This window comes from Leucopleurus acutus (genome assembly GCF_964270905.1).
Source record: "Leucopleurus acutus genome assembly, chromosome: 9".
Classification (NCBI taxonomy): domain Eukaryota; kingdom Metazoa; phylum Chordata; class Mammalia; order Artiodactyla; family Delphinidae; genus Leucopleurus; species Leucopleurus acutus.
The window spans coordinates 70,545,010-71,611,639 of NC_139144.1; the positions used below are offsets into that span (position 1 = coordinate 70,545,010).

The 1,066,630-nt window shown below is 37.6% G+C and overlaps 3 protein-coding genes and 1 pseudogene across 4 annotated transcripts; 3 read left to right on the top strand and 1 right to left on the bottom strand.

Moving 5' to 3' along the window:
• Positions 1 to 15,707: 15,707 nt before the first annotated feature.
• Positions 15,708 to 928,247, bottom strand: IMMP2L (inner mitochondrial membrane peptidase subunit 2). The gene is made up of 7 exons (XM_082846685.1): positions 928,219 to 928,247; positions 927,615 to 927,687; positions 885,098 to 885,234; positions 843,852 to 843,955; positions 289,908 to 289,973; positions 214,082 to 214,184; positions 15,708 to 16,357 (listed from the first exon to the last, which is right to left on the bottom strand). The coding sequence occupies exons 3-7, from the start codon at positions 885,230 to 885,232 to the stop codon at positions 16,220 to 16,222; spliced, it is 546 nt and encodes a 181-aa protein (XP_082702811.1). The 5' UTR covers positions 885,233 to 885,234; positions 927,615 to 927,687; positions 928,219 to 928,247; the 3' UTR covers positions 15,708 to 16,219.
• On the top strand, positions 487,297 to 490,056 carry LRRN3 (leucine rich repeat neuronal 3). The gene has a single exon (XM_082846684.1). It carries the CDS (start codon positions 487,834 to 487,836, stop codon positions 489,958 to 489,960), a length of 2,127 nt encoding a protein of 708 aa, XP_082702810.1. The 5' UTR covers positions 487,297 to 487,833; the 3' UTR covers positions 489,961 to 490,056.
• LOC309966266 (mitochondrial import inner membrane translocase subunit TIM14-like) lies at positions 606,563 to 607,236 on the top strand (annotated as a pseudogene). The gene has a single exon. The product of its transcript is annotated as a mitochondrial import inner membrane translocase subunit TIM14-like (transcript).
• On the top strand, positions 847,469 to 848,846 carry RAB9A (RAB9A, member RAS oncogene family). The gene is given in 3 exon segments (XM_082845921.1): positions 847,469 to 847,720; positions 847,724 to 848,092; positions 848,096 to 848,846. Coding segments are annotated over 3 exon segments (615 nt in total). The 5' UTR covers positions 847,469 to 847,504; the 3' UTR covers positions 848,126 to 848,846.
• Positions 928,248 to 1,066,630: the final 138,383 nt, after the last annotated feature.

A 1,066,630-nucleotide genomic window follows, 5' to 3' on the forward strand; every position in this document is an offset into this window, starting at 1 on the left:
AGATTTTTTGATGATGGACATTCTGACTAGTGTGAGGTGATACCTCATTGTAGTTTTGATTTGTATTTCTCTAATTATCAGTGATGTTGAGCATTTTTTCATGTGTTTGTTGGCAACGTGTATATCCTCTTTGGACAAATGTCTATTTAGATCTTCTACCCATTTTTGGATTGTGTTGTTTTTTTGATATTGAGCTACATGAGCTGCTTGTATATTTTGGAGATTAATCCTTGTCTGTTGGTTCATTTACAAATATTTTCTCCCATTCTGAAAGTTGTCTTTGTCTTGTTTATGGTTTCCTTTGCTATGCAAAATCCTTGAAGTTTCATTAGGTCCCATTTGTTTATTTTTGTTTTTATTTCCATTTCTCTAGGAGGTAGGTCAAAAAAGATCTTGCTGTGATTTATGTCATAGAATATTCTGCCTTTGTTTTCCTCTAAGAGTTTTATAGTAAATGGCCTTACATTTAGGTCTTTAATCCATGTTGAGTTTATTTTTGTGTGTGGTGTTAGGGAGTGTTCTAATTTCATTCTTTTACATGCAGCTGTCCAGTTTTCCCAGCACCACTTATTGAAGAGGCTGTCTTTTCTCCATTGTATATTTTTGCCTCCTTTTTCAAAGATAAGACAACCATATGTGCATGGGTTTATATTTGGGGTTTCTGTCCTGTTCCATTGATCTATATTTCTGTTTTTGTGCCAGTACTATACTGTCTTGATTACTGTAGATTTTTAGTATAGTCTGAAGTCAGGGAGCCTGATTCCTGCAGCTCCATTTTTCTTTCTCAAGATGGCTTTGGCTATTCGGGGTCTTTTGTTTTTCCATAGAAATTGTGATTTTTTTGGTTGTAATTCTGTGAAAAATGACATTGGTAGTTTGATAGGGATTGCATTGAATCTGTAAATTGCTTTGGGTAGTATAGTCATTTTCACAATGTTGATTCTTCCAATCCAAGAGTGTGGCATATCTCTCCATCTGTTGCTATCATCTTTAATTTCGATCATCAGTGTCTTATGGTTTTCTGCATACAGGTGTTATGTCTCCTTAGGTAGGTTTATTCCCAGGTATTTTATTCTTTTTGTTGCAACGGGAAATGGGAGTGTTTCCGTAATTTCTCTTTCAGATTTTTCATCATCAGTGTATAGGAATGCAAGAGATTTCTGGGCATTAATTATGTATCCTGCTACTCTACCTAATTCATTGATTAGCCCTCATGGTTTTCTGGTGGCATCTTTAGGATTCTCTATGTATAGTATCATGTCATCTGCAAACAGTGACACTTTTACTTCTTCTTTTCCAGTTTGGATTCCTTTTATTTCTTTTTCTTTTCTGATTGCTGTGGCTAAAGCTTCCAAAATTATGTTGGATAATAGTGGTAAATGGACAACCTTGTCTTATTCCTGAACTTAGAGGAAATGGTTTCAGATTTTCACCATTGAGAATGATGTTGGCTGTGGGTTTGTCATATATGGCCTTTATTATGTTGAGATAAGTTCACTCTATGCCTACTTTCTGGACAGTTGTTATCATAAATGGGTGTTGAATTTTGTCAAAACCTTTTTCTGCATCTTTTGAGATGATCATACGGTTTTTCTTCTTCAAGTTGTTAATATGGTTTATCACATTGATTGATTTGCATATATTGAAGAATCCTTGCATTCCTGGGATAAACCCGACTTGATCATGGTGTATGATGCTTTTAATGTGCTGTTGGATTCTGTTTGCTAGTATTTTGTTGAGGATATTTGCATCTATGTTCATCAGAGATATTGGCCTGTAGTTTTCTTTTTTTGTGATATCTCTTTCTGATTTTGCTATCAGGGTGATGGTGGCCTCGTAGAATGAGTTGCAGAGTGTTCCAATCTCTGCTATATTTGTAAGAGTTTGAGAAGGGTAGGTGTTAGCTCTTCTCTAAATGTCTGATAGAATTCGCCTGTGAAGCCATCTGGTCCTGGGCTTTTGTTTGTTGGAAGATTTTTAATCACACTCTCAATTTCAGTGCTGTGATTGGTCTGTTTATATTTTCTATTTCTTACTGGGTCAGTGTCAGAAGGTTGTGCTTTTCTAAGAATTTGTCTATTTCTTCCAGGTTGTCCATTTTATTGGCATACAATTGCTTGTAGTAATCTCTCATGATCCTTTGTATTTCTGCACTGTCAGTTGTTACTTCTCGTCTTTCATTTCTAATTCTGTTGATTTGAGTCTTCTCCCTTTTTTTCTTGATGAGTCTGGCTAATGATTTATCAATTTTGTTTATCTTCTCAAAGAACCAGCTTTTAGTTTTATTGATCTTTGCTATAGTTTCCTTCATTTCTTTTTCACTTATTTCTGATCTTTATGATTTCTTTCCTTCTGCTAACTTTGGGTTTTTTTGTTCTTCTTTCTCTAATTGCTTTAGGTGTAAGGGTAGGTTGTTTATTTGAGGTGTTTCTTGTTTCTTGAGGTAGGATTGTATTGCTATAAACTCCCTCTTAGAACTGATTTTGCTGCATCCCATAGTTTTTGGGTCATCGTGTTTTCATTGTCATTTGTTTCTAGGTATTTTTTTATTTCCTCTTTGATTTCTTCAGTGATCTCTTGGTTATTTAGTAATGTACTGTTTAGCCTCCATTTGTTTGTATTTTTTACAGTTTTTCTCCTGTACTTGATATCTAGTCTCATAGCATTGTAGTTGGAAAAGTTACCTCATATGATTTCAGTTTTATTAAATTTACCAAGGCTTGAATTGTGACCCAAGATATGATCTATCCTGGAGAATGTTCCATGAGCACTTGACTAGAATGTGTATTCTGTTGTTTACGGATGGAATGTCCTATAAATATCAATTAAGTCTATCCTGTTTAATGTGTCATTTAAAGCTTGTGTTTCCTTATTTATTTTCATTTTCGATGATCTGTCCATTGGTGAAAGTGGGTGTTAAAATCCGCTACTCTTATTATTGTATTTGCTTTCCATTTCCCGTTTTATGGATGTTAGCATTTGCCTTATGTATTGCAGTGCTCCTACGTTGGGTACATAAATATTTACAATTGTTATATCTTCTTCTTGGATTGATCTCTAGATCATTATATACTGTCCTTTGTCTTTCATAATAGTCTTTATTTTAAAGTCTATTTTGTCTGATATGAGAATTGCTACTCCAGCTTTCTTTTGATTTCCATTTGCATGGAATATCTTTATCCATCCCCTCACTTTCAGTCTGTATGTGTCCCTAGGTCTGAAGTGGGTCTCTTGTAGACAGCCTATAGATGGGTCTTGTTTTTGTATCCATTCAGCCAGTCTGTGTCTTTTGTTTTGAACATTCAATCCATTTACATTTAAGGTCATTATTGACATGTATGTTCCTATTACCATTTTCTTAATTGTTCTGGGTTTATTTTTGTAGGTCTTTTCCTTCTCTTGTGTTTCCTGCCTAGAGAAGTTCATTTAGCATTTGCTGTAAAGCTGGTTTGATAGTGCTGAATTCTCTTAAGTTTTGCTTATCTGTAAAGGTTTTAATTTCTCCATCAAATCTGAATGAGATCCTTGCTGGGTAGGGTAATCTTTTTTGTAGGGTTTTCCCTTTCATCACTTTATATATGTTCTGCTACTCCCTTCTGGCTTGCAGGGTTTCTGCTGAGAAATCAGCTGTTTACCTCATGGGGATTTCCTTATATGTTATTTGTTGCTCTTCCCTTGCTACTTTTAATATTTTTTCTTTGTATTTAATTTTCATAGTTTGATTAATATGTGTCTCAGTGTGTTCCTCTTTGGGTTTATCCTTTATGGTACTCTCTGTGCTTCCTGGAGTGGATTGACTATATCCTTTCCCATGTTAGGGAAGTTTTCAACTATAATGTCTTCAAATATTTTCTCAGACCCTTTGTTTTTCTGTTCTTCTTCTGGGACCCCTATAATTTGAATGTTGGTATGTTTAATGTAGTTCCAGTGGTATCTGAGACTGTCCTTAATTCTTTTCATTCTTTTTTCTTTATTCTGCTCTGTGGTAGTTATTTCCACGATTTTATCTTCCAGGTCACTTATCTGTTCTTCTGCCTCAGTTATTCTGCTATTGATTCCTTCTAGAGTCTTTTTAATTTCAGTAATTGTGTTGTTCATCACTGTTTGTTTGCTCTTTAATTCTTCTAGATTCTTGTTAAACGTTTCTTGTATTTTCTCCATTCTGTCTCCAAGACTTTGGATCATCTTTACTGTCATTACTCTGAATTCTTTTTCAGGTATATTGCCTATTTTGTCTTCATTTATTTGGTATTGTAGGTTTTTACCTTTCTCCTTCAATTGTAACGTAGATTTTTGTCGTTTCTTTTTTTTTTTTTTTTAATGGGTGGTGCTGTATTCCTGTCTTACTCGTTGTTTGGCCTGAGAGGTCAAGCCGTGACGTTTCCAGGCAGTTGGATACAGCTGGGTCTTGGTGCTGAGATGAGGACTTCTGGGGGCCCTCACTCCAGTTGACATTCCCTGGTGTCTGAGGTTCTCTGTTAGCCCAGCGGTTTGGACTTGGAGCTCCCACCACAGGAGCTTGGGCCCTACCTCCCTGCTGGGAACCAAGGTCCTGCAAGCTTCGTTTTGTGGTTAAAAAAAAAAAAAAAGGAGGAAAGAAAATAAAATGGAGCAGTAAAATATCGAAGAATAAAAAACAAAATAAAATTGGAAAGATAAAAAATATATTAGGATAAATAAAACTGTAATTGGAAAAAGTGCAACAAAGTAAAATAAAACCACAACTGAAAAAGGAAAAAAAAAGGAAAGAGGGAACAAGCCAAAAGGAGAGATCACTAACAAGGTATAAAGAATAAAATAAAATTAGAAAAATAAAGATTAATTAGGAAAAATAAAAATATAAAAGTATCAACAACAATGAATCAAGAAGGTAAAACAGAACCCCAATCTGAAAGAGGAGAAAGGAAAAGAAAAAGAAAAAAAAAAAAACCTTGGCTATGGGGCCGGAGTTTAGGTGGGGGTGGAACTTAGGCAGGGGTGGGGTTTATGGTGGTGTGGGACCTAGGCGGGTGGGGTGGTGACATTTGAGTGTGGTGCGGGGCCTTTTCTTAGGACCTGCACAGAATGGGAGATCAGCACATGGAAAGGAGGGCCTCTAGAGTGTGGGGTTCCAGAGTTTGGAGGTAGGACCGTGAGTGACGGTGTGTGGGTGGGGTTTAGGCCCAGTGCGTTGGAGGGAGTCTCCAAATGTAGAGGTAGTGCCCTGGGTGGGGATGTAGGGCAGGTGCTTGGGCTCTAAGCTGCAGGAGGGAGGCTCCGAGGGCAGAGGATGAGGCCCGGGAGCCCAACAGGCTTCCCTGTGCCTAAGTGGACAGGGAAAACACTGGCCCTGTTCCCTTCTGTTCCTTTGCACCCCTCCCCACTGTATCCCCAGGGTCTTCCCCATCGCCGCTGGACCCCTAACCATGGGTGGGTCCCTCTGAGTGTGGGAACTCCTTCCCTTCTGCAGTCATTCCTCAGGGGTCCTGGTCCCAGAGGTCCAGCCTTTACTTTTGCTCCCCCTTCCATCCCTCCCACTCCCTCAGGACCCGAGTGGGTGGAGGGGGCCTAGATGGTCAGAGGATCAGGCCTGGGATCTCTACAGGTTCCTGGGAGTGCAAGTGGGCAGGAGAAACCTGGCCATGCTCCCTTTTGATCCTCTGCCCTCCCAATGGCTCTCCAATTTCCCCCTTCGGGTGTGGGGTCCCTTCCCTTCCCTCAGCTGCCCCTCAGGGATGCCAGTCCCATCCCACCTCCACTTCTCCTCCCCCTTCACTCCCCCCATGCCCCTCGTCCTACCCCATCGCTGGGGGTTCCTCCTGTCCCCTTAGGTGTCCATGGTCCCCCACCGGTGCCTGGTAGGTGCCATTGTTGTGAGGAGACGCAAATTCCACGTCCTCCTAGTATGCCGTCTTGACTCAGCCTTTTCTTCTCTCATTTTTAAAATGTTGAAAACTTTCAAACCTGTAGAAAAATTGGAAGAAAAATGCAATGGGTCTGTATATGCCCCTCATTTATATTCAAGAATTTAAACATTTTTGTAGAATACTTTAACCTGATATATTTCCACATATATTTCCTAAAAATAATTACATCCTCCTACATAGCCGGAATATGTCTATCACCATTGTCATTATATTGATGGTTGTGGGAGTGGGTGTAGAATTAGTCTCATTTTTCTATTCTACAAAAAAGATACCTCACTAAAGAAATAAGTGGTGCTTGGTGCTTTACATTTAATTAAAATAAAAAATATAATAGGAAATTCAGGTTTCTTCACTCAATGAATATTTTGGAGTGATCTTTTCTCTGGACATAAGATTTGAGAAGATTTTTCCAGGTGATTTTGGATGCACAGGCTCAGCGGCCATGGCTCACGGGCCCAGCCACTCCGTGGCATGTGGGATCTTCCCAGACCGGGGCACGAACCCACGTCCCCTGCATCAGCAGGTGGACTCTCAACCACTGCGCCACCAGGGAAGCCCTTCTAGGTGATTTTGATACTCACATTTAGTTTTGAAAAGTGAAAACTGTATTTTCCTCTTCATTTATTTCCAGCTTCATTAAGGTATGATTGACAAATAAAAATTGTATATATTTAAGGTGCACAATGTGATGATTTGATATACATTGTGAAAAGATTACCATAATTAAGCTAAAAACATGTAGGACTACATCAAACTAAAAAGTTTCTGGGGCTTCCCTGGCGGCGCAGTGGTTAAGAGTCCGCCTGCTGATGCAGGGGACGCGGGTTCGCGCTGCGGTCTGGGAAGATCCCCATGCCGCGGAGCAGCTGGGCCTGTGAGCCATGGCCTCTGAGCCTGCATGTCCGGAGCCTGTGCTCCACAACGGGAGAGGCCACAGCAGTGAGAGGCCCGCGTACCTCAAAAAAAAAAAAAAAAAGTTTCTGCAGAGCAAAGGAAGCAATCAACAAAATGAAAAAGTAATCAGTGGAATGGGAGAAAATACTTGCAATGCAGTATTTTTCTAGTTGTGATTCTCAGATGGCTACAGGGCTCACAGCAGCCTGGGCAGAAAGCTTTTTCTCTCCAAGGCTCAGGGATCGTCAGTAGAATGATCATAGACAGAAGAGGTTGAAAGATCCCTAGAGGATGCTAATAGTTAGAAGTTGACAAGGTGAGAAGGAACCTACCAAGGCTACTGAGTAGGAATTGTTAGTGAACTGTAGAGATACCAAGAGATAGTCAATCCCCAGGAGGCAAGTGAATAAAATATATAAGGGTGGGAGTGGAAAGCAATATCAAATGTTGTTGAAAGGTCAAGTTAAATGAAGGCTGTGAATTGTCTTTGGCATATTGGAGGTCTCTGGTGACCTTAACACAAAAAGTTCTAGTTGAGTGGTAGGGGTCAAAGCTTGAATGGATTTGGTTTCAAAGGGAATCAGAAAGGAAGAAATAGAGACAGAGAGTGTGGACAACTCTTTTGAGGAGTTGTTTTATAAAAGGAGAAGGGATTGAAGAGAATGAGTAGAGTACAAGGGGGCATGTGTCAAGGGAAAGAGTTGTCAGGTGGGAGAAATTACAGCATATTTATATGCTGATGGGAATGCTGTGGAGAAAGGAAAAATTGGTAATGTAGAGAGGGGGGTCAATTACAAGAGTAATTTCCTTGACTAGGTAGAAGGGCTTGGATCTAATACAAAGTGGACAAAAGAGAATTCTTATAGATACATTTTTAAAGTAATTTGTACTGTAGTCTGAATATATTTTCAGATTTATCTTCCTAGTCATGGATTCAATTTTCTGAAATGGAAAGCTGCATTTTAATTAGTTTATCAGTCAGGAAGCAGAATACATGGATACAGGTACACATAGGCTGTTAGACATGGTTATGGCAGACTGATGAAGTCCTCTTCTTATTCCTTATATATTCTCATTAAATTGGAAGCAAGATCTTTAGTTCAGGGAGAGCATTAGGAGAAGGTGTAAAAGTGGAGAGGGTATGAAGTAATCTTCGAAGAAGGTGAATAGATGAATTAGATAAATATACTGGGAGAGGGATAGAGACATGCTTGTTGTTTTGAGTCTGGGCAGCGTTTTTATCTATGACATCGCCCAGAGAGAGTAAAGCTCTGTATAAAGACCACAGAAACTGCAACAATATGAGAAAATTGGTGAGAAGTATTTTGTTCTTTCAAAAAGGAGGAATGGGGTTCCAAAAGGATGATCTGAGGGGAAAATATGTATGCTCAGGGCTCCCATTCTCCTTGAAGAAGTAATGTTTCACCCAAAATAGAGGATGTATGTTTTGTGAGAAGACTGAAAAGAGTAGAACTAGAGGCCTGCATTGGAGAATGTCAGTGGGACCTCACTTCTTGTCAGCCCTTGGATGCTATGTTCGGATATGAAACCTCTTACTAGGGTCCTCAGGTTCTTTGTATGTACTCCCATCTCGCTAGTGGGTGGATCTGGACTCTTTGCAGCTGAGGATTGGATACCACCCTGTTAGTAGGACTGATTAAAGACTTGCTAATCTTGTGATTTAAAATATATAAAGTAATGAAAAACTTACTGTACCTTCAACTTAAATGTCAATAAGATCAAACTAATGTAAAAGCCCAAATTGAATCTCTGTCATCGTGTAAACTATTTAACATAATAAATTCCTCCTGGATTTGATATATTTTCCCAGGTGAATTTGATACCCTTCCCATTTTGCCCTGCCAGGTGAAAGTTTCCATTCGATAATCTTTCCAACTGTCAATATACTAGAATGGTTCGTAATGTTGTCTTTCCTATTTGAAGATCAAAAATTAAGTAATCAGCTGATTTTGAGACTGAAATGCATATGAAATTTGTTATCAAATTTTGGAGATAGAGACCTTAACCTTTGAAAGAGAGGCATGATAGTCTTGACTCAAAGAAGAGCTAACTCAGAGACAGTCCTTTAAGCTATACTAGGAATCCTTCACTATAGGAATCTCTATTAATTAACCTATGTTAGTTAAGGGAGACGTGGTTGTGTTAACAGACTTCAACATCTCAGTGACTTTACAGAATAGAAATGTGTTTCTTGCTCACTTAATAGTCCAGGGAAAATGTTTCAGTTGTGTTGGCCTTTTTTCAGATAGTCACTCAGGGACCCAGATATTTTCCATCATGTGCTTCTGTTACCCTTAAGGTCTTATAAGCCTCCCACCGGAAAACATGGGAAGAGGCTGGAGGAGCCCATGAAAGGTTTTATGCGCCAGATACATTAATCATTTTTAATCATAATCTGAGTTGGCAAGAACTCAGAAACATGGTCATAACTAACTGCAGGGGAACCTGGAGAACATAACTTGGTGGTATTTCTAGGAAGAAGAGGTAAATTATTTTGGTGAACTGCTTAAAGCCTCTGCCATACTAATGAAGGAAAGAGTGACTGTGGCAAAATAAGGACATTGCTGAGGATTTTGTTTATTGGAAGTCGGTTGTAAGAGAGATGCTCGAGAGATTTCTGACTTTTAAAATATAAATTTTTAAGAGCTTTATTCTCATGTGTTTAAGAAGGAAAACTGGTAGTGTAGGAAGGCAGCTCTTGGTGAGAAATTTATAGTTTGGATCACTTTCACTTCTTAAATTTAGCAGGAGAGGAGAGAATTTAAAAGATAACAAGAAATCAAAACCCAAATTGGAGAAATGGGTGTCTCCAAATTTTTTTTAATTGAGGTGTAATTGACATATAGCATTATATTGGTATCAGGTATGCAACATGATGACTCAATATTTCCATGTATTATCAAATGATCAACACAATAACTTAACATCCACCACCATACATAGTTATAATTTTTTTCTTGTGATAAGAACTTTTAAGATCTATTCTCTGAATCAACTTTTATATATGCCATACAGTATCATTAGCTGTAGTCACCATGCTGTACATTGCATCTCCATGACTTATAACTGAAAGTTTGTACTTCTGACACCCTGTATCCATTTCACACCTCACCACTGCCTGCCTGCCCCCACCTCTGGCAACTGCCAATCTGTTCTCTGAATCTATGACCTTGTTTTTTCCTTTTTTTCTTTTTTTGGTTTTCACATATAAGTGAAATCATACAATATTTGTCTTTTTCTGTCTGAATTATTTCACTTAGTATAATGTCCTCAAGGTTTATGTTGCCATAAATGACAAGATTTCCTTTTTCAAAATGGTTGAATAATATTCCATTGGATATATATACCACATTTTCTCTATCTATTCATCTGTTAGTGGATACTTAGGTTGTATCCAAGTCTTGGCTATTGTAATAATACTGCAATAAAAATAGGGGTGCCTATATCTTTTTGAGTTAGTATTTTTGTTTCCTTCAGATTAAATACCCAGAAGCGGAATTGCTGGATCATATGGTAGTTGTAATTTTCTGAGGAATGTACATATTGTTTTCCATAGCAGCTGCACCAATTTACATTCCCACCAACAGTGCATAAGAGTTCCCTTTTTTCTGCATCCTTGCCAACATTTATTTCTTTTCTTTTTGGTAGACATTTTAACTGGTGGTAGGTGATATCTCATTGTGGTTTTGATTTTCATTTCCCTGATGATTGTGATGTTGAGCCCCTTTATATGTGCTTGTACCTGTTGTTCATCTGTATGTCTTCTTTGGAAAAATGTCTATTCAGAGCCTTTGCCCATTTTTTAATTGGATTTTTTTGCTGTTGAGTTTTTAAAAAAATATATTCTGGATATTAAGCCCTTATCAGATATATGATTTGCAAATATTTTCTCCCATTCGGTAGGTTGACTTTCTCTTTTGTTGATGGTTCCTTTGCTGTGCAGAGCTTTTAGTTTGATGTAGTCCCACTTGTTTATTTTTGCTTTGGTTGTCTTTGCTTTTGGTGTCAAATCCAAAAAATCATCACCAAGACCAATGTCAAGGAACTTACCACCTATGTTTTCTTTTAATGGTTTCAGATATTACATTTAAGTTTTTAATCCGTGTTGAGGCAACTTTTGTGTATGGTGTAAGATGGTGGTCCAGTTTCATTCTTTTGTGTGTGGCTGTCCAGTTTTCCCAACACCATTTATTGAAAAACTGTCCTGGAAACTACTGTATATTCTTAGCTCCTTTAGTCATAAACTAATTGACCATATATGTACGGGTTTATTTTTGGGCTGTCTATTCTGTTCCATTGATCTATGTGTCTTTTTTATGTTAGTACCATACTGTTTTGATTACTATAGCTTTGATATATAGTTTGAAGTCAAGAAGGATGATGGCTCAAGCTTTGTACTTTCTCAAGATTGCTTTTGAATATTCAGGGTCTTTTGTGGTTCTTTATAAATTTTAGGATTTTTTGATCTATTTCTGTGAAAAATGCCATTGAAAGTTTGATAGGAGAAATGTTCTAATCTCATTTTTTTACATGTAACTGTCCAGTTTTTCCAGTACCACCTATTGAAGAGACTGTCTTTTCTCCATTGATTAACTGACCATAAGTGAATAGGTTTATTTCTGGGATTTCTATTATGTTCCACTGATCTATGTGTCTCTTTTTGTGCCAGTACTGTACTGTTTTGATGACTGTAGTTTTGAGTATAGTGTGAAGTCAGGAAGTGTGAAACCTCCAGCTTTGTTCTTTTTTCTCAAGGTTGCTTTCGCAATTCAGGCTCTTTTATGGTTCCATATGAATTTTGGGAATATTTGTTCTAGTTCTGTGAAAAATGCCATGCATCTTTTGATAGGGATTGCATTAAATCTATAGATTGCTTTGGGTAGTATAGACATTTTAACAATATTAATGTTTCCAATCCATAAGCACTGGATATCTTTTCATTTGTGTCTTCATCAATTTTTCCCATCAATGTCTTATAATTTTCAGTGTGTCTTACGTCTCAAGTTAGTATCTTGTAGGAAGCCTATAGATGGGTCTTTTTTTCTTTTTTTAATCCATTCAGCCACTCTATGGACTAAATTCTCCAATCAAAAGACATTTACATTTAAAATAATTATTGATAGGTTTGTACTTATTCCCATTTTGTTAATTGTTTTCTGGATGTTTCATAGTTCCTCTGTGTCTTTCTTCTTCTCTTGCTCTCTTCCTTTGTGACTTGATGATTTTCTGTAGTGGTGTGCTTAGTTTCTTTTCTATTTTCCTTTTATGTGTCTAGGTTTTTGCTTTGTGGTTATCATGAGGTTTACATAAAACAAGTTAAGTTTGAATGCAATCTACAGCTTTTTATATTTTTATTCCCCCCCCCATGTTTTATAGTTTTGATGTCACATTTTACATCTTTTTATCTTGTGTATCCTTTAACTAATTGTTGTAGCTATAGTTATTTTTATTACCATTGTCTTTTAACCTTCATACTAGCTTTATAAGTGATTCAGCCACCACCTTTACATTATTCTGAATTTTACTATATATTTAACTTCTCCCATGAGATTTATACTTTCATATGTTTTCCTGTTACTAATTAGCACCATTTCATTTCAGCTTAAAGAAGTCTCCTTAACTTTTCTTGTAAGGCTGGTTTAGTGACAATGAACTCCTTTATCTTTTGCTTGTCTGGAAAACTCTTTATCTCTCCTTCAACAACTTTGCCAGGTGGAGTATTCTTGATTGGAAGTTGTTCTTTTTTTTTTTGTTTTTTTTCCAGCATTTTGAGTATACTGTGTCACTCCCTTCTAGCCTACAAAGTTTCTGCTGAAAAATCTGCTGATGATCTTATGGGGGTTGCCTTGTGCATAACATAAGTTATTTGTCTCTTGCTGCTTGGATTCTCTTCTTGTCTTTAACTTTCGACAGTTTAATTATAATGTGTCTTGATGTGGGTCTATTTGAGTTCATCTTTTTTGGAACTTTCTGGGTTTTCTCGATCTGGATATCTGTTTCCTTCCCCAGGTTAGGAAAGTTTTCAGGCATTATTCAAATGAGTTTTCGCCTCTCTCTTCTCCTTCTGGGACCCTTATAATGAAAATGTTGGTCTTCTTGATGTTGTCCCATAAGCCCCTTCAACTATCTCTACTTTTTTTCATTCTTTATTCTTTTTGCTGCTCCTATTGTGTGAGTTCCACCACTCTGTCTTCAATTCCATTGATCCTTTCTTTCGTTTTATCTAGTCTGCTGTTAAATCCCTCTAGTGTATTTTTCAGTTCAGTTATTATATTCTTCAGCTCTGTGACTTCTCTTTGGCACTTTTGTATATTTTCTGTCTCTTTGTTGGGTTCATTCTTTCTTCTCCCAAGTTTGGTGACCATCTTTATTACCACTATTTTGAAATTTTTTTCAGGTAAATCACTCATCTGTTTCATTATTGACTTTTTCTGAGGTTTTATCTTGTTCTTTCATTTGGAATATATTCCTATTTCTTCATTTTCCTCGACTCTCTGTGTCGGTTTCTATGCACTAAATAAAACAACCATCTCTCCCAGTCTTAAAGGAGTGGCCTTGTGTAGGAGATGAAACTTATTGTTCTACTTTGCCTTAGCTCTTGGTTGTCTGTCAATCCTTTGTGATTGTTCATGCAGCCTGTTTTATTTTTAGTGGCTCCTTGTAGTTGAGGGTGTGCCAAGACCTGTCAGTGGAGGGGAGGATCTGTCAGTACCTAGATTCAAGTGGTTTGGAAGCCAGGCCCTCAGGCAGCAGCTTTTAAAGTACGTAAATACATGTAGTCCTGTGGGGTCACAAGCATAAATCTCACTGGCCACCAGGGCCAGGAAATCTAGAGGAGTCTTCTGGGTGGCAATTACAAAAATCAGGGTGCCAGACAAGCTGTCTTCCGGGACATGCTGGTAACCTGGAATGAGGCAGAAGGAGAGCACAAATATGGCATCCACCCACCTCTGTCCATGCTGTTCTTAACTCAGTAGGCCCCTAGATGTGTGCTAAACCAGATCCCTGCCCTCAGAATAAAGTTCCATGTCAAGCAAATAGGCCTCTGTCACAGAAAGACTGGGTGCAGGTTTCAGTCTCCTGACTGTGCAGTGCCCTGGGGTTGGTAGCCAGCCAAGAAGTGACTCTCCAATTATTGTAGTCCCATGGGACACATGAATGCCAGCCCTGCTGGCCACCAGAGGCGGTGATCAAAGGGTGTCCCATGGGTGGCAGTCACAAAAACCAGGGCACCAGACATGCATAGGGCTCTTCTCTGAGAGATACTGGTGCTCTGCAACATGACAGAGGGAGAGTGCAAAGATAGTGCCGGCCCTCTGAGGTCTCTGGAAAGGATTCCAGTCAGCCCTTCTATGTGTGTTTAATTAGAATCTTGTCCCTCAGGTCATAACTATGAATATAAGCTAATAGGCCTTTTTCACAGAAAGACTGGGCTCCTGGGTTTGTTGCCTCTTGCTGGCCCTGGGAGTGTTGACAATTAAGAAGTCTTTCTTGGTTGGTTAATAGTGACAGTGATTGAGGCACTCATGAAAGTACATACTAGGGAACACAGTTATAAACTCTACCTGTAGTTTCATCTTTGAGGAGGTAGCTTATGAGCTGAGTTGTTCAACAAGCATCAAGAATTAACTCTGCTGGTGATATACTAGATGGCCTGAGAATACAAAATTAAATAGAAGGAGCATTTGTCTCCTGTCTGAAGATTTACAATCTTGAATTAATCGTTTGAATAGGAAGACACAAATAGTCAATAAGGTAGTAAGGCTGATAGCCAATTTGCTGAACTGTTAAAATACCAAATTCTTCCATACCAGGGTAAGTAGCAGCTAATCCAGGTACCCCTTTATTTGTTCTGTACTCTGTCCTGCCTCATTATCACCCCCAATCCTGTCTTCCATAGTCCCCGAACTTTCCTGTGTTCTAGTAACTAAAGGTTTAATACTTTTATGCACGCAACATTTTACATATAATCCCAGGGGATGCACTTCACCAAGGGGAAAAAAGTTTCAAGCCTTGAAATAGCAATGAGAATTTGGTAATCTGCAGTTAAAGGCCAAAGTGTGAAGTTCAAGTTGGGGAAGAGAGGGAAATGGAAATGAAGAACTCATAAGGATAATATAGACCCATGGAGAGATATTAAGCGGTTATTTTTTATAAAATGATAATTTTGACCAACCTTAGTATATAAGCACTCATTGATGTGTGTTGAGCTATTATGATGCTAATGAATTATTATTAGTAACATATACTCTTACTTTGTGTATGTTTTTTGCTGTTGCTCTTTCTGTTCCTGCCAGCTAATGAGTTTGCATCCACATTTGCAAGATGGCTAATCCTTGTCTGGGATCTTATCTGCTGATGAAACAAAAGAAAATGAGACGAGGCACACAGAGGAGATTGAGCTAGAGATGTAGTTTCCATAAGCACAAACCTCCAACCAATGGGAGGAAAGAAAGAAAGGCTTCATACATATAGACTTGCATGCAGGGAATTTACCTCCTTAGCTATACAATTATAAAATCTATTATGCCACTATTACTCCACTTTTCAATAGGTGATTTCAGAATTATAGACATGAGCACTGAGAAATCACTGGGAGGGGAAAAAAATCAAACTTGATCTGGAGTGATTTTTCCATTTCACTCAGAACATTTTACCAAACAGTATCTGACTATTGACAAATAGGTTTACTCATCAATGTGCATAGGCATGAGATCACTAAGAAGTTCTGGATTAAAAAAGGGCCAGTAAGAAAGACTGGCTATATGAAAATATTGAGAGAATTGATTCCCCATTGCTTCCTTCCTTCCCAAAGAGAGAATGTATTCCCTATTAATGGATGATTATTACAGGTCAAATAATAAACACCCAAAACAGTACCTGAGCAAATCAGTGTTTTATTGTTACATCATAGTTTACTGTTCTTCCTGACAGTCACTGCATTGTAGATACTGTCAATTATAATTCCTAACACTATGTGTATGTTTCTTCATCTTCCATCTTCAGAGTAACTGAGTAATGTTATTTACTTCCATCACATATTAGTCTTCAAATTCTTCCAGCAGTAAGCTCCAAAATCAAAATCTATCAATAGAATATGTATGCATAAAAAAATCCAAAATTTATCCCCTTTGAGACATATGGGAATAAAATTTTCATATTCCCAAAGGTCTGCATTTTTTTGGCATTGAACAGGGTATTACAATTTAACACAAAATCAGGTGACATTTAATACTATTTAATATTTTACAACTCTTTCTCTACTAATACAGATCATCTTAATGTGATAAAAATGTTTCTTGCACAGCATCATCTTGGGGGAAGCGTTGCCCCTATGGTGTTCCTCTTCTCCATCCCTCTTCCTGGGGTTGGTGGTGGTGCCTCCCCATCGTAGCAGCTCAGGGAGATCCATGCAGGCAGTCCTCTTCACTCTGAATAGGCAAGCGCTCTGGAGGAAGAACAGATTCCAATTTCTGCCAGCGCTCTGGAGGCCACAGGATGTGAGTAGCATGACCATGCAGGAGTCCCAGGGAAACCTGAACTCGTGAGAGACACAAAGTGAGAAAGATGTTCTTTTATACAGGATCATCATTAATATCTTGAAAACAGAATTTGATCCAGGTCTGGTGTTCCATGGAAAGATAACGATGATGATTAAGAGAGTAAACCCTTAGTGGCATTTTTTCTAGGTGCTTTATATATGTAAGTTCCTTTAATACAACCTTTTGAGGTAGGTACTGATATGCCCTTTTTGCATAAGAGAAAACTATGTTCAGGGAGGTTAAAGCACTAGCCAGAGGTCACATAGCTCTCAAGCCACAGAGGCTGGCTTCAAGGCTGAGTAGTCCAAGTTCAGGGGCTGCACCCTTAACCTCTATCGTCAGTAGACTGGTTGCTTAACCCCCGGAGGCATGAATCTGGTTTACATTCTCAGAATTTCCTCCAGCGTTCCCAGTATCTCAGAGAGACTTTTTCTTTTTTCTTTTTTTTGGTGGAAAATCAGAGATACCTTAAAAATATCTATATGTTGTAAAAAATCCTGTCCCACATACTGGATGAGCAGCAGAAGTTAGGTGTGAGGCTGGGTAGGGTGCCTCCACTGAAAGTACACTGAGCAATTTGGATCTGCTGCTCACGAGGAGACGCGGGAAACCAAGGGAGAAAAATCCAGTGTATGGTCTTCTACTGATAATGGTTTGACTTATGACTTTTGACTTTATGATGGTGTGAAAGCAAGACGCACTCAGTAGAAACTGTACCTCCAATTTTGATCTTTTCCCAGGTTAGCAATATACGGTATGATACTGATACTTTCTTGTGATGCTGGGCAGTGTCTTTGAGCTGCACAATTACAAGGGTAAACAATTGATACACTTACAACCATTTTGTTTTTCACTTTCAGTACAGTATTCAATACCTTACATGAGATAGTCAGTACTTTATTATAAAATAGGCTTTGTGTTAGCTAATTTTGCCCAACCGTAGGCTAATGTTAAATGTTCTGAGCACGTTTAAGGTAGGCTAGACGAAGCCATGATGCTTGGTAAGTTAAGTTTATTAAATGCATTTTTTACTTAAGATATTTTCAACCTTCAGTGGGTTTATCAGGATGTAACCCTATCATAAGTGGAGGAAAATCTATATGAAAATCACTGCAGATGGTAAAAGACATACCGGGATGGAAGAGGAGGCAAGGGAAGGGAACTTCTCCTGGAGGATATAAGACTGAGTCCTGAGAGGGAGGGAGCCCTTAAAGACATGTCAGGGCTCCCTAGGGACATGAACTGCAGTGCTCGAAAAAATGTAGCAAACCGGTTTAAAATGCAGATCAAGGCCCTATACTCAGAGATTTCCAGGCCCTCCCTCAGACCTGTGAAGGGTAATCTGTGCCTTTTGTTGGTGCTATCAGGTAATATTTTAATGGTATGCAGAAGCTTACAAAACACACTCATATTGAGTGCCATCTATAAACCAGATACTATGTGTCCATTTTATTTCAAATGTTTTTCCTATAAATTGGTGCTCCATAGTAATTAACATGACACTGCTTTCATTAAAGTTCTTCTATTTATATGCATTTGAAAAAACACACTGCCCAGAGACTCAGAGCTGGATGTCAAGGGAGACACTTCCAAATAGATAACCAGAAACATTAAGTAAACATTCACAACATCTTTAAATACAAACAAAATAAGCCCAAAGGGTACCAAGAAGCCCATGGGCCCAATAAAGGAATTTTTCTTCAACTTGTTACTGTAAAAATCAAACCTACAGAAAATTTGAAAATGTTGTATAAAAAAGAGCTCTATTCACCAAAATTCACCAGTTATTTACATTTTGCTGCATTCATTCCCCTCTCATTTGTGCATATATGTATTTCTACACATATACTTTTTCCTGAAACATTTGAAAGTTGTCATTATGCTGAATTTATCCCCAAATACTTCAGTGTGTATCACCTAAGACACTTTCCTACATGAACACAATACATTATATGCAAGACATTTAATATTGATACAATATTACTTAATGTACAGCCCATATACAAACGTTTTCAATTGTCCAAATGTGTTTCAGAGCGATTTTTTAAAAAAATTTTCAACTGAGGATCACAAATTGCATCATGATTGTCACTATGATGCTTCAGTTTCCATTTGGCTTAATCTAGAGGTTCTACATCTGTAATTGCCCGATTTTTTTCCCCCTCCTGATTAGAGTCAAGTGTTCTTGGCAAGAATACCATATAGTTGATACTATATTCTTACCATTTTATCACATCAGGAGGCACAAAATATCAGTTCATCTCATGTGAAGTTTGATCATTCGATTAAGGTGATGTTGACCAGGTTTCTCTTGCAAACCAATCATTTTCCTTTTGTAATAAGTAATCAGGGGGATGATATTTTGAAATGTAAATATCCTGTATGTCAACAACATATCATCTCACTGCTCTCTGAAGGAAGCTGGTTTCTAAAGCAGCTAATAATTTTAAAATCTATTGATTATCCTGCCTGAAACAGGATAATCAATTATCCTTTCTAAATTTGTTATTTCTTTTATGTTTATTAGCTTCCCTTCTTCTCTTAAGAAGTGCTGTCCCCTCCAACCTCAAATGCCTATATATATATATACATATATATGTATGTGTATATATATATACATACATACATATATATATATAGTTTTTTTTTTTTAATTGTGGCACACAGGATCTTTTAGTTGTGGCTTGTGGGATCTAGGTCCCTGAACAGGGATCAAACCCAGGCCCCCTGCATTGGGAGCACGGAGTCTTAGCCTCTGAACCACCAGGGAAGTCCCCAAATGCCTATTATTTTAACATAAAAGATTCCTTTTTAAATTGAAAATCTTACTATCATTTGTTTTTTTTGATACTCAGATGTCCTACATTGGGCCAGTGGGAGTCCTTTGTTCATTTTTGGATATGTCTCCATGAATCTTTGAGCACTTCCTAACTTTATGGTACCATTAGGTATTGTGGGCTTACCTTGTTCTTTATACCTGTTCCCTCTGAAATTAGACATCTCTTTAAAAAGCCTTGGTTTCTTTTATCAAGGAATGCTATTTAGAAATCAAGATCTGGTACTAGATGTGCTCATTGCTCCTGGGGGTGTCAATCTTCTATGCCATTTCAGGGGATAAACATAAAACCACAGGATTCTCTCTTACCTTCCTACATTCCCTATTTCTATCTCCCTTCTTCCAGAGTGAGCACTCTGTCTCCCCATAACAACACATTTACACTATCCTAAAATACACAAAAAATAGTTTTGAGATCACTATACTATAAATATTACCAACAACAAATTTCCTGAGTAAAAATCGAGATTTCTTTGCAATTACTTTGGTCCTTAAAATAGATCTCATTTTAAGGGTGTATTGGCAGAGTCCTGTATTCAAAACTTAGTTGAATTCAGTCTTTTTTTCTTCCCAATATACAGTTATATTTCCATTCGATATATAGTTAGGCCCATTTGTTTCTATTTGTATTCAATTTTAGAGTTCGCTTTTGTTATCCTTTTTGATTCAATTTAACTTTTGAATAAATATTAAAATGGTTTAAGAGTAAAATTATTCTTAAAAGGTATGGCATGCAGAATAATGTCCCCACACAAACTCCCAAGGTGCATATCCTGATCCCCAGAAGGTGTGAATATGTAATGTTCCAGGGCAAAAGGGGAATTAAGGTTACAGATGGATTTAAGGTTGCTGATCAGTTGGTCTTAAGATAAGGAGACTATCCTGTAGGATCCCATGGATACAAATGTTATCACAAGGGTCTTAAATGTAGACCAGCTAGGCAGAAGGGTCAGATTCAGAGAGCTATTTGAAGATGCTGATGCAGAACAGGGCCATGAGCCAAGGAATGCAGGTGGGCTCTGAAAGCTGGCAAGGAAACAAATTATCTCCTAAAGCTTCCAGAATAAAGGCAGCCCCGCTGATACCTTAATTTTAGCCTAGTGCCCATTTTGGACTTTTGGCCTCCAGAACTGTAAAATAATAAACTTACGTTGTCTTAAGCCACTAAACTTGTGCTGATTTATTACAGCAGCAATAGGAAATAATAAACTAATAAAAAATATATGGAAGTTCCACTCCCATCTGCTACCTTACCTAATAGGCTAACTATATTAGTTTCTGGTTTATCCATTTTTTTTCCAAAAAAGAAACCCAAATACATATTTTTATCAGTTTTTATCTATTACATTCTTATTTCCCTTTTTTCTCATACTGAAGGTATACATTCACTTTTGCATGGTACCTTTATTCTTAACAGCATATCCTGGAAACCACTTCCTATCACTTCATAAAGATGGAGCCTGTGGCTTTTACAAAAGCCCTATCCCACATCCAAGCGATTCTGACTAACCCCACTAGAAATCTAGATCTGGACTTTCCACTTGGCTTCACACCAAGAAAAAAGGTAAACCTAACCAACTTTAAAAACTCTCTTGAATATATCTGGAACTCCTGAGTAACCATTCTAACCATATTAACTGCAGAAGCCTAGATCTAAATGGTCTGTCGTGCTGCCGTTTTTTTTAATCTATTTTTGTTCTTGTCTGGGCTCAGCTGAGCTAGAGAACAGCTGGTCTCCATCCCCTCCACAATAACCCTTTTTAGATTTGATAGCTGCTACTCAGTTGTTCCTCAAGCCTCTATTTGCTTTTCCAAGTTGTTTAACTTTTTTCATAAGGTTGATCTGCCAATCTTTTAAGTTGGCTGAACTCTTGCCAATATTTTTGCCTGATTTCCTAGTTTCGGAGATCAATTTTTACAGAGTGATTCAATTTTTTTAAATCAACATTCAGTTGACCAAAACCTATTATAATTTTATTCCAAACATTTATTAGAGATGCTACTCTAACTTCCTGAAAAAAATGATTCATCTTCATAATTATAAATAATGGTGAAAATTCCCACAGATGGATAATGTCAGTATCATTTTAAAATATGGTATGGGAATGCAAAATATAACTGTTTTTTAAAGACTGAGATTAAGATAGAGAGTGCCTAGTCACTCTCTTAGCTATCTTGTCACGGATCTTTATTTTTTTTGGTTGGTATGTACATAGACATGCAAAGAACACAGTGAATTTAAAAGGGCATAAAAATCCAGAAATATTTTAAACTTTAAACAAATTAAAAGTTCTCTTCAGGTACAGCTTTGGTGTCCACACATACTGTGTTAGGCATGGTCTTCCAGAGAAACAGAACCAATAAGATGTGTGTATATAGTGGAAGAGATTTATTTTAAGGAATTAGCTCACACAATTATGGAGACTTGGTGAGTCCAAAACTCTGATGCAGAGGGCCAGTAGGCTAGAGACTCAGGAAAGAGCTGTAGTTTAAGCAAGTTCAAAGGCAATCTGCTGGTAAATTCCTCCCTGGTTGGGGGAATGTCAGCCTTTTGTTCTTTTCAGGCCTTCAACTGACAGAGCTGCAGTATGTGGGTGTGACTTACCCAACCTGCTTTCAAAGTCCACCCATCTAAATGTAAATCTCATCCAAAACCACTCTCGCTGAATGATGTTTGACCAAATATCTAGGCATCTTGGCCCAGCCAAGTTGACCGACAAAAGTAACCATCATACCTACAAATATAATCACCTCTGACAAACATATTTCCTCTGTGCTTACTCAGTGTCACACACAGTGTTCACTATTTTCGGGGTGATGTTCCAAACGACTTACTTATACATACTGACTCATTTAATTCTCACAACAACCCTGATGCAGGTACTATTATTGTCTCTACTTCATAGTTGAGGAAACTCAGGTATAACAATACATTTTTTGAGCTGAGGCTTTAATACATGCCCTCTGGCTCTCGAATATCTATATCAGGATCATCACCATATAATTTATTATACAAATGAGACACTTCTGACAGTCACTGGGGGCACTTTTTAAATTAAGTCAGGATAGTAATTTGTCCGAGACTGTCCTGGACAAATTAAGATATGGTCACCCTAATCATACTACTTCTTGATATTCCTAGGTCCCACATACTTTCCTGAAACAAGTAGATTTATCAAAAGGAAATGCACATTATGGGCAGAATTGTGTTCCCGCCAAATTCATATACTGAAGCCCTAACGCCTAGTACCTCAGAATGTGACTGTGTTTGGAGATAGGGCCTTTAAAGAAGGGACTAAGATAAAATGAGGTCATTAGGGGAGGCCCTAACCCAATCTGATGGTATGCTTGTAAGAAGAGGAGATTAAGGCACACAAAGAGGTAACAGGGTTGCATGTAGACAGGTGAAAGACCATGTAGGCACACAGCAAAAGGACAGTCACTTGCACGCCAATTAGAGTGGCCTTGGAAGAAACCGAACTCACCAACACAGTGATCTTGGACTTCTAGGCTCCAGAACTGTGAGAAAATTTGTTTAAGCCATGCAGTCTGTAGTATTTTGTTATGACAGCCCTAGTAGACCAATACAGACATAAATAAAAAGGAACACTGTGCTGGAAGCCAGCTCCTGAGATGTCCCAATATTCACACAAAATAGGGGAACAAAGGAAGAGGATGAGAAAAAAAAGGAAAAAAATCTGTTATTAAAGAGCGAGAGAGAAAGAGAGATGCTTACGCATGTATTGAATACAATTATTTTCAATAGCTTAAATACTCTGACCAACCAACCTAATATTTTATTGGGACTCAACGCTCCCCTCTCTTTGCGCGTTTGTGTTCCCTGTGTAGATGTGTCTCCTCCAATGGATTCACAGTATTTTTAGGCTTGAGGAATTCACTTTTACAGTAAATTTTAAAACACAGCACCAAAAACACATTAAACATTATAAACCCTTAGCAGATCATTGTAATTTTAGTATCTACTGAATGAGAAAATAGGTCCATTTACATGTATTAATGAGCCTCTTACAATAACTCTTTTGCCCAAAGATGGGGAATCAAGGATCTAGAATATTTGTCACCAAACTATTTTGATTGTGTACCCCACTAGCAAAAATACTTGAGAATTCACCTTTGTATTTATATATTTAAAATTGTATATATAATATATAAATATAAAATTATATAATTATATAAAAATATATTAAAATTATATATACATATTAGTATTAACACTCTATAAAACCAAATGTTAGTAAAGCTCAAATTCTTATTTTTCAGATCCAAAGTTCTAATTATTTATTTATTTATTTTGCATCCAAGGGATCACTATAAACACCCCCTATATATTCCTGCTCCCTCTTTAGAAATCCCTTCTCTGGCAAACACCCAAATTACTGTCTGGAAAGTGATCAGTGCTATCAGTCAACTGGTTTGTTTTGTCCACATGCTGCCAAGGGACCACATGGACTAAATTTACAGTGAACTACCTGTCTTTGATCGAATTGGCTCCACTAAGAAGTTATTTTGGCATCTGGCAGACACAGCCTTCATGGGCCCAGCCTTTGCTTCATGTGCCAGGGGCACAGGTGTGTGTTACTCTGGTTCCCTCCACCCATTTCCACAGGGCTACAGTCTACAGAACACTCTTCTGATTCTTGGCTTCAGGGCACCCTCTGTTGAAGGAAGAGCTTGCAAGGACAGTCTGTGAGTACTGTGGTAAAATAAAAATAAAACCAGTTACTTTGTACTGGTCATTGCTGAGCAAGGACAAACATAAGCACATGAGTCTAGAGATAGGACAGAGGGGAAAACACAGAAAAGAAGTTAAGGAAGAAAGAAGATGACTGTTAATGTGAGCAAACTCCTTTTTAAAAAGATGTTCAGAACTAGAGCCAGGGTCAGAAGAGGACCAATATGAAAAATCAGGTGAAGCATAAAACTTCCAAGTTTATGTGATTAAAATGTTTTCTGAAAAGGACAATGTTTCATCCAAGATTAGGAATTACTTTTCAGCAACAAATATTTGTTGAATGAGTGAATGTTCATTTAAGAGGAAAGCTAAAATCTGGAAATGCTATATTTTCTGATCTGGGCATCAAGGAAATTCCCTAACTTATCTTAAGAGAAACATCCATAGTTTGCTGGAAAACAATATTAAGTGACATAAGAGCTTTACAGATGATGTGCCACCGTGGATTGACCACAAACTAGTGATACAGTTCTTGATACAGTTCTTTGGTCCAGTCTCAAAAGAATTTTTTAAAGTTACAGTATGGAATTTAAAACATGAAATACATAGATTTAAAATTGTTATATTTACTGCCTCTTAAGAATTTTTAAATATATTACACAGGCAAAGAAAATTGGTTTGGATTGCCTCTGTGACCACCATTTACCTCCAAAACAAATGAACAATATTAGGGAGGAGAGAAATGTATAATGACTGGTCCTCAGTCTCCTGGGATGAGTACCATTGGTTTTTGAGTAACAGACCAAAATTCTGGCTACTTGTCCTCTTCCACACATTAAACTTTTCCTGAATACAACATCCACATCAGTCTGCTCACAGTGGCAGCCAGGGAACACTGCTCACTGCTGTATTGACAAACTCTTTCTGAACTGGAGTACCACAAAAGAGGATGTTGTCTTGATAACTACTGATAAGACCAGAGATGCGAGTGGTACCTGGAGAGCAGGACACAGGAAAGAAACATGGGACTTCACTCAGGGCCCGTGCTTTGGTACTGTGCATTCAATATGATGCTGCAAGTGGAGAGTGCAGGGAAGGTTCTGTGCACTGGTGATTAATCCCGAGGGAGCAGAGCACTGTACACCAGTTACTAATCCCGTGGAAGGACTCCAACTAAATGGAGGACAGCATAGATCATCACAGTGCCAGCCACAAGGAATAGACGTCTAACATCTCACCCACTGCATCTTGGTGTGCGTCACCAAGGAAAACACAACGCCATCAATCGCTGGATGGAACAGTGCACGCTCACACAGAGAAGAGACAGAGCAACATCGGCTTCTACTGTGGGTGTTGCTGGTACTCAGCTCCACAGAGAAGGATGCCCTGATAGTGCAGAGATTTGCCTTCCTGGCCCTGCCTCTGTGGTCACCATTTTCTGGGAATGTCAGTGTTACACAACAACAACACTCAAGGCAGGTACTTAAAAACAACCTAAAAGACTAAGAGAAAGAGGTTGAGGAGAACAAAATAATTCCTTTATCAGAGAGCATAAAAGTGAGCTCTCTTGCAATTATGAACAAAAGCAGATGCGTGGTCTAAGTGAATCAAAAAGAATTAGAAATAAAGACAGGCAAAAACATACCATATGGAAAAATAAGCAACGGCACTGTTTTAAAATATTATGAAAAGGATTTTTTTGTAAGTCTGAAGGATAGAAATGATAGCACCTACTTTATTTTTACACATGGATTAACATATACAAATCTGAGGTTTTCATTAACATTGTTTGATACAGTAGACAAGGGTCAGAAAGAGAGTAGTAGTGGCTTGTCAACCAGCACACATTCCCAAGATGCTTATCTACACAGTGTTGAGCAGATAAACATAGTCCCCTAAACAAAAACATGTAGGGAGACTGCTTGAAGTCTAAGCAAGCACTGACTGGCATCTACTCAAACACAAACTAGTAATGGCAAAGCTTTGGTTGTAGAGGTGAATGAGAGGCAGGAGGGTCATGTACTAAAGAATTATGCAGAAGACAAACAAGGAAAGTATCAACACTCCTAAGACCTAAGCTGGTGAGCAAAAGAATATATAGGAAGAAAGGAGGGGAGAAGGAAGGCTCTAGAAAAATGGGGAAATAAGTTAGAACAGAGGGGAAGCAGCAGCAGGTAAGGTAAAAGGCACAGAGGCAGCGGTGGCACACTGAGAAAACTTTATTTGTGGGGAATGGACCACTTCCATTGCTCCCCTCCCACAGGGACCCAAGTAGCAGCACCAGTTATGAGAACACATCACCATCCAGAAAATCCCAGCGCTGTTCTCTTTCTCCTCCCTGAAGTGACAAGAGGAAGGGTCCTTGTACCTGGGAATATTTCCCTTGGATGAGAACGCTTTCCTTCCTAAAGATGTATAATACAGGCTCACAATACCTTATCTACAATTCCAAAATCCAAAGAGCTCCGAAAGTTCAATTGTTTTGTAACTCTCTGGTAGCAAAACCAGACATGACCTAAACTGTTAGGAAATCATACCCTTTATTTATCCCCTGCAGTGTGCCTATTCATAATTTTTGCTGCAGAAGTATTAACGTGCTTGATTATAGAAGTTGCCCCAGACTCTGCTGGGAACGTTATGTTACATGGCATAGATACTGTTTAGATGCTGTGTGTAGACACTGATACCACCTTTCCAACATCCAAACAGTCTGATTTCTGAAACACATTTGCCCTCCAAGTTTTAGATATAGTATTACTATCTTTAAGTATCTGCAAAGATGAATATTTACCAAAGAGGATAAATGTAACCAGAGTTTTGGGCTCAGTCCTAGGTGGGATGGGACCCCGTCTAGGACCTCACCAACTGGCGGGAAAGACAGATGTTTTAACAGAGCATCAAAATACAATCCAATACGACAGACATATAAAGGAGCCAAGTGCCCTGGGAGCAGAGACTGCAGTCAGGCCTTGGGAAGGTTCCACTGAGCCGATGCATCTAAGCTGGCTCCCAGGGATGATGGAGACTTCCCTCTCCTGAGGGTAGACCTTTACCCAATGACATCCCCTGCCAGATTTCTGTCTAGAGCATTCTCCTAATCCTCCTTGCCCCCCAGCACTGAGTTGCAAAATTGAGACAATGTGATAGGTTGATACAACCCAGTACTTTGCCATCGAAAAGGAAAGTCATATGCTTTACAAAAGATTCAAAATGAGATTCTCTCTTCTAAAGACCTCATTCTAGGACAAGTGTTTTCCTTCATTATCAACAATTTTCACTTTAATCATTTCAAAGCAATTTTCCTGTTCAAGACTGAGCTTTAATCAGAATGCACCTTCAGGTCACTTCATGGCCTCTTCAGGATTCTCTCTAGATAACTACAGAATCATGCATAATCATTCCCGTCCCCCCCAACCCCGGCACCTTCAGTAAATAGTTAGTTCAACATTTTATGCAGAAATAGAAACAAAACAGGCCTCTAGGGGTATCTCCAGCTAATTTTCATGAATTAATTTCCCAGGATTAATGTTTATGCACCAGTCTCTTCACCACATAATCAAATCACTGAAGTTGAAGTGGTCTAACTCCTTATTTTGCAGCTTGATTAAGCAGGTGATGAAATACTTGAATATAATTTGGATAGTTAGAAACTCACAGTATCAACAATAAACCACAGTGGAGGATGACATTACTGATGATGTCTCATTGCTTACTTCTGTTCTCTCTAGTAGCTCGTGTCCCACATGCTATTTTTACGTAGGAGATAAAACAGTTCATATAAATACATGAGGGGAGAGGCGTAAAAGTCTTTATTGTTGTTGACATTTTTTAAAACCATATTTAGGCCACTGGGCAGACAGCTGCTGAGACAAACCAGACTGCTATTGGTAGGAGAGGATTTGGGACAACAAGGTATCCAGTAGCCGTTGCCAGATCTGCTGCTATGGTGGGTGCAGTCACATCCCTACCATGGTTACCTCTGTTCATTTGGGTGGTTACCTGGCATCCAGTCTCTATCTTACTATCTCTCCCTACTTCCCATCCCTCTTTTTTCAAAAAAAAAAAAAAAAAAAGAAATTGAGGAGGCTTACAAAACAACCAACCAGGAACAAAAGAAGATGAATAACAGTGACAACTACAAGAGCCAAGATAGTTGCTGTGGAGAGCACACTTGGTACATAGCATGTTTTCTTCCTCATGGTGGCTCTCAGATAGCTAGCTTACACAGCTCTCATAGGAGAGGGGGAACTGTCCCAATTTGTAAGGGAAGCTAAGTTTTTATCTGATTAAATTTCTGCAAGCTATTTCTCACATGGGCTCTGTCACAGGATACTGGAAGCATCAAAATGGACAATGTCCATGGAAGTATGTTCCACCTAAAAGACAGTAGGACAGTTCCGCTTACTGGCAATTAGCTGTTCTGCCAAATGATTAAGGCGATGTCGTCTTGTATGTAATCTAGAGACCTAACTTATTCCAATGATAAGTACTTAGATTACCTGGCAGCACAGATAGATAGAATGCCCTTTAAATGATCTTTTCTAAATATTTCTTTCACCTGTGTTTTTGATATACAAGATCTGTTCTGTGTTGTTTGTGGCTGGAGATAATTCCTGATCCAAAAATCTGGCTGTGTATCTACAAATGAAGGATGAGTTGGAATTGATGATCTACTGCACTCAGCCCTTTTCCTCATCCCAGAACAATATCTTAGTGGTCAGCGCTATAACTACTGTTCTTAAATTTAAGCTTACCAAAATCCAAAGAATTGTGTTGATAAGGAAAAAAGAAATTATGCAGTATAATAAAAGGTAATTGAAAGAATGGTCTAAACCCTAGCAAAACTGGCTTCTCTAGAAGAAATATCCACCAGGTATCTGAAGTGATAAAGGTACACATGGTGAAGCAGGATCTTAAGGATCACTGAGATCATTATAGGTATGGGTGTGGCGTGCGTGGGTACTGCCCATCTCAACCACCTTTTTGTGTCTGTACAAGTCTTGGTGAGAAGAAATGCCTTCATCCACTGCCTAACACCCCAAGCTGGATGGTCCAGATATTCCTTCTCTCCATTGCCAATAGCTGAGGGTAGGCACATGACCAGGGCTCAACCAATTGGATACTCACATCCAGGGCTATGAATGTGGAGGGAGCGATGCAAAGACACAGGAATAGTCAGAGATTACTGGCAGAGACGAGAGTGCCAGGAAGTGTGCAGGGACACCAATTGCCAAACCCATCATCCTGCTCCTATGTGTGACATAAGGGTGTCCTATGTTGCTAACTGTCTAATTCCCAAGCCTTGTTTTCATCCCATCCATTCAGTGATATCCAATATCGATATCCTTCCAATGACATCTTTTCTACTTAAATTAGTCAGGGTGAGTTTGTGTTATTTGCAACCAAGGTACCTGATGAATACACTGCCATGGAAATCCTTCCACATGAATAATGTTTATAAGGATATTTAGAAATTAGGTCTAATCCCCAGTCCCACAGGTGAGGAAATCGAGGCTCAGAAATGCTGCCCAGTCAGTTAGCACTGGGACTCAGCACTGGCTCCTAGTTCAAAGCCGTTTTTACCATACCTGTTAGCGATACAAAGTGTAGAGCCCTGGAACTTGTAATGTTTGGCATGGGGCCCTGCATTGATGCTTTCTAAACCTGCTTTCTCCCCAGGGAATAGTGAGGCCTTTCATTTTCTGCAGGAAAAACACAAACATTGCACATTTAAGGTTTGTACACATCCATGCCACTTTGGGAACTGTTGCTGATTTGTAGCAGCAGAACACATTACAAGTCACTGGGCTGTAAGGAATGCTTGCTGGCAGTGACAAGAAAGGCAGTGCTTACTACAGCAATGCGGTTATGTGCATGTGCATAAAAGAGCCTGGAAAACGAAGAAGCGGGGAAATCAACACCATAGATACATGAAAGCCTACAAAAAAAAACTTAATCATAACTATTATTCTTAATATATTTACTCTTCAAATTAATAAAGGACTTAAATATTTTTTAAAAAGCCTACTATGTGCAGAGCACAGGGCATGATGTTCTAAATGTACCAAGATGTATGAGCCATAGACTCTGGCCTTGAGGAGCTTACAACTCAGATGGGAAGATGGTTGTCACAAGCTTGATCCACAGGATGTGTTTGGCAGAAGCAGAGGTTGCAGGAGATGAGAGTGATCTGGTGAGCAACACAGGCCATTGAAGGATTAGGAGGAGATATATGTCCAACCCTGTAACAGGGGACGCCACCTCTGCCCACAGTCGAAGGAAAGAAAAAGAAAGCCAAGAAAGTGGAGAGCAAGAGAACAGTCAGGAGATTTTTTGCAGTCGTGCTGCCAAGAGATATGATTGTGTATAAGAGAAAAGAAACGAAAGGAGCCTTCGGGAATGAAATCCACATTTCCTGGCACGGTATGTCTGGTCCTTCATTAATGGACCTCCGCTTTATGTCTCAGTGCTCCTCAACTTGTACCAGAATCCCTCCCACACCTCTGCACATTTGCACATACTGCTTTCTCTGCCTCCTGAAAGGCTTTCTTTCTCTGTTTACCTGGATAAGTCCCATTCATCCTCCCAGACATAGCTTACATGGTACTTCCTCCTAGAAGGCTTCCAAGCCCTCTTGCCATTCTCTGCAGTCTGGGCTTACTTATGATAACTAGTAATTACCACCCTGTACAGTGAGGGTCTATTTAGTTCTTTGTATCTTACTAAAGTATGAGCTTCTTGAAGCAGGCACTGTCATGTTCTAAATCAAGGGAATGAAAGTAGAAAGCTCAAAAAATGTTGACTGATTAAATTAATGAAACAGGAGATGATGTGGATTTAGACTAGATATAATTTAGCAACTGATTGGACCTGGGAGCTGAGAAAAGAACAAGGTGTAGAGATAGCTCATGTCTCACCTGCCTGGAAAGATGGTAATGCTATTAATAATAGAGGGATCACAGTAGAAGGAGCAGATATGGGAAATGATGAGTTCAGTTTTGGATTATCAATCTGAGGATCCTGTTGAATGTCACGGGAAGACATCCCGAGTGCAACTGAAAATTCTGTGCAAGAGTCCAGACAATGGTGGCAAGTAGAACTTAGACATTCAGGAATCACCCAACTGTACCCACAGGAATTAATGTGCTCACCTAGAGAAGAAAGTAAGAGTGCTAAGGACACAGACCTGGGGGGACATTGCATTTCAAACGTAATGCTAGGAAGCTGTCAGCTACATGCAAGAATCAACACATTTTGCTGAGCAGTAACACACCCACCTCCAAGGCTTGTGAGACTTTTGCACAAGTAGAGACATACTGCTCTCAGCTTGTAAAAAGGTAACCATTGACAATAGAGCAGAGATTAGGGGAGGAAATAGTTGTAAGTCACCTTTAAAACTGTAGTTGCTATTTTTTTTTTTGACTGTGCCTAGAGAACATGTAAAGATCCAGAAAAGACCTATTAAAATTCTGAAAATGATGTTCACCTAGTGTGGTTATACACTTGTATATATGTATGTAACTTGTGGACTAAATATATAATATAAAAACAAATCAGCAGACTGATCAAAATCTCTAATGGAAAGAAATGTTTTGTTACTTTTAAACATTTTTCTTTCAGAACGGTAAGCAAAATGCTTTCTAAGATTTTTAGCTGAGTTTTAAATTAATTTCACACTCTTAATACCACTTTGGTCAGAAATAAATTGTGTGAACCAAAAATGCTACTTAAATGGCTGTATTATTTATGAGGAATAATACTATTTATGGAGGGTAATTATAAATCTTTTAGTTTAAATATTATGATCTATTTATTTTTAATCAGGTTCACTACTAAGTAAATAAAAACAAAAGAAATGTAAACTATTGAATAGATTTTTGCTACTTTTATTAGTTGTAAAGGATCTTGTTGCCTTCTTGAGAAGTCATCTTGTTAGTATAGTTTGAAGCAACAAAGAAATAATGGTGCTGTGATCATGTTAAAAGCACACACACAAAGAAAAAGTTAACTATGTGAGGTGATGGGTGTGTTAATTATCTGGATCTTGGTAATCATCCCATAGTGTACACGCATATCAAACCATCCCTTTCTACATTTTAAATATATACAATTATATCTGTCAGTTATTCCTCAATAAAGTTGGGAGGGGGAAGCATATTGCCCAATGTCAATTCTAATACTGATATTAAGTTCCTGAATTGCCTCTATGGTTTTTTTGGTTAGATTTTAAGCTCCTGCAAATAACAGTTTTCTTGCTTTTGTACTTTGATTACAGTAGTTAATTCAGAGAAATCTCTCGAGGGTTATCCGACATTCAATCAATGAACATGCTAGCACAATGCCAGGAGCTGGGATGCTCTGTATGAGATAGCAATTGCAGTATATTGAAATTAGGGTAAATTTAGTCTTTTGACTTTGACTATGCACAGTTATTGTCTGAAAGTTAATTATTGACGGTGTTTAAAGTTCAAGTTTATGTAATGATAGATGATCCATGTCAAAGATGGCATAGCAACAATAAGAAAAATACTGGTCGGATTACTAAGAAACAAAAAGAATTCCTGAGAGCTAACTATGGACCGTGTGTGGCTTATTTACAGAAAATTTCTATATTCCAAACTATTTGCTCAATTAGATTGAATGATTCGAAGTCATATCTCTTCTCTCTATATTGGCTGTATACACACACACACACACACACACTCGCACACACCTTGGAAAAGGTTGATAAGTTCAGTAGTAGCCTAAGGAAAATATAACAAGGGCAAATTTATTTTTCCAGCGCAAAGTTACAAATTATCTTTGATCTGACACTATGGATTATACATGACTTTACTCCACTGACTCAGATAACTGAATGCTGGCTCTAATTTATAAATTCTTAGTGTTGTACCAAACAATTATGTTGTTTAACATATAGGTTAATGTTGAGAGTACAACAGGCTGATATGTACTATTAAAACTCTTGGTACTTTATAAATTCAGAGATAATGTTAAATTGTCAGGACTTCAGCCCGAAGAGAGACTGGGCTTAGCCTTGTGGCCCCACTGCTGGAGACACACACTGCCCTGGGGAGAGGAACAGAGACTTGGCTGCTGATGAAGGTTTCCACATATCTGGTGCTCTGTCTTCATCTCTGTGCCAGCTTCCCAGTATTAAGGAAGTGTCATCAATCATTTTCCTTACCAAAGTGGGGGTGGAGTGCACAAAGCACCAGGAGTAGAACCTGCCCTGCCTTTGGATGAAGCCTTTCATGAGGATTCCTGGCCATATTTAGCCCACTGTAGCCAGTACTAACAGTATTTGAAGCAACAGTTCCAATTAGCTTTCCCTTTCCTTTTAGCACTTCCCCCCACCGCCCCGGCTGGCTTTTCCATACCTTCTTAAACCTGAAAAGACAACTGCTTCATTACTTTAAAAATTTTTTTAACACAAGAAGTTGGAGGGGCTATCTCAACCCAAACAAATTTGTTAAAGACAGAGTCAAAAGAGATGCTCTCTAATCATCAAAAATCCTGATGATTCAGTATCAGTAGCACACTGTCCATGTTCCTGGAATAACATGATACACAGATGGTCCAAGGGTAGAGGAGAGAGTAAGTAAGCATCAGTAGCAGAGTGCTGAGAACATAAGCTTTGGAGTCAAGAAGTCACAGTGGGATCCGTACTGGAAAAATGAATAGCTGCACCACCTTTGGTTAAGTGACTCCACGTCTTTCAGCCTTATTTTTCTCAGTGTCGAAATGGGAACAAAAATATCAACTTTGCAAGGTTGCCACAAGAATGAAAGGGTGCAAAGTGCACAGCTCTAGGGCAGAGCCTTGATACATACTAATTACTATGTTACCCCATAGTAAATCAGGTGCAGGGGAAGCCTGAAGTATAATAAAATAACACCAAAAGAGAAGAAAATGAGGTGTTGAAAATAGCTACCTTATATTGTATCCCATTGTTAACCATGAATAGTGTCCAATTAGGGGTTATGCCTTTGAGAAAAAATGTTTTTGGTTAGCTGATGATGTCAGTTTATAAGCACAAAAATGATTGCAAGAATTCTTGTTCCAATACAGTTCCTTCTTAGGAGCTCTATCAACAATGGCAATAAAACACGGGTGCTGTTATGTTTCATTTTTTGATACAAGGCTAAACTTTGAAGGAGCTTTTCTATATACTGAGATGAGCTCAATAAAAACAAAATCCTCTGGATTAAGGTAACATCCCTAAGAGACTTCTAGCTCTGGTAAAGACATTTGCAGTAATGAAAAACAGAGGATCAGAGGACTCCATTGTTGCTTTAAATTACATGTGTGACAGATCACAAAGAATTGCTTTTAGGTAAATGAGCAATATTTTCTTGATTTTCTCCCACTCTTTAACAGCAGTTAAAAGCTCCCCGGGAAGTATGAATTTTCTTAACAAAATAACACTGCACTGTAAATGGTGCCAGTTCTGACCACTGACTCATTCCTTAACGTTTGCTGACTTCTGTTTACACGATTCTGTTAAATAGTGCCCTTAAACATCAGTGGCCTGTCTTCAGTCTCCATCTTCCTCTGTAATTTTCAACCTGCTGATCATTCCCTGCTAGAAAGTCACCTTCCTAGTGCTCTAAAGGTGCTCCAGTTTTGCTGGCTTATCATCATCCCAATTTCCTGAATCTAGGTATTCCCTGTGGTTATATGTTTTCTCTTTATATGCACTCCCTTGGTAAGCTCACCCATTGCCGTATCTTGAACTCCCACCACTTTGCCAATAACCCTCAAATCCCTATTTCCAGCCTTGCCCTTTTTCCTGACATCCAGACTTGATTCTCAGTGGCCTGTTGGACACTCCCAACAGGGAGTCCTCCTCATTATGCAAATATGATGTACACAACACACCAGCTCATCAGCACTTCCCCCCAAGTGAGTGTCTTACCCTGTTTTTTTTTTTTTTCTGTGGTACGCGGGCCTCTCACTGTTGTGGCCTCTCCCGCCGCGGAGCACAGGGTCCGGACGCGCAGGCTCAGCGGCCATGGCTCACAGGCCCAGCTGCTCCGCGGCATGTGGGATCTTCCCGAACTGGGGCACGAACCCGTGTCCCCTGCATCGGCAGGCGGACTCTCAACCACTGCGCCACCAGGGAAGCCCTCTTACCCTGGTTTTTTGATTTGGGGATCTCCCTGTTGCCCAGTCTTAACTGCAGTCTTAGAGCCATAATTAGACTTCTGGCTTTGCTTCACCACCATCTTATTAAAATTCGTTGCCAGATTCTTCCTTGCTTGAATCCCTCTGCTCCTTCCCATTCTCACTGCCGTCATCCAGGGACAGGTTCTGATTTCCTCTTCCCTGAATGAACACAGTAACCTCTATTCCAAACTCCCCAGTTCCAACCTTGTTTTGCTCCAGCTGCTATACATACTGGGACCAGATTAATTTTCTTAAGCTTGGCTTCAATCAGATAATTCCCAGGATTATCACACTTCAGTGGTTCTTCACTGCCTACTCGTGTAAGTAAAAGAGGAACGGCCTAGCATGCAAGACAGTAAGAGGCCCACTTACCTACCTTTCCAATCTTTTCTCTCACTATTCCCTTATCATGTACCCTACACAAGCTCCGTACAGGTTCTCCAGGGTGACTTCAGTGTCCATCAAAGCTTGAGAACTAATGCCCTAAACTACCAAAGTGAAATGGTCACAACAATTTCCTGGCTCCTCTGCACCTATGGCTTTACTCTTGCCACTCCTCTAAGCATCCTTCCTCACCACCTCCACATCCTCATTCTACCCCTCCCTTGACTTCCAGCAACATTTTCTTTCTTTTTTTTTAAAAAAATTTATTTATTTATTTTTGGCGGCGTTGGGTCTTCATTGCTGCGCGAGGGCTTTTCTCTAGTTGTGGCGAGCAGGGGCTACTCTTCGTTGCAGTGCATGGGCTTCTCATTGCGGTGGCTTCTCTTGGTGCAGAGCACAGGCCCTAAGCACATGAGCTTCAGTAGTTGTGGCACGTGGGCTCAGTAGTTGTGGCTCACAGGCTCTAGAGCACATGCTCAATAGTTGTGGTGCATGGGCTTAGTTGCTCCGCAGCATGTGGGATCTTCCCGGACCAGGGCTCAAACCCGTGTCCCCTGCATTGGCAGGCGGATTCTTAACCACTGCTCCACCAAGGAAGCCCTCCAGCAACATTTTCCATACAGCTTTTTAAAAACGACTCTCTTCCATCCTCAATGCTATAGATTTCTCTCTTGTTACCTTATTTGTAATTACATATTATGCCCTATCTTCCCTAGCTGACTATGTGGTCCTCTAAGGCAGACCCCTGTCTAATGTCTTTTTATTCCTTACTCAGTGTAGCATTTTATCCATGATGGGCACTCAACGAACACCTTCTTCATAAACAATACAATGTCAAAAATAACCACATTCCCTTAGACAAGACCAGTTTAGGAAAGAATCATTAACTGTGTGGCTGACAACATGGACCTGTTTTTTAATTGTAGCATGACGTATATTTCACAACACTGATTACTTCAGAATATAGATCTTTTTTTGAGCAAAGAACTATATCTTTAAAAATCAGTTTTTAAGATTTTATACTTCTTGGCAAAATAGTCAAAGCTTGTGTACGTAAACGGGTCTAATTATTTCTTTATGTAAACAAACTACCTATGGCACATTGTATTTTTCAAAGATGACCACAAAAGTACCTCACAACTCAAATGCTCCTCTGCAATGTAACCTTTCCACCCCACTCTCCCTTTAAAAGGTAAAGTCTATTTCTTCATCTGGTCGGGAGCGGGTACCTGTGACTGCTTTGATCAATTCTGGGCATAGCCCTTAAGTGGTCTGGCAGCTTGTGCTTCTTAGAAACTATCCATCATATGAGAATTGTGACTCTGTGAGATCACCATGCTGTGAGAAGCCTCGGAGAATGAAATGTCACATGGAGAGAGAGTGAGAGAAAGAACAAAGAACACCGAGGCACCAAACATCTCAGGGAAAATGTTGAATGTGGGTCCTCCAGCCCTTCCCACTACAGTTGATGCCACGCGAGTCAAACACAAACCACCTAGCTGAGTCCTTCCCAAATTCCTGATGCATAAAATTGTGGGTAAAATAAAATGGTTGTTTTATACCAGTAATTTTGGTGCAGTTTGTTACACAGCAATATATAAACACTACTATCACCACTTTGGACATGTAGAACTGTGTCCATGCAAATACAAACTTAAAATGGTATGCTGACAAAGCAGACAGCTAATCTTACAAACAGTAAACTTATATGTTATACAACCTAAGTGCTGAAGAAAACCTAATACTGACCAATTTATGAATTCCCCTTTAATTATGTCCTTAGCAAAAAATTAATATGAAAAATGGATTACATATCTCTAATATTTTCCAAGTCAAGCCTCCATTATGGAAGGTACACTAAAGAGTACGTTAAAAAATAAGCTGAAGACTATCAAAGAAACATAGGATATAAGTAAATAATTGGAAAAGTTTGCAAACATGTATTCTGGTAAGTACATTATTAGTTCATATGAATTATGATGTATCCCAACACTAAAATTCTACATAGCCATTAAAAACGGTGATATAGCTATACTGACAGTAAAAATGTTCATAATATGTTAAATGGAAAAAGCCAAGTACAAAACTGTGAATAACACAATCTCATTTGGGGCTATTTAAAAAAAAAAAGTTATGTATTTGTCCCCTCTTCCCTCAACCCCCAACACACATACAGATCTTTTTTCCTGTGGGGAAAAAAAGATTAAAAACGATGCATACTGGGCTCCCCTGGTGGCACAGTGGTTAAGAATCTGCCTGCCAATGCAGGGGGCATGGGTTCGAGCCCTGGTCCAGGAAGATCCCACATGCCACAGAGCAACTAAGCCCGTGCGCCACAACTACTGAGCCTGTGCTCTAGAGCCCATGAGCCACAACTACTGAGCCTACGTGCCGCAACTACTGAAGCGTGCGTGCCTAGGCCCCGTGCTCCGCAACAAGAGAAGCCACTGCAACAAGAAGCCCACACACCACAACGAAGAGAGTAGTCCCTGCTTGCTGCAACTAGAGAAAGCCTGCACGCAGCAATGAAGACCCAATGCAGCCAAAAATAAATTAAAAATTTTAAAAAAGAAAGATGCCTCTCAATGTCATTATCCTTAGGGGGTTATATTACAGTTCATCCCTATTTTCTTCTCTTATTTTAAGGCAGTAATTCTTAAACTATGCTCTCCAACCACAGAATCAGTATCACTTGCGAACTTGTCAGAAATGCATATTTGTAGCCCCTACCTTGGTCCTACCAATCAGAAAGTCTAGTGTGGGGTTCAGCATTCTGTGTTTCTGTACCCCTACTGGTAATTCTGATGTATGTGAAAACATGGGAACTACAGCTTTACTTCTATTTTCTAATTTTAAAAAAGTGAATGTGTTTCCTTTATAAAAAATTTAAAAGGCCATTTTTAAAAAAAGAACTTAGGTCCCATTTGTTTATTTTTGTTTTTATTCTCATTATTCTAGGAGGTGGGTCAATAAAGATCTTGCTGAGATTTAAGTCAAAGAGTGTTCTAAGTTTTCCTCTAAGACTTTTATAGTGTCTGACCTTACATTTAGGCCTTTAATCCATTTTGAGTTTATTTTTGTGTATGGTGTTAGGGAGTGTTCTAATTTCATTCTTTTACATGTAGCTGTCCAGTTTTCCCAGCACCACTTATTGAAAAGGCTGTCTTTGCTCCATTGTATATTCTGGCTTCCTCTCTCATAGATTAGGTGAACATAGGTGCATGGGTTTATCTCTGGGCTTTCTATCCTGTTCCACTGATCTAAATTTCTGATTTTGTGCCAGTACCATATTGTCTTGATTATTGTAGCCCTGTAGTATAGTCTGAAGTCAGGGAGCCTGAATCCTCCAGCTCTGTTTTCTTTTTCCTCAAGATTGCTTTTGCTATTCAAGGTCTTTTGTGTTTCCATACAACTTGTAAAATTTTTTTGTTCCAGTTCTGTGAAAAATGCCATTGATAATTTGGTAGGGATTGCACTGAATCTATAGGTTGCTTTGGATAGTATTGTCATTTTCACAATATTGATTCTTCCAATCCAAGAACATGGTATATCTCTCTATCTGTTTGTGTCTTCTTTGATTTCTTTCACCAGCATCTTACAGTTTTCTGTGTATGGGTCTTTTGCCTCCTTAGGTAGGATAGACATTTCTCCAAAGAAGACATACAGATGGCCAACAAACACATGAAAAAATGCTCAACATCACTAATTATCAGAGAAATGCAAATCAAAACTACAATGAGATATCACCTCACACCAGTCAGAATGGTCACCATAACAAAATCTACAAACAATAAATGCTGGAGAGGGTGTGGAGAAAAGGGAACCCTCTTGCACTGTTGGTGGGAATGTAAATTGATACAGCCACTATGGAGAACAGTATGGAGGTTCCTTAAAAAACTAAAATAGAACTACTATACGACCCAGCAATCCCACTACTGGGCATATACCCAGAGACAACCATAATTCAAAAAGACACATGCACCCCAATGTTCATTGCAGCACTATTTACAATAGCCAGGTCATGGAAGCAACCTAAATGCCCATCCACAGACGAATGGATAAAGATGTGGTATATGTATACAATGGAATATTACTCAGCCATAAAAAGGAATGAAATTGGGTCATTTGTAGAGATGTGGATGGATCTAAAGACTATCATACAGAGTGACGTAAGTCAGAAAGAGAAAAATAAATAGCGTATATTAACGCATATATGTGGAATCTGAAACAGTTGGTATAGATGATTTACAAAGCAGAAATAGAGACAAAGACATAAAGAACATATGTATGGATACCAAGGGGGAAAAGGGGGGTGTGGTATGAATTGGGAGATTGACATATATACACTATTTTTCTTTTGAATTTTATTTTTTATACAGCAGGTTCTTATTAGTTATCCATTTTATACATATTAGTGTTAACACATATACACTTGATACTCTGTATAAAATAGATAACTAATGAGAACCTACTGTATAGCACAGAGTGCTCTGTGGTGACCTGAATAAGAAAATCCAGAAAAGAGGGGATATATGTATATGTATAGCTGATTCACTTTGCTATACAGTAGAAACTAACACAACATTGTAAAGCAACTATACTCCAATAAAAATTTTTTTTAGAAACTTAGTAAAAGAAAGTTAAAGATGGTATGTACATTAAGTTTTTCTCTCCTTTATATTCTATTTATTTCTTTTATTCTCCTTTTCACAAATTTTAGCTTTTCTTATTTATTTTTAACTCATTTCCCTGTACTTAGTTCCCAGTTCACTGATTATTTTTTTTTTTTTGTGGTACGCGGGCCTCTCACTGTTGTGGCCTCTCCCGTTGCGCAGCACAGGCCCTGGATGCGCAGGCTCAGCGGCCATGGCTCACGGGCCCAGACGCTCTGCAGCATGTGGGATCTTCCCAGACCGGGGCACGAACCTGTGTCCCCTGCATCGGCAGGCGGACTCTCAACTACTGCGCCACCAGGGAAGCCTGATTTTCTTTTTAGCTTTGTCAAATCAGCCGCTTTTACCTATCCATTAAGTTTTAATTTCAAACTGCTGTATTTTTCATTTCTAATGGTTCTATTTTGTTCTCTTTCAAATCTATCTACTTTCTCTCATAGTGATCTCATTTTCCTTTCAGGATGTATCCCTTCTTTTACGTCTTTAATTCTTATAAGCATACATTTTTATTAGTCTCTTTGAGATCATTCACGTGGTCTATAACTTTTGATTTTGACTTGATCTTTAGAGAATTGTTTCATCTGTACATGTCTCAGGAGATAGGTTGTACAAGTGTTTCAACATGGATTTGCATTTATTTTTGCCAGGTACCTGAGGAGTTTCTCTAGTCTAAACCACTTTGTTCCCTAATTTCTAAGTATAGAATTTCATGCACCATGCATGCAGTGTAAATTTAGACTATACACTCTCCACAGTGAGAGCCTAGGCCTTCTTTTTTTTTTTTGGTGGTTTCTGTTTTTTATTTAATTGTCATTCAGAGTCCTGAGACAAAACAAACTACCCAAAGTATAAGGAAACAACTAACTAAAGTTTGCTTGTTAGACTTTCCGTGAAGGGGTCAGGCCTTTAAAGGCCAGGCCTTCTGCAGAGGTTTCTGTCTCAACTCTCATGCACACCTCAGCTCACACAAATCCACATCTCCTGTCATAGGATGCTAGGATCTGCATCTGGTTTGGTAACTGCCCAAACTCCAACAGCTTCACATCCTGAGTTCACTTCTCTTTGTTTTCTCTACAATTTTTTTTCTCAAGGTCAACTTTGTATTATATTTGGCATTTTTTAAGTGTTTGTAGGAGGGAATTTAACATTCAGTCTGCCATATTGATGGAAGCTCCACATTTTCTTTAATTTTGTTACTATATTGCTCTTGCAATTAATTTTTAAAAACCTCAGTTATTGAAAATGTGCTCCACTTAATATAGTACCTTTGATTCTAAGCTATAAATTATTAAATAGAACCATTGTGTTGATTTTAGGAACTGAAAATAGTCTTTTATTAAAGAAAATAAGTCTCAAAACTTGATGATTATATAAGATTTAAAAATTTTAATTTTCTTGGTATAGATTATCACTGGAGGTATAAATAGCTCTTTCTAGGAAGAAAACTCTGAGGAATTTGAACCAGTGTGAAAACAGCTAGAAGCAAGAAATTAAAATATTGCTTAAGGGCTTTCCTGGTGGTGGCGCAGTGGTTGAGAGTCCGCCTGCCGATGCAGGGGACACGGGTTCGTGCCCCGGTCCGGGAAGATCCCACGTGCCATGGAGCAGCTGGGCCCGTGAGCCATGGCCGCTGAGCCTGCACGTCCGGAGCCTGTGCTCCAAAACGGGCGAGGCCACAACAGTGAGAGGCCCGCGTACCGCAAAAATATATATATATATATATATATATTGCTTATTCCTATGAAAGGCAGGAGATTCCATTAGATAATGTAAGTGCCAGTGTAATCAGTTAGTGATTTATTAGTTGCTAGCAGTATGACAATCTATTAGTTTAGCAATATAGTACAGAGGAACCAGCAGAGTTCAAGAAATAGGACAGAGTAGGTTTGAATCCTATATCTGCCTGTTTCTAGCCATGTAAATTCAGACAAAACTTTTAAGCTAATATTAAGCTAATATTTTAAGCTAATATTAATAATACATTCTTTTAAAGTTGTGATGATCAGAAGGCAGAATAATAACTTATTTTATTGCTTTTGTTATTGATAGCAGTCTGGGCCTTAGGAGAGACTGAGGCTAAAAGCAGTGTTTCTCAAAGTGCAGCCAAGACATTGGCATAAAACTCTCCCAGAGTGCATATTTGAAGGTCCATTTTAAACAATTCTTACTGGTGATCCTTCTCCACACTCAAGCTTGAGATCAACTGGTTAAGTATGTAAAAGAATTTTTGTGAGGAAATACAAGGCATGTCAAAAAGAACTGAAGTTCCATTTGAGACAAAGAAGAATGAAAAGCAAAGGTACATTTTATGAACTATAGGATATGCACTAAATGGTCTGCTTCTCAGGAAGGGCAGGGGTTTAGTGTGCTCTAATGCAAAGTGATCTCCCAGAAGAGAACACAAAAGAAGAAAAATTACAGCTATCCCAACCACTCTAGTCCGAGACACCATCATCTTTTACTAGGACTATTTCATTAGTCCCCTTTGGTTTCAAAGGTCACCTTGTCAGAAAAGCTTTCTATGACTTCCATATTTAAAATAGGATCATCTGGTTCTCCTTATCCTGTGCTACTTTTCTTCAGAGCATTTATCAATTATCACATGAGATTGATATATATCCACTCACTAGACTATAAAACTATGAAAACAAGGACTTAATTTTGTTAACTGCTGTATCCCTCGTGCCTAGAAGACTGCCTGGCACACGTCAAGGGTCAAGAAATGCTTACTGAATAAATAAATGAATGGGCTTAAGGAAGTCCTCTCTTCCTTTTCGCTTATTAGAGAGGATAGGGGATTCCTAGAGAGAACAGGAAAATAATCCAGAGAAGGACCAGAAAGGAAGATGTCTTGTGGATGTTGGGCAAACCCAACCAGGGTCATGAGTTTGATGTGGAGAGGAATCTCACACCAAAGGGAGAGAAAGGAAGAACTTCTGTGCTCCTGGAACTCTTTGACAGAAATCAGTTTCTTGTAATATTAGGTCAAACCAGTCCTTCTGGAATAACAGCAGTAGCAATGATGCAAGGGAAGCTATAGAGACCCTAGCAAGTGGGAGGTCATGTGCTCATTATGGATGCTTCCCTTCTGAGGGACCATGGGTGGGCCATCATCGCAATCAGGTGCTATGTTTCCTACCTGGGATGAGTATCCCAAATATAGAAGAATGCAGGCATCACCATTTCTGATGTCTAACCCTGGAAGCAAAAAAATATATAAAACCATTTCCCTACAGATTTGTGAAACCCTGGGATACATAAGAATTAAGTTTTTTTCTTTCTTTTTCCAGTTCAAGCTCTGGCCTTTGATAAAAAATCACATGTAAGTGAACAGCTGGGTGAAAAAGAGGAATAGAGTAGAATTTGTTTCTCTGGATGGTGACTTCTAATTTTGGAATGATTGGCTCCTGGCAGGGACAGAACACAATCACAAGAAGACAAGGAAGAAAGAGTTTGGCAGCCTTGCCCACTGGATAAAGATGTTCTAAACCCAGATAAAATCAGATACAAAAGAGAACAATAGATGTGATACAGAAAAAAGAACCACATGGCAGAGAGTCTAGTAAGTCTCAGGGGAATATTAAGGGGAAGGGAAATTAAGTCTAGTATTTAGGTCCTTATTCGTCTGTGAATCAGACAATAAATTCTGACACAGAGGAGTAAATGTGATCTCTTAGATATTATTAAGGCTTTATGAGAAAGGTACTCAGGACTGAACACACCACTGATTAAGAGAGAGAGTGCGTGTGTTTGGTAGTTCCTCAAAAAGTTAAACATAGAATTGCCATATGACCCGGCAGTTCCCCTCCTAGGTATATATCCAAAGGAACTGAAAACAGGTACTCAAACAAATACCTGTGCATGCATGTTCACGTCAGCACTATTCACAATAGTCCAAAGTGGAAGCAACCACTAATCCACTAATGAATGAATGGATAACCAAAATGTGATATATGCATACAACGGATTATTCGTTATAAAAAAGAATGAAGGACTGATACATGAACACGGATGAACCTAGAAAGCATTGTGCTAAGTACAAGAAGCCGGACACAAAAGGTCGTATATTATATGGTTCCATTTATATGAAATATCCAGAATAGGTAAATCCAGAGATAGAAAGTAGACAGATCATGTTGCCAGGGGCTTGGTGGAGGGGAAAATGGGGATTAGTTCCTTAATGGGTGAGTTTCCTTTCAAGCTGATGAAAATGTTTTGGAATTAGCTAGATGGGCTGATTGCACAGCATTGTAAATGTACTAAATGCTATAAAATTGTTCATTTTAAAATAATTTCAAGTTATGTGAATTTTATCTCAGTAAAAAAAATAGTCTCAAAGGTGAAATTTCTTAAATAAAATTTTTAAAAGACAGTGAGGGGTGGGGAGGGGAGGAGAGGGAGTGGCAGGTGGTACATGATAGAAAGGGATATGCTTATAGGAATAGCCCAGACTTAAGAGTAGCAGCATAACGTGGGGTACTTCACAAGGCTAACAGCGTAGAGACACGCAGAAGCCACCAGATGATCAAAGGAAGACACAGACAACCCAGCCAGACAGACCATTAAGAACAATGCTTTCTAATTAAGAATGCAAAATATAGAGACAAAAGATGAATGATGTATTCCGATGGCGACCTATACCCTGGACACTGCAAAGGTTAACTAGGGGAGCAGATCCAGATGGATTCAGAGTGGACTGAGTAATCGTGCCTGAAACACATCTATTATGACATGACCGCAAACACAGGAGAACCTAAAAACGCATAAACTTTACACTAAAATGTTCATTACCTTAAAGGAATGTCTTATTTATCTCATTTAGTGGTTGAAAGGGAACTCCAGTAGAACCCTACCAAAATATTTTTTTGGCTTAAAGTGCTATTCCATGGTCTGGAATTTTAACTAAAACTGAACACAGAAAGATTTCTAAGAAATCATCTCGAATAAGATACTTGTTACTTGTGAATATTATTTGGAAGGAAACTGCTAAACACAGCATGTTGTCTTTGTACAGTATATACATGTAAGCTTTCCTGTTTAATAATTTGGAAGGCTTAAATTTTTTTTTTTTTTTTTTTGCTAAAATACCATGGCTAAATGTACATGTCACTATATCTTTTTTTTTTTTTTTTTGGCAGTACGCAGGCCTCTCACTGTTGTGGCCTCTCCTGCTGTGGAGCACAGGCACCGGACGCGCAGGCTCAGCGGCCATGGCTCACGGGCCCAGCCGCTCCGCGGCATGTGGGACCCTCCCGGACCAGGGCACGAACCCGTGTCCCCTGCATCGGAAGGCGGACTCTCAACCACTGCGCTACCAGGGAAGCCCCTATATGTTAATCTTTGTCAAAATATTTGTTATAAAAATGTTGCCTCTCAGTATTCTGCCTCTCAGAACCATCAGCAATTTCCATTTGAAGAATTTATCAGTAAAATTCCATGAGGAGTCAGCAGGGTCTGGGAATTAAGCACAAGGGAAGATGCAGAGATTGAGTTCCTACCCAAACTCTCCACCATAAAGTCACTGACTATGTACTGGCAGAAAGAGCCAATATATAATTTGCAAAATACACTGAAAATAAAGTATTAGAAAAGTGCCTAACAAAGACAACATGTTCTCTGCAAAGAGAAATCCATCATCCCTAACTGCTGCCTGATGGAATAAACAGGTTTAGTCATTGAGATATTAATGTTATGTCTCAATAGAAAACATAAGTTACATCATCCCTTACTATTGGCACTTACAAAGTAGTTACCCCTAAATATATGAGTCATATTATATCATTAGAACTCTACCTTTAGAATCCAGAATTGTAAAGGATAAACGGATGGATAGATAAGTAACCTTCTCCCCAGTTTAGACACCACTACAAGATCAGAGTTTACAGTATGTGGCAGAGACTGCTACTTGCAAAATCAACGCGCTTCCTCTCCTTATTACAATAACACTGATTTTCTCCCTGTGGCAATATACCAGTAAAGACTGCGTTTCCCAGCCTCCTTCATTACCAAGTTTGGTCAAGGAGATGAAAATGGAAGTTAATGGGTAAAATTTTCACTAAGGCTTTTTAAAAGGGGGCTGAGAGGATACAGTCTCTCTTACCCTCTATTGCCTTCCTCTTTCATCCTTCCTAGAATTCAGAAGTGACGGCTGGCATCAGAAACTCAGCAGCCAGAGAAATGGACATAGAAATTTCAGTTACCTGCCATTAGGACTAAAAGTTGTGCTCTAACGATGGCAGGGCTGGAAGACAGATGGAGTTCTGGACTTCTTAAGAGTGGGAGAAAGCCACATGGATTTTTCTTATACACAGTTAACTTTAACCACAACTAATACACACATTATGTATCCAGTATTCACCTCCTCACCTTTTCACTCCACCATTCTAGGCCTAAGATGCTGCGTAATTCAAAGCTATAATGTTTGCAATTTATTTGAAGGTTTTCACAAATATCCAAGTACGGAAAGACACCAGCACGTGCCTGGATAGTCTGTGACCTTGTGTCCATCTAAGCTACTTCAAGAAATACCTTGAATTCCTGTTTTTTTAAGTAATGACATAGTAATTGTTCTTACATATTTGCAATGAAGGGTGAAGTGCTTTGACAGCTGTCAGTAAAGTGTTGAATAGATTGTGGCAGTGAAAGGTGAGGAGATTTAAAAGCCCTTATTCTGGGCTACCCTGGCGGTGCAGTGGTTGAGAGTCCGCCTGCCGATGCAGGGGACACGGGTTCATGCCCCAGTCCGGGAGGGTCCCACCTGCCGCGGAGTGGCTGGGCCCGTGAGCCATGGCCACTGAGCCTGCGCGTCCGGAGCCTGTGCTCCGCAGCGGGAGAGGCCACAACAGTGAGAGGCCACAACAGTGAGAGGCCCGCATACCGCAAAACAAACAAACAAACAAAAAAAATAGAGGAGGAAACATTAGTGAGAACTGTTTTTTGTAAGTTGGGGGAGATCTGAGAAGGTGTACGTGCTGGGAAATAAGCCAAAAGGAGGAAGAATGGAAAAGGCCAAAAAGGGCATAATTGATGAAGTATGGTCGCTGGGACATGGAGGAGATAAATTCTACAGCAGAGATGGAAGAATCAGTCTAAGACCAGAGGCACGTCCTCTCTATCCATGTAGCAATTAAAAGTCGAGAGTGAGGGAAAAGAAGAGTCAAAGATCACTCCCAGGCTTCTGGTATACGGCGGTGGTCTATACCTCTTACCTCAAACCTCCATCAATAGGTAAGAATAGGGGCAACTACAGGCATGTTTATTGGTATAAAAATAGGAAGTTTGAGGGCACTTATTCCTCAGATTTCTCAGTGAAGCAGCAATGAAGCCATCTTTTTAGAAGGGTTAAGGGTAAAGTAGGGATTTTGAAGGTATTTGGGGCAAACTCTGACACCGGATTAGGGAAGTTAACAGGGATACATGGAAAGGGCTGCCACTATGCAGCTGAAGAGGAGACGATAAATTTGGGTTGACAGCACCAATTGGATTCAACAGTCTAGTTTTCTCCACCGGCATTCAGCAGTCCTGGTATAGGGACCAAAAGGTGAAGGGCAGGTTTAATCCAAGGCTGGACATCGGCAGAGAAGTACGATAGGATGGGTAGGAACTGGGGAGATGACAGTGCTGAAATCGACACACTTGGAAGTTAGGCTGCGTGGTGAGAGAGAAAGGTGTTAGCATTTTAGGTTTAAAAGGAGGGGGTGGAAGTGATGAAAGGACTTCAAGAGTATGAAGGGCAAGAGGAATTAGAGGGAATAAGGGCGTGTGGAAGCCTCAAGGATAAGAAAGAATTATGTTTCTGAATCCTTCCCTTAGGGAGGGAGAGAAAGAAAGGCAGCCTTATCTGGATGTGGTTCCAGACTGAGACGGGCTCTTCAGTGCAGACAGTAGGTCAGCTCAGGGCTTAAATGAAAAAGGCAGAAGTTGCAAGAACAGGACGATGGGTGTAAGCACCTAAGGGCAGTCAGGACACACATTAAAAATGCCAGTATTTGTCTGGCACCCCCGAATAAAAGAACGAGGCTGCCTGAAGCTGTCAGTGACTGCTGACAATGTGTCCTACTCCGTGACACACATCCCAGACACCTGTCACTCATTCCAATCTATTCACTGCCTGGGCAACAGAACACACTTGATTTAGGAAAACTCTGCCTTAGGAAACATTGAAGGTCAAATCAGGGAAATCAAATTACTACTGACATAGCTCAGAAAGGTAATGATGAGAGGTTCAAAACAAAGATAATAGGATCTAAATCCAAGCAAACACTGAAGTAGACCTAGAAGAAAAAAGCAAGGATAGGATATAATGTAAGAATCTATGACTGTTGTACTGATGGCCTTGTGTGCCACCTGACGTGGGCCTCGTGGTGCAGGAATGAGTCAGCACAGAAGTGAGCCCAACATGAAGGTGACAGTTAGAGTCCTTGAATTCAGGAATGAGTATTTCAAGGTGGTAAGAAGTAAGGCTTTCTCCTACTAATTTAGATTACTCATATAATACACAACCAAGTATTACAGGCGATCAGGAATTTTTTTTAAGATAAGTAATTTAAAAGCTGTAGAGTTTTTACAAATGAAATAATAGGGCTCTGGAAAAAAAATCCAACCCCTTGTTTAAATACAAAAGTTCACTTCTCAGAATATATCCTAACGTTTTTCTCTTTGGCAATTGCACAAACTAACAGAAAGTTCTTTTAAGTCTGGGATGCTTGTAAGAATAACACTTTTTTGGGGCTTCCCTGGTGGCACAGTGGTTGGGAGTCCGCCTGCAGATGCGGGGGACGCAGGTTCGTGCCCCGGTCCGGGAAGATCCCACATGCCGCGGAGCGGCTGGGCCCGTGAGCCATGGCCGCTGAGCCTGTGTGTCCGGAACCTGTGCGTCCAGAGCCTGTGCTCTGCAACGGGAGAGGCCACAACAGTGAGAGGCCTGCGTACTGCAAGAAAAAAAAAAAAAAAAGAATAACCTTTTTTGTGTGTCGGTAGAATATAAGATGCTTTATTCTGCTTGAACATCTTTGAAGGAACGATCAAAGAAGCAGAATTGTATTTGTATTGTCAAATGACCTTGGTCTGTGATCTTCATAGAAAACAAACAGCTTTAAATGAGAAAAAGCTGTCAATTTGGCCATATTACAATACAAGAGCTCATCACATGCTCCATCCTGTGGTTCGGAATTATAGCACTCTTTTATGCAGTTACCCTGTAAATCACTACCCACTATTTATGGTATTTTGGCACCTGTGGCCAAAATATCCAGTAAATCAAATTGAGGATGAAATATTTTTGGCATAAACCAATTCAATATGTTCTTGCTCCTGACAGCTGTAAAACCAGAGAGTTATTTTACATTTCAGGGTTTGAAGTGTAAAAAATCACAATTTTGGATGACCAGATACATTCCAACTGAAATCCTGGAAACTTCATGATGTCTGGGAAATTAGCTAAAAGGGCCATAAGCAGATCACTGTTACTGGATGAAACCCACAGGACAATCATAGTAAGGGGCCATTGACTAAGAAACCAAAAGTAAGAGATTATAAAAAACAAAATTTTAAGAGATACCCAAACTGGAATGAAGGCTATTACAGGATGATAAAATACAGATATATTGGTTTATTCTAGAAAGTCAGCTAAGGTGAAAGAGTCAGAGTCCCAGGTGAGTCTGGTAATTATACTAACAAAACATTTATGTAGAAAGTAATCACTCTTATTTAAGCCTGTTGTAACAATTAGTAAAAGAAATAAAACAGGACAAAAGGGATGTGCTAAAGCAAGAATATAAACACTAATGAAACAGTTCAGCACCACAGGGGAATACTGTTATAATTGTATGAGGTTTTGTAAGTAAAAGTGACTCTGTCAGTATTATTATCTGAAAATAATTTAATGAAGCCACAGGATGATCTACACACATGCTCTAAAACAATTTAAATTCTGGAAAATAAGATGTAATGTAGTCTTTGCTCTACTACTAATGGCTGAGAAATATACTGACAGCAACCAGAGGTGGGGAGCTGGGCCTGTGGCCCTTCTGTTTTTATGTGAGCTGTCTTGTACTGATGGGAACATAACCCTTGGAAACTCAAAATTTATGCTGAATATTTCTGAAATCTTTTAAGTGCATTTCTCTTAGTGGTTGTGACTACTACTTTAAAACAACACAGAAATATTTTTTGATTCATGCCACCCTGGTTTTCCAGAATTGGTGGCATCCAAAGGTGAACTTGCGTTAAGTACCTAGGAACCCAGATTTCTACTTTTGACTCTGGATTGGCCGCAACCGTAGAACCAACTGGTGCTTTGGGAGGGCTTAGCCCTCCCTCTTTCTCCCAGCTGTCCCACTGCCCCCCCACACCCAACATTAATCAAGATTAATACATGGGGGCTTCCCTGGTGGTGCAGTGATTGAGAGTCTGCCTGCTGATGCAGGGGACATGGGTTTGTGGCCTGGTCTGGGAAGATCCCACATGCCACAGAGCGGCTAGGCCCGTGAGCCATGGCTGCTGAACCTGTGCGTCTGGAGCATGTACTCCACAACGGGAGAGGCCACAACAGTGAGAGGCCCGCGTACCGGAAAAAAAAAAAAAAAAAGATTAATACACGATACATAAAAATAGTGTCTGTTACGCAAAATCAGTTTCAGGAAGAGTCCTCTTGCTTCCCGTCCAATGAAATCACTATCCTAGACCCTTCCTATATCTGGTGTCATCACTGAGTGGCAGTTGTAGTATACTGGTCAAATACATGGACCTGGGCATCAGACAGACTCTGGCCTATACCAGAGACAAGCTAAAAGGGACCGACACCATCTCTTTCTATATGTGTGTGACCTTGGGAAACTTTTAACCTCCCTAAGTCTCAGATTGTTTAGGGTAGTTGCAAGGACTAAATGAAATAATGCTCTGTGAAGTGCTTGGGCAAGTAGGAAGTACTCAATCAAAGCCAGTCATTTTTAATATTACTGTTACCAGTATTATTTATGTTTCTTGCAATTTTCCCCTGCAAATTGTTTATCTAATGAAAAATTGACAATAATAACCATGAAAAATTATAGGAAATGAAGATATAAGGTTTTTTCTTACTAATAAGCAGTACATAGTACCCCACAGGTACTCTTATTCTATTACTCACTTTGAAAATTTCATGTGTGAGGAATCATAGGACCATAAGTTATATTGTGATGAGAGGGACTAATTATTAGGAAATGAGGTTTTCTGGAAAACAAAAAATTCTGATTAGAAAATGAGTTGTCATCTGTTACGGACTGAATTGTGTTCTCCCCAAATGCATATGTTGAAGTCCTAACACCCAATACCTCAGAATGTGACTATATTTAGATGTAGAGTCTTTCAAGAAGGCATTTACTTAAAATGAGGCCCTCAGGATGAGCCCTAATCCAATCTGACTGATGTCATTTTAAGAAGAGATTAGGAGAGACAGAGAGATCCCAGGGGTACATGAGCCCAGAGGGACAGCCACGTGAAGAAGCAGCAAGAGGGCGGTCATCTCTGAGTCAAGGAGAGAGGCTTCAGAGGAAACCAACCCTGCAAGAACCTTGATCTTGGACTTCCAGCCTCCAGAAGGATGAGAAAATAACTTCTGTTTAAGCCACCCAGTCAGTGGTATTTTGTTAGAGCAGCCCTAGTAAATTGATACACCATCTATGGGTAACCAACTAACAAAATAACAGTATGACAAAAATCCCCCCACAATTCTAAAACATGTTGAAGGTCATTTGATTATTTAGAGAGTATTTCGGTCTCTTATATTGTCTTAGAGTTATCTGTATGACCATCAATTTTCATTCTACCAGCAAAGAATGGAAATCCTTGCTATTAGAGAATTCTGGATAACAATTTATTTTAACAAGTATTGATTGAGTTGTAACCAAACAGAAAAGCCTTGTACTCACTGGTGAGGACTGTATGTAGCGGGAGAGAATAAAGATAAGTAAGAAAGTATTCAAATACTTTACAATATAATGAGAGAGAGAGAGAGGTGTAAACAACCATAAGATAAGAATAAAAATGCTATAATAAATGTGAAGACCTAGGGATTTGAAAGCACAGCTGTGTGAAGGATTGATTTTTACCTCGGTACACTGATAAAGATTTAGTTGAGAAGACACATTTCAGCTGGTACTTAAAAGATGAATAGGATCTCAACAGGTGGGAAGGAAGAGAGCATTCCAAGGATAAACAACAGGATAAAATTATTTTGGGATATTGGGAAAACATAGGTAAGGGCAATGGTCAGATAAATAGAATAGGGTGAGGATGGAGCAATGGAAAGCCTGAAGAGTTTTGAGTAGCATGGTGGAAGAATAACAAATATTAATAGAGGGTGGGTCCTTCAAGATGGCAGAGGAGTAAGATGTGGAGATCACCTTCCTCCCCACAAATACATCAAAGATACATCTACATGTGGAACAACTCCTACAGAACACCTACTGAACGCTGGCAGAAGACATCAGACTTCCCAAAAGGCAAGAAAGTCCCCACGTACCTGGGTAGGGAAAAAGAAAAGAGAAAAAACAGAGACAAAATAATAGAGATGGGACCTGCACCTCTGGGAGGGAGCTGGGAAAGGGGAAAGGTTTCCACACACTAGGAAGACCCTTCACTGGTGGAGATGGGGGGTGAGCATCAGGGAAGCTTTGGAGCCACGGAGGAGAGCGCAGAAACAGTGGTGCGGAGGGCAAAGTGGAGAGATTTCCGCACAGAGAATTGGTGCTGACCAGCACTCACCAGCCTGAGAGGCTTGTCTGCTCACCCGCTGGGGCAGGTGGGGGCTGGGAGCTGAGGCTTGGGCTTCGGAGGTCGGATCCCAGGGAGAGGACTGGGGTTGACTGTGTGAACACAGCATGAAGGGGGCTACTGTGCCACAGCTAGCCGGGAGGGAGTCTGGACCTAAGAGGCAAGAGACCATTGTTTTGGGGTGTGCGAGGAGAGGGGATTCCTTTCCTGTTTTCCCACAGAAGGCAGAGCACCATCTAAACAAGCTCCAGAGACAGGCATGAGCCATGGCTATCAGCTTGGACACCAGAGATGGGCCTGAAACGCTAACGCTGCTGCAGCCATCAAGAATCCTGTGTGCAAAGCACAGGCCACTATCTACACCCCCCTGGGAGCCTGTGCAGCCCGCCACTGCCAGGGTCCTCTGATCCAGGGACAACTTCCCCAGGACAACACACGGTGCACCTCAGGCTGTTGCAACATCACGCTGGCCTCTGCCACTGCAGGCTCACCCTGCATTCCAATTATAACTACCATACCCCTCCCTCCCCCTGGCCTGAATGAGCAAGAGCCCCCTAATAAGCTGCTGCTTTAATCCCATCCTGCCTGGGTGGGAAGAGGTGCCTGAGAGTGACCTACACACAGAGGTGGGGCCAAAACCAAAGGTGAACCCCAGGAGCTGTGTGAACAAAGAAGAGAAAGGGAAATTTTTCTGTGCAGCTACAGAAGCACTGGATTAAATCCCCACAATCAATCTGATGTACCCTGCATCTGTGGAATACCTGAATAGACAATGAATCATCCCAAAACTGAAGCAGTAGACTTTGGGAGCTACTGCAGACTTTGGGTTTGCTGTCTGCAACTGATTTGTTCTGATTTTTATGTTTATCTTAGTTTAGCTTTTAACGCTTGTTATCATCGGTGGATTTGTTTATTGGTTGGGTTGCTTTCTTCTCTTTATTATTATTTTTTTAATTTATTTTCATACTTTTTTTAATTTATTTTTTTTCTTTTTTTCTCCTTTTTACTCTGAGCCATGTGGCTGACAGGGTCTAGGTGCTCTGGCCTGGTGTCAGGCCTGAGCCTCTGAGGTGAGAGAGCTCAGTTCAGGACACTGGAACACCAGAGACCTCCTGGCCCCACATAATATCAGTCAGCAAGAACTCTCCCAGAGATCTCCATCTCAACACTAAGAGCCAGGTCCACCCAATGGCCAGCAAGATCCAGTGCTGGACAGACCATGCCAAACAACTAGCACCAGGAACACAACCCCACCCATTAGCAGAGAGGTTGCCTAAAATCATACTAAGTTCACAGACACCCCAAAAAACACCACCAGATGCAGCCCTGCCCACCAGAAAGACAAGATCCAGCCCCACCCACCAGAACACAGGCACCAGTCCACTCCACCAGGAAGCCTACACAAGCCACAGAACCAACCTCACCCACTGGAGGAAGACACCAAATACAACGGGAACTACAAACCTGCAGGCTGCGAAAAGAAGACCCAAATCACAGTAAGTTAAACAAAATGAGAAGACAGGGAAGCACATGGCAGATGAAGGAGCAAGGTAAAAAACCACCAGACCAAACAAATGAAGAGGAAATAGGCAGTCTACCTGAAAAAGAATTCAGAATAATGATAGTAAAGATGATCCAAAATCTTGGAAATAAAATGGAGAAAATACAAGAAAGGTTTAACAAGGACCTAGAAGAACTAAAGAGCAAACAAACAATGATGAACAACACAGTAAATGAAATTAAAAATTCTCTAGAAGGAATCAATAGCAGAATTACTGAGGCAGAAGAAGAGATAAGTGACCTGGAAGATAAAATAGTGGAAATAACTACTGCAGAGCAGAATGAAGAGAATTGAGGACAGTCTCAGAGACCTCTAGGACAACATTAAACACACCAACATTCGAATTATAGGGGTCCCAGAAGAAGAAGAGAAAAAAGAAAGGGTCTGAGAAAAAAATTGTAGAGACTATATTTGAAAACTTCCCTAACATGGGAAAGGAAATAGTCAAGTCCAGGAAGCAAAGAGAATCCCATACAGGATAAATCCAAGGAGAAACACCCCAAGATACATATTAATCAAACTATCAAAAATTAAATACAAAGAAAAAATATTAAAAGCAGCAAGGGAAAAGTAACAAATAACATACAAGGGAATCCCCATAAGGTTAACAGCTGATCTTTCAGCAGAAACTCTGCAAGCCAGAAGGGAGTGGCAGGACATATTTAAAGTGATGAAAGGGAAAAACCTACAACTAAGATTACTCTACCTAGCAAGGATCTCATTCAGATTCGATGGAGAAATTAAAACCTTTACAGACAAAAGTTAAGAGAATTCAGCACCACCAAACCAGCTTTACAACAAACGCTAAAGGAACTTCTCTAGGCAGGAAACACAAGAGAAGGAAAAGACCTACAGTAACAATCCAAAACAATTTAGAAAATGGGAATAGGAACATACATATTGATAACTACCTTAAATGTAAATGGATTAAATGCTGCAACCTAAAGACATAGACGGGCTGAATGGATACAAAAACAAGACCCGTATATATGTAGTCTACAAGAGACCCACTTCAGACCTAGGGACACATACGGACTAAAGTGAGGGGCTGGAAAAAGATACTCCATGCAAATGGAAATCAAAAGAAACCTGGAGTAGCAATTCTCATATCAGACAAAATAGACTTTAAAATAAAGACTATTACAAGAGACAAAGAAGGACATGACATAATGATCATGGGATCGATCCAAGATGAAGATATAACAATTGTAAATATTTATGCACCCAAAATAGGAGCACCTCAATATATATAAGGCAAATACTAACAGCCATAAAAGGGGAAATCGACAGTAACAGAGTAAGAGTAGCGGACTTTAACACCTCACTTTCACCAATGGACAGATCATCCAAAATGAAAATGAATAAGGAAACACAAGCTTTAAATGATACATTAAACAAGATGGACTTAATTGATATTTATAGCACATTCCGTCCAAAAACAACAGACTTCTCTTTCTTCTTCTGACATACATACAGTAATATGTATAAAATGGATAACTAATAAGAACCTGCTGTAAAAAAAAAAAATTCTAAAATTCAAAAAAAAAGAAGAAACAAGAAATATCTCAAATAAACAACCTAACTTTACACCTAAAGCAATTAGAGAAAGAAGAACCAAAAAAACCCAAAGTCAGCAGAAGGAAAGAAATCATAAAGATCAGATCAGAAATAAATGAAAAAGAAATGAAGGAAACAATAGCAAAGATTAATCAATTAATTAAGTGTCCATTGACAGATGAATGGATAAAGAAGATGTGGCACATATATACAATGGAATACTACTCAGCCATAAAAAGAAATGAAATTGAGTTACTTGTAGTGAGGTGGATGGACCTAGAGTCTCTCATACAGAGTGAAGTAAGTCAGAAAGAGAAAGACAAATACCGTAGGCTAACACATATATGGAGTCTAAAAAAAAACAAAACCTAGGGGCAGGACAGGAATAAAGATGCAGATGTAGAGAATGGACTTGAGGTCACAGGGAGGAGGAAAGGTAAGCTGGGATGAAGTGAGAGAGTGGCATGGACATATATACACTACCAAATGTGAAATAGCTAGCTAGTGGGAAGCAGCCGCATAGCACAGAGATATCAGCTCGGTGCTTTATGACCACCTAGAGGGGTGGGATAGGGAGGGTGGGAGGGAGATGCAAGAGGGAGGGGATATGGGGATATATGTATACATATAGCTGATTCACTTTGTTATACAGCAGAAACTAACACAGCATTGTAAAGCAATTATACTCCAATAAAGATGTTAAAAAAATATTAATAGAAACAGCAGTGGGAGAAGCAGCAGAAATTTGTCAGGAATAGTAGGACTAGTTAAGTAGCTAATGCTTATTTAGTATTCACTACATGCCAGGCACTTAATAAGAGTTTCATGTTCCTGATCTCACTTATTGCTTAAAAACCACTCTTTAAGATAGGTACTGTCTCTGATTTTTAAAATGAGAAACCAGGTTCAAGGGAGTTAAGAAACTTGCCAGAAGTGATACAGGTAATAAATGGTAAGTTGGGGTTCAAACAGATCTCACTGACTCCAAAACCCATTTACTTAATTCACATGAATATTTTCTCTTTGATATGAAAACTAGGACATCACATAATCCATCTTCTCCACATAGTTGTATCTACTATTTTTTTTCTCTTTTTTTTTTGCAAATTACAACGCTACACATTGTAATCAGTCTGAAAATATATTCCAACTTTTGTTTTTATGAAAAAATGTTATTAAAAATTTAAAAGGCAAACTTAAAATATATCATTCTTTCTGGTAAGGAAATAAAGGCCTATCTTCTAGGTCCTTGCTACAATGAGAAGAGAATAGATCCTAACTCAGCCAGTTTTTCCTAAAATTACCACCTGGGATGGTTTGAAGATATAAATGGTAGGAGGTTGGGTTAGCGTGTTGGAGCACAGAAATGTGTGGGCAAAACAATTTTCTGAAAATAAAAGCTTTTCATTCTTCACTATTGTGCTTCTCATGCCATTAAAATCTGGAATTTGGTACAACCTGAGCAGAAAATACTCAAGCTGGGGTGCTGGCAACCTTGGCAAACCTGTCAAAGCTCTCTTTAGCTCTGTCCTACTCATCAAGTCCTCCTTAAAAGGAAGATTTCCTGGTATGTAGTATATCGCAGTGCTTTTCTAAAATAGACATGCCAACTGAAAGCTGAAAAAACACTTTTATAAGTAATAAATAATAAAATGGCCGATACACTATAGTCTGAAACTTTAGTCATTGGACCATAAATGGGGATGCCAAACTGAATTACGGTGAGGATTTTGAGGTATTCACAAATAGGGAAACAAGTTATGCATGTGTGTAAACATTCCCCTCCAAGCAGGGAGGATGGCTGGAAGTCACTGTCACACCAGCTAATGGAATAAGCCACCAGCAGTCTGATGCAAAACCCTGACCCAAGACTTTGATCCTATAGTTGGTATGTACCTGCCACAGGACAATCCTACTCACAAGCAAACTGAAATCCACATGTGTATGAGTGTCAGGTTTTTAATTTTTTGAGATTGATATTTTCACTGACCAAAGGGAATAAAAAGGAACAGGTAGTGACTCATCCTTTGGGGTTATTATTCTTTTTTATGCTCTTAATGAATCTCTGTTGATTAGCAATTGAAGCAGTTCTTAAAAATGACTGAGATTTTGGAGAAAGACACAGCCCATACGTCTGACAATATGTTTTAAAAAAATGCTTTCTGTCAAAAACATATTAAAAAACACCCAGAGCATTGAGATATACTTACTGGAACCTTCATTTTATAGTCTCTGGTTATGGCCATGGAGACAAATGAATTAGAAAACAGAGGTAATTATAGAGATAAACCGTGGAACCCTCAGCTTCAATCTTGAATGATTCCCACATCCAGGAATAGATATTCTGGATTAGTAACAACAAGGAATTTAGGAGGGAAACACTACTTTGCAAATATTTAGCGCACACACTTGCAAATGCTTAGTAGAAAGGACTTATAAATAATTTATAGAATTATAATAGTAACTGAAGTGTTTATGCTAAATTTTGATATCTTTGACTAATATCATTTCTAGTTATTTTCTGTTCCTTATGCAATTCTTATTAACAACCCTCAAAATACTGTAGAACACATGATATTTGAACTGATTTGTGGTTGTCAAAATATCTTTTCATATGTTAAGCATGCATAGTATTTTGAGATTTATAACTATAAAACAGATTTCAAACGGTCACTGTTTATTTGGTTCGAAGTTTTTGTTGGTGCGCTATTCCATGTGAGATAGAATTATGCTTCAGTAGTTTAAGAAGAACTATTAGCTAGATCCTTCCCATATCCAATTCTCCCAAACTAAGCTTAATGGGGAGGCTGGGGGAGGAACTACTGTCAGACTCAACCCCGTAACTTCCAAACTGATTCCTGTCAATGACATCTTTGGCAAAGCATTCCTATCAAAAAATTTTACTGAGTTGCACTCAGGAATATTCTGGAAACAAATGTCTGTTTGTTGCAGTGAAGGAAAGCAATTGTCAGGGACACTGATATACAATAGTATAATAGTACACTGGTAAAACTTCTTTTAGAGTAATACTGTAGATTCCCTGAGGAATAGTGGTGCGGACTCTTCAAGGTTGCTAAGGATGAGGGGAAAATGTCCTCATCCTTTTTTTGTGTGTGTCAAAAGAGGTATTTTAAAAATTAGATTCAGAAAAGAAAAAAGGCATTCCAATAATCTCAATAGTTTCTCGTAAATGTGTTTTCAGAAATAGAGTTCTTGCCCCTCAGGTTCTTTTTTAATGACTACCAAATTTACAAGAACTAAGCCTCTTCCTAATCAATAATTGTCTGACCCCTCCCTTTTCACCCCCAAATTACTAACATTAAGGGCATCTATACCTGTGAGTGGCTGATCATGACTTGGCTGTGAGATGTTAAAACCTTCACGACCTTGACTCAAGTGAAAGCATTTCCAAGTACAGTGCATTTAAGTAGACCATTATACTGGATGACAGGGCCGAGACTGAGGGAGTTTGAGAATAGTAAAGCTCCAAGCCCCTTGGGGTAGACAGATAAAATGAGGCAGAACCTGGGGGTTCCCTGGTGGCACAGTGGTTGAGAGTCCGCCTGCCGATGCAGGGGACACGGGTTCGTGCCCCGGTCCGGGAAGATCCCACATGCCGCGGAGCGGCTGGGCCCGTGAGCCATGGCCGCTGAGCCTGCGCGTCCGGAGCCTGTGCTCCGCGGTGGGAGAGGCCACAACAGTGAGAGGCCCGAGTATTGCAAAAAAAAAAAAAAAAAAAAAAAAAAGAAAAAAAAATGAGGCAGAACCTATTTAAACAACACATTTGTTATAACTAGTTGTGGTGTTTTCAAAGTGTTTGCTCTGGAAACTATGCTGATTATGCCAGGGTTCACCTTATCACTGCTGCCACAAAAGCATTCCAGACAGAGATCAGACTTGCCCATCTCTGCTTTATACAGAGAAAACCAAAGGTGACAATATGTATGAACAACTGAATCCAGGCTCACATTTTTCATTAACATGTGCTCAGTTACTAAACACATTCTTGTTCTAAATATTTTGCTTTTCTACTTTCTTTAAGAAGCCAATATTTTGGTAAATGTTGGCTTTTGTTACTATATGTACAAAACAGAATGTTTTCTTGGTCTAATATCGGTTGCAAATATTTGGCAGACTTTATTAATAATTAGAAAATTATTTTCTTTTAACTTACATGGTATTTGCCTTCTGCACACATTTTTAAAAGAATATTCCTATTTTATAATATTCTTTAAATATTATAAATTAATTTTTAGATCTTAAGAGTTAGATTAAACTATTCAACAATAATGAGAGGGGAAAGAAATTATCGTTTGTTGACCATGTCTGCTATGTTTAAGCACTGTGCCCAGAAAGAGATACAATGACCTTGAAATGAACACTGGCTAGTGGAGAAGGCAATATGCTAGCACTAACCTGGGTACCTTGTGACAAGGGTGGCAGCAAAGCAAAGACAGTGCTGTGAGACCACAGATTAAAAGCTAGCCTATTCTGATTGGGATGATCCCCCAAGAATTCAGAAAGCAGGAGATATTTAAACTGAATCTTAAAAGATGAATAGTAATAGTACTGGTAATAACAATAATTACAACTACTGCTACTACCCCTTACATAGTTCTTGCTATAGGCCAAGCATTGCTCTAAGAGCCCTATGTATATTATGTCATTTAATTCTCACAATAATGCTATAAAGCAAGTATTATTATCCCTATTCTTCAGATGAGGAAACTGAGGTTCAAAGATATTAAATGACTTGCCCAAGGACACAAAACTAATAAGTGGTGGGGCTGGGATTTGATCCAGATGATCTAACCCCAGAGTCTGTAGTTCACAACTTGTATAGTAAACTGCCCCTCCTATAAAAAGTCACCAAGGAAGAGAGTCAACAAGCCAACCTCAACACAGGGAATAGTAACAGAGGATGAGTTATGAAATAAATGATGGTGCTATCTTCAACCACTGGGCTGCTTGAACATCTCCCTCCCCGTGTGAGTGAAATATACAGCACTCCCTTATTCTTCCCACCATATGCCTCCAATTCAGTTCTCTTGAGAGGAGAGAGAGAGAGAAAGGGAAGAAAATGGTTGAAGAAAAGAAAGCACACAATGGAAATCCAGTTTATCTGAAAGTAATTATTATATACACAGTAGAATATTAAAATAGCAGTTTTGGGCTGAAGCACCAACACAATAATTAACACATTCCAAAGGAGGAGTTAGACCATATGCTGAATTCCCAAAGGAGGATTCTAAGAACCAATGATGCAATTCTTAAATGCCACATCCCCATTCAACTTCTAGAGCTGGAAATTAGGTAGGAGAATTTTTTTGGAGAAAGTTATTGGTAAGCTGTGAATTCAACTCTGGAAGATAGGAGATGTCTACCCCTTACCTCAGACTGGGGAGAGACTTCAACAGGACCTCATGGAGACCTCAATATTTGCCCCCTGCAGTTTGATGGGCATGTGGATTGGTATCTGACTCATGCACAAGATACCTAAATGCCAAGTGATTGGTTAGTTCCATTTATGGTAGAGCAAAAGGAAGATTGCTCAGTTAAGAATTACCAATTCCCAGCATACACTGGGGTTCCTAATGTGTGAGTCGTTTCTTTGGACTAGATGTGGGCATTTTGGAAGAGGGAATCAGAATGGGTCATATCCAAGACGACCACCTGGATGGGATCAACAGATCTCAAAAACTGGACAGACCACTGCCTTTCTTAGCCAGAAGAGAGATGTTTTGCCCCATTAAAACAACTGCAGCAGGGCGAGTCTACACAGAACCAAGGGAAGCTTTCACAATCAAGTCGCTTTAATCCCACTTCCCCAAGTTCAGAGAGCAGGAATGCTAGACTAACACTATGGTATTTATTAAGGAAGAACTTTCCTATCCTTCCCTCCATCCCAGTGATCCAAACCCAGAGGAGTCAGAACCCGATATTACCAAACAGGATGGAGAAGCAGAAAGCCAGGTGGTGAAACAGACAGGAGACCATGGCAGGGAAAGGGATAGTTCCTGTCTCTTGGAGCCCTGAGCTTGGAGCTTGAGGGGAGAAACTTTAAATAAAGTTTAGAATATTAAATATTACATGGCTTGGAGATTTAAATTATTAGATTGAATCTGTGATTTTGCCTAAAATGTACTATAGCACATATTATTATCCAAGAGTGTCCAGAAAAGTCATGAGGCCTGCCTGAACATGTATCAACGGGCAAGGAAAAAACTTGCTGCATAGAGTGGATGTAAGGGGATTTAAAGAAAATTTGTTTTATAATTACATTTAACAAATTGCGCTTAGTCAACAAGGCAGCTACACATGTGACCATCTCTGCACTGAGCACATGTACACATGGAATTCTGCTCACTTCTATTTACAATGTAAAAGGTGGCGCAAACAGCTTCAGGGTCTGAGCTCTGGAGCCAATTGGCCCGAGTGTGCCTCACTTTCTTTATCTGTAAAACAGAAGTAATAACACTGTATACTTCTTAGTGTTGCTGGGAGGATTACATGAAGCAATAAGCGGAAGCATTTAATGTAGTGCCTAGTAAGCACTCCACAAATGATACCTGCCATGCTAGTTGTCATTATCATTATTAACAGTAAAAGGTTCTTTTGGACCCACCTTACCTGCAAAGAACAGCCAGAGCAGGAAGCTCACCAGTATCATGTTTTATCTAAACTTCTAACCACTTGCGAATCAACAGACCCAAATACTGCCACTGCCGCCCCTCCCAACCAAGACCAAGGTAGTAAATCCAGCCACAAAAAAACAAAAATAAGAATACTAACTGCTAATGTTTATTGCGTGCCTGCTGTCACCACACATTGTACTCTGGGCTCTGCACACATTCTCTCATTCATTCCTTCCCACACCCCTGGAGGTGGCTACTCTTATTATTGCATTTTCTTCTTGAGAAACGAAGACTTAGAAAGGTTAAGAACCTTGTCCACAGTAACAACTGTGTGTGGTTGATCCAGGATAAATGGTTATTGTCAACATTTTCGTCAATTTATGGTAATCAAAAAATTATTTTGCTAATGAAAACTAGTTTCTTTTGGGGGCCAGATATGTAATATGCTACACGTTCATAGGGATTTCACTAAAGACTACGAGTAACTCAAAATAAAGCAATGCAACTTTGATGAAGAAGCAATCCTTCTTTAGTCATATCAAAGAAGTATCTTTAGAATATATTGGACATGATGAAGCAAAATCAAACAGACTGCCCTTTCATTTCAAGTGAAAGGTTTTCATGTTAGAGCACGTACAAAGCCAAACAGTAATTAAACACATATTGTAACTGATCGGTTCACTCTTTAATGGGTGTGAATAAGAAGAGGTAGCAATTTAAATGAAGTTAAAGCACAATATCCAATCAGGTAAACCCTTCTAAAAAGTCAGTTTTTCCTTCATGCCTTCTTTTAACTTCTCTTAGCCTCAGGTCCCTGCTATTTAAAATGGGGATTATTTAAATGAAAGTATATATATACATATAAAAGGAAAGTATTATGTACATATAGAGGAATTAAAGTATGTATATACATATAAGAACGACGTTTTTAGCTGTAAAAGGCTGCAAAATGTTAGCATTTGTTTGTTATGAGATACTACTGTATTTTAATATACAAAATATCATCAAAAATTTAAATATAAATATTTAGCTGCCCAAATGTATACAGTGCTTGAGATACAGAAGGTGCTTCAAAATGTTAATTAATAGAGGCAGATGCTCTTAGTTCCTTACTAACGGCAGGAACGCATCTAGCATTCAGAAATGAGGTGAACAGTGACCTCATACGTTTGTTATTATGATAATGAACTCTACCTAGAGCCTCTGTAGTTTAAGGAAACACAGGAGAGAGAAGCTTACAAAGACACACAGTATATACAACGGTTCTGAATCTGGAATTCAAACTCGTGTTACTGTTTTTGTAGCTTTTATCTTCTGTGAGCACACTGGCAAATGTACAACTACAACCATGAAAAGTGACATTAAAAATAATACCTTGCAATAATTAGGTGAAGGATTATTGACATGCTCAAATATTATGGTGTTTATGTCTTGAGTATGAGATGGAGAAACCTATTCATTAGAATGAGATAGATAAAAGTGCCATCACTAATAATGTATAATGTATTCATCATTCCATTGTTATTAAGTATCTACTATGTGCCAGGTACTTAAATTAAGTGCTGGATAAAAGAGTGGCCCCTCTGAGGAGTTCTCAATGAGTTAGGAACACACACGATCAACCAGCACTTAGGAAAGAGTATGATATCTGCTGGGAATGCGTAAGTTCTGAAGGCCATAGGAACCCATGAGAGGGATTTTTTGGAAGCGGTCCCTGTGCAAAGTGATGTCAAAGCTGAGCCTTGGATGGTGGGGGAGGGGCGCTGTACTGGGAGAACATGTACGATGGCGAATGTTCAGGGAGCTGGACAGCATGAAGAATTCAGTGACCTGGGCGAGTACGAGTGGGAAGGGGCAGGCAGAAGAGGTAACCAGGGATAGATTATAAAATGCCTTAGGAGCTATGACTCCTCAGGAAACACTTTAAGAATCCTGAATAAAAGTATTTCCCTGTTCGTCAAACATATTCCTTTCTTGCCTGCTATTATTATTAACAATAGCTAGTTGCTTTTTTAAAAACTTCAAAATTTAATCAAAAAGCAAGAGTGTAAGACCTAAAAGAAGCCATTCTAAATCCTTTTCTAATCAACAATAAAGAGATCTTTAAAACTGCACCTCGGGCTTCCCTGGTGGTGCAGTGGTTGAGAGTCCGCCTGCTGATGCAGGGGACACGGTTTCGTGCCCCGGTCCGGGAAGATCCCACATGCCGCGGAGCGGCTGGGCCCGTGAGCCATGGCCGCTGAGCCTGCGTGTCCGGAGCCTGTGCTCCGCAACGGGAGAGGCCACAAAAAACTGCATCTCTCCACTTTTGGCAATGTACATTATGATTTGCGAGCTTGGAAAATGGTACTGATTTCACCTTCTCTTAGAAAGAATAGACAGATAGCAGAAAGGAGCCTTTTCCTTTGGCCTTATACTAGTGTGCCTTTATAAAGATTTTATACTCTGTCCATGAACACCAGGAACTCATGGAAAAATTAATGTTCCTGAAGCCAAATCATGGACTTTTAGAAACATCTCAACAGTTTCAATTTATTGATAGACGAGGATTTCCTAAGTGCAGAACAAGCACCTACATTCTCCCTGCCTAATAAATGGCTCAGGCATCTGGTATAAGAGTTGCTAAATGGAAAGGAGAAACACTCAAGTACAATGGACTCCAAATCTTTGATACATTATCAATTAAGATTGGATTTGCATGCAAGAAACAGAGCCCCCAGCCCCCAAAACAGTGGTTTAAACAAGATACAAGTTGTAATTATGCTGGTGGGTGCTAGTATGACAGCTCTACAGGGTTATCAGGGTTTAATCTCCTTCCATCTTATTTTCTACTACGGTAGGTGTTATTCCCCTCATAGTCACCTCATAGTCCAAACTAGCTGCTGAGATGCCAGGCATCACATCTGGAGTTTAAGATGTAAGAGGGAGGAAGAAGGTGAGGAATGGCATGTCTTTTCCCTTTCAAGGCACCCTCTGGGAAGTTGTACACAGTTCTGCTGAAATTTTATTTGCCAAAATTTAGTCATGAGGCTCCAGCTAACTACAAAGAGAGTCCAGGGAGTGCAATTTTTTAGACATGTGGCAAAGTGCCGAACCGAAAAAGTGTGTTTTTCTAAGTAAGGAAGAAGGAAGGAAGGATAGATGGATTTTGGAAGGCAATTTTCAATCTCTGCCATAAGTACACACTCATGAGTTTAAAAATGTGAGCATTTAACCCCAATATATGTTTATTTATAAATTATATACACACTCTATTATACTATTAGTTTATAGAATTTATAAAATCTGGACAAAGAATTTTGTTAAAAACTAAAATTAAAAATATAAATAAAATTTCCTATACTGTCTTTTTAAACCTCAAGGGATTGTAATGTATACATCACTTTAAAGACTACTGCTCTACAAAGTAATCAGTAAAAACACTTAGATTCTACTTCTTCAGATTGTCAAGGAAATAGTCACGGAATCTAGAAAGTCTAAATGGGTATGAGCTATTCCCCAGTTTATTGAGGAAAAGCCTATCTCCCCTGAGAAAAGTGACCACTCAGACAGCTGGGCTAATTCTGAGCATTGGCAAGACTAGAAAAAAGCCTCAGCATCACTGCAAGAATCAGACCGTTAGCATGCAAAAACGCCAGTCCTATAGAACAATGTGGAAAGCAGAAACAATATAAATTACTAGGTGTTAGTACATGAAGACTTTCAGGTTATCTTTGTATATTTCTCTAAATGGGGACTTGTTTCTAAAAATGAAATTATACCAATGCTTTTGGAAAGTACAATGGCAGTATGTATCCAAAAGCCTTACAAATGTTTTTATTTCATGAATAAAATTCTAAAAGTTAATCCTAGGGAAAGAATCTGAGATGTGGTGATATATTTATAATGCATTTATAAATAAAGATGTGCATTGTAAACCAATGTATAATACAATATAGTAATTAGAAACAGCTTATAAACCCCAAAATAGGCAAAAATAGTTAAGTGAATTATGATATAGCCATACAATCAAACATTCTGCAAGTACTAAAAATTGTACTTTCAAAGACTATTTTATGACATAAAAAATACACGATATAACAATAACTGGGGAGAGAAAGGTATCTTGAAAGAAAATGTAAGCATGTAGATTCTCATAGTTAATAAATATTAAAAAGAAACCTATAGGTTTATAGTGCTAGGCAATGGAGAGACACATGGCTTCTGGATCGGAGAAAGGGTAGTTTAAAGGACATTTAGAGAGTCAATTTTACTTCACGTGGCAGGAAATGTCTAAATTATAATTTAGATAGTAATTATTCATATTGTAGTAACAGTGTATTATCAAATAATGCATTTGAATCTGAATATGCAGAAGCCATACCTATATTATTTCAAGGTAACTTTCGGAGTATTAAGTAAAAGTTCATCAAAATAAGGTATGCTATTTATTTAAACTGTTATATTACACAACAGCCATTATGCTAAACTTCAGATCAGAGCAAACCTTTTGCAGCTAAGATTCAGCTCCAAGAAAGTAATTGTTTTACTTAGAAAAACTGCTAGGACCAAACTATAACAGCATAAATATATCATTAATATAAAAACTTTTCAATAGCTAAACACTACAAGGATTACCTGGTTTAAGTTTCCAAGTGCAAATTCAGTCTGAAATGATATTGCCAAAAATCTCTGTGGTCTAAAGGATTTTTGTTTTTTCTAACATCTACAAAGAGAGTGTACAGTTATAGCTTCTACTCACTGATCTGGGCCTTCAGAAACACATCAATACATGCAGTACATAAGAAGCAGCTGTAAGAGATATTTTTGTCAATACAAAGCAAGGTCACTGCATTATAGGAAGACTCAGCACTGTTTATTTCACTTCCAAAAGGGATTGTTCAAGGGCAGATTCTAAAAGAATGATTCTGAAGAACACTGAAACCCCTGGAAGAACAGACAACTTTGGAGAAAACTCAGAATATCTATTGGGATATTTTTGGATTATGTTACAAATAAAAGCAAAGAGTGTATTTTAAAATATATATTTTTTGCATATATCTTCACATAACTAAAAGCCCTTATTTCACAATAGAAAGAAATATAAATACCATAAAGAAAATAATAAATCAGTGGCAATTATAGTGATTCATTCTGGAAAATTTAAGATAACACAAAATAAGGAAAACTTGCAACTAAATGCTGACCAAAACGTCAATTCAATTTAATGAGGTTCTGCCCCACATTAGATACCTCACTGGTTGCTGAGATACACTGTTAATGCTTCTTTAATACTGTGCTTTCTCTCTACAGAGCATATTACTAATAGGGAATAGGGCCGGTCTAGGGTAAGGCCACTTAGGCATTTACCTCGGGAACCAAATTTAAGGGTCATAAAAAAACCCTTATTAATCAAGATACACGATACTTTAATGAAATATTAAAAAATAAAACTAATGCAAGAAATGCATGATAAAACTATCCAAATTTTAATATAGATAAGACCTGTCAGAAAGCATGTACCAAACACTACTTATTTCAAATGGAAATGATTAAAAAAAAAATTACATGTCAAAAAATGCTTATAGGGGGCTTCCCTGGTGGCGCAGTGGTTGAGAGTCCGCCTGCCGATGCGGGGGGCGCGGGTTTGTGCCCCGGTCCGGGACGATCCCACGTGCCGCGGAGCGGCTGGGCCCGTGAGCCATGGCCGCTGAGCCTGCGCGTCCGGAGCCTGTGCTCAGCAATGGGAGAGGCCACAGCAGTGAGAGGCCCGCATACCGCAAAAAAAAAAAAAAAAAAAAAAAAAAAAAAAAAATGCTTTTAGGTACTAACTTCCAGTTATAAAATAAATGTCATGGGGACATAATATATAGCAAGATGACTATGTTATTAATAGTGTAATTCATATTTGAAAGTTGATAGGACAGTAGACCTTAAAAGTTCTCATCACAAGAAAAACATTGCACCTATGTATGGTGACAAATGTTAGCTAGACTTACTGTGGTGATCATTTTACAATATACACAAATGTAAACATTGTGTATACTGTTGTGTATACACAATAGCATACACGATGTAAACATCAAGTCAGTATGTTGTATACTTGAAACTAATATATGTAATATAATGTTATATGTCAACTATATTGCAATTAAAAAAGAATTTAAAATTATAGGAAAAACGTTCTTAAAATGAAGAGAAGATAAACCTTTTCCATAGAATGTCTTTAAGACTTTAGGATCTTCACATAATTCTCTCTGAAGAACATCAAGATAAAACACCATCCAGAATATTTCAGCTTTGTCTCTCATTAAGAGACAGAAAGGAAACCATGTGTAAGATAAGGCGGGTCTTCAGAAGAAAGCCATTATGGAACAATAACACATTGGTATTTACAAAGCAAATCTCATTCTTTATGATGGATGGTTACAGAAAGAGAACATTTTTTTAGAAATCATTATGATACTCCTTTAGAAACATGCATTTAATATTTGGTTAACCTCCTTTTTTTCATTGTCTAGACATTTCAACTTATTTCCCCACACTTTTCACAAGCAATCTTTTTGAAAGCCAACATTCAAGCCACTCTGAGAGGCCTTGAGGAAATAAGATGAAATATACACAAGAAACAAAAGTAAGAACACTGACTAGAAAAAAGAATAGCCCTGATAACCAGCCAGTGCTCCAGGAAATTTTCTCTGGAACACTGAAACAAGATCTAGCTGTAACATAATATGTTATAATAAGGTAAAGAACGTAACTGCAGAGTTGTGACATATCAAATTAAAAACTAGGAAACTCTGATATTTAGTGAACTAAAGACTATTTCGTTTAAACCTGTACTATATTCTTTGAATGAAAATGGTCACTTCCAAATAATTCAGTGATTACATGTAACATTTAAATACTTCATTTATATTAAATGTTGGAAGATTTTTTTTTAAAGTAAATTAATACTATTTTAAAATAAATGAATATATGAATATGACTTCAGAAGATTATACGTATCCAAAAAATTGATTAACCTCTGAGTTGCTCTATTCCACTCTAGATTCTCATCTGATAAATTCTCATCTCCTTGATGAGGTAAGATTATTGAAATTGCTAATTCCTAATTCCCACATCAAATTTTCTCAATCAGTATCTCTAGGGTTAGGACACGAGAAACTACACTTTTAAACAGCACCCCTGGCAATGCTTATAAATCCACGTTTGAGAACCATTGCTGAGGGTAGAGTTTTAATTTGGATTTTTAAAAATAGGCATGATGGAAATAGTTCATGGGCCAAATTCTGAGGTTTAGTACTATAGAAAGAGTCAGCTATAAAGCATTTTATAGGATTTAAGATCTCTTCCTCTGATTCAGTCGAACTGAGGTTGACTGATGGTAATTACAATAGCTTGCTTAGGTAATTACAATAACATAATTGGCCATTATCGCAGGGAAGAAAAACAACCTTAAAAAGTGTGTTCCAATGCTTCACTGTCTCAGTCTTGGAATGTCTAAGTAAAGATTACAGTGTTTTGGTGGGTTTTTTTTTTAATGTGTCAGTGTCATACATCATGAAAGCTTATGATTACTAACTTGTTCACTATTTATATATAAAATAATTTATATTTTTAAATCTTGGTTTCAATTCTGTTAAAAAACAGAAAATGACTGAGACACTCACTGTTAATGTTGCTATTGTTTTCAAATCTAATATTTCAAGATCTTTGGACCCTCAGTCCTCCACTGACATGGCAGCATGGTTGTTTTAGCAGCATGAAGATCCTCTGATACACACTTTGCCAACACTTGAGGGAGGCAGTGGTGGAGGCAGGCGGGTCCACCTTTAGGCAGTCAAGGAGGAAAGCCCCACTGCGAATAGATGTGTAGGAGAGAAGGGACAGCTTGTCTGAAGAGCCGGGTAGTGCATATATGTCCATGCCACTCTCTCACTTCGTCCCAGCTGACCCTTCCCCCTCCCCATGTCCTCAAGTCCATTCTCTACGTCTGCGTCTTTATTCCTGTCCTGCCCCTAGGTTTTTCAGAAACATTTTTTTTTTTTAGATTCTATATGTGAAAAAAAAAAAAAAGAATTAACAAGATATCCTGAATAAACAATGTAAAAAAAAAAAAAAAAAAAGAAGAGGTTGGGCTGAGAATACATCCCCATCCATCAGTGGGAAACAGAAGGAGAACCGAATCTGAAGCAAATCAAGCATCATAGATTATAGACTACTAATGCTAGAACAGATTTAAGGGAATATATAAATAAGGCCCTTCATTTTACCAATGAGAAAGTAAAAGCAGGGAGCAGTTAAGTAAATTGTTAGATCTTTAAAAGAGAAGATCTTATGGATCACCACAGTAACACTGTTTATTATGGTCTCCATGAAGTCTCTTTAACCCATAATGGAATATGTAAGCTTTCCCTCCATAGTAATTATACTCTATGGGCAATGCTTGATCAATCTTGGGAAAGTTGAAGGTAAAGGGATGAAAGAAAATACTGCAAATGTTCCCTAAACGGATCACTTTTTTTGTAAATCAAGTTACGTTTTAAATCTCCGCGAATATTTCTACCTCAAATAGTCTACTTAAGGAGTCAAATTAGCTTTCAAACTACCTACTCAAATAAAAGACTACTCAAAAAGATCTAGATGTTAGGGCTTCCCTGGTGGTGCAGTGGTTGAGAGTCCGCCTGCCGATGCAGGGGACACGGGTTCGTGCTCCGGTCTGGGAAGATCCCACATGCCGCGGAGCGGCTGGGCCCATGAGCCATGGCCGCTGAGCCTGTGCGTCCGGAGCCTGTGCTCCACAACGGAAGAGGCCACAACAGTGAGAGGCCCGCGTACGGCAAAAAAAAAAAAAAAAAAAAAAAAAAAAGATCTAGATGTTAGAAAAGGAATAGGAGGAATTATAAGTGATCCATGGTGACTTCCCTCAATCAGAATACTTTTTTTCATTTTCTAATTCATAACCAAAAAGCTGAGATTCAGTTTATTTTCATTACTGACCCCTGCAAATGGGCACTTGCCATCTGACATTTAGCTCTTATGACAAGATCCCACACAATGTTATAATGGAACTATATATGAAGAAGCCCATGCTTCAGTGAAATGTGGAATCCTAAACTATCAGAGCAACGTCAAGATATCTTAATTTTCTAACAACCATACACAGGAATCATAACTTATTCATGACTGATGGCCCTTAAATGGACATGCATACTGGGACATAACAAGGACATGTGATAGCACATCATGTCTGATTTTTCAAAGAACAGCCAAAGGGAAATGGCCGTAGAGGTGAGAACCTTTTGTTTGAAAGTTTATTTATGTGTGTCAGTGTGTGTGTGTGTGTGTGTGTGTGTGTGTGTGTGTGTGTGTAGTTAGGGAAACAAGAAGAGAGATGAAATAGAAGAGAATGTGAGCAATAGAAGAAAATCGTGTCTGAACATCACTATAATGAATAGTCCTTATTCAGGAGAGTTGGGTCACTTTACAATGAATGTGGATGGACAGATGGAGGCCCAGCCATCCCTACTTCCTGTCATAAAGGCTCTGGAGTGCCAGCCAAGCTTCCCAGTAGACTGGTATTGAGTTTCTTTCTACAAAATTTGGTGCACAGAATAAAACCACCATCACATGTATTACAGTATCAGGGAAATTTTTCCAGCTACCATTTTTCCAAACTTTCTCCAAGCTTACACATCCCTGTCAAGTAATGTCTCTCTTTTTGAAGCCAGTCTTTAAAAATGGAGTCAAAGGGTAAAAGATATCAACATTCAATTTACAGTGCCAGAGAAGAAAAATAATGTAATGATTTTCCAGTTCTTTTTGTATATTTTACTATGTTTTAAATAATCATAATTCAGTTAATATAATCAGTGAATATCACTGCTACTCTAAGATGAATAATATCTTATTTCAGAGATGACTAGGGTTAGCTACACTGTGTTTGTTCAGAAAGTTCAGATTTAATAGCCTGTACATACAGTTTTTCCATCTACGAACTGCACTTTTTGTACAAATCTGTCAGCTTTACTCAGCAGCTATCTCTACCCGAAGGCATATCTATTCTGGATTAAATGTCAGTCCTCCCTTCTCTTCTCCCTGCTTTTCTATGGGTACAGAAATAGTTTATAGAAAGTGAAAAGTTATTTTTGGATCTAGTGATATTAACTTGGATTTTGAATTTTGTAAATTCAGTTTAAGATTCTTTTCAGTGTACACATCTGCTACTGCTCAGTATAAAGCTAATAATAATCAAGCTCTTAAAATAATACGTTATAAAAACTAATATATCTCTAAAAAACACTAATATACAAAAGGAAATTTTCATGGTACCATAACATATTTGCAATAAGAGCCTTTTGCTGGTAATTGGAAGATTCGGCTTCATTTCACTGTTTAATTACCCACAAAACTGTTTATTGCCCTATATATTCCTCCAACAAGAATATAATCCTTTTAATGTGCCCCTCAGAAAACCAGGGAACATGGCATGGTTATAGCACATGCTACTCTTTTCAAATATTAGAGCCAAATTTTAATCTGACCTTTAGGCTCTGACAATACATTCTAAAATTAGTATATATCTGAACTAAAAGGAGTTATTATTTGAAGCAGAATGACATAGCTATGGGGTTAAGACATAAATAATAATTGCAACATAAACTATGTGTCTAAAATATTAACTTTTAATTAAATATGACTGATACTCAGTTTAGTCTATACAATTATAGTTTTTTAAACTCTTGAAATATTTTGTTCCTAAGTGTGATTAAGTGTTGTGTACTTGTGTATATACATTTGAAGAGATACTGTATTTTCTTTTTGAAGCTTATAAATAAATTTGACAGTTATAAACTACTAATTTTTTGTTTAAAAGGTAACTTTTTCACAGTCATTAAGAAAAAAATAAAATTAGCTTCCTTTAGTACTTTCTAGGCAAAAATCATTAGAGAGTAGTTAATAGTTACTTCGAATATTGTTTAAAAGACTTTAAGACTTAAGTATTTCAAATTATGATTGTGTAGTTCTAGACCTGTGGTTTAAATTTATGCACACATGCACACATATGAACATTGTGTAATAGCCAAAATGGAAATGTAGCATCTGTTCGTCTCATTTATTTAGCACCTACTGTGTGCTGGTCACTGTGCTAGACATGGGGCTACAAATATAAAAAGATGTCTCTTCTCCAAAGGAACCTAGAATCTAGTGGAGAGCCAGATATCTAAACCAACTGTCACAATGTGAGATGCAAAGCTGTAATGGGCTCATTACAATGTGCAGGGGGCACAGAGGAAAAGAGGTGGGTTTAAAGGAGAAGCAGAAATTTGCTGGGTTGGATATACTGGGGAAAGCATTCTCTGTAGGAGGAACAACACTGGGTGCTAAGGCAGGGAGAGGCATTAGAGACCATGGAAAAGATTTGGCTGGATAAGTACAAGTCACTCATTAAAGTATCATACATTGGCAAGACACTGAGGGAGATAATACATTGGAGGATTCTCCTCACCATCTAAAGCAGCTCAGGTTTTACGTTATAGGTGAAGAGAAGCTACTGAAAAAATAACAGAAGAGACATGGTAAGATCTACATGTAAGAAGCCTGCATTAGCAGCATGGTGAATGACAGATTTAACAGCATGGTTAAAGGCAAGAAGGCTACTTAGGGGACCGCTGTCAAAATGAATTAGGGTAACAGATGTGAAGATGAGAAGGAGACTCAGATATGAGAGGTATTTAGGAGGTGAAAAACAATAGGCTGTTGGGCTAATTAGATGGTAAATGAGGAAGAGGGAGAAGTCACCAGAGACTCCTAGGTTTCTGGCAGGGATCATGAGGGATGAAGATGCTGTTCTCAGAGGCAAAGCAGGAAGAGCAGGCTGGTGGCTGGAGTGGGAGAAGGGGGATACAGCGACATCCGTTCTGAGTGGGTTTGCTATCCCTATGAGACTTACAAGTAATGATACGTAGTAGGCAGTTGGACTGTAGCATACACATTTTGAAGCCCAGGTGGAAGATATAGGCTGGAGATCGTGTTTGTGCCTCATCTACTTTAACTGCTATTTTGATTCTCTGGCTGCAGATGAGTTTGCTGCGAAGTGTGTATAATGAGAGAAGACGTAGGCCAAGCACAGAACTCTGAGAAACAATCATTCTAGGATAGGCAGACCACAAAGAATAAATATTAGCTAAGTTCATAACATGGAAATAATCCTTAGAAAACTTAAAAATTATACTCATGCACACATTTCTATTCTAAATGCCAACTGTTAATTTAAGTTAGAGGTCTTGTTTTGATTACTTCCTCTATATAAGAAATTATTAAGGCAGATGATCTTAAATACTGAGAATTTTAAAAATTACCCTTTCCAGTGAGAGATACTGGCCTGCACTCAGCTTTGGGTTTTGGCTTATGAAGAGAAGGGCTATGGAAAGGGAACCAAGCTAAATCAATAAGTGTGATGATCCCTTTCTGTGGCCTTTCTTCTTCCCTTTTCCAGGAGAATTGCATATATTTACACATATTTGTTGCATTTACTATGTACCAGGGAGTGTTTAAGACATTATATGCAGCATGTAACAAAAGATATTAAAATCTCTGCCTGGGGGGCTCAAATTCAAGTGCGGCAGAGGGATAATAAACTAAACAAATCAGTTAAATTATATAGCATGTGAGACTGAGACAGGTGTAGTGGAGAAAACAAAGTAGAGAAGAGGAATAGGGAATTCAGTGCTGGGGAAAGGGCTGAAATCAAGGCTGGCTTCATGGGTGCACAGCCTATGCAGTCACACAGGGCCCCAAGATCAGAAGGGCTCCACGTTGGGTGCAATGCTTCACTCCCACTGTCTAGAACTTCTTAATTTTTAAACAAGTGGCCCCTTAAATGGTACACTTGGTCCTGGTTGTAATTTTCAATATGGTGGATGAGGAAGCCCCTTGTGAGTGTTATCTTTCCTCTGGCTCATCAGATATATTCTCCACCTTTCTCTGAACTCTTCTGTCCCAGGAGGCTGACCACATGGACTGTGTCAGGGACCTCCTTTGCCCTCTGGCTGAAGATTTGGTCCCAATAATAGGGCACCCAAGCAGGAGTTCAAGAAGTCACGGCTTCTCTCAAGATATCCTGGCTACCCACTTCTCTTGTCCTATAGGTGCTACAACTGCTTCTACTCCTTATCCATCTAAGGCCCATCTGCTTACCAGGCCTGGCACATACATACGCCTCCTGGTCTCCCTACTCCCTGCCCATACCTTCATTAGACCTTTCTTAAACTTTTCTCATTTGAGTATGCCATGTGTGTCCTGCCAGTACTCAGGTTGAAAAACACCTCGTTAAGAAGGTGACACTTGAGTAGATTCTGGTGAGAGGTGAGGGGGAAGCAACGTGGCTATCCGGAGAAGACAACCCTAAGCATTGGAAACAGCCAGGATTCTAAGGGAGGGGTTACCTGGTGAATCAGAAAGGGTCTGCAAACCACAGCCTGTAGACAAATCCAGCTGCTGCCTGTTACTATAAACAAAGTGTAATTGGAACAAAGCCACATCCATTCATGTGTGAATTGTTTATGGCTATCTTCACGTTACAATGTCAGAGTTCAGTAGTTGTGACAGAAACCACATACCCACAAAGCCTGAATTATGTACTATATTTTCCGTTACAGATAGTTTGCTAATCCCTAGATCAGGGGAACAGGAAGGAGGCTGGAGAGTCTGGAGTTTAGTGGGTGAGGGGGAGAGTTACAGAAGACAATGCCACAGAGGAAATAGGAGGACAGGTGATATGGGGCCTTATGAGCCTATGGAATGTTTTGAGGCAAGAACTTAAATTTTACCAAGATAACTATGGTTATTGCCTTAAAAGTAGTCTTAAGCAAGGATAAAAGCTGAGAGATGGGGTAGGGGTAGGGGACACCACTGCAATAAGCCAGGAATCAAGTGATGATAGCTTAGTAGCAGCAGAGCTGCTGAGAAGTGGTCAGAGTCCACCACAGTCATGACAGGGCCAAATTAATTTGCTGATGGATTGAATGTAAAGTGTGAGAAAAAGGAGCTGAGCCACAATTTTCTCTCATGAGGAACTGCAAGTGTGGAGCTGTCGTGAACTGAGGTGGGGAAGTTGGTGGAAGGGGAGAGGGATATAGCGTTAGGGGTGGGAGTCAGAGTGGCTTAGCTCATGAGGTCAGACATTATGCGCTTTCAAGTTTGATTAGACATCCAAGGAGCTATGAGATAGGAGGAAAGTGTGTTGTCCTCCTATCTCATAGGAGAGGTAAGGAAGAAAATGTTTCAAGAAGGAAGGAAGGTGGCTCTACTAGAGCAGGAGAAGGCTCTACTGCATTGGCCTTTTTACTGCCCAGTGCAGCTGCAGGTCCATGACGATGAGGCTGAAGAAGGGACCACTGAAGTCAACAACTTGGAGGTCACCGATGAGCTTCACAGGAGCAGTTTCTGTGGAGTGCTGTGGGTGAAAAGCCTGATGGGAGCGGGCTTAAGAGAGAATAGGAGGAGAGGAAACACAGACCAGGAGTACAGACCACTCTGAGTTTGGCAGTGACGAAAATGAGAAAAATTGCTAGAGTTAATCTCTGTACTCAGCCTTTTTTTCTTTTTAATGATGGAATAAAAACCAGCACGTTGGTATGCTGTTAGGAAAGATCTTATAGACAGGAAAATATTGGTGATGCAGGAAGAGGGGGAAAGAATTGCTCAAGCTATGTCCTTGTAGGTGAAAGGGGATGAGATCTAGTAAGTAAGCACCAGCCTTAGCGACCTGCAGGGAGACATCTCAGGGCATGTGACACTGTGCTATTTAGTAAATACTCAGTCAATCAATATTGACTTTCAGTCTTCCTACAGTGAAACCTTCTAATACTTTGTGAACAGTTAGGGCATTAGTACATAACCCAGAGCTTCAAGTTCAATTCACGGTTTTGTCACTGATGAGCTCTGAAACCGCCCTCCCCGCCCAAACAAGCCATCCAACCTTTCTCCTTGACTTAGTTTGCTTTTAATTATGAAATACAGTACCTACTGGTCATTGTAGTGCCTGGCAAATTAATAAGTTATCTAAGTAAGCCTAGCCAGGCACCAAATCTCTCTGATTCTTGCTCCTGTAGAACTCCAGATAGAGGGGAAAAAAAAAAAGAAAGGTACTTGTAGACTCCAGTGTCTACCTAGCAATAGCCACGTACAGATCTTTTCATAGTGTATTATTCCCGCTTGTATATCTTAAATTTCCTCCAAATGAAAGATATTTACTCTCCATGTCTTAACACCCTCTACAATTAAGTTTAATTTCTGAGAAGACTTACCTTTTATATAAACAACATACGTTTATAACCTTCTAGTTGCCATTATTTCCACAAGGTTCTCACATGCTGAGCTTGACTACAGATTCTAAACATACCCTGTTCATCCTTGGAGATACAGCTTAAGTATCACCCCACTGGGAGGCATTCCTGGGTCCCCTTGCGGAGAATATCTCCTTCTCTGTGTGTGTCCCCACCGCACTCTGTTTACACCTGTGCTGTGACACTGACCAGGGTGTAATCTGTTGACATTTCTGTCTCCTCTTCCAGTTTATAAGCACCTTATCCTATTCTTCCCTGAGTTGTCAGTGTAGACACAGACACAGAGTAGATAGAAGATAAATATTTGCTGAATGAATGAATTTCAATGTATACATTTCCGAATGGAGGCTGATCAAATAACATGGCATGATACGCAAGGAAGGAAATGGAGTAAATGGGTCCTAAGATAGGAGGCTTGTGTAAATGTTCACAAGAAAGGGAGACTCGTGGTACATATACTTACCAGTTCAGAGTGTGTTATGAAAAGACTCTAGTTTTCAAGGACTGCTTTGGTAAAGAGTCAGGAGACATTTTCTTGACTCAATATTAAAAACAGATTTCTGACCTGTTCTACTTCCTCTCTTGGTAACTATGTTAAACAGACTTAGGGGTTTATTTCCTTAAGAAAATACACAAATGCCTTTGACCACCTTTTATTTTAGGAGAATACTGACAGCAAGGAACTATTGAAGCCATAGCTCTAATACTCTCAAATAAGAAAGGAGATAAATAAATCGAGTTTATATAATGTGAATTTTCAGCATTGAACTTCCTGGCAGAAGGAAAGTCGACTTATCACTATTAGATTCACTCTTTCCCAGCCTAGTTGCTCTCTTGGCCTTGCTGTGAGGTTTCTGTCTTCAAATTCTGCATTAGGCTTTTTAATAGACAATCTGCTTCAGCATTTTCTGAGGGGGGAAAAAAAAAGCTTCATTTCCCCCCCAGAATGGCAGTTAAACCTTCCATTTAATATGAAATCAAGTGGAGACATCTGTGCTTTGTCAACAAATAAGCAAATAGTTTTATTTTTCTCATTATTATCTATTTATCAGCCTTGGGGTAAGAATTCACTTGCCTTTGTGCCACCTTGAGAATTCAGTCTTAATTCCCCCACGTCCAGGCCTAAGATAGATTCATTACCTTTCTGTTAGTGTTTATCTGCATCTGCCTCAGACGCATGCTGTTTATATCCAGTATTGAACCATCCTCCACATTAAGTTTAAATTGGAAACATTTTTTTTCCCAGTGAAGATAATCTATATCCCACTAGTCTCCAGGAAATATAATCATTCAGCAATACATGAAAATGTTTCAGAGCCATGAAGGGCTTTGAAGCCAATGTCTTCCATTTACAGAGGCTTGTGGAGGTAAATACACTGAAGGTCAGAAATGAAATGCCCACACTGATCACTATGAAGTCGGAGGCTCTCATCTACTACTTACTGCTTTCAACTTATTAAAAAAAAAAAAATAGAGCTTTTGTTGTCCCCATCTCCCAGGAGGGCAACTCCTGGGAAGGAATTAAGTGTCTAGAAGATACCAGACCACAAGGAAAGGGAGAAAAGAAAGCTCTGGTTTTGTTTTCCTCTGAACACACCACAGAATTGGTTTTCTGTGTGTATTTTATTTTTGTTCTGTGACATGATTATTTGAAAATCTCTCACAGCACTCCGTACCTTGGAAATCTGCAAAGGTCTGTTGACTCCTGTAACAGCTCTGACTAAACACCCATTTCTTAGGACAAGTGTAGAACACTGCATATGGTAATCGCAATCAGTGCCTCACAAGCGTCGTGCAGACCGCAGAGGAATTCTGGGCCCAACAAACCATAGCAGCTAGACCGTACGTCAAACCAGATTTCTATGTTACATAAATAGGCCTACTGGGGTGGAGGAAAAAGAGAGCAAATATTGCAGTGCAGTAATAGCAAGGAAATTAGTGAATTAAGAGCATTTGCTGGTGGATCACTGAGAAGGGGAGCTGTTGGTTGCATCAGAATAGCTCTCTCTGGACAGCTGAGATTCTAAGGTAGTCCACTGTTCAGCCAACCAGATTTTAAATTGTTGGTCTCTGCGAATACCTCTAACAATGTGAGACTCCAGATTAAGTGGTTTCTCCATCCGTGCAATACTAGCACTCCACCAGAGAAACAAGAGACTGCTTAATAGAAATCATGATATCTGGAGGATGGAGATGGTTAAAAATATATACATATATAGAAAGAAAGGAAAAAGAAATAAAGGAAAGTATAGCCATTCCTCTTTATCTACCTCACATCAAGCCCTGCTGAATAAGTACAGCATGAAGCTTTCCATTGATCAGTGATGCCGTTTCCATGACAGAAAAATTTTGAACTCTCCACCTAGATTGAGATATAGGATTAGACCCATCTACACTAGTTATAAGAAATCAAGAACAATATAATAGAATCCTTCAAAATGATCTCCAAAATTCAACATATTCTACTGGGAGATCCGTTATCACCGTAAAGCTGAAGTAGATATGCATCCACTAAGTACCTCTCAAGAGATTGTGGATTTTTACAAAAGTAACTTTCATATTTAGCAGATGCTTACTCTATGCTGGAATATACTATGTGTAAATGGCTAACCTAATTTACACATATTGTCTGATTCCATCATTACAACCACCTTATGAGGTAAATACAATTATGAATCCGTTTCACAGATGAGAAGCCTGAGGCTTAAAGAGTTTAAACAAACACTTAACCATTAATTGGAAGGCTGAGCTCTTAACCTCTATTCCATGCTACCAGTCACAACCTGTTCATTTCTCTAACTTCTGATCCCTGGTGTCACAAGGACAATTGTCAGGTCTGTCTAGCGTACCTCGTGTTGTTTGTGCCAAAGCTAATACTGCTCCTGGCCAACAATGGGTCCACACCCCATCTCCTAGCACCTGACACACTCCTGAATATCTATCTAGACCAAGGTCCTAGAAGCAGAGAATGTTTTGAATTCTGTCTCCAACAAAGCTATTGTTCCCTACTTTCCAAAGAATCAGGAAACTTGACAACTATCTTAACAGCTATTTTAAGACATTTTGAAAGATTTAATTGCAACTCATTTTGTTTGCTCCTAATGCATTTCTAAATTTCATTTCTCCTAAAAGTTGTAAAAAAATAATAATAATAATAACTTTTCAGAGGTTTTACCAGGAAAAGAGACTTTTGGTAAACATACCATTTTTTCTTCCATAATTAATGTGCTTCCAAGTGCTACAAAATGGACAAAATACTTGAAATAGAGTACAGCTGAAAAACTCCGAACTGTTAAACTTGTGGGTTTACAAAAACAATAAATCCTGATCACTCAATCCATGTAAGAAAAAAGATCACGACCATCACAGTAGGATCATTACTGGCTGCAAAGTGACAGGGTCTGGGGCTGATGCATACTTCACTTGAATAGCTTATCGCATTGCCTCAACATCAAGTCCCCTTCAGACTTGCCTCAGTGTCAGGGTTACCCTCATTCTCAAAGTCACCTCTGCTTCAAAATCTGGTATTTATCTTTCACTCTTTTGTATCCTTTTTGACCTCTACACAAGCACTGAATCTTATTATTTTTTCTTTAAGTAGCTTTGTCTGGGAGGGCACAGGTCAGAGGCAGGTTGGTAGGAATGGACTAGTGGAGTCTTCTGGAGGTCTCTACGGAAATCTGAACTGCTGAATTGAGTTAATGTCCAAGTGTATTTTGGACATATGCCCAGAAGCTAGTAGACAGCAGGGTCTTTTAAAAACAACACAACACAGTTACCACAAACACAAAGCAAAAAATAAGGGCAATGTTTTGCCCTTATTTTTTGCCCAATGTTTTGCCCTTAGGAGAGAAAGGGAGACCATAAAAATGCATTGTACTTCACCATGTATTTGATTTTAAAAACATTTTCCCCATTTCCATTATTAATAAGGATTTTTTTTTAAGTTTAATTTTTATCATTCTCTTTTCCTATAACACTGTATGCAATAAAACCATCCTTTGAGCTGGGGAATAGCTCCATGGTAACAGATTCTCAAACACCAGCTCAGGATGGAGCTTTCAGTGTGTGATCACAGTTCAGAAAAGGAGGATAAGGAAATGATGAGTTTCTTTCCTTCCTTGGGATAATATCCTGAGAAAGAAATCTGCAGTCTCAGGAGGTAACTGGGAGGCGGGGAAGGAAAATATGGTCAAGTGACAGATCACGCTTAAAATGTTATTAAACTAGTTATGGAATTTCAAGGTTTGAAATAAATCCTTTATTTTAGTTCCCTAGAGAGATGAAAAAAGCATTTCCTACTCAAGAGAGCAGAAAAGAACCCTCTACCATGATGCCACACTTTCCAGCGCATACAGAAATAGACTAATTCATTCACTCGCTCAAAATTCACATGCCTAGTATTTGCAAGCAAAGCCCCGTGGTAGGTAGTGTGCTAGGGTCCAAGGCTATGGGTTTTTTTGTTTTTTGTTTTTCGCTGTACGCGGGCCTTTCACTGTTGTGGCCTCTCCCGTTGCGGAGCACAGGCTCCGGACGCGCAGGCTCAGCGGCCATGGCTCACGGGTCCAGCCGCTCCGCGGCGTGTGGGATCCTCCCGGACCGGGGCACGAACCCATGTCCCCTGCATCGGCAGGCGGACTCTCAACCACCGCGCCACCAGGGAAGCCCCGATTACAACTCTTTGACATTCTGGAAAAGGCAAAACTATGGAGACTATAAAAAAGATCAGTGGTTGCTGGGGCAGTGGAGAGCAATGAATAGGTAGAGCACAAAAGATTTTTAGGGCAGTAAAAATACTTTGCATGATATTATAATGATGGATACATGTTCTTATAACATTTGTCCAAACCCATAGAATGTACTGCATCAACAGTGAACCCTGAGTTAAACTAGAGACTCTGGCTGATTATAATGTAGTAATGTAGGTTCATTCTTGGTAAAAAATGTAGCATTCTGGTGAGTGATATTGATAACGGGGGAGGCTTTGCACGTGTGGAGACAGGGAGCATACGGGAGACTTCTGTACCTCCTTAATTTTGTTGTAAACTTAAAACTCCTCTAAAAAAACTGAAGTCTTTAAAATTTGTTTAAAACCTTTAAAAAGTATTATACGCAGAATGATTTGAATGTTCTCATCTCTGACTGTTCTAGAAGCTGGACACCAGAAGTCCACCTGAACATTGCTCACTGGGAAGGATGGTCTCCACTTTGGGATCACTTTGTAACACTGACAAGCAACCTAGTCTTTACACAGACTTAATAACTTGTTTGTCAAGTTCAACCTAGCCTCAGGGATTTGGAATAACCGGGTTGAAAGCAGGGTAATAGTGAATTAGGGGACTGTTCCAAATAAGGGACATTTAAAATCCTCATCATTGTTGCTGGACAGTGATCCTGCTTTAAGAAACTCTGGGAATATTTTATATTTTGAGATAGGCCTTAAGTATATGGGTGCTTCTAAAGTGCTTTAGGGTGTTTAATACCATTTGTTCTTCCAATCTTGTTTGCACTATTAATTTCGTTAATGGGTTAGTAATCCTTTCTTTATAGATACCAGGAAAGTAAACTTCAGCCCAGCACTTTTCTAAATTATTACATCCTCTGAACAGATGGGGTACAGATTAATGAGGTTTTCCTCAAAGCTTTGAATTCACAGGAGGCTTAAATGAAGCCACACATCCTCGTTTCCATTTAATGAAAATAACAATCAGGAAATGTAAATCTGACTTGATCGCAGGGTAACAGAGCTGGATAACTACGTGCCAACATTGAAATCACCTTCAAAGTCTAACCCCTGGCAAAATGAGAGGGCTCTGACCATCCACCGACAGTGCAACTACACAACCGTTTGAAGGGGAACAGAAAGTGACGTATTCTCCTTTCTCATGTGCAGTCAGGCTCACACTATTACATAAGTACTTATAACCTTACTGCATATTAACTAAAGACAGTTTCTGATTGTCAGGACTTTAATTCGTTTAGTCATAAAACAGCATAAGAACCTCTCCTCCTCCAAAATGCCAAAAATTCCTATTTATATGATTTCACCAAAAAGAAAATGAGTAGATGAGATAATATAGTTACACAAAATATTTTCTACCGCATCAGCATAACATGTTTAAACTTTTCAATAATGCATTGGTACTGGGAACCCTCATTACAAGGCACAGTTAATTTCATTTCAATAAAACTTGTGTAAAAAAATGTGAACTTACCAAATCAACAAACATCTATTTTGAAATGATTGCTCATAAAGTAGCACTTAATTACAATAATAAAAAATTCAAATGTAGGAGAAGTGAGTATGTCAGTGAAAGAGAGTTATGACTCCAAAGAGGGAAAACAGATATCCAGCTTCTTTTCTGTGTTACTAAATCACTTGGGGAGAAAATGTTAGTATTTAAACATAGCATCACTACCCCCGAATGTGATACTCATAAATCCATCAAACTCAAAACAAATGCTACTATTATTTTACTTCTAATCTTCCAGCCAAACAAGATATGATTAAAAACATTAAAAAAAATGACATAATATCTTTGTGATTTCTTGTAAGGATCCAAGGTGACAACAGGAAAAGACTGAAAACTACACCATTTCAGTAAAGGCTCAAATCCGAATCCCAAACCTCAATGTCTTCACCTGTAAAATGAAGAAATACTGCTGACCTAGACATTCTACTGGTATAATCTTAGTCAGCAATCTGAAGGGAAAAGACTTAATGTCTGTACTATAGTGCAAGATCAAGGTGCCAGATATTCTGTAGATTTGAAGGGTGCATAATTGCTATGCAAAACTGGGTAGAAGAAGAGGAACAGTTTCCTCTTCCCTTCATAAAATATTATATGCCTACAGTAAGTCAAATCACTAAGGTTAATGATGAACAGAAGTTTCTGACCATAAACATTATCATAGGAAATTAAATACTTATAGAGGAAAGTGACAGACCTGTTTATACCCCAGAAGAGAAGGCAAGATTTCCAATGAGATTCCAAGTTTACAAAAATTGTTGGGTAGGCTGAAACAGTTATCATGACTCTCAATATATGCCCATTAAAAATGATGTTGGAGGGAGGCAGTATGGACAGAAGAGAATGCCAAATATTTTTCAAATGACTTTCCCCAACCTGACATTACCATGATTACTTAAGAGTATAAATTCAGTATTCAGTACTTTGCCTATAATTAGGGTATGCTGTCACTAGATGGCAGTAATGGTTAGGTCATTACTACTGGGGATAAAATTCATTCATTCAAGAAATCTCTAAAGTACCTACTAAAAATTCTGTTTATATTATATAAAGCTTACGTTTATATAAATCTTTACATGTCAACTAAGCTGTATTAAGACAACAAATTCCATAGTCATGGAGAACACATTTTTTTAAAAAATCTGAATAATGAGATTTACCTTATTTCTGATTTAATCCCTAATCATTCTTATACGTTAATCAGAATATCCTTAATAACTTTTTTGAAATCTTTTTTGGATTTTGGCCCTTCCTATGGTTGATTCTCAAATCTGGGAACAGCGTATTTTGGTGTCATAAGCAGTTTCTATCAATAATATTCTATTTCTTTGAAGTATTCTTCCATTTTACCTACAGGATTCTTATACTGCTAAACTTGTTATATTAATTTGAAATGAAGGGGTTAGTTTATATTTTAAGGCTTCTTAGGAAGTTTAAATATATATACTTTAATTTTGTAATACTTGATATATAGTTTTTGATATACTTGATATACTTATTTTTATAGTATTTGGTATAGAGCATACCAATAAAAAGAATACCCAAGGCCTCATCAATATATATCAGAATTAGATAATGACAAATATTGTTTAGGCTATCTATACTTCATCCCGATTCCATTCTTCGCTGCCCCACCAAGAGGCAATCCCTATCCAGCCTTTTGTGTTTATCATTTTTTGATTTATTTTTTTAAATGTTGGTTTTTAACTGATTTTAGCTCAATTTCATTTACTTCCATTGCTGATACATGCAGATTTTTTTCCAGCATCTTCGTGTGCATATGTGTGTATATGTGCGTGCACACACTTTAAATCCATTCCACCTTTCCTATTTTTCTACGTTTCTCCCTCTTGGTTCTTTTGCACTGATTATGTTGTACAATTTCACTTTTTTCTTTTACTGGCTTGGCAGTTTACATCTACATGTACTCCTTTAGTGATTTGCATAGAAATGTAACTATGCATATTTTATTGATTTCTTCCTTTCCAATTCTTTTATTTCATTTCCTTTTTCTTGCCTAAGAGGTCTTGCCTAAGACGTCACTAAGAAGTGATGGCAACGGATATCGTTTTCTTCCTGATTTTAAAGGGAATGTTTCTAAACTTTTACCTCAGAGTAGTATTTGTCGTTGGCTTTTGGTAGATACATTTTATTAGGACAACAGGGCCCCCCCTTCTATTCTTAGTTTGCTTGGAGAATTTTTACAATAATGAATCAAGGTAAAATATTAGCAAACATTTTCTTCATCTAATGAGAAGATCACGTCCTTTTCTCCATTAATCTGCTAATAAAGGTGAACTACATTTTATATTTTCTAATGTTAAATCCTTTGTTTATGTAATAAACCCACGTGGTCATGAGAGATTACTTTTTATTTAGTGTTGGACTTGGTCTACACTATTTAAAGAATTTTAAAATTCTTTAATAATTAAAGAATCTTAAATATGTTTATGAATGAGATTTAATCTGTGGAAATTTCTTATTTTCTTCTAAGTCTAGAAGGCATTAAAAAATAATTTTTGGCGCACTTTTTCCACATCTAGTTGTAGTGCTATAAACGTGCTTCAGAACTTACAGTTTCCTACACTTCCAGAAGCAAAACTCATCAGGGAGATTTTTGTTTTTTTAATTTCTGGCTTTTCTGCTCTTCCTACAAAGTTCATGGCAGAGCAATTAATGTCATAAGACTGTACAGTAAAACTCCATCATTATTACTTGGTAAAAAAGAAATATTCCATTCGGTATGCTACCCTTTCAGAAGTAGAGACCAAAAGAATCCCAAAGATCATTTCCTAAGATTCTTTTATGGGGGCTGGAGAAAAGTCTGTATTATAAATATCTCAAAACAAATCTAAATTTACTACAAAAAGGAAAGTTTATCAATTAAATCTAGACTTTTTTTCCCCCTAATTGCTCTGATTCACTGTGAGGAAATGCCCCAAGGGGATCCATCATTTAGGGATAGAACTAGGACTCATTTGGATGCTTTTGGAGACCTAACCTGCTCCTTTGAAAAAAGCCTTTGGCGCAAGGTTGACCAGGATGACATCCTCTGGCTGAAAATGGGGATATTCTCTAAGGAAAGGCCTTCTTGGTAAGGAGTGAATGTAGCCAGTTTGGAGGGCTGACTATCAAAAGGAGTTTCACTTAATCATAACAACATAATTTATGGAGCACTTTCTGTGGGTTGGCTACTGTGGCAGTGTCTTCTCCACGTTATCTTTTCTAACCTTCACAACAACGTAGGAGACAACTGATGCTACTTGCTCTGTTTTAAGGATAAGCAACAGACAGTGGGTTACAGAAGTTGTGCAACTTGCCCCAAACAACCCAAACGGGAGGAGAACAACCCTGGACTTGAAATCAGGTAATTTGTCTCCAAAGGTGATGCTGTTCCTCTCTCAGATATCAGAAATTATAAACTTACTATTTATAATTTATTATAAATTATAAATGATCTTACCCAGAGATCATTAGGGTAAGAACTTTACAGCTTTAGCTCTATTTTTACGTATCAATTTGAGCCTCCATTATATGTTATATATATATGGTCTATATTATACCAGTTACTCAAATGCAGGTATAGTTTCTTCTGCTATGGAATGAAGTCAGAAAAACATGGATGTAACGTTGTTTCATATGCAATTTTCTAACATTTTCCCCAGCAAGAACTAGCAGCTAAACATATCTGAATACAATACTGTGCATGACACCCAATCATCTCATTCAATCCTTCCTAACTCAGGTTGGCTACACTACCTATGGGAAGGGCTCGCGGTTTACTTCTCCCACACACTGCTTCATTTTGTCTTTTTTCATAGTTGAACAGCCTCAATCCTTCCTTCTGCCTCTTTCATCAAGATACCTTCCATATTTCTTCAACAGCAAGTCCTGGATAAACTATAATACTCATCTATTTATGAAACTGGACTTGAACATGCCTTTTCAACTGGGCTGGTATTTTTACTAGATTTTTTTAAAATTGTTTTTGGTAGTGTTCTGGTTGCAAAGTTTTCAGTGGTCTATCTTAAGTCTATTTTTCCCTATAAACTTGGCTATTTTTGGTGTGTGGTCTTACAGATTGTGGGTATTTTCAAGCCTACATATATCATGCTATGTCAGAAATTCTGTATTGCTTGGTTATAATTTATTTGATATATAATTATTGGTTCTGATAATTTTATTAAATGATAGAATTTGTTGTGACTGTATTGGCTATTGAGTTATCTACAAATAGAATAAATTAAATGAATTAATTGGTGAAATGCAAGCTAAAGATAGGCTATTTCCAACTATTTTCTGACTCTTAATAAACATATTTGACGCCAATCCTGAAGGGCTTTATTTGCGAAGTATTAGTGAAACAATATAAACGTATGTGACCTAGAAAAGTAGTTTTTCATTTCTTATTTGGGAATAGGAGATTTTATGGTGGGGATGGAGATAGGGAATAAAAATCACACTCATTTTTAAATCCCGTTAAACTATGTTTCCCTTATGAAAATTGAGAATTTACACGTGGTTGTTTAGTTCTTCAAGAGAACATGCTTAATATCTTGATTTCTAGTCTCCTATAAAGAAAACACAATCATAACTAATTAGAAATTCTGATGAACTTGGCGAGTTGTAATCAGAAACTTCAGGCAATAAGTATTCAGAGGGTAGGACCTGGTGTTTATGAGTTCCCGGTGCTCATGATGAAACTTCTGGCAGTTTTCATGCTTAATTGGGCCACTGGATCCTGTCTGTATGAGGGGAGGAAACAAGGTCTTGCTTGTTTGGCATTTAAAATGATTTGATTAATGATTACCTGGAAGCATTAGAGTATTATGATGCCATCAGTATTTCCTGTTTTTCTTGTGCTAATATTTATTTTGCAAGATGCAAAACTGGCGTTTCAGTCTGTCACATAATTTATTTATCCTATTAAGCCATACTGCTGTTGCTTATGAGTCAGGGAGACTTACCTCAATGTAACCTTACCTACTAGAGAACAGGTTACCTATTTTAGCGAAGTTGACGATTGACCAGAGACACAAGCAGGTGGAACTAGAAAGAGACTTCACACAAAGGAGAAATTTCTCAAACGTAAATTTTAAAAATGCTTTTGATATGGGCTTAAATTTTTTTTTTCAATTTGATTTTGAACTTACATGGGTACCTCAGGATTTCAGCCTTAACCCTCTCAGTCTCATTCATGCCACCCTCTCCCTCAGAATGATCTCATCCATTTTCATCTCTTTGCTGATAACTCTCAAATCCAGACCTCTTGTTACATCTCTCTCTCTCCCTCTACTCAGTTATAGGAGAAAAACACCTAAATATCATCTTGACTCCTCTTCCCTCCTATGCTTATCCAATTAATCAAGTACAATGTAAAGCTGACCTTTGAACAATGGAGGGGTAGGACTGCTAACCCTCCATACAGTGGAAAATCTAAAGAGGAGTTTACAGTTGGCCCTCCATATCCATTGTTCTGCATCCACAGATTCAATCAACTACAGATGGTGTAGTACTATAGTACATATTTGTTTTAAAAAAAAGTCCACATATAAGTGGACTCATGCAGTTCAAATTCATGTTGTTCAAGGGTCAACTGTATTTTGTTTCTACCCCACTCTACTTCCAATGCCATTCCCTTGGTTCAAGTCAGCAGTTAGAGTGGGGAGAGGACTGGAACAATCTCGGCACTCTCCTAACCAGTCTTTCTACTTTCATCCAGCCCCACATTCGTGCTTTATGATACTGCCAGGATGATTTTTCTAAGACACGCACTTGTGATAATGCCCCTACTCTGCTTAAAAACCTAGCATTTTTGGTGTAAAGCCCTAAGCATGGTGTATAAGGCACTTTATGGAGTTGTTCTATGTTTACTCTCCTATCAGTGCTTGAGGAGAATTTTATTGAATACATATTATGTGCCAAACACTGTTCCAGATACTGAGAATACAGCAGTAAATTGGTATATAGTCTCTGCCCACCAAGTCTCACTGTTAGTGAAGGAAGGTAGAAAACAAATATATGAACATGTATTTTCCAATTTTAGGATTGATAGGTGCTATGAAAAAATAAGACATTATAGAGAGTGGGTTAGAATGCTGGTTTATTATACACTGCTTGGGGAAGGCATCAAAGAAGGGGTGGTATGTGAGTGGCGTCTTGAATAATAAGCAGAAACATGTGAAAACCAGAGAAAATCCTGATATAAAGACGCTGGGACTGACATGAGCTTGATATATTTAAGGGACAGGAAAAAAAAAAAAGCCAAAACAAAAAATATGAAGCCAGAGTGTTAAAAGGGGGCCAGATGCACAGGATTTTGAAGGTCATGATGCAGAGTTTGAATTCTATTCTACTTGCAATGTAAAACCACTGGAGGGTTTTAATTAGAGAGAGGGGTGACCTGATTTACAAGATTAAAAGTTTCCCTTATCTGTATGCCAAAAACTGTAAGACACTGATGAAAGAAATTGAAGATAATGTAAATATATGAAAAGACACCCTGTATTCATGGGTTGGAAGAGTTAATATTGTTAAAATGTCCATACTACTCAAAGTCATCTATAGATTCAATGGAATCCCTATCAAAATTCCAATGGCATTTTTCACAGAAATAGAACAAACAATCCTGAAATTTTTATGGAACCACAAAAGACCTCAAATAGTCAAAGAAATCTTGAAAAAGAAGAACAAAGCTGGAGGTATCATGCTTCCTGATTTTAAACTATATTACAAAGCTACGGTAATCAAAATAGTATGGTACTGGCATAAAAACAGACACATCAACAGAACAGACTCAAGAGCCCAGAAATAAACCCATGCATATATGGTCAACTAATATTTGACAAGGGAGCCAAGATACTCAATGGGAAAGGACAGTCTCTTTAATAAATGTTGTTGGAAAAATTGGACAACCACATGCAAAACAATGAAACTGGACCCATAACTTACACTATTCACAAAAATTAACCCAAAATGGATTAAGAACGTAAACGTAAGACCCCAAACCATAAAACTTCTAGAAGAAAACAGAGAAAAGCTCCTAGACATCAATCTTGGTAATGATGCTTTGGATATGACACCCAAAGCATAAGTAACAAAACCAAAATCAACAAGCGGGACTACATCAAACTAAAAACCTTCTGAACAGCAAAAGACACCATCAACAAAATGAAAAGACAATCTATAGAATATGAGAAAGTATTTACAAACCATATATCTGATAAGAGGTTAAAATCCCAAATATATGAGGGACTCACATAGCACAATAGCAAAAAACAAACAAAAACAAATCTGATTAAGAAATGGACAGAGGAATTAAATATATCTCTAATAAGTTTTTCCAGAGAAGATACACAGATTGCCAATGGGTACATGAAAAGATTCTCAACATCACTAATCATCAGAGAAATGCATATCAAGAAAGTCAAAACCACAATGAGATCACCTCACACCTGTTAAAATGGCTATTATCAAAAAGACAAGAGATAAGAAGTGCTGGTGAGGATGTGAAAGAAAAAAAAATTTTTTTTGCACTGTTGGTGGGAATATAAATTGGTACAGCCACTATGGGCAAAGTATGGAGGTTCCTAGAGGTTCCTAAAAAACTAGAAATAGAATTAACATTTGATTCAACAATCCCACTTCTGGGTTTATATCTGAAGGAGGTGAAATCACTATTTTGAGGAGATATCTGCACTCCCATGTTCTTTGCAGCATTATTAACAATACCCAAGATGTGGGCACGACCTAAGTATCCATTGTCAGATATTGAATGGATAAAGAAAATGTGTATGTGATCTTTATATGTTAAATATAAATATGACATATAATGATCTATATGTGAAATATAGTGATATATATACATATATATTTAAAAATGGAATAAATATAAAAGAATATTATTCATTCACAAAAAAGAAAATCCCCCATTTATGACAACATGGATGGAACTTGAGAGCATTATGCTAAGTGAAATACATCAGACAAATACTGTATGATCTCATATGTGAAATCTAAAACATCGAACTCATAGAAACAAAACAGAATGGTGGCTTTCAGGGGCTAGAGGGTGAGGGAAATGGGGAGACATTGGTCAAAGGGTACAAACTTTCAATAATAAGATGAATAAATCCCGGGGATCTAATATACAGCATGGTGACCATGGTAGTTAACAATAGTGAATTGTACACTCGAAAGTTGCTCTGAGATTAGAGCTTTAATGTTCTCACCTTAACAATGACAAAATGATAATTATGTGAGGTGAAGAATGTGCTAACATCAGGTGGTAAACATTTCACAATATAAATGTGTATCAAATAATCACATTGTGTACCTTAAACTTACACAATGTTCTATGTCAATTATGTCTCTATAAAGCTGGGGAAAAAATTTTAAAAAATATCCCTTCCGCCTTTTCTACTTCCTCCTCTCTCCTCATATGATGCTGTAGCCATGCTGAACTACTTTTGTTCCCACAAAGCTCCAATGCTCTCTCTCCAGGCTTGTGTGCATGCGGCTCCCTCTGCCTAGAATACTTCATCCGCACCTGCCTTCCTCTGTCTCTTCCTGCCGGCTTCCATTTATCCTTTGGACCTCTCAGTGCAGACATTACTGCCTGGAGGAAGTCTCTGCTCCCTCCCAGAATGAGACACGTATCCCTTCTCTACGCTTTCAAGCTTCAGTTTCATAGCAGTTATTCCAACACGTTGAGATTCCTTAGCTGTCTACTCCCTCACTAGCTCATCAACTTCTTGAAAACACACATTGCCTAGGCAATTCCTGTTTATTCTGCACCAGCACAGAGCCCTGATGTAGAGCAGGCATTCAAAACATTTTCTGAATGAATATAGTGACTTTTTAAAGTAATAGTGGCTATTGAGTGCTTACAGGTAAAGATGGCTTTATGGAAACAAGCATAGAAGTAGGTATGCTTAAAATGTTTCAAAGAAAATAAACAGAGTATGCTCCAAAACTCCTTGTAAATGTCCTGGTTCCTCTTTGTCTCATAGCACAGTTTCTTAAGTATGTCAGTATCTTTGGTCCAACCTTTTGAATGCATTTTCATTTTCTCAGCACACATTTCTAAAGTGCAACTGTATTCTCCAACTCTTCTTTACTATTTTTCTAAATTATTTCCTTGATTGCCAGTGCTCTCTCCTTGTTATTTCCTTTACCTTCCTAGACTAGTACTCACTCTTTCCTAGTTGCACCTCTCATTTTACGCCCAGCCTCTTAAGCTCATGAGCTGCCACACTCCTGAGCCATTCCGTCTCATCCGGTGTGGCAGGAATGACCTCCAGCACAGGGAACCCTCGCTTGCTCCCTATCACCCTTTGTTTGCATACAGGCTTGTAATTCAGTAGTCAGCTAATTCCTACGTAAGGTCTCCTCCTTCATTTCCCCACTTCATTCTCCATCTTCCGGCCACAGCATGTTTGTATTTTCACTAGATAATATGAGGTGAAGAGAGGCAGTGAAATGCAAGTGAATCCATTTTGAGCAGCCCTCATAAAAGGATTTGATGGAAAACAAGGATGAAATAATTGGTTTAATGGAGAATTATAAACTGTCAGTGGATGTCATCTATCCATGTTATTTCTGGCCATCATTTAACATGGATAATTGGAAAGAAAATGGACAGAAGGGGGAAAAATTCAGAGATAAATGAAAAGAGAGAGCAAGAAGTGAGAGAGAAGTTATAGTCCAATACAGCTCAACCAAAGATTGGGTGGAGACCGCCCTGGATTTGAAGCAGTTTCCACTGTGTTTCTGGATGGGGAAACAGTGCAAATCTGTGGATAAACATCCATCTGATGTTGTATTTATCTGCTGTACTGATTATCTAGTGTACTATAGACTAAAGAGCCAACAGGTTGACTGTCTGAACCATTCTGCTCTATAGCGGTCTTGTTTGTTCAAGTAGATATGAGCCACTGAAGAGTCCCCAGCCCCCAAATGCTCACACAAACAGACGCACACACATACACACACAACTATATGGCATATACGTAGTGTTTTCCTAATCCCAAAGGGACCTAGAGACTTGAATTTTTTTCTTAAGAAAATCTACAAGAAAAATCTAATAGTGCTATGAAGTCTTAGGCACGAGGATGGAGGGTCTCATCCTTAATTCCCTTATAGCTAATATGAAGCCATCTGTATTTATGCAGGGTCATTCCTGCATTAATGCAATCCTCTGTGTGCAATGTGCCCCTCAATATAATGGTACTCATTAGCAAACGTACACTTCTGTGAATATATTAAAAGATTTAAAAAATTAGCCTTTGTTTATAAGTAGAAAACATCAGTGAAAATGTATTTTATTTCATGGACTTTTATGAATACATTGATTAACAATGAAGTATGCCCTCTCCCACCTCCCCGTCAAACCTCATAGAAGTTCAAGTCCTTACACTGTCAAGCGTTGTCTTGTTCCTGTCAAAATCTTTTTGATGTGTTTGGTGGTAGTAGATGTTTCCTGAGTTATTTTTATATATACAATATGGCAAATGTTCCTTTTGAACTGCTCTGAATCTTCAAAGGAAGGTATTGAAAGCTGTGCTTATTTGGGTAATTACTACCTTAGGGATATATAGAAAACGGCCATTGTTGGGTGAAGGAGGTTTACCTGAAGGCATTGTGTTATCAGGTAGATAGAGCATTCCTGGAATATCTGACCCTATAGAAGATATTCCAGGAAGATCTGGGGCTCCTGTGCAGGACACATCACTTTATGGTGAAAAGAATATCCCTCTGGCAAAATCACCATGTAATTAATATGACTCCACAGAGCCGATTTGTCCTTGGTAATATTTACACACTTGCTCCGTGGGCCTGTGCTATACTCCTAGGGTCCATCAGGGACACCTCAAGTTGGTTTAACCATTGAGACCTGGGCAGGAGACTGAAATGCTGATAGTAAGAAGGGGAAGAAAACATGACAAGGCCCAGGGAAACTTCATCTCTGGAGGATCCCAATGGTAAATAACTTGAATTGCCCTAAAGAAGGGATTGCTGTTTATGTGATTTTATGGCAGAATTACTTCAAGTTGGGAGGTGAGATTAGGTCAAGAAAGCCACTGTGGGATTGAGATACTGGAAGAGAATCTCATGCGTAGGATCCAGTGGAGCATAATTATTGATGCTGTTATTAAGTAGGATGAGGGAGTTGCCCCGGGCCTCCTTGCTAGGGAGCAATACCTCCAACCTATTAGGCTATCTATACCTTTGAGAAAAATAGAAAAGACCTTGGAAGTGGAGATTTAGAATGGCAGAATGGTGAGGAACAGGGCCCACCAGACTGCCTGACAGCCAGCTCTGCCACTTAGCTGTGTGCCCTCGGGCGAGTTACTGAACTTACCCGGATCCCAGTTTCCTCATCTGAAACAAGGACTAACACTGGCAGCCACCTGCTTCCTTAACCCACAGCTGTTCCTCACATGGCCAGCTTGGCTGGGTGTCCATCAATGAATGTGATGCTGAGGGGTCAGCAAATTCTCTCTCAAAAGGAAAGATGCTGCTTCAACATTTGTGGTTTCTGCTGGAGGGGGCATTCTGTTCAGGATTCTTGGCTTTGGACAAAGCTCACCAAGGTTCTATTCAATAGCCAGGGCCTCTTGACTACTGTGAGATAGGACCAAGTCAGTCTTGACTCCCTTGCTCCTGTCGTTTGAAGCACCACACAACCCCTAGGGTGTAGATCGGTGGGAGGGGAAAACTCAGACTTCCAGTCTTCACACTCTTACTGGTAGGAGGTCTCAAAGCACAGCATTCTAGGGACTAACTGCAGTACGTTACTTGCATTGAATTGTGTTGAGGGAAACCCTAGAACTAGAACTATCTGCCGTTCTCATTTCTTTCTTCCTTTGTCCTTTCAAATGTGTGTTACTCCTGAAATAATTACAAACATAGAATCTTAGGAAGTAATTCTACTAACATGTGTGAATATACATATATACACACACATAAATGTGAACACATACACATATGTACACATATGTGTGTGTGTGTGTGTGTGTGTGTGTATATGTACATGTACATAGATAGTCCCAAGGCAATATATATTTTTCAAATAACAAGACCTAAAAAGGTTTCTGGTCATCTTGGAGCAAGGTTTCATATGAGACTGCCAAGCAGAAAAAGTGGCATTATTAGTTTAGTAGGTGTATGCTAGAAAACCAAGGATTTTCAACTGTATAAACAAATGAAAGTTTGAACCTTTCCATATTTCAAGGTCTCTATACTGACAAAATGTTCACAAGCTGCCTGAGGCTATAATCTTGGAACTGCTTTAAGCAAACAGCGCTAAATCTATCTCTTAATTGGCTGAGACACACAGAAAATTCTGGTTATTTCAGAAAACAGTTAAAATGATTCATTAGATCACTCTTTTCTGAAGGTAGCCTGAACCAGCATATCAATTGAATATTATGGAATACTTTACATCAGGGGTCTTGTCTATAAGGTTAAAAAAATCAGTCATTAAGTGTCAGGTGCAGAAATAGATTAAATTTGGAAATCTGGCCAAAGGCTGTCTTCTAATATATTGCTGTACAATTTTCCTTCGACTCTATTTTCAAAGAGCTATAAACATAAAAACAACCACCACAACAAAAAAGCTATGCTAATATTATTACACAATCTAACCTGGTTGTCCAGAAATGTATCTAGCCATCCAGCCATCCAAACTAAGAGTTGTACGTGAGAAGGGCCAGCATATTCAATCATCCATTTCACCTGGGAGTTCGATCTTCCTGGAGGCCAATCAGGCAATCTCAATGGCAACTGACCAGCCTGCTATTTTTTTCAATTTTTAAATTTTCTAAAGATTCTGCACTTGTAATTTTAAAACTATTTTTCACTAGAGTTCCAAATCATGACATTGGGGAAAATAATTTAAAAATTTCTATGAGTAGTCATTTAAAAAAGGGTAGTATTGGAAACATTTATTTTCTGTATCTTTTGAAATGAAATTACTTCCTTTTTGTCTTTGATAACTGTTGCTGTTTGAGATGGTTTGTATTTAAATGACACGTGAGCCCCGTAAAAATATTGTCTAGCAATTTGTAGTTTCACCAAGTTTAAAGACAACTAGTCTACAGAATAGTGGAAAGTGCTTTGCAAGGAAAAAGAAAGTGGAATCAGGGATTGGTAAACCCTCAGTTACCCAAAATTCGATCATGCTCTTTGGTTAGCTAGAAGTCGAAACTGATAAGGACAGAGTAAAGGGACAAAGTAGATGACTAAATAGTTAATCCCACTAAGGGATCATAAGTAAAGAAAAAAATATGGAAGACCCCTGTAAGTTAATGATCACTTAAGAAAGCAGGCTTGCCTAACAACAAAACCATGCAACAGAAGCATTAGACATGCCCCCAAACAATAAAATAATTGTAAAATGAGACCCACATCCTGTCAGCGAGGTCAGTAAGTTGATGATTCCCAGGACATACTCCTCTGCCCACACTAAAAACAAAAATATAGGGAAAAGATGGCATTAGACTAACACCTGAGACGATTTACCATTTTTAGCATATGTTACCGCCTTTTTGCTCATTTCCATTGCGCTACGACAGTCCCGGATTGACCATGTAGGGACAAGAAAACTTGCCCATCTGCTGTGGAGGAGGAGCTGATGGTGGAAGCTTGCTGTCTACTCAAAATTGAGGAAGGAGGTGGTCTTCTCCCCCTTCCCATTCTTCCTTTGATTATGAAACTGTAGCCCACTAAGTTCTCAGGGCAGCATCCTCTTGCCCACCCACTTGTAAGCCTCACAAGCATCCTGTTCTAATAAATCACTTCCTGTCTATCGCTTTGTCTCTCTCCTAATTCTTACCACACTGAGACATAAAGGACTGGAGCTCCTCAGAGCCCCCTGAGACACATTTCTGTGGTTTCAAAACTGCTTTTCAGCACTGTAAATCTCACCAAGCAAGGATGGAAAGGGCAAAATTCCTATGTAAATATGGCACTAAGTGAATACTCCCAGCTGCCTTTCCACATCCCAAAGCAAATGATCACCTATAAAAATATTATTTTATCTCTAAAGATAATTTTTATTACTTTTACTTAGATGTAAACAAATTAACCATCATTGTATGATAAAATAATTTAAATCTGTTTTAAAACCTTTTTTTTACATTTAAACACATATGTATATGTATGCCCATGTCTTTAGAGACTAAATTTTAAATTGTAAACAAAAATTCTAAGTGTCAAGAAAAATAGCAAAAGAGCTAAATAAATCATGGAAAATCCATAGGATAGAATATTATGCAGCCAATAAATATCATACCTCCTTCACTGATTATTTCATGATATAGGAAGATGCCCACAGCGGGTCAAATGGAAGACATAAAACTTTATATGTTGTATTGCAATTTTAAAATAATGCATGCATATAAAAAATACTAGGACATTAGTGTTAACCATTTCTTGATAGTGAGATTATGCATGTTTTCTTACACTTTTCTGAATTTTCCAAATTTTTTACTGTGAACATGTAAAGCTTAAGTCAATCATGTGTATGTGTGGTTCTGATCTAACATTAGCTTGTATTTGTTGCTTAAGTGTGAACAGTTTCAAATATAGTAATGACAGAGGGTCAAGTTCATTGTTAAGGTTAATGTCACCTGAAATAGAAATATTCTATTTAAATTCCAAGTAAATACCTGAGAGAATTGGAAACCTAAAGAAGGACGCAATTGTATGAAATGTTTTCTAGACCTAAACTGGATAGAGAAACCATTACTAGAGAAAAGGCCATGCAGGTTTCATTGTCATTCCACCATATAAAAATGTATGTTGAATTTAAACTCTCAAACACATTTGTCTTTAGTTCAAAGCCACTCCTAGAGGAACCCTCAAATACTTTCCATCTTGTTCAAGTGCTATTCTTTCATAAGTGAAAGTGCTGAAGAAAAAGATATTCTGTTTTTGCTGTACCTAATGTTATTCTTCTTTACTTGAAAACAAAACATTAAGTGTAAAGTAAATGTACAGTTAAAGTAAAGCAGCTATCAGAGATGAAAAGAACTCAGTTTTTTCCTACAGGAAAAAAAAAAAAAAAAAGGAAGCTGCCCTTGAGAAGGAAAGCTAGCTCTCCTTTAGAATACCATGCCCACACATCAACCTGGTTTTGCACAAGCCCAGAGCAACAAAGTCAACTTGCTGTTGAAAAACAAAGTACACACACACAAACAACAACAACAAAACACCCACGAAAAAATAACTTCTTGAGGAAAGAACTTATAAACCTCAAAACAGAGTTAAAAGTCAAACTCTGGCCAATAATAAATTGTCTGCAATTTACAAAAAAAATAATAAAATCAATAATAAACAGTGACTGTGCACGTGTAAATTATCTTTAACCGATACCATGTGTAAGTTTAATGAACACCTAAGTACTCTAATCAGAATTCACACTCCGTAGTTAGCATCTGAATATCAGTTTCAAGAGTTCACAGTCTAGGGATGGCTGTGTCATACACTTCAAATATCACCAGTATATCTGTACCACAGGGTCAGAGTAATGTTAAAAGTAACTATTCTAATAAAATGAGTGGTATTTGAGAGGTGGGTTCCTAGAAAAATTATACAGATATCTCTGCCCTTCCATGTACGAAATTGAAGAACTCAGCGGGACAAGTAGCGCTCAAGGTGTAACATCTCTTGTAGCTGTGTGCCCCTTTAATGGAGGACCCCATCATCTATCTGAGAAAACAGAGGACCTGTGGTCTTGCCACCTTTAATATCTTGCATCTTCTTCCGAGGGAAGTTTGCATTAAAGCTAATTGTCAGGAGTTCCTAAGTGGGCAAGGAGTGGACTGTTTTTATGCCTGCATGCTAATAAAAGTATGGCAGGATTCAGACTAAGATTTGCTTTCATTTTAATATAGGGGGAAAAACCTGTATCTCTCATTTACCTTCAATTTCTGGAAGTTACTGGTATTTAACACAAAAGCCTGACAACTACATAACTCAGCTCAAGGGTCACCTTCTCGGCCAACATTTCCCTTTTCTCCTTTATGCTTCCCACGGTACAGGGTACTGTATTTATTATATCATATTGCAGAGCATTGACTTTTTTTCTTTTTTTTTGGCATGTATGTCTTTACTGATTGTGTGTTTCTTTACACTTAAAAGTTTAGAGTAGGGACCATTTTAACTTCATCCCAGAATGGTGCACTTCAATATTTGTAGTTATAAATTTGACAGTGGCTCTATGTGAAACTTTAGTTAAAGAAAAAATAGTGAGGGCACACATATGGTCATCTTATCTTTGATAAAGGAGGCAGGAATGTACAGTGGAGAAAGGACAGCCTCTTCAATAAGTGGTGCTGGGAAAACTGGACAGGTACAGGTAAAAGTATGAAATTAGATCACTCCCTAATACCATAAACAAAAATAAGCTCAAAATGGATTAAAGACCTAAATGTAAGGCCAGAAACTATCAAACTCTTAGAGGAAAACATAGGCAGAACACTCTATGACATCAATCACAGCAATATCCTTTTTGACCCACCTCCCAGAGAAATGGAAATAAAAACAAAAATAAACAAATGGGACCTAATAAAACTTCAAAGCTTTTGCACAGCCAAGGAAACCATAAACAAGACCAAAAGACAACCCTCAGAATGGGAGAAAATATTTGCAAATGAAGCAACTGGCAAAGGATTAATTTCCAAAATTTACAAGCAGCTCATGCAGCTCAATAACAAAAAAACAAACCACCCAATCCAAAAATGGGCAGAAGACCTAAACAGACATTTCTCCAAAGAAGATATACAGACTGCCAACAAACACATGAAAGAATGCTCAACATCATTAATCATTAGAGAAATGCAAATCAAAACTACAATGAGATATCATCTCACACCAGTCAGAATGGCCATCATCAAAAAATCTAGAAACAATAAATGCTGGAGAGGGTGTGGAGAAAAGGGAACACTCTTGCACTGCTGGTGGGAATGTGAATTGGTTCAGCCACTATGGAGAACAGTATGGAGGTTCCTTAAAAAACTACAAATAGAACTACCATATGACCCAGCAATCCCACTACTGGGCACATACCCTGAGAAAACCATAATTCAAAAAGAGTCATGTTGGGCTTCCCTGGTGGCGCAGTGGTTGAGAGTCCGCCTGCCGATGCAGGGGACACGGGTTCGTGCCCCGGTCCGGGAAGATCCCACATGCCGCAGAGCGGCTGGGCCCGTGAGCCATGGCCGCTGAGCCTGCGCGTCCGGAGCCTGTGCTCCGCAACGGGAGAGGCCACAACAGTGAGAGGCCCGCGTACCGCAAAAAAAAAAAAAAAAAAGAGTCATGTACCAAAATGTTCATTGCAGCTCTATTTACAATAGCCCGGAGATGGAAACAACCTAAGAGCCCATCATCGGATGAATGGATAAAGATGATGTGGCACATATACACAATGGAATATTACTCAGCCATAAAAAGAAACGAAATTGAGCCATTTGTAATGAGGTGGATAGACCTAGAGTCTGTCATACAGAGTGAAGTAAGTCAGAAAGAGAAAGACAAATACCCTATGCTAACACATATATATGGAATTTAAGAAAAAAAATGTCATGAAGAACCTAGGGGTAAGACAGGAATAAAGACACAGACCTACTGGAGAACGGACTTGAGGATATGGGGAGGGGGAAGGGTGAGCTGTGACAAAGCAAGAGAGAGGCATGGACATATATACACTATCAAACATAGCTAGTGGGAAGCAGCCGCATAGCACAGGGATATCAGCTCAGTGCTTTGTGACCGCCTGGAGGGGTGGGATAGGGAGGGTGGGAGACGCAAGAGGGAAGAGATATGGGAACATATGTATATGTATAACGGATTCACTTTGTTATACAGCAGAAACTGACCACCATTGTAAAGCAATTATACCCCAATAAAGATGTTAAAAAAAAAAAAAAAAAGAAAGTGAGGGCTTAGCATCGCTGAAAATTCCTGGGAATGTCTCAAATCCTTTTCCACGTGCCTTCTTTTCACCAGCACCCCATTCTGAGCTGTGGGCTTCTTGGATAAAAACTCTGTATCCCTGTGCAAATATCATAGGAGCCCACCTCATGTGCCTGACAATCACCTGGTCAGGCCATATTTGGAAGATACAGACAACAAATACATGAATGCAACCCCTCTAGGCTATTGCCACCCCACAGGCTATTGTTTCCCACGAGGTGAAAAAATGAGTTTGTAGCAATACTAATAAGCAAGACACAATTATTTTGGAGACTTTGGGAGCAATCAAACCTCCCACTCATACACATTTCCTACACTGTATTTTTTCCCTAGAAAAAATAGTTTAAATCTTGCTGCTCCAGTAAGACCCCATAAATCGAATAGTTTCTTTAGCCCGTTAATTTAGTGAGAACATTCTATACCAAAAATAATATTGAGGAATGCTGCTGAGAAAGCTGCAGAGCTAGAGAATGAACATTGCTTCTAGAATAGGATGTCTTATATTATATAAGCTTCATTCTATAAATGTGTTTGGCAGAAGTGTCATTCTGCATTATTTTTGCTACAATGTCTGTTATTCTGAGGATCTGTTATAGTGGTGGCTTGCAGATCCACTACACTAAAATTTCCATATTGACAGTTACAAGAGAGAAAATAATCTTAATACCAAATAAACTGCCAAAAAAGATACGGTTTGGTGGTTGTGGGTACAGTCTCTTATTTTAAAATGAATAGATTATTTTAATTTTAAGAAGCAGAAAATAAGTCTTTCCTGTTCTAAGAGTTTGACTTGTTTTTCATTTATTGTTCTGCTAGTCTAAAAAAGGAAACCTAACATTTTCTAACTGATGGACAGCAGTGAATTCTTTTACTGAGAACACCCACACTTAAAACTTCTTGGCAGTTTTTAAGGCAAGGCTGGGTTAGAAAGAAGATGATGAGAGTATGTCAACTTAACTAAGATGAACATCTGGCTTCTAGAGGCACCAAATGAAGGCAAAAATGTAGGATGTAAAAAATATTTTGTCATGTAAAAGTTTTTTGGTGGAAAAACCTAATGGACAGAGAATCCAAAAGCTTTTGTGGATTAAAAAAAAAATACAGAGTTAAAATTTGGTGTTTTTACATGTGAGTAAATATAGATCTTAAAGAAACTAGTTTTTTTTAAAAACAAAATTAGCAAATAGAAGACACTGAACAATTCAGAATGTTGTCTTCTATTCAAGAAACACCTACTTAGCACCTATGCCATATAATGAAAGCAGCATTGGAGATATAAAGATATAAAGATACAATCTCTTAGGATATACATGCATCATCATTTACTTCTGTTGTAAGTTAGTCAATGTTTTTATCCTCATTGCTCTGATATTATTCTTATCAGTTATCCTTTTTCAACGTAAAAATAAACGAAAACAGAGCAAAGCAAGATTATTCTTATTTCTTCCGTAATTTAGAAACCTCTAAGACAATGGTTCTCAAATTTTAGTGTAGAAAATAACTTACTTGGACAAAAGAACCCTATTGAGAGAGTCAGGGGTGGGACCAAAGAAACTACAGTTTTAAACAAGCCCAGGAGAGGGCTGTATCATAGGTGCTATAAGAACCACCACTTGAGATACCATCACTGCCCTAAGAACTGTAACAGCGTCTATTCTTTTCCAACATGTTGGAGGTTCAGACACTGAGCAGGGCACGACTTGGAATGAAGCATGGCACAGGAAATATTGTACTTCTAACTCATGGGCATTTTTGGTCATGTGCTACTCTATGTAGCTAGCTCTGAAACTCTAAACAGTTTTCCATGGGCCGTGGTAACAGCAATAATTACTATTGTTCTTTCCACAGTAAAGGAAACAGAGGAATAAATTTCCTAGGGAATTTTCTACCCAAGAAGTTAGTAGCAGATCGGAACTTTGAGGTCAATGGTTTTTTAAACCACAGGTTGGCTGTAAAGGAAATAACATGGAATGAGTATTTCCTACAAGCTTTTTAGCATGAGTACTACTAAGAGCATATCCTCTAATGCTAATTAAATAAAATTGGTAGGTCATATTTTTCTACTTTCTGTACTGTCTTTAAAGTCATCTTTGATACACGATTTATTTGTCTGGCTGGCCTAGATATGAATCTCTTTAGGAAGCTCTGAGATCTCCTTGTTCCCTTTTCTACTTCATTGTATTTTGAGTGCCTTGCACCAAAGCTTCAGAAACAAGGTTGATATAAATTAGTATTCAGAAAATTAAGTGTACTGTTTAATTCCTGTAATTGAATTAGAAGCTGACTCTCTGGATTATTTCTCTATACAGTAGATAGAAAAATGATATTGTGTTTAAAAACACCAACTGTTTACACTGTTTATGGTTTACACTGTTTATGGTTTACACTGGTGCTATAAAGAGATGTGACAATTCACTGGAAAAAAAGAAAAGTACTACTTAAAAAACCATCTTCCCAATGTCTTTCTCTGCAGATGTAGAACTAACTCCCATGTAGACATCAAAAGTATATTCAGAGGTAAACTTTCAGACATCGATCGATCCTATTATTTTGGGCACCTCCACCCTCTCATGTCACAATTCTTCAAGCCCACAACCTGCCTAACCCCTCACAATACCTCTCCCTATGGTCAGTGCCCCTTCTCCATTCTCACTGTGGTTTGTTCTTAATTAGGAGTCAGTCAATTGATTCCTGGTAAAGTGTAAGTTGATTACAAAAAAGTCTGGAAGCCTTACCTTAAACCTATCTGCATTTAAATGTGACTTTTATTTACCTAAACTCAAGTGTACCTATCTTATTTAGAGAAGGAGGCTGCCTTCACCACACGCTTCTAGTTCCTCACAGCAAAGGGGCAGGTGCCAGGCTTCTGCATGAGTCCCTACCTCTTATGATTTGGCTTCTCTGTCTCCTGAGTTTACAAGCTGCATAAGACAGTAGCTCCACTAGTGTGGGCTTATTACGTGTTAATGCAGGATTTTCGGTAGGAGACTAAAATGTTTGAAGTTAGGATTTATACGTACACACCATTTGTTAACCTTGCAGAATGTAAGGATAATTTTGATCATGATTTTATAGGAACTCACGGATCACTGAAGAGGCTTTTAGTTATATATACCAGGTTTGACATTAATACAGGGCAAACCAAAAAGTTGTACGCTTTCCTCAGTAATGTATATGATCCTGTGCTACAAAAATCATCCATTATTAAATTAGCAGTTGAAGAAATGTGCTCCTTTCTTTTCTCCAATAATGTAGAGCATCTATATTCACTACACTAAGTAAAAATTCTCAGCCTAGTGCAGCCTATGTTTTGTTCCACATATTGCAAATATAAGCTAAAAGACGTACATTTTTCAAATAATTTTAAATGAATTGAATGCATTGCTTTTCCCTTAATCTCCAGCTTCAGAATAGTAAAAAATAAATTACCAAATTTTAATTTGCCATTATGGTATTATTAGTTATCAATAACATCAAATATTAGTTCAATATATTATTTTTATTTCTAAAATAAAGATAATTTATTTCAAGAAAACCATCCACAGGATATGTTCCCAAAATGAACTGAAATACTTTTCCACATTCAAATAAAATTTAGGCAAGATATAAATGGAACTTATCTGACAACACGTTATGAATTGTCAAAAATCTTGATCCAAAATAAAACAGACCCATATAAAATATTAACAATAGCCTTTGCCTGAAATAAAACTTTAAAGAGATAATTATAAGGGAAGTCAGCCTAATTATACTTATTTTAATAACAAAAATTACACATAAAGTTTCATTATAATTATATACCTGAGGTGATCTGCTATATAGCCCTTAAACTTCTTTGAAAAATTAATAGGCAATATAAATCAAATTCTTTCTTCCAATAAAGAAGAATAATCACTTTATTCAATTAATTTAAAGGTACCTTCTTTGAATATGAAATGGGAAAAGATTAGCTTCTTATCCAAGTTTCTTTCTAACCTGGTTGTGGGTAGAAGAGATGAGACCTGAAGATTAATTTATAGGGTTGAGTCCACCCAATAAGGACCTAAATGGGGTATGGTTGAGTCCAAGGCAGAAAAATCTCCACTCCATTCAGCCTTGTTTCAGTATGACTCCTTGGCCATCTCTGGCCTTTAAATCCAGACATATACCAAAAAAAAAAAAAAGATTCTGAGACACTCACTGGACTTATAATTTATGACTGCAAACATATTTTAAGCCTGAGGTGGACAGGGTACAAACTCCAATCCTCAGGAAGATTATATATTCAAAAACAGACAAAAGACATGACTACTTTCGATTAGAATTAACAATACAGGGAAAATCAACAACAGCGTATAAGAGTCTACCTGGCCGTATGATTCTAACAGCTTCAGGAGGCTTTACCTTAGCATTTCCAATTGAGAGCTTCATTTCCTGACAATTTGCTTAAATGTGTTAATGCAACTCCGTTGGGAAAGGGGAACAGATGAGCACCAAAACCATATAGGTTATTTCCAAACTTTTTTTTAAACAGTGTTTTAATGGTCTTTAAGGCAATTTGACCAAGTAGTCCCTTTAAGCCATGTTTATTTTAACACAATGTCTCTTCAATTAAAAAATATATATGAGAAAGTTCTGTTTATATTCATATAGACTCAACACTTAAGCTAACAAAGTTATTTCCAAACTTTTTTTTAAACAGTGTTTTAATGGTCTTTAAGGCAATTTGACCAAGTAGTCCCTTTAAGCCATGTTTATTTTAACACAATGTCTCTTCAATTAAAAAATATATATGAGAAAGTTCTGTTTATATTCATATAGACTCAACACTTAAGCTAACAATAGGTACTCCGCCAGATATCTAATTTGTCTAAGAGCACCAGATCCTCCAGAAATTCTTGGTTTAGACTTGCATTAAATCTTGAGTGATGTACAAAACTCTCACTTGCCTTGGATAGATAATATGACCAGGTGGTATTTTCAGGAGTGTGGAGATTTGTTGCCTCCTGGGACTAAGAGAATAAAGAGGTTTGCAGAACAGAGGTATAGAAAGAACAGAAGAGACCCTGAAAATAAAACTTCAGAAAGGATAACAACCCAGAAGCCTTAGTGAAGATAAATAAATTTCAGTGCATAGGTTCAAGTAATAGAAGAGGAATAAATAAGGAAGAATCGTGATTTTTCCTGGAAGGATATGAGCTAGGGATGGGAGTACTGGAGTACATTGGGGTTGGCATAGGAACGGTGAATTTCAGAGGAGTATATATGCTAACATGTTTTCTTGTTCCCTATCTTGGGTCTAACTAGCTTAAACTCAGCTATCAGAGGATATACAGAACAGGGAAGACCGTAACATGCTCTAACTCTGGAACAAATAAATCTTTTCTTCACAAGGACCTAAATGAATCATGAGGCTGACAATCGAAGAATTAACCCTCCAATTTGCCTTTCCCCTGGATGACTTAGGTGACAAAAATTAAACAGGTAATATTCCTCTTCAATGATAAAATTCTTAAACTCCTACAGTGTTAATGAATAAATACTTAATAGAAAAACCTATAAGCTCCTTCAGCAATGGAAAAGTCTTATTGTACATTTTAAAGTATCTGGATACACAGACTCAAAACTCATGATATGCAAAAACGTTTATATTTGCCTTTTAAGATGCTCTCTTCATAATCTTCCTCTGAAATGGTGAACAGACAATACAAGTGTGCAGTTTTTTTCAGGTGTACAAAATGAATAAACAACTCATAAAGGATAGCACAATTTAACTATCAAAGTTTTATAATTTATTATCAGTAGCCAAGCTATTAAAGTTTCCAGTTAAAACTAACAATGCAAAAAAAGCCATGTAAAAGTCATGTAACTTTTGCATCTTTTTTTGCAGCTTCCTCCATCACACTGAACAGCATCTCTCCCCTCCCACTCCACATTCAATCTGTAATCAAGACTCTTTATCTTCTAAAAAAAACTCTTGATTCCATCTCTATCTACCATGAAGTCATTATCTCTGAACTGGGCTACTGCCAAAGCCACCTAAAGGATCAGCCAGCATTTTTATCTACTTTTTTCCCTCTCATCTGTTCTCTGTGATTTCACCAGAGTGCTCTTATAAAAATGTAAATCCAATCATGCTGTATCTCAGTTTAAAACTCTTTAAAGGTTTATCATTGTTCTTGGATAAATGCAAAAACCCCTCAACAAGGTCCCCAGTCCACACAGTGGTCCTCATACTTGACTGCACACTGGAATCGCTCAGAAAACTTAAATAAAAACTCTGATGCTTAGGTCGCACCCTCAAAGAGTCTGGTGTAATTAGTCCAGGATAGGCCTAGGCAGCCAGATTTTTACAAGTTCCACTGAGAGCTCTCCTGTTCCACCAGGGCTGAGAACCAGTGCTCTAGAGTTCAATCATCCGATGTGGTAGCCACTTACCATATGTGGCCATTATGCACTTGAAGTGTGGCTGGTCTGAATATTGACATGCTGTGACTATAAAACATATACTAGATTTTAAAGACAGTGTGAAAAACAGTAAAATATCTCAGTAATTTTTAATATCAATTGCATGTTGAGATAATATTTTGGAAATACTGAGTTAAATAAAACATTATGAAAAGTGATTCCATGTTCTTCCACTTTTTAACATGGCTAACAAATTTAAAGATTACCTATGTGGCTTGTATTCTATTTCTATCAGACATCACCACTGAAGAGCCTCATCGAGCACTACACTCCCCCTCTCCTGCTTTGCCCCTCGCCTTCTCTTAGTTTCCGGTATTTTCCTTCTTCTCACCACAAGGTCTTTGTATGCTCTCTGCCTGAGCTTTATTCTTTTCCTTCTTTTTTTTTCTAGTTAACTCCAAGTTATCCTCCAGATTTCATCTGAAGGGATAATACACCACACACCCTTAATATGGGCATCTCTCTCTCCCACACACATATTTCAGAGACTATATAATGTCCATTTCTCCAATTAGTAAGCTCTGTAAACACAGGTTAATATCTGCTTTTGCATGACTCCGATTTAAGTATCTGCTGAATAAATGATATAATACCAGAAGCAAAAGCATAGAAACTATCATATTAGAAATACTGAATCTACAAAACATTTGTCCATGTGCCAGACAGTCCGTTGCTAATATGTAAAATAAACTTTAGATAACTTTGTGGATTAGGACACGTATATTCTTCACCTCCCACAGTGATACCCTGGGAGTGTAAGCTAATTATGTACAAATATATTCATATATACATACACACATTTCTGTACATATTTACATGTATACTTGTGTTCTTAAGGTTATTTTTCATATTTTAATATTTTATTGCTAAAATCTATTCACAGGGATAAAAATCTGCTTTATCATGGCAATAGAAACTTTGTTTTTTATAAAGATACTAAAGAAAAAATACTACTTTCTATATGAACAGAAGGAAATATCTCAAAGAATGCTGCTTGATTCTTCAGAAACTCTGTCAACATTTCAGAGTGGAAAGCATATAATTCTCCAACATTTTAACAAATAATCCTCTTTGCCTGAGTAAAATTTGCTCAAGAGTAACCTCCCTCTATGTTCTTTTTTAATGTGAATCATTGTTTAGCTTTGGAGTTTACTGCCGAATAAATATGAGTTCTATTTTATTACAGTTTGAAGAGGCAATGATGATTCTCAACGCAAGAAGAGACTTGAAAAAGAGCTAACGTGACCCTCATCCCCGGTCTTACTCTACAAACCAAGCTGAGGAGTCTCCGTCAGCTCCTTGCTCTGCTAATCTGGGTCTCCCTGAGGGAGGTCAATGAGGTGTAAGCCTTCTTCATTTTCTTCCTGATTTGCCCATTACCAAGATACAATTTTTCCTATTTTAAGACTGTGTGATATAACTCCCAAGAGGGTGATCAAGGCAAAAGTATCAAACTATATGGCCACTGATCTAGTTGGAGAAATACTTTGTCCTACATAATCTCCAATAACTGAATTCAAATTCTCGTTTGAAACAGCAGAAAAATTAACCTTCTCCTCATTCTTCATTAAATGAGATTCAGCTAAACATGATGATTTAGGTCAGAAGTCAGTGAACTTTTTTCATAAAGAGCCAGATGGTAAATATTTTAGGCTTTGGGGGCCCAATGGTCTCTGTTGCACATATTCATCTCTGTTGTCATGGCATGAAAGCAGCCACATCAGGTTAACGAATGAGCACGGCTGTGTTCCAAAATAACTTTACTGCAATATAGGTGGTGGGCTGGGTTTGGCCTGTGAGCTATTGTTGGCTAATTCCAGATTTAGAAGAAAAGTAAATGGCTCTAGAAAAGTAACCATGGACTCATCAAAAGGAAACTATGCAGACAACTTCCCAGCTGAAATTTTATTACAATATTTAATTCTTAGAGATCAATGTTTTTTTCTTATAACTGCATCTTGCTTTACATATGCTTGCATATATGTTACCCGATGACTTCTAACAAGAACTCTGTAAGGCAGCTCTTACTGCTTCCCATTCAGTAATTGAGGAAATTGAGGTCAGCTATATGAAATGATTCTCTTAATATCATACAGGCATAGAAAGCAGAGCTGGAAGCCAAACACAGTTCTAACTTGAAGTTTAGTGTGTGTGTGCATGCATGTGTATTTCTCCACTGGAAATCTTAAAATTTTAATTATATTCTCCTGTTAAATAAAGTCTTAATACTTCCTAAATCGGACACTTAACCATATTTGTAATATATTTTCTAATACATGAAATTAGAAGTTATATTTTGTCAGAAATAAAGTCAATTGTAATTTGTCATTAATTCCATGATATGTTCTTTTTAGAGGATTAGATTCAGATATAATACATAAATTTTGGTATTAAAATTACAACAGGTAGCAGAAGAATTCAGAATGTTCAATTATGTCTGAGGTCCTTTTGACCCAAAAGCTATTGGTAAAAAGAGATTAAAACTGAAAGCGTGTGTTTTAACCAGACAAATATCCTCGAAACAAAACTTACCATCTTTTAAAAATCTGCATCAATGTAATCTCCCACTTATCACTTTGTTATTTTTCAATAGTATATCTTCTTATTTATATTTCTAGTTCTGTTGGTGGTGATTCAGCATTAACATGGTTGGGCTTAGAAATGGTTCCTGTAAACTTGAAAATCAGATGTTCTCACTCTCTGCAGTGGTAAAGAATCCCATGGATCTTTTCCAGAATTAGAACTATACAAGCAGTTGGGAGAGCAAAAATGAGCTCTAACACATTAGATTTTCCACGCAACTTCCCATTTTATTACTAAATAAATAATCAGAAAATAACTGACTTCTACTATATATAAAATAGATGACTAATAAGAACCTACTGTATAGCACAGGGAACTCTACTCAATACTCTGTAATGACCTATATGGGAAGAGAATCTAAAAAAGAGTGGATGTATGTATATGTATAAATGATTCACTTTGCTGTACAGCAGAAGCTAACAAAACATTGTAAATCAACTATACTCCAATAAAATTTTTTTTAAAAAAAGAAAAGAAAAGGAGTGACTTCTTCAAGGTCACATAGCACAAGTGGTGAAGCAAAGATAGAATCAATGTCTTCCATCCCCTATTAGTCTTTTCAAGATAGTATCTTGGATCACCAATGACAGAAATGCATATTTATCAATATAAAGTCACTATAAACCATATAGGCTTTATGTTATTGGGGCAATGTCTTATTGTCCAATAGTCTGTATCACTAGGTACCTATCATAAGTAAAAACCTTTAATGATGGAAAGTACTGCAACAAAATGTCTTTACTCTGATCTGTAATAATACCTGTTTGGTTCCACATAATTTGTCAATTGTACATTGATATTTCTCTTTTTCATATGTTTGTACCTAGTTTTTCAAAGATACTTTATATTCCTTGAAAGAGAGAGGCTATCAAGTTTTTTTTCACATTTTCCACAAGGCAGCCCAGACCTTGGCACATAAGTCCTTTTAGAAATGAAAATGATGAATTCAGAAAAAGGATACTTATTACAAATATTGCCATCATGCACAAAAATAAACTCAAAATGGCTTAAAGACTTAAACATAAGACATAACACCATCAAACTCCTAGAAGAGACAATAGGCAAAACATTCTCTGACACAAAACATACTAATGTTTCCTTAGGTCAGTCTCCCAAGGCAATAGAAATAAAAACAAAAATAAACAAATGGGACCTAATCGAACTTACAAGCTTTTGCACAGCAAAGGAAACCATAAAAAAAAAAAAGACAGCCAATGAGAAAATATTTGCAAATGACGGGACAGACAAGAGCTTAATCTCCAAAATATACAAACAGTTCATACAACTTAACAACAAAATAAACAACCCAATCGAAAAATGGGCAGAAGACCTTAATAGACATTTCTCCAAAGAAGACATACAGATGGCCAAGAAGCACATGAAAAGCTGCTCAACATCACTAATCATTAGAGAAATGCAAATCAAAACTACAATGAGGTGTCACCTCACACCAGTCAGAATGGGCATCATCAGAAAATCTACAAACGAAAAATGCTGGAGAGGGTGTGGAGAAAAGGGAACCCTCCTATGCTGTTGGTGGGAATCTAAGCTGGTAAAGCCACTGTTTGCATGGATGCAAAACAGTATGGAGGTTCCTCAGAAAACTAAAAATAGAATTACCATATGATCCAGTAATCCCACTCCTGGGCATATACCTGGACAAAACTATAATTCAAAAAGATACATGCGCCCCTATGTTCACAGCAGCACTGTTCACAATAGCCAAAACATGAAAACAATCTCAATGCCCATTGACAGATGAATGGATAAAGAAGATGTGGTACATATATACAATGGAATACTACTCGGCCATAAAAAAGAACAAAATAATGCCATTTGTGGCAACATGGATGCAACTAGAGATTATCACACTAAGTGAAGTCAGAAAGAAAGACAAATACCACGTGATATCACTTTTATGTGGAATCTAAAATATGGCACAAATGAACCTATATACAAAATAGAAACAGACTCATTGACATAGAGAACAGAGTTGTGGTTGCCAAGGGGGAGGGGAGTTTGGGGTTAGTAGATGCAAACTATTACCTTTGGAATGGATAAACAACAAAGTCCAAATGTATAGCACAGGGAACTATAATATCCTGTGATAAACCATATGGGAAAAGAATATTAAAATAGAATGTATATATCTGTATAACTGAGTCACTTTGCTGTACAGCCGAGATTGGCACTATACTGTAAATCAACTATACTTCAATAAAAAATAGTATTAAATAAAAACAAAACAACAAAAAGAAATAATGCTGTATTTTTTTGCACATTACCTACCAATATATATTTCTTAACTACTGTAAGTTTTTATATTTGCTCAAATATTCCATGATGGAAACAGCCACATAAAAAGAAAGTAATTATTTTAGTCTAATGTTCCTAGAGTTATTTTTCTAATAAACTGTATTGAATATAATACATGGTTACTTGAATCTAAAAGTATATCTTTCAGTAAAAAGATCAGATGGATTTTTAGTTGCAACTGGACATTTAAAAACATTTACATGCTAGCTAAACATTATAATTTGCAGGAGTATTATGACTTTGGAAACACATGAAAGTTCAAATAGGATCTGTTCTATCTTCTTCCAGAGTGAAGATGCTAAAAATAGTGTGGGCTTAAGCTGGGCCACAGTTTTGTGAAATTGCTATCACTTCACTGGAAAATGGAGGAAATGAAACAAGTCTGTTGGGTGGGCGGGGAGGGCCTGTGTAGATGATGGATTGGCACTCATACATCACCACTTCAGTGCTGTTATACCAAAGGCCTTTTACAGCTTATAGTTAAACTTAACACTAAGCGTAATCCAAATATACAACACCTCATTGTACTTGTATTACTGTATGCAAATATAAATGAAGTTACCACAAATTGGTAAACAATTAATGAGATTCATTGCAGGGATATTTCATCACTGAACACTGTTCTCCTGCCAACTGAGACATGATGTATTTAATTTAAATGACACCACCTGCTCCCACCTCTAAGTGAAATGAAAAAGCCGCCAAAGGGCATGTTGGGAATTTACTTGCAGACTTCCTTTTAATCAGGCATTTCTCCATAATACTGAAAGCCAAAAACATCATGAAAGATAACACAGCTTTGTAAGTCGATAGTTGAATTTGGAGTGCTCGCCAAATAAAAGAAACTTAGGATATACAGGATGATATTCTACAACAATATTATTCTTTTCTTGCTGTGAAATTACGTTCTTACTCTAAAGAAAAAAAGAAAAGATGTGTATGAAAATCCAGTACTGCCTGACATGACAAATCAATAAGAAGTGACTTACAAGAGAGGAAAGTGGAGTGAATGTTTTCATTTGTCATAGTTACCAAGATAACGATACTGTGAATTTACGATTGTCTGAGGAAAATGTTTCCCTAACATTAATTGGAAATGTCTCAATACTCTCTTTACCCAGTGAACTACTAACATGTTATCGTGCACATTTTCCTAGCAGGTAAGATGAGTTAGAGGATGGACAGGTACTTTTCTAAGAACCTTGCAGGACCTTCCTTATATCTTTCCTCTTGATATTCAGTTCCCTCTCCTGAGCAATTGAACTGCTATTTAACGTGAACACTGGAGGGTGTAGGAGGGTATTAAACAAGTGTATATGACAATTTCTTATCTAGGGAGTCTGTCAAATGAGGATCCATTTTCCAAAGTCATCAAGTTGCTAAGGATGAGTATTATCCTGTATAAAATCTGCCAAATTATTTTCCCATTAAGTCATGCTTTCATTCCTAGAAGTCTCAAAATGATGTCCTAATTAAAAAGTGATGTCAAAATCACATTTGAACCGCTAATGTTTATAAAATAATTTTTAAAAAGTACTAAGCCAAACAAAAAGATTCACATAGAAATACACACTCTTCCATTCATTCAGCAGTCATTCACTCAAAACATTTTTCTAAATACCCTCTACACACCAGGTTCTAGGTGCTAGGAATAGGTCAATGAACAAGACAGGCAAAATCCTTGCTCTCATAGAGCTTACATTCTGATGGGTGATAGGAAACAAATGTCTAATGGCAGAATGCCATGAACAACAGAGCAGGTTAAGAGAGAAGGGTATGGGCTTCTACATAGTAGTTAGAGCAGATTTTTCTGAGGAGGGACATTTGAGCAGGTATCTGGATGAGCTGAGGAAGGGAAACAAGCAAATATTGATTATACTGCATGCCATACCCTCTTTCCTGCTCAAGGACTTCACTCTTGCAGATGTGCCCTCTCCATTATTTATTCCACTTTCTTCCCCACTAGCATACAAATATGCACTAATATCTTCCATCCTGAGAATAAAAAGATAAATCATATTTATTTTTGACCTAATAGCTCCCTCTAAAAACCATTCCACACCATTCATCTATTTCCCTTTGCAGCTGAAATCTTCAAAATAGCTCTTTCTACTCAAAGCCTTCTTTTCCTCCAATTTGTTCTTGAACCCACCCCAACTGGTTTTGAGCTCCACCACTCAAGGAGATAGCTCTTCAGAGTCATCAATAACTGTCTTATTGCTAAAGTCAATCCACAGTCCCCATCTTCCAACAGCACTTGACACAGTGCATTCTCTTGAAATTTTTTCCTCTTTTGGTTTTGAGCACACCACCCTCTTAGCAGGACTGACTACCCATCTCAGTCTTCCTGGCTGGTTCCTTCTCATCTTCCTGACTTGGAACAATGAAGTGGTTCAGCCCTCAGTCCTGGGGACTTCTCTTCCCTATTTACACTCACTCTGCATCACCCAGGCCATGTTTTTAAGTAGATTAATGACTTCCAAATGTATCTGCAGCCCACAGACCGTCTCCAGATTCAGGTATCCAACTGCTTAATCGACGTTTCCACTTAGTTGTCTAATATGTATCACAAATAAAATGCTTCTAATCTAATTCTTAATTTTGAGATCCCACACATACTTGCTACTCTCAGTCTTCCCCATTGCAGACTGTGTATTGCAAAGATGGCTGCCACAATAACATCCACTGGATGTGCTCTTCTTGCCTTGACATGCCTTCCATTGAGTGGTAATGTGTCTGTCCCCTCTTCCTTTAATCTGGGTGGAACTTTGTGACTGCTTTGTCCAACAGAATATTGGGAAAGTAGCCTTATGTGATTTCTAAGACTAGATTATGAAAATTCCATGCACCTTCATTTGGTTTTCTTGGGTCACTCGCTCTTAGAACCTAGCTGCTTTGCTGTGTGGAAGCCCAAACTGGAGACTACCCAGAGAGGCCATGGGTAGGTGTTCCAGCTAACAACAAAGCCGAGGCCCTAACCAAAATCTAGCATCAGCTGTTACACATGTGAATGAAGACACTTCCAGATAACTCTAGTCCCCTATCAATGAGTTGTCCCAACTGAGGCTCCAGATACTGTGGAACAGAGACGAGGGCTCCCTCCCGGGCCTTGTTTGAATTCCTAACCCATTGAACCTGAGAGCAAAATAATATGGATATTTTAGGTCACTAAGTTTATTACAACAATAGTAACTAGGATGGATTTACCAACTGCTGAGGCCAAAATCCTTAGAGTTGCCTTCCATTTTTCCTTTCTCTCAATCTATCAGCAGACCCTGTGAAATCTAGGTCTTCCTTTGAAATACATCCAGGATCTATGATTTCACACCACTATCCCTCTTGTCTTGACTATTACAGACACCTCCTAACTAGTCATTTTTTGCTTCTATCTTCCCTCTCATACTGACTACTCTCAAACAGAGTAGGAAGATTACTCTTCTAAAAGTTTAAGTAAGATCATGTCACTTCAATGCTCAAAACCTTCCCATGGCTTTCTTCGTGATACAGCTTAAAAGCTAAAGTCCTTAATGGCCTACAGAACTCTTCATGATCTGGACCTCCACCACCTTGCTAATTCTTATTCTCCTACCACTCTCCCTGCCTTGCTTGTTGCATTCTAGGTACCCCAGTCTCCCTGCTCTTCTTTAAAAGCATCTAGCACTCTCATGCCTCAGGGCCTTTGTACTTGCTGTTCTGCCTGGAATACTCTTCCCCCAAATAGCCACGTGGCCACTCATTCACTCCCTCCAGGTCTTGCTCACGAGTCATCTCATCAGAGAGGTCTTCGCCAAGTAGTTTACATAAAATAGTGTGTCTTATACCTATCATTTTCTATTCTTATCCTGATTTCCGATCTCCTAAATTATTATACATTTGGTTTTTTGCTTATTGTCTGTTTTTCTCCTATTTGATGAAGGCTTTCTGAGAACAAAAATTTTGTCTTGTTGAAAGCTCTAGTTCCCAGGACTGGGGTAGTCCCTAGTATAGCAGGAACTCGGTTAGCATTGCTTGTTAAAGACTGTTCCAAGCAGAGGGACAATGAAGTGCAAAGACCCTGAAATAGGAACTAACTTGACTTCTGTGAGAAACAGTGTGACTATGACAGAATGTGTATGGGAGAGAGTGAATCAGATGAGGTAACAGAACAAATCAAAGGCCAGATCAGGCAGGTCCTTATAGGCTATGATAAAGACTAATGGGAAGAAACTGAAGGACAGTGATGCGATCTAATTGGCCTTTTAAAAATATAATTCTGAATGTCTGTAGAAAATAGCCTGTATGAAGAACAGAGGGGAAGCACTGCTAGGGAGACTAGTCCGGAGGCTTTTGCAGTAATTCAGACAAGCAAGAGATGATAGTACCTTGAACTGTGATAATAATGACAGAGGACTCCAAGGTGGTCAGATACAAGATATATTTTGAAAGTAGACGTGAACAGACTTGATAGTTTAGATACAAGATAATAAGAACAATCAAAGATTACGCCTAGATTTTTGGCCTTAGCAAGTGGTTAAACGGTGGTACTGTTTTAGGAGTAGTTTTACTTTAAACAAGGGTCCTATTTTCATAGGATGGATTCAGAGTTGGCAAGCAAGTTCCAAAGCAATGTTCAAACATATGATAGTTTAGATGAACAGAAGTTCTAAGAACTGATGGGTAAATTCTTTGATTCTCAGAGACCCCTGGACGCAATACCTAACTGGAATAAAAATATACCAAGAGATTAATAGTGACACCCACACATAACAGAGACCTGTGTGTGCCACTGTCTTGAAGAAGCACCCCTGACACCTGCACGCACAGATGGCCTAACTGGACACCCTGAAGACTGACAGGATTTATATCTGGCAGGCGAGCCATCAAGAAAATTTCATAGACAGACTTCTGTCCACAGAGACACACCTCTTCAGAACATTTACAGATACTCTGGGGGAAAAAAAAAAATCACACTAAAACCCTAACATGAAACCACTCATACAAAGAAGTACTCCCATGTCTTTCTCCCAACATGCACATAAAAGAAAACAAATTTGTAGGGCAGCTGCTGACCAGGGCTAAAAAGGAATGTAAAATATTGAAACATCATAAGAAGTACAGCTCTGTAGGGAGCAGCCATTAAAATGGCCTCTGCTGACTTGGTGTTATCCCAGCAGAAAAAGCAAGCTGACCTCAACATCCTTTCTCTGCTCTTCCTTTAACATATTAGTCATTCAATTTCCCCGAAATATTTTGGCAGTGATTTTTCCTTCTCCTTCAGAAGTAGAAATGAAAATTATTACCACATTATCTTTAGTGATAATTTTATATATAAAATTCATAAATATATGTATACATCTATATATGAATTTTTTTAAAACAACATTGATCCTCTGGACTTTGTCCTGCCTATTTTTGAGGTTTCCAGTAGCCAAAAAATAAAATAATTTTCTTTTCCCAGTTTGAAACCAGCTGAGAGATAGACGAAGAAGATCAAAATGCCAGCTTTCTTACTGACAAAGCTGATCAAAGAATGTGGCTTAAAGACGCCACCCTAGTGATCCCTCTAATACCTTCTAATCCCCCTGAATTGCAGTTTCCAGCAACGTTGGACAATTGCCAACCAGTCTCTCAGGGGAGACCCTGGACTGAAAGCTCCCCGAGAAGCAGAGAATGTCTGTATTGCCGAAAAGAGTGATTTGGGCACAATCATTTCCTTCTGCCAAACTCCACTTTAAAAAGAAGCCATTCCTCCTGTCCTGGAAGGAGTAAATAATGAGGTAGAGAGCAGAACACACCTTCCTCACAGGCACAGGCACTCTCCTGGAGAGTGGAGTGGAAATTACCTTCCTCCATGAAAACATGAGGAGTTAGGAATAAATGTTCCACCTCACCATCCAAAGTTGGAGGAGGGAACTAAATTTTATCTTCAACTGTAGAGCTGGATTTTTACTAACATCTACATAAAGCTTCCCTCTTTCATTTTTCTTCACATACATGAATGAGGCAACTGGCTGGGCAGAGACACGGAGTGGTTTGAAACTTACTCCCTCCATCTATAGCTTTATGAAGTTCAGCAAATAAACTGTCTCCCCAGTACCGTTTTTTTTTTTTTTTTAAAACCTGAAAAGTGGCTATACTATCTCCTAGGGTTTTGTTAGAATTAAATGGAAATAAATTTGAAAGGCTTGGCATATGAGTGCTGAATTAATGCCACTTTCTTCCTTTCCCTGACTGATTCAATACTAGGACAGGGATTAAAATTTGTACTGAACCAAATTCCACAACTTTATTCTAGACTGTGTCACTTGGTTGACCTCCATAGTCATCGGGACTAAACCTTAGGCTTATGTAGTCTTGTTTTCAGTGCTGATGAAAGATTACTTTAAAAAAGAATACATCTTCCTTTTTTCTCACCTAGTGCTTAAATTCTTTCAGCTATTCTTTCTTCTGTTTGTTTGTTTGTTTTTAGTTAAGACATTTAAGACGTGTCTTTAAAGAAAATGCAACAACAACAACAACAAAACAAACCACTACCACAAAACACACATCCTCAGCATCCTGATGACTCTACCACAGTAGATGACCATTGCCATTTCCATCTTGGGACACAGTACTTTCCAGGTTTACTTATACTGGGCATGTGGAAAGAAGAATGTTTTGATCATAAGAGGAAGATCCTACAGAATCATACATATCGAATTAGAAAGAACTTTATAATTCCAACCCTGTAATTTAAAAAATTACATACATATAAAGTTTAAATGACTTGATGTTACACAATTAGCAGTTAACAACAGGGCTTGGCCTTCTGACTCTCAGATCAGTGCTCTTACCTCTGGTTCAGACACAGGGAGAAAAATATGGAGGAGGGGATGCACTTGGGACTCAGGGGTGACTAGAGACAAGTGCTTTGAGAACAGAGAGAACGATAAAAGAGATGACTGCAAAAAGTGGCCAGAACATTCTGAAAACAAACCTGCCTAACTTTGTGATGGGGTCCCAAGCAAAATATGCTTTGTGATTACGTTGTGCTCCTGAGTTTGCTATTTGTACCTGGCCCTGCTTCTTATCCTGACCACAGAAGCAAGCTAGTACAGTTGCCTTGGCTGTTGACTCAACATTTGTCACAGGATTCCATATTCTTCTACTTTGTGACTAAAAACCTAAAGCAAGCACACCATTTGTAAAAATCGGTATCCTAGCATGGGTTAAATAAGAGATATTGAGCAAGTGGGCTAGAAATAGGCATGGGACTTCCTTTCCTGTATGAGTAATGATGAACACTGTCGTACAATTGTCTCCTGAGGGCAAGGTAGTGTGCTGACAGTGCTTTTTCCTAACAGCCCTGATAACCAATTCAAGCATAGGCATAGCAGCCACAGAGAAACATCTGCTGAGCTAGAAATATGGAGACACATTAAATCTATGACCAAAAGAGAAGACAGCTCTGGAAATACAGGCACTCTGGGATTCAAGTCTATATCCTGCTTTTTAGCCCCAGAGCTGATGCTCTGTGCATTGAATCAGGCGATCAGTCTAAGACCGGTTATGCATCTGGGAATTCAGTAGGAATTAACTAATATTCAGGAAGCAGCTACTAAGTTCCAGGCTCTGGGATACAGAGGATAAGGTACCTTTCTTACCCTCAAGAACAGCACTACAAAGCAATGCTTAGTCTTGCAGTGAGGCAGAAATAGATGGACTTAGAACTCATCCAATGCTCCCCCTAGAAGCCAAAGCACAGAAAGGTAATGAGTTCAAGACAGTAGCAGAAACAGAACTCCAGTCTCCTGACTCAGCGCTGTTTTTTTTGTTTGTTTTTGTTTTTTTTTGTTTTTTTCCGATACACGGGCCTCTCACCGCCGGGGCCTCTCCCGTTGCAGAGCACAGACTCCGGACGCGCAGGCTCAGTGGCCATGGCTCACGAGCCCAGCCGCTCCGCGGCACGTGGGATCTTCCCGGACCGGGGCACGAACCCGCGTCCCCTGCATCGGCAGGTGGACCCTCAACCACTGTGCCACTAGGGAAGCCCCTGAGCGCTGTTTTTAATGCACGAGCTCAAAATGAAAATACACTTTATTTGACCATCTTTTATTTTCTTCAGGGTTCAAAATCTTTTAGATTTTGATCTTTTGACTTTTAGAAGGAGGTTTGCTAGCCAAAACTTTTTCATTGAACCATGTCCTCATCCTATGATAGCTTAAAACAATTTCAATTTGAGAGATTCCCCCCAATATTAAAAATATACCCTATGCTATATCACAGAATATATTTAAAAGGAAGAGGAAACCATTGAAGCTAGATATGAAAGGACTTGAACAGATTCTGCATACCAACAGGAATCTGATGTCACAACCCACAGCTCTTGTTACCTCATAAGCAAGACCACAGATGAAAAGACAGGGTTTCTTCTTTGAATATTTGATTAAAATTACCTATTTATAGGGTGCTACCCAAGACCTCCAGAAAATATTGCATTTGCAAAATATACATAGCAGAGCTAAATGCCTTAACCCACATTAGCTGCTCTCTTAATGAGAATTGGAAGCTCAGCAAGTAATGAGTTAATTTACTACAAGCCCCTCTCCCAGAAAGGTCCCCTTCAGTATCTCATTTTCCTCACCCCCTATTAGTAAAGAACTCCTAGGTAAGTATTAAAATGCAGGGATCTAGAGAGCTTGGCTTCTCCATTTAAAAGGTAAGAGCAAGGTTATCTTTCATGATCCTTTTGCTCAGGGAATAAGTTCTGTCTTTGCTTCTGTCTCAGCTCATGCAAAAAAAAAAAATTGCTATGAAACTTAAATTACCATTATCTTTTTGCAACACACTGAAACATCTAAATGAAAAAAGCAAAAAACACCACCTCTAAATGGACCATCTCACCTAATTTGAATCCTCAGCAAAATCATATGATATGCCATATGCAAAATACCAGAAGCAGCTTGAGGGGGGAAATAGCGTTAGGTTTAAGAAACTGCCATTGTATAAGGATAAAAAGCTATGAGAAAAAAAGTTCAAATTTTTAGTGTGAATTAAAATATACTTTTTATATCTTTCTTGTCCTTGCTTTAACTAATTCAGAAAGATAAAATTCATCTTATTTTGAAACATTCAAGTAAATCAAGCCTGAAAATTAGTTAAGAGAAGAAGCAATCAGTCAGACAACACATTTCTGTTGTGCTAGAGAAAGCGCATGCCTGTAAGTGTGAGCACACTAGGTACTAGTGTAAGAATGCCTAACGTTTTACACACCTATATTACACATTAGGAACTAATTTATTCATCTGATATTTATTTGTTACTCACCATTTGGAAGACACTCTGCAAGGCCCTATGGGAGAGTCAAGTTATAAGATAATCCTTGACCTCTTAGAAGCTGAGATCTACTAACAGAAGTAAAATACACGTGTGAATGCTTACAGTGCGTGACTGTGTAAGTGTCATGTCTGCCTCAAGAAATGCCAAATCACCTAACATAGGTTATTTGTTTTGAAATGAATTCCTGCATTTGCCTATGATAAATTAAATGATCAGGAAGACAGATTTAAAGAATAACTATGATCCCTGAAGTAACAGAAGGGCAAACAATGGTTATTTAAGCAAAAGAAATATCAAAGCGCAAGGTATGCTTTGCAATTAATCACAAAGTCTTAAGAATTCTTGGACGTCTTGGAGTTTATGCGTAATTTTTATTAAGCAAAATATAAAATATTGTGTTTGATTCTAACCATACCACGACACAATACAGAAAAAAATGCACATACATTTTAAAGTTTAGGTGCTATAATTAACTATACAGACCGGTGAAAAATCATCTTATTTTGAAACACTCAAAGAAAGCAAGCCTGAAAAATAATTAAGAGAAGAGGTAAGCACATAACACAGATCTGTTGAACATTCACCCTGTGCCTACCATTATGGAAGGTACAGAGAAGAATCAGAGGGGAAGCTCCTGGAGGTAGGGAATATACCTCATTCACAAGTCTATCCATAGTGCTTAGCACTGGCCCAAAGGAGATAATCAGTACTTTTAGGAAATAAACTCAGAGGAATGAATGAATGACTGAATCCCTAACTTCTGGCATTTATGTTATTTGCAACCTATTCCTAGAAAAATAGCTTTCCAATTGCAAGTTGGTACAATAAGATCAATGCTAAAAAAGATTAGAACCCAAAGAGAAAGGAAAGAGAAAAAACACTCAGAGTTGAGGAAAGATGGTTACATAAACTGAATATCATCTCTCTGAGATACGCAGCAGTCAAGGAAAAAGGGAAATAATTTTGCAGTTCTTATTGTCTGACTAAAGGAGAACACCAGTCTTCAGAGAAAGACATTTTCTTAGAACAGTAAGAAAATTTTTTCTTGTGGAAAAGGAACTCTGGGTAACTTAATGGGCAATGATGTCAATACCTTCTTGCAGAAGATGGAGAAAAGCTCTTCCTGTGGTCAATTGTTTTAAGTGTCTTCTGATAAAAACTAAAAGAATGGTAATAAATTGTAACCCAAATAAAGCATTTTTATTGGTAGCTAAGCTTGTTGCTTTCTGGTGGTGGTTTTAACATAAAGTTGGGGAAAATGTAGAGAAATAAGTGGTGACTGTGACCCGTCTCAAACACCAGTAGTTTCCCTGTTATTCTATTGGCAGGAGCTAGACAGTAGTCACTTCAAGGTTGAGGTCTTGGTGAAGAATGCTCAGAGAATAGGCTCCTAGGCTTGTTCACTGAATAAGCTTTAAACATACATGTGGTAATAAGCAGAGTTGGGAAATAAAGGCCTGAATTTGAGGGTGTTAAAAACCAGTTTTTTTAAAAGGGAACTCTTTCACTAAAACCAAGTGAAAAGGAACTTTAAAGACAATTCAGTACATTTTAAGTGAACAACTTGCTTTTATTTCTGAAATTCAGGTCAGAACGTATCTTTGAGACTAATTTATTGAGGATATCATAAAACCAATTTACCTTACGGTTTTTTAAAAGATATTAAAATTTTTCTATTTTTCTTTGAACTTATTTTTGGAAGTACTTCATGTAAAGTATGAACTATCATCCGTGTTTAATTATCTACATAATTTCCCGAATACTTTAGTAAGGAGGAACACAGTAGAGTCACATTTACTCAAGGAATTAGAATATATAATTTCTAGAAGAAAATATTGAAGATGACAATTTGCTGTTTTTCCTTACTATCAATAATTTTATTACACCAACTAAAGATAGAAAATGTTCAGTAGTAGCATGTGCAGGCAAAGTCAGTCTCCATAGGCCTAGGAGATCGGCAGTATTGACGACTTTGTCTGAATTACCAAGTCTACTGGCTGAAGCTTTGCTGCAGTTCACCCAAGAGTCTCTAAAATAACCAACTTAACAGCAATATATGCCAGTCCAACTCCGTTGTACATCATCCAATGACAATGAGGGTGGATTCTGAAATTCATTTCCATAGAAGTTCCCTGAAATTGTGCTCTCAATTATTTTAACACGAAACTGACCTTAAAGATTTGCTAAAATATTAAATGCATAATGTTTAAAATATTTATAAATCATTTATTCTTTATTGCAAAGTCATATCTGTTCAAATAGAATTCACACACTTGAAAGAGGAATCTGATGGTTTCTTCTCTGATCGCTGTTTTCTTATAACTTCCAAGTTTCTAGTTTGTTGTGGCTGTATATTCCACAAACGAAGCATTTATCTAATAGAGATCATCAGGAAATGTGAGGAAGTATTAAGTGAGAAATCTGAGGAAACAGATACAACTGGAGTATTAGAAGCAGTTTGAGAATGAATATGACATTACAGAGAGTAAATAAGCAAGCTCCCTCCCACCCACAGCTGAACGGCATGTGCATCTGATCTAGTGACGTCTCTTTCCTGTGGAAGCTAATTTTTAGATTTTCCCATGGATCTGTAGAGAATTTTTGAATAACCAAGTAGGAATGAGAACAAAACCAGAAAACATGCAGACACATCTTAAGCAACAAAAAATATTAAATCTACAAAATTCATAAAGTGTCTCCTGTGTGTGCATACCCACCAACTCCTTGGTAAATTATAAAAAGAATGAACTATGGTTTCACCCCACAAAGTTCATATTCTTGTTTGAATGAAAATATATTTATATAAACCATTTTTCTCATAAGAAACTTTCCCTAAGATAATACTTCTAAGATTATCATAGTATTTTTACTCACTGTCACAAAGGGCATCTGTATATTTTCTTGAAAACAATGACAGGTTAGCACCATTTGGCCCCAGCCGTTGCAAGACTCGTGTAACTGGATATTAACCAATCATAATTTCTTTACATGGTGCAGTTGGTAAGGGTAGAATGCCAATGATGTAGGGTGAAGGAGCGGCTCCCAAGATGAACCTGGTCTGTTCCACAGCCTTAGACCACTATTTCATAAATGGGGGCCACCGGGCATAGGGGGGTACCTCAATAGGGAATATGGATCAAGTATTTTTTAAAATCCTAATCAAATAAAATCAAAGCACATGGCTTACAGTCCATGATTTGATAGATTCGTTTTTTATGTATGGATGGCAGCAGGCTATTATCTGTGATTCCTTTAACTCATTGACTTTGCTGTACATAGTTGAAAATGATGCCAGTCCTAGGTTTCTACCAGCTTTCTAGATCTGGCTAGAAAATCAAAACCATGCACATCTGACACAGACAGCACACACGTATTAGCATGTTCTTTGTACGGGCCATAAAGACTACCAACTATATACAAGGTTCCTTTATTCAGTAAGTATTAATGGAACATCTGCTTTCTTCAAAGTGCAGCACTAAGAACCATGAGAACATAAAGCTAAAAAACAAAAGCTTGTCCCTGAGGAGCATGTAAAGAGAATAAAGTGCAAAGATATGTAAGGAGTAGTAGTAGAGAAATTACAAGGTAGCATGAGCACACTGAGTGGCCCCGTGCAATAGGACATACTTGCCGGCCAGTTATCTGTTCATGGATAACTAAAGGTATGATCCTTGCCCTCAGGGAGTTCACTGTCTAGAAGGATAGACAAATGAATATTAAAAATGTTCATTTTTCAATACCACATAATGTTATAGAAATATGCACAAGTACAGATTATAAACATAATTACTAGGAGATTCTCAAGATCAGCTCTACAGTGCTTTAATGGGGAAGGCTTCTTGAAATAGGCAAGTTTGGATCTGAGCCTTGAAGGACACATAGGATTCGGACAGGTAAAGGGACAGCTCTGCAGAGGCATTTTGGGTGTTAAGAACAAAACAGATAAAAACCCTAAGGCAGGGGCTTCCCTGGTGGCGCAGTGGTTGAGAGTCCACCTGCCGATGCAGGGGACGCGGGTTCGTGCCCCGGATAAGACAGACAGGAGGTGGGGGTTATAAAGTGGCTGTGAGCCATGAGCTGCAGAGCTTAGGGATGGTTAGTTGAAGGTCAACCTTGAGTATCAACTCAGAGAGTGGACTCAATTTGATGGGCCACAGAGAAACACTGTGGGCTGAATCATTCCTGTTACAGACTGAGGTCTCTAGAAAGAAAGACTCTGAACAGTCTGGCGTTCAGGGTGTTTATTAGAAAGTGCCCTTGGGGTTAACACTTAGACAGGAAGGAGCAGAAAGCATTATGAAGCCCAGGGAGAAGTCAGCTGACTCCATAAGAAGCTCTGGAGCTGAAACTGGTAAAATGGGTGTTTGAAAGATGAGTGAGTCACTGAGTAAACTAAAGAAGAGTGTCTCATTTCCCAGAGTTCTACAATTAACTTCTTAGTTGTACTGCTGTGAATCTACATGTAAATGCTCTTAAAATTAATGAAATAGGAGATAACCCCCCTTTTTTATTATCCACATGCTAATAGACTTAAATATCCAGGATTTGGGTGGTAAACGCTCACTTTATGATCATGTTGTTGGAGATTTACTATTCATTTAAATGCTAGATCCTTCTTCTACCCCAATTACTATTTTCAGATGAAAAAAACATTCCGTGCAGCATTCCTAAGAGAACCTTCTTGACACCGACTATTTGCATAGCAAATGTTCATATCACAATGAACTCTGGTCCTAGGCTACTGGAGCAAAACCTAAATTCACGGAGTCTCATGTCTAGAAGAGTAATAATTCACCTATCCCCCGTAGGATTGACAAAACCCCGTCAAAAGCCCCAGTACTTTGGAACTCTCATTTCTAACGTACACTGGATCCTCCTGTGGCACACTAGCTGTCCTCCAAATGCATTCTGCTATTATTCTTCCTGGGCACATGGTGTCTCATCTGGAGACTACACGTCCCAGCCTTTCTTGTGGTGTGGTGTAGCCATGTAAGTGTAGGTCAACAGGATATAAGAAAAGTGAAGCATGAAACTTCTGCTTATCTTCAACTTAAAGACAATGAGCGTTCCCCGAAACTCCTCCCCAACTCACTCCCATCAGGGGCTGGAATGCAGATGAGGTAGCAGTCTAGCTTCAACTAGGCAGATGAGGACAATTTAGAAGATGGAAGTACAGCATGTAATGAACTGGGCCTCCAAATGACCTAAATGGGCAGAACAAAACTGTCACTCTAGGATAGAACTGTTAAGTGAGAGAGAAACAGACGTCTATTCTTTTTGTTTGACTGCCTAACCTTTATTCTAAATTGTACATTTATGGCTGTGTCAGAAAAAAGTACTTAGAATTAAATAAGGAAATAAGGTCATTGATGTCCTTCATGCTCCTTAACCGCTTGGAAAGAAGTTCAACTTAATTTCAAGTATCATCATCGATGCCATATGGAAGTATTTCCTGTTCTCGAAGAGAGTGCAAATTAAGTCAAACCAGTTTTAAGATAGGTAATTCAGATGAATAAGTAACAAAAGTATGCAGGAAGTGCTTTATCTATTACTGACATAATGTAAATTACTTAAAGTTTAACAGAAAACTTAATAGAAATTTTCTGTAAGTAGAACATTTCTAAGACCAAGCCTTACTGGCATGGTATCTGATAACTTTTGGTTAATAGTATAAATCACTACCACAAGGTAAGCTCCATGACAGTAGTGAATGCTTTGTTTGCCAAATACACAGAACCTAGAAAATATTCCTGGTACATAATGGGCAGTGTATAAGATTGCCAAATGAATGAATGTGATTTCTTTCACGGTCTAACATTTGTAAAAAACCAGAATACCTACAGAGAGAGTATTGAAAGATTTTCATCTACCCTGAAATACGTTAAACCTTCTCAAAATCAACCACAGTCTATTTGTTTAAATTACATAAAGAAAAAAAATCCCATGATTCTATAATTCACAAAACTTTTGCTATTGGACTTCCTGATTAAATTCAAGATTTATGAGCAGTTGTCACTGGAAAAATGAACTCCTAGAACTCTTAAGAAAAATGTAGTAGAATATAAAATTGTATTCCATCAAATAAACAGTGAACTCCCTTATAATAATGGACTAATACTGGCCTTACAATCCTGGCTTGTTTTAAACATGGCTTTTACTGTATAGAGCTATGGGGTTTTTTTTTGTTTTTTTTGTTTTGGTGGTACGCGGGCCTCTCACTGCTGTGGCCTCTCCCGTTGCGGAGCACAGGCTCCGGATGCGCAGGCTCGGCAGCTATGGCTCACGGGCCCAGCCGCTCCGCGGCATGTGGGATCCTCCTGGACCGGGGCACGAACCCACGTCCCCTGCATCGGCAGGCAGACTCTCAACCACTGCGCCACCAGGGAAGCCCTATAGCTATGTTTTAGAGAGAATATTTGGAAACTTTTCTTAAATCTACAAATGAATGAAGTGGTATAATGCTAAACCCAGAGCACATACTTTATACCAGGTAAAAAAGATCAAAAAGACTTTAGGTTCATCATTATCTACTCTATTTTCAGGGCTTCAGTGAACTACTCTAGTAGGATCAACCCTTGCTAAAGTGGGCAAAACCATTAATTCAATAAGTCAATTAGTGAACCAGTTACCTTTGTTCCATTTTAAGCCCAAAGAATACACTCAACTAGGAATGGTTGCTATTGATCACAGAGGGATCCTAGTGAGTAATAAGATGGATAGGTAAATCTATAAAATTATTAGGAAAAGCTCAACCCCATTGCACTGTTTAAGGTAATGAGCTCAAGTGTCAGTGTAAGTTTAAAAGAGTTAGCTCACATAGCACAGGGAGATCAGCTCGGTGCTTTGTGACCGCTCAGAGGGGTGGGATACGGAGCGTGGGAGGGAGACGCAAGAGGGAGGGGATATGGGGATATATGTATACGTATAGCTGATTCACTTTGTTATACAGCAGAAACTAACACACCATTGTAAAGCAATTATACTCCAATAAAGATGTAAAAAAAAAAAGAGTTGGCTCATGTTCTGGCTCTGAGGTTCATCATTCAGGGTGACTCGCTTTAGACTTCACTATGCCATAAGTTTTCAGTATGTTTACTGCAGACATTATTTCCCATCCCTTAACTCATAGAAACATTAACAAAATAACAGGACAAAATGCATTAAAATAGAATAGGGACTATGGAAGAAAGAGATGGTATGGATCCAAGATAGCATTAAACCTATTTTATTACTGAGAAGATTTATCCAGTTTCAAAAGTATTCCATGTCTCAGTCATTACTTCTGTGCTTTAGAAGATAATGCTCTTCATTCTAGGTTAAGCATGAAGAATTTTTAACAAATTTTAAAAAAAAAAAAAAGAAGAAAGCAAGAAAGCAAAATGGTCTCAAAAAATATGTATCCAATTCAAGGGATACTACACACTAAAATAGCAATTAATTACGATAATAAAATATTTCTGTGCTCAGATCTATGACTGCCAATGTCTGGTTAACTTCCCAATATAGAAATATGCTCCAATTCAAACACCTTTTTTTTTTTTAACCCCCCCCTTCAAATATCCTGGCATATTCAGAAAATATTAATCTTGCCAGAAAGTATAAGGGAATCTTAGAAAGTACTGGGTTGGCTAAAAAGTTTGTTCGGGTTTTCCCTTGACATCTTTTTTCATAAGATATTATGGAAAAACCCAAGCAAACTTTTTGGCCAACCCAATAAGAAGCATTCAGAAAAAAATGTTAAATATTTTCTTAGGATGAATTGCTCTGATAATCAAGTAGTCTCCATTCTCCGCATCACTTTTTGGTCACTGTTGATAAGGTTTGTTCTGGGTCTTAGTGTTAAAATTTTGCTTGTGTGTACATTAAAGCCAGGAAGGCTCTAATTTTATACACTCCTTGTAGATACTTACTTTGGTTTCCCTCTTCTCAGCACCTTTATTCTTGGAGCTGATTCTTCTGATCATCATGGAGTTCTGCCCCATTGTAATGCTGATACAGTTAGCTGCATTCTGTCTAATGCAGTATCCTTTTCCTTACTCTCAACCTAGGAGGACATTTCTCTGTTTGGCCATGGAAAAACCAATTTGAAGGGTGTATCTGAATTGTCTGTGTATTAGAAAATCCTGTGGGTTTTGTTTGTTTTGTTTGTTTTTTAGTCAAACAGAAAGTCACAAAAATTATAATCATCCTCATCAGTTCACTCAGTCCCATGTCCTGCGTTTGTTTTACCCATCCCCATCTTGAACAAAACAAAAAAGAAAACACATCCCCATCTCTTCCTAATGACTTTCCTTGTTAGTGGCACCTTCCTTCTTGTAGTCAACCAGACACAAAGTCTAATTTCTGCCAAGTAAGTATAAGAAAATTTGAAATAAATTACTTAGGACTCACATGAAAACTACTGGTATTCCCTAAACAGTTATTCAGGAAAATCATTTAAATACATGTATACTTATGTTTTTAAAATGATTAAAACTCTATGTACAGAAATCTAAATTTATCCTTTGAATACTACCTTATTAATCTTATAGTTATTAAAGGTGTCATCCTACCTAGGAAAAAGTCAATTTTTAATTTCATATGCAAGTCCTGTCATCCTCACAAAACTGACCCCCAGCTACACCACTGACTCATTCTGGACCTTCCTTCAAACCAGATATAAGTCACAAGAGATCAGTGTAACTTCTGCTCCAGTTGATGGTATGCACTAGCTTAATATCCGTGTGTTATGACTACGATGGTTTCTAAAGCTGCACAATGCCTAGAGGCTTTTGCTTAAGAAAAAGTTACAAGCGAGTTGGGTGTAATATTTTCAAAGGGTTTTAATTTTACCTTAAAAAAAAAAAAGAAGATTGCCAAGGTAAAGACGGCAAATTGTAAAATAATGAATTTTCACTATAATAATGACATTTCACTATATATTCCTCACTCAAGTCTGCTTAAAATATATATTTGGAGAGAGACAAAAGCGATCAAGATACAGTAAAGACTGTAAAATTTCATTTAAATATGTTCTGTTGAGAATAATTTCATTTTTATTTTGTGCCCATATCCTACACACACCTAGGAATTTGACATGGTGGCAGAAGGCTGTATAAGCCAGAGCATCTACCAGCAGCTGATGATCTCAGTACACTTGCTGTCATCCAACACTTCAGATCTTTAGCCTGAAATCATAATAGGGGCAGGGAATCAAGGGTTTCTTTATTTTAGGCAGCACTTTATGAAAGAGTGCAGTCACTAAAAGCCTAACTGTATCTTCTGAGCTATTAATTGACTTAGCTCCAGGATGACTGTATAAAACATATGGCGTAAGATCCAAGCAACTGTCCAGGGCTACGCACAGGGGGCATTTGGCTTCTTTTTGAAAAGTAGAACCGAAGGTAATCCCTTTGCAGCTGCAGTGCAGATGGTTTTCTTTACACCATTTCACTGAATACTAAACAGAAACTGGAAAAAGTTTGAAAACATAACAAACAAACAGCTGAGTGTTAGCTTAAATGCTCTTTGCATCTATCAGAGAGAAGCATTCAGAAACCCTGGATGTTTACCAGATAGTTTAAAAGAAAAACAGAGTTGTGAAAATGGAATAAAATGATTTTGAAATTGTACCTAAATATGGTTCTGTGTGGTTTTCTTCAAAGTAACAATATAATTAAATCTCTCTGAAACTTCAATTATGGGTGTCATGATTCATAATCCTCGACATCATCAAAAGTTTAGGTTTCCCTGAAAATATGCTGAGATGAGTAAAGCTAAAATCACCTTGCCCTAAAGGAGGTACTTGAAAATCATGGCAACAACTGTTAACCTTCATTCTTTCTCTTTGGTGCGGCAGCATAACGTACCGGCTTCCTTTTCAATAAAAATGTACCGTGAAGCTCGGTTACCATTTCAACTTCACATCGTCTATTCTACTGTGACAGAAAGAAAATACTACATTGCAGACTGGTCAGTAGGCAGGAAGAGAGCAAAGTCCTGTCAATGACTGGGTTTGGCCTGTTAACATGCTAGGAAATAATAATAGTATATTAAGTCCACTGGAAAGCACTAAGATATTAACACTAAACACAAATCTAGTTATCTGAACATACTTGATACTCTTCTAGACATCTGGGTTGCAGCAGTAAAATACTGTCATGCATATAAATACACATGCATAGTATTTCATACATAACTAGAAAGAAGAACACCAAAATACTACCACTTTTAGTTTCTAATTATGGATAGGATTACAGCGAGTATTTATGGATAATTTTTCTTAACTGACTTGTTTTTGGTCAGATGCTGTCTGGACCTTCTAAAATAAACAATTAACTTTCATAGTAAAAAGTTATTTAAAAAACTATGTCATATATTTTATTAATAATAAGCAGGTCCCAACCCAAAGGTGGTATTACTTTATGTAAAAGTAAGTTATGCATTTGGTAAATAGAATACTTTCTTTTTCTTTTGCGGTACGCGGGCCTCTCACTGTTGTGGCCTCTCCCATTGCGGAGCACAGGCTCTGGACGCGCAGGCCCAGCGGCCATGGCTCACGGGCCCAGCCGCTCCGCGGCATGTGGGATCTTCCTGGATGGGGGCACGAACCCGTGTCCCCTGCATCGGCAGGCGGACTCTCAACCACTGCGCCACCAGGGAAGCCCTAGAATACTTTCTTTGTGTTTCCAAACTTCCTCAAAGTCAAGTGTTTAAATGAAGAGCTCCTCATAACTGAAATAAACAATTGCTGCTTTTCTCTAACAGAGCAACTATGCAGTTCATCAGTTGGACAGTTCTTGAGTTGTAAACAGCAAAACGATTCAGTCAAATTATGTTCTGAAGCCCTACTATCCAATGAGATCAAACCCAAAATAACCTACATGAAAATGCACTCTTCCTCTTCTCCACTGCTCTACTCTTCCCCATATTTGTGTTTCATAAGCTTTTCACACATTTTGGCAAATAGCAATAGACTTGCATTATGGAAAAAAAGCAAAGACAAAGCACGCCAACGCCAGCTCTGAATGGTTGGTCGCTGGTGTGACGTCTTTTTTCCTAAATGTCTGCCACCTGGAGCCGGCATCCTCACTGCTCTGCCTTGCCAGCATCCATCTCATTCCCAAGTTCCAGCTAAAACTGTTTTGCTTATCCCTTGTTTACTCCTCTGAATTCCTTTCTTCTCACTTGCTTGCCTTTCGCTTAACTTGGTAAAACACTACCACGGCTGCATTTAATTATCTTACCAACGTTCAGCTAAAAAGGACTATACAGAATTCACATACGGCTGCTGCTATCAGTTGCAGCCCAATGAGTAAAAAGACGCTTCACATTTGAATCCTTCAACCAGAAAAGTTGTGCTATAACACACTGAAGAAATAATTGATTAAAATTTGATAGACTATGTTTCCAAAGAAGCTGGGAAGGTGATCTTAATACACTGGGAGGCATAGGATTCCTTTTTGGTTACATTAGTTACTAACCCGCCTAAAAAGAAATGCTGAGTTGTTGACATGGGAATTAATGCTTAAGTCTAATACACACAGCTGCTTGTCAGTCCTTTGGCCGTGAGGAGGGCTTTAATGGGCCTCAAATATCCTAAGGGTCCTAGTGCTTCTCAGCAGCAGAACTTGAAGCTGGAGGAGAAAGAGTCTACGGCCTAATTCAGCTTGAGAATGGGTTAGTCATGACGAGAGACACCTTAATTCATTACATAGTACTGGGAAATTATTTGGGTCTCAAATATGTGGTTTTCTTCAAAATAATAATACAATTAATCTCTGTGAAACTTCAATTATGGGTACCATAACTCATGATTAAAAGCTTATGTTTCCCTGAAAATGCACAGAGATGGGTAAAGTTGAAACCATTTCCATTTGTGTCAGGTCTGCAACACAGAACACCTTGTACCTACCCTAGGATGACACGAGAAGCTCAAGTGAGGGCACAGGGAACAGAGCCTGGGGTGAATGAAAGACTTTCCAGACAGGTTTCTGATGATGCCACGCCCCATATGCTTGGATACTTTTTACTTGCTTGGCAGGTAATGATGCTTAAGTAATGAGACCAGTACAATTTATTAGTTCTTTGTTGGATTGTTAGTCCTTTTTCCTAAGGAATGCTATTACTTTTTAGCAATTTTCTCTATTCCTAAAACATGGCAAAATACTTTAATTTTTGCATGAAATCCAAAAGCACCATAAGGTTTAATGAACAGAAAGACTCACTTTGCCAATTCTAGAATAACCTTAGCGACTAATAAAGACGATGTCACAGGAAATCCTAAAACTCACATCTACACGGCCTTAATGCCAAACATCAGTCTAGTGAGAAATGTGATAAAGGCTAATATATTCAGAAACAACTAAGGGGTGGTAATTTATTATAAATAGCATACTAGGCTTATTCATCAAAGCGCCTATACAGGTGAAAGGTGGGTGTACAAAAAACTTTTCCTTTTCTTTACTGTTTATGTTTACTCTTCTGATTTGTCATAAGTATTAGTTCAACTTGCATAAAAAATTTACTTCAAATTGAAAATCTTCTGTGTATTTTTTGTTTTATATATATTTTAAGATTTACCCTATGAACCTTTGATTGCTACAGTAGTACACAAATGTTATAAACAAAGCAAGAAATCCGGGGGGAGTATTATCAGGCACAGCTGCTGTATTGACTGTTCAGCACTGATTGTCCTTTCTGGAAACAGCCTCCTGGTGTTGCTCATGGAAAAGCCACCCTTCCCCAGCTGTTAATACTTGTGGTTTGGGTGGCCCACCTCCCGGCTTTAGGGTGAGCCCACCTAATAACAGTACCCTAATCCTCTGGCCAAAGAGACTGGCTCACATGTAAGCCAATGACATAAGCCATTTACCAAGATTCAATTTTGTAACTCTGCTGCTTCTTCTGCCTCTATTTCCATTCTCCAGGTATAATCATTGATATCAGTTTGGTATGTTTCCATCCAGACTTATTTCTCTGTCACATATATTTGTCAATAAAATAAGCCTATACATACATATGTATACATACTGATATTTATGTATATACACATATAAAGTTTCTAAATAGAGTGGTAAAGTATATGAAACTAATTTACTTCTTTTACTTAACATCTTTTCATTTTAGGGCAACAGAGGTAGCTTAATTTACTTAATCACAGATAATATTCTATCATATAGAAAAGACATACTTTATAACATAACCAGTAGGGTATTCTATCCCACAGTGAGCTATGATAGGACATAAACACTGGCTAAAGCAATAAGCTCATTTCTGAAGCACTATCATTACTTGGCACCTCAGGAATGCCATAAGATTTAGAAGTAGTCAATGCTGAGGGGAGAGAGTCCTGTTGAATAAATTGAGCCTGAGAAAAGGTAAAGAAACTCAGTAAAACTCAGGGGGGGAAAAAAAAGAAAAGATGTCATTTGCACCCAGTCTCACTGCTATCTTCCTCAGATTCCCACCCAAGAGAGCAGAATTTAACATCAGAAGGCTTTATTTAGCAGGAGGACAAAAAAAATCATACTTTGCTTCTAGTAAAACCAGGCTTAGGTTGGCCTTGGAATTGAGCCCCAACTCCTGAAATCAGGATTGGGAGTTTGGGATTAAGATCTCAGTTGACTCAAAGGAGATGGAAGTTGGTGGTGAATGAATGCAGGATCCAAGGAAATTACAAGTATGTAAAGACTGAGACCTAGGGGACCACTGGCTGTTCATAGGCTCATATGTAAAACATGTGAGTTGGCCTTATCAAAGTCCAAAACTGCACGTGTTCATCTAATTGATCGTTAAACAGAAAGTTTCCGTATGTGAACCATAGCAACTAGTACATCCTAAAGTATTAATTCCTTAGGTCAGGACTCATGTTTACTTAATATTCACAAAAATTATGTTTTTACGTACACACAATATATTATATGCAGAGCAGTTACTGAAGATTGATATCCCCTCACCCTTTACTTTTTCATACTTATTGAAAATTTAGTTAACTGCAATGATCTGCTTAGTCTTTAGTTTATAGGATTAAGTTCCTCTGGGACAGGAACCACATCCGTTTAATTCTGTAGTATATCCCTGGCACATATGCCATGTGATTGGCCTAACCAATACATTTGGTTCAATGTTATCTGTGAGCAATAATGAGTGGGGGAAAAAGGAGAAGAGAAAAAGGGGAGAAGAAATGAAAAAGGAAATGGAGGATAAAGAGCCTAAAGAAGAAAAGAAAAAACTCATTTCAAAATCAAGTACATTAATCCGTAATACTATCCCATGAAGATGAGATCTTTTTTGCAAAGTAGCTAAGAACGGGATGGTTTGAAGAAAGATTATAATGGCTCCATTTTGCTTTTCTTCTATTCTTGTCTAAAATTCTATATATAGACCATATTTCCTTACACATTTCTCCCTTCTCAAAAAGGCAGATCAAGCAAAATGCCAATTCTATTTTTATTATATCAAAATGCATGTATACTCATGTAAGTGGCATTTTCAAATGGTATTGAGTTTTTTGCCAGCTAGTTTACTTAATAAACCCCCCAGGAGACCTAAAGCACCATGAAACTGAGCAAGAGTTATGTAAAATCTCTCTGCAGGAAAGTGTTTCCCCTTGCTTTAGCACCATCCCCTCTTTTCAGGATTAAGTACATTGTAAAAAAGTTGTCATAAAAATCAAAGGATATTGAGTACAAAGAAGTACATGAAGAGTTTTTCTAACTTTCCCGATCATCTTATTTTTGTACCTTATTCAATAACTAATTCCCATTCTAAGTGGAAACTTCTCTCATTTGAGCAAGAGAAAACGGGTCAAACTTCCGTTCCTTTTTGATTGAACCATTTTAGCAGGAAAAATTTACCATCTTGCAGCATTTACTTCATGTCTGTACTTAGTACGGTAATTCTTAGTTGTCTGTAGATTTTGGATTATCTAAAAACATCAAGTTTAATCAAAATGGAGCTGCCAGGGAGAATGGGAGAAGAATGTATTACTGTAGCTAACTGTAGCTCTGACATAAAGAAGCTAAAGGTTTTAATTCTGCTTAGAAAGATCAGAAATTCCAAGTAAATACTCAGGAATTTAATCATTTCCATATAGATACTGCCCCAGGCTAATTTAATATTTATTAAGTCCTACTAAAGCACATTTTTAGTACTTTTTAAACTGAGTTTAAGATAAAAAAGAACACTCTAAAATTACACCCAAAGGGAAGTCATTTTACTGTGCTGTTTCCTCAGATAAAATAATTTCATCGAAACTAACTTCCTAGACAGAAAAATATTTTCTATACTTAATTCAGAACATAAACTATCTTTTATGCTTTTGAGTGTAGATTAACTAAAGGCATCAATCCCCAAGGAAACAAATAGCACAAGTATGTTCATTTGATGGGCCAGATTGGGCTCTCTGTGCTTATGCAATTAGCCAGGAAATTGCTACATTTCAATTTCACTGTATTCTTTTCAGGACCAGTTCTGGATGGAGAGTCAAGCAACATTCCAAATTCCATTCTACTTTTCCTCTAAGGGGAATTTTTCCAGTGTCACAGAAATGATGGTGTATAATGTCTTTATACACAAGTCCTATTTTTTTTTTGGTAGACAACAAAATCTTTAAGGAGGGCCCACTCGAATTTTATATTTTGATCAGAGTCTTGCATATATTGGCATCTAAATATACTTCACTATGACTAAACAAAAACTAAACAACATCTACTCTCAATTCAGTCCTCTCTAGGATTAAAACATCCATGACTTTGAGAAAACAGTTCTATGTAGCAGAAAAAAAAATTATCAGAGTATAATATTCTAAGAATTAAATCAGGTAACGCTTTTGTCTAAAAATGCTATCACAAACCAATAAACTATCTTGGTTGTTAGTATATGTCCTGTATTTACCAAAAAAAAATCCTGATTTCTTTTTCAACAAAAAAATTTGTCAAGTATTGAACTATGTATAATTAAAATATAATTTCATGTAGATTTCTAGTAATTTATTGCTCAGAAAAATTTAATCTCATTATAAACGGGTATTGTAAATATACAATGAACTCTATGATACAATGCAGTCACAGTACTTAACTTGCTAACAGGCATTTATTATGATGTTTAATCTATCTCTTCCTCACTGTGCTGGGTACTATGTAGGTTATAGAAATGAAACACATGGTCCTTTTCCTTTAGAAGCTTAAAATATAATTGAGATAATAGCAAGCCTCATAAAACCACACTGAATAATAATTGCTCAGCTGTGAGGTGCTGGTAAAAAGTGCTCTGGGAGTATGACACAGTAAATCAACGTGGACTGTAGGAGTCCACAGAGGGTTCATGCAAGAGCCGAGACTTGTGCGGGCCCTTGATGGAAAGAAGGGTGTAGGTGAGTCTAAGAAGAGAAGCAGCTTGGTGTCTGTCTGGGTAGGCTCAGAGGCCTGGGGGGTGGGGGGTGGGGTGGCGGGGAATGAGGCTGAGGTGGAACTGAGCAAGGCCTTCAAGCTGAAGCAGCTGCGGTGTGATCTGGACATTACTCTACATGCAGATGTGAGGCACACATTTTGGCTCATCTGCAAAAGTATGTCCATTTGGGAGCAGGTGAAGAGTGCTCAGGAGGTCTGGCAAAAACACGGCAAAAGCAAGGAAAGGGACTCGATAAATGTGTTGAAGGAAGGGTTGCTTTTATCCACTTGCTTTCCACTGTTTCATCCACTTGGTCAAACCCAAGGCCCCAAGATCAAAAGTAACAAAAGCAGTGACCACAGCAGGTGAGGCTGTGAGATATTCATTACAAACTTAAACTACCCAGTATATTTTTTTAATAAGCAAGGCCCCAATGATTTTACTAAATAAAATGCCCCACTGCAAAGAATCCTGTGAATTTTAGAGCTAAAGGAGCTCAGAATGAGAAAGAAATGAATGATAGTGCAAATTAAAAGGAAGAGGGCGAAACTCCTAGTTAAATAATCATAAACTCTATCATCCAAGTAAAACTGTAATCGTTCATTTTAATGGTGTGCTTAAATTAGACTGGATAAATGTGTGTTACTTAGATCAATTCCATAATATCCAATATTATGAATAGATAATTCTGACATACACACACACACAACCATAACAGTTAATGTCTAACTTGAACTAATATCCACAAAGACTGAACTTCTGACCATTAGCAAATTCATTAATAAAGAATATTTTTATTCTATTGTGTGTAACACATACTAATTATCAACTAAAATTACACATTTTCCTAACCTACTCATGAAGGCACAAGGTCCTGTTTAACAAATGGTGACAAGAAAGACACTGAGATGAGCAGTATTAGATTTTCAGGCCTGTCTTTCGCTAGGTGTTCATGCTTGAATATATCTTACCGATTGCGGGCTTCCTCTTTCTCATCTATAACACTGATATGATTACTGTATCTCCAACATCCCCCTCACTGACTAAAATCCTGCCAATTTTATGACAATAAATGATTATGATGCTGCTACTGCCTCTAATGATGTCAATTACACACTGAGGCCTTAATTATTCAGCCACTATCCTATATACTTTATATATACTCATTTAATCTTCGCAGCAACCTGTGAGGTAGATACTCCGGTTATTTCTATTTTAGAACAGAGGTTAAACAACTTGCCTAAAGTCAAGAACTAATAAGTGGCTGACACTCAAACACAGGCAGTTTGACTGGGAGCCCACACTCCTAACTGATGCTAATTTACAATATCTGATCATGCTTTTCAGTGTAACTATAGAGTTCTTATCAATGAATTTACTAATAGTTCCATTTCTGTTGAATTTAATTTAATTTAAATCTTTAAGTGCTACATCTGTAACTCTCTACTTATATATGCAACATTTTATAGGGATTTCAGTTATCAAAAAATATGTTTCTTAAAACAACCTTGTGAAGGATATTTAGTAGTTTTTTACGTTTTCATTTCATTTATGAGAATTTAGAGCTAAGACCTAGACATTTAAAGACTTCCAAATTACAAAGTTAAGCTGCGTTAAATCTCTAATCGAACAAGGAAAGGTAAAACAAACTAGTCACAAAGCCAATGGACAATGCAGCTCAGTTAGAAACTTCAGATTCCTGGCTTCTACTGTCGCCTAAATGTTTAGCCCTCTCAAATTCTTTCTGCAAGGTAGGTCTCTCTCCTGCCTAAGGTCCTGACAAATCAGAATTGATAAGATGAAATATAGTTCATCATTTTCTCCTCAAACCTACTTTTTCTCCTAAATTCCTTCTTCTGGTTAATGATATCAACAATTACTGATCCAAACCCCAAATTGGGAAGTCTATTCTTTCTCTCCATCAATCCCATGTTGTCACTCAATTCCACAAATCCTACCTTCAAAATATTGCTCACATCTGTTTATATGTCTCATTCCCATTGCTGTTGCTAAAAATCTTGAATCATTTGCAGGCTATGAAAGGTCCTCTGTGATTGAGGACCATAAACTCACCATCCTCATTCTACACCCTAGGCTATAACCTCACCGAACTATTCCTTATATTTTAGCACAAGTTCCATGCTCCTGTGCATGAAAATCTCTCTGCCTGGAATTCTTCTCTTGGTTATGAGCACCTCCTTATCTTAAACATCTCCTCCTCTAAGAAATTTTTCCTTTTCTGTCCCCATCCCCACATGAATTACTCTTTTTTTGTCCATGCCCATATTATGGTACCTTTCATATTGTAGTTTTAAGGTAATATATTCCATTTGATGAGATTTAGTTCTAGGCCTTGTGTTTTTTTTTGTTTATTTGTTTTTGCGGTATGTGGGCCTCTCACTGTTGTGTAGGTCTTGTGTTTTGAATATGTTTTCTTTAATCCATAAAACAGCCATGCAATGAAAATATTATCCCATTTTACAGATGAAATCCCTGAAATACAGAGAGATTAGAAGGCTATAGAATTCAGAAGTGAAGGCCAGGTCTAAAATTTGTTGATATTTCCAAAATCCCATGCTCTTCCTATTGTACCATAGCACGTTATTATTTGTTTATACGTCTGTCTGCTCCACTGGCCATTGAACTCTTAAAATACAAGAAATATATCTTATTCACCATGGAGGCCTCAGTACCTGGTACACAGTCTGGCACTCAACAAGTGTCTGGTGAGTAAATGAATGAGCCCATGAATTGTTTGCCTCACTATATAAAACCTTGTTTTATTAAATATCATTTAAATAGAAATGCCAGTTTCATAAATGTGACTGATGGGGAAAGAAGATTTGAACAATGTTTGAGTTTTTAATGTAATTTTTATTGAGTTTCTCATATCCTAACTCATTAATAAAAGAAATAAAGAATAATATTGGTATGCTTCATCTCCCAACATTATTCAAATTGGCTTTTTTCTTTCTATAAGATGTTTGGGATAAATTATTTATCTGTTCTTCCAGAAAGGTAAATCCATTTTTCACACAACGACCTAAGTCCTGATTTATAAAAATATATTGCATATACAGTCTATATGTGCAATCGTATTTTGACTCTTCAAAAGGCAGTACTGGCCATCACTAAGTAATTTTTAAGAAATAGAGTAAAACCTGGAATGTTCTCTATTTTAAGAAGGCAAATTGTGTCATTTTTTTTCTTACCCTCAACCTGTTGTAAAATAAGTTTATCCTAAGAATGGGGGCATTCTACTAAATAAATTCCATTTTATGGAATTGGCAATTGTGAGACAAGTATACTAAATTCTTGTCATAAGATTATAAAAAAGTGCTTCCTGCCGTGGCATAGTACAAAACTAAGAGAATATTGGCTTATTTGTCCCAGTGTGGCACCTCTATTCTTTTTTTTTTTTTTTTTGCGGTACACGGGCCTCTCACTGCTGTGGCCTCTCCCGTTGCGGAGCACAGGCTCCGGATGCGCAGGCTTAGCAGCCATGGCTCACGGGCCTAGCTGCTCCGCGGCATGTGGGATCTTCCCGGACCAGGGCACGAACCCATGTCCCCTGCATCGGCAGGCGGACTCCCAACCACTGCGCCACCAGGGAAGCCCCCCTCTATTCTTTGAGAACAAAATTGAATGGGAAACGTGAATGCTATGACAATTAATAGCCGCAAATGAAGTTCTGAAAAATTTTAAAGTTGCTCAGAGATCTGAAAGACATTTGGTATAGAACTTTCATTTTCAAATGTTACAGCTATTCTTTCATAAAAAGGCAGAATCAAAGGTAATCAGAATTCAACCCTAGAGGTCAATTAGGCAGAATTCTTTCTTTATGATATTTCTATCAAGCTATCCTTCAGTAATCGCTTGGAGAATGGTCTATTGATGGCACCACACAAGTTCATGAAGCAGTCTTTTACTTATCCAAGCAATACTTACAGAGCGATTCACTATAGGTCAGGAGATTAAACATTATCTCTACTAGTTCTCATTACAAGTATTATCACCTCAATTTTTTTTTTTTTTTTTTTTTTTTTTGCGGTACGCAGGCCTCCCACTGTTGTGGCCTCTCCCGTTGCGGACAACAGGCTTCCGGACGCGCAGGCCCAGCGGCCATGGCTCACGGGCCCAGCCGCTCCGCGGCATGTAGGATCTTCCCGGACTGGGGCACGAACCCGTGTCCCCTGCATCGGCAGGCAGACTCTCAACCACTGCGCCACCAGGGAAGCCCTCACCTCAATTTTTTATACAAAAAATTGAATGTAGTAAAAAAAAAAAAAATCAAGCTTGGAAAGGTATGAAATGAAAAACGAATGCCTCCTTCCACCCCTCTCAACCCCTAATCATTTTTTCCCCCAACAAAATTCTGGTTTCCAGTTTCTAGGCATTTGTCTCTACAGAGATCCACTAATTATTTACACATGATATCATATTCAAAATAATTTTCTGTATCTTTAAAAAAGTACTTTAATATCCTGGAAATATTTTCATAGTTCCAAAGAAGTATATGAGAATATGTTTCTCCACATCTGTTCAAGGTCTCTTCCTACTCTTAAAAGTGGAGGAACTTAGAGTTTTCATTATGAGTTGCACCTATCCAAATTTAGCATATTAGAAGTTAAAATTGAGATATTAAAAAGTTTAAAGTTATTATTCTTTTCCTTTTTAACCATTTTTAAAATTTAAGTATAGTTGATGTTAAGTGTTATATGTTACAGGTATACAATATAGTGATTCAGTTTTTAAAGGTTATATTCCATTTATGGTTATAAAATATTGGCTGTATTCATGTTGTACAATATATCCTCATAGCTTATTTTATATCTAATAGTTTGTACCTCTTAATCCACTATATTGCCCCTTTCCTTTCCCCCTCCCCACTGGTAACTTCTAGTTTGTTCTCTGTATCTGTGAGTCTGTTTCTGTTTTGTTATATTCACTAGTTTGTTGTAGTTTTTAGATTCCTCATATAAGTAGTATCGTACAGGATTTGTCTTTCTTTATCAGACTTATCTCACTTAGCATAATACCCTCCAAGTCCATCCATACTACTGCAAATAGCAAAATTTCATTTTCTTTTTTATGTCTGAGTAGTATTCCATTGTATGTGTGTGTGTGTATATATATATATATACACACACACACACACACATATATATATATATGCCACATCTTCTTTATCCATTCATCTGTTGATGGACACTTAGGTTGCTTCCGTATCTTGGCAATTGTAGATATTTTTTAAATATTTTGAATTATTTTTAAATTAAATATTTTAAATATTATAAATATTTTCAATTAAATATTTTAATTAAAATGAAGATCCCATTACATATGAACATAAATAACATTGTGATAAGTAATCATAGTCTGAACTTTGAATTGAAGTTCAAAGATTAAGTAACCTACACTAAACAAAACAAAATTAGTGAAGCTAATGGCTTTGTTTTACATTTTTTATAAATCTTTTTAATGTTTAAGAGATGAAAGCTGAATTTCCATATCTGGTTCTGCATTCACTCTCTTACAATATGTTGTTTTGCTTGAAGTATATGAAAAGAAATTGGCCTCACATAGCAGGTATGTAGTTGGAAAAGGGAGGTGCACTTTAATAGTCTTTTTACATAACTGCAGATATTCTTCTTTGATAGCACACCAAAACTTGACAGTGGTAGTTTCTTAAAGAATAACTGCAATGTAGAATCTGAAATCCCGCCAAAGATCTTAATGTAATAGCTCTCTTACATTAAAATATATTTATTGGTCTCGAGGCATCCATATTGTAATATGTACTTTGAATGATCTTTACCTATGCATGATTTTAATGCATACTTTTGTAACATCATGTACTGGTCATTTGGAAATCCCAGTTCACTATATTATGCAGATCTTCCAAATGTTTTATTTCATTATATAATATTTTAAAATAATTTATAACACCACTGATATTTTCACAGAAGTCCTTAAGAATTGAGCAGCTCTAAAGCTCATGGTGAAAGATATAAGTTTTCCAAAATTAATGCTTAGAAGCATAATTCGATCATTGGAAACAAATACTATTAGTCATTTTCCTTGAAATGATAGGTTCACTTCATCAACTTTTGGGAAGATATCTGTCAAACACCAAAGTCTGGATAACCAAACTGTAATTTATGAGTGAATCAAGTAAAAAATGTGTTACCATGTACAGTAGTGGCTAGTTCAGCTGGCAACTCAATAGCACAAGTACTTTTCCTCAAGATAGCACTGTACTTCAAACTGTAGCAAAAATGTGTACTTTTGATTTCATCACACAGAGTATTAAAAAGGACATTGTACCCAAAGGTTGAGACTTAATAAAATTAGTAATTTTACTCCTTCATCCAGGACATTCTTAAATGAAACTGGCATACTTTTCTTTTTTCTGCCAGTGTATAATGAAGAAAACATTAATACTAGTTCAACTTTGCGACTTGATTTGTGCTAAAGCACCAGTAGTTTTCCCACCATCGCTTTTGCACCATCAATGAAACTCAGCAAAAAAGGTAAATACTGCCTTAGCATTCTTATAAAAATAGTTTTGACCTCACAGACATCTTAAAAGGGTCTTTGGGATGCCCAGGGGTATGCAGACCACAGTTAGAAAACTGCTGCCTAAATCATCTCTATTTCAAAAGTAAGGAAACTGTGACATTAAGTAACCTACCTAAAGACAAACAGTAAACAGGACAGCAGAAATTCAAACCCAGGCATTCTAACCCCAAGTTCCGGTTTCTGATGACTATGCAGCACTGCTTAGGACATATTGTTGCCAAAATTGTCACAAAGTTCTTTTCACTGAAATTTCACATTGGCCCTTGCTTTGCCCTCTGATATCATAATATACATTCATTCATCAAGTATTTAGATTGCTTCTACTATGAGCCAGGGACTGAGCCCCATGATGGGGCTGCCAAAATGAATAAGGTATTGTCCTCACTTTCAAGGAGTTCACAATTGACTGGGGAGATAAATGTGTAAACAACTACCTGTAATGCGTGTGATAAATGCTATTAGTAGTACTCCGTACAAAGTATTTTGGAAGCACAGAAGAGTGATTAATTCTGTCCAAAGAAGGGAGGAGGGGGAGAGGGTGAACAGGGGCTTAAGAGCGAAAGTGCATTTGAGTCGGACTTGAAGGACAAATACATCTTCTAATCCTTTTACTCACAGGATAGTCCTTCACATACTTGAATACAGCTACTGTGTGTCCTGCATAAGTTTTCACTTCTTTGAATTAAGTATTTCCATTGCTTGAAGAATGTATTATGAGGGTGAATATAGGAAATAAATCCCCCTACTACGGGAAATGTCTTCTAAAAATATGTATCTATCATTCTTTTGCAAATATATTTTCCTTTTTTAAAAGAATATTTTATTTATTTATTTATTTATGGCTGGGTTGGGTCTTTGTTGCTGCACACAGGCTTTCTCTCGTTGCGGCGAGTGAGGGCTACCCTTCGCTGTGGTGCACGGGCTTCTCACTGTGGTGGCTTCTCTTGTTGAGGAGCATGGGCTCTAGGTGTGGGGGCCTCAGTAGCTGTGGCACGCAGGCTCAGTAGTTGTGGCTTACGGGCTTAGTTGCTCCGCAGCATGTGGGATCTTCCCAGGCCAGGGCTCAAACCCGTGTCCCCTGCATTGGCAGGCGGATTCTTAACCACTGTGTCACCAGGGAAGTCCCAAATATATTTTCACATTTGTTAACATCAGCCTTTAAATAATCATGAGAGCCCGCTGATTTTGCCTAATATCTAAATAGCTTATGCCAAACCACAATTAGGGACAGATGCACAAACTAAAGAGACTGTTCACAAAATGCCCCAACCAGACTTTTTAGCCATCTTTCCTCTAATCCAGAGGTCAGAAAACTTTTTCTGTAAAGGACCAGACAGTAAATATTCTATGCTTTGTAGGCCAGATGATCTCTGACATAACTACCCAGTTCTGCCTTACAGTGTGAAAACAGCCAGAGACAATATGTAAATGAATGGCCATGGCAGGGTTCCAATAAAACTTTATTTACAACACAGGCAGTGGACCACATATGGCCAACAGGCCATAGTTTGCTGGCTCCTGCTCTAAGCCATCTTTCCTTTTATGCCCTCCTCCTTTTCACTGTGTAATGCAAAGAACATTAGACTTGGAATCAGGAGAACTGGCTTTTAATTCTACCTCGCTCATAACCAGCTGGGTGATCTTAGGCAAATTGCTTTACTACTCTGGCCTGTGTTTCTTTTATCAAATCGAGGATCTTTAGATTATATGATCAATAATGGCCCTTCCTAAATTCCAAAGAATTACCTCAAAGTAACTCTCTTCCCCACAGTATTCCTAATTCATTCCATCATGAAATAAACAGTGTGACCTTCAATGATATAAATAGAAACGTTTACCTCAAACGAAAAGAGGGCAGGTCTACTTCACTCTATAAAGTTCAATTATGAGTAAAACACTAAAAAGACTGTCCATAAGAAAGCAACCAGGGACCTAACAAACTCTGGAAATTTTAGCAAATCAAATAGGTTTGAAAGAACCGTGTAAAGAGTAAAGCAGAAATATAGTAGGCATAACATTCTTCTTCAAATGCTTGGAATCAAACAAAGATTAGAACTTAAAACATCCTAGGTCTGAATGATATTTCTGAGTCCTTGGTTCTGACCAATTTTAAGTTCTGTGCCTTCTGAAACTCTGTAATATGTTAAGTCTGTAAAGTCATTGCTAGTAATAACATTGAAGTAATATCATTTAGAGTTTATATCCTTGTGTAGTATATCATTCGAGCTCCCTGGCCCTATGAGATTGTCAAAGATAAATACTATTGCCTTCTTACAAATAAGAAACCCAAATTCAAAAGGATTGCCCTCCACCTAGAAGACTCTTGACATATGTCATAAAAAGGGGAGGGGCTAAAGCTAAGCTCCCAAATCAGCTTAGACAGTATATACTGAACACTAAAAAACAAACACCAAAAAATATTTTGTAAAGAATCATCTTCTTTGTATTCTAGGAGGAAGGAGAGTTTGGGCGAGTGGGATTTAACAGCTTACCAGCAACAAAGCACTGTAAATTTGGAAATAGTTGCCTAGCCTTTTGCTTTAGCTCTTAGCGTTCAATTTACCTAGTTTTTCTAAGTGCTTCAACCAAATGTAGATGCTTTATGAAGATAGCTCATAAAACGTACGATGGGGAGACGGGGTGTTCTATATTAAAACAACCTCGACTAGGAAGGATTTTAAAAGCAAAGAATATTCCTTTCAATTTGATTGGCTTCATAGACAAAAGCCATATTCTTATAAAAGTAAAATACAAGCAGCTGTGAATAATTCAAATCACTAAATGGCATGAATGGATTAATATTTTAATGTTATACTTGCCTTTTATCCAGACACAACTTTGAACATAATAAATTTGGTTTCAGAACTGAAACCCTCAAAATTCTGAGTTTGGTTTCTTTTTTTTAATATGTATAATTAAATTCATCTTTGAAGACTCCTGAAGGTCATAGAGGTCAGAAGAGATGTATTTTTATTCAAATGAGTCAATCTGTGGGAGGTCTCCACAGTTTCCTTCAAAGAAAACTACAAAGAGATTTGAGAAAGCAGGAATTCGAAGCTTGGTTATCCAAAGAGAAAGGCTAATATGGATGAGGAAATTCATCTCAATGAGTTTATTTTCCCTGGGTTTAGAGGATACCAAGGGGCGAACAGCACTGGAGCAAATCATATGTATGCCTGTCTCTCTTCCCTTTCACTCACTCTCCAACTGTTCACAGATTAAATAAGGTTGTTTACCACTCATGTCCCAGGTTACCTTTTATGAGAGAAAGGTAAGAAAGGAATAATTTGTGGAATCCTTGGAAAGGAGAAAGGTACATTCCACTCTTGTGTGGAGCAAGTTGGGGGAATTCATGGGCTGACAGTGTGCACATGAGTCAAATGACTTCCTAAGCAACAGAGAGTGAGGCTACTCCACTTTCCTGCAGCCTGCCTCCCTCTAGAAGCCCAAGTTCTCCTAAGGCTGTGGCCAGGAGAGGTAGCACGCAGGACAATAGATGCATCTTACGTGGGAGTTGGTTTCTAAAATCAGCCTATTAGGCAAAAATAGCCTGAAATCAAAATACCCTTGAAAATCCCTTATATTTTCTTTAAAGTACAGTAGGTATGGTTTTCCAAACATAACCCTCTAATTATACATAAATACAATGTACTTGATAGTATTCAGTTTATAATCAAGAAGTCCATCTTGTACCCCCCCCAAAAGCCATTGAAATATTTAAAGATTAGAATCAGTCTTGTGAGAAACTAATACCGTCAGGCATGCGAGAAGCCACTTGGGGTCACAGTCTCTAGAAAAGGAATGCAGGCGGAAGTGCCTCCACTTTGTAATGTTAGACCCCTTCTCTCCTCCTTCTGCTTTCATTCTCTCTTTCCTTCATTCAGCCACCCCTCTTCCTGACTAGTTATAGTCGAATTCAAGTCACCCTGGGCACTAAGGCACTCCTAGGCATTCTGAGCCTTACGTGTATCAGTTTTTTATCGCCGCTGTAACCAATTACGCAAACTTAAAACAACCGATCATACGCAGGCTTGAAACAACACAGATAGATTACCTTACAGTTCCGAAGGTCAGAAGGTGGGTCTGGTTGCTCTGGGTTTCCCACAGCCGAAATCAAGGTGTCCGCTGCCTGGCTCTGCGGGAGCATCCACTTGGAAAATGATTCAGGTTGTAGGTTGAATTTACTTCCAGGCAACTGCAGGACGGAGGTCCTACTTCCTCGCTGGCTGTGCGCCAGGGGTTACTGTCAGCTTCTAGAGGCCGCGCTTTGTCTCCTGGACCCCTTTCTCCGTATTTAAAGCCAGCGGCAATGAACTGAGTCCATTTCACGTTCCACATCTCTAGACCTCTCCCTCCTCCGCCTCCTCCCTTCTCTGCCCCTCTCTCCAACTGCATCCCTCTGACCGACTCTCTGGTCTTCCTCCTCTGATTTTAAAGACTCATGTGATTATACTGGACCCACCTGGAAAAACCCAAGCTCCCCGCCCTCTTTTAAGATCAGCTGATTATTAACCTTAACTGTCTGTAAAGTCCTTTCACAGCAGTTCCTAGGGGAGGGTTTGATTGAAAAACGTCCTCTTGAGAGGACACCTTTAGTATTCTGCGTACCTCACTGTAATGGCAAATTCTTAGCCCCTCAAACACATTCCTTACATCCCCTAAATTATATTGCACATTTAGCCAGAACTCACAGGTGGCCAGGTTGGCAATTAAGATCTCACTGCAAAATGAAGAACCAAATGAAAACATATCAAAGAGGACTATTACAAGACATTACAAATATCTGAATAAAACTTCAAAGAGTTGAAGTAGCGAGTATGAAAATAAGCATGGACTAAAGGAAGACCGACAAAAATTCTAGAGGGAAAGAGCCTTCAGAAGTTTCATTTGCTCTTTAGACATTTGGGGCCACTGATTTATTGAGAGATGCCCAGGTGTTACTTTTTGCCAGGCGAAGCCTAAAGTGCTCAGCGCTTTGAAACAAAGACGTTTAAAGGCCCAGGTGAAAGTCCTTAACTGAATCTAAAGCTTCCAGCTGGGGTTTGAGATGCTTCCAAACTAACTTGACCACTCTGTCATTCTGATTTGAGCCAGTGTTTGCACTGTACTGTCTTTATCCTTGCATATTCTTGGGTTTCACTAAATGACCTCTGAGCAGAGTCAGCCATCCTGGAAGCCAGAGATTCCCAGGAGCTAACACTTCCTTTGTCTGGGGCCAGTGGTCAGAGGTTTCGCCACTGTCTTCAGCAGACAAGCTGGCCTCCCTTAATTCTTTCACAGTCTGAAAGGGGACTGCTGGTGGCATGTTTTGTAGCTTCTCTGTTGCTTTACCTGGTCTGGGGACCTTGGGTTGGCTCAGAACAATGTGAAACCCAAGCGTGCTCTGTACCTCCTCCCCACATCTACCAAGAACTGAGTTTATATCACCTGACCTGCCAGTTAACCTTAAACAGGCATCTTATAGGTATTTGACACAGAATGGTGAAAATAGTGAAAAGGTTCTTTTTCCCCCACAAGTACCAGCAAGCAACTTAGAATTTTTCATAGAAATTCTAGAGATCAAAAATCACTGAGTAGTAAGAAAATGGGGGAGGGGAGCAGGATTCAGTTTATTCTCCCCATCTAAGGGACATAACCACGTATGATGTAAAGATGACTTTCTGACCGGAGAAGCTGACGTTAGGAACCAAGTGAGTAGGAGAAAGGACTAGACGTGTTTTCTTTGCTCCTTCCGGTGCATTCCTGACTTGTTTTCCTCTGGGAACTCTACAGATGATGTACAATGCCTGCCTCCTCCCCGCCATCCCCTATCTCATACACAAGATGTAATCAATACACCTTGAATGGCGCTGCTCTTAAATATTTAACTGAAGGGCCGCAGAAGGTTTTTTACACTGCTCACTCAAAATCATGGGAGATATTCCCTCCAGAATTAAGGGAAAGTGGATCTCTTAGAAAAACTCTACCACTAAATTGAAGTATCCTTAATTATGTCCTTCCACCTACTGGCATTCTTAGACCATTTGGGGGCATGTCTGATTTCTAGCAACTTCATAGTATATTCATTAAGGCAAAACAATAATATTAAATCTTCAGCTTTTTCAGAGGTTCAATATTAGAAAGACCTTTTATAGCAACAGCCATTTCTGTGCTCTTTCAATAAAATAATTTATACATTATCCATTGCATTTTATATTACAGAATGCCAAATAGACAGACCTATGTGGTAAATTTCTCCTGGATTTCAATTCTAGCTCAGGAGTTATTAATTGGTATCTATCCCTATCCCCGCCTCTGGTTTTATCTGGCCAGGAAAGACTCGGTTTTGGTTTGGTTTTAGTTTGAATTTCTTTGCATGGGGCAAACACAAGCTATACCATTCTCTACGGTTCACACCAAGCCTCTTCACACCTTTACTTACCAGCCTGTGCACTGTGGACCCCTGAGACGAATATGAAAGCTCTCTTGAGTTCAACAAGGAGAACTAGGTAAACCAAAGTATTTTCTTTTTTTTACTTTAGTTGCCAGTAACTTCAGAGTTAGGTTTAGTGCTCATCCACATTAATAAATGCATTTGAAGTTGCTTCTAACTTTTCCTCCGTATAATTTCATTGCTTGTTCTGAGTTTATTTCGAACTTCCTAGTTTTTACTGCAATTTATTCATAAAGTTTCCTCAAGTTTTTATTATAAAAATGATATTTTGTAAATAGGGGCCTCCAAAGAAACATACCAGATGTAGTTACCTCTGCAGTACACTCAATTTAGTACAGCCCTGTCCCAGCCTAGCACAGCAGTCTATCATTTAAGAAATGGGCACCAGACATAAATCAGGCCTCATCTGCCATATTAACACAAAGAAGTTAAGAGGGGCTTAAGCCAATGTACACGTTACATACCTAAGGGGATCAGAATGTGCCACTTTGGCATGCTGATTATTTTGAGCTAAAGGCACTTAAGAGACAGTAGATGTAGGAAGGGCTCTCTCTTCCTCCTTTATACTTAAAAGCAGGTCATACACTTTCCCATGAGAGAGATGACCTCCCTGTACCAGGAAGAGAACATTCTTATCACTGGAAACTGGGAACCTATGCAGAAATGGATCTATACAAACAAACCCACTAAAATAACGCTTGTCTTCCATTAGTTTCCCCCATACACTTCCTAATCATTTTCCCACAATTTACTGCCCCTAACTGAAATCCCTTTGTCTTGTCATTTCTCTACAAATTTATCATTCTTTGTTAAAAAAGTATATAAACTCTCAGTCCTAACTGCTTCTTTGAGTCTTCCCTTTTCTTATGAGGACTCTCATGTGCCCATAAAGTATTTAAAAACTTTCTCTCATTAATCTGTCTTATATCAATTTAATTCTCAGGCCCAGCCACAGAACTTAAGAGGACAGAAGGAAGATTTTCCTCCCCTACAACGAAGGCATATACAAATGAGCCCAAAACAGTCCTGCAAGGATGTTTCTAATCATTGTTCTAACAACTGATCATAAGAGAAACCTGTGACAAAATAGCAGACAGTCACAGGGAGGAAGAAAGCTTTGTCTTCCTTCCTTCCAACTGTGTCACCATTATTGGAACAAAGAACTAAATATTTATGTTTACTGTTTTTGTAGTTTAGTATTCATTATATAATGAAAAACTTATCGCTGAATTCCAGTCAGGTTAAAGAAGAGAAACTTATGGCTTGTGACAGCACAGGCTATGAAAATAGACTAGGGTTGGGTTTGTCTCCTGCTACAAAGAGAATTGTAGGGGTTAATAAAACCTTAACAGAAAGCAATAGAAGAACTGATCACAGTAGGCAATGGTGAACGTTTCAGAGATCCTAACTTATTGAAGCAAACCAGAATATGGTTCCATGACACAGGTGCCTTTTGCCACCTGCCAGAAGTCCACTCCCTTACCATGTAACCAGTCAGTCTCAGAAGAACAGATGAGAGGTAAACACTGAGAGCCATCTGCAGGGTGGGCTTCAGGTGGAAACACTCATCTGGAAATTTCTTTCTGACTATGGACTAGTCATCTGTGTCATGTGAGCTCATAATGTCGCCACAAGACACCCCAGGAAGGAATAATTATGTAAAATAGGTAACTAAATCACCTCTAGTGCTCAGAGCTGAAGAAGCATTTGCTTCACCAAAGAAACAAAATAGAACGAAAAAAAACAAAAAACAAAACAAATCCTTATTGCAAAAGTCTCAAAAAAAAGTAGGGCTGAGGGACCCATTTTAGGGGTGATGCGAAAGCACTTGTCTGGATGGGGGTAGTATGACTCTATTATGGTATGCTGAGGAATAAAGGTGTTTATTACCTGAGACCAAAGATCTGATCCACCAACCAAATATGGGGTATGGCATACAGACTCTGAAATTTTTGTCCTCAAAAGTCTCAGATTATCAAGCAAAGACTCTTAGAAAGCTGCCAAAAAGTCTCCCCAAACATCCAGAGAGCCCTGGGACCAAGGAAAACCAGAAAGTGGAGAAAACAACCAGGGGTAGCTGAGCCAGGAAAATGAAGCTGTTTGGTTGTAAATTTCAAATTATTTCTCCTAACAGACATACTTGACTTTGTTCCCTAAAGATAGTTCTGAGCTGAACTTAGTAGCTATATTTTTATTCCTAAATCTTTTTTCTTTCTTTGTGAATTTAACTGGGCAATAATAAGATCTATTTTTATTGCATGTATGAAACTGCATTCAATAAATGCTAAATAATAGAAGATTTAAAATCTTTTAATAATCCTGTGAATTATTCTCATTGTCTCTCTTCTCTTGTTCTTCTCACTTAACAAATCTCTCTTTAAATATATCACATTAGGGGGGTTGCTGTCTACCCTGATGGGTCATTGACTTTGCAGAGTATGACATATGCTGAATTGAACATTGTAATTACATTTAGACCCAGGGCAACACCCAATTGTTCACTCTCATCTGTAGCTGGAAGCACCTACAAATGACATGTTTTAATGAATTACAGATCCTGTGGTAAGTTAATAGGATAACAAATCTCAGCCAGTATTGCATAAATTGGGGTGAGGAGAAGCTGAGCTCTTTGAAAACATATGACTTGGTAGGATGGAATTCCTCTAGAGACAGTGAAGAAATGATAAGGTTGAATTAATACTAGCCCTTGTATTCTCACTGTTCTGTCAGCCTACTCAATTCATATGTTCCAGTTGACTGTTTCCCAGAAGTTCTCTGAGGGTAAGACCTGAATGTACAAGTATTGTTGTAATTTGGAGGGGGGGGTACATGCATAAACACACATGGCAAAATCGTCTCATGCGTCATCAATTATTAGAGAAACCCCTTAAAAACTTCTGTGACCCTAGGCCTTCTACTTGTTGCCCTTGTACCTCAGGTAGCTGGTGTGGTATAATGAAACATAAAGCATTGATGAAATTTTATTTTATTTTTACCTATCGAATTGGAAAAAATGGAAAAGATTGATAATGTCCAGTATTAGTAAGGATGCCCAGGGATGAAGGGAAACTCACTTACTGCTAATGGCCATGTTTATTGCCACCACCTTTCTGGAAAGTAATAGGATAATATACATTACAATTTAAAGGTAAAGGTACCTTTTGAATTGGTAATCTAAATTGGGGGGATTTTTCATACACATTTAAAGGAGCATACATAAGGATTTCTGTACAAAGGTGTTTATTGCAGTATTGTCAGTAGAGGCACAAAGCTAGAAACAACCTGAACGTTCATCAATAGAGGAATGATTAAAGAAAACGTGCTACCTCAATATTATGGAATATCATACAGCTATTAAAAAGAATGAATTACATCTATAGGTACTGACATCAGGGGAATGAATGTGATACATTGTACAAAAAGGAGCAAGTGACAGAATATATGTATATAGTATCATTCCAGTTTAGTAAAGGGAGGGAGAAAAAGAGGGAGGGAGAAAGAAGAGAAAGGCAGGCAGGGGGTGGGGGGAGAGAGAAGGAAACAGGTAAGTGAAGGGAAAATGCAAAAATCTGTTTTGGTGGGTGTGTATCTATCTTTAAATGAGCATAGAGAAGGGACGCTATGCTGAAGATAACTATCTAACACTGGTTACTCAGAGGACTGAGATGAAGAAGAGAAGGTGAAGTTGTTCATTTGTCTTTACATAGGTAGTTCAGTACGGTTTTATTTGACACAGAGAACAATAACTATTGTTGCTCACCTTTGTTTAAAAAAAAAACAGTAATACAATCTAAAGAAGATAGGGTGATGTAGACCATGTAGGGACCTCCAGCTACTTTTTAGTTGGTTGAAGCTATAAGATGATTGGGGTGGAGTTGAGGGTGAAGACTAAAATGTGCTCTCCTTCCCAGCAGGAATTCCAGCATGGTTTGGACGTGAAAATGCCCAGAAGGCCTGGCAATTTGGTCTTCAATTTCTACCTGTCAATTTCAATTTATAGGTTGGGGATGACTCATGGTGACAGACCAACAGACTATGAACATACTGGCTTTGGGGCCTAGACTAGGGGGATCCATTTTGTTTTTTCCTAATAAATAAATCTCTGGAAGAGTAAATGTTACCATTCTGCCAGAAGAAGCCTTGGCTTAAGATATATACTTGGGGTCTTAGGTTGAAATAGTAGTTACAATTTTTAATAGACTAATTCTTAGCCTCCTAAATCATCAGGTTCAGTCAGTAGTTATCTGGGCCTTCAATCATATATTCCTAAAGAATCTCTGAGCATGCCCTCCTAATAAATGTAAATTTATTTATAACCAATATATACGTTCTACTGTTGATCAACATTTTGACTTAATTTTTGATGAAATTAAATAGAAGTAGATATATTATTAGTTTTTCTTAATGTATCCCAATGGATTGTTCTTTGTGCTTCTTGTGACTTGCATACTCCTCTTTGGGATCTATGGTTTTACAGGTCCTAATGATTTATCTATTAAATGCACTTATAAGTTCTATTAGAAACATGGAACAGTTAGTTTGAGCTAGAAAAAACAAAAAATCACAAGGAGAAATCTCTGTCATCAATTAATGTAGCCTTAAATGTTTTAAGATCTAGTAATTTTGTTTCCCACAAATACTTAACAGTTTAGGTCTATTAGATGTCCTTATTAATATGACTGATTTAACAACACAATCAATATCACTGCATTCTTCAGTTCAACAATTCATTTCAGTGTTGTTGTTTGTCCCTTAAATCCCTTGATTTAAGCCATTTTAATATAAGAACATACAGACGTAAACAAAAGATAAATTAGGAGATGTTGATTCACATAATGAAGGGATTATTTTGTTCAGTGAAAGATCTTGGAATATCTTTAAATAACTAACTCCATTAGTTATTTGTAAAATTATGCTATTTATAGGCATTAGTTATAGATAGACGTCAGCAGAAACATCAAATGAACAAAGTAATCATTAGGACTTGTAAACAATGCTTAGCCAATCAAACAAGAAAACAGAAGGCATATTAGACTAATACAGGCTGTGCTAAAAGGTTAATTCATTTTCAACTTAGGTTAACACAAATTTCATTCTCTGTTGACCTGGGTATAGATTTACCAAAAATCATATTTATGACAGAAAAGATCAGTCCTTAAAAGTGTATGTGGGGTATGTCTCCCTGAACTGCTGCCTTCTCTTACAGCTTTCCTCTTACCCAAGTACTCAATTATATATACACCCAGATTAATGGTTTGAGAGAGTGCAGTGAAATTTAAGCACCACAATTAAGCAAACATATTTGAGTTAAAACATGACTTCATCATTGTCCCACTCATTAACTGAGCATCTACTAAGACAGACATTCCCTGCTTGCACACAACCCTCCTTCCCTTGTTTCCATCTACTCTTTACCTTTTTCCATCTTTCTGTGTGCTTGTGGATGCAGTCTCTGATGGAGTATATTGATGGACTTCCCTAGTCCCTGGCTTTTGTTTGGGTTTAGCCAGTAATAGGCCAATGAAAAGCATTGAGAAGGAATAAGGGAATGAGGCTCTATTTCTGCTGGGTTTCACTTCTGCCATAGCCTGAACCCCTCAAAAGGCCACAGCTCTTGATAGCAGTTCTCTCCTACAGCTACAATCTCAGCCACAGCTCTTTTCAGATCCTAGTAACCTCTCCCCACTTTTGGCCCTCAGACCTAGGAGTGATAATAGCTTCCCACTATTGCTAGCCCAAGAGTGCTTCACCATCTTTGCTGTCTCTCCCTTATCCCTGCTCATATCTTTATAACTAGTCTCCTTACTAAACACTCCACAATTACACCAATGAAGTGTACCATCTCTTTCCTTATGGGATCCTGACCCACACATTGATATGCTAAGAATTTATTAAGAGCTCTATAACATATAAAAATAAATTAGAAACTGATTCTTTTCTCAAACAGTTTACAGTCTGGTACAGGAGATAACTGTGGTTCATCTGATATTAGTTAAGTTCTGTTTAGATATGATTGAGAAGGGGAAAAAAGGAAGGTAGAATATTCCATGGGATGACTTGTTATCTATATGCTGGCTTGAAATAATTTAAATTTACATGTGACAGAATGAAACTGTATTTAGAAACATTATATCAAGACTTTAAAGTGTCTGTCTTTTATAATTTGTGCGCATATAATGTGATATTTGAAAGGGCAATTAAAAATTATGTGCCCTCGCCCCAAATGATTATTTCACGTACACATTCTTTTTTTTTTTTTTTTTTTTTTTTTTGGTGGTACACGGGCCTCTCTCACTGTTGTGGCCTCTCCCGTTGCGGAGCACAGGCTCCGGACGCGCAGGCTCAGCGGCCATGGCTCACGGGCCCAGCCGCTCCACTATATGCTTTTTTTTTAAACTTCTGCATACAAGCCCACAGGCTAAACTTTCTCTCAAAGAATACTTAAAACTATCTGGTATTAATGGAACTTTTAATTACACATTTTAGCAATCTGGTGGGGATAAACTCAATTTTGGTAATATTTAATTATTACAAACAATTGGCTGGGTTCTAGCAGTGAGAAAGCACTAAGTGTTCAAGCAAAAAGGATACTATGTAATGATGTTTATTTAATTCAGGGGTCCATTCAATAAAGTAGAAAAAAGTAGCACTTTTACATGTATAATTAGCTTTAGATTTTAACGCCCTGGATTTTTTTTTTTTTTTTTTTTTTTGCGGTACGCGGGCCCTCTCACTGCTGTGGCCTCTCCCGCCGCGGAGCACAGGCTCCGGACGCGCAGGCTCATGGGCCATGGCTCACGGGCCCAGCCGCTCCGCGGCATGTGGGATCTCCCGGACCGGGGCACGAACCCGTGTCCCCTGCATTGGCAGGCGGACTCTCAACCACTGTGCCACCAGGGAAGCCCCCAAACCCCTGGATTTTAAAGTCCATACCAGATGGATTAACAAGCGTTTAATACATGCTTCTCAATAGAACATTTACTTCAAAAGTTTTGACAAAAGGGCTTCCCGGGCTTCCCTGGTGGTGTAGTGGTTGAGAGTCCGCCTGCCGGCTTTCCTTCATCATAATAGATTTGCCATTCACACTGCATTTCAAATCAAATTTTACACGACTTCAGTAGACATATTATAGAATTAACAAATATTGAAATACTATTGCTTGAAGTCTTCTTTTAAGAACTGGGGTTTAGGGGAAAATTAATTTGTAGGTAAGAGCTACTGAGTACAAGTTGGATAGTATCTGGATTGGCAAACAGAAGGTGCTTAAGCATTTGCAGAAGTAACCGGAAAGAATGAGTCCATTATCAAATTACATCTAAGAACAGATTTAAGATTTTAAAATGTGCCTCTATCCCAATGGCCTGCTTTTCAAAAGGGTACAAACATAAATATGTCTTCGTTAAAATAAACACTAGGTCAGTAAATCTCAAATTCATAAAGTACACTCAAAGCTTTCAACTGTAGAGCCTCAAGTGATACATTAACGGTACAGACATATATTAAAGCACTTAGCATGAAAACCGTCTGCTGTAAAATAGGGCAGAAACACATTAAATATTCTTATCAATCTCAAGTCCAAAAGGGTTACAATTTAGGACATATGCAGGATCAGTTATGCAAAATGGACTCAATAGCTTCTCCAATAATTTTCTCACTATTTAGAGATTTTTTTCTCCTATACTTTTGAATCTGATGAACAGGGAGAACAGAAAGGAAATATTTAAATAATTTAGTTTTGTTTATTTGGCTAGAATAGCAAATCACGAAACACTCACAGAACATAATTAGCTCCTCTGCACTGTGATTCCAAATCTCTTTGGATGCGGGGCCAGCTGACCAGATGGTGTGCCGTAGCATAATGCCTTTGAAATGGAGGCTTGAGTTCAGGTCCTCAGGCCACAGGACAACAGAGGCAGATTGTGATGGGGAAGTGACATATTCAACTAGGAAGGCCTGGGGCTGGCAAGTGCTGCTGTACTCTGCAGCCAAAGGGCAAACCACAGGCCACCTTCCTCAGCCCCTGCCTCTTAGTATGTGGCTGCTACTGTGTTTTAACCTTTAGTGGGGGTTGGAAGGACAGGTGATTTTGAGAGGTCAGAGACACAAAAGAGGTGAGGAAGAGGGGGAAGAAATAAGTTTCCAAAATACCCGTAACTGGCCATGCTGAAAAAGGATATGTGGACATTTGCGAAATGATAAGTCATTCCTCTAAATTACCTTGTATAAAAGGGAATTTCTTAAAAAATCTTCTTTTGCTCTTAATTAATGAGACTGATTGGCTAGCAGTTTGCTTTATGACTAAGTCTGACAGAGTTTAATGGAAGAGAAGCTTAATTGCAGAAAAAGCAATGGAAGAAATTCATTAGAGAAGTCTTGAAACCTGAAAATTATGGGCCAAGCAGACTACCCAAATGGAGATGGAGCAATTTAAGATGTCTTAATTAGATTTAAAACCAGAGCTTAGAAAAACTAAATTAGCTTTATCGAATCAGATAAAAAAAATCTGAGATAAAATGCATGGTTATTATTGGATTACTCACGATGGTCTGTACAGCGTTGTACTGGTGATGCTAAAAGTCAGCTTTTATGAGGAGTAACAACAATAACAAAAAGACAAAGAGGATAGTGAGGGTGAACTTTAAATAGTACCGCATTCATTCCTAACATTACAGTAAAGGTTTTAAGAAGATGATTTAGCAACTGCCTTCTGCCATATTATCTTGAAGAAATCCAAAAAAGGTAAGCAAAGAAAAGCTTAATTTCAAGTTTGTTGGGCAAAATATTAGAAGAAACACACCAATTTATTATTCATTTGAGAGCTAGAAATTTATATAACACTGTGTGATTCAAAGGTGATAATAGTATGGATAATGGAAGGGGCCAGCCAAACAGTTAACAGAATACTATAATTATTAGATAAGAATGGGGCATTAGGGTTAAAAATAAAGAGAGACTAGAGGAGGAGAAAAATATCTATAGTGAGTACAATCCTAAAGCTTGTTATTCGTTCATTCACATTTATCGGGCAAGTAATTCTCAAGCACTATGCTGGGAATACATCTTAGAACAAAATATACAAGGTCCCTGCCATAGTGGAGATTAAAGGCTAGTAAACAGGATAGACTTTAAACAAAAATGACAGAGATAAATGTAAAGTACACATTGAAATAAGCACCATAAAATGTATAAAGCACCAAAGTGAGATGATGCTAGGAAAAAAGGATTTGGATAGGGCCTCAAGGAGGAAGTGGTATCCACACTCAGACCTGAAGTTGGAGGAAGGAACAGCTAACGGGTGCCCAGGGAAGAATATCCCAGGCAGAGGGAGCCAGGACAGCTGAGGCCTGCTGACTGGTCGGGGAAGGTGAGGAGAGAGAAGCCTGGAGGAGGAGCAAGAGGAGACAGGCTAGTAAAGATTGTGGATTTCACACCAAGGCTTAGGATCTAAGTGAAGCATGAAGCCTTTGTATGGATTTAAGCAGAAAAGTGACATGATTAGATTTGCATTTTTAAAAGATTGCTGTCATTGCTGAGCCAACACTGTTTCCAGAAAGGTCTCTGGATCCCTAGAGCACACCAGTTAGTGCATTCATTTAATATTCATTTGAGAAACATTTTTCAACATCTATTGTTTGCCAGTTCCACTGAAGAGGTGGGAAATGCAAAGATCAAACGGGCTTAGATTTTGCTTTCCAGAAATATAACACATTATTAAATAAATATGATTTATTAGAGGTAAATGTGTATTTAGAGGCATGTATAAAATGCTAAGGGAGGGCTTCCCTGGTGGCGCAGTGGTTGAGAATCTGCCTGCTAATGCAGGGGACACGCGTTTGAGCCCTGGTCTGGGAAGATCCCACATGCCGCAGAGCAACTAGGCCCGTGAGCCACAACTATTGAGCCCACGCGTCTGGACTCCAGACTGGAGCCTGTGCTCCACAACAAGAAAGGCCGCAACAGTGAGAGCCCCGCGCACTGCGATAAAGAGTGGCTCCCGCTTGCCACAACTAGAGAAAGCCCTCGCACAGAAACGAAGACCCAACACAGCTAAAAGTAAATAAATAAACAAATGATGTGGTGTTTAAAAAAAAAAAAGAAAAATGAATATTATTTAAATAAAAAAATGCTAAAGGAGAGCTTCCCTGGTGGCGCAGTGGTTGAGAGTCTGCCTGCCGATGCAGGGGACATGGGTTCATGCCCCGGTCCAGGAAGATCCCAAATGCCATGGAGCGGCTGGGCCTGTGAGCCATGGCCACTGAGCCTGCACGTCCGGAACCTGTGCTCCGCAACAGGAGAGGCCACAACAGTGAGAGGCCTCTGTACAAAAAACAAACAAAAAAAAATGCTAAGGGAAACAAGGGGAAACGTTACAAAAATGATATAAACATTTTTTTAATTAATTAATTTTATTAATTTATTTTTGGCTGCATTGGGTCTTCATTGCTGTGCACGGGCTTTCTCTAGTTGCAGCGAGTGGGGGCTACTCTTCTTTGCACACATGGGCTTCTCATTGCAGTGGCTTCTCTTGTTGCAGAGAATGTACTCTAGGCATGCAGGCTTCAGTAGTTGTGGCACATGGGCTCAGTAGTTGTGGCTCGCAAGCTCTATAGCACAGGCTCAGTAGTTGTGGCGCATGGGCTTAGTTGCTCTGTGGCATGTGGGATCTTCCCAGACCAGGGCTTGAACCTGTGTCCCCTGCATTGGCAGGTGGATTCTTAACCACTCCACCACCAGGGAAGCTCAAAAGTAATAAACATTGAACTGTGTCTTATAAGGGGAAAATATTCCAGCCAGTAGCAATTGCAAAATAATGGAGGCATATAAGAGTATGGAATGGAATGGAGACAAAAGAAGTTCAGCAATGCTGAACTTAGAAAAAAAGTAAAGGCTGGGAAAGGTAAACCTGTGACAAATGGATGGGATGGATGGGGCGATTTTATGTGCTAAGGGATTTGAACCTTATCCTATGGTTCATGAGGAAACTTGGATGAATTCAAGTCAGACCAGACATTGTATTTTAGAAAGATAATTATAGACCCATGCAGAAGAGTAACGAGGAGGAAGGTACTACTATAGTAACATAGAGGATAGTTAAGAAATTTCTCCAGTAGTTCAGAGGAGAGATGTTGTTATGGACTGAATGTTTGTGTTCCCCCCACCCCCGCCACCGATTCATATGTTAAAATCTAATCCCCAGTGTGATGGCACTTAGAGGTGCCACCTGGGAGGTAATTAGGTCATGAGGGTGGAGCCCCCATGAATGGGATTAGTGCCCTTATGGGAAGAGGCAAGAGACCCGACTAGTTCTCTTTCTGCCATGTAAGGACACAAGAAGTCATCAGTCTACAACCTGGAAGGTCTTCACCAGAATATGACCATACTGGTAACCTTGATCTCAGATTTTCAGGCCTTAGAAATGTAATAAATTAATTTCTGTTATTTATAAGTCAAGAAGTCTGCGTTCGTTTTTTATAGCAGCCCAAGCTGACTAAGACAGATGGTAAAGGCATAACCTACCACAAGGGAGAGTGTGGAGACACCAAGGATGGACAGAATTGCTCTCCCAATTCCTTTATACTTCTATCTTTGCTTCTCCCACAACCACCTATGGCCAGGAATTTTACTGGAGAGCCACGGGTTTCCATTATATGCACACCAAAGACAATGTAAGAACCTCTGGAGTCAAGATGCAATGAGGAAGATTAGAAGAAGAGTCCCAGAAATGGAGGCCAGGGAGCCCCAGGCACAAATTTCCCTACTTCCTCATTTTTGTCTAGGAAATTGTATGGCTTGTGTTTCTACCTCCGAACTCTCAGCAGCTGAAATTTTAAAGTAACGTGCGCCATAATTTTAGCATTTCAGCCTAAAATCCAAGAGAGCAGCTGATTCTGCGGCAGAACATGCTCAGACCTCTCTCTCTCATCTTTCTTGCCCCTCTCTTTCATTCATTGTCTTATATTATTTATTTGCATATCTGTCTTCCTTAGCATCTAGCACAGTTCTTAGCAAGCAGTACACACTTAATATCTGTTTAATGTTCATTTATAATGATAGCAATTGATGAATGAATAGATGAATGAAAATACATGTTCATTATTTATTTTTGTTTCAGTCTGAGAGCTTTGGAAAAGTATCAGTTCCACTCCCCAAGCCCCAGATTCAGAATTATCTTGGGTGGGGTCTGATCACTGGTATTTTTAAAAAGCTCCCAGGTAATTCTCCTCTGTAACCAGGTTAAGAACTCTTGTCCTATAAACTCCTGTTATGTTGCATTCTCAAATATTGCATTTCTATATGTTTCACAACATGGGCACAAAAAATGTTGCTTATCACACATACTCAGGAAATACTTGTTGAATTATGCCAATTTTTAAGAATTAAAATACATTCTATTAAATTAAAGTTATAGGATTGTTTCAGTAAGATTTAGAAAATTTTAGCCAGTATACATTAAAAAGGTTTGCTATAGAAATAGACTCACAGACATAGAAAACAAACTCATGGTTACCAAAGGGGCAAGAGGGGAGAGAGATCAATTGGGAGTTGGGATTAAAATACACACACTACTATATATAAAACAGATAATCAACAAGGACCTACTGTATAGCACAGGAAACTATACTCAATATCTTGTAATAACCTACAATGGAAATGAATCTAAAATATATATATATATATATATATATATATATATATATATATATATATATATATCACTGAATCACTTGGCTGTATACCTGAAACTAACACAACATTGTCAATCAACTATATTTCAATAAAAAAAAAAGGTTTGTTGTAAAGCTTTTAAAAATGTACAGCATGGGTGGGGGAAAATGTAATATAATATACGTAAAGCAACTGACTTTCTGCTTGTATTTTTGCACTAGCAACATATATTTTATTTTAAATATATTTCTTTTAGCCTGATTATAATAAATGTAACACATACTTACTTGAAAAAATTTCAGATAATAGAGAAAGTACAAAGAAGAAAGTAAAGTTCATTCCTTTCTCTATTAATCACTGTAATATATTTTGGTATATATGGTTTTCCAATTTTGTTTCTCTGTAACAGGGCAATGAATGAGTCTTGACCCAGGATTAATGACCAGGGCTGAAAGTTGAGGTTAAGGAGATGCTAAGTTCCCAAGGGTATATCAACCCCACAGCAAAGGAGAAACCAAAGTGGGAAAAAAAAAAAAAAAGAGCTGAACTAACTGCAGGACTGAGAAATTGGAATGGAGTAATCTTAAATGATTATTACTACATGAAAGAAGCCCATCTGAAAAGGCTGCATACTGTGATTCTGACTAGAGTTGACCCTTGAAGAAGTAGTGTTTGTCTAAGTCTGCACATATGTTTTTCATTTCTCATTTATTTTAATTTTGTTTTTCATCTTTTATCAAACAAAGAATGAAAATCTATCAGTGTTTTGCTTTTGTTTTCTATTAAGCATTCAATCTTATATTTTATTTTTATTATATTTTCTAATTTATCATACCTGGTATATATCTTTTTTTTTCTTCCTGAATTTATTGAACTGCACAGGTCCACTTGCATGTGGATTTTTTTCACTAAATACATACTATGGTACCACATGATCCGAGATTGGTTGAATCTGTAGATGTGGAACATAGTTAAGGAGGGCCAACTGTAAAGTTATAGTAGGATTTTCCACTGAGTTGGGAGTCAGCGCTCCTAACCCCACCTCCACCCCCCAGTTGACTCTTGAACACCCCCCTCAGTTGCTCAAGAGTCAACTGTACTTTACATTCTGGAAAAGGCAAAACTATTGAGATAGTTAAAGAATCTGTGGTTGCCAGAGGTTGGGGGGAGAGAGGGACGAATAGGCAGAGCACAGGAGATGTTTAAGGATGTTTAAGGGAGTGAAGTGTTAAGGGAGTGAAGATGTTTAAGGGAGTGAAACTGTTATGAATGTACCACAATGGTGCATTCATGTTATATATTTGTCAAAACCAATAGAAAGGACACCACCAAGAATGAAGCCTAATGTAAACGATGGACTTTGGGTGATAATGATGTGCTAATGTAGGTTAATCATTTGTAACAAATACACCACTGTGGGGCAGAATATAGACTGGGGGAAGTTGTGCATGTATGGAGATAGATGGTATAAGGGCACTGTCTATACTTTCTCCTCAGTTTTGCTGTGAATCTAAAACTGCTCTAAAAATAAATGCTATTAATTTAAAAAAATCAGTATATTTATCCATCTGACCTTTTGATGAAAGAGAATTTGCAAGAACCAAAAGAAATCAGAGAGGTATAATAATAAAGAGATTTGACTTTACTAAAACAAAAAGTATATTTGTCTATGAAATTAAAATGCAAACTACTGTGTAGGAAACATACTTGCCCCCAAGTATAACTCATGATTGATTAATGTACTTATTATATAAATCAATATTTTAAAAAAATTGAAATTTTAAAATGGACTAAGTTCATGAAAGAAAAAAATCCCAGATGAAACACAAATCACGAATGAACATATGAGAAAATATTCCACTGTACTAGGAATCAAAGCAAAATGTAAATTAAAACAATAATATTTATCACTTATCAAATTAATAAAAATTAAAATAAGTGATAGAACACAGTGGTAATAAAGTACAAGTGAGATGGACATTCCCATACACTGCCACTGGAATTAAGTAGCAATAAACACTTCTGGCAAGCAATTTGACAATATAACAATATGCATTAAGAGGTGTAAAACTGGTCCTACTTTTAACCCACTAATTCTGCCTCTAGAAATTGGTTCCATGGCAATTTTCAGAAATGCAGAAAAGATTCATTTATAAAGACAGCTATTACAGCATTACTTATAAATGTTAAAAAAATACTAACAAACTGAGGGTCCAAAATTAGATTATGGTACACAGGTAGAAAATAATTCATGAATTTAAATTCATATTTTTAGTGGTCTGAGAAATTTTTCATAATGTAATAATTTTAAAATATTTTAAAAAACTGAAAATATGTACATGTAAATATATAGAGAAAATAATAGTATATAAAGATGATATAATTATCTAACTAGAAATTCAAAGAAAATCAATGGGAAAACTACTAGAAACAGATAGTATAATGTCTAATGAACAAATAAGTTCAGGGAAAAAAAAGATATATACCAGGCACGATAAATTAGAAAATATAATAAAAAATAAAATATAAGATCAAATGCTTAATAGTCAGAAAGCAAAAGGCTGATAGATTTTCATCCTTTGTTTGGTAAAAGAGATGAAAAACAAAATTAAAATAAAAGAGAAATGAGAACTGAAAAACATATGTGCAAACTTAGACAAACACTACTTCTTCATTATCCATATAGCTAAACCATCAAAAAGAAAAAGGGAATACCCTCCATGAAAAAAATTTTTAAAAATATGAAAAACAACTTACTAAAGGAAAAATGAAGATAAACCATAAGCATGGAAAAAGATGTTCATCCTCAGAAAACAAATCAGACAGAAACTAGGAAAACAAAAAAATTCTTTTTTCCGTTTAGATTGTTAGCAGTTAGGACATGGATTTAGTCTAGAATATGAGATTAAGTTCTCTGATTCCTTGGTAGAGTATAAATTGTACAGGGGGAAAATTAGTAATATTTGTCAATAGAAAGCAAAATTTAAAATGTACATGTGATAATCTTGACATTTCAATTCTGTAACTTATTTTAAGGATATAATTTGGAAAGTACACATGAATTTATGTAGATAGATGATCTTTATACCAAAATTCAGGACATGTTAAAAAAATATTCAACACCTCTTGTAAGTACTTCATATTTACTGAGTCTAAGGTACAAGTGGCAGCTCCCAAGCACACACGTGATGCACAGAGGAAAGGATGTCCCACAAGAAGATTTTGAACAGTGTGAGATGGGAGTCAGCAGATAAATTACTCTCCTTTCCTTCCTTGTCCTGAGACAATGTTTATATCGCCTCTTAGAACATGGTTCTGCAAAACTGAGTGATCAATTGTGCTGGATACTGAGCAGTGGGCAGCTCAATAAATCATCCCCAGTTTGGCTCTCCCGCCATCCTGTCTCAATCCCCTTTTCTCTCTCACTAACCCCCTACGATTGGACAAACCTATAATATTATGGCATATAAGCCTTTGCTTTACACATTACTCTCTTAGGAATCCCAAGCTAAAGGAAAAGTGGAATTTCTCAATGTCCATCAATAGGAACTTAAACTATGCAGAAGTTAAACAGGATGAGATACCTTCAGTTGTACTGATACACAACTTTTATTGATCATATCGATCCAAGTTGTATTGATATTTCCAAAAATGTCCCAGCAATATTTCTGGTCTCACATTTTCTTCCAGAATCGTACCACTCTCCTATTAAGAGTTTGTGTCTACTTCCACTAACCTTGAACCTAGACAGGCCCTTGTGGGTGATCAACCAATGAAATCCATCAAGACTGACATAGCATGGCTTCTGACGCTATGATATTCAAAGTGATACTTCTTCCACCTGGTTCTGTCTCTCTCTAGATAATTGCCTTTTGAACACAGTGACTAGTTTGTGAGGAAACTGTTGTCAGATACTGCGAAGGGAATGAGATTTAACCTTATCTGCAAGTAAATGATTTAGACTGCCACAGTATGTATGTATTTATGTAGCATGTACATACATATGTACATATAATATTTTGAGTATTATCTCTCTTTCTCTCTCTCTCTCTCTCTCTCTCTCACACACACACACACACACACACACACACACACACACACACACACACACACAGAGAGAGAGAGAGAGAGAGAAAACATGAGGCCTCAGGGTTAGAAACAAAGATAGTTTATTATTCACAGTAAAAGCAGCAACTAGAGCAACATCTTGCATGAGTTTCCCAAACCCCCGTCTCTTCAGGGTAACATGGAGGAGGCCAAATGGTACCTGCCCATGCAGTGGGGTGCACTGTAGGAGAAGAACCCGCACATTAGGAAACTCTGATCTAATATAGGGCTGCTAGTGATGTCCAGTCCTCCCCTCGGGAGAGAGACCTTATCTTGGCTCTGGAATGTAAGGAAAACTTCTGGGGAAGGGAAGGACAGGTTTTTATTTTCACTATCTTGGGCTGTCTCGAGGGAGGGAGATGTCTCTAAGCTTTACTATCCTGGAATATCTCCTTATAAAATATTCTTATAAGGAAAATATTCTCCTTATAAAATATAAAATAAAAGTTGGCTGTAAATGCCTTTGTCAGAAGACCTGGACCATGCAGAAACATGAAATATTCATGGAGAATTGTCTCCCAACAGGAAGCCAGGCCACATGGAGAGCACAAGTGGAGACATTCCAAAGGACAGGCCCAGCCAAGAGCCAGCATCCATTGCCAGATACATGAGTGAACAAGTTTTCCCATGATTGCAGCCCCCAGACTTCGAGCCATCCCAGCTGATGCCACGTGGAGCATAGATGGGCTGTCCCCAGTAAGCCCCGCCCAAGACTGGAGATGCTGCTGTTGTTTTAAGCCACTAAATTTTGAGGTGGCTTCTTATGCATTAATAGATTATCGAACAACAGGGGAAAATGTCTGTGACAACTTAAATTATACAAGCAGTTGTAGAACAAAATTATAACTTGGTTTCATTTGAAGATATATCTCTGAGTACATACATGCATACAGAGAAGTAGGAAGAAGACAAACACAAACATACACAAACACAAAAATATTCTGATGATATACCAAAATTGTTCATTCTGGTGGGATCTGAAATTTCTGTTTTATACATATATGTATTAGTTGATTTATTTTAAAAAAAACCAAAGATATGTATTAGTTTCATTAGAAAAAAATTTTTTGCTTTTATAAAATAGTGTGTATACACCTTAATCTCTGGATTATGAGTTCATGAATTTTTATTCTTCCTTATAGTTCCTTCCTTCCTCCCAAAGTTTCTATAAACAGTAGGCATTGAGTACATCTATAGTGATGTGAGGTAATCAGGATAGCAGTGGGAATGCTTTCAGACAGTAAAAGCTGGTTTCTTTTAAAGTAGAAATGTCAGGCCGTTTTCTATAGCATACGAGATGATAGGACCTTTAGGGGACTTTTAAAGAAGAAAGTGCTCTCCTATACATGAAGATAAATATGTCCTGTTCTATCATTATTTTGACACTTGATCTTGACTATCATGTTCCTATTTTTCTTTTCAGAAGTACCTTGTTAAAGACAGATTTAAGAAAACGCTAAAAATTGAAATTACAATTGTTAAAAATAAAATGGTAGACATAATTTTATCTAACTTCTATCATGAAATAAATATTCCATTAAAGAGAGTTTCAAAGCAAAATAGTCAATAATGACTAATTATGTAGGTTATCTGGCTTTAAATATGAAATAGCCAAAGAAACTATAACTTCCATAGTAAGTAATAACCACAAAAATCTATTGACTTTAATACATATTAAAAACGCTGTTCTCACATTAGGCAGAATAATTTTTCTGTTTAAAACTGTGGGCTCAATATTTACTAAGAATATTATTAAATCAACTAAAAACAAGAGTGTATTTCTTATAATCATCAATAAATAGCTCCAAGTTCTTAAAATGAATTAGTGTTACTCAGATAGTGCATATATCTTTTAAATATATGCATTCTAATATTCTACAAGTATATAAGAATAACATAAATTTAGAAAGAAATAGTAACTACCTACTTTTTTCATTTAACATATTTATATTTTCCTTTTTAAAAAAATTTTGACAATTGTTATGTATCAGCGGGAAACATAAAGGACAAATTTAATATTAAACCCACTATACTTTACTAAATCCCTCAGGAATGAATCTGGAATAGTAACAGTGAACACGTACTTACTCTGAGTAATTTTTGAAAATCCATAGGAAAGAACCATGTAGGTTTTTTTTATTATTAATATAAAATGCTGGTCTTTAAAAGTGTTCTGCATTAAAATTTATTGTGTCAAAATAATACAAATGCGTATTTTGCTCATCCGTCTTAATCATGTTGTAACTTGAAACATACACTTAAAACGTTACTGAATAGAACGCTGTATGACTAGACCTTGGGTCTCATGACAAATAGCTAATCTAGCCAAATGAAATAGCAATAAAAACTAATTGATATGTGAACACATTAAAATTTCAAGATTATCACTTTACAAAACTTATCTAACTCACACAAACTCTGAATACATTTACATAAAAATCAGCTAAAAGGAGTTTTTATCAAATGGTCAGACCTCAAATTGCATGCCACATTCTTGAAATAAAATGGTTTGCCTGAGTCTCTAGCAATTGTCTGCTTACTCATGTCTGTCCCCTACTAGACTGTAATGTTCTAGAAGACAGTGACTGTCCACATACAGCTTTGTATTCCCAGAGCTTAGACAAGGCCTGATATACGGCAAGTGTAAAACAATCTGCCCTTGAATAAAGAGAAAAGAAAGTGAGGTTTCTATTGTTGTGGGGCTTTTTCCCCTAAAGAATATTCATCATATTCCAAAATCAAATCCATGTTAACAATAAAACCTAAGAAGGGACATTTACATTTTTGAAGGCCATTTCCATCATGATTTAAGAAAACACACCAACAGGAGACAGTCCAAAAACATTCAGTCAATCTGAGAAGACACACTTAGAAGATAACAGGCAAAATATACCAGTGTGGTGGAGAATCAAGGTCAATCACAATTTAGAAAGAGATCTTAAATGAGTACCAAAGTTTCTGCCTAAGAAGAAATAAGATTGTAACAGGAAAAAAAAAAAAAGGTCAATTGAAGTTACATAACCTAAAGCCCTCTACAATAGACACTTCTATCTTCTCTATAAGACTACAATGTTTAGGATAATAGAGCTCTAACACCCAGGGGGTGATACAGTACTGCAATGCAGCATAATAAACTCTATATTAGAATTGGGCATTCTGGCTCCACCTCCACCACTGCCAGTAGTTTGGGCAGGGGGGAAGTCAGATCACTTCTCAGGGCTGTTTTATACCGTGCAATTTGCAAGATGAAAGAGACAATCTTTCAAACACCCAATTCTACACTAAAAGCCATTCTGAGCAGAAGCAGACTCTGCAAAAGAAGGAGGATAATTCTTCATGATCCTAAGGGAACATTTGGTATCCCTTGTACCCTTAGCCATCTGTCTATTCAATTTGAATGATATTTCTATTTTTCCAGTCCAAATCTGTCCCTCCTCTTTCTTTCAAAACTCTGCCAAAACTCATCTTCTCCAAGGTTCCTTGCCAAACATCTCACCTTTATTTGATCATTATAATCAGTCCCACAATAATTCAGTTAGATATGCCACTCCTTAAAGTTTAAATTAGACATGAACTTGTCAATCTATATTTTAATTTATATATGGGCACCTATCTGGGTAATCTCTTTACAACTTATACTTAATATAGGAGCATTGACTAATCAATCAACTCAAGGCTCATAAAATAATGTGACAGACCCATCAATGGAAAACAATATGCTTATAGTAAACTGTATTTTTCCTGAAGTTTTAGAAAAAGTTTTGAAAATACGTAAAGTCTCGATCTGCTTTTTTCACATAACTCTTACAGGCTTTGAGTGGCTCATCCACTACAGCAAGTATTCTTCTGACTAAATGTACTTTCTTCCAAAACGACCAAATAATTGAACTTTCAGTTAAAAAAAAAAACAGTGAGAACTGGATCAAGACTACCACTTAAAAACACTCATCATCAAGTTGGTTAACATGAGATTGTACAGAAAAGCAGGTTAAGGGACTTTATCTTTTTAAGGCAAGGGTTCCTTTTCCTGTCAAACTTTTAAAACAGTCCTCAGCTAAAAAGCGTGTACAGATTTTAAAAGGTTATAAGTCCACTTAGTTAAGGGCAGAGTGATGCCACTGCCCAGACAGGTAGACAAAATGATGTTAATTTCTAAAAGGGAAACCAATCACCTAGAACATGCCCACTTAGAAATGAAGGCAAGACAGAAGCAGCCGTCCATAAGCCTGCTGATGTATAGTGAGAGTGACATTATTTTATCTGCTACAAATTCATGAAAAGGGAAAATCAGGGCATTTTCTTATAAAAGATCAAAAATTATATGTGTCTTGAGCAGCTAGCAAGACCTGACATGTCCAATCAGTTTTCTACTTAAGAGAAATTAATTTGGAAAAGGGAGAATGTCCATTTTCTCTTTCTTTCTGGTACAAAAATAACTAAATAAAATAAAATAAAAAATAAAAAAACAGTAACGTATGTGAAATGAAGTTTTATATGAAGATATTCTTTGGAATGTTAGCAGTTAACCAACAGAGGCTGAGACCAGGGGCCTTTAATTAATAAGGAAAAAACCCCCAAAAAACCTCAGTATTTTAGGTCTCCTAAATGCTAATGAAATGGCTTGATGTTCATTAAACAGGAGTGGTCTTAAGAGGCAAGGAGTTCTGGGATCCACCAGCTGTTTGGAAGAATGACTCTTCATTAACCTTGATGTAACAAAAACTACTGTCTCTGGCAGACATTCATCTGATCGATATTAAATCACACCATGTAACAGGTCAATGTGTTCAATTGTCTGGGGAACATTTAGCAGCTCACTCATCCTGGCAAGACACATCTGGACACCTGCACAGGGTCATATTAAGGCTTTGTGGATAGCTATGGTGTGACATTGGTAACACTTTCTTCAAAGATTTCCAAATAAAAACTATCTCTGACTTGCTCTAACTTGATATTTGAATTCATCAGTGACCCAAGGTCTGGAGCAAACTCAAAACCGTTTCTTGAGGAAAATCTGGCCTTGACCAGAAGAAACCTTTGGGTGGCTGGCCTGTCTAGCCTAGGGTACTGGTCTCACTCTATAATTTTCATAATAGAATGAAAGCTCTACCATCTGTTTGATCACTCATAGTTTTGCCTTTAATCAGTACTACAGAATATCTGCCATCTAGGCTGTCTTCAGATAGTATAACATTGAGCTAATTGTTGTCCAATTCCTATAAAAAATTTAACTCACATAAAAGAAATCTGAAAAAGAGAATCCAAGACAGTGGTTCTCAAATGCCAGACCAGTTGCATTAGAATCCTACCACAGACCTGTTAAAAAATCAGATGAGGGACTTCCCTGGTGGCACAGTGGTTAAGACTCTGTGATCCCAGGGCAGGAGGCCTGGGTTCGATCCCTGGTCAGGGAACTAGATACCATGTGCATGCCACAACTAAGAGTTTGCATGCCCTAACTAAGGAAGCTGTGCGCTGCAACTAAGGAGCCAGTGAGCCACAACTAAGGAGCCCATGAGCCGTAACGAAGAGGCCCACCTGCCACAGCTAAGACCCAGCGTAACCAAATAAATAAATAAACATTAAAAAAAATCAGATGACTTGATCTCATCTTGAACTGCCTAAATCAGACATTCCAGGAATAGAGCCAAAGAACCTGTATTTTTAACAAGAACTTTATTTGATTCTTATGAATACTCAAATTGAAAATGACCAGCCTATGGGATTCAGAATCCAGTCAGTCCTCAGGGTATACAAGGCTCTTCTGTCTTTGGGTTCATTAAACCTCTGCTGAGATTAACTACAACTTCACCGTATGAAATATTAGCTTGATTTACAAGTGTTTCTTTCAATGTTACATCATAATCTTTTATTTTGATCACTATCACAAACAGCTATGTGATTTCTTCTTCTGCCTTTGCCATAAAAATGTGAAGAAGGACACTGCTAATACATCACTCAGGGTCAACTCTCTCTCTTTATAAGAAATGGTATGAATTCATTTTCCTGATTATAAAAACTATGTTATTCATAATATCTCTCTTTTCCCCTGGGCTGCCAGGAAGCTCAGAACCAAACTGATGCCTAACTATAGCAATCACACTCATCTTCACAGTAAGCATATTTGTTTCCTCCCTTCTCTTCTATCTCTTTTCCCTTTCAATGACATTTGTATTAATAGTTTTTAGGCAAAAACAAAACAAAACAAAAAACTCCCAAAGTTCTCTTGGAAAAAAGCAAGATATGAAAAAAATCTCAAATAAAAATTACAGTGGTTTTATAATTTTTGTCCTCTTTGATTTAGATTATTAATTGGTATCACTTTGGGGATGGGCTTGTTCTATTTTTCTCCATGTATTTACCTGTACAGAAATGTTGTAGATCTAGATTAGTCACAAGCCATCCTTAGTCACTAAGAACTCCAGAGAGATGATTACTGTTTCCAAACTGAAGGTTTTGGAGCATTCTAAAAGAAATAAAATTCCTTGAAATAGCAGAGGGGGAGAGAATGAAAAACAATTATTAACCAGTTTGAAACCTATGGCCCATGGCCAATCCAAAGTCATGACTCAGAATTCAGCTTTGTGTATTAGAAATACCTGGAACCCACAGGATTAACTGAAGCCTGTTAGCCTAGCTAGAAGCCTGTACCAATTTGGAAGAACTTTGAAATCACTGTTCTGCTTTCTGATCACACCTAAGATCATTAGATCAACAATTTTGGTGTATAGATAGTCCACAACACATAAACAACTGGCTCATGTTCTTTTCCTTTATTGTTTCTTTTTCATTTAACTTGAAAATGACTAGTGGGTTACCTCCTTCGATTAATGTAACAGGGGAATTTAGAATTCTTTAGGCCAAAATGACAATTTCATAATCAAACTGAGAGTGCTCATCAAAATTCTGTGGATTTCAAGGTCTCTTTAAAGGCTTTTAACTGAAATAACTGTACTATTAGAGAATTTAGAGTTTTCCAAAGTCTTTATTCAGTCTAACTATGGTAGTCTTGTATCTTTGCCACACAGTAAAACCTAAATGCAAAATTTTAGAAATTCAGGCAAAGAAAATTCTTAGAAAATATTTCAGAGCCAAAAATGAGATTAAAATGTTTAGTGCACATACTGTTTTTTGCCAATAAAATTTGATATGTCAGTAAATGGTGCTGGAACAATTGAATATCCACATGCAAAAAGGTGAATCTAGACCAGACTCTATACTATTAACAAAAATTACCTGAAAATGGATCATAGACCTACATGTAAAACACAAAACTATAAAACTCCTTGAGGAAAACACAGGAGAAAATCTAGATGGCTCTGGGTACAAAGGAGGACTTTTAGATAAAATATGAAGCCCATAATCCACAAAAGAAATCATTGAAAAGCTGAACTCCATTAAAATGAAAACTTCTGCCCTATAAAAGAAACTGTGAAGAGAATGAGAAGACAAGTCACAGATCTAGAGAAAATATTTGTAAAATACATGTCTTATAAAGGACTGTTATCCAAAATATACAAAGAACTATTAAAGCTCAACAACAAGAAAACAAACAACCCAATTTAAAAAATGGGCAAAAGACCTCTCAACAGACACTTCTCAATGAAGATACATAGATGGCAAATAAGCATATGAAAAAATTTGTACATTACTTGTTATTAGGGAATTACAAATGAAAACAATAATGAGATACCACTATACACCTAGTAGAGTGGCCAAAATCTAGAATACTGACAACACCAAGTGTTGAAGAGGATATGGAGCAACAGGAACTCTCATACATTGCTAATTGAAAAAGAAACAAAAATGGTACAGCTACTCTGGAAGACAGTCTGGCAGTTTCTTATAAAACCAAACATACATTTACCAAACAATCCAGCAATCACACTCATTGGTATTTACTCAAATTAGCTGAAGACTTGTGTCCACACAAAAACCTGCATATGGATGTTTATAGCAGCTTTATTCATAATTGCCAGAACTCAGAAGCAACCATGATGTCCTTCACCAGGGGAAAGGATAAATAAATGGTGGTACATCTAGACAATGAAATTTTATTCAGTGCTCAAAAGAAATGACCTATCAAACCATGAAAAGACATGAGAGAACTTAAATGCATATTACTAAGTGAAATAAGTCAATCTGAAAAGGCTGCACACTGTACGATTCCAACTATATAACATTCTAGAGAAGGTAAAACTACAGGGATAACAAAGAATCTGTGATTGTCAGGGATTAGGGAGGAATGAGAGATGAATTTGGTAGAGCACAAAAGATTTTTAGGGCAGTGATACTATTCTGTGTGATACTAAAATGGTAAATACATGTTATTATACATTTGTCAAAACTCACAGAATGAATGTACAACACCAGGAAGTGAACCCTAATGTAAAACATAGACTTTGGGTGATAATGACGTATCAGTGCAAGTTCATTGATTGTAGCAAATGTACTACTCTAGTGTGGGATTCTGATAGTGAGGGACATGGCACAGGGAATATAAAGGAAATTTCTGTACCTTCTGCTCAATATTGTAGTAAACCTAAAACTGCTCTAAAAATTAAAGTCTACTAAAACATATGTATTTTTTGAGTAAAATGTCATGCAAATAAAATCTTAACCATCTCCTTTCCCAGGGGTATAGTTTTTCAGTTTGAAACTTAGAATAAACAAAGTGTCCAAGTTATTAGAGACTGTTCTTCACAATCATATAGAATTCTGAATTATAAATTTATTACTTGATCTTATCTACCATGGACTTAAATGGCTGTTATATTTTTAGCCTAAAATATTAATATTAGGAATTTATGAACTAATCTGCAACATGAATCACTATTTATTTTTGCTATTGTTATAATCAACATTTAGTCTATTCCAAATCGATTAAGTAGAGATCAACATCAATGTTTAGGCTGGTCAGAATAAACAGATCAACTGCTGGGCAGCATTATGTTCTATTGTGTAGAATAAGCAAGGTAAACAAACTGGATTGGGGGAAAAAAGGAAAATACAAGAGGATTAAACCACCTAACTTATGAGTAACACATTTTCTACTTTCCCTCATATTTCTAAAATATTCCATTCATTTGAATATGCTATGACTAAAGAGGTAAGTTGATAGTAAATATTCTCTTCCATAGAGAGGCTTTGCATATATAGTGTGTTCTTGGATTCCCTGATATTAGTTAAAATAAAATGCCAAGTTGAGGGTAATATTTTTTATTGGCCAATTTAACGTTGACAGACACACTTATAGAGTTGAAAAATGTACTTCCTGGAAGCCAAAGAAAAAATTTCTTATTCCCTGAAAGCATGTCTGTCACTACTGTATAGTTAGTACAATAAAAGTATTATCAGAAGCTTGGCTTTGAGCTTGTAACTGGATTAGGAGTGGTGTCATTTTCTATACAGATGGAGAAAAATAATGTATCCTTTCACTGATGCTACAACTGTACTGACAGTTCACTAATACAGAGATTAAAGTTACAGTACCTGCCTTTACATCTGTCATCAACAGCTCCAAAATCATAATGCGCTCCCTTTTAAACGAAGTTTGTAAGTGAACTTACCTACTTCCTTTGCATTTCTTAAAGCCATTTTGGAAAAAAGAAAACCTAAGAAAACTAAAACTGAGGTTAACTAAATTTCCTTGTTTGTTTAAAAAAATCAGAGTAGTGCTTTCAATTTTGAAAGCTCAAATAGACACACTTACATGGAATTAATCAAATAATATTAAGGAATTAATCAAATAATATTAAGTCATAATTTTGGGATTCTAAGAACTATGTCAAGCAACTCCATTCTACCAAGTCTTTTTACCCTTAACTATTTTCTCTTCAATTTAATAATCCCATGTGCCTTGATCTACCGACCACATCCCTCCTTTTTAAACTGCCTATATTCCGTTCAGGGGATATTTTCTAAATTATCTAAGTGTTTAAATACCCAAATATTTAATATCTAATGTTCACCTGTTATTATGCAATTTATATAACATTATTTGGGATTTTCACTTGTTTCACTATTCTTTTTTGTTTTTATTTATTTATTTATTTATTTATTTATGGCTGCATTGGGTCTTCGTTGCTGTGTGTGGGCTTTCTCTAGTTGCAGTGAGCGGGGGCTACTCTCTGTTGTGGTGTGCGGTTCTCATTGTGGTGGCTTCTCTTGTTGCAGAGCACGGGCTCTAGGCCCGTAGTTGTGGCATACGGGCTCAGTAGTCGTGGCTCGCGGGCTCTAGAGCACAGGCTCAGTAGTTGTGGCTCACAGGCTTAGTTGCTCTGCAGCATGTGGGATCTTCCCAGACCAGGGTTCAAACCCGTGTCCCCTGCATTGGCAGGGGAATTCCCAACCACTGCGCCACCAGGGAAGTCCTGTTCCACTATTCTTATCCATGTTTAATGTAAGTGCTTTTACTTCAGTATTTGTAATTTATATATTTAAAAGTAAATGTTAGCTATATCCTGTATTACTTACATGAGACTTTAAGTACAAGAAGTGCATATTTGCATGCATGCACGCACACACACACACACACACACACCCATTCTTTATTCATTGTTGGGTCCAGTAAGTGTTAATTGAATGAATGAAAAGACAAATTAAAACAAACCCCAAATTTGAACCATCTTCTTAAAGTAAAAACTAAAACAGACTTTTCTGAAATTTTTCCAAAAAGAAATGTAAATATACTTCCTGTCCTTCAGCATTTTCACATCTTGTCTCAACTCTCCGCTGTTATCCTTCATTTCATTCTTATCAACTGCATTCAGTCGGCATTTACTCTGAGTTCTATTTCTTAATTATAAACAATTGTTTGAAGCTCTAGCTATGGCTGATGTATTTTTACCTTACAAATGCTATTCTCTTGAACTTCCTGCTGGAAGAATGTTAGTAACAGATGGTGGAGCTTCTTGAGATATAAAATGGGACTTTGCATATCAATGCAAATCTGACAAGTGACTTAATCACAAAAGACACTCTCCTTCAAAAAACAATCAGCTAGGCAGCAGGGATGAACCCAAAGAAAAAAGTCATCTTAGATACAGACTTTTCTGTATTTTTCTCTTTTCATTAATTAAGCAGGCTCACAGTTAAAGCAGGTTTCTATTTATAGGATTTAACTTGACTTCAGCTTCAGTTTCCATGGGGGAAATAAAGCAAGAGTCCTGCACTTATTCCTCAAATTAATTATTTTTCAAGGAGTGTGTGGGTATCAGTGCACTTAAGTATAGATTAAAAAATTTATACAAGGCAGAATTACTTCAGAAATCATCTAGGGGGCTTCCCTGGTGGCGCAGTGGTTGAGAGTCCGCCTGCCAATGCAGGGGACATGGGTTCGTGCCCCGGGCTGGGAGGATCCCACATGCTGCGAGCGGCCACGCCCGTGAGCCGTGGCCGCTGAGCCTGCGCGTCCGGAGCCTGTGCTCTGCAGTGGGAGAGGCCACAACAGTGAGAGGCCTGCGTACCACAAAAAAAAAAAAAAAAGAAATCATCTAGGCATGTCAAGGTGAATCTAAGTATTCAGAGCTACGAAAATAAAGGGGTAGAAAAAAGGCAAAAGTATCTCTGAAAAAAAGCCATTAAAGGATTCTGAACAGCAAAGAGATTTCTATAATTTTGCGGAAATATTTTAAGAACATAACTGACATGCTTTAAAAATTGTGGTTTCTTCCAATAGCAAAGCCTGATCACAAATCCTTATCCATGAGTATCTATTATATTTGTTGTTTTGGTTCAAACTTAAGGCTCTTTGCTATTATTGTACTTTGGGTGATTTCTTAGTGGCATAAAGAGAAGAAAAGATGAAAACCATTAATTTCATCAAGAAGCTTAAGTGACAGGAAGGGAAATGGAAGTAAGCACAGTGTTAAGAGTCATGTAAATATCTGGAAGATGAGAGCAAGGATTAAAGACACAAAGGCAGTGGTTGGAGAATATTCACAGTATAAAGTAGAGGCAGAGAGAAGAAAAACCGAGCCACAGAGCAGACAGAACAGAGCATCTACTCCTCTCGGCACAGTCCAGTCACTCTGTGCCAACGGGCTCTCCCTTTGCCATCTGAGCTCTCCCGTGGGTGCTCTTCCCTCTAACACCCCACCTTCTTTGTGAAACCTCCCTATTCTTATCTCCTCTTTATCAGAGTCTTAACCATCATTTCTAAAATAAGAACTTGCCAATCTTAAAAGATTACTCTATGCTGAGAAAAATATTAGTGAAGTATCAATACATTAGTCTTTGAGGGATATTGACATTTGACTGAGAGTTTCCCTGAGACACAAAGCCTTAAACCTAAAGCAATGAATCTCACATCTTGGGCATTTCACATCTATTGCTTGGTTCTTGGGAGATTCCAGTGTTCCCTAAATCAAATCATACATGTGCCACTGCCTGTTTTTCTGTACACTGGCCATGGATTATTTTACAAGATGTTCAAAGAACCCAAAATGAATGAAAAGGACCTCAAGCTACAATTACCAGTTGCAAATACAATGATAAATTTTCATATACCAGAAAAATTACACTCCTATGTACACTACTGGTTAAAGGAAATTTTATTTAGATGAGATCTTTTTTATTCACACCTCCTCAAAAGAAAAAAAATGTATGAGCAATAGAATAATGTATGTGTATGTGGGGAGATTTTTATTATCCCAAAAATCTTACCACTTTTTTTTTTTTTTTTTTTTTTTGCGGCACATGGGCCTCTCACTGCTATGGCCTCTCCCGTTGCGGAGCACAGGCTCCGGACGTGCAGGCTCAGCGGCCATGGCTCACGGGCCCAGCCGCTCCGCGGCATGTGGGATCTTCCCGAACTGGGGCACGAACCCGTGTCCCCTGCATCGGCAGATGGACCCTCAACCACTGCGCCACCAGGGAAGCCCCCTTACCACATATTTTTTTAAGAAGAACTTTCTGTGAGTTTAACTGTTCCTGAGTATCTTTTCTTTGCCTTCATCTCTAGATTTCACTTCGGATCAAGCTGAACAGCAAGGCCATTCCTGTGCACATGGAAGCAACCGTCAATCCAGGTTCCTCCAGGCTTTTGTTTGAAAGCTCTTTATTTTAGCAGGTGAGCCTCAAGCTCTTAAATTTCAAAAATAAGCATGACTCCACTCAAGTGCCATTCTCGGAAGCTGGTTGGTTTCTGAAATGCCTGAATTCATTATCCTCATTTTGAGGTTTCCGAGGCTGACATTTCTCAGCCCCTCACCCGCACTGCTCAGTCACAGCTCTGTCACCCTAGGAGCTCCTCCTGGGTCCTTAGGGCTCCAGATGAAAATAATCAACATACAGCGCCAGAAAACAGAGCAATTAACTAAAGGCAGCTGACCTTCCAAGAGACACAAACTCAAACTGAAAAGTTTCTATCCGGAGATCTTTTTATTTTGAATACAAGATTCTTGTGAATTAAAAAAAATGTGTAACCGACTTTAAAATTCAGTGATAGATACAGACAAACATGAGGTATTGGATGAACAACACTAAGTCAAGCTGAGAAAAAGAACACCTGGTGTATATTATGTTGGCTAAGGGTTTCTTTGTTTTTCTTATTCCCCTAGCCCATTTTTCTGTTTGAAACAAGAGACATGAAATTTGTTGATTCAGTCATTACAGCAAGAGTAGCTATGTGAGATCAAGACAACCCTCTGAGCTAGTTTCGCCACAAGAACCCCAATCAATCACCCCAAGTATAACTGTAACCTAGTAGGTTATATCGTTATAATTTTGATCATCAAAAGGGACTAGAGGGTTCAAATCATAGTACAATGATTGCATATTGTATTCCAAACTGCAGTGGTCTAATCTAGACATGCATTAAACCTGTGAGTGTTAGGATTTGGGCTGGGCAAAGAGAACAGACACAAAGGTTACTCAGGCATGTTTTATCTTCAGAAAATCTCTAACAGTAGGATATATGAACTGGCATAGGGCAGGCACTGCTCTGTTTATGCAAGCAGTCAGCCAGCCACTGTCCTTAAATGAATAATTAAATGCACAGAATAGCCACTAAGCACTGTATTTGGTGCTTCTTACACATACAATTTTCCTTGAATCAACTAGCTTATCTCCATTATCCTTTCTATAGTGTAATCAATTTTTGTTTTGGAAAATAGCCAAGTTTTAACAAGTTCTGACCTGAATATAAAAAGAAATTTTTAAAAAAGAAACAAAGGGACTTCCCTGGTGGCACAGTAGTTAAGAATCTGCCTGACACAGGAGGGGACACGGGTTCAATTCCTGGTCCGGGAAGATCCCACATGCCATGGAGCACCTGGGCCTGTGTGCCACAACTACTGAGCCTGTGCTCTAGAACCCATGAGCCACAACTACTGAAGCCTGAGAGCTTAGAACCCGTGCTCTGCAACAAGCCACCACAATGAGAAGCCCACGTGCAGCAGCAAAGACCCAACGTAGCCAAAAATAAAATAGAAATTTAAAAAAGTAAAAAAGAAACAAAATTTCTGGAAAATTTTTTTTAAAAATAAGGAAAATTCCAATTATTTTAATAGTGTCTTGATTAAGAAGCTCTAAGTTTTTCTAAGACAATTTTTTTTCTAGGGTATGCAATCATGTTTACAATTTAAATAGTTTCTTCAGTGGTCATATACAAACCACTTACATAGATACCAAATAGTGGAATTTCTGCTCCCAGAATTCAAAAAAATCATGTGGGTAGAAGCAATTGTATGTGGGGCCATTAAAACTTCTAATAAGAGAAAATATGTATTTAATTAACATACTTTCTCATTTCTCCAATCTAATTTTATAATTTAAAGTCTGACTCTATAAATTCAAATAATTTGTAAGTTATCTGAAACTCATTACATTTTTCAAAACTCAACCAAAAAAGAAAAAAGGCAGAGTATGCATAACTGTAATAAAAATGAGAACGTTTGATTTTTAGAATGAGACATGTCTTAGAGTCCCACTATATCTAAATAACCAACAATTAAAACAAAATGAAAGTTCAAGCATTCACAACATTTTTGAACTATGTCTAAATGCTATGTGACAATAGGTAAAACTATGGGCTCCTCTAAGCCACTGTTTATCAAGGCATGGCTTGACCTTACACTAGAACAGCATTAGTTTGACTTGGGGAATACTTGCCGAAATGCAGCTTGCCAAAACTCACACAAGTACTACCAAATCAGTATCTCATGGACGATGGTAAATCTCTATTTTTAATCAAGCACCACAGGTGATTTTGACACACACTAAACTTTGTAAAACGGTGCTGTAAAATTTTAGTTATGGATAACAAGGATTCGGTTTAGAGAGCTTCAGAATGGAATCAGAAACTTTGGCTCTATCCCTCTTTCTATCTTCTCAGGGAGATGTTTTCTTTTAACCCCTAGATTTCAGGTCATTCTGTACTAAACGAGACTTTGTATTCTTAACATCCCAGTAATACCTTGATAGCACCAATATCTTATAGTCCTACTTCTGGCTTTCTATATAAGGAAGGTATTTTTTGATGTCACCAAAGATTCCTACCACCCTTATTTATACTATGTCCTTCTTCCAGGTTTCAGCCAGCCTGGTCCACTTACCTATCACAAAAGCCCTGTGCTCCATCTATGAGAAACCTTGGCTGTTTCTCCTTGTCCTGTTTGCTTTGGTTAAATCACTTTTTTTTTTTTTGATCAGCTTCTTTTATTGTTAGTATTAGAGTGTGAATGTTTTAGAGCAAAAACCTACTTAGGGGCTTCCCTGGTGGCGCAGTGGTTGAAAGTCTGCCTGCCGATGCAGGGGACACGGGTTCGTGCCCCAGTCCGGGAAGATCCCGCATGCCGCGGAGCGGCTGGGCCCGTGAGCCACGGCTGCTGAGCCTGCGCCTCCGGAGCCTGGGCCCTGCAACGGGAGAGGCCACAACAGTGAGAGGCCCACGTACCGCAAAAAAAACCCCACAAACAAACAAACAAATACAAACAAACAAACAAAAAAAACTACTTAGTTGAGCTTTATTTTATTTTTCCTACCATCTTTTGAATTAAAAATTATTTTCAACTTTGAGGTATAACTGACAAATAAAATTGTAAGATATTTTAAGTGTACAATGTGATGATTTGATATTCATATTGTGAAAGGATTCCACTCATCTAGTTATCAACACGTCTGTCATTATATATACAGTTTGGGGGATGTGGGTGATGAGAACATTGAAGTTCTGCTCGCTCAGCTAATTTCAATTATACATGCAGTGTTATCACCTGTAGTTACCATGTTCTGCACTAGTTCCTCAGACCTTATTCATCTTATAGGTAAAAGTTTGTAGCCTTTTACCACCCTCTCCCTATTTCCTCCCCCTTCCAGCCCCTGGCAACCACTTTACTACTCTGTTTCTATGAATTTGACTTTTTTTCTTTAGAAGCCACATATAAGAGATACCATGCACTATCTGTCTTTCTCTGTCTGATTTATTTCAATTAGCATAATGCCCTCAAGGTCCATCATGTTGTAGCAAATGGTAAAATTTCCTTCTTTCTCACAGCTGAATAATATACTTGTGTGTGTGTGTATGTGTGTGTGTGTGTACATATATGTGCGTGTGTATATATACATGTGTGTATATATATACACACCACATTTTCTTTATTCTTCACTCATCCTTTCATGGACACTTAAGTTGTCTTCATATCTTGGCTATTATGAATAATGCTGCAGTGAACATGGGAGTACAGATACCTCTTCGAGATAATGGTTTTGTTTCCTTTGGATATATACCCAGAAGTGAGATTGCTAGATCATCATTTTGTTTTTAAGGTGGAATGCATATCACTCTCTCATGACATACTTCCTGGAAAGTGCATCATGCCATGAGCCTAATTCCAACCTCTAATAGCCACTATAAGCAGACAGTCTCTTTTTTTCAAAGATGTCCTTGTATATGTTCCACTAACTTCTTATTTCTGAACCAGGAGGCACCATTAGAGCTAAGCTCATTCACAGATCAGAAATCCACTTATCCATTTAAAAAAGATGTATTAAGTGCCTGTAATGAGCCAGGCACTGTTTCGTAGCAGTGACCGCAGAAGACATGGTCCCTGACCTCATGAAGCTTGATTTCTATTAAAGGGGATTAAAAAAAGAAAGAAAATAAAAAAGTAAAATAATACAAGATAGTGATAAGAGTTATGAAGAAAATAACAGTAATGATAGTGATTAGTGTGTGTGTGTGTTCCATTTTAGATTGGGTGCACAGAAAAATCTTCTCTGAAGTGGGAAAGATAAGGAGCCAGCTACAGAAAGCTCTAAGGGAAGAGAACTCAAGGAAAAATATCCAGCTAATACAAAAGACCTGTGGCCTATTCAAGGAACTGAAAGACCTGAGTGGTGCAAAGCATAGCAAGGACTGAGATACAAGAGCTGCATGGTGTGAGACCCCTGAAGGCCACGGTCAAGTGAGTCAGAGAAAATACTGTGGGGAAGGCTTTTAATTCTAAGATCAACAAGAGGCCACTGAAGTGTTTCATTTAGGAGAGGGACCTGGTTTGAGGGTAAGATGACCCCAGCTGCTATCTAGATACTGGAGTTTAGAAGATGAAGAAGGAAAGGCTGTGGGCCAGTTAGGGAGCTCTTGTGGTGAGACATGATGATAACTTGGGTTAGGGAAGCAGCAGCAGAGGTGGATGAAAGTGGGCAAGTTTAGGATATGATGGTGGTAGAACTACTAGGCTTTGATGGTGGGTTGCAGGTGGGAGTGATAAAAAGAGACATTAAGGATGCCTCCTAACTTTTTGGCTTGAGTAACTGGGTAGATGGTGATATCATCTACTAAAATCTGGGAAATCTGAGGAAAGAAGACGGGAGTGGGAAGGAACAAAGAATTTCTATCTAGACATGTTAAATTTGAGATGCTTATTGAATATCCAAGTGTGATAAGATCAATCTGGAGATATAATTCTGAGCACCAATGCATAAAAAACATCTTTTAAAGACATGGGCTCCATTTCTTAGGGAGAGTTTAAATAGGGATGAAAGATCAGGGTAGAGCTCAGGGGCAGACCACATTGAGAGGTCTCACAGAGAAAGACGAAAGTGACAAAGAGACTGAGAAAAAAATGGCTGGTTGTACAGGTTCAAGAAAGCTAAGAGAAAAGAATTCTCAATATGTTTTAAAGAGGAAGTGGTCAACTATATCGAATACTGCTGAAAGGCTGAATAAGAGGAATACCTCGGAAAGATCACTGGTTTTGGCAACACTAAAGTAACCCTGGCAAACCCTGAGACAAATGAGTGAATTATCTCTTCAAAGCTTAGGCATCTAGCTGGGCTGCAAAGAAAGGTAGCATGGTAAAAAGGAAGGAGATACAAAGAAAATCTTAGCACAGGTTCAGACCCTTATTAGATTTTAATCTAAAACTGTCATACAAGAACGACTAACAATAGAATTAAAAACAAAACAAATATAACATACTATCTGGCACATGCCTAAATCAGTCTGAAGATGGAGCTTAGAATTTATCAGCACAGGATAAAAATGTTATTGCTCCTAATTCAGGAGACATAAGGAGATTTTTGAAAAGGCTTCTAATTAATTATTGAACAAAGAATAGCCAAGCAAAGTCTACTAATGCACTGCATCTGTGTAAGTACTCCTAGGAGGACTTACCACTCCACTCCAAAAACCTGATGATTAATACCAATCTCCCATTTGTTAAACAGCCCAAATCACCCTTTGTCATTTAAACTGCACTGAATTTGAATCTGCATAGATTGCAAGTAAAAAAATGGAATCTTGAAGCCACATAAAATAATCACACTTCGTCTTAAAACAGAACATATTAATCTTTTCTGGCACTGCTCCCCCACTGAAACCACATATCTCAATGTTGTTCTTCGGGTGAGTCATGCTGTAAAGTTTCCAGTTGACTTATCCACAGAGAGATGGCGCTACATGAAACAGAGCCCACGGAAACTTCAGAGGGAAGTGAGCCTTCGTGTCTTCACCTTCTGCTTTGGCTCTGACTTCAGGATATATTACACCAAGACCAGGGCTGAAATCCAGAGCTCTGAAAGCCCAGCAAGTTGCAAGGATGAACCAAGGCTCTTTCATACTCAATTCTTTAAGTGATTCTCCAAATTACATCCCAAGATCTGCTTTCCTCAAAGCGTGGTTCTTTTGCCACATTCACCTGGTCGTTGGTGCTTAAAAAAAAAAAAAAAGCAAATCGCAAAGCCCCGCTTCACACTTATACACCAAAATCTGCAAGGGGGAGGCACAGGCAGCTGCATTTCTAATAAGCTCCCTTAGTGTTTTCTAGGTACTCTGAAGCCTGAGAACCCTTATCCTAATTTGTGTACTGTGAGATGATACTGCAGGATTTTTGTAGGATAAGTTTTTTCACCTTTTGCTTCATTCTCCAGATCATTTTACACCACACTGCCAGATTACTGTCCCTAACTTGCTGTTGGAATCATTTCTCTACCCTGACCAAAAGCCTTCTGGGTGCTTCATGAAGAGTAATGTCCAGACTTCTTTTTGTGATGTTCAAGGTTCTTAGTCATAGCTTCAGAATTTGCCCTTCCCACAGTTGAATTTTCACCCAAATAAAACTGCTCAGATACCCAGTACCTGTCCTACAGGATTCTACCTCCCTGCTTCTAACTTGCTCTTTACTTCTAGAAAGTTACTTTCCCATTTGCCCACAAGCCCGAATCCTGTCTTTTCTTTGAGGTTGAACTCATGGAAGCCTATCCATTTCTTTCCTGCTGGAAGTAATCATTTCTGTGAACGTCATAGTGTTTTATCTCTGTCTCTTGCTACAGGGTGTACGCTTTCTACCTTTTATTATATGATAGTGTGGATTATTCTTTGGTCTGCCCAGCACCCTGCAGAAGCTGGGAACAACAGCCCCTTTCTCTATGTTGGCATCAACAAAATAAGGTTTCCATGGGACTGTCACAATTTCTATGTAATAATGGCCACATTAGTTGATCTAGAAGTAGATGCCTGATACAGACTATGGCTCCATAGTGTTCCACCTCTTGACAATGATTGATTGTTCCAGGATGGGCACCTTGGGCCAATCATAGCCCTTTCTCATCTAGATTTTGTTCCACAGGTCATAGGTAATTGGTTCAGGATTGGCACATGACCCAAACTGAACCTCTGGATTGAGAGTTTGAGGTCAGAGTATTCTCTCCTCTGGCTCCAACGGTGCTGTGTAACACTGGGAAGCAGTCCACAGCTGTGACCATGGGATTGGGCCTCCCCCAGTTTAGAAGGCCTTGGGATGGGGGAGACAGGCATCTAGTCAGGGTGAGGCTGGAGGCCACATCGCCCTCAGGGACAAGCAAGGGGACTTTGTGACACTTTGGGGGAGCCATCACTGCACAAATAATTCCTCTGCTTGCTAGCTTATTTCTACTGCTTTATTAGTTTTTCTTTGCATGGTGATGTGGAGGTGAAAGGTTCATGCTACATTTATAAAAAGTTGAAAGTAATATTTGCAAAAGATAGTATTTACTTTCCCCAAATTTTTCCTGATGCCTCCACACTTTCTCTTTCTTTTTCTCTCTGAAAAGTTATTAGATTGCCTCCTTTGGGGAGGGGTAGGGAAGAGAATTTTGAGAGCAGGAGAGATCTGGACTGCTACGGCAGAAGGAGGGGCTTCTACTGTGGGTTAAAAGAAATAGGGGCTAAGAATATAGAATGTATAATGAGCTTTGAAGACATTATAATTTACTCTAGGCCCAGCTTATTTTCAATTGAGCAGGAAGAATATATAGAGTATATTTCCCATGCATCTGTAAATGATTCTGCTTTGCATGATTCATGATGTTTTTGGCTGGTTTATTTTTAAACCAGACTGAAGTTATAGAAAAGCACATTCAAACAGATATACTCATCAAAGGATCATGGTAATAGTCCCCATAGCCATGTTGGAGCCTTTCAGGAATTAAAAACAGAGACTATAGAAAATAACTTCATAAACAAGGCAATCTTCCTGAACCTAAAGGATAATGATATATCAATTTAGGGTAATGTCCTCATACACAGGCATATCCTATTTAAACCCTTTTCATAAAGGGGCCTTTGATTCATATTCTTCCTTAAAACCAAATACTAAATTTCCTTTGGTAAAACAAACAAAAAAAGGTGTTATGGACAACGGACTCCAAAAGAATGAGGAGTGAGACAGTTGTGGGTAGTGACAGAGTGAAGAAGAATATAATAAAAATTCACATTAATACAATATTGTTATGTGAAATACATAAAGGCTGTAGAGAGACCTCCCTGCAGTCAAATAGTAGTTTCATCTAAAGGGAAAAATACTTCAGCTAAAGCATGGGAGATTTTTGGGTTGTTTTTTTTCCAAATTAAAATGAAGTATTGTGTGACTATAATAAAATCAAATGAGAACTTACTCTTAAAAATTGTTTAAAGTTCTTATAAAGTATACTTTTGTGACTCAACAGTATACTACTATTTGAAAAGATGTAACAGTTAACCAACAATGCCCATCTGGGCAAAAAAAGGTTATTTAAATACCATGCACTTTGATGAATGACCTTTTAAATGGCCTTGCCCATTTTGTACTATTAATTTTCAGTCATTTCAGGGTAACGCACTGAATCGGAAAACAACAGCCCACGGAAACCATGCCTTTAGATGTAAAGAATTCGTTCATTTAATGGCATTACCATTCCCTATGAAGTACATAAATTTTCTTTGTTTGAAAGACTGAACAAATACCTTTTTTTTTTTTGGTTTGTTTTTTGTTTTAATGTCAAAAGAGGCACAGAATTAAGTTTGTTTTAAGAGCCTCTGGACCAAACATTTTAAGATGAGAACTCTTCCTTGACCAGAGACTAGATAATTCCATAATAACTTGGAGAAATGACATAATCTATAATCTTATTAGTTTATTTTTGAAGTGAAACTTAATTTAGTGAACAACCAAAATAAAATCATGGCTCATTTGAGAGGAATCTTTCATTTTCCTACAGCTTCTCAGCAAATACTAGGCAGATAGAGTTTAAAGCCTCTGCAGGAAATAGGCAAATACATTTCACAACGAGGGAGATTTAAGTAGCTTTGAAAATGGTTCAGTTAAAGCTCTTCAACTATAAATAAAATCACTGGAGGTCGATGTAAAACTTTAGCCTAATGTTGTTGTTAGTCTAAAGTAAATTCTAGTTAATAATTATTATCTTTCTGAAAATCAGGTTTAGTGATTAAAAAAAGACTAAGCCCACAATTCCACAACTTGACGAATGCTTATAATTTCCCCTTTCCTTACACTGATCATAATACCATTATATTTATTTTAATATTGTAATTTTATTTAAAGGGAAGATCAGTTAACGTAAATTGAAATTAGTGCAAATATTCTACATCATTCCTTCAGCGAAACTAACAATTTCTTTTTGCTTTTTAAAACTATTTAAATTTTGAACTATATCCTACATGTTTACATTTTAAATAATAATATTAAATAACAGTAGTGAAAAAGAAATTTTTAAACTTGCTTTTCTATCAGTGAGTTTAACAGTCGAAGTATTTACATCATTTATTTCCCTCTCATTAGCCTCTGCATTCTTGGATTCACCGTCACCTTTTGAAATACGTGAGAACTTTAGAAAAAGAGCAGAGAAGGCCTGTGAAATCGATGGGGATCAGCTGACATGGATGCTAAGTGTAAGAGAACAGAATTTTCATGGAATAATACCTGCCTTTAAGTTTTAATGAGCCATGAGCAAGGCTCAATTCTCTCTCCCAAGGTCAGAACAGCAAGTCTAATCAGTATGACGCAGCACAATTCTCACCAGATAGCCAGGCTGCCCGCTGCAATGTCTCTACGTGTACTTTGCAAACTAAAGAAGCTTGGAGACATCATGTTGTCACTTCTTTTGGTCTTCCACATAAAGGTGATGACAATAATATCACTGTGATTTAAGCTTACCATGCTTAATTTTAAGGTTTGATCCACCACAGGTGAGCGTGAAGGCAGCTCAGTATTTCAGCTGGGGAACTTTTCTAACAGATACGGTGAGTTAATTCCAGTCAGTGGAATCTAACATGCATCCAATCAATTCTTGGTTCCTAAGGACTCTCAAATCAACACACTTCTTCATATTTTTTATTATTGCCACCTTAGTCTAAGGACTAATCATCTCCCACTTGAACCAATAATATCATTGAGTAATTGCATTCTCTACCTGTAGTCTATTTGCAGTCTAATCTTTCATTCATAATGTTCCCAGATCAGTCTTGCTGACATGGCTCTTCGTAGTCATTACCCTCCTGAGCAAAAAATTTAAATGGCTTTTTAGTGCCTCTTAAATTTGCATGTATGTAGTTCAGGATATGATATGCATAAAGCCTTCTACAGACTCTTTCTGTGAACAACTATATGGAAACTGAATCCTCAAACTGTAAAAAGATTTACTTTTATAAAAATATGTAATAAGATTTAATTCTTTAAATATTTAAAAATTCAGTTCTATTCAAATAATTTTTATATAATTTTTATGTTCATTAGTAGTTATTTTATTTTGCCTTTTGATTTTAAAATGTACTTTAGATATTTTACAAAAAAAATTTACAAAAATTTGAAAAAATTTACTTTTCAATTTTTTTCATTTACTTTTCATTTACATTTCAATAAATATATATTCAAATTTTCTATACTCTAATTCAATTAAATATTTTAATCCTTTATATAATTATTAAAAGTAAAATGCAAATTATGTGAAAATCTTTATTATAGCAAGATAGTGATTTTGCTAAAATGGAGGTCAGAAAAATTTTATGAATAAACATATAATAATTTATGAATTACATGTGTTTTTGTATTACACTTCCAAACATCCCAAGCCTTCCAGCAGAATATACAGACTCATAAAAATTAAATTCAGTCATCTCTGATATGTTTGCTGCTTTTAGCCACGTGTAGGTATATTTATCAAGTGAAGAGAAAGGAACACATTTAACAGTTTATAAACTTGATTTACATAAAATATTTAGATATGTGGTATGTGGACCTCCATGCCCTAAGCCCCACAAATGTTAGAAAGAGACCTGCTGTGAGTAATGTGTAGTCACTGAGGCCAACTTTTAATATTTTTCTGTAGTTATTAAAAATATTCTATTACATTTCAGACATAAATGGTATGCAGAATAATATAATGAACAGCTATATACTCACCAGCCTGCTTAAGATTTGAGACGGTATCAGTAATCTGGTGTCACTGTACACCCCTCTCCAACAACATTCACTCCCATCCCTTCCAAAGGTAAGCACTATCCTGAGGGTTTTTTTTCCATATATATATATATATATATATATATATATATATATATATATATATATATATATATATGTTTATTGGAGTATAATTGCTTTACAATGGTGTGTTAGTTTCTGCTATATAACAAAGTTATTCACCATACGTATACATATATCCCCATATCCCCTCCCTCTTGCATCTATCTCCCACCCTCCTTATCCCAACCACACCTCTAGGTGGATACAAAGCACGGAGCTGATCTCACTGTGCTATACGGCTGCTTCCCACTAGCTATCTATTTTATATTTGGTACTGTATATATGTCCATGCTACTCTCTCACTTCGTCCCAGTTTACCCTTCCCCCTCCTCGTGTCCTCAAGTCCATTCTCTACATCTGTGTGTTTATTCCTGTCTGGCCTCGAGGTTCTTCAGAACCATTTTTTTTTCTTTTTTTAGATCCCATATATATGAGTTAGCATATGATATTTGTTTTTCTCTTTCTGACTTACTTCACTCCATATGACAGTCTCTAGGTCCCTCCATCTCACTACAAATAACTCAATTTCATTTCTTTTCATGGCTGAGTAATATTCCATTGTATATATGTGCCACATCTTTTTTATCCATTCATCTGTCGATGGACACTTAGGTTGTTTCCATGTGCTGGCTATTATAAACAGAGCTGCAATGAATATTGTAGGAAATGACCCTTTTTGAATTATGGTTTTATTAGGGTATATGCCCATAGTGGTATTGCTGGGTCATATGGTAGCTCTATTTTTAGTTTTTTAAGGAATCTCCGTACTGTTCTCCTTAGTGGCTGTATCAATTTACATTCCCACCAACAGGGCAAGAGGGTTCCCTTTGCTCCACACCCTCTCCAGCATTTATTGTTTGTAGATTTCTTCATGATGGCTATTATGACTGGTGTGAAGTTATACCTCATTGTAATTTTGATTTGCATTTCTCTAATGATTAGTGATGTTCAGCATCCTTTCATGTGTTTGTTGGCCATCTGTATATCTTCTTTGAAGAAATGTCTATTTAGGTCTTTTGCCCATTTTTGGATTGGGTTGTTTGTTTTTATCATATTGAGCTGCATGAGCTGTTTGTATATTATGGAGATTAACTCTTTGTCAGTTGCTTTGTTTGCAAATATTTTCTACCATTCTGAGGGTTGTCTTTTCGTCTTGTTTATGGTTTCCTTTGCTGTGCAATACCTTTTAAGTTTCATTATGTCCCACTTGTTTATTTTTGTTTTTATTTCCATTTCTCTAGGAGGTGGGTCAAAAAGGATCTTGCTGTGATTTATGTCATAGAGTGTTCTGCCTATGTTTTCCTCTAAGAGTTTTATAGTGTCTGGCCTTATTTTAAGGTTTTTAATCTATTTTGTGTTTATTTTTATGTATGGTATTAGGAAGTGTTCTAATTTTATTCTTTTACATGTAGCTGTCCAGTTTTCCCAGCACCACTTATTTAAGAGGCTGTCTTTTCTCCACTGTATATTTTTCCATCCTTTATCAAAGATAAGAGGACTGTATGTGTGTGGGTTTATCTCTGGGCTTTCTATCCTGTTCCATTGATCTATATTTCTGTTTCTGTGCCAGTACCAAACTGTCTTGATTACTGTAGCTTTGCAGTATAGTCTGAAGTCAGAGAGCCTGATTCCTCCAGCTCCGTTTTTCTTTCCAAGATTGCTTTGGCTATTCGGGGTCTTTTGTGTTTCCATATAAATTGTGAAGTTTTTTGTTCTAGCTCTGTGAAAAATGCCATCAGTAGTTTGATAGGGATTGCACTGAATGTATAGATTGCTTTGGGTAGTACAGTCATTTTCACAATGTTGATTCTTCCAATCCAAGAACATGGTATATTTCACTGTCTGTTTGTATTACCTTTAATTTCTTTCATCAGTGTCTTATAGTTTTCTGCATACAGGTCTTTTGTCTCCTTAGGTAGGTTTATTCGTAGGTATTTTATTCTTTTTGTTGCAATGGTAAATGGGAGTGTTTCCTTAATTTCTCTTTCAGATTTTTCATCATTAGTGTATAGGAATGCAAGAGATTTCTGTGCATTAATTGTGTATCCTGCTACTTTACCAAATTCATTGATTAGTCCTAGTAGTTTTCTGGTAGCATCTTTAGGATCCTCTATGTATAGTATAATGTCATCCGCAAACAGTGACAGTTTTACTTCTTCTTTTCTGATTTGGATTCGTTTTATTCCTTTTTCTTCTTTGACTGCTATGGCTAAAACTTCCAAAACTATGTTGAATAACAGCGGTGAGAGTGGGCAACCTTGTCTTGTTCCTGATCTTAGTGGAAATGGTTTCACTTTTTCACCATTGAGAACAACGTTGTCTGTGGGTTTGTCATATATGGCCTTTATTATGTTGAGGTAAGTTCCCTCTATGCCTACTTTCTGGAGGGTTTTATCATAAATAGGTGTTGAATATTGTTGAAAGCTTTTTCTGCCTCTATAGAGATGATCATATGGTTTTTCTCCTTCAATTTTTTATTGTGTGTGGTTTATCACATTGATTTGCATATATTGAAGAATCCTTGCATTCCTGGGATAAATTCCACTTTATCATGGTGTATGATCCTTTCATTATGCTGCTGGATTCTGTTTGCTAGTATTTTGTTGAGGATTTTTGCATCTATGTTCATCAGTGATATTGGCCTGTAGTTTTCTTTTTTTGTGACATCTTTGGTATTGGTATCAGGGTTATGGTGGCCTCACAGAATGAGTTCGGGAGTGTTCCTCCCTCTGCTATATTTTGGAAGAGTTTGAGAAGGATAGGTGTTAGCTATTCTCTAAATGTTTGATAGAATTCACCTGTGAAGCCATCTGGTCCTGAGGTTTTGCTTGTTGGAAGATTTTTAATCACAGTTTCAGTTTCAGTGCTTATGAGTGATCTGTTCATATTTTCTATTTCTTCCTGGTTCAGTCTTGGAAGGTTGTGCTTTTCTAAGAATTTGTCCATTTCTTCCAGGTTTTCCATTTTATTGGCATATAGTTGCTTGTAGTAATCTCTCATGATCCTTTGATTTCTGCTTGTCAGTTGTTACTTCTTTTTCATTTCTAATTCTGTTGATTTGAGTCTTCTCCCTTTTTTGCTTGATGACTCTGGCTAATGGTTTATCAATTTTGTTTATGTTCTCAAAGAACCAGCTTTCACTTTTATTGATATTTTCTATCATTTCCTTCATTTCTTTTTCATTTATTTCTGATCTGATATTTATGTTTTCTTTCCTTCTTCTAAGTTTGGGGTTCTTTTTAATTCTTTCTCTAATTGCTTTAGGTGTAAAGGTAGGTTGTTTATTTGAGACTTTTCTTGTTTCTTGAGGTAGGACTGTATTGCTATAAACTTCCGTCTTAGAAATGCTTTTGCTGCAGGTTTTGGATCATCATGTTTTGGGTCGTCGTGTTTTCATTGTCATATTTTTCTAGGTATTTTTTCATTTCCACTTTGATTTCTTCCATGATCTCTTGGTTATTTAGTAGTTTATTGTTTAGCCCCCATGTGTTTGTATTTTTTTTTTTTTGCAGTACATGAGCCTCTCACTGTTGTGGCCTCTCCCGTTGCAGAGCACAGGTTCCAGACGCGCAGGCCCAGAGGCCATGGCTCACGGGCCCAGCCGCTCCGTGGCATGTGGGATCTTCCCGGACCCGGGCACGAAGCCGTGTCCCCTGCATCGGCAGGCGGACTCACAACCACTGCGCCACCAGGGAAGCCCGTGTTTGTATTTTTTACAGTTTTTTTTCCTGTAATTGATATCTAGTCTCATAATATTGTGGTCGGAAAAGATACTTGATAGCATTTCAATTTTCTTAAATTTACCAAGGCTTGATTTGTGACCCAAGATATGGTCTATGCTGGAGAATGTTCCATGAGCACTTGAGAAGAAAGTGTATTCTGTTGTTTTTGGATGGAATGTCATATAAATATCAATTAAGTCCATCTTGTTTAATGTGTCATTCAAAGCTTGTGTTTCCTTATTTATTTTCATTTTCGATGATCTGTCCATTGGTGAAAGTGGGGTGTTAAAGTCCCCTACTATGATTGTGTTACTGTCGATTTCCCCTTTTATGGCTGTTAGCATTTGCCTTATGTGTTGAGGTGCTCCTATGTTGGTGCATAAATATTTACAATTGTTGTATCTTCTTCTTGTATTGATCCCTTGATCATTATGTAGTGTCCTTCTTTGTCCCTTGTAATAGTCTTTATTTTAAAGTCTATTTTGTCTTATATGAGAATTGCTACTCCAGCTTTCTTTTGATTTCCATTTGTATGGAATATCTTTTTCCATCCCCTCACTTTCAGTCTGTATGTGTCCCTAGGTCTGAAGTGGGTCTCTTGTAGACAGCATATATATGGGTCTTGTTTTTGTATCCATTCAGCCAGTCTATGTCTTTTGGTTGGAGCATTTAATCCATTTACATTTAAGGTAATTATCGATATGTATGTTCCTATTACCATTTTCTTAATTCTTTTGGGTTTGTTATTATAGGTCTTTTCCTTCTCTTGCATTTCCTGCCTGGAGAAGTTCCTTAAGCATTTGTTGTAAAGCTGGTTTGGTGGTGCTGAATTCTCTTAGCTTTTGCTTGTCTGTAAAAGTTTTAATTTCTCCATCAAATCTGAATGAGATCCTTGCTGGGTAGAGTAATCTTAGTTGTAGGTTTTTCCCTTTCATCACTTTATATATGTCCTGCCACTCCCTTCTGGCTTGCAGAGTTTCTGCTTAAAGATCAGCTATTAACCTTATGGGGATTCCCTTGTATGTTATTTGTTGTTTTTCCCTTGCTGCTTTTAATATTTTTTCTTTGTATTTAATTTTTGATAGTTTGATTAGTATGTGTTGTGGTGTGTTTCTCCTTGGAATTATCCTGTGTGGGACTCTCTGTGCTCCCTGGACTTGATTAACTATTTCCTTTCCCATATTAGGGAACTTTTCAACTATAATCTCTTCAAATATTTTCTCAATTCCTTTCTTTTTCTTTTCTTCTTCTGGGACCCCTATAGTTCGAATTTTGGTGCATTCAATGTTGTCCCAGACATCTCTGAGACTTTTCTCAATTCTTTTCATTCTTTTTTCTTTATTCTGCTCTGCAGTAGTTATTTCCACTATTTTATCTTCCAGGTCACTTATCTATTCTTCTGCCTCAATTATTCTGCTATCGTTTCCCTCTAGAGAATTTTATATTTCATTTATTGTGTTGTTCATCATTGTTTGTTTGAACTTTACTTTTTATAGGTCCTTGTTAAACGTTTCTTCTATTTTCTCCATTCTATTTCCAAGATTTTGGATCATCTTTACTATCATTACTCTGAATTCTTTTTCAGGTAGACTGCCTATTTCCTGTTCATTTGTTTGGTCTGGTGGGTTTTTACCTTGCTCCTTCATCTGCTGCATATTTCTCTGTCTTCTCATTTTGCTTAACTTACTGTGTTTGGGGTGCCCTGTTCACAGGCTGCAGTTCTGTAGTTCCCGTTGTTTTTGGTGTCTGCCCCCCGTGGGTGAGGTTGGTTCAATGGGCTGTGTAGGCTTCCTAGTGGAGGGGACTGTTGCCTGTGTTCTGGTGGATGAGGCTGGATCTTGTCTTTCTGGTAGGAAGGACCACATCCAGTGCTGTGTTTTGGGGTGTCTGTGACATTATGAGTTTAGGCAGTCTCTCTCCTAATGGGTGGGGTTGTGTTCCTGTGTTGCTAGTTGTTTGATATGGGTTGCCCATCACTGGAGCTTGCTGGTCATTGAGTGGAGCTGGGTCTTAGTATTGCGATGGAGATCTTTGGGAGTTGGTGGCCCAATGTCCTGAACTCTGCTCTCTCACCTCAGAGGCTCAGGACTGACAACCAGCTGGAGCACCATGACCCTGTCAGCCACATGGCTTCAGTCACTGCTCTGCAGCTTCAACTTCAATAAGTAATTTCCAATATTTTCCTTCAAATTCATCTTCTATAACATAAGAGGTATTATCTTATCTTGAGGGTCTTTTTATTTTTTTCCAGAAATGAAGAGGACACTTTACAAACTTAATCAACCCGGAGCAACTCGCTGCTCCACACACCAGCAGGCAAGGCCTCGAGTTGGAACTGGAAGCCACTACCAGCCCTATCCTGAGTTTTTTATTGCTATTTTAAATATCAAGTTCTTTAAAAGTGTGTTTTCTGTTTGTTGATGAGGTCTAGGCCTGTTTGATCACTGTATGTGATTGCTCTTATACTAATAAACTTGCAGAACTGTCTTAGTAATTCTGCAGATGCTTCTTCCATTTTTTTTTTATTATTAATTAATTTATTTATTTTTGGCTGCTTTGCGTTTTGGTTGCTGCACGCGGGCTTTCTGTAGTTGCAGCAAGCGGGTGCTACTCTTCGTTGCAGTGTGCGGGCTTCTCATTGCGGTGGATTCTCTTGTTGTGGACCACAGGCTTTAGATGCACAGGCTTCAGTAGTTGTGGCAGGCAGGCTTAGTAGTTGTGCCTCATGGGTTATAGAGAGCAGGCTCAGTAATTTTGACACACTGGCTTAGTTGCTGCACAGCATGTGGGATCTTCCCGGACCAAGGATCCAACCTGTGTCCCATGCATTGGCAGGCGGATTCTTAACCACTGCTCCACCAGGGAAGTCTGCTTCTTAGATTTTCTAATTAGACAATAACATACTTGACAAAAGAAAAAAAGAAACTCTGGAATTTTCCTTTCCTATTGCCACATCTCTTATTTCTTTCTTGCCTTAATGTGCACGGGCAATGACCTTTGGCACAATGTGGAACAGAAGTGGTAAGAGAACCTTCTTGTTTTGTCTGATTTAAAAGGGAAAGCTTCTTGTCTTGTCTGATTTAAAAGGGAAAGCTTCTAACATTTCTTCATTAAGTATGATAAGTGTTGTAGGCTGATGATATTGTTTTAAGAAGTGGAATGATGTGATCAGAATTCTTTTCAGAAAAATTCTTAGTGATAGGAGGATGAGTTGGAGCAGAAATACCTAGGAATCATGTTACAGGAATCAATGTTTTTCAGTGAAAAAGCCATGGGGCCTGTGATGCCCTATCAACAGAACACACCACATGGTTCTAATTCTGACCACTGAAATAAAGAACTGCATTTTCACTTGCTTGATTCACCAAGTTAGAAAAATTTGAACATAACACAAACCCACATGGGTCTTCCAATGGATAATATCTAAAACTGTGGTTACTGTGATTCATTACAGGCTCCATTACACAGAAAAAAGTCATCCAAGTCACTGACAATCAAACTGATCTTTTAATTCTCTTGCAAGTTTTCTTTTTCAGGAAAACAAAACAAAACAAAACCAATAAGATGCTGACACAAAGCAAAGTCATTTTTTGGATTACCCAAAAAAGCTTTAGGAAAATTAAAAATTTCTAAAGAAAGTCATCTCCCAGAAGCTCAGTCGAAATACGAAGTCATTTCCATAGTTTTGTGCTTGCATATTATGAGGAGTAGAGCCCAATTACTCAGTAAATATTTCATAAGTAAATATCTATTTAAATGAGGAAATTCAATCTCATACCTTGAATCACTGTATATTCAATAGCTCATTTTTTCTCCTTGTATTGTCTAGGCTAGGCAGTAGAAGATTTTCCTTCTCTTTTGGGCTTCTTATATCTTCCATTTTATTTTTCTATGTAGACATGTGATGTAGACACTGATTATGTCTTATAAATAATACAATAAGGATTTCAATCCCACTTAAAAAAATTTGAGAACTTATAAAATTGCTAAATTAATAATACTGAATATATTTCTCTAAATCTTGTTTCCTGACCCACTGTCAGTAAATATAACATTTCTGGTGTAATGGACATGCTTAGTTCTAAACTAAATGGCCCAAAGGAACAGTATCTGCCATAGCAATGAAGTGTAATGACAATTCTGCTGACATCTCTCCTATCTGAAAATGAAATCATGCGGAAAATGATTTCTACACTAGCAGAATAATTAAGACAGAAACAAAATTTGATTTGGTAGAAATGGAAGCTTAGTTTGTCTCTGTGTTCTCTAGTTGATATTATGTTTCCATGCTCTTTTTAAAAAATCTTATATATTTTTTGATGTTCTAACTGTATTGTAATTAGAGCCAACCAATAGCGATGCTAAACCTTAGGTACTTTTGTGGTTTCTTGTTTCCTTTTCTTTTTTTCATTTTCTTTGTTTTGAATATTGCTCCAGAGGTTGGGCTCTTTTCTGAGACTTAACTATCTTTGGATATACAGATATTTTAATTATTATGGCATTTCTTTCCATTGCCTTTGGCCTTTTTATGAAATGCATGCCTTTTTCTACACCAGCCAAATAAGAATTATACCTGAGTAAAACATATGGGGTTGCTAGGTTCTGGCGCTGTTTAAAGGAATTGTGAAAAACAGTTGAAGGAAAACCCCAAGGTAAGGTTTTATGATTTTAGGAACCAAGGGACTTTTGTCACAAATATTTTTCTATAAATAGAGCTTGCTTTAGTTCCTAACAAAATTTTTAATGAACAAAAGCATGTACCACAAGGAAACAAGAAAATACAATCAATTAAAGTCCAAGTAACATGTTTTAGAGAAAGTGTGAACAGAACACTTTCCTTGGATCCTGTCAACATAGTCTAATGACCTTTTTCTTTATTTGAAAATGGCTAATTTTAAGTAAAAGTTATTCTAGCTGCTGAAGAGAATTTACACAAGGAAAATACTACAGTTCAACAATACATAAAATGAAATGTCAATTCATTCTCATATGTCCACAAGATTATTCTGCACTGTATAAACAGAGTGTTTTCAATGCAGCTGAAACATATTAACCACTCCAGGCATAAACCACTTCATTCACAAAACATGCAGCATCCAGAGTGTTTTATGCAATACAAGATTGCACCAAATAGTTATTATTTTCACAATTTCAGAACACTGTTCTGCCAAATCCTCCCAGAAGATTTCATAGGTTTTTCTTATGAGTTTTCAGTACACAAATGTCTATTCCTCTAAGAGGCTCTGACTTACACCTCTACTTAAGACTGCTGTGTTGGTTCTGCCCTATTATTTGTCTGCCTCCTTGCAGGTAGGCCTTATATACCTCAGTCACTGTTGTATCTATTGACCATCTTATGATCTTCCTAGGCGTCAGGGCATCTCTTGATGACAGTGGCCAAAGGACTGGGAATACTCACAGGCTTAGTGCACTCCTTATTATCCACAACTTGAATCTCTGTCTTTATACTCTCTGAAGCTTTTAAACATCTCCCCAAATTCCATTCCAACTCAACCCTTTGTCAGTTGGTCTCAAAAATGTCATAATTTCGCTTCCCTTTCTCTTCCGTTCAGACTCCTTCTGTCTCCAAGAATCTTGTTTTGCTACCCTAGTTAATCTCATAGTGTATTTCTTTTTTACCAAAAATGTATAACATAGGGAGAAAATTCAAAACAGGCATGACTAATAAACCTCTTTGAAAGTTCACTTCCCACACATTACCTAATCTAGCACCATCTTTGTAGTTAACACAATCCTCATCTCTCCTGATCCACTCCGCCCATTGGAATCCCAGCCAAAATCAATTTGGATAATTGGTAGATGCTCAAAATGTGTCCTGAAGACATAAATGAAAGGCCTGCATGGTATGAACTCATAAAGCTTACTTCTGCTCTCCTTGACTTTTTCAGTACTTTTTTAAAAAGTAAAAAATGTTTTGAACCTCACTAAGTTCAAAAGGAATTCTATGGAATTTTAATCTTAATTTCAATGCTTTCTTATAGATTATCATTTTCAGATCATTAGCTCATTTAATTAACAAACAATATTTCTAATACTCATTTATTTGAAAACTATCATCTATTAGGCATATTTCCTTCAAGAAAACATTCTAGGGGTCTAGTATTTTATTTAATTAGGCATCTATGAAGTAAGAGATTAGGTTAGCTCTTTTCCAAATGATTTGGAACTAAAAAGAATTCATATTTAGTACAACTCCCAGTTTCCACTCTCAGATAGAGGCAGTATATCATGCATAGTTTCTGCACCAAATTGTTCAGTCCTGCTTCATGGTTCCTACACACAAATTGTGAACAAGGTGATACTAAGACCACAAACCTAAAAATCAAAATACTTTTATACAGTGTGGAAAGGTTATCTTCACCCTGAAATGTTGAAGCCAAAAGATTTTTTTTTTCCTTAATATACTTTGCTCAATAAAGTTAAAATAAATTATTTATTTTAGATACTAAAAACCTAGAATTTCTATTATGACATACATCAAATCATTATACAGCAAGCAGTGAACATATTTCAGTGGTTTGTGACTTAAAACTAAATTAAAAGAATAGAAAAAAATTCAAAGATAGGAAATGTACAAGATAAATGGAAGCCATGGAAAAGGTCCATCTGTGTTTTCACCAAAAGGAATGGACATCTATGAGATCATTTCCAATATAAGTAATTAAATAAATATTTATAATAAATGGAAGAAAGAACTGCTGCCTGCACTTTTAATTTATGAAGAGTCTGCTAATCTGAAATATTTAAGAATCACTATTTGAAAATTCACAGCTATAGAAGATGGTGGAGTAGAAGGACATGAGCTCACTTCCTCTTGCAAGAACACCAGAATCACAACTAACTGCTGAACAATCATCAACAGGAAGACACTGGAACTCACCAAAAAACAGACCACACATCAAAAGACAAAGGAGAAGCCACAATGGGATGGTAGGAGGGGCAAAATCACAATAAAATCAAATCCTATAACTGCTGGGTGACCGACGCACAAACTAGAGAACAAATATACCACAGAACTCCACCCAGTGGAGTGAAGGTTCTGAGCCCCAAGTCAGACTTACCAACCTGGGGGTCTGGCAATGGGAGGAGGAATTCCCAGAAAATCAGACTTTGAAGGCTAGTGGAATTTGATTGCAGGCCTTTGACAGGACTGGGGGAAACAGAGACTCCAATCTTGGAGGGCACACACTAAGTAGTGTGTGCATCAGGACCCAGGGGAAGGAGCAGGGACCTCATAGGAGACTGAACCAGACCTAACTGCTAGTGTTGGAGGGTCTCCTGCAGACGTGGGGTGTGCCTGTGGCTCACCACAGGGACAAGGACACTGAGCAAAAGTTGTGGGAAGGACTCCTTGATATGAGCCTTCCCAGAATCCACCATCAGCACCAAAAAAGAGCTGTAGCCTCCAGTGGTGGGTCACCTCATGCCAAAACAACACAGAGGGAACTCAGTCCCACCCATCAGCAGACAAGAGGATTAAAGTTTTACTGACCTTTACCCACCAGAGCAACACCCAGCTCTACCCACCACCAGTCCCTCCCATCAGGAAGCTTGCACAAGCCTCTTAGATAGCCTCATCCACCAAAGGGCAGACAGTAGAAGCAAGAAGAACTACAATTCTGCAGCCTGTGGAACAAAAACCACATTCACAGAAAGACAGACAAAATGAAAAGGCAGAGGACTATGTACCAGATGAAGGAACACGATAAAACCCCAGAAAAACAACGAAATGAAGTGGAGAAAGGCAACTTTCCAGAAAAAGAATTCAGAATAATGATAATGAAGATGATCCAGGACCTAAGAAAAACAATGGAGGCAAAGATCAAGAAGATTCAAGAAATATTTAACAGAGACAAAGAAGAATTAAAGAACAAACAAACAGAGATGAACAAACAATAACTGAAATGATAAATACACTAGAAGAAATCAACAGCAGAATAACTGAGGCAGAAGAATGGATAAGTGACCTGGAAGACAGAATGGTGGAATTCACTGCCACAGAACAATAAAGAAAAAAGAATGAAAAGAAATGAAGACAGTCTAAGAGACCTCTGGGACAACATTAAACAAAACAACATTCACATTATAGGGGTCTCAAAAGGAGAAGAGAGAGAGAAAGGACCCGAGAAAATATTTGAAGAGACTATAGTTGAAAACTTCCCTAACATGGGAAAGGAAATAGCCACCCAAGGCCAGGAAGCACAAAGAGTCCCAGGCAGGATAAAGCTAAGGAGAAAGTTGCCAAGACACATAGTAATCAAACTGAAAAAAATTAAAGACAAAAATTATGGAAAGCAACAAGGGAAAAATGACAAATAACATACAAAGGAACTCTCATAAGGTTAACAGCTGATTCCTCAGAAGAAACTCTACAAGCCAGAAGGGAGTGGCAGGACATATTTAAAGTGAGGAAAGGGAAGAAGCTACAACCAAGATTACTCTACGCGGCAAGGATCCCATTCAGATTCGATGGAGAAATTAAAACCTTTACAGACAAGCAAAAGCTAAGAGAATTCAGCACCACCAAACCAGCTTTACAACAAATGCTTAAGGAACTTCTCTAAGTGGGAAACACAAGAGAAGAAAAGGACCTACAAAAACAAACCCATAACAATTAAGAAAATGGTAATAGGAATATACATATCAATAATTACCTTAAATGTAAATGGGTTAAATGCTCCAACCAAAAGACACAGCCTCACTGAATGGATACAAAAACAAGACCCATACATATGCTGTCTACAAGAGACCCACTTCAGACCTAGGGACACCTACAGACTGAAAGTGAGGGGTAGGAAAAAGATATTCCATGCAAATGTAAATCAAAAGAAAGCTGGAGTAGCAATACTCATATCAGATAAAATGGACTTTAAAATAAAGAATGTTATAAGACACAAGGAAGGGCACTACATAATGATCAAGGGATCAATCCAAGGAGAAGATATAACAATTATAAATATATATGCACCGAACATAGGAGCACATCAATACATAAGGCAAATTCTAACAGCTATAAAAGAGGAAATCAGTGGTAACACAATAACAGTGGGGGACTCTAACACCTCACTTACACCAGTGGGCAATCATCCAGAGAGAAAATTTGTCAGGAAATACAAGCTTTAAATGACACAACAGACCACATAGATTTAATTGATATTTATAGGATATTGCATCCAAAAACAGCAGATTACACTTTCTTCTCAAGTGCACATGGAACATTTTCTAGGATAGATCATATCTTGGGTCACAAATCAAACCCTGGTAAATTTAAGAAAACTGAGATCATATCAGGCATCTTATCCAACCACAACACTATGAGATTAGAAATATATTACAGGGGAAAGAAATGTAAAAAACACAAACACATGGAGGATAAACAACGTGTTACTAAATAACCAGGGGATCACTGAAGAAATCAAAGAGGATATCAAAAATTACCTAGAGACAAATGACAACAAAAACGCGATGATCCAAAACCTATAACATGCAGCCAAAGCAGTTCTAAGACAAGTTTATAGCAATACAATCCTACCTCAAGAAACAAGAAAAATCTCAAATAAACTAACTTTATACCAAAAGGAACTAGAGAAAGAATAACAAACAAAACCCAAAGTTAGTAGAAGGAAGGAAATCATAAAGATCAGAGCAGAAATAAATGAAATAGAAACAAGGAAAACAATAGCAAAGATCAAAACAACTAAAAGCTGGTTCTTTGAGAAAATAAACAAAATTGCTAAACCTTTAGCCAGACTCATCAAGAAGAAGAGGGAGAGGACTCAAATCAATAAAGTTAGAAATGAAAAAGGAGAGTTACAATGGACACTGCAGAAATACAAAGCATCCTAAGAGACTACTACAAGCAACTCTATGCCAATAAAATGAACAACCTGGAAGAAATGGACAAATTCTTAAAAAGGTATAAACTTGGAAGACTGAATCAGGAAGATACAAAATATGAACAGACCAATCACCAGTAAAGAAATTGAAACCGTGCTAAAATCTTTCAACAAACAAAAGTCCAGGACCAGATGGCTTCACAGGTGAATTCTATCATTTAGAGAAGAGCTAACACCCATCCTTCTCAAGCTCTTCCAAAAAACTGCAGACAAAGGAACACTCCCAAACTCATTCTACAAGGCCAGCATCACCCTGATACCAAAACCAGACAAAGATAATATAAAAAGAGAAAATTGTAGATCAATAGCAGTGATGAATATAGATGCAAAAATCCACAACAAAATACTAGCAAACAGAATCCAACAGCACATTAAAAGGATTATACACCATGATCAAGTGGGATTTATCCCATGGATGCAAGGATTCTTCAATAGACACAAATCAATCAATGTGATACACCATATTAACAAATTGAAGGAAAAAACCATATGATCATCTCAATAGATGCAGAAGAAGCTGCTGACAAAATTCAACACCCATTTATGATAAAAACTCTCCAGAAAGTAGGCATAGAGGGAACCTACCTCAACATAATAAAGGCCACATACAACAAACCCACAGCAAACATCATTCTCAATGGTCAAAAACTGAAAGTATTTCCTCTAAGGTCAGGAAGCTAGACAAGGATGTACACTCTCGCCACTATTATTCAACACAGTTTTAGAAGTCGTAGCCATGGCAATCAGAGAAGAAAAAGAAATAAAATGAATACAAATTGGAAAAGAAGTAAAACTGTCACTGTTTGCAGATGACATGATACTATACATGGATAATCCTAAAGATGCCACCATAAAATTACTAGACCTAATCAATGAATCTGGTAAAGTTGCAGGATACAAAATTAATGCACAGAAATCTCTTGCATTCCTATATTCTAACAACAAAAGATCAGAAAGAGAAATTAAGGAAACAATCCCCTTCACTATTACAACAAAAAGAATAAAATACCGAGGAATAAACCTACCTAAGGAAGTCAAAGACCTGTATACAGAAAACTATAAGACACTGATGAAAGAACTCAAAGATGACACAAACAGATGGAGAGATATACCCTGTTCTTGGATTGGAAGAATCAATATTGTGAAAATGACTATACTACCCAAAGCAATCTATAGATTCAATGCAATCCCTATCAAATTACCACTGGCAGTTTTTACAGAACTAGAACAAAAGTCTTAAATTTTGAATGGAGATACAAAAGACCCCGAATAGCCAAAGCAGTCTTGAGGGAAAAAAACGGAGCTGGAGGAATGAAACTCCCTGACTTCAGACTATACTACAAAGCTACAGTAATCAAGGCAATATGGTACTGGCACAAAACCAGAAATATATATCAATGGAACAGGATAGAAAGCCCAGAGATAAACCCATGAACCTATGGTCAACTAATCTATGACAAAGGAGGCAAGGATATACAATGGAGAAAAGACAGTCTCTTCAATAAGTGGTGCTGGGAAAACTGGACAGCTACATGTAAAAGAATGAAATTAAAACACTCCCTAATACCATACACAAAAATAAACTCAAAATGGATTAAACACCTAAATGTAAGAGCAGACACTATAAAACTCTTAGAGGAAAAGATAGGAAGAACACTCTTTGACATAAATCACAGCAAGATCTTTTTTGACCCATTCCTAGATGGAAATAAAAACCAAAAAGAAACAAATGGGATCTAATGAAATGTAAAAGCTTTTGCACAGCAAAAGAAACTATAAACAAGATGAAAAGACAACCCTCAGAATGGGAGAAAATATTTGTAAACAAATCAATGGACAAAGGGTTAATCTCCAAAATATATAAACAGCTCATGCAGCACAATATTAAAAAAACAAACAACCCAATCCAAAAATGGGCAGAAGACCTAAATAAACATCTCTCCAAAGAACACATACAGATGGCCAAGAGGCATATGAAAAGCTGCTCAACATCCCTAATTACTAGAGAAATGCAAATCAAAACTACAATGAGGTATCACCTCACAGCAGTTAGTATGGGCATCATCAGAAAATCTACAAACAACAAATGCTGGAGAGGGTGTGGAGAAAAGGGAACCCTCTTGTACTGTTGGTGGGAATGTAAATTGATACAGCCACTATGGAGAACAGTATGGAGTTCCTTAAAAACTTAAAAATAGAATTACCATATGACCCAGCAATTCTACTACTGGGCATATGCCCAGAGAAAACCATAATTCAAAAAGACACATGCACCCTAATGTTCTTTGCAGCACTATTTACAATAGCCAGGTCATGGAAACAACCTAAATGCCCACTGAAAGATGAATGGATACAGAAGATGTGGTACATATATACAATGGAATATTACTCAGCCATAAAGAGGAATGAAATTGGGTCATTTGTAGAGAAGTGTATGAGCCTAGAGACTGTCATACAGAGTGAAGTAAGTCAGAAAGAGAAAAACAAATATCATATATTAACGCATATATGTGGAATCTAGAAAAATCGTACAGATGAACCTGTTTGTAAGGCAGCAATAGAGACACAGATATAGAGAACAAACATATGGATACCAACGGGGTGACAGTGTGGGGCGGTGGTGGGATGAATTGGGAGATTGGGATTGACATGTATACACTGATGTGTATAAAATAGATAACTAATAAGAACCTGCTGTATAAAAAAATAAAATTCATTAAAAAAAGAAAGAAAATTCACTGCTATGTTCACATATATAGAAATATAAAATTTGACTTTTATGTGATTTCCTTTTATAGCAAGCAGAAAATTCATCAATATTCATTGTAATCAGTTACTTTTGGGTGCTGGCAAAGAACATGGCCACAATAGAAATGTATTAATGTCATCTACGTGGAAGTAGGGATGGTAAAGGGAAAGGCTAATGTCTTTCATAGAGCAAAGGAATTACTAACAGAAGTTCCTTCTGAATTTTCTAAGCGATCATCAGATATCTTTAATACACAATCCAGTGACATCAAGTAGTAATATGCACTGAAAAACACTTCTAGACAACAATCTTAAAGGATACTAACAAAATATATTTCTCAAACTAGAAATCTGAGCTAAAGTCATACGTTAGTGAATCCATATTATGATGCGATAGGACATTTTCTATCATTGTGCAATGATGATATATTCAAGGTTTGGCACAGAGATCTTCCATGGAGACAAATTCATAAACTTAGAAGTCATTTACTTTACTCACCTTTAATCTTATTTTTTTGACCAATTTGTTTTCTTCTGATTATAAGGTAATAAAAATTTGTTGCAGACCTTTAAGAATATAGCGAAGTACAAAGGTATAAAAAAGAATTGACCATAATCATAACAACTGGCACAATTAACATAATACTGTGTATTCTCTTCTTTATTTTCATGTATTCACCTAAAACAATATCATGAACATGATGTTATTAAAATTCTTCACAAATATAGATTTTTAACAACTGCATAATAGTTCATCCTCTGGAGGAAACATACTTTAATTGTAGTCCTATTTTAGGTTGCTGAGGATGTTCATTAAAACTTTTCTAGTGCTTCCTTGGTGGCGCAGCGGTGAGAGTCTGCCTGTCAATGCAGGGGACACGGGTTCGTGGCCCGGTCAGGGAAGATCCCGCATGCCGCGGAGTGGCTAGGCCCATGAGCCATGGCTGATGGGCCTGCGTGTCCGGAGCCTGTGCTCCGCAAGGGGAGAGGCCACAACAGTGAGAGGCCCGCGTACCACAAAAAAAACCAAACTTTTCTATATACGTAATCAAAAGATTTTATATATATATATATATATTTAAATATATTATTACATTTTTAGTAAACATCCTCAGCAATGTAAAATAGGAGTACCTTAAATAAATTATATATTTATATATGTGTGTGTGTGTATATATATATATATAATATATGCTCATTTTACTAAATAATCATTTAAGATGAATTCAGAGGAGAGGAAATTCATCCTTTTATACATGAGGAAATGTAGACCCATACGGTTATGTGACTGATGAGGTCCAAAACTAAGGTTATCTAATTTCCTGTTTTACTCTATCCGTGTTCATAAAGGAGTCTACTAGTTTATTTCCATAATGTCATCCTCTACAAGTTAAAAGCACAGATGTTGGATCTCATTCTGTTGTGATGCATTCTATTACTATAACTTAACATTGGTATCTTTAAATTCATAATCCATTATTCATCTTTCACTCATAAAACTATTTAATTCCCTCTCCAGCCTACATATAGTGGCAATAAACCAAATCAGAAAAGCAAATTCAAATATTAAGAAATACATAGGAAATATTAAAACAAACTAGGAAAAAAAAGTAAGACATTCTTTTCTTATTTTTCACTAGATTACAAGTAAAAATCTATTCAAATATGGAAAAAGCTCCATTGTGATTACCCATAGGCAACAATTTAAAATAAACTGAGGAGATGCTATGATACAGTATAATTATAATTCAAAGAGTTAAAGCATATTAAACAGATTTGGATACAATTCTGAAGTTATTTGGGAGAGATATGAAGGGCTGATTTTTAGATAGGATGTTTACTTTCTGGAAAAGTGCATTCCCTGCTTCCAAGGGGAGAAGTGAATCAACAATCCAGAAAGCCTGAAACTGAACTGACCTTCCACAGACAATCTCCAAATATATTGATGGATAAGCCAAAGAATCCAACTGAGAATTATTGGAAAAATGTAACAACTTTCAAGTGTATATGCAGTGTAAGATTCAAGATTATTCTGGTTTTTTTAGAATTGTAAAACTTGAGTTTTTATTTCTGGGAATTATAAAAATATTAAAATAATTTAATTATTCAGATAACCATTAATTAATAAAAATAAGAAATCTCTATACTCAAAGATCACAACTTAGCTTTAAATAAAAATTGTAGGTCTTTAATTCAATTTTTTCCCCTCTGTCCTTTTAAAACTTATTTGGGAGCGTCATTATTAATTTTTCCTAGTCATAAATGTTATTGGAACATAAAACATGAGAGCTCACTGTAAGGGTAAAAATATATGTACTAAAACTCATCAAATACAGTAGGTTAGTATATGATGTGACAAATGTTTTCCTTCATCCTAGTACAGGTTCTTCATCTAATTTTGACAAGTAAAAACAATATGAATTAAGTGAATGGAAATTTATATTTAGTCCAACTTATGAACCAAAAGCCATTCTGCATCTATATATTTATATCCATTTTAAAAAAAAAGAAAACAACCACTAAATTTCAAAATGGTTTTGTGTCTCTGACTCATATTACTGGTTCAAGTTAAAATTAATGAGTAGATTTCTTTTAAAAACTTGATGTAAACCAATGGCATTAAAGTCCTGCACAGAATGTATTTGTCAGTGTTTTGCATATCATAGTTTCTTACTGTAATAAACACAATGAAATTGGCCTTCCCACATGGTTCTCACTTTTTATTTTTATTTTTTTAAGATATAAGTGACAGAGGATATTTCCATACGTGATATATTTTCAACTTTCATGTGTCTACTTACACTTCAGTGGTTCATAATACTATTATTAAGTACACAGCAGGAAAGACAGCCCAGAAAGAACTACACAATAGATATGATACTGAAGGTTGTGTGCAATTCCCAATATTCTGGCTATCAACCTTATCATTTTTCTCTCCCAAATAAGAAAGCATCTGGAATACAAGTGACTGACAATTATACAATTATATAGATAAGATTGCACTAGCTTTATTTACTAATAAAGAAAAAGCAAACCAATCTCAAACTTTAGTACTTTATTATTAGTAATTATTTACCCCACACCCCACAACTAATAACAAAACAACAACATTTTTAACACTTCATTTCAGAGTCACTACCCTACCAATTAAAACCCAAACTAAAGTTAACATTTTAATGTGGACTTGGACAATATGCTACATTTAATAGATTTAATCTTATTGATTAGAGAGAAATAAAACTGCTTTTAGGTGATTTATTTTCACTTTCAAGTTGCTACTAAGCTTCTTCATGACAGTCACTTCTACTATACTCTCTAAGTGATCTACAACATTTCCAATCTGTTCATTCCATCTTTGATATACCCTACAACGATTAAATTGTATTTTTATAATAAGTACTACTCAAAAGCAAGAAAGACCTTAGGTGTTTTTCTTATCATCACTGCAGCTAGAAAAAAGAAGTAGGGGTCATCACCTAAAGTTCCCTTCCACTTACGCACAACACTTATCCAACCTCAAGTCTCTTGCTATACTTTTAGCCAAAAGTGAGTCAAGTGACTGCTTCTCCTGTGACAATAATAGTGGTCCCTCATGATAGGTGAAGGAAATTGTTTTATAGAGACCACCAACATTTAGTTTTAGACAAAAGGATGTGGATAACTTTTTTTGCAAACCTATCTAAAGGTGCTCAATGTTAACTTCTACATACATACAAATATGGCTACATCTAGATGTAGGAAAATCTAATGGGTTGAAGATCCAAGTTTTTAAAGAGACATAGGTGACCAGAAATCAGGTGCAGTTTCCATTAACTAAAATATTCTTCACTTTATATAATGATTTGTTGCAGGGGTTCATAATAGAGAATTTCTGTACGTATTCAAAAATGAAAAAAATTATAATATATGAATTTAGTCACATATTTTATGGAATGTAAACATGGTATAAGGAATGTGGGCATTTCTGTTATAAATTAAAAGCTGAAAAATGTTAGTTACCAATATGATTTCTAGTATACATGAGTTTTTAACTAATTACTTAGAAAATTGATGTCTATAGGTCTTTTACACATTATTTCTGTTAAACACTAACTAAAAACATAAAGTACAAAGCATTTATGTGAGGAAAAAACAACCGTTGCCACTGGGATCAGGTAGTCAGCTGAAAGCATCTTTTGGCACTTTATTGAGTTGTCAAAGTTCTTTTCTAGATACACACACACACACACACACACACACACACACACACACACACACATTGACAGCTTACATTATCTATATGATATTTAAAAGGAAATTTTCAAATATAAACTGTTCCACTATAAAATTCACGACTACTCTTGGCTGGGCTACCTGAGCAACCTGTGTGACATACTTTTGTTCCTACATTTGAAATCCAATCATAGCAGTAATAAGAAGACTTACCGGCCCAAACGAATTACTGTCAAAACTGTGTCCATGATGATCACCTTCAACCCAGATGTGACCACGGGGGACTTTGACATAGCGGTTTTTGTGTCCCATAGTTCTAGAAATAAACAGCATAACCATTGAGAAAAGATCAGAAAAGACAGAGATCAAACAGTTAAGCATACAAATTGAGGAAAGGTAAAAATACTACTGTAAAGATGCAATGGATTATTATAGGTTACATGTAAGGCTACTCTTGAATTTTCTTTTTAAATAAGATGTGGTTAAGACCCTGTAAACCTATCCACAGTATTTTTTTTCATGTTTCTGTAGGTAGGAATTTTGTGCTTAAACAAGATGCACTAGTACCAGATAATGGTTTGCTACTTAATTCATAATATCCTATGTTTTTATAAAACTCAATAAGCCCCAACAAAATGCAGATCTATTTTATTTCTGACATCTGCTTTTACCTCAATGGTCAACTTGGCCAGCTGCAATCTTCATTTTTTTAGTCAAATAAACTTCTCAAACCAACTGAGAGAATTTTCATAACCTCTTAATACTTTAAAATTCAGAATATATAAGAAAAAAACCCCCTAGATGATCTCTTGTCAAATATAAGCTATCAAAGTCAACTGAAAATTTTTGGTTAGCACCATTCAATTTCATAAATAATTCTTTTTTTTTAAATTTTTGGCTGCGTTGGGTCTTCGTTGCTGTGTGAGGGCGTTCTCTAGCTGCAGTGAGCGGGGGCTACTCTTTGTTGTGCTACGTCGGCTTCTCATTGTGGTGGCTTCTCTTGTTGCAGAACATGGGCTCTAGGTGCGCAGGGCTCAGTAGTCGTGGCTCGTGGGCTCTAGAGCGCAGGCTCAGTAGTTGTGGTGCACAGGTTTAGTGGTTCCATGGCATGTGGGATCTTCCTGGACCAGGGATCGAACCCATATCCCTGCATTGGCAGGCATATTCTTAACCACTGAGCCACCAGGGAAATCCCGTAAGTCATTCTTGAAAATGAGAAACTTTTCAACAATTTTGAAGACAATATTTAGAGAGCAATGATCGACGATATACATTTAGTGGAACGTTCTGTCTTCTTAAGACTGACAAGGAAACCAAGTAAGGAAAGGCTCTCTCATACTGTGTTGGTGGCAATGTAAAACGATACAACTTTTTTCCTATTTTGCCACTGGGGGCCCATTTTTGTCAAATTTATTAATAGACTAAAATGTATGTGCCTTTTGACCTAGTTATTTTACTGATAGAAATCCATTCCAAAGAAATAATCAGAAATATGGACAAATATTTATTACCAGAGATGTTCAACACAGGCCTTTTGTAACAACAACAACAACGAAAATCTTTCTAAATAATCAACAAGAGATTGGTTACATAAATTATAATATAACTAATTAAATAAATGGGATGGAATTAGATTAAATAATATCCCAAGTCTATAATAATAAATTCTTTTCAGGGAAGAGACTATTTTTTTCTTCTTTCATTCCCCAAAGAATTCCAGACAATGTCTAGCTTAAAGAAGCTTCTCAATAAATAATATTTGAATGAATAAATGTCACCCCCAAGTCTATAGACTTAACCCCAGAGACTGAGCTTTATACACTGTTCTTTGAGGTGGAGTCCCAATCAGACCATTTCTGTTAGTAAGTTGTATATATGCAGAAGAATACATAAAAAAGGAAAACTGTACATAAGTTGGTGCTATAGAAACTGAAACTATTCACTGTCTAGAATGGTTTTTAATTTTCAAGATAATTTCAGTGTTGAATTGCTTTGCTTTAGATCACTAAATCATTCATGCAAGGTGTTGTGACCATTAGAAGCCCACAGTAAGTAAATGACTGCTGTTTATTTTTAATTACTACTGGGAAGAAGAGTTGCAGCTTTTTAAAGAAAAGCAGAGGGCTTCCCTGGTGGCGCAGTGGTTGAGAGTGCACCTGCCGATGCAGGGGACACGGGTTTGTGCCCCAGTCCGGGAAGATCCCACATGCCCCGGCTGGGCCCATGAGCCATGGCCACTGAGCCTGCACGTCTGGAGCCTGTGCTCCGCAACGGGAGAGGCCACAACGGTGAGAGGCCCGCGTACCGCAAAAAGAAAAAAAAGAAAAAAGAAATGCAGAAACAAGTTGAATACATCATACTGTCATATAAATGTTCCTCAATTAAAATCAGTCAATTAGTTGTTGACATCACTAGTTATTTTATCATGAGATTCCTTCTAAGAACTAATATCCCACATCAAGTATTAATGATGGGGAGAAGACCCTTTTACTTAATTGTTGGCAAGGCACATTCTCCTAAGAAGTCCAAATATTTGTTTACTTTATTAAGCTGGCTAGTTTGGCTAAGTACTTAGAAAGGAAACAATTACCTATTTTGTCTCCTCAAATAACCATTCAAGCAGAAATATGAAATAAAACCGATCATTTCTGCAATTAAATGGTAGGTTCTAAGTCAAGCATATTCTTCTGGAAAATGAATCTGATATAAAACTCAGATTCAGTTTCAATGTCATATAAACCAAGGAGTCAAGATACTTGTGATAAAAAATAACAGTATCATAAAATTACCAGTGACAATTGCACATTTTCTTGCATTGACTATCTTATTTAAAATTTTTAAATACATCCAACTTCCCAACATTTTCTAGCCCCTTGCAATGCTTTATTTTTCTTCATTGCACCCACTAACACGATATCTACTTCCTAGTTTATTGGTTTATTGCCTATCTTTCGCCCACTAGAACATAAATTTTGGAATTTTGTGTTTCATATTCACGAGAGTATTCCCAGAGCGCAAAAGAATGCACCATACAAAGTGCTCAATAAACATTTGTTAAATGAATGACCAAATGAATGTATAACTGAAGAATGAAAAACACTTTCACAAAGGTTGAATAATACAGAAGAAAGTGCATAGATTCTGGAAACAGACTAAACCAGTTTTAATCTTTATGCAGTTACAAGTAATCTTGTGCAAATTACTTAGTTTCTATCTCCATTTGTCTACCTTTGAAATGGGATGGATTAGACATGCCCTAACTGGATTGAGATGCAGGTTAGTAGTTAGATGAGAATATAATGGAGAGGTTGTTACAGAGCATGGTCTCTGCAATCAGCCTATCTTGGCTTTGATGTCTGACTTAACACTTCCAAGTTTATGTAATCTTGGACAAGTTGATAAAACTCAAGCGTCGGTTTCCTCATTTGCAGAATGGGGCAAATAATAGTACCTAAGTCAAAAAGTGGTTCTATGGATAAAAGTGGCATGTATTAAACACTTGATAAATGGATTCTCTTACAGTTGAGACTTTTTAAGTAAAGCACTCAATCTAGTTCTTATGTACAGTAAGAACTCAGTAAGCCATAGTTATTATTGCTATTATCTTCCTTTGTCCACTGTTTTCTTTCATTTTATAATTCAGAATGTGTTCAGCCTCTACTGTCTATTAGCATCAGTCTTTTAAAATTACCTGAGTTATGCTTCAATAATTTCTTTCCCTCACATTTGCACTGGGGCTATAGATTATCTTTAATGGTACAGTGAATCTTATTTTTCTTTCATTCTTATGCCCTTCTGGGATATTCTAAAACTTACATGTGAAAACACAATCTACCTGTTTGTACATATGCAAGCATGCAGAGAGTAGCAGGTGAAAGCACAATCTATTTGTTTTCATTTACTAATCACTTACATATTTGAATGTTGCTATGCTAATAGAGAATGGTTCACCTAGACACTAGACAGGGTGTGAAATAACTCTTTGAGCTGTAGAACCCTGCTAAAATTCATGCCATATACACATATTTAATTTCTCGGGCTTCAATCTAACTTTAAAAAAAATAACCCAAAGTACTTTAAAAAATATGACGTTAAAATATTGAGATGGTTCCTTTTAGGACTGCCAAAGAAATATAATACTTCTAATAGAATCTCTCTAGAGAAGGAATTTTAAATAGCTTTGTGCTCCTGAATTCACATAAAAGAAAGACAAGGTAATCTTTTAGGCGATTTAACAGTTAAGTGAGGTGTCAGCCTACAAGGTTGTATGTATCTATGGCTTGCAAATAATTTTGGTTTTGACTGTCAAAAATGAGTTCTGTATGGTATTCTAACTACCTGTCTACAAAAAGGCATTTTTAGTACTAGCTTTACCAAGTTACCTAGGTCTTATAAATGGAATGAAGAATGATTTTTTCCAATTTGATTTGACCTTGAAAACAATGGTTTATTTTTTCTTTTTTAGGTCTCAGTGTTCTGAGTGTCATCAGTTGAATACAAAAATTGTCTATGTAATCCTTGATGTCACAAGAAGGAAACAAATTCATATTTAAAGTATTTCCCAAATACACACACACACGTTCTTAATGTAGGTAATTAGTATTAATAATTCATAATTGATTAAGGTGTTTTTATTTATTTATTTTTCAAACCATTCTATTGAATTTTTTTCATTGTCCAAAGTAGTGGCTGCCTGAAGGTATTTACTGGACACTCCCTGGATCCTAGACCCCCTGGGTTTTCACTGTCCAGAAGGGATCAGGAGTATAGAGCTCAGGATTCAGTAAGATCAAGAGTTGGAACTAGATCTCTTTTATCATCATTAATAGACTGACTAGAAAAAAGTAATCTACCATCAGGAAAGGAAAATGAAAAGGCCATTTGCCTATCTAGGGTGACCTCTGGAAGGGAAAAATTCTCTCTTGAGAGTCCACATCCTGCTCTCAAGGTGAGATGGATTCAAATTCACACTGCTTATGTGGTCTGGGATAGTCAAGAATTAAGTTTAATTGGCTCCAGGAATCTGGGACAAGTTAGTTTAAACAATTAGTTTATCAATCAATAGTTCAAGGACACTTGGGTTCTTTCCAGTTTTTGGCTATTATCAATAAAGCCACCATGAACCTATAGGTATTTATGTGGATACATGTTTTCAATCTGGCAGAAGGAACTATAAATCTCTTCAGGGATAATCTCTCAATTCAGAGTTTTCAAGGTTTCTACAGATAAGTCCCAGTCAATAGGCACTCACAATCCAAAAAACAGAACTCACAAGGAAATAACCAGCATTAATGAGTCAGAACTCATTAACAAACAGAAGAATTTGACCCCCAAGGACTTAAACTGCTGGATTTCTCAAACATAGAATATAATTTATACAAATTCAAATATTTTTTAAAATTAAAAAAGGGAATTAAAAACATGAACAAGGAACAATATACATTTTTAAAAGACAGATATTTGAGAAAAAATCAAACAGCTTCTAAAAATTAAAATATACTATTAAATAGGTGAATTAAAAAGCAGATGAATATAAATGAAAGAAAGAAGAACTGGAATATATATCTAAAAGATTACTTAGACTTTAGCACAGAGAGGTAAGGAAATGAAAAGTAGGAGAGATGGAGAATATTATTAGAAAATGTAATATAAGTGTAATGAGAGTCCCAAAGGAAGAGAATAAAAAGGAACAAGGAAGAGATAATATTTGAGAGATAGTGATGGAGCATTTTCCAGAACTGATGAAAGCATGAATTACAGCTTCAGTAATCAAAGTGAATCACAAGTAAGATAAATAAATGGAAAGAAATCACACCATGATACATTGTAATGAAACTGCAGAACACTAAGGAACCCTTCTTCCCTAAAAAATTTTTGAAAAGCTGCCGGAGAAAAAAGAGATTATCTTCAAAGGAATAGCAAACTGACAGCAGAGTTCCCTTGTTAGGAGATAAATATAATCCAGCAATTTTAAGTGTACAGTCCAATGAGTTTTAAAAATCTACCCAAGCCCATAATCACTAGATCAAGATATGAAACATCTGATCACCCAGAAAAGGCCCCTCATGCCCTTCTGCAGGCAGACCTGCCTCCCTCCATCCTCATCTCCCAGCAACCACAGCTGAGCTTTTTGTCACCATAGTTGTGCCTCTTCTAGAATTTCACATAAATGGGATCATTCTATATGCATTCTTTGATTTCTGGTTTTCTTTCTTTAATGTAGTCTATTTGCTTTTGAGATTAATCTGTGTTGTTGCACATGTTAGTCATTTGTTACATTTTTCTTAATAGTATACTGCTATAGAGATACACCACAATTAGTTTATCAATCAATAGTTCAAGGACACTTGGGTTCTTTCCAGTTTTTGGTTATTATCAATAAAGCCACCATGAACCTATAGGTATTTATGTGGATACATGTTTTCATTTCTCCTGGGTAAATATCTACAAATGAAATGGCTGAGTCCTATAGTAACCGAATGTTTAGCCTTGCAACATGTCAGACTGGCTTCCGGTGCAGCTGTACCAACAATGTGTGGGTTCCAGTTGTTCCATACACCACTAACACTTGATAATCACCATTCTTTTAAATTTTAGCCATTTTAGGGGCCTACCAAGATTATAACTTATACCATGATTCAAAACATAAGCCACAAAGCAGTCTATTATATATATATAGCAGATAACAGTCTAAACTACCATAGACAAAATTTCACAAGCTGGAAACATCTGCAAGAAAATAATTGGTGAATGGAGGAATAAATAAATGAACGAATGTCAAATGTTGCTAACTGCAGAGGTGTTCAAAGGATGATATTGTTTTAGGCTGGAATAGTCAGAAAAGGCACTATGTGTATTTGAATCCAGATATGAAGAACAGATAAAACCTAAAAGGTAAGGAAGATAGTGTGGGTTTCAAATCCCATTCGCTTATAGAAGAAAAAGATTTCTTTTTCCTTAGTACATTATTTTCTGGAGATATACCACTATAAATTAAGGGAGATATTTCATAACTCACTTTCTAATGAGGACATTCAATGATTATAATTGTATAGAAAAATTAAATATATTTAAATTATTTTATTCTAAAAATGTATTATTGATTTTTCTCATATATTCTATTTGTTACTACAATACACCTAATATTAACCTAGATCATATTGAGTCAAAAAGTTTAAGGTAGGGCTTCCCTGATGGTGCAGTGGTTGAGAGTCCGCCTGCCGATGCAGGGGACATGGGTTCGTGCCCCGGTCTGGGAAGATCCCACATGCCGCGGAGCAGCTGGGCCCGTGAGCCATGGCCACTGAGCCTGCGCGTCCGGAGCCTGTGCTCCGCAACGGGAGAGGCCACAACAGTGAGAGGCCTGCGTACCACAAAAAAAAAAAAAAAAAAAAGTTTAAGGTAAATATATTATTGAATTATATATAGCATAATTATAAACATTATGTAAGCTATCTGAATATATAAAAGATAACTCCACAAAGTAAATAATGTATCTAACTTACATATATTTAAAATTAGTTTTTGCTAAAATGATCACCAATTACATGACATGTCAAAGGTGTAAATACCATAATCAGTTTACCTACTGTTAACTGGATCTTATCATGTAATATATATAGTGATTCATTCCATGCATGGCTTCCTAGCAAACAAATTTAAATAGAACAATGAACTTGTAATGCATAATTTTATTTTTCAAAAAAAATCAATATGTATTATAAATGGTATTGTTGTGCTTGTTTACAAAGTTTTCTTTCAAAATGATTTCCTGCGTGTCCACATCATTCATCGTTTAGTTCCACAGGTTTTTCCCACATGCTAGTTACAGAAGGGGGCGGGGTAAACATATTTCAGTGCTTTCTTAACGTAAGGTCCAATAATACTTAGATATTAGAGGAACTATGAACAATTTTCCATCTGTTTGCTCTGATCCCAGTCTTATAACTTTAACTTTTTAGTATTAAAAGGAATGGTTACTATTCTCTTTATTTCCTACAAACAAAATTAATGAGCCTTGGATTAATTACTAGTAAAACAAAAAATAAATGCCTCAGAGCTAAAGAGATCACCAAACAATGGCTCTTCTTTAAAAATATTTCTTTAGAATAGGAATAATAGACAATTTTGAAGCTGGAAAGCAGTGTGGTAGAGGCAAAATTAATATAGGTTTTCAAACTAGCCAGACTCTGGTTGAATTCCAGTTCTGCCACTTCCTACTTGCATGGCCTTGAGCTCATCAGTTGTAATAGAGGATAACACTATCTGCTTCATAGAGGTGTGATGACATATGAGATAAGGCATGTAACATTTTTAGAATAGTGTCTGGCAGAATAGACCCTAATAAATGGTAAACTTCATTATCAGAATTAGGGAATAAGCTTAGCTATTCTTATGATACAATAATTAAGGCAGCTAGAAAAAAAAACACTTCTCTAATTCAAATTAATTCCACAAATATTTATTACCCAGTGGTATCAAGAACTGTTAGGCACTAGAAATGTAAACATAAATATGACACAGACCTGCCCTGGAAGAATTCTTAGCTTAGCTAAGTAAATAGACTATTTTTTAAGCATACAATTTCAACTCAAAGTGGTAAGTCAATGTTACAGGTGCAAAGAGGGCAAAATAAGGAGGTGGGCAAGAGATATCCAACTCAGCTAGGGTTACAGGGTAGTCTTCAGGAAAAGGTAATACCTTTCATATATTATACCCATATTTCTGAAATTATCAACATCCATGATGGGTATCCAACATGATGGGTATAAATTATCAGCATCCCTAAACCACCAAATTTAAGCCAAGGAAAAGGTACATAATATTGCAGTTGTGGATGAAGAATGTCACCTGCCATATCAGTAAACAAAGGATTTTGCGGCCATCAAGCCATCAGCCACTATAGCCGCTCCCAGACTGTGCACCCTGAGAGGACTCAGGATGGGAAAGCAGGATACTGGCCCTAGACAGATAAGGTACATGTCAAAGGAATGATTTCAATGAGCCCAGACAGACTCTGGTATCTTCCCATACATAGAAAAGCGCTAAATTCATTAACCTGAGATGTCTGGCTTTCTTTAATTAACAGTAATCTCTTGATGTTCTGACTGCCTGGCTTTTGTTGCAAAAACTCCTATATATCCGGGCTCCTCCCTTACCTCTTGGGAGCCGTCCCCCAGCTCTATCTGAGAGGCTGCCTCCATGTTTGAGTCCTCAGAAAGTCGACCAAAGAAAACATAACTCTCAAATTTTAGGCTGTGCATTTTTTTCAACTGACACAACCAATTAAAAAAATCAGTATTTTAAAAAATAAAATAAAGAATCTGAAAGCTTCATGTACAAGCTAGGATTGAGGAAAGCCTTTTTAAGCAAGACTAAAAACCAAAAGTTATAAAATATACAAATATCTGAATATTTAAGAATTAAAAACTCTTTTGTACCATACAAAATCAAAAGATTAACACTAGATTTGGAAAAAAAAAATTGCCCAAATGCCATACAAAGGGAAAATTCTACACCATAAAAATATCCTCACAGTCACTCACATTAAAAAAAAAAAGACAAACAATCCAACAGAAAATGGGTAAAAGATATAAATAGGCAAGTTACAGATGAGACATATGAAAAACCACTCAAATTTGCTAGCATTCAGGAAAATACAAATTAAACACAAGATACTACTTTATAACCAACAGCTGAAAAGTTAAAAAGAGCTTCAATACCTACTGCTGGTAGAAGTATAGGAAAAGTATACTCTTTCACATTACTGGTAGAAATATGAAGAGTTATAATCTTTTTGGAAAGCAATCTGGCAACATCTATAAAATTTTAAAAATCCATTTGCCTTATGACCTAGCAATTCCACTCCTGGGATTCAATGCCATAAAAATAATTGTATAAGGACACAGGTACAACAATGTTTATTACAACGTTGTTTATTATGGCAAAAAAAATTGGAACCAAAGAAAATTACTAAAAACAGAGGAATGGTTTAATAAATGATGCAGGGCCCATACCATAGAATACTGTACAACCCATAAAGAGAACAATAATAAAGCCATTAACTGACTTGAGAGATTTTTCAAAAAGTACTATTGAATGATAAAAGTAGAAAAGTACATGTGATATGTTTCCACTTTTGTGAAAAAAATGTTGACAAAAAGTCAGTATATATATAAATGTGAATATAGGAAGCACTGTTTCAGAATAAAGAAAATCATATTGGGGATACACAAGAGGCTATAGACCTGAGTGAGGGATGGGGAAAGTAACACAAGAGAAAGGAGAAAGAAGGAAGAGCAAAGACAAAAAAGCAAAAAAAAAAAAAAAAAAAAAAAAGAAAAAAAGGCATTTCTAAATAACGCATTATGATATTACCATATTCATGCCTTCATGTAAATTTTAAGTGGATTCATATCAAAGCTAACTACAATAGACAAAATACAAATATATTTATATGTACATATATAAATGCAAAGCACAAAATAAACATTTAGAGAAGAGCTAAAAAGCATGGCTTCATAGCAGTTCTAGCAGAAACTAGACAAAAAATAACAATAAAGAGTAAAATAAACACTACTTTATAAAAGCCAGAAGTGTTAATTGGGTGTAATATTTCCAGGGGTCCTCCCATCTCGGGTCTTTCCTCTTAGGCTGAATGCATCAGCAGATAAATGTTGCAAGGGAGCAGGGACAATGGTATACCAGTTTATGGAAATATCCTTCATTTTGTTATACTTCAGGGTCCTCAATTAGCCACTCACTGCACTAAGTAAAGGATCTGTCAAATGTTAGTTCCAGTAGGATGCCTATTAACATAAATCATTTCTATTGAAGTAATGATTATGAAATGTCTTCATATTTAGAAGTCCAAAAAATTTGGATTCAGTCCACAGATGCCGAAGGTATAGGGCAGGCAAATTTTCACCTCTGCCCTCTTAGAATTTTCAGCTGAGCCTGAGAAGTAAACTGACAGAAACTGATTAACCGGAGAAAAGCAAATTTGGCCCCAGATGTGGAGGGCCAACTGTACTGCGCCATTGTGTATAAGGGACTTGAGCATCCCTGGATATTGGTATCTGAGGGGGGTCCTGGAACCAATTCCCCTCCGCTACTGAGGAATATACTTGTATAAATATACACAAATTTATATAAACTTTATGTTACACAGGAGCCCTCATAAGGAATGAAGACACAAAGAAAGGCAGAACCTACATAATTTTTTATAGTTGGCTGAACAAAGAGAGATAATTATGGAGAAGTAAATGAATTATGTGCAGAGGCTAAAGGAAGATAAGAATTATTATAGAAGGTCCATTTGTGTAGAATTCTCTGGGTCTCAACTTCTTGTCCTTGATGATAAGAATGTTACTTTGCTTCTATTACAGAGGACATAACTCACATGAGAATTTCATCTCCTGCTTTTAAGAAAAAAAAGGGAACAGGATTTGCTATTTTTCAAGTCCTTTTAAATCAAAATAATCCTTATGCCAAGGTGGCATATTTTGGAGTGGCATATTCTGCCACCCTTCACAGGCAAAACACAAAAACAAACGAAAAATATAAAACACAACAAAACCGTCAAACCAAATACGAACAACAATGAAAGAAACCATGTTCTCGACTTCCTGAGAGATGGCTCCCCATCTGTGATTAAAGTTAATTGAGAAAGATATAAGAGTGGGGGGTACCTAACGAAGGGCTGAGGCTGCTCTGCTCCTCCCTGACATAAAATTCATAAAGAATCAAAAGAGAGCCTCTAGCTGCAAAATCAGTTGTTTTTCCTGGGTTCACTTTAATGAAAAAACTTAGCCACCATTCAACATAGTCATTAGAATGAAACTTATTATCCTCCGTGGGGTGGAAAGCTCCGGAAACCTTCTGCCTCTGCACTCCCGTTTCAGAGTTGATGACTTAATGTTTTTAAGCCACTGTTTAGGCCTTCTAGGACAAAAAGAACAGTCTAATCAAGGCATATGAACTGACCAATTTGCTTTCTTTTCCTCTCTTCTTTGTGGAGGCCTGCAATTTTATTTTTTAAGAATCTGTTCCTCTGTTAACTCCACTCATTATTTATTGCCTACAATGGTTATGAAAATATTTGATCTTCAAAGTGTAGCAAGATGCAGTATCTTTATTTTTTAACATCTTTATTGGAGTATAATTACAGTGTTGTGTTAGTTTCTGCTGTATAACAAAGTGAATCAGCTATATGCAAATGTATACCCCCATATCCCCTCTTGCATCTCCCTCCCACCTTTCTTATCCCACCCTGCTAGGTGGTAGCAAAGCACTGAGATGATTTCTCTGTGCAATGCAGTTGCTTTCCACTAGCTATCTATTTTACACTTGGTAGTATATATATACTACTCTTGCACTTCGTCCCAGCTTCCCCTTCCCCCACCGCCTGTGTCCTCAAGTGCATTCTCTACGTCTGCGTCTTTATTCCTGTCCGGCCCCTGGGTTCATCAGAACCTTTTTTTTGAATTCCATATATGTGTATTAGCTATTTGTTTTTCCTTTCTGACTTACTTCACTGTTGGACAGACTCTAGGTCCATCCACTGCACTACAAATAACTCAATTTCATTTTTTTTATGGCTGAGTAATATTCCATTGTATATGTGTGCCACATCTTCTTTATCCATTCATTTGTCAATGGACTCAGGTTGCTTCCATGTCCTGGCTATAGGAAATAGTGCTGCAATGAACATTGTGGTACATGACTTTTTTGAATTATGGTTTTCTCAGGGTATATGCCCAGTAGTGGGAGTGCTGGGTCATATGTTAGTTCTATTTTTAGCTTTTTAAGGAACCTCCATACTGTTCTCCATAGTGGATGTATCAATTTACATTCCCACCAACAGTGCAAGAGGGTTCTCTTTTCTCCACACCCTCTCCAGCATTTGTTGTGTGTAGATTTTCTGATGATGCCCATTCTAACCAGTGTGAGGTGATACCTCATTGTAGTTTTGATTTGCATTTCTATAATGATTAATGAAGTTGAGCATTCTTTCATGTGTTTGTTGGCACTCTGTATATCTTTTTGGAGAAATGTCTATTTAGGTCTTCTGCCCATTTATGGATTGGGTTGTTTGTTTTGATATTGAGCTGCTTGAGCTGCTTGTAAAGTTTGGAGATTAATCTGTGTCAGTTGCTTCGTTTGCAAATATTTTCTCCCATCATGATGGTTGTCTTTTCATCTTGTTTATGGTTTCCTTTGCTGTGCAAAAGCTCTGAAGTTTCATTAGGTCCCATTTGTTTATTTTGGTTTTTATTTTCATTTCTCTAGGAGGTGGGTCAAAAAGGATCTTGCTGTGATTTATGTCATAGGGCGTTCTGCCTATGTTTTCCTGTAAGATTTTATAGTGTCTGGTCTTACATTTAGGTCTTTAATCCATTTTGAGTTTATTTTTGTGTATGGTGTTAGGGAGTGTTCTAAGTTCATTCTTTTACATGTAGCTGTCCAGTTTTCCCAGCACCACTTACTGAAGAGGATGTCTTTTCTCCATTTTATATTCTTACCTCCTTTATCAAAGATAAGGTGACCATTGGTGTGTGGGTTTATCTCTGGGCTTTCTATCCTATTCCATTGGTCTACATTTCTGTTTTGGTGCCAGTACCATATTGTCTTGATTACTGTAGCTTTGTAGAATAGTATGAGGTCAGGGAGCCTGATTGTTCCAGCTCCGTTTCCTTCTCAAGATTGTTTTGGCTATTCGGGGTCTTTTGTGTTTCCATACAAATTGTACACTTTTTTGTTCTAATTCTGTGAAAAATGCCATTGGTAGTTTGATAGGGATTGCACATTTGGGCTGTTAACAGGGCTGTTAACATTTGCCTTATGTGTTGAGGTGTTCTTATGCTGGGTGCATAAATATTTACAATTGTTACATCTTCTTCTTGGATTGATCCCTTGATCATTATGAAGTTGTCTCTCTTTGTCTCTTGTAATGGTCTTTATTTTAAAGTCTACTTTGTCTGATATGAGAATTGCTACTCCAGCTTTGTTTTGCTTTCCATTTGCATGGAATATCTTTTTCCATCCCCTCACTTTCAGTCTGTATGTGTCTCTAGGTCTGAAGTGGGTCTATTGTAGACAGCATATGTATGGGTCTTGTTTTTGTATCCATTCAGCCAGTCTATCTCTTTTGGTTGGAACATTCAATGCATTTACATTTAAGGTAATTATCAATATGTGTGTTCCTATTTCCATTTTCTTAATTCTTTTGGGTTTGTTATTATAGGTCTTTTCCTTCTCTTGCATTTCCTGCCTGGAGAAGTTCCTTAAGCATTTGTTGTAAAGCTGGCTTGGTGGTGCTGAATTCTCTTAGCTTTTGTTTGTCCGTAAAGGTTTTAATTTCTCCTTCAAATCTGAATGAGATCCTTGCTGGGTAGAGTAATCTTAGTTGCAGCTTTTTCCCTTTCATAACTTTAAACATGTCTTACCACTCCCTTCTGGCTTGCAGAGCTCCTGCTGAAAGATCAGCTGTTAACCTTATGGGCATTCCCTTGTATGTTATTTGTTGCTTTTCCCTTGCTGCTTTTAATATTTTTTCATTGTATTTAATTTTTGATAGTTTGATTAATATGTGTCTCAGTGTGTTTCTCTTTGGGTTTATCTTGTATGGTACTCTCTGGTCTTCCTGGGCCTGATTGCCTATTTCCTTTCCCATGTTAGGGAAGTTTTGAACTATAATCTCTTCAAATATTTTCTCAGACCCTTTCTTTTTCTCTTCTTCTGGGACGTGTATAATTCGAATGTCGGTGTGTTTAGTGTTGTCCCAGTGGTGTCTGAGACTGTCCTCAATTCTTTTCATTCTTTTTTCTTTATTCTGCCCCCTGGCAGTTATTTCCACCATTTTATCTTCCAGCTCACTTATCCGTTCTTCTACCTCAGTGATTCTCTTATTGCTTCCTTCTAGAGAATTTTAAATTTTATTTAATGTGTTGTTCATCACTGTTTGTTTGCTCTTCAGTTCTCCTAGATCCTCGTTAAATATTTCTTGTATTTTCTCCATTCTGTTTCTGAGATTTTGGATCATCTTTACTATCATTACTCTGAATTCATTTTCAGGTAGGTTGCCTATTTCATCTTCATTTATTTGGTCTTGTAGGTTTTTACCTTGTTCCTTCGTCTGTAACGTATTTTTTTTTCATTTCCTTTTTTTTTTTTTTTTTGATGGGTGGTGTTGTATTCCTGTCTTACTGGTTGTTTGGCCTGAGTTTGGCACCGGAGTTTGCAGGCAGTTGGATAGAGCTGGGTCTTGGTGCTGAGACGAGGACTTTTGGGAGGTCTCACTCTGACTGATATTCCCTGCGGTCTGAGTTTCTCTGTTAGTCCAGTGGTTTGGACTTGGAGCCCCCACCACAGGAGCTCGGGCCCAACCCCCTGCCTGGGAACCAAGATCCCACAAGCTTCGTGGTGTGGTTAAAAAAATAAAAAAAGGAAGAAAGAAAGAAAAAGGGAAGCAGTAAAATATCAAAAAATAAAATAAAAGTGGAAAGATTAAAAAATATATTAGGAAAAATAAAACTATAATTGAAACAACTGCAACAAGGAAAATTAAAACCACAACAGAAAAAAGAAAATAAAAAAGGAGTGGGAAGGGGAACAAGCCATAAAGAGAGATCATTGATAAAGTATAAAGAATAAAATAAAATTAGAAAAATAAAAGATTAGGGAAAATAAAAATGTAAAAGAATCAACAACAATGAAATAACAAGGTAAAACAGAGCCCCAATCCAAAAGAGGAAAAAAGAAAAGAAAAAAGCCTTGGCTATGGGGGCAGAGTTTAGGCAAGGGTTGTAACTTAAGCAGGGATAGGGTTTAGGGTGGGGCGGAGTTTAGGCGGGTGGGGGGGGTGACGTTTGAGCATGGGGTGGGGTCTCTGCTCAGGACCTGCTCACAGAAGGGGAGAGGCAGCACGTGGAGGTAGGGCTCTGAGTGAGGGTGTGTGGGTGGGGTTTAGGCCCAGCGCATTGGAGGGGGTCTCCCAGTGTAGAGGTGGGGCCCTGGGTAGGAATGTAGGGGAGGGGCTTGGGCTCTGCGGCAGGAGGGAGCCTCCGAGGGCAGAGGATTAGGCCCAGGAGCCCAACAGACTTCCCGGTGCCTAAGTGGACAGGGAAAGCACTGGCCCCATTCCCTTCTGTTCCTTTGCGCCCCTCCCCCTATCTCCCCCAGGGTCTCCCCATCACCATTGGATCCCTAACCATGGGTGGGTCCCGCTGGGTGTAGGAACCCCTTACCTCCCCCAGCCACCCCTCAGGGGTCCTGGTCCGGAGGGCTGGCCTTTACTTTTGCTCCCCCTTCCCTCTGTTCCACTCCCTCAGGACCCCCGCAGCTGGAGGGGGCCGAGGTGGGCAGAGGATCAGGCCCGGGATCTCAACAGGTTCCTGGGAGTCCAAGTGGGCAGGGGACACCTGGCCATGCTCCCTTTTGATCCTCTGCCCTCCCAATGGACCCCCAATTTCCCCCTTTGGGCATGGGATCCCTTCACCTCTCCCAGCTGCCCCTGAGGGGCACTAGTCCTGTCCCGCCTCCACTTCTCCTCCCCCTTCATTCCCCAGACGCCCCACATCCTACCCGGTCGCTGGGGGTTCCTCTTGTCCCCTTAGGTGTCAGTGGTCCCCTACCGGTGCCTGGTAGGTGCCCTAGTTGTCATGCAGTATCTTTTTTTTTGTTTTTGCGGTACGCTGGCCTCTCACCGTTGTGGCCTCTCCCATTGCGGAGTCCGGACGCGCAGGCTCAGCGGCCATGGTTCACAGGCCCAGCCGCTCTGCATCATGTGGGATCTTCCCAGACCGGGGCACGAACCTGTGTCCCCTGCATAGGCAGGTGGACTCTCAACCACCGCGCCACCAGGGAAGCCTCATGCAGTATCTTTTGAAGTAACTTTACATTTAGTTTTTTTTAATCACTGTTTTTTTTAAGTGTTAATTACCTACCAATAACATTTCAGTACACAACTATATCACAAGGACCAATTGGATTTTGGTTAAATTCACATTGAGATCCTTCTTTTTAGATGATGAATATTGCAAAATAGAACTAATATTGCAAAGTAGAACTAACTAATCAAAGTCAGCAGGGATTAGTTTACTCATCAGTCATTTTCCAACCAAATATTCCTTAATATGTCTTTATTTAACACTTTCATTCAAAGTACTACAGAGAGAGAATATAATGATTTCTTAAAAGAATTTCCATACTAGATTACACATTCGACAGCTATAGACTATTCTTCATAAAATATAAACATGAATAAAACAGGTTTTATGAAGTACCAAATAAGGAATCTTGCTAATTTAAGTCCCAATTGCTTCAGCCTACAAGAACCTGTATTATAAATCCACATTATAATGTTTAGAATGCCAGCATTCATATATAAATAGGTGAGTGAATCATTGGAAAGTCACAAAAGATGATGTTTTTCCTTCCCTAGTCATAGAACTATCACATGGTGGCAGGGCCCTTACCTAGCAATTCTCTGGGCTGCAAAGCATGAACGAGGTTATGGGTCGAATACCTGGAGGCCAAATGGTTTTCTGTAAACATAAAGTTTACTTAAGGCTTCCTAGGATATTCTGTTTCATAATTACCTTTGAATATTTGCTACCAATGACCTAAGTTTCAGGGAAGTAGACAGCAATTTTATCAGCTTCCAAGAAATGTGCTCTGGAGTAGAAGCCTGACTCTTCCATTGTGGAAGAGAAAATACAGGGAATGTTCAATTCAGATAGAAAGAACAGGAAATCACTTTTAATGAGGTCTTATTAAACTTCTAATGCAACCCAGAATAATATTAAACAGCATAAAATTGACTTCTATATCCACTGAGTTCGTATGGTGAAGGCTGACCTGTAAGAAACTGGATTCATGTAGATAAAGTAAATCTTAAAAAGATGTAATTATTTTCATCTTGTTGTGAAGATATAAATTGACAAGTAAATCCTCCCTTCATAGACACATCCTCTTGATGTTCTGCCATGTAGGCCAATTGCTATCCTCATAAAGTAAATTTTTAAATAATATAAATCACCTTGTGAAACTTTGAAACCAGACGGAAAAGCCACAGCTAAAAGGAAAAAAAAATCATTTTTATTTATACCTGGGGTCCAACAACTACTTGTGTCCTCCTTAGCTCCCACACTGGTCCAAACCACCAGCATCTCCTTCCTGGACTCCTGCAGTTACCTCCTCACTGGTTTTCATCTATCTACTCTCCTCTATCTTTAGTCATTCTCCATACAAGTCTAATCATGTCATATTTCTGCTGTGCTGAAAAATTTCCAGGGGCTTCCCCTCACACTTAGAATAAAGTCCAAATTTCCTACTGTAACCTACAAGCCCTTACATCCAAGATTCTGGGCCTTGGAACTACAGATATTTTGAACAAGATATTTCTTAGCCATGAGGAGCTGTCCTGTGCAATTTGGGATGCTTAGTAGTACCCCTGGCTTCCACCCACTAGATGCCAGTAGCGTCCCTTTCACAGCTGTGACAACCAAAAATGTCACCAGGCATTGCCCCCACCAGGCATTGCCAACTTGGGGGCAAAGTCTCCCCCTCCAGGAATCCCTGCTCTGCGTGATGTGGCCCCTCACTATGCCTCTGTCCGCATCTCCTCTGGCTCACTCGACTTCAGTCACAGCAGCCTCTTCCATGTGCCTCCCACAGACCAAGAGCCCACCTGACTCCGGCCCTTTTCTGCACTTCCTGTTCTCTGCATGGAATGCTCTTCGTGTTCTATGTCCCTGCTTAAATGTTCTCTCTCTTTCCCTAAAACAGCTCCGCCTGCCACCCTCTACCCCTCAGCATACTTTTCTGCATAGCACTTATCTGCTCCTTAGCTTAATAATCTATCTCACTGTTTACGTGATTTTTGTCTATCTCCCTGACTTGACAAAATTCCACAATGCCAGAGACATGAACTGTTTTGTTTAACACTGTCTTCCTAATTTCTGAAACAGCGCCTGTCTATATTTTCCATAGGTGTTCAGCAAGTATATACTGACTAAATGGGTGAATAAGTGTGAATTCTGGTAGTAGTCCTCTTTAGAATACTGTAAACAATTTGTGGTTGCTGTTTCTCTAATTTTGATAATAGCTTCATATAATATCCTAAATTGAAGAGGATTTTAGAAGTCTTCAGGTAACACAGTCATTTTACAAGTAAGAAATTTGAGGCCTGGAGAGGTTACTTTGTCAACAATGATTAGACTTAGTTTATCTTAATTGACCTTTAAAAATCAAAATGATGAAAACCAAAAGTTTTCAGGGCTTCTCTTATAATCTTCCTTTTGGGTATTTTACTCTCATTAATGGACATTTCACTTACAAACTAAACTTTTAGAAAATATGAACTGAATGTGGATATAGGCATTGAGTATAAGATCATTATTTAAGAAGGCTATTAGTTGCCATCTTATTAAGTACAGACGATTTGTCTTAGATATTTAGATAGGAAAATCACTCAGTAACATATCAGATTGTAAAAGGAATCAATGAGAGAATATCAATGGCCTATAGTTCATAGAAATTGCATTAATTTATGGTTATAAACTAAAATAATTCAGAATATGTAAAGCATAGAATTAGATACTTGGCATAAGTACTATTTGAATGAATTCATTTTATGGACTTTATAGACTGATTTGCATCAAAGTTGTAGGACTACATGGGAAATAAACATTACTGAAACAAACATACACTGTAGTTTATGATAATTTTTAACATGAGTAGTGAGATTCATTCCTATCAATTCAACTCAATTTACATTTATTAAAATGAGCATCTAAAATGTACACTATTTTGGAGGGTTCAGGAAGATTAAAAAGCTAAGAATGGCAAAGCGTCTGACCTAAAAAACCTTATAATATAATATAGTACAAGAGATGAAGTAAGTACATGGAAATCACAACACAAACAGAATCTGATAAATGCTGGATTTGAGACATAATAATGATGATAATTGACTACTATCTGTTGAGTCCTTATTATGGACCAAGTAGTAGACTAAATGATAGTAATTTAGACTTTCTCAAGCAAAGAAAATAGTAAAGGATTTGAACACTGATACACAAAAAACTGTGTACTTAACTACTACTCTGCACTCCTTTAACAAAAAGATTAATTCTGACTAGGCTGATCCTGATCTGGGATATTAGATGATGATAATTGCATATCTACTGCTAACAGCTTTCCCTCCTACAAATGATCAGCCTATAACCATAATACCTAAGAAAAATGAATAAAAAACAAAAATACACACAAGTTTTTGGAGCTGATTATTCCCAAATCAAAATTCTGCATGATTCCCTTGTCATAAGCATTCTATCCTTAGCACAATATTATTAATCTTCAAGTCATGGTCAAGTCTGTGATTGCCCTGTAGATTTATTTTGGATAGGATATTAGGATTAGAAAAGTTTCACTTATTACTTATCCTTATAATTATATTTTTTAAAACTATCCTATTACTTCTTTCCCATAAAAGAAACAAAAGTAAAAAGGATGAATACATTCATCATTTCCCCTAAATTTTCAATTACAATAAATTTTTTCTGGGTAGTTGTGTCTAATAGACATTTAGAGGAGCACACAGCTAGTCTCGGGAGATCTGGAAAGGTATTGCAGAGCAAGTAATATCTAACACTAAGAGACGAATCAAAGGTAGCAAAAAGAATGTTAGGAAAAGGCATTTCAGGCAAAAGGAAAGCATGTTCAAAGGCAGGAAATGAGAGAGCAGAAAGTGCCTCATAGGTTAATATGAGAAGAACTCTTGAGTTCTGTAGTTTGTCTGGAGCATGGGTATGATGGTACATATGGTACCATATTTCAAAGAGATTAGAAATCCTCTCATCCAACACATTCCAGATTGATAAGTGTCAGGTAATGTTTTTTAAGTTGGCAAGGCAAGGAATTATACCAAAATCTCATACATTCATTTCTTAATCATATCATTGTATTATAAAACATACAATGCCCAATTAATTCACCAGTCATTTGAGATAAGAAGTCATTCTCTTTGGGTATAAGTGCACAAGTTGAAATTCTGAGAAGTCTTTTATAAACCATACTCATACTACACTGTTTATAATTCCCAGTTTTAGTTTCTTTACATTGGAGTGAAAACTTAAAGATATTTGTGACAAAATCTGAATACAGAATCCTTCTAGACTTTTACAAATTCTCCGCAGGCTTTCACAGTTGTCTCACCACATTTGACAGCCATTTAGAAAAGAAAACTCATTACAAGTTAGTCTTTCAAAACATCTGACAGTTTTTTTTTCTTTTCCACGTTTCATCAATTTGTATAACATTTAATTAAATTAGATGTGTATGATAACAGGTATAACTAGCATAAACATGCATGGGAATAAACACAACTGATTTCTTTTAGGCATACATTTTAGCTGGTGGGAATGAAAGTACATAGTATTATAGAGTATAACCTTTTTTTTTGTTTTTCTTTTGCGGTACGCGGGCCTCTCACTGTTGTGGCCTCTCCCGTTGCGGAGCACAGGCTCCGGACACGCAGGCTCAGCGGCCATGGCTCACGGGCCCAGCCGCTCCGCGGCATGTGGGATCTTCCCGGACCGGGGCATGAACCCATGTCCCCTGCATCGGCAGGCGGACTCTCAACCACTGCGCCACCAGGGAAGCCCCTAGAGTATAACCTTTTAGCTGTGAATATTCTGGGTTACAGGGCTCAGACAAATGTTTTACAGAAGGAATAGAGAGCTTGAGTGAATCAAGCTTGTCCAGCTGAAGGCTTCATTTAAGAGAGCATCTGTTTAGTTCAGTGCGGCAGATCAGCCAGACAGGAGGATGCAACGCCAAGGAAAATGAAGGCTGGAGAGAAGAACCAGTTGAGCCTCGCTCACAGTGCTTGTGAGCAAGCCTCTAGAACTAGGGAGCTTATTAGGAAAGGCAGTAGGAGCAGTGCTTCAGAACATGGACTCAGGAGCTAGTCTGCCTGAGTGTGAATGCTATCTCTCTATTCATTAGTCATGTGACTTTGGGCAAGTTCCTTATACTATACAACTCTTAATAGTCAATCACTCCCCACAACTTAAAAAAAAGTCCTTATTCCTGAGATGTTGTTAGGATTAGAAGAGCTAATATTGTAATTATGTGCTTAAAAGAGGCACTCAATTAACATCAACTTTATTATTATTATTATTTTTTTTTTTTGCGGTACGCGGGCCTCTCACTGTTGTGGCCTCTCCCGTTGTGGAGCACAGGCTCCGGACGCGCAGGCTCAGCGGTCATGGCTCATGGGCCCAGCCGCTCCGCGGCATGTGGGATCTTCCCAGACCGGGGAACAAACCCGTGTCCCCTGCATCGGCAGGTGGACTCTCAACCACTGCGCCACCAGGGAAGCCCTCATCAACTTTATTATTATGCCAAAGTGTAGAACAATAAGTTTCTAGATATACCGTCCCAGGGCATAATCATGACTTAATATGTGCAAAGTACTTTGAATAGGGCCTGGCATGTAATAACATTTTTGTATTAATTTGTTGTTATGAGCCATTTATAAGTTTTAAATGAAAGAGTGATCAGGTTCGCACTTTAGAAGGAACAATGCCAACAGTGAGTGGGAGAGATTGGGGAGTGAGGTGGAGGTCAAATCAGGAGAGAATGCTTGGTAGGTGATAGGTGCTGAGCTAAGATACTCCCAGGGCGGACAGGTAAGAGGACAAGTAGAGGTCAGGACTTACTCATGTGACAGAACTGGGAGTGCTGGCTGCCTGACTGGAGGCAGCTTAGGAGCGAGAGGGAGGAACCGAAGACATTTATCACAGATGCTTTTTTCCATGCAGCTGCACTCAAATACTACATCTCTTTTGGTTTATGGGTAAACTCAGGAAAGTAGTAAGAAAGTCAAAGCAGGTATTTCTAAGAAATGCACAAAATCAGCTACAAAAGGAGCAAAAGCCTTATCTTTATCAACAGTCTCTCTGCATCCAGCAACCTCAGTGACCAGAATTAACTGACCCCTTTCTTATTAAGCCATCAAACTTCTCTCTCCCCTTCAAAATTATTTATACTTTAGTATCACTAAACCATGCAGGTAGTCTGAAGATCCAGACATGAGAAGTCTTGTGGAACAATTCTTTGAACATCTTTCTTTTAATATGAACTTGCTGGATAACTGATTTAGTGTTCATTCTGAGAAAACTCTGTACAACAAAGTCAAGTAGTAAAATCATTATGCTCCCTCTATGGAAATGTGAAAGCTTTTGAGGATGTTTCAGATTTTTCGGTGTACAATCATCCCTAGAATTAGGCAAATATTTATCCTTAAAGTGTAATTAAGTTTTCTAAAAGCCACACAGAGGGAGAAACATACCCTAACCTTAAAGAACTGCCAACATGCCCTATTTATTATGTATAAGACAAAAACTAATATTTGGCTAAATAGGAAACCATGTAACTACAGAAGCCCTGTTTTCAACTTTTTATGCATAGAAGCCTTTTCATATGTATTTGGATTCCTTTTTGTTTTAGAGAATTTAGATAGTAGGTAACAATTTACACAATAAAGCTGGGTTTATGGAGTAGTAAAATAACTGGATTCACAAGTGAAATTTAAGTTCTCAGCTCACTTAATTTAATAAACATTTATTGAGTACTTTGTAGGTGCCATACACTAGGATATAAAAATGAACAAAGACAGATACAGTCCATTTTTTCAAGGAACTTCAAATTTAGTGGGAAAGATGGACGTTAATCAAGTAATCATTTAAAATGTAATATCATGTGTGACTGACAAGGGATTAAGTTCCAAAATATACAAACAGCTGATATAGCTCAATATGAAAAAAACAACCCAATCAAAAAATGGGCAGAAGACATAAATAGACATTTCTCTAAAGGCATATAGATGGCCAACAGACACATGAAGAGATGCTCAACATCGCTAATTAATAGAGAAATGCAAATCAAAACCACAATGAGGTATGACCTCACACCAGTCAGAAAGGCCATCATCAAAAAGTCTACAAATAATAAATGCTGGAGAGGGTGTGGAGAAAAGGGAACCCTCCAACAGTATTTGTGGGAATGTAAATTGCTGCCGTCACTATGAAGAACAGTATGGAGGTTCCTTTAAAAAAAACTAAAAATAGAGCTACCATATGATACAGCAATCTCACTCATGGGCATATATCTGGAGAAAACTCTAATTCGAAAAGATACATACACCCCAATGTTCATAGCAGCACTATTTACAATAGCCAAGACATGGAAGCAACCTAAATCGACAGATGAATGGATAAAGAAGATACGGTGTGTGTGTGTGTGTGTGTGTGTGTGTGTGTGTGTGTGTGTGTGTGTGTGTATCGATATATAATGGAATATTACTCAGACATCAAAAAGAATGAAGTAATGGCATTTGCAGCAACATGGATGGACCTAGAGATTATCATACTAAGTGAAGTAAGTCAGATAAAGACAAATATCATATCACTTATACGTGGAATCGAAAAAAAGGATACAAATGAACTTATTTACAAAACAGAAATAGACTCACAGACATAGAAAACAAACTTATAGTTATCAAAGGCAATGGGGGTGGGGATACAGATACACGCTACTATATATAAAACAGATAAACAAGGATCTACTGTATAGCACAGGGAACTATATTCAGTATCTTGTAATAATCTATGATGGAAAAGAATCTGAAAAAGAATATATATATATATATATATATATATGTATGTATATAACTCAATTACTATGCTGTACTCCTAAAACTAACACAACATTGTAAATCAACTATACTTCAGTTTAAAAAGATGTAATATCATAGCTATGCTAAGAACTGTGAAAGAAAGAAACTTGAAGCCACAAATACTTATAATAGAGGAATCCGACCTAGTCTGGGAGAATGAAGGGAGGTGTGAAGAGAAAGTTAGCTTCAGGCAGATTGAGAGCATATGTAGAAGTCCCATGTCCAAAGGAAATCCAGGACATTTGGGAGACTGAAAGAAGGCCAGAGTAGCAGGACGGCAAAAGGAGTGGGAAAGGAGAATAAAATGATGAAAGAGTGATGAGCAGGGACCAAACTGTGCTGCACTCTGCTGGGAGAATTAAGAATTATTGTCCAATGATTTTCTTTATTCAGTTGATTAGGTGCCTAAATAGTTTAGTTAAGGTAGATGAAATAACTGCATATTTAATCACAAGGAAATGAGTTCATGTTTCATAGAAATGCAGTTTTTAATGGCCCTAAAAGAAGTACCTGAGCAGAGAGGACTGTGCAGCAGGACAGGGTGTAATGAGGTTACAGGACTTTCACCTAAAGGTACCAGAGAAAATGTCTAACGTGCTGACACCCAGAGAACAGTGCCATGAAATTACTCTACTTCTACTGCCCAGGAAACATGAGGCTAGGCTCTGTTAAGGTAAAATCCTGAAGAAGGAAACATTCACCTCTATAGCCTTTTGTTGGTGAACATTCTTCTCTTTGAGAAACCACTCTCTGGTCTAACATGAACTATCCCCACCTCCAGGCCCTCTTGAGTGCCTCTCCGTCCTGACGCAGCCCTCCAAAAAGAAACTCCCACTCCATTCATCTAGCATTCCATCCCTCTCCATCTTCCACCTGCAGACGCCTAGGGCTTATTAACTCCATCTACCATTCCCACTATTCAATCAACTATATCTGTATTTTCCAAGGAAAGGGAAGGGTGGGTTCTTAGTCTCATGAATTTGGAGAAGAAGCCTTACCTTCAAGAAAGTAGCAGTGCTAAAAAAAAGAGTGATACAGGGGCTTCCCTGGTGATACAGTGGTTGAGAGTCCGCCTGCCGATGCAGGGGACACGGGTTCTTGCCCTGCTCCGGGAAGATCCTACATGCCGCGGAGCTGATGGGCCCGTGAGCCATGGCCGCTGAGCCTGCACGTCCGGAGCCTCTGCTCCGCAATGGGAGAGGCCACAACAGTGAGAGGCCCACGTACCACCAAAAAAAGAAAAAAAAAAGAGTGATACATTAAATCAATCAGAGTGCCAAGGAAGAAAATACTAGTGTGGGCCAAAGCTAAGAGAACTTTTAAGTATGGAAACTTGAGTTAAGCCTTATGCTTAGAGAAGGAGACTGAACTCTCGGGGTCATTCTAGAGTAAGTAACCCAGGCATGAAAACACAGAATATAGGAATGATGCATGTCAGGCTTGGGATAAAGCATGAAATACTAGGGAAAATTTAAAAACTATCATGACTGCAACAGAGCATTTACAGGGAGAGTAGTGATAACAATAAAATAAGGAGAGAAAAATCTTAATGAGCCCCAAACACTACAGTGAGGAGTTTGGTCTTTTCCCCTGTTGGTATCTGAGATCCACAGGGAGTAACTTGATGAGAGCTGTATTTTAATAAACTACAACAATGAACCTTGTAGTGTTTATCCATGCATTCAACACATATTTATTCAATTCCTATAATGCCACCAAACACAGTGCTAGGAGCTAGGAGGATACACAATAAACCAGTAAGGAGGATATTCATTAATGTAAGCGTTGAAAAGTCTGATGTAGTGATAGAAAGGAGGTATCCAAGAGACTGTGAAATTTTTATCATAGATTAAATCATAGAGTCAAAAGAGGGGAATTAAAGGTGACTCCACTGTTGGAACTCTGAAATGATGAAACTATTGTATCAAGCAGAAAACTGGGTCATATTTGGGAGAAAAGTGATTAATCTCATCTATAAAAGTTGAGTTTCAGGTGATGAGTGATTTCATCAAGTGGGGAGGTCCCACTGACAAATATAGGACGTGATAATCCTCTCCTTTCACTCATTATTTTTGGTTGACAATGCATAATGCGTTTACATCAATATTCTGACTGCATGTTCATGAGAATTAATAGAGAAGGTACCTAATGGGAGGATTGCAGAATGTGTGAAAATCAAAGATATTTAGGAAAGAACATTTTAATTTACTCTTAAATATATGTGAAGTATATTTATGCGTTTATGACTATATAATCACATATATGCATATATGTAAATAAATGTGTCTGTGTACACACACACAAAATATATATATTCATGTTTGTACACATTTCTTTCAACAGAGATGTAGATGGTGGAGCTTTTCAGAATCAAGCAGTGGAAGAGACCCAAACATTTATTCAAGACTCCATCCAAATTCCATCAATAATTCCACATAGGGGGCTTCCCTGGTGGCGCAGTGGTTGAGAGTCCGCCTGCCGATGCAGGGGACACGGGTTCGTGCCCCAGTCCGGGAAGATCCCACATGCCGCCGAGTGGCTAGGCCTGTGAGCCATGGCTGCTGAGCCTGTGCATCCGGAGCCTGTGCTCCGCAATGGGAGAGGCCGCAACGGTGAGAGGCCCGCATACCGCAAAAAAAAAAAAAAAAAAAAAAAAAAATTCCACATATACTTTTAAAAGGTATTTTTACATATTTTTTTATTATTTAAGGCAAGTCATAAATATGGGTTTTTATGAGCAACTAGAAATCAAAATTATAATATACACAAAGCCACAAAAGAGGAAATGACTCAACTAAGAACTGCAGGCTTTCTAACCACCATTTACCTAAACTATCTTGCATAGCAAGATAAATCTAACATACAGAAGTTATAAAAATGAATTCAAATTCAGCCTTAAAAGTAAAATTAAAAATACCTTACAAAATGTAAATCAGACAGCATTATTTTATGCTAAAATTGCCTTTCCCTCCAAGGATTTTTAAGCACGCAAAACCCTGATTTTAGCAGTCATGCTCTAATTTCAATTGTGTGAGAATTATTCTATATTCATGAACACAAAAACAGAAGAATAAAGAATAAATGACCTGTCCCTGATTTAAACAGTACATCAGAAACTGAACAAATAAAGGGATCCATACTTGTAAATACTAAGTACTTCTAATAAACCAAACTGGCTAAAAGACACTGAAAGGGCAGTTTTGAAAAATCCTCTGGGGGCCGGGTATCAAATGGATGCCATGAAACAGAACTGCATATGCTTTTACTTACCCGTCTTGACAGCAATATCCCTATTTTCTCTTCTGGCAGTACAAACAAAATATTTTCTCTAGCTTCAGCCACATTTATCAAGGAATAAAGAGGCAAGTATTACTGCTATCTACTTTAACCTGTTTAATTCTTCAATTTCTATTCAGGACTTCCTGAAAAATTCATGTATTTATTTTCAGGTACTTGATGGAAGAGTAAATATGTATCAAAATAATTTCCTCTTCTGAAATCACAGTAAATGCACTGAGAAATTTCTTCTCCTGGAAGGTAGAAAAAGTTCCTAGAAGAAGGTAGCTTTCTATAGCACACACAACGTTTTACAAATTACAAATATTGGTTAGGCAACCACATTCTAAAACGGTAGGTCTAGCCTTTGCTGAAACCCAGTCAAAATGCAAAAGAAGAAACAAATATACAAACAAACCAAAGACAAAAACTCTCAAGCACATGGAAAATGAAAGAGGGCTGAATCATTTATTCCTCTCCTCTTTTTTTAAAATATGCAAGTTGTCTGCACCTAAAAGATTTTAACGTGTGAATCTTTTGACCCAGCAAACCTGAAATTCTATCCAGCAGAAGGAATTGCAAAACTGCATAAGGACATACGTATGAGCATGGTCACTGAAACATAATTTGTAATAGCAAAAAAAAAAAAAAATGACAGACAATGTAAGTGTTGAACAATAAATAAATGGCTTACAAATTATAATACATTTAAACTGTGGAATGCTGGGCATAGATTACAAATAATGAGTTAGATTTGTGATGCTATAGATAAAGTTCATGATGGATCTCAGATTGGAAACATGGAGTTACAGAAAACCCACGTTTTGGATTAAAAAAAACCCAAAATACACCCAGGTACATATGTATGTGTTTTCATGAGAATTAAAAATTATAGAAGGAAACACATTTAAATGTTAAGATTGTTCATCTTGTGGGAGTCGGATAACGGGACATTATTTTAGGAAGAAAACCTCTTACATTTCTTTTATACAATTCAGTATTTGAATTTTTTTGAAATGTCATGTATGAACAAGGAAGCAAAAAAATATGTTGACTAAATGCCAGAGACTGTCTGGGAAGTAGTTGCCATTTGCTCCTAGATGATAATCAAGGTCTACAACCATATCTGAAAATTGAGGTAAACACCTTGCCTACTGCCCTGGTACCCTGAGACATCAAAGCTGGGGCCCGTCCCAACCCATGCTATGAGTCTGTTATTTTGCATCCATTTACTGACTACAATTCCCAGCACGTGGCAATGGCAGGGAGAACAAACATGGATAGAGAGGGAATAGACAGGGTCATAGGACATTTTGGAAGGCTGAGATCCTCTCCTGATAAAGACATGCAAGTGAGGGGAGTCAAGAAGAACTCTGGAAGCAGTAACGTCTGGAAGTTGTAGTTTTACATGTTCTGTCACCAAAGACAATCTCAAGTCTAACTTAGGATGGCTAGGATATGTCTAGTCTTTCTCATAGTCAGATAAGAAGGAAACAGGAGCAGATGTCTTACTTCTGCCTGGGAAGGTCCTGGTAGATTAATAACCACTGGGTAATGGACAATAGGTGAGAGGCTATACACAGAGACACGAAGGAGCACAACACATAGAGAAGAGAGAAGGCAATGTAAAGAGAGTGGCAGAGATTAGAGCAATACAGCCACAAGCCCAGGAATGCTGATGACCAGCAGAAGCTGCAGGTGGCAAAGGACAGAATGTCTCCTAGAGCCTCTGGAGAGGGCATAGCGCTGTAAACACCTTGATTTCAGGCTTCTGGCTCCAGAATTGTGAGAAATAACGTTTCTATTGTTTCAAGCCACCAAGTTTGTGGTAATTTATTTGTTCTGGCAACCCTAGGGAACTAATCCAACATTTTTTTCTTTTCATGCCCTTCCTTTCATTCAAAGGTTATAAGTAATGATCATGACCCTCACCAAGTACTATTTGTATGTCAGAAACAGTGATAAATTTTTTTACAGTCTTTTTATCATTTAACCTTCCTAACAACTCCGTGAGGATGACATTATTATTAACTCATCATAGAGGAAGAAAGTGACGACCAGAATTCAGACCCAAGTCAGTCTGATTTCAGTCTATCATCCTCCACTAAAAATACTAAAGAATAAGGGGGAGTATAAAGTAAATGAATACTTCCTTACCTGCACACGCATTAATAAAGTCTCTGGAAGAAGCGGGGAGAAGGGGGAGATGGACGGCAAGGTGAGAGGGTATCTTCCATTCTATTACATTATTAAAAATTTCTGAACCCTGTTAATGTATTGTATGGATATATTAAAAAATAACCAAAGAAAATAGCAGTTACCTAGTGAACCAGTTAAATCCCCAAACGAATAACAAGAAATTAATAAAAATATAAATTTATGAGCAAAAGAAACAATTTTGAGAATAGAACTAAAATCATACTGGACTTAGAAAACAAGGAAACAGGTCCAGAAAGTATTAGGTGACTAGCGGAGTACTGCTGACTTTTTGTAGTTATTTAAATAAAGTCAACTCTTTCCTACAATATGTGCTAATTCCCTGCCTTCTGCTCCACTCAGAAGTATCCACTGACAATACGCCAAGAGTGGACAACAGTGACTAAACATCCCAGTGTTCAATGCACAGGTCTCTCCCTCAGGCATCTCTCTGCTGTCCTTTTGCTGTAATTCTTAAAAGTTTACGAACGTACCCTAAGAGACTGTAGAAATTAGGGGTCTTAAAACATAGATTATGAAATTATTATCAAGGGAGTTATAAATCTGTATTCTTTGGATGTTAATTAAGAAAATTGAAATTTTCTGTCGTAAGTGATTTTCATTTAGACTTAGAATTAGGAGAAGGGAATATTTATGATCTCTAATAGCTATTCCTGAACGTACAATTCTAAAATTTTAGTGCCTTTCACTGTAATCCTGCTATCTGAAATGCGTAAGCTACAAAAATGCCAACAAACAGGCATTCTTATTGTTATATTCCTCTTCCCAGAATTCTTCCTTACTAAGCACTTCTCTTTTCATTAAAAAAGAATTTCTCTAATAATTTTCAAAAGAACAAGAAAATAAATTTTTATCAAAATAGTGACTCAATTTTTCATTATTATCAATTAGCATTTTATCAAATCTTTACAACTACTCAATACGCCACCAATCATAGCCGGTGCTTCATCTTTTCCAGAGACACATGCAAACCCCAAAATATAATTGAGTAGATTAGAGTGTACACCAATAAAATCTAGGTCAAACTTAATAACCTTCAAACAGCAGCAACTATGGTGCATACTAAATGCACCAACCATGAACAAGACGTTTTGATGAAGCCAAAACCAATTCAGGGACTTCTGAGAATGATGTATTTCCATATGGTGACTTTTGTACGACTTTCTTTTTTCAGTATATTTACTTGCAAATGTAACACTTATTTCACTATTTTCAATACAGTATTTAAAATGACAAACTGATTACTGATCATTAATCTTTGATTGACTTGCCCTATTATGACTCACTGAAATGAAACATTAGATACAGAAACTGGCTGGGGTAGAAAATTGTGGCTAAGGTACAGTCAACAAACCTAAACCTTCAAATAACCAGGATTTTAATATTAGGAATCACAAACGGAACTCAGAAAGAGGAGAATCAGCAAATAAGTTGAGCCCATACTACCCAGGGCTTTTCTCATAGCGGCGCCAGTTGTTTTCAGGATCATTTACATCTAATTCTATGGAGCAGTGAGGGTGTGTTTTCAGCACCCTCAGCATGGCAAGGACTTCAGTGAAGTGTTTATCTCATGGCTGTTCCTCCCGTGAATTCTCGGGAGGACGCTGAACCCAAGGTGCTCTTACAAAAACGGTTTTACCATGAATACATTTTTTTCCCCACAAATTCACTCATTCTCCCGAAAAAAAATATTCTACAAGTACTTACTATGGACTAAGGTATTAGTGAAGATAAACAATTAGGTGCCTGTCTTGCAGAGTGGGTCCCCCAGTTAGGGACACTGTGGGATGTGCTAAGTGGTGGCGATGTGTGAAGCCAGGGGCCTACAGGGGACAGGGTAGCTGATTTGTTCTGGAGAGTTCAGAAATTCACAGATGTCTTAGACAGAAAGGCCATTCAAGAGCTATTCTTTTAAAGGTTTTAGAAGTAATAATGGCTTTTTGCTTTCAGATGAGGTATCCCATAATTTACCCTGTATTATTGAGGTGACTGCCAGCTATCAGGTAAATTTGAAAGTCAGAATGCTAGGAATTGATCCTATGAGTTCCTACACTTTTGAAATAGTATTTTCATATTTAATATGCTTTCCTAAGCTTCTAGCTCTCATTATACTTGTAGGTTTTAAAAAAGAAATGATCACTATAGGGTATGTCCCATTAATTATCATAGTTCTTACCCATGCCACACCTTTTCCCCAGTAACCGGTCTGAGTTTTTGTTAGAAAAAGTATTTTTACATAATTATAGACTTGCAGTTAGAAAAACAATAGAGAGAGTGCCCATATACCTTTCACCCAGATTTCCCTAATGTTAATATCTTACATAATTATCAAAATAATTGTATCAAAATAGGAAATCAACATTGGTTTAATACTATTAACTATAAACTTTATTCAGATTTCAACAGTTCTTCCACTGATGTCTTTTTTCTCCTCTGACATCTTGACGTTTTAAAAACTAATTTAGTGAATGACCAGTTATTTGAGAAAGAAAAAGGAATAGGAATTAGAATTGTCAGCTTCTTAAATGAGACATACATGATTAAAAGTATTTTTTGTTTTATGTTTGAAATATAATTGTTCAATGGGATAAGCTTTGTTCAATGTTATTTTATGTGTTACTTATTATATAACCTTGGCTGAACTCTGACATAATAAATAGATGCACAAAAATACATTTTTCACATTCTCTACTCTCCCCTGTTATTTAAAACTAAAGGTAGTTCGTTAAACTGGGGATGGAAGGCTAAGTCCTGTCTGGTAAGGTTTCACAAGAGTGTAGCATCTAGAAGTGCCCCTCCTAATAGAAGAGTGGTAGCTGCAGACACCCACATTGAGATCCACATCTGCTAAAAACACGAGCTCCTCCACTGTCTAACATCAAAGCGAGGTGATTTGCTACCAGCACCTATGCACATTTCTCTTCTAACTGTGCATTAGCTCTTATCCAATTAGCCAATAGAGGCCAATGCACTTTGCTTCAGATTACTATCCCTTTGAGGAATTTCAATGTAAAGGGTACATAAGAATTCTAGAAAACCAGGCCAGGGAGAGAACCGCCTGGGATGACACCCCCTGCTTGTTTCTTCTTCTGTTCTCCTTTTCAGACTGGCAGCACTGGCTGGGATCACATTATATTTTCATGTATTCCATAATGTGAAAGCTTGAATCTTGGAATAACAAATGTGCTTAACTACCCATGGCATACCACCAGGAACATTATTTTGACACATATATGAAAACTGGAAGTATAAATTGCTCTGGCACGAGGAGGACACCCCATCTCTCCTAGAAGTTAACAGTAGACGACTTCAGTACAACTGGTCGGGGAGTCATGTTTTAGTAATTCTCCAGAGTCCTCAGCATTAGTCAGAAATTATCTTTTCTTGTAGTGTCATATCTAAAGCACCTTCAGCTCTACTGAAACTTGGAGCCTTATTATAGATTGGGTTCATTAGGTAGAAAAAAATATTTACAGCTACAGTATTTCTTTTGGTTAAATAAGAATAAAGTTCAGTCCATTAGTATTTTCCACCACTCCCATACAATACTCACAGTGCCCAAATGCTATGAAAATAATAATTCCACTCTGCTCTGGAAATAGAAGCATTTATAAAATTGTGGAAATAATTGGTTCTTACTTAAGAGGTTGTTAGGAGGCCTAGCACTAAGGAAAGAAGGTACGTGCTCATGTTAATGAACTGTACAAAAGTATGCAAACTTCAGGATTAAATGCAGTTCTACTTCTTCCACGGATAGTTGCATATAAAAATCCTAAAATGTTTGTCAGTTGTCTATTGTCTATTTGGTCCAAAGGACCCTGGTAGTAAAAATAGATGCCAAAGTTATAAATTACGTTTAAATAAACACAGTTGAAACATATATACAAGATATAAAACACTCAATCAACTTGGAGCTTGCTATAATTTATCATATTTTAGAAGGTTATTTTAATATAATTTACGTGAACCATCTAAATCTGTTTGACATAGTCATATCCCTAGAAGAAGACTTTAAAAATTAAATGGCTTGGGGCTTCCCTGGTGGCACAGCAGTTAAGAATCTGCCTGCCAATGCAGGGGACACAGGTTTGAGCCCTGGTCCGGGAAAGTCCCACATGCCACAGAGCAACTAAGCCCATGTGCCACAACTACTGAGCCTGCGCTCTAGAGCCCGCGAGCCACAACAACTGAAGCCCAAGAACCTAGAAGCCTGTGCTCCGCAACAAGAGAAGCCACTGCAATTAGAAGCCCACACACCACAATGAAGAATAGCCCCCGCTCGCTGCAACTAGAGAAAGGCTGCGCGCAGCAACGAAGACCCAACGCATCCAAAAATAAATATTTATTTTTTTAAAAATTAAATGACTCAAAACCTGTAATAAATGTTTGAAGCTTTAAAGTGTCATTTTTCTCCTCTTCACTTACTCTGTTGTTTGGGTTGGGCTGAGGGGACCACAGAAATTAGAAAGACTCTGGTCTAAAACTGTGTCCTGTTTTATATTCTTCAAGCAGGATTTAGAATTATGAAAAATTCTACCACCCATTGTGAGAATACAAGGAGGCCCTGGTGCTTCAGATGTATAATATGAGCAAGTCATGTGATTTCTTGCTAAATTCTGGATGTAATGATTTTCTCATCAGTTTGACAGTCAAGACTTTCATTTAATGTGTAACAGGGTAGAAGCTGTAAACTGGTGGAATTGGACTGATTTTCTGATTTGCCCCATTGCATGGCACAGTCAACAGATTAATTGTGTCAGAGTTTCAGCATTCCAAATCTTCACCTGGGAAGAGGCAAGCCTGGGGCAGTTGCTATGGTGACCATGCCCATGGCTAGGCCCCCAGGCATAAACACACTGCCCCACCAGTAACCATCTCTTGAATTTTAGTTCTTTGAGTATAGTAAGGACAAAGAATACATAAATGATGAATCATTTATTGATCATGAATCAACTTTACCTGATGAAGAAACAATGAATACAACTATTATTCTAGATTTTATTCTCAGGAATAAGTAATTCTGTACTAATGGAGAAAATTTTGATTGCTTGACCATAAATACAAGAAAAAGATAAGTTCCTTTTTATTATAAAGTACCATTCTGAGAATTAATTAAAAGAAAGCATTTGATAGGGTCACTTACCAGCAAATTACCTTTCTATATGAAATCAAAGTACATGTGCATTTGGTGTCATTAATGCCATGAAAAAAGAAAAACAAATAGAAGATAAACTTTCAAAAGAAAAAGAAGATAGAAAATGAACTTATAAAAAATGAATTCTTGAATACAGATATTACCTGAAAGTAGGCTTTACTATCATTTCACTTTTAAGGAAGATTCTACCTTTTGATTACTAGTGTAACCAAGCAGGACCATATGGGGCCTTCCTGGGACAGACCCCTCCCCCATATCCTCTGTATACCTAGACAGCAGTATCGGATGCACATTTCCCGAGTTGATTTACAGAGGCTAAAACCCCCACCAAATGGAAGAATTAACTACTTGATGACTGTGAGCACATAGCCCCCAGGTCTATTAGAGCCTAAGGATTGATAATGTTAACCCCTGTGACACCGCCCTGTTACCTCACCATGAACCAATCAGAGTACTGTGCATAAGCTTATCACACACCGGGGATTCCCCTCCCTCATTTGGCCTTTAAAAATGCTTTCCTGGCTCACTGCCTCTTGCGAGAGCACCAGAATCACAACTAAGTGCTGAACAATCATCAGCAGGAAGACACTGGAACTCACTAAAAAAGATACCCCGCATCCAAAGACAAAGGAGAAGCTGCAATGAGACAGCAGGAGGGGCTCAATCACAATAAAATCAAATCCCATAACTGCTGAGTGCGTGACTCACAGACTGGAGAACACTTATACCACAGAAGCCCACCCACTGGAGTGAAGGCTCTGAGCCCCACGTCAGGCTTTCCAACCAGGGCGGCTGGCAACAGGAGGAGGAATTCCTAGAGAATCAGACTTTGAAGGCTAGTGGAATTTCATTGCAGGACTTCGACAGGACCGGGGGAAACAGATACTCCAGTCCTGGAGGGCACACACAAAGTAGTGTGCGCATCGGGACCCACGGGAAGGAGCAGTGACCGGTTAGGAGACTGAACAACCAGACCTACCTGCTAGGGTTTGGGGGTCTCCTGTAGAGGCAGGTGGTGGCTGTGGCTCACCACGGGGACAAGGACACTGGCAGCAGAAGTTCTGGGAAGTACTCCTTGGTGTGAGCCCTCCCAGAGTCCTCCATTAGGCCCAACAAAGACCTGGGTAGGCTCCACTGCTGGGTCGACTCAGGTCAAACAACCAACAGGGAGGGAATCCAGCTCCACCCATCTGAAGAGAAGAGGATTAAAGTACTACTGAGCTCTGCCCAACAGAGCAACACCCAGCTCTACTCACCACCAGTCCTGCCCATCAGGAAACTTGCACAAGCCTCTTAGATAGACTCATCCATCAGAGGGCAGAAAGCAGAAGCAAGAAGAGTTACAATTCTGCAGCCTATGGAAGGAAAACCACATTCACAGACAGGCAGACAAAATGAAAAGGCAGAGGACTTTGTCCCAGATGAAGAAACACTATAAAACCCCAGAAAAACAACAAAATGAAGTGGAGATAGGCAACCTTCCAGAAAAAGAATTCAGAATGATGATAGTGAAGATGATCCAGGACCTTGGAAAAAGAATAGAAGCAAAGATAAAGAAGATGCAAGAAATGTTTAACAAAGACCTAGAAGAATTAAAGAACAAACAAACAGAGATGAAAAATACAATAACTGAAATGAAAAATACACTAGAAGTAATCAATAGCAGAATACCTGAGGCAGAAGAAAGGATAAGTGACCTGGAAGACAGAATGGTGGAATTCACTGCCATGGAACAGAATAAAGAGAAAAGAATGAAAGAAATGAAGACACCCTAAGAAAGGTCTGGGACAACACTAAATGCAAAAAGATTCACATAGTAGGCATCCCAGAAGGAGAAGAGTGAGAGAAACGACCCAAGAAAATATTTGAAGAGATGATAGTCGAAAAGTTCCCTAACATGGGAAAGGCAATAGCCACCCAAGTCCAGGAAGCACAGAGAGTCCCATGCAGGATAAACCCAAGGAGAAACATGCAGAGACACACAGTAATCAAACTGACAACAATTAAAGACAAAGAAAAATTACTGGAAGCAAAAAGGGAAAAATGACAAATAACATACAAGGGAACTCCCATAAGGTTAACAGCTGATTTCTCAGCAGAAGCTCTACAAGCCAGAAGGGACTGGCATGATATATTTAAAGTGATGAAAGGGAAGAACCTACAACCAAGATTACTCTACCCAGCAAGGACTTCTTCACATTCGATAGAGAAATCAAAAGCTTTACAGACAATCAAAAGCTAAGAGTATTCAGCACCACCAAACCAGCTCTACAACAAATGCTAAAGGAACTTCTCTAAGTGGGAAACACAAGAGAAGAAAAGGACCTACAAAAACAAACCCATAACAATTACGAATATGATAATAGGGACATACATATCAATAATTACCCTAAACATGAATGGATTAAATGCACCAACCAAAAGACACAGGCTTGCTGAATGGATACAAAAACAAGAGCCATATATATGCTGTCTACAAGAGACCCACTTCAGACCTAGGGACACATACAGACTGAAAGTGAGGGGATGGAAAAAGATATTCCATGCAAATGGAAATCAAAAGAAAGCTGGAATAGCAATTCTTGTGTCAGATAAAATAGACTTTAAAATAAAGAATGTAACAACAGACGAGGAAGGACACTACATAATGATCAAGGGATCAATCCAAGAAGATATATGCACTCAACATAGGAGCACCTCAATACATAAGGCAACTGCTAACAGCTATAAAAGAGGAAATTGACAGTAACACAATAATAGTGGGGGACTCTAACACCTGTTACACCAATGGACAGAACATCCGAACAGAAAATTAATAAGGAAACACAAGCTTTAAATGACACAATACACCAGAGAGATTTAATTGATATTTATAAGACATTCCAACCAAAAAGAGCAGATTACACTTTCTTCTCAAGTGCGCATGGAACATTCTCCAGGATAGAGCACACCTTGGGTCACAAATCAAGCCTCAGTAAATTTAAGAAAATTGAAATCCTATCAAGCATCTTTTCTGACCACAACGCTATGAGATTAGAAATGAATTATAGGGAAAACAACGTAAAAAGCACAAACACATGGAGGATAAACAATATGTTACCAAATAACCAAGAGATCACTGAAGAAATCAAGGAGGAAATCAAAAACTACCTACAGACAAATGACAATGAAAACACAATGATATAAAACTTATGGGATGCAGTAAAAACAGTTCTAAGAGAGAAGTCTACAGCAATACAAGCCTACCTCAAGAAACAAGAAAAATCTCAAATAAACAATTTAACCTTACACCTAAAGGAACAAGAGGAAGAAGAACAAACAAAACCCAAAGTTACTAGAAGGAAAGAAATCATAAAAATCAGAGCAGAAATAAAAGAAATAGAAACAAAGAAAACAATACAAAGATCAATAAAACTAAAAGCTTGTTCTTTGAGAAGATAAACCACTAGCCAGACTCATCAAGAAAAAGAGGGAGAGGACTCAAATCAATAAAATTAGAAATGAAAAAGGAGAAGTTACAAAAGACACCGCAGATATACAAAGCATCCTAAGAGACTACTACAAGCAACCCTATGAAAATAAAATGGACAACGTGGAAGAAATGGACAAATTCTTGGAAACTTATAACCTTCCAAGACTGAACCAGGAAGAAATAGAAAATATAAACAGACCAATCACAAGGAATGAAATTGAAACTCTGATTAAAAATCTTCCAACAAACAAAAGTGCAGGACCAGATGGCTTCATAGGTGAATTCTATCAAACATTTAGAGAAGAGCTAACGCTCATCCTTTTCAAACTCTTCGAAAAACATACAGAGGAAGGAGCACTCCCAAAGTCATTCTATGAGTCCAGCATCACCTTGATACCAAAACTAGACAAAGATACTACAAAAAGAGAAAATTACTGAACAATATCACTGATGAATATAGATGCAAGAATCCTCAACAATATACTAGCAAACAGAATCCAACAACACATTAAAAAGGATCATACACCATGATCAATTGGGATTTATCCCTGGGATATAAGGAATCTTCAATATATGCAAATCAATCAATGTGATATACCATATTAACGAAGTGAACAATAAAAACTATATGATCATCTCAATAGATGCAGAAAAAGCTGTTGACAAAATTCAACACCCATTTATGATAAAAACTCTCCAGAAAGTGGGCATAGAAGGAACCTACCTTAACATAATAAAGGTCATATATGACAAACCCACAGCAAACATTCTCAATGGTGAAAAACTGAAAGTATTTCCTCTAAGATCAGGAACAAGACAAGGATGTCCACTCTCGCCACTATTATTCAACATAGTTTTGGAAGTCCAAGCCCTGGCAATCAGAGAATACAAAGAAATAAAAGGAGGGCTTCCCTGGTGGCGCAGTGGTTGAGAGTCCGCCTGCTGATGCAGGGGACACGGGTTTGTGCCCCGGTCCGGGAAGATCCCACATGCCGCCGAGCGGCTGGGCCCATGAGCCATGGCCGCTGAGCCTGTGCGTCTGGAGCCTGTGCTCTGCAATGGGAGAGGCCACAGCAGTGAGAGGCCTGTGTACCACAAAAAAAAAAAAAAGAAAAGAAATAAAAGGAATACAAATTGGAAAAGAAGAAGTAAAACTGTCACTGCTTGCAGATGACATGATACTATACATAGAGATTCCTAAAGATGCCATCAGAAAACTACTAGAGCTAATCAATGAAGTTGGTAAAGTTGCAGGATACAAAATTAATGCACAGAAATCTCTTGCATTCCTATACTCTAATGATGAAAAATATGAAAGAGAAATTAAGGAAACAGTCCCATCTACCATTGCAACAAAAAGTATAAAATACCTAGGAATAAGTCTACCTAAGCAGACAGAAGACCTGTATGCAGAAAACTATAAGACACTGATGAAAGAAATTAAAAATGATACAAACAGATGGAAAGATATACCATATTCTTGGAGTGGAAGAATCTATGTTGTGAAAATGACTATACTACCCAAATCAATCTACAGATTCAATGAAATCCCTATCAAATTACCAATGGCATTTTATTCAGAACTAGAACAAAAAGTCTTAAAATTTGTATGGAGACACAAAAGACCCTGAATAGCCAAAGCGGTCTTGAGGGAAAAAAATGGAGCTGAAGGAATCAGACTCCCTGACTTCAGACTATACTACAAAGCTACAGTAATCAAGACAATATGGTACTGGCACAAAAACAGAAATATAGATCAGTGGAACAGGATAGAAAGCCTAGAGATAAACCCACGCACCTATGGTCAACTAACTATGACAAAGGAGGTAAGGATACACAATGAAGAAAAGACAGTCTCTTCAATAAGTGGTGCTGGGAAAACTGGACAGCTACATGTAAAAGAATGAAATTAGAACACTCCCTATCACCATACGCAAAACTAAACTCAAAATGGATTAGAGACCTATATGTAAGTCAGGACACTATAAAACTCTTAGAGGAAAACATAGGAAGAACACTCTTTGACATAAATCACAGAAAGATCTTTTTTGATCCACCTCCCAAAGTAATGGAAATAACAAAAATAAACAAATGGGACCTAATCAAACTTAAAAGCATTTGCAAATCAAAGGAAACTACAAACAAGATGAAACAACAAACCTCAGAATGGGAGAAAATATTTGCAAATGAATCAACAAAGGATTAATCTCCAAAATATATAAACAGTTCATGCAGCTCAATATTAAAAAAAAAAAAAACCCAATCAAGAAATGGGTAGAAGACCTAAATAGACATTTCTCCAAAGAGGACATACAGATGGCCAAGAAGCACATGAAAAGCTGCTCAACATCACTAATTATTAGAGAAATGCAAATCAAATCTACAATGAGGTAACACCTCACACCAGTTAGAATGGGCATCAGCAGAAAATCTACAAACAACAAATGCTGGAGAGGAAGTGGAGAAAAGGGAACCCTCTTGCACTGTTGGTGGGAATGTAAATTGATACAGCCACTATGGAGAACAGTATGGAGGTTCCTTAAAAATCTAAAAATAGAATTACCATATGACCCAGCAATCCCACTACTGGGCATACACCCAAAGAAAACCATAATTCAAAAAGACACATGCACCCCAATGTTCATTGCAGCACTATTTACAATAGCCAGCCTAAATGCCCATCGACAGATGAATGGATAAAGAAAATGTAGTACATATATACAATGGAATATTAGCCATTAAGAGGAAAGAAATTGGTCATTTGTAGAGATGTGGATGGATCTAGAGACTGTCATACAGAGTGAAGTAAGTCAGAAATAGAAAAACAAATATCGTATATTAATACATATATGTGGAACCTAGAAAAATGGTACAGATGAACTGGTTTGCAGGGCAGAAATAGAGACACAGATATAGAGAACAACGTATGGACACCAAGGGGGGAAAGTGGCAGGGGGTTGGGGGGGTGGTGTGATGAATTGGGAGATTGGGATTGACATGTATACAGTGATGTGTATAAAATGGATAACTAATAAGAACCTGCTGTATAAAAAAAAATTCAATAAAATTAAAAAAAATAAAAATGCTTTCCTGAAACCCACGGGGGAGTTTAGGTTTTTTGAGCACTAGCTGCCTGGACTCCTTGTACACGGCCTTACAACCTTGTACACGGTTGTGGTTTCTTCACCACAATCCGATGTCAGTAGATTGGCTTTACTGTGTGCAGGTGAGTGGACCCAAGTTTGGTTCAGTAATACTAGGACATTTAAAAATAATTCACCAAGCCTGCTATATTTAAGCATTACTTTTTCATAAAGTAAAGTTTATCAAATAAACTACACACATAAATATTTTGGCCACAGTTAATTTTTGGCTAATAACTGAAATATACTGTTAACACATTGTTAATTTGGTCTATATTGTGACTCAAAAGATCTCATTTTTTAATTAGAACACTATTTCTTATCACTATAACATTACAGTCTTTATTTAAGCAATCCTTTGAGGAAGACTGAAACCTATTTCCCAGAACTTAGGTTAATGAGAGCTCCATATCCCAGTGCACTGCAGATTATTTCACATTGTAGCCTTCCTTCTAGTGATTGACAACAGAAGGGCAGATTCACACTTGCCTAGGAATAGTCCCCCCTGGATGGATGTACAAGGGAATTAAAAGCCTACCCTTTTCCGTGGCTTTAAGGTAGCCTTCAGTTCACCTTGTCACTTGGTGGCAAGTTTACCTAATTGATTCTTATGTGTGACAAAGTAACAGTTCACAGGATTATTTTAAATTCTGTCTTCTAAAACTTTTTTCCCCTCACTTTGTGATTTCACATGGAACACTGCTTTATTTGAATAGTCAGCCTTTATCAGCATGAAGCCAGGTTTTGTCTGATGAAGACAGGGACAGAGCTGCTTCTCTTTCTCCCCAGCGTTTCTTCAATCCACTTTATTAAAGCAAAATTGAGAAGAGGTTTCTGGTGACAACACTTGTAGTTCTTTAGGCAGATAAAAACGTGTAGGTATGGATGAGGATTTATTCAGTTTTATTTCTGCCTGAATATTTTAGAATCAATGTTAATTCTCAGGGAAAAGATCGCTGGGATGTTAGAAGGCCTCTGGAGGTTCCAATTTGGTAGAACCTTTGCCAAAGAATTCCTGCAAAAGATGCACAAGGGCACCGTCGCCTCATGTCACAGGGTACTCTGGCTGAAGGTATCACATTTATCATATGTTTCTGTCACAGTGGGAAACCAGGCGGTTTGGTTTTATTTTAAATATTCTAATAATATTAATAAACGATAGATAATAAGATCCTCACTTGGAGAACAGGATTCTCAAGTTTGAGAAAAATATAAAGATAGGTGTTGGCTGTTTCCCTTTTTTTTTTTTTTTTTTTTTTTTTGCGGTACGCGGGCCTCTCACTGCTGCGGCCTCTCCCATTGCGAGGCACAGGCTCCGGACGCGCAGCCTCAGCGGCCACGGCTCATGGGCCCAGCCACTCCACGACATGTGGGATCCTCCTGGACCGGGGCACGAACCCTGCATCGGCAGGCAGACTCTCAACCACTGCGCCACTAGGGAAGCCCCCTGATGTGGACCATTTTTAAAGTCTTTAGTGAATGTGTTACAATACTGCTTCTGTTTTATGTTTTGGTTTGTTGGTCACGAGGCATGTGGGATCTTAGCTCCCCGACCAGGGACTGAACCCACACCCCCTACATTAGAAGGAGAAGTCCTAACCACTGGACCTCCAGGGAAGTCCCTGTTTCACTTTATATCACATCTATGTGTTATAATTATTACTCCAAAATAGAACTGCTATACAGTCAATTAAACAATTTGGAGAAACGCTTTTTTTATGCCTCTGTCCCTATACTGCCCTACAGCCTTACATATATATAATTCAAGAAAAGGTTAAGGATATTTTCTTAAGAGAAGCAAAAATGAAAGGAACAGTTGAAAATTTTTAACTCCATCTAACCATTCATAACTATACACGATAGTGAAGGCAAAGAATAGAAGCTGGCAGGGAAAGAAGGTCTTGTAAAACTTGTATTGCTGGGGTAAAAAGATCATGGCACAAGATGTGGGAAAAACAATTATAAAAAATATTTTCAAGCTAAAGAGGAAGAGCAAAGGAAGACCAGCTTTTATTTTCTACACAGAGCTATTCAAACAAGTAAATTATGTTGTTTTTAGTAGGTTGAATGAACGGAAAATAAAGTTACACATAAGTTCAGATATTTGGTCTTAATCAGCAACTCTCACTTTGAGGGCATGGCCTCAAACAAGGACATCAGCCTTTATAGGCCTAAAGAGTATATGAGGAGCTATCTATAAAAAATGAAAACAAACTCCAAAGGGTCCCACCCCCAAATACTCTCATAGCTCCACTTTGCTGTAGACTTTTAGTGCAGACACTGTATTCAATTTCCATGTAGATCTACTGACCTTATATCTGTGATAAAATGGCGTTAGGTTATTTGACAGCATTCAGAAGTTCTTTGTAATTTCCTGTTTTATTAGGTAGCAGTAGGGAAAAACATAACAATAATCAAGTATGGATACTTAAATGAAAGAACATTAAAAAGCTGGTGAACTTGGCTTTCTATAAAGTATGCCATGTAATTACCTTTTATTCATTCATTTCACAGTCTGTGTCCTATATTACTTAATTGCAAAGAAAAGAGCAGACTGCTCATGTGTACACTAACTGTAAGTGATTGAATGATCCTGTTCTCAATTCTTGAGAGAAAAAAATATATTAATGAAGACAATATAAAGAAGGCAAAACAGGGGCTTCCCTGGTGGTGCAGTGGTTGAGAGTCCGCCTGCCGATGCAGGGGACACGGGTTCGTGCCCCGGTCCACGAAGATCCCACATGCCGTGGAGCGGCTGGGCCCGTGAGCCATGGCCACTGAGCCTGCGCATCCGGAGACTGTGCTCCGCAATGGGAGAGGCCACAGCAGTGAGAGGCCTGCGTACCGCAAAAAAAAAAAAAAGAAGCCAAAAATAGGACATAATCCACAAAAATATATACTGCCCTCTTATAAAAACATGATTTAAGAACAGATAGTCTAAGAACTAAGTTAGTTAACCCCCACACTTGATCTTACTCATTTTATTCATTAATTTTATTCTAAATTTAAAAAAATATTTCACATCAGATTCAAACATCTGCAAAGAAATATTAATGATGAAAAGCCAATTATTATAACCATTTTATGTGCAAGGATGGGAGCTCAAGAGTAGCAAATGGACATTTGCTAAAAGGCTGTTCCACTGAAACTTGAAAACAACCATGTTCAAGGTGATATGTTTTCATCCTCCGTATATTAAAAATGGTCTGTGCTGATTTCTGTCTGAAATTGGTGATTACATAAGGAGGAGCACAATTTATTGATTTCATCTAAGAACTCAACACCAAAGTAATTTAAAAACCTAAAGACCTGCCTTTAGCCACAAAGATTATTCTTACTTCTGGTTCTTGTCAAGAAATATAATCATGATCTCTTTGATGCCCAAGTCTTTTAAATGTTTTATCATAAAATATAATATTCATGGAGGATCAGCTGAAGGATGTATAGTCCATTAATTTTTCTGTAGCCTTTAAGATTTTGCCTGGATTCTCTTTAGTCCATTAGAGACCTTGGAATAACTTTAGAAACTTGTACAGTTTTTTTTTCCCTAAATGTATTTTGGTACTAGCACCTAGAAATGCCATAATAAATATCTCTATGAATTTTATCGTCACATTTTTTTTTGTACAGACATTGGTGAGGCCATCATCTTTTATTTCACACATAGTGTCCTTTTATGAGACCCGTGAAAATAATTTTATTTACTTGTTATCCCCCAGAAAAGCTGTTCAGGGGACACTGTAAATATTTTAACTGACTGTGGTAGTTTTAAAACATGTGTGCAATTTCTTTGACATTCCTTCAATCTAATTTCCCTCTCTCGAATATGGCCTTGCTTTAGTGTCTCAGTTGTAGTTGGCAGAAAGTGACAGAAGTGATACTGCATGATTTGGAAGGCTAGAATATAAAAAGCAACACAACTTCTACCTATCTCTTTCTCTTTCTCTCTCTCTCTCTCTCTCCCCCCGCCCCCTCCTCTCACCCTCATGCCTTGGAGACCTTAGCCAACACACAGATGTTCAGCTACCTGAGCCACCGTGCTGGAGAAACCACATGGAAGGACCATAGAGACAGACAGAGATGCTCAAGGAATGCCAACTGTTCCAGCCTCCGCTCTTTGAGTCATCCCAGTATCAAATGCCAAGTATTTGAGTAAGAAAATGCTGAGATGATTCCAGCCCCAACTTTCCACCTAAACTGGCTAATGCCAGGTAGTATAGAAATGAGCTGCCCACGTTAAGCTCTGTCCAAATTGCAGATTCACGAGCAGAATAAATGTTGTTATTCTGGTGTGATAGGAGTAGTAATGGCCCCCCAAAGATGTCCATATCCTGCACCCTGGAGTCTACAGGTATGATAAGGGGAATTAAGGTTTCAGTTGGGATTAAGTTTGCTTGAAATTAGCTGCCCTCAAGATAGGGAGATTATCCTCGATTATCCAGGTAGGCTAATGTAATCACAAGGGTCCTTAAAAGGGGAGGAGTGAGGAAGAAGAAGAGAGTCAGAGGGAGATGTGAGTACAGAAGAATGTTCAGAGAGATGAAACATCACTGGCTTTGAAGATGGAGGTAAGGAACCATAAGCCAAGGAATGAGGTAACCTATACATGTTGGAAAAGGCAAAGAAACAGATTCTCTGACAGAACTTCTAGAAAGAAATAGGGTCCTACTTGATTTTAGTCTGATAAGATCTATGTGAGACTTCTTTCATCCAGAACTTTGACAGTAAATTTGTGTTAAGTCACTAAGTTTGTGACAATTTATTATCGTAGCAATAGAAAACTATATACTCTTAAGCCTCTAAGTTTAGGGGGATTTCTTATCATTAATTCTATAATTGGGACAGGGACCTTGCTTAATTCTCAGTTTTGGCCTATAGGAAGTTCAAACCCAATCAATGAGCCATCTTGGACCACTCCACAGGATCTCATATCTCCACTCTAATTTTCCCTTTCTTTTGCTATGTTTTCTCCCTGGTACTATGCTTATTTTTTATATACTACCTCAAATCCTTTTAGAACAGGGCCAGAAATAAATAAATAAGGTTGACTAAAACAATATATTTACCATGACCTATCACAAGTAGTGAAATAGACAGAATGAAAAGTATCTTTTCTCTAGCAAAAACCAAACCAAACCTCTAAAGCAGATCAACACCTATGGAGGGCATCAACACAAGACAGAAGCAAACATTTAATTTAATTTAATATTTTCTAAAATTAGAGAAATAAAGTATTTAACTCTTCTGTTTTTCAATTTAAGAACATGAAATAAAACTTCTTATTCAAACTACAATAAAAAACTATATATGGGGCTTCCCTGGTGGCACAGTGGTTGAGAGTCCGCCTGCCGATGCAGGGGACACGGGTTCGTGCCTCGGTCTGGGAAGATCCCATATGCCGCGGAGCGGCTGTGCCCGTGAGCCATGGCCGCTGAGCCTGCGCGTCCGGAGCCTGTGCTCCACAAAGGGAGAGGCTGCAACAGTGAGAGGCCCGCGTACCGCCAAAAAAAAAAAAAAAACACTATATATGTGTATGTATATGTGTACATGTATACACACACTTGATATATATACATTTCAGCTTTGTATTATGGCTGCTTAAGAGAGTATAAAAAAAGACAAAACTCAGGAGTTGACAGAGAAAGACATAGAAACAGAAGGAAAAAGGAGATGATTAGAAAACAAAAAAAGTATGGTGGGGAGAGAGAGATCCTCACAGAGACACATAGGAGATAGTCAAACAGTAACAAAAAGAGGTACATTCAGAAAGAAGAAAAAGGCACTTTCATGACATAATTAACACTCCCAGCATATGCCTTTTTTTTGATATTCTTACTGAGGATTTCTGATATTACACTGGGTTTTAACATGATATCTCTCTCTCAACAATTACTCTATAAACCTGGTGCATCTGGCCTTTCTCTTGTCTTCTCAAAAATAAGAAAATGACCACAAAAGGAGGTGGTAGATGGGGGATGATAACTGCTATTAAATACTGGTTTGTCAAGAGAAACATTTATCAGAGTCTTGGTGATGGATTTAGTCTTAGCTCTGCAGAAGTAATCAGTTCTGGAGCTATTGAGTATACTGCTTTTAATCATTTCATTCTATTTAGGACTGAGCAAAGTAAATCAGAAACCCCATTAAGTCAATATATAGTTAGTAGGTGCTTCAACGTCGCATAACGATAAAACTTCATTAGTGTGCTGAAACCTTTACCTCCTTTTCCTCTGTGGTACAATTATTTGGAAAGATGGTGACCAACTCCTGTACCAACCAGATTCCTTCATTGTCTCCTGCTTCTTTTATCTTCTTTTACCAAGGTCACTATCCTCCCACTGTGACTTGGCCTTGGGAGATAGTAAACCTTTTGTTATCAATTGGCCCATCCTCAGGCATCCTGTACCTGAAGAAGCTTTGTTGACACCACTCATGCCAGCAAGGGATAACGGTGATATCACCAGGAGGAGGAGAACAAATGTTCATTTAGTTCTCACCACATGTCAGACAATTTTTTCACATTTTTGTCACAAAAAACATACAGTAGGTTATATTATTATTCTCTTTTTTACAGAAGAGGACAGTGAGGTTTAGAAGACTTATGAAACTTGCCAAGGGTCACAGGAAGTGACACAGTAAGGGCTTAAACTATGACTTAAAACCCAATGCACTTAGTCATCACATTAGTAATTTGCACTACTAGTAAAGTTTGAAGTCATAAGAGGAGATCCGAGTCATCACCATGTCACTCTCACCATACTGAAGCATGTAACCATACCATGCTGGATGATAAACTCAGCCCTGTGCTTTCCACATAAGCCAAATTATCTAGTATCATTACCTAGTTATTTCATATGAATGTGTTTATATCTTCAATTATATTCTAAGTTCATGAGGAGCAACAGCTATGTTTACAAGTTAAAATTTCTTCTTTAGTGTCAAACACAGTGTTCTTCATAAAAATGGTCAGTATACAATGATTGAATCAATGGTATATTGTGTAATCTCAAAATACCCTCTGACGGACTTAAAGGGATAGGTTCCTGAAATCTGACGAGTGCAATTTTTCCAGGGAGGGGAGGTGCTGAGGGACAGAAACAAGAGTTACTGTGGTCCAGGGAAGGAAGAGGGCGGGGGGATAAAAGGTGGGGCACTATGCTTAGGAAGAGCTCAGACAGACAAGCAAATGATGGAAAGTACAGTATCAAGACTAGGATGAGAGCCCTGGGTTGGAAATACATAAGAGACATAGTTTATTTCATTCTGTGTTTTACAGGAATGTTCCAAGTGTTTCCTTGGGAACAAAGAAGAGCATCAGGAATTTTTCTGGCCTGAAACATATGGAAATGAAAGGATGTCACTAACCCCGAAGACAGGATATCATTGGCAGCAGCAAAACTAACTCTTCTTAACTGAGTACAGGGTTCAGGTAATGTATACCTCATTTCCATTGACCCTTATTCCTGTCTAACTTACTCTCTTCTCCACCTTGAATATTCCTTCTCAGTAACCATTCCTACCATGTACCTAGTTGTTCAGACCAAAAGCCAAGCTAAGGAACTACCTTCCATTCCTCTTTCCCTCAGTCCCTATACCTAATCATTATCAAGTCTTTTGACTCGATTTTCAAAACATATCCAGACTCCTTCTACAGCAGTTTCTTTCCATTTCTTTTCTATCACCCTGGTTGAAGTTGCTATCATCTCTTATCCGGATTATTATAGCCCCTCACCCCCACTACCTAGCTTCCTGCTTCTATTCTAACCCTCTCCTGTTAAGTCTGATATATACCAGCCTCATGATCATTTAAACATATTAATCAGATCACATAACTCCTTTGCTTCAAACAGTCTAGGCTAGCACTGCCGTGGCCCACAGGCTTTAAGCAGTCTGACCCTATCTCCTTCTCTGGCCTCATTCCACTACTCTCCATATACTGTCATAGGACCCTGCTTTGCCTCCCTTATACATGCTGAGCTCATTAATACCTTAAGATCTTGCCTTTCCCTCTACCTTAAATACATCAACCCTGTATCTTCACAGGACTACTCCTTTCTATTAATCAGGTCTGGGCCACCTTCCCTGACTGCTTAAGTGCCCAAACACTCCTACTCTACTGAATCCAGTCAATGGATATCACCACACCCTCTTCTATATCTTCATAGCACCTACAGCTATCATTTATTTATTTATTTACTTGTGTATGGTCTGTCTGTATGTCCTATTTTTAGATCCCACTTCCTTATGTAACTGAGCTGGACCCTATGGGGCTTTCCCGGAACAGACCCCTTGCCCCAGGTCCTCCTCCTTCCTCTTGTCTGTAGAAAAACCTTAGCTTCTTAGGCTTTCCCTGAGTTCCAAAGAGTAAATTTAATCAGAGAAGTGAGAAAATGCACAAGAAAGGAAAACAGTCAAGCAAGACAAAACAAATAGTTTAGCCATTAAACAAAGTCAAGGACCTTTAGCTCCTCTTCAAGGGCTATAGATAATATTCTGAGCCATGTCCTTCAAGCTGTTTTGCTGACACTGAAACCCCCACCAGCTGGAAGAAGTTAAGTGTGTGCTGCCCACAAGCACATAGACCCCAGACCAGGTGGAATCAGAAGGTTGATGGTGTTGACTCCTGATTGCCTCACCACCAACCAATCAGAAGAATGTCCACAAGCTGATCACACACCCCACAACCCCCCTTCCTCACCCTGTCTTTAAAAATCTTTCCCTGACAGCCTTCGGGGAATTCGGGCCTTTTAAGCACTAGCTACCTGGACTCCTTGCTTGGTGCCTGCAATGAACACTGCACTTGCCTTCACCACAACCCAGTGTCAGTAGATTGGTTTCACTGCGTGTGGGCAAGCAGACCCAAGTTTGGTTTGTTAACACTTACACCATAGTTCATACAGACTCATGAGCGTAGGGACACTTACTAATTTATCCACATTACTTAGAACACCAGTTACATAGTAAGGCTCAATAACTATTTCCAGAATAAATAAATCACATGAAACGTCTTTTGTGCTTAAGCCTTCTCTGAAATTGCTGCTTAAGAATTTACTTTAAGCATGTTGAATACTTTTTTACATTCTCAGATGATAGCAGAGAAAATATCTGATATATTTGCCACAGCAAAAAAAGGGATGATATGTCACCTATATTTTTCTTACACACATATTTTGAGTACTGTGGTCCTCCCTATGGGAATCTAACTTTAGAATTATAATGTAAGGATGAAAGAGATAATTGAAATAGTGTAAAAACTTTCATGTTGCCTTTCTGGAGAATGCAATAGCATTTTCTAAAATGACATATTACTATACATGCCCTCAGTAATAAGGGGAACCTGCAAAAATGTTATTTCAGAATATTATATCAGGGAAGAGCTCTAACTCTCTTCACTTTTGCCACAGGGTTTTTAAGATTGCTGTTACCATGCTTACTTGAAACAATCACAAATAAGAAGTGTGTGGAAACGACAGCTATATTAACTTTATCATGTACAGTTAAGTATTCCACACACTTGAAAGCACTGCTCCTTCATTTTCATGTGTGCTCCCTAGAGAAACAGACTTGGAGGAAGGGCCTGGTGGAGACAGAGCTTCAGTAAACTTGAACGGTACAGCCAGATGCCCATAGACTGGAGGCAGGTAACGAGGCATTGATCAAACACTGGGTTTTCTGGCTCACACCACAGGGATCAGATGAAATATCTAGAAGTGCCCCAGGCAGATGACCCAAGGGAAGGTGTGGTTAAGTCCACAAGGTTTGTCTTTGCATAATTTCCACCTCATTTAAAGATATCCTCCACCCCACCTATTTCTCCCTCTACTCCAAGATACTTTTCTTTGCAGTAGATACAAAGGGGAGAATTCCCTGAATTAAGCCTTCTTGTGATACCAGAAGAGAGAAATTATATGATGCTTTTGTAATAAGTATGTGCTTTTTAAACACAGGACTCTTAAAGGTTTTTAAAAAGCCTTCAGCCTCACTCTGTGCTTTTCATCTTTGATGCTAAAATTCCAGCCTGTATGATTATTGGTTCAGGAGATGTTTTCAGTCTTTCCTCAAATCTTCCTCCATGGATTAGGCCCTTCAGCCTCGACTACTATAAGGCCAGCCCTGGCCCTAGAGGCTCTTTTTCAATAAGGAGAAAGAACAGATTCTCCCTCCTCAGACTTCCGTTCCTAATTAATGATGAAAACAAACAGAAAAAGCAAAGATGGAAAGAAATGGCATATATGACAAAGGTCCCCTCTCTGGCTGGACTCCAGCTGAGAGAGTTGCATATCTGAGGACAGGTTCAGAGTACTCTAAATTCCAGGAGTGACTTATAGCCCTGAGACTTAATGGCAAGAGTCTCTGTTGAATGATTCTAGTCATTCTAACCCTGAGGTCAGGCAATTGTTCATACTGGACTATTTTACTTCCAAGATGGCAGTATCATTTGGTTCAACAACATACAACTAAGTGTAAGAAGGGGAGTGGGAAGAAGGAGTTCACTTTCAGACTTGTTACACTTTGCAAAGCCAGTTCAGTTTAGCTCCTATAACCGGTCTCTCATTTGTGGAGGTACAAACTCATTTTATACTTTATCCTATGTCCTGGCAGAAGGGACCTTTGATGCTCTCATAGTAACTCAGCCTCTGGATCCTCCTACGGTGATTCTTGTCTAAGTGTCAACTGTACCAACAAGGATGAATACAAAGCCCCTGCTGGTTTCTACAAGAAACCCACATACATTTGGATTCTAAAAAGGCTTATTAAAAACCTGGGAACCCTAAGGAGTATCCTCCTGCCATCTGAGTAGCTCTCTTTCTCTCACCAGCCCCCTTGACCCTTTCCTGCTCCTTTTCCTGCTCCTGTGCCCTCCCTTCCAGGCCTACTCCAGATTTGTCTCCTTCTTTTATGGTATCAGTTCAACTCTTCCTGGCTTATGACCTCCCAATTTCCATGTTATCATCTATTAGGCAGATGGCAAAACAATTCAACAGGATCTACTCTCTCAAAATGCAGTCCGAGTTATCAGTACATGAGTCAACACACATTTATGGCCTATTAATCTACTTATCTGCAGTCAGCACTATGGTAGGTGCTAGTAGGGAGGGAATCATATTAAACAATGGCTCCAAAAAGCCTCATGGCTGAGGAATTCAGTCTGGTTGGGTAGGCAGACATTTCATTAAAAAAGCAACTCGGTCAAGGGACAGGGGATATTTTGACATTTGTGGCATCTGTGACATTTTTTGAGCCAGACTGACTGAGAAGAAATAAGACAGGAAACACATATCTTTACTGAAAAGATACATCCAATGAACACCTTACTTTAAACGAAACAACAAGAAATCCAAACAGTCCCTCTAATACATATTCATATATGTATGCCAATTACAGCTTACACATTTGAATAAAGTAAGTGTTGATGGAGTTTTGATCGAAAAAATCATTATTTTTTCTAATGGGAAAGAGGAAGAATATCCTTAAAATATAATACTTAGTTCCTACTAGAAGATGAGATAGCAGAGAGTGAGACAGAATGGAGATCTAAATGTCAGATGATTTTATATGCAAATCACTTTCCTTGAATCTATAAGGAAGTCTAAATATACCACTAAATTTGAGCTTCCGATAGTACAGATTCTGCAACTGGCATGGAGGTTACCAAACCACTTCACTCAGGAACACACAAATGATAGTCAGGGATTCTTTTATTTGCTCTTGAAGAGCAAAGCTTATACTGCTAGATCCTCTAAGCAAAAAATGCTTAAGAGATGGAAGAAAGCTTAGAGCCTTGGTTTTCAACCCTGGTTACATATGAGAATCCCTTAGGGAGAGCTTTTGAAATGCTGGATCCTGGGGCATCACCTCCATCGATTTGGATTTAAATGGCCTGGCATGGAACCCAGCCTTTTTTTTTTTTTTTAAATGTCCCAGGTAAGCTCTTAAGAATTACAGATTCCTGGGCTCCATTCCTGAGTATTTCCAATTCAGTTGATTTGAAATGACTTCCAGGAATCTTTGTTTTTAAAAGTGTCCCAAGAATCCACCAGCCAATGCAGGGGACATGGGTTCGAGCCTGGGTCCAGGAAGATCCCACATGCCACAGAGCAACTAAGCCCGTGCACCACAGCTACCGAACCTGCGCTCTAGAGCCTGCAAGCCACAACTACTGAGCCCATGCGCCACAACTACTGAAGCCCGCGTGCCTAGAGCCCATGGTCCACAACAAGAGAAGCCACCACAGTGAGAAGCCCGCACACTGTAACGAAGAATAGCCCCCGCTCAGCACGACTAGAGAAAGCCTGCATGCAGCAACGAAGACCCAATGCAGACAAAAATAAATTAATTAAATAAATTAAAAAAAAAAATAACCTTTAACAAAAAATTTTTAAAAATAAATAAATAAAAGTGTCCCAAGAGCTTCTGTGCTTAGCCAAGTTTTAAAAACCACCGATCTAATGCAGAATTGCAGAAAGTGGAGTTGGTTGGTTCCAAAAGCATAAAGCTAGTACACAGGGCTCAAAATGTAATGTACTGGGAATCCTTTTGCTATCAGACAAAGGCTGTCCTAGGGCCCCTGAAGCCCTCATGATTTCCTGGGTTACCGGGAAAGTAATGTTCACAACACCAAGAAGCAGTGAGTAAGCCTCCCCTTCTTGAACCCTCAGCTCTAAAAAGGTAGACCAAATGACTTCTCCTCTGTCCCTACTTAAGGAAGACAAATCTATCTCTCTAGAAAAGCATGCCCACAATAAGCGGCCATATAAACAGGCATCAAGGTACAGCTCAGTGATTAAATAAAGTGTGGGCATCTCACTGTACTCATTGTATCAACAGAGAATGATCTAGTGGGCTGTTACTGAATAGAAAAGCTGCCACCCCAAAAGCATAAGTGCAACAAAAGAAATTTTACACAGAAAAGACCACTGAGAGTTTTGACACCGACACTCAACAGAGGGGAATCCTCTGCTGAATTTTGTTGAAAGGTGAAACAGAACCTGGCATTATAAATTCAATCGGACAAGATAAATAGTACTACATTATGAGCCCACAATTGGCCCATAGTCTTATTTGGAAATAAAGGAGATCTAATTTCAGAAATATCACAGTGGAGTAACCATCAAAAAAGTTAAAAATAACATAAATATTGTGTAATAATATAGACAAATAAAATTTCACATGTGCATAGTTGGTGGTTATTCATTAGAAATCACATAATTACAGTATCTCAGGAATACAAGGGTCTTCAGAGATTCAACTGCCCATCAACCCAATAGAACAAAGGACAACTGTGGTGAAGTTTACAGATTTCCAACAAGTATCATCTGATCCAGCTAGACTAAGGGTTAAGGGAGTTGAATAACCTACCCACATTTAATTCATTAGCTTGCTACATAAACGTGGGCAAGTCACAAAACTTTTCAGGTTTCGATTTCCTCATCTATGATACGAGTGAAGTGAAGTTGATCTTTGAAATTCTTGGATCCAGTTATGCAAATGTATATCACTAAGTTTTAGTAATTTAGAAGACAAACATCTTTAGATGTGTTGGCCCACCCAGCAGGTGACCTATAGAAGTCTGACATCCTGGAGTAACTCTCCTGACTATCAGGAAATGCCTCAGGTGTCATGAGAAAGAAAAACCACAAAATTATATTTTAGAGTACTAGATGGCTTAAGGAAAAAAATGGAAGAACTCAGAAAGTCTTTCTGACTAATATGCTTATAAGTGGGGTTTTAATCATGACCTCATCACATGTTGACAGTGTGTTACATGAAGAAAGCAAACCTGATAAAATACTTAGGGGACCAATCAGCACTGTTGCCATTCATCCAGCATGACACAGGAAACTGCTACTATGGAGAATTACATTCAGCATAATCAGTGATAATGCTGTCTTTAAAATGGAAATCAGAACCTAGAGTAACAGCCCCCTTTTAGATTGAATGCATCTCTCAGAAGAGTGGTTTGTGCATGTCTCATCTCCAACACAAGTAAAATATTTCATTTTATCCAGAAACCTACTGGGAGAACCCATTTTCAGAGATATTCTGTTGATGACAGTATTATGGCTACATAATATATCAACTGAAGCACCACCAGACAACATGCCACACAATGTACGTTGCTCAGCATAATGTTTCTAAATCTTCGTTTATTTGCAGCTTTTGTGACTGTCTGGAAAAACTATTGATGGTCTCAAATATCTTCCTATCCTCTGGTGGTCTTTTGAATGAACAGTGCCTGTGATCCTTTTGCTCAACACAGCAGAAGAGATCTTTTCAGCTATGATTAAGTAATAGTTTGAAATTCTCATAATTATATTAATGCATTTAAGTATACAGTCAATGTTTAATTTATTGGTGATAATTCTATTTAGAGAATAAAAGAGGACACTTATCGTTCAAAGAGAAAAAAGAGCTTTCAACTTGTGAGTAACTGAAATAAATCACTATTTGGTTTTACTTACTGCATTCATTCCCCGCAGGCTTAATTTAAACACCTTTAAGCTTTGCAAGTTTTTCCTGTACGCCTTCCTCATTGAGAAGGTAAAATCTAAATCTTAAAGTGTTTCATCACAGAGTCCGTGCACAATAGAATACAAAGGAAAACATAAACTCAATTTCATAACAAGGTATCTGCCGGTTTCTTAGCGTCCAACAGTGAGGAAATAAATTCTAATTCATTAGGTTTATTTTGTTCCTCTTCCTTCACAGAATTCTGAGTGCACTGTTGAGCTCAATTTTTTTGTTAAAATGGCATAGCTACCCGTTAGTAATTTTTTCAAAAAATCATAACTTGTTGAAAAGACTTAAGAATAAGTTCAAAAACACCACTAACTGAATACTAAATCTGTTTTATCAGTCTTGTTTTGGTGCACAGAATCTGTTGGTAATCAAATAATTTTTTAAAAACCTGTGGGTTACTCTGGATTATTTTTGTGGATAACATGACAAATTCTACTTCCAAGGTATAAATTCACTGTTTATTTTTACTGATGAATTGCATGTCATTCAAGAGTTAGGTTTCTTGCAATAAATATTAACATAATTAACATAATGTTAATAAATGTTAACATAATGTGGGAAGATCTTATAATTTTTCAATGGACTAGGAATCCTTGACATCCAAATGCTGAACTGAAATTGTAGAATAACTCATTAGGAAACAAGCAATAGCAGTGTCAAGATTTACAACAAATATACTGGATGTGTTCTAAAAATTAATATTAAGCTGCAATGCTTGGCTTAATTAGTTTTCTTCTTCACTTTCAAAGCATATCTGTCTGGTTTTATGAAGTTGGTCTCCAATCCCCTCTTCTACAAACCTGTTTAATTAAAGTTTAACAGCTGTGTACACTTTAGAAACAGAATAATGATTTTTCTCCCTTGAAATACTTAATCCTTTCCTAAAATATGATCCTTCTGAATATATATTTAAAAAGCAATGGACGTGGCATAGTCTTCCAAGAGGAAAACACTGATAGTTTAGGGTATCAGCACCATGTATTCAGTGGGTAGACAAGAAAGTAATACCCAAGCCAGAAAATCCAAGGCCCGCATGGGGCACAAGCAGATCTCTTCCTTCAGAAATAAAATAAGAGCTACACAAAACAACAAATAAGTAAAAAGAAAATTAAATAAATAAGCAGAAGGTAAAAATAAAATATAATATTTAATGGGTTTTGTAAGATTTCTGGATATGACTCTACACATCCAACACCCAAATAGTATGACTAATAAGGTAACACCAGCTATTTTGATCAGCGTTACCACTTTATCACCACACATGCAAATATTTATTAAATAATTATATATGTGTGTGTATAACATAAATTTCTGAAATGATGACAAGAATTAGAGGACAAATAGATGTGGTGAATCCTTGAATAGTACACCTTTACATGTGAAATTAAAAAATAACAATACAAAAATCTGTTCAGATATCAGTAGCAAATGCATACAATTTCACACTATCAGCTTTCTCTCCTCCAAGTGTTCTTGCCAGCATACCGAAGTGACCACCGTGCAGGCAAGTATCACATGTATTTTTAGGCCCTTCTAATAGATCCTTAAAAAGAGTCTGATTTCACCTCACATCCTGCCATTGTGCTCTGTTTGTGGTGCACATTCAATTAATGTGTGTTGAAGAGGCACATTGATGCAAGAGCAAAACCTATTCATTTACAAGAGAAGAACTCTAAAAGAGGCTTTAGTAGAGCATGTTACTGTTCAAAATATTTGCTTCCCATCCCTGAGGAATGGTTGTATATACCCACCCTGCTGAAAACAGGCATGGCCATATGACTTGTTTGGCCAGTGACACGTGAATAGAAATGATACGTGCCTCTTCGAAATAGAAGTGTTAAGGTCCATCTCATGGTTGCACCATGCTTCCTCTTCCATCTCCCCTGTGACTATAAATACCCTGTCAGCCTGAGTCCCTAAGGGAAGGAATCACGGAGCAGAGCTTCACGCAGCCAAGTGAGAAAAAAGCTATTACAATAAACCATTGAGATTTGGGGGTAGTTTGTTATCAGCAAGTAAGTCAGCATAAGATGACTGACAGAGGGCCTGTGCAAGCCTTTTCAATAGTAAAGAAGCACATCCTCATCCCTCTTGCTATGCAGGGACAATCCCTGCAGCACTGATGCTGCTGGAGAGAGTAAAGGAAAACAGATGGCTGGGACTCATGTTCTTTACCACTTGCTTTCCTTAACCTTCAGCAACATGCATGAAAAACTAATGTTCAGCAATTTAGAGAGTTTACATTTTTTAAAGATAAGGAGTTGGGACTGATGCTAATTGGACTAAGTTGAAATATTTCTGGAATAAATAGAATCATTTCACAGAGTGAGAGGCAGGATTGAAGTTTTATAAATATTGCACAGGAGCCTTCTGCAGTCATTAAATATGACAAATCCTTGCAGAGCACATGTCTCAGTATGCTAGATTTCAGAAGACTGGACCCTGCTAAATGCTGGGCTCCAGAAATGAGTTGTTGCCCTTGACTTCAGGGTGCTCATAGGCAGAGAGACATATGTTCAAATGGCTGTAATACAATTAGATGCATTGTACACCTGTAAGATCAATAAAGTGCTATGGTAACAGAGAACAATCATTTCTTTTTCTTTTTTTTTTTTCTCCACAAATTGATTTATGGATTCCACGTAATCCCAATCAAAATGACAGCAGATTTTTGATAATTTTGTGCGTATGGGGTAACTGACAGATGATTTTTGGAAATGCAAAGAATTCTATGGAAAAGCAAAATAACTAGAATAGCCGAAGCAAATCTGAAGAATTAAGACAAAGCTTGAGTATTAGATACCAGATATCAAGACTTATAAAGCTATAATAATTAAGACGGTGTGGTTTACACATAAGAAGAAATGGAAAAATGGAACAGAATAGAGGGTCTAGAAACAGACCTACACATACAGATTTGCCTGATTTATGACAAAGGTGCATCTACAATTCATTGGGGAAATGGTCCTTTAAATAAATAGCACTAGGTCAACTGGATAGCCATGTGGTAAAAACCAAAAACCAAAACCCAAAGAAACCTTGAACCACCCTCGCCCCCATCTTACACCACTAACACAAATTACAGATGAATCATAGAATGAAAGTCAATATACCTTCTAGAAAGAAATATGGAGGATGAATCTTCATAACCTTAGAGTGGACAAAGATATATTAATTAGGACACAGAAAAGAACCATAAAAGATTAATAAAGTAGACTTCATTAAAATTAAGAATTTATGCTCATTAAAAGAAAGTATTAAGCAAGTCAAAAGGTAAGGCAAGATTGGGAAAAGGTATCTGCAATACATATATCTGACAAAGGACTTCTATCCAAAATGTATAAAGAATTTCTACAAAATGTAAGAAGACAATACAATTTTTTTATATATATATATATACATATGTTCCCATATCTCTTCCCGCTTGCGTCTCCCTCCCTCCCACCCTCCCTATCCCACCCCTCCAGGTGGTCACAAAGCACCGAGCTGATCTCCCTGTGCTATGCGGCTGATTCCCACTAGCTATCTACCTTACGTTTGGTAGTGTATATATGTCCATGCCTCTCTCTCGCTTTGTCACAGTTTACCCTTCCCCCTCCCCATATCCTCAAGTCCATTCTCTAGTAAGTCTGTGTCTTTATTCCTGTTTCACCCCTAGGTTTTTCATGACATTTTTTTTTCTTAGATTCCATATATATGTGTTAGCATACGGTATTTGTCTCTCTCTTTCTGACTTACTTCACTCTGTATGACAGACTCTAGGTCTATCCACCTCATTACAAATAGTTCAATTTCGTTTCTTTTTATGGCTGAGTAATATTCCATTCTATATATGTGCCACATCTTCTTTATCCATTCATCCGATGATGGACACTTAGGTTGTTTCCATCTCTGGGCTATTGTAAATAGAGCTGCAATGAACATTTTGGTACATGACTCTTTTTGAATTATGGTTTTCTCAGGGTATATGCCCAGTAGTGGGATTGCTGGGTCATATGGTAGTTCTATTTGTAGTTTTTTAAGGAACCTCCATACTGTTCTCCATAGTGGCTATATCAATTTACATTCCCACCAACAGTGTAAGAGGGTTCCCTTTTCTCCACACCCTCTCCAGCATTTATTGTTTCTAGATTTTTTGATGATGGCCATTCTGACTGGTGTGAGATGATATCTCATTGTAGTTTTGATTTGCATTTCTCTAATGATTAGTGATGTTGAGCATTCTTTCATGTGTTTGTTGGCACTCTGTATATCTTCTTTGGAGAAATGTCTATTTAGGTCTTCTGCCCATTTTTGGATTGGGTTGTTTGTTTTTTTGTTATTAAGCTGCATGAGCTGCTTATAAATTTTGGAGATTAATCCTTTGTCAGTTGCTTCATTTGCAAATATTTTCTCCCATTCTGAGGGTTGTCTTTTGGTCTTGTTTATGGTTTCCTTTGCTGCGCAAAAGCTTTTAAGTTTCATTAGGTCCCATTTGTTTATTTTTGTTTTTATTTCCATTTCTCTAGGAGGTGGGTCAAAAAGGACCTTGCTGTGATTTAGAGAACAATCATTTCTGTCAAAGAAAGGGTACAGGATTTTGTTAAATGGGTCAGGGATGGGGAGGTCTGCCAAGCACAGGATAACATGTGAGCGTATGTAGAGAAGCAGCACATTTTTTAAAAGTCTGGAATAATACAACTCTAGTACACCGTGTGTGTGTGTGTGTGTGCACGTGCGCGTGCACACATATACAGCTATCCTTTTCTTTTTAATTGTTCCAGAGTGTTTTATTTTATGACTGTACCATCATGTCCTTAACTATACTGACGCACCTTTAGAAGACTGCAGTCTTTTGCTATTATAAACAATGATGCCTTGGAAACACTCCTTTTCACTCATGTGCAAGTCCATCTCCAGATGAATTCATAGAAAGGGAATTGCTGAGTAGAAGTTACCCAGGCAAAAACAAAACAAAAGGAACAAGACAAAAGGAAGGGTCCTTCCTCCAAATGCTTCCTCCAAATGTGAAAAGGTGCATAACTGCCATGAAACTGCAAACTACCAGGGTGGCTAGAACTTACTGGAGAAAATACAGCTGGAGAGACACTCAGGGGTCATCAGATCATGAGGGGTAGTACATGCCGTGCTCCTGAGTGCGGGAGACATAATAAGACTAACATTTTAATGAAATCATTCTTGTGGAAGTGTGGGGGATGGATTGGCAAGGGTATAATAGGGTAACCAGTTAGGATACAGGCACAGTAATCTGGGAGGATATAACAAAGGCCTGGTAAATCATCTTTGGGGCACTGTGAAAGAAGGTTCTCCCTTGCTTGCCTCTTGTGCTTTCTCCTTTTGGGCACATCACATCCAAGGCCAATGTCTAAGATGCCTCAGGGTAAAGCAGCAGCTGTAGGGAATGACCCAGCGTTGGGATCCACCTTTCTACCCTGGAATTGGGAGAGATTCTTTGGGTGCTAATCCATCTACAAAAAGTTAGGTACGGACTGCTTCCTTCTTTTCTACAAAAAATTACCTATTATAGAATTTAAGAGCTGGAACACATGTCAGAAATCTTTGAATCTCATTTAGTCCAAGGGTCCTCAAATTTATTGTGAGCTGCTTTCCATTTTCCTAAACGTGTGAGATCCTAGGGAGGTCATTACAAAGAAAGTGGAAATGAATTCCTAAAACCTGACACTAATGTTGCCATCTGGAGATCACACTTTGAGAAACATTCTGCTAGAACAATGCCACCTTCCACGTGGTAGCTATGTTGCCTATAGAAAGTACATAGACATATGTATGGTCTTCTACAATACAATGTTTCTAGATTTTCATAGCTTTAAAATATTGAGAAAAACATATTGGAAACTTTATAGTGAACTCCCATTTCTCTATATTCATTAAACTCATAGATTAGCATTAACACACTAATAGCGTTAACTCATAGTAGATAAATGTATAAAAGTTATTTCAAAGAATTCAGGTTCTAAAGTTCTACATTTTGGACCTTTAATTGTCAAAAATAAGATGAAGTAACTTAAAAAAAACTTATCTCCTTAAATAACCTATGAGAATGAATTAAACTAAAAGGCAAACCACAAACTGGAAATATATTTGATCTAAATATGACAAGGAGCTAACATACATAATATATTCAAATTGAGAAGAAAACATTTACTACCCTTTTAAAATGGCCAATTCTGGAAAAGACAGTTCTTAGAAAAGGAAATGAAAGATTAATAATTGTATAAAACATTCATTCTTTTTAGCAATTATAATAATAAATGAAAACAAAAATAAGAAACTTTTTTTCACTTTTCTTATTTGCAAACACTAAAATGATGTTAATACTCATTGCTGGCTCAATGCACAGTGAAATTTTCATACCTTGCTAGCAATGTGAAAAGTAAAACTTTCACACAAATTTTCCTATATACTCCTTGATTCCCTTCACTTTATAACTAAGGATACTGCAAGTTTTAATAAAAAAGCATGATTTTTTTTGAAAGTCCTGTGAGAATACTAGAGCTCAGAAACATTATAAAGTTAGGAGTCATTTCAATTCCCATCATGCAGTGAGCATTCTCTTGATTTTAATGATAGCTGTATTAGATTTAGAATTCAGGCTTGATTTACATAATCCCCCCAAAACGGTCCCAGAAATCCATTAAAGGTCACCTTAGTTTCCCATACATATACCAAATTCTAATCCGCTCATTCGCTCCCTCTTCTATTATCATATTCCACGCTTTTGTAAAGCCTACTGCTTATTATGCTTTCATCTCAAATAGAAAATCCTTCAGTTTGGCTTTCCATCTTACTAAACTCCATTCCAGTATGTATCACTTACTCCTCTTCATGTTAGAGTAAAAGATTAAATAGCCATTTACTTTTTGATGTAAAATTACATCAATTATGTAAAATTGAAATTCAGACTGCAGAAATGTTCCTTGGAAGTATCAATACACCTGGAGGTGCAGCAGCATGGGACCCAGTGTTTATCACTTCCTGCTCCAGGCTGCATATTAAAATCAGGTATTGCATAATAGTCAGGAAGTAGAATTTATTTGTGTAATAAGCAAAGTAGAAAACCTCCTGGGTTCCCAGGTGACCAGTTGCAGAAGCCTGAATTTAATGACTTGCTATTCATCATAAACCAAACATACAAGTTTCATCACACAATTTCCCCTTCTAGAAGAAAATATCAACAACTGTCAGGCTCCTAATAATTAAGAAATTTTTAATTATTTTCACTCCGATTCTCATTTGAATCGCAACAAGGATGATCAATTTCAAAATCTTATTAGTTCTGCTAGCATGAACCATTCAGATTCTCACACAGGATCACTCCGTAGTAAAAAAACTAGGAAGACACCCCTTTTAGATTTTATTTTTTTTTGTCCACGCCACTGGGCATGTGGGGTCTTAGTTCCCTGACCAGGGGTCGAGCCCATGCCCCCTGCAGTGGAAGCTTGGAGTCTTAACCACTGGACCGCCAGGGAAGTCCAAGACACTCCCTTTTTAATGAATAATTTACAATTAATATTTCTGATAACCAAATATTTTCCAATTTTATAAAACCGCATAGACTTTAGTGTCAAAATCAACATTTTAAGTATAGGAATAATTACTGCTTGTGATTATGATGCTATTAAACACATGGGTATCTATCATAATGAGTTAAATAACATTTGAATGTTTTCCATAACACAATGAAATGAACCGAGGAACTAAATTACTTAAAGCAAATAGATCCCCTAGGTTACTAGCTCCTTCTTCTCTGGACTCTCAGTTTGGTCCAGCATAGGCACACTGAGCCAAAATAAAAGCCAAAAGATAATTGGAGTTCTATGTTGGGCTTATAAGATGAGATATAAATAGCATGAGGGTAATATTCTGATACAGAGTTTTTCCAACTGCAGGGCTGTTCCTTTTGTATTAAAAGAAACTATCTGGGCAATGAAATTTATTCTACTCTTTTATGAGCATTGGGACTGCTCTCCAGTGAAGATGTTTTGCAAGGTTCCTATAGTATAATAGCTCTTCCCAATCCAGCTCAAGATAAATTTTTTTTTTTTTTTTTTTTTTTTTTTTTGGTATGTGGGCCTCTCCCGTTGCAGTGCACAGGCTCCGGACGCTCAGGCTCAGTGGCCATGGCTCACGGGCCCAGCCGCTCCGCGGCACGTGAGATCTTCCCGGACCGGGGCACGAACCCGTGTCCCCTGCATCGGCAGGCAGACTCTCAACCACTGCGCCACCAGGGAAGCCCAAGACAAATATCTTCATTGTAGAGGTCCACCCATGTGGCTTCTAGCAATTCCGCAAAGATCTCAAAGTAGCAACTCAGTATTTTCCCTCCCACTGCCCTCTGCCTCAACCAACATATAATCAAAGAACCCATGGCTTTTAGGCTAATTCTTCTCTTCTATTTAAACTATTGGCCAGGACTAGAAATAAGTTTTGTATTTTCTATTGATTTCCAAGTTAAGGGAATAAAAGTAGATAACACAGACCAAGGATTGGCAAACTATGACCTATGGGCCAAATCTAGTCCAACATCTGCTTTTGTAAAGAGATTTTTATTACACCATTCATTTTATGTATCATTGAGAGTCGCTTTCTTGCTACAGTATCAGTGTAGAGTATTTTTGACAGAGACAGTATGGCCTGCAAAGCCAAAACGATTTCTTATGGGCCTTTTACAGAGAAAGTATACCGATCCCTGCTGTAGGTATAATAAGAAACAAATATCACAACTGTGAAATATCTTGCCAACAGGTAACAATGTGCAGGAGGACGCAGGTCAAGATCCCAAAGATATAACATAGCCAGCCTTTGAGTACTTGCATGGAAAGTTTTAAAAGTGTTCTTTCTTCCACCTCCTGGATTCACTAAATATGGAGCTATGTCTTAACCTAGCAGTACAATCAAATTATTTCAACAATGACAAAAATATGATAATCTAAAATGGGCAAGACATTCTGCTAAGCTCTGGGTTAGCTCTGTGCTAACCAAATTATATCCATTATTTCATGTAGAAAATTAAATTAAATTTCATTACATTTTGATAGTGTGTTGAAATTCACAAAGGGTTAGTACATATATTAATTTACCTCCTTTGGTCTTCAAAATAACCCTGAAAATAGAGAGATTTAAAAAAAAAATCAAAACTCAGAGAGGTCAGTAACTTTCCCAAGGTCACCTAGCTTGTAAGAAAACAGAGCTGAGATTGAATCTCCTATTACCTTAGCCCAAGTGTAACACTCTTCTACTTTGTCATGCTACCCCTTATTGTTCTTAGGCGTCTTTAAAAAAAAGATACTTTTATAAGAAAAAAATTAACAAAAATTTTAGAGCAACCACAACTAATTAAATCAATACCTCAGACACATCTGCTCCCTACATGAAAATCTTCCTTCAAACATTTTAAAGAGAAACCACAGTCAATGTTAAGTTTAAACAAGGTTAGCTGAAATTGCACAAAAATAGAAGAACTATCTGTTCCTTAATTATTAAGTAATTATTCAGCCTGAAATATTCTTGAATCTTCCTGGCATACTTCTTAAGCTTAGTTAAAAAGGTACTTAAAGACAATCTTTTTAGTTTCCTACTGAGATAATTATACTTATATGTCTTTTCAAAATATTTGACAGACTTACATTACTGTGAGCAGAGGAAAAAAATCAATATTTAGTTCAAAGAAGTGTACAAAAGTTAGTATTTGTCTATATTTTAACTTGGAGTCCACAACTTCAGAAAGTAATAATACTAAGAAATGTAATTAAGCCAGCAGCAAAGAAGGCTAATACACTAATGCAGCAGCCAGCTTCAGATGTGATGTACTTCCTGCCAGGAAGAAATCAGATTCCAAAAGAGCACTTCACATAATCTATCTGTACTAGGGGAGGGGGATGAGACTAATGGCAGAACTGAGGAGCAAAGTCCCAAAGCCAGCCCAAGAAGAGAGAAAAGGAGGTTAGTGAAAAGCATAAAGTTAGAAACTGACTACTATCTTTTAAAGAGAAACAAGGAAATGTGGACGAGGATGGAGCCAGATCACAGCATCCTGCTAAGCTTTCTGTTGCAAAGATTTTCCCTAATTAAGCTAAGCCAATGGGTTTCCTACCTGAAGCACCCCAGTTATTTCACTCCATGAACTACCTAGAGAGGCCATGACAGTGCTAATATTTCCTTTTAGATATGGCGAGTTTAGTTTGAAGAACATTAAATAATGAGGATATCAGTTAATATTTATTTTCATGTTCTCCCCTTTAATTTTCTATAAATGGTTTTGTCTAAATCATAAATCATTGCTACCCAATAATACGCCTATGGTATCTTTGTGTACGTTACTCCTAGGACTATTATTTATTATTTAGGACTTACTAAATAAGCAATTCTGGAATTGTCATGTTTACAAATAAATACCTAGTATAGACATATGAGTATACTAGTATAACATAACATACACACTGGGAAACATAAATACTTACAGATATATCTCAAGTATATATTTTTCTTTATGGAGTATTCAAGGAAAAAACTGCTGAAAGATAAATATTTGACAAATCCTTTCAATATCCTACTATGAGACACAGATTAGAAGGATATACACCAGATGTACCTCTGGGAATTCAATTAGGGCTAAGAGAAAAAGGGACCTTTCCTTTTTTCTTCATACGCTCCAGTATTGTTTGAATTTTCTGTACTAACCCTGTATTACTTTCACAATTAAGGAGGAGGCTGGAGATGTCCTCTTCATCTCAAACATCAACCTGAAAGTTGTCTCCAACACAGCCCAACTCCTCAGGTCGACCAGATGCTCCTCCTCCAATGTTCCAGGGACCTTTGGTACATCTCCATGGGGGCAGTTCTTTTATTACATTATATTTTTTTGTTTGTTTGTTTTTTGCTATTTTTGTTGTTTTCATACCAAACTGTAAGCTTTAGAAGGCAAGGACTATCTATGGCTTTTTATAATCTCAGAATTCTGCACAGTGTCTAGCATATAGTAAATACTCTAGGCACTCAATAAATGATTAAATCATAATGCCTACTAATAATAATATCTAATATTTACTGAACACATACTTCTGTGCCAAGCGCTGTGCTAACCAAATTATATTCACTATTGCATGTAATTCTCAAGAAAACTCTATGGAGTATGTACTATTATAATTTCTATTTCACAGACAGATGAGAAAAATTAAGTTTAGAGAATTAAGTAATTTGGCAAAGTAACACAATAAGAAGCAAAGCTGGGAAACGAATCAAGGAAGTCTGAATTCATAGTTTGTGCTCGTAACTTCTACATCATAGTGAATGAATAAATGAATGACTATGCATGAACGAATAAATGTGGAAGAGTTTCATATCTAAAGAAGACTCCTCTTCAAGAGACAAGACGACTAAGGTAGAAAATGAAACCAGAGAACTACCGATGGGGGTGGGGAGAATACCACATAATAGATGTTATCATTATTGGAAAAAGCAATTCAATCTAAATATTCTAGTAACTTCCAGCAAGTACTGCATCCTCCTAGGTGGAGGTATACCTACTATGTTTCCAGAGGTAGTCCCTCTGGAAATCTCCCTATATTGCTAAATTGATTACAGAAACGGTCTCAGCTTTAGAAAACCAAGATCAACATTTCTATATGTAAACTTAAGGTAACTATCACTTTGATAGTTAGAAAGAAATACCTATTGCTAGGGCATAGAGCTTTTATTAGCAATTCCATTTTTATTCATGGATATAGCAGTAGTGTGATAAATAATCATTTACAACTACATAAAAGAAAGAAATATTTCCAAAAAGGTATGGGTTACCTACCAGTCCTTAATTCTTGATTAAAGAAGAATTAAAATTCTTTAGCAAGAAGAAGGTAAAAATGTCCAGAATATATTAATAATTTTTCAGGTTCACATCAGAGGGAAGCTGATGATTTTTCACAAATGTCTCTTACTTAGTGGTAAATAAACCCTTGGACAGACTCTGGGACACTTACTTTCACAATTCAAGCCCTTACCTATTAGCTAACAGCATTGGTTAGATCCTAAGTACTAAGCAAGGATGTGCCATGCTATTTTGCTTTGGAAAAATTCAGGGCTCAAATTAAACAAGGCTAAAGGGCCTTAGAGCATTCTGAAAACTTGCTGTTCAAGTTACCAACAGCTAGGACCCAGTGTGTAAATATCCTTCCGTCCTCGGAAGCAACCATCTATCTGGCTCCCATCTGAGAATTATAAAATAAAACCATTATTTTCCATGCTCTAAAACATTGCCTTCACCAATCTTTATCAGGGTCCTGGACACAAGCTTCTTTTCAAGTTTCTTTTTCATTCTATCCTTCCTTTTAGGACAGATACATTCCTAATTACTAATCTACCAAAAATGCCATAAACCAATGCATGGTCTTCAAAGAGAGCCATATAGACACATTAGACTTCTATTATTCAGAGCTTCTGCACCAACCATAAAAAGAAGTTATTAAACAGACATCATATTTAGTTTTACTGGGGAAAACTCAATTTAGTTCTCTTTTTCTTCCTATAAAGCTTCATCATATGCTGGAACATAATATGTTCCAACCATCTGTGGTAGGTTAATATTGATTTCCCTATCTTCAATAGCGCATTTAAGATCAACAAGCTTTAAAATGTTTAATTTCTAGTGATTCAATGGATTTTTTTTTTTTTTTGCTAATAGCAGAAAGTTATTTTTAGTAAATCAGGATGTTTTGACATTTCACAGAATAGTCTCTGGACTTGAAGAGGTATTATTATTTAAATATTTTGCAGTGAGAGAAGTCTCATGATTCTCTACCTCAGACTACTTTGCACTATCAATACTTGTGAGAGAAAGTCTTGCACTGTACTTCACAGCAGAAAAATCACTGTGCTGTGAGCACAACACCATTGATCCCACCAGACTTAATTCCTCTCGAAGGCCACAAAGTGGTTGCTTTCTATGAACACTTCTTGGAATTCTCCTGAACAAGGATGGCCACAAACAAAACAAAATCAAATTATGTGGCGTGAATTAGAAAGCAGACTACAGTTACTGCTAGGGTGACCACTTGGCGCAGTTTGGGCAGTTCAGTTTATGCTGATTATTCCAATGTAATAACTAATATCATCCCCTTCCACTCGCAAAAGTGTCCTAGCTTAGGTGATGAATTATATGGGTTCCCTCTTCACTGGAGACTAAAAAGACTATTCATTTACTTCACTGAGGTTTCTAACTACATGGAAGCCCAGATTCCAGATGTCTGTAAAGTACATTTCATCAGGTACGAGGAGAAATGATGCTAGATTTCATTTCTGACGGGGCTGACAAAATCTGTGAAACAAAAATACAAGTGTCCCAATAAAAAATGCTGACGCCTTCGAAATTTCGACTGTGGTTGATTCATACTGACTTGCTGCAGTTTAGTGCTTTGTATTCATTTTATGCTTTTCTAAAACAGGGCTTCTCTGTGAGTCATAACAAATTAATGAGAAAAAGCAAATAACTATGAAAAACATTTTGGTGGAACTAATGGGTCTAAATATTACTTTCATTAGCTTTTGACTGTTCATGTTATAGATAAGCATCCCCGTTTGGGTTAACTTTATGACAATAACTAACATTCCTAGCTAAGCTGTCCAGAGAATCAAGCAATTGCCTTGTGATTTTAATCAATGTTGACATCAAGAGAGAACATTCAGACCCCTGAAAGTCTCCTCTTTTACTATATTAGAAACAGTCATCCGAATTCTTTGAACAAATATTTCAACTCTACTTTTCACCTTGCCAATATAATCATAATGACGGTGATTACAAATAATGTGACTACTTTTATGAGTCACTCCGAAAATAACAAATCAAAGTAGTCATCATTCATGTCATACACAGGACACTTAACTACTGTTAGAAGAAGCTGGATGTGATTTTTCTCAAAAGAAAAATACTTTGACCAGTTAATTGGGTCAGATTGCCTCGCTTTAACCTATTCTCACAGCAGGCAGAGTGAGTCTCTAAAAACACCAACGCAGACCTACTAGAGAATGGACTTGAGGACACGGGGAGAGGAAGGGTAAGCTGGGACAAAGTGAGACAGTGGCATGGACATATATACACTACTAAATGTAAAATAGATAGCTAGTGGGAAGCAGCCGCATAGCACAGGGAGATCAGCTCAGTGCTTTGTGACCACCTAGAGGGGTGGGATAGGGAGTGTGGGAGGGAGGGAGACGCAAGAGGGAAGAGATATGGGGATATATGTATATGTATAGCTAATTCACTTTCTTATAAAGCAGAAATTAACACAGCATTGTAAAGCAAAAACAAACAAACAAACAAAACACCAATCAGATCATACTGCTCCAGGGCTCAAAACTCTCCACTGGCCTGCCATCCCACTAGAATAAACACCTGTCATCCTTCCTATGACCCACAAGGTTCTGCAAACCTCTCAGACCTAATCTTCTACCTCCATTGTCTTCCTTCCCAAAGGTGCAACATGCTGGCTGGCGTCTTGCAATTCCTTAAACTCACCCAACCAATGTGTATCCATCTCAGAATTGCATTTGTTATTCCTTTGGGCTGAACTGTCCTTCCCCAGATTCTAGTATGGCTCTCTTTCCCCTCTCCTCCCTTAATTTAGAAGTCTGCTCAAATATCTTCTCATTAGAGAGGTTTACAGTAAATATCCTACCTAAAATAGCAATCCCAGACCCTACCATCACCCTACACATCCTTTCCTACTTTATTTTTCTTCACAGCACTTCTAGCTCATGACATTGCATTATGTGTTACATGTTCGTCTGTTTATTATTAGCTTCCAACCACTAAAATGTAAGCTCCGTGAAGGCAGAGACTTTGTCTCTTTTGTTCAACTACATCTCTCTGGTGTCTGGACTAGTGTTCTAAATGAATAGTTCTAAGGCCTACACCATCAGTGAACTGATTACATTAAATATAACCTGATCATCTAGAACTATTTCCAAATTTTGTGTTGCCATATTTTGGTTTCTGAATCTGAAGCCCACAGCTTTCCCACTGCACATGATATTTAAATCAATTTCCTCTGAAAGGGTATTTCATGCAGTGTTGGTAAGAGTATAAACATACACAAACCTCTTGGGAGGGAAATTTGGCTGTATATATATTAGAACTAAAAACAACAACAACAACAGCAACACCAAAACATATGTCGACTGAATATTTCCACTTCTAGATATCTATTCTGTAAGAATAAACACACAAGTGTATGAAGGTATGTGTGCAAGGATGTTCATTAAAGCACTCTGCATTTTTCAAGCTTGTGTTACTTCTATAATTTAAACAAACAAAATATCTTCCCTAGAGAGTAAGGTCTAAGCAACTACTAAGGAGAGCAGATTACAGTCTAATTGAAAGTGAGGTTCTGGGCTCCCCTGGTGGTGCAGTGGTTAAGAATCCGCCTGCCAACGTAGGGGACACAGGTTCGATCCCTGGTCCGGGAAGATCCCACATGCCGTGGAGCAACTAAGCCCGTGCGCCACAACTACTGAGCCCGCGTGCCACGGTTACTAAAGCCTGCGCACCTAGAGCCCGTGCTCCTCAACAAGAGAAGCCACCACAGTGAGAAGCCCGCGCACTGCAACGAAGAGCAGTCCCCACTCGCCGCAACTAGAGAAAGCCAGCGAGCAGCCATGAAGACCCAACACAGCCAAAAAAAATAAATAAATAAATTTTAAAAAAAGAAAGTGAGGTTTTGAAGGGTAGTGCTGAGTAAAGGACTGCTAATCTCACTGCCAGAATCTGGGAGGCCTCAGGGTACCTGCCATACCTACAAGCCCTTTCCAAGAGGTTCCTTATAATTACAGGGTTTGTACCAGGCAAATGGCAGGCCTAGACACAGCTGACTGGACCAGGGAAGGGCACCTGTCCCAAAGGCAACTGATCAATTGGTTGACAGTGGCCTGTCAGGTGGACAGATTCTAGATCTACATCTCAAAGGGGCACGCTCCGATTTCTCTCAGGTAGTTTAAACATGGGGCACACCCAAGGAAGTCAGCAGTTGACAATGGGGCAAAAGCCAACTGAAACACAGACAAGACAGGCAGAAGCCATGTGACAGCAGACAGGGCACAAGGGTACAGAAACCGGAAGTGCTGCACTGCCATTCCTGTTCTTTAGTGAGGCTAGGCTGCTCCTGGGCTCTATCACCCTTCCTTCCCCAGGTAGCTTTAAAATGAGTCCTCTTTAAACTATATTTTACTCTCTATTATTGTAATCTGAAGGAGTTTAACTAACAGAACATTAAATTGAGGACTGGATTAAGCCTTTCAAGGGCTTAACCTCTGAAAAGATGATGGTTCCCTTTACAGCCTCTAATTGTGTGTAATTCAAAATAAAAATAATATAAAACCCACAGTAAGTATAACCAAGTCCTGATAAGTCCAATTTGTTTTCTTTGGTCATTTAATAAAATAACAATTTTTTTCAAAAAAAATTTTTTCTACAGACCTACATTAGTGCTTAGCTTGCCTGCTAGGTAAACCAGTATTAACCAAGACAAAGGTGGGACTGGAAAGTCCTATCACAGACCAAAGCACCTTGCCTACTACAAGTCAGGACACCAGTCGACTAATGACTTCCAGTGGTAGACAGACAGCATATTAAAAAAATTTTTAATATGTTCTTATATTTTAAAAAATGGGTCACAGAGAAGAGAAGTAAGCACATGAGTAAACAGTATTTTATTCCCTAAATGTCCCTTAATGTTTTTCGATGCTGTTAGAAAATTATAGGAATATATTCAATTATTAATTGAAAGTCCAGGAAGGTTAGGATATTTAGGTACCAAAGATTCAGAGAAATGAAATTTAAAATTTTCTTTTAAAACACCGAATACAAAAGTAACTTTCTTCTAATCAATTATTTACTAGTCTTTAGAGGGCGCACAGTAGAAAAGTCTTGAGCCTTGCCACTTCCATTCTTTATATTATTCATTGCTGCATGATAGAGGCATAGTGAAGGGGCCAGAAAGGGATGCATATCCAAAGTGTCAGTTTGCAGGATGGAACAAAGAACCTAGACTTTGCACACGTGGGTTGCAGCAGCGGGGAAAAAAGGTGTAAACCTACTACCTTCCCGTATCCCCTTTTCTCACCCTTCAATCCTGTACCATTAGCCCTCTTTCTAGCTCAGCTTCTCCTCCGTGAACCCAATATTTACATTTACTGAGGAAAGCAAGAACCCATCCTTTTTTTCCGAGAGGTCTGTTGTAGGACTTCTGATTGCACAGAGGTTTCTTTTTTTTTTTATGTCTGAACAAGCTTTGCAATCTCACGTTGTTGACTGATCAGCTAAGTGAGCAATAATGATACATCTGAATGAAATTTGTGTTACCTTTGGATTATACTATAAAATGTATCTCTTGGCATTCCTAATCCTGTTAGATTACTTTAGATGAAACTTTTGCCTACTTTATTGATCTGTCGTTTTGTTTTTTAATAGCTTTACTGAGGTGTAACTCATATAACATATGATTTACCCATTTAAAAGGTAGAGCTCATTGTTTCTAATATAGTCATAAGAGTTGTGCATCCAGATCATGGAATGTAATCAATAATATAAAGGAACAAACTATAGGTGCACAACACGGAGGAACCGAAAAACACTATGCTGAGTGAAAGAAACCAGGTACAAAGGACTACATATTGTATATTACCATGTAAATAAAATTTCTAGAAAAGGCTAACCTATAGAGACAGAAAGCAGGTCCATGGTTGTGTGGCATTGGCAATGGGGAATGATGGGAACCAGCGTTAAGGGCAAATCAGGTGAGGGAATGTTTGAGGGTAATAGGAAGGCTCAAAAACTAGATTGCAGTGGGGGTTGCACAACTGCATACATTTATATTAAAGCTCACTGAACTGTATATTTAAAATGGGTGAATAATATATATGTATATAAATTATACCTCAATAAAGAATTTTTTAACATCTTTATTGGAGTATAATTGCTTTACAATGGTGTGCTTCTGCTTTATAATTGAATAAAGATTTTAGAAGAAAAAAAGACCAAACAAATACTCATGGATATAAACTAAACATACCATACCATTGATACCATGCAGGCTATTAATGATTACTTAATCTGAACATGAAAATGTTTGCCATTCATTACTGCATCAGCAAGTTCGCAAACTGTTTGGTCTGAGGATGCCCTTACACTCTTAAAAATAATTGAGGTCTCAAAGAACTTTTATGTGTATATTAGATGTCAATATTTATCATATTAGAAATTAAAAGATTTAAAAAAATCTTTAGTGATTCAATGTAAAATAACAATAATAAACTTGTATGTTAACACAAAGAACATATTTAATGAGAAGTATAGCTGTTTTCCAAAACAAGAGAAAAAGTAGTGAGAAGAGTGGCTTTTTTTTTTTTTTACATGTTTGGCAATCTTTTTAGTATCTGGCTTAATAGAAGACAGCCACATTCTCTTATCTGCTCCTGCCTTCAATCTGCTGCAATATCATACATCATGCAGCCTCTGGAAAACTCCACTGTACACTCATGAGAAATGGCAATGAAAAGGCAAATAACACCTTAGTATTACTAGGAAAGTAGTTTTGATCTCACAGAACCCCACAAAGGGTCTTGGAAACTCCTAGTGGTCTTTGGGCTATCCTTTGAGAACTGTTGGTCTAGATTCTGCTCTAGACCATTTTAATTGAGATTCATTTTAATGAGATTACTTAAACTGTATTGTCATTAATACAAGCTTTTTGGGAAAATGGGATCAAAAAACTTTCTGAATATAGTTTTCAAAGTATATTGAATCCCACATTGTACAGACTTGGCTGTAACTTAAAGTAAGCAATCAATATGAGACATATCATGCTACATCAATATTAACTTGTTGAATCTCAAACATTATTCTAGACTTATCAGCAAGTAGAATAAATAAGATGTTACTACACATTGTTAAAACACCTGATTGTTACAATGTTATTTTTTAAAACTACTGTTTTTTTCACTGATTCAGAAGCTTCTGTTTCACATTCTTTTCCATCTTCCCCCATCTCTATTATAATAAAAGCTCCCCCTTAGTTCCTGTGTTTGCTTCTAAAACAACAAAATGTTATTGAATTTTTTCTAAAACGAACCTTGACATCATAACCTAAAACAATCATACTAATTTCAATACCTGAAAAACAGTTATTTAATGGTCTTTTTATAAAATGTGGTTAATTTCAGCTTAATTAATATTTATTTCTCTTGTGCTTCCCAGTAAAGGATAACAATACCATCAGTCAGTTTATTTACGTGTTATATCCTGAAATGGCTGATGATACTCACTAAAGATGTACCAGTTCATTTGGAAAGTCTCCAAAGGTTTGAAGACTTCAAAGACATCTCTTTGGATTGAAATGTACTTTCCATGTGATGTGACTTAAAACTCAACAAAAATCTAGATATTTACAACCTAAACTCAATAAAAACAAAAAAAAACAACAACAAAAACCAGTTTAAGTTCTTACTTTACAATATCTCCTTCAAGAGCAATCACTCTCTTAATGATCTTCTGTTCTGGGTTTTTAGGAGACCTAGAAAAAGATAAGGTTACATAATCAGTTGTGTCTGTTGTTTTAAGAAAATGAGAAGAAATTTTACAAGAAAATACGCTATATTAAAGTCATTACAGGATCCTTTGCAACCATGACATGACATCAGTCCTACTTAGGTCCCAAGTGAGATAGAGCTAAGAGTGAAAGAATTCTTATTTTAAACCTCTGAGGGAAAAGGATCACACTGAAACTTTTCAAAAACTAAAAAAAAAAAAAAAAAAATTAATAAAACCCCAGAAGTATAAAGATTTTCATTATTAAATCTAAGTACCTGTAGGAAAGAGGATTCATACATAAAATAATTAGGCATTTCTTTAAAATGATAACATACTTAAGTTTCTTCATTTTATTTAAAATAAACAGAGGAGTTTGATTTAAACAAAGAAAACAATGAAGAGAGGAATTTTTTTGAAAAAAAAAAAAACCAATTAGGAAATTCTTTTTTTTTTTTTTTATGTTGGTTTATTTCTAACAAAGCACTTAGACCAGGCCCACCCAGAGGAGAGGATGTCACTTCCTCAAGGACTTGAAGTTTGGGGCTGTTCTTAACCCCTTGGTCCCTTGCCACATTTCCTACTTAAAGCTGCTTCTGACCCTTGTGCCAAAGGATCAGTTGGAGAGGGGCAGGGCCCAGCCTTGCTGGAGTCTTGTCACTTGTACTCGCATCTTTCTACAGAAGCACAGAGGACACAGTGTTTGAGGTCCCCCTAAACTCTGTGTTTTCCTTCCTCCAAGACCCTACCCTCTTTGGGGCATAATACTGGACAGTCCTGGAGAGAGAGGCAGATGCAGGGAGAATCTGGGGTTCGGGTTTTAGGGTATGGTAGAGCTTGATGAGGAGGGACAAGGGGAGGAAATTCTTTTAAAGCACAACTAGGTTTAGCCATTTAAAGATTATGTAATTCAGAATGCTAAGACAAGACTAAAAGAAATTGATAGGTTCTGATATACTTAATGCAGACATCATTTATTTTAATCTATGATTAGTAGCTTATGGTAAATGTTTACTTAAGGTAATACTATTTACTCAAATAAATACTCCCCTCCCCTTCTCTTCCCTCCTCCCCCCACTTACTCTATCTCTGGGATTCCTCACTCTAGGAGAAGCCATGTCTGTTTCTCAGCAGTCCTACTGAGAAACTCATTTAGTGAGGAACTAAGGTTGGCCAACCTTCATGTGAATGAACTTAGAAGTAGATCCTTCAACACACTCATAGATACAGAGAACAAATGGGTGGTCGCCAGGAGGGAGGGGAGTGGGAGGTTGGGTGAAATAGGCAAAAGGGATTAAGAGGTACAAACTTCCAGTTATAAGATAAATAAGCCACTGGGATGTAATATACAGCAAAAGGAACATGGCCAATAATATTTCCATACCTTTGTATGGGTACAAATGGTTACTAGACTTAGTGTGGTGATCATTTCCTAATGTATGTAAATGTCGAATCACTAGGTAGTACACCTGAAACTAACACAATATTGTACATCAACTACATTTCAATTAAAAACAAGCAAGCAAACAAACAAACAAACAAACAAAAACCAGTAGATCCTTCAGTCCCAGTCAAGTCTTCATGAAGTGCAGCTGTGGCCAATAGCTTCATGGCAACCTCATGAGAGACCCTGAGCCATACCACCCACTGAAGCTGCTTCTGGTTTCCTGATCCTTAGAAAAATGTGTGAGATAATGTTTGTTGTTTTAAGCTGCTAGAGGTTACACAGCAATGGATAACTCAATCTTAGTATGTTCAATTTCCTGCCAATAACATTTTTAGTCTTTTGATTTAACATGTGTTTCAAGAAACAGCTCACATATCACATAAATGATCACTTAAGATGTATTTAAAAATCAGAGATAGATAAAAATATTTTCAATTCAAGTCACATTTTGAATTGAATTACCTTTAAAAAGGAAGGTAAATGGACAAATACTAAAAAGATTAAATACATTCAAAATGTAATAGTTTGCCAAAGGAAATATGCAGTTTCAATAAGATTTATATTTCACATTATATCTTGCAGAGAAAACAAAATCATCTAAACCATTTGAGTCTACTTGTGAAACTTAGTGACATAACTTTCCACTAAATTAACTATTAATATTCTTTATTTTAAAAGGAAATTTGATCAGAGTTTTTGACTGAACTGTCCCCTTCACTGAATTGACTAAACATTATATTTCTATAAATTTAATATCATTTATGTACAGCTAGAGTGAGAGATCTGGGCACATTCAAGATGATAGAATTCATATCTTCTGTGCAGGGTTACTTATAGATCTTTAGAAAAACTTGCCCCCGTGTCTCTCTGTTTAGATAACCAGAAATGTATAAAAAAAATTCAACCTCAGTGATCACCAAAGAATTGTATATTAAAACAATAGGACACCACTTTCCTATTATATTGACAAAGAAATAGTAATAATACTATTAATACAGTTTGTTGTTGAGGATTTAGTACATGTCCGAAAGTACAGGATCATGTAACATACCTTTTGGTAAACAGGTTAAGATTTTATATTCTCTTTAACATATCAATTATGCTTTTAGGAACGCATCCTTATGAAATGGTTGTGGATGTATACAAAATTTTAGCTACATGGATGTTGTCTATTTTAAAAAAGAGAGAAAAAATCAACAAGAAAAGATTGGTGAAATAAATTATAGTCCATCCACATTATAAAATATTCTTCAATCATTAAAAATGACGCTATAAAAGAATTTTTAATGATGTGGAAATGTCAACAGGATACACAGATTTAACATGCGAGCTAGAAAATTTATGTGTACCATGACCTTGCTTCAGTAAGTATAAAGAGAAAACGTGCATGCAACTGTACTGGGAAAAGTTAGGAAGGATATAAAGCAAAAGGTGGGGGGCATAGTTCTGTGTTTGATAAAACACATGCCTGGATTTTTGGTTCAGATTACTGGGAAGTCCATTAGAAAATGACAAATATTTGTGTCACATGATGTTAACTGAGAAGAAACGTTCCAAGACAGGAGTGAGACCTGAACTAATTATCAAGTCTCCCCACCTAATATTGACGCGCTATTAACATTAATGAAATAACATGAAATGCAACCCTTATCAGCATAAAATAGTATTTATGCCACAACCTTTAAGCTTTTGAGATATACTTGAAAAGTATTTTATATTTTAAAATAACCTACATAGTAAGATCATGAGGCAAAATAGAATATACAAAGTGAGCTACGTATATAATTAAAGTCTTATGAATTACTACTTCAAATGTATCTATAAATTTTAATGTAATATTAATCTCATGAATCTAATCACATGATTCAAAATTTTTTAAAAAGGCTATTACTAACATTAATCCCATTACTGTTCAAAATCTATAACTATATTTTAATCATTAGGCTGCTGAATGCATTACTTGGATGTAAGTACAAGTGGTACGAGAGTTATTACAGATTTACACTGTGAAGGTCACTGAACTTCCCTTTGTCTACATTTTCTTGGCCACTTGCCTGTCTTCTAGAAGTAAGAAAAATAACAAGTGAAGGATTACGCCTTACTTTAGGGACACGATGTATGCTGCCCAATAAAATTTGCATTTAAATTTGAAATTTTAGTGTTTTCATAATAAGCATTGTTTTACAATATTTATTTCTGGAGTCTGAATTTTAAGCATTCTGTTTTATGCCAAAGATTTAATTAGGCAAGGTTCTCCAGAGGTTTGGACAAGATGCCTAGAATCGTCTCTCTACTGCGTAGGTCTCAGTAGATCAGTTTGACGTGGCAGACTTACCTCTAACAAGAATGGTTGTGGGGAAGGGTGAAGGGTTAGCACAGACATAATAAGATTCCTGTGTTATGTAATGTACCTCTCCTTGAATTTCACTTCCTATCTTGATAGAAGTGTTGCCATTTTTACCCTGTGACAAGCCAACAGAGCCATGTCTTCAGTCTCATAACCTTTGTAGCTAATTTCACGTTTGTGTATGTTCCCAAAAGGTTGTTATTTTGATCCTGTTTGGAACACTGGGAAGGTACTCTGGAAAACTCAAGAGAGACCCTCTTGTGTTCTGTGGGAATGAGGAGATTAGCAAGTGTACCACCCTCTCTGCTGGTACACTTGTGCTCATCCTGATGTCAGACATATACCTGAACCCTGTGTCTGAGCACGTTCACCCTTCTCCCATTTATAGTAAAATTCTAAAACCTCCCTCTGTGGGTTGTGTAGATTTTTATATTTATATGGTTCAGGATTGGCCCAGATTATTATAGAATTCATCTCAGGATTAGAAGTCACCTTGGCATATATCACAGAAAGGTCTAAATTTTAACTCTTCATTAATGAGGTAAAACTAAGAACTAATATTCTAGGAATGACCTATAATAGATACACTATTTTTTATACTGTCAAAAGGATGGACATGCATTAAATCAACTAATTTTACATCATCAAAATGGTAAAAAAAAAAGTATTGCTACTTTATTATCAAAATGAAAATGAAAAGTCCACACAACAGAATAAAAAGTCATGAAAAACCTTAGCAAACGATAGCTTCTCTTCTCTCTCTCTCTTTTTTTTTTTTAATTTTGGAAAATATTGCCTGGGTTTCACATGATTTTCATAGGTTAGAGCTAGAAAAGGCCTATGAGTGTACCTAGTCCTTTCCTGGCAATATTCAGTCTCACCCATTCTCCATGGCCTAAGGGTTTCTGCTTGGGCGCCTTGTGTCCTACAAATGCATGGACTGGGGGACATTGGAAATGGAATCTATGGTCACTGTTCCACCTTTGGTACAGACAGCTGCTGACTGTAGGCAAGCCCTGTAAAAAATCTGGGTCTCATTTTCGGAGAGATAAGGCTAGCTCAGAAGTCCTAAACCAGAAGTCAGACAATCAGATCTAGCTTGTAGAAATGTTTTGCTTGGTCCACACATCATTTATTTATTTATTTTTAATCTGGAGCTGGCCAAACAAACAGGAGACTTCACATAAAAATTCTAATTTCTTGTTCCTCTTAGAAAAATACAAAGATCTGGCACCCCAAGCCTACACTCTTCCATGAAAAGAGTCCACTGGATCTGAGAAGCAGATCCTGAGAAGTTGCCCCAGTGCCAACAGCTTGTTTCATGTTGGTCTCAGTGTCTGAGGACACATGAGTTTGGGAACCCCTAGAAATCTTGATGATTTCTTCCACCTCTAGCATCATATAACAACTGAGAGAACACATGAAAACTCCAGCAGAGGGTCTAACGCATAGTAGGAAATTGGTAAATCTTAGAAGCATGTCTTCCTAAAATAAATTCATAAAGGAGATCAATTAACTGGACACAAGCAAATCGTTAGGATTTTTTTTTAAGACTTACATAAGATAGAATATTTATTTCAAAAACCCTCCGATAATTTCAGAGTCTGTTGCATTAGAGGGCAAGAAAGGCATTTTTAAAGGTTTGGTCAAATTTTATTACACAATTAACTAAAGAAACATGAAAACTAAATATAGCTGTATTCATATTGGAAAGTCACATGTCAGTTTTAAATTAAATGGGTGTTATCTGTAGAATCATAATAAAAATGACTTTTTTCTATGTTAAATTCTGTATTCTTGCTTCACTATCAGTAGTAGCTCGAACTTTGTGCAAACAGCCCCTTTTATAATGATCTATTTTCTAAATTCAATGCAGTTTTATTAATTAGCACTCTAAAAGTTCTTACTTAGGTCAGCATTTCAGCTACATTTTTGCCCCTTGCAGACTTCTCTTTGTATCATGTGAATCTTTGAAACTTAAACAAAAGAAATTATCAAGACTTTTTTGTTGCTCTTTGGGTTTATTCTTGAAATCTTCACAAGTGTGAAGCTTATAACCTCAGATACAGTTTCAGAAAAGTGTATGTATGGGACTTCCCTGGTGGTGCAGTGGTTAAAAATCCACCTGCCAATGCAAGGGACATGGGTTCAATCCCTGGTCCGGGAAGATCCCACATGCCATGGAGCAACTAAGCCCATGCGCCACAACTACTGAGCCTGCGCTCTAGAGCCCGCAAGCCACAACTACTGAAGGCTGTGTGCCTAGAGCCCATGCTCTGCAACAAGAGAAGCCACCACGATGAGAAGCCCAAGCACCACAACCAAGAGAAGCCCCCACTTGCCGCAACTAGAGAAAGCCCGCTCACAGCAACGGAGACCCAATGCAGCCAAAAATTAATTAATTTAAAAAACAAACCCCAAAAACCTATATGTCATAGAATAACCTTTAAAAAAAAAGTGTATGTATGTGTGTATATATGCAATTCCTAACAAGTACTCTTGCTCAGATATCTCATAAAACGCTCCAATCCAAGGGCCTCATTGTTAGGAAAGTGAATTACAGATGAGGTGGCAAGAACCCAGGTTAATGCTTCAAATTTTTCTTCTATGACACCATGTTTTCTTACATAGGGAACAGGTCTTGGGGGAAGGGAAATCCTGGGAAAGGATCACCATCAGGCAGGGGCAGAGGGTTGTTATGTGTGTAGAAAATCCTAGTGGGAAGTGAGTAGAATTTCAGAGCACTGGGGACAGTGCTCTTGGGCAGACATTTTGTGGGTGGGGATGGGGTAAGGAACGGATGGCTTATTCTCTCAAAGCAAACCCTCGCTGAATCAGGCTCCTGAGCAGTAGCAATGTGATCCTATAGAGACCCTGAGAGGTTCCAGTCGGGGTTCTAGTGTTCCAAGAATGTAGCAGCAGGAACAATAAGCTTATGTTTCCGATTTATGGCAGATAATTCCTTATACAAATAAATATATTCTAATAGTACTTATGAAACAACAAAAGCATGAACTTTAAAGAATTAAACTGTTGTCTATTGATAAACATTTTCTTGGTTAAATTTAAGAGTTGTCTCACCGTCACTAACTACGATTAGAAGAAGTTTAATATGCAAATAGTGACAACTTGTCTTATTAGTAAATCAGCCTTGATTATACAAAATCAATTAAATGTGTATTATGACTCTAACTTCCGTAACTGAAAAAGTTGAAATGGTTTTGTAATTGACTGTTTTGATTCTGAAAAATAAATGTCTTCACTTAACTGTGAAAAATCTAAGAAATTTAGTATAATCATAACAATGAGCTAATTTCTACCAATGTTTATTAATTCAAGCATTTCAAAACACAGAACACTGCAATATTCAGTTGTGAACATAACTGCACTTACACTTCACTGTCTAGAATTGTATGTAAATGAATATATATAGTACATACATAAAATATATAGCACTTATGTAATACACACATGTGTGTATGTGTGTATATTCCACCATACAATATGGAATCATACTATTTAAAGAAACTCCTCTGAACTATAAAGAAAATTCGGGGCTGAAAAATACATTCCCTCATTTATTTATTTTATAAATTTGTGTTTTCACACATTGAATATGCTTAAAGTTGACCATATCTGTGGAAGTGGAGGAGATGAATACCTAACATAAATATAAATATTGACTATTCTTTCAGTATAGACTCTCAAAGTGCAGACATTCATATAGAAATACTACTACTCTGTCCCCAAAGTATGCACTCAGGAGTGTCTGAGCGGTTTTTGCTGTACTCAAGACAGGTTTTACCCCTCTAGCCGCACTATCTCATTGAGTATGACTTTTTTGTAGAGTACCACTTAAGGCTATGGAATAAAACAAAATTAACTGGTCTTCAAATGAATTAAAGCCATCAGTCTAGTCTCATAACCCTAATATCATGATTAAGCTAACTGGATTTATACTTTAAGCTTTAAACAGGTTGGGAAATAGTGCCACATACATGCGGTAGGCTTGAAGAATATACAAACAACAGAACTTGAAAGTGTAAGCTATTGATATTTTCCACATCAAGCCATATTTATATGCGTGAATATGGCACAGAAAAAGCAGACCAACTGAAATGCAAAATGAATAAATTCAGTTCTCTGTATCCCTGGGTTCTGCATCCACGAATTCAACCAACTACAGGTTGAAAACATTTGGATAAAAGAGAAATTCCAGAAAGTCCCAGAAAGCAAAACTTCAATTTGCCGTGCATTGAGCACTACACTAAATCCACTGAATCGCAGCTGAATGCTGCAGCCTCCTGCCATTCCACAGACACTCAGTCTCTCTCCAGCACCTAGTCGTTTGAACACTGTTCACCCCTCATCTTGTTCGTTGGCTGCTTATGCTGTAGGCACCCTTCGTTTCTGTGAAGCAAATGGCTCCTAAAAAGCCATTAAGTGGTCAAAGCATCCCTCAAAGGTTAAGAGGGAGCGTAAAGTGCTTCCTCTCGAAGAGAAAATGAAAATCCTAGATCTTTTGAAAAGTGTCATGTCGCTTGCCAAAGTGGGCAGTAAGGTCGGTAAGAACGAACTGTGCATTCACACAATAAAGGAGAAAGAAGCTAAAATTTGCGCAAGTGTTAGTGCTTCACGTACAATTGCAACAATAGTCTCTCTGGTTGATGTTAAAGTGCTTGCAAAGACCGAGAAAGCATGAAGTGTGCGGCTAGAGGACATGCCACAGGAGCGTATCCCTGTTGATGGCAAAGTTATGCGTGAAAAGCACTTCATCTCTACGAGCGTTACTGTGAAGGGGCTGGGGAGAGTGAGAGGAAGGAGATGAAGGCTGCTAAGGGATGGCTGGCGGGCTACGAGAAGATCACGGGAGAATCAGCATTGACTGATGCCAAGCGTCATCAGTGCCCCCAGAAGAGCTCAAGAAATTCATAGAAGAGAAAGGCTACCTTCCAGAGCAAGTCTTCAATAGTGATGAAATGTGATGAAAACCCCAAATCGCCTGCCTGTGTTCTGGCAACACAACAAGGAGGCTTGGGTGATGGCCATCTTGTTCTTGGGATAGTTCCACCAGGGCTTCATTCCTGAAGTGAAAAAAATACCTCAAAAAGAAGGGGCTGCCATTCAAGGGCCTCCCCATTGGCAATGTTCCCAGCCACCCCAATGTCTCTGCTTCACCGACAAGAATGCAGAAGTAATGTTCCTGCCTCCTAACACTATGTCACTGCTGCAGTCACTTGATCAAGGCATCATCGGTGCATTGAAGCAACTTACACTTGCCTCACCTTCAGGAAGACTTGTGGATTTATGGAAGAGCTTCACAATTACAGAAACTGTAGATGTCCCAATGCCCAAGACAGGAGTGCATGTTGGGAGCCATTATGGAGTGAGGTTGTCTATGATTTCAGGGGCATCCCCGCTACTGATGCAGAAGTCAGGAATGTTCCAAGGGAATTTAGTGGGGAAAGCTTCTCTAACATGATTGGGGACAATGCTGAGGAACACCTAATAGCATAGAGAAACTTTTACCAACAAGGAACTCAAAGATCTGCTGAAATCCTCTATAGATGATGACGATAGTGATGCAGAAGACTTAGAGGAGGCAGAACTATCAGTTTGGATGCTTGAAAAATCTGCAGCAGTTTTGTTTTTTCTTTGACAGTTTCATGCATTAAAAAGGACATGAGCTTCAAGTATGATTCTTTGATGGAATGAAGCCTCTGTATTACCTGAGGGATAATGATGCACCTAGAACCACTGCAAGATTTGTTTGATGATGAAAAGAAAAGAAGCAGCAGCTTCCTATAACAATGTTTCTAACTAAAGCACCTGCAATTGTGAAGCTCTGGCCTTCAAGCTTGAAGATCCTCAGCCCTCAGCCTCTACAGATCCTGACATTAGTATCACTGAGCCTCCTCCAAAGTCTCAACATCTGCAACTGAAACCCAGTTCATCCTTCTGATGTCCTGCCAGAAGGTTCAAGTTAGCCTGGTGTCTCACCATTTACCTACAGTGCCAGACATCTCATCCCCTCACCCCATCAGCGTGGTAAAATAATACAACAATCATCATTGTCGTCGTCATCACCGTCATCATTATCATCATATGAGGGTTATCAAGAGAGAATAATCAGGGTTTTGATGAGGGTTAACAAAGTGTGTGTGTGAGTGTCAGAGAGAAGTGAATTTATATTTTCTCTGTTTATAATTATATTTTCTATATGTACTTGTATTTTAAATACTCTGTGTTTTATTCTATATATTTCTCTTTCAGGTCATTAAATGAAAGCAATCTGTAAGTATTCAAAGAAAGAAAATGTTACATTGTTGCTGACATGTACTGTGCAGTTAGGCCTGCCATGGTTGCATCTCAAGTGAATGTATACAGATTTTTCTTGTCATTATTTTCTAAACAATACAGTATAACAACTATTTACATAGCATTTACATTGTATTAGGTATTAGATGTAATCTAGAGATGATTTACAGTATACAGGAGGATGTGCATAGGTTATATGCAAATACTACCCCTTTTTATGTAAGGGACTTGAACATCTGTAAATTTTGGTATCTGAAGTCCCCCTCGGATACCGAGGGACAACTGTCCTAGTATGTAAGAGCTGAAGTGAGGACATTTACACCAATGCTCATACAAGACGTTAGTGGTACCTGCAGTCACCTGAAAAAGGCTATTGGAAAATGGCACAAGGATCATCCTGTCTCTAACTTAGCTCACTCACAAGTTTGCCATGATATTGGTCATATTGTGATGTGTGAGATGCCAAGCTCAGGGCAGGGGACATCCTAGTAAAAGTGAGGAACAAAGACAGTCTCGACCATTTTACCTGCAGCCAGCACTTAGCACCCACCCACTTTTTCACCCATAATTCATTTCTAACCAGAATGAATAACCAAATATCTGGAATAAATGAGACAGAATTTTTATCCTTATAAATACAAAAATGAATACTTTACCTATGGTGCATTAAGCTTTTGAAGTTTGCCTAATTGAGCCCAACAGGTGCTTGCAATGGACAGAAGCTATTAAATTCACACGTGCCCTTCAGAGGTGTGCCCTCCAAACAACATGGCCAGAATGTCTTCAATGTAACTTTCTATGACCAGATAAAAAGGTGACATATAAACTGATGTACTAAACCCCGGCCCTTTTATCTCATGACTGTGGTTACCATGTGATACTTTTCAGGGTCAGGCAATAAATAAATAAAGAGTCGGATGGGAATGGGGGTATTTCAGTGGATGCCAGCATGAGAGCGGAGGGTGGCGGGTTGGGGGGTGGGTTTACAACTGAGAACCAGACAGGCCAACATACCTCTCAGTAGATACCAGCATGAACTGAGGTCAAGCTGTCCTTCCCCTGATGCTAAGACAATATAAACTCCCCAAAGCCAAGATACTACTCTGACAAGATGCAGAACCGTAAACAGACTTAAATTGCTCTGAATTGCCTCAGAAGGCTCTTAAGTTTACCTCAGCTTGAAAATACTAGGTTTTGTTAGCAATAAGAAACTTAAATCCAGAAACGGCAAAATAAACGTATATACTTTTGCATACTTGGTTTTTATGGCCTGAGAATTTGCACCCATTCCATTTTCTTTCTTCTACTGCATATATCTGTGGATTACCATTTCTAGTTACCGTGGTGACATGCATTATTAATGTATCTACTGTGCTGCAGATTCAAAATTTCCTAGTAAAACTGAGTTAGGTATATGCGTGAGGAGAGGTGAAATTCCACACAGTCATGGAAACTATCCTAATTTCTCTAAAATGCTCGATCTCATGGAGGAGGTTGACAACGCAGAAGTTAGAATATAAGTACAATATGAAGCTTCCTGGCTCATTTCTGTTCTAACCCTGTTGGACTTATTAATTTTTAAAATACAGTACTATTGTTTTGAGGAGGAATTCTGTTAGGTTCCAATAACTACACACAATTTGCTCCCTTGAAAGTGTGAACATTATGCCCCCAGTAGTACACTGAATAGCATTCATGAATTGTCTTCAGAAAAAAACACATGAGGTTTGGGATTCTGCGAAGTCAACTCAACTGGTCGCCTCTGAAACCAGCATTATCTTCTACTTGCTCAGCTTGATAGCCACTTATATAGCTCTAGTTTCTAAGTTATCAGAAACTCTTTCTTAGTATTTTATTTCCTGCTGTTTTTACTGCAATAACTTGTTACTATGACAGTTTATTTATGAAGCTTTAAACTAAAAAAAATGCTACCATTAAATCAGATGTTTAACTCCTATTTGTTTCTAAGCCTCCTAGTATTACCTCCTTCCTCTCTGCTGGGTGGAATACACAGAGTTACAGAAAGGGTAAGAGTTTAGTGTCTGATAAGCTAGAAGGGCTTACATTTAAAATGGGTTTTTAGTGGCTGAGAATAAATGTCTGATAAAAGGAGGCAGGTTGAGGATGGTACTTTGGAGGGGTTAAAAGAATTGTGAGAGATTGTAAGGGAATTTTGGGGACAATAGAAGGAAAAAGGGGGAGACTATTTCCAAGAACTAACAGAAGTTACCAAGTTATTAGGGTAAACCAAGCCACAGAGATACAGACCACCAGGTAAGTAAGAAGAGAGTGCAGGGCCAATAGATGCACCAGAGAAACCACTTGAAGACAGAAGACGCTTAGAGTTGCTAAATTTGGTTTCTAGCCAAATTGGTTTAACAGAGCCTCAGAATCCGACAAAGTCAGTTATGCTGTTGTTACAATCTCATGACTGTCCTTTCCCATTAGGTTATCCTGGAAAAGTTTTATCCTTTGTAAGAAAATTCAGAGGTCAAAATATCCCTAGTTGCAAGTGTTCTAGATACAGAACACCAAAGGAATCCCGTTTCAAAAATTACAACTATATCTCAATCTGTGATGCATTCTTTCACAAGGCTAAAGATCACCTTGCTATTTTTAGTTGACTGTATACAGTCAGCAATAACTATAAAATATGTTCAGGTATGTCTTTTTAAATAAAAACTGAGTATGTTGAGGCTACAATTTGCCAGATGATTTACCTTTTCTATCATTCTTTAATATAAATATATGGTAGACATGTTTTTTCTAGTCCATAAAGCTTTATTGCAAATAATGGGGACCCACTTAAAATGGAATATACAGTGTCTACCCACATTTGTTTTTCCTTACAGAAAACCACTTTGATTCTACTTTAAAAGACGTTGATTAATGTGAGAAGGCTTGCCTGCTTTTGTGAGCCTCAGTCCTCTAATTCTGTACACACACAAAATGGACTCTAATCTCTCCAGCTGTCACTTTGTTGCTCTTCGTGAGCTGTACATTTCACAGGCTCTGAAACCACTCTACAGCTCAAACATGATCAACGGCTTTCCTCAAAACCAGAACAGCAGTGAGAGATTATTAAGTCAAAATGGAAGCACACTCTCCTCTTCATGTGTGCTGGAAATCCACAGGGGGCCTGATTTCCATATGGCTCCCACAGCTGAAGCTTAATGAATATCTTCCAGACACAGGTATAACCATTAATAACTCTGAAATACTTCTACAATGGAGTAAAACAAGGCCAAATAGAATTAAGGGAAATAATCTCCAACTGGTCTTACATGCCTATCAGTTAAATGCATGAAGGAGGCTTTGATTTAAATAAGAGCAGATTCTCAGAAACATATGCTCACCACCCACCATTCTTCATCTGAATGGTAGAAATTTATGAGTTTCATTTCGCTGTAGCAGGGGAGCTTTGCCAAGAAACAAGAGCACAAACATCAGTGATTAAGAAAGATCTCCAGTATAGAATACGTTTTCAGGGGGCTAATCTTCTTTGGAGTGGGTTTATAGGCAATGGCATCATGTTTTGGACTGACCACATGAAGAGATGTTTTCACTTATGCAACATTATTAAACTTTGTTTGGGACTTTTAACTAACCTAAGTCTACGCCCTAAAATAAAATGCCTTTCTTGAAAAGATATAACAAAATCACAAAAATACTTCTCACAAAAATCCTGATTCAGCTTCCTTTAAAGATGTATAAGCCCAAAGCCTTACTGATGCACACCACCGTATCTCTCCCACCTTTTATCAGCTCTTTCTTGCCACTACCATCTGTTTGCTTGCTTTTTTCCAGCGCATTGCCCATCCCTCCAGGCTGTTCACTGGCACTCAGATGCCTCCCTCTAATTCTCCATCCCACCATCCAAGAAATGCCCCGGGCCATTTCCAATTCTTCTTCCCAAAGCTTTTCTTCATCACTACCCCTGTATACTTTGGACACTATCCTCCTCAGATATAATTTTTTCAATGAGATAATATCTAAGTTTCTTCTGGCCTTCTCTTTCAAACACAATTATTTCCTCTTACACTGTTTTGTGTTATACATAGGAGGAAAACTTTCTAAACATCTCATCTTTTACAATCACCATTCCCTAAACCCTTATCATTCCAGGCTTTAAAGATTTAAATACAATACTCAGAGGAGTTATATGATGAAGATGTAGCTAATTCAAGTGTTTCTGGAGACAGCCTCATCCACCAGAGGGCAGACAGCAGAAGCAAGAACCACAATCCTGCAGCCTGTGGAACAAAAACTACATTCACAGAAGGATAGACAAGATGAAAAAACAGAGGGCTATGTACCAGATGAAGGATAAAACCCCAGAAAACCAACTAAATGAAGTGGAGATATGCAACCTTCGAGAAAAAGAATTCAGAAAAATGATAGTGAAGATGATCCAGGACCTCGGAAAAAGAATGGAGGCAACGATTGAGAAGATGAAAGAAGTGTTTAACAAAGACCTAGAAGAATTAAAGAACAAACAGACAGAGATGAACAATACAATAACTGAACTGAAGAATACACTAGAAGGAATCAATAGCAGAATAACTGAGGTAGAAGAATGGATAAGTGACCTGGAAGACAGAATTACAGAAGTGACCTGGAAGACAGAATGGTGGAATTCACTGCCATGGAACAGAATAAAGAAAAAGGAATAAAAAGAAATGAAGACAGCCTAAGAGACCACTGGGACAACATTAAATGCAACAACATTCTCATTATAGGGGTCCCAGAAGGAGAAGAGAGAGAGAAAGGACCAGAGAAAATATTTGAAGCGATTATAGTCAAAAACTTCCCTAACATGGGAAAGGAAATAGCCACCCAAGTCCAGGAAGTGCAGAGAGTCCCATATAGGATAAACCCAGGAGAAACACGCCGAGACACATAGTTATCAAATTGGCAAAAATTAAAAACAGAGAAAAATTATTAAAAGCAGCAAGGGAAAAACGACAAATAACATACAAGGGAACTACCATTAGGTTAACAGCTGATTTCTCAGCAGAAACTCTACAAGCCAGAAGGGAGTGGCATGATATACTTAAAGTGATGAAAGGGAAGAATGTACAACCAACATTACTCTACCCAGCAAGGATCTCATTCAGATTCAATGGAGAAATCAACAGCTTTACAACAAGCAAAAGCTAAGAGAATTCAGCACCACCAAACCAGCTCTACAACAAACGCTAAAGGAACTTCTCTAACTGGGAGACATGAGAGAAGAATAGGACCTACAAAAACAAACCCAAAACAATTAAGAAAATGGTAATAGAAACACACATATCAATAATTACCCTAAATGTGAATGGATTAAATGCTCCAACCAAAAGACACAGGGTTGCTGAATGGATACAAAAACAAGACCCATATATATGCTGTCTAAAAGAGACCCACTTCAGACCTAGGGACACATTCAAACTGAAAGTGAGGAGATGGAAAAAGATATTCCATGCAAATGGAAATCAAAAGAAAGCTAGAGTAGCAATACTCATATCAGATAAAATAGAATTTAAAATAAAGAATGTTAAAGGAGACAAGGAAAGACACTACATAATGATCAGGGGATCAATCCAAGAATAAGATATAACAATTATAAATATATATGCAACCAACATAGGAGTACCTCAATATATAAGGCAACTGCTAACAGCTGTAAAAGAGGAAATCGACAGTAACACAATAATAGTGGGGGACTTTAACACCTCACTTACACCAATGGATAGATCATCCAAAATGAAAATAAATAAGGAAACAGAAGTTTTAAATGACATAACAGACGAGATAGATTTAATTGATATTTAAAGGACATTCCATCCAGAAACAGCAGAGTATGCTGTCTTCTCAAGTGCACACAGAACGTTCTCCAGGATAGGTCACATCTTGGGTCAGAAATCAAGCCTCAGTAAATTTAAGAAAATTTAAATCATATCAAGCATCTTTTCTGACCACACGCTATGAGATTAGAAATGAATTACAGGGAAAAAAACGTAAAATACACAAACACATGGAGGCTAATACGTTACTAAATTACCAAGAGGTCACTGAAGAGATCAAAGAGGAAATCAGAAAATACCTAGAGACAAATGACAATGAAAACACAATGATCCAAAACCTATATGATGCAGCAAAAGCAGTTCTAAGAGGGAAATTTATAGCTATACAAGCCTACCTCAAGAAAAAAGAAAAATCTCAAATAAACAATCTAACCTTACACCTAAAGGAACTAGAGAAAGAAGAACAAAGAAAACCCAAAGTTAGCAGAAGGAAAGAAATCATAAAAATCAGAGCAGAAATAAATGAAATAGAAACAAGGAAAACAATAGCAAAGATCAAATAACTAAAAGCTGGTTCTTGAGAAGATAAGCAAAATTGATAAACCATTAGCCAGACTCATCAAGAAAAAGAGGGAGAGGACTCAAATCAATAAAATTAGAAATGAAAAAGGAGAAGTGACAACAGACACCGCAGAAATACAAAGCATGCTAAGAGACTACTACAAGCAACCCTATGAAAATAAAATGGACAACCTGGAAGAAATGGACAAATTCTTAGAAAGGTATAACCTTCCAAGACTGAACCAGGAAGAAATAGAAAATATAAACAGACCAATCACAAGGAATGAAACTGAAACTCTGATTAAAAATCTTCCAACAAACCAAAGTCCAGGACCAGATGGCTTCACAGGTGAATTCTATCAAACATTTAGAGAAGAGCTAACACCCATCCTTCTCAAACTCTTCCAAAAAATTGCGGAGGAAGGAACACTCCCAAACTCATTCTATGAGGCCACCATCACTCTGATACCAAAACCAGACAAAGATACTACAAAAAAAGAAAACTACACAACAATATCACTGATGAATAGAGATGCAAAAATCCTCAACAAAATACTAGCAAACAGAATCCAACAACACATTAAAAGGATCATACACCATGGCCAAGTGGAATTTATCCCAAGAATGCAAGGATTCTTCAATATATGCAAATCAATCAATGCAATACACCATATTAACAAAGTGAAGAAGAAAAACCATATGATCATCTCAATAGTTGCAGAAAAAGCTTTTGACAAAATTCAACACCCATTTATGATAAAAACTCTTCAGAAAGTGGGCACAGACGGAACCTACCTCAACATAATAAAGGCCATATACGACAAACCCACAGCAAACATCACTCTCAATGGCGAAAAACGGAAAGCATTTCCTCTAAGATCAGGAACAAGACAAGGATGTCCACTCTCACCACTATCATTCAACATAGTGTTGGAAGTCCTAGCCACAACAACCAGAGAAGAAAAAGAAATATAAGGAATCCAAATCAGAAAAGAAGTAAAACGGTCATTGTTTTCAGATGACATGACACTATACATAGAGAATCCTAAAGATGCCACCAGAAAAGTACTAGAGCTAATCAATGAAGTTGGTAAAGTTGCAGGATACAAAATTAATGCACAGAAATCTCTTGCATTCCTATACACTAATGATGAAAAATCTGAAAGAGAATTTAAGGAAACACTCCCATTTACCACTGCAACAAAAAGAATAAAATACCTAGGAATAAACCTACCTAGGGAGACAAAAGACCTGTATGCAGAAAACTATAAGACACTGATGAAAGAAATTAAAGATGATACCAAAAGATGGAGAGATATACCATGTCTTTGGATAGGAAGAATCAATATTGTGAAAATGACTACACTACCCAAAGCAATCTACAGATTCAATGCAATCTCTATCAAATTACCAATGGCATTTTTTACGGAACTAGGACAGAAAATCTTAAAATTTTTATGGAGACAGAAAAGACCCCGAATAACCAAAGCAGTCTTGAGGGAAAAAAAAAGGAGCTGGAGGAATCAGACTCCCTGACTTCAGACTATACTATAAAGCTACAATCAAGACAATATGGTATTGGCACAAAAACAGAAACATAGATCAATGGAACAAGATAGAAAGCCCAGAGATAAACCCACGCACCTATGGTCAACTAATCTATGATAAAGGAGGCAAGGATATACAATGGAGAAAAGACAGTCTCTTCAATAAGTGGTGCTGGGAAAACTGGACAGCTACATGTAAACGAATGAAATTAGAACACTCCCTAACACCATACACAAAAATAAACTCAAAATGGATTAGAGACCTAAATATAAGGCCAGACACTATAAAACTCTTAAGAGGAAAACATTGGATGAACACTCTTTGACATAAATCACAGCAAGATCTTTTTTGATCCACCGCCTAGAGTAATGGAAATAAAAACAAAAATAAACAAATGGGACCTAGTGAAACTTCAAAGCTTTTGCACAGCAAAGAAAACCATAAATAAGATGAAAAGACAATGCTCAGAATGGGAGAAAATATTTGCAAACGAATCAAGAGACAAAGGATTAATCTCCAAAATATATAAACAGCTCATGCAGCTCAATATTAAAAAAAAAACAACCCAATGCAAAAATGGGCAGAAGACCTAAATAGACATTTCTCTAAAGAAGACATACAGATGGCCAAGAAGCACATGAAAAGCTGCTCAACATCACTAATTAGTAGAGAAATGCAAATCAAAACTACAGTGAGGTATCACCTCACACCAGTTAGAATGGGCAGCATCAGAAAATCTACAAACAACAAATTCTGGAGAGGGTGCGGAGAAAAGGGAACCCTCTTGCACTGTTGGTGGGAATGTAAATTGATACAGCCACTATGGAGAACAGTATGGTGGTTCCTTAAAAATCTAAAAATAGAATTACCATATGATCCAGCAATCCCAGTACTGGGTATATACCCAGAGAAATCCAGAATTCAAAAAGCCACTTGTACCCCAATGTTCACTGCAACACTATTTACAATAGCCAGGTCACGGAATCAACCTAAATGCTCATCGACAGATGAATGGATAAAGAAGATGTGGTACATATATACAGTGGAATATTACTCAGCCATAAAAAGGAACGAAATTGGGTCATTTGTTGAGACGTGGATGGATCTAGAGACTGTCATACAGAGTGAAGTAAGTCAGAAAGAGAAAAACAAATATCGTATATTAACGCATATCTGTGGAACCTAGAAAAATGGTACAGATGAACTGGTTTGCAGGGCACAAATTGAGACACAGATGTAGAGAACAAACATATGGACACCATGAAGGGAAAACGGCAGGGCATGGGGGTGGTGGTGTGATGAATTGGGTGATTGGGATTGACATGTATACAGTGATGCGTATAAAACTGATGACTAATAAGAACCTGCTGCATAAAATATATACATATCATTCAAGTAAAAAAAAATAAAATACAATGAACACATTGTTCAAAAAATAAATTAAAAAAAACTACACCTAGGCATTTCATATTCAAGCTAGAGGAAAAAAAACAACTAAAAAACAAAAGAGTGTTTCTGGAAAAGTCTTATTTCCTTTTTATTAACTTTTAATACATAAAAGTCTAACTGTTCATAGTTACACTGATCTAGTCACATAATCAATATACTAGTGTAGAACTATTAGTTACAGATTTAAAGCAAATATGTAACATAATTTAATAAAAGAAAAAGCAAGGAAATGGAACTCAAGGGTTGCAACTCTACAGAACAAATTAGAAGACAAAAAGTAAAAGATCATCTCTTACAGTATCTTTCAAACTATATTACTACCTTTCTAAGCTAAAATCTCATTTTAATGAGTTCCCAACAATGCAATCTAATCACTTGCAAGTCAAAGACACAGCTGTTTAGAATGCAGGCTGTGTGGTTGCTGTGGCCATGTGTACTTGACCTCCTGCCTGTTAACAGAGACTCAATTAATTATTTGCTGTTTTGAATGGTGATTTCATTTCACCTCCACCTTTCTTTGAGTGTTAAAAGGCTCAATTACTTTATCACCTTAACCTTAGCTTTGGAGAACGCATGCAGAATTTCTTAACTGCCAACTTGACACAGAGAGCTAATTTTCAGGACCATAGCTCCTATATGTCTTATGCTGGAGTCAGCTGAAGTAACATACTGACCTGGTGGCACACATCCCCTTCCAAGAAAGCCTCTTTGTTTTTTTTCAAAAGCATGTTTATTTGCACTGTAATGTGGAATTCACTATCACACATAGGTATTTTGAGGCCTTTACTCTCATTCATACAATAGGGGATTTTCCTGCAAAACGTCATAATAATTCACAGTAATTTTTTTCTTTTGCCTCCGAAGACTTTCTAATATATACCTTCTAGGGGTCAAACAACAAGGAGAAAAACCTAGTCAGGTACAATTGGGCAGTGCAGTGACACTCAGCCTCTTTGTTTTGAACGGCCTCTTGGTGCTAAGTTGTTTCCTGGATATAGGTGAGGTGACAAACTAGTACTGCAATGGGTTTTACTGTCACAGTTACAGTGAAACTCTGGTTTCATGAGAAATATTACCAAACACAAAAATGGAATGCTCTCAGTGTAAACGGAAGGTATGCTGATTAACAGCGTATTGGTTTTTCCTGCATACTCTTAGTTTTTCCTATATGCTTTCAGGTTACATTAAGCTCAGTTGTGTGATCTCATATTTAAATTCTGAAACACCAAACTAGAACATAACAGCTTCAAAATAATGTAAAAATGGCTTTTGCAATGTATAGATAGAGCTGATACCATTTAAATTCATTTAAATTCTAAAAGTGAAACACTACCCATAAAGCCAAAAGCTAGTCTGGAATCTATCAAGAATATTCTCGCTCCTCTTGAATTCCTTTAATATTGATACCATGAAGCATTTTAGAAGTTCTCATTTGCTACTTATTTATTTTTAGATTACTTGGTCTCCTCAAGTCGAAGGGAAGATGTGAAAGTAGTGATTGTCTGAACTTTCTCATTGTATACAGTCCCAAGTCAGTTACTAGGGCTTAAAAAAAAAAACAAGTAGTATTTCATAGTGATTAGTTTATAAGAAATATACCAAGAAATTGCTACTAGGTATCCCATATAAGTAAAATCATACAATATTCTTTTGTGTCTGGCTTATTTCAGTTAGCATAGTGTCTTCAAGGTTTATCCCAGGTTGTTGTGAATATCTGAATTCTGTACCTTACTTGTCATCTTCATGACTGATACTAGTCCTTGCTCATGAATATTCAAAATGATTTAGCAACCTAGTAGCAATATCTTGGTATATTTCTTATGATCTAATAAAAAATCGCAGCTGAAATTTTGAAAAAACTCATAATTCCTTAATTCTTTCCAAGAGAATTTATACTGACATGAAAATGAATGATTCTATATAGTCTATAGATCTTAGTCTATGGATTAGTGGTTCTGAAACTTTAAAGTCTAGGGTTGAATCCTAGGAATGTGAAATACACATTTTAAAAAGCACATAGATGATTCTGATGTAGATGTTCCTAGCCCACCTTTGACAGACACAGCTGGAAACCTTCACATGAAAACTCTATGAAATTCAGCATACTGGATCCCCACACATTCAATAAAGACATAAGCCACAAAGAAAAGCTATAAAATATTTCCAAAACGAACAGGACACAAAATATTGATTTCAAAACATGTACAAAATTGTAAACTAGTGGGAAAACAAAATCTACTAGGAAAAAAACCAACATTCTAATAATTCCATATTTAACTCCAACCTGGAATTGGACCTACAACTAGTATGGAACAACATAACTCAAGTAAGAAAGAGCAAAACGTTCCATTTCCAGGGTTCCTTAGAATATAAAAACCTCACCCAGAGTAGACATAATGATGAGAAGCTATGATGTAACAGAAAGGCTATGGTATTAGATATAGAAGAATTTATGTCCTACAATCATTAGTTCATTCAGCAAATGTTTGCTGAACTACAACCAGGTACAAGGCACCCTGCATGGCACTAGTTTACAAAACAGACCTTATTACAATTTATGGCACTCATGGTATTTTTAGGATTCAGGCCCAAATGTGAGCTGTATCACCTCGAGCAAGTCATTTACCTCTCTTAGCATCTATTGTGTCATGAATAAAAAGAGATGATGACAATTGGCACTGCTGACCCCCAAATCTTGCTTCAGAGATCAAAAGAATTACTAAACAGGGCTTCCCTGGTGGCGCAGTGGTTGAGAGTCCGCCTGCAGGGGACACGGGTTCGTGCCCCGGTCCGGGAAGATCTCACATGCCGCGGAGCGGCTAGGCCCGTGAGCCATGGCCGCTGAGCCTGCGCGTCCGGAGCCTGTGCTCCGCAACAGGAGAGGCCACAACAGTGAGAGGCCCGCGTACCCCAAAAACAAACAAACAAACAAAAAAAGAATTACTAAACAAAAGCTTGTGAGCATCTGCTTTTTATAAAATGAGCCTCAGGAGATAAGAAGTTGTATTGACAGACCCCAAGGGTCCAATTCCTACTTAAGGAAAGAAGCTATAATCTCTGAAACTGAGACCACAAAATGAACTTCTCACTGCAAAGATCAATATGAAACACTCTGTGAGGTGTGTGTTGTGGTCTATTACATGCAAGGATTCTGCCACCAAGGAGAAAGCTTGACTCAACTTCCAAATAAATGTCAAATAGCTTTTCTCTCTCAGCATCCCCAGCTCTCTTCCTGCTTTCCTCCTTCTTTCTACACTCCCTCCTTCCCTTCTTTCCCTTCCTACCTTCCTTCCTTCTTAGAACCTTCTTCATAAAACCTGTTAATAACTGAAGATGGTATAGAGAGATTAAGCCATTTTTAGGCCCAGTAAATTGTTGATTGTTTTCATTAGTTCATGAGCTGTTAAATTTGTAGCTAAATGTATTCTTACCGGGCAATTTAACTGCTCCAGTGAAATGCAAAATTTCAATCAACCAATTCTGTGCGGAAAGCGAAGGGAATCTAATTGTTCTATCTGTTGAATATTTTAATTAATTGCTCCTCACTTAAAAACTAGGTAACAAAAACAATGATATTGTATTAAAAATGCTCAGGAAATTCAGCAAATGGTTCATAAAGCATCCTTAAAACAAGCACAAATGGAGGAATCCAAGGCCTAAGAGATTCAGAATAAGCCACCAGAAAGTTGACACATGACAGGCATTTGTCCACCTTTTAGTCTCATGTTTACTGTTTCACTGTTTCCTGTCTAGGATAATGGATTAAGCCATTTATTAATATATTTTCTAGGCTTTTATCCTGAGTATTTTAAAATGTCCTAATTGACTTAATTACGGCAATATTTTTAAACTGAAATAATGGGTACCTATATTTTATAATAAGAAAGGTATGCCATAGACAAATAAATATTTTCTAAAAAGCACAAATCAGATTGTTAGAACTGAGACCAGAACCATGTGTATGAGACTCTTCATGTATTAGTGAGAACACTTAATTATAATTTCTCATGGTTGCCATTATTATTTGCAATGGGATTTCATTTTTAAGAAATCAGTATAAAGAAATGTATAAGTAACACCAAAGAGAAACTGATGGTGACAGTCTAAAATTATTTTCATTCTTTCTAAAAAGTTGTCTATTCACAATGAATTTTGATATGAAATAAATAGATCAAACTATTAATTGTTAAAAGGGACAAATCCTACTTAAAATAAGATTATCATCTATACTAAACGTTCCATATTTCCAAGTGAGAAAGATAAAAGTATTTAATCCCAGTATGAATAGATTAATGATTGATATAAAGACCCCGTAGAAGCCTCCAGTTAATTTTCTAAAGCTTTGATTTCTAAAGTATTCTTTGATAAATCTTTCTAAGGTATATATCAAAAACACTAATCCCTCTTTTAAAAAAAGAAAAATCTATAATTTTGCTAAAACATTTTACAATTTATGACTTTAAAAACATACATAACTTTAAAAAAATACATATAACTTAAAAAAATCGATACAACTTTTCTAGAATATATGTATGACATGTATATCCACATGAATCCATGTAGCATATGCTAATTTTCTCTGGGGCAGAAGGTACAATGTTGTCTGGCTATCACTACAAATTGCTCCAAAGACTTTTCTAGTACTTTCAATTTCCCACTATTTATTTTTTAAATTTTTTTCTGAAAACACTCTTTTCCCCATCACCCAGACATGACTGCTAGCAAACATTTTGGTATTCATCTTTTTCCTTTTTTTCTAACTCTATACATACTTAACTTTTAAAAAATAGAACTGTATATACTGTTTTGTAAACTTTTTTCAAAATTTCATAGTTTATAATGACAAGATTTTCCAATTCTTAACTCGCAACAGAATGAGAAGTTTCAGGTGGGACTAACACAAATTAAAAGTGATCTGTGATTATCTGATTAATTCTATCAATACTGGTGTTCAATGAGATAATAACCCAAATTAGAGCTTCGAGAGAACTGAATTATTGGGTTTGGCAGCAGTCACACTGTTAAAACTATGTGGGTAATTAACAATTCTTGCCTACAGTTAGGTTTATATTTGGCAAATCAAAACAATTGGTCATGCTTTATACAGCATTTAGGAAAACCTTGCTAAACTTACCATTAAGATCAGATCCAACAAAATAAACAATTAAAACTACTTTCCTGGGGCATGACAAAATGTTTAAAATAAAATTTGAGGACTGTCTTACTAACTTTTCACTAACTTTTTTTCCCCTGCATCTGGTCCTCTTCCACTTCTGCTGCCCTCCTTATTTTTGCTCTGTCAAGACAAGCACTGCACAAAATCAACACCTGCCACTTTCTCAGTTAGGAGAGTTGAAACAACTGTATTCAATGTCTGGAATAATAACTACCTTCTCTTAACCTTTGCTTTCTCATTTCTTGGAAAAAATGAATGCAGAAACTAAATATAAATGTATTAATTAAAAAATGATAGTAGGATGATTTAAGGTGAAACATACGTTGCGAGACCTTTTTCAAAGACTTTTCAAAATGTCCCAGTGAGGACTGCTCATGTATAAACTGGGAAAATTTATGAATACCTGCATCTGATTTCAGGTTCTATTAGAAAATCTGAGACAACATAGTGATTTCCCCTATTTAATTCTCATGTTATCAAAAATAACACAGATACATTTGAGCTACTGTCTTCCAAAGCAAGACCCTGCTGCGTCATTGAGGCAAAGGTATAAAACTGAATCAGGTCACATATCCAAGTATACACTCCATGAAGGAGCCATTGATTCAGAACTCCCTATTTAGGGCAACATTTTGACCCTGGCTAGATCACTAGTTACTCAGAGTCAAGTAGTTTTAGTTGAGCTCTTACTGCATAAGTGCTCATATTAGGAGGAAAAGGATATACAGAACATCAAAATTTGCACCTCTGTTGGCAGTCTCAGTAGAGAATCCTGGGGCTGAATAGACATGAAGACCTAGCAACTCTCTGATCCCTGGAGGAGGTCCCATTAGGTCAAAAATGAAGCAAATTGGTGGGCACCATGAAGAAGCTAACACAACAGGGTCCATGAACTACCTAAAAAGACTCTACTGTCACTGTACAAGTATGCTTTGTGAGAACTAATGGATATTTGAAAAGATATGAACAGCATATACCAATCACATTTATTTTTTCTTATAAATTAAGGTTTTCTTAATTATCATAAATTAAATAACCTGGTTTCAACTTCATCATGTAGATAAAGGTATTTTTTTAGATAGGATTTTTGCAATTCAAGTCTCTTATGGAAATGGTAGTTTGTGAATTTCCTTAAGTCACATAATTTTTCTCATCTAATTTGAAAAGTTATAAGATAGAACCATTAACTATGACCCCTTAATGACCCAAAACAGAAAGCCATAGGTGAAAGATCATTAACCTCTTAACATTAACTATAACCTCTTAACATCTTTCCCCCTCAATTTAGGACCATATCTTTAAAATTAAGCTTATTGTCATTAAACATCACACATGCATAATTTTGATTTTATTTATACTCATACAATTATCAACAAATAAATCCTCTTTGAAGTGAAAACATCTGATAAACTCCACATAAGCAATTTTCATAAAGAAATATAAATTGGTCAGCTCTGTCATTAAATAGAAGTTATTGGCAGTTACTGTATACAAAACAAAAAGTAACTAAGTATCGAAAGGAAGTAGAGAAGCAAATCATTTGACCCCAGACTTCAAGGAAGCCTAACTGTCCAGGTGATGCAGACACGAATAAAAGATCTGTCCTCCTTTCTAAAAATAATAGTCTATCTAGTCCTAATGCTAAGACTTCCTAGGTCTCTTGCAAATCCTGCCAAAGAGATTGTCCTCTACTGTCCCCAGAGTGAAGCCTGTCCCAGCTAAGAGAATTTTTAAAATATAACTAAGAAACAACATAATATAGAGGAATGAACACAACTTCAAGTAGGGAAACTTAGTTTTGATTCCTGCTCAAATCTCAGAGCCTCTCTGGGCCTCTGCTGGCCTGTTTGTAAAACACAATCTCCTCAACAACCCCTCCAGGGCTGTGACACTATGACTAGGGTAGGGTGAAACACATCTTCACACTTGATTAAAAAGAAAAAAAAAAAATCACACAATAATAAATTCCCCCCCCCCTTCAAGAAAACAACTTAGGACTTTATATAATGCTTCACATATTTTATCTTTTAATTATTTTTCCTCTTAGATTACCTATTTTCTTAAGGAGAGATAAAGTACTATATAATGTTATGATTGGGACCTCCAGTTAACTCCCAATGAAATAGTAAAAAATTCTTAACCCAAATGACAAATAGCAGAGTATGAAAAACATATATCAAACTAGTGGAAAGGGAGAATAGAAAATTTAAAGTTATCATAAATGTTTCTTTTCAAGATCATTCCATCATTTTTATATATACCTATAACGTACGGGCAGGTAACAGGTTAAAATTCAAGAAGAGACAGGTTGAAGAATGTACTTAACTGAATTAAATAATCTTTAATATTTATAAAGATGTCAAGAAAGAAAATAATATTTGAATTCTCACAAAAACAAGTGTTCTTGTTATTTTAAAACTCTTGACAGAGAAAAGGATAATCAGAGTTGACAGGTCTTCACAATGCACTGTATTTCACCCAATAAACCTGTTTTTGAAAATACAATGACAACTCTATTTGAACTGAAACAGTTATCTTTTTAAAACTACATGCAAAATTTTAAATGTTCCTTTCCATTTGCTTTTTTGTTAATCCTTTCAAAGGTTTCTTCGACTCTAATATCCTGGGATAGTACTTCCCAAGCTGTGTTTCATGGAACACTAGTTGTATTGATTCCAAGATGTTAATGGTAGAACCTTAAGGCAAGGCTTCTATGGGAAACTAAGCTTTGGAAACACTAGGTTAGAGAAGGGAGATGAGTTTCTTTACTGCAAGGTTTCTTAGAGCCTTTCAAATGCTAACATGAACTGCACGTTGCAAACAGATGGGTATAGTATGCAGGTGTCCAAAATGTCTTTAAGAATAGAATCTCTTTTTTGCCTAAAATGTGTTAACATCTCACAGATGGTATGGATGACATTGCTCTATGATTTAGCTAAGAAGCATTACATTCATTTAAAGATATTAATTAAAAATTATAGTTGTTCCTGTCAACTAAGGTCCCTAATCTCCCAGAATATTCCATTAAAACAAAAATACTCTTGAGAAAGATGGAATATTATCCCATTATCAATCTCTAACAGCTTGGTTCCAGATCAGTTTAACAGAGAATGCCAGAAAAATAAATGGGAGAAAGGAAAAAAAAGAGATACTTAAGAAGTAGGGTAAGCTGAATATGTAGGGCAAAGCAGAGCCTCAATTCTCAGTCTTTGGAGGCTTAACGAAGACGTTTTAGGGCTACTATGAAGTGTAGGCTAACTGCTCTAACAAAGTGACCCCAAAATGTGTCATGATTCAAACCTAAGCAAAGTTCATTTATGGCTCAAATAACAGTGCAAAGTGCTTCGGTTTGGTAGGAGCCATGGGGGGCGTGCACCTCAACTCTGTTTGTCGTCAATGGCTCTTCCATTTTCAACACATGGCTTCCAAGGTCACCCTTGGGATTGCCTCCGTCCCAGTCAGTGGGAAAGAATAGAAAATAGAGGTGCAAGCATGGGGGATGTTTTGAGCCAGACCTGTACTTTATGCACATCACTTCTACTCATATTTCTTTGGCTAAAATACAGTCATGTAACCACAATAACTACAGAAGAAACTGTGAAATGTGGTCCAGCTGGTGCACAGGAAGAAGAGGAAAACATACATTTTAGTGAACAAATAGTAGCCTTTGCTATATATGTGTAAGGAAAAAGAGGTTGAATGACGTACAGTAGCAAAAAGTCACAAAGCACAACAAGGACAACAAAAAAACAAATGTGGTCTACACAGTTGCCCAGTGTTAGAACTGTTTCTACCATCAAAAACAAACAAACAAAAAAGAACATAAAAAGCTATTATTGAAAAAATATAAGTTAATTCAAACATCAAAAATGGAGCAATTAAATGAAGTATAGTATTCCTGTTCCTAAAGTAGAGTATCATGTACTCAATAAACATCATGTTGTGAAATGTCATAATGTCTGAAAATCTGCAGGGGATTTCACAATATTAAGATGTACAAATAGAGTAAAATATATATGGTTATGAGCATATGGAAAAAAAGCCTGGAAAGACAGTCATTAAGATATTATTTCTGAATAGCTATATTTGGGAGTTGGAATTATAGATGTTCGATTTTTAAATTTTTATCTGCAATTTCTTCTTTTTGAAATTAAATATGTAGTATAGCTATAATAAGCAATATTTCTAAATAAAAATATCAATATGTAACTAAATATGTACCAATGACAAAATTCTGAAGCTGTTTTATAGTAAAAAGCAAAGACAAAATTAAAAAAACATATATTTGATCTCTTTCCACACACATCTGATGGGCACATTCTTTTAAGACATGAGGAAAAAATTGTAAAAGTGATTGTTGGTAGGGAAAAAATTAATAACTTCAACTTTTACTGCAATCTTTATTTTATAACTTCAACAAACAACAAATATTTCTGAGTTTTCACTATGAACCTATAGAGACAAAGACCAATGTAACTTTGTGCCACCAATTATCTGTGTTGACCGATGGACAAGCAATTACTTTCCATCCAGAGCCTTGCTCAGTAAAAACCCATACATTATTTTCTGCTTATTGATTCTGATGAGAAGCATACAGCAGCACATACGGCTTATAAACAATGATTCAAATATATACATATATATCTACATAGCCACACGAATAAGGAATTTTAGTAATATATATTGTGACAAGATCCTTAATACTTTGTAATTATAAGTTAATTTATAATTATCTCCCATAATCATGAAGAGATTAAGTTATATTTAAGTAACTATATTTGTCAACTTCTTTCAGAATACTGTAAAATTCATGGCCATTGCCTTCACAAATAATACCAGGCAAAAATTTAAATGTAAACATGCTGATACAATAGATTAATAAGAAATATGAACAGGCCATATTTAAGATCATAGGATAACTATTTTTCCACCTACATCTATCACCGGTGCTGTACTCTGTACTCCTAGTTAGCTCCATTCCTCTAAATACTTAATCTCCATTATTTTAGTTATATCCTAATTACGTGGTAAGTACCAAGAGGATAGAACTCGTACGTATTTTTCACAGGCAACCTGGAATAGCAGAAAGATCACAGGCATTGGGGACAGGAGTTTTTGCCTTGGAAAGCCTCCTTCTCCTTGCCACTTTCTAAATCCAGGCCTTTATTATCTGACACCTACATTACCGCATAAACCTCATAACCAACCTCCCTAACTCCAGTGCCGATGTTCTCTTGGCTACCATACTACCAAGAGATGGCTGTTAAAGACATAAGCCTGGGGACCCCATTTCCTACTTGAGAACCTTTGTTGGTTCTCCAGTTATGTGATATATAGAAAGTTAGATCTATTAGACCTGACCTTGCTTTCCTTGGCTATACAATCTTAACTATGGCAGATTCTGATGTGTTGCTGGACAAGAGTAGACTCATAGTCATATGTGGCACATTTTTATTAATGGCGCATTTTAAAGTTTTTTCTTTTTTCTCTCTTGGATAGGAAAATTTTCTGATTTTTATGCAATAAGATAAAAATGTGTATTTCATAATTAAAAGTAAATTTCATGAGTTACGCTGGATTAGCACAAATCCTATGAACTGTTTACATAGTACTGGTATTTCCAACCACATCACTTAGGGTGATCAAAGCAAAGTCTACAGAAGATTAATAAATGATAATGTTCTGTACATACAAGAAAATGTTATAGCCCTGACACAGCCTCTCAGCAGTTGAGAAAGGATGAGGTCACCTTCATTTTTTGAGCCTCTCAGCATATTAAAAAAAATGGGGAAGGGCCAAAACACAACTACATATAGGATGGCTTGTTCTAAGTGTTTATATTCAACAGATTAATGTGTTCAACATTTAAAAACGCAATGCCATATAACTGTGCTACTCGAAAATTAAGATTCAGTATCATTATAACGAATATTTCACAGTTTACTAAAGGTGATGTGGTTCAGTAATAGGAGCAAAGCTTCAAGTTTTTTGATGCTCATCTTTTTGCAATCTTGTCAGTGTGTCTTTATCACTACATGATAACATCAAAATCACCCACTTAGGCCTCTTCGGAATGGGAACCTGGGTCCACAGGACCATCCTGGCCCTCCCTGAGATGTTTCTGGTTCTTGTCCTCAGGCACAGACTATTAGACCCTGCTAATTGCATAGGAAATGCATGGCTCTAACAACAATAACCACCACCACAATGGCTTCCTATTATCTGTGAACTGAAATACTGCTAAGGACCTTCTTCCAGTTAACATGCTCTCCACAATCACTCCCTACTTATCACACTTCACGCTTACCTTTTGCACCTGGCCCATCTATTCAACTCCAAATTTAGACCCTGTTATCCTCTTTGTTTTTGTGAGGCTGTTCATTCTGCCCTTCCCATTTCTGCCACCAAAATCCCACTCATCAGCAATATTTGCTCTTTTATGAAACTGTCACTTTTTCTGACCTTCTGCTTTTTTCATCCTTGATTGTATTTCATATATTTTTCATTACATAAGTTATGTGATACAATTATATGCATATTTATTTTATTTCTCCAAGAGATTATAAGTCTACTGAGGGCAAGGAAAATCTTGTATGCATCTCTACATTCTCTGTGTCCCCTGGCCTAATGTATTAGACATGGTAAACATTTGATAAATATATATTAATTAGAAATTACAATAGCCACAAGACTTTGGCAACAAGCTTATTGAAGTAAATATTTCTGGTGGTTTCAGTAACTTAAATACCCAACTATGTACTTAACAGCTGCGTTATTAAATAACATGTATAATAATTATAGATTTACCACCCATTTCAAGTATATCAGGCATAAAGTATGCACTTCATAAATAGTAAACAAAGAAGAAAGTATAATGATAGTGCATCAATAATGCAATAACATTTAACAGCCCCCAAAATTTAGATGAATCATAATCACGGACTAGCTTGATTTTCCAAACAGAATCTTAGCCATACTTGAAATTCAAATAAAGATGTATTACTTTTTATTTTTAACTTAACTGAGTTCCGAAATGTCTTGGCAAGAGCTTTATAATATACAACAGATTCATTAGGATGTTTAATCAGATCACTCAAGCATTTGTTCATATGGAAAATTCATCCAAATGTATCAAAACTCTTAGCCAATATCAATATAACTATAATTAAGAATATATTCAGAAATAATGCCATAATTAATGCTTTATTCAAATTGCCAAATTCTTGGCAAATAAATTAATGTTGTCCTTGTAGGCCACTTGTATTCAGTCCCTGGAGTTAAAGCAACTTGGCTGGACTCCAACGATGAATCATTTAGGAAGGAAAAAGATCATTTCTTTAGTGAGAATTCACTGCATCAAATGGGACACACCATGTAGAAAATAATAACCTACTTATACTTACTGAGTTCTCAACCTCATCTTTTTATATAAAAACAAAAGTATATAATTTAAAATCACAAGGAGAATAATGCAATTGAGAAAGAAATGGTATTACAGTATCTTATCAAATAATTTAAAGAAAAAGGCCTGGTTTTCCTAAGACTTTCCTGCCTTTCAACCTTTCAACATACGTCGTCAGCTGCTTACAGCTCACAATCACAGACAGACACATGCCACGTGAACAGCCTAAATGAAAAGGAAAGGAAACATCATAACAGCACCCTCCTCTCCTTCCTCCCGGCTGCCAGCTCTGCAAATTAGTTAATTGCACGGCTGGGGCTCATGCTCCTGTCACTCTACTAAAACTGGTCTCTTAAAAGTTATAATGATTTCCCGATGAGTAAATCAACTGGGCTTATTTCCTTGTCCTTGTTTTCTCTAAAAATTCTACCCTGATGACTGAGCCTCTCCTTCTTGAAAATCTTATCAACATTAATGAAGATCCATGGATTTGTTGTTTTCTTTTTGAAGTTCCCTTTCCAGCCCTTCTTGCCATCCCCCAATAAACAGGTCTTCCCCAAAGCTGACCTTTTTCTCTCTTTGCCTTGGTATTCTCATGTCTTCAACTACTGTATTAGATCCATTAAAAATGACAGGAGGATCTAAAATCTCTTTCCCTCAAAGTTCTAGAGCTCTCCTTACTTCTTTCCAAAGTGTGACTTTCTTGTGAACATATAGTCACCTGGGTGTTATATTGATACCTCAGACTCAAACAGCCAAAAACAAAATACACCTCTCTATCTTCTCCCCTACTGCCACAAACCACAAACAAAACAAACCACAGAACAGAAACCCTCCTCCAGACTTCCCTATTTCTCTTGCTGAAGACGCTCTCTTTCTAGAGAACCATGCTGGACATTGCAGTCAGATTTGACTTTTCCGGTTCCTCTCTGCCCGTTTCAGGGGACCCTGCCTCGCCAATGTCTCTGCTGTCTGTCCTGTCTCTGTCCTTATCACTATATACACTCCAGAGCTAGTTCTCACTGGCTTTTACCTGGAATAAAAAGAAAACAAGTCTCTTATTTGTCCCTCTGCATTCCATCCCTAATGCCAGTCCCACGTTAATATGCTGGGGAATAGCTGTGAGTATTCATCCATTCCCTAAATATTCACTATTATCCTTGTGCCATGTCATTTTTGTGTCGAGAAACCACACACCTGGCTTTCTACTGACAGCCCCAGGTGATCTTTGTTCAGGTCCAGATCAGTTTCCTATGATCTCTCATCTTTTGCCAAAAGCCACAGGAACTCATCCTACATTTAACTCTGTTCTTGGGGTTATTTCCCCCACCTCAAGCCAAAATACAAAATAAGATAAGTTGTCCCTGAATGTCTGCTCTCACTTTTGTCTTTTTACCAATAGGAAAAGTGTAGTCTTCAGCTAAACACTACATTTCCTAGTCTCTCTTTTTGCTAAGTGTAACCATATGACTATATTTTGGCCAATGGGATATGAGCAGAAATCACACATACAACTCTCAGATCATGCCTGTAAAAGTAGCCCCCTCACTTCTTTCCCCCTTTCCACCTTTGATCATGTAGGTGCCAGAAACACCTTAGAGGCTGGGGACCAACAAGGAGTCTGGCTCCTCAACAGCCTCTTGGAGCAGTGCCATGTTCCCCCATCCTCCTTTTCTGGACCAGTTGTAATTTAGATGTTTGTTTGTGAGAGAAATAAAGTTTGCCCTTGTTTAAGCCTTTGTTATTTTGGTTTCTGTTAAGGTAGCTAATACAACAGGCTATCAAATGCATAGACACAATCTCTTCAACACCTCTCCTACTTGTGAACAACGATGACATGTGTGGTTCACGAGATATTGTATAGCAAGGAGTCAAGCAGTCACTGTCCTGAGCTTCTAATGCCAGGAGAAAGGTTTAATTGGTATTACACAGAAAGGAACATAGTGCAAGAAATAGTGAAACGTATTTTCAGTTTGGGCTAGGAAGCCATCTTCCTAGAAGAAGGTCCACAGCTACAGTACATTCGAGGCAGACAGAAAATTAGAGAGCTGCAGCAATCACACCATTTCTATTAGAAAGAAAAGGAGACATTTTGAAGAGCACAACAGAGAGAAGTAAAACTAACATGAACATTAGTCATTGGCTCATACAAAGACTCAGAACTTGGAAATGAAAATCAGGAGAAACAGAAGCTACAGTCCCAATGAAGACGAACATGGAGTTCGAACATTACCGGGTCTATTAAAGAGGAGAAATGGAATTGGAAAAGCCCAAGAAGAGGAATCTAGAGTAGATCAGAACAGATGCTAGAACCTAAGCTAAAAGTTAAGACAATTTCCGTAGAAAGGAAAAATCTTGAGTTACCTGAACTCCACTGAAACCCATTTATAGTCATCTAGTTACTGATAATACTTGTACTTACGTTAAAGAGTAGTTGTAAGTAAACTGTTTTCCCAAGATGCTGATCAGCAAGAGGCAAAAAAGTCATCAGGGACACAGTGAAATTACTTTGTTTCTTCCCTGGGATAAGGAAGTGAGTTGCTGTTACTGAGTTTGGTTCAATGACAAGGAGAGTCCAACCTCCATAAAGAGTCCTTGAAATGGACATGTCTAGTGCATAGATTTTGTATTGCAGTTCTTTCTGGTTCAAGTTTCTAAGAATTAGGTGTTTTCCCATATCTGGCAAGGCTAAATATTCTTGCATCATCACAAGGAGGCCTGAAGCCCATTAAGGATCCTGGATAAAGGAAAACCAGGCTAAGATGTGCTACATCTCCTCCCTAGTTTCTGCCAGTCTTTGTATTCTTAGCCAAATGAATCACAAGCTGCATGTGTGTGTTTTCTACCTATCTATAAGCCGCCAGAAATACTACAATAGTAAAGAAATATAATCCTACAGGTTAGGTGATTTTCAACAAACCCTTATGCAGCATTTGTAAAATCCCAAAGTAAGAAATCCCTCTAGATGTAATACATATAAGATGCCTTAGAGCATAGTGGTAAAAGCATGGGTTTCACTGTCAGACGGACCTGGGGTTAAACCCCAGCTTTATCATCTTAGTAAGTGTGTAACTCATAAAACGTCTCTAAACTTCGGTATATTCTACTGCAAAATTAAGATCAAATAACAACACAGACAAGCATACATCTGCATGTATAATAAGTGCTATGAGGGGACTTCCCTGGTGGCGCAGTGGTTAAGAATCCGACTGCCAATGCAGGGGGCACGGGTTCAAGCCCTGGTCCAGGAAGATCCCACATGCCGTGGAGCAACTAAGCCCGTGAGCCACAACTACTGAACCTGCGCTCTAGAGCCCGCACGCTGCAACTACTGAGCCCGCGAGCCACAGCTACTGAAGCCTGCGTGCCTAGAGCCCATGCTCTGAAACAAGAGAAGCCACCACAATGAGAAGCCCGCGCACCACAACGAAAAGTAGCCTGCGCTTGCTGCAACTAGAGAAAGCCCGCACACAGCAATGAAGACCCAACACAGCCAAATATAAATTAATTAAAAAAATAATAAATGCTATGAACAGTCAAAATACTGCAGGAAAATGTAACAAGACACCTGACCTAGTTTGGAGAATCTGGGAAGGCTTCTTGAAGAAGTGATATTGCAGCTAAGATCTGAAGGATGCAAAGGGTTAACCAAGGGTTGATAAAGAGTGTCCTAGGTAGGAGAACGCCAAGGGAAAATGGCTCCTGGTGGGAGAAAACACAGCTCACATTAAAAGCAAGTCTAGCTGGAGAACAGAGGGTGAGGGATAGCTCAGTATAAGGATGCTGGAGCCATGCTGTATGCAGGTGCCAGACAATACGGGACAGCATAAGCCATCGTTCAACCAAGGGTTTGAAGTAGCAGGTGACGTGCACGTACTAAGTATTCAGTAAATGTTACTTCTATCATCACTGTTGGGAGGTAACACCTGGGCTGGGGAGACACTGCCTTATGGTCATTGATTCTGGGACCAGGAGAGAGAGAATTTGTAAGCAGTCTCTTCTTAGAGAATGGTATCTTTAAAGGCTCCTTCTGTCTGAATGGGCTACAAAAACACACAGGCCTTTTTCTTATTTTTCTCAATTTAAAAATTTTGAGATAATTGTAGACTCACATGCAGTTGAAAAAATAATAAAGAGAGGTGCTGTGTAGCCTTCATTCAGTTTCCCCAATGGTAACCTCTTGCATAACTACAGTACATTATCACCACCACAATACTGCCATTAATATAATCCACTGAACTTATTCGGATCTCACCAGGTTTACATGCCTTTGTGTGTGTATGTGTGTTGGTGTGTATACTGAGTTCTATGCAATTTTACCACACATGTAGATACATGTGACTATGGCCACAGTCAAGATACAGAATAGTTCTACCACAAGGGGCCCTCATGTTAACCTGTAATAGCCATGACCACCTCCCTCTGCATCTCCCTAAACCCTGGTAACCACTAACCTGTTCTTCATCTCTATAATTTTGTAATTTCAAGAATGTAATATAAATGGAATCATATAAAACATAGCTTTTTTGGATTATTTTTACTTAGTATAATCCTTTTATGATCCATCCAAGTCATTCCACGCTTCAGTAGTTCATTACTTTCAGTGCTGAGTAGTATGTCATGGTATGGATGTACCAGAGTTTTGTTTAACCATTCACCTGATGAAGGATATATAATTTTTTCCCAGTTTTTGGCTATTACAAATAAAGTTTTGCTATACATGTTCAGGTTTTTGTGTGAACATAAATTTTCACTTCTCTGGGATAAATGCCCACGTGTACAACTGCTGGTATGTAGTTGCATACGGTAGTTGCATGTTGAGTTATATAAGAAACTGTCAAATTGTTTTCCAGAGCAGTGGTACTACCAATAATACATGAATTGTCCAGGGACTCTACGACCTTGATGACATTTGATGCTTTCACAATTATTCATTTTAGCCATTCTAACACTTGTGTAGTAATATCTCATCTTGGTTTTGATTTGCATTTCATGTGCTTATCTACCATATGCATACCCTCTTCAAGGATTTTTTCTTCACGTCTTTTGCATATTTTCTAATTGGACTGTTTGGCTTTTTTAACTGAGTTTTGAGAGTTCTTTACATATTCTAGATACAAATCTTTTGTCAGATATGTGTTTTGCCGTATTTTAGTCCAGTCTTTACCTTGTCTTATCAGTGATTATAAACAATAATCATTATGAAGGAGCAGGGAATTAAAAAGTAATATATATGTGGAACACTCAGAACTTGAAAAGTTCCTTAAATACTGGACCCCATCAATAAAACTATAGTTTCTGACATGCTCCAGAAACAGAAAATGGAAGCTTTGTTGCACTTTAACCTGTTTCCCCCACTACCACATCTGCCTATTGTTCATGTGGACTCTTCCTTCCATAATATATCATTATTCTTAATGAGTAATCAATATAGGTGACCGCATATCTCCTTGACAAAACTGATGTTTGTCAGGATATCTGCCTAGATGAGTCTCAGATCACTGGGCTTTCGCCATTTTCTCAGTATGACCAGAAAGAGACCTTGCCTTCTGCTTACCAGCTGAAAAGTCTTCAGGTGTTCCCACTGCCTACAAAAAAATACGAATTTGTAAACCTTGTGTTTAAGGGTTACCACATAATGACCCAAGGTACCTCTTTATTCTTACTTCCTCTGTCCTAAAATTTCTATCATGGTCATTACCCTGCAATTTACTTCCAAAAGTCTAATGTTTCCTTATACTAAAGACTGGACTTGCTCTACCAGGTTGGGGCTGTTACTAGAATGAAGAGCAGGTGGAGTTATATAACACAAGGCACATAATCCTCTTACTGTGAAATTGAATGTCTCTCCCATATCTACTTTCCCCAGCAATTACAAGCTAAACATTGCAAAGTAATAAATATTCATCTAAGTAAATAAAAGCTCACTTATTTGGCAATATATATTCTGCTCTAGCAAATTTCGTATGTTTAAGTTGTTTTCCATGAAAATTTGGTTAATTCAAATATGTTATCACTCACATTCCCGTGGTAGGGATGACTGGAGGGCTGGGCTCAGCTACGATTTTCAACTAGAATGCCTAAATGGGGCCACTTCAAGAAGGCAGGCACAGGATAGTTGGACCCCTTACATGGCGTTCTCAGGGGATCTCGTAAAGAGTTTTCCAAGTGATGGGAAATGAAAGCTGGTAATTTCTTAAGGTCTGAGCTAGGAAACTGGCACAGTGTCACTTCCACTGCACTCAACTGCTTAAAGTGTTCATAAAGCCCACTGAGATTCAAGGGGGAGGGAATACAGGGTCACATCTCTTGATGGGAAGAATTTACAGGGATCTTCACTTCACCACATGATTTGCTGGTGGATTAGGGGAGAAATGTTCTGAGTTTTTAGATATCTGAACATGTCTTCAGTCTGCCATTATAGAATGGATGGTAAATACCATCTAAAGTTGCAAAAGAGGTTTTCCCTCGTAACTCTGAAAACAATGCTCTGTCTTCTGATGTTCACTGCTGGGCCTGAGAAGTCAGATGCAAATCTGATCTATGATCTTTTTAAGACATTTTTTTTCTTCTCTTGAAACTTTTATGATCTCATGTTTATCTTTGGTGTTTCAAAACTTCAGTATCTTGGTGTAGATTGCTGTATGGGAGCAATCAAATGAGAAATTTCCACCTTCAGATCTAGGTTATTGTCTTCTATTTTCTTACTAATTTTTTTTTGTTTTTCATATTTTTCTGAGATTCCTATACTGTACCTCCTTTATTGGTATCTATGTCTTATAGCTTTATTTTTCATATTTTTCATCTATTTAACCTCTTGCTCTATTTTCTGCATGATTTTCTCAAAACTGTTTTCTAACTTTATTGATATATTTCCACAATCATTTTCCTCTAATTGTCCTTCACCATAGTATCCCTAATTCTTAGTTTACAGGTACAATATGCTCTCAAGTATTTCTGAATATATCAGATTAAATTTTAAAAAAAGAGATAGGCTCCCTGAATTATTACATTGTCATCTGGAATCAACTTTCTTCCTTCCTTTTTTTTTCATCTTTTACTTTCATGTTGTTGGGTCAGAAGATGGAGTTGCTAATGTAGGTTTCATCCACTGTTGTTTAAGAAGGACTTTTCCCTAAGTCTTTTCCTTGAGTGGAAACTCTGACTGGGATATTTGTGTGGGGTAGGGCAGCATCATGGGAAGGAATCAAAGGCAAAGAGAGACATTTGTCAACTTGCAGGTTAAGGTAAAAGCGCAGGGAGCCACCAGACAGATTTAGTCCAGTCCCCTAAACTGACCGAACAAGAAGACTTTACTCCCTTTAAGCTGGAGCATCAATATCCCTCTAGAAGCCTTAGCTTTCCCAAGTCGATTCCTTCAATTTCTTTAGAGAAGAACCATCGGTTTTGTTGTTGTTGTTTTAACTGAACACCTGCCACATGACTTTGTTCTAAGAACAGGAATTAGGGAAAGGGATGGAGGTTCTCTCAATTAACCTCTGTTTATAGCCACACATCTTACCAAAACCTCTGTGGACCTTGCTAACTTTCAGTCCAGAGTTCCTCTCCTCTGTTAAAGGTTTATCTTTTTAAAGATACTTCACTAGGGATGGAAGGCAAACACATATTCCTGTCTACTGCTTCTAGCTAAAAGTTCTTAATAATCAGTTACGTGTAGTCTCAATTTAGCCACGGTAACAGCTCTCGCCTTTAGAAGAACAAATTTCAAAGGATCACCAGAAGATGATATAATAGAAAATGCAATTAGGTGATAATATATTTGGATAAAGGGAGACTTCATTTTGTAAATACCTTTTATTATATACCATTTACAATGTATCTGTTATTAACAAATGCTCATTAGAAAACAGATGGGTGATTCCCCTGTGGTAGGCTGAAAATATGGAACTTCTCACCAATATTTTGAAACATTTTTGTTTGTTTGGCAAATATACAAAAAAAAAGATAATAAAAGAGCTAGAAAAGCCAAAGTTAGTAGCAAGAGCACTGAACAAGAACTACTTATAGACATTCTACGTAGACAGTGATATTGATTGGCCAATTCATCAACATGTCACAAGACGGTGGTAAGGCATGAACAAAGCATTATCAATGGAACACAAGTAACCTTATGCATGTAGAATCACAGCATAAGGATTCCAGTGTCACAGAGGATTTGCAAAGACATGATTTTTTAATTTCTAACACTGGTGCCAAAACACCTATGAGTTGTTCTTGTACAAAGGATTACTTTGCTCCTATAAAATAAAATAATGTAATGTTAATTATTTCAAACATCTTTTTAAGCCAGTCTTCTATTAGGGTCCCAATGTAATTAAAATCCATTGAAGCATAACTTCAACTTACATATTTTTCATATCTTATATGATTGTATTCAATCATGTATGAAAGTGTGATAAAGATATAAAACTATTAAATAAATATAGTGTCCTTTATAAAAGCTTTGACAGATTAGTTCCAAAGATATTAACTAAAACTTGAGAGGGCAGGTTAAAATCAGCTGCTTTTATGTCAAAAAGGAGAGCTTGTTTCATTATAACTAAGTATTTGAATAAAAACTATTATGAAATTTGGAAAGTCGTTAATTATATCTCACATAGCTCAATTAAAGAAACATTTATTAGAATTTCTCAATACTCTGACAAACTCCTTCATTGCTAAAACATAATGAAAATGATATTTAAGTGTCAGGCCAGGTTCAAATATGAACAGTGAACAGTGAGCATTAGTGGTAAACTAAAGTCAAACTATAATTCCCAATTTGTAATAGGATTAGACTCTTTCCTCACCATGAGATTTCAGTCCAACACCAGTCCCAAAATCAGTGATCAAGAAAAACAGACAGGGACTTCCCTGGTGGTCCAGTGGTGAAGACTTCACCTTCCAATGCAGGGAGTGCGGGTTCAATCCCTGGTCGGGGAGTTAAGATCCCACATGCCACGTGGCCAAAAAACCAAAAGGTAAAACAGAAGCAATATTGTAACAAATTCAACAAAGACTTTTAAAAAATGGTCCACATCAAAAAAAAAAAAAGAGAAACAGACATACAATCCATTTCGACATTTCAATGTTTGTGAGAAAGAAGTAAGCAATTAGAGGTAGAGAATTTCCAACAGCTAAGGGTTACAAAACTGACCACAACGAAGTTCCTCCAGCATGCCAGTATAATCTAAGGAATTACAATTGAACTGAGCAAACTAAAATTGAACTTCAGTACCCACTGGTACATAAAACATTAAGTGAACTTCCTAACAGGATGAGAGTGAAGTACAGGCAGAGAAGAATGAAGATGAATGAAGAGACCCTGTGAAGCACCAGCAGAATTCTGAAAATAATTTTAAGGTAATCAGCATAGAGGATATGTAAGATATAGGTAAAAGTTACCCTAAAGTGACAGAATTCTTTTCAGGCCCAAAGAGGGAGGATCAAGGCTTACTATTACCCAATAGAAGGCGTAAACATCTCAAGAGAAGGAATGCTTAACTACCAATGAGGCTGGTCAGAAAAAAGAGCAAGAAAAAAGTCAGGGAGCAACCAAATTGGCCAAGGTTTTATCCAGCAAAGTCCTCAGGGAAAGAGACGATGAATTTTGGGGGAGTTGGGCCACCTGCCACTTTCATGAAAGATACAGATCTGTTTTAAGGTAGAGATACTTCTTTATAATTCTCTAGAGTACAAATAGGTGGTTTCAAATCTTAGGCCTTGAGTTCTTGTAGCCCCTTCAGAAGCTGCAACAAGCAGGGGTGAGGTGCAGGGTATGAAGATACAAGCACAGTTCTGTGTCCATCTGTCATACATTTGACCAAGGGATCCATGTCCTTTAAAAAATGGGAAAACTCCTGGCTTAGTTCAAATTGTTTCTGCTATTCTGACTGCAGGTTCAGCACATGGTATTCCAGACAGTTTTCCAGTTTCCATGAATCCTGACTCTGGAAGTTACCCTGGACAGCAGTCTCGAGCAATTCAGGTCACTAGAAAGGAAGTCTGTTTGGAAACAACACAACTGCACTCTGATTATTTTGTTTTGTTTTCATGGACTCTTGTGAGTTTGCCGAGGGTGAGTCAGGGCCCAGGAGATTGAATACAGTAGCTCAGGAAATGGGGGTAAAACCAAGTTTCCCAAGCTGCACACTCCAGGACGGTGGTAATGACACTATGCAGGAAATGCTTCCATATATGTTCTCCTCTGAGAATCCAGAATACTCTCTTGGTGACAAAGACATTCTGTCTGGACCCCTCATACCATAAATGCCCTTTGGGAGGACTTTTCTACTACTGTATCATTATTGTTACTATTGTAATTAGTTTATGTTAGCATTTTATTATATACTGAATCAGAACATACTGGGTTTAGTCTGGCGCTAAAAATTTATTACTGATAACTTTTCTTAACTGTAAGTGGAGGTAACACTAATCCATATCCTTTCCTCTCCCATCTTAGATACCTGTATGATACAAAGGCAAATAATATATTCTTTATAAAACAATATATAAACTATAAAACTACTTATCCATTACTTAATTACATATTCACCCACTTACTTAATTGAAATACCCCTTAGATAAAGCCAGAGGTATAACAAATTCTTTTGCTTTTGTAAACTATAAAGTACTATGCAAATAAAAAAATTGTTACTGACAGAAAAAAGTTAGTGTTCTTAATTTTTTTAAATCCCACATAGATTAAAGTACAAAATATCAAAATAAACATTAAATTTAGTAAAATAAGAAAAAGATATCTGGGTGATTCACATAAAGCAGATTTTCTGAAAAATACATACTTAATATTATAAGTTGATATATACCACTTCATATATTCTCAACTAATATGTATGGATAAATTTTAGAAAGAAAGCAATAAATCACTGACAAACATCATGGATTCTCTGAATGAAAGGGCAGGAAACAGTGAGAACAGTGTACCCCAACACAGCTCAGTGGAGGCTATGAGTCTGGAAGCAGACTGCCTAGGTTTGGAAGCTTGATTTTACTGCATATTACCTTAAGGACCTTATGCAAGTTTTTCATAGGGCTGCCGTGAGGTTTAATTCTCACAAAACACTGAGGTCAGTGCTTGTCACTGAGTGAAGATCTGGTGTTAATTAATGATTGTTATTACATTACGGTCTCAAGTTTCCACTCCTACCTCCTTGCAAAAGGGGTGTTCTATGATCTTCTGAGAAACAAGTCATTATCCCCAGAATAAAAACAATCCCATGGCCCCTAAAACCTGATCAGAGCTGAATAAAATACAGAGAGTCCTCAGCCAGCTGTCCCTTTCAAGGGATGCAAAGCTCTGCACGAAACATGTGTTTCTGGTTATGTACTCAGCACCTGCTGGATCTGGGCATGGTTATTCCTTCAGCATACGCTACATGAGCAGTTTAATTTCCTTACCTTCTAGAAATAAGTCCATTAATAAAACTAGGCATTTAGGAATACAAATAAAAGTTGGATTTTGAAACCTCAGGGTAGATGTACACGGAAAACAAAAATATTCTTACTTATTACATCAAAGTTATTAAATAAGTGTAGCTCAAACTAATTCAAACTGTCCCAAGTTGCAATAAGATCCAATATACGGAACAGCTACTAAGTCATGAACAGCTTGGGAGCCCATCCTATGGGAAGTTACTTTTATCATGAGAAGGGTTGGAATATGTGAATTTAATAATCCAAGAACTTGTGCCCATATTCCTATTTATGTGGCTGTCACTTCAGCCCTTCATTCTGTTGCTTTCCCAGTCGGTAGTTACATTTAGAATCCCGCCTGCCTTACTACAGGTCTGCTATTGGTCCTCCCAGAATGACTGGCGTATATCCAGTCAAAATTGTTTCATCATGCTATCTCTCCCATAGGCTGAAAGAGAAGAAAACCAGATACAGTGTCTCTTATTAGCAATAATACTTCTACTGTTTCATAAAGTAGATCTTGGAAATTAATGTTTGGACCTATATGTCAAGCTAAGTAAGACCCAAATCACCCAGAGAGAACAAACATATGCAAACATTTGCATACCTTGCTGTGATAAAGTTTGGGGACACTATTTAAATCCAGCATATACATCACCAATGTACAAAACAACTAATCACATGCAATCGAGCCCTGAAACTGCAGTTGCCTCAATTAAGCAGATACTTAGTCTACATAGTTCATCACTTACTAATGTCCCTGTAAAGAGAGTCAAAAGTATGAATGGCCTGATTAGTTTCTGTTCTAGAAAATCTAGTCTCCTGCAATTAAAGAGTTACTAAAGGACTCCTTTATTCCTTTATTCAGATTTGATATTAAGACAACGGCTCACTAGAGTGCAACTGCAATCTTTGAAAACAAGGTCTTCCTTTCTAGTCACTAAATGCTAAAGACTGCCCTCCAGGATAATTCTTTCTAGCTTCAGGATGTACATGAACTGAACTAGCAGATGGATCACTGCTCAGTGAATGACATAATATGAGGCAGATAATGGAAACTAATTTCACCTCGGGTAGTGGTTTTCCCAATTTGTTAAAGTCATAGACCCCTTGGTCAAGTGTAACCAATGAAAATTGAGTTGCTCTTGTCCTTCCACATACCCTTTCCCTAATACCGACTCTCACGGAGATCATCTGGGCCTGGGAGGCATGCACATGTTTTAGGGTGAATTTTGCCTATAACTCACATGTGGTTTAGGAAAGACTTAATTGTTATTGTGATCTTATAAATATATACTAGTAATGATACACAGATTTGACCTTGAATGCCAACACCAATCAAAAAGTAGTGACTGACATGAAAAAGATTCTAAGGACAACTCTTGACTCAATGAGAAAAAAAAAATACAATGATTGATTTGCAAAGATCAATAAAGATATAACAAAGGAAAAATGATGACATCTGTGTGATATATTTTGTCTTTGCATTGTGTAAAGGGCTTTTTTTTTTCATATGCTCATAGACTTTTAACACTAAAAGTGATTTTAAAAAAAACAAAACCACCAACCAGTTTAATCCCCTAAAGCAAAAGCACATTTTCCCACAGTAGCTATTTACTTTAATATTTATTCATTCACAAGACATTTATTAAGCACAAATCTTTAACAGATGCCATACTTGGGGAAGCATATTTGCCTGTTTTTCTGTTTCTTTCAAGAGCAATAGTTTTATCCAGTGTGCTCACATTCCAAAGTTATCACTGTCATCAGGTGACTGTGCCACCAGTTCCTTTGAGAATCTCAACATCTGACTGTTCAGCTGCTTCCTTACGTAAAAGCACTGCCATCAGCCTCTCACATTTTGAGTCTACTTTCCTCTTTATTTCTGAAACCCCATCGTAATGAAGTAAGCTCCCTGAGATCCACCTACTATCACTGAGTCAAGGAAATCACTCTATCACCTCTATCACTTCTGCTCCATCAACTTCTCTCTCTCTGCTAGATTATTCCTATCACCACAAAAATAGGCTCTCTTGACCCCATATCTCTGCCATATTTCTGACTTCCCCAGTTTCTTGTGCTTTTCTCTTGAACTTAAGTCACTTAGACTTTGGTTCCTACCACTCCATCAAAACAGCTCTTAGAGTCAGCTCCGTTTGACACAGCTGATCACTCCTTGGAACATGTACTTCATCTGGCTTCTGAATTACAATCGTTTCTTAATTCTCCTTCTGCCTCATCAGCTGTACCTTTTTCAGTCTCCCTTGATGATGTGTCCTCCTCTCCCTGACCTCTAAATGTTAGAATTCCTCAGGACTCAGACCTCACACCTCTCTTCATCTACACTCACTTCCCAGTTAACTTCGTCCTGTCTCATGTGTCTAAATGCAAGTCATATGTATAATGTATGTGTATATATATATACATACACACATTTGTCAGTGCATACATACACATGTATGCATGCATGTATGTAATATATTCATTCCCAACTTCTCTGAATTTCAAATTCATATATCCAACTGCCTATCTATTATCTCCACTTGGATGTATCCTACGCATCGAAAACGTAGCATGCCCCTAACCAAAGCCTGACTCCTCACTTTCCGCCCTGTTCCTCAGTCTTCCCAGTCTTCCAAACTGCAGTTAATAACAACTCCAACCCTCCAAACTAAAAACCTTAAGGCATTATTGGCTATTCTCTTTCTCTATCACCAAATCAGCAAATCCTGTTCACTCTCTCTTCAACATTTATCCAGAATCCAACTACTTCTCACCATCTCTCCTACCATCGGCCCCAGCCACGATCATCTTTCTTCTGGACTACTACAACAGTCTCCTGATCCTTTTTTCTATTTTTTTCTCTTGCCCTTCTCTCTTCTCAATTCTCAACACAATGCCAGTGTGAATCTTTCACCAGGCCAGATCTGTATATTCTTCTGCTCACATCCACCAATGGCTTTTAAGGCCCTACACATCATGACTCACCTGATACTTGTCTGAAGTCATCTTCCACCTTCACCTGGTCTAATCTTGCTGTTCTTTGTGCAGAAAAAGACTGCTACTGTCTCAGGGGCTTGGCAACTGATGATTCCTCTGTCTAGACCACTCTTCCCCCAGATGTCCACACAGTTCCCTCTCTCATTTCCTGCAAGTCTCTGGTCACATGTCACCATATTAGAAAAAGTCTTCCATGACAATCATGTAAAAGACGCCCCCTTCCAGGCTTCTAGGCACTTCTTATCCCTCTTGTACCTTATTTTTCTCCATAACACTCATATATATGGAGACACACACACACGCACATGCGCCCCCCCCCCCCACGCAACACTGCTGTTACTGTTTATTTTTGTTTCCTCCCCCACCTCCACATACACACAAAACAGTGTCGGTTGCACATACACAGGGACTTGGATCAGGTGGGTTTACTGCTGTATCCTCAAGGGCTAGAATGATGCCTGGCACAAAGTCAGAACTCAAAACTATTTGTTGAAGTAGTAGTGAATAGGAAATCATACAGGAAGGTCCAGCAAAGTTACAATGAAAAGCTCCAATAATGGCCTGTAGAGTTACAAAGAGTAAGTTGGAGATTCTCAGAAATGGAATAGGATTGTCTAAGCAAAAGCAGGAATATGTGCTGATCTTGTGCCACTTTGGGTCACCAAAGTGGTCGGTTATTTATGAACACCCCTCCCCCAATGACTAGTCTCAGCTTATAGTGACTGTTCTCATACAGAAATTTCTTTTGCATGTGTGATCTATAACACAGGTTCCAGTATTTACTTCAGTATTATTTAATACTTTTTTCTGGTTGTTCTTTTAATAAAATCAGTAAGTATTTATTGTTTATCTACTATGTGCCTGCCATAACGATCTGCCAGGGAAACTTCTCTCTGAAAACAAAACAAAACTTGAATATCTGGCCTTATCAGACTGTTCTAGATAAGAAAATTGTGCCTGTAAGTAACTTTTCTGTTACAAACCATTTCTTTCGTTTAGCCAAAATGGGTGTCCTTAATTTAGTAAAAAACTGTAATTGCAATGATTTCATTAACACTGTATTAGCAAGTCAAATTAATTGCAGATTATGCAGAGCAGATATATATTTCTCAGTCTATTTTTTTATTTTAGTTTTGATCTTAACAATTCTTCTAGGACTGTAAATGCTACGAGGGCAGAGACGATGTATTGCTCAGGGCACCTAACAGAGGACCTCACACATAGAAGGCACTAAAATAATGCCAGCAATGATAAACGCTGGCATGAAGCACAGGTAAATAAAAGTACCTTGCTGATGAAACAGTTCCAACTTAAGTTGTTAGTATGTGAAACATTAACATTTTGACAAACTGAAAAGGCACACGTTATATTTGGCTTTAACCATCTTTAATTTTGTTTTTGTCCTCAGGCTGTCTCCAAAGCGAATAAAAAGAGAAAGTTGACTTTTGGCAACACTGTAAGTGCAGTCCAAAGGCTCACAAAGCCACTCGCGTTCATATTCGTATTCCATTCTGGAAAAAGGATTTAGGGTTCTTGGAACACCCTGAGTAGAAGTTATAAAACAAATGCTGTGGTTTTGAAAGTACTGCAAAAGTGCTGAAGAGAAATTAAACAAAAGCTCTGAACCTTATTTGTGTTCTGTAACACTGTTCAAGGTAACATTTTTATTTTTAAATGTATGTCCTCATTTACTCAGGAAATTAAGAAATGAACTCCCTGTGTCAGTGTCCCTGCTACTAAAACAACCTAGCCATGGGCTGATTTACAATGGAATCCTAATTGAACAGTTATGGTTTTAACTATATCAGCATATCTTCAGGTTCTTTAGATAAATATTCCAAGCATTTCCCATAGATTTCACAGGCAAAGTAAAGAGTAAAGAGAGCCTTAGAGCAGACAAGATTCTCTAGAATACTTAGCGTATCATTCTGCTTATTTTTCTTGGTTATATCTGTCCCATATTTTCTTAGTTATTTCTGACACACAATTTCAAAGACCTGCTATTCAAACTACAAATGTTTTCATTAACACCAAATGAGAGGTTTTAGAGAAATCATAGAGTCTTATGTCTTCAGTAACGTAGCAGATATTTTAGTTTACGATTATTTGTATGGAGACAGAGCTTAACTTTCTCCCTGTTATACTGGTTCTTTTTCCTTCTAGCAGCAATAGTCATCTTTAAACATTTTAGTGAGTTCCTCCATTTACATGGCAGTATATTCACTTAGATGTCTTCAGACTAGAAAAAAAATAAACAATCAAGCAGCAGGTGCTCACCGGTATAAGGGGTCAAAAACGGATACTTTATAGTAGTGCTATAAATAATTTATAATTTGACTCATAAGCATGCTTACCTCAAAAAGACTCTTACTACTGATAAAAGTTTATAAAATTTTGGAGTTGGAAGGGCGCATACAGGCTTTGGCCAGACAACTATTTGACACAGAAGGAGACTGTGGTTTTGTGGGCATCTGGTGGATTTCTTAAGGTCACAGAGCCCGCTGGGTGTTCAACCACAGGTACACTGAGAGAAATCACATGAAGCTCATTCTGGGGCATAGGGTAGGCTCAGTGAGTATAAAAGGAGGAAGTTGCAAGAATAGGCTATATTTCAGACAAAGAAAGAACACTCAGGGCTCAGGACTATAAATGCAGCACAATTTCAACTGAAGACAAATGGGAGGAATGGCTTCAAAGTTGTCTTCTTAATGAGGCTGTCAGAGTTAAAGCCAAGTTGCAGGCCCAGGTGTTGAAAGTGTCCGTAGGATGAGATGTGTCAGGTGCCCATCACCATGGAAGGCAAGAGAGTGCCCCAGAGATCAGTAGATGAGGGTGACAATTAGGAAGGGAAGTGAATGGCACTGATGAGAGGTAGAGATGGGAGGATGGGCAGTGACTGAGGAGAGAAAGAAAAGTATCCACCAAAGAGGATTTTCAAATTCACGGGTCCAGTCGCCAGTGTAAAGTGAGTCTGCAGTGTGCTGGGTTAATCATGTTGTGTTACTGAAACTAAATTTTAAATGGACTTCCACTTGCTGAGAGCAGTATTCATTAATACCTAATTCAGTCTTAACACTTAAAAAGTGTTGGCCAAACTGTATACCTGGAGAAAGGCTGCTCTTGCCCTTTTCCTGAAGCCACATGCACCCAAAATGGATAGGTATATGTGCTATCATTAAAGAATAAAATATACATAAAAACACATGTTCAAGAAACATCTTCCTTCAGGGATGCAGCACATTTGAAAAACAGTTTGCTTGCGTTGTCATCCCTCTGAAAGGAAACCTGGGAGAGGGAAGTAATAAAGGGAGAATCTGTGGGATCCTTTATTCTTCTTTTGTGGGCCAGGATCATTTCCAATGGCTCAGTAATTATACTCCAAGCCAAGACGTTTCCTTGGCACGATCTGAGAGTCTGCAACTTTGCCGCTAGACAAGGAATGAATTTTGGCACCGTGTTGTGTTGAAGACTGAAACAACTAAGAAAGAGTGTCAAGTGATTAAATTCTCCATAAAAAATGAATGCATGAATAAGCAAATGAACAAAAGAAGAAACTGTCCATTGCTTGTGTGATTTTGGTTGGTTATGGATCAATTCTCACCAGGAAGAAACTATGCCTCGCATGGGGAAGGGTACGACAAAAGCTTGGAATTGCTATGTCTTTGGTAGGAGAGTCAGAGGAAAATCTCATGGTCAGTACTCCCTTTCATGCCACATGTCCCTCTGGGACTTTGCAGCCTGGGAAGCATATAACTGGAACTTGCTTTCCTAGTCATTTCTGCTCTTGCGTAGGATGGCAAGAGAGCAAGTATGTCAATTCTTATAGCCTCCTGCTATAACTCAGGTATTGAGTGAGCTAGAGTGGGAAAAGATATGCAAGGAAAGAAGACTCTATTAAAAAAGAAGATGAAATGTGATGTAGATCCAAGGTACACAAAGAAATGTCTATGGTTATTTCAGCTAATATTCCATCTAGCTAATTCTAATACACAGCAATTCTGATGAGCTGTACAAGCAGGAGTTTTTCAATGTAAACAATGCAATTATTTCCATTATTATTTTGAATTTATATCATGTTCTTCCTCTACGGAACTTCAGTGTCTCATACAATATGGCAATTACCCTCAGAAATACCTCACTACAGTGGTAATAGTACCTCATATTATGCAGCTGGTAAAATAAAAACAAATACATTTTTCATATAGGCAGGAATATATTCATTTCCTCTATTTTATAGTTTCTCAGTTTACAATGAAGGTATTCACATATAGTAATCTTTACATGATACTAACATTGAGGCAAATCAAACATAAGTTGAAAAAGACATATTTCACACTGAAAAAGTTTAAACAAACATTAATGGAGATTAAGCTTTAGAGGTTAATAGGTATAGAACTAACACATATATAAAATATTTAATAAACTTAATTTTATAAATATTATATATACATATATATAAACATATGTGGTAGCTACTCTGGAGTTTTGGTAAAGTTAGGTGGCTATGTATATATAGGATCACAGCATTGAGTTTCACGGATGACCTGGCCCAACCCCTTTAGATTACAGATTTATCTGCCAAGGATTTAGCCTTTATCTTACAGATGAGGAAATGGAAGCTGAAAGGATTCACCGTATCTTATTTCTTGAGAACTTGTTCAAGCCTCCTCAGAAGAAAGAAACTAGTGAACACACTAAGTTACTGAAAGAAAATCTGCAATTAGGAAGAGGACGGGGGTTCCATATAGCTTACACGCACTGCTGCTTTCATTCATTCAACACACTTTCATCGCATGCCTAATGCATTGCACATTGTGCTCGGTAGGCAAGAGGGCTAAAGCGGTAGACTAGATAGACCACAAGGTTCTGGACCTCAGGGAGCACACAGTCCACTGAAAGATACAGACAAGTAGAGAGGCAGTTAGAAGACACTGAGATAAAAGCTATAAAAGGGGTAAGTAAACGACAGCAGATGAGATCGTTGGGGTAAGCATGTGCCAGACTGCAGAAGGCTTGTGAGCTAGGCTAAGAAGTTTAGTATTTGTTCTAAGAGTGAGAATCGTGTAAGAGCTTTAAGAAAGAGATAGACGTGAGCAAATTATGTATTAGAAAGTTGCCTTCTGATTAAAGAAGGCACGTCAAGGCAGGCAGATAAATGACAGAAAGGCTGCCACGGTACTTTAAGGCACAACACGACCCCCTGCACAAGGAAAGCAGCAGCTGGGATAGAAAAGTGGCCTTAGATTTCTGAAGGTAAAACTGAAATAATCTGGTGACTGACTGGATGTGATATGTGAGGGAGATGAAGACTGAGGAATGGTGTCCAGGACCTTGTTTTACTAAGTGGGTGACAGTAAGTCATTCACACATAAAAAGAGAGAGAGAAGGAGAAAGAGCAAGCTTTGAGGTTAGGATATGCCTCATTCCAAACTAACCCCTTGCACATACACACTCACGTATACACCCCTGCTGAAAAGTGGGAAATGGAATTCATTTTATAGCAAAGTAGCCTAAGTCCTGTAACTTGAGCATTATTATAGAGTTAAACCTTAATTATGCATATCTTTTATTCGAGTTTAGTTGGCAGCCTATCTCAACAGATTAAACAAACTACTCAGCTTACATTTTTTTCTTTCTTTTTAATAAAACAAATCAAGTTTACTTCTTTGTATAGTCGGCGTCCTACCAAGAAAATTCTTTGAAAGAAGGACATGTAAAACGTTCCCTCAGGGGGTCAAGCCATGAAAAACAGACATATTTCCAGCTTTTCTTGATCATATAGTCATATATTTACAATAAAGCTGCAATTACCTTTCAGAACTGTAGGACATTCATAATCAGATATAAATATAAATTGCATTTTAAATGTAAATATAAATGACTCCTGGATTAAGCTTTGTTTGAATGACTGACCTCAGTCCTTATAATCAAAAGTTGGCTATATATATATGAATTTGTAAAAGGCTTTTGGAATGACTTCTTGAATAGAGCACGAATAGCACAGGAAACAAAGCAAAAATTAACAAATGGGACTACATCAAACTTAGAAACTTGTGCATCAAAGGGCACAATCAACAGAGTGAAAAGGCAACCTAGCGAATGGGAGAAAATGTTTTCAAGTCATATATCTGATAAGTGGTTGATACCTAGAATTTAAAAAAAATTCCAACAACTCAACAACAAAAAATCAAACAATTCAATTTAAAATGGGCAAAGAACTTGAATAGATATTTCTACAAAGATTATACAAAATGGCTAACAAGTATATAAAAAGTATACAAAAAGCTCAACATCACTAATCATTAAAGGAATGCAAATCAAAAGAACAATGAAATACCATTTCACACCATTAGGATGGCTACAATAAAAACAAGCAAACAGAAAATGACAGGTGGTCATGGGGATGTAGAGAAATTGGAATCCCTGTGCACTACAGGTGGCATTGTAACATAATGCAATTGCTATGGAATAACAGTATAGCGGTTCCTCAAAAAATTAAAAGTAGAACTACTATATGATCTAGCAATGCCACTTCTAGGTATACATCCAAAATAACTGAAGGCAGGGTCTCAAAGAGATATTTGTACATCTGTTCATAGCACTATTCACAATAGCCAAGAGGTGGAGGCAACCTAAATGTTCACTGGCAGGTGAATGAATGAACAAAATGTGGTATATACATACAATGGAATATTATGAGCCTTCAAATGGAAGGAAGCCCTGTCACATGCTAATACATAGATGAACCTTGAAGACATTATGCTAAGTGAAATAAGCCAGTCGCAGAAAGGCAAATACTGTATGATTCTGCATCTCTCAAGTAGTCAAATACATAGAAACAGAAAGTAGAACAGGGGTTACCAGGGATCTAGGGGAGGAGGGCAAAAGGGAGTTGTTATTTAATGGGCATAGTTTCAGATTTGCAAAACGAGAATGTTCTGGAGAACTGTCTCACAACAGTGTAAACATACCTAACACTACTGAACTGTACACTTAAAAATGGCTTTTTTTGAAACTGTCAATGTTATATTCTGTGCTTTTTTACCACAATTAAAAAAAAAGACCACATATTGTATGATTCTATCTACATGGAATGTCCAGAATAGGCAAATATATAGAAACAGAAAATAGATTAATTGTTGCCTAGGGTTGGGGAGACTGAGGTAAGTGGAGAATGACTGCTAATGGGTATAGGGTTTCTTCTGAGGGTCATGAAAATGCACTGGAATTAAATATTGGTGATGGTTGCACAACTCTGAATATATTAAAAACTGTTGAAATGTACAATTAAAAACAGGCTTCTGATGTCTAGTGATTGACACACTTGTCTCCCTCTATACAGCCTCTTCTACCTGCCAAACAAAGGCTATTAAGCAATTTCAAACCTTTCAGCAACCCCTTCAAACACTAAGAAATATTATAAAGTAGTTCTTTCAGATACCTCAATAATTATTTTCTTTGAGTCACTGCATTCAACTCCCTAGGAATCCTAAGGCAACAAACTAGAATGCAGCATTAATAATGCTGTGCTAAAAACAATGCCATAAGCCCAGAGAATTTCAAGGATAAAAATATGAAATCCCCTTGCCTGAGATTGAGTGTGCATTTCAAAACACAACTGTATGGATCTGTCAGCTTGCATAACATGTTTTGACATCTTATCTCAGCATCTAAAATTAAAACTACATCTTCAATTTGCACTAAAATCCTTGTGTTTCATCTAGGTTAAACTCAGATAAGGATTTAGTACGAAGATGATTAGTTACAAGAATACTTATTTGTCTTCTTTCTCCCCCTCAAATTTGAAAAAATAAAAGAAAGTTCAATACTTTGTAAATCTCTCAGAGTAATATAACTGTTTTGAAGATGTATTACGTTTACACTTTTAATAACATTTTGAACAGAAAAAATAAAGTAGGAATTTCACTAAGATGACAGCATTCACTTCATCTCAATAGACATTTCATAATGATGATAATCAATAGAACTTCAAATTCTATTTTCTAAATATATTTGCGTAACTGTAACTCTATTGCTGTTACTTATTTTCCAGTATTCTCAAAAGCCCAGGATAATGTAATACCTCTTGCTTTTAACAGAAATGATTATGTGGGTCGGCAGGAAGGAGGGTTAGGTATATCCCAATCTTGTGCCTGTCATCCCAAAGACCATGGATCAGTGAGCAAAAAGCAGGAGGCTTAAACAACCCGGTCCTGGTTACAGAGATTTTCTTAGATCCTCTTACTTTTACACTGTCCTTTCTTTTTACTCCGCATTCAGTTTACTTTCAACTGGCCTTATGTTTGATACGATTCCTTCTTTACCAGTCCTACCATAGGTGGAGGTCTCTCTGGTTCTGACCTTTGATGCTGTACTCATATTCTCTCCCCCAAGAGACCCAACTCAGACCCCGGCACAAGTCCTCCACCCAGGGCTCAGGCAGCTTTAGACAAGCCCCCTAGAAGGTAGACAGACATAGCAGGAACCTCCAGGAGAATAGACCCTACAGAAACAATGCCAAAGAAAACACTCATTGAGCAGAAAGAAAGGTTCCTGACTTTACAAAAAGATGTCATTCTGAATTATACAAAGGCTTATTTTTCCAAGGCAAGAAACCCACTTAACAATATCTTCTGGAGAAACTATTATCTTGTAAAATGAAAGAGATGGGTATCTTTAGTGTACTTAGATTCATATGGAATATCGATCACATGCAAGTTACAGCTATTCTTAAACTGCCTACTTTTCTATTTTTCAAATCTAAGGCAGCATCATTATTCTACTATTATTTGAACTCAAGTTATTTCTCAGAAGTAGGAAAAATCTAATAATTGTCTACAAGCACATTATTCTGAAAGGTAGCAAGACAATTTTCATTGATGCAGAGCCAGCTTGGGTGTTCATTAAAAGTACCAGGCAGAGCGTGAGACCCAGTATTAATGGGACACAGTGTTAGCAGGTCTTCAGAAACAAGCATTGATGCTGAATGCAAATTGCACATGATAACATATATTGGAATCTCTAGATCTTTCACTGATGAAGTGTGAAATTGTGTGTAAGAGATAGGGCACTGAAACACAGGGCAGTTTCTAAAGAAAAGAAACATTTTCTCTTGTTCAAATGAGGAATTTAACTCTAGGCTGTTCCATGGTTAAGACCTTAAAAAGTAGACACACTTTCAACAGTGACTAACATTTGTATAGCACTTGGTATGCACCAGCCACTGCTCTAAGTACTTTGCATATACTCATTTAATCTTCAAACAATCACCCCAACAATCCCAAAAGGTAGGTAACATTATTGTTCCCAATTCACATTAGAAAACTGAGGCTCAGAGAGGTTCAGTGACTTGCCTGATACCACACAGCTAGCCAATGGAGAAACTAAAATTTGAATTGCATAGTTTGTCTTCAGAGTCCATGCTCTTAATCAGTAAAAAAAATCAGTGTTTTTTTTATAAATATCCATTTCACAGTGGCATTTATTTTTTTTTAAAATTACATAGGCTGCACTTACATATACATGGCTCAATCTTTCCAGTAAACGTGCTTGGTTAATTAAGATCAACTGTGTTAGTGAACCCGCTCAGACTAGCAGGGGTGTAGACAAGTCAAATGACGGAGTCACTGTGATGACTAGTTATTTTGTATCTAGATACCACACTGATAATTCTCCTCTTTCAAAGAGGAGATTACTGTCTTTGTATTCTGAGCACCTACTATCAACGCTCAATAAATGTGTTGAATGAGGATAAAAGGTAAATAAATCAACACTACATAAAAGAAATGTCTGGTAGCGCAAAGGGGCCAGCACATTGGCGCGGCGGGGAGGAAGGGGAGACAAAGGTGATGGAGAGCTCCTCCTTGCTGCCTTGGCTTCCCTACTCTCTGCAGAGCTCCACAGCCTAGGCGCTGCATCCTTGCTGTACTGGGAGGGAGTTCAGACCACAGGCCAAGGGGCCGGGGAAATGAGAGAGGGTCCCACAGCAGGGAAGCGGCAGTGGCTAGAGTCACACCCGCACCTGGGAGCATGGGCCGGGGAGGCATCCCGGAGGGGGAGTCAGGCAGCAATGGGCCCCCCATCTCTTTTTCAAAGAACCAAGAAGTAACTGAAAGAAAAAGGATTTCGCCTCCTCTTACTCAGGGTCTTCTGTCTTCCTTTGAAAATGACGTTAGAAAAGAAAAGGCAGAGTTGAAATGGAACACAGAAGGAAGTCAGATTCATGCCTAGAGAGTTAAAACATTTTCAGAGCCAGTGTAAATGAGCAGTTAATGTCTTTGGAAGGAACATGCTACCGCAGGGTACTAGAGACTGGCCTGCTGACACTGTTAATTATTTCCCGAAAAAAAATTATTGCAAGGAAGGGCATAAATAGAAACTCAATGACCTTCCTTCCCCCTGCTTTCCTGATTCATACCTTCACCTTTTTCTGAAACACTGCCACATATCTCCATTTTGTTGCCACCAAAATGCCATCTTTTCCATGAAGCCCTTCCTGATCACTGGAATGACACTTGGTCTAGAAAGCTCTTAGCTGTCACTTGTGTATCCTATTCACTTATTCAACATACATTTATTGCATGCCTGTCACGTGCTGGGCATCCTTCTAGACACTGGAGATAAAGTGATGAATAAAACAGACACAAATTCCTGCATCCAGGGAGCTTACCTTCTATTTACTACAGTATATCTTAAATTATAGTTGTTATACTTTGTATGACATATTTTATAAGCCTCTTATTGGACAGTAAGCTTATAATAAGCAACCTTTATACTGCTTACACTTTCGAATTCTCACCTTGTCTAGCAGACTGTCTTACACAGAGCAGGCATTACCTTAAAAAAAAAGAATTGAGTTCAACCTTTTTAAATCAAAAGGAAATCTATATTTCCCCATACAGTATTAGCACATGCTACCTTTGATGGACTTTCAGGAGAATATTTCACCTGTGAATTTGGTATAAATTCTCATATTTTAGGACATATTCTAGACATAAAAAAGTGGATACACATACACTTGGTCAGAGGAAAAGAATAACTTCATTTCTCTTTCCAGTGTACTAAAAATGATGTGACAAAAAAAATTATATTATTAAAACTATTTCCGAAAGGGGTGTTTATTAAAATAACTTAAAGGGAAGGGAAAGAGGAAGCTAGTTTAAAATCACTGACTGACATAATTCAAATTATTTTCAAAGGAATCTTAAAAAGTGTGTCACGAGGTGTTTCTTAAATTCCTGTTCATTTTGAGAAAGCATGACAATCTGTAATAACTAGAAGAGACGGAGTACTTCCTCATCTGACTTTAATCTCCAAAACAGTCAAGTGCATTGACGGGAACTGCAACATAATTAATACCTTTAATACATTTAACTCACTCATAAATCACTTAGTAAGTGATAACACTATTGAGAGAGATACTGTTTGATCAATAAAGATGGTGAGTCTACAACACACTATTATTTACACCAGGAAATCACCATCAAACACTTAAGTTAGGGGTCACCCAATTCCTCAGGGGAGATGAAGCTCTTTCCGTGACCCAACCCATCTTTCTTCCTTCTCTTCTCTCTCTCATGTCCTTTTCTATCCTATTTAGCAAATATTTAATTTTTCATAAGCCTTAGGAAATTCTGTCTGAAATCAAGTAGAAGTAAATAATAACTATTCTTCACAATTTGATTCCTCGGTCACCCTAATCCATCAACAGCATTTCTTAAGTAGAATGACTTGCTCTCAGCATTATGCTACCCTCCTTCCAAATGAACTAAAACTCATCCTGTTCACCCAACAAAACCCAGTCTGAAGATAAAGCCATCGTCTAAATCTCATTTCCCACCTCAGTACAGGTGAGACATGGCCTTAGCTTTAAAAATTTCTAAGGAGACTAGGGTGATAGGGATAAAGGAAGGTTGGCCACAGCAGAAACTGCAGCTCTCTGGCATCATAATTTCAGGATTTAAGTGGCATCCTTAGAATGAAGTCCCCCCACTGACCCAACAAAGGAAACAACACCTAAGCTTAAAGCTTGGTTTATGTTGCCATTCTTTTCTGACAGATTTAGTGTCACGAGTCAATCTCTACAAGTGTTTTTCCCATCTTGGGATATGGGGATGAATAGGCTCTCCAGAGCATTGGGAGGGGGTGGGACTTTTAAAACTCTTTTCCATGCAGACATTCTGAGATGCCCCGTTCCCTTAATAATTTAGGCATTAGCTGCTGTTGATGGGAAGGTGTCATGCCCCTAGTGGGTGTTGGGGGGGAAAAAAGAGAAACACAGAACTACACTCACTAAAAACCTTGGCCCTCCTCAAGGATGATCTATATCCCGTAGCTCCAGGACTAAAAACAGAAGCAGAGGGGTCACCAATTCGTATCATGACATCCAATTTCTGGGTCACCAAATCAGCTGATCCTTTCCCCAAACACCTGTGTAACAGACCTGAGATGGTCTTTAAAAACATCCTGGAACTCTGACCAAAAATAAACTTTATTCATTTCTAATGCTGAACTTCCTTTTTCTTTTTTGATGGGAAGATGTTACAAAGCTGAATGAAAAAGACAGCAAATACACAAGGCAGATCCAACTCATTTCTGAGCTCCCAACCAGACACAATACAAAAATCATCCCTGCAGCTTTGTACCAACTGCTCATGCCCTCAGTAGAAGAGAGTCATACATAATGTAGCAGTGAAGCTGGTGACAGGGCTACATGGTCACAGAAAACGCTGCATATTCGTTGCTGTGGACATGAGGATGTGATGTGGAAAGCCAGCCTGATGAGATTTCGCATCTCTTTTAACAGTGTCCTGGAGGCAAGTTCTTGTTGTTTACTTAGCATCTGCAGTAATGTAAAAGCTTACTGAAAGTAAACTTTTGAGTTCACACATTTTCTGTATCAGCTAAACACATGTGCACACAAAATGACATCATTTCCTTGTTAAATTGATAAATATTCAAGTGTTTATGGCCTTGGTAAATAATACATAGACAAATCATCTAGATTATTATATTTCAAAATGCTCTCTTTCAAACAAATATTAATTTGTAACTTCATTCAAGTCATGGGTTCTTAAAGTCCGTGACCATTATGGGTGGGGTGGTTAGTGTATGGACTTTAGAGGCTTATGAAACCATCAGGAATCACATGCGCATGTCTATGGGCCAAGAGTCCATGACTCTGATCAAATTTCCAAGAGAGTAAATGACTCCAGAAAGGTTAAGAATCACTCATTTAGAGATATGGGTGAATAGTCAAGGGTATTTTCAATTGCAGAGAAATACTGACATTTTGGTTACCTATTAATAATCCTCATCAAATTATCAGATTCTCCAAATGGGAATGAAGATAGTTCTGAAACCTCGCTATTGTCACTTCCAGATTCATCTACGGGATCCCTTCAGCTCCTTCCATCCCATCACCACTCCCACTCTCCCACCACACTCCATTTTGCATATCACTCTGAAATTTGTCAATTACACCACATGGGGCTTGTGTGATTTTGATCAAAACACTTGTCAAAAACTCATATGTCTACGGGCACCAGGCAAGTAGTGTAAATGATCCAGTTTCATTGTCTATAAGATGTAGTTAGTGATGCTATTGATACGTGAGGATTAAATGACAAAAAGGTTTCCTTTGGTAAATCTCAAAGTTTTATGCCAATACTAGTTATTTTTACCCATAAGAATTAGGAGAGTCAAACCAGCTATTTTTCATGGCATAGCCTAGAGTATTAGTGTTGTACATAACGTTTGTAATCCACAAAATTCAGAGTGTCTTGCCACAAATACTAACAAATATGTTCTTTGATTTACATTGAATTGTTGTGCTGCCATCCTTTTGACTTGATTTTCTGAACTGGTAAAAGTATGGTTAAAATAATGTTTCATCTGTTAGAAATAGGGCCAAAAATACAATTGACCCTTGAACAATACAGGTTTGAAATGTGCAGGTCCATTTATATGCAGATAAATATATCAGAAAAAGTTTGGATATCTGCGTCAATTTGAAAAAACTTGTAGATGAGCCACACCGCCTAGAAATACCCCCCAAATTAAGAAAAATATAGGTATGTCATGAATGCATAAAATATATGTAGATACTGATATATTCTTATGTAGGCTTAAGGTGAGTGATATTTAATATAAAATTAATAATGTTAGTTTTCTTACTGTTTTATAACTTTGCTTTCAAGGAATTATATTACTGTACAAATGCCTCTCTCATAATTAGAGAAACTGTGTATCAGCCTATCATCACAGGTAAGTGGTTTTAAAAAAAATGTAACAATGTTTCCACAACTATATTATGAATACGACTGTAACTCTGTATGCCATAAGCATTTTATAATGATTCATTCATTAGTGTATAGGTTAGGCTACCATGAAGCAACCACATCAATTACACTAGGCTACCATATAGCAATCATATTGCTCCTTCTTCATTATTAATGTATGAATTGTTACTCCTGTAAATAAATATAAATTTATTTTTTACATTATCTTTTCCTTTTTGATGTCTGGTGTTAATAATGCATGTAACATCTACAGTGTTTTATTTTATATAAGACAATATTGATGTAGGTACTGACAGATGATTCATCTTGTAAACAGATGACATAAATTTATAGTATCAGTAAATACAGAAGAGTACTGTAAATGTATTTTCTCTTCCTTATGATTTTCTTAATAGCATTTTCTCTAGCTTTATTGTAAGAACACAGTATATACTACATATAGCATACAAAATATGTGTTAATCAACTGCTCATGCTATTGGCAAAGTTTCTGGTCAACAGTAGGCTAGTAGTAGTTAAGTTTTGGGAGAATCGAAAGTTATACTGGGAATTTTGACTGTGCAGGGGTTGGTGCCCCTAACCCCTGCACTGTTTGAGGGTCAACAGTAAAATGAAAGACCTGTAGGCAACAAAAATAAATTTAGCAAAGAAGATGCATTTTATTTACAGGAGAAGCCATCTTACTTTATACAGTGTCTCTTATTTTGAAAATAATTGGAATAATTGTAGTAACCCTAGGGAACTTGTATCCATATCGATGAAGAATTAGAAAGAATAATGGGAGGAGCAGGGGAAGCAGAGTTCTGCTACAGAAGCGGACACACTAACTAGCAAGAAGATAGTCTTGTAGTCAAAAATGAACTACAAATCAAAATCAAATATAATAATTCAGTAATCACTAATTCTAATAATCTAGATTATTTAGGTATTGAATTCCAGGTCAGTATAATATCTAAAACCATGATCCTGAGAACATAAAGAAAGATTATATCCAATACTTTCCATTTAGGGGTCATACATTAGCAAGAGATCCAACTAAAACAGGTTGTGCTTAAATGGATAACTATTAACCATTTAGAAAAGGCAAATATTCAGAACCATGCAGTTCTTGAAAATGGGAAACACCTAAATTTTTAATGTAACTTTCATTTAACGATATACTTTGGTTTACAGTTCTAATTACAAGAAGGTGCTCTATATGAGGGCCATGTGAGTTTCCTGCTTGCTCTTGTACTCCCAGCATCCAGCCCACTGCTTAGGCCTAGTTGGGCATGATATTTACTGAAGGAATGGATGAATGGATAAATACCTGAATGGATGGCTATATGGCTGCATTGAATAATAAATCTCATTTTAACTAATTTAGTAAGAAAACTTTTTTTAAAATATTGCTTGCTCCAGAATGCAATTTGGGATTCAGGTATTTTTTCTCTCAGGGCCTTTGAAGTTTAAACATCCCATGATTTATAATAGGAATATAACAAGTTCCCATGGTATTTAACATAGTTAAATGTCCTTGTCTACGTGATCGGTCTTTTTGCTAATATTTTCCCCAATAAACACAAATTAGGAAAAGTGCAAAACCAGAAAAATTGTTTCAGTTCCATTGTCACCAAAGTCTCAAGTAGCACATATTCATAAAAATAAAATAAAATTCAATAAAACAGTCTATCACTGCCAGAACAATTGTGCAACTTTACTTTCATTGTACTACCTGAAACAAATAATTTGAATTCCTATTCCTAGTAGTTAGAAGTTAATGATATCTTTTTGCTCTCTATAAAACCTGGCAGCTCTAAGATGATGTGTCATAGAAAAATTTCACCATTTAATCCTTAAAACAAAGTTTCCCTATTCTTTCCCTTATTGCAAAAGAGAATGATGTTGACATAAGGATCAAACTGTTTGCCCTCAAATGCCATTATGAATGTATAACAGAGAGGAAAAATACATGTGCAACTTAGATTAGATTACTGGGCTTCTAGCAGGCTCTCCCTGTGCCAATTACAGAAGACTTTCCATTTACATATAAATAGCTCAGAAATTCCAACACAAATGTACTTGAAAACACTGAATCAAGTAGTTCAGAAGAACATGGACTAGGTGCATTTCAATTTAGTTTTAAGGTGTTACAGCAAGCATGTATTCAAGTAAATAAAAGAAATGGAATCAATGTTTATTACAGCAAGCAATGTCTTTTTAAATTATTGAAATTATTCCCACACTACTCTTAAGCCCTTCAGTCAAGGTTTCTTTTAGCATGCTGTTAGTTTTGTTTTTTTTTTTTTGGCTGGAAAAAGAAGAAGGATTGAATATCGTACAGAGTTGTGGTGTCATGTTTGGGAATATATACTGCTGGTTTTTTGTTTATTTTTTCTCTCTTAGGTTTTTCCTGTCTACATCAGAGATGGTTCTTGAGCTGGCTAGCACCTTACAAAAGATATAAATGAAACAAGGTGCATTTGTCCAACTTTAGATGCTTTTATCTTTCTGTATAACTTGGTTTAAATTTTCAATCCTTATCTTGTTCTCTCCCACTGGAAGACATTTTTTAATGAGTATAACCTCATTAGCAGTCTCTAACCACTAACTCACCACAGATTAACCACTCCATTTACTGATCCGGTACTTATAAAGAGCCACTTCAACTTCTACTGCAGTTTCACAGCTGGATTTGATAGATGGTATAAACAAACAACTCAGCATGGCAGAAAACAAACAACTCTGTATGTGACCAATATGTGCTGATTTCTCATTTTCTGAGTTTACTTGTGGATCTAGATAGATACATAGAGAAAAGGAGGCTACTTTTGCTATCTATTCATGCACTGAAAAAACATTGGTGATGTTTTATATTTTACAAATGAGATTACAATGATTTGTTTTGTGTAAATACCTGAAAATATTTAATTCACTGAATTTTGCAGATAAAATGACACAAGCTAAAATGGCTAAAATGTCTCCTCCTAGTAATGGGAGGTATGTGTGTGTGAGTGAAGACAGAAAGAGACAGAGAAAGAGAGAGGGAGAGAGAGATGGATAGAGAGAGAGAAAAAGAGCTGCTGAGCATTCTGTAATCGAGATGACTGAGGGTGTTTAGTGGGAAGACCTTGGTCCAGGGAGAGCTTCTGGCCAGTGCACAAGGAGGAAACACTACTGATCTACAGACACAGTTGAAGGACTTGCAAAAATGACTATTCTGATAAGTTTCATCTTCAGCGGATAAACCACATACATTATTGAGTATCTACCATGTACAGGGAAGGCTAATACTGTTCATCTATGAGGTCAACAGTATTCAGACACAAACACTTATACATGTATAGGAAGGACCGAAAAAATCTAACTTCATATTTCATTGGATAGAAATTCAGAAAAGGAAGAAATCTAAATTCACAGACTAAAGCAGGATTACTGTTATTATTTTTCTTACCACAAAAGCTTCTCGATGTAGAAAGACAGACTAGGAGAAATGATTTCTTAAAAATAAAAGGCAGGGGCTTTCCTGGTGGCACAGTGGTTGGGAGTCCGCCTGCCGATGCAGGGGACACGGGTTCATGCCCCGGTCCGGGAAGATCCCACATGCTGCCGAGCAGCTGGGCCCGTGAGCCATGGCTGCTGAGCCTGCGCGTCCGGAGCCTGTGCTCCGCAACGGGAGAGGCCACAGTGGTGAGAGGCCCGCATACCGCAAAAAAAAAAAAAAAAAGGCAAAGGCAAAATTAAACACATATTTGGCTAACAGATTTGAATACATGGGGGCAAAAATAAATCTTATGTATTTTATAGAATTAATTTTTTTTTAATTTTATCTTTTTATACAGCAGGTTCTTATTAGTTATCTATTTCATACATATTGGTGCATATATGTCAATCCCAATTGCCCAATTCATACCACCACCACCACCCCAGCCACTAAAATTAATTTCTTAAAGCTTATAGTTTAAAGGTCCATGCTCTTAAAAATTTAAGAAGCTCAAAAACACATAGCAGACATAAATTTTTAAAAAATAAAAGTACAACAATTGTTAATCAACCTCTGTCGTTTCTTTCTTTTCACATACATCTGAAAAACCCTGAGGGGTTAAATTAACCTTTATTAATGTTTGCAAATAAGTCACCAAATTCAGCATGAAAAATGAGATTTTTTTGGTAACCTTAGCCAAATCTTGGTAAAATGAATTTGCACTGTCAAGTCCAGTAATCATAAACTTGGCAGCTCTGCCATTAGCTTCCACATCAAAGAAACTCATACTGAACACCAGGGTCAGTGACAAACTGAAAATACATTGCTTGGCATGTGTTTTTCTCTTGTACTGTACCACATTCTCTGCTTCTCTTGCTCTACAAATTATACAAATTAGATTTTTCCATCAGCATAGAGAAATCTCTTTGTCTGCCATTACTGCCGAATATCCTTAATAATCACCTTCTTTCTAAACAAAGATAACAGCAAAAGGCTATGATGAGATTTTTATGCAATGGAAAAACTATGTAATTTATTTGGAATGAATATGGTACAACTGTCTATGAAACTGCTTATTAAATATACCATCAAAAAGAGATTCTCTGGGAAAAAAATAACTATGCTGTTTTTCAATATGGGCCTCATTATTTGAGAACTCATTTCTCTGATATGTACAAGATGCTGCTAACATACTAAACTTTTTGTTAGTATTCCATGGTTTTCCTTGCTCTCTCTCTCTTATTTTCTCTTAATATCACAATATGTTGCCAAGGAAAAACTACGTATTAAAAAAAGAAATGACATATATTTGTAAACTAAAATGATTGGGTTTAGAATAGGGAAAAATATCTTACGTGTAGCACTGTGGAAACTAAGTTATAATATCAGATTTTCTTCAAATGTCCCTGGAATCTGAACCTTCCTCCTAAGAAAACCTGAGATAACCTAATGGATTAGGATACACTGTACATCAATTAAAATTATCTGATCTTGACATAAAGTAACTACTACTCTTTAATATTCAAGGGGAATGTTTAAATCAATTTTTAAAGTATTTCATATAAAATTCTAGTAAACAGTTTTTATGAAACAGTCTTCTGAAAAATCACTATTTAAAATACATTAGAGAAACTATACAGAATTATTTTAAAGTAAGCAAATATGATTCTTCTAAGTAGTTAGAGCCGATCAGATGTCATTGTAAAACAATCACTTATGACAAGAGTTTTCAACAGATTAAGAACTCATGGACATTGATCCAATTTTCATACAGCAGTGGCATAATGTAGGTGCAATAATAGAGTTTAACAACTTCCATGGGACATAGTTCAGGGAAGGTCAAGCAGAGAATTACATCAGGGAGAGCTCTGGTTTCAGCTCACTGCTTCCTCAGGGCCAGCTGAGAGCAGAGGAGACGATGTCTCCACACTTTCCGAAGTGCTCTTCTGAGCACTGGGGTCCTCTGGGAAGGTACTCTCTCCATTTTAGAGGTGAAAAATGAAATACAGAGAGGTCAAGTAATACAATTAGAACAAGCTACCAGTAAGCCACCAAAGAGAAAGAGCTACCTGTCTCTCCACATCAGGTGGTTCTGGCCAGGCAGGAACGAACCTTCTAAGACTTGTTCCGTCCGAAGAACCAAAGGTTGTAATTAAAATCACTTAGCCTCAGCAGAGAACTAAATACCCCAAATTAACCTGTCATATCTGGAGTCCACTAGTAATGCTCAAATGCCTTAGGACTCTTTTGTGGTGAATCTAAAAGCATATATAAATCTGAGCCTACCAGGTTAGAAAAATAAATTAAAATGACTCTTATACTTGGAAAATAAGATATTTGGGCATTTCAATTTACTGCTCGCCACTTTCCACAGCAGCTATAACTTGAGCCACTTCAATACAACAATATATTTCTGACACAGCTGAAAGAAAGAGTGAAACTGATAGTCCCGAGTTTTAAGAAAACCCTTGTTAGTCAGAAAGAAAAACAGCTTTAAAAAAATACTGACAGCCTGAGAGTGGTTTCTGGCAAGATTCCAGATCATGTTTCACAAGCAATGTAAAAAGAGAACAAAATGGCAGTCACTCCAACGGGACAGTGACAGAATCACAGTCACAGAATTATAAAACCTAATCTGCCAGAACCGATTCTTCTCCCACATTCCCGACTCCTTCAAGGAGACCACAATCTAGCTAATTCCAGCTCATTACTAAGTTTAGATCTGGCCAGGTGAGGTTCTACCTCAAGAGCCAAATGGCAGTGAAAAAGAGGTTCAGAGTTTTGGATTGAGACTATTGCATCTAATCGCTGTAAAGAAATTAGAGTTCAGGCAATTACTTAAAAAAAAAAAATCAGCCATGTTCAACAATTTCATCACCTAAAATGAAGAAATATGTGAAAAAAAACCCATAACTGTGCTGAAAAATTTACCACTTAATTTTAAAAGATTTTTTGTTCCTTTCACTAGACAAACTCTTATTTCCCAATTTTCCCATTTACGTGTGAAAACACATAATCATATAATGAATGTCAGTAGATTACGAAATTCATTTTGTTACAAGGAAATATCTTTGCTTCTTTTCCTTTTCTTCACATGGGCTTTGTACAGTTGGAATGATCTACAGAACAAACACGGGGAAGTCAAAGACGATGCCAATTTTGACTTGGATTAAACATTTAGTTTTGCAGCTCCTAAAGAAATCACATTGAGTTGCTCTCATTAAGACTCAAGCCCAGAAACTCTCTGGAAGTGGGGATGGGCTACTGAAGTTACAACTATGAGTAGCTGTTAAGAATAATATTAACACTATCTACATTAGTAAAAAATTATTAATTACATAGTTACCCATTGTATTTACTATATTATTAAGCAAAAATATATGGTGAGAACAAAAGATGAAAGCTAAAAAAGTCATCAGTGATACTATTCTGTATAAAATGAACTTCATGCTGAATTACTGATTTGATAAAATAACAACATAGAAATATTGAGAGTATTAGTGACAACTGGATAACTACCTCATATTATCATAGAACTTCCCAAATGAAAATGCATTTTCTTGTACATTTTCTCATTTGCCCAAATAAATTTCTACTTCTCATTTGTATATTTTGTATAGTTGACCCTAGAGTAAGCTGATAAATGAAGTGTATCAACTTACAAAATGTCCAAGAACTTTGGAGACAAACCACGTCAAAATGAAGATAACAACAAAACTGAATATATACACACACACAAAGATACACACAAACTGAACAATTAATAAATGAAAGATGGTGGGAGCCAGATCTTTTTACTGTTGGAGTGGGAGGACAGAGACAAACAAGCGGGTAGTGGTGATTAGAATGATACACATGGGAAAAGCAAGAAGAACTCTGGAACAAAAAACACATTCACAGAAAGATAGACAAGATGAAAAGGCAAAGAGCTATGTACCAGATGAAGGAACAAGATAAAACCCCAGAAAAACAACTAAAGGAAATGGAGATAGGTAATCTTCCAGAAAAAGAATTTAGAATAAAGATAGTGAAGATGATCCAGGACCTCGGAAAAAGAATGGAGGCAACAATCGGGAAGATGCAAGAAATGTTTAACAAAGATCTAGAAGAATTAAAGAACAAACAAACAGAGATGAACAATACAATAACTGAACTGAAGAATACACTAGAAGAAATCAATAGCAGAAAAACTGAGGCAGAAGAACGGATAAGTTACCTGGAAGACAGAATGGTGGAATTTGCTGCCATGGAACAGGATAAAGAAAAAATAGTGAAAAGAAATGACGACAGCCTAAGAGACCTCTGGGACAACATTAAACGCAACAACATTCGCATTATAGGGGTCCCAGAAGAAGAAGAGAGAAAGGACTCAAGAAAATATTTGAAGAGATTATAGTTGAAAACTTCCCCAACATGGGAAAGGAAATAGCCACCCAAGTCCAGTAAGCACAGAGTTCCATACAGGATAAACCCAAGGAGAAACACGCTGAGACACACAGTAATCAAACTGACAAAAATTAAAGATGAAGAAAAATTATTGAAAGCAGCAAGGGAAAAATCACAAAAAACATACAAGGGAACTCCCATAAGGTTAACAGCTGATTTTTCAGCAGAAACTCTACAAGCCAGAAGGGAGTTGCATGATATACTTAAAGTGATGAAAGGGAAGAACCTACAACCAAGATTACTCTACCCAGCAAGGATCTCATTCAGATTCGATGGAGAAATCAAAAGCTTTACAGACAAGCAAAAGCTAAGAGAATTCAGCACCACCAAACCAGCTCTACAACAAATGCTAAAGGAACTTCTCTAAGTGGGAAACACAAGAGAAGAAAAGGAGCTACAAAAACAAACCCAAAACAATTAAGAAAATGGTAATAGGAACATACATATAGATAATTACCTTAAACGTGAATGGATTAAATGCTCCAACGAAAACACACAGGCTTGCTGAATGGATACCAAACCAAGACCCATATATATGCAGTCTACAAGAGACCCATGTCAGACCCAGGGACACATGCAGACTGAAAGGGAGGGGATGGAAAAAGATATTCCATGCAAATGGAAATCAAAAGAAAGCTGGAATAGCAATACTCATATCAGATAAAATAGAATTTAAAATAAAGAATGTCAGAAGAGACAAGGAAGGACACTACATAATGATCAAGGGATCAATCCAAGAAGAAAATATAACAATTATAACTATATATGCACCCAACATAGGAGGACCTCAATACATAAGGCAACTGCTAACAGCTATAAAAGGGGAAATCGACAGTAACACAGTAATAGTGGGGGACTTGAACAGCTCGCTTACACTAATGGACAGATCATCCAAATAGAAAATTAATAAGGAAACACAAGCTTTAAATGACACAATAGTCCAGGGAGATTTAATCGATATTTATAGGACATTCCATCCAAAAACAGCGGATTACAACTTCTTCTAAAGTGCACACAGAACATTCTCCAGGATAGATCACATCTTGGGTCACTAATCAAGCCTCAGTAAATTTAAGAAAATTGAAATCATATGAAGCATCTTTTCTGACCACTACGCTATGAGATTAGAAATCAATTACAGGGGAAAAAAACTTAAAATACACAAACACATGGAGGCTAAACAATTCATTACTAACTAACCAAGAGATTGCTGAAGAAATCAAAGAGGAAATCAAAAAAATACCTAGAGACTAATGACAATGAAAACACGACGATCCCGAACCTATGTGATGCAGCAAAAGCAGTTCTAAGAGGGAAGTTTATAGCTATACAACCCTACCTCAAGAAACAAGAAAAATCTCAAATAAACAATCTAAATTTACACCTAAAGGAACTAGAGAAAGAAGAACAAACACAACCCAAAGTTAGGAGGAGCTTCAAGATGGCGGAAGAGTAAGACGCGGAGATCATCTTCCTCCCCACAGATACATCAGAAATACATCTACACGTGGAACAACTCCTACAGAACACCTACTGAACGCTGGCAGAAGACCTCAGCCCTCCCAAAAGGCAAGAAACTCCCCACGTAACTGGGTAGGGCAAAAGAAAAAAGAAAAAACTGAGACAAAAGAATAGTGACGGGACCTGTCCCAGTGGGAGGGAGCTGTGAAGGAGGAAATGTTTCCACACACTTGAAAGCCCCTTCGTGGGCGGAGACTGTGGGTGGTGGAGTGGGGAAGCTTCAGGGCCACGGAGGAGAGCACAGCAACAGGGGTGCGGAGGGCAAAGTGGAGAGATTCCCGCACAGAGCATTGGTGCCAACCAACGCTCACCAGCCCGAGAGGCTTGTCTGCTCACCCACTGGGACGGGTGGTGGCTGGGAGCTGAGGCTCGGGCTTCAGAGGTCGGATCCCAGGGAGAGGACTGGGGTTGGCTGCGTGAACACAGCCTGAAAGGTGCTAGGGCACCACAGCTAGCCAAGAGAGTGTCCAGGAAAAAGTCTGGAGCTGCCGAAGAGACAAAAGACTTTTTCTTGCCTCTTTGTTTCCTGGTGCGCGAGGAGAGGGGATTAAGAGCGCTGCTTAAAGGAGCTCCAGAGATGGGCACGAGCCGCGGCTATCAGCATGGACCCCAGAGACGGGCATGAGATGCTAAGGCTGCTGCTGCAGCCACCAAGAAGCCTGCAAGCACAGGTCAGTATCCACACCTCCACTCCTGAGAGCCTGTGCAGCATGACACTGCCAGGGTCCCGTGATCCAGCGACAACTTCCCCCAGAGAATGCATGGCATGCCTCATGCTGTCCTCTGCCTCCACAGGCTCACCCTGCATCCGCACCCCTCCCTCCTCCTGGCCTGAGTGAGCCAGAGCCCCCGAATCAGCTGTTCCTTTAACCCCGTCCTGTCTGAGCAAAGAACAGACACCCTCAGGCAACCTACATGCAGAGGCGGGTCCAAATCCAAAGCTGAAACCTGGGAGCTGTGTGAACAAAGAAGAGAAAGGGAAATGTCTCCCAGCAGCCTCAGGAGCAGCGGATTAAATCTCCACAATCAACTTGATGTACCCTGCATCTGTGGAACACCTGAATAGAAAATGAATCATCCCAAATTGAGGAGGTGGACTTTGGGAGAAATGATATATATATATTTTTTTCACTTTTTCTCTTTTTGTAAGTGTGTATATGTATGCTTCTGTGTGTGATTTTGTCTGTATAGCTTTGCTTTTACCATTTGTCCTATGGTTCTGTCTGTCCGTTTCTTTTTACTTAAAATTTTTTTTTCTTAATAATTATTTTTTATTTTAATAATTTTATTTTACTTTATTTTATTTTATCTTCTTCTTTTTTTCTTTTCTCCTTTTTATTCTGAGCCATATGGAGGACAGGCACTTGGTGCTCCAGCCAAGCATCAGGGCTGTGCAACTGAGGTGGGAGAGCCAAGTTCAGAACACTGGTCCACAAGAGACCTCCCAGATCCACGTAATACCAAATGGTGAAAATCTCCCAGAGATCTCCATCTCAACGCCAAGACCCAACTCCACTCAACGACCAGCAAGCTACAATGCTGGACACCCTATGCCAAACAACTAGCAAGACAGGAACACAACCCCATCCATTAGCAGAGAGGCTGCCTACAATCATAAGGCCACAGACACCCCAAAACACACCACCAGACACGGACCTGCTCATCAGAAAGACAGGATCCAGCCTCATCCACCAGCACACAGGCAATGCTCCCCTCCAACAGGAAGCCTACACAACCCACTGAACCAACCTTGGCCCAACCAACTGGGGACAGACACCAAAAACAATGGGAACTACGAACCTGCAGCCTGCAAAAAGCAGACCCCAAACACAGTAAGTTAAGCAAAATGAGAAGACAGAGAAACACACAGCAGATGAAGGAGCAAGGCAGAAACCCACCAGACCTAACAAATGAAGAGGAAATAGGCAGTATACCTCAAAAAGAATTCAGAATAATGATAGTAAACATGATCCAAAGTCTTGTAAATACAATGGAGAAAATACAAGAAACGTTTAACAAGGATCTACAGGAACTAAAGAGCAAACCAACAGTGATGAACAACACAATAAATGAAATTAAAAATTCTCTAGAAGGGATCAATAGCAGAATAACTGAGGTAGAAGAACGGATAAGTGACCTGGAAGATAAAATAGTGGAAATAACTACCGCAGAGCTGAATAAAAAAAAGAATGAAAAAAGAATTGAGGCCCAGTCTCGGAGAACCCTAGAAACAACATTAAATGCACCAACATTCGAATTATAGGGGTCCCAGAGGAAGAAGAGAAAAAGAAAGGGATTGAGAAAATATTTGAAGAGATTATAGTCGAAAACTTCCCTAATATGGGAAAGAAAATAGTTAATCAAGTCCAGGAAGCACAGAGAGTCCCATACAGGAAAAAAAGAAGGTGAAATACTCCAAGACACATACTAATCAAACAATCAAAAATTAAATACAAAGAAAAAATATTAAACGCAGCAAGGGAAAAACAACAAATAACACACAAGGGAATCCCCATAAGGTTAACAGCTGATCTATCAGCAGAAATTCTGCAAGCCAGAAGGGAGTGGCAGGACATATTGAAAGTGATGAAGGAGAAAAACCTACAACCAAGATTACTGTACCCAGCAAGGATATCATTCAGATTTGATGGAGAAATTAAAACCTTTAAAGACAAGCAAAAGCTAAGAGAATTCAGCACCACCAAACCAGCTTTACAACAAATGCTAAAGAAACTTCTCTAGGCAGGAACACAAGAGAAGGAAAAGACCTACAGTCAGTAACAAACCCAAAACAATTAAGAAAATGGGAATAGGAACATACATATTGATAATTACTTTAAATGTAAATGTATTAAATGCTCCAACCAAAAGAGAGAGATTGGCTGAATTGATACAAAAACAAGACTCATATATGCTGTCTACAGAAGACCCAGTTCAGACCTAGGGACACATACAGACTGAAAGGGAGGGGAAGGAAAAAGATATTCCATGCAAATGAAAATCAAAAGAAAGCTGGAGGAGCAACACTCATATCAAATAAAATAGACTTTAAAACAAAGACTATTACAAGAGACAAAGTAGGACACTACATGATGAACAAGGGATCAACCCAAGAAGACATAACAATTGTAAATATTTATGCACCAACATAGGAGCACCTCAATACATAAGGCAAATACTAACAGCCATAAAAGGGGAAATTGACAGTAACACAATCATAGTAGGGGACTTTAACACCCCACTTTCAACAATGGGAAGATCATCCAAAATGAAAATAAATAAGGAAACAGAAGCTTTAAATGATACATTAAACAAGATGGACTTAATTGATATTATAGGACATTCCATCCTAAAACAACAGAAGACACATATTCTCAAGCGCTCATGGAACATTCTCCAGGATAGATCACATCTTGGGTCACAAATCAAGCCTTGGTAAATTAAAAAAAATTGAAATCGTATCAAGTATCTTTTCCAATCACAACGCTATGAGACTAAATATCAATTACAGGAAAAAATCTGTAAGAAATACAAACACATGGAGGCTAAACAACACACTACTTAATAACCAAGAGATCACTGAAGAAATCAAAAAATACCTAGAAACAAATGACAATGAAAACACGACGACCCAAAACCTATGAAAGCAGCAAAAAAGGGAAGTTTATAGCAATACAATTCTACCTCAAAAAACAAGAAACATCTCAAATAAACAACCTAACGTTACACCTAATGCAATAAGAGAAAGAACAAAAACAACCCAAAGCTAGCAGAAAAAAAAAAATCATAAATATCCGATCAGAAATAAATGAAAAGGAAATGAAGGAAACGATAGCAAAGATCAATTAAACTAAAAGCTCGTTCTTTGAGAAGATAAACAAAAATGATAAAACATTAGCCAGACTCATCAAAAGAAAAGAAAAGCAGAAGACTCAAATGAAGAGAATTAAAAATGAAAACGGAGAAGTAACAACTGACACTGCAGAAATACAAAGGATCATGAGACATTACTATAAGCAAGTATATGCCAAACAATGGACAACCTGGAAAAAATGGACAAATTCTTAGAAATGCACAACCTTCTGAGACTGAACCAGGAGGAAATGCAAAATATGAGCAGACCAATCACAAGCACTGAAATTGAAACTGTGATTTAAAATATTCCAACAGGGCTTCCCTGGTGGCGCAGTGGTTAAGAGTCCGCCTGCCGATGCAGGGGACACGGGTTCGTGCCCCGGTCCGGGAATATCCCACATGCCATGAAGCGGCTGGGTCCGTGAGCCATGGCCGCTGAGCCTGCGCATCCGGAGCCTGTGCTCCACAACGGGAGAGGCCACAAGAGTGAGAGGCCCGCTTACCGCAAAAAAAAAAAAAAAAAAAAAAAAAAAAATCTTCCAAGAAACAAAAGTCCAGGACCAGATGGCTTCACAGGTGAATTCTACAAACATTTAGAAAAGAGCTATCACCTATCCTTCTCAAACTCTTCCAAAATATAGCAGAGTGAGGAACCCTCCAAAGTCATTCTACGAGGCCACCATACCTCTGATACCAAAACCAGACAAAGATGTCACGAAGAAAGAAAACTACAGGCCAATATGACTGATGAACATAGATGCAAAAATCCTTGACATAATACTAGCAAACAGCATACAACAGCACATTAAAAGGATCATACACTACAATCAAGTGGGGTGTATCTCAGTAATGCAAGGATTCTTCAATATATGCAAATCAAACAACATGATACACCATATTAACAAATTGAAGGAGAAAAACCATATGATCATCTCAATAGATGAAGAAAAAGCTTTTAACAAAATTCAACACCCATTTATGATAAAAACTCTCCAGAAAGTGGGCATAGATGGAACCTTCTTCAACATAATAAATGCCATATATGACAAACCCACAGTAAACATCATTCACAATGGTGAAAAACTGAAAGCATTTACTTTAAGATCAGGAACAAGACAAGGATGTCCACTCTCACCACTATTATTCAACATAATTTTGGAAGTCCTAGCCACGGCAAACAGAGAAGAAAAAAAAATAAAAGGAATACAAATTGGAAAAGAAGAAGTAAAACTGTCACTGTTTGCAGATGACGTGATGCTATACATAGAGAATCCTAAAGAAGCCACCAGGAAACTACTAGAGCTAATCAATGAAGTTGGTAAAGTTGCAGGATACAAAATTAATGTACAGAAATCTCTTGCATTCCCATACACTAATGATGAAAAATCTGAAAGAGAAATTAAGGAAACATTCCCATTTACCAATGCAACAAAAAGAATAAAATACCTAGGAATAAACCTACCTAGGGAGACAAAAGACCTGTATGCAGAAAACTATAAGACACTGATGAAAGAAATTAAAGATAATACCAACAGATGGAGAGATATGCCATGTCCTTGGATAGGAAGAATCAATGTTGTGAAAATGACTATACTACCCAAAGCAATCTACAGATTCAATGCAATCCCTATCAAATGACCAATGGCATTTTTTACTGAACTGGTACAAAAAGTCTTAAAATTTGTATGGAGACACAAAAGACCTCGAATAGCCAAAGCGGTCTTGAGGGAAAAAAACGTAGCTAAAGGAATGAGACTCCCTGACTTCAGACTATACTACAAAGCTACAGTAATCAAGACAGTATGGTACTGGCACAAAAACAGAAATATAGATCAATGGAACAGGATAGAAATCCCAGCGATAAACCCATGCACTTATGGTCAACTAATCTATGACAAAGGAAGCAAGGATATACAATTAAGAAGACAGTCTCTTCAGTAAGTCGTGCTGGGAAAACTGCACAGCTACATGTAAAAGAATGCAGTTAGAACACGGCCTAACACCATACACAAAAATAAACTCAAAATGGAATAAAGACCTAAATGTAAGGCCAGGCACTATAAAACTCTTAGAGGAAAACATAGGAAGAACACGCTTTGACATAAATCACAGCAAGATCTTTTTTTTTTTTTTTTTGCGGTACGTGGGCCTCTCACTGCTGTGGCCTCTCCCGTTGCAGAGCACAGGCTCTGCACGCACAGGCCCAGTGGCTATTGCTCACAGACAGGCCCAGCCGCTCCGCGGCACGTGGGATCTTCCCAGACCGGGGCACGAACTCGTGTCCCTTGCATCGGCAGGCAGACTCTCAACCACTGCGCCACCAGGGAAGCCCCCAGCAAGATCTTTTTTGATCCACCTCCTAGAGTAATGGAAATAAAAACAAAAATAAACAAATGGGACCTAATGTAACTTAAAAGCTTTTGCACAGCAAAGGAAACCATAAACAAGATGAAAAGACAACCCTCAAAATGGGAGAAAATATTTGCAAATGAATCATCAGACAAAGAATTAATCTCCAAAATATATAAACAGCTCATGCAGCTCAATATTATAAAAACAAACAACCCAATCCAAAAATGGGCAGAAGACCTAAATAGACATTTCTCCAAACAAGACATACAGATGTCCAAGAAGCACATGAAAACTGGTCAACATCACTAATTATTAGAGAAATGCAAATCAAAACTACAATGAGGTATCACCTCACACCAGTTAGAATGGTAATTATCAGAAAATCTACAAACAACAAATGCTGGAGAGTGTGTGGAGAAAAGGGAACCCTCTTGCACTGTTGGTGGGAATGTAAATTGATACATCCACTATGGAGAACAGTACGGAGGTTCCTTAAAGAACTAAAAATAGAATTACTATATGACCCATCAATCCTACTATACCCAGAGAGAACCATAATTCAAAAAGACACATGCACTCCAATGTTCATTGAAACAGTATTTACTATAGCCAGGTCATAGAAGCAACCTAAATGCCCATCAACAGACGAATGGATAAAGAACATGTGGTACATATATACAATGGAATATTACTCAGCCATAAAAAGGAACCAAATTGGGTCATTTGTAGAGAAGTGGATGCATCCAGAGACTGTCATACACAGTGAAGTAAGTTAGAAAGAGAAAAACAAATATCGTATATTAACGCATATATGTGGAACCTAGAAAATGGTTCAGATGAACCAGTTTGCAGAGCAGAAATTGAGACACAGAAGTAGAGAAAAAACATATGGACACCAAGGGGGGAAAGCCGTGGGAGTGGGGGGTAAGAATGATCCATATGGTAATGTATTAGAGTAAGACTTAACTATGAACTCATGTTTAGCTTAAAGTAGATCCAGATAGTTATGTATAAAAATGTCTATAGTCGTGTGTACATACACAGGTAAGTAATATATAGATATATTTCTTTGCTCTTTAAGGTGACAGGTCCTATAAGCAACCATCCCTGAATAGTAATGAACCTTGTGCACAGATCTTGTTTCTATTTCTCAGGAGAACCTTGACTAATATAAGCACCACTAGGCATCCCACCCCCCTGCCAAAAAAATATGCAAAGAAAGAAATACTGAGGTAGATGTCTAACAAAATATATATAAGATCCTATATGAGGAAAACTGTAAAACCTAGATGTAAGAAATCAAAGAAGATATAAATGATCTAAATGACAGTTATTCCATATATGTAGATAGGAAGGCTCCATATTGTCAAGATGCCCCCAATGTTATATATAGATTGAGCACAATTCCAATCAAAATCACAGCAAGTTATTTTGAGGGTATCCACAAACTTACTCTAAAGTTTATATGAAAAGACAAAAGACCCGGAGTAGCCAACACAATACTGAAGGAGAAGAACAAAGTCAGAGGATTGACATTATCGGACTTCAAAACTTAGTATAAAACTATAATAATCAAGACTATGTGGTAAAGGCAAAAGAACAAACAGACCAATGAAACAGAAAAAAGAACCCAGAAATAGACCAGCACACATATAGTCAACTGATCTTTGACAAAGGCAATTCCATGGAGAAAGGGTGGCCTTTTGAACAAACGGTACTAGAATAACTGGACATCCATGTGCAAAAAAATGAATCTAGACACAGACCTTACACCCTTCACAAAAATTAACTCAAAATAGATCATAGACCTAAATGTAAAACACAAAAATATAAAACTCCTAGGAGATAACATAAGAAAAAAGATAGGTGACCTTGGGTTTGATGATGGCTTTTTAGATCTAATACCAAAAGTACAGTCCATGAAAAGAGCTGGTAACTTGGATTTCATTACAATTACAAACTTCTGCTATATGAAAAACACTGTTACAAAAATGAAAAGGTAATTCATAAACTGGGAGAAAAATTTACAAAACACATATCTGATAAATGATATAGCCAAAATATACCAAGAATTCTTAAAAGTCAATAAGAATAAAACAATTCGATTAAAAATTGGCAAAAATCTGAACAGATACCTCACCAAAGAAAATATAAAGATAGCCAATAAGTACATGAAGAGATACTCAACATGATATGTTATTAAGGAACTGCAAGTTAAAACAATCAGATACACATCTAACAGAATAGCTAAAATCCAAAACATTGACAACACCGAACACTAGCAAGGATGTGGATCAATAAGAACTCATTATTGTTGGTGGGAATGAAAAATGATAAAGTCACTTTGGAAGATAACTTGGCAGTTCCTCACAAAACTAAGCATACTCTTACAGTACAACCCAGCAATCGCTCTATTTGGTATTTATCCCGAAAAGTTGAAAAGTTACACCTATGCAAAAACTGTTAAGGGATGTTTATAGCAGCTTTGTTCATAATTGCCAAAGCTTGGAAGCAACCAAAATGTCCTTCAATAGACAAATGGATAAATAAACTGTGGTACGCCCAGAAAATGGAATATTGGCGCTAAAAAGAACTGAGCTATTGTGACCACCTAGAGGGGTGGGATAGGGAGGGTGGGAAATGCAAGAGGAAGGAGATATGGGGATATATGTATATGTATAGCTGATTTACTTTTGTATAAAGCAGAAACTAACACACCATTGTAAAGCAATTATACTCCAATAAAGATGTAAAAAAAAAAAAGAACTGAGCTATCATCTTATGAAAACACATGGCAGAATCTTAAATACATATTACTAAATGAAAGAAGGCAATGTGAGAAGGCTACCTACTGTATGATTCCAACTATATAACATTCTGAAAAGAAGCAAAACAATGGAGGCAGTAAAAATATCAGTGGTCCCAGCGACTGGGAGCAAGGGGGAAGAAGGGAGGGATAAACAGGTGGAGCATAGAGCATTTTTAGGGCAGTGAAACTCTTCTGTATGATACTGTCATGGAAGATCTAGGCCATTATATATCTGGCAAAACCCATAGAATGTACAACCCACAGAAAGAAATCTAATGTAAAGTATGAACTTTAATTAATAACAATACATCAGTATTGACTCATCAATTTTAACAAATGTACCATGTTAATAAGATGTTAATAATAGGGGAAATTGTGTGTGGGGGTGGAGGGTAATGGATATATAGGAACTCTGTACTTTCTGTTTAATTTTTATGTCAATTTAAAACTCTTTTTAAATGATTTAATGATTTAATACCAAATTAAAATGATTATATATATGGTAATATAAGTTAAAAGACAATACAATGTAAACTCTAATATGTTGAGTGGTAAGGATTATAACTCATAAGAAAATTGAGAGGTAGAAATCATTTCCAATAAGGCTGATCAGGAAGAAATTCAAGTAGCAGAAATATGAGCTGTTCTCTGATATGTGGGTGGTATTTAGATAAGAAAAGAACTCACTAATAGTTAATTATTAACATGCAATCTGCCTGAAACAAAATTAAATTACGTTTCTCTCAATATGGCTCCAATATGCTTTGAAGTCATTTATAAGATGTTGTTTTGATAGATGTGAATTATTTTATGTTGCCACACTACTACTATTTTTCATCAATAGGAAGTTTTTCAATCTTGATATAGCAATTTTTATTATATTAAAAAAGTTATTAAGAGAGTAACATTTTTTCATGAGGTTATACAAAATTATATACATAGTCTTCAGTCTAGTTACATACTTCCTTTCTTGCAAACAGCAGCCATGTCATCCACATAATCTAACTAGCCTATTATTTTACATATTAATTCCTATTCATTAGATTTACTGTGCATTATCAGGAAGTATATGTATTAGTAAGAAATGTTGACTGCCAAAGTTGATCTTCTCCAGGAGAAGACAGGGGAAAAGTATAGGTATTTACCAAGAGAGTGTAACCTTCCACAAAGCTTAGCAAAATTCTCAGTAAATATGTTTTCTCATGAAACATATTAAATAAAAGAGTGGAGCAAGACATCTTTACCCAGATTTCTAAATTTGGCCTTGACTAGGTGCTCCAGGGCAGTGCTGAACAACAGTTCAATAGAAGGTGCACAGTACAGTGTTGAACAGCAGAGTGTGAACATACTTTTACTAATCTTAAAAGGGACATGTTTATTCTTTTGCCACTAAGTATAATGTTACATGTTGATTTCTTTCATAGACTCTCTTTGAAATCTAGGCCGTAGGATTTCCCTTCTGTTCACAGTTCGATGATAGTTTTCATTATGAATGGGTATTGAATTTTACCAAATACTTTACCTGCATCTATTGAGATGCTTATACATTTCTACTCTTTTAGTTTATAAACTTGGTAGATTACATTACGTTGTTTTAATGTTACACCAACTTTGCATTCCTGGAATAAACCCTACTCAGTCATAATATATTAATCTTTTTATATGTTATGGATTTAATTCGCCAAAATTTTGTTAAGGATTTTTACACTTGCGTTTATGAAGGATATTGGTCTTATTTTTTATCTTACAACTTCCTTTTCATCTCCAGATGTGCACTAAAAGAAATGTTTAAAGAAATTCTTCAGGTAGAAGAAAAATAACACTAGTTGGAAATGTGGATAAATACAGAAGAATGAAAAGTGCCAGAAATAAAAATCCTAGCAGAAATTGGCAAGCTGATTCTAACATTTACACAGATGTGCAAAGGATTTAGAACAGTCAAAACATTTTTTAAAAAGTCTAAGCTGACCAACTTACATTACCTGATATTAAGATTTCTTGCAAAATCATTTTAATAAAGGCAGTGTGCTAGTAGCATAAAGATTAATGGAAAAAATAGTGCAGAAATAGACCATCATTTATATGGTCAATTCTTTTCTTTTTTCAAAGGTGCCAGGGTAATTAAATAGGGAAAAGATAATCTTTTTCAACAAATAGTACTAAAACAATTGGGTATACATATGGAAAAGAAAAAACATGACCTTTATTTTAACTATATGCAAAAAGTATCTCAAAATGAATCATAAACTTAAATGAAAAACCTAATACAATAACACTTTTAGAAGAAAACATAATAGAAAATTTTTGCCACATTACGTTAGATAAATATTTATTAGATAGAACACCAAATGTATGAACCATAAAAGAAACAACTGGCTAATTGTACTTTGTTAAAGTTAAAAATTTCACTCTTTGTCAATAAAAAATTAAATAAAATATTAAAACTGGTAGAAAATAATTTCAAGACATATAGCTGATAAAGGCTTGTATCCAGAAAATAAAAAGAGCTCTTACAATTCAGTAGCAAGGAGACAAAAAAAAATGAATTTTAAAAATGGTTAAAAGATTTGAATGGATGCTTCAGCAAAGAAGCTATGCAAATGAAAAATATATCAAAAGACGGTTAAAATCTTTAGTCATTAGGGAAATGCAAAATAAAACCACAGTGGGATAATGCCAAACACATAGTAGAATGACTAAAATTTCAAGTGTTGGCAAGGATACAGAGCAAGCTGAATTCTCATGCATTGCTGGTGGGAATGCAAAGTGGTACAGCCACTTTGCACAACATTTAACAATTTCTTATAAGCTTACATGTACACTTATTGTTAGATTCAGCAATTGCAATCCTAGATATTTACCTGTAGGAAATTAAAACAGATGTCAATACAAAATGTGTATGCTAATATTTACAGCAGTGTTATTTATAATAGCCCCAAACTGGAAATAACTAAATGTCCATCAACAGGTTAATGGATAAACAAATTGTGGTATATCCATATAATGGAATACTACCCAGCAATAAAATGAAACAAATTCCTGATGGAAGCCACAACAGAGATAATTCTCAAAAAGTATTATGTTAAGTCAAAGAAGTCAAACATATGCAGTTCATATGAAAAACTAGAAAAGGCAAAACTAGAGTCAGATAAAAGTACATCAGCAGCTGCCCGGGGCCAGGGTGACAGGGAGAGAGTAACTTCAAAGTGGCACAGGGGGCTTTTTGGGGTGACTGGAGTGTTTTTTATCTTGATTTTGTTACAACTTATTGAACTATATATTTAAAACTGGTGAATTTTATTGTAGGTAAGTTACATTTCAATAAAGATTATTAAAATTGGAGGGAAAGTGAATGCTCAATTCAACAATACCATATTCAGCTTGTACTCGGCACAAGGCAGTACACGGAAGCTGAAGGACAAAGACGTATTAAGGCATAATTCTTGCTCTGCTAGGAGTTCATAGTTCAGTGGCAAATACAGATATGCATACAACCAAATATAATACAACTATGGTAAGTCCAGTAATAAAGGCATAAACAGAATTTTGTAGGCACAGAGTAGAGTGATTAGTCCTACAAGATTCAGAGAAATCTTGACAAAAAGATGAGAGCTATGTTGAGCCTTAAGAGGTGATTAGGATTTTAACAGATAATGTTTCCTAACCATTCAGAAGGTATTACACAGTCATTTTCCTATATATTTACCTATCTATCCATCCATCCATCCATCCATTCATCTATTCCCTCATCTTTCAATTATCTATCACTGTATTTCGATAAACATTAATATGTTAATATGTGCCCTTTAGCTAAAAAGGTTCACACACAATATTTGTTCACTAACTACTTTAACCCTGAAATGGAGAAAATTAAATCTTCAGATTTAGATATAATTAGGGTGACCAACTATCCTGGTTTCTCAGGACTAAAGGCTTTCCTGGGATTTGGGACTTCGAGCGCTAAAACTGGAAGAGTTCCAGACAAACAGGGAAGACTTGGTCATCCCAGATATATCAACAAGGTAATTAAAGTGACAGATACAAAATTTATGAGTAAAGTGACAGATACAAAATTTATGAGTACATCAATCTCCATATGACTGGTTACTGAACTCTCATTTGATATTACCTTATAAAACATTACTCCAAACTTGAAGTATACTTAGATTGTAGGGGATTTTTAGAGTTAACTCAATATGCTCTCTACATATTACCAAATGTCCCAAATAATGGTCTGTTTTTCACTAGCTAGAACAAATAGAAAATGTGTTTAATTTATAGATCTCATTTAAAATTTTTTCTAATGATTCTGTGACAAAAAGGAGGAAAAGGAGAAAGGAGGGAGGGAGAAAAAACCCAGTTGTAGACAAAATCGTGTATTGCAGAATAGTAATACTCCAGACATAGTCTGTATCATAAGAATTTATTACCTTGTGCTTTATGTCTAATAATTTCTGTGGAACAGCTAGAATAAATGTAGGCTCTATAACACTGTGTATTTGCTTTTTCTTGGCTTCAGAATTATTTTTGCTAAATCTGATCCAAAGAGAAACTTATCTACTTCAATGTGTAACCCTGAGTAATAACAGGCTAATGAACATAGTGGCAAACTCACACTCCAGCACCCACATCAGAACCTAATGCCTAGTGGGAGCTGAGTAAATACTGTTGAATGAAAACAGAGCAGACAGATTGTTAACTAAAGCGTATCGAACGACACACAGGAAAACTCCACGTATAACCAAACTGTACTTCCAGCACAGATCCTCAACAGTTATATGTATTTTTTACCATTTTATTAGTAAAGTCAATAATAAAATGTTAAAGGACACTAGGGAACATTAAGAAATCCAATATTCCTTTGAGAGGATCAAATAAAGTCCTTCATCAAAAAGGCATCAGCAGAGACCTTCAAGATGGTGGAGGAGTAAGATGTGGAGATCATCTTCCTCCCCACAAATACTTCAGAAATACATCTACATGTGGAACAACTCCTACAGAACAACTACTGAATGCTGGCAGAAGACCTCAGACTTCCCAAAAGGCAAGAAACTCCCCACGTACCTGGGTAGGGCAAAAGAAAAAAGAAAAAATAGAGACAAAAGAATAGGGACGGGACTTGCACCTTGGGGAGGGAGCTGTGAAGGAGGAAAACTTTCCACACATTATGAAGCCTCTTCACTGGGGGAGATGGGGGTTGGAGGGGGGGAAGCATCAGAGCCACGGAGGAGAGCGCAGCAATAGGGGTGCAGAGGGCAAACCGAGAGATTCCCACACAGAGGATCGGTGCTGAACAGTGCTCACCAGCCTGAGAGGCTTGTCTACTCACCTGCCGGGATGGGTGGGGCCTGGGAGCTGAGGCTGGGGCTTCGGAGGTCAGCTCCCAGGGAGAGGACTGGGGTTGGCTGTGTGAACACAGCCTGAAGGGGACTAGAGTGAGCCATAGCTCCCTAATGAGCTGCTAATTTTACCTCCTCCTGTCTGGGTGGGAACAGATGCCCACAGGCGACCTACACGCAGAGGCAGGGCCAAATCCAAAGCTGAACCCCAGGAGCTGTGCGAACAAAGAAGAGAAAGGGAAATTTCTCCCAGCAGCCTCAGGAGCAGCAGATTAAATCTCCACAATCAATATGATGTACCCTGCATCTGTGGAATACCTGAATAGACAACAAATCATCCCAAAATTGAGGCGGTGGACTTTGGGAGCAACTGTGGACCTAAGATTTGCTTTCTACATCTAATTAGTTTCTGGTTTTATGTTTATCTTAGTTTAGCATTTAGAGTTTACTATCATTGGTAGATTTGTTTATTGATTTGGTTGCTCTCTTCCTTTTATTTATATATATATATATATATATTTTTTTTTCCTTTTTCTCTTTCTGTGAGTGTGTATGTATATGGTTATTTGTATGATTCTGTCTGTATAGCTTTGCTTTCACCATTTGTCCTAGGCGTTCTGTCTGTCCATTTTGGGTTTTTTTTTTTTTTTAGTATAGTTTTTAGCTCTTGTTATCATTGGTGGCTTTCTTTTTTGGTTTGGTTGCTCACTTCCTTCTTTCATTCCTTTTTCTAAAATTTTTAATAATTTAACAGCAAGCAACAGTGCTGGACACCCCATGCCAAACAACTAGCAAGACAGGAACACAACCCCACCCATTAGCAGAGAGGCGGCCTAAAATCACAACTGGGTCACAGACACGCCAAAACACACCACCAGGCATGGTCCTGCCCACCAGAAAGACAAGATCCAGCCTCATCCACCATAACACAGGCACCAGTCCCCTCCAGCAGGAAGCCTAAACAACCCACTGAACCAACCTTAGCCACTGGGGGCAGACAACAAAAACAACAGGAACTACAAACTTGCAGCCTGCAAAAAGGAGACTCCAAACACAGTAAGTTAAGCAAAATGAAAAGACAGAGAAACACACAGCAGATGAAGGAGCAAGGTAAAAACCCAAAAGACCAAACAAATGAAGAAGAAATAGGCAGTCTACCTGAAAAAGAATTCAGAGTAATGATAGTAAAGATGATCCAAAATCTTGGAAATAGAAAGGAGAAAATACAAGAAAAGTTTAACAAGGACCTGGAAGAACTAAAGAGCAAACAAACCATCATGAACAACACAGTAAATGAAATTAAAAATTCTCTAGAAGGAAATGATAGCAGAATAACTGAGGCAGAAGAATGGATAAGTGACCTGGAACATAATATAGTGGAAATAACTCTGCAAAGCAGAAGAAAAAAGAATGAAAAGAACTGAGGACAGTATCAGAGACCTCTGGGACAACATTAAATGCATCAACACTCAAATTATACGAGTCCCAGAAGAAGAGGAAAAGAAAGGGTCTGAGAAAATATTTGAAGAGATTATAGTTGAAAACTTCCCTAATATGGGAAAGGAAATAGTCAATCAAGTCCAGGAAGTGCAAAGAGTCCCACACAGGATAAATCCAAGGAGAAACACACAAAGACACATACTAATCAAACTATCAAAAATTAAATATAAGGGAAAAATGTTAAAAGCAGCAAGGGAAAAACAACAAATAGCATACAAGGGAATCCCCATAAGGTTAACAGCTGACATCTCAGCAGAAACTCTGCAAGCCAGAAGGGAGTGGCAGGACATATTTAAAGTGATGAAAGGGAAAAAACTACAACCAAGATTACTCTACCCAGCAAGGATCTCATTCAGATTCAACAGAGATATTAAAATCTTTAAAGAAAAGCAAAAGCTGAGAGAATTCAGCACCACCAAACCAGCTTTACAACAAATGCTAAAGAAACTTCTCTAGGCAGGAAATGCTAGAGACGGAAAAAACCTTCAATAACAAGCCCAAAACAATTAAGAAAATGGTAATAGGAACATACATATCGACAACTACCTTAAATGTAAATAGATTAAATGCTCCAGCCAAAAGACACAGACTGGCTGACTGGATACAAAAAGAAAACCCATGTATATGCTGTCCACAAGAGACCCACTAAAGACCTAGGGACACATACAGACTGAAAGTAAGGGGATGGAAAAAGATATTCCATGCAAGTGGAAATCAAAAGAAAGCTGGAGTAGCAATTCTCATATCAGAAAAAGTAGACTTTAAAATAAAAACTATTACAAGAGACCAAGAAGGACACTACATAATGATCAAGGGATCAATCCAAGAAGAAGATATAACAATTGTAAATATTTATGCACCCAACATAGGTACCTCAGTACATAAGGCAAATGTTAACAGCCATAAAAGGAGAAATCAACAGTAACAAAATCATAATAAGGAACTTTAACATCCCACTTTCACCGACGGAGAGATCACCCAAAATGAAAATAAATAAGGAAACACAAGCTTTAAATGATACATTAAACAAAATGGACTTAACTGATATTTATAGGACATTCCATCCAACAAGAACAGAATACACTTTCTTCTCAAGTGCTCATGGAACATTCTCCAGGAGAGAGCATACCTTGGGTCACAAATCAAGCCTTGGTAAATTTAAGAAAATTGAAATCGTATCAAGTGTCTTTACCAGCCACAATACTATAAGATAGATACCAAATACAGAAAACAATGTTTAAAAAATGCAAAGACATGGAAGCTAAATAATACACTACTAAATAACCAAGAGATCACTGAAGTAATCAAATAGGAAATTAAAAATACCTAGAGGGCTTCCCTGGTGGCACAGTGGTTGATAGTCCGCCTGCCGATGCAGGGGATACAGGTTCGTGCCCCAGTCTGAGAAGATCCCACATGCTGCGGAGCGGCTGGGCCCGTGGGCCATGGCTGCTGAGCCTCCGCGTCCGGAGCCTGTGTTCCACAACGGGAAAGGCCACAACAGTGAGAGGTCCGCATACCACAAAACAAAAACAAAAACAAAAACAAAACCTAGAAATAAATGTCAGTGAAAACATGAAGACCATAGGGAGGGTTAGAGGGAGGGAAATGCAAGAGGGAAGAGATATAGGGATATATGTATATGTATAACTGATTCACTTTGTTATAAAGCAGAAGCTAACACACCATTACAAAGCAGTTATACTCCAATAAAGATGTTAAAAAAAAAAAAAAAAACATGATGACCCAAAACCTATGGGATGCAGCAAAAGCAGTTCTAAGAGGGAAGTTTATAGCAATACAATCCTACCTCAGGAAACAAGAAACATCTCAAATAAACAAATTAACCTTACACCTAAAGCAATTAGAGAAAGAAGAACAAAAAACCCCAAAGTTAGCAGAAGGAAAGAGATCATAAAAATCAAATTAGAAATAAATGAAAAAGAAATGAAGGAAACAATAGCAAAGATCAATAAAACTAAAAACTGGTTCTTTGAGAAGATAAACAAAATTGGTAAACAATTAGCCAGACTCATCAAAAGAAAAGGAGAAGACTAAAATGAAGAGAATTAAAAATGAAAAAGGAGAAGTAACAACTGACACTGCAGAAATACAAAGGAACATGAGAGATTACTACAAGCAACCATATGCCAATAAAATGGACAACCTGGAAGAAATGGACAAATTCTTAGAAATGCACAACCTTCTGAGACTGAACCAGGACGAAATAGAAAATATAAACAGACCAATCATAAGCACTGAAATGGAGACTGTGATTAAAAATCTTCCAACAAGCAAAAGCCCAGTACCAGATGGCTTCACAGGCAAATTCTACCAAACATTTAGAGAAGAGCTAACACCTACCTTTCTCAAACTCTTCCAAAATATAGCAGAGGAAGGAACACCCCCAAACTCATTCTATGAGGCCACCATTACCCTGATACCAAAACCAGACCAAGATGTCACAAAGAAAGAACTACAGGCCAATATCACTGATGAACATAGATGCAAAAATCCTCAACAAAATACTAGCAAACAGAATCCAACAGCATATTGAAAAGATCATACAGCATGATCAAGTGGGGTGTATCCCAGGAATGCAAGGATTCTTCAATATACGCAAATCAATCAATGTGACACACCATATTAACAAACAGAAGGTGAATAACCATATGATCATCTCAATAGATGCAGAAAAAGCTTTTGACAAAATTCAGCACGCATTTATGATAAAAACCCTCCAGAAAGTAGGCACAGAGGGAACTTACCTCAACATAATAAAGGCCATATATGAGAAACCCATAGCCAACATCATTCTCAAGTGTGAAATACTGAAACCATCTTCTCTAAGATCAGGAACAAGACATGGTTATCCAGTTTCACCACTATTATTCAACATAGTTTTTGAAGTCAGAGCCACAGCAATCAGAGAAGAAATAAAAAGGAATCCAAATTGGAAAAGAAGAAGTAAAACTCTCACTGTTTGCAGATGACATACTATACATAGAGAATCCTAAAGATGCTACCAGAATATTACTAGAGCTAATCAATGAATCTGGTAAAGTAGCAGGATACAAAATTAATGCACAGAAATCTCTTGCATTCTTATATATTAATGATGAAAAATTTGAAAGAGAAATTAAGGAAACACTCCCATTTACCATTGCAACAAAAAGAATTAAGTACCTAGGAATAAACCTACCTAGGAAGACAAAAGACCTGTATGCAGAAAATTATAAGACACTGATGAAAGAAATTAAAGATGATACCAACAGATGGAGAGATATACCATGTTCTTGGATTGGAAGAATCAACACTGTGAAAATTACTATACTACCAAAAGCAATCTACAGATTCAATGTAATCCCTATCAAACTACCACTGGCATTTTTCACAGAACTAGAACAAAAAAAATCACAATTTGTATGGAAATACAAAAGACACCAAATAGCCAAAGCAATTTTGAGAAAGAAAAATGGAACTTCAGACTACACTACAAAGCTACAGTAATCAAGACAGTACAAAGTACAAAGCTACAGTAATCAAGACTACAGTACAACCCTGCAGTAATCAAGACAGTCTGGTACTGGCACAAAAACAGAAGTATAGATCAATGGAACAGGATAGAAAGCCCAGAGATAAACCCACAGTCATATGGTCACCTTATTTTTGATAAAGGAGGTAAGAATATACAATGGAGAAAAGAAAGACAGCCTCTTCAATAAGTGGTGCTGGGAAAACTGGACAGCTATATGTATAAGAATGAAATTAGAACACTCCCTGACACCATACACAAAAATAAACTCAAAATGGATTAAAGACCTAAATGTAATTTCATTTAGACACTAGAAAACTTCTTAGAGGAAAACATAGGTAGAACACTCTATGACATAAATCACAGCAAGAACCTTTTTGATCCACTTCCTAGAGAAACAGAAATAAAAACAAAAGTAAACAAATGGGACCTAGTGAAACTTAAAAGCTTTTGCAGGGCAAAAGAAACCATAAACAAGAAGAAAAGACAGCCCTTAGAATGGGAGAAAATACTTGCAAATGAAGCAACTGACAAAGAATTAATCTCCAAAATATACAAGCAGCTCATGCAGCTCAATATCAAAAAACAAACAACCCATTCCAAAAATGGGCAGTAGACCTAAATAGACATTTCTCCAAACAAGATATACAGATTGTCAACAACACATGAAAGAATGCTCAACATCACTAATCATCAGAGAAATGCAAATCAAAACTATAATGAGGTATTACCTCACACCAGTCAGAATGGCCATCATCAAGAAATCTACAAACAATAAATGCCGGAGAGGGTATAGAGAAAAGGGTACCTTCCTGCACTGTTGTTGGGAATGTAAATTGATACAGTCACTAGGGAGAACAGTATGGAGGTTCCTTAGAAAACTAAAAACAGAACTATCATTCGACCCAGCAATCCCATTACTGGGCATATACCCTGAGAAAACCATAATTCAAAATGAGTCATGTACCACAATGTTCACTGCAGCTCTATTTACAATAGCCGGGACATGGAAGCAACCTAAGTGTCCTTATACAGATGAATGGATAAAGAAGATGTGGCACATATATACAATGGAATATTACTCGGCCATAAAAAGAAACGAAATTGAGTTATTTGTAGTAAGGTGGATGGACCTAGAGACTGTTATACAGAATGAAGTAAGTCAGAAAGAGAAAAACAAATACCGTATGCTAACACATATATATGGAATCTTAAAAAAAAAAAAAAAACTTCAGAGGAACCTAGGGGCAGGACAGGAATAAAGATGCAGACGTAGAGAATGGACTTGAGGACACAGGGAAGGGGAAGGGGAAGCTGGGACGAAGTGATAGAGTGGCATGGACATATATACACTACCAAATGTAAAATAGCTAGCTAGTGGGAAGTAGCCGCATAGCACAGGGAGATCTGCTCGGTGCTTTGTGACCACTGCGAGGGGTGGGATAGGGTGGGTGGGAGGGAGATGCAAGAGGGAGGAGATATGTGGTATATGTATATGTATAGCTGATACACTTTATTATAAAGCAGAAACTAACACACCATTGTAAAGCAATTATACTCCAATAAAGATGTTAAGAAAAAAAAAAAGGCATGAGCTTCTCCAAGTGTAAAAAAGTGGGTATTTTACTAGAACTACTACTACTTCTTTATTCTGTATCTTTTGCATCACTTAGACCAATAATGCTAGTTGATGCCTAAAATTGGAAAGACAAGGACAAGAATAAAAAGGTATCATCAGTTAACCCTGTTCACATCTTCTCACATAAACAGCTGGCATTGAGTAAACTGAAGTGAAAAAGCTAAATAACATTTTCTAAAGCAAGCAAGGAACAGAAGAGACACACACTGGAAACAAAAATATGGAGTATTGTGTATTAGTAGTTAGCCATAAATGCTTTCGAAGATGGGATTGCTTAGTTAAAATGAGACCTTGAACCCTGGACACTCAAATTACTAACTGTTTGCAGCTACAGAAATATTGGACACCACCATTTTATGTAACAATAAGGAATTACTAGGTTGCTTTTTTTTTACCCCGTCAAAAATTTTTTTCCCTGGAGAAACCCTTATCTCTATTCCTCAGCATAGTAGTTCTTCTCCTAAACATAGTCACCTGACATTGACTGGGCTGGTCATTCCACATATACATACTCTTATAACATTCCATGTTTGATATTGGGCAAGTTACTCCTCTGGGCCTCAGTTTGCTCATCTGTAAAATGGAAATGAAAACAGCACTTACCTCATAAGGTTATTGTAAGGATTAGATGAGCTAATGAATGTAAAGTGCTTAAGGGAGAGCCTAGCACATAGGAAGTTCTGTAAATTTTAGTCCTATTGTTCTTACTACTTTTCATTGTTATTTACTCCTATTATTCCCTCTTTCATATCAATCTAAACCAAAGGTATGGAATTTTAGAACTAGAAAAACCTTAGAGAGGACACAAGAAACCCAAATCTCTAGATCTAGCTCCTGCTGTCTATAATGTTATTTCCTGTAAGCTCAAGATTTACATTTTCTAGAAAACCTTCTCCTGCATAAACCAGCCCCCTTAAGGACAGTCAGAAAACACTGTGAATTAAATTCTGGGCCCATCTTTACCAAGGACAACCAGTGAGCCCCAGGTAAATCACCTTCCGTTTGGTGGCTTCAGCTTACTCATCCCTAAAATAAAGTGTTTGCACTTGAGAATTGCTAAGGTCCCTTTCAGTGCTAATATTCTGATTCAGTAAATCCTTTAGTGTTCTTTAATGTATTTATTTGACATTTTGACACTTTAGAATTTATCTCTAGACACTTAAGTAGATTATAAGCATCAAGATCCTCTAGGGCAGGATCTTTATTCTTCTTTTCCTTTCTCTCCACAGCCCTTTGGTCATTCAGAAATTACATGATTAGCCAAAACATGTCCAGGGAGTGAAAAATAAAGGACTGATACAGCCATCAGTAGTTCCAGAAGCAATCTAGAATTTTACTGATGTTACACTTATCTTTTACTAATACTACTAGTTATCAAAAAGCTGTTCAATTCTATCGTAGAAAAGGGTATTTTTAAGGGTAATACACCCAGTTATAGGGTATATTAAGGGTATTTTACAAACCAGATAACTTTATTGTTTCTGTAGTTTTGGATAGGTAAGTAAGGGACTTAATGTGTTCAAAATCAGTAGCCACATATTTTCCTAATGCATACATTAAGACTATAAGCTTCTCCCGAATATCATAAGAAATCACCACGTGGGAGTTTTGCCAATAAAAGGAAACATTTTTGTCTATTAATGTTTTCAAGTGATATAGTATTTTGCAACAGAATAAATATGCACAGGAACTAAATGTCAAGAACCAATAATAAGCAGTCTTAACTCCTGAGTGAATCCCTTGCTCTTAGTAGCACTGTTGTGTAAGCTCAGTCAGATTGAAAATGAATCTTTTTACAAGGAAAAACTTAATTAACATTTTGTCATCATTACACTGTTTTGTTGTAAGGTGATTTACCTCATCAAGCTGTTAGGTGCTCATATACTTAAAAGGCTAAGATAACCTTAAACTACCATATCTAGTATAGAACATTAATCTTAAGAATTAAGTGCTCAAATTTGTACAGGTCTAAAGGATTTCAAGGCAGCTGTAAACACACAGTCTTTCTGAAGTAGAGGTTTCTAAAAAATCTGGAATGCAACCAGTAAGATACATTGTAAAGTCAGAGAAAAAACAGAGGAAAAGTAAGCATAGTTCAAGAGAATAACAAGATGTAATTGAGGCCAAAAGCAAGAAGTCATTAATTTCACAACTATGCCTTGGATGGTTTTAAAGCCACTTCAGATACATTAGTAGGATATCATTTTCTATTTCAGGAGGAGGAATATCAAACCGAGGCAGCTTTGTAGTACATGAATCCTACAGCTGTATTTTGTGAAAAGGGGTCATTTTAATTTCAGGGTCTTTATTACCCAGTAAGGTAACTGACTGAACTGTGAAATAACATTTACAATGTAAATAAACTCAACTGTCTTCAAAGCAGGTAGTTATTATTCAAGTATTTACTTTTTGGGTTCTCTCGTGTATCAAGAATTACATAATAGAATCTTGGCCTTTTCAATATTAGACAGAAAGTAAACTTTACAAAAGCAACTTAAGGTACTTAATTGTGTATAATTTAAAATAATAAGCGGGGGCTTCCCTGGTGGCACAGTGGTTGAGAGTCCCCCTGCCGATGCAGGGGACACGGGTTCGTGCCCCGGTCCGGGAGTGAGAGGCCTGCGTACCGCAAAATAAATAAATAAATAAATAAATAAATAATAAATAAAATAATAAGAGGGGTAATGAAAAAAGACTAATCATTTGCAGACAATACAGAAAATGAGATACAGAGGTATTCAAGTTAACTTATCTATTTCCAGACGACTGTTTAAAATGCACTGTATTTTATTCAGAAGTAAAAAGGTTGCGTTGATGTGCTCTCCCTACCTAAAGTATGTGGGCAAAAAAATCTATCACAGGGCTTCCCTGGTGGTGCACTGGTTGAGAGTCCGCCTGCCAATGCAGGCGACACGGGTTCGTGCCCCGGTCCGAGAAGATCCCACGTGCCACGGAGAGGCTGGGCCTGTGAGCCATGGCCGCTGAGCCTGCGCGTCCGGAGCCTGTGCTCCGCAACGGGAGAGGCCACAACAGCGAGACGCCCGCGTACCAAAAAAAAAAAAAAAAAAAAATCACAAAAAACTCCCATAGGTCAGCATGAGATTATTAACAAACTGGTACATCAACCACACCATAGTTATCAAGTGTTGCAATGAAGAACCCTAATTTGAAGTTAAAATATTTTCTCATGATCATCAGCATGTATTCGCACCATATCCTAAGTTAAGAGGCTAGCTCGTGTCCATCCAAAAGGACTTACAAAATTTTAAAGGCAAAGAAAGAGAGTAAGGATCCAAAGATCCTTATTTTCATAAAATCCAAAATTCCGGGCTTCCCTGGCGGCGCAGTGGTTGGTAGTCCGCCTGCCGATGCGGAGGATGCGGGTTCGTGCCCCGGTCCGGGAGGATCCCACATGCCGCGGAGCGGCTGGGCCCGTGAGCCATGGCCGCTGAGCCTGCGCGTCCTGTGCTCCGCGATGGGAGGGGCCGCAGCAGTGAGAGGCCCTCGTACCGCCAAAAAAAAAAAAAAAAAAAAAAAAAAAAAAAAGTCCGAAATTCCTTGGTGGCAGAAATGGAAAGATAGCAGCAGATTAGTAGATAGTGATCTGGAAGAGCAATAGAAAGAGAGTTAATATACAGCGCTGTCTGGTTCAATTATTTTTGAGAATTTTATCTTCAACAATAACTAAAAGTAAAAGGGAAGGAGGGGAAGGGAAGGAATGAAAATCATTCTCTTTTTCACCCTGCTAAAGCCATCTGCTGGTTGGAAACAGACACGGTAGGTTCAAAGACCCTAATCTAGGTTAGCAAGCTTACCAAATACAACTGTGATCCTGAATGGTCTGCACCAAGCAGTCGCAATGACCTAGGCACCAGCATTTAACTAAAATGGTGAGGTAAAGAGTTCTAGCTCGTTCAGTAAAATGAGTGCGTGGGCATACAACTACACTGCTTCTAGCACTCAGTGGAAATACAATGAACAGTAAAAAGGGTATACTGGTTCTTCAGTATGTACAGAAGAGAGTACCATTTCTAATACTTTTCTGGAGCCAATGTTTCATCTGAAATAAGTTGAAATGAAGCACAGTTTAAAATCAAAGGGGATCATTCTCATAGATCATGCTATTAATAGAAAACAAGTTTAAAACTCTGGGGAACAGCATATTGGTAAATTTCTCATAGTATAGGTAATAGTTAAGGTCAACCTTGGGAATGATAACTCACTAACTGAAATAAGGCTTCCACTCATGACCTAATATAAACAAGAAGGTAATAGAAATACATTTCTAAGCCTTGGAATTCAGGGAATTGTTTTCTTTTTCATCTCAGATTTAAAATATTTCGGAAACAGGTGTCATTTCCTTTTGAATGTAATTTCTATTCTGAATTCTGGTAACCGCAATATACAGAATAGGAGAGTATGCAATTAGTAACATGAAGATAATTTTGATCTCATATCTTTCATCATTTTTTTTATATATGAGGTCACTGAATCTGTTTCAACCATGAATTCAGTATTTCATTTTAAATTTGGAAAACATAAAATCTCAAATTAGAAAGCTCAAGTTTCAGAATTTATTTATTGACTCACTTTTTCATATGTCAACTGGGATGAAAAAATATAGTGGGGTGCTCCACTTCAGGAATCATAAAAATTTTCAAAACAGCTGATTTATTCTTTAATAAAAACAGAATATACTTCTCTAAACATATCATAAGCAAATCTACTAACCATTATGATTAACATAAATATTATACTTATGGCACTTTAAGGAAGGTATGTTTAGATCCTATGTTTGGCAATGCTCGTTAGAAGGCAGGTGTTACCTGCACAGTAAAACATTATATTTAGCATCAAGTATAGTGAGCCCAATTCAAAGAAATTTATGTAAGTTCAGGTCAGTCAGCTCTCTTCTTTGTATCCCCTATTTATTTAATGCCTGTATAATCAAGTATAAACATGGTAATGATTTTTTAAAATAGCAGCAAAAACTATCAAGTTTTACTGCATTAATCCAAAGTTCACAAAACTATGGAAGTCAGGAAACAATTCCGGCTGCTCTGCTGCTCACTTAATCATGTGCAAATGTCACCTAAAGCATGTTTTTCCATTTCTCCATGTATTCTACCAGCTACCATTCCACACCAACAATCTATCAGCCCAGTTCTATACGCCGAGGCCCACCTATAAAAGGATACGGTCGCCACACTAGATGGTTATTTCCAACAATGAGAATTTAAGCCAAATTCCCTAAAATGGTTTATTTGAAGAGAATTTGATACTTCCATTAAGTAACTAAACTCCTTACATAGTTACCGGAGTTACCAAAATGACCCACAACATTTCACAAACTGGGAAATGTCAGTATACATAAAGTGATAACAACAGTGGCATTGAAAACTTAATTCAAACAACTTGAGTTTTCATTCTTAACTGAAGCCAATGACCAGTTTAGGGGACTTTCCTCCCAAGTTTAAAGAAATGTATCACATTAAACGATTATAGCAAAGAATATTCAATCAAATTTACCTAACATTGGATTATACATCCTGGCATATCTTTTTTTTTTTTTGTTTTTGCGGTACGCGGGCCTCTCACTGTTGTGGCCCCTACTGTTGCGGAGCACAGGCTCCAGACGCGCAGGCTCAGTGGCCATGGCTCACGGGCCCAGCCGCTCCGCGGCATGTGGGATCTTCCCGGACCGGGGCACGAACACGTGTCCCCTGCATCGGCAGGCGGACTCTCAACCACTGCGCCACCAGGGAAGCCCCTGGCATATCTTTTAATCTGAAACTCTCTTTTCCTTTATTTTAAAAAAATCTATTACTGCTCCCAGGTTTTCGGGACATATTCTTCAAGAATGACACATAACGAAGATGTGTAAGACTTTAACCACAGCAGTAAAGCACTGTATGATAAATCAAGTTTTAGTTAAATCAGAAAATATCATAAATTAATAATGATGCCATTATTTGGCTCAAATATTGCACTGAAGGGAAATATTCAAATTGCTCACTTTAGCACGCATTCAATTACAAATGTATAATGTCATCATGTAATTCTGGCTGTTCTGAATTATGATTCACAACTAGTATTTTGGTATGATAAATATTCCAGAAGATAAGCCTGCTTAGGTATTAGTAGCTAATTCTGATGGCCATGTACCACCTAAGGAAACTTCAATTATAGTTTTCCTGAGGCTCATAAATTTTTGATATTCCTTTATTGGAGAAATATCTAAGTGCCTACAAGGTAAAGTATACTAAGCTAAGCTGGGTTGTGGTAAAAAAAAAAAAAAAAAAAAAAGCTTATTTTTTTTAAAAGCCTTGAAATCCACTGAATTTGTTTTGAAAATGAGTAATATAAAAGTGTAAGCATGTACTTATGTTTTCTTAAAATGTGTCTTTGTAGCATTTCATTTCTATCTTCTTCGCTAGAAACATCCAACTCTAGCAAAAGGCATCAGCATGTTTTTCAGCCTACATTCTTTTAACCTCTCAGGGGTATGTGGCAAAGTTAAACTCTCGTTGAAACTCTATCTTCCCTTGGCTTGCAAGATACCATTTTCCTGAAGTGCTTCATTCTCAGTCAACATTTCTGATTGTTCTTTTCTCTGTTTTTTTTTTTGTGTGTGTTTTTTTTTTTTTTTTTATTTTGTGGTACGCGGGCCTCTCACTGTTGTGGCCTCTCCCGTTGTGGAGCACAGGCTCCGGACGCGCAGGCTCAGCGGCCATGGCTCACGGGCCCAGCCGCTCCGCGGCATGTGGGATCTTCCCGGACCGGGTCACGAACCCACGTCCCCTGCATCGGCAGGCGGACTCTCAACCACTGTGCCACCAGGGAAGCCCTGATTGTTCTTCTTTCACCAGTCACTTAAATGTTGCTAGATCCCAGCACCACATACTTGAGAATCTCCTTTCCTCATTCTATCCGTCCTCTCCTAATGGGATTTTATGTACTCCCATGGCTTCGACCACCATCTTTATATATGTGAATTCTGATCTGTTCTCAGCCCAGGTCTTTCATATGAATTTCCAGTCCATACATCCTACTGGAGCATGGACATGTGGATATCCCATGCATAATTATAGAGAGATAAGGCAACCTATTTTAGTTAATGTTAAAAGCATAGATTCTGGGGCTTCCCCGGTGGTGCAGTGGTTGAGAGTCCGCCTGCCAATGCAGGGGACACGCGTTCGTGCCCTGGTCTGGGAAGATCCCACATGCCGCGGAGTGGCTGGGCCCGTAAGCCATGGCCGCCGACCCTGCGCGTCCGGAGCCTGTGCTCCGCAACGGGAGAGGCCACAACAGTGAGAGGCCCGTGTACCACAAAAAAAAAAACAAAAAAAAACAAACAAAAAAAGCATAGATTCTGGAGCCAGAATGCCTGAGTTGGAATCCCAGGTCCACTAGGTGTACGAACCTAAACAAGCCATTAATCCCTCTGTGCCTCAGTTTCCTTATCAGTAAAAAAGAGATAATAATAATAATTTACCTTATAGGGCTGCTATAAGAGTAAAATGAACTTAGAATGGAGCCTGTCATATAATAAGGGCTAAATAAAGCATTTGTTAAATAGAATAATTAATACTATAATTTAAGATTCTTAAAATATTCCCTATAATTCTCTATGTACACTTGTATCTGTAAAACCACCTGTCTTGATTTTTAATATGGCCATCATATATAACACTTAGATATTTTATCTCCTGTAAAGGTCAACCTATTGATAATATCTAAGTTTGAGGCACTTGGGAAAACAATAAACTCAAGCAGGCAGATAGATGCTGGCAAGAGTCATGTGGTCCCTGGGTAGGCAAAAAGAAACAGGGAGGTAGGGCAGGCCAGGTAAGAGAATGATCTATTTAATACTCTGACAAGGATTCTAGTGATGACCAAGACGCCCTGAACAGCATGGTTTGCCCTGCTACAATAGACAGCTAACATCTCAAGTGGGATTTCAGGGTTTGAAAGAAGCTTACAAATCTCAACTTTCCTCTATTCCCTCTAATCCATGACAACCTTATTTCTTCCCATGCATTGGTTTTCCAAGGCTAGGAAAAATAATAAAGAAATGAAAGACGGCTATAAGTTTTGAATGGGGTCCACATCTTGTTCACTATACCCCAGCACCTAGCAGAGTGCCTGGCATATAACTGGAGTTTAATGAATATATCTTGAATCAAAGAATAAAAGTCAAAAGTGAATGAGACAAAAGAAGTTAAATTTCTAGTTCTATAGCTGATTCTACTGACTATACTTTCTTCCGAAACAATCACATGCCATAGTCCTATTCCACCTCACCCCGTCCACACACATTCCTATAATTCTTTTTTTTAAGGTTTATTTATTATTTATTTATTTATTTAATTTATTTTTGGCTGTGCTGGGGCTTAGTTGCAGCACACGGGATCTTTTGTTGCGGCACGCAGGCTTCTCTCTAGTTGTGGCACGCGGGTTTTCTCTCTCTGGTTGTGGTACGCGGGCTCCAGGGCACGTGGGCTCTGTAGTTTGCAGAACGAAGGCTCTCTAGTTGAGGCACGCGAGCTCAGTTGTTGTGGCGTGCGGGCTTAGTTGCCCCGTGGCATGTGGTATCTTAGTTCCCTGCCCAGGGATCAAACCCAAGTGCCCTGCCTTGTAAGGCGGATTCTTTACCACTGGACCACCAGGGAAGTCCCTCCTATAATTCTCACTGGGAGCTGTAGTAAGTGCCAAGGGCATTCTATCATATCCTCCTTTAATTGTCAAAAGATGGTTTCTTAAAGGTCTCTCGAATTACACACAGCAAGGTGATTTTTAAAAAGCTGTGAGAAATTGACAAAAGTGTTAATATAGTACAGTAATGTGGAATTATAATTAACTCAACCAAGAAGCCTAGAATTTCATGGTTACTTAATGTCTCACCTTCTTGTTCCTCCTCCCTCCAACATTAACATCTTAACAGTTTATTTATACAGTACCCCAAAATGCCTGTAGGAAATACATGAACATTAAAGGACATACAAGTTCGATATCTGCCAGTTCAGTCTTGCAGAACTTTATATTCTCCATCTTAGTTGAATTTGAGATTCTTCTTTAGGTAGAAATTCATTCCTTTATAAATGTTATGGGTTAAAAATCAGGTTTTTAAAAAGAGAGAACAAACAGAACAGTAAAGAGCAGTGTTTCAATGCTAGAATATGCTAGTATTATTGTGTGATATAGTAGTTTTTAGTCTAAAACAAATAATTGTATCTGTGGCCTTCTTCATGCCATCTTTGCAGAGGCATAATGAAAAAGTCTAAGTTAATATGTACTAGACAAGAAAGTTGCATAGAAGGAAATGTTTGAATTGCTAAATATGAGACAAAAAACAGTTGTGGACAGGAATATTAAATAGAGATCATTACTCTACCTTCAGATATGAGAATGACTAATAATTTGTCAGCTGTTTTGTCAGTGAAGGGATTTGATAGGGATATGTAAGAAAGTTCATAGTCCAAGAGGTAGTGATCCTTTAACAAAACGAATAAAACACTGAGGCATTCACCAAGTTGATTCTTGTCATTTCAGTATCAATCAAAAGATGTTATATCAAGCAATTGTGTTCTCTGAACCATTTTTAGTAGAGTGAACCTACTGTTCCCTAGATGCCTTCTGATCTATTTGGAAGTTTCCTCACCATCATCATTAAAAGCAACATTACCATCTCATCTTTACACAGCATAGGATTGAAAGAATGGATAAAATTAAATCAACAATGCCTTTGACTTCTACAGACTTAGAATCTAATATTGTAGTCTTGGATATTATGAACAAGCTAGATCAACCCTTTGTCAGTCTATTAATGTCTTATTTCTTAACTATTCAAAATTGATTGATGAGTGACAGAACAATAATAAATTTAGATAGACAACACAGATGCAAGAAGGAAGGACTAACAAACAAAAACTTAACAATTGATCAAATCTGATACTTTTTTGTACCATCAGCAAGTTAAGGGGTGTGTGTGTGTGTGTGTGTGTGTGTGTGTGTGTGTGTGTGTGTGTGTGTGTGTGTGTTACATAAACTAATGAATGATGATCATTTTAAAGGTTACCTATGTGGACAGTTGATTACTGAAAACTCAGGATGCTGTCTGATTATGATTTATTTATATTTACTTATAATTTATTTATGATCTACCCTGATTCAAGGCAGCTTACAGAGATGTGAATAATATAATGAGAAAAGTAATTTAAAAATGAGAAAAATAAGGTAGAATATAAACAGAAAAGTAGTACGGAGATAATAGTGTGATGAACATACAAATTTCTGTAATGAAACCCTGAAGAAATTGCTAAAAGCAACTCACAAACTTCATTCTTTGCTTCCAGACACAAAGATCACAATAGCTATAGTAAAGCAAAACCTGCTTCTCTGTAGAAGCACAACTGTTTGGACGAGGAGAGAGACAAGATGGCAGAGTAGAAGGACCTTGAGCTCACCTCCTCTCATGAGCACACCAAAATCACAACTAGCTGCTGGACAGCCATTGATTAAAAAAAAAGACTGGAACCTAGAAGCACAAGTATTTGGCTTGCTCGTTAACCTACTCAGCCAAATCAACAAGAGTCAGCCTTGATCTTTCCTTTCCCCTCTCTTTCCAGATTTTTCCATTAGTAAACCCTGTAGGCTTTATTGCCAAAATATATCCTCAACATATGATCACTCTTCTCCATTTCCAATGCTGCCACTCTACTCCAACATACTACCCTCTCTTATCTAGATTATTCAAAAGACCTACTGTCTGGTCTCCTTACAACTTATTCTCCACATAGGAGCCAGGAGGGTCATTTATAAAACACAGATCAAGTCTTGTCACTCCTCTGTATACAACTATCCACGGCTTCTTAATGTACTTTCAATGAATTCCAGCCCCTTCCCATGACCTTTGTGACCTGTACCTCGACTTCCTCTTAGAACACTTCTCCTGTGACTCTCCCCCTGGCCCACCATACTCCAGCAAATTCTTTCTATTTTTCAATATATGCCACACTCATTTCTGCTTCAGAACCGTTGCACTTACCCAGAACACTCAGTCTTTGAACCTCAGCGTGACTAACATTTTGCCAGAACTCACTTGAAATATCACCTCCTTAATGAAACCTTGACTAGAAACCCAAATAAATATGTGTATGTACACACTCACACCCATACAGTCATATAACCCAATTTTATTTTCCTTATAACATTTCCTGATGAAATCATCTTATTAATTTCCTTGGCTGTTGTCTGTCTCTCCGCCCCCAAATAAAATGTATGCTTCATGTCAGGAGAGAACCTGTCAGCCCCATAACATGGAATCGTGCTCAATACAATGAAAATTCCAGATACTGGGATCAAGAACTTCTCCACAATAAATAGAATTTCCCTAAAATAGAGGCCAACATTTATGCAACAGCATATAATTCAGTAAGGTAGCTGTATAGGAGAGGTGAACACCAGTGCATTTAATCCCTGCATTCAGCTCCCTGTGGTCTGATGTAATCAATGAGTAGGTCTTAAGAGTATCTAGAAGGGGCTGTGAACTGTATACCCCCCCCCCATAAACTTCTGTTTCTCTCAGCCAAGACTCTGAAAGGAGCAGCAATGAGTTTCAGAGGCTGCTTGCTTACCAGACATGAAAAGTAGCTCCTCTAATCAGCCAGGTAATGGCAGAGATGGTGCAGTAATAATTAGTCACACTAGTGGAAATTCAGAAAAAATCTAATTTAACTTCCATTCCTAGTTGAACCAAAGGACTGACAAATATATTTCTTAGAAGGTAATTTTGGGAAAATTTCCAGCCAAGATGACACTGTGATTTACTCTTTAAGGCCATGCCTGTGTGACAAACACAAAGCCACAAAAGGTAAATATGTGAAGAAAAACTTAGAAATTTCTGCATTTAAAAAATAATCTCAGCACAAGTCAACCCTCTTAACCCTTCCACCTATACATTTTTACCACCAAAAATAATAAGCTACACAGCTTAAATGTAAACGGTGCCCCTTTGAATTGTCTAACACAGCTTCCACGAACAGAAACATCAAGTAGTCAAAGAGCCTGAGGCTCTACACTATTGGCCTCCAAACTCAGAAGCATGTAAAGGCAGCTGGGACTTACAGACTGCAAGACCCAGGAGACTGGCTAGAGGCAAATGCAAATTATTTGCAAAATAATTTGCAAAAATAGTGGTGGTTGTATAGCAGACAGGATAATGCCCCCCACCCCCCAAAGATATCCATGTCCTAATCCCTGGAACCTGTGAAAATGTGACATTTCTGGGCAAACACTTACTATGTTGCACATAGAATTAAAACTGCTAATTAGATGACCTTAAAACAGGGAGACCATTCTGGATTACCAGTCAGCCCAATATAATCATCTAGGGTCCTTAAAAGTAAAAGCAGAAGGCAGAAGAAGAGTCAGGGTCAGAGTGATGTGATGTAAGAAAGACTCATCAGGCTTTGAAGATGAAAGGAGGCCACGAGCCAAAAATGCAGGCAGCCTCCTGAGACTAGAAAAGGTGAGGAAACAAATTCTACTCTAGAGCCTCCAGAGGAATGTAGCCTTACAGACATCTGGTTTTTAGCCCAATGAAACACATGTCAGACTTCTGACCTACAGAACTGTAAAATAATAAATCTGTGTTGTTTTAAGCTACTAAGTTTGTGGTAATTTGTTATAGCAGCAATAGGAAAATAATACAGATTGTAATTAAAACCTCCCACATAAGATAAGAACACAGTCAAAAATTCCAAAATACATCTAAAAAAATAAAGGAAAGCAAATAAAATAAAATGTGGGATATTCATCAGAAAAAATAATAATATAATCTAAAATGATTTGAACATAAGAATAGCTTTAAAACTCAAAAAGATAAAAGGAATAAGTCCATAAAATAGAACATAAAAAGTTTAAAACAGGTAGAAATTAATCAACACCAAGTATGTATGAAAGAACCAATTAGAAAATTGGGGATGAAAATATATAGTTACTGAAATAACAAATAGATTGAATAATCTGTAAATTTACTGTAGTCAAAGAGAGATTTAGTAATTACTAATTCCAAAGAGTATTGAGCAGAGACTCAAAATGCATTCCAGGAAGATAATGCAATAAGAAATATAACAGAGTACTTAAGGGACACGGAGGAGAGATTGGGAAGCTCCAACATACATCCAGTAGAAGTTATAGAAGAAGACAAAGTGAGAAACGTAGAAAAAACTAGGAAAGAAGGTGGATAAGAAGTTTCCAGAACTGAAAAAAGTTGTGTGGTAAACTATACACTGAAGACCAAACAAGAAAACAAAAAATAAATCAACCTGTAAAACCACCACAGGGAAACTGTAGTACACCAAGATAAAGAGAAAAGCTTAAATGCTACCAGAAAGAAATGACTGTCTATAGAAGAGAACAATTAGACTGGTAGCAGATTTCTCATTAGCAACATTACAGAAGACTACTAAGTATTATCTTAAACATGTTGAAGGAAATAGAACTCAATACTGCCTAAACTATTAATCAAGAATGAGTCAACCTATCCCCATAAACATGTACTGTAATTCTTTGTATATATAAAAAAAAAAATTACTGTAAAGTTTAACTTTACTCTTAAAAAAAAAAAAAAAAAGAATGAGCCAGACTTAATATAAACTAATGAAACTTAAGCTGTAAACCTTCACATTTGCACAGGCCCCTACCCTATTATGCTGGGAGTTGTTGGAAGCTGAAGAGTGTTCCAGACAGAGAGGGAAAGTATATCAGTCAGGCATTTCTGGAAAACTGCCTACAGAGATTTCAAAAGGAGTCTTCAAGTATTGGGTCTTCTTTCCCTGTTTAAAAAAAAAAACACTTCCATGCCTAACTTTGTATTTTATAGGTTTGGCCAAAAAGTTCATTCAGGCTTTTCTGTAAGATGTTACTTTTTGGCCAACGCAACATTAAAAGAAGGTCTCAGAGTGTATTAGCTGCATACTGCACAAAATCAGATCTGCCCTGGACTTCAGCAATAAGAAAAGTGAACCCAGAAACAGGAGTTGAAGTAATAGTAAACATAGAAATTGGTAAAATGTTTTCAGAAGCTGAACTGATTTTAAAAATAAGTAAATTTTATGGGCTTCCCTGGTGGTGCAGTGGTTGAGAGTCCGCCTGCCGATGCAGGGGACACGGGTTCGTGCCCCGGTCCAGGAAGATCCCACATGCCGCGGAGCGGCTGGGCCCGTGAGCCATGGCCGCTGAGCCTGCGCGTCCGGAGCCTGTGCTCCGCAACGGGAGAGGCCACAGCAGTGAGAGGCCCGCGTACCGCAAAAAAAAAAAAAGTAAATTTTATAATAAACAGAATAATCAAAAATTCTAATTGAGATTAACAAGGCTAGTTATTATACTAAAGTCCTTTGTTAAGGAAAATAGTGTAAATGTATAAACTCACTGGCCTCAAAAGTCTAGGCTTACAGTTTATATAGCAGAAAATTTGACACGTCGTTAGATGGGATAGCTATTAATTGAGTCTTTTTATAATCTGGGGTAATGAAGAATCGCTCCCTTTCCAAATGAGATTCTTGGCTCTGCACCCAAGAATGCTGGGCCACACTCTTAGCGTTGGCAATGGGAAAGTAGTTAGCAAGGCTCAGCATCCACTTTTAGGACGGATCCTCAAACCCTCAAGAGGGCAAAACAGCTTCCCTTGGTGCTTGTTCTGCTTAAGATGGTAATAGCTGTAGGGTATAAAGGACCCACTCAGAATGGTCTGGAAGCCCTTCATATATTTTATGAAGGAAGCTCTACACAGAACAAAGTCTAACATTAACGACTTTTCAAAGTTTACGTCATTAAATAGAAAAGGCACTGGACTGTAAAAAAGGAAGCTGAGTTTTACCCCACATTCTTTAACATCTGCTACATTTTTTTTTAATGTAGATTCCTGCTATTCCTATCTAGAAAATGAAATGAAGATAACCACCTCAGAGGAAGTATTATAAAATAAATTAAATGAGAATCATAAACTAAAGTGAGCCTAGCCTTTCAGAGAATATACTCCATTTGCCATTTAAGAGGTACACAGAAAATGTGTGTGAACCAACATACTAATAGATAACAATGTTACCAGTGTTGGGATTATTTTTAAGTCTCTCTCCTCAGGGGACTTCTGATCGGTTTAAGGAGGAAAAGGGATACAGGAGGGTTATGCATATCTCTGCCTGAGGACAGTGAAGTAACCTGCTGAATCCAATTTCAAGAAAGGAACAAGAGAACAAGTGTTCATGGCCTGCTGAGCCACTTTCCTAGTGGTCACGTCAAAAAAAAAAATAGGTAATTGGCATCTGTATTTACCACTTTCTTAGCATTCATCATAATGAATTAGAATAGCCTGTGAGTCCCTTGAGGCCAAGGACTATGTTTTATTCATAAATTATATTCCCAGTACCTATCACAATACATGGTACATAGAAAGTGCTAACGACATTTGCAGAATTAATGAACAAAGGGAACTGAATCTCTAGGTAGCTGGAAAAATCCTTGGTAAGGAAGGGTGGTTGCTGACTACAATACATTTGGTCACAGGTGATTCTTGAGCTAATTCAAGGTGGGGGAGGATCTATAAATCTCTAGCAACATCTATAGCCACAAGTCAGTGGCACTTCAAGAGATGACAGGGAGCCCAGCAAGAGAGACAGTTGTTATAATGACTACAAGCAAGATAGCCAGCAGCCAGGAAACCCAGCTCTCATGACTTGTTGTCAATTGTTTTTATCAGGAAGTATTAGTGAGCCAACCCATACTCATCTTCTCTAGGTTACTTAGAGATAGGATGGATAACACACATTCTTAATTAATTGCATGTTTATTTAGAATGCTTAGTAAATTAAGTCATAGACCTAACTATTTAGAAACTACTCAATAATTGACCGAAGGACTAGTAAATAAATTACCGGTTTTATTGAAAGCCTCCGTTTTCAAGAAAGATGTCAACTTTTGAGTTTCCCTGAAGCAGTGGTTGGCAATCTTGGCTATACTCTAAACTTAGCCCCAATCCCAAATGTTCCAGTTTGATTGGTGTGAGCTGGGGTTTAAACATTTAGTATTCTTCAAAGCTTCCTAGATGATTCTAAGGCAGTGATCCCCCAAATTGTCTGCATATTGGAATTACTTGGGTTCTTTTTTAAAATTCCAAACCCAAGCCATACTCCCAGATAATTAAATCACCCTCTGGAAACGGGACCCAGGCATCAGGATTTCTTGAAGCTTCCCAGGGGATTCCAAGGTGGAGACAAGTTTGGGAGCCATTTATACAAAGAGCTTAAATACTGGTGAAACTTTCCAACCATTTAATCACTAAACTGGTAACTCACCAGAGACCCACTATCCCTAGAAATAGTAATGCTAAAGATAAGGACACAGAGCAACCAAAGGAAATAAAATACATAAGAAACATTTCAGTGTCATGGAGAAATATTTTTACGAGATTTTAGTAGAGGAGATGGAAAACAGGCTCAGTATAAAGAGTTATTCTAAATGTTTCTGAGAGTTGGTATCATTAGCTAGTACAGACCTGTTCAGCATTTTATTGGAATATACTATGTATAAGCAACTGTGCTTCATTTAAGTCTGAAAATCAGGACACACATCTGATGAATATTTTGCCAGTTCCTACGTGGCATTTCCTTAGAAATTTGCAAGTGGGATTCAAATGTCAATGTCCATCCAAGGAAAAGGAGAGGAGCCAGGAGAAGATGGTCAATATCACAGAAGTTGACAAAAGGAACAGGAAAATGATATGCAGGCATATTTCACTTTGCAAGTTATCTGGTTATTTCCCATAGGACAACAATGAGTTGGTATTGACAGTGATCTCATGGCGGGAGCTAAGTGACTAGTCCCTTATTAAAAGATCATAAATGATTCCTTTCTTAATTGAGGAAACCATGAGGCACAAAGTGAGTTGGAATAATGCTGACCAGAATTCCTTCCCCAGCTCTTGAGAGTGCGTTTGCAAATCAGCAGGATACCCAACCCCCAAACTCTGTAATCAGGTGAGGACTTCCCTGACGTCTGTTTAAGCTGACAGTCAGCTGCCCCACAGAATAGAATCCCAATAACTTCATCTTCTTAGTCTCACTCAGATTTAAATCTTCCACCTCTTCTATTCTATGTTGGAAAAAGAACATAGATTCTTTTTTAAAATGACTATAGTAATCTTAGAAAAAGGGTAATTGGGGCAGAGCTATGTAATGAAGTCTGTCAGTTTTTTATTAAAAATATACTTCTCTAGGCTCATGGATTTAATCAATTATAAGCTGTATAAGCTAAAAATGCTGCTACAGGCACTGAACTGATATAACAGACTGATCCCAAGAACCATTCTTGGGCAGTGAGACTCTGTAAGCTGTACCCCTCTTAGACAAGCTGGTAAATGCCACTAAAGGGGATCAGAATATTCCAATACTATATACATCAGTTTGAAATCTAAGGAAAATCGTCTACTAAGTGGACCAAGAATTGTTACATTGGCATGTTCACAACCACTAGCAGAAACCAACTTAAATATATACCGTTATATCTGATAGCCAAATACCTCCAGGGCATCTTATAAAATTACAATACTAAAGAAACTGCCCTGTTTAAAACTTAGGGTATATTGATCTTTATGATACTTTTAGAAAGTGTTATAGGATATCGTGACTTCAGCCCACAGTTAATTGACTTTTTTATCCCTTTAAAATTCTGATAACCAATCACTCTTAGTAAGAAGCTGGAACAGTTCTTCCCTTTGATCCACCTAAATTCTGTATTACTTAGTAAATTTTCTTTCTCTGTAAAATGGTATATAACAAGATGGCTCTCTTTGTCCCAGTTGACCTGAAGCCCCAAAAGGTTGAGAACAAAAGTTCTCAAAGTACTTCCAAGGTAAAGTCAATACTTTGAAAACAAACTCTAAAGCACAAGTAAAATGCTAGCTCACGTTTGCAGAACTTGCAAAGAAAAGTAGTCAAAAAATGCTTCTGCAGTTCAACACCCACCTTGAGGGTATAAAGGTTTCAACCTTTTGGAAGGACTAGATCCTTAGGGAAAGTTTACTGAAGGACTGGGAATCAAGGAACCACTGCAATACGCCATTGGGAGCACAGTGGACATAGTGGTCTGACCCCCACCTAGAAACCTAAGGGACATAACTCATCTCTCCCTGGTCAAAGGTTTGAGTGTTGAGTTTTCCTTGGACCAGGTATGAGGAAGATTGATTAGGTGGAGGTGGGGGGGATCCCCAAAACCTAAGATTTATTTTCATTCCAACCATGCTAGTAAAGTAAAATGACTGTGTTCCAAGAGTTCCATTTCTATGAATAAAGTATATAATAAGCATTCAATAAGCACTTGTTGGATAATCCTGAATTGCTCATTCACAGAAACCTTTTTCTAATTCCCCCCAAAGCTTTTACTATGGAAATTTATGCTGCTGGGGGCAATAAAAAACCTTACCTATTTTGAAGCGAAATTCACCATATTTCAAGTAGTTACTGTCATCTCTCCTTTCTAAAACTTTGGGGGAAATTAAATTAACCTCTGTGAGCTCAGTTCCCTCATCTGTAAAACAGGGATAATAAAACCTAATTGAAGGCAAGTTGTGTCAAACAAAGAAAACAACCAATGTGAGGCATCCTCATAAAATGTTAGCCCACCCTCTCTCACCTCCTTGCTATTGATATATTCATTCTTTAGGTGTGTTAATGTTATATAATCTGGATTAAAGGGAAAACCTCTGTTTTCTGCCTTTTGCCTGGCAGATTGCCAGTGTTTTTTAAGTGATTTTGCCAGATGTGTGAATTATCTACTGTGTGTGGATTTAAGTAGTTTAAGTCTACTTTGAGTTTATAGATGACTCAATGTTGGGCATAATTACTGCTTACCTGCTGATGCAAGCCTAGAAAATACACCCTTTTGGGTTCAACCACATTTTTGTCTACTATGTACCATATCCTTTCAAAAGTTTTTTTTCCCCTCTCATAAAAACATGCATCTGTGGTATCCATGGGATATGTCTAACAGATCTAAGAAGTAGGTTAGGTGAGTTGAAAAGCACAGGATATACTCAATCTGTTTTAGTCATCAGGCCTCTTGTCTGAAAAACCTCAGTGAAAGCAAAGTGAGCTGATGGCAGGAAAGGAAATTAACAAGTAAGAAAGCTGACTTAAGAGTTATGGGGAAACAATGGATAAAAGAAAACTATTCAGCATTCTACAAAGGCAGGCCATGGGGTAGTGTTTTTTTGTTTTTGTTTTTGTTGTTGTTTTTAAATGGTCTAAGTGCTTTTATGCATCTCCTCTACTCCCAAAACAAAGGCAAAGAACAGCTAGCATGTCACTGCTTATTTCTATTTTGTCAGCATTTTTACTAAAATGATGCTTTGGTTTTTCTCCTATGTCGCTATGTTATTTTGTTTCTGAGACCACTGAATATTTCCCCTGAGGAGCCTGAGAAAGCCTCCAGGAACTTTCCTGACTAAATGCTTCCAGTGAATGGAACACAGGACAAAGAAACCTGAGATCCGTCTTGGATCTGTGCATTCTGACGAGTCACATCTATTTTCATTATCATCAGGAAACATTTCTAAAGTGTTTTAGAAAGGCTTAAATACAATTTTTGCTACAAATATAAGGCTGTTGAGGTCAATATAAAAATTCTCAGAGATTCACAAGAACTCAAGCTTTCATACTTTAAAATCTCCTAGGAAAAAATATTTGAGATAGGTCTACGTTTTGACATATAAGTTGGCTATAATAAAAAAAGTGGATTCATTCTAATTGTGACTAATCACATAAGGCACCATAAAAAATCTTCAAAGCAGTTATACATTGAAACACCTTTTTTTAAAACCATAGTTTGTACCATTTTAAGAAGAATCATGATTGATTATACCACAAGTGGCCTCTTTTTCAGAACAGGTAACAAAGAGTATTGGTAACTATCAATAGCCTCCATAGAAAGGAGAAAGTTTTTATGGTCTGGTTCCCCCTTCTAAATAGGTGCTTCTCCAGCTCTAAGGTCTAAATAAATAACCAGCTTCTAAGTTTGGTCATTACCCTGCTCTTTCCCTCTCCTCCTACTGGGTTTCTGTTTTCTCCCACCAAAATTCAGCATCATAGAAGCTTACCTCTGTATCAGAGAACAGACAATAAAATGTAGTCAAGAAAGAATCCCAAGAAATACAGCTTGCAGAGAAAACTCCATTCAGTGCCAGTACACCAAATGATCTTCTGATAAATAAGTGTATCACTGTTGAATCAATTCCACAAGACTTAGCAAGAGGGAACTATATCAGACTACAGAATATTAAAACCTTTAATTGCTAAACAAATCAATAATTTTGTAATTAATCAAGGTCTTTATGGTAGTGAGGTAAGGTAAAAAAAAACAGGAAACCTTTTTAAAGAGAAGTTAGATTTATGTGAATTGTTACTAAGAGAGGAATCTGTGCAGTGGTAATTTGTACTAAAAAGAAAAGAAAAAAATGGGTCACTAGGGAAAGAAGCAAATCAGTGCACTAAAATCTTTAAAACCATCATCGTCTTGGTGAAAACACATCTTTAAGACTGCACTTAAAAATAATTCTATTTGATGTATTTTAACATATAGGCATTTAGAAATTCAACTATACATAGATACCTCAGTTTTAAAAAAAATCTATGCCCTAGAGACAAGATTTTTTAATCACTCTGTTGTTTTGACTTTTTAAATGTCCTTTTCTCTCTTTCAGCTGTTTTTTTTTAACCATAAGAGCTTCCCTATCTTGAAGATATTTAAAAATACTTCATTTTGAAGAAACTATCAAAGGGACATCAGTTGGCACGTATGCTTGGCATCAGGGCACACCAAATGGCCCAATTAAACCATTTGCAGTCTTTGCAATATGCAATTTAAATGTACCCAAGAAATGTCAAATGGTTTCTCATGCAGAATTATCTTTACCAATGAGCTATGCCTCAGGAACTGAGCACATAAATCCCTGCAGATGTTTGCCTCAGACACACACTGGGGGATGTTAGTTACCACACAAGAGAAGAGACTTTTCAAGCTGTACAGGATGGCAAGAAATGTCTTCTTCAGGAGAAGCAGTGTGGCTAGGAGAAATGGCCAACACCTGTCTCTATTATAAAGAGTATTCCCTGCATCAGGCCCTAAAAAACAACAGCAGGAAGAAAGCCTCTGGCCATTTTCCGTTCTCCACCAATTCTTCAAAAGACTTCTCAATGTGATAAATTTGAAGGAGAACATTGTAAAGGATAAAAGAGAATGATTAGTAAAATTACAGTCTCAATGTACAGGTTCTCTATTTGAAAAAAGAAAAATGGCAATAAATTAACAGAAAACAAAATTGTTGGGCTGGCTCAAAAGGGGCCACCAAGAATAGCAGAAGAGCACTGACTCCACCCTCTCTCCTTTCTCCAGTCTAGGGGTTGGCCTATCTCCGAATGTGGTTCTAAGCCAGGAAGCCCCTACCTCAGAAGGCAGGAGCTCTAATTAATACCTCACTGCCCTTACTTCCTCTTTGGAAGCTTCTTTCCGTTGCTAAGATACCTGTCAGAAACCCTACATAACTGGTTCCCAAGCTGTGCCTGGATCTATGCTCTCAGCTGTACTATCTGCCTTTCTGCTGGGGGCTGGCTCCAGTTCTGTTCAGACCCCTGCCTGCCTTAGTGAAACTCAACCACTTTATTGGGTTGGATCCCGGGAACACAGTTCTATGCCCCTCTGCCCAAGCTTAATTATTGTCCATGGTTTGGAATGTATAATAATGTCTGATGGAAAATGATCCATTAGGCTTCAAAGGACATAGTGGGCAGAGGAATGAGGGAATTCAGGGGAGGGAGAGGATGACTTGCAAGGCTCTAAGCACCAGCCTAACCCGCAGATACTGGCATTTAAACATGCCTTCTTATAACCTTGGGATATGATGGATAAATTCTAGGGGCTTATACATGCTAATATCAGACATTTATTAGATTGATTTTTGTGTGGGAATAACATGCTTAGGCTGGTGCTTTGGGAGTTGGCACGTTTAATAACTCCTGAAACAACTGTTTTTTAATATTTATACGATTTATATTTTATCAATTATTAATCTAATTGATCAACAGCAGTTATTTTTCATTCATCTCTAATTTTATCTTTAAAGATGCATTTCAGAGTGAGCTGTTTATTTTAAAAAGTAATGTATCTTTAGAGCTTATTAAGATGGCAGAGTAGAAAGACATGTGCTCACTCCCTCTTGCAAGAGCACCAGAATCACAACTATCTGCTGAATAATCATTGACAGGAAGATACTGGAACTCACCAAAAAAGAGACCCCACATCCAAAGACAAAGGAGAGGCCAAAATGAGACGGTAGGAGGGGTGCAATCAAAATAAAATCAAATCCCATATCCACTGAGTGGGTGACTCACAAACTAGAGATCAATTATACTACAGAAATCCACCCACTGGAGTGAAGGTTCTATGCCCCATGTCAGGATTCCCAACCTAGGGGTCCTGCAATGGGAGGAGGAATTCACAGAGAATCAGACTTTGAAGGCTAGCAGGATTTGATTGCAGGACTTCAACAGGACAGGGGGAAACAGAGACTCTACTCTTGGAGGGCACACACAAAAGTGTGTGTGAATCAAGACCCGGGGGAAGGAGCAGAGACCCCACTGGAGACTGAACCAGACGTACCTGCTAGTGTTGGAGGGTATCCTGCAGAGGTGGGAGGTGGCTGTGGTTCACCACGGGGACAAGGACACTGGCAGTAGAAGTTCTGGGAAGTATTCCTTGGCGAGAGCCCTCCCAGAGTCTGTCATTAGCCCCAACAAAGAGCCCAGGTAGGCTCCAGTGTTGGGTTGCCTCAGGCCAAACAACCAACAGGGAGGGAACCCAGCCCCACCCATCAACAGTCAAGTGGATTAAAGTTTTACTGAGCTCTGCCCACCCAAGCAACAGTCAGCTCTACCCACCACCAGTCCCTCCCATCAAGCCTCTTAGATAGCCTCATCCACCAGAGGGCAGACAGCAGAAGCTAGAAGAACTACAATCCTGCAGCCTGTGGAACACATTCACAGTAAGACAGACAAGATGAAAAGGCAGAGGGCTATATATCAGATGAAGGAACAAGATAAAACCCAGAAAAACAACTAAATGAAGTGGAGATAGGCAACCTTCCAGAAAAAGAATTCAGAATAATGATAGTAAAGATGATGCAGGACCTCAGAAATAGATTGGAGGCAAAATTGAGAAGATGCAAGAAATGTTTAACAAAGACCTAGAAGAATTAAAGAACAAACAAACAGAGATGAACAATACAATAACTGAAATGAAAACTACACTAGAAGGAATCAATAGCAGAATAACTGAGGCAGGACAACCGATAAGTGACCTGGAAGACAGAATGGTGGAATTCACTGCTGCGGAACAGGCTAAAGAAAAAAGAATTAAAAGAAATGAAGACAGCCTAAGAGACGTCTGGGACAAGATTAAATGCAACAACATTCACATTACAGGGGTCCCAGAAGGAGAAGAAAGACAGAAAGGACCAGAGAAAATATTTGAAGAGATTATAGTCGAAAACTTCCCCCAAATGAAAAGGAAATAGCCACCCAAGTCCAGGAAGCACAGCGAGTCCCATACAGGATACACCCATGGAGAAACATGCCAAGACACGTAGGAATCAAATTGGCAAAAATTAAAGATGAAGAAAAATTATTAAAAGCAGCAAGGGAAAATGACAAATAACACACAAGGGAACTCCCATGAGGTTAACAGCTGATTTCTCAGCAGAAACTCTAGAAGCCAGAAGGGAGTGGCATGATATATTAAAGTGATGAAAGGGAAGAACCTACAACCAAGATTACTCTACCCAGCAAGGATCTCATTCAGATTCAATGGAGAAATCAAAAGCTTTACAGACAAGCAAAAGCTAAGAGAATTCAGCACCAAACCAGCTCTACAACAAATGCTAAAGGAACTTCTCTAAGTGGGAAACACAAGAGAAGAAAAGAATCTACAAAAGCAAACCCCACAAAATTAAGAAAATGGTCAGAGGAACATACGTATCAATAATTACCTTAAACGTGAATGGATTAAGTGCTCCAACCAAGAGACACAGACTTCCTGAATGGGTACAAAAACAAGACCCATATATATGCTATCAAAAAGAGACCCACTTCAGACCTAGTGACACATTCAGACTGAAAGTGAGGGGATGGATAAAGATATTCCATGCAAATGGAAATCAAAAGAAAGCTGGAGTAGCAATACTCACATCAGATAAAATAGACTTTAAAATAAAGAATGTTACAAGAGACAAGGAAGGACACTACATAATGATCAAGGGATCAATCCAAGAAGAAGATATAACAATTGTAACTATATATGCACCCAACATAGGAGAACCTCAATATATAAGGCATCTGCTAACAGCTATAAAAGAGGAAATCGACAGTAACACAATAATAGTGGGGGACTTTAACACCTCACTTACATCAATGAACAGATCATACAAAATGAAAATAAATAAGGAAACAGAAGCTTTAAATGACACAATAGAGCAGATAAATTTAATTGATATTTTTAGGACATTCCATCTAAAAACATCACATTACACCTTCTTCTCAAGTGCCCATGGAACATCCTCCAGGATATATCACATCTTGGGTCACAAATCAAGCCTCAGTAAATTTAAGAAAATTGAAATCCTCTCAAGCACCTTTTCTGACCACAACGCTATGAGATTAGAAATGAATTACAGGGAAAAAAACCTAAAAAACACAAATACAGGGAGGCTAAACAATACGTTACTAAGTAACCAAGAGATCACTGAAGAAATCAAAGAGGAAATCAAAAAATACCTAGAGACAAATGAGGAGGAAAACACGACGATCCAAAACCCATGGGATGCAGCAAAAGCAGTTCTAAGAGGGAGGTTTATAGCTATACAAGCCTACCACAAGAAACAAGAAACACTTCAAGTAAACAATCCAACTAAACAATCACCTAAATGAACTAGAGAAAGAAGGAAAAAAACCCTCAAAGTTAGCATAGGGAAAGAAATCATAAAGATCAGAGCAGAAATAAATGAAATAGAAACAAAGAAAACAATAGCAAAGATCAATAAAACTAAAAGCTGGTTCTTTGAGAAGATAAACAAAATTTATAAACCATTAGCCAGACTCATCAAGAAAAAGAGGGAGAGGACTCAAATCAATAAAATTAGAAATGAAAAAGGAGAAGTGACAACAGACACCGCAGAAATACAAAGCATGCTAAGAGACTACTACAAGCAACTCCATGCCAATAAAATGGAAAACCTGGAAGAAATGGACAAATTCTTAGAAAGGCATAACCTTCCAAGACTGAACCAGGAAGAAAAAGAAAATATAAACAGACCAATCAAAGTAATGAAATTGAAACTCTGATTAAAAATTTTCCAACAAACAGAAGTCTAGGACCAGGTGGCTTCACAGGTGAATTCTATCAAACATTTAGAGAAGAGTTAACACCCATCCTTCCCAAACTCTTCCAAAAAACTGCAGAGGAAGGACCACCCCCCTACTCATTCTATGAGGCCACCATCACCCTGATAACAAAACCAGACAATGATACTACAAGAAAAGAAAATTAGAGACCAATATCACTCATGAATATAGATGCAAAATTGCTCAACAAAATACTAGCGAACAGAATCCAACAACACATTAAAACGATCATACACCACGATCAAGTGGGATTTATCCCAGGGATGCAAGGATTCTTCAATATACACAAATCAATCAACGTGATACACCATAGTAACAAACTGAAGAATAAAAACCATATGACCATCTCAATAGATGCAGAAAATCTTTTGACAAAATTCAACACCCATTTATAAAAACTCTCCAGAAAGTGGGCATAGAGGGAAACTACCTCAGCATAATAAAGGCCATATACGACAAACCCACAGCAAACATCACTCTCAATGGTGAAAAACTGAAAGCATTTCCTCTAAGATCACGAACAAGACAAGGATGTCCACTCTCACCACTATTATTCAACATAGTTTTGGAGTCAGAGCCACAGCAATCAGAGAAGAAAAAGAAATAAAAGGAATACAAATTGGAAAAGAAGAATTAAAACTGTTACTCTTTGCAGATGACATGATACTGTATACAGAGAATCCTAAAAATGCCACCAGAAAACTACTAGAGCTAATCAATGAATCTGGTAAAGTTGCAGGATACAAAATCAATGCACAGAAATCTCTTGCATTCCTATACACTAATGACGAAAACTCTGAAAGAGAAATTATGGAAACACTCCCATTTACCACTGCAACAAAAATAATAAAATATCTAGGCATAAACCTACCTAGGGAGACAAAAGACCTGTGTGAGGAAAACTGTAAGACACTGATGAAAGAAATTAAATATGATACCAACAGATGGAGAGATATACCATGTTCTTGGATTGGAAGAATCAATATTGTGAAAATGACTATACTACCCAAAGCAATCTACAGATTCAATGTAATCCCGATCAAATTACCAATGGCATTTTTTACAGAACTAGAAGAAATCATGTTAAAATTTGTATGGAGACAAAAAAACCCCTGAATAGCCAAAGCAGACTTGAGGGAAAAAAACTGAGCTGGAGGAATCAGACTCCCTGACTTCAGACTATACTACAAAGCTACAGTAATCAAGACAATATGGTACTGGCACAAAAACAGAAACACAGATCAATGGAACAAGATAGAAAGCCCAGAGATAAACCCATGTACCTATGGTCAACTAATCTATGACAAAGGAGGCAAATATATACAATGGAGGAAATACAGTCTCTTCAATAAGTGGTGCTGGGAAAACTAGACAGCTACATGTAAAAGAATGAAATTAGAACACTCCCTAACACCATACACAAAAATAAACTCCAAATGGATTCGAGAACTAAATGTAAGACTGGACACTATAAAACTCTTAAAGGAAAACATAGGAAGAACATGCTTTGATATAAATCACAGCAAGATCTTTTTTGATCCATCTCCTAGAGTAATGGAAATAAAACCAAAAATAAACAAACGGGACCTAATGAAAGTTCAAAGCTTTTGCACAGCAAAGGAAACCATAAACAAGACAAAAGGACAACCCTCAAAATGGGAGAAAACGTTTGCAAACAAATCATCGGACAAAGGATTAATCTCCAAAATATATAAACAGCTCATGCAGCTCAATATTTAAAAAACAAACATCCCAATCCAAAAATGGGCAGAAGACCTAAATAGACATTTCTCCAAAGAAGACATACAGATGGCCAAGAGGCAGGTGAAAAACTGCTCAACATCACTAATTATTAGAGGAATACAAGTCAAAACTACAATGAGGTATCACCTCACACCTGTTAGAATGGGCATCATCAGAAAATGTACAAACACCAAAGGCTGGAGAGGGTGGGGAGAAAAGGGAACCCAATTACACTGTTGGTGGGAATGTAAATTGATACAGCCACTGTGGAGAACACTATGGAGGTTCCTTAAAAAACTAAAAATAGAACTACCATATGACCCAGCAATCCCACTACTGGGCATATACCCAGAGAAAACCATAATTCAAAAAGAGACATGCACCCCAATATTCATTGCAGCACTATTTACAATAGCCAGGTCATGGAAACAACCTAAATGCCCATCGACAGACGAATAGAGAAAGAAGTTGTGGTACATATATACGATGGAATATTACTCAGCCATAAAAAGTAACGAAATTGAGTCATCTGTTGAGACACGGATGGATCTAGAGACTGTCATACAGAGTGAAGTAAGTCAGGAAAACAAATATCGTATATTAACGCATGTATGTGGAATCTAGAAAAATGGTACAGATGAAATGGTTTGCAAGGCAGAAACAGAGACACAGATGTGGAGAACATACGTAGGGACACCAAGGGGGGAAAGCAGGGGAGGGGTGGTGGTGGTGGGATGAATTGGGAGATTGGGAATGACATATATACACTATTATGTATAAAATAGATAAGTAATAAACTGCTGTATAAAAATAAAATAAAATTCAAAAAAATAAAAATAAATAGAAAGTAATGTGTTTTTGAGTATATTCATACCAATTTAGCATACATAACATTTAACAGAATTAATGTTATTAATAAGAGTCTTCTCGTAAAAATAAAGTGAATAACACTAATGCAGGCTTTATCATGTATAGCATACTCAATTATATAAAACACTACAGTAATGTCATTCTGCCAACCACATAAGTCTGGGCCATGGCACTAATGATTTTGCTCAGTGGTATCTTCTTCCTGCCTCTTAGACCTGGAGTCAAGATGAAGCCTGAGCTAAAAAAGTAGAAGAAAAGGAAGCTCTTATATTTGTATACTATTTTAACTATTTACTTGGAAAGACATTTGTAGGGTTAAATATCTCTAAATATGTTGATATTATCAACGTTGTTCCAAATAGCTATAAATTTTAGTTATTTAAAATGTTTAATATGAAACTCTTTTATAATCATTACAACAGAACCCCATATCTATCAATACTTAATAGAGTTTATCGTATTCAGCTGGATTTCACTGCCAGGTGTAATTACCTTGAATTCTATCATTTTTGCTCACTCACAGATACAATTTTTCCAAATTGTAAGTAACATTCTTTTTTGACTTCATAAAGGACATGACATTTTGACTTCCAGGGATAGTAACTAATTTAAGAATGTTCGCTCCTGAATCATATTTCCCCTTCTCTGCATTTTCCTGAGCCCACTTCCTAGATTTGATTCATTGATGTAGTACTTTCACCTAGTACAGACTGATGCCTTCCATGAGGTAGGCATTAGCCATCTGCCTCTTTCATCTCTCCAGAAGGTTGGAGGGACTTATATTGCTTTGAGTCAATCATCCTCAGAGCAGAAAAGGTGATACAAAGTAGACTTCAAAATAATAAACTTTTTCCATTGTAATCCTTATTCATTATAGCTAAACACTAAAACAAGTCTCACTGAAGAAAAATTTAAGAATTTTAAAAATAATATGACAAATAAAAGTGATCTCTTGGTTAATATCCTATAGGCAGTTATTTTAAAGAGGGTTTAATAATATTTACCATTCATAGGAATCTGCATACATATTAAATGTATGCAGATTCCTATGAATAACTGAATAAATGGTAACCTATAAGTCAAGATTTTTCAGTGAAATAATACTTGTCAGTGGCACCAGTACCTTTAAATCTAATAAATGTATCTTTTGGGATCATAAATCCCTCAGGATAAAACTCTCAACAACTGGATGCTCATTAAGCATTATTTGGTCCTTTCAAGACAGATGAAATGCCACATTTACTCAACAACAGAAAGAAACTAATCACTGTAAAAACTTCCTTCTTTAATATAAAACATGTGTAACTGTAAAACATTCTTATCCATGAGAAATGTCCTCAGTTCTGTACAGCATATGTGTGTATATTATATGTATTCTAAATGAAAGATTATTCAAACTACACATTCTTCAGCAGATTCTCTCACCATCACAATATACAAGCCCAAAGTAACTAACATTTCCATTTCTGCAAAAGGCAGAATTTGGTCAACTAAAAATTATAATGCCTTGAATTTCTGCAAAGGAATGTAACTCCTTTCTTCTACAAAGTCATATAAAAGTATACACAGGCACCCCAAAGGGAGAGTAAAGCCACATTCTTCCTAACTCAGGCTGTCACTTCAATCAAAGGTAACTTCCAGTTATTATGAGTTCGAATAAAAGACAATAAAAATGTATCTATAAAAATTTATACTGGGACCTCCCTGGTGGTGCAGTGGTTAAGAATCCGCCTGCCAATGCAGGCAACACAGGTTCGAGTCCTGGTCCAGGAAGATCCCACATGCCGCAGAGCAACTAATCCCGTTTGCCACAACTACTGAGCCTGTGCTCTAAAGCCTGCGAGCCACAACTACTGAGCCTGCATGACACAACTATTGAAGCCCGCAAGCTTGGAGCCCATGCTCCGCAACAAAAGAAGCCACCGCAATGAGAAGGCTGTGCACCGCAACGAAGCGTAGCCCCTCTCGCCACAACTAGAGAAAGCCCGCGTGCAGCAAGGAAGACCCAACGCAGCCAAAAATAAATAAATACATAAATTTATTTTTTAAAAAATTTATACCACGACTATATAAAATTATGTGTATTTTAGACTTCTTTCCTTTTTAAAAACTTTTAACCTGTTTTTAAAATTGAAGTATAGTTAAGTTACAATGTTGTGTTAGTTTCATATGTACAGCAAAGTGATTCAGTTATTATATATATATATTATTTCAGATTCTTTTCCATTATAGGTTATTACGAGATTTTGAATATAGTTCCCTGTGCTATACAGTAGGTCCGTGTTGTTTATCTATTTTATATACAGTATGTATATGTTAATCCCAAACTTCTAATTTATCTCCCCTTGCCACCACTATCCCCTTTCATAACCGTTAAGTTTTTTATCTGTCTGTTTTGTAAATTTCTGTTTTGTAAATAAATTCATTTATATTATTATTTTTTTTAGATTACACATGTAAGTGATATCATATGATATTTGTCTTTCTCTGTCCGACTTACTTCACTTAATATGACAATCTCTGGGTCCATCCATGTAGACTTATTTCTGAAATGTGCTGGCTAGCCTATTTGAAATAATTCAAACTTCAGATATGAAAGAACAAACAGTTCTTGTAAAGAGTAAGCTTAGGTTAAGAATAGTTCTTTGTGTTTGTAGGACAGTCTGTACCCAGTAAATATGAACTCAGAAAGGAATCATAAATAGTATTACAATTTGTTATATATTTTTTTAAATTAAGTTTTCTATATATGAAAATAGATAAACAAAAGATAGACAACTAAGGGCAGAAGAGTAAATCTACTTAGTTCAGCATGCTACACTACCTTCTAACCCATTTTTCTTAAGTGTGAAGCTTTGAGAACCCCTAAAATACATCAGCATATAGAAACCCAAGAACTATCAAAATTATTGTCATCTGGGTCTTCCCTGGTGGCGCAGTGGTTGAGAGTCCGCCTGCCGATGAAGAGGACACGGGTTCGTGCCCTGGTCTGGGAAGATCCCACATGCCGCGGAGTGGCTGGGGCCGTGAGCCATGGCCGCTGAGCCTGCACGTCCGGAGCCTGTGCTCCGCAGCGGGAGAGGCCACAACAGCGAGAGGCCCAAGTACCGCAAAAAAAAAAAAAAAAAAAAAAAAATTTATTGTCATCTTCTGTACCCTTCAGAGAAATTAGCCAAAGTCTTAGGGAGGAACGCATCTTCAACAAATGACCCAGCATATACTGACTTGAGCCCTACTACCAAATTTCTGCTTTAAAAAATCTAAACCCTTGAAAACTGAAAAATCGAAGTCATTACCTTGATTTTTCTTTTAAAGAATTATTTCTATTTTCTCACCTTGATGCTTTCTCACCATGTTTCGTGTTCCCTTTCTCACAGCTTATCAGTGGTCGTTAAACAGGCAGTACCTTAGCCTTATAAAAATAGGACCATAAAATGAAATGAAATTAACTATGCTGTTTAAAGTATTTGAATTTATATATTTAAACATACGATTATGGAAAACTTAAGCCTTCTCTAATTGTTCCAGGGAAAATTTAAGCATTTCTCCTCTACAGCCCACTATAACAGTCCATAGTACCCAGCTTCTAGTTCCCTAAAATATTTATTTACAGACCTATCTCCCCTGTTAGACTACACATTTCCTGAGGGGAAGACTCTACCTTATCATCACCTCTCTGCTCCCAGGGTCTAAAATAGTGGCTAGAACACACAGGGCACTCAATAAATGTTCAATGAATTGATTTTATATACTTTGGCCCAGATACTTGTCATTTACATATTCTGCTGACCATGTGGGATAGGCATTGAGCTATACTGCTCAAAATTTTAGCAGGAAATCACAGAACAAATTCTCCCCAAGGGTAATCAATATCCTTGCCTTTTTCATGTTGGTGACTTCAAGTATGTAAAGTTACAGCCATCTATATACCATAAGAAGGTAGAGCCTCTTAATTCAGAATATGTACACAAATATACTTTTGACTCTGTAGCATACTGTAACAGCTTTAAGATTAAATACCTAATTGTGAAGAAAAGAGCTGTTCTTGCCAGAATCCAAGTCCTCTGAAAGTAGCCAATGCTGTCTTATTAATTAGTAAGCTAATGGAAATGTTGCCAGAATTTCTTTCAGCGTCTAGAAAACGGAGTCTGCAATGTGCCAAGTCTTCAGTGATTTGTTTTTGTAAATAGCGGTGTAATAAACCCAAGGAGGCCAAAAACAAATTTTTAAAAAATAAATATTCATTTGCTATCAAGATGGATATGACCTTTTTACCCAAGCCTACTACTGACAATCCAGAAAGACTATGTGAAGTAGTCATTCATTTATCTTAATTGCATTTGCAGGTACTTCCACAACTCGAGGTTTAAAATGCCCTCAATTTTGCATCCCTGTGGCTTTTCTATAAGGACTCACATTATTTTACCCACATACTTTATTATTTTCCTGACCTTTCAATAAAATTCAATAATATAAATCTACAAAATGAAATAATACTCAAGAATTCTACTTTCCTCCCTCAGCGTGCCTGAACAAAACCTTCAGATTTACATTCATTGTATTGCATAGGGATTGTATGAAGAGGCACCATTGTGGGGTTCAGAGCTGCGCATGCTCTGAAGTCAAACTGTTTGAGTCCTGGGCTGGAGCACTGATGACTGGTTTTAAGACACTGGGTCAAGTTATCTCAATTTTCTAAGCCTCAGTCTTAAATCTACAACATGGAGATCATTTAGCATCCATCACATTGTTTTCTTCAAGTGACTAAATGTATTAATTCGTGTAAAGTGCTAGGACAATGCTTGTGACACATTAAGAACTCAATGAAAGTTAATTATTATTATTATATATCAATATGGATCACTGATTTAAAATTAAGCTGCTTGGGAAAATGAATATTGTATATATGTTCAAAGCCTGCTTTCTCTGTTTTGATTCAGATACTGTCTTAAGAGTTTAGGTATTTCACTTAGATGAATTTCACTCTCACAAAGTATAAGAAATCTATGGCATTAGGTTTCCAGGATTCAGACTAAGTCAGGACCCAATGCCCTTTTTTAAAATTCTGGAAATTTCTGTAATCTCTTATGCATGATACAAGATTAAAAACTTGAAATAGAATGGTGCTTGTTTCCATGTATCTGGTTACATTCCTGCAGTTCATGCCTACTAGTCTTTATATAAATATTTTTAGTCTAGTTCTTTAATTACACAGGGAGGGTCGGGAATGGGGTAAGAGTTTCACGCAGGAGATGGCATATCACTCAGTTTTCAAAAACAAATAAGATTTCAATGGTAAACGTGGCAGATAGTCTGAGCTAAGTCAGCTTCACAGACTGGAGAGAAGTGGGCAAGCCATTCAGAGCATAACAACTAATCAGACTGCCTAGTGAAGCATATACACTAGTGAAGAGGCAGTCAATAAAGCAGGAAAGGCCAGGACCAAACCCCAGAGGGCCCTGACTAACTGGCTGGGTCTGGAATTCATTATCCAGGTGATGATGATTGTTGGTCTTGGATAGTTGGAATTCCAGGTAGGATTGTCTATAGACACTGGAAATGATGAAGCTCTGATTCTATGAGGAATTCCCTTCTAGCACAGGGACTGGCACCAACTTCTCAAAGAGAGATGGGGTGAGTAATATGGGTGGCTGGGAGTCATGATCCATTCCTACCCCTCCTCCACGTTCCTCATCTGCTAGTCCTATCAAACCTACCTCCAAATATATCTCAAGTCCACAGGCTTAGGACTCACCATATTCACTACCATCTCAATGTCCAAGCTACTAGCATCTCTTTTACTGCCCAAATAGACTTCTAAGGGGTCTTTTGGATTCCAATTTGCCCTATTCCTTTCCACTTTCTAAGACTTATTGATTCTTCACAGTGCAACCAACATAATATTTTAAAGTGTTAACTGAAGGCCTTTTAACAATTTGCCTGTGACACTTCCATTAAAATCTATGTTCTTCATCATAGCTCTTCACTCACAATATATTCTACCCACATATATATTTTTTCACTTACTCTTCATACCGAGCTCTTTCCTGTCTCAGGAAATACTATTCCTTCTTTATGGAGTGTCCTTCGATCACCACCAAATCATTTCAGACCTGGCTCCTTTCCAGCCATAGCATCTCAACTTTAAGATTTTCTCCTTCCCCATTCAGAGGGGTTCCACTGTTATTCTCTGACATAGCACCTTTCCTTTTCTTTAAAGTACTTTCTGCAATTTAGAGCTATTCTATTTTTTGTTTACCAGTGTGTATGTTAAAGTGTATATATGTCTACGTGTGTGTGTGCATGTGCGTTTTATGTGTGTGATTGATTGATTTGGGTTTTTTGTTGTTTGTTTCCCATACTAAGCTATAAATTCTATGAGGGCAGAAACCACATCTGTACCAGAATAAAGTAGCTACTTAATAAATACTTAATGAATAAAGTAGATGAACAAAGACTAAAAAAATGAATGAGATTTTAAAATATGAGAATCATTAACAAAACAAAGGAGAAGTCATAGGAACATATGCTATTTTCAAAGTAAAAGGAGAAAAGGATCAAAGATCCTTAGGAAGATAACACTTTAAATAGATAAGGGTCATGTTCCAGGTAACACAGGAGGTGATTTACATTGGTTATTTCCTTTAATCTTTGAAGTAATTCTTAAAGGCAATGGGCCTGATAGCTCACTTTTGCCCCTCTAGATCCATTCTCCATTCATTTCACTGTGTAGTAAAATTCTAACCTTGGCCTTTGCCCTTGGCTTATGGGAAGTAATCTCTGTGCCCTGGAAAAGTTAGGAGTATCTTCAATTGCCTGGGAGCCTTGAGTCATGCTGGATAGTCTAACTGTATGATTTAGGGTAGGGGTTGACCATGATAGAGAAAAACAACAATGGGATTTAGGGTGGGCGCTTTGGGTCACATAGTGTCAGTCAACCCAGAGACTGAGACCAACCACATGGGCAATCAATCAATCTTGCCTATGTAATAGAGACTCAATAGGAATTCAGAATGCCAAGGCTCCGGTGAGCTTCCCTGGTTGGCAATACTATGTGCATACTGTCACACACTGGTGCCAGGAAAATAATGTGTCATAATGTGACTCCATAAGGACAAGATAATAGAAGCGTTGCATTTGTACTTTCTCAGACGCTGCTCTATGTGTTTCATCCATGGGCCAATTTTAATCAGTATCTGTTCCCTATAATAAACCATAACTGTGAGTATAAGAGCTTCCAGTAGGTTATGTGAGTCCTCCTAGCAGACTATCAAAGTTGAAGGTAGTTTTGAGAACCCCCTCCCCAAAATGCAGTTGGAGGCTGAGGTGCGGGCGGTTCCCTCTGACTCTGTAGTTGGCTTACACTCTTGCATCCACCATGATCTCTGACTTGGGAGCTGAACCGTATGGATTACACAAATGAGCTCAATCTTTAACTGAAGGTTGAGTACAGCCAATGAGGAGCCCAGATGAAGGCTAGAGAGAGGGAGGAGAGAGAAGCTGGTATTTATTCATGTGGTTCCCTCTCAGCAGGACTGCCTCAGATTGGCTGTGCCCCTCTTTGATAGAAAGTCACTGCTTCTCTTAAGGCAAAATGTTCTACATGATTCCATTAACTCTTCCCTCCCTTTCTCCCTTTGGCTGGAAAAGGAAGATGCAGAAGTGAAGGTGAGTGACAGTAGTTTCAATGGATTCCTGCACATCCTCCCCTCGTTACTCCTCAATATCCCACATACTTTCATAATTAGTCCTTCTATTAAAAAATCCTTCTCAATTTTTCCTAAACTGAGGAGGTCTTTTTTTTCTTACCCTGTCAGGAGCCTCACTCATACAGGAAAGCACTATAACATTTTACAGATGAAAAAAACAGAGCCTCAAAGAGGTAAAAAGAACTTGTTTAAAGTCACATACTAAGGGTAAAAGTGAGACTGGAACCTGTATTTGTCTAACAGCAGAGCATATGCTCTTTCCATGACAACAGTTGACAAAGCAGATAATGAAGGAAAAGCAAGGGAATAAGCAGAGAACCAGGAAGATGCATGGTCACAGTTTCTAACAGAATTTCAGCAAGAGATTGAGGATGGGGTGGGGAGCAGTGTGAAGATATAAAATCCTTCAAAGAAGACTGAGTGCTTAGTAAACCCTGGATTAAACCAATGTGACACCAGGACATTTGAAGAGTAAAAAAATAAATACATAAAAAATAAATAAATAAATAAATAAAATTATGTAAACATTATGCCGGTCAATTAATCGTGAAGAATAGAGTGTGTGAGTGTGTGTGTATGTGAATCAGTAAATGCATACATACTTACATACATACATACAAATGCACATACATAAAAAGACCATAGGGAATATAGAATAAGAGAAGGAAAGTGTGTGAGAAGGCAGATGGCAAAATTTGTTTCATGTATCACTAATAATTTTGCAGAAATGTCTGTGACTGATGGGCAGCATTTTTCATTGTGGAAAAGGAACATTTCATGATAAACTCTGGCAGAGAAAAATGTATTCTGTATGAAATAATTTCTCACATTTCCAAGCTGGTTTAAATTAATATGCAAAAAGCAGCAAGAAGAAAAAAGATTGATTTTCATATTCTTATGAAATCAATATCCAGCTTAAATTTGTCACTTTATTCATATTTTGTAAAACAGTACTACTTTCCAGTTCCAGGGGGTAAAGTGACAGAAACCACAAGGTATAGGCTCTAAAACTGAGCAAAGATTCTTAAATGAAACAAAAAAAATTTTAAGAAAAAACATCAAACAATAAATTATGATCTCTCCAAGTTATTATTGTTTTTATATTTTTAATAGCATATATATCAACTTCAGGCAACTGAAAGAGAAATCTCAGTGTTATCAAAAGCAATTAAAAAGATCCCTTTAATTTCCAACTAAAATTTAATATAGACAATAGCAATGTTGAAAGACACCCTATTCTTCAAACTTTAAACTTCCCAGAACAAACAGTGAGGTCATTCTAATTTTAGAAAAGACATCTCAGAAGTCTAACTCAAATCCCTTTTGTTCTTTTGTTCATTGAATGAATGGGCTAATCAGGCGGTGAAGCCAGCTATCTCTCTGCCGATAACAATAAAAGAGGAATTCCTTGAGAGAGTAGTTTTTTACTCAGCTTTCAGTCTGGTATTCAGCCATGACAGAGGCTGGGTGCATGGATACTCTGGCAAAGTAGAATGGATGCTATACCAGGAGGCAAGAGGTCTGCTCAGCAAATGATTTCTTTTGCAACCTAAGCAAAGAACCTCACTATTGTTTTTCTTTTATCTCTTCTTTAAATTGAAGGGACTGGACTAGATCTGGTAAGGCAAATAGATTCCTTACCTTTTACCAACGTCTTTTTACTGGTAATGATGGCTGAGCATGTAAGAAAGAGGCTTTGTGCTCAGTAGGAAGGAGCACTTTGATCTATTAGCAATGTCTGCGGATGGGTAAGCTGCAACAGGCATCTTGTTTAGTTCCTAGACAATTGTTAGATGTCCTTTGAACACAAACATTTGGTACAATTAGGATTAAAAATGAACTAGTCTATAACAATAGGCCATAAAGAACACTGGACTTGAGTTTTTTTGTCTATAAAATTAGAAGATTATAGTGAATAACATAACATCTAAGGTCTCTTATAACTAGAACATTCTGTGCTTCTAGGTAGAAAAGATTCTGAAATGTGTCTTAATTGCTATTTGGAGATTAATAATTATAATGAACACTGATGATTATATTGACCATTGTTAAGTAGCATTTAGATTCTAAACATATAGATATACAAAGCAGTGATTCTCCTGGGACCCTTGCTGTACTTCTCACTAATCCCTTCCCAGTTACCATTTAGGGCCCAGATGTCCAGGGGAAATGGGGCCATCTGGAACTGGTCTCCTTCCTGGAGAGATAGCTAAGGTGGAAAGACAGCCGCACCAATTTCAAAGAAACAACCTTCAAATCTGTCTAGAATGTACTATTGAACGAGTTTCCAGGGGCAAAGACAGGATGATGTCCCCCTGAAAGTTATTTTCTATTTGCAAATATATGATGAAACAAGTCACATTTCTGTCTCTAGTACAGTCGTCCTGGAAGTTTCACATCCAGCATCTCTGCCATCCCTACCCTTCTCCAAAGATAGTCCATATGTAACAGAAGAGAGGTGATAAATATTACCCAGAAGCTCACAACACAGATTTGTAGTTTGAAAGGAAAACAGTTTTTAGCAAAAGTGGTTCACATTTTTGTCTGAAATATAAAACTAGATGTAAAACTATAGTGAAAAAAACACCTGCCAATGGGTAAAGTCCAAAGAAACTTTGAATAATGAAAAGAAAGCTAAAAATTCCATTGGAAAAAATAGTGAGCAACACAAAACTGTAAAGGGTTGCAGGCTCCACCTCAAAAGGCAGCCTCTGCATCTGAAAATGACAGCATTGATATGCTACAAAACATTCCACCAAAGTTTGAAGCAGCATATCCCACGGTGGCACTGCTGATAACTGTCATGGCAAATAGTGATTAGCATTCAGTTGATGAATAATAGTTTAGGGAAGTAATTATATATGGAGGTGATGGTTAGAAAAATCTGTTTTTTGTTGTTAAATAAAAACATTATCTGACTAGAAAGGAACTGGTGATTGGAGAATTTTTATCAAGAAAATAAGAAAATTTGGTCAAAACTTAGCCAGAGCAAGTTGTTTTTGCAAACTAGACTTTAACATGTCTGCCACATTGAGCCTCACTGGGGAAATACTGAGTGTAAAGTGATTTTCCCCAATGAGTGTGGACTCCTGATTCACTGGGGATTCTAAAAGTCTGCTGCACCATCATAGCCACACTGAAGGAGCCTTGGACAACAGGCATATCATATAATATTTTAACTAAACCCCAGATAGAACAAACCTACATTTCTTGGTTGTATATATAAATAGACTTACCTTCAAATTTCAGTTAAGTAATTAAAAATGATTACCTATTTGATATTTTTCTTGACACTATTGTTAATTCAAGTCCCACAACTTAAATCTCAGATCAGAAGAAATCATGAGTTTAAAAACATTTGTACTTTTTAGTTTTTAAGTAAATGATGCTATGTATTACTAAAAGTTTATAACATATAAAGAACTCTTACAACTCAACAACAAAAAACCAAACAACTCATTTCAAAATAGGCAAAGAACTTCAATAGACATTTCTGCAAAGAAGATATACAAATGGCCAAAAAGCATACGAAAAGATGCTTAAAATAATTGGGCATTAAAGAAATACAAATCAAAACTATAAGATACTACTTCATACTTACTAGAATGTTGAGAATCAAAAAAATGAAAATAACAAGTGTTTGCAAGGATGTAGAGAAACTGTAACCCTTACATACAGCTAGTGGGAATGTAAACTAGTACAGCCACTGTGGAAAACAGTTTGGTGGTTCCTTAAAAAGTTAAACATAGAATCACCATGTAACCCAGCAATTCCACTCCTAGGTATATACCCTCCAAAACTGAAAATAGGTACTCAAACAAATACTTGTACACGAATGTTCATAGCAGCACTATTCACAACAGCCAAAAGGTAGAAACAATCCAAATGCCCATAAGTGAAGAATGAATAAAAAAAATGTAGATATGCATACAATGGAATATTATTCAGCCATAAAATGGAATGAAGTACTGATACATGCTACAATGTGGATGAGCCTATAAAAAATTACGCTAAGTGAAAGAACCCAGACACAAAAGGTCACATACTGTATGATTCCATTTATATGAAATATGCAGAGTAGGTAAATTCATAGAGATAGAAAGCAGATTGGTGGTTGTCAAGAGCTAGAGCAAAGGGAAGAACAAGAAGTGGGTACTTAATGGGTTTAGGGTTTTCTTTTGGAATAGTGAAAATGTTTTGGGACTTGATGTAGGTGGTAGCTGCACAACACCGTGAAGGCACTAAATTCTACTTACACTGGACACTACAAAATGGTTAATTTTATGTTATATGAATTTCACTTCATTTTTTTAAGTTTATAGCAGACTTCCCAAGACTTTGTCGATGATAAGTACCCATAAAAAATGATGGGGTCATTACAAATGAGTGAACGAATTTTAAAAGGAAATATTGCCCACTGCCAAACCTGGGACAATGTGAGAATCACAATGAATAATGATGGTTATGACTCACTGTGGGGAAGATGAATCTACTAGTCCCTTACTGGTACTAAACAAAAAGGGAGAAGAGAAAACTATTCCTTATAAGAGCTACGGGCCAACTAATAAATATACTGTTGGCCCTCTGTACCCACGGGTTCCACATTTAGAATCCATGGTTGGTTGAATCCCTGGATTATGGAACCTCCAGCAGCTTGAGGGCCAACAGTGCTATGCCATCTTATATAAAAGACTTGAGCATCCACGGACTTTGGTATTTGTGGGGTGGGGGAGGGAGGTCCTGGGACCAGTCCCTCATGGATACTGAAGGACAACTGTAAAAGGAATGGTAGAAATGACCGTTGTGCAACATCATAATAGTACTTGATTCAGGCAAGAATCGTCAATGAATGCTAGACCTACTGCATAAGAGTTTATAAGGAATAGAATATTTAGACAAAACATATTACTTAATACCAAAAAAAAGTTAATGTTACAGTGGATAAACATGGCAGATACTACCTTTGCTAAGGGATCAATCTTGACATCACTAAAACTGAGGCAAACTGACATTGTGTGCCTCCTGATATGAGGTACTAAAGTTGTATTACTCTCAAAATGCAAAACCTCAATCCAATCATGAGGAAACATTAGAAAAACCAAAAATAAGGGAAATGATACAAAATTCAAAACATGTCAGTGTCATGAAAAACAGTAGAAAGACACCTGACAACTAAAGGCAATGTGTGATGCTCAATTGGATTCTTAGTTAGGACAGAGAAATGGCTAACACGAACACTATTAGAACAATTGATAAAACTTGAATATGGACTATACATTAGATAATAGCATTGTGCTGTTGTCAAAAATCCTGAATCTGATAGTTGTACTATGATTATATAAGAGAAACGCTTCTTAGAAAGGACTTAGTGCTAAAGGGTCATCATATCTACAATTTACAATCATGTTGGTCAGCAATAATGATAGCAATAAAAATGACAACAATATGTGTGTGTGTGTGTGTGTGTGTGTGTGTGTGTGTGTATGTGTGTGTGTGATGTGTGTGCATATATATAGAGAGAGGGAGCAAGCCAAAATGCTATCAATTGTTGTGGGTATTTGGGAATTCATTGTACTATCCTTGCAGCTTTTCTGTAAGTTTGGAATTTTTTACTTAAGCACTAAATTTTTAAAAATTGTGTTTCTGAAATAAGTTTAATTTCGTTCAAGCCTATATGGTTACACAGATCAGAGACTATGTTCATAGCCATACTATCTCTTTTTTTTTTTTTTTTTTTATGCAGTACGCGGGCCTCTCACTGTTGTGGCCCCTCCCGTTGCGGAGCACAGGCTCCGATGCGCAGGCTCATTGGCCATGGCTCATGGGCCTAGCCGCTCCGCGACATGTGGGATCTTCCCGGACTGGGGCACGAACTCCTGTCCCCTGCATCGGCAGGCGGACTCTCAACCACTGCGCCACCAGGGAAGCCCCATACTATCTCTTAATTGCCATTTTCCCCTTAGAAGCATGGCAAACGGAAATGAGAAATCCCATTTGCTTATCAAGCCTATCTGCTTGCCAGTGCGAGATTATTCCCCATGGCATCACTTTTACTGCTATTTTGGGTCCACTTTTAGGAGGCTCAAATGTGTGGGATTCCACCATTCCCTTGAGAGGTATCTTCTCTTAACTGTCGCTTGCTGAAATAGAGGTCTTCCTTAAATGCTTCCTTAGTTGTGCCACCAATTATGTAGCAGAACTTGCTGCTCAGGAAGATAATTCTTATTTCCAATGGTCTGTACACCAACCTCCTTTAATTATTAACCTCTGGCTTCTTTGTGATTTTGACTATTGAACTATAGTCTCACAAAACATCAGAGCTGAAAGGGACCTCAGAGACAACCAGGTTTAATCCCTTCATTTTTTAGGTAAAGCACAGGGTCCAGAAAGTTTAAATGACTTACCCAAACTAAGACATTAAGTTTAGGTCAGAGTGAGAGTAAGAAACCTGGTCTATTCATTCCCTGACCTGTAATCTCTCCACCTACACGATGCCTCATCAAAGGGTTCAGGGTCTTTCTTTTAACTGATTTCCGCCTTAAATGTTTGAGAAAAATTAGAGAATACTAATTTGCTTTTCATAAACACTACACGTACAATAATCTTTCAAAGCAATGTTTATTTCTAACAAAGCTGAAAGAGCTTTATTTCTTAAGGTTCAGAGCAAAACCCAGTTAATCCTGGTCCCATGTAAAATACATGGACCCATGAAGCATATCTTTAGTTCTCTCATTTTTGAACATAGTTCTGCCTAAATGTTTGTTCCTCTGTCAGCTATCTAGAATTCTCTGAACAGCATTTATCACACTCTGGAAAGGGAAGTTGGCTCATGGAGATTTCATCTACACAGGCACTGCTGGAAACCAACATTCTAATATTCTTGCTAATGAGGCTTGATTACAAAAGAAGAGGGTAACAGAGTCCCAATTTTTCTTAAAATACAATGTTTTTTTACTTCCAGAAACATTTGAATGTTTGTTTTTCCTTCCACTTCTGATTCTGACCAAGATTGTAATCCCATATCAAATTTCAGCAATAAGGGTAGTTTTGCAGTCCTTTTTGCTACAACCAAAAAACAGAAATGCTGAAAATCTCAAGAAACCCTATTCGTATAGAATCCGTAAGAAAAAAGAAATCTGGGGGAATTCTGGGGCAACATACAGGTGACTGATAAGAAGTATTCAATGGAAGGACAAAAATCAAAGGCCAGTTAGAGTGGAATGGAAAGATCAGGGGAAGTCAGGAAGTAAAGACAATGGCTCTAAGGCAATGTTCTCAAGAATTTTGATTCTAATGGCAGCAGAAAATTCTAGCAGTTATATTTTTAAATAGCTTGCTTCCAAACTCTTAAAAGTTTTCTTGATATACATCATAAATCTCTATTAGTAGTGGCCAAATCTGATGGGCAATATTTTGCTTTCCTAATACTCAAAATCGCATGAGCATTACAACAGCTAGCCACTCCATTCTTCTTTGGGTTTCCCTAACACTGAGGTCTTCTGGCTGCCTTCTTGCTGGTTGTTCCTTCTCCTCCTCCCTTGGGAGCTGTTCCACTTTCAGTTCACATTAAATGATAGACGGCCTCAGGTCAGATCTCCGGACCTCTTTGTCTCTGTACACTCCTTCCCCAGGAAGTTTCATCTAAGGACAAGTGGATGACTTCCAAATTTGTATCTTCAACTCTGACTTCTCCTCTGGGAGCTATGTTCATACATCCAAAATGGGATGTGGCCATTATCTAGCTAAAAGGCAACCCAAGCTTAACTGGCTGTTCTGGAACGCACAGAGAAAAAAAAAAAAGAATGCTATACTTTTATTTACAGCCAGTGAAATTGTTCTCCCCAGCCTTCTACCTGCTAGCTGTAAGAAAATCACATGAACAAAACATCTTACCTAGTTTAAATTTGGCCTAGTCTGATAGTTGGAGAGATCCTTCAGATAATATTTAATTTCTCTCAAGGAGATAAAAGAACACTTGGTTCTTCAAATATCTGCCCTCATGACATTGGTGGGAGGGGTCCACTGGCTTTCATGATGATCCTTTTATGTACTAGCTCTTTGCTACTCAAATTGTGGTCTGTGACCATCGGCACTGACATCACCTGGGAGCTTGTTGGAGATGCACAGCCCCAGTCTACACTCCAGCCCTACTGGATCAGGATCTGCATTTTAACCAGATCCTTAAGTGATTCACAAGTCTGAGAAGCACAGCAGAGCTGGCATCCACTCTGGATGCCCCTGGATGCCTCTCACCCTGCTGATGTTCTGAGCTGCAATCTATGATTGTTACAATTTTTGTGGGATTTTGGTCGTTTGGCTTGGCTTTTTTTTTTTTTTTTTTTTTTGCGGTACGCGGGCCTCTCACTGCTGTGGCCTCTCCCGTTGCGGAGCACAGGCTCCAGACGCGCAGGCTCAGCGGCCATGGCTCATGGGCCCAGCCGCTCCGCGGCATGTGGGATCTTCCCCGACTGGGGCACGAACCCATGTCCCCTGCATCGGCAGACAGACTCTCAACCACTGCGCCACCAGGGAAGCCCTGGGCTTGGCATTTTTGTGGGTTTTTTTGTTTGTTTCCGTCTGTTTGCTCAGAGCCTGGCAGTTCTGAGTAGCCCAATCATCCTCACCCCAGCTCCCACTAGTAGCAAACTCTGGAATGACTGACTTGTCCTTCATTCAGTGTGTAGCTCAGGCACCAGCCCAGCCTCTGCTGCAGGGACTCTAGCCATTAGACCACTGTCGCTCAACCCAGCTCCTGTGGCTCAGGAAAGCTAATTCTTTTGGATGACTGTGTGGTGTGGTGAAATTGTTGTGGCATGGTGTAAGAGAGATGGGAGAGTAAAGAGGTGATATGTTACCAGAGACATAAACAATGATTTTATTTACTTAATTCATTCACCCATCTCCAAGAGGGCACTTTAGAAGACACCTCTGCAACCACCTAACTGTCATCTCTCTCCCCTCTTTTCTTCTTATAAAGCCTCAGACTAGACCAAATAAAAAGCTTTTCTTTTCCTTCCATGACATCTTATTTTTCTTCTTTCTGATTTACCAAACAGCAGATAGTCTCTTCCCAACTTGGGAAAACTTATGTGAGCTGAGACAGTTGAGCTCAGACGGAATCAGGGAAATCTTATCTCAAGATGAAAGCCTAGCTTGCCATAGTTGGTCTAGAAATCCACACCTTAGGGCCTTTGTACTAATTGTTTCTTCTGATCATTGCATAATTATATATTTATCTCCCTTCAGGGAAGTGAATGAGTAGAACCGATGACGGTAACGTTTTTTTGGTTTTTGCTTTATGCAGTTGAGCAAAATATGAAAGCATTTTAAGCATTTTGCAACATTATGCCTCCATTATATAGGCCAAACAACTCTGGGGGTGGGGCAGCTCATTCTTCCTGCACAATCCCACATCTCCCTTATTATCATCACCATCCATCCACCAAGATAGTTGCACCACAATGTAGGAGTCATGCTTAAATCATCTTTTTCTAAATCCTTTACATACAATCAGTTAGCAGTCCTTTTACGTCTAAATTTAAAATATCTCTAGAATCCTACCATCTCTCACCATCTATTCAGCTCCCATGGAAGTCTAGCCATTAGCTTGTTTCTCCCCTTAACGCCTATCTTTCTCTCACTAATTGTGAATGCAGCACCCTTGTGATTTTTGAAACAGTGAATAAAAACGATATATCCAATAATATCTCTCCCTTAATAAAACCATTTAATGGCCACACATTACAATGAAAATCCAACTCCTTCACATGGTTTGTAAGATCATAGATGATCTCAGCTCAGGGCACCATTTGGGTCTCATGTCCTACCATTTCCTCTTTGTTTATTACACTTAGGCGCACTGGCCTTTTTCTATCCCTAGGACACGTTAACCTCATTCTTGTCTTAGGACCTTTGCATGCTCTGTTCTTCTGCCTGGAAAACCACAGCCTAACTGACTCTCTTTTCAACACTGATGTCCGAGCTCAAATGGCACCTTCTCAGGAGGAACCACTTTAATATTGCATGTTAGACTCTTTGTTATTCACCATGCTATTATTGTTTTAACTTAAAAAAAATTCATACCAATTTCTGGAAACAACTTATTACATACTTGCATGTTTATCATTGCCTATTTATCATCCATCTCCTAAATCTCCCCAACAAGTAAAATTTCTAAAATCAGTGACTTTGTTTTTCACCTTTATATTCTCAGCACAATACTTTGGTATTCAAATACATTTCTTAAATAAATGAACGAATGGATGAATGAATGAATGAATGAATGAACGAATGCTGGCATGGGCATGGTAGGAAGGAGATTTACACATTGTTGTGTGTGGTTTCAGGAAAGTTAGCTCTAATACATAACAGGAATCTTAAAATGCCCAAATCCTTCAGTCAAAAAGTCTCTAATGGTAATCCTATCCTATGATGTTTACCATAGCATTATTTACAACATAAAACAATGAAAAAAAATTTAACAAATATCCAGTATTTGGGGAATGGGTCATCTATATGGTATTAATATATGCACTTGAAATAATAAAGATTCGGGGCTTCCCTGGTGGCGCAGTGGTTGAGAGCCCGCCTGCCGATGCAGGGGACACGGGTTTGTGCCCCGGTCCGGGAAGATCCCACATGCCGCGGAGCAGCTGGGCCCGTGAGCCATGGCCGCTGAGCCTGCGCGTCCGGAGCCTGTGCTCCGCAACGGGAGAGGCCACAGCAGTGAGAGGCCCGCGTACCGCAAAAAATAATAATAATAAAGATTCTCTTATTTTTATGATATAACTTTCTTAAATGGAATATTTTCTGATATGTAATAACAAAAATGCATACCAGGGCTTCCCTGGTGTTGGAGTGGTTGAGAGTCCACCTGCCGATGCAGGGGACACGGGTTCATGCCCCGGTCCGGGAAGATCCCACATGCCGCGGAGCGGCTAGGCCCGTGGGCCGTGGCCGCTGAGCCTGTGCATCCGGAGCCTGTGCTCCGCAACGGGAGAGGCCACAACAGTGAGAGGCCCGCGTACCGGGCAAAAAAAAAAAAAAAAGCATATCAAAGTATACACTTCCTTTGATGGCAAAGGTTTTTTCTCCCTTCTTGATCCTTTCTAAATTTTCCAAATTTTCTAAAATATACCTGAGCTATTTTGTTATAAACAATCTTAAACAGACATATATTTAGTCAAACAATGTAAAAGGAATAAAGAATCAATACAAGTCTCATTGAGTTAAAAATGGCATTAATTTTTTCTCAACTCACTGTTTCTAAGTACAATACTGCATGGATGGGTGTTTACTTATATTTAAATTCACTACATTTTAATCACCCTCACAATGTTATCTGTCCTGGGAAGTTAAGTTTTGACTTGGGTATTAACACAATGTCCTAAATCATATATGAGATAGTTCATGATTCAAAATGTATGTATGTTTGAAGATGCATGGTAAAGACTATAACTTCTCTAAAAAATTACTAAATGAGCTTCTAACTTTACCAAATCATAGATATGTACTAGTAATTTTAATAATTGTAAATTCTCCATTCCTGTTCAAATTAAAATCTCTTTGGTCTACTAACAAATTTAAGTTTTCTAAACAGGACTTTCTTCTCCAAATAAAATGATTCTTGGTGTTAATGGAAATGTATGATTGTTACAACAGACTGCAAATATATGGCTGCAGGCAGAAACAGAATTATAACGAATATCTGATGATTTGCGGTAACTGGAGACGTTCTGAGAACTCTCCCATTAAGAGAATGAAATACAAATATAACCATGCACGCTTGAAACAAAGCAAAGGGTGTATGACAGGTTTGGTTCAATACTTTCAGTGAAATTTTATCACTTTTATATACACACAAAAAATATTTCAAAAAGGGCTATAGGTGATTGAAGGGCCATGGAAAAATTAGACTTTATTAGATAAATGTTAAATCAGGTTAAACATTTGATGTTTCCATCATTTCACACTCAGTTACGCCAGGCTAAGAGTCATTAAAAATGCTGAGCTTGCTGTATTTTTCTCATATCAAATAATTCAGTTCAATCTCCTCTGCTGAACGCTTGCTTTATGTCAGGCCTCATGCTGAGTACTAAGAACAGGAAGATGCATACATCCTGATCTCTGCCAAACCTTGAGGGGATAAACTATAAGGAACCGAATGTATATTCATTTTGAAAACGAACTTCATAGTAAGTCTAAGTATTAGAATTCTCTTGTCAGCAGCCACAATAGCTAAAGTGCTAAACATACACTCTGAGTAAATACTCCATAGGCACCTCAGACTAGAAACAGCTGGCACGCTTCAGGCTGTTCGTTTCAAAATGAATTGAAGACTCGTAATCTGAACTAGTGAGGAGGTTACTGATAGGGTAAGTACTTACGTACTTTCATAAGAATAAGCTTTCTTTCAAATCTAGGGCCGTTTAAGTGGTGTTGGTATGCAACTGAATTCTAGAAAACAGTTGTTGGTATTTCTTAAACTTGGTCAGGCAGGAAATCTGTAAAAGACATCTACTTGAAATACATGTTTATTAAACATGCATGACGGGTGAAAAAGGAAAAGTTTTATAAAAACAAGACCTGACAATGCTGTTGGCTTTGTATGATTATTAAGGAAATAAAACTGTACTCGCTTTCTATGCTTGTTTCTAGGTCTTAGACTTGACAGCAGCTCTTTGTAACACTGGTATTCCGAGGAGTCCTCAGTATCCTCTGTCCACAATGCAGAGCTAAAGTGTGAGGCTACAAGTCCAATACCTCATTCAGCCACTGACTCTTGTTCAGACAAGTTATCTTACTGCTACAAGCATCAGCAAAACAGTAAAATGGCAAGGAATCTATAAATGTGTATTAATTTCTGCATTTGTGGATTAGTTGATGTATTGATATACCTCTTGTTTGATAAAAGGATTAAAGTAGCTCAAAATGAAGATAACAATGCCTTCCTTCCTTGCAGTGGTGGCTCCTGACTTTCTTTATGGGTTTAGAGGTGGCAACCTCTGCTTAGGGTGTCTGTACAGCACTTTACGTACATTTAAGAAAATGTCAATAGCCCTTATCAAAGAATGGGGAATGGGATGATAAAGATTATATTGTAATCGAAGCCCCATAAACCCTACTTTCCAGGGTGAGGAAGAAAGAAAGGTCAGCTGATTGTCCAGTAGGAGCTACTTTCTTTGCTGTGGGTTGCCAGAAGCTAGAGAAGGGGGCAGGAGGCTTTCTAGAAGCAGGGCTTTGTCACTCAGAATCTGAACTGGAGGCTCAGTAAAGAACAACAAGCACCACCTCGCAGTAGCCATTCTGAATTTAACAGTGACAATTTGGAGGCTGCAAATTCTGAGGTCTGACTTTGAACATGCGTTTGTTTATTGGCACAGAGATAGCACTATACATTTAGTTACAAAGCACAACGGAGCAATTCTAGATTAATATAAGAATCCATATTTTGTCCTTCCTATGCTGTATGTCACACGTCCGAGTGAGACCCTAACAAGAGCAAGAATTAAGAATAGGTCAGAAGAACATCTGCTTTGCTTATTTTGATTACGTGGGCAGGCAAAGGAATTTGCTTTTAAAACACCAAAATAACTTGGAATGCGGTAAAAATAAATGCACCTTCTGTCTCGTGGAATGTTATTACAGTACGACGCTTTGTGAATGCTTGGTGGCATTTTCAAACAGTTTTTGTTCCCCTCATTTCTTTCTCAGCTCCATAATTCAATCCTCATGGTTTGAGCACTAGACTTCAAATGAGACATCTATTCAGAGCATGTTCAGACAAAACGAGTGGTTTCCCTAGTAATGGGAACTATGTGAAAGCGCTCAGCACAGCCCCTCCGTCCAGGCTTCTCCCAGCCCCGCAGTCCACACATAGGCTCTCAGTGAGCATTATACAGCTGGGGAGCACCCCCAAAGTCTAAAATGGCTAAAACACTGACTATTCATTGCATTTCTAATAAAACATACCCTTTATAGAAGGTTAAGGATGTAAGAAGTACTCTTACTATGCGGGTTAATTTACTCATTTTTTGCAGCATGTCTACAGAATGGAAAGAAAGATAAGGGATTTCACAAAAGAGACACATTTTGTTCTTTCATTTGAATGCATTTTAAAACATTTTCTTACCTTAAAGCCTAAGCTTGCCTTATTCTTTTTCTGTCTATGCCTAAAGTCTGCTGCTTCTGATTTTCCAGTTTTCTGCATAGCAGTCATCTTTGATAAAGATTTGAAATTCTGTTGTTAGGAAAAGGTGAAAATTTTGCCTTTTGAAAGTCTCAAATATATTTTTAAAAATAAAACAGTAAATTAGTTTTATGTACAGCAATGTTGAAGTTTTATGTAGCTGTTTCTATTTATCCATTTACTTATCCATTTTCAGGCCAACACAACAATTAGAAAAAGAGCTGGCTTCTCTAATACAACTGTCATTAATCTTAAATATTGACTCTAAAAGGCAGCCAAATACAGACACTATCCTAGAGTAATAAAAGCCAACATGAAAACTTTAAAAAAATTATCTGAGTTGATATAATGCTTGCCTTTGAGGATACTTGTTTATAGGTATCGCCACAATACAATGAAATCATCCAGTTAGGAAGACAGGAATGCACTCAGAGATTCTGAAGTGAGAAAAGTGAGATACAGCTAAATTACTGTTAGCATTCTGCTATGAATGTGCTGTGTCAATCTGGTTACAAATAAGCAAATACAAGAAGCAAAAGCTGTTCTGTAGAGCATGCAAAGAAGAGAATGAGAGCCTCAGAAGATACCTAGAGGCAAGAAGATAGTTTTAAGAGTGTTGGCTTTGGAGTCCGACCTGTATTCCAGCCCTAGTTCCTCACTGCCTCTATGACTGCAAAAGTTTACCAACCTCAGTTTCGTCTTCTGTGAAAAAGGGCAGGTGCCTGAATGTCTCACAGCATTGTAAGAATAAAACTGAACATATGCAGAGTTAACCAGACTTCAGTGTCTTGCACATAGTTAACTCTCAATGAATATTATTAATTATTATTCTAGGTACTTTTATTATCTCAGCACACATAATTTCCACATGTGTAGAGTGAGGTATTGCAAATTCTGATCTATTCCCTTGTGTTTTGTGGATAGCTCAAGGAAAATCATTTGTATTTCCTTAACCAACAACAATAATAGATATAACAACAGGCTTCCTTGGTGGTACAGTGGTAAACAATCCGCCTGCCAATGCAGGGGACACAGGTTCGAGCCTTGGTCCAGGAAGATCCCACATGCCACAGAGCAACTAAGCCTGTGTGCCACAACTACTGAGCCCACGTGCCACAACTACTGAAGGCCACGTGCCTAGAGCCCGTGCTCTGCAACAAGAGAAGCCAACACAATGAGAAGTCTGTGCACCACAACCAAGAGTAGCCCCCGCTCACTGCAAATAGAGAAAGCCTGCGTGTGCAGCAACAAAGACCCAATGCAGCCAAAAATAAATAAATTAAATAATAATAGATATAACAACAATATTAAATTTGCTATCAAAGAGAATACTGCCTCCCTATCATTGATAGGTGTGAGCTCTTCTTTTTCTCCCCGCCCCAAGAAATTGTGACGGATTCCTCTTCTTGGTTCATATTCGCACATCGGTTCTCTATGTAATCAAGAGTAGATAACTCTGACCCATTAGCAGTGGATTATGGCTTAACCGTCTCACACAAGAACCAAAGAATAACTCTGCTCTCATTTATACATGGCTACACATCCACAATTATAGATTTAAAGACTTAACGCTGCTGTGCTTAAACACTTTGCAATTTTACTTTCTTATCCATTGAACCTCTACTCAAATTTCACTCATTCATTTATTCAATAATACATTCTGATCAATTATTTTGTACTATGGGCCCAGCGGCAGAGCACTAAACCCAGCCTCTTTTGGCAGGGGACAGATTTGTCACAAGAAGGAATATTTAAAGTGAGCGTTAAAGGTGAACAGTGGGAGAGTTCCGGGAAGATGGCGGAAGAGTAAGACGCAGAGATCACCTTCCTCTCCACAGATACACCAGAAATACATCTACGCGTGGAACAACTCCTACGGAGCACCTACTGAACGCTGGCAGAAGACCTCAGACCTCCCAAAAGGCAAGGAACCTCCCACGTACCTGGTTAGGGCAAAAGAAAAAACTAAACAGAGACAAAAGAATAGGGACGGGTCCTGCACCAGCGGGAGAGAGCTGTGAAGGAGGAAAAGTGTCCACACACTAGGAGCCCCTTCGTGGGTGGAGACTTCGGGAGGCGGAGTGGGGGAGCTTGGGAGCCGCGGAGGAGAGCACAGCAACAGGGGTGCGGAGGGCAAAGCGGAGAGATTCCAGCGCAGAGGATCGGGCCGACCGGCACTCACCAGCCGAGAGGCTTGTCTGCTCTGCAGGGCGTTGGTGCGCCGCGGCTGGCCGGGAGAGAGTCTGGGGAGGGGTCTGGACCTGCCGAAGAGGCAAGAGACTTTTACGTCCCTCTTTGTTTCCTGGTGCACGAGGAGGGGGGATTGGGAACGCTGCTTGGGAGAGCTCCGGAGACGGGCGCGAGCCGCGGCTAAGAGTGCGGAGCCCAGAGACGGACATGGGACGCTAAGGCCGCTGCTGCCGCCGCCAGGAGGCCTGTGTGCGAGCGCAGGTCACTAGCCACACGCCCTTCCGGGGAGCCTGTGCAGCCCGCCGCTGCCGGGGTCCCGGGATCCGGGGACGGCTCCCCCGGGAGAGCGCACGGCGCGCCTCAGGCTGCAGCGTCACGCCGGCCTCTGCCGCTGCAGGCCCGCCCTGCTCTCTGTGACCCTCCCTACCCCCCGGCCTGGGTGAGCCAGAGCCTCCGAATCAGCGGCTCCTTTAACCCCGTCCTGTCTGAGCAAAGAACAGGCGCCCTCCGGCGACCTACACGCACAGGCGGGGCCAAATCCAAAGCTGAGGCCCTGGGAGCTGTGAGAACAAAGAAGAGAAAGGGAAATCTCTTCCAGCAGCCTCAGAAGCAGCGGATTAAAGCTCCACAATCAACTTGATATACCCTGCATCTGTGGAATACCTGAATAGACAACGAATCATCCCAAATTAAGGAGCCCTGTGGATGAAAGGCTCTTGGTGCTGCAGCCAGGACTCAGTGCTGTGCCTCTGAGGTGGGAGAGCCAACTTCAGGACACTGGTCCACAAGAGGCCTCCCAGCTGCACATAATATCAAACAGCAAAAATCTCCAAGAGATCTCCATCTCAACGCCAGCACCCAGCTTCACTCAACGACCAGCAAGCTACAGTGCTGGACATCCTATGCCAAACAACTAGCAAGACAGGAACACAACCCCACCCATTAGCAGAGAGGCTGCCCAAAATCATAATAAGTCTACAGACACCCCAAAACACACCACCAGACGTGGACCTGCCCACCAGAAAGACAAGATCCAGCCTCATACACCAGAACACAGGCACTAGTACCCTCCACCAGGAAGCCTACACAACCCACTGAACCAACCTTAGCCACTGGGGACAGACTCAAAAAACAACAGGAACTACGAACCTTCAGCCTGCAAAAAAAAAAAAAAGGAGACCCCAAACACAGTAAGATAAGCAAAATGAAAAGACAGAAAAACACACAGCAGATGAAGGAGCAAGATAAAAACCCACCAGACCTAACAAATGAAGAGGAAATAGGCAGTCTACCTGAAAAAGAATTCAGAATAATGATAGTAAGGTTGATCCGAAATCTTGGAGATAGAATGGACAATAGAATGGACAAATTGCAAGAATCAGTTAACAAGGACCTAGAAGAACTAAAGATGAAACAAGCAACGATGAACAACACAATAAATGAAATTAAAAGTACTCTAGATGGGATCAATAGCAGAATAACTGAGGCAGAAGAACGGATAAGTGACCTGGAAGATAAAATAGTGGAAATAACTACTGCAGAGCAGAATAAAGAAAAAAGAATGAAAAGAACTGAGGACAGTCTCAGAGACCTCTGGGACAACATTAAACGCACCAACATTCGAATTATAGGGGTTCCAGAAGAAGAAGAGAAAAAGAAAGGGACTGAGAAAATATTTGAAGAGATTATAGTTGAAAACTTCCCTAATATGGGAAAGGAAATAGTTAATCAAGTCCAGGAAGCACAGAGAGTCCCATACAGGATAAATCCAAGGAGAAATACGCCAAGACACATATTAATCAAACTGTCAAAAATTAAATACAAAGAAAACATATTAAAAGCAGCAAGGGAAAAACAACAAATAACACACAAGGGAATCCCCATAAGGTTAACAGCTGATCTTTCAGCAGAAACTCTGCAAGCCAGAAGGGAGTGGCAGGACATATTGAAAGTGTTGAAGGAGAAAAACCTGCAACCAAGATTACTCTACCCAGCAAGGATCTCATTCAGATTTGATGGAGAAATTAAAACCTTTACAGACAAGCAAAAGCTGAGAGAGTTCAGCACCACCAAACCACCTCTACAACAACTGCTAAAGGAACTTCTCTAGGCAAGAAACACAAAAGAAGGAAAGGACCTACAATAACAAACCCAAAACAATGAAGAAAATGGGAATAGGAACACACATATCGATAATTACCTTAAATGTAAATGGACTAAATGCTCCCACCAAAAGACACAGATTGGCTGAATGGATACAAAAACAAGACCCATATATTTGCTGTCTACAAGAGACCCACTTCAGACCTAGAGACACATACAGACTGAAAGTAAGGGGATGGAAAAAGGTATTTCATGCAAGTGGAAACCAAAAGAAAGCTGGAGTAGCAATTCTCATATCAGACAAAATAGACTTTAAAACAAAGACTATTAGAAGAGACAAAGAAGGACACTACATAATGATCAAGGGATCAATCCAAGAGGAAGATATAACAATTGTAAATATTTATGCACCCAACATAGGTGCACCTCAATACATAAGGCAAATACTGACAACCATAAAAGGGGAAATCGACAGTAACACATTCATAGTAGGGGACTTTAACACCCCACTTTCACCAATGGACAGATCATCCAAAATGAAAATAAATAAGGAAACACAAGCTTTAAATGATACATTAAATGAGATGGAGTTAATTGATATTTATAGGACATTCCATCCAAAAACAACAGAATACACATTTTTCTCAAGTGCTCATGGAACATTCTCCAGGATAGATCATATCTTGGGTCACAAATCAAGCCTTGGTAAATTTAAGAAAATTGAAATTGTATCAAGTATCTTTTCTGACCACAACGCCATGAGACTAGATATCAATTACAGGAAAAGATCTGTAAAAAATACAAACACATGGAGGCTAAACAATACACTACTTAATAATGAAGATATCACTGAAGAAATCAAAGAGGAAATCAAAAAATACCTAGAAACAAATGACAATGGAGACACAACGACCCAAAACCTGTGGGATGCAGCAAAAGCAGTTCTAAGGGGGAAGTTTATAGCAATACAAGCCCACCTTAAGAAGCAGGAAGCATCTCGAATAAACAACCTAACCTTGCACCTCAAGCAATTAGAGAAAGAAGAACAAAAAAACCCCAAAGCTAGCAGAAGGAAAGAAATCATAAAAATCAGATCAGAAATAAATGAAAAAGAAATGAAGGAAACAATAGCAAAGATCAATAAAACTAAAAGCTGGTTCTTTGAGAAGATAAACAAAATAGATAAACCACTAGCCAGACTCATCAAGAAAAAAAGGGAGAAGACCCAAATCAATAGAATTAGAAATGAAAAAGGAGAGGTAACAACTGACACTGCAGAAATAAAAGAGATCATGAGAGATTACTACAAGCAACTCTATGCCAATAAAATGGACAATCTGGAAGAAATGGACAAATTCTTAGAGAGGCACAACCTGCCAAGACTGAATCAGGAAGAAATAGAAAATATGAACAGACCAATCACAAGCACTGAAATTGAAACTGTGATTAAAAATCTTCCAACAAAGAAAAGCCCAGGACCAGATGGCTTCACAGGCGAATTCTATCAAACATTTAGAGAAGAGCTAACACCTATCCTTCTCAAACTCTTCCAAAATATAGCAGAGGGAGGAACACTCCCAAACTCCTTCTACGAGGCCACCATCACCTTGATACCAAAACCAGACAAGGATGTCACAAAGAAAGAAAACTACAGGCCAATATCACTGATGAACATAGATGCAAAAATCCTCAACAAAATACTAGCAAACAGAATCCAACAGCACATTAAAAAGATCATACACCATGATCAAGTGGGGTTTATTCCAGGAATGCAAGGATTCTTCAATATACGCAAATCTATCAATGTGATAAACCATATTAACAAACTGAAGGAGAAAAACCATATGATCATCTCAATAGATGCAGAGAAAGCTTTTGACAAAATTCAACACCCATTTATGATAAAAACCCTGCAGAAAGTAGGCATAGAGGGAACTTTCCTCAACATAATAAAGGCCATATATGACAAGCCCACAGCAAACATCATCCTCAATGGTGAAAAACTGAAAGCATTTCCACTAAGATCAGGAACAAGACAAGGTTGCCCACTCTCACCACTCTTATTCAACATAGTTTTGGAAGTTTTAGCCACAGCAATCAGAGAAGAAAAGGAAATAAAAGGAATCCAAATCGGAAAAGAAGAAGTAAAGCTGTCACTGTTTGCAGATGACATGATCCTATACATAGAGAACCCTAAAGATGCTACCAGAAAACTACTAGAGCTAATCAATGAATTTGGTAAAGTGGCAGGATACAAAATTAATGCACAGAAATCTCTGGCATTCCTATATACTAATGATGAAAAATCTGAAAGTGAAATCAAGAAAACACTCCCATTTACCATTGCAACAAAAAGAATAAAATATCTAGGAATAAACCTACCTAAGGAGACAAAAGATCTGTATGCAGAAAATTGTAAGACACTGATGAAAGAAATTAAAGATGATACAAATAGATGGAGAGATATACCATGTTCTTGGATTGGAAGAATCAACATTGTGAAAATGACTTTACTACCGAAAGCAATCTATAGATTCAATGCAATCCCTATCAAACTACCACTGGCATTTTTCACAGAACTAGAACAAAAAATTTTGCAATTTGTATGGAAACACAAAAGACCCCGAATAGCCAAAGCAATCTTGAGAACGAAAGAAGGAACTGGAGGAATCAGGCTCCCAGACTTCAGACTATACTACAAAGCTACAGTTATCAAGACGGTATGGTACTGGCACAAAAACAGAAAGATAGATCAATGGAACAGGATAGAAAGCCCAGAGATAAACCCACGCACATATGGTCACCTTATCTTTGACAAAGGAGGCAGAAATGTACAGTGGAGAAAGGACAGCCTATTCAATAAGTGGTGCTGGGAAAACTGGACAGCTACATGTAAAAGTATGAAATTAGATCACTCCCTAACACCGTACACAAAAATAAGCTCAAAATGGATTAAAGACCTAAATGTAAGGCCAGAAACTATCAAACTCTTAGAGGAAAACATAGGCAGAACACTCTATGACATAAATCACAGCAAGGTCCTTTTTGACCCACCTCCTAGAGAAATGGAAATAAAAAGAAGAGTAAACAAATGGGACCTAATGAAACTTAAAAGCTTTTGCGCAGCAAAGGAAACCATAAAGAAGACCAAAAGACAACCCTCAGAATGGGAGAAAATATTTGCAAATGAAGCAACTGACAAAGGATTGATCTCCAAAATTTATAAGCAGCTCATGCAGCTTAATAACAAAAAAACAAACAACCCAATCCAAAAATGGGCAGAAGACCTAAATAGACATTTCTCCAAAGAAGATATACAGAGTGCCAACAAACACATGAAAGAATGCTCAACATCACTAATCATGAGAGAAATGCAAATCAAAACTACAATGAGATATCATCTCACACCAGTCAGAATGGCCATCATCAAAAAATCTAGAAACAATAAATGCTGGAGAGGGTGTGGAGAAAAGGGAACCCTCTTACACTGTTGGTGGGAATGTAAATTGATACAGCCACTGTGGAGAACAGTATGGAGGTTCCTTAAAAAGCTACAAATAGAACTACCATATGACCCAGCAATTCCACTACTGGGCATATACCCTGAGAAAACCATAATTCAAAAAGAGTCATGTACCAAAATGTTCATTGCAGCTCTATTTACAATAGCCCAGAGATGGAAACAACCTAAGTGTCCATCATCGGATGAATGGATAAAGAAGATGTGGCACATATATACAATGGAATATTACTCAGCCATAAAAAGAGACGAAATTGAGCTATTTGTAATGAGGTGGATAGACCTAGAGTCTGTCATACAGAGTGAAGTAAGTCAGAAAGAGAGAGACAAATACCGTATGCTAACACATATATATGGAATTAAAAAAAAAAAATGTCATGAAAAACCTAGGGGTGAAACAGGAATAAAGACACAGACTTACTAGAGAATGGACTTGAGGCTATGGGGAGGGGGAAGGGTAAACGGTGACAAAGCGATAAAGAGACATGGACATATATACACTACCAAACGTAAGGTAGATAGCTAGTGGGAAGCAGCCGCATAGCACAGGGAGATCAGCTCGGTGCTTTGTGACCGCCTGGAGGGGTGGGATAGGGAGGGTGGGAGGGAGGGAGACGCAAGCGGGAAGAGATATGGGAATATATGTATATATATAACTGATTCATTTTGTTGTGAAGCTGAAACTAACATACCATTGTAAAGCAATTATACTCCAATAAAGATGTTAAAAAAAAAAAAAAAAAAAGGTGAACAGTGGGAGGCAGTCTTGCTAAAGGAAGTTATGTGCCTGACTGTGTGTTACAGGTGGCAAGCACTCCAAGTGTCCTGGATGGAATCAGCAAAGACACAAAGGAGAGAAAAGCCAGCATGGTGCTTGAAGAACAACAAACGCTGTACATGACTGGAGTACAATGTGACCAGTAAGGAGTATCTGGATCCAAGAGGCAGGTTACAGAAGGACCTCAACGCTAAGGAGCTTGGAATAATATTCTGTTTGTGATGAGAAACAAATTGGTTTTTTTGCAGAATGGACTACAGGAAATGAGACTGGAAGCAGGCAAGTTTGGAATGATTGCAGTGACCAGGGCAAGAGAGGATTGAAGGCCTAGCTGATAGAGAACGTGATTTAAGAAAATTTGAGAGTAAAATTGGCAGAATTTAGCAAACTGTTGAAGGAAGGGTATAAGACAGAAGGAGGCTCAAAGACCCTGGACTCCTCCAGGTAACTGGGTACTGCTACTACAACTAAAATAAATTAAAAAAAAAAAAAGAGGGGGACTTCCCTGGTGGTGCAGTGGTTAGGAATCCACCTGCCAGTGCGGGGGACGTGGTTCGAGCCCTGGTCTGGGAAGATCCCACATGCCACAGAGCAACTAAGCCCGTGTGCCACAACTACTGAGCCTGCGCTCTAAGAGCCTGTGAGCCACAACTACTGAGCCTGTGCACCACAACTACTGAAGCCTGCATGGCTAGAGCCCATGCTTCACAACAAGAGAAGCCACCATGATGAGATGCCTGTGCACTGCAATGAAGAGTAGCCACAACTAGAGAAAGCCCATGTGCAGCATGAAGACCCAACGCAGCCATAAATAAATAAATAAATAAATAAATAAATAAATAAATAAGCAAGCAAGCAAGCAAGTAAAGTTGTTAAAAAAAAAAAAAAGGAAGAAAAACCACTTTAGAGACAAGCTTAAGACGTCAGTTTTAGACATGGAGAGTATGAAGTGCCCGTGCTCATGCAAGTAGAGACATTTATCAGACAGTCTGAGGAGCATATCTAAATGGATATGGAGGAAGAATTTTATTTGCAAGAGCAGGGATATACATTGGAGAGTAATGAATATATAAGTAGAAGAGATTATATTATCTAAGAGAATATGAAGAGCAGAGGCAAAAGACGAAACCTAGGATAAACATTTAAAAGGTAGATGAGCCCACAGTGACAGAAGAACGAATGTGTAGGCAAGCATGAGCATGACTGGGAGGCTTTGATGTACAAGAACCAAGTTGGGAGGGCACTGATGAGATTCCAAAGGGACATTTTGGTAGCATGGCTAGAGCAGAGGCCAGAAAAACATGAGCTGGAAAAGTAAGTAGAAAGTGATGATGAAGTAAGATCAAATGCTGATAGCTCTCTTGAGAAATTTCTATGAGGAGGACAGATATAGAGTGACAGAGTAGGATTAAAGGTGAAGAGAATGTTGTTATTATTTTAGTATGAGTAAGAATTAAGCGTGTCTATGAACTTCATGGCAATTTGTCAATTACAGGGTGGAATGGGGATAAAGGCTTCTAGAAATGAATTCCTGTGAACACAGAAGTAGATGAATTTGAGGGAAAAAAGGGAGGGCTGTAGAGAGAAAAAAGTCTCATCCTTTAAGACTACAAAGGAAAAGGAAAGATAATGATGAGTGTGGATAGTCATCAGTATGTTGCAAGGTTGTGAAATAAAGGGAGTTCACACCTCCAGGCCTGAGTTCAATGAAACTAAAATCAATGGCATGTTCCTAAGAATATTCAGAGAGTGACAATGGATGCTGAAGAGGCTGCAAAATTTGGAGTCCTCTCTGAAGATAACTGGATAAAGAGCTGGCTTAGGACAAATACAAGAATGGGAGGCCACTGCTGAAGACCCAGCTGAAACAGGACACTCTGCACTTACTATGATTTCCTCCACGACCAATCTACCTCTTGGAGACAAGAGCAGAGAACAATCATGGTGTTGTTCAGAGGTTCTGACTGGGCAGGTATGGTGGGAGACCAGAGCAAGAGACCCAAGGTGACTGAATGGTGAGTAGTTTAGATGATCAACCTTGGCGGGTAGGAAAGGAAGAGAGTTAAGAATGACTAGGAGAGGGCTCCCCTGGTGGCGCAGTGGTTGAGAGTCCGCCTGCCGATGCAGGGGACGTGGGTTCGTGCTCCAGTCCGGGAAGATCCCACGTGCCGTGGAGTGGCTGGGCCCGTGGGCCGTGGCCGCTGGGCCTGTGTGTCCGGAGCCTGTGCTCCACAACAGGAGGGGCCACAGCAGTGAGAGGCCCGCGTAGCGCAAGAAAAAAAGAATGACTAGGAGAGAAATGGCCTCAGAAGATCTGAGGTCTCTATGGTGTCAAAAAGCAGACATAGGAGGAGCACAGTTCTAAAAGAGCCAGATAGATAGAATGCTAATGGTAGAAAGCAGGACACTCAAGTTCAAGAGTTCCAGGGTAGAATAATTCCAGTTACCAACATCATCAATGGAGCATACCTGGCAGTGGGTTTTTGAAATGCAGTGAAAGTGAAAGTGATTTTCATTTAAGGAGACTTAAAAATTTTGTGCTGGTTTTATGCTTAAAAGTTGAAATCTCCCAGTATTTTAGCAGCAGCCTGGGTGGAAAAGCATATCATTTTCCAGATATCGAGACAGGACTCTAGGGCTTCACTGGTGGCACAGTGGTTAAGAATCCACCTGCCAATGCAGGGGACACGGGCTCGAGCCCTGGTCCGGGGCTGATGGTTCGAGCTCTGGTTTGAGCCCTGTTTGAGCCCTGATCCCACATGCTGTGGAGCAACCAAGCCTGCGAGCCACAGCTACTGAGCCCGCGTACCACAACTACTGAAGCCCGCACGCCTAGAGCCCGTGCTCTGCAACAAGAGAAGCCACTGCAATAAGATGCCCACGCACCACAATGAAGAGTAGCCCCCGCTCACCGCAACTAGAGAAAGCCCGTGTGCAGCAATGAAGACACAATGCAGCCAAAAGTAAATAAATAAATTTATTTTTTAAAAAAAAGACAGGCCTCTACTGAGAAGTAGGTAAGTGATAGCCAACTGGGCAGGTAAGGAATGGTATGCACCTTACAGAAGTTAATAATTAGTGGCTTGAACTTGGTACTGGGCAGCCAGAGGAGGTGCAGAAACATGATCCGCCATCACCATGCACACACATGCATGTGCACACATACATACACACACACAGCCCTAAGGGGTGGGAAAATGAGTGGTCTCCAAGCAGAGATGGCCACAAAAATAATCAAGTCCTGAAAGGAGATTAGATTTCAGCTGAAGCAGGAAACAGAAGAAGAGGTCTGGGATATGGCTGAAAGGGTGGGAAATCTGCTTACAAAAGAAAAATAGAAAAAGCGGAAAGAATTGGGGGGATTCGTGTAGAATGAAGCATACAGCAGCTGGATGATGGTATGCGAGAGGGTGCTGGAGCCGTGTTATCTGTGACAAGAAAAGCATGTGGAATGAGAGGCAGGGTGAGGAGAGGCCTACCTCATATAAGGATGAGTCTCAGAGAGTGACTCACTGAGAATCCAACAGATGGCGAAGGTTACAAAACTCTGATCTCAGTTAAAGGCTATTCACAGTTCAGAGGACAGGAGGGAGGACATGGTTCAGGCCAGGCAGGGGCTCCAGTGCCCACCCTGTCTGACTCTTAACACTTCCAGGGAGGATACAAGGTGGCCAGCAGGTTCTCAACAGCTGGCACTGTGGCTACTGATGGCAGGAAGCATAGCCTGACTGGCTGTCCAACACTGCTGTGCTGAGGAAAAGCGTAAACTGTGTGCTCCGTGCACACTGCTCTAAGTTTCATTTGATAACCACGTGACACTTGGCACAGTGAGTGGTTCCAAACTCAAGCTTGGGAGTCAGATTGATGTGGATTCCACCCCTGGCTGAGCCATTCACAAGCCATGTTATCGTAGGGAGTGAAGAAACCTGCTTCCTCTTTATCTGTAAAAGGAGGAAACAGTATCTGCTTACAAACTAACTCTAAGACATTAAAGAGACGCTATAAGCAAAGCGCTTATTTAGCTCAGCGTCTGGTAGACAGCACTCCATAAATAGTATCTAATATTATTAAGTCCTTATTGCTTACCTAGTGGACACCTTCCTTTTCCTGGGGAACTTCTCCTTGTCCCCTACCCTTTAATTTGGGCAGGGACGACAGAATAGTGCTTTATCCAGGAATAAGCATGTGGCCCAAGTAGGAATTCCCTCCAAATTTTTCACATTGGAACTAAGAGTGGTGGTAAAACTGCGAGATGAAGAACATGAGAGCTGTTGGTGGCCATGCTGTCAGACATGTTAAGAAAGCTGACCAGCAGTAGAAGAGAATAAACCCAATACTCCAAGAAAAGCAGACACAGGAGAACAGAAAAAGAATCTCCTGGCATCATGTGAGTTCACGGCCAATTTGTCTCTGAGGTCCACTTTCTCTCCCGCCCATATTATTGTTGCATGTAAGACTTCACTACCCTGCCCATAACCCCACCTTGTAACTTGAGCTGGTTTAAACCTAAGCTAATTTTAACCTAAGCTAGTTAAAATAGCATTTGTCTCCCTGGCAGCCAAAAGTATCCTGATTAACACACACACTTAGTATGAACAGCTACTAACAGTTTTAAAATAGAAGACACTGGCAGGGACGGTGTCCTAATTCCTAGAAGAATTATCTATACACACCCAGAGGTCAACAAATGCCACTGACAGACAAAACTCGAATTCTGCCAGGCAAAGTCTGCACATTTATCCACCTGCATTTGACTAGATTTCACTACTTATATTACTCAGAACTTATTTTACCCTCCCCAGCTCCTGAATCAGAAACCAGCTGATGAACAGGCCAAATCCAAAGAGAGCCAGGCCTGACTTAAATATACAGAGTGATAATAAATGAAGCAGTAACTGTCAAAAATAAATAAGTATGGAGTGTCCAGTGTCTGCTCAGAACTACCTTTACCTGCTCATCTTATCAACTCATTTCTGAAAGTATTCTAAAGACCAAAGGTTGGAGTAGAACCTGCCGCCCCAAATAGTTCTAGTAGAATAGAGTAGGATTATAAGATAGAGTTGAAGAAAATTTTAAGATTTAAAGCTGAAAATTCAGCAGTGGCATCAGTATAGGTAGTAAGTACAAGAATCTCCCATCTCTTCTGCCATCGTTGCTAGTTGTAGTAAATGGCTTTCATCCCTGAAAGCACCTTCCCTACCCTAAAAGGAATAACTCTGCGAACAATCACTAAAAGATCAGACAGAGAACTTTGGCTCTGGGCCTCCTGTATGTTCCATCAATGAAGAAAGAGAACCAGATGAGAATGATAAGAGTCACCTTTGTTTTCCCATTGAGTAGAAGTCAAGCAAAAGTGACATGAAATATTCATGAAAACTCAAACAACTCTTTAACCTCTATGGTGCAATATAACAAGATGCCTAAATATTTTACTGACAAAAAAAGCTTTTCTCTGGCTCAGAAATCATTGCCTTGATCTCCTGCTTAGACATAAAAAACTGATAACTTTCATTAGCCCACCTTACAAAATAACTCATGTAAAAGCAAGAAAATGCCAGCAGACTTTGCCTAAGAATATTGCACAAAGTGTTATCTCATGCTATGTTCGTTCTTAATTTTTGCCTAGAATTCTTATGAACCTACCTGCCATTTGGTTCTTGGAGTTTAATTTTTGCCTAGAACTTACATGAATCTTAGTAGTTATATGAACACAATTGCATTTAACATGTACTAATCAAAGAATAGCAAAAGAGGAAGAGGCCAAGTCAAGAGACACTCTATTCTCCCATAAATAACAGCTCTCTTATGAATAGCCTCATGTGTAACTGATCCGACAAAATCTACCACCTTGAGAGGCAGGTTTTTTATTAACTGAACAATTCTCTGATTTTACTCAAATGCTTGGAAGAAAACTAGCACACACATGAGAGTAGTAAGTTATTCCTTCAGTCACATGATGGGTTTTAATTAATCAAACGTTGACCTTTTAATATGTAAAATGCACTACTGAATATACAAAGCAAATAGGACATATTTTCTGCCTTCAAGTTGCTTACTATTTAGGCACAAATAAACCATAAAAGATAATATGTATTGGAGTGAGAGAAATACAATAATAAAAGGTAAATTTAAATTATGATAAAATAAGGAAATACTTATCTCATTGCGATGGATGGGGCCTTCTGAAAAGATGGCATTTTTGAGCAGAAGCCTTGTAGACCTGATACACTTAAGAAGAAATAAACTGTGAAGAATCCAACAGACAAGATTTGTTCAGGAAATGATAAGGCATTTGATGTAGCTGAGGGATGGGATGTGAAATAGGAATAGAATGACTGGACAGCGATATGGGAAACATGTCAGAGTCAGTGTAGCACAGTGGTTACAAGTGTTAGCCTTAGACTCAGACAGACTTTGGTTTGATTGCTGACTCCGCTAATAAGCAACTAAGTGAGTTTTTGCATACTCGGCCCTCAGTTTTCTGATCTGTAAAATGAGACTAATGGTTACCTGGTATTCTAATAAGGAGGACTGAATGATACAGTTCATGAAAAACTCGTAACAGACTACTTGGCACAGGACAAGAACTCAATAAATGGTGTCTACTATTATTACTGTTGTGTTGCAATTTAAATTATTATATCATAGATAGAATTGAATATTAAGTTAAGAAAGTTAGATGTTTTACTAAACAAAATAGCTCCAGGTATAGAAGTAAAATTTTACCCCAAAAGAAATTCATATCTTTTTTTCAAAAATAGCTATTATTTCTGATTATAAAAATAATACACAGTGACTGCAGAAAGTCTGAGAAGCATGGAAAGAAAATTTAAAACCACCCATTATCATGTGGAGAAAAGGGAACCCTCCTACACTATTGGTGGGAATGTAAATTGGTGCAGCCACTATCGAGAACAATATGGAGGTTCCTTAAAAAACTAAAAATAGAACTCCCATGTGACCCAGCAAGCCCACTCCTGGGCATATAGCCAGAAAAGATGAAAACTCTAATATGAAAAGATACATGCACTCAATGTTCATAGAAGTACTGTTAACAATAGCCAAGACATGGAAGCAAACTAAATGTCCATCAACAGATGAATGGATAAAGAAGATGTGGTGTGTGTATATATATATATATATACACACACACACAATGGAATATTACTCAGCCGTAAAAGAATGAAATAATGCCATTTGCAGCAACGTGGGTGGACCAAGAAATCCTCATACTTAGTGAAGCAGAGAAAGACAAATATCATATGATATCATTTAAATGTGGAATCTGAAAGAATGATATAAATGAATTTATTTACAAAACAGAAATAGACCCACAGACGTAGAAAACAAACTTATGGTTACCAAAGGGAAAAGGGTTGAGGAGGGATAAATTAGGAATTTGGGATTAACAGATATACACTACTATATATAAAATAAACTACAAGGTCCTACTGTATAGCACAGAAAACTATAGTCAATATCTTGTAATAATCTATAATGGAAAATAATCTGAAAAAGAATACACACACACATAACTGAATCACTTCACTTTGCTGTACACCTGAAACTAACAGCATTTCAACTATGCTTCAATTTTAAAAAATGATGTCATATACAGGTCAGCACTTTATCAAAAACAAAACCAAAAACGAAAAACAACCATTATCCCATCAAAGATAACTACTACCAATAGTTTAGAATATTTTTTCTTTCTTTTTTTTTTTTTTTTTTGCGGTACGCGGGCCTCTCACTGTTGTGGCCTCTCCCTGTTGTGGCCTCTCCCTGTTGTGGCCTCTCCCATTGCGGAGCATAGGCTCCGGACGCGCAGGCTCAGCGGCCATGGCTCACGGGCCCAGCCACTCCGCGGCGTGTGGGATCTTCCCGGACCGGGGCATGAGCCCGCGTTCCCTGCATTGGCAGGCGGACTCTCAACCACTGCACCACTAGGGAAGCCCCATATTTTCTTTTTTGATAGATTTCTTTCCAGTTATTTCTGTGCAACCTATGAACTACCTATCTGGCTACTTACCTATCTATTTACCTGTATATATTTTCTAAAAATGTACTTTACTATTTCACTATTTTTTACATGGCTAGAGAAGAAGTTAAAGTCAATCCTCTGAAAGGGAAGATGCAGAGAGATGAGGGATGAGCAGAGAGAAGCCAAGATGAGAGACAGTTTTAGACTTAGAGAAAGACAAGGAGGACGAGTGTGAAGAAGAGAGGAATCTGAGGAAGAGACAGAAAGACAGAGATTTATCTCCTTGACTTCTGACATCTTTCTCATTTTTGGTTGTGAATTTCCTTAAGAGGTTAAATTACTTTTCTCCTTCAACTGGAGTCATATCCCATATTAAAAAACAAGACCTAGGGCTTCCCTGGTGGCGCAGTGGTTGAGAATCAGCCTGCCGATGCAGGGGACGCGGGTTCGTGCCCTGGTCCAGGAAGATCCCACATGCCGCGGAGAGGCTGGGCCCGTGAGCCATGGCTGCTGGGCCTGCGCGTCCGGAGCCTGTGCTCCGTGGCGGAAGAGGCCACAGCAGTGAGAGGCCCGCGTACCGCAAAAAAAAAAAAAAAAAAAAAGACCTATAGTTAAATAAGGATCTCATTTTTTTTCCAATTCTACTTTTCAAAACTCCCTTGAAAAAGAAAATGAGAACACTACTCCAACTTGCTTTAGTTCAACATTCTAACAAACAGCCAAGTTTCCTCACTTTACATCCTGTTTCTAACTTAAGAGCAAATCTGCTATCAGAATCAGATGAGGATGGACAGTGCCACTGAAGATCTTCTCAGCTCAGTGTCAGCCCCTCTTCATCAGTGGCCATTCACATGTATTTAACTTGTCAGTTCATCTTTCCAACGAGGCACTGCATCTCTTCAGAGCTCTATTTCCCAAATGGTGCCAGCAATAAAAATTCTGTCATTAACACTGAACCAACAGTAACTATATAAAAACATCCACTGTCGAGTGCATACAATTTATTCCTTTTTTAAAATAGTATTTTTATTTTTAGCATCCCTTGGTGCTGACTACATTTAATCGGTTGACTCAGTCATCAATCAAGCATTCGCTTATTTTACAAATGAATACTGAGTGCCCTGTGCAGTAAAAAGAGCCTTGGCTCTGTAGGCAGACGAAACTGAGTTCAAATTTTAGCTCCATTATTTAACAGTTTTGGGACACTGGGCAAGTAACTTAACTTCTCTGAGCCAATGTTTCTACACTGTCAAATGGGGATAAAAATATCTACCTTATTAAAATGTTGTGAAGATCAAATAATTTTTAAAACAAACAGTATGCAAAAAACATTTTTTTCTCCATGTTTTTACATGCTATAGATGTTAAAGATGATTAAGACACAGACACCCCTCCCCCATCCAGGAGAATCTTAGAGACTAAAAAGGGTCAAACTACAGAAACAGTTGTAATATATTAAAAAAAAGTGATAAGTGATAGCAGGGATAAAGAAAGCTAGCGTGGGTCAAATGAGAGCTCCTATCTTGTTAGAGGATCAGAGAAGATTCCACAGGGGAAGCAGCATGTGAACTGAACTAACTTATTTCAGAGTAGGTAGACGAAGTGAGAGGCAGGGACTTAGAATGGAAGGTAGAAAGAGCACCCCAAACAAAGGGGATAGTTGGAACAAATGATGATATGATGACAATGACAATGATAATAATGAAAATAATGGTGATGTCAAACATTCATTCAAGCTTACTATATTCCAGGTATTTTTCTAAGCTTTTAAATATATGAACTACTTTAATCCTCAAAACAATCCTAGGAGGAAACTGAGATGCAGAGATGTTAAGTTCTTGCTGAGGGTCACAAAGGTAGAAAACGGCAAGGTAAGCGTTGAAACCCAGGTTGTCTGTCCCCAGAACCTGCACTCTGACCCACTACCCAGACTACTTCTCTAACAAAAGCACACAGGCAAACACTGCCTAGGATTCCACGAAACAGCAATAAACCTTCACAAATGAGTAGCTTAACTTCAACCATTAAATCAACAAATACATATTTATTGCACCCCTATATTTTCTTATTTGATGATCCAGGCAGAACTCTTTCAACATAATTTAAGGGCTGTAATTACTCATTTATGTTTAAAAATCATTTCAATACATTTTCATTAGAACTGAGTACTCATTCAGGAAGCCCTGCAGATATTTATTACGAGGCAGCTGACATGCACATCCATGCAATACATTGTATTTGCAATGGATTCTAAAGGAAAAAAAAAAAAAAACTTGGAAAGAAGAAAAAAAGGGAAGGAGGAAAAGAAGAAAAAGCAGAGACCTATCAATCATAAGAGGGTGATATAGCGGAAAAATCTTGGAAGACCTGTGGGGCTCTAGTCTTGCTCTCTCTGACCAGTTGTGTGCACATATCACGTTTCTTGAACTTTTAGGACTCACGGCATTAGAGTTTTAAGACTTTGTTTCTCATTTGATGACCATTCACAATTGTACTAATTCAAAAGCCCCCAAATCCTCATCCTGTCACAATTTAATGTCTTCACATGGTATTTTATTATATAGATATGATAATTAAATAAGTTTTTAACATATCTTTTTGGAGGGCTACCTTTCATTACTAACAAATGATGGACCTGATGCAAAAGTAAAAAATCACCTGAAACATATACTGCTTCTACTCAGCTGCTGGTGCTCTTGTATCAAAAGGAAACTACAGCCAAAGAACAAAACCCTCACTCTTTTTATCCAAAACCAGAGTTATTTTCTCCCTCACACTGAAATCTCATTTCTAATGTTCCATGATATTAAATTTATAAAAATGAGTATGAAATCTTTTGAATTTATCATGTGTCTACACCAAAAGGACAATTGCAAGAAAAGCTATCTCATCTCCCATATGCCAGAAAAAGGTAATCACAGGAAGTTAAAACAACTTCCTATGATAGAGCATAAGGTAGCATTTAAAATATTCCACTCTCACTGAATTAAAACTTAGATTTTTATTTGAATTCTGAAAGAGACTGAAATTTATAATATTAGTTATGACTGTTGTTTCATTTATAAACCAAGAAAGGAGTTTAATCATCTGTTTGATTATCACCACTTCCTTTCATTATGGGAGTCCATTATAATTGGTTTGATAACTGGATTTGTCAATTATACAGTCAACACCAACCACAATGAAATGCTTAAGGAACCAATGGTATAAAACTAAAATTCCTTTTTCACATAGTTATCACAATTTTAATATAATTCTTCTATATGTGGAAATAAAAATCTGCCAGTGGTGAAATTATTTGGAATAGGCAAGAAATTGGCGCTGGAGAGAGTAAGATTGGGGGAGTTACTATTATCACAAGTACATTAAAGTAAACGTAGACACAGTGCATCACAACGTCCCCGATACTGGACCGTAGGTGCCTAACATTTACAGCGTAAGCACTAGAGTGTCTAGTAAAGAAGAAACTCTTACGGTAGCATTCTGAAACAAGTGTTACTAGGTTAAACAAGACACTACTTATGTCTTGAACTTATTTTTATTCAAAAGGTTAAGAACCATTTGAATAAAGTTTTATAAAAGAAAAAAATAAAGCATTTGGGAACATTTTAAAGAAAACCACAGAGAGAAAACATTTAGTATTTAGAAACAAAACTGGTATTATGAGTGTAATAAATGTAAACTCTTGGTCTATATCATTTCAATAAATACTTAAGGAGTAATTAGATGTGAATGTTTTTTTCCCCTCCCCAAGTAAATCCAGTAACATGAAAACGCCATTTCTTTTTACTCCACTAGAGGGTAGTCTCTCAAAACCAGGGCTGGAGTCATAAATCCAACCTGTTTTGGACCTGTTGATAAATTAATCCTCATGTTCCGTCCTTTTCAACAAGATGTTTCTCTAGGATGCTAATTAAGGTTGTAAAACATGCATTTTAAAAAATTCCTGCCTATTTACTCACAGGTGTCCTTGCAGAAACATACATTGCTATGCTTTTCTGTGTTTCTTTTCAAATTTCTGATAATTCAGTGGGTGTTTTACATGTGGTGTATATAGTACATTTTCCTGGTAAATATAAATTCTGAGTTAATAGGTCTAAGAACAAAGAGAAATCATTTTCTTGAGGGTTTAATTTTATTGCAGGTGAAATTCTTCCCCAGAGTTAGTAAAGCATGCACCCTCACACACACACACAGATACCCACTAACACCCTGACACACGTACCCATTCATATGTGGCTGGCAAATTAATTTCATCACATAAGGAGAAGTGAGTGAATGTTAACTGGAAAAATGTATTTTTAAAAATACCCTCTTAATATGCCAATGTTGTGAATTATAGAGAAGCAAATATATGCTTAATTTAAAAAAACTGGTCAGTCCAGGTAAGAAATGTCATTGCTTTAAAAACAAACGAAGAAAGTGTTATTGAACAACAAGCACATATGCTAAATTAAGTAGGACCTACAGAAAACCAAATGCCACTCAAACAGTTTTAAGCCGCTCTTCTTAAATAATACAGCCCTTGGTGAACTTCACAGAGAAGGAGTCGGAAGCTCTGCATCCCTCCCTGGTGCTTTTAATATTTGGGAAATCCTTATTAGTAATGTGCCCTGCTATTTTCAGAGAGAAAACACAGTTTCTCTGAATGACTGAGAATCCAAAAATGGGAAAACTTGTCAAAAATTCCTCCCCCTCAAAAAAGAAAGGAAGAAGGGAGGGGGAAAGGAGGGAGGGAAGGAGGGAGGGAGGAAAGGAGGGAAGGAAGGGAGGAAAAAAGGGAGGAAAGAAGGAGGGAAGGAAGGGAATGATACCTAGGAAAATAAGCAAGGCTGTTCCACTTATTTGTATCCTAAGTAGCAGTGTCATAGAACAGACAGGTTGTTTCAGCCAACCAGACAGAAGCAGCTGCGAGCGCTACATCTTGGCAGTCCGAAGCGATTGGCCCCTCTCTGGGGAGTGGAGGGTGTTCAGTTATTAATGACCGCTGAGCAGGCAGCACCATGTCAGTGTGACAACTGATCGGGTGAACGATGCACCACTAACCACCATGGAAACAAGGAGAAATAAAGCCAGCTCCCAGGATCTCTCTTCACTGGATTGAGGGCTTCAGCCTGCCGACTGAGAGAAAGAGTTCCAGGAAAAAGAAGGAATCCTAGCTGTAGCCTCCCGCCTTCGTTTACATTTTAGAATACAGAGATAAGATTGCTTGCATGTGTGCATATCTATAGTACACGTTTGTGTATACTTTAGTACACACACGTATGCACCTATTTACACCCGGGCAAGAACACAACCATGTGATTATAGCAACTAAGGAACTGAGGAATCCAGCACGCAGGGACACAGAAGGTGGTGTAGCACAGAAACCGCTTTTACAGGGTAAGTTTGAAATATGCATTTCTATATAAATACGCTCTATTTCTTGTTTAGTTGATGCTCTTTTTTTTTTTTTTACACCTAAATTTGCCTCTGATGTTCTCTTCTTGTCTGAATTCTGAAAGCAGTTTTCTTTCCATTTCATTTTTGAGAGGAAATTCAAATGCAAAAGCCCTCCGGCTCTGTGTATGCCTAGCTGTGTTTGTGGGATTCTCCAACATGAATTTTACTAGCTTGAACGCCCATCAGAGGATGTGAGTGGGAGAGAAAAAGCAGTGCTGGGGTGGGGGGGAGGAGGAGAGAAAGGAGGGACAGAGAAGATAAGGGGACAGTGGGAGAGAAGACCAGAGGAGAAAAGGAGAGGGAGAGGGGGCGAGGGGATTTTGCTTTTTCTTCACAGTACTTGTAATGAAAAGCAGATCACACATCATTCTGTTTTGAAAACAACCTCCCAAATAGGGCATTTTTCTCCCTTTCACCTAGTGGTTGGAGATTTAACACAAATGCTGCTGTATGTCAAGAGCCAAAACCACTAAGCAGAGTGGCAGAATAAGCATATCACAAACAGTTATTGAATTTCTGCCAGGCTACATCTTACGGATTGGGGTAAATGACTTCCCTTTAATAACATCCCCTCGCTGGTCTGAAGGGACAGTGCAAATGTCTGATTGCTTATGCAGCTGCAACTCTAGGTAAAAGGATCCCATGAACCAGAAGACTTCTAATCTTTTTTTTTGGTAATTAACAGGATCACAGCAGGATGGCTTTAAAGTACATTTCCTATTTAAGAAGATTGTTTGTTCAAACCAAGGGCTATATTCCCTTTGCTGTTACTGAGCTAGAAGGCTTAATTCTCCTCTAATTTATTCATTTTTAACAATATGTCCTTGTTTCCCTGCGTCTAATTTTTGTGAAAGCAAGCTATGAGAATGAGTCGAACCTTCCTCATTTAGTGAAAAGGGGACCATGTGAAAAAAAAAAAGGATTCACAATATCTATCTAGAAAACAGTGTGCCCTGGCACACTTATACCCTATATTTCTCCTCTTTAGCTTCAGAAGCAATGCCTTTGAGACAGAATTACTCTCAGTAAACTATGAGCATCTATGCAGTGATGATTCATGGTATACAGTGTGGGTTAATTTATACTTCCAGTCGTGTGAAAGGAAGCTAGCTACTTAGAATATGCTTTCAAACAGACAACATCAATTGAGGATGTTCATGGCAACATTCACTACCCCCTTTAATGGATCCTGTAAAGACATCAAAACAAACCAAGTATTTACATTTCATCTTCTGCAGCTCCCTCCTCCTTTCCTTTAGGTCAACTAACCAAATAGTTAATGGAGACTGCTTCTTTCGAACTGCAGGTTATTTTTCTCTACAACTGTAATTTCAGAGTTTTTATTCGTTTTCTAGTTTATAATATGAGCCCAAACCAAGAGACAGTAACCAGCCACTTAGACCCTGCCACTTTCCCATAAATGTGTCAAAAAATGAGTCACTTTACAATATGTAATGTAAGAAGTCAATTCCAGGGACCTTTGTAAATGATGACAATAAAGCAGCTCTGACAATATGCCATGGGCTTCAATTTTCCCTCTGTAAAACGAACAAGTTTAAGAAGAGGTTTCCTGCTCAGAGTGAAAAATGAAAGGTGGTGAAGCATTAGCTCAAAATATTGGCAAGTTTGCTCGCTCTGCCTCAAACGCCACACGTAATCTATAGGAAAACAAAATGATTCACTACAAGGAGGAAAAGGTATATTTGCTTTTCTGCTATTCATTAGAAGTGTGCCTTCTGTCACAGAACAGATGTGATATTTTTGAGGTACCTCCTAAGTTCCTAGCCAAGAGAAAAAGCTTGAAGCAGATATTCAACCTCCGGATTTCAAACTCCTGTATAATGTAGCATTGCAGTATTGATTTCAGTTTTTCCTAGACCTTTTCTGGGGAAACTTTCCATACCAAACACACACACTCTTAAATCCTACCCAAGCTATTTTAAAATTGCAATCAATGACACCTAAGAACAGTGGATTCACTCTTTAACCTTGGTAAAGCTCACATACATATTTTTTGGATTACAGAGATCAATAGTGTGCCCACTTGAGTCTGAGAAATACAATCACTCCAGAACCCCGGGGTTGTCACTCAGTGGGTGCCAGGGAGTTTGGTGATCTGATCAGCATCTACCAATGCCAGATGATGGACATATGAGCGTGCCTGCAAGACTTAACTACAGTCTTCCCCAATCATGTAGCTATACCAGAAATAATAGCTTTCTGGCAAGACAAGCTTCAAAGAACCATGTTTTCAGAGTGTTGCTTTTCACAGGCAACATGCTGAGTTAGAATGCTGATTAGTAGGTGGAATTTTTTTCTTTGGTTATTGTTGCTGCTGTTAATAGCTTAAAAACAGTGATATCAGCTTTCTAGCCCAGCAATCAACTTATAATTCACTAACTGTATTTTATTATTTTTCATCTTTTTTACACCTACTCTTTTTTTTTTTTGGCCACAAGATGGGTTCGATGTTTTACTTTCTTCCCCCAACTCTGAATTTTTTCTGGTGCAAAATGCCTGTGTAAAATGCCACTGCGATATTTACTACAAAATAATTATGTTGATGAGAAAGGTTTGTAATCTGAGTTAAAAAATAACACTTATGTAAGTTAAATAGTATTACTTAATTAGCAGCCCCTGAAGATGGTCATAGATGAGATATCTGTTGGGGAATCTGAAGGAGATCATTTAAAAGGAAGGTAATATAGCATGCTAAAAAATGAGTCCCTACTTCTAACCTCAGTGAGGATGCCCCCAAAGAATGATTTAAAATAATGTAGCTCCAGCCAATCTGGAGAAACACTGGACACATCTGCTGCCACTTAAGATGTTCCATGGAGACCTGGTTCTGAGGGTGTGATCACTTAGGTATCACTCCTCGGCCCCATGCAACTAAAAAAAGCAGGTAAACATAAAGCAACAGATCAGTATATCTCATCAGGGCTGCCAAAGGTAAAGCTCTTTTATGCTGGCTGCAAGAGCAGCACTTCGGAAAGCTTCCCAGCATAGCAACTGAACACAGGTCCCACACACTGTGCAGTGCATGCCTCCCTGGCTCTCTTCTGATGAAGTGATGTCTGGTTGGACACTTAGCAAGTAGTACATGACAGCAATCATTCCCTCGGCCACAAAGTAGAAGGAAATCAAACTTCATAGAAAGAAAGTAGGTGGTGCCAGAGGATAGAAAAAGTAACAGGGAGAGATATAAATGTTTCTTTAACCTGATGGGAGGGGTAGAAATAGATCTCAGTTGGCGCTATTTAGAAGTCATTAAGTCAAGGGGAGCAGAGATGACAAAATGTTCCTCTCAAATTTTGTGAAGAAATGCAGTGCCCACTGGGCCATCTACTGTATTTGCATAATTGTCATATTTGTATATAACTATTTGCTACTATGTTAATTTATCTTTAGGTTGTGATGAGGGAGGGCTAGTTTTTAAGGTACCATTCATAAAAGCACATTACAGGGGCTTCCCTGGTGGCGCAGTGGTTGAGAGTCCGCCTGCCGATGCAGGGGACGCAGTTTCGTGCCCCGGTGCGGGAGGATCCCACATGCCGCGGAGCGGCTGGGCCCGTGGGCCGTGGCCGCTGAGCCTGCGCGTCCGGAGCCTGCGCGTCCGGAGCCTGTGCTCCACAGCGAGAGAGGCCGCAACGGTGAGAGGCCCGCGTACCACAAAAAAAAAAAAAAAAAAAAAAAGCACATTACACAACCTCAGCATGGGGAAATGAAGAAGGGGAAGAGATTTTCGTATAATAGTAGAATTTTAGGATTGAATGGGACCTTTGGTAAATGGTCTAATATGCTCGTTTTACTGGGGAAGAAACTGAGGCCCAAAGGGTTTAACATCTTTACCCCAAATCACTCAGTTCTTTATTGGAGGCCTAGGGTAGAACCCCTCAGGGTGCTCCCTCCAGCAGTCTGTTAAAGGTCTGCCTGCTCACTCTTCCAAAGATAATATTCTTTAAAAAGTAAAATAAGGGTTTCCCTGGTGGCGCTGTGGTTGAGAGTCCACCTGCCGATGCAGGAGACACGGGTTCGTGCCCCGGTCGGGGAAGATCCCACATGCCGCGGAGCGGCTGGGCCCGTGAGCCATGGCCGCTGAGCCTGCGCGTCCGGAGCCTGTGCTCCGCAACGGGAGAGGCCACAGCAGTGAGAGGCCCACGTACAGCAAAAAAAAAAAAAAAAAAAAGTAAAAGAAAAGACTCATAGATATATGCAAAAGAAAAAAAACTTAAGGAGGTGTTTATCCAGATAATCAAGCACTCTAAAAGTAAAAGCAGACATTCAACAATAGAAGCAATATGATTTGTTAAGTACCTCACAACCAAATATTTGTCTTTGGGACGTAGTCTACTATATTCTGTAATAAGTCATAAAAATTAGAGATTTGCCCTGTTTTTAAAACATTTTAATAATAATACTGCTCTCCTTCACCTATAGAAATTCAGCTATTGATCAGCCACTGTAAGTTTTCCCAGGAATTCTGAAGAGACTCTCCAATCCTTTTTTACTGGGTTTACCAGTAATATTTTAAGGCACTTACATGTGTCCTCTTTATATGCAGTGTCCATTCTCATGCTTTGCTTCTACACCTCACAGAGGAAATTCTCAGAATAGCAATCCCTACTTTCCTCTCTCCATCTCCCCCATTCTGCCTTACCTTTTCATTTCCAAAGTTAAAAGTAAGAGCCTTTGTAGACAGTGACATACCTCCTTAATTTCACAGCCTTATTTTTTTCTTTTTGGCAAATTTCTCTGTTTCTAAATGTGCTCTCCACATTTCGCTAAGATAATAGCAATGAATTGACCCAAAAACTTTGGGGAAGTAAAGGAGGATACAAAAAAATAACACAGTAATTGTGACTATTTGTTTAAGAGCTATACTGTGTACAGAGTAAACAGTATTGTTGCTCCTCCCAACAACCTGCTGAGGGAGTAATGATGATCACCTCTCTTTTAAGATTGGAGAATTAAGTTCTGTGAGGTTAGAGAATTGTGACAGTCAGGGAGCTAACGTGTGGAGGAGTTGGGTAGCCTCACTCCAAAGATGGTACAGCAATGATCATAGTACCTGGCACTTTGTGAGCCCATTAGTAAATGTTCGTTCCCTTTTCCCTGAAATCCCACTCTAGCCTAACCCTTTCAAGTTTTATGCCCTTTGTACCATACCACACTATATGAGGATAGATTTCTGCAATTAAAAATCTGTACTTCTTAATTTACATCACAGCTAATAATATGCCCAAGTTAAATTTGAAAAACAACAATAACAACAACACACAACCAACATCTACTCTTGGATAAAAAGATTCATGTCTTCTACCTACTCATCCATACGTTTGTCTGACAGCATTAGCACTCTGATAAACAGATACTTGGCAAAGGTCTCAAAAATTGGATAAAATGGGATGAGTAAATTATTCAGGCATGTTCCAGGTTGTTGGAAAATTAAGAGCAAAGTCCTCAAAGTCATTTGAAGCAACACCAATGGATAAAGTTTACTAGTAAAGCAGCTTCTTTGGCATCTCCTTTCTAGTTAATCTTGGAGAGAAAATGGCATACAAAGACCTCAAAATGCCAGTAAATTTATTCAGATTATTGAGGGCCCTTTCTAAGGGAGATTTTATCTTTCAAAAGTAATGTCATCGTCGGAATAAATGAAAATCCCTGAAACACATGTTCTAAAGGTTATCATGTAAAGCTTTACTTGCAGAAGGTGAAGCATTCTACAGATAATCAGCTACTCTGTTTAAGAAGGGGTGTAAACATCACCACTTTTTTCCATGTCTGCATTGAAAAGGCCCATGGACTCCCCAGTGACCCACTTGAAAGGCTTAGCATCAACAAGCAATATTTTCTATTTCCATAAACCTGAAACCCCTGGGATTTAATTCCCTGAGGAGTGAGAAAGGAGGCAGTGTTTCCTGACTTGTACAAAGCACTGACTCCAGGAAGGGGAGAATGTATGCCCCTGGAACTGAGCCTGCTAACGGGCCATGGCTAAGCAATGGCCTTCAACAAGTCTCCGGACTTGCAACACTTGCCAATGACATGAGTAATACTGAATATTCTGATTACAGAAAATACTTAAAGAGGCCTCATTTGCATTGTGACAGAGAGGACTGAATGCGCTTTATTACAAACGCTCTCTAAAATTAGGAAATTAAATTAATAAAATGACTATAAAGGAACAAGGGCAAATATTCTAGTAGATTCATTCCACTGGTAAAATTTGCTCCATAATATCTTACAGTCTCATAACACTGAAAGGTCAGGGCATTTAAATTACATTGTCAGAAATTTACTTTTGTTATGAAAAACTAAAAACTCAAAAAAATGCTAACAGCAGACATGTATTTTCAGAGGTACAATTCATATTGGCCTTTATGTCACTAGAGTAGTTTTCTCACCGCTATATTCATATCCCCAAGACATACTGGTCTTATCATTGTTTGCTAACAATGTCTCTGGGCTCCACGTTTAATTCTATTGTCATCAAAAAATCAGTCACTCAGAAACACCAAATACTGAATATATTCTACAGAGTATATAGGACCACAATGGACTTTTCTGAAATTTCAGTAGTTGCAGGAGGTAATTTCAGTATACATCTAGACTGATCGTATTTTGATTTCTACAAAGACCAAAGGGTTAATGGCCTTACACTGTACATGTTTAAGGCACTGACAGTAAAACAATGGAGTGGGTGAAAATGGGCCTGAGTGTAAGTTGCAATGCTGTATCACTGAAGAGAAAGTGCAGTAGAATGGAATGAGAAAAACAATGCTACAACCATATATGAAAAAGAAATATATTCTAAGCATTTAGAAAACTTGGAAGCTCTTTTCCTAATAGTTCTGGAATGAAAAACATGTAAAATGCCATTATAAGATAGAGCTTAGATTGTATTCATCCAACAAGTCAATTCTTTGTGTGAATAGCTGAACTGATTCACTCACCAAACATACAATTTATATTTGTTCCTCTTACTGTAGTCTATCACCCACGCATTTTTTACACAAACACTAAAGCGGCTCAAAGTGTGTCGTAAGGTGATGTTCAGCTAACTTTTTAAAATCAATGAGGCATTTGCCAAAGTACCATTTCCTTAATCAGTTACTTTACTTTTAACAAGCAAGCAAATTCCATGTAAATATCAAAGTCTCATTTTTCATTTACACTATAAACTGTGTCACACACTCTGCTGCTGTTGCACAAAATGATCAAAGAAATGAAGAATTACATGTTTTATGACATAAAATACTGTTAGCACAGACCTTATGAGTTCAAATCGCATTATGTCTCTTTGACAATCCCTTATTGGCTAAGGGAATGATCACAGAATTAGCAGATCTCATTTACTATATACAGGCATTTTCCGTGCCCAACACTGCTGAACACTTCATGTGAATTTTCTCATTTAACCCTCATAATAATCATATGAAGCAAGTTTTTTATTATTATTATTTTAATAGTAATTATTATTAATCCCATTTTACAAATGAGAGAAATAAGGCTTAGTGAAGAAAAGCAACTTGCCTCACCTAATTAAAGGCAGAACTAAATGAAGGAACCAGGTCAGTTTGGCTCTAAATATCATGCCTTTGTACACCAGGCAGCACTGCTTCCCTGTTGGTATTACCTAAATATAACTAGCCTGTACTGCCTTCCAGGAGTCAGATTCTCTATCCAAATACAATCAACCCACTTAGCATTTCATAGCATGCGTTCTTCTCATACTAGGATATTATCTCTTGGCAGGATTCATTCATATTTTCTTCTTTTTTTGGTTTCTGAGAAAAAAGTGATGATTTACTTAGTTGTACTTGAGTATCACTATCCATTTGATTAACTAAAATGATTTCTGCAGTTCACAGGCCAACCTCTGACTGGTGGCTTGTAGGCTTACAGACTTCTTCCTTCACCATTTTTCCGTCAAGTAGAATTCAACATGTTTCTTTAACCGAGGTCGCTCGGCACAATAACTGACACAAAGGAGAAATGCAAAACTTAGCCTGCAGGTCTCAATTTTCATTATTTATAACAATCCTTCCTGGGTCCAACTCCAATCTGTGGATCCTTCCTTTCCTCATGCAATCTCCTTTAAACAAGGAAGGTGAAAACAATCTGAATACTATTTCACTGCTAGTATGATTATCAATTGTCAATGAAATGCATCAATCCTCCTCATTATCAATAAGCTTCCAGCTCTGTAAAGATAATTGATGAAAGCCATAATCCATTTTTCAAAAGGAACATGCTGAACCAAACCTAAAACTTCAGCAGAGCTGTTCTATCACAGCTGCTTGCAAAACTTCAGCATTTCTTCTGAGTGACCTCCTCAGACAGCTGATTATCAGGGGAGTCCTTCAATCTGACTGTCCTACATAGAAAAAGCTGAATGTGAAATTAAGGCCAAAATGTTACTGAGGATTCTTCCCATGATAAGGAATAGGGTTTAGAGAGCTCATGCTCAGATGTCTTTTCTTATCAGAATGAAGTTTTTTTTTTTTAACCATTATAATTAGGCAACTGAAAAATGAATTCAAGCTGAAGGTGATAAAAGGTTAAAATATCTGTGCATCATGAATAACCTAACTCAAAGCAGGTACGAAATAAAGAAAGACTTTCAGAATTTTAAATTAAACTTTTGATTGTTTTATTCCTGCTATTTCTTACATTCATACATAACAGTGAGATGGAGAAAGAGAAAAGGGGGATGCTGGGCAACAGTTATTCAACATGTACCACAACCTGGACCCTGGTTAAGCTTTTTACACGCCTCATCTCACCTGACGTCACAGCTCTGTGAGGGAGCAGAGGCTCAGGATGGGGAAGCATTTGCCCAACTTCCCATTGTATCAGGGTCCTGATTTGAACCCTGAATGTCTGACTCCAAAGCCCATGCTATTAAAATCATGCCATTTGCCTCCCATGTCATATATATATATTAGAATAAGCATAATATATTTCTCCTTTGGGAAGCATTTTACTTTTCATACAGAAGCATCCAACAACAGCCTCTTTCTATAGTTGTAAGTTTCTCAGCAAAGTTCAGAAAGCTTATATAATAATTAATCAAACTTCAGTTTTACCACATGGGGCAACCTGATTAGTATTTCATGAATAATATAATGAACACTTAATATAACTAATCTAAAAGAAAAGTATTATTTGTGGATTTTCTACTTGAACATTGCCATTAATCTGTGTAATTTCAGAAGTGTAATGGAAAAAAAATGATCATAGTTGAATTCCAAAAGCACTTGTGAATATCTAAGATATTTACCATTTCTTAGGGAATGGATATCAGGAATAAAATGAGGAACGTTTTCCAGGCCATAAATACCTTGCAAACTGAACATGCAGAACAATGTTTTAACCCTATCCTTCCCCGCTGAATGTAGCTTACCAGATTTAGGAAATATTTGAAACTTCTTTATATTTTTCTATATTGTGTACACCTAGGAAAGATGACAAGCACCTATAAGCTCAAATCTGCTTCATAAAGAATTTTTTCATATCTAGAATAGTAACTCCTCCTCGACCACCACATCCTGACCCCATCCTTCCCACACAACACTGAAAGTCATAGTATATTCAGTTCTTAATTTCATTTAAGCATGAGGTTTTCCTTTTGAGATAACTATGTTTAATTATAAATCAATGTGCTACTCTGTACTTTACTTGATAGAGACTTCTATGAATCTTTGAAAGGAAAGATATTCTAAAATAATTTATCTTTTAGTCATTCATTTAGACATGCCCCATCATGGTTATTTAATCAATGACCATGGATACATCCAAAATCAATGAAAAGAACCTTGAGGTACTGATAAGAAATGATGTGTAACATCTATTTGCTGATGTATAATACAACAAATAGAACCATATCTATTTACCTGTCTATCTATCTAAATTTTCTCATCTTAACACGTGCTATTCTATCAAGATTTTCCAAGCCATCATATTCCAAAAGTATTGCGAAACACATTGTCTAGAGGTAATATATCGATATATATATGTTTGTACATTTTGATTCATTTTCAACATTAAACAAAGTTTATTAACCTGTAAGTACGATGACCATCGAATTCACAGTGCTTATTTTTAACACAGAATCTCAGTCTATAAGAGTGACACCTAATTATTTTTCAAAGTTTCAGAACTCGTGGTTAAAGATTCAAGTCTTTTTTCAGTGTCCATTGTCTGCCATTTTTGTTTTAGGTTTAGAAAAATTGCTTATTAGCGATGAACAATTACTTGCTTTATACAGAATATGCATACAGTAGGAATACTGTGTTGTATTCTTCCCAAGAGAAGACTGGGAATAGGGTAGGGCTAAATGAGATAGGGGTTTGACTATTTGTTAGGGATATGACGGAGATATTTAAGTGGATGTTCTTAGTTAATATACCTGTGAGACTATGGTAAGAATAGTCCCTAGTCTAAAGAGGACCACCACCTATAGTCATTCTTGGCTCTCAGATGATGTCTATATGGTGGTAGATCAGGTATCCTTAGGAGGAGTGTCTACCAGATATGGACAAAACCCTTTTTCCCACATGTTCATGAACTCCTGTTTTCAAATGCTATATCACATTCTATGTGGAACTCAACTGACGGTTACCCAGAAACCACCACTGGCATCATTAATGAATGAATTCTACACTGCCTATTGATTTGCCTTCAAATGCCACTGAATAATACAAGTCAGACCCGGTATAACAGAATTGTGAAGCTGAGAGAGATTTTACAGATATTAAGTCACCTGCTCAAAGTGACCTCACTACTTACTGCAATCCTTGCCCAGCAGTTATTGCACAGCACATTGACTGTGATGGCAGAGCTTCACAAAGATTGGACCACATGCTCCTATCAAATCATTCCTTTTCTTAAGCACCATTATGACCAAAAGTTCCCAAACTCAACCTTGTAGAGAAATTCAGCAGTGCCTTCCCTGTGAAGGGCCCATATTTGTACAAGTGTTAGCTGCTGGAGTCTGGCAGAAGCCCAACCCTCTATCATCCAGTCACTCTTCAAGATGCCTCTTCAGATTGACATTTTACTGACATTAATGTGTTGCTGCTGCTCTGCATCAAGCATGTTAATTACTTGAGACCTGGGTTTTGAATTTGTGCCCTAAAGTGGTCTTAGCTGAAGAGTTGTTTTGTTTCATTTTTAAATCAGTCAAATAAGAGAGAGAGAGACAGAGACAGAGAGAGAAATTATTAAATGGAAAACTCACAAATTAAAAAATGGCAACCATACAAAAAGCAAGTTTCATAATTATCCAAAATAGAAATAGAATGATACAGTTCTTTGTGCTATTCTATTGGAAATTTCTACGCCTCTTGGATATTCCATTCCAAATTTAAAAGCCTCTGAGATCATTCTGCCCTAATCCTCTTTGCTGGGAACATAAGAAGCCTTATAACACACAAAATAATTATAATTTTTGAAATTATAAATCTCATTTCAAACTTATTTTTTAACTTTTTATAAAAACCCTGTCATAAGTTTTCTCCCAAAAGAATGCATAATATAGAATAATGAGCACTAGAAGCTCTGAGTTGCTAAATTAAAACGTTTAAATTGCTGATGATAACATGATCTTCTTTTAGAGTGTAGAGTTTCCATTTATCAAAATAGCTTCAGAGATAGTTTTATTTTCTCTCATTTGAAAAATCCTTCTTGCAAGTTCTAATGAAAGACGTTTAAATAACATTTTAACTATCTCTTTAAGATTTATTTCCCCCCAAATGTAACCATATCTCAAGAAATAACAACTGTCCTATCCCATCATCTCAAAAAAGTTATGCTATCACTTTTGTAGATTTATATAGTTAACCATTGTACCTCTATAGCTCTATCTATTTCAAGGCCACCTTAATACAAGCATGTAGGCATACATGTATACACTTGCACACACACAAATACTGGATTTTTCTTAACACCTGTCAACTGTTAATAGTTCTTACCAGTGTATAAATATTTCAAATAAGTCTAGCCACACTGACCTGTACCTGGTTTCCAATAATTTTTCATCTCCTAAGACATGCCATAGAACTGAGATGACAAATACTGTGGTGCATTTTAAGAGTTATTCTCACAGAAATAAGCAAAAAAAGAAAAAATCTACAAGGCAAGTAAAATTCTACAACCTTTTAGGCAAATCAGTCAAATGTCATTCAAGTAGCTCTTTTTTGCTCTTCCACTTCTGTTCTCACATCACCACCTCCAAACTAAGTTACAACAAATTCTAATAAACTTGACTATTATTATGAGTATTATTAATTTGATAGTGATTAATATTTAGTAATTACTTTGTTTCCCGTTCAGTTAACATTAAGAGCTCTTTTTTTTATACTAAGAGCTTTTAATGCATTATTTAATTTTCATGCCATCCCTCTGAGGTAGGTACTATTATCAACCACCATTTAATAGATGAGAAATCAGTGACAGAGGAGGAAGAAGAACTAGAGTCTGTGTCTGATCCCTTAATCACTAGGCTGCCACTAGGCTGCCTCTACTGAGAGTACTGGAGAGCAAGAGAATACAACAAAGCATTTGCATTGGCTACTTAAGAAGTATTGGGGTTAAATGTGGGGCAAAGTGGGAACAGTAAAAAGTGACATGTCTGTAATACAGGTTTGGTGGAAAGGCTACAATTTCACTTTCACTTCCCAAGCATAACACCACTCATATCTCTGGGTTTGGGCCTATATTCAGGCAACCGTTCTGAAAACCAAATTTGCTGGAGAAATGTCTCCTGCTGTTGAAGAGTTCCATCTTTCCTTCCCTTCATGCATGCATATACACACCTCCATTTTTCACATCTTGAGCTAGTTTTGTAGAGGGGAAGTGATGAAACCCCAGGTAGAGAAGAGACAGTAGCCAAACAATTGTCTTTCTCCCGCTCCCTCTTTCCCATAAATATATAGTTCTATAAGCCTCAATTCAATATTATTCTAGAGAGTGAAACAATTTCTAATGTCATCTGCTTTAGATTTACCAAATGCCATCTTTTGTTCTAGAAATGTTTTCACATCTGTTGCTAAAGCTCCAAGTTTATGTATTTCATGTATCCTTATGTTGTCAGTGTAGCAACAAACACCATCACTTTGATTGCTGCTGATAGCAGTTTTAAAAGGAAGGAGGGGATATTATACATGAAACTACTCAGTATGGTTGTCAACAATAGTTGAAAATAGTTCTAAATACTAGAAATGTCTCATCATGAATTCCCCTACCTAGTCTTTTCAGGCTTTGGCTTTTTGGAACAAATGCTAAAGAAAGATTCTTAAATGTAGGGGAAAGGAGGGTTGTTATTAGGAATAGAAAAGGTGGAGGACTTGCCAATGGGCAGCAGGGGAAGAGATATTAGTGTATCCTAATCAGCTGTAAGCTGCACTACTCATCAAATGTAAAAATACGCACACATCCAGGCTCTCATTCCATTGGAAGCAGGGGCAAAATCTCTTCAGGAGGAGGGGATCGTGACTTCCGGAATAATGGGGAAGAAAGTAAAGGCAAGCAGAGGGAAGGGGAGAGTCTTATACACAAGAACAGAGAAAAGATAAGGGGAAGAAGAGAAGGTGCAAGTACAATAGCTGTTAGAAGTGAGTTGGGCCCAAAATGTGGGTCCACTTCCCAGGACACGGAGAGCAAAAGCATGGCCAGAGACTTCCAAAAGTTCGCAGCAGAGAGCAATTTCAATTTCCACAGCAAAGGAATCATGGAGACAAAAGTGCACTCATCTCTGTAGACTGAAACTATGTATTTACAAATAAAATAATCACAATACCTTTTAAGGTGCCCTTTAAAAATTAATTTGACTCTTTTCCATGAGATAAACCAAGGAATCCGTGTGTCAATATGCTAAAAAAATGACAAAATTGATGTCAAATAACCTTAATTTTGCAACAAAACCTTGTGATTCTGACATCTAGTTAGTCCAGTTGACATCATGTATGAAATTCAGAAATTATGCAGCCAAAGAACAGAATACTAATTCCTGACAGCATGTGGAAAGGAACAGATGAGAACAAAACACCACAAAAGTATATAAATTGACCAAATAAGACTGCATATGTTACCATCTTCTATGATAACAGAAGTGTATTGACTGACCATTTACATTTGCTTTGCTCCCTTATTCTGCAAACCACAAAAATGGGTTGCTGTGGCAACTGCTATTTAGTTTACTGGGAGGAAAACAATAACAACAACCCTCAACGTACCTTCTAAAACACAAATTCAGCATGTATTTTTATTGTTCCTCCCACCCCAAGAGAACAAATCTCATGACAGAAACTATTTTTTTCATAGTTTTAAAACTGGGCTTGCTTTCTGTCATTTGCATTTTTTAAATTATGTATACTACCAATTTATGCAAATGGTAAAGAAAAAAATCCATAGAAATATAAAAGAGATGGATACAGATTGCCTGAGTCACACGAATGTGATTGGGCCATTGTCTTTTATAGCATCCCCACTTTTATCATCGACAGCTCTTTTAACCAATTTAAGTCCGTTGATGTACCAAATCTGTGCATGATACTCCCAGGAATATACTGAGAGCTCAATGCCTAAAGCAGCAGCAAGAGCAGTCTTATTTTTCTGGACCAAAACCAAAAGCAAGGTGCAAATAGGAGGTCATTAATTTTCTGGGAAGCATATTCTTAACCTCACAATAATGCACATCAGAGTCTGTTCACAAGGAGACTGTGCAGGACCCTAGAACACATCACGTTACCAACATCTGTGCACAGTGGAGAAAGCAAATAAACATCTCTACTCTGAATAAAATGGGAAGAAGAATACTCATCCTTTACCTACTTACTTCTCCAATGGGACCTAAAAGAATGGACATAAATTAGTAGATCCTTTAAGGCCTTGAAAATAAAAACTCGAGTTATTGTTGTCCTTGTTCAGCGGCAAGTTTGATAAATTTTTAAACTTTCCTGATGCTGTTCTGACTGGGAAGGTCAACTTTTCTTCAAAGAGCTCAAATACCAGCCCTTGAAACAACACAAGTCTCTTCTTTCTGGAAGTTCACTGATTCTGAGAAAGCTCGTTTAGAAAAATGGCCTACTTAAAAAGCAAAGAAAAAAAACAAAGCAGATATGTCCTCTTCTACCACCACTACTGCCATATGAAAACCCTCTCTAGGGTTTCTCACCACCCAAGGCTTGAGTTAAGGGCTGACTATTTTGAGGCAGGGACTCAAAGAGGGTAAGGATTGGTGAGGTATGGCAGCTAAAAGATACTAGGGATTTATAATATAAATAACAAGATAACAGGAACTAAAGTCTCAGTGTGTGAAAACACTATGTATCTAAAGATGCAGATAAAAGTGTTCCTTACAGATCTTGGAGGCAAAAGTTCCTGACTGTATATATTAGTCTTCTGTCGCTCCAGTTAATCACATGAAAGAGTAAATGGAGTGAGTGAACACACAAATAGATTCTTTTTTCACTTTTCCTTTGGCAACAATAGAGAACAATCATTTTAAAAATAATTGGAGAAATCTGTGTTTTGTTCATAAGAGAAAAGGAAAACATTCATTCAACAGTACCACATAGAATCATTTGCTTAATAGCATTTCTAATATGTTATGCATTTATTCAATCTACTTCTTACTACATTAAAATGCAAAAACAATTACTCTGGATGTAAATCCTAGAAAAACAATCAAAGTTTCTATTAAATCAGAGAAGAGAAGAGACAGTTAAGCTGCAATGTGATTTGCAGAAGCTCATGAATAGACAATACTTAGAGTTTCTCACTAGAAAGTGAAAGAGTGGTACAGACCCAGATTCCTTCCCATTTTCCCTTCCCTCTTCTCTCCCTCTTTTTTCCTTCTCTCCTTCTCTTCCTTCCTTTCTTCTTGGACTCAGACCAAGGGGAGTCTTTATTTAAAGCCTAAAAATTCAAATTATGTAGGCATGTAAAATCATCTTGTATTATAATACCAGCCTTAGCAGATAGAAACTTCCTTTCACATTCGGTTATAAATAGTTTACATTCAACTGAACAGTCACAGGGGAATATGGGCAGCTTCAACCTTCTAGGTCCATTGTTACACACAAAAAAATTCTTGGTTTGTTCTTTGTATACTTATATTAAAGCCATTTCTGTTCATTAAAAACTCAAAATAAGCATGTTAAAGAAAAGGCAACTGAACATGAAGCAAAGAATAAAAAGAATCTGCATGTATAACAAGCATTGTGCATTTTACTTTGTCTGAAAGGAATTTTTTAAATCCACATGCTTTAATTGGAGCGCTTCTGGAGTAATAATCTCAAATATGAGATTCAATAAATGTGTTCATGCTCTGATTAAATGTCAAAGCCATAGATTTGTTATTTCAGATATAGTGAGCAATAATTTTGTTGGATAATAATGAACTCCCAAAGATTTATTTGTAACATTCACTGTCCATTTCAAAGCTCTGAGTTGTACTGTAGAGTACTTCCAATTCTGCTGATAATATTACAGAATCTGGTATACAGAGCTGACATTTAAGTAAATTTTACTCATTTTTACATGTGCTGCATGGATTCTAAGTACTTCTGCCAAAACTTGGTACCAACAATCTTTGCACATCTTGACTAACAGCAGATATTGTTTTGGTTTGCATCAACTTTTTTCCTTAACAGGGTATATATGAATTCCTTTACAACAAGGGTGTTTTTATGTCCCAAGGTATTTAGGGAAACACACTATTTTCTGCAAGTATCATTTTCCAGCACAGATTCTTTACTCCAATCTAGGCTTCCCTAAAGATTGTTGATGTAATGACCACTTCCCATTCGATCACTATCAGCTGGCATGAGCAAGGCCTGCCAGCCACTCCAAACCAGTTTTCTAGAGAACTTTTCTCAACACCTACATTCAATTATCTTAATGTTTATTATTATTCTTTTTTATTGTTGTTATAGCATTTTAATTTTTTTAAGTCTGTGACAAGTCGAGATATTAAGAACATACTATGACCAAATTTACATGGTTTTCTCCGTTCTCCAAGTAGAAATGCCACAAAATTTAAGAAATTAATCCATATCCCTTACACACTCATTACACTATACTACTACTACAGACATAATCTATAAAAATCAAATGAAAAACCTATCTCATTTTCACAAAACATTACCTTCATTAGTTCTCTCCAGACATATTTATTCAAGATACAATTATGAGGGTGACGATTGGATTAGAGGTATTCTCATGATTAGATTTAAGCAATCTGTATCTAACTATACTTTTATACATGCTACTATTTATAAGTGGCTTTTGCTACAGTTTCCTTAGTCGCTCAAATTATAAACACATACATATTTATTTCTCAGTTTGCCAAGTTTATGTTATTCAGTATTCCACTCATAGAAGCTATTGTTGGGAACTCAGCATTCATCAGCAAAACCGAGGTCACAAATGAGTGTCTTACACATTAAATATTTCTTATAATGCTATTTCAGGAATTTACAATTAAAGTCACCTGATATTCACTCATTCATTCAATACTTTCTTAACTAGCCAGGCACTATTCTAGCTAGACATTGGAGACATAGCCATGAACAAAACAGGAACTCTTTAATAAAGCTAACTTTCTAGTTGGAGGTGGTGGGAAACAGGCAATAAACAAAAAGTAAATAAATAAATAGGTTCTAGTGGTCCTGAATGCTATATAAGGAAAACCAAACAGGGACTCGAAGCAGTACTTTTGGTAAGGTGGTCTACAAACATCACCAAATAGGAAAATTAAAAGCCAAATTAAAGAACAAATGTCTAAAATGCCTAAAATAATTTCAGTACAATGTAACATGTTCATTGCCAACTATGTGATAAACCATTAACTTTTCCTTCCTAAGTTTTAAAAAGAACTATCATCTAATTTTATCATACAAAAAAAAGGAATATTCAGCCTTGTGTATGATGATGAAGTAAATAAGACATTGGTGTAGACCTGGAAGTACTTTATTAACAACTAATAAAGGGGCTAATCAAGCACCTATGCATCTATAACACAAAGCTTTATGCCGTACAGCCTAACAGAAAGATGACCGATAATGGAATCGGGAATCTGGGATCAAGCTCAGGAGCCATCACTTACCAGCCCTTAGACTTTGACCAACTCGTTAAATTTTTCTGAGCCTCACTTCATCACTGCTAAGCAGGTATAACAGCACAAGCTGACAGGATTATTCTGGGATATATATGAAAAATGAATTTAGCTTTTTGTTTGCAGTGTAGCATATTATGACTGCTATTACTTTCATTGTTTCTTATTTGTTGCTATTGTTATATGATAGCAAAAAATTCATGGAAATGACAAAGATCTTTAAGAAATGTTAGGATCAGAACTACAGTAAAATGTGAAATTAAAGCATCAAAGATCTTATCTGGGGATTCCCTGGTGGCACAGTGGTTGGGAGTCCGCCTGCCGATGCAGGGGACACAGGTTCGTGCCCGAGTCCGGGAAGATCCCACATGCCGCGGAGCGGCTGGGCCCGTGAGCCATGGCCGCGGAGCCTGCGCGTCCAGAGCCTGTGCTCCGCAACGGGAGAGGCCACAACAGTGAGAGGCCCGCGTCCGCCAAAAAAAAAAAAAAAAAAGACCTTATCTGTCCATGGATGTTGGAATTAAGTCTACATTAGAGAAAATTATATTCTTTAATCTATGTTTCTCCATATAATTGCTGGGGATCAGTCATTAAAGAAAATCACAAAGCTAGAATTTTCAACTCTGTATCTTTCATCATTCTGACACAGTTTAATTATTCTTCTCATACACTGAGGATAGCTTTCATTCACTGAAACAAAACTATACCTTCCAAGAAAACCTACACAACACCAGGAGTAATGACAAAGATATATCTTACTAACCAGGGTCATGTATTACAATTTTAAAACACCATGAAAAAAAAATTAGTCTACTTGAAATTTAGATCTTAAACTCCAACTCCTTAGTGGTTTAATCTAAACTTTACTACACGGCTATCTTTGAAGAAGACATCTAAAATGTAAATATGATATAAAAAATACAAGTATTAAATATAAAAATTCTTAAGCTTCAAAGAAAGTTTCTTCATAATATGAAATTAATGTTGAATAATTCTTGGCTGAACAATGTGAAATATTCCTGCGATACAAATTAATGGTAAATCAACTTCACTTCGCAAATAATTTTGTTTGGGCACACGGGAATAGTAAATTTTGGTGAATGTCCCAGATCAAATTTAAAGGATTCTAGGTTTTGAATCATGCAACTGTGTGAAGGAAAAGTTTTTTCTCCTAACTCAAATTCAGTAATCAAAAATAAAAACATATTAAATCTGACTCTGTGAAGCTGTTATAACATAATGTAAAACTATTTGCTTCTCTTACCTTAAAATGATAGTTTTAAATGTATTCCTAAATTTTCTGTAGAGAGTTTATCACTAAGAAATTCTTCCAAACAGGTGATTTGTCACCTAGTTTTTCACCTAATCCATATATTAGATGCATACCAGGCTTTTAAGTGTAAAGTGGATGCAAATTCACAACCTTGTTTTGAAAGAATCCTTTCTCCAATTAAGATTTAGAATCCTTTCCATGACTGGTCCTCTAGCTAAAGTGGAACCTCAAAAAAAAAAAAAAAAGCTTCAGTTGGCATACTGCCCAAGCTCCTCATGAGGTAGCTGTTGTAAAAGAAGTAATGTTAGCAATGGCCTCCAAGTAAAGAGCAATTGGGAGGCTACTGGAAAGTTAAGTGGCTATAAGTTGTTAAGTGACAGGAAGAAGGAAGCTCAAAGCTTTAAGTTGCATATAGTACCTTTTACTTCCACACATGAGATAAATAATAAAGCTTCACTGACTTAGGGCGCATCAAGAACTAACTCTGTCTGCCCCTTCAGACTTCCTCCAAGTACCACCAGATCATCTCACAATGATCATTTGTCAACACAAGTGTTAAAGAGCACACGACATGTCCAGTAGCGAGCTTCTTCTTACTGAGAGATGCACAAACATGCACACAGGCATGAAAACTCCCCCTATACCGTGTTTAGATGATTACTTTTGAAACTCAAAACCGTAATTTGGAAAGGTTTTCTCAAGCTTTCAAATGAGTTTTTATTATTGTTCTATTTTAAAATCTTTCTTGTAGCCCCTGGACTCAAAGATAGCACTTGTCTTAAGCAGTTTGACAAGAGTATAAGGGGGAAACCACAGAGCATGAGGGAAATCTGACACGCTTTTCAAATGAAAATATACAAGCAATTCCACGCTCACTATAAGGAACTAATAATACAGACCCTATCTGTATTATCAGCTCCCTCAGTTACAGTAACAGAAAAGCATCATCCATCACTGAACTCATTGGCAGACAAGCGCTGACCCACGGCACACCTGAAATGTAATGCTATGATTCATCCCCTTGTTCACTGCATTTGAAGAAATTATTTGACCATAGGAGCTCATTTTATGTCAATTCCTTTCAAAATGTGTTTTATTTTCACAATTCTTAGTAAAAATATCAAACTCTGGTATTCATGCTGTTTTGTTTAAGAGCAATGAAAACCAATTTTTTTTTTATATGCAGAACAGAAGCTGAAGTACCCAGAGACCCTGCACTCTGAGTTCCTGTCAGAGGAACATTCCTTTCTAAAATGTAACTTTCAGTTTTCTGTAATAATACTGCAACTAAAATATTCTTCACGCTCTATCTGCAGTACATCATTGGACTCTTGTTCAGAGGCGTCCTTATCTTCTTTACAAAACAAAGACTTTCTGTTCTGCCAAACTGAGCTAATGAAAGAACACAAGCATGATGAAAATCTCTCTCCTGTCATCCTTTTATGGCATGTCTCTGCTTCAAAAACCAACCCTCCTGAGATCAGGATGAAAGCATTTACTTGTACTTGTGACGATCAGTATAGAACACACTTTTTTTCTTTTCTTTTTTTTTGGTGGGGGTGGTATATACGCCTACCATGTCCTCCCATGTATAAGATGCCAGGGAGAGCAGTGCTTGTGATCAGAAAGCGCTGGGCAGCATACGTGTACCTGGTCAACTCAGGCTGGAATCACTCTATGTTTCTTTTAACTACACCAGGGAGATGGACAGTCTTCAGATGACTCAAAGAATGGAGACTTCAAAGACAGGTTAGGGTATCTGGCTGCCTTGTAATGAAGAAGAAAATATTTAAAAATTGTTTGAATTGTCTGGAAAATTACCCCAAATGTTTTCATCATAAATGGAGGCTAACTGAAAGTAGGTCTACATTGAGACATGCATTTCCAAACCATCATACTGCAAGGTACCATATTTCTCCTGTCACACAATCAGGGGAATTTGCTAGAGAGACTGTCTCTAAATGCAGCTGGAAATGCCTCTTAAGACAGAAGGATGGCATCACTTACAAATCGTCCCACTGCACTACCCAAATGAACTGGAACTGGACAATAAGAACAGGCTTTCAGAAAACAAAAGTATCAAGGGAAAAAGGAAAGTTTATTTAGGCAGACTTGTCCTCTTTATCCATGTGAAAGTTTTCAAATACAAATCGATGCCTAATTAAGTCAATTACCCAAAACTCTACTGATAGGAATAAATGTTGGAACAAAATGGGAAACCTTAGTACATAAGTTTAGTCAATCACATTGGGAATTTTCTGAACTAATGGATCTTACACATGTGCATGTACATGAACATTTTGCAAAGAGAATAATTATTTTTTACACATATAAAAATTGTTCCTGACATACGAGTAAAAAAAAAAGTCTCCAAACTTCCTATGAATTGTCCAGGTCCTAAGAATCCTTTTATAGACTACTTCTGATCCTAGTAAAATTCCCACCCTATCTATATGCCACAGTTGGACACACGTGTAAAACATGTGAATAAACATCATGAAAATCTGAAAATATCATGAAATATCCATGTAAATTCTGTCACTATCTGTCAGTAATATGTTATATTTGCTCAGGAAATATATTTAAACAGTTTTGAACTTATTTAAGATTATTACAAAAATTATTTAATTATAGAGCATGGAGGGATCTCTCATTTTAGAAATCAACTCACTAAAGGTCATGAGGTCTTCTCCTAATTTTGGGGTCTGCATGCTTTCACAATACCCTGCTGCTAAATTACTATTAATCACCCAAATAGAGATCTATAGTTTAATTATAACCTGAAGCAAATTTTCCATGATTCTGTTTTCTAATTTGGAAAATAAGATAATTATACTTCAATCTAAGATGAGTGAATGTTAAGGATAATGCATAAATGAGTGCTTTTCCCCACAGACACCTACACTTGGGACTATACAAATGCTAAATAACAAGAGAATGAAAAAAAGGAAGTTAAAAAGCAAATCAGACAGTCAAATTCCATTGGCTCTCACACAATACTGAATGAAGTACTGTTATGCTATGTTATAAATTACAGCTCCCCAATACATGGAATGATTCTCACAGAAGAAATACAAGCATAAATAAACAGAACAAGTTCCGGCTTAGAAATATCATTTGTTTGGCTAATTACATACAAAAATCAACTTCACAAATAACGCTATTAATGAAGTGCTCAGTTGAACAAAAACTGTAATTAAAAATAAATACAAATCAGAATTTTTTCATGATAAGAAATGACAGTATCACAACCTTTTAATTTTAGAATTTTATTTATTTTTTTATACAGCAGGTTCTTATTAGTTATCCATTTTATACACATCAGTGTATACATGTCAATCCCAATCGCCCAATTCATCCCACCCCCACCCCCACCCCCTGCCACTTTCCCCCCTTGGTGTCCATACATTTGTTCTCTACATCTGTGTCTCAATCTCTACCCTGCAAACAGGTTCATCTGTACCATTTTCTAGGTTCCACATATATGCATTAATATACGATATTTGTTTTTCTCTTTCTGACTTACTTCACTCTGTATGACAGTCTCTATAACTGTATGACAGATCCATCCACGTCTCTATAAACGACCCAATTTCATTCCTTTTTATGGCTGGGTAATATTCCATTGTATATATGTACCACATCTTCTTTACCCATTCATCTGTCGATGGGCATTTAGGTTGCTTCCATGACCTGGCTATTGTAAACAGTGCTGCAATGAACATCAGGGTGCATGTGTCTTTTTGAATTATGACAACCTGTTATTTTTAAGTATACAGAAATCACTACACCAATATGAAACACTCCTGAGACTCAGATGGCATTCCCCACTCTCTAAAAAAATATTATAAATGAGGAATTTCTGCACTGCGAATTATCCTTCCTGATTGTAGCTATGCTATAACTAGCTGCCACAAATCTGCTGCTTTGGGGTGCCATGTTTAGCATTATTTTTTAAAGAAAGCTATCTTGATCCTTTTTTATTTTATCCCTATGGATCTCCTCACATAGCACAAGCCCCAAATTTTGAAAACAGCAGAAGAAAAAGATAAAAAATCTAAAGACTACCTCACAATCTGCCCAAAGCATATTTTAAGAATCGGGAGAAAAAAAGAATTGTGCTGTTTAAGTTACTCCTGGTTTCTCTAAAAGAAATTCATTGCAAGGCCTACATTTTAATCTAAGAGAGTCAGCTGAGCCTAGTTTCATGAGGGATGAAAATAGTACATGACTTGTTTAAGATCTGCACTAATATTCTCTGTTCAAGTAGAATGTCCGGAATATGACAAGGACACAAAATAATATCAAATCTCCTCTTCTTTTTAGCTACAGCTATGCCTATCATAATGACAAAAGAGCATGTTATCCAGTTTGAGAATCTCAAAATATCTGATTTGAGATTCTCAAAATATCAGAATCTAAGGAAATCATCCTCAAAAACAGTATCCACTAAATATATGGGTAATAACATACATTTTAGTGCATAAATTCTGTACAATAACAAAAATAATTTTGTTCTAAAAAAGGAGATTTCTGTATAATGGTAACTCTATAAAAAATCTTTATGGGATTTCCCAGAACATTAACAATCAATTTGGAAATAATAGTGAAAATTTTGTCCAAACCCCACATTTTGTGGGAAACTAAGACTCAGAGAGCAATATGATTTATCTGAATCACACAGCAAAACTAGGCCTAGAAAAAAGGTTTTCTTATTCTAGTTCCCCTTCTGCAACACTCAACTGCCTTCTAAATTTCATCTGAGTAAAACTTTTCTATCAGAGAAGGAGAAACAAACAACAACAAAAGCCAGTGTACTCATCCAGTTATAGGAAATACATTTCTGAATAGTTACTAAGATGAGTGGTACTATGTTAATAAACATTTGAGAGGAAGTAGAGCTTAGTGGTAGTGAAAGATAAACTGAGGAATATTAGATTTTAAGAGTTTGAGCAAAAATCGATTCGAATAGGGTAGAGCCAAACTGGAAGTGGTTAGGAGGCTCCTTTGGCCGGAGCTCAGAGAGAGGCTTTGAGAGAGAAAATGTGGAAGCAAAAAAAGGGAGTTATTGATTGGCTATAGCTTAAAGCCTAGTAAGCTATTTGCCTGCTTGTCCTTAGCATTTTGATTTTGTAACCTTGAGGCATTTGCAGGCTTAGATTTTGGTTTGCTTACATAGGTCACCATAGAATTAGAGTCCTATCAGTTAATGGCCTCCTTGTTTAATTAATTTAACAGTGGTTCAGAGGCAAAATAAAGGGATTTGAATCTGAGGGGGTGTAAACTGGCAAGTCATTTAACCTCTTTGGCCTCATGTGAAAATTAAGGATGATATTAGCGTCTACAAAAAGAGATGACATGAGGAGTACCTGTGAGAATTTACATGAGGCATGAGACCAGTGGTACATGGGACATGCTTGCCATTGATGTATTGTTACTAACTGCTCTTACCATACCCACCCTCCTCCAGAGCACTTCCTCCTTCCTTGCCCCATCCCTTACTCAGCAAATACTTACCATGGAAGCTGAGTGCTATCATAACACACTTAGGGATTTTTCACTTGAAAGGAGAAAGACCAATTAGGATTCAGTCAAGGTCAAGGGGAGGAGACCTCACTGTGGCAGGTCTATAGATTGAGATGACAGTGGGGGAATTTGTGTCAGAAAGAATGCCTAAAGTCTCTCCAAATTTTCAACATCGTTTTAGAATGAACCACTTTGTATGAGTCATTTCACTCTGAGGGCCTCCTTTACCTCATTTTAAGAGAGGATGGGAATAAATGGATGGTTCAGAAAACTGAGGTCTTTGGAGCCTCTTCAGGATCAGATGCTATGGGCAGAAAGGCTAAGCTGGGTACCATCTAAATCTTTCCAGAAACCACACTCTCCTCCACCATCCCACGTCCCATGCTAACCAGAATAGATCTTCCTTCCTATGTTTGACTTATTCTGAATCTAGGCGAGACTTTATTTGAACAAAGGTTTTTACAACTGAGATGAGGTTGAGAATCAACAGATCTGTATGCCCAATTCCAGCTAAAAAATTTTATGACATCAAAAATATGCTAATTTTATATGATACTAAATTTACTCAGGTGGCTGGAACTTGATATTATTAAAAATCCATGTCTTTCAAATTAGCAAAAATATCATATTGAATATATTGTTCATATGTCAATATTAATAGTTACTGGCAACTCATTTTTGTCTCAGTTATTCCATCAAGGGACCTAATCCAGGCAATTTACTTACCCAGTGTAGTGTGCCTCAATATGATGACTAAAGTAACTCTCTTCCTCATTTACTACGAGCTAGATGCAAACGTAAAATGAAATAGGAATGACAGGTAATTAATCTGATAGCATTTAAGAGCCCCATAATGACTAAAATTCAGTGATCCTAATGTGTCTATGACATAGGGTTACAGCACTAAACAAATTAGTGATCAATTAAATACAAAGGTTAAAACTGATTAAGTCAGCTTACCCACAGCTATTTTTTGGTCATCTTTTAAAATATGTTTCATGTTCAGAGTAGTGTCAGTTTAGAATATGAAGAAACCTTAACGATCGTATAACCAATTTCTAAGTTTTAATGATCAATAACTTGAGGCACAGGAAAGTAAAATGTCCCGTCTACAATCACACAATCGCCGAGTAAACCTGACCCATGTTTCATAATGCAAAGCAAATTTTCTTCCCCTATATCAATTTTTTATTAACAGATAAATATTCTAAGATAATATCCATTAAACTACTCTAGTCATCATTATCCACTCCCTGAAAGTTGACACAGATATTTAAACAGTTAATTCTGAAAAACTGGAAAATAAATATTTCTCAAGGAAAAAAGAATAGCCTTTTATAGGGATGCATTTAGAATAATGTAACAATACCTTTGGGATATGGAACCTTCAATTAGAATTGAAGAAAGACTGAGTCTTACAACAAAGGAATATAAAGTCAGATAATGGGAGAATAGAATTTAAGTACTTTATACAAATGTACTTAGCTAGCAATTTGCTATAGAAGAAAAGGAAAAACTGGGCTTTAATGTAGCCATAGCAACCTCCTATCTTGAACAATTTTTTATCTTAAGCATCCAAATGTTTCTCTTCTTCAGACTCTGTAGTCTTTATAATACACATAATGAGATACGGAGAAGAAGCCACACTTTGTTCTTAAGCTTTAGGATTGTAAAAATTCACCTGAAAGGTGAATTTCAGGATTTTACATTTTCTTACCCATGTGTTTCCCCACTACTTCAGTTGATTTTTTATAAGCATCATAAAAGAACACAGAACATTCAGGTTACTTCCGTTGGATGGACAGAACTAAGCCTCTTCCTTTGTGCATCCATAGAGTAGTACACATACTACTATTACAACAAGTCAACTCTACTGTGCATCATCCTCTCATCCTATTTTCTCCTTCAGTAACTCAGAACGTGGTGAGCAGATAGTTCACCTTATTTATTGTTGACTTTGCAGTAGCTACAACAGTGCCTGCCAAAAAGGAGGTGTCTGGTCAATGTTTCATAAATGTAGAAAAACAGAATAAGCTAAAGAATTAAGATCTTTTTACCAAGAAAAAAGTAGCTTTTGCTCTCAAAAGTCGCATACATAATTATATCTAGAAATAATTTCTATTTTTATTTAAAGAAATCTAAAGTTACGAGTGTCCACAGGTATTAAAAAATATCATAAGATATGAGACTCTTAAAATTGTTTTCATTTAATGGCCTGAACTGGGAGGTTTCATGCTGCTGGTCAGAGTCTAATTATACATATATTACTTGTTTAATTTAAAACACAGAAAACACTTTAGATCTTTGACTCTCCCTTAGGCAAAATCTACGTGGGGAAGCCAACAAAAAAATTAAAGACACCGTGAGAAAAATTTAGAAAGCACAAAAGGACATATGTATTAGGAAAATTCCACATCTTAAAATGCTTTCTAAATTTAAAAAAAAAAGGTCTTTGAATTTACCACCCACGCCCCCAGAAAAAGGGCCTTAAGTTCACTGCCAATTATTCTTTGTCAAAGAAAAACCATTTTTAATCTTTCAATTCTTAAAAATCTTATAAAATGTAAAGATTAGAAATGCAAGCACAGTGACTGATGCAGTAGGCCCTCAGCAAATATTTATTGACAGATCAAAGGGAAGAATAAATGAAAAACTAGATAGATGATAAGCTCTACCTAAGGGTTGATTTTGGACTGTATGAGTCATTCATGCAAGTCATTTAAAAGAACCTTTATATAATACATTTCATTGATATGTCAGTTTTCATTCCTGGTGACATTTCATTAACATTGTCTTTTGAACTTGTATAATATTCAATTATACCTTACTTTGCTTTAATATATGATTCTGTTGCCTTTAAAACTAAAAGAAAGGGGACTTCCCTGGTAGTGCAGTGGTTAAGAATCCACCTGCCAAGGCAGGGGACACAGATTCGAGCCCTGGTCTGGGAAGATCCCACATGCCATGGAGCAACTAAGCTCATGTGCCACAGCTACTGAGCCTGTGCTCTAGAGCCCACGAGCCATAGCTACTGAGCCCGCATGCCACAACTACTGAAGCCCACATGCCTAGAGCCTGTGCTCTGCAACAAGAGAAGCCATTGCAATGAGAAGCCTGCACGCTATAACGAAGAGTAGCTCCGCTCAAGGCAACTAGAGAAAGCCCACGCATGGCAACGAAGACCCAATGCAGCCAAAAATAAATAAATAAATAAAATTTAAAAAAAAACTAAAAGAAGGTACAAAAAATAACCTTATAAACTAGTTTTAGATGAAAAAACAACTGAAAAGAACAATAGTTAATTATGAGTTGGTCCTTAGCTCCTACATATGACTACATATATGAATGTGTACCCTAACAACAAGAAATCATTTAATGAAAATTCATCCACTATTAAGATTTACTTGTATATGGCTTAATTTATTTTAAAGAGAAGCAAAATATTTTATCTACATGTTATCTATTTTACATCCATCCATCCACCCATCCATCCATAATATAATATTTATTTGAAGACTTATTACCCATCCATCCATAATATAATATTTATTTGAAGACTTATTATGTCCCAGTCCCAATGCTAGACTCCAGATCATCTATCAAGGCAACAGTCCTAAAACCTTCAAAACCTAAGTTGAAATACTGACTTTTTGAAGTATAATTTTCCTACTCTTTAGAAGAAAAAATAATCCCAGCAAATTGATGGAGTATGGGAAATTATGTAAGTATATCAATAATTACATAATACAAATTTTCTAAGTTTGAAAACATTTTTCAGAGAGTTTATTTTTTCCATTATATTCAAAAAGTAAAAGTAGAAGAGGGAAAGATGAGGGAGGATAGAAGTGAGAGGGTTTAGGGCACATGCATTAAAATTCTCAAAAAGTGAAAATGGAATTCAGCTGGCCCATCTATTTTTTAATGACATAATTAGTTTATTTTAAAATATTTTACACCAATGCACATAAAAAAACAAATGACAATATCTCCTTCTAAAATCAACATCACCATTATCACTGTTATCTAGCCCAAATCTCAAAATAGCCACCAGCAGAAACCATTTTCTCACTGATAAAGCTAAAGTGTACCTAAAGAACAGCTATGTTTTTAAATTGGTGCTGGTAAAGTGAACCACTTTCTGTTTTGCCAGTGGAAAGTTGGCAGTATACCTGTGTTATTTCCACTTTCTTTTTTTTTATATAAATTTTTATTTTATTTATTTATTTTTGGCTGTGTTGGGTCTTTGTTGCTGCACACAGGCTTTCCCTAGTTGAGGCGAGCAGGGGCTACTCTTTGTTGCAGTGCACAGGCTTCTGATTGCGGTGGCTTCTCTTGTTGTGGAGCACAGGCTCCAGGCACGTGGGCTTCAGTAGCCGTGGCTCACAGTCACTAGAGCGCAGACTCAGTAGTTGTGGCACATGGGCTTAGTGACTCCGCGTCATGTGGGATCTTCCCAAACCAGGGCTCGAACCTGTGTCCCCTGCATTGGCAGGCGGATTCTTAACCACTGAGCCACCAGGGAAGTCCCCTATTTCTACTCTCTAACCACCAAACAATAAGAAAAATATTCTGTAAAAAAACTGGGAGCATACCTTTTTCTCTTTATTTTTTTTCTATGTTGTTTATTTTAAGTTACTTAAGAAGGGCAACAGTCATTTTAATCATTATTCCATATTCTATCATCCAACACAAATTATAGAAAGACACAATTGTGAGTTAGCATGTAGCAAACATTTGTTTAATGACCTATATACTGGCCTAGGTACTAATCAACCGATCAAATGTACTAATATAATCAAAAGTAAGCTGAACACAGTTCCTAATAATAATAATAATCTCAAAATCTAGTAGGGGGCTTCCCTGGTGGCGCAGTGGTTGCGAGTCCGCCTGCCGATGCAGGGGACGCGGGTTCGTGCCCCGGTCCGGGAAGATCCCACATGCCGCGGAGCGGCTGGGCCCGTGAGCCATGGCCGCTGAGCCTGCGCGTCCGGAGCGTGTGCTCCACAACGGGAGAGGCCACAGTAGTGAGAGGCCCGCGTACCGCAAAAAAAAAAAAAAAAAAAAAAAAAAAATCTAGTAGGAAAATAATAATCTAATAATCTTATATCTAGTAAGGAAACAGTCTAATAATCTAATGTCTAGTAATAATCTACTAATAATTTTATGGCCAGTAAGGGAAAAAAGAAGTGTAAACAAATGATTATCATGACGTAGATGAGAGGTGACCAAGAATGAATCCAGGAAAAGCTTCCCAGCATAGATGTTTGGGGGCTGAGGTCATGCTAAGGGCCATGAGACTCAAGAGGTCCAGTTTCTGGCAATGATATGCTCTTTACTAAAGCAGGTATGTCAGGCTATCATTTCTGATGATGATGATAATTAAGAAGTCTAACCTAACTTCCCTGTACCTGACTCTATAATTATAAACAAATTGCATATTCATAATTTGTATTTCCAAGTAGATTTTTTAAATGGAGCAAAAGCACTGACCAGCAGATTCAAGTATTTGTACTCTCTTGACAGTCATATTTCTCATTGTAATGTATTGGCATTTGGGTTCTGTTCCTTGTGAGTTTGGTTAGTGTGAATCATACCCTGGTCACTATTAGTAGATTGATAAAATTAATTTTCTAAATTTGAAAAGCTGAAGTCAAAGGTAATGCCAGCCCTTCCTAAGAAAAACATCACTACATTACCTTCTGTTAAAATAATTTCATAGCAACTCTACATATGGATGCAAGCCTAAGGATAAAACCTGGGTTCTAATCCCACCTCATCAATTATTAGCTGTGTGATTTCAGGCAGATAGGTGTCAATATCCTTACAAACAAACAAACAAACAAATAAATAATAGTGGTTAAAATCCCTCTCCAATCTGTTTCAAGGCCATTATTAACATAAAATAATGAATAACAAAGGGCTTGGAAAACCACAAAGCTCTAAGATGTAAGATATTATTACTGCCTTACTATCCTGCAAACAATCCATGCCAAATAATCCAATAGTGAAAGTATCATAATTATTTTCAAAAACATGAGAAAAAAATCAATATTACAATAAAGGCAAAATTTACATATCCTCTGTTGTACTTCCATACTGATAATTTCTTCCTACAGACCTGGAGAAATAAAATTTGAATTTGTTCACCACTTTAAGAACTCTCCTTATTTTCAAAAGCTTGCAGAATAAATATAGTTCAAATAGGGTTGTTTCTGGCATATGGCTATTGCAAAATGATGAAATGAGGTCAGAATAGAGTTTCTAATTAAACATAAATATAAATTTAAGAAAATACAAAAATTTTAAAACAAAAAGTGGTATTAGGTTAACATCCCCCCAAAAAGAACGTTTCACCTTGAACATTTCTAATCCTCTAGTTAACATAAAGGAGAATATAGGAGTCTTTTTGCTCTGCCAGAGAAGGTGGATATAACTGGTTATTTGGCAGAAATTATGATTGCTCAGTTCTCAACCGAGTGATTTATGGCAACATGCAGAAATTTATACTTTGTACCTAGGTTTTTTTCTTCATTTTGAGAATAAAGAGGCAATAGATTTCTATTTTAAGTTTTATCCAGATGCCTCTCCTATGTGCTCCCATTTCATCACTAACACTGAATTGTAACCATCTGTTTACCTGTGTCTCCCCAGAAAGACTGAAAACTTATGAAGGGAAGAGACCATATTTAAGTCATCTTTTTATCCTCCAACTATTAACCCAATAACTGGCACACAAAAGGTGTTCATTAAATGTTGACTGGATAAATTGAGGAATAAACTAAGATATAATATTAGATTGACTTAAAAGTCTAGTTCCTTTGTATGACACTCAAATTTAATCTTTGGATTTTAGTAATAAAGGTAACACACATGCTGTGTAACTAATAGATTTACCCAAGTTAAACCAGTTGAATACTGAAATTAGGAAATCAAACAAACCGAATTGCTTAAATTGTATGTAGCAAACATGAATATGTCCATTTATTAAGTAATATAATTCATTTATCAGTTCACTGAAAACATTTCTTGAGCATCTACTATGTTCTAATTACCATGCCCAGGAGCTGGCAGGCCTCAGGCTCTCAAGGAAGTGAGTGTCTGGTGGGGCAGAGAACCAACTAAATATTCTGACAGAGGTGTGTGCTGGGGCCACTGAACGACCTCAGAGGGCAGCTAAAGTACAACTGCGGGGAGGGGTTATATGGAAGGCTTCACAGAGAGGTGATGCTTGAACTGAGGGTTGATAAAACAGCAATAATTAATGTAAAACAAAGAAACAGGCAATCCAGGCAGAGAGAAAAGGGTGAGGCACCCACAGTTCTACTGGCAGAGAGAAGGCTGCATATAGAAGAATGGCAGAAAATGACAAGAAACACAGAGAAAAAGAGGAGGGACCCCAGATTGTGTAGGGTTAAGGATTTATAAAACATCTTCAGGGAAGAAGCAGTTGTATTAAATTCTTTCCTCAAGGGGCTTAGAGCTTACTTAAAACAGATTAAGAGTAATAGGTGAACAGTATTTAAAAAAGGAATTTTGATCAACAAATAGGTGAAGTAACAAAACAAACATAAAAAGCAAAGACACTTAATTCAAGATAACTTAGGAGTTATCTGAACTTCATGATCCAGTTTTATCACATCTCTTAAAGGATAAGAGGAGAATTAGGTGTGACTTTGAACTATAAATATTCCAAAAATTTTGAAAACCAAAGAATGTTTTAAATTGAAAAGAAAGTGTTTTATCTCTCTGTAGAGACCATATCTCCAAATACATTGATCTCTGTCACTGAAGTACCTACCTTAGAGTCACTCAACAATGCCATTATAAATGTCAATATTGGCAGAGATGAAAGAAAAGAACAGTATTCACAGACTGATTATTCAGCAGACCATTACTGCTGGTAGGCAAAAAGTCTCAGAATGAACAGTCCAGCCATGCTCCAGCTGTCCTGCACACTTGCGGGGAGAGCTCACGGGCAGTCCAACGGATGGAGTGTACATGTAAAAGTAATGTGGTGTTTTACAATACAGCACATATCAAAATTGCAACTTGGTTTCAGATTGCTTATTGTTATGATAAAGACATCAGTAACCATTTAAAAGAAGGTACATCTAAGTGTCTGTATTAGTGATGTAATCAAAGTTACTTTTTCATTGTTAGTAACTAATGGAATGTAAGTTATTTTCAGGGAAAAATAAAACAGTCTAACATTAATCTGAATTTCAGTCAAGTATGACAATATACAGGTACATCTACAGCAAGTTAGACTACCTTTTCCAAATGCTGCAAAATTCAAGTCACTTTATACAAAGGAGACTATGGAGAGAAGTACGAATTAAAATGAAAAATTCAGCGAAATTCCCCAATTTCTAGTTCATTTTATAATTTTATTTCTTAATGTCATCTCCTGGGAACCTGAGGAACCACAGGCTAACTCATTTGATTGTAACTGAACGTATTATTTATTTATAAACTTTTAATTTTGCCTCTCTAAGAGAAAATTAAAAAGTCATCACTGAAAGTTTTCTTTTTTTTCCCTTATAACTAATTGTCAAAGAGAACGACAAATAATAAATTACAGGCTATAAACAAGCAAATATCTGAAAACAAAGACAAATTCTGGCAGAATAATTTTTACGTTTAATGCAACTTCAGTCTTCTAAAGATCCACTTTCACAGCCATAAAAAAGAACAAAATAATGCCATTTGCAGCAATATGGATGGACTTAGAGATTGTCATACTGAGTAAAGTAAATGAGACAGAGAAAGACAAGTATATTGCTTATATGTGGATCTAAAAAAATGGTGCAAATGAACTTATTTACAAAACAGAAATAGAGTCACAGATGTAGAAAACAAATCTATGGTTACCGGAGGGGAAAGGAGGGGAGGGATAAGTTGGGAGATTGGGATTGACATATACTGTATATAAAATAGATAACTGATAAAGACCTACTATAAAACACAGGCTAGTCTACTCAATACTCTGTAATGGCCTATATGGAAAAAGAGTGTATATATGTATATGTATAACTGATTCACTTTGATGTACACACCTGAAACTAATACAACATTGTAAATCAACTATACTCCAATAAAAAAAAAAAAATCCAGCCTATCCAATGTCTGGGCCAATAACTATTAAGGACAGTCATAACAAGGATAAAGTCATCAAAACATACTGAATTAACTGTAAACTAAGAATATTATATATAAGATAATCATAATCAGTTAATGGATATTGTGTTTTTTTCCCTTTGGACTAATTATTTTTCTCTTTTTTCTTTTATATTTTATTTTATTATAGTTAGCATCATGCTGCTATTCCTGCAAGTACTGAACAAGCATGGGATTTGAATATTACACTCTTAAATAAATGAATTGCTTAATTTCCTCTGACCATCTATACATACTCCATCTTCAAAAAGTATATCAATATTCTAACATAAAGGAGATAGGAACCTTTTCTTCAATATGCATGACATTTCTGGACAATGCAATTGTGGCACTGGCACGTTTTTCCATGAAGAAAATATTTGCAGTTCTATGGCATTCATCATTTGACAAAAGCAACTATTTTCCTTATCTATCAGCTCTTACTGATCTTACTAGCAGTGACCGTGGAATCCTTAAGGACCCATTAAATCTCTGAAGAAGAAAGCTAAGATGAAGGACCTGCCACTCCAAATTCATGTGCTACTTGGCCTAGCTATCACTACACTAGTACAAGCTGTAGATAAAAAAGCAGATTGCCCACGATTATGTACATGTGAAATCCGGCCCTGGTTTACACCTAGATCCATTTATATGGAAGCATCTACAGTGGATTGTAATGATTTAGGTCTTTCAAATTTCCCAGCCAGATTGCCTGCTGACACACAGATTCTGCTCCTACAGACTAACAATATTGCAAAAATTGAATACTCCATAGACTTTCCAGTAAATCTTACTGGCCTGGACTTATCTCAAAACAATTTATCTTCAGTTACCAATATTAATGTAAAAAAGATGCCTCAGCTTCTTTCTGTGTACCTAGAGGAAAACAAACTTACTGAGCTGCCTGAAAAATGTCTGTCTGGACTTAGTAACTTACAAGAACTCTATATTAATCACAACTTGCTTTCTACAATTTCACCTGGAGCCTTTATTGGCCTACATAATCTTCTTCGACTTCATCTCAATTCAAATAGATTGCAGATGATCAACAGTAAGTGGTTTGAGGCTCTTCCCAATCTGGAGATTCTGATGATCGGGGAAAATCCAATCATCAGAATCAAAGACATGAACTTTAAGCCTCTTATCAATCTTCGCAGCCTGGTTATAGCTGGTATAAATCTCACGGAAATACCAGATAATGCCTTGGTTGGACTTGAAAACTTAGAAAGCATCTCTTTTTATGACAACAGGCTTATTAAAGTGCCCCATGTTGCTCTTCAAAAAGTGGTAAACCTCAAATTTTTGGATCTAAATAAAAATCCCATTAATAGAATACGGAGGGGTGATTTTAGCAATATGCTACATTTAAAAGAATTGGGGATAAACAATATGCCTGAGCTGATTTCCATCGACAGTCTTGCTGTGGATAATCTGCCAGATTTAAGAAAAATAGAAGCTACTAACAACCCCAGGTTGTCTTACATTCACCCAAATGCATTTTTCAGACTACCCAAGCTGGAATCACTCATGCTTAACAGCAATGCCCTTAGTGCCCTGTACCGCAGTACCATTGAGTCTCTGCCAAACCTCAAGGAAATCAGCATACACAGCAATCCCATCAGGTGTGATTGTGTCATCCGTTGGATTAATATGAACAAAACCAACATTCGATTTATGGAGCCAGATTCACTGTTTTGCGTGGACCCACCTGAATTCCAAGGCCAGAATGTTCGGCAGGTGCATTTCAGGGAAATGATGGAAATCTGTCTCCCTCTTATAGCTCCAGAGAGTTTTCCTTCTAATCTGGATTTAGAAACTGGGAGCTATGTTTCCTTACACTGCAGAGCTACTGCAGAGCCACAGCCTGAAATCTCCTGGATCATACCTTCTGGTAAAAAACTCTTGCCTAATACTCTGACAGACAAGTTCTATGTCCATTCTGAAGGCACACTAGATATAAGTGGCATCTCCCCAACAGAAGGGGGTTTATATACCTGTATAGCAACTAACCTGGTTGGTGCTGACTTGAAGTCTATTATGATCAAAGTGGATGGCTCTTTTCCCCAGGATAACAATGGATCCTTGAATATTAAAATAAAAGATGTTCAGGCCAACTCAGTTCTGGTGTCTTGGAAAGCAAGTTCTAAAATTCTCAAATCCAGTGTTAAGTGGACAGCCTTTGTCAAGACTCAAAATTCCCATGCTGCCCAAAGTGCTCGAATACCGTCTGATGTCAAGGTATATAATCTTACTCATCTGAACCCATCAACTGAGTATAAGATTTGTATTGATATCCCCACCATCTATCAAAAAAGCAGAAAACAATGTGTAAATGTCACCACAAAAGGTTTGCACCCTGATCGAAAAGAGTATGATAAGAGTAACACCACAACATTTATGGCCTACCTTGGAGGTTTTCTGGGGATTATTGGTATGATATGTCTTTTCAGCTGCCTCTCTCAAGAAATGAACTGTGATGGTGGACATAACTATGTGAGAAATTACTTACAGAAACCAACCTTTGCATTCAGTGAGCTTTATCCTCCTCTGATCAACCTCTGGGAAGCAGGCAAAGAAAAAGGTACAGCATTGGAAGTAAAAGCAACTGTTATAGGTGTGCCAACAAACATGTCCTAAAAACAACTAACTAAATCTACTTCAAAGAAAACTCAAAACTGTGGTTGTACTTTAAAAAAAAAAAAGGCAGAGAAATAATACTTTGTAGAAGGAAGTTTAAGCTTCACCAATGCTGCTCCTGACCAATGGACATATGTACAAGTTCAGCATTTTAATTAACTGGCTTCGAAGGGTACTGTGGCAACCAAATAAAACAATTCCATTTTCTAGAACTTTCATGTAACTTTTATGTCTGGACTACAGTTAAAGTGGACAAAAACATTTCTGTATTTTTTTTAAGTATATAAGAGTAGTTGAACTGAGCAATACCTCCTCCTGTGTTGTATTACACATGTTAGCCACGAGTTTTTGCAGTGACCAGATAAACTTGAATTGACACGTGGTGTAATAAAATGGACAAATTCTGTAGAGTAGACACAGTGAATATGTGGACCTCTTTTATAAGGAAAAATACATTTTGGATTAAAATCAATTGCTTTTGTCTTGTTTTTGTTTCTAAATAAAGAATAACTTCTGGGAAATATCATTTGACCAGATATCATTTAAATGACAATGTTTTCAAAAAGTGTTTTTCTATAATGAAATTTGGAATGCTAAGAGTAAGACACTTTTACTGGGCGATGTAACTACATTTTTATAATGCACAAAAATGGATTTTAGAAGGCACTTTATCAATATTGAAAGAAAATAACATTGTACTTAACCCTTTATCGACAGAAACAAATCCTCTTGGAAATTATGTATTCACTTATAGATTTTCTTTTCTTAACAAGCAGCTTTTGGAGTGGATTTAATTATTAAGTTCATACAATATAAATCCAATATCTAAGGAAATGAAAGTCTTATTTTAATAATTGGTAGTAGCTCAACATTAGGCTGCTTGCTTTGCAGAAAATATTGCCAAATTTCAGTAGGACTTATGATCTAGGTGTAATTTTCAAATCTTGCTGTGATTGTAAACACTTAATGAGCTTCACCGCAATAACAAGCAAACAATCTAATAATCTTCTATGTTGCAAATACAGCAAGGAAACATGTTCTACATGACCCCCAAAGAAGGAGGTTTATATACTTGTATAGCAACTAACCTAGTCGGTACTGAGTTAAAGACAGTTATGATCAAAGCGGATGGTTCTTTTCCCCAGGATAACAATGGATTTTAGAACTTTAGGAGACTAGGATTTTTAAATTTTATTGTAAGATATACTGAATTCATAGTGGAAGAAGTTCCAGAGTTCAACAGAAATTTAAGAGGACAGTTTTGCTCATGAAAAGCTTCTGAGACTAAAAAATTAAGTGCAGTTTTCCATGACTGTAAGGCACCTAAATAACACAGCTTAGAAAAATTGAGAATCACTGAATTGAAGTGCTAATAACATTACTAATTATTTTAGAGTCTTATACAGAAAATACAAGAAGTTTACCTGGAAAAAACAACCAAGATTTTTAGGGCTTTAGTCATATTTACAAACAAAAACCCATAGTCCTACAAAACCAATGTATTTGTGTACAAAGAAAACATCCTGAAACACTAAAAAAAAAATTTACAGAAGGTAATAAGCCTTACTTTTTATAGGCAAATTGCTTATCTCTACAAAGCTACAAGTCTTCCATTATAACTGCTACTTAATCTGTTCATAATCAAGTGTTTAAGTTTTCTTACCATAGCTTTCTGCATATCATCAACATGTCACTGGCCTGTAAACATTTCTACCACTGAAATCATATCAGTTTATTTGTTAATACTAGACATTTGCTTTTGTGATAGCACTGACAGTTTCTAATTAAGTATTAGCTGTTTTTGACAATGGTGGAAAGTAATTGTTATGAACTCTTTAAAACGAAAGGACAACTGTGTTAATTTTAACACAACCAAAATATGAAAGTTGCTAATTAAATGTGTTTCCCTAACACAAATTTTACAACCTGATGAATCACTATCACAGAGAGGCTGACATTAGAACTTATCAGTAAGACATGCTCATACATCACAAGAGGTTTCAGCACCACGGACAGAGCTTTTTAAAAGAGCTGGGCTATTTATCAAAAATATAGGAGCTGAAATATGACCTATTAGGATGCAGGTATTGTATAGGTCAGCAAGAACTTACTCAGATTTCTTGTATGTTTCTATTTTCATGAAGAACTATATCAAACATATGGTAAAGCTGAGAATCCATTTCAAGCTAAATTCTTCTTAGAGAAATTGCAGTAAATAAGTACTCGGAATAGATACCTAACAGTGAGCACTAAAATGAAGTATTTTTGTTACAGCTGAATAAATACAGATGCTCAAAGAAAATCATGATCCTATTTACTTGCTCAAATTTTAATCTAAATTGCCAGTGAGAAAAAGAAAAAGACATTTGCTTCAACAACAGAACGGCATTTCATACTCCCTATATTACCTCCTAAACCCCACACAAAATTAACTAAGCACTGGTTAAAGTACTCAAAGCATGTAACTTACAATTTGGTGATACCAAATGGATACAAAGGCAAACTTTGCCTAAAATAAATAAAATTCTAAAGTTTATATCTCTATGAATGCCACATGATCCCCTCACATTGCATGAAGGAAAACATTTTTTTAGAAAAAAATTTTACAAGAATTATATATGTTATAATTATAGAAAAAAATAATTTTACAAGAATTATATATGTTATATATATGTTATAATTTACACTACAAAATAAATCCAAGTTTTCTATAAATAAGCATGTCTAGTTGAATACAAAAATGCATACAATGTGAAGCAAAATGTGCAATTGTCAGCAAAGCCAAGTAAAACAATATGCTGCCAGTCATATGTAACCATTTTACTTAGAAAGAAATAAAATAGATTTATGGTACATATGTCAGTCTGTTGATACTTACTGCAGTTCTTAAATTTATTCTAATTAGGTAAAAATTTCTTAAGCAACACTATATAACAGCAAGCATAATTTTAACATTATAATTCCTTAGTCTATTCATTTAACTATATTTTCTTTTGTTTATATTCAATATATATGTATTGTATGGCTATTAGTCACTGGAAAAATAGAAGTGAACAGGACAAATTCCCCACCATTAAGGGGCTTATATTCAACTGGTTTGCATTCTGGTTATGTATCACTGATTTCACAAATATGTGTTAACTATGTTACCTAGTGGAGACCCAGCTTCAATCCATACTTTCACAGAATGGTAATGTTCAGAAAATCAGATTTTTTTTCTTTGGTCTAAAATATTTTATCTATCACAACATGTTGATATAGGAACTTAATTCAAATTCATTATTGATTTTATTCACAATAGATAGATAGAAAGATAGATAGATAGATAGATACTAGCCTTTATTTAACCATCCTCAGACTGGTTAAATAAACAGGCATGTCTACTTACCATAAATTATTCCTAGGCACAAAAACATGGATAACTAATATGTTTCCCCTATTTTCAACATAGAATGATCACCCAATAAATATAAGTTAAATTCAAGAAGGTAATCTAGCACTGCTAAAATGTTTATGTATTTTATGAGGAAGACCAACTTACTCTATCCACTCTTATAAAATCTTCCAACAACTATGAAGAAAAATTCCATAGATTAGCCTTTTACATGAAAAATTAGAAGTGATAGGTCAGTAACCAATAAAGCAAACAAAACAACTAAAAGTTTAAGAGCATATATTTGCTAAAGAAAGAGAAAATTCCAATAAAATGTTCTCACAGCTGTCATAAATAGCAGGAAAAAATTCTCATTGTATATGTAAACATAAAGCAACATCTTCAGCTTCATCACAATGCTGACTTTCTAGGAGACAGGGAATTATAAATAGTAATTATATTGTGGCTACATTTTCTTGGATTCCATCTCTGTCTCTCTTGTCTCTCTTTCTCTAACTTGCCAAAACAAATGATAACAAATAAGTAAAAGTTTTTTCAAAGAATATGGTTGTTACAGGTATGTTTAGTGTATCAAGCATCCCAAATGGTCATTTGGGGATAAATCTAAACAGAAAGACTAAAATCATCTTTTCTTTCAAATGGTAGTATTTTCACCCTGAGTTCTCTAGCCCCCACCTTTATAATATCATTTTACCCTGACTAATGCATTGCTAACTAGGGTGTTGCTTGGGAGCATGGCAGTATTGTACTGGAATGAAAAAGCCATGCCTGTCATGGAGTTCTGGAAAATGAAAGAAACTGACTCCAGTTTCAACACAATAGTGGCTACTTTCATGTGTTAATTTGAAAAGTGAGGACTTTATTGTTAGGGGTGACCACCAATTTGGTTTATATTATTTCTCTGAAGCAAGGGAAAAATAAAAACACTATTTGTACACAGGAATAAAATGGCAAAATCTGAGTTAATTGTAATAGCCACATATATCCAATTCCAAGTAAAATTATTAAAATACAAGCTTTAAAGAAGAATATTCTAGTAAAATATGGATTTTTTCCAAAATCTGGCCTAAACTTTCCATTAATGATATAACAAAGGTGCTTTTGAATTGACTAGTAAGCATTCAGTATTCTCAAGTGAGAAAATACATGAAATAGAACACAATTCCTTTTTATTCCTACTGAAAATAGACAAGCCCATAGAGATTTGAATCTACCTATTCTAGTTCACTTTACATATATATCAGAGGGCTCTTAGCTTACCTTTGAATAAAGCCATATAGTCAATACCAAATAAGGGGTCATGTATATGACAGATACATCGATACAGTTTTCTCTTAAAAGCAAAGTGAGGTATTTAAATAAGTAATAAATTCAGAGCAAATTTATCACATATGATTTCAAAATCATTGTAGTGTGGTCCAGAGTAACAAAGCATAGCAAAAAGAACTGTGGTTAACCTTGGCAAGTCTTTCAACAGAGTGAACTATAATGGCATTTGAAGACCTCACAGTGCTTTGTGTCTTTATCTTTTCTAACTCTAATACATCTTCAAGAAACTAATACCATTATGTGACCATTGTAAGGAAAATCCAGCTTCTCATTAAAATATATGGTTTGGTGTCAAGTCATTGATTCAAAATCCAATTGTGATATCCATTTATAATGTTTATCAGCCTCTACAACAAACAATGGAGTAAACTTAGGACATAAATTGACCTTCCTAATCCTAGCACTGAAGGAATCAGAGTGTAATAAAATAACTTCCCTGTCAGTTGAGGTACCAGATTCAAGGTTGGTAAAGACAAACAGTTCTTAAACCATCAGAGGTGTTATAACTACAGGAATATGATCAAACACACTGAAAGAGTTCTTCAAAAGAATACTATATAAAATTGAAATTCACTATCGAAACTGGGATTAAAGACAGATACCTCTGGTAAACATCCCTTTAATAATGATTGCAGAGAGGAGTCATGTAGTCAATAAAGAACAAAAAAATCATGTCCCCAAAATAACTTTAAGGCTTCCAGGATTCCCATCCCTGTTTCCTAGTCAATCAACAAACCAACATTCCAATATATGGTTTTTACATTAAATTGTTTATTTTATTAGAGTTTAAAAACACATTTACATACAAAATGCATGAATTTATATAACTATGTGATTCTAACTACCCAATTCAAACCCTTGAGTGTAAAAGTAAGAATCCTTCAATAGAGAAAAGGTATAAAAATAGAAGGAAATAAAACATTTATTTCTTTTTTCTATCAAAATGCTTATCTACATATATTCATATAGATTTAATAGACTGCATTGAAAAAACGAGCTACATCAAAAACAACCGTGTTAGATAAGGGGAGTTAGGTTCTTCCAACCAATGGGTTACGTGCATCTCAGTCCAGGCTCAGGCCTGAAGTCACAATATGATGCTTGAGAGATTTTCTTGGCACATATAATGCATAGCAATTAATAAATATATTATCAACATTATTATATTTGAATAAATATACATTCATATTTCCTTGAGTAACAAGATAAGAACTAGAAAGGAAGGAAACAAACACTTACTGAATGCTGAATATGTGCCAGACTAAAAATTTGCTATGGTCGTAAGAAATCCACTACAGATCTAAAGGAGAAGGGGTGTGGGAAAAATGAATATTTACCATCTTTTTTTTTTTTTCTTGCGGTACACGGGCCTCTCACCACTGTGGCCTCTCCCGTTGCGGAGCACAAGCTCCGGATGCTCAGGCTCAGCGGCCATGGCTCACGGGCCCAGCCGCTATGCGGCATGTGGGATCTTCCCTGACCGGGGCACGAACCCGTGTCCCCTGCATCGGCAGGCGGACTCTCAACCACTGCGCCACCAGGGAAGCCCACAATATTTAGCATCTTACTATGTGTCAGGCATCCTGAGGAATGTGCTTGCTCACCCTCCTGGTCTCTGTTTCTCTATATGCACGCCTCTGTCTCACATGCGTGTGACACACACACACACTTCTATTAATTCAATTTTCATGAAATCCTTGTGGGTTCAGTGTTAACACTCTCATTTTATACATCAGTCTCAGAGAAGTAATTTTCTTTCCCAAGATAATAATCATAGAGCAGAGAAACCAAAAGGTACAACATCATGAAAAATAATAATACCCAGGTACTTTTCTGGCATGCCATACAAAAAATAACTAATAGGTGGTATTTTGAGGAGGGAACACTCCATCAATAATATACCAGATTCATTAATTGTGCTATTGTCTTCTAACTATCTCCATCAACATGTTCACTTATAATATTCCTATGTTGGTTCTGCATGAGGGATTGGGGTAAAGGGCTCCAGTTTGCCAACTTTCAGTTATTACTCGCCAAAGGCACAACTGTGAGCACTGGTTTAGCAAAAAAAAAAAAACCACACACACAAAACAACCTCCAAAAACCTGCATATATTATAAATTGAACTTTTAAAATAAGCATATTCACTAAGTACTCACTGGCTGCAAGGTACTTCTAGAGACTTATAAAAGGCTCTTCTGTAATTATTTCCATGCATCCATTTCACAGTCCCCATGCATAATGCTCTCCTGTTTTTCTATCCCATTACAGAAAAGTAAAGGATAGTCAATTACCTGTTTTACTTGTTTTCTGACTCTAGCTTATATTTGTCATACATGATAATTCTGACCTTAGAAGGAGGTGCATAAAGAGTAAGGACTGGGCTTCCCTGGTGGCGCAGTGGTTGAGAGTCCTCCTGCCGATGCAGGGGACACGGGTTCGTGCCCCGGTCCGGGAAGATCCCACATGCCGCGGAGCGGCTGGGCCCGTGAGCCATGGCCGCTGAGCCTGCGCGTCTGGAGCCTGTGCTCCGCAACGGGAGAGGCCACAACAGTGAGGGGCCCGCGTACCGCAAAAAAAAACCCCCAAAAAACACCAGGCTAGCTCTTGAATAAAGGATTAAAGCAAAAGATTACTTTCACACTTGGGTGGTGTATGTCAAAAAAAGAGTAAGGACTGAGGGGAAATTTTTTCCCTTCAACTTTCTGCCAACATCCCCATCCTTGCATGTATTGTGCCATAAACACTAACAGCTTAGAGGGTCATATGTCAGTGCACTCTGATAGAGTTTAGTCTGTTGGACGACTTGTAGTCTATTACAAATGGGTTCTGAAAAGTTCTAAGTTATGAATTGGAGTTTATGAATTGATTCTGAGGAGTTCTAATAAATGAATTTGTTCTAGAAGAACAAAACTAATTAATATAGGATAGATAACATGGATTATATGTTCATAAATGGGGCAGCAAAAAATATTAAATAAAAACTTGACACCATCAAACTTATCCCTGAGATTAAAACCTCCAATGCCCATATAGGAAGTTGACTATCTCTATGTCCCAGTAGAAGAAACAAGGTGATTCATTAAAACAAGCAAACATCTCCACAGATTAGTAAGCTTCTATGAAATTAAACTGGCATGCAGATTTTTTGTGTAGAGAAGTATCTCAGTATTTAATGAGTAGTAATTTTTGCTTGCTAATATTTCATAGTCACTATGCTGAACCCTGTTCTCATTCCAAAGATACCACCCCGCCTTGATTTTTTTTTTTAATGAATCATTGATATGGCAGAACTCCTTTGCTAGTATTATTTGGAAAATAATAGTAGTAAACTTCCTAAACAGAGAAGCAAGTAGTGGCCCATGTTTTCATTCATACATGATTTTTTTCCATGTGCTCTTCATTTATTGAGGACCTACTATGTGCCAGACATGGTATTAGCTGCTAGAGATGCAACATTGACTGTGATAGACAAATTCCCTGACATCATAAAGCTTAGTCTACAGGCAGATACCAACAAATGAATCTGGTAATTGCAATATAAGTTAATAGAAATATGATAGGAATGGGGATAGCTTACACATATGCTGGGGTACAGGTTATTATAAAGGAGCCCAGAAAGGGCTCTAACAACTAAGACTGCCTTTACACAATCTCCCAATTAAAAAGCTGAGACATGTTGGGAGCAGGCTAGGGATAGTGTGAAGATGACAACAAGCTGAAGAATTTGAATAGCAACAGCATGCTGAGTAACTGGGAGAAAGTTCTGAAGAAGAAAAAAGCCAGAGCTGGCTTCAAAAGATAAATGAAGATATGGGTAAAAAAATCAAACTTTACTTGGTGCTAAACATGGTGGAAACTAATGTCCCAGGGAGAATGACTAGGCCAAATTTAAAACACCAGGACTAATTTATAAGGCTACAAATATTAGTTCCATATTTCACGCCTGTCTCCCTCTATAACCAAGCCCCAGTTTCTCATCCAATCCCTAGTTCTCCATAGTTGGGAATAAGAGAAGAAGTGGAAAATAAAAGAGAAAAGGAAACAGATACAGGCACACTCTATACACTACTGCTCAGGTGTCCCCTCAATTGAAACCACATCCAACACACACACAGACTCTCAAGACCCTTAGAAGCATACACTCAGACACAAACTATTCATGTTCAGAGTAAGTATGGTCCATTATATGTAAGATATCCTATTTTCAGATATTAAAAAAATACACCGCCCATGAAATTAACAGAGGGTCAAAATGTTACTCCAAATGTTACATTATTTCCCCAAAGGGAAAATCAATGAAAGAGACCTTAGGTATTCTGACCAGTTTTGTACATTAAAACCCATGTAATGTAAAATTAGGGTCTATGTGTTTGAATTTAAGACCGATCTAGTTCTATTTCCACTGTTAATTGTATTTCTCTTTCAGAAATTTCACACATATGTTACATAGAGTTTAATAAGTATGTAAGTATAAAAACAGATTTAGGAACACCAGGAACAAATAGTGTGTCTCATTTCCTTGGATTATGTTTTCTACCATATCAGACATAGTTCTAACTGGATCTCACAGATATCACTTTCCTCAGATAATAGAAAAAAAAATTGCTCTCTTATGTTTCCAGTTGAGACCCTGAATTCAAAATAACAAAATAAGAAAGAGTAGAATACGTAGAAGTATTCACCCATGAATAGGACACTCATTCCACATTTTTTAGGTTTCTCAACACTGAGCTCTCTTAAGAAGAAAATTTTATTAAGATTGTCTAACACAAGTCTAATACAGATTACTAAGGAAGTAAATTATGTCAATAATTTAAAGTTTAATTTTGAAGATGTACTTAAAAATTAATAGAGGAGATAAGCATTAATAGACATAAACATAATAGACATAATAAACTTAACAGAAAAGATAAGCATTAGCAGAAAAAAATCAAAAATTTTTTAGCATAAAAAATCAAAATCAAAAAATTAGCAAAAAAATCAAAATCAAAAAAAATCAAAAAATCTCAAAAAGGTTTTGGGGAACTGTGATACAAAGACTATTAAATTAGTTACTTTTCAATCCTTCAAAATCTTTTGTTTGAAAGGTCTGTTTGAGGTTTTTACCTGAAACCAAGGGAGGGGAGGTGAAAGCACATCCACCTTCTCATGACATTTTAAATGCCGGGGTCTTAGTATGCCCAGAAAGACTCCTACAACACTCTGAAGTGAGCTCCTAATTGTGTAGAGGACTACAGTTCACCATGGCAAGTGTGTCTGTTCCATTTCACTCTGGTATGAATAACAGAGAAGGCTTCAGACAAAATGATACCAAGCAAATGTAAAAACAGAGTGATTTTTGTTTTATTGATATGAGTAACTCTGCCCCAGCACTAGGCTGTAGTACTTAGGTTTTTCAGTGTGACTACTCACACCAGGTAAGAACATGTATGTGGCTTAGCACAAACTCTCATCTCATTCCGGAAAAAACAAGTCAAGTTTTAGGTTCACTGAAGCCAGAATATATAAAATACTAGAAGGTCTATGAGATCAGTAGTTCTAGACGTCGAACTAAAGTTACAATCTTAAATGTCATAAACCTCTGATTACACATTTGTCAAGTACTTTCTAAGATATAAGACATTTTTACATATGTCTGACATTTGAATATATCCTCCGTAGCTACTCTGTGATTTCAGAAAAATCATGCTAACCTACTTTGATGAATTATTGGTCCTGGCAATGGAAATATCAAATAAAATTATCATCAAATATGCAAACCCACTGAATCTTTCCCCTGCTCCAAAGTGAACACTGTCAAACACCTGTGCATGCTTTCACAGGGGCAATGGGCTTACCAATAAAGATTTTTGCTATAGTGGGAAAAGCCAACCCTATGATCTTTAAATAATCTGGTTTCAGAAATGAGTTTTTATATTAAACTTCTCCTCAAGCTCTCCTTGACTTGAAATTCCAAGCTTAAAATAATGTCATATTATTCCTTTAAAATATATTATTTTAAAGTACATAATTTTATATTATTTTGCCTTAATATATGTTACTACTAAAGTAACATGTGATTATTATACAAAATCAAGAAAATACAGAAAAGAGAGCCCTACATTCTTCCTGTCTCCCTCTTACAAAGCCTGTCATTCTGTCTTCCACAAAGTTTCTATTACCTGACTCTACTACCTTCACTCTTAGTACAGACTAGAGGTGCCCAGACTGTAAAACTGGCATGAAAGACTTCCAATCTCAGGATGAAAGAAGACTTCACTGCTCACCCCATCATTTCCTCACCCAGCCCCAAAGCTCCCAATGACATGATTGACAGAGATTACCATCCTCTAGTATTATACATCAGTCCCTTATGTATCAGCCTATTACATTTTTGCAAAGCTTTAGGAGTAAAAAGGTTTCACTCTCATGTTCAGCTGAGAATTTGCTTCTTTCTATTTTTCACTAGTTTTATTTTAGGGAGCAAAAAAAGAATGAATTTAATGTATGTACTACAGGGCAGCCCTGCAAGTGGATCATGCTATCATGTCCCTATATGTTCTTTTTTTTTTTTTTTTAATTTATTTATTTTTTGTTTTTGGCTATTGGGTCTTTGTTTCTGTGCAAGGGCTTTCTCTAGTTGTGGCCTCTCTTGTTGTGGAGCACAGGCTCCAGACACGCAGGCTCAATAGTTGTGGCTCACAGGCCTAGTTGCTCCGCGGCATGTGGGATCCTCCCAGACCAGGGCTCGAACCCGTGTCCCCTGCATTGGCAGGCAGATTCTCAACCACTGAGCCACCATGGAAGCCCTGTTCTTTGCTCCACACTGAAGAAGAAGTCCATGTCCTTAAAGCTATTCAGGTCACTCTTCTCTGAAGATGATCCAAGTCATCAAAGTCTCTCTTAAAATACAGTACTGGAAACAGAATGCCACCCTGTAGGTGTGCTAAGCTCTCTATTTGGTTGGGGAGCAATGTTAACAAAATTTCTGCACTACTTTCAATCGAAAGCAGAGCCAACTCTAAGCAAACAAGGGTCTTCATACTTGATGCCAAATCTTGTGGTTAGCAACATCACCAAGACCAGCATCACCAGCACTTAGGAAATGCTAAGCCCTAGCAGACATATAACCTAATTTAACCCCTATGAGGAAGGTCTATCAGTAGCCATATTTTATATGACAGGTGAGAAAATTTAGGTTTAGAAAGTTTAAGTGACTTACCAAGATTTCGCTAGTAAGTTTTTATGGGTAAGAGGGATTTGGTCTCCGTGTAAAAGCAAATTGACAGGTTGTTAGTTTGCTAACACCTACTATAAACCTTGGAATTTCTCATATGAACTGATATGACCTCTTAGATAAAAGTCACTCAGCAGGTAGTAGGGGTGGGTATTATGATAACTCAATTAGCATCAGCAATTATCACAAGAGCAGAAAATTAAGAATCTCTATAGTTAGAAATAGTATTTCATTGATAGCATACTTTTGGAAATAAAGCCTGACACCAACTAAGAACTGGAAAACAGAAACATGAGCAATTACACCTCCATGATGCTATGGTCATTAGAGAAATTGATAGAACTACAAGGCTTTCAGTCAACAAAAGAAAGACAATCCAAAAGGGAAACTAATGAAAGGTATTCCCATACATCAAGGTTACTCCATTGCTTAACTTACTAACAGTAGTCTAATCCCATCATAAGTTAACAGGATGCTGAGGAGAAAAGTATAGATGAGAATAACTGAAGCTTGTTTTTGTTTAGCTATTGGCTTCTAAACTTGTTTTTAACTGTGCTCCACATTAAAGTAAATATAATACATTGTGACACACACATAAACAAAATTTAAGTTTCACAAAAAAAATTCTAACTGTGCAATTCCAACTCACTATATTTTCTATTCTATTCTAGTTCTTTTTAAAAAAAAATGCTGATATGATCTATTAATTGATTTTATTAACTACCAATGAGTCATAACCTGCAATTTGAAAAACATTAAACACCTACCAGTACCCATGGTCAGAAATAAACCACAAGTCAAGAAATATCTGTAGAATTGCCATTTAGCTCCTCTTTTTGTAGTTATTAGTTCAAAGCTTAATATTATTATTTTTTTATTCCAACATAATAAGGGAAAGTAGAAGAGAGGAAAAGATGGCAACAGCAGCTATTGAAGAGGGGCTTTGTGAAGGGGAAAAGGAAGGAAGAGCATGTTACATACATACTGAGGCTTAGAAGAGTTGAATAACTTGCCCAAAGAAGAGCTGGGATTAAAACCCAAATCTACATGACTCCAAAGTTTGTAATTTTTACATAGGTTAGAGAATAGTCTACAGGAATATAGTTAATATTTCTAAAATGCATCTGCCTGATGATACTACACTAAAAACCTCTCAAAGGTAGAAAAAAAATCTTAAAATAATTAAATCAGGAGACTATTAGATAAACTTTTTATAGATTTCTAAATAAGAACATACACTGAATGGTAGAGTCCCAGGCTGTCAGCTGGGAATGTTTTCTTGAGTTCCCTTTAAGGAAAGGAGGAGTCATTTCCTAGGGCTGCCATAAGAAAGTACCATACAGCCTTCTCCCCTGTGTCTATACCCAAATCTCCCACTTTCTCTTATAAAGGAACTAGTCATTGGACTAATTTGATTATGTCCACAGAGACCTTATTTCAAAATAAGGTCATTTTCACAGGTACTGGGGTTACAACTTAAATATGTCTTTTCTAGGGACACAACTCAACCCACTACAAGCAGATAGAAATGGATAAATCCAGGATGTCAACTATACAGTTCTCAAAAATTGGAAAGTTACAAAGATACACAGCAGCTCAGTTCAACTTCAAATGGCAACAGGGAATGGATGGAACAGTGTTAAACTTCCTCCATCTCAGTTCTTTGATAGCATTTACAACAGTATAACAAAAATGCAAACCAAAATAAAGTAAAATTAATTGTCAAGAAGGATTCAGTCTGTGTTCAATTTATACTATCATGCTGAAAGAGCCATTTAGATGCCTTATAAAAACTTTTTTTTGTTTGTTTGAAGGAATTTTTAAAATCAGTGTTTATTTAAGTTGCTGATGATCCGTTTCACCATTCCCTAATCACAGCAAAGAAAGATGTTAAGCCAGAATTACAGTTTTCCATCATGCAAAACAAGACTTATACAAAACACTGGCATATTCCTTTATATAGTTAGGAAGATCAATTTTTTTCTGTTTCACACTTTCAGACCACATTGCTCAAAGTAAGAAAAGGCAAATGTAATCAAGCTTGATAAGCCAAGAAGCAGACAAATGACACGAAAAAAAATAATTTGAGGAGTAAAGATATTAAATTACCACCACGATGCTCTGAATAATAAAAGCACGGAGTCAAAAGCAGTTCAGTTTCTTAAGACCAAGAGGCATTTCAACAGCTTTACTAAAGACCAGAAGTCAGTGTTTATTTTTTGTAAGAACTTTAATGTGAATAAATTAAGAAATTATACTTTTAAAAATCTCACTTCGAAATACAGTAGGAATACAGATGGATTCTCTGATACTTCGTGCCCTACATTAACTTGTGGGGCCACAGTACCAAAGTAAGAGGGAAATAGTGTGCCTCTCTCTTTAGTTGTGGTAGCTACTTTTTATTACATGGGCAATATAATTCACTGTTTCTTATGTAACTGCTAACCTATCTTAAATTTTAATAGCCATCCATAAACAAACAAATGATATCACTTGTTCCAAGTTAGGTGTAACTTACAGATGGAAAACCCTGCAAAATGACTTGCAATAAATTAAAATAATCCTTAAGGAAAAGTGAAATATAGCTAGAAAAAGATTAGAGATAAGAGATAACTTACTTGTAAAACCCTTTACGGCAAAAGAGAACTTCCTGCATCTATATTCTAGGAAGGAAAAATCTTGAAAATTAGGATGCATTCAAATGCCACAAATATATCAGAACATACCATACTGCTAAAAATGTTTCAGTTAACGTGATTTTAAAAATTTATCTCCATTGAAACCTTTATTTAAAATTGTTTGGCTTTGTGGAAAAAAACTGCAAACAAATGAATATGGTGTCCATTTGATGTCAAGTATTTCATGAACAGAGGGATAAATCTGTAATTTTTATCTTTGCCCTATATACATTGTACATTGAAGAAAATCTTTTGGAACTGAGCTAATAAAAGGCTAAATTAAGACACAATTTTAGTGCTCTGGGAACCTCAGCAGCACTACTACCCTGAGGCAAAAAGCCTAAATGATTCCATGAACAGGTAATAAACGGTAACAATGGCCAGAGACTGGACTCGGTTGATATTTCTTTATTCATTGGTATTTACTATGAAATTAAAATGTTAGAAGCTGCAGGATATACAAGGATGAACCAGATATGTACTTGCCCTGCAAGAGTTTAGAGAATTATCTATGATGGGAAAAACTACACAGGAGGAAAGAGAGTAAGAAATGCTACAGCAATTAAGTAGCTTCCAGATATATTTTGTGAAAATTCCAGATAACAGTAATTAAACTGGCCCTGATATGCAAGATAACCATCTCCCCTATCTAAAAAGTTGTTTTTGTGACAGAAGACACATAAAACAGTGCTTGTTCTCTTTATAAAAATAGGAATAAATCTTCATTTTCTAAAAGAGAAAAAGGTACATTTTCCTCTGAATTAAAAAATCCTATTTTAAGCTAGGAAAAGAGAACACCTATTAAGATATATTTCACCTGCTACAAATGTGGTTCACCTCACAATTCCCCAGCAAAAGGAAAAACTAGGATATTCTTTCTCTGACAAGACTGCCTTATGCTGCTGGCATTGCTACTTTGAAAACTGAAACTCTAATTTTATTTCTACAGCTACCTTCCAGCTTTCTATTGTCTCATCTACTAAACCCCAGTTACCATTACAGTTCAATTTCCCAGTTACCATTACAGTTCAATTTCCTAGTTTGTTATTTTCTCTGAGAAAAATGAACAGGAGCGAAAAAAAAAAGAGCAGAAAAGAAAGGAGGAGAGACAAGAACAGAACACATCAATCCTGAAAAAGTGAGACTCAAGAAACTAAAAAGCAAGTGAAGAAAAAAGGAACAGACAACGGGCAGAGTTGGGGTGAGAGAGGCAGACAGAGAGTCAGGAGGCGTTGAGAGGTCAAAGCCCTCTGTCCACTTGAATTGTTAGCTTATTTGCCCTCATTAAATATTGCCTTGTCTCTGTTATCACCTGCTCAATACTGCCCTTTAGAAAATTGGTTGGCAAAGGCAGATATGACACGAAGTGGCAATGACCTGGCTAATATGAACCTTTTGGAAAGGAACACATATTCTTGAGCCCAGATGGGTCAATACTAGATGTTTTCTGCTTGCACATTCAATCTACAGGGTTCTAAAATCTAAACAAAATTCAAAGTCATAGCTGTGTGCCTTTCAAAAATACTACACTTCACTTAATATTATAGATTTGCTGTTGAATAAACAAAAGCTTGGAACACAAATGATGAGAAAGCTAAAAAATATAATTGGGCAGGGGTGAAATAAGTTAACAAGGCCAAGGCATTTTGGCCAGATTGCATTTTGCAATTTGGGAAATATCTGAACTCTCACAAATGTCATAGGGTGTGAGAACTGAAAATATTTCCATCTGCCTAAACTAACGGAACTATTGCTCCTCATTCATGCTAATTCCATGCTGTTCTCCAAGTTATTAAGACTATTCGGCTGCTTGAGAAGAAAACTTGTCTGTTCTTCCCCTGAAAGGGTAATTTTAAAGCCACTTGGGTAAATGGCTGAGTGACAAAGCAAAGCAAAATTTAATATCATTGAGAGAGCTACTAGAAATTGTCTCTTCTTATCTACTCTACTTACAACAGAGGAAAATATCTATGACACATAGTATAGAACTTGGATGATAAAATGGTATAAGAATCATGGAACATTATGCCTTTTTCATTGAAAAATACATGGTTCATTGGTGACAGAGTAGGACTAGCACAGATCTTCTGACTGTTAATCCAACAGTCTCTGCACTGTGCATCAGTATTCATAAATTCTGGCATATTTGGGACTGAGAGAAAGCAAAAGAGAGAACATTAACTCAACTATTGTTTCTGGTAGTACTACCTACCGCATTCCAAACCTATGCCACTAATACTAAATGTTAAAGTCTTAGATACAATTTACTAACTAGAAATAATATTCTGAAGAATGAGAATTTAGTTCCCTTATATACTTCCACATTTTCCCTCTCAATCTTCTCTCAAAATATAATTTTACCACAAACTTTTTGTTAAATCAACACTCATATACACATATTATAAATTCTTAGTGCTAAACCACATAGTATACTATGACTATGATTACACTGTTTCCTGTACAGTTTTGGATTCCCTACAGATAATCATTGCCTTTTTTTTTTCACTTGCTTAATTTTCAATGTACCTAGAACATTTCATTCTCAAATTCTGTAAAGAACAGAATCTGCTAACATCTCTTGCTTAATACAGTATCCTTCCCATTCTCTTTATCATTGTGGGTTGATGTTTTCTTTTTATTCCTTATTGCTATTTTAGTGACATTTCAAGAAGAGAAGATAAATGCATGTGTTCAATCAACCATATTTAACAAGGAGCTAGAGATTGATTTTTAACGCCTGTATGCAATATTGAAACATTAACGATGTTAACAAATGCCCAAAGTCATGAAAGACAGTACCATGACAGTTAAGTAGGTGTGGAAGAATTTACAAATTGGTTTTGATTATTGAGGAAAATAACAGGTCAAAAATATAAGTCAGAATTTTCATCTTCATTTTTTCAAGAGAAGGGTTTGGATTTTAGTTTAATATAAATCTTTCTCATTATCTCCAAATTTTAGATTAACGTTTCTCAAACTTTACTGTGCTTATGACTCATCCTGGGAGCTTGTTACAGTACAGATTATGTTTAAGTCTTCATTTCTAACAAGCCCCCAGATGATACCAATGATTTTGGTCTAAGAATTACACTCTGACTAGCAAGGCTTTAGCAAGTATCATTTAACCGTGTTACAAGAAGGGTAAAAACTGGAAGAGACCTACTCAAACATGAAAAATATTCTTAGCACATACCTTAAGTTTTCCAATTCATGTTTCTAAGCACAAGTTCCCTACCAGAGAAAGCACAATGTCACCCAAAGGAAGAGGAACAGGCATTCCAGGTCAATGCTCACAACCCATGGTCAACTAGACTCTCACTTAACCAGTTTTTCTGCACCAAATCAGCTGTGAACAAAAAGATCACGTGGAGTACTGGGGAACTGCATAGCATGTATGTTTCAAGGCTTCTATTCTGACACCAACCCCAACTGGCATTTTGCAATACATTTCAAGTCTGACGCTAACCACTCAAAGTTAGTACAGACCCCACAAGTTAAGGACTTCAGGGCTCCACAAGACTGCTGTCACTTCAGAAGCCAGCCACAAGTGGCCTCCCAGGTCACCGGCATATCTGACTAAATAGCTAAATATGGGGGCTTCTAATGACCACCCTCAGGATTGATAACTCTATAGAACGATTCACAGAACTCAGAAAAGTGCTATACTTACAATTATAGTTGTATTATAAAGAATACAAACCAGACCATCCGAATGAAAGGAAGCATGGGGCAAGGTCCCGAAGGGTCCCAAACAGTTTCTGTGTTCTTTCCCCGTGAAATCCGGGCATGTTACCCTTCCAGCACATCAATGTGTTCACCAACCAGGAAGCTCCACTGAGCTCAGTGCCCAGTTGCTATTGGGATTTTGGTCATGTGATTGAACTCAGTCTCCAGGGAAGTTGGGCTGATATCATGTGGCTCAAAGCCCTAACATTCTAATCACATTGGTCTTTTCAGCTGACCAGCCCCCTCCTGATGCTATCTAGGGGCCCATCATCAGTCACTTTATTAACATAAACTTAGATGTTGTCCAAAGGGCTCATAAATAACAAAGACATTCCTATATATCCATAGCCCAGGACAAAGACCAGTCAAATTACTATACAACAGCTTCCATTCATTATATTTGGTAAATTTCACTGCATTCCCTTTTACCTTAATTAAGATATAAATACATTCTTATTAGAAATGAGTTAAGAGAGAAAGTGAGGTGATAAAGACAGACAATTTTAAAAACTGAATTCTAGTTTGTCTCCTCACTAACTGGCAAAATGTACATGACAAATCACTGTACCTCACTGAGTCTTAGTTTCCTCCCAATATCAGTAAGGGACTGAATTGAATAACCTCCCTAGCAATTTCTGACTTTAATATTCTATAATCCCATGAGTTTACAAAATCTGCTTTATTCATTTGCCCAGTTATGGAGTGATTTGCTAGCTGCCAACAATATCGCCTCCTAGGCTGGTCAAAATGAGGGCTATTAGAAATATCTTTGTGGTAATTATAGTAAAATGATATTCCAACAGTCAAGTCAAATGATGGGGGGGGCGGAAAAAGGGTTATAGTATAAGCTTGCCCTGAGCTGCATAATTTTCTAAGCCCTATTCTCTAAATTATCTTCTTCCCTAACTTTAAAAACTAAAAATTGGGCTTCCCTGGCGGCGCAGTGGTTGAGAGTCCGCCTGCCGATGCAGGGGACACGGGTTCGTGCACCAGTCTGGTAAGATCTCACATGCCAGGGAGCTGCTAGGCCCGTGAGCCATGGCCACTGAGCCTGCGCGTCCGGAGCCTGTGCTCTGCAACGTGAGAGGCCACAACAGTGAGAGGCCCGCGTACTGCAAAAAAAAAAAGCAAAAACAAACAAAAAAAAACAACTAAAAACTAAGTCTAGCAATTAATTATGCAGATTTAGGAATGCAATTATTATCATTTTCTAGGACTTTACTGCAGACATTATGGATTTGGAGTTAAAGCCAAATTCCATACCTACCTGTGTCAAGGAAGGCAAAACAATATGAAACTATTTAATCCACCATAAATTAAGAAGAACATAAAATTAGACAGAGCCCTCTAAACTTAATTATCAGTTATCCTTCATCTGTCCTTCTCATTCCAACTCTATTATTATTTGAACAGCAAATATCTTATTGTATGAAATAAGAAACTCCTGTTATCTCTAGTATCAGAAGTATGACAAAGCTGTCTGCATAATTCCAATAAATGGAATAATTTTATACACATATTGAAGAAATCAGAAAAGGTACAACAATCAGGGTTCATTTTGCTATTTCTCTTTCCTGAACAGGACAAGCAGAATACTACAATGAATATCTATTGTGAATTTACAGGGATTCAGTTGGAAAATAATTCATGTTAAACAGAGGTTCTCAACATCATTAACAGCGACTGAGAAACTGGGCCAGCGTGCATGAGAGCATACATCATAGAGGTCATGTGTGTTAATGAGAAAAAGAACATTTATTAGCTCACAATTTAAAATATAAAGCATTTCTCCCTCAATGGCTTAAAATGGAACAATATCCTGTACCTGAGGACAGGAGAAGGCAGTGCCCTCAATTAGATGAACAACTCTCCTGGTCCCCAAACTTTTATTGTTGTAGCTGAAATTTATCATTCTGATTTTATTTTTAGATTGTGACATCTTTGTTGTTGTGGACAGAGAGCAGAACATAACCCATCCTATATCACTGCCTACACAGGACAGTTGTGTACCTTTTTTTCTTTAAGTTTAAAAATGTACACATTTTCTAAGTTCTAATTACTCAGTAGCTGAAGCACCCTATTTCCTAACTGTTGTGTGAGCTCTGACCAATGTTTTATGTTTGCATGTTTGTTTTGAGATCAAAAAAGACAGAAAAATGTTTTCAAATATAATTTTAAAAATCAGTGTCTTAAGAAAGATGTCCATTAGAAACTGCTCTTTTATTATACAAATGAGAAATAAGCAAAAGCACTGATTTTAAAAAGAGGTGACATATTACATAATTATGGTGCTATATAATAAATTCGTAAGTTACCAAGAAGTAACTTACTTTTCTGATACATCCCCCACCTATTCCCCCAACCCCCTCCCAGGCTAAATAAGTGGAGTAGATAGCCATGACTCCAGACCACACAGCAGTGACTCTTAGGTCAAAAACTCCAGGAATAACTCTGTGACACCATGGGTTACCTTTAAAATACTGAGAAGCTATTCCCTGTAAAAGGGCAACAATTGTTGGATTATATTTTTTAAAAGAAAAATACAAATGCTCTATCCTGTCTACATTTTAAAAATCTCACCTTGGATCATTTTACAAATATTTATTTCTTAGAAATTTATTTCCTTTGCTTCCAAGTTTCTTGTTCCACTGATTTCAAATGAAAGCATTCTTTACAGACACTTCTTACTGAGGCTAAGAGAAGGAATAATACCTTTAATGAAAATGGCTCTCACAATTGAAGGACACCAAAGTAAACTGAAACTGCACCCAATAACTTTCAGCAGGGCCATTAGGAGACTCAGGATATCTACCTTGCTCTCCACTGTGGGAAAATACACTCTTGTTTTAAATGATAACAGTAGTAATCATGTCATGCCTTAAGAGAAACCAACTCAGATACTGTATATTCAAAACTACTCTTATGCACAAACTAATGATGTAATCAAATCTTTAAAACAGTTTTATTTTATTCATTCTTTACCCTGACTTGTTTTGTAAAACTTTTTAGAAATTATAATTTCTGTTTTAGTGTCATAACATATACTGCAACCTTGTCAAATGAGGAGATTTAATTGCTGGACTAACAAAACCTCCACACTGTAAGACAATTTTGCTTGCAAGGCAAACCCACCACGTTATGAGGTCCACAACATTTACTAGGCAAAAGGAGCCAAAACTATGAGTGCAAATAACACTTCTTTATGCATCTCCACTATTTGCCTTTAATGACAATGTGCCAGTCTCCCTGAATAACTATTTATTCCTTTTCCTACAATACTTCTAAGTCAATACACAATGCCTCCACGATCAATTTAAATTTCAAGTTAGCAATATTTATTTAGTGCCTATTTGCCAGGCACAATAGTAAGTGTAGTCTGACCTCCATATCCACGGGTTCCACATCTGCAGATTCAACCAACCACAGATCATGTAATATGTTTACGATCCATAGTTGAATCCCATGGATAAGGAGGCCAACTAAAGGACTTGGGCATCCATGAATGTTGGTATCCGGGGGTAGGCGAGGAACAGGAACCAATACCGCGCCCCTGATACCAAGGAATGACTGTACTGGGGATAGAAGCATTGAGCAAGACAGATGACAATTCTGCCCTCGTGGATCTTAGAGTTGAAAAGCCATGTAAGCCAGAAGTTGGATATATTTGGAGAGTTTGCAAAGGAAGAAATCATGCCTTCCATAGAGAAGTAGATCATAACGCTGACTGGTAGAGTAGCTTAAATACAACTTGTCCACCCCCAGAATCATCCTTTCCCTGTGCTCCCATAGTTTTCACTTCTTTTCCCCCTTTCTTACTATTCAAAATACTTACCACTGCTTATCTGAGGGTTGCTCAGGGAAATACATTAAACCCACAGAGGGTGGAAGCTCTGGAGGACTGGCTGTGTGTAAAGTAACAGCAGACAAGATTAAGAAACTGAATGGGTTGCTTGGAGAGGGTGCTTCCCAAAGGCAAACTAGCCCTCTCAAGCTAGCACTCTCAAGTGTTTATCCACTATTCATGGGCTAATACTGAATAACAACACTGAGCAAAATACAGCCCTAAAGGCACCTGTAGTCTTGCAAAGGCGAAAGAAATTAACCAAACAATCACTGCATATATAAACACAAACAGTGATAAATGCTATGAAGGCTAAATATGAGATCCTGTTTCAGAGGGGCCAGATCTGGACTGTGGGGTCATGAGGATTCCCCTGGCAAAGTACGGTTTAACTTGGAATATTAGAGCTGAGCGGGTACACTATTGCTAAATGAAGAGAAAGAAGAAGAACCTTCTGGTAGAGATGTGCACAGCGTGTGTAAAGAGTTTGGAGAAAGCCAGGCAGGGTCAACAACTAAAAGAAAGGATGAAGGTACAGTGTGGTTGGAGGCAAGGGGACTAAAGAAAGTGCTGAGAAACACAGCTATGGAAATACACTCTGGCAAGTACTTCAAGCAAGGCCTGAAAAGCCAATTTACAGATTTGGGGCTTACTCAGTAAGAAGCTGTTTTGCTAAAATATACACATGGTATGTCTGAAGGGAATATAAGTAGTGCCTCCGAAGAGAGGAACTGAGGGGCTCTGGAGGACAGAGGTCGGAAGGAGATTTACTTTTCACTGTACAGCCAGTTGTGCCTTTTGAAATTTATCTTTGCACTTTTATTACCTGTTTAAAGGAAAACAATGTGAAATATATTGACATCACTGGCTCTATTAGGAAGAATTGATGAGTGGGAGGGTGAAGGCTAAGAGAACAAACTGAAGGCTACTGGCAGTGGCGTGTGTAGGGTTGGGTGGCAATGGAGATACTAAGATCAGAATGATGACAGCTTTCCGAGAAGAGGTCAGCAATTCTTTCTCACGGATAGCAAAATGGAGGTCAGAGAGAGAATCTGTCAAAAATGAATCCTACATCTCTGACCTGAACCTGTATGGATGGCAGTATCACATTCACTCTGAGGAAACACTAAAAGACAGATTTGAACTGAAAGTCAGCTTGGCACATGCTTCCATTTGAGAGGCCTTTAAGGAATCCAAATAGAGAAGTCAAGTATGGATACTGGGAGTGCAAAGGAGAAAGCTGGGCTAAAGCCACACCTCTGAACCATTAACATATAAACGATAACTAAGCCACGGGTATAAATGATATCACCTAGAGCCATCCCCTATTGCAATTTCTTTTAACATATTAGCATTAAATTGAGAAGATCGATTTCTTTTTCCAAATAACTACACTTTAATAATATATACTGATCTTGGTAAAGTCTTATCAAAAGTAAAGGAAAAACAGATCTAGGATCTCTTGAGCAACACAAAATGGAACATGAGTCAGCATGGGACTGACTTTTTGGACATCTGGATCTAATTATAAACAAGTCACGGATGGCAAATATCCACTGTAAGTATGAACATGAAAGGAATCGCCCAGGATGGATATATATGAATCAGCTGGACCACCTAAACCAGGAACTGACAAATAAGAAGATATCACAGGAACGGTGTGTCTCCTAGATGAGTCATTAGGTGAACTCACCCATTCAGTCTGACAGTGTCAAATGAGCATCAGGGCAAATGCTTAGTCTGGTCAGCACAGACATTGAAACAATACTAATGGACTATATGGATTATGAGCCGCTTCTAATTAAGGAGCATAATTCTGTGAAGCAAAGTCCGGGGCAGTGGGAGAAACACTGTTAAAAACTCACAGGCAATTAAAAATAAATTAGTAAATAAAAACATAATCCCAAAGGATGGCTCTGGAACATGCTATTAGAGCAAATGCCAACGGGCAGCTGCTCTCTGGACTTGCTGGCTCTATTGTCATTTGAAGTCAAGTCAGAGTAGTTACTGAATAGTATGAAAGCCAGGACAGTTGAGTTGCTAGGGGAGATTAAAGGAATGCCAATCAAAAATAATTTTTTCTAAAGAATAAAAAAAAAAAAATCAGATGACTTCACCTCCCCAAAAAAGTGGCATAAGGACTGTTGGAAATGGCACAAAACGTTATTTAAATATAAAATGTTATTTACTAACATCACCTTTTCACACAAGAAAGGACATTTTACCACAAAAAGGTACAGATGAATGGATATAATCCCAGAATGAAGCACAGTCCCTTACCCAGAATAAATTTGGATTTATGAAGAATCTCTATGTCCTCTGAACAACCAGTAAAAACTTGGCAATTGACAAAAAAACAAAACTCTGGCGGTTCGGGGTTTTATCAAGTCACCTTGCTTAGGACATGGAGTATTAGAACGTGATGCATTGTGGGGCAGAATCCAGACTTAGGGGTTCTCTCATCTGTTGGAACTGGAGGAAAACTCCATTGCCAAAAAAATTGTTAACAAACAATTATACATGACAACCCAAATTCCAAGCCCTCAGTGAGCTGGAATTTACTAGACAAGCTGCAACCAAAAAGTCCTATAACTCAGAGCCTAAGAAACGCCTGAAGTTTATTCAGAGTCCAAAGGCTTCTGTGTGTCACCTAGTCTGTGTGGTGGGTAGAACCCTGGGCTTTGGACCAACCTGATTTAGATTTGAACTCTACCAGCTACTGACTTGTAGCCTCTAATTTTTACTATCACGGGGGGATCAAATGGAATAATGCAGGTAAACTACTCAGCACAGTACCTCATGTAGCTCATGGGGTGAGCGACAAAAACACCTATTGTTACTGTACTTTCACTCCTGACACCGAATTTCCAAAATTTATGATTCTTTCCCAACTGGAAAGACAGAGAGCTAACCAAGAAGGAGTGCACAGGGCCGAACACAGGTTGGCATCACGAAGCACTAGAAAGTTCCACGTAGGACCAGGTCAGGTCCCCACCTACCTGGGGGTAAGTATGGCTGCAGGTGAGGAGAGGAGACCAGCAGGGTCCGCCAGAACCCGGGAAGGAAGAAGGGCTGGGAACAAGCGTCTGGTGCCCCGCACGCGGAACGCAGACCTTCCCCTCATTGAGGCTGGAGCTTCCTCGCCCGGCAGACCCATTTCTTCCTGAGACCCCTGCCACCGAAGCTTCCGGTCTGGCTGAGACTATCAATCATGTTTCCCCGCCCACCTCTGGTGAGTGACGCAAACTACAGCCAATCAGATTCTGTTTCTCCCACTCTTGCGTCAACTGACTGGAGGACAGAAAACAGAGCCAATGTATCGTGACCTGATGGTGTCCTGAACGCCCAGAGCTGCCTGGGTCCCCATCCTGTCCAAAGAAAAAGCCCTACAGAGTTTCCTTTTAGTTTAAGAATGTCCCATAGCCCTCCAGTACATTCCTTTTATGTGTAAGTTAAACAAGATTGATTCAATAGTACAATCAATAAATAGTATTGATTCAATACTATTCGGCCATAAAAAAAGAACGAAATAGGAGCGTCTGGGCCCGTGAGCCATGGCCGCTGGGCCTGCGCGTCCGGAGCCTGTGCTCCGCAACGGGAGAGGCCACAACAGTGAGAGGCCCGCGTACCGCAAAAAAAAATAATAATAAAATAACGCCATTTGCAGCAACTGGAGATTATCATACCAAGCTGAAGCAAGTCGGAAAGAGAAAAATAAATACCATATGATATCACTTATATGTGGAATCTAAAATATGGCACGAATGAACCTACCTACAAAACAGAAACTGACTCATAGACACAGAGAACAGACTTGTGGTTGCCAAGGGGGAGGGGGAGCGGGAGGGAGAGGGATGGACGGGGAGTTTGGGGTTAGCAGATGCAAACTATTACGTTTAGAATGGATAAACCACAAGGTCCTACTGTACAGCACAGGGAACTATATTCAATATGCTGTAATAAACCGTAAAGGAAAAGAATATTAAAAAAAAAATCAGATGAATAGAAAAAAAAAATGAAGAGAGGATACAATGTGATATACCCACAAATGAGTTTAATAGCTAAAAATAGCTTTCAGGTAGCTAAAAATTTTAACCAAAACTTTTAACTAAAAACATAAAAGCCTATTAATTCAAAATGAGTGGATCTGGACCATCCTTGTTACTATAACAAACCCTTTTATGAGAACTGGGAAGCATAACATCAATGTGTATAGGAAAAGTCAGAAAACGCATCGGTAACATTTATGAATGTCCCAACAAAAAAAGATCTATCCTATGGGTCACTGCAATGCATGCTTTCCTTAGGCACAGCTCCTATCTCCTCTCTTTTCTCTCCTATTATGAGATTCAGAGACACCTCAGTCTTAATCCTGCCTTACTCTCAGGTACTGAAATCACATTAGAGGCTTTACCCCTCCCCCAGGCCCATTTTTTCCAGGAAACATTTATGGAACAACAAAGTAAGGACCTCTGAAAACGTGCTCTTCCATAAAAGCAACCAAAACATGACTGTTAAACTCTTTCACAATTCTACAAATTAACCAAAGGTTTGAAATAATCTGAGAGGCACCTACTGAACAAAAAATGGATGAATCTTGCTAAGGACTGTGAACTTAGTGGCATTTTAAATTGTCATTTTGTTAAACAATCAGGCAGTTCTTGAAAATGTTAAACACAGAGTTATCCTATGACCCAGCAATCCCACTCCTAGGTATATACCTAGAGAGTTGAAAACATAATGTCCACACAAAAACCTCGACACCAATGTTCATAGCAGCATATTCATAATAGGCAAAAGGAGAAATAACCCAAATCTCCAGCAACTGATGAATGGTTAAATAAAATATGGTGTATCTATACAACAGAATTTTATTTGACAATAAAAAGGAATGAAGTTCTGACACATGCTACAATCTCAGGAAACTTGAAAACATGCTGAGTGAAAGAAGCCAGTCATAATAGGTCAAATATTGTATGACTCCATCTATATGAAGTGACCAGAATAGGCAAATCCATAGAAAGAAAGTAAAAGTAGATTAGCGCTTGCTAGAGCTGCAGGAGAAGAGAATAGGAAACGAATCTAAAGAGCATGGGCTTCTCCTTGGGATGATGAAAATGTTCTGAAATTGCAGAGTGGTGATAACTGACCAACTTTGTGAATATACAAAAACCCACTGAATTATACACTTTAAAACACTGACATTTATAGTATAAGAACTGTATCTCAATAAAGTTCTTTTTAAAAACATTTCAGTAGATGACAGTTTTAACCTGAGGCAAAAATACCATTTAAAGAAGACATTTTAACGTGAAAATATGAAGACAATTATGTATTTTGAGTTTAGCAGAAGTCACCTGACAGATTTATTGGCTTCCAACTTTATTCATTCTACAAATTCCATCTGGGAAGATAACCTCACAATAGCAAGCATTGTGGGTGGGGGAGAGAGAGAGCGTAGAGTGGTATTATTACCAAATGCTTATATTAGTTTATTATCAAATGCTTACACTTTAGTCATCAAACACATATAGTTTTTTTAAGTGTTTCACATGGAATAACCCAATGAATTCTCAAAGTAACTCTAGCCGGTTGTTCCTGTTATTAACTCCATAGGGAAACAAAAACAGGGTTAACTAGGCCAAGGTCACAAATGTAGTAACTGATGGGGCTGAAATCTGCATCTAGGCTGACTGGCTCCAGAGCCTGTGCTTTTAACCACATGCCATGCTGCTTTTGTAATAAGAACTTTTGAGGAACATGTTAAAAGCAATACAATAAGCAATTATGTTGAAGACATCACAAATATATAACACAGGAAAAATTTTTTTAAAAAAAGAGAAACAAAAACAATTTCCTAATGTTTTCTAAATAGGTTCTCATAGCTGGGGATATAATTTCCAGTTAGAACATCATGTGTAATTCAACTTAGACAGAAAGGAAGATAATGTACTCTGAAACTCTGTCAAATGACTTGGAGAGTGGCTCTAATGATGAAAACACTGAAGATGAAGATACATGTAAAAAACTGAAACTTTCTTCATGACGGGTAACAGCAGAAAAGAGAAATAAATTTAAAATAATAAATTATATATGTGATTTTAAATAACTATTGTAACAAAATTAATAAATTGTTAAATAGACATTTGAGTCACCTACAATCGTGTCTATGAAGAAACAGGAGATCACTTTATGTTCAAGGTTACTTTTGAGAGACTATATGGTATAAATAGCTAGTCACTTTTCTATTCAAACCATCCAAACAACTCCTGGTTATTCTCATACTCCATGAAGTAATACACTGTTAGTTCACCAGTAAATTTGGATAATGTCAGAAAGCCAAACCTTAGCAGTACTTTATTTCACTTTTTATTTTTATTTTATTTTCATTACTACTTTGTTTTATTAATTTTATCACACCTGCCCTTATCAAGTGGTAACTTTCAAGAAATCTTAAAATCTCATCCATGACATGGAAACGGCACAATACAATAATCCCTTTTCAGGGTTAAATATTGCATTCAAGTTTGACAAAGGCACTGATATAAACCATCATAGATACATGCTCTCTATTTCGAATTTTTAAAAAAGGCTTCTCATCATGTCTTCAAGTAATTCTTTAAATTCTCAGTCATCTCCAAGACACACAGTGTGTTCTCATCCCTAGGCAGTCAGTCCATGGGCCCTTGTTCTGACAGGCTGACAAACCTCCCTCTGTAGCTATATGCTTTCACCACAGGCAAATGAACTTCCTGGCATTAAAGAGTACATTACCGGGCTTCCCTGGTGGCGCAGGGGTTGAGAGTCCGCCTGCCGATGCAGACGACACGGGTTCATGCCCCGGTCCGGGAAGATCCCACATGCCGCGGAGCGGCTGGGCCCGTGAGCCATGGCCGCTGAGCCTGCGTGTCCGGAGCCTGTGCTCCGCAACAGTGAGAGGCCCGCATACCGCAAAAAAAAAAAAAAAGAGTACATTACCTGCCATTACCTTTAAGATCATGTAACAAACCACGCATCTTGACAGTACCATCTTGGACCATACCTCTGACTGAGTCCTTAGGACGAAGTCTGACAGACTTTTGCTTTCATTGGCTCTGCCACTGGGCTGGCTTTGCATGTTGCAAACAGGAAACAGAACCAACTAAGGAGAAGCAAGGTTTGGATATTTTCTGTGCTTTGTTTTACTGCCAAATACTCAAAACAGTTTTCATAACTTTGCATTTGAAGTAAAAACAATACCTATATAAATATTTATGTATGTGTGACTACAGACATAGCTATGTATATATTCATTTTATGTCATAAAAGCAAGCCTTATTGCTAATCCCGTCTCAGAAAAATGATCCTATTTATTTCAATCACTCTACTAATCTTTCTGCAGTTCGCTTTTCTCCTTGTGGATGACTTGAGGTTACCTGTTCTTCTGCTTGGCTTCCATAGGACCAACTGTGCCATTTCATTAGTCACACTCCTTTCCTGATGCCTGAAGAGATTATAAACACTGATGGCTTTCATGCCTTAGGAAAGCTGTTTCCCACCAGAGAGCTGCTCTGTCTGCCTATGTTAGGGTCAGGATGTTACAGAGAAAATAGTCCCAGGGAATCTTGAGCAATCTGGCCAGCATTGCTCCTATATGACAGGGATTGATTATAAGCACTTAAAAACAGAACTTGAGTTTTATTGATGTGTACAATGCCTAGGCCACGTGTCAGAGGACCTCAGCATAGAAAAGATTCAATCAGCATTTGTTAGACTTAAATAATAATTGCGAGAGGGAAGGCCTCAGTTCTACTGACACTTAGCTGGGATAATCCAGGTGATTTTTCATTCATTTCTCCAGATCTTTAAAATGTCTAGAAAGATCTAACTACTAGTTGTATGAAATATAGGGCACTGAGAATTAGGTTCAATGACCACATAGGGATTTAATCAGCAAAATCCAACATGTGAGAAACTTTTCACAGGACAGCTAACTTGGTTTCTTCAACAATTGTAATGAGAGAGAGAGAAAAAAAACGAGAGAGAAAGAGAGAAAGAAAGAAAGAAACTGACCAATCTATGGATTTTACAATCTATGTAAAGAACATAAAAAAATTCAAAATGTGGATCTTTTTTAGGATCCTGATTTGAACAAACCAAATGTAAAAAACCAAGCTAAACAAATATTTACAAGGCAATCATGGAAATTTGAACACAATATTTGATATTAAGAAATTACAACCAACATTTTAGAAGTGACAATGGTAAGATGGCTATGTTTTGGAGACCTTATCTTTTATGGATACAGACAGAAATATTTACAAATAAAATAATGTTATGTCTGGGATTTGCTTTAAAATAATCTTAGAAGGGAGGAAGCAAGTGGAGTGATTGAAGCTGGAGTATTAAGTACTCTCTGAGTACTTAATGTTACCACCACAGTGTCTTTATTTACACCACCTGGCCTCTTATGTGTAACTTTTCTATAGGTTCCTCCTTAATTCAGCAAAGTATGGTGCTTGTTCCTCCCACTGCATCCTGCACACATTTTTACTGCATGCATCGTACTTTAGTGTGGTTTGTTTCTCACGCTGGCAACTTCTTCTGCAGAAAATATTTTGGGAAAGTCAATCTTAATTTACCATGGAATAGTAAAAACCAATAGCTACCCAGAATCATTCCTTCATCATCCTCACTAACAAAAAGAATTACCACTTCCTTAACATTATTAGCTCTGCCCATAAAACTTTCTACGAGAACACAGCAGACACTAGCAGGATGTTCTGCATATTTTATCCATAACTCAGCTCCTCCTCAGTAATAGGCCATTATTTCATCCTCTCTGGGGTTTAATTACAAAAATCATCTATCCTTATTTTACTTTCTTCTAATTCCACCTCTTCAATTTCTCTTTTTAAATTATTATCTCTACTGGATTGTGAGCTAACAAGTTAGGAACCAATTGTTAGTGTCCCATGACAAGAACAAAAAATATTTTTTAAAAAATTTGGATGGATGGATATCAAGCTCCAAAGTAATATTCTGTGTGTAACTTAGCTAAATATAAATGCATTAAAAACCTGCAGTTTTACTGTAAAGAATTCTGAAGGTCCTTACATAAGCCAAAAGAGAATATCTTATAATGAGAGAAAATAGTCATATCTCTTTAAAATAGCATTTTATGTGTTTGGGAGTACTACCTTATGACAAATAGCTAGTTTTTCAACTTTTTTTAAAAAGCTCTTATCAAAGCACTATCTAAAAGTCATGATGAATCTGGGAATTTTAAAGCAGATTAATTCACAAGTACTCAGATTTCTCTGTCATTAAAATGTCAACGTGAGGCATTATACCTATTAAAGGTAAATTATTTATTTTACAGACTGTGACATCCTCTAACGATAAACACTATGCTACTATGTAGAATTAGTGCTGCAGTTTTATTTCCAACAACACACAATAAATAGTCTTACGTTCTGATGAGTAATCTGCACTTTGTAACCTTTTCAACTGCTAAAGGATGTCTTGATTTGAAATATAAACTAAACTATAACTAGCTTCTCTTGCTAAGGATGGAAATCAGCCAGTTTATTTATAAATCCACTCATGACTAAGAGAAAAGAGTAAACTCTGGAGCCATGTTATTTCTCGTTACCTACACTCTTCTTAGAAACATAGTAAGAATATCTAAAATTGCAAAAGAAAAATGTTCGAACTTTTAACAAATATCTATCAAATACAGGAAAAAAATGTATTCACCTTTTAATGAGAACTATATATTTTCTTTATGGTACTTGCACAATAAGCACACAAATCTCCAAAAGTTACCAAGTCTAGAACACTATAAAAATCAATTTTTCATTGAATGACTGCTCATAACCATTCAGCATGAATTATTGCCTTATTAAATACCAGAGACTTTTTCTCCCTAACTGCACACCCCATTGTACCAAATCTAGTTAGATGAAGCAGAAACAAATTCATATTTCATAACACTTATTCAAATTCTTTGGACTAGAAACTACACTGCAGATAGTCTTCACATTTCATCAAATTATTCTCTCAGTCAGATCCATACTAACAAGGCTCGGATGTATCACTGCTTTTTGCTTTTTATGAAAAAGAAAAGAATCCCCACTAATTTCACAGTACAAAGATTCATTCATTACTTAATCTTGTTTCTTAGTCTATTAAAATTAAAGACGCATATGCCCTTTTGTGCCACAGTGTTATATTCAATAGTTGGCTAAAAAATATGAAAAATGAAATTAAAACTATTCTACAATATCTTTAATGGATATTTCTAAAACCCTTCTGCCTTATCTTTCCTGATTTATCCTGGACTGACTGGCTGGCTGGCTTTTTTCTCACTGAGATTTTTAAAGTTATGTTAGAAAGATAAATCACAGTAGATAGATAGGCATTAGCATTATTATCTACCATGTGTGTATATATATATATATATATATATATATATATATGTATGTATATATATAGGATTTGCCCAGTGAGGATTATAAGTACTACATTAACAAATACAATAGAATTTTGTTTTTAAAGTGCAGTAAGAAAAACAACACCAAGAAAGTCCACACTTCAACATGGGGGGGAAAATCCCTTTTTATCATTTAGGTTGTTGGATCTGACCTACAAATTAATTTCACAAAGGACAAAAATGGTGATGCTGGGCCAATACAGGTAATATTTACAAAAAGGAATTTTAACTGGAATACAGACCCTCATTCTCTGAATTCTAATTGTTGTGAACTAGGGATAATCAATAAACCCCTTAGTAGCAGCTTTAGTTTACAGTTCACTCAGGACACTGTCAGGATGTAAAAATCACTATAAATTAGTCATCATTAAAACTGTGCTGGGGGAAGAGATATATTCAGAAGTGTATGGGCAACAATTCTGCCTTCTTCTCCAGGGTCAGGATGAATATGGTCTTCTGAATTTGTTTCAAGAAACAGAAGACTCCAAAGTTTGTGATAGTTTCTTGTGCAGAAGCAGATATCAGTATATGCCCTTTCTTTGGGGTTGGTGACACAAGCCCTGAGGATAAAAGGGCAGTTGCAAAGCTGGATCATAACCTTCAACTCTGGCTAGCTCTGCCTAATGGTACAATGTCATTGGCAACTCTGTGTCCACTAAGAAACTAAGGGGCTAAGGAATATCCACTCTAAAAGAAACAGTGTTTAGACCTTTTCTAGGTAGGCATTATCTTTCTGTGAAGTCCTATAACTTCGGCTAAATAAATTGGGACTTTCTCATGATAGTGAGAAACTATCGTCTCTTCCAACCAATCACTAATTGACCTGAAGGGACAAAGTGTTCAATAAAAATTGTTTCACTAGAAAGCCTTGTGCTTATATCCTGTCTCTTGGTCTGTATGTATATAATTGTATATTATTTTCCATCACAACACATGTTTTCCACTGAACTAAAATAATATATACTTTTTAAAGCCTTTCATTGTTGCATAACATAAATACTATAAAATGCACAAATTTTAACACAGCTTGGATGGATTTTCATGAAGGGGACACATTTGCAGACACCAGGAGGTGTATGCCCCATCTCAGTCATTACCCCACTTCTAAGGTAACAAAAATTTCTACTTCTAACATCCCAAATTAACTTTGTCTTTGAACTCATGTAAATGGAAATATGTGATATATACTCTTTTTGTTTCTGACATCTTTTGCTCTGTGAAATTTACACATGTTGCTTGGGTTGTAATAGTTTATTCCTTTTCATTGATCTATAAAGTTTAAATTTATATCCCCAATTCATTTATCAATTCTATTCTTTTTTTTTTTTTTTGCGGTACGCGCGCCTCTCACTGTTGTGGCCTCTCCTGTTGTGGAGCACAGGCTCCAGACGTCCAGGCTCCGCGGCCATGGCTCACGGACCCAGCCGCTCTGCAGCATGTGGGATCTTCCCGGACCGGGGCACAAACCCGTGTCCCCTGCATCGGCAGGCGGACTCTCAACCACTGCGCCACCAGGGAAGCCCTATCAATTCTATTCTTAACAGTAAGTTCAGTTGTTTATAGCTGTGGGATATTTAAAATAACGTTGTTTATGAACACTCTCATACAGACTTTTTGGTGTGCTTACATACATTTTTCCGTTGGGCATATATCTAAGAGTGGAATAGCTTGGTCACAGGGAATGTTTTAAAACACAATACCAACAGTTTTCCAAAGCAGTTATACCAACCTACATTGCTGTCAGCAGCTTAAAAGTTCTAGTTGTTCCATAACTTCCATTTCTAACACTTGAAAACTTTCAGTTACTTTATTTTTTAATATTAGGCCATTCCGGTGGGAATTAGGGGTCTCTCTTAGCTTTAAGTTACATTTTCCTGAGAACTAAATTGCTGATTACCTTTTCATATGTTAATTGATCATTAGATTAGCTTCTTTGTAGAATGTCTACTTATTTCTCCCATTTTCATTATATTATGTTTTTCTTATGGATTAGTAGGAGTTCTTTATTCTAGATTTGAGTTCGTTTCAGATATACATAATTCTGTGGCACACATTTCCATTATTTTTCCCCACACTGTATTTCAGTGATACTTTGTCAATAAATCAGATGATCACAAATGAATGGGTCTATTTCTGGACGTTTTATTCTGCTCCACTGATCGCTTTTTTCATACTTAAACCACTATTACTTGCTATTACTACAACATTATAATAAGTTTTGGTATCTGGTAATATTAATCCACCCATTTTGTTATCTTCTTCAAGCCTGACCTAGTTATTCTTGACACTTGCATTTCCATTTGCATTGTAGAATCAGTGTGTCAGCTTCCCCATAAATCCCTACTAGATTTTAAATTGGGATTGCAGTGAATCTATAGTCAGTTTGCAGCACTGACATTGACACAATCCATAAACACATGGTATATCATTCCATTTATGTAAGTTTCCTTTCAAGCCTTTTGTTAGATTTTTTATCTTAATTCTTATAATTAAGATAATGAGAATTATCTTAATTCTCATTCAATTAAAAATATTTCATAATTTGTATTATAGCTTATTCTTTGACTGAGGGATATTGAGATTTGTATTGTTAAATTTCCAAAAAGTAGGACATATTTTAGTTACCTTTTTGTTCTAGAATTTAAGCATGATTCCACTATACTCAGTGTACATATTCTGTATAATTTCAGTTCTTTTATATTTATTGAAATTTGGTTTCTGACCCAGTATATGGTCTATGTTACTAAAAGTTCCATGTGAACTTTATAAGATATACATTCTACAGTTACCAGTTGCTGACTGTAATGTGTGTATTGATTTAATCTTGTTAATTGTATTGTTCAAATCTTCTCTATTATTGTTTAACTGTCTTACTGTGAAAGCTGTGTTTAAATCTCCCATGATTGTAGGGGTGTTTTTTAGATTTCTCATTTTAGCTCTGTAAAATTATGCTTTATCTCATTTGAGATTTTATAATTAGGTACATACAAATTTAGAATTTTTATATCTTCTTGAATTGATCTTTATTATTATGAAATATCCAGTAATACTTCCCTTAAGGGCTACATTTTTAATATTACAGCTACATCAGATATCATTTTCCATCCTTTTACTTTCAAACTCTGTGTCTTTATTATTTAAGTAATATCTCTGAGTTAGCAGCAAATAATTCTTTTAATTTTAATCTAGACAATCTCTGTCTCTGTTAGATTACTTTTAACAAATTTAATTATGAATTAAGTCAACCATTTTACTATTTCTTTCTATTTATCACTCTTTCCTTTCTCCTTCCTTATTTTCTTTGGATTATGTATTTTTAATTATATTATTTCCTACATCTACTTGCTTGTTATTAATACATTTTTTTAATCCTTTCAATATTACTTTAGGGATTACAACATACATTAGTGACACTATTAGAGTTTAATCCAAATTAGTGATTTCACCATTTCCTAGAATATTAAAAAAAAAAATTCACAACATTTTAATACTGTTAATTTTCTTTTGCCTTTAGTTGTTACAATATATTTTAAAACCCAGGACACATAATTATTGTTTTATAAACATTAATTTTGTTAATATTTTTTATGCTGTCCTTTCTTCCATATTACTGTGTTTCTTTCAGGAATGATTTCCCTTCTGCTCGCAAACTACCTTAATATTTCTTTAAGCACTGGTCTACTAGAAAAAATTTCTCACAGGTTTTATTTGCAACTATATTTTACCTAACCCTTTCACCACTATTTTCCATGGGTACAAAATATTGCATTGGCAAATATTTCCTATCAGCACATTAAACATGTCATTCCATTGTCATGGCATGGCCTCCATTTTTCTGTTGAAGTGCCAACTAACAGTCTCATTATTGCTCTACTGAAGGTAAAATATTGCTTTTTCACTATGGCTGCTTTTAAGGTGTTTTGTTTTATTTTGTTGGACTTCGAATTTCTGCAGTTTTACTAGGATGTGTCTAGGAATTAATTATTCTGTTGGCTATTCAGAAACCTTTCCTGATCTCTAGCTTGGTATCTTTCATTAGTTTGAAAAAAGGGACAGCCAGTACCTTTTCAAATATTTCTTCTGTCACATTCTCTCTTTCCTCCCCATTTGGAACTCTAAATATACAATTATTCAATCTTTTTACCATGTCCTTTATATCTTATTTGTATTTCTTATTTGTATTATCTAAACTTATTTCCCTTTGCGCTCAACGTAAATATTTCTTACTTATATTTTTTAGTTGTAAAATTTGCATTTTATGGCTTTTATAGAGTCCAGCTTTCTGGTGACATAGTCAATATTTTCATCTATTTTCTTATCACATTAACAAGAGTTATTTTAAAGTCTATGTTTGACCGTTCTAACATCAGGATCATCCTTTGCTATTGCATTATCCTTTTTCACCATATTTCCTTGGCATTACTGGTAATTTTTCAAAGAATGCTAGACAGTAAACATAAAAACTATAAAGACTCTGTGTGATATTATCTCCCTAAAAAGAAGATATGATATTTTTTCTGGCAAGTAGATAGGAGACTGAAAATTACCTTGGAGGGGTGTGATTTCAAGATGACAGAGGGGTAAGACATGGAGATCACCTTCCTCCCCACAAATACATCAAAACTACATCTACATGTGGAAAGACTCCTACAGAACACCTACTGAATGCTGGCAGAAGACCTCAGACTTCCCAAAAGGCAAGAAACTCCAGACGTACCTGGATGCCCTAACTGGATGCCCACAGGTGACCTACACACAGAGGTGGGGCGAAATCCAAAGCTGAACCCAAGGAGCTGTGCGAACAAAGAAGAGAAAGAGAAATTTCTCCCAATAGCCTCAGGAGCAACGTATTAAATCTCCATAATCAACCTGATGTACCCTGCACCTGTGGAATACCTGAATAGACAACAAATCATCCCAAAATTGAGGCGATGGACTTTGATATTAACTGTAGACTTGGGGTTTGCTTTCTGCATCTAATTTGTTTCTGGTTTTACGTTTATCTCAGTTTACTGTTTAGAGCTTATCATCATTGGTAGGTTTGTTTATTGATTTGATTGCTCTCTTCCGTTTTATATTTTATATATATATATTTTTTCTTCCTTTTTCTCTTTTTGTGAGTGTGTATGTGTATGCTTCTTTGTGATTTTGTCTGTATAGCTTTGCTTTTGCCATTAGTCCTAGAGTTCTGACTGTCCGTTTTTTGGGGTATTTTTAGTATAGTTTTTAATGCTTGTTATAATTAGTGGATTTGTTTTTTGGTTTCGCTGCTCTCTTCTTTCTCTTTTTTAATTATTCTTTTATTTTAATAATTTTTTCTATTTTAATTATTTTATCTTATTTAATTTATTTATTTTCTTTCTTTCTTTCTTTCTTTCTTTCTTTCTTTCTTTCTTTTTCTTGCTTTTCTTCTAGGTCTGTGGCTGACAGGGTCTTGGTGCCCTGGCCAGGGGTCAGGCCTAAGCCTCTGAGGTGGGAGAGCCGAGTTCAGGACATTGGTCCACCAGAGACCTCCCAGCCCCACATAATATCAAACAGTGAAAGCTCTCCCAAAGATCTCCATGTCAATGCTAAGCCCAGCTCCATTAAACGACCAGCAAGCTACAGCGCTGGACACTCTATGCCAAACAACTAGCAAGACAGAAACACAAACCCACCGATTAGCAGAGAGGCTGCCTAAAAATCATAACAAGGTCAGAGACACCCCAAAACACACCACTGGATGTGGTCCTGCACACCAGAAAGACAAGATCCAGCCTCATCCACCAGAATAAAGGCACTAGTACCCTCCACCAGGAAGCCTACACAACCCACTGAACCAACCTTAGCCACTGGGAGCAGATACCAAAAACTGGACTACGAACCTGCAGCCTGTGAAACGGAGACCTCAAACACAGTAAGTTAAGCATAATGAAAAGACAGAGAAACACAAAGCAGATGAAGGAACAAGGTAAAAACCCACCAGACCAAGCAAACGAAGAGGAAATAGGTGGTCTACCTGAAAAAAATTCAGAGTAAAGATAGTAAAGATGATCCAAAATCTTGGAAATAGAATGGAGAAAATTCAAGAAACATTTAACAAGGACCTAGAAGACCTAAAGAGTAAACAAGCAATGATGAACAACACAGTAAATGAAATTAAAAATACTCTAGAAGGGATCAATAGCAGAATAACTTGAGGCAGAAGAAAGATAAGTGACCTGGAAGATAAAATAGTGGAAATCACTACTGCAGAGCAGAATAAAGAAAAAAGAATGAAAAGAACTGAGGACAGTCTCAGAGACCTCTGGGACAACATTAAACACACCAATATTCGAATTATAGGGGTTCCAGAAGAAGAGGAGAAAAATAAAGGGACTGAGAAAATATTTGAAGAGATTATAGTTGACAACTTCCCTAATTGGGGAAAGAAATAGTCAATCAAGTACAGGAAGCGCAGAGAATCCCATACAGGATAAATCCAAGGAGAAACATGCCAAGACACATATTAATCAAACTATCAAAAATTAAATACAAAGAAAAAATATTAAAAGGAGCAAGTGAAAAGCAACAGTTAACATACAAGAGAATCCCCATAAGGTTAACAGCTGATCATTCAGCATAAACTCTGAAAGTCAGAAGGGACTGGCAGGACATATTTAAAGTGATGAAAGGGAAAAACCTACAACCAGTATCACTTTACCCAACAAGGATATCATTCAGATTTGACCAAGAAATTAAAACCTTTACAGTCAAGCAAAAGCTAAGAGAATTCAGCACCACCAAGCAAGCTCTACAACAAATGCTAAAAGAACTTCTCTAGGCAGGAAACAGAAGAGAAGGAAATTATTTGCTTTACAATAACAAACACAAAACAATTAAGAAAATGGTAATAGAAACATACATATCGATAACTACCTTAAATGTAAATGAATTAAATGGTCCAACCAAAAGACAGAGACGGGCTGAATGGATACAAAAACAAGACCTGACTATATGCTGACTACAAGAGACCCATTTCAGACCTAGGACATATACAGACTGAAAGTAAGGGGATGGAAAAAGATATTCCACGCAAACGTAAATCAAAAGAAAGCTGGAGTAGCAATTCTCATATCAGACAAAATACACTTTGAAATAACAACTATTACAAGAGACAAAAAAGGGCACTACATAATGATCAACGGATCAATCCAAAGAGAAGATATAAAAATTGTAAATACTTATGCACCCAACATAGGAGCACCTTAATACAAAGACAAGGGCTAACAATCATAAAAGAGGAAATCGACAGTAATACAACCATAGTAAGGGACTTTAACACCCCACTTTCACCAATGGACAGATCATCCAAAGTGAAAATAAATAAGGAAATAGAAGCTTAAAATGATATATAAAACACAATGGACTTAATTGATATTTACAGGACATTCCATCCAAAAACAGCAGATTACACTTTCTTCTCAAATGCTCATGGAACATTGTCCAGGATAGATCATATCTTGGGTTACAAATCAAGCCTTGGTAAAGTTAACAATATTGAAATCATTATCAAGTATCTTTTCCAACCACAACGCTATGAGATTAGAAATCAATTATAGGGAAAAAAACGTAAAAAACACAAAGACATGGAGGCTAAAGAATACACTACTAAATAACCAAGAGATCACTGAAGAAATCAAAGAGGAAGTCAAAAAATACCTAGAAACAAATGACAATGGAAACACAACGACCCAAATCCTATGGCATACAGCAAAAGCAGTTCTAAGAGGGGGAGTTTATAGCAATACAATTCTACCTCAAGAAACAAGAAACATCTCAAATAAACAACCTAACCTTACACCTAAAGCAACTAGAGAAAGAAGAACAAAAAATCCCCAAAGGTAGCAGAAGGAAAGAAATCATAAAGATCAGAACAGAAATAAATGAAAAAGAAATGAAGGAAACAATAGCAAAGATCAATAATACTAAAAGCTGGTTCTTTGAGAAGATAAACAAACTTGATAAACCATTAGCCAGACTCATCAAGAAGAAAAGGGAGTAGACTCAAATCAATAGAATTAGAAATGAAAAAGGAGAATGAACAACTGACACTGCAGATATACAAAGGATCATGAGAGATTACTACAAGCAACTATATGCCATTAAAATGGACAACCTGGAAGAAATGGACAAATTCTTAGAAAAGTACGACCTTCTGAGACTGAACCACGAAGAAACAGAAAATATAAACAGACCAATCACAGCAGTGAAAAAGAGACTGTGATTAAAAATCTTCCAACAAAGAAAAGCCCAAGACAGATGGTTTCACAGGCGAATTCTATCAAACATTTAGAGAAGAGCTAACACCTATCCTTCTCAAACTCTTCCAAAATATAGCAGAGGGAGGAACACTCCCAAACTCATTCTATGAGGCCACCATCACTCTGATACCAATACCAGACAAAGATGTCACAAAAAAAGAAAACTACAGGCCAATATCACTGACGAACATAGATGCAAAAATCCTCAACAAAATATTAGCAAACAGAATCCAACAGCACATTAAAAGGATCATACACCATGATCAAGTGGGGTTTATCACAGGAATGCAAGGATCCTTCAATATATGCAAATCAATCAATGTGATAAACCATATTAACAAGTTGAAGGAGAAAAAAAAATGATCATTTCAAAAGATGCAGAAAAAGCTTTTGACAAAATTCAACACCCATTTTTGATAAAAACCCTCCAGAAAGCACGCATAGAGGGAACTTACCTCAACACAATAAAGGCCATATATGACACAGCCAACATCGTTCTCAATGGTGAAAAACTGAAACCATTTCCACTAAGATCAGGAACTAGACAAAGTTGCCCCCTCTCACCACTATTATTCAACATAATTTTGGAAGTTTTAGTCACAGCAACCAAAGAAAAAGAAATAAAAGGAACCCAAATTGGAAAAGAAGTAAAACTGTCACTGTTTGCAGATGACATGATACTATACATAGAGAATCCTAAAGACACTACCAGAGAATTACTAGAGTTGATCAATGAATTTGGTGAAGTAACAGGATATAAAATTAATGCACAGAAATATCTTGCATTCCTATACACTAGTGAGGAAAAAATCTGAAAGAGAAATTAAGGATACACTCCCATTTACCACTGCAACAAAAAGAATAAAATACCTAGGAATAAACCTACCTAAGGAGACAAAAGACCTCTATGCAGAAAATTATAAGACACTGATGAAAGAAGATACAAACAGGTGGAGAGATATACCATGTTCTTGGATTGGAAAAACCAACATTGTGAAAACGACTATACTACCCAAAGCAATCTACAGATTCAATGCAATCCCTAACAAACTACCAATGGTATTTTTCACAGAACCTGAACAAAATATTTCACAATTTGTATGGAAACAGAAAAGACCCCGAATAGCCAAAACCATCTTGAGAACAAAAAACGGAGCTGGAGGAATCAGGCTCCTGGGCTTCTGACTATACTACAAAGCTACAGTAATCAGGACAGTATGGTACTGACACAGAAACAGAAATATAGATCAATGGAACAGGATAGAAAGCCCACAGATAAACCTACACACATATGGTCACCTTATTTTTGATAAAGGAGGCAAGAATATATAATGGAGAAAAGACAGCCTCTTCAATAAGTGGTGCTGGGAAAAATGGACAGCTACGTGTAAAAGAATGAAATTAGAACACTCCCTAAAGCCATACACAAAAATATACTCAAAATGGAATAAAGACCTAAATGTAAGGCCAGACACTATCAAACTCTTAGAGGAAAACATAGGCAGAACACTCTTTGACATAACTCACAGCAAGATCCTCTTTGACCCACCTCCTAGAGTAATGGAAATAAAAACCAAAATAAACACATGGGACCTAATGAAACCTCACACCTTTTGCACAGCAAAGGAAACCATAAACAAGACAAAAAGACAACCCTCAGAATGGGAGAACATATTTGTGAACGAAGAAACTGACAAAGAATTAATCTCCAAAATTTACAAGAAGCTCATGCAGCTCAATATCAAAAAACAAACAACCCAATCCAAAACTGGGCAGAAGATCTCAATAGACATTTCTCCAAAGAAGATATACAGATTGCCAACAAACACATGAAAGGATGTTCAACATCCCTAATCATTAGAGAAATGCAAATCAAAACTGCAATAAGGTATCACCTCACACTGGTCAGAATGGCCATCATCAAAAAATCTACAAACAATAAATGCTGGAGAGGGTTGTGGAGAAAAGGGAACGCTCTTGCACTCTTAGTGGAAATGTAAATTGATACCAACAGTATGGAGGTTCCTTAGAAAACTAAAAACAGAACTACCATATGACCCAGCAATCCCACTACTGGGCATATACCCTGAGAAAACCATAGTTCAAAAAGAGTCATGTACCACAATGTTCATTGCAGCTCTGTTTACAACAGCCAGGACATGGAAGCAACCTAAGTGTCTAGTGACAGATGAATGGATAAAGAAGATGTAGCACATATATACAATGGAATATTACTCAGCCATAAAAAGAAACAAAACTGAGTTATTTGTAGTGTGGTGAGTGGATGTAGAATCTGTCATACAGAGTGAAGTATGTCAGAAAGGGAAAAACTAATATCGTGTGTTAACACATATATATGGAATCTAAAAAAAAAAAAGCTTCTGAAGACGCTAGGGGAAGGACAGGAATAAAGATGCAGAAGCAGAGAATGGACTTGAGGACACAGGGAGGGGGAAGGGTAAGCTGGGACGAAGTGAGAGAGTGGCATGGACATATATACACTACCAAATGTAAAATGGTTAGCTAGTAGGAAGCAGCCGCATAGCACAGGGAGATCAGCATGGTGCTTTGTGCTTTGTGTCTACCTAGAGGGGTGGGATAAGGAGGGTGGGAGGGAGACGCAAGATGGAGGATATATGGGGATATATGTATATGTATATCTGATTCACTTTGTTATACAGCAGAAACTAACACACCATTGTAAAGCAATTATACTCCAATAAAGATGTTAAAAAGAAAAAAAAAGAAAATTACCTTGGATCCATTTGAAGTTAGTATATTTCTGATTTGCCTTTATTCCCAAGGAAAAGTCTTTTCAGAGGATTCCATAAAAAGTCTGAGGCATTAATCAGGACTCCTCCTTGCTCGTCCTAAAATCTACTTTTTATGTCCTATGAAGCAACATGAGCTCTACTTAGTTTCTGGGAGTCTCACTCTCCATATACGCACTAAGTAAGTAAGTACTTCAAAAAGATATTGTAAACTAAACACTGGGGTGCTTTCCCCTATCTTTGCTTTTTCTCTAGGACCAGTAGGTTCTGGCTGTTTCAGAACCCTCTACTTCAATTTTTGATCTCTAAAACCAGTGCCTTTCCTGCTACAAGCAACTGTTTTCTATTCCTCCATGCCGCCCTATGATGAGAATTTCCAAATGCCCTTGGGCAAAAAGCTGCTGAGAAGGCAGGGCTCACACATCTACCCTGCTCTTTTCTCCACAACTTTAGATGTCCTAGTTTTGCTCTAGTGCCTTTAAACAGGTTCTTCTTGTTATTTATCCTGTTATATTTTGGTTCCTTTAGGCAGGAAGGAGAGACTAGTACCAGCTCCTCCATCACAGCTGATTCTTTCACAATTGTATTTAATGAGAATAAAATCTAAACCAGGAGGACTATTAAAACTTGAAGTCTTATATGAGCACTAATTGGAGTAAATTTAGGAAAAATGTCAGATGATTCTTTGCTCAAAGCCCAGTGTAATCACTATTTACTGTGTGATTTTAGGCAAGAGACTTAACACCTTTGGAGTTGAATTCACTTACATGCAAATAAGGAATCCTCATATTTCTTCACATATTTCATGGAATTAAGTCAGCAAGTACCTTGCCTAGGTCCTGTACCCTGATGGCTCATCATTAATAATTAACCTTAGAAATATAGTCGTTTCACATCAAAAACTTTTACCTATGTGTGTCACTATTTTCTTTTGTATTATCTACAAAGAGAAAAAAAGAGATGGTAACAATTCTCTATGGTGTAGCTATAATAAATTTATCTGGAAAAGAAATATATATAGGCTGGCTATCCACTTTTATACTTTTTTGCTGTTGTTGCTTTTATATAAGAAAAGAAAAGTCTTTGGCTCAAGGGTTCTATCTTATTTTTATTTGTATCCTCCCAGGACATGACATATAGTAGGAAAATAATTAATAACTCCTAAAGAGAACAGGGCATAAATGTGTTTTATGAAATATAAAGAGGAAGCAGAGACTTACAATTCAAGATCCTAACCTTTAAGAAATTCACAGTAATATGAACTAGAATCTTGCTTTCACCATCAAGGGCTAAGGCCACCCAGTTGCCTGGTGACTGAAAATGAAATGCAGAAGCAGCACAACCTGTAAGAGCTTTTGGTTTTAGAAATAATACTTATGGTGACTGACTCTGATTATAGAAGTAACTCATAATCAATCTAAACAAAATTTCAAAAACAATCAGTCAAAACAAGAAAATATTAAGCATGCTCCTATTGCCTCAAGATAACAAATCCCATATCAAGGTTGAATAATTAGGATATATTTGGTGCAATTTTTCTCATATAAAATTGACACCATACAGGATATATTTATGGTTAACATTTTATTTCACTTAGCATTATGTACCATTTTTAAAATTATCAGGCTATCTTTAAAAGGACAGTATTAAATAACCACACAGTAATCCATTACATTAGAAGTCCTTTATGTTTTTTAAATCAATCATGACTTTTTTTCTGGAAGTTATGTTGTTTCCCAGTGCTTACCATTTATAAATAAATGAAATATAAACACTATTGTATACTAAATCTTTGTATACATCTTTGATTATTTCCATAAAATAAATTTCTAGAAGTTAATATTAATCTTAATGATATTGCTAAACTCCTGTCTAGAAAAATTGTACAATACCAATTTAGTCTGGAGAACATTTCGGGTTAAAAAGAGCAGACTTGCAGTGAAATGTTTACGGCTTTAAGTTTAAAATACCAAATTATGACAAATATTTTGCACATATAGGATGTTCTAATCACAAAAATGTCTTCTTGCCTTGAAAGGGTTTGATCTCATTGGTCACAGATACACTATGGAACAAAATATCAAATCACTGTCTTATACTAATTCAGCCCCATAGCACTAAAAATATAAAAAGACTCACATGTACAAGTAGTTTAATATTTTATAATTATTTATATAACAGATCATAGAAGCATGTAAACCACTTATTTTTCATTATAAATAATGCAACAGGTATTTTCTTCCTCTCATGCATCACTAAATACTATGCATATGATAAGACTTCTATCCTCTGACAGATTTACCCTTCTATAATCAAAATAATCCTGCAGGATATTTTAATGCCCATAGAACTTTGAATGTCAAAACTTCTTATTGATAAGAACCACAAATTGCTATCCTTAGAAATAAGTAAGAATGGTCAGAACACAATCTGTCTTATATGTGGATTCTCTGCTCTGGCTGGAGGAGTGGGCTTTGGCAGAATGCTGTGATTCTGAACAATTACTCAGAAGCATCTGTGTTGCTGAATTCTACCCAATAAATCTGTATCTCCTGGAGAAAACTGTTTTAAATTTCTCTCTATTATGAATAATCTTAAGCACTCATTACTGAAAATTGATTTTTCCCACACGGCAGAACACACTTCACACAGAGGGAGAAAAGGTAAAAGTTTATAAAGTGACAGAACTCTACCTCTATTTTTGAAACAGCATTCAATTATAGAATTTTAAGTTCCAATAAAAGAAGAAAAACATAATTTAATAGAAAGCACATCTTCTAGAAACTACTGGTTATTAAACACATAATAATTTATTCTGCTACACAGTAGGACAAGTAGGGGAAAAATCTGGCCTCAATGATGACAACATTAAAAGGCATTACTGTCAGCGCTGCTTGTCAGAATTTATATCACACTTTTCTAGCCTGTAAGTGTTCTCTGGTCCCCTGTTCTATTTACAAAATGAACATTTTATTTTAACTTTTTACTATTCAAGAAGCAAACATGCATTATGGCACATAATTAGACAATTATAAAATAAGATTGCTGCATTTTTTCATGTCAAAGAAAACACATTCCAGTTTCTACAGCTCTGCAAAGTATTCTGATGATAGATATATAGAGATAGGTAGATAGATAGATAGATAGATAGATAGATAGATAGATAGATAGAGGTATACAGAGATACACACACACACTCTCCAAACAGTGTTGCATTCAAAATAAACCCAATACCAATGACAGACAGTCAACACACAATTCATAAGGGTGAGATTTTTTAATTATGTAATATAATCCATTATAGCACTTAACAACTAAACACTGTTCGCTTCATACAGAAAGTAGTGGCAATTAAGCTTAGGGGTAATTATATGCTTTTACAATTGCTAAGTGTAATTTTAGAATGAAAAACTGCTATGAAATGCAAATTTAACTTCTATCCAAAAATGCTAATTTTTCAAATCACACTGCTTTCAGTTATTTCAGGGCATTGCCACATTCACAGATTCTATTCAACACTCTGTGATATCTTTTCTAAACAGGTAAGAAACCACCCAGTGTACACATTTTCTCAAAGATCCACACATAGCTATGTTTCTCTTGGTTAATGTAGATATTAAATAGAATTGTTTATTCCAGATTTCTTGAATTATAAAACAAAAAAACAATGAAATTGTTCTGTAGAGTAGAATCTAAGCCTCCACTTCAAACTATTCAGTTCATGGAAAACACAAAATCTAATTTGAAATCAGAAGCTAGTTTAACCTTTCTTCAAAAGATAGTTTGTGGATCCACCTAAATGTATAATGTCAATGAAATAAGCATGACCAAAATTAAATTGAGACTCTTTTATCATATATGCTTAATATCTAGACACTTAATCCGCTCAGTGTCATAATGTAACCTTACGAATTCTAAACTTGGTTGCTTAAAATTAAAACTATTTTGAAATTTAAAATATTTCTGGAAGCATTCTACTAAGAAAGACTATTTTCTGTTCATACTGTTGCTTACAATGTTTATGATTTAAAACTTTTATCTGGTTCATGTGCTTTGATGAAACAATAGCCTTTATTGTGATGTTTTATAACTTCTTCAAATTAAGCCAGCAAAAATAAACTCACTAAACAAAAAGGAAGAGAAGAAAATAAGTTACTTTTTGAAATCGTCGAAATGTTTTAGGGAATCAGTAGGTTTGTGTTTTGTTTCTAAATTCCTCACTAGTTTGCGTTGAGGTTTACATAGAGAAATAAAGTCTTAGACGAGCACTGCCCAATAGAAATTAAGATGAGCCATATATTAAGTTTTTTAATAGCCGCATTAAAAAGGTAAAAAGAAACAAAATTAATTTTGATAATATATTTCATTTGATCCAATATAAACAAAATATTGTCACTTCAACATGTAATCAATATAAAATTTATTAATGAGATATTTTATATTTTGTTCATACTAAGTTTTCAAAACTCAACATGTATTTTAAACATGAAACATCTCGATTTGGACTAGCTGTATTTCAAGTACTCCACAGCTAGAATACCATATTGCAAAATGCAGCTTTAGGCTTTTGGTTTTCATTTACTGAATAATATGATTTGAAAAGGGTATTTAAGCACTCAGTTTTCAAAATTCTAATTCTAATGATGATATGCAAAGTTCTTCCTCATCTCATAAATATGCACAAACAAAATAAATCATTATTAAATATCACCAAATATTACTTACATTCATGAAGTTATATAATTATGGTTATATTATTACAGAGTTACTCAAAAATTTTAAAAAGTTAAAAACAAAATGCTCAACAGAATTATCATATATAGGAAAAATGATAAACCTCACTAATAAATCTCTGATCAGTATTTCTGTTTAGGTTTATATATATTAGAATAGTCCATTGAAATTTCCATATTCTACCCCTGAACTTTACAAAAAGAAGTTTTTACTAACACTCAAACTTAAATCATAAGACTTTTAAGACTCCTATGGTAAGTCACTTTGCTTATAAATAAGCCAAGAAAACCAATGAAAATCCATAAACCAACTGGCTCATTATCACATATATTAAAAGTACGAAGACATTTAATTTGTTTATTAAGACAGAATAAAGGCTATAAATTCATGGGCTAAGTATGGGACTTAGGAATTTGGATGATGAAAAATACAATAAAAATAAAGTTAGTGGAAGAAAAGTAATGATAAAGATAAGAACAAAAATTAAATAGAAAAAAAGGTTAAACAGGCAATCAATAAGCCTGAAGTTAATTCTTTGAAGAAACAAAATAGCTCAGATAAATTTCTGGTGAGTGTGAAAAATTAAAATGATAAAGAGAAAGAGGGCAAATAAATATTAGAAATGAAAAAGAGAACATAATCAGAGATACAACAGAACTAAAATATATTAAAAGAATTCCATGAATAATTTTTCTTTTTATTTTTTTGGCTGTGCTGTGCGGCTTACAGGATTTTAATTCCCAGACCAGGGATTGAACCTGGACCATGGCAGTGAAAGCGTGGAGTCCTAACCGCCGGACCGCCAGGGAATCCCCTCCTTGAATTTTATGCCAGTAAATTGGAAAAATTGCATGAAATGGAAATATCTTTATAAAAATATAATCAATCTCAAGAAGGTATAAAAATGAAAATCCAGATATATTTAGAACTAAGAAATGGAATTACTAGCTTAAAAAATCTTTCCACAGTAAGTATACTAGAATCAGGGATCTTTAGATGCAAGTCTTTTCAGACTTTCAATAAACAAAGCATTTCAATCATATACTTACCAGAGAATGGGAAAAAAAGGGAGGGGAGAAAGAATGGAGTGATTTATTTCCCAACTCTATGAAGCCAACATAATCTTGACAACAAAACCAGAAAATGGCTAGAGAACAGAAATAGTACGTCCATCTCACTCACGTATGAAGTTATAGATATACTGAACAAAATACTAAAAAGCAAATCCACTGACACATACAAACATATCTACTGTTCGACTTAAGTTCAACTTTCAGGAATCTTAAGAAAATTATCACTGAAAGATCTATAAATGTCATTCATTCACCACATTAACAGGTTTAAAAGAGAAAATCATAATCATCTCAGATGCAGAAAAAGCATTTGATAAAATTCAACTCCTAGTTGTGGTAAGAACTCTTAGCAAACCAGAAAAGGGAAAAGATACCCACCAAGAAACCTTCAGGAATAATTGTTAATGATGAATTGTTAAATACCCTATCATGGCATATTCAAATTTCACAAACATTTCAGGACATATTCCTCAAGAATTCAACAATTTAAGCAATTAGTATTCTAAACAAGTGAATAGTATGGATGAACTTCAATAAATGCCAATTTGCTTAACATATGGTAGACAGACTTCAGGATATTCATTAGCTAAAAAGTTTTGGGTTTTTACTTCTTTGTAAGAAGAAACTGGAACAAAGGGAGCAGTACACATAATGGGATTGTGAATTTTGATGAGAAAATGTAAGGGGAAAGAACCAGGGCTTTATTTTCTTTGCACTGTTTTGAATTTGATTTCACATTCTGTCATAGTTGTTGTGCTTTAGAAGAACGTCTTTCAGGAACTTGCTTGTGTTTCCTTTGCTTTAATGGAGGCATCATCCCGAGGTTGTATGGCACACTGGTGTGGAGTCGGGGAGTCAGATCTATGGGTACCCTGCCTGCCTCTGCCACTCACTAGCTATGTGACTCCTGGTAAGTTACTTCCACCTCTGGAACCCACTTTCTTCATCCATTAAATGGGGATAATAAAAGTACTCATCTCATGCAGTTATTGAGACGATCCAGTGAGGTGATGCAGAAAGTCTTGGCACACAGTAGAAGCTTAATAAACATTAGACGTCAAAAAAAAAAGTTTTGGGTTTTTAATTCTATCAGATTAATTGTTTATTGTCTTTTGGTAGCAAAGAAGCAGTTCATGCATTTTACTTGTAAATACTTTCACCGACCCATCTATATTTGAGACACTTTGACAAAATAAAATGCTTCTACTTCAAGTAAAGGACACAAGCTTTTTTTTTTCAGTTTTACATTAGGATATTGCCTCAAATAGAATTCTGAGGCTGACTCTCCACAATATATGAGTATGTGTTCAACAACTGGTAGATATCTAACTTTCACCCAAAGGACTGTCTGAGGCTCTGGATCAGCATACTCAAACTGTTTGTATCAGTATCCTAAAATCAGTGATCACAAACCAAAAGAAATCAGTGATCACACACTAGTATTTTTACACTTGTTGTTTACAAATAGCAAATTGTTGATTGCTACTTTTTGTTAACAGTTATGTCTTGTACATCTCTCTAAATGCACATATGCACCTGGTTCCAAGGGGTTTTACAAATGTCCAAGACCTGAAGAACATCTGAAGAAATCTAATGAATTTTGATTTAATTATACTTGTATTGGAATTTTTCCCTAAAATCATCTCGAGAAGCAATGACCTCAAGTAACCACACACTCTTCAGAGTCATACGGGATAAGTAAGTTTGGCCTGATGAAAAAGAGAAAATGTGGCATGTTAAAATATTGGTGAGTACAGCACGAACAGATAAAACTTTGTAAAAATATGAGAGTCACCAAATGTGCTCAGCTAAAGGAGGACACAATTTCCATGGGGATTAATTTATCATCTGATTTTAAGTTTTTTTCCCTTTATAGTAGCCATGTCTGTGAAGCTCAGAAGATTCTAGATGTTGAGTTATCATACTCTTTCTTACCCATTGTGGGTGCTCTCCAAGCTCCAATGCTGGCATGCTCTTGCCCAAAACTCCCTCCTTTACCAAACTATAGTCAGGATTCTCTAAGCCCTCTTGTCAACTAGGCCTCAGCCTTGGCCTATAAAAACAGTACTTTGGGCATAAATGATTTTGTCTACCCCATGCACCCTGCCACCTGCCCCCCCCACATACACACACTGAGAGACTTGAACAAATATTAACATCATTTCTAATAGCTCAAGGGCACACTCCAGAATGACCTAGCCCCCCTCCCTTAAAATGCCTGCCTGAAAAAGTTCAACACTGCCAGGAAAATTTACTATTATTGAAAAATAAAGTTTTCTTCTTTGTAAATTCATTTAGGCATATTTAAGGAATACCTTTACGGTGAAATCTAAAACCTAATTTTCTGTTGGATACGTTTTCTGTAAAAATAGACTTAATTCTGAGTGTTAGAGAATTATTTATGAATATAGATTTACTAAAAAAAAAAAACCTTGAAAAAACTATTTGCATATGATATATGATCTAATTATCTGTGATTGGTTTTCACTTGTGGGTTTAAGTTCTTCCTTTTCTTCTTCTTTTTTTTTTTTCCATCTGAATTTGGCTTTTATTTGAACAATCCAAACTCATTTAGCTGGAAAACCAAATTCCCTGTGGTCCCATTAAGTATGTTGCTAAGCAAACTACCTAGCAGCATCTATAAACAGGAGGTCTGGATGTGAGCCAGTCTTGTAAGTTGAGAGTGGGTCAGTGCATTTTAAACCAGCACATCATTAAGGAAGAAAGGAGTTTTGATGCTTAGCCAGCTTACATTTCTTCCTGGGCCAATATACACACTTATCAACCTATGCTAAATTTACTTTGGTTTTGTACTCCTGCCTTTGAAGCATCTTCCATGTTGTTGTATAGATCTGACTTAACAGTACTTCCTTATTTTGAAAAACAGATCTAAAGATAATCTTCAAGATCTACTTGTATACCTTTCAAGCAAGGTTGTAAATGATAGTCGAGACTTCCCCTGCATTCTTTCTACAGGAAATAAATTGTCATGAGAAAATAACCTAGATTCTATACCTGACACTAAAAGTACAGTAGGTTTTTAAATGGATATTAGATCATCTGTTACTGAATTAAATCTAATTAGTCTGCTAGGGCTACTGTAACAAAGTACAACAAACTGTCTGGCTTAAACAACAGAAATTTTTTGTTTCTTTATGCATACATTCAGGATTTGTTTCAAAAAGCAGCCCAGGGTTTAACAGCGAAACTGCTGAAATGGAGTCATTGTATCTTGGCACTTATTATGAATTAGCATTAGGAAGAAAAAACTAATTCTAAGAATGTTTTCCTAAAAAAGAAACTAAGGTCTCTTTCTTTGTTAACTTGGGTCCCCCAACCCCACAGAAGATCCAACAACTAAACTAAGAAGAAATCAAGGACCTTCCACGCTGGGGAATTTGGATATGCAGCAAACAGATGGATTGGCAAGGAGATCAAGGCCAATTTAAGAACAGAGTTGTTTGTTTCTGTAGTTTCTCCAGACGATCCTGGCAGGGGCAAAAGCCCACAACAACTGTCAGGAACATAAAGGCCAGAAACACAGTTGTTTGAAAGAAGGCTAAGGCCTGAAGAGGAGCCCATGATAAAAGAGTTTAGGCGAGTACATTTTAAGAACTACAGCCTAGGGCACCCATTTCCAGAAGAAATTGATAGCACTGGAAATAGACATAAAAGTAGAGAATGTAGACAGGATAGCTCCAGGGAGGACAATCCTACAAACCTAGCCACTAACTGGCATGTCTAAATAACAAGTTCTGAACTATAGAAAACAGTATGGAGGTTCCTCAAAAAACTGAAAATAGAACTACCACTTGATCCAGCAATTCCACTCCTGGGTATATATCCAAAGAAAATGAAAACACTTAATTGGAAAAGATACATGCACCCCAATGCTCCTAGCAGCAAGACTTACAGCAGCCAAGATACGGAAGCAACCTAGGTGTCTGTCAACAGACAGATGGATAAAGGAGTTGTAAGATACATATACAATGGAATACTATTCAGCCCTATGAAGAATGAAATCTTGCATTCTGAAACAACATGGATGGACCCGGAGGGTATTATGCTTAGTGAAATAAGTTAAACAAAGAAAGACAAGTACTATATGTCATCACTTATATGTGAAATCTAAAAAATATAACAAACTAGTGAATATAACAAAACAGAAACAGACTCGCAGAAATAGAGAACAAACTAGTGGTTACCAGTGCAAAGAGGTGTAGTGGGGAGGGGCAGGATAAGGTTAGGGCATTAAGAGGTACAAGCTACTATGTATAAAAAAATAAGCTACAAGTATATCCTTGTAAAGCATAGGGAATATAGCCAATATTTTTTAATAACTTTAAATAGAATATAATCTATAAAAGTATTAAATCACTATGTTATACACCTGAAACTAATATTGTAAATCAACTCTACTTCAATCAATAAATCAACAAATAACAGGGTCTGAGGTTTCCCATCACTGCCTTCCTAGCTCCTGTTCACCAATGGTATCATTTCACCTTCATTTGTTTTCTTGTACTTGGAAAGATTCTTAAAACAGAAAAACAAAGCTTCAGACACATGATCATAATGTACTAAAAGACAGTGATTTTATCTTATAATCAGGCTATTCAGAAAAGGTCTGGTTGCTCAGAGAGCAAGAGAAAAGTTCTGAGCGTGTGTTTGATATGCATCTGTATTTCATAGGTCCATTTTTACTTCCAGGAATCAGTATAAAAATCCAAAACTTTTCTAAGTATCCAGCAGTGAATGAAATCAACTTTTTTCACAAGCACTGCAACAATCCTTTTCTGAACAGAAAAATATGCCTACAAGACAGATAGACAGACTGATGGACAGACAGAAACATACACATACACTGAGGGAGAGAGGAAGGAGCAGAGAGGCAGAGAGGGAGAGAGTGAGGGTACCATACGACATACATTTATATTTAAAATTACCATATATTAAATTTTCCCACCAGACATTTTCAATACTGTACCACCTCACAATTATTAGAAACTCATAGGGTAACATAAAATCAATGTTGGGAATCACTGATCGCAAGTGAAATACTCAACTCTCGTAATTTTATACATATCACAACAACTATTTAAATATTTGCCTTTAATGTCCAGAGAGGCAGAGAGAACCATAGACAACCTGTAGAGAATAAATAATTTCAGCCTTTCTTGCTTCCGTTCCCAAGGTTCAAGATTCTTCTGCCTCGAAAGAACATGATCAGTCAAACATTTATGATAAATACACTGCCGAACATTGAATGTTTAAAGACTACAGTCATATAGTTTATAATAAAGGAATCTGAGGGGAAAAGTGCCTAAAACCCTGAAGGAAACTTACCAATTTCCTGATCAAGCTGGGATTTGCTTAGCATATGTCTTAAGATGCTCTTTAGACAAGAAGCAACATGAACATTTTTCCTTTTACATTATAATCCTGCTGCTCCCCAAAACAATGGCAACAACAACAAACACTTCGGGTAGCTTAAACTAAAGGCAGATAGAAATGTAACTAACAAATATATTAAATCAAGAATTAAAAGATAAGGGCCAATGAATAAAGTAAGGTTAGGGGTGGGAAACAGAACAAGGAATCAGTAACTTGAAGGAAAGAATGAGTGAATACTGTGGGCTTGATGAAAAAGGGCACAGGCATTCAGTAATTTCTTTTCTGGTTTAATAGAAACCAGTATTAATCTCAATCAAGAGAGTAATGTATGCCCAGAAGAATTTCTTCAATATTCCGAACACAAGCATTGCTGAGACTGTTTTGAAGATAAAGAAATCATGTATGTCACTTGCTAAATCTGCTTGCTAAACGGTATAAAATGTAAGGGACTTTTGTAATACAAGTAGCATCATGGTGCTGGTTCCTAAGCAGAATCCGCTCAACTTCAAGCTCTCTGGAAAAAGAAGAAATGAAACTTCACAGCTTTATTTAGTACTGATATATCAGATCTGTATTAAATTTAATCTACAAATTGAAACACTCTAGGAGGCAATTTCTTACCTCTATCAACATTTCTTCAATGTGGAGTTGTATGTGGAGTATTTTTTTAAAGTAACATACCATTAAATTAATAAAAATCAACTTGAAGTTGACAAAATGGCAGAGAATGCGTGGTAAAATGTTGGAAAAACCACTGTGCGATAATCTATGTAAACAACAGAACTACTCTTCTTTATATGGCTAAGAGGGAAATGTAACCTGCTAAGGGACTGTGACTGCACCATATGCTACAGACAAATGAACAATACATGAAGTCAGTGAGAATTCCAGCAGAGAATAACTGAGAGTTTCAGTCATAAAAGCCCCAGGAGATCCTAATCTCCTGGAAGTAAAGCTTTCTCAGAGCCTTAACATCACTACCAAATTGCTGTAGTCAGAGAAAGGGAATTTTTAATAACTGAAGTTTCTTTTTCAGAATTTAACATAATTAGATAATGGCAGCTGAAAACTTCTTCTCCCTTTAGATAAAATACAAGTCTATTTGTCAAATAGTACATTTTTCTGATAAGTTTTTTACAAAATGACTTTTTGAAAGATATTTCTAAACCAGCTTTTCTACATGAATAAAAATTTTCATATCAACACACAAAATTAGTAACTGATTCGAGAAGGAAAGACAAAACAAAAAACAATCTAGTATCTAACTGAGACGCATTAGTGTTACATCAGGTAGGAATATGCTCACTTAATTTTTATTGCATTTACTCATGTTATATTTAACTGACAATTAAGAAGTATTATACATTACAAAATATGAGCAAAATAATCCCTTCATTTTATAGACCTAGAGTCTTATATCCACACAACAAATTAACTTGCCAAAGGCCACAGTGCTCACCACTAGGCTGTAAACTGCTCTGACATTGTATTAATCTCCATTATGTGTCCTATGTTCAGAGTAGTGCCTGGTACCTAGTCGAATCAAGGCAGGATTCAGCCAACTCTCTCACTCCTCAAGCTACTTAATCAGAGAAAGAATGGCAAGACTAACATCTCCACCCCCCACAAGAAATACTCCAAACAAAATTTAAACTGAGAAAATGGAAAGGTGCCATCATCTCTCTCTCCCACAGGGGCAGACACTCTACTGGCTACAAACACTCACAATTGTTGACTGGTATGCCCCCTGGTCTAATTTCCCCACTGGTGACGTGTAGGATAACTCCTATTTTCTAAGTATCATTTAACTTAATGAATGATTTGATGAATTGACCAGAAAGGAACATAGAAGAGTACTTAAGAGCTTGGACTTTAGAGAGTTTACCATGTAGCTCTGCTACCTGTGTGAAAAGTTAATACAACACCTCTTTGCCTTAGTTTCCTCATCTGTAAAATAATAATAAACACATCATATGGTTATTATGAGATTAAATGAGCTAATATTTGTACAATACATGGGACATACCTGCAATGGAAGCACTGTGGATCAAGTGCTACAACATACATACTATCAGGGGCACACTGTCATGCCTATTTTAACAATTTCTACAGAAGAGTTTGAATAATATTCTATAATAATCTACAAAGGATTGAGTACAAATGCTCACAAGGGAGAAAACATTGCTGTTACAAGAAGTAAATTGAGGTCACCTAAAGCACTGAATTACTCATCCAAACTTTGGCCTCTTACACTCATTCTCTTACACATTGATTATGACTTACTTGGTAAACTTTCTAAAGATGCTGCAAATGGTTAAGTCTGTGTCTGCACGACAGAAAAAAAGCACCACAGATAAAGTCTGTGATTTTTATACATGGCTTGAACCATCGGTGACCACAATGGTTTGGGGATACACACAGTAATTCTTTTTCTCAGGGTTGGTAAATAGTGAACTATACTCTGTATGTGCCCTATCAGAGGGCAAGAATGAATGAATTTCAGGTGTAACAGTGTAACCTTCAATCCCTAGTGGAATAGCAGATACAGTGTGCCTCCTGGGATGTTTATCGTACTATCAGAAGAACAGCCAGGATTGAAATGTAATCTTTATATTAAATGGGAGTAAGAAGAATTTAAGATTTATCAATTACAGAGAATATCTATCAAGAAAATGGAGACGAACTGTGACAAAAAGAGCTTCTAAGATTGTTTTAACTTTTAAGAGAACCACAAGCAGCAATCAGCCTTTCTCTGCTTTAGCATTTCATGATCTTCTCATCTCCACAAATAAACAAACCTAAAATTTCAAACTTTTCTAAAAACATCTAACTTACGCTGAAGTTAAATATATTAATGTAACAAAGCTTACTTGTAACTTTAAACATCTCTTAAAATGAATTCTAGGGCTTCCCTGGTGGCATAGTGGTTGAGAGTCCACCTGCCAATGCAGGGGACACGGGTTCGTGCCCCGGTCCGGGAAGATCCCACATGCCGTGGAGCGGCTGGGCCCGTGAGCCATGGCCACTGGGCCTGCGCGTCCGGAGCCTGTGCTCCGCAATGGGAGAGGCCACAACAGTGAGAAGCCCGCGTACCGAAAAAAAAAAAAAAAATGAATTCTAAACATCAACACTTCTCACAAAATGAACCTCCCCTGGGCATCCATCTGTGTGGAATATCTTCCTTCAATTTTTTCTACCTGCCTCGTATCATAAAGAAAACTTATAGACACATACACACATTCATGTAAGATTTTTTTAAAATCTTGGGACCCTGACCTCAGTCTCATTAAAATGATACTACAATCAACAGTGAACTGGCTATAAACACACGGACTTATAACAATACTATTTCACAATTTAACAACTCTACAGTTTCCAGCCCTTTCACATAGTAAATCTCATTGCACAGTTAAAAATGAGGTGAGGCAGGTATCAGGAATTAGAAAACTGAGGCAAACAGGGATTAATGGCTTCCTATAGCTGACAAGTAACAAAACGTAGTCTTCTGATTCCTGATTCAAGGCATATTACCATGCACACACACAGGTACACACACACTGCCTAGAGCCATAATCTATATTTTTATTGTACATAATATTTTTGAAGCTATTACCTCACCCAACGCAAAAACATATTGCTGGTTTCAAAGTTCACAGTGCTTACAGAAAATACACAGCCTAAATCTTCCGGCTCTTGTTTGCGTACTTTTAAATTTCACAATTACATTCTCTCTGCTTCAGAAAATTCTATTACTGTATGAAAAACTATTAACCAGCCTCATAAAGACTCTGGTAAAAGAATTATTGAAAAAAAGAACATAGCCCCATAAAGCATGTGCATGGCAACAAACATAATCCCTTCTTGGCACAGATGCACAAATTTAAATTGCTGGGAAAGAATCTGAAAGATGTTTTGGAATCAATGCAATAAATGTTCAGAGAGAAAGATGAAAAGCAGGAGAGGTATACATATATAAAGTTTAACATTAAAAGAATTCCTCTAAGTGGGCTGGACTTTCCAATAGATAATAAAAAGCCAACAAATACTAAGTATACAGTAGGCACTTAATAGCTTCTCATTGCCTTAAGGAGCCTTTACATTTCATAAAAGCAAATAATGAGCTCTATTAAACTGAAAAGTGTTTTGTTTTTTGTTTTTAATCTACCAGAAATAAAGTCAGAAGAAACTACTGCCTTAATTTCAGAGTCCTCCTGATACTATGTTTTCCAACTCTGCAGGCCAGTTAGGATTAACTAGCACACTAGTAACTTCTTGCTTCCACATACAACTCATCCACTGTGAGGGCCCGTAGAAGGTCAAGGAAAAGGTTTTACTGAAGCAGCCAACAATTCCCCCATCCTGACTTAGTCACGCTCAAGAGAAAACCCTGAAGTGTGTACCTATCCACTCCCATGCTAATTACAAACTTCCCGCACCTACTCAAAGAGAGGAGTCAGAATAGCCCAAGAAATGGCTGTAGGTCAGCTCCCAGGAAGCTGAGTTAACACTAATATGTCTGGCTTATGGCACAAAAAGCTGTGTTTGAAGCCATCACTCATATTTAAGAGCCTGAAAATTTTACCTAAGCAATAGGAATTAAAAGCTTTCACACTTTTGAATTTAAAAAGTTAAACTTAAAATCCAATTTTCATCCAGAAGAGATAAAGATTAAACAACACTCAGCCTGAATGAAAAAGATCCTGCCTTTCCCCTTAAGTTTTTCCACATTTTGATTTCTTCCTCTCTGAAATGAAGAAAATAAGATTATCTATCCTAAAGTGCTGATATGGTCTTTGTCCCCGGCTCCTGGTCAGAGCTCCTAAAATCTTTGTAATTTCCTAGATGATAAAAAGTGTCAGGAGCATCTTTCATTCTACCATTTGGCCTTTGATCCCAGTTCCTGATACAGAGCTCCCAATTCATTGGGATTTCTTGGGTAACAGGAGCATCTTTGTTCTAATGAGGTGACTCTTGGTGGGCTCAGCGATAGCTTCAGGATGGAGGCTGGGCACTGGAAAGACCAAGCCATGGTTAGAAGCTTAGAACTCTGGAGAGGGGAGAGGGCTGGAAACTGAGTTAAAAATCAGTCATGTCTATATGATGAAGCCTCCATAAAAAGCCCTGAACTATAGGGTCCAGAGGGCTTCTGAGTCAGTGAACACAGCTACATGCCAGGAGGCGGGTGGGTGGTTAGGAGGCACACCCAACTCCACAGGGACAGAAGCTCCAGCACTCAGGAACCTTCCAGACCTGGCTGTATGTAACTCTTTAATCTGGCTATTCATTTGTATCCTTTATTATATAATAAACTGGTAAACATAAGTACGTGTTTCCCTGAGTTCTGTGAGTCGTTCTAGCAAATTATCAGACCTGAGGAGGGAGTAGAGGGAAGCCCAATGTATAGCTGGTTGGCCAGAAGCACAAGTGACAACCTGGGACTTGTGACTGGCTTCTGAAGTGAGGGCAGTCTTGTGGAACTTTTAACTTGTAGGATCTGACACTAACTCCAGGTAGATAGTGTCAGAATGGAATTGAATTGTAGGACACCCAGCTGGCATCAGAGAATTGGACAGTATGAGATTAAACCCACACATCTTGTGTCAGAAGTGTTGTGAGTGTAGTAATAGTAGAGAGCAGCAGACGAAATAAGAGTTTTTCTTTACAAGATTAAATGAAAAAAATAGGTCAAACAATAGTTTTTGTTTTTACTTTATGAAGGCATAGTTTACAGAGCAAAATTTACCCTTTTCAAAAAAAAAGAAAAAGAGAGAGAAGATTCAAATTACTAGAATCAGAAATGAAAGAGGCGACATTACTACTGACCCTACAGAAATAAAGAAGATTATAAAAAAAAACTATGAACAATTGTATGGCAACATATTAGATAACTTAGATGAAATGGAAAAATTCCTAGAAAGACAAAAACTACTAAAATTGTCTCAATAAGTAATATGCAATATAAATTGTATAACAAATGAAGAAATTAGAATAGTTTTTTAAAAAAACCTCTCCACAAAGCAAAGCACAGGTCTAGAGGGCTTTTCCATTAAATTTTACAAACATATAAACAATTAATACCATGTATTCAAAAACTCTTCCAAAGTATTAAAGGAGAGAATACATCCTAACTCATTCTATGAGGCCAGTATTTCCCTGATGCCATAACCAGACAAAAATATCACAAGAAAAACACAAATGTCTCTTATGAATATAGATGCAAATATAGCAACAAAATGCCAGCAAACTAAATGCAGCAACATATAGAAATATTTATACACCATAACCAAAGGGAATTTATCTCAAGGATACTAGATTGGCTCAACATCTTGAAAATCAGTTAATGTAATAACTCAAACCAAAATAAGAAAAAACAAAAATCATGATTATCTCAGTATACACAGACAAAGCCTTTGAAAAACTCAATACCCTTTTCACGGTAAAACAACCACCACCACCACCAAACCAAAAAGCACTAGGAAGAGATGTGAACTTCCTCAACCTGATAAAGGGCATCTATGAAAACCTACAGTTAAAAATCATACCTAATGGTGAAAACTGAATGCTTTCCCTCTAAAAAGATCCCTCTAAGATCAGGAACAAGACACTGATATATGCTCTTGCTACTTCTATTCAACATTGTACTTGAGGTTCTAGCAGGACAATTAGGCATGAAAAAGAAATAAAATGCATTCAGATTAGAAAGGAAGAAGTAAAAGTAACTATTCACAGATGACATAATCTTGTATATAGAAAATCTTAAAGAATCCACTGAAAAACTTTTAGAATAAAGAAGTTCTGTAAGGTTGCAGGATACAAGATCAATATACAAAAGTCAATTGTATTTCTACACACTTGCAATGAACCATCCAAAAAGAAATTAAGAAAACAATTCCATCTACAGTAGTATCAAAAAGAACAAAATACAGAGGAATAAATTTAACAAAAGTGCAAGACATGTACTCTAAAAACTACAAATCGTTGTTGAAAGCAATCAAAGATCAAAATAAGTGGAAATATACCTATATATTGTTCAGAGGCCTTAACATTGTTAAGATGGAAATACTATCCAAAATGATACACAGATGCAATGCAATTCCCAACAGAAAACAAACATTTCTTTGTAGAAAATGAGAAGCTGATTCTAAAATTCATATGGAATCACAAGGGACCCAGAATAATCAAAACAGTATTGAAAACAAAAAACAAAGTAGGAGGACTCCTACTTCTTGATTTCAAACTTACTATAAAGCAGTGGTACTCAAGACAGTGTGGTACTTGCACAAGGACAGACATATTAATGGAATTGAGAGTACAGAAATAAACCCACATATCTGCCCATGGTCAATTGATTTTTGACAAAGGTGTCAAGACGATCCAATGGGAAAAGAACAGTCTTTTTAACAAATGGTACTAGGATAACTGGATAGTTATAGAATGAAATTGGCCCATAATATATAAATAACTTTTACAACTCTTCATTCAGAATATATAATGAATTCTTACAATTCAATAATAAAAAGACAAATAACCCAATTAAAAATTGGTTTAAGTGTTAATTGGTTTAACACTTCTCCAAGGAAGGTATACAAATGACCAATCAATACACATAAAAAAAAAATGCTCAGCACCAGTTAGTCATTAGGGAAATGTAAATCAAAACCACAATGTGGTACCACTTTATACCTACTAGGATTGCTATAATCAAGAAGATAATAACAACTGTTGACCAGAATATGGAGTGTATTAGTCAGCTTGGGTTGCCATAACAGAACACCATAGACTAAGAGGCTTAAATGAGAGAAATTTATTTCTCACAGTTCTGGAGCATGTTCTTGGAAATCCAAGAACAAGGTGAGGGCCAATTAGGCTTCCCGTGAAAGCTCTCTTCTTGCTGTGCGCTCACATGGCCTTTTCTTGGTGCATGGATCCAGAGAGAGGTAGAGCAAGCTCTCTGGCATATCTTCTTATAAGGGTACTAATCATTCCTTACCTGGTTTTCTTCTTATAAAAGTACTGGTCACTTCTTATAAGGGCACTTATGAAAACTCCACCCTCATGACCTTGTCTAACCCTAATTACCTCCCAAAGGCCCCATTTCTAAATACCATCACATGGGAAGTTAAGTCTTCATCATATGAATTTTGGGGGCATATAAACATTCAGTCCATAATATGGAGACATTGGAAGACTCATACAACGCTGGTGGGAATGTAAAATGGTGCGGCTGCTTTGGAAAACAGTTCCTCGAATAATTAAATAGAGAGTTACCATGGACCCAGGAATCCCACTGCTAGGTATATACACAAGAGAGTAGAAAACGTATGTCTGCACAAAAACTTACATACCAACATAGCAGCATTATTCATAACAGTCAAAATGTGAAAACAACCCAAATGTATGTCAACGGCTGAATGAATAAGCAAAATGTGTAAAATCCATATAATGAAATATTATTCGGTCATATAAAGGAAGGAAATTTTGACATATACTACAACATGAATGAACCTAAAGGACATTATGCTAAGTGAAATAAGCCAATCACAAAATACCACATTTATATGATTCCATACATATAGAATGTCTGAAACAGAGGATTCTACATAGAAAAAAAAGATTTGTGGTTGTTTAGGGCTGGGGTGGTAGGGATGAGGGAAAGAGGGTGGAAGTAAAAGCAAACAGGTCCTGGGTTTCTTTTCTGAAGTGATGAAAATATTCTAATACAAACTCTAGTGATGGTTGCACATACTGTGAACATACTAAAAACCACTGAATTGTACACGGTAAATAGACTGTATGGTATGTAAATTATATCTCAATTAAATCTCTTTAAAAATCATTAACAACTTAGAAAGGGAAATTTTTGTCTTAAAAATTATTGGCCATAAAAAGCTTTCTTCAAGTAAAAATTTTTTTAAAAACTGTAAAATTGTATACCAAAGAAAAATTTATATGAGAAATAAGCCCCCAAAAAGTGTAATGCAAAGGGTGGGGAATAAATAGCAAAATCAAGCACTTTCTGGTAACCTTTCCCTCACGTAATGATCACCACTGCATTATTCTCAGAATTTATGCATTTGAGTTTTATTTTTTGATGTATCTGAACTGTATTTTGTAACGGTTACTTCAAATCATTTCACAGAAGTTTCTTTCCCTGATGCACAGATTGTAAACTCACTGAAGTTTAACTAGACTGTCTACTCTTTTAATTTCTAAGTTGTACTATATATACACTTTTGAGTAATAATATAACATAGGGGTGGGTAGGAAAGAAATATGTATAGACCATCCTAGGTTCGTTGTGAAGAGGAATCTATAATTTGTTTATGCATAAGTACATACTCCATTAGGGATCACATGATTCGTAATATCAGAAATTATCTGAAGAAATGCAGTACAGATCTGCAGCATGGAACTTTAACAACAAAAATGCACAAAATAATTTAAATAAGAGGTGGAATATTTTTCAGTGTAAGAAATATATTCTTTTCTTTTATGAAAAGCAGAGTATTTTACTTTATATTGGGAAATACATTTTTACACAAGTCAACAGAAGAAATGTATTTGCCTCATTACAATCAAAAAGTACCTTTCACTGTTAAAGTGTCATATATGCGTTATATATGAAAAGAAGGATCAGAAGATTGAGTTTTCTCATATGGATGTCATTTGTTGGGTCTACAGCATACTGTAAATCTACTTACAAATGTTGATGGACAAAAAAGCATCATACTCCCACCTTTTGCTAATTCATGAAAATTAAAATATGCTGCTTAAAAATAATATAAAATCGCTTAAATCATAAAGAAAAATAAATGATCCATTGTGTGGACAATCTTATTGCCTATGGCTTCTCAGTGATTCTCTTCTAGTTATGGAATATTGTTTAATATAGTTTATTTTCTACACATAGTGAAAATTAGAGAGCAAGTAAGAATGTGTCCCCTTAATATCCTTTCCTTTATTCATACAATTCTTTTCACCCAGAATATGCACTTCATTTGATGACTATCCATCCTCAAGTTCACTGATGAATGTGGATGAAAACAATAATAGGAAAAATGCTGAATCTTCAAAGTACCCCATGAAAAGTTCATAAGAAAATGGTCAGGGAAAGTTTGTTACTACAACAAAAACCTGGTTTAATTACTGAATTTCAAACTGCCCTACTTTTTAAAAATTTATCCTCTTTTCTTCGCCCTTCTGTTAATTATTACTTTCTGTCTTTCCACATCTCCAAATTTTAAAGGTGTAGATGTCAAATAGAGTAATAGAATATAAAACTGAAGATCAGTTAATGTTGCTATGCACTAATTGTAGATCCTTTAGTCCATGAAGTAACTAAAATCATTGTTACAAGGACCTTTGGAGATGACCCATAAATTTAATTTACCTAGATTAGTTTTTGCCATAAAATATTCACTGAAAGTTAAGTACCTGTGAGATTTCTTTTATTTATATGTGGGTACATCAAATATGACAGGAAGATGGGGTTTCCTGTTACAAAGAGTGGAAAGGGCCTACAAGGTACTTGGAATCAGAGGGCAGGAAGTTGAATCCTAGCTTCCCCATTCCCTATGTGTATTTGCCTGGATCTTCACTTTCTTTTATTGTAAAAATGGGGTCCTACTGATGATCGAATGAAACAAGAAAGCACCTAATACCATGAGAGGGACATAGTATGTGATGAGTATGCTAAGTGCTCTTCATATTACTATTTCCAACTAGCGAGCAGACATCTACATACTCCCAAGAACCAGCAAGCATCTTTCCCATGAATCACAGAACCAAATAATAAAATTGTACTGAAATGAATGTACTAATTACTTTCAATTCAATTATGCACACATATTGACAAAACCTCTACTTTTCCATTCTGGCTGCTCCATTTAAGACACGTGCTTCATTTTATAAATTAGGAAGAATTTTGATATACTGTTTATTAGGTTCTTACGATGTTTACAGGATAGAAAAAATTCTATTCTTTAAATTTAAATCCAGCACACCAAAAAAACATATTATAGTGCTTAGTTGATGTTACTGAAAAAATAAAAATGATACTTAGATTTTACAACCACCAAATATACCATTATTTCTATACTATTTTTCTATCCTACGATTATGACTATATTAGCTTACCATTATTATCACTACATGTAGACCTATTTAACTATAATTAGGAGTATACATTACCTGATTTCCTTATTATCATACTATTTTCATTGCCAGTAAACAATGTGCACAGATGTTTGAGATCCACATAATAAGAATGTCTTAAAATCACTGAGCCCAATTTCCCCTGCGCTGGAGAATAAGTAAAGCAATATCTTCATGTGATTTTCCAAAGCAGGAATGGATAACAGTTCCCCTAACCACATACTATAAACATGCTTCTAACAAATAGTCTTGTACCTTTGTCACCCTATCACTATGCTGATACTTTCTTATTTATGTTTGGATAATAGAATGTAACCTCTGTGAACTGGGATCTTGCCTGTCCTGTTCATTGTTATATACATACAATCCTCTACATACTCCCTGACATATCATAAGTGATCAATAAATAGATTAGAGAAAGGAGTGAATCACGTATTTGAGCCCCTTGAATTGCTGAAATAGGTAATGGTTTGGAAAAGAGATATGGAGGAACTAATACACACATCCTATGGGTGCCCCCAGCTTGATTCATAGGCTGTGGCCCAACATACACAGCTAATATTTGGCAGCACGACAATGAATCCAAACCCAGATGATCAGTAAAAGGCACAAAGGAAGGCTCTGTTGTCCTAAAACACACTGTTGCACTTTCCAATTTTGAAAGTGGATACTGGGATAAATGCAAAGGTTTTATATAATCCTAAACAAATGACCAGCATTATTTAATCTAGTTGCATGCCACAAACAATAACAAAGAATTGCCCTTAACGCTTTTCAATAGCATGATAAAAGCTAACAGAAGAATAAAGTACACGGAGGGCTTCTTATCTTTGCCTCCATGCTGTTGATTACCTCTTACAGCTAAAACCTATAGCTATAAATTTTGTAACTAGCTAATCGTTCACTTTAGATATGCTCAAACCTTACTTACATATAGAACAAGTATTGAACACAATTCTTTGGATCCAAAAGCTTTAAGAACAAACATTTCAATACACACAGTCATTTCTTACTTCAAGAAAAGAAATAAGCATAAAAAAAGGAGATTTTTAAACTTCTTTCCCCTAAGTGGCAGAAGAGGGAATGAGTGTAGAACTGAAATATATAATACAGAATCTTATTTATTTCCTTCCGAGTCCCATTCTCAGTATAGTCAGTTCTGTTTAGGCGCCCATCACCTTTATGTTTTCAGGACTCAGAGTGTGGAACTCTGGGACAGAATTCCCATTTACCAAGCTAATAGCACTAATGGAACTAAATCCATTGTTTGTTTTCTAGTTCTACTACCACCAGGTGTTTACACATCTTTGATCCTATTAGATCAAGGAAGCCAAGGCCTCAACATGATTCAATCACAGAGGAGGCAGGCTGCACCTGAGTCCAGTCCCCCCACCCTCTGTGATAGATTCCACTGAAAGCAATCCTCACATTCTTTGAAAACTCAAGAAAGCAGTCATCTTGGATTCAATATAGTTTGTCAGTTGATTTATCAATTGAAAAGGAAAATAATAAGTTTGAAAAATTGTAATTAGGAAAGAGAGCATAAAGTATCCCCAGTGATGAAGTAGTTCAGAAAATGACTTTAAGGGGATATGAAAACTTAAAACAAAAATCAATCGTGCTCCTCAGAGAAAATAACTGGGAGTGGAGGGTAGAGGTGAGAGTGTGTTGTGAGTTGAGGACAGTCATCATTTTAAGAATGGATTTAGGCACAAATAAGAAAGGAAAAAAAAAAAACCTGATCCATTAGATATACTTAATGGACCTAGAAGCAGAGACAAGTACAAGAAAAATAAGATAACTCAGTATAGTTTCCAAATAGTTTGGATTCTCTGAAGTGCTTATGTAAATTTAAATTTGGAAGTCAGCAATTCATTAATCAAATCAACCCTAATTTGTACCATGATTTGAATGCTAAATCTTACAGACATAGATTGGCAGCTCTCTCTTAAACTGGTGCCTTGCTAGATTACATAAATTTTTATATTCACTATTATTTTATAACAGAAATTTAAATGATATTTATATTAAATGCTGACATTAAGTATTAACAAATGCATCTTAAATGTTTATTTTGTGGCTGCATCTAAACTAAAAAATGAAGAAAAGCCATTATGTTCTGCTTAACCCCATGCTGCCTGCAGATGGATGATGTGCTATTCCAAATAAGTAATAATGTATAAACACTGTGTTTTTGTGAAATGCATGTGAAAATTATGCCAATAAAATATCTCCAACCTGGAATGGAAGTAAACCGTTTTGATGCATGTTAACATAAGACTTTATAAGGGTATTAGTCATATACTCAAATTTAGTTCTGATTGCAAAACAAAAATATGCTGGAAATTCCATAAAGATCAAACTAATTAAAGTACTTAATTGCCTCTGACTAATTATGGAGATTGGCAAGCTCAGTAAGGAAACAAGTTTTTTTAAAAAGAGTTTATATTTTAGGCCATAGCTTCCTAGGCTTCACTTTACTGGGAGCCACTTCTATCATCTCACATCTGATACTGCAAACTCTGTCCACAGAGAGTTATAAAGGGAAATGACTACATATGCATTCAAAGCTTAACTGGGACAAGCAGAAGCTATATTCTGAGACTTAGCCAGAAGTTGTGTTGGCACTTTCCTCAACAGCTATATTGTGTCTTGTTTCTCATTAGCATGACCTCTCATTTCTAAGTTTTGGCTGTTGTTAAAAGAGCACTTCCTTCTATGAGGCATATTTGGAGATCATTGTGGGTCTTTTAACTCAAAAGAGCAAAGTGCCTGAATCAGGAAATTGCAAATCCCTATGAAATATTTGCCATGAAACAAAAGACAGAATTTTACACATAAAGGAAAGAAGATGGACTCTGGAGTTCAAGTGATAATGGTTTTTTAAAAGCCAGTTCTGCCTCTTAATAGCTATGCCCATGAGAATTTGAGGAGGTTACTTGATTTCTCTTGGTCTCATTTTCTGCATTTATAAAATGGAAATAATAGCACCCAGTTTGCATTGTTGTCACAATAATAGGGAAACCATAAGGGGTGTAGCTTATTTATGAAAATAGTAAGTGCCCATGAATGGACGTTCTTATATTTTATATCCAATGAAACAATTTTTCTTCATATGTTTGGTTCACTCCTTATTATAGGTATACGAGCAGCCATGAAGAATCAAAGAGTATTCTGGGGTATTCCTGAGAGAAATTATAATTCTGCCTTAGGAATCAAAGAGAAATGGGGGAAAAAAATAGTGAAAAAGGAGTCAATAAGTAAATGTTCTTCTATGTTTAATATTTACTTAAAATTATTTGCAGTGTCAATTTCCACATAAAATGACAGCCTCCATTTATAAAAAACTATATTACATAATGTGAATTATGTACAGTATTCTATAGTACATATGTATTAATTTGAAGTCAGTGACATAGTAACAAACATTCAATTTCTCCAAATTCTGTTAAACAAGGATATAATTCATTCACTCTCTCAAGCACTGAAAAAGCCTCCCCGCCCTCTCCTTCTCTAGAGCTTCTGGTCTTACTACAGAGACCACGAGACGCACTTGTCGCAAGCAGTACTGCAAAGGCAATTCTTTCCACCCTGCCTCAAGGAAGGCATAAACACACTGTGGTGAGGAAGGTTGCTGTGCTAATGGTAGAACTCAAAGAGCAGTGTGACTTTTGGTGTTACCCCAGCAGGCCCCAGACACTGCCTCTTAATGGCTATGCCACCATTCAGGACTATCCATAGATGTGTGTGTGTGTGTGTGTGTGTGTGTGTGTGTGTGTGTGTGTGTGTGTGTGTGTGTGTGTGTGTGTGTGTGTGTGTGTGTGTGTGTGTGTGACATAAAATCTGAATTTAGGAGTATTCAGTTAGTATATAGGAAACCAGTACATCTGTATCTCCCACCACCACCCCGATTACCCCACAATAGTATCTGTATAAAATTTTTAAAATGTGTCAATATGTTAAAAAAAAAGGTTTGAATCCAATAAAGACAGTGTTAACAAAGATGCTCTTTTTCAGGCACTATCAATAAGTATATATTAAAACGAGAAGTCTCTTTCTAGATGGTTGCTGGTTTGTTCTCTTTTAAGTAGCTTTATGGCCGATCTGTACATGAATGTCATCACTGAATGGAAACAGTCCAAGGGCTCATATCACTCCCACTAGAAGAAGAAGCTTCAATAAATCTCTACAGCTATGGCGGTGGTCCAGTCCCTGTGCCATATGGCATTCCACCTGCCCCAAGAAGTTTGTTAACATCCTTTAAAGCTCCAAATAAAAATACTGAGGCATAAACAATCAAGGCTGCTTTGCAGTTGGGCTTTTTGAGCTGTGTGTGGTAGCTGCAAAAATTCCCCATGCTGTGCGTGTTAATAAGACCCTCCATAGGCACTGTTAATACAAAAAAGCAATCACCCATAACTCACAGGCCTTTGCCTTCTGACTATGTCTGACTGTGTTCACTGCATTTAGCAACTGGAAATAAAATAAACCGGGAGAAGTCAGTCTGGATGTCAGGAGGCAGGAGGAATGAAGATCTAAAAGTGACAACAAAATTTCAAAAATCTAGAGCTTCTTGGCACATTACCTCCAAGGATTTATTTCTAAAAGAACTTAGCAATTAAATACAAAAATATATTAAAATCAACATGTAAGAAAAGAGCAACTAGTGAAACTGAAAACTCACTTTATGTGTATTCTTGGGGGTCAGAACAAGAATAGAAAATTTCAGTTTCTATAACCTAATGAAAAGAATAGCAAGGAAATTAGAGCCAACTGATTGCCACATCCCTTTGGATTATTGTCCAATGACTTTGCTCATTCAAATATTTATTTCAATAGTTCTAAACATTTTAGATTAAATAGCATAAGTACAAACAGAAATGAGTGATTAGCCTGCCTAGTTTTTTGAAATGTAGGGGAATACACTTTAATCTAAAAACTATAATGAGAACTACATATATATATATATATATATATATATATATACACACACACACATATATATGTGTGTCAGAATAGAAAAATACAGTCCTAAAAAAAAGAAAAATACAATCCTAAATGATCTCTTATTACAATATTACATATTCAATGTTTAAGTTAAAAAGATCATAGGGTTCTACAAATTTTACAGGTAAGTCAAGGTACTAATACAGAAAATGAAAAGGCCCTGAAGTTTGAAGAAAATCTTATTAAAAAATCATACACCTTTGATTTAAAAAAAAAAATCCAAAATGGAGGACAAGTTTCCTTTATCATAAAGCCTATCAACAAACAGAATTTTCCACTGTCTTCATAGTATTTAACGTAATACCCCTCACTCTGGCAGTACTGCCTTCCATGCTGCTTCTAAACAGGAGTTCTCAACCTTGGGCTCATGGACCCAGGGGTCCACACATAGAATTCAGGGATATTTGTAAACCTGGCCAGAAAAATATACATCTTTATTTTTGCTAACCTCACCCTCCAAGTTAGCATTTCATCCTATTGTGAATGTATGCAAAAACAAAAAAAAAACACCACTACAGTCATATTAGCAATTCCTGTGACTTGGTCACCTACATATCTTGAAGTAATTTTTTCCTTTCAATACCACCTTGAAATTATAATCATTTTTACTCTAAATGTTAGATCACATGATTTAATACATTTATGAAGAAGCACATATATAGTACATACAAATTTTAAAAATTTTTGATAAATGTATTCTATACACATAACTGGTTTCCCTTGTAATCCTGTATATTTTATTCATTTAAAAATTTATTCTGAGAAGGGGTCTATAGGCTATAGAAGATTCCCACCAAAGGAATCCATGATGCAAAGAAAGGGTACAAGTATCTTTTTTAAAGAAAACATCACACAGTGATGCCAGTGTATATGCTTCTGACACACAACTGTCACCACAGCTGAAGTCACAGCCATGGGACTGCTCATTCCCTCATGCCTACTTAGGCCTTCATTGTTCCTCTCTTCTGCCTACTATATATCCTAGTATCATTCCACTCTGTTGTTTTAAGCACCCAGGACCGTATCTCATCTTTTATCAGGCAGGTTGATGAGGAAATCAATTTCAATATATAACCTAAGAATGGTTCTTACTGCCCAGTTCTTCGAGAACCCCTGGGATTCATGTATCAAGGACTGGGTCAGACTGAGGCAACACTGGGAAGAGGCCACATATGTGTTTTGGAAATCTCCCCTTACAATTTTCTGTAATTCTACCCTTTTTTTTCAGTTTTAGTATCTTCTTGTCTCCCCAATAGAGTATAAATTAGTCCACTTATCTCTGGGAGTAGAATTAGTAGTAGGCTCTATTTTTCCCCTAAATGTGTACACTTTTACATAGGGAAAAAAAAAGACTCAAAAAGTATGGGAAAAATACAAGTAAACAATAATGTTGGAGACCACTGCACACCTGTGATGTGTGACATAAAATGATGTAGGAGAAGGGGAGTAAGGTGGGGCTGTTCCAACAGCCTGTGGGTCCCAAGGAAACTAGGTCCTTTCTTTGCTGGTTAAAGGGAGTCTTAGCCCTTAACTCATCCGCCAGTCTCTGGCAGCAGAGTAACTACGCAGACAAGGGGGAAGTTTTGCTGCCTGAGGCTACAGGGCCACCAGGCTCTCCCTATTAGGATCAGCTGAATATGATCCTGTCACTTAGCAAGAGCTCCCAGACATTCAGGCCAATACTACCCAAGCCCAAATTATGCACTTTACCTTTAAGAGTGTGAATAAGAACCATCTGCACTCTTAGATTTCAAATGCAGTATTGGGACAGAAATTCAGACTGCTATAATATAATTGGGTTCGGGTCATACTCATAGTATGAAGCCTACTGGGAATGAGACAGACTAACATGCCTAGCACGTAGTATGCTCTTAATAAATATTTGTTGAATGAGTGATTGAATACTGTATTCAATAGGACAGAAGAGAGTGCCTTAGGCTTCTTTCAGGATTATATTGAAATCATCAATGATAATAGCAAACACTTAAAAAGCGCTTATCATATGGCAGATATTGTTTTAAAGAGCTTTACAAATACTAACTCACCCAACTCTCTTTATAAGGCTCACGAGGGTTATTTACAGAAGAAGCAGCTGAAGCACAGAGATCTTAAATCATCTGTCCAAAATCACCAGTAACTACAGATCTGGGAAGCAAATGCAGGCAGAGTCTGGGGTCTTAACGACTTCACCATACTGCCAAGTCAGAATATGGTTTACCTCTATGTTGATGATATTGCATTGAAAAGAAAAAATTAAAATGTTTTTTAATATTTTAGACCAGGTTGATGTACACCTGTCAGAGAAGGAGAAGCAACATCAGGAAGGGCTGGGGCCTGCTGGGCAGGGTCCCTCTGGAGAACACAAGTCGCAGCCTGTGCTTGTCCTCCCCTGCCAGCTTCTACTACTCTTTCTCCCTCTGCTGCTCTAGTCAGCCTCGGTTAGGGGTGTGACTTAAATTCTCTGTTGCTGTTTTAATAAAGGCTTCAAATAAAGGTGGTATTCCGCATTTCAGGTCAGTTCATGGTGCTCACCAGCAGGATCTGCCTTAAGTGGCTGGTTCCTGTAGCTCAAGGGAAAAAACTATTTGGTCCTGGGAGGAGCTAGGGGTCAACCTTCTGATGTAACGGAGACTCAGGCACGTGTGAGTGATGGGAAAGGGCGCAGAGAGTGGCCACTTGACAAACTTGGCATTTCCTAAAAGAGGGAGACTTAGGGCATTATTCACACTAGCTTGTACTTTAGTTATTAATCTGTAGAATAATTGCTACTCATTTAATAGGAAGATTTCTGATTTTTAAACCTATTTTTAAGCCAAGAACCTCATTCCAACTGGTTAACTTCAAGTAAGACCAGACCTATGAAAACAGCTTACAAAACAGTTTCTCGTGTTCAAGCACCATTCTGACTTAATATTTATATAGTACCATGCTACTGACAAAGCACTTTGACACACTGACTGGGGGAGGGGTGGGCAGGTATGCACAAGATGGAAAAGAGAGATCAACAGTTCCACTGAAGAGAATCCAGTATAAACCAGTGAGAAGTCCTTCACCAGAAGACTTAAGAGTAGTGCTTCCTACAAACATCAGCCAGCTATCCTAGTCACACTAAGAGTACCATGGAGAGAAAATTGCCCTCAAGCAGCAAAGGGGAGAGAGCTCTAGTAAGTAGTCTATATGCACCATAAACTCAAGTGTGCTACTTGAAAAAACATGAGAAAATTCACATTTTATTGTGGCCATTTCTCTAATCAAAGCTCTAGAGGCTTATCTCAGAATCAAGGCTTATCTCAAGGGGGATAAAAAGAGAAGAGAGACCTGTCTCAAAAGCAGAAAATTTGCCTCTGTGGTCCCAGAGACCTGAGAGTCCTCTGCTTCGATTTTGACTATTGTAAGACATCAATGCTTTCACAGAGCCCACCTTTTTAATGAAAAAAATGAAATACTGCAAGGGCCTGCGAGAAAGGAAATTAGCTCAACATTAATGACCAGGAAAACCATGCTATTGCTTAATAAATATGGCAGAAATATTTTCTCAACAGCTTTCCTTTAATGTTGCTACACTCTATTCATGGACTCTCTAACTTTCCTATCGCTGAGAACCCACGTATAGAAAGTAATCAGAAGAAGAAAGATGTATTGGTCCACATTCTCCTAAACCCTACAAATATCAAAGAAATGATGGCATCCATCAGCACAGAACTAGGGCAAAGATAAGGTAAGAGAATAAGGATGATATTTTTAATACAGTGAAGTTTCAGAGAACTGCCATTCTTCATACCTTTTATGATCTCGCACTGACTTGGCTTAAGGTGATTTCTCCACCTCCAACCCAGCCCAGTGATGGAGAAGAGGGTGGGAAGCGAAGACTCACTATACATTTTAAGATGAAAGGATGTCTTTCCCAGTCTAAATGCTTATTCAAGCAAACTGCTATCATAGATTAGCCTTAATATATCTGTTCAAGTATAATAAGGTTTTGTTTACAGGACAACCCAGTGTGGGGCGAGGGGTGCTGATATATATGTTCATGAGATAATTTCAGTTGTATTACAAGTGCAAATTAAAGTGGCCAGTTGTCAGTATATCAAAATAAATAATGACACAAAAACTGTCTGCAGATACACGTTTTAAAGCATCATCTCACACCATTTTTTACGTAAATTAAATGTCTGGCCAATAGCTAAAATCACTGATCACTGAGCTTGTAGGTATATGCTTTATCATTTCCTTTTACTTCCAGGGCAGCATGATGGTTATTATTTTTTACTCCTCTAAGCTTTCTAACAACTTGCTCTATTTTTCATGCTCAAGGTAAACAATGACATCTAAGAAAAAACAAGGTTTTCTCTGATTCTACTAGACCTTCAGGCTCCAGTGTAAAGTTAAATCTAGCATCACCATATTACCAAATTCTAACTACAGAGCTTCTTTATTTATCATCAAATGTACTTTTAGACTCACCAAAAGTGAAAGTAATTTTTGTTTTGCATAAAATGTGACATACAGAACAGAAATATAGGATTTTAGGAAATATTTCACTCTTTCATGTACTAACAGAATAAACAGAGAAGAAGGGTAGAGAGCAGTGATTGAAAGGAGTTGTAAGAATGGGTATTGGAGTCAATCACATGCAGGTCTGAATCCTTTTAGTAGATATGTCACTAATGATATGTGACCTTGGGCAGGTGACAATCTCTGGAGCCCTGGTTTCCTCAAGTAGTCTGGCTTCAAAAGCTAAACTCTTTACCACTGAGGGAACACTACTTCTTTACACAAAACAGGATTATTAATCTACCTAGGTAGGTAGGTACATATGTATTTGTGTGTATCCTCATGTGATGTAAATAAATTTCATAACAAACTTGACTAGGCAGTTTGACTAACTAGAATTTGAAGCTGGGGAAGGAGGGCCGGTGTCACAAGTTTGACTGTCACCTTAGTAACTAAATGAAAATACATGTAAAACTTCTAATAAAAAGGCTAACACACAGTGAACATCAATCATGCTATTCCCTTTTCCTTACAGCAGGCTTTGAAGAATAGAAATGAACTGACCACAGCATACCCTGAAATGAGAGATAAGAGAACCTTGTAGAGATGGTAAGGGTAAGAAGCAACAAAGGCATATTGCCTTGCTCACAACTTTTTCTAGGGCTAGCCTGGCTTACAAGTTTTCAGTTTAATATTGTTAAATGACTTAACATAATTTACATTGTATTATTTTGCATTCTCAATGATATTCCTTTTTTAAAAAAAATTCTTTGCCATATTCCTCCCCCAAACTGCAGGTAAGAAGACTAAGGCTGGGCTTCCATGGTGGCGCAGTGATTGAGAGGCTGCCTGCCGATGCAGGGGACACGGGTTCGTGCCCCGGTCCAGGAAGATCCCACATGCCACGGAGCGGCTGGGCCCATGAGCCATGGCCGCTGAGCCTGCCTGTCCGGAGCCTGTGCTCCGCAACGGGAGAGGCCACAACAGTGAGAGGCCCGCGTACCACAAAAAAAAAAAACTTAAAAAATAAAGATGAAGGTAGAAAGAAAAAGAAAATGTGCGAGGGGAAATATGTATAAGGAATTTCCTCCTTTTTTTTTTTCTTTTCCTTTTTGAAGGATTTAGCCTGTTTCAAGACTAAAGGGAAGAAATTAAAATACAAAAGGAAGTTGGTAAGAATCAGAGAGTGACAGATGAAGAACATAGGAGGAAGCTTTGCTTTTCAATCTGAGTTTGAGTGCCTTTCTCCCACTCCAGGAATGAGGGAGGAAAGAATGAGTAAACAGATCAACAAATTTAAAGGCCTAGTAAAAATAAAATTGAGCAAAATTATGTCCAATGGTGGAAAAGTGTGATAAAGATTTGCAATGAAAGACCTAGAAATGTTCTTAAAAACAGAATAAAACCTTGAGCACACATCTGCAACCCTTTTTAAAGAAAAAAATAGTTTTTATTTCACCCAGGTTTTAGAATTCTCAAGAGTGATTATTTGAGATGAAAAAGAGGGGTGTGAAATACAGTTCTTTGCACGGGAAGTCCTCAACTACCAGAGATCTTGACTAGAGAGCTGGGGCCAGATTAGGAAAAGAACTCATTTACATGGGCAATGACTTAGAGATCAATAGGGAATCTCTTTAGTAAATATGTTGACTGGTAAACCTAGTTAAGAGATTTTAGATGAGATAAGCAATAGTATCTGTAGACAGCATAATTTTGATCCCTTTTGATAGCATGGTTTGTACCTATTACTTTGACACTTACTTTGGCCTTACTATGGGTCAGCTTCCCATTATTTAAACCATACCCTATCCATTAACTGACTTTAAGCCTTCAAGACTATGTCACATATGTTTTAAAAATACTATTAATTTCTTAAAATTTCTCTCTTCTCTCATGTCAGTCCATTTTTAACTCAGTACTCAAGAGGGCGAATTACTTACAAACTCACAGCTGCCCTTTGGGATTCAGCAGTTACGCCCTGGCCTGGTCAGACAGCAGGAAGTTCCCACAGCACCGTCACTCCACCCCTGCCCTGGGGCACAGCCCCTACACACATGCCAGACTGTGGGCTCCTTTAGAGTAGGCACCAGACCTTGGCAGCTTTGTAGCCCCTCTGGCTAACACAGGGACTCATCCCTTGTAGCTATTCAGTAAACATCTAATGAACTGACTATTGTTCTCTTTCTACCTTTAGTATTTGCTCAACCGCTGAAGTAAATATTTACCTAATTTCAGTCTACTTATGATCACCATTATCCCATTTTGCTGTTAACACTCTTATTTACCATGCTTCAAGCACAGCCGCTGGGAAGAATTCCTGAGATCCCCAACAGAATCAATTCCTCCTTTGTCCCACTACATCTGTTAACCACATTTGTTACTGTATATCATAATTATTTGCTTTTAATGCTCCACTTCCTTTTAAGCTGTCAATGCCAGAACCTCATCTTATCACTATACCCACTGCCGGCACAATGTGTAGTAAATACCAAGCACAATGTGTAGCAAATACCAAGTAGAGAATAAATGTTTGGGAATGAATAGTTCTTATCTCACAATCCAATAAAACCATATGCAGTTGATAAAAATATTACTCAGTATTTGTTTCTAAATAAAAGAGTAACACCAAAAACGCAGTATTTCCTTTATGAAAGTTCATTTACAAATTATTCTCACCAACTCTGTGAGGCAGGAGATTTACCATTATTTCCAACCTTAAATCACAAAATCACTGATACAGAACATAACTGTCTAGCTCCAGTCAGTATCAACTTATAATTAGATTTAAGCATGCAGACACCAAACTTCCAGTTTATTTTGCTATACACTTAAACTGCCCCCCCCGCAATAAAACAATTTTTTACTTATTATTTTCAGAGGTAATATTTCAAATGCAGAAATAGATTTTTGTAGGTATAAGCTTCAAATAATGCATTTTAGTGAATTGTTAAAAAAGAATAAATTATTTTAATAAAAAACTGCTGATGTTTGGTATGTTATTTACTATGTCAGTTTTTAAACATTAATTGGCACTACATAAAACTTACATTGTAAAGTGTATGAAAGATTTACCAAGTAATAGATTTTTGGCTTCCATTTATACTTATATAGAATTACAAAGATTTTTATTAAATCTGCTGAATTAACAGCATTTCTCTAATTTAAAGTAATAAGGACAGTAGAAACCTAAATCCCATTAATATCTTTGGAAGATGGAATGAGAGGCTAGAAACATTTTTTTTAACTTATCAGTTCTGTTTCAAGTGATGCCAGTTTCTGTGATCTCATTACAAACTGAGCTGACTTTATCAATTGCTTTTGAAGACTAATTTCGTCAAAGCATAAAGTTACAAGGAATAAAAGTGACACAGGCTGGAAGAACATAGAGGCAACACTAGCCAGAGGAGTCAATACGTTCAAAGTAAAGAGTCAAAAATCAGGGTAAAATTTTAATTGCATCACTTTACCAATTGCCACACTAACCTTTTACACTGTATATGATTTTTATCATGAATGAAGTTTTGTTTCTAAAAGTAGATGCATACAACTATTATTACTGAAGGTCTGTTATGTGGCCAAGTCTTTCTTCAGGGTACTTTACATATGTTATCTCACTTATTTTAATTTTAACCATCCTATGAGTACTTTTTACAAATATGTATGATTTCAAAATTCATGTTTCTTCCAGAACATTACAAACTTAAGGTTTAGAAGTTATCAGAAAAATATGAAATAAATTAAAATTAACACACTCAAAAAAGTTTGTCTGAGTTGTCTCCAAATCTATAAATTTAGTTTGGCAATGTGAATAGAATGCTGCAGTGTTCAATCAAATTTAAGTTTTTAAACCAAGCTTAATTCTGGCCTTACAAGAACTAACTAATCAAGATAATTAATATTTTAGAATGAAGTAAAAGATTACATTGCTCATTCTGAAGAACAAATTGCTTTAGGGTAGTGACCTTTCACGGGACACCTTACAAGCAGAGGCAGAGCTCTGCTCTTCATTTTCAGAATCAAACTGTAAAAGCAAACTAAGAAAATAAAAAAAGAGTTCAATAAAATGACCTACTCAACACTAGAAGTTTTAAATGAAAATCAACGTGGCATTTTTCTTAAAGCTTTCGTGACAATCATCGGAAATTAGAAGATAATCAATTTTCATTCAAAAAAGGTTATGGAAGACACCAAAAGAATAGTCTCCTATTCATTGTTTCCTAAGTAAATGGGTACATTTTAAAAAGTTTTCCTGTTTTAAAAATAAAACATGCTCATTAAAAAAAAAAAGGCATAGAAACAGAGGCTAAAGAAAAAAAAAGAAAAATCAAAGCAGTGAAGAAAAACAGGAAATTAATATGAAAATGCAAATTATTCTCATTTTTCCTAGTTTCTTTCCCCAGAGGTAACCATTGATAATGGTTCTCAGAAATCACTTAAAATTTTTCTCTGTATATACGTTTGTTATTTACATATCTGTACAGCTTTAGCTTTACATAAATGCAAACTATTTGCATTCTACATTTTACTCATTTTCACTTAATATATACCTTAGACATCTCTCTTTAACAGTACATACAGACTAGCTCATTAATTTTCATAGCTGTGTAGTATTTTATTGAACGGGTATTTCACAATTTATTTTGCCCCTATTGAGGCTGACTTCAGCTGCTTCCACTTTTTCACTATTACAAACAAAGCTACCCTAAATTTCCATGCATTCTCTAGAATTCATAAAGACTACTTAAAATAATGAGTTGTTTTTTTTTTAACATGACCTGAAGAATACTGAAAAGGTTGAGGAAATACAGCAGCCATCAATAAGTTCCAATAAGTCTATCAATTACTTTGTAAATTAAGCATTTATAGGAAAATAAATCTCAGAGCAATATAGTTAATTATCTGATGAAAAAAATCTCCATACATCTTTAAAAAGATAAAAATAATTATGGAATTGGGGTTCAACAAACCAAAGTGAAATATGTCATCAGTTAAAAATGAAAACGGTACTTCTCAAATATAAACCCCAATTCCAAGAAATTTTAAAGGAGATGTCAGCTGGAAGGATAAGAAAAATAATCATATTAAAAATTCACCAGAACTAGTACACCATATGATAGCATTCAATGTGCTTACTTAGTACTGTTACATTCTATCAAATGATAAATTGACCTAATGCTGAAATTGAAGTTTCAAAAGTTTAAAATGATTTTGCTCCCCTGAAAAATTCTCTTGCTGCCAAATCATTACTTTCAAATTAGAAGATTTCTCATATTTTGGAATTTTCACACATTAGAAGAGATTTGGAGACAAATATCTGCCTTACAGTAATAACAGCAACCAACAAGAAGGAAAAAAACACTGAATATAATTTAGAAATTCAGACAGATGACATTAAACAGAGTAATGAAGATTTTATAGATGAGCTATGGTTAAGGATATTTAGAATTTAATTAAAAACTTTCTCCAAGGATTCTAATACATTTTGGGGCAAGTACTCTTCTCTTGTTCTCCAGGACACCAGAACGCAATTACTAACGGGAGAATAAACAAGGCTTTCCTTCTACTCATTTTTTTAAAAAGATGAAAATGGGTACTTCCCTGGTGGGCCAGTGGTAAAGAATCTGCCTTACAATGCAGGGGATGCAGGTTAGATCCCTGGTCAGGGAACTAACATCCCACGTGCTGCAGGGCAACTAAGCCTGTGTGCCACAACTACTGAGCTCGCGCACCTCAAGTAAAAAGAGAAAACCCACAGGCTACAACTAGAGAGAAACCCGCGCGCTACAACCAAAGATCCCACATTCCTCAAGGAAGATCCCACGTGCTGCGACTAAGACCCAACGCAGCCAAAAATAAATAAATCTTTTTAAAAAAAGAAGAAGAGGAAGAAAATGTTCTCTCTACTCTGCATAAACTGGCTGACGGTTTGGCCTGACATGACAATTCCTCTAAATATGGCTCCAGATCTGCCCTTAGAATCAATCATATAATTAATTTATTTCCTTGTGGGATGTGTTTCAAGAAAGGAATTGGAATGAACACAGTTAAAATGTTTGCCACCATTTACCAGAAACTTTGCCTTATTTTTTGAATAAATCAATACAACCTATGCATATTAACTTAAATACTTCAATTCTCTCATTTAAACATGCAAGTATCTCTGTTTAAAGTTAGTTGATTCTAAAGCTAAGAGTAACTGGACAAGCTGGCTGTTACTTCATCATTTTTCCTTTTGGGCTTTAAAAACACCTCCATCAATATAACCATAATCAATTAAAAAATATGGAAATATGTGTATGGAATATGCAAAATAGAACCAAATATGAAATACGTAGAAGTGAAAAACAATGAAAAGCAGCCCAAGACTAAAAGAGAATGATTCTCCTGTAACACATTAAAAACAATACTGTACCTGAAGGGAAAAAAGAAAGGTCAATGGTAATCACTAGAAAGCTAATATCCTGTGACAGTGTTAATCTATATAATTTGACTTGACTAAGAATTTTGCAGGATGATAGGATGATGTAACATACCAACTAGCAGAAGCAGAAGCTTTATCTTTCACTATTGTTCTGTTTCTTCAAGGAACTTAGAGTAGTAAGTAATTTACTACTGTCATTAACCTGGTCTGGGTGTATTATTATCAGAAGCTGCAAACTCTGCTAAAGTAAAAATTCCAGTATTTTAACATGAATGGATATCCATTAGGGATCCAGTTATAACCACCAACCTCATTTCAGTAGATACCTTATCTCACAGAATGTATGTTGCTAGACATAAAGTGTCACTGGTTTACCTCTAAAGATCCAGCACCTTCAGGAAACTGGGTGTAGTTTTAATAAAATGGGACTCATAAGTTTTTATTACATTTATAATGAACACTTTTCAGTTTTATAGGCTCTTTGAAGGAGCAATTTAGTTTATTAAAAGATGACTTTACATCCTTCACAACTCTCAGGTTTTCAATTTTATGTTGCTACCCCTCTAAATATAAATGAAGATATTGAAGTTTTAATAAATGTATAAAGTTATTTTTACTGACGTGTATGGAATGCAAGTTTACAAATTACAGAGAAAAGTACAGAAGATTAAAATCTCTTTCTAGTCTGATTCTTTCAATATCCTTTCCATCATACAAAACCTCTCAAAACCAACCAATGGCTATACAAGGTATATAACATTTAGGTACTAATAAAGCAGGATTCATGACATGCCTTTTCAGAATCAAGTATAATAAAATCTTTTAAATTGACTTACTGATGCAGTGGAGAGTATAACTGTTTAACCTGGTGGATCTTTAATCAGTCTCTTTATTATATCTAACACATCCATATGAAATTTTTAGACATACTGGCTTTATTTACACCATCATAATCTAATTCAAGCCCCAAAGTAGGGATTATTACAACTGAACTAAAGGTAGACACAGGAAATTTTGTCTGTTTACTTTCCCAGCAAAAGAACTTACTATATATGGGATCCTAATTAAGAAGCTGATTAAAACAGTGACTAAGGCATCATCTCTGCCCCCAAAAAACTCACTATCTGCTGGAAAAAAGAGACATAAAAATAATTATAATACATTACGATATGGCTGTAATAGATATTATAGATATCTATATTTATAATAGACAATTCCAAGCAATAAAGGGATCACTGAGAAAGAGCTACCAACTCTGCTTTGCAGAGAGATGAAGACCTCATGGAGGTGATGTGCCACCTGGAACTTGAAAGATAACTAGGAGTTCACCAAACAGATAAAAGACACAAAGACATGGCAAACAACAGGAAGAACCCTATGTTTGCATGATTGCTAATCAAATGTAGTACCCTTGCACCAATTAATATTTTAATTCACATTTACTTTAGTCAACAACAATCTCAACAAAAATATAGTATTACAGCGGAAAAAAAACTTCCTATATATTTTCTTCCACAAGGGCAAAATCAGATCCTAATCATGCAGTCTTGATTCCCATCTTAGCTTGTTCGGATATTCAGGAACAATTCTTATCTATTCTTCTAAGAAATTCATATGAAAAATCTAGCATCACGCACATTTGCTTGGAGGGCCCAAAGACATCATTTAAACACAAACAGTTCATTAAATGAATATGCAGAGCATGCCTACGTCCTACAGCTACATAATGAAAATCAATGTGTTGTCCCCAACCAACATTTATCATGTCAAATCCACAGGCAATTGCCTCAATTTTAGGAATTCAATCTTCATGCAAGTTTTGGAGATTTACACTACCCAATCTACATGAAAAACTAGATACTAATCTCAAAGCACATCTTTAGAGAAGTAGCTTCTTTAACTTGACAAAACATGTTTCAAACGTGATAAATGTATCACTCCTAGGATAAAGCAGAATTGTCACTGAGAAAAAATCCGAAGCCAAATGAAGGATTTCTACTGACGTTTAACACCAGGTTATTAACTTCCATGATCCCCACTCTTGGCAGAAAAACTCAGTGCAATTAAAATCCATTAATGGAATTTAAATTTGTCTGGAAAAGGGAACTATCAACTGAAGTGCTGGCCCCAAAGTCCACCTGGCTGATAATTCTCTGATGACAAGTTTCAAGAATTAAAAATAACCTCATTTGTCACACACTCAGAGTTTCCCATCATGTAGAATTCATTGTTAGAGAAGTGCCTTCCTTTATCCCATGGAGACCCATCATTTAAATTGATCTACTCCAAATATACCCAACGGGGCAAAGATGAGTGTCCTCACAGTTAGTTTCACTTGCTGAACCCAGCCAGCAATTCAATTGTCGCTGCTTTGTTCTAGGTGTCTGCCCTCTAATGATCGACAGTAAAGAGGATATGTAGAATTGACTCTTCACAGACACTATGTGAAACACGGCCAAAAAAATAGCATCAAAGGAAAACATTACACGAGCAAGAAGGGAGTTTGGGGAAATGGACTATTTCTCTATAGGAACGGGATAAAGAGATAATAAGCGATTTTACTCTTGAACTCTAGTTGACCCAACACTGATCGATTAGTAGAGTAGAAACAGAGATGAGTGTGTATGGAACTTTGTGGATGCATAGACAGCTGGCCTCCTGAAATTCATTTTGGAAAATGGTGGGCAGAAACAAGTAAGCAAACAAATAAAGAAATCCATAGGTGCCCACCATTTTGGGAGATCAGGTATAGTACAGACGACTTGAGAGCTGGTCTCCTGCCCTAAACTGCAAACACTGATAATCGTGGGGAAGCAACCTAACTTTCTGCAAAAAGGCCATTTGCTATCTGGAAAATGAGAAGTAAAAATTAAAACCTCCCTAACTAGAACTACATATTCAGACAGATACCAGGAAAAGGAAATGGCTAATGTTTAAAGGTATATTTAAGATGAATTGTTCTTGAAACAAATGCTTTCATAAAAAGAACTACTCAATCATACAAAAAAGCAAGGCATAGGTTTTCTTTTGTTTGTTTGTTTTGACTTCATTCATGCAATAAATATTTATTGCCAGCATCCTATGTGTCAGGTGCTATTCTTGGGACTGGAATATAACAGTAAACAAAACAGATATATGGTCCCACTCTTGCACAGTTCTTATAATAAAGGAGACAGATAATAACAAGAAAAATATATAGTATGTCAGATGGCAATAGTGCTATGTAGAAAAATAAAAAGGCCCAGAAGGATAGGGAACACTGGGGACGGTGTTATTTTAAATAAGGTGGTCAGGGAAGGTAAGGCATATGTTTTTAAAGAAAAGAAGAAAAGTAATAATGTTTGGGGAAAAATAGGCTAGGATTACATTACTTTTTAAAAAACTATTGGTTCTTTTAAAATTAAAATTGAAAAACCAAAGAAACCCAAGAAATTAGATTTGGAGTGCTACTTGTTCTGCCTCTGTCACTGTCAAACATGAGGTAACATATTTTATCTCTGGCTTCCTCTTCTCCATTTTTTAGAAGGAGCGACATGGGTTTGACACAAAGAACCATAAAAACTAAACAAATTCTCAGGATATCACACAGTACAATCAGTAGCATAGCAATGAAATGCCCGAAAGATAGCTCCCAATTGTTTGAAAAATCACTAAAATCTAAAGCTTCTCTTGGAAATGATTTCCATGTCTTTGGAACCACATTACACGTACTACCCTTGTAAGAACTTTGTTAGAAATAAATTGTAAATGGTTGCTTTAATAATGCCAAGGATCTATACACTATAGAACTGCTGAATAGATGAGATTCACGGATCAGTCATGCTCTCAAAGTCTAACCACTCCAGTCTACACTCAGAAAGGAAATAAATCTCACTTTAGAATAGTCATCTATCATCTTTTACAGGATCTGCATTTTAAAATATTATTCTAAAATAATATCATTTCTCTAGTGGATGAGAAATTATTATGTCCTGTCCAAGAATTCTTCAATGACTGAGACAAATCCTCCTGTGAGGAGTTTTGAAAATACTTTCACAAGTCCACAGTGCTCAGTGAAGCAAATGTCTCATGAGAGATATCTGCTTTAAAATGCAATTTATAGCCCCCTTCTGTTTAAATAAATTACAATATGAACTGCAAGGCATAAAACAAAAATCTCATTCTAGTCTCTAATTAACCCCAGAGCATATAGTCACCTCTACATTACAACACATATTTTTTAAAAATCTGATTAAAATATAATATTCAGTACAACTTTCCATGCATACTAAGTATTCAATAGTGCTGATATACATTATGATTATTAGCACACAAAGTAGCTATATCTAATAATACTGTAATGATTGATAAGCTCTTTTTTCCCATGAAAATTCTATAATACTATACTTTGCTATTTAGGTTAAAAAATGACAAGTAATTAAAACACACACACACATACACAAATACACACAACTTCTTGGCCACCACCAACATTCAGGTAACATGCTGAATACTTTCATAAAGTAAGTCATTTAGTCTTCACAACAGCCTATGAGGTATGTTTTGCTACCCCTGTTTTAAACATAAAGAAACCAAGGCTCAGAGAAGTTAACTGACCTACCCAAGATCACAGAGTAAGAACCTAGTATTCCAACCCCAGTCTTTCACACAGTCAACTGCTAGAATCCCTCTAGGAAAACAAACAAGCAAACAACCTTAGATCAGAATTATATAAATTGATGCTATTTTCTCATAGAAATGAAATTATAATATGCAATTATAATCCTTACCAAAGGCCTGATGCTAAAGGAATCTGGAAACATAGAAGAACATGTTTAATTACCTACTGCATACACTATAGTTCAGAGACATCTATAAATTAACCTAAAAATAATAATCTCTCTGTTATGTGTCTTTTACCACAATAGAAAACTAAAATTTAAAGTACGTAAAAAGAAAAAGCTAATAATAATCTAGATTTAATTCTATTTACTTTTCCATTCCAAGTTTCCACCAAGCTACTACTGCCTTCTAAAAGTCCACCTGACCTATTTTTATAGAAACAAATAGAGGAAAAAAGTAAAACAAACAGACAAAAAAACTGCAAGACCACAGAATTTAGAAAGGTTTTTGCAGAGATATTTTGGGAGTCAGATATTTACTGAACAGAAGTATTCTGAGCACCTCTCTGTACCAGGTACAACGCAAGGCAGGAAAAGCAAAAAAAAGATGAAAGCAAGGCTCTTACCTTTGAAGAAGTCCTTTTTGACATTAAAAAAAAGGCAATAAAAACAAATAATCACAACATAAAATTTTAAGTGCTGTCTATAAGTGTAAGGACAGAAGGCTTTAGAGGAGATTCTGGGTGAAACAATGATCCCTGATGATTTTTCTTTTTTCTTTTTTTTTTTTTTTTTGAGAAAACCTCCTTAATAGTTTGTTGTAGCACTCTCATTTTCCCAAGTAAGTTTCTCTGGACAAATAGCTAATGTCCTGCAGTGTCCAAGCTACCAGGTCAGCAGCACTCGAACACTCAACTTGCCCTTTGCTGACATGCAAGAGCTTTATGTGTGAATCAATCCTCATTGGCACCAAACTGTCCTTGCTCTGAGCTCTCTCATTATTTCTTCACAATGTAAAAACAAACAAACAAAAAAAAACCTTTAAAGCTGTGACTTGAATAACAGCAAATACCAAAGGTACAAAACTGACACAATCAAGTCTTTCTATCCTAGCTAAAAAAATCCTTTTATTAGTGTAGTCATTATTGCTGGGAGATCTGTTTATATTTTTATTTGGACGGTAGATTGGGATGTGAGGTGTGACTATATAGTGCTGAGACTGAATTCGTTTCATAAAAACATCAAATATAATACATACATGTAAGACATCAAGACCTCACACATCAAATGAGTGCAGCCTTTCAAAGTATTTTACTGGACAGTCTATATATTTGCTTCAAGGGCATTGTCGTTGCCACTTTTAGAACTTCTCTATGGGAATTGCCACAGAGCCAATTTACCAACTCCTCTGGGAAATCAGTCCCACTGAATGTCACAGGACATTATAGGTCAAAGAGGTCTCTTCTGCTAGCCAAACACATTTTCTTCTCCTTCTAGCTTTACCTCTTTGATTTGATTTCACGAGCGAAATTTATAAACTAACCATTTTAGTACAAAACAATAAATAACATTAAGTTACAGAAAACAACAACAAAAACGCAAAGAGGTTTTGTACTAGAAAAAGAAGATCCCCTCAGGAGCCGTGTGGGGACCCTGCGATTTTGCTCCTGCTCTGCGCTCTCTCGGCTGCTGCAGCTCTGGAGCTGGGGCTAATCCTGTCCAGAGTTTCACAGAGCAGCCCATGGGAACAAACTGAGGCTGCCGATGAGGGGGCCTTATTTGATTCGCATCAGGAATCAGACTAGCTGGGGCAAGTTCATTTGTGCCCTGCTTGCATTAAGGGCCATTGCACAATAACACCGGTAAAACTGGCTGGAAGCCTTTCTGCATCGTCTAGAAGCACAATCACTCTAAGTAGAGAACTGCCTAGACAGCTCCCAACTCAAGCACGTACAATTAAAACAAGCTACAATACATAGGGTTAAATCTCCAAAGAAGCTCCGGGACACTAAATCTGTTTTCCTAATGGTACACTAAACTGCTTTAAAACTACCCCATATACTAGCTTAGTCTTACACAATTGTGATTTTTAAAAGATCAATAAACTCCTTCAGATCTCACTATTAGTAAAATCCTGAGGTTTTTCATTACCTCTACCCTAGAACACTAGATCCTGCTTGCTTTAACTTAAGCCTATTTCTTCTCTATTCATCCTGAGGAAACAAACAAGAACATGTTTCTTTTAATATCCCTTCATGCAAGCTAAGTCCCCCTTAGCTTTCCAGCTGTAAACTACATAAGCCCAGACTTGCTAGGCAATTTTCCAGTCTCTCCGTTTGTTCCCGCAAATCAGCTTCTCAAACTGCAGTAAAGGTAGGGTCTACGTTTATGTTCTTTCTGGTGTGTAGTAACACAATCAGTGACTCCGATCTTCAGATTGTTTCAAGTGAGAGCACAGCCTTAGAAGTTTATTCTCATCTCACAAGCAAGAGAACAAGAAAACAAAATAGAACAAAACAAATAAGCAGACAGTAAGCCTCATCGGGGGAGACATCTTTGCTGAGGTGTTACTCTTAGGGGCCAGATGGGCACATCAAGTAAACATTTCAAGTAAGTACATAAAAGAAGACCAGCACTTGCCATCTACCATTCTTTAATTGTTTCTGGAAAAAAATAACTTTTACAAAAAAAAAATATATATATATATATATATATATATATATTTTTTTTTTTTTTTTTTTTTTTTTTTTTTTTTTTTGCAGTACGCAGGCCTCTCACTGCTGTGGCCTCTCCCGTTGCGGAGCACAGGCTCCGGACGCGCAGGCTCAGCAGCCATGGCCCACGGGCCCAGCCGCTCCGCGGCATGTGGGATCCTCCTGGACCGGGGCACGAACCCATGTCCCCTGCATCGACAGGCGGACTCTCAGCCACTACGCCACCAGGGAAGCCCTACAAAAAATATTTTTAAGGGACTTCCCTACTGGTCCAGTGGTTAAGAATCCACCTTTCAATGCAGGGGACACGGGTTTGATCCCTGGTCGGGGAGATCCCACATGCCACAGAGCAACTAAGCCCGTGCACCACAATTACTGAACCCATGTGGCCTAGAGCCCATGCGCCACAACTAGAGAGCCCGAGTGCTGCAACTACTGAGCCCGCGCGCTCTGGAGCCCATATGCCACAACTAGAGAGCCCGCGAGGGCCACAACTAGAGAGAAGCCCACATGCCACAACGAAGAGCCTGCATGCCACAATGAAAGATCCTGCATGCTACACGAAGATCCCGCATGCTGCAACTAAGACCTAACGCAGCCAAGTAAATAAATAAATAAATATCAAAAAATATTTTTAAGATTGTCAAGAAAAATCTATTGTATGAGTTAACCTTGGCGGAGGGGGGGTGCCTCTCCCTGTTATGGGATATCTAATGTCAAACTTTCTACAAATCCCTATCTCTCCATTTAGTAATAGCCATTTAAAAACTATCATTAGGATACAGCACTGGGTTAAAATGTACTTAAAGCATCACTATCAATTAAATTTCCCTCGGAAGGGACATACAGTGGTAGCCAAACACTCGGGCTTTGGAATTGGGCTGCCTGAGTTAAACACCTCAGCTCAGCCACTAATAAAGTAACCTTTGTGCCTCAGTTTCCTCATGGGAGTCTGACTTATTTCACAGGGGTGTAAGAATTGAGTTGATAGACTAAAGCACTTACTGTAGCCCCTAGAACAAAATAAAAGCTCAATTAATGTCAGTGATAATTATGTTGAGTTCTAAGTCATTGCTCACCCTTACCATTCCCAGACTTCAAATGTAGCTTTAAAACTATACAACCAACCAATTAATTCCTAGCAAAAGACAGAGCTTTTTGTTTTGTTTGTTTGTTTTCTTTGTTTTAGGGAGTCATTTGTGGTTTTTTGGTTTGTTTTTTGGGTTTTTTTTTTTGTTTGTTTGTTTGTTTTTCAGCCAGGCTGCACAGCTTGCAGGATCTCAGTTCCTCAACCAGGGATGGAACCCGGGCCACAACAGTGGAAGTGCCAAATCCTAACCACCAGAGCACCAGGGAACTCTGGAGCTTTTCTGTTTTAGAAGACTGATTTTACTACATCACCCTTCAGTTTGCTCTGAAAACTAACCCTTTCCCAGAATGACCACTAGTTAATCCACACCTCATCATTACAGTACCCATCACTTTACACACTTGTCTTCCTCCTGCTGCTCTCAGCTCAAAGGACTCCCTATCAAACAAACTATGATTAGCCTCCAAAATTCAATTTTGCACTTTTTTTCAGTCTTCGATCAGGAAGTAACGGCTTCCAACAGAGTCCATTACAAAGTTTTATACATTGCTTGTATCACTCAGCTTTGCTTTTAAAGACTCACAGCTAAACATTTTGTCCTTATCTAATTTGTTGATATTTTAACAAGATTCTCTCAGGAGATTAATCATTCAGAAAAACAAAGTAAAAATTTTATTGACACAGTTTCATTTAATATTTTTAAATCTAAGTAATGGAAATGGTGAAAGCAAGAAAGATTTTGTCCATAAAACAGCTTGTTACTGATTAGAATTCCAAAATCAAAGCAAGTACGCAATTAATAATCCCTTTAAAATTACTTTATTTTGTGGCTGAATTACCATACTGATACTTATTTAATTATGCCCGGGCCCAGAGAACTGACATTTTTACTGGCAGGTTATGAAATGTTTCTTAAAACTGTGAAGGCCAATTACAAAAGCCTTCTTTCAGAGGTTCAACAAAAGGTAGAAAAGAGGGAGAAAATTATCTCCCTGGTGCCAAAGGAAGCGTTATAAAATAAATGAAAACAAATAGAGTGAAATCAGATGAATGAAGCATAGTGTAGGTGGTTTAGTGTCCACACGTATGAGAGGCTGGGCACAGAATACAGAGTAGAAAATGGAAAGACTGGTCTGGTGCCATTCTCTAGGTCTTTATATAAAATACTGTCAACATATTTACTTTTTTTTTTTTCTTCAGTGAGGTTGGCTGTAACTTAACTTTCATAGTTGCTACTATGTGATCATTACTCAAAAAAATTAGACTTGGGAGCAATAGATATTTTTAATTAGCTATCTCAAAGCAAGTACCATTATAATCATCTAATTATCCTTTGAGGCACTTTATGCACAGGGGTGCTGGCTCCATGTTCATAATTTAAAAATAAGAGCGTTTATGAAAATACAGTGATGAGAAGGAAAAGAGCAATCAATTTAAAGGTTAGTTTCAGAAAGTAAGCAACCACTAACTACATTTAAACTCAAAAATTAGTATGTAACTTCAGCTGTTAAAACTGGTACAACTAATACTCGCGTTCCATTTACTCGTATACCAATAAAGCCTAAAGGTATTTCTTAGCCTAAAAGCCAAAGGTTTAGCTATATTCAATCAACAAGATTGCTTATCTAGATAAATAATTACCACCTTTATCACGGTAAGATGCCCTCCAATAATAACACAAAGTATGGTTCAATCATCCTTTAAGAGCAAATGACTTTTTGGAAGACATAATTGTATTAAACAAGTCTTTAAAGATCACACCTCCTTATTACTCTAGCAATAATACAGAATGGTATTTGAGCTATAAAATAGCCTTTCTTCACTTATCTTTTTTTTTTTTTTTTTTTTTTTGCGGTACACGGGCCTCTCACTGTTGTGGCCTCTCCCGTTGTGGAGCACAGGCTCCGGACGCGCAGGCCCAGCGGCCATGGCTCACGGGCCCAGCCGCTCCGCGGCATGCGGGATCTTCCCGGACCGGGGCACGAACCCGCATCCCCTGCATCGGCAGGCGGACTCTCAACCATTGCACCACCAGGGAAGCCCCACTTATCTTTATTGTAAGCACAAGTATCTCATCCAGAACCTGCCCAGAAATAGGTAAGGAGGACACTTATATGTGGGCCTGAGAGTTTGGGTCAGGTAGAGAAAAACGACCCAGCGTTCCTGGTCTCTAGGCCCCATACTACCTGCCTATCAGCCCTGCTGTAATCTGCAGAGAGAGGCCTCATGTTCTCCCTGTCTGTTCAGATTCTAAGAGCTAACAATCAATCCCGTCTCCTTTTCCTCCCTTCCAAGTAACGCCTTTTGTCTGAGACTTTGTTTTTTACGTTCTTGACTCCCTGCCTCATCTTAATTAAAATTACCTCAGCCTCAGCAGTTCCATAGGAAGGGACCCCTGATGTGAAGATTACTAGAGATTTTGGTGGCATGTTTGCCTTAAAAATTAAAAAGTTCTTCTTTACAGATAGAGCATATTTCCAACATAATTATGTGGCTCTCTCTACTTTGTCAGTTTGAAGTTTTCAAGCTGGGTGTGTTTGTTTCACACATAAACTGCAAGCTGTAAAAACTTATAAAATTCATCTAATCTACTCTGCTGTTTCTAGATAGAAATCTCCTCAACCAGGCAGACTCTAAGGACTATCTGCAAACCTACTTGTAACCCCATTAAGGTGTCTTTTTACTGACATAGGCAAGAAATATTTGCCTTTCTCTATGCCTAATATAGTTAAGTATCACCCATTTTAATGTGTGTTTCCTTTTCTAGGCTCACCAACTGGTAAAATGTAAGAAATATTGCATCCACTTATACTCTTAATCATAGTACTGCCATTTAAGGAAAAGTCTAAAAGAAAATAAAAAATTGCCGTTGTACTATTATAGTATTGTGAGTATTGAAGGGAGAATCCCAGTTAAGAAATCTTCAAATTTACAAAGAAGAATGTTTTCTTAGAGTGAGAATTGGAACACTAGTCAAAATAGGAAATACCAAAACTTAAGAATCTTGTGATTTGTCCTCTAACTGTACAGATATGGATAGGGACTCTGGTCTTCCCTACACCTACCTTGAACGAAAGGAAAAAGACAGAATGAGAAATTTAACTTAGGCAGAAATTATATCCTTTTTTATAGGAGGAAACAAATATTCAGTTCAGTTACTCTCTCCAACAATTAATTTAACACATATTTATTAAGTGTACTCTTTATACAAGACCTTATGTAATACATGAAGGGTATAAAGAAATATAAGAAAACTACAAATACTTCAAAGCAATGACAGAGAGAATGAGTGCTTCAGAGACCATGTATGATTGGTCTGCATAAATGTGAAAGCATTTCAGATAGGCCCTACAGCATGAATTGGATTTTAACCAAAGGAGATAAGACAGAGAACATTCCAGGGACTGCTTCAATGTGGAATTACAGGAGCAAAGGTGTGCCAAGAAAATAGCAGTGGCTTGTTCATGAAAAGAAAGGAAGAAATGAAAGAAGGAAGGAAGACACTTTGAGTTTGAAGCATGGAGTAATTCAATGGGAATAGTAGAAAATGGAGCTGAATCACAGGTTGGGCCAGATCAACAAGGTGTTGAGAATTAGGCACAGTCTATGGGGAACCTGAGGCTTTTGATCAAGGGCACATCATCAGAAGCTTGGCAGAGAAATATAGTTTTAAAGCATATTATGTAACAAGGGGACAATTGGAGGGTTATTGAAACACAAATCTTAAATTGAAATTAGAAAAGAAAAATTTGGAATATTCAATGATCTGGTTCTTGGACTGGATAATGGGTTCATGAATTTTTACTGTGTTACTATGCCTCATATACACAAACACATGAAATTTATACTGTGTATATCATGTATTATTTTGTGTGTTTAAAATAATATATATATAGTGCTATTTAATTTTAGCTTAAAGTTATTTGGAACACATTTCAGAATTGACATAACTGGGAAAATAAATAAATATTAAGGGATATAGAAAAATATGATAGTGACTCCAAGGTATTGCCCTTGTGCCTGGGAGGTCATATACATTAGCTGAAATGAAATAGAAAATGTTTCGTGAGACATCAATGAGGTAGAATAAGCACAGTTTAAGAAGCTGAGAGATACCTAAAAATAAGGAAGGTATATTAGATATAGGCAGCTAAAAATAAAGAAGAGAACTCACAATAAAGATTAAGTATGGAAAAATATAGATTTAGCAAAGTTCAGCAGACTACCAGCAACTCCCACAGCTGCCTCCCCCCTTCCCTTGCAGAAATCTGATAGTGAATGGTAAGGTTGAGATATGAAGACATATTGAGATAAAGGGGAGGAATTCTGTGTATTGACTTAGAGAAAAGGAAGCAATGGAAGATATAGGAGTGAGGGGAAAATCATTTCTTAAACAAGATCAGAGAAAAAGGTGAAAGGAATAGGTTAAAAGGTCCAGGGAAATTTCTTAGGAAGAAGAGGGATGGTGAAGGATGTTAAACCAAAATGCTTCGCTGCTTTTTAGATAATTGAAGAGGCAAGATGGTCCACTAAGGAAGAGTAGAGTATTGGAGCTTAGAGAGAGTGGAAAGTGTTGGAAGTAGCCTTTGTGAGATACGGAGAATAATTTCTCTAGAGGACACATTCTAAAGAGCAAGAATTAACTAGATACATCACAGCATCCCTGGACTAATTTTTCTGTCATCCAATTTTTCTCTAAATGGGCGACCACTGTCATGTAAAAGTAGTCATTAGCCAATACGGTGAATGCAACAGGACTTAACATTCTACATTTTAGAAACTCATGCTCTTGGAGAAAGTTTTTTTGATCTTCAGGGATATTGACAGAACTTGCTTCAATCAAGTTATTGAGAGGGACAAGAACACCAGACAGATAAGTCTGGAAACAGGAAAGGAAAAGCCCAGAGTACAAACAGGTAGGTAGTCTTACAATAAAAGAGCAGTGGGAAAGCCCTGCTCACCTTCCAGGAGACATGAAAACGAAGGAGACTGAGCAAAGAGAGGTTCAAAGTTTCAAAAATCCAGACCAGAAGACTGAAATCCTGCTTAATGTTGTCCTTGTTTTTTCTTATCATCAACAGAACTGGGATAATCACTAAATCATCTTAACCATTCATACCCCCAGTCTTTATCATGCTGTATTGAACCATATTATCTCTCTCTCTTAAATTGCCAGGGAATTGTAACGATGAGTCAGGTCTGGGAACCCTTATCTAGAAGGTTCATTTCACTTTATAAAAGAATACATCACAGATTTTCCTTTAAAATGCAAGCAAATTTTGTTCCCTAATTATGTATTACTCCTGCCGTCACAACAATACAGATGCTTTAATACACTCAATGGATAAATAAAATGATGGTCAAACCCAATTATAAAAGAATATGACTACTACACATATGAAGGTTCAGGTAAAAAAGCAGAGCAATGGTGCTGAAAGTAAAAGACAATTCAATGTCAGATTTGTGAATTCCAAGGGACATCTGCTGTTTGTGTCTGCCTGGTGCCACCCCCACTTTCTGCTCTCTCCTTGGGTGGACTTCCCATTCTCAATTCACATGTTCTGGTAGGGTTCTCAATCCCTATACTTGAATTCTGCCAAGAGCTTAGCCAATTACAGATCTTTGAACCTTTATCCACAGAGTCTAAGACAACAGTTGACCAGAAGAGCAAAGCAAAGTCAATTAGAGCTGTTCCCTGGGATTTTATAAATGTTCAATGAGAGAAAAAGACTGTCTTCTTTCTGGGGAACTGAGCTAAGGCAAAGTATGTCTGAAAATAATTGCCACCATGTGTCCCTCTAAACCTTGCGTCATGTAGGAAAAAATAAATACAGAGAGGCATAGCTGAGAAAGTTGGGACAAAGAGGAAGAAGAATGTGACAACAGCATTTGAGTACCTCAACTTCTAAGGTCAGTTTTACCCCTGGACCTCCCCATTTCATACATCAATACACCATCCTCCAAATCCCTTAATCCGTCCCTTTTCACTGTTAATGTAAGCTAGACTGATTTAGAGTTCTGTCATCTGCCATCCAAAACCCCCTGAGAGACAAATATGTTATGATGGCCAACCCAGAATAGATTGGTCTGTGCCATCTAAGTATCATCTCAGCTTCTAAGAACCTTGGTGGTAGAGGGGCTGTGGTCAAGAGGGTGAGGTGAGGGGGACAAATGACATTAGATTCGCCAGAGAAGATGAAAGAAACGTGGTATCTGCTAGGGTATCCGTAGTCCCTGTTTCAGGCCACTCTCATTTTTCCAAATTCATCGAGAAATTGCATATTATTAGACATTGCCTGTATTATCTCACCGAAGGCATACCTTCGATACTTAACTACACAGACTAAAACTGACCAGTGCTTCTGTCTAGGCAAACACATTCTGCACAGCACACTTCTCAAGGGTCAACTGGAAGTCACATTTTGAAACTGAAGTGAATTCTTCAACTTGTCCTCATCTTTGCTTTTAATCTAGTCATTCAGGCAATTATTAAAAAACAGCCTGTTATTCCTGAGAAACACAATTAAGCAGACAGGCTAAACCATGATTTGGAAGGCATTCTCATTAATGGAAGTGATATAAGAGAGAAAAGACATCAAAAGCTCAAATGGAAAAAAATAAGCACAGATCTTACCTTTACTCTAAAGAGCTTGAAAATTCAGTGTTAAGAAAAAGTAGCCATCCTTACATTGAGATTTCTTTAATGAAACTCTTAAAACTCCAAAGGAAACTGTTCAAAATTAGATTAAAATGGTTCTATGGTTATTGCCTTAATACCCAAGCCCAAAATGAAGCAGAGAATGCCTTAATTTACCAATTCACTAAATCTTTACTCAATTAAATAATTTATAATGCTGGTGATGAGTCTCTCTGTTACATTTCTTTTTGTATACTTGCTCACTTACGAAAAAAATCCCTCCCATTACAATAAAATGTTTCTGACTTTGACAATCTATAACAATAACAATATTTATTAAGCACTTACTATGTGCCAGATACTATCCTATGTATTTTCCATGTATTCATTCATTCAGTCTGGTCAACGACCCTATAGGGTAGGCACTAATTATTTCCTTTTTACAGATGAGAACACTAAGGCAAAGAGAGGTTGCATAACATCTCTGAAGCCTCAGAATAAGAAGTAGAGACAGAACTGTTGGAACTCAAGCAGTTTGGCTCCAGGACCAGTGCTCTTAATCACTGTGCTTAAGAGCAGTGTAAGATTAAGCTCTATTCTATTTCCTTTTGTATGTGAGACTGTATGTGTTATGAAAAACAAAACACAAGCAAATCATGGCAGAATGGAAGAAGCAGCACCCTAAAAGACAGCTAAAAACAATTTATGGGGGTAGGGGGAGGAGGAAAGCCAGAAGATGGGCATGGAATGAAGAGCGGTACTGGGAAGGAAAACAGTTGGAAGCAGCCAGTGGTTTAATTTGGTGCCCTCTGAATCCTCACGGGTAAGTATTGGTCAGAAAAGGTACAGGAGACTAGATCCTCACTTTGGAAAGTCTGCAATATTAGGCTTAATTAAATTAGAGTTAATTAAATATCAATTAGAGATTTAGTGATAATTTTTGAGCAGGGTGATATGATTTTCTCCTTTACTTTATGAAAAAGGATCTGAAATTCTGGATAGGGAAAACTGCAGTTAGAAAGTTACTTCGAGGCTAAATCCTATGATCCAAATGAGATAATGGGGACCGAACACTGGGTCAGATGGGATGGAAAAAAGGGAAGGCTTGGAGGCTGTAAACATGTCTGACAGGGTAGAAAGAGGGGAAAACTGAGAGATCATAAGAAGGGGAGGGGCAAAAAACAGAGATGGAATCAATTCCAGGAAGGTTTAAAAACATCCCATGGTTTTGGGGGAAAAAAAAAAAAGGAGGAGGGAGTCAACAAAGGTTTCTAGAAGGAAAAGAAATCTTGAGTGAGACTTGCTGAATGAGTAAGAGCTCGGCATAAAGGGAGTGGGAGACAGTAAAGGGGTGAGGGGAAGGAGAAAATTGGATTAATTGAAGAAGAAGGACCAGTGTGAGCACCTAGGGACAAGAGAAAACTGCGATGGAAGAACCAAGAAAGAGCCTTGACACAAGAATGGATCAGATAGTGAAAGGATATAAGGGAGCTTAGAGACTTCAGCCTCGAGGGTTCATGGATCTTTGTCCTGGTTCATTGCATTAATATTGTCCAGCTATTCCTCATCTGCCTGCTCCCTGGAGTAGAAATTTTATTTTGTCTTGGATTCTTCTAGAACACTCCTGCCCCTCACATCCTGCATGTTTTCATTTCTCTCATATAATGTCTTCATCCTCATCTTACCCACAGTTTGTTTCAACATAAAGTTTAGGCTTTCCATGATCCCTCATGGCCATCTGATACTCCATGGCATTCTTTCAGCTTCCTCTCAAATGTTAACTCTTTTTCTTGATCTGTCTAACCACTACTATCTTTTAATCAGGCTGTATCACAGGACCAGTGACCTATAGCTTGATGATCTTTGTAACAGGTGCCCACTCCAAAAACAATCACCTACAAGGGTAATTTGATTCAAATCATCGCAGCTTCCTCTATTTCTAGAGTTTTCCCTAAAACCAAAAAGTTATCAAATGACCAGAATAAGTTATTATTCTTAATTTGCAATTCTATGGCTAAAAAATAGTGAGAAAAATAGAAGGATCTGAATCACACAAATAATGAAGAGTTGTAAGTATACATATTTTTCCAACATAAAATGTATCATCAATAGTTAACTTTGGTAAGCCTGAGAATAGAGACATATTTTTAAAAATATATAAGTCAATTTAATAATGAGATAATGATTTTATTTTGAAGAGACTTTTTTAAAAATAAATATTCACCATTTTTTACCTTTGAGTGTCCGTAGGACCTTCAAAACATATCTCTTCTTGCTTATTTAGAAAATTCTGTAAGAAACACTGATGACAAAGTTTATGGTAACAACGCAACAAAATTAAAGATACGAAATCAGTCACCCTTTCCTTTATAGTCCTTCCCATGCTTCAATAAAATGTGTACTATTAGGAACCTTACTTTCAATCCCATAATTTTTCTTCCAAATTTATGTAAAGGTTTAAACATTACCTAAATAAAATATAGGTTATTAGGAATTTCTTGGAATATAATTCAACATTTTAAGAGAGTCTAGTACAAAGCCATGCAACCTATCAGGATCTCAATAAACATCCATGAAAAAAGAGATTAAAGAAGAAGATCTAAACTGTAGCCATAGAGCACATCTGGCTCCAAGACTTGTTTTGTTTGACCCACACCAGTGTGGCAAAATTGTTTTTTAATTAATTGCATATGCGTGTGTGTTTGTGTGTGTGTGTGTGTGTGTGCGTGTGAAATTTCACTGAAAAAATGCAAATTTCAGGGTTCTAAAAATCAAAACAAAACAAAAACTGGAAGTTCTGGCAGAACTAGGCCTGCATTCTCACATGTCAACAATCACTTTAAGTTAAAAACTACACTCTTTAATCTGGCGTTCGGATCAGTTTGTCATGGTCCCCACCACTCTTCATAGTTTACTATTGGTTAAAAGAGTCTGTGGTTGCCTCCTCACGGAGACATTGTAAGTGTAACAGAAAAAAGAAGTACTATTTCCTCTGCACTGTAGGTACTTTCTAGATCACCTACAAGAGCCATTCCATTCCTTCGAGAGCCTCCCATCCATACTTCTGAACATATCCTTCTATTTAAAGTCATTACGTATCTCCCTCAGACTCAAAAAGCTGCTAACTAACAGACTTACCCTTTAATCTGCGTGTTCAGACCCAAAATCCAGTGCTTATCTGGCCTTGGCACAGCTAAGATGGCTAGCAATGAGTAAGACTCATTTTTTCAAACAGGAATTAGGCAGATGCTCTTATCTATATGAGTATAGCCATTTTTACATCTAAGATTAAGTTTACTACACACAATAGGCAAAATAAGAAGACATCCATTTAGTTTAACTTCAAAAACCATATATATTCTCTCCTCTCTGAATTCTCATCTTATTTCCCTCAATAGTAAAAGAAAAGTCACATACAGAAAGCATCAGACTACCCACAAATAGGCAACTATGAAAGAGAAGTATGTCAATCTTCAGAGAAGCCTCAGAAGCAAACTTTGGCAAAACATTACTTTTCTCCTCCTTTCAGAAACTTCTCTGTTCAAATTCTACTTTTATTCTTTCTAATACAAACCTAACATTGGCTCTCACACAAGTCATCCTTTTGTTCCTTCTACATTTCTCATCTGTAGATGTGCTCATCAGCTTGTCAGCCAAGGCTGTGAGAATTTATACCTAATCTTCACATTCCCTCTTGGCTGAAATTTTCTCCCAAACCCTTAATAATTTCCTATCTTGATTACTATAATTTCTTTTTTATTGTCCTCTTGAAATTGATACTCTTTAAATTATGTACAACCAGAATATGTGGCTAAAATAACATTTCCTCCCAACTGTCTCTTTTTCACTAATGTAACTTCACTCTCTCTTGGAAAATTCCAGTTTACCTCTAAATTACTCTGGAGACCTTGCTGCAATTATATTCTCTGTCACTGCAGTGCGGAGTCACACATCACTAGTTTTGTCATCTCACCTTCCTTCCAGGAAGCCCCAAGCAGATATTCTTTGAGGTATTCTCTTTTTAAGAGCATTGTTTTAAAAAGTTGTCTATCAAGATGAAGAGAAGAAAAACATGTGAAGGACTACCTATATCTGTATTTTCTTTCTTCCCTAAGAAAAAAAGGAGTGGTTCAAAGTGTATCCCACATTTTACATTTGCATTGAAATTTAATTTTAAGGATATAATTTCTAATAAATCAAAATTTGCAAGTAAATGGTTTCTCAGATTCAAACATCTTTTGGGCAAAAGATGAGAAGTCCAATTCTACCATATGAGGCACCAAAAAATGTAAATATTAGAAAACTGACTATATCATCAAAAGAACATCATTTTAGGCAATAAGCCTTTCGACTTCAGAAGGCTTGGCTTTATGACTTTATACCCAGTCAACCACATTAGCATTCTGAAATTTTTCAGTGAGAAAAATAAGCGTCTTTGAGGGGGAGCGGAACAGAAAAAAGACATTTTATCAAAAGCATGCAGATGATTTGGTTCATACAGGCCTTTAAAGTAAAACCCCAAATGGCATATTTTAGCTTTCCCTTTGTAAATTTCTGGAAAAAATTGCAAATGTACATTCTTACCAAGATGTTCCTCATCTACTGATACCTGTCTCTGTCATTCTCTCTTTTTCACACACACACACACACACTCACACACACATACACACAAACACAGTGGAGTTACAATGTTCCTGGCTGGGAATGTTTTTCTCTGCTCTTTAATCCACAATGAATGTTTATCATAAAGCTAGTTTTCCCTCTGGTATTGGGATGCAGCCAGTAGCCCAGCAGGAGAGAAAGGGAATCAGTTTTGGAAGGTGTCCAGGTGAAGATTAGGATGACTTCCAAAAAGGCGCCAGGAGCACTGCACTTAGCATCAGTAGGCTTAAGTGTTCACCTGACCTTTCTCAGACGAAACTTTTAGAGGTACAAAAGATGGTGTTTGCTTTAGACAAATCAATCCCACTCCTGGAGCTGGGATAGGGCTCAGCTTCTCCTGAAGCATTTGGCCTACAAGAGAGCAGAATAGCTGCATGAAGAAAATAGGAGTACTGTAGGGAAAGAAGCAAAGTGAAATGGATGCTAAGTACATCTAACCAAGGTCCAATGATCAGAATCAAAGTTGTAACTAAATTGTTCTACTTCCTTTACCTTTTCCATTTAAAAACAACAACAAAGCCAGCTATATCTAATTAGAATCAAACTATAATAATTTCAGGAAACCCTTCACCTCAAAATAATGAAGCTGAAAAATAACCACTATGAATGAAATTGTAATACAAGGCAGAAAAAGTATTAGAGGTGTAATTATCGACCTTCTCCATATACTCTGGAAATCATATATTTAATATAAAATTAAATATAATATTTTTGACATGCTTAGATCTCTACTATGAATTGAAGGTCTTCAGTACTTCTCTTGGGGCCGGGATCTCAGAATGCTGAGACACAACAGTATTTTTCATTTCTCACTTTCCTTTTCAAAATAATGAGCTACAGAAATGCTACTGCGTCTTTGAACTTTTTTTTTTTTTTCTTTTTTTTTTTGTTTTTGGTACGCGGGCCTCTCACTGCTGCGGCCTCTCCCGCCGCGGAGCACAGGCTCCGGACGCGCAGGCTCAGCGGCCATGGCTCACGGGCCCAGCCGCTCCGCGGCACGTGGGATCCTCCCGGACCGGGGCACGAACCCGTGTCCCCCGCATCGGCAGGCAGACTCTCTACCACTGCGCCACCAGGGGAGCCCCTTTTTGTACTTTTATAAGCAGTAAAGTTCAAAGGACTATGGTGGACAGAAAATTTGAATCATAAGCACAATAATAAGAATTTTCTCTTAGTCATCCTTTCCCTATGTGAAAATAGTTTAGCCTAGCATCTATGATCTTATAAACACCAAAATATAAACAAATGTTCCAAGCTGGGAACTAAGTCACTGCTCCTGTTCTAAAGTTGTCTTGAACAGGTCATCAACCAGGCATGGTAAACCAATGTTTTACAAGTCTTAACAATTTCTGTGCACACCTTTTAAGCTGTACAATCCTTATAAATGTCACATTTCTTATGAAAATATATGTCTTCCTCCTGAAAGAGCTGCAAATGAAGAATGCATGTACCAGTGCTATTATTATATGCTACATTTGCTACATCTAATAAAACAAAGGGGTAAACTTTCAGCATGTTTTCAGAAGTTTTATCAGTTGTTTCCATTACAGTGTTCAAGAGAACTGCAGCAATAAATCCCAGGCAACAAATAAAATGTCTCCCATACAGTCTTAAGAGAAATCACAGAACAGTCCAAGGCTTATACATTCAGTTATACCTAAAATATTTTCATTAACCCAAAAGCCATTGTGAAAGTCTCTGCTGATGGAAGATCTCCAATAAACCTACTTTATAAACTGTAAGGTTGGTATTCAGTGTTACTAAAATAGTTGTTGTTTCTGATTATTTCAGGCTGACCAGTTGTAGGCCAGAGCTATGTATGTCAAAGTCACTCACTTAGTTAGCAATGACACCAGTGGAAATTACTTTCCTATGAACAGTTCTGAAATCTTGGCCCCTGGCTAAAGCCAGTTATCGCAAAAGAGTAATAAATCTTGGAAATTGGTGGCCTGTCTCTTCTAATATAAAATAATGAATATTAAAAAACAAACAAACAAACACCTAAGGTTCTGCTTAAAAGGTGAAATAACAGGGCTTCCCTGGTGGCGCAGTGGTTGAGAGTCCACCTGCCGATGCAGGGGACATGGGTTTGTGCCCCGGTCCGGGAAGATCCCACATGCTGCGGAGCGGCTGGGCCCATGAGCCATGGCCGCTGAGCCTGTGTGTCCGGAGCCTGTGCTCCGCAACGGAAGAGGCCGCAACGGTGAGAGGCCCGCATACCGCAAAAACAAAAAAAGGTGAAATAACAAACACTTCTACAACTTGGAAAATGTACACAAGTTAAAAAGTCATGTATGTTGAGCCACTAAAACTAACGAAGTTAATAAACAAATGAAAAAATAAGGAGGTTATGAAAATACTAAGGAAGTATGGGTATTATACACACACACACAATATAGAGACAAAATGTTAAGATCTGGACAAAATGTTAACATTTTTTAATCTGTGTAAATGGTTTGTGAGCATGTTTTTGTACTATAGTTACAACTTTTCTATAAGTAAAAATTGTTTCAGCCTTCCCTGGTGGCACAGTGGTTAAGAATCCGCCTGCCAATGCAGGGGACATGGGTTCAAGCCCTGGTCCAAGAAGATCCTACATGCCGCGGAGCAACTAAGCCCATGCGCCACAACTACTGAGCCTGCACTCTAGAGCCCGCGAGCCACAACTACTGAAGCCTGCGCATCTAGAGCCCGTGCTCTGCAACAAGAGAAGCCACCACGATGAGAAGCCTGCGCACCACAACAAACAGTAGCCCCCACTCGACGCAACTAGAGAAAGCCCACATGCAGCAATGAAGACCCAACACAGCCAAAAATAAAATAATTAAAAAAAATTGTTTCAAAGTAAAATCTGATTGTTTTCAAATTAAAAAGAAAGAAAACAATTTGGCAGTAGTACTCAGTAAAGCTGAAGAAGCATACTGTCCAGACTGGGCAGTTCTACTTGTAGGTATATACCTTAAAGAAACTCTTGACCATATACACAAGGAAGTATATATAAGAATGTTTCTTGTAACTCTGTTTCATATAGGAAGAATTGGAAGCAACCTAAATTGCCATCAATCATAGAATGTATACGTGAATTACAGCATAGTCATTAATGAACACTATGCATTGAATACGTCAATCAGAGCTACACATGTTAAAATGAATAATCCCAAAAGCAATGTTGAGGGGAAAAACTATTGCCAAATGTACATAATGATACCACATTTTTAAAGTACTAAAACACGAAAAATCTTAGATATTTATCAATGCAAATACATGTGTCAAAATATAAAAAGCATTATGAAAACTGAATAGCAAATTCAAAATAACAATTAACTCTGGGGAGTGACCAGTGTAACCTAGGAGGGGTACAGACAGAGCTTCAGTTGTCTCATAACACTATTTCTGTAAGAAAAGAAGCAAACAGCAAAATGCTAAAACATGATAAAACTGGATGGTGGCTATATGGATATGTATTATTATTCTCTATCATTTGCAGTGTTTCAAAAATATTACCTAACAAATTCTTTTTTAAGACTTTAAAAGTTCTAATTAAACAAAATGAATGCTGAGAAGCTCAGTTCAACCCTCTTGGCCAAAAAGGAGGACCACAATGAAATATAATAAACCAATGTTTAATTAATTTTTACAATATGCAAACACTCTTTGCTATTGTAAACTCATCAAAACCCATTTTCATTAACTCACACCATGTACTTCAGCCTTTTGTATTACGAATCCCAGCATATGATTACAGATGAGTCAGTCAAGTTTATTTTGTAATATACTTAATTACCCAGCAAATCTCCATTCTCTGTACTGTTTTGCCTCACATTGACTGATTGTGTTCTGAGGTTTCCCTTGCAGGTGAAAATTTCATACCTGGGTTGGCTGATATTTATTAAGACTAAAGAGGCATTGACCTTCATGGTTACAGCAGAATTCTGAGCAGCATCAGGCCTCCATTGAGACCACAGTGCCTATGGCAGTCACCATTTCTTCAGCTGCACAGTATTTTTATCAAAGTCAGCCTGTGCAGACATCGTATGACATAAATGATAACAGAAATGTGCTGCATAGACCAGGGAGAAAAGTATGAAATGCCTTTTAAGTTGTTACAAGAAAAGAAACAGTGCTCTACAGTGGAGGAAACTGGAGATCGAAAACAGAGCATCTCAGTTTTGTTCTGCCACTCATTCCTTGTGGCCTTAAGCAACCCACATCCCCTCTCTCAACCTGGGATTACTCATGCGGAGATAATGACAACGTCCTGCCAACCTCCCAGGATTGGTGTTAGGCCTGAAAGAGATGACACATGCAGAAGTGCTTTGTGAAAGATAAAGCATTCAAAAACCACAAAGTGTGATTGTCATTATTCTGATCCTTTCAGAACCAAAAAATATCCTTGCAAAATGAATACAATAAAATTCTCAGAAACAGATAAGGAAAATTAATTTGGTAGTTTCAGCAAGCTATGGTTTGTATGTGAGTGAGTAGACTGCTACAAGAAAATCTCCAAGAGAAAATAAACAACTGCTAATGATATTTTAGTATGGAACTTTGTTCAAAGTTGGAGTACACAAGGAAGTTGAAGGAAGGTATCTGAAGTACTCTCTTCCAAAATTACTTAAGGACTAATTGGTGATTGTAATTTGTGTGTAAAAATTAAAATGGACACTAGTTGAAAGGGGGTGGTAAGGTGAAGAATGCCAAGAGTTGTTGCTTTCCTTAAAGCAGTGGTTCATTAAGTTTGCTCAATGGACTCCTAGGGTCCCTGAGAACCTTCCAGGAATTCATGATGGCAAAATTATTTTCATAATAATATTAAGATGTTATTTGCCTTTTTGCCGTGTGGTGCAAAAGCAATGATAGGAGAATTGCTGGTGCCTTAGCACAAGTCAATGCCATGGCAGCAAACTGTATTAGTTGTCATTATACTCTTCACTGCCACATACTTGCATGCCTTAAAAGAAACAAAAAAAGCTCGTCTCATTTAAGAATGCCCTTGATGAAGCAGTAAAAAAATTTTAATTCTGTTATATCTCAACCCTTGATTCAATTTTTTTTATTGTGTGATAAAATGGTAAATAAAAACAAAGCAATTGCTACATACTAAACTGTAAGAAGTGTTTCAAGGAGCAGCACACCTGTGTGGCTTTTTTTTAGTTGCCAGCTGAACTAGCCACTTTTTCATGCAACACCATTTTTACTTGAAGGAACAACTGACAGACAACCTACAACTTTTCAGACTTGGGTATTGGGCAGGTATTTTGCAAAAATGAGGGAGGTAAATCTTCTAGAAATCTGAAAAACTTCTAATGGCCTCTGGGAGCATAAAAGCTTCCCAGTGCAATTTTTTCTGATTAGATCTGTGGTAATATTAACAAATCGGATTTGTTTATGCTGTATAATGAAATGCATCAACATTTGGAAAATCTACAAAACTCAATGAATTAACATTTTTGAAATGACCAACAGTTGATGTTACAGTATTATGCCTGGGTAAAGTATTTGTTCAAAGTGCATGGTAGATCAATGGATTTTAAAATAACAAAATACAAAAAATTCATTAATATGTTTATAACTAACTAATCTTTAAGCAATTACCACTTGTTGAATTTTGGTATATTACTAAAGAAGAATGTCCACAGTTATCCAATAGCGCTATGAAAATACTCCTCCCTTCTCTAATCAATCAATGAAATGGGTTGCAACCAAAGAAAAGACAAGAAAAGAAAATGGTGTAGAAAGGAGCAGAGTTATGGAGTAGAAAGGAAAAGAAATTATCTAATTCTATCACAATTCTTCAACAAGACCTGTGCACATTATAATACATATTGTGCCTCTTACACTTCAGTGTAATTTTGCTTCAAAAAATAGCACTCATAAATGTTGTTCTGTCCTAAGGCTAACTAGAGCCCTTTTGTCCAACTGTGGCAAGCATCCACCTTCCCTTACCCTGTAGTCCAGTGGTCCTTAGTCAGTGGTTGACAGGTATAGAAGTATAAATGTCCAGTTCATTTAACTTGGGTTGGAACAGTGGCATAATTCATACTATAGAACTTCCATGAAATTTTAAACTTCAGCTGCACTTGGACAGACTTTGCCTGAAATTACACCCCTTCTTTCCCTTCCCAGTCCTGCCTTTCCCATTTATTACTCCCTAACTCGTTTCTCACTTTATTATTTGCAAATAAATCCTCATCTTAGCATCAGCTTCTAGGGAATCCAACATCAAACAGCTAGTTAAGAGCCATTCAGTTATTTGATCAATGCTGCTCTTTGAATTCCTGGTATATGATGATCAACTTGATTATCACAGTAACAGGAAGGTTAGGGTACAATTTCATTTTATATCAACATAATTCTAGCTAAATATAAAGTAAATGAAATGTGAAGGAAGAAATTTTAAGTCTGCCAACAAAAAAAAGCAGGCAAATTTTGGTTATGATCTTTGGTTCATTTTCCAGAAAGGGCATGATCACATGTGATATTTGAGTCCACAGCATTGTAACATTCTTTTAGAAAATAGGCTACAAGGAAAAGGAAATAATAGAGCAATACTGTGATGGGACAGAAGGAACAGGACTACACAGAACCACATGAGCAAGATATGGGTCAAGATATGTGTGAAGATAATAATCAGTGGAGAGGAAATGACTGGAAAACGCCAACTTCCAAGGGTTAGTTGACTGGTGAATTGATATCCCTGATGAAACGGGAGGGGTCAGGATAAAAAAGGAATGTAATAGATGAGAGGGCAAATGAGCACACAGAAAATGTTGACATGGAAAAAAGGGAGGGGAAGGAGAGATGAGGTGAGCAAGCAGCATTCAAAGGTTCCAGACATCTTTTCTCTGGCATTGGTAGCAAGAAAGCAGCACTCACCAGACACTACTGCCAGTTTCAAGGTAAAACAGCCACAGCACTATTCCCTTCTCAGCAGTACTCCATTTAGACCAGTGTGCATTTCCTCACACTATTCTGCATTATGCCATTAACATTGCTTCTTTATCTTCTTCCCTTTTTTCTACATTTCAGTTGCTCCCCAAATCATTATGTTAAGAGACCACAAACTTTCTGCCTCTGGTCAACATATGTTCCCAAAAATCAATGAGCAAAGAAGGAAGTGGGATATATCATACACTTTCTACCTGTTTTCTTTTAGGCTACTGTAAGAGCTAGTTTTTTTTGTTTGTTTTTTTTAGCACCCAAGAGGAAAAAATGCATATTAGAAACCTGTTATGAACAAAACCATATCTACCTACAATTTCCTTTGCCAGTCTCTAAGGACAATGGTAAAAAGGAATCCCAAAGCATATATGTGTCTATAAAGTCACTGCCTAAAAAGACAAAAACTGAATAGAAACCTTCAATAAGGCTGCTCTCATAATTCTGCATAAGTCAGGAATGAATCACTTTTAATACTGCAAGCATGTAACAGACATCTGATGATGAGTATGTATGTTTGTCAATACATATCTCTTTACATTTAAATATGTTAACAATAAAGCATTCTTATAAGCAGAATTCTAGCACATACAAGAAAAAAACATATCACATAATAGCCCATTTTAAAGTTAATCCAGATTAGTATTTATAACATTTCAAGTGAATCAATACTTTGAAAATTTCTTTCTACTATTAATCTGTTTTCTTATTAGTTGTATTTATTAGAGAGCCTAACATGACAAATTTTGGTTTCAACAGCATGTAGAGATTCCTAAGCCACTTCTATTGAAATATAACCCTAGGCCACAGAAATCTATCAGAAATAATGTGAGGATTGGCTTCTTTGGGTTAACCAGGAATCCTCTCATTAAGAGATTATCTGCTGTTGAAATAGTTTCATCTTTGTACTTTATAAAAAAAACTTTATTGAAAACAAAATAATTCTCTTCTCCTGAATTTAAGAGTAAGTACTAGCCACATGATGCCAGCATATAAATAAAAGCCACAGACCTAAACAGCTGTCAAGGTGGGAACAGGAGCATTTGGGACGTGTGCCAGGATACAACGTGTGTCTGGCATCAGAGTACTTAATACAACTAAGTCTGTTTCAATCAATTTGTATCAGGAGAACATTAGGTTATCATTTAAAAGAAAAAATCAGACTCCACAAGAAGAACTTTCCTTTTATGGGGGCAGGGGGGCGGGGGGAGGCAAAAAGCAAAAAGGTCTCTATCTGGAAATATCTTCCAAAAGCCAGGCAGCATGGAGCTTCAAGCACAAGAACCAAAGTAGCTTCCTAATGATCCTGGGGACTAAATGACCAAGACCAGCACATCCCACAGGTCAGCTCTCAAGTATGTGTTGGATGTACAGAGAACTGGGGAACAAGTTGAAGTTCACAGCTGTATCCATTCCCAGAAACTGACCATATATTGAGCGAGTCCAGTGAATTTTGTATGAGACTTCTTAACTTGAGCAAGGGCAGCTTTTCTGCCCCTGAAGCTTTGTCCAAAATGCATAAACATTCTAGAGTTATTTACAAAAGAAAGACTATGATTAAATATAGCCTCTGCTCTTACAGTTAGCTATCAATTTTTAAAAAGAAATTTAACAAAGGGCTTCAGCCATTTTAGGAAAGAGGCAATTTATTACATTGTAAAAAATATGGATATATGTAAAAACAAAAGGTAAAATAATTTATACCTTTCAAAAATGACCAAGACATAACAGTAAGCATTAAAGTACAAAACAGGTAAGTCAACAAGCACTAGCAATGCCAGTTTTTCTTTTAATTACCTACTATTAATGTCACACTAAGCCCTTATTTGTCATATATCTGAAATACTAACAACTTGCCAACACACCAACAGTACACAAACCTTCAGTTCTTCTACTCAGTCACCTTTATTATAAAATAATTTCTCTTGGGCTTCCCTGGTGGCGCAGTGGTTGAGAGTCCACGTGCTGATGCAGGGAACACGGGTTCGTGCCCCGGTCTGGGAAGATCCCACATGCCGCGGAGCGGCTGGGCCCGTGAGCCATGGCCGCTGAGCCTGCGCGTCTGGAGCCTGTGCTCCGCAACGGGAGAGGCCACGACAGTGAGAGGCTCGCGTACCGCAAATAAATAAATAAATAATAAAATAATTTCTCTCCAAATTGATGACAGATATATTCCAATGGAAACAAAATCAATTCTTAATAATTACATGTCTCATTTTTTAAAAAAACTATTGATTTAAGCAATGCTTAATTTCTGTTTCAAAGAAAATACTGAACATTATTTTTTAAGAATCCTTTCCCTTTTTATATTGAAGAATATAGTTGAGTTACAATATTATTCATTTTATACCTAGTAGTTTGTACTTCAAATACTGCAATTATTAAAAGCATCTAAACTATGGGTTAGGATAGTGATACATATGTACCAGCTATGATTTTATCAGCTCTGCCTATGAACATTATAGTCAGGCAATCAAGGAAACCACTTTTTCTTAGAGTTGAAATCCTCCCTGGTTTCTGATAGGAAAGGTCCTGCTGAATGTGCTACACGTGTTCCAAATGCTCCCGTATCACCTCACCCCAGGCCCCTCCCAGCCATCTTCCATCTTTCTAGGATAACATGTGTCATTTAAATGCTTAATTTATCACGGGAAATGACCTCAATGAGGGATAAAATAGGATTTAATGAGGAATTTCCAGGGCGCTTGACTAAAAGAGAAAAGGAATTATTGCATATATTAGAATACTCCATGCCATTAGGGTGCACTAGGCTTTTGCATTTCAAAGGCAAATGTTTGATAAGGTTCAATCAGAAGCATTTTTTCATTTACTATGTCTAAGTATACAGGAAATGTTACATTGGAGAAATGCTCAGAAAAAGCCCAAACGTAAAGAACTGAAGATTATGTAAGCTTTGGTAAAAATCTCTGTGTTACATTTTCTCAGCTCTTAGATGTAATTCCAAAAAGGACCCTGGATAGTGTAGGATGGCTAGCGTATGGTTTATTTTGAGTTTTATGAAACAGGGATTTGCATATTTTAATAAATTTCTAACCATAACCACAGAAGATCTCTTTAGATTTCGCCAAATAGAAACCAAACGATAATGAGTTGATGAAGTAACAAGGTCTTTATTTGTTTCGATGGCATAGGAAAGAGAAAGGTGTGCTGAGGGCACTGTTTTAATGATGAAAGTGGGGTACCTGGTGCTCAGTATTCTTCAACACTGGATCATTCTACAACCAATTTAATACACGTGAAGGATAGTTTCTTGTAAATAATTCACTTCTTCACTTCACAAGTACCTGCTGAGGTCTGATATCAACTCAAACATTAGCAAGGTCCTCCATACTCTAGATCACATAGGGATCTGAGGAATAAAGAGATTGAAAAGCAAAGAAATGCAGAAGAAAGATCAATGAGATCAAATACTTATTTTACCCTTATTTTTAAAATAGTTTTGATGACACTATTAATATATTATAAAAGTGTTGTATAATTTCAAGAAACCTTAAACTTCATAGCTTATCTTGAAAGAAAATGAATGTGGGACAATGCTAGCTCTGTTTTACAGGAAACTTCAGGCTGAGGTAGAGTTACGTTTACTCATTCATTTCTTCATTCTTTGCTTTTTTCACTAAGTAATTGCTGTGCACCACTCAGATGCCAAGCTCTGTGTCAAGCCCTAAAGATATTATAATGCTATGATACCCCCTCCTCAGTTTAGTGAGTGGGTGCGGGAGAGAGAAAGAGAGAGAGAGAGAGAGAGAGAGGCAGTAATCAAACACATTACCAACTATGCAATTACAAAATAAGGTACAATCTAAAGAAAGGAAATGCAGACCTAGGAATATCTGGAACAAAGGAAACTGACTTGGGCTTGCGGTTACTGAGGAAGGGGGACAAAGAAAGTTTTACTTGGAAAAGAAATGCTTGAGTTGGGAGTAAAGAATGGGCAGATGTTGGGCTTCCCTGGTGGCGCAGTGGTTGAGAGTCCACCTGCCGATGCAGGGGACGCGGGTTCGTGCCCCAGTCCGGGAAGATCCCACATGCCGCGGAGCGGCTGGGCCCGTGAGCCATGGCCGCTGAGCCGGCGAGTCCGGAGCCTGTGCTCCGCAACGGGAGAGGCCACAACAGTGAGAGGCCCGCATACCACAAGAAACAACAAACAAAAAAAAACAAAAAAAAAAGAATGGGCAGATGTTAACAGGGAGCAGGCGAGATCCGACAAAAGCAACAGTATCCCTATGATGGGCAGGGATTGGAGGAAGGGAAAAACGAGTGATCACCAAGGAACAAAAATTAACAGTCAACGAAGCTGGAATACAGACAGCTAAGTAAGCAAAGGAATCTGAAAAAGACTTTCACCTCAGGTGACATAGGGACTAACTCTTGAGGAGACCTTCAATGGTCATACAAGTAGACTCAGTAACAAAACAGTTTTAATGCACTGCTGGTAAGGGAAATCTCTAAGTAAGGAAAATCAATCTCTCACTCTCTCTCAGATCATGCTATTTGTTTTTGTAAAGCAAAGGTTTATAAAAATACAAATATCAGGATAGTGTTTACATCTCAGCAGGAAGACATAATGATAATAAAGATAACGAAGAGGCACCCACAGGGAGATGCAGTGAGTTTTAAGTTGGGGGGCAGATTCGTGGTTGTTCAGTTTTTTGTTTGGTTTGGTTTTTTGGTGTTTTTGTTTGTTTGTTTTACAACTTATAGGTTTTTTTGCATACATTATTTTATTTCAAATGTTACATGAAAATGGGGAGGGTGAGGCTAGAGAGGCAGGCAGATAACAGACTTTATGGGGACATTTAGGCTACCTTAATAACTATGGTCTTCATCTTGAAATAAGTGAAGATAATGAAGGCTATTCACATGATAGTAAACTTGAATTTTCCAAAGATCACTTTGGATCAAGTGGGACAAAAGGTTATATGAAGCTGAGTAGATGAAGAGACACAGGTTAATCAATGCTTGTAGTCGTCCTGGACTCAGATAATGTCACTGGAGATGGACGGCAGTGGATGAACAGAAGATCAATAGATCTTTGTGGTAGAAGCAATATGAGGAATGAGGTAGCAAGAGGTTTCAAGGATAAATTTGAGACATGGCGCTTACACAACTGGATGTGTTGTGGTTGTTCTTCACTAAGATAGAAAACACTGGCAGAGAACCTGGTCCAGTCTGCAATGATGCTGAGTTTGAGGTGCCTTTGAGATATACAGGTGGAGATGTCAGGCAGATAATTAGATGCAGATGTCTGGAGCTCAGACGAAGAATTCGGCACAGCAATCAGATAGGATAGCAGAATGGCAAAAATGCCATTTTTTAAGATAATATATCTAGCCTAAAACAGTACTTAAGAAACGTAAATTAAGAAAAAGTTATGAAATATATACAGATTTTAGATCGCTTACATTCAACTCACAGTAATATTCTATTGCATTTGTTATTCCTTTGGTTTTAAAATAGTGAAAGAATTAATTAAGGTACAAGACAATAGCGTTAACCAATAAACATATTCTCCTTAACCACTTTATCAGATTAGTCAACTAGTAATATATTGGAATTTGGAAGGAATAAAGAGAGAATATATTTAAATTTTGCACCGAAGCAACAAAGAATTTCAAGTCACCTTAAGGGACAAAAACAAGACAACACTTGGTACCACAAGGCAGAACTTAAGAAGAGTTAGTTTAACAAAGAATGCAACTGGAATCTTCTATAATAATAAATATCATAATAAAGGAGTTAATAGTTTTGGACGGTGACATACAAAAGGAATTATACTAGTCACAAACAAAACATATGCTCACTTCCAGCAGCTCTTTAATAAAATATTTAGGTTACATTGCTATTTCAAGGATCACACTGTCCCTGAAAGAATCACATTCATACACATCCAAAAACCCATAGGTTAGTATGTCTTATGTTTTACTTTAGTTTAAAACAGTAATCTGGAAAAAGACTTTGGGTTTTCATTTTGCAAGAAGATAACACACAAAGCAAATGAGGAAATTAACTCCACCCTGCCTTTTAAAAGATAATATGGTAGGTAAATAAAAATTTTGATAGAGATTTTCTTAAACACTTTAATAAACAATACAAGATTTCCTTAAAAGAAAAACAGCTAAATAAGTGGTGTATGGGTATACATGCAAAACCCAAGGAAAAATATTTATAAAACTAAAACCAAGAATTGTTCACAAGTCCTATAGCAATCAAATTACTTGGTCTACCTTTCCAAGTATTTAAAAACTGACATCTAACATAACACGAAGCTGTCTCCATTTTTCAAATGGTTAAGGTAAATTATTCTGATATTTACACCATCACATATTTCCTACTACTATAAACAATGCATGAAAGCTTAGCAAACTTCACTTCATGCTTGGAAATGAAAATTGTCAAATGGCAAACCCCATCTTGCATAACTTTAGCCTTTACTCTAACTACCACACAGGTTTTCTTTGGTTCTTCCAAAAAGGCCAGTTCATTCCCTCCTTAGGGTACAGTCCTCCTTCAGTATCTGTGGGGGGATTGGTTCCAGGACCACTCATGGACACTGAAATCCGCAAATCTCCGGTCCGTTATATAAAATGACACGGTACAGTCGGCCTTCCTTATCCCCAGATACAAAATCTGTGGATACAGAGGGCTAACTACATGTACATAGCCTTTCTCCCAAATCTTGATGGAGCTAAATAACTCTTCAGCATCCATCAGATCTCTGCTCAATTTTACTTCCCCAATGAAGCCTTCCCTGCTTGCTCATTCTCAGGTGGGTTGCTGCCTCTCTCATAACACACTGTTCTTTTCCTCACACCAGTTGTCAACTTAGTGTGTTTCTTTGTTTAATCTGTCTTCCCCAACACAGGATAAGTGTCATAAGGGAAATATATCCATTTCATCTGCCAAGAGCAACACATATGTTAGGGGCTTAGTAAATATTTATTAACTGAAAATGAATGAATCAACGATGACTGAGTAAATGAGCAAAATAAAGTAAGTTAGAGAATCATGAATAAATACTACTATAATGCTCATTAAAAAGTTTTTTAAGGGCTTCCCTGGTGGCGCAGTGGTTGAGAGTCCGCCTGCCGACGCAGGGGACGCGGGTTCGTGCTCCGGTCCGGGAAGATCCCACATGCCGCGGAGCGGCTGGGCCCATGAGCCATGGCCGCTGAGCCTGCATGTCCGGAGCCTGTGCTCCGCAACGGGAGAGGCCACAACAGTGAGAGGCCCACATACCACAAAAAAAAAAAAAAAAAAGTTCTTTAAGTGGAGACACTTTGAAAATAACTGAGATACTCCTCTGAGAATTTCTCACAGAATATCATATAATACAACTGTCAAGTATAGTAATTTCTTCTATAAGGAATACTGCCAAATTTCAGAGTGCCTTCTAGAAAGTCAAGTTGAATCGTAAGACAATTCAAAATGGAAAACGGAAAAAACTCCTCAAAAATAAAAACCCCGACTAAACAAAATCATTTTCACACACAAAAAGATTCAATATCACACATGATACAAAAGAAATAATAAATGTGGAATGAATGAATGCATGCCTAATATTCCTACAGCTATTTTCTTCACAGTTTTTAGTGTAGATAAAAAAAACGTGAATTTACATAACGACACTTCAATTATCCTTCTTATGAAATTTAGATAGAAGTTAGGATGTAGAATTTTTGCCAGTGTGTTTGTTTCTGTGGACCTAGAAGCAGTTTAGAATGTCAGGAACAAAGAATCTTCAATTTAAAGCATTCACAAGCACCAATAAAAATAGCTTACAAATCTCACAGAAATGCATACTTTTTTCCTAATTAATTCAGCATACTGACTCATTTGGGGGGCTTTTTTCATAAAAAAAAAAAAAAAGAAAAATCTAAAGGTGTAGAGTTGGTGGGGTGGGATGAACTATGCTCCCAGTGGAAGCAGAGGAGCCCAGGGGGAACCATGGTAGTTCCCATGGTAGCGGGAACCAGTACAGTGGTAGCAGCTGGACTGACCATTGCTGCTGCAGGATTTGCAGGCTGTTACGCTTTGCAAGCCGTGAAGCATATGGAGCCTCAAGTAAAACAAGTTTTTCAAAGTCTACCAAAATCTGCCTTCAGTGGTGTCTATTACAGAGGTGGGTTTGAACCCAAAATGACAAAACGGGAAGCAGCATTAATACTAGGTGTAAGCCCTACTGCCAATAAGGGAAAAATAAGAGATGCTCATCAATGAATTATGCTTTTAAATCACCCAGACAAGGGAGGATCTCCTTATATAGCAGCCAAAATCAATGAAGCTAAAGATTTACTAGAAGGTCAAGCTAAAAAATGAAGTAAATGTATGATGAATTTTAAGTTCTTATTTATGTATATGAGTACCAGCTTTTTATAATAAAATGCCTCAAAGCTAAAACAAAAAGAAAACAAAATCACTTAGTTGTATATGAACTCAGGAGCCATCACTTGGGAAACCTCAACTCAGTGGGAAAGTAACACAGACAGCACACCAGAGATGGACTGGTAAGCTGGCTTCTGAAGTAAACCCAATCTGTCTCTGAAATGTTCAATTTCCCAAACTATCAAATTTCTTTCTTCTTTCCTCTTCCTTTTTCTCCTTCTTCCATGATTTACTGATTTAATACTATATATGAGAGCCTTATATATGGCACACACTCAATAACTTAATATTATAAAAGCCTGGAAGATTGGAGATGCAGAAAAGCATCACTTGCAAGCTGGTAGAGACAGATAAAACAGGGCAGGGGTGATTCCAGGGTCAGTCTAGGAACAGAATCCAGCAGCTGCCTGCCTTTTAAGCCCCCACTCCAAATGACCTAAAAGAAGAATATGAGTGATAAAAGATCTGTTAGAAGGTAAAATAGTCATGTGGGAAAATAGCTTTTATGATGTAAGCTGAACTGAAAGCTGACCCAATACAGACATGTTACAGAGAAAAATTATTCTAATTTTTTTTGATAATTTGTAATAGTGGTGGTGGATGGAAAAGTCAAGGTTTTGCAATCAGACAGACCTAGTTTGAGTCTAAATTTTGCCACTTATTAGCTGAATGACCTTGATTAAGTTCTTTAAATTCTCTGAATCTTAATTCTCACATCTGTAAAAATAAGAATAACAACTGGGCTTCCCTGGTGGCGCAGTGGTTGAGCGTCCGCCTGCCGATTCAGGGGACACAGGTTCGTGCCCTGGTCCGGGAACGTCCCGCATGCCGCGGAGCGGCTAGGCCCGTGAGCCATGGCCGCTGAGCCTGCGCGTCCGGAGCCTGTGCTCCGCAACAGGAGAGGCCGCAACAGTGAGAGGCCCGCGTACCGAAAAAAAAAAAAAAAAAAAAAACTACCTTTCAGAATTATTCTGAAAATTAAGAGGGAATGCGTGTAATACTTGCCATAATTGCAATAATTGTAGCTTTCATCATCAGAGTGGAGGAGGAGGAGAGAAGATCAAGATGTACCCCCCAACCTAGCTGAAGAAGATGAATCAGGCTTGTTGTCATTACGTCCAAAGCAGCAGCAACCCTTCCAGGGCCTCTGCCTCAGAACATCTTCCTCATACGCAAATTTGGACTCATTCCAGGTCTCTGCCAATTGGAACGAAAATGACTGGCTCAAATCTCCATTAAATTCAACACTATCCCATAGCCAGTTTGCTATACAAGCTACAGCTGTGACTAAATACTACCTACTGTCCCTGAAACCACCCCCTTCATTTATTTGCCTTACACAAATAGACTTCATTATGTACAGCATTCAGTATGATCAGACCCTGAAGCCAATATTCAATATCCTAGACACTAATTTCAACAAGGCCTAATTTATGCAAATTAAACACTGTACCACTTTCCACTGTTAATTTTCACAGACTTAATACAATTAGAATCTAAGGTTCTGACACTTAATGACAAGACAAATCATGCAAGAATTATGAACACCTTCTTTGTTAAATCTACTGTATTTATCAAAATATGGAAAACAAAAATAACATTCTCTTAAGGCAAGGGTTCTAAAATTAGGTCTAGGTGATTGTAACTGAAAACAGACAATTCATAATGCAACCTATCAACCCGTTAAGACCAACTCTTTTTGTAATTTTTCCCTCTGATGACCCTCTATGAAATTCAGAAAACTTAATCTCCCACATTTTCAACTGCTTATTTTTTACTGCCAACTCCCATCAATTTGGCAAGTAGATGAGAGCAGTAATCACTGGAGAAAATGTAGGAGAAAAAAAATGAGCCAAATCAACTGATTTTGTTTCCATAGTCTATTTAATCCGCACAATGAGTCAGCCCACGTGTTCCTACTAAATGTAATTAAGTGTATTTTGTAATTTTTGCTTTAAAAAAAGAGGTCTTGTGTATAATAAAACACCTTGTGTCCTTAAATAACAGTGGTAGAAATAGTTGCTAAGGTGATAGTTTGGGATTAGCATCTTATTTTCACAATAATGAATGTTTTGACTTCAACTATGAACAGATTTCCTTATCAGTACAATCAAAATTCAATTTGAATAAAGTTTTGGTAGTGGCTTTTAAGGAGACAAAGTACATCAATAATATATAATGTTTCCTTAAGGGTACACAGTTACTGCTATGTTTCCATTTCTTCTAGTCAAAAATCAATGTCACACTAGGCCATAATGAATGGCTGCTTGCCAGCTGCACTTAACTGACTGAAACTCATCATTCCTTTAAAATCTATTCTTCTAGCAAGAGTAATTTAATAACTTAAGTTTGTGATTTGATTCAGACATATAATCTAACCATGGTATGGAAAGTAAGGGAAAAAGGCTGTCTTGATTAGTATTACAGATGTTTACAACATAGCCAATTTTTAAAGGAAGGACAGAAACTACAGTCGTTTATTAGATACAGAGTCACACCTGTTGTCTGTCATGTTTCAAACCCCTACCTGTGAGATTTAGTCAAGGCAAATGAAAATGAAGAAGGACCAGCTGCAAAACATGATTTTGTTCTCATACAGTAATTAAAAGGAAAAACTGCACAACGTGTTGTATCTATGACAATCCCATTTTTTCATGTCAAGGACAGTTCCATTTTCTTTTAACAGATTTGTGCTGCTGTCAAGTCTGTTATAAAGGCTAGTACTCACAAGTCTAAGCTATGGACCTAATTTATAGTATTGGTAGTCTCTCCAATTAGCTTTGCCAAATTTCTTTCTGAAGCATGCTAGTGGCGTGTCAGAAAAAGTAAACATCATCATTCCCATTCCAACCCCCACTCCTAAGTCTCTGCCACAATGAACTGTTTATCAACGGCACATTAGACATCAGACCTTATACCTTATGAACACTAAATGCTTTTAAAAGGTAAGCCATAGAGCACCTAAAACACATGTGGTACAATAGTAACAGCACATCAGCACAGGTCAACCCTACAGTGTTATGCGCACATTCTTGCTCGAAACACCTTAAGGTAACAATACCTTATGTTTTTATGTTTGAATTAGACAAACATTTAATTCACATTTGCATCTTATTTTCTTTTTTTTGTTTGTTTTTTTTTTTTGCGGTACGCGGGCCTCTCACTGTCGTGGCCTCTCCCGTTGCGGAGCACAGGCTCCGGACGCGCAGGTCCAGCGGCCATGGCCCACAGGCCCAGCTGCTCCGCGGCATGCGGGAACCCCCCGGACCAGGGCACAAACCCACGACCCCTGCATTGGCAGGCGGACTCTCAACTACTGCGCCACCAGGGAAGCCCTGCATCTTATTTTCTAAAACTATTAATTTAATATGATTTTGAATATTATGAATAAGAGTTTATTCATCTAAAACATGTTAATATACTCCAAGTCACCATGGGTGTGCCTCATTTGAGGAAAATAACAATTCCAATTTATAAACAGATCTTTCCAAAAAAAAAAAAGGTCGCTTTAAACACATTCACCACTGTTTTCTATCATGTATCAAATTGAAAATATGATCTGCTTTGTCAAAACTTTATCTCTATACGAGACAGTGAGTAGAAAGGAAAGGTGAAATACATAAGCTTTGGAGCTAGATAGACAGATGTAAATACTCGCTCTACAACTTACTAGCTGTGTGATTTAAGGGTAAGTCACTTAACAGTTCTAAATGTTAATTTTTTCACCTGTAAAAAAGGAGATAATATTTACTTCAAGTTAAATAACACACATAAAGTGTCTAGCAAGAAAAAAACAATGTATAAGAAAATTAATGCCAACTTAGTCTACTTACATGAAATGATTGTTACTGACAGTATAACTGACCACAGTAGCATTTATGAATCAAGGAAGCAAAGTGCTACTTATTATGGCATTTATAGTTAAGGATCAAGGTCTAAGCAAATGTATGCTCAGTTTTGACTTTTATCTTTATATGTAAGTACGAAGTACATGCCATATGCACACACATACATACATACACACATATATCTTTTCCACCAAGGAGGAAACTACCAGATTTTCCATGTCTCCAGATGATTTATGCACCAAATAACTTGAAGCACTTTAATGGACACTTTAACAAATACACTTTAATGGACAAAAAAAAAAATTTTTTTTTTTTACAGTCAATGAAAGGAGGTGCTTACAGGTATTGCTTAGGTATTTGAAGCCTGTAGCAAAAAACATATTGTTAAATTTCAAAATGTCCTAACATTGTATATGGAAAATACGATTCACCTAACCCAACCATGAAAAATGCCCTTAACCAATCTATGAAACAGGTTTTCTTTCCAGATCATGAAGAAGTATTCACTGAAAGGGCTGTGCACTGTAGAACTACTCTGGTGTTTTTTTGTTTGTTTGTTTTTTAAGTGGAGGCTAAAATGAAAAGAATAATTCAGAAAATAGAATATTTATTTCCCTTACCATAAACTTTTGCTGAATACACTAGGGAATTAGAGACAGCAAAAGAGAGCAGGATGAGGACAGGTGTAGCTCAGCTATCACTCAGATCATCAATAAATCAATCCCTTTGAGATTTTGATTTTAACATACAGCTGAAGTATATCAGCTACGAAAGAATCCAATCTCTTCCAAGATTATTTATAACAAAGCACTCCTAACTGAAGTCCAATTTGTTTGTGGAATTGCAGTCATTCTGATTCAACTAAACAATAAATGAAGCTGCCTTTAATAGCTCCAACTCTCGAGCATAAAAGAAAACAAAAGGGAACTGCATGACAACAATACTTCACAACCCAGGGGCCCAGATGATTTTCATTTCCAAGCAGTTACTGAAGTGGAGAAAAAAATCTAACAGGCCACAGAGAACAATTCATTCACCTGAACTGCCCGGCATCAGCTGTATTTCACATAGTGAGCCATTCATGTTATGCAAATGAGCTAGCTGAGGCTTTTTTTTTTTTTAACCATTTCTCTTGGTTCTGAAGGCCTCGTGCATCACCAAATTTCCAGACATGTCAGATGACCACTCTAAATGCTCCTCCAACTCAACCAAAGCCAAAAGCACAGCTAGACCATGACTACTGATTGAAGGAGAGCAAATTTGGGAGGCTAGGAACAGGAACATGCTAGAATTTTTCCAAAAAGCAAAGAGAAGTAAACGTATAAATATTCCTCAATGAATTAAGTTTGGGTTCTGACATACTATTATCTTCCATAATGATTCAATTATTTAGAAACAACCTATCATCCTGTCTTCCATAACCATTTCTTATTTTGTTATATTTAGTAAGCTGTATTTTACTAGGGAAGAAAAGAGGACTGTATATTTTTTTTGTCCTATAACAAATCTTTTTGTGCACTTTTCTTCTGACTCAAGTGTCTAAAGGTGAAAAATACTGTTACCGAAAAACCTGCCTTATTCTTTTTATGCCAAGTAAACAGCAGTTCACTTCAGGAGAAAGAGCATTTTTTAAGCTTGATGTTGCCTTGTTCACTTGCCATTCAATCATTCCAGAAATATTTATTATGCTGAATATGAAATATATATTTATTAATATGTTGAATTATGAAATACTTATGCTGAGAGTGTTCACCATCACTAGTAATTCTCCATCTAAATCTCTTATAGAATTAAAAGCTGCAATATACTGAAGCAAACTGTCAGGAACAAACACTGCACTAGCAAATTCTCAAGTTGTTAAGGTTGATATTCTTGCATGGAGAGTAGTCATTTCAACAACAGATCTTAAAGTCCTTCCTGTATTGGGCTATAATCCTATATGACAGGGAGTTTACATCCATTGCAGAAGTAAAATTTTCAACTTTAGAGAAGTAAAAGACTTAACTCCGTACATCTGCTTCTTGTTACTAAAAATTTACAAACTGCTTCTAAAGATAAAAGCTGTCCATTTGGGGGAACAGTACTATTTCTATTGAACTTCCATCTTACATCTAAAAACGTAATGCCACTCTGTCACTGCTTTCTTCATGTGTCTTATTCCCTAATACAAGATCTGCTCTGAAGGCCCACCTAGTATACTCTCTTCTAACAAAACACTTCATATCTGTGAAAGCTATGACAAGACCAGAAAAGAGAAACAGAATTTGCTTCAACAAAAGAAGAGGAGAACATATCTCAGAATCTTACCAATAATCACTGTTTTTTAAAAATTATTATTTTATTTTATTTTTGGCTGCATTGAGTCTTCGTTGCTGCACATGGGCTTTCTCTAGTTGCAGCAAGCGGGGCTACTCTTTGTTGTGGTGTGTGGGCTTCTCATTGCGATGGCTTCTCTCATTGCAGAGCATGGGCTCTAGGCACGCAAGCTTCAGTAGTTGTGGCACGCAGGCTCAGTAGTTGTGGCTCATGGGCTCTAGGGCACAGACTCAGTAGTTGTGGTGCACAGGCTTAGTTGCTCCGTGGCATGTGGGGTCTTCCTGGACCAGAGCTTGAAGTCATGTCCCCTGCATTGGCAGGCGGACTCTTAACCACTGTGCCACCAGGGAAGCCCTCATCGCTTCTTAAAGTAGGTCATTCAAGAGTATGAAGAATGATCTTCCTCTCTATCTCAAACTCACATGAAGGATTCTCTCCCTCAGGAATGGGTTCAAATGAAGCAATGGTTTATTCATCTGGTGGTAGGGATGATCATATATCATGTAAAAGGTAAGCATCATCAACCAACAAGAGAAAGTCAAAGAATGTGCGTGTGTGTGTGCATGCACATGCACACACCCGCATTTATGAATGGGTATGGGGCCATTAGAAATATGCCAATGAAAAAAATTCTGAATTGAGCAGTATCAACTCAGACTTGGCAAACATTACAGAGATACGAAAGTATTATGACAGATGAGCAAGCACCCTAAATATTGTCACAAGGGTATTTTAAATAGCTGTCGCAAGATCTGAGAAGATAAAGGTTAGTGGACATTGCCATTGCAAAAGGGATAAAGGACAGGGAATAACTTGTGATGGAGGGCAGGAGAGGAAACGAATACCAGCCTCTAAAGAATAATACGTGGCTCCAACATTGCATTAGGCTTCAGCCAACACTAAACTGGGCATTTTGAACATTTAAATTAAAATTATATTTTTGAGAACCCGTGAAGAGTCTATTTAAAATTAGTAATATTGGCACAGTATAAAGATAATTATTCAGAGATATCTTTTGATACTGTTTCAGATTTATGAACTTGTTTTTTCCAAGTCCCAATCGTTAGAAAATGGTGTTTTCTACTATTATTCTAAAACCTTAGAGTCTCGCTGGAAATATATTTAAAGAGTTACTAGTTTCTAGGATCGACAATGTCATTATTTACAAGAACGAAGATTTAGTTTGAGTCTACATAAAATGTTTTCTAAAGTAAAAATGATATGATGAGCGTTAAAAAATTTCACAAATTTTACTAATGTTGCCTAGGCTTCCTCTAATTTCTACAAATGTTTCCAACTTTATTGTAAGTGGAAAATATGGTAAGAAAGAGAATATGGAAGATAAAAGACATTGTAATCCAATAAAATTCTATGTGATAAAAGGTCTCGCCTAGAGTATTTACAGGAAGCAAGAGGAGGAGGGGTAGGGGAGGAGGTGGGGCGATGCGGTGGGACATGGTTGGGGGAGGTCTATCGTTCCTCCACTAAAATGAAACACTTCCCCAAATGTAAACTACCTAAAGGTCAATGCCAAGAGGGAACTATGGCTCATAAATGACACGAGAAAAACTTAAGAATCATTTACTAAATGAATATTCACCTGCAGTGAGTGGGTATAGAGTGCAACAAAGATGGCGTCTGTCAGGTCTCAACGTGCCGTCAGCCAGGCATGGTGGGCAGGCTAAGAAGAGGGAGTGTGAGGAAGGCTGTCCAGGGAGGAGGAGGACAATGTGAAGCCAGAGGAACGAGGGTGGGCGAGTGCTCCGGACATCAGAACACGCAAGGCTCAGAGGTAAGAAGCTAGATGTGATTCTGCTTGGTTGTGGTGACTGCCAGAAAATAAAGCCCTTTACAGAAAGGCAAAGCCAAGGTCATGAAAAGCAACATCAATGATATATGGAAGGAACCCCTCCAAGAGCTTTTGTCAGGGGAATCTAAAGATTGTGTTTCAGCAAAATCACACAAACTAATTGGGGTCAAAGTTAGTTACCAAAGAATCACAAAATATGTATCAACTTGTATTAAGGCTCTCAAAACCTGCTGCAAACAACTTTATCTAAAGTCAGACAAGTATTTAGGCCAAAGCTCATGAAGTCAAATGCTTTCAAAAGCCAGGCAAGTAATATAAGCAAGTGAACAGGCCCAGTGGCACCCTTGGTGAACTCAGGAGGACTTGCGATAACTCAGCCCCCAAAACCACTGCCAGGCAGAGTTTTAGGTGCAGCATGTCCTGATATAACATTTAAAGAAAACCAGAAATCAAGACTCTTAGGTGAAATACATTAATGTTTAAACAACATTAATCAATGTTGTTTAAACAACATTAAATCAATGTTTCTCAAAATGCTAAAGTACCACACGAAAATATTTGCAGAAATTATGTAACTCCACAGATAGCAAGATCATTTAGAACAAATTCATTAAGACACAGAGTACAGGTATCAAGTTATCTCAGATTTGAGCTAAACATTTTTTCCCCAAATACCTTCACTGGAAGAGATTTCTGAGTAAAAAATTTTGCTTTGGTGGCTATTAATGGTAGAGAAAAGTAAGTTAACCTGTTCTCATTTGGGCAGAAATCTGTTTGCCTTTGTTTGGTTTGAATTTTCTCATCTCAAAGTAAAGTGGATGGTCCTAAGCATTCCGGAATGATCCTAAAAGCCTTTGAATATATGCAAATCTGCAAAGAGGAAAGCTTACAAATATAGACCATAGCCATTATGGAACATTTTTTAATTCACCTATCAATCTCTGATCTGGTAAACAGAAATGAACAAAAGGATGCTATTTCATGGATGACACTCTGAAATGGGACATTTCACTGCCCAGTACTGTACTCACAGTACTACTTCAATCCTCATGGTGGAATGTCAGTATACCTAATACTAGGTTATTGGATAACTGATGCCCAATGTGTTAAAAAAAAAAGACAAAAAGAAAAAAAAGAAAAGAAAAATCAAGCTACATACAAATGCTTATCTAGTCTGTATACTTTGTTTCTGGAAAATAATCTTCAGCTCTTATCAATGCTAATTTACATAGTAAACTTATATGCAACTCTCAAATGAAATTCAAGTAATATGATATAAAAAATTTTAATTATCCACAATCCCATACCCAGATGTAACCACTTCCTATTTTTAATCTATATTCCAAACTAATACATCAAGTAATTCTAGACTGATGAAAACTTCTAGTTATGTAAGCAATTCCACCTGCACTCCAACAACCCCTACTATTATAATCACTAACATCAGTGCATTTTTTTCCATTTCCTCACATTTTAATTTTTAAAAACCCCCAAAATAATAACTGGATAGATTTATTTTGTAATATATGTCTACTAATGGGAACAATGGGATACTTCACTGGGAATTAATATTTTGCCTAACTTGGAATCAAAGTTTGTTTTCCTTATAATCATAGTTGACTGCAAATGTAGCAATCAAGTACCCCAGTATTTACCCAAAGTAATAAAAACTTATGTCCACACAAAAGCCTGCATGCAGATGTTTACAAGAGCTTTATGCATAATTGCCAAAACTTGGAAGCAACTAAGATATCCTTCAGTAGGTGAATGAATAAACATACTGTGGTACATCCAAACAATGGTATATTATTCAGCACCAAAAGACGTGAAGAAAACTTCAAAGCTTATTACCAATACATTTTTAAAGCATTTCTTCCCATAGTGATCAACATGGGCACCAATACTGAGAGACTAATTTCTCTTCCAAAAGTACTGCAAATATCATAATTAAAGAAAATAATTCAACCACAAATTGAATACCATATTTTCCATGAGGCTAGAATGTGTTCTGACATATTACAAGTGCAATGTTGACAGATACAATTTTAAACACAGTGTTTGAAAATTTCAGAGTATAAAATTAGTGGAACAGAGGAATGGTGGAAAGGAAGGTGTAGATCATTCATTTTACAAAAAATTCTCCACTTAAAATGACTCATTATGAGATAGCTTTATAGAGCACCTTCTAATAATAATAATAATAAATAATAACATTATTTATTTTTGGCTACATTGGGTCTTCATTGCTGCACGTGGGCTTTCTCTAGTTGCGGAGAGCGGGGGCTACTCTTCATTGCAATGCACAGGCTTCTCATTGCAGTGGCTTCTCTTGATGCGGAACAAAGGTTCTAGGTGCACAGGCTTCAGTAATTGTGGCATACGGGCTCAGTAGTTGTGGTGCACGGGCTTAGTTGCTCCGTGGCATGTGGGATCTTCCCGGACCAGGGATCAAACCTATGACCCCTGCATTGGCAGGCAGATTCTTAACACTGTGCTAACAGGGAAGTCCAATAATATTATTATAGTGTATAATTAACAAAAAATGTCACATGTATGTCAACTTTACCCTAATAAAACCCTGGGGGTTACGAATTATGAATACAAGTTTACAAGTGAAGAAAAAATCAGCCTCAAGAAAGGTAAGCACTATGTCCAGGATCTAAAAAATAAAGGAGCCACAGATAGATGAGCCAGGATTTGAAATGAAGTCTACTAATTCCAAAGCTCATGCTCTGGTTAACATGAGCATTTCTAGAACAATCAGAGTACAGAGAGCATCTGTAGTAATCATTGCCCAAACCAAAAGTTTTAACTAAACATTAAAATTCTTTTCAAGAAAAGGTTATCTATGTATATGCTGTTTCTAACCAGAAAATAACTCCCACATACTAGCTTTATCTGCTTTCTATTATTCAAAGCCACTATTACCAAGGAATGTTTCTGGAAACAATAAATGCTTTTGACCTTTTTCTTGTATTTTTTAGAGATATTCAATAGCTCTAACAGTCTAAAGCCTCGTCACTGAAAAGAATAAACCATGAAAAATTTTCTCTCTGAAAGGAAACTAAAGCATGCAGAGATTAAACAACACTGCATGTTGTTTCTTTGGAAAAGTGAGATTGTTTTTACTTAAAAGAGTTAGTTGCTTGATTTAGATAATATTCTAGCAAGCTCATAAAAAAATAGCTTCTGCTCTCCCTGTTTTAAAGTATAATGCTAATTAAGTTTTTGAATACAAAAACATTTATTTACCAAAGTTACAGAATAACAAAATGGCATTTATCAAACTTCATTTTGCCTTTAAACCAAACATCTCCAACTGATGCACAAATGAACTATAGTAATTTTTGAATTTGTAAAATAATGTTTGAATCTAATCAATATTCTCTAAAAATACCATACTTTCACAATTGTGCAGAATTCAGATATAGAAATAAGATAACATTCCTAACACTAAAGTGGTTACAAGTGTGATGTTAGGGACACATTTTGGTTCATTGTATAAGATGCTACATGTTATTTCTTCTTCTAATTCAGTTTGGAAGCCAACTCCAAATGAATAAGATGTATCAAGGAAACCTCCCATTGAAGGAGGATTAAGACAAAATGCACTTCACTTTTACAAATAAGCAGTTTCACTTTTAAAAGATACTTGCACCTTCTCATTATCACACAGATGTTCACTTTATGTCCATTGTTCACAGAGGACCAGGCTGCCTAGAGTGAAAAGTTTTTTAATTTGAGTAAAAGTGTAAAGTGTTTTTCTGTATCTGTCACGGGAAACTCATAAAACTGAGCGCCCCTCAAGTGGTGCAAAATGGCCCTTCAATAATTCAGCTCTCTGCCCTGAATTGCCCAAATTATCATACACTGAATTCACACCCTCTGAGAAAGAAGTTTTCAAAATACCTGAATTGTAATGCCTCTAAAAGACGGAAAACACAAGGGCAAGAAGCAGTTTCAGGTACTTAACTAAAAAATATCTGGGTAGATCAACAAGTCCAGAGATCTTTCTAAATATGACACGAGTCCATCATTTTAACTTAATCGTCTTAAACTACCTGTAATTTATAAAGGTAGACTAGACTCACACAATTATATTCCAGACAAATACCAAAACAAGTTTTTCCTTCAAGGGATTTATTAGATTATGATCTTAATATAATCCAACTAGAAAGAAACAAATCATTCTCAGATTCTCTGATGAAAAAAACCAACCAAGACTTAATTTGGCTGGCAGTGTTTCATGTGGAACTTAGAATATTTCCCCCGAAAGATGCCATATCTCTTACTAAAAAAGAGTAATATAAAATAGTCCATATTATATATTAATAAGGGTGGTTGTTCAGTTCCCTTGTTTTAACTGAAAATTAATCCGAAGCCTGACATTCTGTAGGACAGATTGATTCAGGTCACCCGTTACAAAATTAAACATTTTCTGCTTTCACTGCATCTCATTAAACATGCTACTTCAAGTATAAATAACTCAGTGCTTTCATTTGCAGTTACCCATTTTGCTATTGTTTACAGCAACCTAATTTGGCACATAATAATTCAGGCAGCATTGGTTTCACATTACACGGAAGTATTAATTTTTAATATAATTGCATTCTTTCGTCCAACAAAAGCTAGTTCAGTGGGGATTTTACTCAAGTGATTCTTCAATTATTATACAAGGCAAATTCTTCTAAGACTTTGCACCTCTCATTGTCCTACTGATTCATTTCTCTATAAATTGAAAACTTGTTATGAGCTTATTTAAACTAACTTATTTGCTTAAACAATACAGTGAATGATTACACTGGTACAAAGTATATGCCCTATACATCTCTAAAACACCTTTTTCCAAAGGACATTTGAATCAGTAACTAAACAAAGCATGTTTTCTTTTCCAGCACTATGATGTATTATTACTAAACCCCACAACTTTGCATGAAGGCTCATAAATAAATTGCTGGAACATCAATAAAATAATGATAAGAAGCATATAAGATGTGTTCCTATATGCTTCTTTCTATCACAAATTTGAATGAAGCAGATATTTGGAGAAATGAATTGAAGATCAGTTAACCTGTCATTCCTCAAATGTGGGGTGATCACAAAGAAGTACAATGTACATACTTGAGAAGAAAAAAGGTGAATCGATTGAAAACAAGAAGGTCAAGGGTAAAATACAAATATTTGTTAACAAATGTTCACAAAACAGCATGAAGGCCTTCAATTAATCACTAAGCACCTTCTCATGTTTGTGTATCTTCTATGTAATGGCTCATATTTATAACAATCCCCTCTGAAATAATGGCTTTACGAATAAGAGTATATTTTTAGATTAACATGTTAAAATTCCATTTTTTAATACTTATATTTATGGTTACTAGAAGATAATTGAGGAAGCAAAGTAATTGCTTACCTAAACTGTAACCTGAATTCTGCAATACTGAGATCAAGCTCTACTGGCCCCATGGCCAGTTCTCTACAGAGGAGAAACTAGTAGTAAGGTAGGTCATTTTTTGACTTGATCTAAAAAGACTGTGTTTAACTAAAGAAGCAAAAAAGACTTGATATTTTGGGGGAACACCTATAAGCCAAGTGAAGATCTATATTAATAAGAATCTTTTCATAACAATACTTTTCTATACCTTATAAGTCTATTTCTCAAAACATTTTAATCATAATGGATTGCATTACTTAAAAATATTCATAAGAATTAGTTGTTTTTATGTGAAATATATGAGGAAGGGATTGTTTTCTCTAAAGAGCTATGCAATTGCAATAGGTATTACAAATTACAGGAATATAAATTATGTTTTAAAAAATACAGTACAATATAGAAATTTTCAATTAACCCTATCAATAAGGTTTCTCTTGTGTATGAGTTTAATAAAAAACATACCAGCCTAAATTAGTGTATCAGTAGATAAAAATAGTAATTTAAAAATTATCATTTATTAATCTTTGATTTCAGCATGAACACACATGGGGATGATAAAGTGCGGTGCTGGAAATGACAAATTTGGATACTTGGAATGAAGAATAAAGATTCTAAGAAGTCAAGAGTTGTGAATCTCAGTGGAAAATGTGCCCCCTAACACTTGACTCGTAGTATAATATAACAAGATCGTGGGTCAAAAAATTCCCATTAACTTCCGTAACTTGACCTATATAATAAAATGACAAGGATTTAATTGTGGCCAATTTTTCCAGAGCCTTTAAGGATGGGGTAAAGATGAGCACGTCTCCTCCTCATTTACTTTGAAGTAAATGCACGGCATAATATTCCCTGTGCATTCACCAACTCCAGCAATGTCATTTCCCTCTCAGACTTGACCCTCGGAGGGGTACCTACTTAGTGGCTGCTCTCTGCGTATACTACCTTGTATACACCATGAGATCTGATTAAGAAGATAGTCTTCTGTGTCTTGTGTAACCAAGTCAGAACTATTTTTTAAAGCTACTACTTAATCTAAATGCCCTTTTATCTGTGGTTTAGAGCTTCACACAGTCAACACATTTTGGGGGCCTACTATGTATCAAATTACCAAATGTCTTAGAGATACAAAATGAATAGAACTCAAGAAGCTTAAAGGCTAGTTAATAAGACATACATTTAAGGACAATTATTACGTAACGTATAAATGCTACAGCAGAGACAGGCACGGTTGCTATTGGAGAAGAACATTTAATCCAGACTAAGGGGACTAAGGTGAAACATTATAGGAAAGAGCCTTGGGCTAAGTCATCAAGGAACCAGTTATTCAGATGATTCAGATAGGCATTTCAGGCACAAAACTTCAGGAACAAAATGAGGGGAAAAGCACATGAGTGAAAGAAAGACTGCAGTGAGGTTGGAGAGTTAAGCAGGGCCTTGGGTGTCATGATAAGAGATATGGAATTTATCCTGAAGTCTATGGGGAGCCACTGAAGAATTTTAAGCAGGAATAAGATATGACCACAGAGCAGCTTTGCGTTTTAGAAAGATCACGTTGGAAACAATATGCCAGAAATCTTTTAGGAGATGACAGCAGCATCTGATGAGGTCCTCAACCATAGTAGTGGTAGTAGGGAAGGAGAAACGGTAATCCATTCAACAAGCACAGAATGAGAACCCACTATTGTCAGGTCCTGTTCTAGGAACCAGGGATACAGCAATAAGCACAAATCTCAACCCTCATGGAACTTATTTTCTAATGCCACAAACGATCTATAAACGAGATGAATAAGTGAAATAATACTATTTTATACAGGAAGAAGTACAGAAGGGAAAAGGCTGGGAAAACAATGTATCTGGGAGTGGGGTTGAAATCTCACCAAGAAGGTCAGTACAGAGCTGAAGGAAGGTAAGGGGCAGGCTATGAGAATATCTGGGTCCAGAGCATTTCAGTAAGAGAGAAGATCAAGTGCAATGACCTATAGCAGGACTGTGCTTGCATGAGTGGGAGGAAAGAGTGGGGGGGTGGGATGGGAAGGGCTGGACGAAGGTAACAGAGAAGGCAGTTAGCTCTCTAAACCCTTTGCTACCTAGACTTTTGAATAAGCAGATGAATGATAGTCACCCAGTAGGAAGAGACAATCTCTGAAATGCCTGTAGCCAGAGGTCCCTAGTTCAAGATTATCTATAGTAAATAGAACCTAATATTTGTGAGATATGTCTCCTTGTATAGTATTTTATCAGCTATATATCATATCTGTATCATATACAGATACAACTCTCTAGAGGTTAAAATGGAGATGTTTCATAATTTCAATATTCCTTCTCTCTGGGCTAATCTCATGAACCCCACTTGGATATCTCATCTATTCTAAGCCAGAGGATCAGGTCGAATGTGGGAAGGACCTTGAGAGTTTCCCTTGATATCCTGGACCTCTCTCTAGTTTGCCTAAGCCCTTTGATTGCCTGTATCCTTGACATCACATAATAGAGTAACGCTGGGTAAGATTTCTGATTCACGTTTGTCTGATTTGACAGTCTAGTCCTATTTGTTTGCTCAGAGAGGAATAGCAGGGAGGCCAGTGTGCTGAACATTATGATTGGAAAGAGAGTCATAAAAAGGTGAGTTCAGAGTGGTAAATGTGGGGCTGAAATTATAGTGCCTAATAAGCCATTGTAAGGCCTTTCCCACTTACTGAGAGATAGGAAACCATTGAAGAATTTGGAGTGAAAACAATGACACAGTAATTGTGACTTGTGTTTTGAGAAAAGAATGGGGTGCCAAGGGCAAAAACAGGGACACTTGTTATTATAATAAGTAGGTGAAAGATGATGGTGGTTTGGAGAGGTAGAGGTAGTGGAAAATATTTATATTCTGGGTATATTTTGAAGATACAACCAACAAAATTTGCTGACAGATTAGGTGAGGAGTATAAGAAAAAGAGGAATTAAGCATAAACCCAAGTTTTCTAGCCTAAGAACCTGGAAGGATAAAATAGCCATTTACTGAGATGAGGAAGACTATGGGAGAAGCAGGTTTCACAGGAATAATCAGGAGTTCTGCCTTGGATTTTCCCCCCCCCCCAGTATGCGGGCCTCTCACTGTTGTGGCCTCTCCCGTTGTGGAGCACAGGCTCCAGACACGCAGGCTCAGCGGCCATGGCTCACGGGCCCAGCCGCTCCGCGGCATGTGGGATCCTCCCGGACCGGGGCACGAACACGTGTCCCCTGCATCGGCAGGCGGACTCTCAACCACTGCGCCACCAGGAAAGCCCTGCCTTGGATATTTTGGACTTGGAATCTAATCAGACATCTAAATGGAGATGAAAGTGGACCACTGAATATATGAATCTGCAGTTCAGGCGAGAAGTCTAGAATAGACATAAAAGTTTGGGCTTCATCAGCATTAGATGGTATTTAAAACCATGAGCCTGGATGAAATCACCAAGAGACAGTGTTGTTAGAGAAGAGGTGCAAACACTGAGCACCGGGGGACTCCAGTAATTAGAGATCAGAAAGAGGAAGATGAACAGGAAAGAACAACTGAGGAGTGACTAGGGAAATAGTGGGGGACACCAGGAGAGTGTGGCTTCACTGGAAGCCAAGTGAAGAAAGTTATTTCAAGGAAGAAGGAATGCTCATCTGTGTCACCTCACCTTATAGTCAAGAAAAATGAGAATTAAGATTTGTCCATTGGATTTTAGCAACATGGAAATCACTAGTGACCTTAATAGGAAGAGATATTTAAAAGGTAGAACACACAGGTTTTTATCTAAAAATGATTCCTTAGGTTCTGGCTAGGGTGATTGGGTCGGTAATAGTATATTAACAGACGGACATAGTAAATACAGTCATGATTCTCCACACTCAGCTTTGAAGTTTAATAAAAATCCCCAACTGCATCTATTACTAATAAAGTACTAACACTTAGAGTGAAATATCCACATATTAACAAAGAAAACTTGAAAAAAGGAGTTGCAAAGGCTAATAATTCATTGCTTTTTACCTGTCTCTTCTTAAAATGAGACTTCTTAAACAGATCTCATTTTAAGAAGAATGGTGCTTATCGAAGAAGGGCACTGAGTTAAGTCTATCATCAAAATTATGCAGGATTAAAAGGCCTCATTCACCTAAGAGAAGAGATCCAGATTTGGGTCTATTAGCTTGCCCAACAGTCTAATCCTTGAGGTAGGAAAGATGCTTCCAAATCATTTCTGCTGGAAACAGCAGATGGAGATTTTGTTTGTTTTGTTTTGTTTTATATGTTCCCTCTTGGCAAGTACACTTCTGGAAAACTTGCCCAGAAGAAACTAATCCTCTAAGCAGGAATTTTTTTTTAGGTTTCTGCCCAAGAGGAGTTTAGTTATGGATGGGAAATTTAGGGCTGGATACCAGCTGTAGCCATGAATTAATTACAAACCAGAAACCGAAACGGACAGAGCAGAAGTTGACCAAGTAGTTACAGAGAAGATTAGCTAGTAAGGTTAGCATCCAGGGAAAATTCATGTGGCCAACAGGGAGGCTACCCCTCCACCCTACTGCCAGGACACTGTGTATAGAAGCAACCGTCCACCCACCCCCAGACTCCATCCACTAGTGAAGCAGCTGCTCCTCAGTCGTGGTAAATGTAGATCAGGTGGAGAAAATAATAAATCTCCCAGGGGCAAGTCTTTGGTACCCATAGCTGTGCAGCATGATACTCAAGGCAGGAACCAATGGGCGAGGACACAGATATCCCGAATTGACCCCATCAACTTCCAATCTTTTGTTATCTAAGTCTTTTATACAAATAAGTAAAAGGGTTAATTGTTTAAAGCAAGCTTGTTTACAGATCATTGGAAACAATTATTAACTTGATGAGCTTCAGAGAGCTGTGAGATAATTTAGCACTAACCTAAAGATATAGACAACATTTCTCAAATCCTGCTTATTTTAACAGAAAACCATTTAAGGCAGAGTCATTTCCACATGGCTTAGCTGACAGCCTGCTTCCCACGTTAAGTTCACGGGAATTCATTCTCTCCAACTGTCCCTGAACATAGAACAGGCTATATTTCTGAAAGCCTCTTTCTGTTTAAAATATATTCTATTAAACATTTTTTTCTCCTATGTCTTGGCTACATTTTCATGAGCAGTGTATTTTCATGAGCAGCAGTGAATCCAGACTGCAATCTCAACTTTTTGTTGAGATTTCTGATTCTCAGTGGAAACTGATAAATATCATTCAACTTGATTCAACAAACCCTCATGGAGCAGTTACTATGTACCAAGAGCTGTGCTAATGAAAAGCTGATTAAGAGACCAATTCTTACCCTAAAGGAGGGAACTGGAACTCTTTTTTTTTTGGGGGGGGGGGGGAGATCAGAAGAAAACTGTCTGGAAAGGGACATCGTTTGAGGTGGACTGTGAAAGATGGTCAGAGTTTCAACTGGCAGAAGAGCATTCAATGAGCAAAAACAGAAAAGTGGCCTGTCTAAGCAGGAGGGAAGGTGGGCGGGAAGAGGAGATGCAGCCATGTCACAAAGGGCTTGGATCGCCTGGTGGCGAGGCTGTGCTTAATGAGGAATCACGGAAGACTTAAGAGGCGGGTGGGGGTGAGAGGACTCAGGTTTGATTTCTTCAGACTCAAGGCAGGATAATGGATATCTTAGAATATGAGACAGAGAGAATGTGTGGTCAAGAAAAGATGCAATGGGAGCTTTCTGTTTCTATTCAGGGAAATGGGAAGAGAAATACAGACGTTGTACGCATTAAGGAGTAGACGCTACATGATGACTGAGGAAACGACTGGATACCCAGTCAGCGAGGTCTTCCCTGACCACCCTATTCAAAATTACAGCAGTCCACTCACACACACACAACCCCACTCCTCTTTTCCATTTTATCTTTTTTCGTGGCACTTACCACCATTTAACATACACAAATTTAAACATACTTTAAATCACATCTTACTCATTTAGTTTACTGTCCGTCTTCCTCAACCATAAAGTAAGGTTCATGAGGGCAAGGACTTTGATCTGTTTTGTTCACTCTATCACTGCAGGGATTTACTAAGTATTTGTTAAATTAATGAATAAAGACCAAAATGACTGAAATCTGATGGTGTCATGAACAGAATTTGCGTGTCTAAGTTCCCAGGTAATATTAATGTTGCTGGTCTGGGGATCACACTTTGAAACCACTGGCCAGGTAACTGCATCCACCCAGATGCCTTCCATGAGTCATCCGATCTTATTATCAGGCCCATTTAACCAACTGCCCATTTGGATGTCTTGAGGTGTCCTGAGTGCACAATATCCTGCACTGAATCTCTATCCAAAACCTACATCAGAAAAAAATGGTACCACCATCTACCAAGTTGTTCAAGTGCAAAGCTTAGAAGTCATTCTTAATTATTCTCTCTCTGGCCACATCTAATCAATGGGCCAAAATATCTATTCCTACACATCTTTCCAATCTATACACTTTACTTCATTCCCACTGCCACCCTGATCAGGGCCAGCATCATCTCACGCTTGGAACAAAGTAATAGACTCCCTAATCAGACACTCCATTTCTTTTGCCCCCTTACAATCTTTTTTCCATAGTGTAGACAGAGCAATCGTCTTAAAACATAAGCATGGTGATGTTAAAACACTCCAGGGACTTCTAGGCCTTTTAAAACAAGGTCTAAAGTCCTTCCTGTGGTTTCTCATAGCCTCTAAATAAGGCCCCTAACTGTATCTCTTCAGGCTCATCCAGTGTAAACTCTCCCACTTATTATGCTGGCCTTCCGCCGCATGTCTCTTTATCCTACCTCAGGGCTTTTGCTTATGATGACACCTCTATACATCATCCACTTTACTTTTCTAGCTAACTCCCCGTTCCTTGAATCTCAGCTTAAGTGTCAAGTCTAATAATCTTCCTTGATTCACGAGAATAAATTAAATCACAACCACGTCCTCCCAAGTCACTGTGCACAGTCCCTTTGGTATGATTAATCACATTTGAAATTGCTTGTTCCTTGTACATTTACCTCACTGGTTAAGCTCCACAGGAACCATTATGTCTTGTTCACCATTTTAATCCCAAGCGTTGTTTACTGCTTATTAACAAGTAGTAAAAGTCCCAAACTAAGCACTGATAGGCTGATATGTATGCAATTGCAAAAATTTTGGTATGTTAATAGAGATGGGGAATGAGCAAAGGTAGAAAGTGGCTGGCCAAGCTCGCTGTAATGTCTGGCCTCGGCTTGCTCTCACAGAATAGCTCCAACCTTTCCAACAGGTCTCACTTAGCCCTCCTTTTTGTCCACACACGCCAGAATCCAAACCAAGCCCGGCCATTGGCAGCAAGAATATAAAGACTCCAAGAAAGCGTCTCATTTGCTCAGTAATCCTCTTGCACTGCCTAAACGTTCTAGCCCAGCTTTGCAATAGCCAAGCTTCCATACAGTTGTGACTACTTCCCTTATTCTGCAACTCTTTACCAACCCTCCAAGACTGTGTTCCAGACTGATTCCCCGGGAAGTACTTTCCTGTCTCAAAATCCAGCATACTTCTGAGTCCCAACTAAAACTAAAATCTAGGCTATCCCTTTAAGATCATCCCCAACAGCAGGCACCTGTCTCAATCTTGAAAGGTCACCTTCTCATCACTAAGTATATACCTGCCCCAAATGGACACCTATGCAGAATCAGTACAGGCCTTCCACAAGAGCTACACTACCAGTCCTTATCCCCACAGAGGCATCTCTTAAGTTGGATGCTATCAACAGAAGCTTTGCCATAAAACTCATGTCTTGACTTTGCCAAGGTTTGTACTCCTGTCTTTCATACGGCCCATGGGGTATTTTTAATCTCTGCTCTTCCATCCATTCATTCAAACACTTACTGGGAACCTACTGTGTGCCAAATACAATGCTAGACATGGAGGATACAATAATAAATAAGAAATAACCTTTGCCCTGTAAAGAGACCACTAAGATTATAATACAGAAGTATGTACTGAGATGCCATAAGAGCCCAGAGATCAGCTAACTGATCTAGATATCTTCCTGGAGGAGGTGATAATGGAGTCTTGATGGATAATCAGAAATTAACTATGTCTCAAAGAACATTACAAGCAGAAGGAGCACCTTGAGAAAAGTTCAGAATTATAAAATATCAAAGGTCTTATTGTGAAATAAAAACAGCTCAGCACTGCTGGAACGTAAGGTGTGAAGCCCCAAGTAGTGGGAACTTGGGCTGGAAGAGATGGACGGGGTCAAGTCATGGGTAGCCTTATTTGACTTGACATACTAAGGAGGTTAGACTTTGTTCTCACGGCAAATGACACCACTGTAAAGTCTCACGGAGGAGACTGGCACAGTCAGATTTGCCCTGTGATGGATACTTCTAGAGGGCCGTGTGGAGAAGAGATTCAAGGGCACAAGACCAGGGACAGGCACAAAGGGGTCACTGCAGCCATCTATGACAGACGAGGAGGAGCTCAACTAGCAAAGCAACCGTAGGAATGAAGAAGAAATGCATGGGAGGAGATGGAACTCATAGCCTAATGGGAAAGATGTGGCAAACTAAATGTACTCCAGAGTAATAAGCTCAAAATTAAAGGACATGCTAGGGGACAGAAAAACAGCTGTCTTACCATGGGAGTGGAGTCCTCATGAATAGAGCTTATGAGCTTCTGTCTTGAGGATACAGGAGGTGCAGGTACATTGTTGTGGGACTTCAGAGATAGAGGACATTCATTCTGTCTGATTAGGGGGCACTTCTTGAGGGAGCTGGGTCTGAAGGGGTCCCAAGCTTTGGTCATTTGGAAGTTAAAGTTAGGAGCATTCAAAGCTGGGGGAAAAATCACACCCAAAACCTCGAAGGTGCACTAAAGAGTGTGAGAACTAATAGTTACGCTTGGCTGGAGCACGAGTGGCATAAAGAGAAGAAGTGATAGGGTGGAACTAAAAGTAGGTTTGAACCTAATGCTGGAAGGATGCATACAGCTGAGCCATCAGTTTGATAACAAACTCCATTTTGCTTTAAGTACTATATGTACTTCTTGAAATTGTTAAACATTAGTAACTTGCCTAGAGCTTCCTCAGCCAAAACCTAATTTTGAAAGTCTTTTCGTGGGAAGAAAATGTGCTTCTCTAGCTTTTCCTTTATATACTCTGCCGATACCACCCAAAAAGTATTACTTGTGCCTGGTTTTTACCTACACCTATTTTCCCCAACAAAGAAAGAATAAATGAAAGTCAAAATATGACATGGTAGGTAGCTCTAAGATGTAAAATTAGTGAGACTAGCCAAGCAATTCCTACAGGAAAAATTTACAAGTCTCTGATCGGGTAGGACAGCCTTTTAAAGAAGCAAAATCCATCATTACGTAATATGAAACCTTGACACTTCCATTAAAAGGAAGGTTAGAATGATCCTTAAGTAAGATGCACTCATACTAAGAATTTTTTACAGTAGCTGAAAAGAATCTTAATTATTTTCCTTTCTTTACTTGAACCTCTCTAGAAACCTTATTGCCAGTAATTTAGGCTGATGAATGTCGTCAATAAAGAAGAGCCTTGATTTTAACACTCCTCCCTCAAAGCCTGTCCCTCTTGTGGTTTTCCAATAGGCTATGGTTAGATTCATTTACAGTAAAATAATTACCAGCTCCCAACGCCAGACACACTGCGGGTTATCTATCGTCCCTTAGAGGACTGTTGGACTGTTCTTAACAAGCATTCTAAATTGCAGTAGCAGCTTTACTGCAATTAACAAACACACAAATCACCAATCCAGTTATATCTCAAAAGAGAGAAGGGTTTTCTGAAGTAGACTGCCATGATTGTTTTCTCAACAACCGTTTTGCAACCCGAATTTCAAAGACCAGTCTTTAAGCAAATAGGCACATGTCCCAGCAGCAGGGAATACAGAGAGATTGGCTTTCCTTGCTATTCCCAACAGAAAGAGTAACACTACAACGGTTTAGAGAATTAACAGAGTGCAGACATGAACAGACACCAACATTCCCCATCAGTATGTAAAGCACACACGCATCAGCATTTACAGCTCTGTCCCCGGTCACCCCTCAGTCTCGGATCCAAAGCGGTAGCACCAAGACACAACTCTGCCTCTCCATTTACAACATTCTAATCTTGACATGTGTCAGAATCAAACTTGGCAAGTTTCCAGCCCATGTGAATTCCTTCGTGTTGGGGAAAAATGCAATTGCTCTGTGCATATTTATAAGAATACCATGGAGGCTCTCAGAGGATCTGCTCAGAAGGACTTGGGGACCACAGGTCAGTGCCTGCAAGTCAGTAAGCCCGCATCGCCCACTAATGGAGCAGCGCCCTCCAGTGAGACATGGATACAGCCCGAATGCCTCTTCCTCTGCAAATAACAGGAAAGCACTCTCACATAAACAGTTCTATCAACAAACTCTAATATTTCTGAGGGGCATCAGCTTGTTAAAAAGGACGGTTATATTCTGGAATGAATTCTAACCGGCTTTGGAACAGAATTCTTGTCCCTCCACCCCTAGCATTTCTAACTTGAACTACTTCCCATAACTACCCCATACTCCAAAAACACGTGTGGGAGACTGCTGAGGGAAGCAAGTAATTACACTGAAATTTTAATAATAAAGAGTCCACTTTTAACCAATCAGATAGACCTTAATTAGACTGGTGTGTGTGTGTGTGTGTCTGTTTATGTGTGTGTGTGTGTGTCCATGAGTGAGTCACAAGGCAATATAATTAAGTCTTAACATATATATTATGCACTGCTTCCCAACCTTTTCTACCCTGGGGCATATGGAAAAAAATTGTGTTCTTTGTATGGAACATGGGTAAACACACAAACATGCTTGTGCAGATAGAGGTCAGTGGCTTGGGGGCTCCAGCCACTCTCTAACTCTTTGGGTCTCTCATCACAAGCACTGTGTTTGTAAAATGACACCTTTATACTGTAAAAAAAATTCTATCAGAACTGATGATTTTAAAAATCAAAAATCACCTGAAATCCCACCAACTCAGAGATAAGCACTGTGAATACTTCAGTAAACATTATTCCACTTATCTCTTTAGGCATATACAGAAACACATGACTCACGCACATCGGGTGTGAAGCTCTGTAATAGTGCATGATTTATATGTATTTGTATTAAATCTCTAACTGAATGCTTTCTCATCTTTAGGCTATGAATTTGAACGTGAAGAAGGAAAACATAATGAAGCATATGGTCTCTTACCCGTAACACTTTTATCATTTTCTAGCTCATGTGCATTGGGCTTACTCTTTCTCACATATACCAACAATGTAGTTTTTTTGTGACCAAAACTATTTCCTTGGAATCTATGCCTAACCTGCCCCCAGCAATTAGACTTAAAACTCTACCTCCAGTCCAACTTTCAAGATGTCTCATTCTTCCTAACAGAATTAGAAACATTCATTTCTAACAGTTTCTGGGTCACTGAAACAACTTTCCCTGAGAATAAAATATTTGTCCTGAGAAGGCGGAAGATGGCGGAAGAGTAAGACGCGGAGATCACCTTCCTCCCCACAGATACACCAGAAATACATATACACGTGGAACAACTCCTACAGAACACCTACTGAAGGCTGGCAGAAGACCTCAGACCTCCCAAAAGGCAAGAAACTCCCCACGTACATGGGTAGGGCAAAAGAAAAAACAGAGACAAAAGAATAGGGATGGCACCTGCACCAGTGGGAGGGAGCTGTGAAGGAGGAAAAGTTTCCACACACTAGGAAGCCCCTTCGCGGGCGGAGACTGCGGGAGGCGGAGGGGGGAGCTTCGAAGCTGCGGAGGACTGCACAGCAACGGGTGCGGAGGGCAAAGCGGGGAGATTCCCGCACAGAGGATCGGTGCCGACCGGCACTCACCAGCCCGAGAGGCTTGTCTGCTCACCCGCCGGGGCGGGCGGGGCTGCGAGCTGAGGCCGGAGCGCAGGGAGAGGACTGGGGTTGGCGGCTTGAACATAGCCTGAAGGGGTTAGTGCACCACAGCTAGCCGGGAGGGAGTCCGGGGAAAAAGCCTGCACCTGCCGAAGAGGCAGGAGACTTTTCCTTCCCTCTTTGTTTCCTGGGGCGTGAGGAGAGGGGTTTAAGAACGCTGCTTAAAGGAACTCCAGAGACGGGCGCGAGCCGCGGCTGAAAGCGCGGAATCCAGAGACGGGCGCGAGCCGCGGCTGAAAGCGCGGAATCCAGAGACGGGCGCGAGCCGCGGCTGAAAGCGCGGAATCCAGAGACGGGCGCAAGCCGCGGCTAAAAGCGCGGACCCCAGAGGCGGGCGGGAGACGTTAAGGCTGCTGCTGCCGCCACCGAGGGGCCTGTGTGCGAGCACAGGTCACTCTCCACACCCCTCTTCCGCGGAGCCTGTGCAGCCCGCCACTGCCAGGTTCCCGGGATCCAGGGACAACTTCCCCGGGACAGCGCACAGCGCGCCTCAGGCTGGTGCAAAGTCACGCCGGCCTTTGCCACCGCAGGCCCGCCCCGCACTCTGTGCCCCTCCGTCCCCGCCGGCCTGAGTGCGCCAGAGCCCCCAATCAGCGGCTCTTTTAACCCCATCCTGTCTGAGCAAAAAACAGACGCCCTCCAGCGATCTACACGCAGTGGCAGGGCCAAATCCAAAGCTTAGCCCTGGGAGCTGTGAGAACAAAGAAGAGAAAGGGAAATCTCTCCCAGCAGCCTCAGAAGCAACGGATTAAAGCTCCACAATCAACTTGATGTACCCTGCATCTATGGAACCTGAATAGACAACCGATCATCCCAAATTAAGGAAGTGGACTTTAGGAGCAAGATCTATGATTTTTTCCCCTTTCCTCTTTTTGTGAATGTGTATGTGTATGCTTCTGTGTGAGATCTTGTCTGTATAGTCTTGCTTCCACCATTTGTCCTAGGGTTCTATCCGTCCATGTTTTTTTTTAATTTTTTTTTCTTAATAATTAATTTTAATAACAATATTATACTTTACCTTTGTTCTTTCTTTCTTTCTTTCCGTCCTTCCTTCCCTCCTTTAGACAACGAATCATCCCAAATTGAGGAGGTGGTCTCTGACAGCAAGATTTAGGATTTTTCCCCATTTACCTCTTTTAGTGAGGGTGTATGTGTATGCTTCTGTGTAAGATTTTGTCTGTATAGCTTTGCTTCCAACATTTGTCCTAAGGTTCTTTCCGTCCCTTTTTTTTTTTTTCTAAATAAGAATTTTTTAATTCAATAACTTTATTATACTTTATTTTATTTTTACTGTATCTTCTTTCTTTCTGTCTTTTTTCCTTCTTTCCCTCCTTCCTTCCTTCCTCCCTCCCTCCCTCCCTCCTTTCTTTCCTTCTTGCCTTCTTTCCTTCTTTGCTTCTTTCTTTCTTTCTTCCTTCCTTCCTACCCTCCTTTCCTTCTTTCTTTCCTCATACTTCTACTAATTCCCTCTACTTTTTCTCCCTTTCATCCTGAGCCGTGCGGATGAAAAGCTTTTGGTGCTCCAGCCAGGAGGCAGGGCTCTGCCTCTGAGGTAGGAGAGCCAACTTCAGGACACTGATCAACAAGAGACCTCCCAGCTCCACATAATATCAAACGGCGAAAATCTCCCAGAGACCTCCATCTTAACACCAGCACCCAGCTTCACTCAACGACCAGCAAGCCACCGTGCTGGAAAACCTATGCCAAACAACTAGCAAAACAGGAACACAACCTCACCCATTAGCAGAGAGGCTGCCTAAAATCATAGTAAGGCCACAGACACCCCCAAACACACCACCAGACGTGAACCTGCCCACTAGAGAGACAAGATCCAGCCTCATCCACCACAACACAGGCACTAGTCCCCTCCACCAGGAAGCCTACACAACCCACTGAACCAACCTTAGCCACTGGAGACAGACATCAAAAACAGGAGGAACTACGAACCTGCAGCCTGCAAAAAGGAGACCCCAAACACAGTAAGATAAGCAAAATGAGAAGACAGAAAAACACACAGCAGATAAAGGAGCAAGATAAAAATGCACCAGACCTAACAAATGAAGAGGAAATAGGCAGTCTACCTGAAAAAGAATTCAGAATAATGATAGTAAGGTTGATCCGAAATCTTGGAGATAGAATGGACAATAGATTGGACAAAATGCAAGAATCAGTTAACAAGGACCTAGAAGAACTAAAGATGAAACAAGCAACGATGAACAACACAATAAATGAAATTAAAAGTACTCTAGATGGGATCAATAGCAGAATAACTGAGGCAGAAGAACGGATAAGTGACCTGGAAGATAAAATAGTGGAAATAACTACTGCAGAGCAGAATAAAGAAAAAAGAATGAAAAGAACTGAGGACAGTCTCAGAGACCTCTGGGACAACATTAAACGCACCAACATTCGAATTATAGGGGTTCCAGAAGAAGAAGAGAAAAAGAAAGGGACTGAGAAAATATTTGAAGAGATTATAGTTGAAAACTTCCCTAACATGGGAAAGGAAATAGTTAATCAAGTCCAGGAAGCACAGAGAGTCCCATACAAGATAAATACAAGGAGAAATACGCCAAGACACATATTAATCAAACTGTCAAAAATTAAATACAAAGAAAGCATATTAAAAGCAGCAAGGGAAAAACAACAAATAACACATAAGGGAATCCCCATAAGGTTAACAGCTGATCTCTCAGCAGAAACCCTACAAGCCAGAAGGGAGTGGCAGGACATACTGAAAGTGATGAAGGAGAAAAACCTGCAGCCAAGACTACTCTACCCAGCAAGGATCTCATTCAGATTTGATGGAGAAATTAAAACCTTTACAGACAAGCAAAAGCTGAGAGAGTTCAGCACCACCAAACCAGCTTTACAACAAATGCTAAAGGATCTTTTCTAGGCAGGAAACACAAGAGAAGGAAAAGACCTATAATAACGAACCCAAAACAATTTAGAAAATGGGAATAGGAACATACATATCGATAATTACCTTAAATGTAAATGGACTAAATGCTCCCACCAAAAGACACAGATTAGCTGAATGGATACAAAAACAAGACCCTTATATATGCTGTCTACAAGAGACCCACTTCAGACCTAGAGACACATACAGACTGAAAGTAAGGGGATGGAAAAAGATATTCCATGCAAATGGAAGCCAAAAGAAAGCTGGAGTAGCAATTCTCATATCAGACAAAATAGACTTTAAAATAAGGACTATTAAAAGAGACAAAGAAGGACACTACATAATGATCAAGGGATCGATCCAAGAAGAAGATATAACAATTGTAAATATTTATGCACCCAACATAGGAGCACCTCAATACATAAGGCAAATACTAACAGCCATAAAAGGGGAAATCGACAGTAACACATTCATAGTAGGGGACTTAAACACCCCACTTTCACCCATGGACAGATCATCCAAAATGAAAATAAATAAGGAAACACAAGCTTTAAATGATACATTAAACAAGATGGACTTAATTGATATTTATAGGACACTCCATCCAAAAACAACAGAATACACATTTTTCTCAAGTGCTCATGGAACATTCTCCAGGATAGATCATATCTTAGGTCACAAATCAAGCCTTGGTAAATTTAAGAAAATTGAAATTGTATCAAGTATCTTTTCTGACCACAACGCCATGAGACTAGATATCAATTACAGGAAAAGATCTGTAAAAAATACAAACACATGGAGGCTAAACAATACACTACTTAATAATGAAGATATCACTGAAGAAATCAAAGAGGAAATCAAAAAATACCTAGCAACAAATGACAATGGAGACACAACGACCCAAAACCTGTGGGATGCAGCAAAAGCAGTTCTAAGGGGGAAGTTTATAGCAATACAAGCCCACCTTAAGAAGCAGGAAACATCTCGAATAAACAACCTAACCTTGCACCTCAAGCAATTAGAGAAAGAAGAACAAAAAAACGCCAAAGCTAGCAGAAGGAAAGAAATCATAAAAATCAGATCAGAAATAAATGAAAAAGAAATGAAGGAAACAATAGCAAAGATCAATAAAACTAAAAGCTGGTTCTTTGAGAAGATAAACAAAATAGATAAACCACTAGCCAGACTCATCAAGAAAAAAAGGGAGAAGACTCAAATCAATAGAATTAGAAATGAAAAAGGAGAGGTAACAACTGACACTGCAGAGATAAAAGAGATCATGAGAGATTACTACAAGCAACTCCATGCCAATAAAATGGACAATCTGGAAGAAATGGACAAATTCTTAGAAATGCACAACCTGCCAAGACTGAATCAGGAAGAAATAGAAAATATGAACAGACCAGTCACAAGCACTGAAATTGAAACTGTGATTAAAAACCTTCCAACAAAGAAAAGCCCAGGACCAGATGGCCTTACAGGCGAATTCTATCAAACATTTAGAGAAGAGCTAACACCTATCCTTCTCAAACTCTTCCAAAATATAGCAGAGGGAGGACCACTCCCAAACTCCTTCTACGAGGCCACCATCACCTTGATACCAAAACCAGACAAGGATGTCACAAAGAAAGAAAACTACAGGCCAATATCACTGATGAACATAGATGCAAAAATCCTCAACAAAATACTAGCAAACAGAATCCAACAGCACATTAAAAGGATCATACACCATGATCAAGTGGGGTTTATTCCAGGAATGCAAGGATTCTTCAATATACGCAAATCTATCAATGTGATAAACCATATTAACAAATTGAAGGAGAAAAACCATATGATCATCTCAATAGATGCAGAGAAAGCTTTTGACAAAATTCAACACCCATTTATGATAAAAACCCTGCAGAAAGTAGGCATAGAGGGAACTTTCCTCAACATAATAAAGGCCATATATGACAAGCCCACAGCAAACATCATCCTCAATGGTGAAAAACTGAAAGCATTTCCACTAAGATCAGGAACAAGACAAGGTTGCCCACTCTCACCACTATTATTCAACATTGTTTTGGAAGTTTTAGCCACAGCAATCAGAGAAGAAAAGGAAATAAAAGGAATACAAATTGGAAAAGAAGAAGTAAAGCTGTCACTGTTTGCAGATGACATGATCCTATACATAGAGAACCCTAAAGATGCTACCAGAAAACTACTAGAGCTAATCAATGAATTTGGTAAAGTGGCAGGATACAAAATTAATGCACAGAAATGTCTGGCATTCCTATATACTAATGATGAAAAATCTGAAAGTGAAATCAAGAAAACACTCCCATTTACCATTGCAACAAAAAGAATAAAATATCTAGGAATAAACCTACCTAAGGAGACAAAAGACCTGTATGCAGAAAATTATAAGACACTGATGAAAGAAATTAAAGATGATACAAATAGATGGAGAGATATACCATGTTCTTGGATTGGAAGAATCAACATTGTGAAAATGACTCTACTACCCAAAGCAATCTATAGATTCAATGCAATCCCTATCAAACTACCACTGGCATTTTTCACAGAACTAGAACAAAAAATTTTGCAATTTGTATGGAAACACAAAAGACCCCGAATAGCCAAAGCAATCTTGAGAACGAAAGAAGGAACTGGAGGAATCAGGCTCCCTGACTTCAGACTATACTACAAAGCTACAGTTATCAAGATGGTATGGTACTGGCACAAAAACAGAAAGATAGATCAATGGAACAGGATAGAAAGCCCAGAGATAAACCCATGCACATATGGACACCTTATCTTTGATAAAGGTGGCAGTAATGTACAATGGAGAAAGGACAGCCTCTTCAATAAGTGGTGCTGGGAAAACTGGACAGCTACATGTAAAAGTATGAGATTAGATCACTCCCTAACACCATACACAAAAATAAGCTCAAAATGGATTAAAGACCTAAATGTAAGGCCAGAAACTATCAAACTCTTAGAGGAAAACATAGGCAGAACACTCTATGACATCAATCACAGCAAGATCCTTTCTGACCCACCTCCTAGAGTAATGGAAATAAAAACAAAAATAAACAAATGGGACCTAATGAAACTTCAAAGCTTTTGCACAGCAAAGGAAACCATAAACAGGACCAAAAGACAACCCTCAGAATGGGAGAAAATATTTGCAAATGAAGCAACCGACAAAGGATTAATCTCCAAAATTTACAAGCAGCTCATGCAGCTCAATAACAAGAAAACAAACAACCCAATCCAAAAATGGGCAGAAGACCTAAACAGACATTTCTCCAAAGAAGATATACAGACTGCCAACAAACACATGAAAGAATGCTCAACATCATTAATCATTAGAGAAATGCAAATCAAAACTACAATGAGATATCATCTCACACCAGTCAGAATGGCCATCATCAAAAAATCTAGAAACAATAAATGCTGGAGAGGGTGTGGAGAAAAGGGAACACTCTTGCACTGCTGGTGGGAATGTGAATTGGTTCAGCCACTATGGAGAACAGTACGGAGGTTCCTTAAAAAACTACAAATAGAACTACCATATGACCCAGCAATCCCACTACTGGGCATATACCCTGAGAAAACCAAAATTCAAAAAGAGTCATATACCAAAATGTTCATTGCAGCTCTATTTACAATAGCCCGGAGATGGAAACAACCTAAGTGCCCGTCATCGGATGAATGGATAAAGAAGATGTGGCACATATATACAATGGAATATTACTCAGCCATAAAAAGAAACGAAATTGAGCTATTTGTAATGCGGTGGATAGACCTAGAGTCTGTCATACAGAGTGAAGTAAGTCAGAAAGAAAAAGACAAATACCGTATGCTAACACATATATATGGAATTTAAGAAAAAAAAATGTCATGAAGAACCTAGGGGTAAAGCAGGAATAAAGACGCAGACCTCCTAGAGAACGGACTTGAGGATATGGGGAGGGGGAAGGGTGAGCTGTGACAGGGCGAGAGAGAGTCATGGGCATATACACACTAACAAACGTAGTAAGGTAGATAGCTAGTGGGAAGCAGCCGCATGGCACAGAGATATTGGCTCGGTGCTTTGTGACAGCCTGGAGGGGTGGGATAGGGAGGGTGGGAGGGAGGGAGACGCAACAGGGAAGACATATGGGAACATATGTTTATGTATGACTGATTCACTTTGTTATAAAGCAGAAACTAACACACCATTGTAAAGCAATTATACCCCAATAAAGATGTTTAAAAAAAAAAAAATATTTGTCCTAAACATTAAGAAATAGAACGTGGAGAAGGGGACTTGAACTCCCTGAATAATCAATAAAAGGCAAGGCACATAAGTAGCCTGTTGGGAGCAAGTCACCTGTGCTGTTTTTATATTGAGTCAAAAATATTTTTGTATTTGATTTTACTTGAGGAAGAGAGCAAATCGCATAGAGTAGGAACTATTTTACAGAGGTGATTTAACCAACACAAAAAGACTTAAACCAGACTTTTACAAGTGGCTAGGTTTTACTAAACATTAGAATAGGCACAAAGGTGGTCCTATGAGTGGTCTCAGGCAACTGCAGTGAGCTGAATGGTGACCCCCTCCCAAGATGATACGTGCATGTCCCAACCCCAAGAAACTAAGTGTGACCTTATTTGCAAAAGGGGTCTTTGTGATTAAGCTAACGATGCCGAGATAAGAGCATCTTGAATTAAGATTGGCCCTAAATTCAAAGACAAATCCTCAGAAGAAAAGGGGAAACAAGCAGGGACACAAAGGGGAAGACCACGTGAAGATGGAGGCAGAGATCAGAGCTCCTTCTACAAGCCAAAGAACGCCAATGATCGCCAACAACCACCAGAAGCTAGGAGACGGGCATGGACCAAATTCTCCCTCATGGCCTCTGGCAAGAACTAATCCTGATGACACCTTGATTTCAGACTTCTGGCCTCCAGCATTACGGGAGAAAGAAGTTCTATTATTTTAAGCCACCCCATTTGCTGTAATGTCTTACAACAGCCCAAGGAAATGAATACACTAATCATCTACTGAACACTTACCGTGGCCAAGGGTTTTCCAAACACTTTACATAAACTTGTTTAATCCTAGTAACAACCCTATAAGTTAGAAATATGATTGTCTCTATTTTACAGATGAAGAAACTAAGGTACAAAGAGTGTCCGATCTGAGATCACATAGGAAGGGAAAAAGCCAGGATTTGAACCCAGAAAGTCTGATACCACAGAACATGCTTTAAACTACTATATTATACTCACTTTTACTTGAAGAATAAGTGTACCTTTGGGTATAAAGGGAAATAAACAGACATATGAAGAGGCCAGGTTACAGAGACCATGAAAAAACACAAAGGATTTTGTCCGTGATACACCATATAAACAACAAACAGGTCAGGCTTTCAGTGCATTGCCAAGTCTATTGGCTCAACCTCCAACATGTATCCTGCACCTATATGCTTTTCTCCACCTTTATAAGCCACTCCTCTAGAATAAGCTGCCACTATCACTCGCCTAGAACAGATACCAACCTCCTAAGTAGTCTCCTAGTTCTACTCTTCCCTATTTAAAGCATTCTCCACATAGAAGCCATATTTACCTCTTATAAACAAGTCATCTCACTCATCTTAAAATCATCAGTGACTTCCCAGAGCTCTTAGAATAAAAACTCCTTGCCATAACTTAGCAAGGCCCTATATAATCTGCCTCCCTCTCCAACATCATCTCATATTGTCATTCTTAACACTTGATTACACTGTAGCTACTATGCCCTGCTTTCTCTTTCATAAATGTGCCAAGCCCTCCTCTGTCTTTGGGCTTTGGCACTTGGTGTCCCCTGGAAGCCCTCTTCCTACTTCCTGCGTGGCTACCTCATCCCGATCCTTCAGGTCTCAGCTCATATGACATCTCCTCAGAGAGGTCTTCACTCACCACCTACCTCAGGTGTTCCCCGTAAGTTACCCCCTCATGATGCTCTTTACTAGCATAGCACTTATCACAATGTGAGAATCTCCTTTATTTACTTGTTTACTACCCACTGCAACACAGAACAGAATGCCTAAGAGGGAAGGGACCTAGTCTAGCTTGTTTACTACTAAAAACCACAGCACCCAGAGCAGTGAATGCCTCATAACAAATATCAGAAAACACCCGTGGTGAGCATTAAGAAAATGGTGTGATGGACTGGTACTTAAAGAAAATTGGTCTGGGTAGGAGAGTATAGGAGGGCTTCCAAAAAAGACACAAACTACAGAAAGAGACAAATTAGAAGGCTATTACTACAAACCACTGAGGAGTGTTCAAAGGTCTGGATAAGAAGTGAACCTAAGTTCTTACAGACCTCTAGAAGATAAAGGCAATAAAATTTAGTTATTGGTTAAATACACAGGATATGAGGAATAGGAATATTGAAAGTCAAGAAACTGTCCCAAGCCTTACAGCTTAGGTTACATGGAAGACTTCTATAACATTTAGAGTCTACACTTCACAATTTAGTTTTTGATTTATCCAACAGTAACCAAATGTGGACTAAGAATCCAGCAGAGATACTCAGTAGGCTTAATAAACTTCAGAGGTTTCATCCAATATGACTAATGTGGGAAAAGTTATTTTTTCCAAAACTAAGTGGACGTATTATTATATCCATGTTCAGCAGAAAGAACTATGGGCTGAACAGTGTTAAAATATGCTGGCTTTCAGTATTACATAAATAGAGATACTAAGCTACAAGTCAGGGATAGCAGTTGATGTCAAGTGGCGCTAAAAACAAACAAAACAAACAAATGAACTTGATTTCATAAGGTTATAAGGTAGGTAAGTCAAGGCAGTAAGCAACTCGTCTCTGAAAGTGACAGGTTACTAGAAGGAGACCATAAAAATGGTAGGACAACTGTGGTTCTTTTTATGGGCACTACGGGATGCCGTTAAACAACCAATACATGCTTCATAATTGCTAAGTTATTTAATGTTGTTTTGATCCTTTTAATACCTTCAAATGCACCACCAAAAATTTCAGCATTCAAAACTGTGTCCAAAATAGAAAATGTTTGAGAATCACTGACCTGCAGTATTTCAAGCATCGTGGTAGGTACTGGGCAAATAAATATGAATAAATCATTGCCTCATGAGGCTTGTAAAACTCATCAGCTATTAAGGAAAAAAAAGAACACACACACACACACACACACACACACACACACACACACAAATTCCAGAAAGAGGCATATGGATCAACTTCTGGCATAGCAGCATGAAAAGCTCTGCTGATCTGGTCTCCAGTGAAAGTGGTAAAACGTATTTTTTAAAGAACAAAAACATACAAAGTTTCAGGAAATGGTCCTAAGGGCAAGCAGCAAATGAAAACAGTATCTGTTCCAGAAAATCTATGAAAATTCAAGAAAGGCAAGAGTCTGTGGTATTTGAACCAAGACTTTTTCCCTCTGTCCTCACTCCTAGTTCAGAGATAAAGGGGACACTTTTATAATGACAAAAGGATCAATCTATCGAGGGAGCTACAGAACTTCTAAACACATATGCAGCTAACAACAAGAGAAAGAGGAGCTGCCACTGAGGAAAGAGCAAAAATGCCCAGAAAGAGAGCAAACAGCAGGGGTGAGCCTGGGGAAAATGAGAATGGAAAAAGAAATGCAAACGAAGCAGTGTTATCATAAGAGAAATCATTAACTCATTTTTCATAACAATGCTCTGGAGAGCATAATGGGTAGGGGAAAATATGACATACTCCTATTTTCATGAGGATAGGTGGGAGTAGGAGAGTCATCCACTGAAGAGTTTAGAGAGAAGTAGTCAAGGACAAATGTCAGAAGGTATAAGTCAATTATTAAAGAAGCACAGGAGAGTCCTCCTTTGTGTATTCAGAGACAATAGGCATACTTACTGAATTGGCCATGTTCCAGCGAAGACTACTAAAGGGGCATTTTGAAAAAAGAATACCACGTATTTATGCTAAAACTAGAATTCAAGTTAAGCTAGCTTCAGGAAAATGATGCAATCTAAATCAATTTCCAGATTTTAATGTTCATAGCAATCACCAGGGGATCTTGTTAAAATGTAAATTCTGATTCAATAGGTCAGGGATTGCACCTGAATGTCTGGATAGGAATAGAAAATAAGCTCCCAGATGATACTGATGTGATGGTATGTAGACTGCTAGGAGTAACAAGAACCTAGATTTCAGTACCTTCGAAATATGTGTGACGGTATGTGCACTAGAGGAACTTTTCTCAAACTCTCATGTGCACAGAAACCACTTTGGAATTTTGTGAAAATGCAGATTATGGCTAATAAGTCTAAAGTGGGACCAAATAGTCCACATTTCTGAATATCCTAGGTGTACAGATGCTGCTGGTTCACTGACTACACTATGAGCAGCAAGGAATTACAGAGCACACAGTTAAACCACAGTAGTGCTTAACATAATTCATACTGGCTGGACATATTTCCTATCATCCAAAATCAACTGGATAAAGCAATACAGATGCAGTTTTTCCTGATATTTTTCCAAAACTCAAAATGTTTGCAAGAAAATAATAATAATGTAATCATAAAAGTAAAATTATATTTGCCTAATTATACACTGCATAGGGAAAACATCATAAAATAATCTCACCATAGGGCTCTGAGTCATTGCCTACCTTTGTAAAAATATCAGGAGAGTACTAGATGTCTAACTATCAGTGAGAATTAAAGCCAAAGAACCATTTGTGGAAACCAGATGTAGGAATTAAAGAATTTGCAAATAGTCCTGCTTTCTAGCTTGCTGTAAATTCCCACAGCTTTACTAAGAATTTCTTCTGATCTGCAAAATAACTGAAGGCAAAAGACAGAACCAGATATTAGATAAATTTGCACCCAGTTTATGGTGAACACATACATAAGCAAAATACAAAAATAATTAGAATACATTTTTCCTATTGGTATGTGAATCTCAACCACAGATACCTACATACACATAAACCATGGAGGGAAAAACCTAACTTCCATAAGGAAACATGATATCTGACCAACCTACTCAAATTTCCCAAGGGGGTATCCATAGTCAGAGAAACATCACATCAAGTTTCACACTAAAAAGATTTTTTTTTAATCTGGTTAACATGAGATTGGAAGTCTTTGGCAGCATACAAATAGGTGAGGGCTTTGCCTAACATTATTGAGGGTGGCCAGGATATAGTTGTTGTCACCCAAAATCAATATGATAAAACAGGTTCAGAGTTATTTTAAAAAAACTAAAAACTAAATTTAAACCCACAATTTAAATTTAACAGTATTTTCCTAATTCTCTATTAGTCACATATAATTAATTTAGGGAGAAGAAAAAAAAGGCAGTAATGAACAGGAACTTTTCTGACAAAAGTAGTTTAAACAAGTGCTCCTTAGAGACGCTTTCTAGTACAGTGATTATTTAACATGTTTACAGATAAGTGCAGAGGGGAATCTCCAGCTCAACCATGATGATAAGCTCTGTGAGGCAATGAAAGGTCAAGAGGTTTTTCATATACCGCAAGACTGTGCATCTTTACGGTTAGACAGGAAACTGCAAATACAGAGAAACTCACTCTACCAACCATTGAAGAAAGTCAAGTAAAATGCAGCCCTGGCCTTCTAGGAGCTCAAGTCTAACAGAGAGGGAGAAATGTAAATCACTATCTGCAATCTGAGGATTGATAGAGTTGTGTGTCTAGAGTCATGAGACGCAGGGATGAAGTGACTGTGCTGAGGGATCAGGAAAGGCTTCACAGGTGAATGAGCATCATGAAGGATGGGGAGGAATTTGCATAGACAGCATGAGGCAAAAAGGGCCTCCCAGGGAGAGACAGCAGCTGAGCCTATGACATGAAACAGTATGGCTTATGAGAAGCCAGTGAAGGCACACAGGCTGAAAAGGTCATCAGGATGGAGACCATCAATGGCCTTTAATACAGTGCCATGACCTGAAGATCAACCCCTCAAATCATAGGCTCTTCTAAATAAGATGCACTGTGAGAAAAATAAAAATAGAAACAAAAATTATAAAAGAAGCAGAAATCACCATGTATAAAATCATGGCTTAGACAATGTTTCCTTGGCAAAGACCTAATAAACTTGAGAAGGTCCAGAGAAAAGCTTTTAAAATGATGAGAAAATGAAGGGAAGAGGTTAATATATCAAAACAAACTGCAAAGATTAAGGTTCTACAGTTTGGAACTAGAGAGGACTGAAGTCTGTACAATCATGGTATCAAGGGCTTATTCTCTAAATTTCAGAACACAAGCTTAAAGGAGAATCCTTGAAGCTTGAGGGAAAACGAAAGTGATTTTGGATCATATAAGAATTATGTAAATTTCCTGTACAATTCAATTTTCAATGCTAAGAATCCACTTGTCCAAGGTAGTCTCCCCTGGTAAAATCTCACTCACCCTTCCAGAACCACTTAATGTCAACTCTAGACCCACACTATTGGAACTCATTTTTTCCTCCCCAGGACTTCTACAGCATATGACAACTTTTAACACAATCTTCCTTTTTTCTCTCTAAATTGTACATAAATTTCCTAAGGCTATGGACCATAGTTAATTCATATTTGTATACTCAATAGCATCTAGATTCAATAAATGCATATTTATTTAATGCAAAAATATTCATGGAGAGCCGGTTAATTCAAAGCACTGTTCTTAATATTTCTACACAATCAAGAAGTGAGAGACACAATATCTACCCTGAAAGACCTCACATTTGGTAGGGAGATTAGGTAAGGAAGTAAGTCACTATGATACAAAATCAAGGAAGAAGGTACAATCAAAGCATACATTTGTGTAATTGTTTTAATTCATTCCCAAGCTCATTCCAAAAGCATTTTTGACCACTTACAGAAATACACCATAACATGCAAAACGATTAGTTACTGGCATAAAGGAAAAGTAATAATAATTTTTAAAAAATGAGGTCAGTGTAGTTGACGAAAATTTTAACAGAAGTTTAGTTAGAGCTGGGCAACAAAAACACTAGTCAAAGGATTCTTAGCAACAGTTGCTCCCGAGAAGTTCAGCCTCTCCTGACACTGAGAACTTCGAGAACTTTCTTCTATGAATGTTTATAAAGCAAACACTGTGTGTTGTATGGACCCTCTCCTTACCCACTCCACTGTGATGAATCCAATAATGACTTTCCTGAGGATGCTTATTAATAATGACCCTCAATCTGGCCAATAACATAACACCACATTACAACTCAGTAAAAGCAATTCTCAAGGGAGGCAAAATGTAGCTCTGTGATGGTCTGGCTTGAATTAAGGAAAAAGATCTAGTCTCTAGCAGAATGGATGGATTACATATTCTTCAGTAATATTTCACAAATACTATCGCTATTTATCACGACTGAGTTCAGATAAGAAAAAAACAGCACAGAGTTTGAAATTGTGATCTCTGAGAAGAAATGGGAATCAGTTAATGGCATACTGAACTTCCTCATCAGCTGACCAACAGTGAAGGCTGCAATCATCTCATGAAAGCTTCACAGCTGTATGTGGATATTATCCCAGTGGTAAGCAGAGGAAAACTATCACTCTCAGAAAATGGTCACAGGTCCTCATTAACACATTCATCAATGGGTGCTTGAGGTCCCAGAGACTTGGAGCCTGGCCCCAGTGATTTTAGGACACCCAATTTTCAAAGTAGGCATTCCCAATCACTTTCAAAGACTTGATAAGATGCCATCTTTAAAATAATACATGTTAGGGAGTGTTTAAAGTTATCTTTCAAAATAAACTGGCTGCAAAACATATTCTTGCGAGATGAGTGAGATAACTTGCTCTACAGGATTGTCAGCTACAAACTAATAGAATGTTAAAGGACATATGACACTGATTTTAGAGAAACTTCAATGACACCATTCTTAAACTTAATGCTGATAATTAGATATTAGAAAGTTTTCTTTAAAAACCACCACCACCCACCTGCCTCCCAGTTTGTGGTAATAAATTCAGAATACCAGCATAAGAAAAGACCTTATTTTTCTCATCTCTAGGTAGGAAGAAAACTGAGAAGGTGTATATATCCTGCTCATGTAGAAATTTACCAAGCTATTAAGATATAAAATGGAATTCCAAACATATTTCCTGTTTTACCTACTCAAAAGTATGTACAAAGCTGTCAAAAGAATATTTACAAACCCTGGATTTGACGCTGCTATTAAGCACCACAAGCATTATGTACAGGCACCCTAACTGCATGGAAGAGATGGGGGCACTCATATCACAGATACAAACGTAACTTAAGAGTCTTCTGTTCCCCAAAATCAAGCCTTCCCCACTAAAAATAATTAATAAACAAAGGCTGTATTGAGAGAGTCCCAGGCAGGATAAACCCAAGGAGAAACACGCCGAGACACACAGTAATCAAATTGAAAAAAATTAAAGACAAAGAAAAATTACTGAAAGCAAAAAGGGAAAAATGACAAATAACACACAAGCGAACTCCCATAAGGTTAACACCTGATTTCTCAGCAGAAACTCTACAAGCCAGAAGGGAGTGGCATGACATGTTTAAAGTGATGAAAGAGAACCTACAACCAAGATTACTCTACCCAGCAAGGATCTCATTCAGATTCAAAAGAGAAATCAAAAGCTGTACAGATAAGCAAAAGCTAAGAGAATTCAGCACCACCACACCAGCTCTACAACAAAGGCTAAAGGAACTTCTCTAAGTGGGAAACAAAACAGAAGAAAAGGACCTACAAAAACAAGCCCAAAACAATTAAGAAAATGGTAATAGGAACATACATATCGATAATTACCTTAAACGTGAATGGATTAAATGCTCCAACCAGAAGACACAGGCTTGCTAAATGGATACAAAAACAAGACCCATCTATATGCTGTCTACAAGAGACCCACTTCAGACCTAGGGACACATACATACTGAAAGGGAAGGGATGGAAAAAGATATTCCATGCAAATGGAAATCAAAAGAAAGCTGGAGTAGCAGTACTCATAACAGATAAAATAGACATTAAAATAAACAATGTTACAAGAGACAAGAAAGGACACTGCATAATGATCAAGGGATCAATACAAGACGAAGATATAACAATTATAAATATATATGAACCCAACGTAGGAGCACCTCAATACATAAGGCAACTGCTAACAGCTATAAAAAAGAAAATTAAAAGTAACAGTAATAGTGGGGGACTTTAACACCTCACTTACACCAATAGATAGATCATCCAAAAAGAAAATTAATAAGGAAACACAAGCTTTAAATGACACAATAGGTCAGATAGATTTAATTGATATTTATAGGACATTCCATCCAAAAACAGCAGAATACACTTTCTTCTCAAGTGCGCACAGAACATTCTCCAAGATAGATCACATCTTGGGTCACAAATCAAGCCTCAGTAAATTTAAGAAGATTGAAATCATGTCAAGCATCTTTTCTGACCACAATGCTATGAGATTAGAACTCAATTACAGGGAAAAAAACATTAAAAACACAAACACATGGAGGCTAAACAATAAGTTATTAAATAACCAAGAGATCACTGAAGAAATCAAAGAGGAAATCAAAAAATACGTAGAGACAAATGACAATGAAAACACGATATCCAAAACCTATGGGATGCAGCAAAAGCAGTTCTAAGAGGGAAGTTTATAGCAATACAATCCTACCTCAAGAAACAACAAACATCTCAAATTAACAATCTAATCTTACACCTAAAGGAACTAGAGAAAGAAGAACAAACAAAACCCACAGTTAGTAGAAGGAAAGAAATCATAAAGATAAGAGCAGAATAAATGAAATAAAAACAAAGAACACAATTGCAAAGATCAATAAAACTAAAAGCTAGTTATTTAAGAAGATAAACAAAATTGATAAAACAGACTCATCAAGAAAAAGAGGGAGAGGACTCAAATCAATAAAATTAGAAATGAAAAAGGAGTAGTTACAACAGGCACCACAGAAATACAAAGCATCCTAAGAGACTACTACAAGCAACTCTATGCCAATAAAATGGACAACCTGGAAGAAATGGACAAATTCTTAGAAAGCTATAAGCTTCCAAGACTGAACCAGGAAGAAATAGAAAATATGAACAGACCAATCACAAGGAATGAAATTGAAACTTTGATTAAAAATCTTCCAACAAACCAAAGTCCAGTACCAGATGGCTTCACAGGTGAATTCTATCAAACATTTAGAGAAGAGCTAACACCCATCCTTCTCAAACTCTTCCAAAAAATTGTGGAGGAAGGAACACTCCCAAACTCACTGTATGAGGCCACCATCACTCTGATACCAAAAACAGAAAAAGATACTACAAAAAAAGAAAACTACACAACAATATCACTGATAAATAGAGATGCAAAAATCCTCAACAAAATACTAGCAAACAGAATCCAACAACACATTAAAAGGATCATACACCATGGCCAAGTGGAATTTATCCCAAGAATGCAAGGATTCTTCAATATATGCAAATCAATCAATGCGATACACCATATTAACAAAGTGAAGAAGAAAAACCATATGATCATCTCAATAGTTGCAGAAAAAGCTTTTGACAAAATTCAACACCCATTTATGATAAAAAGTTTCCAGAAAGTGGGCAAAAAGGGAACCTACCTCAAAATAATAAAGGCCATATACAACAAAGCCACAGCAAACATCATTCTCAATGGTGAAAAACTGAAAGCATTTCCTCTAAGATCAGGAAGAAGACAAGGATGTCCACACTCACCACTATTCTTCAACAAAGTTTTGGAAGTCCTAGCCACGGCAATCAGAGAAGGAAAAGAAATAAAAGAAATACAAATTGGAAAAGAAGAAATAAAACTGTCACTGTTTGCAGATGACATGATACTATACATAGAGCATCCTAAAAATGCCACCAGAAAACTACTAGAGCTAATCAATGAATTTGGTAAAGTAGCAGGATACAAAATTAATGCACAGAAATCTCTTCCATTCCTATACACTAATGATGAAAAATCTGAAAGTGAAATTAAGGAAACACTCCCATTTACCACTGCAACAAAAAGAATAAAATACCTAGAAATAAACCTCCTTAAGGAGACAGAAGACCTGTATGAGGAAAACTGTAAGACATTGATGAAAGAAATTAAAGATGACACAAACAGATGGAGAGATATACCATGTTCTTGGATTGGAAGAATCAATATTGTGAGAATGACTATATTATGGAAAGCAATCTTCAGATTCAAGAAATCCCTATCAAATTACCAATGGCATTTTTACAGAGCTAGAACAAAAAATCTTAAAATGTGTATGGAGACACAAAAGACCCTGAATAGCCAAAGTGGTCTTGAAGCAAAAAAAAAGGACCTGGAGGAATCAGACTCCCTGACTTCAGAATATACTACAAAGCTACAGTCATCAAGACAATATGCTACTGGCACAAAAACAGAAATATGGATCAATGGAACAGGATCAAAAGCCCAGAGATAAACCACGCACCTATGGTCAACTAATCTATGACAAAAGGAGGCAAGGATTTACAATGGAGAAAAGACAGTCTCTTCAATAAGTGGTGCTGGGAAAACTGTACAGCTACATGTAAAAGAATGAAATTAGAACACTGCCTAACACCATACTCAAAAATAAACTCAAAATGGGTTAGAGACCTAAATGTAAGACCGGACACTATAAAACTCTTAGAGGAAAACATAGGAAAAACACTCTTTGACATAAATCACAGCAAGATCTTTTTTGATCCACCTCCTAGAATAATGGAAATAGAAACAAAAAATTAACAAATGGGACCTAAAGAAACTTAAAAGTTTTTGCACAGCAAAGGAAACTACAAACAAGACAAATAGACAACCCTCAGAATGGGAGAAAATATTTGCAAACGAATCAATGGACAAAGGACTAATCTCCAAAATATATAAACAGCTCATGCAGCTCAATATTTAAAAAACAAACACCCCAAACCAAAAATGGGCAGAAGACCCAAATAGACATTTCTCCAAAGAAGACATACAGATGGCCAAGAAGCAGATGAAAAGCTGCTCAACATCCCTAATTATTAGAGAAATGCAAATCAAAACTACAATGTGATATCACCTCACACCAGTTAGAATAGGCATCAACAGAAAATCTACAAACAACAAATGCTGGAGAGGGTGTGGAGAAAAGGAAACCCTCCTGCACTGTTGGTGGGAATGTAAATTGATACAGCCACTATGGAGAACACTATGGAGGTTCCTTAAAAAACTAAAAATAGAATTACCATATGACCCAGCAATCCTACCACTGGGCATATACCCAGAGAAAACCATAATTCGAAAAGACACATGCACCCCAATGTTCATTTCAACACTATTTACAAAAGCCAGGACGTGGAAGCTACCTAAATGCCCATCGAGAGCCGAATGGATAAAGAAGATGTGGTACATATATACAATGGAATATTACTCAGTCATAAAAAGCAACGGAATTGAGTCATTATTAGAGATGTGGATGGATCTAGAAACTGTCATACAGAGTGACGTAAGTCAGAAAGAGAAAAACAAATATCACATATTAATGCATATACGTGGAACCTAGAAAAATGGTACAGATTAACCAGTTTGCAGGGCAGAAACTGAGACACAATTGAGAACAAACGTATGGACACCAAGGGGGGAAAGTGGCAGGGAGGGTGGTGGTGTGATGAATTGGGAGATTGGGATTGACATATTTACACTGATATGTATAAAGTGGATAACTAATAAGAACCTGCTGTATAAAAAAAATTAAATTACATTAAAAAAAAGAAAAACAAAAAGACCAAAATTAATTAATTAATTAAGAAAAGAAATCAATTACAGGGAAAAAAACATAAAAAACACAAACACATGAAGTCTAAACAATACATTACTAAATAACCAAGAGATCACTGAGGAAATCAAAAAATATCTAGAAACAAATTACAACAAAACCACGACGATCCAAAACCTAAGCAATGCAGCAAAAGCAGTTCTAAGAGGGAAGTTTATAGCAATACAACACTACCTCAAGAAACAAGACAAATCTCCAATAAAGAATCTAAACTTATACCTAAAGGAACTAGAGAAAGAAGAACAAACAAAACCCACAGTTAGTAGAAGGAAAGAAATCATAAATATCAGAGCAGAAATAAATGAACAGAAACAAAAAAAAAATAGCAAAGATCAATAAAACTAAAAAGCTGGTTCTTTGAGAAGATAAACAAAATTGATAACCTTTAGCTGATGAGTCTTCAGCCAGACTCATCAGAAAAAGAGGGAGCGGACTCAAATCAATAAAATTAGAAATGAAAAAGGAGAAGTTACAATGGACACCGCAGAAATACAAAGCATCGTAAGAGACTAGTACAAGCAACTCTATGCCAATAAAATGGACAACCTGGAAGAAATGGACAAATTCTTAGAAAGCTATAAGCTTCCAAGACTGAACCAGGAAGGAATAGAAAATATGAACAGAGCAATCACAAGTAATGAAATTGAAAGTGTAATTAAAAATCTTCCAACAAACAAAAGTCCAGGACCAGATGGCTTCACAGGTGAAATCTATCAAACATTTAGAAAAGAGCTAACACCCATCCTTCTCAAACTCTTCCAAAATACACTAATATGTATAAAATAGATAACTAATCAGAGCCTGCTGTATAAATAAATTCAAAAATTCAAAAAAAAAAAGACAAGTGATAATGTTGGAAATAAACTGAAAAGTGAAGTGACAAAAGAAAAAAAAAAGGCTGCAATGTTCAGAAGGGATTTCCCTCAAGGTATTGAATATTAAAACTGCAAAAGCAGCTTGCCAGTTTTGTTCAAAGTTGGCATGCATTTAAAAGCTGCCATACATTCTTTTGTGTCCAGAGTTAGGAGGAAAGATGATCATTCTTTTAAAAAGTGTATAAACTTTTGTGTCCAATCACAGAGAACCAGAAATGTAGAGTCAACCAGTGTGAGCAAAGGAAGCCAGCCCTTTGAAATGGTCCTCAAGCAATTTCACAGACAGGGCAAATTCACTGGGCCACCTCCTACATGAGGGATAGTTACAAGAAAGCAAGAGAAAGAACACTCGGCATCTGTCAAGTCTGAAACATTTGATTGTGGTCCATGAAGCTGAGAAATGTAAACTATCCAAATTTCAACAAAATAGAATCTAGGTTTCCATAAGCACAATAATCAAATTCATTCCATAGGTAAACATATTGAAAACTGCTCACATTACATTTCGAAGAGTCACTTGAAGATTTCCTTGCAATTTATTTTGGATTTTTTCTTATTGCTTTTGTTGTTACTGTTGTTTCTGAGGCACTGAGATATGTATGTTAAGAAAGAGCTACAGGAGTTTCAAAGAAAGAGGACATCACTTCCAATTGCAGACAAGTAGCCATAAGTAGGAATAAAGATGTGTAGTGGGGGACACTAAATTTTGTCCAAAGTTCCTTTCAGAAAGTATTCTGAAAGAGGCAATTCCTGTTTGCCCAGACTTAGGCAATTTGTTTAGAAGTAGGGAAAAGCCTGGAAATACAAGTTTGTGACAAATTAAATAGGCTTAAATGTTGAGGGACAGTTTAAGCAATAGTGACAGTGTTGAACTGAACCTGGACATTAAATTACAACACTATGTAAGTATCCCATGTTATTCTTTTAGTGATTTCAAAAGGATATACAATTCAGAAGACCAATTATGGAAATTTTAGGAAAGAGATCAAACTATATATTTCAGAGCTCGGGAAAGAAATAGAAAATACACCCACCACCCTTATCCTTGATTGCTGTGTCTTTGAATTTAAGTGTTCTGTACCCACAGAATTCTGGTGTTGACACAGCTCCAGCTTTTACATCACTTTAAAGGCCAAATGAACTGGAATTATATTAATGAACATAGTAACTATTAGCACAGTTAAATATCTCCTAATATCCACCACCTCAAAAGTAAAGCTTTGAATTGGGTCACATCCTATTCAAACACACCTACTGCAAATTACTAATTTATACTAGAATAGCAATTACTGCAAAGCCCTAACCTATACCCTGTCTCTTACTGTCTTCCCTTCCCCAACTCACCACTATACAAAAAAGTCAAGGATATATAGTTCAGTCATTTCCTATGCTTACAGCAGTAATTCCATATCATTCTTAATTTTGTCTTACAAGGCTTCTTTTTTAATATAAAGGTTATGCTATTGACCCACCATCAGTGGATCATGTGCATTAAGTGGGCTTTCTGGGACTGGGGCTGTTGAATCCTTTCACACTCCACTGCCGAGTGACCTTTGCAAAACTCACAATTGTAAAACACAACATGAGATGAAATATAAAGCGAGGAGACACATTTCTCCCACATACTGAAAGAGATAAAAGGACTGCTTTATGACTGTTAAATTCTGGCCATATTTACAGCCATTGGGATGTTTTCAATGTCTTCAGAGGTAATTTTTAAACATAATAAGCATTTATTAAAACACGATGGACTTCTTTTGGAAAAAAACACTAAATGACTTCAATCCTTCAGGCTCTACTTGTATCAGAGGTCCGCAGTCCTGCAGAAGTGATGTGCCAAGCTTCTGATTCCTGTTTCCAGCAAGCAAGTGCAGAAAGAAGCTGAAGCCCAGAACAGGCAGCTCAAACATATCCGTGCTACCTAGATATGTGGGGCCTTCCTGACACACCTATTTCAAATTGAACTTTGGGTCCTGTATAATCCCCTTTTTGTGTTCCTTTGTTCCCCCCAATGGCATGTATCACCATTTATCACACCGTATATGTTATTTTTTATCCACCTCTCCAGAGCAGATAGTTTTGTCTGTCTTGTATCCCCAGTGCCTAGAACAGTACCTGGCACCTAGCAGGATTTCATGGGAGGGAGGAAGAAAGGAAGGAATCCAAATAAAGATCCCATAGGAGCTACTTACCTACGTTTTATACATTATGATGTCCCTTTAATTTGAAACCAACCCTCCCTTAAAACCTAGGTGAGACTAGCCACTAAGGAAAAGAATGTTTTTCCAGATATAAAGAGGCAATGAAGAGGCACAGATAATATTTTTCAATCTGGGGAGATTCAGTCAGAAAAGAGCTTTTAAGGAACAACAACAAAAACAAGACAGAGAAAGAAAATGAGGAGATCTTTGCAGGTGACCAGTGTCACAGCAGCTTACATCATCTGAAAGCCCTCTTTCTCAAAGATCAGGGTCTTCCTGGGCCTTAGCTCACAATCAGAAGGTGCCTAAGTGGTTCTACCAAACTGAACTAAAGCTTAAAATTATAACATGAACATGTCTATCATCCAGGCTTATTTTCGACAGGTGTCTCACACTTTTACAGAGCTCAGAGAGAAGGGATCTAAAAAATGTGTATTTACCTTTAAACCAGGAAAAAAGGGCAATGCAACTTTTTTCTTCCTTTCAGTCTAAAATCCATTCCCTAAATTCCAGCAGCATACACAAAAATTTAAAACTCTTCAGAAAAAAAAAAAGTCTTTACTGAAGGAATCTCCACCAGCTTCAAGGATAGTTGAAAAGGTCTCCCTAAATCACTCCTGTGGTGATTTAAGCTCTTTCTTACCTGTCTCCCTGCAGTGAAGAAAGAACAGCTGCTCATCATCACTCATATGATATCCTTTTATGCACAGTGAAAACCAAGAAAACAACCACATTCGAAAGTTCCTGTCAAAAGAGAATTCTTCTGGGAACAACTCATGGCTTCTGTGTCTATGATTTCACTGAACTTAAAGAGTGTAATTAAGTCCCTATGCAGACCTCACTTCTCTAGGCTAAATAAACCCAGTTCTTGAGACTTACAGATTTCTCAAACCTTTTAACAATTTCTGTTGGATTCCTCTAGATTCTCTCCAAATTCTATATAATAAAGAATATCATTATATTCTTTATTCATGACCAGAGCTGCAGGAGAAAAAGAGAATTGCCTGGCAGCCTCTTAATTTTTCACTCTTGCACTTGTACACTTTGTTTCCTTCCCTATGGGAATTACACTGCATGCATCTCTACTGAGCTATAGTCTGTTTACAGTTACTAGTTCTTGCCAATTCGACATTTTTTTTGAATTGTAATCCTTTTCTTGTTTTTCAGAGTACTGGAATCTTAGCCTGGTTTGGTGATATTGACATATAACATGTCATTAATGAAAGTGAAAAACACCAGGGTTAAATTAACTACTGTGATCTGGAGAGTATTATTAAGAAACCACTTCCACAAACTTCCCAAGAGGAGCCTAAAATAATGTGAAACAGACACTACTGAGTTTAAATTTCAACGCTGTCATCTTCTAGAACTATTCTGAGGATAGCAACGCCTATCATGAGAAATGACTTAATAATGGACAGACTATAGCAGAGTAGGACTTCCCTGGCAGTCCAGTGGTTAAGACTCCACGTTTCCAGTGCGGGGTGCGCGGGGCCAATCCCTGGTCTGAGAACTAAGAACCCACATGCCATGCAGCCAAAAAAAAAGGAATATGGCACAGTAGTAAGTACTCTGCCATAATACTGATACGTATTTATTATTTTACCTTCATGGAACAACCATCCAAACCATTACGAGCTACTTTCACAGCACAATGGCCAAAGTCAAGAGGACTCATTCCTCCTCAGAATGAAACGCAATGTGGAGGATGCAAGGCTTGTCAAACTAGCAAGTCAAAGGACTTAACTCTCCACATATACCTCACCATGCCCTGCTTTTCAGGTAAGACAGCAGTAATGACAAGTAGAATGGGATACAGACAATGATGCACAGGTAAGAAACACAGGGAAATTCAGAAAACAGTAACCTGATACAGGCAAAATAAACTTAGAAGCCAAATATCTCAATTAGACTATTTATCTCAGTTATTATTGAATATTAGACCAAAGGCTGCTCAGATATAAATTTAACACCTCATTTTAGACATGAAGTCAACAGCTTATTGTTTCAGTGATAATCAAAATATTAATGCTTTTTGCTTTACAAAAATAATTTTTGATTCTAATATTTCAAAAAGGCATCTATGTTTCAATGTCAAGAGGCTATAGATTATTTTAAATGCAAAACAAGATGAAAAATTTTCTAATTTTTTTTAAAGATTCAAATGAATCCTAACTAAAACAGCGCAAGAAATACCAAAATAATGTATTTTCTCTAATGACATCCCTTACATTTGACCACTTAGTGAGGAACTCAACTCAGCTGGAAAACCAAAGATTTCCCTCCCTCACAGCAGTAGTATAAAAACTTTACTATTTGACAAAGCATTTATGGATATGTTTTAAAGCTACTGATTGACAAGAATATAATTTTATCCATAATTTTAAAAGGTTTCTCAATAATGTGGCAAAAACTTTTAATCAATTATATTCTGTGTAACAGAATTTTAGAAGAGGAAAATCGTGCTTATAGTATAAATAAATAATGAGAATAACTAACACGCAGTATGTTCTTCCATTCACCAGATACTATATGAAGTGCTTTATACAGATGATCTCATTTAATCCTCACAGCATCCTTACCAGAGCTGGATGAGGAAATGGAAGTTTATGGAAGGTAAGCCACTGTTCAGGGTCACACAGCTAAGACTGACACCCGGGAATATCTGAATCAAGATATGAATCTCAACCCAACTCAGTTCTGGTCATGAAATCAAGTTAGTAGGTCATGACCAGCATTTCGTTTAATAGTATGTGATAGAACATGCTATCAATAATTACACCCAGAACATAGGCATAAACCTGAACTGTCCTGAGCAAAGCAGAAAGTATAATATATGGCTTTAGAAACAAAAATTTGTCTATCAAACACGGTGGGAAAAAAGTTATGTTCAGTGAAAGTCATTTTTTTAAACAAGGCAGAACAGTTTGAACTTACACATAAATCAAGTAATAGCCTTTATATCTATGCTGTGATTTTTTTCCCTTTTTTTCAATATTTACATAATTTAAACACTAAGCTGCCAAAGAAATAGGAGGAAAACAATATACACATTATGCATAGCAAAGAAACTATCAGGACTTTGTCAAAGGTGCACAAAGATTTCTCAGTGTTTTCCAGTTTTGACACCAAAACTGGCAAGGACAGATTCAAACTAAATTGCTGATACTGTGAAATAATGCTCACCAGATAGAAGCAACATTTAATGCAGGTGATAGTTTCTATAATTCAAAGCTAATATTAGTATTCAAAGAACTTAGCAAAGAAAACTTAAAAAAGGAATCTTTCATTTTCACATGTAATTTTTTCAGTCGTTATTTCAGAGTGGAGATTAGTCCAGGTGTTTCTGTTATGTAGCAGTGAATGAACTTTTCAATCAGAGAGAAGACAACTAATATTTTAGCCTATAAAATCATCATGTAAATTTAACTGGTTTATACTACAGCCCTTAAGACTTGAAACATCTGTTCAACACAAGTTTTTCTTAAAATCATAGTTTCAAACTGAATACTACAGCATTTTCCAGTATATTTTGAACATGGTGGTTTTGTCCTTTACTAGGTAAAAGGCTTTTAAGGTGTGACCCATGTTGAGGTCCTGAAGTTATTGCTCACATCACCATCTGCTCACAGATATTTTCACCTAACACTATATAGCCTTCCTAACTATATTACAAGTTATCTTCACACAATTTGGCACTTCATTATATGTATTAATACCTAACTTGAGAGAGGGAGAAGATGGCGGAAGAGTAAGACGCGGAGATCACCTTCCTCCCCACAGATACACCAAAAATGCATCTATCTACACGTGGAACAACTCCTATAGAACACCTACTGAACACTGACAGAAGACCTCAGACCTCCCAAAAGGCAAGCAAGTCCCCACGTACCTGTGTAGGGCAAGAGAAAAAAGAATAAACAGAGACAAAAGGATAGGGACGGGACCTGCACCAGTGGGAGGGAGCTGTGAAGGAGGAAAGGTTTCCACACACACTAGGAAGACCCTTTGCGGCGGAGACAGCGGGTGGCTGAGGGGGGGAGCTTCGCAGCCGCGGAGTAGAACACAGCAACAGGGGTGCGGAGGGCAAAGCGGAGAGATTCTCGCACAGAGGATCGGTACCGACCGGCATTCACTAGCCTGAGAGGTTTGTCTGCTCACCCACCGGGGCGAGCAGGGGCTGGGAGCTGAGGCTCGGGCTTCGGTCAGAGCGCAGGGAGAGGACTGGCGGCGTGAACACAGCATGAAGGGGTTAGTGCACCACAGCTAGCCAGGAGGGAGTCTGGGGAAAAGTCTGGACATGCCGAAGAAGCAAGAGACTTCTTCTTCCCTCTTTGTTTCCTGGTGCGCAAGGAGAGGGGATTAAGAGCGCTGCTTAAAGGAGCTGCAGAGACGGGCGCAAGCCGCGACTAACAGAGCGGACCCCAGAGACGCGCATGAGACGCTAAAGCTGCTGCTGCCGCCCAAGAAGCCTGCGTTCGAGCACAGGTCACTCTCCACACCCCCCTTCCGGGGGCCTGTGCAGCCCGCCACTGCCAGAGTCCCGCAATCCAGGGACAACTTACCCGGGAGAACGCATGGCGCGCCTCAGGCTGGTGCAACGTCATGTTGGCCCCTGCCGCCGCAGACTCGCCCAGAACTCTGTACCCCTCCCTCCCCCCAGCCTGAGTGAGCAGGGGCCCCCGAATCAGTGGTTTCTTTAACCCCGTTCTGTCTGAGCGAAGAACAGACGCCCTCCGGCGACCTACACGCAGAGGCGGGGCCAAATCCAAAGCTGAACCCCGGGAGCTCCGAGAATAAAGAAGAGAAAGGGAAATCTCTCCCAGCAGCCTCAGGAGCAGAGATTAAATCTTCACAATCAACTTGATGTACCCTGCATCTGTGGAATACCTGAATAGACAACGAATCATCCCAAATTGAGGAGGTGGACTTTGAGAGCAAGATTTATTATTTTTTCCCATTTCCCTCTTTTTCTGAGTGTGTATGTGTATGCTTGTGTGTGAGATTTTCTCTGTATAGCTTTGCTTTCACCATTTGTCCTAGGGTTCTATCTGTCCGTTTTGTTTGTTTCATATTTTTAAAAAAAATTTTTTTTCTTAATAATTATTTTTATAACTTTATTTTATTTTACCTTACTTTATTTTATTTTATCCTCTTTCTTTCTTTCTTTCTACTTTTTCTCCTTTTTATTCTAAGCCATGTGGATAAAAGGCTCTTGTTGCTGCAGCCAGGAGTCAGTGCTGTGCCTCTAAGGTGGGAGAGCCAACTTCAGGACACTGGTCCACAAGAGACCTCCCAGCTCCACGTTAATATCAAATGGCAAAAATCTCCCATAGATCTCCATCTCAACACCAAAACCCAGCTTCACTCAACGACCACCAAGCTACAGGGCTGGATATCCTATGCCAAACAACTAGCAAGACAGTAACAAAACCCCACCCATTAACAGATAGGCTGCCCCAAATCATAATAAGTCCACAGACACCTCAAAACACACCACCAGACGTGGACCTGCCCACCAGAAAAACAAGATCCAGCCTCATACACCAGAACACAGGCACTAGTCCCCTCCACCAGGAAGCCTACACAACCCACTGAACCGACCTTAGCCACTGGGGACACACACCAAAAACAACGTGAATGAACCTGCAGCCTGCAAAAAGGAGACCCCAAACACAGTAAGATAAGCAAAATGACAAGACAGAAAAACACACTGCAGATGAAGGAGCAAGATAAAAACCCGACCTAACGAATGAAGAGGAAATAGGCAGTTTACCTGAAAAAGAATTCAGAATAATGATAGTAAAGACGATCCAAAATCTTGGAAATAGAATAGACAAAATGCTAGAAACATTTAACAAGGACCTAGAAGAACTAAAGATGAAACAAGCAACGATGAACAACAGAATAAATGAAATTAAAAGTACTCTAGATGGGATCAATAGCAGAATAACTGAGGCAGAAGAACAGATAAGTGACCTGGAAGATAAAATAGTGGAAATCACTACTGCAGAGCAGAATAAAGAAAAAAGAATGAAAAGAACTGAGGACAGTCTCAGAGACCTCTGGGACAACATTAAACACACCAACATTCGAAGTATAGGGGTTCCAGAAGAAGAAGAGAAAAAGAAAGGGACTGAGAAAATATTTGAAGAGATTATAGTTGAAAACTTCCCTAATATGGGAAAGGAAATAGTTTATCAAGTCCAGGAAGCAGAGAGTCCCATAAATAATAAATCCAAGGAGAAACACGCCAAGACACATATTAATCAAACTATCAAAAATTAAATACAAAGAAAACATATTAAAAGTAGCAAGGGAAAAGCAACAAATAACACACAAGGGAATCCCCATAAGGTTAACAGCTGATTTTTCAGCAGAAACTCTGCAAGCCAGAAGGGACTGGCAGGACATATTTAAAGTGATGAAGGAGAAAAACCTACAAGCAAGATTACTCTAACCAGCAAGGATCTCATTCAGATTTGATGGAGAAATTAAAATCTTTACAGATAAGCAAAAGCTGAGAGAGTTCAGCACCACCAAACCAGCTTTACAACAAATGCTAAAGGTTCTTCTTTAGGCAAGAAACACAAGAGAAGGAAAAGACCTACAATAACAAACCCAAAACAATTAAGAAAATGGGAATAGGAACATACGTATCGATAATTACCTTAAAGGTAAATGGATTAAATGCTCCCACCAAAAGACACAGACTGGCTGAATTGATACAAAAACAAGACCCATATATATGCTGTCTACAAGAGACACACTTCAGACCTAGAGACAGATACAGACTGAAAGTGAGGGAATGGAAAAAGACATTCCATGGAAATGGAAACCAAAAGAAAGCTGGAGTAGCAATTCTCATATCAGACAAAATAGACTTTAAAATAAAGACTATTACAAGAGACAAAGAAGGACACTACATAATGATCAAGGGTTCGATCCAAGAACAAGATATAACAACTGTAAATATTTATGCACCCAACATAGGAGCACCTCAATACATAAGGCAAATACTAACAGCCATAACAGGGGAAATCAACAGTAACACATTCATAGTAGGGGACTTTAACACCCCACTTTCACCAATGGACAGATCATCCAAAATGAAAATAAATAAGGGAACACAAGCTTTAAATGATACATTAAACAAGATGGGCTTAATTGATATTTCTAGGACATTCCATCCAAAAATAATAGAATACACATTTTTCTCAAGTGCTCATGGAACATTCTCTAGGATAGATCATATCTTGGGTCACAAATCAAGCCTCGGTAAATTTAAGAAAATTGAAATTGTATCAAGTATCTTTTCCAACCACAATGCTATGAGACTAGATATCAATTACAGGAAAATATCTATAAAAAATACAAACACATGGAGGCTAAACAATACACTACTTAATAATGAAGATATCACTGAAGAAATCAAAGAGGAAATCAAAAAATACCTACGAACAAATGACAGTGGAGACACAATGACCCAAAACCTATGTGATGCAGCAAAAGCAGTTCTAACAGGGAAGTTTACAGCAATACAATCCTATCTTAAGAAACAGGAAACATCTCGACTAAACAACCTAAACTTGCACCTAAAGCAATTAGAGAAAGAAGAACAAAAAAACCCCAAAGTTAGCAGAAGGAAAGAAATCATAAAGATCAGATCAGAAATAAACGAAAAAGAAATGAAGGAAATGATAGCAAAGATCAATAAAACTAAAAGCTGGTTCTTTGAGAAGATAAACAAAATTGATAAACCCCTAGACAGACTCATTAAGAAAAAAAGGGACAAGACTCAAATAAACAGAATTAGAAATGAAAAAGGAGAAGTAACAACTGACACTGGAGAAATACAAAAGATCATGAGAGATTACTACAAGCAACTCTATGCCAATAAAATGGACAACTTGGAAGAAATGGACAAATTCTTAGAAATGCACAACCTGCCAAGACTGAATCAGGAATAGAAAATATGAACAGAACAATCACAAGCACTGAAATTGAAATGGTGATTGAAAATCTTCCAACAAACAAAAGCCCAGGACCAGATGGCTTCACAGGCGAATTCTATCAAACATTTAAAGAAGAGCTAACACTCAACCTTCTCAAACTCTTCCAAAAACTTGCAGAGGAAGGAACACTCCCAAACTCATTCTACGAGGCCACCATCACCCTGATACCAAAACCAGACAAGGATGTCACAAAGAAAGAAAACTACAGGCCAATATCACTGATGAACATAGATGCAAAAATCCTCAACAAAATACTAGCAAAAAGAATCCAACAGCACATTAAAAGGATCATACACCATGGTCAAGTGGCATGTATCCCAGGAAGGCAAGGATTCTTCAATATACGCAAATCAATCAATGTGATACACCATATTAACAAATTGAAGAAGAAAAACCATACGGTCATCTCAATAGGTACAGAGAAAGCTTTCGACAAAATTCAACACCATTTACGATAAAAACCCTCCAGAAAGTAGGCATAGAGGGAACTTTCCTCAACATAATAAAGGCCATATATGACAAACCCACAGCCAACATCGTCCTCAATGGTGAAAAACTGAAAGCATTTCCACTAATATCAGGAACAAGACAAGGTTGCCCACTCTCACCACTCTTATTCAACATAGGTGTGGAAGTTTTAGCCACAGCAATCAGAGAAGAAAAGGAAATAAAAGGAATCGAAATCAGAAAAGAAGAAGTAAAGCTGTCACTCTTTGCAGATGACATGATACTATACATAGAGAGTCCTTAAAATGCCATCAGAAAACTACTAGAGCTAATCAATATATTTGGTAAAGTAGCAGGATACAAAATTAATGCACAGAATCTCTGGCATTCCTATACACTAATGATGAAAAATCTGAAAGTGAAATCAAGAAATCACTCCCATTTACCATTGCAACAAAAAGAATAAAATATCTAGGAATAAACCTACCTAAGGAGACAAAAGACCTGTATGCAGAAAATTATAAGACACTGATGAAAGAAATTAAAGATGAAACAAATAGAGAGATATACCATGTTCTTGGATTGGAAGAATCAACACTGTGTAAATGACTCTACTACCCAAAGCAACCTACACATTCAATGCAATCCCTATCAAACTACCACTGGTATTTTTCACAGAACCAGAACAAAAAATTTCACAATTTGTATGGAAACACAAAAGACCCCGAATAGCCAAAGCAATCTTGAGAAAGAAAAACGGAGCTGGAGGAATCAGGCTCCCTGTCTTCAGACTATACTACAAAGCTACAGTAATCAAGACAGTATGGTACTGGCACAAAAACAGAAATATAGATCAATGGAACAGGATAGAAAGCCCAGAGATAAACCCACACACATATGGTCACCTTATCTTTGATAAAGGAGGCAGGAATGTACAGTGGAGAAAGGACAGCCTCTTCAATAAGTGGTTCTGGGAAAACTGGATAGGTATGTGTAAAAGTATGAGAATAGATCACTCCCTAACACCATACACAAAAATATACTCAAAATGGATTAGAGACCAAAATGTAAGGCCAGAAACTATCAAACTCTTAGAGGAAAACATAGGTAGAACACTGTATGACATAAATCACAGCAAGATCCTTTTTGATGCACCTCCTAGAGAAATGGAAATAAAAACAAAAATAAACAAATGGGATCTAATGAAACTTCAAAGCTTTTGCACAGCAAAGGAAACCATAAACAAGATAAAAAGACAACCCTCAGAATGGGAGAACATATTTGCAAATGAAGCAACTGATGAAGGATTAATCTCCAAAATTTACAAGCAGCTCATGCAGCTCAATAACAAAAAAACAAACAACCCAATCCAAAAATGGGCAGAAGACCTAAATAGACATTTCTCCAAAGAAGATATACAGACTGCCAACAAACACATGAAAGAATGCTCAGCATCATTAATCATTAGAGAAATGCAAATCAAAACTACAATGAGATATCATCTCACACCAGTCAGAATGGCCATCATCAAAAAATCTAGAAACAATAAATGCTGGAGAGGGTGGGGACAAAAGGAAACCCTCCTGCACTGCTGGTGGGAATGTGAATTGGTACAGCCACTATGGAGAGCAGTATGGCAGTGCCTTAAAAAACTACAAATAGAACTACCATATGACCCAGCAATCCCACTACTGGGCATATACCCTGAGTAAACCATAATTCAAAAAGAGTCATGTACCAAAATGTTCATTGCAGCTCTATTTACAATAGCCAGGAGATGGAAACAACCTAAGTGTCCATCATCGGATGAATGGATAAAGAAGATGTGGTACATATATACAATGGAATATTACTCAGCCATAAAAAGAAATGAAATTGAGCTATTTGTAATGAGGTGGATGGACCTAGAGTCTGTCATACAGAGTGAAGTTAGTCAGAATGAGAAAGACAAATACCGTATGCTAACACATATATATGGAATTTAAGGGGAAAAAAATGTCATGAAGAACCAAGGGGTAAGACAGGAATAAAGACACAGACCTACTAGAGAATGGACTTGAGGATATGGGGAGGGGGAAGGGTAAGCTGTGACAAAGTGAGAGAGTGGCATGGACATATATACACTACCAAACGTAAAATAGATAGCTAGTGGGAAGCAGCCCCATAGCACAGGGAGATCAGCTCGGTTCTTTGTGACCACCTAGAGGGGTGGGATAGGGAGGGTGGAAGGGAGGGAGACGCAAGAGGGAAGAGATATGGGGATATATGTATATATATAACTGATTCACTTTGTTATAAAGCAGAAACTAACACACCATTGTAAAGCAATTATACTCCAATAAAGATGTAAAAAAAAAAAAGAAATACCTACCTTATCTGAGGTCACTAGTTCAATATCATGAAAAATAAGAACCAAAGATGAGAATGAAAATGGAGATAAGAGTGGTCAAGTTGACAAAACACCTATCATAACACCTATGCACTGAACTAATGGTACAGAACCTTGAACTAATGCTACAGAACCTAAGGCCTTTCCTCTCAGCCTATGTATTCATAATTCAGACACAATTTGAACTGGGTAAGAGTACCGGTTTCCCCTTCCCTCCAGAAAAGATCAGAGTAAGTGAATTAGAAAAGAGTCACAGATTGTCATAAGGAAGCACGCTGAGAGCAACATAATATAAAATCTGAGATTAGAAGTGAAGGAAAAAATAATTATTCATAAGAAGTAAAAATAAAAGAAACAGGGACTCTCCCACCATGCTGATGGGAGTATAAACTTGTGTAACCATTGTAGATAGCAATTTGCATACACTTAGTGAATTGAATATATACCTTACCAGCCAGAGATAGTTTTCCATATAGCCACAAGGAGCCATACGTGACAGTGTGTCATCAGTGTTGTTTATGCTAGTAAACCTAAGTAACAATCAATAGGGGATTGGATAACACAAAAGTGCACGTGAACAAAAATTAACTTCCAAATAGAACTTAGACCTAAATGTAAAACGTACAACTATAAAATTTCTAGGAGAAAATGTTCATGACCTTTGAGTAAGCAAAGATTTGTTAGAAAGGATGTTAAAAAGCACTAATGATAGAAAAAAATGGGGGCTTCCCTGGTGGCGCAGTGGTTGAGAGTCCGCCTGCCGATGCAGGGGACGCGGGTTTGTGCCCCGGCCCGGGAAGATCCCACATGCCGCCGAGCGGCTGGGCCCGTGAGCCATGGCCGCTGAGCCTGCGCATCCGGAGCCTGTGCTCCGCAACGGGAGAGGCCACAACAGTGAGAGGCCCGCGTACCGCAAAAAAAAAAAAAAAAAAAAAAAAGAGAGTCACCTGAAGAAATTACCGTTCATGGAGCATAGATGATGTACAGAATGCTTTACAACTGCCTTGAATTTTTACAGTAGCTTTATGAAGTAAGAATTATCGCAATGTTACAGGTAAGACACTGAGATTCATTAACTATTCAAGGTCACACCATAAGTAAATGGTAGAGCCATGTATAACAAGTCTTGAATCATTCTCATTATTTATATATCTCATCACCAAATCGAAAGCTACATGAAGACAGAACTGTCCACAGGGCTGATACACAGCAGTAACCCTTAAACAATTGTTAATTGTATTCAATAACAATCACTGAACACCTACTATGTGTTAAGCATTCTGCTGAACTCTGCATCAAATAAATAATCTTCAAAATGCAACACAGAAGTAAGTGGTCAATATATAATTAAACAAGAGATTAGAATTTCCAGGAACAAATACAAACCTATTACCAGTGGGGTTTTGCCAGAGTATTCTTTAAAAGTGTAGCTGAAGCAAAGGGGGAAAAATGCATGCTTCTCTACTGTAAAAAGACAAAAGAAAGAAGTTCTCATGGAAAATAAAGTATAAAACTTATGAAGTAACAGTTTACTGTGGTTTCTGATCATAAGCAGCAGGCACTTAAAAGAGGAACCTCATATGTGAATTAAATACTGCTGTTGTTGTTTTTAAATAGATTCCTGCAACTGCCATGCAAAAAGACTTGCACGTGTTGTGTTTACACACAGGATTTTATTGCCCAGCCAGGGCCCATATGCAAGAGAAGGGGGGACAAAAGGACAAACAGCAACATGCAAGCATGAATAAGCAGTTCCTGCATCCTTGCTGACAAAATTACAGTAACTACAAGTTATGAAATTATTTCAACAGGTGTCTGGAATAAAAGCTGAATGGACCTTGGAAAGAAACAGAGTAAAATGTACTTTGAAGAGGAAAATATTAAGATATGTATAGATATACAGATCTCAAACATTCTCAGTTGGTGGTCTCAGCTGAGAAAGTGACACTGGTCCCCCAGGATCAGGTCACAGACATGCAGAGTCGAATGCCTGCAACAAGTATCACAGCCTAAAGAAGGCATGAGTAACATCCTACATGTAAAGCCCAGAGGGATCTGTGTGCAGCTTTGCAGAGCTCCTCAATCCTGTCTGCACAACAGAACCACCTGAAAGTCTTCCTAAAAGTACAAGACACAGATAGCACTCCTGACCAGTTAAATCAGAAAAACTAGGGCTGGAGGCCATATATTTTCTACTGATCTGCTAAAATAATTGGGCTTTTCTGTAATTAAACTTGTTATTTTGAGTTAATTGTAGATTCATACGCAGTTGTAAGAAATAATACAAACAGATGCCACATACCCTCTTATCCAGTTTCTCTCAGTGGTAACGTCTTGCAAAACTACAGCACAAATTCACAACCAGCATGCTGACACTGATAACAGTCAAGATATAGGGGGATTCCATCACCACAAGGATCCCTCTTGTCTTCCTTTCATAGACACAATCACCTCCTTCCTCTTCCCACACCCAACCCCCGGTCCTGAACCCTGGCAACCATTAATGTTCTCTATTTCATAACTGTGTCATTTCAAGAATGTTATATAAATGGAGTAAATGGAGTCATTCATATGTGACCTTTGGGGATTGGTTTCTTTCACTTAGAATAACTGCCTAGAGATTCAGCCAAGTTGCTTCATGTATCATTCCTTTTTGTTGCTGAGTAGGATTCCACAGGACGTATGTGTCACAGTGTAACAAATCAACTTCGAAGAACATCTGGAATAGTTCCACTTTGGGCTAGAACATTCATATACAGGTTTTCGTGTGAATATAAGTTGAACATTCAAGTACAGGTTCAACTATGAATATTCATGTACAGGTTTTTGTGTAGGTTGCCATTTTCCCTAGGATAAATGCCTAAGAGTGCTTTTGCTGGGTCATATAGTAACTGATGTTTAGACTTATAAGAAACCACCACACTGTTTTCCAGTGTGGCTGCACCATTTTACATTCCTCTCCACAGCAATATATGAGTGATGCATTTTCCTCACATCCTCAGCAGCATTTGGTGTTGCACTTTCTTATTTTAGTCATTCTGCTAGGTGTGCAGTATTAATTTACCATGGTTTTAATTTACTTTTCTCTAGTGGCTAATAATGCCATTAGAGAAAGGCAGCTCTTTTCGTGTATTTATTTGCCATGTGTACATCCTCTCTGATGAAGTGTTTCTTCATGTCTTTTGCCCATTTTCTAATTGGACTGTTTATACAGCTAAATTTTGAGAGTTATTTACATATTTTAGACACTAGTTTTTTTGTCGGATATGTGGCTTGCAAATATTTTCTCCCAGTCTGTAGCTTATCTTTTCATTCTCTTAACACAGGTCTTTCACAGAACAAATTAGGTCAAATTTATTGACTTCTCCTTCTATGGATTGTGTTTTTGGTAATGAAGTCTAGGAACTCTTTGCATAGCCCTAGATCCTGAGGATCTCATCCTGTTATTTTTTTGTTTGTGAAATTCTTATACTTTTGCATTTAAGTGCAAATGATCCTTTTGGAGTTAATTGTTTTTATAAGGTGTGAGTTTTAGGTCAATTTCATTATTTTACCTGTGAATGCCCAATTGCTCTAGCACCATTTGTTGAAATGGTTATCCTTCCCCCATTGAATTGCTTTTGCCCCTTTGTCAAATTCAGTGTGTCAAAATTCTGTGCAGGTATACTTCTCGGGACAATATTCAGTGCTATTTACTTATGTGTCTATCCCTCCACCATTAAACCTCACTGTCTTGATTACTGTAGGCCTTAATCAAAATAGTTATAAAAATGTGCCAGTCTTCTACTTAAAAACCTTCCAAGAGTTCCCTGCTGCACGGCAAATGATATCCTAATTCTTTATCCAGGCTCACAGAGCCTTACAAAACCAGATCCCATCCAGCTTCCCATTCGTACCTCATACTGCTCACGCCCAGGCTGCCACCCATTTGCATCACGAGTCTTCTTTTTGTTTTCTGAACACATTAGAAACTCTTCACGCGAACGCTCTTGCCTCCATATCTTCACAACATTGTTTTCTGGGGTTTTTTTGTTTTGTTTTGTTTGTCGTCAGCTCTCAATTTATTAAATATCACCTCCCTTAAAAAGCCATATGTATATATGCTCATTCAGTCCTGACGATACCGTAAGAGGTTTTATACTGTCCTTGTTTTATAAATGAGGAAACTGAGGCACAGCCATGTTCAATATTTAACCAAGGTTACACATGTTTATGTGCTTAGTCATCAAACTAAAAAGAAGCAGTGAAATAAAGACTGTTTTCTTTTTTCTCTTTGGCTTCTCTGATGGAGATTATGACAACTGCCCAAATCTTTACTGCTTAGCACCTTTTATTTGATTACTTCTAGTTCCAGTCCTAAAGAAAAATATTGCTATATCAGGAAAGGGCACGACATAGAAGAGATTTTAAAGAGAACTCCCTCAGTGTGACTCACTTACGAGATAGTTACTGGGCTGCAACACCCCTAGCTTTTCACTTGACTTCAGTGACCTAAACCCCAAAAAGAGTATTCACTAAATTCACTCCTCAAACCCAATCATATCATACCAGCCTTAAGAGAGTTGATTATACTGCCTTCTTTGCCCCCCACCCTTGGTTTTAGAAAGCAAAAAATGGCCTTATATAAATATCTTTTGGAAATTTGAAACAATTCAACCTTTGAAACAAGTTTCAAAATTTGAAACCAGATACAAACTTTTAAAAACCCAAGTGCATTTCTAACTAACATCTTCTGCCTTTGATTGCCCTGCTCTGCTCCTTACTAAGCATCCTCAAAGTACTGCCTTTTTCCCCACTAAGCAAAGTACAGGAATCTGAAAAATTAAAACATTTACTATTTACAAATTAGTTCAGTACACATTAGCAACTCTTGAAGTATGAATATGTTCTCAGTCCTTCCTTCAACAGAAAATTACTTAAAAATCGGAGCAATGGATCTTTGGCTGAATAAATTAAAAAGCTCAGCCTCATAAAGCAAATTTTTTTAATGTACTTATATACACTCGCTGTTTGGAAGCAGCCAGTATCCATTTATTTCTGCAATGCCTCTCCTTATCTCTAGAAAGTGCTTGGGGATTTCAATTCTATGATCATGACTATGCAAAGTTAGAATATCCTGTATTTTATTCTGTGAGACTCCCTTCTAATCTGGGGAAGAAGTAACTTATATTTGATTCTCCTGTTCTTTGGAACCGTACCTGATTTATTTGTCAGAAATAATAATGGCATAACAGGCAGTTCCTCAGAACTGAATAGACAGTTTTTGCATATTAAGCTTCCTGAAGATATGAACTTCTCAAATTTGAGTATTTATTTTTTTTAAAAGAAACAAAAAAATCAATCTCAGCGCCTTCACAAGGATTCTTCAGGGATTTCATAAATGCTTTTTGGAGAGACCTCATCCTTTCCTGCACAATGAAAGAAAAAGTTGTGATAGAAGAAACAGAGTTACAGGAACAACTATCAAAACCACAATCCCACCCCCACAAAAAAAAAAAGCTTTAGTTGGAAGAGAACAAAATATTCTATTGGATACTCTAACCATCAGCTATATAAGAGAAGAAAAAACTTAAAAGTTAACCTCACACATTTATGAAAAGTTTATTGCATCAGAAAGGAAATGAATTCCCATATAGTATTAACTTCATACACTAAAATGAATTGAAGAAACTTATTATTCAAAAACAAAGAATGGCCTTTGGGAAACTGTGCTGCCTAAAAGGATTTAATGGTCAAAGTTTGTCTCGGTTAGTACCATGAATTAAACTAATGAGAGGATGAAGATATTGTTAACAGAAGGGAAGCTCTCCTGAAATGCTAACCTTGCCATTTCTGTCATGTGATGAGAAATCAATGTTCAAGTAAAATGTGCAGATAAAGCTATTACAGAAAATAAATGCCATAGTATTTATGAAGATAGCTTTTTCCAAAGCAAAAACATACTAGTGGTGGTAGGGTGGAGAAAGAGAAAAACAGTAAATGTTGTGCCACAAATGAAAATGAAATTAATGCTCTGAGAATTAATTGTAAAGAATCAAAATGTAATGTTCAGCCATTTGTATAAATATTGTGAGTCAAAATGTATATACATTTATATACATACACACATATACATATATACACATATGTGTACATAAATATGTATTTATGTATACATTTTAAATACACATCTTTTTCAATATATTACAATTATATATATAATATATATGTATATTTTCTGAAAAAGTCAGGAAACAGGAGGTTAAACTATCTGGACATCAATATCCAAAATCAAAATAACGCACACATAAAGCATGATAGAAGGAACATATAAATAAGAAAGCTTAAACATGACCCTTCCTGTTCTCCTTAAATAAAAAAATTTTTAAAACGTGTACTCCAAGAACAATGATCTACATGACATCTATAAAAGGAAAGCCCCAGAAATTAGAATTTGAAAGTATGACTGTCTAAGAAAGAGTCTTCTAATGAGGAAGGTGGCTCCAGATTGTAGATGTTAATTGTGAAAGGAAGTAGAACAGGAGAACTCCATGACAATTATAAGAATGTAGAAAAAAAAAATTGTTCTGCTTTGGGAGGTTGTTTTCTTCTGCTTTGCTATGAAATGGGGTCTCTGGAGGGTGGCGAGGTGGTGGGGGGAGAGTGGGAAGTTGGCTATGGAAAAATCAGAGTATGAATTAAGCAAGGAAGAGGGCCAGATTATTGGAAAAGAACTGGCATTTTGGCAGCAACTTAGAACAGCGTCAATAGGTTTCAGGGCTTCAAAAAAATCCACTTCCTTAGGGCTAAACTAGAATGGCAAATTAATAAAAAATTAATTAATAAATACAGGTTTATTCATTTCTTTGGTGGGTCTAGCCCAGAAAGACTGCTGAACTTCTAGACACTGAAGAATCAACTTTCAGTACCTGCAAAGCTGAGAACTGAATCCCAGAACTTGGTCCTTGAAACAACAGCCTCCTTCTGAGACTGTCACTACCCTAGATGAGGTCTCCATTCCATTGGTTTCTCTCTGCAATGTTTTACACAAAAAGTAGTTGAGAATTAAAGAAGCAGTTTCCTAGGAAAAGTGGTGAAAGAAAGAGTAGGGCAGGAAAGATTTAGATACCTTCTAAAAAGTATCAAAAATTTCAGACATATATAGATCTCTAAATATCATGAAATGTACAATAAAATAGTATGCCAAATTTTCAAGGATTACTTTGCTGTCCTTATTTATTTATTTGTTTGTTTGTTTTTATTTTTATTTATTATTATTTTTTTTTGCAGTACGCGGGCCTCTCACTGTTGTGGCCTCTCCCGTTGCAGAGCACAGGCTCCGGACGCGCAGGCTCAGCAGCCATGGCTCACGGGCCCAGCCGCTCTGCGGCATGTGGGATCTTCCCAGACCGGGGCACGAACCCGTGTCCCCTGCATCTGCAGGTGGACTCTCAACAACTGCGCCACCAGGGAAGCCCATGCTGTCCTTATTTAAATAAAATTGACTTAGATCAAAATGTGTGTAATGACTACTTTTTCTTTTTCTTCTTCATTCTATTTTATATTTCTAAGTTTTCCAAAGTGAACACCTATAAGTTTAATAAGAAAAAATTACTTAAAAATCTAGCACAGATCTCACTTTATCTGGTATCAGCATCAATCCATTTTCAGAAACACTTGAAAGCTTTTCATTTTTGTATAGGGAATCATATTGATGATACTGGGATGGACACTGTTTTTTTCCCTTTAATTCAGAAAAGAGGTTACTGACTGAGGTGCTGTAATGATGGGCTCTTCTGATAAAATAATGTGGCCAAGCCAATCTTCAGAATGTAATAACTCAGTTATTGGGGTCTCATACATAAAGAGGTATATAATGGACAAACAATACGTCTAATCTTCAGCCTAACTGATTAACTGGAGAAACCTAAAAGTGTTTTATTGTTGATTCCCTTGATACTCTTAGAACTAATGTCTTTTCATAATTGATATCTTTTAAAAGTATTCTTCCCTTCACTGTTTTAAAACTAGCATAAAAATTAGAGCTTTTTCTTTTATCCCTCCCAGTCAAAACTACAGAGATTGCTATTCTTGCTAAAAACTGTCCCTCAGTTTGATGCCCCCAAACTACCTTCTAAGCAAAAGGCCTGTTTCTGAAATATAGGCCTACTTTCATTGTGATAAAAATCTAAACACAGGAAGCCAAATTTGGGCCTTAACAAATTCGAATCTTTTCCTTACAAAGAATAAGATTACATCATCCATTCTTCACCAGGAAAAATGTTCCTACATATTTTTCACCTCTTTTTTAAAAGGGTATGTTGTATTTTATATAATTTTACCTCAACAAAGTTGATTTTCAAAGATGAGAAGACATTAAAAATATCCATTAAGAGAAGCAAATTTATAAAAAGAAAAAGTTAATCACCTAGAACTTTTTCCTTAGCACTTTGTTTCTAACATTACTGCAGCACTTACCACACTGAACTGTGGTTTGTTTTGCATTATCTGTCTCCCCCAGTTCAACAGTGAGTTGGGAGAAGTCAAGAAATGTACTTCATTCATCTTTGTAGACACACTGTCAAAGGGACTGGAACATGGTTATATCAATTTATCTAGAATTTTCAGAGGTAATTTCAGTTTCAAATATATTACTCGATCTTCACAGAATGTACCAGCTCACAAATTAGTATTACTCTTCTACTTAAAATTCTTTAATATTTCTTCCACCTGTTCACATGATGGCACATAGGTCCCCTTCCCCTCTCTTCCACATGCTGACCTACACAGGCTTCAAAACCCAGGACTGTACCCTGTACAGAGTACATGTGTGTGCCTGTATGTGTGCGTGCATGCATGCATGCGTGTGTTTTCCGCATTATCTGCTTACTCCTTGAGGGCAAAATCCAAGGGTTATTCATCTCTGTATTCCTATCAGAGTACCTAGCACATAATAGGCTACCAACATATGTTTATTGAATGAAATGACAACTGTTATCTAGCACTTTTGCCATTTGTTGAGCTTGATAAAAATAGAGCCAATTATTCTCAGTTGTGTAAAGGGATTTTGATGTGAATTTTGGGGAACTGGACAAAGCACAGTAAACTGCCAAAGTCTATTACTAGTTTCAAGGTGGCTCGTTAAGATCAGAATCTACAATCTCATGACAGCATCTAGAAAGAAAAAGCCAAATGAGATACGGCCTATCACCCTGTTGCTACGTGTCTTTTATCTTAAGCGGAACTCACAAACAGCTGGCTATTTCTTTGAACTATGCTCTAAACAACAGTCACATTTGGATGTTGAATGCTACCTGTCTTTTATTTCAGGGAGTAATGATCAAGCTCTTGACCAAGTTACTCTATCAATTTGCTGATGTCTCCTAACTTTTATCCCTCAGGCTGAATCAGTGAAAATAAAGAAGTTAATAGGATTAACAGCCTGCTACCCTCAGCAAAACGGATGGAAAAACTGTATGAATTATTAGTATATATTAGCATTATACTTTTAAAATGTATGCTTATGGAATTGATTGCTCATTATTAAAAGAGCTTTTCTGATATTTAAAAATCTGATTAACTGTAAGAAGCATTTTTTTAAATACATTTTTTCATTTAGTTCTTAGTTTATCATTTCAGTCCATTTTTCACATGTGAATAAGATGGAAAACTCAAAAAAGGAAAAGAAATACCATATACCATCATCTTAAATTATGTTACAAAAACTTAGTACCTTATTCTATTTTTTTTTTTGCGGTATGCAGGCCTCTCACTGTTGTGGCCTCTCCTGTTGCGGAGCACAGGCTCCGGACACGCAGGCTCAGTGGCCATGGCTCATGGGCCCAGCCGCTCCGCGGCATGTGGGATCTTCCCGGACCGGGGCACGAACCCGTGTCCCCTGCATCGGCAGGCGGACTCTCAACCACTGCGCCACCAGGGAAGCCCCCACCTTATTCTAATTTTTAACCCTAAACAGTCTTTTATCGATGTAGCTCACAATTTAGAGATTTTAATTTTTTTAAACATTTGCTTATTTGGCTGAGAGCTGTATCATAAATGTTACCATTTGGTTTTTTATTCTTATTTTATTAGCATTTACCATTACTTTCAAGTCACTGAGTTTTGATTTTTGGTTCCATTCTTTCTAATTTCACTTCAGTATTTTAGTCCTGAATTTTGTCCAAAACATGATCATATATGCTATATTCAATTATAAAAAAACACTTACGAAAAGCTTTGATTATCTACCTCACAGCAGGTCAAAATATAGATGGTCCCAGAGTAATACTCAGTTTCCCAAATTCTACGTGCTATATACAGTACATAAAGTTTAATTCTGTATGAAAATTTAATGTATTACTATAAAATGTAACTATACCTATATTGTTTATTAATTCAAAAAAATAACTATCAAGTCACAAGTTTTTCTTAAGTTTTACCCATAGTCATAATTTACACAGCATATCTTTACTCTTCGACAGATTTATTTTTCTTACTCATAGCTGTTTCCTATATGTTCTCATTGCATTTCTAACTTCCTTTAAAAACCCATAGCAGTACGACTTTTCTTGGTATAACAGTTCCTAGGACAGTGCTTCTAACTGTTAGATTTAAATCTAGTAATAAGACAAAAACATAAAAATTCTACCTAATAAAAAAGAGTACAATCAACCAAAATCAGGTCTGATATCCAGAGAATCCAGAATAAATATATAGAATATACTTGAGCATTTTAAGCAACACCACACATTCCAGGAAATAGAGAGGCAGACTGAGTTGTTTTACTAAGTAGAACAATTACACTGGTGTACTTCAACATCGTCTTTGAAGTTATAAGTATGTTCCTGCATCTCTATTCCTTATCTTTCCAATCTCAATTGTGATCATTGTCTACAAGATCATATGCTTGTTAGTAAATGGACAGCAAAGAGTTCCACAAAAAAAAGCAGATATAAGATCTACACATGGCACAGTGTCCTACTTCACAAAGGTATTGTGATAAAATGGTACCATCTGATAATATTTACAGTACATTTCATGAAAACATGGAAGTTACATAAATATAAGGGTGAATAAAATCATGAAATCGTACGAGAAAGTTTTATTTGGTACACCTGATAACAAATATAAAAGGAAAGGAACTGATTGTTATTGGTGGTGTAGTAGTTGGGGGCTGGATCAGACAGGCAGTGAAGATGAGGAAGCAGTGAAAAACAAGTCATAGAAAATTATTTTAAATTTCCATCTATTGGTTATGTTTTAAGTCAGCATTTCCATCTGTATACAAAAAGCCACAATCTTTTCTAGGTAGAAAAATATTATAACATTGATAACACAGAAAGGAACTACTACAGTTTTAAAACATCTGACTTTTCCAGGCCAATCTTACTTTAATGGTATCATTATACAGAAGAAAGAAAATTATATGGAACAAGTGAAATAATGTACCTCTGTCATAAACTTTGAAACGTAACATTATAATGAAAAAAAGTCTCAGGAAAAATTTTGGGGAGAAAAGCTGTATTCTTCAATAATAATTTAACTTGGCCTGAATTCATAAGAATATCCCTTAGTTTTGCAAATTGCCTCCGGTTTGCTGAGAGCCATTCTTTTATGCCGGCTTAAAATAAGCAAAGATTACACAAGTACCATGTGCCATCCTAAATAAGGAAAGAGGCAAAAAACAAGTACAATATGGTATTTAAACAGCTGTGTGAAGATCACTGGTTAAAACAAGAATCATTTTTTCAGCTGAGCCTGTTATGCTTCATTTTGCTAAATATAAACTAGTGCATCATTAAATTAACCACTGATTTGTAGACCAAAGCCCAGAGCCCCACCTGCAAATAATCCAATAAACATAATAATTTTTCAAATGCTAGTGAAATTGTCATAATTTGGGACTGAAAATGTGGAGAAGGAAGAAGAAAATACAGAAATTATTTCATAGATATAGTGGTCAAAAATGCAATTGTTTTCATTATGTGCAGTTTTATTTGAGTGAGCTGACAAATGTATAAAAAGTAATACTTTTGTAAATACTCTAGTAAGAATTTCACACCAATCAATTAGTGCAGATTATTGCAGAAACTCAATCTTTCAGAAATAAACAAAAATTTTAGATATTATGCAGTCTAGTTGAGCATTAAGTAAATGGGCTTGAACCAGTTGACAAAATGGAGGAAAACAGCGTAATCTTGAAATAGTTTTACTTCAAAAGGTCCGTGAGGCACCATCTAGTATATCAGAGGAGTTAATTTACTATGTGGTAACTCACTGACCAAAGAATTACTACTTATTCACATTGACTCATTCTGGTCTCCACTTTCCATTATGTTAGAGTATTTTATTTCTCCATACAGTAAATACAGCATTGTGGTAAAATATATGATTAAGCAAATACATTCAAAAGATAATAAATATTCCTTTTTTCAGGGCCATTGTGTTACATAAACAGCTTCTGCTCTAAACAGATTTAAGTGAGATTCATGTACCCCTCCCTCATCCACCAAAAAGTTCAATAGAAGGACTTAGGGAGCGGAGGGTGAAGGGATGGTCCATGTATTTGAATGGAAAAGAGACCATACATTTATTTTCACTCACATCTGACTAAAGGTTTAAATTGCCCTCTATTAAGAATGCAGACAATAAATGACAGTAGTATTAGAGTACCTGTGACCAGTAATCACAGGTAATTTGACAGATAATTTGACATATTGTTATACTCATCAGTAACTCCAACATTAAAATACTTACTAGAAGTAATACTAATTTTTACTTATTATTACTATACATGTGTTACTGTACTGGAGATTTTAAAATATTTTGTTGACTATATTTCAACTAATTGACTTGCTTTATAATCCTATGCAAGCTATTTTGTGCATTTGAAAACATTCTGTGACATCCAGACTTCACCAGATTGCAAAGGAGTCCACTGAACCAAAACAAACAAACAAACAAAAAAACTGTTAACCACCTCTGATTTTTAGTCTAAAAAGGTAAGGTGAGGGAAAGGGTAAGAAGACAAGAAATACTGGAGCTTAAAATTACACTTCATGTTAACTTTTTGTTTTTGTTTAGTTTTGCTCTACTTTTTAATTCTGCAAGAACAATCATCCTAGCTGAAGTCAATCAAATAAATACTGCTTTAAGCACTAATTCACACCTTCCTCTTCCACCCTTTATTGGGTCTAAGAAACGCTCTTTGGTTTAAAATTTTACAGTAATAATGGGAAAAGTATGAATTTTTTTTTTACCCTTACTTGGCCATTTAAAAAATAACTTCAAGGTATACTAGATTACAGTAGCAGATTTTACATAACCCTGACAGTAAAGTATACTGCTTTCTATGCCAGGTGAGTGTAAACAGCTTCTTGTAATCCTGGCTGATTGATGTGGGTGGGGGAAAGGATTTGCAAGATCAATAGGTGTACTATACCGAAGACCAGAGACCAAGATGACTGGCTCTAGTAAAAACATCACATCTGGAACAGCAGTTGCAATTGGAACCACAGCCTGATTCAGCTTATAATAAAACAGCTTCCAAGGTCTGCTCTCCTTTTGCACAAGCCAAGGTGAGTAAAATGAGCATGTGATAAAAATCTCTACTTTTGCCATTTCTTGAGTATTTCAGGGTGGCTCTAATCTCTGCAATTCCTGTGATACAGTTATTATTTTTTGATTACTCTCCTGGATGAGACAACACTTCCAGGGCTTTTCGCTTGGCCCCCTCCCATAATATCCCTCAGTCCATGACTCAGAGACAATGTAGATGTTCTTCAGGGTAAACACTGAAGAACTAGGTCAATGATCATAAGGTAGATACACAGTCTCCCTGGAACTACAGTGAGAAAAACTCAATCTAGAGAAGGAGGGAGGGAGGAAGCGAAATAAATCCATCATCTGCTCACTATAAGGTCTCATTTTTCCAAGAACGATGGTAGTGTTTTGGTTCCCTCAAAAGATTAGTATCAAGTAAGGGCCATGTCTAGTAATCCTTAAAAGAGCTGAGAGGTTCCCTTTCCATAATGTTCAGTCACTCTGGTAAATAACTGAGATTCCCCCTAGGGAGAACCTAAAGGAAGATTTTCAGTATATATTTATAGCAATAGCAACAGTTTATCCTCAAAGGGATCTAGCTCTCCCACTTTATTTAAGAGCTGTGGACTTGTGAACTGGCTCAGGTCTGGAAACGTAGTGAGAGCCCATGATGGTGAATGAAATCAGGTTTCTACTCACGTGACCCAAAAGTTTCTGTACCCTAAAGGCTGTACTTTAATGGTTTAGCCACCACCAATGATAACAACATTGGGGTCACAAAATTCTGATTGTCACCCTGGCTCTTCTGCCCATTAGAATAACTGTACGCCTCTGGCAGTTACACCTAGATGCCCAGCCTCTGTCACTCCAGGATGCCATGATTCCATTTAAATGAGAGAGCCCATTTCAATAGTGGCACATAACATATTCCAAGGCAATCAGAGCATAGGCATCCCACAATTCTTCCAGGATTTGAGTGCTCCCTTCACCAATGCATTTCCCAATGTCTGAACAAAGGGAGTATTTGTGAGTCACACATGATACATCCATGCTTCTCCCTAGATTTGTTCCTAGCAAGGTTGAGGCCATTATATGGTCTTCAAGCTGGGAAAAATTAACCCCCTCAGGGAAATAAGGAGGGGCTGCTTCCACAATAAAGCATAGGTAAAACTGCAAATGAAGCACAGAGAGAACTGAGGTTTAAAATTCTCAGATTCATCTAAGTTTACCTAAGTATATTCATTTCAATTCTCATGATCCCATGTCTACCTGATCAATTCTTATCTTTTACATCAAAAAGCTTGGGAGGCTATGAATTCAACTTAATGTGTGATTCTACAACTTTCAGGGTCAAATTTGGGGTCTTATTTTCAGCTTCATCAGAACTGCAACAGTAAAAGACAGGACAATCCATCATGGAGCTCTCTGTTTCTCTCACTACACCTGAATTGAGAGTTTAAAGCCCTAAACTCATCATTTCCTTGCTAAAATTTTTCTGTGCAGTCAAAAGCAGCCAACCCACCCAAGAGTCCTAGAAGCCATTATTCCCACCATAATAGTCAATTACAACTTCCATTTGATTTCCCAAAGCTTTGACTTTAGAGAACACTTCACTTTCAGTAAGAAAGCTGATAATTTAAGTAACTGAAGGTGCATGTCAGGGCACTTCTTCACTGGCAATAAGACCCTACTGTGTTCAATCCCAGTCAGTTCAGATAAGTAAATTCTCATCCTTGAAATCTGTTTTCTGAGACCACTCCTGGTTATTATCCACTAGACTGGAAGTATTCTATGTATTTCAAGCATAGGGCAGTTAATACAGGAAATCTATTATGCAGATGTTGAAGGGATTAGAAGAACAAAAAGGAGAAGGGGGCATAACCAGAGGCATACAACAAAAACAGGGCTGCAAAGCAAAGCCAGGGTTCTACTATGCTGGTCTGGGGCCCACAAGCCTACGATCATTGTTCACCTTCTGGAAACACTGCCACAGCGGCCACTGGGACTGCTCTGTTTTTGTTCAGTGGAGTCCGTATTACTCTACAGCAGTATAGACAGAGATGCTCATGAAACCAACCCTAGCACTAGTGAAACATCCAGCCACCTCTGGTCACCATCAGCCATCATCTACTCCTGCTGCATGCTGAAGTACGGTGGTCCAATAAAAGGAAATAAGCAACTGCTTTTTCCCCCCACCCTCCCATCTTTCACCATTGCCTTCCTTTGGCTGTACCTGACAGAAAACTTGCTAGCAGTGGTGTCTGACATACGTGCTTTACACATTTTGTATCTCTGCAGTGGAGTGTAATAGGGCAGGCGCGGAGCTGAGAGATAATTGCCCTAGCTGGCATGAAACCAAACACTAATGGTTAAATAAAGTATGACCATTTTATCCTTCTTCAACCATATACAAAGTTAAATGGCAAATTAAGAAATGTAAAGAAAACCAAGTAGCACAGAAGTACTCAAAATGCTATTTTCATTCTATCTTAGCTTTCTCAATATTCAACAAGTATTTACTGTGTTTATTGAACCTGATTTTGCATCCAATGCTGGAGTTAAATATGCAAAATCAACTACAGGAGTTTTTCCTCTACTTTGAGGAAAGAAACAAAATACAGTGTAACAAGAACTAGGCTAAATATGTGTACCAGGCACAGAGAAGAGAGAACCACGACCAACAGATATGTCAATGAAGGCTTCAGGAAAGAAGTGACACTTGGAAGAAAATTAGAGCTTGGTCAGAATACAGGAAGAAAAGGGTATTCCATGTCAGAAATACAGCACGTGAAGAGGCATAGAGACACGACAAAGCATGCCTGGAAAGTGGCAGAATTTTATGTGGTTGGAATATCAACTGACGAGTTGGGGGCGGGGAGAGGGGTAAACTGGAAAAAAAGGCTGGACTGGTTACAGTGAGCAGAGTATGATTCTGCATCTCCTACAGCTTATCAGATGGTGTTTTAGGGCTTTATACAGTAGCACTGTCAGATCTGATTTGCATTCTAGACAGATAACTGCTAGAGGAGTGGAGGATTGATTAGAGAGGATAACACTCAGGGAATGGAAGAGTAGTTCTCTATTCTAGTGAGAGAAACTAGAACTAAAGGTACAATAAAGTGAAATAATCCCCACTTGTCCTATATTCATAGTCTAAGAAAAGCCTGGCTCTCCTCCTCCTTCCTTTTGTAAGTTCCCCAGCTTCTAATCAATCTGTCAGTTAAGCTCATTTCAAAACTATTTATGTATTTTCAATGACCACTTTAATAACCCTATTTCTCTATAGAGATTAATAAAATTATCCTATAGATTCTTCTAAACAAAAGATGGAAACCTGTGGAATGTAACTGATAAGAGTAGCTGGTAAAAAGTAATCTGAAGTAAGTGTGGCATATATGCTATTTTTATTTACCTATTTTGTTTTAATTCTTTTACAGCAAATGTACCTCCTAATATTATATTATTTAGGTTATCATTTAAATTCTGCCATATTCCCTCATATATAATCACTAGAAGAACTAGAAGTTGCCCAAAGCAAACCAAGAGGAAAATATTTTTAAAGTACAGTGGCAAAACCCACCCATAGAAAAATTAAGAATCGATTCTTATTGTTTTTATGGTCACTCTCCCTCAGAACAGCATTGACTTTTTTATATCATAATAAAAGGCAATCATTTGTGATGCTATCACAGCCTATTTTATATTGCCAACCAGAAAAGTGGCCATCTTCAATTGTAATCAACAGTTTTGCACAAAACTTCTTTTATTAAATTCTTGCTATGGAGGAGGTCCAAACAACAGGGCAAGAAATAGAGAACTAGCCTTGACAGGTGAGAGGAAAATAGAACATGGGTGTTTCTTTAACATCCTGCTTATACTTGTATCATAGTACTTAATGATACTTGACCACAAAATTATCTAACTGGAGAGTAGTCTATGAAAGCCATTGATAGCAGGAACAATTATTATTCATTCTTGTCTTCATTGCACAAAGCACAAGACTGACACACAATAAACACGCAAAGAATGTTTAAAGAAGGGAAGTGGAAAGAAGTGGTAAAAAGGGACAGATACTGAAAGACAAAGTGGGAAAAGGTCAAAGACAAAATATGCCTACTACTCTGTATTGCCCAGGGCAATCCAATCTCTAACAATACTTTTTTTTTTAAATAAGCTAGCCTGTTCACAGTTATCATCACTCATATATAAACATTGCATTTCCTTTCAAGTATCAAAGATTAAATTAAAATTTCTTCAGTGGGATTCTGGACATAATGCATTCGTAAAAAGAAATGACTTTGATTTTTAAACTATTTCTGAGAGTCTTAGGTTTCTTTAAAACTTACATGGACATTTTCTGGGGCAGAGGGGTGGAGGGTGGAATGTTGTCAGATTATTTGCATATACAATGTAGTATACTCCCCCAAATTCATCCCAACCCAGCTTTAGAGTTAAGCTGTGTTGAATCTAAACTGATCATGGTACTACCTCTTCACCACCAACTAGTGCTTCAGAGAATGACACTAAGTCAGTTTAGGCAAACAATACACAAGAAAAGGTATCTTACAGTCTTTTAGAAAAAAAGGGGGAAAAAAGGCTTTCAGCTAATGCAAAAATGAGTGTTAGAGCTAATCATTCTGTAGGAATGTAAGAAACAGAATAACCACTCTGGCTACAGTAGTCTGGAAAGACGTGGAGGAGGTAAGACTCACACCATGCCCCATGCCTTACTGATAGGAAAGTACCTTTAGTGGAAAGGAATTGCAAGAGGGTGGATAGTATAAGCAAAGGCATACGAGACATAAAGTCTGGAAGGTGTCGGATGTGTTCAAAGCACAGGCCAGCCACCCTAACTGAAAGATTTATAGACAAAGAGAAGACATGGCAAAAAGTTAGTAGGAACAAGAATCTAAAGACCAGTATACATGTTTCATTGTTGTAAGAGCCAACAAAGTAAAATTCTTTGTTGTGATCTAAATGTATCATTTAGGGATGAACACATCAATAGAGATAAAAGACAAAACTCTTCAAATTTTTAGCAATGAATAAAATTATACCACTATAGTGGTTCTTATTATTCTTTTAAGACTCCATTCTGAAGGGCTACAGCTTAAAAGACTCCAGCTACCAGGGACTTCAACTTAAAAAATTCCTTTATGAAGGAGTAGAAAAAATAAGCAAATTTTTTTAAAAAGATGGAAGAAAGGGAAATGAAGAAATGAATGAGTATATCTGATAGTATGTATTATCTCATATATTTATATGCTCAAGTAAGAAAAATTATATCCCCATGTTTATAAGCAATTATAAAGGAGCATTTGTAATGGACCTCACATATATTATCTCTGAATTCTCACAACTTTGAAACGGAAGTATTGTTGGAAAAGAATCTAAAAGAAAAGAGTGGATATATGTATATGTATAACTGATTCACTTTGTTGTACACCTGAAATGAATACAACATTGTAAATCAACTATACTCCAATAAAAATTTTTTTTAAAAAAAGTATTGTTGGCTCTTTATACAGGTGTGAAAAGTGGCTCAAGAGGTTAAATGGACATGGAACACCCAGATTCTTACTCAGGCCTCAGACCCTCAATCCTTTACCCACTCCAGGATTTCATCTAAGAGCTACATATGATACAAAATTCAACAATATCTAAAGCCATTCTGATTTAGAGATAAATGAAGACTCCAATTGTCAGTGCATCATTATTCACAACTAATGTAGAAACAAAGATTTAGCCAAGCTCAGTGTGATTTGGCTGAATGCAAGATTTGTATGTTAAGATCCAACATTAAATATGCAAAGAATATTCCATGACTCCCTGTAAATTGAGGTTTATCACTCAAAGAGACCCTAGATATTCAGTATTTTGAAGAACTAACTAGTAATGAATCAGAGGAATAAACTAGTAATAAAATATTCAAAGGTCTAAAAGTTAAAAGCAAACATTCTTAGCAAAGAGTGTATGGGATTTTATTTAACTCTTAAATTTGGAACTTTTAAAAAAATCACAAAAATCAACAATTCATCTTCAATCTCTCAAGTCTAATTATCATGGCCCCAAAAGAGACCATTATAAGGCTGCTTGGAACAGCCTGTCAGTCACTGATTTCATGAGGTTAGTAAAGGCTGTTTATTTTGTTGTCAAATTAAGGAAAATTTAAGACCCTCACACAGTTCCTTAAACCTATTAAAAATAAGATTTTTTTTAAGTTTGTGAACTTAACATTTCATTACTTCCTAATCCTCCCAGAGTTAAATCAAACTTTCAAAATGTCAGGAAAGGCTGAATAAAATTTGTTATAGGTTCTATATGTTCCTTTTGTTATTGTTGTTAAAGAATATCAAGTAGGCAGTTACATTTTAAAAATCTTCATTTGCTCCAACCCTTTGAGCACCAAATATGTTAAATAAGCATTTACAGAATACAAACAGTACTTATAATACTATACTTGACCAAACTACGGAGGATTAGAGAAATAGAAACCACGTTGGCTTTGATTTTGCAGTTAAGCTTTCCAATATAGGCCAGAATCTAATAAGTTAAAGTGTGAAAGAAGGCCACAGGTGGCAGGAGAGGGCCTTTAAGGGGCCTGAATATCAGTGTACAGATTGCTTCTGTCCACAAAGCAGATGGCAGCCTTTCCCCAAGCTGCCTGGTTAATACAGATGGGAGAGCTAAGAGGGTACTCGGGTTCCTTACAAAGACCAGCAAAGGGTTTGAGCACACAAACAATATTCCAGGTTGAGTACAAGGGAAGGGGGTTGAAGTCTGGTGGTAACAGATAGCAGGTACATACGGATGTCCAAAGGAAGCAGAGAAAGGAAGGTCTGGGAACCCACTCCCCATGAAAGATTTTACCCCAAAAGCTATCACAAGAAGCCTCAGATCAGATGCAAAACTACATCAGGCCTCAACATGACTAAACCTCAACCAAAATATTTATTGTGAAACACTGGTATGGCTCAGATCAAACCACAAAATAGTTTTCTAGTTCTGACAGAAAAGAAACTAGAAAAGTGGCAAACTTGGAAGACAGCACTTTTTGAAGGCAATACCTTACCAAGCCACTTTAAGACTAAATACAGTCATCCCTCAGTATCCACAGGAATTGGTTCCAGGAGCCCCTGTGGATACCAAAATCCACAGATACTCAAGTCTTTTACATAACACAACGAAGTACAATTAGTTCTCTGTATTCACAGATGTGGAACCCATGGATATGGAGGACTGACCACAACTAACTATAACATAATTAAGAAAGATTTCTCTTAGTTAATAGACTCTTTTAAAAATATTTCGTTACTAAAGCAGGACTATTAAATATCTGCTGTTATTTACATTTCAAGTATGGAAATAATTCTTCCAAACTAATTACAGAGCAAATATATTGTCTGTTCTTCACAAGATTCAGGGTTACCCAGACTGTACTGAATAACTCAAAGATTAGTCTGCTAATTAGCCAGAGGTTAGCCATCTACAACAATTATTTCTCTGTATCATTATCTTAAATTTTGTTCACACATTGTGGAACAAATATATCCCTCCATACCATCATAGTATTCAGAAAATCACCATATGCCTTAAGGTAAGATTCCATTAGACTGAGAATCTGAGTGGAAGCTACCAAATATGTCTGTGGGAGGGCAAGGCTGACGGCATGCTTACACTTTCAGGAATTTGTGCAGAATCATTTGTAATCATGTAACACTCAACGATGAAGTGCTGAGAACATTCTTTTTTTCACCCTCACAGAATCCAGAGAACTGTTCAGCAGTATCAAGTCGTGACCCTGATGTTTTATGGCATAAAGACCATAGTTTAAGTCCTCACAAGCACTAAAAGCCACCTCTACACAAGAAGTAGAATATCCTTCTATACTAATGTGCTACATATTATAGCCTTCTCCAATATGTTCCAAATGTGATACGGTGCTATTTTCAAAAGAGTAAAAACTTCACAGAAAAGCAGATCCAAGCAGAACTCATTTTGCCGGTGAGATGGTGGGAATGGATCAGGGAAGGAGGTAAGGAAGCAAAGGCAGAAGAGTATGTTACCAGTAAACTACCGAAATTCTCATTATCTACCAATGTTATATATTTGATTGTCCCAATGACCAGCCCTCAAGAATAATCCCATAATCTGTTTCAAGGGAGAGTATATTCTATAGGGATAGGTACTATTTTAAGAAACAGTTTTAGTTCCAGTGTAGATCATTTAAAACCTAAGTTTTCCTAGATAGTTAAAATAGCATGAAGTGTAAAAAAAGGAAACAAACAGATTAAAGGAAGGCCAGAAAGTTGGCTGAAAACATACCTTCAGGGCACACTTCCAGGCAATGCCCAAGGCTTATTAGGGAATAACTAATGGGTGATATTTCAGATGCAACATTTTATAGGTGATAACAATGACTTTATATGAAAATTGCTTCTATTTTTCTCTTTCATCTATATTTTTAATTAAGTACTATTAAATGAAACTCTTTCCTCCCTCGTAAGTTATTCATTACTGTTTATTTCTGTATATAAAGGCCTCTTTTAAAAAGTACCCTCATCACCACAGCATCCTCCATCCTGGGAAGGCATCTACTCAGAAAGAGAGGACAAGTCATTGATCCTCAGGCATAAGTCATATGAAGCTTTGAAAACAGCAGATCACACCTGGCCTGCACACTGCTGCCAAGTGGAGAACATCTGCTCAGGTAGTCATTTCAGGACAGCCACTAATTCTATAGTATGAATCTGAACAACTCCAGGCCCCCAAACTGCCTTCCACTCATTCACCTCAGTCAATGTCATCACCATACATCCACCTTCTCACCCAAATCAGAAGCTTGGGAGTCATGCCTGCCTCTTCCCTTTCATCCCACAGTCAATCAGTCCAAATTCTTGTTAGCTATTTAATCTCTTCATTTCTCTCCAACTGACTGCCTCAGTGTTTGCTTAAGCATTTCCAACTCAGGTTGTTTAATCAGTTTCTTAACTCGTTTCTCTGCCTCTGGTTTTATGACCCCAAAATTCATGCCTCAAAACACAGCCAGAGTAATCTTCCTAAAACCTTTAAGCAGTTCCCCACCATCCTCAGATCAAGTTCAAACTCTTTACCACAGCTTACAAGGTCCTTTATGATCTGACTGTTTACTCTCAAGCCTCCTCTCTTACCACTGCTACTTTTCATACCCAACAATACTAAAAGTTTGGAGTGCTTAAATTGATAGTATATTGAGAGTAATCCATACTCTCTCAGCACCAAGCCCCACCATTCCTTATTCCTCAGGGCTTAATTCAGTTTGTAGTCCTCCAGGAAACATTCTTAGACCTCTCATATTTGGCCCATCTATGTGCTCCAAAAGCACCCTGAGCTTACAATTATCACACTATATTGCACTGTTCACATTCTTTTCTCCCTCTCTCCATCCCTGACTATAAGATCCTAAAAAGTAGAAATAACATCATTCATATGTGTATCATGATGCCTAGCCCAGTACTTGGAACCCATGATACTCTCAATAGATATTAACTGAATAAAAGAATGCATAAATAAATATGGGGATGGGAGGGTACACAAATCTGTGCTTCCTTCAAGAAAAAATGGCTACCAAAATGTACATGAACTATGCTAAGCTACTCTCTAGGTCTGCCCAAAGAAAAAAATAACAACTAAGAGTTTGTCTGAAATTCCAGGACACTCCTAATAAATCCAGGAAAGTTCACTGATGGAGAATCTATCAAGTGATGCTGGCCTTTAGCTCTGACTTACCCTTGTTTGTCTCCCCATCATACCAAATAAGCACCTGTCCATACTATGAGAGTTTAAGTCAGCACCCAAGTGGCTCTGTGTCAGCAGATTATAACCTCTACTGAAAGAAAAGGATTTTAATCAAAATCCTGCTTCCTTACATGATTTAATCACTGCACACTGATTAAATAAATGACAGTAATTATAAAGGATGTTTTCCATCCATTCTAAGTACTCTTTGGAAGCTCACAACTGCTCAGATCTCTGATCTGAGATAATGTACTCAATGTCTTAAGTTAAATGCAAATATTCTCGACTGGGGGAAAAAAACTTACAAAAATCTTTTTTTCCTAAATTATTTACCTTCGAAATTGAGCTTTTCAGGTATTTGCAACGTATCCTGGGGGTGATAAAAAATAAGTCCTTAAAAAATCTGTGAATCAAAACTGTAGTCCTAAATCCAAAGCCTGGTGTTACTACGCCCTAAATCTTTAAATTCAGAAATCCTTGAATTAATTCAGTATCCTCTTAGACGCAAAAACTTCAAAGTCCAAGAATAATGGGAAAACAATAGCAGTTTATTTAATTAAGAGATGTAGAACTGCACCGTAATTAGTATAGAAAGGCTTTTCAAAGGCTGTGTAAAACACTTCTAAAACTTTACTTTCATCTTTGCCTTTGTGACTAAGTAACTTACCTTAAAATACCTTCAGTTATGATCCTTAAGCCTAAAATGCCTATGTTAAAACCCAAAGTATGTTAAAACCGAAAGCACAATAAGCAGCATTCTTCATTCACAGTACTTAAAAGTACATTCCTTCATTTTTGAACTTTATCATTTTTTTAAAGCTTTATTTTTATTTATTTATTTAATTTATTTTATTTGTTTATTATTTTTGCCTGCGTTGGGTCTTCGTTGCTGTGTGCAGGCTTTCTCTAGTTGCAGCAAGCAGGGGCTACTCTTCATTGCAGTACACAGGCTTCTCATTGCAGTGGCTTCTCTTGTGGTGGAGCACAGGCTCTAGGCTTCAGTAGTTGTGGCACGTGAGCTCAGTAGTTGTGGCTCACGGGCTCTAGAGCGCAGGCTCAGTAGTTGTGGCACACAGGTTTAGTTGCTCCACGGCATGTGGGATCTTCCCGGATAAGGGCTTGAACCCGTATCCCCTGCACTGGTAGGTGGATTCTTAACCACTGCACCACCAGGGAAGCCCAAACCTTCATAATTTTTGCAAGAGAAAACAATGCCAAGAAATATCCCTGTAGGAATTTAAGATAAAGGCTTCCAATGTATAGTTTTGCCTGAATAATTGACCTGAACATGGATGCCATGACTCTAGGACTTGATATCTACTGAGCAATTACTAATAAATAAGATGCTGTCGCAGAAATTCCTTTATGCCTGACCCACTGGAATAGTACATCACAAGATAACAGATTCTCAATAAATATTCACTGAAGTCGAACTGACCGGTTAGATGCAGAATTTTAGTTTACATTGTAAAGATCCCCTGAAACTGAAGAAAATACAAGCATAACTTCAGCACAATTTTACAGTGGATTATGCAGACAGAATCATCAATTTCTCCTCCAAATCAATGAAATGCTAAGGCAGAGGGGATAACAAAAGAATTTTGGGATATAGACAAATTTGAAACCAAAGGAGAGAAATCTCTGGGTGCCAAATTTGAAGAAGGAACTCAAAGTCTGGTTGGTAATAAGAATTGAATCCAAAAATTTAGAAATATACCAATAGGCCTTCCTTGGTGGCACAGTGGTTAAGAATCCGCCTGCCAGTGCAAGGGACATGGGTTCGAGCCCTGGTCCAGGAAGATCCCACATGCCACAGAGCAACTAAGCCTGTGAGCCACAACTACTGAGCCTGCACTCTAGAGCCCACGTGCCACAACTGCTGAGCCCAAGTGCCACAACTACTGAGGACCGCGTGCCTAGAGCCCATGCTCTGCAACAGGAGAGGCCACCGCAATGAGAAACCTGCAGGGGGGAGTGGCCCCCGCTCACCGCAACTAGAGAAAGCCCACACGCAGCAACGAAGACCCAACACAGCCAAAAATAAATAAATTAAATAAATAAATTTATATTAAAAAAAAGAAATATACCAGTAGAGGCATACCTTGTTTTATCATGCTTTGCTTTATTGTACTTCCTAGATATTACGTTTTTAACAAACTAAAGGTTTGTGGAAACTCTGTATCAAGAAAGTCTATCTGTGCCATTTTTTCAATAGCAGTATTTTAATTAAAGTATGTACATTGGCTTTTTAGTTATAATGCTATTGCACACTTTATAGACTACAGTATAATGTAAATATAACCTTTCTATGCACTGGGAAACCAAAAAAGTTTGTGACTTACTTTATTGCAATAGTCACTTTATTGCAGTAGTCTGAAACCGACTCACAATACCTCCGAGGTACACCTGTACTAATATTAGTAAAATAATATTGATACTATATTTTAGTGTATTAATACTGATACACAAATACACCAATAGTGTTCTCTGATCACCACATAATAACCAAAAAAAACCCTAATTAATAATAATGTAAAACCTTTTCACGTGGAAATTAACAAACAAGCTATTAAACAACTAATATTTATAGATCATAGCAAAAGCACTTCTCTGAAGAAAATCCATAGCATTAAATGTTTACGTACATAAATTTTGAAAAAAAAAGTGATTTAAACATTCCACTCCAAAGCTAGAAATAAATCAACAAAGTAAAACAAAGTCAGAAGGAAGAAATTAATGAAAATAAAAACAGAAAAGCTGTAAAACTTATAAAGAAGCTGGTTCTTGTTAACAGACACATGGATCAAAGAAAAAAAAAAAAGAAAAAACAAGAATAGAGAGCCCAGAAATAAACACAAACATGTAAGATCAAGTAATTTACAACAAAGGAGGGAAGAATATACAATGGGGAAAGGACAGTATCCTAATAAATGGTGTTGGGTAAACTGGACAGTCCCATGCAAAAGAAATGAAATGAGACCACTGTCTTATACCATATACAAAAATCAACTCGACATGGCTTAATGACTTGAATGTAAGACCAGAAACCATAAAACTTCTACAAGAAAGTACAGGTCATAAGCTTCATATGACATCAGTCTTGATGATTTTTTGAATCTGACTCCAAAAGCAAAATCAAAACAAGCAAAAATAGACAAGTGGGATGACAACTAAACGTCTTCTGAACAGCAAAGGAAACCAACAACAAAATGAAAGCAACATACCAATTGGGAGAAAATACTTGCAAATCATATATTCAATAAGGGGTTAATATGCAGAATACATAAAGAAGTCAAACAACCCAATAGCAAAAAAAAAAAAAAAAATTCAATTAAAGAAATGGGCAGAGGATCTCAATAAACATTTTTTTTCCAAAAAAGACATACAGATAGCCAATAGGTTCATGAAAAGGTGCTCAACATCACTAATCATCAGGGAAATGCAAATCGAAACCACCATAAGATATCAACTCATCACCATCATAGAATGGCTATTATCAAAGGGACAAGAAATAATGTGTTGGTGAAGATGTGAATTAAAGGGAACCCTGTGCACTGTTGGCAGGAACATAACTTACTGCAGCCACTGTGGAAAACAGTATGAAAATTCCTCAAAATATTAAAAGTAGAACTGCCACATGACCCAGCAATTTACTTCTGGGGATTTATCCAAAGAAAATGAAAACACTAATTCAAAAAGATATATGTACCCCCATGTTTACTGCAGCATCATTTACAATAGCCAAGATAGGGAAAAAACCTAAGTGTCCATAATGGATAAATGGATAAAAAAGATGTGATATATATACACATAGAATACTCTTCAGCCATAAAAAAAGAATGAAATCTTGCCAATTGTGACAAACATGGATGGACCTTGATAGGATTTTGCTAAGTGAAATAAGACAGAGAAAGACAAATACTTTATGATATTACTTATATGTAGAATCTAAAAAACAAAACAAAGAAAGAAAACAAGCTCAAAGATACAGAGTGCAGATTGGTGGTTGCCGGGGTGTTATGTGTGTTGGGGGCAGGGGGGGATTATTATTAAAAAATAAATACTCAGCATCAGCAACTACCTATTTATTGACAAAATGTATTTGCACTTAAAAAAAAGCTATAAAAGGTAAATAAACCAAAGTCAAAGTGCCAAAAAATAACATATTAAAGCTGTTTTTTGGAATACTGTGAATCTACTGGAACAATTGTTCAACATTTGGTTGCTTCACAATCTGTTTTTTTTTTTAATCAAATATGACTAGAATAAGCCTGTCACATCCATAAAAACATTAACTGAAATTAATATGCAAATTATGGTGCCTGTGTGGGATGCCATTTCATTAATTTCATTTCACTGACATAATTGTGTTCTCTAAATATATGAGTTTTGCAAATGCTATCCCATAGAGAATGCAGTATTTGGTGAATATTAATTTACTAGCATAAAATCCAACAATAGTTTAGTCAACAGGAAAAAATCGTAATCTGAGATTTTAGTCACAAAATAATTTACATGCATTTTTAAAGATGTATATTCTTTGAGCTAATTGTGATAGCTTTTTCAAGCAAATACATTTTTACTTTTAAAATAACACCTGTTAATGGTAGAAACTTTCAAAGACTCAAGAAAGTACGTAAAATGGGACCATTAAAAAAAACTGTTATCTTTAAATTATAAGTAATAATTTTTAACATTTTGCTAAATTTTACTTCAATAGTCTTGTATGGAGATAGATATATATTTTTAAACAATACAAATGTGAAAGCAAGCAAAATAAATACAATTTTCTATTCTATTTTTTTCATTTAATATTATAGGTATTTTACTGTATCAGTAAATAAATTCCAAAATGTCATTTTAAATAAATGCATATTGTGATAATCATTTGGACCTACCAAAATAATTTTAATCATTCCATTATTTTTCAGTGTTTTTGTTTTAATGCTTTAGTACTATGAAACCTTCTGTAATAAAACACTTCATGTAATTATTTGTGTAGCTCTCTGATTACTTCTTTAAGAAAAATTCCTTGAGGTGGAATTACTAGATCAAAGGATGTAAATCTTAATGCATATCATCTAATTCCTTCCAAAAAGATTTAAGAATTTTACATTTCCACTACAAGGATATAACTTCTATTCCCTTGAACCCCTGCCCATACTACATATTATTGTTCAGCATTGTCAATGTGGTAGGTCAAAATAGCATCTCACAGTTGATTCATTTGTATTTCTTTATTAGAAAGGTTGAACTCCTTGTGAAAATTTACCGTAGTAATAATCTACTAGAATTTGAATGTAAACTATAATGTAGTTCTGCCTATACCTGAACTGTGAGCAACACTGCTATTTTTAATTTATTATTGCTTGAAGTCACATACAGTAAAACACGGTGTGCTTAAATTATGTACTTTTTTTTTTTAAGTTACATTTCATAAAATCTCCCAAAGCAAGTTAGAGTAAATATCTTATCTCCTCACTTCTAATTTCTTTCAAGTTTATACAGATACGAAGAAAATTTTACTTAAGAGTTTTTCATGTATTAGTTATTTTAAAAGCAATTCGTGCATCATCACAGCTCAATTAACAACATGAATTATCCATATTTAACAATGATACTGCAAAAAAGAGTGCTTAGCCAATAATTGTTAAATTTAATGAAGGTTTTTAAGTTTTCAAAACCACAGCAAACAGTTTTTAATGAAGACCAAAGGTAATAAATAAAATATCTCTTCATTTTAGACAAAGTTATAATAATTCCAAAATTGTAATACATAATCTCCCTCCAGAAGTAAAAGTTACAAGATGGCTTGGTTTTCAGTTGTCTCCTATACTGCCCAATTCAAAAATTCTCATAGCCACATTTAGTCTCCAGTAACATTCCTGCTTCATGAATATGGAATAGCAGAAGTCAAAGAGCAAAGTGAAAAGAGAAGGAGAGAAAAGTTGGAGAGGGGAGAAAAAACAAAGGAGGCCAATGATACCGCTTCCTCCAAGGTTAATTCCATTTCCATCAACAAAGGAGACTAGTCAAGGGCTTCAGCACTACATGACACAGTGATTTTTTGGCAAACACTCCCAACCTATTTTTTTCTTTTTCCAGAGAAAGAATATTCACTGCAAGAGAGCCACTTCTCTTTGTCACAGTCACAGCTATCAAACAGAAAGCACTGGATTTGATTCAAGAAGATGCATAAGACTTAACAACCTTATAAACTTTCACTGGTCTCAGTACCAGAAAAAAAAAAAAAAACTACCAAAAACATTTTTGGGGAAAATTGTGGACTGGATATCAGACGATATTACAGAGTTACTGTTAATTTTCTTAGGTGTGAAGAGGTAATCCTAGTTTTATGTAGAAGAATGGCTTTATTCTTTTCTGTGTAAGTATGAACATGTTAAGTATTGGTCTTCAAATGTCTAATCCCAAATTGCTCTACTGAAAAGCAGAATTAGTTAGAAAGAGTAATAATATTCACAGAGTGGTGAAAATGAAGATTACTATTATCTTGCATATGAGGGGAGAGGACCAGTATAAATGTTTAAATTAGTTAATATTAACACTAAAAGCCATAGTCTAAATAATATTAAATTATACATAGACAACTACAGATTATTATCTTATCAAGTAAACTGACTTAGAAAAATTTAGAAAGGTGATCCCTATACCTGAATTGTTAATTTGCAATTCTTTAATCCTCCTAAATTAGCTGACAAATGGTAAACATTCTGGGTTCACAATGACATTACAGTTTAAACTTTACCTTTTTGCAATGTATTTCTTATCACATTTTAAAAGAAGGTACTGGTACTTATTATGAACATGATCTAAAATAATCTATTCCAAATCCCATATTCCAATATGTGAATAAACAAAAGCTAAAGAAATATGGGAAAACTTAGCTCATCAATGCACTGTTTCTGAATACAAGAGTAAAATATTTAACTATTTTCAGAGATAAGTTAGAAGCTAGAAAGCAACCTTACATTATCTTGATAAATGCTATCATAAAGTCCTCTGGTTTACCCAAGATAAGTGCAGAGGTAGAAGGAGAGAGCCACAAATTGCTTGAGGTCAGAAATGGAAGCAGAAAAACATGGAGCATATAATATGAACAATTCTGAACTCTCCAGATGTCTATGTATGAAAAAGCTCCTGATCTCAATGTGAAAATGGGGTTTAACTACATACATTATCACCTGTTTGGAGAGGAGAGGTAAATATAGCCATATATGATATATGGAGATAAATACAGGAATAAAGCACTATTAAGCACAGGAACCACTCATATTTTTCCATCTTCTCATTGCTAGGCTGGAGAATATAAAAGCGAACTGTGGTAGCCACTTGATGATCTCTCAACCATAGTAGAACTAATGAAAGTACAATGATCCAATCTTACTCAGAGAACTTGTATTAGTTTTAAAAAAAGTACCACTGGAACAGCTCTCTCAGAATACTTTCCTATAACCTCTTAAAAGTTATTTTGAAAATTGTCAATATGGCTGGGTTCTTTTCAATTCAGCTGCAGGTTACAAAGGAATATTAAAGATGCTTTTAAAATTGATATAATACAAGAAAATTTTAACTATATTACACCAATTATGATATGTTACAATGAAATCCATGGCAGCTAGAAATGAATAGGAGCTCACAGAATGATAATTAGAAATGCATTTACAAGATTACTCAGTTTTCCCAAGTAGGAAAATTACTGTTCCTTCTTGCTCCTTATTGGTACAAAATTTATTTCAGGGGCCACAGATTCTTAAAGTGTTACGAAGTCTGAAGAATACAAAAAAATTGGTCATCAAAAAAATTAAGGCTTCAGATTTAAAAGACCCAGTGAAGCAAGATTTAGCTATACAAATTAGAGGTGTGTTATGTCTTAGAGTAGGTAACACCTGGATACTGTGAAGAATAAATGTGCGTACCAATGGGTGGGATGTTCATAATGCTAAAGAGCAAGAGAGAGATGTATAGCTTGGGAAGTGATGTGGATAATTACTTAGGAAATAGCAGAGTAATTGCTTCAGCAAATTCCCATGTAACTATTCCACATGAAACTTCAACGTGCCCTTGGACTTACTAAACACAGATAGTTGTTTCAGATAACCTTAGCAAAAAGAATCAGCAGTGAATCACAGTTAAAAAGAAGATCGCTGTTTTATTATTTAGTCCCACAAAACACGTTAGGGACTCTAAACATTAATAACACAGAGACAAAAAGCCATTGATTTTTACATTAGTAAGACCTTGGTAAGACCTCAGAATCCATTTTTTTCTATCCTGCTCAAACTATGTGTCTGATAAAGCCTATGATGTATAGATTTAATTATTTAAAATATCTTCTCATCTTCTGGAAAGTTTTCACATATATTCAATATTTGAATTTCATACAAAGCAAAATTTTAAAACATTTAAGTTGCTACAGGATACTGAGTGATAGCAATGTATACAGAAGATTCTGGTTTGCCGAAGCAGTGGGAGTGGTGTAAATCTCAAAGTTGCAACATATCCGAAAAAACAAAAATAAAACAAAAAAACAGGGAGGACAAATAAAACTACACAAACTCATGACTCAACATAAATGGAAGACAGAAACCTCTCAAATTCCAATTACTTGTAAGTATAAACGTAAACATTAAATTCCAGCATGCTCTCACTGGTGCTCCTGCCACCAGGCTTCATGGAAACCAACAGCAATTCAGGAGAAATACAAGGAAATAAGAGGGGAGCTAATGGCAGACCTGAATGTGATTTAAAACCACTGCCAGAAAGTCGATCCTATATGTGAAAATACTGAAAGTCAACAGTTAGATACAAGCACTGACACAGAGAAGGGACTTGAAAAGGTATATTAGAGATGACAAGGCAACCTCAGAAAGCTTTCGTGTTGGAGGGAGAAGAGAGCTAGCACAAAAGGAAAGGTTTCTTTGGGAACTATACATAGAGAAGAAAAGAAGCAAGGGGAAATATTTAGAATCCCCTACGGCAAAACAAAATTTTAAAATCCAGTGACACATAACTATTCGAAAGCCATGCCATCCAGTAAAGAAGCAATACTTTGTCTGCAATGACAGAAGAGAGTGCTCTTGAACTAGGAATGTCATAACCATTCCAACACACTGGAAAAACAAACAAAAACAAAAAAACTGCTATAAAAAAGAAAATTGAGAATGATAAGCCAAACAATTCATCTGATAGAAATTCCATCCCCTCCCTACAAATTGCCAAAACAGAAGGAAACTATAACATAACACTCAAACCTTAATTAAATATACTCAAACAAGCATTTAGGTAGATGAAACAGACATTTAAAACTAAGAGAAAATGCATGATCAGAAAAACAAATTAGTTGATTGAACTCAAAAAAAAAAAAAAGAAAAATACAAAACTATACCACAAATAGAAACTACATTACAAAATACTAAACAAAAAATAGATTTCAATGAAAATATAACAAGGGATAGTAGAAAAACAACAGAAACAACTAAGGGAATAAAATGAAACTGAGAAAAACAATTAAAGGGTCACAGAGAAAGTGATTGAAATGGAGGACAGGCAAAATAAAATCCAATTTACATATCAATTGAATTCCTAAAGAAGATTTTTTTAATGGAATAGAACTAATATTTGAAACTCTACTTCAATAAAGTATTAAAAAATGAAAGAGCTGAATCTATACACTGAAAGGGGACACTGGGTATCAAGGGAAAAGGACCTCAAATGATCAACTCCTAGTAAGACTAGTAGACATTAAAGGAAAAATTCTCAGGGTATCAAGGCAAAAAAATTCAAATAATGTACAAAGGAAAGAGAATTAGATTGGCAACAGGTTTATCAAATACAAGACTCAGTGCAAAGTACTGATGGGCAGCATTTTCTTTTTTCTTAACGTATTTTTTTAATTAATTAATTAATTAATTTTGGGCTGCACTGGGTCTTCGTTGCTGTGCGCAGGTTTTCTCTAGTTGTGGTGAGCGGGGGCTATTCTTCATCACGGTGTGCAGGTTGCTCACTGTGGTGGCTTCTCTTATTGCGGAGCACAGGCTCTAAGTGCGCAGGCATCAGTAGCTGTGGCATGTGGACTCAGTAGTTGTGGCTCACGGGCTCTAGAGCGCAGGCTCAGTAGTTGTGGCCCACAGGCTTAGCTGCTCCGCAGCATGTAGGATCTTCCCAGACCAGGGCTCGAACCCGTGTCCCCTGAATTGGCAAGTGGATTCTCAACCACTGTGCCACAAGGGATGTCCCAATGGGCAACATTTTCATAAAATTCCAGGAAATACAGTGGAATCTAAATATTTATATCCAGCCAAGCTACCTTTGAGTATCAAGCCTATAGAAAAACTGCTTTAAACATGTAATAACTCAAGGAATTCTGTGTCCACAAGTCCTTGAGAAATCTATTAGAAGATGAATTTAATTCAACTAAGCAATTATTGGGAAAGTTAAGCCAAAAATTAACAGTGTGTATTTATATATTTATTTGTATATATAAAACAAAGACAGGGTAAACACAGGAAAATAACATGCGATATGATATACACAAATATATTATGTACTAAATGTTCTCACAAAGTAGAAACAATGCTGATAAAACAATGGAATAAGAAGGAAAGGGAAAGAATAAAGTAGAATAAACTTGTATAGGCAATAGGTAGGTATACTATTAAAAGCTGACAAACCAGACATTAAAGAGTTAAAATTTTAAGTTGAGAATAAAGCCATAATTACAATGTGACTACTAAAACAAAAATAAAACACTGCTAGAAAAGAAGTTCAAATAGAGAGACATAAGAGAGAGATAAAAACTCATGTAGTAAAAGAAACCCAGCAAATATACCATAAATGCAGAATGATTATAATATGAAATAATATGATAGAATTAAGACCAAACATAACATTCTTTCCAATAACTTTAGAGGCATTAACGTACCTATTAAAAGGAAAAGATTTCTGGTTCATAAAGCAGAACCTCACTTTATACAATATATAAGGTATATACCTAAAAGAAAATGAGTGAAAAGCCTAAATATAAAGAGTTAAACAAAAATATACCACGAAAATTTTTAAACAGATGAGCAGGGATAGTAACACTGATAAACAAAGTAAAACACAAAACAAAAACTATTAAATGTAAAAAAGGAAGGCACTGCTTAATATTAAAAACCAAAAGTCTCAATGAAGATATAATAAGTATGAATATCTATGTAACAAATAACACAGCATTTCTCTTTGTAAAGCAAAATCTCAGAGATGACAGGAGACACAGACAGAGCAAAACCAATAGGAGACTTTAACATACTACTGACAGATCAGGTGGACTAAAAATGTGAAAACACTTTTTAACACTACAAATAGAATTATGAAGACTCTATGAATATATATTAAACTTTACACCCTGGAAATAGAAAATAAACCTTACTCTATATGGAACATCACAAAAATTAATCATGTATTAGGTCACAAGGAAAATGTCAGAAAGTTCTATAAAAGAGATATATTATAAGCAACACTCTCTGGTTTCAATGAAATAAAACTAGAAATTACTTAAGCAGATTTGTAAAAGCCCCTTCCTACTTGGAAATTTAAAAAACATTTTTTTAAAGCAATTCTTGGGTAAAAGAGTAAATACAAACAAAAAATGTCTTTTAAAACTAATAATGAAAACCCTACACATCAGATATTTTTAAAGCACTGATCAGAGGAAAACTGATAGCCTTAAACACTCATTTTAATGAAATTGAAAGAGTAAAAACTTATGAATTATCTGCGGAACCGGAAATGTCTCATACTTTATATCTCTCAAGTCTCTCATACTTTATATCTCTCTCTTCTTCTATACCAGCTCTGACCGAGTCTGAAAAGGCTCTCTACTTTTAAGGACTCATGTTATATAGACCTCTAACAAGCAGCTTTCCTTGTCCTTGCACCCTGTGGCAGGAGCAGGTTACGAGCCAACTCCCATAAGCTCAGCAGAGATTCACACTTACTAATACACTTCTGGAATGTAAGCTTTTAACACATGTATTGTACAAGAAGCAAGGGAGACAAGAATGGCCTTCTAATAGAAAAGGTAGAAAACTAGAGCAGTATTTTAGCCTCCCTTACCTTCTCTTTTTAATGGATATCTTAAATATTTAAAACCATATTTGATAAAATGATGCATATCTTTATATAAGAACAATTTTAAGGAGAAATAAACTAAGTACATATACTATGATATAACCCTGGAGAGTTGTAAAAACTCAATGGACATCATGAAAAGGCCAAGTGTCTATAGAAGAAAAAAACCCCAAGCTAAATAGCAAATGGACAGGAAGAAAACATTTAGAGCACATGTAACAGATAAAGGTTACTATTTAATAAATAGAACTCAAATAGGTAAAAATTATCACTATCAATTAACATTAAAAACAAAAATTTAAAAGATTTCCAACATCATGAATAATTTAAGAAATGTAAGTAAAATCAGGATATCCTTGCCATGAAATTACAATTTTAAGAATTTCATAATATCCAGTATTAGTGAGAATATGAGAAAATAGTGATTCTCTTAAAATGTTGGTGAGAATGTAAAATTACACAACTTTACTGGAGGGCAACATTGCCAATACCTATCAAAATTAATAATCTACATACCATTTTATTTCCATATCTAACCATCTATTATTCTAAACACTCACACTTAATTACAAAGACACTTTTAATAGTGTTTTTTTTTTTTTTTTTTTTTTTGGTTACGCGGGCCTCTCACTGTTGTGGCCTCTCCCGTTGTGGAGCACAGGCTCCGGACGCGCAGGCTCAGCGGCCACGGCTCACAGGCCCAGCCGCTCTGCGGCATGTGGGATCTTCCCGGACTGGGGCACGAACCCGTGTCCCCTGCATCGGCAGGCGGACTCTCAACCACTGCGCCACCAGGGAAGCCCTTAATAGTGATTTTTTAAAAGGTGTGTAATAATATGAACAATTTCATGTCTCTTACCAAAAAAATCAGATTATATATTTCTACATGTGTATATATTTTCATGTAAATAAAGGAATAAAGGTCTGGAATGATATACACCAAATGGATAGTGGTTACTATGGGGTGGGAACTGTGCATGGCTAAAAGGAGCAAAGAGGTACTTTTACTTTTTACTTCAATATATTCTTACCTGACGCTTGAATTTTTATGTCAAGAATGTTTTCACACATAGTTGCATAATTTCCTCTTGTTATTTTTAAAGAAAATAGTAGATTAAAAAAATGAAGATAGTGTGTGTTTAGAATGTTTCAAATACTTTTAGTTATAATGGCACTTCTCAACCTATTCTTTGGTCTCAGTATTTTTATACTTTCCTATTTTTTTAATCTACCTTTGATTTTGATATGGATTCCACAATAATATCTTCCAGTTCAAAAATTCTAACAGTGAATTTTCTAAAAAGTTTATCCTGTCTATAATGGTATTTTACTTTTAGTGACAACATTTTTCAATTCTTCAATTTCTAATTAGATCTTTTTTCATATACACCTTCATATTTGGTTCTGCCTGTTTGGTTACATAATTTCTTGCTCTAGTCCAATGGAAGTTATTTTTTCATTTATTCCCATGAAAAAAAATCAAGCATACTTATTTTAAAGTTTTTAGTAGATCCATCCATTACACTAATTTTATATAAAGCAAATTCCTGTTTGTGCTATTTATCAAGTTGTCTTTCTCAAAAGTAGATTTCTTCATGTTTTTTATGTCATTTATAGTGGATAAGGTAAAGTGGCCCAACAGAAATTAGATCTGATGAGGTTATCCCTTCACTTAATACTTACTGTACACTGTTGTGAGGTATTATTACTCTTGTTTTATGGATAAAGAAACCCAAGTTTGTAATATTGCTTACTCATCAATGAAAGAACTAGCAATAGGTCTGATTCCACAGTCTCATTCCTTTGCCATAGCATTGTGTGTGTTTGTGATTTAAAAAACATTTGTAGTTGGCAACAAGTTTTCACCAAAATAAATTCAGTCAATGTGACTATTCATCCAGAGTGTCAAGAATGTTGTCCCAGGGCTTCCCTGGTGGCGCAGTGGTTGAGAGTCTGCCTGCCGATGCAGGGAACACGGGTTCGTGCCCCAGTCCGGGAGGAGGTCCGTGAGCCATGGCCGCTGAGCCTGCGCGTCCAGAGCCTGTGCTCCGCAACGGGAGAGGCCACAGCAGTGAGAGGCCCGCGAACCGCAAAAAAAAAAAAAAAAAAAAAAGAACATTGCCCCAGAAGTTAATGACCACCTTTTTTCTTGATCACAGTACACTACAGGTGAGTTCTTCTAGATTTTACTTGTACAAACAATCCTTCCTTCAAACTGAATTACAGTAAAAACACTTACCACAAAGGAAATTGCTAACAAAATCATTACCTACCTCAGCACAAACTAATGTTATTACCTCCAGGAAACAGAAGCAACTGAGTTACATAATAGAAATATTAATTTAAAGGTCACTGGATGTCAAAATGTATCATTTTAAAGAAGTCTCCTGAGTCACCATTCATTAGAAATTATAATGGTTAGAACTCCAAGTTCAATGCCATGAATCAGCAGATCTCTCTCCTCCCTGGTTCATTTAGCACCAGCTATGAAGATCTGGAAGGGGGAGGATAGTTATTCTCTCTCTGAAATATTTCCTTTCACTTGTAAGGAAGAAGAAAGAAAACCAGAGAGCCCTTCCTAAGCAACACTTTATTAAATATACATCTAATACCCTGCATTAATATATACAGCACACACACAGAGAAATTAGCTCTAGAAGGAGCCAGCTTAGTCCCATGTCCTCATTTAACAGATAATGAAACTAAGACTCAGTAAAGCGTTTATCCAATCAAAGCTGCAGAAATACTGATTGAAAGAACCACAAATAAAGAGGGGTAAAAATATTATACCACTTCTCTCAGCTAGATAAAAGCTATTCGGTACAACTGAACATGAAACAAAGATATGAAAGTTACTGATATTTTCATTCTTCTATGTCACTTAAAAAATTCAACTCAACTTTTTCTTCTGGGCCTACACTTGCATAGTAAAGGAATTTGGTGAAAACTGAGTAATTAGCCTCTGCAATACATCAAAATACTTTCCAAACACTATACTTAATGTAACTGAAGCTGAAGTAGCATTCAATAATCATATTAAGGATGCCTATGTTTTAAAATGCATGGTGAGACCTGCATATACCCTCCAAAGTGCTAATTTGGGATTAAAAAGCAATTATAATTGCCAAAGAGCATAGGTTGATCACTGATACTACCATTCTGTATACAGAGTACTGTAGACACAGCTTATTGTCTGTAACATGTTAAACATAACCAAGAAACTCTGGTAGAGGGAAACAAAGAAAAATTTATTGCATATCAAATGAACTGAAATCTTCAAATTTTTCTTTTCCTGATTTCAAGTCCAAGAGTCACTTTTTATAGTATACATAGGACAAGAAAAACCATTAGTACTGGGCATCAAGTACCTCTTTGGTAATTTAATATGTTCCCTGAACATTCTTTTTTTTTTTTAAGTTCCATTACAGATCTCTTTGTACATCAAGATTACTATTGCAAGACAATATACTTATCCACTCAAGTTTTCTCTATATCAAATTGAAAAGTTGGTACAAAGTATAAAAGACTATTCTAGCTGTTTTTTAAAAAATTATATACTATTTAGATTTCTTAAAATTTAAAACTGAATATTTTCTGCCAATATGATTCCTATTTCATCACAACACATCTCTGATATTCACCATATTCTAATACATAATACAACCACTTTAGAATAATCTTTAGCTAATATCTCCTAGAGCTAGACATACATATACCCTATGTCCCCAGCAATTCCACTCTGAGGTCGATAGACAAGAGAAATTCATACATATACAGGAAAATTTAAGCAGTTATCTGTAGTATCCAAAAGGTAACAACCTAAATGTCTATTAACAGTACAACTGAAAAATAAATTGTGGAGTAACCTTACAAAGGAACACTTCACAGCAATAAAACTGAACTTCCACTACACAGTGTGGATGAGCATCATCTACATAACGGTGAGTGAAAGAAGTTAGACACAAAAGAGTACATACTATATAATTCAACTTACATACACCTTTAAAAACAGGCAAAACTAATCTATGGAGATAATAATTATCTGAGTGAGATAATGACAGGAAGGGAGCATGAGAAAGATAATGTTCTTTGCCTTCATCTGTGTGGTGGTTTCATGTGCAACCACCTTGGAAAAGTTCACCAAGCTGTACTCTTAGGATGTGTACTCATTTCTGCTTGAATGTTATAATTCAATTTAAGATCATCACTTCACGGGCTTCCCTGGTGGCGCAGTGGTTGAGAGTCCGCCTGCCGATGCAGGGGACACAGGTTCGTGCCCCAGTCCGGGAAGATCCCACATGCCGCAGAGCGGCTGGGCCCGTGAGCCATGGCCGCTGAGCCTGCGCGTCCGGAGCCTGTGCTCCGCAACGGGAGAGGCCACAGCAGTGAGAGGCCCGCGTACCACAAAAAAAAAAAAAAAGAATTTTTCTAAGATTGTATCTTGGAGTAGTGAATTCATCCTAGCAGTATTAATCAGAATAATAATATTCTGGTAATGACTTTCTACTAACTAACTATGTGATCTTTAACATAACTTAACTTCCCAGTGATAATTCTAATAGCCAATAAATCTCAGAGATCTTCTGGAGATTTTACTGAACTTTAAATCATTTTTATTCATGTAACAAATATTCATGTGAGCTTACTATATGTAGGACAGTGTTGTAGGCACTTATTGCTCTTACTCTAGTGGAAAGAAATAGAAAACACACAGAGGAAGGAAAGAAGGATGGAAGGAAGGGAGGGAGGAAGATGTAAACTGTAATCGGTAATTAGAAAGTATAGCTATATTAATAGATATATACACACCAAATGAAACTCCATCCAGTGTGAACCCATCTGAACACACAAACACAAAAGGGAACCTAGCTTTAAATAACTATTTCATTATGCTGTGAAGTAAATCCTCTCCCAGGGTTAATATTCCAGCATAAATCTTCATGAATAAGTCTTTATAACACATGAAATATTTAAGCATTTCCTTAAAACCACAGAGGACAGAGCTGGAACCAAAGAGGCAGATTTTTCAAAGAAAGAGATTAGGTCAGTAATTAAAAAGGAACTTTAAACAACCAAAATATTTTAAAAGGCAGTGTTAAAAGAGAAACTTGATACTGGATTGTAGACAAGAAATAATTTGTATTTGGGAAGGAGGTTAGATTTGACCTATAAGACCGTTCTAGGAAGGATTTAATTCTAAGAACAGGAATTATCAATTAGGAGTTTTGAAAGTACATTAAAATATGGCATACTTTTAAATGCTTACTGTGTATTTACAATAGTAAAAAGAATAACAGTCATACACAATCTTACATTCATAATAAATTGACATTTAAAGTACTCTATTATCTTATAGATCTAAAAATGTTATTATAATTATACATATATGGTATAATTATAACAAAAATAAAATTTTATATTCCTTTTTTAGTGAGCATTATATCTCCAAGTATTTTTAATACGTTAATTTTTACTGTAATTCTAGCTAGGTTACCAAGAATGTTTATATCAGTAAATACATGCTTTTTAAGTAGAAAAAGATACGTACATTTCTAAAAAGCAACATAATTCTTTTAATCTGTTTTAACATCCTTCTAGGACAAAAATGCAAAAAACAAGCAAACTGAAAAAAATACTTATGTATGTATACACTAAAATCAAACTGCCTGAAAATTCAAATAACAGAATAAAATAGCAATGAAACTTACTGAGGCTCTGTTTATGCTACTCCCTAGTGGCTTCAAATTATCGTTCATCAGTTAAATGCAACCAAGCTGAAAATCCTTGCAACTGACTATTATACACACTAGACATTTGTAGAATACTACCAACAAATATTTATTGACTGGTTGTAGCCTTTTCTAATCCATTCTCCACACTACAGTTACAACAGTCTTTCTAAAATGATAATTTTATAAACTCATGCCCCCTCTAAAAGACATAAATGCTTTCCCTGCTACCACAGAACCACATCTAAGTTCCTTAAAAGGACTTTTGAGGTGGCATGTCCTGGTTACTTGTGCAGCCTTACCTCTCCCCACTCTATGTGAACTTAGTTTTTCAACCACATGGCTTTAATTTCAGGTTCTCTGAACTTTTTGGAGTCCCAGTTCTAAACATGAGCTGTCACTTCCACCTAGAACACTATTTCCTGATCTCTCACCCTAACTTCTACTGAGTCTTCAATATTCACCTGCAAGAAGGAATGATCCTCATGGAGAAGACCTTCCTGGTTCCCCACATACCAGTGCTTCACCCCTACAGCAATCTCAAGCTGGCTTATACCACTTAATGGCCTACCTTCCCCCAAAACAGCAAGACAGAGATCAGTTCTGTGTCACCACTCTGTACCCAATGATACCTAGAAAATTCATTATCTGTTGGATTGAGTGAATAATATAAATGCCAGTCCTTGATATAGGTAATATGAGTTCTAGGTTCTTAGAACACTACACACAATAAAATATTTCCCACACAAATAGTTTCCTAGTCTGGGCATTTGCTTAATTTGAAAAAGCAGAGTAGAAGAGTAGGTGAACTTGGGCAAATTACTTAACCTCTTCAAGCTTTATCTTCTACTTTAAAGAGGGGAACCTTCACCATTTCATCATATGGTGCAACCATCCACTCATTGATCAAACCAGAAAACCTGTCATCATCCTTGTTTCCTCTCTCTCCCTCTACTATCATACCCAATCCAAACCAAGTCTGTGTATCCACCTCCAAAGAGATATTTCAATTTGTCTGCTTCTCTCCATTTTTTTCTATCCCCACAGTAATCCAGCTTCTCTATTATATTTTCAAGTACATTTTCCCATTCTTGCCCCATCCAACTTATTTATCACAGAGCAGTCAGAGAACCTTTATCAAACTATAAGGTGAAATGTCACTCTACTTAAAATCTCCCTCGGGCTTCCCTGGTGGCGCAGTGGTTGAGAGTCCACCTGCCGATGCAGGGGACATGGGTTTGTGGCCCGGTCCGGGAAGATCCCACATGCCGCGGAGCAGCTGGGCCCGTGAGCCATGGCCGCTGAGCCTGCACGTCCGGAGCCTGTGCTCCGCAACGGGAGAGGCCACAACAGTGAGATGCCTGTGTACTGCAAAAAAAAAAAAAATCTCCCTCAGTGATGTCCTACTACCCCACTAAATGATGTGGCCCCTAACAACATCTCCAAACTCATCTCATCCAACTTTGCCCAAAGTTCCCAACACACGACACACTGGCCTCCTTCCAGATCTTGCAACTTATCAAGCTTTTTCCTGCCTCAGAGCCTTTGCATATGCTGTTCTCCCTGCCTAGCACACTCTTCCCTTTGGTTTTCGTAGGGTTGGTTCCTTTACCTCCTTCAGCTTCAATGTTATTTCTCTTCAGAGAGATTTTCCCTGAACACTGTATCCAAATTGTTCCCTAAGCCTGCAATCCTGTTATTCTCTATTACCACACTTTCCTTCTTCCCTTTTCAGCAAATTCCCAATGTGTAGAGCCATGGCTCAGCACACAGCAACAGACTAAAAATGTTTCGGGAAGGAAGAAAAGAAGGGAAGCTGTACATGGGCAGAACATGTACAGTCTATTCTGATGTGAGCATGGGTTCTGTTTTCTCTAAATTTCACCTTCAACAGTCTGACATCCATCAGTAGAGTTGGATAAATGCCTTCTGTTATGAAGACAACTGTTTCTTTTGTTTATTTAATTCTTTTTTTAGGGGGGGTCATGTGTGTGGTTTTTTTAATTTATTAATTATTTATTTTTGGCTGAGTTGGGTCTTCGTTGCTGTGCGCGGGCTTTCTCTAATTGCGGTGAGCAGGGGCTACTCTTTATTAATTAATTTATTTACTTTTTAAATTTTCTTATGACAAGAATTTATTACTTTTGTAAATGAAAAATAACTTTACTGATCAATTTTACAGATTTAAAACAATATAAGCATTTATATATAAATGTTCACATTACAGAAATTTTTATGAAAATAAAGATAAAGAAAAAAAGACGAGTCTTATCACTCAGAGATTCTATACTTTCCAGCATTTCAAGCATATATATTTACAGAAATTTGAATTTTTTAGTGTACGCGTTGGGAGGCTACTCTTCGTTAGGGTGTGCGGGCTTCTCATTGCGGTGGCTTCTCACTGCGGAGCAGGGTCTCTAGGCGCACAGGCTTCAGTAGTTGTGGTTCGCGGGCTCTAGAGCGCAGGCTCAGTAGTTGTGGCTCACGGGCTTAGTTGCTCGGCGGCATATGGGATCTTCCCCGACCAGGGCTCGAACCCGTGTCCCCTGCATTGGCAGGCGGATTCTTAACCACTGCACCACCAGGGAAGCCCAAGACTACTGTTAATGCATAAGTTACCTGAGATAAGGCAAGGGTTGATATAATTGGGTCAATAAAAGTAGATAGCTATTACCTCAGAAAGGATGAAATATGATCATGAGAAACAGAAAATAAAATACTTGACAGTTTTGATAAGAGAAATAAATCCAGAAAGTTCTGAAACTGAAGTGCCACCTAAGGGTGGTGGCATCAGGAAGCCACCACATGATAAGGTTTTGGAGGAAAAAATGAGGCAAAACAACATTCGAGTCCCAGAAATGCATGATTTTAAATAGGAATAATACTGATGGGAACAGACAGAGTAACAAACATAAACCCTCATTATCTCACATTTCACGTATGGTTTTGTTTTGTTTTTTGCGGTACGCGGGCCTCTCACTGCTGTGGCCTCTCCCGTTGTGGAGCACAGACTCCGGACGCGCAGGCTCAGCGGCCAAGGCTCACGGGCCCAGCCGCTCCGCGGCACGTGGGATCTTCCCAGACCGGGACACGAAGCCGTGTCCCCTGCATCGGCAGGCGGATTCTCAACCACTGTGCCACCAGGGAAGCCCTCACGTATGGTTTTTTCCTAGAATTTTCCCTGCACAGAAATATTAAGCGTGAAAATTGGAAATTTCATATAGGATCACCTAGAATGTAATCCCAATTTTATGAGTCAATCAATTCCTTTATAACTCCTAGGCCAGTCTAATATTACTGAATGTGTAATATTACTAACTTGAGGTCGGGTAAAAATGCCAAGTAGATCTACTCACAGCAAATTGTTTCAGTTGTGCTCCACGAGAGCTGGATGCACTCAGGTTTATTTTACGTTGGTCACCAGAGGTACAATTTGCTCCCCACCACTCTGCAATAAGCAGCTGTTTGCAATAAGCCCCATGTTGCAGACAACATTAGACCGTCTCCTGGGGCTTATAGAATGTTGATTCCTAAAGGCCAGATTTAACACTTTGAGGAAATATAAAAGCCAGCAAGCAACTACAGAATGAGAAATAATGCATGTTGCTTGATTATTTGAGGACTGCAACTTATTACCGGGATTGGTTACCACAAAACTATGATCTGTAAATGGCCCAGGTGGGATATGCTGAACAATAGTATGTTGTGCAAAAACTGAGTTGACTCACAGAACAGCAGAGATGAGGGGCACCAGGCGGATTAGCTGGTGGTCGTTCTGACTAATGGTTAATGGGTCTGAATCGCTAGTCAAAGGGCTAATATCCCATTTGACAACCCTGGCCTCCACCAGAACACCTGCTATACTGGGCAGATTGTTTTAAGGCAGCTCTCTTATAGAATTCTTTATATTAAGTGAAAATCTATCTCTCAACTATTTAGTTTATTCCCATTCAGTAGGTTATATACTCCCTAGAACCAAGAGAATAAATCAAATTCACCTTAAACATTCCTACAAAAATTTGGAAGAAGCTATTACATACCCTCATGCCTCATTTTCCTTGTCTTCAGATTAAACTGCTGGAGCTTATTCAATTGTAACCTTGATTGTAGGGCACGGTGTTGAGTCACTTTCTTCTAAATATGATGCTATCGCTGTATTTCAACAATCAAAGCCAAATGCACTAACCTAACATTAAGAACCACCATAAGGGGCTTCCCTCGTGGCACAGTGGTTAAGAATCTGCCTGCCACTGCAGGGGACACGAGTTCGAGCCCTGGTCTGGGAAGGCCCCACATGCCGCGGAGCAACTAAGCCCGTGCACCACAACTACTGAACCTGCACTCTAGAGCCCATGAGCCACAACTACTGAGGCTGCATGCCACAACTACTGAAGCCTGCACACCTAGAGCCCATGTTCCGCAACAAGAGAAGCCACCACAATGAGAAGCCCACGCACCACAACAAAGGGTAGCCCCCGCTCGCCACAACCAGAGAAAGCCCACATGCAGCAATGAAGACCAACACAGCCAAAAATAAATAAATTAAATAAATTAATTTTAAAAAAAAGAACCAACATGTCTTGTTCCACCAAATCCTAATAAGGATGGAATTATAATCATCATCGTAAAATGAAGATATGGAGGATTACAGAAATAGAAATTCCTGCTAGAGGCTATATAGTTAGAGACAAGTATGGGAATTGAACACATGTCTGACTGCAAATCCTAACCCGTGTCGTGGACTACTTACTTCAGATGATACCTGAGCAGAGTGGAGGGGGGATGGGGGTAAGAGAAGCTTCTGAACATCTGTTAACTCCTAAGTATGTTATTTAATACACAAACTGACTTGAACCATCTATGTGTTCAATATAACAACCATTTTTCTCCAAGTAATTGAAGAAAAAGGCTAAACCATGCAAGGTTGAGGATGGAGTTATCCAAATGCTAAAGGAAGATGTCTGAACTTACCTTAGGGTTATGAGGCCATTGAGTATTTTAAGTGATAGAATTATACATTTACTGAAGTGACTTTAAAAATTAACTCTAAGAGGTGATATGTATGGATGGATGGAAAGAAAGCTACACTGGAGGCTGAGAGCAGTAAGATAACTCTCCCAGTATTCCAAGTGAACCCTGCACAAGAGTCTGAACTAGATAAGTCACAGGGAGATGGAACAAAGTATATGGTTTCAAGAGATTTTTAAAAAGCAGAATTGACAGTACTCAATGATGGTTCAGATTATAAGCTGTAGTATACTACAGGTTTAGAATGTGGGCTCTGGTCAGACTGGGATACGAATTACAGCTCCACAATTTAATTTCTGTGATTGACGCTGTACTTCAGTGTCTGCAACTGTAAAAGAGGTACCAGAGTACCTACTTCATGGAGATGATCGTAACATTAACTGTGATAATAGATGTAGAAGGTTTATAAAAGTCCCTGTCACATAATAAATGCTCACTAAATGTTAGCAATGACAAGGAGGGAGAGGAGAGAGGCAGAGAAGGTAGTCTACGATGGCTCCATGTCTTTGCTTAGGTAACTGGATGAACTCAGAGATGGAACACGGGCAGAAAGTCAGGCATGAGAAGGAAGGTCAGGAGTTTACTTTCAAAGATGATGAGCCCGAGATGTCTGAGCATTATCCAGGTAACAATGTGTTGAAGAGTAAGAAATTAAATGCCTGGATGTAGTCTAGCCTTTTAAAGAAATTTGGCTATGAGGGCAAGTAGAAAGGATGTAAAAGCCAGGGGAGGAAAGTAACTTATTTTGATGGATGACACAAGAATTAAGAGTTTGAAAGAGAAGAGCCTGGAGACAGGGAGGGACTAAAGGTACAAAGGATTAAGGGGTTAACCTGGTGAAGCCAGTTTCCGAGCAGTTGGAGAGAAATGGGTCCAGAGCACAAGGACAAGCCTCAAACAGAAACAAGAGCTCCTCTTTCTCCTAGAAAAGCAGGAAACAGGCAAAGTAGAGATTCAGATTAAGACTGGAAACTATAAAACTCCTAGAAGGAACAATAGGCAGAACACTCTTTGACATAAACCATAGCAGTATTTTTTTGGAAACTGTCTCCTCAGGCAAAGGATACAAAAACAAAAATCTTTAAATGGGACCTAATTAAATGTAATAGATTTTTTTTACACATCAAGGGAAACGCACCACCAACAAAATGCAAAGACAACCTACAGGATGGGACAAAATATTTGCAAATGATATAACCGGTAACAGGTTAATATTCAAAATATATAAACAGCATATACAACTCAACTCAACATAAAAAAACAAACAGTCTGATTTTAAAAAGGCCAGAAGAACTGAACAGACATTCTTCCAAAGAGGAAATGCAGATGGCTAACAGGCACATGAATAAATGCTCAACATCACTAATCGTCAGGGAAATGCAAATCAAAATCATAATAAGATATCACCTCACATCTCTCAGAATGGCTATCATTAAAAGAACACAAATAACAAATGTTGGTGAGGGTGTGGAGAAAAGGGATTCCTCATACACTATCTGTGGGAATGTAAACTGGTTCAGCCACAATGGAAAGTAGTATGGAGGTTCCTCAAAAAACTAAAAATAGAAATACCATGTGGTGACCTAAATGGGAAGGAAATCCAAAAAAGAGGGAGTATATCTATTCGTATATCTGATTCACTTTGCTGTACAGTAGAAACTAACACACCATTATAAAGCAACTATACTCCAAAAAAATTACTTAAAAAAAATACCATATTACCCAGCAATTCCATTTCTGGGTACATATCCAAAGAAAACGAAAACACTAATTCGAAAAGATACATGCGCTACAATGTTCACAGCAGCATTATTTACGTTAGCTAAGATATGGAAGCAACTTAAGTGTCCATCAACACATGAATGAATAAAAGGGTAAAGAAGATGTGATATATATACATATATATACATACACACACAACAGAATATCACTTAGCCATTAAAAGAAATGAAATTCTGCCATTTCCAACACCATGGATGGACCTGAAGGGTATTATGCTTAGTGAAATAAGACAAATACTCCTGTTATCACTTGTATGTGGAATCTAAAAAATAAAACAAGTGAATGAATAACAAAACAGAATCAGACTCACAAATATAGAGAACAAATTAGTGGTTACAGTGGGGAGAGGAAAGGTGGGAGTGGCGAGATAGTATTATAGTTTGTACCTCTTAATCCCCTACCCCTAAAATAAAAAAGCTACAAGGATATAGAGTATAGCACAAGGAAAATAGCCAATATTTTATAACAAATTATAAATGGAGTATAAACTATAAAAATATTCAATCACTATGCTGTACACCTGAAACTAATATTGTAAATCAACTATACTTCAATTTTTAAAAATTTATAGATGCAGAGGTAGATATGTCCTATAGCAAGAAATTGAGGAAGTTTCTCTCCAATTTCACATCTTGTAATAACCTGAGGTCAATTCCATGGGAGTAGAGGGAGGTGGGGGGAGTAGGGAATTGAACTTGAGTATGGCGGCAAAGCTTTAGGATATTATTTGAAGGGAATGGAGTGAGAATGACAAGGGAAAGGCGTTCCTACGATGAACTTCAACTTAACTTTCAGAGCCCAATTCATTTGTTGCCTGTGAAATTTCCCCCTACTCTCCTCCCATAAATGGAACTTTTATCTGTCATACAATATTTGGTTCTAAATTTTTATTAAAGCACTTATTATGATAAAAGTTATATGTTTATTTTGCCACTAGATCATGTTTTGTTCAATGCTAAAATTCCCAGTCATTCTCTAAAACACAGTAGGTGCTCTTTTTTTCTTAAAAGAAGCAAGCCAGTTATCGATCCATCTAATTATACTGTAATTCCACATACTTCTCCATGTTAGAATGTTAGAAACCAAACAATGCAGTTTTTTAATCAGTAAACTAGAGAAAATTTGTATTTTTCTAATAGCAAATAGTTCACATGAATCTGCCCTACAAATAAGGTCACTGGGTCCATAGATTTGTTTTCAACATGCCCAAATGGTATTATTAGTATCGTTAACAGAACTAGAATTGTGGGATAGTCTTTGGAAACTATTAAGATAGCATTAAACTATGTCTCACTGGCCCTAGATGTTCTCCTTGTAGAAACTAAACCTCTGCCATTTACTAACTAGCTGACTTGCCATCTAAAGGTTCTGATACCTGAAAGCAAGGAATACTTTTTTCTTTCCTTCTTATGTATACATATCATAAATTCCTAAGGACCTGCCTAGAATGAATTTAAACTAGCAAAGAAATCTTTTCTTCATCAAAAATCCTTTCGACTATTTATTTTCTTCCCAAGTAGACTGATTTTGGTGTGTACCAGTTAATACTTTATTAGCTTGGTCTTGCATGCTGAACACATCAGAGGCTTTTCCCCCCAGATACAGTTTTCTTGCATTCTTAGTAGTATGCCATAAGGGAAAGAATGATTTTTCAGCTACAACCACATTATCAAAGTAGAAGAGCCTCCTAGAACCCTAATTTCCAGAATCAGACATAGAATTACTATCTCAGTTCTATTTTTCTCTAAAATTTAAGGAAAAACACAACCAAAAAAGATTAATTGCTGATATTAAGAATAATAAATTATGTGACATATATGGATGAGCACCTATGTTGGGCAGCTGCTATGTTAGGTACTGGGATGGTAACCAAACTGCAGGAAATGTTATTCCTACTCTCCAGGAATTGTACAGGCAAGTGGGATGGAAAGTACATGAGAGAACAAAATAGTTGAAAGACTTTTGATCAAGAAGTCAACAAATGCAGCCAGTTAATTTACAACAAGGTGCCTTTACCAACATTAAATATCAGCGTTCCCCCCTAAACTTTAGTAAAGCAAATAAATTTGCCTTGGCTTTCATAGAGCCATGTGAGCCTTACCTACGTAGGTGTTAAAACATTAACAGATAAACCTCTGTGATAGGCTTTAACTAACAACGTCTCTAGAAGAAGGGTGGTCATCTGGTGCCAGGGAGGGGAGTAGAGGGCGGTCCCTGACTTAAGGAGAGAGAAGCACTGCTAAGGGAAACAGAAGGAGAGGCAGGCCAGGGAAATCCACGGGTGTTTTCCAGGTAGGGTCAGACTCTCCACCCTCCCAAATCCATTCCTGGGCCTCTCCCTCTTCTCTCCTTAGGTCACACAGAACCCTCCCCCACCCCCCCAGTCCAAATCAAAATGAAGTTTCTGCACCCAACCCCCCTCAAATATCATCTACTCCATGTGACTTGATTATGTTATTTATTCAAAGATATTTCCTTCTTAAGGGGAACTCCTGATACCAATTGTTAAAGTAATAAAATATATTCCATATCATTAAATTTACATATATAGATATATTGCTGGACTTATTATTTTGTACTTATTAATACACTGTATTATTATAAATTATTAGGCAATGAACTCCTTGAGGGCAGGGTCATCTTAGATTCCCAGAGTCTAGAAGTACATAGTAGATGTTCAATACATTACAATGAGACAATATTCCTCCCACAACTAGGAGGGTCTAGATTATTAATTATCTGAATCTTACACAATTATGCTCCATAAGTAATCATACAACAGAAAAATATTTTATATGAAGTGGCTAATTGATTAGGAGAGGAGATTTCAGCTTCACTTTACCATGGAACATTCACTCTTTCACTACCTCTCTGCAGAATATTTTATAGTAAATAGAAACAGAATTTAACACTTTTTCAAAAATAATCCAAAACATCTAACAGTTTATTCACAGTCACTATGAAGATTTTCACCTTTTACACCTTTGATCTATTTTTAATTTAATTTAATTTCAGTCCACACTACACTACACTACACTGCCTCACAGAGCTTCTGTTTACTTAGAACAGAACGATGAACACTGTCATTGTCCAGGATGATGAAACAGGTGAAAAATTGGTAGTATATGTTCAATCATGACGTTAAATATTATTAGGTTAGGTGGCCAACTATTACATTCTAAGAGATTAAAGTACAACACAAATTGATGAGGAAATCATAATCTTAAAATTTTCAACAACAGTCTGGTATTGATTTTGATATAAGACTAAAAAGCTTACTTAATACATTTTTTACTCAATTCACTATTGCATATGCACTGGGGGGGGAAAAATTGTATCTTGTATTCTATACCAACCCATTAAATCAAAATGAATGAGGGTGGCATCTATTTTTCTTCCACTGCACTGTAGATAACTAACAATGGGAGCAATTCATCACCAATATCACTTTGTCATCAAGTTTTGCTTCCATTCCTGACCAACCAAAAATATATATATATTCCTTTTGACATATGTAAGTTTCAAACAGGTGTCAGAGATAAAAATTGCTAAATGAGTAGCTGGAGTAACATGAGACTGCAAAAACAGAGGCATCCTCTCACTATTCTTTATCATTTTATCTAATTATTTCATTATGATGTTAAACTTTAAGCCATCCTTTTGAGATGAGTAAATGCAGACACACTGTCCCATCTCAATTTCATCCATGTTGTACCATGTATCCAATGAACCTCCCTTCAGGGAGGTTCTGACCTGTGTATTTCAAGACGGCTGCTACAGAGTACCTCAATATATTTCATTTGATTTATTAATATAAAACTCAATCTGATTAGGCTTCAGCTTTTCAGTGAAATGACATTCACTTAAACATGGCATTTGACTGGGAATAGTTCCTTTTTCTGTGTCATATTTTTTAAGTAGCATTTTTTTATCTGTCATTAAGACAACAAATGTATCCATATCACCAAGACTTATGGGTAAAACGTATAAGTGCAATCAATCAGCTAGATGTTTGCAATCATGAGCATAAACACCTTAGGCATGACAAAGCCTACATGAATTGTAATGCTTGGCAGGATATGGAAGAAGTGTTTAAAAAATAGACAAAAAGTATATGCATACTATAGAGGTGACAAAAATCTGGACATGCAGTTAGAGGAGAAAATGTAGAATAAAGAATTAACAATATATGGCATAGGGAAACGTAACACTTGATGAATGACTGGTTCAAAAATGCTAGGGTAAGATAGACTCATCTGTATCTATAAATTTGGTTATTTTTCTTAGGAAAGAAAATTAATAATCTTCTCAACCTTTGAAACCCATTCAAGAGTAAGAAAAAGACAGTAAGTAGAAAAGAAAATTATAGGCTATCTCCACACAGAAGTCCCCAAAGACATCTGGAATATAACTATCCATCTAATCATCCACCTATCCAAAAAGTGTTGAGCACTTAATGTGGGCAGGATATCAGAGTGGACAATGTTCATATCTCTAATCTTCACAAGTTCTCACGAGTTAAACGTTATTATCCCAATTTTATAAATGAGGAAAGTTAAGACTCAAAATTTGAGAAACAGAAGGGACTTCCCTGGTGGCGCAGTGGTTAAGAATCTACCTGCCAGTGCAGGGGACACGAGTTGGATCCCTGGTCCAGGAAGATCCCACATGCCGCAGAGCAACTAAGTCCGTGCGCCACAACTACTGAAGCCTGTGCACCTAGAGCCCGTGCTCCGCAACAAGAGAAGCCACCGCAATAAGAAGCCTGCACACAGCAACAGAGTAGACCCCTCTCGCCGCAACGAGAGAAAGCCTGCGCCCAGCAACTAAGACCCAACACAGCCAAAAATAAAATAAAAATAAATTTATTAAAAAAAAAAAAATTTGAGAAACATACCCAATGTTATACAGGTGCCAGATTCCAGCCTCCAATCCAGGTGCTGGCTGTAGTCTAAGCCAATGATTGTCAAACATTTTGGATTTAGAACCCCTTAACATTTTAAAAAGTTACTAAAGATCCCCCAAAGCCTTTCTTTTATATGGACTGTATCCATGAGTTATAACATATTAGAAACTAAATTTGACAATCTAAAACTTTTGTTATTTTTAAACGAATTAACAATAGCAAACCCATTACATGTCAACACAAATAACACTTTTTTGTTTAAAACTAACTATATTTTCCCCAAAAGAGTTTAAAGAGTGGCATTGTTTTACATTTTTGCGAATCTTAATAGAGAGAACTGGATTCTCATATCTGCTTTTGAATTAATCTGTTGTGATGTCACATGTCTTTTAGTCTCAGCAAAATTGCACTGTACATTCATGAGAGAATGAGAGTAAAAAAAGGCAAATAAATTCTTAGTATTATTATGCAAATTATTTTGACCTCATAAACGCCCCCCCCCCCCGAGTGTTTCAGGGATCCATCAGCATACCCTCAACCACATCTCTCACATTTTGAGAACACCACTTTCTGAAGTATATTACTGATACTGCATATGCATTACTATATAAAATACAAATTCATGCAAATATAGAATTTTTGTTTTCTGCAATGGAACTTAATACTTATTGCTCAAGACCCTGTTCCACCTAAAGTCAGAGACATAATCTAGTCTTTTCTAGATAATCACTTCTGGGTTTCCTCAGTAATTTCTGTATAAAGTCAATTCAGGATTTCAGGCCTCCTCATCTTTCTTGTCCTTGAGGTGAGGGTTACAGGCTGAGGGGCAAATTCAGCCTGTGTCATCAGTGGGAGGCATCAGATCTGCAATGCCCTGCTCAACATTTGTGCAGTCTGGTTTTCAGATGTATCTGTAGTCCCGCTGGCCTCCAAGCATGTGCCCTACACTGCCATTCTTGGCTGTATCCCCCTCATCATAACGGAGAGCACTGGTTCTCTGAGCGAACTTCCCTGTCCTGGAATTTAAGAAGTTCTAGCTGCCTCCCTTGATCCACAGGTAACCGGGGATTAATATTACATCTTCTTTGCCTCCAGGCTCCTCTCATAAGCATCTCTACCCTACTGACCCCATGTCACTTTAATGTGGGACACATCCATGAGATTGTTGCTTCATAAAGTTCCAGAAGGGGCAGGGATTCAGCCATTCCAATGTTACTGCTACCACACCGATGGTCATACAGAACCATATACGCTTTCATGTAAGTCTTGCCATCTCCCTGGCTTTCACCTAGAGAGTGAAGCTCAAATATCCCCTACTCAAATCTTCACCTAAAGGAGTTTCTATCACATCCCTCCCACACCTCAGCCTGAAGAGGAAAGGAAAGTAAGGTACAGGGCCACTGTGTGTACTGAATCTCACTTCTAACACAAATCTCTTTCTAGCCAAGACAACGTTTATTTAACATTATAATGAGATCATCTCATTTTTTAGCTAATTTCATTCCAATCTATTATTTAAATTTTTTTAAATAAATAAATTTATGCACTGGTATCTTCAGAGCTTTGCTTTAAAAACACGACCTTCTCTATCAAATACAGTCCAGCTCCTGCAACTCAAACAGCTTGGATTTCAAGACTACTGCATCAACTGTAAATTTCAGCAGTCTACCTAGAACACAGAAAATAAGAATTTAACTCTTCTTTAAAACTTTAACTCTCCTCTCCAACATAAAACTGTAGTAATGGTAATAAGCTTCAACCTGATTTAATGGGAAAAGGGCTGTGGATATTAAAAACAAACATGTATATTGATATACATATGTAAACCAAAAATAATTTACTAAAAAGAAATTGCACAAATCAATATATCAAAAGACAATCTTATGATCATTTGTATAATGATAGGTTCCATAAACACAAATATATTCAGTTATATGTATTACATTAATTATGGAAAAAAATTGGTTTTATCCACAAATTTTGATAATATTCCTTCTCCTCCTCCACCTTCTCCCCCTTCCCCTCTTTCTTTTTCTGAAAACATTTGTAATATCAAATACTGTTTCCTACAGAGAGTCTTCTGGTAGGATCCTAGGTGGTAAGGTGGTACAGGTAGACATGTAACTGGAGTGGTGAGAAGGGGTACTATTTACGGAGAATATAAAGTTAAGGATAGAGCGTAGAGCTTTAGATTTATGAGTAATAGAGATATAAAACTAGTCTATCTCTGATATCAAAAATGAATAAACAGGGCTTCCCTGGTGGTGCAGTGGTTGAGAGTCTGCCTGCCGATGCAGGGGACATGGGTTCGTGCCCTGGCCCCGGAGGACATAAGGTAGGTGATAATACTAATGCATAAATTAAGTTTGGCAAAATGTTTTCTTTTCATAAATTATAAAAATAAGTAATTCATACACTTTGAGTCTTTAACCAGAGGCACTGTGCAAATGCAAAGTGCTCTGAGTCTTCAAAACTTTTCAATGTAAACTGCAGTGCTGCGTAATATTACTTAATTTACACAACCCATGAACATCCTCTTAATTATTAGTTCAATATTTTTCCAAACTTTCTTGCTTTTCTTCAGTTTCCTACACAAATTTCTTCAGCATTTTAAAAACCATTTTTGAAAACCTACTCAAAACAGAAAAATAGTTTTTAAAATAGGAAAAAAAAAATTAAAACCTCTACTCACTCATAAGACGTACAAAAATGTTGACAGTAACCTTTTAAACTTTCACCTATAGAACAAGTATAGTCTACATCTTGTAATACAACAAATCACCCTCCTTCTGAAGAAGGATTGAAACATACCCAAAACAAATTTTTTTAATTAAGGAGAACATACATACAGTGTAATCTATTTTAATTTTTTTTTTTTTTTTTTTTGCGGTACGCAGGCCTCTCACTGCTGTGGCCTCTCCCGTTGTGGAGCACAGGCTCCAGACACACAGGCTCAGCGGCCATGGCTCACAGGCCCAGCCGCTCCACGGCATGTGGGATCTTCCCAGACCAGGGCACGAACCCGCATCCCCTGCATCGGCAGGCGGATTCTCAACCACTGCGCCACCAGGGAAGCCCCTATTTTAATTTTGCTTTATATTTCAAAGATTTGTGTTTAAGCTTTATTAATAGTACTTTTCAAGTTATTTTTCTATCAATAGGTCTTTAATCATCTGAAAATATTTAATTCTGTTCGAAAATCTTACAACTCTTAAAATACTTGTTTCCGTGAGTATTTTTAACAATGATTATCTGAAAAACAAACTCCAAAGGACAATAATTAAGCCACATGGGATTTAACACAGAATTCAGAAAATCAGACACACACACTACATGCACACACAGAGCCATATTTTAAATAAAATATAATCAGTTATAGAATAAATAGACCCAGATTCCTTTTTACACTAATTGATTCATTCAACATCTTTAAATAATGCCTTATTTGATATCAAATCCAGAATGTTTGCTTTCTAACACAGAATTGAAAATTTGCAGACTTCTCTCATATAAGTAATACTGAAACTGAGTGGGGCCCTGTGGGGCTCCGAGGCAGTGAAACTGAATGGGGCCTGGGCACTGAGTCCTCCTTTTGTCCACCATTTCTTATAGGCAAGACTCTAGCCTCCATGACCTTCCCCAAGTTCCAAAGGGCAGATTTGAACAGTTGCTAATCATGGGAGGAGCAGCCAAAAAATCACCTGAGGCAAGATTAAAGGCACCAGAGAAACTCATCAAGATTAAGAGATGATCACCTGAGGGCTTCCCTGGTGGCGCAGTGGTTAAGAGTCCACCTGCCAATGCAGGGGACGCGGGTTCGAGCCCTGGCCCGGGAGGATCCCACATGCTGCAGAGGAACTAAGCCCGTGCGCCACAACTACTGAGCCTGCGCTCTAGAGCCCACAAGCCACAACTACTAAAGACCTCACGCCCAGAGCCTATGCTCCGCAACAAGAGAAGCCACGACAATGAGAAGCCCGTGCACCGCAAGGAAGAGTAGCCCCCGCTCGCCATAACTAGAGAAAGCCTGTGCACAGCAAGGAAGACCCAACGCAGCCAAAAATAAATAAATAAATAAATTTTTAAAAAAAACAGGGACTTCCCTGGTAGCACAGTGGTTGAGAGTCCGCCTGCCGATGCAGGGAACACGGGTTTGTGTCCCAGTCCGGGAAGATCCCACATGCCAAGGAGCGGCTGGGCCCGTGAGCCATGGCCGCTGAGCCTGCGCGTCCGGAGCCTGTGCTCCGCAACCAGAGAGGCCACAACAGTGAGAGGCCCGGGTACCGCAAATTAAAAAAATAAAATTAAATTTAAAAAAAACAGAGATGACCACCTGAGGTGAGATTAAAGGAGTGCAAGCCCTGCTCACACCCTAATCTTGTCAGGACTCCCACTTTGAACCACTGCTATAAACCCCTCACCAAATCCTCTGGGGTGGAGATACGTAGTTTTTCAAGGCAGAAGCCCAGTGTGTCTCCCTTGCCTAGCAAAGCAATAAAGCTATCTGTTTCTACTTCACCCAGAACTCTGTCTCTGGGATTTGATTCAGCACCGGCATACAGAGAGGCCAAGCTTTTGGTAATGACGCTATTTATGAGTAAATTAATTAACATTCTATATTAGCTGGGATTAAAAGAATCTTGACTTTAAAAGATAAAATATCTGTTAAAATGTCAAATCTTTTTTAAAGCATGTATGTACAAACCATAAGATTATTATTAAATGGTACAGTACTTCATAAACTGCAAACTCATCTATGCCATGGGATTAATCACCAACACTTGAGAAAGATGTGGACACAGACTGGCCCCAAAGTGGTATTTAAGTTTTTTGCTAAACACACACCTCTGTGTTTTTCTGTTCAAAAACTGACAAGATATAAAACACATTTAAAATCTTTTTTTAAATACCATGCAGCAACAATCCCTTAGAGGCAGCAATGTTAGATGGTACTTAAAAAAACAATTTTTAAATTTTCTTTAGATTCATTTACAAAGCCTCACCACACAGCATGAGACATTATCCTGGTAAGCAACTATAAAGCAGAATTAACTATCCTCAAATGACTATGAAATTAAGTCAGCCATATCAGATTAAGATGACCATAACTGCAGTTAAAAACATGCTAATTTACACAGCCCCCTAACCATGTTTAATTGCCACATTAAAAATCCTAAATGCATCCTAAAATCCTAAAATCCCTTCAGATGCTGGTCCGTGCTTTTACTACTCCGAATCGTGTCAACTAAATTAACTTGTTTTGTCTGAATGTTGCACTTGGTTTTTTAATTTATAATACTGGTAACATTCACCAGCTCTAGCTATTATGTCAAAATATTTTTATTAAACAAATTAATGTAATTAAATCCATCAAACTGACTGTCATGAGGTAAGCCATGTGTTAAAAAAAAAGTCTCTTACTCTCCTACAGCATGAGTCATCATGAAGAATGTATAGAAAAGATATACATAAATGCTGTTGTCCATTTCTATCTGTACCCTTAACCATCTGGGACATACTCATCTTCTCATGAACTAGGAAACTGAAGATAAGCAAAGGCACTAGGCAGTGTTAGAATTACTGCTGTACCACTCCTACACACACCCACCCCTCCCCACACTCACTGATCTCTACGGTCCATAAAATCCCTAAGCTTTTTACCGTAAGGCAATCCAGACCCTTTGGACACCCTATCTCAGCTCTGGATAACCTTTCTCTACTGGCCTGTCAACCACTTACTTTTTTATTCAGAGTACAAAACCATTTGGCCTGTTTCTGCTACACCCCCTGGGTGCCTTACTCTCTAGAACCATTTGATTTGAACACCCAGCATGTCTGGATTTGGCTTCCTTCCTGAACAACTGTTTCACCTTTCCTCACCTACACAATAAGGACATTATCTTATTACCCTCTATTCCCTTGTCACTCAAAGACCAGGATGCCACCCAGAGTTGAGGACAAATTATTTACTCCACCAGTTACTTAGGGCAACTCCCAAGCATTAATGAAAGTATCTTTTCCCATTATATGCCATACAGAGTCTTCAACAGGCAGCAGAACATAAAAGAAATTGTGACCTGCTCAAGAAAAAAACCACAAAGCATAAAATCATCTTGATTTCCTCCATGACACGATATACCATAATGCCCAAGCTCAGTTAAGCGTTAGAAAGCCAAAGCATCCACAGCTGGCAGCAAAATGAGAACGATCTAGACTCATTTCAACATGTACAGTAGTTAGACTGAAAGGCTCCTTTAGCCTGTTCACTGTGTGACCCCCGTCCCCATGAGAACTATGAAAAGTTCTCAGACTAGAAGTAGTCTTCTTGCAGCTGCTGGAAATGACCAATTCTGTTAGTCTTATGGTCTTACAGTAAGTAAAACCAGGGGAGAAATGTGAAAGTTCTTTTAAAGTGAAGAAGATTGACATGGATGGGGACAGAAATCAAGACAGTAAAGGAAGGAGTAGGTGCTCTGATTTAATAAGCCAGAAATATTCGCTGTCAACATTTTAAAACATTTCATTTTAGGGGTTTTTTTCTATGTATACAGATTGGTTCCCTCAACTCCATTCCAGTTGCATTCTTTAATGCATGCCAAACTAGAAAGCTAAGCTAGAAGGCTAGAGTTCACTTCCTGAACTCCCTGACAGCTAGACTTTGGCACATAATCCAGCTCTTGCCCAGCAGACGCACCGACAGGACTTTAAGTCAGAGTTAAAACACAGTGAGGCAGAGGCCAGGCTGGCTGCTGTGGCTTCTGCTGTTTTTACTTGCAGAATCAGTCAGAGAAGTTTGATTTTTCTGCAGCATAAATCTTAGTCCAATTCCCACTTTCAGGAGTGTCGAGAGCCAGGGCCAGCCGTCCACTTAACCAGTGTGAATCATGGCAGAGATGATGTGGTCCTAGAGCCAGCAGTCGTTAGACAGTTCCTCAACTGTGCAAACTGCAGTTCCCCAGCTGACTGGCCACCTCTCTCAATGAGCAGCCCCTCCCCAAACAGAAACACGCTCATTAAATGAACCAACAAATAAACTTCTGAACCATTGCCCATTTTCCTCTCTTTGTTATACAAGCTAGTGCTTACCCTAACCTCTAAAGATTCCAACAAATATTTATTGAATGAATTTTGCAGAGGAAGATGGAAATGAAAGAGAGAAGAGGGAGGGAAAGCTGGAAAGAACTGAAAAAGATGGACAGATGGATAGAGATCTAGATTAAAGGATTTATGGGATAAACACTTTCCTGAAGTTTAGAATTCTTTGGTATTATTACAACTGTGTTAGTTAATAATAATATATTTAATTTCTTTTCTATTGATTTTTCTGATTGAGATAAACACTTGTTCAAAATTCCCATCTTATAGAAACTTATATTCTAATATACCCCATAATTTTAGTTAAATGTTTTCAGGTTAGGATTACAATTTTGTCATAAACTTAATTACACGTCTACAAGTTAAAAGTCTTCCATAATACATGAAGCTAAAATCAAATGCAGACATCAAAATAACGCATATGCAAAAACTGTACTATTTTATCATGTGCATACAAATTATGAAGGTATAATATAATGTTTATGACAATATTTTAAAGCAGCACTTCTCATAGTGTGGTCCAAAGAACTCTGGTGATCCCCAAGAACCTTTCAGGGGTTTCACAAGGTCTCCGCTTTCCAAGTACGTATCTGTGTAAGGGTAGATTTTCTTCATGTACTTCAAACAAAACAACATATATCGGATTGAATGCAAGAGCAGATACGGGAACCCAGCTGTGTCTATTAAGCTACACATTAAAGAGATTTACAAAAATGTAAAAACATCCCACTCTTCTCACTAAGTGTTTTTGTTGTAGGAAAGAGTTATTTATATTAATATATAATAGCTTTACTATTTTTATGAGTTTTTAATTTTCCCAATTTTAAATTCTAATATGCTAAATACTGAAAAATCTAATCCACGTAAACAAAAGCTCTTTGGGGCTCTCAATTTTTAAGATTTTTTTTTAAACTATAAACTAATTAGCAAAATCCTGTAACACTGCCAGAATTTCTTTTAGTAAACAAACTGTATTAAATTAAACCAGCTTGCTGTATGTATAAAATACTAGGAAGCCTTTCTAAATGCTGTAGTAGAAAAAACATGGTATTGTATACATGGGTTTAAATACCAGTTTCACAACTTATTAGCTATGTGGACATCTGGTCCCTATCATTCTCACTTATACCAATATGACAAACACAACAGTAAGCATATCAAAACTAAAATTATTGCATTTTGCAAGCATTCTTGAACACTGAATAAGGATTATATAGTGATTTCTATATAATTATATACATTAATTCAATTATCTGAGAGTGTATTTCATAGCTAACTCACTGTTAAGAGTTATACATTCTGTAGTAGCACTTGCAGCATCATGAAGTATAGCTGAAGCCATCACAAAATTTTTCCTAAAATACCTGTCTTGTTTTATGGAGTCTCAACAAAATGCTTAGTTGTTCAAACGTCTGCCTTGATCCAAAGATTTTCTTTCTCAGGAAAATTTGGTGTTGCCTAGGGATACTCCTACCTTTCAGTGAAGGAGTGTCCATCTGAGAGAGTTGTCTAGGACACTCATCTTTGACAGCAGAAGATCAACTTTATCATAACTTGTTCATCAGGCATCCAAAGCCTAGAAATCTGCTCTCTATTACTAACAATTTAATATGCTCTCAATGAGTATGATCAATTCTTTTATCATCTAAATTTTATGAAAAGTCTTATTAAGGAAAGTTAGGGTCTGAGAAAAAGCTCCAAAGCGGTAGACGCCATTTTTCCCCCCATGTTCCCGAAAGAATTCTCTAAAATTTGCAGTACACTTTCTCAGTTGACATTCAAAAATTTTCACAAGTTTGAACAGCTGCAAAGAATGTAACTTCCAGTATGTTGCAAATATTCTCATTTTTAAACACAACCATCACATCACTCTTTTAAGGGTACCAAAGGAATCTAAATGTCACAGACGTTTGATACACACCATCACCCATTATTAAAATACAATATTTAATAGTAAGAAATTTTACAGGGTTCACATTTTTGCTTGAACTCATTTATACTTACGTCCCCACTGAATTTTACCCTTATGTAATACATTTTTTTATTTCCGAAAGTTTTTATTGATCACTCTATCATACTTTTCTACAATAAAAATATTCCTTAAAATCTTACATCTAAACTTTTAATTTTATTTCCTAAAACTGTAAAGTTCAAACTAGAAATATATATTGGAAATGCATTTCTTGATGAGATGGATGGGGCTAGTGTTTTTTTTAATTGTTCATAGGCCTCTGAATGAACATTACTTATTACTAGTATGAGACAAGGTTACACATCAATTTTTTTCTATTGTTTTCTCTTTTTATGAAAGGACTGAAAAAATCCTGTTTATTTAAATAATAGATGAAAAGGGACAGCATTTTGTTATAGCAATGTTAATTCCTCAAAATCACATAATGAATCATATATTTTTAATAATCAGCTTATAACTCAATTACATCTTCCTACAAGTTGAGAAAGAAATTGGAAACCACATGAGTTGCAAAAGAATTTGTTGCCTAGTGTTTTTAAGTCATTCACTTTCTCAATACCAATACCAATATTTCTAACTGATCCTCTACTTGATGCGAGGGGCATTTTCCACCCTGGAAAAATGCACCATAGTAAGAAAAGGAATGGGTGAGAGGCCTGTCTGCATTTCTTCTTACAACATGAAAGAGCAACTGTGAGAAGGCAGTTAAAGGAGAACCTGCTAGAGAGATGCCTTCTCAAGTGAACCAGTTTTAGGCAAGACTATGGAAATTTAGGACTTAAAAAGGGATTTCTTCAAAATCAACTGTGTGTCCCTTGCAAAGTAATCATGTACCAATTTGAAGACCTCAGGTCCAAGGGGCACACTATCCTTTCACTCATCTTAGTATCTTAAACTAATCCCCCTTTCCCAGCTTCTCCCTCACCTCTCTCCCCTTCCTCCCCACCTCTCTCTCACACACAGAATTCAAAGCCCATTCATAGAAAGTAATCATATGAAGATCACCTCTGTATTTATTATAAAACTACTGCTGGTAGCACAATCATCTGAACACTAAATATGATCTAAATCCCTGCTACTCAAAGTATGGTCCTCAGAACACAGCACAAGTATCATCTGTGATCTTGTTAGAAATGCAAATTTGGGGGCCCCATCTGACAACTACTAAATCAGAATCTGATTTAACAAAATCCCCACATGATTTACATGCAGATAAGCATATAAACACTGATGTAAGAAGGGGAGAAATACTTTTTGAAAGTTTAATATGTAGAAAACTATTTTTCTTTTGAAGAGATAATGATTCTCCCTTTCTGATCTTAAGAACTAGATAACCCTTGTGTTTCTTATGTAAACTAACCAGTTTATAAGACCATAAACCTCAAACTAAATATACTGGAAACACATTTCTTCCTCATTTTCCTGGACTTCAGAAGTGTCCTTCCTCCCTTCAACCTATCCCCTCCACAGCTGCAAGAGTAGAATCTATTTAACAAATCTGACCATGGCACTCCCCTGCTTAAAAACCCTTCAAGTGTCTCCAACCCAAAATGAAATATTACAAGTACATGCGGACCTGATTATCTGGCTCCTATCTATCTCTCCAGCCTCATCATGCAACCACCTTCCATTGCCTACTGTAATTATTTTAGCTCCCTGCACACACCACGTGGTAACTGTCCATCATGCTATTCCTCGCAAGAATACCCTTGCAAGAATACCCTTGCCCTATTTATTCTCTGGCTAATTCCTACCTGTCCTTCAAGGCCCCACTCAGCCATCTTCTCCTCCAAGAAGCTTTCCTGTGTGCTGAAACACACACACACACACACACACAATGGGTAAAGTTTATTTGCTTTGTACTCCCACATCACTTATTTTATATTCAAATAATCTGTCTCCCTAAATAGACAATAACCTCCTCCAGGGACTAACAAAATTAATGGCATGAAACAGGTGATGAAGACTGAGTCAAAATGAATAAATTGAAATTTAATTCTTAATCATAGCACTGTAATAGCTCTTGCAATTGGTATATTTGCTTCTTCCCTGCTCTTACGCTTTAGTGTTTTTATGTCATACATAAAATTACATGATACAGTAAAACCAAGATATAAAAACTATTTTTTAAAATAATCTACCTCAATTCCTTTTTTTCAGCTCGGCAGGGTCTGACTACATATACAGAACATGGCTATGTGACTTTGGCAAAATTACATAATCTGTCTCAGTTTCTTTTTTTTTTTTTTTTTTTGTGGCCATGCTGCATGGCTTGCAGGATCCTAGCTCCCCAACAAGGGATTGAATCCGGCCCTGGCAGTGAAAATGCTGAGTCCTAACCACTAGACTGCCAGGGAATTCCCGACAGTTTCTTTATATTGATTAAATAGCAATTGCAAGATCATATTAGGTAGGAAGTATCAAATCAGGGCTGCAAATTAGGATGAAGTGTTTTATATAAACTATAAACATTATATACAGAGTATTTTTATTTAAATCATATTCAATTTCATAAATTCTATGGGTTACAATGTTAAATCAACAGGAAATTCCTTAAGAAATAAATAAATAAAACTTTTTTAAAAAGTTTATTATTTATTTGTTTTATTGGCTGTGTCGGGTCTTAGTTGTGGCATGGGGGAATCTTCATTGTGGCGCAGGATCTTTTGTTGTGGTACGCAGGCTTCTTTCTAGTTGTGGCACGCGGACTCTAGTTGAGGCACATGAGCTCAGTAGTTGTGACGTGCAGGCTTAGCTGCCCCACAGCATGTGGGATCTTAGTTCCCTGGCAGGGATCGAATCTGCGTCCCCTGCATTGTAAGGCGGATTCTTTACCACTGGACCACCAGGGAAGTTCCAAGATAAACTTTAAATGAGAAGGTCCTAACCTTTGTACTGCTGAACTTTAAAAATTTAATTCAGTATAGTATTAATATCCTGGAGTGGCCTTTGCACAATTCTTTATTTCCTTAGTTTCCTGTACTTCAAGAAGGATATAGAAAAATAAGTGATTATGTGAAACTATTCAGCTTCTGAAACACAATCTGCTATCATGAACATTTCATTTGTTGAAAACACTTTCATCCTTTTCAACAACCCCACATCGTTAATGCTTATTTCACCTGCCTGAGACAGGTATCATTACTAACCCCACACAGGCTGTTCATTTCACGCCACACTAGAGCAGCTATTGGATGTCCTACAACATGGTGGCTAATCCTGACACTCATGAGGAATACTATCACAAATACATAAAGGACTATCAAAAAGGCAAGGAGAATTAAAATGTCATAGGTTTTGAAGGATGTATCTTAAGTCAGAGAAAATAAATAACCAGTTGGCTTAAGGCTGAAAAGAAGAATTGCCAACTGGTTTAAAACCACAGTTTAATCAACTTACAAAGACAGTAAACCTAGCACCCAGATGTTGTTTTTTAATGCCATTCCTCACTAAAGAACCGTAGCTCCTTGGAGAAAGCGCTGATTCCAGAGCTGAGCAGAGAAGGTACATGATGAGCCTGGAGCATCTTGTTACACCAGAAAGTAAGGAAATGCTCAAAGAATGAGAAGACATGTCACAAGGACTCAAAATTATAAATTGCTGGGGGGGAAATAGGAAAATAATAAATAAAGATAGAAATGGGGAAGAAAGAAAGGTTGATAGAATAGAATGCTGAGAGCTGATGGGTAAAAGTGGACATGCTGCTGGCATCATTTTCCAACCACAACAATAACACTGGGTTCAGGCAAGAATTATCAACAGATGCTAAATCAAGAGGAAAAATTTTTACTAGGAACAGTATGTGTGTGTGTGTATATATGTGTGTGTATATATATATATATATATACATACATGGTCTCAGAATGTCTCCTCACTGCCTGCTCACCAGCAACAAGGGGAACATTTGTAACTATAAAAGGGAGAAATTGGACAACACTTTGACCAGGTGCACACTGAGTGCTTCCAGATATAATATCTGGAAAGAAAACATCACTTTTATAGTATTCTCTCTGGGAATGTGAAATCTGAAACTAAATTGTGATGAAACATCAGACTTAAATGAGGATCACTCTATTAAAAAAAAAATAGAGCGAGAACCCTGTATTCTTCAAACATGTCAATGTTATAAAAAGACAAAAAAAAGCTTAAGAATTGTTTCAGATTATAAAGAGACATGACAAACAAATGCAGTATGCAGCCCTCTACTGGATCCTGTACAAGAGAGAAAAACAAAGATGTATAAAGTACATTATCAGGTTCACTGACAAATTCTAATATGGATCATAAGTTAGATAAAATTAATCAATATTAAGTTACTATGGTCATAAAAACATACCTTATTCTTAGGAAATCACATTGAAATATTTAACAGTAAAGGAAGGCAATGATATCATCAACTTACTCTCAAAAGATTCTGAGAAAAGGATGAATGTAAATGATCACTCTACATATGTATGTGTGCAGTGTATACATAAGTGTAATTAAATACATACATACAGGTATCCTCTGTACTACCCTTGCAACTTTTGTGTAATTTAAAATTATTTCCAAATAAAAATTGTTTTAAAAAAAGCAGAAAGTATGATAAACACAAACTCCAACTAATGTGAGAGAGGCAGAGGAATCAGACAGGGGAATCAGGCAGATGGATGTGAGGTGTAATATTTTCTATGACAGATACATGACTATTCCTCTTTTTACTATGCTTTATAACTACATATATGTTACTTAAGCTCACATGTGTAAAGTAGCATATTATGAAGGAGAATAAAGATAAAATAATGCTCTGTAAATTATTTTAATAATTCATTCAAAACTACTCTAAGAATATGAAGAACAAACAAAGCCCAAAGTTAGTAGAAGTAACTGAAATGGAGACTACAAAGACAAGAGAAAAGACCAATGAAACTGAGTTGGTTCTTTGAAAAGATAAACAAAATTGACAAACCTTTAACTAGACTCACCAAGAAAAAAAGAGAGGGGGCTCAAATAAATAGAATCAGAAATGAAAGAGAAGTTACAACTGATACCCCCAAAATACAAAGGAGCTTAAGAAACTACTATAAATTATATGCCCAAAAAGTTGAACAACCTAGAAAAAGTGGATAAATTCCTAGGAACATACCATCTTCCCAGACTGAATCATGAAGAAATAGCAAATCTGAATAGATCAATTACTAGCATGGAGGTAAAAAAAGTAATCAAAAGCCTCTCCCCTTCCCACTGCAAGAAAAAAAAAAACAGGACCAGACAGCTTCATTGATGATTTACACCAAACATTCAAAGAAGAGTTAATAACTATCCTTCTCAAATTGGTCCAACAAATTTAAGAGGAGGGAACATTTCCAAACTCATTTTAGGAGGCCAGCATTACAAAAACTAGACAAGGACACCAGTAAAAAAGAAAACTAAAGGCCAATATCACAGATTAACATAGATACAAAAATCATCAACAAAATATTAGCAAACTGAATTCAACAACATTGAAAGAGTTGTACATTATGATCAAGTGAGATTTATTCCAGGGATACGAGGATGGTTCAACATAAGCAAGTCCATCAATGTGATAAACCACAATAACAAAATGAAGAATAAAAATCATATGGTCTTCTCAGGAGATGCAGAAAAAGCATTTCACAAAATTCAACATACATTTATGACAAAAACTCTCAACAAAGTGGGCAAAAAGGGAACGTACATCAACTTAATAAAGGCCATATATGACAAGCCCATAGCTAACAACAAACTCAACAGTGAAAAACTGAAAGCTTTTCCCCTAAAATCAGGAAGAAGAAAATGATGTCCACTCTCATCACTTTTATTCCACATAGTATTGGAAGTCCTAGCCAGAGCAATTAGGCAAGAAAAAGAAACAGGCAACCAAACCGGAAAGAAAGAGGTAAAACTAACACTACTTGCAGATGACACTATTTCAAATATACAAAATCCTAAAGACACCACAAAAAAACTGTGAGAATTAACAAATTAAATTTTCAGGGTACAAAATCAATATACAAAGATCTGCTGTGTTTCTATACACTAATAATAAGCTATCAGAAAGAGAAATTCAGAAAACAGTCACATTTAGAACTACATCAAAAAGAATAAAATACCTAGGAATAAATTTAACCAAAGAAGTTAAAGACCTGTACAGTGAAAACTATAAGACATTAATGAAAGAAACTGAAGACACAAATAAATGAAAAGATATTTTGTGTTCACAGATTGTAAGAATTAACATTTTTTAAATGACCATACTATGCAAAATAATCAACAGATTCAATGCAATCCCTGTCAAAGTTCCAATGGCATGTTTCACATAAATAGAACAAACAATCCTATATTTTGTATAAAATCACAAAAGACCCCAAATAGCCAAAGCAACATTGGGAAAGAAAAAGCTGGAGGTATCACACTCCCTGATTTCAAACTACATTACAAAGCTATAGTAATCAAAACACTACGGCATAAGCATAAAACAGACACACAGATCAATGGAACAGAGAGCCCAGAAATAAACCCATGCATATATAGCTAACTAATTTATGACAAAGGAGGCAAGAATATACAATGGGGAAAGAATCTCTTCAATAAATGGTGTTGAGGAAACTGAACAGCCATAGGCAAAAGAACAAAACTCGATTATATCTTAAACCATTCACAAAAATTAACTCAAAATGGATTAAAGTTCTAATCACAAGGGGAAAAAATGTAACTCTGCATGGTGATGGATATTAACTAGATTTATTGTGGTGATCATTCTGTACTGTATACAAATACTGAATTATTATGTTGTACATCTAAGACTAATACTGTTATATGTCAGTTACACCTCGATTTTTTAAAAATTTAAAGAATATGAAAAGCCCTCACAATGCAGCACAGCACAGACTAATAAGTATTTTGGGGGTAATAATGATCAATTTGTTTTAAGTCCTCTAAGAGCACAGTACTGTTTTTAAGCCCAGTTCTTTAGTTTCTTCCTTCTTCCTCAATTTGGATGGTCTTTTTCCCTTCAACAAAAACTGTGTGAGAGAGTGTGTGTGTGTGTGTGTGTGTGTGTGTGTGTGTGTGTGTGTACTGTAACAAATAGTACAGTTAACAAGGTTTAATTGCAAATCATTATAGCTAACATTTATTGCTTACTAAGTGCCAGACTATTAATGCTACTATGCCCATAAGTGCTTATTATAGATCGTATCTTTTAACTATCACAGTCACTCTTATGACATAGGTCCTATTATTTCCACCCCTCTTCACACAGATAAAAACCAGCAACAGAAAGGTTAGGTAACTTGTGCAACGTCACACAGCTAGTAAGTTTCAGAGTCAGAATTTGAACCCAGGGAATCTCATTCTAGACCTCATACTTAAACACCATGCTCCACTGTGTTTTTATTACCTTCCTGAACCTAAGTTTCTGATCTCAAATTCTTCTTGTGCTGAATATGTAGGTTAAATGACCATCAAGTACTTTAAATCCAGTACTTTATAAACCAGTAGGTAAAAAATAAATTATAACTATTATTTCTATTCACTGTGGGCAGCAAATGCTCTATATAAAATTCAAAAACCAATACTATCTTAGATTTGAATTCCCATTTCTTCTTTCCTCTGACCACTCATGGGGGGAAAAAAATGTATTGTTGAGTAATTAAAATGCTACCAGAGACAAAGCAATAGAGAAAAAGTTTTAAAGTAGTCTCAATCTGTATACACTAGATAACCACATTTTTTAAATACTTAGTATGCTATTCAGAAAAGGCAGATCTTATCGGACACAGAACAAGCTTTCCAGCATACTGGCAGATGACAGATGGATGACACTGACAGATGGATGAAGTGAACATATGTCATTTTGTGGCAACCCAGCATCCAGCCCCTTTCCTGACATCACTTCAACTCCCTTTTGGGGAATTTTCTCCTCCACTATATCGTCCTGATGGAAACATAAATCTAAGTACATGCTCTCCAACTATGGAAACCAAAGGTGTCCCTCGGAGGCTGCTTCGGGAAGATTTCTGCACAATTCCTGGTACAGGTTGGTTAGCACAAAACCCAGGGTTAGTCAATAAAACACAATCTCTTGGGACTTGGTTTACTAAACAGAGTCTATGCACATACCAAAGATGTGATTAGAGTTGATTCACGTCAGCAACAGAGCCTAGGTATTTTTGTTGAGTGTTCCTGCTACCAAGACCTTTGGATCTGCCTGATTCCTCCCCGTTCCAAGCCTAATTATGCAGTCTCCCTTCAATTCTGAGAGAACTTCCCTCATTCTAAGAATTTCCAGTAAATTCCTTTTTTAACTTTAAATCATAGTCTGTGTCTTTTGCTGGCAAGGATGACAAAAAAACAAACATATAGAATATAAAGCCATAAAGGGATGAAATTATATAATCTTATTGAGTATTTCTTTGGATGACTTTTACTATTTTCCATTAGTTTGGTATGTTGGAAGATATGCTGGCCAAAGAATATGAAGATTTAGAAGCTAGTCCAGGCTTTCATTTTAGCAGGCTATAACATTTCAAGGGTGAATGCACTCATTCTTAATTTTTTTTTTCTCATCTGTGAATGCAGGTGGTTTGAACTGCAAGTTTTCTTACATTCATAAAATATCATGTTTTGTGAAGAAGATCAGATTCTTAATGACAACACCAAAAATATAGACCTTCTTTAAAGAATTTAGTACATGGTTAATTGTTGACTTTAGTATTACCCATTCTTTTTTAAATATTTTTTTTATATAACTAAGATTTATAGTGGTTTCTAACATAAAGACTAGGAATCAAATACTTTCAGACTATTTCCCTAAGGGAATAACATGGCATGTCTCAGAAGATATAGCTATAAAAAATAAATAGGTTTGAAATATTATTACACAGTAAATACTATTATATTTTTAATATCCACAGGCAAAACAATGCAACTTTTACAGATTTTTACATTTTCTAATATCAAAATATTCTCCGGAAATGTGCTTTCCTTCATGTTTTCAAATGTTGTATCAACACCAACCTTACCTAAAAGTTTCAAGTTCAAAAGAATAAATAATTCCTTTCAAAATTCATTGATGATTTGGTAGACATGTTCTGTTAAATGTGTATAAAATTGATTGGTGCACTTACTAAGGAAGATATCCATAACAATACTAGAGATTCAATTTTTCAAAGAGGTCTAAAATTACTAGTGTCACTGTCAGCTGAAATGGTTTAAACTGCATTAATCACAGATTGATGAGAATCTGAAACAATGGGAGGATACACCATCAGGTCACAAGTGTTAGTATTGAAACCAAGACATCCATAGCTAAGTACTATTATGAATTCTTTAAAAATTACAAAGTCTTCCTCAAAAAGCCATTCAAACCAAGGAGACTATCATTATGTCTACAGAACCATGATTATTTAATATTATCATTTATCAAGCATTCACTGTATTTGAAAGGCTATGAGATTCTATTCCTCTCATCAAAGTTTTATCTCTCTAAACCTAACCTTGGGGATACTATTTGTTACTAACTCTCAACACAATTCAACACACAGGGAACTCCATCTTTCATGTAAGTCATTACACTAAATTATAGGGTAACAAAGAGGAATAAGAATCGGTTGCTGGCTTTAAGGCACACATAGCCATGAAAACCGACTCAGTATAATGTCATACATACTAGAAAAGAGATGGTGTTTAGTGCTATCTGTCAAGGAAGCAATTAATTCTACTTGGGGGCACAGAAAGAGCTACAGAGAAGGTGACATATTAAGCCTTTAGAAAAATATCAGAAATGTGAACAGTAACCTCTTATGTAGATACTGGACTTCACAGTCATTGACACCTGAGTTTAAACCCCAGCTCCACCCTCCTGTTGGCCACGTGAAACTGATCAAGTTGTCTGGAAACATAGAAAGTAGCCTTCATTCTGCCACTAGTTGTGATCTTAGGCAATTCACTTCACCTCTCTAGGCTTCAATTTCCTAATCTATGAAGGGAGTCATGGAGTCATGCTTTAAGATCTTTAATTTCCCCTCAGATTCTAACATGAGTCTATATTTTACATTATAGAAATTCCTATCTCTGTTGCATATCTTCATTTAGCAACTATTTATCAAGTACTACCCACAATATATCAGGCACTGTTCTAGGCACATGGGAGATGTCAGTGAACATAACAGCCCAAAATCACACGGAAATTACACAGAAAACATCTACTGAAAAACTTATAAATGCTTGGTTGTCTCCTTGTTCATACATCATTTCCCTGTAAGGTTGACATGTGTATTTGAAATAGTTACCACTGGGAAACAAATAACCAAACATTAACACACAAACAGAAATTTAAATGAAGATGAAGTATAGTTGGTAACACTGCCATCAAGATGATAGTTTCTCTAAATTCACAATCAGTGAGCCTTAGCAACCTGACAAAAAAGGCAGTATGTTAATGAGATCTCTTAAACCAATTTAGTATATAGCCATCTTTTCTTCCTCATTTAAACTATTACCTGGTTATATCATAGCTCTCAAGAAACTATGTAAGTTTTACTTACAGATAAATAAAATCTGCACATGGTAAGAAATAATCACAAAAACCTATAATATCACTTCTTTTTCAGATATTCCACTTCTGTATCTGGTATTCTGTGCCTTGTTTTAGACCATCTATGTCATTACGCAAGGTCTTTATTTGAGAATCATATTATCACTTTTCAAAAATTGATTTATTCTTAAGTAAGCAATTTTAAGACATCAGGGATTTCAGGCAGCTCCAGAAACTCAGAAGACAGGGAATTTGGGGAGTGGCTTGTGGGGGAGGATGTGGATTGTTGAAAGGATACAAGATGCGGTGAGAGCAGAATCGACCTGCCCTCGAAATACACAGTGACTTGAGGAGTCACATGGCAAGTCAATTTGGACTCCTCCTCTGGGTCTGCTTCTCTCTTTCACTAATCTACTAATTACTCAGTATGCCTCGTCCCATTATCTCATGGCAATGTCTTCTTTATGGCTGCTATAGCCTCCGGGATTCTGCTGCCTACCTTCTCTCAGAAAATCTGCACACTTCTACATCATTCTATTAATTGCATCCCTCTCCTTAGGGGAAATGATCTTACAGGGGTTGTGCTCACTTTCTTGTAGAGAGCACCCCGTGGAAGAGAGTTCTTATGTCCAGCCCCTTCCATGATTATGCGCCTTTGCCTGTTTTCCTATAGTCAGTGGTCAGGATAATGGGGTGACATGGTACACAGACAACTTGGTACTATATGCATAAGGCACCCTTCAAAAGAAGATTATGGCACAGTAGGTAAGAAAGATACACCATAACTGCCAGTCACCTGCAATGGACTGTTCATTACGTAAAGGTAGTCTCACCACAGAGACTATATGTACAGAGACTGAATTCACAAGTCATGTCCACGAAGTAAGGCCACTTCTTTAAAGACACAGGAAGCAAATATATATGGCATATACTCATAATTTAAAGTTCAAAAAAAAGGTGTAAAGAGGTGGGTATGTGTTTCAGAATAAAAAAGCTCAGCCTGGGAAACTCTTCTTTAAAGCAAAACAAAACAAACATACATACATACACTCAAAACAAACTAAAATCACTAATTTTAAAGATGAGCCTGTCAGCATCAAATTTGCACTGCAGAGTGGTCTTAGATTTCGACTACTCAACCATAACTGACAGTCTCCAAGGTGTGCAGCTCAGAGTACATTAACAAATGGCCACCACTCTGGGTGAGAGAGCCGTCAGCGTGTCTTTTCCCCAGCTTCAGCACCCCACTTTTACCAGCAAGGGGCAGCCAGCATTGCAAGACCGCTAGCCTGAGGGTCCTGTCCTGGCCTCGTGTTTAAAAACTGCAAGCAACTACAAAACAAAACAATGAAAAAAACTATGGGTTACAATTTGTTTATAAAAATTACTTCACTAAAATAATGGAGGCTTAGAAAAGACAAGGACACCCATCTCTGGTTCTCTTTCTGATGGTGGGCAGGAAAAAGCCCACCTGTAAGGTGATATCCGTTGCCTCAGAAGAAAGCAGATACCGAGGAAGGTAGTGAAGAGCTATGGAAATGGGACTTTGGTGACCCGATCAAGGCACTGATCAAGCCTCACACACACCTGCCCCAGTTCCCGTCTTCTCACTTACATTTGTCAAAAAAGATCCTTGGGGCTTTCGTACTTTGGATAAGACATCACCTCCTTTGACTCCTTGGCCTCCATCAGCACAAATCAACGGGAGAGCCCAGCAGTTACAGAGAGGACCAGTCCTCCCCAGGGTCTACATAGCCATTGACAGGAATGAAAACTGAGAACCCACCCCCTCCCAAAGCAACACTCACAATCCTACCATGTTTATCACCCTTGGGATCATCAAAACTAATCTTATTATGTCCTTTATTCCCCCTTCTCATCAGCTCCCGGAGAAGCCCCAGACTTCCAGGTCATCTCTATCCCTACCAGGCTCTGGGGGCAGTGCAGCAACCCCAGGACCACCAGCGACTCCTCGTCCCTCATACCTGCTTTAATCTTCCCATGACCACTTGCAAATATCTGCTGCACTATGAATTTTACTTGTTTGTTTCTTCCATTAAAATTTCATCTGTTAACTGCTGTATCCCCAGCATATAGAGTACTCAGTATTTGTTCATGAAGGAATATCCAAAAAAAGTTATTCAAGGAAAAAAAAAGTAAGGGGGAGAGAAAAGTAAGTTTGTTTGTTTATTTTTTCTGGACTTGACAGGTTTTAGTCTTTGAGGAATGACAAAGGGCTTAGACTCATAATAAATGAAATTAATACATTCAATACATACAAAGACTACCAAAACTATACCTATGAACCCTGGAACACTGCTTTCAAGAGTTATTCTGACTTTTTACTTCTTTAATAACTTTACATACATAATATAAACATACACTCTCATCAGTAATTTTCAAAAATTAATTACTTTCTTTTCACAATGTATTTTCAGAATCAAACACATAATCATTTTAATAGCATGTTTTCTTTTATATGGATTATTTTAAAGCTCTAAAATATTCATAGGCATTCTAATTTTCTGAAGTGTCAGAAAAGAGTATACACTCCTTGCATTTACCTAAAGGAGCTGAAAACATATGCCCATAAAAAAACCCCACACACAAATATTTATTTACACCAGTTTTATTCATAATTGCCAAAACTTGGAAGCGACCAGACGTTCTCTGACAGATGAACGGATAAACTGAAGTACATCTATACAATGGATTATTATTTAGTGCTAAAAATAAATGAACTATCAAGCCCCAAAAAGCCACGGAGGAGACCTAAATGCATATTACTAAGTGAAAGAAGCCAGTCTGAAAAGGCTATATACTATATGATCCCAGCTATACGACATTCTGCAAAAGGCTAAACTGTACAGACAGCAAACAGATCAGTGGTTGCCAGGGGTTCCAGAGGTTGAGGACTGGGCTGGAAGGGCAAGAGGGAGATGGAACACTGGGTATTTTTAGGGCAGTGAGGTATGATAATGATGGATACATGACATTATGCATCTGTTAAAGTTCATAGAGCAAAGTATAACACAACAAGTGAACCCTAATGGAAACTATGGATATTAGTTGATAGTAATGTATCAGTATTTTCTCACCAATTATAACAAACGTTCCACGAAAATTCAAGTTGTTAGTAACAGGAGAAACTCTGTGCAGTCGGGGCACTGGGGGCAGGTATATGGTAATTCTGTTCTTCCTGCTCAATTTTCTATAAACCTAAAACTGCTCTAAAAAATAAAGTCTATTATTTTAATAACTTAATAAAGGTGTAAACAGACTGCCTACAAGCTTTCAAATGATCACTCACACTGTCATATCTTCTGATGAGGTTTTTTTGTTTTGTTTTTCTTTTTTGCGGTATGTGGGCCTCTCACTGTTGTGGCCTCTCCCGTTGCGGAGCACAGGCTCCCGACGCGCAGGCTCAGCGGCCATGGCTCACGGGCCCAGCCACTCCGCCGCATGTGGGATCTTCCCGGACCGGGGCACGAACGCGAGTCCCCTGCATAGGCAGGCGGACTCTCAACCACTGCGCTACCAGGGAAGCCCCCTGATGAGTTTTTTAATATAAGCAAAACCTGTTTCATAAAGAAAACGGTGAGAGTGGGGGCAGGGTAGCAGACAGATAAGGAAGTTTGAGCTGTGATAGCCATCCCCTTCCCCATGAGTCCCCCCAAGAGGTCATGAACACAGTTACGAGTGAGGATGGTAAAAAACACAAGTTTCACATGACTACAGCCAAATAAACAATAGTATGAGCAGTCAGAATTCCTAATCATTTTCATGTTCCTGTTTCAAGTGTTGTGGGATCATGGAACATATTTTCACAAAAAGCCCATAAATCTACATACTCAAGGTTAACAATTAGTCAAGATAAAAGTGAAAAATCAAGTGTGGATTCCATCTGTTTTGTTACTTGATAAGGGAAGGGGCCTATAAAATTATACAGTTTTCTCATTATACAGGATTAAGTGACTTACCCCAAAACACTTAAAAGTGGTACAAATGCCCCAAAAACAACAACAAAAAAACCCACTAACTACAGAGGAAAAGAGATCAAAAGCCTCTCACAGAGCAGCTGTTAAATAAACATTTCTTAAATCTAACTGAAATTATATATCAGGGAAAGGAAAACAAGAGATTTTCTATGAAAAGGAAAAAAAATCAGAGATGATCAGAAAAGTTATTACATTGGAGGACAGGGGTGTGGCATGCTGGAATAAAGGCTTGCACCACCTACCCAGCAGCAGTGTTTAGATAACTGGATGAGACTATGTTTGTAAATATCTTTGGAAAATGTCAGGCAGTAAAAATATTAAAACTGAGAAAAAAAAAATTAATAAAAATAATGTTACTTTCTTTGGGCTTCCCTGGTGGCGCAGTGGTTGAGAGTCTGCCTGCCGATGCAGGGGACACGGGTTTGTGTCCCAGTCCGGGAGGATCCCACATGCTGCGGAGCGGCTGGGCCTGTGAGCCATGGCCGCTGAGCCTGCGCGTCGGGAGCCTGTGCTCCACAACGGGAGAGGCCACAACAGTGAGAGGCCCGCGTACCACAAAAAAAAAAAAAAAAAACCTGAGAAAAACAGAGTAAAGGAGAGAAAACTGCCTTTTGATGCTGTAAAGTAAGGCAAGGCAGTGCATTTACGATCCCTTTCCTGGTTCCTTGGTGCTCCACGTGCTGCCACTTGTAAAGCTCTACTGAGACAGAGATCTTCACTTGTCCATTTTTCTTGACAACTTTGGTTATAAGCTTTGCTGATGCTTATAAGTTCCTACAGGAGACAAATTGGTTAGTGAAGATTATGAACTAAAGGAAAACGCCTTCAAGGATGAGGTGGTGAGGGTAGAATGAATTCTTACACCAAGAAAAAAGAAAAGGCTAAGATTTGGTTCTACATATTTTGTGCCAAATTAATTTCTCCTCTGCTGAGTACAGTACCTCATAAATCACATACCTCTTAAGCATGAATGGAGAACCTGGGGAAATACATCAGATTTAAATGAACACACTTTTAAGGTAAGGAACTCACATATCACAAGAATGGCTTACACTTCGGAAAACACTGTTTTGAATCAATTCAAAGTTACAAAATGCTTTTTTATCCCCTGCTTTTTTAATTATGAAGGAAAAAATGCAAATACCTCTTTCTAGTTCTAGGTTTGCTCCGACTCTTCCTACTTTAGTCATCAGTAAAGACCTCACTCCTAAAAAAAAGCCGAACCTTCATCATCGTTACTTCAAATTATTTAATGGGAGCTGCTTTGTACTAAGCACAAAGCAGGTCTTTAAAAATTGCTCACAGGCTAGAGTTTGACATCATCATAAGTGCCTATAAACAAATATCAAATAATGTAAATTGGTCACCTGTTGACAATTCATCTGCATAAATCAAGTGAATACTCATGTAATAAATTCACATCTGACCTTTTTAACCTTTCCCAGTATTGATCATTCTGTAGCTGATAAGATCCTAAACTTGGCTAATGACAATTAAAAAAAAAAAACTGCAAAGGAAAGAAATGCATCCTAGGGGAATGACTAAGAAAAAGCTTTAGAACTTGGTAATAAGAAGCCAGTTCCCAGGAGGGAAAAAAAAAAAAAAAAATCCAACATTAGAAAAAAGTGACAGGACTTAACAATTGTGCAAGATGAGCTTTACCAAGTCCATGCTATCCCCACATTATTATTGTCCTTTATCTGACAATCACAACTTATCAGGCTCCTTGCATTTTTCACAGTGTTAAAGGCAAGAATGACATCCATACAGTTCTTATCAAGTTAAAACCAAAGGACAGTCAACTCCTGAGGGTCAAACAAGTAAGGATGTAAGTGAAATGGCTTTGGTCATAAATCAAAAGCTAGTAAGGCCCGAACACACGAGTCTGACCCTTTAATAATATTCTCTCCTAGCTTGACAACTCAAGTGAGAAAACAAAGTATAGGGGATATCACTTGTGCAAAGACCCTGGATGCTGCACCTGATATTAGCTGTAGCTATCACACTGTTCAGAAAATTTCTTACACGAAATCAGGTAGAACTGTTATCACTAAGACTAGACTTTTGTTATTGAAGAAATCAAGAAATTTTCACATCAGATATATTCAAACATGATCTCATGATCTATTGAGAAGATTTTAGTATTTTTGGTTAAAGTTTAAAATTCCTACCAGAGTTTTGCCTCTTTCATAGCAGAGGTCATGCATAGCAGAGGTGGTGGTGTCACCCATCTATTCAGAAGGTGCTGAGCAAGAGATTCTTAACTCGATAATTAACTCAGCAGAACTTCCTGGATCAAACTGCAGAATAAATGTCCTGTCTTTCTGCATGCCAGAGCCATGCTTACCAAGCATCAAAGGGGAATAGGCTTGTTGAGTGTTGCTACAAAGAGTAGAGACAGATCAAAGGATAAAAGCTACCAGCAAGCCGGTGAAAAAGCATCCAACAAAATACTGACCTTGTGAGATAGATGTCTACCACCAAAGTAGTAGTTCTCAATCTACTTGCTTAAAATTTTGTTTCCTAGGCCTGGTACTCAACTGGCTTGTTCATGAATTGGCGGGGGAAGGGGGGGGCCTGGAAATATGCAATTCTAACAAACAACCTAGTTGATTCTGATGTAGGTAGAAGATATACAATGCTAGCTAAACAACCAGGCCTTAGCAAACCTGTGGACAGATTTATGCATTTGGTCAAAAACAGCATTTGATGAACTACGAGGTCCCTTTGATATTTGTCTTTGTTTCTATGAGATTATGAAGGCAAGTAAAACAAAATAACAACAATACAGTAAACTTGAGAGTATATATAACTTGAGATGCACTATCATGTCATGTTTAAGACATCAAGCTTTGGATTTAAAATAAGCCTGCTTTCAAATCCTATACCACTTACTAGCTTTGTGGCCTTGGGCAAATTACATACTTTTTCTAAGTCTCAATTTTTTTATGGGTATAATACTCAGCTCAGAGAAATTATGAGGACTAACTAACTTTGTGTTAAACACTCACAAAAAATGATAAAGAATGAAAAGTAAAGGTAAGAAAAAATGGACAAATCTGATACATTTTTAGTTAAAAATTATGAAAGTAAAAAAATTTATTATCTCATTACTTTAAAAAATATATATATAGCCAATAAGCATATAAAAAGATAGTAAACATTGCTAGTCATCAGGTAAATGCAAATCAAAATCACAGTGAGATGCCACTTCACACCCACTAAGGATAGTTAACATCAAAAAGACATTTAACATGTTGATGAGAATTTGGAGAAATTTAAACCTTCCTACCCTGCTGGTGAGAATGTAAAATGGTACAACAACTTTTGAAAAACAGCTTGGCAGTTCCTCAAATGCTTAAATATGAGTTACCATATGATCCAGAAATTTCACTCCTAGCTATATACCTAATGTAAGGTCCGTTGGCCCGGGTGAAAGGAGGCCCGGGGGGTAAGAGAAAACATCGACCACTATGAGGTAGGAGAGGCATTGGGACATAACGACCTCACCTGTTCTGGGAATCAACAAGAGACTCTAACTTCCTGCCCAGAAAACAATGGGGCTGACGGGAAGGGAAAATGGGCTTAAGCCCCACAACAGACCAACCAACACCTGGCCCTGCTGTATCCTCACCAAATAAGGAATTACCCTGTATAGCAAACCACCCCCTCCCCTTGCAAGCCGCCTTCTGCCTTTACCCCAATAAAAATCCCCCTCATCCAGTACTGGACGCGACTTCTCTGGCCCCTTTCTCTCGGACCAGTGAACCTCGCCCAGGAGCGCTCCCTAATAAAGCTCACTTGAAGCTTTCCTTTGTTTCGCGGTGCCGTTTGTTAAGATCCAACCTTACACCTAAGAGAACTGAAAACAAGTATTCAAACAAAAACTTGTACACAAATGTTTATAGCAGTATTTTTCATAAGAATCAAAAAGTGGAAACAATCCAAACGTCTATCAACTGATGAGTGTATAAATAAAATGGGGTATTATCCATATCGTGGCATATTATTCAGCCATTAATAGAAATCGAGTACTGATACATGCTGCAACACGATAAACCTTGAAAATATTGTGATAAGTGAAAGAAGTCAGTCACAAAGGACCACATATTGTTTAATTCCATTGATATAAAATGTTCAGAATAGGAAAATCTATAGAGATAGACAGCATATTAGTGGTTTCCAGGGGCAGAGGTGGGGTGGTGTGGAGATGATGGCTAAAGGGGTAGTAGGGTTTCTTTTGTGGGTAATACAAATATTCTAAAATTGATTGTGCTGATGAATGCAAAACTCTGAATATACTAAGCCACTCAATTATAAACTTCAAATGGGTGAATCATATGGTATATGAATTAAATCTCAAGCTATTTTTTAAAAAGATTTATCTAAAATAAGAAGGAAAACATCCCTTTATGCCCAGCACCCTTTCCTTTGATGAACTGCCACTACCCCCATTCTCTGTAATTCTAGTTGGCTGTCAATTACAAGAAGTCCTCAAACCCCACTCTTGCCACAGTAACTGCTCACAATTTTCTGCCACTTAACTCTGGAGTGGTTTCTATTTCTCTACTTCCTGAGGCCTACTTATTCAACTCTGCTTTCCACTCTGTGATGTACCCGCACTTTATCAAATAAATCCCCCCCTCTTTCTTTGCTTAATCTCTCATTTTAGGTTGCTTGTAATCACAACACCCTATTTAGTATATACTCTACACTTCTCCAATCTCTTCTCTAAAAGTAATTACATAAACAATGGGCTATAAATCCTAACAATTTTTTCTACACATATACAGTTACTTGTCCACATATATAAATGTATGTCTTAACAGCATGATACTATGCATAGTATGATTACACTGTAATCAATTTTGTCATTCTTCCATGAATAGTTAATTGTCTTATTTATCCATTTTCTTTTAATATCAAGGGGAGTAGGGAGCATCCATTAAAAATGTATCAGCTTAAAATCCAACAAACATTTACTGAATATACTTGGTGGTTGGAAAAAAAATTTTTTACATACTTTTAGATGAGAGGAAGCTGAAAAATAATTTCTAATCAATTTTTGTTTACAATTCAGTTTGACAGAGAATATATAACAATTACAAAACAATTACATATCAGGAAATAAGCAGAATTGTAAGACAATCATCTTATACCAGCTAAAGCCATGCAAATTCAATTCAATTTTATTAAATGTCAACTATGTAATATTTTTCAATGTGCTGATTATATTGTCCTTCAGGGCATCCAAAAAATAGTTTACAGCTTGGTATACTCAACCACTAGTCAACATTTTGTAACTGTCACATATACAAAGGTTGATAAACAAAATTTCCAGCAAAATTAAATATATTTAGGACAAAAGTTTAGGGTTTTGATTATTGTGATTATAATAATCATCTACATCTTTTAGTACTTACAAAGTCTTATTATCTCATTTATGTCTGCAATCAATCCTAGGAGGCAGGTATTGCTATTATAATCACCCAAGGGCACTATAGTTTTAACTGGCAAATCTCAGATTCAAAGTCAAGTCTTTCTATCTCAAAAGTTCCTTTCTTAACCAATACCTTTGTAATATCTTAACAATGATTTTAATGACTAGCTGAAGAATTGAACTGAAGTTTTTATAATATTACATTAAAACATCTTTATTTACAAAAATCCTGCAAGCAACAAATTACTTTTCTGAATCAGCACAGTTATTAAATCTGAGTTCTTTACTTCTTGGCACATGAAAAGTTACAGTATCAATTTCTTCAGCATTCTGATAAAGGTGAAATCATATTAATTCAAGCTACCTACTTGATAGACTTGTGATCTTTTACAAACACAGAAAACAGGTTAGTCTAGACTCTTAATGAAATAATTATTCTGCATGAGAAATAGGTACACAGTTCCATGAGAATACAAAATAATATAGAATGCATCGTAATTACTGCATTGTTACACAGTAGATCTTTCCATATTTATGCATATTTAATTAAAATGATATTTATCAAAAGGCTAATGAGACCATTTTGAAACCCATTTACTGAAAGTCTAACGAGACAGTAGAATACAAGCTGTTTATTAACTGAAGAACAAGATATGTGACATCTGTACAAAGTCAGAGAAGACTGAAATTAAAAATAAAGTATCACTGAAAGCTTCTCATAAACCTTCCAGTAAAGAAGTCATATCACAGATAAGAAAGACCATGTACAATGTCAGCTTCCCACTTAAACTGACAGGTAAAGGCAAATTTATATTCTAGTCAAAGAACTTACATAATGAGAGTATATAAATTAGATATAATGAGAATATGTAAATTATATATACATTTTTCAGGATTACAATTGTTATAAGTATTTAAATACACGTCATTTTTTAAATTGCAAGATAAGCCATAATGGGGACTTCCCTGGTGGCACAGTGGTTAAGAATCCACCTGCCAATGCAGGGGACATGGGTTCGATCCCTGGTCCGGGAAGATCCCACATGCCGCGGAGCCACTAAGCCCTGTGCGCCACAACTACTGAAGCCCGCGCACCTAGGGCCTGTGCTCTGCAACAAGAGAAGCCACTGCCATGAGAAGCCCGCGCGCCGCAACCAAAAGTAGCCCCTGCTCGCCGCGACTAAAGAAAGCCCACGCGCAGCAACAAAGACCCAACACAGCCAAAAATAAATAAATAAATTTATTTTTTTTAAAAAAAAAGGCCATAATGCTTACATGGTGAAATAAAATTTCATAATGCTGCACTTTAAGACAATCTCACGTTAGATTACTGCATCTCACAAAAACACTGTTGATATTTCACTGAGCCAAAAAGTAGTTCCCTAATCATGTGAATATAGTGGAAAGACACCATGCTGAAAGGCAAGTAAAATGCCAGTCACTTTCTTGAATAATAATGGTAATAGTCATAACAACAATATGTATCTGAAGGCTTTCAGCTTCAAGAAGAGAAAACTCCAGAGATACCAAAATGGCACATATCAAACTCTAAATAACAAAATTACTTAACATTTAATTGCAAACTCTCTGCTCATCAAATAAACAGGAACTCATTTTAAGATTAAGAAAAGTAGCAAGTCGGTTTAAGTCGAATTTTTAGATGAAAGAGCATTCATGAGCAACTTTCCAAGCCAGGATCTTGGTTACATTTTTTCCTAACATTAATAACAAGATTCACAAATACACGGTAAGTTTAAGCAAAAAATAAAATCCATACATATTGCCAGTGGCAACTGTTCTCTTCAAGAGAATTTAGCATTATAAATTACCTGAATAAAAATCAAAAGTGAATTACCAGAAGATAGTAAAAATAACCCCAGCAAAAACTTCTGTATTTCTCAACATAAATTAACATGAAAGAAGTCACTCACTGCTAATTTATTTATCAAGAAAAAAATGATACTTTATTATTGCACGTAGATAATTTGAAGGTACTTCACTGTAACACGTTTTTCTGTTATTTATCCAACAATATATTTATTAGTTGTCATATTAAGGCCCTGCTAAGAAAGTTTTTAAACATTTACTAAGAAACACCGTCTACAGTCAAAATGAGATTATGCTTAATATCTTCAAAGAATCTCAAATAGCCTGTTATTTATTCATTGGCTCCTAGGACATGTTCCAGCCAGATAATGATCTTTTGTCAAAATAAGAGCAACCCAGTCATGTGGTCCTCTTCACACAGCCTGACAGCAATGCTCAGAATGTAATCAAAGCAAAACTATTCACCTAAATGGTAGTGACAGGGCTACTTCGAACTGCTTAGATTTTTATTCTTCTTTAAAATTTTAGTCCCTTGAAATTTAACTGAAGTTAATACACAGCTATTAAATAGTAGCAGACTTATAATCAATACCTTTACTAACAGCTATTCCCCAGGCTCTCTTAGATAGAAGCACCAGAGTTATGCAAGATGGAAAATACCCAATTAGGTTTTCCTAGACCAATTAGCTTGTCCAGCTATTGAATATTTTGACATAAATACATTGACACTCGTGAGTATGTGAGAGAAAAGTTAGCCCTTTAATTAGCAGTAAAACTGGTCTAGAAACGAGTCATCTGGTGTATCTCTGATATACTCTGGGATTGTATCATGTCGCCAGAAATTTTTTAGAATACCAGGCATAAATTGCTAACCTCAGAGTACAAACTTAAGTTCAGCTCCCTTTACAAAAAGTAAAAAACAAAACAAAACAAAACAAAAAAACCCAACTGTTTCTTTTAAGTATCTGAGTTGATTCTAAGTGAAAAACATCAACTGTTCTCACTGCTATCCACTTTCCATAGTGCTAGAATGAGAGAACCGATCTGAGCTCCTTGTTCAGATACAAGTGGATCTAGGAATAAAGGGAACCATGTTTTCACCCAGGTGCTTGTGTTTCAGTCAGCCCGTGCTGAGACAACACTGTACAAACTGTTGTAGCTAGTTAACTTGGATGGTTAAAATATTGCCTTTGAATGCATGTGAACAACACTTCTGGACTTGAGTCATCCAATATTTATACTGAGCAGGCATGTTGCACCAGGCATTGGATTTGTCAACAGAAACATAAAGGTTTTAAATTTTTTTTTAATTAAAAAAATATTTTTTTAAGATTTAGAGTCTGGTGAGGAGATATATGCAAAAAATTAAATAAAATTTAGTGTAACCTGGTAAATGCAGTAATAAACTTATGTATAAGTTTGAAAAACATGGGTCTACACTAGCAGCAAACCATGGATTCTGACTTATTTTGTGAGCCATGGAATCAACATAGTCACAATCATTTTTTTTTAATATAATAGCACAGGATACAAAACACTAAAATGTACCTCGTGAAAGAAAACACTGTTTTAAACTTTTGTTCCAGTTTTACATTGATACAGATTTAGATGTAAACATAGAGACAGATTTCAGTATAGCTATAGACAAAAATATAGAAGTATATATTTATCTCTATATGTGTGTGTACATACATATATCTGGGTCACCATGTAAAATACTCTTCCTAGGTATGGTCAAAAATCTTTGAAAGTCACAAGTAGATGAAATTTGCCTGAATAAGTCAAGGTAGGCTTCATCAAGGAAACAGCATTCAGGTTAATACTATATGAAAAAGTTTGTTCAGTAGAAGGATAGGAGGCTTCCAGACAAGAAGAATAGAGTCTGTACAGATTGAGCACACTGAAATATGACTAGGGCCACACGCTGAAATATTATTTTGGATATACCGGGTCAAATACAATATATTAGCAAAATCAACATCACTTCTTCCTTATTTTTTAATGTGGCTACTAGAATATGTAAAACTATATATATGGCTTGCATAACAAATTTTAATGGACAGTAATGTGGTAGATGATGAACTGGAGAAAGGAAAACACATTAACAGTGATTAGGTCAAAGTTAGGCTACTGAAATAGCCAAGGTGAGAGAAGACGACAGCCTGATCCACAACAGTAGGAATGCAAAGGAATAGGAGAGAAAAGTTAAGAGGATAAAAGAAAGAAGAGACAGGACTTGGTGACTGACTGGTTATAAGAGATGAGCTGCCGCAACTCAGGCCCAGTGCAACCAAATAAATAATAAAAATAAATATTAAAAAAAAAAAGAGATGAGAGAGATGAAGTCATGTATTCATTCATTCATTCATCCAAACATACCACTGCATGCCTAAGATATGCTGGGTCCCATGCTGGTTGTGCTACAGGGAGCTAAATAAAAGTCAAAAATGCTTATCAACATTCTGGAGTGGGGAATGGAGTAGAGGTTGTTACCATCCACTGAAATAGCAAATGAAGGAGGAGGAAATTTTCTGTTATCAAATACATCAAGAATGAGAAGCCTAAAGGATATTTAAATGGAAGTATCTGGGAAAGCATTTGGATTGCAGGGTCTGAAGTGAAGAGAAAGGTCTAAGCTGAAGCTACAGAGTTTGGCAGCAGATTCTTAGGAGGGGTTGAGATTGCTCAGAGAGAGGCTGTAGAGGGATAAGGGCCACAAGGTCCAAGGGAAAACAACACTACTAAGGACTCAGAAAAAGAGAGCAAGTCCACTAACAGGGAGTAGCCAGACATGAAGGAGAAAAAGCCATAAAGGGTAGAGTCACAGATGCCAAAAGAGAAGAATGTTTTTAAGTAAGTAACATTCCATAAAGTCAAACTGGAAGAATAATTTCAGAGAAGCACTGAGTACAAAATCTGCTAAGTCAGAGATCACTGATGACCTTTATGAAGGTGATTCCAGCAGAGTGTGGGAAACAGCAAGACTACAGAAGGCTGAAGAGCACAGGGGAGGCCAGGAAGTAGAGAGGCCAAGCAGAGACAGCTGTTTCTAAAACCCTAAAAGAACAAAAAAGTAGTGAGCACAGATTTGAGGGAGGGTTTGGGGTGCTTTCATCTTTGTGTTTTGTTTTTGTTTTTGTTTTGTTTTGTTTTTTTGCGGTACACGGGCTTCTCACTGTTGTGGCCTCTCCCGTTGCGGAGCACAGGCTCTGGAGGCGCAGGCTCAGCGGCCATGGCTCACGGGCCCAGCCGCTCCACGGCATGTGGAGTCTTCCCGGACCGGGGCACGAACCCATGTCCCCTGCATCGGCAGGCGGACTCTCAACCACTGCGCCACCAGGGAAGCCCTATCTTTGTGTTTCGATATGAGAGAGACTTGAACATGTTCAAAAGCTCAGAAAAGCAGTTAGTGCAGAGAGGGTGGTTAAAAAGGCAAGAAATGGAGTAACTAATGGATCAAAGTCCTGAGGAGCTGGGCGAGGAGAAAACCTAGAACACAGATGGACAGGTAACTTTGACCAGGAGAGAGAACATCTCTTCCCCTAAAGATGGAAGAGAAGGTGGCTTAAGAGACAACGATCAATTCTGATGCAAATAAGGACTCTAGTTTCTATAGTAAAATATTACTCATGGTATAGAGGAATCACTGGGCTCCTCTCATTAATGGTAACTGCAAATGTGGCTCCACAGTTCCAAGTATCTGAGTAATACTTATGCATAGCAAACGTTCTAAAGCCAAGGACACAGAGTTATCACAGGGCAAGTCAACTTCAGTCTACTCCATGACCACTGACTTAATAGGTTCTAGTACCTATTAGGTAACCTCTCAGAAATGACTGTCAGTCTCAAAGAGGATTGGAGGGACAGAAAACCTTTCTATCCCTCTAGGGTTTCCACCTATGTACATGTGGAGTGGAAGGTGTGGGAGAGTTTCTATCCTCTCTGCCTAACCCCTCACTAGCTCCTTCCCAAGGAAGAGTCACATCTGTCACACTGAGCCACAGTTTAAACCTTGTGGGTGGAGTTATTGTGCCTTCAAGACAGGAACCCAGATTCCCTCTACCTCTACTCTTCCCACTTCTGGAATTGGAAAGGTGAGCATGCATGCCCAGGAAGAATCTGGACCTCCAGGCAGAACGGTCATGATCATTTTGTGTGGTTTTAAAAAATCAGATCTGGCCTTCCTCATCTCCCCTCTGCTCCAATTTGCAACCTACAACTGGGGAGATAAGTGGGACTGAGGCTCGTCGGAGTAGGAAACACAGTTTAGCCTCCAAATCCCTCACTGGAAAAGCCAGACATGGAGGGTTACCAAGCATCCATCCAGCTATGAAGCAGCACTTTATTTCCCTGCTGGTGGGGGAAAAAATCATTCTTCAGTCCAGAACCCCAGAACACAGGAAGGGTAAAAGTGGAAGATTAAAACATCAAAATACCACCTTGAAACTCCCTCATCCAAAAGCCCTCAGCAACAGACAGAATAAAATTTGCACTCAGTTTTTCTGCCTATTTTTCATTTTTCTTTTCCTCAGTCTGACCCTCCTGAAGTCCTCTCCCCTTCTACTACCACACGTTCAAATCCATGAATTTCGTATGTCATCTTCTCAAGGAAGTCTTCCCGACCTGTCCAGTTAGATTTAAGTATCACCACCTCGTTTATCCTCTCATAGGCCTTATTTATATGTCTATTAAGTACTTTGTTATAATAAGTTATTTGAATATATCTTTCCTAGTAAAACAGATAGAGATCGCTAAATTCAGCTGTGTATCTCCAACCTTGAGCACATTGTCAAGGTTGGTCTCTGCTCTAAGTCACACCTCATCTCTCCTTCCTCTGAACTTCCACAACAATTTTGGGGGCTGCTACTGGGCCCAGTAGCATACAGTCACCACTATCCCTCTTTTTTTGCAAGAAAGAAAGATCCAGAAGGATTCTGTATCACGGATAAACAATCTGAATTAATCTGACTGCCCAGACAGGAAGAACTAAAGGAGCAATCTTTTGACTCATCAGCCAGTCAGTGCTCCATTTGGCCTGGAGCTATGGAAATTCTTAAATCATCAGGCTCAAAGGAGGGTCCACAGACAGTAGAAATCAGTCATGAGTCAATGGGGACTGAGGCCAAAAAGACAGCCAGCAGTTGAGGTTGTCCCTTTGCATTTTCAACCTGGCTAAGTAAGTTAGGAAGTATACAGATTGTGCTTACTAAATACTGCATTTCTAACTTGATTATTAATAATGGCAAAGCACCTTATAAAGTACACCTTATAAAGCACACCTTATAAAGCACATGAAGTACTTCTAAATACTTCCATTTTACACCTGAGGAAGTGAAGTCTTAGATAAATTGGGTGAGTTCTGTAAGGCCTCATTCATCAACAAATATTCAATAAATTCCTCCCATATGCAATGCACTGGGACTGAAGCAGACCTGCCCTTGTGGAGCTTTTTCTTATGGGGGAGACATAATAAAAGAAGTAAAATATAAAATATGTCAAATGGTGCTAATGGGAAAATAAGGCAGGCTAGGCAGAAGGTAGGGGTTTTGATGGCCCAGGAAGTCCTCAATGACAAGATGTATTAGAGCAGAGACCAGAATGGGGAGGAAAAGAACTTAAGTGGGTGGTGTCCCAGTCTGAACTGTAACCCAAATCTTGGATTCCTGCTGCTTATGCTTTTTCAAAATACAGGAACTTGCCTCTATGAGAGGAAGATGTTGACATTTAGGCAAGTAGCAGGAGAAACAGAGCCCTGTTCTTAGCATTTAGGGCACATTAGGAAAGTAGATCAGAAAAAAAAATCCTGAACAAGGCACAGAGAACACTATCCCATGGCCACAAGGGTCCCCAACCACAGAGTTGGATACTCCAAAAAGATGCCAAGGGGTACCTGTCATTGACAGGAGTAGCAGCACCACTGCAAATAGCAAAATGTTAAAGTTGTAACTAGAGAATGTCTGATCTTTTTATTGCTGTTTTTAAAGGTGAATGTCCTAAGTGCTTTGTTATGGTTCCTATCATACAAAAGTCGTTTGACTCTATTCTGAGTTACTTGGCTATCACAAGACAAAAAATGGGCTGCAATAAGAAGAGCTTATTCAGAGGAGGGAAAAGTACAAATTCTGGTCCCGTATCATGTCTTCACCCAAGGCATGATTTACCTTTCCCAGTGAAATTTTTGTCCAGCTCTGTTAATCACCCCCTACCAATCAAAAGTAAAGTACTATTCAGAAAGGTGAGGTAAAGGAGCAGACAACCTAACAATTGTTGCATACAATTACTAAGTGACCTGAAGTAACCACCTCTACAACAAATAAATAAATATTCACTGCATGAATGATGTCTCCATGAGACTTTGTCCTTTTCCTTTGCCCAATCTGCACCTGTTCTTAAAATCACTTCTGGTTTGGAGCTCATATTTATTCACTTAATGAACTGAGCTGAATACCTACAAAAAGCCAAGTACTTTGAGTGGTTAACTACTTGAAAACAGTATGTGCATGTGTACACACACACACACACACACATACACAAAAGCACACACCAATTATATACATAAGTCCTGTGTGAGATCCATTTGGGAATATTTCTATACATGTCAACTATGTAGATTCAAGTGCGAATGTATGTGTATATACGTGAGAGTGAGTCTGTATCAGAGAGAGAGGCAGAAACAAAGAGAAGGGGAATGGGATAAGCAACAACTAAAGTTACATTAGACGAGGACAGGAGAAATCCTAAGGCTCATGAGAAAACGCAAATGTATTTAAAGAAAAAGAATGAGGGCTTCCCTGGTGGCACAGTGGTTAAGAATCCACCTGCCAATGCAGGGGACACGGGTTTGAGCCCTGGTCCAGGAAGATGCCACATGCCACGGAGCAACTAGGCCTGGGCGCCACAACTACTGAGCCTGTGCTCTAGAGCCAGTGTGCCACAGCTACTGAGCCTGTGCTCTAGAGCCCGCGTGCCACAACTACTGAGCCCTAGAGCCCATGCTCTGCAGCAAGAGAAGCCACTGCAATGAGAAGCCCGCGCACGGCAACAAACGGTAGCCCCCCTTTGCTGCAACTAGAGAAAGCCCGCGTGCAGCAACGAAGACCCAACGCAGCCAAAAATAAATAAAATAAATAAATTTTAAAAGAAAAAGAATGAAGTGAGCCTTTACTCACTTGTCTTCCCTGTACAATCATACTCACTGTACATCAACTGCTTTGCCCATATCCTGTACGCTCCCTGTGTTCCTTACAGGTTAAATATAATCAAGATCTACCTTTAAAGCTACTTGTAAAAACATCTCTCCCATTAACTTTTAGCTGACAAGTAATTATATTTTATCCTTCAGAAGAAAATTAGGTATAAAACAATCCCAAGAAAAATAAGAACTAATAACCTTGCTCCACAAAAGAGGCAAAAAAAAAAAAAGATTTAACCACGATAACACCTTCAGTTTCTGTCCTGCCATCCATTAATTTTAAATTTGATTTTTCTTTACATCACAAGGCACTTATTCAAAAATAGGAGAAGAATCCCTATATCCATATGTTGTCCTGCAAAAATAAAACACTATTAGTTGTATTTCTTGTTCAAACACTGTAAGAATAAAGGAACTGTTTTTAGAAATGATGAGGTTCCTCCAGATAACATTACACACAGGATTTGAGGCTGTTTTGTGACATAAAGTGCAGAGTATTTTGAGGATGGTTACAGATGCAATGGCACAGAAAAGGCTTTTAACTTTGGCTCATTTCCTCTGACCACCATGCCTCCATTCTACATTATAACCTCTCAAAGCTACAGATCCTTTCAAACTAGCTTTAAACTACCTTTCCTTGGTATCATCACAAAACAAGAACACTTTGTTATTTGAAAATAAAAGCACAAAATTATTGTGACTCAATAACTGTGCTCATTATGGCAAACCAATAAACAAGGCTCAACAGAAACTGTTCTTGCCAATAGCTGTTGCTTACTGAGCTGCCAAGAAATAAATCCAAAAGAAAGCAAAGAAAGATCTGCCTTTACGATATAGATGGTTTCTTATTCAGAAGCTATCTTTAATATCAGAAACCGCTAGCACATATCCCACTGCTATCATTATCACCCACAATAGAATCGTAAACTAAGCACTAAAGCCTTGTCATTCATACCTTAGAATAATGATTAAAAAAAAAAAACTAACAAGGACATACTGTATAGCACAGGGAACTATACTCAATATCTTGTAATAACCTATAATGTAAAAGAATCTGAAAAAGTATATATATGTATAGGTATAACTGTATCACTTTGCTGTACATTTGAAACAAAACATTGTAAATTATACTTCAATTTTTAAAAAATTAAAATACTAGAGAATTCCATTTTTAACTTAGTAATTTCTTTTTTGATATAACCCATAACAAATGCTACCCTGAGTAGAATCACTTTTAGGACCGTATAGCACTTTATATCCAAAGGAAAGTTAATAACAGGGCGGGGAAACATAAGAAGCATCAGGGCCTCTTCCTCTTGTTTGAGGCAGAAGAATTAGCTGGCAGGGTCACCAAAGCCAAGACCAAATATTCAACAGTGTTGGTTGGAGATGGTAGGGCCAAGCCAAAAGAGGTGACCAATCAATAAGAGATTGGTTACATACAGGGGGAATTGAGCAAGTAGGTAAACATATTTAGGATAATGGGAGCCAAGGTTTTCAACACTGCAGAAGGAATCTGCAAGTATAAAAATGGGAAAGGAAGAATAAATCCTGCTGTTTGGGGTTGGAGTTGGAGATATCAGTGTGAACCTATTTTTTTACATAGATCTATAGATATATACATACATAGAGATATATACGTGTATATGGCGTATATATACATACACACATACATGCATACATATATACATACACACACATACATACAAACCTCTATTTCCTAAGTTTATTTACTAAGAAGATCTAGAAGCAAAGATATCCTAACAGCAATGACACCTCTAGAACCCTCTAGAAACCCCTTGGTTTCTAAATGTCATTTCCACCCAAAGGAACCAGAAAGCCTAAAATTCCAAGGCTGAGGCAGAAAAAGTATAAGATATGCCTGGACCACCTTTTAATATAATGAATTGAGAACATAGCACCAGTTCTGTGGTAATTCTGTCTGAAAACATCATCTGAAGCTATTCATGAGTAAACATCAGATAAACCCAAATAGAGAAGTATAATTTGGCTGTATTCTTCAAAAACGTTCAGATCATGAAAGACAAGGCAAGACTAAGGAACAGTCCAGTTGAAGGAGACCAAAGGGCAGGATAATAGATACAAGGCATGATACTGGATGCTGGACCTATAAATAACATCGCTAGGGTGACTAGTGAATTATGAATGGGATCTGTGGGTTAGATGGTAATATTATATCAATATGCATTTCCTATTTTGATGGTTATATTACGGTTATGTGGGAGAATGTCCTTGTTTTTAGGAAACACTGAATTACTAAGAGATTACTAGAGCACCATGGCTGCAACTTTTACTCTCAAGCCAAAAAAAAGAAAAACAAAATCTTCAAAATCATCTGTGAGAGTTAAGGGATACAGAGAGAGAAGAGAGGGAATATGATAAGACAATCGTAATAAAATGTTAATACTAGGGGAATACGAGTAAAGAACATATGAGAGTTCTTTGTCCTATTCTTAGAATGTTTCTGTAAGTTTGAAATCATTGTAAAATTAAAAGTTTAAAAGAGAAAGAAATGTTTGGTCATAAATGTTCATATACTATTAAGAAAAACCTTAACTTTCTATGAAGGGCCACAATCTGCTGTAAATTTTAAAAGTAAAATAAAAAAAGGTATGCTGTGGCTACAGACAAAAGATGGCCTACATAATTCTAAAAGCACTCAAACAAAATAAGGACATTAAAAGGGCTTTTATCATCAATAAGTCTGAAAAATGTGAACTGTATGGGACTTCCCTGGCGGTCCAGTGGTTAAGACTCTGCACTCTCAATGCAGGGGGAACAGGTTTGATCCCTGGTCGGGGAGCTAACATCCCACATGCTGCACAGCGTGGCCAAAAAAAAAAAAAAAATTGTAATTCTTATGCAACACTTGGCTGATTAAAGGTGACATATTTTATGGGCATTACAAATATTTTAAGGATAAAATTGCAGAAAATCCCTGCTATTCATGAAATAAGATGACCCACGTAGACAAAGAAACGTGTCACCCAAATCCTGCTTCAAGGATGAGCTCGGGGGGATTGTGGTCAGTAGAGGGTCTCCAGGTCAGCCGACTTGAACCTGTGGCTCAGTTGCAGACAGCCCTGCCCTGGGCATTCCACATCCTTCCACAGAGCAGGGGTGACCTGAGACAATGCTGAGGGCAATACCACCTCAAACCCCTCCCCTGCCACTGGTCTGGCTGGGGCTTTGTCAGGCTTTTGTGGAAGTTTGGCTTCTTTCTCTACCCAATCCTGTAGCTTCCCCTTCCTTTCACAGCAGTTGATTCCTGACATACATCTTGCACCCCTATTCCATCTCAGTGATTACTTCTGGCGAACCCAACCTACAACCAGGCCCTCCTTCGCTATTTGTTAAAACATAGCTTGATATGGACACATTTTATAATTTTGTCTTGTGAGGGAGTAACATTATTTCTGACTCATAAGACAGGTGTGAATTTTCTTAAGGTGAATTCTGCCTCTAACTCCCATCCATTTACCTTCTCATGCTGTGTGACAGAAAAATTGTACTTTCCCCTTTTCATGTTAGCCAAATATAAAAGATAATGGTTGTTTAAACAGCAAATTTCCCTCTTATGGTCCATTAGCTCCTGCGACTTGTTCTTGCAGTGGAATTGAAATATAACAAAATGACTTCCATGGCAATAGAGAATAATCTAGTAAATGTGAATTCTGACTTACCAACAGAAGAATATAAGAGGAGATTACGGGACTGTAGTGGGACTAAATTTTTAATTTCCATGTGTGTATTTTTAGTATCACATTTTGAAACAAAGAAAACAGACAAATTCATACACACAGAACTAGGAAGAGTGAAACTCTAATTATAGTAAAAGTTTAAAAACTATACCTCAGTCATCAGTTTGTATTATCACTCCCTACCATTACTACCAAAATACATTCAACTATCACAAAAAATTTTTTACTTAGAAATTTGAGAACTTTTTACAACTTTTACTTGCAACTCTATTATCTACTATAATTTCAGTTCCAGTTACTAATGTCTCCCATTACGTTCATTTTTACTAATAAAAACAAGTATGGGGCTTCTCTGGTGGCGCAGTGGTTGAGAGTCCTCCTGCCGATGCAGGGGACACAGGTCTGTGCCCAGGTCCGGGAAGATCCCACATGCCGCGGAGCGGCTGGGCCCATGAGCCATGGCCGCTGAGCCTGCGCGTCCGGAGCCTGTGCTCCGCAACGGGAGAGACCACAACAGTGAGAGGCCCGCGTACCGCAAAAAAAAAAAAAACAAAAAAACCAAGTATGGTTTATGGCTAATATGTAAGTGAAAGATTCTCAAAAGACTACAGAATCTTTAGAAAGCACAGGAATAGAGGAACTGCAGGGTTTGTGAGCATCACAAATACGTAGCAGATCTCTTGCCTCATACCCAGTTAGCTGGCCCTTTCTGTTCAGAAGCCCTGTGAAACAAGCAGGCTGACGCCCTTGGGCAGCCACTCTCTACCATATACCGCTTTTCTCCCCACCCCCCAACCCCCTGAGTTGTACATTCAAAGGTGGTTGTTTTGGTCCCACACTTATTATCAGTTGTTCCTGTTGCTGTGTAATTTAAATTGTTCACGAGCTGATGAAATCAAAGAGCAAAAAGGCAAGAATGACTGCATCTAAGAAAAAGAAGTACTATGCATCACAAAGATTTAATAAAGATGAATTACTAAAAATATAAACATACTGGGTATGAACAAGGCTAGACTGGACAATTAGAAAAAAATTATTCAAATCTAAAAGGATTCTATACTCAGAATGCTTTGTGTCTTAAATTTTTCTTGTTAATCAACCAAACTAATGTACTGTAGATAACCCATTGTGTCTGTGCCTTATACAAGAAGGATTATGCAAACCTCCAGACTTTTTAAAGGAAAGAACTTCAGCCTTACAAAAGAAACTCGCAAACACATAAATAGTGAGATAAGAGTAGGAGTTCAAGGAAGCCTGGATAGGATTCTTTAATATTAAGCAATTAACCACACCTCTCTTTCATTTGCCTCCACTCTCTAGGTGGGATTCCCGCCCTCTGTTCTTCAGGATGACATGCAGCACTGCTCCCTCATCCCCGACTGCAACAGGCATTGCTTCCATCTCAGGCTAATTCTTCCTGGTTTGTGGTGAAGCTCAGCAAGTGTTCTTCGCCTGCTTGCTTCACAGTCCTTGCCTTGCTTTGTATATATGGATTCTTCACTACCAACTGGATTTCACTTGTGTCCAGCATATCCCATCTGCAAACTGCATTTTCCCTTTGGACATCTGCTCCCCAAGATGGAATTCAGACAAGAATTTATTCTTGACTCCACAGCCACGTGGGCAATTACTTGATTAGACACATTTCCAGTGCTTTAAGCACCCTTGCCAATGCATATATTGGCTAACTAGGAAAAAGGGTACCCGGGCCACTGAAGCCTCTTTTTATTCTAGCCACATTTTAATGGTCAATGTTCCCTGCACACTGGAAATGTACAAGAGCTACCATAAACTGAATTTTCTGCTATGGGCCCAGCATTTGTAGCTTTAGCTCCTAAAGCATCTAATCTATTTTTTACTTATTCTAGCCTATTGTCTTACATTCCTTAGCCACCACTCACCTCATTTCCTACCAACCTATTATATCCTTACCTCCCTCCTTGGACTTTTTGGCCTGTAACTTGGTGCTTCCCTTATTACGCTTGAACAGGTTTTGCTCACACCGCTTGTGACATCAAATGAGAAGTATTTTTCCTCCTGACACCAACCAATTGTAACACCTACTGGGTGTCCTACAATTCTAGTCAATTCTGACACTAAGTTCCTGGGGTTAATGTCAGGTTCCCCACAAAATGTTTTCACTTCAAATGCCAGTCACAAGTATCAAGTCCCCGGGTTACCCACATTTCTGTCCAACTTGGCTACAAAGTCAGGGGGTTCCCACAATTGACTCTTACTGCAAGAGTCAACAATTCACCAGAACAGCTCATTAAACTCTGGAAAACGCTTTACATACTATTGCCAGTGTGGGACTCGAGGGACATTGTTCCAGCTAATGATTAAGAACTCTCCAGACAATAGGGGCTTCTTAGACAATGGGTGAATTTCCAGGATGTCCGGCCCCCTTCCGAGAAGGAGGGAGATAACAAAATGTAAAAAAGGTGTCTGTCAAAGACCAATCAGGCAGCTGGGGAGAAGGAGGGAGATAACAAAATGTAAAAAAGGTGTCTGTCAAAGACCAATCAGGCAGCTGGGGACAAGTTCCCTCTCTGGTCCGAGCCTAAGCCGGGACCAATCAGCAGGAGAACACAACCAAATCTATAATTTACATACGGGGAAGTGGGAACCTATAAAACTGACATATTCGCGCCCAAAAGGGTTCCTTCTTCGACCTCCTACGTGAGGACCAAGGAACCCCGGTGCACCGGCCTTCAATAAACCTCTTGCGTTTTGCATCGGCTTCCGACTCTTGTTGTTTCCTGGGCGAGTCGAAACTCCTAGGAGACCGCGCAGGTCTAACACCAGCTTATTATAATGGATACAAACGGAGAGCCAGATGAAGAGGTACATACGGTGAGGTCCGAAAGGGTCCCAAGCACGAGGACTTACATCCCGTTGGAGAAGGGGTGTGCCACCCTCCTAGCATGTGGGTGTGTTCACCAAGTGCAAAGCTCTCTGAACCCTGTCATTTACGGGATTTTAGGGAGGTTTCATTACACAAGCAAGATTGATTAAATCACCGGCCATTGGTGATCTACTCAATCTCCAGTCCCTCTCTCTCCACTAGCCAGAGGTTGTTGGGTGGGGCTCAGAGTTCTAAGTTTCCAGTCAAGGGTTGCTGCCCTTTGACCAGCCCTATGCAAAAGCTAGATAGGGCCCATCAAGAGTTATTATTAGAACAAAAGATGTTCTTATCACTCTTACCACTCAGAAAATTCCAAGTGTTTTAGCAGCTCTGCCAGAAAGTGGAGACAAAGACCAATTCTCTCTCTCTAGTACCATAATACATTAACTCTTTCTTCCTTTTTCCATTTTTCCACAAACTACCTTGTAAGTAATAGCTCTCTACTGTGACCTAGTCCCTTTAATGGCTCCTCTCACACTACCTCTTATAAGAAACTTCTCCCATTTCTCCTTCCCTTCCCTCTACCTTTCCCAAGTTTGTACCAGGTAACAGGCAAGATTTAGATCATTACACATTTTCAGTTAGACTTACTTTGTTGTCTGCTCTGCTCAGACTATCTGCTGTGTGTAAACTCTGCATGCTAGAAGTAGCTATTTAATTTTGCTCCTGACATTTTATGTAGGAAAGAATTGCTTACAGGTTCAGTGTGTCTAGAAAGACCATTCCTCTGGGAAGAACATATCTGTTGCTCAATGTTCATTGACTGTTTTATTTTTAAAATCCTCCCATCACCATTCCTGACTGCCAAGGGTACAACTTCACAGTCTAATGTCTACAAGTAGTGAAAATTAAAGCTTAGCCTCTGCCTACATAAAAAAAGTATCCCTACCTGAAGATACACAGTCCCCTCAGAATCTTTTTGCTCTGATTCTCTGTTCACATAAATGGGTTCTATATATGTAAACTTTTCCCAACAAGAAGACACCCAAAGATAGCCAAGAGATGCAAGATAGACAATTAAACTTCATTCTGAATTGAATCACCAATGTCTTTTATTGCCTTGTTCTCACATTTTCAAAATTTTCTCCTTTCAGTGATAATAACCTTGTTAAAAACTGACCTTCAGGATAGGGATCAGCAATTGATCAGTTTGCTAGCCCACTCTCCCATCCACCAACCAACATATTTCATTTATTAGGATACAATTTTTAAAATATTCTGTCATCTCTGGAATCAGGATTTATTTTAGTCAATCACAGCATAGTTTAAGTAACAGTACCTTTTTCTTTCTTAGTGGTATATAAAAATAAGGATTCATCTTAGATTTGATAAGTTCCTCTCCCAGCAGCCTCTGGCTGACCACCAGAGATAACCCATGTAAAGCACTTAGCATTGGATATGGCATACAGGAAGTATTCAATAAATTTGCTGTGTTCATCATCATGTTTCTAAACAAATAACAGAAAATTTTAAAATAAACATAGATTAAGTTAGAGTTCTGATGCATTCTCCTTATTCAACTTTTTCTAAGTGCCTTTTGTTTATTTGTTTCTGTCCTAATTTTCTATACTTTGCATTTGTCTCCATGTGTGAGACGACTGAAAAAAAAAATCTGATGCAATTGCTAAAGGTTGTGCTAAATGATCTGGCTCAGAGTATCCAAGCCTGACAGATTAGGATCTTTTCATATCAAAGGACTTTAATATCCTTTGAGATCCTGTAAGATCCTTTCACTAGCTACCAAATCAAAAGACTATTTGGATAACAGACTATAAAAATATCTCACTAGATAACAGACTATAAGACAATTCCACAGTTAGAAGTCTTTGAAAATGGCTCAAACTTTTTTTAAAACTAAAAGTACCAAGTCATAATTTCAAATGATATAAGTTATTTTTCTTCCATACTCTCCTACACTTTGACATTTTTTTCTCTCTGTCTCCATACACAGTAACCTGAAATGTATTTCTACTTAAATCAGAGAGCAGTCAATTAAATTTAAAAATTGTAGCCCAATTTTGTTTGCCTGATCACACATTACTGGTACTCATTTTTACTTTATACTGTATCACACAGTCATTTCAGCAAAATCATTTTACTTCTTGTTAATGAATGTGCTAGTATAAGAAATATCCACATTTTAAAAGAAGCTCAGCATTGGTAATTATTAGAGAAATGCAAATGACAACCACGAGGTATCACCTCACACCAGTCAGAATGGCTATCATCAAAAAGTCTACAAATGATAAATGCTGGAGAGGGTGTGGAGAAAAGGGAACTCTCTTGCACTGCTGGTGGGAATGTAAATTGGTGAAACCACTATGGAAAACAGTGTGGAAATTCCTTAGAAACCTAAAAATAGAGCTACCATATGACCCAGCAATCCCACTCCTGGGCATATACCTCAAAAAGATGAAAACTCTAACTCCAAAAGTTACATGCACCCCAATGTTCATAGCAGCACTATTTGCAATAGCCAAGACATAGAAACATCCCAAACGTCCATCAATAGATGATTGGCTTAAGAAGATGTGATATATATATACAATGGAATATTATTCAGCCATAAAAAAGGAATGAAATAATGCCATTTGCAGCAACATGGATGGACCTAGAGAATATCATAGTAAGTGAAGTCAGACAAAGACAAATATTATATGATATCACTTACATATGGAATCTAAAAAATAATGCAAATTAATCTATATACAGAACAGAAACAGAGTCACAGATACAGGAAAAAAACGTATGGTTACCATGGAGGAAAAGAAGGTAGAAAGGAATAAAGAAGGAGTATGGGATTAAGAGATACAAACTACTATACATAAAATAGGTAAGCAACAAGAATTTGCTGTATAGCACAGGGAACTACATTCAATATCTTGTAATAACCTATAATGGAAAAATAATCTGCAATTATATATTATATATATATATATATATATATAACTGAATCACTTTGCTGTATACCTGAAACTAACAAAATATTGTAAATCAACTATACTTCAATAAAAATGTTTAATAATATCCACATTTTAATGAAAAATACAGTACAGCTACAATATTTCTAAAAGAAAATAATACAGACAGTACAGTTTTATGGTATTTTATAGATGAAATTGTACCTTTATTTTGCTGTTCATTTTAACCTTTCCCCTATTTAAAATAACTTAATTGAAAGCATGATATAATTTCACCTCTGGTATATCAAAAATACACAACCAACTGTGGTAACATTATTCTGTAACATTCCTAAATAAAACCTATTAAATAGTGATTCAATCTGGACCCAAGCCTGAACAATGTTATTCAACAAATTTACATAAACCATAATTCTAACTATTTAATGTTGATGTATCATGTAGCCCTAAGAATAGAGAAATATTGGTTAGCAAATTATTTGTATAAATACAATATAACTCAATATATAATGCCAGTCGTTATGTTTAAGGCTACAGAAAAAAAAATTTTTTTCAAATTACAAATCACATTTAATAGGCATATCCACAATGTCTACATATTATATATTCCTGCAGTCTTTTTCTACACATATATACCTTATTTTTCAATTATTGGGATTATGGCAATATCATGTAGCTTGCTTTTTTTTTTAATTTCACAATTTAACAGCAGCAAATTTCCCTGAAGAGTATTCAAAAACATAGGAGTGCGTAGTACTGTAGTATTGTTGAAAAAAATCTGCATGTAAGTGGGCCCACCGGTTCAAACCTGTGTTGTTCAAAGGTCAACTGTAACTACAACAGTAAACAAGTCATTTAACCTTTATAGGCCATGGTGTTCAATTCAGAAATGGGTAATTTCTTAACAAGATTATCTATTAAGTCTGTTCAACTTAAAGATTCAATGATGACATGACCTCTATTTCCAGAATCCAGTTTTACACTCCCTGCTGCTGCACCTCCACCTTGGTGGTAATTCCCTTGCTCCCACCTTCCACCCTTGACCTTCTCCACCTTACCCCACTGTCCATTTAAAATGTTCCTATCCTGTTCTCTTTCAGGCTTTTCTATGTGATCAACCATCTATATATGTAGTCTGAATGACAGTAACTTTTAATGTACCTTCTTTGTGCTAAATTTACATTCAGGTACCTTGCGTGGCTCAACGGAGAGGTATTAGTGACGTGGAACATTCAGGCACGGAGGCTTGGGGAAGAGCTCTCAGCCTATCTGCTTACATCTTTGGAAAGCATATGGCATGAGGCATGACTGCATTTCTACTCTGAAATAATATGTCTGTAGTAAAGATTATTAATATCATTTTATAATTTTACAACTCTCATTTCCATAATGATCACCAGTAGAAATAACACAGACATTTTAGAGTTACACCAAAAAAAAAAAAAAAGCTATTCTGTTAAGTCCTTCTCAAATATATTCTGATGAGGAAAGGTTTATGTTGTTTGGGGGTGGGGTTTATTTTTTTTAATTGTGATATAATTGACACACATTTTATTAGTTTCAGGTATACAATATGATAATTCAATATTTGTATCTATTGTGAAATAATTACCATAATAATTCTAGTTAACATTCATCACCACCCGTAGTTAAAATATTTTTTCATGGGATGAGAACTTCTAAGATCTCTCCTAGCAACTTTCAAAATACAATACAGTACTATTAACTACAGTCACCATGGTATACATTACATCCCCAGGACTTACTCATTTTATAAGTCTAAGTTTGTACCTTTTGACTACCTTCACCCACTTCACCAACACCCTACCCCCAGCCTCTGGCAACCACCTGTTCTCTGTATTTATGAGTTCAGTATTTTTTGTGTTTTGTTTTTTGGAGATTTCACATGTAAGTGAGATCATACACTATTTGTCTTCCTCTGTCCAATTTATTTCACTTAGCATAATGCTCTCAAAGGCCATCCACATTGTCCAAAATGTCAAAAAAAAAAAAAGGTTCTGTTTTTATTTTTGTATTTTCTGCTTTCCTTGCGCTAGTCTAGTTTTTCTTAAATATTTACATAAATTTATGTAATAACTTCACTTTGGACTGAACAGATTCGCTTTTATTTTCTAAGGATTTGATGACATGTGTTGAGATTATCTCACTGAGATGCAATAAAATTTAGCTTATGTTCCAAATGTAATCCACCAAGTTATAACATGATTTAAAATGAAGTCAGTAAAATAAAATTTTCTAGTGAATATGTATAATTATTAAGGATAGGATCTTAAATATTTTCTGATTGCCTACCTGTGCTGAGAGTTATGGGGGAGCAAAAGCAGTTAAAACCAGTTTTCTGTCCCAACGAGTGTACATGCTGGTAAAATAGAGAGACCTGTGCTCACCTAACAATAACACAAGGTAGAATAAAATGGTTCTTTAAAGAAAAATAAATGAATTCTGTAGCGGCACAAAAGTTTTAGCATTAAAGGATATACAGATAAATAGAGAGGATTAAAACTGTAGCTCCAATACCCTTCCAAATTTTAAGGTACTTCTTTGAGCAATAAATAAGGGAAAAATTACCCAACCACGTCCTTTCAAAGGTACACTGGAGATTATACTTCCTGTAGCACTTCTGTACAAATGAGCCCTGACTAGCAGTGGACCACTGCTTGCTGTTGAGGAGATTCCTCAAGTAACTGTGAAGACTAAAATGGAAAAACACCAGGCGAGGCACGGTCATACAGAGCAATTCAATTGGTAAAACATGGACTAGATAGCTACATACAAGGTCAGGTGGAAGGAACAACTTGGAATGCTATTAAGGAATAGAATTAGGAAAACTACAGTTTCGTTATTAAACCAACTTTTATTTAGAGCCTTTGTGCAAAACACTAGATTAGTTAATAAAATCCAGGAAACATGTACTCTGGGAGACTTTCTCCCATGTTATATATTCATGGTCTAAAAGTAATAATAATAAATTCAGAGAGCAATCCTTCACTCATTCATCCTGTAAATGTCCCATGTATTCAAAACAAAACAAAGCAAAAGCCTTCTGCTCTGAAACGACCTTTATAAAACACCTCAGCTGGTATTCCTGGTCCCTAATATCAAGTGCTTTTCCATATCTATAGATTATTCACATAATGAAATGCAATCACCCTTTTCCTTAATATGTTTCTTTTATCACTTTTTTGGCCAAAAGCTTTAAAACTTCCGTATACTGCAAAATCAAACTGAAACTTCACAAGGTGGCATTCGAAACCCTCCATCTCTCTAAACATCCAATTTGTTTCCTGTTACCTTCCCAACAGGAATTTTCTGTTCCAACCCCAATGCCCTCCTGGTACTAAGCACGTTATCTTCATTTACATCTATTGACATCTGTTTTTCTATGGTCATCTTAACACAACAAATCCTTTCCCTCCTATCCAAACTTTTTCCAGCTCAACTCGAGCACCATTCCTTCCAGAAAGTCCTCCTTGATCATCCAAATCCATACTACTTTCTTCCTTATTGTGTATCATTCATTTTGGTAATGAATCTTATGTTTTAAATTACTATCTGCTGTTTTCATACCAACTAGGTTAGAATTTTTAAAGTCAGATGGTTTATCGTTTATTTATTTTGTACTTCCTAGGATATTTAGTATACCAGTTGTTGGATAGTAAGCATTCAAAATGTATGTGCTGTTTTAAATTCATCAATAAAATCATCTGGTCTAACAAATTCCTTTACACATGAAAAACAGGACAAAACAAAAACAGAAACAAAAACAGGACAAAAAGTTAAATAGCTATTGCAAATCACAAAGAGTTTGAGAGCCAAGTCCGACAGCTAGAATTCTATATTCAGGTTACCAAGAATCCTGCAGAGGGTCCCTAAAAGGGTACAAGGAAAGATCCCTTATTTTTCATGTACTACTGTTAAAAGTTTGGATCCTATGATTTAAAAAGTAGCTTGAATTCAAAATGTGAAATGACCATAGTTAAATGTAAGGTAATATTTGGGCAAAATTAGCTGTTTTGAAGCCTTCTGAATGGTTTATGTTTTGTTTTTTTTAACCAGCATATTATTGTAAGGGCCATACCTGTAACAACTCCAAACACATATACTAATAAACATCAAATGACAGTGTAACATAGAAGGAGTTTTACCATGGAGGCATGACCTACCCATCATGTTTTGCTCTATCTCACAGTACTTTATCTACTTGACTAGAAAATAAAAGTCCACATAAATTCATACTAGTCAATCTAAAATATTTTGGAATAAAGGACATAAATTCATCTGAGAAGATAACCAGTACACAAAAAATCAGGTTCATGTGATACAATCAAAATTGGTTACCACAAAGAGCTGAAACATTAGGAGTGTTAGAAATTACAGAGAGCCTTAGGAGTATTAGGAGTTACTGAGAGCCTTTTAGCAAAAGAGGGCTTGCCCAACTGCTATTGTAATGACAATGAAAAATTTTATTTCTTAATGATCTCATCTGGAACACATTATATTTGACAGCATATAGATGCTGTCAAATATAATAGGCACATAAGGAATACCAATTATGACCGCCCTCGCCCACAAATAAAAAATGACTTTTGAGCACAACTCCATTTTTATTGCTTTTTGGAACTCTTTTTTCATTTAGGAATAATCTAGTACATACAACAGAGTTCACGGAAAACTCAAACACTTAACTATCTCAGTGAAGAGAGGTAGAAAGAAAGTCTATAAACTTCACTTCTGATCCATTTGAAAAAATTTAAATTTGGAGAGAAAAAATCAATTCATTCTTAAAGTCCCTACACACTAGAAATAAAGTTCATTCCACACTTTCATATTTGACAAAGAAAATAATATCAAATAGCAGCCCACGATTCCCGGAGTCATGTCAATTGCTATTTCTTAAATTAATTCAGTAACCTATAATAATGTGAGTTCCTTATACATAATGTCTATCAGTAGGCAATGCAAAAAATTCAGAATCACTTCTGGTGCCAAAACTCCAAAAAGATATGTCTAAGCAGTTCCTTAATTCCTACTTCACCTGTATCTGCTGCTTACTGCAGTATCAGAAAAATTAAAATTATACCAATGGGCTTCCCTGGTGGCGCAGTGGTTGAGAGTCCGCCTGCCGATGCAGGGGACACGGGTTCGTGCCCTGGTCTGGGAAGATCCCACATGCCGCGGAGCGGCTGGGCCCGTGAGCCATGGCCGCTGAGCCTGCGCGTCCGGAGCCTGTGCTCCACAACGGGAGAGGCCACAATAGTGAGAGGCCCGCGTAACGTAAAAAAAAAAAAAATTATACCAGGTATAGCTTGCAAGAACTCCAATTCTACAAATTAAATGCAAGTTTAACCAAGATTTCTTGTAATATTTTATCAGTCATGTTTCTAAGCTAAGACACTACAAGTCTGTGAAATTCCTTATACCAACTATAGTTTAGTGAGTTCGCATGTGCTTACACAGTTTGTTCTTTAGTTACTTAATAGGAAGTGTGCAACAATATTCTTTAAGACTCCAAAGGTCCTTAAAAATGGAAAATGCTCAAATTTAAAGGATTTATCTGTTATTTTCAAACTCTCTTCCTCTACTTTCACTATTTCTGAATATGTAGGTGCCCCAAAAAGACTGGCTGAAAATTCAGGAACAGGAAACTCCAACCATATCATCTTAACAAAAAAAAAAATGTATTTGGAACAATGCACTAAAAATTTTGATTAGAGCTTCACACTCAAATGTCTAAAGAATTCTGAGCATTTTACATGATACTACCCCATACATTCTAGAGAATGATTAATAAAGTATAACATTAAAGAAATAGTATGTCTAAGACCAAAAGAGATTAAAATATTTCATATTTATATTTTTACATTAGTTATTTATCCAATTACAAATGTAAGTTAAATTAAGGTAAACATAAATTGTAACCTAAACACATTCTTTGAATTTTCCTTCTATATCAGTGTCTTCCTTCCAATCTCCCTGGCTCTACGTGTTTTACTACCCCAGGGCCCCGCTAAGTGAAAAGCTAAGATCTCTTCTCTTTCTCTATTCACTATCTGACTCAGAGGTCAGCAAACTACTTCCTGCAGGCCAAATCCAACCTACCACCAATTTTTATAAATAACGATTTATTAGAACACAGCCACACCCATTTAACTATTGTCACAGTATTTACCAATACCAGGGCAGAGTTTAATGATTGCAACAAAGACAACATGGTGCATCTGAACACCTGTCAAGAGGAACTCACTCAGATCCACGACTTTGTATGTGTACCCTGAGAGCTCCTCAAACTCTATCTTCAGTCTGGACCCAGACTTGCATTCCAACTTTTCAGACCAATCTACTCTCATATTTCTAATAGGCAAGCAAATGTAATATGTCTAAAGCTGGAAATTTGATTTCTACCCACCCCCACCTGCTCCTATGCCTTTCAGGTCTCAACACACTCATCAGCATTCATCCAATTGTTCGGGCCAAAGTCTTCAGAATCATCTTTGATTCCTCTCTTTCTCTCACATTTCTCTCATATCCTTATCCCAACCACCAAAAAAATTATATTCTCAAAATATACTCAGAATCCGGCCACTTCTTGCCCACTCCAAAGCTACCACTCTAACTCAAGCCACAACCATTTCTCACCTGGACCATTACAATAGCTCCTGACCGGCTCCTTATTGCTGCTCTCAGCCCCTTACATTCTATTTTCACAAAGCATCTGGAGTGATCATGGAATCCCACTGCTGAAAATACTTCAAAGGCCACACAGGGTATAACCATCAAAGCCCTTCAGGATCTGGCTCCTTTGGTTTCTCCACATGGGCCTCCTTACTGTCAAGCATGGTCCTGCGCAGTTTCTTTGCACTTACTGTTCTCTCTGAAAAATTCTTCCCTCCAGATACCAAGTTGGCATGCTTCCGCATTTTATTCAGGTCTCTGCTCAAATACTACTTTAAGCTAGAGACTACCTTCCTCAATCACTCTCTCTGAATTAGTGACTCCTGTCAACTCTATATCCCTGTAGTTAGATGCCTTGGGAAACAGACTCCAAGACTGTGAGATCTGCATGCATTTAGAGGAACACTTTCAGGAACAACATCTGGAAGGGAGTGAAGAAAGTAGGACAGGTAGACAGAGAAGTTGAACTGCAATGCAGTTGTAACGGAGGCTTCGGTCAAAGCCACTGGAACCTTGAATGGGAACGGCCTTCAGAATTTCCCAACTAAGGCAAGAACCTGAGAGGTCTTTGAGTCCACATACTGGTGCATTATGAGATGCAGGGTACTTCCAGACAGAGGGAATAATTTTGTGTAAGACACATGAGAACATGCTTTAGGGAAATTAGGGGAATGTAATACTACATTACACAGTGACAAAACACCTATAATTAAAAAGACAGAAAATAACAAGTGTTGACAAGGATGTGGAGAAACTAGAACCCTCATAAATTCCTGGTAGAAATGTAAAATGGTACTACAGCTGCACTGGAAAACATTTTAATAGTTTCTTTAAAAGTTCAACATAAACTTATCACACAATCCAGCAATCACACATCTAGGAATCTACCAAAACAAACAAAAATATATGTTTATGAAAAGACTGGTAAAGAATATTTATAGCAGCATTTTATAATACCTAAAAACTGCAAATAAACCAAAGGTCCATCAAATGGCGAATAAATTTTAAACATGGACTACATCCATACAAGGAATACTATTCAGCAATAAAAAGGAATGAAATACTGGTATCTGCTACAATATGGATGAGCCCCAAGAACATTATGTTCAGTAAAAGAAGCCAGACACAAAAGACAATTTACGATTCCATTTAAATGAAATGTCCATTAAGGGCAGAAAGCAGATTGTTGGTTGCCTGGAGCTGGGGGTAGGAAAGAGGAGTGACTGCAAATAGGCATGAGGAATATTTTGGCGTTCATGGAAATGTTCTAAAACTGGATTGTGGTGATGGCTACACAACTCTCAGAATTCATGAAATATCATTGTTTTCCACACTTAGCATGCGTGAATTTTATGGGATGTAAAGGAAAAGGACAAAAAAGATTGTTGGCTAAGTAATTCTTAAATTAACTAAAGTAATAGTGTAAGGATGGTAACAGCTAATACTCACTGAGTTTGCTAGGGGTCAAAAATTGTCCTACGAACTTCACCTGTGTTAACTCATTTAATTTTTACTACAATCCCATTAAACAGGACCTATTTCACCCTCATTTCAGAGATGAGGTAACTGAGGCTCAGGGAAATTTAAGTAACATGCTCATACCACAGAAGAAAATATATTAATTGACTTCATACTCATAAAAATAAATCATTCTACCTTACAATGCTAAGTAACAGCCTTTAGCTAACTTACCAGCAAAACCAGAAAACAGAACAATATGTACAAAATGTGTATAAACATGGTAAGTTTACCATAAACAGCACATTTAAGATGGTCCAGTAAGTGACCATGTTGCAACACTTCTAATTATCTCCACTAGCCATTGAAACCAGTAATGAATATGTCATTATAGGACTGTTTGGTCAGTAACTGGTACATATTCAGTGACAAAATTATTGTAAACAAATACAAAGAACACCTATGATCTTGTCTACTGAATCAATATGTTCATACATATACAGAAATATCACTATAGTTCATGTAAATACAACTTTATTCTCTAAGAGTCAGGCATAAACATACACAAACACACACTGAGTCACATACACTCTATAATAAAAATTCTAGTGCAACGTGTCACAAAACTGAAGGCATATCATTGCTCCTTTAACTGAAAAGTACGAGACAAGATGAGATGACAGTGTGTTTTATCTTTTTCATATGAAAGTTTAGTTATAAATTTCACAATGCAGTAAACGTGAATGGAAAACTTGGGGACAATAACTTCTTGTGCATCTTCCAGTAAAACATTCTCAAATTTAGAGACAGCTCTAGATAAGAAAGCTGATAAATGAACTACCTTGTATGTAGTTAGTATTTTTTTTTAATTAAAGCACCTCGTATAAATGATCACCAAGCTCATATATTTGACAATTTAATTTTCCAGCCACACAATTCTCAGAATGTGGAAGAAATAGGATGTGTAACTAAAACCAAATTCGCCTTCAATACCTTTCCAAGCCAAGACAAAAATCCACGTCAGCTTTCTGTCTAAATGATATATTGATGAAAGCTAGAATAAAAATGGTGCTTAAAAATGTGCCATTTATAACTGAGAATAAATGTTTCTAAGGGCTGACAAGCTTCAGTCAGTTAAATTACTTTTACGTGGAAATATTTTTCCCAAAATGTTTTCTCTAGTATTTTTAATAGAAAAATTTGTAATTAATGTTCCTAATAATTAACTCTTTCTGTGTATTGGCTATACAAATTAGTAATGTGAATATATAAAGCATTCATTTAAAGTTGAAGAAACCATCCCATAAGAGAAATGTAATTCCTATCTTTAATTCTCTTAGAGTGTAACATCTCTGCCTAGAAAGCTATGCATCAATAATAAATTTATCATTCAATATGGATATCAGCCCATAGCTAAAAATTTGCAGATCTATATAACCAAGCACATTAAGTAGTCTTCCTGGGTAACATATAACCATGAGTAACTCTCATAATTCAACACACACTATGGTAAGAAACATTACAACAGCATGTGTTCATTTTGAGTCCCAATCCAATTTTATAGGAACCTGTAGATGCTGTCAATGTAATGAATTAAACAACCAATGTGCACTAAAACGGTTGGGGGTGGGGGCAGGAATGACCTAAAGTGTATCTTAACCTCTATAAAACCTCTGTTGGTATTATTTTAAGATATTGGTATAACTTTCATTAAATAATCTTTTGGTATCTATAAAAATTCTTCGAAATCTCTGAAAATAATATACCACAAAAGCTTCCTTCTGAAAGCAACCAGATTCAATAATCAGGTTTGGAGCAACTACATTTACCACAATGAATTTAAGTGGGAAAAGTAACTATGCTGAACTGCTACAAGATTGCTCTCCCAATTCCGTATATAACTAGAAAAGTGAGCAAAATATATAAAGCTATTTCAAATATTGAACAAAAGGCAATACAGGCCTGCGAAATAACAGAAAGGAAACAAATGAGGTGCTAAGACTGCCCATATTTTATCCTAAAGGCAAAGTCCAATCTGTGGTATAAGGATGGGGAACCCAAAAAGAACTCAGAGACTGCCTAAGTTAAGAAACAAAAGTTACTCTTTGGGGAGGCTGAAATAGCCAGAATTTGTGGGTCTGGTAAAAAAAAAAAAAAAAAAAAAAAAAAAAGGTGTGGGGAGCTTTGCAAAAAAAAAAAAAAAAGCTGCAGTAATTGGCATTAATCCTGACAGGCTTTGAGTACCCATCTGTGCTGAATAGCGTGAAACTCCAAGAGGCCAAGTGAAGAAAAACAAGAAAGGAAAGAGCAATTTCAGGGGAGCTGTAAACTTAACAATTTCCAGAATGTAGAGACCTTGTTTATAACCAGGGCATTCTGTAAAGACTCTAGAAAGCTCTATTACTCTTAGTAGTGAGGCTAAACTAGCTCTAGAGTAAATAGTACCACAGATCATGGAAATATAAAAAGCATGAAAATGAGCCTCAAAATGATTAAACTGATCTGTAAATAAAGGTTAAACCTTATTTAAAGGAAACCATAAAATTCAGCTAAAAAATATAAATCCTAATACTCATTACCTATCTAAAAAAAAAAGAAACAGGCAAAAGGCAGGAAAACGTTACCTATAACCAGGAGAAACATCGGTCAATAAAGATAGATTCAGAATTAACAGATAAAGTTAACATAAAAGGAATTTAAAATAGCTATTAAAATAGGCTTGATAAGATTAAAGACTCAAAGGAAAATAATAAGAGAGGGAAGATACCAACACAAACCAGATTAAATGTCTAAAGGTAAAAAATATAGTATTTGACATAAACATTTCACAGGATGGGATTATCAGCAATTAAGCACTGAAGAAAAAAAATTATCAGGGAACTGAAGACATAGCAATATAAATTGGCTTAATCAAATATGAAGGGAAAAAAAGGCAAAGAAGTGAATACAGCCTCCGTAAAATGTGAGACAGTATCAATTAGCTAACATTTGTGTAATTAAGAGTCCTAAAAGGAGAAGGAAAAGAGGGTTAAAAAAATTTTAAAGAAACCATACCCAAAAATGTTCTAAATTTAATAAAAACCATCTACCTACAAATCCAAGAAGTTCAAAGCCCAGGCAGAATAATTATAAAGGGAAAAAAAAAAAAACCCACAAGGTATGTTATAACCAAATTGCTAAAAGCCAGTAATAGAAAACCTTAAAAGCAGCCAGGAAAATATAAAGATACATTACGTACATAGGAACAAAGATAAAAATACCACAGACATGAAGTCAGGAACTATGCAAGCCAGAGGAAATGGAATGCCATTTTTAAAATGCTAAAAAAAAAAAAAATTAATGAAACTAAAATTCTATATCCAGCCCAAATGTCTCTCAAAAATAAACAAAAAATAAAGGCAGATATGTTTTTGTCAGCATACCTATATTTTTAGGAAACACTGAAAGAAGTTCTTCAAGTAAAAGAAAAATAATACCAAGATAGAAACTTGCATCTGCATAAAGGCATAAAGAACAGTGGAAAGAATATAAGTGTAATAAACCTAAGACTTTTTCCTAATTTTTAATCTCTTTAAAAGATAATTGACTGTGTGTAGCAAAAATAATGTATTGTGGAGTTTATACACATGTAGAGGTAAAATGTATGACCATAATAGCACAAAAGATGGAAGGGACTGCTGGAAGTATACTAATGTAAGATAATTATAAGTGAAAAGGCATAAAATTATTTGAAAGTATACTATGAAGTGTTACTAATACATACCATACATAAGGTATTGATGTACTAATATATATTAATCCATGATGTAAACTTCAAAGTAACCACTAAAAAAGTAACAATATATAGCAATATAATAGTGGAGATAAAATGGCACATAAAATGTACTCTATTGTCTCAAAAGGCTGCAAGAAAAGACAAAATTACAAACACCAAAAACATAGACAAAGAGAAAAAAACAAACAGCAGTGTGGCAGATTTAAGCAGTTACCTTATACAGAAACCGAAACCAGCCTCTCTAGCAGGGCTCCCCAAAAGAATTAAACCCTAATGTCCTAAGTCATTTATTGTATGCAGTAAATTAACTTCTCCTCTCTGCACCTACAGTGGGACTTGCTTTGTCCCACACTCAGGAAAATTGGGAAAATATCCATTCAAACCATTTTCTGTAGGTACTCCTCCCGCAGAAGTCTAGCTGAGTGAGGCTAGTATGTATTCAATTTAAAGGCACAGATTGTCAGATTGTAAATAAAACAAAACCAAATATATGCTAAGTTAAATAAAATGAGCCCCAATACATGCTAAGTTAAACCCAAAATAATTATAAAAACAGACGTTAAAAAATGATTTTTCTAAGATTTATCATGCAAACACTAACCATAAAAAAGCTTAAGTAGCTACATAAAGATGGAAGTAGATTTGAGAACAAGTGATATTACCAAGGATAAAGATGGGTATTTTATTATGACAAAAGAGTTAATTCATCAAGAATACTTAACAATCCTTAATGTATATGCAGCTAATAACAGAGTATCAGGACACATGAAGCAACAACTAACAGAACTAAATGTGAAATAAACAAACTTACAGTAATACCTGGAGATTAACACACTTCTCACAGTAATTCACAGAACAAAAAGACCAAAAAAATCAGTAGGTATACAGGATACTTGATTAGCACCATCAACACACTTGACCTAATTTACATTTGTAGAATACTCCATCCAGTGATGGCAGAGTACACATAATTTTCCAGTGCGTGTGAAAAGTTAACCAGGAGACATCACATGACAGGCCCGAATAGAAAAGGTCCAGTAAATTTTAAAATGTTGAAATCACTCAATACTTTCTTTGATCACAGTGGAATTAAACTAGAAATCAAGAAAAATTAAAGAAAAAGAGAAGCCTGAAATATTTGGAAACCAAACAGTATGCTTAAATAACCAATGGAGAAAAGAAGACAATCACAAGGGAAATTTTTGAATATCTTGAAGTGAATGAAAATGAAAACACAACCTATCAAAATTTGTGGGAGAAGCTAAAGTAGTGCTCAGAGCAGTGCTTCACAGAATGTGCTACACATTAGAATCAACTAGGGAGTTTTTAAATATCCCATTGTACACCATATATATTTCAACAATTAAATCATAGTGTCTGGGGTTGGGAAAAAGCCATTAGTATACTTTAAAGACTCTTAGATCATTTTCATTTACAACAAAACTTCAGAGACACTAGTTTAGAGGAAAATTTGTAGCTTTAAAAGACATATTTCTACCTTAAGAAATTAGAGAAAGCAAAGCAACTTAAAAGCAAAGTACATAGAAAAGAGGAAATTGTTTTTAGAAGAGTAAATAATCAAAGACATTGAAAACAGACAAACCAAAGATGCTTTTTAAAAGAAAAAAAATTTTAAGTGATAAACTACTAGCTAGAATGACTCAGGGAATAAAAGAAGGAAGACACAAATTATGAATACCAGAAATAAAAAAGGATTCATTCTACAGATGCTTCAGACATTAAAACAATAAGGGAATATTAAGAATAATTTTAATCTGATATCCTTGATAACAGATTAAATGGATAAATTGCTTGACAGATGCAAAGTACAAAACTAACTCAAAAAGAAGCCCATCATCAATCTCAAAAATTGAATTTATAACTAAATGTCTTCTCAGAAAGAAGATTCCAGGACCAGATGGCTTCACTGGCAAATTCTATCAAAAATTTAAGGAAGAATTGAGACAAATCCCATATAAACTTGTTCAAAAAGAGGAAGAAGGAATACTTCCCTACTTTATGAAGCCATCAAACCTCCAAAACCAAATGGACATTACAGAAGAAGAAAATGATAGACCAATATATCTTATGGATACAAAGATCTTTAACAAAATATTACCAAATCAAATCTAGCAATATAGTGGATTCTTGAACAACATAGGTTTGAACTGCCCAGGTCCACTTAAACGCAGACTTCTTTTTCAATAGTAAATATTACACTACTGTAAGATCCGAGTTATTGAATCTAAGGATGCGGAACTGGGGATACAGAGGAACCAGGGAGACAGAGGGCCAACTATAAATTATATTTGGATTTTCAACTACTCAGAGGATCAGTGTCCTTAACTCCTGCATTGTTTAAGGGTCAACTATATATAAAAAGGAATATTAACACATACATGTGGAATCTGAAAAAATTGGTATAGACGATCTCATTTACAAAGCAGAAATAGAGACTGACGTAGAGAACAAAAGTATGGATATCAAGGGGGAAAGGGGGGGTGGGATGAATTGGGAGATTGGGATTGATATATATACACGATTGATACTGTGTATAAAATAGATAACTAACGAGAACCTACGGTATAGCACAGGGAACTCTACTCAATGCTCTGTGGTGACCTAAATGAGAAGGAAATCCAAAAAAGAGGGAATATATGTATACGTATAGCTGATTCACTTTGCTGTACAGTAGAAACTAACACAGTATTGTAAAGCAACTATAGTCCAATAAAAAAAATTTTTTTAATGATATTACATCAAGTATGGCTTATGCAGGAATGCAAGATTCCTTTAACATTTAAAAATCTAATTAATGTAACACCATATTAACAGATTAAAAGACAAAACCTTATGACTATCTTGATATTGTAGAAAAGCATGTGACAACATTCAATACTCACTCCTGATTTAAACAAACAAACAAAAAACTCTCAGCAAAGTAGAAACAGAAAGTGTGTCGGTTATCAACTTCTTGCTTGTCAGCTCCAAACTGTCCTTCTACCCTTCACTGTCCTGCTTTGTGATGCTGAAGCTGGACCCTGTATCTTTTCATCTTTGCCAGTAGCCATAACATTAAGCTTTATTGGTAGACGGTGCTAGAGGAACACTGCTCGAGTAAAGGACTTCTCTTGCTGGTTCCAGTATGCTTTATTTTCTTCTTGCTCACGTGGCAGCCACTAGGGGCACCCAGTGGCACTCACTCCCCAGCAGCTTTCAGCCACACCCCCATAAGCCCACTGCAGCAAGTTCCACCACCACCCCAGGTAGTTTCCCCAGCAAGTCTCACAGATGTCCCCAAACAGCAGTCTCCCAGAGAGTTTCAGTAGCACCCCATGAGCATCTTCCCAGTGGATACTGTCCACTCCTCAGGGATTGGCTCACCTCCACACACATCACAGGAGCAAGAGAATAAAGCACACTGAAACCAGAAAGAGAGGCCCCTTCCTCCTTACCCAAAGGAGACCTCCCAGGGAGTTTCAGTGACACCTCTACAGGCTAATTCCAAGCAAGTCTCAATAGGACCTAGAGGGCGGCTTACTGGATTAAGCAAATGGTGGTACGTCCATACAATGGAGTATTATTCAATAACAAAAAGATATAAACTATCAAGCCACAGAAAGACATGGAGGGACATTAAAAGCCTATTAAGTGAAAGAAGCCAGTCTGAAAAGGCTATTTTTTTTGTGATCCCACCTATATGACATTCTGGAAAAGCAATACTATTAGAGATAGCAAAAAGACCAGAGATTGCCAGAGCTTCAGGGAAGGGAGAAGGGAATGATGAACAGGTAGAGCAGAGGGGATTCTTAGGGAGGTGAAACTATTCTGTTTGATACTGTAATGGTAGATACATGATATTATGCATCTGTCAAAACCCGTAGGACAATATGAGGAGTAAACCCTAATGGAAACTATGGACTTGAGTATTGGTTCAATTTTAATAAATATACTACACTAATGCAAAATAAGAATAATAAGGGAAACTGTGTAGAGGGAGAGGGGGTATATGGGAACTCTGTACTTTATGGTCCATTCTCCTGTAAACCTAAAGCTGCTCTTAAAAATATAGTCTATTGGGCTTCCCTGGTGGCGCAGTGGTTGAGAGTCCGCCTGCCGATGCAGGGGACACGGGTTTGCATCCCGGTCCGGGAAGAGCCTGCGCGTCTGGAGCCTGTGCTCCACAACGGGAGAGGCCACAACAGTGAGAGGCCCGTGTACTGCAACAAAAAAAAAAAAAAAAGAAAGAAAAAAAAAAAATATATATATATATATACATAGTCTACTAATTTTTTTTGATGTGTTATCTTTATTTTGTATTTCATGGTAATTTTTAAAACATACACAGATACACTTTAAAATTGTCACCTAACTTTTGTGTGGTCAGCAGTATTCTAAGATGGCCTCCATCTTAGAGGATTCCTACTCCCTGGTGTACACGGTCTATCCCCTGAGTATGGGCAGGACTGTAAATATGGTCAATTCCCTGTATTAGATGACATTTTATGACAGAGGTAAAAGGATTTTACAGATGTAATTAAAGTTACAAAGTAGTTGACTTTAAGTCTGTCAAAAGGAGATTATTCTGGGCTAATCAAGTGAGCTCTCAGAAGGGACTAGACCTTTCCTGAAGTAAGAGCCTCAAAGAGACTCTCCTGTTGGCCTGAAAGGAAAGGGCCTCATGAGGGGGTCATGTAGCAAGGCCCTAAGAGGGCCTCTAAAGACTGAGAGCAGTCTCCAGTCAACAGCTAGCAAAAAAATTAGGACCTCAGACAACCCCAAGAAATTGAATTATGCCAACAACAACACAAATATGCAAGAAGACCCCATGAGACCTCAGCCCAGGTAAGATCTTGATCTCACCTTGTGAGATCCTGCGCACAGAATCCAGCTATACTGGACCCATACTCTTGACCCATGGAAACTGACATCCCTCATTTATGTTTTTTAAGCCACCAAGTTTGTGGGAACTTGTTATTTAGGGATGGAAAACTGATACAGCCTGTTACTCACACACTGACAAAACACCAAAGTCAACAAATTAGACTAAAAGAAGTCATTTGAGGCTTTTGTTTACTCTGAAAAATGAACTTAATTGTACAGTCATAAAAATATAAATTACTTTATTTTGCATATAGCTGGCATTTGACATTTTGAAAAGCCAAATTATAACTAGCATATATGACACAACCACAGCCTTTTAAAAAAAAATCCACAACCAAGAAAATATGCAACAACAAATCCAACAGGAAGCAAGTTTTGAAGATGCTACTGAGAATTTTGTAAATGGTAACCAAGTGATAATTGTTTAAAAACAAACAGACAGGTTCTGACCCAAAAAAATGCCAAGAGAAAAGTTTTAAAACTCTGCAAATAAAACATGTCATGAGTCCTGGGTTTCTGAATAGAAATTTACCATAAGCAAAGTCAATGTTCATGTCTTTCTATGTACCAATCTCTAGAACAGAAAAGTGAGGCCCAGCATAGTGGAACAAAAGATTAAAAACAATGAGCCCTTACAAGATGATGCAACACATCTTATATCACAGAATTTAAAATTCTGGTGAAGCTCACCATTTTTTTTAAAAAACTCTATATTCACTGATATGAAAGAGAATATAAAAAATTTAATATCTGGAGACTTTTATGACTTTCCTTTTATGATTGGTGGATAAGAAGGATGTTTGATTTAATTGTTTACTTTCTTACCAAATTATAGTTTAAAAGATTATCAGTCTCATAGATCAAGTTTTATCTTTCTTCCAGCTTTATCATTCTATGATTCATCAGACTAAATTCAGAGCATTTGCATTAGACTATCTTATTAACATTAAAAAATAATTTTAAAGGAGGTTTGTTTAGCACAAAACAGTGTGTAAAAAATTAATGAATGGGAATGGGACTGAGGGTAAAAATTGAAATACTGGTCATATTTCATTTCAACCTGAAGAGTACTGAATAACTAACTATAAACAAGAGTTTTTATGGTCAAGGTTTAGAACTGATTAAGAAAAATTACTTAAGGACTTAGTTTCAATTGTATTTAAAAGTTATTCTACATATCGCTGTTAATCAATTATACTTCAATTTGAAATTTATTTTAATTTATTTAAAGTTATTCTAATGGATGAATGGAAAAACAAAATGTGGAATATCTACAAAATAGAATATTATTCAACCTTAAAAAGAATTAAAACACTAATACATGCTACAATACAGATGAGCCTTGAAAACATCATGCTAAAATGTGAAAGAAGCCAAGAAACAAAGGTCCATGTGTTGTATTATTTCATTGATATGAAATATTTGCAATGGTTATATCCATTCTGGATATGGGAGACTCCTTTGGTGATGATGAAAATGTTTTGGAACTTAACAGAGGTGACACAACATTGTGAATGCCAATGAATTTTATACTTTAAAAGAGTTAACTTTATATTACGTGAATTTTACCTCAACTAAAAAAAGTCAATCTACTAAATCTAAATATTAATTACAATTATAACATATAAATGTACAGAAAATATCTAATCCCAATTTCTATCAACCCTCAGCTGTTCAAATAAAAGTCACTAGCACATGAACAGAAAATCATTAAATATCCCACTTCAGTACACATTGAAACTTTATACACAAATTTTGAAAGGTCACCTGTACCACTGCAGCAACAATTACAAAAATGCTAGATCCTGTGGTAGGCATATAATAAATAAAATTTGCAAAATCTCAGAAACTTACAGGTAATGATACACCATAGAGGTAGTTCACATAATTCTACTGAACAATAGTCATGCTTTCTCTTTTTTCTACCAATTTAAATATTCATAAATTACTGTCAAATGCCAAGTCATAGCAAGACAAGATCTAGCCCAAATCTTGGAATCTGGTTTGGAGCACCTGGATTAGCAAACTAATCAGTCAAATGTAATATTAAGCATGTCAACCAAACATTCCACTTTCCCTTTGTCTTTGGAAATGCTCCATTGGATTTCCAAAGAGAAAAATAAAACACAATACTTCATACAAAAGGTTTTAACCCCTGCTTGGAAAACACACATTTTAACACATAATTTAATATTTTAATAAGACTGGTTCAAGATAATTTTCCAGCAAGACTCAAAATATCCCCACCATAAGAAACACTTTAAAGTTGTTTTTCAGTTTAATTTAAATAGATCTTCAAATATAAATCTTCTCTATAAATATAAGAATTGCCTGCTTTGCTCAGTAGGCAACAGCATATATAATAAAGAATTTAGGTTACAATGGAGGTTTATACCTAAATAAACTAAGTAAAGCAGAATATGATATAATACATAGTATCTTCAAGGGAATTACATAAGCACTAATTTTACATAAAACAATAAAAAAGATGCTAGACCTATACTGTCCAATATAGTAGCCATTAATCACAAATACCTCTTCAACTTTAAAGTAATTAAAATTACATAAAATTAAACATTCAAAATTGGTTCAAGATGGCAAAGTAGAAGGACGTGCACTCACTCCCTCTTGTGAGACCACCGAAACCACAAATAACTGCTGAATAATCACTGACAGGAAGACACTGGAAGTCACCAAAAAAGATACCCCACATCCAAAGACAAAGAAAAAGGCACAGTGAGATGGTAGGAGGGGCGCAATCACAATAAAATCAAATCCCATAACTGCTGGGTGGGTGACTCACAAACTGGAGAACACTTATACCACAGAAGGCCACCCACTGCAGTGAAGGTTCTGAGTCCCACGTCAGGTTTCCCAACCTGGTGGTCCAGCAACAGGAGGAAGAACTCGCAGAGAATCAGACTTTGAAGGCTAGAGGGATTTGACTGCAGGACGTCGAGAGGACTGAGGGAAAGAGAAACTCCACTCTTGGAGGGCACACACAAAGTAGTGTGCACATCAGAACCCAGGGGAAGGAGCAGTGACCCTACAGGAGACTGAACCAGACCTACCTGCTAGCTAGTGTTGCAGGGTCTCCTGCAGAGGCGAGGGGTGGCTGTGGCTCACCACAGGAACAAGGACACTGGCAACAGAAGTTCTGGGAAGTATTCCTTGGCGTGAGCCCTCCCAGAGTCTGCCACTATCCCCACCAAAGAGTGATATAGGCTCCAGTGCTGGGTCGCCTCAGGCCAGACAACCAACAGGGAGCAAACCCAGGCCCACCTATAAGCAGACAAGCAGCTTAAAGATTTACTAGCTCTGCCCACTAGAGCAACACCCAGCTCTACCCACCACCAGTCCCTACCATCAGGAAGCTTGCACAAGCTACTTAGATAGCCTCATCCACCGGAGGGCAGACAGTAGAAGCAAGAACTACAATCCTGCACCCTGTGGGAAAAAACACATTCACAGAAGGAGTGACAAAATGAAAAGGCAGAGGATTATGTACCAGACGAAGGAAAAAGATAAAACCCCAGAAAAACAACTAAATGAAGTGGAGATAGGTAACTTTCCAGAAAAAGAATTCAGAATAATGATAGTGAAGATGATCCAGGACCTCGGAAAAAGAATGGAGACAAATATTGAGAAGATGCAAGAAATGTTTAACAAAGACCTAGAAGAATTAAAGACCAAACAAACAGAGATGAACAATATAATAACTGAAAAGAAAACTACATTAGAAGGAATCAATAGCAGAATAACTGAGGCAGAGGAACGGATAAGTGACCTAGAAGACAGAATGATGGAATTCACTGCTGCGGGACAGAATAAAGAAAAAAGAATGAAAAGAAATGAAGACAGCCTAAGAGACCTCTGGGACAACATTAAATGCAACAACATTCACATTATAGGGGTCCCAGAAAGAAAAGAGAGAAAGGACCCAAGAAAATGTCTGAAGAGATTATAGTCGAAAACTTCCCTAACAAGGGAAACAGCAACCCAAGTCCTGGAAGCACAGAGAGTCCCATAAAGGATAAACCCAAGCAGAAACACGCCAAGAAACATAGTAATCAAATTGACAAAAATTAAAGACAAAGAAAAATTATTGAAAGCAACAAGGGAAAAACGACTAATAACATACAAGGCAACCCCAATAAGGTTAAAAGCTGATTGCTCAGCAGAAACTCTACAAGCCAGAAGGGAGTAGAACGATACACTTAAAGTGATGAAAGGGAAGAACCTACAACCAAGATTACTCTACCCAGCAAGGATCTCATTCAGATTCGACAGAAAATCAAAAGACTTACAGACAAGCAAAAGCTAAGACAACTCAGCACCAGCAAACCAGCTCTACAACAAATGCTAAAGGAACTTCTCTAAGTGGAAAACACAAGAGAAGAAAAACACGAACAAAAACAAACCCATAACAAGTAAGAAAATGGTAACAGGAACACACATATCAATAACTACCATAAACATGAATGGATTAAATGCTCCAACCAAAAGACACAGGCTCGCTGAATGGACACAAAAACAAGACCCATATATATGCTATCTACAAGAGATCGACTTCAGACCTAGGGACACACACAGAATGAAAGTGAGGGGATGGAAAAAGATATTCCATGCAAATGGAAATCAAAAGAAAGCTGCAGTAGCAATACTCATATCAGATAAAATAGACTTTAAAACAAAGATTGTTACAAGAGACAAGGAAGGACACTAAACAATGATCAGGGGATCAATCCAAGAAGAAGATACAACAATTGTAAATACATATGCACCCAACATACGAGCACCTCAATACATAAGGCAAATGCTAACACCTACAAAAGAGAAAATCAACAGTAACACAATAATAGTGGGGGACTTTAACACCTCACTTATACCACTGGACAGATCATCCAGACAGAAAATTAATGAGGAAACACAAGCTTTAAATGACACAATAGACCAGATAAATGTAATTGATATTTATAGGACATTCCATCCAAAAACAGCAGATTACACTTTCTTCTCAAAGCAAATGAAACGTTCTCCAAGATAGATCACATCTTGGATCACAAATCAAGCCTCAGTAAATTTAAGAAAACTAAAATCATATCAAGCATCATTTCTGAACACAACGTTATGAGATTAAAAATCAACTGCAGGGGAAAAAATGCAAAATACACACACACATGGAGGCCAAACAACACGTTACTCACTAACCAAGAGATCGCTGAAGAAATCAAAGGGGAAATCAAACATACCTAGAGACAAATGAAAACAAAAACACAATGATCCAAAACATATGGGATGCAGCAAAAGCAGTTCCAAGAGGGAAGCAGCAAAAGCAGTTCTAAGCAATCCTACCTCAAGAAACAAAAATCTCAAACAATCTAACCTTACACCTAAAGGAACTAGAGAAAGAAGAACAGAAAAAACCCAAAGTTAGTAGATGGAAATAAATCATAAAGATCAGAGCAGAAATAAATGAAACAGAAACAACAAAACCAATAGCAAAGATCAATAAAACTAAAAGCTGGTTCTTTGAGAAGATAAAAAAAATTGATAAACCTTTAGCTAGACTCATCAAGAAAAAGAGGGAGAGGACTCAAATCAATAAAATTAGAAAGGAAAAAGGGGAAGACACCACAGACACCGCAGAAATACAAAGCATCCTAAGAGACTACTACAAGCAACTCTATGCCAATAAAATGAACAACTGGAAGAAATGGACAAATTCTTAGAAACGTATAACCTTCCAAGACTGAACCAGAAAGAAACAGGAAATATGAACAGACCAATCACAAGTAAAGAAATTGAAACTGTAATTAAAAATCTTCCAACAAACAAAACTCCAGGATCAGATGGCTTCACAGGTGAATTCTATCAAACATTTAGAGAAGAGCTAACACCCAACCTTCTCAAACTCTTCCAAAAATTGCAGAGGAAGGAACACTCCCAAACTCATTCTACAAGGCCACCATCATGCTGCTACCAAAACCAGACAGAGATACTACAAAAAAAGAAATTTACAGACCAATATCACTGATGAATATAGGTGCAAAAATCCTCAACAAAATACTAGCAAACAAAATCCAACAGCACATTAAAAGGATCATACACCATGATCAACTGGGATTTATCCCACAGATGCAAGGATTCTTCAATATATACAAATCAATGTGATACACCATATTAGCAAACTGAAGAATAAAAACCATATGATCAGCTCAATAGATGCAGAAAATGCTTCTGACAAGATTCGACTCACATTTATGATAAAAACTCTCCAGAAAGTGGGCATAGAGGGAACCTACCTCAACATAATAAAGGCCATATACAACAAACTTACAGCAAACATCATTCTCAATGGTGAAAAACTGAAAGCATTTCCTCTAAGATCAGGAACAAGACCAGGATGTCCACTCTCACCACTATCATGCAACATAGTGTTGGAAGTCCTAGCCGCGGCAATAAGAGGAGAAAAAGAAATAAAAGGAATACAGATTTGAAAAGAAGAAGTAAAACTTCCACTGTTTGCAGATGACATGATACTATACATAGAGAATCCTACAGATGCCACCAGAAAACTACTAGAGCTAATTAATGGATTAAATAAACTTGCAGGATACAAAATTAATACACAGAAGTCTCTTGCATTCCTATACACTAATGATGAAAAATCTGAAACAAATAAAGGAAACACTCCCATTTACCATTGCAACAAAAAGAAAAAAATACCTAGGAATAAACCTACCTAGGGAGACAAAAGACCTGTATGCAGAAAATTATAAGACACTGATGAAAGAAACTAAAGATGATACCAACAGATGGAGAGATATACCATGTTCTTGGATTGGAAGAATCAGTATTGTGAAAATGACTCTACTACACAAAGCAATCTACAGATTCAATGCAATCTCTATCAAATTACCAATGGCACTTTTTACGGAACTAGAACAAAAAATCTTAAAATTTATGTGGAGGCACAAAAGATCCCGAATAGCCAAAGCAGTCTTGAGGGAACAAAACAGAGCTGGAGGAATCAGACTCCCTGACTTCAGACTATACTACAAAGCTACAGTCATCAAGACAATATGGTACTGGCACAAAAACAGAAACATAGATCAATGGAACAAGATAGAAAGCCCAGAGATAAACTCACACACCTATGGTCAACTAATCTATGACAAAGGAGGCAAGGATATACAATGGAGAAAAGACAGTCTCTTCAATAAGTGGTGCTGGGAAAACTGGACAGCTACATGTAAAAGAATGAAATTAGAACACTCCCTAACACCATACACAAAAATAAACTCAAAATGGATTAGAGACCTAAATGTAAGACCAGACACTATAAAACTCTTAGAGGAAAACATAGGAAGAACATTTTTTGACATAAGTCACAGCAAGATCTTTTTTGATCCTCCTCCCAGAGTTATGGAAATAAAAACAAAAATAAACAAATAGGACCTAATGAAACTTCAAAGCTTTTGCACAGCAAAGGAAACCATAAACAAAACGAAAAGACAACCCTCAGAATGGGAGAAAATATTTGCAAATGAATCAACAAAGGATTAATCTCCAAAATATATAAACAGCTCATGCAGCTCCATATTAAAGAAACCAACACCCCAATCCAAAAATGGGCAGAAGACCTAAATAGACATTTCTCCAAAGAAGACATACAGATGGCCAAGAAGCACATGAAAAGCTGCTCAACATCACTAATTATTATAGAAATGCAAATCAAAACTACAATGAGGTATCATCACCTCACACCGGTCAGAAGTGCCAACATCAGAAAATCTACAAACAACAAATGCTGGGGCGTGTGGAGAAAAGGGAATCCTCTTGCACTGTTGGTGGGAATGTAAATTGATACAGCCACTATGGACAACAGTATGGAGGTTCCTTAAAAAACTAAAAATAGAATTACCATATGACCTGACAATCCCACTCCTGGGCATATACCCAGAGAAAACCATAATTCAAAAAAACATATGCACCCCAATGTTCATGGCAGCACTATTTACAATAGCCAGGTCATGGAAGCAACCGAAATGCCCATCGACAGACGAATGGATAAAGAAGATGTGGTACATATATGCAATGGAATAATACTCAGCTATAAAACAGAAAGAAACTGGGTCATTTGTAGAGACGTGGATGGAACTAGAGTCTGTCATACAGAGTGAAGTAAGTCAGAAAGAGAAAAACAAGTATTGTATATTAACGCATATACGTGGAATCTAGAAAAATGGTGCAGATGAACCAGTTTGCAGGGCAGAAATAGATACACAGATGTAGAGAACAAACGTGTGGACACCAATGGGGAAACTGGGGGGTGGGGGGCACAGGGGGACGAATTGGGAGATTTGGATTGACAATATATACACTAGTATGTATGAAATAGATAACCTGCTGTATAAAAATAAATAAATAAAAAAATAGAAGCCACAAGGGAAGGCTTCAGAAAATTTTAAAAAATTAAAGATTCATTTCCTCAGTGGCACGAATCACATTTCAAGTGTGCAATAGCCACATGTGTCTCGTGGCTACCATATTGGACAGCAGATTTCCATCACTGTAGAAATAGCACTACAGAATCCACAGAGGTGGATTTACCATAAATTTGCTGCATGAAGCTTAGGCTTCAGGGTTCTTTTCTCTTGTGTCAAATGGTATGAGTCACAGTATGCAACTTGGGGGTTCAGCAAAGAGGAAGGTAAATTGGTGGTACATTCAATTTGGGTTTAGTGAAATATATGTATGTGGTTCTCACTTATTTCCATGTGTACTTAATTATTGCCATCTGATCCATTGTGGGAATGGCTTCAAGGAATACACCTTTTTACCCACTGCTCCAATTCACCTGGAGTCATTAAATGGAAGTACAGAGCCTGAGGTCTATGGAGACATATATGTGTCCCATGGAAAACAGAACTACAGGTATGTGATAAGTGGAGGAGAAAAAGTCTGAAATGTACACAGCTAGAAGCTAGTCTATGGTAAATTCTTCCATTCATGATACATGAAATAGTATAAGCAGAGAATTCAGTTTTTAGTCAGTGCCTAGTCAAATCAGAAGTTCTCTCTTATTGTAGTATAGTTGATAAGGCTTATATAATTATAAGTGCATCATACAGTTCTTTTTTCTTTTTATGGGACTCCTATGAAATAGAACTTCTCAAACTCTCTTTGTAGAGCACAAACCTGTAGCAGTTCTACAAGCAACTGAGTATTTTTTTGAGTGAAGCTGCATGTTTTATACACTTCAACTATCAGTAATAAAAAAAAATTTTGTTAGCCAGGCTACAGGAAAGACTAACTCATCTTTCTAATCTCTTTCCAGGTAATCATATTGTAATAGCCTTGTCACAGGGAGAGGCAATCAAAGACTATACATCCTACATATGTAAATTTTTAAGAAGTATTTTAAAAGTGTTATGAGTTCTAAAATGTCCACTTTTCTAAGTATTATGATTATGTCATTGGCCACCTTTTCTTTTTTTTTTTTTTTTTGCGTACGCGGGCCTCTCACTGTTGTGGCCTCTCCCGTTGTGGAGCACAGGCTTCTGACGCTCAGGCGCAGCGGCCATGGCTCACGGGCCCAGCCGCTCCGCGGCATGTGGGATCTTCCCGGACCGGGGCACAAACCCGCGTCCCCTGCATCGGCAGGCGGACTCTCAACCACTGTGCCACCAGGGAAGCCCCACTAGCCACATTTTTAAAAGTCTGTCATCTGTTTTCTTTTTTCATTCTAAGTTTTAACTTCTGTACATCAATTCGTAATTTTGTATTTTCTTTCTTAAAGAGGACTTGCCCTCATAAAAAGTCTAAATTTCAGATCCCCAACAAAACCTTAATGCCCCTGATGCTAGGAAATTATGTCTTGATCAAAATAAGTATTTACTAATTAGCAATCTCTACATTTTTGTTTCTTCATTCCACGAGTTACATTTTATAACCCAGATACATCACTGTCATTGAATCCCAGGATTTAAAAAGGTTAATTTGGAACACGTGTTCCCCCCACTATGGACTTTACCTGATATCTCTTCAACCTTCAGTTCCAAAAAAAAAAAACCACCACAAAAAACTCACATCTCACTAGCACTAAACAAATGTCATTCCTGGTAATTAGGTTACAATGAGTGCCTTTGAGCTTTGTACTGCTAATACCAGTGAAATTCTTAATATAATTACAGTTATGAGTATTCAAATGACTAAGACTTTTCTTTTAGTACATGATATATTGAACCAAATGCTGGCCTGAAAATACCAATTCATTTAAGAAAATAAAAAACAAAAATTTCAATCATCTAATTACCTTGACAAAATGTTCTAAATGATACCAACATTAGTAAAACTACCTTTATGTATTACGAAAATACACTTACAGTATAAATATAAAAATGCCCAATAGCTAAAGACCTTTTATACAAATATTCCCTAGGTTACATTTTATTTATGTTTTATTTCATACCCTTTACACTTCATTAAGCCATACTTCAAATAACCTAATTTCTAGTTATTGTATTGCAAAGATATTCTCAGCCTGAAATTATATCAAAAAAATTGTAAAGCAAACTTCTCAAAGCCATACCACAGGTGGAAATCAAATGAAATGCCTAATATCATATAAATGGCTAAAGTTTTAAATGGATTGCATTTATCCAATTGCCTAGGCACACTTATTTCAAAGTGTTTTTGTTATGCCTGCCATAGCTGTAAAATAAAAATTATAGGTTATGTTAAAAATTTAAAGAACTGAATTTAGACCTGGAATGTAGATATTCTAGTAGTTAACCCTGATAGATACAGTTACTAAAAAGAAAAACACTTCTTAACCAAGACGAATGGAAAGAGAAAACTTAGCATTCTTAATCAAAACATTTGTTCTATATTCCTAAAAACAAAAGATGGAATAGTGGTTTCCAGAAGCTGCAGGGAGGGAGGAATGAGAAGTCACTGAGTTACTGTTTAATGGGTACAGACTATCAGTTTGGAAGGATGAAAAATTCTGGAGATGGATGGGGGTTACAGTTGTGCAACAAGGAGAATATGTTTAATAGCACTGAAAATGGTTAACGTAATTCATTTTATATTTTACCACAATAAAAAAAGTTTTAATCATGCTAAAGTAATTATACTTTTATTTTTATATACACATTTTTTTTCTTTTCTGCAATTCAGCCTGAATTGGAAAGTACTTCATTATTAATAACAGCAACTAAGCTCTTAAGTTGTCCCAAGTCATAGCTAATAAGATGGAGAAAATCGATTTCCTGACTTCTGGCTCCATGAATTTTGTTCTCTAACACTATGCAAATTGAGAGATCACATAAGAAATTCCTAACTCTGACCAAGAATAGCTCTTTTAAAACATATAAAAAACTATTTGTACAAGTAAAGGCATAAGTGAATCTTTTTTAAAGTAAAAGATAGCTAAATGTACTGATGACTACATTGAGCATAAAGAGTTGATGGGGCAGGGCAGGTGTCATAATAAATCAAGTCCAGCGTTTCAGTTGTGAAAAGAAAACAATTACGTCAACAGTACAAATATTCAATCAACTTCGAAGAATCTATCTTTATCCTGTATACCATAATGTCCTGTTTAATACAAAACCTACTGACAAATTCTAAGATGCATGATTATTTTTAAAGGGAGTTCTGATTCATTAGAATTTAATATTTACAAATCTAAGTACCATCTGTAGAATCTGATTTACATTAAGATACTTTCCACTCATCACAGTATCTCCAGCATCTTATACGGTGTTACACAGTTGGCACACAATAAATACCTTTTTAATTAGCAGGCAAGGAAGGAGAAAGAGAAGGAGAGAATTAAGGAAAAAAAGGAAGAGAGGGAAGGTGGGAGGGTGGGGGGTGTATGGGGTTTGTTAGAATTTACATACCATCATTTTCTAACAAACCATTAGCTAGTATTCAGCCTTTATGCAAAAAGCCAGAGAGGCTAGAGACTAGAAGTAATGATAAACTGAGGATCAGTTCCCAGACTAGGCTGTGCTATTTTACAGATTTTATTGGTGATTTCTTTCTCTATTGCCTGGAGTTCAGAATTTAAATATATTAGTGATAGATACAAAGTACCTGATTAATGCCTTTGATCCATTACACCTGTATAATTTGTGTATGATGTATAACTACACTATTAAAATTATATTTTAAATGCAGACTCTTAATACAAAGTGATTTTATATATTCCAAAATATTTTTCTCCATTGTACAATTAAAATTTTATATTTTCACCATTTTATAATAGATCATTTTAAAAGCCAAATATTAACCAACTCTATTACAAAAGCAAAACACCTGAAACAACTGCCATATTTCAACTTTAAAACCTTTGTAAAAATATGTGCTTATTTGGGTCATAGAATTATGTCACTTTTGCTGACTAACAGGCAAAAATCTCTGTCAAGGGACTTTCGTTTATATGGTCTGATGCCATTATAAGGAATTACAAGGCTCAATGGCCGCTAGTTGTGTGTACTTCTGGCATTGCCCTAAATTTGTGTCATTAGTCATTTCATGAAGTCCTTCTAGCTTTCCTTCATCAACTGCCCTTTCAGGTTTCCCAGTTGTCATTCTTAAGATCATTTCACACAATAATTTGTCACCTTCCTATGTTTTTCAGTTAAACATTTACATACTTTGATTCCTTAAAGATTTCATGTTTTGGCAAAACTAATCAGGAGAGGAAAAAAATCATATTGTTGCCTATGGCATGTGAGGGTAAAGGCTGACTGGTAATGGACAAGAGGGAACTTTCTGGGGAGATGGTAACATTATCTTGATAGAGGTTTGGGTTAACAGGTATACGTATCTGTCAAAACTCAGCAAACGTTCACTTAAGATTTATGCATGTCCACTGTATTTCAATTTACCTCAAGAAGAAAAAATAATGGAGACTATTACTGAATTCTAGATGATATGCCTGCTGAAGTATTTAGGAGGAAATGCCTGCAATGTACTTTGAAATGCATCATAAGATTGATTGATGGATGAATAGAGAGATGAACAGATGAACAGATACATAATTGAAAAATGTTCGCTAAAATAAGTGGTAGGTAAACTGGTATTCACTGTAAAATTTTTCCAACTTCTCTATGTTTGAAAATTTCCACAATGTTTTAAAATTTAGAAGATCATTATTCATAATCCTTTTTACTTTAAAATTTACCCAGTAAAGAAAGAGGAATCAGCAAATGTTCCCAAAGACTCTGAACTATGATCTTAGTTGCTTGTTTGCTTGAACGTTTCAGGTATTTATATAAATTGATCCAAAGAGTTAAAACTGGTTAAAAATCTTTTTAAATTAATTAAATGTATCTGAAAGGGCATCTTCTGGACAATAAAGGATAAGTGAATTTTTTCCAGATGGAGGAAGCTCATTCTAGACTGTAGAAAATTGTGTACATAAGCATGTAATACAAAAAATTTACAGCAAAAAGCAACATATTTATGGTAGTTGCTTCTTGAATATATCAAGATATTTTAAATAAATGTATATATATTAGATCCTCCTTTTACGATCTAATATACTGCTTTTGAAAGATTCTGCAATCTTTTCAGTTACCAATATAATCTAGGTGTCTCTTGTTTACCATTCAAACCAAGCTGCAAGTATTTTAAGTAATTGAAAGTATGACGACAGCTGATTTTATTACTTCTTTGGGATTTTTTTCCATAACAAATTTTACCTCGAACTCACTACATGAAACACTGCTCTAAACTGTTAAAATCCCAAGAGTGAATACCCTGGGATTAGAAAGGTTTCCTAGATCAGACAGCAAATAAAAATGCAAGTGTCTCACACAGCAACTTAGCCCACTATAAAATGCACAAAGGACAAATATCCAAAGTACTGTCTAAATTGTCTATAATCTACTTAGATATTTTAAATATTTTGTATGTTCCTTTTTAAGGCATGTGGATGGTCCCATTTCCTTTAATGAGCAGTTTGCCTCTCTAACCAACTCCAGCAAAATTCTAGCACATGTGGGTTTACTTCAGTGTACCTTATCTACAAAATGTAGGTATCACTAAATACTCACATGCTTAATATGAGGATTAAATGAGATTTCGTTTAAAAATAAAAGCAGTTAGGGCTTACTGTTCAATAAATAATAGTAATTAATAATAAAAATGTTTATCCACATGCATATTCACACAATTGCACAGACATGCTTTTTTAATCTGGGCCATGAGCCCAGGTGAGCCAAAATTCATTTTATCATTTCAGTTTAGTTACAAAGTCCCAGCTCGTAGTCTCACTGCATTACTGATCACTGCAATGTCATGACAGTTTTTCATTTGCTCCCTTTCAGATCCAAACTCCTTACTTCACTGCTCACCCAAGACTGGAACTCTTTACAGAGTTCACTAGCAAAGACCTTAAAATTCTTTTATCATTTATCCGTTAGTGGCTGAGAATAGAAATATCACTGGACCTTCACCTCAAATAATCCTCTAAAAAAATTCTGAGTGACTGAGTTGGGCCAGAGGTTCAGACTCAAGATGCTCTGTAATTTGTTTCAAACCATTTTCTATCAGTACTGTCAAATGATCCCCAGGCTGAATGAGATGCTTTTTGTTCTTAGGGAAAAAGTCAGGTCAGAAACATAATATTAGGAGAGTTCTTAAGATTGAACACTGCATTATTAAAGGAGATGCTAAATATTCAGAAATTCTAGGGAAAAGAAATTTCTAGGACAAAAAAATGAAATAGAAAGGCTGATTTTGTCCATTAGTACATATAATAATGACTGTTACTATTTAATAGAAAACTACATTATCACTTGGAGATAGAAAATGATCTTTGATCAGCTTATTAATCTCCATGCTTTATTTCCACCACGGAAAAAAGTATTTTTCATATTTACAATTATTAATCTAGCTCAATATACCATAAAGATTTCAAAACAGTTAAATCTTCCTTAATGCCCTAAGAGCAAAGACAGAGCCTAAGGCTTAGCAAGTCCATAACACTGACATATTCTTCTCAAGAAACATGTTTAATTTAAGATATAGGTATGGGGCTTCCCTGGTGGCGCAGTGGTTGTGAGTCCGCCTGCCAATGCAGGGCACACGGGTTCGTGCCCTGGTCCGGGAAGATCCCACATGCCGCGGAGCGGCTGCGCCCGTGAGCCATGGCCACTGAGCCTGCGCGTCGGGAGCCTGTGCTCCGCAACGGGAGAGGCCACAACAGTGAGAGGCCCGCGTACCACAAAAAAAAAAAAAAAAGGTATAGGTATGAATCTTTTTTGCTGGAATGTTACTTATACTCATTTAAAACCTGAATGCTATTAGTACTGATTTGCACTTTTTCATATTTCATGATATGCTCTTGATACAAGTGTAGGCTGTGAGCAACCGCACTCAGGCTACACTCCTCATTGGCTAAGACCCGTCAGCAGATTGTACACATGTTAACACATTGCTTTTTTTCATTTGCAATACGCTGAGAGTGATTCTCTTTTTGTTCCCTGATCTTGTATTTCAATGAAAATGATACGGCAATTAGGACCTTATTTAGCCAATAAGTTAGTTTGCCCTCTTTGTCTACATAAAAAATAGATGCCTGGTTTCTCATCTAAATGAGAAAGACATAAGGCAGTAGAAAAGTGAATACTGAAAATGTTAAAAGAAATAAAGGTTTCAGTAGTAATTTTTTAAATAAGGACTAGGAGGAAAACAATTTAATATAAAAAATTTGCATGTCTAAAAATACTTAGGTCGGGCTTCCCTGGTGGCGCAGTGGTTGAGAGTTCACCTGCCGATGCAAGGCACACGGGTTCATGCCCCGGTCCGGGAAGATCCCACATGCCGCGGAGCGGCTGGGCCAGTGAGCCTGCGCGTCCGGAGCCGGTGCTCCGCAACAGGAGAGGCCACAACAGTGAGAGGTCCGCGGACCATAAAACAAACAAACAAACAAAACTAAGGTGAATCCCTACAATCCTAAAAAAATCTTTACAAAATGATTCATATGTGAACTAAACAAATCTACTATTTCAAAAAGAAAGACTTTTGGTAAAAGTAAAATCTTCATTAAAAACTTTTTTAAAAAATACTGTGATAAAGTACCTTTCTAAAGAAATGGCCAGGTGCCTTGTGATTTTATTTTTAAGAAAATCTTATTCTGCTTTACTGACAATGTGCTTTATTTTAAAACTAGAGCAGAACAAAAAGTTCAAAGGAATACTTTCCAAAGTAAAAAAAGTTGATGATAAACCAAGCCACAGCTAGAATGACTATCTGTATAACCTTCCCAAATCTGTAAATGCTTAAAAGTGTAGTATTATACAATCACAAACAAATATGTACATATTCTCTACCTGAACAGCTTTATAGTTGCCATGAATCATTCTTTCATTTCTCCAAGTATTTAGAAAGCAGTCTAGTTCCTGATTTAAGAGGAAAGAAAAGAAAGGAAAAGCGGAAAAATAAAACACAAAGTGTTTGACAAAAAGAAAGTATCCGATAAGACATGGATAGATGGGTGGGTGCATACATAGGTAGATGGATGAACAGATGCTCAAGAAGGACAGGTAAATGAATAAATAAGCTGCTTTCCATGCACGGGGTGGGGGGGGCAAAAAATACCACACACCGTCTTTCTTTCCTCCTTTTACTTAAGTAATAACTGTGGAAGTCCTTAATCTGGAGATTGTCAATGCACTTCAGGAGAGGATTTATGAATCTCCAGGAACTATGAAGGATGGGGATGCATGGTGATACGGGTACACACATGAATGGCGTGGGGGTGGGGGTGAGTGTGTGTAGACATCCACTCATACATGTATCTCTGAAGTAAATTAAGAGCTTCTTAAAGGTATCATGACCTAGAAGAAGGTTAAGACCCACTACTGTAAAGTGTTCTGCTTAGTTAATTAAATGGTACGGCAATACTAGGTAGTCTTCTCAAAGCTGGGGAGCCATGCTAAGAATTTCAAGCAAACCTAAAGACAGACTCAAACTCAGGGCTCTCATTAACCAGAGCTCTTAGCTACCCTAAAGAGGTGAGAAATTGCATCATTTTAACATAAAAAGCATTTTTTAAAAATGAAATTAAAATCCTAAATGGGCAAAAACTTACTTTTAATGTTCTCAAAACTTACTTTTAATGAGACTGAAGTTAGGACACAAAAGTTCTCAAGTGTCAGCATTCAGTACTTTGTGCAGGGAAAACTCTTCATAGCATGGCCTGAGTTCCCACAATGTGCCTGAAGATAACATGCAGGCACACAGAACGATCTCTCTAATAACTGGGGTACACACACAAAAAGGGCCCCTTCTTCTGATCTCTAGAAACAAATTAACCTACTCTTTTTTAAAAGTCTACTTCATCAGAGTCTTTCACCTGTCACCAAAAGCAGCAAGGCCTGAGTGAAGAGGCTGACTAGGCAGCTTGAATAGCAAAGTTCCCATGCACAGACTAGGGAAGCTTTGGCACTCACAGATGGTGCTAGGCATGGGACCTGAATCAAGAGCAGCAGGATACTATCTACCTAGTAGATAACAAAAGCACTGAAAGTCAGCTTAAAAAAAAAAAAAATTAACACAACATCCCTGATTTCATACTTATCAAGCATCATCCTTTCACAATAGCCCAGAAGAATTAAGAATTTAAAGATTCACATCTAATTTAACTTCAACCCAGATGAAACAGTTTTTTTTAAATTGAGACTTCAACAGCTGAATCTTGCCTTTCAATGGCAACAGAACTTTAGAGAAATGATACCTGCCCAGGGATCTTTTCAAGCTTTTCACAAACATTTATAATAATGGCATATAATTTCATAAGTTTCTTTAATGGACAGGTCAGCTCACACTTTGAGAAATGCAGACTCAAGAATCAAATTCACAGAGGAGAAGGGAAACATGGAAAGCATGCTGGACCAGAATCACATCAGAAGGCTTAGGGTCTTAGCTCTAAAACTAGGTGGATGGACACGAGTTCCTGGACAAGAACCACATGTAGACAAAGCAAACATAAGTTAACACATTATACTCAAGTCACTCTACTTCCTGTCTGTCTGGCTTTATCTCATAAATAACAAAGCCCTGTTTGAGGTCCTGATTAGAACATTCTAATTGGAAAAAAAAAAAGTGAAATTGGAAAATACATAATAAGGTCAGGATATTGGAAATTAATAATCAGATGAGGAAAATGTATTTGATATTTTCACAACTTCTGCAATATGCCTCCTAAATAAGCTAAATGACATATGTCCAAAAACTACTGCTATTTTATCTAAAAACAGTGCACACTAAAATATTATTCTTCCTTTCTTTCCTGGTAGGAAAAAAAGTTTTTAAAGCATGTAAATATAAATTTTTAGGGAAAGCTAGATATCGAGTATGCTTTTTAACCTGGTCCAATTTTTTTTTTAATCTGGGTTTATAACATTTCTATAACTCTGAGAGTATCTGTTGCTGCTAGCCTATGGAAGAGATAAGTAATTGAAGATAAAATTTTTGTACTTTACACCAAAACTTGCTAAATTACCAGATACTCCATCCTCAAGCCAAAATCCTTACTTAAGCCAATTAGTCACTTAGTTATCCCACTACTTTCTATTTTAAACTCTTCATTAAAAAAATTTATATATATATATACACACACACACACACACACACACACATATATATATATATATTTTTTTTTTTTTTTTTGGCCACGCCTCTGCGGCATGGCATGTGGGATCTTAGTTCCTGGACCAGGGATCAAACCCATGCCCCCTACAATGGACGCACAGAGTCTGAACCACTGGACCAGCAGAGAAGTCCCTGAACTTTGTTTGAAAGGATCTAAGCAGGGTAACCAAGTATCTTCTGGATGCTGGATGCACAAAATAAGAACCTTTACCAGCTCATGAATATTTTATTGTTTTCTCTTTTACTCCAGGAAGTAAACAAACAATAGACACTATTAAATTTAATTACTGTGCCCTATTTTATGTTGAGGACAAAAAATGCTCCATCTCAGTAACAGCTACTACACATGCAGCACTCCCATAGTGTAAGGCCAGGATTTATAATCCTTTTGTTAGATAATAAAATACAGATAAACACGAGAAGAAACGCAATTCGTTGCTTGGTAACATCCACCACTAATGCACTTTAGGCCTTTGCATGATATCACTGGTCAATGGAAAAGGAGAATGTTGTATCCTCATGAGCAAGTCACTTTGCCTACTGGATCTCAGGTTCTCATATAAAGTATTTTACTTATTAATTTTATTAACCTGTAAACTCTTTATAGGCAAAAGACCATAGTATCCTAATACCCATCCACGCACAATAGGTGGCCAGAAAAATAACGTTCAAACTGCAAGAGGACAAAGGCTCCAGTCTACTTAATCTCCAGTCTACTTAATCTTCAATCTAAGACTTTTTAAGTCTGACCCTTGGGTGGGTAAGTCCATAAAATGTAGTAGAAGAAATAAGAGCATGGAAGGTCCATAAAAGTGTGGTAGAATGAATTGAAGACCATAAGAGAAAGAAATGACTTGCACAGTTGAGGATTAGCTGAAGAACTAGCTGCTTTTATCTTTTTTTGTTACTAGAAAGTTTTAGAGGATCCCAAAGACAGAAATTAAGACATGAGCAGATAAATTATATATCAGTTAAACTTTAAAATTGTTTTTTGATAAATATAAGCGGTTCCAAGCTTTGATTACCCTCCTAACGTGTTGCCTCCATCAGACTTTATCAAAACTATACCAAAAACTCTAGTTCTAAACTTTGTAGAACAAAGTATAGTTTCTCTTTCAGAAATTTTGCTTTGTTTTTTTCTAGTTAAAACCCTCATAGAATGGCTAATCATAATTTTTAATAATCATAAAATCAAAACTTCCTTAATTTATATTAAAAAATATTTATGCTCTTTTGGCAAAAAAGGAATTAGTACTTAGAAATTCACATTTGGACAATCTCCCTTAAGATATCCAATATGTAGAAAAAAATCTGTAAGCACAAAATGTCTACCACAGAATTACTTATAACAGCAAAAGTCCAGGAAAAAAAATCATTAAAATAAGAGAACGATTACATAAAGATCAAATTGGCATACCAATTTGATCTTCTATTTTGAAGCTATTTAAAACAATCGACATAAAACCCAAGCGGCAACATGGAAACACTTTGTTTAAAAAAAAAAAAAAAGATAGAAAATAGGCTGGAAGGAAATACATTACCCCCTAAAAAAAAACAGTTTTAAGCAAACAATGTAAGAATACAAAAACTAAATTGCTCATACATTTCATAATGACAGTAGAAAAGTTAAATAAAGATGCATTTTTAACTAAGACAGGACTAAGTTATCTTCCAAGTCTTTTCTTCTCAAGCTTAGATATACATATCACTGAATACTTAAAAAAGAATTTTTCTTATTGTGTAAAAACACAAAGTTACTCAAATTTTTCAAAACCCTGTTTTATACGTGGAATTTTGTCAGAGTTAAACTCAAAGAATTTGACATTAAATTACATAGTTGTTCTCTATTTATGAAAAGCCAAAATGGATCTTTTAAAAAAACACATCCACTGCTAAAACAGTTTGAAAAAATCCAGAGTGAAAACAAAGAACTGTGACAGACTCAGTATCCTCAGCAATAAGAAGTATAAAAATGACAATCTCGAAAGATGTATATAAAACAATTTTAATTGTGCCACTTATTAAAGGTTTTTAAATTGTTTCTTTTCATTTTATTATTTCTTTCTGACCACCTAATCTAAACTAGTTATCAGGCCACTACCACATCACACTTTTTATTATTTGTATAGCACTTATTTTTATCTGATATATTTGACAGAAATATCTATTTATCTAATTGTTTATTATCTATCTGGCCCACGAGGACGTAGACTTTAGAAGTCAGGGAGTATATTCTGTCTTATTCACCCCCAGAGCTGCCTCATACAAACTTGTAAGCTCTACATACATCACTATAGTTATGCAATACACAACCTGCACAACTGAATATGACCTGCTTATGAATGATTAACTATATACATGTCATAAAGCACCAGGATCTTAACAATGTCTATCTCTGATGATGCAACACCACTCTCAGCACGTATGCCAGAAAAAGCTGTTCCTCAAAGTTTTCAACTCCTAAGTTTTCTTTAACATTATTTCACATGAGCATGTATGAATTTGTTCCTTGTTATTCCATGGAATTTATAAAAGCAAAATATTCCTGAGGCAGAAACCAATCCACAAGATTGGTAAACCAATCCTTTACCTATTAAAGGCCAATCATAATGAGTAATGATAGTATTAAATGTTTTAAAGTATCTCTCAAACAAAAAAACACAGAGTTTCTTAGTACTGGGTAAGTCTCATTATTTTTAAAGTGACTTCCTAGTCGTTTCAAAGAATACTGTTTATATATAAATACACACACACACACAGTCTAATCCATTAGAATTTTAAGCATAGAAAGGGATTTTAAACAATAAAGTTATACAACTACTTATAAAACTAATTAGAATAAGACATTTTAGTTTAGTATTTTATTCAGGAGTCCCATACTCACTCTTTCCAAACATGGTTCTTTTTATAATAATGTCTGGAAAACAAAAACTCAAATTTTAATCAAAAGTAAAAGCTAGGGCTTCCCTGGTGGTGCAGTGGTTGGGAGTCCGCCTGCCGATGCAGGGGACACAGGTTCGTGCCCCGGTCCGGGAAGATCCCACATGCCGTGGAGCGGCTGGGCCCGTGAGCCATGGCCGCTGAGCCTGCGCGTCCGGAGCCTGTGCTCCGCAATGGGAGAGGCCACAACAGTGAGAGGCCCGCGTACAGCACAAAAAAAAAAAAAAAAAAAAAAAAAGTAAAAGCTAGAACTATCTCCTGGGAAGTCTAATTCAAGGTAAACAACCTCTCCTTTACTAGACTGTCTTATTCACATAAAACTGTGTGGCTAGAAGAAATGATAATGGAATATAAAACCTTTGTCTTCTAGGTTGTTGTTTATAATCTGGATGAAGCTGACAGCCAACAAAAAGCATACAAAGGCCAATGTGAAAAGAATGTGTAGGCTTGGTCATTCATCTTCCTAGAAGACAGATGCTCACCAGTAAGGCGATCAGCTACTGAATAATAACTTTCTCATCCACACACACGCACATAAAATAGAAATTACAACCCTTATTCCCCACTTGGAAAATATGAACTACATTCAACAATTTTTTAATTTGTCCACTATGTGCTAGGCAACAATAGGATAAAATATGACTAGGAAACACTATTTGCCCCCAGAGGAGCTTCGCACTCTTATGAGGACATTATTTGGCAACAAAGAAGCAATGGACACATTATCAAATCAAGGTGGGGTCCAGCAGTTAGAAACAGCCTTGCTATGCCTAGACCCAGGGCTGACTCATCTCAAACCATGCTGTCCTACACCCCCGTATCTACTCTTCTTCTGAAACTGCTTCCCCCTGGAGCTTATCTCCTTGCCCAGCTATTGCATCTGCATACTCCACAGCTAATCCTCTCATCTCTAGTTTTCAAAAGTGATTCTTCCCAATCACCCCTTCCAATCTCCATTCTATCACCCTAGGGTCCCCATCTCAGGCACTCTTTCTGACTCAACTATTCTCACACCTCCTCAAAACTGCACTCCCAGACTTGACCACCTGTGGAGGGCAAACCTGTGTCTGCATATTACGTCAGAGAAAGACAAGTACACAGCTACCTAGAACACAAGGCAGGGTGAAAATGCATAAGAGCTCTGCAGGTACTGTCGTCTGAGCTAGTTATCTCAGGAACATCTAACGATATATAGTTAAGTGTTCACTGCAGAGTAGAGATTCCCTTCTGGGAGCCACCTACCATGTTCCACAAATCAGTCCCAAGATAGTCTTATTGCATTTTTTCTACTGGAAGTTTTATCAGAAACTATTTCAAGTTTTTGCTTTTTCAAAATTGGTTTCAATCACTGGAAGTTGCTTTTGAGACATACATTTGAGAACTTCATCATTTACAGTTGACTGATTTTCTAGACCTTCCAAATACTGTATTTTACCCCTTTAATGGCCCTCTGCTCCCAATATAAATTTTCATCAATGCCAGGATATTGGACGAAATAACCCTGAAACCAGCCGTCAGATTAAGGATGGCTACAAGGTACATCTCTAATCTTCAGTAGTGGCCTGTGCTAAGTAGAAGGCCCAGATGTTCCTTGCAATATATGTGTAGCTACCTCAAAAAATTGCCAGCTACCAACCAAAAAACTCTGGTACAAATAAAGTAGGACTGGATGCATCTAATGAAGCACATAACACTGTAATGCTGAATGTAAATACTAACAAAATTTTCTAAAGTTATATGCGAGCAGGTCCTTTGTAAATCATAGAAGGAAAAGTGTTTTTAACCTTAAGTTTTCCCGTATAATTAACCGCTGCTACCCAAGCAAATCCTGTGAACTGAAAAGCCAAACTGAGCTGGCATGGTCCTAGTTATAATTACCATTTAAATACAACAGAACAAAAGCCTCTATGTTGACAAGAACATCAAAGCGGAACACAACCATCTAGAATGTCTCAATTACACATATGCTTTGGAAGTACTGAGGGTTTTTCACTTCACTTTTCTTTCCAGAACATCCAACAAAACTTTTAAATCAGTTAGTGAAAATATATACATGTAATAGCATAGATTTTTTTTTAAGATGGAGATCTGAACATTATCTCATTCAATCCCCTTTTAAAAGTGAGAAAATGAAACCTAGAAAGTGCGAGTCACACAAGACCACACACTATATTTAACAAAAATTTTCCTCTGTTAACTATTTATACCTATCCCCATAACATAGCTCATTTTTCAAATACAATAGAATAATTTATTTTGTGAGTCTCTCCAAGTACCAGGCTACCTTCAAAACAGTATTATGACCACGGTCACGAGAGGAGGAAACCTGAGTGGGCTAGTAAAGGATGCAGAGGACACAATCATGGAGAGCTTAATGGTGTGAACTTAATTCCCAGGAAACCTGGTAAACCTTACTTCCCAGGAAACCTGAGCACGTAGAGCTCAAACATGTATCAAGTCTCCTCTGAACAGTTCTCAGTATGAGGACATCTTAGTGTACTGTTTTACATTCCTTCCCAGTCCAAGCTTCACACAACAGAATTCTCAAAGTATCTAAGTGGGACTTCACAATCTACTTTTTCAAATGTTCTGACACAACACTGAAAAGGCTGAAATTATTAAGGTCTCAAAAGCTATTGGGCTAGCCAAAAAGTGCCTTTGGGTTTTAAGTAAAAATAAAAGACACATTTTTCATTTTCACCAAGAACTTTATTGAACAATGTATTCACCCTTTTGTTCCACTACCTTCTGCCATTTTTCAGGCAACTTCAGAATTCCATCTTCCCAAAACTTTTTACCTTTTCGAGCAAAGAACTGTTCCAGGTGCCTTTTACAGTCTTCCAGGGAATTGAAATTTTTCCATTAAGAGAATTTTGTAAAGACCGAAATAAATGGAAATCCAAAGGTGCAATGTCTGGTGAATACGGCAGATGAATCAGAACTTCCCAGCCAAGCTGTAACAGCTTTTGCCTGGCCATTAAAGAAACAAGCGGTCTTGCGTTATCCTGATGGAAGATCATGCATTTTCTGTTGATTAATTCTGGTCATTTTTCATCAAGTGCTGCTTTCAGTTGGTCTAACTGGGAGCAGTACTTGTTGGAATTAATTGTTTGGTTTTCCAGAAGGAGCTCATAATAGAGGACTCCCTTCCAATCCCACCATATACACAACATCACCTTCTTTGGATGAAGATTGGCCTTTGGTGTGGTTGGTGGTCGTTAATTTCCCTTGCCCCACGATCTCTTCCGTTCCACAATATTGTACAGTATCCACTTTTCATCGCACATCACAATTAGTTTTAAAAACAAAATGCTTTCGTTACGTTTCAGTAGAGAATCCTATGCAGAAATATGGTCAAGAAGTTTTTGTCGCTTAACTTATGTGGAACGCAAACATCAAAGTGATTCACAAAACCAAGCTGGTGCAAATGATTTTCAACGCTTGATTTGGGTACTTTGAGTATGTCGGCTATCTCCAGCGTGGTAAACATTGATTGTTCTCAATTAATGTCTCAATTTGATCGCTATCAACTTCAACTGGTCTACCCGACCATGGAGCATCATCCAGTGAGAAATCTCTAGCACGAAACTTCACAAACCACTTTTGACACATTCGATCAGTCACAGCACCTCCTCCATACACTGCGCAAATCTTTTTCTGCATTTTGGTTGCACTTTTACCTTTCTTGAAATAATAAAGCATATGCCGAAAATGTTGTTATCCTTCCATCTTCAATATTAAAATGGTTACACAAAAATTCACCAATTTTGATGTCTTTTTTTAAATGCACAGCTGTCACAATAGAATCTAACAAAATTGTTTTGAAAGAGTTAAAAGACAACTAAGTGCTACTAGAACCATCTTATGGAAAAACCCGAACGAACCTTTTGGCCAGCCCAATATTATATTTAATTCAAATGTGTTCAGCTACTACCCATTTTCCCTCTATTTTTAAATGTGTGAATCACTGTAAACATTCTAAAACTTATTTTCAATTTTTTCTACACAGGCACAATGGAAAGAAGTGGGGGAATTAGAAGGTGAGTAACTTGATTTTCTAATTATAAAGGGAGGAAATTTTTAAATGCTTTATAGATGTGAAAATTTAAGTGTAAAGAATATTGTGTGTGCATCTTGACAGTATCCAACTTTGAAAGATAAAAAAACGTTTAAATAAGCTTTTAAATTACTTCTTTGTAAATATTAAAGGTATAGCCTTAATTTCTATGAAAGTAATTCTTAAATGCAGCCGTTTTATAAAAAAAAAAAAAACCAGTTCCCTCATCACTTGGGAGAAGTTTAAGTTTGTTATTTAATTTTGTTTCCCTACTATCTGACTCGAATTTGTTTTTTTCCATTAATTATAAGGTCCTTTCTCTTATGTTTTAAAATAACCTGCATATTCATATATCTGTTAATACACACACACATTTTTATTGTAGCTCAGCTAATGGCACTGGCAAACATGTGTATGTACGTACACACACACACACACACACACACACACACACTAGTTTAAAGCACTTTAGGCTTCAGAGGAGCAATACCATACAAGGTCACGGCAAATAAAAAGCACAAATTTGAAGACTAAGAATAATGAAACTTTAAAGTACAAATAGAGAACAGGAGTTCAAGCACGCTCAAGATATCATGAGCATTTTCAAATAAGTTTTAGAGCTCAAATTAGATGATCCTTTTTGTGGAGTGCTGAAAGAGTAGAGGTTGGAAAACAGAATTAATTGAAGAAAAAGGAACAACAAGAAAATAAAGTAGGAAAGAAAGGAGGAGGAAATGCAAACTTATTTAGTATTAAAGGAAGAAATGCTATTAAACAGACCAATTGCGTAAAGGCCACAAATTAATAGAGCTTAATTAGAGACTGAAACACCATATTGCCAAAACAAAATGCCTGAATGCTACTTAATCAAGAAAGAAATCCTACATTTTCTCTGGACATACCACTAGTAGCATAAGAAATCAGTAAATACTTTTTTTAAAAGGAAGGCTTAAGCAGAAGAGAAAATATATAGGTCACAGGAAATATAAAACTAATAGTGTCTTTCCATACAGACTTAAAACAATTCTAGTCACTAATGGGCAGTGGGTTTGAGGAAGGAAGATACTTCTAGGAGATACTACATTCTTACATTATTCACAGGGCAGGGATCCATATCATTTTGTTCACTGACCTATCCCAAGTACCTAGAGCAGTGCCTGACACATAGCAGGTACTCAAAAATAATGAAGGAAGGGACTATTACTTTGCCTGAGGCTCTATCTGTAACAAATCCCCCATCTGGGGAAGCACTTACTAAACCACATGTTGCTCCAATTCTGATTACTTAATTTGCATTTGACTTTTCTCACCCTATTGTCGTTATCATGGGTAACAGTCTGTTGCTACAACAATTGGAAGTGATATCTGTACAGTACAGGTGAGCAGAGCACAATACTTCTGTTCTTGGCTGATTTCATTTTATGGCCATAAAAACTCAAAGCATCTAATCCTTTAGCTTGTTTCCTTTATGCCTTCTCCCCACCTTTACAATAGATCTACTCCTCTGAATTTTCCCTGATCAAAACAGTCCCTCAATGATCTCCATAAAAGCCCATTAGTAAAAAAAAACAAAAAAAACAAAAAAGGTAATTAGGATGAAATTAAATCATTAGGGTGGACCCGAATCCAACTTGACTGGTCTCCTTATAAGAAGAGGAAATTTGGGAGGATTCTTGTGCGCAGAGGAGACACCAGGTGAAGACACAAGGAGAAGTCAGCCATCTACAAGGCAAGGAGAGAGGCCTCAAAAGAAACATTGCCAACACTTGGATCTCAACTTCTAGCCTCTAGAACTGTGAGAAAATAATTTCTGTTGTTTAAGAGCAAAAAGTTCAGGGGCTTCCCTGGTGGCACAGTGGTTGAGAGTCCACCTGCCGATGCAGGGGACACGGGTTCATGCCCTGGTCCGGGAAGATCCCACAAGCCGTGGAGCGGCTGGGCCTGTGAGCCATGGCCGCTGAGCCTGCGCGTCCGGAGCCTGTGCTCCGCAACGGGAGAGGCCACAACAGTGAGAGGCCCGCGTACGGTTAAAAAAAAAAAAAAAAAAAAAAAAGTTCATTAGTAATAGAGTCATAGACACATTTGTGAATCTATTTAACATATATAAATAGATGTTATGACAGGTATTACTGTAAAAGTATTCAAATTAAGTTGTAGCTTTATTTGATGTCAAATCCTGCCTTAAACTGATAAAGTACATATAGAGGTGAAGGCTACCTACAGGACATGATGAAACAAAGATGACTCTTACTATTAATACAGACTCAACTATCTGCCCTTGAGTCAGTGAGGGACAAGAAAAAAAGACTGGAGGGGAGCTGCCACTAGTGCACAGGATGATTTTGAGCAGTGCAGGTATTAACTGATTGGCTACCTCCTACCAACGTCTCAAGCTAACCCCAAATCACTCTCACACCGTAAAGCCCAATCATCCCTGTTCTTTTAAGTTGTGGAAAGAAAAAGCTCTCTAAAATAACATTCATTTGTAAGTGATTAATATACAGTAGGCACTCAAATATTTGCTAAATAATGAATCAATGAGTACTTCCTTGTGGTTTGGGGAGTTCAGCCCAAATTAAATGCCAAACTTTTAAATGTAAAGTGTTATGTCTCAAAAATGTATATTACCAATTGATAAATAAATGTGTCTGGATACGCAATAAGAACTTTATGCATTCATATATTCAACACAAAGACAATTTTATAACAATAAATTGAAACAATTTTGCTTTGAAGTAATTCTCAAGTGACAATTTATGCTCAGTCATATACCTACTAGAAAATGAAATACCTGTTTCCAAAACTAATGAGTCAAAAACAGTAAGAAGGGCTTCCCTGGTGGCGCAGTGGTTGAGAGTTCGCCTGCCGATGCAGGGGACACGGGTTCGTGCCCTGGTCCGGGAAGATTCCACATGCCACGGAGTGGCTAGGCCCGTGAGCCATGGCCACTGAGCCTGCGCGTCCGGAGCCCGTGCTCCGCAACGGGAGAGTCCACAACAGTGAGAGGCCCGCGGACCGCAAAAAAAAAAAAAAAGAATCTGTTGTTTATATCTTTTCTAAGAAACATTTTTAGAAACTATTGCTAGAATTTTAATATTTGTACAGTTTCATTATTAAGAATTAATTCTTGGGACAAAATATGATTTTAATTAGCTGGGATTTAACAAGGTATGTGATCAGTAAGTATGTGTCAATTCTTAATTTACAAGATTTTTGTTGTTGTTGTTCTTTGCGGTACGCGGGTCTCTCACGGTTGTGGCCTCTCCCGTTGCGGAGCACAGGCTCCGGACGCGAAGGCTCAGCGGCCATGGCTCACGGGCCCAGCCGCTCCGCGGCATGTGGGATCTTCCCGGACCGGGTCACGAACCTGTGTCCCCTGCATCAGCAGGTGGACTCTCAACCACTGCGCCACCAGGTAAGCCCTATGTGTGCTCTTTTAATTCTCCTGTGAACAAATTGTATTATCTTACTGGTTCCCTCATTATTTATGAGCTAAACAAAGTCTTTGACACATTTATTTTATATTTGAATAGGACTCATGAGTCTTTTTAAAAGTAAACTTTAACAGCGTCTGTAAGTAAACATACAACTTTTGAAATGACATTCACTTTCCATGAACACACCTTCTTAAAATTTCCTCTAGATCATTAGTCATCTCATTTAAATTACTCAAGCTAAAATAACATAGTATGCTTCAGTGAACCCAAAACACCAGCATTATATGATGTACCTTTATTATGTACCACCAAGAAAGAAAAAAAGCGACCAAATATGACACAACGCTTTCTTATCATTTAATACTTGTTTGTGTTTTAAAACTTTGTCATATATTCCACTGCTCTGCTTCCACGCCTTTATATATGTACAATTTATCTTTCCAAGGCCAAATCTTAGGATTTGGAAATTATGGTGGTACCTAAAGTACACAAAACTCAATTAAACCATTGACACTATAACCACATTCACACATGCACAGACAATGAGTTCATCAAAACCACCAGACAGCCAACAAGGAACTTAAACTATCAATTTAAAGATGTGTCCTAATTTCAGATATATTGAAATATGAACAAAAATGTGCATTTCAGAAACCAGAAAAAAACTTATAAATGTAAAAATATTTAACACAATTATAAATGAAAAATAGCTTAGAATCAGAAACTCTAACATTAGATGGTCATCATTTGCTTAAATATTAGTGCCAGTATAGTCCATAAAGATTGCCAGCAATGTATGGACCTTAAAATTGAGACCCTAAATCTCAGTGAAGCCAAATAATCCTTTAGAGGTAAAAATAAAAGATGAGGTCCTTGACTGAAGCACAATTATTCAATCTCTTGCTGACTCAAAGAGTAGTAATAGTGCTTTGGTCTCTAGTAGAAGAACAAGAAAGATGTTACAGCATAAAAGGTATGGTTTAAAATAAAACAATGAAAAAAAAAAAAGAATTACCCCCATCCTTCCTAAGCAAATAATCTTCCTCCTCCTTTTTGATATACTGCTGACATTCATTTCCCATCTTCAATCTAATATTAACAGTTTGTAAAACTGCTTTATTATAACAACAATCTCCATCAACACACAGCTACAACTAGTTGTAATCTCCTTGAGCATAAAAGGAGACAAAGTCCTGTCTTGAATAGTCAGGTTTGTAACTTGGAAAAAGTACCTATTATTCTAAATACTTATCAATGATATCGATCAGATTTCCTGGTAAACTTTACTTAATTTTTGGCCTTTCATTATATGCTACAAAAGTTTTAATTGTCTCCTTTATTACTGGGGTCTGCAGTACTGCCTGGAACGTAGCAGTAGTCGTGAATATTGGTAAACTTAAACTTGATTCTTTCTCACAATAGCTTGATTTTCACAATTAACCTATGAAGTAAGTATGGCAACAATCATGACTCCCATCCCATACATGAAGAAACTTTACAGAGTTTAGGATTTTGCCCAAAGTCACACCATTAGTAAGTGGCACCATCAAAACTGAATCCCAGGCCCTCTGACTCTGAGTCCTGAACATTTCTTACTATCACAGACTCCATGTCCCCTACCTAGGAGCTGTCCTTCTCTCTCTTCCCTTCCTTTAGATAACAAATGGTACTTGCCCTATGGATATGGCTTGCTCAGTTACTGACTGAAACCACATGAGTGAGTTCATCATTACTCATGAGGAAATTCTTGACCTAGTTACACCAGCATTTTAGCACTGATATTGTAAAATTAGGTACAGACGAGTCTATTGGAAATACCTAATAGTGACAGATAAGGCCAGGTTCTAGTAGGACTAGAACACTTAATTTTCCTGTGCCTCAAATTCTTCATTTGCAAAAGTGAGGTAAAATGTAGAGAATCCAAGTCTTTCCCTAATCAAAAACCTAATATTCTAAAACCTTACCAGTGATACCAAGCATATCTTGCTAATTTTTACTTCTTAATATTTAGCCTTTCGTAATGTGTTCAAAGAAAAGGAGGAAACTATAGAAACCTAGCCGTTAGATTCTATAGTGGGAGAAGAACATAGAATCCATCAACAAAAATTTAAATACATTCCAGCCATACTACCTAAGAAACCTGTACTCATTTAAAACCATAAAGTTTTGAGGATAAAAGAGATCTACATAGATACAAGTGTTACAGCAGCCCTTCTGGGTATACAGTATGCTGTTACATTTTTCTAACTTATAGCATTTTTTTGTACATGGCAAAACTACATTTTTCTCATTGCAAATGCCCTAGTTCTTCCCACAAAGTTATTGTAAAGTCTTCAAATGTCACTCATTTGTCCTTTAAAGCAAACAAAGAAAATACTCTGTCATGAAAAATGGTCACCATGTCCTCTAGTTGCTTCAAGATATGGCATATAAATCACTGAGTTGCTGAATAGAACCGTACTACCCAGATATTTTTGTCTAAAATATTTTTAAGATTTCTCACCTTTTGCTTTTCTCTTTTACATCTTTCAGACCACTTAATCTGCTCTGATCTCAGAGATACCTATTATTTTTTCAATATGTGAATAAGGTTGGTATTTTTGACCACTTGGTTAGCATAAAGCTTTGTATGAATTTTCCTTGTATGAGTACTTTTTCTTTGCATGAGTAAATGTCTATTAAGATGTAAATTATTTCTGCTTAATCACTTGGGCCTTTTACTAAAAGTAGTTTTAAAATGGACAAAAAACTTTGGTCAATTTTTATGGAATGGCATTATTACCATCAATAATATGATATGCTTCTATTTTAATAAGTAACCTACCACGTACCGCCCTGTTACCAAAAAAAAACTGCTTGAAATGACCAATAAAATTACCCCCCCAATCTCTTTCTCCTTTGCCTCTCAGCTCTATTTCCCTCCAAAAAATTCTTTCCTTAGAAATTTCCCAAAACTGCATGTTTTTCTGGTTCTCCAGTCCCTCTGATCTTTTCATCACTTTCTTCAGGATCCGTTTCATCCTTTCTCCCGCCACCACTTACCTTTGATTCTCTGCCTGCATTCCTCTTCCTCTTAATTCACTTCTTGGTAGCTCATCTACTTCCCCAAGTTCAATTAACATTTCTATACTGATGAATCCCCAAAGCACATTTTTAGTCCTAATCTCCAACCAATCTCTGATCCCAGATTTCCAGTTGCCTTCAGGATATGTCTACATGAATGACTCAATATCCTATTAGAATTTAAAACGTCTAGCTTCTCTCCGTAATCCTCACCCCCCTGTCCATAAACTCATACTTGGGGACATCTAATCCTTCTATGTAATCCTAATAATTTAAAGTCCTCACCATCTTGCCAGTCCAAGCCCAAAATCAATTATGTTACCTGCTTTATTTAATCACAGGAGGCTAAAATGGTCACCAAGTTGCCACTTAAAATGTAACAACTGTTTTCAATACTAACTGATGAGCTCAGAATAACCTATGAGTAAATTTTTTATAGTTCACTATTTCCCTACTGGACATTTGTTCCTAATTTTTCAGTATATACAAATCAAGTTACAATATTTATCATTACACATAATTTTGTATTTAAGAATATCACTTTACCATAGCAATCCAGAAGTGGAATTATGGGGCCAAAAGACAGAAGCATGGTTAAGATTCTTGATTAATACTGACAAGCTGATTTCCAGAATAGTGCTGTCACAAGAATGTTGGTTCCAGGACAGCTGAGATATTGTTTGTTTTGTACGTATTACAGGCATGGTAATACAACAATGAAGAGCAAAAGGACTCCGTTTAGTTAAATAAATTAATCAACCAATCATACCTATGAAAGTACTCACAAATACTTAACATTCTTTTATATACTCGCTATACTTTTCCACTTACCTTTAAAAGTGACCATGTCATTTGCTTTGACCAATAAAATATGAGCAAAAGTGACTTGTGATACTTCTAGACAAAAGTTTTAAGAGCCATTTGTATTTTCTTATTTTTCCCTCTGTCACAGCAACCAAAATGACAGGCAAAAGTTTCTATTACTTTTATTATTATTATTAATCATCATTATTATATTTCATATGGTAAAATGTAGTTTTCTTCCTTAAAACATATCCCCTTTATTGAGCAGAAAGTCACAGGGAACTCCCTTACAAAGAGCTCAATGCAAGGAGGCCCTTTGATAGGAGGATTGCAGGTGTGCAGTCCCCTCTAAGATAAAATGTGGTGCAATAAAGGAAATTGCTAAAACCTAGAAGGCATCGTTGAAATCAAGCTGACTTGGAACATCAGAGAATTCTAATCAAGTTTTGATAGATTTCAGTGAAATAAAAATGCTTCATAGCATGGCTCTAAGATAGCTTTACTGCAGCTCTACAGGCTCCAAGGCAGCTAGAAACCAGGCAAAATGCTTCATGTTACAATTCAGCTGTATGGGCTGAAATGTCACCCCAGCATAAGGGTAGAGGGGGTAAAGGAGAGAAAGCAGCCAGAAACTCAGATATAAAATGTAACTCAATATATTTCAATTGCAATGAATAAAGCAAACAGAATAAACATATAAAGATGTGGGCATGTAAACTGAGTTTCTGAAGACATTTTAACTGCTACTATCTAAATCCTATGAGATAAGGAATATTTCTTCTACAAATACAGCTAAACACATTGGAGATTACAAGTTTTAGTGGCAATTTCAAGACGTACAAGGAATTAGAGGAAGCCCAATCAGAAATGAGAACCAAGTTTAAGGCCAATCAACATTTCAGAAGTTAGAAGAATGGGTATTTTATCATTTTTTTGATTGAATTTCGTAAATAAAGGTGTTTGTGGGAGATTTAATAAATGTTTGCCTTCTTTCCTTTTTTTTAAGTGGTAAAGGTAGAAAAGTTAACTAAGAAAAGGAGGGAAAGAGAGCAGTCAATTGCAAATTTTGCAATCCAGAAAAATCCTATTAATATCCTTTTGTGACGGTATCTGTTCTTATAATTAGGTCCCACAATTACCATAAATGCTTAGAGCCAGGTAGTATGATTATCAAAAGCCGAATATGATGTTCCGTATTTTTAAATCACAATTCAAGTTTATTGTATTTTTCCCATCATAAAACTAATTAATCAATATAGAAGATATGGAACATACTGAAGAGCAGACAAAAGAGAAAATAACCTGCAACACTGTGATCCAAGTAAATCATTATTTCATATTTGGTCTATTTCCTTCTCATGATTTCTCCAAGCCAAGTTTTTCCTTGCTTATTTTATTCTATCCACTTTTTCAATTCTCATCATTTAAATGTAAGCTTTTACTCATGTTACCTACAACTGTTCACAGGCTTCACTTTAATACAGCATTCCATCAAATGGACATCTTACAATTTATACTTTGCCTTAGTGCCAGATAGTTGCTCTCAATTTCTTCCACCATTACAAATAATTCTGTAAGGAACACAATGGGTATAAAGTTTTTCCATAATTTCAAATTCCTGTATTAGAATATATTCCTCAAAACTGAACTACTTATCAAAAACAATAATCAAAGCGCAATATGATGTCTGGGATTTGTAACAAAATTATACAGGGTAACAAAGTAGATGGGAGTTACAGATGAAACAAGATTGTATATATTTAAAATTTTCCAGAACAGTGTTCAAACAAAAAGCAGATAGCATCCTAAGGGAGAAAAAAGTATATTTTTTATATATATATATATATATATATATATATATATATATATATATACAAAATTATATAATATAGCAAAGTGAAAGTTTAAGGCTCTTTCTGCACATTGCCAAACTGCTTCCCTAAAGGGCTGTAATCATTTTTACTCCCAACATATAGCTTAAGGTTTTATTGTGAAGTCTTTTTAACTTTGAAGTCTTTGTTTATACATTGACTTCAGCATATCTCTCCAACCTACTGAAATTTTTTTCTATTGAGATATGCCACTGAGTTTTCACTTATTCTGGACACAGGCAATTGCTTTTTTGATGCTCTGTTGTTTATCATGCAAACATGATCTTATGCAGAACAAGAATTGGTAACAATGATTTACCTACAGGGATGTTTATCATATTGTTTGTTGTTTACCTCATATTAACATGAAAATGTTGGTTCAAAAATGAATTAGGAACATACCAACAAGGCATAATTAATTAATGCCCCAAAATTAATTATTAGGATATTGAAACCTGTAAATTTATAGTGACAAGGCTTTTCTTACCTAAAAATTCAGTGATACAATGTCTAGATACACACTTTACCTGTATGGCCCTAGCTCTGACCTTGCCAATGAAGTTTCGTGACCTTGGGCAAGGCTCTCATCTCCAAAATCAGTGTTTTACACTAGCTCATTTCTAAAGTCTTTGAACTCTATGATTCTACATAAACTTAAAAGAAATGAAAAATAAAGTTGGTCAATAAGAAACTTTATCATGATATACAGTATATTAGTTTCCTGGAGCAGTTGTAACAAAGTACTAAGAACTGGGTGCCTTAGAGCAACAGAAATGTATTGTGTCACAGTTTTGGAGGTCAGAAGTGTGAATAAAGGTGTCAGCACAGCCATATTCCCTCTGAAGAGGCTAGGGAAGGATCCGTTCCAGGCATCTCACATAGTTTCTAGTAGCTGCAGTTACTCCTTGGCTTATAGATGGCCATCTTCTCCCTGTGTCAACAACTTCTTCTGTGTATGTCTGTGTCCAAATTTCCCCGTTTTATAAAGACACCCGTCATACTAGATTAGGGCTCAGCCTTACAAGCTCAGTTTAATTTGATTACCTCTGTAAAGACCCTATTTCCAAATAAGTTCCACATTCTGAGAAACTGAGGTTTAGAACTTTAACATATGTTTGGTTGGTTTTCTTTTTTTGGTTTTTTTGGGGGGTGAGGGGAACGTTGACACAATTCAACCCATAACAAATAGCACACTGGTTAATCTGCTGCCCTCCAGATCCACTTCCTGATCGTTTCTGACTTCTTCTACCCCAGAGGCTGACGTCTGTGAACTACATTACCCAAGCTTCCTTGACTTCTAGCTTCCAGCTGGGTTCAGCCAATGGGAGGCACCTGCAGGATATCACAAGCTAATAGAAAAGAGGTGAGGAATTTGTCACCCCTGACCTTCCACCAGGACGCTGTTTTGGGAGTCACTACATTCAGTCACTCAAGGTCCCGATTCCTGTCCACTGGCCCCTCTCCCATGCTTCCAGCTCTCACCAGTACAGGTAATTCCATTTCCTCTCCTTGACCCTCCGGCATAAGGCTGTCATGACTTCCCACTGTTACTAGTCCTTGAGTGCTTCAGTATTTCTTCCCAGTTGAATCCTGCCCACCCCTTTGTGAACAGCCCCTTCATTAACCTCTCTTCATCACCCTCATTCATGTACCATCTGTTTCTCACCAAGACCCCATCTGATATATTGGGATAAGCCACTTCTTTACTTCAGATGATCTACATGATTTGTTTTTCAAAACTCTAAACAGAAGTGTAACCTCAGGCATGGAGGCCTCCAATCGATACTTAAAATAATTGGTAGTAAAGGTACCACTCTGTATCATATACACATTTGTGACTCTTTGGCGCTCTCTCATTTCTATCTTCCTCTAGAGAAGCAGTATGACAGAGGTTAAGAGCATGGATTGTGGAGGCAGACTACTCCACTTTGACTCTTGCCTCCACCACTTACTAGACTGTGTAAACTGAGCAAATTACTTAACCTTGCTGTATGTTAATAAAATGGACATAAAAACAATAGTATACAGGTCATAGGGTTGCCACGTGGGATAGACATCAAATTATTGATACTTACATTAATTTTATGGTAACTAAATCAATTAATATAGATCAAGTGCTTAGAACAATGCCTGGCTTATACAAGTGTTTTGTATTAGCTGCTATTACTATTATTAACTTTTCCTTTGATGTTTTGTGCTTGATCTATGCTTTAAGTCAATCTAGCCTCATCATTTTATGTGGACCCCACCTGCCCAGTCAAAGGTATGTTAGGAATATATAAAAGCACAGCCAAGCATGTAACTTTTACTACCAACCTACCTGTCCTTCAAAAGGGCAATAAGACCTGTCCCTCCTGCTATACCTGGCTCTCTGACCCCTGTGGCAGAACATTTTAAATCGTTAGGATTTTTATTGCCTTACAATTCATTTTTGATGACTTCACGTGCTGTCAGACAAGTCTGTATCGTTCATCAATCCCCCACCTGGGCTACTCCAGGCTACACGTGAGACGCCACACTCCACCCCCTACCCCAAGCTCTACTCAGCCTTTTAAACAGTTATCAAACCCCTCCTTCAGCCAGAGACAGCCCTTAATAGTGATTTTCATCCCAAGATGTATATGCTTGGTTTTGTTTAATTGTGGAGAAGATGTCACTCCAAAAGGACATGAAAAATCATCAAATTCAGTAGCATTTTAAGAAAGGGTTAAGTAATTGGGGAGGGAACCTGGAAAAAGAAACCCTCATTGATCTTTGCAAACTATAAGCCTTCTTTTTAAGTTAAAAATGAACAAAAAACTTTAGAAAATATTCCATTACTTGACTTAGCCAAACACACCTCAACTGCAATAACTAATTTGCAAAAAGTGTTTACTGTTACTGTATAAAATGGCTTTGAGATACATCTAACTGTACTGTATTTGTGTTTATATAAGCACTTATTTACCAATACATCAAAATATCTTATCTACATCCCCAGAAAGCTTCAACTTAGAAATGAGAGTACTAGCTATGAGTTGAGTGGTAGCTATAGAGTTCATTGTTATAAGAAGCAGATGGACTGGCTGGCTGACTACGTGACTACGAATTTGGCAGAAGAGCCAAGCGACCAAGAGCACAGCCCTGAGGTGAGAAGGCTCTGGTCCAAATCCTCACTCCCACATTTACTAAATGACCTTGGGCAAGTTAAAACCTCCATGGGCCACAAGTTCCTTATTGTAAAATAACTGTTCTTACCTCACACGTCATTGGGAAGATTAAATGACATAATATATACAAAGCATTTAGAACTCCTGACACAAAGCCAGCCCTCAACCACTTCTAATTCTACAACTTCCAACTGTATATAAATAGTCCAGAACTATATAGTTCCATAAAAGATCATTTTTATAATATTCCAGACAGCTCTTCCAATTATTAGCTGAGAATGTGGGCCGGTTCCTTGACTTCCCTTAGCCTCAACGCCCTCATGAGTAAAACAGGAATTAGTTTCAAGGGCTTCTTGTGATGTTCAAATGAAACAATGACTATATAAAGCCCAGGATGAGTACAATGTATCATTCTCATTGTTACACCCTAGTCTCTGGAGGAGGAAGAGCACGTGGTGGTGATAAGGAAATCATGGGGGATCTAAAGTTCCCAGTAATAGAGCCATAAGTATCGGGAGAGGGACTACCTGAACGTCAACCATTTTATTCATTTAACATCCTCATGCTTAATCCTCCACAGGAAACCTGGCACACAGTCTGGGGGGAAAAAAACACATCTTTTTTCCTTAAAAATTAACAGCAAAATGGCACAAAGAGCTTAAACTTTGGAGTCATATTGGAGATAAACCCAGCTCTGTCACTTACTAGGTAAATGGAACCAAGCAAATTATTTCTCTAGGCCTCAACCTCTAAACTGAAAATAACAATAGCTGCTTCATGATATTATTTGAGAACTAAGAGGGATAATGTTTATGAAGTATTTAGCAGAGTGTGTAACAGATTGTATGTGCCAAATAAATGGTAGTGACTGTTGTTGTTTTTTTTTTTAAAAAGAGATCATTTTTACTTTAAAGGAAATATTTTGTTGCAGTTACAGTTTGGGGCTTTTTTCTCCTACTTATAAGTCACACTGCTCATACTTTAGCACAATATTAGTGATTTTAGAGAATAAGTTTTCACTGATGACCCATGTTTACATTAAAACAATATGCTGAATCCTGAGTTCATGTCTAGACTTGCTTGAAATTACAGAGATGAGAAGGTTAATTACCATTTTAAATATAATGATTGGCTATTACCTTGTTTTCCTTTTGAGAAAAGGGCAAAAGAGTTTTACTATATGCAAAAATTTTCCTGTTGACAATTTATTCATTGCTGTTTAACCTCTAGTTTTCTTTCAAATCAAGCAATTAGATTTTAAACCAACTCCCATGAAATAGCAGCAAAAATGACTTCCTCAGCATATTTAGTACTTCTTTAAGGTCTCCCAGAAGTAACACCTTCCAATTAATATTTATCCATTTCCTCCCACAGCATCAGTGACCATGCTGCCTAAGGGAAGCCCACTGCCAGCTAAGGCACGTGAGGTTAATAATAATAGGATTGGGCTGGATGAAATAACACGTTGCATTATAAAGAACTAACATCTCATTCAAATGAAATATGCTAGGAGAATAAAGAGTCCAGAAGACAACCAATTGTAAAAATATTAGAAAATAGGTAACAATTAAAGTTATTCTTTCTCAACCCAACCAGATGTACTAACTGCCAGTTACTTTCTACTTACATTAGTATTACCTCAGGGGATCTACTGTTTTCCTGTAAAACTCAGCCAAGCTGCGAACCTTAACTAAGATATTTCTCTACATTAGTTTCCAAGTACAGAAAGTATATCTGTAAGTAAGACATACATCATTCGTTGTTTCCAGGATGCTATTAATTCTTGCTGCTCGGAAACTGAAATATTTATACAGGGCCTCTTGTACAGGGAAATACAGAAATCTGCTTGTTAACCTAGCTATGAGTATCACATAAGCATACCATATATTTCCCCATTTCTTATGAGTATATGAATGCTGTCAGGCCATACTATCCACACTTGATGACTAGTTTCTTCCACTAATCATCAAGAAGACTAAAATCTCATCTTTAAATTTAGGCCTTAAAGGTTTTCAGAGGAGAGGAAAATACTGAAGAGAATGTCTAGAGTTAAAGATAGAACAGTAGCCTAGGATTTACATGCCACGTAAGAAGAGGACAAATGGAATCGCTGTAAGTTTCAAACAGGAAAACAGTATTATCCAACTGTGTTGGTAAGAACTCTGGTAGCAATGTCGAAAATGTATTAGAGGAAACAGAGTCAAAGAGGCACCAGGTGGGATCTTAGCAAGGGTGAGAGGGACATGAAGTGAAACCCTGCAAAAAAGAGGAAAGAAAAATGTTCAGAATGTATTTCACAGGTAGACCCAAAAAGATTGTGTATCTAATTGCATATAGATGGTAAAAAAAAAATTGGAAGAAGTTAAAGATTATGGTGAAGTCTCTAACTTTGACTTGTGACCAAATATGGCAAAAATGTCAAGAACCAAAACAGTGACATGGAGGAAGAAAACAAGTTTGGTATGGAGCACAGGCTAGGTTGGGAGAATCCACAGAATATCATCATATAGATATGTCCAATAAATAGCTAAAAGTACAGGCATGATTCTCAGGCAAGAAGTCAAGGACAGAGGGCAAAGGGAAAAGAAAAGAGATCCAAGAAAAGAATCAGCAAAACAGAGAACTCAAGGAAGAACCAAGAAAGGAGTGTAATATGATGAGGGACAAGGAAATTTCCAGGAGGAAGTATTTACAGCGCCTGAGTTCGCTATGGCATCAGGAAGCATTCATATTGTGCCCATTGTATTTAGCACTGAGAAGGTTTGGGAATTTTTTCAAGGAGTTTCTGTCAATTACTGAACACAGAAGTCTGATTTCATAAGTTTAGGAACTGAAGAGAACTCAGGTTACTCTTTCTGGATGTTTGAAAATAAAGAGAAAATGTGCCCATTCAGCTCTAAATCCTGACAGATTCTAGGAAGTGCAAGTCTGCCACTACTGAACAGAAAAGGGGAGAAAACAAAAGGAATTAAAGGTGACTCCAAAGTCCCTAAATTTGATTGATGGGTAGTGATTATGAGGATCCAGCCACCTCAGGTGCACAGTCCAATACAGCAGCCATGAGCCTCAGTGAGGCTACTGAGCACTGGAAGTAGCGAGTCCAAGTTGAGACGTGTTCTCTGAAACCCACACCAGATGTTCAAGACTTAGCACTTCAAACACGGTAAAATGTCTCATTAATAGTTTAATATTAATTACATATGGAAATAATATTGGGGATATACTATGTTGAGCTGAAGTATATTATTAAAATTAACTTCACCTATTTCTTTCTACTTTGTTAATGTGCCAAGTAGACAATTTAAAATTACACAGAGCTCACATTATATTGCTATTGGACAGCCCTGACCTAGAGAATGAACACTGGAATTGGAATAAGGGCAGGATTCAGAAAGGTTCTGTCGAAACCAGCCCTTCTGAATCACATTAGGGTAAAGTTTATGAAGAGGTCACCCAGGACAACTTCATGATGGTATAACTTAAGAAACTAAGGTCCTAACTGATTAGGTTGCTTACTCAGGTCCTCTGGCTAGTTAGAAGCAAAACCCAAACTATAACTCACCATGGGTATTACCTCTTTTATTCCACCTCTTGAAACATCAGTGAAAATTTAAAAGTTTGAATTAAAAAAAGTTAACAGTAGCTGGGCTGTTATATACATCCATCTCGTTCTATGCCATGTCCAATAAAATCACTTGCTTGTAGCAAAAAACACAACCTCCAAACATATTAAAATTATGACCTCAATAAACAGTGTCCTATGTTCACCGCTCAACCCATATTGTAACTAATCTTTTAAGGTAGCCATGCTAGGTTTTGCTTTTGTTTTGGACATATATATACTCTGAACAACATAACTCCACATTAAAGACAGTATCTTCCATTCAAGCATATGTCTCTTAAAAAATAGTTTTAAGAAAACATTTGAAAAAGCTCAAAGAATTCACTTCTCAACTCTTGCGTTGTTGTCTGCCATTCAAGATTGGTAACTCACTAAAATATCAGGGCTTTTTATACCCATGAGAAGTTAAAAATTACTAAGTTCAGGGACTTCCCTGGTGGCGCAGTGGTTAAGAATCCACCTGACGATGCAGGGGACATGGGTTCAAGCCCTTGTCCTGTAAGATCCCACATGCCGTGGAGAAACTAAGCCCGTGTGCCACAATTACTGAGCCTGCACTCTAGAGCCCACAAGCCACAACCACTGAGCCCGCATGCCACAATTACTGAAGCCCACGTGCCTAGAGCCCATGCTCCACAACAAGAGAAGCCACCGCAATGAGAAGCCCGTGCACCACAACGAAGAGTAGCCCTCACTAGCCACAACTAGAGAAAGCCTGTGTGCAGCAAGGAAGACCCAACACGGCCAAAATCAGTCAATCAATCAATCAATAAATTTATTTTAAGAAAGAGGTCTATTTTTTAAAAATTACTAAGTTCAAAGTAAAACTACAGTATATATTAATATATATTTCAAATTCTTGCAGAATTTAAAGTCTGACTTTGCCCAATGAAATCTTCAAAGCTCACTCAACCTCTATGTTACAGGTCAGCCACAGTTTCAGGATCTCCAATAATTATAACCAACCAAATCTCTCTGGTTGTAATTTCTTCAATATTCCAAGCTACTATAAATCTGTTTAAACTTCACATGTAAAAAAGGGCACAATTAGATTTTTAATGACATTTTCTTTTCAAGCTAATTTTCCATGAGAAATTGAAAAATAAACTTATTGCTTTAAACTGTACATAGTACTTAATTCTGTGAGATAGTTTCTTAAGCTATTAACTACCAAAATTATGATAGTTATTTTCATTGTAGAGTTATTGCTCCGAACTACAGTGCTGAAAAATGATTAGGCAGCATGTTTATTTCATTCTATATATATACACCCTGCATTTATTTTAATAAAACTACTATTGGTATTCCAAAATGACATTATTGAGAGAAACAAAGAATACCAGCTTCCATTTCTTGACTATGTGCTATCTCATTGTACCACACTGATAAAAGGCTGATACAAATCTAGCTAATGGAGTCAGGCATGCACAGAGCAACTGTGTTTTCCAAAGAGGTGTTTTCAATTTTGAACCACATGTTTTCGTTTCTTTGCTTGCTGTTTGTGACCGCTCTTCACACAACTGGAGTTAGTGTACTCATCTATTTTAAAGGTATTCTATTCCAGATTCCTATATGGCAGCCTGTCCACTGGCTGCTGTTAGTTCCCAGAAGTACACATCCAGGTATCTCATTTAAAGCAGAGCTTCAGCACATTTTTAAAAGATTTTTCCAGTTTTCCCTGCTTGTACTGGCCTCTTTCAGCTTACTACACATACTAGGTGTTAGGTGTCCCACTGTCATCTACCATAATGCAGCATGGTGTTACAGACAGTCACTGCTCCTTCAGTGCTTGCAGACCCAGTCACAGTGCTGTTTATGTCAACCTGCTCCATGAAAAGAGTAACTTGCAGTTCACGGTGAGGAAATCACATAAATATCTGTGGTACATTCAGTATCAATACTCAAAATTTTTTACCACAAGCAACATTTTATACGCCTTCAGTTGGTATAGAGCCTATAATCTACTATAAAGGATTTTTTTTATTTCCTTAACTCTCAAAGGATCACTAAGAGATAAGGTCACAAAATTCAAGAACGGTCTTCCATTTTTCACTGCTAGCGAAAACGTGGCCATGTTTAAGACTTGGTTGGTACAGGCTAACACATGATTCAGACATTGTTACGCTCCCATGAAGTGAAGCTTTGACACCTTGTTCAAGATCAACAAACCTACTTAACCACTTCTCCCACACAACTATTAACTCTGGCCTCAGAACTGTTACACATGCCATCTCTGAAACTCTCGCTTCTTCTCTGGTCAAGCACGGACCACCCCATCTTTAAAATCGGATTACAAATTCACACCTATTTTTCTTTCAGCTCCTCTCCCTTCACTAACTCATTACTTTCAGTATCATATCAGTAGTTGTTCATGTGGCTCAATAAACTCACACACCAGGTGTGCGGATAGAAACTATGGAGAGAAATTATGTCTGCTATTTCTGCTGTGCCACCTGACAACATTTACCACCAAACCATTTTAATAGCATAATTTTAAAAATTTTAACTGTAAGCCTGGATGTGAAGTGTTTGCCAGTTTTCATAATATAAACACTCCCACCATGACTGACTTCAAGCGACAAAAATGAAGTTGCTGAATGCTGGAATGGGAACATGTAGGCAAACTGACTCTTGGGAACCAGTGCAAAGCACTGTACCATGCTTGGCACAATTGCTGATTTATTGAATATCAAGCTTCCCTTCTAATATGCCCACCTGTTACATTTTTGACAAGTTTCAAAAATGTCTCTTTTCAATTTGGCTCATTCTAGACACATCTATCCAGTGGAATAGTAAGTTCCATGAGGAAAGGTGCTTTTCCTGTCTATTGTCTTTACTGCTGTATCACAGTAGATAGTTCTGTACCCAGAGTAAACACCTGGAAAATATTTGCCAAATGAACAAACTCTCAATAATTTAAATATAAGAAAATACTATAAATATCCAATAGAAGCTGTGATATGCCTCCCATCATAAAATAAATTTAACTTACACATGTGGGAAATAAAATCATAGAGAAAACTGTAAAATTAAAAGTTACCTTAAAATTATCAGGTGCAATCCCTTCATTTTATTAAAAAGGAAAACCTATCCACAGAAGTTAATTGACAAATTAATTGACATAAAGTCTCACAGTGCCAGAGTGAGCCTAGAACCCAGGTCTCTTGGTATCTGGTCCAAATCTTTTTTGGCTAGATAATCATTAACTGCCCCTTGGGTTATTACCTATTTGAGCTATTAACCTGTTGGGAAGCTGCTAACATTATGAAAAGCAGATTTTTTCATTGGTTTTCAACATTAATATACAGTGCAGAACTGCATTTGATATACTATCTAATAAAAGAAAAGCCAAGCTAATCATAAGATATCAGTGACAAAGAGAGACTATAATTATAAAGTATAGTTCTCTATATATCAAATGACCTTTTTCTCAGCAAAGCATCATAGGAGCTGAGATTAGCTCAATTTCTATATTCACAACATCTTTAAATTTGGAATCATCTATGAACTTAATTATCTTAGTTATTATTCCCTCTAGCTGATCATTAGTACAGAGGTCATATAAAATTAGTCCTTATATTGATTCTAGAAAGATTCCAAGATCTTCTCTTAATTCAGAGGCATAAGAAGCTTCAAAAATGGCCAAGAATCTACCAACATCTTTATAAGATTTCAATTCTTTATATATATGTTATACATTTCAATTCTTTATATATATGTTATACATACAATTATACATATGTTATATATATATCTTATTGGGCTAACTAGAAGTATATCTCAATTAAGGTCTTATTAAAAACACATAAGTAAAAATCCCAAATATTGTCTAAAGAAATATTTTTTTCTTCTAAGAATCATAATATCCTGTACTGAATTTCTATAAATGATTCAAGTAGGTTGACAGTCTCTCAAGTTGTTTCTATTATGAAACAGATAAGTAGAACCCAAATGTAAACAACTAACCAATAACATATACACATAGTGAAAATTACAGTATTTTAACAAATTACATGTTAGATATTTTTCTCAGGAGAAATTCTCTATTTCATTATTTGCTACCATTTTTTAAATCCACAAAAAAATAAATGTGCAAAAGAATCATAACTCCTTGAAAATGACTAAGAACAACACTCCCTCTGTTTCTAGAGCAAAGTGAATATTCGAAGATAATTTCAGGAGGTTACGTTCATTAGCCAATATTCCCCTAACACCTAAGGCAGTTCTCTGATATTTTTCAGTATGATCTTATTACTGTCTAATTATCCATATTGCTTTTCATCCTTTTTGTTAAACGGAAATTCACAGCAGTTTAACCTTTCATTCAGAATCATTAAATACACCCCCCCTTCACTGATAATTGGCCTCTCTTTTTTATTTTTATACTATCTTTATTGGAGTATAATTGCTTCACAATGGTGTGTTAATTTCTGCTTTATAACAAAGTGAATCAGCTATACATATACATATATCCCCGAATCTCCACCCTCTTGTGTCTCCCTCCCACCCTCTCTATCCCACCCCTCTAGGTGGTCAAAAAGCACCGAGCTGATCTCCCTGTGCTATTCGGCTGCTTCCCTCTAGCTATCTATTTTACACTTGGTAGTGTATATATATATCCATGCCACTCTCTAACTTCATCCCAGCTTACCCTTCCCTCTCCCCGTGTCCTCAAGTCCATTCTCTAAATCTTATAGCCAGTTTCTTAAAAGGACTTTATTTGAATGTAGTGTCTCTGAGACTGTCCTCAATTCTTTTCATTCTTTTTTTTTAATCTGCTCTACTGTAGTTATTTCCACTATTTTATCTTCCAGGTCACTTATCTGTTCTTCTGTCTCAGTTATTCTGCTATGGATCCCTTCTAGAGAATTTTTAATTTCATTTATTGTGTTGTACATCATTGTTTGTTTGCTCTTTAGTTCTTCTAGGTCCTTGTTGAACATCTCTTGTATTTTCTCCATTCTATTTCCAAGATTTTGGATCATCTTTACTATCATTACTCTGAATTCTTTTTCAGGTAGACTGCCTATTTCCTCTTCATTTGTTAGGTCTGGTGGGTTTTTACCTTGCTCCTTCATCTTCTGTGTGTTTTTCTGTCTTCTCATTTTGCTTAACTTACTCTGTTTGGGGTCTCCTTTTCACAGGCTGCAGGTTCATAGTTCCCATTGTTTTTGGTGTCTGTCTCCAGTAGCTAAGGTTGGTTCAGTGGGTTGTGTAGGCTTCCTGGTGGAGGGGGCTGGGGCCTGTGTTCTGGTGGATGAGGCTGGATCTTGTCTTTCTGGTGGGTAGGTCCACGTCTGGTGGTGTTTGTTGGGGTGTCTGTGGCCTTATTATGATTTTAAGCAGCCTCTCTGCTAATGGATGGGGCTGTGTTCCAGTCTTGCTAGTTGTTTGCCATAGGGTGTCCAGCACTGTAGCTTGCTGGCCGTTGAGTGGAGCTGGGTCTTAGCACTGAGATGGAGATCTGTGGGAGATTTTCGCCGTTTGATATTACGTGGAGCTGGGAGGTCTCTTGTGGACCAGTGTCCTGAACTTGGCTCTCCCACCTCAGAGGCACAGGCCTGATGCCAGGCCAGACCACCAAGACCCTGTCAGCCACACAGCTCAGAAGAAAAGTGAGAAAAAAACAAAGAACGAAAAAAATAAAATAAAGTTATTAAAATTAAAAATATTAAAAATTTTAAAATGTTAAGTAATTTAAAAAGAAAGAAGAGAGCAACCAAAACAAATCCACCAATTATAACAAGTGCTAAAAACTGTACAAAAAAAGAAAAAAAAAGACAGAACCCTAGGACAAATTGTAAAATCAAAGCTATACAGACAAAATCACACAAAGCAGCATACACATACACACTCACTAAAAGAAAAAATGGAAATATGTATATATATATCTTTGCTCCCAAAGTCCACCACCTCAATTTCACATGATTCATTGTCTCTTCAGGTATTCCACAGATGCAGGGTACATCAAGTTGACTGTGGGGATCTAATCCACTGCTTCTGAGGCTGCTGGGAGAGATTTCCCTTTCTCTTCTTTGTTTGCACAGCTCCTGGGGTTCAGCTTTGGATTTGGACCGCCTCTACGTGTAGGTCGCCTGAGGGCATCTGTTCTTCGCTCAGACAGGACGGGGTTAAGGGAGCAGCTGATTCGGGGCTCTGGCTCACTCAGGCCGGGGGGAGGGAGGGGTATGGATGCGGGGTGAGCCTGCGGCGGCAGAGGCCGGCGTGACGTTGCACCAGCCTGAGGCACACCATGCGTTCTCCCGGGGAAGTTGTCCCTGGATCGCGGGACCCTGGCAGTGGCAGGCTGCACAGGCTCCCAGGAGGGGAGGTGTGGATAGTGACCTGTGCTCACACACAGGCTTCTTGGTGGCGGCAGCAGCAGCGTTAGCGTCTCATGCCTGTCTCTGCGGTCCATGCTGATAGCCGCAGCTCGCACCCGTTTCTGGAGCTCGTTTAGGTGGTGCGCTGAATTCCCTCTCCTCGCGCACCCAGAAAGAATGGTCTCTTGCCTCTTAGGTCCAGACATTTCCCAGACTCCCTCCCGGCTAGCGGTGGCGCACAAGCCCCTTCAGGCTGTGTTCACGCCGCCAACCCCAGTCCTCTCCCTGGGATCCGACCTCTGAAGCCCAAGCCTCAACTCCCAGCCCCGGCGGGTGAGCAGACAGGCCTCTCGGGCTGGTGAGTGCCGGTCGGCACTGATCTTCTGGGCGGGAATCTCTCCACTTTGCCTTCCGCACCCCTGTTGCTGCGCTCTCCTCCGCGGCTCCGAAGCTTCCCCCTCCGCCACCCGCAGTCTCTGCCCGCGAAGGGGCTTCCTACTGTGTGGAAACCTTTCCTCCTTCACAGCTCCCTCCCAGAGGTGCAGGTCCCATCCCTATTCTTTTGTCTCTGATTTTTCTTTTTTCTTTTTCCCTACCCAGGTACATGGGGAGTTTCTTGCCTTTTGGGAGGTCGGAGGTCTTCTGCCAGCATTCAGTAGGTGTTCTGTAGGAGCTGTTCCACATGTAGATGTATTTCTGATGTATTTGTGGGGAGGAAGGTGATCTCCACGTCTTACTCTTCCGCCATCTTGAAGGTCTCCCTGGCCTCTTTATTAACTGATCTCCCCCCTTGATTTACTACAAATCTTTTTGTATGCCTTTTGTTAATAAATTATTTACCTTCTTTCAACTCAACACACTGTCACTGTTAGCAAAGCTTTCCTATTATTTCTTCAAGTTCTTACTGCTCTTTAAAGATGCTTTAGAATAATAAATTTTTAATAAACCTGGAATAGTTTAATGATTCATATTTAATTCTATGGTACAATTTATGTGAGACATACTACTCACACTTAAGTATTTCCTATTGTATTGTCTTAGTACTCCACGGTAACTTTCCCGCAATCCAAATACACAAATCTTTGCAATGTAACTTATGACCTCTAAAAACCACAGTGAGCCATATTACAATTATCATATCCGTAGCCAAATCAAACTGAGTCAGCCTCTCTGTCAGCAATTTCAAGAGCTATACAATTTTTAATAAAGTGCAACGTATACTTATTGTGCCTTCAGTAAATATCAATGTGACCTCCGAATGTGAGTAAACCTGTCACTAGATTATGCAGAGTTACCTTTCATAATAATGGGTCATTGAGGCGTCTCATTAATGTAAATAAACAATTACCAAAAAGAAAAAAAAAAGTATTCCTGTTCTTGGAAAGAATGTTTTCCTTAACTCCAAAACACTGATAAAGTTTGGTGGCTATCGCTTTAAGCCCTTTCCTTTTCTTATCAGCCACAGACACATTTCCCAAGAACTGCCACCCCCTCTCCAAAACAGTGCCTTTTTTTTTTGTAAAAGGAAAAAAAAAAAAAAAAAAAGTGGGAAGGTAGCTACTGACCTTAGATCAAATAAGGTGATATTTAAGTTTCATTTTGAGATTTCTTCCACATTTCTGGGACCTAAGCTATGAAACAGAATATGGGATCTAGGATCATTTCTTTTCTAAGAACAAGTGCCTAGTGTTGACTGGTGGGAAATGCATCTGAAGTTGACAAAAGAGATGGAGATTACCAGAACAAGATTAACCATTAGAGCCAAAAACTCAACTCCCAGAATAAACGACAAGAGATAAAGAAATAAGATTTCTATAGCTTTCTTATTTTGAATAATTTTAAACAGAAAGGAAAGGATTTTGTGCTCATCCTCTTGTAAAATACCTGCCAACTTTTAATTTTTTGATTTTCAATAATTTCAACCTTAATAAGCACTATTCATCTGATCCCTTTGACTAAAAAAGCTCTGGTGTTCAAAGTCTCCTTATCTATTCTAAAATTTCTGTTTAATGTACCAACATGGCTTCTCTTCTTTACAAAAATCAAATTTGACTCCAGCTTCAAAAGTATGGAACAATATTTTTTCAATATTCTGAGGGACTGATTCTTATGTCCAGCTCTCTAACAATTCCATCTGGATTCTAAAACTATTTTCATGTAATTTTTTAAATGGAAGAGACCTTAGAAATCAACTAGTCTATACCTCTTACTTTGCAGGTGCTAAGACTTGACCCTAAGCATAGTTAAGAAAACCTCTCCCAGGTCACTCAGCCAGTTAATAAGTGATAACAGCTGAAAGTAGTAAGATTTCCTGAAGCCTACTCCTATATTCTTGCACCAAGGAACTGGCAGGTAGAGGCTTACAAATTTGTTTTATGTAAAAGAAAATAATAACTTTTAATTAGTTAGGCAAGTAACTTAATAAAAGTGTTTTTCAAATGCTTAATAAGAATCTTCTGTAAAAGTTCATCTCCTTATACATTCTAACAGTAGTATTATAACTGTTTGTATCTTTTCATTGCTTAACGCAATTTTCTATTGCCACTCTAACAAATTAAAACAAACAAAGGGGTTTAAAATTAAAACAACAGCCATTTATAATCTCACCGTTCTCCAGGACTGAAGTCTGGCAGGTTCGGCTGGGTACTCTGTTTAGCGTCTCAGAAGGCCAAAATCAAGCTGCCGGCTGGTCTGGGCCCTTATCTAGAGACTAGGGGAGAGTTCATTTCCAGGATCATTAGGTTGTTGGCAAAATTCAATTCTGTGTGGGACTGAGGTCCTCATTTCTTTGCTGGCCTTTGGCTAAAGGTCATTCTTAGTTTCTAGAGGCAGCTTGCTTTCCTCTGCTCACGGCCCCTGAATCTCCAAAGCCAGCAAAAGCACATCAAATCTTTCTCCCGCTTTGGATCGTTCTGACTTGTTCCACGGCATCTTCCTAACTTCCTCCTCTGCCTCTGCTTTTAAGGACTCCTGAGATTACATTGGGCCCACCTGGATAACCCAGGCTAGCCTCCTCACTGACAACTGAAGGTCAACCTTAATTACAACCACAAAGTCCCTTTGTCAGTACAAGGTACAATATCTCATCATATTCACTGTCCTGGGCATTACGGCATGGAATCTTGAGGACCAAAATTCTGCCTACTACACTTAGCACCTGTTTTACTAACATAACCTTAAAGATTTACATTTTTTTTAACAGATCCTATTGTTCAAACTTAACAACTCTAACAAAAATGTAAATTTTTACCCCTAACATTTATACGTCCATTTCCAGGAATGGCTCAGACTGGCCCTGCTTAGGTCCAATCACAGGGCCAGCTTAGTAGGGGCATAACCAGTGCAATCACCCATGGGCCTGGACTCAGAAAAGCCCCACACTTGGGGCTTAATTAATGCTCTTCAGGTGCTATCTTGAAATTCTTAATACTTTGTTTTGTAAGTAAAGTCCTATAGACAATGGAGCATGTACTGAGGGTTTGTTTGAAAAAGAGTATATTTCTCTTTCATTTTTGCAGAATAGTTCCAATAGGTACAAAATTCTAGGTTGGGATTTTTTTTTTTTCCTTTAGCACTTTAAAGATGTCATTCAGTTCTCTCCTGTATCCCCCCAATTGCAAAGTCGGCTATTATTTTTGCTTCTTTGAAGGTAATATCTTTTTTTTCCTTTTAAGAGGTTTCTCTTTTTTTTGGTTTTCAGTGGTTTGACTACCTACCCTGTGCCCTAATTGTGGTTTTTCACTGTATTTATCCTGATAGGATTTGTAGTACTTCTTGATTCTTTAGGTTGATATCTTTCATGAGTTCTACAAAATTCTTAGCCTTTATTTATTCAGGCTATTCCCCTCACCCATGGCCTAGATATTTTCTAACTGACCTATCAACCAGTTCACGATCCTCCCCACAGCTGTGTCTAATTTGCTGTTAAACTCATCTACTGAGTCCTTCACTTCAGTTATACTAGTTTTCATTTCTAGAATTCCTTTCAATTCTTTTTCTAGATTCTGATTCTCTAATGAAATCCATCTTTTCATCAATTTTTTAATATATTGATTATAATTATTTTATAGCCCATGTCTGATAATTCCAAAAGCTAGAACACTATGAGAATGTTTCTAATGATTGTTGTTTTATATTTTTTTAATCTTGGTCCTGGCTTGCAATAGGCATGGTTTATTTTTATAGAATGTCATGTACTGTGTTTAAAACTTACAGAGATTCTGCATGATGTCTCTTGTTTCTGGCAATGACAGAGAGTTAAAGTAAAGGCAGATCACCTTAAAATCAATTGAGTTTATCAGAGGCTGCATTTCAATTTTTGTAACTTAATAGTCTATTTCTAGTTCTCTGTAACTCCTAGGATGTAGCCCTTCAGGGGTCCCAATTAAAAGTTTAGAGTGTTTTACCAGGGTCCTGCATCTTCCTCCCTGAATTCTAGTTTGTGACCTCTTAGCAATGTGAAACTGCCAAAAATTACACCCAGCATCCCCCATCTTAGCCGCCGCTGCTTGGCTTCTCAGCCTCACAGCCCGTACTGTCATTAAGTGACAAATAACCCAAGGTGAAAAGTGGCACTGAATACAGGGATCACCTCAGTGTGTTTCTCTTCACTCTGGGATCTTTGCCCTTTGGTAGTACTACAATGCCTATAGATACTCTTTTTAATATAGCTGTCTCACTTTTTCAGTATGGGCCTTAGCTTGAAATAAACTAATCTATCATACCTGAAAGTGGAGATCAGATGTTGGTGATCTTAATGGCCTCGCTTTATGTATGCATCCATATCTTACTGGTTCCAAAAGTATTAAACACAGGTTGACATACCTATGGGATAGTTTACTTTTCTGTGTTTTATCTTCTGCTTGAAAGCTAAACCATTTACTTCTTAAATTTTTCAATTATTTCTCTGTTAGAATTATTATTTCAACTTATATTCAAATGTTTCTCCTTAATAGTTCAACCTGACTCCTTATGTATAACATAAAAGGTGTATTTGGGAGCATTTGGGAGCACCTGCATTGTAAATGCTGTCTTGCACTTTTTTTTTAAATAGGGTAATAGTGTTCACAGAGACTGGATTTTTTTCACAATAAGTTACGTAAGTACCCACTATTTCAAAGAATGCTGCATGTATAACTTTGTTCTTTGACAACTTCTAGTCATCTCTCAAAGCATATAAGATTTATGAAATGGGTTGAGCAGAAGCTATGGATATCTCCTATAGTTACATTGCCATAAAATCTCAGTAATTCAAAATTGAAATTTATGATCACTGAAACATTTCTATGCTATAATTTGAGCCTGAACTAAGAAAATGTTTTATTGTATAATTAAATGTATAAAAATTGTGAAGGCAGTTTATCCTACTCAAGAAAGGAAATTGCTTTTAAGGACTACCTTAAGGGCACCAACTTTCTGTATGCCTCTGAAGAGTATTTATAAAATCAGTTTAATCTATATCAGACAATAGCAACAATACTTACACTATCTCATTTTTTAAGTATTATTTGTAAATATACTTTGTAATGAATGCAAATTATTATGTGTAATTGAAACTGCCAAAAACTAAATCTCTCATCAAAACAAATTGCAGCCCAGGATTTCACTCTCCAGCACTTTTACTATCAATTAAAGACAAAAAACAAAAACCTAGGCACTTCTTCCTACCTATAGAACCTTTCTTTGAAAGTCATGTTATTTCTAAATTTGTGCTCCTGAAATGTACGATATTAACTACAAACAAACAAAAAAAAAAATTTGGCCCTAAACCAAAAAAAACTAGGAATAAGTATAGATAGACTAGTATCACACTACTAATCACAATTATGTTCTCCCAGCTCAACAGATTAACTGGCTTTTAATACAATTATAGGTCATTATTCATTATTATCATTGCCCTGGGCATTTGTTTCAAAACATGAATTTCGTATTTTAGCAGACTGCAATTAATTTCCCTTGGTGGGTCAAGGGACCTTTAAAGATTTATAAGCGCTCAAGACACAAAGGAACTAGCACCTTTCCCCCGCCCCCAAGGGCTCTATTCTATTTCATCTATTTCCCTGGCTCAATTCTTCATAACTCTTTGCTCATATTTACTGCTACAGACGTAGCCATCACAGTCAGAAAATGGCAATTAGTCTAGCATGTTGCAAACCAGCTGTCAAAACTGTATGCAGACTATATGTTCATAATAAAGTATTATTGCTATTAATAAAGAGACATTTCAGGAACCACTGTATCAGAAATTTCATTACAGAAATAGGGATAATCTGATAGATGCAGAGATACAAGGGTCTGCATGACTTCTTTGCTAAGAATGAGTAAGTATCCTCAACCAAACCATCACCACAGTATACAGAGGCTTTATAGTTTGACAGTAAAGAACACTGGATTTGATGGGAAGCCCTTCAAACCTTCGCTCTTCCATTTACCAGCCAGCTGTACGTTCACAAGAAGTTAGTTTACCTCTCTGTACCTCAGTGTTCTCATCTATAAAATAGGAATAACAAGAGTACCTACTTTACTGGGGTTTATTTTAATGAGGATTAAATAAAAATGAATGTAGAACTAAGCCCAGTGACTGGAAAATGATAAAGTCAGTAAATATTAAAAACTGTTGTGAGGCACATGAAAAGATGCTCAACATCACTAATTATTAGAGAAATGCAAATCAAAACTACAATGAGGTATCACCTCATACCAATCAAAATGGCTATCAACAAAAAGTCTACAAACAATAAATGCTGGAGAGGGTGTGGAGAAAAGGGAACCCTCCTACACTGTGGGTGGGAATGTAAATTGGTGCAGCCACTATGGAGAACAGTATGGAGGTTCCTTAAAAAACTCAAAATAGAGCTACCATATGATTCAACAATCCCACTCCTGGGCATATATCCAGAAAAGACAAAAACTCTAATTCAAAAAGATACATGCACCCCAATGTTCATAGCAGCACTATTTACAATAGCCAAGACATGGAAGCAATCCAAATGCCCATCAAGAGACAACTGGTGAGATATACGTAAGAAGATGTGAGCAGAAAGATACACACACACACACACACACACACACACAAACATACACATACACACAATGGAATATTACTCAGCCATAAAAAAAGAATGAAATATTGCCATCTGCAGCAACATGGATGGACCTAGAAAATATCATACTGAGTGAAGTTGTCAGAGAAAGACAAATATTATATGATATCACTTACATGTGGAATCTAAAAAATAATACAAATGAATATATGCAAAACAGAAACAGATTCACAGACATAGAAAACAAACTTATGGTTACTAAAGGGGAAAAGGAGGTGGAAAGGAATAAATTAGGAGTATGGGATTAATAGATACAAACTGTATACATAAAATAGGTAAGCAACAAGGATTTACTATATAGCACAGGGAACAATATTCAGTATCTTGTAATAACCTGTAGTGGAAAATAATCTGAATCACTGTGCTGTGTACCTGAAATTAACACAATATTCTAAATCAACTATATTCCAGTAAAGAATAAATAAATAAATGATTTTTTTAAAATAAAGAGACTTCAGTGCTACAAGAAAAAAAATATTGTGGTTACTTTTTTTTCTCTTTGTAGATTGCATGTCTTTTTCCCTTTCCCTTTGGACTTGATCATCCCAACACTCTCACCAACACAGTGTTTTCCTGTCTTTGGAAGTCTGCTTTGCTTCATAGGAGATACATTAGTATTTTTCCACCTCAGACTTTAGGATCTCATCTTAGTTCACCTTAGAAACACTCCAAGAAAGCAGCAGTGTACAATGGAAAAAGGTTTAGACACAGAATTTGTCCAACTGAAACGTAATGTGTATCACATAGGTAATTTCAAATTTTCTATGAGCCACATTAGAAAAGGAAAAAGAAACAGGTGAAATTGACTATAATAATATATTTTATTTGACTGAATATATCCAAAATATTAACATTTTAACAAGCGGCAGTACCCACACTTCAAGTGCTCAATAGCCACATATGCCTACTATATCAGGCAATAGAGATTTAGAGTCAAATGGACCTGGATTCAAATTCTAGCTCTGCCAATTACTTGCCATTTACCTGCCAAATCTCAGTTTCATCACAGTAAAAATAACTATGTCCACAAGATTTAGTGTATACAGAAGTAGCAATATAATGTTGTACATATGAAACATATAATGTTATAAACCAGTTACCTAAATAAACAATAAATTAAAAAGTAAATATGTCTACCACCCACAAAAATAAAATAATAACTATCTCCAGATACTGTTATGAGAATTAAAATGGCATACACAAAGCACTTAATGCAAGGCCTGACATACAGGGGTGCTCATTAAATGAGAATTCCCTCACCCTAACCTTCTACTCTAAAACTGAATGCTGGCTCAGTATAGAATATTCTGTGCCCTAGCCTTATTTCCTTCCCTTCTACCCCTACTACAAACTATAGCCTTTTCCCCCACCTTCACAGCTCTACCTCCTGGCTTCCTATCATCTATAAACTTCACTGTGTGGACTTTTAGAAGCCATGGAACCTCTTAGTCATGACCTAAGTATGTGGTCCTAAGAAATGAAGAGAGCTGTGCCTGAAAACTTCCTTCTCCTCTGACCCTGTCTCATCCATCTCCCCAGCAGTTGCCACTGCTGCAGCTTCCCCGGCAACTGCCATCAACAGCAATGCTTCCTCACCAGAGACAGACTGACCCTCCAACACTGAAAAGGATCATTCTATAAAACAACTGGCCAGACCCTCCAAAAGTGTCAAGGTCAAAAAAGATAAAGAGTGACCAAGGAACTGTCACAGATTAAAAGAGACTAGAGAGACACGAAAAATAAAAATGAAATATAGGATTCTGGGTAGGATCTTGGTATAGAAAGAGGACATTAGTGGGAAAACCAGTGAAATTCAAACAAGGTCTGTAGAGTAGTTAATAGTATTATATCAATGTCAATTTCCTGGTCTCCATAATTGTCCTGTGGTTGTGCATAATGTTAAAATTGGGGGGATATAAGATGAGTAAGGTCTGAGGAGCTAATGTATAACATGGTGATGATAGTTAATAGCACTGTATTATATAATGAACTTGGCTAAGAGAGTAAATGTTCTCACCGTAAACAGGTGATGGACGTGTTAATTAACTTGATGGAGGGAATTCTTTCACAATGTATACATATATCAATTCATCCCAGTGTACACTTTAAATATATTACAATTTTGTCAATTTTACCTTAATAAAACAGAAAAAAAAATTAGGGGTATATGGGAACTCTCTATACTATTTTTACAACCTTTCTTTAAGTCATTTCAAAGTGAAAAGTTAAAACACTTTTAAATGTGATTATTTGAAACTTTATTATGAAGGAACCTCTGTCCCAATGGATGGTAATTGATATATCATTATAAAATAGTGCTACTTATGCTAAGTCTATGGCAGTAAGGCCATCACACAGGTTAATGAAAAGTCGATTCCAAGGTATAGAAAATCCACCTTAATCACCACTATTAGTTTGCAAATCCACTAAGAGAGTATAATGTCACCTACTTACACTCTAACACTGAGGACTTGATGACAGCAAATAATGTTTTGTGCGACCAGTAACGTTATCAAACAAATACACCGTTTGATTTAACATTACTGAATAATGTGCTTAAACAGTAGCCCCACTGCTACCAACAGAAAGAAAGTAACAGGAAAAGGAAGAGATGCAAAGAAGCGTATTCCAATATGCACACTTCCCCCACCCAGACCTTCCTTGGTTTAGGAAACGGGCCTTGGTCAATAAGCTCTGAATGAAATTTCTTACAATAGAAGTCTGCTCTGCTACATCCTGTGTTCCTGTAACATGAATTAGCTCATAGGCAACTGGTGAGAAAGAATGGAGAAAGAATTTTCAGTATAAAGCAGAAGCTGCACTGGTTCACATCTGATTTGCTTCCTGGATCATTAATGTTTTGCCTCATTAATAATAACAGCTGAAGGCTAAGTACACTAAAGGCAGCAAAGTAAGAAGGAATCAGTATTATACATTCAACCTTTCTCCTAGAAGTGCTTAAAGCAAGGTTAACCGGGATCTTTGTTTTCATTAAAAAATAAAGTTATAAATAAATAAATAAAACAAAGTAACACAAAACAATGAGCTGAGCATACATCTCTGGGATCAGTACATTTTGTACAAAGCTTGCAATCTTTCCTCTACTTGCAACTTCTGGTAATAATGCCCCTGGCCCTTGTAAATATAGATAGCCTCAACCCTTCCTTATATAGTCTTCCATCAAGCTACCTTCACCTTTTTTAAGTAAAATCCGACATTTACTGCAGTGTTTATTTATTAGAAACTTCATATGTCTTTTAAATGGTGCTATTGGAATTGTTATTTTCATTAGTGCTCTGGTTACAAACATGCATAAGCCCTAGTAACTTAAGTATGAATTTACGAACTACGTTTTCCAGAAATGCATATATAATATTATCATAGAAATGCTGCATTTCCACATACTCTGAATACATAAAACGCTGTCCGAGGATAATTTAAAATATAAACTGTCAAACTACCTTGTTTCCAAATATTACTTATATATCAATAAAATGTGTTATTAATACCAATATTATATTTATCATATTTTATATTTAGCCATAAATTCAAAATTTAGTCATGCATTTCCGTATTAGTCACACATTTCTTACATAGATAGGATATTCTAATGTAAGGACATGTGTCTAGAAAGCATTTTTGTTCTAAAACTAAAAAGATACTTTAAACAGTGTCTTTTACTATACTACATCATGCTAAAGAAGATTTTAGTATAAGACTTTTGGTTCATAAAAAGAAAGCAACAATTACTGCTTAATGATTATTTGTTATTAAATAACATGATACCAATCACTAAGCACTCTTATATGTAAATAGTTCCTGCTAGCAACAAGCATTATGAAAGAAAATTTGTGTTATTTGTACATGACAGAGATATAGCACAATTAACTCGTTAAAAATACAGTTCAACCGAAGTAGCTACAATTCAGTATATCAACCTTAATTTGAATACACTATTTCTGAAATTAATTTATATAATAAATATCAATTACTTTAATATTTACATAAATGAATAGTGTTCTCTTTTTTACATAGTCTATGATATGCTAGGGTACTGTTATGGACCCATGCAACCCTGAATTTTAAGGAGCCTTTTTTTTTCCCAACAACCTATTCAAATTCACTTGGTTAGAGATAGTCAGTATGTTTCTCAGAGAAAAAAGTTACTGCACGATTGTCTGCTTATAGTGTGACCTCTTTCACTTGGGTGGGTATCCTCTACACCACTAAGCGAGGATGTCACCTTGTCAAACCAAAGGCAAAAGAATAATGAGTGCACGACAGGCTAACCCAGCATGGAAAGGTTGTTAAGGAGGTTGCAGAAACAGTTCCCTGAATGACAAAATAAAAGTATACTCCAAAGAGTAGGTTAATATTAAAGAAAGCACTCAAGAACATGAGAAGCATTTAATTCCCATCCTCAGATGGCTGCCATACAAAACTTCACTCAAATTTATTTCATTAGTTACTTACCAGATTTACTTAATATGTTTTCCAATCTTGGTAGAACAGGTTTGACTGAGACACATTTAGAAAATATGTACTTCCACAAAGTACTAGCCAAAGGTAAGTATGAACCAGTAGATAACGTTTTGCTTTTACCAATTATAAATTATCACCCAACAAAAAACAATCATTCCAATTCAAGAATCAGAACTATAAGTTGGAAGTCTTCACCAAACAGGAGGATTTTTACTATCACTAAACAAGTAACAGTAATTGCTACATTAATTGCCACCCCAAAGCACTAACTGGCATAACAGGGAATCATATTAAAACATTTTTATAAGTAGCTGAAACCAGCAGAAATTAGGCAAGTTCTGCTGCAGTCTTCTCAATGTAAATTTACTTTTAAAATAAACAAATCTCAAGCATGTACTAGGACTATCATTGTGTCAGTTATGTACATTTTGACATTCCTTTTCTACACTATGAAATTTTTGTTCTGGACCAGTCTTAATACTTTAACAGAGAAACAGTGCCACCTTTTGGTCCCATACAAAAGCCTCCAATCTACTAGTCTTCCAAACTTCCTTTTTTCAGTTAAATTACCGATATATATAAATGCCACTGAATTTCATGTCACAATTATCATCATCTAGAAATATTTTGTAGCTACACAAGCTAATAAACCATGAGAGTAACTTAACAGTTGCTTCCAAAATGTGGAATTTCAAAATTACCCAAATACCAAGTTCATGTACTCTAGATCATCAATATAATAATTTCTAATCAACGTTTCATTAAACACGTTCTACCAACGTGTATGTCAGTCAACTGATATATTTTAAGTATAAAAGAAAAATCCTTTCTTATAGCACTGTTACATTTCAAAATTGATTTTGAAAAATGCATTATATCAATATTTTAAATGGACCTATTAATTAAATAATTGACAATATGGTATAAACAGTGAATTACTAGTTAAATCAGATAATTATAAATAATCTTATATATGAATATAGTATGTTTCTGATTTACTTACACTAATGACACAATGTCACCACGTTGTACTTCAAAATTCCTCACTTTCCAGTGGTTCAAAAGCACCACATCAGATGACTGGCTTCCCCCAGGATTCAAAGAAGGCTAAAAAATAAGATGAAAGAGACACATTTATCATTTGTATTTTTCATTCTTCATGGTTCCTTGCACTTCATAGCTGTAGTGCAGTGCAATAAAACATTTCCAATATGGTAGCTTTCAACAAATTGCTGTTCTAAAATAACTGCAAATGATGAGTTTTCAAAAAGGCTCGTTGGGATTCTTCACAGAGAACCAGAAAAAAAAAATACATTACCAATACTTATTTGAAAGGAAAACGTGCTAGATATTCAAATCTTTACTAAACTCCAACAAAGAGCATGGAAACCTGTAAGAAGAATTAAAAGGAAAAAATGAATCAAACCTCCCAACAAAATATTCGGATAGGATCTAATTCCACAGTAAGTACACATTATCGTTCCATCTGGAGAAAAGAAGAAATAATCTCAAATCAACCAGGAAAACACCCTTATGAAGAAGTAAAGGGACCAGAAGAAACGAGTGATGGGATAATCTTGGAAAATATGGGAATTTGCCAATTTGACCTCTCTTTTCTCCAGAGAGCATGCAACAAGGGTCCTGGCTCCAGTTTAAGCCTAATAAGTAACCTTCACCTTAGGATTCAGACAAGTCTAGATGTGCCTAAGGATTGATGGGGCAAAAACTGAGAAACATTTCGTGTAAGAATTCATCTGAAGGTCAGGAATCATCTAGGCATAAAAAACTGACTGAGGAGCCATAAAGCCAACATACCTGTCACCTGGACAGGGGTGCAGAAAAAGCCAATGGATATCAACTCTGAAACCTGAGGGTGGACAAAAGAATGAGAAAAAGTAGGAAAGCTTTATCACCATTGACCCTCCAGGGTCTCTGAGAACGTCATAGGGGAAACTGCAATTTCTGCGGTGGTGGGAAAGGTACCAAACCACAGCTGAGGCGCTCCACCTTCACAGATGGTGGCCGCAAGAGGAGACACAGCCACAGCAACCAGGGCAGGAGCGAGGAAAACAGTGCATGCCAGACAACAGCCCATCCCTGGAGCAGTAGTGACATACTCTTTTTTAAAGATTCCTGGTATTACTTGTAGGTTCTACAAAGGAGATGTGGGCAAAGCTGTGGAAATTTTGCATGGGGGCTATTATCATGATCTTATTTTTGACTCCCCAGATTTTTTGTGGCCAAAAAATATTGGTTATCCTTGGGGGTCTCAAACCCTTCTACAGCTTCTGCAACTCCTTTATGTGATAATGCCTAAATATCTCTAACTTTAGTTTTGAATTCCCTGCTAATCATCACTTGACTATCTGACATAAAATTCAACATGATTAAATGGAATTTGTCATCATTTCCTACCAAAACAATTTTCTTCCTTATTTTCTTACATCCTTATTTACCATTTTCCCAGTCAACCAACTTAAAATCTTAATTATCTTTTTACTTCATACCCAACCAGTCACCAAGCTAAAGGGATTTTCTTTTCATAATATCTTTCACTTATGGCCCATCTTGTCTCCTCTCTACCATCATATTTCAAGCACCAGTCATCATATAACTTCATGCACCTATACTAGTCAGTCTCTCACCTCCAACTCAAAAGTGCACGATTCTATTTCTTTATAACTATAAAATCTTAAGTTACTTAACTTTATTATACTCCAATTTCCTTACTAGTAAAATGGTGATATTTAGTAACTATTCTCTAATTAATAATTAAATAATAATAATAGCCAATATTTGCCGAGTACTTACCACGTGCAAGACATCGTTCTAAGGGCTTTACAAATATTAACTTATTCGGTGAGATCATGCATTTAAAGTGCTTAGAATAGTTCTTAGCCCATAGTTAAGCTCTCAATAACTTCTATTATTGATATTACTAAATCACAACTTTAATTAGAGGTGGTTTTGTATGCTTTCCCCAGGTTCCTCCTCTGGCTCTATCCCTAATAAGGAACAGAGCTGATATGGCAGGATAAATCCAAGGGGCTTTGTTGGGCCATGGTGCTAGGGTATGGCGCTTTTGCCATCACACAGTAGGGTTAAGCTGAAAGTCACGCTTCCATAGGGGTTTATTCTTTCTCACCCATATTTCCCATTCATATTCTCTATTTCTTCTTCTCCCTCTCTGTCTTTGAGTTCTGTATCTTGCAAGTCCTTTCCCCTTATTTCTTTGTATTTCTCTTCCTACATAATTGCTGTGGCAAAGGCGGCCTGGGGGAGACCACCTGCACATAAAGAGAAAATCTCCTTTCTACTGCACTTGCTCTGGGTCCATTTCTTTTCCTTGCCATCAGAGTAGTGAAGAACAAAAGTTATTTAATTATTTCCAACTGCTCTTCCTTAGTGTCTTTTATTGTTTTTCAAAAGTTTGTGATTACAACTCTTAATAAGAAAGACATTTTACACTTTACCCAATACACACATGCACGAATACACACATCTGAACAAAATGCCAAAAAATAATAATTACCTTTACTTCATACACCCTGATATTTTCTTTGTCTCTTAATCCATATTTTTAAAATTCTGTCTATAGCCAACCATATTAATTTCCCATCCACTATTATTGATTTGCAACCTACAAATCAGTTGTAGCCCACAGTGCTAACATCATAGCTTTAGATGATTCTTCTTTAACCATTATCCCATGAAAGCTGCTTTCTTCTGGAATTCTACCATCAGTTCTTTCATCTCTGCTTTATATTATTTCCTTAGAAAAGATCATCAATATTCTCAGTTGCAAATACCACCCATATACCTATGACTGTTAAAAGTGAAGTCCCAAATCACTTCCTCCTCTATACTCAATACATAGCACTGCATACTACAACACTTCGCATACTGTGATGTCAGTTTTATTAACCTGTCTCCACATCTAAACAGGAAGCACTTTATCCATTATTGTGACCCCTAGTTAAATTTATACCCTACCCCCCAACTGCATTTCTGAAATTCTAGAACATAATTCTAACTGGTTGCTGGGCATCAAATTTGATCAAGCCATTCCCCTACTTAAAATCCTTCACTAGCTTCCTGACACTACCAACATGACTGTCTTCAACATAAAAATCAAGAGACATATGATCTGCAGGACCCTACCAATCCCCACTTACATAGTTCCTACAAGTTAACACTAAACCACAAGCAGTGCTCCCTATACACAGGTTAGTTCCTCACACTCCCAAGGCATCATCTAAGCAAAATTCCTGCCTGAAATGTTTCCCCCTCTTTCCCTCTTCCCACAATCTGTTTAACTCATACTTCAAAACAACACTTAAGGGCCCCGCCCCGTCGCCACGTTGTTACCTCGGTGCTGGACGGGAGCAACTGCAGTTGGACCCGGGCAGTGCCGCCGACGCCTCCTGCGCGCCGGGTCCTCGACCTTCTCTCTTTCCTCTCTGCACCCGGACAGGCTGGCCCGGAGCTCCCGGGCTTCCTCTGTGTGGCCGCGAGAAACTCCCTGCACTCCTATAATGACCCTGGCACAGTGGTGAACGGCTTTTCCTGCGGTCCGTGCCCAAGTGGATCTTTCCCGACAGCCCTAGGGATAATGATGATATCTGAACTGAACAATTAAGGGTTCTGAAATCAGAGATGTTGAGATTAAAAATGGCAGGAAAATCACTGCTTTTTAAAGTAATTCTCCTTGGAGATGGTGGAGTTGGAAAGAGTTCTCTAATGAACAGATATGTGTCTAATAAGTTGGATACCCAGCTCTTCTATACAATAGGTGTGGAATTTTTAAATAAACATTTGGAGGTGGATGGACATTTTGTTACCATACAGATTTGGGACACGGCCGGTCAAGAGTGATTCAGAAGCCTGAGGACGCCATTTTACAGAAGTTCTGACTGTTGCCTGCATACTTTTAGCGTCGATGATTCTCAAAGCTTCCAGAACTTGAGAAACTGGAAGAAAAAATTCATATATTATGCGGATGTGACAAAGCCCGAAAGCTTTCCTTTTGTGATTTTGGGTAACAAGGTTGACATCAGCGAGCGGCAGGTGTCTGCAGAAGAAGCTCAAGCCTGGTGCAGGGACAACAGCGACCATCCTTACTTTGAAACAAGTGCAGAAGATGCCACGAATGTCACAGCGGCCTTTGAGGAAGCAGTTCGAAGAGTGCTTGCTACCGAGTATAGGTCAGATCACTTGATTCAGACAGACACAATTAGTCTGCACTGAAAGCCCAAGCCCAGCTCATCTTGCTGTTGAAGTTAGAGAGGTTGCCCGTGAGATCTAACCAGCTCATACACTTGCACAGATAAGCACAGGGTGGAGACGAGAATTAGTGTTTGCAGGGATGGATCATGTACTCATAAAATTAAACTAACCATATTACTGCCTTGTTAGTGGGCAGGAGAAGGGACACATCCACTCACAGGAGACTCTATTTACTCAGTAATGGCACCTTACATTTATAAGTTGTAATGGTTGTCTAATAATGTTTAATTTAAATATGTATGTTACAGAGCTAATAAATGAGATGACCAAGACTTTTATAATTAAAACAAAACACTTGAGTGTTCTAGAAGTTACTGTTTTTTCCCTGGGAAAATGGAGAACTACTTTTTCTATGTGTATATTTTTATATAATTAGCATTCTGTTCCTGGTTCAGGGAAAACATGTCCTAAAGCAATAATGTTAGATACTAAAGATTAAAATCCAGAAAAAAAAAAAAAAAACTTGAATTCCATGAGGCAATCTCATAGGAATTCTTTCCTATCACTCCTTATCTCTCCTCCCCATTCCCATCTTCAGTCTCCATTAGGTGATCAAAACTCCCAAGTTCCCCATCAAAACCTGTGACTGCTGCTATCATAGCAGTTTTAAGCACATATTATAATTATTGGATTCTCTCTCTCCAAGAGTCCATAAGCATTTTGAGAATAGATTATTTCTTATGTCTGTGTTCTTGATACGTGGGCAAGTAAGGATGTTAATAAATTTTAGTGGAAAGAATTTTTTAAAAATCAATTAATGAAATTTCCAAAGACTCCCCAAATCAACATGCCCAAAACAGAGACCATATTCCATCCTAGCCCCAGAATATACTTCTATACTCTCCTCCTTAGTTAACAGTATCACCACTCACCTTATCCCCCATACTAGAAAACTACTGAGTCCTTCTCAACTTCTCTCTCCGAGTCACCTATCACCAGACTTTCCCTCTTCCCAGAATGCCTTTTCCCTACTTGGAAAAATTCTGTTTATCTTTCAAAGCCCAGCTCAGATGATGGTGACTTCTCTGTGAAGCCTTAAAACAAAACACAACAAAACTTGAAGTTCCCTTGCAGAAATTAGGAAATTACATCCTGGTGCTCCATGGTTAGGGACCGAATAATCCCTATAGACTCAAATCTTGACACTTGCATTCATCTTTCCCTTACAGAATCAATCATCTACCAACTTTTCTAATGTTAATTGTTAGAACCAAAAGGTAATGCATTGTAAACAAAAGATTTATGTAGGGGGAAAAAAACCCAGAAGGAAGCACGTCTAATTTCAAGAAGTAAAATATTAGAATCATTAGTCAACACCTGGAAGACCTTGTTTGATTTTTACAAAGGAAACAATAGTTTTCTTTTACCTTTCCTCTCCTCCACAAGGCTAAATTAATCATTCCCCCACCTGTGCTCCCTTAGCAATTTAGGTAAACTTCAGGGATAGCTCTTAAAACCTTATTACAGGTATCAGCCTATACATATGACTCTTTCACTGTAAGTTTCTCAGTTGCAGGAACCATACTTTATTCATTTTTGTATCCCCAATCCCAGAACAGTGGCTGGAAAATAGTATTTCTATGCTTTGAAGTTTAAAAGATTAAAGGTGTTTGAAAGCATATTTAACTAAGATGTTTCCCAAGCAATGTACGTTATCTAAACAATGTATACATCTCTTGGACTTCCCTGGTGGCACAGTGGTTAAGAATCTGCCTGCCAATGCAGAGAACACGGGTTCGAGCCCTGGTCTGAGAAGATCCCACATGCCTCAGAGCAACTAAGCCCGTGTGCCACAACTACTGAGCCTGCGCTCTGGAGTCCGTGCTCTGCAACAAAGAAGCCACTGCAATGAGAAGCCCGCACACCACAATGAAGAGTAGCCCCTGCTCACCGCAACTAGAGAAAGCCCACGTGCAGCAACAAAGACCCAACACAGCCAAAAATTAATTAATTAATTAATTTTTAAAAAATAAACTATGTATACATCTTCCAAGAAAATATACTCTGGATGAGTAAGTTCAGTAAGAAATTTTTTCTGTTGCATCAAGTAGGCAATTTAAGCATTAGGAATAAAGTTGGACAGTGCTTTATTAGTAGCCATAATAAGATAATACTAATCAAAACAGAATAAAATTTTCTTTACAATTCATTTATAAATGTAAATAACACTTTTGAATATGACTAACACTTTTCATAAAGAGAAACTTTCTATAATTGGGAAACTGTTCCTACAGCACTATAAAAACCATAGTTGTTTGTACTTCAATTAAAATTTTTTTAAAAAATAAGTACACTTTACTTCCTGAGTTTTCTAAAACAACTTTTCAGAAGAAAAATAATGCACTAACTTCAAAATGAAAATTTTATATAAGAAATGAAGAAAACTTCATTTGGATGATGCAATTTTAGAAAAATTAGTAAACCATATTATTTCTTGGAAATTTTACAACTTGTTTTTCCCTGTGGAAGGGCAGTTTGCTTCAGACAGAGAAAGCAATCTTTTCAAACCAAAGGTATACACATGAAATCTAAATTAAAAGTCATAAACTTTGGAAACCCAATGTAACCAAAGAGTCCATATTTTCTTGTCATGTTGTTAATATTTTAAATCCTAGATTCCCAGAGATTACGTCAAAATTATAACCAACTGAAAATAACCATGTTTTCTGAAGTAAGAAACCTCAGAGAATATTTAATCTAGGAGTTTCTTTTTTTGTTTTAATTGAAGTATAGTTGATTTACAATGTTGTGTTAGTTTCTGGTATATGGCAAATTGAGTCAGTTATATATTTTTTTCAGATTATTTTCCATATATATAAAACTGAATGTATTCTTACTGAATATAGTTCCCTGTGCTATACAGTAGGACCTTATTGTTTACCTATTTTGCATGTAGTAGTTTGTATCTGCTAATCCCAAACTCCTAATTTATCCCTCCCCACCCCTTCCCCTTTGGTAACCATAAGTTTGTTTTCTATGTCTGTGAGTCTGTTTCTGTTTTGTATATAAGTTCATTTGTATCATATTTTAGAGTCCACATACGTGATATTATATGATATTTGTCTTTCTCTTTCTGAGTTACTTCATTTAGTATGATAATCTCTAGGTCCATCCATGTTGCTGCAAATGACATTATTTCATTCTTTTTTTATGACTAATATTTCTTTGTGTGTATGTGTGCGCACACGCACACGCATGTCTGTGTGTGTATATGTATATATATCTCACATCTTCTTTATCCATTCATCTGTTGATGGACATTTAGGTTGCTTCCATGTCTTGGCTATTGTAAATAGTGCTACTATAAACATTGGGGTGCATGTATCTTTTCGAATTAGAGTTTTCTCCAAATATCTGCCCAGCAGTGGGAGTGCTGGATTACACAGCAACTCAGCAACTCTATTTTTAATCTTTTAAGGAACCTCCATACTGTTTTCCATGGTGGCTGCACCAATTTACGTTCCCACCAACAAGGTAGGAGGGTTCCCTTTTCTCCACAACCTGTCCAATCTAGGAGTTTCTACCTGTATCTCAAAATGTGTGACTGTGTCAGATGTTCCTGCTTGCAGTCAAAGAGATTTCCAGCAGCAAGGGGGAAAACACTGCTAGTCATTGGGATTACCAATAAAGAAGAAAATAAACCCAAAAGCAGCTCTGCCCTTCTTTACTTCAGTGATTTACATTCTCACACAATCAATTCCTTAGCTTCTACTGTGGAGCACTAGGATTAAAAATCAAACAGCTTAGATAAGCCTTTTGGACTTGTACACACTGTTGTATTTAAGATAGATAACCAACAAGGACCTACTATATAGCACAGGGAACGCTGCTCAATGTTCTGTAACAACCTAAATGGGAAAAGAATTTGAAAAAAATAGACACATGTTTATGTATAACTGAAAAAAAGAAAGAAAAGAAAAAAAAAATCAAACAACTTAGATAAGTCTTTTGGATAGCCCTTGCTCTCAAGACAGAAAACTATGTTCAAAACTGGGCTCCACTTGCTTACTAGCCAGATTACCTGAAACAAACTATTTAACGTTTCTAAACCTGATTTCCACATCTATAAAGTGGGGATTGCAGTACCACCCACCTCATAGGGTTCTCATGTGAGAATTAAATCAGAGGATCCAGGAAACATTCTTAACAATGCATGATACCAGTCAACAAATAAGATGATAATGATGACTACAGCAACAACAGGACAAAGGGAAACAAAATCAAGTACAACATCCTTTCCATAAGATTCAAGATAAGATTAAGCCTTTGCTTATTGCCCTGAATGTTTTTCCTTTCAAAAACTGGCATACCTTTTTTTATTGCTCTTCACTTTATTGTGCTTCACAGATATTCTGTTTTTACAAATTGAAGGTCTGTTTCAACCCTGCATCAAGGGTCTATCAGCTCTATTTTTCCAACAATATATACTCACTTCGTGTCTCTGTGTCACATTTTGGTAATCCTAGCAATATTTCAAATTTTTCATTTATGATACTTGTTATGGTGACCTGTGGTCAGTAATCTTTGATGTTGTTATTATAATTGTTTTGGGGCACCACAAACTGTGTCCATATAAAACAGCGAATTTAATCGATAAATGTTGTGTGTGTTCTGACTGCTCCACCGACTGGTCATTCCCCCCACTCCGGCCTTCCCATTCTCTGAGACACAACAATATTGAAATTAGGTCAGTCAATACCCCTACAATAAGTGTTCAAGTGAAAAGAAGAGTTATAGGTATCTCACTTTAAATCAAAAGCCAGAAATTAAAACCATGAAACTCACATTGGGACTTGAACCCACATTCTTTTAACTGAGATCACACACCTGGTCTCAGGACTTACTGAAGTTCAGGTTCTTGATGTCTCATGGCAGAAACAATTCAGTGAGAGACAAAGTGATAGGTAAAAAGTGGATTTATTTAGAGAGAAACACACTCCATAGACAGAGTGTGGGCCATCACAGAAGGCGAGAGAGGCACCAGGGTATGGGGTTGTCAGTTTTTATAGGGGCAGGTAATTTCATAGGCTAATGAGTGGGAGAAGTATTCCAGTTATTTTGGGGAAGGGGCAGAGATTTCCAGGATTGGGCCACTGCACACTTTTTGATCTTTGATGGTCAGCCTCAGAACTGTTATGGAGCTGGTGGGTGTGTGCATTTAGCATATGCTAATGTATTACAATAAGCATATAATGAGATTCAAGGTCCACTGGAAGTCAAACCTTCCACCATCTTGGACCTATTTGGTTCTAATCAGTTTACATCGTGTCTTCGGGCTATGTCATTCTTTTAAAGGTTGTGCCCTGCCCCCTTCCCTCCTGTTTCAAAATGACTAAGCTTAGTGACTAAAGGACGTGGAAAGCCAAGAAAAGCTGAAAGCTAGGCCTCTTAGGTCAGTTAGCCAAATTGTGACTGCAAAGGAAAAGTTATTGATAGAAAGTAAAAGTGCTACTCTAGTGAACACACAAATGATAAGAAAGTGAAACAGCCTTATTGCTGATATGGAGGAAGTTTTAGTGGTCTAGAGAGAAGATCAAACCAGCCACAACATTCCCTTCAGCCAAAGCCAAATCCAGAGCAAGGTCCTAACTCTCTTCAATTCTGTGAAGGCTGAGAGAGGTGAAGAAGCTGCAGAAGAAAAGTCTGAAGCTAGTGGAGGTTGGTTCATGAAGTTTAAGGAAGGAAGCCATCTCCATAACATCAAAGTGCAAAGTAAAGCAGCAAGTGCTGATGCAGAAGCTGCACAAATTATCTAGAAGATCTAGCTAAGATAATTTATGAAGGTGGCTACACTAAACAACAGATTTTCAATGTAGATGAAAGAGCCTAATACTAGAAGATGCCATCCAGAACTTTCATAGCTAGAGAGAAGTCCATGCCTGGCTTCAAAACTTCAAAGGACAGGGTGAGTCTCTTGTTAGGGGCTAATGCAGCTGGTAACTTTAAGCTGAAGCCAGTGCTCAATTACCATTCTGAAAATCACAGGGCCTTTAAGAATTATGCTAAATCTACTCTGCCTGTGCTCTGTAAATGGAACAACAAAGTCTGAATTACAGCACATCTCTTTACAACATGGTTTACTGAATTTTTTTTTTTTGCGGTATGCGGGCATCTCACTGTTGTGGCCTCTCCCGTTGTGGAGCACAGGCTCTGGAGGTGCAGACTCAGTGGCCATGGCTCACGGGCCCAGCCGCTCCGTGGCATGTGGGATCTTCCCAGACCAGGGCATGAACCCGTGTCCCCTGCATTGGCAGGCAGACTCTCAACCACGGCGCCGCCAGGGAAGCCTGGTTTACTGAATATTTTAAGGTCTGTGGAGACCTACTGCTCAGAAAAAATATTCCTTTCAAAATATTACTGCTTATTGACAATGCATTTGGTCATCGAAGAACTCTGATGGATGTATAAGACTAATGTTGTTTTCATGCCTGCTAACATAACATCCATTCTGTAGCCCATGGATCAAGGAGGAATTTCAACTTTCAACTTTTTTTTTTGTCTACTATTTCTACTATTGATAAAGAAACATACATGCTGTGGAAAAAAAAAAAAGAAATTGCTAGAGCCACCCCAACTTTCAGCAACCACAACCCTGATAAATCAGCAGCAACAACAATGAGGCACAACCTTACACCAGCAAAAAGATTATGACTCACTAAAAGCTCAAAAGCCGGTTAGCAATTTTTAGCAATAAAGTATTGTTTAATTAAGATATGTTCATTGTTATTTTTAGACATAATGCTATTGCACTTAATAGACTACAGAATAATGTAAACATAACTATTAAATGCACTGGGAAACGAACAACAACAAAAAAAGTCATGTGACTTGCTTTATTGTGCTATCACTTTATTGCGGTGGTCTGGAACCAAACTTGCAATACTTCTGAGGTACGCCTGAACTAAACTGGAAGTCCTCAGGCTGAAATTTTTACCACCATCACCCCCCGACTACTAAATTCTTGGTGCATTGTTTCATTTCAGCTAAGCAAATAAAGTAAGCATACTTCTATTTTGGATCTCAATTGTTCTGCCTCTAGGAAGTAATCCAGATGAAATTTCAATGCGCATAACTATTGAAAAATATCTTCTAGAAAACCATGATGCCTGGGCTTCCCTGTGGCGCAGTGGTTAAGAATACACCTGCCAATGCAGGGGACACAGGTTCGAGCCCTGGTCTGGGAAGATCCCACAGGCCACGGAGCAACTAAGCCCGTGTGCCACAACTACTGAGCCTACACTCTGGAGCCCACAAGCCACAACTACTGAAGCCCGTGTGCCTAGAGCCCATGCTCCACAACAAGAGAAGCCACTGCAACGAGAAGCCCGTGCACCACAATGAAGAGCAGCCCTTGCCCGCTGCAACTAGAGAAAGCCTGTGTGCAGCAACGAATACCCAACGCAGTGAAAAATAAATAAAAATTTTTTAAAAACCCCAAACATTATACCCATTATGTTTTTAAACATACATACATATATAAATAAAGGTATACAGTAAAAAAAAAAATCTTAAATTAGCTCTGGTTGATGAGATTATAATTTTCTTTTTCTATCTTTTTTTTTGGAAAAACTTTAAGTTACATTAAAAAGAGGTTATATGCTTTGCTCTGACCTAAGTACTATATCATTCACTCTGAAAGACAATGTAAGTCAGCAGATTTCAACAGATGTTAATAAATTATGTTAAACCTTGAAATGGCAGATATTGAACCTGCTTTTGAAACAAATATAACACAGGAGTTGAGCTTTAACGTTCTCTCTGATCAATCTGACGGATTTTTATTTCTCCTAAAAACAAATATTATTGTCAAGGTATCCCAAATTCTCAGCTTGTGTCTAAGTTCAAATCATATGACAGTTTGGGGGAAATATATGTCTTGATTTAGGAAAATATAACTCCCCTAGAGAATTAAACAGAGACATGATAGATTTCTCACCTTGTAAGATTTAGCCACAGCCAAATAACAAATGATATTATTATGGTTTTGATTTTTTCTACAAATTTCTTATTCATTTATTCTCTCATTCACTTTTTAATTAAAACAAAATAAGTCCACAGCCACAATTCACTACCTATAGTCTACCAATAAAGCCCGGTTTTAACCTCACATCTTTGGGAGCAGTACTGTCAATCTTTTCAGACCTATAACGAGCACTACCCGCCCTGACTATATTCAATCTAAAATGTTTAAATAGTATTTTGTGCTTTTCAATAAGACAGTCCCCAGTGGCAGCCACAGGAACCAACAGCAGCCCCCAGACTTCTTTGGAAGAACCATTATTTTAGAGAACTGATTGGTGGGGTGAGGTGCGGCAGAGTGGGACTGTTAAAGTAAGAGAAGAAACTGAAATAATACTTCATTGTAAACTTTCTAACATTGTAGCACTAGCCAGCAAGCAATGAGGTACATGTAAAATAAGTATATTCTGATTACAGAACAATTATTATTATTACATGCCACACTTTTGAAAAAACATGCATAAAATTGTGTAAAATGTCATCTTCCTTCTCTTGCTATTCAGGTGTCTTATTGTTTGCATGGCTTCTAGAGTTCTCAGACTTGTCTTACAAGGTATGCATAATAAAATGGACTATACTGTACCCAAGTCTGCATGAAGCTTTAAGTTGGAAGTGGAGCATTCTTTCCAGGTAAAGGGTACTTATAACCCATAGCCCTGAATACTTGACCCCCTACAATGACCATCCATCTAATTCAAAAATTATTCAAACTTTTGACCTCAGGGCCCTTAACCTGGCAAGGTGATTAAAACCTAGACTCACACATACATACTCAGTTACACTTGAGTGCTAAAGGGAAGAAATTCATATCATAAAGCATCTTAGGAAATGTATACTTATTCAGTCCTAGTTACATATGACACTTTATTAATAAGTTTAGAATAATGGGCTCCTCACACTTGCTCCAGCTTCCAGAGGCCCCCACAGGAGCATGTGGCAATACCAGGAAGTCCCCATTAGAAACCTTCCCGCTTCACAGAGTCACTTTAGAGCTCTGGCCTAGACCAGTCACTCCACCTTGACCAGATAATCCTGGCAGCCTCTCTTTGCTCACACATGTAGACTTTGGACAGGTTTCACATGAGCTGGAACAGAGATATATTTTTATACGCCCAACTTAAAAGACAACAAAGGATGCCTTTGTTAAGGAAGTGAAGTTATAAAAATTAATTCACGCTTTCTTTTACTCATTCATTCCTTCATTGCTGAAAAACTCCTGAATTCCAATTCTGCAAGGCATTGTGCTAGGCAATGGGATTCCTCACCCTTGAAAATCCAAATATGATTCGAATCACATTTTAGTCAGAGATTTAAAAGCCTTTTAAAAAATATTCACTTTAAATTGAGGTGAATATTTTCTCATCCTTTTGATATTTCTGCATGAAGTTTTATTCACTGAAAAATAATTTGTATTTCTGTAGATACTAAATTTCTTAACTTTTTTTAAAAAGCCTTTAAAGCTGTATTAATAAAATTTTTAAATGGACATATACCATTTTAATTTAACTTGGAAGAATAATGAGTTGCTAATTTTTCATTCTTTAGATTATATTTTCTATGTATATATAGGGACACATCAAAGTTTTACAGGCACTCTCATATATTGCTTGTACAAATAAAAATCTTTACAAACTATCTGAAAGGTAATTTGCCAAAATGTATCTAAAGTGGTCTTATCCTTAGGCCTGGAAATGTCATATTTAGAAACTTATCCTAAGGAAATAATCAAAAATATGTACAAGGATGCTCATATTATTTATGATAGGTGAATAACTGAGCCAACTTAAATACCAATAATAGAAAACTGATTAAAATAGTAATGGTTAAACCATATTATATATGGATACCAGAAGCCATTAAAAATCACACTGCAGAGAAATATTTAAGGATATTTGGATATGTCTGGCAAAATAAATTAGATGAAAATGTGATAAATGGAAAAAAACAAATTGGTGTGATCCAGCTTAGAAAGGGAAGGGAGGAAGGGAGAGAAGGAGGGAGGGAAGGAGGAAGGAAAACTGCAGAAAGGTATGAGAAGAACTTATAATGGTTTAGAAATGCAAACTTTTAGTCAAAAGTCTGGGCTTAAATCTGTGTAATCTTCAACAGATTAATCTCTCTGCTCCTGTTTCTTCATCTGTAAAATGGATTAGTAATAGTACCTTCATCATAGGATTTCCGGGGATATTAAACAAACTATTATAGTTAAACTGAATACTAAACTATAATGCCTGAAACACACTGATCACTCAGTACTTTTTAACTATTAGTATTACACAATAACATCTTAAAGTAATTAATTCTGGAAGGTGATGTAAATTATTTTTATTTGTGTATTTTTCTATGTTGTCCAAGTTTTCTTCAATCAAAATGCAGTGCTTTAGAGAGAATGAAGCAATTAACTTTTTAAGGGAAAAAAAGCATCTGATTCTTTTTTTTTAAATAGAGGAGTATCTAATTTTATTTATACTTTTTCACAATTTTATTTATTTATTTATTTTTGGCTGCATTGGGTCTTCATTGCTGCACACGGGCTTTCTCTAGTTGCAGCAAGCGGGGGCTACTCTTCGTTGTGGTGCACAGGCTTCTCATTGCGGTGGCTTCTCTTGTTGTGGAGCATGGGCTCTAGGTGCACGGGCTTCAGTATTTGTAGCATGCAGGCTCAGTAGTTGTGGTTCATGGGTAGAGCGCAGGCTCAGTAGTTGTGGTGCACGGGCTTAGTTGCTCCGCAGCATGTGGGATCTTCCTGGACCAGGGTTGAACCCGTGTCCTCTCATTGGCAGGCAGATTCTTAACCACTGCGCCACCAGGGAAGCCCCAAGCATCTGATTCTTATATCTTTTTATTACAAATATTTTTGAAGTTTGCTTTCTTCTTAAGTTCCTTAGTGTTTAAGCATCCGCTTTATTCACATCACTGTAACTAGACTGCAAGTTTACAATCTGCAAACTTTCTGGTTCAATGCAATAATGCAATTACTACAAAACACTACCATTAAATATGTGTATGGTGTTTCCCTGCTAATAAAACATACTGAGACAGCTATTCAAATTAATAGTTCTAATTAATCACAAAATGAGATAGATGATGTATAATTAATGAAATATTAAATTGATATAAATAAACATTTCTACATAGTAACAAGAAGACAGATTACTATATGTAATCTAAGCCAGCTACATATATACATCTATGTACTGACACCAAGATACATCTATATACTGATGAATCTTTAACGTCCTCATAAAACTGAATAAGGCCTTCTTATTCACTAGTACATCCTTCTCCATTGCACAGAAGAAACCACATTTCCCTCTGATGTGCCCTCCTGACCCAAAAAGAAGTTCATAGTAAGATGTGTAGCAACAGAAAGAATTTGGTTCAACAAATAAAAAAAGGTTTTTAGGAGGCTGTTGGGATGATTTCCCCAGGTGTACATAACTCCAAAGAGGCCAAACTCCCAAGTAGGTGCAGTGCACAGCAATCTATTCACTTCACGTGTACAATATCTATAAACAAATCTGTGAAAATGAGACCATGGATTTTAAATCCTTCAGCTCTTCATTGCTGAACCTGATACTGCATCATATGAAAAAAAAAAAAAGCCCCCATTCTAGCAGTACAAGTGGGTATAAAGAGAAATTTTGGTCCATGGGACCTCTGAATTACATAAATCAAAGCTATTAGAATTCAAGGGATGGACTGTGAAGAAAACAATCTATTGAAAGGAATCAAAAAGCATTGTGGCAGATAAAAGGGACAAAAGCATACAATCCTTATATTACTCATCTACTGCTATAAAACAAACTACTTCAAAACTTAAAACAGTAATCAGCTGTTTGCTCTTGATTCTCTGCATTTAGGCCATGCTAAATGACTAACCAGGTGGTTAGTAAGCTAGTGTGACCTCAGATCATTCAGGCAACTGCAATCATAGAGATAGCAGTGATCCCAGATGTGTAAGCATCTAACAAACCTCTGTAGACATGTTCGCTATAATTCCACTGGCCAAAGGAAGTCATATGGCCAAGCCAAGAGTCAGGGTAGGACTCTACAAAAGAGCTTGAGAACCAAGAGGCATGGCTTATAGGAGTTGGGGGGAGGGGAGGGGATGTTAATGTAACAATCTATCAAAGTTCTGCCATCTGGACCCAATGAATCATATCCCTCCCACACGCAAACACATGCAACCCTTCCCAGGATTTCCAACATCTCCTCTGACTTTTGCAAAAGGATCAAATTTTATTACCTCATAATATGCATCAGCTCCAAGTATGGATGAGGGTACAACTTGAACACAGCTCATATTGAATCAGAAGTTTACGAAGCAAAAAGAAAAAACTGTCTGTCCCCCAAATATCCAACATACAATGGAAAGACAGGGGACAGGATAACTACAATAGATTTTAAAAGGGAATAGGAGAAACACAGAAGTCATTTACCCGTACAGGTCTAAAATCCAGCAGCAGATGTTGTCAGAGCCTCCTAACACAGGGACAGGAATATTCTTTTAATTAGGGCCCATTTCTGTTATCTGGAATGGTTTCCTAATCTATTCTTCTCCATGGCTCTTTGCTCTGCCGTCTGGGCTTTGGGGTTCTTTTTAAACAGAAATGCTCCTATTCATAGTAAATTGAGGCCAAGAGGCCTCTTTTTAAACTGACCATCCCTTTTAGTATAAGCCAATTCTAATCTCTTAAAATTTTGTAGACTTCCTATGCATCTAACTGAGGTTCATTCTATTCCCCCTAAAACTATATCCATAAATCTTTCAAACTAGATCTTGCTCTAATTTGGAAGTGTTAGGTTGTTAGGGCACAAAACCCTTAAGATTCTTATCATCTTATCATCTCTTTCATCTAGATAAAAGGATCCACCTTAAATCTTTCTAAGATCTTAATAAAGAGTACTTGATATTTACTCCAGGCCACTTTTTACTTTAAGAACCTTTTGCCTACCAGAGACTACTAAAGAAACGGTTTTATTTTCCAATACAGAAATTCCTGGACACCCTGTATTTCCTCTAATTTCTGCTTTAAGTTCATTTCTCTCTTCCCATACCTTATACAAAGCTATCAGAAGCCAATTGACAATTTCAACATTCTGCCTGGATCCTTAAGCCAGATCCGCAAATTCAGTACATACATCTTCTGTATTCTAAATTCCTGTAAGTGACAGTTTTTAAAATTGTTTCAGAACCATAAAAATGCATCATCATCATTCCAATCTCCAATAACAGTTTCCTCACCACCTCTCCAAATTCCATTAACAGTTGTTTGTCATTTTTCCAGCCTCTGCCAACAATCCCTTTACCGTTTTTCTAGACCTTAACTGCAACCCAGTCCCAAAACCAATGCAACGTATTTTAGGATTTTGTTATGGCATCACCTCACTAATAATACCAATTTTAGTTTCAGTCACCTATTGCTGCACGACAAACCATTCCAAAACTGTGCCTTAAAAGAATAACCATTTATTTGATCATGATGCTGCAATTTGGGCTCCACTCAGTGGGGGCAAATCCTCTGCTGCTTTCTCCTGTGGTCACTCATGTGGTTGTAACCATATGGGGCTCAAATGGGGCTGGAAGTCCTAGATGGCCCTAGTCATATGTCAGGTATTTACCTGGGGATTGTTGGCCAGAATGTCTCATTTGTCCTTCAATGTGCCCTCTAGCAGGACAGCCTGAGTTTCTTGCATGTTCCCAGTTCACAAGTGCTCACCATGTTTCCACTTGAATAACATCTGCTGATGCCCCACGGTTAAAGCAAGTCACATGGCCAGAGTCAATGTGGGGGGAACTATACAAATCAATGAGGGACTTATGATTCATTGAGAAGCTATTACTGTAAAAATCTACAAGTCTCCCACCCTAAGTGAATGTGCCATTCTCTCAGCTGACACTCTGTGCTTCCTATCGGTCATTTTAAAAACTACAGAAATAAAAGATGGTTTATATTGTAAAAAAGAAAGAGAGGAAGGAAGGAAGGAAGGAAAGGAGGGAGGGAGGAAGAAAATTAGCTGGTAAAACAAGTAAACTAAATAAAGCAAAAAAAATTAACATTCTTAAAATATCTTAAAAAATTAAAAAACATTCTTAAAGCTACAAAGTGCAGAACACACATTTTAAAGTTTTAATAAAGTAGAAAGATAATATAAAAGTAAAATTAGGAAGAGGAAATAAAAACAAAGTTTATAAACTAGTAAGAAAATCTACAATGAAAATAATATAAATTGATAAAACAACTGGTATTGTTTTATTGAGATTGAGATTCTAATTGAGATTAGAAACAAGAAAATAAGCTAAAACTAGCACAGATATATGGTAAATAATTCAATAGACAAAAGGATGGGGAATAAAAAATATATTTTTAAAAAATACTAAGAGTTAGAATTCAAAAGCTTAACAAACCAAGGCAATCAGGATTTTTCAAGCAAAAGTTGTTCGCATTTTGGCAAATCCCCCAACAATCTGTCATACCCAAGAGCTGGGGCTCTCTGTAAAAAACCAGTTCTCAAACTTGAGCATTTCCAGGCTTGTCACAATGCAGATTCCAAGATCCTAGCAGTGATTCTAATTTCATAGATCTGAAATAGGGCTCGGGTACACAGGTAGTGTTAATAAAAAAGGCCCAAGAACCACACTAACTGCAAAAGGGCTTTCTCAGACCATGCGCCTCCTTATCCTTTGTGTTGCATTTACTGCTTGAAGCCGTTATGACAAGTGCACATTTAAAATTTCAGAATCAAGAGCTAACATGCTCCACTCCCTTAGTTATAGCTCAATTTGAGCAGCTTCACCCTTTCAATCCTCCCTCCAGCAATAAAGCAGCATTTTTCATATTACAGGTCATGACCAGTGAGTGAGTCGTAGAATCAATTTAATGGGTTGTGACCAGAATAGAAAATATCAGAGGGCATTGCACATAATGATGGTAATTACAGTTTAAGCACTGTTACATGAAACTTTTGTTTCAGTCGTGTGTCTGTGTGTACAATGAAAACCTATAATATGAGTCATGGGCAAAAAGGTTTGAAAATTTCTGCTATAAAGAATATGATGGATTCATCAGGGAGCTAAAAAGTTTTTCAGGTGCAAAGTGCAGAAACACCCTCAAATTTAAAGGAAAAAAATTTTAATGATGATAATTTCATTTTATCATATTGCTATAGGGTTTAATTATTCAGGCACTTTAATGCTTCAAAGAACAAATTTAATATGCAGTTATTCACCATCCCCTTGAACAGGTAGGTGAGAGAAATATGGTCCCTTTCTTTTAGAAGCTTACAAAGTAATTAGTATTAACCCATAGTTAAGATGACTAGATGACAATAAAAAAGAATTTATAATCATAAGTTAAATTTACAGGCCTGTAGGATTTCAAATAAGTGAATGATGGAATTAGGGAAAGTTGTGTAAAGAAGATAGGACTTGAGTTTACCCTTAAAGGAAGTGTAAGATAAAGAAAAAAAAGACAGGAAAAGGTACAGTATTAAGTCTTGTTGTATAGTCAAACTAGGCTAACTGCCTATAAAAAGAATCTCCAGGGCTTCCCTGGTGGCACAGTGGTTGAGAGTCCGCCTGCCGATGCGGGGGACAGGGGTTCGTGCCCCGGTCCGGAAAGGTCCCACATGCCTCGGAGCGGCTGGGCCCATGAGCCATGGCCGCTCAGCCTGCGCGTCCGGAGCCTGTGCTCCGCAACGGGAGAGGCCACCGCAGTGAGAGGCCCGCGTACCGCAAAAAAACAAAAACAAAACAAAAGAATCTCCAAAGCTCAGTCTATAATACAATAGTGAGTGGATTTACTACACCCACTATTGGGTGTAGTACAATAACCCAGTACTACACCCAGTCATTGGGAAACCCAGGTTCTTTCTGTCTTGTAGATCCACCATCTCCTGTGGCCTCCAAGTCCTCAACTGGATCCTCTGCATTCAGCCAGCAGACAGAAGAGAGAGCATGGATTACAAAGAAGGCTTTTATGGGTCAGGCCTGGAAATGGCACCTCATTTTTATGGTCTTTTTTTCACTGGCCAGAACTCAGTCACATTGGACTACTAGGAAAGGAAAAAATACAGCCTAGGACCAAAATGGTGTACCTCCATTCATCACTAGCTCTCTCTCACAACTAAAACATCCCAGAAGTAATTAACAAACACAGGAAGACTCTGAAAGATGTAAAGAAGATATACTGGAGGCTAGGGACCTTAGGACTTGAGGAGTGACACGGTGGTGAGTTCCCTGGGTTTTCCTTTTGCTTCCCGTGCATCCTAGATGAGGTGCTGGAGAAGCCTGCAACCAGGAACCACCAATAGTCAGGACAAAAAAGCCTGAAGAAGAGCCTATTTTTTACCCAAAAGACTGGAAAAGGATGGCCAAGTGCAACAAAAAAAACCATTTTTTATAATACCTGTCCTAATCCAGCCAAACACCAAAGGAAAAACTGGCCCAACACCATCGTGTCAGTGGGCTGAGCAGGGACCTAGACTTCCAGCCTCACCCAGCAGCAGTGAGACTGGGCAGGGTCCCTTCACTTCCCCTGACTCAGCAACAAAGAGGTAGAATGAGAGTGCAGGCAGTGCTAATCAGCACACTTTCTCCTACCCCAGTGTTAGTTTGGCAATTTCTTTAAAAATTAAACATAAATGTACCATACAACTTAGCAATTCCACTCCTAGGTATCTGCCCAAGAGAAATGAAAACATGTTTATACAGAACCTGTACACAAATGTCCACAGCAGCATTATTCACAATAATGAAACAGTAGAAACAACCTAAATGTTCATCGACTGGTGAACAGATAAACAAAATGTGATATATCCATACAATGGAATACTATTCAACAATAAAATTATACCAACTATTGATATATGGTACAACATAGATAAACCTCAAAACACATTATGGTAAGTAAAAGAAGCCGGACAAAAAGACCACATATAGTTTGGTTCTATTCACAGGAAATGTCCAGAAAAGGCAAATCTATAAAGCAGATCAGTGGCTGCCTAAGGCAAGGTGGAAGCAAGAATTAACTTCAAACAGGCATGAGGGATCTTGGAAACTTTCTAAAAGGTGATGACTGTACAGTGCTACAAATTCAATAAAAATCATTAAGTCACTCAGAATGGGTATAAACCTGTTTTTTAAAAACTAGATGGAATAAAACAATGAACTACCATGTTATCCATCATCTAGATTCAACATTATGAACTCATGGCCAATCTTGTTTCATCTGTAACCCCACTCCACTTTTCCTCCTCTAATATTAAAATAAATTTCAGCTATTTTATATATATATATATGTATAGGTATGTATGTATATTTCATTGCAAATTTTATTAGATTCATAGTATAGAAGATAAGGATTTTTAACCTAATCACAATATCATTTTTACGTCTTAAAAAATATATTAAAGCACACTTTGCTTGACCATTTTAAATAATATTTTGTTGCTTTCTCATATTTTCAGTTTCCTTTTTCACTTCTTTAAACAAACTACATTTAACAGCTGATAGTTCTAATATCTGAAGTCTTTAAGGTCTGATTCTACCAAGGGCTGTTACTGACTCTTGTTTAAAGCACTCACTTCCTTGTATGATATTTTTTACTGTGATATCATGTTCATCAAACTTTGCATGTGCCCAGGAGGACTGCTGATAGCTTCTGCCAGGTGCCTGAGGCTTCCCTAAACCCCTGTCCACTATAAATTACTATCTCTGTTTAGGGTTTTTCAGTTACAGTGAAAGAGAATTCAAATCTCAATTCCACATTAGGGCTTTTACTCTGTACTCAGAGACTTGACCATTTTTCTCTCATAACAGATTCTGGTTTTAGTTTATCAGTTCCCCAAAGATGTGTCTCTTCCATGATCCTGAATTTATTCAGAATTTCTGTCCCAACTCTCTACCTGATTCCCATGTGGCCATTAAAACCAAAACTCTAAGTTACCAGGAAACGACAAATGTCCAGAAGACAGCTGATTATTTTAATGTGTACTTACTACTCTAGAATGTATTCCCCCTTATGTGTGGTCTCTGGTCATTTCCCTTACCTTCTTGCAAGGTCACTATGCATTTTTAAAGATTTTTAATATTTTTACTTTTTAATGAGTTCTGCATGGGAAATATTTTCAAGATGTCTATTCTGCTGTCTTTCCAGAAACTGAATTCTAATTCCTTCTTAGAAAATCTATAATCTTCAGTTTAACATAGGGTGTCTTCCATCAACCTGAGTTTCAAACTTTAAAATCTTTCATCTCCCACTTATAACATAAGCTTGACTGAGCTCTGCCCACCAGAGCTACAACCAGCTCTACCCACCACCAGTCCCTCCCATCAGGAAACTTGCACAAGCCTCAGAGATAGCCTCATCCACCAGAGGGCAGACAGCAGAAGCAAGAAGAACTACAATCCTGCAGCCAGTGGAACAAAAACCACATTCACAGAAAGACAAGATGAAAGGCAGAGGGCTATATACCACATGAAGGAACAAGATAAAACCCCAGAAAAACAACTAAATCAAGTGGAAATAGGCAACTCTCCAGAAAAAGAATTCAAAATAATGGTAGTGAAGATGATCCAGGACCTCGGATAAAGTATAGAGGCAAAGATCGAGAAGATGCAAGAAATGTTTAACAAAGACTTAGAAGAATTAAAGAAAAAACAAACAGAGATGAACAATACAATAACTGAAATGAAAAATACACTAGAAGGAATTAATACAAGAATAACTGAGGCAGAAGAATGGATAAGTGACGTGGCAGACAGAATGGTGGAATTCATGGCAATGGAACAGAATAAAGAAAAAAGGAATGAAAAGAAATGCAGACAGCATAAGAGACATCTAGGACAACATTACACGCAACAACATTCGCATAATAGGGGTCCCAGAAGGCGAAGAGAGACAGAAAGGACCGTAGAAAATATTTGAAGAGATTATAGTCTCTTCCCTAACATGTGAAAGGAAGTAGCCACCCAAGTCCAGGAAGCACAAAGAGTCCCATACAGGATAAACCCAAGGAGAAACATACCAAGACACACAGTAATCAAATTGGCAAAAATTAAGGACAAAGAAAAATTATTGAGAGCAGGAAGGAAAAAACGACAAATAACATACAAGGGAATTCCCATAAGGTTAACAGCTGACTTGTCAGTAGAAACTCTACAAGCCAGAAGGACTGGCATGATATACTTAAAGTGATGAAAGGGAAAAACCTACAACCAAGATCACTCTACCCAGCAAAGATTTCACTCAGATTCGATGGAGAAATCAAAAGCTTTACAGGCAAGCAAAACCTAAGACAACTCAGCATCACCAAACCAGCTCTACAACAAATGCTAAAGGAACTTCTCCAAGGGGGAAACACAAGGGAAGAAAACGACATACAAAAACAAACCCAAAACAATTAAGAAAATGGTAGCAGGAACATACATATCGATAATTACCTTAAACGTGAAGGGATTAAATGCTCCAACAAAAAGACACAGGCTTGCTGAATGGATACAAAAACAAGACCCATATATATGCTGTCTACAAGAGACCCACTTCAGATCTAGGGACACATACAGACAGAAAGTGAAGGGATGGAAAAAGATATTCCATGCAAATTAAAATCAAAAGAAAGCTGGAGTAGCAATACTCGTATCAGATAACAGAGACGTAAAAATAAAGAACGTTACAAGAGACAAGGAAGGACACTACATAATGATCAAGGGATCAACCCAAGAAGAAGATATAACAATTATAAACATATATGCAGCCAACATAGGAGCACCTCAATATTAAGGCAACTGCTAACAGCTATAAAAGAGGAAATCGACAGTAACACAATAATAGTGGGGGACTTTTAACACCTCACTTACACCAATAAACAGATCAACCAAACAGAAAATTAATACGGAAACACAAGCTTTAAGTAACACAATAGACCAGAGAGATTTAATTGATATTTATAGGATATTCCACCAAAAACAGCAGATTAAATTTTCTTCTCTAGTTCGCACAGAACCTTGTCCAGGATAGATCACATCTTGGGTTACAAATCAAGCCTCAGTAAATTTAAGAAAACTGAAATCATATCAAGCTTCTTTTTTGAACACAATGCTATGAGATTAGAAATCAATTACAGGGAAAAAAACATAAAAAACACAAACACATGGAGGCTAAACAATATGTTACTAAATAACCAAGAGATCACTAAAAAATAAAAGAGGAAATCAAAAAAATACCTAGAGACAAATGACAATGAAAAAACAACAATCCAAAACCTATGGGATGCAGCTAAAGCAGTTCTAAGAGAGAAGTTTATAGCAATACAAGGCTACCTCAAGAAACAAGAAAAATCTCAAATAAACAATCTTACACCTAAAGGAACTAGAGAAAGAAGAAGAAACAAAACCCAAAGTTAGCAGAAGGAAATAAAGATCTGAGCAAAAATAAATGAAATAGAAACAAAGAAAACAGTAGCAAAGATCCATAAAACTAAAAGCTTGTTCTTTAAGAAGATAAACAAAATTGATAAACCATTAGCCAGACTCATCAAGAAAAAGAGGGAGAGGACTCAAATCAATAAAATCAGAAATGAAAAAAGAGAAGTTACAACAGACACCACAGAAATAAAAAGCAACCTAAGACACTACTACAAGCAACTCTATGCCAATAAAATGGACAACCTCGAAGAAATGGACAAATTCTTAGAAAGGTATAACCTTCCAAGACTGAACCAAAAAGAAATAGAAAATATGAACAGACCAATCACAAGTAATGAAATTGAAACTGTAATTAAAATTCTTGCAACAGGGCTTCCCTGCTGGTGCAGTGGTTGAGAGTCTGCCTGCCGATGCAGGGGACACGGGTTCCTGCCCCAGTCTGGGAAGATCCCACATGCTGCAGAGTGGCTAGGCCCATAAGCCGTGGCCGCTGAGCCTGCGCATCTGGAGCCTGTGCTCCGCAACGGGACAGGCCACAACAGTGAAAGGCCCGCGTACCACAAAAAAAAAAAAAAATCTTGCAACAAACAAAAGTCCAGGACCAGATGGCTCCACAGGTGAATTCTATCAAACATTTAGAGAAGAGCTAATCCCATCCTTCTCAAAGTCTTCCAAAAAACTGCAGAGGAAAGAGCACTCCCAAACTCATTCTATGAGGCCACCATCACCCTGATACCAAAACCAGAAAACCATACTACAGAAAAAGAAAATTACAGACCAATATCACTAATGATCTGTAATTTTCTGCAAATATTATATGTGATATAATATCACTTCAAAAATCCTCAACAAAAAACTAGCAAACAGAATCCAACAACATATTAAAAGGATCACACACCATGATCAAGTGGGATTTATCCCTGGGATGCAAGGACTCTTCAATATATACAAATCAATCCATGTGATACACCATATTAACAAATTGAAGAATAAAAACCGTATGATCATCTCAATAGATGCAGAAAAAGTTTTTGACAAAATTCAACACCCATTTATGATAAAAACTCTCCAGAAAGTGGGCATAGAGAAAACCTACCTCCACACAATAAAGGTCTTATATGACAAACCCACAGGAAACATCATTCTCAATGGTGAAAATCTGAAAGCATTTCCTCTAAGATCAGGAAAAAGACAAGGATGTCCACTCTCACCACTATTATTCAACATACTGTTGGAAGTCCTAGCCACAGCAATCAGAGAAGAAAAAGAAATAAAAGGAATACAAGTTGGAAAAGAAGAAGTAAAACTGTCACTGCTTGCAGATGACATTATACTATACATAGAGAATCCTAAAAATGCCACCAGAAAACTACTAGAGCTAATCAATGAATTGGTAAACTTGCAGGATACAAAATTAATGCACAGAAATCTCTTCCATTCCTATATGCTAATGATGAAAAATCTGAAAGAGAAATTAAGGAAACACTCCCGTTTACCACTGTAACATAAAGAATAAAATATCTAGGAATAAACCTACCTAGGGAGACAAAAGATCTATACGCAGAAAACTATAAGACATTGATGAAAGAAATTAAAGATGATACCAACAGATGGAGAGATATACCGTGTTCTTGGATTGGAAGAATCAATATTGTGAAAATGACTATATTACCCAAAGCAATCTACAGATTCAATGCAATTCCTATCAAATTACCAATGGCATTTTTTACAGAACTAGAACAAAAAAATCTTAAAATTTGTATGGAGACACAAAAGACCCTGAATAGCCAACGCAGTCTTGAGGGAAAAAAGCAGAGTTGGAGGAATCAGGCTCCCTGGCTTCAGACTATACTACAAAGCTACAGTCATCAAGACAATATGGTACTGGCACAAAAACAGAAATATAGATCAATGGAACAAGATAGAAAGCCCAGAGATAAACCCACGCACCTATGGTCAACTAGTCTATGATAAAGGAGGCAAGGATATACAATGGAGAAAAGACAGACTCTTCAATAAGTGGTGTTGGGAAAACAGGACAGCTGCATGTAAAAGATGAAATTAGAACACTCCCTAACTTCATACACAAAAATAAACTCAAAATGGATTAGAGACCTAAATGTAAGACCAGGCACTATAAAACTCTTAGAGGAAAACACAGGACGAACACTGACATAAATCACAAGATCATTTTTGATCCACCTCCTAGAGTAATGGAAATAAAAACAAAAATTAACAAATGGGACCTAATGAAACTTCAAAGCTTTTGCAGAGCAAAGTAAACTATAAACAAAATGATAAGACAACCCTCAGAATGGGAGAAAATATTTGCAAATGAATCAATGGACAAAGGATTAATCTTCAAAATATATAAACAGCTCATGCAGCTCCATATTAAAGAAACCAACACCCCAATCCAAAGATGGGCAGAAGACCTAAATACACATTTCTCCAAAGAAGACATAGAGATGGCCAAGAAGCACATGAAAAGCTGCTCAACATCACTAATTATTAGAGAAATGTACATCAAAACTACAATGAGGGCTTCCCTGGTGGCGCAGTGGTTGAGAGTCCGCCTGCCGATGCACGGGACACGGGTTCGTGCCCCGGTCCGGGAAGATCCCACATGCCGCGGAGCGGCTGGGCCCGTGAGTCATGGCCGCTGAGGCTGCGCTTCCGGAGCCTGTGCTCCGCAACGGGAGAGGCCACAACAGTGAGAGGCCCGTGTACCGCAAAAAAAAAAAAAAAAAAAAAAAAACTACAGTGAGATATCACTTCACACCAGTTAGAATGAGCATCATCAGAAAATCTACAAACAACAAATGCTGGAGAGGGTGTGGAGAAAAGGGAACCCTCTTGCCCTGTTGGTGGGACTGTAAATTGATACAGCCACTATGGAGAACAGTATGGAAGTTCCTTAAAAAACTAAAAATAGAACTACCATACGACCCAGCAATCCCACTACTGGGCATATACCCTGAGAACACCATAATTCAAAAAGACACATGCACCCTAATATTCATTGCAGCACTATTTACAATAGCCGGGTCATGGAAGCAACCTAAATGCCCATCAACAGATGGTACATATATACAATGGAATATTACTCAGCCATAAAAAGGAACGAAATTGGGTCATTTGTAGAGATGTGGATGGATCTAGAGACTGTCATACAGAGTGAAGTAAGTCAGAAAGACAAAACAAATATCATATATTAATGCATATATGTGCAACCTAGAAAAATGGTACAGTAGAACTCGTTTGCAGGGCAGAAATTGAGACAAAGATGTAGAGAACAAAAGTATGGACACCAAGGAGGGAAGCAGGGGTAGTGGTGGTGGTGGGATGAATTGGGTGATTGCGATTGACATGTATACACTGTTGTGTATAAAATGGATGAGTAATAAGAACCTGCTCTATAAAAAAATAAATAAAATAAAATTCAAAAAAAATAACATAAGCTTAATTTTTATCTTCGTTTAAATGCCAAATGTACTGCGCTTCCCTTGTGGCGCAGTGGTTGAGAGTCCGCCTGCCGATGCAGGGGACACGGGTTCGTGCCCCAGTCCGGGAAGATCCCACATGCCACGGAGCGGCTGGGCCCGTGAGCCATGGCCGCTGAGCCTGCACGTCTGGAGCCTGTGCTCCGCAACGGGAGAGGCCACAACAGTGAGAGGCCCGCGTACCGCAAAAAAAAAAAATGCCAAATGTACTATGAAACCATCTCCAAATTAAATAACTTACTAATTACATCATTCAATAAACCAAAACAAAATGGAACGAAATATCTCTGTGAACAGGAATACTATCAGGAGGCATTATAGCACAGTGATAAAGCACAACTTTTATTGGTTATTATTTAGTAAAATGGAAAGCATTATCAGAGTTGGTTCAAATCACTTCTAAAACCTAATGGCTATGTAAGTTAATGTAAATCATATCAAATGTCTGGCCTCAGTTTTCTCAAATGTAAAGTTTAGAACCTGAATCAATATCTCTTAATGTATCAAAAATTCTAAGCATATGAATCTGAATAAAATGTTAAATTTAAATTTTTAATTAAAATTTTTTTAATTTAAAAATCTGTAAAAATCATTACTATACCAATCAGCAAGCATCATGAGTATACTCAGCAGAGCATACAGAAGTACTGTTAAAGGGGCATGATGCATACAGCCTACTCTCAACTGGTTCAATAACAACGTTTGTGGGTATATATACTCACACATACATATGTGTGAGTATATACACATAGAAACATAGATGCATATATTATATGTTATCTATTATATGTTATATATGGGGGAAGGAGAGGAAAGAAAGAGAAAGGAAGAGAATAAAATCAACCCGGCAAAATACTGAAAACTGGTGAATCTGAGTAGAGAACACATGGGAGTTATCTGTACTACTCTTAAAACTTTTCTGTAAATCTAAAATTACTTCAACGTTAAAAAGAGAGTGCTGTGAAGTCAGTGTTTAAACAACAGACCTAACCCTGGCTATATAGAACAGAAGCTCACTGCTATTCTATCATGGGACGTGAATGTCCCATGAAGGGACATTATAAAGTTATCACTCACTCACTGTTTCAGTATCACATATGTTTGTTGCTATAAATACAAACTGATCTATTTAAACTCTCTATTAATGACAGGTTGCAGAACTACATAAAAATGCATAACATCCTAAGGGGTAAAAACCTCAGGTGAGATTTTTGAGCGAAAAGTAATTTGGGAAGAAAGCACACGTGTAAGCTAATAAAGCCTTCCAACATTAACACCTGGCTTCCCTCAAAGTCAGCCTCAGCCAACCAAGGGGACTAAGAGCACAGAGCAGTCAGCATCACAGGAAATGTGTGCCCAGCGGTTCCCAGCATCTTAGAAGCGAAAATTCAGCAGGTAACATAAAACTCCCTAACTCCACCTTAAATTCTGGCATATAAATCACAGTACATCTCTTTTCTTGAGAGTCTATTTGTATCTAGCTTCTCAGAATGTCAAAATAATAGTTACAACCACTATAACCATTGTATATTAAGCCCACTATAGGTTTTAAATTTTTTTAATAAAATAAAATAATGTGACAGAAAGAGAGAAAGAGCATCAGCCTCTTTGCTTGCTTTTTTGATAGAACTTTTAATTTTAAGCTCAGCAGGGAACAAGATAATGACTGCAAAGAGCCAGGTAGAAGTCGAAGAGGTTTATTACAAACCAGTTTCTTCAAGATCATTTGCAGGTAGCTGAAAGTCAAGGCAATTTTGAACCAATGAATGTGTGGTATTGATGAATAAAGACCTAAATGCTGATTAGACTCTATTTTCCCTCACATTCTCTAATTTTCTAATCTATTCTGCATAAATCCTTCCCTGAAGTCTGAGCTAGAGAGATAGTATTGTGTAATGTTTTCAAGTATTTTCCCTTCTGGCTATGCAAAATGGTAAAAGGAAAAGGGCATACTACCTAAAAATTGTGTGGCAACTGCAACAAAAACAGGACAATGTCACTTACAATTATTTCTTTCACTTATTTTTTTATGTCTTAAATCTTAATTTTACACGTAGAAGGCATACACCTTTTATAAGAACCAGTGACCCTGCTGCAGGCATTCTCACTCAAATAAAATCGAAAACTTTGGTGTGAGGTCATTAAACGTTTCCTAGGGTAACTTTTTACTCTAAAAGTCTCTATAAGCGATTGAACTCCTAATCTGAGTAATTTCATCTCACCAATATAAATTCCCTCTGTAGTTTCAACTGTATGCAATACCAGTTTTCGTTTCCTGAGTTAAATTAATGTTGAGTAACATGGCATTTCTTTAAAAAAAAAAAAGTGCATCTACTTTCATGGTAACCTTTCAAGCAACCAGTAGAAGTGATTCATGTGCATGAGAAGGGAATAGGTCAGTATGAATAATCATTAACCAACAATATCTGCTAGTGTTCCTTGTGTGCAGAGCATTGCTAAAGTTACATCTCATCCAATAAAAGGGATATGCCTATATAACTTGATAAAAAATCAAATATTTCATAAACTGAATCCTATTTTCCACTGAATTATATCATTAACTTTATTTGCATTTATGACTTACCTTCAACTAGCTGTGACTCCCCATGTTTGATCACCTCTATCCTTCTAGTCAGATATCTAATGAATTTGTAAATTAATATTGGAAAACCTAACCTCAAAAAAGAACCACTGAGTATTGTTTAAAAAGTAAAGAATTATTTCTTATAAGAGGGAATCCTGAAAATGAGCTTGTCCTATTAAATCTCAAGCCAACAGAATTTTTTTAAAGACAAAAAGAGTTCTAATGCAAAATCTGTCACTCAAAGTGAATTTCGTGTTGTTATAACAGTATTTATTCAATAAACTCCAAAGGATTGGTATTATATGTCCTTTAAATAAAATTCTAACTTTCATTTCTTGGATTTCCTTAAGTAACATGTCTACAAGTTGCAGAGTGACCTTTTAAAAAAGCCACACTGAAGTGATGAACCAATTGGCCCTGGGCTATTTCCAACCTAACGGCATCTAAACTGGATCAATCCATTCCAGAATTCAGTGACTCAGAATTTCAATCTATTCCAACTTTGTCGGACTTGGACTACAAAGACTAGGGTCATTCTAGGTAGACTCAAAGGTAAATACAACTTTTTAGATTACCTCTGAAATCAATCATGTGTCTTTGGCATCTTAGTGGCTGTGGTAGATTTACTTACCTATTCACAATTCCTCCTTCCCTCCCCACCTTCGTCATGACTTCCCTGTGGGTGGAATATACTTCCAACTAATTGCTTTGGGGTTTGCCATGTGACTTGTTTTTACCAATGGAATGTGGATAGAAGGGTAGAAGTTCTGAACTGAGGCTTTAAGACATTCTGAGTGTTTCCACTCACCCGCCTGTGTCCTGCTATCACCCATAAGAAGAGCACGTCCCAAGCTGTCACTATTCCTTCAGCAGAGGCTCCAGTGAGAGACACAGGAAGCAGACTGATCCAAACCCTTAGTCTAGAGTGACTACAATCAATCTACAGACCCATGAGTAAGAAATAAAGACCTGTTAAGTAAACCACTGAAATCTTGGGGTTGTTTGTTGCCACAGTAACAAACAAACTTAATACAGTGTCCAACCATAAAAGGTATTATTTTTCTGGTACCACTCTGTCTCAAATTAAAATTTCCAAGTCCATTCTCTAAAATAGTATGCTAAACCAATCAAGTTTTTTCATTTCTGTATGTACCAGGCACTGACCAAACATTTGTCTGACAGCTTGATATCTTCTGTATTAAATCTCATCTGAAGATTTATCTGTCAACTAGGATTAGTAATTCTTGAACCTCCTCTGCTAAAGCAAGAGTACCTTGAAGACAGAATCTGTAACTGATTCACCCACCCCTATAGCACCTAAAATAGTTTTGCACATACTAGCCATTTGATAAATGACTCCCTATTCCAACTCTCAGTTACCAGTGCTTATTATTATTTTCCATATCTCAAAATGACCCCGAGTCACAAAATTACTCATATATTTGAAATGACAGAAATGACCAGATATGATCTTTCTACCTGAATACACAGGGGAACTAAAGTACTATGCAATGAATGATGCTCAAGACTGATAACCTACACCAGTAGGAATTCCCTCAAAATGGCACACAGATTCCTTTAATGAATACTGAGATTTAGAATGGATACCTGGATGATGAATCTCACGGTGCTACACACAAACATGTAGCAGAGATGGGTCAGCATTCGAGGGTACAATTCCAAGGGAGTTTCCAGAAAGGGGTCCGTGAGCCCCTTCACTGGAGCACTTTTCTGTCTTGAGTCTGTTCATCACTGGTCCTCTGTGCCACTCTGTCTCCTGCTCAGTGTCCCAGTTATCTAATTTTCTCCATCACCCAACTGATCTTTTATTTTCTTACCTCTTCTTCACATTTTTCTTCTTTCTTGCCTATTGCTTTTTCTGCCTTCCTTTCATACTTTTAAGCCTTGGTACAAGAAGACATCACCATGGATCCAGAATACTCCTTCTGTTCCACAACAAATCAACCAACTGCAATAACCTGGATATAATTTTCAGGCCTCAGAGTCAATAAAAGCAGATGTGCTCCTTGAAGGAAGCTCAGGGACTTCCAGAGAGCTCCACACACCCTGCCAGCTATTTAGTACTTAAATCATTAAAGAAATTTGAAGACAAGAATTTTTTCAAATTTTTTGCCAAAAATTCTGCTGAACCCCATGGTCTAAACATGTTCAGTTATCAAAGCTGTATAGTAGCAAAGATCTGTTCAACTATGCTGAATTAATTAATCACCATATTTCTTATTGCACTTTCAGCTCCTAAATAATTTTAAGTATGATTTAGTGATATCTAATGAAAGTGTAAACAAGTTATCTATTATACTTAAAAGTGGTCTGAAATTCCTAAAATATAGGTCAAACCATAATAAACATACATTTTTTTCCTTTCTTCCCAGAATATTCTTTCCCCTTTTATTCCAAAAATAGCACCCCCTCTTCTTCTGGGAGTGTCACCCTTACCTCACCATGAAAGCCCACAATGTGATTCAAATATACGCTGTCATTTTCTCACTCCAACTAGCCACAGGCTAGGGGTGTGCACCTGTCCAAAGCTGGGCCAGTCATGGCACCCTAATCTTCTGGCCAAAGTTGATCTGTGTTTGTATGGGTAAGGGCATATGGCCCAAGATGAATCAATCACAATCCTTCCTCAAGATTTTTCAAAGTGAAATTAAGGCATAAGGAGAAGTCTCTCTCAGGCGGTGATGAAATTGGCATCTAAAGGCATGAGACCTGCCAGCTGCCATGTGGCCTGCATTGAGAAGAAAGCTGGTCTGAGAGAACTAAGCCAAGCTGCAGACAGAAGCAGACGTTGAAATAGAAAAGACTGAGCACCCTGGCAGCATTCAAATCCCTGGTTCCAGTTGTCTCTGACAATTGCCACACTCCTTCCTTTCTCCTAGGTACATCATAAGCCTTCCAATCAATTCCCCTGTAGATCTAAGTCAATTCAAGCTGTTTTTCTGTAATGAGTAGCCAAGGATATTCTACATAATCTACCAAACAAACTACAAGTTAACAAATTTGACTTATTGGGGGTAGTGGTTCAGGAATACTGTAAGAAACTCTAATGTATGTTCAACAAACTTACTATTTAGTTAACAGACGTGGCATTTAAGGATGACACTATTTAACATGTTCTTCACTGGGGATAAGCCTTCTCTTTTCATAAAATGGTTGGTTCCTTGTGTTTTTTTCCTCTGAGCACAAGCCATGAACATAGATGTTCCGTGGGTATATACTGGGCTACAAACATGAAGACTGGGATACTATGATTGCCATATGATCCTCTGGAATGTCATGAGATCCCAGGTTAAGAGGTTTTGTGTTCTGGAAAAATCCATCTAAGGACAGCGAGGGTTGTGTAGCAAGATAGCACTAACTAAACTGGAGAATAATCATTATTCACATGATTATTTGTTACCAAAGGATAATACTTGTGGATGGGTTCAAAGGGATGAAAGGGACCAAAAAGGAATTTCGATGGCTATGGAGAAGGCAGTTTTAATCTCAAATGAAGCATCTGACCCAAAAGCTCAACAAAGAAAGTTTAGCTTTCCCTAAGAATTGGGTCTAAGATGAGGCTGCTAGGAATTCACAATTGAAGAAGTAGGAAATGTAAAATCCCATCTGTGTTCAAAGTATTAAACTGCATTTAGAAATAAAGCCATACACCTGTAAATCCCTCCTCCTATGCCTGCTGTACCCCATGCAATACAATATTTTTGCATTCAACGCAAGTGAACAGTTTGCTTGGGGCTGGTGACCCACCCTAGAAGGAACCTGAGAGACAGGGTTGAGCTTAGAATCCATTGCCCAAGAGAAGGCCCTAAATCACCCTCAAACGATGAAAGCAGAAGTAAATATTCAGACAGCCCTGCTTTAGAACTTTAGCTTCACCCAAAGAGCACACACTGTAAGGATCTCACTGACCACCTGAACTCAGGAAGAGACCTGATTCTCAGTACAATAATTACGATTTTAAAAAAGCAAATTCAGCAGAAGCGGGAGAAACAGGGAGATGGCAGCGAGATAAGGACCTGCCAATTCCCACTCTGCAGATGAAGGGGCCACAGGCCAAGAAGTGCAGGTACCTCTAGATGCTGGAAAAATAAATGAGTCCCGAGGGGAACAGCCAGCTCCACTCACCACCAGTCCCTCCCATCAGGAAACTTGCACAAGCCTCATAGATAGCCTCATCCACCACAGGGCAGACAGCAGAAGAAGAACTACAATCCTGCAGCCTGTAGAACAAAAACCACATTCACAGAAAGACAGACAAGATGAAAAGGCAGAGGACTATGTACCAGATGAAGGAACAAGATAAAAACCCAGAAAAACAACTAAATGGAGATAGGCAATCATCCAGAAAAAGAATTCAGAATAATGATAGTGAAGATGATCCAGGACCTCGGAAAAAGAATGAAGGCAAAGATCGAGAAGATGCAAGAAATGTTTAACAAAGACTTAGAAGAATTAAAGAAAAAACAAACAGAGATGAACAATACAATAACTGAAATGAAAACTACACTAGAAGGAATCAATACCAGAATAACTGAGGCAGAAGAACAGATAAGTGACCTGGAAGAAACACTGGTGGAATTCACTGCTGCGGAACAGAATAAAGAAAAAGAATGAAAAGAAATGAAGACAGCCTAAGAGACCTCTGGGACAACATTAAATGCAACAACATTTGCATTATAGGGGTCCCAGAAGGAGAAGAGAGAGAGAAAGGACCCGAAAAAATATTTGAAGAGATTATAGTCAAAAACTTCCCTAACATGGGAAAGGAAATAGCCACCCAAGTCCAGAAAGTGCAGAGAGTCCCATACAGGATACACCCAAGGAGAAACACGCCAAGACACACAGTAATCAAACTGGCAAAAATTAAAGACAAAGAAAAATTATTGAGAGCAGGAAGGAAAAAACGACAAATGACATACAAGGGAACTCCCATAAGGTTAACAGCTGATTTCTCAGCAGAAACTCTATAAGCCAGAGAGAGTAGCATGATATACTTAAAGTGATGAAAGGGGAGAAACTACAAGCAAGATCACTCTACCTGGCAAGGATCTCACTCAGATTCAATGGAGAAATCAAAAGCTTTACAGACAACCAAAAGCTAAGACAATTCAGCACCACCAAGCCAGCTATACAACAAATGCTAAAGGAACTTCTCTAAGTGGGAAACACAAGAGAAGAAAAGGACATACACAAACAAACCCAAAACAATTAAGAAAATGGTAGTAGGAACATACATATTAATAATTACCTTAAACGTGAAGGGATTAAATGCTCCAACAAAAAGACACAGGCTTGATGAATGGATACAAAAACAAGACCCATATATATGATATCTACAAGGGACCCACTTCAGACCTAGGGACACATAAAAACTGAAAGTGAGGGGATGGAAAAAGATATTCCATGCAAATGGAAATCAACAGAAAGCTGGAGTAGCAATACTCATATCTGATAAAATAGACTTTAAAATAAAGAATGTTACAAGAGAAAAGGAAGGACACTACATAATGATCAAGGGATCAATCTAAGAAGATATAACAATTATAAACATATATGCACCCAACATAGGAGCACCTCAATATTAAGGCAACTGCTAACAGCTATAAAAGAGGAAATCGACAGTAACACAATAATAGTGGGGGACTTTAACACCTCACTTACACCAATAAACAGATCAACCAAAGAGAAAATTAATACGGAAACACAAGCTTTAAACGACACAACAGACCAGATAGATTTAATTGATATTTACAGGACATTCCATCCAAAAACAGCAGATTACACCTTCTTCTCAAGTGCGAACGGAACATTTTCCAGGATAGATCACATCTTGGGTCACAAATCAAGCCTCAGTAAATTTAAGAAAACTGAAATCATATCAAGCATCTTTTCAGACCACAACACTATGAGATTAGAAATCAATTACAGGGAAAAAAACACAAACACATGGAGGCGAAACAATACGTCACTAAAAAACCAAGAGATCACTGAAGAAATCAAAGAGGACATCAAAAAATGCCTAGAAACAATAGACAATGAAAACATGGTGAGCCAAAACCTATGGGATGGAGCTAAAGCAGTTCTAAGAGGGAAGTTTATAGCAATACAAGCCTACCTCAAGAAACAACAAAAATCTCATACAAACAATCTAACCTTACACCTAAAGGAACTAGAGAAAGAAGAACCAAAAAAACCCAAAGTTAGCAGAAGGAAAGAAATCATAAAGATCAGAGTGGAAATAAATGAAATAGAAACAAAGAAAACAACAGCAGAGATCCATAAAACTAAAAGCTCGTTCTTTGAGAAGATAAACAAAATTGATAAACCATTAGCCAGACTCATCAAGAAAAAGAGGGCGAGGACTCAAATCAATAAAATTAGAAAGGAAAAAGGAGAAGACACCTCAGACACCACAGAAATACAAAGCATCCTAAGAGACTACTACAAGCAACTCTATGCCAATAAAATGGACAACCTGGAAGAAATGGACAAATTCTTAGAAAGGTATAACCTTCCAAACTGAACCAGGAAGAAACAGAAAATATGAACTGACCAATCACAAGTAAAGAAATTGAAACTGTGATTAAAAATCTTCCAACAAACAAAAGCCCAGGACCAGATGGCTTCACAGGTGAATTCTATCAAACATTTAGATAAGAGCTAACACCCATCCTTCTCAAAGTCTTCCAAAAAATTGCAGAGGAAGGAACACTCCTAAACTCATTCTATGAGGTCACCATCACCCTGATACCAAAACCAGACAAAGACACTACAAGAAAAGAATATTACAGACCAATATCACTGATGAATATAGATGCAAAAATCCTCAGCAAAATACTAGCAAACAGAATCCAACAACACATTAAAAGGATCATACACCATGATCAAGTAGGATTTATCCCAGGGATGCAAGGATTCTTCAATATATGCCAATCAATCAGTGTGAAACACCATATTAACAAATTGAAGAATAAAATCCATATGATCATGTCAATAGATGCAGAAAAAGCTTCTGACAAAATTCTACACCCATTTATGATAAAAAATCTCCAGAAAGTGGGCACAGAGGGAACCTACATCTACATAATAAAGGCCATATACGACAAACCCACAGCAAACATCATTCTCAATGGTGAAAATCTGAAAGCATTTCCTCTAAGATCAGGAACAAGACAAGGATGTCCACTCTCTCCACTATTATTCAACATAGTGTTGGAAGTCTTAGCCATGGCTATCAGAGAAGAAAAAGAAATAAAAGGAATACAAATTGGAAAAGAAGAAGTAAAACTGTTACTGTTTGCAGATGACATGATACTATACATAGAGAATCCTAAAAATGCCACCAGAAAACTACTAGAGCTAATCAATGAATTTGGTAAACTTGCAAGATACAAATTAATGCACAGAAATCTCTTGCATTCCTATACACTAATGATGAAAAATCTGAAAGAGAAATTAAGGAAACACGCCCATTTACCATTGCAACAAAAAGAATAAAATACCTAGGAATAAACCTACCTAGGGAGACAAAAGACCTGTATGCAGAAAACTATAAGACACTGATGAAAGAAATTAAAGATGATACCAACAGATGGAGAGATATACCATGTTCTTGGATTGGAAGAATCAATATTGTGAAAATGACTATACTACCCAAAGCAATCTACAGATTCAGTGCAATTCCTATCAAATTACCAATGGCATTTTTTACAGAACTAGAACAAAAAATCTTAAAATCTGTATGGAGACACAAAAGACCCTGAATAGCCAACGCAGTCTTGAGGGAAAAAAGCAGAGCTGGAGGAATCAGGCTCCCTGACTTCAGACTATACTACAAAGCTACAGTCATCAAGACAATATGGTACTGGCACAAAAACAGAAATATAGATCAATGGGACAAGATATAAAGCCCAGAGATAAACTCACGCACCTATGGTCAACTAATCTATGACAAAAGAGGCAAGGATATACAATGGAGAAAAGACAGTCTCTTCAATAAGTGGTGCTGGGAAAACTGGACAGCTACATGTAAAAGAATGAAATTAGAACACTCCCTAACACCATACACAAAAATAAACTCAAAATGGATTAGAGACCTAAATGTAAGACCAGACACTCTAAAACTCTAAGAGGAAAACATAGGAAGAACGCTCTTTGATATAAATCACAGCAGGATCTTTTTTGATCTACCTCCTAGAGTAATGGAAATAAAAACAAAAATAAACAAAGGGACCTCATGAAACTTCAAAGCTTTTGCACAGCAAAGGAAACCATAAACAAGATGAAAAGACAACCCTCAGAATGGGAGAAAATATTTGCAAACGAATCAAAGGACAAAGGATTAATCTCCAAAATATATAAACAGCTATATATATATATATATATATATATATATATATATTTTTTTTTTTTTTTTTTTTTTTTTTTTTTGCAGTACATGGGCCTCTCACTCTTGTGGCCTCTCCGGTTGCAGAGCACAGGCTCCGGAAGCACAGGCTCAGCAGCCATGGCTCATGGGCCCAGCCGCTTCGCGGCACATGGGATCTTCCCAGACTGGAGCACGAACCCGTGTCCCCTGCATCGCAGGCGGACTCCCAACCACTGCGTCACCAGGGAAGCCTGCAGCTCATTATTAAAAAAGCAAACCAATCCAAAAATGGGCAGAAAACCTAAACAGACATTTCTCCAAAGAGGACATACAGATGGCCAAGAAGCACATGAAAAGCTGCTCAACATCACTAATTATTAGAGAAATGCAAATCAAAACTACAATGAGATATCACCTCACACCAGTTAGAATGGGCATCATCAGAAAATCTACAAACAACAAATGCTGGAGAGGGTGCGGAGTAAAGGGAAACCTCTTTCATTGTTGGTGGGATTGTAAATTGATACAGCCACTATGGAGAACAGTATGGAGGTTCCTTAAAAAACTAGAAATAGAACTACCATATGACCCAGCAATCCCACTACTGGGCATATACCTAGAGAAAACCATAATTCAAAAAGACACATGCACCCCAATATTCACTGCAGCACTATTTACAATAGCCAGGTCATGGAAGCAACCTAAATGCCCATCGACAGATGAATGGATAAAGAAAATATGGTACATATCTACAATCGAATATTACTCAGCCATAAAAAGGAACGAAATTGGGTCATTTGTAGAGATGTGGATGGATCTAGAGGCTGTTATACAGAGCGAAGTAAGTCGGCAACAGAAAAACAAATATTGTATATTAACACATATATGTGGAACCTAGAAAAATGGTACAGATGAACCGGTTTGTAGGGCAGAAATTGAGACACAGATGTAGAGAAGAAATGTATGGACACCAAGGGGGGAAAGTGGCAGGGGGTGGGGATGGTGGTGGGATGAACTGGGCGATTGGGATTGACATGTATACACTGATGTGTATAAAATTGATGACTAATAAGAACCTTCTGTATAAAAAAATAAATAAAATAAAATTCAAAAAATTTTTAAAAAAGCAAATTCATTCTAACTCCTCAGAGCTGATGTCTATGCCCTCACCCAGTTCTAAGACAAAAAGAAAAAAAGTAAGCTGTTTATTCTCTGTATAATTTTAAGCTTTTAGAAGCTTATACATTCATTTTATTTATGTTTTATACACATATTGAGCACAACACATGAACTTAATACATGCTAATAACAGAAGAAAACAAATTATATTACAAAATGCAAATTCTTCTTAGTTGCATAAACTTACTTAAACAGCTAGGTTCCAGACATCAATTTTCGAATAATCGAGTTTTCTCTAAGTTACTCCAGAAGACTATTTGCATATAACTTTTGGAAATCTCCACTCCAAATTTCTTTCAATGTAAATAGCACTTAATGTTTTCAATCAGCAACAGGCTTAAAGAATACACTAGAATATCTGAGATCAGTGCTCTAGACTTTTCTACCTATCATAAGTGTCTGTGTGTATGTGTGTGTGTGTGTGTGTGTGTGTGTAACAATAGAGTAACTGAATTTGAGCCAAATCCATCTTGCAGCTGTACTAATAATTTGATCCTAAAAGGATATTTAAGTATGTATTCAAATATGGATAACTTAAAAATCTTAAAATCTCAAGCCACAGTCACAAAAAATGGTATCATGTAGTAAAATTTCTTTAGAATCTCCATTTACAATTCCAAAAAAAAAAGCCACAGATACAGAGAACTATCTGATAGCTAATTTTATTCACCTCTGCTCTGATTTTAATATGACTACATTAAAAAACCTTGTAAAGAAATTTAGCAATGTTAAATTTCAGTTCAAGGCCTTTTTAAAACCTTTCAGTTCCAGCATAGAAATAATACACAGAAATATCATTTCTAATGCCTGAGAAACAGTGAAGCATGTGCTTTAAAGAACGAAGTCATATTAGTCTCACCTGCATTGATGCTCCTTCCACTCTTGCCACACAGGCAACCTGATCCAGGAAAGTCACTGCCACAGGCACCGCCACAAAGAAGCCTTTACAAAATGCCTTGAAGTATCTCTTCACCCAGCCTTGAGACAGTGCCATACCTAAAAGCACAAAGAAAACAAATATGAAATTAGCCTCAAAAAGGTGAAAAAGAAAAACATAAAAACAGCCCAAGAAAAATAAGAGTTAAGAAAAAGCAACCTCATCTCAATATGTTTCACACTCATCCCTATAACCATTGGAATAAATTTGACTTAAAATCCCAAAGGCAAATACATTAACTTAGGTTAACTCTTTTCAGTAGCTCAAGTAGCTTACTAATTTCAATAGAAAACTTCTCCTCACAAAGCAATGAGTTAGAAAAAAAATAAGCATTCCAAAAGTAAATCCTTTCCTGTTGCTGACTATGGTGGAGATGCTCCTTAAAGCCCTGATATCTGTTCTCTTCTGCAATAATAGAAGTTCTAGTGGGACACATGGCTGCCCAGCCTCCCTTGCAGCTAAGTGTGACCATGTGACTATGTATGATGAATGGCATATGAGCAGCAATTACATACTTCCACACTGTGCCCTTAAAAGAAGTATGCCCTCCACTTTCTGTTCCCATTTTGTGATACCTGTGATAAGGACGTGGTTGTAGGATCAGGAGTAGCCATCTCAAGTTAAAGATGGCAAAGCAACAAAATAGAAGGGTCCTAGGTCCCCAGCACCATGCAGACACTGTCATTGCCCTGCATCGCTTACACTCGAGCTGTTAATTAAGAGGTAAATCATTTTCCATCATATTTAAGCCAATGCTATAGGGCCTATGTTATGGCAGCCAGACTGATCCTAACTAATACAACAATGAAATCTACGAAAAATCAAGAAAAAAAAATCACTGCATATGAATTCAATACAGAAAATTATCAACCCTCACTTAGCCCTGTAACTTGATTAATTTTCAGATTTCAGATTGCCTAGCTAAGGCAATCCTTAAACTGTCTCAAGCAATGAAAAACAAAATAGTGAGAGATCAAAATATGCTACCCTAGAAGATCCAATGGACCCAAACTCAGTCCAACAGATGAAGAATCTTCCTGGCTGGAAAAGACAAATGACCAGTTCACCAGTTTCTCAAAACAATACTTATTCATACTGTGTAACAGACTATAATTTTTGTCTGTTTTATTTCTTGAACAGGACTAGATAGATACAGGGAGACCAGATTATTCTAGCAGTCCAGGGCAAGAGATGATGGTAGGATGGATTATGGTGGTGGTGGTGGTGGTGGAGAGGGACCAACATGGGCAAACTTATACCTATTTTGGAAGTTAAACTGACAGGATTGAAAATGGATGGGCAAAGGCTGGGGAGAGGAGAGGAGACAAGAAAACTGTCAAGGGGTAGTTGTGACCTATCCAAGCACTGTTATTTTGTCATTCCCTTGGATTGCATTCCAAAGTACTAAAAACATGCTCATGATTCAATTCCTCAAACTTCTAATAAGTACAAGGTCATAAGGTGGGTGCTAGGGATACAGGAGTGAAAAGGAAATACGGTCCTTGCACTCAAGGAGTTACAAAGTGCCAGGGAAGACTGCCCTTAAACAAATATTTCCAATGGAAATGAGCATTAAAATGGGCCAATGTCTCTGGAGCACAGGAACATGGAGCAAGGAAGTCTATCCATCAGAAAATGATTCAGGAAGGTCTCTCAAAGGAAATGGCATTTGAGGTGAGACCTGGGCTCTTCAGCAAAAGGAGCAGCATGTATGAAGTCTTCAGAGCAAAATAAAATATGGTTATTATAGAAACTAAAAGAAGTTCAGTTTGGATGGAGTATACACAAACTTTACCATGTTAATTCTCAATTTTTAATTCAGTAAACATTTATTTATTGCCTGCTAAACACCAATGCTAAGTGCAGAGGATATAAAGACAGCTACATATACAGTATAATATTTAAAAACTCACTAAATATATTTTCTATATAAATGTATGCATATAAAAGCATTTTAAATAGTTATCTGCAGTATTGTTTTAATCATTTAATAAACACCCATATGTCACTTGAATAATTATTAAAATATAGAGAGACATAAAAAAGCAGGTTTACCAAAATGCTAAAAATGGTTCATTCTAGATGTTGAGAAAGTAGATGATGAACTATTTTCTTCTTTGAACTTCAGTTGGTTTCTAATATTTAAAAAAGAAAGATGGTCCTCAGAAGTCACTTTAATGTATAGATACTATGGGGTAAAACTAGTCTTGCTCTCTTTCCCATCACAATAAACAAACCACACTTTTGCAGTCTAGTCCCTGCTGCTCCAAGTAGAACAAGTAAGATTCTTCTCTGTTTGTGCACCGATCGATATATTATAACTGACTGCAATTCTTTTATGTAGCCGATTCAGACTATGACAGAATATTACATGCTTTTGAAAACATCTTGAAAGTCTGAAGAGCCTTGGAAATTCTTACCTTTCTACTCACCCATAGTAAGTACTTCAGTTCAAACAGGAAAAAAATACTGACAATTCATATAACAACTAACCTGACCACTTGACTATTTAAGTAATTAATAAACTGGCTTTAAACACACAAACCTATGCTTGCTTAAATATATTTTAATAATCAGGTCAAAGAGACTTAGATAACCAGAGGATTTAGACTCAAAAAAAAAACGGATAGTACAAATAGAAAAACTTGCTTCTATCTATCTGTGGCTCTTAGAATAAAAGTAGCAAATATATTGACAGAATGAAAATATAATGTGTTCTCTTGGCTGTTCCCTGTGCCCTGCATGCATGGACCTTCACCTTCACTAAATAACTAGGGATAGCAGCAGGATAGAAACTAGGAAAGCTTCAAATACGATGACGCCACAGCTATCCCAGTTGTAAGGTAGCATGCATGATTACAATGTAAATTAAAGGGGAAAAATACATTAACATAAGTTGCATTAAATTCAGGTTCCCAGAATTTTACACCTCCAATTCTTTTCCAATATAAACTCCCCCCTATACTGCTACTCCATTCAGTCACTGTGGCACCCAGGAAGGAGCATGGTAACGAGTGTCAGGGGCCCTGAGGTGGTGTCCTCTCTATGTCTACAAATAGCTGCATGACTTTGATCAACTCACTTCTGGTCCTCAGTTTCCTCATCTATAAAAAGAAAGGGGTTAGATTCAATTTCTAAGATCCTTTCTAGGGTTAACATTCTATATTTCTATACATTTTTTGATTGCTTCTCCAGGACGTTGAAAAGGTACTAAAATTAAGAAAAGCACTTAGATTATTATTGACTAAGAAGAAATGTTATGTTGCCTTTTAGGTTTGAGATTTTTTTTAATGTTGAAACGAAAAAATAACTTTGCTTTTATTAAACAAATAGTTAAAAAGGGAAGCAAAGAGGAAGTTGGAACTAGTGCAATTTCTGTGAAAGGACATTTTAAATACAGGTAAAGACCTGAAAGCCACTGCCCTTTCCCTTCTCACACTCACAACTCCACTGCTCATCAGGGCACTGCTGCCATCTCCTGCACAACGGTAAGGACAAATATTTTTCTACTGAGAGATTCTCAAAGAGCATGTGGGAGCTGTGGGAGGTGTGCCAATCTGAAGGTGTGCAGATTCTGCCCCAAGCCAAGGGGGAAAATAAAAGCTGCCTTGCAGATAAGGGGTCACTATTTTCAGAGGCTTAAAAGCAAAGTCTCAGTACAGTCCTGTCCTACCCGAATTGTGAACCACACCTCTACCTCATAATAAAACGCTTTTAGAAGCTTCTCACTATCATTAGAATACTAAAGCTATACATAAATGAAGAAATGAATATTATACTTCTATGTCAAGTCATATCAAATAAAATGTTTAAAGTGCTATGGCATTCACACTTCATTAAAGTTAATGTATTTCTTTTTCTATAAAGAACCATTGGGATGATCTGGTGTTTTGTTCACACCTTAAATGTTTAAAACTACCATACTAATAAGCACCTAGCATCCACTTCCTCTGCCAAAATTTCCTTTAAGCAATAATAATGTGACCATCCCCGGCAAAAAAGGAATAATTTTTATTCCTAGTGAACTAGTGAACTCAATTCTTCTAGTAACCATGCAAGTCATTTAGGTTCAAAACACTGCTCCTGAGAAAATTATTGCTTAAGTAGCAGGCACATCTGGTTCATTGCTAAAGTACATAAACTGAGAATATTTTTAAATAAGCTTTCAGAGTTCACTGAAATCATATTTGCCACCTGGTATAAAACACCTGCAAGTAAAAGGTTTTTTGGTGCTACTGACCTCAACCACATAATGACCTATACTCTAAATACCTCTCTTTCCTCTCACAACTTGTTATGGTTTGATCATACATGAATTCATCTAAAATCATTCTTAAATTTGCATATATTTTAGCTTATACAAAGTCACTCATCCATAGCAACCAGGTGAATAAATACAACTCAAGTCATCCTAATTATAAAAACTATTTTAAAATTGTGTGGCAGGTTTGAAGGTAAGAGGAAAACAATAAATTACAAAGCAGTATCTTATATAAAATGTAACCTTTCTATCATAGAAATCAGCCTGCACATTTGGATAGCCAAATCAAGATTTTATTTGTAAATTCAAACTATGAATATCAGAGAATAAAAGAGCAGGGACCCAAACAAATCTGACACCCAATTCCTGACTCAGTCAATATATATTTATTGATCACCTACTATGTAACTGTGCTAAGGGGTGAGCACATAATGCAGAACAAGGCAGGCTTGGTCCTTGGCCACGTGGAGCTTACATTTTCATTCTCTCTACATTAAGTGCCTACTTTGTGCTACTCACTATGCTAAGATACCAAAAGTAAAATGGTACACTGAGTCATAGTTCCTTCCCAAAGGCCCTGTGATAAGATCACAAGAAATGAGTAGATGACCACACACGATCAGGCTACCCTCCTCCATGTATCTCTCCAGGAGCTCCTGGTACCAATAACCTCACTCTGCAAACAAAGCATAAGCATGTGCAATAGGAGGCAGGAGGAATTAGGATACGTTTACACTGAATCAAGGGAAAAATAATAACTGATGAACTAGAACAATTTTGATTCCACTGGAAGCAGATCTGGGAAAGTAACTGATGGATACCAATTTGAAATAAATTACAGGGCCACCTTCCTCCTTTCAGATTATAAATAAATACTATAAAAATAGATAATTGGTAATCTTTAGAATGTGAACTCCAGCATGAAATTATTTATCTTTTAACTTGTGTGACTTAATAGTTCTCACTCAAAAATGTGCAGAAAGGACAAAACAGCAAGAAAAAATAAAGTATGAAGAAAAACTAGTCAAAAATAATAAAGGAAAGAAAGCTGGGCTTCCCTGGTGACACAGGGGTTAAAACTCCGCCTGCCAATGCAGGGGACACGGGTTCAAGCCCTGGGCCAAGAAGGTCACACATGCCGCAGAGCAATTAAGCCCATGCTCCACGACTACTGAGCCTGCGCTCTAGAGCCCACAAGCCACAACTACTGAAGCCCATGAGGCACAATTACCAAAGCCTGCACGCCTAGAGCCCATGCTCCGCAATAAGAGAAGCCACCGCAATGAGAAGCTTGAGCACCACAACAAAGAGTAGCCCCTGCTCAGTGCAACTAGAGACAGCCCGTGCACAGCAACGAAGACCCAACACAGCCATAAATAAATAAATAAATACATAAATTTATTTTAAAAAATAAAAGAAAGAAAGAAATGTAATGGGGTTACACATAAAGTGAATCATGTTCTGGAAAAGAAACCCAATTTTAAAAGCCCACACTGGGGATGGCTGTGTGAACACAGCCTAAAAGGGGCTAGTGTGCCACAGCTAGCCTGGAGGGAGTCCGGGAAAAAGTCTGGACCTCCCTAAGAGACAAGAGATTATTGTTTCGGGGTGCGCAAGGAGAGGGGATTCAGAGCACCACCTAAATGAGCTCCAGAGATGGGCGTGGGCCACGGCTATCAGCGCAGACCCCAGAGACGGGCATGAGACGCTAAGGCTGCTGCTGCCGCCACCAAGAAGCCTGTGTGCGAGCACAGGTCACTATCCACACCTCCCCTCCCGGGAGCCTGTGCAGCCTGCCACTGCCAGGGTCCCGTGATACAGGGACAACTTTTCCGGGAGAACACGCGGCGTGCTTCAAGCTGGTGCAACATCATGCTGGCTTTTGTCGCTGCAGGCTTGCCCCACATTCCGTACCCCTCCCTCCCACCGGCCTAAGTGACCCAGAGTCCCCTAATCAGCTGCGACTTTAACACCATCCTGTCTGCGCAGGGAACAGACCACCTCGGGTGACCTACATGCAGAGGCGGGGCCAAATCCAAAGCTGAACCCCAGGAGCTGCGTGAACAAAGAAGAGAAAGGGAAATCTCTCCCAGCAGCCTCAGGAGCAGTGGATTAAATCTCCACAATCAACTTGATGTACCCTCCATCTCTGAAATACCTGAATCGACAACAAATCATCCCAAAATTGAGGCGGTGGACTTTAGGAGCAACTGCAGACTTTGACTTTGCTTCCTGCATCTAATTTGTTTCCGGTTTTATGTTGATCTTCATTTAGTATTTAGAGCTTACTATCACTGGTAGATTTGTTTACTGATTTGGTTACTCTCTTCCTTTTATATATATTTTTTTTTCCTTTTTCTCTTTTTGTGAGTGTGTATGTGTGCTTCTTTTAGTGATTTTGTCTATATAGCTTTGCTTTCACCATCTGTCCTAGGGTTCCGCCTGTTTTGTTTTTTTTGGTTTTTTTGTATAGTTTTTAGTGCTTGTTATCATTGGTGGATTTGTTTATTGGTGTGGTTGCTCTCTTCTTTCTTCCTTATTTTTTTATTTTTTACAATATTTTTTAATTTTTATTTTAATAACTTTATTTTATTTTATTTTACTTTTTATTTCATTTTTTTTCTCCCTTTTCCCCTGAGCCACGTGGCTGACAAGGTCTTGGTGCTCTGGCTGGGTGTCAGGACAGAGCCTCTTAGATGGGAGAGCTGAGTTCAGGACATTGGTCCAACAGAGACCTCCCAGCTCCACGTAACATAAAATGGCGAAAGCTCTCCCAGAGATCTCCATCTCAATGCTAAGAACCAGCTCCACTCAACAATGAGTAAGCTACAGTGCTGGACACCCCATGTCAAACAACAACCAAGACAGGAACACAAACCCAACCATTAGCAGAGAGGCTGCCTAAAATCATAATAAGGCCACAGACACCCCAAAACACACCTTGGGATGCAGTCCTGCCCACCAGAAAGACAAGATCCAGACTCATCCACCAGAACACAGGCACCAGTTCCCTCCAGCAGGAAGCCTACACAACCCACTAAACGAACCTTACCCACTAGGAGCAGACAGCAAAAACATTGGGAATTATGAACCTGCAGCCTGTGAAATGGAAACCCCAAACACCGTAAATTAAGCAAAATGAGAAGACAGAGAAATACACAGCAGATGAAACAGCAAGGTAAAAACCCACTAGACCAAAAAAAGAAGAGGAAATAGGCAGTCTACCTGAAAAAGAATTCAGAGTAATGATAGTAAAGATGATCCAAAACCTTGGAAACAGAATGGAGAAAACAGAAGAAACGATTAACAAGGACCTAGAAGAACTAAAGAGCAAACAAACAATGATGAACACAAAAAATGAAATTAAAAATTCTCTAGAAGGGATCCATAGCAGAATAACTGAGACAGAAGAACAGATAAGTGACCTGGAAGATAAAATAGTGGAAATAACTACCACAAAGCAGAATAAAGACAAAATAATGAACAGAACTGAGGACAGTCTCAGAGACCTGTGGGACAACAGTAAACACACCAACATTCGAATTATAACAGTACCAGAAGAAGAAGAGAAAAAGAAAGGGACTGAGAAAATATTTGAAGACATTATAAGGGAAAACTTCCCAAATATGGGAAAGGAAATGGTCAGTCAAGTCCAGAAAGTGCAGAGTCCCATACAGGATAAATGCAAGAAGAAACACGCCAAGACACATATTAATCAAACTATCAAAAATTAAATACAGGGCTTCACTGGTGGAACAGTGGTTAAAAATCCACCTGCCAGTGCAGGAGACAGGGGTTTGAGCCCTGGCCCAGGAAGATCCCACATGCCACGGAGCAACTAAGCCTGTGTGCCACAACTACTAAGCCTGCACTATAGAGCCCATGACCCACAACTACTGAAGCCCGTGTGCCTAGAGACTGTGCTCCGCAACAAAAGAAACCACCGCAATGAGAAGCCAGTGCACCAAAATGAAGAGTAACCCCCACTCATCGCAACTAGAGAAAAGCCCACGCGCAGCAACGAAGACCCAATGCAGCCAAAAAATTTTTTAATGTTTTTAATTAAATACAAAGAAAAAATATTAAAAGCAGCAAGGGAAAAGCAACAAATAACATATAAGGGAATCACCATAAGGTTAACAGCTGATTTCTCAGCAGAAACTCTATAAGCCAGAAGGGTGTGGCAGGACATATTTAAAGTGATGAAAGGGAAAATCCTACAACCAAGATTACTCTAACCAGCAAGGATCTCATTCAGATTCAACGGAGAAATTAAAACCTTTACAAGCAAAAGCTAAGAGAACTCAGCACCACCAAACCAGCTTTACAACAAATGCTGAAGGAACTTCTCTAGGCAGGAAACACAAGAGAAGGAAAAGTCCTACCATAACAAACCGAAAACAGTCACGAAAATGGTAATAGGAACATACATATTGATAACTGCCTTAATGTAAATGGATTAAATGCTCCAACCAAAAGACAGAGACGGGCTGAATGGATACAAAAACAAGACCCGTCTATAGGCTGTCTACAAAGGACCCACTTCAGACCTAGGGACACATACAGACTGAAAGTGACGGGATGGAAAAAGATATTCCATACAAATGGAAATCAAAATAAAGCTAGAGTAGCAATTCTCATATCAGACAAAATAGACTTTAAAATAAAGAATGTTACAAGACACAAAGAAGGACACTACATAACGATCAGGGGATCAATCCAGAAGATATAACAATTATAAATATTTATGCACCCAACATAGGAGCACCTCAAAACATTAGGCAAATGCTAACAGCCATAAAAGGGGAAATCGACAGTAACACAATCATAGTAGGAGACTTTAACACCCCACTTTCACCAATGGACAGATCATCTGAAATGAAAATAAATAAGGAAAAACAAGCTTGAAATGCTACATTAAAAAAGATGGACTTAATTGATATATATATAGGACATTCCATCCAAAAACAACAGAAAACACTTTCTTCTCAGGTGCTCATGAAACATTCTCCAAGACAGATCATATCTTGGGTCACAAATCAAGCCTTGGTAAACTTAAGAAAATGAAATCGTATCAAGTTTCTTTTCTGACCACAACAGCATGAGACTAGGTATCAATTACAGGAAAAAATCTGTAAAAAATAAAAACACATGGAGGTTAAACAATACACTACTAAATAACCAAGAGATCACTGAGGAAATCAAAAAATACCTAGAAACAAATGACAATGAAAACACGACGACCCAAAACCTATGGGATACAGGAAAAACAGTTCTAAGAGGGAAGTTTATAGCAATACAATCCTCCTCAAGAAACAAGAAACATCTCAAATAAACACCCTAACCTTACACATAAAGCAATTAGAGAAACAAGAAAAAAAAAAAAACCCAAAGTTAGCAGAAGCAAAGAAATCATAAAGATCACATCAGAAATAAATGAAAAACAAATGAAGGAAACAACAGCAAAGATCAATAAAAGTAAAAGCTGGTTCTTTGAGAAGATAAACAAAATTGATAAACCCCTAGCCAGACTCATCAAGAAAAAAAGGGAGAGGACTCAAATCAATAGGATTAGAAATGAAAAAGGAGAAGTAACAACTGACACTGCAGAAATACAAAGGATCGTGAGAGATTACTACAAGCAACTATATGCCAATAAAATGGACAACCTGGAAGAAATGGACAAATTCTTAGAAAAACACAACCTTCCGAGACTGAACCAGGAAAAAATAAAAAATATAAACAGACCAATCACAAGCACTGAAATTGAGACTGTGATTAAAAATATTCCAACAAACAAAAGCCCAGGACCAGATGGCTTCACAGGCAAATTCTATCAAACATTTAGATAAGAGCTAACACCTATCCTTCTCAAACTCTTCCAAAGTATAGCAGAGAGGAACACTCCCAAACTCATTCTATGAGGGCACCATCACCCTGACACCAAAACCAAACAAAGATGTCACAAAGAAACTACAGGCCAATATCACTGATGAACACAGATGCAAAAATCCTCAACAAAATACTAGCAAACAGAATCCAACAGCACACTAAAAGGATCATACACCATGATCAAGTGGGGTTTATCCCAGGAATGCAAGGATTCTTCAGTATACACAAATCAATTGACGTGATAAACCATATTAACAAACTGAAGAATTAAAACCATATGATCATCTCAATAGATGCAGAAAAAGCTTTTGACAAAATTTAACACCCATTTATGATAAAAACCCTCCAGAAAGGAGGCATAGAGGGAACTTAGCTCAACATAATAAAGGTCATACGTGACATAACCACAGCCAACATTGTGCTCAATGGTGCAAAACTGAAACCATTTCCTCTAAGATCAGGAACAAGACAAGGTTGCCCACTCTCACTACTATTATTCAACATAGTTTTGGAAGTTTCAGCCACAGAAATCAGAGGAGAAAAAGAAATAAAAGGAATCCAAACTGGAAAAGAAGAAGTAAAACTGTCACTGTTTGCAGATGACATGATACTATACATAGAGAATCCTAAAGATGCTACCAGAAAACTACTAGAGCTAATCAATGAATTTGGTAAAGTAGCAGGATACAAAATTAATGCACAGAAATCTGTTGCACTCCTATACACTAATGATGAAAAATTTGAAAGAGAAATTAAGGAAACACTCCCATTTACCACTGCAACAAAAAGAATAAAATACCTAGGAATAAACCTACATAAGGAGAAAAAAGACCCGTATGCAGAAAACTACAAGACACTGATGAAAGAAATTAAAGATGATACAAACAGATGATACAAACATGTACTTGGACTGGAAGAATCAACATTGTGAAAATGACTACACTACCCAAAGCAATCTACAGATTCAATGCAGTCCCTATCAAACTACCAATGGCATTTTTCACAGAACTAGAACAAAAATTTCACCATGTGTATGGAAACACAAAAGACCCCAAAGAGCCAAAGCAATCTTAAGAAAGAAAAACGGAGCTGGAGGACAGCTGGAGGACCCAGACATCAGACTATACAGTATACTATCAGTATACTATCAGACTGTACTACAAAGCTACAGTAATCAAGACAGTATGGGATTGGCACAAAAACAGAAATATAGATTAATGGAAGAGGATAGAAAGCCCAGAGGTAAACCCATGCACATATGGTCACCTTATTTTTGATAAAGGAGGCAAGAATATATAATGGAGAAAAGACAGCCTCTTCAATAAGTGGTGTTGGGAAAAATGGACAGCTACATATAAAAGAATGAAATGAGAACACTCCCTAACACCATATACAAAAATAAACTCAAAATGGATTAAAGACCTAAATGTAAGGCCAGACACTATAAAGCTCTTAGAGGAAAACATAGGCAGAACACTCTATGACATAAATCACAGCAACATCCTTTTTGACCCACCTCCTAGAGAAATGGAAATAAAAACAAAAATAAACAAATGGGATCTAATGCAACCTAAAAGCTTTTGCACAGCAAAGGAAACCATAAATAAGACAAAACAACAACCCTCAGAATGGGAGAAAATATTTGCAAATGAAGCAACTGACAAAGGATTAATCTCCAAAATTTACAAGTAGCTCATGCAGCTCAATATCAAAAACACAAACAACCCAATCCAAAAACAGGCAGAAGACCTAAACAAACATTTCTCCAAAGAAGATATACAGATTGCCAATAAACACATGAAAGGATGCTCAACATCACAAATCATTAGAGAAATGCAAATCAAAACTACAATGAGGTATCACCTCACACAGGTCAGAATGGCCATCATCAAAATCTACACACAATAAATGCTGGAGAGGGTGTGGAGAAAAGGGAATCCTCTTGCACTGTTGGTGGGAATGTAAATTGGTGCAACCACTATGGAGAACAGTATGGAGGTTCCTTAAAAAACTAAAAACAGAACTACCATATGACCCAGCAATCCCACTACTGGACATATACCCTGAGGAAACCATAATTCAAAAAGAGTCATGTACCACAATGTTCATTGCAGCACCATTTACAATAGCCAGGATATGGAACCAATGTAAATGTCCATTGATAGATTACTGGATAAAGAAGATGTGGCACATATATACAATGGAATATTACTCAGCCATAAAAGGAAACGAAATTGAGTTATTTGTTGTGAGATGGTTGGACCTAGAGTCTGTCATACAGAGTGAAGTAAGTCAGGAAAAGAAAAACAAATACCATATGCTAACACATATATATGTAATCTAAAAAAAAAAAAAATGGTTCTGAAGAACCTAGGGGCAGGACTGGAATAAAGACGCAGACATAGAGAATGGACTTGAGGACGTGGGGAGAGGGAAGGGTATGCTGGAACGAAGTGAGAAAGTGGCATTGACATATATACATTACCAAATGTAAAATAGATAGCTAGTGAGAAGCAGCCGCATAGCAGAGGGAGATCAGCTCGGAGCTTTGTGTCTAACTAGAAGGGTGGGATAGGGAGGGTGGGAGGGAGACGCAAGAGGGAGGAGATATGGGGATATGTGTATAGGTATGGCTGACTCACTTTGTTATACAGCAGAAACTAACACACCATTGTAAAGCACCAATTATACTCCAATAAAGATGTTAAAATAAATAAATAAATAAATAAAAGTCCACATAGTGGGACTTCCCTGGATTCCCTGAGAATCCAAAAGACCTCAGCACAAATCATGATTCAATCACATGACTTTGGACAAATTCCTTCATCTTCCTGAGCCACAATTTTTCCACATGAGAAACTCTGCGGGGTGTTTTGGAAGTTCAGAATGTTCAGATGTGTGGCATTTTTTAAAAAAATAAGCATTAATATTAAGGGAAATAAAAAACCCATAAAACTAGCATCTGAACATATTATGTGTAATGTATTAGAGAACAATGGCTAGATCATCAAATAAAAGGTGTTTCTTCAGATAAAAGCATTAGCCATGTCCAAAGAAAAGGACTAGCAATAACAAATCAAAAAAGGGCAAGAGACTTAAGGATGTCCATTACATACAATAAAACCTATAAAGCCTATCTTCTAAATAATGGGACACCTAATATCCAGAGTGATAGTTTTGTTCTACTTTGAATCTAATCTTGTTCTCAGATTTGATGGGTTAGGGATGATCATCTTTCCTGATGTTTGCCAAATAACAAGAATTATGAAGTCCCAACACCAGCACTGTCCTAGGTGTTTTGAGAATTATTTTTAAGCAGAATATAAGAAACATATGACTTAGCAACAAAATTGGACCAGAGGAATAATTTATATAATAGACATTGAGAAAAAAGAAAAGAAAAATAAGAGCTGAATTGCAAGAAAAAAATTCATGCAAAAAGCTGAAAAGAAAAAAATGAATTAGAATGTAGGTGGTAAGTTTAAGAATGTTCACTCTAAAATTCTTACAATTTTTCTGTACGTTTAAAATTTTTCATTAAAATGTTGAAATTAAAAGAAGGATAAATTACATTTGGTAAATTTCTCAGACAAGAGGAAAATGTGATTATGAGAGTAAAGGTACATAATGGCCTATTTCAGATAGTGAGAATACGGGCCAGACCAGGGAACAGGAGATATATTAAGAGCAGTGAGGAATAAGACTGGATTTAATGCTTATTTTTTATTTTGCTTTGTTTTGTTTCTTAGCAGTATGGAAATCACCGTCCCAATGTTTTTGGAAACCATATAAAACAAGATCCACATCACAACAGTTGCCCTCTCTAAGAGCTGGCTCAGGCCACCCTAATCCTATATCCTTATCCTTTAAGTCCATGTAGACACCATTTGACTGCATTTACAAGTAAGGCCCAATCTCAAATTTCAGTTATTAAGATGCCATAGATTCTACAAAAGTAGTTTACCATAAAAATTAACAGGACAGAAAATAGCTTTCTATGAAATGAGGAAAACCGTATTAAATGATGACCATTAGCAGGGAGAAGCTTGGCAAGATTTAAACTCTAATAACCACAAAATTTAGATTTCAACACTGTACTCTATTATTTTTCCAATGTAATAGAAAAGCATAACTGCTGTCATTAAGTAGAAGCTAAAGGCAATGTGGATATTAAGCTAACAATGTAGCAACTTAAATATATGTGTAAATGAAACAGACCAGGTACTTATCTACACCCCAAAGAAAGTAATTAGAGGACTTTGGACTATTTCACCATAAACCTATTTATTCCTGAAGCAATAATACTTTGAATTAGCTAAAGAACGTATTTCCAGCATCAGAATACTTGCTGAACAGCTAAAAAGAAAATACAGCTTTATTTAGCATTTAGACTGTGAGTGAAATTGGTTTTTAAAAAATTGAGAGCCTGTAAACGGAAAAAGTATGCTTTCCAAAAACAAAATCTCAAAACCCTTCAAAAATCAAAACTAAGCAATAGAAGTCAGAGGAAATAAGGAAAAGATGATAACACTGAGAACCTATAAAAGAAGGGCACAAGATCAACAAGAAGAATAATAGGAAGTAAGCGCCAGGCGATAATATGAGTTTCCGGGGAAATGTCCCCTAAAACTCCATATGACACACAGTTCCCGGAGCACAGCTGTCCCTGACCTATCTTGCTACCGCCGATCCTGGCCTACTGTCTAATACTACTTCATACTCGTTTCTCCTAATTACTTTTCACAACATCTCTGCTTCTGCCCTATTTTTAAATGGTACAAGCGTCTCCAATGGGTTGAGCAGTAAAGTGGAATAGTCAATTTTTTTGAAATACGTGATTTTAGGGTCTCATGAAAATCCTATCCTGACCCCTATCCCTCATGCCTCAAATGTGTTGCTTTCTTTAACCAGACACTAACTCAAATTCATATCAAGAGATAAGGAACAAAAACATGGCTTTTCCTTTGATCAGGATTGAGAAGAGGAAATAGGAAGGTTTCTCAAAATAGCCAAGCCCACCCGCCCGCCAACGGGCAAAGATGGGAAGGTAAGGTCACAAAAAAGTAAGACTGGGAAATACAATGTAACCAGCAAAACTTACAGCCAGCCCAGGGACTGATACTACTCTCACAGAATGATAAATTTAAAAATTAGAAACACAGGCTCCCCCAGCAGGGTAAACACTTTAAGGCTCTGATTAGTCTGTCAAAAATAAAGCCTGTCCAAACTATGGTTGGAAGTTTTGGAAGGCTGCCCACGGCCCATCTATGGCAGCTGCATGTCCACGGGACGCTCAAACAGTGGCAGTGCAGGCTCAGTACTGGATAAAGACTCAGTCAGATGAGAAGATTTACGCAATTTAAAGTGAAAGCAACAGTGACCAAGGTCTTTGGAATGACTGGTTGTGGTCCTTTAAACTTACAAGTGTAAGCCCACACTCAGACACATGCACTTGTTGAAATGGCAACAAAGGCCAGGCTGGCAACATGTTTTTAACAACAAAAGAAAGGCAGCCAAGAGGTCAGAGTACAAAGAGGCTCCTTCTGTACAGCCTGGGAACTAAGGCAGATGGAGCACAGCACTCTCTGGACTCAAGAGACTGCTGCACAGAAAGTCCAGGGATCACAATGAGCCCCTGGTGAACATTATAGCAAATGGAGCTGAGATGTTTATTTAGATTGCTCCCCACACATAAATGACCTATTTTGATTTTGCCTACTTGCTGGTATATTAGAAGATTCTGTTTAAGATACCTGTGAAATTTCATTAACATGCAATGCCCTGAAGTTACAATGTATCTGCCTATCAAAGTATTTAAAATTACTCATAGAAATATGAAATAGTGTAAAAAACAAAAAACTGTTTAATACTGTAAGCAGGTATCTGCAATGAAATACAATGATCCCTACTGTATAATTCCAAAGAAGCATCAGAAGTTGGGGAAATAAAGCAACTTAAATGTCACCACATTATTATCAATATTATTTTGTGAATCTGTTATTAGATACTTGACCAATAAGAGTCAATGGCTCTCACATACAGTCGAGCATGGTATTATGGAACATTCCATCAATTCAATATTAGACTCTTTAAATGAATTAATGTGATATTAGTGCAGTAGTCAAATACATGAATGGAACAGTCAAGGGAGCTGTGGTGGTTTAAAAATGTTCCTGCAAACCCCTGACAGCCCTCCCTTCAAAACGAGGAGCCTAACTCCCATCTTCTTAAGAGTGGGCTGGACTTAGTGACTTGCTTCTAGCAAACACAATGTGGCAGAAGTGATGCTATATGACTGAAGCTAGTCAAAAAAAAGATAGCTTCCTCCTGCCTCTCTCTCCTGGATGACTACTTCTAGGCAAGCCAGCACCATGTCCTGAGAACAGCCAACCCTGGCAAAAGCCCAATTAGAGAGCAATTAAGGCCTCCCTCCCCACAAGAGCCAGCACCCCCTGACCAGCCATGAGTGAGCCACCTGCAAGGTGCAAGACCCTCCCACCTCAGTTAAGCACTCAGATGACTGTGGCTCCGGTTGAAATCTTTCCTTCAACCCTAAGAGGGACCATGAACTAGAATTGTGGAGCTGAGCTGCTCCCAAATTTCTGACCCATGGAAACTGTGAGAGAGAATAAACGTTTCAAGCCACTGAGTTTGAGGGTAATTTGTTTTGCAAAAATAACTAATACAATAGTAAACCCAGAAATAAATCCAAAGACACAAAGAAATCTGGTATATGACAGAGATGTTCACATTGATAGGGAGGAGCCTGAATTAACACATGATGTGAAATAACTAACCACAGTTTGGAGGGAGAAAAAAAAAAACCAAAGGTGGATATTTTACTCATTATAGAAAGATAAATTCTGGATAATTCAAAGGTTAAATGTAAAAAATAAAAACATAAAAGCAACAAAAGAAAATAAAGGCAGACAGTATTTTAAGAGTGGAAAGAGGCATTTTTGAACATTTTATAAAACCCAGGAAACATAAAAGAAAAAAGATTGATGGATTTAACTTCATAAAAATCAAAACATCCCATAAATAAGGTTATAAGATAATCAGCATGATATTAAAAATTGCAATATATATTAATCCCAAAGGTTTAATATCGCTAAAATTATACAATTCTTAGAAGAAAAAAGGTAAATGTTCTGAGAGAAAAGTGAGTAAAATACATGAAAGGCATTTCACCAAAAGCAAAATATGGATAGTAAATAAAGATATAAAAAGATGTTCAACCACATTAATAATAAAACAGATACAAATAAAAAAAATATTTCACCTTTTTAACCTATCAGACTGGCAAAGATTCAGAAAACTAAAACTACCCAGTGTAGGAGCATAGAATTTATCATGCTCTCCTGGGAGTGTAAATGGGTACAACCTTTCTTGAAAGTAATATTATAATATGTACTAAAGTGTTACATGAACACACACCTCTGATGCAGAGACACCACTTCTAGGGCACAAAGATATGATCAAGAATTTTCAGTACGCCACTGTTTACAACGGTGAAAAACTGAAAACAGCCTAAATGTCCATGAAAAAATAAAGAAATAAACTACAACAGGCATACAGTGAAATAATTTTCAATCATTAAAAAGGACATTGTATAGCTATACTGTTTGACATTCTGTATTGAAAAAAAGTTGGAAAACTATAAGTATAATATGAACTAATTTATGTGAAATTTTATACACACACATCATCATCAAAAGGGTGGGGTGAGGAACAACAGGCACACAAATGATGACAGTAGTATTTACTGGCAGTCAAGAGATTTTTACTTTCTTCTTTGTTCTTTTCCATATTATTTAAATTCTCAATAATGGGTATATATTATCTTTATATACTAAAGCAAATTAACATTAGCCTTTTCTGCTACAACAGATGTTTCTTTAATGTAAGTTAGTTCACATGCAGGAAAGTCGTATTTCCTGTCTTCAAGACCCTCCCCTAAGGTAAGCTATCCAAGGAAGTTGAAAGTGCAGATGAAGAAATCCAAATATTTCCCCTTGTGTTTAAAATAAAACTAAGTCAACACCCTGGATCAGATTTTTAACTTTGATATAATTGGTCTCTGTTAGAAGTGGGTGACTTTAAGGACCAACAATTCAAAGGAGGAAAACCAGGATTTAAGGCCAAGGACTGATTGTGATGCTGGGTATAAATGCCAGTTGAGATATAACCACGTTGTTGTTTTTATTACAATTGTCACTTTTTGGTGCCGGGTCTGTTTACAAAATTCTACTGGTTTCCAACCGTCTGTTCCTCACCCCATTTCCTCTAGAAGCCCTATCACGTTTAGCACATGATTTTGCAGAATTAAAGGTTTTTCAGAAATGCAAACATGGCAGGAAGAGAAAAATGCCTCTGCTGTTCTGAGGAAAACTCAAAGATGTAGAGAAACATTCCATAAGTAAAAAAGGAAAAGAAACATTAAACTTTATTTTGCTTCAGCAATAGTTTCTAATGAAAGATGTGAAACACAGGACAAAACAATCGCAATAATCTTGATTTACACCACAAATTTATATATATATATAAAAATACATAGGTACACACACACACACACACACACACACACACACACACACACACACACAGAGGGAGGGAAGGAGAGAGAGAGAAAAGAGAAATGGTCCTTGCCCCCACTAGACACTTAAAATCTAAGCAAGACAGAGAATTAAACAGGCATCAATTGTGGTAGATGAAGGAGGGATTAATCAAATTAACTTTTTTTTTAAGTGGCACAAACAGTAAAGAGATTTATTTCTTTCTCATATAAAAAAATTCTGCAGGCAGGCAATTCAAACTGACCCTGTATTGTCCACCATGGCAATTCACCATCATCTTTCTTTTTTTTTTTTTAACTATTTTATTAAGGTATGACTGACATACCAAATGCTGCACATATTTAATGTATCCAACTTGATGAGTTTGGAGATAAGTATACACTCATGGAACCATCACCACAATATATTCCATAAACATACCAGACACCTCCAAAAGTTTCCTCCCACCCTCTTTTAATCCCATTAATTTTTGAACATCGTATTTAATTATATATCCTCAAATTAGGTAAGTGGAGGAGAAATGCAAACAATGAGGGAAGCAGGTCTGAAACTATTTTAGATACATTGTAGCATTGAACAAATGGGAAACCCGTGTTAGCTGGGAGCCAGGGTGCTCTCTATGGAAAAAGGGAGATATAAATACACAGCAGGGAGCCAAGGAAGAACCCTCTGGAGACATAAAAGCAAAGATACCCTGGCAGCAACGACTATATCTAGTACCTGGATCTTAGGTTCTAATACCGTTCCTCACAATAGGGAACTAGGGCTCTTCAAGAAAGGGTTGATTCCAGGGCTGGGCAAGCAAGGTATAGAATGAGCCTGGAACATCTTGTTACGCGAAGTGCTCAGAAAAACAATGGAAGCACATCAAAAGGACACAGGGGCCTGCTTGAAGGTGTTCCTACTGGTTAAATATGAAAAAATGTGACCATCTAAATAAATAAGGTCAGTAATGATTATAAACCACTGAAAAATACCTGTGGATCTGCTTATCTTCTGAAATTGGGCAATATTAAAAGAACTGAGTATTTAGCCTCAAAAAGTAAACTGGGTAATGCTAATTTAATTTCATATAAGTAATTAATACCATAAAAGTATTCTATAAACTGTTGTTTAATAAAATGCAAAATAGTGTTTTCCTTTGTGATCATTCTCAGATATACGTTTAGAAATGCAGTTTCCTGGCAGGGAATTTTTTTTCAATTCATAGTATCCTTCTACGTAATTTCCAAAGTATAATTGTTGACCTGACTAAATAAAGTTTTCCACTGCTCTTTGATTACTATATCAGCACATCCAACTGTCAAGTGAATTTGGGATCCAGCGTAAAATGGAGATTTTGTGAATCTGAACTATTTAAAACGTACAGTTTTAGTAATTATCATTAGTACCAGTAGCATACAATGATTGGACCTTTGCAGGTTTAAGAAACAGCTGATGTTAAAATTATCTAAACCTAAAGAACATGGGGCCAGGGCGGGGCACCAGAGTGATGATTACCAAAAAAAGAGAACTGAGTTGGCATCTCTTCCTTCAGTATTTTCTCCTTTCATGTCAATAAACAGTTATTGAGTACCTGTTGTGTGCTGGGCATCATACCAGTTTCTATACTGAAAGAGTGAAGACGTATCTGTGCATCTATATAGATACTGAACATTAACCATTGTTCTTTTGAATTACTCTAGCCTTGTGAGGGCCATAAAAATAAAATAAAGATGGATTTCGTAAGAGACAGAAGCAAGTGGGGATGTTATGGAAAGACAAACTACACAGTATTCTATATTCGGCCCATCTACTCTCAGAGAATGACTCCATCATCCAAACAGCTGCCCCAAGGTCAACATGGTAGTTAACCAAAGGGCCCTCTCCTGAAAAAATACAAATCATAACTTCTCTGGCTTGAAATCCTTCAATAACTTTCCACTTCCTATAGCATAATATCAAGCTCTTTATATTTAGCATACACAGCTAATTATGATTAGGTCCCTAGTTTCATTACTTCTACTCTTTCGTTAGCATGTCACGTTCTAGCCAAACCCAGCAACACACAATTTCTAGATTGTGTCATGCTTTTACTTGTCTCTGGGCCCTTATACATGTTCTCCCTTTTGTCTTCATAACTCTCCCTACCTTTCTTGTCTTGGCCACCTCTTATGCATCTTTCAGGTCTGCTTAGATGTCACTCCACTGGAAGTCCACCCTGACTCTTCAAAGCTGAATTAGATGCCCCTCCTATGTGTTCTCACAAAAAGCCTATGCTCCCCCTAGTGTAGTATTTATCACACCTGATTTTCCCATCCTCACCTCCAATTAGCTGTGAGTTCTGTGAGGGGAGGGACTCTTGTTCACTGCCATACCTCAGTGCCTTGCACTGAAGTGTTCAATATTCAATACAGTGTTATTAATGAAATTAACAAAACATTTCCAATAACATTACTAAAAATAATTCTTTAATTAACAATTTTGGTAATTAAAGAATTACCAAAATTTCCTGTCCATGTAAACTATCTAAACATTAGATTCAGAATGTGATGGATGTTGGGGATGCATGGGTTGAGAATAAGGCATTACCCAATCACATGCAACAAACTGTGTGTATGTGTGTGCACACACGTGAGCATGTGCATATGTTTATCTGATTATCCCCATCTCTCACCTGATAGTTCTACTTGGTAGTTGAAGATATTTATGGAGAAAGTGGTTTTCTAAAAAAAAATTTGTGTGCGTGTGTGTGTAACTTCAAGAGGTTTGGGGGGGGTGCTTTTTTTCTTCAATAAATCATAGCACAGCACTCATGTCTAAAGGCAGTAAAGATGGGTAACAAGAATCAAATAACTTTTCACAACCCATTCAACTACAAGGCATTATGAATTTTCTTTTCAATTAACAGCTTACTTTTAGAAAGTATTTAGCTTGTTTTTCCTTTAAAAGCAGTGTTTTTCAATCCATGCTCCATGGTGTCCTGAGGATTCCCTAGAGGGTTAGGGGCCAAAAGGAGCAGGCACTAAGTGAGCAGAGCTTTGAGCCCCGACTCCCTGCTTCAGTCTGAGCCACTCTGCTTTTATCTGTTTTTTTTAATAATAGAATTCCAAAAAAGATTTTCCTTGAAGAAGAGTTCACTACACTAAAATAAGAAGAAAAGAAAAAGGTTAAAAATCACCACCTTAAAGAATCAGTGGTGGATTGAGGCTCACACTCTATAATTCAAGTCCTTAATGTCTTTCATATTTCTAGTTTATTTCTTGTACATTCATCTCTGTCAGGTTTATTGGCTGGTTTATTTCTAAAATGAGAAATACCATTTGAATACAGAAATATCCAGGTAGAGAGAAAACAACAAGTTTTGAGAAGTATATTTATTCTCTGATGCAGCTGTTTCTAAATTAATTTCTCTTATAATGTTTAATGGCATTATTTATGTACCAATCTTCGAGCTAACGATTCATAACACAGAATACCAAAATAATCTAATTGAAAAACAGAAAAGCCCACTGTAAATGCCAGCTGCTGCTATATTTTCATGTACTATCAACAAATATCTCATCTTGCTTTAATATTGTCTTAGGAAAAAGATCGTCTTAAATGGAAAACCCCACCAAACTCACATTTAACTAGCAACTTTAGCTATTTTACCAAGAAACAAAAGGGGAACAAGGTAACTGAAACCAGGGGGTCCTCCTTCATGCAACATTCAGAAGACCAGTGGGGAGAATTTGATCTGCTGATGAATACACTCATGGATGAGAAGGAGAAATGGGATTCTCTCAGACAGAAACCTTCTGCTGTCCTATGCACACCAGCATGGGGATTGTGGAATGGTACTCACTGGAAAACACCTGATAAACACCTGCAATCAAGTCCCAGCTCTGTAACAGTAAGTTGGGTGAATCCGAAAACTTTAGAGGTGAACACATATAATTATTTATAAGATCTACTGAGCTGAGCAGGATTAAAAGATAAACTGAGGCATATTAAAATGTTAAGCATTTATCTGAGCAAAAATCAATTCAAATAGGGCAGTGCCGAACTGCAAGTGGTTAGAAGTGCTCCACCAAGAGGAGTTCAGGGGAAAGGAGGAAGCAAAGAAAGGAAATAATTGATTGGCTATAGGTGAAAGCCTAGTTGGCCGTTGGTGACTGGTGGTCCTTAGGTTTCAACTTTGTAACCTTGAGGCATCTACAGGCTTAGATTTCGGCTTAAGTAGGTCACCCCACGGCATTAGAGCTACCTCAGTCTAATGGCCTCCTTGTTTAATTTAACAGAACAACCAACCTAATTTTCACCTCTTCCAGGAAACATTACATGAGTACTCTGACCTACAGAGCCATCTTTCACCCCCAAACTCCTCTGGCATGTACGAGCCACACCCACATTTGCCAGCCAGTATTGTTAGTTAACTTTTTGTAGAAGGTCCATTCTCTCCAACTAGATTGTAAACCACGAAAGGGTAAGCACCATGTCTCATTCCTCCCTATACACACTGAAGATATGAGAATTTTACTGAGCATTTGCAGGTGCTAAATAAATACTTTTTGACTGCTTGTTTCATTTTAGATGTGGTTTATATTAATACCCACTTACAATGTTGATGGAAAGACAGCTTGGTATGGCTGTGTCAGACACTCCATTCCTGACTCCAGTCAGGAGCGTAAGGGAAAAATTGGGTGACCAGAGCAGGCTGTTTTGAGAGCCACCCAATCCATCTGAAAGTACCTCCATGCATGTGTCACCCCCAAAGAACAAAGCACCCATCCTCTTCTAGAGCTAAACCTTTCCTCCTCTTCCCATGCTAGGTACCAAATTAGAAATCAGAAAACTTGGATTCAAGTCTTAGTTATGCCAGGGACTGGGCAATTCATTTCATCTACTTGAGTAGACTACCTCTAAGGTTCTTTGCTCTAACTATCTATGATTCTATGAGACTAACTTCAAGCCTTTTCCTTCCATATCCAAAATCCATGGAATGGCCCGTTTCTCCCAGCACTAAAATTACCTGTCTTTCGTGATACCGCCCATCATCATCATTGTTGCACCTGTGCTCCAAGACCTTTCTGACTTTGGCTGCAAGGTTAACATATTCATGAAAGTATGTTCACGTCTAATGATGACACTTAAATTTCTCATCTGATCTTTACTTCATACCTGTGCTCATTTAACAAATACACATCGCGTGGCTAATTGGATAATACAGGACAACACACACACTTGGGGAAATTTCTAATACATTCCTGCTTTCAGCAGCAAAGACACGTACGACCCTATTTACAAAGAAGCACCACTAATAATAAATAAAATTAAACTATTTTCATGTTGGTCACGAGATAGGTTCTTTTCAACTTAATCAATAGCTCAGTGGCCCTGAGAATAATTCCCTGACCTTTCCAATTTTGTAAGAAACTTATTTTTATTGGCTAATCAACATCAAATGATATTAGGGAATGTCACAATGGTTGTTACAGTAAATGGCTTAGAAAGAAAAGCCAGTAACAATTTTGATAGATTTGGGGGAATATATGAGCTAGATAAGAATATATGAGCCATATAGAAATTCAAAGCAATTTAAATTAATATCTATCAGTTTTGAATAATGAAGTTTTTCAGAACCTAATGTAGTTTTGTTCTGCAAAAAGACTAGGCATATAACACACAGACCTTTCCCTAGCCAAGTAACTTGTTACCCAATTAATTAAAAACGAAGGTGGCAATTTCACTTCTTCTTGTCTAGCAAAAACAGCCATGATAAAATCATAGATGAAAAGGTCAGTTTTAGAAGTGAGATGTAGGTAACTGAATCCTCCAGGAAATATTTAAATGTTATTTTTCCTTGGCCAAAATTAGACCAACACATTTTGCTACATCTTGGTTGTTAACCCTAGTACCAATATTAAACAGTTGCATAAAAATTTTTGACTAACAGAACAATGAGGTTTTGCTTCATTTTTAACAGAGATAGAGTGATTGGCCACTCATACAAAATCAGCCAAAAGTACTCTTCCACAAATTATTATCAAATCTATAAACTCTGAAAGAAGCATTAACTGGAAAGAAAGAAAAACTGTAAAAAATCAATTTTGTGAAACCAATGAAATAAAAATTTTAGTCTAGTGAAGAAAATTCATTTTGTATTGTCTAAAATAGTATATCACTATATAAATGATATTACAATAAACATTTTTGTTATTTTAATTACATCAAATAATCCCTACACTAACTCTATTTTTATCCCTAAATGCAGATGTAAACTTATGCTCAGCGTATTTGAGTAATCTTCCTAAGGTCACACAGCTATTAAGCAGCAGAGCTGAGTCCAGATTTTCTGGCCGGTGGCCTGCACACTTAAGCACTATTCTCCATTGCCTCCCAGTTAGTCACCACTCCCAGTAAATATTCACCACTCCCAGTAAACACAGAGCAGGATGAGTTATTGATTCCATAACTGCCATTATAGCATTGAGATGCAATTTATATGAAGTGTCTGAATACACAATTAGTTCAATTCACTATATAAAAGGTAAATGCTTAAGTCTCATTCATTTCTAATAAATTTTCAAATTGGGAAAGGATACAAAAGGAAGAAAAGTACAAATCTATATATCATATCAATTAACAGAAAAATATAATTAGAGTTGTCTTTGGACTTAGCAAGTATTGAAAACCCTTATTGTCCTGCTGTCCTTTCAGCCCTTTGAGTTGCCTGTTAGAATTTGACATTTCACTGCTGAAACAAAAGAAAGGTGGAAAATATGTGCATTCCAAAGCATTGTACCCTTTTGCAATTTCCCTTACATATTTATTACCCAAAACTTTAAAACACTCAACTAGAAGCTAAACCAATTCAAAGATATGTGTAAAATGTAAAATTGGAAATGCTGCAAAATCAACGTGACCTTTAAAGTGTAACATTTCCCACAATCGTTTAGTTAATACTAGAAAAACATTTTACAGTGTTTAAAGCATAATCTTCAGGTGTAATATTTGAAGCAAATATAAAAGCAAATACAGAACAAAGTACTTAAAAATCAACCACATTTTTTTTTTTTTTTTTTTTGTGGTACGCGGGCCTCTCACTGTTGTGGCCTCTCCCGTTGTGGAGCACAGGCTCCGGACGCGCAGGCTCAGCGGCCATGGCTCAGGGACCCAGCCGCTCCGCGGCATGTGGGATCTTCCCAGACGGGGGCAGGAACCCGTGTCCCCTGCATCGGCAGGCGGAGTCTCAACCACTGCGCCACCAGGGAAGCCCTCAACCACATTTTTTAAACAAAAACTGCAATTAATTTTAAACTACCACTTTTTCCGTAGTAGTTACATCATATATATTTTAAACATTCATAACCTATAAGGGTACTCTGCTTTGCAAATACAAAACTGATGAAACCACTGTCACCCTACCCCAGTCACCTCCTGCAACTGGTAGGGCCTAGTTGAATGACTAATTCTCCCCCAATTTACCCATATTAGTTTGCTTGAGAACAAAACTATGTATCGGGCAAAAGGCCAAGATGGGCCCTCTCTGTGAGCCAACAAGACCACACTTGATTAATCTCCAAGGCACTGGTCTCAACAGCACATTTTCAAACCAACCAGACTCCTCAGTCAAAGATACTTTAAGCAAAGATAATAATTAGGTAGTCGATAGTATCATAAAATTAAATTTTGAATGAGAGCAAATGTAGTCCTCCATCTTCAGATCCAATCATACATTTGTTAAAAGATATGCAAATCAATGCTAATGGGTTGGCAAAATTTCCCCAAGAGAGAATCACACTTCAGATAAATCGCCATTCATAATTTTTTTATTTCATAATCAAGTAGCAATCCTTGAGAACCTCTCTTTCCCTTTTGACTACTTTGATTAAGTATTTTCAATAGAAACTGATCAGAAAATACTTTTTCTCAGACTATTTTTTTTTCCTGCACCGCTCCTAGCAGTAGAGAAAAATTAGCAAGAAAAATGAATTCAGAATCCACCCCATTCCCACTTACTAAATGGTGTAGATGTGTATATCCCATTGCCTTTAACACCTGAGAATTAGGAAGAAAAAGAGTTCAAGGAAACAAACTGAGCAATCTAATATCTGGCTAAAGGACAAATTCTATCTTTAAAATTGAATACAGGGCTTCCCTGGTGGCGCAGTGGTTGAGAGTCTGCCTGCCGATGCAGGGGACACGGGTTCGTGCCCCTGTCCGGGAAGATCCCACATGCCGCGGAGCGGCTGGGTCCGTGAGCCACGGCCGCTGAGCCTGCGCGTCCGGAGCCTGTGCTCCGCAACGGGAGAGGCCACAACAGTGAGAGGCCCGCGTACCTCAAAAAAAAAAAAAAAAAAAATTGAATACAGTTTCTATCAACTCTAGGAATTCAGTTCATATTTCTTTAATTCAAAGAGTGAAAGAACAATGTTACAGCATGAAGAGACAAAACAGAGAAACATCAACAAAGCAACTAAATTAGATACCTCACCTGTCACAGAGAAAATCAATAAGGCTCAATGAATTTATATTTTACACAGACTTACTTAAGGAAAAACTTTGAAATATAATGTCTTTAGCTTTTTGTGTACTAAACATATTCTGCTCCATTGGCTGGAAAAAAACTTTAAGAAGATGGCCTCTGGGTAGAGGGCAAATAGGACTCAAGCTATACTTTAACAGAGAAGCAAAACAAGACGGGAGAAAAGCAGCTGGGGAGGGAAGGTTTATATGCCACTTATGTAAAAATCATACACGTTGGCTTTTTACTGGGAAAGGAATGTAACCGGCAACACTAAGAATGAAATAGGCGGAATCACCTTGGCAAGAAACAAAACAGCAAGAGGATTAAGTAGGCCTGAGAGTGGTTTACACCCCCAAACAAGAAAAGAGTGAGACAAACTCAGGTAGGAAAAAGACAAAACTCCAACCGCCTCTCTTACTCTGAGAGACAGAATAAGACACACCACCACCAACAAAGAAGTCTCAACCTAGAATTCAGGTGCTCTGGTTCTCTCCCTCCCTCCCTCCCTCCCTCTCCTCTCCTCTCTCTCTCATAGTCTCAGAGCAAAGGGACAACATATTTTACAACATTAACAGAAGACCAAGAAGAAAACAGCTATGCCTGGTTGGTCAGCTCTGCCCACAGAGGTTTCCTACAAACTCCATGGAACCTCTTTTTTTTTTTTTTTTGCGGTACACAGGCCCCTCACTGCTGTGGTCCCCCCCCGTCGCGGAGCACAGGCTCCGGACGCGCAGGCCCAGTGGCCACGGCCCACGGGCCCAGCCCGCTCCACGGCATGTGGGATCCTCCCGGACCGGGGCACGAACCCGTGTCCCCTGCATCGGCAGGCGGACTCCCAACCACTGCGCCACCAGGGAAGCCCCCATGGAACCTCTTTTGACCACATCTTCATTTCCCAGAGTCAACCACAGAGTTTGTCCAATTTTGTCTGACAAGAGAGGGATTCATGGCCACTGTGGTAAAGCAAAGGCACAATCCTGCAAAATGGCTACATTTAAGGAGTCCACAGAATCTCAACAGGCTCCTAAGTAATCTCCTTACCTCCCACATGACCCTCTATCCTTTCTAAAAATATACCTTTCTAAAACGTAGACCATGATACTACTCAATTCAAAATCTTTCATGACTAGACATTGAAAAAGTCCAAATTCTGTGACCCACCATTCAACGACATTGAGAATCTATCCTGATTCTTTTCCAGCATCATCTTGTTCTGTTCTATGATAGTGTCCTTCACCTTCCCTTTTTTTGCCTTTACTTGTGCTACTCCTTCAGCCTAGAATTTCTTTCCATCCCCTCTACAGCATAAGTACTGCATTCTAACACCAGCTCAAGATATCACCTCCTATTGTGCAAAGTCATAGGCAATCTCCCTTAGCTACATCTCATTCTGTGCTACACCAGAGCTTTGTTTATACCCATTTTGGACACAGATTATATTCTGAATCACAGATATTTATTTACATATTCATCTTCCCTACCTCCATATCACAGGGTTGTGGGGGTGGAGTTATATTATCTCTTTTAATTGTGGTAAAGTACACATGGTATAAAATTTACTGTCTTAACCTTTTTTTTTTTTTTTTTTTCCGGTACACGGGCCTCTCACTGTTGTAGCCTCTCCCGTTGTGGAGCACAGGCTCCAGACACACAGGCTCAGCGGCCATGGCTCACGGACCCAGCCGCTCCGCGGCATGTGGGATCTTCCCGGACCAGGGCACGAACCCGTGTCCCCTGCATCGGCAGGCAGACTCTCAACCACTGCACCACCAGGGAAGCCCCAGTCTTAACCATTTTTAAGTATACAGTTCAAGTGATAAGTATATTCACATTGTTCTGTAACCAATCTCCACAACTCTTCATCTTGCAAAACTGAAACTCTTTACCCAATAAGCAACACCTCCTCCAATTCCCTCCTATCCCCAGCCCCTGGCACCCAACTTTCTACTTTCTGTGTCTATAAATTTGACTATTCTAGGTACCTCATATAAATGGAATCATATAGTATTTGTCTTCTCATGACTGACTTATTTTGGTTACCATAATGTCCTCAAGGTTCATCCATCTGCAGCATGTGTCAGAATTTCCTGCCTCTTTAAGACTGAATAAAATTCCACTGTGTGCATATACCACATTTTGTTTATCCATTCATCCGCCCATGGACACTTGGGTTGCTCCCACCTTCTGGCTATTTTGAATAGTGCTGCTATGAACATGGGTCTTCGAGATCTTGCTTTAAATTCTTTAGGGCATATACCCAGAAGTGGAACTGTTGGATCATATGGAAACATTTTCATTTTTTTGAGGAACTGCCTTCCAAAGCACCTGGAAGATTTGTGCGCTCACTAAGAGTGCACAAATTTTCCAATTTCTCCACATCCTCACCAACACTTGTTAATTTCTATGTTTTTTAATAATAGCCATCCTAACAAGCGTGCATTTCCCTAATGATTAGTGATTTTGAGCTTCTCATGTGCTTATCAGCCATTTATATATCTTCTTTGAAGAAATGTTTCTTCAGGTCCTTTGCTCAATTTTTAATTGGACTGTTTGTGCTTGTTGTTGTGTTGTAAGAATTTTTATATACTCTGGATATTAACCCCTCATCAGATATATGAACCAGAGCTCTTTTTTGTGTGTGTGTGTGGTACACGGGCCTCTCACTGTTGTGGCCTCTCCCGTTGCAGAGCACAGGCTCCAGACGCACAGGCTCAGCGGCCATGGCTCACGGGCCCAGCCGCTCCGCGGCATGTGGGATCTTACCGGATCAGGGCACGAACCCGTGTCCCCTGCATTGGCAGGTGGACTCTCAACCACTGCGCCACCAGGGAAGCCCCAGAGCTCTTTTTTAATTCACTTTTCTATTCCCTAATTTTTCAGAGTTGGCTATAAGTATTACAGAAATATATTTTGAGTCGAAGACGTTTCTTCCTTTTTTAGGTTTTTTTTTTTTGGAGGGGGTCGGGGGGTATAATACAAAATTCAGGATATCCAAAAAGGGGTATACGGTGGAAAATGAAACTCCTTCCCATCCCTGTTATCCAGCCACCAAGTTTCAACCCCCAGAGGCATTTTCCATTTTCTTATAATTCCCTCCAGAGATACTCTGTGCATATACAAGAAAATACATATCTTAATTTAGTCTCCTCCAAAATAACCTAATACCCACTGTTCTGTACCTTGCCTTTTTGACTTAATAATTATTCCAATTCAGTGTACATAAATTGCTTTATTCTTTTTAACAACCACTAAATATTTCACTACATGTACCATAATTTATTTATCCAGTCCCCTAAGGATGAGCACTTGTTTCCAATTGCTGCCAAGAATATCCTTAAATATACATTATTTCACATAAGTACAAGATTTGTGGGTTAAATTCTGGTAGGGGGATCAAATAATATGTGTATTTTAAGTTTTGATAACTATTTCTAAATTGGTCTCAACAAAAACTACAAAAATTCCTACATCCATTAGCAATAATGACATTGCCTATTTTCCCATACCCTTAGTAACACCTCATGTGTTCAAAATTTGTTTCTTTACCAATTTGATAGGTTGAAAAATGAGTATTCACTGAAGTTGTATTTTGCATTTCTCTTTTATGAACTGCCTTTCATATCCTTTCATATCTTTGCCCATTTTTCTGATTGTTGGTCTTTTTCCCAGAGTTGTTATTTTCAATATATTTATGAATTAGCCCTTTTCCTACAGTATGAATTTTCCAATTATATGAATTATTTATGAAATTAGCCCTTTTCCTATGATATGAATTGCAAATCATCCTAGTTTGCCTTTGCTTTTTTTTTTTTTTAAATAAATTTATTTATTTATTTTTGGCTGTGTCAGGTCTTCGTTGCTGTGCGAGGGCTTTCTCTAGTTGCAGCGAGCGGGGGCCACTCTTCATCGCGGTGTGCAGGCGTCTCACTGTCGCAGCCTCTCGTTGCGGAGCACAGCCTCCAGAAGCACAGGCTCAGTAGCTGTGGCTCATGGGCCTAGTTGCTCCGTGGCATGTGGGACCTTCCCAGACCAGGGCTCGAACCCATGCCCCCTGCATTGGCAGGCAGACTCTCAACCAGTGCGCCACCAGGGAAGCCCTGCCTTTGCTTTTTGATATAGTTTTTTTAATCTGTTTTTGGCAGTGCAGAATTTTAATATAGTCAAGTTTCACTATTCTTCTCTTTTATGGTTTCTGTGCATTTCTTACTTTCTATTCCCACAATTATCATAGTGAAAATCCTCACTACCTTGTAAGTAAATTACAGCTTCCCAACTGGTCTACTTTTCATTACTCCCTCTACCTTCCAACTGATCCTATACACTTGTCAGATTAATCCTCTTAAAATATTGTACATTAGTAGAGACACAAAAGGTTGAGATTACAATATAATAAAGATATCAACTGTCCTGACAGGAAATGACTATTACAGTTTTGTCTTGTATTAATTAAGCTCTCTTGAGCATTCTCAAACTCAGAAGTGTAAAGTTTTCTATAATTTTAATTCATTAGAATGTCACTGACCACAGGTCTACGTATTATAAAAGAGGGGGACATTCTGATTGAAAACTAGGATTATATTCAATACACCAACTGCCTCAGGATTTCAACTTCACAGGACTATTTTTATGCTCTCCCCCCAGAATCTCTCTACCAAACTCTACCCTGCCCTAGTGGCTTCAACCACACAGAGCCTGGTCATAAGAGCTTTAGAATCCAGGTTTTTCTCACCATAACCAGGAAATAATGTGTCTCTGACTCTATACAGAATGTGACACTATAATTCATGCTTTTGGAAGGAGGACTAACATTTCAAGTTGGCAGCTAGGTAATAAATATGATTAGGAGCCAAGCACACAAGCAGAATATCCCAAAATGTACACCTTTCATAAGAAGACACAAGCAGGCTTAATCAGTAAGATAAATTCAGATTAAAAAAATGCAGTTCCCCGCACCCGCCCCCAGGCACAGATAAATAAGCATCTTTTCAGAAGTACTACCTTCTTAACCCCAAATCATTATTTCCCTTGAGGACTCTTCTACAAAACTAAAAAAAAAAGAAAAAAAAATTTAAGTTGGAGACAGTAACCAAGTATGACTCATTAACCAAATAATTCTTCACATTAAAATTTACATAGGTTTCAAATAAACAGCTTACATACACAGTCCTCAAAATTAACCAATGAAGTACACTTTAATCTCCATTTTCCCAAAAGGAAAATGAAACTCAGAGACCAAAAGTTCATGTTCACATAGCTGATAGTAGAGCTAGCACTTGAATAAAAAGTCTTCATAACCCCATTCCATATTTTTGTCACTATACATCACCACTTTAATGTCTAGAAATTTACATTTAATGCCTATTTTTTAATTTCAAAATAATAGTTTTAATAAAATGTTGAGTATTAATGTCATGCAGCCATATACACCAGATATGCCTCAAACTATTAATCTTCTAATGTCTTTTCATAACCCATTTGTTCAGATTATAGTACTTCTCTTACCCATAAAAAATAGACTCATTAAAAACACAAGCTAATTAGTTTATAAAGTGCTTCAAACTACTCTTAGATAATAACACTAAATTGTTAATACTTAACAAACCAAATAATAGGTATTTAGTATCTTAATCTGACACTAATAAAACTCTTATTAAAGTAACTATTAAACAAATAAGCTCTTGGAAAAATACCAAAATGCTTAGTAAATAATCTGCTACCACAGGCAAACTAAAAATTCAGGCATACATATGTATATGTGTGTGTGTGTGTGTGTGTGTGTGTGTGTGTGTATTCCACGTACATGATATTCTGGAAAAGGCAAAACTATGCAGACAGTAAAAAGATCTGTGGTTACCAAGGATTAGGAAAGACTGATGAATGGGTAGAGCACAATGGATCTCTAGAGCAGTGAAACTACTCTGTATGATACTATAATGGTGAATCCATGACATTACACATTTGTCCAAACCCATAGAACGTACACACCAAGAGTGAACCCTAGGGGCTTCCCTGATGGCGCACTGGTTGAGAATCTGCCTGCCAATGCAGGGGACACAGGTTCAAGCCCTGGTCTGGGAAGATCCCACATGCCGCGGAGCAACTAGGCCCGTGAGCCACAACTACTGAGCCTGCGCGTCTGGAGCCTGTGCTCCGCAACAAGAGAGGCCGCGATAGTGAGAGGCCCACGCACCGCGATGAAGAGTGGGCCCCACTTGCCGCAACTAGAGAAAGCCCTCGCACAGAAACGAAGACCCAACACAGCCAAAAATTTAAAAAATAAATAAATAAATTTAAATTATAAAAAAAAGTGAACCCTAATGTAAACGATGAGCATTAGGCATAATGATGTGTCAATGTAGGTTTATCAATTGTAATAAATGTACCATTCTGGGAAGTAATGTTGATAATGGGAGAGGCTCTGCATGTGTAGGGGTGGAGAGCATGTGGGAAATCTCTGTACCTTCCACTCAATTTTGCTGTAAACCTAAAACTACTCCAAAAAATAAAGTATATTTTAAAAATTAAGGTAAATTATCTGTGGCAACTCTAATCTGTTCAGTCATTGCTTCAGAGGTGCACTTTCACCTGTTTAGAAAAGAACACCCTTGGCCATCAACCCTAACCTCCAGAGACATTCTGCCTCACACACCCACCACTCCTCCCAATCCTGCTCTGCCACTCGTAGCCTGCTCAGCATCTAACATGACATTGGTAGACTAAGTCCAAAGACACGGAGAAAATTAAGTATAGACAACAGATGCAGAAGGAAGGTAGTGGCTAAGAAGGTAAAGAATTCCGAAAGAGGGAAATCTGCAGAAAAATCCACAAGAGAGCACAGAAAGGAGAAAACAATCCTGAGATGCTCTGAACTTACTGGTCTACATAATGCGAAAATCATATGAAATTAAATTGTCCTAAAATACAAAACATGATATTACAAGCATTTCCCTTCTTTAAAAAATGTCTTTGCTGAACATGATTCCAAAACTAGAACTTGATAATGTGTTTAAAATGTGTCCTCCGGCCACAAGCAAGATGATTTTTCAAAAGTTGACCGTAAATGCTATAAACATTTTTCAACAGAAAGATACATAAAAGTGTGTGTGTCAAAGTGCCATTACAAAGACCTGGCTCTCAGAATAAAGTTTTGGATAAAATTGCAAAATTTTAATTTTTATGATATATTACATGGAAGAAAGACGTACATTTTTATCTTCTAGGTATTTTTAATCTCAGACGTCAGAAACACGCTGAGTTACCAAACTGAGCAGGAGTTCACTGAGATCTTGAAACAGTCACACGGAACCACTGCGGGGGGTGTGTGTGCTTGTTTGCTCTGTTCATCAAAGACGAGGCAGGGCTAAGCACTAGCAGACCCAAACACCTGAGTCATTTGGGAGAGGCTAAGGACTCCAGTGGCAAAACAGGGACCCATAAGACAGGCTTAAGAATGGTTCTGGCAGGAGTCACCACCATCACCACCACCACCACCTGAGCAAAAATCAACCTTCTGTATCTAAAGTTTCAGGGGAGGCACAAAGGCTGGAGTTTCACCAGGGATCCAACTCAGTTCAGTAAATACCAAGTAAGCACCAACAAAGTACCCAGCGCTAGGGTAAAGGTGCTGCAGGACACTGAAGAGAACTTGGTCTCTTGGTATGGGACTCTGGGGAAGCCTGAGTGAGGACAGCTCGTGGAGAGGAACCAACTTGCCAGCACCGACTTCCCAGCCACTATGGAAGTGAATCTTTTAGCCCCAGGCACACCTTCCACTAACTGCACCTCCACCTGGTATCTGCTGACAACCTCACAGGACCCTGAGCCAGAACCACCTGAATTGCGGACCCATAGCAACCATGAGATAATAAACGATTACTGTTGTTTTCAGCCACAAAGTTTTCGATATGGTACAAAGCAACAGAGAACAAATGCATCCAGATTTTACATAAAAGGCTCAGAGAGGCTAACTTACCTACTACCACATAGGAGTTAGCACTTAAACCACGTCGGGAACCTAGTCTCTAGGCTTTAGATTCAGTTTCCTTGTCATTAAGTGACACCACTTCTCAAGTAAAATAAGTTATAATACTGTAAGAATGATCATTTCTATATGATTACACGACTGGGACTAACACACCAGGCTTTCCACAGCACAGAGATACAGCACATGTCGCCGCATACTTAACAGACATGATGAGACCTGCAATATAATTGAATTTGTGACCTTCATGGTACTTTTTGGGGTTTTTACTATCTTCTGAAAGAATTCTGGGGTTTTTTTAAGTGTACAGATTTTGAAAATAAAAACCTAACATATTTATAGCATGTTAACACTAAACAATTATATTATTGACATTGAGGATATTTATACACTTTACAACCTTAATCACAATAAACATCTGTGTAATTTTAAACAGAATTAATATGTCACACTACGAAAAGTTCCACTGCTCATTGTTTCTTTAAGGATTTGCTTTTTTGCTTTAAGTCTTCAACTTTTAGCATTACACAAACATAGTAAAATATAGTATCAAAATGCTCATGATGGTGAAATCTTAAGTCCCATCCATAAAATGGTTACTATCTTGCAGGACAAGGTGGCTAGCTCTTAGTCTGTCTACTCCTAGAGAAAGTCAATGGAACATTTCACTGTTACAACCACATCTGCATGTAAATGTAACTTAACTAAGGACACATTATTATTAAAAGGAATTGCAAGAATTCAACCTACAATTTTTTTAGCCCCAAACCTGACACTTTTCTTCTGTACCATGTTTTAGCCAGTGGTTCTCTACTCTGAATGCTTAGGGCACTTTGGAAATTACCCATACCTGGACATCATCCCCCAGAAATTCTGATTTAATTGCTTTGGTCTGTTTTAGCCATCTAATATATAATAAACCAGTAGTGATAAATTCACAGAAAGTTTATGCCACAAAGGGAGAAACTGTGGATATCCCTACATGTTAGCTAAAACATCCTTATCCCCTAAGACAAAGATACCTTGCAATAAACGAAGCAGAACAAGAAGGAAGAAGAGATGGGAAACTCAAACCCATTCTGCTGCTTTCATGGAGCCACCAAGGAATATTTTATTCCCCTGATTCCTCTCCCTGAACCCCATCACCCCACACCTTAACTCCACTGCAAGCTTTAACTCAAGCATCACCTCCTCCATGAAGCCTTCAGGATCACACAAAATAAGCCCATTTTTCGGCATCCATCTTACCCTGAACTCTACCTCTAAATAGCACATACTGCACAAGGCATTTATTTACACATCCATTTCTCTTACTGGCCTGAGGGCTCCTTAACGGTAGGGTCCCTATATTATTCATCCTTCCCATTTATATATCTTTGTATCCAGAGCCTTGAAGATAGATAGTAGATATTAAAAAGTATTTGCTGAATTGTATGGTTTTTGTTTTTGTTTTTTTATGTTTGGTATGGTTATTTCCGCCTTGGCCTCCTAGTAGACACTCTTCTGAAATTTTTCAACTTCTCATAATGTATGCAAAAAGGCCAGACATGTTGAGAGCAAGACAGCAGTGGAACCCTAGGCCAAGAAAGAATAGGATAAATGGGGTAAAATGAGATACCCGAAGGTAAGATCAGGTATGAATTTTTTTTTTAAGCAAGAGATTAGGCAAAGGGACAACTTGATTTTCATTCACAAGAAGGTGTGACTAAGAACACTGATTACAGGCAACCATATTTTCGTATTTTCGACAGAGCTTTTAAAATTCTGAACTGAAGACCAATGAAGCCAGAAGCTCTGAGAAAGAACCCAGGCCTATCTACTCTAGCCCCACTCCCTCCCCTCCTGTTTACCCCTTCACCCAGGGCAGTTTACTCTGCCCAGAACCTGAAAAGTTTTGCTTTCTCTTTTCTCCCAGCCTCTCTGGCCACTCTCCTTCAGCATCCTTACATCTTTCTTTTTCTTGGTTTGTCCCTAAAATGTTAATATCCTCTAGGACTTACTTTCAGCCTTTTTCTCTTCTCTTTCTATGCAGTTCCTCTGAGCACGTTTATCCTTACCCATGCCTTCAACCACTCTCCATGTGGCAAGCACTCAGAAATCTGTATCTCCAGCCTCCCCAGCTCTTGTGATGCTCCAAGACCTTATCAACTGCCCCCTAGATGCCTCCAACTCACCAATGACATGCCCCACAAGCACGTTAAACACAACGTGTCCAAATCTGAACTATCACCTTCCCCCTCAGATCTGCTTCCTCTTCTCTTTTCCCTCCCACTACCCAGAAACCTGGCAGGCATTCTAGTCAGCCTCACTCTCCCATTCCCTTCACATTCAAACAGTCGCAAAGACCAGCCAGCTCTCCCTCCTGCTAGATATTCTCCTACACATTCTCACTTCTGAGCACCCCTACTATTTCTGCCTTTGTGCTCTCAACCTCCTATCATCCACAGTAATTGCACTGTCCACTCTGGCCCCCAATCTTACCCCATCCCCACCCCACTGGACCCCAATCTACCCAGCACACTGCTTTCAGGGTGATCTTTCGGGCCATTCACATTTCTTCAGTGGCTCACTACAACACATGGGATGGGAAATGCGCCCTGAATTAGCTTTCTACTTTCATCTCCTTTCACTCCTGACTTTGCCCTTCACACTCTAATATAATGACCTGCCTACAGTTCCCAGAACACACTGTGCTCTCATAATACCACACGACTATTCATGTTATTAGCTCCACCTGGAAATGCTCTGTGCTGCTTGTCACCCTGCCCAATCCTACTCAGCTGTCAAGACTCGGCTCAAACACAACCACAGCTAAAGCCCTTCTCTGGCATTCCTGTCAGGGATCAAGAGCTTCTGCTAGGGTTGTTTTGCATGTGTAGGTATCTCCATTAGAGCAAATAGCACACAATATTTGAACTATTGGTCAAGATGTCCACTGTCCTATAGACTGTAAGCTCCTTGGTCAAGGAAAGTAACTTTTCAACTTTCTATCCTCAGCACTAGTTCAATGCACACAGCATACAGAAAATTTTAAAAAGGAATTAATGTATGAACTGTAGGCCAATGAAAGGAAAAAAGATCAACAGGACTTTAAGTATAGAAAAAGAATCCAGATCTTAAGGAAGTACAGACATCTATTATTAAGTCCCACCCATTAAAAAAATAGAAACATATGGTTATTAACATAGTACAAAGGTGACAAAGAGAAAATCTGTAATTGGACTAAGCAGGCAATAAGGAGCTAAGAGTCTCCAAGGGAGCAGCTGACAAAAGATTAGCAGAAAGGTCAGAGATAAAGGTGGTTCGTTCTCTGAGTCAAGTAATTCATCAACCTGAGTCCATGGACTAAGCAAAACACTAGCACCTTCCTCTCTCAGTTCACCACTCCTCCCCTTTGTCATGATTCTCCATACCCCTTTCCCAGCCCCACTACCAAGTCCCAGCTTCAGTGGGTAATTCCCTTCAGCTGGAGCCACAAGCCTGGGATATAAGAGAGGGGAAGTCTTTGTTCTCATGGCCAGGACCTAGAGGAAAGAAAATGAAAGTGCTATTTACTGAGAACCTATTTCGTACCAGGCATTGTGCTACTTTAAGAACACTCACTGGGACTTCCCTGCAGTCCAGTGGTTAAGACTCCATGCTTCCACAGCAGGGGGTACGGGTTCTATCCCTGGTCAGGGAACTAAGATCCTGCATTTCCGAGGTGAGGCAAAAAAAAAAAAAAAAAAAAACACTTCCTAAATCTCACAGTAATCATTTATAATTAGTACCCCATTTTACAGATGGGAAATTTGTGTCCAAGGTCACACAGCAATGACAGAGCTGGCCCAAGAACCCAGGAATATTTCTCCAGAGTATTTCTACACCCCTGACCACCTCAAAATGGAGAGATGTGGTCCAGCCATTCTAGGTTGCAACTCAGAATACATTACTCTCCAAAACACTATTATAAGTGTTGGTTACAGTCTATAGTATCACTAATACACAAAGGCACACAATGAGTTAGGAAAGCTTTGGGGTCCTGGCCTGGAAATCTAAATGCTATTTGTTATTTTATTTGTTCAACATGACAAACAAAAGTGGTCTTGAAAATTTGAGGAATACAAGGAGTTCTTAAGTGAGGCTTTTCCTTAAGAATATTTTCTTCCACAAAAAATCACCAAGGATAGAAACTATTTCACATTGTTAACTTGTAAGAACCATGACACTAGAAGACACCTGTGGGAAATACGCTTATCTGACCAGGTGCTCATTTACAGTGTGCTGTCATTTGAATAAAACATCATACTAAATCCTACAGACTGCAGCTTATGATAGAAATGCCACAAACTACAGCAGTACAGCTGATTGCCTGTAATCTACTGACAAAATGTAGTCTTTAGCAAAGTGAAGCCAGATGTCTGGTGTGAAATCAGATGTCTGTGGACTTGTCTTTCTTGGCTTCCAGAACAGTATTAGCGACACTAAATACACAGCTTAGCTGTATATTAAACCCACGACTTGGCAAAATCATGACAGTTTGGACATGAAGCATCAGAATTTTTATTGTAATTCTTATAAACCAAAGACATTTCTGAAATAAAAATCCTAACTTTAAACACTCAGCTAAATGTGGTAGTATGTCTTTCTCACTGTGGGAACCAGCGTCAGAGCTTTTTAAACACATTATGGAAACCCTTCCTCTTCACTTTTCAAGCTGACACTCTTTCCGCTGTGGAATGATCTGATAGAGGGAATCAGGTGTCAGTCCTTGTCCCAGAAATTCTAGGATCAGACAGAAAAGGTGATCACCTGTGAAAATGCAAATACCCAGGAAGCTTAGCACCTTTAGGAAAGTAAGTACTAGAATGCTTTCCACAATCACAAGCAAGATCAAAAGAAAGTGGGTGACCCGACAGAGAGACAGGAAGGGAAGTTAACAGTATCTGTGTACCAGGCACTGTTTTTACACTTTCTTTTTAATATACTCATTGTTCTGTCTTGATAGATGAGAAGTTAGGGGTAAAGAAGTTTTAACTGGCCTACAGTCGCAGAGCTAATATAAGAAGAGTCAGGATTCACATCCATATCTGAAAGACTATAAAAGGCATGCTACTTCCACACAGGATTTGGAGTGGAACAAAGAGCAGAGGTAAATAGCCAAGAATATGAAGGTAAAAGGCAGAAACCTACCATTTTTACCCAGCAGTGGTCATCTGAGACTGATTTCAGATGAGACTCACATTCTACCTTTTATAACCTTGCAAGATTTAATTTTAAGTAACTTTTTTTTACCTTACATAACTTTTGTAACCAAAAAAAGACAACTTGTTTCACTTCAATTTAAAAAAAAAAAGAGGTTATGAGAATTCCCTGGCAGTCCAGTGGTTAGGACTCAGCACTTCTGCTGCCGGGGGCCTGGGGTTCAATCCCTGGTCAGCGAACTGAGACCCCGCAAGCCACTCAGCACGGTCAAAAAAAAAAATTGGGATTGACATATACACACTACTATATATGAAACAGAAAACTAATAAGGACCTACTGTATAGCACAGGGAACTCTTAATACTCTGTAATGACCTATATGGGAAAAGAATCTAAAAAAAAAAGTGGATATATGTATAACTGATTCACTTTGCTGTACAGCAAAAATTAACACATTTTAAATCAACTATACTCCAATAAAAATTAAATTACAAAAATAAATTTAAAAATTAAAAGAAACAAAAAAAAGTGAGGCTAAATGTAAAGAAACCCACACAAGTGCACAGCCTACTTTAGCATTTATTTTCCTAAGCGCATCATCCTTAACATTGTCCATGCTTTCTAATCGTAGGTCATTTTTCTGGAACAATTCAAAAAATTATCCTCATCTAATTATAATGCTGGTTCAATACATTTATTACACTGGAAAATGACTATAACTTTACTACAGGACACAAATCACCATGGTCAGTCATCCTTGAACGTTCATTTCTGAAAGTATCAGTAAGGCAGGAAACAACACTGTTCTCCCACACCACTGCAACCACCATCAGCAGTACAGTGAATGTCTTCTACATTAACACTTAACTATTCAGAAAAACCACAGAAAACCGGTAAAAGGCCTGCCCCCAAACGGTCATCTCCAACAGTCTCCTCATTCTCACCACCTTACTCACATCAAAGTGCTCAGCACTCTGGTAAAAAAAAAATATCTATTGAATCAATAAATGAACCTATCACCAATAAACAACTATTTCCTGTTTTTTTCAGAAATGCAGTTATGTGGCCATCTGCCAGTTGAGCACACACAAATAATAAAGATTCAGGACACAGGCAGCCAATGTCAAGATGCCATGGAGGGCAATTCCAGTTTTCCTGTGTAAGTATCCAAGAATGTGATTTACAAAATCCTTGCCTGTGGCTTACCTGAGTTTTAACTAATTCAAAACATTTCTTTATATGGGACACAGAGGATGCATAAGGTGTTTCCAAACTTCTGAGAGCAGTTGTGTCTCATTTCACTAATACTAGGGGTGGGAGGGATCATGGAAAAGTTCCAGAGAAGAACCGTTAAAAGAGCCCACACTGAAAAATCACAGCAAACCTTCATAGACTTCAATATGCTGTTTGGCAACGTTTCAGAAGTGAAGAGAATGCTGGTGAGGAGGTATCAAAGGGAAAGTCAAGAAGAAAACGCCCAGTCTGGTCATTTCTCCCTCCCAAAATACCTTTCTCTATGAGCTTAAGAGAAGATCCCAAAAGAACTTCAACACTTGTAACACTGTTATTAACTTTATGCTTTGGAGTCCTAAAGGATTTTTACAGGAGTCCCCTTTTAAAATGTAAAGATCCTTGGAGGGGTTCCTGTTCATTATCAAGGACAGCCATGATGCTTTAATTTCACAGTCTCAGAGATTATTCCAAGTTAGCTAAGAGATGGGGGCCTGAGGCAGACAACTACAGGACAACTACAAGACAGACAACTACCGAGAGGTGAAGGGTAATGACAGTTTTCTGCCAGGTCAAGTGGCTAAAAGGGACCTATGCCAGCTGTCAAAGTCCCAGCCAACTTACGGACTCCAAAACACCTGAAAATAAAAACCTCTTCGACTTGGAGCCTGTGACCCTTGAAGGTGGGCCTTAGGTTCCTGCTGAAAACGTACAATTTGGCCCCAAGATCCAAGGGCAGTTCTGGATCTAGTCCTTCTCTCTCTGGCTCGCTCTCTTTCAGGATAAAGTCCTAGCTCCTTCCACCCCTAACCATTCCTTACTTACCCTTTCTCCCGTTCCTCCTCGGTGAGAAGGGGTAAGTGGTTACTTTGTGCCCTCGCCCAATTTGGCCAAAACCCTAAAAGTAAAAATGACAGAGACAAACACGTGTTTTAAAACCCTGACATTCAAGCCTCTGGAACTCCCACCACTCGCCCAACGTGTCCAGACAGAAGGCAGCGCGTCTCCACAGCGCTCCCTCTCGGCCAGGACTTGGGCCGGAGTTGTCCCCTCTGGTGGGGGGCACAAAGAGAGGGCGCGACCTGGGGGCGCCTGGCCAGCGGGGAGGAGCGCGTCGGCTCCAGGCCTGGCGTGCCGGTCTCTGAGCTCCGGTTTCCTACCCGCGTTGGCGGAAGGAGGAGGGGTCCGGGGTTGGCCGCCCCGCGGGGGCCTCAGATAAACACGCGCCCGCACACATGCTCGCGGTCACCACAGGACTCGCGGCCAAGCAGCCCTCCGCCTCCCAGCAACACTCGTCCCCTCTGGGGCTAACTCCGGGCTGAGGGGCCCAAGCCCTGGGGACCACCAAGGGTCGGCAGCGGCACCCCACCTGCCCACCCCAGCCAACCTCACAGCCCCCTACCTGCCCCCAAACCCCCGCCCTCCGCACCCGCTGCGCAGCTCTGCCCAAGAGAAGTCCCCGCGTGGGTTCCGCCCTCCGCCGGCGGCAAGCTCCGCCCCCGCCCCCGGAGCGCGGGAGCTTCGCGAAGCTCCGCCCCCAGCGGTAAAGCTGTACTTCCGAACGCCTGCGCGGGATAGGCCCAAAACCCGGCCTGGATCTGAAACGGATCAAAAACAACCCTTGCCTAGCAGGCTATTATTGACCGTTTGCCCTGAGCTCAGCGCTGTACTAATGGCTGAGAGAGGGCAACAAAGAGTTGAAAATCTGTGAGACTGTGACTTCATCCTCTCCCCTTCTTTTACAGATGAGGAAACCGAGACCCCAGCAGTTGTTTTGAGTGCACAGCTACAGTGGCAAGCTGCCTTATTGGGGCTCTCCCCTCTGGACTCGTCCTTTCGTCGTTTTTTCTACTAATGTGCGTACGGGAAAACTATTCGATGTTGCCGCTTCTAAACAAGCCAGAAGGAATAACCCAGAACAAGTGTTTTACTTTGGAGAAACTGGAATTTCATACCTAAGCTTTTGCATTCAAATGATACAAACTCTTAACTGGGTTATTAAAACCTTCGAAGAAAGTGAAACCTACTACTTTTTTCTTTTTTAACCCTTCGCCAATTATATCCTTGATTGTGTCTGTCTTTATCGTCCTTCTGGATACTGACAAACTATTCTGTGCAAATCATTCAATACAAATCTAAGTACCAGACATTCTGGTACTTTGGGTTCAAAACTAATTCTAAAGTTTTAAAAACCTAGTCAGAGACTTAAACGGTCCTGATAACTAGAACTATTAGTCTCCTGAGGAGAATAAAATTGCTCTCCTGTGAAGGGGTTGTGTAGCAGTTTTGTAGTTTTTCTTATTTGTCACTGAAATAATTACTGTAAGGTAAGCTCTTCTCTGCTAGTGCTTAAGGACTTAATTCCAGAACACTTAGCTTGGAAGACCACCCTCATGGAATAGCAGTGGGGACCAATTTGTAAATTGGACTGGGATCTATTGGCACTAATAATTAATATTAATAATTAAGTGGTCCCAAATTAAATAGATGGAGCTCCTTGGTCACCAGGAGCTGACTGTGTGGAATGGAATGTATGTGGAAAAACAACAAAGACAGGTATGTGTGATTTTTATTATAAAGGAATGTAAATAAACATACAAAAAGAGTTGATAAGTCTGATCAGACTTTGTCACTAAGATTCATGAAATGTACTTAGGAAGCTGAGGTAATCTGAAAAGGGTACAGTACACTATATGACTCCAACTATCTAACACTCTGGAAAAGGCAAAACAATGGAGACAGTAAAAAGAGCTGTGGTTGACAAGGGTTATGCTGGAAGAAGGGAAGAATAGGCAGAGCACAAAGAATATTTAGGGCAGTGAAAATATTCTGTATGATACTGTCAGGGTGATGCATGTCCTCATACATTTGTCAAACCCCATGGAATGGATAACACCAAGAGTGAAACTTGATGTAAACTATAGACTCTGGGTGATAATGATGTGTCTGTGTGGGTTCATCAGTTGTAACAAATGTACCACTTTGATGCTGGGATGATGATAGTTGGGGAGGCTCTGCAAGTGTCGGGTCTCTGTACTTTCTCCTCAGTTTTGCAGTGAACCTAAAACCTCTTTTAAAAAAAAAAAAGACTTCTAAATAAAAAGAAGCTGGCTAAAACTTCAGAACATCCCATATTCTTCAAATTCATCAGTTAAATTATAAACTGAATATTTGGCTTTATGTGTGGAGTTGAAACATAATGAGTTGTTTCCTTAGATGAGAGCAGCATTCTGTTTGGCATTTATGTCATCAGGAAGAAAATGAATCACCTGTTCCTAAGGTATAAAATTGAACTGTGGTTAGAGATCATGTCTAATGCTCAAGGAGATATTTAAACAAAGTTAACTTGAAATAAAGTTTATAAATTCTATGAATACATTTATATTTTGAATCTACTCCTATTCATACATACTTACAATTAGTAAGTAAACAGTGCAAGATATCATAGAATAAAGTTTTCAAAATTCTTGGTCTCAAGATCTCTTTACATTCTTAAAAATGATTGAGGACTTTAAAGAGCTTTTGTTTGTGTGGGTTATATATGTCGATATTTACTGTATTAAAAATTAAAACAAAAAATTTAGATGTATGTTTATTAAGTCATTTTTAAATAATAAACCCATTTCATGTTTACTATAAAGAACATTTTTTTGAATAATGAATACATTTTTTTAAAAATTAGTGAGAAAATTGGCCTTTTTCACATTTTTTGCAAATCTCTTTACTCTCCGGCTTAAGAGAGTGTTGGAAGTTCACATTCTGCTTCTGCATTCAATCTTTTGTGATATGTTGTTATAGCTAAGATATTATGAGGAAAACTGGCCCTCATTCAAATCATGGTTGAAAAAAGGAGGACCTTGCAAATCCCCTAAAAGGGTCTCAGAAACCCCCAGAGGTCCTCAGATCTCACTTTGAGAATTCCTGCCAAATAGCATTTTGTATTTTATTTATTTGAATATCATGCATTCCCACATCAGAGTTTGCTAACACCTGAAATTATAGCCCTTCTCTTATTCCAAGCTAAAACTCAAACTTGACAGCTCATGTCAAACCCATCACATATTTGAAAGTTTTTTCAAGGCTTTTACTATAGCAACTCTGATTAAATTGATATTCTTTTTGAATACGTGTAAAAACATTTAAGATTTCATTTATATCCCTCATTTCAAACGTTTTTGGGAAATTTTGAATGTAAATTGTGCCATCTGGAAAAATGAAACATTGGTATATGGTTATTAACCAATTTTAGGTATACTTATAATAAATGATGTACATCTCCTTTTACATAAATAATTTAAAAGTCAGCTTAAAATAAAAATAAAACAGGCAATTACAGTTTTGTTTATTACCTAAATAAATACTAGGTTCTAATTTTTAATACAATTTCCAACTAAAAGAAACCAGGGCCACTCAGAGGAATGTCTGATTTCAGGTCTGGGGCAAGATATATATAAGACAAGTGTGGGATATCTTGTGACACAAAACAAGGAATCCATTCACAATAAATAAGTGTGTCAAAAGGTAACAGAGGGCTTCCCTGGTGGCGCAGTGGTTGGGAGTCTGCCTGCCGATGCAGGGGACACGGGTTCACGCCCCGGTGCGGAAGGATCCCACATGCTGCGGAGCGGGTAGGCCCGTGAGCCATGGCCGCTGAGCCTGCGCGTCCAGAGCCTATGCTCCGCAACTGGAGAGGCCACAATGGTGAGAGGCCCTCGTACCGCAAAAAAAAAAAAAAAAAAAAAGGTAACAGAAACCAAAATCAAAGGATCTCTTTGGTCAAAGATGGGACAATCAAAAAAAGTAATAAATACAGTTGTTTGAAACATACTGAATATATAAAAATCCATGAATTCTTAATGATGCTCCAAAGGAGGGAGACAAAAATCAACAAAAACAAAACAATTCACTAGACACTACTGCAAGTAACTAGGGCACACACCCCTTATTCTAAAATTGTCAATTGTGGGGCTTCCCTGGTGACACAGTGGTTAAGAATCCACCTGCCAATGCAGGGCACACAGGTTCGAGCCCTGGTCCGGGAAGATCCCACATGCCGCGGAGCAGCTAAGCCCGTGTGCCACAGCTACTGAGCCTGCACTCCAGAGCCCGCGAGCCACAACTACTGAGGCCGTGTGCCACAACTACTGAAGCCCGTGCACCTAGAGCTCGTGCTCCACAAGAGAAGCCACTGCAATGAGAAGCCCACGCACCGCAACGAAGAGTAGCCCCTGCTCGCCTCAACTAGAGAAAGCCTGCATGCAGCAACAAAGACCCAACGCAGACAAAAATAAACAAATAAAAAATAAATTAATTTAAAAATTAAAATAAAATTGTCAGTTGAAAGAAAAGAATTAGAACTTACACTACCTTTCCTGATTTAATTGTATTTCAGAAAGCCAAATCGTTGTTGAGGGTAAGTTGATTTTTATAATATAGAAAGAAATACCAGAATTGGAAAATTGCCATTTAGCAATCCTTTGTGAAATAAATGATTCAGGCAACAATCATCAATGGATTAAACCATTAAATGGAAGGTCAATAAGGTACTTTATAATGGAGATCAGGGTGTCACTACCTCAGCCTAATACTCTTAAGTATCACTACAAAAGGGACTCCATTGTGTGCTGCCTGATCTAATGCCATCTGAAGTACTCAGCACACCTATGAAGTGTTCTTCCCTAAACAAAACAAAGCTAACCAAAAACAAAACAGTCTCATCAACCTTAGAACTGACTTCCCACTTAAAGGCTTACAGGAAACATGAGGATTAGAGGAACAAGTTAAATGACACCACAAAGAAGGTAACAGATAAAGTCTAGAATGTGACACACTCTATAAAACAACTGACACTGTTTCTGCAGCAAGTTAATAACAGGGCAAAAAGGAGAGAGAAGAGGTGAGGAAGAGCTCTGGATTAAAGAGATATAGCAGCAAAATGAAAGGTGTGACCTTGTTTAGTTTCAACTGTTGTGATTCAAACATCACAACAGTTAAAAAACTTTAAGACATGCATAGACATTTGAGTATGGACTGGTATTAGACAATGCCAAAGAAATATTGATATTTTATTGGGTGTAATAATGGCATTGTGTTTATGTTGGAAAATGTCCATTTTCTTTGGGGAAACATTCTGAAGTGTGTTGAAGTTAAATGACATACTATCTGGGATTTGCTTTAAGATATTTGAACCAGTAGGATTCATCCCTGGGATGGTTCAACATATGCAAATCAATCAGTATGATACATCATATTAATAGAATGAAAGAAAAGAATCATGATCATCTCAATAAAAACAGAAAAAGCATTTGACAGACTTCAACATCTATTCATGATAAAAAATAATCTTAACAGATTAAGCATAGAAGGAATATAGTTCAACATAATAAAGGCCATATATGACAAGCCCACAACTAACATCATACTCAATGGTGAAAGGTTGGAAGCTTTTCCTCTAAGATCAGGAATGACAAGATTGCCCACTCTCAGCATAGTACTGGAAGTCCTAGCTAGGGAAGTCAGGAAGAAAAAGAAACAATAGGCATCAGAATTGGAAAGGAAGAAGTAAAATTTTCTCTATGTGCAGATGACATCATTTTATATATGGAAAATCCTAAAGATTCAATCAAAAAACCATTAAAACTAGTCAACGAATTCAGTAAAGCTGCAGGGCACAAAATTAACATGCAAAAATCAGTAGTGTTCCTATACACTATAAATTCTGAAATCCTGAGAAAGAACACCAAAGCAGGAGACATCACACTTCCTGATTCCAAGCTATATTATAGTCATTAAAACAATATGGAACAGACAAATAGACCCAGGGAACAGAATCAAGAGCCCAGAAATAAACCCAAGCACACAAGATCAACTAGTATTTGACAAAGGGGCCAAGAGTACTCAATGGAGAAAAGACAGTCTCTTCAATAAATGATGCTGGGAAAATTGGAGAGTCACATGTAAAAGAATAAAATTTGACCACTGTCTTACACCATTCACAAAAATTAACTTGAAACAGATTAAAGACTTAAATGTTAAGACCTGAAACCGTGAAACTCGTAGAAGAAAACATAGGACAAATGCTCTTTGACATAGGCCTTGGTAATGATATTTTGGAAATCACTCCTAAGGTACAAGAAACAAAATCAAAAATAGACAAATAGGACTACAATAAACTAAAAAGCTTCTTCACTGCAAAAGAAATCACCAACAACCAAGTACTTAGATCCACGAAGGAAGGAAAGAGTTACCTGGAGGACCCTGGTCTGCCTCACATTTTGCTGTTTTTTAATTTGCTTTTGATTGACAATTCTGACATATCTGAAGGAACTGCTTAAATTTTCTTATGAATTAGCCATATAATAATTACAAACCACAAATCCATAATAACTACTTATGGGGGGAAAAATTCAAAATAAAACTGCACACATTAAAAATTTGTTAAAAGGGAAAATAAACAAGATCCATATCTTGTTGGTAACTCTGAAAGCTAAAAACACTGAACAGTTGGGGCTTCCCTGGTGGTGCAGTGGTTGAGAGTCCGCCTGCCGATGCAGGGGACACGGGTTCGTGCCCCGGTCCGAGAAGATCCCACATGCCGCGGAGCGGCTGGGCCCGTGAGCCATGGCCACTGAGCCTGCGCGTCCGGAGCCTGTGCTCCGCAACGGGAGAGGCCACAACAGTGAGAAGCCTGCGTACCCAAAAAAAAAAAAAAAAAAAAAAAAAAAAGCACTGAACTGTAGATTTAGTAGGAATAATCAGTACAAAATGATGAAGCAATGGCTAAAACTGCACATGATTAAAATGCATAATTGACAAATTCTGTTTTCCTTCATCTGAGCATATCTTTATTTCCCCCACATTCCTAAAGGATTATTTTCACCAGATATAGAATTGACAATTCTTATCTCTCAGTATTTGAAAAATGTGGTGCCACTTCCTTCTGGCCTCCATTGTTGCCAGATGAGAAATCTGCTCTCATTCAAATTGTTGTTCTTCTATAAATAGTGTGTTGTTTCTGGCTGCTCTCCAGACATTTTTTATTTGTCTTTAGTTTTCAGAAGCACTGGGATAGTTTGGCATGGATTTCTTTTCTTTTTCTTTTTTTTTTTTTCCTACTTAGGGTTTGTTCAACCTCTTAAATTAGTAGGGTTATGCCTTTCGCCAAATTTTGGAAGTTATTAGCTATTATTTCTTCAAATATTCTCTAAATCTCATATTCTTTCTCCTCTCCTTCTGGACCTCCACTGACACAAATGTTAGCTCTTTTGTTATTGCCCATAGGTTCCTGAGACTCTGTCCATTTTTTTGTCCCAGTTGATTTTCTCTCTGTTGTTCAGGTTGGGTAAATTCTATTGATCTGTCCTCAAATTCACCAATTCAATCCATAGTTATCTCCAATCTATAGTTGAACCCATCTAACAAGTTTTTTATTTTGTTTTTATTTTTTTAGTTCTATAATTTTCATTTGGTTCTTTTCTTATATAACATTTATTTCTTTGCTGATATTTTTTTCATTTGTATCAAGATAATTTATAGTTGTTAATTGAAGCATTTTTATAATGGCTGCTTTAAAATCTGTGTCAGATCACTCCAACATCTAATTCATCTTGGGTTTGACATCTGTTGATTTTCTTTTCTCATTCAAGTGGCGATTTTCCTAGTTTTTGGTATGATGGGTAATGTTCAATTATATCTTGGATATTGTGGCTATTATAGCACTCTGAATCCCACTTAATCTTCTTTTTTAAACAGACAGTCCCCCCTGTTGACATATAGCAGGAAGCCAGGGGATTTTGTATGTTTAGTCCCCCACTGGACTCCACCAACATCACCCAGGCAAAAGTGGAGCACTCATTCACACTGCCCTAATGTCATGGTTGAGTCTGACACCTTCACCGTAGAAGTCAGGCACTCACGCCATCTAGATACCTCTTAATGGGGGTGCCACCAGGGAGCTGAGAAGCAGACACCCTATTGACAGCATTGGGTTGATGCAGAATTGAGTGGAATCTCAGCTCTCAATTCCTCCTTGAGCCTCACAGACAGCAGGGGAGGAGAGGGCCGTAAACAGAGGGCCAGCTAGCCCTGCCTCTGGGAGCGGAGGCTCAGAACCCATTGGGCTAAGGCACAGCTTCCATGGGGGAATGGGGGGCTGGAGGAGAAAGTGGAATGTGACTAGACTTGAGTCACGCCTTCTTGTTCAGTCTTGTTGATGCTGGCACTGGGGGTGGCATGTGAATTGAGACATAGTTGTGACAAACCCGCATCCTACTGCCTCATTAAGTCTGGTTGCTGCCAAGAGTGGATGTAAGCTCAGCTCATTGCTGGACCCTGCTGACACTATCCTGGCAGGGAATTGAGGAAGACCTGCTTCTGCCAGACTGAGAACAGCTGTCCCCTCAACCAGTCAACACCACCCTGTGGGAGAAGCAGAGTGCCGCTGCCTGCTTCCAGTGAGTGTGGTGGAAAATCAGCTTTCTGCTTGGCCTCCATGAAACCTCCAGAGAGAGAGGGGTGTGGTTTTTCCATTGTTGTTTGACTGGAGTAGGGCGGGTATTAAGGAAAATTTTGGCTAAACAGGTTTTCTTGGAGCTTTTTCGGTATATGTCTGTTGCTGCTTCCAGGTTGGAAGCTTCTTCAAGGCCTTGTCTGGGATCTAAGGGAGGCAGCAAGGAAACTCAGGGAACCCACTGCCATCTCAGTCCTCAGGTCCCAAGGTGTCTAAATTGTCCACCTTCTTTTGAGACTTCAGAGACTCCCTATGCTTGTTTGTTGAGTTATGCCCAGGCTTTTTCATTCTAAGAAGGAGGACCTGGGTGGAATGAGGCTATTTCAGTTTCACCAGAACCAGAAGTCATCTTTGTAAATACTTTAATAGAAGAAATGCAAAAATATGAATTGTTATGAAATATTCCAGCATGAAATTTGAAACTGATCTAATATCTCAATTATCTAAAGCAATATCAATTTCCAAAAGCAAGGCAAGCAGACAAAATAAAAATAAATAAGGGTGCTAATATGACGTTATATGTGCAATAATACTCAACTTCAAGATGCTTTTAGACACTCTTAACAATTCAACAAGTGTCAAAGCAAAATAAAATTTTCTACATCTAGAATATTTGTTACAAAACAAAGATCAAGATTATCAGGGCAATTTATGTTTTCTGTATTTTAATTTTTTTATTTTAAGAATGATAACTTTTAAATAAATTTCAATTTTTAGTCAGCTTCATTTGGTGTTTATTATTGGTGTTAATTTTCTCATCTCAATTTTTCTATTATCAGGTAGAGATCATTTTTATATGTTATTCAAATATATACTCTTGTAATATGCATTTGTTCTCTTTATTTTTACAGAAAACCTCTAAAACTTTTAGAATAACCCTATTATCAAAAAATGATGCACTCCTTATTATTATGGTCACCCATCATTATCTAAAAACACATAAGTACATTAAAAATACATATTAACTTATGATTCCTGGAATTCCTATTTATTTCCTTAATCATGAAAGTATCTGTTGGGAATTTGAAATCACTGTAAAAATGTGAATACACAGACTAATTGCCTTATTAACAAAGTCTTTTTTTTTTTTCAATGATGCAGACCTTAATCAAAATTTTTTCTCTCTCTAACTCATATATCCAAACTTACTTGGTCATTGTAGGCACTCTGATGCAGGGAAATCATGACATATTCTTAAAGAACATGAGAATATTCAGCCTTTAGAAGAAAAGGCTTAGGTGAGAATTTGATAGCTATCTTCATAAACTTCAAGGGCTGTCCTGAACAAGAGAAACTGCGTTTATTCTTTAACACCCAAGAGGATAGAATTAGGATAAATGAGATGGAGTTACAGGGAAGAAAATTTTGATTTTATATGTATACCCATTTTCTAGCAACCAGAGAACTCTGAAAAGAGTACCTCCAGAAATAGTGATTTCCTGTCAAGGAAAAAGACTGGATAACCACTTATTGGGGATTGTATCAAATGGACTCTTTAAGAGTTTATGATTCTTTCCGTCTCTATTATCTCATGCTATTCTCCTAGTGAGATACATAGGACAAGTATTAAAATTGCCATTTATGGATAAGAATAATGAAACTCAGAGAGTATATTGGTTAGGACCCTTGGTAAATTATAAAAGCAACTTGAGCTAGCCTAAGCAAAAATGAAAGACAGTATAAGATTGAATGCAATTTCATAGAAACCAAGGTTAGTATAATGCAGCTGAAAACAGAAGCCAGCAGAACTCTCTCTCTGTCCTGACTCTGCATCTCTCAATAAATTGCTTTGTTCTCTGCTTCTACAGATGTATTTTCTGTGCTTCCCAGCCACATGATAGGTAGAAGATATTTATTCCACAGCCCCCTAGTTTACATCTCTATCATTCAAGAGACCAGCCCAGGACAACTGACTGCCTCAATTATTTTGGACTTTATGGTACCAATTCATCACATCGTTCTCCCTTCTGATTCCTATGCCAAGTGATAAATAACCACAGTAAAACTGAGTTGGATAATGTGACTTGTATCTTTCTTGGGGCAGAAATGGAGTTTTCTACAACTTTCCCCTGAATTGAACTCACTCGGTCAAAGGCAGATTCCTCTTGTCTGGAACTTTGAATCTGGAGCAAGTGATACAAACAATTTGGAATTTTTTTTCAATAACTGTGGCACCAATAACCTTAGAATCTAGTTCTCTGTGGCCGTAGTGACAGTAGCAGCTTCCAGTATCTGGTGATATACTGATGACTACAGGGCAATGACAGCAGTCATATTCTACCCAGGTTCTTTCTGCAGCATGACTTTGTCCTATGTTATGGTCTTCTTTAGTTGTTGCTCATTTTTTCCCAAGCCCAGCTCTTCAGGTCTTCTCAGGGATTCTGTGAGCATTCTTCAATTCTTGAAATAATTATCTCTTCTTTTTAAATATGCCAGAATCATTTTGTGTTGTTTACAACTCAGAGCTTGCCTGTCTTGCAATCAGCTATACCAGTTGGTCAGGCCCTTGTAGAGGAAACATGATTGTCAGAGATCCACCCCATGAATGTCAAGAGCAATTCCCAGGAAAAAAAGGATGGGAAAATACCCCCAAAAAGCATCTTTTTGCACAGTTATTCAGTGAGTTGTCCAAGACCAGAGAGGAGATTAATATCAGAACCCTAAAAAAAAAGTCTTAGCAATCAACGTTGAGTTTATTCTTTTATCCTTAGGGTTAATTTTAACTTGTAAATTAATAATTAGTGGTGAAAACTAGGGTTTTTTAATAGAAAAACCAATATAAGCATTTCAGAATCTCAATAATCTACCCTTCCACCAAACTTAGAAAACAATTTAGAAGAAGAAAATGCTGAATTCAATTCAACAACTCAGTTCTTTCAAAATAACTTCTTACTTAATTAAACTTTACTATTTCTTTCAACTATATAAGCGTATCCTAAATACTGCTATGCTAACACAGGACAAAGTAATGAATTACTGATTAAACACATAGTTAATTGAAAATTATGTTTAAAATATTCTAATACTTTCCATCATGTAATATAAAATTAAACTGTGTGGTCTAAGTTTATCTCTTTTTAGTGACCTATTTGATTTCTGTGAGGGAGATAATTTTTGAAATTGAGCAAAATTAAGAAGAAAGGGAAATAATGACTTGAATAATCAGTCCCAAATAAACAAGAGTTACTATTTGTATTTTACTGTACAAGACTAAGATTAGATTAAAAATTCAAAGTAAACCAGATACGAAGCACAGAGATTATCGTTGAGCATAAATAACTAAAATTAACTAGAATCTTAAATAAACTGAGAACTCCTAGATTCCTGAGGATGTGAAGGAGGCTATTAGAAGTCTGTAAAGATTTCTCCTACTCAAAGATCTTTGGAACCCAAAGATCTAGGAGGAGCTTCAAGCTGCGACTAGACTCCCAGTGGACTCATCAAAGCTTAACCCAAACTGGACCCTGGAGTCTCCTCCAATGTTCATCGATGAAAATTCCCAGGAAGTTCCAGCTGCCTCTCGACCTATCTCTGAAGTATTAATAAAAAATCTTAGTAAGTTGACTCTCAATCCTAGTACCAAATTGCCTTCCGTTCTACCAGAATATCCACTTCAACAGAATGGACAGAGACTTGGTAAAGGCATACTCTATAGGAGGAAAGGTGTGAGGACGTTGTCAACTGCTTGGAAAGAAAGGGGAAAAAAAGACCCACTATGAAGTAGCTACTATTATTTTTTAATTTTACAGATTAGGGAACTAAAAAGAAGCTTTCCTAAGGTCATGAAATTAGTGTATGATAGACCTGGAACACACAAACACAGGTCTGCCTAACATCAAACTTTATGTTCTTAGCCACTCTGCTATCTTCTGCCTCATGAAATATATTGTTCTGTTTTCAGAGAGCTCTAATTACTAAAAAGTTGCTCTTTTATATTCAGTGAAATTATTTTCCCTGTAATTTTCAGTTACAGATCTTAATTTGGCCCTTGAACACAAGATAAATATAATATTTCATAAATTAGATGGTACAGTAAAAGTGCCTAAAAAACAGCATGTGTTCAATAAGAATTAATTTAAATCATCCCGGCAATGGGCATAACAGTCATTGATAAAATATTAATTAAGGCAGGGCCAGCACTAATTGTATTCTCACCCAGTTTGAATTTCTCTAATTTATACAGAAACTATAAGAAAAGAATAAACATAATAGTTAACTCCAGCTATACAGATAAACTGTTTTACAACATTTCCTTAATCTGCTAGCTGAGTGACCTTGTAGACAAGGTCAAAAAGGGAAATGACTCCTAGATTGGATAAGCAACAATTAGAATGTTTTGGCGGGGCAGGGAGGGAGAGAAGATGAGAGGACATTAAATAAAGCTTCTTAAAATTAATAAGCATTTATCTTATTAATAGGTAAATAGGCAATATTGACTTTATAAATGTTGACTATTTTATAAGTAGAAAAGACTGAACTTGTTCAAAGGTAAAGTGTTACTTACATTAAAAATTTACTTAAAGTGACAAGAGAACTAAGTACATAATCACTATTGATAATAAGAAGGTTGTTAAAGGATTTTCAAAATGGTAAAATACTAAGTGAACATATGTTAAAGATTTTATTTAACTTATTAATTAATGAGGGTAATCTCGGTGGCCTCTGCATGAAGTGGCATGAAGCAGGATTTCAGATCCCTGGCCAGAGATTCAAGTCAGGCCATGGCAGTGAGAGAGCTAAATCCTAGCCACTAGACCAGTGACCAGTGACAGGGCCCCCGCCTGTCAGTTTTGTAGAAATAAATTCCTACAAAGAGACGGAAAGTAGTAAAATAAGTAAAGTGTTTATTAGGAGGAAAAAGAGTACAGGTGGATAGACAAACGGGTGGGCTCAGAGAGAGAGTTGTGCCCTCGTGGTAGTTTGAATCACTTATATGGGGCATTTCTTCCAGGTTTCCTTTGACCAATCATCTTGCTTTGCCTGGTTCTGAGTTCATATTTGGTTTATCTCAGGGTGTGTGTGTGCATGCATCTCTTAGCCAAGAAGGATTCTAGCGAAGAGGCCTATGAATAGGTTGACATCACTCCCTTTTTGACCTCCAAGGAGCCCCTCTGTGCATGTATAGCAAGGAAGATCTCCTTGACCTTGAAAATGAGAAACATGTGGTCTCTATCTTTTATCTGGGCAGGGTGCAGCTTCTCTCTGCTCCTGCTATTTTGGAGTATCTGTCCACAGGGGACAAAGCGCAACAGCTCAGCCTAAGGCCCAACTATCTCCTGCCTCAAGGGAACCAGTAAGATATTGCAACCTGTTCAAAAAAGAATCAGAACAGACATATGTAAGGCAATCAGGAATCCTGAAGTAAATTTCCTAATAGATGCAAAAAAAATAGATCCTATAGGCACTAAATTATAATGCTAGAATCATCTTTACTACAGAGAGGAAATCAGTTGTGTTTCTATGACAAAATTTATTTACATGTCTACGAACAAGAATTATTTGCATTTTACAATCAGTCGGTTTTCTATAATGTTCTGAGTTACAAAATAGCTAAATCAAGGACAGTTCAAAGCACAGGCCCCAAGAGAATCAGAAAACCTGAAGGGAGAGCCAGGCAACGTCAGAGAGTCCACTGAAAGGACATCCAGTAATGGCGCCCATTTCAAAATCTTTCACAATTCATCCTGATGGGGTTTCCTAACAGGATATGAAGGAGAAAAACTGACAAAGTCTTGGGTTAAATGAAAATTTACAAAGCTTGAAATATTTTATATTTTTTTTAAAAAAACATGTGAAAATCTATAAGAAACTGAATAATCCAGGAAAATCATAAAATTATTTTCTTGGATTCTTCTTTGTCACATTCTTCAAATAAACCTGGTTACTCACTATACACAAGGTAAGATGGGAACTGGAAAAAAGGGAAAGAAAAGTAATAAATTCTATTCATATACCTTCTCAATCATCTGCCAAAAATTATATTTAAAAAAGTAGTGTTATATAACTTATTTTATATGTCCATATGATCAATGACAAGCTGAAGCTTTCCCTGATCTTGTGTTAAAAGATGATTGGTTGGGAGACCTTCAAGATGGCAGAGGAGTGAGACGTGGAAATCACCTTCCTCCCCACAAATACATCCAAAGTACATCTACATGAGGAACAACTCCTACAGAACACCTACTGAACGCTGGCAGAAGACCTCAGACCTCCCAAAAGGCAAGAAACTCCCCACGTACGTGGGTAGGGCAAAAGAAAAAAGAATAAACAGAGACAAAAGAATAGGGATGGGACCTACACCAGTGGGAGGGAGCTGTGAAGGAGGAAAGGTCTCCACACACTAGGAAGCCCCTTCACTGGCGGAGACGGCGGGGGGTGGTAGAGGGGAAGCTTCAGAGCCGCAGAGGAGAGCGCAGCAACAGGGGTGCGGAGGGCAAAGCGGAGAGATTCCCACACAGAGGATCGGTGCTGACCAGCACTCACCATGCTGAGAGGCTTGTCTGCTCACCCGCCGGGGCGGGCGGGGCTGGGAGCTGAGGCTCGGGCTTCAGAGGTCGGATCCCAGGGAGAGGACTGGGGTTGGCGGCGTGAACACAGCCTGAAGGGGGCCAGTGCTCCACAGCTAGCCGGGACGGAGTCCAGGAAAAAGTCTGGAGCTGCCGAAGAGGCAGGAGACTTTTTCTTGCCTCTTTGTTGGGATTAACAAAGCTGCTTGAAGGAGCTCCAGAGACGGGCGCGAGCGGCGGCTACCAGCGCGTACCCCAGAGACGGGCACGAGACGCTAAGGCTGCTGCTGCCGCCACCAAGAAGCCTGTGTGCAAGCACAGGTCACTATCCACACCTCCCCTCCTGGGAGCTGTGCAGCCCGCCACTGCCAGGGTCCCGCGATCCAGGGACAACTTCCCCGGGAGAACACACGGCACGCCTCAGGCTGGAGTAACGTCACGCCGGCCTCTGCCACCGCAGGCTCGCCCCGCATGCGTACGCCTCCCGCCCCGCATGCGTACGCCTGCCTCCGGCCTGAGTGAGCCAGAGCCCCCAATCAGCCGCGCCTTTAACCCCGTCCTGTCCGAGCGAAGAACAGATGCCCTCAGGCGACCTACACGCAGAGGCGGGTCCAAACCCAAATCTGAACCCCAGGAGCTGTGCGAACAAAGAAGAGAAAGGGAAATCTCTCCCAGCAGCCTCAGGAGCAGCGGATTAAATCTCCACAATCAACTTGATGTACCCTGCAACGGTGGAATACCTGAAGAGACGATGAATCATCCCAAAATTGAGGCAGTGGACTTTGGTAGTAACGATATATATTTTTTTTTCCTTTTTCTCTTTTTGTGAGTGTGTATGTGTATGCTTCTTTGTCTGATTTTTGTCTGTATAGCTTTGCTTTAACCATTTGTACTAGGGTTCTCTCTGTCCGTTTGTTTGGGGGTGGGGTGTTTTTTTTGTATGGTTTTTAACGCTTGTTATCATTGCTGGATTTTTTTTCACTTTGGTTGCTCTCTTCTTTCTTTTTTCTTTTTTTTATTTTTAATAATTATTGTTTATTTTAATAACTTTATTTAATTTTATTTATTTATTTATTTATTTCTCTTTTTCTCCCTTTTCTTCTGAGCTGTGTGGCCAACAGGGTCTTGTTGCTTGGGTCGGGTGTCAGGCCTGTGGCTCTGAGGTGGCAGAGCCAAGTTTAGGACATTGGTCCACCAGAGTTTTCCCAGCTCCATGTAATATCAAATGGCTAAAGTTCTCCCAGAGATTTCCATCTCAACACTAAGACCCAGCTCTACTCAACAACCAGCAAGCTACAGTGCTGGACACCCCATGCCAAACAACTAGCAAGACAAGAACACAGCCTAACTCACTAGCAGAGAGGCTGCCTAAAATAATAATAAGGCCACAGACAGCGCAAAACACACCACTGGTTGTGGTCCTGCCCACCAGAAAGACAAGATCCAGCCTCATCCTCCAGAACACAGGCACAAGTCCCCTCCACCAGGAAGCCTACACAACCCACTGAACCAAGCTTAGCCACTGGGGGCAGACACCAAAAGCAATGGGAACTACAAACCTTCAGCCTGCAAAAAGGAGACCCCAAACACAGTAAGTTAAGCAAAATGAGAAGACAGAGAAACACACAGCAGATGAAGGAGCAAGGTAAAAACCCACCAGACAAAACAAATGAAGAGGAAATAGGCAGTCTACCTGACAAAAAATTCAGAGTAGTGATAGTAAAGATGATCCAAAATATTGGAAATAGAATGGAGAAAATATAATAAATGTTCAACAAGGAACTAGAAGAACTAAAGAGCAAACAAACAATGATGAACAACACAATTAATGAACTTAAAAATTCTCTAGAAGGGATCAATAGCAGAATAACTGAGGCAGAAGAACAGAGAACTGACCTGGAAGATAAAACAGTGGAAATAACTACTGCAGAGCAGAATAAAGAAAAAAGAATGAAAAGAATTGAGGACAGTCTCAGAGACCTCTGGGACAATATTAAACACACCAACTTTCAAATTACAGGGGTCCCAGAAGAAGAAGAGAAAAAGAAAGGGACTGAGAAAGTATTTGAAGAGATTATAGTTGAAAACTTCCCTAGTATGGGAAAGGAAATTGTTAACCAAGTCCAGGAAGCACAGAGAGTCCAATACAGGATAAATCCAAGGAGAAACAAGCCAAGAAACATATTAATCAAACTATCAAAAATTAAATACAAAAAAAATATTAAAAGCATCAAGGGAAAAACAACAAATAACACACAAGGGAATCCCCATAAGGTTAACAGCTGATCTTTCAGCAGAAACTCTGCAAGCCAGAAGGGAGTGGCAGGACATATTTAAAGTAATGAAATGGAAAAACCTACAACCAAGATTACTCTACCCAGCAAGAGTAATCATTCAGATTCAAAGGAGAAATTAAAAACTTTACAGACGAACATAAGCTAAGAGAAGTCAGCACCACCAAACCAGCTTTACAACAAATGCTAAAGGAACTTCTCTAGGCAGGAAACACAAGAGCAGGAAAAGACCTTCAATAACAAACCCAAAACAATTAAGAAAATGGTAATAGGAACATACATATCGATAATTACCTTAAATGTGAATGGATTAAATGCTCCAACCAAAAGACACCGGTTTGCTGAATGGATACAAAAACAAGAACAATCTACATGCTGTCTACAAGAGACCCACTTCAGACGTAGGGACACATGGAGACTGAAAGTGAGGAGATGGAAAAAGATATTCCATACAAATGGAAATTAAAAGAAATCTGGAATAGCAATACTCATATCAGATAAAATAGACTTTAAATAAAGAATGTTACAAGAGACAAGGAGGGACACTACATAAGGATCAACGGATCAATCCAATAAGAAGATATAACAATTATAAATATATATTCACCCAACATAGGAGCACCTCAGTACATTAGGCAACTGCTAACAGTTATAAAAGAGGAAATAGACAGTACAACAATCATAGTAAGGGACTTTAACACTCCACTTTCACCAATGGACAGATCATCTGAAATGAAAAAAAATAAGGAAACACAAGCTTTAAATGACACATTAAACAAAGTGGACTCAATTGATATTTATAGGACATTCCATCCAAAAACAACAGAATACACTTTCTTCTCAAGTGCTCATAGAACATTCTCCAGAATAGATCATACCTTGGGTCACAAATCAAGCCTTGGTAAATTTAAGAAATATGAAATCATACCAAGTATTTTTTCCAACCACAACGCTATGAGACTAGATATCAATTACAGGAAAAAAATCTGTAATAAATACAAACACATGGAGGCTAAACAATACACTACTAAATAACCAAGAGATCACTGAAGAAATCAAAAAAATATGTAGTAACAAATGACAATGAACACACGATGACCCAAAACCTATGGGATGCAGCAAAAGCAGTTCTAAGAGGGAAGTTTATAGCAATACAAGCCTACCTCAAGAAACAAGAAACATCTTAAATAAACAACCTAACCTTACACCTAAAGCAATTAGAGAAACAAAAACAAAAAAAAACCCACAATTAGCAGAAGGAAAGAAACCATAAAGATATCAGATCAGAAATAAATGAAGAAGAAATGAAGGAAACAATAGCAAAGATCAATAAAACTAAAAGCTGGTTCTTTGAGAAGAGAAACAAAATTGATAAACCATTAGCCAGACTCATCAAGAATAAAAGGGTGAAGACTCAAGTCAATAGAATTAGAAATGAAAAAGAAGTAACAACTAACACTGCAGAAATACAGAGGATCATGAGGGATTACTATAAGCAACTATATGCCAATAAAATGGACAACCTGAAAGAAATGGACAAATTCTTAGAAGCACACCACCTTCCAAGGCTGAACCAGGAAGAAACAGAAAATATAAAAAGACAAATCACAGCACTAAAATTGAGACTGTGATTAAAAATCTTCCAAAAAACAAAAGCCCAGGACCAAATGGCTCCACAGGTGAATTCTATCAAACATTTAGAGAAGAGCTAACACCTATCCTTCTCAAACTCTTCCAAAATATAGCAGAGGGAGGATCACTCCAAACTCATTCTACAAGGCCACCATCACCCTGATACCAAAACCAGACAAAGATGTCACAAAGAAAGAAAACTACAGGCCAATATCACTGATGAACATAGATGTAAAAATACTCAACAAAACACTAGCAAACAGAATCCAACAGCACATTAAAAGGATCATACACCATGATCAAGTTGATGCAAGGATTCTTCAGTATATGCAAATCAATCAATGTGTTACACCATATTAACAAACTGAAGGATAAATCTATATGATCATCTCAATAGATGCAGAAAAAGCTTTTGACAAAATTTCACACCTATTTCTGATAAACACCCTCCAGAAAGTAGGCATAGAGGGAACTTTCCTCAACATAATAAAGGCCATATATGACAAACCCACAGCCAACATTGTTCTCAATGGTGAAAAACTGAAACCATTTCCACTAAGATCAGGAACAAGACAACGATGCCCACTCTCACCACTATCATACAACGTAGTTTTGAAAGTTTTAGCCACAGCAATCAGAGAAGAAAAAGAAATAAAAGGATTCCAAATTGGAAAAGAAGAAGTAAAACTGTCACTGTTTGCAGATGACATGATACTATACATAGAGAATCCTAAAGATGCTACCAGAAAACTGCTAAAGCTAATCAATGAATTTGGTAAAGTAGCAGGATACAAAATTAATGCACAGAATTCTCTTGCATTTGTATACACCAATGATGAAAAATCTGTAAGGGAAATTAAGGAAACACTCCCATTTACCATTGCAACAAAAAGAATAAAATACCTAGGAATAAACCTACCTAAGGAGACAAAAGACCTGTATGCAGAAAACTATAAGACACTGATGAAAGAAATTAAAGATGATACAAACAGATGGAGACATATACCACGTTCTTGGATTGGAAGACTCAACATTGTGAAAATGACTATACTACCCAAAGCAATCTACAGATTCAGTGCAATCCCTATTAAACTACCAATGGCATGTTTCACAGACCTAGAGCAAAAAATTTCACAATTTTTATGGAAACACAAAAGACCCCGAATAGCTAAAGCAATCTTGAGAAAGAAAAACAGAGCTGGAGAAATCAGGCTCCCTGACTTCAGACTATACTACAAAGGTCCAGTAATCAAGACAGTATTGTACTGGCACAAAAATAGAAATATAAATCAATGAAACAGGATAGAAAGCCCAGAGATAAACCCATGCACATATGGTCACCTTATTTCTGATAAAGGAGGCAAGAATACAGAATGGAGAAAAGACAGCCTCTTCAATAAGTGGTGCTGGGAAAAATGGACAGCTACATGTAAAAGAATGAAATTAGAGCACTCCTTTATACCATACACAAAAATAAACTCAAAATGGATTACAGACCTAAATGTATGGCCAGAGAGTATAAAACTCTTAGAGGAAAACATAGGAAGTACACTCTATGACATAAATCACAGCAGATCCTTTTTTACCCACCTCCTAGGAGAAATGGAAAAAAAAGAAAAATAAACAAATGGGACCTAATGAAACTTCAAAGCTTTTGCACAGCAAAGGAAACCTTAAGAACAGACGAAAAGACAACCCTCAGAATGGGAGAAAATATTTGCAAATGAAGCAAATGACAAAGGACTAATCTCCAAAATTTACAAGCAGCTCATGCAGCTCAATATCAAAATAACAAACAACCCAATCCAAAAATGGGCAGAAGACCTAAATAGACATTTCTCCAAAGAAGATACACAAATAGTCAATAAACACATGGAAGAATGCTCAACATCACTAATCATTAGAGAAATGCAAATCAAAACTACAAGGAGGTGTCACCTCAAACCAGTCAGAATGGCCATCATCAAAAAGTCTAGGGCTTCCCTGGTGGCGCAGTGGTTGAGAGACCGCCTGCCGATGCAGGGGACACTGTTTCGTGCCCCAGTCTGGGAAGATCCCACATGCCGCAGAGCAGCTGGACCGTGAGCCATGGCCGCTGAGCCTGCGCGTCCGGAGCCTGTGCTCTGCAACGGGGGAGGCCACAACAGTGAGAGGCCCGCGTACCGCAAAAAAAAAAAAAAAAATACTGGAAAGGGTGTGGAGAAAAGCGAACCCTCTTGCACTGTTGGTGGGAATGTAAATTGATACAGCCACTATGGAGAACAGTATGGAGGTTCCTTAAAAAACTAAAAATACAACTACCATACAACCCAGCAATCTCACTACTGGGCATATACCCTGAGAAAACCATAATTCAAAAAGAGTCATGTACCACAATGTTCATTGCAGCTCTATTTACGATAGCCAGGACATGGAAGCAACCTAAGTGTCCATCAACAGATGAATGGATAAAGAAGATGTGGCACATATATACAATGGGATATTACTCAGCCATTAAAAGAAATGAAATTGAGTTATTTGTAGTGAGGTGTATGCACCTAGAGTCTGTCATATAGAGTGAAGTAAGTCAGAAAGAGAAAAACAAATACCATGTGCTAACACATATATATGGAATATAAAAAAAAGAAAGAAAGATAAAGGTTATGAAGAACTTAGGGGCAGGACATGAATAATGACGCAGATGTAGAGAATGGATTTCAGGTCACGGGGAGGGAGAAAGGTAAGCTGGGACAAAGTGAGAGAGTGGCATGGACTAATATGTACTACCAAATGTAAAATAGATAGCTAGTGGGAAGCAGCTGCATAGCACAGGGAGATCAGCTCAGTGCTTTGTGACCACCTAGAGAGGTTCAATAGGGAGGGTGGGAGGGAGACGCAAGATGGACGAGATACAGGGATATATGTATAGCTGATTCACTTTGTTATAAAGCAGAAACTAACACACCATTGTAGAGCAATTATACTCCAATAAAGATGTTTTTAAAAAAAAGATGATTAGTTGGAATTCAAAACTGGACAAAGAAAATATTAAAATGGCCAATAGGCACATGAAAAGATGTTCAGCATCCCTAGTTATTAGGGAAATACAAATCAAAACCACAATGAGATACTATTTCACACCCATTAGAAGGCTTTTATCAAAAAGGAGAAAATAACAAGTGTTTGTGAGGAGGATGACAAAAATTGGACTCCTGGTGCTTTGCTGAAGGGAATGGTGAGCCACTGTAGAGAACAGTATAGTGATTCCTCATAAAGTTAAACATATGATCCAGCCATTCCACTTCCAGGAATATACCCAAAAGAATGGAAAGCAGTTCAAACAGGTACTTGCACACCAATGTTCATAAAAATTGTCTACAAAGAAAAAGGCACAATGCCAGAGTTATGAGTTTCTGTTTTATTCAGGGACCTTTCTGAGGACTATAGCCTGGGAAATAGCCTCTCAGCTCTGAGATTATGCTCCTACGAGGTAGGAGGAGAGCCATATATATATGATTTTGGTTAGGGAGTGCTTGCAGTCAAGCATACATCTCAGTAAAATGTTATTGCTAGTCACAAGGATCAGATATCTCAGATAATGATTTTAGTGCTTTTCTATGTATGGGAAGATTCAAGAATCTGGGTTCATTAAAAATTTTTCCAGAGATATCTCTAACAATCTAAGCGGTCTGTTTTTCCAAAACACAGACTGCCTTATCCTGTTTTTCATCCTGAATTTCTTTCAGGGTGCACTGTCAGTCAGCTACTGCAGTGGCTAATGACTTGAACCTTTTATCCTTATAGAACTGGATGGTGGGCAACATCTTTGCTCTACACAGCATTATTCACAACAGCCAAAAAGTAGAAATAACCCGGGCTTCCCTGGTGGCGCAGTGGTTGAAAGACAGCTTGCCGATGCAGGGGACATGGGTTCATGCCCCGACCCGGGAAGATCCCACATGCCGCGGAGCGGCTGGGCCCGTGAGCCATGGCCGCTGAGCCTGCACGTCCGGAGCCTGTGCTCCGCAATGGGAGAGGCCACAACAGTGAGAGGCCCGCGTACAGCAAAAAAAAAAAAAAAAAAAAAAAAAGTAGAAATAACCCAAGTGTACATCAACAGATGAATGGATAACAAAATGTGGTATTATAGGAAAACTTCCTTTTACCTTTGTAGGCTCTGTGGCTGGGCCTAAGAATTAAACTGACAAAACAGATCAACTGGAGAAAAACATACAAATTTTATTTCATATTTTTTCATGTACACAGGAAATCTTCAAAAGGAAAATGAAGACTAGAATAAACCATTAGGTTCCAAAACTTAAGTACCTTTTTAAACAAAGAATGAGAAATTGTGCAGATGTGACAAGACAAAGGGGTTTGGGGTAGGGGCAGTAAATTGTGGAACAGTGACTTGAAAATATATGAGGGAAACTAATGGAAGTTATTTTAATAGGTTTGTTTTATTTTAGTAGATTTGTTTGTATAGATCCATTTTGGTGTAGGTTCCCAGTCTCCAGTGATAAGAATGTTCTCTTCCTGGTACAGAGAGGGTACCTCTCTCATGGGAAATTTTATGATCCACTTTTAAGTAGAAAGAGGGAGATCAGAGATCCCTTCGTGGGACTTCCATGTTGGTCCAGTGGTGGTCTGTGCTTCCATTGCAGGGGACACAGTTTCGATCCTTGATCAGGGAATTAAGATACCGGATGCCAAGCAACACAGCCAAAAAGAAGAGAGAGAGAGAGAGAGAGAGAGATCCCTTCCTGCATCAGTTGCTTCTCAAGTGCTTTCAGCTCAAAATAATTAATATGCCAAAGTGGCATACGTTGGGATGGCATGTTCTGCTCCCCTTCAGTATATAGATACTGTAGGGGAGAAACACTTTTCCTTCTACCCTTCTAGGGTTTTTTAGCTGCTCTAATAATCAAGTTGGCATAAGACAGATTAACAGGAGAAAACCAATTTAATTTTGTACATACGGGAGTCCATAAAAATATGAGACCCCAAAAGCAAGTCGAGTATCTCTAAGAAGGAAGGACACTGAGAAGAATCTGAACTAACTGGCCTTGCTAGGTTTCCCCCAGTTTACCACACTTGGCTCACCTTTGTCCTATCACATCTTCCCACAACTTTTCCTTCTTCATCACTTATGGCATGAAAACGCTCAGGTTTAACCATTTCTTTGAGTCTTCATTTCCTTATGAAGGCTCCCATGTCATGTGCTTACATTACATTAAATTAGTTACATTAAATCAGTTTGTATGCTCTTCCTCTGTTAATCTATCTTTGTCAGTTTAATTTTCAGACCCATCCAGGGACCCTAAGAGGGTAGAGGAAAACTTTTTTTCCTCCCATACTATATAGGCACAGAGTTCTAGAAAGAAAAAATGGTGGTGGTTGCACAATGATGTGAATATACTTAAGGCCACTGAATTGTACACTTTTAAAAAGTTAAAAGGGTAAATTTTATGTTGTATATATTTTACTGAACACACACCAAAGAAGCTCATTCGGTGGAAGTCAAGTAGGTTTCAAAGCTTTTTCAGAGCTCCAAACACTCCAAACTGTCTTCCTTTTCTTCTTCTGAAGTTAATTGTTAAGCATTTGTTGAGAGCTTTTGTACTAAACACTGTGCTAGGCACAGCAGAAAATTCAAAATGAGGCATCTTTCTTTCCCTGAAATCCATCATTTAGTTTTCCTAAATTACGATTAAAGGAAAGCTGTTCAGTTTTTAATATGGTTTTGTGTTCTTTTGTTGGGAAAGTGTTGTTAACAGGGGTGCTGAGGGGGAAAGAAAATTAAATGGAGTTTTTAAAATGTGGGACTTCTTTAATATGCTATTATGTATTTTGAATCTCCAAGACAGGGACTTAGTAAAGGGCATTCCTAAACTTATTTGATCAGGAATTCTTTGTCCTCTTGGAGCCCAGTTAATTAATATCTCCCTTGTACTGTGCATACAGGAGCTGAGCTACAGATGTACCAGCTATGGGGGGGCGGGGATTCTCTTTATGCAGGGCTAGATATGTTATGCAAGGTGTAATTATGATACGAATGTGCACTTTATTTTATCCCTAAGTGTTCTAGCATGTGTACATGATTATTTTTAACATTTTTTTAAAAATTAAAAATATAGATTAAATGTTAGAGACAATAAAAGTAATTTTCTAAAGTAATTTCTTACCTCAATTTAGAGTTCACTGTCTCCTTTAGATGGCTTTTAATGTTCTTTTTAAAAAGTTATTTCCATTTTGGGGAGAAGGGCTTGCTAATGGAGATTTTGCAGAGAATGTGATGCTGACTTTGTGGTCTGTAACTTCTAAACCTTTTTAATTAACAAAAAATAAAGCACAAATTCTCATTTTATTTTCTTGATAAAAGTACAATATTTCTACTAAGTTGTATTCCGATTAACAGCTGTAAGGACCTGTGATATTATCCGTGCCTTTGGATAATCACACTATATTTTGCAGCTTGTTCTTAATCCATCATTTAAAATACGTCTCCATTTCTCCCATTACTAGACCTGGACTTCAAGTCATAACCTTCAACAATATACTCCCGCATTTTCTACATGTTCTCTAATTTTGAACCATTTCTTCACAATTAAACATGGTGGACCAATTTAAGTGAAATGGGTATCTGATTAAAGCCAAAGATACAGCAAATCTGAGCCCATTTCATGATTTTACTGTTGGTCCCAATTATATTTTCATTAGTAGTATCACTTTCATGTTTATAAAATATTGACTAAATGCATTAGGATATTCAAATAATTACATGCACATTACAAAGGGACGGGATGATGAAGCTGCCAAGATTAAACATTTGGCTGTCAGGTAGAAGGCCCTTGTGACGGTGTGAAATGTTTATCAGTGAAGGATGAAAGTGTACACTCAGCATAGGAAATGGTATTTAGCTGTGTAAATGCAAATTTTCTGAAAGTAAAGCATTCCAAAGCTGGCAACTGCCTGAAATAGAGGAACAACATCTTATGTGAGTTCAAGGATTAATTCCTACTGGATGACTACAGGCCTTCGTGGAGGAGGATATATTTGGGCTGGATTCTGAGGGATAAATAAGATTCCCGCAAATTATTCCAGATGGACGAGAGAGGCTGACATGTGAAAATAGTACGTCTGGGAAAGCCATTTGGTGGCGCAAAAGGTAGAGCGAGTGAGGATATGGAAGTGAAATGAGACTAGAAAACAATAGATTGAGGCCAGGTCACTAATGCTGACAATTTTAGACTTTATTCTCTAAGTAATTGGGAGCTGAGGAACATTTTTGAGCAGAGGGCATGATCTGTGTTTCAGAACAATTACTCTAGTGGACCCACAGGGAATAGATGAGTCTGGAATAAAGCAGGGAGGCTGGGAGCCTAATTAGGATGTTATAATTGTCTAGTGAGAAATGATGAAGATTTGATTGAATAGAAAGGAAGCAATAAATAGGAGAGATATTTCAAAAAGAAAATTAACTGAGCTTGGTGAGCAAATCAATTAGAAATGAATTTGGATGCAATAAACAGAATTTCTGCTGACTAGGGCTTAACACATAGGGACTTATTTTACTCAAGTAAATGCAGGTGGCTGCTGGTGTTGGTGCAGAAAATCGCCAGGTGTTGGGCTGCACCCCACAGGCAAGACTGTGCTTGCCCAGCTTCAAGACCAAAGAAAGAGCCTGGAGTCAGCAACAGAGACATTGGTAGTTTAATGGATGGGGGAGAACTTACATGTCTGGAGCAAGGTCCTTGAGCAACACCCACATCCTGCGCCATGGAAGGTGGGCAGGACATGGTGGCAGGCTTCCCTCCTGGGGGGAAGGGGAGATCTCCAGTTATAGGCGAATTGGGTCAGGTAAGCTCATTAGTTACCAGAGAAACCAGTAGAGGGGCACGCCCCTCATTGCCCCTTTGATAAGAACAATCACAAACTGGAACCTGGGGCATGTATGTAGGAAGATCAGTCACATGTGTCGGGTGTAGGTGAAGCAGACACTGAGTGGGCAGGGGATGTACAGAGAGCAAGAGAACAGCCATCTTGAGTGGCCTGACCATATACCAATATCAGGGACATTTCTCAGTTGTCTCGATTTTTGCCTCATGCTATTGAACAACCCTCTCTTTCACAGCCAGCTCTAGGTGTCGTTGGCCAGAGCTGGCTCACATGGCAGCCTCTACCTGCATTGGAGGCTGGGGAAGTAGGGGACAGGAGGGCCTTGATTGCCTAAGACTGCCCATGGTCCATAACTAGGGGCTGATCACAATGTCTTTTTGGAAAAAGAAAAAATTAGCATGGAATAAATAGGCATTGGATAGTAGGTGGACAATTAATAGAGTTTGCCACAGTGACTAACTGGATATAGAGGGTGCAGTGGATTGAATAGTGTCCCCCTAAAATTTCTGTTCACCCAGAGCCTGAGAACAAGGCTTTATTTAGAAAAAGGGTCTTTGCAGAAGTAAATAAGGTAAAGATTGTGATGAGAACATTACTGGATTAGGATGTGCCCTGTATACAATGAGAGTGTCCTTGTAAATATCAAAGATAAAGCCAGACAGTAGTTAAAGTTGTAAGGACAGACTTTAATCGGTAATAAACTATCATAAAAGGGAAGAGGCTCCTTCATGAATTCAATTTGTGCAGAGGTGACTGGGTGTTCTAAAGGCAGAATGAAGGAGTAGGGAAAGAGAAAGGTAGGGGTTTGAGAAGAGTCAAGGAAGCAGAAATTTATAAAAAGTGTGAAGTGGGAGGGAGATTTGGTCCATGTGAAATTCATCTGGGTTTGTTAACTGGCACTTATCAGAATTAGGCTCCTACTCTCACACAGAGCCTGGGAGAAAAGGCCCTATCTTCAGGCATTGGCTGGAACAAACAGTAAATTCTTTTGGCAGCCTTGAGTTTTCTGAGGCAGGAATTTAAGAGGGCTGGACTGGTCATCCTAGGAATTCAACCTTGAACGGTTAGAAATTACACTAGTGTTTATTCAAGTTTTTGTGTGTAGGTGGGAAGGGAGGATGGAAAAATCATTTGTGCTGAGCCTGCAGTTTGTTTTTTTTTTGCGGTACACGGGCCTCTCACTGTTGCGGCCTCTCCCATTGCGGAGCACAGGCTCCGGACGCGCAGGCCGTGGCTCACGGGCCCAGCCACTCTGCGGCATGTGGGATCTTCCCGGACCAGGGCACAAACCCGTGTCCCCTGCATCGGCAGGCGGATTCTCAACCACTGCGCCACTAGGGAAGCCCAAGCCTGCAGTTTTAATAGACCAAGGTAGAGGCCTGGTCAAGAAGACGGCTTAAAGGAGCCTGACTAGAGTTTGGTAAAAGAGAGAATCTTTGTCATAAGAGACAGACACAGTGAAGAGGGCCATGTGAAGATGGAGACAGAGATCAGAGTTATGCTGCCCAAACCAAGGAACACCAGGAGCCGTCAGCAGAGGCAAGAGGCAAGGTAAGATCCTCCCACAAAACGTTTGGAAGGAGCATGGCTCTGCTGATATTTTGATTTTGAATTTCTGGCCTCTTGAACTCTGAGAAAGTCAATTTCTGCTGGGTTTTTTAAAATAAATTTATTTATTTTTGGCTGCGTTGGGTCTTCATTGCTGCACACGGGCTTTCTCTAGTTGTGGTGAGTGGGGGCCCCTCTTCGTTTCAGTGCGGGGGCTTCTCATTGCGGTGGCTTCTCTTGTTGCAGAGCACGGGCTCCAGGCACGCGTGGGCCTCAGCATTTGTGGTGTGTGGGCTCCAGGGCACGTGGGCTTCAGTAGTTGTGGCTCACGGTCTGTAGAGTGCAGACTCAGTAGTTGTGGCGCATGGGCTTAGTTGCTCCACGTCATGTGGGATCTTCCCCGGTCAGGGCTCAAACCCGTGTCCCCTGCATTGGCAGGTGGATTCTTAACCACTGCACCACCAGGGAAGCCCAATTTCTGGTGTTTTAAGCCACCTAGTTTGTGGCAATTTGTTCCAGCAGCTCTAGGAAACTAATATACAGAGTGAAGGAGAGAAGCTTCAAAGCATAGGAGCCTGGGAAGACATCAATACCGTGGGTTGAACATGGTGACTAAGAGACATCTGGGAAATATTCATGAGGGGATGTTAGGCAGGGATTGGGGTTGTGGATTAAGGCTTGAAGAGTAAAGAATAAAGAGACTGCTGCTGAAAGAAAAGAAAATTTCATCAAACAATAGTTTATAACTTAGAACATAAGTATAGTATTGAATTGCCCACTTCAACACAGTTGTTTCCCTCCTGTTTCCGAAGTCTATTTCTGCATGTCAGGGGTAGACAGAAAGCTAGCATCGTTGAGGGTTAGTGAATTTGGTTTATAAGGACCAACAAATTTCCACAAGTTTAGAAAGAGTCACTAGCAGTGCTTTAACTTCCCATTTGCCCTAGTAACAAATTCAGCAGCCCTTTCTAAAGTTCACCATGGATTACTGTCTCTATTAGTTTTTTGTTTTAATAAGAAAACAATAAACACTAACCATAGCATTGCTATATCCTCAGTGCTCGTAATGTAATTTGTTCATATTTCTAGTATTATATTTGTCCCAATGCGTTGTAATTCTCATTCCGTCTCCCACTCTAAATTGTGAGTTTCTTGAGAGCAATGCACCATTTTAATACATATTTGTATCTCAATTACCTAGCGCAATATTCAATACTTTAAGTAATTTATGTAATAATTGTTGCATGAATTGCAATAACAATAGTAGTTAAGGGCCAGGCTCTGGAGCTAGACCACCTAGGATAAATCTTCCCTCTTACATATTATCTTGGTGACCTTGGGCACATTACTAAACCTCTCGGTGCCTCAGTTTCCTCATCGTAATCTGGAATAACAAGGCAATCCTCATAAAATTGTTGTGACGATTAAATAAATTAGCACATTTAAAGCACTTAGAAAAGTACTAAGTATATGGTAGATGCTCAATACATGATCAATATCTGTAAATATGCTATTGAATTATTAAGTAGAATAAAGCCTTCTGACATTCCATACTGCTATCCAAAGTAGGCCTTCTGTATTTTCTTTTACATCTTCCTATTTCCTTCATGACAATATTATAATCTGTAGATTCACTTACTTGTCTACTGACAAATCCCATGAGGGCAAAAACCTTGTCTGTTTAGTTTTCCACGCATTCCATGCTTAACCCCTCATCTGCATACAGTAGAGATTAGCAACAGTTTGTTAAAGGAATAAATTGATGAATGATCCATTTCATTCCATGATCATTGAATGACTCATCTGTAAAGTCTAATTGAACTCTTTCTCACATAGCTAACATTTGTCGACTGAAAAAAAAAAGCACAACCTAAAAGTTGAGGGTTATGTGGGTTTTTTTGTTTGTTTTTTGCGGTATGCGGGCCTCTCACTATTGTGGCCTCTCCCGTTGCAGAGCACAGGCTCTGGACGCACAGGCTCAGCGGCCATGGCTCACGGGCCCAGCCACTCCATGGCATGTGGGATCTTCCCGGACCGGGGCATGAACCCGTGTCCCCTGCATCGGCAGGTGAACTCTCAACCACTGCGCCACCAGGGAAGCCTGAGGGTTATGTTTTATTCAGCGGACAAAACTGAGGACTTAAGCCCGGGACACAGTATCTCAGATAACTCTGAGGGACTGCTCTGAAGAGGCAAGGGGAGAAGCCAGGAAATATAGGAGTTTTTGCAACAAAAACCAGGTAGTTGAAACATTGGAAGATTATTGTTAATTAAAGAAAACCAGATATCTTGAGTTAAGGAATTTAGTGGTTTTCTATGTACGGGAAGATGCAAAAGTCTGGGCTCACTGAAATCAACCCTTTGATATGCACCTCAGCTATCTGGGGCCAGTATCCCGTGCTTCTCATCCTGAGTCTCCTCAGGGTATACCATCAGGGATGGCTGCAGTGGCTGACTGCTAGATGGGGGTACAAATCCTGCGTCCATCCTGAGTTCCCTCAGGGCTCACCATCAGGGCGACTGTAATGTGATGGCTTGATGGCTGCAACATCCTTTAGTGATATGGCAGGTGGCATTTTTAGTTCACACACTGAAACTCCTAGTTTGAAGTTCAAAGAAAGGCAATGTGCCATAACAACAGACCTTCAGGCAGATCTGAGAAAGAAAGACTTCCTCTCATTTCTAGGACTAACTACCTGAAAATAAGATAATATATCACTATAGGAACATACTCATTTTATCTCCTGTTTCTGCTCCAGGGCAGTTTTGACATTGGAACAACTAACAATAATATTATGTTCTTAGAGAAAGACTGATGACTCACCGGTGAGAGGGTTCAGGACAGGTTCAGGGAGCAAAATTTGCCGCCCTGAAGTGCCTTGTTGGCTTGCAGATTATTTCGAGCTGAAAACAATCAATGCCCAAAAGCCTCAGGAAGAAACTTTGACCTTCCCCCTAGATACCTAAAAGAATAAGATAGAGGACCTGTTCCAAGAAGGCAGCTATCGCCATAGAAAACTATAGTATGAACTAGGTGTGGTAGACAGGGAAGAACCGAGCAAAGACTGTAAAATTCTATGTCCCATTGTCTCTGCATATGGCCCAGCAAATATTTGTTCACCAAAGATTTGCTTTTTCATCTTCATGAGAATTGCCTTCCTCCCCTTTGAAGTCCCGAACCACTACCCCCAACATTCTCTTTTGTCTTTATCTGAAGATGGTATGTAAAGTGAGCATTTTGGCCATTTTGGTGAGTTACTCAGTTTTCCTGGGTCTCTTCCATGCATACATGTTACTAAACTTTTGTTTGATTTTCTCCTTTTAATCTGTCTCATGTCAATTTAATTCTTAGATCAGCCAGAAGAATCTAGAAGGACAGAGGAAAATTTCTTCCTCTCCATGTGAACAAAGAACCAATGAGTGTTGCTTACCACCCAGTTCTACAATGGTTAAGTCATAACCCACAGCAGTCATGACCAACAGTGCAATCAGAGAGGAATTCAGGATGAAAAACAGCAGGAGGTACTCTGTACTTTGGATAAACAAGTCCTTAGGTAGGTAGATGCGTACCTCAGAAGAATTTCAATGACCCCAGATTCTTGCACCTTCCATATATTGAAAAGCTCTAAAATCATTAACTTGAGATATTTGTTCTTTGTGATTAGCAGTAATCTTTTACCAAGATGTATGTTTTCCTGCATGTATTTCTTAACCAAAAAAAGTCATATATAAACTGGCTCCTCTCCTACTTCTTCAAAGCTATTTCCTCAGAGTTGAGAGTCTGTCTCCCAGGCTATAGTCTTCAGTAAGACCCTGAATAAAACAACTCACAACTCTTATGTTGTGCATTTTTCTATGAGTTGACACCCTACACAGGGTACCCCCAATATACAGCAGCTTAGCATATTAGATATTTTTAGCTGACGAAATTTGAAAAAAGGCATGTATAGGAAGGACTTTCTTACCTTCCCCTGAAGCAAGTCATAAAACGCTCATGTGAGAAGGGCGCTCCCTATACCTGGAGGAAAGGAGTATCCTTATCTCCAAAGATAAAAGGCCAAGGATAGGAATCTGAACGCACAGCCCTTTCTAAGTCCCACTCCCACCCCTACCCGCTGCCACCCCTTTTACTGTACAGCCCATACTCTTTATCCTGTTGTGTCTTTCCAGGATTTTCCACTCTTCATCAAACCCAGCATAAAAACACTCAGGTTTAATCATTTCTTTGAGTCTTCATTTCCTTATGAAGGTTCCTGTGACACATAAACCTTACATTAAATAGATTGCTATGTGTTTTCCTTGTTAATCTTTCTTTTGTTATAGGCGTCCCGACAGAGAACTTAGAAAGGTAGAGGAAAAAGATATTCTTCCTCCCCTCCACTGGAATAAAGTTTATTTTATGTGAATTTTCTTTTTTTTTCAATGTGATTCATATAGAGGGGAATTCAATGATGAAGAATTGGCTGTTTTTAAAAATCAATCCCTCTTTTGGGACTTGAAAAGGATTTGGGAAATAAAAACTAATAGAATCTTTACAGTATTAAAAGTTTCCAAACCAAAATGCAAGCTAGTCTTATTTACCAGAAAGCCTTTCCCATTGCTTTGTTCTGACGTCCATACATTTGTCCAGAGAGGACAGCAACGAAGGAAGAATATGTAAACATTTTAATCATTTCTAACTTGCCATCTGTGACAATTCACAGTGATGAAATCAGAAATTATGGAATCACTTTTGCATTTCTTTAAGGTCACCAAGGACAGACAAGCTCAGGACATACTGTATTTGTCAGAAGCAAAAGAGATGACTGGGGAGGTAGCAGTGGCAGATCTGTTCTAGGCTTAGCTCATTTTACTGAAGAATGTGTGTCCCCTTCTGACATTTATCAAAAGAAATTCAGTTTTATAAAAAGAAGGATGTCAAATAATAGTACATAGCTAACACTCATTCTGTGGCTGTCAGAAGGCCAGATGCGGCAAAAAGGAAAAGGGTAGATGGAAGAGAAAGTCATGCTGGCAAGAAACAGAAAACCAAATAGGGTGGAAGATCAGTTCTAATATACTTACATGCTTGAATACATTTCTAATTAAATCACCTAGTTTTGAGATCCATATTAATGTCTGGTTCACACTTTGGATTACTGTTTTTCACTTTCTTCAAATACAAGGAATGACACAAAGTAAAGGTTTTGTGTCTGTGTGTGTAGTTTTGGGTTTTTTTTTGTTGCTTTATTTTATTTTATTTTATTTCTGCTACATCAGGGAAGAAAGCTAATGAAACCTGGTAAAAAATCCCACAGTACCCGGTACAATGAAATGCACCCCGTGGGCAAGCAATCAATACTTCTTTACAGTGATGATGATGATTTTTCTCTGGCAGGAAAGGGTATTCTGGGTCAAAGAACAAAACCAAAAGTTGTGACAGAGGTAATAGAAAAAGAGAAGTCAGATTAAGATCAAAGGAAGTGATTCTATTAGGAGACTAATGATGAGGCTGACAAAACACAAATGATAGTGTTTTCCTATACTGCATAAAAATATTAGATTCAGCTACAAATTAAATCTCTTTCTTAGTGAGGGGTTTCTGCAGGACATAAACAATTAGGCTGCTGTCTAGAGAAGGCAGGAAACTTGATTAACAGATCCACAAAGACAGCATAGGCAAGATGGGTTTAACACCAGGAGGTAAAACACCAACTGTTATGCAAATTGACTTTTCCCAAAATGTTGGATAATTTCAATCAAGGACTGAAATACACTTTTTTTTTTAACATCACTGTTCTCTGGCCTTAAACTCGTCAAAGGAGTTTCTTCTTAAGTAAATGCTACTGATGCATGTGTCACAGTCTCCCAAGATGAGTACTGAGGCACTACAGAAGATTTAACAATGAGACAGGTTTTTGCTTCTTTTCTGAATTTTCAAATATTCAAGGTGTTCCAGCTAAGGACGGCTGAGCAGGCAGCTTGTGGGACACTAGCTGTGAAGTGTTTGTGTCTGACCTCTTTGAGTCCCGTACTCTCTGTAAGTGCAGTCCAAGGTAGTCTCATTTAGAATAGGGACTCTAAGAGGTGACTAAAATTTGTCAATGACAAAATACTTCTGTGTATTTCTCCCACAAATAAGGCATTGTGCTAAGGCCAGAGACATCACACCAGGAATCCAGGAAAAATTGTAACATTATATTCAATCCTCAAACTCGAGATTTTCAAATTCAAGGTCCTAAAAGTTATGCAGAATATTTTAAAATGTATCTGTAATCAAGTATCTTTCCTTGAACAAAAATAAATCAAGCTCAATAGCATATAAACCAGATCTTTCTGCTCCTTCTTCTTGGAAGGTGTCGAGAAGAATTAATGTCATGCAAATGCTCTTCTACATGGCGTTAATATAGTCATCTTGATAAGTAGTATTACCAGCACAGCTTTCAAGGTTTAAAATTTTTCATGGGACTGGCCACACACATTTGCATAAATCCTTTTGAATCAGGGAATAAATAATAAATGATCAAATAAACTAAATAAGTTAACATACAAATTTTTAACTCTTTGTATCAGGGATTGGCAAACTTTTTCTCTGAAGGGCCAGATAGTAAATATGTTAGCCTTTGCATTCCAGACACACTTTCACAACTACTCAACTTTGCTGTTGGGACTCAAAAGCAGCCATAGGCTCTATGGAAGTGAACGGGCATGGCTGTGTTCCAATAAAGCTTTATTTACAATAACAGGCAACGAACTTTTGCCAACAAGCCTTAGTTCGCTGACTCATGCCTCATAGCATCATTTCTTCCCCTTCATTTCTTTTCATTCACCCTCTACCACAAAGTCACAGTCTTGCACTCAAAATGCAGAAAAACTGGCTACAGACCAAAAATTGTAAACAAAGATTGCAGGGGGGGAACCTGAAAATCAGTTTGAAAAAATCTGTGCTTGGGCTTCCCTGGTGGCGCAGTGGTTGAGAATCCGGTTGCCGATGCAGGAGACACGGGTTTGTGCCCCGGTCCAGGAAGATCCCACATGCTGCGGAGCGGCTAGGCCCGTGAGCCATGGCCGCTGAGCCTGCGCGTCCGGAGCCTGTGCTCCGCAACGGGAGAGGCCACAACAGTGGGAGGCCCGCGTACCGCTATATATAAAAAAAAAAAAAAATCTGTGCTAAAGTATTAATAGAATATACACTGGAAACCATTAGCGTTAACAATCCTTTCCCCATCCTGCTGCTTAAGACCTCTTTCTAAAATGCAGATTTGCTCTTGGAACTCTCTAGCTTAAAATGCTTTACCTGCAGCAGACAGCCAGCTCTTTAGCTTGTCACAATTGGCTCATCCCACAGCTGACCCTGCTTCCCTCCCAGCCACATCTCTTGCCATCCCTTCCTCTCAAATTCTATGCTCCAGCTACATGGAGGGAATCATAATTTTCACAATGCTACCTGCTTTCTTGCCTTCCAACCCATGCACTTGTTTACTCACTTTGCCTGAAACCTTCTATAAGCAACCCTGACCTTGCTAAATAACTCCTAGAGGACTGAGCTTAGGTGTCTTAGGTGACTTTGATTCCCAGGCTGTGCTCTCAAGACACCATTTATATATCTGCATTATAATATTCTCACCACTATCTGGAAATGATTATTTCCTTGTCTATTGCCCCTGATAAATATTAAATTCTTGAAAGCTTAAAGCATGGTGCCTAGCACATGAAGAACAATCCATAAGTGATTATTAAATCAATCAATCAATTAAATGAGCTTTGGGCCCTTCCACTTTGGCCTATAAATTCAATGATTCCCAACTATGAGCAATCTCTTTTCTTTTGCATATTATCTATAAAGGATGCCCAAAACAACTAATAGAGAAATTTTTTAAAAATCAGTTAAACCAGTACCTCAATATCATATAAAGGAGAAAACTATTAATAAAATTGCTTTCCATTTACCACATAAGTAGGAATCTTTTCTCAACTGCTAGTCATATGAGAACAAGGTTTTATTTGAAGAGCAATTAAACATTTATGGGGTCTGCAGGAGACATGAACAGATGCTATATAAAGACATCCAGAAGAACAGACTGTAGAAAAAAATAAATTTGTGTTTCAGTGGAAAACTATACATTATCTACACACAGCATATCCTTCTGGGTTATTAGGTTTTAGTCTTTCATAATCTTTGCACTATTTTACAACTCTTTGTAAGTTGATACACATTCACATTCTGTCTGGTCTGGAAGAGTTTCAGCTGACTTCCCTCCATTCCTTTACTCCATAGAAATTAGTGCCTTTTGACTTTTCCTTTACACCAGTTATACCGTCTACCTGGTTCCCTCATTGAATAAGTAAAATAAAATCTTCAACACATGCTCATTTTTAAATCCATATGAGAGTCATGATTTTACCTTTTCCAGAAAATTATCTTTTAACAGTTTTGGAGGTTCCATTGAGAGGCTCAGTGGATTCATGTACCAGAACCAGGAAAACTTCATAAGGAGGGAAGTACACTCCATGGGCAGCTACGTCCACGGCAGCCTTCTCTTGGCTCCCAAATGTGAACCCAAAATGGAAATAAAACTTTGCTTCCTCTCTGCTTTTCTAGTTTTAATTTTCCTCTCTACCAATTTTATGTTTTGTGTTTGGATTGTTTGGGGCCAATAAGTTATTTCCCAGTAATTGTTGAAAATTTGGTTTTATGAGCTGATCATTTGACCATCTCTATAAATGGATTAATAGTTAATAGAGAACTCAGCTGGCTGCGAAACAACAGAGAATCTAGTGTGTTAGTCTTTTCTGTTTGCCTATTTTGAGATCAAATCAATTAAGAATTTCTTGCCCACTGGTGAGTTTTATATTTCTATGTTTACTCTTGACCCATGGCTGAAATTTTAGAATGAAAGCTGTAAGCTTTCTCCCTCTCGCTGTGTATATTTGTATGTGACTATAATTTAGAAAGGTTTTTACCTCTCATCATGTGAGTGTATAGTATTTTATTACTCCAAATAGTACTAATAAATTAAATTATAAAATATATCTTAAAGAGGGCTTCCCTGGTGGCACAGTGGTTGAGAGTCCGCCTGCCGATGCAGGGGACACGGGTTCGTGCCCCAGTCTGGGAAGATCCCACATGCCGCGGAGCAGCTGGACCGTGAGCCATGGCCGCTGAGCCTGCGCGTCTGGAGCCTGTGCTCCGCAACGGGGGAGGCCACAACAGTGAGAGGCCCGCGTACCGCAAAAAAAAAAAAAAAAAAAAAAAAAAAAAAAAAAATATATATATATATATATATATATCTCTTAAAGAAATAAGTATTTATATAATTAGAATATTCCTAAAATAAGGAAATTGAACTTCTCATACTTTCAATGTGCCAGATTTTAAAAGTTTTCAGCCCAGAAATATTTTAAGAACTCACTTTCACATAATTTAGTTAATGAGACAAGTTTAATATTATTGGTTTTATAAAAAAAAAAGTTATGTCATCTATGATTTGTCAGTGTTAAAAAGCATAATACATAAGTATAGATTTCTACTTTACTTGGATATGTACTTCATAATCTTAAATAGATTTGCTGATTGAATAAACTTAACATTACTTCTACTTAATGTTTAAGATTATGAAAAATGTAAATTTGTGTTTACCCAGATTAAATTATTATTCTGATAAACTTATGTCAACAATAATTGTTTTGTCATATGTCAGTTTCAAGACAAGTTCTAAGATCTCTAGGTAACTTAAAACCTTGGGCTGACACTCAGTTGAGTTAATTAATGGACTTTCATATGATAGTAAGTATCTTAAGACAGTAAGATAGAGTACTGAAATACTGATTACTAATCATAATTTTAAGTTAATATCCATCTACTTCTCATTGTTATGACTCTATCTCTTGAGTCCGTAATGGATGTGCTCATTTTCACCACTTTGAGAGGCAGATATAAAGGATGTGTGTGGCTTAGAAAACTGTGTTAGGTGTGTTCGTGGCCTCTGCAAATGTGCTACAGAATGCTGGTGCGTGGCAGACAATTATCCACTCCCCAGCTTCCTCTGTGAAATAGAAGTTAGCAACTTGGGGTAAAAGTTATAAATACTATATGATTTAGACTATACTTAGGAGTCATCGCTTCAGAGAAATACAGCTGCATATGTACTTCCATTTTTTGAGAAAAAGAGTAATTTTGTCCTAAAGGAGTCAGGTATATGTGGTCTCCAACCCCCTCTGGGATCATCAAGCTTCTTGAGGACCTCAGAGAACTAAAACTGTCCTTGAGATTTTCCAGAGGGCTCCTTGAAAATCAAAAAGATTTGTTCTTTCACCTTATAAAAAGAGAGGTGCTAGAAAAAAAATTAGGTTTATTTGGTATGTTATTATTGATGAGTCACGTAGAAAGAGTTGTCAAATCAGAAGAGATGGCTAGCCTACTGTAGGTTAAATTTATATGAGTAAAAGCTTGTTAATACAACCACTTCAGAAATTAAAACCTAAATGAAACATTTCTAGAGATCTGTCAATGCCGTCACTGTCCATGATGTATTTCCATTTATCAGAGTCCTGCTACAGTTTTGCTTAATATCAGACAACAGTATAATGTTATAGGTCATAATTTTAGTTATTATTTTTTATCCAGCTTTAGGTATAATTCACATACCATACAATTTAAAGTATATACCTCAATGGTCCTTGGTATATTATGCAACCATCACCATATAAATTTTAGAAAAATTTTATCACCTGTAAACACTGTACCCATGAGCAATAATTCCCCATTTCCCTGCAAACCCACCAACCCAGATTTGCCTGTTCTGGACATTTCATATAAATAGAATCATACAATATGTGATCTTGTGTAATCGACTTCTTCCCCTTAGTATAACATTTCAAAATTCAACCATGTTGTAGTATGTACCAGGATTTCATTCCTTATAATTGTCAAATATTATTCCATTGTATGAATATAACACACTTTATCCATTCATCAGTTGATGGACATTTGGTGTCATTTTCAATTTTTTTGAATGCTGCTATAAACATTCATGTACAAATTTTTGTGTGGACACATGTTTTCACTTCTCTTGAGTGCATACCTAGAAGTAGATTTGCTAGGTCATATGGTAACTCTGTGTTTAACTGCTTTTATGGTGATTGTATAAACACACAGTCACCTGACAGACTGTTTTCCAAAATGGTGGCTGTACCGTTTTACATTATGTACAGGAGTGTATGAGGATTCCAATTTCTCTACGTCTTTGTCAATACTTGTTATTTTCTGTCTTTTTGATTATAGCCATCCTAATAAATGTGAATTAGTATCACCCTGTGATTTTGATTTACATTTCCCCGATGGGTAATGATATTGTTCATCTTTCCATGTGTTTATTGGCTATTCTTATATCTTTTTTGAGAAATCTATACAAATCCTCTGCCTATTTTAAAATTGAAATACTTGTCTTTTTATTATTGAGTTGTAAGATTTCTTTATATAGTTTAGATACAAGTTCTTTATCAGATATATGTTTTGCTATCGTTTTCTCCCATTCTGTGGGTTGTCTTTTCATTTTCTTAATGGTGTCCATTGAAGCACAATTGTGATGAAGTCCAACTCATCTTATTTTATTTTATTTTATTTTTTTGGTCACTTGTGTTTTTGGTGTTATATCTAAGAAGCTTTTGCTTGACCCAAGGTCACAAAGATTTACCTCTTATATTTTGTTCCAAGAATTTTATTATTTTAGCTCTTATATTTAGGTCTATGTTGTATTTTGAATTAATCTTGTGAATAATGTAAGAAAAGCATCCAACTTTATCTTTTTTTATTTATTGTTTTTTTTTTTTTTTTTGCGGTACATGGGCCTCTCACTGTTGTGGCCTCTCCTGTTGCAGAGCACAGGCTCCGGATGCACAGGCTCAGCAGCCATGGCTCACGGGCCCAGCCGCTCAGCGGCATATGGGACCTTCCCAGACCGGGGCACGAACCCGTGTTCCCTGCATTGGCAGGCGGACTCTCAACCACTGCGCCACCAGGGAAGCCCCCAACTTTATTATTTTGTATGTGGATATTCAGTTGTTATATTTGAGAATGACGCTAATTTAGTCAAATATGACTATGTATTTTAAGCAAGTAACATTTTAGATTTTATAAACAAATGTTTACAAAGCTCTCTTGGGTAAACTGGACTGGTGCTTGGCTTACAGGGCTCCCAACCTTCCAGGTGAATGTGGAAGTTTACTTCCTGGTAGGCCCAAGAATCTTAGAATATTTGGGAGAACTGGAAAAGAAAAGAATTTGCCCACATTTATAGGTAGTGCATGTGAAATCTGGTGGTGAGTTCTTACTTTGGCCTCCTAACCTCAGAATAGCACATAACAAGAGGCTTTTAAAAGTTCATTCTGAGATTCCTTATGAAAACCTCCAGCAAAGCCAATTTAAGAAGGCCTATATGGTATAGTATTCTTGCTGCATCTATATAAACAACCAGACCAAATCCACTAACAACAATCTTATTTTGTTTCTATTTTCGTTAATTTTTTAAAGTATTTTTTAATATCTTTATTGGAGTATAATTGCTTTAAAATGTTATGTTAGTTTCTGCTGTATAACAAAGTGAATCAGCTATATGTATACATATATCCCCATATCCCCTCCCTCTTGCGTCTCGCTCCCACCCTCCCTATCCCACCCCTCTAGGTGGTCACAAAGCACCGAGTTGATCTCCCCATGCGATGCAGCTGCTTCCCACTAGCTATCTATTTTACATTTGGTAGTGTATATATGTCCATGCCACTCTCACTTCATCCCAGCTTACCCTTCCCCCTCTCTATGTCTGCGTCTTTATTCCTGTCCTGCCCTTAGGTTCTTCAGAACTTTTCTTTTTAGATTCCATATATATGTGTTTGCATAGGGTGTTTGTTTTTCTCTTTCTGACTTACTTCACTCTGTATGACAGACTCTAGGTCCACCTGCCTCACTACAAATAACTTAATTTCGTTTCTTTTTATGACTGAGTAATATTCCATTGTATATATGTGCCACATCTTCTTTATCCATTCATCTGTCAATGGACACTTAGGTTGCTTCCATTTCCTGGCTATTTTAAATAGTGCTGCAATGAATATTGTGGTACATGACTCTTTTTAAATTATGGTTTATCAGAGTATATGCCCAGTATTGGGATTGCTGGGTCATATGGTAGTTCTATTTTTAGTTTTGTAAGGAACTTCCATACTGTTCTCCATAGTGGTTGCACCAATTTACATTCCCACCAACAGTGCGAGAGGGTTTCCTTTTCTCCACACCCTCTCCAGCATTTATTGTGTGTAGATTTTTTGATGATGGCCATTCTGACCTGTGTGAGGTGATACCTCATTGTAGTTTTGATTTGCATTTCTCTAATGATTAGTGATGTTGAGCATCCTTTCATATGTTGGCAATCTGTATATCTTCTTTGGAGAAATGTCTATTTAGGTCTTCTGCCCATTTATGGATTGGGTTGTTTGTTTTTTTGATATTGAGCTGCATGAGCTGCTTGTATATTTTGGAGATTAATCCTTTGTCAGTTGCTTCATTTGCAAATATTTCCTCCCATTCTGAGGGTTGTCTTTTCGTCTGTTTTTAAGGTTTCCTTTGCTGTGTGAAAGCTTTTAAGTTTCATTAGGTCCCATTTGTTTATTTTTGTTTTTATTTCCATTTCTCTAGGAGGTGGGTCAAAAAGGATATTGCTGTGATTTTTGTCATAGAGTGTTATGCCTATGTTTTCCTCTAAGAGTTTTATAGTGTCTGGCCTTACATTTAGGTGTTTAATCCATTTTGAGTTTATTTTTGTATATGGTGTTAGGGAGTGTTCTCATTTCATTCTTTTACAGTTTTCCCAGCACCACTTATTGAAGAGACTGTCTTTTCTCCATTGTATATTCTTGCCTCCTTTATGAAAGATAAGGTGACCATATGTGTGTGGATTTACCTCTGGGCTTTCTGTCTTATTCCATTGATCTATATTACTATTTTTGTGTCAGTACCATACTGTATTGGTTACTGTAGCTTTGTAGTATAGTCTGTAGTCAGAGAGTCTGATTCCTCTGGCTCCGTTTTTCTTTCTCAAGATAGCTTTGCCTATTCAGGGTCTTTTGTGTTTCCATACGAATTGTGAAATTTTTGTTCTAGTTCTGTGAAAAATGCCATTGGTTGTTGTATAGGGATTGCATTGAATCTGTAGATTGCTTTGGGTAGTATAGTCATTTTCACAATGTTGATTCTTCCAATCCAAGAACGTGGTATATCTCTCCATCTGTTTGTATCATCTTTAAGTTCTTTCATCAGTGTCTTATAGTTTTCTGCATACAGGTCTTTCGTCTCCTTAGGTAGGTTTATTCCTCGGTATTTTATTCTTTTTGTTGCAGTGGTAAATGGGAGTGTTTCCTTAATTTCTCTTTCAGATTTTTCATCATTAGTGTATAGGAATGCAAGAGATTTCTTTTTTATTTTTTTAAATAAATGTATTTATTTATTTTTGTCTGCATTGGGTCTTCATTGCTGCACGCGGTTTTTCTCTAGTTGCGGCGAGCAGCGGCTACTCTTCATTGCAGTGTGTGGGCTTCTCATTGAGGTGGCTTGTCTTGTTGCGGAGCATGGGCTCTAGGCATGTGGGCTTCAGTAGTTATGGCTCACAGGCTCTAGAGTGCAGGCTCAGTAGTTGTGGCACACGGGCTTAGTTGTTCCGCGGCATGTGGGATCCTCCTGACCAGGGTTCAAACCCATGTCCCCTGCATTGGCAAGCAGATTCTTAACCAGTGTGCCACCAGGGAAGCCCAGGAATACAAGAGATGTCTGTGCATTAATTTTGTATCCTGCTACTTTACCAAATTCATTGATTAGCTCTAGTAGTTTTCTGGTAGCATCTTTAGTATTCTCTATGTATAGTATCATGTCATTGCAAACAGTGATAGTTTTACTTCTTCTTTTCTGATTTGGAATCTTCTTATTTCTTTTCTTCTCTGATTACTGTGGCTTAAACCTGCAAAACTATGTTGAATAATAGTGGTGAGAGTGGACAACCTTGTCTTGTTCCTGATCTTAGAGGAAATGTTTGTTTTTCACCATTGAGAACAATGTTGGCTGTGGATTTGTCATACATGACCTTTATTATGTTGAGGTAAATTCGCTCCATGCCTACTTTCTGGAGCGTTTTTATCATAAATGGGTGTTGAATTTTGTCAAAAGCTTTTTCTGCACATATTGAGATGGTCATATGGTTTTTCTCCTTCAGTTGTTGATATGGTTTATCACATTGATTGATTTGTATATATTGAAGAATCCTTGCATTCCTGGGATAAACCCCACTTGATCATGGTGTATGATCCTTTTAATATGCTGTTGGGAAATCTTACTTTGTAATCAAGAATAAACTTTTGAGATTAATTTTGATCAAAAGGGGAGATATTGTAGAAAAAAATTTGTGTTTCGATGGAAACTATGCATTATATGCATATAGCATAGCTTTCTGTATTAACAGATGCTAGCCTTTCATAGTCTTTGAGCTATTTTAAAACTTTTAAAAAGTTGATAGACTGCCATATTCTGATAGAGTTTCAACTGACTTCCCTCTTTCCTCAGGAAAAAAACACTTTTTCCTCCATTTGCTATTCCATTCCTTTACTCCATATAGATTTGTGCCTTTTGACTTTTCTTCGAACTGGTATAACATCTGCCAGTGTCCCTGAACAAATGAGTAAAGTAAAATCTTTAACACATGTTCATCTTTATAACTGCATGAGAGTCATTATTCTTACTTTTATTTTTTTTTGAAAATTATTGTTTAACAATACATTTCAGAATGGGATGGAGACAAAATCCAGTAAGAGAGAAAGGGACAAGCAAAATGCACAGGTTTTGAATGTGTCTCATTTGGACAATGTATAGACAGTGAACAAAGCCTCAGGGAGATTGACTTGCCCAAAGTGATAGAAGAAGAAAATGGGGGTGAGAAAAAGGTAAAGGGTGAACAACAATTAATGGAAAAGATAGTAAAATCACCAAAAACATGTGAATAAATGTTCAATCCCATAATGGCCTCAAATCTCCTTATCTAAGAGAGTGGCAAGAACTTAAAAGAGTGATACTACCCAGAGCAAGTAAGGTGTTGCTGGAATAGGCACACTCCTGCTTTGTGAGTGAGTGTGTAAGTTATAAACTCTTTAGGTGGCTATTTAGTAATATTTATTAAGATTTAAATGCAGCTACTCTTTAACCCAGTGACTCTACTTTTAGATATTTAATCAGTGAAAGACTGGCAACAGTATTTGATGATATATGTTCAAGGACACTTATTTCTAGTATTGTTAGAAAAATTTGGGAATACCCTACATTTCCATAAATAAGGGGTTGCTTCAGAATAGAGTACATATAATGTATTTTTAAAAAAATCATATATATAAAGTAGTTATCTTAGAGGGCTGCAGTTATGGAAGTCCGCCAGTAGACATATTTTGTTTTATATGTTTGTATTACTGCAAAAATAATCCAGTGAAGATGTAACTATAAGAGAATCCAATCTTTTAAACTTGATGCAGTATCTTGTCCACTATTATGTGATGGACCGTATCATACAAATTAACTCATCTTTTCAATGCTTCAGTGGAAGTTTATCAGCAGGAATGGGGAAGGTTGTAGAACAGCATTCTTACATTGACCTACATGGGATGGAAAGAGGTCATTACTCTCTGAGATTTTTCTATGGATGTGCACAATATTCAGACTAGGATCTAATAAAGATCCATGCACCCTGCCCAAACTAATCATACCCTTTACCTATAACTATTTGTCTTTGGGCAAATAAGCATGAGAATTTTACCAAAATGATTTTGAATAACTTATGGACTATGGAATATATATGTATGAGTGTATGCGTGTGTATGTGCGTGTACGTATGTGTGTATATATATATTTTAAATTGAAAATGACTAATTGTCTTTTGACTGTAATACCCAGGGAAGAATTAAGTTGCCAGAAGATGAATTAATGTTAAAAGATCTGAATATTCATCATGTAAATAATCACTTCCAAGTGAATATAATACAGATAGAATCAATATATATATATTTTTAAATTTATTTATTTATTTATTTTTGGCTGTGCTCAGTCTTTTTGCTGCGCGCGGGCTTTCTCTAGTTGCGGCAAGCGGGGGCTACTCTTCGTTGCAGTGCACGGGCTTCTCAATGCGGTGGCTTATTTTGTTGTGAAGCACGGGCTCTAGGCATGTGGGCTCTCGTAGTTGTGGCACACAGGCTTAGTTGCTCCACCACATATGGGATCTTCCCGGACCAGGGCTCGAACCCGTGTCCCCTGCATTGGCAGGCAGTTTCTTAACCACCGAGCCACCAGGGAAGTCCCTAGAATCAATATATTTTTAAAAGTTATTTGTGGAGTTAATTGATTTCAAACTGTATATACTTCCAATTTCAAAACAGGCTAATTTGCAACTGACCCTTATTAGATGAATAACATATTATCACTTTAAGAATTTAGATCATAAGTTACACTAAACTGCTATAGGAAATAGATTTGATCAGCCAACCAAACCACTGTCATGGTTCACTATCCATAAATACCATGGCAAATAATAATTAACATTTACCACAGGGTTAGTGCATTGAAATTACTTCTGTCAGTTGTGCATCCAAGCAACCCAGTGAAGTAGGTTATGATTATCCTGGTTCAACAGGGGGTAACTAGGGGCACAGGACAAGAAAATGAATGATTCCAGATAAAATGTGCAGACCAATCTCCTGTAGGACAGCTCCATAATTTTGTTAGTATTTATGAAGCCATATTTTGGAGTCTTTTACTTATTGAAAACAATTTTAGAGAAATAAATCAAACACAGACACATATAAGTCCCTCAACAAGGCTGTGTATATAGACGAGATAACATAATCGTCCCCAACAGTTTCCATCCCAAATTTATTTTTTGTTCAATGTACATGGTTTCCAATTGCTTTCTATTTACACTAATGCTACAACAAGAGGCAACAGGGATATTGTGCAGTAAAAATCATGCAACCAGACTGTTCAAACTTTTTGGCAATGGTGATGTTTAGCTTTGTCATCTGTGGTCTAATTCTCACATTGCTCAGGACTGGGCTCTGAACATAGTAAACAACCAATGGGTGCTACCGATAGAGCAAGAATATTACAGTGGGTCCCAAAGGGATACTGGAGACTCTATTTCCCAGGAGGTGCTCAACAAATATTTATCTGTCCAGAGTGAATTGTTGGTGTGGAAGCCACAGAAGCTAAAGCACTGATAGATGGCACTTTCAGGAGTATAAGCCTTGAGAAAAAAAAAATTTTTCCCCATTCATAGTTGGTTATCTAAATAGTTAAATATACCCTCTTCTGATACGGTACTTGTCTGCCATCCTCCCCTTTAGAGAAACTGATTTCTGAATAATTTCTCTTGTATGTGCATTTTAAAGGTGTGTAATTAACTGGTACCAGGTTGTTAGGTAGCTGATGAGGTGTGAACCAGCCACTAATTTGTTTTCTTTATTTACAACTTTCTTTGCACTTGAAGATAACAGCGTGGTGTTTTTCATTCCCTGCTTACTTCACCAGATTAAAAAGTGATTTGTGAAGCCATTTTTAATTCCTCAAATTCCATTAAAAAGGAGTATCCAGGGGAGTCTTAATCAAGACATAATAGGCACTAAAATGTGATCACACAACAGCACTTCTAATGTGGCCCTATCAGCTAAAATGTTAAGGGATTGCCTCCCGTTAACTGAATTCAGCCCTGACACTGATCTACAACTTCTGGAACAACCTCCATTCACTTGGCACTGGCTTTATTGCAAGTCTTTGCAGCTAACATACTTTATTGCTTTAGAATTTATCATAGAACCCACAGGGATAATTTGTTACAAAAGTATAATTATTGTATTATCACTAAAATAGTTTGCTTTCCCCTTCAAATTGCCTCGCCTCCTATTTAATAATACATTTTTTTAAAAAATTACATTGAGAAGAAATTAAAATAGAAACATAATGGATGAGAACTGCTAAAAATACAAGACTGGAATATTGAAAATGCAGCTAAAACAGAAATGGCTAAGTGTAGAATCAGCAGGTAACCAAAAGGGGTAATTTGGAACCAGGGAGAATATTGAGTTATTAGATGAGTTTGAAAAGACAAGTAAGAATAAAAACTCTGTCCTGGCCTTTAAAAAATATATAATCAATAGTTAAGGTATAGAATATGTGAAAACATATGTCCAGAACTGTCCATAAGTCTTGGATAGACAGTTAACCAACATGCAGCAAAGCACAGACGTTGGATAAGTGGCAACATTCTCCGTTCTACCTGTCAAATCCCCATCAATACTTATATCTAGAACACTGTGGCCTCCAGGATCTATTTCTAATGCAGGTATGTCTTGGAACATCAACTCCAGAAGTGATTGTATGATATTAACAGCCAACGTGTTTTGAGTACTTGATTTATAACAGGCATTTGTGTGGGGTTTTTTTGAAATTGTAAAAACATATTTTATTTAACCAAATATATCCAAAATATTATTAGTTTAACATATGATTAATATAAAATTATTAATAATGTATTTTACATTTTTTTCCAACTAAATCTTCGAAATCCAATGTGAGTGTGACATCACATCTCAGTGTTGACCAGCCTCATTTCAAGTGGATAACAGCACAGTGTTGAACAGTGTCTTAGTGGTTACCAGCAGGAGATAGTCCCCTGCCCAACTACCTAAAACAGCCCAGCTGCTCATCTACCACGTTATCTATTTTGTCTTCTTTGCAGCCCTCACCAACACCTCAAATTTTATTATTTGCTTGCGTGGTTTTGTCCCTTTAAGACAAGGACTCACCTTGAACAGCGCCCAGCACAGGGTAGGTGCTCAATATACACTGTCTCTGTCTGAATCCGTGTCCAGGGATGGAGGGCGGGCCCCCGGGCCCCCTTCACCCTCACCTGGAGCTGCTCCTCTGCCCACCTGGGCCACCCCTCACCCTTCCTTCTCCAGGGCCATCCCCAGAGTGTGGGTGTGCCTGGGAGAACTCTGCCCCGCCTGGGATTTCCATGTGCCCTGCAGGGACCGCAGCTACAGACCACGGAAGGCCCCAAGTGAGCTCCTCCCTCGGAGCTGCAGCTCCAGGACCTGCGCTGGCACGTGGAGCTCTCGGTGGCCGAGCTCTGCACTTGCGGCAGGGAGCCCTCCACTGCTTCCCCACAGGTTCTGCCTCAAGTTCTTTATGGTATTAATTCATTGAATCTCCCCAGTGACTCCAGGGATAGTACTATTAGGATGCTTATTCTATAGTCAAAGGAACTGAGGCATGGTTTACAGTTAAAAGTAACTTGCCTAAGGTTACAGACTGTTGGGGAAACATAGTTAAAGTGAAATCTGCCAACCCAGAAAACCTCTCCATAGAGAGAAGAGAAAGAAAACAGTTTTATTATCAAATAAGCATCAAACCAGAATGTGATGCACATCACAGACAATCCACTAACAGATTGATTGCAAAGACAGAAGGAAGACTTACTTTTTTTTCTGGAGCCAAACAGATACAACCCTTGACATATATGTTCTCAAGATAAACAGTAACTAGTTCTCAACTCAGAGGGCTGGACGGCACCTTCTGTGGCACATAATTCATCTTAGCTGTACCTGGTAATTGGGATGACCATCCATGTTAGCTAATTGGTTTATTCAGAGGAAACACAAACCTCTTGTGGCTTAATGACAGGAGGAGTTCTGCAACTTGGAGCAAGGTGACTACATAAGTGAGGCTTGCACTTTCCACAGAAATTAGGAGATAGTGGCGCTATCTCTTAATGTTTGCATTTCAAAGAGATGGCTCCCATGTCCTTCAGAAAGGATTACTGGGTCATAAAGCAGACATAAAGCCTATCTACTTTTCAAAAGGATTTTATACATTTCAAAGAGAGGAGAAAGTACTTCTGATTAAAAGTTTTCCAAAGTAAATGTTTTAAGAAGAAGGAGGGGATGGAAATTTCTTATTTTTAACACAGGCTCCGGACGCGCAGGCTCAGCAGCCCACGGGCCCAGCTCACGGGCCCAGCCCCTCCGCGGCATGTGGGATCCTCCCGGACTGGGGCACGAACCCACGTCCCCTGCATCGGCAGGCGGACCCCCAACCACTGCACCACCAGGGAAGCCCCAAAAACATTTTTGAACTGTTTTTAACATCTTTCTAGTTCATTTACCAATTAATGAGTTAAAGAAAATATTTGACATATATTCATTCTTCATTTGTCTAAGAGTCATAATTCTACCTTTTTGAAAATTATAATTTAGCAAGTGTGGTGCAAGGTTGAAACCATGCACCTCAGATTGGGACTTGAACCCACTCGGTTGGGACTCGAAACCGGCCAAAACCCACAGTCTTCCAACTGAGATCACACATCTGGTTTTATGACCTAATGAAGTCCAGGTTCTTGATGTCTCATTGCAGAAACACTTCAGTGAGAAACAAAGTGATAGGTAAGAAGTGGATTTATTTAGAGAGAAACACTCTCCACAGACAGAGTGTGGACCATCTCAGAAGGTGAGAAAACGCACAAGGGTGTGGGGTTGTCAGTTTTTACAGTGGTGGGTAATTTCATAGGCTAGAGAGTGGGAGGAGTATTCCAGCTATTTCAGGAAGGGGTGGGGATTTCCAAGAATTGGACCACCACCCACTTTTTGATCCTTATGGTCGCCTTAGAACTGTCATGGCGCCTGTGGGTGTGTCATTTAGCTTGCTGATGTGTTACAGTGAGTGTATACTGAGGCTCAAGGTCTAGTGGAAGTTGGCTTGTCCACCATGTTGGACCCATTTGGTTCTAATCCATTTATGTCATGTCCTCGGGCTATGTCATTCTTTTAAATGTTGTGCCCTGCCCCCTTCCTTCCTGCTTCAAGGTCTGATATCCTGTATTCAGGCAAGGGCTCTTCCTGGTTTGACAATAAAATCAAATCTGTTGAAACCGCACAACTCAGATGGGTCTTGAACCCAGCAAAAACTCAAATTGGGGCTTGAACCCACTGTCTTTTAATTAAAATCGCACACCTGGTCTCAGTACTTAATGAAGCTTAGGTTATGTCTCGGCGCAGAAGGAATTCAGTGAGAGGCAAAGTGATAGGTGTGAAATGGATTTATTTAAAGATACACATTCCACAGACAGATTGTGGTTTGTCTCAAAAGGCAACAGTGGCCCTGAGGGAAACACTCCACAAACAGTGTGGACCATCTCAGAAGGCAAGAGGCCCCAAAATATGGGATGGTTAGTTTTTATGGGCTGGGTAATTTCATAGGTTAATGAGTGGGAGGATTATTCCAACTATTTTGGAGAAGGGGTGGAGATTTCCAGGAATTGGGCCACCGCCCACATTTTGGCCTTGTATGGTAGGCCTCAGAACTGTCCTGGTAGTGGTGGGGGTGTCATTTAGCTTATGCTAAAGTGTTACAATGAGCTTATAATGAGGCTCATGGAAGTCAAATCTTTTGCCATCTTGGGCCTAATCGGTTCTAACCAGTTCCGTCGTGTCCTCAACAGTTATGTCATTCTTTTAAATGTTATGCCTTGCCCACTACTCTCCTGTTTCACTGTGACCATATTCCCATTATACTACTTGTAAGGTCGGATCTTAACAAACGGCACCGCGAAACAGAGGAAAGCTTCAAGTGAGCTTTATTAGGGAGCGCTCCCGGGCGAAGTTCACTGGTCCGAGAGAAAGGGGCCAGAGAAGTCGCACCCGGGCGAGGGTTGGGCAAGATTTTATAGGGGAAGAAGGGAAAGGGGTGTGGTGAATCTGGGAGGGCGCAGGGTATTCCTTATTTGGTGGTCTTTTCGGGTATCCTGGGGAACCGTTAGTCCCGCCCCTCGAAAGGCGGGAAGACTGGGCTGGGTTCAAAGTCCCCAGGTCAGTTCTTGGAACTGGGTGGTCCGGAATGTCTCCAGGGCAGTTTCTGGAACTGGGTGGTCCGGAGAATTTCGGTCTGATGCAACCTGTGAATCTGATTGTGTTCCCCTGCCTCGGGCCAGTTGGCCTTACACTACTCTGTATGGATGTCACATGAAATGCTCATCAATCCTTTAAATTCTCACCCCAAAAATCCTACTCCAAGAACTTTTATTTGGCTTACTAATCCTAAAGAAACTCTAAAGTTAACAAGATTCAAAGGGGGGAAAAAAATAAACCAGAAAGAAAAAATAAGCCATACAAAAAATGTGGAGCAGGCATAGAGAAAGCGCTTTAAACCTCCATAAATCCCAGTCAAATTTTAGCCAGCTCTGAGAAAAATTAGTATTAGGCTCACATCCCTTATTTCTCTTACTCTCCAGTCAACCTCGCTTTCAAATTTTTAATACAAATCAGCACACTCCCTGCCCTCCCCATCTCCTCTTAGTTAATTCTTCTGAAACAGGAGGGAAGGATGCAAGGCACAACCTTTGAAAGAATGACATAGCCCGAGGACATGACATGAACTAATTAGAATCAAATGGGTCCAAGATGGCGGACAAGTCGACTTCCGCTAGACCTTGAGCCTCAGTATAAGCTCACGTCAGCAACCTAAATGACACACCCACAGGCTCCATGACAGTTCCATAAGGATCAAAAAGTGGGCGGTGGCCCAATTCCTGGAAATCCCCACCCCTTCCTAAAATAGCTGGAATACTCCTCCCACTCTTTAGCCTATGAAATTACCCACCACTATAAAAACTGACAACGCCACACCCTTGTGCCTTTTCTCACCTTCTGAGATGGCGCACACTCTGTCTGTGGAGAGTGGTTCTCTCTAAATAAATCCACTTCTTACCTATCACTTTGTCTCTCACTGAATTCTGTCTGTGATGAGACATCAAGAACCTGAGCTTCATTAAGTCCTGAAACCAGATGTGTGATCTCAGTTGGAAGACTGTGGGTTTTGGCCGAGTCCCGGCCACATGGATTCAAGTCCCAATGTGGGTTTTGGCTGGGTTCGAGTCCTGGCACGTGGGTTCAAGTCCCAATCTGAGGTGCACGGTTTCAGCTGGCAACCACGAAGGGACAGTGATAAGGTAAGAAAATGTTGAGAGTTAGGTCTTGGTCCTAAAGAGGCCCGTGGGATGCCATGAGCCAGGCATACTGGGGAAGACACTCTGCCGACGTCTGCTCATTTTTGACCAGTGGGTCAACCCCGTATACTTATGCACATCCAACAGTAAGTCCAGGACAGAATTATTAATCTCTATACTCTTCTCTTTGACTCTGAGGTTTTTATCCTACATTCTTGTATTCTTGTTCATTCCTGCTCTATTTCTTTCTTCTATTAACCCCACAAGACCTGTGTGACTACCAAGGTGTACTTTTTATTGCTTTTACTCCCCTTCCTCTGACCCTTACAAGTGCTGACCCTTTATTCCCAACTTATAGCTAGACCAACTCCAGCTCATCATCAACACCATTGGGGATGTCTTCTGTGCCATTTCTTTGCAACTTTTGGGGCACTAAAACCTGGTTGGGAGACTACCTTGGAAGGGATAGCATCTAAAATCGTAAGTGCAAATCTTGACTAAATTGCACGGTGGATTTTGACTTAAGAGTAGAACTTTTGATAGCCCGGGAGTTAGAGATGTCACCTCAGGCTTGTCTGAAATGGGTCAGGCTGCATCAATCCCAACCAATACCCTTCTGGGCCATATACACCAGGGTTGGGAAAGATTTGGACAAGAATTAAAAGGAAAGAACTTAGTAGGTTATGTAATCAGGTTTGGCCACAATATGAGTTAGGAAATTTAAAATGGAGTTAAGTACCTTATGTTCAGATTTTCATGGCCTTCTATCTAGACAATGGAACCCAAAAGGAATTTAAGGCATGTGTAGTTCGGGAGAGATAACTCTGAAAAGGACACAGCAGACATTAACTGACCCACCCTACAGGGCCATGGATCCCAAACGAATGTGGATCCCTCCTCCCCCAAGGCACAGCCCTTTTGGCTTTGCATTTCATAGCCCGGTCTGCCCCAGATTTCAGGTGCAAAATTCAGAAAGCAACTGCTAGTCCTCAGAGTCCAATGAATGATTTGTTCCAACTGGCTTATTTGGTTTGCAGTAATAGGGATATGACGAAAAAGGCTGAACACACCCAGAGAAATATGCAGAATGGCCAAATGATTGCAGTGTCTGTGTCCGCTCAGAGACGACCCAAATGCCAGCTTTTCTGGGCCAATCTGGCCCTGGCAGACCACAAGGCCCATGGTTACCCATACAAGGCTAGTGGACCCTGTGTGGACAAAAGGGGCACTGGTGGGAGGATTGTGATCCATGTGTCCTTTGCAAACAGCCAGGTCACTGGAAGAGGGAATGCCCCAGATGCCAGAGAGCAATGCCGGCCCCTCGGCCATTGATGGTTTTGCAATCAGAAGACTGAAGGGACCCAAGGCCAAAAGTGGCTCTGCCTAGAGATACCATCTACATAACTAATGTTGAGCCTCGGGTGGTCACTGATGTGGCAAATCAATGTGATAGAATTTCTTATAGACACTGGTGCAACCTTCTCGGTCTTCACCCAAAGGATTGGAAACCTTAGCAATCATAAGGAATATGTAATGGGGTTGTCAGGGAAGAGACATAGGCACACTTTCCTGGAACCCTTTTTATGCAAGGTCAGTGGCCAGCTGTTTTTACATTTCTTCCTGGTTGTGCCTGACTGTCCCATCCCTTTAATGGGAAGTGATTTATTAACTAAGTTAGGGGCCACTCTGTTTCTCGAGGGGCAGGGGAACCACTCTCATCACCAACTGGTTCTAACAAAAAGCAAAAAGGAACAGATAAAATCTGAAGCTAAAATAGAAGCCTTAGTAGACCCTGGAATGTGGAATATCGAGGTTCCGGGCTTGGCCAAAGATATCCAGCCGGTGATTATTAAATAAAAAGGATTATATAGTGTCTAAATGTAAGGTACAAATTTCTTAAACCTAGGGAAGATCCTTAAAAATGTTTGTAAGTAGATTATCAAAATAGGAGATCACTGGTCTGCCTAAACTGACCATAGCTGATATTCAGAGCCTGATAGGAATTTTGGAAGAGGCCTTCTCCCCTAAGCTAAATGAGGAAAAGTAAAACTTTCCAACATAGGTGAATGAGTGTGTCAGTCCTTGAGGTAACCACCCAATTCTTTGAAAAAGAAAACAAAACTGTCCTTGTTTTACAAATGTAGTCTATATAGGACCAGAGGTGTGGCTCCAAAAATAATCCAAAACCCACCAATCCTTTTACCACTCCCAAAACCTTCCCTATTTATCTTAAGAGCCTTGTAAATATTAAACAAAGGGAAACAAAGTCATCCTAGGAGGAACTTGCCTGTAACTTTGAGATGCAAATGTCCTATCTGGTCTTCTCAGGAACGCATATCTCTGCCATCTTTTTAAATGCAAATTTTAAAGTAAATTTAGAACTTGACTTGTCAAGGATAAATAGAAATCTTAAGTATCCTTTCTGTAAAAACTAGTAAAAAGGGTTTAGCCATCTAGGTAGGTGACCTTGATTTGTTCCATCTCCTAGAAGCCCAATTTGAATCCAACCCCTTGTAAATGATAGCTTTTATGTTGTACCTGACTCAGGGCTGAATTTTGGAATGGGAACTGTGTGGCGTCTGTGTGTGTTTGTGTGTTCATATGTATCTATATGTGCGTTGTAGTTGTATGGTATTGCCAAAAATTATTTTGTAAAAGAGTTCTACTTAATTGGCTTTTAAAAATTTAAGCGCTTATAGAAATACTCAGAAATAAAAAGCAATCTGGCCAGAATGAATTTCAGGTTCATGTCATCTGGAAAATATTCAGTACTAAACTGATATCTGGTACTGAACGTGGCTTAAGCTTGTTGGTTTGATTAATATGGACATGTTAGAGTCATCCATGTTAAGTATAATACTTCTGTTGTACCTAGGTTTATCAGAGGTCAAATAAGACCTTATTCTGTTACAAATTTGTCAACAAGAAGAGTAACACAGTGTGAAAAAAACTTTTTTTTTTTTTTTTTGGTGTTAGGGAATTCCTTTTTTTTTTTTTTACATCTTTTAAGGGAAGTACGATATGTGTTTTTAGTAAAAAAAAAAGGTGTGAAGAATGAAAAATACTGAAAAGAGTTATGCATGATCAGGATTTTCTAGGACTGGCTTGAAATTAGTTGGGTAAATGGATTTTGTTTGGAATGGGCTAGAACGAGACTGGATTTGGTTTCTCCCTCCAGAGTATTATTGAAATGCTGCTTTTGACAACAGATTTTCTTTGCCTTTAAGTGACTTGTATTTGCTTTTGGTTACTTTGGTTAAGGAATAAGTATTGTCTCACAGTAACCTATGATCTTATTTGACCAAGTGTTTCAAACTTTTTTGACAAACTTCCCAAATATCAAATTTCAATTAAGTTTCTTTTGATTTCCAGCTAACTTTGGGGTACTTTAGAGGTTCCCTGAGGTACCTTAAAGAGAAATATTTAACTAGGATTATTTGGTATGTTCAATGTAATCATTCGTAATTGTGGTTATTGTAACCAAGTTTCTTTATCGATTACACTGTAATCAGATGTTTAACCATGCCTTTTAAGTCTTTTGTCATTTATGGATATTTTTGTACTCTGATGCTGTTATAAAAAGTGCTTCATCATCAGGGAGATTCATAGAAAGGCAATGGAAACAATTACAACAGTTCTACAAGATGATGGCTATACTGACTTAAAACAGGGATCTGCCCTGCCTCTGGGGCCCCTAGATCAGGCATACAGAGATTTTTACTCCCTGACAGGCAGGGTCGACTCCCCTACTCAGCCTTGAAGCAGTTACAGAAGACAGACCATCACCCTTCTGCTTCCCATAACAATATGGGAGTAAAATCTCTGAGGGGTAATGAAACAGGAGGGAGAGAGGCAAGGCACAACCTCTGAAAGAATGACATAGTCCGAGGACATGACATGAACTAATTAGAATCAAATGGGTCCAAGATGGCGGACAAGTCGACTTCCGCTAGACCTTGAGCCTCAGTATAAGCTCACGTCAGCAACCTAAATGACACACCCACAGGCTCCATGACAGTTCCATAAGGATCAAAAAGTGGGCGGTGGCCCAATTCCTGGAAATCCCCACCCCTTCCTAAAATAGCTGGAATACTCCTCCCACTCTTTAGCCTATGAAATTACCCACCACTATAAAAACTGACAACGCCACACCCTTGTGCCTTTTCTCACCTTCTGAGATGGTGCACACTCTGTCTGTGGAGTGTGTTTCTCTCTAAATGAATCCACTTCTTACCTATCACTATGTCTCTCACTGAATTCTGTCTGTGATGAGACATTAAGAATCTGAGTTTCATTAAGTCTTGAAACCAGGTGTGTGATCTCAGTTCGAAGACTGTGGATTTGGGCTGGGTTTAAGTCCCGGCTGTGTGGATTCAAGTCCCCAGTCTGGGTTTTGGCCGGGTTCAAGTCCCAGCCTTGTGGGTTCAAGTTCCAATCTGAGGTGCGTGGTTTCACTTCCACTCCTCTCCCTCACACTTTGCTTTTCTCTGGTCATACTCCATTCCTAGGTACATATCAGTGTATTGGCTGGAACTCTCCAAATTGTACCTCTACTCTCTCTAGGAAGAGCTATTCTTAGGGCTATAATCTGGAGCTCATTGTTGTGTGGGTTGTGGCAGGGGTTTTGTTTGTTTGTTTTTGGCTTTTTTCTCTTGTTAGGAAAGACTAGTCTATTGTGTGAGTCCATATTTGATGGCTAACTCCACCTATTCAGGTTGATGTGAGGGGGTAGGCATTTGCCTCTTACTAAATGGAAAAGTGCCATGTTGGCCTCCCTGTGCTATCCTAATTCCTAGCATTGAAATCAATTCTTTTTTTTTTTGGCGGTACGCGGGCCTCTCACTGCTGTGGCCCCTCCCGCCACGGAGCACAGGCTCCGGAAGCGCAGGCTCAGCGGCCATGGCTCACGGGCCCAGCCGCTCCGCGGCATGCGGGATCTTCCCAGACCGGGGCACGAACCCGTGTCCCCTGCATCGGCAGACGGACTCTCAACCACTGCGCCACCAGGGAAGCCCAAATCAATTCTATTTTTAAAACGTAATCCTGTTTTAAATAAAATGGATTCCACTTTGGACACACTTTAGTATAAATTCACTGATTAATAACAAGCCCCAGTTACTTTCGTGAGGTCACAGGGCTTTCTTTCTGACTCTACACAAGTCCTCCACACAAGGCAATCATCACGACTCTTGTTCCCTTCACTAATTTTCAGTGGGGACCAGCAGTAGAAGCCAGGGATACCCCTCCCCCAGCATGCGCATGGAAACACATCTTTTGGGGGGTGTGTGTGTGATGGATGTGATTCAAAAAACTGCCTTCTCCCCAATCTGATATGCCTTGCCAGAAAGTGAATCCCACTCTTAAGAATTTCTAATCTATGAGAATAAAACCTGAGAGAGGAGCATATAAAATTGAGGAGGTGGGAGGGACTTCCCTGGTGGCCCAGTGGTAAAGAATCCACCTTACAATGCAGGGGATGCGGGTTCAGCCTCTGGTCAGGGAACTAAGATCCCACATGCTGTGGGGCAACTAAGCCCATGCACAACAACTAGAGAGAGAAAACCCACATGCCACGACTAGAAAGAAGCCCACGCGTCGCGACGAAAAATCCCACATGCCACACCTAAGACCCAACGCAGCCAAAAGTAAATTAAATGAATAAATAATAAATCTTTTTTAAAAAAAGAATTGAGTGGGAAAGGTGAGAAGAGAGGGAAAGGGTATAAAGATGGAGTGTTGCTCAGAGAGGTTAAGCCTGGACAGGACATCAAAACGAGGGGCCTCGATGGACACCGGAACCTGGGAGGGGGAGGTGCATGTGGAAGGAGAAGGCCTGCCGAGTACCCAAAACATATTTAGCCCACTTTACACTTTTAGCCAGGGCCAAGTTCATCCACCCTCAGGAGAGTCTCAGCCTGGGGAAGAGCAGTTCTGTGAATTTACATGGGAAAATAATCGGTATCTCCCTGCATCTGAAAGTTTTCCCGAAAAGGAGAGTCTATAGCCTTCACAGCATGCCAAAGGGATCAGTGACTCAAAAAATAGTTTAAGAACCTGAGTCTCAGCCATTTTCTCATTACCGTGTTCCTTCTCATTACTATGTTCTTGCAATGCCATTTTCTTTTCTTATCAACCTCCTCTCTAAAACCGTTTCCAATTTATTCTTTTGAGAAAACTTTATATCTTTGTGGATGTCTGATACTGTCCTTAGATGAACTTCTTATGAAATCTGTCCTGGTTTGTGGGGACTTGGAAAGAATGGGCTACCTGGTGAAAAATATTCACAGACTAAGGTGCAGCTAAGGACAAGAGCCCTACTTCAGTTTAGAGCACGGTGGAGGACTTGTTGACAGTATCGATGGTACATTTAAAATCTGCAAAATATTTTATTAACACATCCACCAGGTTTTTCCCAAATGCCAAAGAAGAAAGGAAAAGAACAGACAAAATACCTTTAACAGGAAGACATTACAAACACGATGGTGTTCAGCTCTGCTGCCATGTATCTCAGGCTGTTCAATACTAACCTCAATTCATCTTCTCCCAGGAAGGAGTGTTTGTAAATTGCATCAAAATGATTCCAGACTATCAGGCAGGCTGGTTGGCCTGGACTCCTGGAAGCAGATAAAGAAGCTCTCATTTGTAATGTCATGTTGGTTTCTTATTATTTAATATGTCAGCCAAGGGGGGAAAATGCCCAGATATTTCTGCTCACAGTAGTATGTGATCACATCTCTTCTTGTAGGAAGGATTTTAAGGGCTTCCCTGGTGGCGCAGTGATTGAGAGTCCGCCTGCCGATGCAGGGGACACAGGTTCGTGCCCCGGTCCAGGAAGATCCCACATGCCGTGGAGTGGCTGGGCCCGTGAGCCATGGCCGCTGAGCCTGGGCGTCCGGAGCCTGTGCTCCACAACGGGAGAGGCCACAACAGTGAGAGGCCCGCATACCGCAAAAACAACAACAAAAAAAAAGGATTTTAAGAGGGAGATGATTACCTTGAAGTGCTTGATTGTAAGAAATAGGTACATATCTGTCATTGGTAGCTCATAACAGAGTTTTTGGTTAACTTTCTGCTGCAGATGTTTTTAAGCATTCTGCTCCACATTATTCCAGCTGTGTAGTTTCAGATTTTAGTGGAAACAACACAGTTCAAAACACATTCAAAGTATCTTAGTGATTAGAGAGCAACTTTAAATTCTGTTTACCTAAGCATTTTAGAAATGCTAGAAAAAAAGTATTCTCTGGAAGACTGTTTCACACTCTGTCAAGAATATTCAAGAGGAAAGAACACAGTTTCTTTCCGTTTCTAAACAATCAAATAATAACTGTTCACTTATTTTGTTATCTAACATATATATGTGTATATATATATAGTATTATACAAAAGTATACATAAGGCTAAAAAATGTCAATGCAAAATGCTTTTAGATATATCTACCATTTTTCATATTTTCTTAAACCTTTTCATATTTAATTAACAATGTATATCATCAGAGATAAATCTTGCTTGTGAATATAACACATCTCCATTATTTAGGTTCTTTAGCCTGTTGATATCTTTGCTTTATTTATTGACAGGTTGCTACAATTTGAAGAACATTTAAGAATCTAAGACACCTGTAGATGAGAGGCAATTAAGTTTTTGCTCTCTAGTATTACACTAACTCTTTCAGACTATAAGAATCCCATTTTCTAGATTACCTTTTCAAATAGACTTCCCAGTACCCTAGAACCAAGGTTAGTGACATTTCAGGGAGTGATTGGGAACACCAAAGAGCATTGTTAGAAGCCGAAAAATCAATCAAGAAATCACTCACTTATGAGTTGTCAGGTTCAAAAGACACTTGAGTTCAGCCCGAGCTTGCTGGTAAGAAGCCAGTAAATTGCTCTCTTTCGAGAAGGGTATGATTTTTTTTCCAGGACAATTTGAACTGGTATAGTAAATTACTTTATTTAAAAAAGTAGAACTCCTCAACTAGAGTTCCTTTGAGTAACATTCTAACAGTGAAGTTAATGACCTTTTAGACACCCCCTATCTACCTTGAAAGGGAACCCCTGTATGGACCCTGCCCAGAGTTGATGAGACTCTGAAGAATTTTCTAATAAACTGCCACATTATTCCCTTAAACAGCCAAGGGACTCTTAAATCAAAATTAATGAGAAACCAGAGCCTGCAGAAGGCTCTGGGAAAACTGGCAGAAGCCAGCAAAAGTAAGAATTCTTACCAGAGCAAGTTCTCCCAAATCTCTGTCTGTAATGCCCAGTTGTGAGAGGGAAATAAAATTTCACACTGTCCCTCCCTTTCCAAATCCAAACCCATCGTTTATTGATCCTTTCTCTCCTAGGGATAGTTATTGCCTTCTTGCTTGTCTTGTTTTACATCCTAAGTACCTGGACTTGGCTTTCTGCCTGCCTGGGCCATGCAAGTTGTCAGTTCTTTCTTTTGGCTACCTTTGGGAGTGACTCTAGATCTTGCAAAGACAATATGTTTTGCACCCTTTTGGGAGACACCTCTTGAGTCCAAGAGGTTGTTTAATATTGCCAGAAATAACCATTGCTTGTCCCAGCTGAGACCTGACAAGATATTTAAAAGGATTTCATAACTTTATAACCAGAATTCTGGCCAAATTGAAAACTGATATTCAGAGGCTGAAAGAAAAAAATTTTGTGACCATCTCCTCTTAGCTAAATGTAACCAGAGAGAAATATTCCAACATAGGTGGGTGGGTGTGTCAGCCCTTTAGCACCCAGGCTACAACCCAGTTCTTTGAGGAACTGAGATCAATTGTCCTTATCTTATAAAACTTTACATAACTAGAAATATAGCTCTAGGAAAGGAAAAGGGAAAAGGGGACTATTATGAAATATGAACTGCTATAGAAGCACCCTCGCACAAAAACCTAATTCAAGGAAAATATTAAAACAAAAACTATAAGATCTCTGTTTACCTTTGTCTGTATGTTCATTTGTGTCTATAAACGTGTTGTAGATGTGTGGTATTTTTCTACCTTCAGATGATACTGATAAAATAAATTTGTAAGGAGCTCTATTTAATTGGTTGAACAAATTAAGAGCTTTTATAAATTTAGTATTAAAACTAACTCAAATGCTTTTCAAGTTTACGTGATCTGGGATAAACTTTAGTAAAAAAAAAAAGCTAGTTTAACTTTGTTGGTTTAATTAAAGGGGCTATGTTTTTAGAGCTGCCAACATTGAATATAATGCAGGCATACAACTTTTTGTTCTACCTGATTTGGTAGTCAAATAAGTTCACGTTATCTCTTACAACATTTTCTGCCAGAAAAATAACCTAGAATGATAACTGACTTTGTCTAATGTCTCATGAAGTTTTGTGTGTGGTCTAAACATAATTTTTGAGAATAATTAAATGGGTGTAAGGGAGACAAAAGTTTCCAGGTGAACTTTTGAAACTAGTTTTCCTAAATCCTTTTGGTACGCTGAAACCTTAAAGTTTTGCTAAATTAACTTAAATGATGGATAGTCGTTGAATATCCAGATCACTTCCAAATAAGATAAAATACTGAAACATCAATTACTGAACATAGGTTTAGTCATGTTTTACTTCCTTTTACAGAGGAATTAAAGATATTTTGGTCTATTAGCAAACATGTTTAATGTCATGCTGAGAAGCATGTTTCTAGAAACTATAAAAGTATAAGTCTGCCAATGCACAGAATGCTAATGTAAAAGTTCATAATTGATTACTTCTTAGTTTTCACTAGAAACTAAAGGTTTCTAAGGATTAATAATTCTAATATATGTCATTAAAATTACTAGAAATAATAAGGAAAAGAAATTTTATGTGTGGTGAGGACTGGATAAGATTGGAATAAATTTAATTAAGTAAATGAGTTTTAATATCAAAAGTTATCTGATGGGGACTTCCCTGGTGGCTCAGTGGTTAAGAATCCGCCTGCCAATGCAGGGTACATGGGTTTGATCCCTGGTCCGGGAAGATCCCACATGCCGTGGAGGATCTAAGCCCATGCGCCACAATTACTGAGGCTGTGCTCTAGAGCCTGTGCGCCACAACTACTGAAGCGCGCACGCTCTGGGGCCTGCGTGCTGTGAATAGTGAGCCCGTGTGCTGCAACTACTGAAGCCCACACGCCTAAAGCCGGTGCAACAAGAGAAGCCATCGCAATGAGAAACCTGCACACCGCAACAAAGAGTAGCCCCCACTTGCCACAACTAGAGAAATCTCACGTGCAGCAACGAAGACCCAACACAGCCAAAAAATAAATTAAAAAAAAAGTCATCTGATACAAAATTGGAATTTGTTTTTCTCTCTGTTAAAAGGACAAAGTTTCTTTTTTTTCTTTCTTTTTTAAACTCTTCTCTTGATAATAGGATCTTATGGAAGATTTTTCTTTACCTTTAAGTAATCTGCCTAGAAAAAAAAAGATCTTGTGTCTAATCAAAATAATCACCTATGTTTTATGTTGTTTTTATTAGATCTTGTATTACTTGAATTTACCCAATCCTCTTAATATTAAAAGAGCTAGGTTTTGCTCAGTACTGTGTAAGCTTTTATATTTGCTATGAAGTCTTTAACTGTTATTTTAGTTGAAGAGATAACTAAGTATTGTTTCACAGTAACCTATGATCCTATTTGATCAAGTGTTATAAAACTTTTTTGACATTTTTGACACCCTTCCCACAAATCAAATTCTAAATGAAATCTTTTTGACCTTAAATTAACTTTGAAAATTTCCAGAAGACCCCTGGAAGATTTTAAAAGATTTGTTCTCCCTCTTTATAAAAAAGAGAGATATTAAACTAATTAGGCTTATTTGATATGTTAAATTACATGGGAAGCATTGCCTAATGAGAAGTACTACAAATCCTTCTTCATGTTGTATTTATATAGGTATATGTTATAAGTATTTCAGAAACTATGAAATTCCTAGAAATCTGATATGTCCTGGTATAATGTTGCCAGATGTAATTCCAGTTATTATCTAAAAACATTGTGTGTCACATAAATAAATAAATTTCCTTGTCAATTCCATCAGATCTTTAATAATGGGTATTTTAGGTATTTTGTCATTTACAGAGAATTATTATTCTACTCTGATTCTTTGGAAAAGTGTTCCTACAAAGGTGTTTCATCTTCAGAGAAATACAAGAAATAGACTTTTTGACAGGTACAAGTCTGATAATTTTAAGGTCGTAAAACTGAACTGGCAAGAGCAAACACTGCCCTTGAATCTCCTTGGAAAGGACTACACCATATTCTCCTCACCACCCAGATGGCAGTCAAACTTCTGGGATTCGAGCTTTGGGTACACAGTTCACAGCTAAAGAAGAGTCCTCTTGAAATCTGGTCACATCTAAATGCTGGAGACCTTAAATCAAATTGACTAGGAAGAGAAGAATCTGATATCAAGGTAGACTGCTTCCTCCCAAGACATCAGATCAAGACTTGATACTTTAACCAAACATGAAACATTCTCTTCTCTTTCTTTTCTTTACTCTGGCGTTGGCCTGGAAAGATAATGCCATTGTTCATATCTCCCAGGCCATTGCTAAGGGGAGTAACCTTCCATACTGCTAGACTTGTCATTAGAAACTATGATCTGTTCATGATGCTAGAGACACCCTGTTCTGTTTCCCTGTCTCTGCTTAACACCCCAAACTTGGGAAAAGAAAGGAACACAAGGCAAAAGTAACCCAAATAAAACTACCTCCATGGCTGTCATCTTTCCAGTCCTGAGCCACAGATTCAAACAGAAATTATCAGGAGGCATTCATGATGCAAAATTAGCTTCCTTTGACAGATCCCTAATTCCTTGGTTAGGAGTAAATGTAAATAAGGCTATGATCAGGAATCTATTGTTAACTCTTGAAAACATTCCAGAATCTGCTGCTAAAGCAATAACTGTCCCCCCAAAATCCTTAGACTCTCTGGCGAAAGCTGTTATTAATAATAGGATAGCACTTGATTATCTTCTAGTGGATAAGGAGGTATCTGTGCTGTGGCCAACACCACCTACTGCACCTGGATTAACGCTCCTTGGAAAGTGAAATGCAATTACATAAGGTCACTAAGTAAGCCAATTGGCTTAAAAAAGTGACTCCTTCAATGAGGTCTTTCTTTGACTTCTTTGATTTTTTTGATTGGTTTCATTCTTGGGGACGTGGCTCCAAAGTGCACTGCAAACATTGGGAATTATCCTGCTTATTATAATCATAATAATCTCCCTGGTGCATTGTATTCTCTCAACAGCTTTAAATGTGTGTTCACAGCCACTAACTACCAAGCAATGATCTCTTCAAAACTGGAATGTCAGAAAAGGAACGAAGAAATTGACCAGCTTAAAGGCTGAACCTGAAGCCATGACCTGTGAATATCACAGGGATTAAGCAAAAACATCATGACCTGCGAATACCACACAAGGGAAAACAAAGCTGAACTTCAGAGCAGTAGCTGAGAGTGGCGTGAAAGCCGTAAGTCTTGATTACATCTCTCAGTTAAGCTGAGAGTCTGATCAAAGGGGGGAAATTGTTAACAAAGAAACAACAGGCCCCAAATGGATTCACTTGTGCTGAAATCAAGACTGAATACCTAATTTAACTGCAGTTACAACCTTCCTCAGGAATGTAATCCTAATTGGTCAGTTGGTGTGGAAATTTCTGGTCAGCTCTAATGAAGCAATCTGTCACATGCGCCCTTTCCATTCCCCAAAGGATGATGAGGTAATCTGCCACATTCACCCTTTCCATCCCCCGTAGGTAGGTTACCTAAGCCTGAAATAAACATTTTTGTTTATGGCTTCCTTGCCTTGCCTTTAAAAATCTCTCCCTTTCCATAGAGTCCCTCTGTTCACTAGATGGGGTGCTGCCCAATACATGAATCATTCAATAAATCCAATTAGATCTTTAAAATTTGCTCAGTTTAATTTTTGTTTTTTAACACTACCAACTGACTTTAGGGCTTGAAATTTCCATCTTAGTTCAATCTTTGGATTAAGGAAACAAAGGGTTCCTGTTACCATGCAATTCAGCTACTGGTACTTTTATGCATATAGTTTATCTGATTGGTCCAAATCTCTAGTAGAGTTAACATTTGATGAGGAAACCAAGATTCTTCCCAGGCAGAGCTCTTTGTTGAGAGCAGCCTCGGGTAAGGCACCACTAAAAGGGATCCCAGGCAGCTGTGGGAAAAAAAAAGGTTGGAATGCCCTGAAAAAGGGGTGGCTTGTGCCCCTTTTTTGTTTATAGCTATGACATTTGATCAATGCCTTGAAGGATCAACTGGGTTATATGTGGCAGACTTTTCCGCTTGTCCCCAGGGCTCCAAAATATGTCATCAGAGATGGAATTAAGTGGAACTAGCTGATCAGGATTTACAACTCGCTCTAAATCTGCCTGGCTCTTCTTTGTGCTGTCCGCTGTGTTTTGCTAAGTCAGTTTTCTGGCAGACGTGAAGCATGAGAGGCTGACTTCTATGTTTGCCAGCATATATCCTGTCTTCCTTTTGACCACAGGACTTACAAACATTCTCCAGGCCAGAGAAATGGCAAACACAGTATGAATCGTAATGCAGAGAATCGACTCAGGCCCTCCCCGGAGTCTTGTGTATCCCACTTCACATAGTAACACATCTTGAAAAGTTTGAAGAAAACCACACTCTTATAAATCAAAGTATATTCTGCCATTGATTTTTCATTTTCTAAGGTATATGTTCCCTCACAGCATAAATCTTAACTTCAAAAACATTGTGAAAGATTCATATTTTAAACTGAAAAATAAAACTTGATAATAAAATAATAGCATTAAATAAACATGATTTTAAATATAACTGCTGTCCTAATGAAAAAGTGGTTGTTGTCAGTGAAGAATAGGAAAGAACACTAAGCCTTTTTTAAAGGTTCTCAAAGAACAGTTTTTCTCAGAGTACGCTTTCTCGTCTCAGTTTTTAAAAATAGGTTGGTTTCCTTCCAGTAATCTTTAAACTAAAATTAATAACGGCCGACAAAAATAACAACAAAACCCCCAAACCAAACCAAACGACAGATAGCTCCCAACCCCAATAAGCATTTGCTGTGTGCAAAGCACTGTACTAAGAGATCTACATGGACTCTCTAATTTTATCCTCACAGCAACGTACTATTATCATTACTGCTGGTGAAGATATCCAAGACCTGCAGAGGTATGAATGTGAAGTATCAATTAGTTGCTCTGCAGTATTTCTCAAAGTATATTGCTCAGACTGCCTGTACCAGAATCACCTGAGACCCCATTAAAAATTCATTTTTTTAGGCTCCCAACATGCAGAGGTTTTAACTCAGAGGTTTGAGGTAGTAATCTGGAATTTGCTTTGTAATAAGCACTTCAGGTGATTCTGGTGCACAATAAAGTTTATCACTTGAGAATATTCATTTTTAATGTAATGTTCATACATATTTTAATAGAGACGCAAAAGCAAGTAAAAATGGCCCATAATTCTACCCTTGTTATAAAAATTAATATGTGCATTAAATAATTCCAGTAAAGTAGAAAGTTAGAGGTCAAATCCCCCTCCGTACCACACCCTTCATCACCAACATCCCCCCAACACACATGTAAACACTCCTGCTCCTCTAAATAACCACTCTCAAGTTTCTTGTTACCCCCAGAAAAATGTTACCATATATATGCATATACCTTGTATTGTGCCCAGAAAGTGAATCATACTATGTTTACTGTTCTCCATCTTTTTAATGTATCACTCAAACTCTCTATACTGTATATAGGGCTCTACCTCATTCTTTTAAACTGCCGCACTGTATTTCATTAAATATATGCACTAAAGTTTAATACATTTTTATGTATCCAGTTTTTATTATTATAAACAATATTGCCCTGAATATTATATATGATATATATTTATATTTATATAATATGTTGACTGTGCTGTCTCTTTCAAACTGTAAATCTGGTATTAAAATTACCCAGGTAGAGACTTCTATGTTTTCTAGAAGATTTAGATCTCTCTTTTAATCTCATTTCTGTTAGAATGAAAAGAAAGATTCTTAGTAAGCATGGTTCATATTAAAGAAGTGAGTGTTTTATTTGAGTTAAACTTAATTACACATAATTGTAGAAGCACATAATCCTATCATTTATTAAATTAACAGGACCACAAATGCAAAAGAAAGAATCAACTAAATTGGAATATGGCAAAATGGAAGAAAACAGAGCAAACTTAGCAAAACTGTAAGAAGGCAGGATTAAAAGAGACCCAGAAAGGAAAACTTAACTCAGTAACAGAGTTATTAAAAGGAAGACTATTCAAGCAGTGGTGATTATTTCAAACATACATAATAACTTATTTCAGTGAAAGTTAAATGTATTCATTTGTTCATTCATTCATTTATTCAATAAACATTTATTGTTAGGCACTGTGCTGAGTTTGAGGCTGTATGGAGGGAAAGATATAAATAGGTCTTACCCTCAATGAGTTTACTGTCTATGGCAATACAGATACAGAATACATACAGAGATCAATACAGGGCAATTGCTTTTAAAAAACAATTTTAAAAAATTGCTTTTAGAAAAAGTCAGGGACTTTTTTAGAGAAGGGGTTTCCAGGCGGCATAGAGGAAGTAACATGTGAAGTCACTGAGGATTATAAGAGCAGGCAGGTTAGAAATCAAAGTGTAATTCATGTTGCTGGAGTGGAAACTGCAAGGTGAGAACTGGAGGAACAAGAGATGAGACTAGATAGATGACACTAGATAGGGAGATGGGGTAATATCATGAAATGTCTTACTTGTCACGCTCACAAGCTGAGTATTTATACTATGTGCAATAGGGAATGGCCAAGAATTTTCAACGGGAATATCACATAATCAGATCCTCAGGAAATTGGATGGAGTTGAAATAATCTAGTTCACAGATAACGAGACCCTGGTGAGCTACAGCAATTGTGGTGGTAGGGCTGGAGATGACAGGACTCTTCATGGGTAGAACCAACAAGTCTTAGCAATTAATCATCTGAAGAGAGGAGGCAGAAGGAAGAATTTATGATGTTGCCAAAATTTCTGGCTTGGGCAAATAGGTGTCTGGTATTCTTTGAAATGGAAATTAATGAAAGGGGAACAGATCTTTCCAGAATCTCTTTCAGATGTTCTCAGTTTATCAAGACCCAACACACTGGTTTTACAGTAAAAAAAAATTTGTAATATCCCCTGCATACACTGAAAATTTATGGATAATATAACCTACTTATATAGAGAATTCTTAAACTTTTAACATAATGGCCCAACAGTAAGATAAAGTATAAACTAAAGGAAAGTAATTGAGGACAAAATATCTATATCAATATGCAAATGTTCAGGCATGGCTACGAAAAACCATTAAGAAGTAGTCAGAGGTTTAGACCTATTTGTGAAGTCACTGTCAGTGACACAGCCACACACATAGATCAACACACTTCACTATACTTCCCACTACACCACCATGTTCCAGAATGTTAGAGGAGGGTTCATCTTGGCTGCAGTATTGGCGAGGGCTTCATAATGCTGGTGGCATTTCAGTTTGGCTTTAAAAAGAAGAATAGAATTTTGAAATGGAGAACTAGAAGAAGAAGAAAAAGGCATTCCCAATACAGAGAACAGTACAAAGTGGGCATAAAAAAAGAAAATACAGGACGATCTTTGGCTTTGGCTGTGGCAGAAGCTACATGGAGTTGGCTTATGAAGCTGAAGAAGTATGTTCTGGTTAATTCAGAGAGAACCTTGAGAGTCTACCAAAGAGTTGAACTTTTAGCTTGCTTTGGTAAGTTATTTGCATTAATCAGCAGCTGGAATAATTTTATTTTCCCATAAATATTGAACAGATCATCTTTAAGCTAACCCTGCCTAAATTATCTCATATTCCAAGGTGATGAAGTACAAATGAATGAGATTTTATTGTCCAAATTGATAAAGCTACATTAAAGAGAGTTTGAAGGTAATGAGTGGATATAAAAATAGATTGCTTGTCTTTTCTTTTAACGTCAGACTTGGAAGGATCAAATGAGGTATTTTGTACTTTTTCTTCTGGATAATAATCTGGAAAGCGGACATTTATGACCTCTGCTGGCAGTGACGTCAAGAGTAAAAATCACATAGGGGATAAGCGCCAGCTTGAGAGAAGAGAATGAATTCTGTTAAATAACTTCCTAAGAGAGGGCCCATGTTAACATTCTATCATTGAAATCACAGTTTTCTTTTTAAAATATAAAGATGTGCTACATAATAATATCTAACAGTTCTAAGAGGTTTGTTAATTATCCTTGCTAGAAGACAATAAAAGATAAGTTCTATTCAAGCAATATTCTTCTGAGAAAAATTAATCTCTCTCTTTTTATTATTTTTAAATTTTATTTTATTTTATTTTTTGCCTGAAATGTCCCATTAGGTTTTCAAAGCCTTATCTACCTACCTTCTCTTCAAACATCCATTTGGCTAAGGAGTCAGCCCACAGAAATCAGGAATAGGACCGTTAAACTACTTCCACACATTTTAAATCTCATAAATAATTGAGATAAAATGGATGGTTGCTAGGCTGCAGTTGATTTCATCCTATCCCATTATAATGTAATTTATGTTTATTGGGGTTTTTTTTTTCTTGTTTGTAAACCTACGGGGAAAAGCTTTTGGTGATTGAACTGCTATATATGTAATAGTACCTATTCTAAGGCAATGACTTTGAGCTATTCATGTCATTTCTTCTCATATCTTTGAAAAAAGAATGTAAAGAAATCCAACGCTAGCCCCAGCAATGTCAAAGTTAGAGAATGAGTAAAGCCTGAAACTTGCTCTCCTTGGTCCCAAAGTGACTTTTAACTTCAAGACACTCAGAGCAGAGGGCCCCAAACTAAGTTAAATCAGCTCCTCAGGTGGAAATCAACACGTGAAAGGAGTCAACACTTAAATGTAGCATCATGTACTTCAGCCCAGGAACAGCAGGTAGGTCCCATCTTCAGACGGCAACTCTGATTGGTGGTAGGTATTTAGAGCAGGCACCTGCAAACTACAGCCAGTAAACCACAGGCCTATAACTCATAGGCCAAATCCAGCCAGTCTTTTGTTTGTAAATAATGCTTTGTTGGAACACAGCCAGGCTCATTCATTCCTTATTGTCCGTGGCTGCTTTCACCCTACAGGGGCGGAGTTGAGTAGCTGCAACAAAAAACTGTATGGTCCGCAAACCCTAAAATATTTACTGTCTAGTTTGTTATAGAAAATGTTTGCTGATTCCTGGTCTAGAGTATTATGTTGGGAAGACTGCTGCGGCCTCCGCTAGTCTTAGAAGGAAAGAATGCTAAGATTGATTTTTTTTTTTTTATGTCTGCTATGTTCACAGAGGAAGAGTGTCGTATATTTATCAGGCCTGCTCTGTGCCCTGCCCAGAAGTCAGAACAGCGTGACGGGAGGTATGAGATGGAAAAGAGTAGCTTCGGTGTCAAATCCAGCACCTAATGATCTCCACCAGAAATGCGAGGATGTTGAATAGGAAGTCAAAAAATTTGGTAACAAGGAGGGGGGAAGTGATGTCACAGAAAAGAGATGACTTGTCAGTGGGGATGATAGAAAACATAAAACCAAGTCTATCATTCCAAATATAAGTGCATTAAGTTTAGTTTTCTATTCTGTGGATTGAATTATACTCATTGGCGATATAGAAAATTTGGAGGAAAAATCTTTCTGAGTTTGTTTAAGGGAAGAAAGCAAGGCATCGTGGTAAGAAAGAATTCACCTTTCCTTGAAAAAGGGTGGTTCCTTTTCCTCTGTACCATCCTTCACGTGCACACACATACACTCACATGCTCAGTCCTCCTCATCTCACAAAACTGACTGATTTCATACAAATAAGAACTCTTCTTGGTCCTGTGATATTGCAGTCAGAACTGGACAACGCTTCTCTAGTGGCCAGTACTTATTTTTTGAAATGACCTTAAATACAGGACTTGTGAATGAACAGAGGGAATATTTTCACTACTCCCTGGATCCTAAGGGCTTATTCCTATACCTCATAGAATCAGAATAGAAATTTAATGAAAGACAGTCTGAAAGTGTCCAGAGATTTTTAGAACATGGTGTTAGGGATGCTTGCAGTTGTCATGCAAAAACCTCAACTTGTGGCAAGATACAAACAATCCATTGACTGGCAAATTAACAAAATAAGAGGTGTTGAGTAGTCACCTACATATCTTTAGGAAGGAACCAGCCAAGGAAGTTTAATTTCTTTCTTTGACACACTGACAAAGGAGAAGTAAGAGATATAATATATCCAGACTTCAGTAAGGCTTTTGGTACCATTTCACATGACATTTCTTTTCAACAAGCTGGTAATACATAGCTTAGATCACTGTGCTGTCAAGTGGCTGAAGAGTTGCAACCAAAGAGGAGCTATCAGTGACTTCTTGTCATCCTGAGGACATTTATCAAGGGGTGTCCATCCATAATGGCTGGTGAGGGCCAGAGTCATCCACAGGGTGATGGAAGTGAGCATAAGTTCAATAAATTTGCTGATAACACCAATCTGGAGCAGCCTCTTACACCTGGCAAGATGGGAATAGTTTTCAATGACCTTGATTAAGTCGGGCTGGTAGAGTAGAACAATCTTAAAGCCAGGATGCCAGGCCAAGACACAGTGGGCAGATTTCCTATTCAGGAGGGCTTACGGCATGTTGCAGTGTAATGGGGCAGTGCTTTATTTCGAAAATTTTCTGAGGCACTGTAATTAATTAACAACTCTCATGATGCCAGTGGTTTAGAGCTACTTTTATTGTACCAGTTTTCTAATTTGCAAAATAGAAACTCAAAGACATGTCTCACCATATTCTTTTAAAATTTAAATAACTCCTGGAAAATGCCTGACAGATATTGGATGCTAAATGTTAGTTTCCTTCCTCCTCCCTGTCTTCCCACACTTGTTATAGTGGAACCAGCCCCAGGAAGGGAAAGCCCTGAATTCAATATAGAAGTTCAAAAGGAAAAAAGGATCTTCGAAGAAACAAAAATACTGGTATTGAACCTCAAAGCACCCTCTGGCACATCTAAATGTTACCCCTTAATAATATTTTAACGATCAAGTAGAATACTTTTTCAAGGATGAGCAGTTATATGAGTGGTTATAAGAATTTTAAGAAATTTACCTTCAGCAGTTGAGTCAGAGAATTATTGCTTCTTTTACTTCACGGATCTTATAAAAAATTAGTCCCATGCATACAGTGAGTACTCAACAGGTACTTGTTTTATTTTCTTTGTAAGTTGTCAGGAGAAATGAGTTTTTAAAAATGAGTGCTTAGTAATAACTCCAAAGCAGGTGTTCTTAACTCCTTTGGGGATTAGACTTTCCTTTGAGAAGAAGGAACAAGTAGCAAGAGCCAGTGCAGCACCTATAACAAGTTTTACTCATAAATTCTTTTTTTTCCATTTTAAAATTTATTTTATTCCAGTATAGTTGATTTACAGTGTTGTGTTAATTTCTACTGTGCAGCACAGTGAGTCAGTTACACATACGTGTATACTCTTTTTCATATTCTTTTCCATTATGGTTTATCCCAGGATATTGAATCTAGTTCCCTGTGCTATGCAGTAGGACTTTGTTGTTTATACATTCTATACATAATAGGTTTCATCTGCTAATCCCAAACTCCCAATCCATCCCTCTCCCAACCCTCCTCCACCTTGGCAACCACAGTCTGTTCTCTATGTTTGTGAGTCTGTTTCATAGAGAAGTTCATTTGTGTCATATTTTAGATTCCACATATAAGTGATATCATATGGTGTTTGTCTCTTTTTGACTTAATTCACTTAGTATTATAATCTCTAGGTCCATCCATGTTGCTGCAAATGGAATTATTTCATTCTTTTTTATGGCCAAGTAGTATTCCATTGTATATATATATACCATATCTTCTTTATCCATTCATCTGTCAATGGACATTTGGGTTGTTTCCATGTCTTGGCTATTGTGAATAGTGCTGCTATATTTCCATCTTTATTGCTAGAAAATGATAGCCTGCTGGAATTTCATAAAGACATATCAGTGACACACTGTGTATGTTTCCAGGGCAGAGTGGGCACATCTCTGGTCAACACGTATACTAAATGACAGTCGTGCTCAAAGGCTCAGACCTTACTTGAGCAAAAAAGTTATTATTCATCAGAAAGTTACTGCTAACAGGACCACTCATAAATTCTTATCTAGGTTGAGATAGAAAAAGTCAAGTTTGTATTCCCATTAGTAATGACACCGGACAGACCCTGGGGCTTGGAACAGTGAAAGGCAGGTTAGGCAATGAGAAAGCTGGCAGGTGTTCTTGGTCAATCTCTTTCCAAAGTAAACTCAAAGATGTTCTCAACTGTAAACACCTTCTGCTTGTAAAGGATTAGATAAAAAGTCTCCTTCTCCCAATTCCTTAAATTCAACTACGGAAAATAGAGAACCACTGCCAGAAAAGAAAGTTTCTGGCATTTAACATCTCTCCACTTATCTTCTTTCTCGGCTTACCACTTTTATTTCACTGAAATAAATTGGCCAGTTAAAGGAGAGCTTCCCCACACTTCCACCACCAAATCTACCAGCCTCTCTGCATCTTTGCCTCTTTCCCTATCTAATCCAACCTTGTGCACTGATTCTATTCCTTTTCACCCCTGCCTTATCAGTTGCCCCCTGCCCCCCGACCCTGATCATCCCCATTAGGTTATATGCTTGTTGTTAAGTCTCTAACCTAAAAAATTTAAAATCCAAAAAACATTTTAAAAAAAACCCTCCCTAGATCCCTCTCCAGTTAACATTTCCAGAACTCCATTCTCTGTTCCCTTTTAACTCTTTGTTGAAAAGAGTTGTCTATATTTTTGTCTATACTCTTCTCCTCTAAGTCACTCTTGAATTAGACTCTGATTAGGCTTTTGTTTCCTCTACTGTACTCAAATTCCTGTTAACAAGATTCTGATAAACCTCCACATTGATAAATCCAGTGTTAAAGTCTCTGTCCTCATTATACTTGACCTGTCAATCACTTTGCTTTATTTGAAACACTTCCTTCACTTGTCCTCCAAGACCTCACTTTCTCTGAGGTTTTCTTCTACATCATTGGCCACTCCTCCTCAGTCTCCTTGCCTTGACGGAGCTCTTCTTCTGACCTCTAAACACTGGAGTGTCCCAAGACTTTGTCCTCAGACTTTTCAATTTCTGTATTTATCTTCAGGGGCATTTCATCCAATCTCATGGCCTTTATAAACCACCTAAACACCGACAATTCCCAAATATATATCTTGGGCTGAGACCTCACCCCTGAACTCCACACTCATGTACCTAACTATCTTCTTGACACTTGTACTTCATTGCCTAATTGACGTCTCAAATGCAACATGTCCAAAACCAGATCCTTAATGCATTCTCCTGTGCCTCCACTCACACCCCTCCCCCTCATTGTTCCTCTCCCAGACGTTTCGGTCTCAATAAAGTCAACGCCATTCTTCTAGTTGTTCAAGTCAAAAAACATGAAGTCATCCTTGACTCCTCTCTTTCTTTTTCAGTTCTGTCAGCTCTACCTTTGAAATATATCCAACTCTACTGTTCCATTATCATCATTTCCTGGTAGGATTATTGCCATCGTCTCCAACTAGTCCCCTTCGTCCACCATTTCTCTCTCTAACCTTTGCAAATGCTCTACATACACACATACTCTGTTCTCCAGAGTAGCTTAAGGGAGCCTGCTAAAGCTTAAGTTCAATTATGTAAAGCGTCTGCTCAAAACATTCCCTTTGTTTTCCATCTAATTCCAAACAAAATCCTAAGTCATCTCCATGACCCACAAGGCCCTACATGATCAAGTCCTGGGAACTTCTCTGGCTTCATCTCCTATCACGCTCCCTTGCTCACTCCTCTCCAGACACACTGCCCTCCTTGTGTTTCTCTAATACCCTGGACACATTTCTGCCCACAGCACTTGCCCTTGATGCGTTCTGTGCTGGGACCTCTTCCCACTCATCAATCTGCACGACTCTCTTTCACTTCATTTAGATCTCTGCTAAAATGTCACTTACTGGGCTTCCCTGGTGGCGCAGTGGTTGAGAGTCCACCTGCCGATGCAGGGGACACAGGTTCGTGCCCCAGTTCAGGAAGATCCCACATGCCACGGAGTGGCTGGGCCCGTGGGCCATGGTCACTGAGCCTGTGCATCCGGAGCCTGTGCTCTGCAATGGGAGAGGCCACAGCAGTGAGAGGCCTGCATACCGCAAAAAAAAAAAGTCACTTACTCCAAACACTCCATATAAAATCCTACAAACACACCTTATCTCATCACTCTCCAGCCTAAAGCAGGGTAACTATTTTAGTTCAATTCTCTGTACTTATCACCACCTGACTAATATAAATTTGTTTCCTTTCTATCTCCTTCCATTAGGATATGAACTCCATGAAAGCAGGGATTTTGGTCTCTTTATCCTCTGCTTTATCCTCAACATTTAGAACAGTGCTTTGCATGAAATAGGTATTCCAAAAATATTTGTCGCATAAGTACTGCCAATGAGATGGCTCATAGCTGCAACCTTTGCTTCAGAAGATTGAGCTGAAGCTAGGATTAGTTAGAATACTTTAAAAACCAATATATAACATCCAAATTTTTCTCTAGAATAATTCTTCAAAATATGTGTGAATTCTTGGCCAAGACTTTTGTTGTGGGTGTTACTTCTACTAAAATATAAAAATGGCTTTGGTAGTATATTCATTAGGGTTATCCAAAGAAACAGAACCAACTGTGTGTGTGTGTGTGTGTGTGTGTGTGTATGTATGGAGAGAGGGAGAGAGAGAGAGATTGATTTCAAGGAATTGGCTCATGTGATTGTGGAGGTTTGGCAAGTCTGATGGGGGAGGCCAGTAGGCTGGAGACTCAGGGAAGAGTGGAGTTTGAGTCCCAAGGCAGTCTGCTGGCAGAATTCCTTCTTGCTCAGGAGAGGTCAGTCATTGTTCTATTAAGACTCAACTTTTTGGATGAGGCCCTCCCACACTATGGAGGGTAATGTTCTTTACTTGAAGTCTACCAGTTTAAACGTTAATCTCACCCCCCAAAAAAAACACCTTCACAGAAACATTTGGAATAACATTTGACCAAAATCTAGTCACTGTGGCTCAGAAAAGTTGACACATAAAATTAGACATCACAGATAGGTTATTCTGAATATATATATATATATTGGCTTTGCCTGCTTTGTCTCTTCACTTATTTATAAGCTCTCTGGGCACATTGGTTTTCAGGAGAACAGGTGATTGATAGATGTGAGGTGACTTTCATATAATGAGGTCAAGGAAACATGGTGAATGACAATCAAAAATTTACTTTCACCATGAGGGGTCTCCGTCATGTTGGGGAAATGCTTGCTAAATTGCTCAGTCAGTTGTTTTTCCAAACAAGGTCATATTTGATCATTTATATCCTTTCACAAGCTAAGAGGTGAGTATGGAAAATCTTCCAACATCAACACTTCCAGTGGAGGTGGCCCAACAGAGTCTGGGTTCTTTAATTGACAATGGCCTAGAACATCAATGTTACATACAGCTCTTCTTCGCTTGGACGAAAATGTGAAGCCGTAAGCCCAGGGCAAAAGTCTTAAGCCACACAAAATGTCCACAAAGAGGCTATGATCGTTGCAAACTGCAAAAGCTTAGCAACCGTTACGATCAATGCAAACTACATGGCTTTGGAGATCATTGTAAAACATGTTGATTCAGAAAATAAGAGGATGTGTGTGTGGGTGTGTGTATGTTTGTGTGTATGGTGGGCATGTGTCTTTTCATTTTATTGAAAAGAGTGTTCTTGAAGAGTGAACACTGATGCCATGTGGTATTTTGTAGTTAACCCCTAAAAGGTGATCTGTCACAGAATAAGGCAATGGTTTGTATTCATTCAATGTGCCAGCGTAGATTTGGAAGTCAATAGATGCTTGACAGTAAACAACTAATTAAATAAACCATTTTAAAGCCTTCATGTGTGTAAATCTAATGCCATGAACTGCATTTTCCCCGCTGTTGGTACAGTGTTTCAGCAATGGCTGTCTCTTATCAAAGAAAAAATTTGAGTGATCTTTTAACAGACTTGAAGCTCTTACTCTCTGTTTAGTATGGATTCAGCAAGAACTACCAAAATATGGGTTCTAGAAAATACTAACAATAAGAATACAGCTCTCTCAACATAGACACCAGTAGCTCTAATTTCATATTTCTATTTTTTTCACTTGGATCCCTGATAAATTGTAATTCAGATATCAGCTGAGGTCATCCTGCCCTTTCAGATTTAAATAAAATTGGTTTAAGTCTTTTTGTTCTGCCCTGTGGGAAGTCTAATGCTTTCCCTGATATTTTCACAAAGATCTTAGAACTCACATTTCTATGGACGTATCTGCTCTGAGTTCCCACTTCTGCTGAACTCTTAGTGTCACTTTTGTCTGGTCCCCACCCTCACTCCTACTCCACTTTTTTCTGCTGAGTGCTGACCCAGATGTGGACCATTGCCCCATTTCCTTCTTGAGAAAATCTCACAGGTGAGGAATTTGAGTGTGTAGCAGTCTTTATCGATGATTTGGGGAATTGGTGGTTAAACCACAGCAGCAAGGCACGCAACTTTAACTTTTTCCAGCTCTAGCCATCTAACATGGCTTTTTCCTCTTGTATCCCCTAACCCCACCTTTGCTTCCTTCCCTTCTCTGCTTTCCCTCACCACCAAATTTCTGTTATTTCTTATTCAGAGCAGTTCAGTCTTCTTATAGATCACACCCTCAGGGCCTTATCTTCCTCTGAGGGTGATCTTTCAGTGTGTAGTCTTAACCAACAATAGCAACACTGCCTAAATGGTCTGGTGCCAGCTGTTAAATTAGGTTTTTCCATCTATATCTGAAAAGGTGACAGGAGAAGCTCCAATTCCAAATCTACCTGTCTCTGAACTTGTTTCTTTTTTTTTAAATTTATTTTTACTTTTGGCTGTGTTGGGTCTTCGTTGCTGCGCACGGGCTTTCTCTAGTTGCGGGGAGCAGGGGTTACTCTTCGTTGCTGTGCGTGGGCTTTTCACTGTGTGGCTTCTCTTGTTGTGGAGCACAGGCTCTAGGTGCACAGGCTTTGATAGATGTGGCATGCGGGCTCAGTAGTTGTGGCTTGCGGGCTCTAGAGCACAGGCTCAGTAGTTGTGTCACACGGGCTTAGTTGCTCCACGGCATGTGGGATCTTCCCGGACCAGGGCTTGAACCCCTGTCCCTTGCATTGGCAGGCAGATTCTTAACCACTGTGCCACCAGGGAAGCCCTGAACTTGTTTCTTTATGCACCAAAATACTAAAGACTTGCTGTAGTTTTTTGCAATTTCGTCCTTCTCCTGATTCCATGATAAGCATCGCCTTGTAAATGTTGAATGTGCTTTTTAAAATTCTACATTTATATTCCTATACTTATAAGCAGATCATAATGTAAACTCTTTGTAAGCTGAGAAGCAGCTAATGCATCTGAACTGACTTATAGACGGACTTTCTTTAGAAATATTACCTATTCTACCATCACAGTTCTCTGCTTACATTATTTAAATCATTCTATATCCAGAAAACTAGAAAGCAGAATCTCAGTGTCATACTAGAAAATTTCAGAAGCATCAAGTTATAAAGTAAAGATGCTTGAATTTGAACGTCCCTCAGTTAGTAGGTGGGGACTGTTTGGGTACCTCCAGCAACATCACTAGCAATTGTTTATTGGTAAATCCAAAGACCTTAGTTTAATAGTCGCTCAAAATAACTTTTTCATTGGAGCAAAAAGTACATTTTAAGAAATAACTTGGCAGAATATTTGGATCCAAATGGAACTTGCAGTTCCTCAGAGGAGCCATTTCCTTTGTTTTGGCAAAAAAATACATTTAAGTGTTTACTATGTGCCAAAGACTGTGTTAAGATGTATATGAATTAAATAATTCAGTCATCATCACTGCCCCATGAGGTAGCTATTTTTATCTCCATTTCAGATATGAAAATACTGAGGTTTGAGAAGGTTAAGTAACGTGTCCAAGATCATGAGATGCTGGCGCCCCAGGTGTATCAGACAGGGCTCTGGCCAGACAAGGTTGGCACACCTAAACAAGATAATGGAGGAGAGTTTAATGAAGGAAGTGCTTGTCGAGGTGTGGGCAGGGACAGGCAGGATCAGCAATGGGAGCCATGACAACTCCTAGGCCTCCAAGGCCAAGGGCAGGGAGCAGGAGAGGGGATTCCCAATAGACCCTGACATCTTGGGGAGAGGAAAGCGGACACCGCCCAACTGAGCCCCAAAGGGGTGGAGACTGACAGAATATATTCCTCGAGCTCTCATCAAACCCTCTGATCTGCCAGTGCATCCCATTGTCCAAACTCAACCCTGAGGCAGAAGACAGAGGCACCTGTGAGATACAGCCCATAAAGGTGAGACTTTTTTAAGAGTAGAAACTTAATGAACGTAAACTCCTCTTCCTCTCGGATTGTGCATCGTGTGTTTCCCAACACATGATCTAAAAAGCCCCAAATTTTACTGTTGAGAGAAGGGCCACAGTTTTGTCACCAAGGCAACAGGGCTTTCATCAGGCTGTGCGTGATTTGGAATGTAAATCTCCAACAGTAACAGCTGATGAGAGTAGACTGCAGTCATCCTGTAAGCTCTCAATTACCTGTGTTTTGGTAAAACAGGAGCACTAGGAGGTCGTTATAGTGCTATGAACTGAATGTTTGTGTTCCCACACATTTATGCTTTGAGATCCTAACCCCCCCGTGTGATGATATTAAGAGGGGAGCCTTTGGGAGGTAATTAGTTCATGAGGGTGAAGTCCTCACGAATGGGATTAGTACGCTTATGAAAAGACAGGAGAGAGCTTTGCTTCCTCTCTCTCTCTGCTCTTCACCATGTAAGGATATAAGAAATTGGCAGTCTGCAGCCCAGGAGAGGGCTCTCACTAGACTCTGACCAGGCTGGCACTGCTATCTCAGACTTCCAGCCTCCAGAACAGTGAGAAATATGTTTCTGCTGTTTACCAGCTACTCAGTCTATGACACTTTGTTATAGCAGTCCGGGCAAACTAAGACACATGGTGTATGCAATGAGCCTGGCATGCTTCTGTATAAAGGCCTGTGGTAGGCAGCATAAATGCCCCCTAAAGATGCCCACATCTTACTCCCTGGAACCTTTGAATTTTTCTTACATGGCAACAGTGACTTTGCAGGAATTGTTAACGTTAAGGATCTGGAGAAGGTGGGAGTAGTTTGGGTTTGCAGGTGGAATCAATCTACTCGCATGAGTCTTTAAAAGCAGAGAACCACTCTCAGCTGCTGAGAACTGGAGAGCGTGAGTTGAACCCATCTTGCTGGTTTTGAAAATGGAGGAAGGAGGCCGTGAGCTGAGGAGTGTGGGAAGTCTCGGGAAGCTGGAAAAATAAGGTAACCAATTCTATTCGGGAGCCTCCAGAAAGGAATGCGGTCCTCCCAGCACCTTGATTTTAGCCCAGTGACAATTATATCGGATTTCTGACCTACAGAACTATAAGGTAATAAGTTTGTATTGTTTTACGCTGCTGCAGTTGTTTGTTAGGGCAGAAATAGAAAAGTAATACAAGGCCCTTCATCTTTTTGTTTCGGGTTAGAAAGCAAGCCTCTCGGTATATACATTTCTGGATGTGTGATGACTGACATCAAGGTGTTCAATAAGCGCCAAGCATCAGTCTTTAAGCATCGGATCTATGCAGATTCTAGGGTAGAAGCTGTTTTCAATTGCATACCAGTGTCCCTTGAGAGTAGGCTGATGCTTCACACTGTTGTTTTTTAAAATATCTACCTCATCATTAGAAAAAGTTTTGTTTTGGTTGTCAGTAAAACAATCAGGGAGAGTAGCCTTTGAAAAATAGTTCCAGAACTAGTAGCCTAACTCCTGGCCGTGTGTAAGTAGAAGAACCAAAACTCTTTAAAAAAACACCAACTGGGGCTTCCCTGGTGGCGCAGTGGTTGAGAGTCTGCCTGCCGATGCAGGGGACGCGGGTTCGGGCCCCGGTCCGGGAAGATCCCACATGCCGCAGCGGCTAGGCCCGTAAGCCACGGCCGCTGGGTCTGCGCGTCCGGAGCCTGTGCTTTGCAACAGGAGAGGCCACAGCAGTGATAGGCCCGCGTACTGCAAAAAAAAAAAAAAAAAAAAGAAAGAAAACAGCAAGTGGATCACAAGGCCGTCAGTATACAGCACACCATTTCTACAACAAAGTCATTGTTGGTTTGCATACACTCATGCCTGTGGGGTTCCTGATCAATCTGTGTTCACCACGGAGGAAATAAAATGCCAATGCTCCTCAGGTACCAGGGACGCTAATGGTTTTATGGAGCCACATAGGAAGTGTAAACTGAGTTAAGCCCTAAGCCACCTGTGCCTGAGGGGTAATAAGGGTAAGAAGGGTTTGCGAAGACCTGAGTTATCCAGGTATGAACCTTAATTCTTCTCCTCTTGATGTATATGTGAATATAGCCCTCAGACCTTCCGGAGTACTGAGAGGTAACTGCCACAAGAAGCACGTTCTGGTGTTTTAGCAACTGCAGAATGCTCAAAGCACAATTCGCTCCACAAAACGAAGCTCATTTCCAGATTCTTCCCTCTGTTTTGCAAGTGAAACCACCTGAAAGGATGAGAATCTGTCTTGATATTAAGCTCCCTTTGTTATTTTTGCTTCAGACACAATTTCTGAGTTTGAAGTCCCAGGATTTTAGATGAAAAGAATTCTTGAATTAGTTAAGGGGTGGGGGGAGAGTCACTACATGAGAACGCCTGTTTCCAATCTCACAGAGTGACCACACGCTGAGGGCCTGATTAGACAAAGGCCACAGAAAGAAAACAAGAAAAACCATCGGGAAGGAGGATCAGAGTTTCACTGTGGTTGAAGCCTATTTATTTTGTGCTTGTAATCAGTTTCTCAAGGGAGAAAGGGGAAATGTGTCACTCTTATCCCAACATTGTTGCAGACCGGTCAAGGCAAAATGCAGGAGTATCCTGCAGAGAAATGGGGCAGGGACACAAAATGTCACCCTCCGTACCTGTGTATCTGGCTGTTCATCTGTATCCTTTATCATATCCTTTATAATAAGCCAGTAATTGTAAGTCAGTGTTTCCTTTGAGTTCTGTAAATCATTATAGCAAATTATTGAACCTGAGGAGGGGGTCATAGGAAACACCAATTTGTAGGCAACCTGGGAACTGAGTACTTGGCATTGGCATCTGAAGGAGGGAGTAGTTTTAGGAGACTGAACCCTTAACCTCTGAGGCCGTGTAATTCCCTGTGCATAATTGAATTGTAGGACACCTAATTGGTACCCAGACAGTTGGAGAATTGGTTGGGGTCGGGAAGACTCCCAAGCACTGGGTGTCAGAAGTGTTGTTGAGAAGAGAGGAAAAGCGAGTTTTCCCTCACTTTTTTATTTTATTTTTTTTTTTTGCGGTACGCGGGCCTCTCACTGTTGTGGCCTCTCCCGCTGCGGAGCACAGGCCTCCGGACGCGCAGGCTCAGTGGCCATGGCTCACGAGCCCAGCCACTCCGCGGCATGTGGGATCTTCCCGGGCCAGGGCACGAACCCGTGTCCCCTGCATCGGCAGGCAGACTCTCAACCACTGCGCCACCAGGGAAGCCCCCCTCACTTTCTTTTAACTTGAAATCATGCGTGTGTGCGCGTGTGCACGTAGTTCTATGCAGTTTTATCCCATGTATAGGTTTGCGTAATCATTACCAGCATTAAGGTAGAGAAATTTTCATCACCACAAAAGAACTTCCTCTTGCTATCGCTGTATATTTTCACCCAATCCCTCTCCCCATCCCCTGACAAGCATTAATCTATTCTCCATATCTATGGTTTTGTTATTTCAAGACTGTTACATAAATGGAATCACACTGAGTAAACCTTTTAAGACTGGGTTTTTTTTCACTCAGCATAATGACCTTGAGGTCCATCAAGGTTTTTGTGCAGTAGCTCATTCCTTTTTATTACTGAGTAGTATTCCATTGTATGGATATAAACCTTGTTTAACTGTTTATCTGTTGAAGGTCATCTGAGTTTCCAGTTTGGGGCTATTAAAAATAATGCTGTTGTGAACACTGATGTAGAGACTTTTGCAGGACATAAATTTTCATTACTCTGGGATAAATTCCAAGAGTGATCTTGCTATGAAGTATACTCTTTGATTCAATTCAATGTCTAATATCACAAAAATGCAAAACTTAAAAAAAACTTCATTTTCTGCAAAAAGATATGATTATTTAGTTTGTTTTTACACAGAAGTTTTTCTCCATGTTTACTGAGGTATATTTCATAAATAAAATAGTAGGGTTTTTAAAGTATACAATGTGATGGTTTGATATATTTGATAAATGTATATACATTGTGAAAGAATTCCCCTGTCAAGTTAATTAATACATCCATCAAGTCACATATTCACTTTTTGTTTGTTTTGATTTTTTGAATTTTATTTTTTTTATACAGCAGGTTCTTATTACTTATCTATTTTATACATATTAGTGTATATATGTCAATCCAAATTTCCCAATTCATCCCACCCCCACCCATGCTTTCCCTTCTTGGTGTCCATACATTTCTTCTCTACATCTGTGTCTCTATTTCTGCCTTGCAAACAGGTTCATCTGTACCATTTTCCTAGATTCCACATATATGCATCAATATACGATATTTTTCTCTGACTTACTTGACTCTGTATGACAGTCTCTAGGTCCAGCCACATCTCTACAAATGACCCAGTTTCATTCCTTTTTATGGCTGAGTAATATTCCATTGTGTATATGTACCACATCTTCTATATGCATTCGTCTGTCGATGGGCATTTAGATTGCTTCCATGACCTGGCTATTGTAAACAGTGCTGCAATGAACGTTGGGGTGCATGTGTCTTTTGAATTATGGTTTTCTCTGGGTATATGCCCAGTAGTAGGATTGCTGGGTCATATGGTAATTCTATTTTTAGTTTTTTAAGGAACCTCCATACTGTTCTCCATAGTGGCTGTATCAATTTACATTCCCACCAACAGTGCAAGAGGGTTCCCTTTTCTCCACACCGACTCCAGCATTTGTTGTTCGTAGATTTTCTAATCATGCCCATTCTTACTGGTGTGAGGTGATACCTCATTGTAGTTTTGATTTGCATTTTCCTAATAATTAGAGATGTTGAGCAACTTTTCATGTGCCTCTTGGCCATCTGTATGTCAACTTTGGAGAAATGTCTATTTAGGTCGTCTGCCGATTTTTTGATTGGGTGGTTTGTTTTTTTAATATTGAACTGCATGAGCTGTTTATATATTTTGGAGATTAATCCTTCGTCTATTGATTTGTTTGCAAATATTTTCTCCCATTCTGAGGGTTGTCTTTTTTTTTTTTTCGGTATGCAGGCCTCTCACTGTTGTGGCCTCTCCCATTGCGGAGCACAGGCTCCGGACGCGCAGGCTCAGTGGCCATGGCTCACGGGCCCAGCCGCTCCGTGGCATGTGGGATCTTCCCGGGCTGGGGCATGAACCCGTGTCCCCTGCATTGGCAGGCCGACTCTCAACCACTGAGCCACCAGGGAAGCCCGAGGGTTGTCTTTTTGTCTTGTTTATAGTTTCCTTTGCTGTGCAAAAGCTTTGAAGTTTCATTAGGTCCCATTTGTTTATTTTTGTTTTTATTTCCATTAATCTAGGAGATGGATCAAAAAAGATCTTGCTGTGATTAATGTCAAAGAGTGTTCTTCCTGTGTTTTCCCCTAAGAGTTTTATAGTGTGCTCTTACATTTAGGTCTCTAATCCATTTTGAGTTTATTTTTGTGTATGGTGTTAGGGAGTGTTCTAATTCTATTCTTTTACATGTAGCTGTCCAGTTTTCCCAGCACCACTTATTGAAGAGACTGTCTTTTCTCCATTGTATATCCTTGCCTCCTTTGTCATAGATTAGTTGACCATAGGTGTGTGGGTTTATCTCTGGGCTTTCTATCCTGTTCCATTGATCTATATTTCTGTTTTTGTGCCAGTACCATATTGTCTTGATTACTGTAGCTTTGTAGTGTGAAGTCAGGGAGTCTTATTCCTCCACTCCGTTTTTTTCCCCTCAAGACTGCTTTGGCTGTTCGGGGTCTTTGTTGTCACCATACAAATTTTAAGATTTTTTTGTTCTAGTTCTGTAAAAAAAAAAAAAAAAAAAAAAAGCCATTGGTAATTTGATAGGGATTGCATTGAATCTGTAGATTGCTTTGGGTAGTATAGTCATTTTCACAATATTGATCCAATCCAAGAACATGGTATATCTCTCCATCTGTTGGTATCATCTTTAATTTCTTTCATCAGTGTCTTATAGTTTTCTGCATACAGGTGTTTTGTCTCTCTAGGTAGGTTTATTCCTAGGTATTTTATTCTTTTTGTTGCAATGGTAAATGGGCGTGTTTCCTTAATTTCTCTTTCAGATTTTTCATCATTAGTGTATAGGAATGCAAGGGATTTCTGTGCCTAAATTTTGTAACCTGCAACTTTACCAAATGCATTGATTAGGTCTAGTAGTTTTCTGGTGGCATTTTTAGCATTCTTTATGTATAGTATCATGGCATCTGCAAGCAGTGAGAGTTTTACTTCTTTTCCAATTTGTATTCCTTTTATTTCTTTTTCTTCTCTGATTGTTGTGGCTAGGACTTTCAAAACTATGTTGAATAATATTGGCAAGTGTGGACATCTTTGTCTTGTTCCTGATCTTAGAGGAAATGCCTTCAGTTTTTCACCATTGAGAATGATGTTTGTTGTGGGTTTGTCGTATATGGCCTTTATTATGTTGAGGTAGGTTCCCTCTATGCCCACTTTCTGGAGAGTTTTTTTCATCATAAATGGGTGTTGAATTTTGTCAAAAGCTTTTTCTGCATGTATTGAGATGATCATATCGTTTTTCTTCTTCAATTTGTTAATATGGTGTATCACACTGATTGATTGGCATATATTGAAGAATCCTTGCATCCCTGGGATAAATCCCACTTGATCATGGTGTATGATCCTTTGTTTGCTAGTATTTTGTTGAGGATTTTTGCATCTAAATTCATCAGTGATATTGGTCTGTAATTTTCTCTTTTTGTAGTATCTTTGTCTGGTTTTGGTATCAGGGTGATGGTGGCCTCATAGAATGAGTTTGGGAGTGTTCCTTCCTCTGAAAATTTTTGGAAGAGTTTGAGAAGGATGGGTGTTAGCTCTTCTCTAAATGTTTGATAGAATTCAGCTGTGAAGCCATCTGGTGCTGGACTTTTGTTTGTTGGAAGAGTTTTACTCTCAGTTTAAATTTCATTACTTGTGATTGGCCCGTTCATATTTTCTGTTTCTTCCTGGTTCAGTCTTGGAAGGTTATACCTTTCTAAGAATTTGTCCATTTCTTCCAGGTTATCCATTTTATTGGCATAGAGTAGCTTGTAGTAGTCTCTTAGGATGCTTTGTATTTCTGCAGTGGCTGTTGTGACTTCTCCTTTTTCATTTCTAATTTTATTGATTTGAGTCTTCTCCCTCTTTTTTTGATGAGTCTGGCTAGTGGCTTATCAATTTAGTTTATCTTCTCAAAGAACCAGCTTTTGGTTTTATTGATCTTTGCAGTTGTTTTCTTTGTTTCTATTTCATTTATTTCTGCTCTGATCTTTATGATTTCTTTCCTCCTACTAACTTTGGGTTTTGTTTGTTCTTCTTTCTCAGTTCCTTTAGGTGTAAGGTTACATTGTTTGAGATTTTTGTTTCTTGAGGTAGGCTTGTATAGCTATGAACTTCTCTCTTAGAACTGCTTTTGCTGCATCGCATAAGTTTTGGATCGTTGTGTTTTCATTGTCATTTGTCTCTAGGTATTTTCTGATTTCCTGTTTGATTTTTCAGTGAACTCTTGGTTATTTAGTAACATTGTTTAATCTCCATGTGTTTGTGTTTTTTACAGTTTTTTTTCCCTGTAACTGCTTTCTAATCTCATAGTATTGTGGTCAGAAAAGATGCCTGATATGATTTAACTTTTCTTAAATTTACTGAGGCTTGATTTGTGACCCAATTTGTGACGTATCCTGGAGAATGTTCTGTGTGCACTTGAAAAGAAAGTGTAATCTGCTATTTTTGGATGGAATGTCCTATAAATATCAATTAAATCGACCTGATCTATTGTGTCACTTAAAGCTTGTGTTTCGTTATTAATTTTCTGTCTGGCTAATCTGTCCATTGGTGTAACTGAGCTGTTAAGGTCCCCCACTATTATTGTGTTCCTGTCAATTTCCTCTTTTATAGCTGTTAGCAGTTGCCTATGTATTGAGGTGCTCCTGTGTTGGGTGCATATCTATTTATAATTGTTATATCTTCTTCTTGGATTGATTCCCTAGATCATTATGTAGTGTCCTTCCTTGTCTCTTGTAGCATTCTTTATTTAAAGTCTATTTTATCTGATATGAGTATTGCTACTTCAGCTTTCTTTTAATTTCCATTTGCGTGGAATATCTTTTTTCATCCCCTCACTTTCAGTCTCTATGTGACCCTAGGTCTGAAGCAGATCTCTAGTAGACAGCATATAGATGAGTCTTGTTTCTGTATCCATTCAGCCAGTCTATGTCTTTTGGTTGGAGCATTTAATCCATTCACATTTAAGGTAATTATTGATATGTACATTCCTATTACCATTTTCTTTATTGTTTTGGGTTTGTTTTTGTAAGTCCTCTACTTCTCTTGTGTTTCCCACTTAGAGAAGTTCCTTTAGCATTTGTTATACAGCTCATTTGGTGGTGCTGAATTCTCTTAGCTTTTGCTTGTCTGTAAAGCTTTTGATTTCTCCATCAAATCTGAATGAGATCCTTGCCAAGTAGAATAATCTTGGTTGTAGATTCTTCCCTTTCATCACTTTAAATATATCATCCCACTCCCTTCTGGAATGTAGAGTTTCTGCCGAGAAATCAGCTGTTAACCGTATGGGAGTTTCCTTGTATGTTATTTGTCATTTTTCTCTTGTTGATTTCAATAATTTTTTTTGTCTTTAATTTTTGTCAGCTTGATTCCTATGTGTCTCAGCATGTTTCTCCTTGGGTTTATCCTGCCTGACACTCTCTGTGCATCCTGGACTTGGGTGGCTATTTCCTTTCCCACATTAGGGAAGTTTTCGACTATAATCTCTTCAAATATTTTCTCAGGTCCTTTCTCTTTCTCTTCTCCCTCTGGGACCCCTTAATGTGAATGCTGTTGCATTTAACGTTGTCCCAGAGGTCTCTTAGGCTGTCTTCATTTCTTTTCATTCTTTTTTCTTTATTCTGTTCCACAGCAGTGAATCTCACCATTCTGTCTTCCAGGTCACTTACCCATTCTTCTGTCTCAGTTATTCTCCTATTGGTTCCTTCTTGTGTATTTTACATTTCAGTTATTGTATTGTTCATCTCTGTTTGTTTGTTCTTTAATTCTTTCTAGGTGTTTGATCTTTAATTCTTTTATGTCTTTGTTAAACATTTCTTGCATCTTCTCGATCTTTGCCTCTATACTTTATCCGAGGTCCTGGATCATCTTCACTATCATTATTCTGAATTCTTTTTCTGGAAGGTTGCCTATCTCCACTTCATTTAGTTGTTTTTCTGGAGTTTTATCTTGTTCCTTCATCTGGTACATAGCCGTCTGCCTTTTCATCTTGTCTGTCTTTCTGTGAATGTGGCTTTTGTTCCGCAGCCTGCAGGATTGTAATTCTTCTTGCTTCTGGTCTCTGCCCTCTGGTGGATGAGGCTATCTAAGGGCTTGTGCAAGCTTCCTGATGGGAGGGACTGGTGGTGGGTAGAGCTGGGTGTTGCTGTGGTAGGTAGAGCTCAGTTAAACTTTAGTCCACTTGTCTGCTGGTGGGTGGGGCTGTGTTCCCTCCCTGTTGGTTGGTTGTCCTTAGGAGACTCAGCACTGGAGCCTAGAGGCTCTTTGGTGGGGCTAATGGCCGACTCTGGGAGGCTCAGCCAAGCAGTCCTTCCCAGAACTTCTGTTACCAGTGTCCTTGTCCCCATGGTGAGCCACTGTCAACCCCCGCCTCTGCAGGAAACCCTCCAACACTAACAGGTAGGTCTGGTTCAGTCTCCTATGGGGTCACTGCTCCTTCCCCCTGGGTCCTCATGTGCACACTACGTTATGTGTGCCCTCCAAGAGTGGAGTCTCTGTTTTCCCCAGTCCTGTTGAAGTCCTGCAATCAAATCCTGCTAGCTTTCAAAGTCTGATTCTCTGGCAATTCCTCTTCCCGTTGCCTGATCCCCAGGTTGGGAAGCCTGACATGAGGCTCAGAACCTTCACTCCAGTGGGTGGACTTCTGTGGTATAATTGTTCTCCAGTTGGTGATTCACTCACCCAACAGTAATGGGATTTGATTTTAATGTAATTTCACCCCTCCTACCATCTCCTTGTGACTTCTCATTTGTCTTTGGTGTCTTTTTTGGTGAGTTCCAGTGTCTTCCTGTGGATGATTGTTCAGCAGTTAGTTGTGATTCCGGTGGTCTCGCAAGAGGGAGTGAGTGCATGTCCTTCTACTCTGCCATCTTGAACCAATTTCCACATGTTTACTTTTTCTCTAGTGAGAATATTTAAGTTCTACTCGCTTAGAAAAGTTCAATTATATAATAGTGTTATCAGCTATAGTCACTGTGTGATATATTAGATCCTCAGACCTTACTTGTTTTATAACTGTATAACTGAAAATTTGTACCTTTTCACAAACATCTCCCTATTTCTCCCATCCACCAGCCCCTGGCAACCACTTTTCTACCATTTCCATGAGTTTGACCACATTTTTTTTTCATATATCATATTTTCTTTATCCATTTATTTGTTGCCAGACACTTAGGTTGTTTTCATACCTTGCCTATTGTGAATAATGCTGCTATGAATATGAAGGTGCAGATAGTTTTCTGAGATGATTTCATTTCTTTGGGATATATACCCAGAAGTGAAATTGTTGGATCATATGGTACTTCTAGATAAAATTTCTTCAGGAAACTCTATACTCTTTTCCATAGTGGCTGTACCAGTTTACATTCCTACCAATAGCGTACAAGTGTTCCCCTTTCTCCACATCCTTGCCTTGTTATCTTTTTAAAAATAATAGACATCCTAACAAGTATAAGGTGGTAGCTCATTGTGGTTTTATTCTTCATTTCCCTGATGATTAGTGATGTCAAGCACCTTTCCATGTACCTATTGACTATTTGTATGTTTTCTCTAGAAAAATGTCTAGTCAAATCCTTTGTCCATTTTTAAATTGATTTATTTGCTTTTTTTTTTTTTTTTTTGCTATTGAGTTGTATTCCTTATATATTGTGGATGTTAACCACTTATCAGATGTGGTTTGGAAATATTTTCTTCCATTTCTTGGTTGCCTTTTAATTTTGTTAATTGTTTCCTTTGCTGGGCAGAAGCTTTTAAGTCTGATAGAGTCCTACTTGGTTATTTTGCTTCTGTTGCCTTTGCTTTTGGTGTCAAATCCAAAACATCATTGCCAGGGCTGATGTCAAGGTGGTTACTCTGTTTTCTTATCTCTCTGTGTGATACCTCCAGGTTTAGTTCCTCATTCTCATGATCCCTTAGGCAATTCAGATTCTTTTGTGGTTCCATACAAATTTTAGCATTGTTTTGTCTATTTCTGTGAAAAATACTACTGAAATTTTGATAGGGATTCCACTGAGTCTGTAGATGGTTTTGAATAGTATGGACATTTTTGCAGTATTAATTATTCCAATCTATCAGCGCAGAATATCTTTCCATTTATTTGTGTTATTCAATTTCTTTTATGAATGTTTTATAGTTTTAGGAATACAGATATTTTACCTCCTTGCTTAAATTTATTTGTAGGTATTGCTTTTGATGATATTGTAAATGGAATTATTTGCTTCTCTTTCTGTTAGTTTGGTGGTGGTATATAGAAATGCGAATAATGTTATATTGATTTGGTAGCCTGCAGCTTTACTAAATTCATTGATTAGTTCTGACAGTTTTTTGGGGGGGGGTATTGTCTTTTGAGCTTTCTATATTAAATGTCATGTAATCTGCAGATAGAGACATTTTACTTTTTCTTTTGCCATTTGAATGCCTGTTACTTTCTTTTCTTGCTTAATTGCTCTGGCTAGGACTGCCAGTACTGTGTCGAATAAAAGTTGTAAGAGTGGTTACCCTGATTTTGTTCCTTATCTTAGAGGAAAAACTTTCAGCACTTTAACATTGAGTATGATGTTAGCCATGGACGTAACTATATATGGCCTTTACTATGTTGTGGTAAGTTTCCTCAATACCCAGTTTGTTGAGAGTTTTTATCATCAATGGATGTTGAATTTTTTCAAATGCTTTTTCTGCCTCTATTGAGAGGATCATGTTACTTTATCCTTCATTGTACAGTATTAACATGATATATCACATTTATTGATTCGTGCATGTTGAATCACCCTTGCAACTTTGGAATCCCACTTGATCATGGTATATGATCTTTTTAATCTGTTGTTGAATTCAGTTTGCCAGTATTTGTTGGATTTTTGCATGGTCAAATATGACACTATTAAGGGCTTCTACTTGAAAACAAAGTTAGGGATAGGTGTGCATGATACATCTAAGGTGCATTTAAATTTAAAGTATTAATTGCTTTTTAAAAGTTAGGCCTGATGCTTTTTACATTTGTCCTAGGATCAAGCTGGCAATGATATTTGTTTTAAAAACATGATCCCCTCTTAAAAAAGGTGGTGGTGAGATACTTTTCAGCTAAAGTTATATATCCCCTTCACAATTTTTGCTATGTATGTGTGCTAACTCTATTATTATCTCTTTAAATCAACTCACATTTGCTTAAATGTAATTTATGAAGCTCTAAATCACTACTGTAAACTGGATAACGTTATTGCTTGTCATGAGGAAAAGATAAATACACATAAAAACTGTTCTTAAATTCCAGCTGGTTACCATTGCTTCCTAAATTTTTTGTTAGAAAGAGATATTATCAGTACCAGAAAGATGTTACAGACTTAGTAACACCAAACTGAGTCTTCCACCTTGGGAAATCAGAAGGTAGAATTAAAAGAATTTTGAATATTAAGAAAACTGAAAAAGAATAGAAAAAATTATTATGATAATTCAACATATACATAATGCCATTTCAGTGGCACCACCTAAAACCAAAAGGAGTATCAAACAGCTGTGAAGCAAAATGTCTCCTCTTTTTCACAACTAATATTGTACATCTTCCTCCATTAAAATTCATGTAGAAAATCTGACTTATCAAAAGATTTATGTAGGGGATAGGAGTAAAAAATGTCTTACTTCACTAAAAGCTAATCTAGGTAACATTTTTGGGATCATCCCAGCTGACCTGTTTTGCAATATTTCTGCAAACTGTATTTATAGTGTGTATCCCTTGACCCGTTGACCTATATTACCACAGCATCTGCCTTCTGCTCTTCAAAGCTAAGTTCATTCCCCTCTGCAATACTCCTTTGGCTCAACAAGGGCTCTAGGCACCCAAGCCTGGAATATCATCATGGGGGTGGCCGACAAAGCCTGAGATGGGCACTAGGCAATGCCCCAAGGATTATACATCAGCAGGAACATACCTTGACCTCAAAGGTGAGAACAGATTCAGCCCAGGCAGTCCTTCCCTACTACTGGCCAATGTTTCAAGCCAACAGCCAGGTACTTACAACATGAGAAAGATGGAAATTGTAAAAGGCAGCATGACAAGCACAAAGACTTTAAAAGGTTTTAACAGCAGACCTTTCTGAGAACTGGTCACATAGTCATTATCCTGCAGGGGAAGCTTAGCAGCTTCACCTGATTCCTGGGAAGCTCCACATTTGCCCCCCAAGGGGCATTAACCAGGGCTGCAGGTATCAGTCACCTGAGGGCATTTAAAATGCCCACAGCCAGCCTCATTCTTAGAGACTGTGTTTTAATTGGTGGGGAGTAGGTACAGAAGTATTTTCAAAGAGCTCCCCAAGAGGTTATGAGGTACAGTCAAGGTTGAGAGCCAAGAAGTCATCATACTTAACAGACTGTGTCCACTGCTGGGGCTTTAACAGCAGTCAAGGACCCCAGCCTGGATTGGGGATGGGAAGGTGAAGCAGGCTCCTCCAGGGTTAGATGCCAAGACTGTGCTGGTAGCTTGATTAGGCCAGCTGTGTTGTTTGTCTCCTGAGAAACAGGCAGCCTAGATTGCTGGGCCAGGGGTGACCACCGTAATAATTGGTAAAATAACATTGGAAAGAAAGCTAAAAAAGAATTCCCATGTAAATTTTAACTTAGCTAAACAAATTAAGGATCTAGTTGTTTAAGCATCTTGATCTCTCCAGTTCACATCTCATGGCTAGAGAAGGGTCATTGACTTATCCAGTTAGTACCTTCTTTTCTTCATTTCTCCATGTGCCTGTTTTTTTTTTTTTTGGTGTTTGTTTATTTGTTGTTTTTTTGCTTTGCTTTGTTTATTTTTCTTTTTTATGTTTATTTTTTAATTGAAATATAGAATCTCTCTTTTTCAGATTCTTTCCCCATATAGGTTATTACAAAATATTGAGTATATTTCCCTGTGCTATACAGTTGATCCTTGTTGTTTAAGTGCCTGTTGTTCTTAAGCTAAGGTTATATATGTACCTTCAAAGGTGGGATGAGATCCATGTGTATCTAGACGCAGACACTTCTCTATCTGTGCTCTGTGTAATTTCTCATTATCAAATGGTTGGTTGCATAAAATTTAAAGTGGTGCTCCTGAAACAATATCTATGAATAGAATGGTATAGGTAGAACATTGAATTTCAGCTGATTTCAAAACATTAATGAAAAATCAGATCAGTTATAATCCTAGATAAAAATAAATCTTTATAAAAGTGAAATGATTTAATAGGAAAAGTCACCGCATCTTCCCGTTGGAGCCAGCAGAGGCGTCATAGTGTCATTTGTAATTCTGGCAGAATCAGCACATCCTCTCCTCGCACAGGTTAGAGCTCCATGTGCTGATTCTGAGTGACAGGAACAAATGTCATTCCAATCACCCTCTCTGCAGGAGGAGGACTCCTGTGTATGATGCTGGTCTTCTTCCTTGCTAGGGTACTGCAAAGCTTGATTAATGTTTGCAAAACACTTGGAGGACCTTATATAGAATTACTATGTAATTGCAAAAGATTACTGTGAGGGAAAATGTTAGTAAATCTTACTAGGAGAGGAAGAGGGTTTAATTGGTAAACCTTATGCTTTACTTTGAAAATTATATCAGACAGAAGTGCATTGATGTTATAAGCACCCAGGAATAAAGGGTGTTATCTTAAGAATAATGGTCTATAAATCCAAAGTATTGTCTCATGGCTCAGTTTAATTTTGTTTAAATTCAAGTATTAGTACAAACCTAACCACCTACATTAAAACCATTTGTTACAGAGATTAAGATCTGCTGTTTATGATATCTGTCTCCTAAAAACATGCTTGTGCATAAGGATATTTAGTTTTCTATGAATTTGAACCAGAAAACATACCCCAGCCACCAAGATCGTAATTGGATTTACTTTGAGGTCTTTCTTTCTCCACATATCTTTTGGATGTCTGTCAGAGCTGCATATTGTGTTTGTTGGATTATTTCTTGGGAAACTTCAGCAACATCAGAAGTGACTTGCATTTTATTAGTTTTGGGTTTTTTTTGAAGCAGAACATCTGAGCTGAACTTGTTTGTCTGATAACACAATTTCCTAACCATGTAACTTGTAGTGGTTTCCCCACCCCCCAGACCATTTTATGGTTCAATGTTAATCTTATCTGTTGATTCTCACTTCAGGGCTAATGGATTAAGTAGACTCATTATTCAAGCCAATTCATTGAAACCAAGGTTTGCAAACCCCAGTTACTGTGTGGCTCAGGGCTTGAATGGCTGGGAGTTGAGCAACCCAACTCAAACGGTGCTTTCTCTTGGGTCCAAAGCCACTTCTGCTTACACCCCAACCTACAGGAGCTGGAGTCTAGATCCAAAGAGCCAGCCCTTGCCCAGGCTGTGGGACAATGCCCCCAACTGTTGGGAGAGCAGCTGGGTTGCTGCAGCAATGCAGGATTTGCCAATAACTTTCTTTACCCAGGAAGGGCTGTTGATCCAAGACATTCCTGGAATGGATTAGAAGCTCTGGCCAGGTGTGAGACGGAGGGGAGTGAAAAGATAATGTTCTCTAAGAGAACAGGCCAAAATATGGTGGTGATTTTGTTAGGCATTGAAGTTTCAGGTGTGTGCAAGTCTCAGGGCAAGAGGTAGGAACTAGAGACCCCTGGTCATCAAACTAAGACATGTTGCTTGGAGTGGGATCCAGAGAACCCAGAGATGATGTCAAAGACAAAAGTGTTGCTGAATTGAACTTGGTTCTGCTCTCCTGCCTCATTGTGAAGCCAATTTATTGACACCTGGCTGTAGTGAAGGCAAATACAGCGTTATTGCAGGCACCGAACAAGGAGAACAGGCAGCTTATGTTCAAAAGACCTGAGATCCACTATGGCTTTCTGGGAAGGATTTTTAAAGGCAAACTTAGGGGTGAGGGCTGCCAGGTCCATGGCTTTCTTCTGATCTGTTGGTAGTGAGGTAACAGAGTGATGTTTCAGGAATCTTAATAATCAACCTTCTGGTTCCAACCAGTCTGGGGTCAGCATGCAGTCACCATCTTCCACCTGGACCAGCATCTTAGTTTCTCAGAACAACTCAAAGATATTTGTCAGATTGTTAGCTATATTCCTTGAGGAGGAACTAGGATTGTTTTATTGCTGAACTATTATCATTACTTCTCTTGATAGAGAGGTTAATCTTAAACTTTGCAGGGGAGCTCAGTTTTAGGGGGACTCAGTTTCAAAAGCAAGGAACAGGGGCCAAAGGCAAGTTTTTCTGATGGGGCAAGTAATGGCAGCTGGGTTGCTGTACTGTTGCTCTACAGCACTCACATGATTAGGTCTCACTCCTGCTTACAAACCTTGAGTACCTTGAATATCCTCTGTGGTACAACCAGGCTCAAATCTGACAGTCCTGAACTCTGTCTGGGTTCCATGCTACCCAAGGCAGCAGTGGTAGAGAAACCACCCTCCTATCCTTGTGATCCTTCTGTGTTCTGAGAAAAGACTCACTGAAGGACTAACCTGGCCTCGCATGGTCCCAGATAAGACCCACCTCCACCTTTCCTCAGGGACTTGCCTATTTTATAAAACCTTGTTTTCTCCCTCTCTGAGACCGTCCTCATTAATGAATATTCTCTCTATTGAAATTGCCTGAATGAAATAATTTCCTTAACTGTTGGATGCATTTTCTTTCACAAGTCCAAACTCTTTAGCATTTCACAGAAGGCCCTTCATGGTCCAAGTCCAGGCTCCTTTTCTGCTGCTCTTCCAACAAACCCTGTGCTCAGCCCCATGGTCTATTCACATCTTACAATTAGCACCACGTTCTCCTGGGTCTCTCTGCATTTACACAAGCTACACCAACTGGGCAGAACTCCTTGCCCACTTCATCTTTCCAGCTAGTCCCAAATCATCCCTCAAGACTAAACAGAGCTATCCCCTCCTTTCTGGAAGCCTTCCTCAATCCCCTCCACAACTCATAGCATGTTGTTTACCTACATCAGAGTACTTACCACACTAGTTTGGGCATATTGTGTTATAAGTCTCCCATTTACTTACCTTAAAACAGATGAAACCCTATTAGACTCCAAGGTAATGTGGTATGTGGTGAGAAAGTACTTCATAAATGTTTGCTGGAAAAAAAATCTGCCTGATTAATGATCATAGGGTTAAAGCGGACGGGCTATGGCAATAACCGCCTTTGTGCTGTTTATGTGGGAATGAGCATTGCTGCTGTTCTGATTTGATTGATAGCTCTCACCCTTTACAGATGAGAAGCCCTAATTAAATGTCAAAAGAGACTAAATTGCAAAGCATGAATTGTCTCTTAATTAAAGAGAGAAAGCAATTGCATTATATGATCTGGTAATCGTTTAAAGTGACCATGCTGAATTCTTAGATTCATCCTCAGTTTCTTTCCGGCCTCAGCTCCAGATTAGAGCTGGGGGGCAGGCATTGCAATGTCAAAAACAGGGCCCCGAGAAGGAAACCTTGGGCTACCTAAATGAGAGTCTCCCTCCCTACATTCTTTTCTCTTTTGCCTTCCTCTTTTTTCTCTTTCACATTTTAGTTCACTCTTGGCCAAATTTTAATCATTACCGCAGAGGATACTTCTAAAATCTCTACCAATTTTACGTCCCATTTATATTTTTATGTGGCTCATGTCTTATTTTCTCATTTTCTCAATGCACACAAAAGGCAAACTTGATGTGACTACCTTAAACAGTAACCAGTATTGCTTGTCATGACCCAAAAGTCACCCCCAAACTATATAACATATCCTAGGTTTCTAGCCTGCCAGGAAATCTCCACCCTGATGGAGCAGAAAAATTCCAAAGGGGCCCCTCCCTAGGATCCTGGTTACCTCTAGAGGATTCTCTGCTTTGCATGAGCTGAAAGGCTGTGTTTAAAATTACCATTCAGGGCCTACCTAAAGCCAGGTAGCTTACAAGTCATCATTTTAAGGCAAGGCAAGAAAAATTTAAACAAAATTTTTCCTTGCCTGTTCTCTCCCCTCTAGTGTGCCTTGTGCATCTGCATTATGTGTTAACCAGACCTCCTCAATGGCAGAAATACCTGCTCAACCATGAAGATCAGTTTTTCTCCTTCTGGTGCCAGCCATGTAACTCCTTAGATGATAATATTCCTTTCTAAATTCTGTAAGGGGTTACAATGACCCAGCACTCACCTTAAATATGCAGACATCTTTGGTAAACTTTATGTAAAATGCCAATATATCATTGTCCTTAAAGACAGCAACTGGTGCAGAGCAGACTGGTTAGATGACCTGAGGAGGTACTGGGCCTCACCTAATGTAAGTTCTTAGCTTAAATACTTAATTATGACCTATTCATGTTAGTAGCTGTATTACTGGCATTCTGCCTATTTTACAAGATTGTTTCTTGCATTACCAAATGTGTGACTGAGGCTCAGATAAAATTAATAATTAGGTGACTTGAAACAATTGACCAAATATATAGTTCTATAAGATCAATGATTGTAATAGTGTAACTTTCGATATAGGAAGAAGCAACTAGATGGAAACCATTTCCTGGACCATAAATGACTAGTAAGACAGGTGATTGAGAGGCTTTTGGCTACTGTTAACAGGACCTAGTCCAGTAATAGCACATTGAGTGGCCCATCAATGAAATCCTTGCCTTACCTGGGAATGCGCATTCCCAGCACCATGGGACAAATTGGTCACGAGACGCTTCCCAAATTTGGTTGAAATTAAGATAGAAAGGGAAGGGATTGTGGAATATTGTTGCCCACCATTCAGTTCTACAAGAATCGAGCCATTAGCCGCTACAATCGTTGACTTACAATACACACTGAAAGGAATTCAGGGCAAAGATCAGGATGAAGCACTCTGTGCTCTAGGAAAACTGGCAAAACAGGGCTTCGGATAGTTAGATATTTTTAGGAGCTACTTTTTATGAACCTGGATTCTTGCATCTTAGAAAGCACTAAACCTTTAAGCTATCTGTTCCTAGTGGCAGCAGCAATCTTCTCCTGAGATTGCATGTACTCCTTTGCCAAAATCACATAGATACTGACCTCCCCCTTTACCTTTTTGTACCAGTTCTCAGAACTCTCTGAGAGACTCTCTCCCAGGTTATAATCCTCAGTTTGGTTCGAATAAAAATTCCCATTTTTTCTTTAGATCGACCATTGATTAATTTTTTCATTGCCATCAGTGTTGTCATGGACCACTGCTGATACATGTACCATACTTTGGATGACATTGCTGGAGTTTTCAGTATCAAAATAGTTGAAAACCTTGTTACTATCTGTGTCGAGTAGTACAGATATTTTTCACTTATGTGCCGCAAACAATTCTGATTACTTTAACATCTTCCCTATTTTACTTTCCATCCCTTTTAACCACTTCAGATGTGTTGCTCTGGGCCTCTCTCCATGTCCCTTTAAAAATTGTGCAGTTAGAATTTGGAACTGACATTTAGCAAGCACCTATTTTAAGGTAATTTACATGGTCTATCTCTATTAATCCTCATAACAAACTTGAGAAATAGGTATCATGATCCCTACTTCACAGATGATGTGAAAATTCAGCTGATCAATACAGAGCTAGGATTTAACTGGCCCATTTGTTCACCCCTACTCAGTGCTGCCTCTGAGAATGAGCTGGAGTTTTTTCAGTAGTCAAGTCATGGCTGAGGATCGCAGTAGCCCTGCCTCGATGTTCCTACTTGCTATATTCCAAGTGATAAAATCAAATCAGTATGCCCATGACTCATTTTCAGTTTGGGATCACTATGACCATTTCATTCAGAGATGACAGATAGGTTTCATCTGAATGTCAATGCCAAACAACAGGCAGAAACTACCTAGGGCTCTGCATTGGGAGACTGTTTCAGGGTTTCTCAGGAAAGGATGATTAATTAGAGATGTCTCCCACAGGCTCTGGAGCAGGGAGCGGCAGCATGAGTACTATGCATTTGCTATGCTTACTGTAATCTTTTCTGGAAATACATATGTGCTTGGTCATTTCCCAGTTAGCATTTACATGCTTTCAATTTTCTCCCCTTATTTATAATGTAGCAGTTGTCTTTTTGGTTTCACATTACTTCTTGGGCTACCCAAGTATGAAATTTAAATTCAGTTTTGTGAAGGTGCTAGCAAACCTCATTACTTCTCTTCTTCACGTAACCCAATATTATCTACCTACCTAAGGTGATATAGCATAAACTAATACAGGTACCTGAGAGGGAGCAGCATACGCCACTCCAAAATGTACCACTTTGGCACGTGGACTCTTTTGAGCTAAAGGCAATTAAGACCAAGCAGACTCAGGAAAAGCCTCTTTGCCTCTCTCTTAACTGCCTAAAAGAACTTAGATAGAGGGCCTGTACCAGGAGAGAGCTAGTACCAAAGAAAACTTTTTATATCAGAAAGACTCATCGGCATGGCTGGGCATACATTTGTTTCCCAAACATCTGCTCTTGTCATCTGCCTCTGATTTGTCTTCTTTCCCTTTGGAGCCCCAGAGCCCTCTTCCATTTTTTAGCTCAGGATGGCACATAAGCATCAATTGCCTGACTGTCTTTGAGTCTGATATTTTTATGGGACTTCAGCATTTACAAAGTTTTTTTTTTTCTCCTTCAATCTATATTATGTCAAAGTAATTATTAGGCCAGCCAAATAACCTAGAAGGTGTCAGAAAGGGAGAAATTATCCTCTACACTTCTAGGTTCTTCTGGCTGGTCTATGAATTAAATTGACATGAGACAGATTAACAGGAGAAAACCAAACTAAAGTTTAATGACACGTATACATGGGAGAGAATCAGGAAAACTGAGTAACTCACTAAAATGGCTGAAACCCTCACATTAAATACCATCCTCAGCTACAGACAAAAGAGGATGTTGAGAATGGGGAGTCATTTAGGGAGGTTACCAGGAAAAGCACAGTAAATGAGGGTAAGTTTGTTATTCAGGTGTAAGTCCTGGCCTTCTCCATTGTTAAGTTCCTGGGGGTTCAGTTATCCTCCTCTTCCAGGAACAGGGAGGGAGATACCCTTACAAATGGAGATTTCTCTTATAAGTGTTTCTTACAAAATGGTAACTCCTACTTGGTTATCAGTTTTTCCCATGTCTGTTGTTTCTTAGAAAATAACCAGCTTAAAATAATTAATATGTCAAAGAAACATATTTTGGGATGGCAAATTTTGCTCCCCTACAAAGGGAAGAAGGGAAAGTTTTCCTGCCTTACACATTTCACAGAAACAGCCACTAGAACTGTATGCCTCCATGAGATTTTATAATCTGTTAAAAATAAATTTCACAAAATACATGATAGGGTTTTGCCAGTTTTTGTGCTTGTGATTCCTTAATCCAAAATTGTTTGCCTCTGACTGCACAAGTCCAAAATAAAATGGATTACATAATTCATTTCCAATTGCATATATCATATTTTTCCAAGTTTGAAGACCAGTTTAAAGGTTCAAAAACAGCTTTGGTCATTTAAGAATTTTACCATTTAATTTGTTAACTGGAATTCAGTAAAAGTGATTTTGAAAATTTATCTATGGTTTTTAAAGCACCAAATCACCTTTTTTCTTCCCTTTTAAATGTAAGTAGTCCCCAGATAACCAGTTTGGAAATAGATTTCCAGTGAGTATCTAAGAACGTCTTAATTTCTAATATTCATACAGAGAAAATAAAATTCTTTTCCCTGATATAATTTTTTGATATAAGTATGGAATATATGAAAGGGAGTAAAAACATACACATATTATGGTTGAATTTAAAATTCTTGTAGGGAATTTTAGGGAGTAGGGAAAACATAGTAACTTTTTCCCTACAAAAACCATCTTACTCATAATTTAAGAGGATGAAGTTCTAAAAACTATTTCATCTTTGTGAGTTATTCATAATTAGAATATTCTAAGCTTTGTATTTGTATACTGATTCTTAGTTAAAAAAAAATAAAATAAAATAAAAAATGTTGGTCCTGGCAACTAAAATTACCTGCTCCAAATTATAGTATTTTCTATGAGAGTTTTGCTTTTCTGTTACCCCAACCAAAGGCAAATGAAATAAGAGACAGCACAGTCATATGGCAGTCTAAAGAGAAAATTCATTTTAATTGCATTGATCTTACTTCATAAGGTTAAATACAATTGTTCCCCAAGTTGTATCATTTTTGAGGTTAATGTTGAGTCAAGATCTAATTTCAGCAGCTCCTTAAAGTTATTTGAACTGTTTCCTCCAGCTACATGATACTTATTGTTCATCTGAAATTCCAATTCATGACATCTTATTCTATTCATAAATAGTTGGATATGATTTTAGTAAATTGTGTTTAAAAATAAGAGTATGTGCTAGTCAAGTAAAGAAACTTAAGAAGACTTCAATTTCTGAACTATGGTAAACATGATAACATAAAATAAGCTTGTGGTTGTTTAGAAAGCTTTTACAATATGGCCTCACATTCTTTGAATCTCCTCCCATTAAGAGGTGAAGTATATACCCCTCCCATTGAATTTGTGTAGGTTTTGAAGATTTCAACGATATAGTTCAGCAGCGACATTAAATGATCTATGAAAACCTGAAACTTGTTTGCTGGCAAACTTGCTCTTGGAGCCCTAAGCCACATGTAAGAAGTTCAGCTACCTGGAGGGCATCATGTTTCAGAAGCTCCCTGTAAGTTTTCTAGCTGACAGTTCTGGTTGAGTCCAGCCTTCCTGCCATCTGCACAAAGCCTCCAGACATGAGTAAAGATGTCTCCATAGAACTCTGGTCCCCAGTCCTTTGAATCACCTCCAGCTATTTACATCTCTGCAGCTTGAGGTCCCAGACATCATGAAACAGAGACAATCCATCCTCACCATGCTCTGTATGAATTCATCACTTACAGAATCCATGAGCACAATAAAATGCCTCTGAGTTCTAGGGTTTTTTGTTATTCAGTAATAGTAACTGGAAGGTAGCTTGGTACCTGAGAAGGGGGGACTATCATAATAAAACCTAAAAATGTTATATTGGTTTTGGGGCCAGGGAGCAGATGGAAGCTTGATGGACATTGGGGGACTGAGGGGAAATATTGAAGGAAATTGAGAGAGATGTTTTGGGAAGTTGAAGGAAAGAGGATCCTTGTTACTCTTAGTGGAAAGTTTGGTAACACTGTCACCTGTGGTAATATAGAAAATGGAAAATATACCTAATGAACTCAGTGATCTAGATGAAGAGCGTTCTGTGCAGAATATCAAAGGTATCTCCTGGCTTCATCTATCTGCCTGTTTAAAAATGTGATAAAAGAAGGATACACTAAAGAGTAGAGTTTGGAAAAAAATGAAAAAGACGCAAGTGAGTTTTCCCAGCTAGTAAGTAGTAGTGTTCTCAAAGTAAGAAAGGACCTCAGGAGAAAGATCAGATCCTAGCTGCTGTCAGGAAAATGGGAACATGGGGAAAAGACAGTACTCAGGGTGTGATTTATAAACCTGTGTTTAAAACTCACAAAAATTTAAGGTGGGGCCTCACAGACTCTTTCCAAAAAAAACCCCAAATATTCTAGGGATCTTAAAGGTGTGCCTTACAGACATTCTCCATTAAACATAGGCTTTCTAAGAAGAACAGCTGAATGTAATGATAGACAAACCTAAGAACCTTAAAGGCATTGTTCCACAGCAGGCTCAGAGGAGGCCCAAATTCGAGAAAGGCTTCCTAGCAGAGATTTCTAGGTATGTCTAGTGAAATATAAATGGATAAACAGGAAACATAATTTTTAAAGAAATTATATGTGCTTGGAATAAAAGGGACAGAAATAATATAAAATGGAGGGCTTTGAACCCATAAACTTCTATGGGCAGGAAGCAAATTGAGAATACTTAACAGATGCAAAATTGGATGATTTATTTTGGGAAAAGAAGGATGGCATAGAAAGTGAAACCATGAACCCAGAGTGTGGAACCTAGAATCATGATGATCCACTTCCAAGAAGACCCTGATCAAGGAACTGGCAACATGGGCTTGACTGGATTCAGAATTGCTATGGACCAGTGACTGCTGTGTGCCTCTGGTTCTCCCCACCACCCCCCTTTTTTTAATTGACGTGTGGTTGACTTATAACAGTATATTAGTTTCAGGCGTACAACATAGTGATTCAATATTTTTAAAGATTATACTCCATTTAAAGTTATTACAAAATAATGGCTATGTTTCCCTGTGCTGTACAATATACACTTGTTTATTTATTGGTTCCCCTCTTTTTCTTTTTTTTTTTGGTTCCCCTATTTTTGATCAAGAGTATCACAGTAATTCTAGACCTGTCCTGCCTCTGTATGTTTGCTATATAGGGGGCAGATAACTTGTCCCTTTAGTTCACAGGTTTTTTTTTTTTTAATTTATTTATTTAATTTATTTATTTTTGGTTGCGTTGGGTCTTCATTGCTGTGCATGGACTTTCTCTGGTTGCAGCGAGCAGGGGTCACTGTTCGTTGCGGTGCACAGGCTTCTCATTGTGGTGGCTTCTCTTTGTTGCGGAGCATAGGCTCTAGGCTCACAGGCTTCAGTAGTTGTGGCTCGCAGGCTCTAGAGCACAGACTCAGTAGTTGTGGCACACGGGCTTAGTTGCTCCGCAGCATGTGGGATCTTCCTGGACCGGGGCTTGAATCCATGTCCCCTGCATTGGCAGGCAGATTCTTAACCACTGTGCCACCAGGGAAGCCCCAGTTCACAGGTTTTTAAACCAGGAAAAATCATATCTGAGGACCCCAGGGGGCTCATCCACATCTGGACCTGATTTAGATAACAACATCCTAGACCTCAATCCTGAACTTAATATTGTAGAATCATGGGACTTTTGTGAGTTCTTGACAGAGAGTATGTTTTGTATGTGGGAGGAATGTAAATACTTATGGCCACTGGGCCAATTGTGGCAGTTTAATAACGTGGCCACAAATTCTTTGACACTTTTCTTTTTTTTTTACATCTTTATTGGAGTATAATTGCTTTACAACGGTGTGTTAGTTTCTGCTTTATAACAAAGTGAATCAGTTATACATATACATATGTTCCCATATCTCTTCCCTCTTGCGTCTCCCTCCCTCCCACCCTCCCTATCCCACCCCTCCAGGCGGTCACAAAGCACCAAGCTGATCTCCCTGTGCTATGTGGCTGCTTCCCACTAGCTATCTACCTTACGTTTGGTAGTGTATATATGTCCATGCCTCTCTCTCACTTGACACTTTTCTCTTTAAAAGGCGAGGTGCCACAGACTTCCAATACATGAACACAAATATCTTTTCACTTATTTGTGTCTTCTCCAGTTTCTTTCATTAATGTCTTATAGTTTTCAGTGTATAGATCTTTCACCTCATTGGATAAATTTATCCCTAAGTATTTTATTATTTTGATGCTATTGTAAGTGGAATTGCTTTTTTATTTCTTCTTTGGATAATTTATTGCTAATGTATAGAAACAACTGATTTTTATATATCGATTTTGAAACCTGCAACTTTGCTAAATTGGTTTATTAGTTCTCAGTTTTTTGGTGGAGGCTTTAGGATTTTCTGTATAAGATTATTTCATATGTAGATAGAGAAAATTTTACTTCTTCCTGATTGTTTGGATGCCTTTTATTTATTTATTTTTTCCTTGCTTGATTGCTCTGGCTGGAACTTCCAGCACTATTCTTAATAGGAGTGGTGAGAGTGGGCACCCTTGCTTTGTTCCTGATCTTAAGGGAAAAGCTTTTAATCTTTCACTATTGAGTATAATGTTCTAGCCATAGATCATAGAACATCTGGTATAATGTAGGCTTGTCATATATAGACTTTATTATGTTGAAGTATGATCTTTGTATACCCAGTTTGAGAGTTTTTATCATAAATGGATATTTAATTTTGTTAAATGTTTTTTCTGCATCTATTGAGATGATTGTGATTTTTATCTTTCATTTTATTAAGTGATGCATCACACTGATTGAGTTGCACATGTTGAACCCTCCTTGTATCCCGGGGTGAATCCCACTTGATCATAGTGTATGATAATTTTAATGTGCTGTTGAGTTGGGTTTGCTAGTATCCTGTTGAGAATTTTTACATCTAATTGATCAGAAATATTGGCGTATAGTTTTCTTTTCTTGCAGTGTTGTTATCTGGCTTTGGTATCAAGGTAATGTCTGCCTCATAAAATGAGTTTGGGAGTGTTTCCTCCTCTTACATTTTTTTTGAGGAGTTTGAGAAAGATTATATTTATTTCTTCTATAATTGTTGGATAGAATTCACCAATGAAACAATTTTGTCCTGGGTGTCCTTCTATGATTGGCTTATTTCACTTAGCGTAATATCCTCAAGCTTCATCCATGTCGTAGCATATGACAGAATTTCCTTTCTTGTGTAATTACATATAATTTCCATTAATATAAATACCACATGATTCCACTTATATAAGGTATCTAAAATAGTTGAACTCAGAGAAACAGAAAATAGAATGGTGGTTGCAAGGGCTGGGAGAAGGAGGAAATGGGAAGTTGCCGTTCAATGGGTTTAGGGTTTCAGTCATATAAGATGAAAAAGTTCTAGACGTCTGCTGTACAACACTGAGCTTATAGTTAATATACTGTACTGTACACTGAAAATTTTGTTAAGAGTAGATCTCATGTCACTTATTTTACCACAATAAAAATAAACACATAACTAAAATAAAATCAGTACATCAAGAAAAAAATGGTTAAGGCACTCAAAAGCTGCATATATGTCTGGAATTCAGGTTATTGTAAATAATGGTCTCTCTTAAAATGTGCCTAACTGTATATGATATTCCAGATCCTCTCAGAGCACACCAGAGCCTCACTTCGGTTCTGAGCACACTGTGGAGGAGATGACGTTAGAGCTTGTCTCAGAGTACTAAGGGGTCCTGGATCCATGGCACACAGAATGTTTGAAGGAATATATAGTCTGGCACCCAGCCGACTAAGTTGTATTCAAACACATGAAGAGTTGTCCTTGGGCAGAGAGAGACTGGTTTGCCAAAGAGTTAGACTTCAGTGGGCTAATGTTGCAGCAAGAAAGCCTTTTGTTCTGTCAAAGTGCCCCAAAGCTCCTCAGGGAGAGAACGCAATGTCTCATGAGGGGGTGAGCTGAGTCAAGTAGCGGCTGGGGGGCCATCTGCTAGGGAAATCACAGGAAAGTCCCTCCAGGCTCTGAAACTCATTGACTAAATGACAACGCTTATCAATTAAATTAACAAATTATTCTGTGTTAAGCACTGAAGGTTCAACAAGGACTCCCTCTACTCATTCTCTGCTCTGTGATGAATGTTAGTTGTGACTCAGAACTTGAAAAAAAGTGTTGAAACCTTCTTTAGAGACATCTGTGTGCATTGACATAGTGTCCTGACACTCGGGCTTTCTGGCCGCTGCAGTTGGGGCGATGTAACCTCCTGCTTGGAGAATCGGGCTCTTGTGTCTGTGAATCAAAGAAATTTACTTCAAACCAGCATAGGAAAAATGTGGAATTTTTCTTAAGTTGTTTTTTTATTTGTTTGTTTTTGTACTGCAGGTTCTTATTAGTCATCAATTTTATACACATCAGTGTAAACATGTCAATCCCAATCACCCAATTCAGCACAGCACCATCCCCACCCAACCGTGGTTTTCCTCCCTTGGTGTCCATACGTTTGTTCTCTACATCTGTGTCTCAACTTCTGCTCTGCAAACCGGTTCATCTGTACCATTTTTCTAGGTTCCACATACATGCATTAATATATGATATTTGTTTTTCTCTTTCTGACTTACTTCACTCTGTATGACAGTCTCTAGATCCATCCAGGTCTCAACAAATGACACAATTTCATTCCTTTTCATGGCTGAGTAATATTCCATTGTATATATGTACCACATCTTCTTTATCCATTTGTATGTCGATGGGCATTTAGGTTGCTTCCATGACCTGGCTATTGTAAACAGTGCTGCAATGAACATTGGGGTGCATGTGTCCTTTTGAATTACAGTTTTCTCTGGGTATATGCCCAGTAGTGGGATTGCCGGGTCATATGGTAATTCTATTTTTAGTTTTTTAAGGAACCTCCATACTGTTCTCCATAGTGGCTGTATCAATTTACATTCCCACCAACAGTGCAAGAGGGTTCCCTTTTCTCCACACCCTCTCCAGCATTTGTTGTTTGTAGATTTTCTGATGATGCCCATTCTAACTGGTGTGAGATGATACGTCATTGTAGTTTTGATTTGCATTTCTCTAATAATTAGTGATGTTGAGCAACTTTTCATGTGCCTCTTGGCCATTTGTATGTCGTCTTTGGAGAAATATCTATTTAGGTCTTCTGCCCATTTTTGGATTGGGTTGTTTGTTTCTTTGATATTGAGCTGCATGAGCTCTTTATATATTTTGGAGATTAATCCTTTGTCCGTTGATTTGTTTGCAAATATTTCTCCCATTCTGAGAGTTGTCTTTTCGTCTTGTTTATGGTTTCCTTTGCTGTGCAAAAGCTTTGAAGTTTCATTAGGTCCCATTTGTTTATTTTAATTTTTATTTCCATTACTCTAGGAGGTGGATCAAAAAATATCTTGCTGTGATTTATGTCAAAGAGTGTTCTTCCTATGCTTTCTCCTAAGAATTTTATAGTGTCTGGTCTCACATTTAGGTCTCTAATCCATTTTGAGTTTATTTTTGTGTATGGTGTTAGGGAGTGTTCTAATTTCATTCTTTTACATGTAGCTGTCCAGTTTTCCCAGCACCACTTATTGAAGAGACTGTCTTTTCTCCATTGTATATCTTTGCCTCCTTTGTCATAGATTAGTTGACCATAGGTGCATGGGTTTATCTCTGGGCTTTCTATCTTGTTCCATTGATCTATGTTTCTGTTTTTGTGCCAGTACCATATTGTCTTGATTACTGTAGCTTTGTCGTATAGTGTGAAGTCAGGGAGTCTGATTCCTCCAGCTCCGTATTTTTCCCCTCAAGACTGCTTTGGCTATTCGGGGTCTTTTTTATCTCCATACAAATTTTAAAATGATTTGTTCTAGTTCAGTTAAAAAATGCCATTGGTACTTTGATAGGGATTGCATTGAATCTGTACATTGCTTTGGGTAGTACAGTCATTTTCACAATATTGATTCTTCCAATCCAAGAACATGGTATATCTCTCCATCTGTTAGTATCATCTTTAATTTCTTTCATCAGTGTCTTATAGTTTTCTGCATACAGGTCTTTTGTCTCCCTGGTTGGTTTATTCCTAGGTATTTTATTCTTTTTGTTGCAATGGTAAATGGGAATGTTTCCATAATTTCTCTTTCAGATTTTTCATCATTAGTGTATAGGAATGCAAGAGATTTCTGTGCATTAATTTTGTAACCTGCAAGTTTACCAAATTCATTGATTAGCTCTAGTAGTTTTCTGGTGGCATTTTTAGGATTCTCTATGTATAGTATCATGTCGTCTGCAAACAGTGACAGTTTTACTTCTTCTTTTCCAATTCGTATTCCTTTTATTTCTTTTTCTTCTCTGAATGCCGTGGCTAGGACTTCCAAAACTATGTAGAATAATAGTGGTGAGAGTGGACATCCTTGTCTTGTTCCTGATCTTAGAGGAAATGCTTTCAGTTTTTCACCATTGAGAATGATGTTTGCTGTGGGTTTGTCATATATGGCCTTTATTATGTTGAGGTAAGTTCCCTCTATGCCTGCTTTCTGGAGAGTTTTTATCATAAATGGGTGTTGAATTTTGTCAAAAGCCTTTTCTGCATGTATTGAGATGATCATATGGTTTTTCTTCTTCAATTTGTTAATGTGATGTATCACATTGATTGATTTGCATATATTGAAGAATCCTTGCATCCCTGGGATAAATCCCACTTGATCATGGTGTATGATCCTTTTAATGTGTTGTTGGATTCTGTTTGCTAGTATTTTGTTGAGGATTTTTGCGTCTATATTCATCAGTGATATTGGTCTGTAATTATCCTTTTTTGTAGTATCTTTGTTTGGTTTTGGTATCAGGGTGATGGTGACCTCATAGAATGAGTTTGGGAGTGTTCCTTCCTCTGCAATTTTTTGGAAGAGTTTGAGAAGGATGGGTGTTAACTCTTCTCTAAATGTTTGATAGAATTCACCTGTGAAGCCATCTGGTCCTGGACTTTGTTGGAAGATTTTTAATCGCAGTTTCAATTTCATTATTTGTGATTGTTCTGTTCATATTTTCTGTTTCTTCCTGGTTCAGTCTTGGAAGGTTATACCTTTCTAAGAATTTGTCCACTTCTTCCAGGTTGTCCATTTTATTGGCATAGAGTTGCTTGTAGTAGTCTCTTAGGATGCTTTGTATTTCTGCAGTGCCTGTTGTAAGTTCTCCTTTTTCATTTCTAATGTTATTGATTTGAGTCCTCTCCCTCTTTTTCTTGATGAGTCTGGCTAATTGTTTATCAATTTTGTTTATCTTCTCAAAGAAACTGCTTTTAGTTTTATTGATCTTTGCTGTTGTTTTCTTTGTTTCTATTTCATTTATTTCTGCTCTGATCTTTATGAATTCTTTCCTTCTGCTAACTTTGGGTTTTGTTTGTTCTTCTTTCTCTAATTCCTTTAGGTGTAATGTTAGATTGTTTACTTGAGATTTTTCTTGTTTCTTGAGGTAGGCTTGTATAGCTCTAAACTTCCCTCTTAGAACTGCTTTTGCTGTATCCCATGGGTTTTGGATCATCGTGTTTTCATTGTCATTTGTCTCTAGGTATTTTCTGATTTCTTCAGTGAACTCTTGGTTACTTAGTAACATATTATTTAGCCTCCATGTGTTTGTGTTTTTTACGTATTTTTCCCTGTAATTCATTTCTAATCTCATAGCGTTGTGGTCAGAAAAGATGCTTGATATGATTTCAATTTTCTTAAATTGACTGAGGCTTGATTTGTTACCCAAGATGTGATGTATCCTGGAGAATGTTCCATGTGCACTTGAGAAGAAAGTGTAATCTGCTGTTTTTGGATGGAATGTCCTATAAATATCAGTTAAATCTATCTGGTCTATTGTGTCATTTAAAGCTTCTGTTTCCTTATTTATTTTCATTTTGGATGATCTGTCCATTGGTGTAAGTGAGGTGTTAAAATCCCCCACTATTATTGTGTTACTGTCGATTTCCTCTTTTATAGCTGTTAGCAGTTGCCTTATGTATTGAGGTGCTCCTATGTTGGGTGCATAAATATCATGGTGCCCTGACACTCAGGCTTTCTGGCCTCTGCAGTTGGGGCCATGTAACCTCCTGCTTGGAGAATCGGGCTCTTGTGTCTGTGAATCAAAGACATTTACTTCAAACCAGCATAGGAAAAATGTGAAATTTTTCTTAAGTTTTAACAGAGGTATTTCACAAAATACAAGGCAGGAAGTACAGTCATGTGTGATGGAATCCAGACTGGGAGAGCCATCAGGCAGCCACTCTGTTTCTCTCCATGTCTGTGTCTCTGTATATCTTGAACTCTGTGGCCACGTGGTCTTTTTATACCTGTAATCAGCCCATTAGCTTCATTCTTCTGTCAGCAGATGATCTATCTTGGCTTTTCCACACACAGTGCTGCCTCACAGTTCTACATGCAAGCTTAAAGCCATTTCCAAATTTCTAAATTACTTGCAAAGATTTTTGATTGGCTGAGTTTGGGTAAGGTATGCATACCTGCTCTGGATGGTCAGGGGTGTGTGGTATAAATGTGGTCTTGGGGTTTGTCTCTATAGGTAGAAATTAGATCTCAGAGAAAGAGAGCAGTTAATGAACAGAGAAGATACCTAGGTGATAGGAAGTTTTATCACAGTACTTGATACATACTAATTGCTAAATAAATGTTAGATTTAGATTAATTACAATTAATTAATTATAATTGTATAATTACAATTATATAGAACGTAATAACAATTACAGAGGACAAAAATGTTGACCTGAGATAGGGATTCTGCATGGGGTGAACTAGGTTCGTATATTAGCTAGGTGACTGGAAGTTCATGGAATTCAAATTTGTGTCTTAGCCATAGAGAACAGACTTGGTTGCCGAGGCGGGAGGGGGAGGGATGGATTAAGAGTTTGGGCTTAGCAGATGCAAATTAGTATATATAGGATGGATAAACATCAAGGTCCTGCTGTATAGTACAGGGAACTATATTCAATATCCTGTGACAAACCATAATGGACAAGAATATAAAAAAGAATGTATGGGGCTTCCCTGGTGGCTCATTGGTTAAGAATCCACCTGCCAATGCAGGGGACATGGGTTCAAGCCCTGGTCCGGGAAGATCCCACATGCCGTGGAGTAACTAAGCCTGTACACCAAAACTACTGAGCCTGCACGCCACAACTACTGAAGCCCACATGCCTAGAGCCCGTGCTCCACAACAACGAGTAGCCCCCACTCAACACAACTAGAGAAAAGCCCACACACAGCAACAAAGACCCAACACAGCCAAAAATAAAATAAAATTTAAAAAAATGAAAAAATAAGAACGTGTGTGTGTGTGTGTGTATATATATAAAACTGAATCACTTTGCTGTAAAGCAGAAATTAACACAACATTGTAAATCAACTATACTTCAATAAAAAAAATTGTCTTAGCAAAGTTCCAATTTATAATATCGCAAACTTCCAAGATCACTATTAATAAGTCAAGTTGGATTTTTAAATTCAGTAATGTCAGAGATATAATTCTCTCCTAAACACATCCAACTTATAAAAAAGAAAAAAAGCCAAGAGTTCAATAGGCAGTACCTAATATGTAACATTGATTTTTGGTCAAATAAGATAGAGCTAAGCTACTTCCTTGAACATTTCAAGTTTGTTCCCACATAATGACCAAAAAAATAATTTAAAAGCAACAAGAAGAATTGTTGAGTATGTTACATCTTTGAAGTCATTTTTGGAAAGTATTAGGTAAACTTCAATATTTTACTTACAATCATCCATCACGTCTCAGTAAAACTTTCACTGGGAATATTGAAACCATCCCAATGGGGTTAAAACAGGCCCAGAGGCTCAGAAATTTGCTTTACAGGAAAATATAATCTACAGAGCTCTAAGGTCTGAGTTGGTGTGATTTTTTTATATGACAAAGCCAATTATAGACGTATTTACTTTCTACTTACTGAGAGCTAATTTAAGCTAACATCATTTCATATAATATTCCTTGGGAACTAAGTCCTTTGTTTTGTAGGTAAGTAAAATTGTTTTTGACTTCAAAAGGAGTTTTGCCCATCTTAGAAACCAGATCATGTTTCTAGGCATATTACCCTTACGTGATCTCCCATTTCTCTTTACTTCTTTTTAGTTCCTTGATGTTTGAAAATTCTGGTGGACTGTGTATTAATGGATAGGTACAGCTCCCATGATAGTTTGCATTAATGTCTCTCCTCTTTGCTTCAACTGCATAGATCTTAAGAAAAATTCTTTTGGCGTACTCCTGACAATTTGCACATTGTAATACATATAATAACAAAAATATACCAACATGTATTTAAAATACTAAGGTATGTGTTTTATAAACAGCTATACAGTCCACAGCATTGGCAGAATGCACAGATAAGATACATGTGTTCTGTTTTTGCTCTGTTGCACTAGTAAATTGCTTTTGAAATGCAGGTAAGGGTCATGTAAGAGGGTAGAGAAGCTATACCAAAGGGTTGAATTTTACCAATTATTTGATATCTCTAAGAATTGATGGGGCTTCCCTGGTGGCGCAGTGGTTAAGAATCCGACTGCCAATGCAGGGGACACGGGTTCGATGCCTGATTAGGGAATATCCCACATACCGTGGAGCAACTAAGCCTGTGTGCCACAACTACTGAGCCTGCTCTCTACAGCCCGTGAGCCACAGCTACTGAGCCCACATGCTGCAACTACTGAAGCCTGTGCGCCTAGAGCCTGTGCTCAGCAACAAGAGAAGCCACCATGATGAGAAGCCCACGCACCACAAGAAGAGTAGCCTCCGCTCGCCACAACGAAAGAAAGCTGGCATGAAGCAACGAATACCCAACACAGCCAAAATTAATTTATTAATTTAAAAAAATCAACTGATTAAAAAAAAATTGATGAGGGACTTCCCTGGTGACACAGTGGTTAAGAATGCACCTGCCAGCTCAATATCAAAAAAACAACTCAATCCAAAAATGGGCAGAAGACCTAAATAGACATTTCTCCAAAGAAAATATACACATTGCCAACAAACACATGAAAGGATGCTCAATGTCACCAATCATTAGAGAAATGCAAATCAAAAGTACAATGAGGTATCACCTCATACCGGTCAGAATGTCCATCATCAAAAAATCTACAAACAGTAAATTTTCTCCACCCTGGAGAGGGGTGGAGAAACAGTAAATTTTCAGTAAAAAATCTAAAAACAGTAAATTTTCTCCACCCTGGAGAGGGTGTGGAGAAAAGGGAACTCTCTTGCACTATTGGTGGGAATGTAAATTGATACAGCCACTGTGGAAAACAGTATGGAGGTTCCTTAAAAAACTAAAAATAGAACTACCATATGACCCAGCAATCCCACTACTGGGCATATACCCTGAGAAAACCATAATTCAAAAAGAGTCATGTACCACAATGTTCATTGCAGCACTATTTACAATAGCCAGGACATGGAGGCAACCTAAGTGTCCATCGACAGAAGAACAGATAAAGAAGATGTGGCACATATATACAATGGACTATTACTCAGCCATAAAAAGAAACTAAACTGAGTTATTTATAGTGAGGTGTATGGACCTAGAGACTGTCATACAGAGTGAAGTAAGTCAGAAAGAGAAAAACAAATACCGTATGCTAACACATATATATGGAATCTAAAAAAAAAAAAAAGGATATGAAGAACCTAGGGGCAGGGCAGGAATAAAGACACAGGCATAGAGAATGGAATTGAGGACACGGGGAGGGGGAAGTGTAACATGGGATGAAGTGAGAGAGTGGCATGGACATATATACACTACCAAATGTAAAATAGATAGCTAGTGAGAAGCAGCTGCATAGCACAGGGAGATCAGCTCTGTGCTTTGTGACCACCTGGAGGGGTGGGATAGGGAGGGTGGTAGTGAGATGCAAGAGGGAGGGGATATGGGGATATATGTATACATATAGCTGATTCACTTTGTTATACAGCAGAAACTTAACACACCATTGTAAAGCAATTATACTCCAATAAAGATGTTAAAAAAAAAAAGAATCCACCTGCCAATGCAGGGGACACGGGTTTGATCCCTGGTCCAGAAAGATCCCACGGGCTGCAGAGCAACTAAGCCTGTGTGCCACAACTACTGAGCCTGTTCTCTAGAGCCTGTGAGCCACAACTACTGAGCCCACACGCCACAACTACTGAAGCCCACACACCTAGAGCCTGCACTCCGCAACAAGAGAAACCACCTCAATGCGCCACAACAAAGAGCAGCCCCTGCTCACTGCAACTAGAGAAAGCGTGTGTGCAGCAACGAAGACCCAACGCAGCCAAAAATAATTAATTAAAAAAAAAAGAATTGATGAAATACATTCCATTGATGCTTGGAATTCCTTTCAAATGAAAATGCATAATCAGTCTTCCTTGCTTCTCTGAAGAGAGAGCAGGTATCAAGGTTTCTCTCTTGACAAGTCAAGGCTAATTTCACTAGATGGATTTATGCAAATTGATATTTTAGATGAAGATATCTAAAGTCAAGGTCAAGACCGCACCCTGAACTGCATTTGGTTTCAGAGGGCAAATGGGAACTCCAGAATCATTTGTTTTCATCATTATTTTGCTGCCCCCACAATACACGTCATAATCAAATTCAGTCTCAGCAGAGAAGGTTGACCATAGCTCCCTGATTTGTAATGGTACCTGGCTCTAGAATCAAGGTATATCCATATGACAAACATGCTCCGTCCCGTCCCCCTCCTTGCTGTCAGTCATCACTTCATTCCTGTTCAGGAAAGTAATGCCAAGCTCAGTTTTTTGAGTTGTTTTCTTAATTAATTGAGGTTATGTGATCATAAAGATTTTGGCAGCAGTGGCTAGAACAGACTTAGTAATGATGATCTATTATGACCAGGTGGACTCTTTGACAGCTGATTTTTACCTGACAATGTGTGTAAAGCCCTTAATTAGATAAATATAGCTAACAAGCTGACCTCACCATCTGCTGTCATTTCTCTTCCTGGGTAGAGCATATTATGCTCTATGAAATGCTAACGCTGTTTAGTGCAGGCCCCTTCAAGCAGCCCTGCACAGAACTTACAGTTCATCTATCAGTATAATCCAAGTTTGCCTACGTCTCAACTTATTTATGGCCCCCTAACCAGAAAACAATTTTCCAAAATCAGTTGGTGGGGATCTAAACAATTCCATTCTTGCTCCAAACCCAAGGAAGTAAATTAAGCCCTTTTCTCTTTTATCCAGTCAATGAATCACTGCACATCAAAGAATTCTGAAGCTTGAAGTGCTTGCTTTGCTGTGATAACTGGCGCCAGCTATGGTGACATGGCATAATAATGGCAGTGAGGCAGTGAGACAACAGGCAGAGTAGTGGAGCTGCTGTACCTGACTCGGGTCCTTTTCAGGACTAAGCTGTTCATTTCCCCAGCTGCTGGGAGTCTGGGCAGGGATGGCTCACAGATGTGCTCTCCCACCTCCCCCAGGAACTGCCCTTAGTCAAAGGCAAATGCCTGGCTCTGTTACATGACCTCTGCTACAGAGGTCCCCATGGGATCAGTTCAGGCTCTTTGGCAAGATTATCTCAGCTCAACTTCTCCCTCTGCCTAATCTTGCTTCCCTTACCCCTTACAACATTGTTCCTGAGTTCCCCAATAAAATCCTGCACCCAAATCTCTTTCCCAGAGGCTGTTTCCTGGACACCCAAGCTATAACATACAGTTAGGTCACAAGGCCTTGCTTGCAGAAAAATGTTGGACTTGTACCAGGCTGATTTTGTTTGTTTGCTGTAAGACTTTCTCCACAATTTTTCTGTCTCCTCCCTGTGGGTAAGAGAGATTGTGGCTTTATTATGTGCTTCATTATGGATAGAGTGTGGTGAGGGCTATATCTTATCTGGATTCACACACACTCTCCCAATGCATAAGTCGTACCAGATACAACTAAAGCACTCGTGCATTCAGTCAAGGATTTCAAGGGCACAAATTGACCTTGGAATGTCTCCTGTCTACATCTTGTCCATTTCTATGGCTCATCCCTCTATTTCCTCCCTCCCCGATGGTCACCTACTCAAACTCCTAGTAGCTCTCCTAAGCTATAGTTTTGCTCCCAATAGAGTTTGTGTATTTTGTGTGCTTCAAGAGTTTGGTTTTTGGCAAACTAAACCTGAGATGCTTCTAAGATATTCAAGAAGAGATTTCAAGTAGGCTATTTGATCAAGCAATCGTGAACTTGGAAAAGAAATGCTGATGTTAGTATAAAAGTGCTATATGAAACCATGGGAACGGGTTGAGGATATTCTAGGGAGAGAGGAAAGACAGAGAAGAGAAATTAGGATGAGCTTGAAATCTCCTTTTAGAGACCTGGCAGAGAATGTAGGGCATGCAAAGGAGACTGAGGAAGAACAGCCACATAGAGAAAATTAGGAGGTGGTGGTATGCTGGGAGCCAGAGTGCTTCAGGAGGGCTGGGGTGGTCAACTGAGGGTTTTTTTAAATAACAACTTTATTGAGAAATAATTCACATACCATAAAGTTTACCATTTTAAAGTATATAATTCAGACACTTGAGCATCCATTATCACTATCTAATTCCAGAATATTTTTATCCCACCAAAATATGAACTGGCCTATTCTGGACATTTCATGTCAATGGAATCATACAATATGCAGTCCTTTATGATTAACTTCTTTCACGTACGTTTTCAAGATTCATCATGTTTTAGCATTATCGATACCTTCTTCCTGTTTATTGCCAAATAATATTTTATCACGTAAGTATACCACACTTTGTTTATCTGTTATTAATCCGTTGATGAACATTTGAGTTGTTTGACTTTATGGCTATTACGAATAATGCTGCTAGAAACATTAATATATAAGTTTTTGTGTGGATATGTGTTTTCAGATCTCTTGGGTATATTTGGAAGTGGAATTGTTGGGTCATACAGTAGCTCTAGTTTAACTTTTGAGGAACGGGTAGACTGTTTTCCAAAATGGCTTCACTATTTTATTATTTACACTATTTTACTCTCCCCAGCAGCAGTGAACGAGGGCCCCAGTTTCTCCACAACCTCATCAACATTTGTTATTGTCTGTCTTTTTGATTATGGCTATCCTAGTCTATGTGAAGTGGCTTTGATTTGCATTTCTCTGAGGATTACTGATGTCGGGTATATTTTCATGTGTTAATCGGCCATTTGTCAACCTTCTTTGGAGAAATCCTTTGGCAGATTTTTAATTGGAGTATTTGTCTTTTATTATTGTAAGAATTCTTACAGTCTCTTACCAGATATATAATTTGCAAATATTTTATCTCATTCTGTGGGTTGTCTTTTCACGTTCTTAGTGATGCACTTTGAAGTATAAAAGTTTTTAATTTTGACGAAGTCCAACTTAACTGTTTTTAATTTGGTTGCTCGTGTTTTTGGTGTCATGGTCAACTGTGCTTTGCCTGCTGGGAGAGATCAGGTAAAGCAAAGACAGAGAAATAGCCACAGGTTTGGCAACAGGAAGTCATTTGTGACCTTGGAAGAAGGTTTATAAAATGCTGAGGTTGGACTCCTGCTGGAGTAAATTGTGAAGGACTAAGGAGAACACCTAAGCCAAGTCCTGGTCCAGAAGTCCATGGAGTATAAGAGAAAACAGCCTCCACTTGACAGAGCTGCAACTTGCAAGGGAGATGTCCTGAGGTGTCAACTTTTTACTTAAGAGAGAGAGTCAAGGGAATGTTCAGGAAAGAGGTTAAAAACATAAGACAGTCTGTTGATCAGTGTTGGAAAGTTAGAGAAGGCACAGGAAAGGGTTATGGGGTTGTGGTGTGACTGGTAGATTGGGCCACTTTGAAAGGAAGCCTGAATGAATTCTAAATGTATCCTTTGTCTTTGCATCACAAGACCAAGACTCAAAATTCTGAGACGATCCATCCAGTTAAAGAGACCTCTTTCTTCCAGGGAGCAGAGAGAAATAAGGTCTAGCACTCTTGGCTTATATAGTGGGAAACCTCCTACCAATACTACCCACAATGGAGGCATCCACAATTGGGAATGGAAATTGGATTCTGGGTTGCTATTCCTCCCCAAACAAAAAATACATAGACTATTTGTTAAATTTTTGTGTCTACTTTAAAAGAATGTTTTAGATAAAATTCTCTTGGCTAAGTGACAGAGATTCAATATCAAGTCAAATTCACATATAAATATCTGATTTGCTGTCACTTGTAACTATAGGCTTGGTCTAGATGGTTTGAGGTATGAATTAGATCAGCCTAGATTGTGGGGGGAGAGTGTAATCTTCAAAAGTATTTTTAAGGCATCATATGTTCCTGGAGTTAAAGTATTTTCAACCCATGCATCCACATATAAAGAAGATTCATTGAAAATAATCTTTCCTGTATATGTAAAAATATGCTAGGCATCTGCTTTGATTTTTCCCATTCTACCTATGGCTGCTTGCCGCAGTATAAAAATCCAACAAGAAGCGCTTGGCAAACATGGTTTAATTTTACTGACACACTTGCATCAATTCTCTAATTTAAATTCTACATGTGCTGGTTAGGGTTTAGCCTAAGCTGCTTAAGTTCTGTGGATTAAATTGGATGTTTTTTTTTTTCCTTTCTCCCCACATAATAATCCAAATATTCAAGGATGGGTAAATGGCTCTGCTCCATACTAGTAATCTTTGCTCTCAATGTGTGGTTTCCATCTCCAGACCCAAGGCCACTGCTATAGCTCATCCCATTTCCAACTGGCAGTAAGGAGGAAAGGCTGTGGTCCAGGGCGAGCAACTTGTCTTTACATTAGAGTTGCCCTAGAATTTGCATTTGCCCCAGAATTTACATCACTTATGATCACATCCCATTGTCCTGAATTTAGTCACATGGCTACTCCTAGCTGAAAAGGAGGCTGAGAAATGTCTTTGCCATGAGCCCAGCTAAAATAAACAAGTTCTAGTCCTCAAGGAAGAAGGAAAAAATGGATACTAGTTTAGCAACCTTCACCAAATCAGGGGACAGCTAATGTGGGAAAGTTTACCAGTTTTTCCACAGTTAACTCAATTCTTGTTACAATAAAGTGCAGAGAAGAATGTCCTATTGAACAAGGAAACTCTTCCTGTCTGCCCTTTAGAGGGAAGAAACAATTAAACATTAGAGTCAAGAGCATGGGAAATCTCTGGGTTGATAATTCAAGTTTTGTTATGTACTGGCTCTGCGACTTTGAGTAAATGACTTCACTTTTTTGTGCTTTATTTCCTCATAAGGATGATAGAAATGAAAAATGCTTGGAACGGTGCCTGGGTTATTGCAAGCATTCAGTTGATACTAGTTTATATTCTAGCAGCCACTGGGGGTAATTAGTTGCTTTTTAGCTAACATTTTTAATTTTTAAAATATCCTGAAACTGCTGTTTGTATTAATATGAACATATACTGGGCTCCTAATAATTGTGAATGAATGGATAATAAGTCACTAAGACCAGGGAAACCCAGAGGTCAAAGTAAAAACAGGGCTTTATTTTCAGAGTCTGTCTTCTGAACAGCTTCAGGGAGTGTGGTATGGTTGTAATTGATAAGGAAAATAGGAGTCTTTAATTCTTTCCAGTGGTGTCTTGTCTGATTAACACCATGATTTATGGCTGTAGTTCCATGGGGGAAAAATGATCTCAGCATTTAAGCTAGTAATTCCAAATGTGACACAGATGATCTGGACACCTCATGGTAGAAAATAGGAAAGAAGCTTAATGTAAAATCCAAGCTTTGAGGCCTTTTGTGGTCACCTCTGCTACTCAGAATCCACTCAGGCCTTATGGGCACCACATCCTGGGTTTAATGCATGTATCTGGTTGATCAGATGTTTCTGGGATCATTATATCTCATGGGGTTCCCAAGGCTCTGAAACTAAGCTGCTTTGGGCTTTTTTTTTTTTTTTTTAATAGGGAGAGGAAACAAACATTTTCATCTTCCTATTGCTGTTTTTAGTGTAATATCAACATTTTGGGGGGTCATATCTGAAGTGATGACTAGTCAGTGGGAAAGCACTGGAGCATGAAGAAATGCATAAGAAAAGATGGTACAAAGAAATGGCAAATTGTCATCTAGAGACTAAAAATATAGGTGGAGGGGCTCACTTAGGACCAGTTCATGAAGAGAGATATCTCTGAGATTGTACCTCCATGGGCTTGAGTCAATAAAAGTTCATTTGATTCACTGTCAGTTCTTTGGAGATAGAAATGTTTGAAAACTTGGCTCATTTCCACTGAAGAAGAGTTTTTCAGCAATTCCAAACAAGGGTCCCAGAGTCCAAAACTTCCTGTGATGAATCTATCAAGGTGTTATAAAGAAACTTCCCAAATGTAGGTTAAGGTCTGAAGAAGTCTACTTTACAGTGTGTATCAGTGAGTGAGCCAGGAAACTCCACCTCATTCTCCCCGCCACTCCCGCCTCCCAGAAATTCTGACTCTACAGAATAGGAGGAATAATTGAGTATTCTGACCAATGGAAAATAAAAGCTCTCTAAAGACATGAGCAATAGTATATTTTGGGTAGGAAATTGTATTAGTCTTCAAATAATAAAACATCAAAAGTAAAGTATTCCAAGAAAGACTGCATCAAGGGCCGTTACAGCAATCTACGTTAGAGCAAACCTTAGGGTTATATATTGTGCTGTGTTTTGATTTCTGACTTTCACTTCCCCTTAACATCAACCACTCCCTTCCACTGCATCCTATGGACTGCTGATCCCCCAGAACTGCTCTGAAATAATCCCCAATACTCTACCCTTGGCCCACCACTTCCTCTCCTTCCAGTTCTCACTCCTTCCACATCCTCTCTTTGGCTTTATCTAAACCTCCAGTCACATTCCTCCAAGTCTGTTAGACCTCCGCAAGTTTTTACTTCCTTCCCTGCCTGGCCTAGCCCAATGACCCTTTGCTTTACATGTGTCTTTGGGCTTTGGTCTTTCATGCCCTACTAATCCTCAACTGTGATGAACCAGGATAAAGGCAACTTTCATCCGCCTTCCTGGGAGCTAGACCTTGGCCACTGAATGTCCTTGGAGAAAGTTACAAAATTGCACCAACTGGTGCTATCACAAAATCAGGATCTCTAATCTCAGTGGGCCCTCCACTGCCTGGTGATTCTTATAGGTATTTAAGCATCACTGACTCTAACAAATTTGGCCAAAACTTCGCAACTCTCCTCAGGCCTACTTTACCAACTCACTGTCCTTACTCTCAGTAAATAAGTCTCTTCCTGCTACATGGATAAAAGAGGGCCACTAGTAGTAAACTGTATAAACTCCTGCTACATCTCTACTATTCTATATTCAGCATCAAGAGTTCGAGATGAATAGGCATCCCTCCTTTTCATCCACCCTCTGGATTCCTTCTCATCCTCAGGAACATCTTCACCTACCCTATAGGCCAAAGATTTCTCTCTCAGATGTATTCTGTTGCAGACAGATCTGTTCTGTTTGTCCTTCCTGCTTCTCCACAACTCTGCCTTAGGTCAGACTGACCTTCCTGCAAACCCCCAAAGGAGCCCCTAGCTGGTCTTCCAGCCTCCTCCATTCTTTGCTTCTTCCAGTCTATCCTCCTCACCACTGTGAGTAATCTTGCACAGCAATCTTTCTAAAACATAAGTCTGAGCATGCTTTCCTCCTGCTTGAAATCATTTAGAGGCTCCTCATCACCACTAGAAAAAATGTCCCAAGATCCCTGGCATGACAAACCATGCTTTTCATAATCTGTCCCTGCCCACCTCTTTAGCTCCATCTCTCTACTCTTGGTTTGCTACCAGGTGCTCCTGCAGTCAGAGTCCACTTAGCATCCCCTAAACACTACATGCTTGCTCCCAGGTCTCTGTTGTGCAGGTTTCTCTTCCTGGAATGTCTTTTCCCTGTCATGTCATTCCTGGTGGCTCTTCAAGTCTTTGATCAAGAGCTACCACCTCTGTGATGTCTGCTCTGTCCCACCTTACCGAGTACCCTCTCACTCTAGGTTAAATGCCTCAAAACTACCATAGCATCTTCCTCATGATTCTTTTATAGGCCTCATCATGCCTTATCATTTATTCATCATTTTAGCTAGTTAGTTTTTACAGAAGTAAATCAATCATAGAAAAATGTAAAATACATATAAGCAAAAAGAGAAAAACCCAAACCTAAAATTCCTCTACCTAGATTTAATCAATACTAACTTTTGGGCATATACTCTAGAATATATTTCCAAGTATGTATGTGTAAATAATTATTTGATAATGGGCTTATATTGTATATATTATACTACACTTTTTTTAAAAAACGTATTTATTTATGGCTGTGTTGGGTCTTCATTGCTGCTCGGGCTTTCTCTAGTTGTGGCGAGCAGGGCTACTCTTTGTTGTGGTGCATGGGCGTCTCATTGCAGTGGCTTCTTTTGTTGTGGAGCACAGGCTCTAGGCACGTGGGCTTCCGTAGTTGTGGCGCACAGGCTCAGTAGTTGTGGCTCGCAGGCTCTAGAGTGCAGGCTCAGTAGTTGTGGCACACGGGCTTAGTTGCTCCGTGGCATGTGGGATGTGGGATTTTCCCTGACCAGGTATCAAACCTGCGTCCCCTGCATTGGCAGGCGGATTCTTAACCACTGCGCCACCAGAGAAGTCCCTGTACTACCCTTTAAAAATAAACATTTTATATCATAGTTTTTGAGTTAGCAGTGTTATAAATATATTACCATGTCAAAAAAAATACATACACATCATAATTTTTAATAACTGCTGAGAATTAGTGTATACATATTTTATTAAAGCTATTCCCTACAGTTAGCCATTTAGAATATTTCAAGTTTTTATTATAATCAGTGTTGCAATGATTATGCATAAATATTTGTGTACATTTCTGATAAGGGTATTTTCTTAGAATAAATTTTTAGAAGTTCAATTTCTGGATCAAGGAGAATTTTAGAGAGTGCTGGTAGTTATTTGCCCAATAGGAAAATCATCTTTTGTTTAAAGATTGGTCTATTTCTCTTTCTTCCCATCAGGGTAGAGACTCCTACAAGCTGGACACATTGTCTTGTTATTTTCTGTGTCCCCAGGACCACACTTGGGAGTATCACTGCCTCACATCAAGCATGTCAGATTCATGCCATCTGGCTGATCGCCCTTTTCTAGGAATAAGAAAACACAAAACAGGTCAAGATCATTAGCCCTAGACAAACTTAGTTCCAGTGTTTTCATGGAAATAAATCAACCCCACAGTCTGATAAACAGGGTATTTGAACCTATGTTTTGAATGGGATATATATCATGTAAATTCTGCATCTATGGGCCTTGCCACTCCTTTGGTGATTAATCACTTGTGCATGCTCTCCATGGCACTTCTTGTGATTTTTTTTTACTAGTTAACATACATACCTCCATTTTTTTCTCAATTAAGAATAAATTCCTGGAAAATGCAGATGATTATACTTCTTTGTATGCCTGTAAGTTTGTGCCCTCAGTAGGCCCTCAATAAATATTTTTTAATTACCCCAATACATCTAATCTTGATCATGAAACTGCTAAGGGGAGGGACATGGGCCTCATTCTGCTAATGTTTTCACCCCTCATAAAGGGCCAAATAAGAGAATTAACTGCCTTTCACAGTGAGCCCTCAGCACACTCATTAAATATAGTTGGAGGTGACTCTCTGCTCAGCGTCACTCACGGGTGGTAATGAGTGGATGGTCTTGCCTGAGGCAGCTGGTGGGCATTGCTAGGAGTCACATAGGAGGTCAAGGACAATTTCAGCACCTCAAAATAAATGCATAGTTACTGTTGTCACCCAGCCCCCACCCTTCAGCCCACTAGTTTCTTCACTATGTTCCTAATACATATATATATATATATATATATATATATATATTTTATTTATGGCTGGGTTGGGTCTTTGTTGCTATGCATGTGCTTTCTCCAGTTGTGCTGAGCGGGGACACTCTTCGCTGCGGTGCATGGGCTTCTCACTGTGGTGGCTTCTCTTGTTGCAGAGCATGGGCTCTAGGCACATGGGCTTCAGTAGTTGTGGCACGTGGGCTCAGTAGTTGTGGCGCATGGGCTTAGTTGCTCTGCAGCATGTGGGATCTTCCCGGACCAGGGCTCAAACCCGTGTCTCCTGCATTGGCAGGCATATTCTTACCCACTGTGCCACCAGTGTTCCTAATATTTTATGCATCTGACTTGAACAAATTTTCTGAATAACACACAGCCTTCCACCAATTTAAAGAATATGGGAATGTTCTTTAAAAGCCAGTAGCAGGAATATGGGAGCCATTACCCCCTCAACAGGTTGCTCAAGTGCTTTTGACTTGAAATCTGCAGCAATCAAGCATTCAAGGTTCAAAATGAACCCCACGATCTTAGTCTAGAAAGTCTTTGAAATCACAGCTGAGCATGATGAGGTAGAGAGGAAGAAGTAAAACAGGTTGAAACTTACTAAATAACATAAAATTACTATTAAGAGGCTACATCTCACTAAATACATGAGGTCAAGGTGATAACTAATCAGCTCATTTCTGTAAATTTTGACTTTTATTTTTTAAATTTTTTAATTGAAGTATATAGTTGATTTATGATGTGTTAATTTCTGCTGTACAGCAAAGTGATTCAGCTACACACATGTATATATCTATATATATAGATACATAGATACATTCTTTTTTAATATTCTTTTCCATTATGGTTTATCATAGGATGTTGTATATAGTTCTCTGTGCTGTACAGTACGACATTGTTTATGCATTCTATATATAAAAGCTCACATCTGCTAACCCTAACCTCCCACTCTATCTCTCCCCCAACCCCCTCCCACTTGGCAACCACCAGTCTGTTCTCTTTGTCTGCGATTCTGTTTCTGTTTCATAGATAAGTTCATTTGAGTCATATTTTAGATTCCACATATAAGTGATATCATATGGTAATTTTAGATTCCACATATAAGTGATATCATATGGTATTTGTCTTTCTCTTTCTGACTTACTTCACTTAGTATGGTAATCTCTACTTGCATCCTTTTGACTCTTGGATTAGGAGTATTAAAAGTAGTTTCTGGGGACTTCTCTGGCAGTCCAGTGGTTAAGACTCTGAGCTTCCAATGCAGGGGGGATGCAGGTTTGATCCCTGCTCAGGGAACTAAGATCCCCCATGCCATGCGTCCAAGAAGAAAAAAAAAAAGGTATTTTCTGCGTCTGTCCCATCTTATTTCATCAAGAGTAATGGAAGCCCCAGCCCCTAGTCACCTACCCACACCCAAACAATGCTCCACTCAGAGAACTGGGCCTCCACCTCCACTCCTCTTACCCTACTTCTCAGCCTTTGAGGTTTCATGAAGCAGTACAACAACAACAAAAAAATGGGGGGACAGTGATAAGGTTGTTACCTTTTAATTGTGCAAGTAAAGATATTGCGGGGCAAAAACCTCATCTACTACCACTAACAGTTCAAAAACAGAATACTGTAATACCCTAGATAAAGAAGATCCCACAAAGAAAAGTTCTTCGCAAGTTAAGACAATTGGAAATTTAAGCCAGTATATAAGCCAAATATATTTTTCTCATTTTACAAAAAATGTGTGAAAACTTCATAGTGGAGCAACATTGGCGTTTGAGGAGCTCCATTAGTCCGCGCTGGTTTGCTTGCCACTTTTCCCAACCACACTCCTTTCTTTCTGTTTCCAGTCTATTGTTCTGGGCCACCACTCTCCTGCTCCCCTCCCCAAGTACTTCTCCTCCTCTGCTTACACATCTTTTTTCTTGAAGCCCGTGGTGCACTGATTCTATTGTGGGCCAGTACCCCTTTTTCTTGCCTCTTAACTCTATTTCTCCCCAGTTCTCTCCTTTAAGTTGCATCCCAGATATCCTGATTACACCCCATTGCCAGGGGACCCCAGCATTACTGAGTAGGAGGAATCAGTCTATCCCACTCACTTCTGGGAGATGGATGAACTTGACCAGATCCAGGCCTGAGGCTGCTCCTGCTTCTCCTGATCCAGAATTTACCCATTTCTAGATGATACTCTAAGTTGGTTGTTCCTTGGCCTTCTCGTCTAATTCCACTGAAACTTAAAAATATATATAAATAACTATTTGTTCATAAATTTAGAAAATTCAAAATAAAGACGTCACCCATAATTTCACTCCTTAAAACAACTATTACTAGTATCACTTTGGTGTATTTTTTAAGTATGCATCTTTGAAAACACTGCTGTAATCATAGTTTGCATATACTTTTATTTATTTATATCTTCGTTAATCAATTATACTCCAATATAAATAATGTTGTGTTAATCTCCTGTGTACAGCAGAGTGGTTCAGTTATACATATATATGTATCTATTCTTTTTCAAATTCTTTTCCCATTTAGATTATTACAGAGTATTTAGCAGTGTTCCCTGTGCTATACACACACACTTTCACTCCTGTGGGACAACTTCTGTTGTATAATTGTTTTCCAGTTTGTGGGTTGCCCACCTGGCATATATGAAATTTGATTTTATCGCGATTGTGACTCTCCTACTGTCTTGTTGTGGCTTCTTCTTTGTCTTTGGATGTAGGGTATCTTTTTTTTGTAGGTTCCAGCACTTTTTTGTCACTGGTTGTTCAGCAGTTGTGATTTTGGTGTTTCTGTAAGAAGGGGTGAACTCTCATCCTTCTACTCTGCCATCTTGTCTCCTTCTCCTATACCACCAGTGTGCATATACTTTAAATCTTGCTTTTTTTCATTTCAAACACTATTAGTTTTTCCTTCTTGTTCCTATTCCTCAAATACATTTTTCAAATTAGCATATACCATTCCTTTTTTTTTTTAAACATCTTTATTGAAGTATAATTGCCTTGCAGTGTTGTTAGTTTCTGCTGTATAACAACGTGAATCAGCTATATGCATACCTATATCCCCATATCTCTTCCCTCTAGCGTTTCCCTCCGACCCTCCTTATCCCACCCCTTTAGATGGTCACAAAGCACTGAGCTGATCTCCCTGTGCCATGCAGCTGCTTCCCATTAGCTATCTATTTTACATTTGGTAGTGTGTATATGTCCATGCCACTCTCTCACTTTGTCCCATGTTACACTTCCCCCTCCCCTGTCCTCAAGTCCATTCTCTATGTCTGTGTCTTTATTCCTGTCCTGCCCGTAGGTTCTTCATAACCTTTTTTTTCCCTTAGATTCCATATATGTGTTAGCATACGGTATTTGTTTTTCTCTTTCTGATTTACTTCACTCTGTATGACAGTCTCTGGATCCATCCACCTCACTACAAATAACTCAGTTTCATTCCTTTTTATGGCTGAGTAATGTTCCACTGTATATATGTGCCACATCTTCTTTATCCATTCATCTGTCGATGGACACTTAGGTTGCTTCCATGTCCTGGCTATTGTAAATAGAGCTGCAGTGAACATTGTGGTACATGTCTCTTTTTGAATTATGTTTCTCATGGTATATGCCCAATGGTGGGATTGCTGGGTCATATGGTAGTTCTCTTTTTAGTTTTTTAAGGAAACTGCATACTGTTCTCCATAGTGGCTGTTTCAATTTAGATTCCCACCAACAGTGCAGGAGTGTTCCCTTTTCTCCACACCCTCTCCAGCATTTATTGTTTCTAGATTTTTTGATGATGGCCATTCTGACTGGTGTGAGATGATATCGCATTGTAGTTTTGATTTGCATTTCTCTAATGATTAAATGATGTTGAGCATTCTTTCATGTGTTTGTTGGCAATCTGTATATTTTCTTTGGAGAAATGTCTATTTAGATCTTCCCATTTTTGGATTGGGTTCTTTGTTTTTTTGTTATTGAGCTGCATGAGCTGCTTGTAAATTTTGGAGATTAATCCTTTGTCAGTTGCTTCATTTGCAAATATTTTCCCCCATTCTGAGGGTTGTCTTTCGGTCTTGTTTATGTTTTCCTTTGCTGTGCAAAATCTTTTAAGTTTCGTTAGGTCCCATCCCATTTGTTTATTTGTGTTTTTATTTCCATTTCTCTAGGAGGTGGGTCAAAATGATCTTGCTGTGATTTATGTCAGAGTGTTCTTCGTATGTTTTCCTCTAAGAATTTTATATATAGAGTCTGACCTTACATTTAGGTCTTTAATCCATTTTGAGTTTATTATTGTATGGTGTGAGGGAGTGTTCTAATTTCATTCTTTTACATGTAGCTGTCCAGTTTTCCCAACACCACTTATTGAAGAGGCTGTCTTTTCTCCATTGTATATTCTTCCCTCCTTTATAAAAGATAAGGTCACCATATGTGTGTGGGTTTATCACTGGGCTTTCTATCCTGTTCCATTGATCTATATTTCTGTTTTTGTGCCAGTACAATACTGTCTTGATTACTGTATCTTTGTAGTATAGTCTGAAGTCAGGGAGTCTGATTCTTCCAGCTCCATTTTTCTTTCTCAAGATTGCTTTGGCTATTTGGGGTCTTTTGTGTTTCCATACAAAGTGTGCAATTTTTTGTTTTAGTTCTGTGAAAAATGCCATTGGTAGTTTGATAGGGATTGCATTGAATCTGTAGATTGCTTTGGGTAGTATAGTTATTTTCACAATGTTGATTCTTCCAATCCAAGAACATGGTATATCTCTCCATCTGTTTATTTAATTTATTTAATTTCTTTCATCAGTGTCTTAAAGTTTTCTGCATACAGGTCTTTGGTCTCCTTAGGTAGGTTTATTCCTAGGTATTTTATTCTTTTTGTTGCAATGGTAAATGGGAGTGTTTCCTTAATTTCTCTTTCAGATTTTAATCATTAGTATATAAGAATGCAAGAGACTTCTGTGCATTAATTTTGTATCCTGCTACTTTACCAAATTCATTGATTAGCTCTAGTAGTTTTCTGGTAGCATCTTTAGGATTCTCTATGTATAGTATCATGTCATCTGCAAACAGTGACAGTTTTTTGTCTTCTTTTCTGATTTGGATTCCTTTTATTTCTTTTCTTCTCTGATTGTTATGGCTAAAACTGCCAAAACTATGTTGAATAACAGTGGTGAGAGTGGGCAACCTTGTCTTGTTCCTGATCTTAGAGGAAATGGTTTCAGTTTTTCACCATTGAGAATGATGTTGGCTGTGGGTTTGTCATATATGGCCTTTATTATGTTGAGGTAGGGTCTCTATATGCCTACTTTCTGGAGAGTTTTTATCATAAATTGGTGTTGAATTTTGTCAAAAGCTTTTTCTGCATCTGTTGAGATGATCATATGGTTTTTATCCTTCAATTTGTTAATATGGTGTATCACATTGATTGATTTGCGTATACTGAAGAATCCTTGCATCAACTTGATCATCGTGTATGATCCTTTTAATGTGCTGTTGGATTCTGTTTGCTAGTATTTTGTTGAGGATTTTTGCATCTATGTTCATCAGAGATATTGGCCTGTAGTTTTCTTTTTTTGTGACATCTTTGTCTGGTTTTGGTATCAGGGTTATGATGGCCTCGTAGAATGAGTTTGGGAGTGTTCCTCCCTCTGCTATGTTTTGGAAGAGTTTGAGAATGATAGGTGTTAGCTCTTCTCTACATGTTTGATAGAATTCGTTTGTAAAGACATCTGGTCCTTGGCTTTTGTTTGTAGGAAAATTTTTAATTACAGTTTCTATTTTAGTGCTTGTGATTGGTCTGTTTATATTTTCTATTTCTTCCTGGTTCAGTCTCAGAAGTTTCTGCATTTTTAAGAATTTGTCCATTTCTTCCAGGTTGTCCATTTTATTGGCGTATAGTTGCTTGTAGTATTATCTCATGATCCTTTGTATTTCTGCAGTGTCAGTTGTTACTTCTCCTTTTTCATTTCTAATCCTGTTGAGTCTTCTCCCTTTTTTTCTTGATGAGTCTGGCTAATGGTTTATCAATTTTGTTTATCTTCTCAAAAAACCAACTTTTAGAGTTACTGATCTTTGCTATTGTTTCTTTCATTTCTTTTACGTTTGTTTCTGATCTGATATTTATGATTTCTTTCCTTCTGCTAACTTTGGGGTTTATTTGTTCTTCTTTCTCTAATTGGTTTAGATGTAAGGTTAGGTTGTTTGAGATGTTTCTTGTTTCTTGAGGTAAGAGTGTATTGCTATAAACTTCCCTCTTAGAACTGCTTTAGCTGTATCCCATAGGTTTTAGGTTACTGTGTTTTCATTTTTATTTGTTTCTGGTATTTTTTGATTTCCTCTTTGATTTCCTCAGTGATCTCTTGGTTATTTAGTAGCATATTGTTTAGCCTCCATGTGTTTGTATTTTTTACAGTTTTTTCCTGTAATTGTTATCTAGTCTCATAGGGTTGTGTTCAGAAAAGATACCTGATATGACTTCAATTTTCTTAAATTTACCAGGGCTTGATATGTGACCCAAGATGTGGTCTGTTCTGGAGAATGTTCTATGAGCACTTGAGAAGAAAGTGTATTCTGTTGGTTTTGGATGGAGTGTCCTGTAAATATCAATTAGGTCCATCTTGTTTAATGTGTCATTCAAAGATTGTGTTTCCTTATTTATTTTCATTTTGGATCATCTGTCCATTGGTGAAAGTGGGGTGTTAAAGTCCCCTAGTATTATAGTGTTATTGTTGATTTTCCCTCTTATGGCTGTTAGCATTTGCCTTATGTATTGAGGTGTTCCTATGTTGGGTGCATAAATATTTACAATTGTTATATCTTCTTCCTGGATTGATCCCTTGATCATTGTGTAGTGTCTTTCTTTGTCTCTTGTAATAGTCTTTATTTTAAAGTCTATATGAGAATTGCTATATCTGATATGAGAATTGCTACACCAGTTTTCTTTTGATTTCCGTTTGCATGGAATATCTTTTTCCATCCCCTCACTTTCAGTCTGTGTGTTTCCCTAGGTCTGAAGTGGGTCTCTTGTAGACAGCCTGTAGACTGGTCTTGTGTTTGTATCCATTCAGCCAGTCTATGTCTTTTGGTTGGAGCATTTAATCCATTTATGTTTAAGGTAATTATTGATATGTATGTTCCTACTACCTTTTTCTTAATTGTTTTGGGTTTGTTATTGTAGGTCTTTTCCTTCTCTTGTGTTTCCTGTCTAGAGAAGTTCCTTTAGCATTTGTTGTAAAGCTGGTTTGGTCGTGCTGAATTCTCTTAGCTTTTGCTCGTCTGTAAAGGTTTTAATTTCTCCATCAAATCTGAATGAGATCCTTGCTGGGTAGAGTAATCTTGGTTGTAGGTTTTTTCCTTTCATCACTTTAAATATGTCCTGCCACTCCCTTCTGGCTTGCACAGTTTCTGCTGAAAAATCAGCTGTTAACCTTATGGGGATTCCCTTGTATGTGATTTGTTGCTTTTCCCTTGCTGCTTTCAATATTTTTTCTTTGTTTAATAATTTTTGATAGTTTGATTAATATGTCTTGGCATGTTTCTCTTTGTGTTTATCCTTTATGGTACTCTCGGTGCTTCCTGGACTTGATTGACTATTTCCTATCGCATGTTAGGGAAGTTTTCAACTATAATCTCTTCAAATATTTTCTCAGACCCTTTCTTTTTCTCTTCTTCTTCTCAGACCCCTATAATTCGAATGTTGGTGCATTTAATGTTGTCCCAGAGGTCTCTGAGATTGTCCTCAATTCTTTTCATTTTCATTCTTTTTTCTGCTCCCTGGCAGTTATTTCCACCATTTTATCTTCCAGGTCACTTATCCGTTCTATCTGAGTTATTCTGTTACTGATTCTTTCTAGAGTATTTTTAATTTCAGTAATTGTGTTGTTCATCACTGTTTGTTTGCTCTTTAATTCTTCTATATCCTTGTTAAATGTTTCTTGTATTTTCTCCATTTTGTTTCTGAGATTTTGGATCATCTTTGCTATCAGTACTCTGAATTCTTTTCAGGTAGGTTGCTTATTTCATCTTCATTTGGTCTTGTAGGTTTTTACCTTGCTTCTTTTTCTGTAACATACTTTTTGTTGTTTCTTTTTTTTTTGATGGATGGTGCTGTATTCCTGTCTTACTGGTTGTTTGGCCTGAGACATCCAGCACTGCAGTTTGCAGGCAGTTGGATAGAGCTGGGTCCTGGTGCTGAGATGAGGACCTCTGGTAGGCCTTACTCCTATTGATATTCCCTGGGTTCTGAGGTTCTCTGTTAGTCCAGCGGTTTGGACTCAGAGCTCCCACCACAGGAGCTCAGGCCCAACCTCTGGCTTGGGAACCAAGATCCCGCAAGCTTTGTGGTGCAGTAAAAAAAAAAAAAAAAAAAAAAACGGAAGAAAGGAAAAAAGGAGCAGTACAATATCAAAGAATAAAAAACAAAATAAAATTAGATAAAAAAATACATTAGGAAAAATAAAAGTATAATTGAAACAATTGCAACAAGGTAAAATAGAACCACAACAGAAAAAAGAAAGAAAAAAAAGGCGGGGGGAGAACAAGCCAAAGGAGAGATCACTAACAAAGTATAAAGAATAAAATAAAATTAGAAAAATAAGCTTATTAGGAAATAGAAAAATATAAAAGAATCAACAACAATGAATCAACAAGGTAAAATATAACCTCAATCTAAAAGAGAAATAAAGAGAAGAAAAAAAAGAAGAAAAGCCTTGGTTATGGGGGCAGAGTTTAGGTGGGGGGTGGAACTTAGGCAAGGCCTGTGTTTTGGGTGGGGTGGAACCTAGGTGGGTTGGAGGGTGACGTTTGAGCATGGGGTGGGGCCTCTGCTTAGGACCTGCGCAGAATGAGAGAGGCACACCTTGAAAGGAGGGTCTCTGGACAGTGGGTTTCTGGAGTTTGGAGGTAGGGCTCTGAGTGAGGGTGTGTAGGTGGGGTTTAGGCCAGCTTTTTGGAGGGTGTCTCCGAGTGTAGAAGTAGGGTCCTGGGAGGGGGTGTAAGAGCAGGACTTGGGCTCTGTGCAGCAGGAGGGAGGCTCCGAGGGCAGAGGATTAGGCCCAGGAGCCCAACAGGCTTCCTGGTGCCTAAGTGTACAGGGAAATTGCTGGCCCCATTCCCTTCCATTCCTTCATTCCCTCCCCCACTGTCTCCCCCAGGGTCTCCCCCATCGCCACTGGACCCCTAACCATGGGTGGTAGGTGTAGGAACTCCTTCCCTCCCCCAATCACCCCTCAGGGGTCCTGGTCTGGAGGTCTGGCCTTTACTTTTGCTCCCCCTTCCTTCCCTCCCACTCCCTCAGGACCCACATGGATGGAGGGGGCCTTCGTGGGCAGAGGATCAGGCCCGGGATCTCAACAGGTTCCTGGGTGTCCAAGTGGACAGGGGAAGCATGGCCATGGTGCCTGTTGATCCTCTGACCTCCCAATGGTTCCCCAATTTCCCCCTTTGGGCGTGGGATCCCTTCCCCTTCCCCACCCGCCCTTCAGGGGCACCAGTCCCATCCCGCCTCCACTTCTCCTCCCTCTTCACTCTCCCCACGCCCCACGTCCTACCCAGTCGCTGGGGCTTCCTCCCGTCCCCTTAGGTGTCCGTGGTCCCCCACCGGTGCCCTAGTTGTGAGGAGATGTGAATTCTGCATCCTCCTAGTATGCCATCTTGACTCCACCCCCCCATTCTTTTGATTGGATGTTATATTTTATGTAGCCATCTCCATACTAACATTTCTATGACTTTAAATTTTTGCCTGTTGTTTCCCCATATACCCATGTTGCATTTTGAATTATTTTCTTCTCATAGATTTCCAGTCATGAGTTACAGCTCAAAGGACATGACCATTTTTTAGATTTTGGATCCATACTGCCAAATTGCATTTCAAAAAGGTTATCCTAATTTAGTGCCACCAGCTAGATCAATGAGGACAACTTATCACCATACTCTTCCCAGAATTGGGTGCTGTCATTTTATACATATAGCTAATTTCATAAGCAACAAATTTTACTTTATTGTTGTTTTCATTTGTTTTTCTTTGATTAGTAGTTCAGTTCGTTATTTTACTATGTTTTTTTATGGTTCATTTTTTGTAAATTATTTATTTGCCTATTAGCATATTTTCTCCCTTCCTTTCCAATACTTATGTCTCTTAACAGTCTTAATTATTATTTTAAAAAATCAATTTAGGTGAATTCTTCATAAGGATATTAGCATTGTCATATATGGTGCAAATGTTTTTTTAGTTTGTTTGCTCTTTCATCTTGGCTATATTTTTCTCTTACATAAGTTTTGAAATTTCATGCCAACTTGTAAATTCTTAAGCTCAGACAGTTGCCTTACCAAGAGGAATAAAAAAGGGAGAAAAGAAAAGTTAACTGAAGTTGGTAAACATTTAGTTATATTTGTTCTTGTCTTCAGGCCCAGCCATCAGATCAGTTGCATTAATTCGATCAAAGGTCACAGCCAGATTCCCCCTCACTTCCTCATAGATAGGGAAGGATTCAGGGGGAGGTGAGGTAGGATCAACTCATGGGTAGAGAGCATAATCCTGATGAGGGGAGCCCCTTTTTCTGGGTTTGGAACAAGGACTTGGGTAAGTTGTAGGTGGTGAGGCAAGAGGTTGAGGTACAGTGAGGGGAGGGATGATGGATGTACCAGGACACCCTCTGCCAAGTTTCATTACAGGCTTGAAGTTCTTTTAATGCTGTGTATTTACCTTTTTTAAAAGAATTAATTATTTTCTAATAAGCTCATTTTCTCCCTCTTGGAGGGAAATAATGTGGGACTGTTGCCTCTTGTTCCCAAGTCAGTCACGCTAAGACCTGTGTGTGGTTTTTTCAGGATGAGAAAATTCACATTATTGACACAAACGGAACTTGTAAACTGGGGATATATGCAGAATTCTTTTCAGACCTGTCTAAAAGTTGTTTCTATCGGCTGCTTAGTGCTGCTGCTAAAGAACAAAGAGGAGCCAGCCCCTTAAACCTATTGCAAATGACTTAACAGATGGGCTTTACTCATGAATGGAATTAAAATTTGCTTGTATTACTGCCAACCACTTCTCCCAGAGGAGTTTCATATAGGACCAGAAACTCCTCCCCTTCACTTCCTACTATCTGCCACATCCATGCCTTTGAAGTAGAAATCTCCTGGCAAACTCTGCATGTGCTTCGCAAAGAGCTCCAAGTCCACATCTGTTTTGGATTTGGAGGGGAAAAAAAATAAGTGAAACCAGTGTGGTGGTATCTGAATGAATGTTGTAGAAATCATTTTTAAAAATCTCTTAAAATATATCACAGTCAAATACGCATACAGTTGTTTAAACCATTGTGAAAAACAGGAGTTTCCTGCAACATTCCTCTCCTGCAGCCATTTTCACTCCAGGGGGGCCATCATTTTCAAGTTATTTCTTAACTTTTGCTCTTTTATCTAAATTAAAGTATATTAAATTGCTACTTTTTGCTTGTCTTTAAATTTTAGGCATTACTGATTGACATCCCTATATGGAAGATGAGAATTTGTTATTCTCCATATACAGATTCCTTCCTTACCCTCATCCTTCCAATATAATTTGGAGTTAGACCAATATATATTTTGCATTTCCATGACTATGTAAATATTACGTATAGCTGACCCCCATGGTATACTATAATTACGTTACTTATCTAAACATTTTTCTTTGTTTTTTCTGGAGTTCATTTTTTCCCCCTTGACTTGCATAGCTTTCCAGGTACCTCTCTTATCCATCCCTCAACTATCTTACAAAAGTATAATCTCCTCTCGGTAAATTGAAACACATCAAGCATTTCATTAGCCTCATCTTCTTTGGGACATTGCACTCTGGCATTTATTATGGTTGCTCAGGTCAGTGCCCTCACTTCTAGGTTTTTGGCTTCTTCACTGATTGTGAATGACAGGGGTAAACTGGATAAGTGAGATGGTACTTGTGTTCAGAATGTTGGGGATTTTCTAGTATTCTATACAAATAGAGAATCTAAAATGCCTTCCTAGCAAGCTCTTCTCTGAGATGAAGTATTTTCAGTAGGCGCTATACTGTTAGTGCCTGTTACTTTAATGTTGTCTCATTTCTCCTTTTCATTTTCTTTGTAGGGTATCAACTTCCTTACACACAATTCTGTAAAATACTTACCTGGTTTAGTAACATTTTCTCAAAGTTTAGGTAAGGCAGCAATATTTTCTTCCCACACAGAAAAAAATCACTCCATCAATATCCAATCTTGGAAAAATATTGCTGGTGGCACTAAAATTGGTACAACTCTTTTGGGAAATAATTTGCCAGTATGCAAGGTAACTACAAAAATCATCCTTCCCTTGCCTTTGCAATTTTAGTCTAGGACTCCATGCTAAAGAAGTAACCCAAAACATGGAAAAAGCTGTATGTCAGAAGAGTCCCAGTGGTATTATTTGTAGTAGTGAAAAAGTGGAAACGATATCATGTCCATTAATAGGGGAATGGCTAAGTAAATGGTGGGAATATATACTTCGCTTTTTATGTACATGTAATAACATGAAAATACTTACTGTAACGTTAAACAAAAAATAAGAGTAGTCCATCCAGGTACACCGTGATTAGCACTATGTAAAATACACATGTTGAAAACTGAAACCATCTACTCTATACAGCTTATGTCTACATGAACATGACCTCACTATTCCAATGTTTGCTGGCATAACTTTACTCTTCCAGGAGTCTCTTTGCCAGGTAAATAAGTTTATTTTTCGTAACGTAATTTCTCAACAGACCCATCAAATTGTCAATAGAAAGTATCAGTTAACAGAACCCCTCAAACCTGCTGTTTCTAACCAACCCTCAACAATTATATCATGATCTTTACCCAGTCTTAAGGTCTGCTCATTGAAAGATCTACCTTAAACAAAACTCCAGAATTTCAATAAAATCTGATTTTGCCCTTGCATCTCTAAGACACTGCCAAAGCTCTGTTGAGGTGGTGCTCCCCCTTATGGCAGTGGGCAGTGATCTCAGCCCTGTATTATCATTAGATTGTGTTGGGATACGTGGGAAACCAGCACTCAGCAAAGGAGGAAAACTATGCCATATATGCATAAAGAAAAAGACAAAAGGAATATGTAAAAATAATAGTTATGTTGGGGGATTGGTATTCTGTCAAATTTTCAAGTCTTTCGAACGGTATCCTTATGTAATGAGGACAAGGTTTATTTCATTCAGTAACTAAGAATTTATTTATTCTGATGATAAAGCCATCTTTTAATGTGTAAAGATCAAATAAAGGCAAAGCTGTGTAACTTGTTATGTTCTTTGTTGTTTTGTAGAGAAAGTTTCAATCTGAAGAGAAGACTACTAAGGTAGGAAAAGAAGCTATTCATATTGTAATGAGGCTTGTAGAATCGAAAGACTCGTGGGTTCAGTGGTAATGAAAATGATCCCCAAATGCTCTAAAAATCACTTAATGTTGAGAAATAATCAGGAAGACATGGACATGACCTTTAAATGGGTTCTGGTATTTAATGGAACAGAGGCTTTAGACAGGGGCTTGCTTAGCACTGAGTGACATAAATGTTGTAAATCTAACACAGCATCGACGCATCTCACAAAATTAAAAGCCAGGGTTTATTAACAGACTTGGTAGTCAGTGGATTTTGCAGCGTTAAATGTATTTCCTATCAATCAATCATTTTATGAAAATCAGGAGGAAAGCAGGCAGGCAGATAGTTTGCCCAACTGGCAAAAGCAGCACTCAACTAACTATTCCTTTTGTACACTGGGCAGTTATTTACACAGCTTCTGTTCCAGGTAAAGATATGCTGATGACAGGAATAAACACAAATGTCAAGATTAATCAGGTAATTTTATTTAATATTTACCATTCA

What these genes read in the sequence shown, in the direction of transcription:
- LRRN3 (XM_082846684.1), top strand. Translation starts at nt 487,834, where the DNA reads ATGAAGGACCTGCCACTCCAAATTCATGTGCTACTTGGCCTAGCTATC.
- IMMP2L (XM_082846685.1), bottom strand. Translation starts at nt 885,232, where the DNA reads ATGGCACTGTCTCAAGGCTGGGTGAAGAGATACTTCAAGGCATTTTGT. An exon ending in GGTGACATTGTGTCATTAGT is followed by an intron (nt 289,974 to 843,851) that starts GTAAGTAAATCA and finishes ATCTTTTTCTAG; the next exon opens with GTCTCCTAAAAACCCAGAAC. An exon ending in ACAGTAATTCGTTTGGGCCG is followed by an intron (nt 16,358 to 214,081) that starts GTAAGTCTTCTT and finishes TCACGAGTTCAG; the next exon opens with GTTTCCCTGGGACTCCTGCA.